Source organism: Neodiprion fabricii, chromosome 7 (genome assembly GCF_021155785.1).
Source record: "Neodiprion fabricii isolate iyNeoFabr1 chromosome 7, iyNeoFabr1.1, whole genome shotgun sequence".
Classification (NCBI taxonomy): domain Eukaryota; kingdom Metazoa; phylum Arthropoda; class Insecta; order Hymenoptera; family Diprionidae; genus Neodiprion; species Neodiprion fabricii.
This window is the reverse complement of record NC_060245.1, coordinates 986,758-2,130,793: the sequence shown is the minus strand read 5'-3', so window position 1 is coordinate 2,130,793 and position 1,144,036 is coordinate 986,758. Positions and strand designations below refer to the sequence as shown.

The following is a 1,144,036-nucleotide window of genomic DNA, read 5'->3' as shown; positions in this document are numbered from 1 at the left end:
TTCAATTCGATTTTGTATTTTCAAAACTCCCAGAATCCCACCGCTGACATATGTGTAATATGATTCCGGTTAGATCAATGAATCTTAGTGTTAGGAAAATGGAGCCAACGTTCTTTGTCTGAATTTTCAAAACTGTCCTCGAGTCAATTTCGACCAATTGCGGATGACCAAAAATTCGTATGCTTAATCTTCTTCTGTAATAATAATGGAGTTCATTTATCGCTGAAATTCGAAGGTGTGAGAAAGAAAAAAAAAACAAGCGACAAGAAATCGATAAAAGAAAGAGGGTGGCGTAATTTGAACGCATCTAAAGTCACGGTGCACTTTGACGATGCTGTTCAACGATTGCGAAAAAAGACGTATCAATCCAGAGTTCGAGTTTGAAAAAACACAAAGTGCGCTAATTTGTTGCTATCTCGAGCGAAACGAACTGGTCATTTCCATGGAAGTGAAAACAGCAATTTATCATCATATATATTAAACTAGCATAATTTCCCGGGATTCCGTTCGCCGCGTTGCGTTGGGACAAAGTTCGATATGCGGAAAATCGTTGAACTGCCATTTGAGTCTTCGGGCACAGAAACAACACCGACCGCATAAGAAGGAGGAAAATCGAGATACAGAGGAAGCCCGGGAGGCGAAGTAAAGTATGAAAGCAGAGCTAGCCGGCTAGGCGGGTGCATCTGCAGGGGTTAGTTTTGAGGAAAGGTATGAAAGGGGGATGCGGGGCTGTTATGAAAATTGCGCGTTGCCATTATAATTGTAAAGCCAGCTTTCCTCGCTCGGTGCAGCTTCTCCGGGGGTGGTCGACGGCTGAGAGGGTTGTTACCAGGGGTGGTTCGCGAACGTATCCCGGTCTCGGCGGCGCTGAAGAGGGAGAGGTGGTGAGGTGAGGTGAGGAGAGGAGAGTAGAGTAGCGGAGAGGAGAGGAGAGGCCAGGGGGAGGAGGGCGGTCATTTATTTCTCCGCGCGGCATAATTTATCGCGAGGATTTTCGCGAGAGCACGCAGAGCAGCCGGCGTAAACGGCGAGCGGTGAGAGGAGAGAGGAGAGAGGAGAAAAGCGGAGGGAACGAGGGCCGCGGTTCGTCCGCCAACCTTTGCGCACGCACGCTACCAACCCCGCGCCACCCCCGCCGCCCCCTCCCCGCCTCCCTGGGAATAGGGAATAGCCGCGCTGCGAGATCGAGCGAAAGCTAAAGGGATGAAAATGGGAGTAAGGATAAAGGAACTTGCATGCCAGACCTCCGCACCCGCGGAAATATCACTCTCCTGCGTTGAATTTAAGCGCGGGAAAGAGAGAGAGAGAGAAAAAAAAACACGCATACCTCAGTTAAACAACCAGTCGCAAATTTATTATCGTTCTATGAATTTTAGTGTTGTTCGACATGATTACGTTATTTCTTTTGCAATTTTTAATACGATTTCATTGGGTGTGGATCAAAATTCTTTAAGATGCGGAGCTTGTATAATGTCGTGATATCGGATCGAAGGTTGGCAGGTTTTAACGGCGCGAAAATTCGGGAGCTATGCACTCTGAAAAAAAAATTAAGGGTGGAACTTACCCCACAAGGTTGAAGAGTAAATGTTTTTCGTACATTTTTTGAAGAGGGAGGAACTGAATGGATATTTTCGAAAATCGAAAGATGTTTTATTTGTAGTTTTAACGACATCTGATCATTTTTTCAAGTCATTTACACCATAATTGATCAAGTTACTAACTAAATTACACATTGGGTCTTATTCGCGTTGGTAATTTTGATCTGTAATCAACGAAACTAGAATTTTTCCATTCTTCAGATTATTTCTAAGAATATATTGAAGCTGAAGTTTTTTTCATTCCCTGAATGAATTTTGCTGCTTAGCGAAACTTCAAATGTATTAATGATCTTTCGCATCTGTTTTCAGACCACATGTGACTGCATAGGAATCTCGGACACAACGACTAAGGGATAGTTCAATTCACTCCTTTGGCGAACCTCGATATCTACAACAGCTTGCAGCAGTGCTGAAGCAGCAGGAATGGACAATATGGTGACCTCATTGTAAAACGTGTTGAATTAAGTGTATGTGTTATAGGAATTTTAGGTGATATCTGAGAATACGGATATGCATTTAGAGGTGAAATAACGATACTGACTTAGTTTTTCGAAGTGTTTTAAGCAGAGTAACAACAGTTTTCTATGGTAATTTAGAGTAGCTGCCCGACGACTAACACAATATTGTTTTACATTTTTGATACGTTAGTATGGAAAAAGTCTGAGTACTCTGTATAACAAAAAATTAATGCATTATTGCACGTGTACAAAATGATTGTAAATTATAAAATTAAATAAAGGCGTGTATTGTGTGTATGATTCATGATATTTGAAGAGATCTTATATTTTTTACCTAATGGGACCTGATCCATTGCTATCCTTGAATTTACTATTTTCAAAATAGGTAACCATTCGGAACGGCGACTGGCACTTTCAGGGATCATCAGCTAAGAATTTGCGCAAGACTTTCAGTATTCGGCACTATTTCAGTATTCTTTCAAAATATGATGCGTGTAGATGAAATCATGCCGGACTGTTAGATGGAGGTTTATTATCGTGTACAAGGAGCTCTTCCAAAAACAGGGACACGTTGATTGATTAATTGACTGCATGTGATGTCGACGCTGTATGACTGAAGCCATGCCTGCTTGCTTAAGAGGGCATGTGATCGCTAATTTTCCCGCCACTTCGTATAAGAACTAAGCAAATCGGAGAAATTTCAGCGAAAATGACTCCTGGTAACAGGAGCACAGGAGAACCGAGGAGCTCTTCCAAAAACAGGGACACATTGATTGATTGGTTGACTGCATGTGATGTCGACGCTGCATGACTAAAGGCATGCCTGCTTGCTTAAAGGCTGACGCCGACTAGACCGCGGCGGACGGCGGCCGGCCGCGGTCCGCCGCGGTGCAGTGGGTGTCAGCCTTAACTTTTGAAATGTCCTACCATTTCCGAACACCTCCAACCATCCTATTTACCTATATTACTAGATTAGCTATTATATGAAAAGAGAAGAATTATTCACTTCGAAATGGGATTCTATTCGACGCGCGCTCGATGTATTCCATAACATTAGTATTCATAATTATTTCAACAACTTTTCATTTGCTCTCTCGATCTTGAATTTTCGTAGGCATATAACCAAAACGCTGTTCTAGCTAGTCGAGAGTGAAGTATCTATGTTGGGTAGAGAAGCAAAATTGTTTTTCGAAAAGTATTCGGATGGAAAAAAATTCAGAGTAACTGTAATACATCACGGATGCGCTAATTTTGAACGAGATGAAATGGATGCTTCGTATATGAGATGGTATTTAACGCTGCGTAGTGATTTAAAGACCTAAAAAGGTGATAGGAAGAGAAAGAACGAAGCTTCTTAACACTTCGAGTGTATTTTACCACACATTTGAAAGATACCAGCAAAATTTTTCATCATCCAACTGTCGCAGAACGGCAGCGATATCGGCTGACCCGTTAAGTAAAGGATATATCTTCAGTCAACGGCTGACCATCGAAGGGCCTGGCCGCTTGAGTCTGGAATCGGCAGGACAGATAAGGTGTGTATTTCTTGTATGAAATGTGAACACTAGAATCATTATACATCATATCATATCATCATACATCATACATCATACATCGTACATCATACATCATACATCATCATACCTAGTATTACAGTTCGAAACCAAAGTTTGAATTTTCGGATGTTCGGAAAGTGACGTCACCAATCTAAAATCGGCTAGCCGAGTTCCTCAGTCTGGTAACAACCGCGCAGTAGAGCGGACGGTTGAGAGTCGCGCTCCGCAAACTGCGAGTACCGGGTTCTCAACGTCCCGGATCCCGCGCTTCGGGTCCGCTACGTATTTCGAGTACCGGGTTCTCAACCTCCCGGATCCCGCGCGTCGGGTCCGCTACGCGGTGAAACTCGACTTCCAGGATGAGCGCTCCGTGGTTCCTGGTTCACGTTTACAATAAATTATTTCAATTCCTTTTTCGCGCAAGCTGAAATTCAGTAGCTGTCAGTCCGCTAATAAAATTTCTCGACTTCCAGGATAAGCGCTCCGTGGTTCCTGGTTCACGTTTACAATGAATTATTTCGATTCGTTTTTCGCGCACGCCCAAATTCAGTAGCTGTCGGTGCGCTAATAAAATTTCTCGACTTCCAGGATAAGCGCTCCGTGGTTCCTGGTTCACGTTTACAATAAATTATTTCGATTCGTTTTTCGCGCACGCCCAAATTCAGTAGCTGTCGGTGCGCTATTAAAATTTCTCGACTTCCAGGATAACCGCTCCGTGGTTCCTGGTTCACGTTTACAATAAATTATTTCGATTCGTTTTTCGCGCACGCCCAAATTCAGTAGCTGTCGGTGCGCTAATAAAATTTCTCGACTTCCAGGATAACCGCTCCGTGGTTCCTGGTTCACGTTTACAATAAATTATTTCGATTCGTTTTTCGCGCACGCCCAAATTCAGTAGCTGTCGGTGCGCTATTAAAATTTCTCGACTTCCAGGATAACCGCTCCGTGGTTCCTGGTTCACGTTTACAATAAATTATTTCGATTCGTTTTTCGCGCACGCCCAAATTCAGTAGCTGTCGGTGCGCTAATAAAATTTCTCGACTTCCAGGATAACCGCTCCGTGGTTCCTGGTTCACGTTTACAATAAATTATTTCGATTCGTTTTTCGCGCACGCCCAAATTCAGTAGCTGTCGGTGCGCTAATAAAATTTCTCGACTTCCAGGATAACCGCTCCGTGGTTCCTAGTTCACGTTTACAATAAATTATTTCAATTCGTTTTTCGCGCACGCCCAAATTCAGTAGCTGTCGGTGCGCTAATAAAATTTCTCGACTTCCAGGATAACCGCTCCGTGGTTCCTGGTTCACGTTTACAATAAATTATTTCAATTCCTTTTTCGCGCAAGCTGAAATTCAGTAGCTGTCAGTCCGCTAATAAAATTTCTCGACTTCCAGGATAACCGCTCCGTGGTTCCTGGTTCACGTTTACAATAAATTATTTCAATTCGTTTTTCGCGCAAGCTGAAATTCAGTAGCTGTCAGTCCGCTAATAAAATTTCTCGACTTCCAGGATAAGCGCTCCGTGGTTCCTGGTTCACGTTTACAATAAATTATTTCAATTCGTTTTTCGCGCAACCCCAAATTCGGTAGCTGTCAGTACGCTAATAAAATTTCTGTAACTTTACAATCTTCTCATAATCTTTCTGGTAGATAATATCGATAAAAAAATTACATCAAACCTTACACATTATTTTTGATTTGTTCTCATGCTGAAAATATTTATTAGTATTCGTGGTATAACTCGAGGTGGTTGGCGGTGGTCGGAGGTGGACGAGGAGGAGGACGAGGAGGACGAGGATTTGTGCTGGGTGAGTAAAACACTTTTATAATATTTGATGGCAATTGTAATTATATTTCATCTGAAATATTACAAACTTGTCACGTTTACAATAAATTATTTCAATTCATTTTTCGTGCAAGCACATATTCAGTAGCTATGAATAATCTTATACAATTTATTATATTATTAATTAATTGTTTAATATTCTTATAATATTTGATGGCAATTGCAATTATATTTCATCTGAAATATTACAAACTTGTCACGTTTACAATAAATTATTTCAATTCATTTTTCGTGCAAGCACATATTCAGTAGCTATGAATAATCTTATACAATTTATTATATTATTAATTAATTGTTTAATATTCTTATAATATTTGATGGCAATTGTAATTATATTTCATCTGAAATATTACATACTTGTCACGTTTACAATAAATTATTTCAATTCATTTTTCGTGCAAGCACATATTCAGTAGCTATGAATAATCTTATACAATTTATTATATTATTAATTAATTAATTAATATTCTTATAATATTTGATGGCAATTGTAATTATATTTCATCCGAAATATTACAAACTTGTCACGTTTACAATAAATCATTTCAATTCATTTTTCGTGCAAGCACATGTTCAGTAGCTATGAATAATCTTATACAATTTATTACATTATTAATCAATTTATTAATTACATTATTCCTTACACAATATTTTTGATATGTTCCTATACTAAAAATATTCATTACTATTCCAGGTATTACCCCAGGTGGTCGGAGCCGGACGAGGAGGAGGACCAGGTGGACGAGGAGGAGGACGAGGTCGACGAGGAGCAGGCGGGGTGGGTCGTGGGAGAGGACCTCTCCTCTCCTCAGAGGAGGGGAGGGGGAGGGGCAGGGAAGGGGGAAAGGTGGGCGGGGAGGGGGAAGGGACGGGAGGGAGAGGGGGAGGGGGAGGGGGAGGAGGAGGGGGAGGGGAGGGGGAAGGGGGAGGGGAAGGGGGAGGGGGAGGGGGAGGGGAGGGGGGGAGGGGGAGGGGGAGGGAGAGGGGGGAGGGGGGGAGGGGGAGGGGGGAGGGGGAGGGGGAAGGGGGAGGGGGAGGGGGAGGGGGGAGGGGGAGGGGGAGGGGGAGGGGGGAGGGCAGGGGGAGGGGGAGGGGGAGGGGGGAGGGGGAGGGGGGGGCGGGGGAGGGGGGAGGGGGGAGGGGGCGGGGCGGGGAGCGGGAGGGGTGGGTGGGAGGGTGGGGAGGGAGGACGGGAGGGCGGGCGGGTGTGTAGGGGGGCGGTACTGCTCTATTAACTCTAACTGGCTTGCATTGACATCCGTCCTCCACTCTCTCCCTCCCGCCCCCGCCCACCCCTCCCACCCTCCCCTCCTGCCCTCCCGCCCTCCCGCCCCCCTCCCCCGCCCCCCGCCCCCGCCCCCTCCCCCTCCCCCTTACCCTCCCCCCTCCCCCTCCCCCTCCCCCCCTCCCCCTCCCCTTTCCCCCCTCCCCCTCCCCCTCCCCCTTCCCCCTCCCCCTCCCCCCTCCCCCTCCCCCCTCCCCCTCCTCCCTCCCCCCTCCCCCTCCCCTTCCCCCTCCCCCTCCCCCCTCCCCCTCTCCCTCCCGCTCTCCCTCCCGTCCCTTCCCCCTCCCCGCCCACCTTTCCCCCTTCCCTGCCCCTCCCCCCTCCCCTCCTCTGAGGAGAGGAGAGGTCCTCTCCCACGACCCACCCCGCCTGCTCCTCGTCGACCTCGTCCTCCTCCTCGTCCACCTGGTCCTCCTCCTCGTCCGGCTCCGACCACCTGGGGTAATACCTGGAATAGTAATGAATATTTTTAGTATAGGAACATATCAAAAATATTGTGTGAGGATTAATGTAATTAATAAATTGATTAATAATGTAATAAATTGTATAAGATTATTCATAGCTACTGAACATGTGCTTGCACGAAAAATGAATTTATTGAAAAAATGATTTATTGTAAACGTGACAAGTTTGTAATATTTCGGATGAAATATAATTACAATTGCCATCAAATATTATAAGAATATTAATTAATTAATTAATAATATAATAAATTGTATAAGATTATTCATAGCTACTGAATATGTGCTTGCACGAAAAATGAATTGAAATAATTTATTGTAAACGTGACAAGTTTGTAATATTTCAGATGAAATATAATTACAATTGCCATCAAATATTATAAGAATATTGATTAATTAATTAATAATATAATAAATTGTAAAAGATTATTCATAGCTACTGAATATGTGCTTGCACGAAAAATGAATTTAAATAATTTATTGTAAACGTGACAAGTATGTAATATTTCAGATGAAATATAATTACAATTGCCATCAAATATTATAAAAGTGTTTTACTCACCCAGCACAAATCCTCGTCCTCCTCGTCCTCCTCCTCGTCCACCTCCGACCACCGCCAACCACCTCGAGTTATACCACGAATACTAATAAATATTTTCAGCATGAGAACAAATCAAAAATAATGTGTAAGGTTTGATGTAATTTTTTTATCGATATTATCTACCAGAAAGATTATGAGAAGATTGTAAAGTTACAGAAATTTTATTAGCGTACTGACAGCTACCGAATTTGGGGTTGCGCGAAAAACGAATTGAAATAATTTATTGTAAACGTGAACCAGGAACCACGGAGCGGTTATCCTGGAAGTCGAGAAATTTTATTAGCGCACCGACAGCTACTGAATTTGGGCGTGCGCGAAAAACGAATCGAAATAATTCATTGTAAACGTGAACCAGGAACCACGGAGCGCTTATCCTGGAAGTCGAGAAATTTTATTAGCGGACTGACAGCTACTGAATTTCAGCTTGCGCGAAAAACGAATTGAAATAATTTATTGTAAACGTGAACCAGGAACCACGGAGCGGTTATCCTGGAAGTCGAGAAATTTTATTAGCGGACTGACAGCTACTGAATTTCAGCTTGCGCGAAAAAGGAATTGAAATAATTTATTGTAAACGTGAACCAGGAACCACGGAGCGCTTATCCTGGAAGTCGAGAAATTTTATTAGCGCACCGACAGCTACTGAATTTGGGCGTGCGCGAAAAACGAATCGAAATAATTCATTGTAAACGTGAACCAGGAACCACGGAGCGCTTATCCTGGAAGTCGAGAAATTTTATTAGCGGACTGACAGCTACTGAATTTCAGCTTGCGCGAAAAACGAATTGAAATAATTTATTGTAAACGTGAACCAGGAACCACGGAGCGGTTATCCTGGAAGTCGAGAAATTTTATTAGCGCACCGACAGCTACTGAATTTGGGCGTGCGCGAAAAACGAATTGAAATAATTTATTGTAAACGTGAACCAGGAACCACGGAGCGGTTATCCTGGAAGTCGAGAAATTTTATTAGCGCACCGACAGCTACTGAATTTGGGCGTGCGCGAAAAACGAATCGAAATAATTCATTGTAAACGTGAACCAGGAACCACGGAGCGCTTATCCTGGAAGTCGAGAAATTTTATTAGCGGACTGACAGCTACTGAATTTCAGCTTGCGCGAAAAAGGAATTGAAATAATTTATTGTAAACGTGAACCAGGAACCACGGAGCGGTTATCCTGGAAGTCGAGAAATTTTATTAGCGGACTGACAGCTACTGAATTTCAGCTTGCGCGAAAAAGGAATTGAAATAATTTATTGTAAACGTGAACCAGGAACCACGGAGCGGTTATCCTGGAAGTCGAGAAATTTTATTAGCGCACCGACAGCTACTGAATTTGGGCGTGCGCGAAAAACGAATCGAAATAATTCATTGTAAACGTGAACCAGGAACCACGGAGCGCTTATCCTGGAAGTCGAGAAATTTTATTAGCGGACTGACAGCTACTGAATTTCAGCTTGCGCGAAAAACGAATTGAAATAATTTATTGTAAACGTGAACCAGGAACCACGGAGCGGTTATCCTGGAAGTCGAGAAATTTTATTAGCGCACCGACAGCTACTGAATTTGGGCGTGCGCGAAAAACGAATTGAAATAATTTATTGTAAACGTGAACCAGGAACCACGGAGCGGTTATCCTGGAAGTCGAGAAATTTTATTAGCGCACCGACAGCTACTGAATTTGGGCGTGCGCGAAAAACGAATTGAAATAATTTATTGTAAACGTGAACCAGGAACCACGGAGCGGTTATCCTGGAAGTCGAGAAATTTTATTAGCGGACTGACAGCTACTGAATTTCAGCTTGCGCGAAAAAGGAATTGAAATAATTTATTGTAAACGTGAACCAGGAACCACGGAGCGGTTATCCTGGAAGTCGAGAAATTTTATTAGCGGACTGACAGCTACTGAATTTCAGCTTGCGCGAAAAAGGAATTGAAATAATTTATTGTAAACGTGAACCAGGAACCACGGAGCGGTTATCCTGGAAGTCGAGAAATTTTATTAGCGCACCGACAGCTACTGAATTTGGGCGTGCGCGAAAAACGAATCGAAATAATTTATTGTAAACGTGAACCAGGAACCACGGAGCGGTTATCCTGGAAGTCGAGAAATTTTATTAGCGCACCGACAGCTACTGAATTTGGGCGTGCGCGAAAAACGAATTGAAATAATTTATTGTAAACGTGAACCAGGAACCACGGAGCGGTTATCCTGGAAGTCGAGAAATTTTATTAGCGCACCGACAGCTACTGAATTTGGGCGTGCGCGAAAAACGAATTGAAATAATTTATTGTAAACGCGAACCAGGAACCACGGAGCGGTTATCCTGGAAGTCGAGAAATTTTATTAGCGCACCGACAGCTACTGAATTTGGGCGTGCGCGAAAAACGAATCGAAATAATTCATTGTAAACGTGAACCAGGAACCACGGAGCGGTTATCCTGGAAGTCGAGAAATTTTATTAGCGGACTGACAGCTACTGAATTTCAGCTTGCGCGAAAAAGGAATTGAAATAATTTATTGTAAACGTGAACCAGGAACCACGGAGCGGTTATCCTGGAAGTCGAGAAATTTTATTAGCGCACCGACAGCTACTGAATTTGGGCGTGCGCGAAAAACGAATCGAAATAATTTATTGTAAACGTGAACCAGGAACCACGGAGCGCTTATCCTGGAAGTCGAGAAATTTTATTAGCGCACCGACAGCTACTGAATTTGGGCGTGCGCGAAAAACGAATCGAAATAATTTATTGTAAACGTGAACCAGGAACCACGGAGCGCTTATCCTGGAAGTCGAGAAATTTTATTAGCGGACTGACAGCTACTGAATTTCAGCTTGCGCGAAAAAGGAATTGAAATAATTTATTGTAAACGTGAACCAGGAACCACGGAGCGCTCATCCTGGAAGTCGAGTTTCACCGCGTAGCGGACCCGACGCGCGGGATCCGGGAGGTTGAGAACCCGGTACTCGAAATACGTAGCGGACCCGAAGCGCGGGATCCGGGACGTTGAGAACCCGGTACTCGCAGTTTGCGGAGCGCGACTCTCAACCGTCCGCTCTACTGCGCGGTTGTTACCAGACTGAGGAAATCGGCTAGCCGATTTTAGATTGGTGACGTCACTTTCCGAACATCCGAAAATTCAAACTTTGGTTTCGAACTGTAATACTAGGTATGATGATGTATGATGTATGATGTACGATGTATGATGTATGATGTATGATGATATGATATGATGTATAATGATTCTAGTGTTCACATTTCATACAAGAAATACACACCTTATCTGTCCTGCCGATTCCAGACTCAAGCGGCCAGGCCCTTCGATGGTCAGCCGTTGACTGAAGATATATCCTTTACTTAACGGGTCAGCCGATATCGCTGCCGTTCTGCGACAGTTGGATGATGAAAAATTTTGCTGGTATCTTTCAAATGTGTGGTAAAATACACTCGAAGTGTTAAGAAGCTTCGTTCTTTCTCTTCCTATCACCTTTTTAGGTCTTTAAATCACTACGCAGCGTTAAATACCATCTCATATACGAAGCATCCATTTCATCTCGTTCAAAATTAGCGCATCCGTGATGTATTACAGTTACTCTGAATTTTTTTCCATCCGAATACTTTTCGAAAAACAATTTTGCTTCTCTACCCAACATAGATACTTCACTCTCGACTAGCTAGAACAGCGTTTTGGTTATATGCCTACGAAAATTCAAGATCGAGAGAGCAAATGAAAAGTTGTTGAAATAATTATGAATACTAATGTTACGGAATACATCGAGCGCGCGTCGAATAGAATCCCATTTCGAAGTGAATAATTCTTCTCTTTTCATATAATAGCTAATCTAGTAATATAGGTAAATAGGATGGATCCGAATAGGATCCGAGTATCAGGAGCGCAGAAAAACTAAGGAGCTCTCCTTAACACAGGGACACATTGATTGACTGCATGTGATGTCGACGCTGCATGACTAAAGGCATGCCTGCTTGCTTAAGAGGGCATGTGATAGCAAATTTTCCCGCCATTTTATCTTGGACTAAGGCAAAACGGAGAAATTTCAGCGAAAACGACTCCTGGTATCAGGAGCACAGGAGAACCGAAGAGCTCTTCCAAAAACAGGGACACATCGATTGATTGATTGACTGCATGTGATATGGACACTGTATGACTAAAGGCATGCATGCTCCGAGTATAAGGAGCGCAGAAAAACTGAGGAGCTCTCCTAAACACAGGGACACATTGATTGACTGCATGTGATGTCGACGCTGTATGACCAAAGGCATGCCTGCTTGCTTAAGAGGGCATGTGATCCTGAAATTTTCCCGCCATTTTATCTTAGACCTAAGCGAAACGGAGAAATTCCAGCGAAAATGACTTCTGGTATCAGGAGCACAGGAGAACCGAGGAGCTCTTCCAAAAACTGGGACTGATTGATTGACTTATTGCGTCGTTGATGCTGTGTGTCCATATGCATGCCCGCTTTGCCTGAAAGATCGTCCGAGTACTTGCATCAATCTTTTTCCGTTTAAATACAATGCAAGCCTCTGAAATTAGTTTCAGCCTCAAGTGGCAAACTATGTTTTTGATTAGGAAAAAATCCATGAAAAATTCTTGATTGCCGCACTGTGACGTTAATTACTGATTTTCTCGCACATAATCACTTCATGCAGTGCACCCTACGCATTGCTTGACCAACCGAAAATAACTTTTTTTTTAAATTTCAAACCGGAAATGCATCAGTATGGTTTGGAGATTATATGGTCGCATGAAGTTAGTATTAAAAATCTCAGCCTATGCATCGAGTATCTGTTGTCACGTGCACTGCCCATGCCTGACTTCATGCTATTCTAAAAAAATAATTGCAACTCAACGTTAACTTGAAGTTTTGAATTCTATTCCCACGTTAAGAAACCACAGGAAAGTCAACTACTCATATTTTTTATTTCTTCCACTCTTGTTCATGAAATATTGCCATTATAATGTACTGATATATAATCAATAAACATCTCCTTCCTGTGTGACAATCTAATTCAGTCCTATTGTGTCAGTTATTCCGTTGCATGTGTTGTGATATAAATATCACTACGAAAATGTCGTGCTTCTTTGGAACAAGTTCTCCTTCAATTGGTGGACATTGACTGTTGAATCGTCAGGTGAATTCTGCTGTCCCGTTTGTTCTGCAAAATCACGTTGATACGGCGTTGGAATGAGTTTATTCTAGGATTTTTTAAAGCCCACAAAAATTTAGAGAAAAAAATTCGAAGGCATCAGTCGCTTCTGTAAGTTAATTGTAGGAGCTTTCTATTACTAATGGGAATCATAGGATATCAAAGAAACAACATTGAATAAACGTATAAAATAAGTTGTGTCATAAGATTCTTGATTAACACAAATAACATCAAAGAGAAATAGTAAAAGTAAAATTCATGAGAGGAATGCCTGGACATCGTATACGTTAAAGAACTTACAGTAATCGTGTTTCACCTTTATCCTGTAACCTTACTTGCTAAATCGTGGAAGCCAAAAACTTCCCTCAAACTTCATACATCATTAAAAATATTACAATGATAATACGTAAAATTTTATCCATTAAATATCACTCCTCTCTACCCAAGTTCCACTTATTTTCTACGTTTAACACATCAAGTTCATACGTAAATTAAATAGCTGAGGCCATGACTCAAGAGACGTTTAAATAAAAATATAAAATAAGTTGTAGGTACAAAATTCTTTAGTTACACAAATAAGATCAAGGAGAAATACTGAAACTAAAATTCATGAGAGGAATGTCTAAACGTTGTATACGTTAAAGAACCTATTGTAATTGTTTTGCGCCTTTATTCTGTAACCTTACTGGCTAAGTCGTGGAAGCAAAAATCTTCCCTCAAACTTCATACTTCACTAAAACTGTTACAATGATAATACGTAAAATTTTATCCATTAAATATCACATGTCTCTAGGCAAGTTTAATTTATTTTCAACTTTTGACACATCAAGTTCATACGTAAATTAAATAGCTGAGGTCATTGCTTGAGAGACCTTCTCACACTGTAAAACGTATCATCAAATTTCTCACTTTATCACACTATCCATCCCGAAAGAGGTCCATTCTAGCTGCAGACAGTTTGACGAGCTCCGTGGCGTGAGGTGGACGACGACGAGGACGAGAATGGTTGCGGCACCGTGGGAATTTGGAGAGAAATGCAAGCCGTTGCATTAGAGGGCCTCCAGGCTAGACTGCGGCGACGGAAGGTGAATCTGTAGGTGGTCGGTAGCCATGCTTGAATTACACATCACTGAATCGGCCTGTAAGAATGATCGATTCTTGTTATTCAACATTTTAGTTTCAATAGCGCACTCCGATAAAACAAAGTAGAATAAGAAAGATACGATAAAATGCATGTTTGTTTCAGGTTACTAGCAATTATGCATTGCGAAAACTTTTCCCAATTTATAATTAAAAATTCAATGAAAATATAAACAGTGTTTCAAATACATCTCGATAAAATTGTTTTCGAAGATGTACAAACAAAAATACTTGAAATCCCTGTAGAAATTGCTTAACGGAATAAAAGTACTCGTCGTTGAAATTATTCAAAGTAACCTATCCTCGGATAAAATATTCGCAAAACCTTAACACGCTGTTGTGGATCCGTTCAACGGTTTCTGAACAGTTTTGCAGAACTTGCTGAAACGATTTTACCTTAAACGAGAAATATACGAAAGAAAATCATCGAATTGTAGCCATCAATAGTTACTGTATTCTATCGGATAATGAAATTCTATCACGATTGTCAAAATATATTTGAATGCGATATTCTTCGATAATTTTTGAGAGGATGCAGAGAAAAAATGTAAAAAACATTGAAATATGAATTATCTCCACGATGTTAGAAAATGAGAAAGGCAATTTCAAGCCAGATATATTTTAAATATAGATTGATCTCTAAAATCAGATTTCTGAAATGTTGTTAGATAATCTTGGACAATTAAATTTCCGAAGGGTGTACTAGAGCGTAAAAAGCATAGAAACGTAAAAATGAAAAATGCTGAAAGTATAAAATCTTCGGAATTCAATACAAGAATGCAGACAACCGAAGCATAAAATAACAGTGAATAACATAAAAATAAATATATGGCAAATAGAAAATATACGGAATAGTCATTTTTATCTTCAAATGTATACGATTTTCGGCTTAACGTAATCGTACGGATCATATACGTATATACGCATCTTTGATTTTAATTCATCCACCGTAAAGTATCAATTCCAAATTTCTATGCCGCGCAGTCTGTACGTACAGCAAAAATATGTAAAGAGAAGAACTGTAGGATATTTATTGAAAAATGATTGAAAGAAAAAAAATAAAAAAAAAAAACAACAACAAGAAAATCTTGGGGCTTATAAAGGAGATACGAAGATATTACAGTCCGGAGAGGATAGGCGAGAGAGGAGAGGAGAAGAAGGCAGATTATAGGAGCGTCGCCGCGCCTGCACGCACTCCGTGGAATTGATCCGGCGCGGTTTGGCCGGGTCGCCATGAACCCAACCCTCCGCACCCTCCGACCACCCCCCCCCCCCCCCCCCCCCCGGGTAAAAGTTGCGTGAGTGTGAGTTGGCGGGGCAGGCACGAAGCAGCAGCGGAGGGTGGTTTTTGCGAGGGGTGCAAAGGTGTATGCGGGCCGACCTCAGAGGGGAAAAACAGCGCCGGGGGTGCGACGGCGGCTAGGCGGGAGCAAAAAGTAGAAACCGCGCTCCGATTGGCGGGGCGAACTCGAGGGGGTCGGTGGGGGTGGGGGTGGAAGGGTGGAAAAGGGGTGAAACGTAGCGCGGTTTAATGACGCCGGTGTCATGCGAAACGCAGCCCTTATATTCTGTCCCGAAAGCACACCCCCACCCTTGCAGGCTGCTCGGACGGATGCCCGAAAAATTTCCTCTCTTCTACAGAGCTGGCTAGCCGCCTTTGCAGGAGCTGCTGAGGGCCGATTGCGCGGCACCCTGGACCACCACCACCACCGCCGCCACCACCCTCCGAATGTCCTCCGAATTTACTCATTTGTATGTGCGAGTGAACGAGTGAGTTAGGATATGTGCTCGGGGCGAAGCCCGCCTGTGCCTGTAACGGCGAGACGGGGTGAAAAATAGGAGGCCTGATGTGCGTGTGGGTACTTCAACCCTAAACCTGATTAACGTATACCCTCTCCCAGAGGCTCGGTGAGAAGAAGAGAATGAGAAAAATCCGAATTTAGGGATGGGGAAGAGAGCGAGAGAGAAAGAAAAAATAGAAACCGATCACTGGACGCCGAATTTCGCCTCGCCTTTCACCCTTCAAGATTATCTCCTCTGGATTTGAGAAATTCATTCAATTCACACGTACTCTAAGAAATATTATATTCTACACTGATCTCTCTACAGGTACTACTAATTAGAAGCAAACGAGATCGACACTGGCGCTTCAATAGCCTAAGGGGAACTAATTAGCACGTAAGCGTTCCTACAGAAACTTTTTTTTTTAAGAAAATAGAAATAACACATTTTTTAGTCCATTGATTCGAGTAAGTATATAGTGAAAAAGAGCAAAACATCGTACGATTTTGTTCACGAGGCGCATTAATTCAAACTTTTCCACACCGTGTACCATGTGACTAAGTCTGTTTCTGATAGACTATCACCCACATGATCCGTTAGTTTAACTTCGGGTATTGCAGCGCTAATGCCTGTTTTAGAGGATTCTAATCGGAACAATCTGTCGTGTGATGGAAGCATAGGAGTCACCCATCCAGTTACTACAGAGATCGATGACAATGTGTAACAAGGAGGCAAACCCGATCTTTTTAGACCGAGCATATGCAATACGATTCGTAAGTGAACCGAAGACAAATATTGTTGCCAAATAAGTTGCCTCCTTGTTGCACATGATTCTTTGTATAAAAATAATGTGTTACGCGTGAGAATATCAGATTTTTTGGTTCTCGCGTTACGTAAAACATAAGCCTATAACTCTTGAACCACCTATAAACGCCATTCTTCGAGATTACGAAACAATCATTCGTCATTTCGAAGAAAGCTTTACAAGGTTTCATTAGCTTATTTCACACAGCGGTGACAAATAATTATTAATACAATACAGGTACCAATTTTATGAAATAAGTTTACAAGATCAGCAAAAGCCTGATAAAGATTCGAAGCAATTATTTACTGCGTTGCAAAACTAATCAGACAATTTTCGCGTCAAATGGAACTAACATAAATTAATATCCCTGGAATCTAAAAATTAGGATAAATGAGTTTCATTGTCTCAGTGAACGTAGGATGTCAAATTTTTATCGTAACTACAAAATCCCTGCGCGTTTTTTCGAAAATTTGAAAACTTGTCGAGTTCACGCTAAACCCTAGACACCAAACAAAAAAATAAAAATTCGATTATTCTAATACACAGAAATAAAGCCCAGAATTTTCATACACTGTATGATTCTCACGAGGTTTAGACAAGCTGATTGGGTGGTAATAGGAGCTTTTATAACCATAATAAGGCGTTACGCAACCCTGGAGATCGCGGACATATAATTGCGTCTGTGCGAGGCATGGATGAGCGGTGGTTGACTGCTAATTGAACTCGTTTGTTCGATTGCTTGCGCTGCTGCTGCCTACGCATCTCTGCAAACCAACGAACACACATCCACAAATGCACAAAAGCTCGAATGAAATCTTCGCCTGCACCTTTCGTTTCTCCGCTTTATTTACCGTAAATTTCGAGGGGTGGGTGGAGGCTGATGGTGAATAGATAAAAGAGTGAGAGAGAGAGAGAGAAGAGAAAGGAAATAGACGACATAGAAAGAGGAATGAAATCCCCTGCACGTATAGCTGCGGAATTAGCAAAAGCTTTCGGCTTGCGTTTCAAACGCCCTGTGAACTTGGCTCTGCGACTTGTTTCGAATTGAATTTTGATTAATCATTACCGTTTTTTTTTTTTTTTTAAATAGTTACTCGATACTGTACGATAGAAAAAAATCTGTAGTCATTTATACAGAGCCATAAATAAAAAAAAAAAGATGCTTTGAATAGAAAAAAAACTCGCGAAATATTTTCCTGGTTAATTTTACAGGATAAAAAATACAGACAAATTTCAACTCCTATTCGGTATTACAATTGTTTGTTCTTATTCTCATATATATATATGTATAGAGTAACATTGCAGATATAAATTTGACAAGATCAGGAATCATTTTAGATAACGAATTTGAAATGTTTGATGCAAACTTCATATAAATAAATATCAACGAGCATACTTTGACGCATAATATCATTGAACTTTTTCTTGTTCTGGAATATTAAAACCTGCGCATCAAAAATCAACGCTGTTGTGTAGTAGCTATACTAAAACCGCGAGTACGCCGGTATAATAAGACAAAAATGTACAAAGACATAAAAACGACAAGACATTGCAAAAAGAATGAACATTGGTACGGGAAAAACTGCGTTTTCAGGTACGCGATAATCGTAAAATGGCAAAAAGGATGGCAGCCCGGTTTTCCCTCGGTCCCATAGACAGCGACCTGCGTCGGTCCCGACGATAATTAATCAAGCTAAGAAAGCCGGTTTTGGACGGCGGGGGAAATGGTGGTTTGGGGATTCGAAAAAAGCAGCAAAACACAAAAAGAGTAAAAAGGGTGAAAAGAAAAAGAGAACTTTCGGTCGAGGGGTGTCGGCTCGTTGATTTGTTTTGGTAGTTGAGGCCACAGGATCCGCGGAATCGTCGAGATGTGGGGGGGAGGGGGAGGTCGGCAAGGGGTGGTTTTTCGAAGGACGGAATATCCGTGACTAAAGAGAGGAACGAGAATCGGGCGGAGAAATCGCGATTAGGGATCCGAGCGCACGGGAAAAGGGGAAGAAAGGGGGGGTTGAATTTGGCGGGAAAAACGAAACCAAATACCGCGACGGGGATATAAGGGGCGAAAGGAGAGAACGGGGCGAGGTGGCAATACATCACACGGCTCAGGGTGAGTGAAGAAAAAACGAACGAAAAAATAAAAAAAAACAAGTTAAAAATAAAACAAAAATAAAGAGAAACTTGACAAAAAAAAAAAAGCAGAAGGAGAGGAAGAATCGGCGAGTGGTGGGGAGGGAGAAACGTAGGTGGGGGGAAGGAGTCAAAACGTGCAAAAAAGAACGCCGTTACAGGGGAAAAACTGTGGTGGAGGGGATGGGGAGTTTTTTTTTTTTTTTTGTTCTTTCCACCCCCACTATTACAACAGATATTTCCCGCACGCGGAAAGTTCTCCTTCTTTCTTTCTTTCTGATATAATATACGTACGTTTTCCTTTTATTTCTCTACAGTTCGTTCGGTGCGTTGTTTCTTTTTTTTTTTTTTTGTTTGTTTGTTTGTTTTTCAATTTTTATTTCTTTTTATTCTTGTCCCTCGTTATTTGTTTTTTTTTTTGCCGACTTTTTTTTTCTTACCATTCGACGTCGATTTTTGTTTCGGAGGGTGATTTGGGCTTTTCTTTCCTTTTGTCGGAGCTGTTCGACGGTCAAGGGAAGGAAATTAGAGGGCGGCATCCCCTCCCCAACCCTCCAGCCCCGTAGACCTAGCATTAAACCGACGCGCAACGCACGCGGCGCATTTCGCGCAGGCATATCTTATAAATACATGCGACGTATACATGATACAGATATCTGCATGTGTGTGTGTGTGTGTGTGTGTATCTGCATGTAGGCATAGCATGCGTACATTCTGCACGGTATATAAACGCGTAGAGCGGAAAGAGAGGACGAAGAGGATGATAATTTAAAAACGCCGCTTGCGGGGAAAATAAACATTAGGCAATACTATATATGTACGCGTGTACAGATATGTATTTGAAATGTGGATATACATGAACAATAAATATGTGTGTCGGTATGAATGTATTTGCACACACGTTGGAATGTGAGGAGAATGACGATCGCGAAACACTATCCAGTATGTAGATATACTTTGTAAATATACATGTATATATAAGTAAAATATATATAAAAGTCGTGTAAGGTAAACGAGCGAAGCGCAGAAAGAGGAAAACGGCGCGATCATTTTTCATGCACAGTGGGATGCATCAGGGGTTAAAAATTCGCGAGGTAACGTTTAAAGCTTGTATTACGTAAAGGCGGATGACCGCGAGATGAAAAGAAAGAGCAGAGAGGGTTGAAGAAAATTCTTTGAAAGATAATATGTGTATCAATGTATACATGCCTACGTAATCAGGAGTTACAGTATAGTTCCTATACGATCTTGTTATTTTTGATTTAATGATTCTGGTTCGTCGCTTCTTTTTTTTTTTTTTGTTTCATCGCATAACAGAACGTAGACGCCACATTCGATCTATTCGATTACGGATGTATGCCGTGTGAATTATTCATCCCCCCCTTATCACAAGATTCATCATGCGTATATCATGATATTGTTACACGGTAAAGTCGTGTGAAATTAAATGAACGATTTACAAACGGTGAACGAAAACAAGCATCGTGAAAATTTGAAACTTATGCACGTTCGTGTGAAATACGTTTTGAATAAGAATATAAAATATTGAATCTAAATTGTAGAAGGGTTTGTTACCTTGAGTTCTTATTGTTGTTGGTTTTACATATACCTATACAATTTCTTGTTCTCATTTCCTTTTGTCGATCAGTTCACGATGGTGAAATAAGTTCTAGTAATTCGAACAGCTTGATCATATTTTATCGCCGTCTTTGTTACCCCCGCAAATTTTTACTCGGTTCAGTTTTAGTATCATATTAATACTAATTCTAATTGTTGCAGTTTATTCCTGATCTCAAAATTCTTTCCCCTCTTTCATCGAAACAAGAGAGAGAAAGAAAAAAAAAAGAACAACCTCCGTCAAATATCACCGTATCTACTATTTTCCAAGAATAAAACGAAAGAACAACTAAAAATAATATTCCCCAATCCTACATGGAGTAAAATGAGTAAAAACTTTCATCCCTGCCTTCAGTCAACTTCCTCGGTTATCCACCTTTTACGAACAGAACTAACGTCTTGTACTCCCATAAAATTTTCACCCCCGTCATAAGAATACGTATACACACATGGGTGTAAAATAATTCTTGGAATAGACTTGTACGCGACACGCGACACCCTATTTGTCTACATATTTAAGACTATCTCTAATTTATTTATCATATATTATTTTTTCAAACGTCTACCTTAGCACACCCGTACACTGCGAAATAGAGAAATCGTGCACACACGTATAACATGTGTGCGTGCGATTTATATTCGAAAAATTCGGGAGTCGAGGCGCCCGCGCAGGCAGGGTGGCATAAACGCCGGTTGCCGGATAGAAAATACGGGAGGGTTGGTTGTTTCGTCGAGGGCGGGGCGGGGAAGTTTTAACCCCTCTCGAGCCGAACGAACGAACGAACGAACGGAAGCAGGGGTGGTTGGGGGGATAAAGAGAGCGAGGGGGTTGGGAAAGGATTCGAGGTGCTCGAGGCGGCGGTAGGGGAGGTTTTCAGGGGTCGCGGTGGATGGCGGCCATTTTGACGAACGTGAAAAACATACGTATATGTATGCAGCCGTACCCCGTCGACCCGTCGAGATCCTCTCTACTGTAGGTAGGTCGGTAGGTAGCTAGGTTGCTCCCGATGAGATGTTGCTCCCTGTGTTGTTTCTGCCACGAGCGCAGACTCGCGGCGTCGAACGATTCCGTTATTACATCCGCGCAGAATATGCTAGGCGAGAAATCATTTTTTCTCACCTTTAACGCGCGCAATTCGATATTTTCAACATATTCCTATGATACGGAAATTTTTATCACCCCCACTAAAGCATGTATTAAGTAAAATTAAAATTAATGTACAGGAAAGTAAGATTTTTAAGGATTGTTTTAAGATTCTCAGTAAGTACTGTGTTTCAGACGGGATTAAATAATCGTAGAATATTCACGATTCGAATTAAGAATCTGAAAAAATTCAGGAGTAATTTTTCTCAGACGGGAGAGTTGTATATATATGCGTGTGAAAAAAAAGAAATTGTAAAGAGAATCAAAAATATTGAGGGAAAATCACTGGTTCATTTCACCATGGAATACCCCATATATTTTTATAGATACTTTTTTATTGGTAAATTTAACACTGATCAAATTTTACTCCCCAAGAATTACTATCAAACTAACAACAAGATGTACGTTCAATTTAACACCAAACGGAGAATTTTCTATCACTGTAAAGTTAATACGGTCTTGAACTAGACAGCGATACAAAAATTGTAGTATTCTTGTTTCCAAGTTTGAATACACCTCCGAGCGACCGAATTCTTTTTATTAAATTCAACACCGATCAACTCTCATCGCAACGCGTTTCAACTCAGTCAAGACTAAATTCAAAATAGAGATAAAATAATCACTGAGTGATTTAATCAGCATCGAAGAGAAACTGTACCTAAGTTGTCTTTTAATTTTTATTTTTTTTATCTTTTTTGTTGTTTTTTTTTTTCTTTTCTTATCATCATCGTTTTGATAATTATCCTTTATTTTTTTGCTCCCGATTTTTCCTTTCCCCCCTCCCTTTGTCCTTCTTCTAATTAATTTCGGCGCCCAGCTAAAACCGACCAACGGAGTTTTTGATCCACGCCCACGTCCAGCACAGGAACCGGCAAACCGTGTCACCCTTTGTTTTTCGTCCCGGCAGCGGTAGTGAGTAGGAAGGAATCGCCTATGCGTAACGGCGACCCTCTTTCAGGAAAAAAAAACGACCACGATTAGGACAAACTCGAGGGATCCATAATTATTCCTTCCTTTTAATTTTTCTCGAAAAAGTCTCATCGCTCTTCCCTTTTTCACTTATTCTATTTTCCCTGGTTTCTCTATTGCTAAATAGTGTTTCATTCAAGCGATCGTAAACTGTTCCGAAGGATAGCGCTAAAAGAAATGGTCGAAAAAAAAAATTGTACACGCGATTTATTTCAAATAAATAAATTAAAAAAAAAAAAAAATAAGTGGACATTCCGGTGAATTCATTAGCAAATCAAGAAACAATATGATGAATTTCTTTTCATTTCCATATTGATTTGATGAAAAAATAACATTCGACATCATCGTCATTTTTCCCAAATCTGATAAAGCATTTTTTCTCGATTCAACGACTTTGCTTCGTTATCGTTATTGTTATTAATGACACAAGCCTCGACCCGATTAGTATTCTTACCTCGTTACCGTCTCGTCAAACGCCTCTAGACGCGCCAATCCGTCAACGTCACTCTGTGCAGATAAAACGAACCCCGTAGTGAGGTTTTTGCGACGAGGCGGCAAGAGAGAGATTCGCGAAATTCGAATTTTACATTTCGCCATTGGATGCGTACGCTTCATTTTCTTACATTCATTTTTCTCCGCGATAATCCTAATCTATATTTTCATTAATACGTGTGTATTAAATCGTCGAAAAAAAAAAATACATTTGAAAACAATTTTTACATCGTCATCAATTATTATTGCTGCATAATTGCAGAGCAGAATAAAGTGGACGTTGTTTCTAATGTAACCGGCAATGCAGAGGATATAATAAATTCCTACTCTCGCACTTTCCATAATGTTTATTTATAAATTATTATAAATTAACTTTTGTTTTTTCTAATTTTCTCCTCCTACGAACTCATGAATTCATTCCTCGAATAATTATAACTACAATATCGCATTATTATAATTTTCTCGTTTCTCTTCTCTCCTTTCTTCGTTTTCCGCTTCGAAAACGAGTCATGAATTCTTAATTCTGCACTAAAACGCACGCACGTGTCATCCACGCAATGTTCGATTTGTTATAAAAATGTCTGGTCGTTATTCGATGTGTCAATAAATTAACGACATGCTGCGAAATGTAGAAAAATAATTAGTGATAATTCAAAGAGCAGCGACACAAAACGCAGAAAAAGAAATGAGACTAGAATCGTCAACTGGTTCTTAGTTTAAGAATAACCAAATATTTTTCATCAATGGGATAAATTTTCATTCCGTCACGTGTGACTTCTTTTTTTTTTTTTTTTTTAAATTGGATTCAACAATCGTTGACAAAAATTTAATAGAATAAAAACGAGGAAGATAAAGAAAAAAGGGCACTTCCTTGATCATCTGAATACGATCCACACAAGTTGAAATCATATTCTTTTTTTTTTTAAAAAAAAAACTCGACATAATTCCAGTCCAGTTTTTAGACAAAGTTCATCGAAAACGCTTCCTCGCCGACAAAATGCTTACCTACCTATAAGTAAAAAATGGAGATTCCGCGAAGGGTTTTCGGAGAGCTCGGGTCGACATGTAGGCGAAAATTGTACGTACATGCATATATTTATTTAAATGCACATACTCGCGGGGTGTGCCTACACGTAAATACGCTGGGTATAGAGGAGCGAAGGCGACGTAGAAACGCGGAGTAGGTGAGTAGTGGGCTCTGATGGGCGGACGGTTGCTGCGGGCCGGGATATTTGCAAGCCAAATTTTAATACCAGAATTAATTTCAACCGGGTCTACACGTGTACGTATACATGAATCGCTCTCCTATACCCACGAGGACTATGGGATGTGAGCCCTGAGCCTCACCACCGTACCAGGGTGAGGAATCCGCCTTGGTGTAACGAACGACGACCTTCTCTCTTATATATACGTACCGTGTATAGCGCATGAATTTTTTTAAACAACGTAAGAATAATACACAACGCGTAATGCGAAACCTTGACACGATTGAACATTAATTTTTCTTTAAGATACTCATCGCCTATTTATTATTCATCTTACAGATATTCGAAGAAGAAGCACAGAAATAAAAAAAACATGGTGTAACAATTTGCGTCGAAATTGTAGAAATAAAACGTTTGAATCGTTCTGGAAAAATAGAAAGAACCGGAATCACACTCCCGTTTCACACCAAGGAATGTTGGGAATTTTTTTTAAAACACAATGATATTTTCGCGATTGCTTAAGTAACGAATAAAAAATAAAATTGAACAAAAATTCATTATTTTTACAATATTTTTGTGGTTTTTGGAGGAAGATCGATCATATGAAAAAGATGTAGAAAAATCGAAGTTAGTCAGAGTTACGGGCTCGGTGATTTGGCATAGAATATCCCATACGCATCGATGCTTTTCCTGAAACCCTGAGCAATTTTTGATCCTATGGTCACCGATATTTCTTTATTTTTTTTTATCGCAAAATTCATACTCGTTTTCCATGCGTAAAATAATTTTTTGTTTTGCCATTATTAAACTCGCCTGTTTGTACAAGAAACTGTCGTGATTTGTTAAGAATGTCATTTTTTAAGACGGTTTTAAATACGATGTCCTTTTTCTTTCGTTTTCAAGTTTGCATACAATAACCAAAAATTATCCATTCTTCTGATTATTATTGACAGTAATTTCTTGCTTTTCATAAGTTCAAAGTCCGATACAATCTAACTCGAAACAAGCTTTTAATTTTACAATATATTCCGTGAAAATTGAGTGAGAAAAAAAAAAAAAAAACAAACTGGAATCCGCTTCACTGATTGAGAAACTTATTTTTCACCTTTTCCGAGATGAAAATTCATCTTTGAAACGTGCAAATTCATTTTCCTCAATAAAGTAAAAACACAAAGTTTTAACCTCCGAATTTTTTTAATGTTATACGGTTTTTGGATTCGTATCTAAAAAAAAAAGAGAGATTAAGAATATCCGAATACTCGTTATTTCGAAAAAATTTAACTATATCCAGGAGTGATAAGAAAAAAATCCACAATCTTACAGCGACATTGGCGAAACCCGTAACTGTGTGAGAAAAAAGAAATCCGAAAACGGAATTGCGTGATCGAAATGTTATGGGTTTCCCCGTATTTACAACGGAACTTCCTATCACGACGACGGCGCTGCGTAAAGTATTATAAAAATGTGAGCTAATTTATCGGTTTTTTGTTTGTGTCCAGTGTGCGCATACATCGTGGCGTTAATTTACGCTCAAACTTTGCTCACATGCACAAAGTAGGTAGTTTAGCTTTTATATTGTAAATTATAGTTGCAAAACATCGCGAGCGTGCGAAAACACGGGCTTGTCTCTCTGTCTCTCTCTCTCTCTCTGTCTCTCTTCTCTTTGCCATCTCGCCACCGTTTCCTGAAATTTTCGATACAAATGGGCAAAGTAAACTTTACCATTAATGCAAGGACTGCGTCGCCCTAGACTGCGACAAACTTTACGTCCCCGCACCTGCGGTCGCTGTTTTTGCACAAGTCTGCGGCAACGATTATTCTTCGTCTCATTTCGTAAAAAAAGAAAGCCAAGAAAATAAAAGAAAAAATTAAATAAGCAAAGTGAAAGAGTAGCAATATCGTTTTTGTTTTCAAAACAAATTACCCCATAACCACAAATTTTTCACTTTGGATTCTTGTACAATGAAAAGAAGAATTGTGAACATTACTTTTACACATTTTTTTTTCTTTGCATCCTTTTTTTCTATCCAGCTTAAAAAACAAAACGATTTAATCTCTGGGGAGACTTTCGGATCAGTTGCAGAGTTTCGATAATGTACCTGAACTGCATCAGGTATGGATACACCCTATACACACTGTATAGAATGACAGAATTTCATCGATCGGTATCAAATTTACGCCACAGTGGTGTTTCAATATCGCACCGCGTTCGGTGTGTCTCGAGTGTGAAACGCGTGCCGGATACCCGAGCATACGAAATTCGACACGAAGTTTCCGGTGCAGGAAAAAACAAATTGAAAATAAAAATTAGAAGTGAAAAATAGAGAGGCTAGAAAAATGTTCTTCTCAAAAATCGAACGTCTACTATTTTATAAGTAAGAGGGAATCGGAAGTATGAGCCAGTCAGAAAAAGGAAAAGAAATAGCTTCTATCGATTTTTTATACAAGAAAAAAATAAAAAAACAAGCAATCAGCTGTTTGCGATTTTTATTTTCACAGTCAACTAAACAGTGTCCGGAGTTTAATCAGACGTATCGTCGAGACTATTCTTAACCTATTTCAGCTGGTGAGAATAATTGAATTTCCTCTACCCTCAGACACACACAAGGAATAGAATTTCGCTAATCACAGATCCGCCAGGGTGTGTGAGAGTAAGTAAATAAATAAATAAACACCAAATAGGAGTGTATTTATATCCTCAGGAGACTAGAGGAGCTTGCAACGAAATATCAGCAATCCATGTGTGTTATTCCGCGGTGCATCAACACCCAGGATACATGATGAATAATCCACGTATAGAATTATAACGGTACATACATTTTAATCGGTCAGAAGAAAGTTTGGTCTCTCGAGAAATTCGGAATACGTATATATACCGCATTCGCTTCGATTCCCTAACGCCAACTCTCGCAATTATAAACTTGATCGACTCTCTTTTTCTTTAATTTTTTTACTCCCCAGATTTCGGGTAATTCGATACTTTCAGGATGTCAGTCAATCACCGATCCTCGTAACTTTAGCCAATTGTTATTTGCACAAATCGGTTCCAGACGCTCAATAATCCTTACATCGATTATCAGTGATTGGATTAGCGATCGACTAAAAGTGCTGAGAAAGTTACTCGACTGATAGTGAAAACCTGAACTCTAATAACTTCTATTGATAATCGAGCGTGAAATGGCACGTTTTTAGTAAAAATATCCTACTTTTGAGATTTTTAATTTTTTTGTTTTTTAGGTTAACATTGCGATTCGTCGATGAAAAGTAATGCGAAAGGTGGTAGCCGGTACTCACCGCGGCATGTTGTGTGTGCGGTGAGATGGAGGCGCCATTTTGCGCCCTTCATCGATCCTGCGCCCACGCAGCGTCGACTTTTCCCGCCATTTTTCCATTCGCGCCATGACGCGTCGGGGCTTTCTTCCAGGTCCGCGCTTCTTCTTCTTCTTATTCTACTTCTTCTTTATCTCGTTCTCTCGCCGAAGGTGAATGAAGGTAGAAAACCGCGTCACACCGACGGAGCTTCTCTCCGCAAACTGAGCTCCTCGTCATCCTGAGCCAGATCCTGATCCTGCAGACTCTGTTCACTCGTGCCTCGCTTAACCCGTTTCATCGCATTTGCATAGAGCTAGCTAGCTGTGCAACGGCACCGTGCAACAATCGTTTGCACGATGATTCTTTGTTATGCCCCCAGCAGAGATCCAGCTCTACCCCCTCCAATCAGGCCCCGCTTTTGTCCCCGAAGGTACAGGCCCAATCCTGAACGCATCGCGTGCAACGCTTACGCAGGATTTTCTCCTTCCTGGAAGATAAATTCAAGACTACGATTATTTCAAAATATATTTTGGGAAAAAAGCATATCGTCAAAGCCAATTTTCTTTGACTCACTTTCTTTCATGTCCAATTACGCTCAGGTTATACAGGCGATCGGAAGAGATAGTCTGCGGGACAGATTTAATTCCGTTGAGAATCCTACAATCGAGTCACTGGCACTGAGTTCATTTTTTACACCAACTGTGTGATAACATCGTCCAAAAATGATTTCCAGGAATTTTCGGCGCCCCCTCAAGTCGGAACTTTATCTGAAGAAGGAACATCGAGACACCAGGTCAGAATCGAATAGGTAGGTTCTGAAACAAGAAAAGATGGATCTCGTGTAAAGGATTAGTTTTTTCATGTTCGAAATAATGACAGAGAAAAGCGACAACATTCGTCTTTAAATTGTAAGAGCGAGCAACCGAAGTTAACCGACGAAGAGCCCAAACCATCATTGTTATTTCTGTCTTCTCACAATGACGAAGACCGCCTAAACCCGAATAATAGCTACACGTCTACATTAGCAGCAAGGGCATCTGGTGTTCACGTTACATCTTATCTGCAGACCGTAACAACACTTTCCACTTTTATTCCTCACCGTCTTTGAGACTTGGATGACCCCTCGCCGTGAGAAATACAAGTCGATTGCATAAAGCTGAGGCTGACAAGTGGTTGCGAGCCATTCTTCGACGTTTGCGTGATTAAAAATAAACGAGAGAAGGTATAAGAGATAAAAAAAAAATTGACAATCATTCTTGCAATGCGTTTTGTCCCCTTGTACACGGGCTCCGGGACTTCTTAGTACCATGGGAATTTCCGTCTAATGAATAAAGCTACTCGGTATCTGTTATAGGAACACTTCGCAAATCGGTGACGTCGACATCGCCGAGGTGGAAGGAGAGACCCCCAGCAAAGAAACCGGTCCTGCAGACTCTGCAGAATTTTTAGGGGGTAGCTCGACCCCTGCACGCTTTGGCGCCGGGTGGGGGAAGAGCTCGATTTAGGGGTCAGGGGGGCGGGGTCAGCAGGTTGCCTTCGAGCCACTGGAGCAGGGTCCCAGGGTCGAGACCCCGGGTCGAGATACCTTTGACCTCGCACAGGTACAGGTTACGACATTTGACAAGAGGTGCTGCTCATCCTCGAGGAATATACCGTTCCTACTCACGGCCGGATTTCCACCCTTCGATTCCTTTCCCCCCTAACCGATATTCGTCCATTTCGTTTCTCGCGCACTTTTCGCAGGTTACAAGAAATCCAAACATCAAGCTCGTCGAAATTCACATCAGGATAACATAATTTATACGAACTTGACAAGAATTGGTGCAACAATTTTTAAGTAAAACCTATATAAATTCTCATTGAATTAAATAAATTTTGACTTTTCACCAGAATTGTGGAATTTTGCTACCAATTTCACATAATTTAATTTCGATTTTACGATCTTGAAATGTTTTTTTTTTTTCTTCTCAATAACTTTCAGATAATTTAAGTCAAGTTTCTACATTTTCTGAAACACTAATGAATTACAGAAAAATTTTATACTGGGTCAAAGATTTCGTATGGTTTCGAAGATTGGCGACGATTTAAAATCCTTCCAAACATGTCCAACAGTTTCATTGGATTATTCTTAACAATTGTCTTTGCCGATTGTAAATCACTTTCTGAGATATCAAAACAAAAAAAAAAAAAAAAATTAATCATGTTGCACAGAAATCAAAAGGCTTTTTTAATGGAATTTGAAGGATGTTTAACAACTGATACGAATAGATGATATCAAATTGTAAGAAATTTGTCAAAAGATTCCGCATAATGAGAAAATGTTTCGCTTGTGGATCTCGGTAAGAATCTGTAATCTTTAAACGATTTTAAGCGCCTCCAAAAATTTTGATCAGACTTTGCACGCCTGGAGAACCTATAAAATACACTAAAATTTCTATAAGATTATTCAGAGTCGACACTCTCGCTGGATACCTATTATATTCCCGTCGATTAAACAAAAAGTAAAAATTCCAACAACTTTCAATAAAAGAACTACCTATAAAACTGCACTTACACAACCGTGCCTGAATTGACAATGCAGTCAGACACCTTACGTAACCGTTGTTAAACTCCATTTAAGCGAAAAATAGTGGTTGCCCAACAACATGTGGGAATAGAAATTGTGACCAATTGAACAGCAGCGTGGATTTGAACGAGAGAGAGAGTTGAGGGAAAAAGGTGAAATAAAAAAATAATAAAAAATAAAAAATGAGTTAACGTGTCAAACAAAAAGAAGATATTACACATTTATTGGTCGTGTGTCGTGATTGATACACGTGGCGGACAGATCCTCCCGTAGGTATGGGAGGAAATAAAACGGTAGGTGTGAAAGCGGGTTAATAGACAACCGGCGGTGTGTGAAAAAAGTAGAAAAAAACGATGGGGGGGGGAGGGAAGGGGGGGTGGGAGGAAAAAAAAGAAACAAAAAGAGAAAAAAAATAACACAGAGTTCCGTGGGATTGGTGAAAACGGAAAAAATTCCGATATCAGAGGTCGCGACAGAGGACCGCGAACCGCGTGGGCTGCATCAACGGCATCCGCAAACGCACACCAATTCAAGTTTGACAGTGAAACCGAAAGTAGATGATATCAACGGCCCGGTTCGAACAGACAATAACCAATCATGTACAATTAACCTGTGACACGGTGACACCTAAACACCCGCCGCTTTTACCTCCGGCTGTAGCATACATATGTATATTATGTATATATGCTGTTTATACACACATGCTCTCACCTACATAGCGGTTATGTCCCCATTATGTGGCCGTATCGACACGTGTAACCCTGCAGTGCACCGGCGTTCAACGTTCAACGCTTCGCAGTTCGCCACCCGCTCATCGGGCAGAATGCACGTCCACGCGTGCCGATGCCATGACCATGTATATGGAGACACATATCCTACGCCGCATTTGAATTCTGACACACAGATGCGTCCAAATTGCTTAATAGGCCTATCGCCCGATTGACTCCCGCCATGCGACACTCCGCAGCTCTAAACACCCGAGTCCAAATCGCCCGCGATAAAGTTGAACGGTTCGCTTTCTGGTGCAGAGGAAAATCAAACCTTTTAATAGAGGTCGATAAACGAGAGTGAACTGTTGCTCAGTCCCGCCAGTAGGAAGGACTCGCCTTTTCAGAGTCCAAAGTGGACCTTGATTCCGGTTACAAATCTGTTTTCGAAGGATGATCTAGTCTTTTGCTTCTTTGGAAGGAATGATTTGTGTGTCCGAAAAGCAATCTCCTCGTTCGTTGATCCAATTTCACTCTGTCGTTATCAAAAATTGTTACCTACAAGTCGAAAGAGAAGAAGAATAAGTCTACGCTGGATTTGGCTGCGTGTTTTCAAAGTAATTCTATATCATCGGGAGTGGAAGGTACATGAACCCCAGTTACCGAGGTACTTAAATCTAGACTTCGAACAAAGGTATACCGCCAAAGTTGTTCCAAAGTAACATTCTCAAAACCAACATATAGGCCTATTTGAAAACGATCATCTTCTTTTCTTCCATTCGAGAAGTAAAAATTTTCGAGGAATTCTCTTTGGAAACTGTTTTCACGATGATGATCGTTCGAGGAGCTGAACAATTCCCGATACTCATGTGGCCACTTATAAAAATTCTAAGAAGAAATGTTTCTTGACCTGGATAACGATGAATTAAGGGAAGTCTTGGAAATGAATGCCGGTGAGAGGAAAACTTAGTTGCTAACGTTTCGATCCTAGTATGCCCAGGTTTAGAAAAATTTAAATTCCAATCATTCAATCAGCAATTTCACAGCATAATTAACCCCACCATACCAAGTTTCATGATCACGGTGGTGTGAAACACGAATGAAGAAGAAACTGTCCATACAGTACCACGTACAAGTGACTACCAAGGGAGTCCTTTCAAGTAAGACATAGCAGAAGAATGAACCACAGAGCATCGGGTTTCCAGTGATAATTGTTTGGCGATATGAAAGCGAGAGAGAGAGAGAGAGAATTGCGGGTCCAATAATCGATGATAATGCAATGTATGCGGGTGCACTGGGAGCGCATTGCACCATGCGGAGCGGGATCGGCAGCCGAGTGTTGAGGCCGGAACGTTTGACCTTGACACTGACACCAATTAGCGTACATTGACCCCAAATCCATTCTCGAATGGCATGCACGCCACCTGTCTGCACTGCTCTATATATGTACCTGACTATTCCGCCTAACTACCGCAGGATACACATATCCTATACATCCCCATGCCGTACTGCTGTAACGGTCGCATACTATGCGAACTGAACCGAATCCCGGTGACGATCAGCTGTCGCTCCCAATGGCCTACCGGCTGCATACAACCATCGACGTTTATGGTCCGTCAAAGCATCGTTATAGCTAGTACGAAAGTCCTTCAGGCCCGATTGTGCACTAGGATCTCTGGTCTGCAGGATACCCTGACCACCGCTGAATTAAGACCGAGGAATCCATAGTCCTTGTCTGGACTTTTTTACATTGAACAACGTATTCCAAGTTGCTTTTAGTTCCGGCCATGAAGAATGACCGTAAGAAGATTTATCCTCCACATCCAGGGTTGAGTTCTTCTTCCCTTTCGACTTGGAAATAAGAATTTTTCAGGATAAAAGTATGAGATTGACGTCTCAGTTACTGCTGACCCAAATATCATGAAGTCGAAGAGAGTTTGAAACCAAGGTTTAACGTAATCACTGCACATTTGAAGGCTAGATCCCGGTACCCGGAGATCGCACAAGTGTTTCCAACGTCAAGTGATTACATCGTGGAACACAAGAAATAACTGTGTTTGGAGTCTGGAGTAAAGAGAAAATCGTGCAAATTTCACGGTTGGATTGAAAGCGTTGGATTATTCTTCTCTTTCGAGTTGAAGTGGATTATTTTCGTGTCTGATGAGAGTTTTTAAAGCCCGCGGGATCGAGAGGTAACGAGTGGAGTTTCAGACAGATTCCATTCGATTTGACGTGAGATTGTGAAGACTCTTGAAGGCTAATAAGTTCCTTGCTTGATGCAGACCGGGAGCAAATCGAGGACCTCTGTACGCCTTGCCCGCCGGTTAATAAAACTGAATTCCCATTCAGCCGAGGACACCTGATCCACATCATTCCCTCCGCGAAGCTGAGGACCTTGGTGTATAAAGAATTTTTAAATTACCATGTACACGGGCGTAAATGGAGCCTGAGAGCCAGAGATGAATTTTTACCAACTTTGAAATTAGGAATTTCGATTTTTCCTCTTTTTCAATCCCCCGTCCTACCCGTTCTCCGAATTAAAAACCTCCGTCTCTCTTTCTACGATTGTGCGCGCATGCGTTTTATTTAAAAAAAAACATCCCGTAGTTAATGATAACGAAAAGACAGTTTCGATCGGGTCGAAACCGGGATGAAATTCGTCAGGAAATACATTTCATGATCATAAATAGAATTCGTTTCATAAATTTACTTCGAAATCGAAAGCTACCATGGTTATACTTATATTCGACCTCAAGATTGGTTATAAATATCTAAAAGACATCTAGAAACGAAGCGTGAGTCAGTGTTCCAAGTCGTACCATCAATTTTTTCATTTATTTTTCTCACAATGATGTCATGATAAACTAAACGCTGCACATAAATTAGGTCTAAATCTCAACAAAAAGAGTTCCAAACTCTTGAATTCCAAAGGGTCATTCGTTAGTCGATAAATATCGATACATGGCCCCAATACTGGAATCATTCGATTTTTTGTACGACCAACATCCGCGTCAGTCATTGTACTTCATGTGCCATTTGTAATTAACGTCCTTATGAAGTTAGAATCAATCAGAATGTAACTGTTTGGCTAAACGATTAATGTCACGCTTCACCATTCGGAGTGTCTTACAATTAGCTTGTCGGATTCCAATTATCGCCTCGTCCAGACAAGCTGTCTCGATTTAAAAATGATGACCTCCACGACGTCGAAGATGGGAGAAAAATCCGAGAACCAAATCACACACAGAGTGGTTTGAATATAAGCGACGAAGAACCGAGAGGTAGAGGGCTAACCGGCGACGCACCTGGAAGCGGGAAGCGAGCGACGGTCGGTGTGCAGCTCAGTTGGGTTCCCATCGGTGGTATCGGTGTCAATCCAATCAATGGTTTATTAACCGACGTGTGAACGAGGGGCAGAGGAGTGAACGGTAGGAGAGAGACAATGGATAGAGAGAGAGAGAGAGAGAGAGAGAGAGGCGCCGGCTCCTCTGGCGTCGGCGTGTCGTTTGTTTAGAGAGAGAGAGAGGGGCGGGTGGTCAACACGTGGACAACTCACTGCCATGTGTTTGTGTCGTTGCAAAAACTCGCCGACTCAGCTGAGTGCATTCTGCCGGTGATCGTGAGCTGCAGCATAGAAGGGCTGAAAAAGTGACGGGGAGAGTTCAGGGTGAACGGGTGGCATTGTTCCTCCTCGACCACCTGAGGGCGATATCGGTTATTGGAAATCTCTATTTTTCTGGGCCACAGTTCGGTTCAGTCCACTCTCTGTTCTCGCCTCTCTATCTTTCCTTCCGGTGATCCCAGCCCCCCATTTGGAACACTTTTTGCTCACGATACCCTCGCCTTCTCAACTACGACATGGACCACCACCTGCCATCATCACCGTTCGAACGCATCTTCTTCTCGGCACGGTAAAGTCGGGACTGTGCCAGGGGTTAACCACCTTCGAAGTCCGGTGTTGACTGTGCCGATGCAGCTTTGGAAATCATGTGAATAGTCGACGAACATGGAATAAACCACGGAACTACTCCGTCAGTGTTCTTGAACCCATTGTACTGATTCAAAATTGTAAGGTGTTGAAACTTTGGCGTTAATAGTATGGTTTCTTTGCCGTGGATTCGACGTCTTTGAAAGTAAGGTGAAAGACTCGATTATGAGACATTGTCCCATTTTATGAGACGGTGTGAGAAAAAATCAAATTAAAAATAATTTAGAAGCCTCTTCATCCTTTCAAGTGAATAAATTATACAAGGTGAACTATTATTTTATACAATCATGTGAAATTTGGTCTGATATGTTGTAAAAAAAAATATGGCTCAAGTATTTCTCTCCTCAAACATATTCGACAGTATACTTAATCAGCGTGAACATGATAAGTACTCTCGGTAATCACACTGGATATTATGCAATCCTTTCCAATCAGGTTGAACTTGCGCAAGCCTTAAAAGTTCTGGTTTTCTTGTCTGTTCACTACTACACGCTCGTGTACAGGTCGCAAAAACCATCTCGAGTAGTAAAAAGGACAACATGACCAATGGTTCACTTTGATAGGTGAAATAAGATACGCGGGCTTCGTTAGAGTGGTGATTATATCAAGAAAGACACCAAATTTCCTTGCAACGGCAACCACAAAAAAAAAAAAAAAATACTTTCAAGCTTTCTGAAAACGAAATCATGGAAGTATCATTTTTTAATGTAGCAAGTCGGTTTTCGTGAGGTTATTAGGGCTGGAAATCTGGTTTGATTTCAAAATTTTATATTCCGTTTAGAACTATCGAAATTGAATGATGAAAACTTGCATTAGTAGCCTGTGACGCGAAAAAATCAAAAAAACATCTAGATTCAATAAATGGAAAAGGAAACCAGATACAGTAAACACAAACAGAATAAAAATTCTCTCAATTCCACACTAAAATTGGATAATTATCGAACAGCTTCTCATCTCGTGTCAAAATGTAGAATATAATTTTTCTACCATCTCGATTTTGTACTTTCTACATCATCACCGAGTAATTATTCCAGTTATAAAAATCACTGCTAAAATTTCGGAATCAACATCTTTTTCTCCTTTTTCTTCCTCTCTAATATTTCTTTAGTAATTTCAATTTTTCCTTCCCAAAATTAATTGTAAGAAATCGAGGCTTTTCTTATCCATCGCATTTGATTTCGATTTAAATTAACTCTTATTCGACGTCAAAGAATTTTTCTTCTTCTTCTCATACACGCCCAGCGATATCGCTTGACAAACTTGTTTCGCTTCGTGTCCTGACGTTCCCATTGGTCAAGCTGGCTTCTGCATACACAGTGGTGTGATCTTAGGTCCCACGATGCTCGACCTACCTGCCGTCTCGATGGGCCCCATGGGGCCAGTCAGTGACGTGACCTGAGCCCTCCTCGTCGTCATCACGTCGAGTCGAACCGGAGACTAGACCGTGATGAAATTAACCGAAGTACGGACAAATTGACGCGAAAAAATTTTCGTAAACGGTATTTAAAAAACAAACAACAACAAGAAAAAAATCGAGTGAATAATATTATATATATACGAGTATATATATAAAAAAAAAAAAAAACAGAAATTCAATTATCCGTTGATAATTCTATCCAACGTTGGAGAAGAATTTTTGAACTTTCGTTTTTAATTATTTGCGTATTTGCGTATTTGGATTGCTTTTTATTTCTCAATTTTAATTCTAATGATCGTCTCTGACACTACGGTTGTTATTTCTCTCGAAGGAATGAATGCGTGCGATTCTCGTCCAATATCAGACTCATTGAAATAGATCGTATTGAAATTGCATTAATAAACGTTAGACAATAATAAGCGTCTCTTTATCATAAGAATGAGAATAAGAGGAAGAACGTGCGTTGAAATAATGTACAATTTTCCCTGTAACTTGGACTCGGTTTGTGAAAAGAAGTGGTTACAACGGCCTCATGACGATCGGAATTAGTGTAGAATTTATAGCAACAACGATATTGAAATTAATTCATCAATTGTATTTCGATATAATTGGGCTTCGACGATGTTAATGTAATAATAGCGTCATGCCGCATATTGTTGTCTATTCAAGGCGTATATTTATACCAAGAGAAAATATCGGTCTTGGTCTCGGTGTCGACGAATAAAGAAGCGAAGGGATAAATGCGTCGTTTCAATTATCAAATCACAAGTATTGATTACACGAAAGTCAAAAACAAGGCTATAAGGGAAACGGATGAAAAAAATGTTCAGGAATCAAGTCTCTAAAAATATTCGAAGAGCAGAAGAGAGAAAAAGAAAAAATATCCTTCCAAGCAATTGAATAGAATACTATTCGTGCAATTTTTTTGTGTTTTTCTCAATCGTCAAACGAAAAAGTCAAAATATATACAAATTAAGCGAAAATGTATCTTCAAAAAAACGTGATTTCTAAATGGCGAAGGATAATTAATTTTTTTGTTTCTACGATGGTTGGTTACCTGATTGGACAAATGCTTCCGCCGAAAAAACTAAAAACTATCGTTCAAGCTGTTGAAAACATAATATTTTCTGAAATTCTACTCGTAATGTTACAGTCATTTATTAAACTTCTAATGTGGAAATTGACATCGAGATGAAGACAAAAATAAATCGTCGATACACGAGAATTTTTCACCTTTCAATTTTCCAGTTTCGTTACGATTATTGCGATATTATTTTGAGCCAGTCTTTTTGGATTTTTGTGTCCACTCGCGAAGCGCCAATTCGATAAAACACCGAATAAAAAAAATGTTGATCAAAATCGGTTCTCCTCGTCGTCGATCATTGCGAAAATGAAGCAAACTAGGATTTTCTACCAAAATAATGTTTCTTTATCTTTTTCGCATATTTCGCCGCACTTTATTTTCAAAAGCAAACATTTTTTCCCTGCGACGGGAACGCCGGCCGTCGGCGGCACCGAGACGCGCGAATATAGCGAACTTCAAGTGAAAAAAACTTCGTTTTTTAAGGCTGCCAGTTAAAGAAATTTTCAATTATTAGCAACCTTTTTTCATGGACCAATCGTAGAACCGATGATACCAACAAAATTCACCACAAATCCTCTCGATTATTGCGAATTATCATCAGGCGCGAAAAATTCCTTGAGACGCGTTCTTTTCCGTACGGAGAGTTCAATTTTCTACTTGTTCGATTTTTTCCTTAAAATATACTGTTCTGATGATTTTTTTTTAGTAACTCGAACATTGTTTTTTACAATATCGACAAATTCGATGTCATATTTGTTCAGAGTTACTTCTTTTCTTTCCACCGAAAATCAAGAATTAAAAAACAAAGCTATTCTGAGCCACGATTTCTGAAAATGAATCCTTTTGTTTTTTAATATTGACGATTCTAAGCCTGCGAGGAACTTTTTGAAACGTTGCTGTTTATAATATATAACATGAAAAGAAGAAACTCGCATCCAGAGAAAAGTTTTCGCTCATGTATGTCCTTTCGTAATGCGTTTAATTGCGATTTTTTCTATTTTCTGCCACTTTGGGTCGGTTTCGCTAATGGATGTAGAAATATGGTCAAGAATATAATTATACAAAGTTAAGAAAAATATCATTTATTCAATTTTGTGGCTAGTTTTTTCCTCGCTTCCTCACCGCGCTCTGTGTAATCATTGAACGACCAGGGTTTCTAATTTCAGAGAGTTTCTTTCCTCGTGGAAATAAAAATTTTTATATCGCGTCACGCGATGTGAAGTATAGTTGAGATGTGTGTGTTTAAAGAATGAAAAAAAATAAAAATAAAAATAATGAAAAGTAAAAGAAAGAGACGAAAAGAAAATAATCACAAGCTGAAGAAATTACGGAGGAATTACAGAAATGAGAAATTTCACAGGTCGAAAATATTGCAGGTGGAAAAAAATGAAGCTGAAATCATACGGAAATTGGCAAATTTAGAAAAACTACAAAAATACGGAACAAATGTTGTAATTAGATCTTTTTTTTTTCTGCAACCGTCGGTACAAAAATTGACAAAAAACCACTCTATACTCCCGTAAAAAATTTCAAACACGACAAATTTGTTTGAAATAGATTGAAAAGTAAAAGTGTCTGCAAATTCTGGTGTAAAAATCGTACAGTTTTACCCGAAATGTCGATTTTTCTCTGGTTCGCAGCTTTCTTCGTTAGCCGCGAATGCAAAAACTAAAGAGTAAAGAACAAAAAAGGCCATAAATACATAAAATTTTGCAATACTAATCAGCACCAGGTCCTGAGAACTTCATTTTTCAATCTAACGTGCATTGAACTAAAGAGTAATAAATATCTATTCGTCGCCTTTATTTTTTCTTTCGTCATTACCTTCGTTCCTATACGCATTGTTTCTTATTCATATTGTTTTTCTTTTTTTGTTTTCTTCTGTCAGTCAATGTGACCTCTCTGCACAAAATTCTCGTTACGGCGGAGAATATTTTTAATAATAATTTAATAAATCAAAAAATAAAAATCTTCTCCAACGCCGACGGCGAGCTTCTGTCGTGCAGAAATTATCCGCCGGCTCCCGGCGTCGTTCACGATCATTGCAGAGCGTCAGACGAACGCGAATTCGACTTCCCGGTATTAAAAATCAAAAATATACACACCTGAAGAAAAAAGGTGAACGCAAATATAAATACATATACAACGCAGACACGTGTTTTCATATAATTGAATGATTTATTACACCTCTCAATGTACAACGCGTTGATATATATATTTTGATTAAATACTCAAATCGTTTTTCAATTATCAGAAGTGCCTATTATAATCAACAAAAAAAAAAATAAATAAAATAAAAAAAACACCGATGCTAAGTGTCATCGCTTGTTAAAATTCTTTTTATCGTCGTTTTCTTTTTCTGTTTGTCAAAGAATAACAGAAGCGTTAGAAAAAGAACTAGTTCGGATAAAGTACTTTACTTCCTCTGCAGACTTTTTCGTCTTCTTCTTTGTTTGTTTCTTTTTTAATGAATTCATTTGAAAAATTCAAATATCGACAACATTTTTCTCAATTAAAGACAAAAAAAAAAATTGCCAAAGAATATTATACTCACGCGACTGAGGAATTTTTCCCGTCGCGCTAACTTTTGTCACCAAGACGTAAGAATAGATTCGTATTATTCCTTTTCATGTATAACAATTCAAACATTGATAAGAAATAATAATTATCTAGTAATGAATTGAATTTCTTGTTGGGAGAAGAAAGTGTAAGAAAAATAACACAACGAGCTATAAAATCGAACAGTTTTTGTAGTCAATTGAGAATAACATAGTAACGATGATAAAACAATTGCATCGTTGTTGAGTTTTGAAACTGATTTTTCAATCATAAAATAAAGAAAAGTCACGCGTATCGCGAATACAAAATGAACTGAATCTACGTACGTGAATGTGCGAAATTTTATAAGAAAAAAATGGGTAGAATAAAATAATTGTAACACATACCAGCCGATAAACAAAATAAGATTGTTGAGGATTAATATTTGCAGCCGCAGTTCGTCTTTTGTAAATAATTTTACACCGGTTCCTCTGTTCTTTTTCGTAATACGACAAACGAAATAAATTAAACAACCTGCCCAATTCACCGAGTATAAATTATTTAGCAAAAAATGTTTGTTTAACAGTACCGTCGTACCGTCGATATGGTTTCCTTTTATAACATTTCTCTTTATACGGTTTTTTATTTCCTCCGATCCTCTCTTTTATTCCTCGTGTATATCGCGTTTATCAAATCCGTCGGTGCATTTGACGAACTGCGGCTGCAAATTCGCCGATTTTTATACTCTCTACCTCGTTTATTTTTCATTATTTTTTGCCCGCTTTCTTCTTCGCAAAATTTATTTACTTTGCACCATTGTTAAATTCCTCTGCCTTTTTATACGTGAAAGTTACATGTGAAGTTGGTACGTGAAGAGATATTGAGGGGCAAATAATGAAAATGAAAAAAAAAAAAAAAAACAAACTGATCTAAACAAATGTATTATAAATAAGAAGTACCTTACAGTTTCTGTCATCGTAAATCGGTGAATAAAACCGAAATTGTATAGTATAGAAATTCCTGTGTTATATGTCGTCGGTATTTTATTGAAGCTAGATATACGGTTAATATGTAATCAGGTAATGCGTTTCTTTTTTTTTTCGAACCGGAAACAACAATTTTTTCACACCTTATTTATGCCTCAAAATTACACAGCGTTGCGGGCGTTCTGCGCATTTTTTATTACTTTATTTAACAACCGAATGTTCAAAAGCGTGCGATTATGATCGAATACATATATCGAGAGAAGAAAGCGAGGTGTGAGATTTTTGTAGATCAAAAAAAAAAAAAAGTAAGGGTTGGGGTAAAGGAATTTTTTCTCGAAGAGAGAAACGTGAAAAACAAAACCAAATACAACGGATTTTAAAATTAACGGAAAAATAATATCTCACAATCTGTGGGAAAAAAAATACGGCTGCAGAATTTTTCGCAACAATCGTCGATCCAAATCTCGAAACGAACGCATTATTATTTTCTTTTTTTTTTTTTTGCACGAAACCTGAGCAATTTTACACATTTTTGGTTTCACTCTGAGATTGTGTTTCGACGAATTTGGGCAGCTTTCAAATTTCGGACATTGCGTGCTTCCTCATCCGCCGTCGCAAGCTGCACGAGAAAGAAGAAAAAATTCACACACGTGCCATTTGCGGTGATAATTTTAAACGTGGAAATTTGCACTCGGTATTATTGATCATTTTCGTTTGATTAAATCAATGTTGACTTTGCGGGAAATTTTTTCAACATATCCAATAGCCAGAAAAATCGGTTTCAATTTTCCGCGTGTATTATTAATTGGAAAAGAACAAAACTTGTTCATTGAATAGCAAGAAAGAAAAAAGGAATGTATATATGTTCTATTTTTTGAAATTTGCTATGGAGGCTCGATTTAAAAGTCCAGTAATGTAATAAAAACCTGGCTGTATTAGTTTCAAATTGTAAAAATCGGAAAAGCTGCAATTAATCTTGAAATAATCATTGCCGGGGTTAATACTAAATATATACTTCGGTTTAATAATTATCAAAGAGGAGTGATAAAAATAGACAGGAAAAGGAAGGAAAAATGTGGATCAAATATCAAAAGCTTTTGAAATCAGCCCCGGCAACAAAATTACTGTCATAATCAGGTAGACGTCAATTAATAAATTACGCCTCGATAAATCAACGCAATTATCAACATTTTCTGCGTATGAGACTAAATCGGATATGAATTCCCTGTTTTTTATTCCCCCTCCAATTTCATCGTTAATTTCATTGTCACACTTTTTCTGTATTCGATATTTCTTTTCCTCTGCATTATTTTCTACGATAATCGTTGATCAATTACTAATTTTTCTTCTTCTTCTTTTACTTGCCAAAATCAACATTACCCTTACATTATTCGATCAAAATTCTTTCACCGATCCGTATTAGATGGATGAAAAAATTATAACGGTAACTAAAATCGCTGATTTTATACTAAGAATTAAAATTACTGGGAAAAAAATTATTTCACGATATGAAAGTATAAGAACTACGTCTTTCGTTATTTCTTTGACTTCCGGTAACTTTTAAATAATTTCGAATCGAAATTAGTTCCTAAATTTCGAACCTCGGAAATTCACAGAATCAAAAGAAAAAAAAATTATTTTTCATTTGCTAACAAGTGTATGAAATTACGTTCGATGAGCCAAAAATAAGTTAAAATATGAAAGGAAAAATTACGCCTTTCGTAATTTCTTTGACTTCTGGTAACTTTTGTACAGATTTCGTTGCACAAGTGCAACAATTAATTCATCGAATCGAAATGAGCTCCTAAATTTTGAACCTCGCAGAAATTCTGGAGGGAAAAATATTTTAAAAAAAAGTATAAAAAATTGCAACATGCACAAAGCGACCAAGCTCGGCGATATAATATCTCATTGTTACCGGTCAGCGTTATGCCCTGACAATATTTCAAAAATATGGCTCCACCCGCTGATCAGACAATGGCGCAGTCGTCTTTCGGCTCCGCCAAATGTGCGTGCAAAATTTCGCCTCTGTTTAAGGATACAACACAACGCGTATCGTCGTTCGCACACACAGAGTACATATCTCAATGAGAATGAGTATTTTGACACAGAAATTTTCACGAAACAAAGGTTCAAACGGTGCAGCTGAAGTTAATCGTCCTGAATTTGATCAAACAACATCCTCTGAATGCTTGAAAAAATTTCAAATTCACTAACTTCAACCGATACGAAGCTCAAATGTATGTTGTTCGTTGTTATTTCACGGTTTCTTTTGCGCCAAAATCCTCAATTCCGTGCTATTTCGACAAATTGCACAAACTTGCTTTTACTCACATAATGGGAGAAGGATCCTCAACGGCAACAATGATTTTGCAAATGAAGCCAAAAGTTTTATCATTTTTTCCCGTTTCTTCGTTAACCGATCGTAAGCAGTTGAAATAATTGAAACAAAAAATAATTGGTATTCAATAATTAGTGGATAATTCATTTGAGAACTAATCCAGAATATTTTTTTTTCGTTAAAATTATAGGAATTTTTTAAGAAATTGGGAACATTTCGTACAAGTTTGTTACAAAATTGTAAATATTCATAATTTCTGATGAAGATTTGTAGATTTTCGTGAGAGAACTTGTATCTTTTCAGTGAAAAAAAAATATATATATATATATACATATAAAAGAAGATACAATTTCGAACGAAAAATTACCAATTCTTTATGAAGAACTATGCATATTTGAAATTTTGCGTACGAAATGTTCCAGTTGCTGCGAAAAATTCGTAGTCGTAGAAATTTTCACCAAGGAAAACAATGTGATCGCTGTAGTAAAAAGCATCTGCATAAAGATTGTGCATGAACGAAAAAAAATTTGTTTCTTGGAAAATCGAGGCTAGGGATTCGAAATTTGAAAATTGACAAAATATTCAACACTCACGGAGAGAAGAAAAGAACAGATATTACCAAAAACTGGAGGAAAAAAGGGACACGTCAAGTTTTTTTTTAGTAAAATTAACTTGATTAAGATGCTGAATTTACTCTAGAAACAGTGAAATCAAAACCACACTGTGTAAAAATGATTACAAGTTCACTAAACATTTACTGTCAGTGTACAAAAATCAGGTTGAAAATTTACGAATTCGGTACACCGACGTAAGTTACAATCTACTTGTCCTATATTTGCAATGAAAATTTTTGGAATTACTAAAATTTACAAGAAAAAAGACCCAAAAATTAATTCGAATTTACTAACTTGTGTAGTAAATGTATTGTATCAATAACATTAAATGTTCGCTGTTTCGTGTACGAATAAAATTTCCAATACAGTGTACAAGAGATTCCGTGCAATAATTTTTATACCAAAGAATATATTTGAGGAGAAAAAAAAAATAAGTAAATAAATAAATAAAACCACGACACCGATTTGGGTAAAATCTATTATTTTTTTCTCTCTCTCTTCTCGCTCGGAGTCTTCGGCTTGACGGTTTTGCCGCTGCATCAGGAAAGTACAAAATGATTTAGCATTTGGCAACGGTCGTCGAAAATTCTCGCAAAGCGATTCGGTAAACAAAAGGAATATTTGCGTATTCACAAAGCTGTTCATGCCGCTGCCCGTGTGCGGAGTTTGAGGCTGATGCTCTGATGCCTGCATCCAGCCGGCACCTTCGAGCTCCGCCTAGCTCGTTCGGATCCTGAATCCCGATCGGGATTACCGCGGAACCAGGGAGGCCAAAAACGCACCTGCAATACCGCCGCAATCTCCCTTTTCCCAAACAGAGAACCCCCTAAACTCCTCGCAAGGATTACGACGCACCGCGCATTGTTTTTATAAAATATCGTTACGCTTTATTTATTTTTTTCAATTTTATAACATTCCTCGTTCGCGTCTTCGTTGTATTCCGCACGGGGTTTTTTCATTCGAATTCACTTTGAGCCAAACCGCACGTAAGATAAACAATAATAACAATCGTGTGTACCGTGTTGTATTCGTTATGTAATTAGACCGGTCAGAATGAATTTTCCGTCTCGTTTCTGGATGTAAAATTTTCTGTTCATTCGCGTAACTACTCAAAAAAAATATATATAAAAATAGTTTTAGAACGATATTTCGGATTAAAAAAATAATAACCATTGTTGCAGACATTTATTGTAGATAACAATTAAACAAACTTCACTTTCCCATTTACATCAATTTTATTCAATAATTTAAATGCGAAACTGAGATTTGTTTAATTGTTATTTACAATAAATGTCTGAGAAAATGGGTAATTTTTTTTTTTAAATCCTAGATATCGTTCTAATTTCTACGGCAGCAAACTTCGTCTGAGAAAACTATTTTTCATTTTATTTTTTACGTAGAAAAAATCAAAATTTCACATCTAAAACCCTGATTCAAAATTCGCGTTGACCGGTATTTTTTTTAAACATAAAAAAAGACAAAAGCAAACTTGATGAGTAACGCATGAAGATTTTTTTCTGACAAAAATTTTAGTTATTTAAGTATAAACTCAAAAAAAAGAAATATATTTTTTTTCTTAACCTGTGTTATCTACGTACATATAAAGTTAAATACGTTATAGCTGGTTCATTATTCATTTCTTCATTTTTTTAAATTCATCCCTTTACTTTGTGTACGTGCAACTTTTCCCTATTGGATGTGTCTTTTTATTTGATTTATTTTTTATTTTTTTGACAAGAATTTTCGTATGGTAGGAAAATAAACAACATCCATGTTCCATCCGCAGAACTGGAGAAAATTCTGTGCCGATTTTTCTCGTCCGTTTGTGAGATTATGAAGAAAAGACAAAGTGAAAAGTGGGAAAAGAGCTTTCCAAAAATTGTGAAACTGTGTACAGTGCCGTGAATATTATATAATCTTAAAAAAATAACAAAAAATCGTGAAAATCGTTGCGCGATTCGCGAAAAATAAAAAAAATCTGAACGAAAAATAATTCTACATTCTAAGTAATAATTTATCGTTGAATTTTCGAGACGTCGAACTATAATAAACATTTTAAACACAGCATTGGGTAATCGTTTCATTCATCGAGGCCAATATCTTCGCCGTATTTCGCTAGGTAATTGCCAATTTTGTTCGCGAGTACAGAGACGCAGATTGAAATGAGAAATAATGAAAGTTAAACAAACAAAATACAGATTGTTCAAAATTACACGCTCAACGAAAACACAAAGAAAGAACTTGAGTTTCTCTTGTGGTGAAATTTTTCGTACGAAGATCGCAAGGTTGTATAACTATTTTAATTTGATCTCGACGATATTTCAGATTGACTTCGAAAAAAAATAGAAATATCATCCCCGATGAAACGGCGTGAAAAAAAATTTCGAATTAAACATTCCCTTCGTAGAAATACGTATGAAAATTATTTTTATCAACTTGAATTTGAAACAATTTTTTCAAACAAGTCTTCAGAAACTTCGTCAAGCAAAAATTCATGAACCTATGTTGTGTTTAAATTAACAGCTAAAACACTTCGTGTAACCTAAATAACACATATAAATAAAAAATATAAATGTTACAATATTAATATTCATTAGAATGTATTGCAATATAGAAGAAAATAGAAGAGTTAAAAATTTTCTTTAAAATCTGTAAACTCGCGTCGATATTTTATATTGAAAAATACAAAACACGTCGATGTGTGAGAACCTCAAAGATTTATTTTTACCTTTCAATTATTTTATCGAAATAGATTGATGAATTATTTCTCCCGCTTTTTAAACTCCGTCTCCCGTCAATTTTATCGCAATTTAATCACTCTTGAGTTTCGCAGCTCCTTTCTTTGAAACTAAGAGAAAAAAAGCGTGACACAGATCATTTGCACGGTTTTTTCCTAATCATTTGCGTTGAGCTAGAAGAACGAGGAGCACAAATTCGGACGGTGATGCTAGAGGCGCGGGTACACAAATTGTTATTTTTTCAATCCACCCTCATGCGGCAACAGAAGAGTAAAAAAAAAAAAAAATATACGGAGAAAGAAGAGAAAAATACGAAAAGAAGGGAACCCAAAAAAAAAAAAAAAAAAAAACCTCTTTCACCCCGTTACGCGCAAATATTTCTTCAACGCGCGTGCAAAGAGCGATTCAACCCCGAAAAAAGGAACCCTTCGTTCGTCGTTCGTTGTTCTTCGATTGTTTGTACAGCATTTTTAATTTCCCGAAGACAAAAACGACGAGGAAAAGGAAATCAGAGATTGTATAGAGAGAGAGGAAAAAATTAGAAAAACTCTAACGGAGAGGCAACAAAATTTGCTCGCATAAATGCTGAAACTAGTATTAAAAGAAAAAAAAAAAGAAACATTACCGAAATTGTCTAGGAGACAAAACTAACTCAAGAGATGACAAAACAGGTTGTTTCAAATTTTTTTTCACCAAATTTCAAGGCAATTTCTACGGAGTTATAAATATATTCGCAAATCAGTGCTAATATTATGAAAAACCGCTCGTTAAACATCAAAGAACATTGGTCCCCGTGTCTTCGTCGATGTTTAATAAAAATTCAAACATTTCCGAAGCGGTATCGACGATCCCGAATCAAATACAACCGAGTTTTTCGCCTCTTCGTCAACGGCCTCGTTCCGACGGCCGACGAGCGTTGAACTCCCGACGTTACACGCGAGACTCGGCGTCGAATTGCGAACGAGAAAAGCTCAAAGAAATCAGTAAAAAATTGTCAGAAATTTTTTTCCCATCTTATAAAAATCAAACTGATTGAATCATTCTGTAATTTTAATTGCTTCAATTTCGTTTCCTTATTATTTTTTCACCCCGATTTTACACGTCGACTCGAAGCGACGGGGCGAAGCTCGGCGTTCGAAAATTATTTCACGGTTAAAAAAGCCAAATTTTCCTTCATTTATCGATTATAATTCTGGTCCAAATTCATCGCTTCACATTCATGAATATTTCTCGCAATGCACTTTATTTTAATTCACAAAATTTTCACCACGAAATTAATTTCGAGATGTAAATAAAACCGTTCGTATAATTCGGTTCAGTTTCGACGCGATGAGTGTGTAGTTTTTTTTTTTTTTTTTTTTTTTCATCTGCACTTATTCAAACATCTTGTTCTCTAATAAAATAACAAAAATACGCTCAATTTTTATCGATCAAACGTGCAAGCGGTATTTCAACGGTGGAATAAGAATCGTGGAAAAAAAGAGGAAAATGTAAAAAACTAGAACGAGAGTGAATGAAAATAAATAAAAAAAAAAAAAAAAATTAAAAACAAGAGGGAATCCATACGTAAACATACGCGAAATAGAAAATAAAAATATCCGTACACCCACAAACAGGATTCGAATTTATTGTTCAACCCGTATTCTGTTAGGTGTAGTTGTTGCGTTCCGTTAGCCCAACCTTATACATACATACATATATATATATATATATATAAATATATGCGTGTGTGTATTACACACGTATGTATTCGATATGAAGACACACGGATTTATCGAATTTTTCGGATATTGATATTTCCATCAGTGCATCCTTCCCTCTCACGTTCGTTCTCCGCGTTCTGTTTATCCATTTTTTCCACTCGATTTTGCAAACGAAGCGAGGTATTAAATGCAGATAGTTGTACGAATACAATAAAGTGTATTTAGTTTTCCAGTAGTTTCTGACAATCGTCGATTAAACATTGCGGTAAAAAGGGACGAAAATTTTTTGAGTACCTATCGTCATTGAAAAAATAAAAGAAAAAAAATGAATCTCTTAACAAAGAAGACAAAAATTTTCCTCTTTGAAAAATTCCCTACTTCCGTGTCCGAATCGATGAAAATATCTTCTTACGCGTGGAGTGCGTTAAAAAAAAAAAAAAAAAAAAAAAACCAAAAACCCGTCTCGTCTGTTAATAAAAATTGAACAACTTTTCGGTCAATAATTTATACGAAAAAATTGAAAAGAGGATACTTCGCAGCATCATCGGCATATAGACACGAAAAGTACGCGAAACCCTCTTTCGGAGAACACACGCACAAAATGGCGTCGGGGAAACGCCCTCGCGGAAAAATTAGGCCTCCTTCCATTACGCGGTGCCTTCCACCATCCGCCATCCACCATCCATCCACCTTCAAAACCTTCCGCATAAACCTACCGTTACCCATAATGCCAACCTCTACGTTGTGGAAAATTTACATGAAAAGAGGAACTTTTTATGCTAAAAAGTTTACAACATTTCATTTTACAATCCTCCACTTGTGTGTGTGTGCTTTAAACACACGTGTGTATATAATGTATATATATATATTCAAATATATATATATATATGTGTGTGTGTGTGTGTGTATGCGCATACACTACACGCAAGGTTCGCCACGTTCCGTTGGTTGCTACGCCATCGGCACTATGCTTAAACCCCCTGCAGCTCGCGTGTCTCCCCATGATGTATAAGTTGGGTATTTTATGTTTGTTTTTGTATTTTCGGATTGTTTGTTTCACCGAATTTTTAAAATTTTTTTTTTTTTCTCTTGTTTTACCAATTATATTTCCATTTTTCATTCCCTTCTTCTTAAATTGAATCTCCGTAAATTAAATATATTTATATTATACGTGATACAGAGACAAACTAACACGCGTACAGACATAAGCTGGTGCGTTTGGTGTTGATTTTTATTATTTTTAATACGTTTCGGGCTTCTTTTCACTTCCAATTAATCAGCACAGAAATAATCATCACACGGTGCAAGTCGGAATTTTTAACAGTGATGGTGTCGGCACTCTGATTCATTACGTAAGTCCTGCTTTTATTATGTTTTTTTTTTTTTTTTTTTTGTGGAATTTCATATCGCCGTTCACGATATTAATTGAAGAAAAGGGAAGAACAAGAGAGCGATTTAAATCATAATTGTAATAATGAAAAGAAGAAAGTACGAAGCACGTGCAAGAATAATTTTATAGAAACTGTGTACACTGTAAAAGAGAATGAGAAAAAAAAAACAACGAAAAACGCATCCCGAGTGCAAAAAATTGGTACTTGGATATTCGTTGACTTGTTTTTCTGTGACACCACATAATTGAATATTTTGAATCGGAAAAGACATTTTGTCAGCTGTAATATTACGAAGAGGAAAAAATCATTCAATTTCTAATGAATTTTTCTTTACTCGAAAAGACGAAGGAAATCGTTCGCACAATTTATAAATGCTGGGTCGCATTATTGGGTATGGCAAATATTTTTCCCCCATCGTATAACAGCCAACGAAAATCGTTAAATTTTATTTTTCGTTCGCAGAGAAAAAAATGAGGAAAGGCTAGAAGAGAAGAAGAAGACAGTGAAAAAATGGACGGAGTAGCCTGTGGATGTCGCGAATTTACCAAAGAATGAAACGAAAATGTTACGAATTTAAAACAAAAAGGCTGTGAGTACAATTTTTTTCGAAAAACCAAATTCCATTTTTAGAAAGTATGTGCCTGTGCCAAGGCCAATGATTCGAGAGAAGTAATTTGTATTAGTTTGTTTAAAAAATGGCATTAACAGCATTTTTTAATTTCCCTCATCAAATTTTCAAAGAACGAAGAGGAAAAAATTGTAAATTGCAAATAAGCTGAAACTCTCGTCACCGGTTGGAAAATCGGTCGATCCAATTTCTCCCTCGTTCGCGAATAAGAAGGAAGAACGTGAAAATGAATAAAAAGAAACGCAACGCTGCGATTTCGATATTCGAGCCGTATGGGTAATAATTGGTTGTTGACCTTCAATGCAGCCGGAGCAGTAGCATTGACCGTAAAAGCCTTGCACCCGGGTGTAGGTATGGTAGCAGGGCAACGAAATCGATTGGAATTTCGTCAACGTCCTGAAATCGATGGCCGCGGATGTGAACGCGTCTGTCTGTATGCTCGGACATACATACCCGGGATTTTATCACTGTATACATACATGTCTGTTATACCTACCCTCGAACCGAATTCGCTGTTCTCTGAAAATCTGTGTCATATGTTGCAGGTGTAAATTAAACACCGATGTACCGAAAGATCGTAAAAACCGAAATAACATTTCGTCAATATTTTATAATTTTAAGTCATTTGAAGTATTTGGTAGAAAGAATAAAAATCAAGCAGATTGAACAGTTTTTTACGTTAAGCTTGATGTCTTGTTTAAACGAAAATCGAAATGTGCAATTGTGCTGTTTGACTAATTCAAGTGTGAAAAAATCGATCTACTTCATCAGCTTTCATTTTTATTTCGATCATTGGAATCTTTCACAAGACAAAATTTCTTGAAATCGCAACGTCGAATAGAAAATAACGATGAGAAATTTTGCCTCGTTAGAAAAAATGCTTACAGATCTTTACTTTGTTATCTTCAATTTGAATAAAAAATAATCCGCAGCTTTAGCATCGTCGATGAAGTGACAGAACAGAAATTGCAAGCTCAAAGATTGTGCGAAAAAAAAGAAGAAAGAAATCTAATTCAAGAGGTGGCAATAATTTGACAAATTACGAGTGAAAAAATGTCCGAGGACGAGAAAATCAAAGGTATAAAAATATAAATCCAAACCGAATTTCCCAGCTCCAAGAATGTCTTATTCGATTTGAAAATAAAAAAATCCATAGCCTAATTTTAGCACCATCGATAAAATCAAAAGACAGAAATAAGAAGCTAAAGATTTCTGCAAAAAAGAGAAGAAAAAGTACCCACTTCAAAAGCTGGATATAATTTGGCAAACTGTGAGTGAAAAAATGTCGGAGAGCGAGAAAATGAAAGGTACAAAAGTCTGAATCCAAACCGAATTTCCGATCTCTGGACATGTCTAATTGCCTAAAATTGTCCAAAATTTTCGAGTATGCAATAATAACCTTTTTTGTAATGTTTTACATTTGTTTTTATCTAGATTTGGATAGTTATTGGAGCCAGTGGGAGGTGATATATAATCTTCGCCCTCGTAAATATCCGGTTTTATAGGCATCTACCTATCTGCAACCCCCAGCGGCGGCGGCGGCGGCTGCCTCCTCCTTCAAACCTGGGGGCGGAAGGAGAGGGGCTCGAACATTATGGCAAGCAGTTCGTTCTTGGCAAGGAGCCGCTGTTCCTGACAGGACATTCATATCCTCGAACAGCCGACCGGTCGCCTGGAACCGTCGGTTGCGTCGTGACCTCTCAACCCCGCAAAAAAAAAAAGAAACGAAGAAACAAAAAAATCTCCTCATCCCTTCGCGGCTGCCGCAAAGCGAATGAGATCCTGGAAAAAAATGTAAGTTCTTGATTGGTTTATTATTGCAGCGGATGCGGACAATCCTCATCCTCTACCGCTCTTGTGTTTTCCCTCTTGCTGCAGGCGGGCGGTTGAAATGCGGAAAGGTAAAGGAAAATGGAGAGAACGCGATTCAGGAGTCGCGGGAATTCTCAAAGTGCAGGCAAAACGATGAACTCGACTTTCTCACAATTTAAAAATTACAGCTTGAAAGTGGTCTTCTTATTTACCGGATATAAAAGTCGTATTATTACGCAAAATTGTAAAAATCTACGAGCTTGAATATTCGGAGAATCAACCCTTAATTACACAGGAATTCTGTGAAATTTTTTTAATGAATGAAAAAAAAAACACGCCTTTCGTTTTCGAAATGATCAAAAAAGATGCAATCAAAAATTCCTTACCTAAAATATTTAGATCATTTTAATATGCATTTCCTGGAAAAATTTTCGTCAATCTTCGACGATGACATTTTACCCAAGTGAAAAGAAACGAGTAATATTCGAAAAATAAAAATTGAGTTCGTCGATTAAATATCAGAAGTAACGTAATGAGCAAAACAGCTAAAAAGAGAAATTCTGTACTAAATCGCAAAGTAGAAAAAAATTTGAAATACAACCTATTTTTAAAAGAAGTTTACCAAATTTTTCTATTAATCGGAGAAAATTTGTGGCAAAAGAAAAATTATTTCAATATTTCTCGCATACTGACTAAATTCAGATAAATCCGAATATTTCGGGGCATCTAAAAAGCTAGAAGCTCCGTCATTAGCCAGACGGAGATTCGTAGATGTTGGGGTAAATCATGAAGAATGTGAGAATAACTCTCGATTTAGGAGGAGGAGGAGAGAACCAGCCAAGATAAATCATCCGGATATCCATTACTCGATATAGAATTTCTGGCATTATAATAATATCTGGGGTACGTATATATAATATATACCCCATGCCTATGTGCATATATGATACGGGGGAGGGTGGAATTACGTAGCGAACGTAGGTAGAGGGAAGGTGGGAAGGTAATATATCCCTGTAAGATCTCGGGGTGGGAGGAGGACATTAAGGATAACAAATGAGGCTCGAGGTCCTCCCGCAGGACTCTTCCGACTCAGGACCCGGGAATGAAAATAAGTGTTTTTTCGCGACTACTATAACTCCCAGCCTGAGCAAGCCAACCCCTGTAGAATTCTCTTTTACAGCTACGTTCTGCCTCCGTAATTCGTACGGGGTGTTCCATTTCGGACGAGCGAGTCGGTTACTTCGAAAATTGACGATAGGGGTACATCGGCAAACGATTTCATTCTCGAGTACGTAGAAATCTTGTAGATTTTGAAGTAGGAGAAAGTTGAACCGATCGGAAACGGTTTTGCGAAAATAAAAAAAAAAAAAAATTAAAAAAAAAATTATGGAACATTTTATACATTGTCAATTTTTCGATTACTTAACATCGTAACACGTGGGAGGAATAAAATTTAATTCAGATTTTCCTTACATATTCTAGAAACGCGGGGACGTTGAAAATGGTGATCAAAAGTGAACAGCTTTCGTAAGAAAATGGGATATTCGTATTCCTGGGAAAAAAACGAGGAAATTTTTTGCTTACGAAAATTTCTTTGGAATAATAGTTTTCGAGTATGTGTCCCGGATTCACCAATCGTCTCGCAGCTCGCCGGACAGAAACCGCCTTTTTTAGTCACGTGACGGGCTACCGATTGGCGGTAAACTTCAAATCCCCGTATCTCGATAACCATGAATACCTATTTCGAGGACCGTGCGAATTGGTCTCAAAATTTGGTGAAAACTCAATTGGTTTTCTGTTTTTTTACACCCGCTCGTCGAGAAAACTACGCTGTGTGAGTATATTTTAATTATTTTTCTGAACTTTGCTGTATCGTAACTTGAATTTTTGAAATTCTACATTTCGGAACTTTGAGCCGTCGGTTGTCCGACCATTCGAAACTTTGTCGTTTCTCCAAAGTTTGATTTCTTCACTTCAACTTCCGTCACCGAATAATTCGGAATTAGGCGCTTCGGAACTTTTCAAATTCGGACGTTAAACCCAACCCCAAAAAATATATAAGTGGAACGAAAATGAGAGCTCTTCGTTTCTGAAAAGTAAAACTATTCTCTCTCTTGATTCTCCGTCAGGCCGCAATGCGGGAATGGACGATACCTACGCGGTTCCGAGTAATTTCTAATTCTTGAGGGTATAAATTTTTTCCCCACCGTTGGAATATAGTTTTTGTTGGTTGGTCACGTACCGCCTGGATAAATGAGCTCGCACTATCTCTCGGTTCGTGTTTAAGGGATGTTTTTGCTCACCGGAAGCCGCGATCGGCATACAAAGTGTTCCTCCTCGAACGGACTTTGGATGCATGCAGAAAATGCCCATGCGTGTGTACGTTTGGTTTACTGGACACCTATTAGCTGGGTATTGATCGTGATTCGCAGAGAACTACCTGCGTGCATCGTGTCAAAAGGATCACGCGCGTATGTATTAATTGGACAAATATATTAATACACATTATGTAAACGGATGATTACATGCCGTCTGCTGCACCACCGGACGCCCACCGTCACAGTCGCGTAATTCGAGTCTTCGTTAGCAACAGGGATAATTTGTGACGTCAGTTAATGGTGAACGAAAGACAAGGATTTCACTTGAAGGCGATCAAATACAATCCAGAACTTTGGTTTGGGTGTAAAAATTTTGTTGAAATTTTCCTACAAATACGAATTGTTGTCAACTTTTCTGAGTGTTTGTGAAATGAATCAAAAAATAAATATCAAGATTGTCCGTGTAATAAGATATTTCACGAATACGAAATAGACTAGAAAAAAAATGAGCCGTTTTCAAATCCTTCTGCAATTTTGAAATTTCATCCTTTTTTGTTTCTAGCATCAATTTTTCAGCAAGCAATTTCACCTGTATCTAATCATTCCATAAATGGAATCAAATTTCGGATATTTAAGATTTCAGTCAATAAATAAATTTCTTTTTCTCTAATTCCTCCCCCAATTTCTTGGGTATTTCATTTCTACCTATCCTTTCTCTTTATTCGTTCAGCGAGCTTTCCAGCGGCCGATATCAGTTTCTGCATCGTCGGAGTGAAAATTGGAAGGAAGAAAAAGGCTAAAACAGATGTTTAGATACGTACATCATCCTACCGCCCAGGGGCACGTATCGCGACGTATTATTTACGTAATCTATGGAGCATCGAGGCCTGAGTGCTGAGAAGTATCAAATTCGCTTATAATTACACGTCTGTCTTGCGCTGTGTGTATAGATATGATATAAATTGAGGTTGAGGTATAAAATTACGGTTATTCGAAAACGAGGGAAGAAGTGGGGCGGGGGTTTGTTAGAAAAAACACTCCCTTACAGGCATTAATACGTACGACACAAAAAACCCCCTTAATCCCTCTCTAACACCAATGTGCCGGTGAAGAATATTTCGAAGATTCTTTTACTCTGTTTTCAATTTCAACGCCCGGTGTTCGAGTCGAAAACAGTTGATGTAAAATTTTCGAAAACTCTCGATGTTTTGTACAATGGATGAAAAAAGAAGTAGATTACAGAAAGTCTAGGGTTTTGAAACTCGTCCGTGGCTATAGAATAAAAATTTTTACACTACGTGTGAAAAGAGGGTTAATGGCAAAATAAAAAAAGAAAAGAGAAATGAAAGGAAATACCTGATATTCTGATTGAGGATGAATTGATCCAAAATATGAAAGATCTTTGGCGGTCTTATTTGTTATTTTCGACAATACCAATGCCTGTGATTTGTTTTATTTTTGAATTAAAACTTTTCAACCCCCATCGATGAAAACTACCGTAGCAAAAAACAAAGAAGCGCAAATAAACGGTTCAGTCAATACTTCGGGTCATCATCTAGGACTATTCCTACACAGCGGAATACAACCAGTGAACCGTGCGGTTGGAATACCTGCGGTGAATTCCGGGGGTGTGAATGGGTTGGTTTTCGAGATAGACGCGTATGCACACAGACCGGGTATTCGTGTACACACATCGCTCATCAATCAACGTCTTCTTTTGGCCGTAGGTATACGGGAGCCGGGTAAAATCGGAGGGTAGGCATTCGGGCGTTTCTGCACAGCACCGCGGCCGTTTTAAAAAGTTCGCCAAAATGGCGCCGCCACCGAGAATTACACCCCTTGCCCTTCCACCCGGTGGAAACGTGTGGCGGGCGCCTCTGCGCCAACGATACGAATTAACGCTTACACATCCGCATGGATATGTGTATTATATTTAAGTTGTAGGTATGTACCATCGTCTACGTGCAGATCCTACGTGCACGTACCTACACGTAGATACGGTGACACGTTTTTGTATCAGCGCAGCAGACGCGCGCACAACAACCGACTTATTACCCTCACTCGGCCAAATTGTTTCGACAATTTTTTCTCGACCTTGTGTTCTTGCCAATTTTTTGTTTTCAATTTCACTGCAGGTTTTCGCCCGTTTCTTATATATACGTATGTATTTAAATAGAGTTGTTTCATCTTTGGCCATCCAGAAGAAAAGAAAAATCACCATCACGTGCTGCGTTAACGAGTATCTGGGCAATTTCTTTTTTTTTTTTTTTCCCTACGATCATTTTTCAACGCTTCATTTGCGAGAAACGCTGCAGCTGTTGCTGCTCCTGCTGCACGCTTCGCCGTAAAGATCGTTTACATGCATATACGTACGGTAACAGTTTTTTTTTTTTTTTTTTTTCCAATTCGGAAGGGTGGTTCAAGCAAAAAAACGACGAAGCAAAGCAAAATAATAAAAAAAAAAGGAAAAGCGTAGTGAAAGGAAAAGCAGGAAACGAAAAAAATTAGAATTCTTACTTCAGAAAAAAGAAATCCTGATAAGCTTGATTATGTAGCATTGTTATATTTACGATATAATTACAAATAATTGCTCAACGATTTAAAATTAAATAATCAAACAAATATGAATTATTTTCTGTATGAAAATACCAGTAGAAACAGATCAAAAAGAATGAGAAATATGAAAAGCAAAAGCATAATTTAAATACATGCGAAGTATGAAACTTATCACCACCTTTCTCACGGGTTACCCTGCATTTCGTCTTATGGTGTTTTTAGATATTTATATCAAAAGTTTTTCTTGACGTTTTTAAGTTGAAAGTGCAAGAAAAAAAAAAAAAGAACAGAACCAAACTTTACCTCATCAGAAGAAAATTGCAAGGAGCTTAGAAAGAGTAGTAAAAAGACTTAATGAAACAAAGAGAAGAAAATAAAAAATAGTACCTACATCAGAGAGAACGGTAAGAAAGAATTAAGAAATTAGGGAAAAAAGCTGCGCAGCCCGCGGCGTTGTTCCGGCAACATAATTTTCAAATCGGTCAAATCCGCAGGGTGCAGTTTCGCGGTTGCGTATAACTCCGTGGACATACATCCTATGCACACATAATACATACCTACGCGCGCATGTTATAGGCGGTAATCTAGCGCGAGAAAGATAGAGATAGAGATAGAGAGAGATAAAAAGAGAAAGGTAGAGACGAAAGATAGCGGGATGAAGTTCCCGGCTCAGTTGAACAGAGGGCGGCAGCATCGGCTGGTAAAAAGAAAAAGGACGAATCTAACAGAGCGAAGAAAAAAAAAATACTCAAAACCAAAAACACCCTCTCCACGTTCAAGCCGAGGGAAGAAGGGAGGAAGAGGGGTGGTTTTGTATGAAAAAAAAAAAAAAATATGGCAACTTCCCGGCAGCAACGGGTGCGCAGGGTGGATGATGGCGTCGGACGTTGAACGAGAAGAGAGGAGGAAAAGTGCGCGGGAGAAGCGGTGGGAAACGGCGGGAAACGGCGGAACGGCGGACTGGGAACGTTCTTCCAGCAACCAGCCGCTGGCCCGTCTCTCCGTATCTCGGGTCGCGAGCTGCGCGCGTGTGTATGCAACACGTCACGCAGAGTGCCGGCGGGGCGTCGCGTCGAGCGTGTTGCCATGCTCCAAGGGGCCGAAGCAGCGGGTGAAAAGCGTCCCGCACGAGACTCGGAGCGCTGCTCGTGCTGCGGGAAGGCCTTCCAGTGGTCGTCCGGGGGAAACCGGGGCGGAGTTTTGCGCCGGAGTTTTCAACGAATAAGACTACGCCGCGGATGGCAAAACACCCCGTGACCGAGGGGCTTCGCCACGCCTACACTTCATCCCTCGTGCATATGTACGCCGATCTATACGTGTCTGGGTCTCGCGAATGCGCCCGTGTCGATCCACCGGGGTGCATTCTATACAGTTTTAACCCACCAGAACCCCCTCCATCGAAGCAACGAAATTTTCCCTCTTCCTCTCGTAATCAATGAGAGACCCGACGTCGCTGCCTGCCTGCCTGCCGCCCCGCAAACCCCCGAATACCCCTAAACGATTCACGAAAAACACGTCCGCGGACCTCTAACCCCGACTCTCGGCTAACGCCCGCCTCGTGCAGCTTCTCGCCCTTCGAGTATTTTTCTCCCCGTTTCTTCCCTCGTGTATCGGGACCTGCTTCGTCTACGCTTTGCCTACTAATTAAGAACATCTTATCGAACGAGCCATGCGATTTTATCGAATTCAAGAATTATAACCGATGATTAATCGTCCAGGCTGATGTATATACATGTTTTTGCTTTAATCTTAATGCGTCATTCGTCAGAATAATTATTCCTAGACATGTGTCGTTTTCATACGTCGTAAGAATTTTATCATGAATTCAAAGCCGGAATTTTCAATTTTGCTGAATAAAATTCACGTTTTGCGACAACGTCATTATCGTTATGCTAATGGAGAGACAATTTTCACTTAGAACTAGGCATTGAACAAGATTTTTTCTCAAATTCAGAGTTTTATTACCGTGATTTTCTTTTTACCATCAACTGTTTCTTTTCGTTCTATTTTACTTCACGATAGAAATTTTGAATGTTGAAATCTTGATCCCAGCTATTTGTGAGTCTTGGCCGGATTCGTTGCGATAATCGGCGTGTCGCAGTTCTACAACCGTGCAAATTAAATGCAACATAGATACCACCTTACACGTTCTAGAATTTCGCGTGTACACACATATATGTATATAATATATACTTGTAAACCTGTGTATTACATACCTAGATACATACACGCACGAGGTTTTAACCTGCACGCACCGTTTCGTTTTAAGGGACGCGATTATCCACGTACGGGAGTTTATGACGCGTGCATATAACACGCGCCACGGGGAAAATGGCTGAAAACTCGGTTCGACGGTAGCAACGCAGGAAGAAAAAAAAAAGAAGAAAAAACCGTACATGCAGAAAACCAAAAGTGGAAACAAGGCGATACTAGGCACACCAAAGTCTTCCTCACTCTCACCTTTTTTCTCAACGCCGCGTTTCTTACAACCACTATACAATTATATTAGGGTCTGCCGAGAGATTGAAAAAAATTTTTTTTTTCGAAATGCGTATCAAAATTTCGGTGGAGCATTTCAAATAGAATATTTCAAGCCAAATATGAGTTCTGAATATTGATATTAAGAGTTGCTTATTTTATTTATTTCATTGTCCATTTAAATAAGACGTGAGACAAAATCGGAAAGTTTAAGAAAAAAATTTTCTCCGTAAACGGCTTGACTTGTAAACTATCCGAATACAGATTCTTATAGAAAATTTCACGCTCTACAAAAAAATACTGAGATAAAATTTTCTTAACTGATTAAAAGGTATTCGCCTGTGACTCAATATTAATATGCGAATATCTCGTAATCGGTTGGAGTTAGGAAAATTTTATCACAGTACTTTTCTACAGAGCGTCAAATTTCTTATAAGAATCTCTAGTCAGATAGTTTATAAATCAATCCGTTGATGAGAAAAAAAATTTCAAAATTTTCCAATTTTTGTATGTGTTACTTGAATGGATAATGAAAAAAATAAAATAGGCACCTCTAAATACCAATATCGAGAGCTACTTGACAGAGATATTCTACCGAAATTTTGATGCACGTTTGAAAAAGCACAAGTTTTTTATTCTATTCTGGCACACCCTAATGTATATATTATTCTACGGTATATTATTCTTCTACTAAAAAAAAAAAATTAATAAACAATCAAAAACATCTTACATTATGTGTAAACACGAGCCTGTCGGATTAATTTTAAGGAACATAATTTTACCAGAACGTGTAACGTTGAATGTTTCGTGGGGGAAAAAAAAATGAATTGGAAAACAGATAAGAAACAAAAAAAAATTGTTTATACATAAATAGGTTCTATGTGAGTTCGTGAGCAATTTTGGTGTCTCTGTGTGTGCAGAAAAGAGAGAGAGAGAGATGGAGAAAGGGCGGAGGTGGGTTCACCTGCGGGTAATAAGTGCGCGATAAAACGAAAGTCCCATTTCCCGTTGCCAATGCGCTTCCTTCCTCATTTCAATAGCTCTTTTATTTCTTGGGATATCCCCCAGCGTATTTTCGCATATACGTATACGTATGTGAAAATGTATAAGTAATGGGTATAGCGTCTCTCTTCGCGCGCCAACGCGCACATGATATATGTATAGGTATACACTGTATGGGAGCACATACCTGCACCCATATATTACCACCGTACAACACCGATCTGCCGGCAGTGTGCCTATAAAGAGAGAGGGAGAGAGAGAGAGAGAGAGTGAGAGAGATAAATTCAGATTCCCGATAGAATTGGTCGACGGAATACATATCGGCCCGCGGCTCACGGCGCCAATTGACGCGTAAAGCTTTATATAAAAAGCCCCTATCTCTTTTATTCTATCTTTTTTTTCTCATTCTCTCCCTCTCTCTCTCTCTCTCTCGATCAGATATCGTGAACGATTTTAAACAACGATCCAGACGAAAAATGAAACGAAGCTGTATTATGTACAAATAAAGAGAGGGATTAAATTGTTGTATACATATTTTTGTAATTTTTTTCACACCTATGCGTATACAATTATATGTGTAAATATAATCTAAAAACTTGATCGATCAATCGTCCACAGAATTATATTCGATTCCTTAAATTCAAATTATTGACTATTTCAATGTTTTTTGGTTTTACTTTTTGTTTATTAGATTATTTTTTTTTTTTTTCGCAGAAATTTCCTCCCGAATTCGAGAAAGCAAGAAAACAATGATGGAACAGCGATTGATAAAACGTTGTAAGAAATATCTTAGCTCGGAAGTATGAACGGTTCTTCTTTTCACTTTCACCCTTTTCATGTCAACGGAAATAAAATTGAGATTCGAAGTGCGAAGAAAAGAGAATGAATGAGAAAGAGAAAATCATATACATATATATAGAAATATTGGTGATAATAATAGCAGCATCAGTAATTTAAGACACTTGCGATTGAATACGATAAAAAACAAGGATAATCGGGTTAAAAAAAATAAAAAAACAGCAGTTATTTTAAACTCTGCGTAACTACCAAGCGGTTATCTTCGCATTCCGTTTTGATGATTTATACAGACAAAAACCTTCTACAGTACCGACAAATTCCCTCGTTTCCCTTCTCAGCATCCGCTGCACGCTATCCTTAGCCTTGGGGTGAAGGTACAGCTACCAATTTTACCGACCACCTTACGGGAAACGACACGAGTATCATCCACCGTTCGCAAGGGTTGAACAAAAAGCCACCAAGGGTCGCTGGAGTCGGTAGATATAAAAATACGGTAGGTAAATTGTGAAAGTAAAAATTGTTCCCAATATTTAATCAAACGATTTGTTTGTATTTGAAATAAAAAATAAACATCATTCATTTATATGCATTTTGCCCCAAAATTTCTCTCGCGGTTGCTCTCTCGATTGCAAAAAAAAAGTAAAAACATCAGGGAGTAAATAATAATTGTTATTCTATCAAATAAAAACGTGCAGTCTCCGCACACGTAACATATTGGTGTGTGAAATTTTGTATTTCATCCCCTCTCCAACGCTTCCTTGTCACCTGAACTAAATTGTTTTCCCACGTCAAGTTTTTTATATCATACAGTTACGGTATGCCGCCTAGATGAATACAATAATTAATATACAGGTGTGTGAATATGTTTAATTTTTATTTCCACTCTTTTTATTTCTCCCATTCTTCGAAACATTCAAAATCGTATTCCAAATTTTTAATTTTTTCAATCGGCATCCAACATCCGCACGATTATATCTTATACGGTAGTATGAGAAGAAAAGCAACAATATGTGAAACTTATGAAAAAAAAAAAAAAAAAAATAAATGAAATGAGTAGAAATGAAAGAAACAACGTCAAATGATCGTAGGAAGAAAAAACATTAATATATGTGTGTGTACATAAGTATATATATATATATATATATATATACTTTAGCGCATTATAATTATAAAGAGGGTCGAATATATAACAGGGTGCGAATAAATAAAAGTAAACTCGCGAAGGGTGACGATAAAATGAGAGGAAAAAAAGAAAAAAAAAAGAAAAAATTCAAATAAAATAAATCGCGAAAGAAAATCAGGAACATAATTAAACGGTTATTAAAAAGCGACTGTCGGGTCGGACAGGCGGGGGAATCGAGGGTGATTCTCCCCTTCTCCATACATCCGTATATACACCCATCCACGTCCGTATACACACGTTCGTATACATATAATACCATATCGGTTCATTGACGAGCCGCGACGAGGAGAGAAAGGTATGAAAATAAAGCGAACGGAAAAAAAAAACAAACAAATACAAAAAGGCGAGAATAAAAAGAAGAAAACTACGTAACGGGGGAAAAAAAAAAAAAACACCCACACACCGCACAGCGAGGGAGGAAAACCGGGAGTGAGAAGTTATTCGATGTGAGAAAGAAGGAAACAAAAAAAATCGGTGTCACCCTCTTCTTTTTCCTAGTAGCCCCTCTCTTTCCCTATCGTTTCTCCGTCTTTATTCAATGTTGTCGTTGGTTTTTTAAAATTTTCTTTTTTTTTTCCGCAAACTTTTTTTTTTCCCTCCCTCCCTCTCTCTCGCTATCTTTCTCTCTCTCTCTCTGTCTCTCTCCTTTCAACGCCGCGACTCGCGCCTCGCGAAAAAAGAAGCAAGAAGGAGCGGCAAAGTATCCGTGTCTGTGCGCGGGTTGCATGCATGCATATGCATACGTGCAGGGGGATTCTGAAACAAACGAATTCTCGATCACCGTTGTATATAGAGACGAGCCGCGGTGCCGATTGTTGCCAATCATACGTTTGCGGACAAGGGGCGTAGGTGGACGGGCGGCGGTTCGACGCAGCATACACCAACACGAATTCAATATATCCTCACACCCATGCACCGATACCCCGCTGCTGCATCCGAGCGGCTAGCTCGTCCTCAACGAGATATTCAGTGTTGCGTTTTTACTCGCGACGGTAGGTAGGCGACCCGGCCGCCTCTCTGTCACTCAAAATCGACCTTAGAAACCGGGTTGCGAGTATCAAAGGGTCGTAATGATACGCGGAAGAATCAGACGCCTTTCGAATCTCCGCGATTCCAAATTCCGCGTTCCTCTCACCGAGCGATGACCTCGTCATTGTAACATATCTGTATATGTATATACCATGTATAAGTACATACGATGTATATACAAGTAAAATTCAACGCTCTCTCTAAATCCGTCATTTTATAATCCATAATATGATGAATTCTCCGTGTGTAATACTTCGTCATATACGCAATGCAGGCAGGTTCCGCAACCGGTAGCGGCGGAGGCGGCGGTGGCGGAGGAGGTAGAGGAGGCAGAGCCCGGCCGCGTTCAATGATTGATGACAAAGTGCAGCGAGAGGGTTTTCGGCGGGTTGGAGGCAAGGGGGGGAGGGAAACTACGGAACCGTCGTGTCTGTCGTTCTGTGAGTGTACTCGTATTGTACGTGCAAGTGAGGCACACGCGCGCGCGTCACGACGACGACGACGACGACGACGACAACGATGATGATGATGATGATGACGATGATGATGATTTCAAAAACAACGAGCCAGTCTGCTGCAGTCGACGCCGCGTACGAGGATGAGGAGGCGAGTACCCGAGTGCACAGCCAATGCGGATAAAGAGAGCAGGATGGAAAGAGGGATGGAGAAAGGGAAAAAGAGAGATGATGATGACGAGGGAGAGGGAGAAGGAGAGGGCGAAACGATGATGAAATTAGAGGAGAGAGAGAGAGAGGAGAGAGGAGGAAGAGGCGGGGACAGGTGAATTTGCTTTTTATTCTTTACGGGGATCATTGGGGGATGGTGAATAATTAATAGGTAGCGAAGGTGGGAAATTTGTCTCTGATACACAGCTGTGTAATGCGTGTACTTAGGTATGGATTTACGATCATCGATCATTGCGAATCGCAAATTTTCTACTTCGATTCTCGATTCGTGTTGCACAAGAACTTAAAAGTCAATTGTACGCGCGACGAGTTGAAAATTAACGCGATGAAAAGAAGTAACCATTAAATATAATATGACAATCATTGGATAGTTGGGAATATTTGAAATAAAAATTGTTATAATCACGGTTATTATAAAATATGCAGGAAACTATGAGAAAAAAATGTGTAAGCGCGAACGAAAAAGAAAAACGAAAATTGAGATGAACGTGAAATAATAATATGATACGATATGTAAATAGGACGAAGAATGAGTAATTAATATTTAATCGAGAAATGAATATAAACGCTCGGTAACACCTACTGCTTAAAATTACTATAAGGCATATTTACGATAGACTTGACTTAACTGACGGCCGTATTAATTGCGTGTCCCTTGATTTTAATTATATTCCTGTCCACCGCGTTATGGGGGAGTAGAATTATGCGCGCACATATGTATTCGTGTGTATGAGCGTGTGTCGCGTTCGTGTGCGAAGAGAGCGAAGAAGCTTATATAATTTGAGGGCGTGAAAATTCCGTCTCGATTCTCGCTTATATGTAATATTTAATCCAAAGCAAATCCTAGTAATTACATAAGAAAAAAAAAAAAAATGCCTCGCATGTGATACAATTGAAATTGATAGAAGAAACGAGAAGATGACGTGATTATTTCAAGTCACAGTATCGATATAGGATTTCTAGAAACTATAAACGAACGCTTGCTCTCAGGCAACCTAGTTTTTGCCTCTTTTCAATATCTGGAAAAAGGGTTGCCTGTGCGCAAGGTGAATATTTCAGTTGACCCTGAAACAGAGGTACGCTAATTTTTTTTAACTAGGTACCTAACAATACACGGGGAGGGAGGGGGGGGCAAACGTTCGCGATCGATCACGATTATCATAGTTATAAGTGGGGAAGTTTTTTTTTTCTAATGAGGAAAACGTCGGTACCATTTAAATATCATGTAAAATTCCAAAAGTATGTCAAAATTTGTCCCAAAGCCCGGCTTAATTCCTAGCGATCTCTGTTTCGACGAATGATTTGAAATCCCCGCGCGGTACAAACGTACCCCAATCTATCCATTCTAAGTGTTAAAAATCGAATAATTATTTTTTCGTACAAGTGGCTGTTAATTTCTTCATCAAATTCTCCCTCTCCCGTGAATAAAAAACAAAAAATCGCGAATGTATATAAAGTAAAACCAACTATTTGAAAAAACTGAAAACAGCCAGAGTGGTGGTAAGCGTTCAAAACAAAAACAAAAAGAAAAAATACATACTCAGACTTTTCGGCAGCGCGGGAAAGTCGAGCTTCGTATCAGGATCTTCGGGGGATGATCGTGGAGGCGATCTGGGATAGCGGGGGCGGTGGTGGTGGTGGTCGCTCACCTAGCTATACAACGCCGTCGGTATAATAGTGTTGCGTGTAGTGCGCTAGGGTGGCAAAGGTGGGTAGAGGTAGGTAGGTAGGTATAAACCGAGAGAGGCTAGGCGCGCAAGCGCTTTTGACAAAAATCAATAAAGAGAAAAGCTTAGCTAATGCCGCTGGGCTGCACGGCACGCCGTCGAAGAGAGGCGTACGTTTTGCCGGTTGCCGGAGGGGTTTGGGGTGGAAGGAAGGGGTGCTCGACGGGGGTGGAGGGGCAAACTCCGCCTTCGACTCTCTCACCTACTAGCGCCCGACTACCTACCGTAGCGCTCGCCGGCGTAGTCGAAGCGCGGACTTACACCCCCGCAAATTCAACCCCCACCACCCCCGAAGTAACGCGTGTGCGTCCGTGTGTGTACTCCCGTAATTCGCAACCCTCAACCTACCCCGCATCCGCCCCTCGATCGCGATAGATGCTCACCCATAACCTCGCCGACCCGTGCCGCTAGTGTACTAGAAGATTATCTAGATGATTTTCAGGGACTAGCCTACATTGCCGTTGCAGGGTGACTCTTCGCGATTCGAAAATACGTCGCTCCCTAAATATAATAGAGGACTTGTATTTGGGCAAAGTATTATCTACGATAATTTTCACGATTATGGCTATTCGAATGATTATATTTTATTATCACGTTTTTACCAGCTCAATTTCTTCTCTGTTTTTTTTTGTTTTTTCGGTGGAAATTTTGCGATCGATTTTTTAAACAAATTTCCGGATCAGCTAGAGACTCGAAGCTTTAAACATCCCTCGAAACTGCATCACGACAATGAAATATTGTTTGTTTTGTTTTTTCGGTACACATTTTTCGACATTATTATTTCATATAATTTCTCCTTACTGCTAATTATGGTTAATGGTGATATTCAACTTACGAATTTCGAGAAATGAAGACGAAGAAAAACAAAGTATTCCGCTTTTCGTAGCAAAGTAGACGTCGAGACCAGAAGAATTTTGTCGTTTTTTCTTGCAATTTTTGTAGTTGTTCCACCATGTCATCGATCTGTGAAAAAAAAAAAAAAATGTCGTCCAGATTTCGTAATCATATTTCAATTAGATTTTATAAAGTTCCAACAAGAGTAAAGTTCATGACAAGGATGCTAAAAATTCCAGTGTTTGTTTTACGTTTTTTTATTTTTTCATCGGGTTTCAAAGGTAAAACGAAATTCGAGACGACTTCTAGGTTGGTTTACATAACCTCATCATATCTCTCTAATCTCCTTACGGTCGTAATTACAGTACAAAAAAAAATATTTATATATTATATTTTCGAATTCTGACACAGGTTTTTCATTTCTAAAAAAAAAAAAAAAAAATCCCATGCATTAGATAATTACGGAGCCGCTGCAGTTGCGATTAAACCGATAACACGGTATATCAGATAACCCAAACGGGATGGGGGGTTAGTAAAAACAAAAGAAGAATCGAAAAAAAATTTCCCCAAAGGGGAAAAGAAAAAAAGAAGCAATAGAACAAAAAAATTATTAACGCGTCCTTTCACAGAGGAATTTGGCACGCAGCCTCCCGGGACGTGAAGAATGAAAGTATAATAAACCAGCAGGCAAGGGTTGTTGAATCGCGTGCTCGGGGGTGTGGAGGGACAGAGTCAGGGCCAGGGCCAGGGCCATGGACACCGGCGCACCGAACACGTGGTGGAGGGAATCCCCGAACGAAAACAATCAATTTTTCTATAACTGGGACAGCAGACCCCCGCCTCACGGGAAGTGGTGAGGTTTTCATCCCCCGCATACGTTTCAACCGCGCGAAGCGTCGGAGCACCTGAATTTTCTCAAACTGCAGAAATTCCGAACGTCCAACTTATCGTGGGTACCTATAAAGGTGTACGGAGTGAATGAGGTACGAGGACGTTTCGTTTCGGCTGCATAAATTGCAACAATGCGGTACGACGACGCTTAACGTCGTCGTCGTCGTCGTCGTCGTCGTCGTCGGTGGTGGTGGTTAATTCGAGCGTAATATCCGCGAGGGTGGAAATGCAGGCGTTTCGCGATTCGATTGTGGGACGTGTTCCGGTGGCTTCGGCCGAGGGTAGTATTTAGGTTTTAGCACGGACGTCTAACTCCTCCGGAATCCGGTTCCGCATCCAGTCACCGTTCGTCCACAGGTTCAAACTGCAGACATTAACGCTCAGCGTAATTCTAACTCGTTTATCCCACCTCTCACTCCCCCGATTGCCGGTTTGCTGCTGCGTTCACACAGCTGTCCAGGAGTACAAATTTTAACGCTTCTATGCCGCTACCGGCCGCTGCGGTTTATCTCGCGGCTTTCCGTACCTACGGTATAACCCTACCGACGCAGTTGTGCAGACGTCCCGACGCTTTCTCTCAAGTACCGAAAACACAAAACAACAGCCCCGACGCCAGGTTGAATGGGGTGGAAATTTTCACGGATATGGTCTACTTTTTTTCGCCGACCAGGACATAATGACATTTAAGGTTTTTTCAGAAAGAAAATAAGGATTTTTCGACTATCCACAACTGTATTATATAAATTTTAAATGTCATTTGCCAAATGTTCAGAGCATAGCAAGCAGCTTGACGTTACACGTCTTGATCTTTCGAAATTCAGATCACCTTACGCGCAACAAATGTAACAATGTGTTCCGTAGGTAGGTAGAATGAAAAAACATCATTATAATTTCTTTAAATCGATCCATCTACACAAGAAAATCAAGATTGAAAAAAAAATTTTTTAATTAGCATCCGAGGTACTAATTAACCTAAAAATTTTTGTCATTTTCAATATCATTGGTAAAATATCATGACAATTTCATGACTTTTTTAGGGTCGCATTGAATTTCACGACATTTAGAAATGTTCAGTTTTTTTTCAGATCGTTAGGCACCCTGACCAAACTCGATCCTATAAACGTTTACCTGAAAGCCCGCGTGATTGCGGCTTCGTTAACGTCAATTTTTCGAACGCAAGATCAATCGTTTTTCATGTTGTTGGCAGAATCGTGGGGTTGGTTTAATCGAGTTACGAATAAAACTGATTCCGTATCGATAGTCCACAAATCGAGACGATCGTACTAGGAATAGATGATTGTATTCCACTGATTTTCGACCGTACACTCCCAGCATCATTGCTCGTGTGTAATATTGCAATTGAATCTGGTGCAACTTTGTTTCAAGTTTCATGCAATTGAAAGATGGAAAACGAAAGTATGACTCAATTAGTTATATGGTGGTCTCTTTGAACGATCGCGACAAAATTGATGTTGAGGATGGGATAGTCGAGTATATAAATCAACTGCAGCATGTATAGACGCATGGTGTCCGGTGAAAAATCCGTAACAAATTCAAGGACATTTCCAGTTTATTCAAGGACATTGAAAATAAAATATTTCCAGGACGCAAGAAAAATTCAAGGATAGTTTCAAGGGCCATTGGACACCATGATAGAAGAAGAAAAAGAAGAAGAAGAAGTAAAACGGAGGTTAAAGCGTGCGTAACAAGAGAATCCGCTGGTGTGATAAAAATAATTCAAAAGGTTAAATTCGGAGGCGTTATTAATCGGTGGAGACACTTAACCGAAATAAACAGAACCGCTGCTGCACCTCATAGAAAGAGTAAAACGTGAGTGAGGATATGAAGTGGCGGTGGTGAGGGGGGGGGGATGGAGTAGGGGGCGGGAAGCGGTGTTGCATCAGAAGTAGCGTCACCGCTGTTAAAGTTTCCGAGTGAGTGAGATTCAGGGTATGTAAAATCAGTTCCAAAAGTTATAAAACCACCCCATTCAAAGGAGTCGCATGCCGTTTTTTATCCTCGAATCGTCTCAACCGATGCGTCTGGTTCCCGGTTACAGCCACGGACGGCGGATGAGTTTTACGAAATTTTGCAAGGACTGTACGAGCGTTCCCCACCCCTGGCTGACCACCCCCACGTGTAACCATGACGACGATGGCTGAATTCGCTCTCCCACTCTGGTAACTCTAAAAACGCGTGTGTAGTTGGCGGTGGTCTCTCCTGCTCGGTTCTGCCGTTGGATCACGTCCGCCTGGAGAGAGAAAGAGAGATAGAGAGAGAGAGAGAGAGGCGAGGAGAGGAGAGAGGAGAGGAGAGGAGAGGAGAGAAGAGGAGTTGTTGGTGGTGCGATGGCTGATGGAGGAGGACGGGTTTGCAGGGGGTTGCGGGTGCCGACCGGCATTTCGGTTGCGGAGGGTTTCCAGCCTCGGTCTCGAATAAGGGAAGTCAGGATAGCATAGAAACCAGAATAGGACAGAAGGGGCGGCCGGTTCCTAATTGCGTCGGGTCCTGCAGGGTAGGTCGGACGTGTACCGTAGGGGTGAAACGGTGCCTCCGGAATTGATGCTTGAATTTTGAACCCACCCCACCCCGCCCACGCTGAAGGGGTAACAGCTATTCGTTCTCATCTAGGTTCGAAAAATTCTATTGCGGTTCAGGCGGGAAATCGGACGGTGAGCTTGAATTTTTCGGATTCTCCACCGAATCTCATCCCCCCGCCGCCCCTCGAAGTTGAGACTCAAAATTTCCACCAAGTCTCGTCACTTTGATCCCTCGTTCGACTATCCCAATTGTTTTATTTTCTATCTATTCGTATCGTTACAACATAGGCTGTACCTATCTATGCTAGATTTTTTTGAGGATAGAAAACCGAAGCGACGTTAATTCCCATTGATACGATTAATTAGAGGTTGCATATTTTATCGCGTTTAGGGGTGTGCAAGATTCGGAGAAAAAACTCCGGGTCTAATGAACGAAAAAAATAAGTAAAACACTGCGTTTATTTTTTCCCGCAACTTTATTTGTTCTTTCTTTTTATTTTACGTCCTTTAACTTTCGACTTTTTTTAAAAATCTTTCTTTTTTTTTTTCTTTCTTCTCTTTTCTTTTCTTCTATACACACGCGCGATGCAGTCGCGCAACAGGTTGACCCCGTGACGTAAAGATTCGTTTAAAAACGTTCAATTCCGTTTTCGCGCGGACGATCGCGCGCCATATTCACGTACATGTACGTGCACATAATGGTACCGGTACAAATTCAACGTGACAGGGGTTAGGGAGTTGAAGTATATGCGTGTGTGTGTGTGAGCGCGAATCGAGGATCGTGGACATAAATCTTGATTCGTTTCATCGTTTTCAGGAAAACGAATGGGAGGAAAATAAAAATGATAAATTTAATGTATAACCTGTTGCTCGGACGATCGTGGCAAAAATTTATAATAAGATACCAATAAAAATGTAAAATTGACTGTGTTTTTTTGTACTTTCATTTTTTTATACTACTTTCACAGAAATTCGTTGTAAGCTATAATATTGATTGTACAATTTTTTTATTTTTTTTTTTTTGTGTTTGGTGTCCGTACGAAAGGAAGAAAAAAAAACGGAGAGATAAACGTCGAGAAAAAAATGCAATTTTTCGAGTTTTAATTTAGATTTTTTTTTTTTTGTCTGTTGCTTTTTTCAATTTTCTTCATCTTTTTTCAGGATTAAAAGCCGATTCTTGGGCCCCGCCCTGCAGCGGTCTAGTAAGTCGAACGGCGGGGAGAGGAAGCGAGAATCACCCGGTGAACATCACCGTCACCGCAACCCCTTCTCTTCTCCTCTTCGAGGTCGTTCGAGGTGGGAATATATAAACGACGAAGAGAAAGGATGGCTGCTGGTTGCTGCTGCTGGTATACGTAACGTAACCACCCTGAAGCCCGATCAATGAAGACGCTGCGCGCGCATACCCGATTTTTTGAACGCAAACCCGCCAACGACAACTCGAGCCTTGTCCCAAGTGGTCCCGGTCACCACCCGACTAACCTAACCTAACGTAACTTAACCCAACCTAATCTGAATCTAAACTCGAGAGTTGTTTCGAATTGTGGAAACAATCCGCGAAATCAGTTTGTCGGCATTACCGCAACAAAGTTGTGACAAAAGTAAAAAAAATTGGTCCGAATGACAGTCGCTTGATTTAAAAATTTCTTTATTGTCGATTCGTTGGATGATCGGTTTTCTTATATTTCTCCTTAATTCATTCTGCTCGTTAATTTGTAACGAAATGTTTTCCATGCATTAATAACAATTGTTCATACGATTTAATAAAGGAATAATTTTACTGGAACAATACCGTACACGATCTTTGTTATTTTATTTGTTCACACATGCCGCCCCTTCTTTGTAGCCTCTTTTAATGAATTTTTTCAAAAACAAGACAACTGTAGACTCGAATTCTCTTTGACGGGATGAAAAGACTGCTCGCTCCGTTGATAACTAATTTCGCAGTGGAGTCTGCAGCGTTCTTGCATTACTGACGAAGAGCCGAGGATCCATAGAGTTTCAACCACCCTTAGATAGATGGCGCCAACCGATATTTCGACGGGGTTTCTGCGCACAACGCGGATGATTGACCTTTGGCTAATTGGTCGTAATGGGCGTTTGAATTAAACATGTGTGCAAAATTTTTCAGCGATTCAATTCAACATGACGAACCGACGGCATACCAGCAGATTATGTACGCCAATCACCATTTCATACTTGTCTTGATATGTCACGTTTTAGAAAGATTTGAGAGGTTCTAACTGAATCTCAACGTGATGTGAAGTAGCTGCTAATAAATTTACACTTGTCGAGCTTTAAATCGAAATATGAGGGGGAAAATAATTTGAATTTCCAAATCAAATGCTCCAGTTTTATCAAACGGATAATAAATGTTGATGAACATTAATAAGTTTAATTTTATCTCGCATTTAAGTCGAGAATTCTTAAATTCCGGTAAAAAAAAAAAAAAGTGGCGAGAAATCAGAAGCCTTACAACTAAACCAGCGATTAATTAATACCGCACAAATCGGATCACGTATAATTTGTAATTAAACAATTCCCGGTGCAGTGAATTAGATACAAGTGCAACTTCCTTTGATAGAAGCGAGCGAAAAGAAGCAAAGAGAAATGAAACGGAGAGGGCTGAATGAAAAAAAAAAGGTGGAAATCTGGGCGAAGCGTTGGCGGTAATTAACGGGTGAGCATTAAATAAAACGGGTGAAATTCAGCCGAATTAAAGAAGGTGGTCCCGGAACACGGCGGGGAAGCGAGTAACGCGATTAAACGTTGCTAACAAGCTCGCGTCAGTTATTGGCACTTGTCGGTAACAAATTCCATTATCTCCAGGGCGGCTTGCACCCTCCTCCTTCTCCTGCACGGCGTGAAACAAAGCGAGCGCCCCAATTGCTCCCTAGAATTGCGATAGAATTGCAACTCGATTTCTCCACCCACCTCGGTCCGGTTCGGTTCGGCTCCTGATGCGGAATCTCACATATTACTTCCTCCCCCATCCCCCCGATTTCCGCACGCAACGCTCTCAATTAAACCACCCCTACGCCTCAATCCGCGCGCGTTTCAATGCCGGGTAAAGTGAGGGTACGAAAAACTGCGAGATCTTTGCGAGCGAAAGAATTGGAAGTCCATGATGGCTTTCCGCAGAAATGGTCTCAACTGTCACAAGTCATAGCAATTACCATCTAGCACAATGTTGGTTTTTAGTTGACTTGATATCCAATGGAACAAAGTTACAACGGGTTGTATAGTCAAATTACCTGATACTTGGTATTTCAGAGAACATATTTAACGTCAAGTATACTGCATGTCGACGTCAAATCCAGTTTTTTGACCATCTATAGCTATTCAAAAATAGCCAACCTTTCGTCTATTTTTTTCCAACAATTTTTTCAATTTGTCAAAACATCGAATTTTAGTAGACGAATGGTAGTCATCCTCTGCACAAGTGTGCTACCTGGAATTTTCGAATAAACGATAATACGAATCGTCCGAGAAAACTGTGCAAGTCAAGCTGGATATAAAATCTGTACAGCAAGTGGAGGATCCTCAGCGCTTGGTGTTATGACGTAACCCGTATAGGGGTGGCAAATTAACTCTGAGCGTTACAGATGTTGAGGTTCTTGGCACGGGAACCCAACACCTTGTTAGCCTGACAAATATCCGCCATATCTCTTTCGGCCCGAGAGAAGTCGGGTTTGCGGCGAGCAATGGAGCCCCCTTAGCTCTCGGGATCTCCTAGATGCCTGCAGCAATAACGCGGACCCAAGTCTCGATATGTCGGTTTCCGTCTGAGATCCTTTCCCAACAATTTCCAAATTTTTCGTACCCCGTTTGCCGTTCGTGGCGTGACATAACCTAGAAAAGAGGAGGTGAGAGAGGTAGAGAGCGAAAGGAGGGGGGAGGAGATAACTCGGGAAACCCGGCTGCTTGATTGATCAAGATAGAATTGAGTTGCGGTCCGCGGGTTCGGTTTAGGAGGACCCCACCCTTAATACCCTTTCCGCTTCTCTACCACCCCCCCGAATCCTCTCTCACTACTCCGCCCGGCTATCGCTCCGCGGCTTGGGCCCTCCGCCGATTATTATGGATATTATTTCGGAGAGGCAGACGCCATTTTCCGGGTAAACCGCACCGTCATTCCGCTACGTTACGCCAACGCGATCCCGACTCATGTGTACAGGAACGTTAAGATACCTATTCGGCCCTCTTCCACATCTCGATATCTCCTACAAACAACCCACCTTCCAAAATCCACCGGAAGACTTCAGATGGTTCTTGAACTTTAACATCAGGTGATTTTCCAGAATTTTTATGGTTCATTCGCACGACATTTTGTGAGATGTTCGCAATGTTGAAGGCTTGGAAAGATACCACTTCATTTCGAAAAGATGTCAGTAATCCTAGCGATCTAAAAAAAACTTCAAACGACTCTGACATGTTGTCTGTAAATGCATCAAGTTCAGGATTTTTTCAGTTCTTTGGGATGATGTGAAGCGACATTATGACGCGAAATAGGGGCGTGTATAAAGTGTGGGAACTAAGACAGAGGTGAGTTGGTTTGAGATATCGGTTCTCCGGTAGCCAAGCAGACCAGGAGGGTTAGTTCTATCAGGTTTGTGTTTAGTGTCAAAGTGGAGAGCGTTATTGGTAACCAGCGAACTTTACGAGAAGCATGCACGAAGAGGAGGAGGAGGAGGAGATAGAGGTGGAGGAGAAGGAGGAGGAGGAGGGGCGGCAACACCAGCGGCGGCATTCTATCTTCTTGCTAATCTAACTGAAATAGGGTCGAGTTATACTAGGCGATGGCGATGGCGTCGCCGCGTAAGGTTGGGTATGGGGCAGACAATATTATGGACTTATCAAGCCATCCTAATGGTCTCATCAGGATGCAAGCCAGCAGATCTCATCATCCGCAGCGACGTCGTCGTGTCGATGAAACCCATTTGTCGCTGTAGACCCACAGACTTTTCTCCGAACCCCCGTTCTATCCTCCAAGTTCCTCGCTCGATCTTTTTCCAATCATCACGCGTCGCTACACCTTCTTCGATAAAGATAATGACAGCATTCTTTGGTACCGTACCAACTGCCCAACGAACAAAAACTATCATCTCTGCGTATCACGAAGCGCACATGATCTGGATGGTTTCTGTGTAGATATGACAACGCGTCGAAACTAGACAAACTTCTGAATCGGACTGGAAGTCTCACTGGTGAAAACAAAGTAGAATGAGCTTTGGGGTATTTCGATGCTTGTTGACGCAACCAACTTGCGTGCTTGATTTTAAGAAATTTCGTGTTGGAGAGGGTGATTCGAACCTAACCTGACCCTGGCTATACCTATTAGGTTGGTGTGCATCAGGTACGGGTGTTTACGACGAGACCCGGCGAATTGCATAGTTTTGAGGTATAGCTGGAGGATGGGTATTTCCTCTCACCTACGTGTACACCTACACACTGTAGTTATTTAGTATACGGTTTAGAATTTCCATAGATAACGCAGAATTATGATAGCCACACTCGCCGCGCGACCGCAACAGACAATACTAGATCTTTCCTCCAGCCATGCACGAACGTTCGGTATTATATCTCATCAATGACGATTTCTAGTCATTAGAGATAGTTGATAGATAATCCGGTTATGTCGTAAATGGATTTTGGTTCATGCCCTGCATCTTCACGATGTCTTACGGCATACGTTGGAATAACTGAACATGATATGCTCGGTACACTGTCTGTAACTTTATTTGACTACTGTCCAAGATGGTGTTCCATCATTGCACGGTCTCTCTTTTTCCATCAGAAAATGGAACCACAGATAATGACGAGACACGATTTCCCTAACTTTCTTTGACTACTGTCCAAGATGGTGTTCCATCAATGCTCGGCTTCTCTTTTTCCGGTCTCCGGTGACATTTCCCTTGAGTCGAAAATGGGTAGCGGAAACGACGGACAAGACTTAACCGTTGGCAGTGGGGGCGGTCGTCTATGTTAGGTTTAAGCAACTCCGCGTGGAAGTTGGAAGGGGGGGCGTTCTGACCCGGGGGTTTCGGGGTTGGGCGGCACACGCCAACTATTATAAACTGTGGCGCCTCAGCATCCTGGAGCAAGGTCCAGCTCCAGGTCCCGCTTCCCCCCCTCGCCAGCTCTGGGCCATCCACCACCAAATGACCCAGGGGCCTGGCGCCACAGCCTGAACTAACCCCGGCGCACACCCTCCGGGGCAAGAGTTGAACCGAACCTCTTCTCTCTACCCTCTAATCAATCAAAACCCCAGAGGCGTCCGAGCCGGGCAGCAACTAGCTTCGTCGGTCGCTCGGCACCTACCTTCACCAACTTGCCCGTCTACCGACGCTTTTTCTTCGAATGGAATTTCTAACGTTGCCAGGCAACCGTGCAGCTTCATTTTCTAATCCGGCACCTCTTGATTAATCCATTCGAAAAAGTATTCCACGACAAACATGAGCTGAGAATAGGGTACAGCATTTTTTCATATTTTCATCAAAGAACTCATTGATTTACACTGTTCGTTCTAATTCAGATGAAAGCTGAAAGTTGACTTGATATACTTGAGCTATTACAATAAAAGACATATTTCTTTTTTCTTATCTTTAATCAAGGTGGTAAAATTTGATCATCTTTCATGATGAATTTATTGCCCTACTTTCAGTTTTGTTGCACCACCCATTTTAAACAGAAAATGTGTAATTGTGCTGACTCAACACTGATAACTTGACACAAACACATGAAAAAAAAATGTACTATGTCAATAAAGTCACAGCAAGAATTTTAACTGTCAAATGAAAAATTTTCACTGCAGCAGCAAAGAGCTTACATAGAATAGTCAAGTGGTATTTGAATGTAGCAAGCCCGTTAGTTGAACTTGTCAAGTTTTTTCTCGAATCGGCAAAATATTAATTCTTTCAAAAATGAGTGGCACAATGAAATGAAAACCAGGACAGGAAATCAGTAACAAAGCAGTAATAAATTTTGCTTCCCTGATTAAACGTATACAGACCAAATTTGGGTTATTGTGCTAGCTCACCAAAGGTATCGAGTCAGCACAATCGCGATATACCAAAAAAAAAAAAATCAACATCTGCAGCAAGAAAATTTTACTATAAAATTACTATATTTGTTTTTATGACTTTGCTCATTTGGTTGTGTCAGCTTAATAGACGTGAAGAAGACAGACGAAAGGGGCAGAGCAGGAGCGTTAAATGAGTCGAACATGAACGCGGGTATATTCGCATAAACATAGGTTGGTAGTGTTTAATGAACCGGTTACACCGAGTAGGTACACCATTTGCTGAACACTCGAATAACTTCACGATTCGCAATATGCGTACGCATATACAATACATGTACATACATGTTACATACGCATGGCACATACGCATATATGTACATAAACAGTCTTGATTTTCAAGTAGGAGGTATAATATATGCTTCGAAGTTAGCGAAAGAGAGACACGGTAGAGTTACAAATTTTCCCGCCGAATAAAGTTTTCAACCCCTGCGCATACACGAGGGTAGGAAACCTCTCTCTCTCTCTCCTCCCTCTCTCGCATTCTCCCTTTCCCTCGCTCCCCAAAAAACTCAAGAAAAGGGTACATTTCACGGCTCAATGGTTCAGCGAAATTCTGTCAAACCGAAAATTCTCAATCCCTTCCTGCACGTAACCAACGAATTCCTTTGAACATTTTGATTTAACAGAGGCAAAAAAAAATTCATCTTCGAAACTTTCTTTCCAATACCTAACGTACAAAGCAGCTCTTCTTTTTCTTTTGTTTTTCTATCCTCATCCTCATAAATGTCAAGATGTTTGAATATTCTACATTACTTTTCCGACCAACTTTCATTAATCGATCGTAAAATAGTTTTTGGAAGAGAAAATTTCAAATGATTCGCAGAGAAAGTAAACAGCTTAGAATTAAAGATGCAAAAAAACAATATCTGCGAAAATATGAAACACCTGGTATCAAGGTTTCTCTCCGTCTCTTAGATTGCTCGGTGAAAGCTGATTATACCCACGTAGTCTAGAGCAAGGGAAATGTCGAGCGGCAGCTTATACCTACAACGACGTAGATTGTGTATTAGAGAGGCTGCGGAAATAGCGTAATTATTAGGAAATGACAGGCGTTCCCTCGCGGTGTTTCCATGGGATATATTCGAGCGAAAGAGACGGAATATCTTCTCATCTGACCAAGAATCCTCTGGCATTAATTGACCCATGATTAGGAGACGATTAGCCATTGGTTGTTATAAATTCGAAACAAAGTGACGGATTTTAACAAGGGATGAATCATCCCCCCTACCAAGAAAAAAAGCTCCACTTTCTTCGTTCTCAAATTTTTTGTTCACCCCCAGGTGTTTAAAAATTACCAAAACGGTTATTCGGAGTGTAAATTCGACGCTGATCAACTTCTGGAAAACAAATTAAACCAAATAAGCGATAGAGAGAGAGAGAGATGGAAATGCGTGTGTACCAAGTGGTGTAATTACTTAGCCAGTTCAAAGACAAGCAAGGACTTCACTTCCATCGAGTATATATGTACCTACGTCTGTTCAGACGTAACGCAGCAAACGTTTATGGGAACTACCATAGACATGATCACTGAACGTCATACATGACCAGGTATCATGTACATAGTTCGATGTATGCAATCGCTCGCTCCGCACTCGCTCACTTCCGGTATAGCAAGTCGGCAAATAGCCGATCTCCGACGTAATTTATTATACACGTATGTGATTATTATAAATTACACGTTATTACGCGTTACGAGGACTTTGTAGAAACTAGAACGCAAAAAATAAAAAATAAAAACGAGTCAAGCACGAGAACAAACCGAACGATGAGCAAAAGAAATTTTTATCAACAATCTATCTTTAATTTACGCTGGGACGCCAGCTTTATATTTATTAAAATAATTTTTTTTTGGTAACTTTTGGTAACAACTGCCGAGTTTTTTCGTTCCACACGGTCCCTGAAATATTTTCAAACCTCTAATAAAGAAAACATCTAATTTATTTATTTATTGCAAAAATATCACGTGTAAACAAAGTGTAGAAATTCGTTCTTTTCTAATGAAGAAAAAAACATTACTATCATTTATACACAAACTTAATACACGTGAAAAAAATTTTCGTTCCTGTCATTTTTATTTTTCCCGCCATATTCGATCCGGTATTTTGAACTTTCGAATTTCGAGTTCAGATTCGTAATCAGCGAACTAAAAAGTAAAAAAAAAAAAAAAAAATGTATGCATGATAGGCTTAAAAGAATTGATTCAAACTGTCAAAGAATTAAATGAAACACTCGAATTTTTCGCGTCTTTGATCAACGAAGAGGGCGAACTTCGAAAAATCGTTCGACGACTCGTCAATGAGTTATATAATCTAAGTATTCGAATCCGCAATTACATTTGGAAGGAATACGTGTTTGGCTAGGAGGTGTCGTTGGTGTCGGTGGCAGACGTTGAGAGGGTTGTCCGTCTGGCCACTAATTCACCCCTTTTCTATCTTTCACTTTATCTCTGTCCCTCTCTCTCTTACACTCGGTGTTTCACCGATCGTCCATTTTTCGCTCTGTTTAACCGAAGCCGTAAGTTGAAACTGTTTTATTCATCTTCTTAACGTTTCGTCGCGATTCTTCGTCCCAAACGGCATACAAGACTGTTATAAATTTTGAAAATCTACCGACGCGAAATTGTCTATTTTAGGCGTACCTACAGCCTCGTTCTGCCCATTTCTGTGCTGCAGCTATTTAAATATTTAACCACCGGCTGGCAAATTGCACCTCATCTCATGTAAAGTCACACAAATATAGAAACACACACACCGGGGTAGTACAGGTATACAATCCACACAAAACCCGCGTCGTTCTCTTAAATTGTTTATCACACGTTGAAGGACGACGTTGCCGCTCTGCTCCTTTCCCAGATTCACTCCCACACGTATATATCCCTGCGTACATGGTGTACAATTTTCGAACGGAAGATCAAAACGATCAGACGAATTGGAAAACAAAAATTAAAAAATTAAAAATCTATTCTTTTAACTCTTACTTTGAACGCGATGAAAAAAATTGTGTTGAATTTTTTTGTTTTCGTAAACATCAGTCGAATGATTATACAACCGATGAATGAAATTTTTTTCTTTTTCTGACAAATTCGACATCCCATGCTGTTGCATACAAAGCACACACGTTACGTTGGTACTACGTGATAACAGACTATTCGCCGTGTCTGTAGACTGCATTTAAGCACACTTGATGAAGCGTTCCGTTCGTTCGTTAGTTGGTTCGTAAGTGTATGCAATTTTGAGTGGATTACCACTGTAATATTCATTTAATTTCACTCCGTTTCGTTAACCTCGGCCAAGCCAGAAAGTTTGCCGTGAAAAGGAAATGGTTGAAAATAAACCAAGGTTACTGTCCCGCCAAGAGAATCGAGAAAACGATTTTCCCACGTGTGTATAAGAGGAAAGTAAAGTAATATAACGGATTTAAAAAATTCGCAAGCAATCAAAAGTATCACATTAAAACCACTCTTTTATAAAATTGAAGGAATATGAATTTCAACTGATACTTAGGGTAAGAGAGGTTTGCAAAAAGACGACGAGAAGCATTTATTACATTTTCTATAAATTTTTATAAAAAAAATGCCTTCTTCATAGTTCTATGCAATTTTTTTTTTATGTATGTTATATTATACACGTTATTCCCAGACTCGATCTAGTTTTCGTAGAAATCTTGTATGCATCTCGATTATTCTCATCAGGAATCGGGACAAGCTGAACTAATTTTCTATACCTACTTCTACCATGGAATTCTAGCAGGCCTTTTCGCGCCTGCACATGCATACTTATATGCTGTGTAGATAATGCAGAAATCGTCAGATATATAACTCTCTGTTCTCATGAATTTTGAAGTGACGAAAGGTAATTAACAATTCGGAATATCAGAGTAAAAAAGAAAACAAAGATCAAATTCGTCGTATTTACACAGCCGTTAGAAATGTTTCAATTATTTTTACACAAAAGAAATCTGTTATTTTATCCCGAGTATCAGCATTTCGATTTTAGAAATAAAGTTTGTATTCGATAAGAACTACCGAAACAATTGCCTGGTGAAAAATAACAGTGTGGCAAAACAATATGGCGTCGTAAGAGTCGGTCAGCTGACAGTTTAGGATCATAAATAATAGAAATATCAGAGTACCAAAATCTCCGTGCAAGCTGTTGGAGTTCTTTTTCATAAGGATAAATCGATTCAGGGTAAAAAATGCGAAAAACAATGTGTTTTAAAACGAAATACGGTACGATTGAAGCGTTGAATTTCTACCACCAGATGTCGCGGTCTTCGATACCGCTGGAATAGCCTCCGGATAGAGAAACGAAAAAAATTTCATACGTTGAATGATAAGATACCAAGTTAGAAACTAAGTTTCGTCGATGTGCGTCAACGATGACGCGGGTTGGGATTTTGCATGTCCTCGAAGCGGGCGGACGCCTCACTATCGCCAACGCCCTCGGCAACGGGTTCAACGGGTCCACCGCTGCTGCACGTATATGTACATTTCTAATCAAGCGATATTGTAACTGCGGTCTAACATCCAAACACCACCGACGTACCGGACGGACCCGGGACTCGACCGATGGTACCGCCTAGTCTTCGGGTGGAGCAAAGCGAGAGAGGTAGGGAGGGAGAGAGAGAGAGAAAATTAGGAGACGGGAGTTGCGGGTGCAGTAAAATCCTGCGATTCTCGCTAAATTACATTAGAATGGTGTATAGGTCGTACAGAAATTGTGTGCGTTTCAACTTTTGTGTTCATAAAGAGTGGTCCGGATGCAGATGCAAGTGTTCCACCTGCAAGCTTCGATCTTCTTAAGTAATGTTCTTTTTTCTTTTTTTTTTTGAGTTTGTTTCAGAAAAGTGGCCAGTGAATAATAGACTCTTGGGGATTCGTTGATTTTATTATAAGATAGTCGAGCATTAATCTGCACCAATTTTCATTAAAAGTTTGAGATAGAAAAAAGTATTCAAATTATAAACTGCTGTTTGTATTTCAAATTCTTTTAAGACAGAGACGAATTTTTATTTATAATCGTCCGATCTCACTTTGCGGTGTGTCTCGATTATTTTTTTCGGAAGACAGATATTCGGACAATGAGTCTTTTTTTATTTACTAACGTCTGACAATTTCTTTAAATAAATAACCGAATACATACATCGCCGCGAGAATAATCTTCATGTTATAACGGTATACGTTTAAACGGTAAAAAACGAGAACCAAAGTGCATGAATAAAAAAAAAAATAATGTAAAGATCCACGGGGGAATATCATCCCGCGGGATGAGGGAACGAGTAACGTACGCTACCCTGCACCTGTGTAATAATATAGAGTAACGTTATACGTTATACATATAGATAAGATACGAACCCGGGGGGTTAAAAGCTGTAAGGAGAGTCCACGCCGCGTAATATAAGGGTGGCGGAAATAAGGCGTTGGCAGCCATGTTTGCGAAAGGGTTACTCGAGGAAGGGTCGGTGGGATGGGGAGGGGGCGGGGGGGGGGGGGGGGTGAAGAGAAGGGAATAAGGGAAGAAGAGGGGTTCGCCTCTGAGGGTGACGGAGGCTGCCAGAAGGGATCCTCCGGCCACCCATACACAACCCTCTATGTATGGTATATGTATACATATAATAGCTACGCCTGCATAGCTGGATGTGACTTGAAGACGTCGATACTCTCTCTCGACTCGAGCTTGCGACGCCGACGCCGACGCCCTCCGTCTTCCCAGGTTCGGTGGATCTCCTTGGGAAACGTCGGATTTTATTCATCCACGTTTCATATTCCGGGATACTTTTGAGCCGTCGTTTTGAGGGATATTTTAATTTCATCACTTTCCGTTCGTACATTTTCAGGGAAAAAAGAAGTTGTTGTCAGACTGACAAAGTGAAAGGTTGACTTTTTGCTAGATCTCGATGTTTCGAGGTCTGGATAATCACCTCCGACTATTTTCCGATGGATGTTTGTACGTGTGTGATGAATTTTTTTAATCAAAGATATTTCGAAAACGAGTTAATCTTGACTGACTTGTGTCACAGCTATATATTCGTTGTAGAAAATTGAATTTTTTAATTACAGCAGATATTTTTGTAATTCCTGACCGAATTATTAATTTATGTTAATAAATGAAAGTCTGGAAATGGATATTTTCCCTGATAGTGAAATTCAATTTTTTATCGGATGTTTCTTTCTTTTTTTTTATACGTCGTTAGAGTTACTCATCAAGCTCGAAAAATAAAAAAACAAGTACATTGAGAGTTCTGAAAAGTTGATTCGCGAAGCAGAAAATTATGAATTTTATTTTCAAAAGAGTTGAATTTTAAAGCAATACTATTCAGATGTTTTGAACAATTTTCCACGAACTTTCCGATCCTCAATAAATATTGCCGACTCGCGGGAAAAAAATCACGTTGCGCCGATTCACAAATAGCGTAGATTTTTCAAAATGTCCCAAAATCTCATCTTAGATTAAATTTAAAAAATTGCTTGAAATATTACAGAAAAGCTATAATTCGCTAAACAAAAAAAAAAAAAAAAGAAGAAGTAGTATTAAAAACATCTGACCACTAAATCGTCAATTTTTGAATCTTCAACAATTAAATCTCAATAAGCAATTGTATTAAAAATAAAAAAACAAATAATAAAAAAATCCAATTTTCTCAGTATGTAATCCGAATTTCGTATCAATGATCCTTCTACCAGCGCATCCCTTCGTCGCGTCGTCTTGTTCAGAAATCATCTAGCGAATAAAGGATGAATAAGGTCAAAGGTCGCGGGATACGAAGCTGCTGAAACAGGTCGGTCCAGGAGAAACGTGATTTCGTGAGGCGGAGGGGCGACGACGATCCCCCGATTTCGGGAGTCCGAAGACGAGACGAGGGCTTGAGAAGAACGAGAAAATAGCCGCGAGACGCGGATCGTAAAACCTGTCGGACTGGACCAGCAGGACGCTGCGAAAAGGATTCCCACGGTTAGAGTCGTGCGACTCGCTTCTCCCTTTCTCTCCTTCTTTTCGTCTCGGAACTTTCGAGCTGTGTTGGTTTAACTGACCAGTGGTCATCTCCGGTGGCGTCTTGCAGGGCATATTTATTGTTATCATTTTTTCTTTTTTCTCTCTTCTTACGAAGCAAGAGACGATCGGGAGAAGCAAGTTTACGTTTATTTTACATACTCGCAGCCCCTCGCGACAGGTTTTTTTTTTTTTTCTCTTCTTTGACAACGACGATTTTGAAAAAGGGAAAGTTAGTTTCTCGTCAGTCGGAAGGATGCTGCGATACCTGCATCATCGAGTCTCAAAAACCGCGCGCGTGTTTATACGTAATGTAGGATAATTAATTAACGAGTTAGAAATAAAGTCGAACAGCTCGTTGTGAAATTTTTATAAAGCAAAAGAAGAGAAAGAAGAAAATCAGAATGAAAATCTGTAAGTGGAAAATTTAAAGTTTCGAATTATCAAGTGAATTTTATTCTTGTTTTAAACAAACTCAAAACTATATACCGCTTTTCATCAGATTCTTGTAAAAAATACCTGTGACGCGAAACCGACGATTTTAGGATAATTTTTATCGGCGATCGAAAATCTGTTCAAAATCTTTCATATTTTACCAAAGAGTCGAATTTAATATTTTCAACGAATATTTCTAACAAGCAGAACAAATTTTTGATAAATCTCCAAAATCATGACATATGATTGCAAATAATTAAAAAGAAAAGAACCCAGCGTCCGTTTTTTTCCGTCGGTTATTCCTTATTTACAAAAAAAGAAAATCAATCCAATGAAAATAAAACAAAACACTAAATGACAATGAATAAAAGTAAATTGATGCATAAAACTTGACAAAATTATATCCAGTGGCATTTTATTATAATAATATATACATATATGTATACGCTCGACATTATGTCGAAGCGGCAATGTTGTGTAAATTGGTCAGCCTCATCTCGTCAGCAGGAACGCGATTTTCCGTAAGGGTTGACCGCACGTTGTTATACAAGCAAGTTTTTTTTCGCCTACACGGACACAAACACCGGCATAGGCACGGAGAGAAGCAGTGTTTTAACCCGGCGTGGGGAAATCGTTTGAGAAATGACCGTGAAAATTCAACCCTCAGCGCGCAACACCGAAGGGCCGAACGTACATAAGCTCTACATATTATCATATACGTGCGAAATTGTACTCTTCATCATCTCGACGATTCTCCCACCGTCCTCCGGGATTATGTCGATTAGTTAATTAATTTACATTATGTTCAATATTCGTTATCGCGGATTGTCAGATTTTGCATATTCGACGAGACGAAACTTAATCGCAGGATAAGAAAATAAATATAAAAAAAAAAAGGATGAGGGGAAAATTTGTTCTCGTACATTAACTGACAATTTTTTTTTTTTGTCCTGATGTTTCTCTTCGTTCTTGAAATATACGTTACTTGAAATACAAGTAAAACAAGAGAAAAAAAAAAGAATTTATGCAATTAGCGTACGTGAGAAAAAAAATTCTCATCACGAATTTCAATCGATTGAAGAATAAAAACTTTCAACGCGATTCATATTTCCCCTAAACAAGTCCGTGGTTGCAAATTTTATGAATTATCCATAACTAGTTCGAAAAATTCTTTCATTGCGTAATTACATAATTCAATTTTAGATGATAATTTAAACTTCGAGTTTCTAAGAAGTGAAAAAGAACACGGAATTTCTGTGCATTAATCCCTTAACGAAAATTTATATCTTCTACTATTCTTATTTCTCGATATTCTCTGCGTTAAAAAAAAAAAGTGATTATTTTATCTTCCTCATCTTTGATCATAGCAAATTTTTTTACCAAAACGAATTATTTTTTTTTTTTCTTCTTTTTCTTGTGCTTCGACTATTCTCAATAGTATCTAAATTTCATCTTTCCTCTCCGCTAATACCCTTCGGTTTCTCGTAACATTTTGTAACGACATTCGCGATCTATACGATGAAATCAAACTAATTCATGCGTTCTACCCGATTTCGAGGAACGCGGGGTGGTGATTCAGCGTAAATAATACCTAACTGGCTGAGGTATCGAATTGGTGAGGTCGAGGAGCGGCCGGCATCGACTAGCCGACGATATTCGCAAAAGCACACCGATAAACACAAATGCATATTACGCGATAGAAACTTCTGCAGAAATACGCGTTTCGAATGGAGGCGAAGCCGAAGCCTCGAGAGCCGGTTCGCGAAGGAGAGGAAGGCGAAGGGTGAAAAGGGTGGAATATTACCTAGCAGGGTGAAGCGTGGCGAGGGAACGGAAGGGAGGGAAAGGGAGGCTGGAGGGGTTGGGTCGGGTTTCGCACAGGAAAGGGGCTCTAAGCCTTCCCCTCCTTAGTTGAGAACTAAGATGGCAGCCGCAACCCTATCCTGTTCGCCTCCAGGGGTGTTCTATGCATACATATACTCACGGATCCCCCCCTTACACCCAGCATCCCTGTATCGCTCCAATAACGATTCTACGGGGCGAGGCGTTTCTCAAGTGTGAATGATTAAAACAAATATACCAACAGCGCGTTGTAAGGTGAAAACAAACTTTCACCCTACGATAGATAACTCCAAGCGTTCTTTAAGGGGATGAATACGTCGGTGAAACTCTGGAGTTTAAGAATAGTGAAAAAAAGTTATCCATTTTCGATTGTTTTCTCCCGATCACGCGTCGTTTCGACATAATCGTGACGATTGAGAAAGTATTTTGCGAATAATTGGACAGAGGATGAATTTGAAGATTAAGAGAAGTAAGGAAACAGGCTCCATCTTTGAATCTCCAATTATTAAAGACCTTTTAACACCAGAGAGTTGTATACTTTTTATCTTCGCAACGAACCGCGACGAGCTGGGTTCAAAATTATGTGCGATGATAAACCTGACGCGATTACGTCACTGATAACTTTATCTAAACAGAAATTTTCGCCAGTCGTCGGCGTCATGTCTATTGCACTCGATTTTTCATTAAATTGATTAATTTTTCCCGATTAATCGAGTATAATCGGTTATATTTTCAAACTCGACTAATCCGATCGGCTCGATTATTTTCCCTCGCAATCGGTTTTTGTTTTTTTTACTAGTTAGGCAAAACAAAACGTTGATTGATTACATCAATCTTCCAAATTTCACCGTACAGTGAAAAAACCAAGTTACTTCAATTTTTTGAAGTAAAGCAAACTCGTTGTTTACATTCGTAATGAGAAAGAAGTCGTCGATACTTTGACCTATTACAATCCATTAACAATTTTAGAATTTCCATAAATTTTCACCCGTATTTACACATAAGCTCGAGTATTTATTTTTCATTGAATCGAAAATCGTCAAAAATCTTTCAAGTAAATTCCAAATTTCCCTGAGCTTCTAACAGATTTTAGATTTGCAAGAATTATCAATATTCAGATAGTAACGTACGTTTTGCGTTAATTAATTTCTAATTCTTCGACTATTCGATGAACTCGAAAATTTTTCAAGCCCTCAACGAATCCGATTACTATCATTGTTTGAAAAATATTGCGTAATTCTGTGTCCGTTGAATGAGAGAAAAATAAAAAAAAGTAAAAATAAACTTGAAAAAATGTACCGTGAATTTTCTCTGCAGAGTAACTTGAGAATTGCCTCAGCCCGTATTACGTAGATTCAACGCCTATCCCACGTGTATGTGTACATGGTTAAATGTACATAGAGACATTGTGTATAGGTATGCATACATATGTACATACATGCGGTGCAAGTAAATCGTATCTACGGTAAAGTCTATCCGGCGATGTGTGTGAGTAGCAGATATAATCCGTGAAGGCGACGTGTGTTGGGCGAGTGGCGCGGTGCTGGGTAATTTTCTCAATTTCGAGAGAGAGTCTCCCGCGGGTTCGGTCGTTAAGGGCTCCAAGAGAGATTCCAGGGGTTGACGGGGGTCTAGGAGGAGAGGGTGGCGGTCGTCGTGGTCGTTGGTGTAAGGGTTGCGCTCGGACCGTAAGATAGTTTGATAGGCTTGGTTACCAGGAGACCTTTAAAGCCTTGGCGAAACCTTCCTGCACGTAATTTCCCCCAAGGCAGGATACCCGGGAGAGGGAATACCCTGAGTCGCGGGAGAAGGGGATGGAAATCGTCGGTGTTGAAAGGAAGGAAGCGAAAAAGCTCGCGAAGAAACTAGACGACGAGAGTGGAAATCGGCGGACGACGCGTCAGGTTCACTTCTTGGAAGTCGATGTCAGAACAAGAACTAGAGTAACCCCTTAAAGCTCCGAGCTTGGACTCGTTTTTTTAACGCAGTTGAAGTCGGACAACGATTAAAACATTTCTTGAAAACGAAAATCAGAGTGTAAAGAACGACGGGGAGAATTTCTTGGCTCTCCGAGCTTCGAGCTTCTCCATTTCTTTGTTCCAGCTTAATTAAAGTCAGACAAAGATAAAAGATTTCTTGGAAACGAAAGTTAAAGTACTAAGAATAATCTCAGGAATTGATTTCAAGCTCCAAGATTCAAGTTTTTTCCTGTCTTTCATCTGGCACAATCGAAGTCAGACAATGAGCCAACATTTATTGAAAACCGAAATCAGGGCATAAAGAATAATGGAAAGAATTCCTTAAGGCCCCGCGCTTTGGACTTCTTCTTTCCTTTCTTCTGGCACAATTCAAGTCATTCGATTTTCGACGTTCTTGGAGGAGGAGGATTTCGGGACTGTGAGGAAAAGGACGGGGATACGAAACGCCGTTCGTGCGATCATCTGATACGTCGGAGTTCTAGAGGATATGGAGGTAGAGTGGAAGTAGTGGCGATGGTGGTGGTGGATGTCGGTGCTTTAGCCCGAAGCTGTTAACCGCGATGGGGTCTTATCGGTGAAACAGTTCTCTCGTGCCAACACTTATATATATATATATATATCAGCACACCCACATCCGCGAACACGTGTACGTGCGTGTACGTATCGATGCCCGGGAAACGCGAGTCTCCCACCCAGCATGGTTCCTTCCCTCCTTCCTTATCTTCTTCTTTTCATCTCCCTAGCAACACGGCGCAAGCATCTCACTATTGGCCGACGAAGCTGTCGAGCTTCTTCAGCATTAAATTTAAACCTTGCTTACTTGTGTATACGCAAGATTAGTCATTCGCACTGACATTGAAAGTGTTTCATAAGATTAGCTCACGAACGTTGAATAAAATCTCATTAAAGTTCCCAAGCAGTGATTCGCAAATATCTGTCAAATTTCTTTGACCAGCTCCGAGAAAAGATTTAGGAAAGAAAGAATCTTAAAATCGATTCAACGTAATGTCTAAAATATAGGTCTTTCTAACGCGTCTCGAATTTCCTTACCTCATTCGACGTTATCATTATTTACTATCGTAAATCTGAAAGCTCTGTAAAAATGTCCAAGCATTGCTAAACGTGAATTTGGACGATGACCGCAGAATTTTCTTCGACATCCACCCGACCTTGGGGCCCCAAGAAAAAAAATCTCGAAACCAGTCATAATCGGTTACAAACGTTAAAACCATGGAGACTTATACACAAGGAGACCAAGCTCGAGTGAGCGAATCGACAAAACTTCTTACAATAATTGTACATATTATTATTTTTTTTCGTTTTTGTACGACCAGTGTCGATAGTCTTCCCTTAGCAAGTAAGTGTCGTAGAAAGTCTTCAATTCAAATTACCGCCTCATACTCCCAACCACTTTCTTCGGTCCGTACGAAACGCTAGTGTAATTTTATTTCAGGCAGATAATTTGTTTGCAGTGTGAGTTTACGGTCTCCTCGCGTAGTCTGAATGGTTGAAACCATACGCCCGCGAGTCATAGCTGATTCTCTATTAGCATAGCTGAGAAATACGTGAGAAATCTCCAAGCCCAGATCTGCAGAAGGACCAGAGATCCCTCGGCCCGGGTGAAGGCGAAACGCGGAGGGTTGGGTAAGGGTGGGTGGTTAGATAGCTAGGTAGGAAAGCCGGGTGCTCGAGGCATCGAGGCTCGAAGCAAGAACAACCCCTTAGTCGTGGATCAATAGAAGAAGGGGCCGCTCGCGTTCCTGGCGTCGGGGTGGAGCGCAGGGATCGGAGGGTCGGCGGTGAAGGGCGGGGGGTTAAGAGGCATTCAAGGGGAGGAAAAATCTTACCGTGCATCTGGAGGCGAGGAGAGGGCAGGTAACCTTAGATCCTAGGCGTGGCCTGCCGCAAAGCTTCGACGCCGCAAGCACGGAGCAGTCTGGCCACCCTGGAAAGAGGGCTGAGGACCTTGGAGAACGGCCGTGTGAAATCCAGGCAAGAAGGACCGAACCTCGCTCTCTCCATCTTTCTTTCGCTCAGCCTCACACGTCAGTTTTAAGGCGCTCAGCAGTCTGGAATGAACGGGATAAGCTACTGATAATTCCTCTGTTAAATTTGTTGGAATTCTCGATGTCGAAGATCGTAAATGAATTCAAGTCAATCTTTTGACGTTTCTTTTTTCAAAACTAGGACTTGATGAAATATCTGTATAAGATAATATTGAATATGTCATAGGATCTGAAAAAATCCGATAACACGTTAAAAAAATTTGATACTATTTTAACATCAATTTTGTTGTACAATCTCATAGACTTTACACAAATATCTTGAGATTATAATTAAAAATTACGCAAGATCTTGTCGAATTTCGTGAGCTTTTGTCCACTCGTCTTAAAAAATTTCCAAGTCCTAGCTAGATTTCATTATTATTCCTAACATCTGAATCAATTTTCGACTAATATTAAACATTAAAAAGAAAAAATTGCGTGAGATGATGTACAATTTTTCGATCCTTGAATGAGATTTTGTTAAATCTAATAAAAACTGTCATAAGCAAAAAGTTTATCGGTCAATTTGAAGAAGAAAACAAATAACCGTCTCGAAATTCTTTCGACTGATAACGATTGCGAGTATAAGTCATTAAAAAAGGAGAAAAAAGAAAAGAAAAGAGTCAAATACAAAGAAAATTCTACAATGGGCGAGTTGCGGTAATTTTAAAAATGACTGTGAATAGTTAATTTTGGAATAGACTGTAGCTAGACGATAGGCGAGTAATTCACACGCGGTTACATAAACCTAGTAAATATACAATGTCGGCTTGGCAATGTCTATGCGAAGGTTAGGACGACGCAACGTGTGTTCATACATTTGAGTTACATATTACGCGTATCACATACGTATACGTGTACATAACGCGGAGACGACAACATCATCGGATACAACTCTGACGGGAAATACGAGCATAACTCAGCAGGCCGGCCCAAGCCAAGTTCAGGTTACCCGGCCTGCCCGAACGAGCGAAATCCTGGAGCAGCACATGAGCTAAAATCTCTCTCTCGCCTATCTTGTTCTACTGACTGATGACGTCATTTCCTACCTTCTCCCATTGTACACGTCTCTAAATGTGCTTCCTGATTCCTGCGTCCCAGAACCCGTTGCCAAATTCAAAAACCCAAGACTCGACCCTGCGGCCTCAAATCCGTTTCCAACCCACGAATGTGGAGACGACAATAAAAGTAAAGAATCGGCGTGGAAAAAAAAACAGAATTAGAAAAAAGGGAGGGATTTTTAAATTAAAAAACGGTTATTCGACGTGCTTATTTCTCTTTTCTTATTTTCGGTCATGATCTCGCGAACATATCAGATCCGTTCGCATTTCTTAAAAGAAAGATTTCGACGAAATCGATTCATCATACCTCCTCTGAATTTCCATTCGAGTTTAAGATCGTCGTGAAAAATCATCGATCCTGCGAACATGGGCCATGAAAATAAATATCTACTCTCGTTTAAAAAATAGCAGTAGCACTTGGAGTACTAAAAACACGAAAACTCCTAGGATTCTCAATGAATGATTATAAAATTTTGACCACGAATCAGTGCCATCGGACTGTAGATTATTGAATTTAAAAAGAATTCTTTTACCCACAGGTTTGAAAATGAGAGAAAAATTCAGAAGCGAGGTGGAGGGTTTACAGGTTATAAAAAATTGAAACATTTAAAGAAAGTGAATAAATCAACGTATACCAGTGAAAAATACTTCAAGTTGTTTGAAATTCGAACAAACAAAAAAGGTCAAACAACTATTCGCAAATACGCCGATTAACTTATAGCCGGGTAATTAACGATACGTGAACAACCCACGTGCGCGAATATAGGTATAAATACAGCTAGTTCTATACACCCTGCTGCCGGCGCGTTCGAGTAGAGTCTGCGGTGTGCCGCAAAAAGCCTTGCACCCTTATACAATTCCCTCACCTTACCCCCGGCTCCCTTAAATTTACCGTAAATTTCGTTTCTATCCTACCGAAAGCGGCAGCGCTATCCTAGCCATGCAGGGTTTTCGGGTCTCTGTACGGCAAGAAATAGGCAGGCTTGTTTTGCCTTGGGCATGGGCATTACAACCAAACCGAACGAACAACGAACGCCGAGCGTGGCGAGGTCTTGCGAAAATTTCCACCACTCGGCGCGCTAAAGCGCGAGGCGAGAGCAGAAAACGATCAATTATACTATTTCACTGATTAAATCAGCGGGTCACAAACGGCGACAAATCCACAAGCCAAGCGACATGTTCAAATAACGGACGGATTAGCTTTGGAAATTTCTTGCAGTTGACTACGATACGTTTTTACCTTCGATTGGTTTCTTCCTCGCATCTGTTTCCATTTTCTTATTATTACCTTTCATTTTCCCTAAACGAACTTCTGAAATGACAGAAAATACAATGCAAGGATCGAACTGGATTTGAGGTAAATATCGACGAAACAAATTTTTAAAAAATTTACTTCGTCATCGACAAGACGAAAACTGATGCACGGGTATTTTTTAGTAGACTTTACTTCCCCGGAAAAATAATAATAAGGACGGATGTTTCTCGTCCAACGTAAAGTCCCACGAAACCAGTTGATTCTCATCCTTGAAACTCACGCCTGGACCAAACGATACGAGACGAGAAACCTCGGAGATTAAACGAGTAATCACGCGCTCCGATATCTTGAAAAACTGGTTTAGCGGTCGTAGCGCAGAGGTTTTGAGAAAACGCTGAGGGATGAAAGCTGCTCAGGATGCAGGGTTAAAAGTCGTGAGAGTCGGGAAGCGGGAAGCCTGCTCCTGACTCCAGAAACTGGTCCAGACGCTGCATTCAGCCTTGAACAAACCCTTAGAATACTCGAGAGAGAAAAAGAAAAGGAAAAACTCGTCGTTATACAAGGATGGTAATGCGAGAAACGAAATTCATCCCGACTCGTACGTTTTGAAATTTTCCTCGGTACTAAACGAATCTTTTATAATATTATCATTTTCAATAGTTTTAAGAGATAATTGAATTTTTTTGACACGTTTCTGTTCTCCAATTTAATGACTTAATGGAAAAAAAAATCTCTGTTAGAGAACGAATACAAAATTTCTTCTCAACGTATTCCGTTTTTATTTTCTTCCTCTCTATTGAAGTTATTTACGCCTACGTGAATTTGAATTTACCATACGGCAACTGCAATTGTTTAACTGCGAGTGTTAAAAAAAATAGAAATAAGAAAATCTTAACCTTAATTCCATAAACATTCATGTTATTTGTGAGATCAAATTGACTTTCCGTTGAAATAAATATTCAATCGTGCATATTGATGAAAAATTCATTGGTTCAAATTATGAATGCAGGGTATAGATAATAGAATAAATTTCCCCCAGTCTGCCGATGAAGAAGGTCAAATTTATTTTTCAACCGATAGAATCGCGTGGAAAAATTCTTTAACCATCCAAAAAGTGAGGATAAAAATTCTTTACAAGATAATAAATTTTACTTTCAAAAATCAGGTTAAAAAAAAATTTCTTTTGTTTATCAAATCAAATTGTAAAAAGTGACATCGAATTCGTTGAAAACAAAAAAAAAAAGAAACAAAAAAATTAAACAGAAGAAAAAAAAGAATATTGACGCGATTTCCGACGGGATTATACTTTCGGCAATGTTAACCCGGTAAAAAACGACGCAGACTAGCTGAGAGCCCGCATGTAATATGTATGCATGTATAAATAATCCAGAAATGCGGACAGTAACAGGGTGGAAAATCCACACTTCGTTGTACGAGAGATAGAGAGATGGAGGAAGGGAGGAAGAGAATTTTAGCACCGCGATTCAATTTAGTCTGACAATTCTCTTTCTCACTCTATCCAGCCCTCCGGTAGAGGGAAACTCGGCACATAGACGTCTTTCGGCATTCGGAGTTTTAACCAGCGTAATTCCCCACCAGATATGTTCTGCATGTGTGCGACGAGAAGCGTCGACAGGAGGTGCCAACTGCCCCTGCATTATGCACCTACAGTCTCGCCGCCACCTTTTTTTCACCCCCGCCCCGCGATTCATAACGATTTCCAAACTATACATGTATAATTCCGGTATCCGTGTATGTTACCGACAGATTAACAATACCGAAATTCGCGTGGTTCTCTTTCTCGCGTCAATAAAGAGGGCGAGCCGCGGTTTGGTGGCGAGATTTTTCCTTTCACATTTTCACCATTTCAAATCTTTTCATCCGAATTCGGTTGCATCAGAACGGAATTTCGGATCTTGATGTTTTAGCAAAATATTCAGCATATATTCGTGTTTTAAACTACGGTACATTCTTCTAATAAGAGAGAAAGATTTTTCAGATAAATCTGACCAGCTTTTAGATTGTGACACGTTACTGTTCTGAATACCATATTTCAATGTAAAAATCTTACCATTTACTGATTAATCGCTGTCATAATTAATATCATAATTTCATTACTTGCGTGCCTTGAAAAATAATGAAGTGAAAAAAAAAAACGGTTCACTGAGATTTTCGAGTCTGCCATACCCTTAAAAGGGTAAATGTGAAAAACTAGAATTGTTCATTGATAGAAGAACCAGAATATCGAATTTTCATAGACGCAAAAATCTTATTCAGAAAATTTAATTTATAGAAAGGTCAAAACATAGAACGGCAAAATCGAAAATCTGTATACTATTCAATATTATCGAGAGGAATTCCAACGATTCTACACCTCGGCTTTCCATGTTCTCACCTTTTATTGTTACTTCTTCATACTTCTACTTTGAAACATTTTTAAATTCTATAAACTAAGTTTCAACTTCTTTAAAAATTTGACATTTTGAGCCTTCAATTTTTTTGATCTTTCTATATTTCAACCTCCCCTTAGAGTCGATTAAATACTAAGAAGTCATTTCTGTCCATCCAAGGTTTTTCGATCCTCAAGTAATAGAAATCCTTCAAATCGAGCATATAAGAATCATCCCAAAGTCAACAAGAATGAAACAAAAAGTGGTATAAAAAAAAAAAACCCCAAGCAATCGAAATCCGTCGGCAAACCCTAGCGTAATGATTTATCAGTTCGAATTCCGACTACAGAGTTAGTTGGTATTGAACGTCGGGGGAAACGGGGTACACGCAAAACACGAATTGGAACACGTTTGTAACAATGGAAAATGGCACCATAGAGTAGAAGAGAATCGGTTATATACATCTATATCGGATGGCGGCGTTGGCGGCAGAACCGGGCAACATATACATATATCAAACGCGCGGGTTCTTACTTAATCTCGAAAACAATAGGCTAACCAAATGGCGGGGCGCGATTCAGTGCGGGGTGGTGGTCGGGGGTGGTTGGAGAACGGCAAGGGTTGGAAATGGTGGCGTAAATACCCTTGCCCGTCTCAGCGCAGACCAGGCGGTAGAGGTAGGCACCTAGTCCCTGGGTCTGTACGAGGCGGAGGTTCGCAGCTATGGAGCAGCAACGGCTAGAACTCGGAGAGAAACCCCTTTGGAAATTCTGGGGTGGCTGGGAGGGAGTCGGAGGGCGGTCACTTGGCGATTAAGAACACGTACCGCCGCCCAAACCCCGCCGCCTTCCTTCTGCGCCCCCTTTTTGCACCCCCCGCCAGTCACGGTTTTCCAACCCTCCTCGGACCCCGTTGCCCCCCTGTCTGGACTGGGATCAATATGACTTAACTTCGCCCCTTACACCCCTACCAGCCCCTTACACACTCCCGCCTTTCCCTTATCAACGCCCAAATGTTCTTACGTTCGGTACCGCCGAGCCCTATAAGGGGTGAGACTTGTCTCAACCCGACCTCGGATCTTTCTGCTCGCGGGTGTTTATCGTCGGTTATTTTAACACTTTCAGTCACAAAAGCCGCTGTAGTGACAACCTTTGTTTTTTTCTTCTTTTTTTTTTTAATATATTTGGTGAGAAATCTTCAATTTTTTTTACGTTTTCAGGTAATCCACCGCTGCCACCGTTTTTTCCTGTTCCGAGATTCTCAGCCCATTTTTTTTTTTTTTTTAAGCTTTCTTAACTCGACAGAGTGTCGAGCTTGTCAACGTATTTTTTTTTTTTTCTCCAACTCGTTCAGCGATCCCTTTACCAACGGACTAAATATTTCTTTCTATCCTCTCTTGGCGGTCAAAAATCTTAAGAAACAAAACGTCAAGTTGACGGAATTTTTCAGGGATTACCAAGATGAAAAAAGATGCGACTGTTTTTATCATCATCTTTTTTCCCTCCCATCAAAGCAAGTGGTGAAATATTGCAATCGCGTTACACGCAGAGGTTGACCGAGAAACATGACCAATATGCCGTAAAATTGGTCATTGATCGAGTAAATACAACTTGAGAGACACTCGGTACGTTCCGGGCAGTTCACGGTACCCCGAGTAAAGGGGGATGGTAGAGAGTATCGTAGGTGTGTAAGCCTTCTTACGATCAATAGAGGTTAGTCTCGCCCAGTTCTAGGGGTGATGGTTATAGCCTAGGCTCCTAGGCAGCAGAAGCAGAAGCAGAAGCAGCAGCAGAAGCATCAGAAGCTGTAGTCCTGCGTATAAGTTGCCTTGGCAAGCAATCCCTAGGGCATGCACTACACACGGCTGACACACACGTGCACGAAATAATCTCGTTTCGTATCGAGGGCCGGAGCATCAGAGAACCCGAGATAAAGTCCTTCTTCTTAAAACCAAAGCGGCAGGCTCTCCCCCCTCGTGGAGTCTGAGCATCAACGGTAGTCGCGAAAGCGTCAGAACGAGGAACCGAGTGGAACGAAATTTTCTACCCCCACTAAACGGAGAGGGGATGCATTTCACTTCTCAACCCCATTTTATACCTAAGCCATTTTACTCGCTACCTCACATCACCTCGTCACACGTCACTTGCTTTCTCCGTCTTCGTATTCAACTATCTCTATATTTATCTCGAGCTTTCGCCGTGGATGGAAATCTGAATCCTACTTTCACCACGCTAAGAAACGCGGTTTGAATTATACGTAATCATGTCCATTTTCACGGTACTCTTGACTTTCTAGTTCTATAGCTTCATCTGACTCGTGTTCCAAATCATGATTCAGTATCTCAAAACCAGAAAACATAAACCTCTCACGATCATTGTGAGAAATTATTCTGAATAAGTGACCATCTCAAATTCCAACCATTCCTCCATTTGAAATACTTTGCCATAGATTTGTCGGAGGGTACGTTTTCGACCATCAAGCCAAAGCGGACAACAACATCGCGGAACTGCTGCAGCAGGACGGCATGCAGTAGCTGTAGAGCGAACCCCGGCAAAAGCGATTAATTACTTTGAGCAATTTGCTCGGCGGGAACTCTACCGCTGTTCCTCCTCGTAGACCGAGACTATTCTCATTTCTCCGTCCAGCATCAGGCCGGTCATCCACTCTCTCCATTCGTCGAGTCGCCGCCACACGCACGCATCACATCAGGTTCCTCTGCCGGGGCGGTAGTTCATCTCGTGGTATACAACTGGGCATCAAGCCCAAGGTCTGAGGCAGGGTGGCGGGTTTTCCACCTTATACAGCTAAAAGGAAAGGTAGCTGGGTGACTACTTCCTCCGGAATCGCACTACCCACCCACACACTCGCGGTACATATTCGAGGCTCATTTGTCCTGCCACTTGTCGTACCAAGCTCATAATATTTTCCTTGAAAAGATTCTCTCGAAGCTTTTTATTCCTCTACTCCTGGTTAAGCGAGTCTTTAGAGTTCTTGGTTCAATCGTTGTTGCAGTTTTTCCGACTCAGTTTCATTCCTGATCTACAATATGGCAATCGCTTTTGGAACACTACATCAACGAAATCCTTTATTTTGTTATTCATTTCCACTCGTATTTCTCGTCAAGATCGCGTGAATTCCTGATTCCGAAAAAAACATCGCTAAAAAGAGAATCTCTTTTCTTTGATTCGTCATTTAAATTGAGACTCTCGGAATTTTCGACTTCGTTGACAAGACTCAGTCAACCAGTTGATGACTGAGTTTCAAGTCAGACATAAGTTGAGCCTCCCTAACGTACCTACATACGCACATATGTATCACACGCGTGCGTGTAGATAGGTGTAGATATATTAAAGTAATGAGATTAATTAATAGAACAGACCCCAGAGTTAATTTAGAGGCGTGTGTCCGGTCGACCGCAGAGCAGAAACTACTCACCCTGCAGTGGGTAGGTATAAGGTAGGTGGCTGGTAGGTTTATACGATGTATGGGAGTCTCTCTGTCGTTTCGTAGGTTAAACCTACAACGTAGGCAGATACATACATGCAAATGGGAAAGCTGGTAGGCAGAGCTGCCCAACAGGGTGTATATAGTTGGACAGAAATAGCCTTGAATCAAAAAGTAATCGTCTCGTCGTTATCTTCATCATGTTCATTATTACCGTGATCAGTAACCAATTGAGTCTGAATACGTTTTCGATCCTCGAAATTATCGTGAAATTGAGTAGGTACCGGAGAACAGGAAAATTAAGTCCTCCCGTCAAAATAACTCCGGGTCTACTTATATTCTTCGAAATTCGAGGTACCACCAACTCCTTCTCTGCTAATATAAATGTCTTACTTCCCCTACTTCAGGAGCCGGTTCTGGGTCGATGGCAGCCATCTTGTCACCCCTGCGCACCCCTGACTCAGTCTCTCTTACTCAATCTCTCTCTCTCTCTCTCTTTCTCCCTTTGTCCATCTATCTATCCCTGCCTGGACCACGGAGTAGCAGCAGCAGCAGGAACGTTAGACCACCACCCCTTGACTCGTCTTACCCTTCCTTCGAAATCTACCTCCAACCCCTTCGCGGCAACCACACTTATCCCCACCAGAAACGGCTCTGTCTCTGTATGGCTCCACAAACCGCGTGTTCAGAATGAAATGGAGGGGAGATGAAATCCTCGGAAGGCAACAAAGCGTGGGAATAAGATACATTTTCATATATCCACACGAGTCTTCTTCGATATTCTCAATTCTTTTACACCAGGATCTCCGTAGAATCAAATATTGAAATAGAAAATTTGATTTTCCGAAATCGAAATCAAACTAAGTCTGCTTTCTAAATATCACGTATGTATTTATACGAAGAAGGAAACGGTCAACGAAATTACTCGTATCAAATCACGAGGAACTGTCACCTATCCATCATGATTGTAGAAAATACAATCACTTTTGTCAGTTTTCATGGAAAAGGAAAAGATCAGTGTTATAAAAAAACAAAAATTAAAAAATGTGTGGGATAAAATGATCGTTTTGAGAAAGGAGAAATTAGGGTATACAGCGAACGAGAAACGATTGAAAGGAAACCAACGGCGTTTCACGGGTAGCCGTGATTATCCATATAATCCCGGTGCCGTAACTCGTGCGTGTCCATAAACCCGTAGAACTGCCAGATAGAATACGATACATAATAATAAGTAGTACAGTAAAATAGAGGAAAAATTAAATCGTAATAATTTGCGTAGCGAAAAAAAAAATTCCGATCCCACTTAACTGACATTAGGAATGATTGTAAGCAAATGGACAAGGTGACTCGGATTTAAGGTATCGAAAATAATACTCATTACTGTAATTCACGTATGCTATTGCCTGATCATCTGTCACTAAAAAAACCAATCACCGCGCTGAAAGCCAAGCCGTTGATAACAGAGCGAAGAGAGAAAACAGGAAGAGGAAGATTATGACGCATCATCGTCATCGTGACGGAGGGTGCGCATGAAGAGCAGGTTGTGTTAGTGTCGTAAGGATGCAAAGTGCCTCAGTAGCAGCCGACGAACGCAGATGAAGTAGAAGTAGCATAAGCAAAGGTGGTCAAGGGGGGCGATCAATACCGAACAACTCCTCCTTGGGCGTTATGCGAACGCGTACAAACACATTCTCAAGGTATCCTCTCCGAGTGTTGGAGTGTGTGGGTGTTACGACGAGGTTGGTAGAAACTTGGAGCAGAAGTCCTGGAGATGGACGTCGTACATCTGACCGCTTCACTGAATTCACCTACTGCGCGACGGGATCATCATCTGAACATGGAACCCTCGTTACATACCGCCTGGACCGGAACAGACTCACTTGACTGGATTGGACTCGATCGACTGAACCGAACCCGACCAGTGATGAACTCTCGTCATTAAAACGACCGTCTTTCATGTGAGGAAACTCGAAGTAACAACTTCCCAGCCTGACAATGGTAATGATCAAGTTTTTTTCTGGGTCCAAACTGGCCAATGGATCGTCAGAGGTCACGAGATCATTTCTATTTCCGTGAGAACTAACGAGACGTTTGAGTATTATGATTACCAGTGATTTCCAACTGATGACCCCTTGAGTAAAAATATGCAACTTCGACTTTTATTGGTCTTCCAATTAAGGACGAAGAGTGAATACAGCCGCGAAATAGGATCGAAAAAGGATCGCCGAATGAGGATGTAATTGTGGTTTGTTTTCATCGAGTCCTGAAGGTAGGCGTTCACGTTTATTAGAGACAAAACGACGACGGACGAAAGGAATTCACTCTCTGGTGTTCGTTCTCTTACTCTCTCAGGCTCGTTGGCGGTGTGCATGATGATAAAAAGAGGTGCAAAAGCGAGAGGAATAGAGAGTGAGGAAGGGCTCATTCATGAACGTGTTTTATTGTTCCAGAGACAACGGCGCACGGACGGATGGGCCAACAGCGTAGGAGAGAACGAGAGGAGGACTAACTCGCCCCGGATAAAGGGAGAGGAGGAAACTGAAGAGCGGAGAAATAACCCTGGAATAATAAACCTCCAGGAAGAGAGGACACAGAGAGAGAGAGAGAGAGAGAGAGAGAGAGAGGAGAGGAGAGGAACCGGAAGACATAAAATCCATGGTAGAGTGAACAACACTTTAAACCTTTTCTCCAAACACTAGGTACAAACCCTGCCACACGCCCATCCTGTTCTGTCCTATCCTGCCGCCCATCTTCTCAATTGATTCTCCTAGCCAACCATGACAAATAGGAAAATTTGTGAAGAGTTAATAATTTTTCAAATTCACCATTCGGTTGAAGCCCTCTAGGGATGAACTGTGATTTGATTTTTTTTTTAATTTCCAAATGATATATGACGGTTTTAAATCAACAAGTTCGTGAGAATGTTAATAAAACCATCATAAGTTTACCAAGAATAATTAAATTTTTTTTCTTCTCATCAATCGTTCACACTATCATGATATCTATTTTACAGATCCAAACATCTGCAGGAAAACTGAACGACTGCTCTCTGAGGTCAAAAATTATTCATCTGAGCGTGAAGATTCGTCGTAAAATTTCTCAATTACCAAATTGGTCTACAATTTTCGCAAGTCCGAGAACTGGCGAGAAATGTTTTTTTTTTTTCCAAAATTTTTTAGTACCGTCAAAGCAAAGATCTGGATTACAAAAATTATCACCAACCAAAAGTATTGAAGATATGGCCGTAAGACACAAAAAAATCAACTATTCCAAGAAGGATATTTTCATACATAGGTGCGAGTCGCGTATGACCGTTAAACATCACGTATCTGTAATAAACGGCGTTTTACATTCGAGGGATGATTTTTCCCTAATTTACGCCCCCTTTGAGCTGCAACCCCCTAAATCCCATTGGTTAGTAGGGCAGGGTTTCCTCATGTAAGAAGAAGGCGCCACGCCCCAACAGGATGTCGTTTAGTTTGGACACCACCTACGGGGTTCGGTCCCTTATCCCCCCCCCATCCTAAAACTATTCCTTCCCCCTTCCACCCCTATTTCCCATTTCCCCTCCCGGTGTTTCTCGACCTTCCACTGTCAGCTTGGACCCTTAATCAGGGGTGACCATTATTCCCGTTCCAGAGTTTCCTTCACTGTACTTGGATATTAGTTTTACAACTTTCCAGATACACGCGCGTGCTGGTCGTTCATCACCTATAGCTTGTATGCCAAAGCGGAATTATACAAATAATGTGGTCTGATATCCTCGGCTTGAATAACGTACGTATATATAAATTTTTAGATTGATACATCGATGAAATATTTTCGATTAAAAATTAGCATAAAAATCCATTCTAAATCCTGAAAATCATGTTCTAAATTCCATCTTTTTAATGATAAGAGAGTTTGAGTTGTAAAATCAATTTTTTCCCGTATAATTTATTCAGAATTACTTGAATCTACCCCGATTCCTGTTCTTGACATTGTTAATGAACGAGCATGGAGAATGTTTATTGGAAATCGATCCTTACTCGATAATGTTCGGTTGAGTAAAAAATTCATTCTCTTCAAACTGCCTGAAATTCTTGAATCCAATATATTCAATCTCATTTTGTGTATGAGTTCATCGATCAACGATTTAAAGAACCACATCAAAGAAAAATAAACTGTATATACATTTCGGACAGAAAAGCAAAAATGCCTTATTGATTTCTCCAAATTTGTGAACACAGAATTATTTAAGGCTTCCTGAATCCTTGGCTGGTATTATTTATATATTCAAAAACAGCAAGAACAGTACTGTAACCAACGTAAACAAAAAAAACACCAAACGCTTACAAAAAAAGGAATAGAATGAATGTAAGGAAGAGAAAAAAAGCAGAAATTTAATTTACCTAATATGTAATGGTCGTTGATAAAATGATGAACAGCTTTGTGAATAAACTGTAACTGACTAAATATGCAAACGAGAAAAGCGACAATGTAGGAAGAACATAAGAACTGTATGAGATGTATTACCAGTGTAATAACAAAATAACCAATTTTGCACTTAATCGATTATCTTTCCTCACAATCTGTGTTTGTTTTTTATTCTCACGAACGATGCAATAAAATATCAATTTACACCAACGATTTGATATAATAAGTGAAAGGTGAATGAATATTTTCGCTTGAAATTGAAAAACATTTTGAATGAAAGTATAAATTATCAAAAAAAAAAAAAAACTTTACCACTCTTAAGACTACGTACCGAAATTTACGAAAATTTGTTTTCAAATGCACAGTTTCAAAAAAATACGAAATAATCGATTAATCGATTATTTTTATCACAGTGGGCATCGCTAAATTGTATTGGACGGGATGTGAAACTCGGTTAATTGGTGTGCACGCTTGTGCATAACAAACAATTAAAATTGTATATATATAAAACACGTGGACACATAAAGCTTCGAAGCGTTAATTAAACGGCAATCAACATATATCGTATCACTTTTCCCGTCTCCACGTACCGGATTTGAGATCCTCTCGGCTTATGCTTCATATACATACGCATATGTGTAAACACATACACACATACATGTGTATATATATATATATATATGTATACGGTTATATGCCAGCGTGTGTATATAGACACGTAAATATAAATAGCACGCTGTTTTTAACCCCTTAAGAGTATAAACGCGGACGGGTTCGCGGGGTGTGAGAGAGAGAGAGAGAGAGAGAGACAGAGAGAGAGAGTACGTGTAGGTGAAAGTCGGGGAAAGTCGGAAAAGCTCCTGTAAAAGTCGAGGTAGATTTCGGCGAGGCAATTTTCGCGGTAACATAGGACATAACTTTTACCCCGTTTGTCGCATTCAAACGTGCGCGGGGTTTTTCACACCGCTGGAGATACTTGCTTTTCTCACTTTCTCTCTCTCTCGTTTCCCTCCTTCTCAACGGAGAGAAGGAGAAAAATAGAGAGAGAAAGAGAGAGAGAAGGTGAGACCCTCGCGAATGGCCGGACTAATTATTTAATTATTTATTTAACGCGTGTTTAAGTTTATTTCGCACGTACGTATAGAGAGAAAAAGAGAGAGCGAGAGAGAGAAAGAGAGAGACGGGGAGAGAAAGGACGGGATTATCCCACCAACTTTACCGCACACCGCGGAGCAAGTTTTATTTTTTTATTACTTCCCTATTAGCGCCAACGCGCTCTCATTTTGTACATTATATATACCTATTTCTATTTATACATATATATGCATGGATGTATATTAGGGTGGTTCATTTTTTTACTTGTTTTCTTTTCAAGCTGCCACTCAAAAAATTTGTGAGAAAAGTTGAAAAAAGAAAAAAAATTGTCGTGAAACCTGGAGGAGGTAGGTAAATATTGAAAGGTCGCCACCGATCATTGCAACATTTTTTATTTATTTTTACTAATTTTTTGAGTAGCATATAACAATAACAATTATTCTTTGATTAATTTCATTCCTACACCCGTAATCTTAGTTTTATCAACTTTCATTTCGTTAAAACGCATTTTCTAATCCATGCTTACCGAATCTGCTTTAACTCTTTTCAATTCGTTGCAATTAATCTGTCAATGGAATTTTTAAATACTAACTAAAAATGAATAGACAAAATGATAAGAATAAATACCAGGCAAAACAATTATCAAATCGCAGTGACGATTATAATAAACTAAATTAAAGTATTTTAATCAATGAATTGATCGGTTTATCTCATCAAACTTAAAAATTTTACCATATAATCTACAAATTGTTACTGCTGTCATTGGTTTACCGAAAATTTAATCGTCACGACAAAAGTCACGATTAATAAAACGATACCGGATAAAATTTTATCTTTTCCAAAACTATCAAAGACTGTCTTATCTGAATAAAAACATGTCAAAAATTTCCCGAATGTTGCACAGTAAAAAAATTGAAAATAAATTTTTATACTCCAAGAATTCTGAAATTACAACACTTGCATAATTATTTTATATAATTTTCATCAAAGTCGTTTCCCTGACTTTTCAAAATTCCAAATTTTCAAATATACAAACTCATGTGAATTGAATATATAAAAATACAAAAATTGAACGATGCGTAAACAAAAATATGCATATGTTACGAAGGAATTTTCTGGGAATCATGCCTTACTCGAGACGCCAAAAAAGTGTCGAGAAATCGAGAAATCGCTTCTTGATTGTACGCAACTGTAGATACTGTGTATAACTTTGATTTAAAGATTGTTTTTACGAAGATACTTCAGGTACCTACTAATTGTTTAATTGAAAGACAGTGTGATTAATATATTTAATTACCTCGGGAAGGAAGTAAGTAATATTCAAAGAACCTACGTTTTCATAAAAAATAAAAACAAATTAAAAGTTTTACAGAAAGATAATCAAAGTTTAATTTAGCTAGTATTTGTTTTAGAAAAATGTGTAAGTAACAAGTATTTTAATCCAAACAAGACTGAATAAATAATATATCCTGATGATTATTAATAAGCGTTAATTTATTTCGCATTTAATTAACAAATTAATAATTTTTTTCTTCAATGTTTTAAAAATCTCGAAAATTCTTCTCCTTCTTCAAAAAAAAAATAAGTCGATAAATCAAAAACCCTAATGTAGATTAAGAATAAAAACCAGTAATAATTTCTCATATATTTGTCCAGTTTCCTCTCTAATCCCGCATCACTTTTCAAAATCAGTTTTTAATTCAATTCAGTATATCGTTGTCAGACGCTCTACGACTCAGCGCATTGCTGCAGCTGGACCAAAAAGCATTCCAGAATGGAACGCAGCGTCCGTATAATAAACATCTGCCAGACCGGTTGGTCATCTCGCCGCGTTACTGGATTTATGCATATGTATAACACCGCACGGTCATGCAGCGAGAAAGAGAGAGAGAGAGAGAGAGAGGGGCGGGGGGGGGGGGGGGGGGGAGAAGGGGAGGCATGACTGACCAGTGTCCACTCCGCGTTACTTTTTTCCTCCTTTCTCACCCCTGTGTTCGATCGTTTATTGTGCGGTGGCCTGGTCCAGGTTCTCAGGATGCTGTACGAAGGTAACAAACAACCGGACACTGGTCAGTCACCCCCTTGACCCCAGAAATACTGGTTTCCGGTTATCCTCATCCCCGTCCGGTTACTTGCGGAGACGCGGGTCCCCAGTCTAGATGAAAACACCGTCGGTCGCGGATTGTGGTTGAAAAAATTTATTGCTTGAAAAGAACCGCGCGTGAGGATGTAAAGTCTCGAAGAAAATAAGGCTCGACTTTGCATCGAGTTGGAATTCGGGGTGAGTCACCCTAGAAGTATGAAATTTTACAAATACTTAAAGATCTGCGTAATTTGGTTGTAATATGACGAAAAATCCGTGTATATGAATCAAATTTTTGGGGGTAAGAACGAAGGGAGATTAAAAATTAGAAAAACAACCCCTAAAGGTTCAAAGACCCAGATTTGCGACAGGGACGCCACTGCAGTGTTAAATTGGTGAAAACTGTGAAGCGTTTGATAAAAAAGAGAGAAAAAAAAACTGAAAATAAAATAAACGACGGTTAAAAATATAAGGATCGCTGTTTTGTCGGCCGGGGGTGTAAAATTTCCTACGACAGAATTTTGCTCAGCGACCGGCGGTCAAGCTGGCTTGGTTAGGGGAAATTTTACTGACCACTGCATGCTGGGCATAGTTGGAGGAAAATTGCGTAGGTGGCTCCAGTGAGGCTGACTCTTGGGAAGATCAATAACTAAGGGTGGCTGTTTTCACTGGGGGTGTTACTTGGGGCGGGGGTGTCGGATTTGAATTGAGGAAAATGGTGCCACGCGCCATCTTTCGATATATGAAAGACGATATCTTATAAGACTTAGAGGGAGGCAGAGAGAGTGAAAAACAAGCTTGTTCAATTAATTGTTACACGTTTGATTGACATTTTTGTCATATATACGTATAAAAGGGGTGAATGAAGTGAATTATAATCGATTGGAAAACGAAACGGAGAGAAAATTTTATGTGCGTAACAAAAAGTGCGCCAAAGTCTGAGCTGCTTCAAAAAACTTCGAAAAAGAGATTTCACTTGGAACTTGAGAAAAACCTCGTGAAATTTTATCGGGTTTCAAAAAATATTCGATCGTGTCAATTCGTCAAATTGGAATAATTTTAAAAGAAAAAAAATTCAAGCTTGGGGGAGGGGGAGGGACTCCGGTGAAATTTGAATAATATCAAGCTTTTCGTTTACGAAATTACTAATATAAAGAAATGCTCAAAAATTTCTGTCTAAAAAATTTAGATCATGGTAATATGTGTCTTGCAAAATGAGAGTAGACAAAAAAAGGTGTTCTCTTAACATATCATGGATCTGATAAAGTGTTCGTATTAGAATTTTACATCATTTCATCTGATTACAAATTACGTTAGTCTCGAGATTTTGGACGGTAAAAATTCTTAACATTTCAGACATATTTACAAGTCTTTATAAAATGAGTATCCGTTTTCCTGCCCGTCATATTCACACTCTGATTTACTGAATTCAATAAGTCGTAATTTAGTTAGCAACAAGATTGATGTTATAAATAATCAGATCGCTAATTCTCTTACACTAATATTATTCATATGCTACGAAGATATAATTGCACGGTTTTGGGTTTATTTTAAAAAGAACACAAATATTCGACGTTGTTCAATCCAATAGCAAGTATCCTAATGAGGTTGAAGTTAGTAACGTTAGCGTAACGAAATATTTAGGAAGAAAAAACAAATCACTATTTTACACTTTTGTAATCACTTTAAAGTGGCTAAATTTTGAAAATGTGAATTAGTTTCTATTTATCAAAATAATTTACTGCATTTACTCGTTCAAAGTCATTCTAAAATTGTATAATAATGATGTTTTCCCAATCGTTTCGTTACATTGATTAACGTTACTAACTTCAGCCTCTCGGATCTTACCGAACGTGACCAATTCAAACAGAGAGAAAAACATTGGTTTCACTTTCTAAATTTTCTTGGTATGAAAACTGCGGAGCTCGGCACCACGAACATTTACTCTTTGAAAGTGAATCTCTCCACTCTATTTGAATGAATTCTCACTCCAAGACATTACCAGAGCATCAAACTGAATTTTATAATAAAAAAAAAAGTGAAAAATTTCAAGCGTCAAATGAAACAAATTACGAGTATAACCGATGGGTCCCTAAAAGCAGCAACAGTGATTAAGAGGTCGTCGATTTACTCGAGGGTACGATCACTCCTCCCGGTATCACGAGCATCTTCCACCTCCACCTTGGCCCCGATACCCTCTCATAATCGGTAACTAAGCACCGTTGTGTTTTCATAGGAGGGATACTTTGCACAGGATAAGGGCAAACCGTGTATCCTTATCCCGTTACTCTCGGGCCTTGAGACTCCGGGTCCTATCCTATATATCCAGTCGACGTCTGGGTCCGAAGACTTCGAACTTCCAGAGCCAGGAAGCCGGTAGTTTTGGCTATGGAAGCAAGCCAACACTTACCTATGGCCGTCGGATTGAGCCAAGCGTTAGTTACCCGGTAGGCAAAGTATGAAACTAGCATCCCTCTCCCTCTCTCTCCCTCTCTCTCGCTCCCCGCTGCGAGAGTCCTGGGTAATCACCGAACTTCGACTCTCCCTCGGGGAACCTTCGATATAACTTTACTCCTGCATCGCTCCGGCTGTAGGAGAAGCCGGCTCGACCCTCTCTCCGACAGTCTACAAACTCCGGGTCTCAAGTCTCTACCTCTCTCCTTCTCTTTCTCTCTCTCTATTTCTCTCTCTCTATATATCTCTATCTCTCTCTAGTTTCTCGTGCCCGAACGTCGTCAGCAGGGATCAGACATGGGGACTTGAAAAATACGCTTTTTACGGACCTGGTTAATCGTTTCGCTAGTTAACAATCCCGTTCGCACAACCAGCGACTCTGGGACTCTTCATCCGACTAGATACGAATATCTATTCATATGTAATTAAACTTTATTGCAGACTTACTTTGTCTGACTTCTTCAAGTTTCAATGGTACGGAATTTCACGAGGGTCTTGTTAAGGATGTACTTGCGATATATTCTCAACAAGAAGTGAATCTCGTCGACAATATTGAATAATTTATAATATGGTGAGAATTGGAATAAAATCAACCACAGTAAAGACGATAAGCAAATTAATTAATAATTGGTTAATTTGTTTCCAATTTTCATCTTATCGTAAAGTATTCACTGCAAGTTGAAAATGTATCGCAAGTACATCCTTAAAAGACTTTCCATGGAATCGTAAACTGATTCAAAAGATTAAACAACTGGTTTTGGAACTTGATCAAACCAAATTTCACTGTCTTCTCGCAATTTGAAAATTGAAATCCGTAACGTTGGACTGCCGATACGTTGAATAATAATTAGCAGAATAAATTTGAAAGAGTTACGTTCATAAAATACGATTAGAATAAATGCTTTCCTTTATCGTACGATTTAGGGAGCGCATTTGGAAGCATTCCAAGAGATTCAAGTGAGGAACGTTAACGTCACGAGAAATCAGAGAGAAATTCATTACATTTGTATAAATTTCAGACAAAATTCTAACGGTGCGAAGCAAAGATTTTTCCTCAACCGTGCATCCGTTACATTAACGTTACTAACTTCGATCACATAAATTTCCAAAGTTGCAGAATAGCGATGTTTCGGAAAATTTCATTAGCTCATAGACGCAAAAATCAGGAACTTGAACCTCATCAATTATTGGCCTAATCAAGCCAATTTCAACTGCAACTTGCACAAAAATTTGAAGAAATCTCAAAGGTGTGTAAGTAAGAAAACATCGGGATGGGAAACCTGAGCTTTCCTCCATTCTCGTTCGAAGAACGTCGAAGACGAGGTTACGGAGCGGAACGAGGGTTGATAGAGGGTCAGAGGAACGTTAACGCACCACGAAACCGTTTACCCCCATAACAATGCCGGCTTATTATAGAACGACAAAAGCTGAGAGAGGGATCTCTGGAAATCTCTCATCTCGCGATGATTAAGGGTCGAAGATGAAAACGAGGAGACGGTAGGATCGAGGAAACTGGCCTCCTCCTCCTCCTCCAACTCCAACTCCAACAACCACGGGGAAACAATTCTACTATGCAGTACCATTGCACAAGCTACGCGGCTCGATCCTTCAGCCAGGCAAAGATTCGTTCGGACTCGGGAAACGTCAAGTTCGGCTCGTCGCTGCTGCTAATTCGGCTAAACGTAGACGGAGAAGAGCTTGCGGACCCTTAAGCTCGCTAATGAATTCCTTCACCAACAGCTGTCGCCTTAAGATGGACCACGTCAGCCAAGTTTCACGCAACACCGGACCAGCCTCGATCCGTCCATTCTGGCAGCGTTGCAAACGTTAAAGAAATTTCTTTGGATCTTTTGATTGAAGTCTTGAAGTCAAAACTTGGTTGCATTGCGTGTTTTACTAGCGTATTAGATTTTTCAGACTTTGGTAACGTCGCGTTACGTTATTCTAGAGTCCAAGGTCCGCAATTATTATCGGATTTGCTTCTACTGGCAAAACAAATTTCAACGAAATTTCAACTTCACTTCGTTGCGAATTTAATTGACACCTCCATCGGAATACGTGTAAAATGAGCGAAGACATATTTTCTTATATCCCATAAATCTATTGAATAGCCAAATCTTATCGAAGAGTGAACGTTAATTCTGATATGGTTACAACTCCCTTAAGAGAGTCGTAAGAATTGTCGCCGTGTTATCTAAATAAGAAATACAAAAAATTGTTTTGCCTGCATTTAAAGAAACATTCGTCTGATATGTTGTCAAAGCTGCATTCTGAATCTACTTACCGAGAACTGCTGCACCTCATCCTTCCAACTTCTGCATGTAGAGCGGCGAACAGCGTCCGTCGATTGGTCAAGCTTTCGGTCCATGGAATAATTGCGTGGGCACATAACGGGCAAAGTAGGTGGAAGTACTGAGAATGACAGCTCGTTGCGTAAGGACTGAGACTAATCGGATTTCATCCAGAACCTTGGTAGCCGATGTGGATCGTTCGCGTCATCTGTGGGTAGTCGTGAAAGAGAGGAGTTGTCATTGGAATGGATTGTCAGCGAAGGATGCGAATAAGGCTGAGGACATTTACGTGGAAGGCCAACGTCCCGCAAAACGTATACATGTGTATATTAATTAAGTTCGTAGTCGATATGTTATCTAAGAAAATTCATAACCACTCAGCGATAAACAAGTGGTATCAATTTGCTCGGAGGATTCGATCGGTGTCCGAGGCTCGCAAGATTCTCGGAATGTTTTCTCGACCCACGCTACTTTCCAAACGTCGGAGTTAGTAATAATTTGAAGAGTTTGATAAAACCGGTTGACACGAATTTTTAGTCTGGGTTCTAGAGAACGTTTTCCTTTTTCTTCTCAATACAGGCACCCGTATTAGCTATCATCCAAAAACTTCAAGACTTACTTATCAACGTAACAAGGATAAAAACAAACTTTATAAGTAATAAATAAATGTTTTTGTTACTATTCCATGTATAGAATCAAAATTTGTCTATCTCAATAGAACCTCAAAATAAAAAATAATTTTTTCGGTTGACCTGTTTCATAGATTCTTTAAACCCCGACTGTTCCAAATACGAGTGTTCAATGAGGTTGACGACTTGAAAGAAGCAACGGGTCCTTAACTTTACGTTACGAGATGAGTATTCATGAAATTGATTGTCATCGTGATATCACGCAATTTGAAAAGAGAAAATAATCCACCTACTAGTCGTATTACAAACAAGAGAGAGAATTTTACTCGTCAATCGAGAGAAATTCTTCGTCAGGAGCAATGGGCATAACTCGATATCCAGAGGTCCTTTAAGATGGTAGGTAGGCACTTTGTGGCGGTTTGGTGGGATAGCGTCCACGTCGTCGTCGTCGTCGTCGTTTCTAAGGGAAGGATCGTAAGTGGAACGGGGATTGGAGAGAGAGTTGAAACAGGGGTGACGAGGCGGAGAAGGGGTGAGGGGGGTGAAGGGGTGAAGGGGTTGGAGAAAATCAGGGGAGGAAACGGGGCTACGAAATTCCCCTCAGGTTATGCCGATGCTATCTAAGACGCAGCCACCCGATCTCCACCCCCAAACCCGCCCTCTTCGCCAGCTCCTTCCAGAAACCAACCATTGTTCTCTCCGAGGGATAATTCAAATTCTGTGCACAACGGTCACGGTGATTCTATACTCCTGGTCATTGCCAATGGCATTTCACTCCGTGTATACGTAGACGCCTGTACCCTCTCGGTTCAATTCTTGTTTCCACTATTCTACAGACAACGGATTGATAATGTCGAGAAGGATAGGGGGGGGATCACTTTTTCACATTTCATCAACTTTGGTGGTATGAGAAGAGGATTGGTTTCCCTCGAAGATGACTTTTTCTACCATCATCGAATCTCTACGTTTTCGAACCTCGTTGGAACACGATAAAACAAATTTTTTGGAAAAAACTCCGTTTGTCGGCCTGTCTGACAAACTTTCGCGATGATCTCGGAAACGGATCTATGAAGAAAATTTCAAACTTACAGGATTTTACAGTCAAACGACAGGCATGAAAAATTGCCATGAATCGGTTAATTTGAAATTCGATTCTTTGTTCTAGCTTTTCTATATTTCGAGACCTTTCCATTTTGACTTTGCTGCACATCAATTTTCTACATTTTTAACATTGTATAAAATGGAATTTCACATTTATGAGACTTCGATATTGCGATCCTTAAATTTTTTTAATCTTTGTTGTACATATTTACCACCATTCGTATATTCGTATATTGTTACACTCGGAAAAAATTAATTTTGTTATTCTGATTACGTTTAATATTACCCGAATCACAATTGATCGAATCATCTCGTTGAAATATTATTAGAGACATTTACGAAAGCTACGATCTTCCGCATCTCTGATCTATCAAGTGGTCAAAACTCTTGACTCGATTGACTCGTCATTGGATGATTGAATACATTTCATTGGTCAACAAAAGGCAAGGAAAATAGTCGTCAATTATCTTCGAAATCGTTATTATTATTGTTATTATTAGGGTATTCCGCATTCTGTATTATACGGAGTAAATTGAAGAAGAAATTGAGAGACTGATTCTGGTGAAACGATGCCTGGTGAAGAGGATCCTAATGAAAATTAATACCATTGAAATATGTGACGTACTATTATATATATACACGTATGTATCGATGTCGTCTTTCATACGGTTATAATATTTTTCCAAAGAAAAATGTTAGACAATTCTATTTGAGGTTCAAGCGCCTTACGTTAATTAAACTCTGCATTTTTTGGAGTATGAAAAAAATAATCGTTGCTACTCAATTTGATTTAAACTCAGCCCCTTAAAAAAGTTTTCCGTAAGTTTTTTGGACACAAAAACTCGCCGACTTCTTCAGTTATTCCAGCGTGAAAATATGATTTTTTCGCGTTACCCTTTCAATAAATATGACGCTCGCCAATTGCAATTTTTTTTTTTTTTTTTTACACCTTACCTTTAATATTACCTAGTAAATATCCTACTGTCTGACTAAAAATTTATAAACAACATCCTGTGATTTTTCGTAAGAAAAACACAAACGAAACGAGATTTCGTATAAAGTAATATACATGAAACGGTGCTAGGAAAAAAAAAAAAATAACCGTGCAATATTATTTTTTCCTCATAATCGGCGAGTACTTGGTACAATAATGACGAGCTTATTTTTTCAACAGATTCAAAATTCCCCGGGTTTTCTCGGTTTTCTCTGTGCCTACGAACCTAGTGACATATATATATATCGTCAAATTTCTAGACGCCGCAGAGCCTTTGAATGATGCGTTTATAAAGGGGGCCGAGAGAGAAATAGAGAGAGAGAGAGAGAGAGAGAGAAAATGAGACGAGAAAGGGCTCAGGGACCCTTCGGAATTGCATTTGGACGGCCATATTTTTTGGGGAAATCGGTCGGGGTGGGAAGTGGGGGGGGGGAAGAGGAGGCCGATAATTTTCCTTTCATCATTGGCGGGTCGGAAACGGGAAGTCGGGATGCTGCGGGTCGAGGACGCGTCTTAGTCTGGAGCGTTTTCGCCACTCCGTCGTCCAATCAGCCCCCGGCGTCCGCGTCTTACCCTCCCTCCCCCGCTCCACGAAGTCATCTTTCTTTCGCCTCTCTCAATTCCCTCAGAAACTAGTTCCAAGGGTCTGGCTTTCTGCCTGCCCTGACGTTCCTTCGGCAGGCCGCCCTCTTCAGTCTCCGACCAATTAAACAACCCCCGGAGGCTTCTTCAACTTCGTTATCTGTCATTTCGCGATAATTGGATTCTCGAGTTTTCGTAAAAAAAAAAAAACCGTCAACGATTTTTATCATTCGAATGATTATTAAAACTTGAGTGTGTCTTTTGTTTTGCAACTAAATCGATTTTTACCGGTTTTTTTTTTTCTATGATAGGGTTTGTCGATCACGTTATTCATTTTACAATTAATCCGGTCATTGATTGATTCGTCATGGTTTCGAGTAAAGGTTTATACCGAAACGAATTTACAATATTATGGTCAACCCGAGAAATAGAAATAGATATACAATTAATTAATTGCGAGGAAATTTGTTGTTTTTTTACTTCAATGTTTGAAAATAATAATATTCATATGAATCAATGAATAATTTCTACAGCAAAATAAATTTGACGAATAATTCCAAGATACAAATTATCACCATTCACTGTATGATTAGAATAATATTACAATTATGTGAAAAATTTCAATTGATTGACTATATAATCACAGAGCTCTGATTTCCGTCACTGCGGAAAAAATAGTTCAAATCAGTGTCAGGAAGAATAGAAGAAGAAAAAAAAAGAAATGTTGAATCTTTCAAAAATCGACTAGCAGACAAACTGATCAGAGTTTCAATAGTATAATATACGTATAATATTAAGATATTGAGATTGTATGTCGGTTATTGGCCAGCCAGTGTGTTAAACAAGCTTTGCGCTTCGCCGGAACGTTGATGGAAATTAATAAGCGTCCGGTTCCGCCCCCGTATCTAAACGATATCTGTCTGGCAGGTGAAGTAATCGAGATTTCGGGACGAATAAGACGAAGACGGTGCTAACGGATGATTGAAAGGGCCACTGAAGGGATATGAAATTAATATCTGGACCCTTATATCAATTATCTCTCAAAATACGTGAAATTCCAGTCCACAGTATTCGGTAATTTTTTCATTCCGATAGCATACCTTTGTACTTACTCGTGAGAAAGAAAAAAAATTAGAGAAATTCGTGATGGAGCGTTTCAAGTCGGTTGCAAATGGTGAAAAAAAAAAATTCCTCAAGTTTTTCAAATATTTATTTCATTACCCTAATTTCCCTGTTTAAGCAGGAACGTGTAATATTTCTTGATCGTAGAATGTAACGAAGCGAGAAAGAAAAAACCTCACGAAAGGTTTCAAAAGAAGATAAATAGCACTGAATAACTTTGTAATGAAATTCAGTACAAAATACAGTGAATGGGCATATTTTTGAGTAGTTTAAAACTTCCCGCTTAAACAGGGAGACTAGGGGAATGAAATAAGAATTTGAGAAAATTAGGATTTTCTTTTTTTTCACCATTTGGGACCGATTTTACAGGGACCGTGATAAATTTTTGTTTTTCTTTTCACCCCATGCAAGAACCACCCTAATATATATATATCTGTGATATCTGCGGGGTTATAAAGGCCAGTCGAAGGCACAGCAGGCATCTCTCTCAATCCCAATAGACCCGTCCCAAGCCTCTCGTGACATAAGTAAAGGCATTCGAAGCATCTTCAGGTTCCCCTCGAAAACCCGAGAATCTATATTCCCTCCGTGCACGCCACCCGTTCGTATTATTATAGGGCTAAATGCGTAGGGGTATGAGTATTACACAACAATGATGAACTTCGAAATTTGAACGCTGAGAAAATCGGCGATATATATAATTACGTCATATATACATTAAATTAAGAAAAAAAAAATTGACTTTAGTATTGAAATAAAAAAAACATATATTTTTGTTGTTGTTAGAAAAAAATGGCAATTGGTGACGTGTAGAATTAGTTGTATCCGATTGACGATTGAATCTGTACACATACGTACATAATTTATAATAAAAGAAAATATATTATATATTGAATGTTTTCGACGAATTGTTTGTAGATTCATCGTCAATCATGATGCTTCGATTACACAATTATTTTGATATTACAGTCGTTCGAAATCATGTATACAGTAGATGAAAGTAAATCATTGAAAAAAAAAAAAAGCACAGAGTATTAAGAGATTTTCAAATCTGGTAATTAGGTGATTTTCAATCGGGTTTCAGATCGCTTTCCGCTAGAAACAAAGTTCGACTGACTTCTTCTCGATTTTTCTAATTTTGTTACACCCGCTCGTCGATCAAACCATACCGTACGAGTATATTTTAATTTTCAGAATTTTTTTCCATCGTAACTCAACATTTTCGTAACTTGAATTTTCGAAATCTATAATTTCGGAACGTTGACCCGTCGGTTTTCCGACCATTCGAAACATTGTCGTTTTCCCAAAGTTTGATTCCTTAACTTCAACTTCGACTAATTAAGCGCTCTCGGAACTTTTCAAATTCGGAACTTGAACCTCGTTCCCCACGATCGTCCCGTTGCATAGCTATTTCCCAAGGAATAGCCGATCATTGCCGGAGTTCTACTCTACTCTAACATCCGCCTCCAGAGATAGAGCTAGCGAAGCTTAACTATATCCCAACACGAAGTTGAAATCGTTACGATTATACACACAAACGTGCGGAAATTCGCGCGCAAATACCAGTATAGTTTTCACACACACACACACACACACACACGCATAGAGACAGAGATATTTCGCGACGAAGTAACAAACTTGGTACAGTTTATATACATAGTTTATATACCTATACATAGTTATTGTGTATGTGTATAATATACATGTATGGAGAATTTCTCTCTACATCCTTAAGCCGAAAGCCCGACGAGGATTGCGACCGTGAGTTTCATAGAATTAACGATTGTCATCCCCTGGCTCCTTGACTACCCTTCCAAGCAACGTCTAATCAAGTTTTCGAAAGCATCTTAAGCCTCACCTTGACTACAAATAATCAATATCTCTATGAAAAAGAAGAAATCCACCGTGAAATTTGATCGGAGACAGTACAATGAATTTTTCAAATCTCGAGAAAATCAATTCAACTGTTTTCACGGATGACAAATTTTTGTAAAATTGAATAACAAAATATTTTTATCACGCTTGTGGCGAGAAAAAGAAAAAAACAAACAAACAGAAAAGAAAAACAATTTTTATAGAGTTTGACCAACTTTTTCGGGGATCCTTGAAAAAGTTTTCAAGATACCAAAGGCTCGTTGATACAGAAAAATTTCACTCATTCGGCTGCAACGATCGAAAACCTTTCATTTTGTTGTACCGAGAATTTGAACTGAGAAAAATGTCTTGAGAGATAACGGCATAGTAAAAAAAAAAAAAAAAATAAGAGCAAAACGGATCGCTTGACGCAAGCATGATATTCAAGAAATTTCAAGACAACAATTTAACAATTTCTTTTGTTTGGGCCTAAAAATAATTTTTGAAACTTGGCAGAGTTGTTGCCTATAATGATAGGAACAAACCTTGAAAACATCAAAATTTGATCATTTTAGCTTAATAAACTCCCCCAAAAAAAAGACCCCCAAATAAGTACCGCCCTAATATACAGGATATATATACACAAACTGTATCTGGAAAATTGGCAATCATATCCAGCAAATAACCGAATTAATTAATTGAATGGAAGCTTATTAAACGGTATAATTATACCTATCGTATAATTGTCATGCCTGTTTAAGATTTGAATGAGGAGGATTACATACGTAAGGTATCAGAATGAGAATTATGCACGAGATAATTATAGAAGGAAGCCGAAGCCTGAGGATGGGTAGGTATAATATTGATTCGAGGTAAGATTGGTGGGTAGATTGAGAAAGCGGTGGGGAAATGGAGGGTGGTCAAGAGGGCGGGGTGGGAGGGAGGGGAAAACGTCGGCAAGACTTGCGAATCGAGATTGAGTTGCTGCTGAGAGGACTAATGAAAGTGGAAGCTGATATATAGACGAGGAGCCTCCCTCCCTCCCTCCCTCCTCTTCTCGCCCCCTCCTCACCCTTCGCGTTTCACCCACACATTTACACACACGCACACACGCACACACACACATATATATAATATAATATAATTAAATGTGCAGGTTACTGATTGTACCTGAAACTACAACGTAATCAACCCCCTTTGGGGGCTCGGACAGAGAGAAAGAGAAAAAGAGACGCGTTGAGACTTTCCGCCATTTTCTTTTTTTTTTCTTGTCATTCAAATAATTGAAAAAGCACTGAACCGATCAAAACGAAAATCTAATCAGTTCCAAGTTTGGAAAAGCTGCGCGGATCGAGAGCAAAATAATTGGAATCGAAAACCTCGATCTCGAGATATCGTCGGATGGAAAAAAAATTGATCAATCTGAAAACGAGCGTGGACGATTCTCTAAACTTCAAAACGTCAAGCGATCTAGAAAAAAACTCAACATTTCACTTCCGGCGCGTTTACAATAGCTTCCTTTTTTTCTCCCTGAAAACATATAGAAGCGGCAAGTTAAAAATCGTGATCAGTTCGTCAGTTGTCAACGATCTAAAAAAAAACCCGTTCAACCGATTTCAATCGTTCTTTCACGATTTCTCCCAGACGAACATAGACTGTATGTTTCAAGAAAAGCTCATTATTACCATAAAATTAAATATCTGCGATCAAAATTTTCCCAATCAATCTATATTATCATCATTACGCACGGATCTCAGGGTAATACCGACAAGACTTTATAATTAAAGTCTCCATGTGCGGCAAAGGGAGGTTCGGCTTCTACCCTTAACCAAGAAACGGGCAGGAGAAGCAGCGGGAGATTTCAAGAGCTGGGGGTGTGGGGGGTGAAGAGGGGGTGGACGGAGGGGGAGCAACGCGAAGCGTACACGCAGCATCCCCTGATGCGCGCTGCGAGACTACAGGGGGTTGCTTTTCGGAGAGTCCTACCGCGGTATGTATGTATGCATGCACATATACGTGCGAATACGTGAATAGTATGTACATATATATTTATATACATATATATAAGCGATGCGTAAGGCACTGGGAGGAACTTAACCGTGCGATTGGGGCAGGGGTGGAAAGCGAAGTTGAAGGTGGAGGCAATGCGACGAGCGATGGGGTTCAATGGGGTTGGTGTACGCGCGTAAACTTGCCCCCATGAGACGCAGACGTTTTGTGCACATGTATTGAGTGTGTGTGTGGATATATATACCTACACACACGCAAGGCAGACGCGTCTCTCCTTCGTCCTTCGAACTTAGGATTAGTCAAGAGACGTGATTACCTATGTCGCTGTTATGCGTAAATTTCAAAGGGGTGTATGTCCCGTTTGCGATTCTCAAGACGAAATTTTAACGACACGTCATGATTTATTTTTTTTTCTTCTTCTTCGTAGTCTTATTTTTTCTTGATTCGTCGCTTTTTTCCTCGTTTGATTTTCTTCGTTACAACGTGTTCCCGAGTATGTAGGATGTACGTGAAAATTAACATTTTTAATAATCAATATTTTAATTAAAGAAGTAGGATGATAAATTATGACAACTTCAATGAAACGAGATCTGAAAAGAATCACCAACAAGAAGTAAACAAGGAAATTGAATTTTAGTTTGAAAATATTTTAACCACCTCTCTCCAGTAAACTTTTTTATTTTTGTCTTCATCTCTTTGTACCATTTATTCAATTCCTTCTCTCTTGACGCATTTCTCTGTCCTTAATCGTGAAAATCAATTGTACGCACGTTTGATCACGATAGTCAAAGTTGTGAGCTAATTATACATATATAACAGCAGCGGAAAACATGTAAGCTGATCTGATTCTGATGTTTGCGATACGAAAGGATCTTTGGTTAATCTTACAGTAATCTTCAATGATTGCTCGGTTCTAGATTTAACTAAATGGGCGAGCAACCGCATCGTAATTGTATTTAAGGGATCGGGTTATGTACATTTATGTACGTGTATCTGTCGTACAAATCGTCTAGGTATATACTGCAGGTATTTCACGTTAGATGTACGTATATATATATATATATATATATATAAATTTTCGAAACTATTCAAAAGATACGATATTTAAAAATATTCAATCCCTTACCAAATTTCCAGTCTATGGTAGTTCAAAAATTTATAAAGCTTGGCAAATGTTTTTTTTTTTTATTTTCACATTCCTTTCATTCAAACATAATTGTAATATTATTTTGTCTGAGATTTTTGTAAAATCGAACGATACAGAAAATATAGGAACTTTGTTTTCTCAGGCGAAATCGCGGTGTAAATTGGTAAAAAAAAAAAAAACGAAAAAAATTGTTTACGTTAATCGATTAATGCCAAAGAGTAAAAGAAAAGAAATATTCTTGCGGTTGATCACTCAGATTCAAAATTCAAGTTAAATACCTGAAATACCATCGATTTTAAGTACATGTGTAATATAATTTGTAACGTGGGATCAAAGAGGTTGAACAGTTTTTGCGATACACGCGAAGGATTCGAGGGGCAAGCGACAAACTTGGACTGGAGTAAATTAGGCGAATAGCAATCGGATTGTATAAGCTGCAGGGCTGCAAGAAGAAGAAGGGCGAAGACGAGGCACTACGGTTTATACTATACATAGGATATTCCATGCCAAATCGACCCTCGACCTCTTGGATTTGGTTGACGATTTTTTATACCGTTCTTCCACCTCTAAAAAGTAGTCTGAATTTTTTTCTCAAAATTTTATTCAGTAAATTTGATTTACTTACGATTTTAGAAAACCGACATGTCTTTGGACGTATGTAATTTAAAAAAAAAACTTCAGAATACTAGTTGGTGTATAAAAATGTACAGGCAGCAATGCAACAAAAGACTGAGTATATTGCTTTCAATTGTTGTCATTTTGTTTTTTCTCAAAAAAGATTAGAAACGAATGCCCGAGATTAAAAATTTTCATGTGACGTCAAAAGAACAAGTTGGTTTCTAAAAATTATAAGTAAAAGAAATATATGCTTGAAAAAATCTTTAAAACAATCCGAGCACCGTTCAGAGTTGGAACAACAACATGAGAAATTGCGAATCATATCCACGATGTCGAGGATCGGTGCCTGTAGATTTGGCGTGGAATGCCCCGTACACATTACACCGCATAGCTCCGCAGGACGTACACCTCAACGATGGAGAGCTGAAACTGTTTTTGTCGAGTTTACCTCGTCGAAGTTTCGCAGGCCGAGTTTGCAGTGTAGGCTAGGTGTATTATGGGTATACACCCCTGTATACAATGTATGTATAATGTGTGTCTGGCACGAAGCTATATGGTGGTGGTCAACTTAGTTCCATAGAGGTATGGAAGGTAAGCGAATCAACGTGATTGAAAAGCAATGGCTGGCCAAACGGAGGGAAATACAAAGACAGATTGAGAGAGAGAGAGAGAGAGAGAGAGAGATGAGAGAATCCGGATTTTGGATAAATTTAAAAAACTTCTAACGTAGATATCGCGTTAATGCAAAATTTTATTAACCCTTTTCAAAAATTTCTTGCATATACTTGTGAAAATGAAGTGACAATTTACTTTTTGTTTTCTTCAAATCTCTGCAGACTACTGTAATAAAATTGTAAATGTAACGGATTTTTTTTTCTTTCTTTCTTTTGTGTAAGATCGAATTAGAAATTCAGCGAAATTAAAATGCAAAATATGATTCGATGTGCCGATTAATAGACGCAATTTTAGCAATTGCATCCAAACACTTCTCGATACAATGATACATGATAATATATACGTACGAGTTCGACAAAACCAATCGCAACAAACAGATTATATGTACAAAATTGTTTATCGGTAGGAATATTTATCACACTGTTATTCCAGTTTGTGAATAATTTGCTGTTTGTATGCACAAGAAAATTATTTTCAACTCGTACGACGTCACGCGTAAATAATAGTAAACAAAAACAAATCAATTGGCAAATTGGCTGAATTGTGTCGATCAAGTGTCGATTACATATTACATGTATACGTATAAGACACGTGTACGTGTACATTATTACGTTCCATCGCTGTATGTGGGTATGAATATCATTGCAATAATCTTTATGTGTTAAACAATATTGCGGTATTGAAAATTCAAAAAAGTTTTCAAAATTTTGCTCTCGGCCAAAGCGTCCGAACAAACATTTATTTCGCCGTCATAATTCCAGATTACACGTGAGAAGTCTACGATATAAATTAGAAAAATAAATAAATAAATAAATATCATCGAGAAACGATCTATTCGCGTTTAATTTCCATGTTTCTTTACAACCAAAGCTCTGTAAGAGGTTTGTAAGATCTCTCGTTTCTTAGCCTTGATCTCTCCGTAAGAGGTGAGCAAGATAACTATCGTCTTGTGGTAGACGGTAATTGCACAATGTTTGGCATAAATGAAATCAAACATGTATAATAATAATAACAAAGACTAGCAAATAATGGGAGAAAAAAAAAGACGACGACAAGCAAATCTGGTATTGAAAAAATTACGAGAAATGCTGATACACGTATAAAATAATCATACATTATGTGATACGCGAATAAAGCCAAGCTGCTATTGCTTACTATCGTTTTGTGCAATTGAATAAATCGCCTCTGTTTTTCAGCATTTTAAATCAAACGAACAGCTGGGGGTAAAAACAGGGAATCGCATCTCAATTATCAGCTCGTTGGTTCATTCATATTGTACAACTCATTCGACACCGAATTGCACGTTGTTATACTCAACCGAATGGGAAGGTTACTACAAATATCGAAACGATTACTGTCATTCAAGTAAGCTCTCCACTTTGTCTCTTCTAAGTTTTCCATGCATAAAAATCGTATACTTTTTCTGCACGGTTTATCCTTTATTCAACCTTATTTTTCTTTTTTTTTTTTCTTAACAAATCGGTTCGATCGGAGAAGAAAATTTTTTACTCAGCACCGTTAACTTTATTTTCGACGTTATTTCTTTTCGGAATTACTATTCATAAGTTTCTTTCTTCAGGTTTTAGTTGAACGTACGAAAAATAACGTCGAGAAAATTTTTTAGAGAAATCGGTAGAACGTCAAAAAAAAAGAAAAAAAAATCATTGCCCGAATTTATTTTCTATTGTACGATAACCGGGGTGAAAATAATAAGAATAATAATTAAAAATAAAAAGAACTTGTATCAAGATTATTTGTAGTGAAAAATACTGTATCAAAATTTTAACGAATAAATTGTAGCAATGACCGGATAAATTTGATAGATGAAATAAATTAAATATAAGTAAATAAATCAACGAATTATGAACGATTGTCGAAAATTTTATTGTCAGTGATTTAAATATTCCCGCCGCTTCATCATCGTGCCACTTGTGCATATGAAGTATAGGTATATTATACGTATATTACAATAAATGAAGCAATCAAATCTCCTCTCGACTAATTTCGTTTGCGCCTAAGGATTAGCCACCGCCAATGCACAAGCCCATATAGTGTATAACAGTAATCACGCGTGTAAAATAAGCGCATGTGTGAGAACAATGTGTGTGTGATAAAGAGATTACAACGCGGAGGAGGGAGTGTGTAAGAGAGAGAGAGAGAGAGAGAGAGAGAGAATGAGAAGGAGAGGGACAAGGATAGGTGGAGGCCTGTTGGTTTGAAAAACAGGTCTTCTCAACTTACAACCTCGAGCCGAGTAGTCGAGTTTATCTTGTGCTGCTCGCAAGAGTTCAGTAAGCATTTGAAGGGAGCAAAGAAAATTGTTACTTGGGAATAAAATAGAGAAAAAGATCGACTGTCGAACGGTGGATTTCGGATAGATTGTCGGAAATTTTTGTTCAGAAAAAGGAGAAGAAAAGAAAGAAAGAAAAGGTCATCAAGAAGAAAACAATAAAACCGGTAAACATGTAACGATTACATAAATTTTAAATTGATCTCCTAATTAGTTGTAGTAGCAAACACAGTTGGTGTACTTCGTATCGTTCAATTATATTGTTTGCAAAAGTTCTTCAAGACTGGTAATTGAACAATTAAGTTGATACTTGAAAAGCAGGTTGCTGTAAAATTTGTTTGTTATCGTTGCAGAATTCTAAATCGAATGAAAATGGACCTGCCCGAAACACGTGGCGTCGTCCTTTCCGGCACGGAATTGGCAAAGTGAGTATTATAAAATTTAAAAACGAGAAACGATTCAAAATCATAAGAATTTAAAAGCCAATCGCGATAACGGGATGACGACATCGAATCTAGGGAATCGTTACTAGAATTGACAATTTTAGCGGAAATGAACAATAAGAAGGGGGATAAATATTTTTTAGGTTATGTAAGTAACGCGGGAGTTTACACGCAAACAAATCCGAATCGCTGTCTGTAAATAACCGCCATTAACGTGTTATTATTATTATTACCAGAATTCAAAATATCGAATGAAATTAATCCCCCCTCCTATCCTAAAATAATTTAACGAAACGTTCTAAAACAACGATTATTTCAAATCAAAACTATGTTCAACTGTTTCTGTTCTTTTTTTTTTTTGCGCAATTACAGAGAAATCCGCAACGCCTTAACCGAAGATGTAAAAGCCATGCGATCCAAGCTACCGAAATTCGCACCTGGTTTATCAATCGTCCAAGTTGGCGGGAGGGAAGATTCGAACGTTTACATACGTATGAAAATAAAAGCAGCGAGTGAAATCGGGATCCATGCGAATCACGTTAAATTACCGAACACAACTACCGAAACGGAATTAATCAATCACGTAAACAAACTTAACGACGATCCAAATGTTCATGGGATAATTGTTCAAATGCCCCTCGATTCCGTCAACAAAATCGACTCTCATGTAATCACCGACACCGTTTCACCCGCGAAAGACGTCGACGGGTGAGTAAATTGTTATTATTATTTATTATTATTTATTATCGTTGTTGTTACTCACTTTTACGTATTCTTAACACACGTCATTTCTATGCTAAGATAATTAAAAAACGGAAAGAAAAAAATCCCCAAATTCGCAAAATAAATTCAGTCAAAATATTTTTTTTCTTCGATTTATCGTATTTTATATTCAAATCTTAATATTTGAGCACCGTGTAGATTGGCGGTAATCTAATCAAATCACACATTGCCCTTTAACACTTATCTGATAATTCCAATGTATGTTATACGTATGTATTGTCGACGGACGTTTATACGCATGTAAATAATTTATGCACGTCAATGACCGTTGCGTAATTAGCATTATAAAACTTCGAAAACGAGATATAAGTTCACGTATATATCGTATATCGTATATATATCGTGTATATATATATATATATATATATATATATATATATATATATATATATATGTAAGGTATGAATACAACGATGTTAATAATGTGAGATTTTCATTTCGAAATCTTAATCACCCGATACGATTGCATTACATTATATAGCAGATAACGTAATAACATAAATCATCAATCGATGTGGGATAATATATTTTTGCAAATAAGAAATATGAAGATGCAAGAAAAAAAATTCTTTAAATTAGGAGAAAAAAAATTCGTATGTAAACTTTAACGCACGAACAACAGAAAGGAACGTAATAATAAACAAGAGCAATGACAACTTTTGAATTTTCAATTATAAAATTCAATAAATTTTCGATATTGACCAGTTTAATTGATAGTTTGAATTACCACATGATAGCTACGGAATACAAATTTGAAAAAAAAACGTCGACCAGAGAATCAGAATATTCTACTCTAAGAAACAGAAACAAGAATTCTAATTTTGTTAATATAAATTTGAAAATTTCAAGTTTCGAAACAAATGTAATAAAGATTTTATGACGTGCACGTAACAGCGTTATTACAACAACTAATATTTCTGTAATTGTGATTACAGATTGAACACAATAAATGAGGGTCGCGTGGCGATCGGAGATATGAGTGGATTTTTACCCTGCACTCCGAACGGTTGCATCGAGCTAATCAAAAAGTGAGTTTAGACGCTAAATATTAATTTGATCACCCGAGCAGTGAAAGTTTCCCTGAAACTAGATCAAGAACTCGACTAAAATTGGATTTATAAATCAAAAGTATTTCGCACACGGTATTCCAGAAAAAAGAAACTTCCAACAATTGATCGTAGCTAGATAAAAATTTTCTAAATCGTACAACGATAATTCCTTACAGGAGCGGAGTTCCAATATCGGGAGCAACGGCAGTGGTTTTAGGGCGAAGCAAAATAGTTGGAACGCCGGTAGCAGAGCTACTGAAATGGCAGAATGCGACGGTGACGGTTTGCCACTCGAGGACCAAGGATCTACCCAAAGTTGTGAGTAAAAGTTTTGCCAAAAACTACGGATCGCAAACAATCGCAGAGATGTAAGAGAATCGATTGATCCTAATACGAGTTTCCCAGACTTTGCTGATTTTGTGCTAAAAAATGTTTCAGGTTTCTCAGGCAGACATTCTTGTCGTTGGCATAGGTCAGCCAGAAATGGTCAAAGGGTCGTGGATAAAACCTGGCGCAGTTGTTATCGACTGCGGCATAAACAGTATACCAGGTAATTGGTAGTAGAAAATCAAGAGGTATTTTGTTTCGAACAATGAATTTCAAAAAATGCAAGATTAACGTCAACCCTCCAAGTATCAACATTTCGACATTGAATTCCATTGAAATTTCAGACTCCACGAAGAAGAGCGGTCAACGACTGGTAGGAGACGTCGCGTACGAAGAGGCGTCCAAAGTGGCGTCGTACATAACACCAGTGCCAGGCGGAGTGGGTCCCATGACAGTTGCGATGCTGATGAAAAACACGGTGATATCGGCGCTTCGATCCGCAGAGAAACTGCTCAGTTCAGCGTGGAGCTTCAAGGCGCTACCGTTGAAGAGAGTCGAGCCGATACCTAACGATATAACGATATCGAGGAGCCAAGAGCCGAAGAACATTGGAGTATTGGCGGAGGAGATTGGTCTTAGTCCGAGCGAGTACAGCCTCTACGGCAACAAGAAGGCAAAGATAAGCCTGCGAGTTCTCGACCGCCTGAAGAGCCAGAAGAACGGAAAGTACGTAGTGGTCGCTGGCATAACTCCGACTCCGCTGGGCGAAGGCAAGAGCACGACGACTCTCGGCCTCGTCCAGGCTCTCTCGGCACACAAGGGAAAAAACTCGTTCGCTACGCTTCGTCAGCCAAGCCAGGGTCCGACGTTCGGAGTGAAAGGAGGAGCGGCGGGCGGGGGATACTCGCAGGTGATACCGATGGAGGAATTCAACCTCCACTTAACCGGTGACATCCACGCGGTCGGTGCTGCGAACAATCTTTTGGCGGCGCAGATAGACGCCAGATATTTCCACGAGAGTACGCAATCGGATAAAGCCCTTTTCGACAGGCTTGTACCGACCGTTAAGGGAGAGAGAAAGTTCTCAAAGATTCAACTGCGCAGGCTCGAGAAAATTGGGATCAAGAAGACAGATCCTAACTCGCTGACTGAGGAGGAACAAAGGCGATTCGCAAGGCTGGATATCGATCCTGAAAATATCACTTGGACCAGAGGTGAGAACGAAGTACCGATTAATTTTACCGTAAGAAGCTGAAGTCGGTTTCGATAGCGAGAAGCGATCGATTTAACATGTTGCTTTTTTCCTGGTCTGATCAGTCGTCGATCTGAACGATCGATTCCTCCGTAAGATAACGATAGGTCAAAGTCCCACCGAGAAGGGAAAGAGCAGAGAGACGTCCTTCTGCATATCGGTTGGCTCGGAGATAATGGCTATTCTAGCGCTCTCGACCAGTGTCGAGGACATGAAGAATCGTCTGGCAAACATCGTGGTCGGTTTCAGCAAGAGCGGAGAGCCTCTCACCGCCGACGACTTTGTAAGAATTTTTTGTGGCTTTAAAACGGGTCCTTTAACTCTTCTCCAAACATTTCATCTCTCTCTAATCCATGACAGGGAGCCACTGGTGCAATGGCCGTCCTGCTGAAGGATGCCATCGAGCCAACGTTGATGCAGTCGATAGAAGGAACACCAGTGCTGGTGCACGCTGGACCGTTTGCAAACATAGCGCACGGCTGTTCGTCGATAATAGCAGATGCAATTGGACTGAAGCTTGTCGGCTCCGATGGATTTGTGGTGACGGAAGCTGGCTTCGGCTCGGACATTGGGATGGAGAAATTCTTCGACATAAAGTGCCGCACCTCGGGACACGTCCCTAACGCTGTTGTACTGGTCACGACTGTCAGGGCTCTGAAAATGCACGGAGGAGGTCCTGCGGTCACTCCAGGAGCGCCGCTCAAGCCGCAATACGTTACGGAGAATATCGATCTGATCAAGAAGGGCTTGCCTAATCTCATAAAGCACATCAGCAATGGAACAAAGTTTGGAATTCCTGTTGTAGTAGCGATCAACAGTCACGCGTAAGTTCTACTGGAGGAGAAATTCGTTAGCGCAATGATGTGAGAAGTGATTTTCTCTCAGCGAAACATAATTGCTTTTACTTTTTACCTCAGGACCGACACAGAATCTGAATTGAATTTGATCAAGGAAGCCGCTTTGATTGCCGGAGCTTTTGATGCAGTGATTTGCACTCACTGGGCAAAAGGAGGAGAAGGCGCTCTAGAATTGGCCGACGCGGTCATTGCTGCCACTAAAAAACCGACTCGTGACTTCAAGCTACTGTACAATCTCAACACTGGAATCGAAGAGAAGATAAATATCATTGCGAAAGAAATGTATGGCGCTGGACAAGTCGTTCTAGTTGATAAGGTAACTTTGTATTTACAGCTTCATTTTTGCACTACACGTCAAGAATAAAAAATTAATAATTGCACTTCAACCACTAAAAAAATTACCGTCGTGTTTCAGGTGAAGCAGAAAATTGAAGAGTACACCAAACTTGGCTATGACAAGCTACCGTTGTGCATGGCTAAAACATCGAACTCTCTTACCGGCGACGCTGCAATAAAGGGAGCTCCGACTGGATTCACCTTGGAGATAACAGATATATTCGTATCGGTTGGTGCAGGATTTGTTGTCCCTATGGTGGGCGAGGTGAGTTGTCGGTGGTTCAAATTATATTTGAAGAAATTTAATCATTCAGATTTTCATTGAATTTGTTATCCACTATTTATCCAGATCATGAGGATGCCCGGTTTACCGACTAGACCCAGTATCTATGACATGGATTGGAACGGGGAAACGGACGAGATAGAAGGGTTGTTTTAATCGCGAACCGATACTCAAACACAGCGTGATATGTTAAGCCATTCCTTGTTTTTCTTCTATACACATTCACGTGGTTGAACACTTGAATGGAATTTAGCATGCATATTCAACATATGTAATATATCGCAGAGAGGATACATCATTCGATTTTTGCATACTTATTGTCTCACGCTCATTATTTTTCTAAAGATATACAATATCTACTTGTTGTTTATATTAATCTAAACGCACGTTAAGTGCTCATTTGTTGATGTTTATTAAATACTTTTCTCATTATACTTCTTGTTCATTTCAATAAACCCTCGAAAAAAGTGTTACTAACGAGATGACTATATTTTCTCGTAATATCGATGGAAAAAATCTGAAGAAAACCGGAGCAGAAAAAATACGGGACGGACGGCAAAAAGTAAAGTGAGAAAATTTGAGTTGAGTGTGTTTTTTATTTACAATGAAACGTTTACAATACAGCTATTATCGCGACGGCGATACTTTACTTCATACAAATTGCGGCTCTGAACTTGGCGGATCTAGAACGAGGATTGGATTCGACCTCGTCGATGGTCGGAGTGATGACATGCTTATGGAGCATTTCCCAAGGGCTTTGCATCAGGGATTCAACCTCGTATTTTTCGTGACACATGCCGTAACTGACGTACTTAAGCGGCAGGGTATTGGCCACGTCACCAGAAATATTACCAGAAATATGTCTCTTTACGATTGTATCTTCGAGGGAGTGAAAAGCAATGGTAAGAAGCCTACCTCCAGGTTTGAGATACCTTTCGGCAACGAACATTCCGTAATTGATTTCATTCAATTCGTTATTAACAAATATCCTGAAAGCCTGGAAGGTCTTAGTCGCGTTGCTGGTGTACCTGCCCAGCATGTCTTGTCTCGGTACACTGCCAAGTGCCGAATCGACAAGCTGAGCAAGTTCGCGTGTAGTTTCAAGCTTCTTGAAAGAATACCGAACTTCAATTATAGCCCTGGCTATTTTCTTTGCCTGCTTTTCCTCCCCGTAAACTTTTATTATCCTAGCTAAATCCTCTTCGTCCGCTCTGGCGAGAACGTCAGCCACTGTTGGTTGTTCCGGACACCTGAAACCGTCCATTCTCATGTCCAGCGGCCCATCCTTGGACACTGAAAACCCTCTGTTGGCAACGTCGAACTGCATCGACGAACAGCCAAAGTCGAACAAAATACCGTCAATAGTTCCCTGCCTGACTTTAAGCTCTCTGAAGAGGTTGGGTAGTTCGGAAAACCTGCCTAGTAGAGGAATAACTCTGCCTGGATACTTAGCCGCCAATTCGTGGGCCAATTCATGAGCCGCCGGGTCACGATCTAGTGCGAATACCTTTGAGTCTGGGACAGAGTCTAAAATCCTTGTCGCGTGACCGCCGGCACCGAACGTCATGTCAACAAAAGTCTGTTTCGGTTTTGGTTCAATGTATTTCAAAACAGTGTCAGCCATGACCGGGACGTGAAGCGCGCTCGCATTTTCTGTCTGCATCACGGCGTGGAGCCGGCGACAAGGCGCGACATGTTTAAGGGCTAAATGACTATTTGTTAAACTAAGATTAACTAGATTTACATTTAAATTAAGGCAACTAATCGTCCGTAGAGACATGCTTTTTTCTTCGGAACAACCTTGCCGTTCTAGACAGAAGACCCCTTTCCTCTTCCTGCCAAAACTCAAGAAACTCCGGCGACAGTACCGAGTTGCACTGTTCCTGGGTTAAGCCACTCGCTGTACTGTTGAATGAGCGCTTGTACAATTTTCCGTAACGATTGCTAGCAATCCTTTCCAGACTATTATAGTAAGAATCGCAGCGCTTCTCGTCCACGTTGTTCAAATCGCCTTTGGAAAATGCCAGCTTCACCTGATCCCTGATGTGCTGGCCCAAATCCCTGTTGTGGTAAAATTAGTCGATAAGCATCATTTGTTCAATCTGCATCGCCATCTCTAGGGTTTCGGTTTCACACCTTGTTCACACAAATTTACAAATATCATCCTCGATCTTCTTGTTCTTTGAAATTAACTTGCCACAACTTGGAGAAAAATACATCGAGGAACGGAATCTGAACGATTGTCAATTTTGAATCTCCCACCTTTTGGGAAAATAAACTAAGCAACTAGAGACTTACAAACCAGAAGGTTGACGACATTGATTAGACTATACCTTTAAGGTTAAGAAATTCCGTTGAGAAGGCGAGAAGCAACAGCTACGTAACGTCGGTAGAACTAAACCATATTTAAAGGACAAAGAAAAAAATTCTACTAGTCATAAAAAAACATTTGGATAACACTCACTTGCCTACTTTCGATTTATCCAAAGGCCAGGATTGGAGCAGCGTGAGATACTTCTTGTAAAAACCGGCCATGATCAGTGTTGACAAATATGATGAAATCCAAAAAAAAAAAAAGAATGTTACTAATAACGAAACGTAACGAAACGAGCTAGTCACGGGACTCTGTGAGAAAGCAAAGGTTTGTTCAAGGGACGCGCCATCTAGCGGAGAAAAGTATAAGCAGGTGGTCAAAAATCGAAGCGAAGCGAGGCTCTAGGTGATGAAAAAAAAGGCCAAGGCTTACGGAATTCCCTCTTCTCTCTCCCTTCCTCTTTAGCAGCTGAGCGAGCAGAGCATCTGGCTCGCCCACATCCCAATCCCCGTAACCGACGAGGACGACAACGACGACAGGAAGAATAGTGGAGAGTGACGAGGAGAGAGTAAAGGCGGCAAGGTTTAGGCACGGAGAAACAGCTCGGCGAATATCGTCCCGATAAATAAAGTACAGGGGGATATTTAAGGATGGCCGGGGCGATGCTGTCCAATTATTCCCGGTGCGTGCCTCGCGCTCTGTTTCGCATCGTATCTTCGCCCACGACGAACGCCAGGGTAAGTAGGACGTGAGGAAATCAGCTAGATTTAACGACTCGACCGGAGAATCACATTCCATTCGAACGTAACACCCAACAGCCTCTAAAGCCTATCCCGTGAAAATTCAAAACCTCGCGAATTTTGAACGTAACGTTTTGGCATCTGCCTTCAATTCTCGTCCTCGTCATCGTCCTCCTCTAGTTTTCCCTTCGATCCTCCCTCCCCACCCCCCCGCGAATTACCAGGTCTATGTGGTATTCGTGCCGTATTCGTACCACCTTCGACTACTAATAGGCATTCACACACGTCTTGCGTCTTGCCAACTTGCAGGTGATACCACATTTCCAACCCCCCCCCTCCCTCCACTCCTCCTTGACTGCCCCTCAACATTACATAATGACTGAACAGAATGAAGCCCCATTTTTTTTATATTCAAATTTTGCCAAAACTGTTGGACGATTTCAGTTCACGCGGTAATTCCTTGTTGTGTTTTTATCATACGTTATGACTTACGTTCGGTTGTGAAAATGTATGGAAAAAGAAAAACAGCACAGGATGATAACACTCGTATCAATTGTTGGACTTGCCAAACAGATGATAATGACGTATTTAAATATTGTGCAACTCCAACTTATCAACTAATTTTGTTTGGATTTTTTTTTTTTTTTTATAGGCGGCAAGATCGCTTCATCAACGACGCGGCAAAGGTAAGAATCATAAAGAGTATTTACGACGATGGAGATTATTCAATTTGAACTCTTAATGAAATGTCAATATAGTTTTTAATGTACGTATTTTTTCATTTAATTCCAATGTTTCCTGTCAATCGTTTCAGGTCGAGTGCTAGCCGCAATCTCTGGAGAGCAGCAGTTTCCCGAAGGAACAAAGGCGGCAGTGTGAGTTTTTAATTATTAGTACAAATTAATATCGTTTTACAGTTTTTGTGAAACTAGGAAGAGACGAAATGAGTGGAAAATGCAGGACTCGTATTATCGTAACTTTCATAATCGCTTCACAAAACTAAAAGTAACAAAACTATTTATTCCCCAATCGTTGACATGACGATAGAGTTGAATAAAGATTTCATTATCATTTCAGATGTACGAAAAATAACTTCAATCAGCATTGGAAAACGCACGTCAGGCATATCAGGTCTACATCGTCGTTGTGTAAGAAGTTATTTACTTGTTTATTTTATTTATTTGGCCAACGGAAGATCCCTTTGAACAAGATAGCTTAGTACTAGGAGCAGGGAAGTTAGCAGAGAATCTAAAGGAAAACTGCACAAAAGATGGAATATTACCAGCGTGTTAACACTGTGACAATCGAAAAAAAATATCAAACAATTATCAATATCTCATAAATGGTTGAAACAGAATTCAAACTCTATTCTCACTCATCTAAACCGAAGGATATTAGACCGACAAGTAGCCTTGATAGTATAAATAGCGACAGAGAGAAAGTCAACCTGTGGGTCGATAAGAATAAAAAAAAACAATCTTTGTACTGTAATTCGCTTGATTATTATTGTTACTATAGTTATCATTGTTATTATTTTTGTGCCTTGGGTCAAGTTCCTAATCTATCATATCAAGACTGAAGAAACGACATAAAACTCTTGAATATTTGCTAGTCTACATCCTCGTGTGGTAAAAATGAAATAAAACTCACATTATTTTCGTGGTGGTTGTTTGTAATGGGTCATTTGTGAAAAAAAAAATCAAAAAATCAAATATTTCAGGGGAGCTGAAAGATGTGACCGTACCTCCATTCGCTGAGAGTGTAAGCGAAGGTGACGTCAGATGGGATAAGAAAGCTGGGGATCAAGTGAAGGAGGATGACGTACTTTGCGAAATTGAGACTGACAAGGTAATTGCAGTAGTTTGTTTAATTCGGCACAGTCAACTTGTCCTTGTGTGATTTTTAATCATCGTAAGTAATTAAAAAAATTTCAGACTTCCGTCCCAGTCCCTACGCCCGTTTCTGGCGTCATTAAGGAGATATTTGCCAAGGATGGAGACACCGTTAAGGCTGGTCAAAAATTGTGTTCAATCGACGTTGGAGCTAGCGGTGGAGCCGCGCCTGCTGCTGCGAAAGCGGACGCACCAAAACCAACCCCTCCCCCTCCTCCTCCTCCAAGCCCTGCAGCAGCTGCACCCAAACCCGCAGCTCCAACACCCCAACCAACTCAGGTAACTCCCCCACCTCCTCCTCCTAAACCTACAACTCCACCCGCCTCGCGACCTCCTACACCTCAGGCACCGACAGCATCGATGCCTGTTGCTGCGATAAAACACGCCCAGGTAAGAATACCTCAACAACAACGAAAAACTTGCAAGAGAAAAAGTTTTGGAAAATAATGTGAAAAGTACGAGTTTGCAATGAAGTTAAATTTTTTCTTCAGTCCCTAGAGGGAGCGAGAGTTCAGCTACCACCCGAGGACTACAGTCGTGAAATTATCGGCACAAGAACGGAACAACGAGTGAAGATGAACAGGATGCGGCTGCGCATAGCAGAGAGGCTAAAAGATGCCCAAAACACGAACGCGATGCTAACAACGTTCAATGAAATCGACATGAGGTTTGATCAGACATACTATTCCATAATAATCGCACATTTTCGAAAATATTTGTAAATAATTAACTATGTTAGTATATGTATAACAAATTTCCATCCGCCCTTTCAGCCAGATAATGGAATTCCGCAAGGCGAACCAAGAAATGTTCATGAAGAAGTATGGACTCAAGTTGGGATTCATGAGCGCATTCATAGCGGCAAGTTCATACGCTTTGAAAGACCAGCCGGTTGTTAACGCGGTGATAGATGGCAACGAGATCGTCTACAGGGATTTCGTCGACATCAGCGTTGCCGTTGCAACACCTAAGGGTCTGGTTGTTCCTGTACTCCGCAGCGTTGAGAACAAGAACTTTGCGGAGATAGAAATAGCACTCGCCGCTCTCGGAGACAAGGCCAAGAAGGGTAAAATATCCGTCGAAGACATGGACGGCGGCACATTTACTATAAGCAATGGCGGTGTCTTCGGTTCTCTTATGGGAACGCCGATAATAAATCCACCGCAGAGCGCGATTCTCGGTATGCATGGCGTTTTCGACAGACCGATAGCAGTGAAAGGACAGGTAAGCAAGAAATGGGAATACTTGAAACTGTGTACTCGATGCCCGTTGACTTCTACTTGATATGATTCGTTTGTTTTTTCTTTTTCCATATTCAGGTCGTTATTCGACCAATGATGTACATCGCACTGACGTACGATCATCGACTGATCGACGGACGTGAAGCGGTAATGTTCTTGCGCAAAATAAAGAACGCAGTAGAAGATCCTCGAGTAATATTAGCAGGTTTGTAATTTCTGGGGTTGTAAACAAAGAAAGAAAAGATGGGAAATTCTTCATCCCGAAACGAAATGAACGATAAACAAAAACAAGGAGTAAGAAAGAAAGTGACAAAGAATGAAAACAGTAAAAAGAAGAATTTGTTGATCTTTTTTAACGTGCCTCTCACCCCGTCTCTCATACATAAAATACGTGCACACATGATACGTGAATATTTTGTATATAATACCGTGTATTATATATGTATGCACATATTCGTTTTCTTCTCAATCAAACAACAAATATCGCAATACCATAATTTCATACATACACCACATGGAAGTGAGAATCGCCACCGTCGGGCCAACTGCCTAAGTGATAGTCGAGTAAAGTAATATGTATTCTGAATCGCTTTCAGCCGAGAGATAAAAAACTCTAGCTTTATATATAACGTATACGTACGTTGTTATTGTTATTGATATTATTAACGTAGGTTCTAATTGAAAGAAAAAAAAAATGAAGAAGAGAATAGTTAAAAAAGCAAAATCCAAGATACCTGATAGCAAAAAAATACTGAAAAAGTAACCAAAAATTCGTTTCTGACTTCAAACGATCCTGGTTCTCTCGAACAAATTTGATCAATTCTTTTTCACTATTTCCATATGACATCGAACGAACAGAACGAATTATAAAATGCAATAATCTAATTTTGAAAACGATGTCGTTGCCAATTGCTGTTTTTTTTTTTTTTTTTCCTTTTTTTACTTAACTTTTAACGCTTATCACAAGCTGTTGTATATAATGTAACAAAAGAGAAAAATATGTGTTATTTAAATCGAAAAAATACTCTGTGATTGTAACTTGTGCGCAAGAATGAAAACAAACTAAGGGTAATGAGAGTAATAATCTGAGAACAAGCCAAGGTGGCGGTGGTGGTGCAATGGGCGTTTATCATCTCGTGAATAAATAAATAAATAAATAAATAAACGAATGTGAAATTTGTGTTAATTTGGCTGGAGCCACAGATGTGAACACCGTCGTTTTTATCATAGAAAGAAGAAAAACAAAAAATTGTATTCTTAACCAAGTATTGGTCAAAGTTAATTTTGTCAGCGAAGTTACGAGTATTCATAGTTGAAGTAATCGATTTCAAAAATCACATCAGTGATGACGATTGTAGTTCTCATTTTATTTATTGCATATAAATAATAATAATAATAATAACTACACGCATAAGTATAGAAGATATACCTGGTAAACAGTAAATCCGAAAGGAAAATGAAAACGATAAAACAAAAAATATGTCATCAATGAAAATATTTAAACGATAATTTGAAACGTATACGGATGATACGTTCGGGATCATAGACATAAATTCTGTTCGCAAATTTAATATATTCGTCTCTGATATCAGAGTTGTGTACCCTTGAAAAGTGAAATCAATAATAAATACACAAACTGATCTACATCAAGTGCCTGTTTCCTTTTTTTCGTATAACGTTTTTCCGTTTCATTTATCTATTTTCCGAAAAATAGTAATCGGAAATATTAATACGTGATTGCAGTACTGCAAAATGTGGTGGAGAACTATCGGAAACAAAATACAAAGTGACCGATATCACGAAAAGCCAGCAGAAAAAAAAAACGAACCGACATTCCTCGACAATAATCAAGGATTAACAATTGAGTAGGTCGTAAGATTATTCTTCAATCGGACGATAAGTGAACGACGTAATAATAAATCTTTGTCACGCGGTATCTTTTTTACTCGCGGTATATATCTTATTAACACATTTCATATTTGTCGTACTTACTATGTTGCTGCTGAGATGCAATGATGCTGGTTCTTCCACTGTTGCTAGGCAGGAAATGCACAAATTTGCTCCGTTGTTGCTAGGCGATTTTCACTCGCTGCAAACTTCACAACTTTTCACCACTGCAACAGTTTATATTTTGAAAATCTCACCCACATTACACAACTACAAACGACAACCTGTGGCTTCGGCGTCTCGAACACAACTGCTCGTCGCGTCGCGTGGATCACGAGACGTTTCGCAAATCAGGTAGAAGTTTGTAGCGTTACTGTAACGATGTATTGTCGAGAAAAACCTCGCTATTTTGCTAGCTTAGAGTTACCTGAAATTCAGTAAAACGTAAGTACTCACATTTTGTAAATTCAACTCCTTCAGTCGTTTTCCGAAGCTGCAGAATAACAAGTTTTGTTTCAACGTTTCTTCTACGTTAACGTGACTAAGTTCAGCCTCATTCTCGTACCGTTTAAACACCGGAACGCCTTCAGTTTGTTCTGTGTCGTAAGCAACGACAGAATAATAGAAAATAATGATCAATCGTGTCGATCCGCTTCATAAATACAGATGTTTTAATCCACTGCGTAATATTTCTTCTCCATTACGACAACAGATTTGCTATCCGAGTGAACTTGTCAACACTCGTCGTGTGTTCCGGAACGTTCTGTCACCGCTGTGAATATATCTGCAAGGTAAATAACGCTCGTGAAAAAAAAAGAACATCAATGTGAGGAAGAAACGTTTTCCAAACAATAATTGATCGAACGAAAAGTGTTTTATCGCCGGTAAAAACGCCTCTAATAATGATTTTTCCCTGTGTTCTGACTCCGTGCGGTGTAGAGTTGATCGGACGAAATAAGCCGGCTGCATTAAATATGCGTAAACATTAATATCTCACAAATTGAGAGAAAAATCAATAAACACAGACGAGTCTGAATTCGAATGCGTTATCACGTGATACATTTCGAAAGGACGAAGCTTCAAAGAGAAAAAAAGCTGTCTCTAAAAATCATCATCATCCGTACTCTACGCATCATCGGTGATTCAAATCGTAAACAGATCACACGGCTGGCATCAAGCGTGGAATCGACGATTCGTTAGTTCTTCAGAGCGGTTGGAGTACGCCAAGGTAAATATTCACGACTGACGATGTCCTAATTAATCGAATTTATTGTTGCATCGCTGTGCATTCCGATCGCATCGAATCGAATCCCTTATTACTCCTCCTACTCCACATGTGACGAATATTTTACTCTCGTTGTCGTGATGTAACCAATTCCCTATTTCCCCCTCTTACTCGAGCCACAGCTGCTCAAAGCGCTGTTTGGTCTGGATCAGAGTATCAGACCCTTACAACTAACCGAGCGGTGTGAATATCTTTGATTAAATCAGCGAAAGCCGTGGACGTGTTTATCAAAAATGGCTCGAGTTCTGGTCGGCGTTAAGCGAGTGATCGATTACGCGGTCAAGGTAAGTGGAAATAACTCTCCTCAGCCACTAATTAACTGCCTGTAAATACCTGGCAAAACTGCAACACGTAGTTGTCAAATGAATAATGTACCTTAATTCCACATTACTATGGGATCAAAGTCCATCTGGCTAATCGAACTCTGCCTTGTATTTGCAATACTTATCGCAGATGTTTGCTTTTTTTTTCTAATTTATTGAACTGTAAAACCAATCGACCAGCGCTTCGTCCCTTGTATGATTTAACTCGCAACCTTCGGACTGATCCCCGCAGATTCGCGTGAAGCCGGACAAATCTGGCGTCGTAACCGATGGCGTCAAGCACGCGATGAACCCCTTCGATGAGATTGCGATAGAGGAGGCTGTGAGAATGAAAGAGAAGAAGCTTGCCTCGGAGATCATAGCGGTTTCCTGTGGCCCTCCACAAGCTCAAGAAACTATAAGAACCGCCTTGGCGATGGGTGCAGATCGGGGAATACACGTTGAGGTCGCTGGTGCGGAGTACGATACCCTGCAGCCCATTCACGTCTCTAAAATACTTGCCAAACTCGCTCAGGACGAGAAGGCAGACATCGTGATCGTGGGCAAGCAGGCTATCGACGACGACGCCAATCAGACTGCTCAGATGACTGCAGCCGTTCTCGACTGGCCAGCAGGAACATTTTGCAGCAAAGTATTTGCCAGTTTTACCCTGTTAATTTGTTCCATACACCGCCAGGCAATTATTCTCAAAGTCGCAAGATGTTATGTAACCGGTGAATTGCACAACGCAGACAGAGAAGATAACGTTTTACTTGTGTCGTAAATCATTTTCAATCCTTTTGTCAGATTGAATTTTCTTCTTTTCTTAGGTTGAACACGGATCTGGCGAGTTAACGATAACACGCGAAGTAGACGGTGGTCTGGAGGTGATCAAAGTCAAAACACCAGCGGTTTTGAGCGCTGATTTGCGTCTCAACGAGCCGCGTTATGCTACTTTACCAAATATAATGAAGGCAAAGAAGAAACCGATAAAGAAAGTCAGCCCCAAGGATCTTGGCGTTGACACCGCGCCAAGAATTGATATTATTTCTGTCGAAGATCCACCTGTTAGACAGGCAGGATCGATTCTACCTGACGTAGACGCTTTGGTCGCCAAGCTGAAGGAGGGTGGACACATTTAACCCAATTTTGGCATAAAGAAAATGGACAAAGAAAAATATGAAACAGCTAGAGATTGTTGTTTACAAGAATTATATAAAATACAAACTGCCAGTTCTTAGTGAAAAAAATCGCAACTACCGAATAGAGGAGTTTCTACGTTTTTTTATGAAGGATAATATTTTTACTTCAAAGAGGGGAATTAACATGAAACTAAAATAAAAATAAAAAAATAAAAAATATTTCAATATTACTAATTGTACAGACTGAAGATTAATAAATTTATACAATGTTGAATCGTTGGTTAATATCGGTGTGTTGGAAGTTAGACATGTGGGTTTCCCCCGACGTCTTGATTTTCATGTTTGTTTTTTTTGCATGTTTGTATATTTTAGATAAAATATTTTCATACAGAAATTATAATGTACTATGTATCATTCTCTTTGGTCAACTTAGCAGTAAATATATAGAATTGAATTATCACACCTAGTACATTAAAATTTAGTAATTATTATGGGGTGTCTAAGGTAAGGTAAAAGTTAGTAGTCCCTAATCTTACGATCAAAAGACGCATAGATTCTGATTCGAAATTGTTTTTTATCTCCATCATGATTGATGGTGAAACCTTTTCATGGATAATTCATTAAGTTTGACAACAACGGTAAACTGTTGTCAACAAACGAGAAATGAATTTCAGATGTCGCGTATGAATTGATTTAAGACACTGAGAAATTCAGGAATGTCACGAATATTAAAATTTAGATCGCTTACACCAGATTCATAATAACTTTCAATAACAACCAACAACAATTAACCCAGTAAATATAAGCCCGCAATACCCGTAATAACAACAAATATGTATACATACATTTACACTTATATAATAGTAAAATTCACGAAGAAACATATCTCCGACTGTAGCTAGTACAGTAACGATTAATAAATACATAAGTTCTAAATAACTAATACTTTTTTCAATAAGATTTAACGAGTTGTTCAAGAAAACTATTCAGGAATTGGAAGGGAAGGAGGGACGAAAATACAATTTCACAATACAAGTAATCGTAGTTCTAATGCAAACTGCAACGGTGTATAATTTCTTGCAAGTAACGATCAGATCTAACCGATTCATCGTATCGTAGCAGTCTTTGCGATATTCTCTAGTATTAGATCAATACGTGAGGAGTGTGAACATTATCAAGTTAAAAAGGTTTTCCTTCATCCGTCGCGAAAAGGAATAATAAATAATTCATATTTACGTTAATATTTTCCAGTCGAATCTACTATTGCTGGTGTGCGTTAGCGGAGGGAACGGAGGTGGATGCAATTGCCATCCGTCCGGCCCTTGTTGAGCTGTTAGACAGGCGAGATAAGGAACACGTTGAACGAGTCTGGTCACTTCAGCGGCAGGCGGTACTCTACCGCCGGTGAGCTGCCTGGTGCAAGCGGCAAGAGAAGCGGCGTGAGCAACGATCAGGACATTGCCCTTGGTTTGTTCAATTATTTTTTCAATCAGTTTAAAGCTCCTCTCGTAATACTGTGCTGCGTTTTCGCGCTGCGGAAGACTCTCCGTCTTCACAACGGCCTCGTAATTTACATCTATGTCAAAACCTGCCTTAATGAGCGCCTCGGGCGTCATCCAGACCGGCAGACCGTTTGGGTACCAAGCTAGCCACTCTATCAGACCCGGCTCGACTTTAATTCGCACGTCCGAACCATGCCCTTGAAGAATCTGCGACAGCGTTTGAACGCAGCGCAGCGAGGGCGAGGCGAAAGCAACGTCGATCGTCACGTTCGACGATCTCATCGCCTGCCCTACCAAATTCGCCTGAATTTCCCCCAGCGTCGTGAGCGGACAGTCGTTGTGAAACTCCTGAATATTTCGCGCTGGTATGTCCTTCGGCATGTTCAAATCACGTCGAACGTAACAACCGTCCGCCTCGAAGCAGTACGGTATCCACGCTCCGAACGTAAAATCTACGCGCTCGCCGTGGCGGCAGATGAATATCTGTCTCGACGTCATTTGCGGCGCCTCGGAAGCTGCCATCTGAAATTATAATTCCCAAAATTATTGCCTATAGAAGATTCGTAAAAGACGTATATAAATGAAATCGGTAAAATCTGTTCGACTCACCGGCTCGTGATCGGTCGGTACTCCGTCAGGCATGTCCAACGATTCATTAGACGATAATACCGGCGGTTTTCTCGTCCTGGGTATTTCTTCCTCTATACTTTCAACCCTGTTCTCAATTATCTGAACCGTCGAGTGAAGCGTCCACGCGTCAGATTCGGCGGTGCGTTTGGTGTGATTAAGAGGCAGGTAACCGGTGATACCTGTGAGCCACGAAGTTCCCTCGACCCATCCGTCAATAGATTCGCTGCAGGCTCTCTCCGAGAGGTATATATAGTCTCCAGGCCTGAGCTCGAGCTCGTCATGTTCTCTAGGTACGTGAGCATGGGTGACTTTGTGAACATGAGCGTCGCCCACCCGCGAATCCCTCGAATAGAGCCTCAATTCCCAATTCGCCTGGGTCGCAGAGCCCAGCCGTTCTGCCATATTTCTCAGCGGCTGAAAAAGGCTCTCGGAAAATTGGTAGGCTAGTGTTATATGTAGGGACTTTTTCGGTGGTTCGGCGGATATCGAGAGGCTCGATAATTTGTTTACAAACTTGACTGCGATTGTTTTCAACCAGCTAGCGTACTCCTCCTCTATAAAGAGACCCATGAAATTAGGAGATATGTAAGTTTCTAGACCAATTTGGTCTGGACTGTCCTTCAGGCTAACTACGTCCTCCAAAAGTCTTGCAAGCTTCCCCGCCGCCTCGTCTGGCGCCTGGAATTTGAAATTCCGATTAGTGAGGTATGTTGATAGCCTGAAATTCGTGATAAAATACTCTTGACGATGAGCGTAAGTATTATTTAAAGATACAGATTGGGAAGTGAAATGAATTCGAATGGATGCTGGGAAGATGAATATGAGAGGAGATGCAAAGTATGCAAAAGTGAGACAGAGACTTTGAAGCGTGCGCTTTTGGCATGTCGAACAAGAATAGATGGCATGAATATGAAAAATCTACCGGATGAGGATAAGAGCAGAGCGATATGGATGAAACAAATGACCAAGCAAAGGAAAACATTAGATCAGGAAATGGGAGGATGAGAAAGAGATCCAGTGGTGAAAAGAGAGATGAGATTAGTGATGTGAAGCAGACTGTGATTAGACTGAAAGTGGATGTAGAAAGATGAGAGTCGGTATGTTTGTTACAAATGGTAAAAATGGTGATTTGTTTGTGTTTGGATAATCGAATGGCTTTAAATGATTATTAAATGGAAAGCACAAATATATATGTCAGGAGAGAGTGAAAAGAGATTGTAAAGATGAAAACTTGGAGTACAATAAAATTGACAATATGAAAACAGCTCGGGGCAAGATTCTTGGCCATTGAATACCTTAGAAACAAAGTGTACTTAAACCTCGGTGAAATATCGTACTTTGAAAAATGAGACAAGAGTGATGTGCGGCATGCAATTGTGGGCCCCATTCCATCCGAGCTCTCTGCTCTCCGTCCAGAAGGTGAGAAGCTTTTCGGCAAGTGGTCCAGTGGGACAGGCATACAATACATACTCCCTGGGTTCATCGCGGTCTAGCGTTGGATCGCGGACGTGAGCGAGAAGCCAGTCGGAGGCAAGTTGCAGGCCCCGATATCCGGTCGCAGCTAGTGCCTTCTCTCTGAAAAATGATTACGGCATGAAAATAAGGATGAGGAAGGATGTGAATAATTGTATCAAAGTATCAGAGTCGAACATGTTAAGTGCGAAGTAAAAATCTTAGGGTGAAAAGGAGGCGAAAACCAGGAAGATAAAAACCACGTGGGTAAATTCGGGATGCAAAACGGCGGGTTTTCAAGGTCGAAATTTGACAGCTGTTTGTTTACGACTCGGGATCGAGACGCGTCGGGATCTCGACGTCGGGTTGAAACTCGAAGCGAGAATTTATCTCGGGGTTTCATACTCACGCTCTGTGCCTCGGAAAACCGAGCTGCAGTAAAATCTCGAGCGGCGTCAAGTCCTCCTTTGATATTTTCGTCGGCGTTGGATTTTTACGCGGCGGCAGTGTCGCCATGATGATCCAGGATCTAAAACCGCGTTCGACTCGACGACTCGCTCCAAGATTATTCAATCAACGGCGCCGTTGTCACGTAACACCCGTAATTCCCTCATTCTTATCGCCTCTATTTACATTTCGCATTTTTGCATCCTCCTTGCCTGTAGTCTTTTATAGACTACGGCGTACGAGTTTGTACGACGATCGCGCACATCGTCAGAGATGAGATCAGTGCCCGGCTGAGTAACACCCTCTCAAGCTTTTGGAAGTAAGTTTCGACGCGACTAGACTGTAAATGCATGGCGATGACGGTGATCAATGATCTATATTTACTCTACTTACCGACAGTAGATAACACCAATGATGCACGATACGAAGATCGTGCGCACGTTATAGCCATCATTAACGGAATGCATTCTAAAAGAGGTTTTTCTTATGGAACAATAATACGAAAAAATGCATTCCTCGCGACGAAGATAACGAATTTCTGGATATTTTTATTTGGCATTGCATGAAGTAAATATTCTCGATCAGTGAAAATTGATTGCGTCATAATCTCTAATAACATTGTTTTTATTTTGTTTCTACCAGACAGTTTCACTTCGCTACGGCATGGATATTCTGCATTACCAATTGCGAGTCCGTAAGTCATGAGGGTCATGACCCAGTAACGTCTGGAATCAGTTCTCAAAACTCTACTTGACGTCAGAGGGGTCTTCGATTCAAAAAAGCCCCGCGAGGAAGCGCGACGGTCTTGTCTTCCGACAAAGTGACAAGTTCAGTTCGTACGTGAGTGTCAATATGGCGGGTGTACTTTTTGAGGATATATTCAACGTGAAGGACATCGATCCAGAGGGCAAGAAGTTCGACAGAGGTGAGTTTTTACGTTAAACAAATCGTCGTTCAAGTTCTGCACCCATTTTTTTCCGTACAAATCGCTCCCGTTGCTACGATAATCTCCATTGAAACGGACGCAGGGTTACCGGCTCTGCACACATGGCTGACAGAACGGCTCTGCAAGCCGGAAACGCATCTGCTGCATCGTTCTGAAACTCTGCACAGCTCGATGACGCAAATTCGACAAAATATTACTGTTTACGAATCTCTTTTATCAATCTCTTTTATCAATCTCGAATGACATCCCGAGCACCGTCCTCGAAACTGTCAGTTCCGATTCGGTGTTCCGGTTGCGGCACAGCGCAAATGAATCAGTCGATCTCGAAACGGTGGCAGCGGGAAATACGAACATGTGGTTTTCACGCAGCGGCTACGCCCGCGAAAATCGATGATTCGTTCGTGTCCGGAATCCGGATTTTCTATTGGCTTTTTTTTTCATCGTTTTGAATTATAAAAATCCATGAGACGTTGGTTAGGCAATGAATTGATAAATCATTGCATCGTCGTTATCGCTTAGCGAACATTTTTCTGCGTACATATTAGGCTGATCCTTGTTCAGGGTGTTCACCAATTTATCCCCCCCCCTTCCAATCAACGTCAAACAATTCAAAAACGATTGTCTAATTTTTTTCAGATTTTTACCTCAGCTCTAAGATAGTCCGCATTGTGATCCAAGTTTCTTATAAAAATAACATCGGAAAAACTGTATTTATTAGTATATATTTTATTGCAAAAGCAATAATGTTGTAAAGAAAATCTGTAAATGTAAGGTCTTAGTGGATAGTAGTGATACTATCTGGAAAAAAAATTTACATCATCGTACCATGAAATCTAGACGAATTGCACGCTCTCGAAATCTGACTTTATTTTTTATTTAGAGGAAGTGCAATTCGTCTAGATTCCCTTGTACGATGATGTTAATTTTTTATCCAGATAGTATCACTAATGCCCACTAAAACCTTACAGTTACAGATCATTTTTTTAACATTATTACTTTTACAATAAAATACATACTGAGAAATCAAGTTTCTCGCACATTACTTTCATAAGAATTTTTAGAGTTGACGTAAAAATGTGAAAAAATGAGGTAATTATTTTTGAATTATTTGAAGTTGATTTGGGAGTTGGAGCGGCAAAAGTTCAACACACTAAATAAGGACCACCTTGGTGGACATGTATTTGTTTTTTGTTTTTGTTTATATCAAGAAAACGTGTAATCCAAATACAACCATTTAGCATGAAGTTCCGATGTTCATGACTAACCGAAAAGTGAATGTCTGTCTCTCGCTAAGATTTTGAATGTCGATAAAGATGTATCGAAAAAATTGTTGATATACATACGTCTTTGAAATCACGATCGTACGATATGATAATAAAAAACAGAATGAATAAATAAATAAAAATGAAAAACTGATGGCGTTAATTTTTCTTAAAATGGAATGGTACGAGGATAAATGAAAATATCAGCTGAGGATTGTAACAACAGCATAAATTTATCCTGAAAAAACGGCTTAGCGTGAATTCTGCAGTGTAAATAGACGTATAAGTGTACGTAAAATACACCTACATAGTATAGGTATAACGGCTAGAAAGAGGGATGAGGATACGGGGATCTAGGGGAAAAAATGACGAGAAAAGAAAAAGGTTGGGGTGGGAGAGGAAGGAGGACGACGGAACAACGGTGAAGGTTATCCGGCACGTATATCCACGGCGCAACGCTGCATTTGCCTCCTCATACCGGGTGAGGATGAAAATGCAGACTCAAAGATTAACGTTAATAGAAAAAAAATTAAATAAAAAAAAAACTCGATGCTCGAATAATCCTAACTGAAGAGGAAATTTCGGAATTTTTTTTAGCGGAAAAATCGATCCAACTACGATCCTCGATTTCAATTTTATACCGTCGCGATTGCGAGATAATTATACTAAAAATAATCGAACACGACTCGATTCATTCGGTAAAAATTAATCGGTTAATCGATTATTTCGTGTTTTTATTTTTTGGAAACTGTGCTTGTGAAACCAAAATTTTCTTAAATTGTTTTTAACAATCTACAGTTTCATTAAAAAAATTCTTCAATATCAGTTGAAAGTATTCATTTATCAACATATTTCGTCATTCGTGGGGAGTAGAAAACCAAAAACCGATTTTGAAGAAAAATAATCGAAAGTCGATTATGGAAATTTCCAAATTACTTACACGGGGCTATCCAAAAATCCCATCGAACTTTGGAACGTTATTAACTCTGCGCAAAATTACGTTACGCAGAGTTACGTTTTGAACGAAAATTGTGCGGCAAAATTTAACGATTCAAAAATCGACGCAAACCTTAGTTTTATAAAAAAAAAAACTCCGATACCCCAAAGTTTTTTCAATCATTATTCATTTTACTCGCACGCTGACTTTAAAATAATACGTTAACGTCGGCTCTGGGGTCAACCGGACCCCGCTAAGTCCGAGCAAATCCACGTCGCGGAGTACAGGCGTTACACACGTACACTAACCTGGAACAATGGATGTACGTATAACAATACCAAGAATGAGAAAAGAGCGCACGCCTCTCTGTACAACTACGCGCATACGTGCCTATGTACGTACATACATACCTACATAGGTAAAAGACGTCTCGGGAAATGGGTGAGGGGTGGTGGAGGTGGTGGTGGTGGTGGTGGTGGTGGGGGTGTAGAGATTACCCCTCGACGCTGCGACCAGCCGGTCGATGCAGCAGCAGCATCAACAGCATCATCATCATCAGCAGCAGCAGCAGACGCAGTCGCAGCATCGGCTGCGACTGCGTCACGGTCAAGGTCAGGGCTCCGCCTCAAGGTCGCGGGAGATGTCATCTCTGGGGGGCGTCCGCCGGGGCAGCTCGACGCTGAGCGCCGGGATGCCGCTGCATGCGCCGCGAGCTTTCCGCGAGGAGCTTGCAACCCTGGATGTAAAGTCGCGGAAATTTCGCTGCTACGCGATCGGGATGATAACCATGGAAATGTGTGGGATACTCTTTCGCAAGGGTGTGTTTTTGACGATATTCTTTAATTCGCGTGCGATTTTGTCAAATATATCACGAGTAACGAAAAAATATGCCGCTCACCACCCTCGAGTACGTTATAAAATTATCTCGGTGATTTTAGAAAACTGTACGTGTTTAATTTTCAATCGTCGACGTACGTGTACAAACTGAGAACAGATATTGTAGGGTACAATTTGTCAATTGGAAAATTATTCACGTATCGGAAATACAACCGAGATTTGACAATTTTTAGTCAAAAATAAACAGGCACTGACTTCTCAGTGAAAATTTTAGATTTTTATTGTTGTATAAGATCTGCAACCCTTGATTTTTACATTTACCTGAATTTTCACATTTATTTCGCTTGCTTTTGAATAAAGAATTTAAGATGGTGAATAAAAATTCGTTGGAAAACGCTATGCGATGTAAAAACAATCGCCATGTATAAATAATTCTTGAATAATATGTATGAAAGAGAGAAAAATTATAATTGCAATGTTGAAATATTGTTGTATTCTTGTCGTTAAACATCGGATTTCTTCGATAGGACGGTTTTCAATACAATTATTCGTTTCTTAATATTTCTTTTAATCGCATTGATTTTATGAAACTGAAGTTAGTTAACGTTACAAACGTAGCGTAGCGAAACAGCCGAGAGGAAATAATTACTATTTTATAATTTTGTTAATGACTTTGAATTTGCCAGGTTATCAAAATAATATCAATTTGTTTTGTCTTATTACTGATATTCCTGAAATTTCAAAAATACGATTTTACCGAAACCCCAATCATTACAATAACGTTGCTAACTTCAGTCTCGATTAATTTTTGGCTGGCGAAAAAAAAGCTCGCAGTCGCGTCGTTTAAAGTCGTTCTGAAAAACTTCGGACAATTTTACCTGATATTAATGAATTACTTTCGCTCTCTTTTTTTTTTTTTATACTCTTAATAGATTTATGAAAAAGGGAAACGGGGAAAATGAGGGCTGGCGAGGGTAGAAATAAAAAACGCAGAAAATTGAAATCCGAACTTCAAAAGAGCTCGTTGACTCTGTAATCAGTATCTTATCCTTCGTTTTCTACGAGGTTCTCTCACAGGATTTATATAAATTTATCAAATTTTCCGTATTCGTTAATCACGATAATGATGTTTTCTCTAAAGAGAGAAAAAAAATGCAAGAATAATAATTCTTATTCGAAATTGCGTTGAAGTGGTAAAATAAATTTATGTTAGTTGAGTCTCTTTCTCTCTCTCTCTATTTATCGGTATCTCTGCGATGTGACTCATTTTATCTAGAATCTTATTCAGAATACTGTATTCCCCACAATACCACTACACCATTCTGTATTCATCGAATCGTAGTAAATATCGTTGAATGTTCAATTGTTCACGATTTCGCTCAACGAATAATGTAGTAGCACTGACCAGACTATTTCGAATTAAAAAAAAATAAAGGAAAAAAGAATATTTCTTTTCTAAAAATATCAATTTCAGTAAATGTGTAAAGAATAGCTTTACTCAAAAAAATAAATAAATAAATAAATAAATAAGTAAAAATAAGCCATCGTTAAGCAACATCGAACAAACGTACTTACTGTGTTTTTTAAAATTATTTTTACTCCTTTAAAGTGATTCGAAATCAATAATCTATTCGTCGATAAGCTCTTGGAAATAATTTTTTCTATTCGTATTTCTATTTATTCGTAATCAGGTACATTTACGATATAGCAGTTGTTACGTATCGTTGATACAAGATACTAAAATACACACATGCTAAGAAATTACAATGTACATTCAGTACACCTCGCTGTAGTAGGATAAGATAAACTGTGCGAGAAATTGATTCAAGGAAAGAAAGTGAAAATGCTATATAAAAAGAGAAACGAGCAAAAAAGAAAATAAAAAAATTACAATGTACAAAATGAAAAATCAGAATTTTTTTTTTTATTCAAAAGTTTGTTTATTTTCAATCTCTATTGGTAAATGATTGAAATTTTCTTTACGCATATTTTGTGTCTCAAATTTATTATTTTTTTTTATCTTTTGGTTGTAAAATCGCATTGTTATACATAGTTTTTCGAATATATTCTAAAAATACGCAAATATCGGATGATTGGTTCGTGTATATATATATATATATATATATATATAAATGAAACGAACGAATATGGTATCGATTTTGAACCAACAAAACCAACGAACCAACCTCCTCATTATAATCTCGTCCGCGTATCTAGCTTGCTTCCACATAGCGGATATTTAAAAGGATACCGGAGAACAAGGTTGGCCACCAAACGAAATCGCACACATTTACACGTGCGAATGCAGACGTAGGCTCGTAGTCAGGTACGCTGGTCGATAGTGAGGGACTCACATCGGACTTTACCGCATAGCCTGCCGTATGGTCTGCGTGTGTTTACGCGACTTTACACGCGGATTTCTTGCTGGTAGATAAAAGCCTTGAGACGGCGTAGCGAGATATTCGCATTACGACGCAGCGTGTACGTATATGCAAGAAATTATACACACGCATTTGCGTTGCGTTCACATTTGTAACATATCGCGGTGTGCACGTATACCTCTGCCTAACTATGGGGCATTCCGCGTCAGATCGAACCGACGAAAAGTCAGACACTCTCGGAATTAGTTGAGGAAAAATAATTGTGAAAAGTTTTCTTTACTTGTCGAGAAAAATTGTGGAATGATTTTCTACTTGGATTCTTATCCGACGCGACGTTTAGAGGTTAGCATTCGAATGTCCGAAATTCAATTTTTAGGTATAACTCGAAAACTATAGATAGTGTTAAAAAAACAAAAAAAAGAAACAAAGCTGCTTGCAAAATAAATTGTAATTTTTAGTAACACTCGACGCCAAAATATGCAAAAGTTTATCGAGGCCGTTGAAATTTCTTGAAAGCTGCAAAAAAAAAAAATATAATTTTTCTCAGAATTTTCAAAAACGGTTCAAGTTTTTTTTTTTTTTTTTTATCGATAAAAATTTCAGACCACATTTCTCTCTTGGTGTTGAAAAAAACTTGTGTAAATTTCATCATGAGACGGGATTCGATTTCGAAGCTATGCATTTTTTTTTTTTCTCGGAACATTTTCACAAAGTTTAAACTAATTGTGAGAGGGTTGGATCGATCTGACGTGGAATGCACCCTATACATATAGCATAATGCAGATGCGGGGTTCACAATATCGTCTATCTGCATGTCTCTATCCTTTTCTGTCTCTCTCGCTAGTCGATGAAATGTCACGTCGATTTCAAGCTTGAATTGCCGTTACAATTGTGATTCGTCGAGAATAAGGAAAAGAACAGAAGGAAAGAAGAAGAAAAACAAAAGAAACAATAATTTTCTTGATGTCGATGAGGAATGTTTAGGAAATATCGTTACTTTGCAAACATTCTTATCTTCAAATTTACGTGTATAAAATTTATCAAACATTAACAAACAAATCATACGATCGAGTCTTTTGTAAAGAAAAAAAACTTCTCGAAAGTCATTCTAAAATCGTAGAATAATTAGAATTTTTTTTTTCCGCCCATGTTTCCTTACTTTTAACGTCACTGACTATTCAGCCTCTTAAAATTTTCTCACTCGTACTGTTCAAAGTTGAAAGGTAAAATTCGAGTCGCTTGACAGATTATCGAAATTCGTCTTAACGATAAGACAAGAAAAAAAAAAGATATCGTTTCAATCCTAAGCTCGATTACCGCAAATAATTTCCTGCACTGTTTTACATTATTTGTCGCGTGATAGTTTTTACCAAGCGTGAACATCGGTGGTTTTAAAGATCGTTTTTAAAGAAAGTTAACGGCATTGTTGTAAGCTCGGAATCGTAATACGCGTTATTACATAGAGTCAGTCCGGTGTCTTCCAAAGTTAAAGTGTATAATATCATACGTACGTTAGAGACAACCAGCGGCCAGGAGTATGGAGTACGGAGAGCGAGATAAAGAGAGAGGAAAATGAAAAAAAATAAATAAAAAAAAAAGTGAGAGAGAGATAGTGAGAAGGGGGGGATGAAGGGGAGGGGGAAATATATCGAGAGTGAGTCGCGGCCTCCGCCTCGGTAGTCGTCGTCGATTCGCGTAAAACTCTTTCTGCATGTGTGACCACCTCTCTAGTTTCGCGTTGGTTTCGGCCCGGTTACAACGTGTGTATGTTAAACCCTCTGTTAGCAAAGCGACTAGATCTACGAAACTTTTACCGCACGTCTCGCGTATTGTAATATTTTTCAACAAAGACAAAAACGAAAAATAAAAATCAAATAGTAACGGTAGTTGACGAGATGAAACAATGATAAAGTTGGGAAAAAAAAAAAAAAAAAAGAAAAACAACAACAACGAACAATATTCTGCGACTACGAGCGCGAGAATGACGGACGTCGGAAAGATAGAAAGAGAGAGGGACACCCCTTTCGAGGGCTCGATTCTCTCTCTCTCTCTCTCGCTCTCTTTTACTCTCTCTTTCGCATACCTCGAGTGCGATTCACTCTTTAATCCGATGCATAACAAATTTTCTTCGTCTCCTCCATTTTTTTTTTTTTCTTTTTTTTTTTCCCCTTCAATTTTAAACAAGTGTCCGTGTCTGGTTCTCTGCGGTTTATTTAATTATCATTGTTATTTTTATCTGTGATGTTTAAATGAATTAATTTTGAACGACACGTATGTAGTTACGAATATTTTACGTTCGTACGAGATTTCTCGTTAGTTTCGTTCTTGTAATCCTCTCCTTCCGACGTGTATTCTCACGATACTTGAATACATACGTATGTGTGCGTGTGTTTATTTAAAAAAAAAAAAAAAATGATTTCATCGCAAGTAGGCAACCCAATTTCAAGTTCCAATTTTCTGGCCACCAAATTTCTGACGACGCGAGCGCGGATGAAACGATAATCGCCTCGGTGTACGAAAATTTAGAACCAGTTTTTTGTTTTTTTTTTCCCATTATTTTATTTGCAACACAACGACGTCTCCTGGTCCACCACGTGTGCAAACTAGTCGTCCAACTATCGTAGGCACCTTGCGGTGTGCGGCATAGGTAGATAAATAGATAAACAGCAACTATCCGGCAACCTGCATACATAGTTTTAACTTTAGCGTGGAGCGCTCGGTGTTGCTAGGCGCCCGTCGTCGTTCCGCGAGTTTCCACTGTCAGTGCCAAGGCAACAAGGCGACGAAGACTTCTACTCGGCCGATTTGATACTTGAGGCAAGGCTTATACTCGGAGCCAGATGTGCCTTTCGATTATATGTGTATATTGTTGCGTAATGCCCGAATTATTTTTTCTTTTTAATTGTTGTTGTTCTTTTTTTTTTTTCTTCCCCTCTTTTGGTTCGGAATAATTTGAAAGACCAATTCGAGACGTCTTTGTGACGAATTGACTAACGACAAGTGGTGTTCTGCGGTAACGCGTTTTATCCTTGGGAACAAAGTTGCGATAGATGCATTACAAACCGTTTTTTTTTTAAATTGGTTTTCAAGACGTCTTCTATACGTCTTAGTGACGAATTGACAACGAGGAATTACGTAGTAACGTTTTATCTTTAGCAACAAAGTTTCGTTGGATGCGTTGTATACGACTTTTTTTAAAAATCTTTTTCAGACGCCTTCCAGACGTCTTTTCACCGTAAATTCCACAATATTGCATTCCGAAGATGTTCTCTGAAACCGATTTTCCAAAATCTGCGGGCAGTTTTGCAACAAAAAATTGTTAAATATAATCCGTATTGCAAAAAGACGTGTTTGAAACAAATAAAAAAAAAAGAAATCCTAAATACGACTTGCACCCATCCGATTGTCAATAATCTGGGTAATTCTGGTGAAATTTCAAACACGTCCGAAAAAATTCGCCTCTCTCACGTTTCTGACGGTGATAAATTTAGCATTTCCGCAAAGGTTCGATCTTTCTTTACATCTTATTTTTTTATTTTTTTTTTTTTCGTCATTTTCTTTCCTGTACACGTGCCTTGTCAAATTAACAACGGTATGAAATTCGAACTTTCAAGGACCGAAAAGTGTCGCACATAAATTGTCAAACTTTTATTAGGGTGTATTTTTTTTTACTTCCTCTAACGTGCGTGAATTACCTACACATATTATACATATATTTATGGAGGATATGGTTAAAAAATTTGATCAATCAATTTATGACTATTTATTTTCTGTCCTATTTAATTATTGTACGTACAACGTACATACGTACTTATATCACATATTTACATGTATAAATACCGCACGCTGTCCATGTATATATATATATATATATATATATATATATATATATATATATCGAAACAATCGCGACGTTGTGTTTTTAATATCCATATTTTCTTGGTCAACTATACAATATATTATACAAACACTTAAAATCCACACTAAGTTTACACGGAGCAGTTAGTTTATAATATAATGTTCGGTGGTGATCTTTCGTCTCCCTCTCTCTCTCTCTCTCTTTCTCTCTGCACCTCTTCTTTTAGCTCTACGTCGTTATATACACGTGGGCACGAACACGGCACACGCGTTTCGGTAGAATATTAAAAAAAAAAGGAAGAAAGAAAGAAAGAAAAACGCACACGGATAAACCGCTTCGTCGTCGTCGTCGTCGTCGTCGTTAAAATGTCGCTAAAAAAGAGGGACGAAGATCGCGAGAAACGGTGACTCGATGGTAGGAGGAAGACGAGGCGGAGGAGGAGGAGGGGGAGGAGTAGGAGGTTTTGGTGACGGTTTTAATGGCGGCGGGGGCAGTGGGGGGGGTGGGGGAGGGAGGAACGGCGAATCGCGATTCGCGGTTCGTAAATTGCGGATCGACCCTGCGGCGTTCCTGGTACACAGGCGTGTGCATGCGCTAGTGTGTATATATACCCAGAGAGAGGGAGTGAGAGAGGGAGAGAGGGAGAGGGAGAGGGAGAGGGAGATTCGTCGATGACGCGTTCTGTGACGAAAACCCGTCGGTGGAGCGAAAATGGTCGGCGGTGTGGGGAGGCGAGAGGGTTTTTTTCTAAACTGCGCAATATCTTACCACCGTCGTTTATTACATGTATATAATATACATACACGAGTTACGCGTTGCCGTTTTGTGGCATAACCGAACCTCGCCTCGCCTCCCACTATAAACACCCACACACACACACACACACGCATAAATATATGTATGTATGTACCTGACAGTATTATCTCTCGCGAACCGCATCGTGCACCAACACTTTACCGTTTTGATCATCGACTATGACGATCACGTTGATGATCAAGATCGTGGTGGTGGTAGGGCGATGAATCGCAACACCGGTGGGGAAGACCCGTTCCCATAGTTCGTAAAAGACTGCGAAGAGAATAGAGTGAGAGAAAGAAAGAGAGAAGATTGTCCAGAGGTACCGACGACGACGGCAGGCATCATCGTGAAACACACCTACTCGGACTGTGAATTATGCGGGAAATCGATATGCTGCAACTTTGTTGATTGTACTTGATTTTTTTTTTTTTTTTATTCGCGGATCGTACTTACGTTGTGACGTTTTATCGACGACGAAAGTCTTTGCCAAACCGGATTTTTTTTTTTTTTATTTATCATCTTTCTTGCTTGTGCGCGAGTTTGCGTAGTTTATTGTTGTACGATTATATTGTGTCATACCTACAGCAGGTATATGTATTTGTTGTATAACGTTAACGTGAGTTTTGAAAAAATACGCAAGGCTATACTTTGTGCGATCGTGTGAATTACGTCGATGACGGTGTTATCCTTGTTGTTGGAAGACTTTTTGACATCCGAAGACGTCTCGAGGATGATACCCGATAAGCCGAGGTATGTTTGACCGACTATTTTTAAAAATTTTTTTTTTCATTTTCTTTTCAATATGCGGAGGAAGGCAAATTTGACTGGATCATTTTTAAGCCAAGATACAGTTGTGCAAAGAAAAAGAAAACTTACGATTTTTAGAGCTTAATTTTTCTTAAATCAAAAATTACGTTCCTGAAATACGATGTTTGAATCGGGTCACGTCTGAGAATAATTTTTTTTTAACTTGACGTTAAACAAATTTTAAACATCTCGAATGTGGGTGTATACGTACCGCAGATTGACGATAAGTTTAATCTGGAAGTAGAGAATAACAGGGCAAGACGACGAAAAGAAGGAAATAACGAACAAATCGAATTCAATTGAAAATGAATCTCGCTTGATCTTACTTAATCTACTCTAGCAATCGGTGTCGAATATACAAAATACGGGGTGGAAAATCTGGAAAACCTCGAAATGTATGGGCCAATTTAACAGGGACCATGGAAAGGGTGAAATTGTCAGGGGATTTTCAATTTGGTGAATGGAAAAAACTGTAAACATCAGTTTTGATATCATGGGAATTAGAAATGATTTTTTGAGGTAACAAGTTTACTTTTTTTTCGTCGATAAAACAAATTGGCTTGAACTGACTTTTTTCTTCAATCCAAATTGAATTCGAACCGAATATAGAGTTAATAATCTGAACGATTTAGGTATTAGTAACTTATTAGAACTGGGAAAACGTCTGGGAAAAAAAAACCGGGTCTTGGATCTTGGGAAACTTGGAAATGTCGCGGACATTTATTTGCCAAAAATCTGTGGTCACCCCGAATTACATATCGCTCACAAATACGGACAAACACTTACGATCAAGTTCATAATAACATGCGGATGAAAAGTTGAATATTAATATATCTTTACGATCCATGTATTTCGATTTTCTTGCGAGCGAGAAAAAGATTTGGGAATACTTGATACTTCGTTTCGTCGATACTTCTTCGGCTTGTTATTCAAACCGTATTATATAAACACAACCTGGTAATATGTGCGCGTAGGATAACCTGACATACCTAACATAATACACCTAAAACCTACGAATTAAACACGTCTCGCGATTAAGATCATAAGTAACATGTCGGATTGAATTACACACCGACGCGGACGTCATCATAATCATCGCCGTGATCGTCAATGCGGCGTCTCTCTTCTGAAATCCGACCCAGCGATTTAACTTCTTTCTTTTTCCAAGCATTCTTTCTTTCTAAATAATACATGATCGCAAAATTTCCCGTTTTTTGACATGTTACGCCGGTTCATCCACACAAATAAAACACAGATTCCTGACGTTTTCTTCGATTCATCGATTATTAATCGTTTCCATTTTCCTTCCACGCAATAGGTTTTCGAATGAATTAGAAAATAATTTTTCATACAACTCGTATCGAGGTTTCATTGAAATATTATAACATGCAACGCGCGTCGCTACGACGATTTTGTGTTGTTGTTGACGTCGCGTATCTTCTCACGAGACATGGGATAATGTAATAAGATAAGATTACGTCTCGTACAGATATATTTACATGTATATTGTTGATATTACGATGACACATTTCACGATATAAAATTATACGTGCAAATTATGTAATATTGTACGCATATTTTTGGGTCTTATGAAAATTGTTTTAAAAATTAGGGTGATAATAGTATTACGTCCAATATTCGAAACAGTTGCTTTTTTTTTATCTTCACTAAGTGAACTTGTGATTTCTCGCAGCTTTGAATTCTTTCATTACAGACTAAAACTTATACACAGCTACGCGTCAAGCGCATGCGTATATCAGCGCGATGGAACCGGATATTATATTATTACACGTTATCCAACATCCAGCAGAAGTGGTAATCCCCCCTAATGAAATTTTCTAGATTATATACACAGAGCGGCATACATAGAAATTAGAGCCAGAGATTAAGGCTTAGATTTAAAATTAGAATTTATAGGATTCATGAAATCGGATGTATTTTTTTTTATTTCTTTCTTTTTTTTTTTATTCGTGTTGTCGAATTTAAAACGCGATTAAAATCCCGTGATCCTCTTAAATCCTTATTTATAGACGGAGGAAGAGAAATACCGGCTCGTTGTTTCCAAGACGTCGTTGCATCATGGAAATTATCAATGTTAACAAAATTCGGGAATTTGTTAATATCTAGGTTGGGTTAGGTCGGGCTTGGACGCCTACCACGTCTCTCAGCTAGGGGCTGGACACATATATACTCCATATATAGAGGCACCATGTACCTTATACCTACCTACTTCTCTGTATATTGGAAACTACGCAGAGCTGGATTCGCACGAGTGACGTGGACTACGATTGCGACTGCGTATTGTACATGTAACGTATCTCGTACTGCATCAGCGTTGTTGCCAGTTGCCTGACGGAAACTGCGTCCCTGAAAACCAACCCCTTATTTACACGCCGGCGTGAAACTAATGCCAAGACGCGACCTTGGAATGAGATCCGTTCATGCCGCGAAGAAACTGCACCCCGAGTTGATTGTAAAATTCAACAATTATTTGGCAAAACAGATTCTGCATATCATATATTGTAAATATAGAAGAGGCGAAGATTATTATCTCCACGAATGTTGGAAAACAACAAATTTCTCACATTCGTCATATTATGGAGCAATTTTCCATCACCGATTGCCGATGTTTTCGAACTAACCGAGTTTTGTTATTGAAATTGAAGGAGGAGAAAAGACACGAACGAAACTGTATAAATCATGATGTCACAGCAACGACACTCTGTTTTTCTGGCATACGTTGTATCATCGAGCTTTTCACACTTTCAGCTTTATCTGAATTTTTGCTCGGGTGTGAAAAATTAAACGTTTAACATTACGGCACAAATCGCAGCGCCACTTGGCGAATCTGACAGAATTTCCCATACGATAGGAAAAGTGCTTTCTCAAACTTCCTTTATTACCATTTCAAGTGATTTTGAACATTTTCAAATTCGTCGTAATATTCTGACAGTGTAGGTACCAGCGAGTTCCAAAGATTTTAGGTTAGACGTGACGTAACGCAGTGTAATTGCGATTGCTGAAAATGTGGGGTACGGTAGAAAATCCGTAACAAACTCAAGGACATTAAAAATGGAATATTTTCAAGTCAGGTAGCCTTTTTGAGGGTAAGGAAAATTCAAGGACATTTCCCGGACCACCGGACACCGTGGAAATTATCGCCAAGAAAGCGTCACCATATGTTTACCTCAATCCTTCCTCATCCAGTACTTGTTCGAACCTTCCATTCGACCAAAGAATAAGAGAGAAAGAGAGAGAGAGAGAGAGAAATGGTCGTGGACGAGACGTAGTCGCGACGTGAAGTTCGAGACGGAAGGATAACACGGAATAATGCAGCACGCGTATAACCCAGTCTGGGGTGGTTGGCGTGAAGGAAGGGTGGCGTAGCTGCTGCACAGGCGGCAGCGCCGGACGGCGCCAACTCTTCTTTTGAAGGTCAAGGTTCCCGCCCCTCGTTTCGCGCACGTCCCGGGGGCGGCGGAGCTTCGCCGTGTCAGTGTCACGAGCGCACACAAACCCCCCCAAGACCATCCGTACACGCCTCGCCGAGGGGCTGTCGGGCTGAGAGTGGCCTCGAGGGGCGGAGGCGGGGGCGGAGGCGGAGGACCAGCTCGGTGCCCATAGTATTTATAGAGCCGGGCGACGATGCGGTCGATAGCGGCGGCGGCGGCCGCTGCGCAGTTCGGAAGACTTGCCGCTCCACCACCACCATCGTCATAGACTGCATCGTCGACACCAAGGTGGTGGTGGGCTTCTGCGCCTGCGTTTTCGCGTATGCACGGTAAGCCGGTCCCCAGAACATCCCGTTCCTGGATGGATCCCGGGGCAAACCCGTGTCGTCAAATCTGCGATGGAACCCCAAAGACCAGAGAATCATCGTAGCAAATTTAACCTTTACCATGTCTCACGTGGATGTGATCTTTGGTACTCGCGTGATAATTTCTCGTTATGTCAACATTTTGGATACAAGAAGGCGCGCGGTTTTTGTACCAAATGAACTATCAAGTTATCTAACTATTGGATCTTCGACTAGACGCCTCAAAGAACATCCATAATTTTTTTCAGAATTTTTGAACTACTTGGAATAGCCCAAGTAAGAGTAAGATGCCAAAGACCCAATGTCACAGGCAACGTGTACTGAACACCATATGACGGGGTAAAGGATGATGTTTCTATTTCACATTACCTGGTGCCGGATGTAGCAGTGCTCGCAGGACAACTTGGTGGTGGTTTTGTTTCTGCAGAGGTGGTTGCAGGACCCGATGCGGTCAGAATATTCATACACGAGAGTAGTGAGTCGGTATACATCGCGTCCGGTGGTCCTGGAAACGTCCTTGAATTTGACTTGTCCTTGAAAAGTACTTGAAACTGCCCTTGAATTTTTCTCGTGTCCTGGAAACGTTCTATTTTTAATGCCCTTGAAAAACCTGAAAATTTTCTTGAATTTGACTTCTCGATCAAAAGTCCTTGAAACTGTCCTTGAGTTTTTCATGTCTCCCGGAATTATTCTATTTTTAATGTCCTTCGATAAGCCGAAAATGTCCTGGAAATATCGTCGGACTTGTTACGGATTTTTTCACTGAACATCATGGACTTATAACGTACGAGAATGACGACAGGGATTTCGGACGAGGAAAATGATCGGTGACCTTGAATAATCCTAGCATCGATTTTACCTGCAGGTTAATTGTCAAATATGGGTAAAGACTGAAAATGGATGAAGATTTCAAAGCGATGCTTTATGAATGTCGAGGTTTTTTCATTAGCGCCCAAGACGTTTACGTTTGTCGATTATCGTAGAGTAAACATACCGCTTTTACAATAATAACACGCGATGGTGCAGCGTGTATTTACAACTTCGCGGAATGATTAATGCTTTATATTGTTCACTAAATAAGAATAAAATTTATGAGTTTTGACTCGAGTTGATCGGCTGGTGTAAATCAACTTCACGTCAATCGAGATTAAGACGTTCGAAAAAGGATCGTACCACATGTTCGCGACGGTCGTAACTTGGTTGTATTATTGTCGATGCATCATGAATATATTCCTTAGCGATTTGTGGTCAGCGAAATCAACAACGCGACTTAACCGCTTATATTGTACATACACGCGTTATACATGTCGGTATGAAAAGGCAACCGCGTGCACGAACGATTCTGTGAAATGTTTCAAGGCGTTTACCCACACGAAGAAGAGAGATGAAGTATTTTTATGTAAAAATATATACATATATATATGTATAATATATATATATTATATATATCGCGAAGCTTAGAATATTGCGTGCATAGCCGCTTGTAGGATATACCCAAGCTCATGTGTATAAATGAATAAACGTGTCCGATGCAGCGGTGATTCACGTCGCGGAAAACGAAGTAAAAATATCATCCTTACGAAAACATCCAGCAACGAGAATTTTCGCATATATGTATAAGAAACGAATAACAAAACTCTACCCCGTACGCTGCCAGATGTGAAATGTAAGAAATGCAATCCATTACTCTGCGTAACTTCTCGCCCAGGCGTAACTTCTCCTCCGAATTGAAGATGATAGTATACTGATATGCTGCAAATGATGGGATAACGATTTTTCGGAATCATTGAACGTACCTTCCAGGAGATTCCGATGCACCGCAAAACGATGCTGATGAAAAAAGGGGGATGTAGGGGGTGTACGGGGTGTACGTCACTTACATTATACTCCTCTCCCACCCCCCCTTTCGGCGGTCGATTCCTCCTCATCTCTCCTCCACCTCCCTCGCTGCACACCGCGGGTCAGGTGGAAACGGGGTGCGAGGGCACAGGGGTTGACGATGGGGGAGGTGGCGTGGCGCAGGAAAGCAGGGCTCGTCAGGGACAGGGATGAACCCTGCGAACAGTTTCGAAACAGTCTCTCATCGGAGTGGTAGTGCGACGTTCGGAGAGGAGGAGAGTTGGTTATGTCAGTCATGTTACGTTATGTTATGTTACGTACGACGGTAACCGTGCAGGCCGCTAGGTACATACGCTGTGTACATATGTACTAGACTGTAAATAAGGGATGCAACTTGACGCGATTCAGACTGATCTTCTTCCTCGCTAGCGGCTCTCTGGGGCACAAACTTCGATACGGGGTAGGGTTTCCAATTTTTCAGGGACAGGCAGGGAGGCAGGGATATAGATTATAGATGGATGGGGAGAAGATATTCTCTCTCTGTATCACTTCATGCATATCGTTCCAATACATCCTACCAAAATCGAAACGAAACGAAAGACAGAGAAATTACGATGAACATATCAAACCAATGTCACACCGTACGCGTTTCATGTCGAACTCTGGAGCCTTTCTTTTCTTCTTTTGGTTTGTTAGTTACGGTACTTGTTCAACAATATCATGCCAACGAAATGTTTCGAGTCTCGTTGATCTCTACACTCGCGCAGCTTGGCTGGATAGTGAATTTTTTCAGCTAGAAGATGGACCCGAGGATCGATTACGCGCGACTTTTATACCTCGGACTAATTTTTCAGTGCGGACTGCGCCGGTTCTGACCTCGATAATTGACGAAGAATGATTTTTACTTGACGTACGAACGTGACTGTAACGAAATTAAATTGCACCCTCGGGTACTCATGGCATGCGATTTTTGATTATCGCAACTACTCGCTTGTATCGATCTGTCATTTCTGTCCCTGTTGTGTCGCGGTACCAGCTGGCGCAGCTTGATCCCGGATCCGATCCGATACGACATCTGTATCTAGGTGCCCAACTACCTGGATGTCGCAATCGATCGAAACGTTCTTTCTTCTCTGTTCGATTATGCACGTTTCTTTTTTTCTTTGATTCTTTGTTGGATTTGGCTGCCTCGAATTCTTTCGTTTGAATTTGTAAAGTTAGGTTAGGTTAGTTTTGTACACTCGTTTCACAGGCCTCATGACAGCTGTAATCCTCCTCCTTGACTTTAGTGTTTCCAGACCATCATCTGTCCATATCACGATAACAAGGATAAAAATGCGAAGAAAATAATGAAGATCGATTTCAATTCCAACACTTCATTTTTTTCGGGAACAATCTTGTGAACATGAATCGAAGAGTTCGTTCATTCGTCGATTTATTTTTCTGATATTTTGACTTCGTCTGAAAAAAAAAAATCAACGGACCAGTCTGCCCGTTTCTTACCGTTAATTCGGTTTATAATTACGAGATCCGCATTCGGTTTTCAACATCTTTCAACCCGCTTCCAGAGTATTTTCTATCTCGCGGTACGGTTCATTCTTCCTTCCAACGTTTTTCGCCGCTATTGCGTCTTGCCCGGTAGCTGGTGGAAGAGATCGATGAGAGGTGAAAAGAAATGAAGAAAAACGTTGCAGAAGGTTGCCAGTCGGGGGTGAGGAAACGCCGAGGGATGTTTAATTTTTCTCTCGTAACACTATCCCTACTTTTTATCCCTTCCGTTTCCCTATCCAGGATTCTCTCTCTTCTTCTTTATCCTGACGAGACGGCGGCGCTCATAGTTTCAAGTTGGGGTATCACAACCCCGTTTGTTGTCTTCTGGGGTTGGTGGTGGGGGTCGAACCGTTGCGTCACAGCTGTCAAGGGCAGCGCCACCTACAGTACACACCTACACCAAGGTTCTTCATCTTCTTTCATCTTCTTCGTCGTTTTCCAAGCAGTAGAAGATCAATTACGGCACAAGTCGAGTCGGTTTTTCTCGCCCTTCGTTGTTCCGCACTTTTCGGTTCGCGCATCGAGTTATCGACGAGACGGAGATAAGGGATCTAGAAAATTCCACCCTGTTGTAATACCCTTCGATTTACGCTCGCTGTGTAACCTGTTTCATTTCACTACTCGAATTCTCATATCATACAACTATGTCTTTCTCGTTTCAGTTACCAGGCTGCATTGCGAATCCGAGTCCTTCAAGATGGACCTTATACTGGACATCAACAGTTGGCTGTATCCGATGGAATTGGGTGAGTAGGATCTGTGAATGTTGCCGAATGTGCGCTGCGTGTAGTTCGCCTGTAGCATAATTCAATTTTCATTCAATCGAATCCAATAAAGAACCGCTTCTTCTTGATCTCATATAACGACGCTGATATTACGCAACGCGTACTGTAATCCTGTGCAGCCTCGACTCATCAACCCTCTTTTTTCTTCCTCATTCTCTTCTGCTTTTTGTTTTATTGCAAAATACAAACCCAATGTACAATAGAAATTTTCTCATCTGTCGGACGTTAAAGGGTATCATTTCTTCGTCTGCAGTTCAACTTTATCATCATCATCATCGTTCCGACAAAAGGGGTGAAATTGCGTTCCAGCTTAATAAATCGTTTCACTGTTATTTTCTCATTATTTCGTTTTACCGTCGATATTTTTTATCTCACCACCTTCAACAATTGCGCACTTGCATAGATAGGTACAGAGAAATGCCTGTTCAAGTGGTATACATGTAGGTAGAGAGAGAAAGAACTGTCCGCACCAACGAGACTGAAGTTAGTAACGTTGACTTCACGAAACCGTCAATGAAAAAAAAAAAAATCCCTACCCTCTAATTTCTGAATGACGTTCAAGAAGTTGACTTCTCGAAATATACGAGTATGTTTGTTTTTTGTTTTTTCCCCCCTCATCACGGTTTAATAAATTTCGAACAATCCTAAAATTGCGAAGCGTTGATTTTCCCCGAACATGAATCGTTCGCCTTAACGTTACCAACGTCATCCTCGTTCACACCGACAATTTTGCAAAAATCTTACAGCAATCAATGATCTCGGGGAATTCCGATTCCAATTTTAATTGTCAGGCAACCAATTACACCCTCCCTTCGTCATCGTCGTCATCTTCATCTTCATCTTCATCGTCGTATTGACCGTACCCACGTACGTACGTACACAAGTATCACCGATCGTGAGATACCTGAGGCAGCCAGTGTAAACTACAGTGGTGGTGGTGGTGGTGGTACATCAGTAGTAGCAGCCATGGTGGGCTAGGCCGTCCGACGATGGTGAAGCCGAGCGAGGCAGGCTTGGCCGGCAGGCCTGCGTGCTGTATTGACGTGCGGGCTGCGAGGCTTGCGCGGCATGACGCAATCCCTCCTCTCCCACCCCCCCAAGCCTCTCCTCCCGCCCCGATTCTTCCTCTTCCTCCCCCTCCCTTCCTCCCTCCCTCCCTCTCCGTCCCTCCCCGACTTTCCCGCACTCCCAACCCCCTCTCTCTCTCTGTCTCTCGTTCTCCCCGCCACGCGCCGCCGCCACCCCCGAGAACCGTCGACTGCGTCGCCCCGCCGCTTCCTCGTCGCCCCCCATCAAGTTCAATGCCAAGGTCATACCGCCGCGCTCAGAACGACGTCGAGTGCTGGCTCGGACGCCATCGGCGCAGCTTCGCTCCTCGCTGCTGCTGCTGTTGCTGCTGCTGCTGCTGCTGCTGATACTCATCGTCGCTGCTTGGTTTTTCTACCCCACCCTTGCGCTGCTGTTGCCGCTTTTGCCTGCTCTTGCTGTTGTTACCGGTGACGATTGTGTGCTTCGAATTTTCGCGTCCCTTGGGTTCACGTATTTGTGCTCATATACTGCGATTCTGCTGTTCTGCTTCTGCTGCTGCTGCTGCTGCTGCTGCTGGTGGTGGTGGTGCACCTGAAAAACCACCTGCCCGACGAAAATACACCGTTGCAACGTACTCTTTCTCTTTCTATATATTTATATATGTATATTGTATGCCTATTTCTATTTTATGAAATTTATAATCGTTTTTGTTAAGCCTCTTTGACTAATTATCATTCTATGTTTATTTCTTTATTTTTGTCTTATCTTGATATTATATCTATGTGTGCAGGCAGCGTCGAATGTAATTCTTTCAATTTATCGTATTCTAAAGCACTCGTCTTTGATGTTTGTATCGACGTCTGGTCGGACGATGATTGGGTATCATTGGAAATTGATTTATTGATTTATTGAAAATCGAGGCTTGCGAGGTTTGTGGTTGAAAATTGGGAATTTAGGGTTAAAAATGATTATTGATTTTAGAAAGTTGAGATCAAAATTTCATGTCGACTGTTCTCGAAATTGAAAATTAGAGGTTTATAGTTCATGGTTAATAATTAAAAGTTGAAAACTGAGAAGATTGAACATTTTTTTTTTTTTGAATCAAGATCACATACTGTAACTTTGTAAAATTTCGTATTTCAAGTTGCAGGATTTGCATTTAAAAATTTTATACACGTGATAAAAATTCGATTGAAAATTGAATCATGTTCCGCGTGTATGTGTGAAATTTGTACGTAATATATGATTTATTCGTGTTTATTTTTCATTCTCATTTGTCGATTACAACGAATTACGTGCTTGTTCTCATAATATTCGTTTGTTTCGTCATAATCACGAACGTGTCTCAGTCATTATTATTATTATTGTTGTTGTTGCTGTTGTTATTGTGATTATTAATGCCCGTCATTTTCGCGCGCAACAAAATCGCTTACACACGATATACGTTTACATTATATACAATGTTGCGCAGCTGATCGTTCGAATGTAACTTTGCTTACCGTGCATGGATATTGAATAATCTTTATACTCGTACACAAATCTCTTCCCGTTTTATCGAACATACGCGAAACGCGAACCACACCTACGTCTGCACTCCCGGTGAAATGAGAGAATCGAGAAAAGAAACAATACGGAAAGAAAATGCAGGAAACGAAAGAAAAATAATAACGATTGTGATAAAACTGCGGTGTACCGGTTCTCATCAATTTTTATTGTTTGTATTTATTTTTTTCAATTTTCTTTTACGCCGTTTTCCGTTTTCTTCTGTTTTAGATTTCACTCGATCCTTGTACTTTCTTTGTAATTGTAAATTCCGCTGAAATTGCGTGAAAAGCAAATGGAAGAAAAAAGAAAAAGAAAGAGATTAGTTAATCACATGCAATCCGTAATGTGGAAAGAAAAATTTCCAATGATCCTCTGTACATATTAGATATATGTATACATTATACGACACGTTTATCAATCATCAACAAATTTTCAAACGCGTCCATCACCTTCTCTAAATTGTTTTTCTACATTTTTCTGATCCTGTTTTACTTTCTTTTTTTTACAATCATTTTGCTTGCACAAAATTTAACAAAAAAAAAAAAAGTAATAATTTTTGTCGCGTTTTAGAGTTTCGTGAAACACGACGTACGTTTCCTCTTTTTTTTTTCTTTTTTTCTTCCTACCTTTCTATTCCCTCGATTTTTTTCGTCACTTTGATGCGGACAAATTTAAGCCTCTCGTTTTTGGTTCTGTCTTTATATCGTTCCACTTCGTATGTCAACTTCAGGTGCGAAGTTTCGTCTGGTGCTCGCGACTACCTTGAGGGAAGACGGTTATCCGGACGGTGGCGAATGGAACGCGATCGAACAGGAAGGCGGCTCGAGGGCTGACAGTTTCGAATACGTTATGTCGGGTAAAGTTTATCGCATCGAGGGAGACGAGGCAAGCAACGAACCCAGCAGCAGACTGTAAGTAACACGTATTAACTTTTGTATTATATTTTCAAAATTTTCCTTACTTTTCTTCGTTTTTATACTTTAGACATTTATCTCTTCGTACACGGTGTAAAAATGTGAATCTGAAATTTATGGACATATTGTTTAATTATGTTGGTATACGTGCACGTACGTTGAAAATCTGAGAAACCCATACTCGGAATTAACTCAACGAAATCTGAAATATGAACGAAAATATTATGATGATGAAGAAATTAGAGAGGTGAAAAAAAAAGCATTCAATAGGAAAAAGAAACTACTAAACGGATAGTTGTGAAAACAATTCCCGTGAATTTATTTATATATCGGATAGAAGTTAAGGAATATCTTCCCCTCGGAAGAAGAAGTAAGAAAAAAAGAAAAAGAACGTAAACAAAATTTGTTATATAATGTAAGAAAAATTCGTTTCAAGTATTCTGGGTAGTCCGGTTTTAAAATTGATAAATGAATACACGGATAAGCAAATGACTCATTCAAATCCATTTTATACGATTTTTAATACCCTGCTTTCTATAACTTCAAACTTGTAGTTAAATAAAAATATTGTAGTTGTCATCCCGAATTTTCATTTTTCTTTTTTATTCATTACATAAACTAGTCTTGAACCGGAAACGGCGTATTGAGAAACAGAAAAAAACGAAAAAAAGCATACTGCGAAATTCTTTCGCGAAATTAACAATGCAAAAAAATTGTGTAATTAATATATATGTACAGAGTTTGGTATAATGCAATATATATGCATGCAAGTTGTCGTATATTGTGAGATAAAATTGATAAAAAACAAACCAGTCTGATAAGAGTCGAAGAAGATAAGAATTACGTTGGTATAACATAATATATGATAAAATATACGTATATATATATATACCGCAGCAGAATTTTTTCCGTCCCACGCACTGTTTCAACGAACACGACATGCGAAATTTTGCACCTTTGTCGTTACGAGTCCCCACCAATGATGAATAATGAAATTCTAATTAAAAAAATTAAGTAAGAAATGAAATTAAAAAAAAGGCATAAAAAGATGCGTATAGATTGTACGATTTTTTTAAAACGAGTCTTGATAAACATTGACCCTATTTTTGTATTCAACGCGACAAGAAACAAATATATATGTATATATATATATTTACATTTTATTATTATTATTTAATTTTTTGCGAAAGAGAAACAAAAAAAAATTAATGAAATTAATAAAATAACACAATACCCAAGCGGCTGCAGTTGCAGATCTCTGCATATTTAATCTCGCTGCATGCACTCGCCATATGGCGCTGCATCACCAGCAGCATTGCAGCAGTGCAGCAGCAACGACGCAGTAAATACGACATCGCTTACGTGTCGCGCACACACTTGAATTGTGTATTATTGAAATGCGGTCGCTGTTTCTGTTGGTCATTTTTAATCAATCAACGAACTTTTCTACCTGTTAAAATTATTTTCAATGTTTCGCCGAACGTCGATGCTGGTGAAAATTTATAGATAAAACAAACACGAATTTAATCGTCGTTTTTCAAAAACAAAAAAAAAAAAGAAAAAAAACCAGAGGATTAAAATCGAATTGTTATACGACAATTGACTACAAAAGAGGAAAGTAAAGAAATGTGATAAAACAGTGGAAAAAAGAAAGAAAGATAACGATTGTAAGAAAATTTTAAATCTCTTTTCTTTTTTCTTTTTCTTTTTCATTTCCTTTTTTTTTGCTGACAACAATTCTTTGAGCCATTTTTTTTCGTCCGTTTATCAGTACTCCGTTTAACGTCCATCTCGATTTCATTTCTGGATGCACACGATAGATAATACGTATGTGAATTGCGCAAAACTTTGGATGATGGTTGGTTTGCATAAACGTAACGAGATGGCGACACGCGTATTTATTTAATTGAAAATACCGCTTTTCGTGATAATTGTTATTCCACGGTTTATTGATATTTTTATTGAATTTGTGAAACGCGTTTAAAACACGATATACAAATTGTGTAAAAATCAATGTGGTGAAAAAATGCAATTACAATCGCACTGAAAAAGAGCTTTCTCCTAGCGTCAGTGTCAACGTGTGAAAAACAAGAAAAAAATAATAATAATAAAAGTGAACAAGACGTTGTCAAATCAACGAAGAGTTTGCGAAAGAAATAAAATAATCAAACAGGTGACGAAGAATTTTTGAGTGATTACAAAGTTTTTTTTTTTTTTTTTTTTACTCGATTGTGCCTTTATGCGAATTTGTAGTGCAGAGAATTAATGAAAAATTAGTAAAATGAAATGTAACCGGGAAAATATCGAGAGTGAAAAAAAATTAAATTGGGGTGATTTGAAACAGAAGGAGAATGCGGAAAAGAATAATGAGTTAAAATTTTTGAAGGAAAAAATAAATAAATAAAACAAAAATGACAAAAATTTATCATTCACCCTTTTGGAGAACAGGGAGCCACTCTGGGTTCACTTGTGAATTTGGATGGCGAGTGAACACAGCTGGTGGTATCTCAGTTTTCTAAGGGGGATTACCGACAATGTTACGTCACGAATACAGTGTTTATAACATATTAACGTGGTTAGTCTACAAGAAAGAAAGAAGAAGGAAAAGAATGAGAAGACTATAAATGAAAAATTCGCTTCAGTGATTTAAACGTTTTCTGTAAACTATGAAATATTTTAACAATTAAAAACGAAAAAGAAAAAAAACAAAGTAACCAACAAGAATTTTACATCGAAATGAAAATAAATCGAACGATGAAGGATTTAAAGGGAAGAAAAAGTACGGTTAATATTTACGGAAACGATTTTTGTTCCGACTTTTATTTACCATGGAGAAATGCGCTTTAGTTACTGATTGTTATAAAATTCTTCACCTTGTCGTCGAGAGTGTACCGATAACCGAAAAAAAAACAATTACGTCATTCGTCGTTCGCGAGTTGACAAAAAAAAAAAAAGAATTGCCGTCTTTTAAATTTTGCAAATGTACTGTTGAATAACCGAACACGTCGGAAATATGATCGAAAAATATAAAGAATAATTAATCCGTTGTACGTGTATATTTATCCCTCTGATTATTAAAGTAAAAAAATAAAGTATAATCGTTTCCCCAGAGGAAGTAGAAAAAAAATGACATCGTTTCGCATGATTTTCAACAGTAAATACGAAAAAAAAAAAAAACAATAATAATAATAATAACATGAACACTTTTAGCCCGATCGTTTTCGATCCGTTGAAAAGAAAATGAAAAATGGAAATTTTCTATTCCGCAGTATGTTTTTTTTTTTTTTTTTTTTCTTTTTACCTATACACGTTGACATTCGAGTAATTTGAATGAAAATTTGAGCATTCCCAAATCCGGGCATCCCCATGTTTCCTTCCCTCGTATACGAATGTGTGTGTCTGTAAAATGTTAATATACATACATAGATATTATACATACATATACATATATATATATATATATATATATATGTATATATCTGTATGTGTCAGAGAAATTGACACATGTTTCACCGGACACTGTCGTCGTCAGTGCCCGCTGTAGGAACAGATACGTACTATATAAGCGAAAAACACGCGCGTGTGAGGTGTAAAATGAATTATTGATCGCAGGCAGAGGGCTGAAGCTTCACCCCCCCCCCCTCCCTCCCCCGTTTTCCACCCCTCAGTGAAGTCTCGCGCATGCGCAAACGACGGCTCCGCTTGACTTACCTTTGCTCAAAACACACGCACACGCCGCTTTGAGCCAGCGTTTATACATCCCCTGCTGCATAGCGTCGAATCGTTGACGTTATTGCATACATATGTGTGTGTATATATATCTATATATGTATATATATATGTGTACATGTAAAAAAAAAAAAAAAAAACTGACTCGACGCATAGAAACGGGAATTTTTTATATTGTCGCTACGCGGCTCGAGCGACGTACGGGATTGGATTTTACTTGTCGTTAGTTAGCCAACCAACCGGCAGAGCGCGGAGCGTTTCCCACTGTTACCGCCTGCCCTCGTCAACAGTGGCGCCACTCGTCATCGACCAATTCCGAATCTCCCTAACGGCGACCTTAAACCCTTAACCTTTACCTCGCTACGCGTGCCGCCCCCGCCCGCCTTCCTCCACCGAACCCCCTCTGCACTTTGCGAAGCTATCTTGTACGTATATGACGTACCTGTGTGTGCCGAGTTGCAGGGAATAAGGCGCATTTGACGATGATGATGACGATGATGATGATGATGATTGAAGGAGTGTAAGAATCGAATAGAGGATCGAGGATTTGAATAAACGCGGAAATGCATTGTCACACAGAGAAAGGGAAAATGCATTGGATTTAAATCCCACGAGTAAAAGTTATTGTTACCCTTTTCTCGTTTTTTTTTTTTTTTTTTTTTTTCTTTTTCTTTTTCGGAAAATGACAACTTGATCAAGAATAAATGTTGAAAATGCAAACTCTACTATTATAGAGGAATGTATTTTTTTCGATGAATACACTTACAAATGCGGTTTTTTTTTTTTTAATTGAAAAAAGTGTCATTTGGTTTTGACAGTATATAATAGTGGTATAAAAATTGAAGTATCGGTGGTGGGATCAAGAGAATATCTTATATCGTTTGAAATCAGGTTTATTTAACTTCGCTATATTTGATTCTCCATGTTTTGTAAAGTAAATTCTTCCAACATTATATGTAATAATAAATTGCAAAGGTGGGAGTAACAAGAAATTTCAAAGCCATCATCAGCCCTAAGAGTAACAGCTTCGTAGGGTATAAAGTATGCGATATATTGTAATGAGAAAAGTGCTGGCTGCTCAGAATAGTAGCAGCAGCAGCTGTCAAAATCAGCTGATAGCATACAGCCTCTCTTTCTCTCACTCTCTCTCTCACACACACACATTTTCTCTCATTCTCTTCTTCTGTCTCTCCTCGATGGCGTTTTCTCTGTCTCTCTCAGCTGATTCTAGTTGCCGGGCGAACCGCGCCGAGCCTCCGCCTCCTTCTCCTCCTTCTCCTTCTCCTTCTTCACCTTCTCCACCTCCGCCTCGGTCGATCAGCTGTTCCATCTTTCTTTCTCTCCCCTCCCCAGCATCCCTCCCCCCCGCCCCCGAATCTCTTCGCAATCTCCATCCCCTCGTCAGTTTTCCCCGCCTTTTCATCCTCACCAGTGTACGCTTGTTTTTCGTTATTCGTCGTGGTTGAAAATGAAAATTAGTTTCCTTTTTTTTTTTTTTTTTCTCATTTTATTCAAGTTACAAATAATTTTTCCTCCAAACGGAATCTCTCCGTTTCAGCGTTATCTTATTATACGGACTGAACTTTTGTCCGTGCGATTGCACATCCGTTACTGCAATTGCAGCAGTGCAGCACAGCGGCGTTAAGATTGTATAAATATTGCGCAACGAGAGCAAATGCTATAATGGTTGCAAAACGAATTTTTGGCAAGAAGGAAACGAGGGACTAGAACAGTTAGCACACTCTAGCACGGCTATTGCGACCTAGAATAAAATACCGTAGCAGCTGGTAGCGTGCGAATAAAAGAGAAAGAGAGAGTGAGAGAAGGAGAGAGACGAACGGCATTCCTGCACGGTGCACAATAATATCAGCGCAAAGTGTTTCGATTGTCTTTATAAAGTTTTTTTATTTCTTTTTTTCAAATTTTTTTTTTAAATTCATTCCCTCAATGGTTATCATCGTTATTGTTGCTACTTTTATTATTATCATTATCATTATTATTATTATTATTATTATTGTTGTTGTTGTTGTTGTTCACTTTTCATCGCCGTTTTAACGTATTTTTATGCATACAAAATCGATGACAAATATGAAAAAGAAAAATTAATTTATCATCATAGCGATTAATGAACGATGATAATCGAAATGAATAATCGATCGAGTACGTTGGAAAAATAAAATATCGGTTCGTATATTTTATATCAATGTTTACAGATCGGATGAGGGAAATGAATGAAAAAAAAAAAAAAAAAAATGGAATTACAAATTCGGAGAAAATGTAGGAAAATTATTTGAGGGATGTGTAGAGGTGGGAAAATTTGGCAAACGGCGATGATGACGCTGCGTGTCTGCGATCATCGTGTCAGGCAGTAGGTCGCCTGCGACTCTCCGATCGTACGCGGGGTGTTGTTAAATTTAGACACAGGGCAACGGAATAAATGAGAACGGAAAGGAACGGACTAGGCGAGCTAAGAAGCTGTGAGCCGAACAGCTGAGATAGTATGAGCCAAGAATATTAGAGAGGAGGGTTTTTTTTTTTATCTAGCATGTCATTATTATTATTATTATTATTTGTAATCTGGAGTTGTCGCGAAAATTTTGCATTTTGACAATTTTATTTTATAACGTTAACGGGCGAGCCAAAAAAAAAAAAAGCAACCGAGAAAGTACAAACCTGAGAATACGTGCCAAGAAAAAGAAAAGAATTTATCCTTTTTCTCGTATACTCGCTGAAAAATCTTGTACGAAATTTAATTTTTCGTACTTGCCCGTATGTTATTTTCCTATTTTCGGAATTATTATTATAATCTTTTTAATCGTTTCGACGAAAATTACAATTGATGAGAAATTGATAGATACAATGGAAACAAAAAAAATTAAAATCGCATATTCACAACTTTTCCTCCAACAACTATACGTCGAAATTTAAGGTTCCCTTTTTGATTTGAAAAATAAACAAATAAATAGAAAGTAATGAATAAGAACGATTCGTTCATCAGGGGTCGGAAAATTCGCTCTTTAGGTTTGATTTTCAAATTATCCTTTCGCAATGTTCCAATATCAAAAAGATTCTACGTAATTTTGCCTCCTGTACAACTTGCAGCTAGACTTATACACGACACAATTAGCTTGTACATAAACACGTACACGTATTTAAGAATTGCATTGCAGGCATGTATACGTAGGTATTGTATATATGTGTATGTGTACATGTATTTATGTATATATGTGTATAATACGCGTACACGATGTGTACATGATTTAAAACCGGCCTGACAAGTGGGAGCCAAAGCTTTTCCCAGGGTTGACCCAGTTTCGTAGCTTCACCCTCTCCTCTCCTCTCCTCTCCTTAGCGACCGGTCGACCCGCACATCATCCTTGCTGCACCTGCCCTGGCAGACAGACCTAGCCCTATAACCTAATCCTAACCCTAACCTAGTCACGCTCCCTTCCTCCCGCCCGCCCTTCCCCCCCATTCACCCTCCTTCTCCCCCCCACCCATCCTTCCTACTTATATCCGCGCCGGGCGCAATTCCTCCCGGAGGGAAAGGTCAGGGAGTCAGGGAAACCTGCAGCCCGTCGACTGCCTGGTCATATGCCTAAACCTGAAATTGGGTCGATCCATACTCTCTCCCCCAACTCCCCCTCCTCCTCCTCCTCCTCCTCCTCCTCCTCCTCATCCTCATCCCTCCCCCAATCCCATCCCTCTTCCCTTTGCAATACTCCTACATGTTGCTGCTGCTGCCTGGTTGCCTGGCTACTGGATACAGGAATACAGGAGGCTGCGTATGAAACCTGCGCTCTCGGGCATTGCATTTCGCAATTTTATTGCATCTGTTGTTATTTCGTACGGATTTTTCAGCTGTAAATCAAATTCAAACGTTTGCGTTAATTTGTGGATACGTAGAAAAGAATAAAATAAAAATTGAACACAGTCCTTGTGAACGTGCCTTTTTTCTTCGTCGACTGTGATTTTTTTTTTTTTTCTTTCTTTCCAACCATAGTTTTTGTTTTTCTGGTTTATCGAAGCAAAAAAATCATGCGTACGAGATCGTTTTATCGAAATCAAGATTTCCCGACAACTTTGGAGTTTTTTTTTTTTTTTTATTTATAACCGCAATCGATTCTTACCAGCGAATACGTTATATTGGGCGAAAAAGAAGAAAGGAAAAGAGAACATATATGTATGAAACACTCGAGGTCGGTAGGATAATTTTTATCGGTACATAATCGCGAAGCAAAAAAAAATAAAACCCCGTCATTGGTACAATTGTAAAATATATTACCGAACGCGAGGATAACTTACGATTATTCGATTCCGTCGTGATGAAAATTTTGTCAGAAAACGTTTGTCGAGTTAGAAAATTGTCCAAGTTGTTTTCGTATGTATCACGGTTTAAACCCACCAAGCAAACTAATAAGTGGAACTGCTAGTGAGGGAAACATTCCAATTCCACATATAATACGGACAGTATAATGTTCGATCAGCGATTTTTCATTCGTTGGATAATCAAATTATGTAAAGTTTCCATGACGTGTTTAAATATATATATATATATATACATATAATATACATATAATTGGATTATTCCAACGAATCAAAAATCGCTAATCGAACATTTTATTTTATTCGTCACATGTGAAACTAGAATTTTTCCTTTACTTGCAGTATATACATATACATATATGTATATACATATACATGTATGCATGCATGCACGTAACCTGGGTTTCCTGCCTCACACCCTGATTTCCGGGTGACGCGCGGCGACGTTTGACGTCATCATCAACCCTTCTCCTCCCACATCACTACCCCCTCAACCAATAATACCCCATCCCTTTCCCCCCCCCCTCTCTCTCTTTCTCTCACTCTCTCTCTATCTCTCCTCCTCCTCCTCCTCCTCGTTCGTTGTCGGGGGTTGCAACAGCTTCGATGGCGGGGCTGAAACAGGGCAAGTGACGCAGGAGATCCTGCACGGAGACACAGTCTCTCCAACGACGAGGCTGGACGAGGTGGCAGGATTTTCATTCCTTTCGTCCTTACACTCGATCCTTGATCGACGTTTTTAAAATACAAACGCGACGTGTGTGCGTGCTGAGATTTTTCATCGAACTTGAAAAGAACCTGAGATAGAAAATAATAATGATAATAATAACAATAATAATAGTAACGAACGAATGAACGAATGACGATGATTAATTTACCAAAAATTACCGCACAACAATATTACACTTGATGATTGCTAAATTTATCAATTTAATATTTGTATATCAAATGACCAGGGAATTTTTTATATGCGCGGCCAAATTTTTATTCAACGGTGTTGTTAACAGAGATAAATTCAAATACATACGAAATAATAATAATAATAATAATAATAATAATAATAATAATAATAATAATAATAATAATCGAAACAACAATATGGGGAATCTCATTCGCGAACCAAATGTTATTTTCAGCCTGACCAAGAGACATTTTTTTTTTTTTTTTACTTCACTCTTATAAATTAATAACAATTTAAGTTACTATGGTCCACCAAATTTTAAATTTATCAGGTTATTAGTGTAAAAATGAAGACAGTTTTTATTTAATTTTTTTGCTAATAACTTGATAAATATTAAATGTATTTAGTGTAATTTAGTGTAGTTTGCTAAGACTTTAATTTAATAAGTCTAATTTTTATCACGTTATTAGCAAAAAAAAAACAAAAACCGTCCTCATTTTTTCGCTAATAATGTGAGATGCATCAGATTTACGAAAATTTTACAAGAGATATATTTTTTGTGTAATCTGTAGTTTTCGAGTAATTGATAGTTTTGTTAACAAAAAATTTCAAACGCATACACTTTCTCATCTAAAAATTCGACTGCTTTCCGGGGTGTGTTAGAATTATCGGACAAATATGTTGATACTTTTTTGGGGACGAGCGTGAAAAAATTTCAACGTGACCAAAACAAGAACCACACCGATATATGTATGTACAAGTTTTTCAATCAAATTTTCGTTACAAACCTTACGAGGACGTTTGGTTTTGTCATCTTTTTCTGTCTTTTCATCCAAACGTGATCAGTTTTAAATTGAAAAATGAAAAACACAATAAAATTTCGACGAAAAACTAAGGAAATTGATAAAAAAATAATAAAGTTCGCCAAGGGTTCAAGGTTTAAAAAACGTCGAACGGAAACAGTAAGCTACCGCCTTACGTACAATTCGCCGCCAAAGCCGAAATTGCAAATTACAAATTGCGTGTTTATGCAATACGTTGCTGCTGCTGCTGCTGCTGCTGCGTTATCGTGCGATGCGTAATATGTAGGCAGGTATAATACGAAGGTCAGTGCAGTTGCTGGCTGGCTCGTTTGCAGCTTGGCTGGCTGCTGCGCTGCTGCTGCTGCTGCTGCTGCTGCAGTTTCTTGACAAGTTTGCAGTAGCGTTACATTTATACGTAACTATACATGCTATTCATAGCATAGCCTATACATCAATAGATATATGTATATACAGATATGCAGAGACACGTATCGATTTAAATACGTCATTGCTGCGTGGACAAATATCCGAGTGAGTAATAATCCCCCACTGTTTTTCTTACACGCTTAGTGCATGTTGCGTGTTAATAATGATAATAATTATTCTATCACACGGTTTTCCGTACGTCATTTATTTAGATCCGCATTTCTCGTTCACGATACATGTAAGGGTATGCATATGCGTATATTTGTCTCATTCGTGTGTAATTTTTACGTAATCGTAATTTTGATAATAACAACATTGATAAGATGAGTGAAAATAAGAAGCATGGAAATATTTTTATTTATAAAAGAAAAAATAATGTTTAAAATCGATGCGCAAAAGAAATGACGAAGAAATATTTTACCCATAATACCGCTTCTGTTTGGATTTTATCGGGATTATTTTTCAGTGCAACAAAGTTGGGAAAAGATGGGGATCTCTTGTTGATTACAAATTGCGCGTTTCACTCGTTTCGATATACGCACGGTATATATATATTTTTTTTGTTTTTTTTTTCTTGCGCCAGTTATGAAAGTACCGTTTTTTCTAATTACTTCGATAACGAGACGTGTGTATCTCGTATATAGAAGCATATTGCCAGCAATTTGTATGTATTGCACACTTCGAGACGCGATTGGAGTAACGAGTAGGTAGATAATATCTTGCTCGTATCTCGATTAGACGAAAATTACTCGGCATCAACCGTGAAATGTATCTACATTTGTGAGAGATTTCAAATCCAAATAGAAAATAGTATGGGCCTTTTTTTTTTTTTTTTTTTAAATATTCTGCGCATCAGGATTCTTCTGTTTGTAATTTATATCGAGTAGAGACTTTGAAGTGAAAGTCTAAATAAATACCCCAGAAATTGAAATAGAATGAATTTCCAAACTTGAAAAATCCTGAACTTGTTTCGAAAAGTTTACGCGATCTTAAACCATCGCCGGATGCTGACGATGATCGATAAATTAAAAGAGTTTGACAAAGAACTTTTTGTTCTGCATCGATTAGAAAACACGGAATGTATTTTCAATAAAAGTCAGCTGTAATTCACTCTGGTTACCCAGAAATATACGAATTCAATCGGTTTGATAAACTCGGTAAGGAAATTCCAATACAAATTCATGGAGGTATATAACGTTGATCAGAGGAGCGGTATTAAAAGATTCACAAATCACATCGTAGAATCGAGAGGTGGAGTTGTAAAGGAGGAAAAATACGCACCCATCCATGCACGGTGTATAGTAACAGGTAAAAAAACAACCTTGCCTATAACGCGCTTCGAGCCGAGATCGTAGAAGGTGCGGTTGTATGGGTGCGTGTACGGTAATGTCACAGGTTACGTAACCGGCGGAGAGGCGGGCAGAGAGGAGAACAGGCAACCCGCGTTGAAACGGCCTTTGACAGTGGCGGCCATGATGCCGTTCCTCGGAGCAACGTTGTCTCTTGGCGACTGGTCGGCTCTGCTGCCGCCCTCTGCTACAATTCCACTTTTACTTTTACCACTTCTTTGTCATTGTTGTTATTATTATTACTTTTAGGCAGTGTATGCTCGGTATTAAACACAGGTATGCGCAGTCTCGATGGCAAGTGTCCAACGTCGCGCACTTTACTTGTCCCGAGTGAATTTTTTTCAAACCATTTACATCGATAAACTTGAAATATTTTACGTAGTAAGTTTCAGGGTGTCGAGTCGTGTGAAATTTTCATGAGATCGATGAGACTCTGTACTCATGGTCCGAACATTAGGGTTGTGTACTTTGACCCTTCGCTTGAACGCTTATAATTGAAGAGAAAATCAGTGATTACCTCGGTCCGAGTGATGAAAATCCTAATTTTCTTCAAGAGTGTATCTTTAACTTGTAACGTCAAATGAACGTCAGGATTATGTAATAAGAGAATGAATGGAAATTGACGAGGATTTACAATCGGTGTGCTGCTAGGAATTGAATGTCACGGTATTGAACGCAACAGCGTTCGAGTTGGAGCCAGTCTGGTGCACGTTAATTGCCAGATGTGTAGTCAAGTGTGTACTCTTTGAAAACTTTGACTGGGTGTTTAACAGAGATCGGTAAAGAGTGAGGATACACTCTGTCAATTAACATCGAACGGTGTGTCGAATGCAAGCCTGAGAAGTATGGATGAACGTAATTAAAGTGCGTTGGATTAAAACGGATAACGTTTTATCGTCATAACAGTGTATACGCTACGAGCAAAACATTTGCAGGAGAAACACGACGACGATGGTGGTAAGAAATGGAACTAAGAGGTGGCAAAGGTGGTGGAAACGATGGTGGTAAAAATGCGCGGTGTAGTCGCAGGTACTACTGCTATAAATCTAAGGTATCCAGACATCGGCAGGCAGGCCGTGAATCTGTCTTATGTACACCAAATCCATGTTGAAGTGGTACGGTAGGAGGAGTTGGTCGACGAAGTAGGAGAGGAGAAGGGCTAACGATGAGGAGAGAAGCACTGTACACAATTGGCACACACTCGCGTGTAACGTTCTAACGCGAAAACACACCATCCATCCTATCTGCCTACTGTACTACAAATGCTCGATGATGTCGCAGCCGGTTCACCTCGGTAGTAAGTTCGGGTTACCGCGATTCTCTGCTGTGTTCAGGTGTTGTTCAAGACACGCTTCGGCTCGGTGTTCCCTTGCTCGTCACGCCAGACCGCAATCGGCGCCTCTTTATCGCTCGGCTCGTTGTTTGCGGTGTCCCCAGTGCCTCAATGTCCATTCAATTACTCACTGCTCCCAACCATAACCTGACCTAACCCGGAAGACCTCGTTCCTTGGTCCGGTCGTCTTCGCGTCCTCGAAGAAACCTTCAAGTGTTCGTTCGTCTTTCCCTTCCGTATGAACTCGGGGCTTCGTCCGAACCCTGATGACCATTCGACATCCTTCCACTATGACGTCTGGTGACTGTCCCAGTTATGGTACATCAAACGAAGCAATTTGGCAAACACCAGCGATCGTGTCGCGGTGTTTTTCTTCCATGTGTGCAGTCTTTGTGTCTCTGTCTGGAGTCCGATGTTAAGAACTACCCGTAACACTGTGAGTATTGCAACACAGGATTCTTCAGTCCATTATGGAATTCAGGAACATAGGGATAGTGGTAGTTAGAACGTAGCATCAAAGTCAAATCCTGTTCTGCCTAAACTCTTCGTTTACTTCTTTCGTCGATCTCTTTTCTTCGTTAGTTGTATACTATAGGAGCACGTTTCTGTTTTCTCTCATTACGATCTCCTTCTCTCTCTCTCTCTCTCTCTCTCTCTCTCTCTATTTCCGTGTTTTTTTATCTCGTTCTCTTTCCCGTACCTACGTAGAAATCTCTCTTTCCCGCTTCGACAACAATTCAGTGTCCTTGAACGTGTCCGCGGCCACAATCGCGATAGCGGGACCATTTCATAAAACTTGCCGCTTCACGTACGTTTGTTCCGTCGTGTGCGATGGTACGTACTCGATTGTGTTACGAGCCTACACTCACCTGCACGGTTATCCGTGTATGTAGGTATCACACGCGGAAGTGATGATCGTGAAACACGCCGCGTTACGTGTTTGTACGATACGGTAGGCATGTAGGTAGATAAGTAGGGGTGTCGAGGTGTGCGTTCGATACCACACGTATGTACCATACATAACTACCTATCGTAGAGTTCCGCTTCTTCGATGACGAAACCATAGTCCAGTGAATAGACACAAATGAAGGCAATAACAGAGTTGGGTGTATTTTTAAATGGGGAAACATAGACTGTATTGAATTGAATTTTCTAAGTGATTAAATCGGGAAGGATGGGATACTTTCAGTTCTAACTTCGGACTAGCTATGAAGTTCAAGTTGAATTCCACAAGCTCGCTTCGGATCTGTATATGCATTGGGAGTTGTAGCTAGAAGAGAAAATCAAATCAGAAGTAACAGGCAAATACAAAGCTGACGCTTTTTACCGTCCAATCGTCCGTCTTTCGGGTGTCGAATGGACTGTTACGGACTGTTTCAGCCACTTCTTCAGCATCGATACGATTCCTGAATAAAAACTGTTGTTTATCAATTTTGTAAACCCAAAAATACAACAGATGTTCCCATCGTTATACAATCTCTCCCACAATACATCTTCACGAGTGTTATATTCCTCTTAAATTCGATCAGCGATGCTGTATGGTCGAAAAAACCACGGGCTCAAAGACAATCGATTATACAATACCCGCGTTACCGTTGGCAAACAAGGTTTGAAACGCGCACAAACACGCACGGGTTGGAATTGGTCATGCCCACGTAGCACACATGCGGACTCCATTACATGGCATTCGAGTCAGGCGGTAGGTAGGTAGGTAGGTAGGTAGGTAGGTGCGACCTTTGACCGGCATAGAACACGGTATAGTTTCAAGTTTATTTTCGTTCTAGCGCATCACGCGTTAGCCTGCGGTGGACGTTGCCTAGCCTAGGCTGATTGTCAGTCCATCCAGCTAACCCACTCGCTCTAGGACAGACCAAGCTCCGTGCCTCTTATTCTTGGTCTCATTATTCCTCCGCGTTGCGTTCGGTTGCGTTGCTTTGCCGTTGCCGTTGCCGTTGCGTTGCGTTGCGTTACGTTACGTTGACTCGCGTCGCTTGATGCAGCAGCTCGAGAAGGTGAACCCAGCGAATAAGAGACCGTCCTGGCTGCCAGCTCGTTCCCTGGCTGGCTGGCCAGCTGGCTTGCTTTGCTGCCTCCTACTCTCGGACAGCCAGTTGTGATCAGTTGGTCAGTCGGTACGTACCGTACCGTACCGTATCGTATCGTATCGTATCGTATCGTATCGTGTAGTATCGCGTAGTATAGTATCGTGCAATCGTCACGTTCACCATTGTCACTCGACTTGGTACACCACGGTACATCAGTGCTCCCTCACTCACACGGAGAGTCACCGTTCAGTCAATCGGTCGAGTCGAGTATTCGGCACCTCAGATTATCCTCGACTCGTGCATATTCCTTATTAGATATTTTCCTCTCGCTTATTCGGTATCGCTTCGTACTTCTTTCGTTCCGTTGTAAAGAGGAGAACCTTTTTGAATCGTCGAAAAGAGAAGGGACGAAATTTGTGATGATAGAGATTGACAGAGGTGGATGATTGGAGTTAAAACAGTCGCTGAACAGACGAAACTACGGAAAGAGAAAAAACATCGTTTCTGGCCTTTTTTCGTAGTCTTGGAAAGTTTTGCAACCGTGACGCACGGATTGATTATGATAACTTGACGGATTGACTGATTGGTTGATTCTTATTTTCTTTTTCCTCTCCTTCTTCTTTTCTGTTTAATTTTAATAATTTTACGGCTTAACGTTAACTCGGACGTCGCCGGTGTACCGTCGTGTGTCTGTCTTCGTCTTTTTTTTTTCTTATTTCTTCGTCAACGCGCGTTTTGTCAGTGTATTTAGGCATTTGGATAATCGCGTATTAAACGCAACGAACAATGGAAAGAAAAAAATACAGCTAGAGATTATATACGGCTGTATCTTATCTACGGTATTTTATCATATACATTTCCTCGATTCGCGGGTCCGAAAAAAAACTCTCGTTCTGTACGTAATCGAGGTTATGTTGGAGTCTGAAATCATGAAATCCCTCGTCGAATATCGCGGATAAATCGTTGAATCAGGTTCGAAAAATTACCTTTAGATTTTTTTTCAGTTGAAAATTTTCAAAATTCGTTACACGAACCTTATCCAGGGAAAAGTGTGATAAATTTGTTCAATATTTGGTGTTTAAATTCTCTCAATGCTTACCACATTTTTACTCAATAACAGATTATCCATAATTCGAGAATGATGTAGGCTCTAAAACTCACCATATGAAAATTCTGTTTCTCTTCTGATTTTCTGATATCTATTTTTCATTTGGTGTTTCTTTTTTTTGTTTTTCTCGCTTTTTGGAAAAGTACTCACCTTGAAAAAAAATGTGAGACAGAGAGAGAGACGTTACATCAATTATCGTCAAAGTGCGCGTCGCGGTATTCATCGCGAACCTCGGTGCGGTTGTTGTTAATTGTTGATAATTTTTAACAATGCACAATTGTGCTCGTTGATTGCACATGAGTAGCAAACGTCATTTTCAAACTGTTACGTTATCACGAGTTACTGCTACGATACGGAGTCGAAGGCTTTCGAACGAACATGAGAAAATGATGTAAGGTTTCTTTCGACCGAGAGAAAGAAAAATAAAAGAAGGAATAAGCCAACGGTTTTTCATAGACAAAATTCAACACGAATCGTTATAAAGATTCGTTCGTTTAGCTACGAAAATGGGACGAGAGGAAAAAAAAGGGATAACGAGAAAAAGAGCGATCTTTTATGTGCGGTGGTAATTTTTTTGAGTCATTTTGCGTCTTCATATTATCTGCAAATACCGCGGTTTATCCTTCCGTGTACAATATGTTTTGTTTTTTTGTTTTCTCCCTCTCAATCTTCCCCCCCCCCCCCCTTCAAATTAGCTTTTCCTCACGCTTCACAAACCGTCGTTAATTTTCGTCGTCGTGTTGCGATGGTTTTGAAAAAGGCGAAACGTTTCGGCGCCGACTTTTATACATATAGATGTTGCACACGCCTACATGCAAAGCCACATATATTTAAAGCGCGGAAAAATACCGCGGGAAAAAACAAAGAAAAACGCCAGAGAAGAAGACGGACAAAGTAGAAAAAAAATTGAAAAAAAGAACGTCTGTCCTTTTAGTTTTTTTCTCTATGTTTCATTTTCCTGTTATACAACAGACACGTTATATATTCGACGTCACGTGTTTTTTTTCCCTCTTTATTTTCTTCTACCACGAAGTCGAACATTCGATGCAATTTTTATCCCTATTCGTAATTATACTTCTACTTTTTCTTTTTTTTTTGTTTGTCGTGGATTTTTTCTCTTTCGTCGCAGTCGTTTAGAGATTGTTTTACCGAAATAACACAAAAATAAAAAATCAAACAATCGCGTACATTATTTGAGAAAGAATTGTGCAAGAAAGAAGTAAAATCATTCCAATTATAATTGTCGTCGTAACAGTAATTGAAACTAATTAAACTACACGCGGGGTGTATAACACATTGGAAACAAACAACATTCGCGTGTTAAAAATGAGACAGTATTTCCTCTCTCTCCCTCTCTCTCTCTCTCTCTCCTTCCTTTTCTGCTTCGTTTCTTCTACTTCTCATAGAGTCAGTCTACCTAGCGATACTATTATTGGCATTGCCTCGCACAGTCTCATCGCATAACACTGTGCCGCTTGTGTTGCTGATGCTGATGCAGGTACTTATGCGTGGGTTCTATCACGAATAAGCAAACGTACAAAATTTACTTCGGCAAGTCTTGTTCTAGAGCCGCCTCGCTACCGCCTTTAACTAGCTTCGTTCGCTTGGCAATTACCGCGAAATAATCGCGAGTGCAAACATCGAGCGTGAGCATAAAATCAGTGCATCGTTAGCGTTATTATTATTATTATTATTATTAGTACACTCTCTCTACGATGCATTTTTTTTCTCTCATTCTCTCCTTTCTCTTTTCCTCTTTTCTTATTGATTCGTTGTCTTTCGAAAGAAGCAAAAAAAAATCAAAATTGAATCGACGAGATTGGTGTGAAGTTTTATTGAAAAACTAAAAATAATTTAACACAAAAATGAGTACAATGTTGTTCGAAAATTGTGTGCAGAATTGTGAATTTACGGTTGTGTAATAGGTAAAGAATCACAATGAGTACCGCTTGATTGAACGAAATAATCTTCAGTGTAAATTGAGGGAAAAATTTGTTGGAAAAGCAAACTTTAAGGTTTCAAAAAACGAAAGTAAAAGAAAGACGGAATTGATTCTGTACCTTTTGTATATTCATTTTTGAAAATTATTATTCACGCGTGAATGGAAAAACGGCTGAACAACATTTGTGATTTACAATTTTTACACTTCATTGAATTATGTAAAACTTGCACGCGGTTACGAAAAATATGTCAGAAACTCGTTAGGGAAAAAAAACGTACTAAAATTAAACAGAACCGATCTCGTCGAAAAAAAAATACACGAAGTAAATGCCAGCAATTATAAATTGTGAGAATAGGCAAGACGAGAGAAAAGATTGATGAAAAGGGGTGATAAAAATTTCTACTTTCATCCAAAGAGCGGAAAGGAAATAATTAAGTATCGCACGCTTTGAGGTTTGGCAAATTCTCAGAGGTATAAAGTACACGTATATAACTGACGAATGAATATAAATTATATTTTTAATGTAATATGGCGGTCGGGGCTCGTGCCAGATGCGCGTTTACACGGGCCCTGATTACTGTAAATGCACTATCTGGTACGACACCTCGCCTGTCGCCACCACCGCAACCACCACCACCACCACCACCACCAGTTCTACCGCCATCGACGTCGCGAAATCCGTGATTGCTCATTTTTTTTTCTCTTCCAAAAACTATGCGTACGTAATATATTTATGCAGAGATCAAGGATGAAATTGCGTTGAATGAATACGTGCGGTTCAAGGAATGAATCGGTGTCTTCGAATTTGGTATGGATGTATGGGTAATGGATGTTATTTATGAAATTATTTACTTATTTGTTTGTTGTGGTGAAAAGATGAGGACGTGATTGAAACTCGGATTTAATAGCAAGTTGTACGCATTTTTTTTTATACGTAAATACATGTATGTGACATGTATACTCGTAAAAGTGGCGAAAGTAATAATAGTAGTAATAACAATGATGAAACAAGATTAGAAATTATTATGATCGTTATTTTTAATAGGATTGACAAAAAATTACTATCCAATTCTACAGAGACGCATATTATCGTTTTTGATACACATTTTTCGAGTTTGAAAAAATCTTTCAGCTGTTGAGAGAGCGTCGGGCGTTTTTAAAGGTGTTTATCTATTCAATTATTTATTTCCCTCTTATCGTCATCATCGTCATCGTCATCGGCATCTTCATGGTCATCGTCGTCGTCGTCGGGGTCTTTCCATACCTTAGATTCTGACCGCATCTCCGACGGAAAAAAAACAAAAAATAATTAAAGTTGTAATATATAAACGATTACAAAATTCAACGAATAAGAAAAAAAAAAAAAAAAATTGAGAACCAACACGCATTACATCCTGTAATAAACTTATCATGTAAATATATTTCATTTTCAGTTTTTCGTAATAAAAATTTATACATACTTATACAATTGTACAATATACTGGTGAACTATACCACGTTTGTTTGATTTAGTTGTCACGGAATAATGACAAAGATCTTAAAAATTCCCGATGAATTCTATAAGAGAGAAAAATCGAAAAAAAATATATATAAGAAACGAATAAATAATTACACGCTATAGCAATTGTAATTATGTTTTTTTTTTTTTTTTTTTTTTTAACGTTGAAAATTTGACCCCCCCCCCCCCCCCCCCCAGCTAGATTTCAATTTCACGAAAATTGAACACGTGAAAATTAGTTGGGTTTTTGTTGTGAGTAAAAAAAAAAAAATCACTCATCACCTGCAGTAGCAGCAGCAGCAGCAGCAGCAGCAGCAATGTCAGAAACAGCATTAGGTATAAATAAAATAAGCCTCGTGTTCACGCATATTACGCAATACCACGCGTTTTCTATGCATACATATTATACCTGAACCACACCGTTCTCATGTCCATATCTGTAACGTATGAATAATAGATTGTACGTGTGAAAATAATGATAATGATAATAATTTTAATATTATTAATAATTATAATAATAATGATTATTGTGGTGATAATAATAAAACATGATATATTATGCTGATGATTTAATGTTGCAACGCATGCGGTTGTTTCTACAGATCTATACGATTACGCGCGCACATGCATAAGACAGTTCAAATAGTATCTGCATTAAATCGTCGTCAGATTAGCGCGCGCAATTTCTGCTGCAGTTGCGGGCAACACCTTACCCTCCCTCTTTTCTCTCCTCTCCTTATTGCCCCCCTTTTCGTTCCATCTGCAGACGGTGCAGAATATTTTGCGACCGCAAATTCATGCTGCTGCAGCAGTTCGCGTTCGATCCTGATTTCATAGACGTCGTTTCCAGTCTACTTTATCGAGAAAACTGTATTAAGGTTATTTATTTTATTTTGTTTTTTTTTTTACGGAAATTATCGCTGCTCCGTGTTATGCGGACTGTGCGTTTTATCGTCAAGGATGTGGATCGCATTCCTTCGCGAGGAATTCCGCGGTTTATCTAAAGCGGTTCTATTTCCGGAATATCAACGTTGCATTCCTTCATCTTTCATCGTCGTCACCGACATCGACATCGTCATCGGCGTCATTTTTCATCCTGCGGATTTGCCATGCTTGCTTCGGTACAGTATGGAAGATGTAAACACAGTTTTAAAGACAAAGGCTTGAAAAACTAAAGACCGAAACTTCCGTATTGGTTAAAAGAAAATTTAATTTCAGATAAAACAAAATCTACTTGTGGAGTGCAAAACCTTGACTCGAAACTCTAAACCCTAAAATTAATGGTTTATTTCTTCGCCTATATCCGACACGTCATTTATTTAAAAAATTTCTTTCTTCGATACTGAATTTTTTTATTTTTTTCATTCAATCTTTTTTCCGTGACCGGCTTTGTGTAGCCGGAAACGAGCCAAGTGCAAAGATACCAAACAAATCGTTATTCGGATGCCTTGATACGGAGATATTGGAGTTTAAAGCTTAGCTTTCATTTAGCTTCTCCGTCACTGGTGAACGGTGCGTTGTGCACTGCGCAGCACCGTTGAAGCACAGATGCTGCGCGCGACTCGATCGATCGATCGATCGATAATGCAAATTGCCACTTCCTAGTCGAATTGTATTATGCAGAAACCATATCTTGTGGCGTGTCGTTGGATTCGTCGTCGCGTCTTCTACAATGTCCGCGTATTTGCGGGCTGATAAAAATCTATTCCGATTTATAACTATAAGAAAACAAGTATGACGATAGAAACCAAGTAAAGCATCGATGGAAATAAAAATAATGTCGGGTTAAATGTAAATTGAACGTTACGAAGCCGCGAAGTAGGAATTATCGAAGAGTCGGAAACGAAAGGGAAAAAAAATCCTTCAAAGGAAATAACACAATCGATTCAACGATCTGTATTTACAACTGTCTGATTCATTACGGTATAGGCACGTCAGTAATTTCAAATCAAAAATCGCGGGCTCGCGACGACGAGCGTTTGTGCGCGCCTGGTAAATGATATTTCGTAATTTATTTTTAATTATAGCAATTGCTGCGACGCGATGCGGGAAATGCGACGGACTAATTACCAATCCAATGAATCATCGAGGTAAATAACAGCGACGATTCGTCACGTGTGTGATCAGAATTAGTCTCGTTCGTTATATTCGATAATACACAAGCACGCGTTACGATTCAACGTGTTTCGTACCCGCCTACCAAACGACAGATAATGCGGTGATTAGAGTTTACGTAACATAATACAAAGCTGTGCGTAACAGAATCCGAGGGGATCTGATGAATTTCATTTAACATTCATATTTATTTTCATCATTTTATTCGTCTTTAAACGCAGCCTGCTGCAACCGGTACTTTTCTACCATCTCACTATTGAGTGATCAACCGAATGAAATAATTTTCTAATTAGCATAAATTTGATAATACGACGTAAAGATCTCCGTTTAAACTGTCCCTCGTAAAGATTTATAAATACGCGTATGAGGTTACGAAAATAAGTAATTATGAATCAACGCATAACTGAATAAATAAATTTATGAACACCTAGACACTGTGCTAAGCGGTGTTACATGTTTTAGTTACGATCTCGTCGAGAATCCACGAACAGCGACCGGCGCCTTGGCAGTGTGGTTAGCTGGTTGTGTGATCTATTTTATAAACACGACCGCTATCGGCACTGCAGCTGTGACGGTCGCATTACTGCAGATGTATTGTAATGTATTATTCCAATTTACGTCATATTTCGAAATGCAACTGATGCAGCAGCACCAGCAGCAGATGCAGAAACAGATAATCAACCGTCTCGAGAAAAAAATCTGATCAATGATCCAACAGTGTCTATAAAAAAAAATGTTTAAACATTTGCACGCAATCGTTGCAAATTCCTTATATATATATATATAAAATCTTCTCAGGGCTGCGGTGGTGCAGTTAAATTATAAATAAACATTAAAACTCGTTAGCTTAAGCTCTAAACTATATTTATGAACTAATTTAACGTAATTTCTTTTTGTATTTTTTACAGATCGGCGTACGTTTCCTTCGGTGGATTGCTGATGCGTCTTCAGGGTGATGCGAATAATTTGCACGGTTTCGAGATCGATCAGCACATGTACCTGTTGATGAAGAAGCTCGCCTTTTAGAGAGAGAGATTCGCGTGTGGAGAAAAAAGTGGAAACAGCACGTTACAGGCGAAGGAGAGGAAAGATCGGAAGAATCGTCGTTCGCAATCTGCCATTTTTCTTTCTATCATCGTGAACGTAAAAGAAAGTAGGCTGCACATTTTTCATACGTTGAAAGACAAAAAGGGTCGCATGAATAAAAAATAAAAAAAATTAAAAATTAAAGGAATTTGAAGGTGAAGATAATTATTATCTTCAAAACTGCGAAGCAGTGACAACAATAAATGCGGCTAAGAAACTTTTTTCGCTTTGCGAGAGTACAAATTCGGGAAAAATTATTTATTTGAAAAATATCAAGGTGCGTAATATTGGATATCGCGTTGATTGCACGCGTGAAACTCCGTTGGATCAATGCTATGCAAATCGCGCGTCTAACGCGTTAATTACTTATTTACCAACTCATTAACTGTACATGTTTACAAAATTGTTCTTTAACGTCACAGCAGCAATTTACAAGTAATTTTATGATCATTATCATTATTGCTGTTGCTTTTAGTGTTATGGAATGATTTTCAATCTTTTAACATTCATTTTTTTCCCCCTTATATTTTCTCATACGTTTCATTCCATTATTCTATCTCTCTCGAAAGAAAGAAATTATAATTTTCCTTTCATACTTTATTAATCTCCCTTGTTTTTCTGTTGAAAACAAAAAAAAAAAAACAGAAAGTTCAGAGTAAAGACTGCGTATACCTATAACGTTGCATTTGCATTATACGTCTACTTGCTGATACAGAGATGACGTTTTTTATACTATAACAAAATCAAAGAAATGCACAAAGCAAATCAGTAATCACGACTGCGATTTGTGTATCGTCAATTCAAGGCGTATAGGATATTACAATATCCATAATATGGATATACCTGTGTACAAATATATGTATGAATATTTTTTATCGCTGGGTTTCATTCTCCTGATCTGTGTATAACACGTATTGTATTGTGTACCTAGTCGTATATTTGTCACATGTTCAGGAAATCCTTAAGGATGTACTGGCTATAACATTCTCAACCCAAAGTGAGTCTCGTAGAAAATGTTAAATACTTTATGATAGGATAAAAATCGGAAAAAAATCAATCACTAGTAATGCCTAAAAGTCGTCAATAAATTGTTTAAATAAAACATCGTTTAACAAATTCGATCGAGACTCACGTTTGGTTGAGAATTTATAGCCAGTACATCCTTAATCTTACGTATTCGTACAGTAATCGAAGGATCAACGAAGAAACTACATATCGCAAAAACAAAATTTCACCTGTGCGTAAATAATTTTGTATATTGCCAGCGCATATGCAGTGAATATTAATTCATACGTACACAAATTGGAAGAAGATTTTGTATTCATCTACGGGGAAAGAAGAAGGAAGAAGGAAAGGTAAAGAGAAGAACATGAATAGAAATGGAAGAAAATTTGTTTCCAGGTAGAAATTCATACTTTATTCGACACCATTTCACCTGTTTCTCTATTTCTTCCTTCCCATGTATCCTTCCTCTGATCACTTGGGTGCTCACCAAATTGATGCAGCAGCAGTACGCGGATAGAAGCGGAAGAAGAACAAGAAGAAGAAGAAGGAGAAGAAGAAGAAGAAGAAGAAGGAGAAAGGAGCCAGAAACATACATATACTTACGCGACTGCGGAAACTAAAATAGCGCGAGGTAAACTCGGCAGAAAGTTATACAGGTAGAGGTAGGTGTGTCATACATGTATGTATATGCATAACATATTCGTATTTTCGTACCCTTAAACTATACTTACATCGTATACTTATCTCTGAGGAGAAGATGCAACCAACCACTTCAGTCAGGGTTCTGCATGAATTTAACACACGCAGGTATATATGCATAGGCTCCGTGTGAATTATAATATACAGCAAAGAGTATAGGTATAATCATATACCGGAATTCTAATTCTAATTCCGTTTCGAGGACACCCGAAGTATTACAGAGAAGGCGAAGAAGATGCTGAGAATTAAACGAACCGTTTCGATGGCTTTACCGTTACAAAAATAAATAAATATGCAACTGTGTGGAAAATCGATCAAAAAAAGATGTTAGGCATTTTTTGACGATAACTTGAACCTTTTTGAATATGTTTAATTTTTTTGTTTCCCTTTGCAAGATATTACAGGGATCTAAGGCTTGAACGGAAATACGTATCGTATATAGCTACCTACCTATGCAAACGAGTCCACGGTTGGTTGGGTCGATCGTTGTTACCGCGTTGCATTTAAACCCGAGTAAGTCACGTAACAACGCGCGGTGTATAAATAATATTCTCATCATGTATAATGTAGATATAGAGACGTATGTATGTACTTACATACATGCATTTACCAGCGTAACACTGCACCGCGTTAATTATATCATTCACGGTTATATCGTACTGGCACTTTGATGTATGTATTTGCCTTTACACCCACCTACCGATGCGCACGGGGCGTGCTTCGTGGGATTCTGTATTCAAGAGTGTGAGATTACGTACAATGGCTAACAACAAGTATCTGTACGAATTGAAAACAATTTACGTTCTTACAAAAGTGGTGCGTGTATGGAAGTTCTTGTGCTCAATTTATTCTTGCACACACCAATTCCTGATATATATAGCGTTGTTATAATTAATCTCATATGTCATGGTTCGTGATGATGATGTGCATTGAAAATGATATGATAAATACTCTTCGCCTTGTGCACTGTCCTGTTTTTTTTCAACATTATGGAATAGAAACTGTGTGTTTGTGTATCTGATCAGGAATTTCAGATATTTTTATTTTTGAAGAGGTTATTTCAAGCGGAGAAAACTAATGTAGAACAGCATAGATTCAAAATCGCAGAACGGATAGGAAATTAGGGATTGAAGAATTGACTACATTTTGATTCTTTTACAATGATGAGTTTATTTCAATAATGAAAATCGAAATTCACAACCTCTTGGTATAGGTATATTCGAATTTAAACTTTGGATTACCACTACATGATGTAATCACTGCTGGTTGCAGGATTCTGGAGCGTAATTGGATTTTAGGATACCTGTTACCAGAATCATTCTCAAGCTTTACATACAGTTGTAGGAACGCCGGGAATTTTGTTTCACGCAGATCGCAAACTCAATACAGATCTAATTCGAGATCCAAATTAGTTGGTTCATCGCTTACTGAAATCAGATTTGGATTTTGGATGTAAAAGGGAGGATTGCCGCTAGCAGATTACGGTATGATCCGGATCATCCTTCAATGCATCAACTCCGCAACTGGACATCAGAAGGAGTAAAAATCAGCTGAAAGATGGTGAGATGGTATTTATTGCCCTAAAATAAGTCTTGGAACTTAATAATCGTCATTTGAGACGTCTTTCGGATAAAATATTGCACGAGTCGTTTATCTGTCTTTTTCCCTCGGACAAATTTTGACTTTATAGTGTAACGTGGGCAAGGTTTCAACGTGATTAATAGTCCATTTCACTCCGATAATTGGCCGCAGCAAAGCTGGCTGCACCCTGCGTGGGTTAAACGGGTGGGTACACGGAGCATGGATAACTCATGTAATTAAAGTCGCGGAATCCGTGACCTTGAATAGAGCCAGCCGGAGCCACTCAGCTAGCTATTTAAATGAAATCATCGGGTACCGCGAGCGTACGGATTCCGCCTCTTCCCCCCCTTTGGTGAAAGTAATTTCTAAATTGAAAATATGAATAGTTTCTCACAAAAACTTGTAGATTTTCATTCTCTGCAAGCCAATGCAATTCAAATAAATAGGAAACGTTCGAATTTCCATAAAATTATATGTGGTTGTAGAAATTATCGCCAGGTCCCTTGGTAGGAATCGAGTGTGGCCGGCGCTGGTGAACGCCGTAAATGCTGTAATATCTACGATCGCATATCCGTAATCCCGTGTTTCACGCACACGCCTTGTGCCCGCTTCAACACAACGGTAAAATACCCTCGATTTCACGCTGCCCGTGTGCGGTGCGCGAGCAAAGAGCAAAGCTAGGCGAGCGATCGAGATGCTACGGGACTCGGATGCCATCACACGACGCGGTGGCAGCGGAACCAAAATGGCCGTTGCGTAACGACGCCGAATGGCCGCCCGACTCCGGTAGCGGCGTTAATAAGCGGTTGCTTACAAATAGACTGCCCCAATAACATATTATTCCCCTTATCTCGGCGCAACCCCTTCCTCTCCTGCTTCTTCGTCTCCTCCTCCTCGAAACTCTGTACTCTGTTCTTCTCTCCTTCACCTAGACTCGTTACATACGTGGTTTCGTAGTCGGTCATGTCCCCCACCTCGTTCTTTCTTCATCTCACTCCCGCTTCGTGCCCAGTTCTGTCTCTGGTTTCTAATGTTGTTGCATAATTGCGCAGGCTTTGAAAATCGATAGAACAGCGCAGAAACTCCCGCAGCTTATTCCTGTACCCATCTACCTACCTACCTAGCTCGTCTATAGACAATTTCACTATATCTGTACTCTCGTAACTCACTCTCTGTATCCCTGTTACCGGTAATTCGCTACGCGTTATGGAATCAAATAATGCCCGAACATTTTGATGGTAAATTATTTACATCGAAATTATAAAAATCGATAAAAAAAAAAACCACGTCATCGTGTTCAATTATACGATAAGAATAATTGACACCTCTTTTTCTTTTCTTCTCCCATCTCGTTGAATTGTATCTACAAAACAAAAATACTACAACTCGCTTTGTGATCGATGGAAGTCTTAGAGTCTTTTATTTTATTTTTCCACGTATATTACCGAAGCTCTTCTATTCAGCGATATTCGGTACATATATATAGCGAAGAAATGAAACTATTTACAATGTACTGTGCTGAGAGCTCTCAAATACGTTATTGGGTTCGATAATTATTTTCTCCTTCTAGATTCAATCGCAGAACTGAGTCTCAAAGTTCTTGCATCCAACTTGATACAATTTTACGTCTTCCATATTATTCTCGTGAACGGTTTTCTACCCACCATTAGATGATACTGTGAATAATCCTGCATATACCGTGGAATGTACGAAAAGCCGGCAAAGAGTAACGAGCCGGACAGATTTGAAAAAAACCTTGCAGAAAATGATACTTTTCTCTTTTTTCAGTACGTGTTCAGTTTCGTGGTGATTATGATACGAAGGCATTGATCAAACGCAGTGCAGACGGCAAGTCCTTGCTTGTCTGGACTCCAATCCAACGAACTGACTGGTTGAGAAGAGAGCGTGCTGTTCTGGAGCAGAGATACTGAACCGACTACTCCCTGCTCTATGCCATCGGCGTCTGCTGTCACTCGCTTTTCAGGATATTGGCTGTGACACACAAGAACAGAAGTTTTACATTGTGAGTATAACATTCGATTAAAAATTTGTTAGGAAATTATGAACTTGAGTGAATGAAATTTATTTACTATTTCCAAAGGCATAGCGATCCTCCACCTCCCGACGTCATGAATATCTCTCGGTTCTGGGGCAGATGACGTACCAGCCATATAGTTGATTTATGCGCCTGAAATCAAGTCGGATTATGGCTTGTTGCAATGCTCTATAAAAGGGTAATAATTACTTTCTGGTTATTTTGACAAAATTACAAGCAAAACAACTGAACTACAAATTACTTTTTCTGAAAGATAAGAGAATCCTTTTTTGGGATGTTGAGTTTTCAGGTCAAACAGGTAGAACTTGGATTCAAGAGTGGTGGCGACCAGTTTGTTCATCGCGATATCTTTTCTGTCAAACTCCAATCCACAAACTCCGTTCTTCAAGTTGCTCTCCCATCTGAGAGCCATCGCCTTTAGGTCAAACATCTTAACGTCGCCATTGTCATAGCCAGCCGCGACGACCCTTTCTTCAGAGTTGTACGAGTTGCCGAAAGTGACAACCCAGCAGTCCCTACGGTCTTCGCCCTCATTTGGTTCCATTACTGCAACTGGCCGCCCCTTTTGCCGTGGATCCCAGACTTTGACGCTGCCATCTCTGGAGCCGGTGACGATTTCAGGAGCCCCGCAACCTATCGTCTGCCCGCCGATGCCGTCAATGGAGTTTATGATCTCCTTGTGAGCATTTGCCGAGTAAATAGGAATCGCAGGATCCTCCAGGTTGTAGATATTCAGTTTACCCTGAAAACGATCAATTGTTAATCGACAGCGAGTAAAGAGCTGGTAACAGCGACTCAGATTCTTACCTTAAAGTCTCCGGCGGCCAAGTATCTCTCTCTCAAACTTGACGCTCCGAAGGTGCCGCACTTCATCGGATTAGAGCGCTCGATCTCTTTGATCAGCTTAAGCTCCCCGCTGGATATTTCGTATATTTGAAAAACGCCAGATCCTCGCGGCCTCGAACCCATTACGACGAACTTTGCGCTGCTTGGTATCCACTTAGCGTCGAACAAAGAATAGTTGACTGACTTTTCGATGTGACATATTATCTGCGGCTTGGATAGTTTATCCATTTTTAAATCATTCGATACGGACTTGGTTGCACTTCCAGCCGCGAAATTCTACCAGCCGACATCGACACGAGGAGACAGCCTTTTAAATGACTGTGAACACGCGATAAACAAATATCAACGCCTCCTATTAGCTGTATGCCTTATTTATCGCTTCTGCGATTTTCATCAAGTGGTAAGCACATCGCAGTAATCTACCGATGGTCAAAGTCACATTTCTGTTGTACAATAATGTTCATTAAAGCTTTGGGCTTCTGGCTAACTTATTTGGGATTCGAAATATAAATCCGAGTTCTTTTCTATATGAATTATGTGACAATGACTCCCAATCTCTCTGGTACCCAGCACTGTCAGTCATTGTCATATAATACTTATAGAAACAAACTCGCATTTTGTTTCGGACCGAAAACAAGTTAGCCGGATTTCCAAAGCATTAATAAACATTACTGTACTATCGGAATGCCAAGTCCTAATAGACCATTTCGGAGATGAGCGTATTCGCATGCATAATACTTCTATGCTCCCAGGTTAGGAAAATTTGCGCAGCGATACGCGTCTTTATATTTTTCAATCAACGGCGTAGTGGAGAAGCACCGGATGTGACTAGTAGCCAATCAGAGCGTAAGGATAAGAAGAATAAAGAGTTTGAATCAGGAAAGTTTGAATACTTACAACGGTCGTTTCGCGTCGCCGATAATCACTTGTTTCTCTTATTGTTGATACAATGCGCGTTGATTTTTCGGCACATTTTTTATCGCTCAAATAGCAGTGTGATTGGTGTTTTTTACGATTGAATAATTAGCCTCGTGCACTTGCATGGTTAGCTTGTCCTTCTCAAGTCATGATGTAGAGGAGGTAAAAACAGAGACATCGATAGAGTGAGAGCGTGATATTGAGTGAGGTTATGTTCGTTATTCCAGAGACCTCGAGGTACGTAAATATATTTGGCGGGAAAAGAGAGAGCAGTCGGTCAGAGTTCAGACAACAAGATGGTGTTGAAGGATGCTTTGAAGGAGCATTTCGCTGTCTTCGGAGTCGTCGTTAACGACGAGGCGACTCTCAATAAATGTGAGTATCGAAATCTCAGCATTCGCGTTCGTCATTCGCATGTAGAAGTTGAAATCCTGTAGGAGGAATTTCGATATCTGTCGAAACGCGTCTCGCTAATTTTGGGGGTTGGAAAAGAAACCGCACCGTTTTAGTAGACTGTTTTCTTTGGCCCTTCTACCGAAATCCAAAAAATTGATTTGAGAAAACTGATCACATGCACGATTACCTACATTTTGATAGCTAACAGTCTATTTTCTAATACATGGTTGATCCTCCGCAGGTCTCGATCTCTGCGATTTGTACAATTTAAACGAAGAAGCGCTGGTGGAAACATGGATGGCATTCAGCGTGTCACAGTGCCGAGGCGACAACCCAACTGTGGAGTATTTACTGCGGATGGAAAGAAACGAGTTGAAGAAAGACACGGGCTCCGCTGGTAATTCAAAGGCTGATGCCAAACTGTCGAAACTCGCCGTGTATAACTCTCACTCAATGAAACAGTACAAGTATCCTTTGCAAACAAATTGAGTTGAAATTCTTGCACGTAAACCTTGGAAACTCAACTCGCCAATCTGCCAGACCTGGTACAAATACTTTTCAAAATAACAAGCAGATTCCTTAACTTGGTCCCAGTGATGACGAAGATATTCTGGAGCTGTACGGTGCGAAAACCCCAACGACGCCAAGAGTGAGTAAAAACAACACATTTTCCCATAATAGTTGTAAGACATGAATTTTTCCATTGTTTTTATTGTGTTTTTATAAAAACGTGCATTGTATCTTTTATTGCAACAGTTTCCCAGAATTATTTATCTCGCTATTGCAGCTTTTACGGGCCGATAAATTATTACTTAATTCTATTCAAGAAATCCCAAACAGCGGAGAATAGTCAAAAATTCTTTTCACCGCAGGTGGAAGATAATAATGTCAGGATATATTCTTAGAGTAGCGGAGCTAAAGGGGCACAGGGAAGGGGGGGGGAGATATTTCCACAACCCATCATTATAAAGGCATTATCGAAAGTATGCGCCATCGTGTGATTCATTCCTGTATCTCCCCCTCATTGCAGGCTCTATCCTTTCCTCCATGTATTATGCCACGCAGGTATCATTTAGAGATCAAGATACTTGTTTTCGATCCTCAGTCGAGCAGGCAGATCACATACACGTTCTGTACGCTACGAGTTTTGCTTTCTTGGCTGTTACTTTTTTCGTTTGTTTGCCGCGCAGGTTTTCAGCTCGCTGCTGATAGTTGCCTCAACTTTTTTAATCTTTTCATTTCTTGTTCATAATCTCTTCATTGGTTGGTTCCCAGGCAAAGAAGATCGATTTACATGCGTATGTGCGTGTCTCTACGTGTGTTGGAAATTGTGGTTTACTTTTTTCCCCCATGATAATGGAAAGGAATCATCGTTTCGTACGGTTTTATTTTTTTTTTTCCATTCCACTTTTTCCCTCCGGCGAATTTTGGAAATATTTCGAATCTCCCAAGGTTCCTATCCGGCTTTGTGTCTGTCTCTTTTTCTCTCTTTCATTCCCCACTTTTCTCTCGTCTCTTTTCTACCTCTCCCCTTGTTCCGTGAAACCGCCTCTCCTCCCGATCCTGACGGCTAGCCGACCGATGCAGCCGGTGGTGGTAGAAGAGCAGGAACCGAGCAGAGCGTTAGGCAGTTTGATGAAAGCGCCGTTGCCAAGCTTACGTCAGGCGAACGCGCGCCGCTTCGTAATTTGACGAAAATTTCGAGCTGCAATATAATTTCATGAATACATGTGTTATCATCAGCAAAGATTTTCGCGCGTTGCAAATTATCGTAAAAAGACATTTCAACCTTGTCGTTTGTTCGTTCCGTCCGCGTTCATTGAAATTCCATGATCAAATTCACGCGGCGCGATGTGTTCAACTATTTTTGTAAAATATAAATCCGCAATTTCACCGTAATCATAATAATAATAATAATAATAATAATAATAGTAGTAGTAGTATTAGTAATAATAATATTATTATTATGTGAGTCGTCAACGAGTCGGAGAATCAAGAGAATCTAAAACTGCAACGTTCGTTCAAACTTGCTTCGAAAACAACAAAGAACTTGTTCGAACAAGATCGTGGTGTAAAAAGACAGGAGTAGTAAAAAAAATTTTTTAAAACAAGATCAATTTACCTGGCAGCGAGAGGAAATTCCTCACTCGGGTATAATACATGCCTTGCCGCGGAAACGCTGGAGGTAACGGAATATCGAGCCGCCTGTTTGTCGGCCGCTCGGAGTACGCATCGTGAATTCTCGAATCAAAGTCCGGTTCGTTCCAACGGCTTTTCGGATTCGATTTTTTTCAAACCCGTCAGACAGAGAACGACACGTATATATATGAATCTCCAAGGAAATGCGGATTGGCATGTGTTCGTCTCTCGCTAAAACGCGCCGCGCTTCCGATCGGCGAAAAATGATTGTACATTATTAAAAGCACGCGATACGATTTACATCGTACCTGGTTTTCGCATTATTCTGGACCTGCGTAATTTCATACAACATTGTTTATCCAAACTCGCGATCTCTTTGTTTGTCTTTTTTGCCATGGGGAAATGAACCTACTCCAACCTTGATTTTGACGTCAATTTTTTTGATTCTGTAGTTGGAATATATTGTCGGATAATTTTTGGAAAGTTTGATTATCAATTCAGCCGATTTTTCTATTAGATGAACTTTACTCAATTCGTTGATTATGCAAATTGAAACAGACGATACCACGTTAATTCGGCGAGCTGTTGATTCCGCTCCTTTAGTATTCTACATTACGGCAGTCACAAGTGTTGTAATATCGTAAACGACAGCCGAAAGGTCCGAGTACCGTGGAAGAAAATTTCTTGAAATTTTCAGTACCGTCCAGTTTATAGGGTAATTCGCCGAGCTTTTATACTACAAAATCGGGGTCCGGGCTCTGGGACCTAACATTACGTCCCTGGGAAGCGTACGGTGCTGTGCACGGTCAGCGACGTTTGAAAGATCGTGTGTTGGCAACACTGTCGCGCGTTCTTTGTGCCGGGACCGAGTTTCTGTAACCAGAGTCAGTGTGTGTCGGTGTCGGTGTTGGTTTCGAGAAGAGAGCAGCATCGAGTCAAGTTTATGGCCGTCGGCCGGCGCGTACGCGTCTCGTTCTCTTCCCGCGTCTCTCGGACGAATTCGTGGTCCTTCCTCAGACCCTAATCTCGACTTCTTGCTTTAAAAAACTTGAACTTGTAATAACTCGACATTCTAATGTTTCAAGATCATCTATACAACTTGTAGTCACAGGTTAAAGTTTCGTTGAACATTGAACAATATTGAATACCAAGTCGTTGTGCGTGTTTGTGTGCTTGATATTTGGAGTTCAGTAGAATCGATTCGAAAATCACTCTATCACTTCCTGTTATGAAACGTTAAATGAGCCTAATCACGAATTTTATACTAAAAAAATTAAGGAAAAGAAACTCCGACTACATAGTGTAACATAGATGGTCTTCTGAATTCAAGTTTTTAGACTTTAGTAGTAGAGTTGAGATTTTGGTGTAGGAAAATAACGACTGTGAATTCGGTCGAGGATGAGGGCTACTGTCGTTTTTATATCACCGCACGAAACGCGACACCTCGAAAAAGAGGAGAGAGAAGAGAAGTCAAGTGGACAGTTCACGTTCACGTTCACGTTCTTCACGTGTCGCGTTGTCGTATCGCGTTCCCCGCGACGCATCGGGTTGTAATAACTCGGGAGAGTTGAAGACGAAGAGGAAGAAAAACGAACAATAAAACAAGAATAAGAAGACGAAAAATCGATCGTGGATTCGTGTGTACGTGTCCTGTGTGGAGTGGAGAGTCTCGACGCCTAGTTCAGCAATTCGTCGTCGTCTTCTGACTCCTTGCGAAATTCTTCGGTTATAAAAAATCGATCTTGAAGCAAAAAAATCGAGTAGTATATAAAAAAGATCCCAAATCTCGTTGATTGGTAAAAATGGATTGTCTTGCACCGCGCATTCGGGTCTTCCACATTTCCCGAAGTATCGAAAGATCGTCAAGTACGACGAAAATATGAGAGCGAGAGAAAGCGGTAGTCTCGACAATGTTTTTCCGATTTTCCGACGGATCGATCGCGGCGCAAACCTGCCGACCGGGAAGAGTATAGTAGAGAGGAGAGAAAAGGCCCCGTTCGGCGAGGTTTCACCTCCGACAGGTGGTTTTTTGTCGTAATCGAAATCGTCGGTTGGGCCCCTCGACGAGCCCGTTTCGTTACGTATCGTTACGTTTCGGGCCTGTTATTTCCCGCCACAAAAATCCTGCGGCCAGGTAGATTGCCGCCATTATCCCTCCCCTCCTCTACACTTTGACCGGCGGACTGCAGAGTTAGTTCGTGTCTTCCGTCCTGTCCCTGACAAAGGCGGGTGGGGATCGGCATCCATCCCCACCGCCCGCGTCTCCTCTTCCTCTTCCTTCGCCGCTCGGACCCGTCCACCAGATTTCTTCTTCCAAAGGAATAATTTCAGTTTTCAAGGACGTATCCGCCATAATCGCTGGTAGGCATAACGCTTCTCAATCGTCGTCGTAAAGCGTCCTCTCTCTGTATAGTATAATGTTTCCGAACGGTTCTTCGTGTCGTTCGATCAGTAAGTGAATCGTGTTTCGCGTCCTCTCATCGATCGTTCTTTCGTTCGTTTATTATTCATCCGTTTGAACACCCTTTCAGCGGATTTCGAACGTTCCAACCGCCTCTCCAACCCCTGATCGTAACGACTTTCATCCGACGCCGACTTCACGAACTTCCCGTTCAACCCCTTCTCATGTCCTTGTTCTTATCATATTTTTCTCTCAACGACTTTTCCACTTTTCTCGTATTTTGTTTCCTTTCGCGATCTTCCGTCTTCCACATTCGGCGCAACAACCTGTTGAGTCCCAACGCGCGTGCATCCATCCCTTCTCTCCAAGTCACCCCAACCGCCACACTAGTTTCCTTATTTCCCAATGAAACGTGTTTACTCGGTGATCCAATGAAAAACGTGTAAAAATCGGAGACTGATTCGCTGTATCCGTTTCTCCTCGTTGAGTCTATCGATGATACTCATAAGTTGCACCAAAGATCGATATAAAAAAATAATTCCTCTCCGCACAACTCCTTATTCTACTCATGAAACGTCCTCGTTCAAATTGCGATTTTCAAAAATGTACTTTCTCCATCTTTTCCTTCGGCTTGTTTCCGGAGATTTTAACACGTCTTTCTTTGTCGATGTTTACCGATATTCTACAACACGATCGCTTCGATTCGATCGCACGAAAATCGAGGCTCGCGAAAGAAATCTTATTCCGCAAATTTCGTCATCGGTTATATATAACTATACAGATATGCATTCGAATTCCGGGCTGTTGTTGCAGTAGCTCTGCAGTGCAGCCATTACTCGGGCATCTATTGTTCCTTTTTTCCCTGCGCCACAAAATCTCCTAGACAAAAGGCCCAACGGCTAAGGCCCAACCGTTCGTGCGTACCTGCATCGCGTAGGTATTTCATTCTTTGCGTGTGTCGTGTGTGCTTGTGCAGCATACACCCATATTTCTCGGAATTGAACACTAAGAGAAAGAATAAGGATAAGAAAAAGCTGAGAACCGTTAATCTGTTCCCCCTCTCTTTCTTCTCTTTCTCTAGGCACCTTCTCGCGGATACAGAATGAAAGATGATAAATGATAAACGGTGAATAGAAAATATTCAACGAGAAATCATCACGCGCTACGTGATCCGCGTATTAAACAATCTATCACGCTTTTCTTCTTTTTTCAATTCCTCGACCTGCTCAAGTTGTTTCAGCAGTGCTGTTACGGTCACTCAGCCAGACAGTATTTCTCGATGATTAATCGATAATGGATGGAATGTCCCAACCATTGAGGCGAAATAGTTTTTGTTCTTTTCTTTTTTTTTCTCATCAATTCCATCGTCACTTCTTCTTACTGTTTCCATTTATTGTCAGGTCGAAGTTTTGTGTATTTCAATTTTTCCAAATAATCCCCGCACTGATCGATTGCTTGATTTTGTCGATATTTTTTTTATAAAAATCAATCCAATCACCGATGCCTCGTAATAGTCGATGTCTTTCCTTGTTTCAATTTGGGGTGGCAACCCCCGAAGTATAATTATTCGTTGTTAGTTTCGTTGAAGCACGCGGTCGCCTCGTGGTGGAGTTCATTAATTAAGCACAATTGACCGAAACTCCCTGCGTCAACGTTTGTAACGATCTTAAAGATGTATCGGTCGTGTATAGTCTGAACAAAAATTTTCTACACAATTCAATCGAAATATCTATGTTGATTGAATTTTGAAAGCAACGTTAAATTACTATACGTATACTCGTACAAATTTTTTCCATCACGTTTGCTAAAAAAAAATAAATTATGTAGGTACGGATCGTTTTAATCATGCTAATTAATTCTTCACAAATCGCTTAAAGCGATGACGATTTTATTTCTTGGCTACCAAGTTAACAACAAATAATTTGCTCAAAGAATGTGTTGCAATCAAATTTGCGATAATTATCTGAAGTCACGAAATAACTGAACTTTCTTCATTTGAATTCACAGTTTTGTAACTTGATGATTTATCGAGGCGAGATTCATCCGATATCAAAATTCAACTAACGAATCAACCTTCATTTCAATATTTTGTTATTATTCAAAGTGATCTTTTTTTTTTTTTATTTTTTATTTTAATAATTTTTCACCGGACCGTACGCCGTATACATCCTTAATCTTGGAAGCGAATGGCGAAAGACGCTTCGTTGCTGCTTCCCTCGTCGATTCTTGCGTGACTTTCCCGGTAAAATAAAGTAAATAAGAAAAAGAAAAAATTTAAAAAAAAATGAAGTAAAATGAAATAACAAATGATACATATACTGCGTATATGCTGTTGGTGCATCATCGCTTTCGTAACTGAGGGAGAATCAGACGAATCAAACGGAATTAAATCTGCTTGTTGGTAGACGATACGTGTTTATGTGTTCATTGTAGGAGGCTCGTATTTAATCATATTGAATAAAATCAATATAGGCTCGTCTGATATCCACAAATCCGAGATCAAAGGGGGGGGATCAAGAATACAAAATACAAAACGACTTGATCTAATCTTGCATATGTGTATTGTATAATACATGTTTATTCACATTTCTGCTAAAAAAAGAGGAACAGATGAAATTAAAGGTGGGAGAAATATACGCACTACGTACTAGAAGCATGTGCAAAAAATTTGTAAATCGATGTAATTCACAAACTTTATCCCCTTCGCCCCATTCCAAATTTACCGTGAAACTGTGTTCAACAATCTTATTAGTATAATCTTGATAATCGTACAGTTTTTTTAATACCGAATAACTTGTCTCGGCAACTTTTTTTCGTGACTGGGGCGTGATTAGAGTTTAAAAAAAAAATACGTATCGTTGATCATAATCGGACTAAAATGTTTTTAAATTTGTATTTTGTTTCTCTTTATACGTTTATTCTTTAAGCCGTTAAGTCGACTTTTATTAGGTCCTTATTCTTTAGCAATTTGTAAACGCAAATGCGGCGACGAATCTGCAATTTTAAACATCGTCGGTGTGTATAATTACGATACGTGGAATAAATAAATGAATAAATGCGTACGTTGATTTGGGGAACCGACTCGTTTCCGTGGGTCCGAAAGAGAAGTGCGCAAGTTTTACGTTCTACGTTTACCATAAATCCCGGCTTCGATTACATCGCGAATTCTTTGCGTGTCGTACGATATGGTTCGTGTGTATGACTGGCCAAAGTAGTAAAAGTTCAACGGCATTTCCCACGGTCTCATCGTGGTGTGTGAGATTCATCGGTTGCCTCTGGCTCCACCGACCAACTGGCTGCCAGGCAGGCAACTGCCTGCAGTAATATTATAAAACCCAGAGAGCGAGAGAAAGAGAGAAAAAGAAAAGGGGCGACGGGGGCTGCCAGTCGAGCACTGGTGGATGGATGGATGGATGGATGCCTTGCTTTGCTTGCCTGGCTGCTCGCTATTGCTTCGGTTTTGCTTTTGCTGCTTCTCGTCCTCGTCTTTGCCGCTGCAACGAGACGCTTGCGCAGGGTTAAATAGAGATTGTGATACAGGGAGTGGGAGGGTCAGGAAATTCCCAGTATGTAATCGAAAACTGACTGGGTTTTAGTCGAATTTAAAATATCGCACTTTTCTTTTCAATCTCGGATTTCACGAGCATCCAGAAACGTATCGTGTAACATTGTTTGCTTAAAAATCTATCAGGAAATATATAATTTGAAAAATCTATGAAGAGAAACAATTCAGGAATCGTTATTTTTCTCCTCCTTTCTTTAGTAGAAATTTCTTTTATCAAAAGAGAGACCGTTTCGCAACCGTTTGTCTTTTCAAAATGCTGAAGGGATCATAGATGTCTGTTTTTAATACTTGGCGATCCTGGTCTTGATCTGAGGATAGTTTTAGGATCTTCTGAGAGCCACGTGTTCCTTTTTCCGTATATATTCTATATTATCTCTCATTCATTTTTCTTCTCGTGCTCCAATTTCATCTCATTCCACAACTTTACATCCCTCCACAGTATATCTGTATTTGTCTTTCTCTCGCTGGTAAAGAACGAGCAATGAAATGGTTGAAATTGATTGAAACAATGCGTAATAAAAGGAGTGTATATATGTATATACATATATTAAATGGTGACGGGTTAAAAGCTGTTAACCTCCTCTAGACGACGTCGGCTCTGCTGACGCTACTCTAACTCCTAATGTCGATGCTGATGACACTCCCTGTTTCCCGCACTCGTTCCACACTCCCAATAAACAATACTGATGGTACGCCGATGTAGAGATTTATATTTATATTCCCACTTCGTTGAACTACGTGAGTTAGGTCTTTTGTAATAGTTGATCTACCGTAATGGAGATATCGAAAGAAATTCTCATTGTACTGAGTGAGTGACGGTCTAGTGCACATTTTTTCCAAGCTGTGACTAGATCCACACTCATTAAGCACGATCGGGAGACGCAACGGATGAGGGTGATATGTCGGTGAAGGTTTATCAACTACGAATGCAATGTTCTTTTTTTGTTTTTTTTTCAAAATATTGAGAATAGCACGAGAGGCATTTCCATAGACGAGTATGAATTTAGTACACGTTGTTGTTAATATTCGTGACTAGATACACACTCGTCTACGGCGGCCTCTTCGATGTGGGCATTACACGCTCGCCCATACCGCGGTTGACTAAGAATATACGTATAGACGATGAAAAGGAAAGGATAGAGTAGAGCAAAAGAAAAGAAAATCGGTAATATAAAATTCTATCTTCTTCTTTCAATAATTTTTCCCTCAAAAACAGGTAAAACGATTGCGCAGCCCCGAGGGGGAGCAGGGTAACTCCGAGGTCAAGGTCCGGGCGGTGGACAGTCCGTTTACGCCGTCGAGTTTCTCCCCAAAAGTGTAAGGGATAAGAATACTACATTTATATGGATGATCTTGCTAGTCGAGATAGGTTTTCACAAATAATTATTTTCCGAACAATATGTGGTGCAGAACGACGCCAAGCAGACATGCCTCGACACCATCAGCCAATCGAGGGAAGATATTGTTGAAATTTGGCTCGGATCCTGAGAGCTGGAAGACCGACGAGAACAGCAGACGCAAAGTAAAGGTGAAGAGGAGCGAGGACCAGCCACACGTGCCTTCGAAAGCCTTGTACATGTACGAAAAGCTCCTCAGTAAAGCTGAGGCTTTGGACATTGTCGGCGAGGAACTCGGATCCGCGATGTGCAAGACCGTCAACAACATTGATAAAGTTGAAATCGAACCGGTTGGCGTTTACTCGAGGAGTCAGTATCAGATACAGAGCTACGGTAGAATTTGCTGCGACTCCGAGGGGAAGTTGAACACCGCTTCGATCATGCTTGAGGGAACCAAGCACCTGTCTTCCGGGGTCAGGGTCAAATTGGATCTTGGAAAGCTGGATCAGTACTCCGTATTTCCGGGGCAAATCGTTTCTGTAAAGGGTGTGAATCCAACTGGACATACACTCGTTGTAAAGAACTTATTTTTCGAATCGCCTGCGCCACCTTCAGCGTCCCCAAAACTGGCTGGCAGTGATCTTCGGATAGTCGTTGCCGCAGGCCCGTTCACTCAGTCGGATAATCTCGCCTATGAACCTCTCCTAGAACTGATTGATTATGTCAGTGAAAATCAACCCCATGTTCTCATACTAGTCGGACCCTTCATCGAGTTCAGTCACACGGAGATACAAAAATGCGAGATGGCGCTAACTTTCGATGACTTTTTCGAACAGTGCGTTGGAAATATCATGCGCAAACTGAAAGAGTAAGGCATTCTTTTAATCGGAGATTGAGGTTTTAAATTTCAGTCTATTCGCCGGTGTTGTTTGGATGAAAACCTGGAATTGGTCACTCAGTCTTCTCGGACTTTATTCGAACGATATTATTGGAGAATTTCATTATTTTGCAGCACGTGTACTCAGGTGATCTTGGTGTCGTCTAACCGCGATGTTCACCACGAGCCGATCTTCCCTACACCGGAATTCAGGCTCAAGCATACATATCCGAATCTGCATTTGATGCCAGACCCTTGCATGATCGATATTGAGGGTGTAATAATCGGAAGCACTTCGGTCGACTCTCTGATGCATTTGGGACGCGAGGAAATAAGCTTGTAAGTATTTCTGGAAGTGATGCGAAACCTCTTGCATTCACAATTAGCCTGCATACTTTTCTCTGTTCGAATTAGCAACTCCACGAGGTTCGACAGACTGACGCGTCTGGCGACTCATCTTCTGGCCCAGAAGTGCTTTTATCCGTTGGTGCCGCCTTCCGAAGAGGTCAACGTTGACACGGACCTGTGGGAGAAATACGCGTTCATGCATCAACAGCCCCACATTTTGATTCTACCGTCCAGCTTGCGATACTTTTGCAACAAAATATACGACTGCGTCGCCATGAACCCCGAAAGATTGGTCAAAGGCTCTTTTGCAAGGCTTAGGGTGACCGTCCCTCCGAAAGATACCGACTCCTGGAAACCCAGTGAAAACGTGGCTGTACATATCCTCAAAATTTAAGATAGTAGCGTTAGTACGTACTTGTTTATTTCTTATTTTTATTACTATTATTAAACAGCGTCTACTTCCAGCGTTCCTTAATCGCTCGTTATGGGATCGTCATTGAATGAGCGTTCCGTTTCCTAACCGTAGCTACAGTGTAGCCTCTCCATCCTAACGCTGATAAATATCGATAACCTTTTTTTAGTTTTTCGAAAAATCGTACGTGTGTGATGATAAACCGTGGTAATTGGTACGATGCGTTCGACACTTGCGAAATTTTTTTAAACCGTGATTCGGTTACTTGATATTGCTTTCTTTGAACTTGAAGTGAGTGAAAGTTCTCCACTAAACTTCCGCTCACGGTTACCCGAAAAGAAAAAAGAAAGATCATCCGGACATACTTGGTTATATGTTTATTCATTTGATTTTTTATTTTTTCTTTATCATAAGATTTTGGTCCAATGGAATCGTAGTCGTTTAATACGATTAAACATTTTTAATTTTTTTTTTTTTTTTTATTAATGTATTTTCAAGCTTAGCATCATCTCGCATCAGCGTGAAGTGAGTGTGAGAATTGAAGATCTCGAGAAATCTACGAGATCACGTGACATATATGCCAACATGGCGACAGTTTTTTTTTCGTTCTTCACGTCGCAGCATCGAGTTTCCTCACACTGTTATTTCGCCCGGAAAAATTGTGGATACCCGATAGTAATAAATTAACCGGCGATCTTACAACTGAAAACGAATTTTTATCGGTCGACCATCCCGTCAAGGGTTGCGGCAGGGGGGAAATTCGTAGGCTATCCACTAGAAAAGCGACGTTAACGCAGTCGCGATGACGAAACAAGCGTAGAGAAAAAAGAAACTAGGTAACAAACGACGAAGAGAAACTCGTTTGAGATTATCGCCAAAGTTTGATAAAAACTTGAGCGCGCTAACCTTGTTGAAACAAATCATAGTAATAATGCCACAATGTTGAGTCGGTGTTATATTCTGTTTCCAGGTTTGATACTCCACCGATGCTCCATACTTTTGTCGGCCATATTTGAAACCAGGTGAAAGTGTGGTGGCTGCACTACAATCGAGTACCACGTCGAATACACGGGATGAGAGAGAGAGAGCGCGGTGGTTGCTTTTGCGTCCTTGAAAAAGTTTACGTACGTGCGTGTCCGGGGTTACGTCGAGTGTTAAATTCCTGTCGAGATATGTGCCGTCAGAGTTGAAACCCCATTGTTTATTAATATATTGTTTATTTTCTTTTTTGTTATTGCTTCGCAAGCTTTCGCGCCTCCGTAATCCGCTGAACAGTCAGACAAACACGTTATACAAACAGTGTTCCTAAAGTTTGTCTGTCCGTCGTGCGGTGTGAGCGGCCTGAACTTCTACCATTAAGTTCTTTGAGGTTTCCCAATTCCGCCGTCAGATGCCGACACGAGTGGCTAGCGAACGAACGCCATTTTCCACTGGTTCCAGAAGCTCTCACGTAGACCGTGGAACAAACTCTCCGTCCAGCTGCATGAGAGTTTCTCGCATCTCCGCTAGTCTGTGAATGCGTCGCGGTAGCTTTTCGGAGAGGAAAAGCGGATCCGCGTCTTTGTTTTCCCCGATATTCCGCGAGAGGGGTTTTCTAGCGCGTCGTGCTGCCACCTCGACTCAAGTCCGTGTCACATCACAGATCGCGTGTTCCGTCCTTACTCCACGAGACGCCAACGCCAGTTCGGCATATTAATAAACAAACGCGAAAACGTCCCATCCTCGTCATCCTCGACGTTGTCAACGCTCCACGGCCTCCGGACAGATATCAACGATACCTCAACCGCCGAATAGGAGGACTGCACACATGACGAGGTAAGCCACTCCAATGTGTTATGCAGTTTTCATGATGCACCTTGTCCGTGGCCTCGGTAAGCTCATCGCTAGTCAAAGGTGAAGGTGGGGGGTAATTTGGGGCGGGGGGGGGGGGGGGCGATGATGAAACACTAGCATTGTGAACACAACCGAACGAGTTTGCCAATATATATGATGTGTAATGTTCATATGTGGCGTTTTGCTCGTCCACCATCTTTGTTGAAAAACAAAACAAGAGTGAGATAGAAGAAGATAAAAAAAAAGCCGTCACCATTCACGTGTCGAGCATGTCGGTAACCACGGTTTTCATTGAGTTGTTTTCAACGATGAGAATGTCTGAGGCTTGTACCTGGATTGATTTTCGTACAACTCAAACGAGCCTAACCTACCCTGAATCTACGTATTATATGTAACCTAATCTAACATAAGCCGGGCCTGTACCTTAAGCTTAAAAAAAGGCTAGATCTAAGATAATCCTAACCTGACGTAAGCTTCGACTCTTATGCATCGTGAGTCTCGCTTATCGATCGCTAGCACGTGGTGGCACGACGAGAACGACGTCAGGATATTACTGAAGGCGACGACGACGACGACGTAGGAACAACGTCGAGATATTTTTCCTGACCTTGATTTCTTTCATGTACCTTCTTATCTTAGTTTTCTTAATTTGTTAATCACTTTTTTTGTGACATCTTTTGTTTCATCCTTATCCTCCTGAAAATCCTTAATATCAATCGAAACGAAACATAAGTGAAAGAAAGAAGGAAATGAGGAATACAATATGGAAACTGTAGTCGATTACGAGTAAGTATGTTATGTAGCAAAATCATTACAATATGTGATATAATTAAACTGTTCGGTAATATATAATGCAATTACACAATCTTGTCCGAGAAATTGTTAAAGAGAAAAACACGCGCCAACACTTTTGGGGTATGTTATCGAAACGAGGGATAAAAAGAGGAACAAAAATAATATGTCCTGGATCTTGCCTGAAAAAAAAATAACGCTGAAAGAGAAAGAGAGACCCTCGATACGTGAGAACCGATTATTATGAAAGCTTTTTAAAAATATCTCTCCTCAGTTCGTAAACTTGAAGATGAAAAAGAAAATCAAAAACATCGAGGTTACATTACGTATTCGGATCCGGTTTTAACATCGTTCATACATATATACGTACCAACGTGAGTTTTTGTTTTTCCTGTGATATTTATTATAAACTACGTAACATTCGAATTGACAACGCGTATTATCATACATCGTTATCATTATTGTTATCACATTACATATAAAACAATTGGAAAGTGTAATATAGTAAATTTTATTACTATTATTCTATGATCATACTCGAAAAATTTGTGTCAAATACAAATAGGAAGTAGGGAAATATTTAGAGGCCGCTACCAATTATTGTAATATTTTCTTATCTATTTTTATGTGTACACCTTACGGACTTATATATATAATATGTTATTTTATTTTTTCGTATCGCGGTCCAATTAATCATTGTTCATAAAAATCAGTACCGAAAACGAAACAGGGACATTAAGGTGATGCGATACTCCTATTTCGATAGCAAAAACTGTTATCCAAATTTCTCCGAGACGATTGATCCTTCGGTTAAAAGACGAGGACAGCCAACTGCGAAATTGTTCGGCGCAGTTTGCTGCTGATTGGTGAATGATTAATTGGACCACGATACAAAATAATAATAATAATAATAATAATAAACCAACATATACATAAGTCCGTAAGGTGTATACATAAAAATAAGTAAAAAATATTACAATAATTGGTAGCGACCTCTAAATATTTTCCTACCTCCGGCAGGTTTTTCGCAAATTTTTTGATCCGCGCCTTAAAAAAGGGAGTTAAAAAATGAACAACCACAATGTATATACACATGCATCGCGGTGGTGGGAGATCGCAGCCGTCGTTTTTTTCGTCCGCGGCGTAGGTCGGGTTTTAAAACCCACGTTAATGGCCGAGCGCGTATTCCGCGCGTTTCTCTGTTTGCTCGATAATCTATCGTACACACGTACGATCATGTACGAATGTAGATACACGCCCATGTATATCTATACAATCTAGCACACTGCAAATCTACGCCTGTCGCTAACAGGGTACTGCCGAAATTTGTTAAGACGGGTCAGGTAGGCAACTCTGGCGCCGGTATCGCAGACAGACACGTCGCGCCATCCACTCTCCAACTCCTCCGATCTCGTACGTCGTCCATTTTTGACTTCTTCTTCTTTTTTATTTCTCCATCTTTTTCGCAAAATAAGGGAATCAATTTTCATTTACAATATTTCTTCCTTGAAAATATTCCCCGTCAATCTTGTCTTTCTCTATTTTTCTCTCTCAATAATCGTGTAAGTTTAAAAACAAAATAATATCCCCCGCATTCGCACTGTGTCTAATTAAAGAAAGAACATACGTGTATGTTTGATACGCATGTGTGTGTATTCTTTTTCTCCGTCATCCGTTGGGAGAGAGAATTCAACGCAGCCGTACGTCGACTTTCTAAAAATTATCTCCCCCGCCCCTCCGTAAACGGACGTTTTATACCACCGCGCTATCTATTAGACCGTGTGCAACTGCGAACACACGGTATGTGTATTATATGTACAGATATATATATATACACATCAAGTATACTTACGTATGTATGTTATGTATGTATGTATAGATGCGGTTGGTTACGTGATCGGAATACAATATTCGGACAAGAAAGAACCAAAGATGAGAGAAAATAAACTTTGGTCTTTTTGGTAGTTTTTCAGTTGCACTTTGCATTTTTTTTTTTTTTTTTTTCATGGGGATTTCTTTGTTGTATTTTGTTTTCGCGACTTCCTTCTATAATATACATTTGCAGTCTGGTGTTTAGAGCAAAAAATAATACACATATATATATACTCGAGTATATACGAAAGCTCGAACCGTGCAGTGATATAATGTTTGAAATTTATTTCTTAATAATATTTCAAGTTGCTCGGCTTACATATAGATGCGTGGATATTATTAACTTTGAATGAATATATAATAACGGTATAAATAATGATGGTGTATAATTTTAATAACTGGGCGGCGACGTCCTCGCCAATAAGAAATATATTACGTGTAATAATGTAAGTATAACGATGAAAACGAAACGGAATAATGAAATTAACAGACGGGTGGGGAAGGGAGAGATAAGAATTTACCTTGATAACATTTTATCGCCACCGTGCGTCGCTCGCCGTTCAACAGATTGCGAATAACTGACCTATTACACTGCCTGTGGATGTGTTTCTTTTTTCTCTATCTACCTTACTCTCTTACTCTCTTACTCTCTTTCCCCCCCCCTCTCTCTCTCTCTCATATTACTGTTATCACCGGCGTTATTATTGTTCTTAATATTATCGCACACGTTTATCATCGTTGCCATTTTGACGTTGCGATGCGCTGATCACGCGCCGGCTGAATTTTTTTTCCAATGCCCGTTCGTCGTTGCTCGTTTTTTTTTTTTTTTTTTTTTTTTTTTTTTTCTACACACGTATAACCAAATCTACGGTTATAATTTTCGGTGTAAAACTTATGGTATGTATAAAGGTAAACGTTTCGCCAATCTAGTCCGTATACGTATAACGTAACGTTTCGCGTTTTTTGCATAGACAAAATCGAATGGAAGATATACAGTACCGGTTTAAATTCTATTTCTGCGCGTTTGGTTACGTTTGCTAAAATTATACATGCCGAAGTACGCGGATCACGCGGATGGAAAGAAAAAGAGGTTAGCAGAAAAAAAAAAAAAAAAGAAAGAAAGAGAGAGAATGTGTGTGTCAGAGAATGAGAAGAAAAATAATACACACGTACACGTCGAAACGCACGTAAGAGTTTTATAAGCATTTGTTATCTGTACACATATTATGAGTATGTAATAATTTGTGGGGAGACGCGATCGTAACTTTCGACGATCGTGTGACGATTTTTTTTTTTTTTTACCGACTTTCAAGCGTAAATTTCGTTTAATTCGATTAAGAAAAATTTGAATTATCTTTGCTTATTCCTCTCTCGCTCGTTCTTTTTTCTCCACTATTCTGTCCGAGTTTTTTTCCTTATGCAACGTATTTTTACGCATTACCTACCGATTCTATCGATACTCATTCTACCGTATACTATATATATTACGTCTGCAGTGGGCAAAAGAAAATAACTAGAGAAAATATCATCACTGGAATGCGTTTAAAATTTCAATGTTGTCACTCACCGTTTATGCACAGATTATACATATATGTGTAAAATTTACACTACGATATTACACGTGACGCATACATGCAGCGATCTAAAAATTCTGCGTGTGTATTTATAGACTGTAGATAAGCGTTCTAGTCTCTTCATCTCTTCTGTTTGCATGCAAATTTATATTTCGCGAATACGCCTATGTATACATGCAAGATGTAAATACATCTGTATTAGCGAGGTCAGTAATTCAAACATAGATACATGCGTATAACAATATGTGTGGGGCCAAGTTTTTAGTTTCTTTGTGTCGGAATTGAAGTATTTTATTTTATTTTTTTTTTCTTTTTAGTTCTATTCTTTCCTATTTCCCCGATCTAAATAGATCACGTGATCGTGGAAATAATGTGATTCTGCAATCTATTTGGATCCAGGCATGTGATGAAATAAAAAAAAAACAACCAAAAACAATCCCAACGTGGAAAGATTAAAAACTTGCGAAAAAAAAATATGGCATGCTTAAAAATCATAAGATCGGTGCGAAGTTGTTAAATTTTTATAAAAATGACGTTTTCGAAATTGGTTTGACGATTTCGTTTTTTCAAATCTCATCTCGCTGGTGGATAAAAAAATTGAGATTAAAAAAAGGTAACACCGAAGTTTTGAAAAGACTGTGAGAAAAATTTTGAGACGTCTGTCAGGCTGGAAGCAAAAAGGAATGCGAAAAATTAGTAACGCGGGTATAAATATTTGTCCCTGTTCGTATTTCATTCCATATTCTCGCACCAAACTTCGCTTTGTTCGACGATTTTCTGCACGCCGTGCTGCATATGTTACTTGTACTCTTATATATATATATTTGCATTTCGTTCGCGATGTTACGACGCGTTACGCGTGTTGTTACCTCGTAGCCGCGGCTTTGTACTCGACGATCCTCTATCGTATCCTATGCATACAGTGCACGAATCTATACACACGATATGTAAACTGCGTGTTTCGAAACGAAGAAAAAGTAAGAAACGTATATTTTTCCTATCCGGTGAAATTTTTCTTCTCATTTTATTGTTTGAAAAAAAAAAAAAAAAAAAATTTCCACCTTGCCGCTCGTTCATAGCTCATATTTTCTCTCCCTTTGTTTTCTCCTTTTTCCATCACTCCGTCTCCTTTTGCCGCGAGCTAGTATCTGTATAGACACACGCGTATGTAAGTACATGGTACGTCGATACGTGTATTTATATATACGATATTGTGCGCGGGTGTGTTTGTACGTAAGTAACCCAATTTGTTCTAATTTCGTGCAATTGGGAGAAAAAATTCGCAATTCAAACACGATCGCGTCATCGCTGCAATCCAAGCGACGAGGAGGTTGGGAAAATGATGAAAATAATTCAAAAAACTTTCCGTCGATGAATAAAAAAAAAATAAAAAAAATAAAAGAAAAAAAAAACAAGAACGGTAACGAAAAAAATAATATAACATTGAATAAATATTGTAACAATGATGATACACGAATAATCGAATAATAATGACATACAAATTTGATGATGTAATTTCTTTCGTCGTCGTCGTCGATCCGATGTACTTACACCTGTTTTTGTACCTTTCTTCTTTTTTTTTTTTTTTTTTCTTTTTTTATATTCAATTCTTCACCTTGTCCATATTGTTACCCGGTTTAGTTTATCTGCTTCTTTGTCATTACCTCATCGCGGGTTGCACTCATCGGCAAGGGGAAAAAACATGACGAATCAATGAAATGCAAAGAAAAAAAAAAAAAAAAAATCATTCAGTAACGTACGTCGGCTCAACGTTGATAAATTCATTTTCACTCTCACTCACGGTTGTACAGTTTCGGTCATTTTATTTTTTTTTCTTTATTTTCATTCATTCTCCCTCATCGAATCAACGAATTTCGATCGCGCGAACAGATGATCGTAAAAAATACATTCCATAGACAAGGAAGTGATAAAATAATTTCCGCGTCTCGATTAACATACAGTTACATATTTATAGTTCTCGCGAGTATAAAATTTTTTACCCACTCCCCTATCATTATATATATATATATATATATTTTCTCTTCTCAACAATAAGTTCCGAAATGTTTTTTTTTTCTCTTTTCTCTTTCCTTCATATTTTTTCATTTGCTAAACGAAACGCAATAATTCTTCTGTACGCGATCGTAATATCGTAGATATTTTGCTGGGATCGTTTTTAAAACTCTGCGTGTATATATATATATATATACATATATATATAAATATATTATATGTATGTACATACGTATTATAAACACCCGAATCCTCGTTTTACATACACACCTGTAATTCACCGATTGTGCGATATCTACCGCACGTATATATATATGCATATGTGTGTGTGAGTGTGTATATGTATATATATAGATATATATATATATATATGTACACATCGTCGCGGCAGCAGCAGCATGCGAAAGTGAGAGCGTGATATCGACCAGGCTGTTATACAGTCTGCCTACCTCAACTCTCGCTGGTGTGGTGCCGGATGGAACGTCCAGATACATTGGCGTAGAACCTTGCCAAATATCATATCAGCAGTCTTGAGAATGACCAAGAATGATCGATTATTTTTTTTCCTATTCATCGAGTATATACGATCGATTATTTTTCAAACTCTATTAATCGACAGACACTCGATTATTCTTACTCACAATCGGTTTTTGGTCTTCTACTCACATGAACTCTAAGCAATTCAATATCAATTTATTTGATTAAACTATCAGTTATTATCATTGTCGTACTTGCTGAGATACCTATTTGATATAATAAGTGAAAGATAGACGAATACTTCTACATGAAATTTCAAAGTGTTTTCAATGGAAGTATGAATTGTCAAAAAATAATTCCGCTATTGAGACTAGGACCTGAAATTTAGATTAGATTTAGATAGATTTTTCCTTTTTTACCTTCCATTTTCGGTTCCTCGTCATCTTCTTCTTCTCCTTCTTTCACGTGTGTAACATTCGTTGCGAAAAAAAACGAAATAACGACTCGGTTCGGTTCTATACTTGCAGAGAACCTTTAATAATCATAGATCTTTACTTTTCAATTGAAAGAAAAAAAAAAATTATTGCAAGAATTGCAACTCAAATCTTTTTTCTACGGTTACGCGAAACTTTACAGTTTTAGCGAAACATTCGTTAAATGAAGTACAAAGACTTTTGAAATTAGGAAATTGTAACGTTTGAAGATGAAGTTACATTCCCCCCCCCCCCCCCCCTTTCATTTGTTTCAATTCTCATTGAGGCGAAATACGCGCGAACTAGTCGGGCAATTTTTATAATCGAATATTATTGGCAATCCTGTCCTCAGTAATAATATCAAAATTACGCCTATGGGCGTCTGTTGTTTTCGGCGGACGACGACGGCGACGTCGACGACGACGGGGACGAGGACGACGACTACGTCGACGTGGAGGGCCGTGGCTGCGCGCTGCAAAAACGGCGCAGCAGTCAAGTTCAAGGCCATAGTCGGTGCTGCCGCCCCCGTCTCTCGCCTTTTCCCTCGTCTCCCCCGATTTTCTCCCTCTTTCTCGGCCACTCTCTCCTCCTGCAGTATTATAAATATTCCCGATGCTGCTGCTGCTGCTGCTGCTGCTGCTGCATCATCGTCATGAGTTTTGGCGAATGGAAAGAGCCGCATGTGGCGAAGACCGAGCCAACCCTGCATTCGTGTGAAACCGCGTTTTATCTGTGCAGGTTGACGAGGAAGAGAAAGAAATAAAGAAGCTGGATAAAAACGTGGAGATGAAAAAAAAAAAAAGAAAAAAAAACCGCCGTTTCGAATCTTCGTGCTTTTTTATCACGCCAATTGTCGTACAGCATGTGTCATTGGAGAAAGCGAAAACATCTTTCTACGAAAATAGTCATTTTATTCTAATGCTGTTTCTATGATGATTTGTTTTCTGTTTTCCCGAAGTCCTAGAATCTGACGATGAATTTTACTTGTAATTTATACACACGAATTCCGCGCGAATCATTTTTGATTATGCTGAAGAAAATTTCAGTAAATTTCTCAACTCTGAAACAGTATCATGATTGATTTTTTACACTTTAAAATCAACTATTTATGAACATTGAGAGTGATTTTGAAAGGAATGTTTTTTTAAATCTTTAAAAAATTCTCAGACACTGTATCTTCTATGCTAAACATTTCCAAGACCAGGCTTATTATGGGCCGATTTTATTTCTTACTTTTTTTCAGCATTTTAAATATTTTTGGTCTACTAAAAAATTGTTCAAACAGTCTGACAATTCCCCTAAAAAATGTTCAAAAATTCCGCCTTTCGCTTAGAACGTTTCTAAACCAGTTTCAATACAAAGTCGATGAAAAAAATCGTTCCCTGATGGAACCGGTCTTGAAATGAATTGCTTAGAAAATACAATTTTTAAGAATTTTTTTGAGAATTGTAGCACAGATTTTCTTCAAAATTACTTTAAATATTTATAAGTAACTGAGCGGTTGAATAAAAAAACTGAAAAAAAATCCAGCGTACCGTTACAGAGTTGAAACAATCGCTGAAAAAATTTGCAACAAAATCAGAAGAGTTGAGGGTCAAACGTTGGTCGGGTTCTCATGGAATTTCCCATATACGTGTGCAATTTTCTTTACGATCGGAGGATTTGACGTAGGAAAAAAATTAACATGCATCATGATTGGTTCAAATACGAACCTTAAGCGATTAAAAACTGTATAAGCCTGCCTAATTACATATAATACAAGTATATTGATTGCACGCCGGAGGAAGTAAAGAAAATTTTTACGTCTTCGTGCGAACGAAATTTCAGTTGTTAAAAGTAATTGCGCAGTTGCGAAAATTACTCTTATAATCGTTGCAGAGAATACGTAATATACCTGCAACAAATCTTTTTATTTCCCATCTCTCTGTAGAGATTTTTATTTATTTTATTTTTTTTTTTTTATTATCTTTTCCCTCGTGCACGCAGACACAATTTTTCCCAATTTTTGCCAAAATTCAAATTACACAGGTGTAACGTTGCGTACCACTCGCACTCAAATTATCCGTGAAACCCAATTAGCGGGGAAACCTGCAATTCGCTGGAAATAAAAAGTAGAATGATAGAAGGCAAAAAAAAAGAAAGATAAATAAATAAATAAAAAATACACCAAAAAACGAAATCTAAAAACGATTGTAATATTTTCAAAACACCGTTATTATATTTATATTATTCATACTTGTTACAATTTGTCGTATACGATGTACGTTTTACTTTGTACGGGCGCGCGAGCTCCGAAATTTCCCGTCTGCAAAGTACGTGTATGGAAACGTGAGCTGCGGCTGTGTCTGTGAGTGCCAAAAACCCCGGGACGGAGAGACGACCGCGACGCCGGCCCATCTCGCACGTCGCGTTCGTCCGTGACCCGTAAACTCCCCCCTCACCCCCTCAACCACCTCTCCGCACCCTCGATTTTTCGCACATTGGCGGGGGGTGAGGTTCGTGTCCCAACTGTAAAATATTAGCAACACAACGATCATCGACTGTGCTTGGTGGAGTAGGAAAAAATAAAAAAATAAAATTTACCCACGGTGTAGAAAATCGTTCGGTATGTTATTTTTTATGTACACATTGTAGTGTAACAAATGAAATAATAACGAATAATCGGAAGGTGGGAAATAAATTTGTTGCTTGCACAATTTTATTTTATTTTTTTCTTCTCGTAACTAAAGTATCAGCCTCGAGTTAAATTCGACTCTTCTATTACTGGTTTTTTTTCGTTATATTATAATATATACGAGAATGATTGAGAATGGACGAATTTTCTCGAGAGATGTTTTGAGAAATTACAAGGTGCGATGGTGAAAAATCAAAAAAAAAAAATAAATTTTTTAACGATACTCGGGTGCATTTTTTTTTTTATTTCTAACGCGAGAGAGATTGTAAGATAAGGCCATTGTCGAAGGGTTTCGTTGTTGCCTCTGTTGGTAATTGCAAACCATAACATGGTCGATTAGTTCGTTCGCGTTTCGTGTGCAGTCTGTATTTATATTATATTATACCATGTACACAGCTCTCTAACAGGCGTCTATATGCGGGTGTATTTGCTTTTCAAATCGTTGGCGTAAGCCGTTGTTTAACGGATACACATCATTTATTAGATTATACTTGCACGTAGAGATACATTTATTACACACGTAGGTGCATTAATCATCGTAGTGTGTATATGTAAATACTTTGTTAGATTTAAACGGATAAACGAAAACTTAATTAAGGGTCATTCGTTTATTGATTACTCCCCTCTCTCAGTTTCTCTATTTTTCATTCTACGCTACTCTCTGGGCTAGAGAATTTCTTGCATACCAATATTATACAGCACAGACGCAGCAGGTCTTGGAGAATTATAATATTTGCGTGTATCGAGCCCGCTTGAAATAGTTTTGCGACAATCGCATCGTAGAAATTTTAAAATTCTAAAAATAAAAACATTCATTAAAAATATGATGTTAGTCAAGTTGACAAAATTCTCTTGTTGTTTTCATCTTCCTGCACAGACCTAAAAATAGAGAGAAAAAGAAAAATAGATACATACGTATGTGCGGTTAGATGAATGTATATTGTTATTATTACGTGTGTGTCCGTGACAATTCGCGTACGTAATAATTGGAGTTTACCGAATCCGAGCTGATCGTCGGAGAGCGTAATTTCATTTTGTCGCATATTTCTACTGGGTAGGCGACGTTGAAACGCATTATCCTAGGTGCTGTTGTCTACCAAAGTACAGATTCGTCGTATCTGTATATTGTTATTATCGCGAAAAACTTATCTCCGATTAAATTTTGCTCCACTTATAAAACATGCATGCAATATTATCGTGTAAGGAGTGCGGCAGAACCGCTTTTGCAGATGTACCGAGCCGATATTTTATTCCTTCAGTTTCTATCGGCTTTTAAAATTTCGTAGGTAAACTAAAGACCGAGAATGAAAAGAGATCGGAAATCTATGTAACTACTAAAACGAAACGTGGGAACGAATGAAAAGAAACCGTGGCTTTCAAGATTCCGATACGGTCAGGGTTCGATTTGGCGGGGAATCTCCTGTCGATTATATCGGTCCGTTTGAAAGACGGCGACGATAAAAACTCAGGCTGGTAACAGAACTGGGAAATCAGGGAATTCTTGGAAGCTTGGGGAAATCTCAGGGAAATTCGTGAAATCCTCATCGAAATTAGGAAAATATTGTAAAGATATTTCTGCTTTGTTTGCGAATATTTTTTCCCTGTTTAGTAATAATAACAAACGAAAAATTGAATAATTTTTCAATTTCTACTTCGATGTAACAGCTGCTTAATTTAATTATACTAATATCTGCTAATTATCTTAAACACTAATTACGCGAGGCATGACAGTAGGAATAATTAATGTTAAAAAAAGTGGGGGTGATTTTGTGAAAACAGATTCTAAAGGTGTAGTTCCCAAAAGGTCCATACCTCCGATCAACTTCAAATTTCGTATACCCGTGGATTTTGACTAGCTGATCATCGCGAATATGATAGTGAAAATACCCGCAAATTTGATTGTCAAGGTCAAAACTGACAAGAATCAGTTTTTCTATTTTCTTTCGACGAGCGTCGATCTTGGAGAAAAATGTTTTCCACAAAATTCGTAGTCTATATTAAGGCTGATCGCTTATATAGTCATATGATTTTTTTTTTCGAGAAAATTTTGCCAACAACTTGACAATTTTTGCGAGTTTTGTACACACTCCGATTTCCGTCGCGGCCCTGATTAAATCGAGACGGATACACAACACACACACGACGACGAGGATGACGACGAGGATGATTAGGAGCCGCTGCGAAGGCCGGGAATTGGGGGAAAAGGAAGGAGCGAGAGGCGCGAGAGGCGCGGCGGCGTTGGCGGCAGGCGGCGTCTCCAATTGGAGAGGGAACGGCCGGCCGGCCGAAGCTCCAGTAGTAAAGTCTAGTCGAGATCGGGCGCGCGGCGCAACGCACGCAACGTAACGCAACGCGACGAAACGGAACGGAACGAAACACGCAGCGAAACGCAGCGAGACGCAGCGAAACGGGCGTCACACAGAGACGCCGAATTCTCGGGCGGCGCGCCGGCGACGTTCAGTTTTTCAGTAGATACGGTACCGTCGAGTTCAGACTCGCCGCGCGAGGCCGAATCTTCGCCCGTCTGCCGTTTTCACTGCCCCCTTTCAACTTCGCAGTACCTGCACTCCCTCGCCTTTGAGAAACCTTTCCGTTTTTCCCTCTGCGATCTCCTTCCTTTCCTCCCTCTCTCCCTCCCTCCCACCCTCACTCCTCTTTCTCACTTTTTCCGACCGTCATGCGCGCTTCTAAAAAATTGTTAATACCAATCACCGAGCGCAACGGCGACTATAACAATAATACAGGGTGTGCCAAATCGGTCAGTGTTTCTTCGTTGCTGTTTTTGTTTTTGTTGATCTCGGCCGCGTTGCCGGTTTCAAACGGTGCTGAGACACCGATCGGTTGACAGTCGAGGGGTCGAGTTTAAGCAATTAATAATACCGTAGACGTAGATAGATAATTTACACAACAGAACAAATACAATAATAATAAAAACAAATTAGCTAAACTGCTTATTCTCGTGGTGCGAACGAGAGACGATAAAGCGAACCAAGGAAAGTGAACGAGTTTCTATGGACGAAATAAACAAGTGTTGAGTTCTTACTTTTTCTCAAGTTTCTTCGTTTTTTTTTTTTTTTTTCGTCTTTCTCCTTTCGGAGCAACAACTTATATCGACAGTTTCTGTTTTGATTCGGGTGTTGACTCTGCTGGCGGATCGCTACACCGGTCTTCTGATCTTCGACTACGGATTTACCTGAAATACGTGTTTTAATGTACCCCGGAGTCACCTGCGACACCACCATGGATGCGTGGATGTACGATGTGGTATGTCACGAAACTGTCTCTAACTAAGCGTATATTTATTTTTCATATTTATTCTCATTTTTTCCGTTTGTTTATTTATTTAATTTTTTTTTTCTCCGTTTTGTTCCGGACTATTTTTCTTGTCGCCCCCCCCCCCCCCCCCCCCCCCATCCACCTTGATTGATCGAAAATTTCACTTCGTAATCAAATTATCCAAGTTACGCGTACATTTTCCTCTTCTTCGACTTCTTGTTTTTCCTCTTCGACTGTACTGCTTGTCGTCTCTATAAATTTTTATTCAGATGACGAGTGTACAGCGGGGAAAAACGAGGTAAAAAAAAAATAAATTATCATTTCGAATTTTTTATGATGCACTGCACGATATCGCGCTAAATTAAACGGTTTGGCGTCGCACGCCGACTGGCGATCATGCTAGAATAAGAAGAGGAAGGCCGGAGTGGCGAAAAACGAAACAGATTATTAAAAAAAAAAATTGTTAACTCGAGTCGCTACATCTTATACCCGTACAAACATACGCGCACAAACGCATACACGACTAGTATAATACATCTCTTTGTTTACATTTAAGTTTCTTTCGGAATATATTAACGCGCGGATGTAGGCATGTATGGATGTACGTATGTGAACATATATATATATATATATATATATAAACACATATGGATCTACGTATTTATGTATAGCATTTCGGTATTCCGAATTTCACGAACAAGAATAACAATAAGACACTATAAAATGCGAATAATATGTAATTATGCAGTCGCAAGTTGTACACTCATCCGTCTGTTTATACATACATCTATATGTACAGGGTTCGTACGCACAGGGAAAACCTGGAAAACTCGGGGAGTTTCTTACAGCAGGGAAAATTCAGGAAAAAGTCAGGGAATTTCTAAAATAAGACTGGAATTTTAAGTTTCTTGAAGAAATAAACTCGTTCTTATGCGTACGTTACTTGATATGAAACCTCCTTCCGTTTTTTTCTTACTGAAAATCGCTGGCTGTTGTTTGTAAATTAGTAGTCGGACAGTAAATTAATTACTAGGTAATATTGAAGGTATTAGTATCAATATGCAAAAAAATTGTCATTAATCAGCGGCATATTTCTTGGAAGGTTACTGAAAAAAATTCTATTTTAAGGCTGGAACACCTGGAATAGTCAGGGAATTTCGGATTCCAAAAAGCGTGCATACGGTATTAAAGTACGGCGTGAGTTGTTACGACACGTTTTTAATGTTTTTTTTTTTTTCAAATTTTTTTATCACTGCCGGCAGGCGTAACGTTTTTACATCTTTTTTTTTCTCTCTCTCTCTTCTTTTTCGGTATTCATTTCTTTCCTCCTCTCCATCCCTCATCTCATTATCGGAATTGTTTCTCCGTTTCATTTTTACCGTTCGATTATCGTCAATCGAACTTCTCGCCTCGTCTATGCCTTCTTATTTATTTATTTATTTATTTTTTTCCATCTTCTTTCCGTTCCGTTTGTGTTTTCTCTTAACCATTTTCTAAAACCCTACGGACCTTACAATTTCAATTCAATTCGTCAATTCCGCCGCGCGTATCTTTTCTTTCTCTTGCTTCGTTTGTTTATTTATTTTTATCTTTTCCTCCTCAATCGTCGCTTCTTTTACTTCCTTCGCGGCGCTCTCTTTTCGTATCGTTTAGTTTGGCTTCTCTCGTCGTTCTTTTTCTCTTTTTTTTTTTTTTTTTCCCCGCACAACGTGCTCCGCAAAGCATACAAGGCAGGCGAGAATGGCGACAACGATGATGATCACGGATCGTTTCGATATACCATTTGCAGCGGCGGCTCGGTTACGTCAGGCTTAATTATTTCATTAACATTGACACTGCAACATCGCGGTGATGGTAACAGTGTGAATACAGTGCTGCCGGTGGGTAGATTTACATACAACATTCAGATACCGTGTTATGCAGTTTGTTATACCATCATCGATAAATCTAGACTCAACCGAATTTTGCCACATGGTTATTATCATCGCCGTTGTTGTATATCAACATTTTTCATAAACTGTAATAATGCAAAATAGGGTCACGCAGAGCTTCTCGTGTTTTTGTCAATTTGCACGATACTTTTCATTTCCGACTACTTAATTCTTTTTTCACTTAATTTTTCACACGCGCGATTTATGTTTTATTCTTGCCCGGCTACCCACACCGAAAAAAAAAAAAATACTTGTGTTTAATTTCATTTAATCTAATCTAATCTAGTCCAATGCAACAGCTGTATTATTTGTAATGCCATGGATACGTTATAATATATTATACGTGCATAGAACGTTCTTTTACCTCGGTTACCTTTTTCATGGATGAAAAATTCAAGGCGAAGTAATCTATGTATAATAATATTTTCTCTTCTATTATTTTACCTCTTTTTCTATCTGCCCACGTTACTTTATACCTGTATCTACAATTTTCTTTTCTACGTTGTTCTATCACGAAAATTTCTACAACCCCTGATAATTTTCTCTCACAAATCATCCAATTTTCTATTGTTCGAAATTTTATTTTCATCTCCGTCGTCCTCAAACACACACACGCTCATTTTGTTACAAAGGTTTAATAATAATCTTTCTCATTTTACACGCTTCTACGTAATAATACGTACACAAATACAGGCATGTATTACAGTATATAACCGATGTGCTGTATGTGTGTATATATTTTTTGCATTTTCGACCTGTTATTTTTTTTTTTTTTTTTTTTTTTTATACCTCATTTTTTTGTACGCGCGTATTCATATACAGATAAATTGTTAGGTGCATATATATATGTGTATATGTATATATGTATATGCGTACATATATACATGGGTGTGGTATAAATACCTGTGCCAGCTGTGTACAGAGAATGAGAAAACTTGCTGGAAGACAGATATTATAATGTGTATATATATATATATATATATATATATACATATGTACATACACACACACATATGTAATTTGTACGTTTAGGTACGGAGGTGAAAAAAAAAAAAAAAATAGTGGGTTATAAAATTTTTGCCCACCACAAATTGCCTTACACAACGAAATCCCCGTCGTTATACGTATAATAGCCGTGCAACAATATTATACATGTTGCGTATAGGTGTGTGTATAAAATATTTATATACCTGAGTTAGATACCCGAGCTATTATATGTTCGCCAATTATTTATTGTGTATCGCGTATCGCGTGAGAATATGTAGGTATAATGCAATTACTTGTACAGGGATGTGGGCGTAATGTGAGCATGGGAGGTGGCGCATATGTATGTATGTGTGATTCATGTGCAGTGCTAAAAGTGACAAGGAAGGAAAGGGCGAAAGAGAGAGAAATAGGGGGGGAGAGAAAGTGATAAGGTGACGAGGAAACTACTACCGTGTGCCTTTCAACGTTGTTTTGTTGCGATCTAACCCTGAACTTACATTCTCATGTCCTTGTACGTTACGTTGCGTTGCGTTGCGTTGCATTGCGTTAAGAGAACAGCTGAAACACGAGGTGATTTATGTATGACGATTAAGCCAAGTCATTTCTCGTTAATATGCGCATGCGCATACGTGTGCATATTATTTATATATGGGCTATTCCACCAAACCCTGTACGCAAATCGGACCTCCGTTTTTGATGATTTTTTTTTTTTTTTATTATTTAGGTGTCGACAAAGAGATTTCTCGAGTATGAAAGAGCTCTGGGTTTTCCTAATTATTGAATTTTGCTTGGAAATTATTCAATCTAATTAAACGGTTCAAACGATGCCTTGAAAAAAAAAAAAAAACAAAAACACGGAAATTTTCTGAATTTTTCTTGAACGATGAGCATTTTTTTTCTCATTAGTCATTTTCAGCAAGAAATTCAGAAAATAAAACTTGAAATGTCAATTCCACCATGTTTCCTATCGTTTTTTGAAAACATTTTTGAACCCTCTAACTATATTTGAAAATTTCGACGAAAAATCTGATAATTAGGAAAACCCGTGTGAAATGAAGTCAGAGATTATTCGTACTCGAGAAATCTTTTTATCGACACCAAAATAACGTGAAGAAACGGTGAGAGTCAGACGCTGGTCGGGTTCGCATGCAATTCGCCATATAATATCGTGCGAAAATTGATCGATGGGGATCGATCAAGGAAATTAGATTAAGAAAATGATTTAAACTGCGACGCGAATTCGACGTTCTTATCGTTAATCCCATAAGACTTTAATTATATTCTAGGTTCAGAATATCGATTTTCAGTCTTTTATATGCCTGTATCAATTATACACTGCAGGAATTTCCTCAGCGCAATCAAAGTGGTGGTCGTGTCTGTAGTACTGGTATATATCCAAAAAAAAAAAAATCCGAACAAAAATTGATAAATGTCCTATATATGATAATGATTATTATCGTGTTAGTCGGGAGGGTGACAAAGAAGGGAGCTTTTGAGCTTGCGCGGTTTCGATTTATTTTTTTCTCTTGTCTCCCTTTCTCTCTTTCTCTTCTTCCTCTTTTTATCGTTTTCCACGAAACTATTCGCAGTGATGTCGGTGTAAGAAAAAGAAAGGAAAAGAACCGAACAGAACAGTACAGAATAACCGTCAATAGGGAAAAAAACCATCAATAGGGAAGAAGTGAGGGAAAAAAAAAAAAAAAAACCAAAGAAGAAGGAAAAACTTTGAAAGGAAAGTAATAAATAGCGTCAACGATACAATGATCATACACTCGCGGTAAACGTCGAACGCTGGGAATGAAGCGAAGTTGAGACGCGGCTTCAGGGCGCAGGTTCCAGTCGCGAAAAATAAATGCGGCAAAAAATATGGTGCAAAAAGATTCTGCGTCACCGTTCTAGACGTGAGAGGAAGGACGATGTACCGTAGAGAGCGAAACTGAAAGAAAGAGTGAAAGTGAGAACGAGAGTGAGAGGAAGAGTGCGAGTGGAGTGGAGTAGAGTGGACTGGCTCTCTCATTGTGTATCTACGAGTAGATAGGTATACGATGCACGGTGCGTTCCGTGCAATATCACGAGGTTGAAGTTTGTAGGGTTATAGGGTAACGATGTATATTTTTTGGAGGGGAATGATCGTAAAAGTTTTGCAAAATTTGACGATTTTCCGGAACTTCGGTGAACTGGGTTAAAGCAAAAGACGTTTACATTTTACGATCTCTCGACTACTACCGTGATCAGAGTAATTTTAAATTGACAAACAAATGTAAGTGATATTTCGTCGTGTTAACAAACGTTGCTGTATATAAACTTCAACCTCATCCAAAATTTAACAAAGCATACAACTTGAGAGTTGCAATTGTTTTGGAGATCATTTCTTGCATTTCTATAAATATGTATGTGTTTTCAAAAAAACTGGTCGACTCGGGAAATGTTATGCGATATTTTTTTCCTTCTTGATCATCGATGCAGAAGAGGGAGTGTATTGTCAGAAACGAACGGTTACTTTCCCATATTGTTTAGTCTCTGAAATTAGAATGACTATGCAATTGTACACAATATCGGATTTTCAGAAACATGGAAATTTAATTTGCCAACTTTTAGAACATACCAGAAAATTTTTGTGAAGAATAGTCAAAGTATGGAAAGTTACGAGTAAGAATTTAAAATTAGATGAAACACAAAATCATCGGAATAACAATTGTACATAATACAAGTATAGAAATTCTCTTTTCCTTCTATATTTTGGCTTCCTATTATTCTTTTCAACTTCTCGTGTTCGCGTATCCTGTAATACCGTTAATCAAACTACCGCGTCATAAAGAATTTCATATTTTCCTATTCTTTCAATTTCTATTGTTACGATTCCGATTTCTGTCCCTCGTCAAACGCCCGCATCGTCAATATCACCCATATGTTTTGCCAATGAATGTTTCTTCTTGAGTAACGTGATCAGGAAAAGGGAAGAATTTTGAAAAAAAAAATGAAAAGAAAAAATAAGATATATATCGCACGAAATGGAAGAAGCAAATTGAAAGCGACACCGCATCGGCGGTGGGTTCGATTTCCGCGGAATCTCTCACAGTTGCGATTCTGCGTGGCCCCGAGGCGACAGCAGCGCGCGACGCACGCCGTCGGGACGCTATGGAACACTCGAGCAAAATGGTTGGACGAGGTGTGGTGGGGGGTGGAGGGTGCGGCGGCCGTGGCGTCGAGAGGTGGCAAGTTTAAGGCCACGAGACGTCGGTGACGTCACACACCTCAACCCGGGCCGACGATCCTGACCTTGTACAATGTGTAACCAAATTCTCTCTCCTCTCCTCTCCCTTCTCCACCCCACCCATTTTTTTCGCGCGAATAATAATCACACGTTGATGCATATTCGCAGGGTCGCAGACATTTTTCGGTTGGCCGTGAGAGCGGTTATTTTTGTCCGAAATTTATCCAGTAGTTTCATTGCCATTATTCGTGTTTGTTATTAACCGTCGATATTATCGACCTCGACGTTATCGGCGTTACCGTTACTCTTCTTATTATTCATGTTATCGTTAATTTAGCTGTTATCATTTCTAAGATTATTTCTATTATCATTATTATACCTGCCGTCTCGAGGACGGGGGAAAATCCCCGCCCTTATTCGAAAAATAAATTGGGAAGAAAAATATGTATCGCCGAAATAGTATGAGCCACATCTTGTGCAGCGATTGTTATACATTATTATTATTATTATTATTATTATTATTATTATTATTATTATTATACCTACGGTATGCGCACGTGACGCATGTAGCTAAAAATTTTTCTGCGCGTACCTCGTTTTTCTATATCTGTTTCTTTTCATTTTTCTCTGTTGATATTTCTCTCTCGGTACTTTGCTAGTTTGCATTTATCCTAGTATTTATTTTTAATTTTAAACTCGTCTCTGCAATGTTTAAGCCTCGGTATGTATTTATACACACATCGTTACATACCTATATTACATACAGTCAAGTTTAAGTTTGGTTAGGCTAGGCTAGTGTCTGGCCATTCTTGTTTCCTTTTCATCTTTCGCTCTCTTTATCATTTTTTTCTTTTTTTTTTTCACTCCTCTCAAGGTTCATCGATTCGTTCCTTCTCTCCGTACCTAGAACCGGGAGAAACTGCTTTTTTCTCTTATTTTTTTTTCACCCGAGTTCTCTTACCTCCTCATTATAATTCTATTCTCATTTCGTTTTCATTAATCAAAATCAACGGAACGGAGCGAAGTAATATAATAATATAAATGGTATGAAATAAATGAAAACGAAAATTGGTGGCACAGCATATGGGGTTTATACCCAAAAATCCTGCACAGACTCTTACTGTATGTCTTATTTTCTTTTCCATTTTTTTTTTCCCCCAGTCTTACTTTTTTCTACGCGTGTATTAAACATTATTCTTGATTTTTGACAAGGTTAAACTTTGTCGCGTCTTCATTCAGCGAATAATTATAAATTTACTTACTGGAAACAAATTCAGCAACTGCAATGAAACGTATAGAAAGGTTCTTGGGAATTTTTTTTCCTTCCTCTTTTTCTTTTTTTTTTTTTTTATGTTTTCTGCACCCAAGCCTAACAGACCTCGGGAAATATTTTTGATATCGTTATAGTAATTATTTCGTAAAGCTGCGTATCAGCTGTTCACATATACCGATGATCTACGTCCTGCATCTCTTCACTTCTCGAAGCTATTGTTTGCAAGAAGAGAGAGAGAGAGAGAAAGAGAAAAATGATAATAAATAAATAAATAAATAAATAAATAAAAAACGTTGTTTTTCCGTTTTCATGGTCATTGTTTGCACGAACGTTGTGTTCCTTTGCTCTGCTCGTGTTTGTTTTTTGTTGTTTTTTTCTTTCTTTCTTTCTTTTCCTCCCCACCTTCATTTATTTTTTGATTTTTTTTTCTCCTCTCCTCTTTACACCCGTTTGTTTTCCTCTCCGGTGTATAATCTCTTTTCCTTTCGCGGTTTCTTCATCGCGCTTAATGGCGAAGCTTTGGTTCTCCTCTCGCCTTGGGTCTCGGTCTCGGTCTCGTCACTTCTCGTCTCCTGACCTAGGATACGCGCGAATGTCGCGTTACGCGGGGCTTGCCAGAGCGAGATTGCACACTTTGCACTCACTTTGTACCATGTCGTGCGATTTTTGGCCGAGGTTAGGCTCGTAGATTTTTCGGCCCGCAGGTATGTATACACTACACACCTACAGCGCTTTACGCGCATGCGTCCGCGCGATCCGCGCTGCGATAATACCGACTGAGCGCGTATGCGTGCATCCACGAAACTTCCTTCAATTGTACGTACATAAATCAGGAACATGAGCCTTGGTGTACAAACGGCGATATGCGCGAAAAATAAAATGAGAGGTGACGCGCGGTGATTTTTTTTTACCAATTTTTTTTTTTCGCGTCTACTTTTTTTTGCGCATCTCTCTCTTTCTCTCTCTTGTTATCGGTATTTTTGGCGGCGGCTTAGCCTTGAGATTCGTCCAAAACGCGACTACGTAGACACCGTGTTACGTATACCGTGGATTAGAGAGAGAAAAAATGTAAAGAGAAAGAGAGAAGGAGAGAAGAGCAGCACATCTGTCGCAACAGTAAATCGCTTGTTGTAACACCAGAGACGGATACATTTTTTTTTTTTTGTACTGTAGGTACGCAATACGTGTACGATATAAATTTTTCAACTTTTTTTTTTCTCAAACTTATATTTTAGATTACGATGCTACGAATTTTTTCCGTACACACGGAGTAAGAGTAAAGAGAAAAAAAGTAACAACAACAGGAAAGAACGGAACGGAGTTTTTAATTTATTTCGCAAGATTTGGTTGCGTAAAGTTTTTTTCCCGACGCGCCTCATCGTACGTCATTGTATATGAAAATGGGAGAAAATTCTATCCATCGCATTATTTGGTATAAATTGTCAATTTGAAGACAAGGAGATTGTCGCGTCGCCGCCTGCGTCATCCGGCGGTAGATGATAGACACATGAAATTCTAATATCCACGACGTTGTCGTCACTAGATCGTTGAATTCCCATTGAAATTCCGAATAAAAGATAACAAAATCTTTATACCGAAACTAGCGCCGCCTGGCGGAATTCTCGAGGCTTGACCCTGACCTGACATAACCTCACCGAATGTTGCATAAAGCGCATCCTTGAGATTGAAGTAATTAATTTATCGATTGATTTTCCTCTCGAATAATAGATGACGTTTTAACGAAACGTTGCAGTTGCAGAGGAAAGAAATTGCTTGTAACGAAGCAAGGAACTGAGTTGTAAGAAACTGAGGAAGGCCGTATACATTTGCGTATTTAATTACACTCGCATTGATACATCAATTAATTACACGTGTGTTATTATTTATTCGGCATATATATATACGATGGCATCGATCTATACATATTTATATACGTATATTATATACGCATGCAAAAACAAACATGCATGTACAAATCGTTTGGTGTAAAGTTCTAACTGTTCATAACTGTGATAACTTATCCGTAATGGAGCGCGAGAATTTCACATTTATATTTATAACTATGGGTAGCTGTGTAATTACGTACGTACACGTATACACGGGATGTTTTATAACGTGAAAAGATCTGCACTACGACGAAAACACTAAACAATATTGTAATAAAATCAGCGTAGTTGAATGAATTTAAAAAACAAAAATAATTTTTTTAACTCGTCTTACTCCTCGCCCTGATCATCCATTCATCCTTTTTTCAAATTTCTTTCTTTCACTCTCTTTCGTTCTACTATCCGTTTTCTCTTTTCTTTTCATAACGTTGTCGAGAAAACATTACGAAAAGAATAACGCGGCAAACCTTACTTCCCAAAATTCTTTTTAATACCGAATTTTTCATTTTCACTTTTCGACATGGCGATGGGACAAAAACGTTCTTTTTTTTTCACGTCTTGTTTTCAATTTGTTGCACGTACAACACACGTCAAGTTTACCGTACGCGTATCAACAATAAGAGAAAATAAAAAATAACTCCGCGAACTTCGATATTGCGAGTAAGTATCGCGTGAAATTTGCAAGCTCTGGAAAAAACAACGATGGAACGAAACCAAATAAAAATCCAAAAAAAAAAAAAAAAAAATACTAACCCGCTGAACGGGTAACGGGGCGGGGGGAGGAGGGGGGAGGGGCGAGAGGAAAACAAACATGAGGAGATTAGCTCTCTAATTGCGATACGGTGCGTCTGGGTTGGTGTGCAACGTACGATCGTAATACTTTACGACGAAAATTCGCGAGTAATGGCCGCTAGGCGCTATCTCTAAACAGTCCTCCTCCCCCCCCCCCCCCCCCCCCCCCCCCCTCGCCGCTCACCCCCCCGCAACCCTGACTCTCCGCACCTCGCGATTTGTATCAGATCCCGGCGGCGGCGGCGGTGGCGAACGCGGAGGCGGAGGTGGATGTGGAGGTTGAGGTGGAGGTGGAGGGGGAGGCGGAGGTGGGAGTTGACGGTGGCGGGACGCCACGACCTACCACAACGCTCAACGACACTTCAAGGCCAGCCGCGTTGCGAGAGGGAAACCCGACGGCTGGCTCTCGTTATCTCGGTCTCTCCTCTCTTTCCTCTCCTCTCCTCTCCTCTCCTCTCTTCTCCTCTCCTCTCCTCTCCTAGCCTCTCGTCGTGTTCTCATCGTGGTTTGCCGAAAAATATTGGCGAAATAATAAATACGCTCGCAGTACACCGTCGTCGTAGTTATAGGACTAATTTTTTATTTTAATTTTTTTTTTTCACCCCCTCCTCCCTTCCCTTTTCGTTTTGCACTTTTTTTTTATTTAACGCGAGTCCAGAGACCGTACGTCGTTTATAAATGTAAGGGGGAAGGGATAAGGAGAGGGGAAGATAAAAAAAAAAAAAAAAAGAAGGAAAAAAGTAAAAAGAAACACAACGCCCACATCGGTATTTGTTACCACGAATTCGAGTAATTGCGGCAGCGGGTTCAAAAATAAAAGTTACGAGAGTTACCCTAGTTTTTATATCTATTTCTGGCTTATTTTTAGTCGCTTGATAGCTATGATTTCACTGAAATGAAATCTAGGAACATATTGCAAAAAAAAAAAAAATCGCAATAATACAATACAGAAACACATGACGCATTTTTTAATTTGCGTGAAAGTTGTACGGATTTTATGGTCGAAAAGTGAATAACGTGATGAAAATATTTTAACGATAAAGATGAAACAATATAAGGTCGAGATGCGGCGGTTCATTTAATTGCATTAGCTAATTAACTCGAAGCGGTTAATCGTTGTGAACCCAGTAATAAAGAGAGAATCTTGAATCGGCCATTTTCTCTGTTCCTCTCCGCACTCGTAACTACCATAATTTTATAAGTCATTCTTCTCCGCGGCGTTCGATAGTTGAAGTTGGGCGTTGGAAGTTTTGGCGAAGAGGATAAGGAGAGGAGAGAAGAGGAATCTGTTATTGCCTGACGAATGAGCAAAGAAACGGAGATCGAGGGAGGGAAAGGGAAAAAGAAACGCTGTGATCCGACAGCTCTCGGCGTTACATCCTGTGTTATATTATTCCGCCAGCAGCGACGTATAATCTGTAAAAATACGTGCGGCATTCCTTGCCAAAACCACCAACTTCGTATTACATTCGCGTTACAACGTATATTGGTATTTTAATTGTGTATATATAAGTCATAAATTGCAATCGCGATGTATTCGTCGTTACGCCGTTGTTGTATTTTCTTGTTATTACAATTGGGAGGAAGGAGAAGGAATTTATGTTTCGCAACGAATGTAATTCTTAATACACCAGTTGTAGATACGTGTGTTAACCTCGGTGTGAATCGATCCGCGAGTCAAAATGCGAAACTCGAAACGAAAGGTATGAAAACGAAAAAAAAAAAAACAACATATAAACAAATACATGAATAAACAAAAAATGGACAAACCACCTACGTAAAAGACAAAATGTAAATTGAGCCTGTTTTGCGAGATAAGAAGTATCGAAATTGAAGCGAAAACGTTCAACGGACAAAATCAATGTTCAACGTTCATCTTGTCAGATTTTCGTCTGTTATTCTTTTCAGCTTTTTTTGTCTTGATCGGTTTTACGATGAACAAAAATGTGCAAATAATTGTCGAATACTCGGAGGATGAAAATGTGCGAACAAAAACACAAAAAAAAAAAAAGAAGAAGAAAAACCGATACAAAATCGGAATATTATTCGTTTATGTAAAAATTCTTCAGGTTTCTGTGCTTTTCGATGGTCACGTGCAGCTCACAGGTACTTACAAGAATATCTGGATTCAACGCACAGAGCGCAGATTTTTTTTTTTTTTTTTTTCTTTCTATTCGCACGTCTAGTAGACGCAGATACAATTAAAGGGGTAGAATCGTAGAGAAGACGCATTAATTCGTAGAAGGCAGAAGCGGATGACGAGAGAGGCGTGTGTGTAACGCAACGCAACGCGACAGAGGAGGAGGTAGGTTCGTAATCGATTCCCCGGGCCTCGGAGTTTTGCGAGGAGGTAGGGCTGGTCAGGGTCGACGGGCAGACCAACCGCCGAAAATATATTAGTTTATTTCTTCTATTTAGGTGCGCTGCGACGCGACGTAACGCAACGCGCAGGACGGAACATTATCCGAAGCGCTGCGCTCTAATCTGATCGGCCGATTCTTTAGCAGCCGCGATTTTATTCGCATCGGTTCTAGGAAAGAATTCGTATTTCTTTTTATTCGCACTCGTTTTACGATTCATTCATTCGTTCATTCATTTATTGGCTCATTTTACTGTTTATTTATTTTATTTTATTTTTTCCAACATTCAAATTTTCGTTTTCTTTTCTCAATTAGTCGTCGTTATTTCCTTCTTTCTCTTTCATTTCTTTCTGCTCTGGTTCCACAATTTTTTTCTTTTTTCTTTTATACACACACGTCGTACAGCGCAAGATTTGTCGATATTGTTGGGAACGTAGCGTCGCTTTTGGAAGGGGATGTACGTACATAGATGAAAAGAGAAGAGAATGGTACCGGGAGAAAAATTAATGACAAATTTTTATAATTATTGAACCAAGATTTTTCGATAATTTTTCTTCGCATGGAATTTATAATACACTTGAAACTTCGGCAAATGATTGTCATTATTTGCTATATATACACACATATATATATACATATCGCGTACTATTATCGCGCCTGGCAACAGATAAAAATATTAAATGAGACGGTTTGCGGACGGATTTTTTTACACGCATATCCATACATACGCAGGTAATAAAAGTGTATTTTCACGTAAATGCGTGTACGTGAAACGTGAAGAACGTATGACAATATAAATTATTGTAGGTATGATACGACGATGTTACAGATAATGCAGCGATAATAATAACAACAACAACGCCGATATAATCGCGTTATGTACTCGTATGTAACGATATTTTCGGTTTATTACCGACACGATCATGCGTTACATGTATCGGATTGGGTAAGGTCAGCTCAAGTTAGGTTTGAGACAAGATTTTATTTCGCACGTTATTTTCCCACCAAGCGGCAATGTTACGTACGTATGTATTATACATTGTATAGATAACGTCTCCGCAGCGTATCTCACGTTGCGAATCATTATTTTATCGCGCTTGGTTCTGACCGAGGATTTTGCGAGTGGAAGAAAAAGAGCAAACGAATAAGAGAGAAAAAATAAAATAACACAAACAATATCGCGTAATTCCCTTCATCAATTTTTATTTTAACAACCCTCTTGTATATGTTGTATGCTTTATGCAGTTTGTTTTTGCTTCAAAATACACATTCTTCGGATTAAAATCTTGGGATTTATTCAAATTCGATGAATTCGATCGAATCACAGCGCATTTGCGGTTCAATGTTTTTTATACTACGTATACAAGCAGCTGTTTGAATTTAATTTTAATTTATCGAATTGAGTTAGTTTTTCGTTTCTTCCCCTCCTCCCCCCAATCAGTCGAATCGAACGTTTTTAATCGTTCGATTATGAAATCGAATGATAATTTTTGGAGAAAGAATACCCAGCAAGATATCAGAGAATAAGTGGGAAAAAAAAAGAAATTGCCAATTATTTAAACAGCCACTCACAGCAGTTGTTTTCACATTATTAAAGTTTGTTGAAAATTATATCTTCAGTCGACGAATCAAATTACAAATTCACTGATAGAAAAAGACAAAGTTTGTTCAAGATTCGAGTATTTGAATTTGTCTGGAATCGAGTTAAAACGAGACCCCTTCTTAAAATGTACATTATTTATTTATCCGTTCTCGTTTATTTCTGTACTCCTCTTGTTCGTTTTAGATTCTTAGTCCAGTATGTATACATGTGTATATATATATATATATATATATATTCCGAAATTCTTTCGCTTCGCTTTCTCGCCGCGTGTGTCGCCAAAAAGTATAATATAAACTGTATACGTAGATAAAAGAAAGATAGGAAAAGCGAATTCTAAACCTTGTCAATACACTGCAAGAGTGCAGAAGGGCGAAAAATATGAGAAATTAAAGTGAGAGAAAAAAGAAACGCATTACATAAAATGAATAATCGAAAAATATAAGATTCCAATCTCGAGGTTTGAAAATTTATAACATAACACGTGATGACATATATTATGTATTATACCTGTATAATAATGTACGTTATACAAGATGTGTGCTTTTTATTTATCGGAATAAATTTTCACACGTCGCTTCGCGCATCTCGTCGTTTTTCATTTTTTCGCTCACAATAAAAAAGAAAAGAAAAACACACACACGCCGTGTTTGTTCTTTTCGTCTTAACAATTAATTTAGAAGTTGATTTTAGAAGCACCTAGAACTAGACTATTCTCATCTATACTTGTCTATCTATCTATCTATCCATATATCTACTTAACTAACTAATTGTCTGTTAATTCGTCATGCTTATCTCCGATATCTATGCATAATTAACGATTGATCGGACCGTAATATCAACATCCAGTTTGTCAGGAATGTATTAATACACGAGATGTTACAACGTTCGTGTATTTGCACACATGTACGGATATATACCTACATTCTGTGTGAATTGATGCGGTAGCAACAAGCCGAGCCGAGTCCGGACATCCATTCTCCTCATGCTGGGGGGCAACCTTGGGCCACCTTAAATAACTCCGAATATCCCGCAGTTTTCGTTCCGCCATTCCTTCGTTACGCCAAGTATCTTTCTTTACGCGAAAGGTGAGGAAGAAAAAAAAAAGGAAAAAAAAAACAAAAAACAAAGAGAAGTAAATTAAATTAGATGCAAACGAACCGATCGTCGATGTAAAGGAAAAAACAAAAAAAAAAAACCATTAAAACCTTTCTTGACGATTGTAATAAAATCAATGGTGCCGAATTATACTTAAATTGATACTTTTTAATAAATTTAATATCGATTCAAAAATCTAGCACGAAGATTTGCACAGAAAAAGAATGTAATTTCAGAATACATTTTTCTGTTTTTTTTTTTTTTTTATTTCTTTGTCTCGCGTTAATTTGAAATTATTTTGTTGTATAACATTCATTTGTTCTTCGAGTAGAATACAAAGTTTAGATTGTCACGTCTCTTACGGATTTGTATGCTTGTATTACGTACGGTAACTACGCGGGGTAATTCGATACGTATTTTGTATTTATCCAGATCGCGATACTTGATATATCGGTGTCGTGTAGAATTTCACGCAAAAAAAATGCATTTTTTGTTTTTTCTTTTTCAAATGAACTTTATTTTCACATTCTAATCATAGGCGATTCGTTGACGTGTAATTCATTCGAGAACAAGATCGACTTTGATTTCACTGAATTATACGAATAATGTGCTTTCGGCGTTTACAGAAGAATAAAGGAAAAAAGAGTAGAAGAAAAAAAAAAAATACATGTACTTCAGGATAATCAGATTTCTGTCAAGTTTTCTATACTTGCTTAAAAAATGTTTTTACTCAAGTTTCCACTTTATTTGATGTACGATATTCGAAAAAAAAAACGAGCAGTTATAGTTTTTTTCGAGCATGCTCAAAAACAATTTTCGAAAAAAAAAAAAAAAAATGTGCAGTACAGGTGTTGGAAAATCTGTAACAGATCTAAACAGTCGAAAAGTGAAAGTGAAAGAAGCGTTGGCATTTTGTTTTGTTTTGTTCGATTGAATAAAAAATTCACGGTGGGCGAAAAAACTGTTTCATCCGCGTTTCGGAGACGAAATAGAGCCGCATGCGGAAAAAAAAACGCGTGGCGAAGGATCAGATCGAAGAAGAAGAAGAAGGTCAGGGTTCGAGAGGCTGGCCCGAGTCGAGCCGCGGAACGACCCGTATTTATTTTCGTGAAAGTTTTTCGGCACCGCGAAGCGTCGCCGTTGGCCTTCGGCCGTTTGCGTCCCCTCTCGTTCCGTTCCGCCCCCGGATGGCGGATCACGGATCACGGATGGCGGATGTTCGCCGGCCGCGACAACGACGGCGACGTGAAAAGTCAAGTTCAAGGCCGTCCGATTCAACGCCGGGCTTTTCCACTCGTTTATCCCCCCTCCGCGCGCCCTTCGTTCCCTTACTTCCCTCCCTCTGCACTCCTCCCCTATCTTCGTCGCCCTACTTCGTTTTCGTCGCGACGCGTCGCTGACGCATAGTTGAGATCCACGTATGACGTCTACATATGCGTACGTACCGTGTGTCTGGTTAACCTCTCGAGAGTTGGCGAAACTTCGAAAATTTTCGCGATTTTTTTTTCCTTTTTTCCTCCTCGATCGTTGTGTATTACAAGTTTCATGTACGTTTGTAAGACGCGGATTTTTTTTTTCGTTTTCTTTTAAGACTGATTTTTCGACGAGGCGTAAAAATTTAGGGAGGGCACGGAACGGAGTTTTAAAAAACGCGGAGTATTGAATTTTTTGTAAGATGCTAAAATTTAGACTTTACATTTTAAGATTTTTGAAAAGATAAATTATCGCGATTTGAAAATTCGGTATTGTTTGGAACCTCGTATTTTCCTCGTCCTACGTTTTCACCCTCACTCTCATTTTCACTTGTCTCTTTTTAATATCTTTCTAATACCGTTATCATTTGAGAGAAAGAGAGATTGTGTAATGTCTTTCCGTTCGATATATTGTCGTTAAAAATAATTTTGGGAAATAAGTATTTTCGACAATTGACATACTCGAGTATGTATCTATTTATAATGTATTATACCAGACTCGTTTACTGACAGCAACCACGCAAGGTACGATTAGATTGTTTTAGGTATTCATCTCGACCGTGAACTCTCGATGATAAATTCCCGATTTTCGGAGCTTTGTTGAAAGCAATATTGTGATTCAGTTATTCTTGCCGTCTTTTTATACGACATGAAACAGCTCCTGGTAACTATCCAGTCCTGGAACTGATATCGCAGCCGAAATAAAATTCCAAGCGTGCACTCAGCGGCGGCCATTTTTGCTGCACTTACAAGCTTCCATTTTAACGGCGACTTACACCACGCGCAATTGTTAAAAAATCATAGTTTAGGATTAGTGAAATTAGAGTGAGAATAACTGACGGAGGGTTTTAATTAACAGATCAAAAAGTAATATAACGAAGAAAAACTTTACTTCGTTTGAGTAAAAATTAATTAAAGGACAAAAAAATCTCAAAACTTGACTGTTCAACTTCAACCTTTTTTCTGCTCACTCTACGCATGGTTACAATATATATTTAAACCGAAACACGTGTGTTCGTTGCACTTGGTGCATACATACACGCAACTTCTGCTTTCGGCAACGGGGAAAGGTATTTCGTAGAATTCGAAGTCTAAAATTGTTTGAACAAAAAGGATGAAACGTGTACGGTTCAGCAAAGAAAAGTTCGACGTTGTATGCGTATATATATATATAAGAGCGAAAGACGGCGCCTTTGCCGTTTCCTAAAAATACATTATGTATGTGCCTACAAGCATCTTCTCACTTCGAGAGAAAAATTCTGCGATTCTCTGCAGCCGCGCGCGAATCGCGAATGCAATTGTTTCTCGTTCCTTGAGATTTTCAGTTGCTATCGTTATCCGTACAAAACGTACAGTCTGCTTGTATTTGCAAATAAAGAAATTTTTTAAAATAAGGTCAGATTTGTGTAAAAAAAAAAAAATGACTTATCGAAACTTGTCGTTTCTATTTGAAGAATTATTTTCGATACACTGAACGGTTGGTTTAATTTTCGAGTTCTTGTGATGCTTTTTTCGATCTTACGTACTAAAGCTCGTGCGATTTTGTTTCAGGTTTCTATGATGTCGGGTGGCGACGGTGGCACTGCAGGAATAGTCGGTAATAACAGGACGACGACGATACCCAGTATAAAACAGGAGGTTGAAAATCCTACAACGCCGTCGCAGAATTACCACCAAGTTTGTTCGCCCACCACGACCCTCCACCACCAAGATGTGGGTATATCAATTTACGTCGCCTATTTTTTTTCATCGCGAATTGTTCGATATTTTCAACGAGACTCACTTTTGGTTGGGACTATCCACCCAATAATACCTCAATTTTGGTCAATCGATATTAGATACATGCAACAAAAATGAATGAATTTTTTTTTCTCGAAAAGGTGGTATGCGGTCAGGTGGACATTCCTGATTACGGGGGTGGAGGAGGAAGTCCCGGAAGTCCTGAAAGGCATCACTGTTCGTCGACAACGCAACCAATGGGAATGGCAGAGGTAAAATTATGGGTCAAAAAATCGAACCAAACAGTAGAGAAATTTTGTTTGGCAATTTTAGATCTAGTTTTATTGAAATGTTTAATTTTTTTTTTTTTTTTTTTTCTTATCTCATCAGGGCGGTATCAAAGAGGAAGACATGCTGCCTAGGAGATTGTGTCTGGTTTGCGGAGACGTCGCCAGCGGTTTTCACTACGGCGTCGCATCCTGCGAGGCTTGCAAAGCGTTCTTTAAACGAACGATACAAGGTAGGCTACAAGGTACCACTGAAATCCCTGCAACCGAATTCTTAGTTCATTTAAACCTTTAATAGCCGAGCCATTGAAAAAATCACTGTTCACTCACCGCTTCAAATTTTTTCTAAGAAAAATTACACGTTTTCAAAAATCGAGTTTTTCAATTTTCGTACCCGAATAAAGAGTTTTTCTTGAATGAAATTATTCAAAACTTTCTTTAGAGTGCGATACTGTTTGTTAAATTATTTCAGAACTTTTAGAGATGGAAATTGAAGAAGATATTTTAAATAAATAACTTCTTCGTTCATGTAGACGATGTGCTACAATGGCAACTAAAGGGTTAACAACAGTTCCAATTTCAAATCTTACAAGTTCTTCTTCGTACAATCTTGTCAAATTTTTATACTCTTTTCTCTATCTTTTAGGCAATATCGAGTACACTTGTCCGGCGAACGGCGAATGCGAGATAAACAAGAGAAGACGAAAAGCCTGCCAGGCTTGCAGGTTTCAAAAATGTCTGAGGCAAGGAATGCTCAAGGAAGGTGTCAGGCTCGACCGAGTTCGGGGTGGTCGGCAAAAGTACCGGAGATCCACCGAGCCTTACGCCATGATGGCGAGCATCAAACTCGAAGGTGATTTTTAAAACTGATCAATTTTCTTCATTTTTTTCAACAACTCTGCAGAGATTCCGAAGCCTCGAGAAAAGAAGACACGTTTTCCCTCCTCATCCTGTAGTTGGTTTATTTTTTTTTTCACGTGGCATATTGAACTCGATTTGTCTGTTTTTTATTCCTCTCTTTACAAAGATACAACAATAATATCCGATAATTTTTATCATTAAATGTATTCATCGCAACGATTGTCAAAATATTTCAAGCTAACGTTGGACCGACGACGGTTGCGTCCGGCGAAACGAGTGAGTAATATTCGACCTATATCTTTATATCGAGAATATAAAAAAAAAAATGTAAGAAGTAATAGCGCAGAAAAGAAAGGAAGAAACGGTAGAAAAACGGCTTGAGCGAAGAATGTAAAATATGTAAAGAAACCGAAATCCTGGTGAGGTTTTTGCCGGTTTTGCAAAAACCAAATTTCCTCCACTCTTGTTGCAGATAACAAAATGGTCGAGGCTCTGATATCCTGCGAACCGGACATGCTTCAGGCATCAAGTCCTTCGCTTACTTTGGACACGGATCAGCGAGTGCTCGGACAACTTTCCGATCTTTACGACAGAGAGTTAGTCGGTATTATAGGTGAGAAAAAATGTAGTGAAACAAAGCTGAATGAATAAAATAGCGGCAACGACTTGACACGTGATTCGACGTATTTGTTCCTCTTCAGGATGGGCCAAGCAGATACCCGGCTTTAGCGGGCTGGCTTTGAACGATCAAATGCGTCTGCTTCAGAGTACTTGGGCAGAAATTCTCACCTTCAGTTTGGCATGGAGAAGCGTACCGAACAGTGGCAAGCTTAGATTTGCCCAGGATTTTACCCTAGATGAAAAAATTGCCCGGGAATGTCACTGCGTCGAACTTTACTCACATGTGAGTAGAACAAGTTAGAAATCGATTTTTCATACGCTGCTTAAAAAAAAAGTTTTTTTTTTTTTTTTTACACCTCAGTGTAACGTCTCACAATTTTATCACACCTTTGGAATAAAGCGCCAAACGAAACAACGCTTCTCTCGAAAAATTTCAATTCAATCCTGACAAGACCAGAAAAAAAACGCAAATAAAATTATCAACGTCTAATTTGTTTCTCATCCCTTTCAAAACTATCGCAGTGTATACAGATAGTGGAACGACTACAGCGACTGAGCTTGTCGAGGGAAGAATTTTACGTACTAAAAGCACTGGTGCTTGTGAACAGCGACGCAAGATTGGACGAGCCTCAGTCTTTGGTTCGTTTTCGAGATGTGATACTGAATTCCCTTTCCGACTGCGTTGCGGCAGTTCGACCAGGTCAGGGTATACGATCAACGCAAAGTATGTTCCTAGTCCTGCCGAGTCTCAGGCAAGCCGACGGTATTGTTAGAAAATTTTGGACCAGTGTTTATAGGACTGGCAAAGTACCGATGAACAAATTGTTCGTCGAAATGTTGGAGGCTGCTTGTTATCGATGAAAGAGAGGAGACGAAGGAAGGAAAATTGTTTGTTTCTTATTTTTTCCAATCGTTATTTTTTTATTTTTTTTTTTCTCGCAACGACATTTCTCTCCACTTTTTGTCCACACTACACAAATACCTGTTGTTATCATTACTATTATTAATATTACTATTACTATTATTACCATTACTACTAATATATTGTTTTATGTACATTATTGTTATTATCGTAAGGATTAGCTACTTTGTAATTTCACATCACAATCGGCTTCGGCTCCCTATTATTTATTTATTTGTTACATCGTTACCCTTTGAATTCAAAGTATTTAGATTTTACTTTCGCAATTCGTTGTCTTCACACACACACACACACACACACACACACACACACACACACACACACACACACACACACACACACACACACACACACACACACACACACACACACACACACACACACACACACACACACGCTCGCGCGCGCAAACTCTTTCTCTCTCTTTTTCTCATTATTTCTATCTCTGTATATTAATACTTCTCTATGATTACCGTAGTAAGAAGCTTTTGAGAAGAGAAACATGGAGAGAGAGTGAGAGTAAGAAGTATAAAAAAGGTAACAAAAAATTGAAACTGTCATTTTTCGTTCAACTTTTATTATTCGTTTATTTTTTTTTTTTTTTTCTCGATAAAAGAAACGTTGCGTTTTCTTAATTACGTAATGAATTATTCTTTTATATCCCAGTGCTATTTGCAAAGTAAATATAGTCTTACCTCAAAGAATGATATAAGAGAACCAAAAACGTGAAAAAATATTTAATAAAAACACATTAAAGAAAAAAAAAAAAGAAAGTAATCCGGTGTTAACGTAGCGAAAGAAAGCGATAAATGTAATAAACTAAAGAAACCATGTACAGAGTTATCTAGTGTATTGGAGTTTAAAGAAACTTTGACGAAAATTGGGACTCTGAGGAGTGCATAAAATCGTCAAACTGTGAGTATAGGTAATTTTTGAACGATTAAAAAGTGAAAAAGAGAGAGGAGACAAGGATTAAAAAAATTAAAAAATTAAAAATATCTCGAATTTGCTGTGTGATAATTTCTGTTTTCTGAAAATGGACATACGTAGAGGGATGTACGTAATATTATAGGAGGATAGATGGACGAAGAAGCAAAAGCAAAATTCAGCTGTCTTAATGAATTCGCGAAAATAAGAACGTTGCTGGTGCTGTTTTTCTTTTCATCAAAATGATGAAATGAAAATGTGAGATCAAGTGAATAATGATTGAATTGAAAATTAAAGACGAATGAACGACAAGAAAAAAAAAAAACAGTGATAATAATCAGACGATACGAAACTCCCGGATAGGAGTTATTTTATGATAGAAATTAGGTGTAACAAGTAAACCAACAACAACGTCAACAATAATAACAGTACCAATAATAATAATAATGATAATAATAATGATGATAAGAACGCGTTGTACAGAAAAGAAAGAAACAAACGAATTGTATTTTTCTTATTTGCTATGTTATAAAATTTCGTTATCGTTGAATAATTAAAGAAATCGAGTCATCAAAGATTTCAGAATGGCTGTGGATGATGATGATGATGATGAGGAGGACTAGGAATATAGAGAAATGGAAATTTCCATACATAATAACATAGATACAGCAATATAGTTCCGTATAAATAAATAGAATTAATTTCATGTGGCAAAGCTAGGTTCGTGTTTTTTTTGGTTTTTTTTTTCCAATTCAAGACGTACGACGTGCGTAGTAACAATTTTAATTTACCTATTAATAACAAGTGAATAAATAATCGAATGAAAATAATTGGCTACTAATTCACGTGGAGTAAGAATACTAATAATGACGACTATATGAATTTTGTATAATGATTATTGTTATTGTCGTTGTCGTTGTTGTTGTTGTTGTTGTTGTTATTATTATTATTATTATTATATTTTGTATGATAACTTAGCTGTCAAAGATCGAATTCTAATTCACGTTCAGATTGCATCTTCTTCGTATTTACATGGATAACGAAAAGAGATGAAAAAAAAAAAAAAAAAATACCAGTGATAATACGCATATATAGCGTGTAGCCATAGTGTGAATATTTATTTCTCATGTAAGACATGGAAGATACGATTTAAATTTTAACAAATTGAAAAGAGAAATTACCAAAATTTAATGTATGCAAGAAGGCGAGCAGAAAAAAAAGTAAACGACACAATAACTTGAAATCAAGTCATCTCGTTTGCATATAACTCGTCTGTGCGTGTATGGATGTATATATATATATATATACACACACACACACACACTGTAATTATACATTTACATTGTAAAGAGAAAATGGTAGTAGCCGTAAAATGCGCAGGGAATATATTCAGGGATCTTTATTATTGTTATTGTTATTATTATTACTATATAATTAACAATATTATTAATTATATTGAATTACCCGATAGTCGTTATTACCGTTGCTCGAAGAATGGTAGTTTTGTTTTAGTTTTTTGTTTATCAAAAAAAAAAAAAAATTGTCCCGCGCTGCCAACGAAACAGCAGCATGATAATTTTTAAAATACGTAACAGAATACTTGTACGATATTAAGTATGTGGCGTGAGAAAAAAAAAAAAAGAAAGGAGATCGAAGAAATATGAGAAACGTGAAAAGTTGGTTTCATTATTTTTTTTATTTTTTTTTTTTTTTTGAAAGCGAATGATCGATTTATTCGTACCGATCAAAGTTAGAATGGCTGTTATATTTTACATGCATCGGAAAGTGATATTCCGGTGACGAAGACGAGGAGGTTTTAATTTTTAATCGCGTAAACGAAGAAAGAGGAAATCAAACAACGAACGATCAAAAACAGATTTTCTTTAATTCAATTATCAAATTTCGTTTTTTTTTTTTTTTTTTTTTTTTAATCACAATTTTTCCGTCTCTTTCGTTTTTTGTCCTTTATTATTGTAAAAACGCGAGTTCTTCTCGACTAGAGGTTGTATCTTTAACATAGGTAGCAAATTATAATTTTTTTTCCGTTTGTCTTTCCGTTCCTATTCTGTTGTCTAATTATTTTTTTTTGTTTCTTCCTCCAACCGACGACGACTCGCTACTCTTTTAAAAAAGAAGTTTTTTCCCCCCCAATCTTTCTCGAATATTGCCCGCATACGCGCGCGTGTGTGCGTGCGTGTGTGTGCGTGTACATGAAATATGCGGCAGTGCTTAGCGCGTACCGTATAATATATATGCATAAAAATTAAATACGGTGTAATAAAATTAATATGACGAAAATGAGAAAAACGAAAAATATTCGCAGAGAAAGAAAAAAAATGCTAAGACAAAGAAAAGTAACTTGGCTGTTGAATACCACGGTGAACGCGACAAAAAAGGAAGCAGAAAAGCGAGAAAGATAGAAAAGAAAGAGAAACAGTCGAGTGATTAATTAGTTTTCAAATTATCGGTTTCTTTTCTCTTCGTTATATTCACGTTTTAATGGTTTGTTCAAGTTTTTGGTACCTTCTGTTGTTCTTTCAAAAGTACTTTCAAATTCTTCAATATTCCATCGTTCGTTTCCAACGTGTGCGCATCGTCCCGATGATAATTGTGATAATAATACTAATACTGATAATAATAATAATAATAGTAATAGTAATCGTAGTAGTATATGGGAAATTCTCGGTTTTATTTTTAATTTTTTTTTTTTTCCCAGAGACGTAGAGAACGAATCGCGAACGAATTTCTGACGGTTTTCCTTTGCGGGAAGAACAGAAAACTCAAATTTACGCGCGTGTTTTTTATTTTTTTATTATTGTTATTTTTTTTTTTTTTTTGTTTTTATCTTTCCTACACATTTTTTAGTTACAAAAATTTATACTCGCACAAAAGCGTATAATTTAACACTCCGTTCGCCGTGGTCGTAGAATTTATCGTAGACTCAGGGTTTCAACAAACAAACAAACAAACAAACGAATGAATAAAATAGGTATAAAAGTATATATATATATACTTATATATATATATATCAAAGGAAAGAATATAATTATTCAAAAATTAAATGAATTTTTTTTTTTTTTAGTCCTCTAGTTGTAACGATGTTTATATGAAAATCTTATGTACATTGTATATACACGTATTGTACCCTATACCTATAAAAATATGTATGCGTACAAGAGAAGAAAAAAAAACGATGCGTATGCAATAGATATGATATATAAATAAATGAATAAATAAATACATATACACAATACATACATAGGTGTGTATAAAATATACATTGTATACATGTGTATAGTTATAATAAATGATGAAAATTAATTAATTAGGCACACGTTGCGCGATGTATTTTTGTTTGATATTGTACATACGTATACAGTGTAGAATTAAATATGTAATATAAAAATGTAAGTATACCTTTTACAGTATAATGTATGTATAGGTATTTATATACGTATGTATAACGTAATATTAGATTAGGTGCGTGTAAAATCTTTTTTTCTGGCATATTTTCTTCTATGTACTCTGTGTGAAAAAATTTATCGACAAACTTGAATAAGAAGTAAAAATAATATTCTCGAAGGTGAATAATCGTACAAAATGCAGAGAAAAAGATATACATAAAATCGCACGGTATTCCGTATGATATATCCTTATATGTATAATAGCAAGAGATTATTTTTTTAATGTATGCATGCGTGTACAATTTTGCTTCGCGATGCAAATTTCTATCACTCGACTCTGCTGCAGGTGGTATTATATTGTTCAGAAGCTTTACGCGCGTTCATCTCTTTGTATAGCCGGCTTCTCCCTGCAGAAGTAGAATTTTAAACAAGTTTCATAATTTTTCAACGACTCTGAGCTCGCACAGAGCAGAGACACAACGCGTTGAAATTTCTTGTTGTTTGTTTTGTCGGATACTTAAAATTTTTAACTCAATAGCCGAATAATCTACACCGGTGAAAAATATTATATTTATTTTAATTTTTTTTTTTTTTTTTTTGAGTAAAGAATTGTGTTCCTTCGAAAGTATAGACGCTGCTTGTTATACGATATCCTTAAATTTGGAACAAAGGTTTTTTAGCGTGTGTGCGATAACTGATTAACATAAGAATAATTATCTTTGGAATATCCGCAGACTAATATTATATCAGTTTATTTTTATTTTTAACGAATACATCGTTCGATATGCCGTGGTGGGAAATTTTTATCCGACAATTTGCTTTATTGCAAAGTTTAATTACCGTAACAATATTTTTCGGGTCAATGAATATTGAGGCTGCTCCCATAGCAGACCTTAACTCTGTGAATTTAACCAGTAAGTCAATTGCAAAACAAGCTTATTTTGTGCCAAACACTTTTTTTTAATACCTCAATTCTCCTTTTCTTTTTTTCTTTTTTTGCTAAATTCGTACATATTTTAGCATTATTCTACCTTTGAGTATTTTCCAGGTTTGCAGAAGTACTATTTTTTTTTTCTTTTTGTCTTTCAATTATTTCATTCTACGTTATTCAAAATTTGCTTAACCGATTATCGCATACCTGCTCATAATTTATACCAGTTAACAAAGTTGGCTGCGAGGTGTATCAAATTTCGCTCGTAATCGTTTCAGCAGAGTTTAATATCACGGGAGAGTGTCTACCGCTGGGTGAAATAGCGAAATTCGAGAAATACCCTACGGAAAAAAATAATGATCCGCAATCGGGTACCGGATTTCCGGTTATAAACGCCGCGGCTTTGACCAGCGACGATTTCGCGAGGGTGGAATATAACAATTCGGAATTATCGCCATTTGGCGACGATCAGGCAGACTGGATGAGACTGAAAATTCTTCACGATCTCCTTCAGCGCCCTCAAGACGATTTTTTGAAATCCAACTTTCAAACGGTTTACAAGTTCTTGGTCACCGCTTACAAACGTCTGCGAAGTGGTAATAAAATTATGGAAAACAGTCACGTGAGTTTATCCCTAACGAATTTTACATTTAAGATTAAAAATTTAAACACATTCGTAGTCCATTGTTTGATTTTTCGCGGACCTAGGTTAAAAGAGAAAAGAAAAAAAAACGGAAGAAAAAATAAATAAACTATCGCGGAGGGTTTGGGATTTCGATAAATTCCGAAAGCGAAGAGGTGGCAAAGGAGGGAGAGAGAGAGAATCGAAAATGGGACAGGGGGAGGAAATATCTTGAGATAATAAGATATGGACAAGGTGCCGGTGATCGGCAACGCCCTGCGCGAAAAACAAAGACGGTGGCGAAGAATGCGAAAGAGGCGAGGATTTTGTAGGCGGACGCGGTAAATCCCGTTTCTTGTTACGATAACTGCCGCGCTTTTTTTCCTTCTTCCGTCTCTTTTATTCTTCTATTTCCCGCCTCTGCCTCGATCTCTTTATTATTTACCGTTTCTCGCGGCTATTTGGAGTTTATGTATCCGTTTATAGCCGTAGGTGTGCGGGGATCGGGTGTGATAGTACGGAAATAAATATGTGTAGGTGTGCGGGAAAGAGAGGTAAAATGTAGAAGTAAAACATGCTGAAAGTAAATTTTATACCAGGATCTGAAGCGCGGAGAGACGCCATCTTGTGGCAGATAATGTACCGCGCAAACTGAGCCGCATTTAATTATAAAACTTGTTTTTTAGCCCGTATTTCACTCTCTATCCGTTCGATGTAATAAAATTGAAGCCTGTGTGCTTGCGCGAAGTTTTTCATTGCTCCGTGTTCGCGCAATTCACACGATAAGATCAGCTGATTGCCAATCGCGGCGCCATATTGCCATGCCTCGCGTATTTCGGATTCTAGTAGTGGAAAAATCAAACTCAAATAAACAGATTTTACTTTTCATTACCGAACATTGTGTTGAAAATCAGTGTGTAAAATTTTTTTTTGCCCAATTTTAACACAGGTTTTTTCTGCCGCAGATGGAAGATCGAAGTGGCGGAGAAAATTCAAGTCTCGAGGACAGGGTGGAAAAAGATGGAGATAAGAGGGTCTTTCACACCTCGTCAACCTCCTCGACGTCTGACGGACTCCCTCACCGGCTTTATCGCTCCACTCTCATACACAGCGAGATAAACGACGACGACGACGAAGAAAACGACTACGCAGAATCGCTTGACGATCTTTTGGAAACGACCGGCGTTGCGGCCTCGAAACTTGACGTAGGAAAAACGAATTTGTATCTCAAGCCGAAGACGACCGCGACAAGTACCGAATCAATGCGGATAATAACCGTCGTCGAACATCCAACGGAAGAAACGAACACTGTGTCAAAAACTCTTTTGGATTCGGGGGAAGATGACTCGAAATCAGAGATTGATCGAAAATATACCGAATCTAATTCCGTCACCGCTGAAATAAAGCGGGTTTTTGGTGCCACTGGTGACTTCCGATCGATATTGACCACCGGGGAGGAAGGAAACGATCAACAACTTTTTAACACGACATTGAAAAATTTGGATACTCTTTTTGAAGGTTCGTTATGTAGTTGACGATGGTAATAATTGTCACTTTTTAATACAGTTTTACAAAGTTTCATCTATCTTTTTTTTTGCCACCAGGATCCACTCGGACGAATATTACCGCGCAGAATAATTTCGTGACGGAAATAACTACGGCTGAGAATAATAACAGAGAAATTGGAAGTACAGCTATGAGTAACATTGAAAGCGGAGTTTACGGTACGATGAATAATATCGGAGTTGGAATTACTACTCGGATTAATTCTCAATCCGAAACCACGTGGAAGAGTATCTTTGAAGCAGGAATTACAATCGAGAATGATACTGAAACGAAATTTCATGCAGCGAAGAATAATTCTGGGTTTGAAAATAGGACTCGGATTAATTCCGAGTTTGAAAACGCAACGAAGAAAATTTCCGAGCCTGAAAACACTACTGAGATTGATAACGAATCGAGTATTTATGGGACGATGAGTAGCTCGGAACCTGGAATTAGGGCTGAGAATAATTCCGGAATCGGGATTAAAATCAATTACAATAATACCGAAACGGAAATTGTGACTACAGGAAATAATTTTTCAACGATAATCACAACTGAAAAAAGTAACATTCAAACACCGATAGCTGCGAAGAATAATTCCGATGCAAAATTTACCATCAATAATGAAAGCGATGTAAATGTTGAAACAAAAATTACAACTTTAAGAAACGATATTGAAACAGAGAATTCAACCACAGAGAATAATGTTGAAATTGGAATCACGGTTGAAAATGAATCTGGAATTAAAACTAGCTTTGCAAAGAATGATTTCGAAACGGAAAAAATCTCGCATTCGTCACAATTTCCCGGCACGTCGATCGAGTTTTCAACGGTATCACAATTCTCGGAGAAAATCAACGGCAATCCAGACGGTTATCGAATGATCTCTGACAGGTTTCACGAATCGTTGGAATCGACGACCGTTTCGAGTCGCCACGTCGCAGGAATCCGCGATATTCCTTACAGCGCCACGAGTGAGGAAAATGACCCGGATATTCCGTCGGTCACGAAACCGGAAGACGGTGACAAAATCGCAGGAAATTCCGGCGACGAAGAGGCCGAACCTTCAATTCACTCCCAAACTACGACGACGACGACGACGATTTTTCATCCCTCTTCGACTGATCGTGGAATTCCGGTAAGTCCCTCATGGAATAAGTGAATAGAAATTCGTTGAATTTGAGTTGGGAAATAACGATGGATTTAAATTTGACCTGTAAAAATGATGGTTAATTTTTTATTCTCTTCTCGACAAGGTTCGGGATGCGAAGAAGGTGCAGGTGATACTGAAAATCGGCGACATCGAGTTATCGCCCTACAACGGCATGACCAGATCTACCGAAGTGGGCCTGGTGAAAATACCGGGTTCAAAAAATGGTCGCAAAGAATTTTCGGGACCAACGAATTACGTTTCGAGAATTTACAACGTAAACGACAACGAGGCGGCGATCGAAGAGGAGGGCGAAAACGAAGACTCGGTCAATCCGAAATCGTCTTACAACGACCCGTACAGTTACGCAAAAAATTTCGACAGCGATCATCCCCATCGTCATCTTCCTCGGTATCACCGTTTCGACGAATCGTTGGATTCAGGCGAGTCGAAGGCGTCTTGGGAAAATTATCGCTCGAAGAATTTTCCCCATCCGCAAGTTCGAGTTCCGGTAAAAAGAGGCGGCCACAATACCAATATCGAAAAATTGTACAGGTGGTTCTACAGGACCGGTCAGGAAGCCGAAAATCCGGATCTTTCAAGGTAACAATTTTTTGTGTATAATATTTATGGAACTGCCATTCTACGTCAAATTCATTCACGCTCTTGTCTATATTTTTCAAAACTAGACGGGGTTTGCTGGTCAGGTACATAGCGAAACCGGAAATCAGGTGCAAGGAATTGGTGAGTTTATTCGTTTATTCGTATCGAGTGTCGTAAATTAAACAGCGATATTCCGGCTTAAAATTAATTTAATTCACGATCATTTGAGTCGCCTGTAATTTCGTCGCCTAAACAATTGTGCGATTGAAAATTTGCATACATCCTCGGTATCGAGATATCGATTTCCCTAACATAGAATTAAACGGGACGTTCTGTGCAAAATTAACTGATAGGCGTAAAAGTTTTTGTGAACAATCTCCAAAAATTCTGTATCGATAAAAGCGATCTCGTGCCATAACGGAAAATCGTTGACGAAGAGTTCATTTTGGCAAAGATCTCGCAACATGTGTTTTTTTTGTTTTACACTGCTTTAAAGTTATTCAAATTTTTCGGAAAGAAATCAATTTATCTTCCGCAAAAATGGATTGTTGTTTTTTCATTGCAGTTTCCTTTGAAATGGATAAATTTATATTCTTAAAATAACGAGATAAAAATAAGTCGCGCGAGTTTTGAGGCTTTTGTTGCTTCGTGCAGGCTTGAGAAAATCTTTCAAACTGTGTTCAGATTCGATTTGGTCGAGTTGGCGTGGAATGCCCCATATATTCGTACATACACATGCAAGTAATTTAATCAATTCCCACGCAGATGGGTAAACCGATTCGATCCTCCTCGATCCTTCGATATCCATCTCGAATGTAATATTAATTTCAATCTCCATAAATGTATAAGTAATAAATTCGGCTCTGGCTCTTCGCTTCTCCCTCCTGTTTGTCATCGGCCTTCTGTTACCGCGGACCAAAATGTAATCGTATTTTTAAACTTTTAATTCTCTCCACCAATATATATTAAATTACATGCATTCGAATTACAAATCACTCTCGATCCATTATATTTCATCTCTCGGATTCATATCTAGTGAGCGATGTTTGTGACAAATCTCCATTTTTTTTTTTACATTCTCACGTTTGATCACGAAACCGTAAAGATTCGTTGATGTCGGAATAAGTGATTTTCGCTCAGAACCAATACTTTTCACCAAGTTATCATACACTTGCTTCGAAACACGGATTTTCCAGATCTATTTGTTTCTAACTGTAACTTTGAAAAACTCTTTCGAATTCCGAGCAAAGTGTAACGACTGAGGTCTCTCAAATTCGCAGAGTTGAAAATTAATCCCGGCTAATTCTTACCGTTACTTTCGTTCCATTCGTCTTTGACGGTGCAGCCGGCGTAGAAAGCAGAAATTTCGGATGCATTCTGAAGCCCTTTTCTTTGTCCTTTACATCAAGAGCTGGGAGGGGAAAACTGAGGGAATGGATGAAAGAAAAGGGGGAAAGGAAAAAGGGTAAAGAGAGTCGAGTGTTTTAACTCATTGTCAGAAGCTGGGGGGGGGGGGGGGGGATCTCGTTCTCTTACTCGAATTAATTGCAACTTCTTTCCCGCCAATTACATTCGCGATCCCGTTTTTTTCTTTTCACCCTTCCGCACCTCTTGCGCCGTTGTAAACGCCGTCAAAAATGCCTCAATGCCCGGTCTTACCGAGGTAATAAGTGACACTCATTACGCGAAGAGATTATCCGACTTGGCTATTTTTTTTTTTTGCTCGTGCTTACATTTTTTCTCACTTTATTCCCTTGTTTTATCCTCCCTCGTTCGAACTGCTCAACGATTTGTTTTGCAATTTTTTTTTGCATTTTTGAAACGAATATATACAAAGCCTTCGTGAAAATATCTTTCATTCGAACTCGTCGTAAGAAATATTGATCGGCATCTTGTTGAAACCGATAAGTGAATCAACGTCTTTAATTCAATTTTTTCTTCACTTTCTTCAAAGGAAATTCGATATTTCTCGCATTTCTGATTTTCGCACGGCTGAAAGAAGAATTTGTAATTCACTTTGTACGCGCGAAATATATCATAAATCTAAAATCGAAATACACATGACAAACCTTTGGCGAATGAAAATTTTTCTTTCAATGCATTTTACATTATATCCGAAACCTTAACCACGGTATGAAGTTTCAGGAACCGCGTCAGCATCCCCCGTGTATTATTATCCTGGCTGCATAGATTTTTATTTTACTTCGAGTACTACTACTATTATTATTATCATTATTATTTATTTTTATTTTTTAATACCGCGTATACGCGCGGAATGAAAGGGAGGGAGGCCGCGACCAAACCGTACATTTATGCATATGTTACGCACAGGTAGGGAATTATTTATCACCTCACACTTAATACTAGCCTCGCGGTCGTACCGAACGTGAGGTGAATTTATTTTCTTTCTTTCATGTTTTATTACGCCATTTTTACATAACTTTAGCGTTGCCATACCTTATTTATTTACTTTTTTTTTTTTTTTGAAACTGTCGTTATCTCAACGTCCCGATGTTTTTCATATTCTTTGTTTTCCAAGTGTTATGTAACGCATTCATTTCCATCCCCCGTTTTCACTCATCTATTTTTACAACACCCTGTGACTACTGCAAAGAAGTTTTGTCAAGACTTCAGCGTATTTTTACTTTAGTTTTTTGGTTCTCTTATTACTATGACAATTGTTACATCGTTCACGATTTTTCAGGCTAAAGTCCGAGGGGATCGATGAACGACTTTGAACTTCCGCATCGAAGAACATCCGTGGCAAGAAGAAGGGATAATAAAAGGAATAGGAAGGGACAATAGGACGAGGGATGAAAAAAGTACCCTGATTTTCGTCTCTTTGCGCGTGTGCGTGTGTGTGTGTGTGTGTGTGTTTTTTTTCCCACCGCGGTGCGGCATTATCATATTTAGTGGGATATATTTTGACAGAATGGGGAGAACGGTGATGATAATGATGATGATGATGATGATGATGATGATGATGATGATGATGATGATGATGATGATGATGATGATGATGATGATGATGATGACAATATTGAGGAATGAGAATATGCAAAGATGATTATGTACGTACCTCAGCCTCCTTGACGACCCGGGATACTTATAATCCATTTATTCTACGATAAGACAGAGAAGCCCTTTCCGGCTTCAATGCTTCCTGCCTCTCCCTTCATCCCCTTCGTCCCCTTCATCGACGTCTCTGTCATCGCGCCTTACATCCTCCTCATTGATTTTATTCAACGCGCGGTTCCCCGACTAACGAGGATCCATATTTTTACCCCCCCCGCGAAGTTGCCAGATGTTTTATCCGCGCAAAATCTTATAACATTATATAATACGCTTCTTTCTACTTTTTCCACTTATCCATTTGTAATGGATGTTTTTCATGCAAGGACCAATTTTTTATGTCGAGGGTAAAGAAAAAATCTCCTTTCTTCACTTTTTATTATTCCCAAAGCTTCTGTTTTGTATCGTATGAGATTATTATTGCCCCATCATCGCTGCAACCGCATAATCAAAAGCTGGGTATACAAGCGAGAATGTCTCGTGGGTGTAAAAACGTTGAAACCCTTTTTTGCGGTATGTATAATTTCCTTTTGTTTCGCCTTACAAAACTGGGATTTTATCACCCCCCCCCCCCCCCCCCTGCCGTTCTTCTGTTTTTCCTTTCCCCCATCCCCTCGGTTATAAATTATCCTGGCTCTTCTCGTTATTTCGTTTTATTCTTCCTTTCAGGGAAACATTCGCAAACACACGTATTACAACGTGCATATATTTACACAGCCAACGTATAAGGTGTTTATCTATGTGTAACGAATAATTCACAGTGTAACCGATCTTTCTTTTCTTTCTTTTTTTTTCCCCCTTTATTCTACAATATACCGAGAGACTTTTTATGGTCATTAATATATGGGAAATTTTATCACCGCGGCAAGGCGAACACACCGCGGAGAAAAGCCAACCCTCCGGACAATCTTAAACGTCTACGGAATACGCGAATTCACCCCGCGGGCTTTCCAATATAAGGCTCCGATCCCCGTAAACTATTATCATGTAGCTATAGAACTATGCGGGTGGCATAACTGTACGACTATATTCGATATCGATTCACCTTCTACTTCTTCTCTCCTTCTCCTTCTTCATATCCCATCCTCATCGACGGTTTATACCCTAGGTATCTCTATCTTATACTCACTCACTTGCTTGCTTACTTATCTCAGACTTGGAAAGCGTTATCAACCTTCTCGCGATTTATTAACCATTTTTACTGGGTTTTATTATTATTACTGTAATTATTATTATTATTCTTTTTTACGCTCTTATATCACGTCCTATCGCGGTAAAGAAATGTAGAAAATGTAGGGTTTTCAAAGGGGTTAAATAATTGCTAATTCCACCATTTTTTTTTTTTTTGTTTTTTTATTAATTTCAAATGAAAAAATTCCAAATTGTTCTTGAAACTATAAACAATAAAGCCGTCAAACTCAAATAGCTTCGAGCGTTTTAGTTTTCTTTAAAAAAAAAAAAAAAACACCTAAAGATAGGTATGATTTTAGACCGTCCAATCTGTACACCACCCCCTTTAAGGAGAAAAAAAAATAAAAATAATAATAATTTGCAGATCGTAGATTCGCGAATATCAGGAATGAAAAATGAGAAGATTGGCGGGGTATGAAATACCCTGTTGAAAATATTTACGGCGACGGGATAAAAGATACAGCGATTCGGAAAGTTGGAAATTAAGGGATGTTAAACTTTCGTAACTCACCTCGGTCCCGTTTCGAATGAAATTCATGTACCCCTATCACCCAATAATTTATAACCGTTAGGTATACAAAGAGGTATAACAAACGAAGGAAAATAATACCGTGGGTAAAATGCGAGGACACGAGTTCGCGATGGGGAAAAAGAGGGGGGGGCGAGGAAAAAAAAAAAAAACACAGATAGGGGGGAAAAATGAGATTGGAAATACCGGGAGTTGAAGAAAGAGTGTTTACCCTATTTTTATTCCCGCCTCGTTATCGCTATTAATTATCATTCCCGTCATATCGTAATTTATATAAAAATAAAAACTTCCGATCGACGATTTGATCTCAACGCCTTCGTGGAGCATGTCGAGGATCAGGAACACGACCTGCACCATCTTAATCACCGATTGATCACCGGCCGGTGCTGGATTCGCGGGTGAAATCGAGCGCGAACTTAATCGGATAGTCGATTCATCAGTCGGCCAGGGGTGTCAATGCACTCCGTTCGGGGATGAAGCGACCGGGGTTACAGGTGTAAAGCGTAAAGCGTGCGGCTGCTGCCCGAAACCCTGATCGAAATTCCCGCCCTGCCCGGCGACGCGAATTGATACCCTGCAACACGGGGTTATCGACACCCCATCCCCTAGTTTCGCGGATGCTGACGCCGAGGTTTTCGCCCGTCGAGGCGAGGCTCTCTTTTTCTTTTTCTCGCTTTCATCAGCAGAGCCCGGAAAATCGACTTGTACGTGTGTTGATTTTGCCGGATGTTCGGTATATCGGCTGATTGTTAGATCCTAAGGTGGTATTTTTACGGGGAACGCGGGGAAACTCAACAACCATTGAATAGTCCACTCCTAAGAATGAACGAAAGTAACCGATTATTTTTGAAATTTGATTAATCGACGGACTTGATTATTCTTACTCACAATCGGTTTTTGCCTGTATTTGCAATTTTTAAGAAAACGCTGAGATGCACTGTACGGAAAACTCGTTGATTTGTTAAAAATTTGCTAGAATTTTATTCACCCTGCTAGTTCGCAAAATTTCCAAGATCCGTATTCATATTCGTAAAATTATAAAATGCGAATTTGCAAATTCTTAGGCACGACGTTGCGGGTTCGTGCTTGTAAAAACAGCTCATTCCCCGGGTTTTTTTTTATTGATAAGACTTGAAATACATTGACGTCGAAGCCGAACAGGCGAGGGGGAAAGTTCGCCGAGAATTTCCGACTTATGGGTACTCCTGGGTTTACTTGGTACGAATTTCGAAACAGCTCCATGGGGCAAAGTGAAAATAAGAATATCGCCCGTCGAAACGGTTTCTTAAAGGCCGAATTTCCGGACGTATAAGTATAAGCGTATACGGCCATTTTCCCCCCTTAAACCCTCATACCTGCCCCTTATAAACATCTCTACATTATACTCGATTCGCGGTTAGCGTATATTGGGGTATATAACAGCGCCTATAACGCGCCCACATCCCTTTCTCCCTATTATTTTTATTATGTTATAACTCGGGTGGTTTCCTTTGCAACAACTGGTTGTAAAAACAACAGGAAAAAGGATAATATTTATACCATCGTCACTTTCGTCATCAGCAGCTTTCATTGGATAAATTCTTGCTGGGTATCATTCTTTTCGAAGTTCGAGGGCTGCCTCATGGCCAATCTAACGCCGCTTGTTACTACTTTCTTTCTTTTTTTTTTTCATCACGTTGCGATTATCCGATTTTTCCTTTTCTCCCTCCTTGCGTGTCTTGCAAAAATATACGCACGATGTACACACGCGTGTTATACATGCATGCGAAGAAGCGGAGAATCGGGGCGAGGCTTCGGCCATAACTCAGTGTTATCGGCGAGTTCACGGCCCAACGCATTTCGCCATCCCTTCCCTAGCGACTCCTGAACCCCCAATTCGCGAAAGCCTGGCCGTGTGTACACGTATGTACAAGGCACATGCACGTACGTACATATGTACACACACACACACACACACACACACATACGGTATATGCATCGGTAACTCGCGAGCTTTGCACACACGCGTCAATTCCCCGAATTCTCGTTTCAAGGTTGCGGGGGCTGTTAAAGGGGTTACATGGGTTTCGAAGGTTGCAAAAAAGCAAATTTTCACAAATTTTTATTCAAGTATGATACAAGAATTACTTGATTCAAACTTGAGGCGTATGAAAGAACAATATTTGAACGATGTTTCGTAAAACGATCGTCAGAAAAATTTTGGTTTCAGCAGACCAAGTATTTTTCTACCTTGCTAACTTTATCTGACGTCAACGAAACCAAATATTTTCTTTTTTGGTAGGGGACCGAATAACGCGAATAATCGCCGTTTGACCACTCTGAAAGTAGCCAGTTAACCCAGCTCCCTTATCATGAGGGGTCCTCTTTCCATACGTCACGATTTCATCCCCTAGCCATCGGTGTAAAGGCAGGTGAGTTTTGTACATAAGCAACTTGACAAATGTCTTTAACTCGTATCACGTATAGATGATTTGAATTTCTCTGCCTTACGCCCCTATTTTTCAATACAAACAATTATGCACTAGGCGCTCTGTATGAATTATTTTAATGTAGTTTGATTTGTTTTTTTTTTTTTTTTTGCATCAAACAACGTTTTTGAATTTTTCCGCAGCAATCATGAAATCCATTATTAAGAAAAAAAAAAACCAATTCTTATTTCTACTTCACGTGTACCCTAGAGCGGGTATAATAATAATAATAATAATAATAAAATGACGGGAATAAATCCTCTCCCCTGGCAAGATCCATTCGCTTCCTTAATTCCCTTACACAGGTTTTTTCCTTTTCGTTTTCCTTTCCCCAATTTTCTTCACCCTCTTCAGCGCTCCGGGGTAAGATCAGGTCTGTAGATTGGAAATCATAGCGAATAAACGGTCATTCTTACAGCTCTTTATAGCAACTCACAATTTCACCTCGAAAGCCTCATACGTATATATATATATACGGCCTTTGCAATGGACCTGATTATCATCGTTTTCACTATTACTACAACTTTTATCACGATTTTTATTTTCATATATTACGATCCGTGAAATTGCTTCACCCCGAAATCTTAAGGGTCGCGGTAAACTTTGAGGGATGGAGGTTTTTCTTTCTTACATTTTTTCTTCTTCTTCTTATCGACAATTACAACACTTTTACCCAGGAATATTGACGATTTACGAAATAGGAGTCGTTAAAAAAAAACAAGTCATTCACATAGTCTATACCGATCAGCATTGTGTTAATAACAGAAATTATTTTCATCCCACGATTGTTGGATAATTATTTGAGAAAAATTGGAAATTTTATCTACAACTAAAGCTGTACTTAAAGGCGTTTCCGCGCCTTATTTATACACAAAGCACAGTGTCGACCGAAATGTTTGTTCAACTAAAGCTGCCGTATGTAACGGTGGGTTGTAAAACGCACGTTGCATATGCGACACGTAGGTATTGGTGGTGAAATACGGGGTTGTTAGGTGTCGGCTGTACGGACCGGCGCTTCGCTCCCTTTGATCATCGGTTAAACGCGTCCCTCTTTCCTCCGCTTCCGCGTCGTTGCTTCGGAAAACGCGTGCAGGCCGTGTGTCTGTGTTATACGTGATGCATGCATTATGCAGATCGTGTATTTACGTGTATAATGGACGCAGACCGCGGATATCGCTGCATCTTTCTCCATATTTTACAACTAAACTTATTATTCTCACCTTACAGTTCTTTGCTCACGGTGGATTACGAATATTCTAAATCGCGGAAAAGCCGCTTTCTCGCATCTCCTTGTTTCCTTCGTCGGGATATGAATGCGAATCGAATTCGAAAAATAGCAGAAATTTCTATGATTGGGATGGGCGTGAAAGAGTATAGAAAAATCAACGGAATCGATGCCTCCCGGTAATTTAAAATTTCATATGTAGAAGTTAAAAATGTTGATGATCGAAGTATGGAGAAGTAAAAGATTGAAAAGGCATTATAGAATCGTATACAGATTCTCGATTTTGCTTCGCTTTTCTCTATTTCGACTTACTACGTTTTCAATTTTGCGTTATTGAATTATCCACATTTTTTAATTCTATACGAATGAAATTTTCACGTTTATGAAAATTTGTTATTCTTGTCCTTGTGCGAATCAGTAATTCTAGTTTTTTACCCCCTACCCGATAATTGAAGTCGTTGATAATCGCACGCCTTAGTTCTTAATAAAATTCCAAAATCAGTCTTCGACTCAATTCTAATTCGCACAAATTTGCAAAATTACAGTATTCGTTCGGCGCTACTTCCGCTAATGAACTGTTCTACCCTCTTCATTTAAATTCTCAACTCTCCCTACATCCAGTTCCAATTGATATTAACGACGTAATTGCCATTAATCAATCGTCAAATCCGCTTCCCTCTCTCTCTCTCTCTCTCTCTCTCTCTCTCTCTCTCTCTCTCTCTCTCTCTCTCGGGTCCTTTAATTCCGCGAAGCGGTCGCTTCTGCTTCCGGCAATGGAACGTCCGCAAAACGGATGCCTCGAGGATTTCCTAAGGAAACTGGTTTGCGGAAAGCGAGTCGAATCGAGGCTCTTGGACGACGTTTCAGGTTGCAGAAGATGAGGGGGAGGAGGAGGAGGAGGGGGCGGTGGACCACCTCAATTGAAGTTCAGAACCGAGTGGTTGCACTCTCTTCAATCTCCCTGAGTACATGTGCCTTAAATACAATAACAAATCAGATAATTGAATTTTCTGCTAAACGTTTACCCGCCTGTCAAACCATGCGTATAACAATATTAATATTATCAATTCCCACAATTTGTGCGTAAATTCGCGAGATCGATAAAAAATGAATTCGCAAGTAAAATTTTCACCAGCGACAGAAGAAAAATAATTGCCACTTGGCTTAATTTTCTTGATAAACAAAAATTCGATTAGAAATCTGAAAATTGTATCGGTGTTGTATCCTTTATTACGGGTTGGGTAAAATATGCTTCAGTATTTTTAATCTATATATAAATATATATATATAGATAAACGACAAGCGGTAAATCGTACGAATTATTTTCTCTCTCGCTTTTACTCCCCCTTTTCTGAATTTCTCTTTATTTAACCTGCACCCGCAGAGAGCCCTCCAATTTATTGCCTGTAGATATGTATAATACTGCAGGCTCGAATTGGGGAATCGTATTTTATATAGATATAATATCGAACGCCATCGATAACAAAATTATGAATCGCATAACCGTTTCGATAATAATGATAATGATAATGTCAATGGCAATAACGATGATAACGATCACAATAATAATATCCAATAATTCGAGCCCGTGTCACCTGTTCATGAAGTCTAATAAAATATCTTTGCATAAAATGATATACAAACATACCTGACTATATATCATGCGATAATAATTTGTCGTTAGAATTAATACGTATAGTACCTACATTGCCAGGAAAAGAGAGAGAAAAAGCGAAAATTCTACGAGTCGTTGCAAATTTTCAGTAAACGTTCAACACCCGCTTTTACTCATTTAATCGTTAATTCTTACGTATGAAATGGAAATTCACTCGATTCGTTGAGTTTTGTAAGCAATGTCAGAAATTTCGTCTCATCTTTGAGCGTAGTTTTAACTATTCCACAACTTTTTTGTATATTTTAATTTTGTTCTTCTCTTCAAATTGCAAATGTGCTTGGAATTTTGCAAATATCAGAGAATAGAAAGGTCGCAGTTTATCATCAACGAAAATAATGTAAAACGATACATTATAAAATCAAAAATTTACGAAACGGTGAACTTGTCAAAAGTCCAAAACCCGACAACCATTTTTGTGCTTCGCTTAACCCTGTACTTTTTTTTACAAATTTGGCGAAGAATATTGTGGATTGGTGAAGAATACGTTGATAAATTGAACGAAAATTTCTAACATTCACAATTATTTCCCAAATGATATACGCCCAGCTCCCCCCCCCCCCCCCCCCCCCCTTTCCGTCAAACTTCATCCCCCCTTATTTTTATTCTCCAAAGGGTTGAAAAAGATCGAATATAATTCGGGCGTTATTAATACTACCTGCACGATATGATATACGTATGTAATTTTCAATTATCACGACGTACACTTTCGCCTAATTTATCATTACACTATTGTACGTACTATACGTACAACCAACGAACGTTTTTGGCCGCGGTTCGCGAAAAGGGGCAAACGGCTCTCGGTCTGCGCCAGAGAATTACACACAAATGTGTGTGTATATCGGGAGAGACACGTGTGTATACATGTACATACATCACACCGTCCTGCATAGCCAGAGACAATAGGGTCTAGGTATAGGGAGGACAAAAGCGTGATATACGGCGACCCCGGAGCACCGGTATTAAAATCATATTTTTAAACCCCGTCGCACGCCTCCCGGATTTCGCACCGAATCCACCCTCCACCCCCGCCGCTCCCGACTCGCGAAATTCCCGTGCTAACGTCCCGTGACGATATCAGTCCGCACGCGAATCCCTCTTTCCAACATTTGTATTTTCATCCCCACCCGCCCATATTCCTCGGTTAATCTTCTATTTTTGATTTTTATTTATTCCCTATTTTACTTTCTCCATACGCAATATTTCGCATCGCAGCGAACACGAATTCCGAAAAGATAAACAAAGTGAGTTTATCTTCGCATCTTCGTTAATACTGTACTACATCGTTGTAATTATTTTTGGTATGTTTTTTTTTTTCCATTTTTTACCGTCCGCGAATTTTATACGCACGAAAAAATGTCGTTCATTCGATAAGATAAAAACTTCATATTTATTTTTTCGGATTTGTGTTAGTAAGTAAAGCCGGATCATTATTGCTGTTGTTGTGTCACGTTCACAACTTATACTTCATAATTGGGTTAAAACTGGCTTATTAATGAAGCTAATTTACTTTTTAAATCAACGTCCGACTTAATCGTATATGCGCGGAGCGTATTAATCTGCAGAGAGAAAGGCGGAAGCTCGTAAGCTCGAAAACTGTCACCTTTATTTATACTATACATTACAGGTGAATGTTTCATACACTGTAGGTAAATGTATATTACCGTGCACTCATTTATATTCGTTTATCACAACAGCTTACAGGAAAGTAACAGTTATAACAATAATGTGAACATGAATAATAATAACAATAATAGGAATAATAAAAATAATTATAACAGCCACGTTTAGAGGTAGAGTGAAACGAATTAACAGCGTTAATGAGTAACGTGTTGTAATCAGCGAAAACAACCCCCGCCTTCCCAACGGCTTATATAACTTTAATAAAAAATTAAGGAGGCAAATGCACTCGGTCATCTTAACGATAAATCATTGCAAATTGGCCGAGCAAAAATGTTCGAGCACCTGGAAACGTTTGAAACACCCGGGAACTGTCCTTCTTTCCTTCCTTCCTGGCTTTAGGGGAAGTAATAGAAATAAGGGGCGGCTTATTACGGCTGGTTGGAAGTTGAGGTTTCTAATCGGCCGACGAGGGGCGAGAGGGTGCTTCTCCCGGGTTGAGACGAAGGTACTTGGGTACTCTCGGTGAGAACCGAGGGACCGAGGGGGTGCAATTTCTCAGTAGTCAACCACAGACGCGGACTTGGACCCCAACTTAGATTACCAGTAGTGGTGAACCAGGCTGGTTGCTAGGCCGGTACGTTTGTTCCTCGGTATGTGGGTACGAAATTTCGTCGTCTAATCCTGATTTACGAGTCAACGACAAATCATATCGCTCCCCAAACCCCGAGTACCGTACTTGCGCATACGTGTAAGCTATTAGTCCAGTCAAAATAGGCATGAATTGAAAATATTCGGGATGTGGCTGAATTTTTGGGTGTAGGGATTTTCGACACTTAGGAACTTGCACCTCGAGTAATTTTTTACCCTAATTTGAGGGTTTTCGCGTTTTTCTCAAAAACTGCTATCGATAGATGAAAAATGACTTGACCATTGTGTAGATCGGAAAATTCACAAAATTTCAATATTATTTCCAATGCATTTCGTTACTCCGTTTCCTGTCGCGGGCACAATAAGTTGCAATACAGGCATGAAACAAAGAGATAAATCTTTGTTTTAGACGTATTAAACGCACGTGTTTCCGGAAATGAGAAAAATTGTTTGGCTGCCCATACGTACTACTAATTTTGTTGGACATGTGTCTGCGTAGAATGGAGAGGACATTGTAACGTTGGATTTTGCGTCTATTCCATTCTATTCCATCTCATTCCAAACCAAACTCAGGAACGAAGCAGCGAACCGACCAACCTGGAGGAAAAGGGTTTGGATGTTAGCCAGAAGTCGAACTATTCTGAAACGGACCGGAAATACAGACGAGCAAAGGTGGGGACGAGGACTGGTTTCGGGGGTTGAAAAAGAGACGAGCTACCCACCCGAAATATTTCTCTGCAGAGTGCAGTTTTCCGATTTTACTGCTGGCTCCGCGAATCAGGCGAAACCGATGAAGCGAAAGTTTATTCGAACAAACAAGACGTAAGTAGGAGTTGAATTTATTTGATATTATAAAATATTTACTCGCTGTATTAATGAAATTCTTTATCGTGTCTATCGAATTCTTCATAATAATCATCTTATATTCTTCTCGTTATATTACAGGGATCGTTGGACTTTGCTTCAAGTATTTGCTGCGACGTCTCGGCATCGCTTTTCGCTAAGTCCGGCGAGGAACGGATCAGAGAAGAGCAGAGCTGCAATAGAAAATATTTCCTCCTCTCTGCCTCGATTCCTTACTTAAATTCTACTCCCGTTTTCTTGATTACGAATTGATTATTCTCAGACGTTCCGTAATAACGCGACTGTTTACGACGCTGCCGAGATTTGATGCAATGATTTCATATATTAAATGTATGTGGTGCGTATGTAATGTATATGCGAATGTTGTCTGTTTACATGTATCATGTAAAAGGTATAAAAGGTGAGTTGTTCTTCATTCTCTTATTTTGTTGAAAGCCAAGAATCATTTGGAATTGGCAATTTTTCCATCGAGTTGAGGGTTTCAGCGATTCGATCACTTCGAAATTTATCACTCCTGATTAATTTTTGTTATTAGAATTACGAATGAAACATGGAAATGCGTCTGTGATAGCAAGTGATTAGACCTTGTATAGTGCTTACAATGAACATTTTTTACACTGGTGTCATGATCGTTTCGATAAATAAATAATTGAGACTACAAACCTAAGATACTGAATTAAGCTTGTCTTTATACATACAAGTACATTTGTATAATATAATATATAATATAATAATAATAAGATGATTATTTTTTTGGATTGATTGAGTATTACCGTTGTATATAAGAGTATGATTGTAAAATGAAATAATTTATCACTCCTGATTTACTGTTGTCATTAGCATTACGAATGAAATAGTGAAATGCGTCTGTGATAGCAAGTGATTAGACCTTGTATAGTGCTTACAATGAACATTTTTTACACTTGTGTCATGATCGTTCCGATAAATAAATAATTAAGACTACAAACCTAAGATACTAAATTAAGCTTGTCTTTATACATACAAGTACATTTGTATAATAAGATGATGATTATTTTGGATTTATTGAGTATTACCGTTGTATATAAGAGTATGATTGTAGAATGAAATAATTTATCACTCCTGATTTATTGTTGCAATCGTATTATGAAATAAATGTTGTCTCAAATAAATTGTAAATGACTGTCTTTTGCTGTTTTCCTGACACTTTGTCTGTTTTCGGTCAACCTCCTCCGCTCAGATGTTCTCCTGATACTAGGAGTAATTTTTCGCTGCAACCTCTCCGCTTTGCTTAGCCAAGTGGGAACGCCTAATTATAGGCAACCAAACTTACATGTACGCCACACGGCTATCAGGCGTAAGGCGTGCCTTCGATAGAGCTCCTCGGCTCAGATGTTCTCCTGATACCAGGAGTAATTTTTCGCTGCAATTTCTCCGAGTTGCTGAGCTAAGTGGTAGCGCCTAATCATAGGCAACCACGCTTATACTTATGCGACACGGGCTTTCAGGAATAAGGCGTGCCTTTGATCAAGCTCCTCGGCTCAGATGTTCTCCTGATACCAGGAGTAATTTTTCGCTGCAATTTCTCCGAGTTGCTTAGCTAAGTAGTAGCGCCTAATCATAGGCAACCACGCTTATACTTATGCGACACGGGCTTTCAGGAATAAGGCGTGCCTTTGATAGAGCTCCTCGGCTCAGATGTTCTCCTGATACCAGGAGTAATTTTTCGCTGCGATTTCTCCGAGTTGCTTTTTCCAAGTGATAGCGCCTAATTATAGGCAACCAAACTTACATATGAGCCACACGGCTATCAGGCGTAAGGCGTGCCTTTGATAGAGCTCCTCGGTTCTCCTGTGCTCCTGATACCAGGAGTCCTTTCCGCTAAAATTCCTCGACTTTGCTTAGTTCTAATAAGAAGTGGCGGGAAAATTTGAGATCTCGTGCCCTCTCAAGCAAGCAGGCATGCCTTCAGTCACACAGCGTCGATATCACATGCAGTCAATCAATGTGTCCCTGTGTTTAGGAGAGCTCCTTAGTTTTTCTGCGCTCCTGATACTCGGATCCTATTCGGATCCATCCTATTTACCTATATTACTAGATTAGCTATTATATGAAAAGAGAAGAATTATTCACTTCGAAATGGGATTCTATTCGACGCGTGCTCGATGTATTCCATAACATTAGTATTCATAATTATTTCAACAACTTTTCATTTGCTCTCTCGATCTTAAATTTTCGTAGGCATATAACCAAAACGCTGTTCTAGCTAGTCGAGAGTGAAGTATCTACGTTGGGTAGAGAAGCAAAATTGTTTTTCGAAAAGTATTCGGATGGAAAAAAATTCAGAGTAACTGTAATACATCACGGATGCGCTAATTTTGAACGAGATGAAATGGATGCTTCGTATATGAGATGGTATTTAACGCTGCGTAGTGATTTAAAGACCTAAAAAGGTGATAGGAAGAGAAAGAACGAAGCTTCTTAACACTTCGAGTGTATTTTAACACACATTTGAAAGATACCAGCAAAATTTTTCATCATCCAACTGTCGCAGAACGGCAGCGTTATCGGCTGACACGTTAGGTGAAGGATATATCTTCAGTCAACGGCTGACCATCGAAGGGCCTGGCCGCTTGAGTCTGGAATCGGCAGGACAGATAAAGTGTGTACTTCTTGTATGAAATGTGAACACTAGAATCATTATACATCATATCATATCATCATACATCATACATCGTACATCATACATCGTACATCACACATCATACATCATCATACCTAGTATTACAGTTCGAAACCAAAGTTTGAATTTTCGGATGTTCGGAAAGTGACGTCACCAATCTAAAATCGGCTAGCCGAGTTCCTCAGTCTGGTAACAACCGCGCAGTAGAGCGGACGGTTGAGAGTCGCGCTCCGCAAACTTCGAGTACCGGGTTCTCAACGTCCCGGATCCCGCGCTTCGGGTCCGCTACGCGGTGAAACTCGACTTCCAGGATAAGCGCTCCGTGGTTCCTGGTTCACGTTTACAATAAATTATTTCAATTCGTTTTTCACGCAAGCTGAAATTCAGTAGCTGTCAGTCCGCTAATAAAATTTCTCGACTTCCACGATAAGCGCTCCGTGGTTCCCGGTTCACGTTTACAATAAATTATTTCAATTCGTTTTTCGCGCAAGCTGAAATTCAGTAGCTGTCGGTGCGCTAATAAAATTTCTCGACTTCCAGGATAACCGCTCCGTGGTTCCTGGTTCACGTTTACAATAAATTATTTCAATTCGATTTTCGCGCAACCCCAAATTCGGTAGCTGTCAGTCCGCTAATAAAATTTCTCGACTTCCACGATAAGCGCTCCGTGGTTCCCGGTTCACGTTTACAATAAATTATTTCAATTCGTTTTTCGCGCAAGCTGAAATTCAGTAGCTGTCGGTGCGCTAATAAAATTTCTCGACTTCCAGGATAACCGCTCCGTGGTTCCTGGTTCACGTTTACAATAAATTATTTCAATTCGATTTTCGCGCAACCCCAAATTCGGTAGCTGTCAGTCCGCTAATAAAATTTCTCGACTTCCACGATAAGCGCTCCGTGGTTTCCGGTTCACGTTTACAATAAATTATTTCAATTCGTTTTTCGCGCAAGCTGAAATTCAGTAGCTGTCGGTGCGCTAATAAAATTTCTCGACTTCCAGGATAACCGCTCCGTGGTTCCTGGTTCACGTTTACAATAAATTATTTCAATTCGATTTTCGCGCAACCCCAAATTCGGTAGCTGTCAGTCCGCTAATAAAATTTCTCGACTTCCACGATAAGCGCTCCGTGGTTTCCGGTTCACGTTTACAATAAATTATTTCAATTCGTTTTTCGCGCAAGCTGAAATTCAGTAGCTGTCGGTGCGCTAATAAAATTTCTCGACTTCCAGGATAACCGCTCCGTGGTTCCTGGTTCACGTTTACAATAAATTATTTCAATTCGATTTTCGCGCAACCCCAAATTCGGTAGCTGTCAGTCCGCTAATAAAATTTCTCGACTTCCACGATAAGCGCTCCGTGGTTCCCGGTTCACGTTTACAATAAATTATTTCAATTCGTTTTTCGCGCAAGCTGAAATTCAGTAGCTGTCGGTGCGCTAATAAAATTTCTCGACTTCCAGGATAACCGCTCCGTGGTTCCTGGTTCACGTTTACAATAAATTATTTCAATTCGATTTTCGCGCAACCCCAAATTCGGTAGCTGTCAGTCCGCTAATAAAATTTCTCGACTTCCACGATAAGCGCTCCGTGGTTTCCGGTTCACGTTTACAATAAATTATTTCAATTCGTTTTTCGCGCAAGCTGAAATTCAGTAGCTGTCGGTGCGCTAATAAAATTTCTCGACTTCCAGGATAACCGCTCCGTGGTTCCTGGTTCACGTTTACAATAAATTATTTCAATTCGATTTTCGCGCAACCCCAAATTCGGTAGCTGTCAGTCCGCTAATAAAATTTCTCGACTTCCACGATAAGCGCTCCGTGGTTCCCGGTTCACGTTTACAATAAATTATTTCAATTCGTTTTTCGCGCAAGCTGAAATTCAGTAGCTGTCGGTGCGCTAATAAAATTTCTCGACTTCCAGGATAAGCGCTCCGTGGTTCCTGGTTCACGTTTACAATAAATTATTTCAATTCGATTTTCGCGCAACCCCAAATTCGGTAGCTGTCAGTCCGCTAATAAAATTTCTCGACTTCCACGATAAGCGCTCCGTGGTTTCCGGTTCACGTTTACAATAAATTATTTCAATTCGTTTTTCGCGCAAGCTGAAATTCAGTAGCTGTCGGTGCGCTAATAAAATTTCTCGACTTCCAGGATAACCGCTCCGTGGTTCCTGGTTCACGTTTACAATAAATTATTTCAATTCGATTTTCGCGCAACCCCAAATTCGGTAGCTGTCAGTCCGCTAATAAAATTTCTCGACTTCCACGATAAGCGCTCCGTGGTTTCCGGTTCACGTTTACAATAAATTATTTCAATTCGTTTTTCGCGCAAGCTGAAATTCAGTAGCTGTCGGTGCGCTAATAAAATTTCTCGACTTCCAGGATAACCGCTCCGTGGTTCCTGGTTCACGTTTACAATAAATTATTTCAATTCGATTTTCGCGCAACCCCAAATTCGGTAGCTGTCAGTCCGCTAATAAAATTTCTCGACTTCCACGATAAGCGCTCCGTGGTTCCCGGTTCACGTTTACAATAAATTATTTCAATTCGTTTTTCGCGCAAGCTGAAATTCAGTAGCTGTCGGTGCGCTAATAAAATTTCTCGACTTCCAGGATAACCGCTCCGTGGTTCCTGGTTCACGTTTACAATAAATTATTTCAATTCGATTTTCGCGCAACCCCAAATTCGGTAGCTGTCAGTCCGCTAATAAAATTTCTCGACTTCCACGATAAGCGCTCCGTGGTTTCCGGTTCACGTTTACAATAAATTATTTCAATTCGTTTTTCGCGCAAGCTGAAATTCAGTAGCTGTCGGTGCGCTAATAAAATTTCTCGACTTCCAGGATAACCGCTCCGTGGTTCCTGGTTCACGTTTACAATAAATTATTTCAATTCGATTTTCGCGCAACCCCAAATTCGGTAGCTGTCAGTCCGCTAATAAAATTTCTCGACTTCCACGATAAGCGCTCCGTGGTTCCCGGTTCACGTTTACAATAAATTATTTCAATTCGTTTTTCGCGCAAGCTGAAATTCAGTAGCTGTCGGTGCGCTAATAAAATTTCTCGACTTCCAGGATAAGCGCTCCGTGGTTCCTGGTTCACGTTTACAATAAATTATTTCAATTCGATTTTCGCGCAACCCCAAATTCGGTAGCTGTCAGTCCGCTAATAAAATTTCTCGACTTCCACGATAAGCGCTCCGTGGTTTCCGGTTCACGTTTACAATAAATTATTTCAATTCGTTTTTCGCGCAAGCTGAAATTCAGTAGCTGTCGGTGCGCTAATAAAATTTCTCGACTTCCAGGATAACCGCTCCGTGGTTCCTGGTTCACGTTTACAATAAATTATTTCAATTCGTTTTTCGCGCAAGCTGAAATTCGGTAGCTGTCAGTCCGCTAATAAAATTTCTCGACTTCCACGATAAGCGCTCCGTGGTTCCTGGTTCACGTTTACAATAAATTATTTCAATTCGTTTTTCGCGCAAGCTGAAATTCGGTAGCTGTCAGTCCGCTAATAAAATTTCTATAACTTTACAATCTTCTCATAATCTTTCTGGTAGATAATATCGATAAAAAAATTATATCAAACCTTACACATTATTTTTGATTTGTTCTCATGCTGAAAATATTTATTAGTATTCGAGGTATAACTCGCGGTGGTTGGCGGTGGTCGGAGTTGGACGAGGAGGAGGACGAGGAGGACGAGGATTTGTGCTGGGTGAGTAAAACACTTTTATAATATTTGATGGCAATTGTAATTATATTTCATCTGAAATATTACAAACTTGTCACGTTTACAATAAATTATTTCAATTCATTTTTCGTCCAAGCACATATTCAGTAGCTATGACTAGTCTTATACAATTTATTATATTATTAATTAATTAATTAATATTCTTATAATATTTGATGGCAATTGTAATTATATTTCATCTGAAATATTACAAACTTGTCACGTTTACAATAAATTATTTCAATTCATTTTTCGTCCAAGCACATATTCAGTAGCTATGAATAGTCTTATGCAATTTATTATATTATTAATTAATTAATTAATATTCTTATAATATTTGATGGCAATTGTAATTATATTTCATCTGAAATATTACAAACTTGTCACGTTTACAATAAATTATTTCAATTCATTTTTCGTGCAAGCACATATTCAGTAGCTATGAATAATCTTATACAATTTATTACATTATTAATTAATTTATTAATTACATTAATCCTTACACAATATTTTTGATATGTTCCTATACTAAAAATATTTATTACTATTCCAGGTATTACCTCAGGTGGTCGGAGCCGGACCAGGAGGAGGACCAGGTGGACGAGGAGGAGGACGAGGTGGACGAGGAGCAGGCGGGGTGGGTCGTGGGAGAGGACCTCTCCTCTCCTCAGAGGAGGGGAGAGGGAGGGGCAGGGAAGAGGGAAGGGAAGGGAAGGGAAGGGATGGGGGAGAGGTGGGCGGGGAGGGGGACGGGAAGGGAAGGGTCGCGAAGGGAAGGGACGGGAAGGGAAGGGGAGGGGGAGGGGGAGAAGAGGGCGGGAGGGAGGGTGGGAGGGTGGGAGGGTGGGAGGGTGGGAGGGGCGGGAAGGGAGGGCGGGAGGGCGGGAGGGCGGGAGGGCGGGAGGGCGGGAGGGCGGGAGGGCGGGAGGGTGGGCGGGAGCAGTACCCGTAGAGTACGGGCTTGCATCGACATCCGTCCTCCACTCTCCCTCCCGCCCACCCTCCCGCCCGCCCTCCCGCCCTCCCGCCCCTCCCGCCCTCCCCTCCCCTCCCCGCCCTCCCGCCTCCCTCCCGCCCTCCCACCCTCCACCCTCCCACCCTCCCCCTCCCTCCCGCCCTCTCTCCCCCTCCCCCTCCCCTTCCCTTCCCGTCCCTTCCTCGCGACCCTCCCTTCCGTCCCCCTCCCCGCCCACCTCTCCCCCATCCCTTCCCTTCCCTTCCCTTCCCTCCCTTCCCTGCCCCCTCCCCTCTCCCCTCCTCTGAGGAGAGGAGAGGTCCTCTCCCACGACCCACCCCGCCTGCTCCTCGTCCACCTCGTCCTCCTCCTGGTCCACCTGGTCCTCCTCCTCGTTCAGCTCTGACCACCTGGGGTAATACCTGGAATAGTAATGAATATTTTTAGTATAGGAACATATCAAAAATATTGTGTAAGGATTAATGTAATTAATAAATTAATTAATAATGTAATAAATTGTATAAGATTATTCATAGCTACTGAATATGTGCTTGCACGAAAAATGAATTGAAATAATTTATTGTAAACTTGACAAGTTTGTAATATTTCAGATGAAATATAATTACAATTGCCATCAAATATTATAAGAATATTAATTAATCAATTAATAATATAATAAATTGTATAAGATTATTCATAGCTACTGAATATGTGCTTGCACGAAAAATGAATTGAAATAATTTATTGTAAACGTGACAAGTTTGTAATATTTCAGATGAAATATAATTACAAATACCATCAAATATTATAAAAGTGTTTTACTCACCCAGCACAAATCCTCGTCCTCCTCGTCCTCCTTCTCGTCCACCTCCGACCACCGCCAACCACCTCGGGTTATACCTCGAATACTAATAAAGATTTTCAGCATGAGAACAAATCAAAAATAATGTGCAAGGTTTGATATAATTTTTTTATCGATATTATCTACCAGAAAGATTATGAGAAGATTGTAAAGTTATAGAAATTTTATTAGCGCACCGACAGCTACTGAATTTCAGCTTGCGCGAAAAACGAATTGAAATAATTTATTGTAAACGTGAACCAGGAACCACGGAGCGCTTATCGTGGAAGTCGAGAAATTTTATTAGCGGACTGACAGCTACCGAATTTGGGGTTGCGCGAAAATCGAATTGAAATAATTTATTGTAAACGTGAACCAGGAACCACGGAGCGCTTATCGTGGAAGTCGAGAAATTTTATTAGCGCACCGACAGCTACTGAATTTGGGCGTGCGCGAAAAACGAATCGAAATAATTTATTGTAAACGTGAACCAGGAACCACGGAGCGGTTATCCTGGAAGTCGAGAAATTTTATTAGCGGACTGACAGCTACCGAATTTGGGGTTGCGCGAAAATCGAATTGAAATAATTTATTGTAAACGTGAACCAGGAACCACGGAGCGCTTATCGTGGAAGTCGAGAAATTTTATTAGCGCACCGACAGCTACTGAATTTGGGCGTGCGCGAAAAACGAATCGAAATAATTTATTGTAAACGTGAACCAGGAACCACGGAGCGGTTATCCTGGAAGTCGAGAAATTTTATTAGCGGACTGACAGCTACCGAATTTGGGGTTGCGCGAAAATCGAATTGAAATAATTTATTGTAAACGTGAACCAGGAACCACGGAGCGCTTATCGTGGAAGTCGAGAAATTTTATTAGCGCACCGACAGCTACTGAATTTGGGCGTGCGCGAAAAACGAATCGAAATAATTTATTGTGAACGTGAACCAGGAACCACGGAGCGGTTATCCTGGAAGTCGAGAAATTTTATTAGCGGACTGACAGCTACCGAATTTGGGGTTGCGCGAAAATCGAATTGAAATAATTTATTGTAAACGTGAACCAGGAACCACGGAGCGCTTATCGTGGAAGTCGAGAAATTTTATTAGCGCACCGACAGCTACTGAATTTGGGCGTGCGCGAAAAACGAATCGAAATAATTTATTGTAAACGTGAACCAGGAACCACGGAGCGGTTATCCTGGAAGTCGAGAAATTTTATTAGCGGACTGACAGCTACCGAATTTGGGGTTGCGCGAAAATCGAATTGAAATAATTTATTGTAAACGTGAACCAGGAACCACGGAGCGGTTACCCTGGAAGTCGAGAAATTTTATTAGCGCACCGACAGCTACTGAATTTCAGCTTGCGCGAAAAACGAATTGAAATAATTTATTGTAAACGTGAACCGGGAACCACGGAGCGCTTATCGTGGAAGTCGAGAAATTTTATTAGCGGACTGACAGCTACCGAATTTGGGGTTGCGCGAAAATCGAATTGAAATAATTTATTGTAAACGTGAACCAGGAACCACGGAGCGGTTATCCTGGAAGTCGAGAAATTTTATTAGCGCACCGACAGCTACTGAATTTCAGCTTGCGCGAAAAACGAATTGAAATAATTTATTGTAAACGTGAACCGGGAACCACGGAGCGCTTATCGTGGAAGTCGAGAAATTTTATTAGCGGACTGACAGCTACCGAATTTGGGGTTGCGCGAAAAACGAATTGAAATAATTTATTGTAAACGTGAACCAGGAACCACGGAGCGCTTATCCTGGAAGTCGAGTTTCACCGCGTAGCGGACCCGAAGCGCGGGATCCGGGACGTTGAGAACCCGGTACTCGAAGTTTGCGGAGCGCGACTCTCAACCGTCCGCTCTACTGCGCGGTTGTTACCAGACTGAGGAACTCGGCTAGCCGATTTTAGATTGGTGACGTCACTTTCCGAACATCCGAAAATTCAAACTTTGGTTTCGAACTGTAATACTAGGTATGATGATGTATGATGTGTGATGTATGATGTATGATGTACGATGTATGATGTATGATGTATGATGATATGATATGATGTATAATGATTCTAGTGTTCACATTTCATACAAGAAGTACACACCTTATCTGTCCTGCCGATTCCAGACTCAAGCGGCCAGGCCCTTCGATGGTCAGCCGTTGACTGAAGATATATCCTTTACTTAACGGGTCAGCCGATAACGCTGCCGTTCTGCGACAGTTGGATGATGAAAAATTTTGCTGGTATCTTTCAAATGTGTGTTAAAATACACTCGAAGTGTTAAGAAGCTTCGTTCTTTCTTAAAAAAAAAAAAAAGTATTCGGGCTGGGAATGGTTAATTATTTTGGTTCAGCGTCCGCTAATTGAATCCAAAATTTATCAAATCCGCAGATACTTTTATTATATTGAAACAAAAAAATCCCAATTCTAGCATTCCTGGAAAGATTTGTGCGAGCGGGGACAAGGATGCGATTGGCAACCGCTTGCTCGAGCGACCGAGTATATCTATATATGCACGATTGTGGGCCACCTTCGGTGCATGGTCGCCTAGGTGTCAGGTCGACGCTCCAACCTAGCTGGTATCACGAAAAGCCGAGCGTTGGAGATCTCCCTACTCATCTCTGCTAAAACATCCAAGCTTCCTGCGTTGTCTAGACAACAGAGTCAGATACCTTCGCTTTTGACGTGCAAAGTAACCGCACGATCATCAATTCGCGCAGATCGTTTCGCACCGGTCAGTAATGCGTCACCTGCCCACTTACAATTAGAAACTCGCTATAAATTTCAACGAAGAAAATTCTCAAGTATAAAACGATGAAAAAAGGATCGCAATGCATCGCTCGAACGATCAATCTCTCAAATACGAAGAACTCCGCTCCGCCACGCCAGGTCCAGAAGCTTGTCAACGCGGACGTGAGGACTCCATGTCCGGACTCTAGATCATCGTACAGAAGTTCACGGCCAGTCCCAGTCCGCGTCTGCATGCGTCGCGACGTCGAGAGGACGCTTCCACCTAAGGTGATTCGCAATTCCCCCTCACGTACCATCCGAGTCCCAAAATGACCCGTTCGAGCCAAGGGGATGATATAGTCCCGCGCATATTCACAGCTGTGCGAATGTTCCCAAAAACCACCGCCTGAAACGCTGGTGACGAAAATACGATGGTTGGCTAACGGTCTTCTGAAATCCGTCATTGCCGCAGGCCTTGTCTACTGGACAACAGCCGAAGGCGTCTGGGGCGACTCTGAGGAAACTGAAAATCTTTATGGCCGAATCGTCAAGTCAGTGTCCCCTGTTCTTCAGAACGTTGTCGATGTCAAGGATGTGAGTATTCGCATGTCAAGTGTCACTCCGAATTTTGGAGTAATTAAAGATTAAAAAAAAAATCGTTTCGAGTCAGTCATCAATTACTCAAGAAGATATCCTCCAGGATAAAACGAGAAGATGGTTTCAGAGTGTTACAAAATTCAGAGACAATAGACGAGAAAATAAATGTTGGAAACAGGTCGATAGCTGTCGATGAAATTGTACTAGTTTCGTCACCCTAGTCAAAGTATTAGGCTATATCTAGAATAAGGTTTACAGAAACTAGTGGGAAATGCATTCGAACGATGGTTTATTCAGTGTTCTCAAACATGATGATTTACAGTTTTATCAAAATCAATGCGTACAGTATGTTTAGTAGAGTGGTTCATTATTTAATTTTTTTCTTAAGGTACGGCCTGAAAAATTTGTGACAAATACTGATGCAAAAAATTTATATATATATATAAATTTTTTGCATTAGTATTTGTATTATTATATATAAATTATATATATAAATCTGTAAAGTGTGCACATAGAAATAAATAAGAAATATTGCAATAATTGGTACACTACACTTGATACAGACGAAGGTTCCACACCTGGAAAACGTGAGGCACAAACTATTGGACGGTTACAACAGAGCTGTACTGAGTATAGTGGGACTGACGATCGGCGTTCCGACGAAGCTGGAGGAAAAGATATCCGAGCTATTTTTCCCCTGCGAGGAAGTCAGCAGCGGCGATAAAGGAGCTGGGAACAAAAATTTTAACAAGTTAAATACGTAGATGAAGAGCTTATCAAAAGCTACGGAATTCCATCTGGGATTATAGCGTGTAATCGTAAGAGTGTGTTGACGTATGTATGTATATAATATATACACTTGTTTGCGTAGAATAAATTTTGTAAATCGGTTATGACGTCACTCGACCGTCTCACCCTTTCCCCGGATGCTAAAAGCTGCTTTCCCACTCGCCGCAATCCGATTCATTAGCTACTATTAAACGTGAAACGGATGCAAGCAGCCGGCGCGACTCTCTAGGGGGTTTCAATGCAATTAAAAAGTAATCAGCACCACCGTAAGTGCAGGAATACAATCGAAACAATAAATTCCGAAATGTATAACTCGAGTATAATTGTCCATTAACGGGTAACGGCGGAAATGGTGGAGGGCTCGCACAAGAGTGGTGAACGCAAAATTGACGTAGTATCGGAAAATTTATTTACACTTCATTTTGCGCGTGCGTGTGTTTTCCATAAATTTATTTCAGTATCGCAAGAACCTGTCAATGATCAATCAATTACACCCCTGAATTTACGTTCTTGTCCCAATAATAACAACGACATCTTAAAAGTATTTTTGCATCTGTACAACGAACATTGATTTAGCCTCGCGGACGAAGACCGAGAGGCTTAAACGCTACAGTTGTAATTTTCACTCTGCGAACTAAGCGCAATTAAAAGCAATTTTGGTTTTCAACATCAGACCCTGAATCAGGAACTTACGTGGAGGGCGGTGTGCACGAGGTTCCAGATCATGCAGTGTCTCCGGATTAGGCATTCTGTAAGCGTTTCATTCATTTTTTGCCCCCTGAGGTGGAGGAGTGAAGAAGAAAGGAGACAGGTCGGAGTTCGCGTCCTCCAGGGAGAACTGAGAGCCTGCATCTTAAGTAATCTTCACGATACCCGCGTCTCCTTTCACGTCTGACCAGAAACGCAACTCTTTCCGTGACTGTTCTCGAAAAAAATTTTATGTCGATTTCAGGTCATTTAACCCATTCAGTCACGCAATTCAGCATTTTTTCTTTTTTCTTTGGCACGGAGGTGCAATTATGCGTTTCCTATGTATATTTCGACGCCGAATGCGAATCTGATGTTAGAAATTTAATAAAATTAACAACAACACCTAAAATAGGATGAAAACGCGGTGAACTATCAACATTGTTTTGGACGGTCTTCTTGAATGAAATATAAATAATATAAAAAAGGAAATGAGAATAGGGTACCATTAATTGGTTTCTTGTGACCGAAGGGGTTAACGATTTCATCTGACTTATCAAGTGGCTTAAATTTATTATAAGTGGTGTCTTCACCGAATGAAACCGATTTTATAACAACTCGAGTCGCTCTAAATGTAACTTCCTTTCCGATTTCATTCGATTTCGAATCGCCGTCTCAGATTCTCATGCCGAAGTATCAATCGGATTGTTTTTTTTTTTTCTGATCACTTCTCCTCTTATTCTTTTTTTTCTTCTTCTTCTCATTATTCTTCGTCGTCCCCTGTCTTCCCGAGTGACTCGGGTACCCGCCCCGGTGAACTTCGAAAGTAACACAACTTCAGAATGCTTAATTAACTCGGGGGATTTGGTCGATGGGTGTTGGTAGGTAGGCTGCTGCGGCTGCTGTTGAAGGGGAAGATCGAAGTTCGTCCTTTCGAAACTTTTCGCCCCTCTTTCACCCTTATATGTTTATTTCTCTTTCTTTCCCGCGTCGCAGTAACTCGCGCGTACCGATTTCACCGGTAAAAGTATACCGAGTGTGCAACCAATTGTAAAGTGAATTTTCCACCATTTGAATACTTAGACTCGGTCGTAAAATGTCTTGGTAAGTATACATGGGTAGGATATGTATAGCCTTGGATATGTATGTACATGCATATGCATATTAGAAGATTACGCGAATTGAAATCGAATTAGACGAAAAATGAAGAGAATAAGATGAAGGAAAATTGGTGAAAATTTATGGAACTTCTCTGTGCTCTTCTCCTTTTTAGCAATTTAAGAATGTGTAGAGGAACGAAAGAAAATATAAACATGTCGGTGTATTGATATCGATTATCGTCGAATATTCTTACCTTTGTAATATTCTTCTTCTCCAGTTTCTCCTACTGTAGTCGCGCATCATAAGAAACTCTATAAATAATATTTAGAAGGAACGAAAACATGTTTATTTCTCATTTGATTCTTGTCTTTTTTCCCCTTCTTCTTTGTTTTCTGCAAATAATTAATTCACATATTTTCTTCGTCTTGTTTTTTCAAGTATTTCGACAGTTAGAACGGTTTTATTTTGGGAAATCCACGAGCTAAATGTTTCTTGTTTCGTAATTTTTACAGCATACCGATATCACGTACATAATTTATGTTATATGTATTTGTATCATACTTAGGTATATTTATATTATTTACACATTTAATAATATAGGATGATGTATTATTGTTATTATTATTCGTTCATTGCTTAATGATATGGAGATTATTATAATGATAACAATAATAATCGCATTAACATTACGGATTGACGGAATTCTTCTATTTTACAATGCGAGATCTCCTTATTTAATTACATACACAATTATCGTGCTTGATTCCTGACATTGACATGAATTTATTATTTTTACGTTATTAGTATTATTCTTACTACTATTATTATTATTATTATTAATATTATTATTATTGTTTTTGTTATATGTAGGCATAATAAAGTATGACAGCGATGCCGATATGCTCGTGAAGTATTTACAATGTCATAAGAATTGGAAAAAAATGGAAGGTTTTTTATAATTGGTTTTTTTTTTTTTTCTAGTCTCACATTTTTTGTCCTCAGGAGCCTAAAGTTGTTATCTTTTGCAAATAAAATACATTTGCATGCGTATGTATACATGTATAACGTGTATATTGTATAATTATTATGTATATATTTATAATAATAATAATGATATGGACGTTGTCGTTCGTTTTCATTCGATAAAGACTAATTTGTTTAATTCTCTTTTTCTCTCAATCTGCACTTCTCACTGTTACTAATATAACAAATAAATAAATAACATTAATAACTGAATAAACTGTAAGCAAGTGAAACAGTTTGTTCAAAGCTGTGATGTATATATTTTTTCGCCTTTATCTTCTTTCGTACGAAATAATAATTGCTAATTTTAGCAAAAAAAAAAAAAAAATAGATAGGTATAATTCAAACTGCGCAGATAACTCGTTGATAAATTTTTAAAATCGATAATACGGCGATGTATAATTAATAACGATAGCGATAATCGTAATAACCATAATAATGATAGTGTCACCTACCACTAAAGATTTATAACAATTATATACAGTGATACAATATCAGCTAACAAACAGCAATACTTTTTTTCAATTTTTTTTCTTCTTATTCTAGTATTTGTTTTTTCTTCTGGTTACATCAGCATTCTCTCGCACATTTTATTTCATTCAATTCCATTCCAACCTTCTCTTACAATTTTCATTATTTCAATTTAATTTTTATCTAAATTACACGGAAATTTTTATGTTTTTGTAGTTTGTGCTTTTGCCATCTTGTTCTATTTACCGTTTTTTTTTTGTTTTTATTCTTCTTCGCGTACAATCAAACAAACACACACGCTCACGCACACAAATAGTTCCGCACGCACAGACTCATCGTAGGAATTCATTGATTTAATTATTTGTTTATACTTCACGTTCGAAGTTATATTTTAATTTGTCTTGCCGTCTTTTTTTCCGTTGTATTGTTATCGATTTAAGTTTATTTATTGTACAATTGAAAAGTTATTTGTTTATTTTTTTTTCTTTTTTTTATTGACTAATAATCGTCGCTTACTTTTTTGCGTTATCCGTTCCGACATCTTCGTCACGTCGCGGAAAATTTTTATTCTTATTATCGTTTCGTTTCGAGAAGTGAGTTTAAAAAAAAATATATATATAATTCAGTCAAGGAAATTCATTGTAAATGATTAATATATACATAATGAGAAGGGAAAACGAAAATACCGAAAATCTAATAAAAAGGTGACACGGATGATTGGGAAATTTTCGTAACACGGAGTTTCGAAACTTGGCTAGTACCATAGGAAAAGAAAACTAGGTAGGAAAAATTGTATCGAAAGAAGGAGAAGTATAAAAACTTTGAAAAAACTTATTTATCTCTTCGCTATATAATTATTACTCACCGAAAGCACGTAAATTAATCTCATATCTTCGGTTCGTTCGTCACAGTTATCATAAATTTAACTACATTATTACTCGCTTATACATCGAATAACGAATTGTTCCGAGTCGCCTAGACGCAGCTCTCCGGTAGCCTGTTGGCCATTAAACGCCTCTTGATCGCCTCGCCGTCGAGGCATTCGCCGGCTACGATGACGCCCTGAGCACCGCAGACGACGACACCCGGCATGCAGGGTATGGTGCTCCTCGACGGTAGCCTCAGCTCCGTAGGACGGCCGGCGAACTTTTGGCAGAGTTCGTCTATGCTGGGCGTAGGTCCCGGGGTGACCCATTGACCCGGTGGATAGCCGCCGATCTGACACTGATAGCTGGGCGGACTGACCTCGACCAGGTTGCCACCGCCTTCTGACGGCAGAGGTTTGCACTTAACGGTCGCGACGAAGAAGGTGACGGAGTAACGCGAGGAGGAGGAGGATGAGGGAGGACGAGGGAGAAAAATTGCAGGCGTGCCAGGAGGTAGGAAGATTGCACGCCGGATGAGGGTGAACGCGATGAAAGAAGGAGGGGACACGATGAGGATCAGAGGACGGAGATAAGGATTATGAAGATTACACTTAGGGGGGAATATGGTGTGGTTGAATATAAGGTACCGCTCGTGAACCTTGATTTACGGTTTGGCTTACCCGGTAAACGGTGGCTTTTTAACCATCTTCATCGTTATCCTGACACTTTTGGCGGCTTATCTTGACCTCGAATCAAGGTCCCTGACTACCTTTGACCGCCTGCTTTTATTTAAAAGGGTGTACGGAAGATGGGGAAGAGATGAGATCGGGACGAGGATGAAAGTATTCACTAATTGTCAAGGTGATGTTTGACGCGAAGGGAGAAGAAACGAAGAAAGATAACGGTGAGGATCGCGTTGGGATGGAAAAGAAACTGTAAAAAATAAAGTTGACTTCCGATTCCAAGGTGAAGAGAAAGGAGACCGAGTTGAGATTCGATACAAGAACGACGAAGATGACGAATGAGGAATGAGGAATGAGGAAAGATGTGTACCCAAGACGATGAATACGAAGACAACGAAGACAACGAAGAATATAATGTAAGGAGAATGGAAACAACTCACCAAATTTATTTGGAATAACATCAGGGTCGGTCTCGATGGTCGTTTGAATGTTTTGCAGAGGGTACTGCTGGGAGTTTGGAACGTCGTTTATTTCCGTTGTTTTCTCGTGATTCCGGGTCTTCGAGACCCGCTCTCGACGCGCTCTTATCATCACGACTAAGACGACTGATCCCAGAGTAACCGCCGCTCCCACTGCCACTCCTATCAACGGTGACATCGCCATACCGGAATGCTGACCTGCGAACGGAAGATAGAAGAATATCGAGTGAATCGATTGGCCGACGAATGAACGAAGGAGCGAAGCGATCGGTGAATTAGGGAGCAAACTGTTCGGTTGGAAGTTTTTACTGTCGAGAAATATGGTTTCGGGGTTCTTCTTCTTTCTCCTCAAGTTTGGATCCAAATTCGAAATGGACGTATTAATTGGAATTAAAATTTGGATATGAATCGCTGTATAAATTTAATCTTCAATCTTAGTATACGTGGCAAAATTATTCGAACGAAAACTGGACTTTCCAAGGTACATTATGTAATTTTAGGAAGAAGAGACGTTTATAGAGAAATAAGTTGAAAGAAGAGGATTAGAGATGTTGCGCTGTCGATGCTTTTTCCAGTTGGATGATTAACGAAACTATTTCTTGCCTCGACGTCGTCTCTCTCTCTCTCTTTACGTTCTACCATTGTGCTGCACCTCACCCAGAATGTGAGGGTGGGTGTGCACAACGTTGAGCAATCCACTTAAGGTTTTCGTACAGGAAACCGCAGCCGGAAAGTATGTTTGTTCAGGTTGGTAGCTACGGCTTAAATAACAAGTCTACCGTAAATCAGAAGAAACAACGGATAAGAAATATAAGAGATGATGAGAAATTCGAATGAAAATGTTTCTCGCTTCTCTTTTCCTCAAAAAATCACGTGTTCCGTAAAAATCAACGATCTTATTCTTTTATGGTATTTAATTAATTTTCTGTATGATGATTTGACAATATTTTGCGAAATGAAAAAGAAAACAATGAACAGGACAGGTTGACGAATGATTTCTATTTTTATTTAATTAACAAAAAAAAAAAAAAACCCAAAAATAAAAATCACTTCACAGGGTGCAGCAGATTTTCTTTTTTTTTTTAAGGTAGTACCTATTTCGTATTTCGTAATCATAAATTACTTAATCAGGGAGAGAAAAAAAAGAGGCTGACAACTAATCTTCGAACTTCGTTCCTCGTCGCAAAATCCTGCAAACGTTTATTTTGTACTTTTTTTTTCTTCCCTTTTTTCTTCCCCCTCTCTCTTTCCCCCGCATGTCATCCGGTACCCCGATAATATAAAGAGGTCTTATCTTTATAATACAACGACGGGTGCTGCAAGGATCGTCTAATAAAACGGTTCCTCCTTTCGGCGACGACGAGTATTACACTAACCATGAAATTGGATACCCTGTTTCTTCTCCTTATCCTTCTATTTTCTCCTCTTCTTCAGTTCCGCCAGTTTTACACGTGAGGAAGAGAAGAAAAGCCTCGGTTAAATTACTGCACACACGCATTTGGTATACAACCATAACATACAATCCTTGTTTATTTATTTTTACATTGCAAAGTTTCTTTTCACGAATGAATAATTTTTTTTTTTTTTTTCACAGGTTCTTCATGGTGATTTTCAATTTCATTATTCGCGTTTTGACGTTATTGTTGTTCGTTACTCTGGAGTAATAAATAAACGAAGAAATTGATTTGGGTTTACAAAGAGTGGGAGAATTGAATTTGGCGTTCGAACGGGATCGAGTATCATCCGTACGAACAAATACGTAGGAATAAACCGAGTCTGAAAGTCGAGGGTTGAAGACCGTGATTTACATTCACGGTACGCGCCGCCCTCTCTCTTTCTCTCATTCTCTCTCGGAGTTATTCCGGGCGTATAATTGCGCTCCCAAGATAAATATCTTTCGTTAATTCAGTCTGAACGGTGAACTACTTTGCTTAAAATACCCTTTTTTAACGTCTCTATATCTGCAAGATGATAATTCTCCCGTTTCTCGCCTTATCTCTTCGTGTAGCGCCTCGGGAGCGGGAAGTTATGAAGAGTACACGGTATAACTTCCCGTTTCATTTCCACGTTCCTTTTTGCTGTTCCCCAAAAATGGCGTGTGGCACTTTTATAAAACGCGAACTTGAGGGAAATCGAAATTTCATTTTCCAAGAAAAAAAAAAAACAAACAAACAAACAAACAACCACGTAAGAGTAAACCGGTTAAAAAAGATGACAAATTAAGAAACTGGAATAACGAAACACCCCCAAGCAACCGGAAGCTCTTTCAAATGATTCTTGAATATCTGAAATTCATAATTCTGTGAAATGGAAATGACGAATAGATTGTGGTTAACGACTTTAGTTAATTACGGTAACAAACGTTGTACGCATACGTATATAACACATGAATATGCACGAGGTGATATCCGGTTTGGGAAGAGCGCCGCTGTCCCGCTCACTCGAGTATACGACGTCTCTGCGTCTCTGTCGTTCACGTCTGTAATAGCCGTGGGATGCGGAGTAACAAGCGCTTATCAGAGGATTGCCCAATTGTCTCGCCTTGAAATTGTCCGACTGGTATTATTTACTCGCGTATACACGTATAATATGCATGCAATGGGAATTCCATGCGAACCCAACGAACGTCTGATCCTCGCCATATTTCATTTTCCTCGTCAAATTTTTCTGCAATTATCCCAACTCTGATACTGTACTCTGTATTTTTTCCAATTTTTTATTCAACTGGTCAAAAAAGAACAACTTCTTTTCTCTGCGCTTCGATTTTTGACTTGGAACGTTTCTAGAGCGGTTTCATCGTCAAGTTCATAAAAAAAAAAAACCTTCAGTAACCTTCAGACCCTTAAAACGATGGGTTGGTTTTCCACCGTTTTTAGTTTCAATTTTTGTTCTTCCTATAATACTAAATTTTGTGTTTAACCATTTCGTTCGTCGATTTGGATATGTTCTATGCAGGGATAAATAAATGTGTACCTACCCCTGGAATTGATCGATGGGTAAAACGAGGGAAATGAGAAAGGGAGATTAAAAGCCGTTATCTCGTTTCCTTCATTGCGTCGTTTATAAAACGAAAACCCCGGCAGCCCTGCGCCTTCCCTTAATTCGAGTTTCCCCGTGTACGTGTAAGGGATGGGGTTGAAAATGTTACAGGTATAGAGAAGGTACCTGTATAACCTTGTAGATCCTAACCTAACCTCGTCTTAAGCCTGAAATTATTCAACCCCTGCCGCCCAAAACTCGAACCGCCTCCAGGGTTTCGCCTTCGTTACGAATTCGTGTAACTCTAGCAATATGGATTATAATTTTGCGGGTTGTCTGCATGGCTGATTACGTTAGACGTGCGAAATATCACAGGGGATGATGATGGGGTAAATTATTTTGCGAAAACCGAGCGTTTCGAATTTTTATGAATCCGTAATACCGAAGTTCGTCTCAACAAGTTTATATTCCTTGCGAACGGAAAAAAGCGTCTCACTTTGATTAGAGTGAATGAACGGATTCTAAGGTGAAAAAAAAAAAAATAATACGATAGAAAGAAAGATATTCTTCACGTTGCAGGGAAGTAAAAAAGGGATCTAAATAAAAAAAAAAAAAAAATGCCTCTTGTGAAAAGATGATATGCGAAAAGGACTTTGGAGGAAAGTGGAAAAGGAAACCGAGGAAAATTACCCCGGTGAAAAAATAATACGCGAAAAAATTGTGGCTAATCTGTGGGTGGCTGGTTGAAATAAAATTACATCCGCATACGATATATATTGTACATATGTGCGAAATAATATATCACGCGATGTAGATGCAAGCATAAAAAATACATACATGTATAAACCGTACGCGAAGCATAATATATTCGAGCTTTTCAAGGGCTTCGAAATTTTTGTGCAAATTACCTTTTCAAAGGTGTTTTTCAGGGGTTTCTCTAACATTGTTTCAACGTTGTACGAATATGTTATTTGCAGAGGATCAAAGAGAAAATTTTCGTTCACCTTGCGCTGAAATTTATACAGTACTGCGGTTTGTTATATCGAAGGAAAACGACGAAAAGGAAGTGATAAATATAGAGGGTGAAAAAAAATAGGGTGTGGAGTAAAATTTTGCTTATTGAAAATTTAAAGTAAAATATTCCACCATAAATAATATCTTTGCCATCGGCTCGATATATTTTACTAAAATATACAATATCCAAAAGAATCGCAGCGATATGAAAAAATGAAGATCAAAAATGTCATTTTTACGACAGGGCGGAGTCAAAAGTTACGGCGGGTAATACGACGAGAGGTAGATAAAGTGCAGTTACAGCTGCATTATGAGTGGGCAGAGGAGGATGAAGAGAGTTGGGAAAATCGTGGCAAGTATTTTTATCCGAAGAGAAAACCCTGCAGCAGAGTCACTCGGAAATTTTATTATCACGGTTGACGCGTGATTCTCTTCGCCTAGGGGATGAAGGGGGATAAAATAGGAAGAGAGCAGCGATCGTAAAGGTTAGAAACCCGATTTATTGGCGGCGTCGTAATTTTTTGTCACTTTACCAATCGAGGAGGGGAGAACCTGGCGGATCTAACGCGGAATGATAGCCAACATCGATCAACGACAACCTCACTCAGCCTCTCTCGAATCACGAGTGTATTACACGGACGTGTATAAGCCCACGTCTTTCCTGTCTGTTTACTCGTGTCCGCTGCCTTTTTCTGTGCATTGATATTCGATTGCTTGTACAGGAGGAAAGGCAAGCTACGCAACCCTCTGCGTATACATTCCTGCTACGAGAATTCACAAAAGAGAGAAGACCTTGTGACAATTTCAATTTTTTGGTATTTTAATTCGATTGGCTGATTTATTTGTTTTTCAATTCTTATTATGTTATTTTTTTTTTTTTTAATTCTTATTATTATATTTTATTACGGTGTGATTTTGTTTCGTTTTCTTATTTAGCGCTTTAAACGTTTTGAGCAAAAATATTGTTCGACGAACTGTTTGAAAAATCGATGCCGTTCGTTAAATAAGCTTCGATCTTCGCAGATCGCGAATTCTTTGTTCTAAGGGTGAAAAAAAGATAAAGGAGAAGAAAAAACGCTGTTCTTTATTTTTTCAGTCCTTCTATTTTATCTCACTCCAATCTATTCTTCCTTTTTTTACACACGCTGTCTTGGCGAAAATTCCAATTCACGGTCAAATTGCAGGGGGACTTTTAGATTTTGCAATTATACACCGTTTTCACCGTTTTCTGGAAACGAGAGAGATATTCGCGTAAAGAGAGAAAGAGAGGAAGAGAGAGAGAGAGAGCCGCACGCGCTAATTAAAAGTTTTCCCCGCGTTGGTGAAGTTGTTTTGTTGAATTAAGACCCGACTGTTCTGACTTACATATATATATATATACCTCACAGTTTATGAAGCAGCTGGAAAACGGAGGCAAGGAACAAAGTATGAGGTTTCAGAGCAAAGTCGAAACCGGGCGAGTCACACAAGTTCAAAGAAAAATGAGAGGAAGAAAAGTATGAGAAAAAATATCGGGCGTTTCTTTTCTGGACAGTAAAACCAGACGTGCGCTTTTCTTTTTTTTGTCATCATACAATATGTATCGTTAGAGTTGTTTCTTGTTCTTCTTGTTCTTCGGCATCCCTTTTCATTCATTTTTATTTTTTGTTTTTTGTTCTTTACCTCAAGTTTGTTTTTACTTGTACCACAAAGTCTCGCGAACGAGAATAAAGAGACAAAAATCTTCTCCACCCCCCCACCCTCCGCAAGAGGTGCGCGATGGACATATAAATTATTGATACATTTTTATTCGGTGTAAAATACTGTATTACGGGCGGCAGCTAGGTATACATACACGTTATGTAAATCGTTCAGGTATACCGTAAAGGTTATGATAATGTTTCTACAACAAATATACATAAATATATTGTATACATTTATAGCGAGAGAATAATTGAATAATATGAATAAGTAAAAAGAAGTCTCGAGTTTTCGTGGAATCCCGAGTCCGGTATTCAAGTAAACTGAATAGTAGTATTAAGAAAAAGAGGAAAGAAGATGTAAATAAAAAAAGCAAACAACTATGAATATGAAAAAATATGAATAACAATAACGAGAAGAAATGACAAAGTGAAACGAAAGAAAACAAATAAAAAGGGCTAGCCTTTGACCAAGATTCGTTGTCTAACGGTAGTATTGTCAAAAAGTAATTTTCATTATTTGCCAATCTCACAAGTGACGCCAACAAACGCTCCTCTTACTCCCTTCCTTCCTCGTTTATCTCATTTTTCATTTTTGTTCTAATATTTTTTGAAAATTACTGACCGAATGAAAATTGAGGTTCTCCCCCCTTTTTTTACCCTTGAGACTGTTAGACTAATCTATAAGGTTGCGCACCTTATTTCAGGAGTGAATTCGCTAACCTCGCGTGTACTATTGCCGGGGATTATTATTATCGTTTATCAACTGTCCGCCCGCCAGACTTACAATGCCGAAAGAAAAAGAAAAATAACGAAATAAAATAAACATGAGAAACCAACGCTAATAAAAAAATTTAAAAAAAAGAAAAAGAAAACGAAAAGCACATGCAAAAAAATCCGCGTTTCTGGGTCAAACGCGATAATTTTCACGAAGGTTGCACGAAGGAGTTGAAGAGAAGAGAGAGAGGAGAAAAAAAAACAGTTATCCAACAACAAAACAGTAGACTGATAAATAAATCTTCGGATCGACATTCAGACGTAAAATCGACGATAATTTCGATTCGAAAAAATCGCAGGCGTAGACGGAATTAAAGATAAAATTTTGTGGACATCTTGAGCATATGTTACAGTGACTACGTGTGATACACATGTTATGAAATGATGTAAAAAAAAAAAAAAAACCAACCAAGAACCTGGATTACGAAGATGTCGAAAAACTCACCGGTTCGTTTCTCAGCGTCCCTGAAGGTGACTTCGCTGAGTACGACGGCGGTGCTTCGCCCCTTGGCGTTGACGGCGTAAACGGCAACGTGAACACCGGCATCGACGGTCGCCTCGATGCCAGCTAGGGAAAAAACCGGCTCGTCGAGATTCGAAACGTTGTAAAGCGGTTGGGTGCTCGATAAGAAATCAACGTCGCCGTGGAAAACCTCGAGGACGAAACGCTGTGGCAAACCGCCGTCGTATCCTGGCACACAACGCACCTCAACGCTCGTGTAGGTCTGATTTGCCAACGAGCAGTTTCTCACGGGGGAAGGTTTTCCTAAAACAGGTCACGAGAAGCGGAATTATTCCCGTGTTTCAATTTATTCATTTTCTTTTCTTTTCTTTTTTTTTATTTTTTTTTTTTTGTTCCCAACAGAGGAAACGAGATTCAAGACGACGACTCGTGAGAACAAGAAGAGAGAACGTCAGGTGAACAACTTGCGGGAAGAGAAAGTATCGAATTTATAAAACAGAGTGATGTGAAAGCTGATAAAAATAAACAAAGCTGTTGAAAAATACTTTGTACGCGATAGGTGTTTTTTTTTTTTCTCCCGTACCAAAGATTTCGACTGAAAAATGTTATAACAAAGGAGAAGAGAAGAGAGAAAAATCGAAGACGGAAGGTGAGGGAATAACATCGGCGTCGAAAATTCAAGATTCAACAAATGGAAGTTGAATAAAGACTAAGGGTAGAAATAATGTTGAAACTCTACGAGGTCAAAGTTAGCAAAGTTACAGTAACGATGCATGCTTAGGAAAAATCGCGCTTGCACTTTGCGCATTAAGGGTTGTCTGAAATCTGACAAACATACGTACGACAAAGAAAGAAAAAAAAAAAAAAAAAATCAAATTTGACTCCTCGACGGTCGGTCAGAAATTGCCCAACACCGATTTATTCCTTTACCTCCGACGTTTCGTTACCTCGTCAAATATGACAACTCACCTGCGGCAACCAGTTGGAAGAGGCACGGTTTTGTCTGCGAACCGACCGCGTTGTCCGCCCAACAGCTCAGAGTTCCGTAATCGCGTTCGCTGCTCAGGGTGTACCTGAGGGTGCTGCTGACTCCGTTGTTCGATACCCGATGGGTGCTGGAAACGACTTCTAGAGTCTCCCCGCTGTTGTTGAACTTCCACCGGAAGCTGTGGGCGGGCGGATGTGCTTCGACCCGACACACGACGTCCAACGACTCGCCCTTCGAAGCCCCGACAACGATCACCCTTTCGTCCTTGCAGACGGGGGTAACTGCCGAGTTGAATTTGTGCAATTTTAGGTGTTGCGAAAAAAAAAAAAGAAAAGGAAATTCGTTGGGAGTAAATTTTTAACAATGATAATCTGAAAATTTATCCAAGATCGCGAAGGGAAATTCTCTAATCTTGATTGGTCGGGTAGATCTGAGTCAAGAGCGCGTGATAAAAATTTGTTAGATTAATGTAATAAAAAAAAAAAAAAAATTCGCCAACCGACGATAAAACTTGTGCAATGTAATGTCTCGTGATATTGGATGATTTTCCGAGCACGTGTTTTCGCTTTATTACCGACAAATTTTACGACTCGCTGGCCGGGCCAAAAGTTTTCTAGCCGCGATAGCGAATTCTCCAAAAGAGTCACGGTAGCCGTTTTATCTCGAATTTTCTGCCTGCGTTTTTTTTTTTTTTTTTTTTTTCTCTTCCTTGCGTTTCATTTCCCTCGAGCCGGAAGAAATTCCTTGTGACAATCCGAAATTCGAGTGATAAAAGTAAGGAGGGAAAAGGCGAATAAAATTTTTTAAAAAAGGTCCTTTCCAAAATCACGTCAAATACGTATAAACAATCGAGCAGTTGGTTAAAAAATCTGAAAAACTTCGGGGTACCGTTTCGGAATTGCGACAATTTTAAAAAACATTTTGAGAATAATCAAAAATCGTGAGGGTCGGACGTTGGTTGGGTTCGCATGGAATTTCCAATAAAACACTGACGAGAAAAAAAAAAAAAAAGAATGGAAAGAGTAAAAAGCTCCACTTACATTTCACTCTGAAGGGTAGCGGCTCGCTTCTTGTTTCGCCTAGATCGTTGCTCGCTGCGCAAATGTAAAGACCGGCGCTGCCCCTTGTCACAGTTTGAAGAGCCAGACTCTGGTTCGATATTATCGTTTTTGCCGACGAATTGTGGACCAGCAGCTCGTTCTGAGTTACAAAAAAAAAAAAGAAAAAAAAAAAGAGCAACCAGAAATAGAGTAAATTCAAGGATTAGAAGAAAATAAAATTATACACAGGATTGTTTGGATCGATAAATATTTTTTTTCTCCGTGCAATAAATTTCCGCCCCGATTTCGACAACCCTTTTTTTCGGTAGCGTGGCTTAAGGATTATTGTTCTTTGGCAGGGTATTAAATTATTTTTTTCAATTTCTAGACACTTTTTATCAATCTCAAGTAACTCTGCGGTTTGTCTCTTTTTTTAATTTAAATATTACATACATATATATATGCACGATGTTAAGTAAACATCGGAATTGAAAAAAATACAGTGTAAATTGGATCAGCTGTATGTACAACGTGTCAAAATTCTCTCTCCATCAACGTCAACGTCAATTTCAACGTCATAGTCACCGAACAGCGAAAAAAAGATAAAAGAGTGTGTTAAAAAAAACAGAATAAAAAAAAAAAAACTACAAAACTCGAGCAATTTCTGTCACGTTATGAAACGCGATGATCGAAGCGATGCTTGCAGATCGTGTTTCAGATCAAAAGAACTCTACGCAGAGAAGGTAAAAAAAAACAACAACGAATAAATAGAAAAAGAGCTAGACAGACAGCGGATGTGAGATAGATGGAATAAAAAAAAAAAAAAAAAGAAAAAGAAATGATGAAACCGCAATTGGAAATCACGATAGCTATGCATTTCATTTTTTCTTCCACGCTAGTTGGTGGATCAGTTTTCTGCGGGAATAATTTTCACGCGTTTGCGGAAGCAAGGAAATAGAAAAAAGAGAAAAGAAAGAAACAGAAGTCAGACGATCGCAAAAATTAGATTTCCTTACTTTTAACCTGTTTATTTTGCATCCCCGTAAATCTTGGGTACGCGTTATATATCAACAGCGATGATCAGAATTGCGCTCAACCCGCGTGAATTTTTTTTCAGGTAATTCAATTCGATCTGATTTTCTTGTATTTTCTTCTTTGTTTATTTTATTTTATTTTTTTTTTTCTTCTATTTTTCTTTTATTCGAGTTTTTCCTCCGTAAGGACGACGACGACGATCTCGACGGCAGTTTCATCGTCTGCAGGTTTCATTTCCCATAACCATTCGAAGAGGGGGCGAAGACAATTCTAAATCGATTTAAAACGAGGCCATTTGAATCTCGAGGAGAGACGAGTTGCGGGAATACATCCTCCCTTTCTTCTTCTTCTTCTTCTTCTTCTTCTCATTCCTATTCTTTTATGTATCTCACAAAAACCCCGCGACGCTATAAGTGATAGCAATTATTCACCGGTTCCCCGCGTCGGGAGGAATTTATTAAATGGATTTTATAATCTGATATCTTGCATTTATTTACGCGAGGGTATTTTCACCCCTGCCCCTTATTATGTTCCCCACAACTTGACACAATTTTTTCACCCCATAATTCAACCGTAAAATACGCTCATCGATTTGCAGAATTATATTCGAAAATACACAAAAAAAAAGTATCACAACTTGTTGTTTTTCATTTTTTTACATTTGTTATCATTGATACGAAATTTTCAAACTTGGAAGAATAAACTTGTGGTTTTTTTCTTCTTCTTCTTTTGATCGCGTTTCACGAGATTGAAAAATACTCACTATTCAAGACTGAAATAATAATAACAACGCAATCAGCTACTAAAATTTCCCATTGGCGTTCATACTGATGCAATTATTTGTTACTTTATCATACTAGAAACGTCACTGATGCCGATCGCGGTTTCACGGCACGCTTCTCCGCTAATCAGATTTTGGGGGTATTTGGCTTAAATAAGGGTTAACTAGTCCCCCACCCCTACCTCACTTTCCAACCAGGTTGGATACCCTTCCAATTCCGTCGAAAACTTTAACTTGATTTGAATCAGCTGCTGCTGCTGCTGGAGTCCCTTAACTTCATTTAGTCGAGAAAATATGAAACATACACACATATGGATGTACGTATGTATGTATTCACGTGTATGAGAACACTTTAGACGAATTTGTCGAAACTATTCTTTTTTGTATTATTGCTACGCTAATTGTGAGTATTTAAATTTATAAAAATCCAGGGATATTTATTAGGATCGACAAACGGAAATATTGAAATAAGTGATGAAAGAAAAAAATCCATTTCAACCATCGTAAAGTGAAATAAATTGGCGTACATATTAATTAGATTTTCAACAATTTTCATGCTATTTGAAACGAAAATAAAAAGCAAGAAAGAAGGACGACCGATGTTCTTTTTATAAATTTGTTTTTCCTCCACCGCAAACGTTACACCCGATTTCTTCCCCCCAGTTTGAATGAAAATAATCGGGCATCTTTTTCCAACCTTCGCACGGCGTATTTTCGCCTATGACTAATTCCACGTATAAGCGGGTGCCGAGTGCGTTATGTACGTCCGGGGTTTTGCGCGACTGGGAATCCCGTTCCCTCGGGAATTCCGGTTGGGGTTTAACCGGGATAAACCCGAGGCTTAACCTATGCCGCGCAGGGAGGACGACCTCCGATTCGGCTCATCTAGGCCTCCCTTTGCCTCCCTTTGCCTCCCCTTCGCTCTTCTCTCGCGTTGAAACGCGCCTTATATACACCGGGATTACAGTCTAGTTTAATTGAGTTGGCTCGTTAATTGCTGGAAATACTGTCCCCGACGATCCGGGCTGGAACCCGAAACTGAGACCTCGTGATTTTCATTTTCTTTTCATTTTATTTTTGTCCTTCGGGATAGGAATAAATTCTTACAAGGATACGGAATTTTTTGAGCCAATGCGAAATTCCGTTTTACGGAATCGGCCGAGTGAAAAATCCGATACTGATCAGACTCGGCAGGCAAATGAAAAAGTTTTGAAAGAAAAATTTAGAAGAAGCAAAATTTCTGAAAAACAACAAATCTATACGACCGATCGACTATTTCTTCGATAATTTTCAACATCGCGCGTTTGTCCAAAAGTTTTATCTCCGTGTAAATACGTTTTACGTATGTATACACAGGATATATACGTCAAGTAGGTACGTGTACGTCTTTTTCCGTAGGTGAAAACTTTCACCTCGTTCAATTTGCTCCTCCACCTGAGCCACGCAACTTTAGCTACTGTACCAAACGTATACACCTGCGCATGTATATTATCCTGCACACACATATATATATATATCTATGCATGTGTGTACGGAAACACACGTACACGCAAAACAATTCTTTCGTAACAGAGTTGCAGCATCGATAATTGATTCGGCAATTCGATCGAGCAATAATAAATACAAATTTCTTCTCTTTGATTCTCGTAACATAGATTTTTCGCATTCTTGATCGTATTTTTCCCTATTAATTAATCGTATACCTGATGAAACGCGAAAAGATGAGAAAGATGGGAGAGAAAAGAAAAATTTTAAGAGCAGTAAAAAGATAATATTACGTATACGTACAAATGTTATACAGGGTGTCCCATTTCAAAAAATATCCTCAAATATTTCGATAACCGAGCATTAAAAGTATACGAAGGACATTTCAACGAGAGATAAGAAAAATGCAATAAAAAATCGGAGGTTCCTTTTGAATGAAAAAAGTTGGGCCTCGCGTCCTTTTTCATATACTACGACAACTTTTGTTGAAAAGAATTTTCAATTCAATGCTCAGATTTCGATATACCAGAGGATATTTTTTACTTTCAATGGGACACCCTGTACAATTATACACATTCGTCCAGCTGTTTGTATAATTGTAAGTGACGTTAGTTCTGTGACACGCGGCGTATTTGAGGGTGCGGTTAACTCCTAATTAAGCCTGCCAAAGCTAACACGTCGCGTACGTGCGTCGTGTCTTTGTAAAACCGCGATACATTATACATAAAATACAACTAGCGCGTAATCAAGAAATTCAATCTTTACCTGAGAAAAATTCAACGTTATCGTAAAACAATTAACGTTGCAATTTTGTACGAATCACGAATCAAATAAAATAATAATAATAAAAAAATTTAAAAAAAAGATCGAACGAAGATACACAACGAGAGATATATTTTTTTCGGTGAAATGAAGTCTGATTATATTTTTAAGCCGCAAGTTTCACCAGCGCCAATCTCTTTACCCAGCATCTGCCGATCCTTATTCTTTTTCTTTTTCTTTATACATTTTTTCTTTCTTTCCCGACGCTTTCACCGCTGCTGCTTCTTATAAAACTTCTTCCAACGCGTTCGATCATACATACGTACATGTATATTCTCTGTTTTGTACCCTCGTTTCAGATGATAATAAACTTCTTCTTCGACATATGTGGCAAGAATATAATATTATGTGAAATAAAGTATGACAACAAAGCAGAGAACGGTGAAAACATGTCGACTGATTCGAAGTCTATTTATCATTAATAACGAATTAAATGAGATTCTTGGTTCTCGCGAAAAACTCGGTAAAATCATTACCTCGGGTTGTAATTTTCTTGCTTAATTTACAGCCAAATAGTAATTTCAAGCCGATATATAGACAAATGCTGTGTAAATAATTTTACAACGTATTGCACGCGGTGCGCGTGTGTGTATGTTATATGTGTATGTATGTATTGTTGACTCACGTTGTGATACCAGGTTAGCTTCCTCCACGGCGGATTCGCCTTGACGTGACACTCGAAATAGACGTCAACCCCTTCCTTGATGTCCTCAGGGCTCAAAGTTAATCCCAACCTCAGCGAAACGATTGGCGGATCTGTAAAACAAGACCCTTCAATTAACAACATTTGGTTGGGGTTGCGTTAGTGATTAGAATTAGAAAGTCGAGGATTTTTCATTATCTTTAATTCTGATTCCACGACCGCAAGTGGAATGAGCAAAAAAACACTAAACCAATCACGATTTTCTTCACGATTATTCCATTTTGCATTTTATTATCGAATTATTTTCAGGGCAATGTACCAATTAAAGACAAAACGGCGATAAAGAAAGGAAACGAGAGAGAGAGAGAGAGAGAGAGAGAGAAAGAGAAGGAAATGGAATCATATAAAAACGCCGGAGTGCAGCTGCGTCGGAATAGAAATTAGGCAGCGACGTAGAAATTAAATCACAGTGTGAGAATAAGAGTAACGTAAAATAAAAGTAGAAGAGTAAAAAGAGGAGAAAGAAGGAGGGTGGTTGTTTTTCTAAGTGAAGAAAAAGATGGAAACTTAAAAATTACAAAGAAAAAGAAAGTGGCGAAATTAAGACGAGAGAAAAATTTTTGCAGCAGCAGCAGCAGCAGCAATTTTAACGAAACGCATCTGCAGAACTCGAGTTTATAAAATACGTATCTCTGTGTAAACAAGGTTTGCGAATGAATACAAAATTCTTAATTTTTCCGTTTCAGATACCTCGTTGAACCTGAAGGTGAAAACGTCGTTTATTCCGTTTTTCGCCGAGTTATTTTTATTCCATTTCTCCCTGTCTCTCTATCTTTGGCTTCTCGTACAAATATATATTGTTGTTTATACTTGAGTAGGCACAAGATAACTCTTCTATAAGATGAAGGAAATATTGGTAAACGAGTATATTTTAACTCACCGATATAAACTCGGATAGGAATGAAACGAATCGAAAGAAATTGAGGAAATAAACGCACAGAAAGTCTCGATATGAAAATATGCTTCGAGTGAAAAATCGAAATTAAGTACACGAGAACATAGTTAAGCCAAAATCTACCGCAAAACGAAGAATATTAATTCGTTTCCTCAACCATCCAAATTTGAAAATGAAACTGAAAGTTACATAAAAAAATTTCGTAAAAAATTCGAATCCCAGTTAGATTTTAGAAATGTATCACATATTATTTTATCCAATTGTTTTCATTTTCCACGTTTCCTTTTCGATATTTTGAAAACGGCAGAGCCTCTATTAAGCGGTTTTTCATCGTCGGAGGCGGTAGAGAAATAAAGGAAGGAAGGAAGGAAGGAGGGAGGGAGGGAGGGGAGAAGGTAAGGCGAGGTCGGGGACGAGGGCGTCGGTGTCGAGTTTCAAAGGGGTTGTAATTTGAAGGATCTCAGGGCGATGGTCAAGGTAATTGAATACGTGCCGTGACGTCATCTCGGTTTACTCGGGGGACTTTTACCGCCCCTGTTACTTGTTACCGTCTTTGTGGGTGTGTAGAGCCGTTACGCGCGGACATGCGAGAGGAGAGAGAAGCCCGGAATGAGAGAAGAAAGCTCGGCTCACCGAACCCTAATTTGTTCAGCTTCCATACTTCCATTTGTAAAGCGAGAGAGAGAGAGAGAGAGAGAGAGAATAGAAGGCTGGAGGCTGCAGGAGAGCCTCAATTTCTTATTTTTATTTTATCCGTGTATTTCATCCCCGAGCTACCCACTCTTGAGAATAAAAAAAATATATACGCTTTTCACGTATTTCCGCATCGTCGAAGAAAATGATTTTCCGAGTAGCCAAAGAAAGAGAAATAGAGAGAGAGAGAGAGAGAGAGAGAGAGAAAACAAACACAGACGTTACCGAAAAACAAAGATAATGATTATATTATAACCATTATTCAGTCAGAATTTCAAAGTATAACTTTGAACCGGATTGAGAAACTAATTTTCAAGCTTATTATCATTACGAATTTTAAGCTGAACTGCAGTTTTGCGATTGAAAATTTCTAGAATTTTTTTCCGTACTGCAATTGATATGCCGTAATCTAGAAAATTTCTGGTAATGCTTGATGGTGAATTTTTCAACGATGCGATATCCAGAAAACAAGTTCAAGCTTTTCGTTCGATTTTATAAGCTTTGGATTCTTAAACTTTTTATCCAACAAAATAGAATAAAAGACATGTCTGAGAAAGTGAGGTTCTCGTTTTCGATGTTTTTACATTTCGAATATCCTTCTTCGGTTCGCTGTTTTTGTCCTATTTTATATACGTTTAACTTCGCCGGCGTTGAAAAAAAAAATTCAGAGTGATCAAACTGTTCGTTTTTTATTCAATCATTAATTCATTCTCTTTTTTTTCTGCCGAATCGCAACTCGAAATACAAGCTTGTAACTTTGGCGAATATTGTGCTAAGGCTGTAAAAAATGTATATATATATATATATATATGAGGAATCGTTATACGAATGGGAAAAGTTTACGATGCAAAAGAGTGAGTGTCAGAGCCAGGCAGCGTGTATCGAGGGGTGTAATTTTGTGATAAATTTCAACGGGCAATAAAACTTGTACGATATGTATCGGATATCGGTTCAAGTCCTGTAGAATGATGTTTGCACTGTGCAATAATATGTAGCGAGGATATCGTATTTGCGACAAAAGTATCAAAGAGACAATCTCCTTCTCTTTCTCTCATTCTCATTCCCATACGCGCGCATATGTATGAAACGACCAAAGAAGAAAATGGAAGAAAATGACAATGCGAAAAGTAGGAGAATAGGTAAAGAAGGAAAAAAAATGAAAAAAAAAGAATAGAGTAAAACCCCGCGCGGTGCAATAAATGAAATAAAAAGGATCAATATCCTCGTAAAACGTATAAGGATAATAAAACCGAGTGGCAAGAAATGCGGGGGAAAATATGGAGGGAATGAAAGAATAGAAAATATCTGTCGATGCAAAAAAACTTCCACATCTCTCTGTCTGTAATCAGTCCTTTTGTTTTCATTAAACTATGTTTTCAACCATTTTAGAGGTACGTTGCAGGTATAAAAAATAGGAAAAACGCGAATTTAGGAACGAATGAAACACGGCGTAAAAAATATAGTCGATATATATATATATAATGATATTATCGGACTTACATTCGACGTTTATAACCCAGGAAGTTTCCAAGTGTAGACCGGTCACGTTTCGATTCTCGGCCCTGCAAGTGATAGTTTTTCCATTGTCCTCGACCCTCGGCTGGAAGCTGAGCAAACTGACGGTTCGATTCTCTCGAGTTTCTTCCTCCCAGGGTTTCCTCTGCAACGGTGAAACAAGAATAGAAGAACTTTTATTTCGGTGTTCGGTAATAAAATTTTTAAAGAATTTGTACGATGATTCGGAAGCAACGAATTTTTTTTTCGTTTTTTCCATCGCTTGTACTTATAGAAATTGACGTATTACAATCATTTAACAGCGATTGATTACACACGCCTCTGATTAAATGGTGATATTAAAGTCTCCAAGCTGTTGTTTCAAATTCAGAGAAACCGGAACGTCAAGAGGAAAGAAGATCGGAGGGAAAGAGGAAAAGGACGAAGTTCTCGTAAACTTTCAAAGATTTTCCATCTAAATAGAACAATGGAACATAGTAAATAGAACAAAATTGGCAACGGTGATAAACTTGGCCGTTTACAGTGTACGATGTTTGAAAAAATGATTTTTAATTACACGGATCTCTGGATTCTTGCAACATATGCGCACTGTGCTTTAATGGGATCTCGTATATACGTGTATATACGTACACAATGCGTGTTCGCGTATGCAATAGGTACGTAGGTACACATGGTGTTGGTAGGGGGTGAAGTACAACCTGATTCCTGGTTATCGATAATGCTACGCGTCCCCAGGGAATTTCTCCCCTTAACTATCTCCATTCAAGTCCTGAACTACAGAGCGTTGCCTACATACCGTTCCCATCCGCTCGTCGCGTTCTATTTGCAGCTATACTGCCCACACAGAGCTCCACGTCGTGTAACCAAAAGCGAAAGCTTTCACTCGACGATTGGTTTTACAGTGAAATGTGAGAATTTAATACGAGTGTTTAATTTGTTCATTTATTTCTTTACTTTGTTTTCCGAAATATGTTTTTCCTCGTTAGGCCAAATTCAAAGCCTGCAATGGAGTTTTTACGAAATGCGTTAATTTTATCTGGACATAATACGCTGGCAATGATCAAGCGAGTGTAACAAACATCGTTAATACGCGACGGAGGGGGAATAACGAGGATTAATTTGGCGATTAAATCAAGTGGGTATTCAATCTTCTCCTACCTTGTCGCCCATCAGGAGCTTCTGTCCCTCGTACCAAGTAATGATAGCCGGAGGCCTGGAGCCGGTTGTCTCGCATGCGACCTTGTACAGCTTGCCAGCCCTGAGAGCCTCGCCAATTCCGTTGTTAATAGTCGTCGTTGTTGATCCCGGTTTTTTTATCTTCACCGTTAACGGTTTCACTGGGAAACAGATGGGGAAAGGAAAGATTAGGATAATTGAAAGAAACAAAGTAAAAAAAAAAAGCACAGCAACAAACGAATCGGCCAACATTTAAAAAATTTTTGTCATTTTCTTTGTTCCTATTTATCTTCATTTTGACAACGACAATAACGTTAATAAAAATCGTCAAGAAAATGGTGCAAAATTTGAGGAGAAAAGAGAGAACGAAAAAATTGCCCGCTGGGAAGAGGATGGAACCAAAGGGGCAACTGAAAAAAAATTAAGTGAGAAAAAATCTATTCCACTCACGATTCATTTCGAGGATCAGCGAAGCTGTTTTAGGCTCGACGAGTTTTGTGTTCAGTGCCTGGCAGGTGAATCTCGTGCCGAGATCGGAACGGCTTATCGATGACAACGTCAACCTGTAAGCGGAGAGAAAAACATGTAGAGAATCGGAAATTAGAAGAGGATAAATTGAACTGATTGGTCACAAATGGCAAGACGGAAACAACAAATCAGAAATTAAAATATTGATGGAAATTCGATGTGCCGAATTTTTGAATAAAATTTGAAAATAACAAAATGAACGTATAAAATTTTTTTTCACCTGTTCTCGATTACGTCACCCGCTCGAATTTCCGATTCCTGATCCCTTACGATTCCGTTTATCAGCCATCTGACAAGCGGCGGTGGTTTACCTGGAATCAGAAACGATTCATCATATTTAAAGAATGTTGGTAGACGTTTTCCGCCTTCTATTCATCTTTGAAAGAATTATTTTTTTCCCTTTTAATGGGATGACTCGGATGTATATAGACGTGGAAAATGCGTATACTGTTTCCCCTTTTCTTGGCTCGATCCTTTACCACCCGCAGCTTTCCTAATTGCGTAATTAAACACGATGAAATTATCGCGAAATTAGGGCCACGGATAGTGGGATGCAATCTACCCCTCCTTGGTCTTCTTCGAGGAAAAGAGAAAGGCTTTAATAACCCGAACGGAGCAGTAAAGATTTAATGGATGAAAAATGAGATAGCAGGCTGGCCCCTTTTCTTCGTACCTAGCTGTCCAATAAATGGGAGGATGAGGAGGTTAAAGAAGAACGCCGGTCTCTGAAAACGCTTGAATATAAGGGTACGCAGGAATGGGTATCAAGGGATATTAAATGAGAGATGAGCAAGACGTGAAGAGAACAAGTTTCAAATTAGTGGATGGTACGAGCTTCCAGACATTTTACCCAAAGTGGAATCGTCAACCCCTCAATACTTGACCCTCCACGCTCTCCGGGACTTGAACTGACTATCCATTTTGAATTTCCGAAGTTTGGCACCAACGCCGAAAACGGGAAACCCAAAAATACCTCAGAATTTATTTTCAGACGAATCCGGTTACATTTCACCCGGACACGCGAAGTGCAGTGTCTTTGAAAACCTGACGCACTTCCAAAGAAGAATGAAAGGAGAGGTACGAGAAGCGCTTCCCTATCTTCGAATCTCCACCGACTCGCGACAAGCCTCAGCTGTTTGGTTGGCTAAACATTCGTTTTTCGGGGGGATGATATCTGTGTATCTAACCATCTGTCTCTCCTTCTATACAGATAAACGTGAGCGGTTCGGGTGACCGTAATCCCTGAGGATATCGGCGGACGGATATCTGTGGATTAAAATCCCCGAGATGGTTGGGCAGGTTGAATCGCGAGGCTGGAGCGCCGCGGCGCCGGGGGGTAGTTAAAGTCAACGCTAGAGGCAAGCCGAAGCCAGACCCCGTCGCTAAGCACTAACGCAAACGACCGTTCGAGCTTACGAATTAAGCAGGCTTCGCCTCCCTCCTCTTCTTCGTCTTCCTCTTGGTCCGTCCTCTCATGCTCGAGAGCTTTAACGACTGGTTAATAACGGCCATCGTCCTCCGCCTGACGCCTTAATTTCTTCTTCTTTCTGTCCTTCTTCCGCGATTTATGTGAAAAAAATTTTCTCCACCAGACCTTCAATTTCTCTGAAAATTTTAATACCCTTCCGAGCAAGAGTGAAATTCGCAACTCGCCGCTGTCGCCGATTCGTTCGATTCGGCTGTCCCCGAAGAGCTGGAAAAAATTCACCGGGCTTCCGGCTCTTCGTTTTCTTTTTCAGTCCCATCGAGTTTGCCTTCGAGGTGGCGGAGAAGCTTTGGTTCGAGATATCGCGTGACCGTCAGCCGCAAAGGCAACAACCGCTTTGGGAATTGAAGTGGGACAGTTAGCGGCGGCTCGCTGGCTGGTGTAGCTTCGGTGGTCCGCTTATGCAATGCTTAGTGAGCGAACGGGGGATGGAGAATGGAAGAGAAGCGGCAAGTAGGGGAGGAATCGCCGCCCTCTGAGATTTCGTCAATTTAAATTCCGATCCCGAATGTCTCGAGGCTTTCGTTTCCAACCTTTCGACGAGCTGTCTTCTCGCTTCTCAACTTTCGGACCCTCTCGCTCGCTCTCTTGAAAAGAAGTTGGAAACTCGTAATCAACGACGGTACGAGACGACGAGATTAATATTTATCAAAGCGGATAAACTCGTTCTAACGATCTTGACGGAAAAACGAATCTTCCTCCACGGCGCACGTTCACGTGTATTTTTTTTTTTTTTTTTCTACTTAGCTCCTTGCCACAGATACGAGAAAATACTCTCGCGACATTAAATTTTCTCTAACTCCTTTTTTTACGACTAGGAAAACTCTTGTCAAAGATCGATGTTCATCTAATACCCAGTGACATCACCGGTTTCTCGATCGGGCTACCGTCGTGAATTGGTGATATCGAAGTTAGGGGTCAGGAATGGGCTGAGGTGAATGGAAGAATCGCAAAGTGGTAAGGGATAGAAATTTATGTCGAACGAGATAGGTGGAGACAAGGCCGATCGGCGGTTTGAGCAAGACCTTCGAAGACCTTCGGAGACCTTTGGAGAAGCTGGGTGAACGGTCCGGATATATTCCGTGAGGTGAATTGAAAGGCGAACAACTGACGGAGCGGCGGGTGTGCGAGGGAAGAGGTAAAAAGCCCGATATTTAACTTCTGAGAAATGAAGAACGGTATCGTCGACGCCAGAAAGATGAAGAAGCTCGACCATGGTTAAAAGATGAACGTGAAAATGGTTTTGCGACGAGAAGGAAAATGGTTGAAGAAACATAGAAAAACGGTTGTGAGGTGAAAAGGGGATCGAGTACCTATGGAACCTTGATTTCTAAACAGAGTACAGGAATTTATACCCAGCTGGTGAAGTAAGTGCATGGCAGTGCCGATACCGAATGGAAAGAGAAGAAATGGTGGAGAGAGCGGGAGAGGAAGAGAGAGAGAGAGAGAGTAACTTTACTCCACCAGAATTGCCTAAGCGAACGTAAAACTTTTCACTTAGCTTTGAACGGTAAAACAAAAAGAAAACTAGAGGAAAGAGGCAACGGATCGACAGAAAAAAAAGCGCAGAGTAAGCTTTTTCCCTGGTCTAATAACCAGTGACATTATCCGTTCGATCGTCTGAGTAAACTTCATTATAGCCTCTGGTGTTCTCCGCTTGTCCAACTCTATGGCCATTGTATTGTACCGTTGAGCCTATGTTTAGGTTTTGTTTATAAGGTAGTTCGGCTGAAGTTCGCACAGCTAAAGCACCGAGTGTATAAACCGTCTTGGTAAAGCACTTCTCGCATGAGCAGAAGGTGGGTATTCACGTCGATATTTGCTTGCTTATATTTGACTTATGCAGTGTGGTGCACCGAGCTAAAGGTATATTTACACAGTGGATTTACCAGGCGTAGAGTTTCCCGAGCTTTTTATTCTCCTGTGTCTCATTTTATTTGACGATTGGTTACGGCAAGAGGTAGAGAGAAAGAGAAAGAGAGTGAAAGAGTGAACGATCTTCCACTCTGTGTCGTTTACCGAAAATTAAAAATTTTCTTTAAACCGATTGTCTTACAGCTTTCGGGAGTTTTTTCCGTAAAATTGAACATAAATGAGGAAAGGAAGGAAGGAAGGAAGGAAGGTCGTCGTGTGGCTGTTACCGGGTAAGAAACGATTGTGGTTGAAGGGTGACCTCAAGTTCTGTTGTTTCTGACTTGAAATTAGACCGAGTTAATTGAGACGCTCCAACCCAATTCATGACGCAAATACATGATGCTGTTCATTTCCAAGAGTTTCACGCTTATCGGAACATTGCGTTAATCAAATTAAGTACCCACTACACTGCACAAGCACACAGAGATAAACCGGACCGCTCAATAACAAAGGGGTCGTTTCGTTATGATCAAGGTTGATTTCCGTCTGTTACACACTTCGGCATGACGGGCGTAACGATAACGAAGCTTGTCGATCGTGTTTATGATATTCCTTTGTCTCTTCTTTCTGTGCGCTGCATCCTCTTCTTCCGCTTCTTTATATTGTGTTTAATTGGCGATGCTGAGAAACGTTGGTGTGCAAGTGTTGCAAAAGGTGCTTTTGACACATAGTCGTTATGTCGAAAGCTTCTGTTCCATTAATTGGAGATATTGATCAAAGGATTTCCCGTTCTCACTCTCGCTCTTACTATCTCTCTCTCAATCTCCTTCTAGTATATTCAAACCTCAAACCTCCTATAGCTACGACCAACATCATCAACTGCCGAACTCTCTGTATAATGCGAACACGTTTGACAGAAACTATGACGATGGGATTCGAAGGAAGCCAGGAAGGAAGTTGAGACACATTTCGCTACATCTTTGTTGGTCTCTCGGCAGTTTCGCTTACTCGAAAATCTAACTGGTACGTACATCAAAAGTCGTATTTAAAAGTTCCTCGCTCTTCAGCTCTCTCTAGCTTAAGACTCCAACAGTGATACTCAGAGATCAATGTGCATACCTCGTACTCCTCACAATCTTACACCCAGCAAGATTGAATCTGCAGTTTGCGAGAAGTTAGCGAGTATTCTAATTTCGTAGTACAATGCACATCCTGATTCAATTACTGCAAACTCGTACGAAATTGTAATTATAACCACCCGCAATTGTTTGACGCGTGTTTGAAGCTTCGCCAGTCCTCCCATCGTCATTCGAAACGAATAAATTCCGCTCGTCAAATAGCGATACGAATTTTCACTTCGTTTTCACCGAAGCTCAACATTTCCCCGTTAAAGTGCCACTGGGTTTGCATGGTCAAGTAGAGAGCTCAACGCGGACGTTAATGAATGGTTCGTCCTTGTTACCGAAAGCCTTTTCTTTCAGATGTCACTTTCATTTCCGTGTTTAAAGGTGGCCGGCGTATATCCGGTTAAAGAGACGAAGGTGTGAAATGTTTCGGTAAGAGAAAAGTGGGCAGATGAGGTGGAGTGTTTGGGTGCTGCGCCCACAGGGCTAAATGGACTTGTCATGTTACAATAACGACCCCGCATGGCACGAAAGGAGGAAAAGCCTCAACGGACACCCACGGAGCGAACCTGTGTACACAAAGAATGTGTCACCGATACAGAATTTTCATTCCCCCCGTCGTCACGCACAACTACTTGAACCCAGTGCACGATACAAAAGAACAATGCGAAGAACATAGTGTAAGAAACACTGATTAACTTGTCACGAATCATTGTGCACACAAATTGAGGTGAAGTATTTCCGGTCATTTCTTTTGACCAGTGATTGGGAAATATAATTAGTTTATTCACTTCACAAAGTAAACGTCGAGGAATACCCTGGTGACAAACTAAAATCGTCTTCGACTAAGTACGTAAAGAGGTGGCAACGTGGAAATCGGAGAGTGCGTCGCCTTACGTTAAGGGCATGATGATAACTTACCGCCAATCACCCGACAGTTGAGCAGCAATTCGTCACCCTCTTGGTAGGGGCCAACGCTGTCGTTCAAGACACGACCCCATCTGTCCAAAATGGCCGGTAGCTCGGGGGGCACTGAAACACAGATTGCCAGAGAAAGTGGTTAGAGTCAAAAGGATTCGCGCTTGTCTGCATCTTCGCGGCGTCTTTCTTAAAGGGCTGCAGTATCTAAGAGGAAGGGGGGGATGGTGAACAGAGGTGACGTGACGAGGACAAGAAATACTGAAGCATTGTCCTCTCGGTGGAGAGCCGTTCGTTTCGGGCACCGAGTCTTTGTCCCCGTCTTCCTGGTGTTCACTGCTGTTCAACGTTTCCCGTATCCTGTATATATGTATTTATGTATACATATATATATACATATATATATATATATAGAGTATGTATGGTATGGATGTATATATAATATTGCATGTGGGCGTGCAGCTTGTACCGCCTGTTGTCCTGTAAATGGGGTGACGGGGGTCAAGAATACCCAAGAACAAAGCTGGGGTCAGAGTTGAACTCTGCGAATAATGGTCGAGGCGCTTATCCTCCTCCTTTCACTCCCATCTTTCCTTTTCTCGATTACCGTGCTGAATTCAGTCCATCCTCACCCCTTTTTTCGCCCCTTAATTTTTTCCAAATTCAACAAATTTTGTATACTTTTTGACATTAGAATCCAATATATATTAGTTTAGGGTAAATATCGACGAGTAAAATACCTATGAGGTTGACATTTTTCTTCGACTCCTGTTGATAAATATTGAATACGTTTTGATGATTTGTCAAAATTAAATGGCAGAAATTAAAGAAGATAAACGTAAAGTCTTGCAAAATTGGAGGTCATTACGGTGACTCGATGAAATGGAATGGAAGTGGGGATTCTATGTGAGTATTGGTTATCGGGTGGTAGAAATGGTTGACTTTGGTAGGTACACAGTTTCGTGTATTATGTACCATGTATGTAGATACATATGTATATTGGACTTGGGGGTGAAATACTGGGTGGCAAGGGCGGTTTCGGGGATTGGAGCCTGCAGTACAGCGTGGCAATTACCCTGCGGTAATCAATGGGCCCTGGTACAAGACCGCGCGTCGATTATTTCCGGGTATACATATGTGTATAGACCTATACAGGCCTATGTCTGAAGTAGGCCAATAGTACACAGCTGTGCAATTGGCTGTGGCGTATACACACCATGATACATAGGATGAGCCGCATTTTAAGTGGTTGTAACTAGTCGGGATTTTTCGAAAATCCATTTTTTTTCCTCCATTTTCGTAATCTAAAAATATTCTAGTATGTAAAAGGTATGTGTAAAAAGAAATGTCTCTTCGTGAAAAATACTTGACAAATCGCTTTTTTCGGCCTCCTGACTAAGTGTAACCCATTGATCGAGTTAATTTCAAACATCGATCATCAAACCTGCAACCCCTCCTCATTTCCATTTTTCGATACCAACAAGCGAAAAGGAAGAACCAGAGAATAACGAAGGAACAACGAGTCAATCTTCGAAAATGGAATGGAATACATGATACCAATGCACACACCAGCGGCTCACGCCATTCGGGGAAACTACCCTCAACCCTTTCGCTCCGCTAGCCTTGCGCTGGTCCGTCACCGAAACGAGTCGATATTCCTCACCCCTCTGTGGAAGCTGAAAAAGAGGGTAGAAGCTTTCTGTACGAAACTAAATTGGACTCACGCGAATGTGACGGCGGAGAAAGAAGAAGGCGGGAGGAATTGGGGGCGAAGCTCTGCCTCGCAACCGCCGATAAGCTGACCTGATTTCGATCAGGATCTGCGGGGCTAACGACGAAAATGGTTGTGATTGCTGAGAATCTCTTTGCTCTCGTAAGACGATTACGACGACAGACGGAAGAAATTACGCAATGTCGAAAATGCCGATGCGAAAGAAGAAGAGCTGCTGCCGCTGACGGCGGAAGCCTCATCGATCTGCTCACGTTCAATCTCACAGTCGTTGAAACATTGGTAGTTCATGACATTTTTACACTTAAGGTCAGACAATTCCGACTTACAGATTCACGATTTTTTTACACCGCTTTCTTCTTTTCTTTTTTTTTTCTTACGATGTGCATACTTGAGTTTTTTTTTATCGCATAAAAATCTCTGAAACCCAACATAATCCGAGAAAATAATACACGTCCCACTCTGTTCCCTTTGATTAACATTTTTCTCACCAAGCCGTAGAGCTCGAGGTGATTAATATTTGTTCGCAAAACTTTGGCGTATTAAAATAACGTATTTACGTTCTGCGTTTTTAATTTTCTCGTTATCGCTTGGTAATAAAAAGAAGAAGAACAACAACAGTAACAAAAATCCGGGCGTTCGTAAATCGTTAAAATCTGGGGGCGGGGGCGAGAAGTTGAATTATACGATCAAACGAAGCGAAACAGCGACACAAAATGAGGTTCGTAAACGGCCCAGGAAGACCGTTAAAACGTGCAGGACTAACCCTGTTGAGTTGGAATACTTTATGTATTTTCTAACCGAAGACCTAGGCTCACGTTTCGAGTTTTACTCTTGAGATAAAAACTCGTGAACGAAGAGAGCGGGAGAGAGAAAAGGAAGACACTTGGTCAATGCGTTTGTGACTTTGCCAGCAAGATATTTTCACCCTAATATAATAGAATATTCCAACATCTTCTCAACTATTCTCATTTTCGCAAGATTCTATCGAAACGAAGTTTCTTTTTCTCGTTCTTAATCAATCCTCATCTGACGTACAGTATGTGTAAGTATAATCTGTAATTCACGTGTGTGCATACCTATTATACTCATTGTCCCAGACGAGGGTTGAGCATGCATATTACATTTCCGTATGTATTACTTGGAGTGAAAAGACAGAAACGGGAGAGTAAAGACGATAAAACTTTACCGCCAAGCTGTTCAAGTAATCCACGTATATTCGTGTGTCTGTTTTTGTGTACCTGCATACGTGAGTCCGAATACGATACGAGGTTGGGGCGGGTTCTCCTTAGTCTGCGAGTCAAAGAAGAACGTTTTAATTATAAGCACGAGCTGAGAGAATTGCATCAGCAGAAGCAGCCGAGGCAGAGATGGAGGTGGAGGTGGATTTAGAGGTACCGGCACCACCAGCAGCACTGCACGTCTGAAACTGCGAACATTCGCACAAAAGGAAAGCTCGAGTCTCGACTTCTCCAGTAATATACACCCATGTACTCCTGCACACGTCTAGCAGGGTCCATGTGCACATTATGTCTAGTATGATAATATTTCAACACAGCGTTATTTTCTCTTCGCGTCAAGAGATACCGCCTCGTCATTCCAGCTTCGACGTCTTTCGCGATTTTTTCGTTCGATTTCCAACAGTGTTCCAGTGTAACGGTAAGACTCACTCTGTTCCGGGAATAAGGAATTATTTGACATGCAGATATCACGAGTAACCATTTAACTACAAAGATGAGCGACACCGTTAAAAAGTATGTCCGTCAAGTTGTGCCGAGAAACGAGTGCTCTGTTCACGTGTAGTGAGGTAAAACTGAGGAATTTTAAACGGAGAGCGACTTTCCGGACTGTCGAGTTCACAGTTGTTTCAGTTTCATTAAGAACCGGAACATTCTCTCCATCCTGCTGGCCTCCGTTCGCGAGTTTCACCAAGTTCCAAGTCTTACCCACACACGAATCGTCATCAGCAGTGAGGGTTAGTGGACCATAGTACCAGACGGTGATGCCTGCGCAAGGAGTGAAAGAGGGTGGCTTCGGTCTCAATAAAGTGATTTTAAGTGAACCGTTGTGCAGCCAGGGCCAGAGGCGTCGACGTTACGGGCCAACTTCACTTACCCCCGTTGAGATACGGGTGAAAATATTAAAATCTGCCCCGGGAATTGGGGGCTGAGCTGAGCCGGGTTCAGCAGGGTTGGTTTTAGCACGTTGGAGAAGCAGAGTGAAGTCGAGTTGGCTCGGCTAAACCTGGGTAGAGTAGTCGAGTGAAATGCGAGGTTGGGTCAGGTTAGACGAGCCGCCCTGCCTCCCTCCGCCCTCTTCCATCACACCGCTTCCTCTATTTTTACCATAGAGAACGGCGGAGGAGTTCCTCTTCGGAGGGAAGTAGAAAACGGTAGCAATGTATAATACATATGAAGGATAAAAGCGGCTGCAAGAAGGAAGCCTTACATCGGAAGTATTAGAAAAATTGGAAATGTATTGGCTGAGAGAAGGGAACACGAGGCATGGTGAGAAGGTTTATCCTCTGGGGTCTGCGGATGGGGTTAGGTTCCGTTGGAAATTAGCTGAGTGGATTTCTGCATCGAGGAGATAAAGTTATCTCCAGGATCACTCGTCGATGATTGTGTGAGATGAAAAAACGTGAAGAAGACAAGTCGGAAAGGAGAAACCCGGTGTTTTGATTTTGAGACAGAGAATCGGCGATTACTGGTTGAAAACGATATACAGAGTACGCAAAGTGAGTTTGCCAATATACGGGAAATCAAGGGGACCACTGAGTGGTGATAATGGAATAAGGAACCCCTTTTTGACGGCCTCTTTCTACTTCTTTGACGATTCAGTGTAAACAAGACAAGGATCGAATTCTCTGGGGGGGAAAAAGAGTTTGGAGAATTGAATCAGGGGGATTTTTAAATCTATTCGGGGTTAAAGTGCTCTTGGAATTCGGTGAAATCACCCGAGCAAGAAATCGAGCAAAGCGAGAGAACGAATCGAGCCAATGACTGCGAACCCGGATGAGAACTTTTGGGTCTGAACTCGAGAGCCTACCGCTATATTGTCCGCCTAGGAATGATCTCTCGATCCAAGTTGAAATTGCAAACCGTTCGCCGGTTTCGAATTAACTCGTAACTCCGACGAGTACCAGGGTGACTTTCTCGTCTGTCCTCTTAGCCGCGAATTAATCCCCTCGCACCCTGAGCCAAGAAAGAGGATTCCACCGGCCGGAAATTAGGGCATCGCACTGTCACGAGTCCTCTCGATGTTTCCTGAACCACGATCCACGTGATTGGGAAAAAAACTAACACCGTCTATAGCTACTGTTCGGAAAACTTTTCCTCCCATTGAGGGTGATGAGATTTTGGGGTCCAAGTCATAGGCTGACTAAAACTCGATAGACGGTAAGAAAGAAGAGGCCGGAAAAGAAAGAATCTGCGGCTTTTCGCTTCGCTGCAGGAGTTCCAAAGTAGAGGGGGGAAAAAAAAGTGACGAGAAGTCCGCGGGTTTGGATTGGCTAGCAAACCATGGGGGTTGGGGGTGGAGGACGTGGTCATGGTCTTCTGTCTCTGGCTGGAAAGGGGCAGCAGCTCGTCAGACACGAGGGTTCAAGCGACTGTGAACCCGATATGTTATGTCCCTCGGTCAGACCAGGGGCGAGATGGATAAGGGAGAAATGTGGAGGGGGTCGAGAGGGGTGGCTTAGCGTTGCGGTAATAGTTAAGCCACGCGAAAGAATCCCGGTCTAGAAACTGAGGGGGTGAACGGTGGGTGTATATAAAGGAAAAGTTCGAAGAGAGTGTGTAGTTGTGAAAAAAAGAAAAAAAAAAAAAAAAATGCCGGAGCGGATCCAGAGGTATGGGAAAAAAGAGAGCGACGTATAGAGAATCGTATGAATTTATTGCCCCACATAAATTCGACGCTTTTCCCGTGGCCGAAAACCCTTTCACCGGATCCGCTATATGCTGCTGTACTACGACTGTTCGGAGTTCGACCCTTGGCCCTCCGGCCCACCCTTCTCGACGACGATCTGAACGTCAGAATTTCCCGCTAGGTTATACGTTTGTTCCATTCAAGAGGGAGACACTTGATCCTCTATATTGCCGCTGGTTCGGATCGACGTGGACCAACGATTTTCAACTGGCACGGAAACACGGATGTTGAATTACCGCCTCTTTTCGACTCGTTTAGGAGAACTCCGACCTCTTTTTTACCTTGTTTCGTTAGAACTCCCCCTTTTCCGTTCACCTCGTCTTCTCAAACTCTTTTTTATATCTGCTCATGTTTCTAAAATCTTCTTTTCGCGATTTTTTTTTTCTTTACTCATCGAAAGTTGTTCGCGATACAGAAGATAAACGAATAATGTAATATGTGTTTTTTATTAGGGCAATAATTTGATGATTTGTTATAATTGAATGGTTTCTGTTGCTTTGTATAATATATTTTTCGTTCGAGGTTTATCCCACGATCCAGACTGCAGCGTCATACTCATTAGTCACGAGTTTTCAAGTTCCTCTTTACAGATATAAGAACGAGAAGTTTTGCCGAAGAAAATAAGACACAGGGGTGAAAAGAGTAGGAAGAGGTGTATAAAACTACAAAAATTTCACATTCACTTTAAATTAATAGCAGTAACAAACTTGTCCTCCCCATCCCCGATTTCCCGATCCTTTTATTCTTCTTGAAGCAGGAGCAAGAGCAACAGCAAAAAGCAAATGAATGAAGGGAAGGAGAATTTTTATTAATTTCTTGAAAACTCCTAAACTCCGGCAGCTGTTATAATAACGAATTTAACGAAAAGCTGCTGCTGCTGCTGCTGCTACTGCCGTTGGCTGCTTCTTCTCGGTGAAAAGTTTCATAAGTCTCGGTACGTTTTTGTACCCTCTTTTTTTCCTATCTTCTAAAGGCTCGTTAGAAAAAAATAAATAAAAAAATTGTTACAGTAAAACTAGGTACGCGGGTGTTAATACGATAAAGATTTTTGTTTTAGGAATTGAAAATTTCATTTACTCGATAGTTTTATAATTAAATCGCAGTCTGAGAAGGCTTCATTTGAAGTTTCATATGAAAGAACACTTTTTACTTTCCAATTCAAAGTATGGAAAACACTGGTTTCTTTAATTCTTTGTCTATACTGCGTAACGGCTATCGCGTGTAAACCGAACAGTGAATGTGAAGAACAGAAAAAAAGAAGAAAAAAAAAATACCGAATGAGAGAAACAAGGAAAAAGTGGTAACGATAAACGGAGAAAGACGATAAGACGTATAACACGCAGAGACGAATGAAGCGACGTGACAAAGTGCAGAAAAGAAAAGGAAATGATCAGCCAGAAGGTAAAGGGGTGAAGGGTTTAGGGCTGAGGGTTGAAACGAGGGGTGGAAGGAAATGAGTTGGGTCTACACAGTGCAGGAGCAGCAGCATCAGTAAGACGACCAGGAGCAGCATCCTGGATGTAATCTAGAAGGTTCTGGGACCCGATCTCTCGTCTGATGAAAACACCGCCTGGTCTGAAGGTGACGGAAGGGAAAAAGAGAAAGAGAGATCGGGGCGAGAGGCGGAGAGAGAGGGATGAGACCGCTTACCGGTTGAAAACCGAAAGAATAATTAGAATTGATCTAGATTTGATTGAGGTATCATTGGACGGATATTCACAACCAGAAGTGAGTCTCGGTGAGAATATTGAACGATCCGCTCGCTCCGTCGAGAATCAGTGTTTGTTCGGGATATACGTCGAATAATACCTTAAGCATAGCGATTCACTCACCGATAACTGTCAGGTTGTACCGGAAGCTCCTCGTCTGCGCCTTGCGGAAGTCGACTCTGCATCTGTACGATGCTGCGTCGTGTCGTTTTATCTGGTCGATAACAAGCACGGCCGGCTGTTGGACGGCGGTTCTGAAATACGCCCGACTACCGAACAACTCGGACTTGTGCTCCGCGTGTTCCAACGATCTGCCCCTAACGTCGAATCTGTAACACAATGAAAGAAAAGAAAAAGATGAGGGTAATTTCAGAAGAGGAATTAAAAATCCAACCACCGTACAGTTGTTAAACGATAAAAAAAAAAAAAAAAAAAAACAATTCGAACCAAATCCGATGTCGGATCAAATTTATGAAAAGGATGATCTGACGGGGTTTGGTTATACAGAGTGGGGCGAGGAAGGGGTGGGATTGTTGATTGGAGTAGTCGTCGGATGAATGATCAGCCTTGAAAGGTAGAAGACCGAGAGAGAAAGCGAGAGAAGGAAAAAGGGAATGAGCGAGGAACCCGGGGAAAACTGAGGGATGGAAAAAAGGCGTTTCAGCTCGCCGACGCGAGAAAACTAGAGATTGATGAGTCGGTGGTAGTTTGGCGTGACGTGAGGCCGTCCGCTGGTCGCATCGCGATGTTGAAGAAAACGAAAAAGTAAAGGAAAACAAAAACGACCGAGTGAAAGAAGGAAGGAAGATAAAAAGAGAAAAAAAAGGAGACGAGAGTAATTGTTAACCAAGTTAAAATATACGTCGCCTACAACGCGGAGCGAGATTTTCAACAATTTGTCAGGTTATCGTGTTGGAATTTTTTTGAAATTATTCTGGTGTTTTTTTTTTTCACTTCTATGGGGGTTTCAAAAAATTCTGTGGGGATTTTATTATGGTTTTTTGTTTCGTGTTTTTTTGTAATTCTTACGGGTTTTCAAGAAACATGACGAGGAGAATGGAATTGGAATTTGTTTTTAGTTTACATTCTCTGAGGCGAATCGAGGTTACGGATATAACGACACATGCCGTACTATGCATATATGAAAGGGGAGCTGATGTAGGTAATACGAAACCGATGCATGTTTTATGAAACTGTTTCGCATCCCTGCCGGGATACCGTTCTGTTCGGTAATGGGTACACCCACTACATAGTATAACCGTATAATACAGGATATCGGTGAAAAAAATTCTCTCTCTCTCTCTCTCTCTCGTCCTTTTTCCCTCCATGGCGGTGTCGATGGAGATCGTAAAAAATGATACATACAGATAGACGGGACTCGAGAGACACCGTGCGTAGGCAAACCAACCCCCGAAAAAAAACATTTTCGCTCTCCATCCCTTGCGAAGTGACTGATAAATACCCGTGTATACATACCGATATAAATGAGTAAATATTGACGGAGGGTGAACGGTGTTCCCGTATGTTTTGAACAAACATTGAGAAATTAATATTTCGGAAGTTTCAATCAAAACGAAATTATTTCAAAAGAAACAAATTACGTGAGAAAAGTTTTCGCACCGCGTTTATGCGGGATATTATAATTTCGAAAGTTCGTTGTTGTTGAGGTGCTTGAATTACAGGTTCGAACAATTTTTTTAACGCTATTGGCTATACATTCTCAACAAATCGTTTTTACTGTGGTTGATTTTTTTTTTTCGATTTTCACCTTATCACAAGGTACTCGATATCGTCGACGAGACTGACTTTCGATTCGAGATTTTAAAGCCGGTACATCCTCAATACCAACTTCTCATTACCGAGGCGATTGATCGTCCGAATATTTTATCCTGTACTTTTTGTCATAGAATTTCGAGCTCATCTATGTCAAAGCTGCCTCCGCCTCTCCTATCAGGGACTGATATAAGGCCCGCTCTCCGCTGTCCGACCGTGTCTAACGGTTGTTTGAGCTTTCCGAGGCGACGGACTGCACGCCGTATATGTAGCCATGTGGAAACTGCAACGTATGGGGCCGAGTCAGGGGCGGCTTAGGCGGCGTAGGCTACGAGAGGGTGAGCTTAAACCGGTAACGAAATTCGGGTCGGACTCGGCGGTGACCCGAGGGAACCGGGGATTCCCGAAAACGGTCAAAATACCGAGACTCCGGGTCCTGGACACCCGGCTGGACGCGATAACGCTCCATTTACGGGGTAAATATGGGGAAATCCATGCGAACCCGACCAACGTCCGACCCTAATCGTTTCTGATTTTCTTTAAAAAAAAACATTCCGCAATTGTCCCGACTGTGAAACAGCGCCCTGAATTTTTTCACATTTTTCATTCGACTACTCAATTATCTGTAAATATTTAAAGTGAATTTGAGAAGGACCTTTTTTTAACATTTTCAGAAACTGTATTTTCTATTCAAACATTTCAAAACCGGGCCCGTGACGGGCCCATTTTGTATCCATTTTTTTTTTTTTTCAGCACCCTCAATATTTAGAAACAATTAACCCGTTGGATAAAAAAGGTACTATGTCAGCATTTATCAGCGAAACGATCGGCGATATCGTTGGGAATATTTTTCTTCTACCTGTATTAAAATCGGGGAACGCATTATGCCACGTGAAGAACAAATAGTAACAAAAAAAAAAAAAAATAAGTTACGAGAGTGTGCGAGATGGAAATTAGAGAGAGGGATTCGGGAAACCCGGAATTGTGTTCGAGATCAATTTAGACGCTCAATCTTGAAAGGAGCTCTTCCCTCTACAATCGGAAGAGCTTCTGCTGTTCAAAACTATTTCCAACTGACTTAATCGCGGGGATATACGTACATATCGGAGATTCCACATGAACCGAACATAACCGAAGTTTAACCATTATTCAGTTATGAACTTCGGCGAAGCTTGGAAATTCGGAGCGTTTCCCAGAGTGGAAAGCAATTCTTTATTCGTCTAGTTTTTCGATCAATTCGTTGAATCGATTTCCGAGAAATTTAAGCTCCAACATAAACTAACCTGATATAAGAAATTGAATTTTGAAACGAGAAAGAGATAGAGAGAGAGAGAGAGAGATAGAGAGAGAGAGAGAGAGAGGGAAAGAGCAACGTTCCCCGAAGCTGAGAACGGGATGGGGCGAAGAAAAATTCGCGTATCGAAGATCTGCGACGGTCAGGGTTGAACTTAATATATGCAAGCTTATACGTGTAATTATAGAGTTCTATGCTCGTAACACGAAGTCGCGGCGGGTGCGTGTTAAAAAAAATTTGTAAACCAGTTTGGAATATCGTGTTGTTTGGCAGTAGCCGCTTAAGGGTAATAAATTATATCACACGGGGCGACTCCCACCCCTTAAATTCACCAACCCTGCAAAGCCAAGGTCCGAGGTTTTATTACGGAGGGAATATTGAATTTCTTTATCGATAGTATTATGGTAAATTATAGTCGGTCATGTAAGTGGGTAAGAAGAAGGAAAGAGAGAGAGGATGAAGGTAAACTGGGAACGAGCATTAGGCCGTCATAAAATACCCGAGCGTTTTCAAAGGGAGTGTAAATTACCGTTAATACCGGTGCTCGAGGGTCGGGATTTCACGTATTCAATACATGTGTGTGTATTATATATTTATACAAATATAGATTCGACGTGAATATAAAAAATATTTTCTCGTGGATTTGCGTAACATCAAAAAAATAAATAAAATATAATAATTAAAAGGAACTAACGAATAGAATCAAGATTAAATTTTTAGCGAACGATGATGGTAATGGATCATTGTATTTTTCTCTCTTTTTTATTTCCTCAAGTCGGTTGATCGAAATCAATTTATATTAAAATAAAAATTCGAATCACACGAAGAAATCATACTTACATCGAGCCTATTACCGTCACGATCACTGTTATAGGTTATTTACGAGACACTTTTTGGTAACGAAGAACAACGATTAGGAACCGGAAAATGAAAAAAAAATAAATAAAAAAATGGAAAAACAACAACAAAAGAGGAGGAAAAAATTTAAGCAGTATACGCACACTCGCGGTTAAAACTCATGCATTATACAGTACAAAGCGTATAAACGTGGAATACGGTAGCTGAAAAATAAACTCGTTTAATTAAGATTTGTGGTAACGAATTGGCTTAGGAAGGTCATGCATATTTAAATTTTTCCCGAGCTACGGGAGAGAGAGAGAGAGAGAGAGAGAGAAATATCGCGAACAAGAGCGGAATAAAGAGAAAGAGACAAAGGGAAGTCTCCGCTTTCCAGGATCCACCCTCACCACCCTTTCGCAACTACGAAACGATGACGATTTTTAAATTGCAAAGTTTATATTCATAGAATAAGGTTTACATAGAAACAAATAATTATTATTATTTTCAACTATCCGCGGACAAATTTAACCTCAGTACGGACCTCTGACATTATTTTCCCCTCCCTTCCTTTCCCTGTAACGTGGGTATTGTTGCCGGTACAGGAACGCAAAGTGAAGTCATGCGCATTGAGCGCATCGTCGCTCGTATCTCATATATTTCGTGTGTAGGTATTACGTACTACGTTAGCGAGGGTTTGGACGCGGATGAGGCAGAATTTCGAAACGCATTAACTGATTGGGATTGATTGACGCCCCGTCAGATTACCGACTCACCGCCAAACCTATTATCTACCAATCCAACTCCGCGTGGACGATATTCAAATTTTGTTTGCTCCCCTTCCCTTCCCCCCCCCCCCCCCCCCCCCCCCCCTCAAGCCGCGGTCCCGATGCCGTTACTGCAACGTCGTGATTCGAATATCATTAGCATCACCGACTACGACGACGACGAATTGGATACACCCGTTACACGCGTTCGTATCTACGTGAATACGTTTGTGTGCGTGTTGCAAATATTACTCCCGAAGCTAATCAACCGTTCCCTGAAATGTCAGGGATTGTTAATGTTGTTACGGGATCATTATCGTCGTATCTGCAAAACCAGCGCTGCCCGCCGTCCGGAATAGCGACGGGTTGTTATTCATTCGTACGTACGGAAATATCTTCTGTTTCGAGTGACGGGAATGTTTTCAACAAAAAAAAAAAAAAAAAAATAACAACAATACCCCATGGAATTCCCATATGAATATTCTTGAAACCCCATAAAACTTCAAAAAAAAAAACCCCATGGAATTCCCATAGAAATATTTTGTCAAACCCCATAAGAATTCAAAAACTCGACGGAAGCTTTGTAACAAATATTTGTGAAAATTTTGAGGATCCGGGGGAAAGTTTGTCAAAAAACCCCATGGAAAATTATGACGATTGAATATCGAATGAGACTTGGGAACCGAAAGCAAGCTGGATGAACTTACGGCTGAGATATAGGCGAAGGTTTAAAGGTGCGCTGCACGCGAGCGCATGAGAAGACGACGTAGGGGGAATCAGAAACCCGGAGGTGTAATAGAGGCGGATACCTGGAGGCAGGCAGGTTCACCTTCTCGCCTCATGCCGACCGGTGACTTCTAATAACGTCGCGTGGCAGGCTAAATCCTACACATCACCGTAAAATACGGTATAACACCGCTGGTAATAATTTCATACATTTTCGCCTTTGACTCCGACGCTATCTTTTGCCGTATTTTTCTCCACCCGCGTTCCTTTCCCGAACATTACAGGTCTAGGATGGAGAAAAGTTCCACCTCCGTGATCGTTCTTTTCCTTATTTTTTTTTTCTTTTTCTCATGTCCTTTCTCAGCTACGCCATAAAAATATGCCGTATAAATAATTAAGGATTTCAACGGCGAGTCCCTGCCGCCACCGGTGAAGAGAGATAAAAACGAATCATGGGGCGAGGGGGGGGGGGGGGGGGGGGGGGGTGACTTTATTATACGGTGTACACGTAGAAGCTTCGTACGTGTTCGATCGTGCCCCGAAAACCGATCGCATTCGAATTTACTCCGTCGCTTTACTTCACCTTCCTTTCTTCGCGATTTCTCAGCCGTATCGACTCTTTTCCACCTACTTTTCTCCCTCTCTCTTTTTCTCACTCTTTCGCCCCTTTCCTCCCGGAACGGCGGTCTCAGGCTTTATCAAAGATGGTGACAATTTATATATATTTTTTTCTTCTATTCCAACCGGATTATCGAGGGAGAAGTTAACTGGGTAGGAAGTTACGCAGATTTTACCTTTCACTCTGGAGAAACGCACTGCGGTGAAAGCTCAACCGTACATGGTATCTTTTTTCAGGATAACCTTGTTTACGCAATTTTTACATTCCTACATGAAATAGAAAATAATCTCTTTATCGACGTCGACGTTGTCGTTGTTTTTCCGGTCTGAATTTTTAGGGAGGTGGGGATGAAGGCAGGGGGGGGGGGGGGGGGATGAAAATCCCAAGAGACTCCTCTGTCACCGCGCTCGAAGAAACGCGAAGAAGTAAAAGAAGAATAACAAGACATAGACAAAGGCGGTAAGAGCACGGCCTCTCGTGTCCGAGGAGTTTGGGTGGATAAAGGCGATCGGATCCCCTGAGGTTTCGATACTCTCGGCTTGTTGGGACAGTGGCGAAACAAAACACACGGAAAATAGAATTGATTCCCACACGGGCTCGAGGGTCGTTGAAGGGGTTTAACGGACGACGACGAGAGAGGACGGTATGAGAAGAGGGACAACGCGGCGGAAGAAGAAGGAAAGGTGATGCCGAGAAGCTGGCCGAGGGAGCCGGGGTGAAAAAGAAAAGGAAAAAAAACTAGGGGGGGGGGGGGTGAGAGAGAAGCAAGAAAAAGGAAAAAAGAAAAAAAAAGAGGGAGTCAGGCATCACGATTCGTCTGACGTCGCATACGGCAAAGATGGTCCCGCACAATCAGGAACTCATGCCGTTTCCCAATGTATCTGGCACTGTATTTCTCCTTCGCTTGAATCTGTAAAGCTTTCGGGAGAACGGCTTTGACTTTTGATTAAAAGCTGTCGGGCTTGACAGATTTTTCGTCGATCTTGAATGACAAGCTTTTCGAATGCTTAGTGGGTATGTTAGTAGGGTGGTCCTTTTATAGGGTAGAAAATAAAAATCACGACGGATAGTGTCAAATCGGTTCCATATATGGGGAGAAGAAAAATTCCTTAGTTTTTTTCAGATTATTATTTCATTCTCCTAGTCTCCCTGTTTAAGCGACAAGTTTTAAACTATTTGAACACATACATGTTCATTCGATATATTTTGTACTGAATTTTATCGCGAGGTCATTCGTGGGCAAAAAAAAATCTATAACTTGGAATATTTTCACCCCATACGAGGACCACCCTAGTAGGTACGGACAGTTCCCGAAGCGTGAATCTCGTCAAAGATCACCTTCGCGATTGAATCGAAGGTGAGTATTAATTCGCAGGATCCAAAATTTCATCGATTTTTTATTCGCTCTTCAACACTCAGGAACTAGGATCATTTGAAAATCGGCCCAAAATATTCCAACGACTGATATAAAAAGATTCACCAATTAACACTAGCCTGTAAAATCCATAGCCACAGTAAATCATAGCCATAGTAAAGCCTCTTTGTGTCGCCAAAAAGCCTTGGTCCTTGTGCTATTTACCACACGATGAAAAGCCTCTTTCTTTGCCCCTGGTCTCGACTATTCACCCCTTCCGTCCTTTGTTCTATTTTCAAGTTCTCCCTTTGACTCGTGCCGAATGTTCTTTCATCACCTCGAGCACGTGCTTCGTTCAAACATTGATCGTCACAATTTGGAGGCAGAAATTGCGTGGGTCAATCAGCCATTCGTAAATTGAATAAAACTGCATTGAGTGGTCAATGAATTATCGATAACTTCTATAGCTTCTGCCTTTTCTCTTCTCCTTCGATAATATTATTCGCAAGAAAATCGATCATCGCTAACGAGACACCTGTCGACGGGGTAAGTTTTGACATGTGTCGTTTTCGCCGCGTCGAGGGTATAAAAAATTCTCCGAATAACGATAGTTCGACGTATACTTCGCCTTGGGTAATTATCCGGAGGAATAATCGTTAACTGCCAGATGAGACGTCGGACGTCAAACAACGGCTATGACCTAATGCGAAAACCCTGTTGCGTGTCAGGTATCCTCCATTATCTCCGTTCGTCTCGTTTCGTTTCCCACTTATCGTCCTTCGTCCCTCACCTCCCAATTCCCGCTTCCGTCCTTTTGTCAATTCTCGATTAATAAAGATCCCCGGACGTCATCGGATTTAATAAAAACGTCTGCACGAAGTGCAAGGAAAACTGGAAACTAGAAGTGGAAGAGAGTAAACGATCGTCTCGCGAAACGAAGCAAGCTTAAACTCGTCCGGAAATTATTATTCATATACATATGTCGTCAAACGTACTCGAGTCCCGAGTTGCGAGTCATCTGTTACTTTTACTTATTACCGTGATACACAGTCGTATTAAAGTTTCATTCTCTCGATCCCAGTTGAAAACTTCTCCCCGGTATTTCATTTCCCTGAAACCGGTTCGCGCGAAAAAGTGAAAATGTTTATTTCGGAGATCGTGAAAACGGCGCGAAAGCGAGAGGCCTCGGTTAACCGCCGGAGGCTTCGGGATCGTTGGGTCCTGAAATTCATCTCATCTGTATGCCGGACCAGGATGCAAGGATGCAGGGGGAGCTTTAAGCGACGCGTGTGCCTAATTGCGCCCGCTTTGCTTTCCGATCTCTTTCCCTCCGCTGCACAAGCGGCGGACATTAAACACGCTTTATACGCTAGTTTTAATTGAAATCCCCCCCGCAGTGCGCTCCATTTCGTCGGCGTAATGCACATAATTTAAAAACGACAATTTTGAAAAATATTATTTCACAAAACTCTACATCTCGTTTTCCTATTTTTTTTTTTTTTTTTTTTTTTACGCGCGTATCACTGGCTTATCCTTGTCGTAAAATCGTGAAAATAAAATTGTTTCAGTACAGTTGGATTCGCCGGTTCAAACTTTCAGCTTTTTTATCGTTTTACGAAACGGTAGAGCTTCGGAAAAAACTGGCGACGATAAAAGGTATACAAAAATTCGCAGGGTTGGTTATAAAAGCAAGATCGAAAACAGGCGGAACATCGTCGGCGGAAAATTAACGAGCGATCAAATTCTTCTCCGATTTGTGCAAAAACAAAAACCGTAAGTGTATACAATTGTACGTGTATATTACAAATTCCATGCGTAAAAATAGAAACGTTTAAACACGCAAGGGAGTTGTTTTCATTTTCTTCTCCATTTTTGAGAAATAAATAGCCGCCTCCTGCTTTTCTCCCCACCCGCTCGCTCATCACTCGACTTCCTCTCGTCCCGACCTCTGACCGATTAAAAGTAAATAAAATCGTTCGAAATCGTTGAAATGAATAAACACCGAACAGCAACGACTGAAAAGAAAGGAGAGATTTGTAGCTTGCGCGTTTGCGTAGAAGAGAGGGATAGAGAGAGAGAGAGAGAGGGGAAGGGAGAGAGACGGAGAGAGGGAGAGGTGCACCCCGGCAGAACTCGCTTCCGCGAACACTAATCACTTCGCGCGCCAATTTAGCCGTTAAATTGGTCAGCGAGTGTGAGAGTAGCTCGTCGAGTTGCTGTGCAAGCACGCCGCCGTGCCGCTGTCGAATTGCTTTCCGTCCGGAAAATAGAAATAAAAATAAAGCCAGCGTAAAAGTAAAATGAGCAAAACGAAGCGGATACAAAAAACGAAGAGAAAAAAAGAAAAAAAGAAAAAAAAACGAACCAACGAACGAAAAAGCGTCTCTTTCCTTCTCCCGCACTCCGTTATATCTCTATTCGTACGCACGTACAAAATTCACAGGGTGTCCGATTTCAAAAGAATATCCGTTTCGCAAACGTGGACAAATGATTTGATAAAATTGATCAGAGAAATTTGTCAAGCAATGGAAAATAAACGAAGAGTAATCGACGAGAGATAAAGATAAAAATGTTTGATCACGCATGTAAACGCAAGTTGGAGCAAACAAAAAAAAGAAAGATTCACAGTGATTCTCGTGAAAAAATAATAGGTTTAGATATGTACGCGATATCGCAAAAGTACGCGTGACATCCTTATTTTATTTTATTTACTTTTTTTTTTATCAAAGAATTTTATGCTAGAAATCTTAACTTGACCAAGTTCTTTCAGTTGAATATTAATTTTTTTTTTTTTCACCTTTAAATTTAGTTCCTTTTTCTTCAACCGGATGACGACTGGATATTTTTTTTTTCCACTGATTTTCCGATGACATTGGTTTATCACCCTAGCAAAAAAAAAAAACCTGACGAAATAAATCACAAAGACAAATGAAACATCGAACAACAACCGATATACCAAATCATAAAATACAGCAAAACAAAATCAAGCGAATAAAAAAAACACTCTGGGGATCAAAAATATTTGTCAAAATGGGAAAAAAAATAAACGGTATTGGCGAACAGAAGTACAAAAAATACGAAATCAATCGAGCGCAAAAACAGAGAGAGCGAGAGAGAGAGAGAGAGAGAGGGGGGGGGGTGAATCATTTATCAACCGTGGGGTTCGAGGGTGAAAAGAGATTGATATCGTTGACTGCAGGGGAATGAAATACCGAGAGACAGGGCTAATTTCATTACGAGAACAGTCATGGAGAATGCACATATACGTACGTATAAAACGACCGTATTCGATCAGATCCGATGAAATTTGCCTGAACACAGATACGGGTACGAGGTTAATTACATAGTTCGACTGAAATTACGTGGGCATAACTGTTTATCTATAGTATATCGGGTATGCCAAGTACCCGTTGCATTTTAAACGGAAATTTCGAAATGCAAACATCAATGATCCGGAATCATATGGAATTAAAATTTTCGGAATTTTCCCAGCTATCTATCTAAATTTCTAAATTGCCGTAATAATTCTCCGAGAAATTTCATTTGTAAATTTCACGTGTGCTGAAAAAACGTCAAAAAAAAAAACAATCCCGAACGAGAGAATTTTTCGGGGCACGCGAACGCAGCTGGCGTGAATTCTAGTTGGCCGGAATATCCGACCTGGATTATGTACCTCGGGATAGAATAAGGATGAGGATAAGGAAAAGGCTCGGAATGATAAGGATAAGGATAAGGAGAAGGAGAAGGAAAAGAAGGAGGTAGAAGCGGGTTCGGGTAATAGACGAACGTCTCGAGAAAATTGTATGAATATCGGGGTTTAGAATCTGCAGCACAGGTTTATCGAACTGCAGCCAGGGTCAAAATAGCAGGGCATCGAAACGCGATGCATTCCATGCTATTCGATATATTTACCAATTTCTTGCATCGTTTCTCCGGGTGAGTTTGACGCAAGCTTGACTTAATTTTTTTTTGCACATTTTTATCTCAAACGTGAAGGGAATACAAACGTGCAGTGCGAACTTAACGATTTTCAACGTCGATGATAAAATAGAATTACGGCTATAATTGAAACGGAGTATCGCGTCGAAGTACCAGGCAAGATTGAAGAAGAAAAGAAAGGGAGTGAGAAAGTGATGGAGAAAGTGGTAAAAGCGACAGAATTCTAGTCAATGTTTCACAAGGCGTATGCATTATATATTTCCGTTCTGAATTATTTCACGAATCGCTGGCCAGGTACCAAGAGAATGAAAATAGTAAGAAGAAGAAAGTGCGGAACAAGAAGAACCGTTATAATGACTTTAACGGTGATTAAAAGAGTCGGAAAAGTGTGTGAAATATTGATTATACGATCACGAAGTGTAACATATTAAATACGATGTATTGTACATATCGGTAGGGTTTTATATCGAATGTTTAAAGCTCGTATGGTGAAAAGAAGAATAAGAGAAAAAAAAAAAAAAGATATAGAAAAAAGTATTACAGGGTAAAGAAGTAGAGAATAAACAAAATACTGAAAACGAACGACGTTGAAGAGTGAAAAAGTTTTTCCATACCGTGTTACGTTGAAGAAAATACGCTATTCACAGGCCCCTTTCCACGTGATATACGATAATTAATTAATGCATTCGTTAATGAATTGCTCGAGTTTCTAAGAGAGACTTGATAAAATTTATCCGTATTTTATGTTTAGCATAAATTATAAATTACGGAAAATTATGTCGTGTATTATGCGGAGGGAGAGAGCTCGGCTATCAAGCTGTTCCGTTATTACCGTAATAGACGAGAGAGGAAAAATGAAAATGAACCGTATCTTCGGTTTCTTTTCCTTTTTCTTTTTTTCCTTCCCGCTGAAAAGTTAGTCCAGTGTATTAAAAAAAAAAAAAAAAAAACGGACCTACGGTTTTATTCTCGTCTATTTCTATCACCGAATTTCATCGTCTCGTTTACCAAATTCGAAAATTCTTCTCGCAAATCGTTTCTCCCGTAGATGTCGAAGAATGGTTTGAGGATCGATCGTGGAGTTGGAAAATAAGGGAAAACCGGGGGAACGAAAGAGAAACGGAGATAATTGGTTTTTCGGTAATCCATTCACACGATCGAATCCCTCGGAGAGTGGCGTGTCGAGCGGTCGAAAAGGGGTTACGGAACATTAAACAACCCCTAGTCGAAATCGCTAACCGAGCGAACAGCCGCGATCGTTAAAAACAACCAAGATCCATAAATACACGGACAATTACTCCAAAGCCCTCCGGATCGATGCGTTTTCTCGTTTCTTTGTACGGGTGAATAAAAACAGAAATTAAATACGAGTAAAAAACAAAAACCGCGAAAAACGAACCGACCGTCACGATGTATTACGTTGTAAAATAATCCCGAAATACTTCGTAGATTAGGGGTAAGTTGATTATAGGAATTTCAGACGACGATATTATCCCCAAAGGTTTTCAAATTTTCCCTTAATTAACATGATTGAAAAGTTTTTACCCAACCCGTTTCCATTCTCTAACGGTGTTCGGAATTACCCGCGCAATCCGCAAACATTCTTTACCTCGTTAGTCGATCCCTGTCTAAAAGACGGGTGTAATTCCTCCCTTTACCCAGATCCCCTGGCAAATTAATTTGATTAGAATTATATTCTAATTTATGCAGGATACAAAACCCGTTCGAATCAAACATATATCCGTAGGTACGCTTGTACGTGAAAAAAAAGAAAAGAAAGAAAAAAAAAAAAAAACCAGAGTCATTTTTTTTTTTTTAATCTTACAAATTAAACCGAACCACATTTATTCAATAACAGGCGACAGAAGAAGAATTGCTAGAAATCAGCGAAATAGTGTTGTAATAACTGCGGTTGAAAGAAAATTGCAGTAAATTTGAAAGACGATGATCGAGGGATGATTTGACTTTCTCTGACGATGAATTTTGAAATTTACAACTTTTTGCCAGAAGATAAATTTCCACGGATAATTTCAGACTCTGCGGCAGATTTTTTCCTCAACACAAAGGTTACGGAATACTTTCCTGTGTAAAAATTGTACCGGCGTTTCTCGAAAAGCCACATTTCCCGCCCCCTTTCTCTCTTTCTCTCTCTCTCTCGTTTTTCCTCCTCGCGTTCCGTTTTAATTGCCAGTCGTTAAGGGCTCGCCGCTACCCTCCAAAGCTCCGCCAGAGTTTCGCGTTCGGTTTGCGGGGGCGGGAAAGATGCAGGGGCGGAAAACGGGCGTCGCAAGAGTCATTCCGACCCTGCAGGTAGGCACTTAAATCCCCGTCGCGAAGCCCTCGGACAATCAAGTCTACCTAATACCGTGTGCGACGGACCCTTAAGTCATGCGCTTATGCCTTATTTTCTCCTTAACGTTAAGAGAAATTTAAAGTCCTTGAACAGTACAATTTATTGTTTTCACCAATCATAGAAGGAATTCCGTGCAAATCCCACCATTTTTTAGTTTTTTTATTTTGTCAGATTATTTGTTCAACTTTCGTAACGATAAATTCAAATTTTACAAAATGTCCAACCTCCTGACGCGGACTAGAATTTTTACCCTCTTTTTCGTATAACATTAATTGTCGAGTCACCGGGAAGGAAAAGAAACGTTTTTTCGGGGGATATTTCAACGCCCGTTCCGAGCCTTGCGACATTCAACCTGCAAGGGTTTAGGGTACGAGCTCTAGGTGATTTTTCGTGAAGTTGAACAGCGTCACCTTCAGCCTGAGCGTCGGCAAGATGGTGAATAATTTGTAGCACAGGCATTCAATAAATGAAAAATTATACGAGGGGGGTAAGGATAAGTGTAAAAGAAAGAATGACGAACGTATTGAGAAGCGGAATAAGTAAGATAGGTAAAAGTTGCACTGTCAGTTTCACGTTGCTTTACAGGCTCTAAATAAAGCGATAAATTTAACAAGAATGGGGTGCGTGTCGAGTGAAATAACACCCCCTAACCCCTCACTTCTCAACCCTCAACACCAAGCAGCCTCCGACTATCCGTCCGTCAGAGAATTTTGATTTACGATTTTTTATCTCCCCGTTTCATCTCCTTCCTTATTTCTATACTCATACACCGCAGGACATTTCCCTTTTGTCCCTTTAACCATATTTCTCAAAGTATTCCAGATGTCTTTCAAGAATATTAAAATAAGATGTGGAAACGAGAAGAAACGTTCAATGTATGAAAAGAAAATCGAACCGAGTTGCGATTGTGATTTTATTCTTTTTGTCGACAAAAAATCTTCTAAATAAAACATCGGCTGTGAAGTGAGAATTTTTTTTTTTTACAATTGAATCGGTCAATATCGACAAAAACGTAAAAATGGAAAAAGAATAACTCTCACTAAATTCGAAAATTGATCATGAAGCCGGACTAAGAACGTCTGCTAAGTTCTGGGTGGAAGACCGGACTACTGAAATCTGGGGCAGTAATGAACTATTAAAGCCAACCAGAATCCCGAGGGATCAATCGTCTTCCTTATTTCAAAGGGAAAGCCGCCGCTGCGTTGAAGTCGGTCGAGAACGGAATTAAGTGATGGCAGCGGTGGGATGAAACTACTCGCAGCCAGTTCCCGTTCTCTCCCTCTCTCTCTCTCTCTCCTCTCTATCTATCCCTCTCTATCACCTCGAAATGCCTGCTAACATAATTGGATTTGAATTTCCGTTATACATACGGTAACCCCTCGTTTTACATTCCGACTTCGGTCGTACTCGCTCCGTTCAATGGAAACCGAAAGCTTGTATCAAGAAATATTTTGGGCAGTAGACCGCCAAACTCTTTTCAATAGTTTTCCGAATGGTGCGCGAGATTGAAAAAAATAATAATTTGAAAAGTCAAACTCCAAAAAAAAAAAAAATATTAAAGTAATCCAAAAGACCGTAAACCTCGAAGACGAACGGAAAGACGATTGATATTTATCTAAAAGTGGAACGTCGAAACGTTTGTGAAAATTATGAATAAGTGGATAGAATTCGAAATAAAAAAACTAGACTACCTGTGAGTAATTTGTCTGGTGATTGATGGGAAACCGATTCGGTTACTAAAAAGAATTCTATAAAAATCACACGAATAAAAAAGCAAATACGGATAAATTTTTTTTCTTCCACTTTTGCTATTTGAAACCCGTTTCCACAATGTCCTTTTTTTATTTCCTTCTCACGAATCTTAAGACCGGACATTAAGGGTGAGACATTGCGTCTAATGACTAGAATAATAGTTGAAATCGTACCGCATCGTTTCTGCAAAAGCGGCTGGTAAGTTTCAGCCGAACGGGCTTATTACGTAAAGACTTGGATATTTAGTAGGTCGTTGCCATTTGGGGGCGAGAAGAAGGGGGTAAACGGTTCTCTGCACCTTTGGAATTTAGTAGGTCGACCCTACCCAAGGAAGGAGAGAGTGAGAGGGAGAGAATTCAGCTTCCGGAAGCTAAGTTATGCCAGCGTTAAGTCTGCAGTTTCTGACGTGTGAACTAATTAAACGGCAGTTTGACGTATAAGCAGGTCTCCGTGTATTCAGATTATACATACCAAGGTATACATATGTATATATATATACATACGTATAACGGATAGTCGTCGTGGAGTAAAATCCAAGAACCGATTTTCTCGTACAGGGATTGAGGAACGATCAGTGAAAAAATATTCATTCCAAGATCACTTTATTTTAATAAGGAATTACTTTTGGGACGACTTTGAGATGTTTTGGGAATGTTTTTCTCGTAATCTTAGGATAATTATACGAAACAGATAGCGGCGATCGATTTGTCAGAAAAATCTTACCCCTATTTCCTGTGTCTTGAGAAAGTCGTAAAAAAACGAAAATCAAAATCGTACGCTAAAGTTTACAAAAAATCGAATTGGTTATTGGAAATTTAACGTCTGTGGAAAACAATCTGAATTCATTATTCGCATTGTTTATTACAATCGCGAATCTGTTGTAATTCGATTTTAATTGTTTTCTAGCGATTGTGAATTAGACATTGAGTAATTTTGAATTTGGGAAAGGTGGTTTCCGGAATTTCCCGGCTAGGAAGAACCTCCGGAGAAGCAAATTGCGGGGTTGCTGGTCTAGATAATTGTTCTGATATTCGCGTGTTGAGATTATTAATTGAATTCGTTAGCGTTATCACGCTATCGCGATCTAATGACGGTGCCTTCGCATTATATATACACAATTCTATTTCACGCCGAAATCAATACACGCGTATAAACGTATGCGAGACACGCGTTTTGTATATAACGTATATTATACACAAGACAATGATATTCGGTAATAGAATCGTCGAAAGAGAGACGAGAGTACAAAGAAAGTTGATTTTTTGATGTTTGGCTCGGAATAAGAATGATTAAAATGAAAAGAAACAAAAAAAAATTCTTTCGGGTGTTGATAATTGTTTATAATTGATTCTTATTATAATAATTAATATAGCAGCCTTAAAAACCATTATTTTTACGACTAAAAAATATCAGAGCGAAGTTCAATACTACCCCAGTATGTATATAAATTTTTATATTAACAAAATTGAAACGTCTCTTCGCTAAAATTTCTTGAATAATCGCGTTTTTTCGGCGTCCTGACTTGGTAGAACCCCTTAAAAAATGAACGAATTATTAATGGGAACGTGGGAGACTTGGGACAGTTTTTCAATAAAAATTTCCATGACTTTCTATTCTACCAATTTACGTCAGCCGACGACGATATCCCGAAGGTCTGTCGGGTCTGTCTGGAGGGATCTGGACCAGGGGATGAGAAAATTTCCTACCCTATGTCGTAACTGCTCTTGGGAGATGTTTCTCTCCATTGCGAAGGTCGGCCGAGGCTTCGAATTATTTAACTAGTGACAAAGTTTCCAGCTAGTTGATGTACAGCCTCGAAACCCCGACTACCCTTTTTGCGAAGAAAAAACACCGTCGTCTTCGTCCTCGGGGGAGCCGACTTTTTATAAATTCACTTCTTTTCCTACCTTCGGAGCGAAATTTTACCCGCGATTTCAAATCACGAAGGTTTCGACAAGCTTTCCAAGGTTTTCACGACGGTAATCGGGTCCTAACGATCGTTCGTAATCAGGGCTAAATGAATCGTGAAATTTCTTGAAATGACGAAGCTCTGAATTTTGTGCTTTTTCAGAAAACTTGGACACGTAATTATTTTTCCAACTTGTCGTGATATGTATTGAGACAATTTTTTTCACACTACTCGAATACTTTTAATCCGATGTGTATGATTAAAGTCACGGGGAAAAAAATAAATCAACAAAAAGTATTGGGAGAAACTGGAAAGGATTTAAGATCTTTATCGTTTGGAGACAAATTGTTGCAGAGTTGGAAAAATCGTCGAGATGTGAATAAGTTTGCAAGTAATTTGCGTTGTTGAATGCACACCTTTGGATGAAACTATAAGACCGGTTATTCCTCTCTGCTAATTTCCTGTCAGCATGGAAGACGAGGAAGTCGACAAGCACAAAATCACAAAGCACAAGGAATTAATACAAAAGAACCTCGCGGCGAGCATCAAAGAACCTTGAACCAGATGAACTGAAAACATTGAGCTTAATTTTCTTTTTTATAATAACAAAAAAAAAAAAAAAAAAACGTCCGGCAGGAATATACAAAAGTAAAGGTCGGAGCACGTTTCGACTTAAAAAGGGTTTTAAGTTGTATCGGTGCGAAAAAACAACGGTCGAGTCTTGATCTCGTGATTTGAAAAGTAAACAAAATTAATTAGAACGGCCTCGCAGCGATGATGGGAAAAAAATCTACCTTGAGAATATTTTCAACTGACGAAAATAACGCACAAGGTTTAAAGAGATGCCTCCGTCATTTCTGAGTTCGGAGATGAATGAATAAATGAATAAATAAGATACAGCGAAAATTGTGAATAAGGTTGGAATTGCAGAAGCTTATCAAAGGAAATCGAGCTTCCCCCGTTTCGCGTCTGCAGCGACGGAATTTTTCTTCTTTCCACTTTCTCGGAGTTTCAATTCAATTTTCTATCACACATCTCGCATTCTCTCCTCACTTATTTAATTTTTGTTTCTTCCTTTAATTCCATTTTTCTTTCCTTTTTTCCCCCTTCTTCTCAACTTTATTTCGATTGTTTTTTATTTTTTCTTGCACGTCCCACGATCCACGCGAAGATTTTAAATCGTGTCAAGATACCAAGGAAGCAATTTAATCCTAATTTCATATTGTCCGCCCACTTGGCTGTTATTACACGTACCTACGTGTAACATGCATTTCTAACTGTGCCTGTATGCGTGTATGTGTGTGTGTGTGTGCACCACGCTCATGTAGAATATAAAGGGCGAGTTTTATGAATCTCTGCAGATCCGAGCTACGATCCTGAACGACGAGTGAGGATGAAGAAGAGGAAGCGAAAGAGGAAGAGGAAGAGGAGGAAGAGAAGGAGAAGGAGGAGTGAGCAAGCATCACTCGGGAAAGCTGGGTATAAGGTAAAGCGTGTATAAACAAGATAGGAGGAACCGGTGGATGAGGGGCGGGGGGGGGGGGGGGGGGGAGGAAGAGGAGAAGGATGAGGAGTTGCTCCTGCTGCAGCAAAGCCGAGGAAGCCGAAGGAAGGTATAAGGAAAGCTCGATCGTGCCTCGACTACAGAGACTGCATCAGCATCGGCATCAGCGGCAGCATCCGGCGACGGGCGTGACGTACGTGATGGAAACAAAAAGAGAGAGAGAGAGGGAGAGGAAGAGAGAGAGAGAGAGAGAGAGAGAGAGAGAGGAGAAAATGAAGAAGGTACGTGAAAAAATAAAGAAAAACCGATAACAGAGCCTAGAAAAACTCGAGAAGTCTGAAAAAAAAATATGATCGAAACACGTCGCTTGAACAGTTGACCATGCAGAGGGGTTTTTGTTTGATCAAGTTTTGTCGCGTGTCGCGAGGCGACGGCGGGGGAGATAAATGAATAATACTTTATTAGGTGAGATGGCAGAAGTCGCGTGTGCGAGTGAAAGAGAGACGGAAGAATCATGATAGAAATGCGTGTCAAGCTGAGTCAAACGATGTGACAAAGAGGCGGAGATATCCCTTGTGACAAATAAATGTCAGGCTCAGTTTCGCGTATTTGGTTACAAGGGTGCAGCGTATACATATATACATATATCTATACGTGTACGTACTTTAGGCGGGTGCACGAATATATGTGTGTGTATCGCTACAGATAATATAGATCGCCCAGTCATGCAAAATATCAAACGATAAATCACGGATTTTCATTGATATTAAATAAATTCAGCTCGCACGTTGTACGTATCGCAGACAGAAAAAATCCACTTTTGCAATTCGAGTCACTCTTTTCCCACCTCATTTTACACCTACGTTTGAATTCCTAAATATTGTGAACTGTTGAGCTGCGCGAAACATTTAATAATAAAAAAAGGAAAAAAATGCATTGTTTTAAAACTGAAATTTTAAGAGGATTTGTAGGTACCGTCGTAATTTTCTCCGAGGAATTGGCTTACTTTTATATTTTTTAACGGTTAGCCGGCGTCGAGACGAATTCAACGATACGTAACAACAATACTTAGAATCCAGTAATCGGTGAGATATTTGAAGAAGAAAAAAAACCACAATTTTCGAAAACTGTAATTAACCTGCCGTACGCGTATTTTTCAAATTGCACCGGTTGTCGGAATGTCGCATTTTGCAAGAAGAGGCGAGAGTGTGATCACGGTGTTAAACAAATACCCAACAAACGGACATATACGCGTTGTTGATAACCCGATAGCGCGACGAAGAGCCGCGTGATCACAGTTGAATAATTCAAACTGCCGTTACAAAACTTTTTCAAACCGTACAGCGTATACCGAGCCGAACGTAGAACGCGTTGTCTACACCGAGAACGTGAAATTTCCGTTTAACTCGAGATGCGCAAGCTTGTCTCGGGAGTAAACCAGGCTATTCCGCAAGGAAATGCGATATGCAGCTGCAGCCAGGCGATATCGTACATACGTGAGAATAATATGAATAAAATCACAATACGCAAGAATATACACGTATGAATTCAAAACGAAATAACAAGCTTCAAAACGAAGATTCAAGAACCCAATTTCCTCGACATCCCGCATTCGGACTCGTGGCAAAAAATCGAGGCGATTTTGTTCCAGCGAAATTTTCCTACCTCAAGCCGTTCTCGAACGGCAACGATTTCAATCGCTTTTTACACAAATCACGACGCGCCATCATCGGCGGCGTCCGGAAGCTCGACGACCGTTACGTCTGGACGCGCGTCTATTGGTCGAGCCTTCGAAACGCTGTAGTTTGAAAAGGGTTCGACGTATGGAAGTTCGCTCGACGCGATTTGCTCCCAATTTCAATTTTCCCATAGAAACTTGCTTCACAAAGGGTTGAACGATATTTTGATTGTGATTCGGACGGCTTATACTTCGCGGTGGAGTCGACATCGACTGAGAGGAGGAGCAGCCGGAACACACAGGGCGTGAAACCAGACCGTTAATTCGCTGTGCAATCAAAGTTTTGCTTACCTAATCTCGGAACCAGTCCGCGAACACAAGAGGACCGTGCGGCTTCGCAGGGCACAAGCCGGACTTTCTAAGTACATACACACACATACACACACACACACACATATAGGTGTATGCGGAACGAGGTTGTCCGTCGGCTGTAGTTTGCCTCTTGGATTATAGAAACGGGCTCCTTAAATGTCGACCATCCGTCTGTGTGTTTGCTTCCCGCGTTTTACGCGGCTCGACAAATCCCGGCACCGATATTCACGGTTGGAAACTCAAACTGCTGGACCCAAAAACTTGGCCGATAAAAAATCAGAATCCAAATCGATCGTCTTCAATATCACCCGGAATCGGTTGCCTAATCAATTGAATCTCAGAGCGTATACAAGGTGTGTTTTCAAATTCGTTTATACCGAGGTCAATTCGGAAATAAAAAATAGCGAAAATCTTAAACGACTTTCAGAGCGAAGCTCGAATCTTAAGCTGTATTTTCAGCTTTGTTTAAATATCTTACCGCAATTCGTTTTCGAGTTATCCGGCCTGTGATACAAACAAAATAAATTGTTTATTTTGAAGGAGGGCGAAAATGCTTTTCGTGTATTTACAGCCATTTTTTCAACACCATGTAACCCGAAAATATTATTGATAAATATCCGTTTTCTTAAATCTATATAAAAAATTCAATACAATTTTTTCGCTTTCCTATTTTTCCGTCCATTCTCTATCCCCCTTCTACGAGTTTAATTCGTAATGATAATTATAACAGGTGTCAATTATAATCTCCGTTACTTTATTTCTATTTAGAAATAAATTACCAGAGGCAAAAGCTCGACGTTGATTAGCTCACGCAATCGATCGAAGCGTTAATCATTTCGTTCTGTATACATTATGTAACAGATCCATTTTTTCGATCCTCTATTTTCAAGCTATTCACATTCATTCTATACCATACAATACGTATATGGCATTCATACACAAATATTCCTTCTTTAAACGAGGACGTCGCGACGTTTTCAACCTCGTTCTTTTTTTTCTTGCGACGAGTGTCGAGCGAGTATCATAATATACGTTCGTTTCATTTATCGAGACATCCCGTTCTTCTTCTCACCATGTATTATATATACAATAAATGTATCCCGCATGCCGAGGAAAACGAGGAAAACATCCAGAGACGAAGAAGGGAAAAGAAAAGTAGGGGAGAAAAAGGGGTTGGTTCCGAAGATTCAAGCGCCGTTTAGTTCTGGCTTAATGAAGCTTAACCCGAGCTTAATCCGAGATTAAGTCCGACCGCCGTCTGCTGCAGCACCCCACCAGCTTTCCTCGTGTACAACGTATACATGGTCTTTTATATATGTACATATTATGTACAGCCCAGCGCCATTTAGGCAATTTTTCAAATCCCAGGACCGCGACGCCGCGGGGTAATTACAGTCAAACTCCGACGAGCCATGAAAACCAAAGAATCCTCCCTCAGTTCAGTTTCATCCCCACGTTTTCCGCCCTCAAATCGCCAGAACAATCCGAAAGCTTAATTTTTTCCAACGATTTAATACCATTGACCATTTCTGTCTTTGCTCGTGGTTCCTTCTTTTTTTTTTTTTTTTTCCTCTCTTTTCATCATCCCCTAGTTTTTACGTCCCGCTAAATTTCCCGCTGCACCTGCATTCTTCGCAAAACCTCATTCGCACCTCGGAGTGCAGAAAACGATCGTAAAACACGGCAGTCGATCTCTTTCAGAGGGAGATTCTCTATTTTCATCCACGTATATCTATCCTAGGTTCTTTCGATGCTCGCGAAAAGGAGGGGGACGAAGAAGAAGAAGAACGGCCTGGTTGCTGTCCCTTTTTCCGATTTCCCTTTCACACACCCTCGCACACAAACGTAAGTCTCATTGAAAAAGTTTTCTCAATTTCGCCGCCATTTCACATGGTAAATATGCTGTATATACATACATATATATAGCTATATATATATATATGTTTACAGCTGTGTTTACTTACATACACATAGAAAATTTTCGGATGATCCCGTTCCTATTAAAAATTCACTGCAAACGACCTCAGAAGAAAGGGAATTTCAAACACTCTGCCCTGTAATTCAATGATCGAGAGTTAAACCCGCGGGAAGTTATAGTCAAAGACATCCTGTGGTGTATTTATGATTTCAGAAATTGGTTTGATGTTGGGCCGCGCTCACTTTTCGGTGGAATAAGACCCGGTTTTCGGATGGCAATTAATTACATTCTCTCTCTATCTCGGGGTAATTAAAACCGAGTAAACTCAAATATTGACGCCGCTTGAGCGAGACGAAATCGTTTCTAATCCACTTTCTCTTGGATCGAGAAACCGCTGCTATTTAATATCGGTTGGATAAAAATTTCGTGAAATTTGATGAGCGAGTAGCTTTTTCATTTCAATAATCACCTCGATCCTGTTCGAAAAAATTGAGTAAAAAAGAGTGACATTGCGGTAACTTCCTTGACTGAAAGGGTAAAAGTTATCGACTGCACTTGTTACATTCCATCTACGTTTTCACATGTAAATACGTCACCTTTCGTGATATCTTTTAGTTTTTGCATATTCTATTCTTCCAAAAAAAAAAAAAAAATAAATAAAGAAATAAACAAATCGTCATACCGTGGCAATTTCGATTTCAACAGGTATCAAAGGAACGAAAAATTAGAGAAGTGAGAAAGATTGAAAATGAAAGAGAAAAAACGTTATAAGTAAAGAAAGGAAAGAGAGATGGAGAAAAAAAAATGAAATTTACCCAAGACGCTGCCAATATATTTAAGCAATAAATAACTAGGGAACAAAGTGGCGTGCGGGTTTCCATCTAGTGAAGGTAATATGGACTCGGTAGTTGGCGCGGGTTGTATTGTTGCCCGAATGAGGCATGGTGTTCCCCATCCTGTGCGTTTCTCTATACATACATATATATACAATATCCCAAGTTCCGGTAAATATACAGGAAATTTTTTATCAGAACCGCGTATTTCTTGTTCCGCTATCTCCTTTTTCTCCCTCCAAAATTGAAACACAATCTCGTATTTATAACGAATACGAGTAAATAGAATATTTTCGAACGGTATTCGACGCACGGGGAAGATTTAAAAGTGGTTGAAAAAAATAATTCGTCGGTAAATAATACACATCGTGCCAAGTGAAATAAACGAGGAATCGTTTGAATTGTGAAAGAGAAAAGAGGGTTGAAGAAAATACCGATTGAATTATTACGAATGTTTTCATTCATATTTTCGCATTCAATTTTCGTCTCGAGGAAATTGAAACGAAAATATTGCAAAGGAGAATTCGCTTCTTTTTTCACTCGAATATTATTCCAAGCAGATATTAAACATTGTCCGCGGTTTACTTTTTATCTCGTAAGGGGAAATTTCACACCATGGAACATGGTCGCGGTGCGATTATTGTCGTTTTTCTTATTTCCCATCGATAATCCGTGTGCTTGTGTAATAAAACGGATGAGCGTACATATCCGTGCAAATACGGGGAATTGGATGGACGGTGTTAATACAATATCCGTTCGCTTTCGCATCCGAGCCCCATCGATGTGCGATTTCAATTATTTACACCGATATCGGTTATCAATTACCTTCAAATCCCCACACGCACTACTTTCCGTGCGTTTGTAGAGAGTTTCAAGAGGCATCCTGCAATATCTGCGCTCTCCGACTCTCCGATTAACGTCCCTGAAATTCGATCAATTCAACGTTTGATGAAAAATTTTATTAAAAATTTACATCAACGAAAAAGTGCCGTTGAAATTCGATAGGTGGCTACTCGGTTTTTTTTTCTTTTTTTTTTTCAAACAAAATCAGAAGAAATAAAACAAAATTTATGAAACGTACCGAAGGCGAAGAAAAAAAAAATAAAAGTAACAACGTCCATTCCACCCCCTCCATAATTCATCCAGTAACGGGTTAAGAGGGAGATACGGCAGAGTTGAAACATTCGAAAGCACGTGAATCCAACTTCAGCCTGTGTTGTAGAACAACAGTCCCTGCGCAATGGCGCGTCCACCCGTAAAGTACGATATTATATATTTCAGTGGAATTGGTCCGGATATAATCCGGCATCCGGCTCCCCGCCAGCGGAGCACTTGCATTGCATTTACAACCCCCGATTCTTTTCCCTCTTCCCGTTTCTCTTTTTTTCTCTATTTTTCGAAAATAAAAAACACAGACACACACCCGCACACACACAGGCTATGTAGTTAAATTTGAAAAAATAATAATAAATTCAACGGCTTGCCTTACGAATAATTAATCATTGCGTGGTAAAAGCACCGAGTAGACCTGTTTTTCATTTTTATTTTTATTTTTTATCGCACTGTACGCGCTCTCACGGACAATACAGAAATTTGTCTTAAAATAATTCAATTCCATTTTATTACATCTAATTTTGTTAAACTCTGCACCGGGAAGTGTTTTTATTTTTATTTTTCTATTTCTCACTTACTCTTCCCACGCTGTTTCTCTCCTACGTCCCTGTCGCTGGACCGAACATTAAACACGTTACGCGTTTGAAGGTGTACCTAAAACGCAGCGACACCAGCAAGTAGTACGAGTTCGAAATGGGTCAGCCGTAAGTAGTGAAATCGCGATCAGCCCGACAAGCTACGCTATCGGCGGCTCTGTTTCACTGGCTCGCTGCCGACGACGACGGGAGATTTATAATACGAGAAAAAAAAAATACAAACTGGTAGGATAAAAAATTAAAGAATAAAAACAATTGGAAAAAAATTAAAATTTATTGGTAGATTCGAAGCAACAAAAATTGAAAAATTTTAGCGGTTTCGAGTGAACGCGTATTTCCGAGTGAAAATAATATATTTTAAACACCGTGCAGAAATTGAAGTAAAAAAAAAAAATGATTGCACATGTCAACGAGAGTAAAAGACATTTTTATTTTTTTTTAGTTTACATTTAAATAAATAAATTTTGACTCCATACATCGAATAATGAACAAATTATTGCTCATAAAGTTTGCTTTCGTCTTTTTCACTCGATATGTAGAATCAAAATTTATTCATCTAATTATAAACTCGAGAAGAAAAAAAACAAAAGAAAAAAAAAACTTTCCGTTGACCTGTGATTAATTATTATTCTTAGAATAAAACTGATTTAAATGCGAATCCGAAGTTTGTTCAGCTGTTATTTGCAATAAATATTTTTGAAAATAGGTAATTTTTACTCAAAATCTAAAATATCGTTCTGGTTTGTAAAAAAAAAAAAATAAAGAAAAATTTATCCAATAAAACTGTTTTTTTCTTCTACCAGCGTCGCGCGGAAGAAATAAAAATTTGACGTCTATATTACAGACTCAAAATTCTTCTTCTTCTTTACGAGGATTTTTCACGTTACAGAAACAGAGAATGAATATCGAAGCCCGGAGGTGTCCGCGGTTATTTCTTCCTCGTCTCCGACTCTCCGCGAACTTCGGACTCGCAAAGAGTTGAACCGACCTCCGTAGGTCCTCGCAGGGTTCGCGGAGGTTCATTAGGCTCATTGAGAGTCGAGGAGGAGGCGGCTTACCAGTCGTAGGATTTAACCCTAGCCGGCTCTCACGCTCCTTGTTATAGAAGCGAGGAATTCGGAGGGCGGTTGTCTTCGCTTCGACCCCTCACCCGGAGGGCTTTATTATTTATCCACGCTATTCCAGAGACGCCCGTACATGTTTATTCGTTATTCTGATGCATATATGGGACATTCCGTGACATCTCTATCAAGATTCAACGTCGATGTCACGGATTGGCTTTATCATTTTTTTTCTCAACGAAAGTACGTGACGAAAAACGCAAACGCAATTTTTTCAGCATTTCCGATCCAGCTTTATCTGAATGACGAACTAAGGAAACTCAAATAACACCGAAAATTAACCTCAATCTAAAAAAGTAATAGAAAAAAAATTTCTGAAAGACAAATACGTGATGCGAAGGAAAGAAAAAAATGTATAATTCTGAATTTCTTTTTATTATACAATTCAATCGCACAGGCGAATAATCGATGATCGAAAAACTGCTATATACCGATAAAATGAAAAATCGTCGGTCATAAAGAGCAAACGGAATTCGAATATGTGTGTTACGGAGACGAGGAAGAGACTTTGCACTTTTCTCGCTTGAAACTCGACATTATTTTAGCACCGATGTGCACGTGGGAAAACTGGCGAAATTTATGTCCCAACTTTCACACTGCCGTCTCTCCTTCAGACCAAATATGAAAATCCGGGGATATTATATGGCGTACCGTAAGTCAGCTGGAGCGAAGCTTATCCAAACCTTCTCCCGCGGAGTCAGGCTTGAGGTAAACTTCTCTTCTTCTTTTTCTTCTTCTTCTTCTTCTTCTTCTTCTTCTTCTACTTCTTCTTCTTCCTTCACATTTTCTGATTTATTCTCTCCCGTCGTTAATATACTCGGGAGCATCTTCATATGAGTCAGATAAGATGAAGAAGAAGAGGAAGAGGAAGAAGAAGAAGAAGAAGAAGAAGATGAAGAAGAAGTGGCAGCTGGTCGAACATTTTCCGACTGTTTCGACTCTTCTACGATATTTGAATCTTACATACTTGATCATAAAAACAACTTTTTCTAGTCCGCTATTTTTTATATTATTCAACATTTTTTCTGCAATTGTCCCAAGTCTGAAACGGTATCCTAAATTTATTCAGATTTTCTTATTCAACTGACTAATTGTTTATAAATATTCACAGTGATTTTGTAAAGGATCTTTTCTAAAATTCAAAAAAGTTGTATTTCTCACTCGGAACATTTCTAGACCGGTTCAATTATCAAGTTGTTGATCATATTTGAATGTGCCAAAAAAAAAAAAAAAAAACCAACAAAAATCGCTCCATGCTGGAACCGGTCTAGAAATGTTCCGAGTAGAAAAAAAAATACAAGTTGTGAGAATTTATCGGGAATTTTTTTAGACAAAATTAGAAATCGTGAGGGTCAGACGTTGGTCGAGTTATCATGGAATTCCGGAAGTTTACATTTTATACATTGACATTTGATATACGTTTCAGAATATCAAAATTTACACGATGTATATGTAATTGCGGCAAGTCATTAAAACACAGAGTAAACATTTTTTCGGATCATTAACAAAATTCGATAATTCAGTTCCAGTCCTGCCCGGAGAGTTCGGTTGACGGAATGGCCGACAATTTCCTGGATTAGAATTCCTCGGTGATTGACTAAATTACTGACTGATTACTCGCGGCCAGAATGGAGATCAATGGCCGGCAGGAAGAGAAAATTGAAGGCAGGCTGCTTTTATATACATAGCTGGCGGGATCTTGGAGGGGGTGATTTTCCAATTAGCAAAGTGAAGCGGCGACGTTGCCGCCAGGGTGAAACTTTAACGTGTATCCGTACACACAACGTGTGTATACGTGTATCGTGATGTATACCTTTAACGCTCGCCGTTTTCTATGCCAGGTACGCGTCATTGTCAGGATAGAAGAAGGGCTGCGGGAAGCAGAGGATAAGGGAAGTCTTGAAAGGGGTTATTTTAATTAATCACGTTTACCTGCCGAGTCGATATTTGCACGGTTACGAGTTACGACTTTTGCATATATCTAGTTTACACCGTTTTTGCCGGGACGACATCAGTTTCAAACTTTTAATCATCTACGATTTATACGTATACGGAACATTCGATACTTTTTTTTATTTTATTTTTGTACGGTCTTGAAAACGAAATTTGAACTCTAAACCGATAACAGGGGGAAAAGAGTAACCTAAACTGTATTGAAAAAAATTATCGAACAGATGTACAAACAAACCTCTGGCTGATACTCCGAAGAGAAATTAATTTTCGACAAAAAGTGTTCAATTGAAAGAAGTAAGGATTGATGAAATTCTTAAAAGAAAGAAGTGAAACGGGATAGTCAAAATAGCGAAGAAAAGGACAAATGAGAATGGAAAAAATTGTAGAAAAAAAATTATAAAATAATGAACGACAATCGTAATTCCCGGTCAGTTAATTTGCCTGGAGGCGTCAGTGTGTACAGGACGAAACAGGACGAGCAAGGATCGACTAATTATGCAGCACGTCTAATTAATTAACCAGCTCTGTAGAATTCTATTAATTAGCAATTACCATAATTCGCTTTTATCCACGACGGTTGTGTAAGGGGGGACGAAAAAGGACGAAACAGGACGATGGGACGCGGCTCTGCCAAGGACAGCCGTAATTTATTATTATATAATTGAATACATCTGCATGTAGGTATGATTTATGAATAAACGTGCAATGCAAATGGAAGTGAAAATCGAATCTGACGTCTGTTTTTTTTTTTGTTCATCGCAAAGAATTCTAAAAACAAGTCTACGAATTTTGTGGGTCGCGGTTACGGTTCCGAATTTAAAAAGTTCCGAAAAATCCTGATTCCAAGTTATTTGGTGGCGAAAATTGAAGCCAAGAAATTCAAACTTTTACGAAACGACAAAGTTTCGAATGGTCGGAAAGCTCACGGTTCAAAATTCCGAAATGCAGTATTACGAAAATTCAAGGTACGATGGAGAAAAATTCCGAAAAAGAAAACAAAAACTGAAAATCTTCCATCATTCGAAATTTCGATGTTTCGATACAGTTTGATTTCTTTACTTCAAGTCTCGCCACAAAAACATACGCAATTCGCAATTCGAAATTCGAAATTTCAATCCTGTCCCAATTTCGTGACGTTGATTTTTCAGTAACGAATAAATTTTTCTTTCATACGATTCTTTTTATTACATAGACTCCCATCTACTTATTTGCTTTGTATGGAAGTTTAGAAATTCCTGCTATAAAAATATCGGTATATCACGATTATTTTCACCAATCAATTCGGCCACCTACAATATTCTCCGGCGAAGCTTTGAAAACAATGAGAAAAATGGCAGAGGAAGGGAGGGGAGAATATATACGATCGGTGAGCATCGGCTGCATGTACCGTATAATACATGTGTGAAATATATCGGAACGCCAGTGAGAAATAGCGTGAAATTTCCATTCAATCGAGAGGATCACTCACGCGCCAGGCTCGGCGCTTGAATAATGATTGACGGTACGGGAATCGGGTGCGAGTGCCGGGGTTTCTGGATTGGAAAATGGAAAAATTGCGATGCGAGTGAAAAAGGAACGGGTTAAAAAAAAAAGGTAAAATAAAAGATCCGAGAAACAGGCCACACACAAAGTAGAAAAAAAAAAAAAAAAATCAACAACCAGTCTGCAAAATTGTATGATACGTGCATATACACGTGGTGTAAAGGAGCAAATAATTTTTCCATCTTTTTTTTCTACGAACAACAAATTTCGGCGACTTGCACGGCTTCAAACGAGGGTTTGAAATTTCCAACCCTCAGCGAGCCTCGGCCCCGAGGGTAAGAAGTTACGGAAATTTCATTGCATTGATGCATTGTCGGGGAAACTTGAGATTTGCGTCACTGGCCGGTATACCTACTCCGGGCCTTTATACAATAGGCCGCCACGTTTTCGAGTTACACACGGTAAAGTGAGCACCGAAGGAGCCGAAAGCGCAGACAGCTAGCCAGCAGACCCACGGGCATTAACGTACCCACGTAGGAACGACCTGCACTCCCTTTGATCCTAATTTCGTGAAGCGCGAGAGGGTCAAAGGGGGATTTTCGAAAAGGGAAAATTTCATACCTTGTGGGCGGGTGGACCGAAGTGAATCGCGGTTCAGATTTATTCCCGCCAAATCGTCGTAATTATTCTAAATTTAGTTGATTTTTTCTTTTTTCAATTCCTGTACATCGAACGGATTGTTTTTAAAATTTTTTACCCAATTATTCGGAGTCGACATGAAAATTGTTGAAATTAAAAATTGTTTTTTTTTTTTTTTTCATGCGTCAAAAAATCTGTTCGGATGTACAGGAATTCAAAATAAAACTGAAGAAAATTTGCAATAACTATGACCGTTTGAACACGAGAAGCACTGCGAAGTTGTGCAAAATTTTTTTAAACAAAAAACGGTGTCTTTACCCTTCAAGTCGGGGAACCGGGGTTGATAACACGCGCTTTGCGTTGCGACTCGTTGCCGTCCGCATTCTCGTCGTCGTCATCCTGGGGAAAGCGGGTGCGGTGGAGAATAAAAATAACGATTTTCACTCTGGTGGCGGCCTTCCGCCGACTGACTCGCTGGCTCAGTTCTTCGTCGCGCATAAATGGTCTCTGTGTTCCGGAGGTGGTGAAAAACTAGATCCGTCGAAACGCGAATCTCGTGCTAAATTTCGTATGAGCCGCGGTCGAGTCGAGGCGGAGGGTGATCCTGGAAATCGTTTAAACACCGTAGGAAAAAAAGCTTAAAAGATTTTAGTACTTGCTCGAATTTTGTCTGTCGAAAATTTTTTTGTCAACCGGCAAGAATGGGAGCGTTTTTGAAATCCGTTTCACCAAGCTGGAGAATCGCCTGGGAAATATCGGAGCGAAGTTATCATAAATTCATGCAAGGTATGGTCAAATATTGACTTGAACCCCAAGAATTCGAACCCCGTAAAAAGGACGGGAGTAACACAGATCGATTCTGTGGAAGATAAAAAGGAAAAAAAAAAAAAAAAAAAAAATCACAACGCGTATACGAGGAATTCGTGACCAAAGCATCGGAGAACTTTTTCCAGAGACTCCGCGTCTCCGCATCTCCGCAACGCATTTTGGGGGTTGATTACACCCCGGTTCCTTTCTCTACGGCTTTACTTACTCGAGAGTCGGTCCGAAATAAAGAGAGGCTTGCGCCTCTCTTAAATATTACAATACGGAGGCTGCGGGTGGGTTGAAGTGGAGTGAGAGAGAGAGAGAGAGAGAGAGAGAGCGAGCTTCCGAGTGGGTCAGAGGCACCCGTGGGGCAGAGATTCTCGTCTGAAAGTTTCGGAGAGCAGGAATTGTTGAACGGCGCACAGAGTCAAATAAATAAGGGGTGAAAGCCGGGCGGCCTGAATGCAGGCGAAACGAGGCGAGGCGACGCTAAGTAGAAGTTGTAAAAGCAGCAGGGAACGGTGTGTATTGATTTCGGAAAAAATTTCACCAGACTTTGTTAGTACCTCGTGACTTTCGGATCAAGAAAAATCAACGCTTTTCCGATCAGGCCCCGCGACCAGGCCCTGACGGGGAAACCCGACTGGGCCCCAGTCGGGAATCCCCAACAGATCCCGATTACCGATGTTTTTCTTTAAAATCGGGGTATGGGAATAAATTTGAACGACGTGTGAATTTTTCTTTGGAAAAATTTGTTACTCGTATAATCGAAACGAGGTAAGAAATATTACGGAAGAGCTTTTCACGACCGGCACGATTATCCGCCAGGTTTAATTACCAGCGAAAGCCAAAGGAACAAAAGAACGTTCCCACCCTCTTCGCTTCTCCGCTTTTTATCTCTTTACGGTGCTGAGGTTGGCTGGTCCGAATTACAAACGTCCGTAAAACGGTGGTTTTTTTTTTTTTTTTTTCCCCCCCGCCCCCTCATTTCGCCGCTGAGAGCAGTCGGATTATCCCGACGCGACGTGTACGTATCACTATTTGACGTCGTTGGAATTTGCCGGAGGCAAGGCAACGTGCGCCAGATCAAAGGTTCCGGGATGGTGGGTGAATACGCGAAAGCTCAAGCTCGAGCTCAATCTTTGCCACCCATCCGGTAGAATGATTCCAAGAATTCCCTTCGAGACTTGTGTTTTCGATGGAAATGGTCCTGCTTGGCAAAGATGCGAAGAAAATTCGCGACTTAAATACATGCAAGAAGATTCTCATTGCGAGATTGCTTTCGTACCGTTAGTTTTTTTTTTTTTTTTTTTTTAAACTACTCTGAAAATTATGAAAATCACATTTCGCGAGATCTCGAAGTTTATTTCAAACGATTTCGACACGTTTTGATTCCGATTTGTGGGGATGAAATTTTTTTTCCAACCAAAGGAGGTATATTAATTTTCGAACGATGTAATTAAATTAGCTATTCGAATCTGACGCGTATTTCGAGCAATTGCGATAATTCCGTGTAAGATTTCGGTGATTGATTCACTTCGCGAAATCTTCGCGTCGTGAAGTTTTAATTACCCTTTTTTTTTCTCTTCCGTTTCTCCCGCTGCTCATTATTAATCGTCTCCGGACTACAAATAGCGATGATAAACGAGTCGAATCATCAACGCCGCGAAACGAGAACCGCGTTGATATGCTCAATAATTAATTATCACGCATCGAGAATGGCGTAAAGGATACGGAAAAGGTGATTCTGACATGCGATACAACGCGTGTCAGAAGCCTCTCGACGCGTGAATGCGTCCGACGACAAATCGAAGGGAATGAAAACCGATATTCCGAATGCAGACTGCATCGGAGACTTGCATCGATTTTTAAATTCTATCCAACGGATATGCAACAAGATAATAAATAACACTTTTGAGAAGCAAAATCGTGTTCAATACGCAATTGAATCGTCAATTTTTTTTTTTCAACCCTCACACTTTCCTTTCCCGTAATTCTGTCATCGATCACGATTCGCACAGATTCTGGGTTTACAAATTTCCATCATTTCAACGAATATCCCCGAGTGAATTTCCATCAAGATAAATCTACGCCTTGTACGTTTTATAATTTGTATCCTTGTGTATAATCTGACGTTTAAGTAAGGATCCTTCATTTTCTTATCTCTCACGCGTACAACACTCGGGTTAAAAAGCACACGCCTTCGCGTTTCAAGCGCAGCACCGACAAGTGTCTGGTCTAGCTGTATAAATACACCTATCACGCGCACGGTATGTGTATAGGTATATCCTAGGAGGTAGGAGGGTGAAAACCACCTTGCGGTTAGCCGTAATATTAAACAAATTTATCTGCGCGATGTAATCTATTGCCCTCGGCGGTTTTGCATACATATGGTATAATATAATACATATATGTATATAAATATACGTATATACCGTGTGTAATAAACGTATACTCGACGAGGGGAAAAAGCAAGAGAGAGAAAGAAAAATTACGAAAACAACTAAAACGGATTGAAATTTCTCGTCGAAAATTCTAATTAGGGGTGTGAATTTTTTTCTTATTATCATTATTATTTTGTTTTTTTTTTCAATTCTCCTTCAACTTTCCGCAAGTTTTCGAATTCAGTTTTAATCGTGCGTTCGTGAGAACAGAAGAAGAAGAAGAAGAAAAAAAAAAAAGTTACACGCCGACCTATCGGATCGAGAATCGAATCGGGTTTTGCACACGTAACGCCGCACGTAATTCGCGTCGATCCGATATGTGTGGGAGATAAGAATATTACAGGATCGGATTGCCGGAGGTGAAATAAGGGATTAGATTAAAATCATAGCGTGGAATAAGGGCGGGGATCGGTTTTCGAGTCGGATATAAGGTCAGGAATCGCTGCCGGGTCGGGGATTCGATTTGTAAATTTACGGTGCCTGTAGCTTAAAAGCTCGCGAAACTGAAGCTCGCGATCCAGATCCAGATCCCACGGGCTCTCGACTTCTCGAGCCTCTGCAATGTCAGGGAAATTGCATTATTTCCCATCCTGCGCTAAACTCCTCCTCCTCTCCTCTCGCGCCTCGCGTGCTCTGCAGGCGGGACTTTCGATGCCTACAGGGCATTCCCCGCCAATTTCAAGCTCAAGTTTTTCCACCGAGGTTCGAAGGGTTTAGGAAAAAACATTTTTAATACCAACAATTTCAGATTCTTTAATATCGCTGTTTCGAAGTTCCGCGACTTTGCATCACCTGACGATTTTGAAAGTCTGCACTTTTGACATCACGCGATAGTGAAACCTTCGGACCTTCAGATTTCGATATTCTTTGACTCTGTGACTCAGCATTTTTGCGATTTTAAGACTGCGTGATTCAACGGTTTTAAAAGTCTCAAATTTTGATATCTCGCAACACTGAAACTGAGATTTTTGCAATTCTAAGACGTCGCAATAAATATTACATGATTTTGCAGCCCGTTAAGATGTAACACTTTCTTAAATGATTCCCAAAGTTTGACATTCCTCGATCTGATGAATCATAAATTTATACACCATGTTAAAGTTGGCACTTATTTCGCAATTTTAAAATTGGTTTAAATTCGCTAAACTGTAAAAAAAAAAAGACATTCAAATTTAAAAATTTTACTCCCTTCAAAGTCATTGTGAGAATAAGTAAAAAATGCGTTGCTAATTTCAATCCCGTTAAATTTACAACAGCAAAGTGAAAAAAAGATCTCGAGTTCCGATCGCGTTTGTAGCCGGTGAATAATATTGTCACGGAATTCGGCATACGTGAGGCAGAGGTGAAATATCGTAATACAAGGGTTGCGTAGAACGTAAGAACGCCTCCTCGTCCCCCGAAAGCAGGAGAAGAGTTACATTTTGTAGGCTGGCTCGTAAACCGTTTATTACGTTTCCCACTAGCGAGTAGAGAGCGCTAGAAAACGCTTTTCACCGAACGCTCGGCACATAACCTTTTCCACTTCCAGTTCCTCCGTCTCTCCGTCTTTTTTTTTCACCTCCCTTCCGACCTTCGCGACGTTTTTCGCGCCCCACATACCCGTGCGAAAAAATTATACACGAATATGCCCACTTTTGCGAATTCAGCTCGACGCTACGATCCGCAAAAATTTAAACGCAAATGTCGCAACCCTCGAGTGAAATGAAAAATATTAGGAGGATAGGATGGAGGAAAAGAGAAAAAAAAAAAACAAGAAATGGCCGAAGGAGTAAAGAAATTGGTACAGAAAAAATAAACAAATAAAAGAAGGAAAACCTCGCGTAGTTGAGAATATCTTCAACAGGGAATTTTTACATTCCGACAAATTCTTTTTCTTCAACTCTTTGTGCGTCTACTTTCTGCAAATATTTGAAAAGAGTTTGTATCGCGCGAAGAGGAAAATATTACTGGAATGTGAAAAAAAAAAAAAAATTAAATGAAAAACACGAATTTCTTAGAAAAAAAAAACCAGTTCGAATTTGGTGGGGAGGGGCACGTCCTTATTACAATTTGTACCGTGAGATAGATTTTGATTGAAAAATGCAATTTGAAAATGATTAAATTCTCATCACAAATTACACGGTTAAAAAAAAAAATCGATTTGTATTTTATTTTCTGGTGATTATAAAATACAGCGTAATTCGTATTTCCTTATTCCCAATTACGAAATGCAACGTTACTTGAATGTTTTTTAGTACTAATCAAGAAATGTAACGTAATTTCTACATATCCAGGTTTTTTTCTACTTAATTGCAATTAGTAAAAAAAGTAATTCTTGTCATCACGAAATACAATGTAATCACTATTTCATCCGTTCTAATTGCAAAACGAGAATCTAATTTCTATTTTTTTTTTCTCTTCCAACTGTACACGATACCCAAAAATGTGTTTTGTATTTCGAGTATACGAGGCATAAATTCAATTACAAATTACAAAAACAATTTCTATCTTCTCGTCGTCTTAACGTTACACTGCTATAATTCATTATCACTTACGTCCCTTGCTCTGGGACTGTTTTTGAAGGGTGGGTGGTGGTGGATAGTGTGGGGGGGGGGGGGGGGGGGGAAGTCATACAATAAGTAAGACTGTCAGATAATTAGGAGCGAACGTCGAGGCGTCACTCGGTCGGTTGTCGCGTGTCGAGACGTTTTAATTGTAGGGGTAGTCGTCGGTTGGGGGATGATTTTGTGATGGCGTGAGTCGGAGAGGGAGGGAGGGAGGGAGGCACTTGTGCGTTGGCGTGATCATCAATCATCCATAATACGACGTTTTCTAAGCCGGGCGTCGGAAGGAAATCCCCCCCCCCCCCCCCGCCCTGGTCGTCCTGCCCTCGTGAACGCTCCCCGCGCCCTTTTCCCGCAGCCTTGCTTTCTCACCCCCGCAGAGAGGTTATACGTACGTACATACATATATATGCCGGTGACGATAGTAGTCGAAGACCACCGAGAGTCGAGGATTTCCAGATTGCCGGGTCAAAGATTAAGGCCATTTCACCTCCCCCCCTCTCCCTCCGGGGGGAGGGGGTTGTAACGAGGGTGAAGAAGCCGATAGGGGGGAGGGGGGGGGGGGGGAGGAAGGAAGGGAAAAAAGGTGAAATATAATATGAAGAAGTGGAAACGACGCGAGAGAGAAGATCGCTATGGAGTATATATTTCATTCCGCACGGCCCTGTCTTTTTCTACTCAAACGACAATTTTATATCCAATTTTTCTCTCCCAACCCCCCGTTTTTTTTTTTTTTTCATACAACTTTTTTTTCCTCTCGTTTTTCCGTTTCAGTGTCTCCTCTTTTTCCCTTTTCGCGACTCCCTTTTTTTTTCGTCTCTTCTTTCAAGCGAGAGTTCGGAGAATGATACGTCTCGTACAGATTTGTGGTAAAAAAAAAAAAAAAAAAAAACACACACACCAGAAACGTCGAAACGTTTTGTAGTCAGAAAAAAGTACGTTGTCGAATGAAAATTTTTGTAAAATTCCATTTTTATGTTTTATTCTCTCACAGATTTCTCTTCGTATACCTTTAAATTCTATATCCCTCAATTTTTTGAGTTCAAGTTTCATTGACCGCGGTATGAACATCAGAAGAAAAAACAAAATTAAATCGAAAATCTTGGCACCAAAAAAGATGTCAATTTTGTTGAAAGGTTCGAAATAAATCATATTTAAAGAGTAAATTTGATTCAATTACATGAAATTCGGTACAGCTTGGAAACAAAAAAAAAAAAATAAATAAAAATTCAAATATTTGAAAAGAAAATAAACTATACGGAACATAACTTTCAGCACTTTGAGTAGAAGAAGAAAAATGAGGTAAAAATAATTTTTCGCATCTACGAATTCAATCTTTGTGATTTTTTTTCTTTTCCCCGTCACGTTAGCCAATTTCCGTACCGTTGTACCTTATTGCCGCTGTTAATTTTTTTTTTTTCCTTTTTCTTTTTTTCATCGCTCTTCCACCCCAGCTGCACGACGGTTGAAAACGCGGTGGATGAAAACTATAGAAACAAGGGGTACAAGCGTACGGATAGTAAATCCTCGATGGAATAATACACGTAGATCTGCCCGCATCTGTCTTTAGCTGCGTAGATAAAACACATCCAGTCAGCCAGCCAGAGAAAAAAACGTGCAGCCAGAGAAAGGGGGGGAAAAAGAGAGAAAGAGAGAAAGAGTGGGAGGGTGCGAGGCGCGGCAAAGATGGTAGATTGGTTGAGTTATGGTTTGAATTAACCGCAGCTTCATGCCAGAATTTATAGGGGACGTTAAAAATCTAATGTATTACCTATATACCCAGCGGCAACGAACCAACCAACTAAAAGGGGGGGTTTCACGTCGCATTACGATCGAGAAAAATATCGTGGCCGTTGTTCGCTTCCGCGGGCCGAGCGGAGCGCCGTCGAGGCGGGTAAAATCGTTCGAGTGTACAAAATTTGCCGATGTTTAACCCCCGGCCCTCCGCGTTTTCTACGCCTCCCTGAACCACCGCCGTAAATCAAAGCCGTGTCAAACTATGAGGAAAACGCGGTTTTATCTCGCAGAGAATTGAGATAAGATGTACAACAGAGAGAGAGAGAGAGAGGATTGAGAAAAATGATTGTTTCTTTTCGAATTTGTTTTATTTTATTTGGAGGGGGAAGCTTGTGGTTTTTTCTTTTTTTTTTGATTGTTTTTTTAAGACTTGCGAAGAATCGATTCGTTCTCTCCCTTGCAGGACAAAAATGTTATTCGTTATTTTTGAATTTTGCCTTTCTTGGACTTGACGATTTTCAAAAACCGATCACCGTCTATCGTAGTTGTTTCGATTCGGACATTTTTTTTTTTGATTTTATAACCATTTTGCTACAATTTGAAATTGAAATTCCGCGTTTAGTGACGTAAATTTATTACTGCAGAAAATTGTTCGGCGAATAAAACGAGTTTACCAGAATCAGCCCGGGCCAAGAACGAAAAAATAAAAAATAAAAAAACAAACGCAACAAAGTGTTTGGACTTGGAATCGATTGTAGGCGTTTTAAAATTCATCCTCGACGTTTTAACCCATAGATGCGAACCTTGCAGCGGATTGTCCGATTCAGGGGTACTTTTCAACCCTTACAGTAGTTTTTATGACTTTTTCGATCCGACTCGCGGCTCGTCCGTATGGAGAGAGAAGATGATAAAGGAAATACGTGAGAGAATTTCACCGGTAATTCCGCGAGTCTTGGTTCGTCCGTCAGAAGCGGTTTGTATTATTCGAGCGACGCGTTTATGCCCAGCAATTTAGCGCCCCCGAGGCGCGGGGAATTAAGTCCTAACCCCAACCAAACCCCGCGAAACCCTCGCAACCGCGATACAGACATTCGTTCCAACTTTATTACGAACACGCACGTCGATTACGAATGTGTGCGAATATTACAAATTATCACGTTTCCGCGTTATGACGAGTGATATTATCCTCGCCGGTCATTATCGGGCGTTAATATCGCCGCACGCGGCTCTCTAATTATATACATATATGTTAATATGTATACCTCACGTATACGTGCGTAATTCAACCTTCCCCGTTTCGGAGAAATATAATCCAACCCGACGTAACAGCTGATATGCGGAAACGAGGGATCGAAAAATGTGGAATACGAAAAAAAAACAATTCTCCACTTTGTTCCGAAAACTTATACAAACTTTCTTTTTACCGTTCATCGTGTTTTATGATGTGAGAAAGATATTGGTTTCGGTGAGAAACCTTTTTCTCTAATTACCACGAATTTCGAACGCCCGGAATCAGAAGAACAGGTTTTAAAAAAAATTTCGCAATAATATCAGAAACGGCTGAATGAGATAATTCAAAACTTGCAGGGTTTTCCAATCAGATAATTTGAATTTCCGCTTCAATCGGAAATAAATCGATTTTTAATGTTTTACCGACAAACTTGTACTTTTTCTAAACAAACGATTATGGTTATCCCAGTTTATATATTCACTTTTAAAAAGATGTCTAAATTTTTATTTCTCAGAATTTTCTTTAATCTAATTTTTCTTTCAAATCTTTTTCATTCGATCGTCCAATCCTACCAGTTACAGATTTTTTACCCGACCGTCTTCGAGATCATCGCGGAAGTTAGTCGATCGGACCGACGGACTCTTCCCTTTTCACCGGAACGAAAAGCGTCGCGAAAAAACTGTTTTTCCAGTCATCGTTTCATGTTTACTGACAATGAATGCAACAAAACAATATCTTCAATTCTTACGCATAAATATGGTACACGTCTTACGCAAATATCTAAGGTTTCTCCTTCTTTTTTTTCCACATTTTTCTTTTACGGTTTCCTTTTTTACATTTCTTTTCCGTCGTCACGCTCGTTATTTTTTTCCGTTACTTGTGTATAGTCGAAGAATATAAGGAACGTTTTTCCTAAAACGGGCGGCACGGCAACGTCGTGATTTTAATATTCAGGAAACGTTTGTACAGAAACGTCGTCGAGGAAGGATTTCGGGAAGGGGATGCTGCCGGTTATTGGAGAAAATTTACCGACAAACGACATTGTGAATATTTCAAAGGAGGGCATTCGTCGAGTTTCATGAGGTTTCACTGTTTGCTTCGCTCTTCTTTTTTTCTCCTTATTACTCGCCTCTTTATTCTAATCCTTATTTCGTTTTTCCAGAGAGAAAGAGAGAAGTAGAGAGAAATAAACGAGAAGAAAAAACTAAAAGACGCTCATGTTAATCCACATTAATCTATAATATCCGAGCTTATTTTCACCCCATTTGGTAATAATTACCTAACCTTAATCGCGGTATAATTTATTAGTTTACAATCTGCCTCGCAGCCTATTATTATTCCATTAAGTGTATAACTTTGGAAAATATGCGATAAATCTTTCAAATTTCAAATACTTACGAGTGGTCAGGATTTAGAAAAAAATTATACAACTGTAAATCGCATGGCAAAAAATATGAATAAAATAAAAGGCATCAAAAATTGCAACCTTAAAAAGAGGTTCGTCTTATTTGGAATCTGTATCCTGTAATTTTTGTCCGCCATTATCCGCATTTCGTATAATAATCTCTCAATCTTGTTTACAATATATAATTAAAGAGGTCGAGTAATTGATATTTATATTTCATTAAATCGTGGTCGATTGACCTTTTCCTTTGACACAAACATAAAAAATAAAAACGCACGATCTTTGACGCGTTAAACCGACTTAACGTACCTTGGCAACCGCGTAGGTAGGCATATGTATCCCCATATAACGCGGTCATGCCCTGATTTCCACCTGACCGTAAAGGGTTCGTAGTAATATATTCGAAAGGAATTTTCAACCTGATATTCTTGCGACGTGGCGCGGGTTAAAATGTCGACGGAAATGATAACGCGATGATAAAACCAGGAACGGATAAGAATATAATAAAATCAAAGTGACGAAGAAATGGAAAAAACAAAACATCTGCGATAAAATAAAACTAATCGACGGATTGATCTTTTCATAGTTATAATCCGGACTAAGAAATAGGCTAAGAATATATCTACCGATAAATATTACAATAATATATAAAAGTGTAATTCGTTATTCTCTGCAAAGTTTTTTTGCTGGATAGAGAGAAAGAAAGACAGAGAGAAAGAGAGAGAGAGAGAAACTGTGATAATTAGCAATGATTGAAAGGGAGTCCTCCCCTCCTTCCGTTCCGTCGTATAAATTACAAGTTTGAAGCCGCGTTGATATAATATTCCGGGATTGTCCTCGTCGGCAAAGAGTTTCGGGGTTCAATTACGAACGTATGCTTCGAATTGGCTTAAAACTATTTGAGGCGCATACATTTTTCACGATGCTCGTTTAAAAATTCGGATCACATCTGACAAATTTTTAACATTCGAAATGACGAATCTAATGAATCCAATGAAAGCGAATACGATCAATTTTTATATTTTCACTCCGCCATATTGGATTAGCTATTTTGAATTTTGAAATTCTGACTTTGGATTCGTTTTCAGCTACCTAAAAAATTCCCGAGTAACAAGTTTCAAGCGAATCGCTTTTTTATAAGTTACTTTCGTTCTTTCGAGTCGGTAAAAATTTTATTTCGTCCTTTTCTTTTTTTGTTCGTCATTCTCTGTTTTTTCCTCGTGGTATAAAATGTTATTGTATAAAATAAAAGACAGTTTTTTCACTATGACCAAAAAACTTCCAGACTTATTTATCGAACTGTTATTTGTTTGTTTATTTTTTTTTATTCGCGTTACGTGGAAGAAATGAAAATTTCACATACGTTGCAGAAAAATGGCCAAAGTCGAGGAATTTCAATGTTGAAAAACGACAAAGTGACGGATTTGCAGATCGAAATTCATCCGGTGTATATAAAATCCCGTAAAATGGGAGAGTAAATATTTTCAACTCACGTGTATATCGGAACTCCGTCGTCGTTTTTGTACCAAAGCACCATGTGGAGTTTGTCGTGTATCGGCGGTGATATGTCGCATGATAATTCGACGTTCTGACCCTCGACGCTCGTAACGTCGACCAGGGGTGCTGAAATACAGAAAAAAAAGGATGCGTGAGTTTATTGACGTACTTGTAGGTAAGAAACTTATCCTGATTTTGAGAAAAAAAATTAATATTTTACGAAATGTCATGAAACAATCGTCATTCTCATCATCGTCGTCGTCATTATTCTTGCCGTTAAGACGATAGTGTTGAAGTAAATAATAATAAACAAAAAAAAAAAAGAAAAGAATTTGATTCCATCACTTTTTCTACTCTCACAATTCTTTTCGTTTCTCCTTCAATTTTCGATATTTTTTTATTAAAAGTTACATCGTTCTTCTCTCCTTTCAAAGTGTCAAAATGTTTATAAAACAATCGTTATCGTCGAAATTGATCGTCAATTAGGTAAACGAGAAAGTGGAGAAAAATTTTACTCTCCTCGAAATTGATGGTAAAAAATGAGTCGAGAAAGCTTCTCTTTTCGACTCGTTTAATCTACAAGAAAGCAAAAAGCTTCGGACTGTTCGACACGAGACGCGGATGCTCGACAATGAAACCCAAGTTTTTCTCTTTTATTCTCCTCGCCGTTCGTGCCTCATCATTGCGAAGCTTTTTATTTAATTATCTCGATTGTTTTCCGAACTTTTCTCACACTCTCGTGCTTACCCACAATATGGCTAAGGATGGAAGAAACGAAGGAAGAATCGAGAGAATGGAAATTTTTTTGAAACTCACAGGATTTTACAATCGCATCAACGGCATGAAAAATTTCCATTTCCCGTTTAATTTAAGCTTCCGGTTCTAACGGAAATAAATCAATTTTCAATTCTTTATCGACTAGAATATAATTTTTCCTCCTTATCACTTTTACACTTTTTCCAGTTTATATGTTTATTTTAAAAAATATGCGCAAACTGTTTCTTCGGCTGGTTTTTCTTTTAATCAATCACGCCCAAGTTCTGGTTTTTTGAAAATAAGAAAAAAGACCATCACCTAATATTAAATATAAAAACAATTTTTAATTACACTTAATGTATAGTTATTTTACATCGTTAATATCGTCTTTAAAACGCGTGAGGGAAATGAGATTTGTTTTTTTTTTTGTTTTTTCCACTTTTGTTTTTAAACTTGTAGCCGGCCACGCGTGGCAAAAGGGTATAATTGATTTCTAGCGTTGAATGAAGCAGGGTGAAAAATAATATATGCAAAAATATTTAAAAGGATCGTTGAATAACAAATTTCGAATGCCTGCAGTCGGTGAAAATATTCTGCTACCGCTGCTGCTGCTGCTGCTGCTTTTACACGCTTACACGCTTAGGTGGAAAATTATCGAGAATCGTGAATAACTGCAGCTGTAAATATACGCACGCGTATGAAATATTTCGAAAAGGAGAACGGAAGGAGCTGAAAAAATGAATAAATAGAACGAAAAAATCACCGATACGTTTCGAGTAAAATATGCAAAATAAAATAAAAAAAACAAAAAAAAGAAGTGAAAAAAATAAAATATCGACGTATAAATATTACAAACCCGCCACGCTGGCAATGCTCGCGTATAAATATAATAGATAGATGAATCGTATACGTATGATGTTTCATATTTCAAACGTTGAAAGATTGGATGAAAGAATAAAAACGGGTAGGGAAAAAGGGGGAAAAATTCCAAGAAGAGATGAAGAACGAAGAGGAAAAATAAAAATGGAAAAAAAAAAAAAAAAAACCAGGGGGATGAAAAATATTTCCGCAATCGTACGCAGATATATTGCAAGTTACGCGTGTGCAACGATATTCCGAATATATACGATCGTGCGGAGATGAATTTTTAATTCCTTTCTCGAAATTTCTCCACGGCAGAAACGTGAGAGACGATTAATTGTAATAATAATGATGAAGAAAGTGAAAACAAAAAAAAAAGAAAACAAAACCACCCCCTCCGTCCGAAAAAAATTAAACAACGAGAAAGAAGAGAAAAAAGAAAAAAAGAGGGCAGCGAAGCAAAATGTAAAAACAAAAAATAAAAAAAAAACAAAAAAAAAAAAAAACAAAAGGAGAAAAAAAGAACGAAAGTTAAATAAAGAATTCCAAAAGGCCGGGCATTTTAAGCTAATTAAATCCGATTTGTATTCGTCACTCGCACACGTCGTGGCTTTTCTCCTCCTTTCTCACTTTGTCTCTCTCTCTCTCTTTCTCTCTCTTTCTTTTTCCGTGCCGGTAGTCGTTGGATGATAAAATTTAATTATTCAAGTCCAGTAGGTGACAGGTTTCTGCCTGTTTTTTTCTCCGTTCTCTGCCTGTTTGTTCTCCGTTGCCATTTTGTTTATTTGTTGAATTTTTTTGTTTTTTATTTTTTCACTTTAATTCCATTCGGCAAAGGAAGTTTCGCCTCATCGTTATATACGATTCAACTGGTGCGACGATAATGGAAACAAAAAAAAAAATTTCGAGTATTCGGCCGAAGAATTTTTCTTACTTCAAATTTCGCCCGCTCCTTGTTTCATGACACAGATACTTTTGAAATACATAACGCGTACAGAAAGATCGCATACCTACTAGATTAACTCTTTCAGCCACGCAATCACAGTTTTTTTGAGTTTTTTGTTTTTTTTTTCGGCACAGAAGTCGAAATAAAATGCAGGATTTTTCATGCGATAAGAGGAAGGAAAAAAAAAATAAATAAACAAAAACAAGAGACAAAAGGGTGCCACTTTTTTTTTATAGTGGCTTCTGTGGCTGAAAAGGATCAAAAAACGAAAAACTTGCTGCTCGGCAGTGTACAAGGGTGAATATTTTTTTTTTGTTTCTTATTGAAAAATCTTGGACATGAAAAACTTCCCGTACGACGCGCGAAATCCGACCTTCGGAAAAAATGAGAAAGGGTTTGAATTTTTTTGCCAGTGTAGCAGTCACCCTGTCTCTCTCTCTCTCTCTCTCTCTCTCTATGTATATATATATATATATATATATATATATATATACACACATATATAATATAGGTATATAAGCGTTATTCGAAAGGGTCCGGTGTTGGAAAAAAAAAAAAAAAAGTTATGCAATAACTTCGGAGGCCTCGAAATATGAGGAAAATAATGGAGACGTAGGTTGGCGCCCGTGTCGAAGGGGTATATGACGGTTACGTCGAGGGATGGGAGAGGGCTAAAGGACCAAAGGGCTAAAAGGACTCGGGGAAAAATCGGTACGGAAAGGCTGCGCGCAGACCCGATTCGGAAGTCCAATTTCTTCGCAAATTCCGGATAGGCAATTCAAAAGAACGAGCGAGGTTCGATTCGAGGATTTTCCGAAGGCTGTGTGCCTGCATGCGGGGGTGAATCGGGGGCGAGGTGACGGCGATTCTAAATCGCGATCCTATATATGTATGTATATATATGTATATGTATGTATGTATATATATAAGGATCCAACGGACCGTCTAAAGGTACCAAAACCCCTCCTCGCCCCTTCATCCCACCTCCATTTCGCATCGGCTAGCTGCGTCAGGTTTAGATGACGCGAAGAAGTCGGGTTTGATTTGGTTTGGTTTGGTAGAAAGAAGAACTCAAGTAAGAGGATTCGGGGGGACGGTAACGAAATCAGGATATCGAAGTAATACTTTTTTTTGTTTCTTTTTAAACTTTTCATCACTTTTGACGATGTTGGACGAGTAGTGGATTCGATTCGAAATCACGCTTTTTTAAATTCAAAAAATTTTTACGTTTAAAGATTTCGTCGTACTTCAAGCGAATTTGTTCGAATTTGATTGAACGCATGACGCTCGAAGTAAGTTTTCACGATTTGAAGTAGTTACCTAAACATTTACCACGACGTCGAGCGAAGGTTCTAACAAATTGAAAACAAACACGAAGCTTGTGTGGAATGAACGCATTCGTGATTTCGAGCGAAAGTGATAGCCAAGCCCTGGATTTCTAACGAAGAAACGGAGATTGAATGATTCACCGAATAAGCTTGGTGGAAAGTATTTCACCGGACAGTCGAGTTAACGGATCGATTCCGGTAAGGCTGCCCGTATCAAAGCCGGCAATTAATTACCGCGACAATTAATAACGGCTACCCTCGCGGCATGAGTAGTAGTGACGTTATATTAAGCCGGATGAGAATCCATCTTGACCATAACGAGGGTGTGAGCCGTGTAAGTGAACGCCCGGAGTACACCTACATCAACCTGTCCTAAAAGCCAACAGGTGTGTCTAGTCGAGGTTGGTCGAAACGGAAGGACGAGAAGCTAATTAATTGTCAAAAATTAGATATCGTTTGTAAGAATTCCAATTTTTTACCAATCTGGTATCTCAACAAACCTACCCAATGAACTGAAAATATTATGCATGTGTAAGTACAGTGATGCAAACCAGTATTCGCATTTTGTTGAACCAAAAAAAAAAAACAATACACGCATTAGTTTGACGACGAACTTTTGTTATAAAAAGTTTGATATCATTTTACATCTTTTTGTACACGAGTCTTATTTTACCAGATTGAGGTTAGTTACGTTAATTTAACGAAATGTTGAAACTAGAATCATTATTTTCGGAATTGAGAAACGACTTTGACGGAGTTCAATTTCCGATATCTGAATACATTTTCCTTTTTAAAAATTAATTACTCAATTTGAGACGATCCTACAGTAGCGAAATGACGATTTTTCGATCAGTTAATAACGATTAATGATATTTGGAAATACACGTTATAATTATCATTATCATTATTGTTGTTACTGTCGTTATTATTCGTTGAACGATCAATTCCCCTCTCACGATTCTCCAACCTTTTCGTTGCATGTTTTCTTAATTTCACTCCTTTCGGCGAATCGGAGTAAGCCTGTATTCGCAACGCGTCTGCATAAAAATTAGCATACACTCACTATTTATTGCGCAGCCGTGTGGCGGGATATAAATAATATTTAAGCGGCCCTCTTTATCATATAAACGCGGGCGAGCCTAATGGCGCTCATTTGAATCCCTGTTTTTCCCTCCTCGCCGACCTCCTCCACCCCCCCTTATTCCACCCCCGTTCTTAATGGGCTTAGTAAAGTCGAGAAAACATGCCACACACTTCCGACCGTTTACCACCGGCTCCCTAGGGTTGCTCGCTTTTTTTCCCCCAACAATACTCGGAGGTCGAGACGGGGAAAAATGAGCCGGTAAAAACGAAACGGTAAAGTCGTCGCGAAGGAAGGAAGGAAAGGAGGATGAAAAATTCACCAATTACCATCTTTGCTTTGCTTCGCTTCGCTCGAGCAACGCTCGATAATTGTATCAACAAACGTGGATAAATATTTCGTGCTTTACCGATCCTCGATCCGAACCGACGAAGTAGATCGAAGCTGACCTCGGCCGTAAACACGATGCGTATTGCAAAGAGACGAGTAGAAATGACGGGGGAATTGGGACTGATTTATCGATATGCGAGAAGGGTGAAATAATTGACGCAGAATGCGAGCCCCGCCACTTGTTGTTGAAACAACAACGGTCCTCCTAACCGAGTATAAGAGGAGCGAAGCACTCGACTGTCGACCCTAAACAACCAAGTGCCAGAATACCGCTGGCCAAAACTTGAAGAGCCGAGCTAATTCGTTCCATTTGCCAAGCGATGTGCAGTTGCCTCTCGGCTGGTGGAGAAACACCTGATTAAACCGAAACTGTGCATTGACCCTCGGCTAAAAGTCCATTTCGACTCAACGTTAAAACTGCCAGAGTAATCCAAAATATAATAACTATGAAAGGGTTATATACTGGGTCGGGATTTGTCAAAAATCCATTTTTTTTTTTTTTTTTTTTGATTAGCTGCTTCCGGATATCGGTCGTAGCAGTTTTAAATATCATTATTTTGACAGCAAAAAACAATTTTTATATCAACAAATTGAAATGTCTCGTCATTTTCGGCCTCCCGACTAGATTATATAACCCCTAAAAGCATTTCTCAGACTTGTGTGTAATTTTTTTCATCACCGTCGACTGTTGGTTAACGATAACTGTGTAAACTCTGAACTTGACGATGCATTTTCTATTATTCTTCGTCTCCTTTCAGTTTGTCCGATGTCCCCCGACTCCTCATCTGTTTCAATTTATCGCATGCGGTAAAAAGCGCTTAGAGATACAGGGTTGAACTTCCTCCAACCCAGCCGACATGCTCAGCTGGTACATCGTAAAGGATAAAACGTCACGTCGTTTAACTCTGGCCGACTATGCACTTAGGAGATTGCCGTTCAACCCGGTCGCAATTAGAGAACAAAGTATATATACGGCGGGTTTTATACACCTTCAAAAGTGTTCAACTCCGTGATCGGTCATTCGTAGTTTTTACATAACCATTGGCGACCTAGTCTACCCGTTGGTTGTACCCATGGGTGCAAGGAAACAAGATCTGTTGGCCACCAGCATGACGGTATTTATATTTAACTACGATTCTCGTTACCACGTGACCATGATTATATCGTGCTTAAAAATCAATCCATAGTGAACTGAGAAACAGGACACTTGGATGGCATTCCGAGAGATCGAAGCGACTCGCTGCAGCTTCTTGGCTTCCGCACTTCTCTCTCTCCCTCTCTCTCTCTCTAGGGAAAAGCTAATGAAAATGTGAAGTGGCACGGAAGAATATTAGCCGGTCACTGGCTCCAAGATGCTGGTCCGACTCTGTTTCATCCGGTTTAACTCGAACGGACACAACCCAACGACCACTCGCATTTTCTCATCTTCCCAGACTTTCTCATCCGTCATTTCATGCTTTTTGCATCCAGGCTTTGCCGAGTTACAGACTGGCTGCCTCTTCGTTCGGTCAGCAAAAATTTTCATAAAAATCCCTCGAGCCCGGCATCAGCCTGACTGTCTGCGAAAGATATCACCGCCGTAAGGCTAGTTTGAATTTACTGCAAAGTAGACACTGCAACACCGCTGCAACAACGCAACGAGAAAATCGAGCTTGCGGAAACTTTGCGGAAAGTTTTACCAAGGCGTGCGTACCAATCCAGTTCGTGTTAAAACCGGGTTGTTCACCAGCTGTTGTCGCATCGCGTCGAGTAGTTTTTCTCTCGTCTTCCATTCCTGCTCTTTGCTCTTTACTTTTTGCGCCTCCGAGTGTTATCTCGTTTTATTATAATCTTGAGTTTTCTCTCGTACGGCGTAAACTCGATGGTAGGTATCCACCGCAAGGTGGTACCATAAACCAAGGCTTGCGAGATTAATTAAAACATTAAGAGGAAACAATGCAGTTCCCTCGGCTTAGAAACACATCCCAGTAACACAATGCTGTGATCCCACCCTTCGTCTACCGTCTTCAATCGGCTCGTAAAACAAACTTTCGGCAGGCAGACCGTCGTCGCTCCTCGAGTAAGCGATCGCACTTTCCCCGCTTCTCCATTTTCCTCCCCTCCCTTCTCATCCAGCCGCCGCTCAACTTTGGCTCATCAAAAAGTTTTCAACACCGAGGTCGGGTGGGTAGGTGGTGCGTCGGAGTGACTAAATAATTTTCAAAAATCACAACCACCGAGTCACCGCTCGTGTAAGCCTATCTCTCTGTACTTGCGTGTGCGTCGGACACTTATATTCCACATTGCTCCCGGCAAATTTCAGGGAACATAATTAACCCGACTCTCGAGTTCCTCGCGATTTAAGATGGCTCGTTTTATTATTATTTGCGTCCCCCAGGACACTCGCGAAATATTCCAAAGCAAAAGAAAAAAAGAGAAACGTCTCTTTCCGTTTTCTCTTCAACTTAACGAAAGGACCTCTAAAGATCGCGCGATAACTCATCGTGGCAAGGGACGATAAAATCAGGACGAATTTATCGCCGGGTAGTAATAAATTGTGTCAAAAAGAGAGGGGAAAAAAAACAAAGTAAAAAAACAAATTCGTCCCGCGAAATGAATAATCACAGCTTATGCCTTGCGCTTTGACATTGCGACAGCGGTGGGATGCGTGCGTAAGCTTCAACGATTAGCTTCGTTCATCGTCCGGACGAATATCGTTGGGATTGTTTTTTTCACTCGCGTCGTTAGGACGGAGGCGGTATTGTGTTAGTTTAGCCACGACGACGTTGAGCGTCGCGACGGCGAAGCGACGCGGTGAGTTACGGAAAACGGAACCAAGGACGCGGCCACTTCCGTTTGTAATACAACTCCGGCGTACAATGGGTCACAATGGGCAAGGGTGCCTCACGGGAGGCCCAACCTTCCCTTGCACGACCGTTTCTGCGCTCAAACTCGCGTTTCGCGTATACGTTATACAATAAATACCTGCACCCAGTCCATTTTCTCACCCGGAAATTCTCAGGGAAGCAGAAAGCTCAGCGGTAGGTATTGGAATTTAGCTTATATTTATGTGGGAATGAAACTCTTCGCCCGGTGAGTCCTGGGTCCGGATAAGCGAGCAGACCGATTTTACGACCGGGTTTTCACCCTTGCCGATTCGGAAATTCGATATTGCTATTATCAAACCTTTTTGCCTTTTTGCTTATTCTGTCGGGTGAAGAGTTCTCATCTCACCGGGAAATATTTCAAAGTCTATCTTACTTGTCTTAACCCTTTCACTCGCACAAATATACGCTACCTATGTATATTTCGATGCTGAATGCGAATCTGATGTCGAAAATTTAATAAAACTAAAAATAACACCTAAAACGGGGTGAAAACGGGGTGAATTATCAATATTGTTTTAGACAGTCTTCTTTAATGAGAACCACGTGCATGAAAATACGTGTTTTTTTTTTTGCGTACGTTTATTCGTAACAATTATAAAATATTATGGATTCTCTGAAAAACCCTAGTCATTCCAAAGTTTCAGTATTTCTTTTACCTGAAAATGCAAATGAATTCTGGACTTTGCATGGAATATAAAGGAAGCGACAAAAAAAAAGAAAGAGAAGAAAAAGGGTACCACCATGGAGGCTTCTGTAACTGAAAGGTTTAATGTTTTAACTGCGGCGAGACGTATAAAAATTTAACTTTGGATTTGTCCGTTCCTTGTTTTACGGATTTGCAAGTGTCACTCGGTTTTCGAATTTATCGCCTTGAAATTCGAATATAACAACGACGTAATTGCTTGGATTGTATTTGGAATAGGGTTGATAACGGAGATGGCTGATAATTCATCTATATGTACACAAATGTATATATATGGATTAATTACGTGATACAACAAACGGGTAATGAAATTAATTGGTGAGTAAGAAAATAACTTTCCAGCTCCGTGTAAGTGAGCAAAGTTTTAAACAATAATTATCAACTCTCTCTCTCTCTCTCTCTCTCTCTCTCTCTCTTGCTCTCGTCGGGTAACTAATCCAAAGAAACGTGAATTTATATTTCAAACTGGCTTCAGCAGCTCTCCTCTCCTCTCTCTCACTCTCTCTCTCCCTCTCTTTCTCACGTTTTCATTCCTTGGCTGGGCAAATCTTTACTACGAAGGGGATTCGAGAGGGCGGGATGAAGTTGTTTAAATTTTCATAATACAGATTTCACCTAAATTACTCTGCGGGAATTAGTGGGTTGTAGAGAGGGCGGAGGAAAAGCTCTGGTACACGGGCCCTGAACCTCTATATATATATACACTTTCGTAAGATAAGCTTTTAGTATATTTGCTTGCCCTCAGCTGCGTGGCCTCGGCTAAAGAGATAGCAAATATAACAAGACGCGGAGAAACGATGATAACTATAAGAACAACAAAGAGAAAACGAGAAGAGAGCAATGATAATCAAAGCCACACATCGTGTGACGGAAGAAATCGAAATCGGATTGAACTGTGCTGTGAACATTCACGAGTAAGAAAATCATCGTCAATGTCATTTTATCTCAACGCGTGTGAAAAAAAACGAATTTCAAAATATAGAGGCAGACGGAGAAAGTCAAGCTTCGATTATAGGCGGCGCACTGATTAAAAGCCGTGAATGAATAATTTCTCATCCGGTACTGCGGTTAATTCATTTCATTACACCCATAATCCATCGTGCAATTAATACCGACCGAATATCCGCTGAAATCCCGTTTCTATATGATAACAGAACATCGGTTGGATATGTGAAAATTTATATCGGGTATATTTTGGACCTCGAGCAATCAATTCCCGTTCACTCTGATTAAGGATATACTGGCTATAAATTCTCAACCAAAAGCGAGACTCGTCGACGATATTAAATACTTTGCGATTAGAGAAGAATTCCAAAAAAATCAACCGCAATAAAAACGATAAGGAAATCAAACTTGAATAATAATAATTCCCAAAAGTTATCAATAAATTGTTTGAACGAAAATGAAAGTTTAAAAATAGTGAGTAAATTCTTCAAAAATTCATGTGTATTCGTAGAAATCAACGAATTTATTTTCCACGTCAAGAAAAAACATTCCCCAAAAATGTTTCAAACAATATTTTGTTTATTATTTTCTGGTTAATTTTTTCCGATTTGTATCTCATCATAAATTATTCAACATCGTCGACGAGGCTCAATTTTCGCTCGGAATGTGACTGCTCACAGTTCTGACTGTCAGAAGTCATCGAGTTAAAAATAAAAATCTGTGAAAAGACCAAAGTTATTTGTTTTATCCGTTCCATTCAACCAGCTGAAAGAAAATCGGGCGGCAACTTTTAGTGCTTCGAATCGAAACACCTGCTTTAACCGATGTGGAACGTCTAAAATCGGATCCCAAGGAGCGAAGGGAGAAAATTGTAAACTCGCGTGATGAAAACGATAAAGAAACAGCGCTAGACCCGGTTTCCAACTGTTCGGACCCGAACGGGCGAATGACACGCCGTCGATCTCTTCGTGTTTCGTTATGCCAAGTTGAAAACGAGCCGCGCTAATCAAATGATCGATTCGCTGCGCTTATCGCGGCGCCGAGTTGAAAAAAACGACTTTCAGCGTTTCTACTCGGAGTTGGAAAAAGTCCCTGGAATCATTTCCACCGAAATTGCGAGACTGGATTTAGCCGTGGGACCCAATCAAGGGCCTGATCCGTTCGTCGGGTGGATTAGAATCTAATCAAGAAAGCGAGTCGCCGAATCGGTGACGAATCCCAAGTCTCTCTCGCTAAAGGGCGCCCGCCCTTCGTCATTCTCCCATCATCCGACCTGCGTTCACTCGCAAAACTGAATCCAGAAGCCTAGAGGAAGTGTCGACCCTGTCAAACCCTACTCCGCAAACGGGTAAAGAGTAAACGTCCGACTTTGACAAACTCTTACGAGAAACTGGGCAACAAACCCTCGCGAAATCTCGTTGTTCGAGCTCGCAGCCAATCAACAAACTTAACCAATCCCGGCTTCTACGTTACTGAACGATGTCGTAGACTGAGCTGAACAGAAATCGGAATCCTACGACGTACCGAAGACTGATGTTTAGAATTTTTTAAAGATTTTTTCATCCCTGACAAGTGTTCGATACGATTTTTGAACATTTTTTATATCGCTATTTTTATTTCTGGACCGAATTCTGTTGTAGCTTATTAGATTTGGGGGGCCAACTTGGCCTGTGATACCAAAATCAAAGTTTGGAAGTTGAAATTTCAATCTGCGGATCGGATAGAGTGGATAAAAATGTGGAAATTATTGATTCGGATCGTGAAATCTGTCGTGAGAAATTTGGTATTGAGCCGAAATCAGCTTCACGGATGTGTAACTCGAGCGAAAGGCAGAGGGGGGAAAGAGATGGGGAATACTGGAAAAAAAGAGGGAATCTCCTATTAGGGAAGAAGAACGTGCCGGTTAGCCGGGCGCAGCTAAGCGGGTTAGCTGCAAAACCTTTCGAAATCGAGAACCAGCGGCTCCGAACGTTAAGTCTAGAATGATAGCTTCTAATTTCTCCACTTTAGTCGACGCCTCTCCCTTTCCGGGCAAAAAACTTTCTAATACCTTCCGTCGTCGCCCGGTGAAAGCAACTCAACCTTCTCGACCTAAAGCTTTTTGCGTCACAGTTTCGGCGTCCTTGCTCGCTTATCGTATTATACCAAAATGACGGATTTGGGTCTGGCTCTAAACCGCAAGGGTGTTCCATTTTCGACTAATTGAAATTTTACATCTTCGCTCGACGTATTCGTTCGTCTTACTTGCCACGGTATTAAATTCGCGTGTTTTTTTTTTCTTTTCTTGTTCACATCGATTTTCGATTTCACGTCTTGTTTCGGAATGAAAAATGATAAACGGTAAAATAATTGTTCATAAAATCTACCGTGTCCCAATATTTGAAACCCTGTTAATATAATTGAAAAAAAAAGAAGCAGAGACATATAAAAGAAAAATAGATCACGATTGATCTAAATCCGTTTAAAAATAATTTCGGCAACGTGATTGAGAAAATAAAACGACGATAAGGCGAAGGTAGAAAATCAAATTGCTAATATGTATAACAGAGAACATAATCGTGGGGTGGAAGGGCGGTGTGAACAGGTTTTACACAGGGGATGAAAAAGAGGGATGTGAAAAGTTTTTCAATATTTCCTCTCGTAATTTTTCGCTTAAAAAATTTAAAAAAAAATTATTTCATTATCCTTGTGAAATTTACCTCCAAACAAATAACCGTGCGTATATTTTTCTATCTGGCTGTAGGTTTTATTCATTTTTTTTTCCTTAATATTATCTCCATCCTTTACATATGAGACTTTCCACGCCAACTCGGTAAACGGTTGACCGTGACGTTTTTTACTTTCATCAATAATTTTTTAAACGTTAATACGAACCCTGAAAAGCCTCCAAGAATTTAAAAATTTTTTTTCAATCACTCGTCTTTACCCTACGATTTTTTAAACCCAATTTCCAATCATACAAATGGATTTTTATGAAACAAGAAAAAAAACGTTAGGTTTCCGAAATTAAACATTTCACGCAAGATTCGGAGCGGGACCCAATCGTTTTATATTTTTTCAAATCATTTTTCTATTCTTTTGATAGTTTTTTTCTATTTTCATACGTTAATGGAGGAGTTATTGAAAAAATTTGCAAAAAATTCTCGAAACCTTTTCAGGGTTCGTACTCTGACTGAGAAAAAAGTTGTCGGTGAAATGAAAAAAAATGTCACGGTCAAACGCTTACCGAGTTGGCGTGGTAAGCCCCATGTATACATACATATATAATCAACTCTCGGAATATTCCGTTCGGAAACAAACCCGGCAATATGGTAAGAGAAACGGCAGACGTGTAGATACCATAGCAGTAAACTTCGCATCTAAACTTTCGCCGAGAGCTTTCTCTCGCTCTTTTCGCAAGCGTGACTTATCCGAGTGAAAAATTTACTCAAACAACTTTTGCCATGGTTCGCGCTCCATTAAGTGGCTCAACAAGTGCGGCGGCACAAACCCCAAACCCCAAAACCCCAAACCCCTTCTGCAGACACTGATGGTGACAGAAAAGCAACTCGCACCGCACGTTTTCTCGTTCGTCATCGTTTTCCACCCATTTCTTCGTATTCGGATGATCGTGTTTTTTCGTTTTTTTCTTCATTCATCATGTGAATGATTAAAACTGTGTTTGATTCGGAATAATGGATTTGAAAAATTTTTTACCACCAGCTTTGAAGAGAAACAAGCGAGTTTAGTATCGCGGCATTGCCCACAGCAGCAGTACAGGATTGGTCAGTTTTTCAGCCGAATATAGGCTGAGCTTTCAGCTTCGGGCAAGGGCTTTGATCTCTGCAGGGCGAATGTCAAAAGCCAAAATTTCAAAAGATTCCGGGGCAGGTGGACCAGGAGAAAACGGGGGGGGGGGGTTAAACCCTTGGCTTAATAAAAACGCGGATCCCTCTCTTTTCGTCAGAAATATTTCCCTGATAATAATCATATTTATCAAAAATTATGGGAACGAGATTCAATACCGAAAAAATAGAAAACAACAAATTTTTTTGTCCTTCCACTTCCCACGCTTAAGACACTCGGTTGATCCATGAATTTTATTAGGAAATATTGCACTAAGCTGTGGGCTTAATTTAAGATGGGTAAAAAACGGACCTGTTCAGAAGTACGTACCGGGACCAAAAAAAAAAAAAAATCGCAGAGAATTTTCCAAAAAAGAAAAATTAAGGTCAATTTATCCTCTTTGAAACACCGCTTGAGAAATTTGATTATCTTTATTTTTGAGTCAGCTATCTAACTTCAAGCAAGGCAAGAAATTTTGCCTTATGTACCCAAACTATTGGCCGTCGGTGTGTACGCAGACATTTTTCCTTTACATCGGTTTGACAAAACTTTATTTTTTTTCCCCCAGCATGAAACGACGTAGAAAGAGCAGCAGGGAGAAAAATCGGAAAGTGGGACCGGGTTGATTTTATCTCGGGGTAAAAATTCATTCAAGAATTACGGACGACGGGTTTCCGGGATTTCGCATCGGTTCGTTGTGATTTGCGAATTTCAATTCTAACTACGCAGGTCGGGTACACACGAGTCAAGAGTCTCGCCCCTCCCTCCCTCCTCAACCCTCAACCCTCCGCCAATTCATCCCCATCCACGTTTCGCCAGAACTAGACTCTCCATTCACCCTCGGGCAAACATCGAGGTTGAATCCATTCCGAGGGTGATTGCATATCCGGTCGCAGAATGGAGTTTCGTTCCTGAGCTTCTTCGGCATTCAATGAATTGGCCGTACAATTATCAAAATTCGTCACCAAAATTCATTCGACGACGTGATCAGGCGTCCAAAGTTCGATCGTGACCGTATTTTCATTTTACCCTCGTAACGATGAGCCCTCACTCATAATCAATAACTAATACAGTTTCGATGATCCGTTGAAGTTGGCCGATGCCTAATAATTCTTCACCCTGATCCCCGAAAATGTCTGTTCACTAATTGTTTCGAGATATTTCGTATCAGGGTACGATATAAGGGACGACGTTGAAGCAAAAAAATGAAAATAAAAAAATTAAGGTACTTTTATCTAGCCGTGCACCGTAAGCCGTGAAAACCCCGAGGGAAGTGGAGTAAAATAAAAGCGAAAAAGAAAAGTAGAAAAAAGAGAAGAAAGAAAAAAAAAATTAAAACATTTCAGGCGTGTATGCTCCTCGTGGAAACGACGTCACCGTTGATAATGACACTCGGCGAAGCATCCATGAATATTTTCATCCCCTGCACTTGGAATTGAGGCTTGTAGGTGTCGCGGTGCTTGAATTTTAATTGCGACGATTCTCGCCAGTGTCGAGAGTATATTAGGGTAGGTGGGTTTGCCGCCTTTGGAGACGACGTTAAACCGCGGACGTTTTTTTTGTTTTTTTTTTTTATTGGCGTCATATCCTGGCGTTGTCGGAGGAGAGAAGAGGCGATAATGCTCGAGACCACTCAAGCCTGACGACGAAATGATGACCCCCCGATTCTTTCACCTTATTTCAATGCTTCCGGCATCACTGGAAAATTCCGACTCGAGGTTGTTTCCATATTTTATTTAGGTTGTTGGACGAGAATCAACGTGTCGTATCGTGATATTATTATTATGAAAAAGTGTGCAACTCGTGGTAGACAGGATCGTATGGGTTTGTTTATCGTTTTTCGATTCAGCCGAGCAAAATTACCTTCGATATTTATCCAGGTTAAATAAAATTACGACACATAGTTGGCCGTTGTGTTATCTCTCGATTACACGGTGACCATAAGCTCGGCAATTCCGCATGGGTGGAAAATTAGCAGCTGTAAACAAGTTCGTTGTATATTATGTGATTGGTCGCTGACCCAAGCGTGCATAACCACAGCCGTAAGCATGTACAACGTGCCGATAGTTTTCGTAACTCTGTCAATACCGTAGGTAGTCACGAATTGTGGATAATGAATTTTATCCATGTCGAATAGATGGGAATTTCAAGTTCTGCAGACTTGAAGATTGTCGTTTGTATTGCGGAGTTGACGATAATGAGAAGGCCGTTCGAATGCCTCAATTCTGTGTGTAAAAACTACGTCGACGGACAATTTGTCAAGTGTCAACTGTGCCTAAAACGCGTATCGGAAATGCCTGCGGCTTAAGTTAGGAATGGGTATTGGCAAATTCCACTCGACGCGATACGGCGAGAATAAGAAATACGCAGTGGCAACGGTGACATGACTGAACTTCAAATATTTGCATAAACCAGTCCGATCATCAGTCAACCACGACTTATCAATGGCAGCTCACGTTGCTTTGGAATCGAACTTGTTGGTGGACATTTCCTCGTTTCACGTACTTGGAAACACATCAATTAAGGATATACCGGCTATACATTCTCAACCAAAAGAGAGTCTCGTCGACGATATTGAATACTTTGTAAGATACAAGTTTGAAACAAATCAACCGCAGTAAAAAAGTGATAACGAAATTCAATATTCATAATAAAATAACCGAAACAATAAACTGCGTTTCACGTTGTGATTGTAATTATTTTGTTCCGTTGCTTTCAAGTAACAGTTCAATTGGCCAGCAGGATAGTGCATAAGACTACTTGAAATCGCTTCAATTAAACGCGAAGGGATTTCAAGTGAATTGAAAGTTCTTTCGTTATTCAGAGCCGTATGGACTGGTATTAAAAAGTGTTGTCACTGAATACCCAGCGGCGATGCGACTGTGTTATATCTGGAGGTCAAGCTAGAAATAGTTATTTATGCTACATGTGGGATAAGTCGCAAATAATCGGACAGTCGTGTTGTTGCGACATGAGCGTAAGATTTATGAGGCATTCGTACGAAGACGAGTGTGGTCAGGGGACGCCGTCGGCTCGTAGCGATATCTACCACACGCGTCTTCGTACGAATGTCTCATAAACCTTACAGCGAATGTCGTAATCACGACTGTCGTATTTGCTACTTATCCCACACGTACAGCGCTCGAAAAGTCAACTTCCAGAGCAGGTGTTGTAAAAATGATATTTACATTGACATGATAAATGTTATACGAACAGATGCTGAAACGAGAACCTCAAGTCTAAAAAACTCAAGCCATATGAACATGCCAAGCTAGAAAGAACAGCAGATTGGCCATCAACTTTCCAGTTTTTCCCTAAATCAATTCACGAAACTCGCAGTCAAGCGTAGCAGCGTGCGGGGTCTTTTCTGCCCAGTAGACTTAAAATATTCAGGTGCATCACGTATGTGTTGTAACGTGATGTTTTAGAACCGCCCGTCACAAAGGCACAAAACTGGAGGAAACTCCCGGAAAACGCGTCCTTGACGGGATACTCCAAGCGAGCTCGACCCGAAATAGGCAATAACTACCAGTCACCAATTTCTTCTTTGTAAGTTCTGTAATTACGCGCTTCGACTCGAGTAAACAAGATGCCAGGACGACGACTATCCCGACCACGTAGGGACCAACAGCTACCGATGATTACCGTCTTCAGCGACTGAAAGCCCCTACGAGCTGGTGAAATCAAAGAAGAAGTCAGGGGTAGAACATTGCGTGTCATCTAGCGCTAACATTAAAAAATACGTGGCGTACTCGTAACAGATATTCGTCACAAGAGGGATGACCTAATTATGGTGGGGAACAAACGACCAATCGACTGGAAGAAGAGTCACCTGACGACAGCGGCAAGATCGCCGAGCCAAACTGCGAGCTTCGTCTATTCTACGCTCAACCCGCCAAAAGACATCACATTCCCTCCTTACTCTCATTAATCTAAACTTTTCCTTCGGTTAATTTATCTCTTCTTCTTCCTTACCACTATCGTTGTCATCGCTATCGTTTATTCTATCGCTACCGTTCTTCTCCAAAATCCTCTGTCGTTTAGCTTCTTCCATTTCTTTACCGATTACTTTTCTTTTACCTTCTCTTTTCTGTGCTACCAATAGGATTAATTTAAATTAAATTCAGTGTTTGTGAGCCCGAGTCACCGGCTAAGGTAATGCTTTCGCTTTTTTGTTGTATCGTTACAAAGTTACTCATAATTTCAGTTCGCGTCACGGATTTCCGTAATTCGGCAAATCACTGTTCCCTGAGCAGCGATGACATCCGAATACAGCGAGCTGAACACCTGCAATGCGAGTCTCTCAGGGCCATACCTTCAAGACCTTTGCAGTGGCTCGGCGTTCATCCTTTTTATGACCATCCTGGAAACTTACATTCAAGCGAGTGAACTGATTTCCGGAAAATGCGAGCGTATGATACCGGTCGACAATACGGAAACTGTTTACGATTACGTTATCGTCGGAGGTAAGGAACGTTAGAAATTCAAATCTTGTTCAAGAGAACAGGACGAAAATCGATATTGATTTTCAATAGGCGGCGGTGCCGGTGCTGTGGTAGCTGCAAGACTGAGTGAGATTTCCAACTGGACAGTTTTACTCCTTGAAGCCGGTGAAGACGAGTCGGCAGCCATGCAGATCCCAAGTTTCGATGAACCGTTACTAGGTTGGTAAATAAGATGGACACATATTTCCAAACGACACCTTGAACGACGAGCTGTTGTTTTTCACAGGATCAGAGATCGACTGGAACTATTATACGACGAATGAAAGTCACGCCTGCTTGTCAACGAACGGTTCGTGTATTTGGTCCTCGGCGAAGTGTCTCGGGGGAAACACAGCGCACAATGGAATGATATACCTGCGAGGGTACAAGCAGGACTATGACGAATGGGCCTCGATGGGCAACGAAGGGTGGTCATGGGAGGAGGTGATGCCGTTTTTCCTCAAGTCGGAAGACAACGGTGAAATCGAGCGAGTTGGCAGCGAGTATCACTCGACGGGTGGGCCACTATCCGTCGAAAGATTTCCCTATATTCCTTCTTTCTCACAGTCCATAATCGCTGCCGGTATCGAAGCCGGTTACGGTTACAGCGACGACCTGAACGGTGACGTGGTCAAAGGCGTCTCAATAATTCAAGCGACGAACAAACACGGAGTAAGGCGCAGTAGCTCCAGAGCTTTTCTATGGCCAGCGAGAAATCGTTCGAATCTTCACGTGTCCCTGAACTCCCTCGTGACCAAGATCGTAATCGAGGATGGCCAAGCGGTCGGCGTCGAGTATGACAAGGTATTCACCGTCATTTCTACATTTTATCATGAAATCACTCAACGCAAAGCTAGTATGTCGATTAATCCTCCACAGAACGGAACGTCAAATAGCGTGAATGTGTCCAAAGAGGTGATCGTCTGCGCAGGCTCAATAAGGTCACCTCATCTTCTGATGCTCTCCGGGATAGGACCAAAGGCTCATCTGGATTCCTTCGGTATCGAAGTAGTCCACGACCTTCCTGGGGTCGGTGAAAATCTCCACGATCAAGTTTCTCACGCGGTCAACTTCACCATTAATGAGCCCGACATCTTCGACAACGACTGGGTCGCTGCGTCTGAGTACCTCGCCTCCCAGTCGGGGCCACTCTCATCGATCGGATTATCCCAGGTAGTTATGGCACTGCCGAGCAGCTTGACTACCTCAGACTATCCGGACATTCAGCTCTTCTTCGAGGCCTACGTAGCCAGCTGCGCGCCGGGTGAAAAGGGTGCTCTAAAGAGCTCAGGAAAACGCTCAGTGGGCGTTGGGGTTGGGTTCATGCGTCCGAAGAGCAGAGGTGGGTAAACAGTTGTGGATTGAGAGGAAAATACAACGGCTTGTCTTTTAGGAAGAATCAGCCTAGCTTCAAAAGACCCTTTTGTGTATCCTGTGATCTGGTCTAATTACCTTGATGACTCTCGCGACGTAACCGCACTAGTTGAAGCCATTCAATTGACCCTTGCACTGGCCAACACATCTGCCTTAAAAGCCCATAACTTCACCTTGAGTAATCCACCGCTGGAAGCTTGCTCCAACTACACTTTCCGAAGCGACGAATATTGGGCCTGTGCTGTGCAGCAGGACACTTTGCCCGAGTGGCACGACGTCGGCTCTTGCAAAATGGGACCAGCCTCCGATTCCATGGCTGTCGTCGATCACCAACTACGCGTTCACGGTGTAAAAGGACTCAGAGTTGCAGATGCTTCCATAATGCCTAAGGTGGGACTTTATTTTTAGTTCACGTGAGTCGCCAGTTATCGATTCACGAAAAAATATCTTTCACAGGTAACCTCGGCGAATACGGGAGCGCCAACAATAATGATTGCGGAACGAGCCGCCGACTTCATAAAAAATTATTGGGGCCGTTGATGCCTTGATAAGATTCTGTGACATTTTACGTATACTCAATGAGCATTTCAATCGGATATGTCAATATTCACAGTACAATAACCAAATCAATAAACTGCGTTCCACGTTGTCATTGTAATTATTTTGTTCTGCTGCTTCAAGTAAAACTTTAACCGACTAACAGAATAATACGCAAGACTGCTTTGAATCGATTTGATTACACGCGAAGAGATTCCAACCGAATTGAAAGCTTTGTCATTATCCACAGGCGTATTGTCTGATATTGAAAACTGTTGTCATTCAATTGAAAAAATTAATACAGTTAACCCAGATCCATATTTTTATATTTAATACACCGGGAAACCTGCAAAAATGTATTTTAAAAGACAATGTGAATGATTAATGTTGTGTTATGTATGAAATTTCCTCATCGTGTATGAAAAGGCCGAAAAAGTTGAATAAACTTTCATCGAGGAATCATTAAGTACTCATTGTCAGCTGTGACGCGACTGTATTATATCGAGACCTCAAGCCAGACAATGATGTTTTCATTGACGCGGATAAATAAAAATGTCTCACGAACAAATGCCGAAACGAGAACATTGAGTTCAAAAACACAAGCTAAGTTGTAAACATGCGAAGTGAGAAAGAACAGCAAATTTGTATGCGTTTTTTGACAGACTTTCATCCATTCAGCAAAGTTACAACGAATGAAGTCACGCAAAGTAAAAAATAGAGCCACATGCGTGAATTCAATAATTGCAATCAAGATATAATATATATTATTATTATTAACAGCGAGCCGAATCGTGACCTCGTTATCTTTTTCTAACGTTTCGTGTTTTGTAACGAGATAAGAACCGTATAGCTTCAACATTTGTTTGATCCTGAATTTATATTTTTCCGACCCTGAATTCTTTTCTACCTCAGTCCAACAAAGTAATCCAATTCTGTTTTCTGCTACCGTTGATTTGATTCATTGGCCAGTTCATTGGACGTGACAAAATAAAATCTCATATTTATCACCTGCAGTGTGTATCGCTATCGTCTACCAAACTTGAATAAAATTACTATCCTAAGCGAGCTACTGGCATCATGATTGCAATAACGGGCCGTAACTTTATCGCGAGTAGTGAAATTGATGAAACATAGCCGTTGCTCAGTCGCGTGCCGACGTCGCGACGATATCGTATTTTTATTATCGCTTTTGTCAAAATTTAGGCAAAAAGGAAGCATCGACTGATTTTACAAAACCTTTGCAAGTGCAAAATCACGTCAAGGATTAACGATACTGACTCAGGTTGTCAGGTGTAAGAAAGATATCTCATACTCCTCAACGGTACTACAACAATAACTAATTGTCCCTAAACCAAAATGACGCTATCACCGTTTCGTTGCTTCATGTGTTGCATAAATTTTCAATACTAATAAATGATCGATTGAAATTTTTCCTATTATTGTTCATACTGTTTCGAGGATCATCAAACAAGCGATTTTCTTCTGATGATTTCCAACTTCCTAATCATCGATCCAACAAGTAACTCGTAACAAAACAGTATCACAACTGTTTACGGGTTATACGTGCGGACATTGTGAGTTCAAGTGTAACGCTTCGTGTACCGTCAGAAAAATCACGTATCTCTTTAGCCGGTTGGGAACATTTCCTTGAAGACAGCTGCCAATAATACAGCGTACCGCGTTGAAAACATAATTTATTGCTCTTCTACGGACGGGGCAATTCCGACTCGTTTATAGAACGTTGCGTCACGCAAATTGCCCGACTTTCATTGTCGACTTGGAAGCTCGCAAAAGCGACCGAGGTAACCGAGAGAAATTCGAACCGCAACAAGTTCACTTCTTTCATTTGTCGTAGCTTCTGTAATTTGATTATTTGAAAGGTCTGCGAGTTATTTAAGTTCCAGTCCCAAATTGTGCGCCATTTCTATGTTTTGGTATTGCGTATGTCGATACTAATTGAGGATCAATGAAGTGCATCGTACGATAAATAAAGTAGTACAGAAAGATTGTGGAAGTTTTGATTGATTGTAGAGTTCGTATACACGGTAATAAACTTGAATTCGTACTGATGTATTGATTTTTGACATACGTTCAGCAATAATTACAAGACATTACTGAAGTTACGAAATGAACGATTTCGAATCGAAAAATTAAAATCCTTTTCGAAACTGCAAAGAATAATGCCGATCACAGGCCCTGAAAGCCTACTTTTCATGTTTATTCTCGACCAGTTCATACAGGTAGACGAGAAGATATGCGGAAAATGCGAGCAAATAAAGCCAATCGAAGAACCAGATACCGAGCACGACTTCATCGCGATTGGCGGTTGATTTCATTGGTTAGATCATCTGCATAACATGGAGTACTTCTCGGGTTTGTTGAAAATCAAATTGTAATATGTCTCGCTTGGATGACCTTTGTCTGATCTCAAATTCAGCCTCCCACCGTGTTGTTATGTCTCACGATATTGCACATGTCTAAAATAAACCGTTCTCTCTTATGTTTTTCACGAGAGAAATTGAACTAATACAAATTATTACCGTCGTGTTGTGTACGGAATATTATTATTACCTGTGACCCTATGATGATACACAAGCCTGCGTCAATCACTCATTGTCTACGGATCGACAGTGGTGGATGCGTCCGTGTGATATCGAAACCTGTTTTTGAAATTTTATACTTTTTCCATATATGTGAAAAGAAATATTTTGATTACAGATGCCAAAACGTAAACAGTACGCAGATATAACGTCCAAGCTATAATCCGCCGATTCAGAAGAACCAGCAAATTCAAACTCCTTGTCAGTGGTCTCTTCAACACGAAATAGAAAGTAAGGTATCATCATTAAGCAAAGTCTAATTGATTGAATATTGTGACCAGCTCAGAGTGATTGACTGTCCAAACGAAAATTGTTTCAATTACATTGGAATGATGAAATGTGGCTCCGTCCAACCGGGCATGTGTGACACGGTTTTACCGGGACCAAGTATGGAAAGCATGTGCAACGCATCTGCATTCTTTACTTTCATGTCTATCCTCGATACTTGCATTCGTGCCAAAGAGGTGATATCAGGAAGATGCGAGCGGATCAACCCCATTGAACAAACAGATAGCGACTACGACTTCATCGTGATTGGCGGTGAGTAATTACGTTGCAAGCTGTATAAATCTCTTATGATGATACAGTGATTACCCGGTTCCGATATAACTGAAAGTGCAAAGGATCCGACAGTTGAGAATAATCGCATTTTCAACAGGGGGTGCGGGGGGCGCTGTGACGGCTGCGAGACTAAGCGAGGTTCCAGATTGGAAGGTTTTGCTACTTGAAGCTGGAGACGACGAGTCGGGGGCTGGTCAAGTGCCGGCATTCGCTTGGAGTTTAATCGGTGAGCGATTGGAATAATTAAGGAATTATGATGACCAATAAATAATCGTGATAAACTTGTCAAATGTATTTTACACAGGAGCGGAAAACGACTGGAATTTTCAAACGAACGAGAGCAACGCATGTTTGTCTACGAACGGAACCTGCACATGGCACTCGTCTCGAACTCTCGGCGGAAATACGGCGCACAATGACATGGTCTACTTGAGGGGCAATCCAACTGACTACAACAACTGGGCCGCGATGGGCAACGAGGGGTGGTCCTATGAGGACGTGCTGCCGTTTTTTAAAAAGTCCGAAGACAACGGCGAAATTGACAGAGTTGGTCGCAAACATCATGGAACAGGAGGACCGCTCCGTGTTCAAAGATTTCCGTACAACGATTCCTTTTCATTTGCAATACTCGCAGCCGCCGAGGAAGCTGGATTTGGTATAAGCGACGATCTCAACGGCGAGAAGATAACCGGTTTCACGAACATCCAAACCACACAGAAGGACGGTGTAAGACGCAGCAGCGCAAGGTCGTTTCTCTGGCCAGCCAGGAATCGCAAGAATCTTCACATTTCCCTAAACTCTTACGTAACCAGAATTATAATAGAAAATAATTTAGCGGTTGGCGTTGAATATCACAAGGTAATGAATTCTTATCACTTACAGTGTCATTCTCGATATTACTGTCAATAATGAAAGATTCGTTGAGTGTTGGTCAAAGTATTTTACTATATCGGTAAACTGATAAACTTCTCACTTCGAATTCATCGATCGCATTAACAAAAAACACAGGGATCTTTCTCAGAATGGTAAATTCAATACCGTCAGAGCGACCCGCGAGATCGTTCTCTCCGGAGGAATAGTGAAGTCACCCCATCTTCTACTTCTCTCTGGGATAGGACCCAAGGAACACCTGGAATCCATGGGAATCAAAGTAGTCAAGGATTTGCCCGGTGTTGGAAAAAATCTTCACGACCAAGTAGCGTACATTCTAAGCTTCACCATCAACGAATCCGATACCTACGAAAATAACTGGGCTGCCGCGTCTGAATATCTAGCCTCCCAGACCGGCCCCCTGTCCAGTACTGGATTGGCTCAAATCAGTAGTTCGTTACCGACGAGCTTGACGACCCCCGATTATCCGGACACCCAGCTGTCACCTATTGGTTACGAAGCAAATTGTGCTCCAGGCGAACCGGACGCTCTTCGTAGCACAGACAAACGTACTATACGCATGTACGTAGGACACATGCACCCCAAGAGCAGAGGTATAATAGCGAAAATAAGTCAGTGCGGTTCTGACCAACGTGTAATAAGGATTGATTCATAACATCTTATTTCCGCAGGTAGAGTATGCCTCGCCTCAAAAGACCCTTTCGATCAGCCTTTCATCTCGGCCAACTATCTGAGCGAGCCCAGTGATGTTCAAGGTCTGATAGAGGGCATAGAGATGACTTTGGCGCTGACTCGAACTAAGGCTTTGAGAGACCATAACTTTACCTTGTTCGATACGAACATTGAAGCCTGCTCTAATTATACTTTTGCAAGCACCGAATACTGGGCCTGCGCCGTGCGTCAGGATACCATTGTCGAACTGCATCAGGCCGGTTCTTGCAAAATGGGACCAGCTTCCGATTCCTTGGCTGTCGTGGATCCCCGTTTGAGAGTTCACGGAGTGAAGGGACTCCGCGTAGTGGACGCATCGATAATGCCGCAGGTTGGTTTTATTTTCAAAAAGGTACGAATCGCTGGGCATTTAGACGAATCGCGACTTGGACATGAACCTGCCCCAATTATTCTCCGCAGGTAACTTCCGCAAATACTGGATCACCGACCATGATGATCGGAGAACGAGGCGCGGACTTTATCAAGCAATACTGGACAGACGGATCTCTTGACAATGAAAGAAAATAGTTGAATTCAATTCGTACATTTCGCGTTGTTCAATTCTACCACCATAACTACTCTGTGTATTGGACCTCTTGCATTAAATGTTTCATTTATAAACGTTGTATGAATCCAAATAAACAATCATTTTCGAAATTTGCAAGCATATTGGATGCAATTAATGACATTCAACGATTGAGCCGGCCAGCCCAGTCGAACACACTAACGCACACAAACATATTGACTATCATCGCGATGTAATAAATAAATTGAGTTTACAGAGTCGCGTTTGCAGACAACTATGAAAAGTATGAATACCCACCAAATTTACGCATGATTGGAATAATTAGCGGGTGATCGTGGTTATATTTCAATTTGTTGTGAATGGATGAAAAAAATTGTTGCGCACTTAGTCGCAACACGATGTAACGATTCAAGGTAATCGTGACGCGGTCATTAACGTCCAACGAAGGCATTTATTCCCGAAACTTTACCGAAACCTTGAACATATCATCTTTTTCGCGTTAGGCACGTACCCCGTTTGAATCCACGATGAGACTCTTTAGTCCCTTCTTTGTAACATACATGTGTCACACTGTTACGAATGCCAGAACATCAAACAAACATCCTACGTGAAATACAAATTTGGGTCTTTCGACCATGCCACACCCAGTTGTACTTTCAACCTTAACTGTGCTATGGTGCATAGTAGTCTTAGCAGATGATGGTAATCTGATATCTATGAAACTTTTTATAATCCGTCCACACAATCGTTGCACGTATAATGTGAAAATAATTATCGCGTATTTACACTCGACAGGATTTACACGATTATGGATATTTTCGCTTGATAGCATACAATACAGTTCGTTAGCTAATATTTAACGTAATCAAATAAAATTATAATTGTTGGGAAACGGCAGTGATGTTTCCTGTCCTCTGGTATACCGACTCGCAACATCAAACCTGTCACGGAATCAATAAAAATCTTTGTTTATTCAGGTTCAACAATCATTATTAAGCCGACACGGCAAGTGTTATAAACGCCGGAGCAGGTAATCTTATTTCTGAACCTCTAAGGAATACATGAAAAAATCATATTACTCCAATGAATTTAGGATAAAGGAGCGAATAGACGACAATAAAAATTGGGTACCTATGCTACTGCGATTTCATGGTCACAAATGTCATAGAGAAGAATTATTGGGATTCCAACAGAAACTCAATAATTTTTTTCGACTCACATAACCGCTACCGCAAGTTTTATTGCACTTGTTCAAACACACCTTTTCTCATATTGACAATTTGTCTGGATCATTTCAGCTGTGTATGAGGCATTCCGTACCAATTCGATCAACCTCTGACTTTTCCAATATATTTTTCAAGTATTCTTATTTTGTGAAGTCTGTCTAAAAAGGTCGCGACTGTTTTTTTTTTTTTTTAACACATTGAAACAAGCATAAAATCGACAAGCTCGTTATAGTACGTCTAAAAAATAAAGTTGTTGAAAATTTCTTGAATAAAATTGAAAAATTAAATTATCAGCTTGACTCTGAAAATTGGTAAATACTATCATTAAATCTGACACAGAATTTGGGAGACGTTCGTTTTCACAATTTACAAAATGGAATTTACCTAGAAGCTTGGATAAATAATAAAGGTTTGAAAAAGGACGTTTTTTCAGATCAGAGAGCGTTTCAGACTGAGGAAAATGATATAAAAAATATGGACGGCAAGGATCAGACGTTGATAAATTTAACACGGAATCCATCATATTTGTAAGTAAGTTTTATTCATAGACGTAATTATCGCTAAATAATCTAAAACGGTTCAATATCCAAACACATTTTAATGTCAAATATTGAATTACGACTATGCGCATGACTTGTTCTACACGTGTCACCCCGTCACACGTATCACTCCATCGTATAAATAACGAACGCTGAAAGACAGTGGAGATTATTCGAGTTACCGATCCCCGAAGTTTCGGTCCGTGCATTTTCAACTATCGCAAACGTCTTGTAACATAATCACCCTCAGCCCCAATCCAAAATGATTTCTGCCTGCAGTGCCAGCTTTGCGGGGCCAAATGTTTGTAATGTAACAACACTCGCTACCTTTTTGTCCATGCTGAACGTCTCAACGCGAAACTCAGATGTGATTTCCAGCCCAAGTGATCAAATTAGATTAGCCGATTCCACGGACCAGAATTGTGACGTAATAGTGATCGGAGGTGAGTAGTTAAAGGGGTTATACTAGGTCGGGATTTTTCAAAAAGCCTTTTTCTTTCAAATTCCATTATCGCGATGTATGTACACGTTAACAAGTCATATCTTCTATCAAATCTTTCTATCATCACGCTGTGCTGCAGACGTTGATGGAGGTCCTTCAGCCTCGATTGGTCCAGCCCGGATCGAGAAGAAGTCGGAACCAACTCACCCGGATAGCAGAGGTGCGTGGATAATCATCCAGATAGAACGGCCGTTCGGTTCAACCAATTTTCAACGATTATTATTATTCTTTTGTTATTTTCTAGGTAAAATCAGCCTGGCCTTGAGTTACCTCAAGGAATGGTATTCCGTCCTATCGGGAAACAAACTGAGCACGCCGCGAGATGTCGTAAGTCTTAACGACGACTTTAAAATCGTGATGGGTTCCGCCATAGTGCTGAAGATAATCACCATATAGGACAGGTGAGCTGCCTCACGGCGAATAAAGACATCATCGTGTCGGTGTTACCCTTTCTTACAAGGAAGGTATCCCAGGTCGATATCTCCGATGTCATTTTTTTGGTAAATACGTTATAGTGGACTAAAAACTAAGCGACACATATTTTTTTTTATTTGCCATTAAACACTTTAAGGGGGTAGAAGCCACCCTCCCGAGTAAGTCGTGTCAAGAGGGGATTTGGCAGTTTCACCCACAACAACATAATATTTTTTAACCAATCCAATTGGAAATGTATTCTCATAACGAGGACTGTAAAATGTAATTTTTGAAAATCAGAGTTTCGCAAAGTTGGTGGCAAAAAAAGGGGAATTCAACATTTGCGACGAAATGTCCACACCATTTACCATTAAATCTGCGATATTTATTTCATGCGTTACGTTTTTTTTTTTTTTTATTTTATACACCGGCTACTATTCTTCCACCCTTCGAAGCAATTAGACCGATGCATAGCGCCTGTTAAAAATGCTTAGCTAAACGAGACGGATTGTCCTGCCCGAAAAGCGTCCAAAATTGCGTTATCACGGGGCAATGGCTGATTCATGCCGCAGTGTTATAAATATAACATGTAATTTAGTTCGGAATTTTTTTTTTATCTTCATTATTTTATCAGTTCAAAATTTTTAATCATTAATTTATTTCTTCCTCATTTTCCTTCTTTCCCTATTTATACATTTTATACGTATTGCTATTAATTTTACATTTCAACGTTCTATTATTCTTTATCTTTATCCATCGACTCGTCTGTCTATAAATTTGTTCTTTCTTCTCCTACTTACTTAGTTTGCAACGCTAACTTTAATTTTGTGCTTTCTTACTATCTAGCTTATAAGTTATTCATCTTTTACCGTTTCGTCTACGCACTGTTCATATCCCGGTTCGACTGGACTTGTCCTAGGACGAATAAACGCTTCTCTCTCTCACTCACCCCGTCTATCTCGATTCGCAAAGTAATTTTGCCACTGGCGTGGAAGTATCGTTTTTAAATAACGAAAAAAGAAAAGTAAATAATACCCGGAGTGTTCGACACCTGTCGGAAATCAGTTTACACGGTTTCTTCGATCCGACGTGAAACGTCTGGGCGGATTATGAGGGTGAGATGAGCGCGTGGGAAGCAGAGTGGCTAAATTGCGGGCGACTGTATTGGTAGAAAAGTTTCACTTAATCCGTTTCCGCTTCCCAAATCGAAGCAAACGGCACGTACGCGATTCGGTTGCGAAAAGCACGAACGATGAACATAATAATTTTTTTTTTTTTTTTAATTCTCTCACGTTTTTATAAATCATTGATCAATTTCGAAGCGAGTTTCATTTATCGATGTTATACTTATTGATGTTCGAACGAACTTTGATAAGAAAAAAAAAAAACACTCCTCACACTAGACGACCACCTTAATCAACTTGCGTGAACTTTGCACTTTAACATGAAAATTCGTTGTAATTGAGCGATTTTAAGATCAAACTTTGCGACAGTGAACGTTTGTGTTTTCCGAGTCTCGAAACGGTTGTTTGACAATCTCGGTTTGCTGAAGGAGGGGGAGGGGCGAAGAGTGGAGAGAGTGGAGGACATTTGCATATTATACCAACCCACTGACTCGCGGCTTTCGCGTGCCAGATCTCGTTCCCTTATCTATTTACACGTATCTTCAGGGGCATTAATTAAAGGCTCGGTAAAGGTCTTATCCAGAACTCGTCGCTGGTGTCGGTGATGAGGGGGCTGCGAGGCGAGGCCAGGCCACCCTCGAGTCAGTCGGGTTCAACTACAAATGTTTGAACAACACGAACAAGCCATCATCCCCCTCCCCCCTACCCCCCCCTCACTTTATGCCCCGCGGGTGCCGCCGTTGGTCGTGAGCTGGATTTCGATACGCGAGTTCGCGAAGGGGGAGAGAAAAAAAAAAGAAGAGGAGAATTCGAGAAGTTATACGAATTGATGATTTTTCAAAAAACGATTTTTTTTTTTTATTTCATTATCGTCGTGTACATATATTCGATTATATGTATGCACGGAAAATTTCACGCCGATCACGACAGATAATCTCCAAGTTAAGCGCACGTTTACAAAGACACCCAGCTTTTGAAACTTTGAACGCGTTTGTTTCAAAACTGTGTTTTCAAAGTCGGTGAGCATAGATTTCTTCGGAAACGGCTGAACCGATCGGTCTCAAATTTTTACACAAGCTTTGCGAATATATTTTTCGGTCCTTGATCGAAGGTTATTTCTCACCGATAAATATTTTCCATTTTGTAAACAAATTGAGGCGAAAAGTTTTTATGGAAAATTGGTTTTTTTTTTCGAGACGCCGCCGTTTTGTTGAAAATTAATATTTTGCTCATTCGTTCGAACAAAGACCAGATAATACCTTGCATTGTTGGGCAAAAATATGAAAAAAAAGAAGAGGCAGAGTAAAAATATGACAATATTTGAAGTCTAGGTTTTTCATAATATTTTATATAATTGCTATGCAACGTCGCAACAATGTTGTATCAGTTTAATTATAAACTTCCGTTAGTTACGCTTGTAGAATTTCATTCAACGAAATTAGCCTATCGTGATGTATGTGTGAAGTTGTCCGAGGTTACGCGGAACAAGAGAGTTGATAAAAATACACCTCTCCCTTTCTCCCCACGCCGCTTTTTCGAATACGTCGTTTCACCGCGAGTCTGTTATTCAATTTGCAAAATTAAGGTATTTTTGCTCCGTTTATATACATACGTATACCCGTGCACGTACTAATTCAAAGGTACAAAGCATTTCATCCGGGGGGCAAACACAAATTATAAACCCACGTTAATCCAATTATACGCATCAATGTGAGAGTGTATGAGGCATTCTAGGTAGCACAGTTTCATTTTCCCTTTTTGTTCAACGGCGTGGTTTGAATAAAAAAAAAAAAAAACAGTAAAAAAATCATCAATCTGCGAAAAGTTAATTTATCCAATGGGGCAAATATTTCTCATTCGATGTTTATAACACAAGTTTCAATTTCACACTATCCAATATCATTCCATTCAATATCAATTAATTAATGCTAAACTTACCAAGTAATCGTTGCGATCCAAGAGTAAATTCGATGAGCGGACGGTAAATTTTATTTCAACGTGGAAAACTTACGGAGGAAGGAAAATTAATATTTCGGAAATTGACAATTCTTCCGTTACGTGGACAAACCTATGGTTGCCGTTTCAACAAGGCATGGCATAAACCCTGTTATTGAAACAAAAAGGGGGTGAAACATGATTACGGTTTTCGTTCGTGGGTTTTCTTTTTTATTCGTGTTTTTTCGGTTTTTCTTTCATTCCTTTTTCCCTCCCCTATTCCTTGGTTCAACTTTCCGTTTTACACGAACAGTTGTATTGAAAAAAAAAACCCCCCAACGAATTACAACATCGACGGGAGTTCTTTCGGTACAACTAGCAACGATGTAAAAAAAAAAAAAAGAAAAATAAAAGTTAAATAAAAACGAACGATACCCGCCTGTTCAATACCTTTGTTAAAGTCGATTTCTTTTATTCCCTTCCCCTTCATTTTTCCAGATTGTCGGGAAATGGAAAGCTTACCGCAACTCGCGAAACGAGAATGATATGAAATATAGTGGAATATTTCTGTAAAACAGAATACGCTTCTTGTATTTTTCCTGTTACATTTATTCTACATCCCTTTTGTTTTTTTAACCTCGATTGTCTCGCAGAGCTTACTAATGAGAGAAAACTTCTTCAGACGCCTGTTACATTTACTTACAATTATCCGCTTCGTAGATTCACTTGGTGAAGCACCGATAAGAATAATCATAGGAATGACGGTAATAATAATCCACCGACGACGAAACTAACAACAATAATAACGACAGTATAAAAATACCTTCACAATCCTGACGTATCTCTAGTGTCTATCATAATTTGTTTAATTGTATCAATTACTCTTTCACTTTGCAGGCTGTTTATTCTGATTTATATACTCTCACCACGGAGAATCATAGAAGATAAATAAAAATCATTAGTTTCCGACATTCCTCTTTGAAAAGAATTTTGTCAAATATTGACACTGAGAGTATCGACGTTAAAACGATGCAGAAGTATCAAAGTTGATTATTAAAATTCAAAAATCGCACCGCACCATAATTTTCAATTTACATATTTTCCAATTTGCTTTGACAATTATTTTTCTTCAACGATATTTCAAAAACCACGAAACTAAGCACACGAAATGTACAATTTTACAAGTAAATCCTTTTAACCACGCAGTGCTGTTGTTCTAAAATAATACACGTTCGTTAAAATTCGAAGGTAAAATGATTTTATTACAAGCGTATGAAAAGTGAATTCCATAATTATTTCTACTTGGGATAAAATTTCGGTATGATGTTTTTCTTCGTTACACGTTAAATTTTTTTCTCCATAATTTTAAACTTCGTACGTAGCCAACGAATCGCACAATTACCTAACAAAAAGAAAAAGAAAAAAAGAAAAAGGAAAAAAATATATCTCGTAGATAATTCCGAGCCGTTGAAAAGTTGCCTCTGTACGGCTGAGTATGCAAAGTCCCTATCATAACATCAACCCTTGTGCATGTGGACGTGTAGCGGGTCTGCAAAGTGGCGTCATAATTTGCTCTGAGGGAAAGCTGTAGGCGTAGGTGATGCGTGTTAGCTTACCTACGTGACTCTTTCTCACTCCCTCTCTCTCTCTCTCTCTCTCTCTCTCTCTCTCTCTCTCTCTCTCTCTCTCTCTCTCTCTCTCTCTCTCTCTCTCTCTCTCTCTCTCTTTCGCTCTGTACGTGGTTTATTTGCGTATCCTTTCAGAGCGGGAAGCGACGCGACTCCGGTGTATTATGCTTGTTACTTATTAACACGGACCCACCAAACCCCGCCTCGCGGGTCCTCAATCGCTAAACGGCGTAATAAATTTGGAAACTCGTGTAACGCAGCGTCATGCGAGACCCTCAGGGACATTGAACCACGCCCTGCTCTCCACCACGATCGTCGAAACGTCAAAAGTTAGGCGAGGATAATGGCCAAGCTGCGCCTCGTTCGCTCCGGAAGTAAATAACTAGGTTCACAGCTTGTTTCGACTGAGAACCGCTGGCGTGCGCGCGCATCCGAGTCTCAGGAAGCGCGGAGTGGGGAGCGGCAAGATTTTCGGGTTCTACTGTGCCCGAAGCTTCGTTAAGGATTAACCCTTTCATGCATACATTTTTCCTCGCATGCGATTCACTTGTAATTTTGCATTCATGGGGTCGCTGATTACGAATCTGAACTCGAAATTTAAAAATTCCAAATGGCGGATCTAATTCTTTTTTATTTGCATCAAGTTTGTGTAAAAATTGGCATTCGAATTTTCATGGTAGATTGGCAGAAAATGCTTTTTTTCGTGGAAAAGTACGAATTTCAACCACTTGTTTCCCTGTGCTATTTTCACGTTTACGATCGTGAATAAGGATATAACATATTGTAGATGGTTTAACTATTCGATGGCCGTAGTGTCCGTTTTAAGCAAAATCAGATATTCGCAAAGTTAAGTTTAACTTAGTTAGTCTTAAATGAGTTGCGGCAAGTCTTTCTCTCTCTCTCTCTCTCTCTCTCTCCACCTCCTTCGCTCTGCACAGTGTGCACATAGCCACGTGGTTTGCAGTCTACAAAATACATAGACTCAGGTTATATGTAAACATACACATTTCTAAGATAAATGTTACCCGGCTCATACTTCCGCGAAATATAGGTTTGAAAAACTTTGAACAAACAAAAAAAAAAAATTGCAAACGTTAAAGACATAATTAAAGCTTATAGCCCGTCGATGGAAAGACACGAAGGTAACAAAAAGAAACGATAATAATCTTCTACTGTTCCATAAATAATTCCAACATCGTTTTGGAAACTCGTTTCCGAAATTCAGCTGCCAAAGCGTCGTTCGCGTTGAGAAATTTGAAAAGCTTTGAGAAAGTAAAGGGCTGCAGAAATGCGTGAGGGTGGAAAAAAAAAATGACAGAAAAATGAGGCTGGATAACGAGGAGTGCGTTTTCAGGCTGCAAGAAAGAGCGCCGCTTTATTCGTGCATCATTCCTTCCACTTTCCAAGAGTCACTCGTCCTTTTCAGCGTCCGGATTGGCGAAGAAGAATAAAACGGGGATCGGGTTTTCCTCGTTGGGATTTTTGGATGTGGTGAAGATAAAAAAAAAAAAAAAAATTCCAAAAGAAGAAGCGGAAATACCGGGGAAAGGACGGAATTCCCAGTTGGATAATCGCCCCAACATCACCGCAGAGACAAGCTGACCTCTGAACTCTTTCTCCCCTCTTTTCGCTCTCTTCCGCTTTCTACATTGCCCAATGGACGTATTCGTGCTTACACGATACGCAAAATAATTGGGGTCCACCTTCAAAAGCGAGGGACTCGGTGCTCTGGTCACCGAAATTAAAAACTTTGGGAACCTTCTGTGGCGTAAAAAAAAAAAAAACTGTTCAACTTTGTATTCCGCTTGCTTTCCATGAATTTACATTTTTAATCTCAGACTTACTTTCTACTTGGAAAGCGAATAAACGAAATTGATTTATAATTTAACGAACCTCTCTAGTTTCGTACGACGAATTTTGCTCCACCTTTTTTTGGTTTATCAATTTTCTTCGTTGACTACAGCGTGTCTAACAAATGAATAAAGAAACCGTATTCGAAAAACTGAGAAAAGTGAACCGGAGGGTGAATCGATCGTCTCGCTTCGTAGAATTGAATCATTTGTCTCCTTACCCGTAACTTGTCCAATGAACCAGTCGCATTATCCTTCCTCTCTTCGTTGTTGTTCCGAAATAATTTCACACCCACGCCTACCAACAACGAGATTTGGCGACATTTACGTCAACACGGTGAGTGGCGCGTTGATTCGCAAGTGAGCGTTACGTACCCGGTGTGCCGAATATCTGGCGTTTGTTGCGGTCGGAGAGGTTGGAAAGGGTTCCAGAAAATTATCGCAACTCCCGTCTCTCGCAAATCTCTAGTCTTACCCAGGCAGCAGGGAATTCCACCCATGACCCGATCCCGAAATCTTGTATAAAAGCTGGAACCATGTCCAGATCCAAAAACCCGACGATCTCAGTTCGTCAAAATCGATGAAACTTATTAATAACGATAAAAAAATTGGTTCCAATTACGTATAGAAATTCGTAGATAACTTGTGATCGAAGACGATTGATAACGAAGGAATAAATATTTACTTTTTAAATTAAACTTTCATTGTACGTATACCTTGTGTAATTCGTACTCATGAATTTTTATTTTTCCTGACAAATTTTACCCAAGATAAAAAATTTCCCATCACACGGACGATAAGTAGGAAGATTCTCATTTATCCAAAGTGATAAAACACGGCCAGTAATACGCGTTCGACGGAACGAAATAGAAACGAAAACCAAGAAAGAGAAAAACAAACGGAAAGATAACCAGACAGGGAGAAAAAGAATAAGAAATGGAACGAAACAAAACGAGGCATAACGAAACGAGGCAAAGCTTTAACCGCTAGGGGAAAAGAAGCCAGAAATAGGCAGCAACGAGATGAGACGAGGCGAAATGAATCCGAAAATCTCATTTAGGATAAGCCGTAATAAATTCAGGATCGGGATTTTCCGGTGCCCGTTTACCGGTGCGTTACATGTCTTATTATATACATATATACATGTATATATTTACCCACGTTGCACAGAGAGAAAAAAAAAAAAAGGAAAAAGGAAAAGAAAGAAAGCGAGAAAGAGAGTAGAGAATAATTGAACGAGATTCGAAAAAAAAAAAATGTAATCCCCAATTTTACCACGTCAACCGTTTCTTTGATGTTGGCACAAAGTGTGCAGAAAAATTTTTTAAAAAGAAGACAAGAATAAAAACATGGCCGGTTGTTGTCTAATTTCCCTGAAGAGAGAAAGATGCTTGAGTTTATAATATTTACAACTCACGTATAAAGGGGAAAACTTGCGTAGGTGAGGTGAGAATATACTTTCCATAGCTGTTTCAGCATCGAGATGATACGGAGGGGTGAAAACCGCGGACATTAACAAGCCGTAAGAGGAGGGACAAAGGATAAAGGAAGAAGAGAAAAAATATTGAATTGGAGCTTTTTGTCATATACATCTGGAACTGAAACGACGACGCCTTTATACGTGACTGCGATTTGTATGTACAGGGATAACGATATTGCAAGCTCTCCTGCGATGCATCGATTCACTCATTTCCTTTTCACCCTTTTACCCCCCTCCTCGTTAAATTCTTTCCTTATGCACATTGGACGACACATAATATACAACTCGGATAATACCTTTCTCACAGTTTTCCACGTTTCCATTCCGCGCGAATTTACATTCCATGCAAATGCATGACCGTCAAGAATCTACTGGCTGGCTATACATTCTCAACCAAAAGTGAGTCTCGTCGATGATATTGAATAATTTGTGAATCAGATTGAAATCGGAAAATAATCAACAACAATACGGACGATGAGAAAATTAAACTTGAATAACAATAATGCCGAACAGTCATCAATAAATTGCTTAAACGAAACATTATCAGACAAATTTTTAGGGATCACTGTTTTGTCATGTGAAATGGCTTGGTTGATTTTTCTAAATGCACATAAATTGTTAAAGAATTTTCTCGTTGTGTTGAAATTTCCGTTTTCGAAAACTTCTAAAGGCTGTGTTTGCGAAACTATTCGTTCAATGTCCCGGAAACTTCTCAATTGTTTTTACGAAAACCTATAGAAAATTCAAGATTTTTCCTCCATGTTTCAAAATTTTAATTCACGTGCATTCAGAAAAATCAAAGAATTCATTTCACGTGACAAAAATAATATTCCCTAAAAATTTGTTAAACAACGTTTTGTTCAAACAATCTATTGATACCTCATGGTCGTTATTATCATTATTATTATTATTATTCAATTAAAATTTTCTCATCGCCTTTACAGTGTTTAATTTTTCTCTGATTTTTAACTCACAAAGTATTCAATATCGTCGACGCGACTCACTCTTGGTTGAGAATGTACAGCCAGTACATCCTCAAAGTATCTGAGAAATATATTTTCTTAGCGGAAAAATCCCTCTCGTCTTCCTATTATTATTTATTTATTTATTTTCTCTTTCTTCTTCTTCCACCTTGTATTCTCCTCTACATCTTCCAAGTAAATAACAACTAACGCCGAGATGCAGGGGAAAAGAATGGGGAGGCATACTTTCGACAAAAAATGCTCGTTACTGTTTTGAATTTTCCTTCAAATTTAATTTTTTTCATACATTTTTACTGTCGAGTTATCTTTGTAAAGTAAAGAAATTTCTTCTCGCACCGACAAAAATTGCCGAAGAATGATTTCCGAATGACGGAACATTCCGAGGCAGACTTGCGAAAGAAATTATTCCCGACAGCTTTGAGTTTCGAAACGTAATTAATCGGGTGAGTGTAAAGCATTTGAACATTTTGAGATGGAAAAAAAAAATCACTAATATCTCAGCCTGTATTTTGGTATCGAAGATCGAATATAACGATGATAAATAAGGCAAAGATCGCGTGTGAAAAGAAATCGAAGAAAGAAATAAGGAAATGGATGACGGGCCAATTATTAATGATACATCGAATCCTGACTAGCCAGGAATCAATTCTGTACTCGTCGATACATATTTTAAATATGTACTCCAATTTGTAGATATGTTCGATTACGCTGCCTTACGAAAAAGATGAACGTGACATGCTTCTCGTCTTTCGATTAATTATAGAAAGAATTTCATCAATACGATGTTTTAACGCGTGTGGTTATGATAGACACGCGGTTACGCAACGCGAAAGTTCTTTCCGTAATTTCTGTTATCACATATCGACGCATCGGTACCGATATGCGAAAAGCTATCCAATATTTACCGGAATCGGGCATATATATATTTACTTTGTGGGATTGAGAAAGGTTATTTACTAGAAAATTCAAGTAAATTGGAATGGACGCTGCAATCGAAGTTTCACTGCTGTTTGTATAACGAGTATTCAAGTTGTTTTTTTTTTCTACTCTAGGAGGAAAATTTTTCACACCCATCGTTTAATTGTAAAATCCTGTAAGTTTTATATATTTTCATCCAGCCATTTCCGAGGTCATCGCGAGAGTTTTTTCGACCAGACAGACATTTTTCTAAAAACCTATTTTCCGGATTGCAGAATTTCGAAAATGTGACTTTCCATCGAAACCAACACTTTTCTCGTATCACGAAAGCTGATGAAAAGTAAAAAATGAAAATGTTTCAGAACCGTATAGCAAAATCACTACTGCGAATTCCTCAACGTCCCCTTCACCCTTAAACGGAGTCGATCCGTCACTAGTCCAAAGTTAAGCCACGGGGTTAAATCCCTTATTTTGGCCGGCTCGAGGGTGCAGGAAAAAAGATAGGCGCGAAAACTTTTCGCCCCCAAGATGTTTTCTATTTTCAACTCACTCTGTTTCCGTCTGTTTTTACTTTTTATCTCTTCATTCGCAGGTATCGCGTGGACGAGAAAAGAACCTCGAGGTATATTATAAAAACTGCTCCCTCCTCGTTATCCGAGTTAGTAGTTTTCCAGCAAACCGCGAATGCTTTTCTTTCATCTTCTTCGCTCGCCTCGCTTTTTCACCCAAAACTTTCCTAACACTTATTATCTTTTTCAGTTTTTTATTCGTTTACGTTTAAGTTTTTTTTCTTTTTTCTACTTTAATGAGTCTTTACTCTAAAGTTTTATCTGTTTGCGCGTGTGAGGGATTATTTCCAACAATCTTTCACTCTTGTCTCTTTTGTCTTTGTTGTAATACATATATGTATTTTTTTTTTTTTTTTTAATATTATCATTCAGTAACTTTTGACTAAATTTTGACCAAATTTTGAAAAATCGTAGGATCAATAATTCGAAAAATCCAGCCACAAAACAGAGGTCTAGTTTGTCAGGCATTGATATCACGATGTTTTAATCGTGTTGTTTTTTTTTTCGTTTGTTTGAATTCTCAAAGGTCCAATTAGTGGAAAAAGAGCTTGGAGAAATCAATTCTAAGGGAAAAAAAAACTTTTCAAACGCTTCTGGACGTTTATATCCTGAGGATATCAACTTTACAACAGCTGTCCGCTTGAGGCAGGATTTCAGGATAAGAAATGAACTTTTTTAAATCAGTGCTAAGGTAATCGGCATCCTGTAAGGCTCAAAGGTTTTTTTTTTCTCGTTCATCTCGTTCGTCTTTCTCATTGTTTTCGAAAGGTAGTTAGGTTACACTTTCTTGAATGAAAAACGAAAAATAAAAACATGAAAAAGCAATGGAGGAAAAAAAACTTTGTCAGTGCGATCAAAAAAAAGCAAAGAAATAAGCCTATGCGGCGACAAATGTTTTTCGAAAATAGTATAAACGAGATCAATAAAGCCGAATTTCAGCTATAAATAAAAAAAAAAAGGACAAAGTGAGAGGAAGTAAAAGTTGGGAAATCCAAAAAAAAAAAAAAATCCAAATTCGATGGTAATAAAAATAAAACACGCCCACACACCTTATTAATATAATCCAATTTCAGGTAAAATGCATACCAATCGGCGTGCGTTAAACTTCAATTAAAAGTCGCATGTTCGAGGCGCGTTAGTTATTATAGTAGGTCACGATTCTCGGTGTCGGCGGCGATGGCGGTGGTGCTGTTGCTGCTCGCGCGATAATTAAATCAGCCAGCTGGGTTGTTATTATTCCTGCTGGGTTTTATAGGGATGGAGAAGAAGCGGTTAGGGAAAGAAAGGAGCAACTGTAAATTGAGATCCCTTAAACCTTTGAGTCACACGTTATTCTACCGAGTAAATCTTTCTAACAGGATGGTAATCTGTGGTTTCCGGAATCGTTGTTTACGAATCTGAAATCAGATTTCCAAGATTCAACATGGCCGATGAAACAGCTCGTCTTTGTTGTATTTTCATCTTTTTTCGCACTATAATCGAGGTCAAAATTCAATTTCTCGAAACACGTGACTGTTGCTCAATTTCTTTTTCATTTTTGTTTTCCCCTCGCAATGACGATTTTTTTTCCCCTCGCCCAAGTCTCTCCCTATATAATCTAACATAGGTACCTGTATCACCCACGTAACTCTACCTATACGGTGATCATGAGTATTTCGCGTGACTCTCAATATCGAATCGACTAACTTTGCGCACGGTATTATACACGTATATATATATATGCATGTATCCACGGTACGGAAAACTTGTATATATGATAATTTTCAGTATCTATGTACACATATAAGTCATGAAGAAACGACGGAAAGAAGAAGCGATAAAGTTAATGCCGTCGTAACGTTGAAGCTTTAAAATTCCTACCTCCTTCTTTTCTTTTCCTTTCCTTTCACGTATTTTCCTATCACTTCGAACTCTTACTACCACTTTTTCCCAACGATTCGTATTTCTCGTAAGTATAATCGATGAATAGAAAAACCGAAATACTCTCATTCAACAAGAAGAAAAACAACCGCGATAAAAACTCTTTAACAAATATTTTCAATATTCAGCTTCGTCGTCGTTACAACTGTTAACCACGTATTCGTGTTACAGAGAGAAAATTCATTTGCCGGAAAAAAGTATAAAAATAAAACAACGCGATCGAAAGAGAGAGAAAAAAAATAGTATACATCTAATAAAACGAGTTTCTGTCGTTGCAACAGAGATAAAAAAAAAAAAAAAAAAAAACAGAAATGAATAAATTTTCTAAAAAAGGGAAACGCGTAAAAATACTGAAAACAAAAACATATCGAAAAAACAATAAAGAACAAACGACACGTCGAGTTCGTATTTCAACGCCGCGATGCAAAGGCGGATCAGTGGGAATTAAAGGGAGGAAAAGGGATGTAAAAAACGCGCAGGAATTCCAGAGCACGGCATCATCGGTTGGGGGTCGAGAAGCCCACGCGCTATCTTCTCTCTCTCTCTCTCTCTCTCTCTCTGCAGGTTCCCTCAGCAATTTTCATCGTAATAATTTATAACGCCGAGCACCAGGAGCAGCAGCGCAGCTTCAAAGGGAACGAACCCTCAGCTCCGAACCCTCAACCCTGAACCCTGAACCCTCCGCAACCCACGACAGTATTTATATACACAGATGCATACAATTTTCACTCAGCGTCGCAATCCTCGCGTCGGCTGTTCCTTCAACGCGTGCGTGTAAGTAGTGTGTAGCACCTACGCAGGGTTGCAGGATACGAGGGTACTCCTCCAGGGTCTACTTTGCGCGACGTGTTGTTGAATAGGTAGAATCCGGAGACTCGCCGCGAATACTTAATGCCATTTACCGCGATCCGGAAGAATGTGGGAAATGGTACGTTATGCAACTAGTGCGTAAAATTCGATTGAGTCGGTTAAATTTTTCCACCGTGATCCGAATTTGAATGAATCTTACATTTTAATAAGAAATGGATAAAAAAAACACACACGCAAACACTCCCTCGGCAAGCCAAAAAAGTCGGTGGCCAAATTGAAAATCTAAGAAATTATGCAAAAATTTTTGGGCGGTTTACTTGAAAAATTAAATAAACAAATAAATAAATAAAATGGTGCGAAAGCCACGGACCCGCGATTTTCGGGATAAAAATACCTGGTAGCGGAGTAAATATAGAAGCTTTACACGGCGACGATACCGCGAAAAGCACGCGGCGAATCGAGCGGCGGGTGTGAGGGAGGGCGAAGGGCGGAGGGCGGAAGTAGGTTTAACAAGCGATGCTATCTGTGCGAATGAATACCGTTATACCTACACGAGGTATTTCGAGCGACCCCCCCGCCACCCTTGTAGCCAGATCCTATCTGCCCCTCGCCGACCTTTCGAAATCGGCAGAGGGGGGAGAAGGTGGGAAGAGAAAAGTTGGAGGGGGTGGATAAGCAGGATCGAGGAGGCAGAGTGACAGGAATGATTTTTCACGCTGTAGATATACAAGGTACACTTTGCAGGGATGAGAGAAAGAAAAAAAGAAAAAGAAAAATATTAGAAATCTTGCAAAAGCGATGAAAAACGTTTTTGCACAGGTTCTTTTTTTTTATCGATTCACATCACACTTTCGACGATGTGAGATAAGCATTGGTTTCGGTCGAGAATCACTTTTTCGAGTTTCAACGAATCTTTAAATTTTCGAATCACTAGAGTCCGAAAAAATCTAAAACTTGCACAATATTTTACAATCGAACGATGTCGGAAAAACCTACGGACTCTTTCCTTTTCATGACGATGAAAAAACTGTTTTTCCGGGTTGTTTTGTTTTTTTCACACCATAGATTTAATTTTCTTCGTTTCCTTTCTCGATTTCGAAAATTATTTCAACAATTGTAGCGTCCAAATTCCTGCTCAGTTGAGTAATAAGAGCATAATTCTGATTAGTTTGAAAGGATTTCTGAAAAATCGTAACAAGCAAATTGCACCCTTTCGTGTTTTCGAACGAGGCTTCTGAGAATATAATGCGAGCGTATTACGTAGATGTTTCAGTGGGCCTTGGATGGTTGTTTTTTTTTTTTTTTTTCGCAAAAAAATTACCGTGCGTTTTCCAGTTCGAGTAACGTGCAAACAATTTACGCTTTTAGAGGCTCGTATAATTTACAGTTGGAATGTTTTTTCGTCCAATTTTCTTTCGAGCCTTAGGTAATTAGGGCAACAACAAGGTTTACCTTTTTCTACTTTGTTTCTAAATTTTGTTTTTTTTTATTCTCTCGGTTTTCTGCTCCCAATTTAATCTCAAGTTTCCAATGCCTTTACGGTAAATCAAATTATTCAAACGAGTTCCGATACACCAGAAACAACGATGTTACCTGGTAACCCTGTTAATTAATCAACGTCGTGAATAACAAACGAAATCGGTATTCGGACAGTTCAGCGTACCCGTAAATTTTACCTCCATTTTCAAGGTAGAAAAAAGGGTTGAAATTAACCATCCGACAAAAAACCGATTGTTTAGGAATGAAAATGAAACGAAACAACTCTATATTAATTATACTTCTTATAGCCGCAATGATTTCATTTTATCCCTCAAAAATCATGCAAATTTATTCTATTAAGATATAAGAATTACATGAGAACTGCGAACAGGTAACTAACAGTAAGTTTACCCCCTGTATAAGTTTCCATTTCATTTTTTATAGGAGAAAATGTGAAAAAAAAAAAAACAAACAACAATCCGGTGAAAGAGATGAATAAAAAAAATAAATATCTCAACAGCATGGGTAAAAAAAAAAAAAAAGAACGATTTTCAAGCCGCAGACTACATCGTTCCCCCTTGCGAGGAAAACTGCTTCCGCTCTTAATTTCAGACTTAAGGTTAAAGCCTCGACGAGGGGCGTCGAGCTGTTTCTCCCTTATGACGTCACGCGCGACGTAATCCCCGCTAGATGGCGTAGAGAAAATTGTACATGCTCAAAGTTAATTTTTGTTTCACCACCCTAATCCGGTCTAACACTCAAATCAAATCGGAAAAAAGACAAAAACGATCAATGTCAAAATAGGTATTAAAAAAATACCCATTTTTTCCTTCAACGTTGGAAATCAATTTTGTTTTAATCTTTCGTGCATGCAATAAATTTGACTCACCGTTATAAGTTCGCGATGCTTGAGGTACAGAGGTAATCGAATTTCCAACTCACCTGTAACAAAAACAAAAACAGACAATATATTAGTTAAGACGAAAATGAAACAGTTCATTTTTAATTGCCTTTTTTCTTAGACGATTATTTTTTCTTTTCTTTCAAAATTAATTCAATACCTTGTTAAAAGAAAAAAATACGCAATCGGATAAAAATCCAAACAATCAGAAACAAAAAACAAAGAAAATAGAATAGATTTTTACAAGTAAAAACTAAAGACTAGTGAACAGAAAAAAAGTAAACATTGGCATCCGATGGTTTTGTTGTGCTCAAAAATCATATTTTACATCATAGAATCAGTGTGAGTTGATTCAAATTGTTAAAAACGGACGTCTTCGAAATTGTTTCTTGCGATTTTCTTCAACAAGTTTCACCCGTGTGAAAGGAGAATTTGAAAAAATTTTGGATCGCCATTTTGGTTCGATGAAAACGTCGCGTTGAAAAAAGATCAAAATCCAAGGGGATGAAGTAAAAGGGCTGCTGATTTGACGCGGAATGCCTTGTACAGAGGTTGGATATCGATACTTCCACGCACATACGTCTCAAGTGTCTTAGCTTTGTTCGATAAATTGAAGGTAATAACTGTTATCGGAAATGATTGGGAAATGCTTGCGTGTTTGCGTGTGCATCGCGTGTACAATCGACGCGTGTATAGGTAGGTAGGTACGTGGATAATGCATAAAATAGGGGAGGTTATGACTGTCCGGCTGCGTGGATATACCGTCGACCGTTTATATTCATGAACCCAAGTGATTCGGTCGGTAGCTTTACTCTGCCCCGCGAACTTCCCGAAAACCCAACAAACAAAACCCCGTCTAACCCGACGTACGAAACCTGAAACCAACAAATTTCGTACAATCAACGTAAGCTTCAAAGACAGGCACTGAAAAATCGAGTAGAAATATGATCGAGATTGATCTTGATTTTTTCGAAGAAGCGAAAAAACAAAATGACACAAAGGTTCCCGTCCTTTACAAACAAAGGTTCTTCGAAACGGATTATTTCATTGTTATTAACGCAAGTGCAAACGAACTATTGACAAGAACGAGGTTCGTACGATTCATTTATTTATTTTTTTAACACGAGGCCTGGATTTTATGTTTCAAAAATTTACCCTTCCCGTAATTTTTCATCCGCCTTGTTTCTCTTTGATTAATTTTCTCCTATACTCGGCTGATTTACATTATATCGTACCTAGACGTGGAGCACAAACGCGATCCAACCAATCCAAGATGGACAGAGACGGAGATAAAAAGAGAGAGAGAGAGAGAGAGAGAAAGGGAAATGCGCGTTCACGGGCCGTTGATCACACGCAAAACGTAGATTAATATCACCAAAATTTATTGGGTAAATATTTATACAGTGCGACTAATTAATCGTTGTACCTTTTGATGTTTGGAGAGACGCGAGTGTAGAAGAAACGAGGAACACTATTTCCACACATATCTGCATTGAACAAGTTTTCGTGAATCGGAACACGGGCATAGAATTATCGTAATTAAATACCCGACGTGGGAGTGAAAATTGAAAACGCGATATTCAATTTAACGTCTAAAAATTTCCATAAAATCAATTAACAATGATAGATTATACACAAAGTATCATTTCAATCGAATATAATTATTCGATCGGATGGAAAGTGTGAGAAAAGAATAAGAATTATGATTGTTTTAACAAATTGCCAAAGGATGCTAAAATTGTTAACAAAAGTAAAGCGGAATTGGAAAAGATTTTGAAAAAATGACTACTGAAAAGTACTTTGCAGCAATGACGAACTAAGCTTGATTGTAAGTAAACAAAAATTATTTATTTTGTCATATAATATTCGAGTATAAATATTTATTATATAGGTTTTCTTCCTCTCATTTAGACAGCACATATTCCAAGTCCGTGCACACATCGACACAGCGATCAAACTAATAAGTTATTATTTCGTATTATCGTATTAACGTACTTCGCACTTGAGATAACTATATAAATAAATAAATAAATAAATGTCTAAAGTAAATTAAAAAAACGAAAAATAAGAGACAGGCGCTTGCGAGGGATAATAATAAGATAGGATTACAAGGCGATAAAAAAAGAAATATATTTACAGAAAAAGAAATAAAAAAAAAAAAAAAACGCAGGCATCGTACAAAGAACCGAGAAATGAATTTACAAAAATTCCTCACCGTTGCGCGAGAGACTGAAATATGCACGGGGAGTGGAATGGAGGGTCGGCTGGTAAAAATGGTGAGGGTAGAGAGTTAACGCCGGCGCGCGCCTGTTCTGCTAATTGCATGTCGGACCGAGGTGTATCACTACTACTAGCAGTAGTAAAAGTAGTAGAAACAGCCGCCCGTTGGGTAAAACGGGCGAGCTTTTCACGCCTCGAAGAACTTGGGACTTCGGGCTCGGCGATTGAACGAGATATTGAATTTTTCCCATTTTTTTCTCACCCTCTTCTCCGCTTAATATTATTATTTTTCATCCTCGAAGTCAACTTTATTCCGTCACTGTCAAAACACACCTAGCGTAATGTGGCATTGATGACGCAGGTATGCAACGAAATCATTCTTAAACAAAAACGATATTACAGATGTGAAGGTTTTAATGTGCCGAATTTGTATGATCTGCAAAACTACAATTATATACTTGTTGGTAGATTGATTTTCTAAAGTTTCTAATCTTTCAACTTTTCACCTTTACACCTTTTTTTTTATGTAAATATTATTGCTATCATTAGTGTTTCGTTATAATTTGTAATTGTAAAAATACCGTTTTTATAAAAAGTAAAAGAAAAAAGAAAAATATTACGTTGAAATTATACACGGTACATATTTTTCATTACTATATCTCGATTCATGAGCATCAAACACATTATAATTACATGTAATGATAGGAAGGAAAAAAAAACTTGTTTTTTTTCTGTTATTTTGCACACTAGTGCAATTAGGACTGTCGAAATTCGAGTATCCGTCTACATTGTTACGTACATCCGTGATATCGATATCACTTTTCAATCCTCTCACGTTTCGCAGTGGGAAATCGGTAAAATAGAGCCGAGGGTGTTTTTGGATTCGTTACAATTTAAGCTGAGAAATTCGAGCGGTTGTGTAATCTGGTAATCGCGTGGCGTTTTATTACACGAATTCGATACCGTTGGAGAGGTTTATTAATAGTCTGCAGCCCGGTATTACGTGTCAAGAGAATCGGGGATCGGTCGAAATTTGCCTAACAATAAAATGGAAACGGAAAGACGTCGGGAGGGTGAACGCGACCGGTTATTTTCAGCACGCTGAGGGTGTAAAAAATACGGTACGTCAATTTTTCCACAACAATAAAAACCCAAAAGTCAACAAACGGCAACGGGCGTGATCTTACGATTACCAATTTCGTTGATCAATTAAATTTTCGCAACTAAACTCGAGTCTTGACAAAATCACGAAATAAATAAATGATCGTGTAAATGAATCAGGGCCTGATCGGGAGACCCAAAAAAATCCCCAACAACAGATTTTCGACTAGATTTCACTGTATAAAATATTGATCCTAAATTCACTTGGAAAAATATCCTACGAATGCTCTGACACGTTTTAAACCATATACTTTTATACGCGTTCAAAATTTTCGTCGCTTTGATAAAGTGGATAAGATTAGTCAAAAGTAAAGACTACTCCAATCGATTGGATGAAAATAAATTCTCAGACGAAAGGAAAGTACGGAAAATTATTTCGTTCGATCATCGTTCCTATCAAATCCCAGGATCTCTTTTCCCCCGCTATTTATCATCTTCTTTTCTTCGTTAGTCGTATTACGATTGAATATTTAATACGTTTCCTTTTGTTTTATCGACAAGCTGGGAAATGTTACGTATTATAATAATATCGTGTGCTCTCAACTATACGCTCCGTGATGTAGGTATACCCATGTTATATACCCATCTACACACTATGTACACCCACACACGTGTTGTGCTAAGGGTTACGAGATATTCCATTTAAATCCTTCCGGGCGATTATTCCTCTGAAGGGGGATGAAATAAAGTGAGCAGAAAATGTTGAATCATACCCGACATTTACGCAATGATATACACGTATTATTGAGAAGCAAAAATTTTCTCTTCGATGAGGTGTAAATTTTTATTTTTATCTTCATCTCTGTAACGATTTTTATTTTCAAATAATCGTGGATAGTAAAATGTTGGAAGAAAAAAAAAAAAAGAAAAAAAAACACCTCCCAATTCGTGAACTTTTTAATCCTGCAATCATTTTACCGCTGATTCACGTGCGTTTGTCATTGTAAGCACAAACAACGTAATTTGTCTAAATTTTAAAAACTCGTTTTCCGATTAATTACAAAAAGCTGAAAAGAGCAGTGAAAACCATTCGACGTACGGTAATCTGAAAGCCTGCTTTGTAAAATATTTATTCTCGGGGAAAAAACGTGACTTTTATTTACGTACGTTAAGAGCAGTGCGAAAAGAGCGAGTGAAACTCGAGGTCCAGTTTCATCCGGCTTTCTAGAGTATTATACTCGAAGGTATATTTCGAGCCGTCCGAGAATCGGAAAACCCACGCATGTCGATTTTCACCTACAGCTGCCCCTTTTGCCGAAGGGACTGACTGCCTGCCTGGCATCTGGCAGCCCTCGATTCCGACGAGGATAAATTTCCCCGACTCGTTTCTACAGAATTTCACGGCCAATACTCGAGGTTTCGTCAGATTGGAGAATTGGAAGTATTCGCAAGGTAGGCACGAAACTTGTGAAAAAAACCGAAAAAAAAATCACACCGATCCTCGTACAGAATTTTGCAGAAAACAATTCCTGAGTACAAAAACAAGATAATGTCGTGTTGAAATTTATCGCAGAATTTCAGACCGTATAATTATTGTATCGACTAATCAAAAACCTTTTACAAGAAATTAAGTTTTATCGTGCAAAATAAAAATAAGTGATCAAATCGATCGACAATTCTGTTTTTCAAAATAAATATTACATAATTGTATTTAGACGTTTGTTTTTTTTTCCGCGTGTGTAATAGAATTTTATCTTCTGTCCAATTATTTTTATAAAATTAATCGTTTCGCTGCCTCAAGTTTGAAGTATAAATTAAAAGCGTTTTTCTAAAAACTTTCACAACGAGTCAAACAACTCGTTACACAATTTGCATTTTCTTTTCCTCGTCTCTCTTCACCTCCCCCGTTATTAATTCATATGCCGTCTACTCCGAACCCCCCCTCCCTCCCTTCCTCTCTCTCTCTCTTTTCTATCTACGTCACTCCGCATAAGCTTCCACGTTTACCTCTCGGTTTGCTTCCTCTTATTGCACAGCCGTTAACGTTCATTACTACTTTTCAACGTTGACCTTTCCTGCATTTTGTATACACAGCCTCCGCGGCGATTTGAATTGCTAATTTTCCTCCATACACACACAGATACACATATTATACATAAATATACTCATTTATATGCACAACTGCATGCATACACACACACAACGCGGGCAAAAATTCGTTGTACGTTACGTATAAACTAGAAAGAGAGCCAGAGGATGAAAATTGTTCGAATTAAAAAAACATGAAAAAAAAAAAAATTTGACTTCATTATCCCAACTGCATCCTACTTAACATTTTTCTTGTTCTCTTTCTGTATCTTTTTCCTTTTTTTCCACCGAATTCCGTTTCGTTTCACAAATTACTGTTACTTTTTATTCCCCCCCACCCTCGCCGCATTATTATTTTTTTTTTTGCTTCATCTGCCATTTCTAGTTACACCTCGGGCGGAAATATTCTACGTTAATTAGTACACGGTCGAGGTGGTAACCAAAGCTCAAGAAAATTAGAGTAAATATCTTGGCACGCGATTCGAGAAGTTGCAGGCTGTCGCTTCGTGGCTGGAGGGAATTAAGAAAAGGAAGAAAGAGAATGGAGGAGAGAGAGGGGGAGGGGAGGAACAGCCGGAAGGGTAAAATCGGTTGGCTACTTCCTGTGCTGAGCCGGAAGTAGGAGGGAATCCGGCACCAAAATCCCCGGCTTTTAGACGATATAATTCATTTTATGCAACTTTGGCTTTACCTTGTAAAGTGTTTAGAAAATTTTTCGGCTAATATTTCGCGTCGAACGCTGTGACGTTATTCGGTTAAAAATATCATATTCGATTATCGTAGGCTAGCTTTCCAGCTTTTTCTTTCAAAATCACAACAATTATGCGTTCGATTTCAATTTACATAGCTACGAATTCAATTAACTGCGTGTGGATAAAATATATATCGTATTATTATTGTCGTTTATCGATTTATCGAAATTTCTTATTGTCGGTCGCAACGCTGTAACGTAAAATGTATATTATAATTGGTCGGCCTTCTTCTCGGCTATTTTTCATTCCTTTTTTCACCCTCCCTTTGTATCCTTCGTACGCGTTGCGGAGTTTGGGTAAAACTTGTCGGGGGGAAAAAACGGCAGGTGAGAAGAAAAAGTTTGGCCAAAGATCGAAACTTGAAACTGGTTTGAAACTTGTTCTCTTGTAAAAACTGACGTGGCTGTGAAAGCGCCGGAGTGCAAAAATGACGCCACTATCATTGTCTACGAATCGCGAGCCGTCCGTAAAATTTAGCAAAAAGCATCGGTGGGAGAAAGACATGAGAAGAAGGTGAAACGAATCGAAGAAACGGGGAAAGAAGTTGATTCAAAGTACGCTTCGTGGTTAACCGGTGGATAGATAAAAGGCTATTTTTGTTTACTTATTTCTCCTACTCGATCTCGTTCGAATTCTTCCCCCTCTCAAATCGAGTTCGCATCACCCGCGGGATTTTCCGTCTGTAGGTGCAGCGAGACGTCAAAGCGGTTAAAACGTCGTCGACGCGACGCGAGGCTGGCAGGGAGACCGTTAATCTAACCACATCATTAATAACATTCCATTCTAGACCGTTGGCAAGAAGAAACTAGAAGAAAAAGTGGGTGGCAAAAAAAAATTACGAAAGCCCAAGTCTGCAACGGCGAAGAAAGAGACAGAGAATAACGACGAGAAAAAATAATACGGAAACTGGCTAATTGTAAGCGTTGAGGAGAAAAAATTTTAATTTATCGTTTCGTGCCAGATGAACGAATTTTCTAGTACAAAATCTAAAAGCTAAAAAAAAAGAAAAAGAATAAAAAAAAATATAAAAAATACCGTATACAGATTTAGACACAGAATTATTGAATAATTAAATAAATGCAACACTTTATCGACTTCTCCTGACTATTACTGCAATATTAATGCAAAATTATACTGATTATTGCATATTTAATCAGACCCAAGCGTATAATATTATAAATTTGTGTCAAGCCCGGAAATCTGCAGAGTGAAAATATTGTATGAAACCGGTTTCAACATCGATATGCAGAAGCGATAATGAAAAATAGCTATAAATAAAGCGACGGGTGGTGCCACGAATCGTGTTTAATTTATTACGTTTGAATAAATTGTCCGAATAGGTAACAAAAGAGATGTGAAATTTCGTCAAGAGGTAGGATCGTCGTGCGTCTGAACGATTCATTACGGTTCGAATTGTAAATCAGGCTTCCCTCTCTTTCGCTCTTGCCAACATTTATAATTCGCGATTATGCGATCCAACGTGCCTTCTTCTCTCGTTATCAACGCGTTATAACTCTCTCTCTCTTGGAAGTGTAAAGAAATGTAATTGATAGAATTAAAAATGACACAAATAACAAATTTGTTATCCAAGCACAGTGTTGGGTAGATACCAAAAACTTGGTTTGGGAAAACCAAAAACTTGGATACATTTTTTGTCCTTGTAGTTTTTACTTTGACACGCTTGAAGAAAGGCAATTTAAAAAACCGAATGTAAAAAACAATTTTCCTATTTAATATTTTCAATTTCTTACTATCCGCACTTGTGGTTGAAAGAAAAATTGAATTCTGTTTTTCTCGATCGTGTCTCTTTACTTTCGCGTTTTTTTTCTTTCTTCTTCTTCTTCTTCTCTTTTTCTCCTTTTCATTGCTTCATGAGGATTATTCGAAGCATCCCTAGCTCTCCCGGGGTTATTACCTCGGGCATGTTAAGCCAGTTACGATGTCTCCTGGAGTGCGAAGCCCTCGGCTAAGCCTCCATCGCCACGTCCCACCGCGCCCTCCTTAATTCTCAAGGCGAAGAAGAAGAAGAAGAAGAAGAAGAAAAAGAAGACCGCAGTGGAGAAGTAAAAATAAAAATAAAAATAACGGTAACGATAACGACAACGACGCGACTAATGATTACAATATAATTATATAGAGTGATTATCCAATGAGAGAATGGTTCGTCGTCCGCTATTGTTTAATGCGCATGCGCTGCAACATCCGAGAGCATCCGTTTGCCAGGGTAACCAACCATTGTGAACGTAACCTAAAAAAATGTGTCATCTTAATTGACGACGGTTGGCCACCCTGACAAGTGACCGTTCGCAAAACATTCGTTCTTTCTTTTTGCTTTGTCAGTTCAGAAATATGGAAGAAGTAATAGAATATATGCTTTTTTACGGGTAAGAAGGACAGATGAAAAGGGCTGCGATATCCAATATTATCAAAGAGGGTCAATCTACACGAATCGACGTAGATAACGAGAGAGGGAAAAAGAGAGAGAGAGAGAGAGTGCGTCGTGTTCGAGGGGCTATTTTTACCGCAACCCCGAATTCGTTCCACTCGCCATCGCCTTCCCCTTCACCTTCTACTTATCATTTTCCTTGTCCCAAAATATCCGTATCATTTCCTTCGGAACGATTCGCCAAGGGACGAAGAAGCGTAGAGAATAGGAAGCAAGTGGACAAATAAATAAGAAAGTAAAAAGAAAAAAAAGAAGAAAATGGAAGATATATAAGGTGAACTCGGGGGATAGTAGGAATAAAAATAAATATAAAATTCCAAACTCCTCCGCGAAACCTGAATCTGACGGATAAAAACACACGCATTATTTACGTAGGTATGTGTACTATATGTGTGTGTATATATATATACATATATATACCTATAAGCCTGCATATTATATTATATCGCACACAGGGTGACGAAAAAGTGTGAAGACCCGTGAAAACCTCGCGGGGTTCGGTGAAGAAGAAAAATAAATTACCAAGGTTTAATCGTAGATAATTTTTAACAACGGATTCGATCGTGAGCTTTTATTTGACATTTAACCTCGTCTTCGAAAAAAATGGAAACGTGGTCTCTGACATACGTGTTCCGTTTTTGTCAAGTCTGATTTTATTGGGAAATAAAATGCACGGTTAAAGTATGAGATGCATAAAAAAAAATATCAATCAATTTTAATTGTTTTTTTGTCTCTAATTCTTGGTCAGATTTTTATTTGGTCCATTTGATTTTTTAGTTTCGTTACGGACCGTGAAGACGAAGAGCATTCGTTGGAGGGGAGAGGAGGGGTCGTATAACTCTTCACGTCACTTATACGTAAAAAGCTAGCCGATAAACGAAGGACAGAAGCTGGTTGGTTTCTTGCGTCATACTTCAACAGCGTGATTCTACTTCTCGGCTCTATTTCTCCTCTCTTTCCTTTTTTCATTCTTTTACCTCCGCCTCTCACCCTCCGCGGGGTTATTCAAGCATAAGATACATTATTCCACGAGAGCCTGCCTAACACGCTCTCTTATACGAATTCCATTATTTACACGGTTAACAATATCGTATAAATATACACTTCTCCTCTGTATATTTACTTCTCGTGCCGAACCCTGAGTCATTTTTTACGCGGAACCTTTTCCCATCTATTATTCAACGTTTTTGTTATACTTTTATGCCAATTAAAAAACTGATTTTAATTTTTCTACACGACGCAGGAGTTGCCGAATGGCTGATTTTTATTTCATTTTTTTCTTATAATTACACTTCCGGATCATTCCTGTTTTACGGATCAAAAGACAGAAAAAGAAACGAAGGGGGGAAAAGAATAAAGAACGAGAAAAAGCTCGATTTCCGATCGCGAGAATTCGGCTCTCGTCGTCGTCGTTTTCAAGTTTTTGCCTCTAATCGTGATAGATCAGGAGGTCGGTGCCGGCCGATTAACCTGAGCCTTTGTCAAATAGTTTTTTTCCGTTTCTCCGTTTTCTTATTTTCGCATCCGTCTTCACTTTACTTTTCTCTTTCATTTTCACGCTCCTTGTCTTCGGCATTCCACCGCTGCCACCAACGATCTCGCGAGTTCCTCTTCGCGCTAAGTGGAAATAATAACCGAGGGTCTGATGGACGAAAGCTCCTCTCGCCTGGACCGACTATACCTGTAGGTCGAAGGTTACACCCGAACCTTTTTGAATTTTAGGCTCGTTCGAGTCTCAGGTTTCAGGTCAAGCTGCTGGCTTGAGTTTCAGAGCTGAGATGTTCGTCTAGAATTCTTTGTCTGGCTAGATTTTAGGCCAGCTCGTATTTAGCCTTTCACTTTGGTAAAAATTATCCAAGGGTGGTAATCGAAACGCGAAAGGATCAATATTCGGAATATCCGATGTATCGAAATTTCAAACAAGCCAAGATAAAAAAAAACAAACAAAAATTGAATTGTTCGAAATCTTGATTTTTAAAAGTGTCACCGATTAGTAGTCATTCTAATCTCTTTGAAATTTCTATATACAAGCCATTCCAAACATTGATCCTTTCAAGTTCTCACCCCCCCACCCTTTTCGACCTCGCTAATTTCGGTTACAGTTTCGAATTTCAAACTTTCTCGCATTCCGCGGAAAATTGTCGGGAATAAATTGTGCGAATTACAACCACAACAACAACAACAACAACAACAACAACAACAGCAACGCAGTTTCACGAAACTGGGAATCAAAATTCAGGTAGTGTCGGCTTAGAGCGGAAGGATGATTGTACCCCGTGCGGCTTTGCACATCTAAACCTCGTTAAGACGCCACTGCGGTAGTCATTTGATACGGATTAAAGGAAGAGATCGACGTGACGTTGAACCCCGTCTGACGTAGACGTTGTCGGTTTGACATAAATGAGTCACACAATTCCCTATCCCTCCCTATACATCTATATACATATATATATACTCTCTCTCTCCCTCCCCCTGATATCTCCACATCTCCATCATACTTTTCTACATTAATATTCAAACGCATTTACATCCCTTCGTAATTTCGCCGTCTTGCCACGTCGGGTTGTTTCACTTCATACGAAGTCGAGGAGTATAACGTTTCTTGTACTAGATGTGTACCTAACTTTTCCGTCCCCTTATCCTCGTCCGGGGAATAAAATTGAGTAATAACGTCAATTGCGAGACTGACGCGAAGCGAAATAAGAATCTGACAATAAGGGGTAAATGAAATCGAATAGTGAAAATTTCATGTCTATCCGACAAATATTCTCGAATATAACCACACGTTTGAAATGAGGCCTCGGAGCATTTCAAAGTACCGGTGAAACTTTGAATGCATTTTTCTCAAAACTACGTTTTCAAGATTTCTTCGGAAACGGGTCGTTATTTTTACAAGCAAAAAATATCAGAATCAAGTTCAATTTTACCCCAATATGTGTATAAATTTTTATCTCAATAAACTGAAATGTTTTCTCGTGAAAAATCTTTGAAAAATCCCTTTTTTTCGACCTCCTGACTACGCATAACCTCTCAAGGAGTCAGTCGAAGCTTGAAATAGACGTAACCTCGAGTTTTTTAGATTCGCCAGTGACGTTAGTTTGATTATTATTTCGCGGTCCTTGATTTTCGATTCGACTGTCGTTCGTCTATTGTGATGTTCGAATGGTGAAGAAAAAGGACCCACAAAACGATTCGCATTGTCGTCAGATGCAGGGTAGAAATTCAGAAATGGTGGATTGGTGGGCGTGCATTCAAGGGGGAAGATAGAAGATGGGTTAGCCTCTGAGAAATCTCGAGGTTCCAACCCTTGGTTGAGGGGAGAAGATTCGTCGATATCGGAACGTTCGCTTGTTCCCAAAAACAAAAAACAGGGTATCGCGTCTAAGTAACACAAGTAAATTACATCGTTCGCAAAATAAACAGAAAATGTCAACATTACAAATTTCAACACGCGTTATCTTCAACGTTAAAAACTTCAACACGCCGTAATATCGACCCTAGTGTTGAGTCGAAAAAATTACAATTTCTACAGTGTACGATTTAAATTCTATACACAGTTCTGAACAAAATCATTCCAGTACATTTTCATTTAGCACAGAAATAAAGAAGTGGCACGGATTTTACAAAATCGCAATAGTAAATTTGTAGAGTTCATGCCGTTACTTTGCTTCAGCGTCAAATGAAAATTGATTGGAGTGTGTGTGTGCGTTTTTTTTTTATTCAGAATTGCGTATAGAATTGGGGATGTTAAAGTCTTTTTCGCGTTCGAGATAAATTGTGGGACAAATTATGTCGAATGTATGAGTGTTAAATCGACGTGTGTAATTTCTTACGTGTTATATAGACACGTAACCAACAAACAGCAACGAAGAAATCGAGGAAAAGGGAATACCAGAACGGAATAAGGGCGCAAAGCCGATGTCAACTGGAAGTTGCGGGGACCCAAGCCAATCAGGGGTCACGTTGAAATCAATCGTTTAGCGGTCAATCGTGTTTCGGCGGTTGTTGCGGGGCGGAATCCAGCAATCACGGGAAGCCTCTTGCAGTACGTGGGCGGACATCCAGTGTCGATGAAATCGCGCAGCACCGTCAGCAGCGCGGAAGTTAACGGGTAAAGGTAATGGGACGGTGACTGTGGCTTCGCCTACCTACTAGCACCGGATTTATTTCAACAACCATGACACTGCGCACCGCGCACCAAACCCGAGCACTCGCCACTTTCTATACACGTGTATACAATGGTCCTAGTTTGCGCTTCGAAAAGGACCGATATCCGTAGGGTGCGTTCCATGTGAGATACTGGAAATCCTGATCCGGACTCTTCCGAAAGTGATCGCTCAACGTCGAGGACTCTGTTGGGTATGGGTTTTGGTTCAACGTTGATTAAAGTACTTGAAATAGCACCTCAAGATAACGATTAGCACCTAGGGGATAAATTTGTTGGAGAAGAAAGGTTTTCATCGTAAGGTGCAACTTAAGGTCAACGACTCGGCTGATTTCATGATCGAAATTCGATCGGTCGCGAGTTGAATGATCGAACCAAATTCGTTGGATATAAAATTCTCACTTCAGCTAATGACTTGGAAACAGCTCGATCGATTTTGGTAAGAATTTGATCAGTTCTGGATTCGAAAGAACGTTTTCGACTGTGACGAAGATCTTGTAAATCTATCGAATCCTTCTCGAGATGCCATTACCTGAAAATGAGGTTACTAACGACTCTCCGTGTGTCGAAACGTGGATACGAATTGAAAATTTGGTTTCCACGTTCGGGCCGAGTATAAGAACGTTCCAGGTATATAAGATAGAGGTAAGGAGGAGTAATCTCCTAATCTAACCTCTGCCCTCCATAGTTCCAGGTTAGGAGAGCGAGAATCAGAACAGGGTTCAAACAGTTGTGTTTTGCCGTCTTGAGTCGTTTCACGGCGATGAAATTTTACTTGGAACGCCCCATGCGCTTCAGGAAAATACCGCAGCGGTGTTTTCAACCCACCCCCAATTCCCGTCGTTCCCCGATTGAGCTGGAAGCCGGGAGTGGTGGGTGGGTGAAAGCGTCGCATCGTGTCGGCAGCATGCATATTAATAGCTCGCAAGTACCCTCCGTGTCTGACCAGTGTAGTGTACGAGAGCCATCCCCTTCGCCTCCCCTCCTCTACTGCCGCCACGTGCATACACCAGTGTACAAATAGTGGAAGTGTAGACACAGATGCAGCATGCATTGTATTCATGCGTCATGTGTGTGCAGCCGCATATGTATAACCATGGCAAGTCTGTTTGACCACTGAATATTCTGATCCAACCCGATAAATCGTGTGTGCCCCGCACAAACAAGAGGTTTGAGTCCCGTTCGCTGTACCACGGATTTAAACGAGTCCGGGTAACACTCGGGAAAGTAATCGGAAGATCTATAAGAAGCGGTACAAAAAAACCTGTCAAGTTTTGTTGGTCACCGACCTGTGTTATCGAACGTATGCTTCGATCGTAGTAGCGATGATATAAAAGAATGAAATTCATCCAGCCATTATTTGAAACTGCAGGCCACCTAACGAGCTTGTAAAATATTCTCCGCAGTACGGAAACGCTCAACGGTTAGTCTTAGTTATAGAGCAAACTTGACTACGTGATAAGAATGGTGCACGTAGGTCGGTAGGCTGGTTGGCTGGGCGGTTCATCCGATATCAATCACTGTATTTACCGGGGATTATACCTATGCAGTAGTACCAAGGGTACAAGAGAGGCACGAGCTGGAGTCAGTGAACCAGCCACCCGTCGGACGACCGTTGTTTAATTACCGATAAGCCCTGACGAGGTCCTCGTAACAGTAAAATGATTGCGAACAATATCTGATGAGACCCGGACAATCTACTGCTAAATCAGCTGTCGTAAAATGACGATAAAAAGTCAGGGTCAATTGTTAGGGGATGTAAAAAATTTATCGAGAGTAAAATATAGCTACCAATCCCTAGTCACTTTGATCTGAGGTAGGTTGAAGAACCAGTTGGTGGAAGAATCGATTCAACCACCGAGAGTGTTTCAGATCTGTGCGTGGGTGTAAAATTGGTGTTTTTATGGTTCGCGATATCAGCATAAAAGGCACTGGCGTGATTGCGCGGAACGTCAGGAATCCTCATTCCTGGTCTCTCTTTCGCTCGCGGTCTTTTCATTTCGTGCACTAACTACAGACTTTGATCGGAACACTGATAAAGAAAAAGCGCGGTGAACCAACCGGATTTCCGATGATAATCTAACCACCATAAAACCCCGACTGCAGAGATCCTCTAGAATCGTTCTCTCGTCAAACGACACTTTTCATTCAGTGCGATACACTCCCTGTGATAATTCCTCATCGTCGTATCATCTGCAAATGGGATTAGAGAACGAGGATCAGTGATGACAGTAGGTACAGGTAACCGGATAGCGACACAACTCTCTGTTGCGAGGTCAAAGCATGTGCACGTTTGCGGATAAAGTGTCCCGTCGGCGGAGAGCAGTGGTGTAATAACTTATAGATCATAGCAACTGAAACTGGAAGGGAAGGATAACGGTGTGTTCTCTGACTGAGGACAGTGTGACAAGGGAAACGTGACGGTGGTTATAACTTGTACAGCGTGCAGCAGCAGTAGCAGCAGCACCAGCAGCAGCTTCCTCTATCCGCCCCAATTAACTTTTCACCTCTAATTTATGCGAAGCGGTACCAGCAGCCGGTGTCGTCAATTTTCAGACCACAGGATATCCAGCTATCTCGGAAACAAACACAGCACCAATGCTACTCTGAAGATTTATTCTCGTCTCGTTAAGGGATGAAGGTTGCAGCTTGAATGGTCTAAAATAATACCTATTTTTAGGAGTTTTTCTTTTTTTTTCTAACGAAATGAAAGCACTTCGAGCAATTCGACCGTCCAAGCTGTACCAAGCCCCTTACCCCCTTAAGGTACCCCATGTGCCAAGTTACGCGTAACCATGAGAGATTAGGTTGAGGGGGGCGAGCACAATGCGTGGGACAGAGGGTTGTTATGGCCGCCGGCAAGGCGAGCCTGCAGGACAAGAAGAGATACGGTTTACGACTGACCGTGAACGCCTATCGCCCACCGTTTATGCCTCAGCCAGAGGCGAGGCGAGTCGAGGCGGCCTCGGCTGACGTTGGAAAGTAGTAGAGATAAACGTGACTGCCGCCTATACCGCCTAACGCCATTAACGCCGTGAATTTCCCAAAAAAAAAAAGAGAAACGAAAAACGAGGAAGAAGAGATTTTCAAACACCTCCAGCTTCTTTTCCTTCTTCTACCTCTTCTTCTTGGGATACTTCAACCCTCCAGTTGTCACGCTGGATAGAATCTACCGCCGATCATCCTTCGGCCTAAATATCTAACGGAAGAGTCGAAAACGCGAAAAAACCCAGCTTTACGAGTGAAATTGATCAAAGAATCGACACTTTACTTCTCGATTCTTCGCCTCCTTGCAGCAGTTTAGCTTATTCAACCGCCTCGAAGCCGAAAAGTCTAAACAAAAAAATTTCTCTGCCATTTCCAATCCTTAAACGCCAACGAAAACCTCGAATGTAGAGTTTTTAACCGTAACGGATAAGGAACGGTAAAAGCACACGACGTCAACCTTGCTTACTTATCTCTCAATCTCTCCTAACGGTTGTGCGTATTGCACCGATGCCGATCAGTGCAAAAGGTGCGATTCGTCTGGATACGAACGAGTATAATAAAAATAACAAAAAGGAAGTGAAAAACATACCGCGTCGTCAAAAGCCTCTACAGATAAGGGGGTGAGGGGGGTGGCGGGAGTTCCCTCTTTTCGGGACCCCTTGGGGTAAAGTCCCCGGGAAGCATTTCTGAAAGGGGAGAGAGACTTCAATGCCTCGAGTATTCACGTACACAGGTGTAAGGTATACGGTGTACGGTGTACGCGCATTTGTTTATGTCCCTGGCATGTGTGCCGGGGAACAAAAGAGCTTTTTAACGTCGGGGGTTGAACGTTGCCTCCAGAGATAGGGGCAGGTGTAGCCGTATCGCAAAGTCTGTGCAGCACGCAGTTTCGCGATGAGATAGCGCTAGTCAAGGGCCGACTTTTTCACCCCCTCCGCGTTTCTTTTCACTTCTGCACTTCAGCCCTCCCCCTTTCATATCGCGTCCCCATATTCCTTTTCCTCAATCACGACCTTCTCGCAACTAAGCGTAATGATATGATTTTATTTGATCAGAATACTTTATGTAGAAACGCAAATAAGGAATGATGATGATTGAAGTAAAAAAAAAAAGTATGTATTTACATGTTATTCTCGGCCCTAGTGACGACGATCATGATTATGGTGGTTTGAAAACGACGGGGTCAAATGCATGTGGTGCAATTTTGTGCATCGCGTGATTTACGTACTGCATGCTGATGCGGCTATAACCAGACCAGACCAGACCGAACCAAACCAAGCCAAGTTACTACGAAACGGAATGGTTTCTGTAACCACACCAGAGCTGTTTCCTCTATACCTATGCATACACACACACGTATACCTGTATGTGCATACTGCATATAAATAAGCCGCAAGCACATCGAGTAACGGGGAAGTAGAGATGGAGGGAAACAAAACGAAGGTGGTGAAGGAGGAGGAGGAGGAGGAGGAGCAGCAGCAGCAGTAGTAGTACCAGAAAAAGAGGAGTAAACGAATTGAGGTACGTGGCCGAGTTGCCGGGTACCTATCGGGATTACCCTCGTCACGTGACCCGTGTCGTTACCATTAAAATATAATAACGGCTGCGGTGAAATTTTCCCCCGTTACGAGCCGGGTTCATACTAGTTTCGTTATTTTTCCTTTTTTCACGCTTTGCCGTTACTTTCCTTGAATTCCGTATTCAATGTTCGTATCGAATATTCATTCGAATCACGCGTGAAAAAACAAAAATTAATCCGCCTCTGATCAAGATAAAGACAAAAATTTAATAAAATGAAAAGGTAACAGTAAATACTGTACGTTCTTTCCTAATGGATCGTATATTTTTCGATCCTCGTTGGTCAGTTTCACGTCTTACTTGTCACTTTCTTTCTCTCTTTTTCACTTAAGGTAACGATGTACCGGTTATTGATTTTTTTGTCATCAAAAATTATAAATTTACGGCACAAATTATGAATTTCTCAATGACCAAGACTACTTGTTAAAAGGTTATACGCTACAAATTTATTTTTCGTTAGTTTTAAAGCTAAGGATCAAATAGATACAACCAAAAAAATTAAATCATTTGGTCAGGGTTTCAATAACCGGTACGCTTGCCTTAAATAAGAGTAAATCAATAGACAGAAATTGTACTCAGGGACTGGCGAAAGGGGATAAGGTGACCAACCGAGGTGTCCATTAACAGTTCCAAGTCCAGCGGTGAGTTTATCACTCCCTTAAACCCGTTCGGTATTCCAGAGAAACAGATTTTGCGGTTAAAGCGTGTGTGTGTGTTTATAAACACAGGTTAGTCTGCGAACAAGGGTGTATCACGGAGGCCAAGACTCTTAGCGCGATCCCCGCGCTGCTTAAAACACCGCCCCCGCGTGAAAGTGAGAGAGGGAGAGAGGGAGAGTCAGATATACTCAAAACTCGGTTGAAGCCGAGGAAAGAATGGATAAGAGGCGGGGAATAAAGGACGACATGCGCGACGTCTAAGGGTTGAAAGTGGTTTCCTCTCCCACTGCAAAGTCGCGCACGGATTGTAAAAAGTAATTTTCGATCAACGCTGCGTTGTAAAAAATGATCGGAGATGGTAAAAAAAATATGTCTGAAGGAAATTTCATTGTTCTCTCGCACGATGACGATTAAATGATTTAAACTTGGATGTTTTTGATAAAAGGTTGCATTTTCACATCAAAAAAGGAAAAGAGCAAAAAAACAAACGTTATTTTGACTATCTTACTTAGGTCGACCTTTTAAAAATCAAGCATCGATATAATCGAATAATCGAGATGCGCCAATTGATGGCAAAAACGTCACCAACCACTCGAAACTTCGCGACCGGTTATTTAAAAAATAAAACTTTCTAGTTCGCTGTCGTAGATAAAAACTTGATATAAGCTCAAGGTAAAAAAATGTAAGTTAAGCAGTCTGCACGAAATATTCCGTGGCTAAAATAACCGCGTGATAATTCGGCAAATGCGATCAGCTGATAGCCGAGCGCGACGCCATGCTGAATAACGCCCACCGACGGGATGAAAAATTCAAAACTATTAAAGAACGACAAAAAAAAAAAAAAAATATGTATAATTATGCATACATTAGGTAAACAGGAATTGAGAGCGGCTGGTGAAAGTGGCTCGATTCGATACGATGATGCGACTGTATCGTCTGCTTTTGTTGGCCGAGGAAGAACCTCCGAGCGTCAAAGAAAATGATTGATGACCCGACTAACGGCGGCTATATTATTCCTCAACTGTATGCGTAGGTACGCGTATAATGTCACGTGTATACTGTACACACACACATATATATATACAATATATATATATATATATATATATATACTCATAATAAAACCTTTGTGCGCATTGCAAAGGCGCACACATTATTAGTCTAAAAATTACTTTATTTTTATTATTATTGTTATTATAACCAGCTTGTCCGTGTGCAATATATTCCTGTATATGGGGCATTCCACGCCAACTTAGTAAACTGTTGACCGTGACATTTTTTAATTTCAACAAGGTTTTTTTCTACGATGATTTTTAAAAAAAGTTTTCGACTAAAGCGATAGATGGAAAAGAGGGGTAGAGAATTGAATTATTCAATTTGTAAAAAAGTAGAAAAAACAAATAAAGAAACATTGGGGGGGGGGGGGGGGGGGGATTATTTTACAATTTTACCTAATTAATAAAATTGCGAAACAGCGATATCTGCGATACTTTAATTATTCGAATAACGTTACTAGCTTTAGCCGCGTGATAATTTAATTTAACGAATAATCAAGAGAAGTAAAAGAAGATATTCCTCAAGCTTATCCAACGTCTGACTAATTTGAAACGAGATCACGGATAAACGCGAGTCTCTCTCGCATGTTCTGGGAAAATTTGGGACCCCCATAAGATACAGAAGTTGAGTACAGACAGGCCCACGTGACGCTATCTGGTTCGTCCCGAATCTGACTACAGTTACCAGCAGAGCTGAATTATTAGAGACATGTTTCACCCGCCGTGAAAGCTGCGACGTTCAAGCTAAACCGTAAGACGGATAAGAAACAAAGCTGCTCGTTTTTCCCAACTTTACAACTTTGCAGAGAATTTTCCGGTGTGGAATTTGTCGGGAGGGCGTCGAAAGTCGGGTTTCCGTTCTATACAAAAATTTAACCCAGATATTCAAACTCGGATACTCGGGTTCTGTTTTTTTTTTTTTTTTTTTTTTTCAAGTAGTTTTGAATTCAATTCTTTCTACATTCGAGGTATTCGAATTTTGTATCCAGCTCGTAGGATTTTTTTCCTTAACGACGTAATACGGATACTCGAAGCTTTGCATCGTCGTAACAGTTTGGAATAAAAAAAAAAAAAAATTACTTCAATAATATTTCTTCTGCGATAAAAAAAATGACGCAAAAAAAAAAAAACATAACCCGTTGTGAAAGAAATGAATTAAACAGATGCTGGGAGTGAAAGAAGAGGAAACCAGTGAAAGAAGGCTTTCGGAAGTGAGAAAAAAAAAAAAAGAAAAAGAAAAAGACATTCCGCAACAAACTCGGATCGTCAAGATTGCGAATGTATATTTCTTCTATTCAAAGCGCCAGCGTGAACACGGAAGAGGAAAATCTCGCCCCGTTAACGTTGCGTTCGCAGGATGCGATGGACAGCAATTTTTATCGTGGCAGCTGTTTTATTCCTTCCGTGATAAAGGAGAAGAAAAAAAAAAACAAAGCGAGAAGGAAGAATGGGGCAAAGTAGGACGAAGCGTGTACGGAAATTTAAACGCAAAAATTATTTTCCAACAGACACAGAGGCTCGGCGAGTCTTTTTTCATTCGCATTCGGTATTTTTTTATTTCTTTATTCTTCTATCTTGCTTTCAACGGAAGAATTTCGCGAACGGGAGAAGATAAACTAGCCATAAAGTGGAAGGAGCGATCCTACACGGTCGAAAAGTTCGATTATAGGACTCGCGCCGGCGAATTTGGTAGGTACAGGATGTAGGGTGGGAAAGACTTTTGAATTTATCACCGATTGTCATCTCTGTTTTCCGATCCATGAAATCCCTCGCTCGATTGAAGGCTGAACCCGGCGAGAGATAAAGCACGTAAAATGAAAAGAGAGAGGAAGGAGAGAAGATAAAAACCTCATTCGCGGATTCCCAAAAATTTCAACACAGGGTTGTCAGACATTTTTTCGGAAAAAAATTTCATCACATATTCAGATTTCCCAGGACCCAAAACCTGGTTTCCCTCACATTTTCCCAGCTTTAGTAAGTTACTAAAAGCTGAATCGTTCAGCTCGTCAACTCTATATTCGGTTGAAATTTAATTCGAATTGAAGCAAAATATGATGTAAAAAAAAAGTCGGTGTAAGCCAATTTGTTTTCTCGACGAAAAACAAAGTGAACTTGTTACTTCAATCATTCATTTCCAATTCCCATGATAGAAAACCAATATTTTCAGTTTTGTCCATTACCAAATTAAATATTCCCCGACACTTCCAGGTTTGCAAAATTTTCCACTTATTCGATCCGTATCCGGAAAATATTTTACACGTCGTGAGAGAAAATCCGTTGCTAGTGTCCAGCGACGACTGTTTTTTGTATGATTTTATTAAGGTTTTTTTCTTTTCATCGTTTTCATGTTTATGTAACTGTCGATGTTGATGGAAAAGTAATAATTGCAAGCGTGAGGAAAAAGTGAAAAGCACAGCGGAGGATGATCCGGGAGGATATGGAAACAGTCTTGAGGTTCACCCACGTCTCTCGTCCTGATCCTGATCCTGACCCTGATCCGCATGCCCCCATTGCCAGATCCATCTATCCATCCATCCATCCATCCATCCATCCGTTCATCCATCCAGCACAACAGACCGAACTGGAACTCGAAGCGAAAGGCGCGTCAATCAACGGCGGAAACTCTTCATCGTTGGTAGTAAAAACATCCCTCATCCTCCGTCGCGTCGTCATCGTCTTTTTGAGAGACGATGTGTCGGTATGCATGAGAAGTAGCGGCAGAGACGGGGTTCCCGGATTATCGGAAACATAACGAGAGTGGAAGAAAGGAAGAAGGAAAGAAAGAAAGAAAGAAAGAAAGAAAGAAAAAAAATAAATAAAATAAAATAAAACAGAACAGCGTGAATACGGAACAAGGAGGACAGGAGGAGGGACGAAACCGAAGCTCATCTCCTTACGTTACACTTTTCAAAACTCTAACCAAGTCCGTATTCAATATTGCTTTGAGAATCGGGCGCGTATCTTACATGTGCGTATGTAGATAACATTCATATTAATGTATTCGGCAGGTATATAATTCAGACTGCGAAATCTGCGAAATGGATTTTGTCGACGACCCCCACGCGTTTCACGATTTTTTTATCTCGTTTTGTTTAACTCCTTACACTGTTTCTTTATGAAAGACTTTTTCAACCCAAAAATTCATCTGGAAATATATCTAGCACGTGCCTGAAGGAGTAAAAAAAAAGAGTAACTTCAAAAGAATCTGAAAGTCGTAATCAAAGGTTTATCTGTACATGAATAACTTCGAAGAGAGATCAAAATGGGACAAAGGTATGAAATCTGAATCTTTTGAAAAAATTTAAGATTGTGATAAGAGATTGGATTTGAATGCTCTATCGAGTTGCGGAAGAACGAATTGAGCTCGATTTTGAAAAAATTCTCTACAACTCGGATCTTCTCTATTTCTTTTTTTTTCCACTGCTGAAGGTTGAAGCTAAACCGAGAATTAGGATCAGGCTGAAGTTTGTAACGTTCTCGTAATAATGCATCTTTAGAAAAACTCGTTGTTTTGCAATGTTACAGAATCACCTGAAGTTTAGGTAACCGTTAAATTAAATCATGAACAAACTCAGATTTTGCTACCGAAACTTCTTGTCACTTATTCCAAGGGTGAAAAATATAAATTTTTGTTTCAAAGTTTCGATACGTTAACGTTACTAACTTCAGCCTCGTGATTTATGTGGGATAAAACACGGTGAAATAAAAGAGAAGAGCACGAAGATGACGACCTTTATACACGCTCGCAAGATTTGCCGTTTTCATTTGTACCGAGTGAGCCGTTTGGCGAGGGAATTGCGAGGGGCGATGGGGGGAGATTCGTATTCGGATGAGGACAAGGAAGCAATTTTAACGAGCGTTTACTTATCGCTTTACGACCTTTCGTCGACTGCGGGAGAACCGCGAAAGAAACCGGAACGTCTTTCAAACAGAAACGGCGTCCAATATCGGAGTTAAGAATTTCGGCCACGTACATCGCCGGCTGTGATGTCTTCCTCTGCTTGTGGGTAACTTTATTAGCCGTTGTGTGACAGCCGCTGTTCGTACCGCGGGCGGTTTGGTTCCCCTGTTGATATAGGAGAGACCACCCCCAGCTTACTTAGGAAATCGGGGGAAAAAAGAGGAAGAAAAACAGACCGGAAGTTACCGGGGGGAGAGTAAAGAGGCGATGAACGGAGGTAAGAAAAATCGTATAAAGCCCTTAATTGCTTCGGCGATAAGGGTAAGTTAAGCTTCTCTTATCTCAAGTTAGATTCCACCTCTTAATTTCATCCCGTATTTATTACTTATGCCTCGAAATTGGCCGCCTTCTTTTATCGACCAAAAATTAGATTTACCACTTAAATACATCACGTACATCGGCCGCGGAGAGGAACAAGATGAGAAAATATGTCAATTACTTAGAGAAGTTTGAAATTTGTTCCGAAAGACGAAAACAATCGTTCAATTTCATTCTTCAGGAATTTTTCAGGATTAACGATCAGGGCCTGGTGGGGCCTTCCATAAAAGCCCCTGAGACCCAGAAAAGCCTCCTGATTAGGGCCTGATTACTCGAATTCATCGAAACACGACATTTCGAAGCTCGCGAGAATGAGATTTGAAATTCGATACTTGAACCAGAACCGATAAAGCATTATGGGTAAAGTAGCTGAGAAACTCTTCGAGTAAATTTCTCAAAGAAATGGAATATCAAATGAAGTACAAAAGTGTCGGAAGGACCGTTTATCAAGACTGACTGTCAGCTCAACAAGTAGTAGAGAAAATTGTGCAAGAATACCGTGCTTTTCGATTCGGGTTTATTCTCAGCCCAACTCCGGGGTTTGATTGTACAAAGGCTTGTCAAAATTGATGGAACGTGACACCGCATGCGTGCTCATTGTACCACAAATTCTTCCGTTCCTGCTAACGCTGACCATTTTGTACCATTCGCTCGCTAATGTCGATGTTCGAAGGATCAAGTTTGCGCTTTCATCGATGCGCGTTCACGTGGTCAAATCTACATTTGCAATGTGCTACTTTCGACTGGCAAGAATTAGAATTGAAAAGGGTAGATAAATTTCCGTCCACCGAGACGATTTCTTTTCTCATAGAAAGAAGAAAATAAAAATAATAATAATAATAATAATAAATAAAAGTGACACCTTTGTCATGACACTTCCCTACGAAAAATGTCTCTTCTCGGCCATTCACCCTGCAGGCATAAGTCACGAGGGACCCTAATTTTACCCTGACGGTCGTATAACACAAGGGTTACGAAACAGCTAACGCTGCCTAGAGAATAAAAAAAAATAAAAGTTCGCACTATGGAAGGGGAAGTTGGCAGCTACGAATACCCGTCGGTTATACGTGAACTTAAATGGAACGATAAAAAGAGAGAGGAATGGAAATTATCCGAGTGTACCTAGCAGAAAAACCAGAGTGCAGTTATTCACCTTAACAGCCCTAATAAATAAATAAACCGCAAAGTATAAATTAGCTTCATCCCCCCTTGAGAAATACTCTTCGGAACATACGGACAAAGTTCCAAATGAAACAAGCGTATATATGGAATGAAGGTGTTTCCAATCGGGGTGGGTAAATAAGAGGCAACGAATTTCTATCTTCGTCCCAAGTTTTTCTTCCATCTCACCCTCCATCCAATTTTCCGAACAAACTAAAATAGAAAATCTACATATTAATCGGCGGCGTTAATTCCGGGCTGAAACCGAGGCTCGAATTTAGCTCGAGGATGAGAACAACAGATCCTAGATTTGCGATCGGTGTAATAAAACGCGTTGACGGATGAAAGGGAGCGGCAGGTGTCGGCCGCCCCTAAATCCCCAGCTGTACGAGGCGATGAGTAATTACCAAGGCTTACGCTCGACGAATGCCTAGATCCAAAAGCTCCGGGAAAATCTCCGTGATGCACCGGCTTGAGTAGTCCGCAGATTTGCGCGATGCCCGGAAGAAGGTAGAGGCGAATATGACGGAGTGCCGGAAGAAAGAGGAGCTTGGAAAGCTTGGAAGATGAGAGAACAGAGCCGGTTACCGATTAAAATGGAAATACCCGCGTCCCTGTGCCGAGTGAGAAAAGGGGATGATGAGAAGAAGCCGAGGGTGAGGATCGTCGACTCGTATCGGCCCGATATGCCTTTCGCGAAACGTTCGTACATTTTTCACAGCTCGGAAAAAGACCAAGATCATGTGCGTAGGTACCCAAGTTGGTAATAAGTATGCGGGTCTTTCCACCCTCCAACCGCCGTCCCGCTGTGTTGAACCCTTTCAAATATACCCAACCACATGTGGGTACTCCAGACGTCTATGCTTCGTTCCACGATCGTGCAGTTTCCCTTTTATACGGACCGATGTATACGAATTCAAATTCACTACTGCCTCGGAGCACGTAGCTTTCCTATGATTAAAAAAGAACACCGGGGAAGCAGAAGAGAGGGAGATTGGAATGGGGGTGATATTGGGCCGTGGAAGTTGGGAGAATGGAACGTTGGAGGTCAAGTGTGGTGTGAAGAAAAGGATGAAGAAGGGAAGGGGTATTCAAGAACCTGCAAAGGATGAAGATGACGAAGAACGTTAACCATACGGATGAACGGTATTGAAGATGCAATTTTATCGAATGAAGGGAATGACGGTATGGACCAAGATGAAGTATGCGAAGGTGATGGAGTACATTGAGGCGATTGGTATGAAAAGTATGAACGACAAAATTTTGTCGAACGTGGAAAGTGCTGGAGATGAAGAAGAAAAAGACCATCGAGAAAAAATGAAAATTATGAGACTTGGGCCGAAGAAGCTAATGAAGGTATGAAATAGAATGAGGAATACGAAGATGATGAAATACATCCGATGATCATTACACAACTTTATCGAACATGGAAAGTGCCGAAGATGAAGAAGATGCGGACCGTAAAGAAAATGAAAAAGATGAGAGTCAGACTGGAGAAGCTAAGCTAACCGCATTCGTAGAGGAAAACAAAAAGAATGAGTATAGAGCCAAATAGTGGTTCAACAAATTGCTAGTAACTAACAACAGGATTCCCGTATCCTGGACGAATCTATTAATCAACACTCCGAAAGCGTTTCAAAAGCTTTCCAAAAACCGCCCGTCATAAACGAAACTAGATGTACACAGTCGAGTCCAAGAACTTTCCTCTCGAACAACGTGGACACGATGAATTCCCATCCGATAGTTGGGAATTTGCATCGAATTCGCACTGAATAAATATGGCCGATGTGTACATAAACTCCTGTATTGAAACAGATGATGTAGGTGAGCGAAGGGGTTCGGGAGACTGTTTCCAGTAGCCGAGCAGTGATACGTTGCATAATTCACAGGCTTCGCTGCAGGACACGCGCTTCAGCGCGCACCCCTGATACTATAACTGGCATCTGTGTAACTTCCCGTCACCGCCCGTACCTCGTCAAACGTTAACCCTTTCGTGCGTACATTTTTTTCTTACGTGCGATTCGCTTGAAATTTTGCACACATGTGCTTGTGGGGTCGCTGATTACGAAACTGAACTTGAAATCCGGGAATTGAAAATGGCGGATCCAATATGGCGGACGAAAATACGCGGTTTTTAGGGCCACTGATTGGTGGACAACCGAGAACAACGAGAAGAAAAATTTTTCGGTGTGCATTAAGTCTGCGAGAAAATTGGCATTCGAATTTTCACGATGGATCAGCAGAATCCACTAACCTAACCAAACGATCATTTTCTTGATCACCTTAACAAAGAATACATCACATTTGTACATAAAATTTATAAAACTCTGCAAAAATGGATAAGAAAAAATCTACGCGAATGTAAATTTTCTCAATCCGATTTTTTATTTTCATTCCTATTTGTATTAACCTTTTTTTTTTTTCTTTTGTCCTTCTTCGAGCTGATACTTCCAGCGTTACTTTTTCGGCGACAATAGTTGATCACCCTTGTTAATACAGACAAATCGATGACTATTCCCGTTGTTATTATTATTATTACTATCATCATTGTTATTATTATAAAGTATGAAATATGACTGTGAGGTATACCTACACAAGGGCGGACAGGTGTGCATGAGAGATTTATAAAAAATTCATTCCAGGTTCGTACACGGGGTGTAAGTATCAATTCCGGATTCCCAGTGCTGATATTTTATTGATGTTATGGGGGTGAAGGGGGGTGAATGGGGGATCGGGCTTAATGCGGTGCGTTAGAGTGGCTAGAGAAAGGTGCAGGCAGGTTTATGTGACGCACACATATACCGTATATGTATGTATAACGTGTATCTATATAGAGAGAATAGACGTCGAGTCCCTCCTTCACGCTCCTATTTCTTTTTACATATTCTACGTACCTACGTCGATATATATTTTTATTTTTTTTTTTTTTAGAGGACGATTCAAACTCGATTTGAAGTTATTCAGGAACGCGACAAAAGTGTTTTTCTTTTCTTTCGTCGTCGATCAAAAGTCTGGCTTTTCTATCCTTCGATATTTGTTATCTTGTTTGGTTGATCGTTTTTCTTTTTCTTTATTTCTTTATTGCTATTCGTATTGTTTATTTTTTTATTTTTTAAGGCAATAAATAACTGCGATCCGTTTAGTTTTCCCTCGAATTGTTACAGCTCTTGTCAGAAATAGATGAAAATGGTGTTACGTACAAACGAAGTTTGAATTTCGGTAAACGTAGGCTGGCAAGGTAAATACGTGGATAGACTGAACGATAAATCGAAATGTTACGCATATGTATATATATACATAGATGGTTATCCTGCGAGGCGCGCGTTTACTCATCGTGGTCAGCCCTCCTCGAAAAAAGGAAGCTAATTCCGGCCCAACTCTCAATTTACGCTAACGCCGAAATTGATAGTACCCGAAAGAGCGATGATTCATGTTTATACGCACGCGTTTACGCCTATACAGAAAGAGAGAGAGAGCGAGAGAGAAAAGAAGAGGCTTAAACCCCCTAATCGAATAATATATACATCGTAAAATATGCGTGCGTGTAATAAGTCAAGACATGAATTACCTGCAGTGTGTTAATAAATTTCGTAACGATTAACTATCAAGAAGGTTCGACCTTCAGGGTTCGACGGAAGGTTCAGACGTCGATTAAATTCGCATGGAATCCCCCAATTATATCATGCATAAACGCATGTGAAATTATTACGTATCCCGCAGTCGTGCAAACCACACATTCGATTTCATACCGCAGCTACTGCGACAGGGCGAAGTGCATGCGGCGAATAAAGCTCGAAGGTTGGCGAAGGAGGGAGAGGGAGAAAAACTGCAGCAAAGCTTCGACTCGGCTAACTGCTGCGGTTAAAGATACACACGTGCATGGATTTTCCGTTTCGTGCCATTGGAGTAAATGACCGTTATTTGTTCAACCGTTTCTCCCTTCCTTTTTTCATAACCTTCGTGCGCGTTTTTTCTCATTGTCACCCGACCTGGATTGCCGTTACGTACGTATATGCGGAAGGTGATGTCTGGGATTGCTGAACAGATTTTAAAAATTCTTTCACTAATTTAGAGCCAAACTGTCCCTGAGCAACACAGGCTGTAATTTACTTTTATTAAAAAATACGTTGTCAATAATTGTTAATTAATTGGGAAGAATCTGCGTTTTCGAACCTCTGGAATCCGAAAAACAGAATTTTTGAAAAATTTCCGCCTGTCGGTCTATCCAAAAAACTACAGGATTTTACAATCAAATGATGGGCATGAGAAATTTCCTTGTCCCGTTTAATTTGAGCTTCCGATTCTACCGGAAGTAAATCGATCCTCCATGTTTTACCGACAAACGTATAATTTTTCTCTCAAACCTTTTTCATTTGTCTGCCAAATCCTATCAATTTCAGATTTTTTACTCGGCCATTTTTGAGATGATCACGAAAGTACGTCAAACAAACCGACAGACTCTTACTTTTTCACGACGGTAAAAAGTATGGCGACAAAGTTATTTTCCCGGTTTGTTTTTCTTACAGCCGGTAAAAATGAGGGGAAGAAAAGACAGTTTTAACATTCGGAAAACTACAATATGAAGAAAAGTGCAAAGTAATAATGAAATTTGTGTTATTTCAGCGAAGGAAAAGGAGGGAAAAGGCGGACTGGGAAGTTTGCAATTTTTTTTCATTCAATAGGAGGCTAATCGTGGATGGGGAAGAAACCGAAAGGTAAACCTGGCGTTTTCTTAGGGGCTCCTGGGGGGTTGACGCCAACTTTCAGATTCAATTTTGCGACAAAGTAAATAACCGAAAAGTACCCAAAGACGCCCTGTTTCTTCTCCTCTCCTACTTTTACGTACGTGGAGTGCGCGTGTGTGGATATCATTTGCATTTTCCGCAACTGAAATAAAAGCTGCGAATTTTGTATTTAAGAAAAGACTTGATTTCGCAACCGTAGGTATTAAAAACATTAAAAAAAAAAATGAGAGAAAAAAAATAGTGTGTACGAAAACGAAATTCTCGAATGCTTGCTGACAATGCAAACCATATACGTACATATTCCAGAATCGGGGAAATTCAATTTCGCGCGTGTCAATCCTCACAATTGGTCGTCTAGGTGACGAAAATTGTATACTCGAATTGGGTAAAATTTCGGCGACATTTGATCGCGGTAAAAATTTGAAAAGTCGCAAAAGTTTCAGCATGGAGAAAAAATTCGACGATTTCTCGAATTTGATATCAAAAAAATTACTGTATTGAAGTGGTTGAGTGTTGAACATTTGAATTACCGCTTTGACTTGTTATAAATTAAATAACAGGCGGAATAACGATTCTTAAGAAACGTAAATCATTACAATAACGTTAAGTGATAACGGTGATAACTTCGGCCTGGCTCGTAGAAAAATTAGTTGGAGTAAAATCGATGACGAAGACTCGTTACTCAATTTTGAAAAACCAAACAAAAAACGGCAAAAATGTTGAAGCGAGGTTTTATGCGTCATAATCGACCGATATGGCGTTGCGTTTATTAATGAGGGATGCCCTGAATTCAGGGTTGAAAGTTGTCGCGGTTTGAGGTGCGCAAAAGTTTGCCGAGGAAGAAGGGAGGAATAAATTTGATCGAGAAAAACGAGCAAAAGAAATTCGGGGATAAGAATTTTTAATAGCAAAAAACTGAAACGGGGAAATATGACGACGAGAGGGTGAGTTTTGAATTTAAAAATTAATAACGAAAAATGTGTGAATTTGAATTCTGTATGATGTTGGTTGTTATGTCGTAGATTTTTTTCAATGCAAATTTCAACTCGACGAGGATATCCTCACTGCATTTGCTTACATAAACAAAGATATAACTGATTTGTTTCATTTGTAAAAAGTTTATTAGCAGATTTAGTGAAACTAACATTGATAAATCTATGAACATGTATTTTTGTTACACATCTGCAATTATGTCAATATTGATTAATTAACCTTTACTGGGAAATTATTCGTTCTGCACTCAATAAATAAATAAATAAATAAGCTATGATTTATTTGCCTAATTAATATTATTTCGCGTGTACCAACTGGATAAATTCGAGCAATAATATCCATTAATGATTAACGTATGTTAATGTTATTGCTGAGATTATTGTTGATACTGTAATATATTCAATTCGTTGTGTTCGGATAAAATTTCTTTCATCTTCAACGATAATTATGAGGTCAAAGTGAAGGAATCGGAATTCAACTGCTATTCGAATAGAATGAAAAAAGGGTTGAAAAAATGAAGGAGTGAAGAAAGCTCGAACAAGCTCTACTTCAAGAAAGGCAAGAAAGAAGGATTTAAGTGTATCACCGCGGTTGAAACGTAGCAAACATTCGCCGAAAGTATTAATTACGTATCAATAAGCTCACCAAGTTTTTGAGGAGAGCTCCCCGTGACTCGAGCAGCGAATACAACAGCGTCGATGGCCGTTAGTCCAAGGAGCGGTATAATAATCACCCACCACATGATTTTATTTGTAAATTTTCCGAATAAGTATTTTAAAAAACTCAACGAAACACACACGCGCGCACATTCACAAAATACCGCACTCCCGACTACTAATTTCACAACACGAACCTTCAAATTATACACCCCGAAGCGAAAAGTGCTTTCTCTTATCTTCAAAACGTATTATCGTACCTACGATTGAAATTGAATATTCTTTTTCTCTGTTACAAATAATTTCATTTGCTAATCACTAAATTTACAGTTGATTTATTCTTCTCCGCGACAAATTTCTTTCATCGTTTCCTTTACTCGTAGAATATGAATATTTTAATTTTTTTTTTTTTGCATACTTTACCGTTACTCAACTATCTACTGAAATTTCTCTGTACAAAACAACGATTTTCCCACGAAACGAAACGAGTAAAAACATTTTAAACACACCTTGTACGAAGTAACAGAAAATTCGTTTTTATTTGTTAATTTATTTACTTTCCAAGAGTAATTTGCGACATTCACAAAAGCGCACAAATACCAAGAGTGAGAGAGAACACAACCGATAAAACTCGCCCTCTGTTGCACCGATCTTATTTCAACAATCGTCCGGATTTTTCCAAGGGCTAATAAAATTGGCGCGCGCGGGATTTCGCGCCTTCGTTGTTTACCGGCGGGAAAAAGAGGGGCGTTTCAATCGCAGCCCCGCGACTCGATTCCGATCGCGCAGTTATTCGGCCGGCGGCGGACGGCGCACTGAGAGACAGATAAGGCGGCAACGGCGCTTCGCGTCCCGACGCTACGCGGCGCCAAGGGTGCCAACCCCCGAGGGAGGGGGAGAGAGAGAGAGAGAGAGAGAGACAGAGTAGAATTCCGCGGTGAAAATATTCTGCCGGATCGAACTGTGCGTTAGGTTTGTCGTTATTTAGAGTGTTGACGAATTTCTCCGGCCCACCCTCTGAATCAATTTCAAATAATTAAAAAACGATTTTCTCAATTTTTTCGCATTTTCACCTAAGCTCTAGCTAACAAACGTATGGAAAACTATTAAGCGCATTGTACTGAAAAATGTTTCCGAATGAGCATCCCAGTTTTTAGATCCGGGGACTTTGCTGGGCTCCATTGAGGCTCAACTTTTATATTTTTCTTCGTACATTGAATTATCCGGACTTTCGATTATCAGAATGCCTAACGACAACAAATTTGTCCGGTTAATCGAGTTTCCGCTGTATTGATTCGAACCACGTTTTAATAAAAATAAAACATAGTATGAGTGTGTCTTCGTTGAATTGATTAAATTTTTTTCCTTCACACTTTATCGGAGAAAACAGGAGTCATATTCGTATAAAAATAAACAATCCATCCCATTGTTCAATTCAGGTCAGAGAACGTCGAAGTTTGATAACAGAAAGGTGTGTAATTACAGTTGAACAGTTTTCTACACGTTGTATACAAAAGCGAATAATCACCTCTATCAGATTCGTTTCGAAAGGATTTTCGGAATCATTCGAAGCAACGAAATTCGGCATCTCGACTCGAAGTTCAACGAACATCCCGTGCGATTCACTTGCGCAGACTTTACAACGGAGACGAATCTTCCGTCACAACAAAACAAACGCTTCACGCTACGCACGAAGAATAGACAACACATCGCGATGTGTTTCGACCCGTGGTTCGAAGCTTGCGAGTTCAGACGCGACTGAATCTACGTCGTAATATTCAGTGTTTACCTGTCCGGTCGTAAAATCAAATTGAGGATTGCTTCGTTTCGCGTGTGTTTCGAGCATTGAGTGAAGTTCCAGAGTTTGAGGGATGTGAAAAAAATTCCTATATATTATATATTGTAATAAATAAATAAACGAAAGTGTGTACAGGGTGAGGCGTTTGAATCGATAAACTCGAATAACTCGAGAATGAAATATTTTCGAGAAACATGTTTCAAACCAAAGTTTCATCGTCTCCGAATCGGAATCTAATAGCTATAATTTTTTTTTCAAATCAGTGGAAAAGTTCACGACACACGAAGATCAACTTCGCGATTGATGTTTTTTTTTTTAGTAAATTTTAACTGTACATCGAACGATGAAATAATTTTTACCTGATGCAAATTTCACGTGAGAATTTTTCTGCACACCTTATATATATAATATATAATTAATCGACTATAACATTTGTTAGTTTTCAGTTTGCTGGTCGGTGAGTAAACTTGAATAATCAGACACGTGACTCGACAGTTCCGGAGCTTTACGTTGACGGCGCCACTTGTCGATGTTCAAGCATCATCCGTACGAACCTGCCTTACTAGCCAGCGAAAAATTATCGACTTTCGTTTGAAAGCGGGATAAGTTTTTTACTTCGTACCTACACGCAATAAATTATCCGCAAAATTGTCTCAGCTGATTCAGCGAGTAAATTAATTGTTTATAACTATTTTTACCCTTTTTTTCTCACTTTCGCGTTGACTTGTCGTCAAATAGTCATTTTCACATATGTAGGGAAAAAGCAAACAAAAAACTTTACGCTTATCGTAAAAATCGTATAGAATCAAAAATAAATTTGCTGCACTTCGGAAGTAAATTTATGTGCAGCTTTTTGGTGAAAAAATCTTTACAGTTTCCAAGGGGGTGAATTGTCGAACGGTTCATGTGCCGAGAGCTTAAACGCAGAGTTCGATATCAACCTTAAAACGTTGACAACTTTTTATACCGAGGGCAATCGGGTGCACTTGCACCGAAGAGTTCAAAGAGCGTCCAAAAAATTATCCGAGCCGCAAATTTCTTTGCGCTTCTTTAAACTCACGATTTCATACATTTCGATTCATTCCAGATATCGGAGTCCGGAAAATCTAACAATTGGATAATTTTTTGATCAAATTTTTTTTACTAAGCCTGACTAATTTACCGACGTATCTCACTTGGCTTTCGATCTATCTCGATCCAGCGATGGTAAAGCAGATCGTGAAAAAAAAATGATACAAACTTATAGGCGAATGAATTTTTTCAACTAAAATTTCACTAACGTTGCATTCGATCTATAAGTATCCAATTTTATCTACGATCAATCAATTATCGACTGAAATGTTAAGCTGTAATGGGCTTGGGTGAAAATTTTACAAATTTTTATTCCACTTTCCTTACACATCTATAACATTTTATAATTGTATTACACGTAGGTATGTAATAAAAATTACTGATACTTACGTACAGATCTGTGATGGTGAGATTGAAAAAAAAAAAAAAAAAAATAAATAAAGGAAAAGAAAATTCATGATGGAATTTCATGGGATCTTTTTTTCCCCCTCTGTCCCTTGTTTCAAATTTTTTTTACCCATTATCCAATATTAAAATACACAAAAAAAAATGAAAAAATTAACAAAAAAAACGTTGCAAGAATATCATTTCGTATAAATGGAGAAAAAATGTAATGGTAATGTTAAAAACGCCAACAACTGTGTGACAATTATTACCGGTGAATGCAGTGCGGACGATTGCTACATTTGTGAATTTGGCATTACGTTATTTGCGCCGGCACTTCGAAGCATGCGATGGTTTCCTGGCCCTCGGTCAAAGCCCAGTGAACCTTCAGGACGAGCTGTAATGAAACGAAGAAGGTAGAAATTAAATAAAAAATCAGCTCAAGATGTGATAAATTTAACGTTCAAGTTCAAATTGGACTAAAACGTTAAAAAACAAAACCTTGTCGAATAGGCGAGACGCTTGAATATAAAAAAATCCATCAACTCGTTAATCGAGTCTTACGTACATGACGATTATAATTTTTTTTTTTTTTTTTACATCTATTCTAATTACCATGTTTGCATTACATAACAAGATTGAAATATAAAAATTTTGAGATGAAAAATGAAACGACCGCCTCGGAGATAATAAGCAGCGAAAATTTACATAATGGATACACGTGCGCGCGCAGCTGAATTTGCTTTTCACGTATTTTTTAATTAATTCATCTATTCGTTTCTTTCTACTTCGTTACGAGACCGGATTTTTAACCCGGACATAGTTTATCTCTCAAACGTACAAGCCTAAAGCTGAAACGTGATCGTTTGAACCGTGAAACCGACAATTTATTGGTACAAGAAAAAAAAATAAGAAACACGAAATTACGAGCGAACGAAAAAACAAGACGCATTAAAAACTAGGAAAAACAAAAAAAATTATAAAAACGGACGGCATGGTTATGTAAGGACTAAAAACCGGTTTCGTTGTACGCCTCGCTGCACGGTCCATGAACGACTCTGTAACGTAATAAATTGTATTCACATTTGCCTCTGCGTCTGCGTGTATGTGTAATTCCGAAGGTAGTTCGTAATAACGCAAAGAGTGAAAGTCGGTGACGGTGAATTTTGCAGAAGTAAAAAACAATAAAACACGATTGGTTAGCGAATTGGTGAAAAGCAATCGGTAAATAAATTTGGCAAGGTCGCGTGATTTTATTACGCTGTGAACGTTTATATTTTTGAAGAATTGAAATATCATGTCGGTTACAATTTAACGAGAGATTCGCGGCCCAGAAAAAAAAAAAAAATAAATAAATTAACAAACAAAAGAAAAACGAGACAGTGTTTTAGCATTATCACGTCGAAACCGTGGAAAACGAGTAATTTGAAAACCGCGCGTAACGTGCATACTTGGGACTTTTATTTTTTTTTTTTTTCAAATTGTTCATTGCTTCGGAAGATTGTTGAATAATTGCAGTAAAAAGAGAAAAAAAAAGAGAAAAATAAAACAGAACAAACATTGAGGGCAGATTTTTTTTTTCAAGTCACTTGTAATTTTCTAAAGTCTTTTTTCCATATCAATTTCCTCAAATCAGGGAAAAAATTTATCATTTTGTACAAGTAATACGATACCTCGAGTAATTTTTCATCGAGTCTATGAAAATAGATCGTCAAATTTAACGCTTTCGATTTTGCAGTGTACAATCGTTTTTTTTTTTTTTTTCTTTCTACCATTTTCTCAAGATACACCGAATATCAAATAAATTGTCAATTGTATGGAATTGGGGTAACAGCTTGTGACAAATCGATCGCCACTATTTACTGTGTACAATTATTAACAAAAAAAAAAACACGACTCGATTTCCGAAACATTTCAAAATCGTTCGAAAAAAGTGTTTCTTCGCTCGAATAAAAGATACTATCGTTTGGTATTAAACGAGGTAAAGAAAAAAAATCAAATAAAACCAACGAAAAAAAAAAAAAAAACCAATCTCTTCGCATGGGATTCTTAATGATGTATTAATTGCCCACCCGTGGATAAATTTGGAGAACTGGGAAGCTGTTTTTATACACGTATTCCTTGCCCTTGGCCAGCGGACAGCTCGCCTTCGATCCGTCGGTGTTGTAGATCAGATTGCAGGCGTTGGATCCGTCGACGCCGACGAAGGGCAACGGAATTCCAAGGACGTTCGCGTTGACGCTCGTCGTCAAGGAACGGACGTCTCTGTTCGGCACGAAATGCTGCTCGACGTCAATCGTCGTCTTTCGTTTCAGCAAACATGGCGGCTGGACGCACTTCGATATCGAAACTGCCCTGCCACTCTTGTCAAGCTCGCCTGAAAGCAAAAAATCAGGAACACTTTGGTTATTTATTTATTTATTTATTTATTTATTTTCATTTATTGTAAACCAGAGACGGTTGTAAAATGACCGATTGTAAGCCACCAACCTTCCACAGAGGTGATCGTGTCAGACATGTAAAAGATACTAAATTAACCCTTTAACGGCCAAGCTGTTACGTTCGAAATATGAGACTTTTTTTAAAATAGAGTTTTTCAATTTTCATACCCGATTGAAAATTTTTTATTTTTTTTCAAATGAAATTATTCAGTGGAAAACTTTTTGGAACGCGTTGGTTATTTTTCAAATTATTTTGGGATTTTTAAATTGAAATTGAAGATGTTTAAAAAAAAAAAATAACAGCTGTTTTGTCATTGTAGCAAATACGATAAAACGGCAGCCAAAGGGTTGATGAAAAATGTGTAAAATAGTAAAGAAACGATGCACAAAATTACGTAATTATGGGTAAATAAGAATGAAAAGATTTGGAATCGCTAAATAACATTACGCAGTATGACAATTTTAACGATATACTAACAATTTCTGAACACTTGAGAGTTTAAAAACATAGAATTTTCAAATATAATTGATGTCAGTCGGTTGTATTTATAATTGTTCTGGTTTTTAATTCCATATTAGGTACGCCGTGGAAATTGTTTCGACGAAGAAGTGAAAGGACGTGACATCAAACCGCTGACATACGTACAGGTATATTAAATATAGGTCGACCGATTAGTTGAAATGTCACAAAGGGCTACAAGGGAGCTTAATAACAAAAGCATAAGCAATCAGTTGCACGATGAATTTTCTTGTAATTTGTGGAATGCTTAAAAACGATCATATCATCGAACTTTCTCGTTTCTTGGTCATTGAGTATAATGTGTATTATATAATAACTGTGTAAAATATTATACGGACCGGTAGCACAATCGAGAACTTCGGTTGCGGCGACGAAATCGGCGGTGAAACACGCAACGAAAATTAGCACAAATATTTCCCTTGTCATGATGTTAGCGTGAAAGCACAATCGGCAGTTTAAATCGGTATAGTCGCAAGAACGACTTGCTCCACGAATTAAGAGGTGGAAGATGAACGATCGGCTGTTGAAATTCGAGAGAAACCGAACCGATCGCGACTGCGGCTCGAGTCTCTCGGTGTCGACTAACGGCTCTCAGGCTTGACCAAAGACTGACAGGCGACCTGGACAGTCCACGGCTAAATGAAACCCCGTCTAGGTAGGATGAAAAAGTGGTAGTAAACACACACCGATCCGTCACACCGGTAAACGAGACACGATTCTCTTCTTCCGCTTGGTGGGAAATCGGTTCGCTGAGAATTACAGATACGTCGCTAAGTGGAGCGAGGATTACTCGTCGTGTTTACAGCGAAACTATTTTCATCTATCGATTACCGATCGATTCTTCTCGGCTATATAAAAATCGGCTAAGATCGGTCGATTGTTTTCTCTGCTCGTCATCTTCTCTTTATCTTATTCCGTCCTTGTTCTAGACTAGAAGCAATTATTCGGTTATGATGAAAATTTTTCAAGATCGGCGTATCGGCAGCAACAGATCCAGAAAAAAAAGCAAACCGTATCGTTCGAACGCTTGTCTCAGCTTTCGTCTTCCCATCCTATTCGCTTTTCGATCGTAACAACGCAACTATCATGTACATTCGATCATCCATACCGATCAACTTCAATTCGATTCGAGGTCAAGCGACAACTTGAAGGGAATCTCTTCACTCTTCCTTTTCGACAGTCTTCCCCACGTCTTCTTATTTGTCAGAGATCGTTAATCGATGACGCGGCATTCCAGGTGTTTAGCGATACACGCGTTGAAATCGGCGTAATAAAGAACTCAACATCGCACTCGCCACGAAAATACATTACGGCTTGAACTCGTTAAAATATCTTTATAATATTTTTCCTCTCTTTCTTTCTTTTCATTTGCCGTATAATCGTGCGCCGCACACTAATCGGACACTCGAGGAACGAGTAGAGCGGAAAAACCTGAAAATAAAGGAGTGAAAAACCTGCTACCGTAACGTGTTGACCAGTCGGTGAGACCGTGATCTCGAATATCAAGTATACCGAAAGAGGTCACCGTGTGTCTGATAATTCTCCTGCCGATCGTTGTTTTCCGTTCTGGGTACAGAAAATTATTCGATTGCCTGCGCTAAAGAGCAAAGTTCACGTTACTGGACCCTGATACGAATGCTCTTCACGAGTCTTGTGAAACCTTCTTAAATTATTTCTGAAACTCGATCCGGAAATTTCTGGACGATAATTGTTACGTAAATAATCGTTGTAAAGAAAACTTTCAAGGAATCCCAACTTCTTTTGAATAAATTTCACATACCATTTGAGAATCTGACATAAATTTCTGGAAAACAAGAGAAAACACGGTCTTCCGGTGCCGATTTAGCATCTGTACTAAATTTTGTAGCAAACAAAACATTCGCACCGACTTATACAGGAATCATTTTCATCTATCGATTACCGATCGATTGTTCTCGACACGAAAAATCGACAAAGATCGGTCGATTCATTCGCATCATTTCTTCTCTTTCTTTCTCCATTTTTTATACCTGTCGACCAGAAGCAATTATTATGTGGGTAATGAAAAAAAAATTGCCAAGATCAACAGCGACTGAAAGTAAACTACTCACGTGAACCGATTTGTAAAATTCCAATGGGGAAATGACTAACGGTGACGAGGGAGAAAAATGAGAAAGAAGAACAACACGTGTCCTGCAGGTGCTGCAACGAAAACAATTCTCAAAAGCGAAACTTTCCACTGCACCAGCAACAACGGTAGCAGCGATCGGCATGAAAATGCAAAAACTATAAAACCTACTCGCCCATCGTCACGCCGGTCAAACCGTTTAATAATCGTTTACGAGCAGATCGTTTATCCTGTTGTTATTTTATGTCTTTTTTTTTCTCTCTCGTCCATTACGATTTTTATTCTGTAACAACTCTAACAGCGTCTCATATATGAGATACCTTATTTGAATCGTTTATTCAAGATTTACGTCGAAATTTGAAAATTCAAAACAGCGGATCCGATACAACGGACTGAAAATATAAAAATTCATCCTATTCGCTCAAACTAGATCCGCTATTTCAAATTTTGACAATTTCTCAGATCCGACCCCATTTTTCAAACCAGCGACTTCGAGACCCCCTTTGCACCCAAAAGTTTCAAGATATCTGACTGCGAGGAAAACTGTACGCATTAAAAGAATTAATTTCCCCTCTTCGTCTTATTTTTCTTATTCCACCGACCATCGTCACCAGGCATCAGCCGAGTTACGCAAGTCTTCGGCACCGTTTTCGCTGTCCGGTGTTAACTCAGCATTCGTCAAATCCATCCCCTCTCAATCCGAATTGGAGACAATTGTCCTAATGCCACATCTTGTTTCGTACGTAACGTATCGTTAGGCATTCTGGCGAATAAATCCAACGATCGGAATCCGTATATTTCATTTAAACTGCACGCCATAGACTCTGGGAATCGTTTTATTCGTCAGAGCGCTCTGTGCACGAGCATCGACGCGAATTTAATTTGCCGTACTGTGTAATTGCCAAGCGCTTACGTCACGCGTATCATGTACATTGCACATGTGTGTACACCTACGTATTCGCGCATACATTATCGTAGGCGTACGTGCGGTACAAGCCTCTCAGACCTTTGTCAATATCGTTAAAAACCATGCTGACAGTTTTATTCCGAACTCGACCTTGCCGCCAGAATCTGCAGGTGTGTATTACGATATTACTGCAAATAGACTGACTTGCAGATTTGTTCATTATTTTTATTCAACTATACGCATATTGCAAAATGACCGCACGCGGTGCGGAGCAGAAATATTGCAAAGTCGTTTCGGTCAATGATAACGAAAGTACGACGAAAAATAGAAAAAAAATAAAATAAAGAAACGTCAAGGAAGAAAAAACGTGAGCACAAATGTTAAAACTTCACCGGCAAACAAATCAACCTTGACTTTGTTTATTTCTTTCGTTTTTTTACTTTTTCTTTGAACTTTCAACAATTATTCGTCATTTTTAATCGTGATTTTTAAATCGTCGTTGTCCTTTCTTCATCTTAATACTATTAAAAAACAACCGTTACCCGTGTAAATTTTTTAAGCGAACAGACCAGTTAAAAATTCCGTACGATCGGTAATGGAGGAAATTTTTTTTAAATTTTTACCATTTTTCACCGGCACTTTTGACAATCGTTTATTCCCTGCGTCAAATGTCTTGGGTTCTTCGGGTCCGTTTTTCAGCCCATTCGAAATTCCTCGATACCGCGTTGTACGGCGGAAAAAACAAAAGCTGTCACGTCTTCGCGTTACGCTTGTCGGAAGACCGGAAGAGGAACGAATAACGTGTAATATAGCTGAAAGACGAGGACAGCCGGAGGGAACGTGACTTGCGGTGCGTCGTTAGTCGTGATGTGAATTCTAAATAATTTCCCCCTGGAGTTTTTTTCATCTCGCATCACCTTGACTGCTCCGGTGCACCGGGTGTACCTAATAAGCTGCCATCTAAACGTACGACACGTTCGACATGCACACGTGCGTCGGTTAGATGGCTGCGAATGAGCGGCCGCGTATCTCCTCGACCGGAAGTTGTTGCTACTGCCTACGGAAATACGATTTTCATTTCCGTATGATGAATAGATTTTCACGCGATACCTGCTGGTGTTTTGATCCGTTGGACTGAACTGATGTATGTTGGTATATTTCGAATGTATTTTGCCACTTTCGTCGATAAAATATATCGATCCTAAGTCATTAGATCGGTAAGAAATCGATCAAACAATTTAACAATATATATAACGTAAATCTGTGAATCGAAAAACCGGCATCAACGATACTTGTCGTTATAATATCTTTGTCGTGAGTCGGTTGATCGGTAATAAATCGACCGAAAAATTGATCAGTGTAATATAACGTAGATCCGTGAATCAAAAAACCAGGATCGACGATACCTGTCGATAAAATATCTCGATCGTAAGTCATTAGATCGGTAAGAAATCGATCAAAAAATTTAACAGTATATACATGTAACGTAAGTCTGCGAATTAAAAAACGGTCTTATATCCACATCGGCACTTTAATCGATATAATAAATTGTCCACAAGTTTGAATTTCGCGATTCTTCTCCTTTCTTTTCTTTTCTTTTCCACACTTATACCACGCCATTGTGTCTTCTGCAAAAGCAGCATTATCAGTAACTGCACCGCTCCTATTTCATCATTCGTTACTTGGCCAGGCATGAAAAAGAAAAGAAAGAAAACAACGTGACGGTGAAAAAAGATAATAAGCCCTGGGAATCCGACCGGTGTTCAATTTGCTCAAGTTACGTATTTACGTAACACCCGTGACATCGTGGCGATAGCAACTTTTGCATATTACCTTTACATTTATACTAGGTATAATACATACGTACACGCGTATAATATGCGTTTCGCAAAAACTTTCGGCTTCGCGATTTACGAAAAAAGCAAAAGGAGCATGAGGTAAGGAAAACAGCCAATCGCCATCGATAAACGAGTTACGATATTTTTGATAGCAAAAGTATCGCCGGCACAATTCGAGAGACGAAGTGGCAATCAGAGTCGCAGATTGAGTAGCAGACTAGATCGTGTTAGCCGATTAATAAATTCCGATCGTTTCAACGTCTGGCAATGCATCAGCGTGATTTAATTTTTCTATAGCAATAATCACGGCGTCATTTCAACAGATACGTGTATATATATATATTATTATAGAGATATAACATAAGTAGAGGGAAATGCCTATCGCTTCGGAATATGAATGACACTTTTGCCAAATCGATCGATCAATCAGAGACGTCGAAATAATATTATTGTATTTGACGCATGCGTATCGCAATTTTCTAATATCATAATATGATTATACGGGTAAATCTTGTAGTCATTTTATTTCAAAATATCGAAATTTATCACAAAAATTTCGCGAATCTGTGGAAGAAAAGAAAAAAAAAAAAAACTTCAATTATTCTCCGATATTCATCCGCGATATTTATTCAATCGAATTCATCGCAGCGATCGTTAGAATTTTGTTCGATCGAAAATTCTGTGTACGCGGATAAAGAGGAAATGACACATCATCGAGAAATTGAAAGTTAAAAAAAAACAAGAAGAATATAAACGTATATTTAACATTTTTCGTAATCGAAGGTGGGAAGAATTTGAGAAAAAACACAAAAGCGAGATAAACCGACAACCAAAACATGTAATATTATGTAATTCGACGCAGAGTTGAGAGGAAAAAAAAAAAAACTTTACCCCGTGTATAAAGAAATTGCGAATGGCGGGATGAAAAATATATTCAAATCGCTTGTTACGATTTAGGGAAATAAAAGAGCGGAACAAAGGATGCCGGCATTGTTCTGTCAGTGATCGCTGGACGGTCGGGTTGAGAACCGTCGCATCGAAAGACGATATAAGGGTGAAGAAATTTGATAAATCTGGTATTCGATCGGCGGTATTCGATCCGGGTGAAATAATTTATTCGACACACACACACAGACACAAACAAGCAATCGCACATAAATATATTTAGACACAGGCATAGACAGAGTGCAAATTGGTGATACCGGTCAACTTGATTATACGACGAAGTCAATCCCCGTTTATATATTTTCCCGAAATCGATTCAATCATATGTATATATAAATGCGTCCCGATGGCCGAGCTAATTATCAAGTGTATATTTTTCCTTTCGGTTGTCCCATTTTTAACGACAAATGCCATTTCCGTAGCAGCTAGCGTCGTGCCGTTTGAGGATTGTGGTAAGTAAATTGTTAAAGATTAAATTTTATTTCGGATGGGAAACAGTGAATATATCATTATTATTATTACACGGTAAATTAATTAAGATGTGAGTGAATTCGCGAAACATTTACTCTTCGTTCGGTTAACGAACACAACAAGCTTACTGCGCAATTTAATAAATTCAAATTAACCTTTTTTCTTTTTTTTGTGTGTGTATTTTTTCTATAAATTGCAATAGAGTAAAAAATTTACGTTGACTGAAAATGTAAAAGAAAAATCAGAGAAGGAAACGATTCTGGATAATTTCAATCGAAAATAATGCATGAATCAATCCTTCGATACGTTGTTATAATTATATTAACGCATTTGCAAGAATCGTCACGATTTTTCATACCCTCCGTTTTCGTTAACCGTGAAACCCGGCAAAGTAGGATGTAAAAGATTTTTCACAACGATCTGAACAACGGAATCGAATTTTAACGTTCAAATTTTCATTCCCACGGATAATTGCTTCGAAATTTGAAAAATTCTCTTTTACTCTTCCGGTTTCATGTTTATTCCATCCACTCGTTTCGTTTTCGCGAAAACAGACGTTGGTGATAATCAACATTAATTTCCATCACGTTTTCGCTCGCGGCCGAAATTCCGATCAATTATCGCGTACAATTTATACTCAATACACATTGACAAATTATACGTATAATTATTCGCAACGTCGTGAAGGTTGAGAGGCAATCAACCGCTTTTATTCTCTCCGTCAAGTTTCTCACACATTTTATTTATATACACCTACATTGTGGTATATATAATACCTCGTCACGCCGCGTGTCAAAAAATAAAAAGTGACAATTAATGCGATCCGATCGGCTATGTATAATCGATAGGCGATCGCGTTGGATAGAATATAGCGCGGATAGCTTATTGCTCGATGAGGAATTTTCGATGAAATCGCTTACACGCGAAATCACTGTCCGAAACGATAATTGATATATGTCACGTCTCAAGGCGGATTGAAATCGCTACATTATGATTAAAACCGCAATCGCTTGCATCGACAAATTCTTTACACGTACATATTTATATGTAAAAAAGATTAATAACACAATGTATTCACCGCGCGATTGGAAATGCTTAAAAACGTCTGTCGAATTAATTTCGTTCTTCGTTAATAATTTTTTTCGCACGTTTGTTTTTAATCTATCGTTGGAAATCGGTTCGATGATCAAAAGTTTCAGTCGTTTGGAAATGTTTGAAACATTTTTTTACATCGATGACAGATACTGCAATTCCAATCTTTTCGTTAATACTACTTCTCACCTTCTCGCGGTAATTTAAATCAATACCGACTGTTCGATATCCCTGTTCATTTATCGTAGCGTGGAGAGATTAATTAATACGAATTGGATAAACTGAAGGATAGAGGATGAAAGAAAATAAGAAAAGAAAGAGAAAAGAATAAAAAAACATAAAAGAAAACTCCAAGCGAACGCTAAGCCCCGTTATTGCGTCACGATAGTAGTTATCTCGTATAATTATAATAATTGAGACCACGCGTGCCGATATAATCGCTCAAGATAATGCATAGAGAAATACGAGTATATTATCTATGTAGAATATACCGAAGTATCGATAATTAAAATCATTGATTTGCATCGCGATTCGTTAAAATAAGCCTCAATTCCGATCAGAGGACTAGATGAGAAAATATATAACAATGAATAAATACAAGTCAGTAATAACAGTTTCTTTAAATATTTTCGCAAATTTCTCAAACAAGTTGGATTTGAAAATACGTATGTATGGAAAAAAAATAAAATAAATGTTTTTTAATTGAGAAGAGGAAGAAAAAAAGAAAAAAAAAAACGCTACGTAGTTCGAATAATTTTATTGGATAATTCAATCCGATCAACAGGTTCGATTTACTATCTGGAGAGCATCGAGGTGTCGGACTGCTCCAGCTATCCTTGCCGAATCGTAATTGGATCGACGGTCAACGTCACGACCAATTTTTTGGTCCAAGGGACAGGTATTGAACAATCCACCCCTTACTAGGAATCACGAAAAATAATCGATTATTTTTAAAACTCGATTATTTTTAGCTTAGCAGCCGCTTGTACTTATTACTCGAAATTGAAATTGGCGTAAATGTTGTTCACTTTTTGTTTTTTAATTTCCGGATTTTGACAATACGGTTTGTCAATATTCCGCAGCCTTTTTTTTTTCGTTTTATTAAGAAACAATCGCGAGTTAAGTGTTCGTCAAATCACTGTTATTATTAATCTGCGAAAATATCTTCAAAACAATGCCAACGCATAATGATAAGAAATTGTTCCACTGAATTTTTAGATAATAATCTTTCGAATAAAATGAATCATCGTAAAGTGAAACCTAGCGAATCTATGAGTAGGTTTTTAACCGTTTGGAAGTGATTCGAAATTAACAAATCTTCTATTCGTAATTTTTTTTTTTTACGACTATCTCCAGGGTGGCCAAAATTTTTTTGAAAAAAAAAAAAAGAAAAAATTCCATGACATTTCCAGATTATCCAGTACCCAAAAAAAAAAAATTCACTTTCAAGCCAATTTGTTTTCACGACGAAAAAGAATTAAACTTGTTACATGAAAAAATCATTTCTAATTCCCAAGATAAAAAACTAATACTTTCAATCCATTCCACGAGCAAATTAAAAATCCCCCGTTGCCACCCTGGATTATCTCGCGATAAAATCATTCGAAAATGTCAAGCTTCGAAGAAACTCCTCTAACAAGCCAAATTGAATATTGTGGATAATTTTCCCTAAATTGCAGCTTACGATTCTGAGGAACTCGTTCAGAATGTCTATTTCGTGGTAAGTTCGATCCAACTGCAGGCTCAGGTGAGTCCAGACCCTTGCACGGCGGTCCAAGGATCGAACGCTTGTCGGTTGGAAAATGGGAGACGAGTGAAATACCAAGCTGCCGTCAGAGTCGACAACGTGCCGCCGGTGAGCTTGAGCTTTGCCGAATTTCACCGAAGCTTCGACCCTTTCAGTAACGCAGTTCGGTATTTTTTTTTCATTCTTTTGGTTCTTAGCACGGAAGTGCAATTATACGTTCCCTGTGTACATTTCGACGCTGAATGCGAATCCGATGTCAAAAGTTTGAGAAAACTAAAAACCACCCTTAAAATAGGGTTAAAACGGGGTGAGTTATCAACATTGTTTTGGACAGTCTTCTCGAATGAGATCTATGCGAATATTTACTTTGAGACAGTACGATTTTAGGACGAGAACAGATTGGACTCCCAACACTATCTATACGCACCCCTAAGGAGGATGAAAACTACCCCTTTGCATTGAATCTTGTAAATCTAATCGCCGTTCCGAGATTTCTGTTTGACGACCAATAAATTCCAAGCATTTTTAGTATACGTTGATCGTTAAATCTCCCCGCCAACGAAATACATTCACGAAAAATCCTAATCGTTCCAAAGTTTGTGTCTTTCTTTGCCTGAGAGCGCAAAAAATTTCAGGATTTCGCAAGGAACGTTAAAAAGAAAATGTGACTGAAAGGGTTGACCCAGTTGATTTATTTTCTACTATTTTTCCCCCCTTTCATCGGCGTCTTATTTATTTCCTTTTCTTCTTTCCAATTTCATTTCAGTTACGTGGGTCGCTCTGGTGGACGATGACAAATTCGGCCCATGAGCTGCTCGTGTGTTACAAATTGACGGTCATCTTCACGCTCGCTTGATCTCGAGTTTGAATCAAATCAACTTTTCAATTTTTCTGTTCTACTATTTTTGCAATTTTTTAGCTGTTTTCTGTCGCCTTTCCTCGATGCTTTTCTCCCTGTTCATTCCTATTTTCAAAATGTCTGTAAAATTGGTAAATAAACGTGTTCGAAAATGAATTTCACGCTTCGTTTTTTTTTTTCCCTAAAAATTTCATCAAAATTTGGACCTCTTCTAATTTCAACGACGCTTTAATATTTTTCTAATTTTACTAAAATTCTCTCACATGCCGGTGCTTTGCCCTGCTGTTCAAGTATATCGAGAACTGACGATAAATAGAAAGCAACTTTGTGTTACTTACAGCAGCAGGTAAGGCTCGCTGTTTTACCAACATTCGCAGTGAGTCGCCGACAATGCAGATTGTTTAAACAATGATCTTGAGTCGGCATTGCGTAAGTAACCGTCTATAGGCAAGTATTTATCGTCTACTTCCTCCAAAGATGACAAAATTAATATTGTTCAAATTTTCACTACCACTTACCGACTGTTTGTTTAATTAATAATTCAAAACAATGGCAAAGGCAAAATCAAAGGCCTGCATGCGGTAAAATTTCCGACAATTCTAACGAAACGATGCTGATTTTAATCTAGTACGATTAAATTTCGTCACAGAAACGGAAGAGAAAAAGATTTGAAAAAATACTCAGACAACGATCGAAATTTATCTAGCGTTTTTAATATTCTTAAATTTATTTTTTAATTCCTTGGCGCCACCTTTTTCCAACGCTTTGCGTTAAGGTTGAAAAATGATTTCCATTTTCATCAATTATTACAATACGATAGTTTCAACGGATTTTCAAACTGTAAATGCAATTCGTCGAGCAATCATTGTTATCGTCGTCCTATCGGTTTAATTTAACCAAAAAAGATAAGAAATCGAAACAAAAAGAGAAAAAAAAAACAATCGTGGATGTAGAATTTTTACAATCCAAATTGCAGGTGTTCGCTTCTCCTGCGTTTTTGTTTTTTTAAGGTGCAGGTGCAGGCAGATATGCAGATTTGACAAACTCGTCTCTGTATCGCAGTACGTTAATTTCACGTACATAAATTACTCATCGTTTGTCAAACTTAACCGCATGCATCGTGCCGCAGCGTTTATCAGTAACCCAGATAAATAACAGAAATCATACAGATTAAAATCAGCGCAGGTGGGCGAACGCTATCGATCATCAAGATTTTCCGATCAGTTACGGATATCGCGCAAACTCCTCTCCCCCCCTCTCTCTCTATCTTGCTCTCTCTAGAAAGTCTCACTACTTTTCCGTTACTACAAAAATTTGCCATCGTTTTTCACATACCTACCTATAATTTATTCGTCTCTTTATTCATTTTCAGTCTAATCGTTTGTAAGTAAAATAACCATATTTAATAGCAAGAGTTGAAAATGAAGGTGAAATTTGACAAGTTGCGTCTGGGAATTCGGAGCGATATTTTATATAAATATTACTATGATTTTATTGAAAATGCTGGATGTTAAAAATTGGAAAGAATTAAAGAAAAATGGACAAATAATTTCCAGGAATGAAATTCCAACTCCTCGCATTGACTATAAAAATGTCAAATACGTTTTAGCGAGAAAAGAAAATGACAGAAGAAATATAAGATCTATCGATGACTGGAAGATTTTTCCAGTTCAATGTTGGATTTTTCTTGCACAAATCAGAGTGGCCACAAATTTTATGAAAAAAAAAAAAAAAATATTCCACAACTTTTCCAGGCTTTTAAGGATCTAGAACCTAGTTTTCCCTGAGATTTTCCCCAGTTCCAATAAGTTACTAAAACCTTGTTAACTCTATACGCCTATATCTCGCCAATGAAACGATCGGGATGTAGAAAAACGGAAATAGGCAAAATTAAAATCTTCGAAAGATAGAAAGAACCGATGATAAACCATCGAAGATCAACGACACGTCGCGTTTAAAATACTCCAAGCCTGTGTAAGCCTCTGAAGATGATGAAGTGTGAAGATGATCGATAACCGCTCGAGCGATACAATGTGACTGATTTATCGTACGCGAACGATTCGAAGGTGTGTAATAAAAAAAAATGTGCCATTTTTTTTTTTTCTACCATTCCAACTTGCAGGTGTCCAGAAACCTACACCAACGAAAAAACGTCGATTCGTAAACGTTTATTAGAAATACAAACACATCGTACGAGACAGTCCGACATTTCTTATCTTGCCACTCTACTACTCCTCTCTACTCCATCGGTGTTTCCCTTTTTCTATCTCTCTCTCTCTCTCTTACCTTTCTTTCTAATTAATAAATAAATCCATTGAACAGGTGTTCGACGATTAGATATTGCCGGCATACGAGTTGCCCGTCTTTGGTATAAATACCGGGCTACCCGCCTACTCAAATTCACACTGCATCTGTAGCGATCGTCTAACGATTTCGTGAAACAAGACCTGACCATGGCATCGACAACTTTTGGTAATTAGTTTATCACGATTATCGTATAACGTTTAAGGAGAAGGAAAAAATTCGTTCCGGAAAAATAAATTCACGTCAAAGGAAAAATAATTCACGCGAATGAATATTGAAAATTCTTTCGCCGATTCGACAGAATTCAAGTCAACGATCAGTAATCGCAGTTCGCATCGGAACAGAAAGTTGTATTTAAAAGTTGAAAATTTTTACTAACAAATCTCTATTTATTTTACTCTATTACTATTAATTTTTTCGCTAATTCGACAGATTTTTATGTCAACGATCAATAATCATTCGCACGAAAAGTTGGAAATTACTCTAAAATTATTAATCCATTTATTTTTCCGCGTTTTCGATCATTTTTTTTTTCCCCCCCTATCTTCTCTTTCCTTCTCGTTTCGAAAACGGCACGAACCTGATTCCCCTGATTTCGTTATTCTGTTTCCTTCTTTTCCAGCTCTCGTTCTCTTCACCCTCTGCCTTGCCACCGGCATTCAGGGTGACTCAACCCCCTACACATCCTGCTCAACGGTCGCAGACCCGATTGACTTCCGCATGGACGGATGTACCGAAACCCCCTGCGCTCTTTACCGAGGAGAAACAGCATCCGCCGAATGGGACTGGGAAGTCAGTGAGTACAAAAAAACGACAAGCAACGCGATAACGGACGATAAATTAAACCCGTCGCTCTTCCCTTCTTCACTAAACAATTGCATAGATTGCTCGAATAAAATACGAGACAATGAATCGTTTTCGTACATTTTCTTCAACTTTATTTTTTACTTATTCGTCAAACATTCGTCGTATCTTTATATTATCCTTCTCATTACTTCGCACCTTACTTCCTTATCTTGAAATTACATTGTATAAAAATATATATAATACTATATATATTGTGTATAAAAAGTCGCGAAAATCCGTTATTTTTATCACATTTAATTTGATTTCGTTCTCCCACAGCCGCCGACACGACGACCCTTACGCCCCGCGTAAAGGCGATAGTTCTCGGACTGAGCATCAACTACGACATCGGTCAGGAAGACGCCTGCGATACTCTGACTAACGCCGAATGTCCGTTGGACGCCGGAGAAGAGGTCACTTACGGCTTGTCGATGCCGGTCCTGGCGTCCTACCCGAAGCTCAGTTTGACCATCGAATTCGCACTTTTGGACGACAACGGCGACGCCCAGGTCTGCTTCAGGGTACCCGTAAAGGTCCAGGACAGATCGTAGTTACGTAAAAGCCGCGATTGTAATCGATAAATTTAAGAAAGAATATATAAGGTTGTACAAATTTTTGACTCGGATGTCTGGACGTTTCCTTTTAATTCTATTTCTCCCAACGACATTTTCATTCGCACGGAAATATTAAAACAAGGATGAAAAGCTCCCCGAGTGACATCTTTTTCAAGATTTTCATCGCGTTCCTTGACTTTTTGTCAATAAGTATCGTTCGTTTCCGTATACTTGTATCTTTTGAAAATCAAGATACTTTATTTTTTTTTTATACCGAACGAACAATTTGCCGCAAGCATATCAACAACGAGTCTCTAATTAAGTACCCACCGCTAATTAATCCCTGAAACGTTTGTGAGCTGATATAAAAGAGATTCTTTGAAATACCTACGACTCTTTACACAATTAACAAAGAACGCTTCGGAGGATTTCAATACCTCGAAAACTGTCGTGAAGGTTTGAATTAACGCACAAATAGGAATAAGAAAAAAAACATGCGTTTGAGAAAAGACGTAGAGTGTTGCTAATCGACGCGATTCGTGAACTTGGAATGGTTTAGGTCAGATCGAAAAATAGATAATTTTATCACAGCGTCGAGTCAAGACACTGCGATATATTGATAATTCGTTCCGCAGTAGATGGACATGCACGAAGCAAGTCTGTATGACATAACGAGCCACGGTAACGACTGTGCAGACAATTGATCCCACTGGGCCTTGAAAAGTGGCAAAACATACTAAGATATACATGCGAAGACTTCTCAACGTCAGAATAGAATAGCAATATTTTTGGAAAAGAGCGAGAAATTTAATCAGAAAAAAAAAGATGTGAGACAAAATCGACGATTTTCAACAAACTTTTAGGAAAAGTAGGACATTTCATACAAATTTGTGAGTATGAATAGTTTCTCATAAAAACTTGTAGATTTTCACTTTTATGGAGAATTTGTTCAGTTCTAAGACTCAAAATTCCGAAAGGTTCGTATGCCCGAGCAATCGAAACTTGCAGTTGTTGAAAATTTGAAGAAATTTCAATTCTCCGAAGCTGCTGAGGCGAGCTTTAAAATATTTTACTATTAAGCTCGTCGTTTCGACCATTCGCAATTCGAGTCTTGAACATTTTGACCGATGAATTCGACGCAATGATCGATCAACTTTTATATATTATTTAGAATTTTGAATTAACTTTCAAGGCACATCGTGTTCAGAAAAAAATACGTCACAAATTCAAGGATATTTCCAGGACCACTGTAAATCACACCATGAAGGTTCCGCTGTCGCCGTAAGGCGAGGTGAGAAAGACGATAACCAGGCCGAAGCTCGGTAGGCTCGAGTAAATGAATCGGTCAGAGGCATAGGACGGGGTCGTCGGGGCGACGGAAGCCGGTTTATAAAATTAGGCACGTTACACCATCGCCGAGGGAGTTGCAAGGTCATCGCAACGTACTTTAACCCGGTAGTGCTGAGATCGATGGTCTCGCGGGTATAATTCTCGCCTCGTCCTCCCCTTCTTTCGCCCCTTGGTGAAGGCAGTGAACGGGTGGAAGGGGAAATATCGTTGAGTGAATATGATGATATAACAGAGGCAGAAGCGCAAAGTTATTCCGACACATTTCGGAAAGCGAGATAAATATCTTGGGCAAATTGGGCGGAAAATTTGCAGTTATATATATATATATGTATATATATACCTATGTGAAGACAGTCCAGTCGATAGCAAGTAAAAAAGTCCTTCACCCTACAAAAGGTGGTGTGGTAAGGATTTTGATATATATGTTTTTCAGTTCGGGGTCCCGATAAAAAATCCAAGGAGGTACGTCAGGTGCGCCATCTTGGATTAAAGGTACAAAACAAGTAATGGTTTTTTTAAAATAATTGTTCCTACGACAAAAATGTCGAATACAAATTTGAAGAAAACTAAATTCCCTACATTTTTTGCTTCGACACTTTTTTTCTAAGTCTGACGTGTAACGAATTATATTCGTAGGACGGAGAAACGGAAGAAAAGAGAAGGAATAGAGGAAACGTCGGGAAATACGCAGTCAAACCATTTTCGATTAAATAATCCACAGTTTTGCAATTCTTGAATGAATTTGAAGGAGTAGAGTGTGTGGAAAATATATGACCATGTTCTCTTTCGTATTATGGTTCACGATTGTAGGCTTGCGAAGTATCTATTGTTCCTGAAATTGCGTCTTCACAATAAAAATTGTTAACAAATTGTACACGGAGAGAAGAAAACGAGCAAAGAGATTTCACTCGAAACTGCAGGAAAAGGGTTTTTGCTGGAAAAAAGACGATGTCAACTATATTTATTACTACAAATGTAGCAGATTTAACTCTGCACACATTCATGATTTTCACCGATTCCAAAGTAAATTCTACATTTTACAACGTATATTTTACCAAATAAACCTGAAATTTCCCTCTTTTCCTGCAGTTTTGAGTAAAATTTCGTCTTTTATTCTCTCCGTGATTACTTCGTATATCAAAAGAACATGGAGCAAAAAAAGGACATTCCGTGCAAATGAAACCCTCACGATTGATTCTCGTGACAAATAAAAAGTGATTAATTACCCTTTGAAGCGTTACCGAATCGTACTGATTTTCGTAAAAAAAAAAGAAGGGAGGCACCTCGATGCCCAAATAAGGCCCAATACTTTTTGCACCCTGGAAGTATCAATTTTGCACTCGAAGGGCGCGGCCTTCCGCATCGGCCGGATCGTACTACCTGTCCGCGGGGATAATGGCCCTTGGGGCATAGGGCCCATTTGGTCGCAGTGGGAGTAGGAGTAGCAGTAGTATTAAGGAAAACCAGGGCCTCGTCGAGCGGTGGGGACCGCCGATCGATCCGGCGAGGCAAGGTGACGAGGAAGAATAAACGGTAATGTTTACAGCGGTTGGTAGTAGCAGCCGGGCGAGTAGCGAGCGAGTAGCGAGTGAGAGAGTGGAAGAAGGCATCGCAGGTGACGCGGCGTATTGCTCATCGAGCCAAAGCCCGGTCGAAAGCACAGCAAAGCGAAGCGAAGCGTCGCGTAGAGCGGATCGAATTAACGTAGGTAGAAAGAAAAGTGGTCAGGGAGAAGCGGCAGCATAGACTCTGACTTCGGGTCTATGACTTGTCGTTGGGTGTTAGGCGAGGCCGTCATTTCGGCCGGCAGTTGTTGTTGTTCGCGCGAGTGAAATTTGTGATCAGTGAATGAATATTTCGACTCTCCGTGGCCGTTGAAAAGGAAAAGACGCGACTCGATTGTACCGAGGAGCAAAAAGAGTTATTCGCATTTGGCACAATAAGCGTGCCGAGCGCGTGTTGGTTCATCTGAATACCGGACCGACAACACACGCTTCCAACTGTTGACAAGATGGCGTCCAAGGGGCGATTGGCGGTCGAGGAGGTGAGTGACGAAAAAACACAACAGCAACGCAGCGCGAGTTCCGAAATGTTGCGTCGGCAGGTTCAGGGAAATCGGGATGCTCCCCTTTTCAGACCTCGTTGCATGACCCCCGATTAGGCGGAGGACAAGAGTCGTCGTTGACGGCTAGAAAGGGGTCAACAACTTCTTAACCTCGTAGAATCGGGACAGCGTCGGGCCCTTCGGAGGCAACCACGCCCTTGGAACTGCGCGTCAGGGTGGTGGTGCTTTCGCGTTCTTTCGATTAAAAGACCGTGAGCGCAGATTTGAACCCATCTGCTCGACCTGCTCAATTGCTGCATCAAACGAATGACCAATCGATGTTCGATCGGCGAACAGCGGGAATGTTCAGAGGCGCGCCTAACGTCACCGAGAAGCCTAAATAGAATCGACTCGAATCGAACGCTCAACGGTCGCTGACGTACGACGAGCGGGTTTGAATCACCGAGCGGTATGAAGTTGCCAGTTATCGCTGGTGTTTCAGTTAACGGCTCATGATATATGAGAGCTGAGGAGTGTTGAAATTCAATGCACCGAAGCGCACACTTACGCCACTACTGCTACTACCACTACCGTCAGGCCCAATTTCATTGTCAGTGGGTGAAATTCACGCAGCGTGTAACGTGTAACTGTCAATTACGCGCCGTCCAAGTGTGCGTGACGTAGGGTAACGATTGCACCTACACCATTCGACCGATGTTTGCACTTCGTATTTAAGAACGCTGGGTGCAGCGGGGGTTATGGCTGTGATGTAAACGAGTAGCTTGCCATTGTGCCACACGTGTGTGAAAATTCTTTTGTCATAGATCCTATAGCGCTACGATCATCGTGCAGTATAACATGTGAATACGACCCGATGCGTAACAAACGACTTAATAAATCACGAAGCATAAATTATTGGATAAAGTACGTGAAAAATCGTATACCGGTTTTTCTTTGTATAGAAAAAACAAATGGCTGTTTTGCTACCTTGAGGTTACCTGAAATTCAGTAAAACGTTGTACAGCATTAACATAGTCACATTTTGTAAATTCAACTTCTTCGTTTGTTCTCCGAAGCTGTAGAATAGCAAGTTTTGGTACATACAGGCAACGTTTCGTTACGACAACGTTACTGACTTCAGCCTCATGCGAGATTCGCCTCGACCCTGGAGTTTTGATTGTTGAGGACACACGGTTCGATGGATGAATTGATAGAACAAGATACATTGGGGAATTGAGATTGATTGGGTAGAATTTCATTGGGTGAATGCAGCCCCGAGGTGAGAGTAGAAGTTGAAGAAGAAACGAAAATTCAAATGGGAAACTTGTAAAGAAATTAACAAAACATTGTCATTTCGATAAACATAAATGAATTTGTATTATGCTGATCCTGGAATAAGCCAAATTCCACGACATGTGTTTAATTTTAACGAGTATGCAAATTTTATTGGAAGTAATTTATTCTCCTGGCAAAACTTACGTCAATTGGTTTTTTTTTGCTGTGAAAATCGACTAATAACGACTCGATTTGTCGCGGCAAACTGAAGGCAGTAATTTTTGGAGAACCTTATCACTAGAGCCCGGATGAAAATGTACACTTAAAAAATATAGACTTAAAAAACTATGATACCTAGTAAAAAGTGAAAACTATCGTCGAGTAGAACTCGTTTTACTTTGGCATAAATGATACTAATAACAGTTGTTATTTTTTACTCCATAAATTATGTCAAAATAAAGTGTGTTCTACTAAAAAACTTCTTCCAAACACCTTGATGCTTATTCCTGAGAGAACGTTTAAAAAAAAATCTCAACTCCCAGCGAATGAACAAATCCTACTGTTATTCTTAAAAAAAGTTAGACGCGTTATTACACGAGGTTCCCTCGCCCCACGATACGAGCCTGATTCGCGATGGCGGTTCGCGCGTTTTCCGCCAGATGTCGTCGCATGCGAGCCTCGAGCCTTGCCCAACTCCTTCCTCCACGCTCTTCGCTCCTCCCCCACCATTTCTCTCGTTGCTGGCTTTGATCTTCCGGCCGCTTCGACGCCGGTTTCATCGTAGCTCATTAGGAGCCCGCGGTTCGCGTCGGAATCCGTGCCGCGTGGCGAAAACCGTAGAGTGCGTAGCTCTCGTAGATGGGAGAATCAGCGAGGATTACGGTACCCGACGCGGCGTGGCGCTGCGATCGCCAGTTACTCACCTCACCTTCGATGCTAATTTGAACGATACCGTTCGCGCTTATTATCGCTAAATTAGCTATTATGTCGTTATTTTAACGAGTCAATGTGTGTCAGGGGGCCGAGTGGTCGTCGTCTAGCTCTATGCCCAAGCCTGGCTCTGAGCCATCGCCTCCAAATAGTCAAAAGCCGCGTGTCCCTTCGCTTCCGAAGCTCTGAAATCCCTTCCATGCACCCGATATCATCGATCAGTTTCTGGTTTTTAGGCTTCCGTACCTCAAAAAGTATAACGGAACCCTGATAGAATCGCACTTTGTTGTCCGTTCGTCCGTTCGTCGAGACCCTTTTTCTCCGGAACGGGTAGAGGTAGCGAGTTGAAATTGATATCAAATACCAAGGTCTACGATACCTTGAAGGTGGAAAAAATTCAAGCTTCTAAGTAAACGCGATCAAAAGATACGATCGTCTACATCACATATTTTTATACTCGCAAACTTACAAAGCAAAATCTATAGGATATTTCCCGTTGACCTGGAATCGTGAAATTTTGAGATAAGCAAGATCTCACGGCACAAGTAAAGAAAAAAATTCGAAAATAGTTAATTTGTAGTTATATCACAAAAAAAAAAATTATCACAACTTGACCGGTCTCTTTCCCTGAATTTTTGCTGCGTTTTCACAGTTCATTTGAAATTAAAATTCGATGATTACAAAACGTTCCGATCATTACATGCGTATTCTAATTTGCGGTTATTATTCTTCATGCAGGAATTCGCACTTGGGAATTATTTTCTTCGCCCGTTCTCGTCCCCAGAGAATTCTCCAGAACGAATTCTCCGTCTGTATAATTCAAAAGTTCATTTCGTACGGTGGATAAATTCTTCTTCTTATTCTTCTTCTTCCAATCGATGAGAACCGAACGGGCACTGATCAATACCGACTAATAGTACTGGAACCTTGTTCGAAGACGGGGGCGCCCGTGTAACAAACATGTCAAAAATTGATGTATCGGGACAATCTTCCGATTGGGTACACTTTATGTACCCTTATGTATGTACCATGCAGCCAGGGGTCGCGAATGAAAGTGGGTCAAGAATTGGCCATGCTGTTATTCTACCTAGATACTGGGTATGACAATATAGCGATGTTACGAATAATTAAGTAATTGTAATCGATATTGTAAAATTCAAATATACACATTTTTGAATCTGGCGCCATTTCTCTTTGGCTAAAAGTTGACGATTGATTGACCGATGAATGGTAGACTATGCAAGTCGCACGGATATATAAGCGCCCTTTTGCATCTTATTCCGAAAATTGTCGAACTGATCCGAACCCAGGCGATTGTCTGTTTCATTATTTAACGACAAATTGATAACGGAAACAAATTAATTTATAGATTAGAGTGTCATTCCAACGTGAAGATAAACTTTTTGTAATAAAATTGCATCATCAAACTTACGGTTTTTTTTTCATCTTATTTAATATTATTTTCACAATTTTTACCAGCAAAATGAGAATTATTAACGACAGCCACGTTGAAAAAATATTCTTACGATACAAATTTTTTATAATGTATTATGAAATGACAATATTCTAATTCGTATCGTCGTAAATCGTACCTACTCGAGCTTTGTAAAATCGATCCGTAACGCAACGATGAAAATTCTTTACGTATAATCCGTGTTCAAGTATCGCGTTCAGTGTATGGGATACGTAAAAATGATACCGTCATTAATACACCGGAGGTGGACGATGACATAATTCCTCTCGCCGTCTTACTTACACTGTCGGTTTATTAGGCATATAGTGTGACACGTATTATAATATGCAAGGAAGTTCCGCAATTTTGATATTCGTCCAATTTATATGCGATCTTAGCGTGCCGAGAGATGGAGCGGAGAAAAAACCTTCCGCAAGAAACGCGAGGAAAAAATCTTGGCGGTAAACACGACGATGAAACGTTAAAGTATTCCACAAAATTACGAGGTCGAAGTTAATTTATCGAAATCTTGAATGAAAATTACTATTTTTTACACCGTTAGTTGTAAGTTTCTATCGAGATAAGTAAATTTCGATTCTATGCATCGAGTAATAACCAAAAGCTTTATTTGTTACTTATAAAGTTTGCCTTTGTCTTTTTTACGTTGACATATAAGTCGTGAAATTTTTGATTGCTAGCTAATACGGGTGCTTCTATTCAGAAGAAAAAAGAGAACGTTTTCACCAACATGTGATGGACTTTATCGTTATTAACGTTATCAGGGTCAACGTTAACAAATTGACGTCTGTTTCATTGACTTTCATATCCAAGAAAAAAATATTTATTCCTTATCAGGGTCAGTATAATAGCACGATGGAAAATTACGTTTGGGGCTTGATGCGAGAAAGCCCGTACGAAAATAGAAGAATTATCAAAAATATTCATTTTCAAACATTGTACCGTTTATCAATTATTTTACATTTCTAGGCTATTATTGATTACTATTTTCGAACAAAAGTGATTCAAATGCGAAAACGAAGTTTGTTTCTATTCTTATTCGCAAGAAAGTGTTTGAAAAAAACGTGTCACTTTTCTCTTAAAATCCGAAACATCGTTCTTGGTTTGAACGAAAACAAAAAACTATTCTTTAATTTATTATTAACCCAGAACAAATCAAAACTTGACATCCAGAATCCAGACTAAAAATTCGTGTTAACCGGTGATAATTAAACACGTTTATGAATCACGCGCGCAGTTGACGCAGACGAAGAAAAAAGAAGAATGCATGGTATAAATGTCAGCATAATTTGGTAAACTTTTTGCTCTCCCCCGTCGGTCTTTCGTTGACATCCTCACTGTTCGCACAGCATGAACTCTCCTCATCTCCGCGTCTATCTCAAAGCAAATTGTCTTGGCCTTTGCTCGCGTTTATCTAATCGCGGACTTCCGCGCGACCTCGACACGGAGGGGGAGGAGGAGGGGATACGTCGACGCATCTCTGCCTCCGGGGTAGAAGACAAGAGCCCGATCGTTGTCGTCTTCGCGTCCCACACCCACCGCATCCTCGACTCGTCCGTCGTTCGTCACAACTAGTCGCTCTCGCTCGGTTATCAGCAACGAGCAACGAAACCAACTAACGCCGGACTAAACTGACCGAATCCAAGACCCCCGCCGTCTTTCTCTCCATCTTTATCCATCTATCTTTCGATCTGTCTGCAATCTCTTGTATTCCATACCGCTTTACCGCTGCCGCCGCGGTGTGGTTAGAAACGAAGGGGTGAGTTGTTCCGAAAAGGTTGCCAGAGGACAGCCATCTGCACCGAATTTGAAGATTTTTGTTTCCCTCCCAGAGAATGGTTGGAAAATTTGCAACAGATTGTCGGAGGCCGTTTCTTAAGAAGAAAGATTTTATTTTTCTTAACCTCGACCCAGTTTTCGAAAAAAACAAACACAATGGCAATTTAAATTAACCCTGAAATAAAATTGATGCAGATAGCTATCCTCTAACCATCTTTAAAACAACTCAACGCGTTCTTGGACCAATGCGATGTCGATCGGTAATACCACGACGCATCTTTCGAACAGGGATATACACTCGCAATCATTTCGCGTTAGATAATCATTTTTTTGTCCCAACCTGTTTGGTTTTAGTTTTTCTCCCGTTTGTTTGACGTCGAGATTCTTGTCGAAGATAAAGAGACGGCTTGATTGCTTTCCGATATCCGTGACCCAGTGTGATGCACGTGGATTAAGAGATAGAGATAAAAAGAGAGCGAGGGAGAGAGAGAGCGAGAGGAATGAATATATGCGCTCACACATGCGGAGGAGAAGAAGAGCGTCAGTAATGACGTCAGGAGTACCACCGTTTCACTCGAGCATTACGTCGATAGTCGGACCGAGAGTCTGGGTCGAACAGAAGGGCGAACGGGGCGAGAGACGGAGGCGGGGGTTGGGGAGGCTGGGGAGAATAAAATAGAGAAAGAGAGAAAAATTTAAGGAGGGGAAGAAGGATGCAAAAGGAGGGAAGGAGGAGACGCGGTCTTGCCTCTCGAAGGGTTGTTCTCCCTCCCTCCCTTCCTTAAAATATATTTCAACCCCTCTTTGGAGAAAATGACTGGGAAGCACTTGTTGGTTATTAATTTTTTTTTCTCTCTCATCTTCCGCTTCTGCTTATTCTCTCAAAGCATTGTATGAAATACATCGTACCAACTTCACGTTGAACTGCGTGCAATTTTTTGGACGAGTGTGTGTGTATAGGGGAAGATAAAAAATGGGGTAGCAACCTTGCCGATGGATTATAGATAGCATGGATACATAGCGGGATGGATTTCAAAGGAGGAAAAAAAATTGAGGGAGGGTCGCAGCTTTTTACAAGCCACGTTCAAGAGGTCAAACTTCCCTTCTCTCAACGTTTTTCTATACCTGTAATGATAGCACCTCTTTAAAAATGAACCTTTTAACACCGTCAAGGCTACTCTTCGAGCTCGTGGTGAAGATACCGCACATCTGCTTGAACAGACGTATTCAGTCATCGATTACACAAATCTGGCAAAAAAATATTACACTTCAACTACATGGAACGTGTTTGGTGAATATTATGTTTTCGAGTTTGCTGAATCGAGAATACGATACGAGATTTGGAATTAAACGTGATATTCATTCTATATAAAACTCAAAATACGAGTTCAAGAAAAAACCTGAAGTGATGGAATTTTTTTAGTATGTGTACATTTTTCCCGGTTTCAGTGAGTGAAAATCTATAAGAAAAACAATATCAAAAAACAACCTGTGCAGTTTTTTGGCATCAGACCTGTGTTACGTGCCGCATTATTACAACCGTGAGGATAATCACGACGATGACGATGATTGAGAGGTACGAAGCTGCGCGTATCGTGTGTTATTGATTGTACACAATATACCATCTCCTCGTATACTCCGACTGTACAACTCGGTACCCGCATAGATATGGTGAAAACCTCCGCGTACAGGGTTATGAAAGGATAGATTGTGAAGCGGACGAAAGCCTCAACCCTAATAGGTCACCCGGGGTGGATATCACCCCAAACATTTTTCAAACGCACTCCTCCGAGAGTCCCTGAGTCGTGTAAATGGGCCTCTTGGCGCCATACTTCGTGCGAAATGAAGACCTTTTATGTTCGACCCATTTCGCACTATCTTCAACTCTACCGATGTTTTACAATATTCAAACAGTCAATTTTGAATGAGAAAACTGAGCGAGCTTTTTCTGCGATTCTTAAACAACACCTAGACATTTTTTGTAACAAGCAAAATGTCACGTTTGGGGTCAATTTCACCCAGTGTGACAGTTATGCGATTCTACTAAGGTGTGTCTCACTGGGGTTAAGGGATGGTGTCCTAACTAGTCTATTGAAACACCGATCACCCTGATTTATGAACCGAACTCGACGAACATCCCACCGTGAAAACCGTCTCTAATTATTCCGTGCAACGTAGTCCTGACATCCACTGGATAGCATTGTTACCGTTGACTGCAGTAACTGATCGACCGAGACACGACACCATGAAAAGGAACACTAACCAGTCAACTGCCAACACTGCTCTGCCCGGAAAGTACAAAGTCTTCTCAGGGCTTTAATGCAATACTTTGTCGAGAGTCTGTTTACCGGTGCTTTTGTGCCCCTTCGTATACCTCTAAAAGCGCGAGGTATTCTTTGTCCATCAAAGTCAGGTGACAACAATGAGACAACGAAGTTAGTAACCAAGAGGTGTACGATGCATGGAGGAACTCGAGCAGTGGTGTAATCAGAAAATGGTCTAAGGGTGGTCGGAATGTCCAGAAAACACCTTTCGCGCTCGTCTCGCGTTGTCGAATCAAAAACGGCTCGTTTGCTTTAACGGGGGTGGAACGGGGGGTGAAAATCGGAGAAACAAATAAAGAAACCAACCCCAAGAGATTGTTCGAAAATCCTTCAGATGCGGGGCTATGGAGCAGTGATAGGCTCCGGTGTCCCGGCGATGCGGCGGGTGGAGAGGAGGAGGTCTGGCTGCTGACCGAGAAGAGGGGATGAAGCCCCGCAGTGCGGCGCGGTCGATACGCACCCCGTGGATCCCCGCGCCTCTCGACACCCTCGGCGCCTCACTGATCTGCACCTCGAGTCCTGGTACCCCGGTCTGCGGGCATAAACTCGCGGCGAATAATCGGGCGTTGTGTGAAACTTGGATGAATCTGCACGCGCCTCGAGCTGCGTTCGCCAGAATAAGACGCGGCAGTCATTTAAGAGGGGGTGCACAGCTTGGACGGTCTTAAATTCGTACATAATTTTAAGAGTTTCTATCTTTTTTTTTTTTTGGAAGGAAATGAAAACACTCGGAGTAATTTTCATTTTCTTTAAAAAAAAAAAAAAAACTCCTAAAAATAATATGACTGAAACGCCCCCTTAAACCTCTTCGCCGCCAATTCGTAGGACGACCTTCGAGCCTTCTTCCCCCTCTCGTCAGGGAATTCTCTCTTCTAATGCCCCGGCAGATAGTTGTACACTTCGGTTATTGCATCTCGAGGGGACTTGTTAACTTTGAGAGATATGAGTGGGAACAGGGTCCACACCCAGTGTCAAATTGTTCAAGCCATTTCATGGGTCTGGGGATCATTTTGGCGGAGTTTTTCCACCCTTTCAATCATCAATTTGTTGCACAGAAATATGCAATTCACCATTGTCCAAATCCAATTTCAAACAGTTTTTCAATTCCATGTTGTCCTAGGCTGTGGTCTGAACGGAACAAGAATTAAATCCTGTTAAAAGGAGTCGCCGAAGATTCATTTACAGCGTTAACTTATTTTCTTATTTCTCACGCTGTCAACATTTGGCAATGGTTAATTAACCACATTGAGACATATAATTACACATTAATGTAGCATCAGTATTTCCGGTAATTCTCCCCGAATGTAGCATATAAGCACTGTAACCCAACGTAATGGCATCCGCACAGAGAGAAAGATAGAGATAGATAGAGAGAGAGAGAGAGAGATAGAGAGAGGAAGATCGATAAAATGGCAAACGCGCGGTAGAGAACCGTCGAATTTTCCCTCCCTTCAGAGGGTTTGGTGAAAAACAAAAAAAAAACAAGTTACACCCAGGCCGAATTTAGTCCCGGAAAAAATTGGTGCAAAACAGCGTAAACTTGTCGAAAAATTGGAACTCGTAAGCAACGAAAGTTACGAAGTCAACAAGGGAATAAAACTGATATTTTCAAATTCCACCCTTGACTCGGAACTTTTTCCGGCTGCAGGCTGAAACAATCGTTCGAATCCTTTTACGGATTCCTCGTGTTTTGCGGTAATGGAGAGTGATAAAAACAACTCTGCAAGGAGGCGGAGGCGGAAAAAAAAAATTTACCAAATCCCTACCGATCGATTGTTCGTCAATCAGTGACTAGACAAAAAACAAACCGTTCCCTCGAACGGAGCAAACTGCCACCGTGGCACGGAATTGACTCCCAATCAAACGATAAATCGTCATCAATCCCAGTGAAGCAGTGCCGAAGTAGTGCTGAACAAGCGAGATGAAGGGGCGCCGCTTTTATCACCCCCTGCTGCATGGGAGCCATCAATTCAGGTTCTACTTCTGGACGATTATTGTTTTCTCTGCGGGTGCTGGCTGCATCTATTTGTAATTTTTCTACGGGTTAAGAGGAATTCCAGAGGATTTCCCGTACAAAGGATTCCGTGGAATCCTTATGGAAATTGGCTGGGTTCTCAGTATGTTATAGTACATATACTCCCGAAGAAAAGTTCTCATGGAAACAAGTCAGAAAAATCCGTAGTTTCCGAGATCCAGACTTCGGAAGGCGGGCGGATGGATTTTTTGACATCTATGGATTACGCGATTTTTGGGACTTGTGCCGATGAGAACTTTCGATCGGGAGGACATGTGCTGTACCACATACTGAAAATCCATCCAATTCAACCGGGAGCCGATTTCCATCAGCATTTTCCGGGATCCTTTCTCATAGATCATGTATCGATGCTAAGAAATGTCGGAAAGGGTCATTTTCTATCTTATATTCTCAGTATTCGCTATTCCGTTTGTTTCCTCCTGCGACAGGACTTCACCGTTTCGTACCATAGCCAACACCAGTCGCTGATTGTTAAAGTTGTCCATCCTCACTCCAGGAAGTACGCGTTTGAAGATACCAAGCGGTTGGAACCAGATCATTGATCACGCGTGTCAGGAGCTCGTAATTTTTACGTTGCTTATGGATCGAGGGAATACCAAGCAATTTCACCACCGCAGGATTCGATCGTCTGCAAAACGAAAGGCAGAGGCGAAGATCGACCCTCTTATTTTCGTCGGTGTCGTTTACCGCCAGTTTCCACGAGAGAGTGTACCACGTACATACCTGTGCAGAAATCAATAGACCTGACGGTCGACTTTGGCGAAGGATACGCCGGAATTTCGTCCCGGGTTTTGTAAAGTGCCGCGGTGCCTCCATGGAAGTATTATTGAAGGCTCCTCTTCAACGACGTGCCGTACAATCGACGTGTGCAGAAAGGTGACGACGACGCGAATTACGCGTCTACAACGTTGTCTATTCTAATAATAGAAATGCAGAGATACCGACGCGTTCCTTACACAGCGTTGTAACCGTCCCCGTTACCCAACCAAAGATTAAATTCCACTTTGTCTTCGCAACTCTCGAGGCACGAGACGAGGTGCAACTCTGTGTTCAGGTACATTGGTGGTGTACGTTGGTCTGACTTTTGTAGCAGCGCGAGCTTACCAGGCAAAAGCTCGATGTGCAGCCACTACCAAAGCCAGAGAGGTTGGACAATGAGGCTGAGAATTTTCCTCAATAATTTTCCCGAGTTCATCCTTTGTTGGTGAAACTTTTGTCAAATGGCACCTACTTGAACCAAGTGTTGAAAAATTTCACAGTAGGCTTTTTTTTACGCACGGGCAATTATGCGAACGTTTTTGCCAAACCATCAATTTAACAGACGCTGAAATTTTGCGGATAAGTGCAATCGTGACTTGCGTGCAAAACTTTTCGAAATACATGCCGATCCTCCGGTATACCGGTTGTGTAATTTTCCACTGTCGAAACCAGCACTTATCTCGTTCTCCGTGTGCTTCTGCGTATATGTATGATATTTGTACGAACGTTTTATATCTTCTGGTTCGTGCCTCTGACCGCGTGATCCATTCGTGATTTTTATTACGTCTCGTTGTTTGTTGTGTTTCACGTACAACACCTGCTTGCGATAAAGTTGATGCATGTTAATTCCTATCTTTCGCTCTCCGACTGCGAAATATTTTTCGGTATTTTCATTGTTCGATCAATTATTTCTCCCCAAATTCACAACAAAAATGAAGATACAAACGAACAGCTCCAAAATTGTGAAATTGGCCGAAATTGACAGACTCTTTTTATCACTGCGCGTACAAGTTAAGTAACATCCGCAGAATCGGAGATCGCGTTGTTGGTCCAGTCGGTCGGGAATAGACGGTCTCTGCCACGCCGTAGTGGTTAAAAGATTCCGCGTGCAGAGAGCCGTGCCTATTGTTACGTGACTCACTGCTCCAGTCAGTCTCTCTCTCATTCTCTCTCTCTCTCCGTCCTTTTTGCCAACTCAAAGCTTGATACAAGCTCAGAGCAATAGAGCTGCAAGCTGAGCAGCAGCGTCGTCAGCGTAGGTATACAGAGTGACGAAGAGACAGAGATAGAAGGAAGAAGAGAGCCTGCCGGTGCAGGGTAGATTGAACGTAATATGGCTCTTCCTCCGCTCACTGTGTGTGTGTATACATGCGTTATAATATTATATATCGCATACGTATACGGACTTGGTATGGGAACTATTCACGAGTATCATGGTAGTCACGGTCAGTCGCAGCGACACGCGCCCCAGCCGAAATCCGCCTTAGAGTTGGTACCGAGCAGCCGGCAGAAGGTCGGGAGCAGTAAGGGATTTGATTGGAATTAGCCAGGGCTTCCCGTGTTAAGAAGTCCCGATCAGGCCCCGATCGGACTTAAACCGGGTTTCCCCGAAGAATGCGTTTCTTCTGTAAAAGGTTGGAAGCGGTTGGGGATTCGATAGGAATTCCCCTATTAGGGAGTCCCGATCAGGCCCCGATCGGGCTTAAACCGGGTTTCCCCGAAGAATGCGCTATCGCCTGGAAATCATGATCACGATGAAATATAAGCGTTTCTCACCGACCTACAAAGCTGTATTATAACAGCAATCTATTAGTCGACACTTGAGCGAGATTGACATTGAGATCTACGTTATTAAACGAAATCGCGTGCGTGTCGAGCTCACAATTACTGAAATCTGCTACGTCGTACATCGTGTACAATATTTACAGCCATAATTCTTAGTCTCGCGTTCAAAACTTTCAACTTTGATCCCTGGCGATAACGATAAATTGAAGTTCATAAAATTATGTACCACAGCCTTACTTTTGTTCGGCAGAGAAAATTATCGGGATTTATTCTAGCTCCCCGATCAAGGCCCGGCTGGTTTTGCATAAAAATTGAAAATTCGTCAAAAAGATCAAACTCCACCCGGTTCAAATCCTGTAATTCATCCTCATTCCATCAGTTCCCGGATTTAAGAGATCCCCTTCGCTTTCCTACTTCCAGAAATTAAACCACAACTGCAGTTGCGGGGCGTCGTCAGCGGCAAGCTCGAATCCTGTCGAGTATTGGGTGTCGGGTAAAACTCGACGAAGTTACCTGCCGTGGGCACGTTCAGGTTCCTTCCGGTCTGACCATTCATTCGTTCGGTGATCGCGCTCCACCCGCTCATTCATACCGCACAGTGCGTTCATTCGCTGATTAGTCATCGTGGATTTCGCGGAGGTGAGGCTCAGACTAGTGTTCCTTGTCCGGATAGAACCGGAGAATCCGGGCGACTCGCTGTCTGCAATTTCGTCCGATGAACCCGCCTTTCTTGACTATAGGTACCTATCGCCACGATCTCTGTCTGCGTATTCGGACTGCATCTAGGTTTAATAATTGTCCGTTGGACGAGGATAAGCGATGCCTACCAAAGTTTACAAGATCGCTGCATCGATGGACTGTATAAAACCCTTTATGGCACAGTGTCTCGTATATGAGACACCTCATTAGCATCGGTTATTCAAAATTTATATTCAGGAGTTTTCGGCGTTGCTGAAAACGAATTCGACGTCAGGATTTCAAAATTGAAGATGCTGGATCAAATATGGCTGACTAAAAATATAAAAATTGATATTCAAAGGGTCAAGGCCAGTCTTGCCAATGCCGTCCAAAATGATTGAGCAGACGAGAATTCGGCCGATTTGGCAAAATGTTCACGTCATTCGAAGGGTAAAATCGCGTCAGAAGTAGGATACATGAAATTATGTCGCGTCATGTGAAGACTTTTGATATTACTTTTGACTTATTTATTACTAAGGTGTAAATAAGAAACAGCAGCCAGGTGTATTTGTTCAGGGATCGCAGAACAACATTTTTTTTTTTATACCGTCTTACGGACGTCGATGATAATATGTGTACTGTGAGAGATAAGGGGATAAAAAAAAAAAAAAAAAATCGAATTGTACAAATACAATATAACGCCGGGGGGATTTGGTGAGGCGTGAGATAACCAGTTGGATCCAGTATTTCATCATCGTAACGCCGGTTCTCGTATAAGGTATATTATTATACCACTTGACGTATATAGATTTACCTTGTCTCTTTTCGGTCATCCCTCAGCACACAATGGGCACAAAAGCGACTCGGAGATCAGAGATAACGGATACTGTGTTTACATATATACATATATGTATATATATTTATGTGTATATATACGCATAACTGTATAAGAACGACAAAAAACTTGTCGGAAATAAAACTCTATGAGGATTTTAAAAAAGGAATTAATAACAATTTTATAGACAACTTTAAGAGAGCCGTGAAGGAAATATTGGCCCAAGACCAACAGTTGCATAACTCGGGGCTTGGCTTGGCCTGAAAATGCGATGTTGATGCTGTTATAAGGAAGAGGAATAGAAAACAACGAAAAAAAGAAGAACAGGTAGTTGCCAAAAAATATCACGATACGAAAACTGGGATAATTCGGTTTCGCGAAGAGAAACTACAACTAAACGTACGATGATTGAAAAGGAAATTTTCAAACGTATTACACCTATCAACAGAAATTTATTTACTCTGTGTAATGTGAAAACTTTTGAACTATTATGTTAGGCGCAAGATTTAGTATAATAAAATTATCGTTATAATACATTAGATACGAATAGTTTTACTGTAATACGATGTTTTTTAGTTCTTCCAAAAATACAGTTTTCATTATCTAAAATTCACGGTGTTTCGTCGTTCATTGTAACCAACTACCTGGTATCTGTTGTAAGTAACAAAACACCCTGAATCAAAAAAAAAGACAAGTCGAAACGATAAACATTAAATTTTACTGCTAATAGCTGTAACGCAAAAACTAGACATCATCGAGTAAAAATAAATAAAGTTTCATAATGAGGCTGGATAGGTATTTAAAAATTACCGAGCCCCTTCCTTGTTACAAAATTATACGCATCATGGTCGCACGGATTCGGAAAGTTAAAACTATTTATCGATTTCCCAGTAGTGTCGAGTTCCCGTTCTATGGTATACATATACGCACAGTCTGTTATACAGGATCACCTACAGACATATATGTCTGCTCCACCTCTGGGTGTACATAACGTGTACACCGTGTATAGTACAGGCCTATTTACCTTATACCTACTCCCCCGATTCCGCCGTCCTCGGTTTCCGCGGAGTCTAGACTGCGGAGGAACGAAAATATTCAGCATTTCTACGTGAATTTTGAATATTTTCTATCCAGATAACCAATAATTATTCGTGTCTCGTTATATTCTCGAGGAGAAAATTAACAATTTTCCTAGGAATAATAATAACAAGGCACGGTCTATAAACCCGAGTGGCTAAACTCTGCGGCTAGTTTACACGCCTCGATTTAAATTTGCATTAACGTGACGGACACACTCGCCTTTGCGTTTGCGTTTGCGTCGCGTGTTCCTGACTTCGATGGAGTAACGACGACGACGACGACGATGGTTGTGGTCCTTCGCTTCGCACGTCTGCACTCAGCGCGGGATGAATCTTAATCGGGGCATAAGTGACGATGCCTTAGACTCCCTAAAGTGCGAAACATATCCGCGAAAGCTCCCGGAATACCGGGAAACTAAAACTATGGTTCAATCCTCTCAAGTAACAATAACAACAACAACAGCAGCAACAATAATAATAATAATAATAATGATTGTTGTTGTTGTTGTTATTAACCAAAATATACATCAAATTGATGCATTCCTCAGATGTCTATATTTCACACAAAATTTACGATGCATTGCTTAAAAAATATTATATTCGGTGTATTTCTACATATTTACTTTTTTTTTTTTTTCGGTAATTAAATTTCAACACGCTTGATACTTGATATTATTTTTTCAAATTCAAGCGCGAACTTGAATTCTTGATAATCGAAATCTACGGGGAGCGGATTTTTCTTTCGTTTTTTTCTTCTGTTTATTAATTTTCAAAAATTCGAAACGCAATTAGAGTAGGTAGATATAACGTAATATGGATCATACGACACGTCGCGTCGGTTTGTGACTCGTGTCTTAGGAGTTGTCCAGCCTTGGAACGAGGTGTTGAGTTGCAGTTCTCTGATATATTTACTTTATCGTTCAACTATTTTCTGGTTTTTTATTTTTTTCACAACTTCTATCGGGCGTAGTTTCTATCAGAAATCGCGTATACGGCGAAGTCTTCGATTTCCAATGCACGTCAACTAGACTGCGATGCATGTTAGTTAGGTTAAATTTTTCTAACAGTGTAAGTAATAACGTTAAGTACTAACTTCAACATCCTTCTATATATCTCAAATTTTGAACCCTTTAAATTTTGATTTTCAAAATACACCAAAGGCGTGTCAAAGCCCTTCTCTATTCCCGAATATTGCACCGATTTAACAATCTCGAAGGAATTTGTATTGATTCCCGCTGGACGTCGAATTCGATCGCTACGTACAGTACCAGATTTAGTACTTCAAACGAAAAAAAGCTCGTAGTAAGAAAAAAAAAAGTAACCGAGATCTAAAATCCTTGTCACCCCTGGTCAGCGGCCATCTTGTATGGTACCCATCGGTAGGACCCCCGAGACCCGCCGATCAACGTCGGAATAAAAATAATCCGCGTAGAAAAACGTGGTTCGAAAAAAGAAATGAAAAAAAAAGAGACCGCGCGAAAAACCGTAAAAAGAAGAAGAACAGTGCAGCATCCATCTTACAGGAAATACCGGTGCAGGGCAAACCGAGGGTAGACGAACGATAACTTGAACGGGGCGTCGCAAGCTTGCCGGAGAACGTGTGCGAAAAGACGGAAGATAACGAAGAAGAAGAAGAAGAAGAAGAAGATGAAGATGAAGATGAATAAGAAGAAGATGACGATGATGAAAGCGAAGAAGAAGAAGAAGAAGAAGAAGAAAACAAAAAGAAGAAGAGGACGAAGCACAAGCACACGTACACCGTGCCGCGTAGATACGCGCTGTTGAGCTTGCGCGCTTCGTCGGGGTGGGGCGCTCGTATCTAGGGCCTTGGAGGGGGCTGGGGGTTGGGGCGTGGGGCGTGGGGGGCGCCGGGGGGGATAAGCGGCAACCCGCGGTGCACGGTAGCCGGGCGGTTGAGGAAGAGCGGCGGTGATGGCGTTGGGGGGTGGGGAGGAGGCAGCGGAGGCGTCGCGCGGGTCGATGCTGCCGTCGGCGGTGGCGGTGGGGGCGGCGGGGGCGGCGTAAGCTGCTGGCGGAGGAGCGACGGTTAGTCAGTCTTTGGTGCTCCCGAAGCCGCGCTGCACGCTACTCCTACATCGAAACACCGTCGCCGCAGCCATGGGTGATAAGGTATTTGTGCTAAGAGAGAAAGAGGAAGGAGAGCAGCTAAATCACGATCCAGGATCGATATCTCAGGGGATCGTTCTTACCGACGACGGAATTAATTAAACTACAGACTTTTAACGACGCTCTTGACCATTTGCTCGTTGTTGTTGTTATTATTCTTCTAAATTTAATACACGCGCGTTTTCAACTGCAGACGATACTTGTAGAAAATTCGATTTTTTTTCATTGATTTTTTTTTCTAAAGAAGAAAAAGTAATAATAATAATAATACATTAGACGATTTAACGACGATATTTTTTATACGCGCAGCGGTTAGACAGCGGGAACGGAAAATTATCCACGAAGATTCCCCTGCCAATCACATTTTCCTTCGGGAAGTCCCTTTAAATACCATTCCTCAAACACGTTAACGGCTATCCCCTTGTATGTACTCGCGGTTCAGTCGAGAAAACTTGATAAAATAAACTATACGGTGGCAAAATATTATAGACAAAAACGATAATGGTGATGGAATTTGGGAAGAATTTTTTTTTGACGGAGGGGGTGAAGTTTCCGGGCGGACGAGGAGGAAGAAGAAAAGGAGATGGTGAAGGGTGAGGAGGAAGAGGAGGAGGAGGCGAGGCGGTGGCTTTGAGAAAGAGGAACACCAATTTCCTCTTTTCTTTACCTCGCTTCCGTCTCTCCTCTGATCTGATCCTTGATAGCTATTCGTTTCGTTTCGTTTCTTTTTTATATCTGCTTCGTCCTAAAAGAAACAAAAATCCGAGATCCACGCATACACGGAGTGATTATTATTATGTCTATTGTCCACTTGCACAGAAGCTTGAAATCCGAAAGCTTTCCGTAGGCTTATAAATTAATTAGTAGTGCACAAATGGAATAAAAGATTGCCGCAAAGGAGAACAAAAAAAAAAAAGAACTTTGTTTAGAAAAAAAGGGATTCGATGATACAAAGAAAAAAAAAAGATTCAATGAAAATTCACCGCAGGTACGTTGAAAACTTGGAAGAAAAAACGATCGAAACGAAATCGACTACGAGCGAAAATCGAATCAGATTCTTCCTCCAACCTTCCTCACGTAAAACCTAGATAATTAACGCTTTCAGTTACGAAATTCGGTTACCTGTGAATGCAAAGAAAAAAAAATCGGAATTTTGCATGGCATAAAAAAAAGGGTCCCACTGGGGTGACTGCTGTGACTGAAAGGGTTAATCGGTGCGTGTCGGCACCTCCTCTAAATTCAACCGACTAAACGTGACCTTCTCTTCGATCCTATTTCTCCTCTCCTTCTCCTCCTGCTCACCACGCCCCACTATCGCCATCGTTACAAGCACCTAGTCGTACACACACACATGTTTAAGGGTGAGACGCGCAAAATGGGCCGTCTTGCACAGTCAAACGGCTTTCAAAAGAAAAAGAAAAATTTCGATAACGCTTGAAACGTGTTTTTAGGCAACAAAAAACCAGAAAAATGCTTCGTTAAAATTGATTGATCTAACGTTATTCTTCCCTTAAGGGGGCCCATTTTGATACATAGATACAGTGCCTTGAGTGTCCGCCATGAAACGAAACGGAATTAAAATTCAATCCGAATATCGCTGTTTTCGACACCCTTGTTTTATAGTATCCTGTAAATTAGTTCATCGCGTTACTGGTTCGTTATCTCCTCGTTTCTTCATTTCGTCAAAAAAAAAATTCTCCCCTCAGCATCAGTTCCTTCCTTCGTTTACACCTCTGCATGCGCGAGTACCTTCCGAGTTGTTCCCGACGCCACCGCATCCGGAACAGCGGCAGCACCGTCGTCCGCAAACCGAGTTTACACCGGTCGATCAGACTCAACGTCACCTGGCGCCGGAACGGCGGCGACGCACAAAAGATATACTTCAAACCTTGAAAAAGAAAAAATGCTTCCCCGTTTCTGAAACGCTCCCAAAATCCGTAGATAGTCGAGGAAAACAAGCTAAAATTACAACCACGGTGAATATTGGCGATAAAATCGTTTCCACCATCTCGGGTTCAATCTCAAGTTAAATTGTTCCATTTTTGTCGGTTAGTTTACGCGTTTTTTTTTTTGGGATTCTAAATGAATCACATCTTAAATCATTTATAATTAAACTTCGACATTGGAAGAAGAATTCATTTCTTAAACCCTCACCCCGCTTTGCACATAGATATAGATGGCGTTTATTCTTTTCGCTATGTTGCGTCTGCGCGGCTATCTAGATATGTTACATCGCGTGTAACCGGGTGGTTACCAAAGTATGCAATATTATCGGACGTAGATAGGTAAACACATCGTACGAAATAATCATAATGATAATAATAACGATACGCCCAACCCTTGGCAGACATGACAAAAAATTCTATATCTAACGATTTATCAAATTTTTAAAATAAATTTCAGTCATTTTTGGTCCTAAGCAACGAAAAAAAAAAAAAATTGCCCCGATAAATGTACTTTGCCTTTGGCTCTGCCTGTGCGGCCTGTTCAGCATCAGATCGAGAGAGGTTCGCGGATCTATACGGTCGGTTTTAGCCGGATAGTAACTACTTCCGGCGACTGCGCAAACTTGCTTCTCTCCGCATGCATATATGTACGTACGTATATATGCGTACCTACACCTACGTACGTACGTATTATACATACGTAAAACGCGGTTTGCGCCAAGGACGTAGCGTCGATTGAAAAGGTCGATCCTTTTAACGCAAAACCTCGATAGGATGGATTATGTAGACGTAGGCCGTGCCTCGAACACCGTCTCCATTTATAACGACAATCGAAACGTTCCGTGATCAATTTTCGAGAAAATAAGAAATGCGGTAACCCATGTAAAAGTAGAAGTAAAGAAAGTAACGAACGGTTTTCTAAAAACGATCGATTCTGAAGGTAAAAGAAACGGTTGAAAATAACGATCTAGGGTTGAACAATTTTTAAGTCGAATTGCAAAAGAAGACGAATAATAATTGAAAATCGTATTTTTTATTCCCTTTTTATACAATCATAGTATAAAGTTTGATAGAAAATATGAATAGCACGTAGTTCTTTGAATAGAGAAACAGAAAGACTGTTTTTTTTCTTCCTTTTTTCTCACGCCTCGTGTAAATTGACGAATCAGAAACTATATCATGTAGAAAATGGTAAACAATTTGAAGAGTCGGATGCGCGCGCAAAGAGACATAATTATTATCTGAGGCTTTTGCGCTCGAGTCAAGTTTTCGCTTCTTTCCCCTCTTTATTCAGCCCTACGTTCCCGCATTCTTAATTTCTGTTCAGGGGCAATTTCCGTTCGAGAATTCACACATTTCATCTAATTCTTGATCTTCCCCTTGATCACTTTTGCATGGTTCAAAAGTAGCCAATTTTTTTCTCGCCTTGCAAATTTTCGCTTCTTCAATGCGCTTCGAAAAATGACTGTAGAAACTTTGGGAGGCGGCGACGGGGAAGAGGATAGATAGACGAAGAGGAAGTTTCCCCCTCTCTAAATTGGAGAAAGAGACGCAGACCAGATGGCGCCATGGGAGTCGAGTTGCGATAGGTTAGGTTAGGTTAGGTCAGAGGGCGCGCATCGATCGGTGGAAAAGACCTCCTTATAAATTCATGGGACAATTTGATTCTCCCGCCTTTTTCTTTTTTCTGCTACCCCGCATAGCGATGGATTTAGCGCCAGGAATAGAAGCGTAATAATAGAAACATTAGCAGCAAAAATCGAGTCTTTTCTTTTTTGTTGCAACTTTATTTTCAACTCTACTCTTCCTCACTCTCCTTCTCTCCCTCTTTGGAATCACTTTTCTCCTTCTCCGTTACCTCCGTGTCCGGTTTTACCCACAATCCGAATTCGCCAATCATCGTGTGGACCGTATTACAGACTTACAGAGAAGCCGATCAATATGATTTCACTTTACCACCACCACCCCCATACTTCCGCCCCTCAAACCAATCGCGTTGCGATATCTCGAATCGAGGAAATTTTCCCCACCGACTTTTTTTTGTTCGCCACACAACTTTCCCACTCACAATATGCCCAAAACTTTCGTGTAGATTCGAAAGTTTATCCAAATTGTACAATTAATTCTAATCTACACCGTTGGAACGTTCGTTAATTTTCGAAATATATTCCCTGCCTACGGAACGTTCCAATTTCAAACTAACCACGGAGTACAAAAGTCGAAAGAAATGCAATATCCAGGAAAGTTCAGTTCGTCGGAAATTCGTTGCGCGATGGATAACTTGAACCCCATTTAGGTGTGTGTGTGTTACACTTTTATCTTTGTAGTAATTTTCACATTCGATACAACGCGGTAATAGACGATTTATCGCATCGAGTCCTGGCATAGGTACACGAACGGCTCAAATACCACCCTTAAGATACCCCAGCGATTTTCCCATCCTCTTCTTCTCCCCGACTTTTGCAAGGCTTCTGTTGAGCCTCTATTTCTCCTTATATCTCCCTCTCTCCGTCCAAAGTGTACAATCCATGTCTCGTTGATAGTATATCAGTTGTGCATTTGAAATCATCCGAACTAATGACGCATAAAAACATATCTCTTTGTAAATAAAAACTCGTCCAAATCAAATGAGAAAAAAAAGAAAACAAATCTCGTTACATCATCTGGTACCGTAATTATTATTATCTTTAAACTTATTAATACATCAACGAGATTTTACGACACTTGGAACGAACTCGAATGAACAAATATTAGTAAACTTCTAAAATGAAGTCAGTAACGTTACCGTAACGACAAGTGTTTAAGAAAAATCGCTACTTCGCATCCTTAGACATGTCCAAAATTTGATTTACTATTGAAAAGTCAGCTCGTCGAAAGTCATTTTTAAATTGTCCGCTAACGATTATTTTTAACCTCAGGTTTCGTCGCGTTAACGTTACTAAAACTTTAGCCTGCGATCTCGAATTATGTAATGTATAGTACACCCACACCTAGGCTCCGGAAGCGATTAAAACTAGAGGGGCTCCGTAAGCCAGCCGTTCTCTGAGGTTGAAACACGGTCGCCTATCTATTATTCGTCATTCTCTTGGGTTTCGAGGCTTTCGTCAATTTGAAAAAGGGATTCAAACGAACCAAAGAACGATTGGCTCCTTAATTTTTTCTTTTCCTCGTTTTCTTTGTTCGCTTAAGCTATTATTGTTATTATTATTATTATTATTATTACTACACACACGCGCACGCGCGATAGAATATTACGCATTGGGTTATAATTAATAAAATAGTGATAATTACAAAATACGAGCAATGCCCATGCAGGCGTCATTATCGACTCGTATCGTTAACGAACCTCTGCTCTAATTCGACGTAGGCACGCCTTCGCGCGTTTTTATAAACGGTACGTCGATGCAAAAATTATTACCCTAGTTAATTTTTGAAAGAGAAAAACATGAAATCCAAATCGATAACGTCAATTAAAATAAAATATCGTTAATAATAACAACGTAAGGGTTTTTACCAAAGTTTTTATCAAACCTCGCGGTTGTTAATTAACGCAATGCCTTAGGTTAGATTAAGTTAGGCAAGGTTATGTTTCACGCAGAGACAACGACCAGATTTTAGTCGTTGAACTCGTGACAGACCTGAATAACCCTAACTCAACCTGACCCGACAACTTGCGCGATAAATTAATATGCAGAACTTGCTACCCTCGCCTTCCCGCCACCCTTGTACCCAACTTCGCAAACTCTAACCTAACCCTTGCCAACCCTCGATTCTAACCTCTCGTGCAGAGTTCAACATATTACACTCACGTTCCCGATATAACGTTAAGTAGTTACGGTACGTGATAAACGTACGAATAGTAGTAGTAACCATTAGTTTACGGCATCGGTAACAGGCACGAGCTTATCGTCTCTTGGTACTGTAGGTAGGAAAAATAGGAAAAATACGACATGCACGCGTTACGACGACGAAACTACTTTACCTCTAATTATTAGCGCTGTGCGATTATTCGATTGATCGGTTTATCAATTAATCGATTGATCCACGGTCTCGATCATTGATCGGCAACTTCGATCAATTGAAAATACGACTAACCGAAATGATCGATTAATCGACAGATCATTCAGCTCTACTAATTATCGTTCAAGTGTTGATATATTTGTTTTTTTTTTTCTCCCTTGCTTTTTTCTCGAATTTTGCCGCCAGACGTGAAAAGTGAACTACACAATATCCTTAGCGAAGTAACAATATAATTCGAATGTCCGTTTACCCGATATTCGAGCAAATAAATCGAGTCTAGTTTTCGTCTAGGTATCGTCTTGTTCTGTTCAGCGACGCGTAATCCTCGTCGATCGGTAGGGTCGTCGACTCGACGACGCGTTGACATCGTCTATTTTTTTTCCCCCGAACGTCTAAATCCCAGGCAAGGGAAGCCAAGTTGTCGGTTTTTCCTTCCCTATTTTTTTCCCCGCACCCTCTTCTTCGATTTTCCCACCCGCGAAGAGGTTTCCCGTTAAAAAAAGAAAAACGCTTGCAAAATGAACGGTTTTCTCTCGTCACAATTTCGAGAAAGTTTTTCTCCATCGGCTACCTTATTACACGTAAACTCTTGCATGAAACCAAAAGTACGACGCCGATTCAAGCGTTTTCCTCGGTACGTTTTCAACGGTGTATCCATATTCGAAAATCAACCTCTGTTTGGTTTAGATACTCGAATCTATCCGTATTTCGCAGGCATAACATTATACATCTAGGCTGTCCGATCGGGTGTGGGTAAATGGTACAATGCACGACGGTTCATGGCCTGGATTCGTATTGATCTTCCTCGTGGTTTCGTTCGTTCGTTCGTTCGTTCTCCGCGTCTGCGCCTCCCCGTTATATACGTACATACACAACCAGAGAGAGAGAGAGAGAGAGAGAGCCAAAGAGGACTGGCCCATCGACCCGACAACCTATACGTATACCCGCCATCCAACCGCACCCCCGCCAAATTTTTTGCACCCCCAAGACAGGTTATCAAAATTTTGTAACAAGAAAGGTGCTTAGTAATTTTTAAACGCCTATCTAGCCTCATTATAGAACCATGTTTATTTTTATTCGACCAGGTCTAGTTTTTTGCGTTACAGTTACTGACAGCAAAATTTAATGTTTATCGTTTTGACTTACCTTTTTTTTATTCAGGGTGTTTTGTTACTTACAATAAATGCCAAGCTAGTTGGTTACAATAAATGACGAAACACCGTGAATCAACGAAGGTTAGTCAAAACGATAAACATTCAATTTTACTGGTATAGTAGCTGTAACGCAAAATTTAGACATGATCGAATCGAATAAATAAATAAAGTAGATAAGAACTGCATTTTTGTAAAAACCAAAACAACATCGTATTACAATAAAATTAGATAATTAGAAACTCTTTGCTCCCTTTCCCATGACAAAACTTCTAACTCTTCAAACATTTTCCACCGTCGCTCACTTGCTTCTACGATAAATTTTCCTAATTGATATATTTATCGTCTCGTTTATACCTATCGTATTTCCCGAGATCCCGAGTTTTATACAACCTTATTCACCGCACGTAAACTCGGGACGTAACGCACAGCACTATCGGCTAATTAAATACACGGGTATCCAACTTCCGGGGGCGGTTCGCACGGCACGTGGAGGCCTGGGGGTGGTGGGAGGGCGCCTAGTAAATCGGTATAATAGGAACATGCCGGAAGACGTGTAGTGGTAAAAAAAAAAAAAAAAAAATTAAAGAACGATAAATTTGGATCGTCGAAAAGTCCCTTGGATACAAAAAATAAATTTTTCTTCCACTGCATTTTATTTGTTTTCTTTGTTTTCTAAAATCAGTATTCGTCGTGAATCGGATTATTTCGTCAACTCTTTCTTGGGACGGAGGGGAAATTTGTAAATCGTTTGATTCTTGACACCGAGTGATCTTAAAATTAAAATCATCACCAAAATCAACGGCTAACAATACAATAATAACAATAATCCCGTTACTCAGAGTTTCGTTTCAACGAAAACTCTCGCTGTATATATAATATTATATATATTTTATTTGGTTTTTTGTATTTTTGATTTTGTTTTCGTTGTTCTTTTCTAACACCAAGATGACAAATAATCAATCCTTGGTGATTTTTGTTCCGTTTTCTTGGATTTTTAGCTTCGCCTACGGCGTTGCAAGCCGTGTTATTTATATCCAAGCGAACCAACAACAGCCACCGTACTCTGGTTGTAGGTACAACGACACAGGGTGGGCGGGATACCTGAGGGTAGGTTATATCTGCGTACCTGAAACGTGCTGACTGCAGAGCTCGGCTGAACTCGGCCAAAATCAATACTACGACGGTACCCGCTGTTGTCATCCTCTTCCCTCCCCCTCAACCTCCCTCCCTCTCTCTCTCTCTCTCTCTCTCTCTCTGTCTCTACCTTCCGTTTCCACGGAGTTTAAAAATTCAAAGTCAACATTACATCCTACGAATACAATGACGGTTTAATAATAATAATAACATCCACGGGTAAACAAATAAGTTTAGTATTATTCGAGTCGATAAAAAATACTCACATCATATTTTTCCCCCTCTTACGTAACCTTCGATAACTTATTTTTTTATCCTTTTAAACTTATTAAAATTCTAAAAGGTGACTCGCGAGGTTTGAATGTTTTTTTTTTTTTTTTTAAACGGCCTAATGTACAGTATATGATAATTGGCGAACGACGGCAAAAAACCGTACCTTATTTAGAAAATCAAGTACCTGTTTAAATTGGAATGATTCTTTGGAAAGATTTTTTTTTTTATTTCTCAAGTATAATAAAAACGACGATTAACGATGGTTGTTGGTTGAAAAATACGAGGCTGTTGAAATAGATTCAACCACTTTGGAAACACCGTATACTTGAATTACATACGTATTTACATACCTATAGGTATCGCACATGTAATAGACGTATATACGTATGTATAAATGATCTTGCGCAATAACCGCAACGACAGCCTGAACAAATCAAGTGCAATATAACGACGTAACAGCTGCATGAGGTCGTACATAACGTATACCTATAATACATACGTACGTGTATATGTATATATGCATTATACGTAACGTATATTACATACGTACAATAATTAGAAATAGAATGAAAAAAAAACAATGTCAATCAATTAGCCGGTCCGGAATTTTCTCCCTCTGTCACGTTTTTTTTTTTTTTTTTTGTTGCACAAAATTCATACTTCAAATTGTAAAATACTGTGTGGAACAAAACAACGAAGTCGGATGATTGCGAATGATAATAATGATGATAAGCATAAGGAGGGAAAAAGTGAATATCATTCCAATTCCCTGAAGTCTTTGAACTTGATTCGTTCGATTGTCGGCCGTAGGATCAGCAGCGGCGTCGACGAACCGGTGTTAAATTCAATTAATTAATTAAATCCCATGAGATCGTGACTATACAAGAGAAATCCTAAAGTGTGTCGCGCTCGTGGTATTGTTAGGTAGAAGCGCCAGGATACGTTACTTTACTGGTTTTCTATATCATTCGACAACTTGTACGGATATTTTTTGAAACGTGAATTAACTATTTTTTTCCTTCACGTATTTATAGGGGATCAATTCCAATATCTTTTTCTTTGACAATAAGCTCTAAGAAATTTGTTCATCTAATCAATTGCGATGGAACGGTTTAACCCTTTGAAGCGTACATTTTTTCTTTCGGTAAAATTCTTTGAAACTGAATATAGAAACTTCCGAAATTCAAAATGGTGTATATAATACGAGCGATCGTATCGTAAAAAGCAGATCTCTGCAGAACTACTTAAGACTCCGTTCAGCCGTTCAGACAGTCGACGACGAAGTTAATTAGTGACGTTGCCGGCAGGGTTCGTCGGATGGCGAATTACGTCATTCCCTACGTATGGGACGTTCCGCGCCAATTCGACGCTCGCTTAACCCTGACCAACATTTCCGCGAATATGATGCGTGTTTTGCGTTCTCTGTCCAATGTTGTTCAACAACTCGGTATTCGATCGATATTCGATATTCATTCGTGAATCTGTTGGAACGGCAGATTTTGAATCGGTAGCGACCTCTAAATATTTTTTCAGTATTTTGTCATAAAATTGTCGAGCAGCACCTTGAAAGAAAAACAAAACCAACACCAAAGTTGAAAAATAATCCATCCTAATAATGTCGCGTAAACCGAAACTCTAAACCACCGATCCCATTTTTCTCCCACACGCCTCGCACGACAATTATATACCTTATACGTTATTATACTTTATTCGCAGAATGTATACATAGTAGTACTTCTTGTAGTACTATTGTGTCAGCGTTTGTTGCAAGCAGGCAAGCGTGTATACGTATACGTTTTTTAAATTGCAGGAAATCGCCATTCACGAAGAGTTTCATTTTAAATTACACCAAGTTATAATCAACTCTCGTGCTCCGGCCGTTAGCTGCTGCTGCTGCTGCTGCTGCTGTTGCTACGTTTTGTTCTCTTCTCTTCTGTAACGCCGTTGTTAGGTCGTTGTTACAAAAGTTTTCAGCATGACTTGACTAGTTGTATGATCGGCTTGTTCAAGAATTCGCACGGACGAATAACAACGCGGAAAATAGATTAGAGTGTTGCAAAATAAATTATACAAATCTGACTCTTCGTTGCGTCTGTTGAAATGATCCAACAACAAAATTAGCATAATCAAAAAAACCACAAGCAGAGTAATTCAGTGTTCTTTTGTTGCTAATTAGTTTTTTTTTTTTTATTGCGTAGCTGTATATTTTTTTTTTTTTTTGAAAATCAATGCAGCTTTGCCTACCTGATATACTTAAACGGCAATTAAAAAAAAAACATTCATTCACTTTACTTGGTTCTTTTTTTCATTATGTTGAAAGTTAATGAATTCGCAATATTAACGCTTCGACGACGTGTCTTCGAAGGACCCAAAACTCCAAATTTTCATAGACACCCACAATATTATTATCATCATTAACAGTAGTAGTGGTGGTTGGCGGTTTAAGTGGCAACTGTTTCACCGCTAGCTGGCTACATGCCTATATATTACTACCTGACAGATACAAACGACGCTAATTAGTCCGTGCATTCTTTTAATTTTAATAACAAGACCCTCGCGTTACGCAGTCACCAACTCGTACCAGAGCTGACTGCTCTTATTAGGCACGAATTTTCCCACCGATGAGGTTCGTTCATTATTTTTCCACGCGGAGGGCAAGATTCAAACTGGAAATCGCCTCGTCTTCGGCTTCGCTCTGATATATTTTCAAAATACTACCCCCCATTATCGTCATAATTTTTAAAATGAAGCTAAAGCTAGCGGTCAGAGTTAGCATCCAAACGTGTCAAAGTTTTTGGAAATAGAAAAATGCAGTCTAGTTTTATCCCCATAATTTTGTAAAAGTATCGGGGGTTCGATGTGTTTCACGAAATTTTCATTTTCGCACTTCGCTACCTTGTTCGAATGAACGTTAGAACGTTTCGCCGATGATTCTGGCTGCTAGCTTTCAGCCTCGTATTTTCGAAATACTACCCCTCGTCATCGTCAAAATTTTCAAAATACTACCCCTCGTCATCGTCGTCATTATCATCGTTATTATTTTTTTCCTACCATTTATTTTCCAGCATGGCCGTTCAGACTCTTACAGAGTCGCCACTCTGCCAAATGTTCGGGACGACAACAAAACCGCTGACGGAATGTACAAGGTATATTATTTCGTGGCGGAAAAACGAATTCCAGCCGCGATTGGAAATCCGTTTTTATATTATTTTTCCTTTTTTCAACTGTTTTCTCTGTCTTTGGGACTACGGCACAAAAAAATTTCTACAACTTTCTACGCTGCTTGTATACAAAAGTGGCGCCAGCTTTTTCGCCGATACTCGTGGCGTGGCTTGGATTGTCGTGAGAATTTAAATATTTCGCGAGGTTGAATTCGACAACGTCACAGTGTTTGTATCCCAGCAATATCGTCTTCCATCCCGAAAGTGTGGACGTATATTCACAACCAAAAGTGAATCTCGTTGAGAATATTGAACACTTGGCGATGAGATAAAAATCTGAAAAAATCACATCCGAATTGATAGTAAAATTCTTTTTCAATAATAATAAAGTCAAAAAATTTTTAATAAACTGCTTAGACAAAATTGTGTGACAAATTTCTAGTGAATTTTTTTTTTATCTCATATAAAATGAATAAAATGAATTCATTGATTTTTCTGAATACCTATGAAGTTTTTTTATATAATTATATAATATTTTTTTAAATAAATACAAAATTTCACTAGAGATTTGTCATACAAAGTTTTTTTTCAACAATTTATCAACAACTTTTTGGCATTATTATTATTCAAAACGAACCCTCGACTCACTTTGGATTGGGAATACACGTCCTGTAACACATCAAGTCATGCTTTTAAATCAATGCTCGTGAAGACTCAAAAGTGACAATCCTAGTTACGTCTTATCTGAGATGGCGCTCTAACAGCAACTGGTGTATTCTGGGTAATCTGTTCAAATTTTCGCAACATCCTTTCTCTCTATCTTTCTCAATAATCTAACTCTGAGCTTACGGTGATGGTCGACGTCAACTTGTGTGCGAATGGGTTTCTCTAGGATTGATTGGTGTCGCTAGTCACAAGATCTTCGTTCATTTCCTGTGAAATGATCTTCGAATTATGGGTTCACAAATCACACTTTTCACTCTACACGCTCAGCACGCTAAAAACAAATTCCCGATCGCCAACCTCGACTCTCTCAACCTCCACGTCTTTTTACCTGTACCACAAGCCTTCGTAATCCTCTAATAATAACTCGTGATAAATTTTTTGTCAATTTTCTAATGACAAATACCACGGTCACTGCACAGCTACGATAAAATTAACAATTTCTTCCTTTCTTACACCAATTATTCTTTGATTCAATGTAAATAATTGATGGATATCGTTGCCACTCTTTCTTTTTGTCCGAATTTATGTTCTCTATATGGGCACAATTTCTATACTATTCTGTATTTACGTATCTTTTATTTTTTTATTTTTCTTAAATATTGCTGCTTAAATATTCCGCATCATTGTTATTACTAAGATAATTATTATTACCGATACCATTTTGTAAATAAATCTATCACACAGTTTTAATTTGTTTCTTTTTTTTCTTTTTGTCGAATTATTTAAAAAATGAATCTAAAAAATTATTCGAAATAATTCGACTGAAACGAAACGGACGGAACAAATCGGTAATTCAGTCGTGAGAAAATCAGCTGCACTGCTTCGACAAACGTGAAAAATGTTTGACGCGTGAATGACAAAAGGAAAAAACAAGAAAAACGATTCTGCTAACGGTTCGAAATAAACTGATGTCAAGTAATAGACGGAAACGTGTATCACGGTCATACGGACTTATCGTTAACGATCGACACAGACTGACGTAGAATGACGTAAAACGATCTACAAGGTGGGTCGAATGAGCGCAATGATCTAAAAACGAACCTGTGGTTCTTTCTTTTTTTTTTAACAATCAACAGTCGCGGCGGAAGAACCCAAAGCGGAAGGGGGACAATTTGGATGATCTGAAACAAGAGTTGGACATTGATTTTCATAAAATCACACCGGAGGAATTATACCAGAGATTTAGCACGCACCCCGAAAACGTGAGTATACGTCTTGAACGTAGAAAATTCTCTAAAAAATTTCGGCAGGTAAGCTATCGAAAATTAACATTCTAGCGTCGTCTATCAATAATTCCTAACACCGATTAACAATATTACGAAGTAGATAATACGGGGAAAGGTTAAACATGGTTTTTTTTTAATCGCGATCAGGGCCTCAGCCACGCGAAGGCGAAGGAGAACCTGGAAAGAGATGGACCGAACGCATTGACGCCGCCGAAGCAGACGCCGGAATGGGTGAAATTCTGCAAAAACTTGTTCGGCGGTTTTGCGCTGCTTTTGTGGATCGGAGCGTTCCTCTGCTTCATCGCGTACTCGATCCAAGCGTCGACGGTGGAGGACCCGAACGACGACAACCTGTACCTAGGAATAGTCCTTGCGGCGGTGGTTATAGTGACCGGAATATTCTCGTACTACCAGGAGAGCAAGTCGAGCAAGATCATGGAGTCGTTCAAGAACATGGTGCCCCAATTCGCGACCGTCCTCAGAGAGGGTGAGAAGCTGACGCTTCGGGCGGAGGACCTGGTGCTCGGTGACGTGGTCGAAGTGAAGTTCGGAGACCGGATCCCGGCCGACATCCGCATCATAGAATCACGGGGATTCAAGGTCGACAACAGCTCCCTGACGGGTGAGTCCGAGCCCCAATCCCGGTCCCCGGAGTTCACGAATGAGAATCCACTCGAGACGAAGAACCTGGCATTCTTCTCGACGAACGCCGTCGAGGGCACGGCAAAGGGAGTCGTGATCTGTTGCGGGGACCAGACGGTGATGGGACGCATAGCTGGACTCGCGTCCGGACTCGATACCGGAGAAACGCCGATCGCCAAGGAGATCCATCACTTTATTCATCTGATTACCGGAGTGGCCGTGTTCCTGGGGGTTACCTTCTTCGTCATCGCCTTCATCCTCGGCTATCATTGGCTGGACGCCGTCATCTTCCTGATCGGTATCATCGTCGCCAACGTCCCCGAGGGCCTGCTGGCCACGGTTACCGTCTGCCTGACGCTCACGGCGAAACGAATGGCCTCGAAGAACTGCCTGGTAAAGAACCTCGAGGCTGTCGAGACCCTGGGATCGACTTCGACCATCTGCTCGGACAAGACCGGGACCCTGACGCAGAACCGGATGACCGTGGCTCACATGTGGTTCGACAACCAGATCATCGAGGCCGACACGACCGAGGACCAGTCCGGTGTTCAGTACGACAGAACTAGCCCGGGATTCAAGGCGCTCGCCAAGATCGCGGCGCTTTGTAATCGTGCCGAGTTCAAAGGTGGTCAGGACAACTTGTCGATACTGAAGAAGGAGGTGAACGGCGACGCGTCCGAAGCCGCGCTTCTCAAGTGCATGGAACTCGCGCTCGGCGATGTGATGGGCGTCAGGAAGCGCAACAAGAAGGTCTGCGAGATACCGTTCAACTCCACCAACAAGTACCAGGTCTCCATTCACGAGTCCGACGATCCCAACGACCCCCGACATCTCCTTGTGATGAAGGGCGCGCCAGAGAGGATCCTCGACCGATGTAGCACCATATTCATTGGCGGAAAGGAGAAGGTACTGGACGAGGAGATGAAGGAGGCGTTCAACAACGCGTATCTCGAACTCGGTGGACTCGGCGAGCGTGTTCTTGGTTTCTGCGACTTTGTTCTACCCTCTGACAAGTTTCCACTTGGTTACAAATTCAACTGCGATGACCCCAACTTCCCGGTCGAGGGACTCCGCTTTGTGGGACTCATGTCCATGATCGATCCGCCCAGGGCTGCGGTGCCGGACGCTGTTGCCAAGTGCCGGTCAGCCGGTATCAAGGTCATCATGGTCACTGGTGACCATCCTATCACTGCCAAAGCCATTGCCAAATCCGTTGGTATTATTTCTGAAGGTAAGGCGATTTCTCGGCGTAGACACAGAGGTTACGGAAACCGTGTAGTACCGCGGTTCAAAGTCTCTTCGATTAATTTCAAGCCTCGCGAAATCATTCGAAGGCTTCTTCGTTCGCGAGGTACTTTCAAGTTCCGCTTGGTTCTTCGATTTGAAAGAATACCCGATAGTCCTCATTGTTAACGTGGCAATCGTTGCGTCGAAATTCCTCCACACTTTGTGCTGAATTCATGGTTAATCAAATCTCAACCACCACGTCGCAATTTCTTTATATTTAAAATTACTTTAAAATTTTTCTCCTCACCCAACAAACCAGGAAACGAGACGATCGAGGATATCGCGCAGCGTTTGAACATACCGGTAGCCGAAGTTAATCCGCGGGAGGCTAAAGCGGCTGTAATCCACGGTTCGGAACTGAGGGAATTGGACTCCGATCACCTGGACGAAATATTGCGATACCACACAGAAATTGTATTCGCACGTACTTCGCCGCAACAGAAGCTGATCATCGTTGAGGGTTGTCAGCGAATGGGAGCCATTGTGGCCGTCACAGGTGAGAATATCGCTTAAAGCAACACGGTGACTCCGTATTTACAAATAAAACTCCTCCCTCCGCGCACATTTTACCCACCGCCGAGGGGTTAATCACTCGTGAAATCTGATGAAATCTTCTAAAATATTTGTAACCCTGAGGTCAGGTGTACATCAAATCGATGAGATTGATTAACCCCTCGCCCTCCACCAACCGATTGCTACAAAATAGGAGGCTGACAGCCTTCCGAGCCTCGTTATTGGCAAAATTCGCCCAAGTCTATCAGCTGTTCGCCCGGCCAGCCGCCATCTTGCCCCAGTGATGCTGCAACTTGATACACGTAAAGTTTTTCTGGCGCACAGGCGACGGTGTTAACGACTCTCCGGCGCTGAAGAAGGCCGACATCGGAGTCGCGATGGGCATCGCGGGTTCCGACGTATCGAAGCAAGCCGCCGACATGATTCTGCTCGACGACAACTTCGCCTCGATCGTCACGGGGGTCGAGGAGGGTCGGCTGATTTTCGACAATTTGAAAAAATCAATCGCCTACACGCTCACCTCGAACATTCCCGAGATCTCACCCTTCCTCGCCTTCATTCTCTGCGATATTCCGCTGCCCCTTGGAACCGTAACCATCCTCTGCATCGACTTGGGAACCGACATGGTAAGTCAACCATTTTCAAAAACTCTACTATGTCACACACCCCCCCTTTCCAGTTTTTTACACCCAGCAACTCATTTACGCACTAATATTTAACGGAAACCTCGTCGCAATGAAGTCGACAGTGTAAACTCGTTCGTACATGCATGTGTCGATTACGGTCATCCCACCTGATACAACTTTGACGAATTTAAAAAATAAAAATAAAAACTACAAGTATACAAGAAAGAATTTTATAACGATGGTTAAACATTGGTGCTAGCTATTGATAATATAATCAACTTTTAAACAAATACCGTTTTTCAGCAATATGTATATTCTGTGTCCACGTAAATCTTTTATAGGTGCAAAAAAATTCATTCAACAGCATATATTCGGAGACAGGAACAGAGCAGAATTTTTTGTCTTTCAATGTTGGTCTTTCTTGAATCTTGTGATCTTTTTTTCTCCTCTTCTAGTTTGTTTTTTTTTTTTTTTTTCTCTCTCTAGCGTTACTTCTTCCTTATAGATTTTAGCAAACCGAACTTCGGAATGAGCTTACATGTATTGAACGATTGATAGATACCGGCAATCTCATTGGCGTACGAGCATTCGGAGTCTGATATAATGAAGAGGAGGCCCCGAAACCCGTTGTGCGACAATCTCGTTAACGAAAGGTTTTTGAAAAAACAACAAACAAATCAATTCAAAGCCAAAATTACTTGTCTAATTTTTTTTAATCATTTTTTTTTTTTTGTTTTTCTTATCCAATAGTAGAAATTCCGTCGCTTTACCGTTGATGAAATATTTATAATCTTGAAATATAAATATTTTGTGTATGTGTGAGTAGATAAATTATCTAGACGTATAGAACGCTCGGCGAAGCTCCCCAATTACGTATTTTTATACAGCACATGTATATTGTATATATTTAATCAAATTAGCAGTACATACACGTAACGTATATAATTAACCCTTTCGGTTACAGAAGCCACTATAGTGGTACCCTTTTTTCTTTCCTTATTTTTGTCATTTTTTTGTTTCCTTCATATTCCAGGCAAAATCCTGAATTTTTTTACATTATCAGGTAAAAAAAAAATACCTAAACTTTGGAATGATTACGATTATTTGTGAATCCGTAATCGTGTATAATTGTTATAAATGAACATATGCAAAAAGGAAAACGTATTTTCGTGAATGTGATTCGTTAGCGGAGAAATTTGATATTAAACGTAAACTAAAAACGCTTGGAATTCGTTGGTTGACAAACAGAGATGTCAGAATCACCATTTGATTTACAAAATTCAATGCAAATTCATTTCCACCCTCCTTGGGGGTTGTTTTTTGGTTTGTTAAATTTTTGACATCAGATTCGTATTCAACGTATCGCAAAATATAAGGAAACGTACAATTGAACTTCTGTGTCAATACGAAAAAAAAAAAAACGAATCGCGTGACTGAAAGGGTTAATTGCTAAATCTAATTGCCGTAAAAAGTAAAACTACTTTTCAAACGTAAAAACTTTACACCAACTTTGCTCTCTCGTGAATTTAGACGAATGAAAATAAATCATTCACACGATATACACACACGTACACAATTTGCGAAAGTATGATGATATTACAATATAGGTATACATTACATTGGCGAATATAGGAAAACGAGACGCAAAACGAAGAACCTGTATAAATATTTTTCACATCTTAGGTATAACGATCATTTCACGTAATTATTGTTGTGTCAAAAGGAGGTTAAGATAAATACAGGTGCCTGGAACATGGACATCGTGAAGCTACAGCCACGCAACCCGTTCAGCGACAACTTGCTGAAACAACGGTTTAATTTTGGCGAACCGATTTTGTTTTTTATACTTTTTGTTTCAAAATTTTCACCGATCTCAATCACTGGTTATCCTAATTTAGAACTTTCTTTTATTTTATTCTCTTCTTCTTGGAAACAAAAAGCTGCTTTCGGTCCCGACGTAAACTAAATCCCGTAACAACACTCCTGAAAAATTTCCACCATACAGCATTTGGTCAAATTGTTCACGTCTTGCTGTACGATTAATACAATTTTTAACAGGAAACATAACCGAGTTTGCTGCTGTGCCAGTTTGGAGTCCCGTTGACGTTTATCAACAGCACATTTCGCCTTGTTGTTGTTGTTGTTGTTATTATTATTATTATTAATGATACTATTATAATGATTGAATGAATATCCTGAGACCAGTTGTAATAACTAACATCTGTAACGTTCCCCAGCGCCTTTCAAAACCCTAATCACGTCCCATGTATCGACACACCTTTCCCACCCTTTTCCACCACCATAAATAGCAATGCCTTCCCGCCCCATGAGAATCGCATTTATTCATCAAATTGACCAATCTTTTGTCAACCCGAACCCCCCATTTTTTCACACATGTATTACACATATATATAATTTTCGATTTGTTTTTTGTTTTCTTTTTTTGCCTCCTCATCTTTGAATTATTACCGTAATTCAGTTCGTGTTTCGTTTTATTCATTTACTCCGAGATTCGAAGTAGTTACATAATACGTGAATATTTTCAACCCCAGCGCGAGAAAACCGCGCCAAATGATTCATTTATTTCCAATTTTTACACGCGCTGGAAAACTGACAAAAGGCAATCGTCACGAATCTCATGAAGAAACTACAAAAATTTAAAGCAAAATATTAATTTCCCTATTTATTTTACCTCACAATCGTCTCATTCGATCACATAGTTTTTCCGTCTTTTTATTTTTCATACCGCCGCATCGATAACCAAAATACATTCGTACATACTAGGCCGGTCCTTGAAAAAATCATTTTTGAATTTCGACCAGTTCATCCGCCCAAATTAATTTATTAATTTATTGACCGGTAAAAGTAAAAGTACAGGTAGTCATCCATGGGATGAACTACCGCCTATAGAAGTACATAGAAGAATTGGCTTTAAATAATTTCAAAATAATTCCCAATTTTTTTTCAAATTTCATCTCAACTCTAAACCGTAAGAGGATAAATTTCCACATTTTAACCCCTTCAAGGGCAAAATTAAATCCACCGAACAGATTTCGATAAAATTTTCTATACGAGGGTTTCTCTTACGGGCTAGAAATGATCCAAGAATCTTTTAAAAAAATAGGGAATTATTTTTTAATTACTCGGAACCAATTCGGGGGACGAGCTGGTCGAAATTCGAAATGACCGTTTCAAGGACCACTCTAATATTTTACTTATTTATTATCGTTTTCTTTTTCAGATTAACGTTACCGTCGTTATTATTTTTTATCGTTGTTATTATTGTTATTATTATTATTATTGTTGTTGTTAATGGAGAGGTATAAAATTGGTATTTTTTTTTTTTCGTATACACTGATGGCTTATATTATATATTGGTATAATGTGAAATATCAGGTACCTGCAATCTCGCTAGCCTACGAGGAGGCTGAGAGTGATATTATGAAGCGACAACCACGAAACCCGTTCACTGACAAGCTAGTTAACGAAAGGTAACACCCCCATATCATCACCCTACGAACAACTATCGACCGTACCGGTTCAAGGTTTTAAACTCGAATCCTTAAATACGCAGGATTTTTCTTTCATATTTTATTGGAAGGAAATTTTCACGACAAATAACACGAGGAGTCCTTTGACGTTCTCCGTTTCTATGGAAAAGAAATTGTCACAACGTTTGTTACAATATTACATACATATTCGCATTTGTTATTTTTGTATTCTTCCCTTTTTTTTTTTCTTTGTTCTACTTTATATTTCATTAATACCAAAAAGTTGAAACAGTTTTTCCTTCGATTATTCGTTTCTTATTTTTTTTTTATTTTTACATTCGTGATTACAATAACCGGCATTAATAAAACTCATCCGAAAACGTTCCAACTTGTCAATACTTTACCTTTTTCTTAATTCTCTAGATTCTCTTTTTTTCATCTTTCATTACGTTTTTCTTAAAAAAAATTCTTTATACAAATCGATTTGTAATCCAAGAGCAATATAACATAAATTCCAAATCCGAAACGAAAGTGAAATATTTTCCATTTTTATTCGTTTTCTATTCTCATTCGGAAAGATAACAAAGTGACAACTTCTTTTTAAGGGGAAAAAAAAACCTTGACTGTACACGATTTTATATTGATACACTGTGATTCTTATTCTTATTATTATTATTATTATTGTTATTGTTATTATTATTATTATTATTATTATCGCTATCATCATTACGACCACATACACGATATGATATATATTTATAACTCATCACTTTCGCATTTATCTTGGCTTGTGCAAGATTATGAAATTTCTTCTTCTTCTAATCACCGCCTCTTTATCAAATACATTTGACGTATAAAACTGAAGCTATTTTATACTTCCACTACTACTACTACTACTACTACTACTATTACTACTATTTTCTTATACCATTCTTACACATCGTATTATTCCCAATTCGTGCATATTATGCATCTTAATTACGCTTTTGCAATTCTTTCGTTATCAGTTCACTTATCTTAGCCACGAAATTAACAAAATTCACGCACTTGAAACGTATATAATTGAACTCTATACGTAATAGCGAAAGGAGGAGAATTGAAACGAAAAAACAAAAAACAAAAAAGAAACGAAAAACATCGCCTCGTCAATTTTCAAATTTCACGAAATTCATAAACATTTTTGATAAATACGCTTGCCCAGATAATTGACGAAAGGAAAGGGGTTGAAGAATTGACAAAGAAAATTTCAAAACCGATGCTAAATTATTCGCTGTCTCATATTTATTATTACATTGTACTAGTTATGGTTTACCACTCACAAAACGTTATTAATTCTTCTTTTTTTTTCCATCAATTTTTTTTTTTACCTACACATATCTATATATAAAACATATACAAGTATGTGTATGTATATATATACTTTTTCTTACCCTCGCATATCGCAATCTCTCTGTCTCTCTCTCTCGCCCCCCCCCCCCTCTCTCTCTCTCTCTCTCTCTCTCTCTCTCTCTCTCTCTTTCGGAATGATCTCTCTTCCTCCGCTGGCCCATTTTGCAAAATGAAGAAATTCCGATTTCTTTCTTTTTTTTTTTATCGCGTCGTTGCTTCTTTTCCTTGCCCAATTTTCGCAATAAATATAATCTAATAATCAAAGAGAGACGAGCGACTGCGCGAAGCGAGAAAAAAAACACACAGAATATAATATAATAAAAAAACTCAAACCGTCAGGGACGCAGGGATGATTAGGATTAGGATTATGATTATGATTATGATTAGGTACGTTATATTATATCGTCATCATCATCGTCATGGTCATTATCATCATCGTTATTATCGTATTACACCGTTGGGTATAATATAGAGAAAAAAAAGAAATCGTGGAGCAATCAAAATGAATAGACACGAAATAAATACGTGCGATAAAATCGAAAATTTCGTTCGTTTGTCAAGGTAAGATTACTTTGCTATTTTATATTTTTATTTATCAATTACACATACTTTATTAATCCATTTTTCAAATCCTTCACTTTCTTCTTTTTATTCCTGACGTTTATCTCGTATCCTGCATCATACTATTCTATCACCTACGTATATATTAACCATTATGTCATAGCGTTTCTCAAACTTTCTTAAAGTTCCACAAGTATACCTATAATAAGAGTATGACCGAATATATTGATTGATTGATTGAGTGATTATTTACATTATACATATGTATGTATATGTGTGTACGCATAACTCAAGTTTGTCACGCCAATATTTGTTCGTTTCTCATTCTCGCTTCTAATCTCCAACCGAATTTGTTCCGAGCAAAAGAGATTAAAATTTTGGAATTCTGTTGAATTCATTTTTTCACCATCGTATCGGAATTTTACCAAAAGTGAGAATACCTCGTTCATTATTTACAATCTATAATATACATGTGTACATATTATATATAAATATATATATATATATGGGGAATTGCGTGTTAAATCCATCTTTCGCCAATTTTTTTAACCAGATTCGTTTTTCAATCGTCCATTTATTTATTTATTTATTTTATTTTCTCGTCCAACTCCCGACCAGAAGAACAAAAAAAAAAAAACATAACGCACCGATCGTCGGAATTTTCTTTCGACAAGAACGCGCGATTTATTGGAGAGGGAGAAACAAAAAACCAACGTAGCGTCAAATTAAATGCATTAAAGAGACAAAATAGTCTACTCGGGAGAACGGCGTGGAAAAATGGAAGGAAAGAAAGAAAAAAAAAAGAAAAAAAAAAACCACCCCACGGATCACACGAAAAGTCCCCACCCTGTATATTATACCCCTGTGCATATTATACATATCCATGTATACCTGCGCGCGTGCGTGTGTGTGTGTGTGCGTGGGTTCAATACTCGATGTTATGTATTACATACTCATGTGATAGCCGGTATATATAATATTATTATATTGTGTGTCGATGTGCAGTGTTTCACATTACGTACGATTTATGATCGACCAAAAATTTTAGATATCGTTACCTCGTTTCCGATAGATTATCAACACATACCTATCCCTAACACGATTCTTTTCATTTTTTTTTTTTTTTTTTCGTTAGAACTCCCAGTCATTTCTTAGCCACTTTTTCTACAGTTTTTATCATCATTACTATTATCATCATCAGCATCGTTATTATGTATGTATAAAAATCTGTCTCAACTGTCTTCTAATTCTATGGCTCTCCTTTGATCATTTTCCCGTGTCGATTGTCACACGTACCAATTAATTCTCTCGACTGTTGTTCCCTCCTCCTCCTCCTCCTCCTCGACCCCCCCACGCCTCCCTCCGACCCATTTTTAGATCGCAGAAATATTTCAGCTCTATGTCACATTGCGAGAAAAATAGAGATTCGTCCATCTGTTGTTATGAAATTTCAAACCCATCCGTCGTTGTTTCGTCCCCTGCATATATTTCCGTCTCTTTTAATAATAGCTGATATTGTTATTATTGTTATTATTATTATTATCAGTACGGAGACGAAAGCCCAGCTCTTTTATTATTAACCACACCCACCTTATTAATTATACCAATGCCATGTATTTATATCGTTATTTATACTTATATATATGTATATATACATGAAACTTACATCATCAGGGTATAATATGTAGTAAAATTTGACGGATGCGTATTATTATTGTTATTATCATTATTACACCCTTAAAATTGTTGCAACGATACATCTCGCATGAAACTACCACCACCGCTACTACCACGACGACGACAGAGACGAGAAAGACGACGACTAAATGTAGATGAATCGTAAAATTTTTCTAACTATTGGTGTTGGAACAATGGCACAGGTACCGGCGATTTCGCTCGCCTACGAGGCGCCGGAGTCGGACATTATGAAACGGCAGCCGCGCGATCCTTACAGGGACAATCTTGTCAACCGAAGGTGGGTGTTCCCCGTCTGACCGAACCTAGCACCCTGCACCCCACCACCCCCACTGCCACTAGAACGAAACGATCGAAAAAGTACAGAGAAAGAAAGAAAAACAAGTCGGAAAAGCAAAAAAAAAAAAAAACAAAGAGAGAAAATTTCATGTAAAAGGAAAACCGACAGGGAAGGAAAAATTTCACAGGGTGGCCAACCCCCTTCTCTACGTTTGTTTTACCCATGTTTCTTTTTTTTTTTCTATTCTCTTCAATATAATTTCCCTATCAATGTAAAACTTCTTCTCGTTCTTCTTATCGTTATTCTTCTCATTCTCAATTTTTCTCAAACAAAAATGGAAAACAATTAATAGCGAATAATCGGAAAGGGAGAAAAGTATGTAGCGGTATTTCATAATGTAGAAAAAAAAAAGAAAAACTCCCTTCACACGCGCGTGAAATTTCTATCATTTTTTAGTTATTAACGCGAGTGTGTTGAGATATTGTTATTTAAGAAAAAACAAAAAAAAAATTGTATACATACATATATTGCTCGGACAAATTATCAACTTTTAGGAATATTTTTTTTTTTTCACATTCTACACAGATTTACGTACAACGAAGTTTTGTTTTATCAAACGAGACGGAAGGGAGATCGTTTTCAATATTAAAAATTATAGAAAATCGCGCTTGACGCATCAAAGAATTAACGCCTATATGCAGTGGATGAGTTTGCGCTTAAGTACGGACGCGTATTTGTTGTGATATGCAAAATAGGTATAGTTTAGAATTGCATTTCACACCTATAATGTATTGCGTACATACACACGCATATATATATATATATATCTGTGTGTGTGTGCGTGTGTATAATAAGTTTAAAATAATGCATTTTCAACTGCATTGTTAAAGTGACTCACTCGTAGGGAAAAGACAAATCAGTTTACGCTGTTCGATATAAATTTTTTCATATGTGACGTAATAATTTTCAGACGTCACTTTTCTTCTTTATCATCAAGCGTAGGCATACCACCAATGCAATCTTGACGCGTCGTGTTTGAAAAGTTTGAATTCTTATACGTTAGAAAAATTTGCAGTGAAATTTTTTTTTTTTTATGAAAATTCTCTCTCAATTCATCGTAATCTGATTTGTACGATCTTATAGATTTTTTAGTACACACAGATGCCTTATTGTACAAAAAAAAAAAAAAAAAAATATAATAGAATTTCAAATAGACTAGAATAGAATAGAATAGAATAGGTATTTTAGATGCGAGTTTTCGTTGCAGAGACGAAACGGAATGGAAAAAAAACGGCAATCAGTCAGAAATAAGCTTGTCTGATTTATTTTTTTTATTCGTTATTTTGTTATTTCTATCCTTTAATTATCTGAAACTTTTTTTTCTTCTTCCGATTCGAGACCACAATTAAGACGCACTGATAATAATGTTTGGCCACTCTAAAGTAATATAAATAACACGATAATAACACGAATAATAATAATAATAATAATAATCTCTATAATTATTACTACAATTATTATTGTTGTTGTTGTCGTAATTCAAAAGAATATGTAGCGTGTACAGTTGATGTAGGAACACCGATTTTTTTTTACACTGAGTTTATTGATAATTGAGCGGATTCATTTGTCAAATTTTATACACGCTTAACACTAAATATTGGGAATGCCGAATGCCTGATGATCGTCTGTTTCTCTATTTTTCGTTTTATGATTTTTATTTAAAAAAAAAAAACCACAACAGATTTTTCTCTCACGCAATACTTTCGTCTTTCTGCGTCTCAGTTTTTTCCTGTTTGCCTAATCATACTTTTTTGATTTTCTTATTGATGCCTTCCCCATGTTTTTTATCGTGACCGATAGTACTTCGTTTCTTCTTCCATTTAATTTTTATAATGTTTATAATATATATATATATATACACGTTAAAAAAAAAAAAAGTTACAGCTTTAATATATGTAAAGGACGTTGTTATATGTATTGCGTGAAAATCTTTACATATTATAGATTCGGTTGAGTATGCAAATATTTAGCGAATTAGATAATCGTACATGCACATTTTTGTACATAGACTTGACCAGCAACGCCACAATTATTATTACTACACTGTTGGGAAAAAAAAAAATCAACTACAGACAATGTCCCGGCAGGTCAACTTTATATATGCGTTTATTGTTAAATTTCTTTAAGTAAATATGACAGAAATTTTTGTAATTTTAACATTCGAATTGGTCGTATAAACTGTTGAAAAATTGTCAAATCAACTAGAAAATTTTAGTCAACCTGCTGGAACATTTTATTTTAACCATATACGCATCGATCTCGTTAGGCGGTTGACTCTCCGTAACTTCCCGCTCCTCGGGTTCTGACACTCGGCCGACATTCCTGGTTTGATTATAGCGGAAATTTAACGCGAAACAAGTTAACGAGAGTCAGCTGTGCAACAAATTTCAGCATTCGCATAACCGACGTCGATTTTTTTATTTATGTTTTTGTTTTTCGTCCGTGATTTAGTCGTTTTTTTCACAAATTCATCAGACCGTCGCCTATATTCCGTGCACTTGTATAATATCTATTATTCTCGTTATAGTTGGACGTATGTTTTTTCCAATTTTTTTTTTTTTTTTCTTTTTTTTTTACCTTCTCACTATATTAGCGCAGTAACAGTATTATAAATATCCTTCCAAATTCGTATAATTTAAATTGCTACAACGATTTTTCTTCTCCATCCATTTCAGATCTGTTTCACACCCAAAAAACTATTATCTCTTTCTCGCATACATTTATCGCAGCTGTCTTATCTATATCTTCGCTTCTAATCTCTTCTATCTCTCTTATTCCCAATTCACAAATCGCGCAACATCCGTATATACATATAATGAAGAAAATGATAAGAATAATACAATTCCACCCTCGTTTTATGAAAAATTAAACGATATCACTCTTGCATCGGTGCACATTCACGTCATAATATCGCCATTAAAATCATCATCGTCATCGTCATCGTCGTATATTACGAATAGAAATTGATTTCGCAATACGATTTTGTCGAATATCAACGTTCACTGTTTATACAAAAATTATTACAAGCCAAATTGAATCGGCACCAATGAAAAAGCGAAATTTATCTCGTAGGTTAAGAAATAATCCCTTGCGAAATCAATAAAAAAAAAATTAAATATTCTCGCCTCGTACCGCTCAAGACAAAATAACATTACATATACTATATATATATATATATAACATTATTCTATAATTTATTACCTGTTCAACCCTGTGTACGTGTACGTGTGCGAAACTAACGTCTGCTTATTATCTATAATTTGTTTATAAATAAGTAACCGGAGATTATCGTGAAACTGTACAATCCACGGGGATTTCTAGTGAATTAAGTTGGCTGCCGTGCTAGTGTTGAGCCGTAGGCTCATTGCTGCCAACTCAAATCACCGCACAGTTACTTGAAAATCTCCCTATACCGCCAGCCGCAATGCATCGATCAAAATCTCACGGTGCAGTTTAAATTGTTGGAAAAAAAAAAAAAAAAAATTAACAAAAGCGGCAAGACGTCGAAACCGATTTTGAAAGATTTTAATCACAGTGAGATATTGACGTCATGCTTAAGCCTGCATCGTCATCGTCATCGTATGTATACAACATATATGTCTGGCATGCAAGAAAATGACACGAAGAAACAAAAAAAAAAAAAACATTAAGCGTTCGAAAGAACATTGCTCTCACTTGCTCGCTTTCGCTCTCTCTCTCTCTCTCTTTCTCTCTCTCTCTCTCTCTCTCTCGCTCGCTACATTGTCATCGATTAATACCGGTGAGTAATGCATTTTGTCCATAATATATATCTATCGACACATTTATTTATACAAAGCATCACACTAATTATAAAGGCAAGGCTTATGTAATGAATCACACCTTAGCTCGCAGCTGTTTTATCGTATAATGTATTATACATACACACGTATAACACAACGGTAATATACAATTTTCGCAACGGCTTAGTATGTGATCCGTACACCAGAGAACGAAAAAAAAAAAAAAAAAAAAACTGAAAAATTAAACTCGAAGAATGCACGTACCGAGAGATTATCGTCAAACTGCACGATTCCTAGGGAATTTTTGAGAATTTAGTTGGCTGCCCGGACAATTCAATTCCGCCAATTACGCAAGTCACCCGATAATCTCTCGATATTATTTTATACGCGTGTACAAAGACGATTTTGTGGCTGATTGAATTAACGGGATATGAATAAATAATTTTGAAGAAACACAACACACGAAAACGCAACAACAATTTCATAAACACCCAGCGTAGTTTGAAAAATTCCTTTTTTGCAAATTACAATTTTTCAATCGGACTCTTTATCGCTTATGTACTCGTACGGTACGCTATTATACACATAGAATGTAGGCATTCGACGAAATATATAGACAGCGCATTGGTATCGAGGAAGATAATTTTTTTTTAATTTTATTTTTGCTACTTTAGTTTAGTTTTTTTTTCATATTTTTTTTTATCTCACGCTCCAACTATCAGCAATTTAACGACCCCAAAAACAGCCCTTAAATTGTTGTTCTTCTTTACGATGCCCCGCTCAGGCTGATCTCAATGGCTTACGGACAGATCGGTATGATCCAAGCTGCCGCCGGTTTCTTCGTCTACTTCGTAATTATGGCTGAGAACGGTTTCCTACCAACGAAACTGTTCGGTATCAGGAAACAGTGGGACTCTAAGGCTATCAACGATCTCACGGACAGCTACGGCCAAGAATGGGTGAGAAATTTTATCTTTTTATGCCTGGTCGCGTCGCTGCGCCATTTTTATAAAAAATCTAAAAAATTCAGGGAGCTAGATGCTAACGCCAAAGAGTCACGTACCAAATTTCGTCAAAATTCATGATGAAATGTGATAATTATCGATATTTGAAAACTTCAAGTGAGCGGAACAGTGTGACCGGAAGTAACGGAAGGTTAGGTTTCGCAAAGTAAAATCCACGGCGTATTCGACGTGAATATATTCATCTTTTCGCGATACTTGTCCCGATGGATGACCCAAAGCGATATAATTAAAAATCAACGCTAATCAACGTGAGCTGACGAACGAATGATACTTTATTTGCAGACATTCCGAGACCGAAAGACGTTGGAATTCACGTGCCACACGGCGTTCTTCGTATCGATCGTGATTGTGCAGTGGGCCGATCTGATCGTCTGCAAGACACGCAGGAACTCGATAATACATCAGGGCATGAGAAATTGGGCCTTGAATTTCGGCCTGGTATTCGAAACAGCCCTGGCTGCTTTCCTCAGCTACACACCGGGAATGGACAAGGGACTGCGCATGTTCCCGCTCAAGTAATTATTCACACATAAATTTATCCTGATTCTTCGTCGTAAGGATTGTTTGAAAGAAGAAAAAAAAAAGAACAGTATATCGCGTTTTGGGATCCAAAGCTAACGCGTGACTAGAAGCAACATGGCGTCGCTCCGGGCTATCAGCTGATTGTTTTCGGTGATTTATACACGAGTATCAAAGCCCAGAGAATCCCTTGCAAGCTATCCGACTTTCACTATATCGCATTAAGTTGATTCAGAGTACGAAATATACGACAAGGAACTATTTTTAATATTAAATATGACCCAGTTGGATGAAATATAATTGTTTGCCACCAAGTGGCGTTTTTTGAAACTTCGGATTCCTTGTTCGTCAATCGAATATCCGTGGAAAGAAAAAGAAAGAAATCTCAAAATTTCCAATATTTTCATGTCGCATTTTTTGCTTCGGATAGAATCTCGTTTCGTCTTATTCGTTTTCTTAAATTTTTCCTTACGCATCTCTTGAATTACAGATTCGTGTGGTGGTTACCGGCGATACCGTTCATGATTTCGATTTTCGTATACGACGAGGTGAGACGATTCTACCTCCGCCGGAACCCTGGCGGCTGGCTCGAACAAGAAACTTATTACTAAACGATCTATATACATATAAATTATATACATATATATATATATATATATATATATACATATGTATATATACATGTATGTATATATAGTCAACAGTAACAATGCTAATTTCATTACACACGCGTTAGCATTTGCAGAAAAAGAGAAGGAAGATTAATAATGAGAATGAAAAATAAGAATAATAAGGAATAAAGTACACCGCGAAAATTGAAAAAAAAAAAATATATATTTAAGAAAACAATACAAAAAAAAAACCAACAAGAAAAAACAAAAAAAAAAAAAACATCAACAACAATCGCATCAACAACAATCGCATCAATCACACGTTCATATATATAAAAACACAAGGCAGACACTCACTCATACACACACACACACACACACAAACTCGCGCACGCATACATACACGCATACTTAGAAACACACGCGCGCGCATTCACGACACGCATACATATATTAATACACATTTTTACACGGGGCGTGCTTATTACCTCTTATATAATAATATATAATATCTGTTATACATAGTATGCGCATCGGCTGTATTTCAAGTGCTGCGACATGTGGTGAAATACTAACGAAAAAATGGAAAGTGAAAGGAGAAAAGATAGCCAAAAAAAAAAAAAAAAGAAAAGAAAACGAAATTTTAAACAGCGACAGAGAAGTGTTTAAAAATTAATGAAAAAATACAATAAAAGGAAGAAAAAAAAACATGAATGCTTCTGCAATGGACGTTGTTATTGATACCATGTTTGTCATCGTTGTCATCGTTCTCGCATTATTATATTTACACATCAGTCAACTATTGTCCCATTTTACGTATAGCCGGAGAGACAAAGAGAGAGAGAGAGTGAGAGAGAGAGAGAGAGAGAGAGAATGAAAGACAAGAAAGTTCACACATCCTGACGCTATAACAATTTTCATTGTTATTGTTATTCTCGCAAGGTATGAAAATGTTTGATCAATTTCAAATTCGTTTTTTTACCTCCTCTTTTTACGGTCAATCCCGCATAGTTTACATCCTTTACTTTCTCACGTCATTCGTCAAGTTTCATTATTCTTTGTGTGCTTTTTCTATATATATATATATATATATATATATATATATATATTTTTTTTTTCTCTTTTTTTATTCACAGCATACGCGTGTTTTCTTCGTTTTTTTCTTTCTATCTCTTCCACCTGCGAGGGGTAGGAGAAAAAGAGAAGAAGAAAAAAAAACGACCACAAAAATACCATCCAGTATGCTAGATAATTGGCACGCCCTATATATACATTATATAGGCATACGTAGAAATCGAAGCGCGAGTTATTACACGCACACACTCACACATACACAAAGACAAGAACACGCAAACACGCGCGCGTTATTCTTATTATTATGCATATACCATATAAAATATGAAGGTAAAGAAAAGAAAAAAAAAAAGAATAAAAAATTATACATATAAATAATAATTTAATTTACGAGATTATATATTATGTAGGCAATATGCATACGCGCGTATATATATTATATGATAATATATACGTTGTAATATGTGTTATATATATTCCGTGTTACTTGACGAGGGAGGAGAGAAGAAGCAGATGTGAAAAAAAAAGTTAAGAAAAATTCTGGTAATATATATACGAACATATGCGTATAAAACGTGTGCAAAAAATTTCAAGGGAAATAAAACGAGAGTAAAGAGAAAAAAAAAATAAATAAATCTTGAAGGAAAAACAAAAAATAGAAAAAAAAAATAAAAAAACAAGAAAACAAAAAAAAAAAAATCATTAGAAAGAACCACACAACGCGCGTTTGCAGTATTCACTACTATTATGTTATTCGTATATATATATTCATATATATTTATATGATCATAAATATATATACACACATATATATATATATATATATAAATATATATGAATATATATACATGACGAGAAAAATAGTAGATTATTACTACTAACTACTACAAAACGAAATAAAGAGCGAGAGAGAGAGAGAGAGAAAGAGAGAAAGAGAGAGAGAGGGAGAGAGAGAGAGAGAGAGAGAGAGAGAGTGAGAGAGAGAGAGAGAGGAAACGAGAATAGAGAAAAATTAACAATTATTGTAATGATTGAAACGACAAGAAAATAATAATATTAGTAATAATAATAAAAAATAATAATAACAATAGCAGTAGTGGTAACAATAACAATAACAATAATAATAATAATAATAACGATAATAATGGTAATGATAATGAATTAACAATAATAATGAATAATGAATAAGTAGAAGAAAAAGAAGAAACGCGGAAGAGGAATGAATCTGTAAATTAGACTTATATTATGTATATTGTGCAGTATCACGCTAAAATTAATCAAGTTTCGCTAGTTTCCGCATTTTTTCCAATTTAACAAATCGCGACGACGATCGTATATATCATATTATAATTGTGTGAATAATTTTTGCGGCATATACAGTCTGTATGATATTATAATTTTAAGGCGTTCTGTATATACATATACAGATATATATATATACAGGTATATGAATATTCATATATATATTTATATATATATATATGTATATATATATTGAATGAGTATTATACGTATTTACAATTTTTGTATTCGTCCAGCTGCAGCTTTAAAATGAAATCTTGTGGAAATTCTTTACGTTTTTTTATTATTATCGATTTTTTTTTCTTTTTTTTTTCATCGTTTGTCTTCTTGTTCCATTGAATTGTCTTTCGTGTTTTTCTTCTCGTTTTTCGTTGTTGTTTGTTATTAAAATACATTTTTACTGACAAAATCGACGCGTTTTATCATTCCACCGTCATTATACCTATACTATATTATATTTATATTACATATACATATATCAATCTGAAGACAAAAAATAGAATATAAAAAAAAAAAAAAAGAAAACATGATTTTCTCTCTTCGAAAATATATATGTAATATAATATATTCGGTTTAGATAATAAACTGAAAGGAGGGGCAAACAACTTTATGCGTTTACTTTTTTCATATTCTTTGATCTTCTCTCGTTCTAATACGCTCTCAAAAGGTTTACACAATGTTATAAATGCGATTGCCTCGCGTCGTGAATTGCATACAAGGAAACGCCCTGTTGCTGCTCTTCGTCGATAATTATTATTATTATTGTTGTTGTTGTTGTTGTTGTTGTTGTTGTATTAATAACCATTATTATTATTATCATTAACGACGTTATCGCTATTGAGGATAATTAAAATCATCGTAACCGTCGTCGTTGCGGAAACAAAGTTTATCTAACGTTTTCTGTCTCTCTCTCTCTCTCTCTCACTCTCTTTCAATTCGGCTAATTTTTCGTCAACTGCTCGGAAGGTGAAAAAACGCGAAAAATTGACGATGCGAAATGGGAGGAGTATGAAAAATGGGATTAAAAGTCAACGTGCACATATACATATATATATATATATATATACATATACTATAGCTTATAGTTGTAACCGGTTTTAATATTTACCCAAAGTGTTCAAACGTTTTAACATCATTCGTCGCGTCACATTGCGAGTCTGAAAAATCGGAACCGAAGGGAGAACGATATTTTTCTTTTTTTGTTCGCCTTTTTCCGTCTCCTCTCTTCTCTCTCTCTCTCTCTTTATCTATCTATCTCTCTTCTCCTCTCTTTCTCTCTCTTTCTACATCTACCTCTCTATTTCTCGCTCTCTAATTCGCTCTCGCGACGTGAAAGTGAAAAAAAGAAAAAAAAAACAACAACAAAAGTTCGAGTCAACGAAGCGAAATAACGCATTGCGGAGGGACAGAGAAAAGAAAAAAAAAACAAAATAAAATAACCGAAAACGACGAGGAAACAGAATGTGAAGGAAAAAGTGAGGAAGCACGCACGTGCTGTCGTTGATTTAACAGGGCGTTTCCGCAGGACACGCGGTCTTATTGAGTGAATATTATACATACACACACTCGCATCCACTCGACACATTCATTCGTACAGAAAAACACACACATATATATATATACACACACACACACACGGATCTAATATCTATCTATATATCTATCTAATTGCGTAGAAGAGAAGAAGCTCCCGTGCAGCCGCGCGTATGAGGGGAACAGAGAAAAGATGATGGAAAAAAATTAATAATTAGAGATTAACAATAATAATAATAATAATAATAATAATAATAATTCGCTTTGCCGTCGTGCGCCGCGCCTCACACTTTAGGCTAATATACATAATTATTTACGTATCGATATTTAAATTTTATGTAACGATAATATATATAAATATATATATATATATATATATATGATGATAATAACAATAACAATAACAATAATAATAACGATATAAATTATAAGAAGATGAAAATGAAGAATAAGAAGAAGAAGAAGAAGAAGAATAAAAAGAAGAAGTCGAAGGATACTAACGATTGAAAAAAGAAAAGAAAAAACATTATTATTATTATAATAACAATAATGATAAATATGATAATACATATTACCATAAGATATTATTAGATGCAATTATTATTATTATTGTTACTATTATTATTGTTATTATTATTGTTGTTGTTGTTGTTTTTGTCGTTGTTGTTGTTGTTGTTGTTGTTGTTGTTGTTGCTCTATATGTACACACATGTTTTAGTCTAGATCGTGTTGTTGAAGGGGGAAAAAAAATATTAACAGAGGAAAAAAAAAAAAAAACAAACAAACAAACAAACAAAAAACTGCGTATATGTATAAATATATGTGTATATTTGAGAAAAAAAAGAATATATGTATATACATACAGATATATGCATATATATATACGCATATAGAAGGAAGAGGAAAAAAAAAAGAATAGGGGGAAAAAAGAGAGAAGTAAATAAATAAAATAGAAAGTGTCACAAAATTTTGGTCCAAGACCTGCGAAGGCGGAGCGGGGCTGAATTATATAGAGCGGAGAAAATGTGTAATATCGCGTCTATGGCATACAAGTGTGTGTGTATATGTACATGTATATATATAATATATATATATTATACGCGTATTTATTAATTAACCGAGCATAAGCGAAGGGAATAGGATCCAACGCAAAAGGATAACAGTTACCTTTCTTTCACCGCGAAAGAAAGATTTGAAAAATATGCGTTTCTCTTTTATCAAGCGACTTATTTTTTACTCAAAAACACACACGCGCGTTGTGATGATTGTTATGACTATAATCGTTGTTTTGGATTAAAAAGAAAATAAATAAATAAATAAAAAACAAAACGGTTGGAAGAAAGAAAAAAATGATCGTATAAAATTGTACAATGTTATATTAGGTATAACGTGTTTAATTAATATTGCAAGAAAGTTGTGCTCAAATTCCGGGACTTTCTTATTCTCGTTATTATATAATATTGAGAAGGAAAAAATTCTGTCACCACGACGATAAAAATATTAGAACTCCGTTTTCTCTCTTTTTTTTTAAATTCTTTTTCTTCTTCTTCTTCTTCTTCTTATTCTCTTGCATATAAATAATTGTACGTACATCTTTCTCCGCTGATAATGATTATCGACAGAGATTTTTGCAACGCCGCCGCTGTTTTCAATTAACTCTGTGACAATGGATGTATAGTTAAGGTTATTATTTTTACTCCGTTTCTTCTTGTTTTTTTTTTTTTTTTTCTTCCTTCTTTGCATACGCGATAAATTTCTACGAATATCAACGAATCAAACCTCTGTTCCGTGCATACAATGCGAACGATACGTATTTAAAAGTCGCGAAAGAACGTGATTGATTATTTTTATTCGTATATTTGTATAATTATTATGTGTATTATAAAATGTATTTAGACAAGCGATATTACATATTATCCGATATAACGTCGTACCCAGCCTACCGCAATCATTATATGTATACACACGTACATGCGTTTACGTATAATATAATTTTAACGACGAAATATAATCATTGAATGATTAAAGTATGTAATAATTAAAAAGAAGGAAAATAAAAAACGAAACAAGACATGAACAACCGGAGGCAACAAAAAAAAAAAAAAATCAAGAAACGACAACAAGAAAATAAAAAGTAACAAAAACTTTAGTAATGTTTTACTAGCATTGTAAATATTTTAAATAATCGAAAGATTATACGTTTAAATAACAATAATAATAATAATAACGATAATAATAATAATAATTATATCACTCGGACATAGACAGATCGTTTGCGGGACCGGGGATCCGATTGCGAAAGAAAGCGGCAAAAAAAAAAATTCAGCCGAAAGGAACTTGATGGAAAAAAAAAAAAAAATAATTACAGAAGCAAAAAAATATAATGATGCGCAAATTAGCGACAGGGCGTGTGATATATTTTCTTTTTTATATATTTGTTTTTCAGTCAGCGGGTCCCCGGTAAAAAAAAAAAATCGAGAACATTACGAAAAAGGAAAAACAGCAAAAATAATATCGAAGCGACAAAGAATGCTATTTTAGTTTTCATTGTGCATTAACCATTAATTAAAACAACGCGTATGTTATACATATACATATATGTATGTAATAGTATATGGTATACATAAAAAAAAACACACGCGCACACACACAAGCATACACACACCCATTCACAAAAACATCATACACGCAGCTTTTGTCCCTACGATACTAATTATGTATTAAAGAAAACCGCGTCTCTTGTACGTCTGCAATTAGTTGCGTCGACTATAGATAATTTCTTCTTTCGCATGACGGTTGATTGATTAATTGATTGGCTGATTGATTGATTGATTGATTGATTGATTGATTGATTATTACTCATTACCTCTCTACGTTTCATTTTCACACGTATAAAAGTAATCGAAAAATGACAAAAAATAATTAAATAAATAAGTAAACATGATAACGAGATAAGGTAAGAAAAGAGGACGAAGAAGACGAAGACGAGGACACGAAGATTAATGACGGAGGATGATGATGATTATGATTATGAGAAAAAAGAAGAGATATAACGCGATAGAAAGACGAAAGAAAACACATTTAGTAAACAAAATAAGAAGAGGAAGAGAAAATGCAAAATAACCCTTGGAAAAAAAAAAAAAAAACGGAAAAAAAATTATGAAAAACAAAAAGCGAACGACATTGTCCAACCCAAGTGTCATTACTTTTGATGTTAAATAAAAAATACATAATTAATAGACATGTTTTCTATATTATTCGTGCGATACGTTAATTAACACGTAACGCAAAGCGATCGTTACATAAACCCGAACCCAATTTCCCAATTTTCCGAAATAAAATTCACAAGTAAAATAATGTACGTGGAGATTATTTTTTTTATTCAAAAATGTGAACAACAGTGATATATCAATAATAATAATAATAATAACAGTAGTATTAATAATAACCGTATATATTCATCGTTCCGTATCCTGTATAGAGAGTTTCTTTCTGTCTTTGCTGGCGTTCTTTTTGCGCAAACGTTCGATGTGCTTTTTCAATTTTCCAGATTTCTTCAATTCCTCGTATTGACTCACCAATTCGAGCACTCGTTTCTCGGCTGAAAGAATATCGGATCTAAGTTAATCAGGTCACTACAAATATGAATATAAACATGAGCACGAAACGCTCCGTCTACCGTTCTAATAACAGTAAAACGATGTGGGCGATATTAGAAATCGATAGTCTGATTTAAAATTAAGGAAAAGAATCCAATGAGGACATATTAATCAGCTAGAAAACTTGCAAGCGTACATTTCTTTTTGAAAACTGGCTTCTCGCCGCGTTTAAGAGTCTCGATTTTCTCCTGTTTCTCTTCAGCTACTCTGAGCTCCTTCATTTCTCGTCTCTTTTCTTCTCTCTGTCGGTTCTCCAGCCTTTGAATTAGGTATTTTATCTTTTTGATCATCTTGGGATCCTCGGTTTCGTCAAGTTCCTTTTTCAGCGCTTTGATGTCATTCTCCACGATACCGTTGAGAAATTTATACGAATTTTTAAACGCCTTCTCGTTGAACGTTCCGCACAGACTGTCGTACCGTGGGTCTCTGACAATTTTTTTCTTTACGGGTACGATTTCCTTGAACCTCGGCACCTGGAGCTTCGACGTCGTCTCGCGAGGCCTGTTCTTGTTTTCTCTTTTGAAGTCGGTCTTCTTCCTGCGACTCGCTCCGAACATTGCCTCGTTGTAAACCTTCGTGCCAAGCTTTTGCTTCAATTTTTGCAAGTCCTCGAAGCTCATTGTTGATAATTCCTCGCGGATTTTCACCTGATAATGGGAAAATTCAGTTATAATTCGATTGCTAACGTACTTTAAGGCATTAAAGCCTGCTGCGATATACATAATGTCGAATAAAATTCTAAAACAACGATAGAATTTTTACCCGGTCAGCGTCTTCCTCGACGATGACGTTTTCTTCGTTCGATGCCATTTTTCTTATTTCTCCTCGAAAACTTGCTGACAAATTTTTTCAACTCTGTAGAAACACTGGAAATAACTTAAAGTAACCCGACGACTAGGTTATGTAGCATAACCTATTTACTGTTTACTTCACTCTTCAGTTTCTGATCTTTACGGTCTGTTTCATCACAGCGTCATTGGCTAAAAACTGCAGAACCCTTTGCCGTATCGCATCGCGTTTCATTTAGCCAATAAGAAGTCCGTATTTGCGCGTTAAATGATTATGTCGCTGAACGGAAGTGCTGACTTAAGATTTCGCAATATCGTTTCAGAAAAGGGCCTGATTTGAGGCCGAACGGATAAAACTTAAAAACTAGTAGGGACGGCGGGGTTATTTCAAAACTGATATTTTAAGGTGGGAGAAGATCAACTGTTGATAGTTGAGTTAGGATTAAGTGACCCTTAGAAACGTCTATCGATGAATAACACTCAACGAATTTTCAACATACGCACATACAAAAGAATAAAGATTAACAAAATTTGCACCCGGCATTGCAAAATTCTGCAGTGAAATTCCAAGCGGACGCAACTCATAAAACAGTATCCACATAATGGATTATGAACTATTCGAAATGAAACTACGTCACAAAAACAATCAACAAGAGCAACAAAATCATTAAACACTACAGCTAATAAATTTGACTATACCTACTTCGTAATCACAGCGAGTGCCAACTCCATCGCGAAATCCGTAGGCACAGGCTGAAACAGACGAGAAAGTAATGAGCTCAGGACATGACAAACCTCAACATTATATGAGATAGGGAAAAATTGATCAACCGAAACAGACAAAGGTACGACCAGCACGATGACCAAAGTGAAACTTACACTGACGGAAAATATGACGAGCCCAATTTAACATCCGCATCAAAGTTTTCTGTCAGAGATCAGTGACGTCAATATTTTGATGGACCTACTGAGTACCCCGTTACATTTCTCACAATCAGTATACTTGTGAAGAAATTGTTTTGTTGTCCTGAAACATTAAAAATACTAACAGTAAAATAACATATTTTTGTACATTTCGAATATATTTCATGAATACTTACGACAAGATTCTTCACTATCACTCATTACGTAGACTACCCCATGTATGTACGTTAGGGTGGTCTTCGTTTAGAATGTTGACGAATTTATTCCGGATCACCCCACCAAATCAACTATAAATAATTCAAAAACAATTCACAATGTTCTTCAAATTTTTACATCAACTGCAACCCGTGCCTGTAAGAGGAAGGATTTCCCAATTTAAAATACACGTGTTTCGGACACGTTCTTAGTATATATTTTACTGTAAGAGTAATAATGTTCGAAAAACTCCATGAATGTGAGATTCTAGCGAGCATGAGTGTTACTATCTGAGGAAAAATTCACATCATCGTACCAGGTAATATAGACAATTGCATTTCTTATAAATAAAAAAAAAAGTCAAATTTCTAGGATGTGCGATTCGTCGAGATTGGTTGGTATGATGATGTGAATTTTTTCTCAGATAGTAGCACTAATACTCGCTAAATCTTCGCAATTACAGATTGATTCGAACATCGTTACTCTTACAATAAAATATATGCTGTGAATGTATCCGAAACAAGTGTATTTTAAATGGTGATATCCATCCATTTACAGGCACGGGTTAGAATTGATATAAAAATCTGAAAGAATTAGGAAATTGTTTTTGAATTATTTATAGTTGATTTGGAGGGTGGTCTGAAAAAAAATCATCAACACCCTGAGTAAGGATCACCCAAATGTACGTACATACATCCCCCGATTTTTATATCCACACATTGAACGCGGGCTTGCAAATGCCACGTTTTCACTTAAAACCGAAGAGTATCGAGTAAAAAGACCTTACATCACTAGGACTTGTCGCAAAATTCTGCAGAAAGCCAATCCGCATCCGCGTCTTTTCGAATCCGACGCGTCGCGATGCGGATTGTTCTTCCGAGATGCGGGTCAAGTCCGGGAGGGAGGTTGGAGGGCATGCATTACCTATATTGTGTGGCGTGGCGGTCGGCGGTCCTCTTCGACGCGACGTCTTCGAGCTCAGCGTCTCTCCTCATCTAGCGTACCACGAAACGCGATAGATGATCCAGAGACGCGTTTTGCCCATTCAGACGATCACAGATATTAATGGAATAACACATCGTGACTGATAATAGATGAACAATGAAATTTAATGCCGATTGAAAAATGGTTGCAGAGTGACCAAAAAATGGTAAATTGAACCTCATTAAATTTGAAGGCTTACAAATGTTTAAGGGGAGAAATTTGTGTGATCGTTTGACGCTGTGGAATACAAAAGTTAGTAACATCGCGGTACATCGCGACCTTCCTACCCTCGCCTGATTCCCAACCGAACCACCCAACGGAAATGTTTTGAAGAGAGACACTCACACGCACATTCATAAGCCCCGCGACGAATCCCAAAAAAAAAATCCATCTTACCTACCCGGTTACCTATATTCGATCTATACGATTCTCCATTCTCTCCAACACACATCATTCTGTTACTCATTCGCGCCGTGGTCACTGTGACTTACTTTTCGGTTAATTACCTGTAGGGAGAAAAATGTTTCGGTACCATACAGTCACCCAGCTGATATACAACGTTGTTGAAAATAGTGACATTCGTAAAATGATGCAACGTTAGATGCTTATTTCAATAAAATGATTGTCAAAAGTTTGAGAAAATTCGAAAAATATAACTAATTCGAAAAAGAACTTGACTTGACAGATGATATAATAGGGAATCGTTATTTTTTTAACGTATGATGTATTATTCCAACTATGCTGGACAACTAATGGTACATTAACATTTTGTAAAATGGTATATAGAAACATCCTACATGCTCATCAGCATTTATCTAAGCGAGCTAAGTCTGCAGTTGATTGATACTTGCTGGCTGATCAAAAATTCGAAATGATTTAAGATATATTGCATGCAATTTAATTAGGAAAGTACATACTTTACGTTATGCCAAACTTTGAAATTGTATCAATCAAGCAATCGTGTAAATAGAATGAAACCTCAGGTGAATCCACCGCTTAAACGACAGCATTGTTAAAATCAAACGTAAATTATTTCATCTGCAGTACCTAACTAAACATAATTTGATCCCACGAATGCCGAGTAAGCGATGGTTACCTGTCGCGATGCTCATTCCGCTCTCAACAACGTGCAGAAATTGTAAATTTATCTAAGCTATGGTGAAATCAGTTGCAAAAAAGTGATTCAATTTGAAATCAAGCACCGTTGGGATCGCGAATGAGCCTACCCAGTTAAGAAATCGAAGATTTGTGTAACAATTGTTACCGCCACGCCACGTGATGGGGAAATCCCAGGGAAATACACCAATAACCCAAACGCATGCAAACTCACCAACGTTGCCAAGTAATGGAGAAGTCACTTGGATGCCTCTGCTTAATTCTGGAAAAAAACAAAACAATAAACTTGAATTAGTTTAGTACCAACACGAAATATATTGCTGATTTTCAGTTCTTAAATCTACTATTATCATTGTTTATTTCCATGCTTATTCATCGGATGTTACGTAAGGTCACAACGTCATTTTTTCAAAAAACCTCATGCTTCTACGACCCCTACTCCTGATTGGTACATTTGCAGATGCACAAGCCTCCCTTAAATTATCGAACTATTATTGGAATGAGTATTCTTACCTTCTCCAGGTTGCTCCATTGCACACTTTAGTCGAAGTGGTTATCTATCATCTATCCAAGTTGCATTTTGAATCGTCGCACTTTTCACACTGTGATAAAAATATAACAGAACATTACTTCCACCATACACACGGATCAAATTTCATGTCACTGTACAGATTGTCTTAACGAAAAAAAAATTTTCCTACGCAATACTTCAGTGATTCTTGACCTACTGGTAAATTAACTGGAGAATTGAACAACAGAAAGCTTAACAACCAAGCGCAAATATCAAGTGAAAGCATCGAGTAATTTAGCAGAATTCAATTTTCGTCAAAATCAGATGCTACAATCATCGGTGATTAAAAGCGACATGGCAATTCAAAATCATATCGGTTCTCACCTCTTGCTTGCTGCTTCATACATTGAATACAGTGACATATGTTCACGATCGTCCGGATCTTTGTTAAATGCGGTCTGTTCCTGTTATCAGATAAAAAACAATGACATTTTATTGTGACTTTATTTTTAAAATCAATACGTAGAGCATTCAAATATTATTATGGTTTTCGTGTATGATGAGCAACTTTCTTACAATGAAAATAGCATGATAATGCAATAAAAAATGATCTCGAACGTGTACCTTTACGCGATTTATAAATTGTGGCCCGCTCAGCTACTGCATTCTGTTTTCCAGTATCCAAATTCCTTGGATGACTAGACTCAAGTATTCGATAACCGTGATCAATCTTGCTACAGTTAATTTCTGTAATCAGGTAAAAAGGCACAACATTTTGTGAATATATATTTCATTTCCGCAATCCGTATATGAATGTAATATTCGACACATGCATGATCTTAATATGTTAAATTATACCGATTAGTGTGCCATTTTTCTCAAGCTAGACGAAATGATTTTCTTTGAATATTCATTTTTTATCTACTAAAACGAGAGACACGAATAGACAATAAAGATTTTCGACGCAAAGAACAGGGACACGCGTTTGACATTGAAGACTGGCTACCTTGAAGACGCACGTGAGTAAAATTTGACCGCAAATTTGAATGCGTGCAATAAGCAATAAAGAGTGAAAAAGCAGCGGACATTTACTGATGTCACATATTTTTTCTAGTTTATAACCATAAAGCCAAAAAAAAACCTGATTTGCAATTTTTTTCACGTACAGGAAATAGTGTGGCAATCTTCGGTGTAAAATTCTGAACTGAACAACAATACAATCTACAAAATGTATGCCCACAGAAAGTGTATTTTTCGGCAAAACGACATCATTTCTACCGATACAATTGTCAAATTTGATAATTCGTCCGATTATTTCTCCCCATATTGAAGATAATAATTTGAAAATTTCGTTACGACAGTGCTCGTATACCGGGTAGCCTACGGCCTGTCAAGGCGAAAAGTGAGATTCGCTGCTTACAGGGAGGAAAATGTATTTAACATTTCGCAGTGTCAAGCTTAAGGCCGAATTATCGGTATTTCAAAACATTTGAGAGTGAAAGAGACTCTACAACGAAAATATTTCACTGCATTTACGTATAAAATCAGAGGCAAAGAAACCAGCATCTCGACACATCAACAATTTACATGCAGTATTTACCGATCGCTAGATGTTTCGAAAATGTAGCATCGGCCAAATCAGCTCTCAATGTCGACCCCAAGCCATCACTGGCTTCGATCGCGATGATTTTCACCCTCGTAAAGTCGATAGCTTTCAGCCCTGGAGCTCGCTCATATGCCTGTTGAAAATTCGAAACAACAGTTATACCGTGTCGAAGGGTTTGTATTTGCTGTTTCTATCGCATAATTCACACGCAATTCGTACTAGAAACGACGCCACACGCAATCTGTGAAGAACAATGATGAACAGCTTTGTGAAAACACGATTGAATACTTCAGTATGTCGCTGCAGCGATCGTATATCACTTCTAGACCCGAAATAATCACAACAAACCGAAAACGGAACGTTCTAGAATAAATAGCACATGCAACAAATGATTTCTTTACGAATATCCCGAAAATATTTACGAATTTAGTCCCGGTGTAACATCTCCGGTGCACGAAAGGAACGACCAAACTTCGATAGATGGTCATTTGTTTGCCGTTGAAAAAAGAAAAAAAAAGTTGCTGATTTACGAAATTAAAATACAACTCTGAGTGACTTTGAAATGTTTATTTAACGATTCCTTACCAAGTGCAGCCCCACGAATCGAGTTAATTACGAAAAACCATTAAATTCAGCTCAAAATTACACAAATTCGCAGCGCAGGATGCGACGCCAACTCGTTCGAATTTCACGGCGTTCCAGAATACCGTGGAAGCCCTGAAGATAGTAGAAGATACCGCGCAGTAGCGACGCTCGCGGTAGGTTGCCGGAACTAATTACCGATGCAGAAAAAATGACGGCAACGTATCCGCGCTCGTTGTGTACGGGGTATACGATATAAATGGCTTATCGACTAACTCTTACCGTCTAGTCACCTCGAAAATTGATTCCAAACATTTGTTCCATACATATCTCATTATATTTCAAGATTCTACTAAGAGATAACACCCCCTAATATTTTCTATTTGAATTCCCTTAACCAATTGAGCGTTCGATATTTAACTAACAAAAATTATTTTTATACAAACCACGAAAAGACAATTCACACTCTTGGTACGACTGAGGAAAGGTTGGAGATGATTACAAGACAATACACCGAGATAATTATTAATGTTATCAATATTTCTTTCGAAACAATAGTGTATAAAATTGTTTTGTAAGCATTTTATATACTTACTGTTATTTAATGTTATCACTATTCTTATTGGGACTGTGTAGATTCCCGAAATGTTGGGAAAAAAAGTTCGGGTTCGGGACGGGTTAGTGTCGGATCAGGTTTTTTGACGATCAAAACAAAACCAGAAACTCGAATTAATTTAGCGAACGGTACCGACACGAAGTATACTGCTGATTTTCAGTTCTTAAATCTACTATTATCATTGTTTATTTCCATGCTTATTCATCGGATGTTACGTAAAATTACAACGTCATTTTTTAAAAAAATCTCATGCTTCTACGACCCCTACTCCAGATTGGTAGATTTGCAGATGCACAAGCCTCCCTTAAATTATCGAACTATTATTGGAATGAGTATTCTTACCTTTTCCAGGTTGCTCCATTGCATACTTTAGTCGAAGTAGCTATCTATCATCTATCCAAGTTTAATTTCGAATCGTCGCACTTTTCACACTGTGATAAAAATATAACAGAACATTACTTCCACCATACACACGGATCAAATTTCATGTCACTGTACAGATTGTCTTAGCGAAAAAAAAATTTTCCTTCGCAACACTTCAGTGACTCTTGACCTACTGGTATATTAACTGGAGAATTAAATAACAAAAAGCTTAACAACCAAGCGCAAATATCAAGTGAAAGCATCGAGTAATTTAGCAGAATTCAATTTTCGTCAAAATCATATGCTGCAATCATCGGTGATTAAAAGCGACATGGCAATTCAAAATCATATCGGTTCTCACCTCTTGCTTGCTGCTTCATACATTGAATGCAGTGGCATATGTCCACGATCGTCCGGATCTCTGTTAAATGCGGTCTGTTCCTGTTATCAGATAAAAAACAATGACATTTTATTGTGACTTTATTTTTAAAATCAATACGTAGAGCATTCAAATATTATTATGGTTTTCGTGTATGATGAGCAACTTTCTTACAATGAAAATAGCATGATAATGCAATAAAAAATGATCTCGAACGTGTACCTTTACGCGATTTATAAATTGTGGCCCGCTCAGCTACTGCATTCTGTTTTCCAGTATCCAAATTCCTTAGATGACTAGACTCAAATATTCGATAACCGTGATCAATCTTGCTACAGTTTATTTCTGTAATCAGATAAAAAGGCACAACATTTTGTGAATATATATTTCATTTCCGCAATCCGTATATGAATGTAATATTCGACACATGCATGATCTTAATATGTTAAATTATACCGATTAGTGTGCCATTTTTCTTAAGCCGGACGATATGGTTTTCTTTGAATATTCATTTTTTATCTACTAAAACGAGAGACACGAATAGACGATAAAGATTTTCGACGCAAAGAACAGGGACACGCGTTTGACATTGAAGACTGGCTACCTTGAAGACGCACGTGAGTAAAATTTGACCGCAAATTTGAATGCGTGCAATAAGCAATAAAGAGTGAAAAAGCAGCGGACATTTACTGATGTCACATATTTTTTCTAGTTTATAACCATAAAGCCAAAAAAAAACCTGATTTGCAATTTTTTTCACGTACAGGAAATAGTGTGGCAATCTTCGGTGTAAAATTCTGAACTGAACAACAATACAATCTACAAAATGTATGCCCACAGAAAGTGTATTTTTCGGCAAAACGACATCATTTCTACCGATACAATTGTCAAATTTGATAATTCGTCCGATTATTTCTCCCCATATTGAAGATAATAATTTGAAAATTTCGTTACGACAGTGCTCGTATACCGGGTAGCCTACGGCCTGTCAAGGCGAAAAGTGAGATTCGCTGCTTACAGGGAGGAAAATGTATTTAACATTTCGCAGTGTCAAGCTTAAGGCCGAATTATCGGTATTTCAAAACATTTGAGAGTGAAAGAGACTCTACAACGAAAATATTTCACTGCATTTACGTATAAAATCAGAGGCAAAGAAACCAGCATCTCGACACATCAACAATTTACATGCAGTATTTACCGATCGCTAGATGTTTCGAAAATGTAGCATCGGCCAAATCAGCTCTCAATGTCGACCCCAAGCCATCACTGGCTTCGATCGCGATGATTTTCACCCTCGTAAAGTCGATAGCTTTCAGCCCTGGAGCTCGCTCATATGCCTGTTGAAAATTCGAAACAACAGTTATACCGTGTCGAAGGGTTTGTATTTGCTGTTTCTATCGCATAATTCACACGCAATTCGTACTAGAAACGACGCCACACGCAATCTGTGAAGAACAATGATGAACAGCTTTGTGAAAACACGATTGAATACTTCAGTATGTCGCTGCAGCGATCGTATATCACTTCTAGACCCGAAATAATCACAACAAACCGAAAACGGAACGTTCTAGAATAAATAGCACATGCAACAAATGATTTCTTTACGAATATCCCGAAAATATTTACGAATTTAGTCCCGGTGTAACATCTCCGGTGCACGAAAGGAACGACCAAACTTCGATAGATGGTCATTTGTTTGCCGTTGAAAAAAGAAAAAAAAAGTTGCTGATTTACGAAATTAAAATACAACTCTGAGTGACTTTGAAATGTTTATTTAACGATTCCTTACCAAGTGCAGCCCCACGAATCGAGTTAATTACGAAAAACCATTAAATTCAGCTCAAAATTACACAAATTCGCAGCGCAGGATGCGACGCCAACTCGTTCGAATTTCACGGCGTTCCAGAATACCGTGGAAGCCCTGAAGATAGTAGAAGATACCGCGCAGTAGCGACGCTCGCGGTAGGTTGCCGGAACTAATTACCGATGCAGAAAAAATGACGGCAACGTATCCGCGCTCGTTGTGTACGGGGTATACGATATAAATGGCTTATCGACTAACTCTTACCGTCTAGTCACCTCGAAAATTGATTCCAAACATTTGTTCCATACATATCTCATTATATTTCAAGATTCTACTAAGAGATAACACCCCCTAATATTTTCTATTTGAATTCCCTTAACCAATTGAGCGTTCGATATTTAACTAACAAAAATTATTTTTATACAAACCACGAAAAGACAATTCACACTCTTGGTACGACTGAGGAAAGGTTGGAGATGATTACAAGACAATACACCGAGATAATTATTAATGTTATCAATATTTCTTTCGAAACAATAGTGTATAAAATTGTTTTGTAAGCATTTTATATACTTACTGTTATTTAATGTTATCACTATTCTTATTGGGACTGTGTAGATTCCCGAAATGTTGGGAAAAAAAGTTCGGGTTCGGGACGGGTTAGTGTCGGATCAGGTTTTTTGACGATCAAAACAAAACCAGAAACTCGAATTAATTTAGCGAACGGTACCGACACGAAGTATACTGCTGATTTTCAGTTCTTAAATCTACTATTATCATTGTTTATTTCCATGCTTATTCATCGGATGTTACGTAAAATTACAACGTCATTTTTTAAAAAAATCTCATGCTTCTACGACCCCTACTCCAGATTGGTAGATTTGCAGATGCACAAGCCTCCCTTAAATTATCGAACTATTATTGGAATGAGTATTCTTACCTTTTCCAGGTTGCTCCATTGCATACTTTAGTCGAAGTAGCTATCTATCATCTATCCAAGTTTAATTTCGAATCGTCGCACTTTTCACACTGTGATAAAAATATAACAGAACATTACTTCCACCATACACACGGATCAAATTTCATGTCACTGTACAGATTGTCTTAGCGAAAAAAAAATTTTCCTTCGCAACACTTCAGTGACTCTTGACCTACTGGTATATTAACTGGAGAATTAAATAACAAAAAGCTTAACAACCAAGCGCAAATATCAAGTGAAAGCATCGAGTAATTTAGCAGAATTCAATTTTCGTCAAAATCATATGCTGCAATCATCGGTGATTAAAAGCGACATGGCAATTCAAAATCATATCGGTTCTCACCTCTTGCTTGCTGCTTCATACATTGAATGCAGTGGCATATGTCCACGATCGTCCGGATCTCTGTTAAATGCGGTCTGTTCCTGTTATCAGATAAAAAACAATGACATTTTATTGTGACTTTATTTTTAAAATCAATACGTAGAGCATTCAAATATTATTATGGTTTTCGTGTATGATGAGCAACTTTCTTACAATGAAAATAGCATGATAATGCAATAAAAAATGATCTCGAACGTGTACCTTTACGCGATTTATAAATTGTGGCCCGCTCAGCTACTGCATTCTGTTTTCCAGTATCCAAATTCCTTAGATGACTAGACTCAAATATTCGATAACCGTGATCAATCTTGCTACAGTTTATTTCTGTAATCAGATAAAAAGGCACAACATTTTGTGAATATATATTTCATTTCCGCAATCCGTATATGAATGTAATATTCGACACATGCATGATCTTAATATGTTAAATTATACCGATTAGTGTGCCATTTTTCTTAAGCCGGACGATATGGTTTTCTTTGAATATTCATTTTTTATCTACTAAAACGAGAGACACGAATAGACGATAAAGATTTTCGACGCAAAGAACAGGGACACGCGTTTGACATTGAAGACTGGCTACCTTGAAGACGCACGTGAGTAAAATTTGACCGCAAATTTGAATGCGTGCAATAAGCAATAAAGAGTGAAAAAGCAGCGGACATTTACTGATGTCACATATTTTTTCTAGTTTATAACCATAAAGCCAAAAAAAAACCTGATTTGCAATTTTTTTCACGTACAGGAAATAGTGTGGCAATCTTCGGTGTAAAATTCTGAACTGAACAACAATACAATCTACAAAATGTATGCCCACAGAAAGTGTATTTTTCGGCAAAACGACATCATTTCTACCGATACAATTGTCAAATTTGATAATTCGTCCGATTATTTCTCCCCATATTGAAGATAATAATTTGAAAATTTCGTTACGACAGTGCTCGTATACCGGGTAGCCTACGGCCTGTCAAGGCGAAAAGTGAGATTCGCTGCTTACAGGGAGGAAAATGTATTTAACATTTCGCAGTGTCAAGCTTAAGGCCGAATTATCGGTATTTCAAAACATTTGAGAGTGAAAGAGACTCTACAACGAAAATATTTCACTGCATTTACGTATAAAATCAGAGGCAAAGAAACCAGCATCTCGACACATCAACAATTTACATGCAGTATTTACCGATCGCTAGATGTTTCGAAAATGTAGCATCGGCCAAATCAGCTCTCAATGTCGACCCCAAGCCATCACTGGCTTCGATCGCGATGATTTTCACCCTCGTAAAGTCGATAGCTTTCAGCCCTGGAGCTCGCTCATATGCCTGTTGAAAATTCGAAACAACAGTTATACCGTGTCGAAGGGTTTGTATTTGCTGTTTCTATCGCATAATTCACACGCAATTCGTACTAGAAACGACGCCACACGCAATCTGTGAAGAACAATGATGAACAGCTTTGTGAAAACACGATTGAATACTTCAGTATGTCGCTGCAGCGATCGTATATCACTTCTAGACCCGAAATAATCACAACAAACCGAAAACGGAACGTTCTAGAATAAATAGCACATGCAACAAATGATTTCTTTACGAATATCCCGAAAATATTTACGAATTTAGTCCCGGTGTAACATCTCCGGTGCACGAAAGGAACGACCAAACTTCGATAGATGGTCATTTGTTTGCCGTTGAAAAAAGAAAAAAAAAGTTGCTGATTTACGAAATTAAAATACAACTCTGAGTGACTTTGAAATGTTTATTTAACGATTCCTTACCAAGTGCAGCCCCACGAATCGAGTTAATTACGAAAAACCATTAAATTCAGCTCAAAATTACACAAATTCGCAGCGCAGGATGCGACGCCAACTCGTTCGAATTTCACGGCGTTCCAGAATACCGTGGAAGCCCTGAAGATAGTAGAAGATACCGCGCAGTAGCGACGCTCGCGGTAGGTTGCCGGAACTAATTACCGATGCAGAAAAAATGACGGCAACGTATCCGCGCTCGTTGTGTACGGGGTATACGATATAAATGGCTTATCGACTAACTCTTACCGTCTAGTCACCTCGAAAATTGATTCCAAACATTTGTTCCATACATATCTCATTATATTTCAAGATTCTACTAAGAGATAACACCCCCTAATATTTTCTATTTGAATTCCCTTAACCAATTGAGCGTTCGATATTTAACTAACAAAAATTATTTTTATACAAACCACGAAAAGACAATTCACACTCTTGGTACGACTGAGGAAAGGTTGGAGATGATTACAAGACAATACACCGAGATAATTATTAATGTTATCAATATTTCTTTCGAAACAATAGTGTATAAAATTGTTTTGTAAGCATTTTATATACTTACTGTTATTTAATGTTATCACTATTCTTATTGGGACTGTGTAGATTCCCGAAATGTTGGGAAAAAAAGTTCGGGTTCGGGACGGGTTAGTGTCGGATCAGGTTTTTTGACGATCAAAACAAAACCAGAAACTCGAATTAATTTAGCGAACGGTACCGACACGAAGTATACTGCTGATTTTCAGTTCTTAAATCTACTATTATCATTGTTTATTTCCATGCTTATTCATCGGATGTTACGTAAAATTACAACGTCATTTTTTAAAAAAATCTCATGCTTCTACGACCCCTACTCCAGATTGGTAGATTTGCAGATGCACAAGCCTCCCTTAAATTATCGAACTATTATTGGAATGAGTATTCTTACCTTTTCCAGGTTGCTCCATTGCATACTTTAGTCGAAGTAGCTATCTATCATCTATCCAAGTTTAATTTCGAATCGTCGCACTTTTCACACTGTGATAAAAATATAACAGAACATTACTTCCACCATACACACGGATCAAATTTCATGTCACTGTACAGATTGTCTTAGCGAAAAAAAAATTTTCCTTCGCAACACTTCAGTGACTCTTGACCTACTGGTATATTAACTGGAGAATTAAATAACAAAAAGCTTAACAACCAAGCGCAAATATCAAGTGAAAGCATCGAGTAATTTAGCAGAATTCAATTTTCGTCAAAATCATATGCTGCAATCATCGGTGATTAAAAGCGACATGGCAATTCAAAATCATATCGGTTCTCACCTCTTGCTTGCTGCTTCATACATTGAATGCAGTGGCATATGTCCACGATCGTCCGGATCTCTGTTAAATGCGGTCTGTTCCTGTTATCAGATAAAAAACAATGACATTTTATTGTGACTTTATTTTTAAAATCAATACGTAGAGCATTCAAATATTATTATGGTTTTCGTGTATGATGAGCAACTTTCTTACAATGAAAATAGCATGATAATGCAATAAAAAATGATCTCGAACGTGTACCTTTACGCGATTTATAAATTGTGGCCCGCTCAGCTACTGCATTCTGTTTTCCAGTATCCAAATTCCTTAGATGACTAGACTCAAATATTCGATAACCGTGATCAATCTTGCTACAGTTTATTTCTGTAATCAGATAAAAAGGCACAACATTTTGTGAATATATATTTCATTTCCGCAATCCGTATATGAATGTAATATTCGACACATGCATGATCTTAATATGTTAAATTATACCGATTAGTGTGCCATTTTTCTTAAGCCGGACGATATGGTTTTCTTTGAATATTCATTTTTTATCTACTAAAACGAGAGACACGAATAGACGATAAAGATTTTCGACGCAAAGAACAGGGACACGCGTTTGACATTGAAGACTGGCTACCTTGAAGACGCACGTGAGTAAAATTTGACCGCAAATTTGAATGCGTGCAATAAGCAATAAAGAGTGAAAAAGCAGCGGACATTTACTGATGTCACATATTTTTTCTAGTTTATAACCATAAAGCCAAAAAAAAACCTGATTTGCAATTTTTTTCACGTACAGGAAATAGTGTGGCAATCTTCGGTGTAAAATTCTGAACTGAACAACAATACAATCTACAAAATGTATGCCCACAGAAAGTGTATTTTTCGGCAAAACGACATCATTTCTACCGATACAATTGTCAAATTTGATAATTCGTCCGATTATTTCTCCCCATATTGAAGATAATAATTTGAAAATTTCGTTACGACAGTGCTCGTATACCGGGTAGCCTACGGCCTGTCAAGGCGAAAAGTGAGATTCGCTGCTTACAGGGAGGAAAATGTATTTAACATTTCGCAGTGTCAAGCTTAAGGCCGAATTATCGGTATTTCAAAACATTTGAGAGTGAAAGAGACTCTACAACGAAAATATTTCACTGCATTTACGTATAAAATCAGAGGCAAAGAAACCAGCATCTCGACACATCAACAATTTACATGCAGTATTTACCGATCGCTAGATGTTTCGAAAATGTAGCATCGGCCAAATCAGCTCTCAATGTCGACCCCAAGCCATCACTGGCTTCGATCGCGATGATTTTCACCCTCGTAAAGTCGATAGCTTTCAGCCCTGGAGCTCGCTCATATGCCTGTTGAAAATTCGAAACAACAGTTATACCGTGTCGAAGGGTTTGTATTTGCTGTTTCTATCGCATAATTCACACGCAATTCGTACTAGAAACGACGCCACACGCAATCTGTGAAGAACAATGATGAACAGCTTTGTGAAAACACGATTGAATACTTCAGTATGTCGCTGCAGCGATCGTATATCACTTCTAGACCCGAAATAATCACAACAAACCGAAAACGGAACGTTCTAGAATAAATAGCACATGCAACAAATGATTTCTTTACGAATATCCCGAAAATATTTACGAATTTAGTCCCGGTGTAACATCTCCGGTGCACGAAAGGAACGACCAAACTTCGATAGATGGTCATTTGTTTGCCGTTGAAAAAAGAAAAAAAAAGTTGCTGATTTACGAAATTAAAATACAACTCTGAGTGACTTTGAAATGTTTATTTAACGATTCCTTACCAAGTGCAGCCCCACGAATCGAGTTAATTACGAAAAACCATTAAATTCAGCTCAAAATTACACAAATTCGCAGCGCAGGATGCGACGCCAACTCGTTCGAATTTCACGGCGTTCCAGAATACCGTGGAAGCCCTGAAGATAGTAGAAGATACCGCGCAGTAGCGACGCTCGCGGTAGGTTGCCGGAACTAATTACCGATGCAGAAAAAATGACGACAACGTATCCGCGCTCGTTGTGTACGGGGTATACGATATAAATGGCTTATCGACTAGCTCTTACCGTCTAGTCACCTCGAAAATTGATTCCAAACATTTGTTCCATACATATCTCATTATATTTCAAGATTCTACTAAGAGATAACACCCCCTAATATTTTCTATTTGAATTCCCTTAACCAATTGAGCGTTCGATATTTAACTAACAAAAATTATTTTTATACAAACCACGAAAAGACAATTCACACTCTTGGTACGACTGAGGAAAGGTTGGAGATGATTACAAGACAATACACCGAGATAATTATTAATGTTATCAATATTTCTTTTGAAACAATAGTGTATAAAATTGTTTTGTAAGCATTTTATATACTTACTGTTATTTAATGATATCACATATAAAATCATATATAAAATCAGCGGCAAAAAAACCAGCATCTCGACACATCAACAATTCACATGCAATATTTACCGATCGCTAGATGTTTCGAAAATGTAGCATCGGCCAAATCAGCTCTCAATGTCGACCCCAAGCCATCACTGGCTTCGATCGCGATGATTTTCACCCTCGTAAAGTCGATAGCTTTCAGCTCTGGAGCTCGCTCATATGCCTGTTGAAAATTCGAAACAACAGTTATACCGTGTCGAAGGGTTTGTATTTGCTGTTTCTATCGCATAATTCACACGCAATTCGTACTAGAAACGACGCCACACGCAATCTGTGAAGAACAATGATGAACAGCTTTGTGAAAACACGATTGAATACTTCAGTATGTCGCTGCAGCGATCGTATATCACTTCTAGACCCGAAATAATCACAACAAACCGAAAACGGAACGTTCTAGAATAAATAGCACATGCAACAAATGATTTCTTTACGAATATCCCGAAAATATTTACGAATTTAGTCCCGGTGTAACATCTCCGGTGCACGAAAGGAACGACCAAACTTCGATAGATGGTCATTTGTTTGCCGTTGAAAAAAGAAAAAAAAAGTTGCTGATTTACGAAATTAAAATACAACTCTGAGTGACTTTGAAATGTTTATTTAACGATTCCTTACCAAGTGCAGCCCCACGAATCGAGTTAATTACGAAAAACCATTAAATTCAGCTCAAAATTACACAAATTCGCAGCGCAGGATGCGACGCCAACTCGTTCGAATTTCACGGCGTTCCAGAATACCGTGGAAGCCCTGAAGATAGTAGAAGATACCGCGCAGTAGCGACGCTCGCGGTAGGTTGCCGGAACTAATTACCGATGCAGAAAAAATGACGGCAACGTATCCGCGCTCGTTGTGTACGGGGTATACGATATAAATGGCTTATCGACTAGCTCTTACCGTCTAGTCACCTCGAAAATTGATTCCAAACATTTGTTCCATACATATCTCATTATATTTCAAGATTCTACTAAGAGATAACACCCCCTAATATTTTCTATTTGAATTCCCTTAACCAATTTGAGTATTCGATATTTAACTAACAAAAATTATTTTTGTACAAACCACGAACAGACAATTCACTCTTGGTGCGATTGAGGAAAGGTTTTAGAAGATCGTGAGCCGGAACGGATAAAAATACAACGAGATAATTATTAATGTTATCAATATTTCATTTGATACAATATTGTATAAAACTGTTTTGTAAGTATTTTATATACTTACTGTTATTTAATGTTATCACTATTCTTATTGGGGCTGTGCGGATTCCCGAAATGTTGGGAAAAAAAGTTCGGGTTCGGGACGGGTTAGTGTCGGATCAGGTTTTAACCAAATTACCTAATATTTATAAAATTAGACCGATACTAAATACTCATAGTAAATAGTATATCTAAATGGCATCAATATTTTCTGTAAAAAGTATATCATCTTTTATTGGGAGATCCAGGAATACCGAAAACTTCCACAAAACTGATTTCGAGAACCCTGATCTTTTCGAGGATTTCCAGTTTTTCAAGAATCCCAAAAATCTCTGGAACCCAACTTTGAAACTGATAGATTTGTCCCGACCCAACCCGAAGAATTTCAGTACCCGCGCAGCCGTTATTCTTATAATTATTAGACATTAGCGGTACGGGCGTGATTTCTCAATGTCGAAGGTCAATTAATACAGCGTCAATGATGTGATTGACGTTTCAGCGCTTTGGAAAGATGACGATGACGACTGAGGCTTCAATACCGGATACAAATAATTTACGTAGGTTTCTGTTTGCTATTTATATGTAATTGACTGATTTTCAGCGGTGTTTGATGTATCTGTAAGTAAGTAGAACAAAAATAGTGGTAGGAATTCGCCAGTGTTTCTTGCCATATTCTTGTTCCCTTTGTCTTCGCTTCAATTGATGTCAACCGTTCTTGTTTTGTTATTTAGTGCAATACTTTTGTTATGTACATACATTCTTAAATATAAAAAATTTTAGTTCCGGGAAGATCTTCGACGCCAAAAAACCACATCCGTTAAAAAAAAGGTCGAAAAATGTGTATACATCAGTGGTACTTATCGATACTACTGCATCACATGCAACACCCTGAATTGACGCAAATTTTGCAGCCGCGTTCTTTTTCCTATTCCGAAAAGTATTTCTGGTCCTTTGCCCACAGTTCGAGAAGGGTCGTGGTCACCTCGGTAGACGGGAAACGATCAACCCAAGACTCTATCAACCCATCAAACGTCGGCTCGTAGTTTTTCAGCGTAACGCCGCTGAGTGGTTTGCTAGCATCTGGAAAAATTGAAGAATGGGTAATTAGTCATTAAGCTATTATCAATCCGTCGCAAGAATATAAATCTGTGGATGTTCCATAGTTAAACTTCTCAAACCGATACTTACCACTATTCACAAATGTGTTAGACTGAACGAATATTTTCCTCGGCTGTTTATGATCAAGAACAATTTTTCTCCAAAGTGCCCAGGGCTTAAACCCGGATTCAGGGACCTCACTATACTTGTCGTACATGGCTTTAGCTGCTTCAACGTCACCCGTGCTCTTATAGACTTGTAACTTTGTGAGAAATTGTCCGATCGCGGTCTTTCCGACCGTGGCTATCTTGCTTCTGTCCAAAACAATCCTCAGGTTCTTGCCCGGCTCGCTTTCCACAACGTTGATCAATCCCTCTCCCGCTTCTAGGCAAACTCTGAGCAGGACGTAACGCGCCTGCGAATGCGCTTGAAGCCACTTCTTCGTCGACGGCTGATACATCTCGAGTGCCTTCGCACACCCGTTCCACAATAGACTGAGCCAGTTTACATATATTATATCATCCGCATCCTGTCCTTCGTACCCAAATATTTTTATTATGTCCTTCTCCAGGCTGAGATACAAGCCAACAGCTTCGGCCCGGCACTCCTCATAGGTGGAACCCATAGCGCCGAACTTAGAATCGTATGTTTCACCCTCATTGAAATACTTTGTGATCGGCTCCCCATTGAGCGGATTCTTCACACGCTCAATATCGAAGTTGAACTTGTCGGAGGGCAGCTTTCTGAAGAGCTTCCCACTGCCGTGACCAAGAAGCTCGTGGAGTCCGACCTGCACCTCGAAGCTCTGGATCCTGAACTTGTTCAGTAGCACCTGGTCCTCGTCGGACAGAAACGGTATTACGTCCTGCTTCATGTTCGCGGGTATGACGTTTCCCAACGAGACGTTCTTGAACCCCTCCGACTGTCGGATCTCGTCATAGTTGGGTATGTTTATACCGGCGGGAATGCCTGACCCGGCGAAAGTCAAGACGTCCAAACTGGTAAAGTCCGGCCGCAGGAACTCATCCTTCTCAAAGTCCTGGCCCCAGGGTAGCTTTTTCAGTAGTTCCTCCGCCCTGTTGACGAGCGTAGTGAACTTCTGGGACATCTCGCTGTTCACCATCGCTACAAAACCTTCGAACTCACCCCGCTGGCCTGCAGGGTCTCTGTACGTCTCTATGAACCCGATGTACGTCTCTATAGCCGGCCCCTTGTCCTTGATCCAAAATCTTGATCCGTCCTTGTGCTCGTTCAGCGAACCGCTACTGAAGTGACCGATGTACTTGTCCAGCATTTGTTTCTCCGTCTCGTTGGACGCGTACTCCTTCGCTTTTCTCAGGTTATCCACAACAGGGATGAGCAGCTTGCTGTAGTCGCCTCTTGTTACCCTGAACTTGGACTCTTCGAACGTCTCTTCGGGCAGTGTAATCTTTGGATCGTCCTCAGTCATTACAGACGCCAGCCTAATCTCGTACGTTACGGAGCCCTTTTTGCCAGCGTCAGTCGCAGGTTGCACCGTCTTGAAGCACCGCGCGTTGTACGACTCCAATCCCTTGCTCTGCATGAACCTTTAGTTTTAAGTCAACAACTGTATAAGTTCTATTCTTATACAGTACTATATACCCTTAGGCTTTCTCTCTTAATTTGCTTTCCAGCATTGTTACGGAAACACCATTAAAACATCTAGCATCTAACCTGTTCACCAGGTCAGCATCCTCCGTCGTGCAGTTGGCAGAGAAGTAGGTCGTTGTCCCTTTGTCGCCGAGGCCGAGCGACTTGGCCCTGTCGTTGAGCGAGTAGAGCCTCGCTTCTACTTTATCCCAAAGGGACTGCACGTCTTGCGAACTCTGCGAGTAAGCCTTGGAGACCTTGACGATAGCCTCAAACTTTGTCTTCTTCAAGTTTGGCACGATCTTACTATCTCCGAAAGACTTGTAGTTCCCCGCGTTGGATAAAAATCCTGCCGCATAGACTAGGAATGCCTGAAAAGGTGTAGGAGGGACCGATTAAAGTATGGATCGGCTAACAAGGTCGTAGAAATACTTGTAGAAAGTAGATCCTTATTTCCGTTACCGTAAATTCATCTTCGGTCACTCCGGCAGCAAGTGCAGACTTTTTGAGGTCTGCTATCGGCTCGGCGGAAAAGATCGAGTGGAGGAGGGCAAATATTAGGGGCGATTCAACGGAGGTTTGAATCAGAACGATCAGGCCGCCGTTCCAGGCAGCCTGGCTGAGATAGTGAGCGTAGAGTTTCTCTTTGGTGGTCAAAGCGTTGAAGGCAGTTTCACATTCTAAGGCGACGACTGGCTGGTTGTTGGGAAGCGTGAAGTGAGAGTAGTCGTCTGACGTCATTGCGAAAGCACGAGATTGGCTGAAAAGAAGGAAAACGTTGATTCGATAAGAGAGCGAGGAATTCGAGAGTTGGCAAGCTGACGAGAGATCACAAGACGCTGGTGATGTTGAGATTTTAGAATTGTTGAATCCTTCGTGAACCCACCAAAAACAATAACCTCTTTTCACGTTATTCACCCTCCATTTAATGTCTGTTATTGACTCGAATTTGCGTGTAACAAACGACCTCTCCATGTTCATTAAACTTTTCGCGGCGTACGCGCGACTCGTGTTTGTCTTTCTGCTAATGTAGCTATTGTTTACTCTACGCTGCAGCAACATTCGCGACACGCATCGTTTGTACATAATGATGATGATTGAGAAAATATTGTGAACAATTAGACAGAGGAGAATATTGAAAATTAACGGAAGTAAGGAAACAGGCTCCACCTTTAAATCTGGAATTATTCAAGACCGTTTAACACCAAACAGTTGTATACTTTTTATCTTCCCAACGATCGACGATGAGCTGGGATCAAAATTATGCGCGATGATAAAACTGACACGATTGCGTCATTGATAACTTAACCTAACAGCAATTTTCGCCGGCTGCTTGTGTCACGCACGGGTGTCATGTGTACTACACCCATGAGAGGTATACCTATAACAATCACGGATATATATTTCAGTGGTAACAACTCACCAGGATGAAGGACATTAATTAAGGATGGCCAAAAAATTCTCTTTTTTGTATCATAATTTACCAATCGATTTTTTCTAGCATCGATTCCAAGTGTGTAAGAATCGATTTCGATTTTCAAATCTTGAATTAAAAAAAAATTTTAAAGTCTATAATTCCATCGGCTTATTCGTGTATAAATAAATAAATAAAATAGCCTAAGGAGTTCAGATGATTATTTTAAAAAAATGTTCAAGGCTCTGGAATAACGAATGAAAATGATTTATAAAAAAGCAAAGAAAGTTTATTTCGTTATCATTTGCGTTTTCTTTGTTAATTGATAATACACATTTTAAATTACTGCCCATCAAACAATTTTTACACAAGGGGAATTATTCATTTATTTATTTATATAACGTAATTAAATTGCTTAACGATTACTGATAAATTAAACATTACAATCTATGATAGAAATACGTTCTCATATATAAAAATATTAAATCTTTTACCTTAGAGTTATATTATCCTATATAGTATATCGTATCACAAAACTTTGTCAACTCGTTATCAAAATTATTCTTTAGCGTCCCCAATGCCGTCCGAATTTATAGAAAACATAGCTTCGCTCTCGGGAAGACAGGGCGAGTCATATATTTTGCAAACTCTAGTCTCGCCCCTGCCCTTCCTCAAGTACAATCTTGTGGTACTGGCGTGAGCGATGATGTTACCGCCGATGGGCTTCTTCTGATCACCGCCAAACATACTGGCCGCACCGTCGACCTGGGCGACAACCTGGTTCGTTATTACGACTGCTACGCCGTGCTCGTCGGCAATTCTCAGAAGCATCCTTAGAAACCTAGCAAGGTGCATTTGTCTGGCGGACAATTCCCCCCTACCCGAATAGTCCGTTCTATAGAGACCTGTGGCGCTGTCGACAATTAGCAGTGCGTATCGAGACTCTGTCATCATCGCAGAAGCTTGAATGAGCAGCTGTGTCTGGTGGTCGGTATTGAAGGCTCTGGCACAGGCGACATTGTCCAAAACAGACTCGGAGCTGATCTTGTACCGTTCAGCTACTGCGATTATCCTCTCAGGACGAAACGTGCCCTCCGTATCGATGTAAAGGCACTTTCCTTCCCCACCGCCCATGTCTACTGGCAACTGGCAGTTGACCGCAAGCGTATGACATATCTGTGTCTTGCCTGTTCGGAATTCCCCGAATATTTCGGTTATCGAACCCGTCTCAATCCCTCCACCCAGGAGCCTGTCCAGTTCCGCGGATCCTGTCGTTAGATACACAGTGTTCGCCCTGTACTGATGGATCTCGGTTGCAGTCTTAAAGCCCATCACCACCATCTTGTACGCAGCATCCAGTATTTTCTCTACCTTTGCCTCGCTCAGCCCTTTTATCGTGGTGAGCTGCTTCTTTGGCGTGTACGCCACTGACTCGACAGTGTAGTAACCCGCTTCCTGCAGTTTTTTAACATCACCCGCCGTAATGCCATTACCCTGAAAAAAGAAACATGCATTTTACACTTTGATACTTGTTCCGACGAGCGGTGAGAAAACAAGCTAATAGGCGGGAATATTTTATGGTTAGAGTTCACTTAATCCTCGGTTGGGTCGATTTAGGTTAGGTTGGGTAACACACGTCTTCGCATTCATTACTCACTTCTATAGCCTTTATCAGTTTCGCCTGTGGATTAAACTCTTCTAAATCCTCGTCGCCCTGGATAGACGCAGTAGTTGCCGTAGCCGTTACCGACATTGAATTAATTTTTCGCCTGCTGGACGAAGCGAAAAAAGAACTTTCTACGCGATCCTGTCAAATTTCGAGTCGAGTCACAACTTTGTTTCCCGCCGTAATAATATTTACGTAACACGTATACCGACTGAAAATTACCTACGGTCCGATAATGTTGTTGTTCTGTTTCAGTCAACCGACTTGACCGGTAAATCAGACTGCTATGCTCATCGATTAAAAAAACTACAAGAGCCGTGACGTCAGACGTGAAAAAACCACCGCTGCTGCCCCACTCCTCCGCCTTGGTTGAACAGTACCTGCCACTGGTTGGGTGGCCAAACGACGAAGCAGCAGGTCGTTAATTCATTAATACAAGCTCATGTTGTCACATAAGAGTCTGCCGAGCATTAGAGAAGTCAAAGCAGAGCCAAACAGCGCGGAATTAGTACGAGCTAGAAGGTAGCGATACATAGACAGGATGGCAGATCTTGGAAGGAAAAACTCAACGACGACAACAACGGCAGCAGCTACGGCTATAACCACAGTTCTATTCGACTTGGACAACACGTTGATCGAGACTAGAAAGGGGGATAGTTTAGCGTGTAGAAAGGTACGTGCTGAAAAATAAATCAGCCAAGACGTCGGTCACGCGTTCATCTTGCTTTCGTTTATTTTCACCGATTCATTGCTACCTGCAGTGCGTGTGTGCGTGTATGTCGTATATCTCGTCGCCGCAACGAATAAAATGAGAGGGAAACGGGGGAAACGGGCCAGACAAAAATGAAAAGAGAAAAAAAAAATTACGGATCGAAGAAAATAATCCGTACATAGACACCCGTTTGCTTCTCATTCTCTCGCTCGCTTTCAACTAGTTCGCTATTCGCGTTGCGAACGAACGAACGAGGCAGCGAGCGGGGCGAGCTATCTCTGGAAAAATACCGCCAACGTATGTTCCGCACTGTGCGAGCTACTTTCGAAGGGCACGTGACGTCACGGCATCGCGACGCGGATGTGCGCGTTTTATTCGATTCGATTGAAGCACCGAAAATTTTCGATGATCCAATTACGTTGGCAGCAGTGTTCGCTTCTCGTCGCTAAAAAACATTCGCATTAATCTGCGTCAGCTGAAGTTTAGATGCTCGTTATAGCGTAGCAATTTGTAACTCGATTTACAAACACCACTGATTAAACTCTCTACATTTAATTATTTCAATCCATTGCCCAGAATCATAGTGTCAACAGGGTTCGCACGCACAGGGAAAACTCACGAGAATTTGAAAGTAAGACTGAAATTTTGAGTTTGTCGAACAAGTAAACTCGTTCTTATATACAAAGTACTGTCGATCTTAATAAAAAAAATTGCACGTAAAATTTTGTTTCATCGCACCACTTCATACATTCTATGTATATTACTTAATACCAAACATTCTTTCGATTTTTTTCTTACGGAAAATCGCAGGCTGTCGTTTATAAATTGATAGTAAGTTAGTTACTAAGTAATATCGAAGATATTAGTATTAATGTGTAAAAAAATGCGCGGCATATTTCTTTGAAGGTTACTGGATAAATCCTATTTCCAGGCTGAAACGCTTAGAAAAGTCGGGGAATTTTAGATTCGAAAAAGCGTACGAACTCTGCTCAACTTGACCTATGAAAGCTTATTCTACACATTCTAGACACATCCGTCTTATGCATTATCCCGGCAATTACTTGTCAGTTTGATGTGTAACCTTTTAATATTAAACCGATATCCAATACTTCTGATTTAAAAAGATTTATTCGTCATTTAAGAGTTATGCAGGTATTATTTCTGTGAGCTGAATAAAAAAATGCAGACGTTATCATCGTGTGGTCGAATAATGTCAATCTATCGACGAAACTATTTGAACAACGATTACATGTTATAACGTAAATGGCCTTCTAGATTTGAGCTATTTTACTGAGGAACGAACGTTTAATATAGGTATTGAATTCGTGATTTACAAAAATTTAATATCAATAATGGTTATGTATCATTCAATTATTCTCTGTGATTTCGGTATAACAGCTGATGCGGAAAAGTTGGGAAAAGTCAAGTCACTGCTACCAACATAATTATTATTTTATCCCCCCCCCCCCCCTAAATTGACAGCAGACGACGCGACGATGACTTCACGTGTAGAAGGATCAACTCGAGAGTTTAACGCGTGTTGGGAAAGTCTAAAACGGAGGCCCTGAGACAAACAGTAATAATAAAAATAAACGACACCGAATGTGATTTCATCAATGTTACCGTCAAAAGCTCTGCTGCAGACCGCCCGTTTCATTCGGCGCTTAGAGCACGCGGTGCGAATCGTTGAACGATACTCGCGTCTTGGTTAAAAATAACCTCCTGGTAACGTGATACGGAATATCCCGATATAGCCGTTTCTATCCCGTTTATTTATAGCGACTTTCCTCCTCCCGTTTGCTATAACTCGCAGCTTCTCTCGTCTCGAAAAACTCTAGTTGCCTTTCGGGCATTCGATTTGTCCACTGGATCTGAAGCTCGCCGGTTCGTCGCCGTCACCGCTCCAAAATTCAAGGTTATAATCAACGCATCTCCTTGTATTTATATCTACTCTTCTAGGAGTTTAAAAGTGCTGTGCTGAAGACAGTAAAAAGAATTCTGTGAACTCGTCGCGTGTCGTGAAATGTGCATGACGAGGCGCCTCTGTGGTGGTCGTCGATCAGTGACACTCTCAAACTAAGTTTCTTGGCTCTGTTTACGCTCTCTCACCAGCCTCCGTTACATCTGAGACACAGCCCGGAGCGACGAAACCTAGAGACGAGACAGCGATCGCTTTCTCTTTTAATTTTCATCAACCCATGGGCATTGCCCTGTATTACGAGCAGATAACGCTTTGAACAAAACGCTAAGAGGTTTGATCGACAAGATGAGCATACCAGAGAGCGTTAAGAAGTGCGTGGCCATCTTGAAGATGGTTAGCAACGACTCCGAGAAGTTTGCCGCGCTGTTTATGGTGACTAAACTAGTCGACGGAAAGGACTGCACCCCGGCGGCAAAGAAGCTGTTGTTCGAAGCGATCGGGGCTAAGTTTATGCGCAAGCTTTTGTCTAGCGACAATGTTCCCGTCGACTGTCCGCCCCAGGTCTACAAGTCGGTCGCGCTGTCGATTTTGTCTGCTTTCTGCGGGGACGAGGAGCTTGCCTCACACCCTGACATGGTGGGACACGTTCCAGCACTGTTGGAGATCGTCTCCAAAGCTGACGACGACGCTCCCGACGACACGCTGATCATTGTGAGCGAGGCTTACGCCTGCTTACAGAGCATCGCCCAATATCCACCAGGTCAGAAGGCGCTGCTGCAGCAGAAGGCGATACCAAAGATGTGCGAAATCTACGCGGAGAAGAGCTTTCAGACAGACGAAGCGCTGAATATCCTGGTAACCCTGGTCACAACCTTTGGACCCGACGCCTGGGACGCGGTGGACACAAAGCCGTTCCACGCCATAATAAACAAAATCGCTTTGGACTTTGAAACAGACCATACGGAGCGCAAATTCGAGGTCTGTACCATACTCCAGGCGCTGCTTTCGTCATGCAGGCAAAACGCCATCGAGGAGACGTCCAAGGAGGAGTCCTGGCCGGGAAGCATCCACAAGGCACTGAACGACATCCTGGGCTCAAGAATCGGCAAGAATCAAAGGGACCCGGCACTTAAACTCGCAGCTGTAATGCTTGAGCTGCTCGGCGTCGAGTGGGCGCTTTCGGACGAGGAGAAGCCCAAGGTGTTCTTCCTGCTGCTGGTCCAGCTTTCGTCGATCGAGGTCAGAATGCAACTGGAGGGTAAACAGCTCAAGGCTGTTGTCGGCAATGCGGATTTGATAACGGCGTGCTTCACCATACTGGAGATATCGCTCGCCTACATAACCAGCGATCAGCTGGATCTCGAGCAGAAGGAGAAACAGTCCTTGTACACGGCGCTGAAGGGCGCATTTGCGGCAGTAATAGGCCTTCTCACCGCCGTCTCGAAGATGAAAGACTTCACCGGCATAAAGGAGCGCCTCTTCGTCTGCGCCATGGTCCGCGTCCTTGCCGCGTGGTTGGCTCAAGAAACGTCCGCAATGCGACCCCAGGTTTACTCGGTCCTGCCGTACGTCTTGACGGTAGCAAACGACACGTTTTACGCTCATCGAAATCGTAAAATGTCGGAAAAATCGAAGGCGGCGGCTAAGCCTGAGGAAGGAAACTCATCAGGCGAGCCTGTAGTCCACGACCCACTCAGCCAGGTCGATGTGCTGAGGCTTCTGTTGCCGGCGCTTTGCTATCTGGCGGTAGAAGAGGAGGCACGAAAAATTTTACTAAAGCACAAACAGGAGGAAGTGCTTTTCGAGTGTTTGTCTTATCACTGGACCATTGTCTATTACAAAAAGCCGCCTGTTCCCAGATCAGAACGGTTGAAAGCACTGAAAGAACCGGAGAAGGAACTCGCCCCTGCGCTACTCAGCGAAATGAAGGACTCCAGAGCCGCAATGGTCTCCGTCTGCAACGTTCTGATGAACATAACTGTGCTAGAGGCCAAGATGGTGGAGGAATCGCCGACGTTCATATCGCTGCTGAAGTTCATATTCAACAACCTGCCTGAGCTCAAGCAGATCCCTGAGAACCTGGTGCTGCACGGACACCTTGCCATACTCGGACTTCTTCTGCTGAAGCAGCAGGCCAAACGCGTCAAGAAGAACGACTTTTCCATATGTCGTTACATTCAGGCGACCATCAGGTTCCTATGGGACGCCTACACCGTCGACGAGAGCAACGATCCGACCGAATTGGTTGTAGCGATATCGTACAAGGAACATTGGATGGAAATGATGGAGCTATGGTTCCTCGGCATGCAGACAATGGCCGGCGTACTTCAACTCGTTCCTTGGCTGTCGGAATTTGCTATTGAATCTGGCTGGGCTGAGGGAATCATTGAAACTTTGAAAAAAGTCAAGGTCGGAGGCCTGCCGCCCAACGTTAAATCCGCCTACGAAGATCTTCTCTGCCACTTGGTAACTGCCGATGAAAGCGTTGCTGCTGTACTGAAGAAATGCGGCGCCTTGACTGTCTGTAGATCGCATCGCATGATGGAGCTTGGGAAACATCTGTTCGGAGATTAAGATTTGCTTTTCTATTTACCCAAGTCGGCGCCACCAGTATTCAGGCGTATCGCAAAGAGGAAACTTTCATGTATCAAGGGCATTTTCTTTAATTTTTTTTTCACTGTATTTATAGCTTAGATAACGTCGATACTGTCAAACGAAATGTATTGTCTTTCCAAATTTGAATTCAAGCATGTCTCGAAGAAAAGAGTCAAAAATAGCACGCCTTGTAGCCAAAACTGTTAGTCATACCGTTAGTGCCGTCGTGTTCCTAGTCAAGTTTGACTTTCCGTTGCACTTGGCTAAGTCGCGCATGTCAAATGAACTATGCACTATTCTGATGAATATATTTAGTCCCTATTGGGAGTAAAAATAGATCGACGACAACGCCGAGCGCATTTGAGATATCACTTTCGCTAAGGATCTCCTTGGTCGTATGCCCTCGTATTTCCACCGCTTAGATTCCGTGGTATAATTAGATTATTGGATTCATCTTGGCTGGAGGCAACAGCTGCGGATACGACAGTCACATGATTTGTGCTCCCTGTTTTTAGCACAGACTCAAATGTGTGCGTGTGTGTGTGCGTGTGTATTACGCTGTACATCTGTTACTAAGTGATAAAACAAAGAAAGAGTTTTTAAAAAAATGTATACTAGTAATTTCAAAACGGATTTTCGATATCCAATGGTCCTCCCTTATTTTACCCCGTTGACGAAGATTGTTGCAAAAATCTTTCCAATACAAAAATTTCCTATACGCCCTCGTTATTCTTTGCAGCTCTTTTTTCCCTTTTCTTTTCTTCCATCTTTTGTACTTTTTCTCGTAATTTTTCAAATTTTGAATTACGTTTAATTAATATATACCTATGTATACTTAAACTCAATTCTGTATTGATGCTATGTTATACGATAACTTGTCGCGTGTGAGAGACTGATGTGCCGATTTTAACGGCTGTGTTATTTTTATTTTTGTATCTACAAAATTTCAATAAACATACACTATGAATAGTACAAATATGACGTAATTTATTATTACTGGTAATACTCTGTATGTATTAATATTTGTATACTAAAAGTAACACGGTAGTTGATTTAATAACAGTTTTAACACCAACATTTGTAAAACCAAGGATGGAGAGATGTTTTTTTTTTTTTTTTAATTCTCATCTTTTTACACGTACAAATTACACGATATAATTTCAAAAAAAAATTAATCATTTCTTGTTTTTCTTTCGCAATCCCTTTCTCATTTTATGGTAATCGTAATCAATTAGCGTAAGCTTGATGTATCAGTTAACGATAAGGAATGTACAAGTGACTAAGAGTAAGATTCATTTTTATGATTTTTTATTATTACCAAATGTGTGTCAGAAGTGGGAAAATGTATTGCGATCAACGAAGCAGGGAAAAACCCAGAGACGTCCCCCAAGTGGGTGAAGAAAGAGTCGCCCGATAGTCTTCCTAATAATCTTATGACGGGTGTTGTGCTTTCTTTGATTGCAAAGAATCGTTTTCCCATTTTGCAATCAGGTCTGCTAGTGGTGTACTTGTTAAGTCCGTCGTTGGCACAACTGATTTTGTTGTGATTACAGCAGTGATCGTGGGGGCCACTTCGAGTGTCCAATAATCGCCTCAAAGATTTGAATGAATCAATGCATTTTATAGGTAATCATTAATATGATATAGTGTCCTACTGAACAGCCTTTATCCCTGATCACATTCGTCCTTTCTCGCCCTTGCCTTCTTATATTTACGCCGTATACAATAATTTGATCCTTGTCGAAAGTTAAAAACCAGCTTTCAAGCTAATGAATAAGAAAAAATAAAATTAAAAACGATCAAGGCATCTCATCCGATTGCTTATGTTTCTTTTTATTTCATCAGTTGTGAATTCGGCACCCAGTTGCATAAACTTACTATGGAATGATCGTCGATCAGATAAATTTTTTTATAAGTTTTAGCGATAGTAATTTAATAATGATATCGGCATACGGAATAGTTTGATATATATTTTTGCTTGTTTCCAAACTAAGAACGTCAATCATTTTGAGAGAGAACGAATTATTGGATATGGTGCAAAACTCTTGCATACTTGACTATTTCTTTTAAAATTCATCTTTATTGCTAAGTTTTAATATTTACCACCAATCGCAATTAAACATCACGTGTCGAAGTATTCAAGACTTGTAATTCGTGTGTTTGTTTATTTGTTTTTTTTTTTTTCTTTTTTTTGCCATCCAATCGCACTTTAGCTGTCCGAGGAATTGACTCAGGAGTACGGAGTGCCGCAAGAATTGTCAAGCAAAGTAACGACTGGTTACTTGAAGCAGTTTAGAAAATGTCCGGACAATCCAAAGTATAGTTTAGATGCCTGGAGGATATCACTGTGGAGCAAAGCGCTGGGCGAAAGTTACTCGTACCTGAACAAAGCCGTCTATGAAAGATGGCTGGAGCTGAGATACCACTACCTCGCGCTCACCGGCGACACGGTCTCCATGTTGCTTCAGCTCAGGAAGAAATACCTCATCGGTTTAATTACAAACGGACCGTCCAACGCACAGTGGGAAAAAATTCAAAAGCTTTCCTTGAACCAGTACTTCGACCTCATTCTAGTCTCCGGAGATCTTCCATGGGAAAAACCTGACCCGAGGATATTCGAGGAGGCCTGCCAATGCCTGAAAGTTACACCGGCCGAGTGCATCATGGTTGGGGATAAGCTTGAAACCGACATTCAAGGTAATCGAACGATCTGTGCAATTGACGCAATCTCTTCTAGAGACTGACGTGTTTCTCTTTATCAATGTCAAATCGGTGACCCTGATCAGCAATGAACTTGATATTGAAGTTAGTCGATCTTTGAATTATTCCACCGTTGATTAGATTGAGTAATTAATGATAAGATTCTACACGGTCAAAGTTCGATGTGTAACCCTTGACCGATTGAACAGGGGGTATAGAAGCTGGGCTCGGAGGAACGGTGTGGATACCGACGACTGAAAAGCCGAGACTTTGCGCGGGGGATCCAAAGCCGGACGTGACTATAAAACACGCCACCGATATTTACAGTGTCCTGAATCGTGGGCCGGGAGCACCGGAGCTGGAAGATTCGTCGTCGAATGCTTCGGATGGCAGCTGATGGGAGGATGGATCGTTATTCGAGACATGCATGATGCCTCAGTTCTCAGTAGAGATATATTATAAACTTAGAGACTTAATTTAGCTAGTTTCGTATAGAGACGTCTAGCACCTCTTCTTGTCATTTTACGAATTTAACCGTTCGTAAATATTTTTATTAATATTATCATTATTATTCTCACCAGCGGAAACGAAAATTTAGATTAGATAACTTAACGGGTAAAGGGGAAAAAGTAAATGAAAAATCGAACAAATGATGTGTGATGATACTTTGAAGCATCGATATATTATTGTAGGACTTGTTATACTTTTCTGATTTTATTATTAAGTTGTTTTTCTTTCTCTTTTTCGACTAAAGTAGATGATTACTTAAACACATCGTTATAGAATGTACAAAGTATTTTTCGAAGAGTTGTCAAAAATCTGTTTTCAAATCCTTTGAACGCGTACGGAGTGCTCTTCCAAGGCTTCGACTTGCGCAAGTTCGATTCTTAAAGAGACTTTTAGTCAATTCGGATATCGGGATCTTTTTTAACTGAAGCCAGAACCAACGAACAATTTGGTCGACTGCAATACTAGACTGTTATTAGTTATAAATTTCTTATAATATACGTATAACATAGGTACTTGATTCATCATCGGTTAATTCACATATAAGACAAACACTTTGCGGTATGTTTCGTTCAGCGACGTAAGTCTTGAAAATGTCGAAGGTTGCAGATTAGCCATGTCGCACTTCTTTTTTCTCTATTTTCCTCGTCATTTTGTACTTACTATATTTTTATTTACCACTTCCTTGTTACGCTTAATCCACGTCATTTGCTTTCGAGGTAATGATTCGTAAGAGTGGTTGTCTCAGTTTCTTTTCTTATACATAATATACTTAATCATTCACGGTTTTCCCCTCTATTATGACGCGATCATCCAAACCAATTGCAGTGTACGGTAAACGGATAGATATTCGTACTTGAATTACAAAACGTTGTTGAAATATTATTATTCTCATGTTTAATCGGTAATGGTAATTATAGCAAGACGAATGAACCATATCGGCTCATATATTTAATTCCAGAAAAAAAATTTACTTGAAGATATCTCGTAGATAATTTAGATATATATCGAGACGTGTATGTACAAAGGCAGGAGCACGCTTAATACGTGCGCGTCATTTACTATAAAATTGAGAGAAAGTGTAGAGAAAAGGTGAAAAGATCAAAACAAAAAGATGCGAAGAAAGAAAGAGAATATAATATGTATATAGATATTTTCGAAAAAAAAAAATCGTATATATATTTATATTCTATTTTTTTAATGGTTTATCTTAGAATAATACACATACATATATTCACATACAAAACTCGTACGAATCAATGCGTACTCTTAGATTAGTAGTATTTAAAAAAAAAAAAGGTATATACCGTATGTTTCCAAGTATAAAGCGACCACCGATTCTAAGACAGTGTTTCAGGATATTTTTCTTAGTTACCAGCACATAAGACGGGTCTGCGTATAAGACGAGGACGACAAAAAAACATCTGCTTATATTTGGAACGATACGTTATATCACGCACGTGATGTTGTGTACAATATTCTGTATTCGTTTATTCTGTCTGTATAATATTTTTTTCAACTTATCATACGTACTACGTAGTTATATACGTACTTATGCTTAAAACAGATATACCATATACGCATACCGTGTATGGATACAGTTAGATGACAACAGCCGTCGGCTTCATTGTCACCAAAAAGAAAATAAATAATACGATGTGTGTTGATATATATTTTTTCACTATATATATTTTATTGCTGTTGAATATACATTGAAATATGCTAAGCGAGATGGCAGTTGATTAGTGACTCGAGAAAAAAACTTTCTGTCTTTTCGTTAAAGTACTTTTTTGTTTTTACTATTGTTTTTTTTTTTTTTTTAATATAGTTTTCCTTCTGTTTCTCTACATCTCACGCACACGATACAGCGCAGGCACTTTTGGTAATAGGTATTATATTATATTATAACATTGTGAGCCTGCAATGTATACGTACATACGTGAAGCAAAATGTATCATTCGTAAATGAATATTACAATTTCCTCGTAATAAATATCCAATTATCTTGTAAACGTGTAATTTTTACATTCATCTATTTCTCTTATTCATAGATTAGGCTAATTTAGGTCTAGCAATCTATTCTTTTCAGTCCAATAAGTTGATTCCAACGATTATTAATTAACGTACTCTGGAACAAATCTTGCTGCGATATTTCTATCATTGATCTATCGTCAATATAAGATTTACGGTAGGTTGATATTCGCTTAAATTAACGTACTGGAACACTGTATTCTTTTCTAATTCATTCTTCTTGCAGGATTAACGGTTGGCCAGAGCCGAAAGTACTTTTCGCATTCTGATTAGATTGAGATTCTATCTCCTCGGAGAGCTCGATCACTTTTGAGTCGTCAACAAGGTCAGAGTTCACGTCGAGACACCTTTGCTCTGTGTTGTTTGACCCCAATCGACTATCGTCTAGAAACATTTTCTTTGGTAAATATTTGTCCGACTATTATTGTTTCACGATACCCAAAATACTGTTAATCTTTATTCAACTACAAAGTCATCAAAAGCAGAGAAATATTTATTCTAATACAATGCGTCTTAAATGGTTCAAAGATTTTTCGTGATATTATGTACTGTTTGGATATTGAAACAGAATTTAATACCTGTACTTTTCTTTGTTTCAGATTCTGCAATGACCGAGGCAGCATCGGCTTTTTGGTCAACCGCACGATCTGGTTCTATTGCCTCTCCTCCGTCAGTAGCACTGCACAGATCATCAAGCAACCCGTTCTCATATGTATTCAAGTCACGCATTCGAGACGTTTCCGCGTTAGGCACTGTCGACTTTATTGGAGCGCTGAAAAATTTTTGTCAAAATATTCTGACCAACATCTGGATTCATTTATTAATATCCATTGGAATTTCGTACCTTGGCTGCAGTTGGCAAAGCGAACTGTAAGCACTTGGCTGAATATTATTGCGACTGTTCCAATCTCTGTTCTGTTTAATAGGAAATTCATTTTATCACGGCGTGGAATGACACGGTATTCGAAAATACCTCGCTTCATGCATTTATGGAATGAGCTTAATCAAAATTAAATTCATAAAAACTTATACGTTTATTAATTACAATAGGTTTTATAATTGCGCAACCATGATATAACTGTGCTAAGACATGCGGTAGTTGCGTATTGGATTCAGAATATTTGTGCATGAAAGAAACAATACTTGGCTTCACTTTTTTCCATCACAGCGTGCATCGAGTTCCAGGTTGCTCGCATTTACCTGTCCGAAAGTCTGCTCCTTACTCCTATCCTTCAAAGTTTTACAAATTTCCTCTGCCTTGTCGGGTTTCAAATCCATATCTAACAAAGTATTTATCACGTCCTCTTGAGTAACGATAATATCTGCAGATTTATTTTCCACAGATACCAAAGATTCGCACTTCATGCCGGAGACTGGGTCTTGCTTCACCCTCTCTTTGAAATCCTTCAGGGTACCGGAAGTCCTGGGAAGGCTGGTCGCCGAGCAAACCAATCGCCCACAGCTGCTGACTACTACATCGACTTCCTCGTCGTCGTCGGACTCGCAGTTTACGCTCAGAGCCCTTTTCAGACAGTTAATCTCTTGCAACATTTTTTCCTGAATGAAATGACAATACAATAATAATAGTAATAATATTTACTGCCGCATCTTTGGAATTTTATGACTTAGTCATTCGGAATAAGATTTTCGACTTGAATATATATATATATCACGAGAAGCTCTAGGCCTCAGATATATATTTTGATTTGAAATGACTCAATAATATTTTCGCAGGACATCGCCAAGAGAAAAGGCTGCAAGGGAAAAAAGCGACTTTGCTATATACTTTGTTCAACCGCCCCAAGTTCTTCTCGAAATGCCGTGCAAACACCGCCTCGATATCCTTGTCCACGTAGTAGCCCATGTCCATTATCTCCTTGGTCATGTCGTAGACGAAATTGACGTACATCGAGACCTCGCTGCTGCTGGAAAATCCCTCGAAGCTGACGCTCGACGTTGGCCTGGGAACGCAGACCCCGAACTCAGGCGGTTCGGGACAAGATATTTCCGAGAACGATGTCACGCTGATGACGGAAATCAACTCGTCAACTACGTATAACTTCATCATCGTCTAGCTGCGAATTTGAGGTCTCATTGGACGGATATTCCTAATCAAAGCGAGTCACAGGGAAAATATTCAACACTTCGCGATAATCAAAAAAATTGGTAAAAAAAATCAATCTTATAACGAAATTTACAATGATTTTTTTCAGATTTTTATCTCATCGCGAAGTGTTCAACATTCTCACCGAGAGTAACTTTTGATTGGGAATATAAGTCCAATAATACCTTAATCAGCGAGAAGTTACCGTGGCATTGAGATGCGGCAAATTTTCGACTCCTTCACGCTGCCACGGAACGCTGAGCCCGAATTCTCTGTCCGCTTCGGAGACGACGTTAATCGAGCAGCGCAAATCGCGCAAACATCTTCCTCGGAGTGTTTCGGTGAAACTCGACGGTCCTGGAGGCTGGAATCGTCGCTTGCATCGGGCGAAGTTGACCGATCGCTTCTCTCCCTGGAGAAAAATCTGGAAGATAGTCTGTCGTGCCGCCAGCTCATCTTCGCTACCACCTGAAGAGAAGACGATACGATATTTGCCACGAATGCTAGAATTCTAGAAAGGTCGTGGAATCTTTTGGTGAAGGAAAAATCGTGTTTTGGTCAGTTGCAGGTTTGATGTTTAGCGAAATATAAAGATAAACACCACGAAAGACGAAAGAAACTGTATTGCCAGGGTGTCTAGCTGTCAGGGAAATGTCGGGAAATTGGTATCCATTGACACTAGACACCCTGAATTTATATAATAATTCATCCTGGATAATTCCTGATGTCTCATAGATTATTAGTAAGAGAATTTCCAAATTTCAGATCTTCAAACGCACGCACGTTTGGATGATACTTCGTGTCATAGGCGAGCCTGTCGATGACGTTTTGCGAAAGAGACTCCTTCGCCGTCCGGACCTCTCGCCCCCTCGCCGATGTTTTCGTTCGTCTTCCGTTTTTCTTCGAGACCCCATCGACCTTTCCACAGTCCACGACGCTCTTCGCCAGCAGGACTCTGCGAAGGTGATTAGTCATCGCGTTGTACGTCGTTAATTGTACCTCGTGGCGCTGTCCGGACGGGTTGTAAGCTGTGCGAGCAGATAAATTACACAAATTACCCCATCAGAGTTAAATTATAGCTTGTGTAATGAAAGTGCAATCTCATACCTGAGCTTTTCAGCCGATTGTTATAGTTGCAACGGTTACATCTTGTCATTTCTAAAAAAGAAATACGTGTAGAAGTTTCGAAACGAATTCTTATAGATCCTTAGATTCTTTTCGATCCTGTTTTACCGATTTTATACCGATCGACGGTGTTTTTAGCTAATGAATAAGTCACCCTACCTTTCATTAAACTGCGACGCTTACCTCGTTCGATATTATTTACTGCACATCAAAACTGGCGGTGAATCTTTCGGTTAATGTAACACCCATACTTCGGGAGTGAGAATTTTGACATTCGCCGGTGTGAATGTTGCTTCAAATTTTCATTATCGTATCCACTGAATGATGTCGGTCGAATTTGTCAGGTTTCAAGTTGTGATGCACATGCTTATGTGTACAATATTGTCGCCAAGCAACGCGAGTGGACGGCCGCCGATCAATATTCCCTCGAATGACGGGTTTTTTAAACATGATGATCATTGAAGGAACAGGAATGGGCGATGAATGACAATAAAAGCGAGGCAATCATCGTGTAAATTAATAAAGCTAATTTTATTAGAACATCATCATCGAAGTGTTAGTCAAATAAATAAATTACATCAAGTTTATGCTAGATGCCTGATCCATACGTTTTCAAATCGTCGAGCAGGAAGTTGTCACTGGTAATTCCGGTTTCTATACTACACAGTGTTCGAATATGTGTATATTCGTAGTATATTTATAGAAAATTTATGGATATGCTGTATTTCTTCAAGTTCGTTGATCGTATGTGTATACAATAATCCTACTACTGGAATTTTACGTAATAATATTGTCTGATCGATATTTTGTATCAGCAGCGCATCAGAACGGAAAAACCGAAATCTAGTTTTCTCAAATCCAACTGCTCTGCCTACGCACATAACAACGAACAGCAAAGAAATTTAAATTACGTTTAGCGATAATACAGTGCAGTCTAATATTTACACCTTTTCTTATCCACTAACAGAAAAAAAATCTATTTCTAGCCTCACAGAACAGAAATAATTTTCTTCTATTCATTACAATAATGATGAGTTTACGCAATGCGCAATCGTAAAGAGAGAGTATAATCTATAATTATCGATACATGATGATTTGATTTGCGCGAATTTTGGGTGTATAAGTGAATTCTCATCGCTTTTGACAATTATACGATTTTGTCGAGAATTTTACTTCGAATAAATAATCCATAATTGAATTTTTCCAGCTTCTGCGTCAAAGCTCAGAGATGGTCGATGGCTCACGCGGGCGCCGCTGTTTCCGAGAGTTTAAGACCTTCGTGAAGTTGACTCATTGCGGCTTCCTTCTCCTTCTCATCCTTTTCCAATCCGGAAATAACGTAAACCGGCTGATGGTTGTGGGCCAAAAATCGCTGATCCAGAGGCAGCGTCTTTGACGGATCTTTCACGTTCATCTACAACACCATTTAACGAGGCTAATGAAAAAACCGAAGAATGCGAACAGAATTACACTTGACTCACTACAACTTTCCCGGTGAGAGTGAAGTCTGTGACAAACTATAAAAAAGGGCAAATCGTAAAAATTGATAAAATATCGTATTTTTTTTTTTACTTATTACAAACTTATTGCAGACTAGTTAACTTCTTAGCAAAGTTCAGGTCTACGTCCGAAGACTGATCTTTTTATTTTCTGATCGTGAGTTAAATATTATGATCTACGAATAACTACGAATTTTTACAAAATCCAAATTCAAAAACTATGAATTGGCCCAAATTCTATACTTTTGCATCGAAATTTCGGTAAAAATTCGTAAAAATTTTCATAGAAATTCATAGTATTATTTTCATCAGGGGTGCTACTCTCTAACTTCGCGTTCCCGCTTTCGTTATCGGCTCACCTTTCTCCGGTAGATCATCAATAGTATAAGGAGACTGCAGATGACGAAGGCGCTCGCGGCACCGAGAACAACAGTGGCCGTCTGGTAAAAGGGCAAATTCACCTCGGTGACAATTTCCCTCTGCTCTAGGGCGACGATCCTAGCATTAGGAAATTGGGGAACCGCCCTGTGGTGGAACCGCGAGGCCGTCGCATCGACTGTCGAGTTGATCAGGGACAAATTATGCGACCTCGTCAACTCCTCCAGGTGAAACGCTACGTCCACTTTGTTCGGTCCGGTTATCTCGAAACTGAGAGAAGCCGAGCCGTCTTTTATTTCCGCAATGATTTTTTCCCGCAGATTACCGCCCAGTTTTCGCAGCAGAGTCTCCGCCGCCATAATCAATCTCGCCTCGTCCGAGAGCTCAAAGTGACCCGGAAAATGCAGCGTTACCTCCACCGCTTCGACCGGAGTTGGCACTTAAAAGCAAATAAAAGTTACGATGATAAATCGAGGAAATAGGTTTGGTAAAAAATTGATTTTCTTAGTTTTTAGTAAAAGATTGTCCACATTGCCAAGTCCTTTTGATAATTTTATCGCGCAATTAAAAATCTAATTCATACGCTATTACTGTAAATGTGTTTTCAGGAACGGCTTGAGGTACATGACGTCGCGCGTTTTCACAGCGACTACTTGCTAATTAGATTGGCGCACTCGGACGTCGCTTTCTCTACTAGCTATAACACTTACGACAGATCCGCGATCCCTGCGGAAACGGTTCGGATTCGCTGATCTGATTTCCTGCCTCATCTACGCACCAGCAATGCGTACCGGCGCACTGAGTAGGCTCAAATCTGCCGAACTTGTCGCAAATGGCGGTAATGTGCCCAGCCTCCATCATGCGCTGGCACCTGGTCCCTCGGCCGTGCGTTTCCGGTTCCATGAGGGAGTGCTCCATGTACTCCTTGATCAGCGCGTCGATATCCGGTGGTCCACGGCCCCTCCTGGCTTGCCTGAAGTTGCACTTGGGTTCGGCCTCCCTGGTCAGCGAGCCCTTCATCGGTTCACCGTGCCTATCGACGCACCAGCAAACCCCGACATGATCCAGGCATTGAATCGGCTCCCAGGCACCGTTATCCGGGTTGCACCTTGGCAGGAACGTGGGCTGCTTTAGCCGCTGCGCGGACCTGGAATTTCTCTCCCTGATCCTCTCGCATTGCGACAAAACCGGGCAAACCGCATCGCATATCATCTTGCTTGCGAAATCGTTGTGTCCTACAGCGCAGCCCGATCTCTGCCGGCACTCGTTTCGCTCTGGATCAAAGTACCACCGGCCCGCCTCACCGGCCTCTCTGCCTTGACAGGACGTCTCCTGGGGCACCTCGAAACACACGTCGCGGGGCTTGGGACAGCAAACCGCATACTCGTCGAGTGGCGAGAGTTCGCACTTGTGCGACGACGGGCAAGCCGATCCTCGAGGTCCGCAGGTCGCCGGCCCGCCACCGGGAGCCAGAAGCGGGTTGCCGTTCGGGCAGGGATTCTCTTTCCTGGGAAGGCAGACCGGAACCGGCGGGCACGGAGGAGCGCTACAGGCGACCTCGACCATGCGGCAGGCCTCGCCCTCGCCGCGACAGGCGACGTCCTTGCAGGGGTCACGGCACGCGCAGACTGGACACCCAGAGGCCGCGTCCAGGGCCAAACCCTCGGGGCACGAGAGCGTGCAGGTGACTTCCGGACAGTGCAGAGGCTTGTTGCAGCGCGGGACGACTCCCTCCGGTACCCGGGTGCCGGCCGCTTCTCGACCCTCATCGTCAACGCACCAGCAGAGACCTCCGTGGCACTGAACCGGCTCGAAAACTCCGTTAGAGTCGCACCTAGGGATGTAGAGTCGACGTGCCGGTTCGCCAGATTCCCGGGCGGCGTGCTCGGCTAGCGCACGAGCGTGTTGACACGCCGTCGCGACGACGGGAGCGACGCACTGCGTGCCGCAGCCCGTCGAGCAGCATTTCTCGGCGCCCTGGCATTCCTGGTCGTTACCGCACTTGAGCTCGCAGCTAGAGGAACGTGGAACCAGGTACGGACACTGGCCAGCCTTCGCCGTCAGGCAAGCCGGTACCGGTGGGCAGTGCTCTCCTCGGCCGCAGTTCACATCGACCATCACGCATGACTGCTCGTCTCCGCAGGTCACTTCCTTGCACGGTTCGCGGCACTCGCATAGCTCGCAACCTTGCAAATCTACAGAGTACCCGTAGCTGCACTCCAGTGAGCAATTCAAAGCTTGGCAACCGATCAACGACTCCTTCAACGCCTCGCACTCCGATACACCGGTCACTGACTCCCGGAGCGTTGTTCCTCGCTTGTTTACGCATGAACAGGTACCGTTTCTGCATTGTAACGACTTGTAGCTACCGTCCTCCTCGCACTCTGGTGCCGCCAAGGCCAGTGCCATTCCATCCCGCGTTCCCTCCATCCGCTCCGAGAAATCTCTCAGGTATTCGCACACTGGAAAAATAAATTTCATAAAATACCTACACTATTTTTCGTTTTTATCATCTGCATAATCATGCCGCGTTCCATAACTATTTGAATAATACAAAAAAAGGCTAAAAAATGTTCAACAGGTAAAAACTGATGCACGCTTACTTGTCGGCGGTCTCAACCGGGAGTGCGAAACCGGGCAGCAAACTGATTGATCGGCTTCAGGAACACTGGAGCACCTGTGGTTGCTTGGGCACTCCGAATCTGCGGCACAAGTTACTGCGTTTCCTTCGTCGTCGGTTACCGGAGCACCGGTGGTGCAAGGACTGGCGTAAGACTTCTTAGGTTTGCATTCCGGCTTCGTTGGACAGAGGAAATCCGGGCAGCCCGCTTCCCGAACGAGCACACAACTCTGTCCCGAGGGACAAGGGTATCTGCGTGGCAGAAAAGGTTGTGTTTTTACTTCATGGAACCGTTGTAAATGTTTATTAGAAGAGTAAATCAATCGCTATTCTTACCCCTCGCACGCGTTGTCACATTCGCAAGTCGGGCACCCGGTTGGGTCGCTTTTAAAACCATACTGGCAAACCTGGGCGCATTGCTGGGGCGCACACATCGCCGGTAACGATCTGGCCTTCGGCAAAGCTCTGCAATCCACTTTTTCCGCCGGACCCATCGAGCCCGACAGCTTTCGGCCTGCCGGGTCGACGCACCAGCACACCAAACCGTTGCGAGAGCACTGTTTAGATTTGAAATCTCCACCTGGAGCATGAGCAAATGAAAAACTGTGATCAAACTTATGTGTTGTATGCAAAACCAGGGCTGTCTTCTCGCCTCAAGACGTCTGAAAATCAATTTTGCTAACAATAAGGTGTTACGGGACGTGTATTCTCAACCAAAAGTGAGTCTCGGTGAGAATATTGAACACTTCGCGATAAGATAGAAATTTTTAAAAAATCAATCGTAACCAAGTTGATAAGATCACCGAGACTCACTTTTCGTTGGGAATACACGTCCCGTCACACCTTTATAACCATGTGCTCTAGAAATCGGTTAAAGCAACGCACCTTCGTCGCACTGCGGAATGTAGCCGCGTCCTTGGCGCTCTGAAATGCTCAAAAGCTCGGCTAATACTCTATGTTGATTGCAGGCGCTGAGCCCTTGAGGAGCGACGCAATGACCACCGCCGCAGCGTTTGCTATTGCAGCATTTCTGGGGCGTCGGGCACTCCAGATCGTGTTGACAGAAGGCTCCGCAGATGAGGGCTTCCTTGGCAGGACAGAATCCCGGCCGTTTGAGGCTCACGCTGGAGGGACAACAGACTCCGTACTCCTGATTGGGTTCGACGAGGCATCTGTAGAGCGGTGGACAGCTCGGCTTACCCGGCGTATTCCCGCAGAGGAACGGCCGCGGAGAGTCGGTTATCTGCAGCGGCTCACCCGCTGGACAAACTGATGACAGAGATTTCGCTCTGCGGCAACTCGGGATCGGTGGACATGGCGGAGTCGCGCAGGGCGCGTCGACCAACTCGCAGGCCTGGTTTGGACCCGGACAGCTAACTCCACGGCACGGGTCTCTACACTCGCATCTCTGGCAACCCGTCCGTGTGTCAACCTGCGCAAAAACGTTGTCATGAGAGGTGAGAAGTGCCCGATGAAAGCTATAAAAACATGTATCTCAGTCGAAGCGAAGTAACATCCCGAAATACATTCAAATTTGAAATTTCCACCACTAATAAGGACACTTGTCCACGCTTCTTTATTAAGGGGTTATCGATTGAGAAGCGGGTAAATTTTAGGATGGCTGAAAAACGGCTAAACCGATTTACTTCAAATTTGGAGCCAGTATCCTTCAACAGGTTATCCCCTTTGCGATCTATACGTTATACTTTTGAATAACAGAAGTACCAATCAAATTAAATAACTGGCATTTTTGAGTATTTTTCCCCGGTTTCAATGAGTGCAAATCTGTAAGAAATAGTGTAAAAAACCTGTGCAGTTTTTCTTGTTGCAGAACTGTGTTATTACCTCGAATCCAAGCGGGCAGAGCATCCGACAGCTGTGAGCCGGGCATGGTTTTGGACTCCTGCAATTTACCAGCTGCTTGGCGGGAGCTCTGGTGCCGGGAATTTCTCCACCGACATTGTCGACGCACCAGCAGGACTTCCCCGTTCCCTCGCATTGAATTTCTTCAAAGTCCCCGGTCACGTTGTTGCACTTCGGAATGAACTGCGGCGGCGAGCCAGGGCGCAGCGCCCTTGACCTCCTCGTCGCGGCCAGAGCCACCTGCTGGCACCCGGTTAGCTCCGCTGAGACGCATCGTTTCCCGCAGGCCGTATCGCAGCATCTTTCTTCAGAAGCTGCACACTCCGGATCGCTTTTACAGGCTGCAGCTCTCGCCGGGCAAATATTCTGCTCCAATAGCGTCGGACATCGTCCCGTCACGTGGAGCGCTGAGTGCTCTGCGAAAACGGTAAATTGGATCTGTGAGATGATACTGTATAAAATACGCATACCAGGTCTTGTACGTTGAAAATCAGATTCTTATCACACATCAAAGCGTTTGATGTTAAAATAGGTGCATAAAAAGTTGTCGTTTCTTTTGTCACTCAAATCATACGCCGTGCACAATTCGATAGTCGTTCTTTCTGTTTTTTTTTTTAATTTTTACTCTGTAGTAGTAAAATTCCACCAACATTTTTTCGTTCGTTTTCCATACATAGGGAACGATTTGAACGAAAGATAAATCTTGATTATATTTTTTTTGTGGAACGGACAATTGTTATATCTATGTAATACCGGACAATCGACGCGGAAGATAACGGATCCTCAATACGAACCGTTACGTGCTATGAAATTAATTGGACAATAGATCAGGGAGCGGCGATTGTGTTCATTGTTTGGAATTTAAATCGTTGTTTATAATAGAAATACCGAGCCATCGAAGTGAAACAACATGAGTTAATCACCGAAACGATCATTGTCGCTCTTTAGTTATATGGCACGAGGTATTTCCTTATTGTAGCCTCGAATGGTACGTGAACACGAATTGAACCTTCTGGAGTTTAGATTTTTCGAATTCGCTAACACCGCGTAACTTTCGCGTTCACGATATAGTATAGTTTTGCAGACGTGTCAATCATATTCGTGTGTATATGTCACATTTACGTGTATGCAGAGAGAAAGAAAGTCTCCGTTTTCTAATACAGTAATTATTGTTATTCTTGCTCATCGTTACGGTATGATGTTATTGCTCATCGGTTGTTTTTTTTCATTTTTCTTCATTTACTTTTAGGAATTCTTCCGGAAATTCAGATGCGATTGCGGCTTATGCAACGTCGGTTTAGAAATTTCGAACGGCGTGCATAACTATAAGCATGTGTACTATAGCATATCATAACATGTAACGCGATTGTTGCGTCGCGATGAAAATCTTGAATTCGAATCACGGGATATTCGTTATTTCAACATACACTTATATTGAAATGGGATTGAACAATCGTCGATGAATTATTAATTATTTATTGTTACAGGGACGTTGTATAAATATTGATGATTCTTTTGTAATAAGCTGTTGTCGAGAGATATCAAAATTTATTCAATTTATTATACACGCAGTTAATACCATGACTGTATTACAAACTTCCAGACGTATCATGAATGTTTTTTGGATTCTTTGGACGATCGACAAACCTGAAATATTCTACTCACCGGCTGTAACGGAATGCGATGAAAACAAGGCAAAGATCTGGAAGGTTAATATCAACACCCACACAACGGCGCAGGCATTTCCCCCGCTGCAAAAGTCACGGCGCATCCTCAACACATCAAGGGGATTTTTAATACCTCACTATTCTGAAAGAAGAGGAAACACGTTTCATCGTTAGGTAGTTGTAACTTTTTTTTATGTTCTGCTTTCACCTGAGGGGTTGCCTCTAGTTCCAATTTTTAAGTGGCTCAAAACCACCGCCTACATCCGTCAAAGAAGTCTGCACCAGGCATTTTATACAGCGAGCATAAAGAGTCGAGGACATGAATTCGGATCGAGGCTAAGCCTCGACTATAGACCGTTTATATTAATGGAAATCATATTTTGAAAGCTGTTGCATTATTTATGACGCCAATATCGCGTCACGTCAGGATAACGTCATGCCGGACGAAAGAAACCAGGCAAGAATTAGGATCATTGACTATGAAAAACTGCTTTTTTTTTCTCTTTCGACGCCATAGAAATATATTCCTGAAATGCAGGAGGTTTTCACGAAGAGACTGTGCGTAATCATTTTCATCGGATCTACGGATGCGCAGCTGTGGTGGCGGAATCGTTGCCTACACTTGAACACCGGATGTGGGTCAATATTTGTAATTTGTAGTTCCTTCCGGGTCGCCGTCGTGCGAGTCGTCGCGACGTGTCTCTCCGTACCATGCAAGAACTTTCTATTGTCGTACTCGCCATGCAACAACTACAAACTTTATACACGCATTTCTATATGTACATATCTGATGTATCCCACGTCGTATGCACAGGTAATACGTATGGGATGTACGCGTCACCTGGCTGCAATTAGTTACACACGAACTTCCTTCACCGCCTACTGCTGATCGTTGTTCGTACAGTCATTCGACACTTTCTTTTCATTCGCTTCAAAGCGAGGCAAAAATATAAACGTATCTTAATGCGTGTATCGAAATTTGCGGGGGAGAAGAGAATACGACAGTCAAACTCTCCGTAACGTGAATCGCGGCAGATTATTTTCCCTTCGTTTGGTATTATCCGTTCATTCGCGTTGTACATTTCCTCATTGTTTTTTCTTTCAACGCTAAGAAAGAGATTTTCTATGTTACGCACTTTGACGTTTCGAATTACGGACAGCATCGGCGGGGCTTCAGTGTCAACTATGAGAAGAAACACGATCGATCCGTAAATTGATATTCACTGAGGGGTATTATTCATGCTTAATCAAAAGTAGACTCATACGATCATTAATTATTGTCTTACAAGCTTAGTTTAAACGAAATTTCGCACAAACACGCTTTCCATCCATCCACTGCATGTGCAGCGCAAACTTTTTACTCGCATAATAACACGCTTCTTTCACGATGGAATAATTTCTAACTGCGTCGTTTATCGGGTTCATATATACACACATTCTACACGTGCAAGGTATGTAGAAATTTTAGAAATCGTTTCTTAAGGGTCGCGCTCTCTTCTCTCCGTTGCAAACCGGCTCCTTATTTCAAATTTTTCCATTCGTGCAGTGCGCAAACTGTGCAATTTCGGCACATAATTACGCGTGCTTCATTCTACCTTTCTATACTTTTTTTTCTTCGTCTTTCGATTTCAAAAATATGGAAAAACGATGGAAATATACAGCGTGATTTTAAACGGGTCAGTGACGTGAAACGTACTAGATTTAAACTCTGATCGCGGGCATTTAACCGTCGCTCTTATTCTCTTATGTTTGCAAGCATCTCACCGCTACTACGGATACATACAGTTTCATGCAGATAAATCATAGCATTTTGTGGATCATCATCATCACTTCAATAATAACAGTAATAATAATAATAATGAAATTCGATGCAAGAAGTTTATGGCGAAATTGAGGGAATGGTAACGATGAGTATATAATTATTCGCACTTTGCGAGACAACTTGTTTAAATAATGATGATGATGATACGTTGATAGCATATTAGTCGTGAATGTAAATTACTTATATAATAACAAACCCGTTTCTGCACGTTCATGCTGCACACAGCGCAGAAATCGGTGTCAAGAGTTTAAATCTAGACTACAGTTCCGATCTGTTTAACCCGTCGATATTGTTAACTGTTTATAATATCGGGATATGTTTTATTCTCCAAGGTCGCGAATTCAATTATTACTCACCTTAATTTGGATAATCCAAAAAATGCACGTGAACACAAAAGAAACTTGATGAATTATTAACCCCGCAGTAAAGTTATTTTTATTTACTTTTGTCAAGTTCGCGTTTTGTATTATATCGTATATACGAATGATCGTAGCCGACTTGTTTTTCTTAGTTTCTATTATATTACTATGGACATTACTATTTACAGTAAATATTCTTTGATTAGAAATGAAAAAGGGTAAACTTTAGTTTTCTTTCCAAATTTTTGGTTTAATCTCGGTTATTATTCCTTGATTTTTTGATCGATCATGGAAAGCAATGAATATGTATATACATGTATATAATGAGTGAAAAATCGTTCTTTGGTTTTGCACAACGATTTATATCGTCTATAATTATTACTATTATTAATTGATAACGAATGTAATAGGTCCAAGAAAAAAATTGAGAATATAATCAACGTGAAACAAAGAACGCGATCCGATCGATTCGTTTTGAATAGACACAATGTTTATTGTCCAGTGCACAAAGTAAGACTGAAACGTCGAGGTAGAGGCGAATCAGAGGCACCGCAGGAAGGCAGGAGAGACGGCGCGTCCCGTTCAAAAGCCGATGCTAGTTGAGTTGCTTTAAGAGCCAACAGTCCATCCCCACTGCATGCGATACGATGACCCCCTTCTTCCTAACTTTTTTCTTCTCGTTTTCCAGCCTCTCCCTCCTTCTCTCTCACTTTGTCGTCGTGGGGAAAATACGAGAACGGTGAACCGCTGCTCCTGGAGGAATTGGCCCCGTGGATGCGTGAATGACCATCGGGTCCAGGATCTATAGATCTAGTCACCATTCGTCGGAAGTTTCTTCTCCGAAACTCGAGTCTATCGGGGTGAAGGTTACGGCCATGAATCGTCTCGACGATGGAATTAACCTGGATTAGGTAAAAGTTACGATCGTTAAGAGGACTTATCAACCCGTAGGCTCTCCGTAACTTCCTACTTTCGGGGCTCCGGGCCCGTTGTTCGTCTGACAATGAGACTTTTTTTATCACTCTTTCAAGCGAGAAGTTGGCGCACTGAGAAAAGAGTTTAATTATTTACTGGTAACAAACATATTTTCGAATATCATGACCAAATAAATGTTTCGTTAGTATTATCAAATTTTAGTTGAGCCAAATAATGATCGATGGAAATTTGTGAATCACATTTGATAAAAAAGAAAATTCTTTTCTCAATTCCCGTTGAGAAGTCACGGAGGGTTTGCTGCGAGAACGATTAATCAAAACTTTTCAAAGTAACGTTCAGACATTGTACCGGAAGTTTTCTGTGAATATTAACGATCAACGTCTGTCGACAGTCAATCGAAGCTAAATTTCGTATCTTTACGTCATATTCAAAACGCGTTACATCTTTGATTCCATGTCTTCTGACATTAAGCTATGAGGAGTTTCACAGAAAATTTCCTTATGATTTCCAAAATACTCTGGCAATGTTTCCATGTATTATACAATTGTACAAATTTAACATCTGGTACATAATTTTCCTCCTCTTTTAAACAGACTCGGCCAAAAATGATCGACGAGGCAAAACTGATCTAATTTCAAAAATGTCGGATAAATCACTGCTGCAGCAGGCGAGGCGAAGAGAATCCGTTGGCTGCGTTGGACGAAGAACGGGTTCCAGTCTTGGCGGTTGAACCCGCTCTCATGCAGGCGGCGGCATTCCGAAACGCCTGAAGGCGTTTCTTCGTCGAGGCCCAGTGACCGACATTCGGTCGTTCGTGACGCGACGCCTCCTCTCCACCTCTCTTTCTCTCTCTCTCTCTCTCTCTCTCTGAGGCAGGTTCTTCACCTGCATCTCGTCGCCGTCCCACGTCGGAATCATCGTACCTCTTATGATTGTTTTGTTTTTGGGTACTTTTTTTCAACATTTTTCTCCCCCAATTTATATTCTAATTTTAAAATTCCTCGCCCCGAAGAACTTTTTATACATTACATTCCGACCTATCTGTTTTATTCATGTCTCTCTTCGGGAATCAAAGAGAAAGAGAGTAAGTGCGTGTGTGTGTGTGAGAGAGAGAGAGCATCGCTGATAAGAACCTGTATCGAGGGATTTTCAAACGACGGGGAAAAGGAGGGGAGGCTCCAGCCGAACGGTGGGAGCGAGAAGACGCCGTGAAATCCGTGATCGAAGGTCTAGGTCGCGGAGCTTCCTTGTACCGGTGATTTCAACGCGCCTTGACACACTGCACTCGGTTCCGGTACACCTAATTATGAGTCATTTTTCGGCTGTTCACCCACTAAAAATTCCGCTTCTTGTTACGTGCTAATTTCGTCGATATCTCTTTTTCTCTCTCTGCCGTTTTGTGTCGATCTTTTACCAAATTACCAATGATTAATATTGAAATAAATAATCGAAGCTTGAGATAGTATATATGTATCGTGCGTTTGTCCCTAAGTATGTTTCGAATTGTCTGTCTAAACGCATTGCAATGTTCACACACCTTCCTCAATTAGACGTAGAATAGAAAAAGTTTAAAAAGTCCATAAGCAGTGCGAATTTTTTGCACGCTTGCCAGTTTTCTGATACAAAAATCAATCCTTACCTCACGCGTTATCAATAATTGGATCGCACGAATTGGGGTTGATTATAATTTTGTAATTTTTCTTTGTTGGTAAAATTGTGTGAAATATCTATAAGAAAACAGCGGACCTCACGTTGAAAAAAAAAAACCACTAATAATCAGGCAATATCAATATTATTGATGATACACCGTAAATAAGTTCTTCTCAAATCCACCCAATTGTAACAAACGTTTGTTTGCAATTGCGTGACAATCTTTCCGTGCGACGACGCGTATCCCGAATTCCCATGCATGGCTACGGATTCTACCGGATGTAGGTTAGTGTCGAAGCGTCTCTGAGTGCTCTCCGCGAGCGTATATCCGGGGTATTTTATCAATTAATAAATCTAGCTCAACGAAGCCCGATGTATGTATATATATATCGCGGGAAAGGCGGGTAGCGATGATGATGCTCGTGTCTCTGTATGTGTGTATTTATTTACGTATGTATGTATGTGTGTTATTGCACGTACGTACGTATAGCGTTAAATTCGTTACCTGTGAAACCCGGACGTTTGCAAATGCGGTATGTATTATGTAGGTAGGATAACGGTGACCTACCGCCGCAGCTCTTTTCACAAAGTGTATTTTACGCCGCTGCCATTGCGGCCTCCACACTCGCACACATTCGCAGGAAATATATATATCTCGTACTCGAGTTTGCGGATTCGTGCATACATACCCATTTCCTATCTCTGCGCAGTCCGTTTATAGGTAGGCACATACCTCTGCAAACGATTTCACGGAGACGCGTCATGTTGCGGTATTGTTCGAAATTTAAAGGCAACTAGTAGAAATCGAAAAATCTTTTTTGTTACTGTAGACTCTAGCCGTAATAAAAATTCTCATCGATTTTCAGAAAACTTCTGTGATGACTTGTTTAATTGAAGTAGGAAAAATTTGGACCATTCCTATTTTACAATTTCTACATCACATTGAAGTTGGTAACGTTATCGCAACGATTCGTACTGAAGATAAATCGTTATTTCGCGATTTTGGAATCATAGTTCCTTCAAAATTATTGTAAAATTAAGAAAATAGTGATTTTTTTGATAACGTTACTAATTTCAAACTCGTATTTCTATGCACATTCTAGAATCAAACTATAATTACCACTATTCGATATTTTTATAACGCAATTCCAGTTTGCTCATCAGAAAAATATACTTTTCTACTCGAATTAATCAGCCTGAGTGGTGAATATTATTCTCCAATGAATATGTACGTAACTGAATCATTGTTCTTTCACGTTTAGATGCTCGAAGGTACGAGAGCTGGAAAAAAATCGTAGCGGTAGAATGTGGTGAATGTATGGCCAGCACTTTTTTAGAGTTAAATCTACAGCAATTGTGACAAGATTTACAAACCCGATAACAAGAGTTACAAAACCAGCAGTAAGAGTTATAATATACTTAGGCAGATGTAACAGAATCGATGTAGATTCGACTCCAAAAAAATGCTGTCCATACGTTCACCACGGCAGATGTAAAATCTAAATTTAATTTTTATCCGTGCATCTTTTGAAATTTTAGGCACGCATTATGACTGGTACACTGTAGGTACACACACACTTGTGTAGATACTGCGGCGAGGTGGATGGCCTCGGAAACTTGTGTGTGTCAATGTATGTAGAAAGTGTCGCGCGGTATGGAGCTAAAAAAGGAGGATCGAAACCGGCGACGCGGAGGCGTGAGAGGAGTCGTGGAATTTCAAATTTAAAGAGTAAAAAGAAAATTAAGTAAACCGAAACAGCCAACATTCTGATCGATAAATTAAATTGCTTATCCGTAGAGCGTCGCGTCGTTGATTGATTGATGATTACAAGATTTGTAGTAATCTTATGTTAAGTTATACACTTGACAAACTGGAATTATTAACAATAGTATTATACTTTGTTGTATTGATTTTTCTAGAAAATAAGATCATTTCTTAAAAATATCTGTATCGACCTCACTTTTATATAATAATTAAAGATTAGGTATAATAAATCTGTTCCAACATCTCTTGGCGTTCTTATCATTGAAATGAAATTACGTAGCAGTTTCTTTTTTTCAGGCTTCATTTCTCGTAGCATATTATTATACAGGAAATAGTAAACGTCAACTCCGGACTTAGAAGGTTTAATAGAAATTTGGTAGCAGAGAAAGTTTTCTAAAATACTTTTTCTGTTCTCTTCCCCCCCTCCCCCCCGTACGTTTTCTTCCGTCCCGAGAAACTTTTTAGCTTCATTTCTTTATTTTATAATTTCTTTGATAAAATATTTTCCGTATATATTAATCTAACACTTGTTATACATGTAATCGCAAGTGAAATTTTGTCCATGCAAAGAACAAAAAGTTTCGCAAATATAAACAACTAATATTATATGAGCGTTCTATTACTGGGAAAAATTTCAATACAGTCATTTTGCGTATTGTGTAATCGAATCGTTTAAATACAGGTTCAATTATACGTCTGCGTCAGTTGATGAATTCTGCTAAACTGCGGTACGACCCAGGTTTTTCCATTTTGACAATTAGCCACTGATTTCACCATATCCTGGGTGTATCACGCATCATGCATAAGTACCGAGCACGTCGGTTGCCCAATTTTCCTATTTCATTTTTGACAGGCTGCGGTTTGGGCGAGAGTCTGAGGCCGCGTAATTTCCGTTTGTGATTTAAATACCTCTAAGATAGATATTTGAAAGCATATAATAGTATGTATATGTACTATGGAATTAAATTCAATGGACATAAATTCGTTACAAATAGGTTTGACTCCACGCCTTATTTAAATCGAGTATATAATGATTTTTTTCCCTCTCCAACTGTCGGTTCCTTGCGCACGTAGGTGGTGGTAGTTTGAGGAATCGCGGTGAGAGCTTTGCGAACAGGATGACGTACGTACAATCGTCAATCGTGTAGGTGTAATAATATTATATGTATACAATGTATACTGTACTTATTATACGTGTATGCATAAATCCGCAAGTGCCAATTGTTTGCAAGTGAAATCACGCGTTGTTCACGCCGTGTAAACAGAGGTTCGTATTTCTTTTTCACCACTACATTTAGTTAGTGTACCTATGCATGTAAAGAAATAAACCGGTAATCGACCCGTTTAAATTTTTAATAACATATTTTATACAATTTGTTCATTATTTTTGTATAAATAACAGTTATGTAGTTGAAAGTTAAAGCTTGATGATGATGGGAAAACTTTTCCACACCGGTTACTAATTCGTTCTAAGCATTAGCAGTTGTTGAAGAGCGCGAAATGGTTCGCCGGTTTTATATACCGAATAATTACCCCGTGTCGAATTCTTGAAAATAATACGAATTCCCAATTATCGATTAAAAAATCAATAATATTTTTAGGTCATCAGCCAGAAGTCGTTCAACTCCCCGCTATCACGGTTATTACTATATCACGTTGCTGGTTTCAGACGATCTGACTTCGATTTTATGCTACAAGTTGTAAAAGCTGCGAACGTTTTTTAAAACAATTAATACGGCATTTCGTCAGTAGGTATTTTGGAATATGACTGTGTAGAATATGTCTAGAAATTTGTGTTTTTGATTAAGTACAAAGTTTCCTTTCCATTTTTGTTTTTGTTACTTTTTTACCCGAAACGGTTCGTCGATATTCACCGAACTTTCCTTATCCGTATCGAAAATTTGTTTCTCTACGTAAATCACATTGCTTTTAAAGCGTGCATCGGTGTAAATGCGTATAAATTATACATATGAGGTCGATGAAAAGAATACAAGAAATGAAAGATGAATAAAAAGAGATTTTGAAAGAAGTGCAATTCGATACTCTGGTGAACGGTAGAAAAAGTATATTTATGAAAACATCACAGGTTCTATTTTTCTCTTTAACACTATATACATCTATGCCGTAAAGCTATAAATGACGATTGTATCGTAAATTTTTCTTCAAAATCACTTACTCTTCCATAATATATTACAGATGAAAATCAATTTTCGCGGAAGAACAAGAAAAGAAAATATTAAAAAGAAAAAGAAAATTTAGGCAATAGTAAAGTTACTTCACTAGGGACACACACTGCCTACTTTTTTTCTGTAAGTAAACTAAGGATAAAAATAGTTTTCGAAATGTCACGACTAACTGGTAAAAAGCCTTAAAAAATACTCGACGGATAATTTTATCAATTGAAATAAAAACGATAATGAATAGTGAATATTAGCGGAGTGAGTCAGAAACTGTGGGAAAATGGAAACGAAGTTCCACCTCGTGCCACGAACCAGATATTTCCTTAGTTCTTACGAGCTGTGGCGGTATTCGCAGTCCTCATGACGGCTGAAAAACCGTCGATGAATTTTGTCCTAAAAAGAACGTTCGCGTTGTTGAACATGCCGTCCTTCAACGAGACGATTATGAACTGCGATTGAGTGAAATGCCGCTTGAGCATGCTCCCGATATTCTGGGTGTGGGATAAATCTAAAGCAGCGTCGACTTCATCCAGGATATAAAGGGGCGCCGGTTTGAACAGCAGCATGGCCAGGATCAGCGACAAGGCGATCAGCGACCTCTGACCACCCGACAACTCGCTCAGCGACTCCTTCCAGATACCAGAAAAACCGATTTTTACCTCGAGTCCGTCGAGGTAGGTCTTGTTTTCCGGCGGTTCCAGCTTCGCGTCCGCACCTGGCAAAAGGGTGCTGAATATAGAGCCAAAGTCCTTGTTGACCTGCGAGAGAGAACGGAAACAGATGAAAAGAAAGTATTTTCTTGCTTTTTGTTTTACATGTAGATGAGGTGGTATCCTTATTCTCTTCGCACCTGCTTGCAAGCCTTGGCCAATATCTCCTTCTTCTTTTCGTCAAGTTCCCGTATGGCCTCGAGTATTTTTTTCCTGTCGCTCTCCACTATCTGTTTCTTCTTCATCAGTTTGCTGTACTCCTCCTCTTCCCTGCTCAGTAAATCCATTGCTCTGGTGTTTATGTTTCTGCTGAGCTTGTCGTGTTCCTTTTGGAGCTGAGATATCCTGCGACCCATTTCCGTCGGCGAGTCCGCGTTGAAGTCATAGATACCACCTGGAATTTTAATGTATCGAACAAAATCAGGTCGAAGGTATCTCGAGTGAATCGCAAACTGGATACACGCCACTTACCCGCAGTTCCAAAGTAGGCCTTGTCCTTCTCGATCCAATCGTACTTCCTCGACAGCGCCTTTATCTTCGATTCGCTCTCGCCAGCTGTTCCCTGAATCGCGGATATCTCGTGGTTCAATTTTTGTATCTCGAGTTCGAAGTCGATTTTCTGTTTAGCGATTTCCTCTTTCCTGTTCAAAAGCTTTTGGATTTCCTTGTTCTTCTGGTTTATTGCCTCTTTCTGCATCTTAACTTTGGCCTGAAGCGCCTTTACGTTTTCTCGTATTTCGGCAAGACTCTCGTCTCGCGTCACCGACGCTTCCTTCAAATTCGCCAGCTTCTCCTCAGCCGCAACGAGCTGTTCCTTCCCAGTCTGAATCGCTTTCCTCAGCTCAGTTATCTCCAAATTAAGCGTTTCCGATTCCTGCTCACGCTTCTGCCACTGCTCTCTGCTCTTGGTCGACTTCTGCTTCATATCTTTCATCTCCATCTCGACAGCCTTCAATTGCCGCTCTCGGATGTTGACCGCGTCCTTCAACTGCCCCTCGATGTCGTTGGCCCGCTTTGTGCTCTCCGACTCGATACGCTTCGCCGTCTCCAACGTCTGCGTCGCTTCTTCTATCGTCGACTTCAGCACTTCAACCTGTGGCAAGCAAGAAAAAACCCTTCTAGCCTACTATATAGAATACGGATCTACCGCGCCTCGATCAATTGCGTTTAAATACGAACCTCTTCTCGCAGTTTGTGATGCGAAGTTTGCTGGAGCCTCTGACGGACCAATTCGACCTCATGATTCCTGAGATCAAAGCGCTGCTTGAGGACCTGGAATTTCTTCGAGACATCTGCGCTGCTGGTTAACTTTCGGTTAATTTCAGCCAGCGATCTCTCGTCCTCGTTCAGCTGGTTCTGGATAGTTTTGAGCTCGTCAAGCTGGAGCAACAGCGAGCCAGTTTTTGAGCCAGCGCCGCCACTGAGCGTTCCAGCGGGGTCAAAGACGTCGCCTTCGAGAGTGACGCACTTTTTCATAATGCGTTCGTGGAAGGTTACTTTCTGGGCGGTCTCCATGTCCTTGCACACGAATATCTGACCGAATATCCAATTCATGGCTTTAGCGATTTCTGGAGGATAGTCAATCAGTGACAAAGCTGGTTGCACATTTCCCTTACCGCCGACCGCCTCCGCGAGACTCACTATTTTCGGGTCCATTGTACGACCACTTATCTTGTTCAGAGGAATGATGGTCACGCGTTGCTGAAGCTGCCCGCGCTGCAGCAACTTTTTACTCGTCGTCTCTGTGTCGACAACCACATTGAATAACCGGCCACCAGCTGCGGTTTCCAGGGCGGTAGCTGTGGCCGGCTCTTTTACCGTGAACAGTTTGCAGACCAGCCCCTTGACCGAGTTTCGATTGAAATTCGGTTCTGGATCCTGGTATTGGAATCTGAGCTGTGAGTGACGCGCTTCAAAATTATCACTCCGCGAGCGCAGCGAAGCCACGTTCCTACTTATGAGCTTTGCCTCTTCCTGAAGCGCCTCTTTGGAGGCCTCGTTATAGTCAAGCTTGTCGATCTCATTTTGAAGGCTCTTGAGTTCCTTCTCCATTTCCTCGAGATTTTTACTGTCCTGTTTGTATTGGGTCTCTGTGCTACGCATCTCTGCCTGTTTTTTCACCAGCTGCTCCTTACTGTGCTTCAGTGTCATTTGGCACTGCTTAATCTCCGTTTTCGCCTTGGTCGCCTGCTGCTTCGCGTTCATTAACTGTTGCTCCAGTGTCGCGTTTTCTCCATCCTCACTCAGCAGCAGCCCTGAGCTGACTTTCTCATACCGCTCTTGTGCCACTTGATACAGCGCCGAGTCCTCCTCGCACTGCGCCTTCAAACTTCTGAATAGTTCGCTAACTTTTGACAGTTCCTTTTCCTTCGTTGTCAGAGCTGCCTCGTCATCCTTTATGTTCGTCTTCAGCTGTCCAACCAGCTTAATCTCCGCCTCTATACTCTCTTTAGTACTGTTCGCCTCTGCCGTAAGCTTGTGCTCCTGGCTCTCGGTGCGCTTCAGCTCGCTTTCGAGCTCCTCAAGCTTACTGCCCTTGTCCTGAAGTGAAATATCAATGGTAACGGAGACTTGAGATGGAGAATAAAACGATCAAAGCTAGTTTTGTGGCTATGTAAATTACCGCATCCCTAGCCCTGTGGATTTCTTCTACTCGTTGGTCGATATTCACGATTTCCTGCGCCCCGTCATCGATAGCTTTCGTCTTTGCCTGGACAACACTTTGGACCTTGTCCACTTGGGCCGCAGTGTTGGTAATTTTCTCCAAAGTGGAAACGTATTCCCAGGCAATATAAATTCTGTGGCAATGATCCAGCTCCCTCTCGACTCGCTGGAATTCTAGGTACTGAGACTTCTGGTCCTTCAGTTTCCGCAGTCGTGGCTCGAGTACCTCTTTAATGACCTGCAACCAATCGAATGTCGTTACTCATGGATATAACTGACAAATTGAAAGAAAAGCCTAAACTCACGCTTGATATTTCCTTCAACTTGCTGTCCTTTTTCTCGATTGTTTTCAAAGCAATGTTCTTTTTATTCTCGTACAAGCTCGTGCCTGCTGCTTCCTCAATCATTGACAGAATTTCTACAGGCTTCATGTTCAAAACCTTTGTTATTCTTCCTTGCATAATCAAGAAGTGTGGATTGTTGACGTTCAGCTGAACCGAGCAGAACATATCATGGGCTCGCTTGTTTTGCACAGTGGATCCGTTGATCATGTACTTGTTTTTTCCACCAATTTGAACCTGCCGGGTGACCGTAATCTCCTTGTAATCTTCATAGCCCATTGGCGATGAACTACGATCTCGATTGTCGAACGTTATTGTAACGCTGGCTTTGGTCACTCCGGCCTGTCCGGACTTGTAGACCAAATCTTGGAGCGAGTTCGCTCGGATCTGAAATACGAGGAGTTTGAGTTTCGTTTTGAATTAGGAACGCTGTTTGAATCTAGGGACAAAAATGGCCGACGAGTTGGCAGCCTTGTCGGACAATCACAACGTACAACTTTTCAAATCACCGTCGAAAAGAAGAGGGAAATCGGCGAGAGGTTATGTCAAATTTTTCGGCTATTCATCAAAGGGCGGTGATTTAATTACATTACCTGCGAGAGATTCGTGATTCCCAATACGAAACATATCGCATCAAGCACGTTTGATTTCCCGCTCCCGTTGAGGCCGGTGATGGCATTGAATTCCTTATCAAATCCATTTACCTCGACTCTCTTTCCGTACGACTTAAAGCCGTCTATAACCATCGACTTAACGTACATCGTTGCTTTACCGAGTTATCGACAATGCCGGAGACACGCCGTTTCATCGAAATAAAAAACTATTCGATACACCGTATTTGTATACTGCCGTCCATTCAACAGAGTAAACCCAAGGCACGCTCAGGCACGCTACACAGACCCTAGGTACAAGCAAAATTGACAGTGCATACTTTATTATATAATGAAACTTATAAAAATGCATTTCCCTAGCTCTTAGGCACTCAAATATCTATGGATACTCTTTCTCTGCCCGCCAGGTACCGCTGCCGACGACCGGGATCTCTATCCGGCCGCCAGACGACTCTCACTCGTCTACAACCTATGGCCGAATCGGGAGCTTTGAGCAACGACGGCGGGAGGAGTTTCGTCTGCTAATTTCCTAACCTCTCGAACTGTCAGTCTCTGTGGAACGTACTTATGTAGAAAAATCAGAGCAACCAAATTTCTTACGAATTTCTGATATCTTTATTACCTTCTGTTATTCACGTTCGAATTCACTGGAACTACTTCGACGTTTATTCTAGTTCTGAAACGGGTTTGTTTGACAACTGTCAATTTGACGTTTGAAGCATTCTTATACTCATACATCCGATTCTGCCATTGCATGTACTTAACCTTTGATTAAATGCACAGACAATCGGAGATTCGTGAAGCCTGAAAATGACATCTATATTCGATCAGTACGAGCAAGATTCTCAGAGGTCAAAACATCCTGTGGCTCCGTCTATCAGGCCTGATATTGTGAGTGTTATTTCATCCGCTGGGAATAGAACATGTAACAAACTGGACAAATATTTTCAATGGACTCCGACTACGAAGATTGATTTCTATTATTAAAACTCTTTGGCAGAGATGATTACCGATAAATTTACCAAATAGAGAGTTCTTTTTCTTAGAGCACGACTGGATTCATTCACATGAAGCTTCGGGATGATGGTCCCATATTCACCAAACAGAAGGTGAATTTCTTGCCCTCGGACGATATCACGCATCTCGCAGTCAGCAGCAACTTGATTGTCATCGCCATGGCCAACAACGTTCTATTACGCATAGACATGAAGCACCCAGACAAACCTGAGGGTATCTTGACTTGAAAAATTGATATTCAGTTCCAATCTACCGCGAATTTTGATTTAAAACTTAACTTTCGTTTCGATCAGACATCGACATCTCAAAGTACTCGGCGAACATGAAATTGTCCGGTCTTTTTCTGGATCCCCTTGGATATCATCTGCTACTCGCAATGGTTCCTAGCAAAGGGGACACTCCGCCTGCAGAGCTCTTTTATCTGCACAGAAAAACAACAAAACTTAAGCAGGTAAGGCGAGTTCGTACCTACTAGAAACATTTTATTTTATTAAACTTATACAGGCGTAGCCTTCGGTACATTACTTGATGCATTAGTGCGAGAACACGAGCAAATCAATTAACAATTCACAAAATAAAGGAAATCAATGTGCGCATCTAAAATGTCTGACTGGTTATAATCATCTAACAATTTAAGCATATCAATAACATAATGAATTTTACAAATTATAAAATAAGCACTCAGTATTTTATTTATACTTAGAAAATAGTTTTTTGACAATAATATGAACTGAATCAATATTAATATTATTCTTTATACAAAGGAATTGTATAATTAAACTGGCCAAATGCTTACAAAAGTCAGTATGTATCACATTAATCGGGTTATTTCTATTCAATCTCTTGAATACTAAATTAGATAGAATTGATAAGATTAAATTCAATAATATTGCTAGTATTAATTACAAAGTGTTCAGTTATTTTATTACTGCTATTTTCATATCTAACACCAGTCTTTGGTTTGAAGATTTGAAAACTTAAAAACCATCGATTATCGATTTCTTGAGTCAGAATTAAACCTGCGATTCTAACTTTCAGGCTGGAAAATTCAGAGGTCACGAGATCACTGCTGTAGGATGGAATTTCGCCAACACTTCAGAGACCACCTCGGGTCCTATACTGCTCGGAACGTCAAAGGGGCTGATTTTTGAGACTGAAATCGCGCTTGATGGTGACAAGATATTTAACACGAGCCTGGAGCAGTATTGGAGGCAGGTAAGTCGAGGTAAAACCAAGTACGCGCTATTGACGGTATTCGAAAATGAAAGCAGAAGCGATAATCACTGGTATTCGTTTCTAAGCTTCCCAATTATCTGCCTCTCTACGGCAGTAAAGAGGTAGACGGACTCGTGAGTATAAGAAAATAACAAAAATCTAACTCTGTACCATGTTTTTTACAAAGTTATTTCAATCAGTCGTAAGTTTGAAATGGACTGGCAATTCCACTTCTACGTTGCACAGTTCGCCGTTCTTTTATTCAGGTATTCGACATAGGCGAGGAGAGTAAGCCGCCCATCACAGGTCTGGAGTTTCATAGATTGGGAAACAGTGACAGATACGTAGTGGTGGTTACAACTCTGATCAGGATTTACCAGTACATTGGCTCCGTCACTACTTTGGACGAGAAGCCGCTGCTTCAGCAGATTTTCAACAGATATTTAAACGCCAAGGGTAACATTTGCCGCATCATAGTCAATCCGCAGAATAAGACTATAATCTAGCAACATCGAATTCATTTGCATTTATTCCACAGAGAGATTCAATCAGTTGGACAGCACCCTGCCTTATTCAAAAATGCAGTTCTATTACTCGGAACCCAAACAGCTGCCAAAGTCTTTTGGCTGGTTGACTGAAACCGGTATAGTATACGCTCAGATCGATCCCAACGTCGACCCGAAAAACGTGTTGGTGAATAAAAAGGTGATAACGTGTCCGGAAACGAGTCTGATTGGTGGAAACATTTCGCATTCATCGGAAAGGCCGCTATCGTTTGTGCTGACCGAATTTCATACGCTGCTTTTGTACTCGGACCGCGTCAAGGGACTTTGCCTTCTCAACCAAGAGCTGATCTTTGAGGACATCTACAACGATGTATGAGTTTCTTTTCTCCTATCGACGTGCTTCTGCTTAATTGTTGAAACTTTTTTTTATCCCTTTCGCAGGCATTCGGCAAGCTCGTCAACATAACTAAGGATCCCATGACAGGCTCTATATGGGCCTTTAGCGAACGCGCCGTCTTCAAATACAAAGTCACCAAGGAGGACAGGAACGTTTGGCAGGTAACGCGTTTCTCTTTGCCATCAGGACGATTTCTTTGCCCATATTAAATCGCTTCTTGATTTCCACAGATTTACGTTGACAAGGGTGAATTCGATCTGGCCAAGAAATACTGTAAGGATAACCCGGCGCACATCGATCACGTGCTCGTAAAACAGGCGGAAATGTTATTTGGAAACAAGGAGTACGTATATAATTCGAAGCAACTCATCACGCCCTCCATTAAAGATTGCTAATCTGATCTCGATTTCAGATACGATCAGAGCGCGATCATTTACGCCGACACGCACTCGTCGTTCGAGGAGGTGTCATTAAAATTTTTGCAGGAGTGGCAAATTGAGGCATTGAAAACGTTTCTGAAAAAGGCAAGGCTTTTCTAGGATCATTGGACAGCTTGGTGAGAAATTCTGGGCTCATTATCGATTTTTGCAGAAATTAGAGGGACTCAAACCGCAGGATAAAACTCAGGTGACAATGATAGTCATCTGGGTTGTGGAACTATTCATGAACCAAATGGGTGCTCTGAGAGGCGACCACACTTCGCATCTCCATAATCCGCGATATCAAGAACTGCAGAAACAGTTTGATAGCTTTTTGGCAATACCGAAAGTTGAGGTGAGATTATACGAGTGATAATAATTTTCGAGCGATTTTTTGTTATCGTATTCGTTTTCCACAGGAGTGCATCCGAATGCACAAAAGCTCGATATACGACTTGATGGCGAGCCACGGAGACAAGGAGAACTTGATTCGCCTGACGATAATGCACCGCAACTACGAGGAAGTAATACGCCAGCATCTGTACAAAAACAACTATATGGAGGCTCTGAACGTTCTGAAAAGTCAGGGGAACAGAGAATTGTTCTATCAATTCGCAGGCACGCTCTTGCAGGAGCTTCCGAAACCCACTGCACTCGCGCTCATCTCTCAAGGCTCGATGCTCAAGCCGTCCAAGCTTCTGCCTGCTCTGGTCTCCTGCAACAATGACGAGAAACACGTAAGAATAGAAAACCGTAAAGGACTAAGAAAGGGTGCGAAACAACTTAATCGGCACGTTTCAGGCCCAGGAAGTGATTCGCTACCTGGAATTCTGCATCTACAAACAAGGATGCCAGGAGCAGGCGATACACAATTACCTTCTGTCTCTGTACACACGCTACAAGCCAGACGAGGTGCTGCGATACATCAGTTCCCAAGGTGGATATCCGATCCTTTGTCACTGATGATTAGAAATCACTAACCTTATACTTGTTCCATTTTCAAAAAAAAAAAAAAAAAAAAAAAAAAACAAGGTCAAGATATCGGCATGGTTCCGTACGACGTTCATTTTGCACTGCGGCTCTGTCAGGAGGTGAAACTAACCAAGGCCTGTGTCCAGCTATCAGCGCTGCTTGGGCTCTGGACGGCAGCGGTTGACTTGGCGTTGACGATAAGCGTCGATTTGGCCAAGCAGATCGCCTCTATGCCTTCGCAGAACGACGACGAGCTAAGGAAGAAGCTTTGGCTAAAAATAGGTGAGTGCGACTCGGTCGAGAGAGTATAAATCCCACCTTCGAGGTGACGATCGAGTGTTTTTCGCAGCTGAGCATGTGGTGAGAGAGCGGGATGATATCAAACAGGCAATGGAGTTTCTGCAGCAGTGCGATTTGGTCAGAATCGAAGACATTCTTCCGTTTTTCTCGGATTTCGTAACCATCGATCATTTCAAAGACGCCATCTGCAACTCTTTACAGGTAAAAAAAGGAAAAAAAGAAGAAACGCGATGCTTGATCAGAGCAATCAAAGCTAACGGTTCGAGATTAACACGCCTTTAATAATCATAATTAGGAGTATAATCAACACATCCAAGATCTCAAGGAGGAGATGGAAGAGGGGACCAAGGCAGCGGAGCTGATCAGGAAAGATATACAGTCGTTTAGAAACAGGTACATCTATTTTTGTCCCGAAAGCGAAGACAGAGTCTCTTTGCTACCTGAAAAAATCTGGAAGAGCAAGTTGCTGATCCGCTTCTTAAATTTCAGATGCATTTTCATCCCGGCCAAGGACACCTGCAACACTTGCGATGTTCAGCTGCTGCTCAGGTCGTTTTATGTATTTCCCTGTGGCCACAGATTCCACAGCGATTGTCTTGTCGCCGCCCTCATTCCCATGCTCTCCATGGAGCAGAGAACGAAGCTCGCCGATCTCCAGCGTCAGTTAACCACCGTTTCTGGGAAAGCGGAGGACACAAATTCCATCGGCTCAGTTTCCCTGTCCACCAAAGATCAGATCAAAGCTGACATCGACGATCTTATCGCTTCCGAGTGCATCTACTGCGGAGAGCTGATGATCGAGTTAGTGCTGGCTTAATTTGATATCTGAATTTGATATGCCATTCTGGTGCAACGAATTCTTTGAAGAATGTCAGGATAGTCGGAATCTCAGTATTGAGTTGTGCTTTTTTTTACAGATCGATAGACAAGCCGTTCATCGAGGAGGAAGATTACGAGAGAGTGATGAAAGAGTGGGACTGAATGACAATGTGGATAATCAAAGAAGTCGTATTCTTGATTCTCTACAACAACTAGCGGAAATGATTTTTTAAATACTCCGAAGCGAGATTGGAATCGAAATGAAGAGCAGGTCAGTGTATTTGAACAACAAAGCTTCTGATCACTGGCTTGTTATTTGTATAGGATTGTTCACAGCAGCAATAAAGATCCGAGTAGGGACGTAAAGACAAGAGCCTAAAAATGAATTCAAAAACAATATTTTTTTATAAAACATACGACATTTATCACAAATATTAGTTTATCATTTACACATATGCATTTTACGGAAATTTGCCTCAAAAAAAGGTAATACTGTTTTGGCATATGCGGGCGTGGGATTTAACAGAGTGCGGGAATTACTATCGGCCGCAAATTATTACATAATAATAGTATTACACCTATAATCAGTGTCGAGATTCCGAATAATTGACGCGCGCGACGGAATTGGTGGGCGATTCTGAGTAGTACAAAAAGAATAAATAATCTTGCCACTAGAAACTACATTCTGAGTTCTGCTTCAATTTTTTTATCTACTTTGCTAACAGACCGATCGCCGAGCACGTAAAATCTCAGAGGTTTCATTGCCCACTCGGGACCAGCGCTGTCGATACCGATTCTCGGGCACTTTACTATTTCGATGACGCCATCACCTTCGTTTTCTTCGCCATCTTCGATCCACAGCCCTCGCCATTCGCATGCTGAATACTTTGTGTGATCTCTACTGAGCGCGAACGCTATGCAAAATTTTGACGGACCATTGCTGAGCTCGTGAACTTTGAAGTTCTTTGCCAATTTTTTTGCCCTGTCGACGCCTTGCTTCGACTTCGAACCTGGTAGTGGCAAATTTCTAAACTCTGCCATCTGGTCCATTCCCTCGATAGGCGCCAGCGCTCTGATTAGCACGCCGCTTCCGTCACCTGGAAAGAGGATACGGTCAATCGCGTGATCGAGACCAGATACAGGGTGAAATGGATTGCGCTTAAACTCACTACACGCTGATGATCTACTGGAATTTACAAGAACTCTAAAAAGTCGTTATATTCGTTCCTCAGCTTATGATCAGAACCAGTTTTCGCACGCGAAATTTCTGCGGCTAACGCTAGCGTTATTGAATATGTAAAACCGAAGGGGCTTTGCGGCCCCCTCTGACTCCGCAGACTCGATACCGATGCGAGGCGCGGATATGACGGTAAGGGAAGTATCGTTATTCAACTCGTCGTTCTCGACCCACAGGCTCGAACATTTTGTGATGTCTTTTTCATTGAAGGCTTCTTTGTCGATCTCGAGCGCGGTGCAGAGTTTCGCGGGCCCGTTACAGAGCTGGTGCGCCTTCAAAATTCTTAACTTCTGCGTCATCACCTTCTCTTTGGATCCCTTGCTGAGCTGCGTATTGCGCAACAGTTCCATGTAGCTGTGACCAATAATTGGCTCCAGCGCTCTGATGAAAACCGAGGCCCCTGGTGCTGTGGCAGGATGCAGCAACTCACCTTTGGAGGATATGTTGAAGCAGTGATACATGCCGTACGTCAGATAGACGTAAATCGTTCCGGGTGGCATGTACATGGGGACGTTACGGGGGGTGATTTTGTTCCTGTAGGTCTGCGACGCCCGGTCTTCGCCACCAAGGTACGCCTCGGTCTCGACTATTTTGCCCTTCAAAATGGTGCCGTTCTCCAGTCGTCTCACCAGAATCTTCCCTGCGTCGGACAAATAGTTACCCGACAGGGGGGATTAGCATGCTAAATTATTGCCTGGTAACAATTATTGACGTAATTATGTAATACCTAGAAGATTTTTCGCCAGCGTCTCACTTGGGACGTCGAAAAATTCGAAACCAAGTCGGTTGGCGGACAAAAGCTGTTCCTCCGGAGTTGTGGGTGGATCTTGACGCTGCTTCAGTTCACTTTTCATCATTTCCATATCCACGACTGCCCGCAGCGGACGTTTATTAGATTTTAGTTTATCAGGCTCCGTTCCTATAGCGAAATTATGGTAAACATCAAGGAATAATTGACTGATTTTATGTTAACAATTTCTTTTTCCTCACTACCTTTAGGCAGCAGGCTTCCCAAGTTTAACTTCGCCTTTCCCTTTGCTATATCCATCGTAGTGCTCGTCTTAGATGCAGCCTTGGGTACATCAGACTCCAGTGCTATGCCATTTTCTGCTTCAAGCTACAAAACCGTGAAGTCAGAGCCAGATCTGAGGTATTTATGTCATTGTTATTTTCCAACGTAACACTTGAGCGCAAATATTGACTAAAAAAATTTTAATTCGCACATTTTGTGGTCAAAATTTGAATGGCGAAGATACATAAGCAGGTATAGCCTGTCGCAATGCGATTAATACTGTAGAAAATTGAGTAGTTTATGCGGACAGTCACCTGTTTTCTATTTCTCACGAGATTCTGAACTTTGGTGGCGAGTCTAATTTTTTTTGGAGTCATGTCGCTTGTACCAGATGATAATATTGACTGATCTGAATTCGCTGACGAGCAATTGGTATCACCAGAGTCTATAACCGCAGCTTCCTGACTTGAGGATAAACCAGTAGCACACCTCTGAAAGACGAGGCGACATGAATCTGTAATATGGTAGTTTTGAAACGATCAATTTTCAGTTAAAAGAGAAGGAGAGGAACTGATGTTTTTTTATTTTTTTTCTCTGTCTTCGGGTTCGAGCCGTTTTTATTTGATATTATATATTTTTCTTATTATCGTTCATATTATTACTTCTAAGGGTAAAAGTTGGGTAACCAAAAAAAAATTGAAAACTCGCATAAATTTCTATATTGTGTTTATCGCCTAACGTATTCTAACCTCTTTCTTGGTAATACAAAAATTCTCATCCGACAGTTCTCATGCTCTTTATTGTTACAACCCTAACCACGATTCATTGCCTTCTGTTTTCTACTATCAATTTTTCGTCTGTGGTGCGGACGAACGAAAGAATGAATGAAATAGTTGGGGTCTTTACCGCTAGGCGTATTCGCGGAATTTGTACTATTCTACAGGTGCATGGAAACAGGTGCACATGCAAGTGGAGCCGGTGCAGTAGCAAGTGCTGATCCTATTAGCGGAAATTAATTGAATTAGCGCAGGTGCACCAGGGTGCATTGGACCTATTGGTATGCACACTATATGTATGATGGACGCCTGTGCCAGAGGTTTCAGCCTATCGAATATGCTGCCGTGTATGTTGAGTTGCCTTGTACAAGCGCATCAGGCGCATGGCGCGATGCAAGTCTGGTTATAACAGTTTGAAAGATTTGAGCAAAAAAAAATAAAGACATATCAAAACTAACGTAATGAAATACTTCTTGTTACTGAGTAAAGGGATAGTTTATTTCGATTAGGAATATAAAAATTATTAACGATCCTTAGAAAGCAACTTGAATTTTGTAATCTACAGTTTCGTAATATGGGTTCGGAGTTTTAAAACTACTAATACTAATATTTAATGTGATACACTTGACGTAATTTGTGCTACGAAAAATGATCCTACAACTACTGAAATCTTGAGTCTTCAATATTTTGATTAAGTTCGTAGATTTGTGGAGTAAATGCAACTTACCGATAAGTCTCAAACTTCTTGTTCTGACATTTCGCGAATTGATCACAAATTTTTGCAGCAACATGATGATAATTTTTATTTTTTTTTGATCATGCAATGAATTCAACGATATTTGTACGTCTCTTGTGATCACAAACGTCAAAATATGATAATATTAATCTCGAATATAAGCGAGGCGATGACCAAATGTTTCAATTACATATCTATAATATAATTTATGGTTACCAACTTCACATAAGTTAACTCAAATATTGACTAAGGATAAGAAATGGAACAGCACAATTATTATTATTTTATTCCAACGTTCTGTTTTTTTTTATTTTATTGCAAATCGTCGGAAAGACGGCAGCCGAGGTTCGTAAAATAAATTTTGTATTTTATGTCACTGTCCATTTTTATCACATTTTCAAGCTTTTAATTAATTATTACGTTATTTCAAGCTCTGTGTGAATTAATATTAGTCCAATTTTAAAATATGCAGGCATGTATCATTATTATCATTATTTTCGATCAACTATACCACTGAGTTATTATCAGAATACTTCTTACGCATCTCACTTCAAGTCTACAATTCGGTTTCATTTTACCAAAGTTGACACGAATGACATTATAGGGAAGGTTACGTCAAAATCATACGGTCTGCATTATCATGCTCCTGAAACTCGATTAAACTTGACAGGTCGTCGTTGAATTTTTTTTTTTTTTTACCGTGGTGATACAAGAATCAGTGAAAGATAAATCTAGAAGGATACGAGTATTTCAAATTATTTAATGAGAATCGTTTGAATAAAAGTATTCGTCAATTTTTCCTACTGGCATGGCAGCTAAAATGAATACTCCCCGGGCGCAGGAGCATCCGAAAAATCATGTGGAAACCAACCCCAGGTTAAGAAATCCTCTCAATGTCGTCGTGGAGAAAGTTGGTAAAACGCGAGCCAGAGTTCACGGTGATGTGAGGTATTTGAAGAAAATTTTTATGATTGAAAAAACTCGGAACTGAAATGCCATTGTTAATTCTTTTACTCCTTGAGCATTTCATCGGTCATCGTTTTTACTCCAGCGTCGAAAGCCTGAAGGAATTGTTGATGTCATCGTTGTCGCTCTTGCCAAATGAAAAGCAGGCTGATGCCGATGGAGATTTGAAAAATTCGGCGACTGTCGAAGGAGGAAAATTGCGGACTGAGTCCAAAGACGGAAAAGCAGCCCTCCTTGGCAAAGTGAGAAAAACCGAGGGTGATGGAGGTCTCGATTTTTCTTCGAAGCTGGATGCGTATCAACGTTACGGAAGAAAGAACGACGACTCCGACGCTAAGATGAGAAGGAAAATGAAAACAGAATGGAAATCTCGGAGGGGAAAATTCTCCAGAGGAAAATCCAATAAGCATCGAGGACATAACGGGGAAGACGATGATGATGCTGGGGAAGCTGACGGACTCGATGCAGACGAAAAAGGAACTGTCGAAAGCCTTCCGAGCTGCTTGAGCATCTCTGGTGAGAAAATATAGTGTTTGTTTTTAATTATTAAAGGCGTTATTATTGTGTCTCAAGCTAGGCGGGAAAAATTCGGTGAATCTTACAAACTTGAGCGATCATGAATATGAATAGTTCTTCGATTACACCGTTACAGCAACCGGAAGTGAGGAAATACCGCTTTCGCACGACGGTCGTTGGCTGCGTAGACACTTCAAGAAGCCCTTGACACACGCTTTGAGAGATATAGCGAATAAAAAACCAGCCGATCCTGTTGGCTACCTTGCCTTTTGGCTGCGGAAATATCGCAGTAACGAGGAACACTGGCAACGGAAACAGCAGTTTGAAAACGAGCTGCGTCGGTTGAGAATTGAGCCGATGCTTCAGCCCGAGGTCCGACAAACAGATAATATTGAGATGAAAAAATTAGAAAGTCGTTTACCGCATATTTTTGAATTTTTTCTATTCCAATTTCTTGGCATTCTTAGGAACCCATCGAAGACTTAGAGATGGAGTATTCAGTAGGAGAAGAAGGTGGCGGGAATACTGATTGGAATTACCAAAATTATCATCCTACAACTCCAGATCTAGATCCGTAAGAAAAGAACTATTATTTATTTTTATTGCTCAAGCAAGTGGATCAAGGAAGCGAATGATTATTATTTGATTCCATTATAAACTTGATTTAAATAAGAAAATAAATTAGCAAAATCCACCCATGCGAAGACAACTGATGTTGCTTCAACGAGATTCAATGATCTCCGATCAGATGTGAAGCAATGATTTTTTTCGACCAGATCATTAATATTGGGAAAAAAATGTAGATAGCAACTTCGCGGTTATCCTCTTTTCATAAGTAACGAAATCTTGAATAAGTAACGTAATTTTGAATAAAATCAAACGACCATCGTCGTCCGCGATTACAAAATCCTATCGCACGTATGCGTTCTCGGTTGCCAAAATCAGGCGCAGCGCACGCATACACGTAGTTTCGACACGAGATGGCGCCACAAGCGAGTCATCCGTAAATCCGCGAGTCTCGAACCAGCCGCAGACGGAGATTCAACTTGAGCCGGGTTTGCCGGCAGCGATATCAGAGGGTGAGTACAGAAAGCTCCGCTTTCCACCCCACCTGTATTTCTCGCAAAATTTCGTCGACCCTCGTCAGTTTCCGTATGCGAAAAAGTTGGCTCATGCGTGGGAAAGGTGTCAACTGACAGTGTGCCGCGCGCAGTCGCCGAGGTAGGATATTATGAGGCGTTCGCAGCTGTCCGCGTACAAAATCGCACCCCATCGTTCTAGTAATTCCATACGTTCGTGAAATAATTACGAGGTATCGCGAAAGGGGTTCCCGCGTTCAAACCGAGATCGAAACTTGGCATATCGTCGCGCGTGTCGATCAATCCGCGAGTCGCGCGACTGGTCAACAGAGGCCCACCTCGCTCTGCCCCAATTCAACCCCCGACCTCGGGACGCTAGCTGTGCGGAAGGAAAGCAAGGACGGAAAGGGTGAAAACCGCGGCCGAGGCCGAAAACTAGGCCAATCAGAGGCCAAATAATCGCCGCGTGTGCGACTTTCTGGAAGCGACAGCCAGGGAGTCCGAAGTGCAGTGTGACAAGTGACAGGCTGTCGGACAGGTGAAAATTATTGACGCGGGGCTCGCGGCGGCCATGTTCTCGGCCTAGTTTAGGGGCCGGAGGCGAGATGTCGGGCGGGTCGTCGGGCGGTGGAAATCGCGTAGATACGCAACCCTCAGCGGCGGCAGCAACGCGGAGGATGCTTGATCTGGTGCCAGGACGCGAGTCGCGGCTCGAAAAAGGCGCAGCGTGAATCCGTTGGGCTCGTTTCTCTTTTGTTTTCGGGACTGCTGACGTCACTCGACGCACCTGGTCAAGAGAAAAACATCCCCCTACCCCCAATCGGCGCCATCTTGCATCCGCGTGCTCTTCGCGCTTTCGGAACACGAAGAATTCCCAACGCGTCGATTCAGATTTCCGCGTGTCCGCGGCCGATCGCATCGTCTCGTTGCCAACTTCAGACGGCTGATCATCACCTCATCCCCAGCCATCCGTACATCTCGCCAGTATCGCTTCGTCCCACCCTCGCGATTTTCGGAGATATTATCGTGAGTGAAAGGTGTACGTACGTATGTACGTACATACGATCGATAATTGTAATCAAAAATTGCATACTCGTAAGTTTTCACGCGTGGATATGTCGTCGGGACTCCTGTTGATTATCGCCTGCGATGCGAGAAGAATTGATGAGAATAACAGGTAGATAGACATAGAATTGTCGGACAGATGGATAGATCGATTGATTGAACCTGTGCGCGAGTGAAGGTTTGAATAGGTCTGAAATTAACCGAAATTGTTGTCGTTTGTTTGTTGGCAATACAGCGCGGAAACTTGTACGAAATGCCGATTTGAGGATGGAGATTCGATGCCGATGCTCCGCGGCATCATTCTTATTGTAGAATGACGAGGAAGAGGAGGAGGAGACGGATGATGGATGATTAGGTATTTGAGCCGAGGAGACGCGGTGAGTGAGAGAGGTAAAATCGTTTTTCAAAAGCGTAGAAACTCGTATGCGAGTACGAAACGGTCGCACTCTATTGTGCATGGCATGGCAACAAGGTTAGGATCGAAGTTTTTCAATCCGATTGCCACGTTCCCTTTTTAAAATTCTATCCACTTTTGTTTTTTGCTTTTTTTTTCTTGTCTCCTTCTCTGTAAATCACGCGTTTTAGCGCTTCGCATTTTAATGCTCTAAAATTTTATCTCTTTCACTCTCTCACTTGCGCAGTTTCGTTTTTTAACCGTCTGTTCGTTCGAAATAAAACACGATCAAACGAAAATGAAACATCACTTATGAATAAATTTTTCACGTATGAAAAACAAAAAAAAAAAACAACAACAGGAAGGAATTAGGAAGAAGATGAAGAAACTAAGTGTGAAAATGAGAACAGCAAAGACGAAAATATAACATTCTGTAATTTTTTTTTTATAGATATTTGCACAGTCGGTGCGGATCGTTGCGTCGTATTTAAACTGCGATGACAGAGGACTGGAAATTTTTTTAATTTTTTTAACCCGCAAATCTTTCGCGCATTATTATCATCTCGCCGAAGTGGTAAAAACAAATCTGTATCGTTCTAATATATATTATAATCGAATTTGTGGTGCGGCAGAGCGGTTTCTGTGCAGGGTGCAAGTGCAATGAATAATACGAATAATAATAATAACAACAACAATAATAGTAACAACAACAACATTTATACCGAAAGTAATTTTAGACGACGATGATTCTCCTCGTCTATTTTAGTTTCGTGTAGTGCTGGTGGTGTTGGTGGTGGTGGTGGTTGGTGGTGTTGGTGGTGGTGGTGGTCGTGGTGGTGGTGGTGGTGGTGGTGGTGGTAGTGCCACTCTGGATAAGGATAATAAGGATTATATCACACTTCTACCGCTACTTTGATCGCCACTTTCTGCAGGATACAGGCCCCGAGATTATTCGCAACTTTTTCCGCCACGTTTTTCATCCCTGAGAACGTAAGTTTTGTTTTACGCAACATCTGATAATTTTTAGAGTTAATCAGCCTGAAGTTAGCAGCGTTTACAAACAAAAATTACCAACTTGCACCTTTGGGATAATTGAATTTACAAAATCTTAAGTCTTTTAATGCTGTATCAAAGGTTTACTAAATTTCAGGTAAATCTAGAGTTGCTTAATGAAGAGTTTTTTTTTTTTTTAATTCCAATAACGATGATGAAATATCGGGAAAAAAATCATTGGTGCGCAATTTTAGAATGACTTTCAACGAATTAGCTTTGTAAAATATGAGTATAATCTTATTTATCGTGTTTCACCAAAATTTCAGATATTCTTAAAGCCGCGAAGTAACGATTTTCACCTAAACATGCATCGTTACAATAACGTTATTAACTTCATCTTCACGAAAAATCCATCATTACAAATAACATTACAAACTCTGCAGCCTGATTAGAGCTATAGAATATACTAAACTCAAATCGTTTTCTTTTTTCGCTAAATATATACATATGTATGTAAAAAAATTGCGAAAAAAAAAGAAATACGTAATTTACTTGATTTAAATTTTTTATAGAATTTTCTCCCGTTACGAATATTGTATTTTTATTCACGCGAAGGATAAAAATAATATTTTTATACACATATATTTATCGCTTGAAATTATAAGTTAAAACTCCGCTTCGTTATTTGACAAGGGTAAAACAATTTCGACCGATAAAAACTGTTCTACGAGTCGTGAGAACAACACATGTGATAGAATCCGATGAAAAAAAAAAAAATTATCGCGGATGTTAAATTTAGTTATTCATATTTATACTTCAAGTACGAAAAATTTCGAGGCATATACAATATTATACATATATTGTCGCCGTATTTTAAATTACTACCGCAGTTTTTTTTTTTTTTTTCTTCTGCAAATTGCGCGAACAATTTCTTGCCTGTGAATGGAAAATTTGTGGAAAATAATATTCGGGAAGGTTGGAAACGAGATTTCGTACTTGCGGTTTTTTTTTTTCTTCATTACGATTTATCGATTCATTTTTTCTATCTTACGATTAAATTAAATCTCTCTGAAGTCATGATTCTTTCATTTTGTCACCTAATTTCAGAACAAATATTTTCTCATCACGTGCGCGCAAAGAATTATTCGATAATTTATGACAACATATAATAAGTATTATATACATATACGCACTTTACTCCGCGTAATTAAATTAATCAATTATCCACCTCTCGTCTCGTCTTCGTCGTCGCTTCGTCGCCTTGATCTTTTGCTGCACGAAGTGACATAATTTATAAGGCAAACTTGGACCGCCGTTGCACTCAGCAAGCAGGCGGAGAAGAGAGTAGATTAGCTGTGTGTGTGTGTGTGTATATATATATATATATATATATGTACGTATACGTATGTACGTCACGTTAAAATTATTCGCGCACCCTTCCGATAATTTTGCGCAAGATTCTACGCAGCTGCACAAATTTCAACGATGGCAAAGCAAACGAATCCCTGATTGTCATCGCTCGTCCTGTTAATTTTAGCAATTTATACAATCAAACAACAAATTTCTATTCCGTGTGTATTTTGTACACGTACATACCTGTTGGAACGATTCGGAAAAGGGCGTTTCTTTTACAATTAGATTTCGCTCTACTATGAGATTCTTGCACTTTTTCTCACCAAGATATAAGCTCTCGCGAAAGGGCCGCAGGGATGACAAAAAATTTCTAATACCGGCTCGACGACGTTGAAATTTCGGAAAAACAGGCTGTTTTTGGGAATTTGAAAATTGGGTATTATACTTAAATCCTTCGATGGCTGTTTTGTGTGACGGAACAAATGTTTTTTTTTTTTTTAAGTCTGAGATGCGCGGAATTTTTTTTCTTTTTTCAGCCGTAACATAGAGAAATCTGTGCCAAATATCAAACTTGTCTCAAAATTTATTTATTAGTCCGATGTTTATCGCATAATTCTCCAGCTCTTCGATTACAACCTTTTTCATCTCCCGAAGCATTAAAACACGCAGATGCGAGTATAATTATTATAAGTAAGCAACGCGTGAAATTTACCGCGGTTGCACAAAAAATTCTTTGTAGTATAAAAAATGAGAAAATATTTTCACGCGATCGTGCGACGTGGAAAAATGAAAATTCATCTCGCCCAACGTCTGTGTAATAATTGATCGTGTGTATATGTTATAAGGAATCGGAGAAAAGAGAGACGAGGAGAGGAAGCAGAAAGTTTGCTCAGCCGCCGACGACGGTGGTATTGATCCTCCTTGTTTTCGACCCCTCGACCCTCTCGCAACACTCTCTCTCTCTCTCTCTCTCTCTCCCTCCCCCCCTCTCTCGTCATCTCGCTGTTGCTCTTCACGCGTTTTCACCGTCAGCCGGACTCCGTTCTCCCAGTTTTTGCCATTATCTGATTATTACGATAAGATACAGGGAACGTAAGAAAGAATCTCGACGATGCCAACGAATTATCGAAGACAAGGAAGAAATTTAATGTGGAAAATAAAAAATAAAATACAGGTCCGTTATAATATCTCTGTAAATAACAATTCATTCCATCCCCGTTTTTATTTTTTTGTCTGCTCGTGATGGCAATTCTGCAATTAAAGACTCTTTACTTCCGTCATTTTATTTATTGTCGCCGTTTCGCATTCTATCCACAGATCCGAACGGAATTGGAAAAAATTTACACACGGAATGTTTATATTGGAAATTGAAGGGCAATTATGTATTGTATAAAATTTAGGGTGTTCCTTAAAAAGGTCATTTTTGAATTTCTAATGCCTCGACCCCCCAAATCGGCTCTAAATAATTCAAAAACAATTCCCTTATTCATTCAGATTCTTATCTCAACTCTAACACCTACCTGTAAGTGAGTTGAAATTTGATACAGTGGTTTTTCTTGGGTCGTTGATTGCGTACCTGAATTCGAAATCTTGAAATTCAAAACGGCGGATACATTATGGCGAACAAACAACCCCAGAGTTACTTTATATTGCTACGAAAAGGGTTGGATGGAAAAATAAACCCTTTTACAGGCAGATGTTAGAGTTGAGATAAAAATTCCGGCAAAAAATTGGAGAATTAATTTTGAATTATTTGGAGTCGATTTGGGAGAGTGAGAGAGTCGAAATTCAAAAATCACATTTTTAAGAACTCTCCGATGGTATACACGAATAATACGAAAATTAGAATAGGGCGACAATAAAAAAAAAGAAAAACGTAACAACGACGACTTATTCCAGCTTAGTCTCTGAAATTGTTGTTATTGTTGTTATTATTATTGTTGCGTTCCTGCGCGCAGCTTCAACAGGTAAAAACCAGGCAACCCCCATTTCGTCATCGCGTTTCACTCTATCGCGTATTATGTGCAATAAAGTATACGGTCCGCTATGCTGTACGCAGTTCTTATAGGTACATACATACATACATACAACCATGTACGAGTAGGTACATATACCCGAGTCCCGACGACGGAAGTAAGGAAGGAAGGAAGGAAGGAAGGAAGGAAGGGAGGGAGGGTGGAAGGGTTGTATTGCCTAGGGTGTTGTAAATAGGATATAAAGTATTATTTGTTGTCTTGAAGGCGGTGAAGCGGAAGAGAGGAAAATGGCATCGGGGAAAGATAAATAATAAATTAAATTAAATTACGGGGTGTGGTAGAGACGATAATAACGGTATGATATTTTTATAAAGCGGTGATATTCCGTCGTACGTATTACGCGTACGTATACATATACGGGAAATTCCATGCGAAACCGACCAACGTTTGACGTCAAGGAGAGCGTTTCGAAAAAAACAAAGCGAGTAAAATGAAAAAATTAAAAGTTTGACGCATAGCGTGAAAAGCTCGTTCTCGTCCGTCGGTTACCTGCCGGTTTTGAAAAAAATTTTCGCGTAGTTTCCGTCCAACGGTAATAACAAGGATAAACTTTGTTTCGCACTTCTTTATAAATGGGTAAAACGAATTGTTGTATAAAAGTATGACTGGTATTGTTTAATCTTGCATAAAATCATACCCTATTTATGTGTCCATCAGGATTCTCCGCCTGGCATGCGAAGGCCGAAGGTGATAACGGAGGTTGGCTGTCGGGGCGGCGAAAATCTGCCAGCCAACGGAGATTGGCTGGAGAAACGGTGAGCGCCGATCCGGGGCGATAATCACCGCTCCTGCTTCGCCCAGAAAGCGACTCTCCTCGTACACGCCACTGTCGACGAACAGCAGAACAGGTCGGTACCGAGCTTCGTTTTACTTGTTTAAAACGATCGCGTGACGAATTGAAAGGAAGGAAATATCCGAAAAACGGAAACGATTTACATATTTTTCGGAAAATAGATATGCGTAAAGCGGGGAAAAAACCGTGATCGTTTCTTTGATTTATTTCTGGCTGAAACGGAAGTTGGAATTAAACGGGACGTGGCAATTTTTCACGCCCGTCATTTCGTTGTGAAATTCTGTAAGTGCGGAATTTTTTCGTACAGCCGTTTCCGAGATCGTTGTGAGAGTTTTTTTGGACAGAGGAACGGACTGACATTTTACCGAAAGCCTGTTTTTCATATTTTAGAAAACTTGAAGTGATTTACGACCGAAACCAATACTTTTATCGTCAAAGACGATAGTCGGTGAAAAAATGTTTAAAAAGCGTTGAATAATGTTGATGAAGAAAACGTGGCGGCCTCGAATGTCTGCTTTCGACTTTTCCACTTCGCTAAGACTGCCTTACTGAAAACAAACGAAACAGCGATTAGAGGTTTTCTACAACATTGTTCAAACACCTCTCCTACACGTACCCGTTGTTGGAGAATTTTTTCTTCATTGATCGAGATCTAGCTCTTCTTTTTAAATTTTGATGCAAATAATTATTCTCGATCCTACAATCTTTGAAATGTTTTTCGTTACTTTAACGAGTATTTTCACAAAACAAACAACCGCGTGTATAAACAATACGATTTTCTTCTTATAAAATTTCGACAAATTTTCGTCAAAGGAGTCGCTACGATTGAATTAACTCGACTTTGGGTATAACGAAGGTTACGTAGGTATCAGGTGTATATAATATATAAGGGTTAAGGACGAGAGGAAGAGAAAATGAGCTAGAAGGCGAAGAAGGCGAAGAGCGATCGCCGAGAAATTACATTTTAAATGAGCCGCCTAATGAAATCTGCTTTGCGATAATTAGGAACTCGCCGCCGTTGCGGAGCCACGCCGGAAACTTCCGGACGCTTTTCTCCTGCGAATTTTATCCTCAAGGCTTGCGAATCCCCCGCCTTACTAATAACATGTAATTTCTTCGTCGTCGTCTCGCTCTTTTTCGCGTATCAATTAATTCCTCTTTTTCGTCGGCGGGCAGGAAGTGAAACAAATTGAAAACGGGGGTGGGGGGATGAGGAGGAAGAAGAACTGCGGAGGAAAAAGGTTGCGAATCAAAATTAATACACTCGTTTTACACGTTCTTATTCTCGCTGTACGTTGCGTCGAGAGAAAGAAAAATACATAGAAAGAGAGGTCTTATAAAATCGGGGAAGATATACCGTTTCGAATGAAACAACTCGGCGAACTTTCTACATATTTCATGATCGCCTTTTCATCCCGGAATCCACGTGTCGATGGAAAGAAGACGACGACTAGCTACTGCTGCTGTCGATTCTTCTCCCTTACCCGCTCCTTTCATTCTTCGCTTCCATTCGAGTAAACTTGCTCTATTCGCAGTAAAGTTTCGACGATCTGAATATATTGCGGTGTATGTATAAGCGAATAAATTAAAAAAACTGGATCGCGAATTCGTGCAAGGACCGAAGGTGAATAAGTTACAAACGTGTGATATAAGTTTCTGCGCACAGATGCGAGGCTTGACAACTTTTCTAATCTCTCTTGGAGCTGGACAAGAATTATTGCGAATTTTACGGAAGCTTATTATTGCTCGTATTGCCGACAACTTCGTTAAAATTTATCCACAGATAGAAAAATCGCTTTCCCACAACTCGAAAATCTCGATCGAATAAATCAGGAGCATTGAGGGTCCTGTAGAGAAGGCAATGCTTGTTACTATCGCTGAAAGGTTTCACCGAGACGACGAGAGTGAAACCCCACCGTAAAAACCTGCGGCTAATAATCGCCCGGGGTAACGATTAAATGCGTGGAGAATTATCGTTATTTGCCGTACGGATTTGCTCTTCATTCTCCCTTCGCGGTTAGACGCAAGATCCCTTCTTTCGTTCCCTTGCGTCTCACTTCCACAAATTTGAACCTAACCGCGTTGAAAAGTACGGTGTACGTCACCGATGGAAGGATTTGATTCGAAGTAAATTGATTTGATTATATATATAACAACTAAGGTACGATTCGCGATGATGAATCATTTCGTATTCTGTTTTACCGACCGTCCGTCTAACACTAGCGTATAAATCCATCGCTAAAACAGAACTTAATATGCGGTTTCGCGCTGATGTGGTATAAAAAAGGAGCGTTGACGTTGAGAAACGAGATCTGAGAGAGGGTGTAAGGTGTTACAAAGAGACGCGACTCTTCGAGTGGCATGGCGGCCTTCGTCGTCGTCTTCGTCGTCGTTTGCCACGCGATCGAGAAGTACGAGGACGAGAGTTCCCGCAGGTTTATGGCTTCATAAATTTTCGCAAGCCGGTATTCTTTCGGGCTAATAGATTTTTCTCATAGAGAGACAGACAAAAGAGACGAGGGTGTACGTATGTATACGTCGGTGGCATCGAGAGAGGGTCGTGAGAGGGACGGAGAGAAAGAGAAAGAAACTTGACGGAGTTGAGCGATGAAAGGGAGACGACGGAATTCCTCGCGTCTGAGTCGAGGATCGGGCAAGCAGGGAAAGAGGGCGAGAGAGGCCGGAAAATCCAGGAGAAACGAGTCACTTCGATTCGTCGCATTTGTTACACTTCTTAGGTGTACCTACCCTGTACATATATGCCGTTACGCGTAAAGGAAGAAGGAAAACACACCTCCCCTTCTATCCCGAGACCGTTCATCGGTTAGATTTGTGCGTCACCGCGTTCGATTTAATCATTGTCACCATCGTCGTGAACAACCCCAACATCACCCCAACGATTTTTCGTTATCGGTGTGAGAGAAAGAAAATGACGAGAAAAGTTTCTGCCTCCGCTACTGTTGCAGAGGGTAAAGTTGCAACTGGGAAAAAGAGCCGGCTGCGCTTTCACGGAAAATTCAACTCCAATCTCCAATTTAGTAAGTCAACTTTGATGGAATTGATTGAGAGCGGAAAACGTCTCCAGGCGTCTTGGATCTTCGTTTATTGCTCAACCGTCGATGACTCAAGTCGCTGCATTTTGGAAGTGAAAATCTTTACGGACCATTGAACGAATCGACTTCGCGAGTCCGACTTCACGAGGGAAGTTCACCAGTCTGAAGTCGGCAGAGACAAAGTGCAGATCGCGTTGGTTACTTTTTCCGTCGCGGTATTCTCGCGTTTTTTACCCATCAAAAATAAAAAACGTCAAATTATCAGATACATTTTTCTCCTTCTTGGTGTCTTAAAAATTCTTTCGCAGGTGTTGAGGAAGATCCGACGATGAAAGAATTATTTTTTCGCTGCGTGGCTTGAAGTAAAAGACAAGAAAGCATAAGGAAAAAAGAGAGGGGGGAAAAAAAAATCACCAGCTATCAAACGTTGCGTCAAAAATGCCGTGCAAATGCGACCCGGCGAAAAAACGCAGGGGCGAATGCACCTGCAACGAATCTCTGCCACATCCCGGTGGAAGTCCTCAGCGAGCCTTGAACAAGAAGAAATGTCCCAGGTACAATAATATTGACGATTCGACGAAAGTTGAAACGAAGGAAAATTACGAAGCCGGGATTATGCGGGATTTTTTAACGTTTCATCCGTTCGAAGATCGGTAAAGTGGAACGGTGTTTTCTCTATTTTTCGCCATTAATGTTGTACGTATTTTTTTTTTTTCTTACCGCCGTCGTCGAAGGATCGAGACCTGCGGTACCGGACTGCCGGACGATCGGAAATGGCGAAAAAGGCAAGCGCTAGAAATCCGCAAGCTCGTTTACGCGTGTAAAGACGGTGGATAACCTGAGATCGATTTAACAGCTCGACGATCCGCGTCGAGGATTATTACCCGAACCTGGACGCGATATCGAGGAAAAGAAGCGACGGCGAGCCTTCGACTTCCGTTCTGGGCAGCGAGGGTAACAGAAAGCCGTGCGTGTCGTTGGAGAGCGGGAAAAGGGCACCGTGCGCAAAGTTCCTCGGCCCTCGACCTTACCGTCGAACGTGTCAAGCGATGGATCCGGAACCCGTGGAAGAGCCACCGCCGTGCATGTGAGGAGAAAAAAAATGACACAACTTTAAAACACGTTGGAACAGGGTTTGCGGACGCGATCTCTTTCAAACACGATCCCGTGCAGGCGAGAAGAGCCGAGGACTCGTAAGCCGTTGAAGAAGAAGAGACAGTCGGATACGAAGAACGTTTGCCGGCCCGGCAGAGTGGTGAAAACTTCTTGCGGAATGCCCGGCGAGGATGGAACTCTGGCCGGACTTCCGGCCAAGATATTCGCCCTTGAGAAAACGGTGAGAGACGGACGGTTCGGGAATCGTACGCGATCCTCACGATCGTTATCGTACGGATTGTTTGTCGCTAACGAAGCACCGTTCTTTGTCCACTTCAGCTGAGCAAAACGCAGTGGCAAGACGCCGAAGGTTATCACTCAGCATCCGTAACCATGAGTCAGTTATACCGTCCGGCTGACCGTGAGTATAAAATATGTGGCCGTTTTATCCTGTATACTTTGTTAACGAAGCCAGGATCACGTTGTCCGCTAGCGGTGTGCGATTGAGATTGTGAGAAGCTGCGATTGCGATTTAAAAGACGATACGAACGCGATCGTCGATTACGTCCAAGATCCGACGGATACCGCGTCGTCGGGCTCGAGGAATTAAAAAAGAGCGGCAAAAAGAAGGGAGAGGCAATCAGCCGCGCGGCCGATAGTTTCTCTTTTTATTTGCCTGGCGATTTGGAAATTGGTGGAGTCGGATATTGATTTCGAAACTCGTTGATTTTTCGAACGGCCAAAGAGGAGCCCGGTTCGGGATCGGGAACGACGAAGAGCTGCGGCAGCGAAAAACGACGGAATTATCTGCGCGCGAAACTGCGCCAACTTATGGGCGAGTCGAGGCCGATTCCTGAGGGCGCTTTTCCCGAGGGCTGCGAGGCGAAACCCGAACCCGAAGTCGTCGCCGCTGCGCTTCTCATGTCCGAGGGGGAGTCTAACGACCTTGGAAAAACCAGACCCGATAATATTTTCCATCAACTATTCTCGAGCTCCTCTCCCGATCGATCTGTCGGTAGGTATCCCTCCCCCTTTACCGCCCTCCGTCTCTCTCTCTCTTTCTCTCTTCATCTCTCCGCCTCTCTGAAACTGACACTGGGTTATTACGCCTCGCGAAATTGTCATCGGTCACTCACTTTGAAGAGGAGAACTTCTTTGCTGCTGCTGCTTGTGTGGCGAAAGAAGTCGTTTCGTGTTGGGCAGAGCTGCTGTGCTTACCTATTTTTTGCTTTTTTTCTAATTTTGTCACCTCAGCCTCACCGACGGAGGGTAGCTTCTCATCTTTTATCTTTTTTTTATATTTTCTTTATGTCGTTTTATTTTTTATTTTTTTTCATTCACTTTGTCTCCGTTCTTCTCGACCCTGAAACGCCCGAGGGAAGCTGACTTGGTTTGGTCTGGAACGAAAATGTCGATTTTTAAGCTTCTACAGATTCTTGAATTCTTTTGCTCTTGATTTGTTTTCTTTTTTCTTTTGCATTTTCACCCGGATCTTTTAGAATTCATCGAATGCCCCCCCCCCCCCCAAAGCCTTTCAAGATCCCACACGCAATTCTTATCAAGCTTCTGGAATTCTTTTGACGATCCGATGTAACGTGTCTGCGAATCGTTTCTTTGGATTCATAAAACGTACTTGGAGAAGTCTTTTCATCGAATCACCCAAAGTCTCTTTAGAATTTTATTTCTCTGTATTTACTTGAGCGAAGACGAGTTACGGTCGTTCGAATTTTTTTTAATATCTTTGCAATAATCGTATCGTAGAATTTTACACCGTCGCACAAAGCGATCATCGAATCGTCAGAATCACGCGTTTAATCGTAATTTTTATTTTTTTTTGTCAAAATTTCGTCTTACTTTTATCAGGTCGATGTAGTTTCCATTTTTTTTTTTTTTTTTATTTTCGTAAAATTGCAAGCGTCGAAAAAGTTTCTGGCCAATTCTTTTATCAGCTCTAGCGAGCGCGGGACCGGAACCGATGGATGAGATGGTGGTACCGCTGACGGTCGAAGGTCAGAAGCCGGCTTCCCTCGACATGCCGAACCCCGAAAGGATGGTCGAGAAGACGCGAGGAGCGGCGGCGCCGAGTCCAAGCGTCTTCCACGACTCTGACACCTTCGAAGAGTTCTCGGAGCGGCTCCGGGACGACTTTGCCGGACGGAATCCCGCCGTCGCCGACGTTTCCGGTTTCCTCGGGGCCCCGCTCGCTCACAGCAGCCTTCGGGAGATCCAGGACGACGGCATCCTCGAGTACGTGTTCCGGCCCGAACCCCCCGTCTACCGAAACCGCGTCCGTCTCAACGGGTCCGTCAGGCCCGGCTGGTTCCCCGGGTACACCGTCGTCTCGCCCCTAGTTCCGGGCTGCGTCAGGCTGTCCCAGAACCCCGGCGACGCCCTGAGGGACGCCTGGTGCCTCTGCAGGCCGAGACACTTCGACCAACTGTCAAAGTCCCTCGTGAACACCGGGTAGACGGCCAACGTTGGCGTAAAAGACGCGTGTCTTGGAAATAAAAATTCGCCTTCGTTTCTTTCTTTAAATCGCCACTTCGTCGTTTGCCGAAATTTGTCAAATCGCAAGTAAGAAAGTGCTAATCGTGCCAATACTTTGAGAACCCAACTCTTTTTCAAACTACAAGGCAGTGACTTTTTTTCCAATTTATTCATTTATTTATTTATTTTGTTTTTTATTTATGCTCCTCCGCGTCAACGTTACCAACTTATCAATATCGCGAATCGCGCCCCTTGTCCGTATCTCCTGCGACGTCGTTGTGTAATGAAGAAGTTTGCAAGTTCACGGACATTAAATATATTGACCTCCGAAGAATCTCGAAGCTGTTTTATTTCTCGTAGCAAGTTCTTTTTTTTTTTTTTCGATAATTTTCGAGGTGGAAATAACTTACCGAACCGACGCGTCTAGATTAGATTTTTAAATTAGGAACGAATGCTGTCGATTTGCTTTTTTTTTTTTCTCATCTCTTTCGCGCTGTTGAGTTTGTTTGGCGAGTAGCTCTGCCACTGTCTCCTTAGGGAGTTTTTAGCGTTGCCATTGGCAGCAGCTAGTTTTGAAACGCACTCACGGTAGAATGAGAGAAGTGGAAAAAGAGGTCGGAAGAAAAAAGAGTGATAATGGAAAAAGTAGGAATAAGAATAATTATCGAATACACGTCAATTCGGTACTCGTGTGCTTATCGAGATCCCGCCTTGAAAATTACGCGTATTGTGTAAAAATATTATCAACTTTTCGAAAAGAATGTTGAAAAGAAAAAAAAAAAAACGAAGCAAAATAAGAATATAAAACTGTATGGAATTACCCATACAATACAATAACTTCGAAAATGAAAGGTGAAAAAATCTGTAAAAATTTGGGATGCTGTTTTTCGACGAGGACTTTAGGTCGAAAAATTGTTAGAAGGTCTGAAGGGCTGAGGCCGGATACGACGTCTAGAATTGGTAGACTTGCTCTGCTGTGTATATATATATATAATATACATGCAACCCTCCCCGCCTTCCGCTCTAAATTTAGGAAGGCCTGCGAACCCCGTTTCTCGCTAAATGCGAAGCACCGTCGTTCGCTACTCCTGCTTTTTTCCCTTCCTCCTCTGCCTTCTCCCTCCTCCCCGTGTCCTCTTCGTCTTCTTCGTCGTCGTCGTCGTCGTTCGCTTCTTAAGACCGACCCTAAAAGCGGCACCCGCAGGGTGGGTGTATAAAAAATTATATTATGTATTCCGGCTGCACGCGAGAAAGAGAAAGTGAAAGACCGGGATGGAGAGAAGAAAAAGTATGGAGAGGGGGGAATCAAATGGAATAAAAGATTTTCTTTTTTTTTTTTTTTTTGTAAGGTATAGTAAGAAAGTTACGAGTTACAGTGAAAACGAATTTTATACGAAGAAATTTAATGATACGTATGCCTAATAGTAGGTACATCAAGTACAGCCTGCTTCGGCGAAATTTTTAGGCAATTCGAAATTCCCTGCAATCACGTTTGTACAGGGGTGTAAAAATTGTGAGGAAAAATTGACATTCCAACGAGACGTTTCCAAGTTTTTTTGCACGCGTGGAAAATATTTCTTTCCGAGATTCGAACAACATTTCCAATTATTTATATTCATCGGATCAAAGTGTAGGTAGAATTATATTATTATTTTTTGTTCCGCACGTCTTTCACTTCGAATTTTTTTTTTTTTTACGATCTTCTTCCTTAATAATTCTGTGTTTGGCGGATTTGAGTTTTTGTGCTGTATTCGAAGATTTTAGCCTCGGTTTCTCTCCCTGTGCAAAAAGGTGCAGGGGTGAGAGGAGACCGGGTCGAGTTTCACTAATCGAGATACGTGTTCGGCATGAGAATAGAGTGAAGCTCGAAAAATATCGCGTTCTTCGGATCAAGCCAGAAGTGTTTCTTCTCCACTTTGTTTTCACCCTGAACGAATAAGCAGATGGGGAGACCTGCTCTGATATTATTACGGACCGGAATGAAAAAAAATAATGAAAAAAAAGGAAAGACAAGGAGGATGTATTTAATGTTACGAAAAGTAAATAAATAAATAAATGAATGAAAGAATGCCGCACGATAATTGCGGCGTTTTAAAGTTTGTTTTTAATTCAATTGTTATATCTTCTTTCTGTCATTACTTTGCGTCATAAGCAGCTTCTAGAAAGGAGAGAAAAGATTTTTTTAAACATGAGGCTGAAATTGGTAACGTTGATGCAACGATGCAGGTTTAGGAAAAATCGTCACCTTATACACACTAGAATCGCTTCGATTCGTTGAGTATGATATTGGATATACCTTCTTTTCGCAGTAACTTTAAACGCAAGAAATTAGAAGAAGAAGAAAAATAAAAAAACAAGCCGGGGTCTGTTTGAGGAACCCGTCACTCGCGCAGAGGGTGAAGTGTGTCATCAAGTAGTATAAACATGGCGGTCGGATCCGTGAGCGTTGGCAGGGGTTGTTTCGTTCCCTCAGCTTTTATGGGGATGGGTAAAGAAATTGGTACACCAAGCGAGGAATACCGATGTCATCGCTCTCCGAAAATTTCGTCCTCTCTTCTTCGAGCCACCTGTATATAACTCCACTACCAAGCGGCAACGGTAGCAGAATACCATAACAAACTGCAGAGAGATAAGAACGAGATGTCCTACAATCGCGACGACAAGTTTATTGCTTTTTTCATCCCCGGTCGGGACGAAATTTTCCGTTATTCGATCGTCCGATTAGTTTTTTCCATCCGTGACGAATTCGAATCTTGCCTCTTGTATACCTCTAACAACGAATGTTCAACATCCAAGGATAGATCAAACAAATCCGGTCCGATCGACAGGTTGGCGATTTGTATTGCTGGCCGTCGGTAAAACGGAACGATTATAGATCATTCCCGAAATAATAACGCAAAACGAAGTGATAACAAATGTTCAAGACTTGATGATAGATTAAACAAGTCCTACCCATGGAAAGTTTTTTTTCAGAACGCCAGGATCTGCAGCAAGTGAAAAATCCAGACGATTTCACCGAAACCCAATTTCAATAAAATTATTTCGGAGCTCTTTTGCATATTGCCAATATTATTCGTTCTCGTTTCTCGCGTGCAGCGTAATTATTTTACAGATACGTTGCGAAAATTTGTGCACTCCGTTTCTCGTCGCGGAATCGCTCAGCTGGTTCGCGGAGCGCTCGAGTTCCAAGCCGTGATATTGATCGACCAGCCCTCTGTGCGCGGTCACGTCGTCTCCGTTGCTTCGTTCGCCAGCGTTTTGGCCTCTATGCAGAGCACCATCACCAACTCGGCTGCTGTTCGCCACACGGCAACAGCCATGCCCAAAGCCAAAGCTTAGCGCGCCCTCGAGCCGCGTATTTTCATTGACATTCCTCCACAATTTTTAGGGTTCCGTAACTCGGAAGGAAAAAACGGAACCCTTGTGCAAGATCACTTCGTTGTCTGTCTGTCAAGCCCACGTTTCTCAGGAACGCGTAGCGGTATCTAGTTGAAATTAATAATCAAATACCAATTTCTACGGTGCCTTGAGAGTGTAAAAAATTCAAGCTTTCGAGTCAACGCTATGAAAAGATACGACCATTTATGTCACATATTTTTATACTCTCAAACTCAGTCATCAAAACGTACAGGGTAATACCCGTTGACCCAGAATCGTGAAATTTGAAGAGAAGCAAGATATCGCAGCACAAGTGGAGGAAAAAGTCCGAGAATGGTTAATTTGTAGTTACATCGCATGAAAGATAATCAAAAAAACTAACAAGTTTGTCCGGGTTTTTTTTTTTTCATTCGTCCATTTATCCGTAGCCTCTTCTCACTTCTCTGTAATTTTTCTAGCGAATATCCTGTAAGTTATTACTACGTTGTAACGAATTGTTTTATTTCAGTAGCCTTTTATACGTATTTGATTCGACATATTTTTTGATCCGAACACAAGTCTCATAAATTTTTAAAAGACATTTTCCAAAGCGTTTCATGCCTGTTTCACGATTCCCCGATTAACCATTATCAACACGAAGTAGTCTGGTGCAGGTTATATTCATGAGTCACACTTCTGCTCTTTCACATTCCAAACCGACAACCTGATCATCGAACATAAATGCACGCACAGCTTCTGCTGCACCGCGTTTATGATCGTTGAACCGCAATCTTGAATATCTATAACGAACGATCATCATCATCATCATTATCGTCGTCGTCGTCGTCGTGACTGGGTAGAACGTAATTTGCTCATCTGTTGATCATCGGAACGATTAAATCAGTACCACGTAGTTGGGTATAACTGCAAATTGAAATCTGACGCGGATTCGACACGATCAAAGAGTAAATCGTTCTCCAAATTTGCATCATCGTCACCGTCCCGTCGCGTAGTCGACAAGGGATGAATTCCTCTACGGGGGTAGAACTACGTGGTGAACAGCACCACGCCCAGTGTCCAGAGACACAGCTCTTGCGGGAAAACGTGAGGGGGAAACCAGTTGTTTGGATCAACGGAGATGGCGTGACGAGAACCGTTACGAGGCGTAATTCAATGGACGAAAATCCTCCGAATTCTCATCGCGATAACTTTCCTCTGTATAGTATCGCGTATAACAGCGGTGAAACTGGTACACGCACCTTGCCATACTCGACTACAGCGATAATAATGCTTCTTCATCCCGCCGGCTTTGTGAACCCCCGGAAACCGACCCTCTCTTACGCCTCCCGATGCGTGGGTAGTACAAGGTGGTGGAAGGTGGTTCGCCTACCCGGCGAAAGTTATTTCCGGTTCGCGAAATTGGTCAGAATCCTTGCCACCCTAAAAATAGACGACGGTACCTACACGGTACACGTATACGTGTGTCGTACCCACCAAGCGAGGTGTTTGGGTATAAAAGATGTTGCAGGATGCGCTCGGGATTTGAAAAGAAACTAGTAGGGATGAAAAAAGGAAGGCGAAAGAGCGGCGGAAGGTCAGGTAAGGAGGTAATCCACCGACGAGCTCTGCCGGTACCTTCGTCTCTTACTCTTCGACTGCTTATGTCAAGCAGCATGTCGCGATGGACTATAAAATGGTCTTTAACCGCGCTGAAGCGATAAATCTTGGTATACACTACCGCAAAGTTGTGAAACAAGAGTGTCTAATGGAATCATACCAAAGAGCGAGAAACCAATCATCGTGGTTACCCTTCCCATGGCAAAATGTGTGTTTCGTTAACCCGGTGACTGTCTTACGAGAGAAAACCGTCTACCGGGTTGTATAAGGTGTAATACCAACATCGGGGGAAGTGGTGAATTTTCGTGTTTCCAATTTGCGGTGCTCGTACGCGTGCACGGTGCACTACCAGCGATAACAACAAGAGGGAAATTGAGTCTGACGATGAGAATGGAGTGAAGAGAAAGAGAGAGAGAAAAGTGCGGCAGTCTCCGTATCCCGGTAATTCCTACTTCAGGACGTGTGTATGTATCTGTGTGCGTGTGCTGTGGTAACAACGAGTGAAAAAGGATGAAGATACAGGAATCGCACGAAGCACACCTACGTAATATCGCGGAAGTACTTTCAGCCAGCTATCAGAGCCATCGTGTCCTTCTTCCATGCTTCCAACGTTCGTGCAAGCGTGAAGCAGCGTTAGCAGCATCAGCTGCATCAGCAGCATCGGTGCGATTTTCCCCCGTTAAATTAACCCTTTGTTGCAAGTCCGTGGCGAGTATTAATTTATGTGTCGGTGGAAGAGGGAAGCGGGAAGAACGGGCGCGAGGGTTGTTCCCGTTGTTCATGCTCGCACGCATTTCTGCCATGTTCCGTTGCTGGTGCTGCGGGATACCCAGTTACTCATTGTTAGGAGTCGGCGAGTGTTCGCATCCCCGTACCTACCTGCATGGTCCGTGTTTCTCTCCGCAATGGCCACGGCATGACGTGTGTGTGTGTGTGTGTGTGTGTGTAAAACGCTGCAGGGACGTAGAAGCTGGGAACCACCAGTACCATCTCCGCCGTCAAAAGTTGGACACCGCTAATTGCCTGGCTCACTTTGCCCACCGCTGCCGCACATTTCGCGATCTTGTGTAACGCGAACGTGAGGGTGGTCGTGTGTCTGTCCGGTGGTGCAACAATGCCGACTTACCACCCTCTTCTTTCTTCCTTTCTTCATCGGCGCTCTTAATTCTTCTCATACTTTTTCTCGTCGTTCACTGTTTCGACGAAACGATGATGGCGGTATTCCCTACGGAAATAAAACCCGCCAAGAGGTAGGATAGTGGAACGTTAAAGAAAGATTTTTCACACGGATCGAGAACGTCTTTTTTTTCCTGAAAATGCGAGAAGCTCTGTTCGCGGAAGTATTCTTCTTCTACAGAGATGTATTATGACCGAAATATTTTCGAAATCTTTGAGGAAAGATTTGAGGAACAAGAAAAAATATATATATACACATTTGTGTTTACACAGCAAATATTAATTATCTCCGAAATGAGCGGAACAACGAAATTGAGATAAGGGAAAATAAATTGCTAAATATGTTTTTTTCTGATTGTGCTCATTTGGTCGTATTGGATTATTAGACACAAACGGCGGTACTGGTTGTGATTATTATTATCAATAATACTCTTGACGGGAACAACGTTATCGTTACAATTATTATTATTATTATTATTATTATTATCTTCTTTCGCTTTTTTTTCCACACGGAAAATAAACGGAGAGATCGTTCGGAAATTTTTCTCGTGTTTGGCGAGCAGGTAACGTTAGGTGGATGAAGAATATAATTCTTTCTCGTAAATCGAGCAAGCCAAGAGTGGTTTGGGATGTTAAAAATTTGAAATTAGCCACGAGCCAGTGACGTAGACGGAATTTTTTCCTCTTCTCTCTCTCTCTCTCTCTCTCTCTCTCTCTGGGTTATATAAGCCGAATTTCACGACCACTGTATGTGTACCTTAGAGAGATAAAAAGAGAAAGAGAAAGAAAGAGAGAGGCTGGTACGTACCTACTATTAATTCCTTCCCTCTTGACGCTTGCAGCGCAGCGCCAAACCATTTATTATCACTAAATTGGTAATTTTAAATATTGCGCCCTTCGGGGGAATGAGAGAGATTGAAAAAAAAAAAGAGGAAACCCCAACCCGCCAAGGAAAATTTATCACCTACTGCTAGCTGTGTAATGAAACGAGTCTTCGTACCTGATTGTTAACAAATAAACGCGTGAGTGAGTGAAACGAGGTTTTCCTATTTGTTCGATGTTTGATAAGTGGTGAGCGAATTCGCAAGCTTTTCTAAATTATTTATCACATCGGCAACGTGGCGTAATTTTTTTTTTTTTCTTGGTTTCAATTCGCCAAGTCAATTTCGGTATTTTATTCATACAACCACTATTTCGGTTGTCATTAATTTCAATACCATTATGCGGGTTTATGATCCTGTTAATTTTTATTTTCAGTTCAAAGACGATTAACTTTTGAAAATAAAAATTGTAGGTACATATAAGTTTTTACATTTTCTCTCGATTATATGTATGTGAAAATTTATTCCCACCCCCTAATTGTACAGGTTTGATTTATAAAATATCAAATCAATTGACATTTCATCGATAACAAGTTTTCGAAGTCATTTCTCGTTGAACAGTTCGTGAAATTTTAGGGGAAAAAACAAAAAAAAAAAAACGCAACGAAGAATAGATTAAAAAATTTTGTAAAATATTACCTGCAATATTTTAAATCACTTTTGAATGTATAATTAATTTAATATCACACCCGATATTTCTGAGGTAGTTTTGAATTATTTTTTCATCGCAGATACAAATATTTGTACAGAAACTGAACGGAAGAAAGAGAACAAAATAGGTTCGCTCTGCAGTGGCTCGAGAGGTTGATTAATTAGTTTTCCTCGTTACGTGAAACGGTTTGTAAATTAGGGGAGGAAAAGAGAGAGTTATAAGTTATCCATTCGCGTGACCCTCCTTCCGACTCTCGCCGTTTGACTCTCTTCCTGTTCGTAAAATACGTATATAATAAATTTTTGTCCCGCGTATCCATTTGCATTTCAAACATTTGCAATACATATCGTGACGGTGTGATAAAAATTATACAATTACGGTAATCAACGTTACGCAAACATTGAAAAACATAATTCAACAACAATACGTATGCACGAAAATGGGAAAATTGCGCATCCAATCAATGTAAAGTCCACAATGAAACTATTAAGTAATAAAATCGTTAAATTGAAATTGATCCAAGTATTTTAATGAATAATTAAATAAATAAATAAATAAAATAATAAAACTCCTAAAAATAGGTATTATCTTAGACCATCCAAGCTGACGTACAAATTTATTTACAAGCCCTATTTCTACTCAGGTATATGCACCAAAGCTATGACTTGTATATGCGATCGAAGATGGAAGAAGCAGTTTAGTTCCATGGACCACGATTCTAATCCGAACTTATTGATATTGGCTTACGTGCAGCCAGCATATCAATTTGATAGCGAGACCGCCCCGCAAGTGAGAGTCGAGTCTCTCTCTCTCTCTCTCTCTCTCTCTCTCTCTCTTTCCCTGGTCTATCAGTGATCGCAATATCCCGTTTCCAATCCCCTCCGATTCCTTCAAGGATCTGATGACTATACCTGTATAATACAGGCTAGGATAAGTATACGCCCACCCTTCACATCGCGCGAACTTCGTTCTCCGGTTCTTCCAGTCGCGACTCGAATTATCCAACGGCGATATTTTATTTCATACATTTCCCTTTTTTTTCATCTTTCTTTTTTGTTTTAATTAAAAAAGATTTTTTGAATGAAACTTCCATTGAAAAAATGAAGACTAAAGTGTCTTCTTTCTTTGTATACGTATAATATCATTAATATTCTCGTAATTCCCCTTGTTGTTATTAATACTGTTTTTGAAACAAGAGAAATTTCAATTCGAGTCTCAAGTTATCTGAAGTATAATACAGCTACCGTAGGTATGAGATATATTTTATAGCCTGTATAATGTTTCGTGTGAAATTAATGATTTGCCAACTAATAATGCCAAATTTTGCTTTTTAAATTGACTAGGCATAAAACTTGCTCACTTTTCAACGAGAAATAAGAAGCATGCGATTGAAAAAAATTAAAGGTTCGATTTGAGAAACAAAAGTTGCCTATCATTTAGCTCAGCAGAGGCTTCGGACCCAAAAACTTGAACACTCGTCCGATACCGGGTACGACGTAGACACATTCATGCAGTGGCATAGGTTTATCGCAAGAGCTCCGACTGGCTGGCGTGTCTTACGTAACACCCCTAAAACCCACCGGCGCTTCTCCCACGGAGCCCTGGAAAGCCTCGCACCTCGCGGCCTCATCGTGCCCAAGGGACTCCTAAATCTCCTAAGAGTTTATACGAAATGACATTAGAACGAATTGGAGACGATAAAATCGTTGTAGCTGCTCCTGTTGTGCGTCGGATGGAACTTGGATGGTGGAAGGTTCCCGCTACCGGATTAGAAGGAACAATTTTATTTACAACGGGACTGTTGTAGGTTTCGTCTCGCCGTTTTACTCTACATTGTTGTTTTTTTTTCATTCATCTCTTGGCTGACATTTTCTTATTTTATTTTTTTTTTATTTTTTACACGAGAGTTGAAAATATTTGAATACTCAGTTTCTGAATTTTGTTAAGCTTTTTTTAAACTTGAACTTGATATTTTTCAATGAAACGTATAATATTTACAAGGTGCTTAAATCTTGGCAAAAAAATTACACCATTGATATGTAGGCGTGTAAATGATGTTGCAATTATCTGGATTGGGTTGGGAGTAAAATACTTGAATTGATGATTGATAGAAGGAACGGAATATAGAATTTTCATGAGCGTGAAAATCTTATTCGTAGAATTGAGAAATGTGAAAAGTTTAAGTGCAGAAAATTGAAAACATGGAAAGTCGAAATGCGGAAAGACAAAATGTAAAGAGAGGTCAAAACATGGAACAGCAAAATCGATAATCCGACATTTGTATGATAAAATACAAAAATGAAACTAAAAACAAAATACATTTTTCTACCAAAAGTACGTGAAGTAATATAGTGAAATTATTCGTTTCACCGAATTCTCCACCTTGTAAGAGACTTTCCGAATTAGTTGTACCTCCGTAAATAATAATAATAATGAGAAAAAAAATTGCGTAATCTAAAATTTTCCCCAACTCGCGACAACCCCAATTACCGTTATCATTACGTCCCTGCGGTTTGTCAAATAAGTCACGTGCCATCTCTCTTTCTCTCTTTCCGTCCTTCTCTTGTCCCTCTTCCTCTTGTTCTCGGTCTCTACCTCTTGTCCGGGTAGCCCGATGCACACCGCATAGCACCACCGCCGGCCGGAAGTCGCGGGTAGCTTGGATTTCGGTCCAATTCTAGATGTTACTACATCCCGCTATCTTCCTCCCCCTCACCCCCATTTCTACCCCCAGCTGCAACATCTAGAAACTCGGGATAGCTTCCTGGTACTCGGGCACGTCTGATAATTAGCGCTAATTAATTAAGGACGCTCTGTGACCAACTAGCGTTTCCTACCACGATCTTAACCCCCAATTTTCACCCTTGGCCCTCCCTTACTCCCTCCACATCTCCGCCCCTTGAAAACACACGTATAAATCGGTATAACGTAGAGGAATTTTAGGACATAGTCTACCGTCGCAATCACGTGTCTCCTTTGTTACGAGTAAAGGTGTAATAAAATTTTTAAAACAACAAAATGAATAGAAAAAATTTATCTTTCTCCATCAGTTATTAATACATGATGCGACTTTTTTTTAAAACTTAATCATTTAATATTTTGCGCAATTAGCTTGTAACGTATAGGTATATAAAGGGTATCGTATAATAAGTTGTGCGTCTGATATATTTATATATATATTCGTGTGTAGGTGTTCCGGAATCGCGTCTCCTATTAACAAAGTTAACCGTATAACCCGAAGCCCCACATGTGCTGTATAATATTCCTAGTATACGCTTAATCGCGATCTTACAGTCCTGAGGTGTAACGAACTACCTCGTATAACAGCGACGTCGCGGTTCAGTCTCACTTCTCTTTGCCACCCCCGTGAACATATATTTCTCCACGCTAATTCGAGATAGGGGAGAGAAAAAGAGATGCAAGTGCTGGTTTAGAATTCTTCTTGAATGGTTTTTACTGTAGGAGAGAGGAAAAATGGCGAAAAAATAAATCGACGAGCAAATGGCTAAGCGGGATAGAAAAAATGATATTGAAAAAACGAGGAGGGAATTCCGCGTAAGAATAACGCGAAAAAAAAGAAGAGTAGGTTGCAGGATGACGGGGTTGTTGTTTGCTCGAGTGTTTCGTGCTGCAGGGTAATATAGGTATATTACACCTATACATATACGTATACATGATAAAAAGGTTGTCCCTCTTGCCGATAAGGATGAAATACGTCCGCGATATATGTATCTTCACGTATGTATGTACGTGTAGATATGTGGGATATATTGCAGGTAACCTCTCTTGTAACACACACACACACACGCATATATATATATAGACGCGCGGTATCGAACCTCCCTCGACGAGCTCTTCAGCCCCTGCAGCAGCAACAGCAGAAGTCTCGGGAATGCGTGGTGGAATATTACGAGAGAGAGAGAGGAGAGAGACGAGGGCGTGGGGGGAGGGAATTCTCGAAGGGATTCTGAAACAAGCAGGAAAGCTCAGATAGGACCGCGATTAAAATACCAACCGCCAACCGACTAAGGGGATTCCTACGACTCCTCCAATAATAATCTCGTACCATATATTTATTCCTCTGTGTGTATCTGCGCTTCGTCGGTTTAAACGTAAATTCAAGGCAACCCCCGGGCGAGATGAATTACTGTAGCCTGATTTTATCCGGACGAACACACGGGTAAATTCCCACATCTAATTCGGCGCTCGATTTATTCCTCACCTTTTTTAAATCGCCGATTTCGGTGCTCTCTTTACCGCCGTACGACTGCCGGCATCGAGACGAATTCAACGAGCCCTTACTCGCCCAATTCGGGCTATTAGATAGCTAGATAGTACGGTTTGGAGGTGTCATTAGCGCGAGCGAATCGCTCCAGTCGCGCTAGCGGCTTCCTTCAAAGTTGAATATCTCGAGAACTGATGATCCGAAATGAGTGATCGAGGACTCACTGGATTCGCCTCGACGAAGGCGTTCGGGCTGTGCGTGGTTTACGGGAAAACACAAGCGATTTGCTAAATTGTTTTCCCAGGCCGAAGCTCCCGCATCATCTCCTCGTAATCTCCGAACCTGGGAGCCCGGATGGAAGGTGGAATAAGGAGAAGGATCGGAGAATAATAAAGGGGCCGGTGTACTGACGTATTGATGAGAACTGACAGCTGCGTGCTCCGCCGAACAACCTTCCTCGCCCGATGCTTCTCATCCTTCCTCTGTATTTTGCCAACTAGTTTCGCCCACAGCAACCGGGCTTCTCGCCAGGGAGAAACGAGGGCAGCAGCGCGAGCGAGAGGAATTTTGGTACAGGATACCGCATATCCTATATGGTTCTTAAGGTTCGGTTTATTCCTCGCTAATGCCCCCCCCCTCCCATGAGCAGTCGAGAAATTCCGAATAGTTTGCAAGCCGTCCGCGTTCCACGCCACGAACTTATTCGTCTTATCCTTAAAACGCGCTTTGGGTCAAGGCACCAGCGAAGCGACTGTAAAATCGATCCTCTTCTATAAGGCCGCGAACGATTTCTATCCGAGAAGAGAGAAAGACTCAAATAACGAAATTTCCAGTCACTTTCAATGCCCCGGCATGATGTCCAGTGAAAAATCCGTAACATATTCAAGGACATTTCCAAGACATTTTCAAGTCATTCAAGGACATTGAACATGGAACATTTCCATGGCATTAGAAACATTTAAGGATAGTTTTCAGGACTTTTGAAGGACAAGGAAAATTTAAGGACATTTCCAGGACCACTGGGTACTATGCTCAGGAATTGATCATGGCTGTGTATGTATATGAAACTTTTGGCGAAATTCATTGCGTACGGGGATGACGGGTATGGGCATTCACACATGGGTATTGTGTGTTTGGCGGACGGACGGGATATTGGGCTTCTTTGTTTTTCTAGTTCTCTGGTCGAATAGATTATATCCCGTGTCCCCAGGGTGTCGCTTCGCTGCAGTCCGTTCGCCGGATGGCTGCTGGTTACCTACTCCGTCCAGCAGTAAACCACTACATTACACCACTCCGCAGTCGAGGGACCAACGCGCCATTGTTCCTATTCTCTAATCTCTCACATGTTATTATACCGGTGTAGTAGGTGTATGAAACCTAATGCACGAATCTGTGATACCGGGTCTATAACGATGCCTCCGGACGACTATCGTTTTCGATAAAATTTCAAACTCCTGACTCCTTTTTTCTATCAGCGATAATCAGCAGCTTTTGGAACTATTCATAATTCGTTATGTATCTTCTTTATTTTTGAAAAATTTGACAACGTTATTAATTTGGACGATTACATCGTATACATTTGTCTCGTTGTTCATATATAACTGACTCAACTATCCTGTGGTAATAATTGTCCATGTATATTCGATATCAACGTATATTCTCGTACATAACGAATACAAGCAATCCACAAAAGACCGGAAAATGAATACAGAATGTCTCGACGCTTGTTTCAGATGTCCTGACAGCGGGCCCCGGGCCACCAGGATGCCGACGGACGACGACTATGGCCGAAGAGAACGTCTCCTGTTGCACCAGCACACCGCCACCACGCAGTTCGGGCCATGCTCAACGGCATCGTCCCAATCCTCATCATCGTCATCGTCATTATCGCAGTCCCAGCCAGCACAGTCACTGCAGTCCCACCTGCCCCCCCAGCCATCCGCATCATCACTACAGTCTCACCACCAGCAGCAGCAGCAAACGTCACTGCTGCACGCGTCGCACCCCCTGCATCACAATCACGTGCACCACGTGCACCACGGAAATGTGCACCAGCAGCAAAGTAGCGGAGGATCTTCGCCGCACCCGTCGAGCGCCTCGCCGTCTCCCGGGGACCGAGAGCGATACCTCCAGCATCAGGATCGCGTCGGATTTCTCGACGGCGAGCATGCGGGGCCCCGATATTCGGGGGGCGGAGCGGCTCGCGAGCTGCACCGGTACAACCAGCAGCACGAAAAGCCCGATCAGCCTTCGCCCGACGGAAGTTACCTGCAGGACCGGTACCTCGGTCTCCAGGGACTCCAGGGCTACCACCAGTTCGGCCTCGCCCGGGGGGACCGGTTCGCGATCTACGGAGAGCAGCACCACTTCCTGGCCTCGGTGGTCCCCAAGGACGAGGGTCACTACGCGAGTCCCGTCGGCGGTATCGTCGTCGCCGACATTTTCCCTTCGCCGCCGTCGCCGGCGCCGGCAAACGACCGGTTCATACCGCCGCCCCCGCTGTCGCCAACCCCGAGCGAGAGCTTCGCCTGCCCCGCCTCGCAGCCCAAGGACGCAGGCTCTCGGTTCCCCCTATCCGAGCGGCTGCTATCTCCCTCCCCGATCCACCCGGGCCTCAACTCGGACCGTTTCGCCACCCGCCCTCTCGACAAGGCCCAATCCCAGCCCACCGCCTCGCCGAGGCACGACAGGAACTCGGCATACCTCGAACGATACCTGTCGAGCTCACCGAACCCAGAGGGTGCCCTCCAGAGGTACGCGTCGAGCACCGAGAGCCAATCCTCAGCCGCTAGAAGGTATTCGGCATCGTCGTCACCCGCCGCTTGTCCCGCCCATCAGGACCTGCAGCGGTACTCAACCAGCGCCGGCGATCGGCTCGGAGAAATTCTGGCCCAGCGGTACGGCGCGCATCAATCTAGGTTCGAGCACCCTCCTTCGTCGCCCAGTGGCGCTAGGAGCGCCAAGAACCAGCCTGAGAAGTACAAGAGTCCGGCCGCTATGCAGCAGCAGCAGCAGTCCGGCTGGTCCCAGAGTTCAGGCCCCGATCAGCGGACCAGCAGAATCGAGCGATTTCACGGCTCACCCGGCAGGGAGAAGGCCTACTTGTCCCTGCCGAAGCCCAAGGAGCGTTTCCCGTCCACCGGGCGCGTGGTAGCCGCCGGTACCGACCGCGCCTACGCCTCGGCGCACACACCGGTAGAGAGGTACGTGCCACAGCCACCGCCGGAGATCCTTTACCCCGGTTACGTCGATCTCTACGTCACTCCATCGGCCCACACGCCGACGGACCGTTACGTCCCGGCCGCCGATCCCGGGGACCCGTACATGCGGAGGGACCTGGGATTCCATCATCATTATCGGCTACCCCCGCCACCCGGGTATCCCTATCACCATCAGTCCCATTATCGAGGGTTTCGAGGATTCGGTTACACCGCTCCGCCACCGGCTAGTCGCCTCGGTGGAAGTCCGGGATCGTCAAGCTCGACCAGTAGCTCGAACTCCAATCAGCGGGGAGAGTTTTCTACGTCACCTTTACTAAGGCCAAAAACTAGACAGGGGAATAACAATGAGTTCACCGGTGCAGGTCAAGTGATAGGGAGTGGTGGTGGTAGTGCTCCCGGTAGTGGTAATTCCGGGAGGATTAATCAAACCTCACATCAACAGTGCTGCGAACACAGTGTTTCATCGGTCGTGCAACAGGGTGCGGTATCCAGTCAGAGGTCTGCTTGTTGCAACAATTCAAGAAGGTCTTTGAATCAGTGTGTCAATATATCTAGCGAACGAAACTCCGGGGGTAATCAGAACAACAACAACAACAACAACAACACCCAGCATACATCTTGGTGAGTTCATTTTTTTAATTATACTGTAATATACGGCAGCGATAATTTTACTGATCTTCCAGAAGAAATAGATAATTCGGTGTGCGATTGTTTTTAAATGTTTAAAAATACTACACGACGATGCTCGTGGATGACAATGAAATTTTTTGAAATCACATCAAATCTTACCGCAATTGTTGCGAATTCTATGCAAAGTCAGGTGATTTGATAATCACGTGATAGCTGTTGGAAACAGATTTTTGAACCTTACGCTGGATTAATTTTGTCGAATCTGACGACGACTCTGCAGCGTTACTCATTCTCTCTCTCTGTATATCGTGTCAGCTGTCGTGGGACGGTTTGATTTCACCGTTGAATCGGCAGCCAGGCGTGCCGTTTGGATTTTGGTGAGTCGAGTTCTCTGTTCGTTCTTTTCCGATGCTACGGGTAGTCGCTTCTTCTCCCTCACCTAACGGTTCGGCAGCAGCTTGGTTGGTTCTGGCGTCGGAGCAATCAAGTTAATGGAGCATCGAGGGTTGTTTTATTTCCTATCCACTCCTCGCGGTGGTTCGTGGCTCTTAGCTCAGCTCCTCCTCCTCCTCCTTCTCTTGCTTCTTCTTCCACTCCTCCTCCGTCTCATTCTTCTCTTCATTCTCTGCTCTTCCTCGTCCCACAACCCGCCAGTCAGTAAGCACTCGGCTAGAGCTAAAAGTCATTAACGGCCCCTTAAAACTCTCTGTCTCAGCTCTCGGCGAAAGAGAGAAAGAGGAGAGAATTAGACGCTATATAGGTACGTATCTTATACTCTACCACCAGAGCTCCTCACTTCCGACGGATAAAGGAGCCGAAGATATCGATTCACCTCAGACGTCGTTTTAGCAGTTACAGTACCGGCGCACCCGTCCTTCCTTCCTTCCTTCCTTCCTTTCTTTCTTTCTTTCTGTATCACCAGTTGTATAATCTTAGCCATTACAAGTCCACTCGATGTTCTCCTCCTCCTCCTGCTCCTCCACTTCTCAAACTTGGCTGATCAGGTAAACGCAATTATGCCTCATCACTCATTAAACGTACGATCTCGAAATTCTCCTTCCTTTTCATCCCCCTCCCTCACAAGGAAGGTATTTCAGGTGAAAATTTTTTTTAAAGTGACAGTTTCACAGAATCACGACGTGCAGATGGGATTTATCTCTCAAACACGGGGATTTCCTTTTTTTCCATCCCCATTTTCTCGAGCGGAGAAAGAAGGTGGAGACGTAGAACCGGATCGAAGTTAGTAACGTTAATGTGACGGAATATGGAAACTAAAATCACTGTTTTAAAAATTAGAAGTGCTTAAAAGGAGTTTAATTTCCATAATTTGAATACACTTTGCTTTTTAAAAATATATCACTCAAATTGAGACGATCCTATAGTTGCGAAATAGTGATTTTTCCTGAAAATCAATCGTTACATTCCCAACCTTACCAACTTCACTCTCTTGACGAAAAGAAGTAACATCAACCGAAAAAACCTCGTCGGATACTTTGTTAATTACACCAACGAAACGAAGTAACCAGACATTGTCGATCAATCCATCAATTAATTATCGTTCTTCCTACGGTTAAGACGAACCTCCTCCACGAATCATCGCTAATTCCCTAAAAAAAAAAAAATACACCAACGCGAACTTATACAGACCCCCCATTGACCTCGTCACTTTCTCTATCTTTGATCCAGTCTCTTGGGCTTCGGGCTTTTACACGCATGTAAGTGTACGTAATTCCCTTATACACACGATATCAAGTGAAGTAGAATTTTTTTTTTCGATCCCTTCCTTTTCCTGCGTCTTTGATCTTGTTCACCTCCGAGAATTTTCATTCAAGCATATATGTGTATATACATATATATATATATATATATATATATATGTATAGATCATAGATATTGGGAGTTAGAAATACAAGAAAGATTTTTCTCTATGTTACATCTGTATGTACAACCTGTACGATATTCTTGTTCGAAATGTCGTGGTTTTAAAAAATCGAAAATCAAATTTCCTTTCATCGCTTCGACACCATCCACTTTTTATTCATTCAACGACATGGAGAAGAGACGGTTTCAACTCATCTCAAGACAGGTGGTGTAGGTATATCGGAATATCTTCCTCCCTTCCTTCCTTACAGTCTCAGCAAATTTGCCCTCATCCTCCTCGTCGTGACGTCAGGCTTATCGGATGTATCTAGAAAAGTTTTAATTAGTTGGTTATCCTCTTTGACAAAGCGCGACCAGCGTATACCTGTAACGCGGATGAATTGAAAGACTATACTATTATAGACTATACTATGCGCTTGTTTTTTAACATATTGACGGACGAAAGTGAGTCTCGGTGAGAATATTCGACACTTCGTGATGAGATAAGATTCGGAAAAAAAAATCAATCGTAACAATGTTGATAGGATAATTCATTTTCAATAATAATAATAATATGGAACAGAAATTGGGAACAACAGAGGAACCACGTCTTGGTGTTGGGACTGAGAATGAGATGAACAGGCGCCTGATTTCCGGGATGTAATGCTGGTTGCAGGCGGTGAATAAGAAAAGCTTGTAGTATGAATTTACTCTATTACACAGGTTCATCGGATGTAAACAAATTTCGTGACAGCAGTAATTATTTTACAACGATTGGACAAGAAAATTCAAACCAGTTTCAACCAAAATCCGAGCCTCCGCAGAGTTACTTGTTTATTAATTTTTTTTCCCCGCCTTCTTTTTTTTAGTCGTTGTTGTGAATTGTTGATTCGTAAAAAAAATCGTCACGTCGATCACCCGGTACATGTGAAAGTACCGAAAAAATAACCTGTTTATCACGCCCAAATCGAATTTATCCTTCGCCTTGAGCACATGTACATATATTATATAAATATATTTGGCTTACGAGTCAACAGTGGTCGGCAACGGAGAAGAATGACGTCATGATCGTGGGCTGAATAATAAGTGTTAATCTAAGTTTATTGTTCTTCGTCTCTGGAAAAGGCTAAATATTCATACGTACGAATAGTATGTGTCGTAAATATAGTAGTGCGTATATGCGTATTCGTCCGCAACGCGGCTAGACTCGACCCAAATTTTATCTCAAATGAAAAATCTTCATTAACTTGAGTGTCGCTGTAATATATCCGTATTCATATCGCGTATGCCGCATTTACTTTTATTTTTTTTTTTTTTACTATCCACGTACGTCCTCCTACCGTAATGCACAATTTTTGATCATTTCACTTTTTTTTTCATACCCTCTCTTACGCTTGATAATAAAATCTAATCTCAAGGTTTTTAACCCTTTGATTCACGCTGGGACACTTTGCTTGCCAAATTTTTTTTTTTTTTCACAGCAGCTTATCGTTTGGTAAAATACTTTTTTGGTAAGAACCGCCGAGTTCTTTGGTTCCGCATGGTCCCTGAAATATTTCTATGCCTGTAAAATTCGTACGTAGCAACAACCTCTTCGTTCAAGGTGCGAGGACCACGTGGTCGGGTTATTATCAACCTTCAGGCGATCGGTGGAAGGAGGACAACAGTGACTCAGTCGAGTTTGGTTCAGTCGAGGTTCGGCCAGTTTAGTCGCACAGTCGGGGAGAAGAGCCGCAGCAGACGGAATTCACGTGCTCGTTGCTTTTCCACGCATTTCTCAGAGGCATCTGCATCTTTTTTACATCTCTCTCTCTCTCACTTCGTTCAAACCTTCGAGCCCAACGCGCGGCGGTCTCTCGGAGAAAGGATAGGAGAACAGACGATTGCCATCAGCCAGTTAGTTGCCTGCTGTTCCAAAGTTACTCCAAGTTTACAAACGCGAACGGTTATAACGGCGCTTCACCTTTTTACCGCTGTGATTCGTTATTAATACATGTGCATATATATGTATATAAACTAGCGAATTTCTTCACGGAACAACAACAACAGCAACGTGGATGGACATTCGAAATGAGAAGATCGTTTTCAAGTGTCTTGCGGTAGTGTTTAGTGTTCGCGTTTGTCGCCTGAGTCAAGTTTCGTACCCGTTCTCGGCACTTTTCACTGCGCACGTAAATGCGTTCGATGTGAAAGCCGAAGAAAATCCGTTTGCGCCGCGAGCCGACAAGTTTGCGTTACGTTATATTTTTTTTCTCGTGAATATCGCAATCGTGACATCGTCGTTATCTTTCTCTCTATCCGGATAAGCGGGCAGAGGCATTATGTGAGTACATATGATACTTTAGTACCTGCAGTGTTACACACCTATGGCAAACAAACGTTGCAAGTAGCAGGTTAAGGACGTTTCGTTTGGTAAATGTTTACCCATTTTCTCATTTCACATATCTAACAATTGCTTTACAAACTTTGCTTCCCTTTGCACACATTTTCTCACATCATTCCCACGAAACGAACAAATCTCTTTGCGCTTTTACGTACTCGATGCCGGTTATGCTCGGCGATCAATCGATGCAGACGAATTTTCATCGCCTACGTGTAAAAGTATACGTGTATGGTGTACGTATGCATTATATACCGACGTGCGTGATATGTATCAAGATAGTATATACATATATGTACAAGATAGGGCACGTATCACGTCGAATTCTGATTCGACCCAGAGAATTCCGCGGATTGCTGACACACGTGTGTGTGTAAAATGTATCCACATACGTACGAGGCATTCCTTGGCATCTCGATCAAGATTCTACTACGTCGATGTCTCGGATTAGGTTTGTAAGTTTTTTGGATGAAAGTACGTGGCGCGAAACGCGATTGAATTTTTTTGAAATTTTTTAACCCAACGTATCCGAAGTATGATTTAAAAAGTTGAAACGCAAATCTCTCCACTTTCTGAAATCTGGAATAAATTCAGGAAAATCTTGTAAAATGTAAGAAAAATTTTAAACACATGTCAGAAGATGGAGAAAGACAAATAAGATACACAGTTTTGAAAATATTGTTATTATTATTGGATTGCATTTTTTAGATAAGAGCGAATGTAAAATTTCAATGTAATATCTCTCTGAATAGAAATTTTTCAGCCCACGTTATAAATGATCTTTTATGCTCATTCTTGTATCAAAAATGCAATCCAATAACAATAACAATTTGTTTTCTTATCCTTTTTCTTAGTCATCTTTTGAAATCTCCATCGTCAAATAGGTGTCAAAAATTTTGTCACGTTTCATAAGATTTTCATGAATTTTATCAGATTTTACATAGTGCGGGGTTATTCGTTCCACCTTTTAAATCGTACTTCGGATACGCTGGTGCGAAAATTACTGAAAAAAATCACAATTGCGTTTTTCGTCACGTACTTTCGTACGAAAAAAATTCCTCAAGCCAATCTCGATCGAGATGTCATGGAATGCCCCGCATACAGGCATGCATGTCGGTGCGTACACACGTACACGTGAAAAAATGAGCGGCTGGCTGCTTGTTATCATTGTACAAATACACGTTAATATGTGTGTGTGTGTGTGTATACATACCTATAATACGTTCAACGGTGGAGATTAATGCTCAATTTCTATTTAGTATCGACTAGCGATGGCCACTAAGCTAAAAATAATCTATGCATCGATTAAACGAGTCAGAAAAAAATAAATAATCGAACACGACTCGTTTGAATCGGTAAAATATAATCGGCTAATCGATTATATCGTATTGTTTTCCGAAACGATTTTCATTCACCTCAAATTAAAATTTTCCATACGATGGAAATTTTTTTACACCTTGTTTTCCTTGCTCAATGTTCTCTTCCTCTCCGTATCAATATCGCAAAGTTTATTTTGGAGGATATATATATATACATACATACACATATATTTCCGAATCAGGCGAAGAAGGTAAATTTCATTTCTCAATTTCGTTCTTTGTGTACTTCGTTATTATATACATCCGCACGTTCGCGAGTTGTTTGAGTGAAAATCAAATGTTTACCTTACATATACTTTTCAATTTTGTGAAATTTTTATCTTTCATCTTTTTCTTTCTTTGATTAAAACGTGTGCGTATGGAAAAAAAAAAAAACGAATTACACCGGGGGGGGGGGGGGGGGGGGGGGGGTTGAAGTGAAATAAAGCGGAAATTGCGAAGCAAACGGCGTGGAAGTTGTTTCGGTGTGACTTGACTTTCGAAAACGAGATCAAAATCGTTGGCGATATTCGTTTCGTCGGATTTGTTCCGTTGCTTTTTTTATCCACCGTATATAGCCATAATACGCCCGACATTCGTAATACACATTTGTCTGCGCAACGAACGTCGAGACGAAATAAAATCCGACACAATGCTGACAATGTGCAGTTTGCGTCAGTGTCTGAATAATAAAAATAATATAGAACCAGCTCAGGAGTAAAATGGGATATATGGGTGTGTATATATAATATATGATGTACGTGTATAACACATATGTATGTATATATTTATTCTAGAATAGAGCAGAATGAAAATGGAATTGAATTGAATTGAATTGAACTGAATTCAATGGAATGGAATTGAATTAATCCTTCCTTGATTCCAGACAATAGTTATATATATATACTATATACAGTATAACCAGCATATATGTATAATGCATCGTGCATGCATTTGTACGTATAAAAATATCTTGTTTTTAATAACTAATATACTGGATACGTTGCACAATGTCTATCGAGATGGAAATTTTTATTTTTTACTCGTATTGTTTTTTTTTTTTTTCTTTGATTCTTTCATCCTGGTCATCAAATTTCCATCGCAGATCTATGACGTGGCAATCATATATATATATACATATATATATACAAGAGTATTTTTTCATTAATGCAACGAACTCTGAAAGGTTTGATACGTGTACGTGAAGAGAGATAGAGAGAGGAATGGGAATAAAAGAAAACAGAGAGGGAAAGAGGAATTTTCACGATTCTCGTACTGTATAATTCTCTGCCCGTTGCAGGTTAAATCGCTCATGAAATTGCACGTCGCTCGATCGGTATGGTGGGTACTGATGAAAATACCGATAATCGACGTACAACGTATAAATTCGTAATTCGTTCGATATTCGATTCAAAATTTCATCACATGATAGTGGAAGAGAAAGAAAAGCTCGATTGATTTCTGGCTGCCGGGCGAGAGATGAGGAAAGCAAAATATATATTTATTATTACATACATTTGGTGTGTGTACGAAAAAAAAATAAAAATTGCTTATTCTTTTATCTTCTCACCGTAAAAGGAGATTATCCGCCTCGCGTATGAGGGATTATTATTATTATTATTATTATTATTATTATTATTATTATTATTATTATTCTATTTTTGTTTCTAATCATTAATTTCTCATTCAAAGTTTTTGGTGAGGGTTCTTTTATTTTATTTTTTTCTTAATTCCATTCACAACATATACGTTATTATAATTATATTATTATTTTGTATAGTTAGAACGATAACAATGATAATTGAAGAGCAGCAGCAGGCAGGTTCAGAACCTCCCTCCGGACCACCGACAGAGGAGAGCCGGAAATATAATTCGCCAGCTCTTTGTTCGTGACACTTGCAAATTACTCTACTACCCCCCCCCCCCCTCTCCCCCCTCCTTTTCCCCGACGAAATAATATTCCTGTAAATTCCGCGTGTATTTTATTATAAAGCACGGCGTTGTTGAGAAAGAGAGGAGAAAAAATTAACGCAAATGAGTGGGAGAAAAAATTATTTACATGCATATATTACACGGGAATTTTATGTACACACACCTTATTATTATACGCGTGGAAATATTTTTTAAGAATTAATACGTTCTTGCAATGATAACAAGGATTTTGACAGTACAGAAGGATAAAAAGAGAAAAAGCGAAAGAAAAAGAAAAAAAAAACAACAAGTAAAAGTAAACAATAAATAATTAAAAAACTGTAGGTATAATTAAAAAATAATCAAAGTCGTCGGTCAATTATCCATTGAAAATTTAAATTCTCGTATTATTTTGCCATATTCAACTTGTAACTATGTTTATATGTTTTTCTTATTCTTCTTCTTCCTTGAATTTCGCGTGCTTGAAGTTTTCGGATATCGTATGTTCGTTTCGTTCGTTTAATTTTTATTTTTATTTTTTTCTATACTACGTACCTGTATCTTTAGTTAATTAAGAAATATCATCAGGCACAGATTCTGTAGGGAAATTTTCATCCGTTCAAATTTGTACTCTCGGGTTGGGCTTCCCAGATGAAACCCACCCGTAAACTCATCTTATACTCGTAGGTTTTCGGTTATTACCGGTTTTCGCGAATCAGTTTCCGCTCGTTTACTCTCCTCCTCCTCCTCCTCCTCCTCCTTCTCCTCCATTTCCTCCCTTGCTCCTCCAGCTTTTCCTTATCCTCCCCTTTACCAGTTCTCTCGTTAAAATTCAACTACTTATCCTCTCGCGTTTTCCACCCGTTCGCATACGTATTATACACATCACACACCGTATATGTATACACGCACACATATTATTGGTTTATATATATGTCGTATATACATACATGAACGTCTGTATTATATAGATATATATGTACGACTTTCTTTCCGTATTCTTCGTTTTTCTCTTCTTTCTTTTCTGATACGCTTGTTTTCGTGTTTTTCAGCCTTGCTCTCTCTGTCTCTGCTCCCTTTTTTTGTGCTCTGTTTTTGCACTTATATATATTATTATAAAATTAAAAATCAAACTACATATATTTTGTATATACGTATAGGTACATGTATTATACACGGGTACAAAAATACTTTGACCAAGTTATTCGCGTCTCTCCGCATGTATAACGTTTGAAAAATATGGAAATAAAAATCAACCCGTGAAATAAATACAACAACAACAGCAATAGCAATAATAGTAATAATAATAATAATAACAACAAGTAGAAAAAAATAAGAGGGAAGGAAAGAATCGAGTGTAACGTGAAATACCGTGCATGCTTGAGAATCAAGGGAAAAATTGCGTCACAGCAGCGGCGCCTCTTCGGCTATTCGCATGAAACTCGTGAGAGGGTCGCAGAAGAAGAAGAAGAAGAAGAAGAAGGGAAAAATGTGCGGTAGTTATACTGCGGTTGCCAGGAGAATCGGAGTATGAGGGAAAAGTGTACGGGACACATTTATATTATACCCATAGATGTGTGTATACATATATATACATGAATCATACATAGAATATGTATCACACACACACACACACGCGCGCATGCACACAACTAGTACTATTTCTCTTTTATTTCCTTTATTCGGCGGTTCCCGGTGATTTTTTTTCTCTATTTCTTCCTCGTACGCTTCTTGGTGAAAAAGAAAGAGATATCAGGGAGCGGGTAAAAAGATGTCTTCGACCCTCTTCGGATGAAGGGTCAAAGAAGAATGCTTTTGTAATAATTGCAAACTCACGAGGGATCCGCGTCTCGCTTCCACGCGACCCTTGAGCTAACTTAAGGCCATGTAGTGATCCTACTTTTAACCGACCGAGTAGACTCACTATTTTTCTTTCTGTATTAAATAAACGAACGAACGGAAAGGGCTGGAATTTCGAGGGTGCATCGCTGTGAATGTGGATTAAAATGAGACGTCGTGAGAATATTTGCATGAAATATTATTTAGGTCGGTAAACGAGAACTAGGAATTACAATAATTTCATATTTTTCGTATTTATTTTGACGATTTTCGGAATGTGAGTAACTTTCCTGAATTTACGCTTGGAAAAAGCGATCCTCCGTCGAAATTTGAACAATTTTCGTTCGTTTGTTTATTTAATATAAGTAGGGAAAAGGGTGATTTTGCTCGGTCGTTAAAGGTTGGAGTAACAACAGGACGTTAAGATCCAAATTTTCGTCCATCCGTCGGTATTTAATATGTTCTTATAAATCCAGGCTTTGATGTAAAAGCAATAATAATTCAAACCCGGAGGCCATACGGTCGAAAATGTAATTTTCACGTAGTGTTATTAACTCTCTTCACCGCCCCAGCTACGCAATTAACTTTTCGGTTCTTAATTAAGAATCCTCCCAGTCTCGTTTGCTCTTTATGCTATTATTGTGTATAAAATTTAAACAAGTTGCGTTCCTGAAATTATAGTTTTTCGGTGAATGTATTTACTCAGTCCGATGAGTTGACAATCCGTTGGTAGTGTAGAGGTGTAAGCTATTTTTCAACATGGCTTATGGTAATTATGCACAATCGGATCGAAAATGTGTGCTGATTACAAAATCGTTACGAAACTTGCAAAGGTTTAAATAAGTTTTTTCTCTTTATAATAACAATTTTTAAATCCATTCAAACTTGATTTATTACCTTTATTCGATCCTTCAAAAACTTTTTTCTCTCACCTTTCTGCGCTGACCCTACACTCCATTGCATAGAGTATTCACACCAAGGTATAATTCGGCGAATATCTTCGTTACAACCGACAATCGGAATTTAGGTAGTACTGCGATATAATCAAACCCAACCCCAAACACACACACACACACACACACACACACACGTATATACAAATACCGATATCTCAGTCTCTCTCCCTCGTTAATCTTTGGCCAATCTTAATCTCTCGGATTAAATGGGAAACTGGTGAAAGGGATCTGCACCCATGTCTCCTCCTGCATGCATGCGGCACCACCACCACCACCACCACCACCACCGCCTCCGACAACAACAGCAGCCGGCTGATTGTTCGCGGGTGGTAATTATTGTTAATGGTATCGGATTGCCGACCCGTCGCTGCAGCAGCTCTCGCCTGTTCAGTGCGCAAGCCGAACACATCCTCGACTCGGGTGTTACACTACTTCGAGCAACTGGCACTGCACCATATGCTGCTTGGACCATTAGACCACCAGGCAGATGCGTTGTTACCTGGATCGATGATCATTGGCCATCGTTTTTGATTTAACCCATTTTCAAATTGAAGAAGAACAAGGAGAAGAAGGAGGAGGCGAAGGACTCTTTGAAAATGGGTTGAGACGGCTTCGAGGTTCGGTTAATCGAGTGATCAAAAGGTTATCATCGTCATTCGTCTTCAATACGGTAGAGAGAGAGAGAAAGGGAGAGAGAGAGTCGAACACTTTAGGTACCTGCACAAGCTGAGAATAACGTGGAGTGGACTGTAGATGTCTTCCACTTGAGGATAATTAGATAAATATTCGTTCAACGAAGTGAAGAATTCAAATTGCCTACCCATTACTTTTGGAACAATCATAACCGTCCAAAGAACACGAGGTTGGAGTAAGCAACGTTGACGTCGCGAAACATCAGGAAGAAATTCGTTATTATTCACAATTCTCCAGAATTGGACGCCGCTAAAATTATATCACGCTTCACCTCAGTCTCGTCGATGAAAACTAGTTACGACGTATAAACGGTGTAAAGATAACTCGAGAGGTAAGGAAGAACAAGCGGAAATTCAGCTCCTTTTTCACTTCGTCCGTCTCGTCTGGTTCATCCATCCCGTTGTTATAACGTACCCAAGAGGCGTGCCTGGGAAAATCCCTGAGGTATCTTAAGGGCGGGTGAAAGCTGGAACCAGGTCTGAACTTCTTCTTTTGAGGAGACCCTCTGACCTCCTGACTGATTCGCGGACGTACGGTGGCGGCGGATGCAGGGCGAGCTCCTTCCCCGTCCCTTCTTCTTCCTCTATTTTCATCCTCCTCTCCTCTCCTCTCCTCTCCTTCCGAAGGAGATACGTCATCGCCGTCGGTAGACGACGCGACGGGGACCACGCGGTGTTATCGAGCGGGCTGCACCCCGAGTTTGAACAACGAAACGGCACGAGGAACTCCGAAACCTCACGAGCCGAGCAACCGACCCTTGGACTCCTCTCTGGGTCAGGTCACGCTGGGTCAAAACCCCGACTGACTCGTTAATGTCCCTGCTGCCGCTGCTGATGCTGTTGCAGACCGTCAACCCCGGTACGCGATACGATACTGTACTTCCTTCCTCTGTTCCATCCTTGACCATAGATCACAGATCCTAGATCCTCCACCGTCGGCGTTACAATCGATTGGCTGGATTACCGGCGACGAATCGTCGCAACCTCTTGTCTTCTTTGGGTCTTAAACCAACACGTGGAATACCTTGGAACTCGATTGTGATACGCGATGTCTTCTGGGTGAAATGACTTCAAACTTGAACGCACTTACGGACCAGCGTTTAGGGCATCGCTGTTTGAACGATCGATGCATCATGGATATAAGTGAACACGGATAAGACGACGTACCTGCCATGTTGTACAAATGATTTCGATAAAATTATAAAGCAACACGAGCTGAGGTGTCGATTGCAATTTCAGAAAAGGCTTTATAACCAGAACGCAAATCGAAACGTCTAGACTCGGGTGATTTGACAGGATTCTCATGTTTATGGGCTTATCGTGTTCACCGCATAGAGATCGCTGGCGAAAAGAGTAAATGCAGGGTAATTATACACCGGTGAATGACGAACACTTGAGGAAAGCAATCGGTAAACGAACAACCACGTTAACATCGCTATGCGTAGGCGTAATACTTTTTTACGCAGTTTGTTCGATCACTGGTGTGTGGTTAACCCTATTTCGATGAATTATTAAAAATATTTACTCAATAACGCCGACATGGTTATTATAATAACTCAATCCGATAGAAGCGAAAGGAGAAGAGACGAGGTTCGTTCACGCTGCCTATCGGAATTCAGAGCGAATCAACGGACACACTGGGGATTCGGTTACACCGAAGCCTCGAACCGCGACGATCAAAGGGCTAATTAGTACAGTTAGAAATTAGTTAACGCCGAATATTGGCCTCATCCTTGGAAACGGTACGGTCAAGTCCGGCAAGTCTGATCCTCCTCATCTTATGGCGGAGGGAGAAGAGGAGTAGCAAGTATCATCATCGAGGTTCGCTTCACCGGTCGACACGCAAGACCGAGTTTCTCAATTAGGAATTCCCGAAGGTATCTATGTATACGTCCATCCATCCATCGGGTTCGGATTATGTAACCGTAGCTTCGTCGTAATGAAAAAGGGAGAACATATATATATATATATATATAGAGAGAGAGAGAGAAAGAGTGAGAGAGAGAGAGAGAGACGAGGAAAATTGGACAGAATGAAAGATCACGAGAATTCGTTTTCTCTCTCAATATTGACGAATCGAAACAGCCTCCGTGAATTTGAATAACATCGTATAACCTGTCGAACGTATCGAGGATATTATATACACGAACAACATTTTCCCAATTAAGTGTGTATTATACGTATGTATATATATATCGAACCGCGAATTCCTGTTATACCTCTGTATTATATCCCTGGGATTACCAGAGGGTCAAGCAAGCATTCGAAACGCTTCGATCAGCTACTGCGAAGCAGACACATACATAAGCTGAATCGCGATACAGTTGGTGGGGTTTGAGCCTATCATGATCACGATCATCATCATCATCATCATCATCATCAAAGAGAGGAATTATTCAGCGGCACGGAATACATGTTACACGGTCTACGTGTATAGGTGCTTCTACAATCCGTTCTAGGCTGCATACAGATTCCAGGCATCGGGGGCTGCGATCCATGGACCACGCTGCCTGAGGGCGGCAACGCCGATGCATATTTCTGTGTTTGCGTTGCAACTCGCTGGATGCAATGGCGGCTGTTTGGTAGAGCACCGTAATCGTAACAGTAACCGTAACCGCGGCATGTGTTATTATTCCTCGCCATCACCTGCAGCGGTGCACGGACTGACAAAGAATCCTTGTTTTGGGGTTTATTGTAAAACTCTGCGGATGGTCAGTCATACCGGAAATACGTTTTTACTTTCACACCATCGTATTAACCGCGAAAAATCAAGACCGGTTTGCCGAAGCGAAATTTTGCCACGGTTAACCGCCGATTGGCCCGCAACTTCAAAACGTTCCAGATTGAAAACTGTCAGAGTCAAGATTTTAGGGCTGCGTAGCTTGGCGAGATATTAAAAGTTGATTAAAAAAAATATATATATATATATATATATGTATGTATGTTAATACATAAGTAGTAATTTCTGCACCGGTATTTCCGTTCCCCTCACTTGAATATAGATATAATCGTTGTACAATAATTACAAACCGGCAATTACTTGTTATGCGTATAATATAACCGTATTTGGTATGTATGTATAAATGAAATGTACTCGAGCTGCAGCATGGGTACATAACTTATAATTGTTATCCCTTTTTAACGGTCGCCGTATTCCTTGGAATAATTTTTATTGCAGCGTGTTATATACATCACCTAATTACGGGTTATTATTATACGTTTACAAGTACTTGTACAGAAACGCGTGCATGACATCGTGCACACTCCCTCGTTCGCCTTCCCGTTTACAATTAGCATATAATCTCATCAGTCTAATAAAAATCTCTTAATACTGCTTGTAACAGCACTTATTTACTTTTATTTTTTTTTTCTTTCTGCCCTCAATTTTCTCTCGCAGAACACTCGACTGTTTCTCAAGGGAAAACGTGATACAGAAATTTGAAACGTTTCGCAATTTCTTGCCTCCATTTTTTTTTTTTTCATTTTGTAACTTATACTTTTCTGCGTTCCGGACACAAAAGTAAAACATATTGAGAAATAAAAATTCTTAGTACACTTTTGAAACTCCCGGCGGAACTTCCCGTACCGTGTTCGAATTCTCGAAATTCCAAACAGTTTCAGGGTGCAGAACTTCTTCGGGTAGCGTACCGTTCGTATGTCCGTTGGTGTGTGAAACCCGGGTGTAGTTTAGGCAACGGGGCGTTATAGTTTCCGGCTGGCGAAACCAACTAATCGGGTTTAAGTTTAACGCATAAATACGTCAACCGGTCACCACATACCGAAACCCTAACCTCAACCTTCGCACGTACGCAGAACGACACAAGCTTTGACTCATGGACTGCTAAAAACATACGAAATAACAGCCAACGGTCCACCCTCCGCAATATTCCAGAATCAGATCGCGAAACTATAAAATTCGGATCGTTTTGATTTTTGTCTTATCGATCGTCGGTAAAACAGAGCCATAGACTAGGCGATGCGCGTAGACGGGTAAGCTGACTTGGAAATATCACCTTACAGGTTATGCGTACAACTGTAACATGCGGTGTGCGCGTATGTGCGTATTTATGTGTACAGCATAACATTTTAGCCGGAAATTAAACGGCTATATCGCGAAGACATGACGCGGGGCCTCCAATATAACGTACAGACGGTACAGACATACGTAGGTTGTTAGAGATAAATAGGTGGTCGCATATATTCTTACCCGCATGAATCAACATCCACAGCAAGGCGAACGAGGAGGGAGAGGGTAGGAGAGGAGAGAACGTAGGACGCGACTGCTAGAAACTAATCAATACAACTCTAGCTGTTATTATGTCATGTATGGTATACGAATCGGACTACGTACAGCACATTTGTCATGTCGCGAATTCGGGAAAAAGGGCAGCGAGTCGCTTTTTTTTAAAAAAAAATCGCAATATTCGTATGCACGCGAGATTGCGATTGACGCGTCGATATATTGCGATGAAAGAGAAACTTTTCATACGTGACTGTAATAATATAGTAGAGAAAAATTTCGTTCGTCTAGTTTCGTCTGTGGTCGATCACGTCATTAATCGCATTTAGTCGGTGAGGAGAACTAGGAACGTCCATTAACCTCGGTATTGTGTACAGGCATTGGTATTATCTCGGTTCGTCGACCTGAGAATCAGACCCAGTATCATCCCCATCCTGCTTTTCATTTTTTTTGCGTGGAATCTATCCCGACTATTTGCGTAGTACGGAGAGTCTCGAATCGATCAACAATTGTAAGACGGGGATCGATGCGAACCCTGGATTATGTATGTAGGTGCGATTTGTTGAAAGTATTAGTTTTGAGGAAAGAAAATAAAACGACTACATCCGCCATTTAAATTCAAATTTAATCATATAAAAATATATACGTAGAATGAAAAGTATACGAAAATAATAACGACGGTAATGTTGGTGTACATCGTAAACGTATAGGAAATGGAGAATATTGCACGCGGTGAACTGATTGCGAACTAATCAAAACTGCACGGTTCGTCGCATCCATTGACGAAACGAAACGAGACAAGACGAGGTGTAGAGAGCGAAAGAGACGAAGTCGACGAGAGACTGTCTGCGAAAATGGTGCAATCATGAACGTATACGTATATTCCGGGTATTAATTGGTAGGTATTAATTATTGAGAAAACATCACGAGTCCTTCGTTATCCCATTTTGTACCGTATTATAGGTACATACAGCGCAGTGTGTTCGAAGTACGAATACGCGCATGAAAATTTATCCACGTATCGCTTCCGGCCTCGTTATTTCCAGTCTGGCGTGCGTTTGTTGTGTTAATTATGTACTCGTCGATAATGCGAAGGAAAGACAAAAGGAGAAATGAAAAGTAGAGGGAAGAAAAAAAAAATCATCAGGGCTTGGATAATTTTCCAATCCTCATTTATTCGCGAACGTTTGAAAAATTTCACTTCTGCCCGCAATATATTATATTATTAATTTTCCCCCTTTATATTACGTGTGGAAAAATACATGTATATGCATATAGATTTTTACCCTCTCTTATTGTCATCGTATTCCTTCGACATTTTAGCTCTTTGATCTTCCATCTACGACCAAGACTCGATCCGAAAGCTGGGGCTGATTGCGGGCACGAGCTCACAGCTTAACCCGTGACATTACGGCCTGAGAGAGAGTGAGAGAGAAAGAGATAGATAGACAGATAGATGCATAGATATATAGATAGATAGATAGATAGACACAGACGCATTCACATCGTATATATATATATATATATGTATAATATGTCGCGTATCAGATAGTCCTGTATACGTATAGGTGTGTGTACGTAGGCTTGGTAAAGGACAGAAAGAGGGAGGCAAGAAAAAAAAAAAAAAGTGGAGCTAAAGCTGCAAGCTCGTTGCCGAGTCATGAATAGATGAGAACCGACAGATAGGATTCACCTTTCGGCTAACTTCAGCTGACCACCCCATTGCACTGTAACGAGAAAGACAAAACAAAAAAAAAAAAACAAATAAATGAATAAATCCCCCAGCTTGCGATTTCGGACTTTATACTCGTCCTGTGATATGAAAATATACATACAATCTGTAATTAACGTCGAATGAATTTCCGCACCACACGCGTATTGTAATATTACAGGCGTTGTCCGATAAACTCGTCTCTTGCAACAAAAACGAATATATAAAATTTTTTCCCCACAATAATGAAAAACAAATAACAAGACCCCTTTCGATTTTCTTTCCCGCAGGCAACCATCGCCGGGTTCCGGTACTACGAGCACGTCGACGGGATCCTCCTCGGGGGTCCAAGATGGCGGCGGCGGTAGCGGCGGTGGGGGTGGAGGATTGGGAATGGGCCTGGTGATCGGGGGAACGCCGCAGAGCATCAGCATGTACGCTGTGGGGGCGGGGGCGGCGGGGATAAACGGAGGCGGGGGAGACGGACTGCCCCCGAACATACAACAGCAACAACAACAACAGCAGCAGCAGCAGCAGCAGCAGCAACAGCAGCAACAGCAAACCGTCGGGGGCCAGCAACTGCAGCAGCAGAGCAGCGCATCCGGAAACGTTGGCAACCCCTCGAAGATGAGGTCGGAATCCCCGGGTAATCCGGCTTCCTCTTCAACGACCACTTCACCACCCGTGCCTTTGACCGCAAGCCTCGCGAGGAGCGCCTCGGCCCCAACCGGGCCCAGACCCCATCACCTAAACGGACCCACTTTCATCGGCCAATCGAACGACGCCGCTCACAATCAGAGGCTACGGCGCACCCTCAGTCGCACCGAGACCATCAAAAAGTAAGATGAGCAACCGTTCGATGGTTTTCAAACGGGGTCATTGTCACTTTCCAATCCGCGTTATCTGGCGGAGAAACAATCGAACCAATCCAAACAGACCGACAGCTGACCGTTGACCCGTGATGTAAGACAATGAATCTGAGAAGGCTAATTATTTACACTGTAATCTGAAGTTTTTGAAAAATGAAAATTTTTATCACGAAGAAAAAAGATCGAACGTCTCACGCTTGAGAAATATTTCAACCACGATTCAGAATCACGTAGCAAATCTAATCGGTTGAACATTACCGTTCCAAGTACTGTTAAAAAACAACCTATCTCATACTTTACGTATAGTTGCGTATACGTGTATACGTATAATCCGAATGGTTGTGACAGGTGGAAGCATTATATTTCCGAACCGTGTTAATTTAATTACTCTCCGAGGTAAATCCTGAGAGTTAACGATCTCTCGGCGTAACTGAGATCCGTTCGTATACGTGTACAAGTTCTAACCCGGACTTGTACAGGTATGTAGATATTTAGTTATTACCTAACTCGTAACAACGATACACCGTGCGTCTGGTAATGGTGCGGAGAGGATTCCCAATTACGGTGATGCGTGTATGTTTGAAATATTTTTCTGACGATGATTTTATTCCATACCTGATAATATTTTTCGAAAACTTGCAGACCTCGAGAAAGCAAATACGTACAGGATGCAACGGAATTCGTTGCACTTTATTCTACCTGCGAAGTTTAATTTTGCCGCACGAATTGAATCGAGGGACAAAAAAAAAAAAACCGATTGCTTCGATCCCTGTAAAGAAGCACGCAAAATTCCGTTCGAAGGAATGAAAAAATAAAAATAAAATTTGTAAAATCGAACAAGAGTGGAATTTTCGTCAAGTTTTGTTCTCTGTGCTTTATCGACGTCTTCCTCAATTTCAGTTACATAAAACGGGAAACGGCGACGTTTTTTGGCGTCGACGAAGACTCGGAGGCTCAGGAAAAGCAACGATGGCTCGAACGACGTAGACGAATGGCGTCTAGGAAGTACGGGGCCCTTTTGCCGGAACACAGACCTCCGGATCCCGACATAACCCGCGACGTACCCGACTCAACCGAAATACCCGAGGTCAGTCTTTAATCCAGCCCTTATCTCAGCTGCAGGCTTTTAAAAGACGCACAATCGTCGCGTCGCGTCTGAGGTTGCAGGTATAATCGTGTGAAATAAAACGTGCGGTTAATATACCTGACACTGTTTTTTGAACGAAGAAGATTTCTTTTTTTTTTTTTGTCAAACGTAAACAAAGTTGGGAAAATGTTTTACGGTTCTTTCATCATTTATATTGTATCATTCTTATTTCTTCATTTTTCAGGGTGTCACACTCCGCAGATCGTGGCATCAGCCGGTCAGACGAAAAGATTCTGTTGCCAGAATGACGTTATCCGGTCTTTCCTACATGGTTACGGTAAGTTCTTTTTATCACGTTTATACAGATCACACATATGTGTCCCACAGCTATAAACTTTTAACTTTGTTTCATCGGACAAATTTATACTTTCTTCAATTCTCCGCGACTTTAGTACAGGTATAAAATTTTCTTTACCGTGCGCTATGTAAGGAAGTTTGTCATTGGATTTTTCATACTTGATATTGTAACGTGAATAAAACTTGATTTTTAACCAAATTCTTCAAAATCTATATATTATATATTATATATTATGGTTCTTTTACTTTTGAAAAATAGTATTCGTAGAAAAGATAGGTAATATACTTTTACAGAATTCAGTCTCGATTTTGGTAAACTAGGTGAAGATAAAAAGGGAAAAAAGAAAAACTGCTAATGAGGTAATTTTCGGCATTGTTGCGTCTTTTTTTTATATGTATATATACTATTATTGAGAGTCGACCCCCTTTGCGTGGGCTTACTTTAATATATACATCACGTAACGAGTATATTATACGATACATGTATATGTATAACGGGTGGTAATTGTGCGATTATTAATTGAACCATCTCGAGCGGCGGTCGGTTCGCTGGTTGGTTGGTTAGTTGGTTATAAGAGCCTCGCGTTAACCCGAAAGACGAAGAGACTGCAATGCTGAGAGGACAGCTGGGAGGGAGATCGAGAGGGTTCGGAGTGTCTGAGACAGGCAGCAAGGAGGTTAATGTTACACGCTATTATATATCTTGCAGTACAGCCGGTGTATAATCTGATAACAATAATTACACTGAAATCTAATTACCGGAGCAAAAGAGAGAGAGAGAGAGAGAGAGAGAGAGCGGCGCATAATCGTTAGATATTTACATTACAGCCGACCCGCAAGCTCTTATTTTTTTACGTTACTGATGGATAATTACCGTGCGAAAAAGGAACTCGGATGTATAGATAAAAAATATACTGTTAGATGTATACGTATAACTCAAACTTGGATAGACGATGACTCAAGACCTAGTTAGATGTTACAAATGTACGATAATTAAAGATCCGAGGATTATCCGTGCCCAAATTTTTATTTATTTATTTTTTTTTTTCATTCAAGAACCAACCTTCTCTCCCGCAATTCTAAAACCTTATCTACCCCACGTTTCAATACTTTAATGATTTCGTCGTGCGTCGGGATTCGGAATCATCTGTTTTGTTACCTCTAAGCAAACTGGAGAGTCGGAGGATCGAAATTAGAAGCATTGAGCATGACAGGGCAGCGTGTCACGTCAGTTGTAATCCCGGCGTTTTGGTTTTTGTATATACATATATGTGTGTATGCACACGCATATGTACGTATGTATGGAATGTAAAGAAAATACTCCCACGGGAAAAGCCCCGAGGACTGGAAAACTAGAAGACCTGAATTTACAAGCCCCGGCGATCCCGTCACTCTCTTCTCCACTTGCCTTTCCTTCCCTCCGTACTTCTCCTCCCACCATCCATCCATTGTCTCGACAGAATTTTCGGCGTAGCGAACCCCGCCTGGCTAACAGACTATCTCTCCCCTGTTTTGTCGCTCTCTCCCCCTTGCTTCCAGTTTTGAGTTTCCAACCCACCTCCTCCTCCTCCTCCTCCTCCTCCTCCTCCTCCTCCTCCTCCTCCTCCTCCTCCTCCTCCTCCTCCTCCTCCTCCACCTCTTCCTTTTCCCTTGAAACTCCCCAACGCGAACAGGAGACTCAAACAATACCTTCTGTTCTCCACCAAAGTACATATGTACATATTTCTGTGTATAATTTTATATAAAGCCGAAAGTTGCGGGGAGTGACAATGATTTTATTGTTATTGTTATTATTATTATTATTATTGTTGTTGTTGTTTTTATCCTTGTTATTATTATTAATATCTGCATCGTCAGCATCCTTATTATTACTTTTCGTATAATTTTCATTTCATAAATATTGAAATCAAGAGAAACATTCTGTTGAAGTTTACTTTTGCACGAATTGATTGATCAGCTTTCGCTTACATTATCTGACGTATTAATTTTTTTTTTTAAGTTCTCCGCTTTTCCCACTTGTTATATAAGAGAAAAAGATCAACGGTTTTGTCTAATGATCTTAAAAATGCTCGTTCATGGCCGATGGCGCAGAAATCTGTGTTACCGTCATAGAAAGAACAAATCGACGAAAAATATTAAGATTTTCGAACAACAAAGTATATTGTCTTCGACGGATAAGAGATTCGGTTTTTTTTTTTTATTTCTCTTGTATTCTTTCAATTAATTGCGATTTGACGTGCTACAGGATAACGAAATTACAGGGGCGTGTGTAACCGCAGAAAGAAGTAAGAGGAAAGAATGGTGGAAGGTAACCTAATGATGAATAAATAAGAATTAGCAAATCAAGATGTTTTTTTTATAACGCGTTGAGTCCCGTCGCGGAATTAAACGACGAATGAAAAATTGATTATGAAATTTTATCTCCTTCCGCCCGCAGGTGTGTTCATTGTTCAAACCATGGGGTATATATTATTCGTTTGTATTAAACAGACTTGTTGCATAACTTTATGCAATGTGAAAGAAAAATTTCAATTACGAAAAATTAAAGATCAACAATTTTATCAATTAATTTGAGCAGATGGACGCTGCTTGAGTGCGAGTTTGAAAAAAAAAAAAAAAGAAAGAAACGTTAGTACAACGTCAAAAATTAAAAAACACGGCCGAGAATTACAATTATTATTATTATTATTATTAAACCCTTGGCGAACAATTTTGTGAAATTTCCAACAGATTACATACGTGTTTACATATTATTCCTGGGTTTTTCTTTTTTGTTTGTAAATTGGGGGTGAAAGGCTGTCTGATGAATAAAGGTAAAGGGAGAGAAAGGGAGGTTTTGCACGAACGAACGATGCTCTCTCCCGTCCCATTAGCTTTTCAATATGCGAGCGGGGCTGCAGCGATAAACTCTCGCTCTCTCTCTCTCTCTCTCTCTCTCTCTCTATATATATATATATGTGTGTATGTATATACGAATGTTAATTTCGACACGAAATTAAATTCCCTTCGATTTTATACAACCTGCTATTTCATGTAACTCTCCAGCTGTATACAATCTATTATACAATTTTACGCAACGCGACGCGCGACGCCAGTTGCAATTATAATTCTTTTACCTCTGTTTCGGTAGTTGAAAAACGGATAAGAGAATCGAAAACTCATTCGCCAAAAAAAAAAAAAAAAATAAAGTAAGTGGCGAAACTAACCTCGACGTTGCAAATTGAAAAAGAAAAAGACAAGATATTTAAATGTTATACAAAAAAAAAAAAATAATGTTAAATTTAGACACAGAAGTTGACATTCGGTAGGTCACTGTAGCAGACCGGAGTAATTGACGGTGGAAAATCATTCCGGTTGTTCCTGTAATTTCGGATTCTCGATGCAAACCGTATTACACGCGTATATTGCATTATAACTGCTATTCGATAATATGGCTATAGATAGAGCGTATCGTTGCAGTGCTTGCAATTAGTTTCGTGGGTATCGATAAACGATTACAACACTGGCAGTAGTAGCAGCAAGCAGTCTCCCCTGGCTATGGACCAAACCGAAACCTGCAGCAATCGTTATCAATAATATCGTTAAACTATACGCGTACAAACGGCTGCGTCTACATAATGTTCAGACATTTTTCATTCTGTATATAAATATATATATATACACACAACCGTACCGCATCATACACAATGTGGGTAATTATTATTGATTTATGTTTAAACACACTCGTCTATTATCATGTCTATACACTGTAGATATTTGTACCCAATGTATTGCAGTAACGCGCAGTAATTATACACGCAACTGGCGCGTTTAATTAATTATTATTACATTTATACGGTATCGCATTCAAGTGTAAGCGCAGATATACGTTGCGTTTAATTATTCTCTGTTATCGCGTATAATAATTACTCTAACGATAACAAATCTCATTTATTAACCATCATAATCGTCACCGATAATAAGTTGTACAGCAACTATTTTTATTATTGTTGTTTTTGTTTTATTTTATTGCGAAATTATTATTTTACATGTAAAATGTACACCAGGTAATTTCGGTAAGAACAAAATTTTCTCGACGTCTCGATTTTCAACGCCTCGGCAAATTAATTTTCATTCAATTTCCTCATACCGCAGACGATGGCGAGGCATCGACCACGAGAAAGGGACGAGACGCGGCCCGAATCGCGAAGCTTTCCACCGAGCACCGTTCCGACGTCTTCGGTCTCGCCGGAAGTTCCCGCCGCCGACGAAGAGGAGGAAGCCTTTTTCGAGAGGCCACCACCGCCCTCGCCTCAAACGAATCAACAGCACCAAACGGAACCGGCGAACGGAACTCAGAACGACGGTGCTCCCGGCACAATCAGGGAAGACTCGGCATCCGTTTCCGGTGTAACCGATCTCGTCGACGCGCCTTCATCTTCCGTTGATCGCAATCTATCGGAGGAATTAGTTAGGTCGGTATTCCCAGTTGGGGAAAGAAGGAGTAGTATTCATTTCCCGTTGATAAAGGGTTGTTGGAGTTTTTTTTGTTATTAATTTTCAGGCTAGGGGTAAAAGATCACAATTACCGATTGATAGAAGAAACGGAATAGAGAATTTTCATACGTGCGAAAACATTATTTCTAGAATATATAAACGTGGAAAGTTCGAGTACGGAAAATTGAAAATATATCAAGTCGAAATACGGAAAGACAAAATAGTAAGGAAGGTATGAACATGGAACGGCAAAGTCGAGAATCTGTATACGATTACTATATGTATTATCGAGAGACATTTTTTGTCCCCCACCTAATTGTTACCCATCCCCCCTCCCCCACACTCGGAGGCATTCTTTTTCGATTACTGACAAATCTTCGTTTTCTAAAGGTTTACAACTACGAATGGCGAGGGACTTTCGTCGTCGGAAATATTGAGTAGAAGACCCAGGCAGACATCCAGGGACCATTACACTTCCAGGTGAGCTTACTAACTCCAAGAAAACTAGAAGAAATTTAACAATTTATATCTATGCTTGATTTTTACCTGTAATCAATTCAGTTACTGTTTTACTTCTATCCTTTTGTTATTCACATTCTCGAACCGTGTCGCAATTAACACTCGCAGTTTTAATTATATATGTACACACTCACGCTTCGCCTTCGGAATGTCTGATCTATCGATGAATAAGAATCAAACAGGATTGCGCAGAAAAACTTGAAGAGAATTAAATAAATAAATAAAAAATTTGCGGAGTTTATTCAAATCTAGTACCATTATCTGAATGGTATTTTTTTTTTTTTTTTAAGAAGAAGAGTAAGAACGAAACGAAAAAGAATTAACTTATTTATTATCTAAAGACGAAAAACTATTACATGCTTTCCGCACAATCAATTCAATCGATACCTCTTCCAATTCATGGTTTGAAAAGATTTATTTCAAAATCACGCAAGCCGGAGAGAGTCGAGAGTCGACTCGAGTCTCGGAAGACGAGGGAGCAATTCGCTATATTTCGCTACTAAAAGAAAGGGAAATTATTCGGGCGACAATGAAATTTGGTATGAATTAATAAAGGCGGGGTTACAGAACGTCGAGTTGGCGCAGGTCGCGAGAATCGGGCGGCCATGGAGCTTCCGGTCCGTCAGACGTGGCGGTAACTCTTAGAAGGCAGGCGAACAGCGGCACGAGGATAGCGCCGAACGTGATTGACCGGATATTCGACAACAGCAACAGGAGGCAGTACGGAATGGGATTAATCGGGCGATTATACGGGTAAGGAAGTTGAAAGTTAACGAAAGAATGATCGGAAAATGTTTGGATAGATTTTTAGGCGAGGCGAACCCGAAACCGTTTGTAATAAATGATCCCTGTCACACTTATCCGTGCCAATGATGGTGAACACGAATGAAATAACATTCTTTATATGTACTAGAAACGATTTTGTCCAAATTCGAACGACGAAAGCTGATGTGTCAAGAATTTGAGAAAAAAGTTTTCTACGATCGGAACTGTCAAAGTGCCAAAACTATGGTGTATTATTTTTTTATTTTTTTTTTATTTTAATCATATTCCAACGTTCTTAGGCTCGTTTCTCTGTTTGTCTGCTTCTAATTTTCGATTCAGATCACAAGTTTGCCGCAGGGAATGAAGTTTTTAAAAAGCTGATAAACGATTTTCCGCTTTCAGACGTTCGTTCAGAAAAAGCGTCGCCCATAAACCTGACGTGAAAAAACAGCTGGACGACATCGAAGATCACAGGCCCTTCTTCACCTACTGGATAACAACGGTTCAGGTCATGATCCTCGTCATATCTTTGGCCTGCTACGGCTTCGGACCCTTCGGCTTCGAGCTCAATCACAGATCTGGCTTGGTGGGTAAATTGGGCGTGATTTTCGCGATGCCGTAAATTTATTATTCCTCTCCAGAAACGTGACTTTTCATTTGCCGCGCTCGCAGGTACTCGTCACGAGCTTATCCCTCCAACAAGTGGACTATCAGGAGCCTGCCAACTTCTGGATCGGTCCAAGAGCCGCGGACCTTATTCATCTGGGGGCAAAATTCGCCCCTTGCATGCGGAGGGACATAAAAATCCTGAAGGAGATAGACGTGTGGAGAGAAAGGGAACGGGACACGGCCTGCTGCATACGCAACGACGACTCGGGATGCGTTCAGTCGAGCAAACAGGACTGCTCCGTGAGTAATCTGACTTCCTTATCCCCGTTTTTGTCATTCTCGAAATGGTACATTTTTTTTTTTTTAAACTAACGAAACGAGTACTCGTCGGATTTATAATATTCGTTCTGTGTGCTTGCAACCAACTGGTCCGGGGATTGAGATCAACGATGACGGTAACTAAACCAGGCTTATAGACCCTAATCCTCGTCATCTGTATTGGGAACGAAAATATGGCGCTGCGATATCTGGTATCAAAATAAAGCGTCACCACTAAGTGGGTCATATTTAGTTATCCGGGACCTCTTTCGTCGTATTTTTTCTGCCAGATTGACTCCGTGCGACTCAACTAAAGCGCCGCGGCTTGGAATAATTTTGCCGTACATCCGTAATCGCGTAACCGATCTAAAACGATTTTCCAACAGTCCAATTTTCGACGCCATATTGGCAATCAGCCACGCCTCAACGTTCGTTCGCAATAGTCGCATGTCTGAAATCAGTAAATCTGTGGTAAACTTGTCGATTATCCCTCGCTAATGCTTCTCACTCTGTTCAAATTTTCGCACAGAACACCATATCGACGTGGAAGAAATGGGGCCCGGGAGACAGCGGACCCGGCGGACGTATAAGCGGCTCGGTTTGCGGACTCGATCCAAAATTCTGCGACGCTCCAGCAAGCATCGCACCCTACGAATGGCCCGACGACATCACCAAGTGGCCCATATGCCGCAAAACCAATCCATTCAACCAGAGGTTCAGGTGAATTGAATGAAACGTTGGATTACATTTGGGAGAAACGGAACGTCCTCCTCTTTCCGTCCGATCCTTTCTCCTCTACGAACTACACTAATTTTTCTCACAATCAAAATTACAGCAAGGGCGGCAGCAACCAGATGTTTCCGGTGGGTCGTCACATGGACAAGATGGCGGAGCATATGGTTTGCGAAGTGATTGGTCACCCCTGCTGCATAGGAATCCATGGGATGTGTCGAATAACCACAAAGGAGTACTGCGACTTTGTACATGGTTATTTTCACGAGGAGGCGTCCCTGTGTTCCCAAGTCGAGTGTCTCCACGACGTATGTGGCATGATTCCGTTCCTACATCCGGAGTGGCCCGACCAATTCTACCGTCTATTCACCTCGATTTTTCTCCACGCTGGGTGAGCGCTTCTTTTTTCTACACAATTCGGTTATCGCAATAGTCGTCGATCGGGTGACCGAAATAATTACGATGAACGGTTTTAGTTGGTAACCGTCTGTCACGTTGACGAGTGATTTGTCTTTTCACAGGATATTTCACCTCCTCATCACCCTCTGCGTTCAGTACTTCTTCATGAGAGACTTGGAAAAGCTCACGGGATCCTTCCGCATAGCGATTATATACTTCACTGGTGGACTTGCTGGAAATTTGGCTAGCGCTATATTTGTTCCTTACAGAGCTGAGGTAAGAAGCTAAAACGTCCGACTGTTGCTTGGTACGCGCGATATGATCGATGGTTGGGAATGAATGAAATTTTCAAGAAAAGATAGTACTAGAAGCTGAAACTGTAGCTTCGGAATAATCGACGAAATATATTTCGAGAGGATAAAGAAATTTGAAAGTAACAACCAGGTGAAGCATAAAATTATCGGATAAAATCAAAGCACTTTTTTTGCTTAACTCCGATGTTGATTTTACCCTATTTTTCCGCAAACAGCATTTTCATTATTGTAATCATCGATCGGAACATTTGCCACAGGCTCTTTTCAATCTAAATTTCTGTTTGAACAACAAGCAGAGAGTAAAAGGGATACACCGTTATTTGATGGTCAGCGTTCGGCGGTTGAATATTGCGAGAATCGTTCAATAATGCAACAGAAACGCGCGCACTGTCCGATATTAATATCAGTTAGGCTTTAAGTTAGTTGGACTCGAGTTTCAGGGGAAAAACAATATTGAGGAAACGGTGAGTAGAGTCGAAAAGGCGGGATGGTAGTCGGAAAAGTTGGAGAGGCGAGAATATAATCAGAGAAGTTTTAATTGAATACATCTGAGCGAGAGAGGTGGAAGAAGTAGCAGCTATAGCAACAGCACACAAAAGCATTGGACGGCCGATTTAACAGACGGGATTTTATTGTGTGTTCGCAATTTAATCAACACACTTGTGGCTGTTTCCATCTCTCTCTCTCTCTCTCTTACTTTCTCTTTTCAAGAATCAACTGCAGCCCAGGGGGGAAAGCAGAAAATCTCTTCGCTCCTTCCTCCCCTGCTAAAGTTTCTCGAAGACTCTTGAAGCAGCCCTCAACTCGCACACAAAGATACGGACTTTTGCGCAGGGTGCAACGAACGAACTCTATTCGAAATACTCGCGTTCGCATCTCTCGTTCCACTCCATTGTACACACAATATGTCTGGACAGTTTTGCCTGCATTGTTTCCTCCAACTTTCATCTCGGGAAACCAATTTCAATTCTAAGTTTAAATGCTCGATCAGATATATCGTTAATGTTGAATACTCGATGGCGAAATTGCGCGCGATACGAATCCAGATTAAATTTCACAGCCCAGTACCTCGCCAATGGCTTATCGATTGGATTTAGATAAGAGCTATGTTAGAAAATATCTGACAAGGTATTTTTCTCACCTTTCCAACCCGGCGTTGGGTGACGCATTTTTTTTTTATTTTCAATACAGGTACAGATCAAATACGGAGATTCTCAAAGTCGTTTGTCTCTGCGAATTGAGATTTTAAAAAGAGACAGATGTTTTGAAAACTGACAAGTTTATAATTTTCAACCGACGGTAAGCTGATTATTTCTCGTCTCGAAATTTTCGTCAACCTGACGGTTTTTCAAAATAAACAATTAACAACGGTATACTCGAATCATAAGTTCTCTTATTTTCAAATACTCTTTGATCCGTTTCAGCTCGTGAAAATTACTACAAAATAATACGCTTCGATTTCTGGAACTCTCTCAAATCTTAATTCTCAGGCAGACTGCTCGGAGGATGGACCAAGGTCTGATCCTGTACCTCGAAATTTTTGTGTCTCTTCAGGTGGGACCAGCGGGGGCGCATTTCGCCCTCCTCGCGACGCTCGTTGTGGAGGTTTTAAACAGCTGGCCGATGCTGAAACACCCGCGCAGGGCGCTTTCAAAGCTGCTTCTATCGTTGTTCGTGCTGTTGCTGCTCGGGGCGTTGCCCTGGATCGACAACTACGCTCACCTCTTCGGCTTCGTGTTCGGTTTCCTGGCCGCTTACGCTGTGATGCCGTTCATATCCTTCGGGAAGTACGACCGACGGCGTAAGATCCTCTTGATCTGGGTCTGCCTGGTCCTTATAGTAGGGCTATTCGCAATGCTCCTCGCCCTCTTCTACAACGTTCCGGTCTACGAATGCGAGATCTGCAAACTCTTCACCTGCATACCGTTCACCAAGGACTTCTGCGCATCTCAGAATATCAATTTCAAGAGGGAGGAACCCGTATGACACCGGGGGCAGCGGTCAAGAGCCGAGCTGGCAATACCGCTCGGCCTCTGGTCAAAAGCTCAGCATCCGCCGCTGCCGGTCCGTAAATTCGGAATAACACTACCAAGTTTCGATTGGAATTGGGATTTGGATAATTTCTGGTTTCGTCGTATTGGGACTCGCCATTATATCGCTCCGATTTTCATCGATTTCGGTAGAGATTATCGCAGCTAAGGGTAAATACGTTGGAGTCGGTCCCACCTTCTCACATGGTATGTACATGTAAGCTATAGATTAGCTCATTCTTCCTCCCCATTCTCCTCTCCTTCCTCTGCCAAAACATTCCAGCGCGAGAAAAAAAAATGGGAAATTGGAGAAATGATATCCAAGAAATGGAGGAGAAAAAGAAAAAAGAAATACAACCGGACGAAAAGGACGGGAAATATTTTTCCCGAAGAATACCGATCCACTGACAGCACAAAGTAGTATTGTTTAACGATATGTATTTAATCAATAAATATTCCTATAAATACTATTGGGATAGAGGCGTTTTTTCAAAATATCAAACGAAAGAGATATTTTTGTGTGATGATATAAGTGATAATGGTGGTGGTGGTGTGGTGGTCGTAATTATTATACGCGACGTGGGCGTTGTTAATTCTTTTTCTTCAATATATCAATTACTGAATACGCGAAAGACATGAGAAACTTTACAAGCAATTGAATAATACGAAATTGTAAATATAATAATAATTAATAGTACTAACAAAAAGTAATAACGATCATGATAATAATATTAATAACCATACCCATACCTGTAACGACGACGACGACGACGACGATGATTATTCTTATTATTACCTTAAAAGTATCACATGCAAGGAAACGATGGGACATTTTTTTAGAAGAATTACCGATGACGACCATTCGTCGTACAATATGGGAATGCGCGTATGTATGTATGTATATATAAGTATACATATATATATGTATATACCTACGTATACTACACGCGTCGTATGACACATTGAACAACCGGTGAATATATAACATCGTAGTTATTAATAATAATGACTCTAGTACGAAAATTAACTATAATATGATAAGACTTGATAAGGCATTTTGATTAATTATACCTATATGCATGTATTCGTATATTCATATATTTATGTGCGCACACACGTACACATATATGTATGCGTATACGTCAGTGAAAATTAATATGCGATATATACATATAAATATAATGATAATAATGATATTGTGAATGTGTATTTTATTATAAACGCGTAAAATAATTATACTATACGTACGTCTATATGCATAATATTCATATACATATAACATTATATTGTATTAAATATAAGTTATACAATAATAATATATATGATGATATACACATAGAATTACGCACACACACACACACACACACACACACACACACACACACACACACACACACGCACGCACACGCACACGCACGCACGCACGCACACACACACGCACACACACACGCACACACACACGCACGCACACACACAGAAATACAAACACACCCACACAAATATTATACTTATGACATACATGATAACGTTATATAAAATTATAATAATGATAATAACAATGATATTACAACATACGATGATTCTTAGGAAGGAGCATGGTGAAAGTTTTACGTCGGGAAACAAACCATAGGTTACGCGATATATATATGTATATATATATTATGCATAACAGTGACGATGATAGGCTAGGGTGAAAATAATTGCGTCGCATACTCAATAAAACAAAGATTATTAACATCGTATTATTATTGTTGTTATTATTATTATTATTAATATTATTATCCTCATTATTATTATCATTATTATTGTTATTCTTATTATTATTAGTGTTGTTGTTATTATTATTATTATTGTAGTTATTCCTGTTCGTTGGGAGTTAAATAGCTCAAGAATACAAAAGTGCGAACGAAGGGAAAAATTAAATGATCAATGCGTGATAATAATAGTAATAATAACAATGATAGCGATAATGTTCATAATAATGCTAATAATGATAATGACCTTTCATAAGGATTGAAAAAGTGTGATCGGTGATCGCAAGAGGAAAAGAAGATATAGAAGAAAATTCGAGTTCAAAGAAACGTATCACAGAAAGAAAGAAATGAAGAGAGTGGATGAAGATTGACGCGACAAAAAAAAAATAAAAAATGTAGTAGAAGGTGAAGAAGAAGATAATGTGCCACGAAGAAATTTACGATATACAAAAAAAAAGAAGAAAAACATTAATTATACATATACAAGTATACATGAATATATGTGTATATGTATATTAATAATAAACTAGGTATGTGTAATGTATATTATTATACAATCACGCGATTAATGAGAAATGTATTCGAAGCCACCCCCACGTTCAATCGATCGATCTTTTCCCTCGATTTCCACTGTATTCGTACATATAAATATACATATATACGTATATGTATATATACAAAAGAAACAAACAACATTATTATTACTATTAATTAAATTTCTTTTCATATTTTTCTTTTTATTATTTCTGTTTTCTTTTTCCCTGCATAATTATTACGTCAAATCCATTTACTGAGACTAATAATTATCGATGTATTTGAAATAAATAAAATGATGGAAAAATGCAAAAAAAAAAAAAAAAAAAAAAACTAATAAAAACCAATGAAACGAAAAAAAATTGTCGCGTACTTTTACGTGAAGTTTCTTTTCTTTAAATACCCCTCGTCGCTTATCGCTTTGCACATAATTGTTAACAGCAGGATTTTCAATATTTAATTGATTAGTTTAAATTAAATTTTTAGAATGCGATAAAAACGCTAGCCGTCGACAATTTTAAAAATATCGCGAGACTTCGGGTTTAAAGAGGTAAGGAAATCGAAATAAAAAAAAAAAATGGAGTATAAAGTCGTGAGGTACGAGTCACGTGCATGTACTTGTGCGGAAAGATTTTGGGACAGGCTGAAAGATGATCGAATCTACTTGGAAAACAGCCAAATGAAATTCGCTGCCGTTTCACTATTAAAACAAACCATTATAAACATCTTTCTTTTCTTCCAAGGCAATTTGTTCTTGAGAATTCAATTTTCATCGTATAAAAATAATAGATGATAGCAGTAATGATAAATAATAATTATAAACTAACAATAACGATACAGTATATATCTCTATAGTATTAAATAAAATTACGTCGAAGGTAAATTTTTAACAATAAGAGTTTAATCGTAATAGTAATAATGAAAATGGACCAAAGCTGTACCTACACAACGATTGTTGCACATGTCTTTGCAGACGTAGTTACTTTTCTTTGGCTGTTGCATTTTCTTTTCGTTTATTCCCAATTATCTCCGATGTAGAATCAATCGAAAAACACGTGCTGTGTAAAATAGTTTTGATTTCTTGTGTATTGGGAGGAAGAAAAGAGCAGATCGTTTTGTCTCACTTTTTCTTCGTTTTTATATTACATATAAAATATTATAAATATTATTGTAATAGTCACTGTTACACGAATCATGCATATACATACCATCGCCCATTAGTAATAATAATAATATATCAATTTAAATAACAATAAAGAGAATGTATAAAAACAATCCTCACGCGTACAGGCAATTCTTATACATTATACATTGTATAATATTCATTCCGTCGTATGTTGCAATTATTTTATCTTTATTCATTGATAATATCGTTGAAAGAAAAAGAGAAAAACTCGTTTCTTCGTTTCATTGATCATTCGTCGTCATCCATGTTTTGGTTAAAATCATGAATTTCTACTATTAGTTTCCACGTCATTTTTCTCACTTGACAAAAAATTCTCGCGTCTCACATCCGCGTGTAAAATTCATTCGTCAAAGGAAGAGAGATTCGTCGAAAGTGTATAAAGAAAAATCATGAATAAATCATTCTCGGATGTAAATTTTCACCACTCGAATAATTTGTCCAACGATACTAACAATAAGGGGGAGTCGGTAAACTGTCGCAAATTATTATACCGAGCTGCGAAAAAATGTTGCTTGCAAATCGATCCGCATCGTTGTTGTTATAACGGTAATTGTATCCGGTATTATTCGTAATAAACACCGACGACGATCCCCACGGCGTACATTTGGGAACTTTCAAATGTAAAAGACGAGTGATTGTCCCTCTCGATGTCCCACAGCCTCCCATTAGCGACTTGTAAACTTTGTCCGGTCTTTTCTACTATCGTCACCTGCACTATGAACTTGTACCTGAAACGCGACGAGGTAAATAATTTCCCTGCGTGCCACTTTTTTTTAACCCTTTCATGGATAAATATTTCCTTACATGCGATCTACTTGAAATTTTGCATGAAATTTTGTTTTCGCGTTAAGTGAACAAATAAATTTTACCAAAAGCAGTTTAATAAATAAAAAGCTGCAAAAAAAAAAAAGGTCACGAATTAAAAAGTCAACTCCTAGGAGTTAAACTGGCATTTTCTGCACTACGCGCATGCGCTGTAGCGAACAAATCTGACAAATTTCCGATAAAATCGGCTAACGAAGAACCGTCGCAATATCTCGCCTGTCGTAGTCCTTTCGGTATATCCGATTTCTTATCTCGGCCGTCATGTCCTGGCAGAGTTTCATGCAAACCTCGGGGTTGTACTTCATCCCGGTCAGGGTGGTGGTCATAACGTCTTCGAGAACCTTGTCGACTACTTCCTGTTTCCACGGATTGTGGGCATGTAATCGATAGCTGTTCTGGTACCTCGGAATCTGTGTGCCGAAGCAAAAAACGAATTTCAACCGGAACTGCGTCAGGCTCTCTGTATCTTTCCGTTCCGCGATTCGGGAACTTGGATAGCGGGCCGTTGCAAATAGTTGTAAAGGACGAACGGGCCGCTTAACGTTTGAGTAAAAAAAAAAATACCGTCGGAGATTTTTCCGACGGTTTTTCCCCTCTTTATAACTTCTTCGATCGGACCCGTTCGTCCTTAATTGTGCAGCCCAACCGTAAAGTCGCACCTTGAATCCTCCCTTCGCACTTCTGTAAGTTGCACTTGTGACTTGGTGGCCGGGAATCAGAGAAGCGGTACTCATGCCGATTTTCGACTGCTGGGACAAGGCCTTGCTCAGGGGCCTTTGGCCCTTGGACAGAGAGAGACGTGCATTCGACGATTCCCTCATCGTCGAGGCGATTTTCACAGGCGCGGTTTGAGGGTGGGTTGAATTTTGAGGGGCGTAATTTTTTGAGAAGCTCATTTTCACCAGTTTATTTTTAAAACTCGTTTATTCCTTCGCATACATCCGTCTCGGTCCTATAATAACACGTATGACTAATTTACACTCGATTATTGGAGGAGAAAACCTCTCTACCTCTCTCGCTGATACGTCTCTCCGTCATTCATTCAAACGTCAGTCAGTCCTCGTCGTCGTCACGTATGACGCGAATTGCACGCGTCAAAAAGAAACGTGAAAAACAAAGAAGAAGGAGAGACAGCGAAACAGACGTCGGTTATCGATAGAACTCGAAATTCACTCGCAGTATACGCCGAAGACGCAGCAATAGGCAAAAAAGGTTCTCGTCTCGAATGTAAAGCTCGAGTAATTATCCCTCTGCACGTCCCAGAGGAATCTCATCGACGCCTGTATTCCTTGACTGGCCTTTTCGTTGATCGTCACTATAACGACGATTTTGTACCTGAATGGGATATACGTTCTTTTTTACTGTACATAAATATTAAAGGGGTTTCAAAATTTATGGGGCCAAAACCAATAACGTTTCTTGAATGTAAAGAAAAAGAAGAGAGGAAAATAATTATTCGTGCCTCGAACGTTAATCCAACCAACCAACCTGTCGAAGTTTTGTTTCCGAATCCGATCTCGGATGTCGGCGCTAATTTCCGCACACAGTTTCGGGCACTCTTTGGGATCGTATACGATGTCTTCGAGGTTGTTGGTCATGACTTGACTGATGATTTTATCCACAGGGTCAACGTTGAAAGGTTTGTTCGATTCTAGACGGTAGCTATTCTCATATTTTGGCGCCTAGAAAGAAAAAAGAGAAACGAAAACCATGAATTTTACACCCGGCGCAGAGAAAAATAAAAGATTAATCAGAGTACGAGTCAAATTACGCTACGCGTTTTTGCGGGGCGTGAAATTTCAAATAACGGAAAAAAAGATGTCCAATGTAGGAAAATAAAAACTACTGCGAACGAAATTTTTTTACCTGATCATTATCGTCAGCTGAAACTGCGCCCTCGAATTGCGTTGGCATGACTTTGTTGTACAATAAAATTCTATAAAAATCGTACAGGTAAACTAATCTATTGAATATATTCGCGGGGCGAAAATGTTGGAAGTGAGGTATAAACGAACAAAAAAAAAAAATTGATCGTTAAATAGAAAAATCAGTAACCGAATCTGCTGAGATTAAATAATAGGGTAAATAGCAATATTCTAAGACTGCACACCCGTTCTTCGGTATGTATCACTGAAGACTTTATACCAGGTATAAGCTTTGTTCGCATCAAGTCCCTTATTTAACTAGGGATCGATCGATCCCGTACCACCGAGCACCGACAGGCACACATTTTTCACATTTTTATACAGAATAGCTACTTTCGTATCTTTGATTGCACCGCGGTTGCCGTTAATTATTTTTTTTTTTTTGCTCGGTTTTGCGATTACGACTTTAATTTAGTTACCTTGGGTATCGCAGAGCTGTTGATTGCGGCTTGTATGCTACCCTGACGATTTATGGCCGCTGCAGGACGTCCGTCATTTCTCTTCTTTATCTTAAAATTTGAAATAATTTTTAGAAATTAATCAAAGCCGATTATCAATGCAGGTTTTATAGATTGTGAAAAATTTCTGTTCTATCGTTGTAACATCGATGGGCAATTATCGCCACCGTGAATACGAAAAATTCTAGGTACACCGCGATCACGAACGTAATACTAAATATAAGTAAATTTGCATAACTATCATCGCATGCAACGCTCTCTTCCCGAGGGTTGTACACGTACAATCTATCGGCTATGCGTCTATTTATGAATTATGATATCGCTTTAAATAGGTGTAAAATTCACTCAGACGACGGATAATTATGAGGATAAAAACGACGATAAAAATCGCGAGAGCCGACGTCTACAGACGCACTGTGACACGGACCGATGAAGTTGATGAAAGTTTTTTTTTTTTTTTTAAATCCATTTTGGTAATCGCGCGAGTTCATTTACGAAGCTTGCAGAAATCTTTACAAGTTGTTAGAAGCGCAATAATGGAGCGGTTATTATAAACTCGACGTCGTAATTGAAAAAGTTTTCAATTTTTACGATAGTCGGACTAGACTAAGATTAAGACTTACGGATTTTACAAGGGTCATCGCCATCGTTATACACCAGCGGATGCTGCCGAAAGGGTTTCGTTTTCGTTTACTTTCACTATTCTGACGATTAGTTTTTTCAATTTTTCGGGTCGACTTTGCGCCGTCGATTTCGCTCGAGACTGCAGGTAGGTAATAGAACGGCTGGAACAGGTGTGACTAAATATCACGAAATCAGTACGAATATCGACCATTTCTTCGCGCATAGGATGAATCACTCTTCGTGTCTATTTCGCTCTTTCTATTACTCTAGTTCTCCCTCACACTATCGTGTATATCCTTTCGACTCGCGGGAAGTTACGCAAAGCGAGCTGTAATTTGGAGGCAGCCGAAACTATCGTGATCATCGTCCCACATTGGAAACGGCTACAAGACGGAATTAAAAGTATTTGAGTATTCTTATTCGTATGGGAGACTACGGAATATTAATGGTATTGAATTCACAATGAACAACACTGTCCGATTTTAGCTAAAATATACACATTTCAAAGACCGGTATAATGGGATTGATTTAATCACAGTTGAATCGACGTTATTTCACGTGAGAGAGATTGCGCGAACTTATCTAAATTGTTGATATAAATTTCCGGTAAAAGTATAGCTGTCTTTTGTACTCGTGCAATATTCTTAGCGCATGATCCCTTCCAATTGAATGATCGTAGAGCGACGACGAAATTAATTAAGCAATCGATTTAAAATTAATTATAGCATTAATTATTGAGTTGTATTATTCGCATGAATATTGACAAGAATAGACTCGATCGAAAGACGTGTTTATTTCTGAATGCGACGTTCCGACCACTGGTCTGTGTTTTTTCACCCCATAATGCGAAAACCAGTTTCAAATTATTGCTAGTCAAACTCGAGCGCAGAAAGCATAGGACTTTGATCGATTCCAGAATATCCTTTATCGGTTCCCTACTGTTCAAATTATTCTCATCCCGACGATTTTTCGTCCGATTGCAATTATCATCAAGATTTTGTAAGGGAGATATATTTTCAAAGTTACAACGATGACGAAAATATTGACGTTGACAAAATGGGGCGAAAAAGTTCTTCCTCAATCATTAGTCTGCTATCAATTACGTCATTCCACTTATAATATGATACGATCTACCAATAAATAATGTGTGAAAAAACTTATTTTACATGTAATCAGAGATATCGTACTATTTGTAATATTCATTTAACTTATCGCCTATCAATCATTGAATTATCAACTACGGCGACAAGTATTTGCTTTCCAGTTTAAAAGCATTTCCCATCACTTCTGACGCCACTCATGATCACGAAGACATTCCAGAGCTGCAGAGCTGCAAGCGTTTCCTCAAGTTCATTGCATCAAGAGGTCTGGAATAAAAGCATAAGAAAATCGAATTAGATATTGTCTCCAATGGGCGAAAACCAATGTCATTGAAATATCATCAATGAGCGAATGGAAGCGTGATATAGTTACCCAGTTAATCGCCTTGAGAAATGGGAGATCCCCTGTCTCGCTTCGACCCCTTTCCTTTTCCCTTGGACTTGGAATCCCGCTTCCTACTGGAGGATGACGTGGAGGTCGTGGATGCAGAATCCGCGGGACTGGAATGGCTGGAAACCTCGAGATCCCACCTGGCCAAGGCGTCCCTCAAATTCTGGCCATCGCCTTCTTCGTAGGTGTCAACGTCGACGTGAAGATTGTCCTGATTAGAATGTCCATTGTTGGTTGCCTCAAGATTGGCACGCATATCCTTCCGCTGGTCGTCGGTGTGCTGTGGACAGCGCATCGACCTCGTGCATAGTTTCTTAGTGTGTTCGGAAACGACCCCACAGATTTGTGTCAGCAAGGCGCGTTTGTCCTCAACGGACATGTTCTCGTAGTTCGAGGGAGAGTTCTCGTTGCTAGTGTGGTTGTTTTCGCCTCCGGCGGAGCCGGTGTCCCCGTTTCTATGAACGCTCTTGCTCTGCTTGGATTTTTTTAGCCCGTTGCGATCCTTGCGTCTTTTCCGCTTGTCGTTCGTCAGGCTCCAGTCGACGTCGTCGTCGTCGTCGCTTAGGACGCCACTTAGGGTGCTCAGGTCTTTGGAACTGTTCGCGATCCGTCTTGACGCTATCCTTGAACTGTTCCTCCCCATTCCCATGCACTTCTCCAGGTGCGTGGCAAAGCGACAGGCCGCAACACCCCGATCACAGTTGGGGCAGGCGCAGTCCTGCGATTTCTTTATCGCCTGCTGGCCAAAGACGTCGAGACCCGGCAGGTCGACTATGGCGTATGACTCATCGTCGGGAATGCCCTCCTCGACGTCCGAACTGCCTGTCTTCACGGTTCTGTGAACGTCAAAAACGAAGCCCATCATCACCTCGTCCAAAAGATCCTCGTATATCTCTTTAGATGCCGCGTCGACGTTTTCCGGTTTGCTCACGAACTCTAGAAACTTTTTGTTCAATTCGTCGACCCGCTCGTCGATCCCAGACATTCTAATCTTAACCTCTAATTACGAGACGTTCCGAAGTGTTTTGGATATCTGGAGATACGACTTTTACAATTCTTTCCGAAGGATATAAAAATTTCGCAGTATTTATTTAACCTTTGTGGAATATCAGACACTTAATTATACGACGAAACTGAGAATATTTCCTTCGGATCTCTACGTCGATACTCGCCGCTATGGAGAATAGATATAACCTGTAACCACGATCCAAAAACCATAAAACGGAGAGTCCGGTCATCGAACAGTTGGTAAGACAGTTGGTACAAAGCGTGTTGTAGGTGGCGCTGCCTGGTGGTGAAAACCGAAAAGTCCAACCCGAGTGATTTACGACGCGTAGTGGCCGGCAGGAAGAAGGGGAGGAGGGCGAATCCATGAGCCGTGAGCGAATCATCATCAGTTGGCCGTGAGAAACCTACGCGATTAGAGGAAGCCGATGCCGCGTCGGTGGCGGGAAGTCGGTCAGTGACTCGCTCGAACGTCGTCGGTCTGCGGGCGTACGAGTGAAAAAGTGTGAAACACTTAGTGCCAGTGATAGATTGCAGTGTCGACTTCGCGTTGTTACCGGGTTCGAGCCGCAAGCCGCCTCTGCGTCGGTCTTACTTCGTTCTCATGTTCGCGGGTAGTGGCGGCGGCTCGCCCCGCATCATCGGTAATCCCGGGGGGAGTCATCCGCATCCGTAGGTATTGTGTTGTATCTTGGTGGCGGAAAAATGGCGGAAAGAAACAAGGTAACGACCCCGGCCGCCCGCCCCGTCCCCATGAAGCTCTTTGCTACGTGGGAAGTCGATCGCACGCCGCCCAACTGCATACCGAGGTAATTAACCTGCCGCCTTTTCGTCACCCACACGCACACTCTCTCTCTCTCTCGCCCCCCCTTTCTTTCCTTCTTTCCTTGTCTTTCTCTCTACCTATCTATCTACCTCTCTCTCTCCTCTCGCTTGCTCGCCCGTAACAAACTGCGAGTGTATTCAGATCATCCTGCGCAGCTGTATTCAACACGCCCTTTTTCCCCATCTTCTTATCTCCCTTATCATTCTTTCTTGCTCCGCATCAGCGACGACAACGACTACGACGAAGCTGCTGTTTTTCCAAACTGGAATACTTACTTACATTTACGTCGCTCTCCTCGCCAGCTTATAGTTATATTTTGTTTCACCTATACACGTTTTATCTCCGTCGGTTTTCTCGACCGTCTTTTGTCCTCCGACATGCTTGTTTTCTTTTGTTTTGTTCTCTGTCGTATATCACAACCGAAATCGATCGATTTCTTTCTTACTTTTTGCGCTCCGCCGGCTCCGCGGCTTATGCCATGATGCTGCTGCATCGGACAATGTACCGAGAATATATCGAGCTATTGTTTTTTGTCACATTCCGGCGTACTGCGATACAATCGTACCGGTTCTTCTTCTCCCTCTTCCTCTTACTCTACGTCTTCTTCTTCTTCATTTTATTACCTGTGTGAACATAGACGCATGCATGCCTCGTACAGTATCGAAGAAACGAAAGGGATCGGGAAGGGCGAAATTGTTCAAGTCAGAAGCGCCGTTTTGTCTACTACGGTTGGTTTGACGTTTGCGTTGTTTGGCTTTCGTTCAGCGGCGGATGTAAACTGTCAAAAGCTGTCGCGCGCGCAACGTAAGAAACCGACAGCCGAGACGCTTTTCGTATCACGCGTTCTTCTTTCATTTTCCCTACGACTACGATGTGGTACAAAATTCTATGATGCTGAAGTTAGTAACATTAGCGTAACGAAATGTTGGCGAAAAACAGTTACTATTTTGCAATGTTGTAGTGACTTTAAATTGGCTAAATTATGAAAATATGAATTTCTTTAGCGTAACGAAACGTTAAGAGGAAAAAACTCACTATTCTGCAATATTCTAATAACTTTGAAATGACTAAATTACGAAAATATGAATTTCTTTTTCTTTAGTATAATTTACTGCATCTCGGATGTTTCTAAGATTACGAAGTAACGATTATTTCAAAACATAAATCATTACGATAACGTTACTTACTTCAGACTCGTAAAATTCTCGTAAAAATACATGCAACCGTTTCGCGAGAGAAATACCACGTACATACGATACTACATGAATCACGAAATGTCTTTTACTTTAAAATTACAAAGAAATAACAACGGGTTTTCCGAAAGACGAATCACTGCAATAACGTTACTAACTTCAGACTCATTATTTTTGTACGATGAAAAGAAGAAGAAGAAGAGATAAAAGAGCTTTTTCTATTTTTTCAAACGTCCTAATTCAACTGCTGTAGATTAAATCATATTATGACCGAACACTCTGACGATGCGAGGAAATTCTGCGATTAACAACGATTCATCAACATGATAATCTCTTCAAAGTCGAGATCGTAATCTGTCGTAACCATCAGTCATAGTTTGCAAGGCTTTTTTCACCCATCACTTAATTTGCCAATGATTATTCCGACGTCTAATTCTTCTTATCATTACATTTTTATTTTCTTCCAATCTCTATCGATCGTATAAACTAGCGTGCGAGTTGTTAAAAATAAACAAACAAGATAAATATATACAATTTTTACACGTTACTATTTACCATCGACTGGTAGTATATACCATATATGTGATGTATTGTACCTATGTATGTATGTATGTATGTATGTATGTAACGCCTTACACGATGAGACTTTGATCGGATTATTGATTTTGATTTTTTTTTTTTTGTTGCGTGAAACCAACCAATCACCGATCGTGATGATAATTCTTTGTACAAATATTTGTAACGAAACACGCTAATCCAATAGATGTAAGCCGTTTCGACTACGCGTCTTCTTGTAGTATTTCGGTTGGCGTACGTGACGTAAAAAGTAAGCGTTTTGACAAATTCTTAAACTTCGAAACAATCATCGGCTTATTGTTATACACTATACGTATAAAATATAATTTGGGCGCAGGTAAAGCAAGATATGCGTCAATGCAAAAACTTGTTTTGTACCGTAATCTTTTAATTACTTTCTTTCTATCTTTTTTTTCTTTTTATTCATTCTTTACCAATTCTTTATAAGGTTCAAGTTCGTATTTTTCAGTAAAGCGTGATAAAGCGAACTACACAAACTGCATATTTTTCTGCAGACCCAACTCCTTGAAACATTTGTCGAACATTACAATTAGATTTTAATTTATTCTCGCAAAATATATTTCGTTAGGTTAACGTTAGAACATCTACTCTGCAGAGTTAAAAAACATTTTTATATACTTAAGAAAATGACGACGATAAGATAATATATGAATATGAATAAGACTCCTTTTGCGTCATAGTTTTTTTTTTTTTTTATCTTCTTCACGCCTCTCCGAAAAAATAGTACGTCCAGATACGTATTTATAGACACGTGCTGCTAATCGCATTGACTGGTATCATATACATACAACATGTATGCAACGCTATGTGCGTATTTATGTAGAATACTCGGTATATTATCGATTTATGCATAAAAAAGTACGTTACGCGTTGATTATATTTTCTGACAAATGCAGAAAAACGTTATAAAATTATGTAACGTATTACATGTATGTTCGTAATTATAGAAAATATGTGCATGTAAAATACACAAAATAGTCGGTTTACAGTCAGCAGTGCAGACCAATTTGCATTGGCGCTACTGCTGTAATATTACGTATCCATGCGTACAAGTACTACTGTCTTATTATACACTTCTCCCCCATTCAATTTTGCGCCCACGGTGCAGGATATTTGCAATAAAATATAATAATACGGTTGTCGAATCACCGTATATTATACATAGGCATATAACGTATGTAATATAAATGCTTGTTAAAATATAACAACGACGAGGAGGGATATCGAGGGGGAAGGGAAAAAAGAATACCCGTGACGAGTATCTTTTACTTTTTTATTCAATCTATTCGTTTATCATAGATATTTATGGTGGGCAGTATTCAATTTATTGTTGGATAGTATTTAACGCAAAAATTATGAAACAAGAGAAAAATTGATCCAGCCTCACTCTGTGTACTATTATATATACAATATATATATTAACTGTATTCTTCGTAATACGGTATCAGCGACTTTAATTAATAGTAGCAGCAAAAAGAATACAAATAAAATTGAGGAGGACGTTGCGATGAGGAAACAGAAAAACGTGGACTTATACGTATCTATAACTGAGCGAGACTTGGCAATTTTTTCTTTTCTTTTCCTTTCTTGTTTTTATCCTCTCTTCATTATTCTTCCTCTATAATATCAGTCCGGTCACGTTGTCGACGCCTATTCTCATCTATGCGCATGTGTTGTATCCATCCATCCATCCATCCATCCATACACGCCTTGTACCATATTATGTGCATATCCTTGTATACATGCTACCGAAATATGCTAATTTCAAATCATTGAAACAGCTTGGCATACATGTATATGTATATATACATTATGTATAACAGAGAATAGCGGACATATATATATATATATGTATGTATGTACAATAGCGTATTAGGTATAAATCTAATGCGTCGCCGTTTTGCTGCTGACAGCTATCTGAACTTGGCACCCAACTTGCTAAAGTCCCGTGAAGCCCCGTCTATTCTTTTTCATCATATTCTTCTACATTTTTTCTCCATGTCCCGTGAAGACCCATAAAGTCATTCATCTCAAACTCGAGGGAAGGTTTTCTTTTTTTTTTTGACGCTATATCAAACAAAATCGAGTTCACCACAATCAACCGCATTCCGAAATCTTTGAAAATCGTGGAGAAAATTTGAAATCGAAGCAAGTCGGGTGCCAAGTTCACATAACTGCTGCTGAACGCTGCACTGTTGAGATCTGAGAATAAGATCTCTGCACATACTGCGGAAGATATATTTTTTTACTTTGAGATTTTTGTCTTCAAATAAATTATGCATACAAAGAATCAACGACAAATTATATATATAAGCTACATAGGCATGCGATGAAATCAGGTGCGTGAAAAAAATATTTTCGTCATTCTTACGAAACGGTTGGAATATGTATGGTATATATATATACATATTATATGTATTTTTCTTGTGAAATTTTCATTGTGCGAAACGGATGGGTTACCTCATGCGATGACTGTATTATTTCTAAATTATTTTTAAAAATACTTTTTCATTTCGTCAGAAAATGGAATCGTCGTTTCCATATCACGATTTATAATGTTACTCTACATGTAGATGAGTATTTGTATTGTCGATTTAACGGTGATGAAAATTGTTGGTAATTTACAAGGTGGTCAAATATCTGGGAAAACCCAGAAAACTTGAGAATATCAGGGTATTTTTAATTACCTAATGAAAAAAACTAACAATATTATTCTTCTATTATACTTCGTGGGAATGAAAAATTATTTTTTTGAGGTAGCACAAGTTTAATATTCCCTTCGCCCAGAAAACAAAGTTCTTCTTCTTCCTCTTCCTCTTCTTTTTCTTCTTCTTCTTCGTCTTCGTTTTTTTTTTTTACATTGCATTATTCTTCAATTTTAATTTAATTTGAACCCAATATAGGGTCAACAATATACTTAACAATTGAGGTTTTGGTAACTAACTATGTATAGGAAGTGGTAAGACGTCATGTGGGGAAAACTATGATTTAGGTCATGGGAAAATCTGGAGGAACGTAGTTCATGAATTATTTTCCAAACAAAAATAAAAATTTGCGACCACCGCGTCGTTGAAAATTTTGTTCTAATATGTACCAAAATTTATGGCATGATCCTCCTCCAATGTACGTACGTGCATGAATGGATATGTTGTATATATGCGCGCGTGTGTGTGTGTGAGGTATTATACATCACACACACACACACACACACACACGTATCACGTAGCAGATCACAGCAGCCAGCAGGGACGGCCTTGATTTCTGCAAATAGTGTATAAGCTATGTTCATACAATACACACATGCCTGTGGCAAGTTTCCATATACCTACGTATACTTACGATTATGTATTATAATAACGTACATAATCGCCGCCCCTATGTGCAACTAAAATACGCCGTGAGCCTGCTGCCGATGATGCGTGCAGTTTCTAATTAACCTGAAGCTAGAAATAGAAAAGAAGAATGAGAAAGAAGGAAAATACCGACGCGGCGGGAGAGATGGAGGGGAAAGGAAAGAGTGAAAGAGAGATTGATTATTGGGAACTGTGCGGCACAGGAAGGTTTATTATTATTATTGTTGTTGTTGTTGTTGTTGTTGTTATTATTATTGTCGTTATTTCGCTGTCGGCTGCAGTCAGACCGTGTACATTTGTGGGCGTAAGATTTTTATAAGTATATACATACCTATATACCTATACAAAATGTATAGGGTTAGATAGACGAAGATAAAGATGGAATAGAATTATGTTTACAATTTTATATATCCTCCGCATCACGCATACAGGGTTGAATTATTTGAATTTTGGAGGCGCAAGTTGTAACGTAACGTGTATACATGTACACATGACTATGATGTTACGAATACGTCAGAATGATCTCAAGTGACGTTCGTATCATCGATGTGCCGCTGGTTATAGTCACTGTAGGCGTAGTTTTGCTATTTTCATCCAATAGAGTTATAGGTGCATAGGTATAAATACACAGATTGTGTATTTATTCATTGGTAATGCGGAGAGAAAAGACTTCCTGTAATCTGTCTATCCTCTGATTTCTTTTTTTCCTCTCTTTTTCCGCGCGCAAATACCCTTTTTTTATATACCTATACATATAATATACGTAGTGTTTTGAGATAAAGAAGAAGAAATAATAATCGAATCGGCGATTGAAATTATGTGTATAATATATATATATTATATGTATAATATATATATATATATATAAATGAATGAGATTTCTGCAGGAAAAGATTTTTATAAGAGAATAAAAACAAAAGTGTACGACAGTACTAGTAGGCAAAACTTGAGGAAAGAAAAAGATACCATAATTTATCGTTAAGTAAAAAAATCGCTGAAAAAATTGCGAGGAAAAATATTTTGGAAACCAGAGAAAAAATACCGTCTACTATGTGTGAAAACAATTGAACAACGAGAACACAGAGAACGAGAGATGAATAGAAGCAATGAAAGAATGTATGAGATGTGCAACGCTGCATATCTGCGCATTATTCATACACAGGTATGTCCATCCCCCCCTCCATCGCTGTCACTCCTTTATTCGCAAGGAAGACTCGGGATTTGCCCCATTCATGATAAACTCGTCCGATTCTGCGCGACGCCACGGGTTGTTTTGCCGTGGTGATTCATAAGTACAGTTCGTTCTCCTTGGAAGCTGTTGCCTGAATTCAGGCGGAGAGAAGGACCACGACGTCACGTGCGTGGGAATTATTACGTCATAAGAATTTTTTTTTTTTCTATTGCCGAACATGAGACGGTGCAAACCGCCTGCACGCAAGTGTTCTAACTCTTTGATAATATCCAACAAATTGTACGTAAATTATGCGCATAAACCAACCGTACATGACTCGGGGAAGAGGTGAAATGCTTTGTGGGTAAATGTTGTTCAAGGGACTTACTTTGGCTCGACGCTTTCTACGTCCGGTATGCTGCCTGCTTGCCTTCTACACAGTTCCGATATAATATCGATTCAATGTCACCGACCGCCCCACGTTCGCCTATCCATCCATCCATCTATCCTACAGCCCTCCGTACCGCGAACTTGCCCTGTTATTGCGTGTGCTTTACCAATTACCGGGAGGAAAGAAAGATAAATTTGTTTTCTTTTTCTTCCTTTCTTCCTTTTTTTTTTTTTATCGCACAAGGGGGGAAAACGAGATATAAATGTAGCAATGGTGGATTGAAATGGAACGTAGATATTGATCGATTTCGCGTCATTTAATTTTTATTTTATCTTTTTCTAACTCTTTTATTATGTCCTTTTAGTTTTGGAATTGAGGGCGTAGTTCACGCAATGCAACTCCCACAAGCACGAGTGAATTTATCTTGACTAAATTCACAATTTTTACGATGTGATCGGTGGTAAAATTCTACTTTGTATATCCTTGCCATCTTTTTATACGATTAGAAATAGCGTTTCACGATTTACGAAGCCTGGATATAATCATACAGACCGAATAAAATCGCAATCGTATCAAATGCGACCATGTTTATTGCGGAATTCCAATCTGGCCGCCGTTTCACACGCTTGCGAATTTATTTTGACTCTATGATTATTTTCAGGTCTTGTCAGTCATGATACACTATTTCACAGTGAATGATCCAATTCAATTAAAGATTTCAAAGTTAAGAATGAAAAGCGCAAAATTCACTCGTAGATGTACATGTATTGAATACAAAATTGATGCGAATCGATAAGTTATATTATAATATTATTATTTACAAAATAATTACACTTCGCTGGCTCGTTGAAAATTCTCCCCTCATACCATTTAAAAACTTCTCGGTTTTGTTTTTACAGACTTTGTTCATTGACACTGAGCCAGTTGGTTCTTCTGCGACCGTTGGGTGCAGATCTGGCGTCGATTAGTCTAGCCGTTAAAATGCAGAGTTCAAAGAGAACACTCAGATCTAACGAGATAGCCGTACCGGCTACCGGTATGTTGGACACTGAGCTGGAACTTCAGTTCGCCCTACAGTATCCCCATTTCCTCAAAAGGGATGGAAACAAGCTCTTGATACTTTTGCAAAGACGTAAGAGGTACAAGAACAGAACAATGCTTGGGTATAAAACCCTTGCCGAAGGAATCATCAACATGGCACAGGTACGCATGCTATTGCGGTCACATGGCTAAGAATTTTATCAATAGCAAAAAAAAAAAAAATTGTTTCAAAATTCGAAACGACGTTCTCTCCTTACAGGTTCTGCAGAAGCAGATGGACCTCGAGCTAGAGCTCATTTCTGACAAGTCGGAAAAGTATGGCGGTCATTCCGTTGTTCTCGCCAAGGTTAGCGTTGTTGCGCTGAGTTCGCAGCCTGTCGACCACGACAAGAGGCTCTTGAACGATCCTAGCGAAAGACTGGGTACCGAGTTCAGCGATGACGAGGAAGAATTCAGCTCCGAAGGAGAGGCTGAAGGCAGCGACAGCGAACCCACCCTGGAAGTACACAGGAGAAAGAGTAGAGCGAAAATACCCGCCAATGCCAGGGTAAGCGTAGCGTGGTTGAAAGCTGGGAAGAAATCTTGCGCAAGGATGTTGATTCTTATTGATTAGTCGGGTTTTGTGAAAGATCAACAATTGCGGGATTAAACGTTATTTTCCATTGCAACTAATTTCACTTTTAGCAAAGAAACTTGAAGCAGAAATTCATTGCACTACTGAAAAGGTTCAGAGTTTCCGAGGAACTGGAACACGACCAGGAAGAGATCGGGCAAAAACTTTCAGGTAAAATTTGATTCATGGTTTTGACTCGTTTTCTTTTTTTCTTTGAAGGCATTTGTTTTCTGACTCTGTATGTTTGTTCACCTTATCAATATCCATATCTTATCGGTCGTTGAATGTAGTTTCTTACTACAGGTGGCGACATGGAAATCGAGGAGTTGTTTGACGAGCTGGAAGATTTGTCTGACAGCGGACCAGAGCTTGACACAATGTCAGTCAGCAGCACACCAAAGCCATCATTAAGGCCGTTCTTCAGCTCTAGTCGATCTCTTTTGGCGCCGATGCATACAGGTAAGTCGAAGTTGCTTTGCGGGTGATGACGAATTTATTTCAACTACAATTAAGGACGTGGCCTACCGAGCTTGCGCGGGAACTTTGACTTTGGAAGAGTGGGCGGGACTTGATTCTATGCCCCTCGCCTGCTATGGTCCCCCACTCTGCACTCCGTTGGGACCAGGCCGCTTGCACTTGAACGTTCTGAAGTTCTGAGGTGCGAGGAATATAACTGGAAGCTCGTATAAGTTTCGCGTGGTCGATGAATAATAATAAGTTGCAGAAATCATTGAATAATCTTCGAGTTTTCAAGAGATCTATTGCATAACTCGTTGCAGTAAAGTGAAAAATATTACAAGAGAAATTACCCGAAGCAGCAGTTAGCTAATTCATGACTAAATACTAGGGATGGGCGATATCAAACAAACGATCGATTCTCAGAATCACGTCAAAGCACGTCTGGAGTCTACTATACACGGCACATTTTACTCCTTCGCCTTCGAAATGCTTTTAATACAAGTTCGATATCTTCATAAATGACGGAGAAAACTTGCATCGCGTGAACGTCTGCAAGCAGCAGTTCCGCCGGGAGTAGGCAACGTCCTTAATTACTCGATGCCCCCTCCCCCCTGCCTTCTGTTATTAAAAAAATATAGGACATTGAGGCAAGTTGGTATTACAATTATTACTGTTGAATATCATTGGAACAGTCAACAATAGATAATTGATCAATAATCGATTGTTTGATTTATTAATTGACTAATATTATTGGAATTATCATTAATTTTACCCAATGAATAACGTTTATAGTATATCATTATTATTATTATCATCACTGTCATTATTATTATTATTATTATTATTATCATCATCATACATTCGTACAATGTATTTTTAATTGTTCTCGCTCGTAGTGTTCGTAATAATGCTTTTTCCTTTCCGTTTTCGTTACGTTCATTATTATTATTATTAATGTTGTTATTATTATTATTATCAGTATTATCATTAACGAAAGAACGTTTGTCGTCTGTGTGTCAAAACGCTGTGTAGCAAATATTATAATACGTAAAAATATGTATAACGATCCGTATTTTGCGTCAGAAAAGAAAATTCGAAAGAAGCGTGCGTGGTTGGTAATGAATTGATGACGTGGAAAAGAGAGAATGAAATGAGTTAAATTCTCGTAAAAAAACATTCACATCTATTCGTAGATTAGAATAATTTTATTTATCATATCATTTTATTATCAATATAATTATTCAGACTTGAATAAAAGTGTATGAATAAGGACGCTGTTTGTAGAACAATTCGTTGTTATATTTGATACTTTGAGAGAACATTCAACCAACTCTTATTACCCTTGCTTTTGTTCCATTCAAATATGATGATAAGGCTTTCGATTAGGAATTTTAGAGACTGAAGAAAGAGGGCGGTGAAATTTTTTTTTTTTTTTTTATGGAACATAAGTTTTTCTTTTGTTTGTAAGTCAGACGCATATTAATAACTATGTTCAAGTCTGGTGGGTTTTTGGCTTTGCATTGTTGCATGGTACGATTCGGTAGTAGTAACCGGCGAGGAAATCGGTACCAACTCCGCTAACGCCGTAGCTCAACCTCATTCCTGTCTGGCTACCAAAGAGAAGAATCGTATCGGACACACTACCCCAGGTACGTAAGTCGAATAGTAGCTGAAATTCTGTCATAGTATCTCGATTCAAGATACAAAAACAAACAAAAAAAAAAAAAAATGAAAAACGAACCATAGTATTTTACAAGTTTTTTCTACAGAAATTTTTTATCTTCGTCTCGAGTATTGTTGGTGAATTTGTCATACGTCAAATAACGAACATTTTCCTCTCTCAATTTCGAATATAGTCGCTTTCAGTTCTTTTTTCCTCTCGTTCGTTCCGAATCGTAGAGAACTCTCATTGTCTTTTGGTCTTGTATGTTTTATCATGCATATGATATTTTAGTATAGAGACGTGTTTAAAAGTTGATGAATTATATTTGTTATTCAATGCAGTTGAATATGTATACTATATATATATATATATATATTGCAAAATATATATATATATATATATATATATATATATATATATATATATTGCAAAATATATATATATATATATATATATATATATATATATATACACGGTGTGTGCGTGAGTGTGTGTATGTAAAGTGTGCAATACGCCGTGTGTCTTTTCCTGTTTGACTTATTTTTTTATTTTATATTTTTTTCAACAGAATTGATTGAACTAGTTTCGTTCGTTTATTACTTATCGTTATTATTGTTAAACTTTTTATACTGACAGCTGTGAAGCTTCTATCTCTCTACCTACCTGTGTAACGTACGTACATCTATATCTAATAAAAAAAAAAAAAACAAGCTGAATGTTTATTCGTACGTTTCTATTTGAAATTTCTATTGCTTTGTTTTACATCGTCTGTCTGTATAAGTAAATTGTTCGTTTTTTTTTTTTCATTTTTGTTGCCTGATGATACAATTGTACATAATTGTTGCTGCTGCTGTTGCTGTTGTTGTTGTTGTTGTTATTGTTATTAATATTATGATCATTATTGTTACAAACATTCGTGAGTATATTATAGCATACATATTGAGTTGTTTGGGCGATGAAAAGTAATCGTAGTTAAGTTTAATATTGCAATTCAGCACGTCTCTCCTTGGGCATTTTTATAATGCATCCGTTACCTTGCAACCTATAACAACCGTATTGTGTTTGAAAAAATTTTGATTTCGTTGGAGTGACTAATGCTTATTCAAAACGAATGCATCCTTGGCGAAATTAGCATGACTATACGAAATTTGGCAAATACAATGGTTACACAACTATTGATATACGCCCCTGCGGCTATGCTTGGCAATCCTTGACAGTAAGACTAACGCTGATTTGCTTTGATATGCTGATTTAAATGTAGGGACAAAAAAATGGTCGTCGACGCGCCAAAGTTGTTTTTATTTACTTATTATATATGAAAACGTATAGTTTTTTTTATTCCTTTAATCATTTCTCTGTACTTTAGTTCAGTCTTCAAGTACAATTGTCCTATTTTCAATTTTGTCTGCTGCACATTTTATCCGGCGTCTATCCCTTTCTCTGTCTCTCAGCTGTATCTACCAGTCTACTTTTCGTCGATCGCTCGATACGACATTCCGAGCTGTTCTAACCGATGTGTATTCTCTCTTTTGCGAATTATAAAATATAATTATACAAGTATAATTACACGCTGATATTTTCCATTAACATGGAATCTGCCTCCGCTTGCCGTGTTAAAATTTCTAATATTACAGAACGCGGGGTCGACCGACTTAGCGACGACAGTTCGAGGAGGGCAGACAGCGATTCGCATCCGGAAAACTGGACGGATCACGAAGCTAACGATGCGCCACAGGCGGTTGCCGGATCACCGCCAAAATCCAGCTCAGATCATACAAACAAAAACGAAGGCGCTGACAGAAGAAGCAGACTTTTTGCCAGGGATCGGGGAACGCCGGGAAGTAACAAGTCCAAGAAACACAGTCTCAGCGTCGACCTCAAACCAGCCACCGACATGAACAACGCCGAGGTAAGAAATCCAGGGTGACGTCAAACCCTCACCCAAAGTGACGTCACTCACTCCCCCTAACTTTTCAGCCGAGAAAGGCCCTCGTTGAACAATTGGGTCGAGTTCTGCCTGACGACAGTCTTCCAGAGTCCGTGTCGCTCGTTTCTCTGGCCGATCCTGGTGGCGCGGTTCTGGCTGCTCGGCTTCAGGAGCGAAATCAGCGCGTTTTGACCACCGCATCGCCAGCTGACATCAGAGCGACGTTCACCTGCCTCGTTGCTCGCATTCAAAAATTGTAAGTCGTTCTGGAGCGAAGAGGAACAAGCTGGAAGCAAATTTTAATTTAAAAACTGTGTTTCTGCAGCTGCAACAGCTCCGCTAAACCGCCGGCTCCTATTAAGGTGGTTATAGCGGGCGGTGACAGCTTCGTTAACGCTGTGCTTCGCCACTACGTCGATCTCCTCAGCTTCAGGCCACCCGACTGGCAAAATTATCTCAGATTCCTCGTCGTTCCCCTCGGCTCCAACACCCTAGCAAGGTATCTCTGCTCTGTCGATTCAAGGTACTCGATGCTGTTTGGTGAGGAGTGGAGAGAAATCATGGAACGCGAGGGCGGAGGCGCCACCGAAGGCGCTGCAAGGGTCACGGAATATTTGGCCACCTGTGGACCGCTCCTGTCTCTTCCCATTGCCGAGGCGATGGTGACTTACAGGTGGGAATTTATATTTGGTTGGTAAAACGTCAAGTAAACTTGATATTACTAGAATTTTAAGTATCGATGGTCTACGATGGTTAAATCATAAGTTAGGAAACTGAAAACAGCAGTCTAAATCATCTACAACAATCTTATTTGCGCCGATGATGATGGTGGATGCGAATTATATGACCGCACTGGGAATAAATTTGAGCAGTTTGGAACAAATTGCAAAACAAAATTTCAGGCCATATCTCAAGATCTTTACAAAAGTAACCCAAAAACATTAGAATCGGCTGAAAAGCATCAGAGTTTGATTATTTTGAATGTTCTAATTATAAAACCTTATCTCAAATTGTCTCTGTTTGCCTGATATTTCATTCAAACAGTGGAACTCGTCAATATTTTCAAACATTTTCAGACCAGAATGAAAACTCTGAAAACAAATAAATTCTCATTCATCCCTGCTCCGTTTGCAACCTTCGTGAATCTTTTTTTTTTTTTCAAAGCGCCGAATGTATTTTTCACCAGGGAAACCGACGACAGCAGCCAGATATTCATACCGTTTGTGAACGACGTTCGAGTCGGCTGTCCAGACAGTAGTGCGTCGGCTTCCGTCGACCTGGAAGAGGCGATGGCTGTGTCTGGTTCCCCGCCTTCGCTGCCTCCCCCGGGTTTGCCAGTTCCACCTCCCAGCCGACTGACCCCTCCGAGCAGCCCGAACGTTGGCCAGCCGAGAGACGGTTGGGAGCCGGTCGAGCTGCAACTGGATTACTGGGGAAAACAAACCATAGGAGATAAGGGAAAAATCACTCTGAGGCAGGCGTTCAGGGCGCTTCACGTCCAGAGGTTACCTCCGCTTGGTGAAAACCCTGGACATCATATGTCGATGAATTACACGACGAAGGAGAAGAAGCAGAAAAGTTAGTTTTCCTTATTTTCAATTTCACACCAGATTTTGGACGCCTTTCTTTGATCAGGAGTAATTTTTTTGCACGTAATGAAAGCCTTTCCAGGTCTCTGGATACCAAATTTTGGCCATTCAACCAGATTCCAGATTCTGGCCCAAGTTTTTCTAGCTCCTTTGTAAATTGATTTTGGTATTAGGATTTTAGCGATGGAAATGAATGTACATAAAAAATGGTTGGTATGAATGAATATTTATTATCAAAAAATTTTACAATTGGTAGCTTAATAGATGTCATTGTATTTAAGCTCCTATCAACCATCAGCGGATCCATTGAAACCATGAATATTGCATTTTTTTTAAAAAAAATACCATGTTTATGTAGGTTAACAACAATTTTCTTTTGATTGGGATCTGCTCTTCTCATTTGGATGTTAACATACCAGCTTCAGACTTCTTTACAATATTGTCCTAAATCCAAATTTTCCAAATATGTATTTCTTTTAATCGGCGTTAGTTAGAATTATTTCTAACTCATTAGCTAATTGATTAAAGCAGCTAATGGCCATAAATTAAAAACTTTTCCTGTCGAGTATTTAATTTTCGCCGTGAAACCGAGCGTTATCATTTCTGATATTTAATCATTGATTTCATATGACAGTAATGAGACTGGGAAAGAAGAAGGAGAAGGAGAAGGAAAATGAGCCAAAAAGTCAGACTGTCGAAGGTGTGGCGCGACTGATATGCTCGGCAAAAACCCACAACATTCCATTGAAAGGTAAGTTTCGCACATCTGAGATATGCAAAGCCACAGAAATTCTCCCAGTTTTTAACGAAACTGAAACAAATATACGGGACAGCAATTGTTTCCCCTCCTTACATATTTTTCCTTTTCAGTCAGTATAGACGGCACCGAATGGTACGGCGTAAAATTCTTTCAACTGTCGGCGCAGTGGCAGACTCATATCAAGACGTTCCCTGTATCGTTATTGGCCTACAACGTACAGCAACAGTCCCTAAATATCACATAAACCTTGCAATTGACACGAGTAAAGTTCGACTTTGACATGTGCAGCTTACAGTGAATTTGACCCTGATCGGTTAGTAAGTACTGATTTCCTCGTTTCTTTCATTATTGGTATTTAGTCTATACATGCATTACGTTTATTTTCTTCACTTTTACTTTATATCACATATGTTATACATTTTACCGCGTTACGAGGATTACTATCTTATAAACTGAGTAGAAAAACGATTTACTAATCGTATATGTAAGTAGTATCAAACTTTTTATTCCAAATTTATAATTGTTTCGTACTTATGACTGCGATACGCCAAATCATATCCGTCGAGTTGTAAGAAAAATACAACCGCCTCGATTAATATCGAATAATTTAATCACTGTATCACCTTTACAGCCATATAGTTTTCTTCAAAGTGCAATAATTCTAGAAAGATCTGATCTTTCGGCGCAAATCTTTCCGATGAATCAAATTTATCTACGACGTGTTCTGCCCTTTCCATTTAAGAAGAAGAAAAAAGAAAGAAAACAAAATACCTTTTCTTTTTTTTTTTTTCTCATATTTTTTTATCTCGATATCTTTACAGCAGCGGAAAACAAGACTTCCGGCAATATGTTTATCATTGATAGTCGGCAGGAATCGAACAACATATCATTATATTGCTTGACAAATAATCAAGGTTCGTTGACGTTGCGTCGTTTGACATTTGACATAAAATGAAACTATTCTTTTGCCAATAATCATACAACATATTCCTTTTAAAAATATAACAAACACTCGTGTGTGCGTTTAACAGGATTTGAAAATTGTTTTCCTCTCGCTGGAGATAAACACTTAATTATTTTTTTTTTTCGTTTATTCATTTACTTGTCTCCTAATTATGTAAACAAACCCAAATTCAGCACAAGGTCGTTTAACAAGAAATTGCAATTGTTTTTAAATGTTAATTAATTCGCTGAGGGAAATGAAACCGAGTTGTCTGAAGAACTGATCATTCTAATCATACTTCACCAAGCTGTCGTATGTACATATTTTATTTTTTTTTCTTGTCTTTTCTTACTTTATTGACTACTGTTTTCTAGATTTGAGATGCGCGTGCAACGAGACTCAAGCTTTATTCACATACTTTCTCTCTCTTCCATCTTTTCCATTCTCTCGTTTCTTTCCACATTGACGATGAACAAAGGATATTTTTTTAAACGACGCAGAAATTTTCTTTCTTTTTCTTTATTCTACCAATGATTCAATGATTGCATAAAATTATATATATATACTATCTATATGTATATATATATATATTCATATTTTTTATATTCTTGACTCCCTTCTCATGTTATTATTATTGTTGGTTTTAGTGTTGTTATTGTTATCATTATTATTTCCTTTTATTTGTCCAAATTTCTCGACTGTTCGTTAAATGCCAAAGTCCATAGGACAATGACAACAACTTTTCAATGGTTAAAGTTTTTTTTTTTTTTATTCACCTTTCACTCATTAAAAATCAAGGAATACGCGTGGCGTTGTAATTATTTACCAAACGAACAAAACACAAAAAAAAGATAGAATTAGCAAATCGGACAAGTCCTTTCGTCATTCGTTGTGCTGGCGGTAAAATTCCTCGCGGTACTTCTTCGCACATACATTGTATTATTATATATAATTTCATGATCTTTGTATTATTATTCTTATAGAAAAGGGAGAGAAAAATACTCACAGACTTTTTTGTAATCGCATAATTTGGTAATTTTATACCGCGGAGATATGAACAACTGACGAGTATATCGTAATAGGCAAATAATTGTATCATTGAAATTTCTTTTATTCTTTACTGTTTTTTTTTTTTTTTTTTTTCTTCTCCTCTCCTCTTACTTGCACAATATTTCATCACGCTGTCGAGCGAGAGCAACGCACACGCAAACACACATGATATAATTTTAAGAAATAATTCAGTGACGGAAATTTTTGCAGTCATTAATACGTTTTACATGTCTAGAAAAAACTTGATACACGCTGTTGTCGTTATATTATTTTCATCGCCATTGACCCCAAGTTCTAAAGCTGTACGCTTTTTATCGTACATATGTATTGCTAATGCATCTTATTGTCATCGGATATCTACTAGAGACATACATGATATACTATTATAATATCATACTTGGCAATATCCTCCGTTTTTAATTGTAAATTTAATTTTGAAGCAAAAGCCACATTTTTATTAATGCGATAACGAAGAATATTAATAAATCAAGATACGATGAAAATTTTTGAATGGAAATCGTGCATATATGTATATACGGAGTAGTATCTCGTATATCTCGTATATAAAACGTGTATATATAGGTATGTATTTCAGAGATTATAATACACACAATAGACAGTATTTTATGCGATATTATTTACATACATGTGCGATTTTTCGTTTTTCGTTGATGGTTTATTTTCTTATTCTCGCTACAGACGCTCTATTTAGTAAGCATTATTATTGGTATTATTATTACTACTACTATTATTATTATTATTATTATTTAAACGAAAAGTTCCTCACCTTTTTGTTAAGCCTCTTTCTTTTTGCTTCTTTAATTATTAGTCACTGTTTTGTTCCTACTTCGATCGCGTCATTTCCATTTTGTGAGACAATTTTTCTATCATTTCATTCTCCTACTACAAAGTACGCAGCTATAAACAAAATACACGTTAAGGAGAACGTTTATTGTAACAAGTAACTCGTGGCTCGTGTCAGATTATAAATTTATATAATCGTTGAAAATATATCCGAGGAAAATTGCAGAGTTATGAAATAAATATATCAATATTGTACATGTATATACAGAGACATACATATGTATAAGATGAATTATTATGTACTACGCTATGATGAGTCTGCGGGTGGAAAATTGACTGTCCAAGATATCGTTGAATTGAGATTGTCATCTATAACGACTAGATGTGCAAGAGTTAATATAACGAATGAAAACATTCCTGGAACGCGACGAATCTGAATCTTTATCGAAATGCGTAGTGCGATTGAATTTCTCTCTGCGATGTATCCGTGAACGTAATTATTATAAAATTGTCGCACAGTCGAAATGTTCAAAGCTCAGATAACGAGATAGAAACTAGAAAAAAAATATAAGAAGCTAGAGCTAGAGTTAGAAAACGCAAGTAGACGAATGAATAGAAATTAACGCAGATATAACGCAGATGCCAAAAGCTCAATTGTTACAATAATTAAAGGGGAAAAAAAAAAAAAAAAAAACTAATAGAATCGAAAAGAGAAGGAACATAGAACGGATTTAAAATCTGGATCATAAATTGATCCTGTAGAAAAGTTTCAATTTCGATAATATCAGGGCAATATATACATTGTTATACGTGTAAAATTTAAAAGGAAGATTGGAATTATCAGTCGATATTACGATTAAAATATGTCTTTATTCAGCTGCTTAATCGCAAAAAGAAATTGAGACGGTAGAAATAAATTTGACGGTACGTATCGACGCTCTGATTCTCATTTTGTTAAACTTCGGATCAATTCATACGAGACATAACAATACAATGTCGATGTATAAATAAGGGGTAGCGAACAAAATCAACTTTCTTCCAAATCGAGTGACATTTTTTTTTTTCTTTTTTTTGAAATTTACAATATCTTTCGGAGTAATAGAATTATCATTTGATATGTGTGAGTAAAAAAAGTAAACTGGAAAATTTACATGTAACGTAACGAACGATGAAAAGATCGAGAAAGAAGTTGATTCAATTTTCTGCGCCCTGGTTTTCGTAATACGTATATTGTAATTGATAAATATTAAACATACCTATACATGTGATATAGTATTATATTATTACTACTACCACCACTACTATTGAACGTTATATATATATATATTTGGTATAGGATATCACGTATTGTTATACCTATACCACCGAAGTTATTCAATAGAATAGAAATAATTATTGTGCCCCTCGTTACTTATCTCTCAACCGGTTGTTGTTGTTGTTCATTTCTGTAGGGATCAATTTCAAAAATTTTTCATTATCTCCCCTGGCGAACAGAATGATTACGTGTATGATAATGAAATGAAATTAAACTGGTTCAAGTACACAAAGTAATCGTTAACAATAACAACATCAACAACAACAAGATAGCCGTAGAAAGCTATTACAAATATTAGATAACAACTTTTATAATATACACACACACACATATATATATATACAATTTGCGTACGTAAATATTGTTTCGAAATAATGATGATTATGACTATGCTAATAATGATAATATATAATCACAGATGATTCTTAGACTGAAAACAAAATAGCCTGGCGAATTGTTGAAATAATAACAATAACAATAACAATAATAATAATAATATCCATACAAGGATATCAATGATGAATGATATGCACCCTAAACAAATAATTTTCGCATGGGGGCACGCTAATAAAATATAACGTAACTGACATACACAGAATGAAAAAGCTGCAGCTGAAATGAGTAATAATTAGAGCGATAGAAAATTACAATAGTAATAATAGTAATAATAAAAATCCGCTAGTTTATCTAAGAAGCAAATACAAATAATCAATAAGCAACAATAAGTAAAATTTAAGACGAATAATTCAATGGTGAATATAGTGATTATGAAAACATTGATAGTTATTATTAAGAAGTAATAATGTTGTTGATGTTTGTAAGCTTGAAATATAAGTGTAACGCATTTTTCCTTTTCTACAAAAACTTTGTTACGCCCTCAGCTGATAGCGACAGCTTTTTTTTTTTTTTCTCAACACATTCATTAATCTATGATTGAATTCTAAACACCTTGTCCAGCCTGTTGTTTTTATACCTGAATAATAGTACATATTTACGGTTTCAACCGCGTTCGAAAAATTCATAATAACTGAGAAAGAAAAAAACATAGTTTACCAAACGTTGGTCGATTGACGTATAAGTAAATAAATAAACAAACAATATGAAATAAAGTCTCAAATTTCTATGACATAATATTTGCTTTCATTCGTTCGTTTACACATTACTACGAGGTGTATAATATTTAATAGCACAATTATAATCACATACCATAATATCATGTTGTTGTTGTTGTTGTTATTATTATTTAATATTTCTTCTAGCGACACTGTAAAGGCCACGTTTCAGAAGTCGACGTCCTCATCATTGTAAGTGATACGTTCAATATATCTTACGTAGTTTTGAATGTTATTATTATTATTGTTGTTGTTGTTGGTATTGTTTGTTTGTTTATGAAAATGTTTATTTATATGTTGTAAAGAAATATGAAAATCTCTCGTCTCCGTCTAATATGAAGCGTTACGACAAATATCAAGGGAAGACGATTATTAATTATATTCATCGGTACATCCTGCGTACTCTGTAAATTGCTGTCGGGTAACGTTTCTTAACCGTTCTTTTTATATAGTATTTATCTATATATATGTGTGTGTATAGTAGATTACCTTTTTTTTGTTTTTTTTTTTATCATTAATTATTTTCTTACGAGACAATTTCATTGAAATAATTTGTTATTTCATATTAATTTTTTAACATCACATATCGTTGCATACATAATTTACATTTTATAATTATATGTATATACGTATACATATAAATATAAACATTTAATTGAGAATAATTAGATGATATCGAATATATTTTCAACGAAGAGAGAATGATTAAATCCAAATATTTATATATGCATATATTTATATACTATAATATATATACATATTTGATATATATTTGATATATATTTATATGTATACAAATAACAGGGTACATTATTTACCTGATTAAAATATCAATAATTTATCGAAAATTCGCATTTTCTACATTCGTTTTTTATCATTTTGTTTTTTTCATGTCAACTCTTGACTAGAGATTACAGTTATATTGTTCATAATCGGTAATTATGATTATAATTTTTATTTTTATTTTTACTGCCGTTAATGACAATTGATAAATTCCAATTTCGTATGAGAAATGCGCTTCTGCATTCTACTTGAACTTACTCGCGGTTTTATGCGCAGTGCGTTGCATTCGCGATTTTATTTTCATACATCTATATGTTACAGTATATTTTTATGATTAATCGGATGCAATAAAGCACAAATTTATAAATGGTACCAAAAATTTTGTAAGAACGAACAGAAATAACGTAAGAAAAAAGAGAACGTTTTCAAAGTGACATCATATGAACAAAAAACAATTTAACATTTAGACGAATTTACATAATTAACTAGGTATTTGTTCGCTATTCACGATTCTTGCTAAACTAGTGTCCATAATTAACGAGCTTTGTTCTATTTTTAGCCTTAAATGTTCTTTTATCTCTTTGGATGGATGCAAACTTAACCGATGATAAATAACCGAATTTATATCCGATAATTTAAATATTTGTTACATAAATAATATGACAACTGTTATTGGTAATTTTATTATGGTATATATAAAAAGCTGAACCGAAAATTCTCACGATTCAGGTTTTTGATCGTATTATTTTCATAAAATGATGCATAATCATTTTGATAATGTGCCTACCTAATTATAATAATTGTTTTATTTTGTTATTTTCTCAATTCTTCATTACTTTATATGACATTACATATTTGATTTAGACAATTCAGATTCATTTTATATCGCAAGTATATGTCATCGATCGACATGTAGTAGAGAAATTGCTTAATCCAAAGAAAATGTATCGGAAAAAGTGAGAAAATGATTGTTTTGAATCTGAAGATTTCAATTTAGACCACGAAGATCTTAAACAGCTTTTCTTCAACGTTTTTTGTGTTTCTAAATCACTCTTTTCGCGAGTTTGTTCGTAGTTCTGGCTTGAAAGTCCGATTGCCATTTTCATTTCCTTCAACTTACTCGCCATTATCATTGATACTCTTCGACTTACTCTCCTTTGTCTCTGGCTGAAACGATTTTAAAATTGCTGTAAAAATTATATTATTCTTTGGGATTTATATTCAACGCAGATGTATGATTCCCAGCCGTTTATCCTCCACCAAGTTCGTTTAGATGTACGGATGAAGCGCCAGCGCTCTGCCACGCAGACCTCTCTGTCCACCGACTCCGCCTTTGGGCACGACGTAGCCTCCGGCGTGCCTGGCGGCGCCTTCCTCTTCCAAGTTCCCGTTGCTTTCGATCAGATCCCGCAGAGGCCAGCAAGCCAGATGACGAGACTTGCCGTGGCGGGCGAGAACGTGATAGCCTTGCCTGAAACAAGGGACAAGTTACTCCGCGTGACCAGGCGTTGTCTAGCCGTTATCAATGCATCGTCTTCTCTGATTCACCTCGACGAAATAAGGCCCACCAGCAACGCCCAGTGCGCCTTGTGTCCCCTCTTCAAACACGGAGCATGGTTGAAGTCCGAATCGTACGGAATGAGGACCATAGCTCCATGGGCGAGTGCATGCGTCAGCGAATCTGGACAAGTCTGCAAATCTATCAGAATATCAGGCCTATGTTCGGGCAAGTATTCAGCTGCCAGTGTTCCCATATAGTCAACGCTGTAAACTTCTCCGTGCTGTGTAAAACCCCTCACTCTTGCCTCCGCTAGCAGCTGTGTAACCGAGACTGGCTTCGTGTACTCCTGTGACGCCATTGCGAGTGCAACGAGGCCGCATCTGTTTTTAAAAATATAAACAGCATAATTGTTTCAAGAATTCTCGTCTCAATTGTTAAGGAATAGAGCACCATCTCTGGGCTGATTACAAACTGATGGGAAAAACAAAGTGAAGAATTATGGAGTAAATGGTGAACAGAGATTATCAAGTCGATCGGTCACTTACTGAGGTCCGTCCTGTAGGATGGGTTCAACCTGGCAAAAGTACGTGACTTCAGCATCCTTGAGCTCGTTTCTGGATATGAGTTTCTCAATCTCAGCCTCTGCTGAAGTCAGTGTAATCTTGGCCCAAGGTGGAAGAGACTCGGACTGGCGATTGTCGGCGGTATTGTCTCTGGATGGGGTCTCCGGGAGGCTGGGAGGCGGCGCAGGCATGATCGCTGACGACGGTTGCTTTGTTATGTCGCAGTCGATTTCCTCCGTCCTGGAGAATTCGGTCAGGCGTCAATTGCTGTTGATTGACCACAGGCTACTGAAATACAGAAATAAGGGACTTGGAGAGTGATGCGACGGGGGTGAAGTAAAACTTCGCATGACAGCCAATTTCACCTTCGACTGCCGAAGGGAGATGGGATGATCTTTAGTCACGAATTTCTCGCAATATAAACCGACAAGCAGTCGAAGAGGCAAATCGACAACGAGAAACATTGGTGACTCATAATCCAGGTTGTCAAAATAGAACAACAACCTGGGTTAAAACTACTCAAAAACGTGGAATACGTGACACGGAAGAAGCGATCGGTTAATTGAATAAAAGAAAACCACATGCCTGATAAATAATTATAATATTATTATCAGAAAAGCGGTGATAAATAACTATAGCTGGAAATGGGAGAAGTTATTCTGAAAGAGCAAAAATCGCGTGAAAATCCTTTGAAGAAATGTTTATTTTATTGCTTTGTACAGAAGTACTCTATTCCCTGTTTAGAGATTTTTCACCATCTTTGACGTTTGCAAGTCTGGCGGAACACGTAGATGAATTCGTGTGAATGCGTTTTTGCATGTGTGTGTGTGTATGTGTGTGCGTGAGTGTGTATTTGGTGCTGTCATGTCATTCGGGATTATTATATAATTATCGAATGCATGTAGCCCGTCGCGGGTCGCGTGATCTCCCTTCGTTTCGACGAGCCCGGAATTTTTTGTTTTTCTTTTTTTTTGGGTTAGACTTAACTGTGTCCTGACTCTTTGCTTTTCCATGGAAAAATCAGAGCGATCCTGTTCTAGCGAGTGAAACCCAACTGACGCGAGGCCCACGTCCTTCAGCCGCCCAACATCTTCCCTAATCCCTGGCGGAAAAAACAACTCGGTTGGCCAAACTGGTTGAAATACGTTGATTCGTACGGTTGGCACACCTGGAGATATCTGCATGGATATGAACGACTCTGACAAATCTCTGAAACAACGCAGCGAGCGGTAAATCTCACTTGATTATAATATGATATTAGCTTTATTACTAACGTTAAAATTAAATCTGATTTTATGTATCGATTTAAAAATCTCCTAACAGGACATTCTATTCGAACGCGTGAATAACTGACGCCAAAGGGATTCAAACGATTTGCGGACAGTCAACGTGTTGACTGATAATTTTCAAGCGGCCAATAGTGACCAGTTAGAGAATAGCGCTCGAGAGTCGAGGTAAGACTCACTTGATTATAATATAATATTTTCATAAAATTGAGTCTGACGATACGTATCGATTTAAAAATTACGCAGTAGGATATTTTATTCGAACGTGTGAATAACAGACGCCAAAGGTATTTAAACAATTTGCGGGCCAAAACAATTGACTGACAATTTTCAAACGTAGATCAGTGACCAACTTCGGAGTGTCGCGCTCGAAGGTCCAGACAAGCGAAACGTGTGGTGCGTTAATCTTTCGAATGTTCTCCTTATCACTTGACTTCACAAGTGCAGTGAACGTGATTATTGATTGAAAACTAGATATTCGGTGTGTTGAACGTGCCGTGTGCCGTGCGCTTAATATTAACGCTGTTTCAACGGTTATTGAAGTGACTCAATTCTAAGCTCCTTGGTGCGCGTGTAACTTGTTGATACGGCTTGTTTTTCTCACGCGACCGAAACTACGAGTGCTATTTAAAGTTTGATTACACGGTGCCACCCTGTTTCAGCGTAACCAACTACAATTTCCCTGTATAGGTATTATCAAATTATCTTTCATCATTATTAATACTACCAATTAATGTGCAAATGCAGTTGTGATATCGGTATTTGCTCGAAGTGCGATCGCGTGATTAGATGTCATCTTACAGTTACGTCGAAGATCAAGGAAATAATTGTAGATGCAACGGGTATATTTAGTTATTTTCTCATTCATTGCCGTCCTTTATTTCCATACAAAATATATTTCAAATTGGTGTTGTGGAACAAATCACGATCGGCGTGAAGTGAGCGGTTTGTCAGTTTTGAAAATGGCCACCGATTATTCCATTCGTTCGGCTCTCGGTCAATCGTTTTGCAGTTGAATCGGATGGATTTCCAGAGATTTCATTTTACAAGATTTAAGGTTAGTTAGTACAATGATTGTTGTAAGATTTCCCATCTAATATTTTATCGGATGACAATCATCCACGAAGTTGTTCAATTAAACAATTATCTTCAGTCAACGGTAAGAGGTTGACTTGTGAATCCGCCAGTGTGTAGGCAACCCTTTCACGTACGTGAATCAGTTGCCTAAAAATAAGCGGTTCAACATTAGAAAAATTAAAGTTAAACATCGATTGAAATTTTAAAATTAACTTTTAAAGGAAAACGGAAATGGGCAAAGGGATAATAAAGCAGAAAACCTGTGCACAAGTATAGAAATAGTATAAAATTTAATATCAAAAGGCATTGCGTTTACGTAAATGGTACATACATATCTAGATATAATAGGTAAAATAATTTCATGTGCGAGATTTGATATATACGTAATGAGTAAAATTATAATGTGTGCATATGAATTATCATTACATTTTCAAGGTATTTAGAATACTCGCATTTTTACGATTGCATCTGATAATTGCGATATTTTCTATAATTATGAAAATTAAAAATAGTTAATGTATTCTTCTCATACATCGTACTGTAATACTAAATTGCAGGGGCAGTGTTAGTATTAGGTCTTTTTTCTTGAAAAACGTAAAAGAGAAATTGGATCAAATAAATGAAAAAATATTTCCACGTAAAGTGTAGGCGAAGTACTTTAGTATACAAATTACATAAATACACATATGTATATTCTGTTAAAGTAAGGAAATATTGCAAAACTTTCATTTGTGGTTTGAAAAAAAAAGCCTCTTTGTGCTTCGCCAAGCTTCGTAAAGAGCTTGTCATACCTATATTGTTATAAATTTGATTTTATACGATCGTGGCAAGTTTTCCTTTCCTGGATTCCATGCCTTCGATTAGCCCGGTTAAAAGATCCTCCATTTCCGTAGCTGCTCGTTTGAGCTCGCAATTGTCATTGGCGCTGAACGATCCTGCAACACGGGCACGAGACCCTGTCACACACAGAGAAGGGATTGACGTTGTTCAGTAGTCATTGAATAAGGATAAGTAAACAAACAACTCGCAATCATCATACTCTGGAGTTTTCTTACCTTCGAGCAGAGAATCATTGGCGACCATGTTCTGCAGTCTGTCCAATATGTCGTTTAGGTCGCCTTGGATATTCTGCAAACTGCTGTGCTGCGAATGTTTGTCAGGACGCTGGAGAGACGACGGTGTGTTATTCTCTCTTGGCAATCCGATTGGCGAATGTGAAACAGCTGGCGGTGAATCTCCGTGCGAACTGCTCGTCGCCACTGGTTTTACCTGCTTGTCTCCTCCTCGCTCCATCTCGACTGAATTACCCGATCGCAGCCACTGTGAAAATCCACTTCCACTTGGTGCCAGGCCTGTTCCATTCGCTCCCTTCCCACCTGCAGTTTATTTATTTATCTATTTATTTATTTATTTATTTGACGAGACAGGCCCAATATTTAAAACTACTGTATTACACAGTTAAGAAGTTGCACGGGTACGTTATATTTATAACTAGATAAACACTTGAAACGCGCTTTAATCCTGCCCAAAACTGTAACGAAAATGAGACATCATGTAAAAAATTGTTACCGTGAAATTTTAGAACGACTTCCAGAGTTCGACTTTTCAAAATATGAACATATTTTCTTTATCATTGTATTTACTAACTGAATCTCAGAAAATCCTAACGGACCAAGTTGCGATTTTTTCTAAACATGCATCATTAAAGTAACATCACTAACTTCAACCTCGTAGAACAGTTAGTTTCGTTCATTCATCTGTGAATAACAATAAATAACAAATGTTCAAATTGCGAGAAAGACAAAAGTCTTGAACCACAGACGAAGTAATCGAGATTCATGACAAACAAGATGAACTGAACATTTCCTCACCCCCAATCCAGGTGCTCAAATCGACAGGTGTGAATTCCGAGAGATTGCCGCCAAATCCAGAACTCGGATAGTTTGAATCTGTACACGATTGTGTCCCCAGCTTGTCTCTTCTTGAATTCATAGAAGTAACAGGGCTCGAATCGAGGTTTTCCACAGCTAGCGCGTCTCTTCCTTGTCGCGCGAAAGTTGAGTCGCGCTTGAATTTTCTCTCGACTGTTCCTTGCTGAACAATCGGACTGAGTTCAAACTCCAGGGGTAACGGAGTTACTCTCGACGCTATGGGGTGCAGCATGGGAGTGCTTTCCATGTGCGTCATGATACGCGGTTGTACTGGCTGATTGAAGAGATATTTCTAAATTGTGGGAAAAAAAGTGATTGAGCGCATCTTAATTTGATCTCGTCCTAAAACTAATTTCATCGTTGCTAATTTTATCCTTCTGACAAAATAGACATGGAAAAAACACCTTCAGAATCTTGAGACGCTGAAGTTGCGACTCTATCGTTGCTCTGTGGCGCTGAAGTCTCTCAGCTCTGGTTCCGCAAATTTCCAAAAGCTCGGCTTGCAGCTGCCTGTTTTCGTCTTCGAGGTGGCTTATTATGCTCTGCAACTCGCGCTGTGGATTGTTCAGTACTTTCCTCCTGACCGTGCTCCTCAGCGAAACGTTGTCCCCGTCCTTTTCGTCGTTCGTTAAACTGTGGGGGAGAAAATTGTCTTCAATTGATTGAAACTTGTAAAAATCAGATGCACAAACGCTCTTTAAACTCACTGCTGCATCTCGGGCGGTGGCTCATCGGGATCTGCTATTACTGTCCTTGACGGACACAGTCTCAGCTTGTTTCTAATCAGCTCGATTATTAGCTTCGTCACTTCCCTGTTCGACGTCTGAAAACAAGATTTGCGATTGACGCGCGTGTAATTTTTCCGCAAAACACGATGGTTTCTGCAATTCGAAAAATACCTTTACACAGTACTCCCTGACCGGATGTTTCAGCTTGTGTTTGCTCGTTGCTTTTCCGAGTAGAAAACAACCCTGACACTGGTGATAACCGGCGCATCTCAAACACGAGTATCTCGGTCCCTGAATTGGCGTAGTTTTGCAGGACGAACATTTCACATTGTGGATTACTGTGGAAGATGAGATTTTCGGGGATAAGTCTGGTATATCGGGCAAGTAAGCATTCGCTGTTTCGTTGCTTACTGTTTTCCGCTGCCTGCATTCGATTCAGCGTTGTGATCCACATTAGTAACGGCGGCTCCTGCATTAGCCAGGCAGCAAATTCGGCCTCGCTGACTCCGAGACTTCCCTGCGACTGTTGACAGAATACCATAGAGTGGAATTTAGGGAACGGAGAAACGTTGTCAAAACAATTTTGTTTAGTTTAGTAGATTCTATTGTAAATCAGAGTCGCTAACACTATCCATTCTCCACATGTCTTTTTTCTCTTCTCTATTTATTTTGAGCATACTATAGACGATTCATCATCATGGTCGTTGTACCTCGACGAAGCAATTATCAACGCCTAACTGGACCATGTGCGATCCATAGGCGACGCTTTCGCCGAGCATGTCGGTAACTTTGCAGATATTGCTCAGAAGCGAGGACAGGGCAGCTCTTGACAAGCAGGCGTTGTGATCGGCCAGCTGTTGGTAGAGGTAGCCGTATTTGTCCTGAAGTCTGCTGCAGCTTGCCAATGTGAGAGCAACTTTTGCCGAAAATACTGAAACGCTGCCCCCGCGTTTCCTGCGAATGAGAATGACGAAGCATGAAAAAATAAAATGACGATTGGCGGGAGAACATGAAACGTGTATAGTTACATACTTGTCGAATATGTTGAGTATGTAATTTACGCCGAGCTTGGTCGCAAGATCCGTGTTAAAATTCGTGTTCGCCTCCTTCTGGGCTGCAAAATATATATCGGAAAGCACGTCTTCCAGCTCGGTAGGATCTAAGGTGACGGAATTCTCCGTCACGGACAGACGATGGCGCTCAAAAACCCCGGCTATCAATTCTAGACGAACTTGTTGCACTGGAAGAGAATTAGTAGAATGAAACGATATAAGTATCATAAATTTACTCATAATCAACGCGTAACTTATGTCTCAAACAAGGACTCTGAATTGCTATCCTTTGTTTTGAGATCTAGCACAGAATTCAGATAGCCAGAAACTGGTTATCGATATTGTATGGTTTCGTTCGTGGGAGTAAAAAACAAAAACCGATTGTGAGGGAAGAATAATCGAGTTTAAAAAATAATCGATCATAATCTATTGTGAAGAAATAATGGATTTAATGGAAAATTGATTAATTTTTGACAATCTTACTGTTCAGATCTCTGTGGAGGATTCTCATCTTTGCAGCTGTTCTGTAAGACGCGTATCTTATCACATTGCATTCTTCGACCGATCGCATTATCTCTCGCATTCTTGGGTGATCCCATTCCGTCTGCTTGGTCGCGTGGCTGCGTAGCGAAAAAACAAAGAAATATCGATTAATCGTGACGCCAAAATGACTGTCTATGTTTTCCGCTTTGTCTATGTCGAAAAGAAATAAGATCGCAAACTCTATTTTCCTTTGTAGCAAAGCGTAGCTCTGGATATACGTTATTGAAAATTTAATCGAATCCGATAATCGGAGATGATATATAACAGCGATATTAGCACTTACTTGATGTAATAAGGAACACCGCCTTCGGTTTCTGCTTGTTTCCACCCGTTCAGATATTCTGAAAATTAAAAAATTGTCCATGATTATAATATGATTAATAAGGCAGTCGGAAAAGTTTTCATTGGACCGCTCCCCCCGGATCTGTTCCAAATCGATGAAAATTTTTCCGCTCCCCAAACAAGGACCACCCTAATGGTTGTTTAATTAATTATTCTATTTTTTTTTTTTGAATTTCATGCTAACTCAATCGATTCGTGTTTTGTAGCCAGGGTGAAAATAAATACTAGGGACGCTAGGGAATATCGCGTTTGTTAGGTTAGGTTGACATAACCTCTAACAGGCTTTGTAGAAGAGTTATCTATTTCAGTAGATTTCAAAGATAGTTGACTTTTTTCTCTATATTTTGGTAAATTAACAAAGAAGTAAAACGTTTTAATTCACAATTACGGAATATCGGGTACAATAACAAAGTATGAGATAAATAACAACAAAGCGGAGTCACCTTCTGTCATATTGTTAACCGTTCTTGTAGATTTTCCGTTTTCGTGGTAAAATTTTAAATTTCACCGTATAATTTCTACGCATGCGCGTATCTTTCTTCGCGGTTACAGTTGAATGGCGCCAATATTTAAAATCGATACTTGAATCGAGGGATAACGAATAAAAAATATTATTACGTGTTATCCGGGAAAAATGTGAACTGCGATAGACGAATTGTTGAAAAACGATTAAATTAATAACGATCGGATCAATTAAATGGGTAAAACATATAATATGGATAAGAATGAAATATGTATTGTTACAATTTGTTATTATACAAGATCTTACACCTATATGTTATAATTATCATTTCATATGTCAATTAATAGCAATATATTAATCATCATAAAAATGCCATCTCATTATTTATGCATTCCGATGTATACATATAATATACATTATTAATTATTTATTTACATTATTATTGTTTTTCTTCATATTTCAACTATCCATCAGTTAATAGATAAGAAATTTGCTAAATGACCTGCATTTATATCACGTGACGTTTCTAAACGCCGTAATTAAAATGACAGTAATTAAAATTTTAAATATTACAAAACAAAGAAAATAAATATTTATTTTCTTCTTCTAAAATCTAAGAACCTCTGGCTGTCTGAAAAAAACAAAAACAACGACGGTTAAAAGATTTAGCATCGAAAGCTCGTAAGATATAATCGATCATACGTTCAGGAAACTAAATTTCATTTTAGAAAAATCATTACTTTGCGTACTCGTGTAATTTCTCTCTCGAAAATCTATGAAGTCAAAAAAGTATCCAGAATCTTATATCAGGAGTATAAGAAACTGCAGGCGGAACATTACATGGAACAAAAAAAATTTCTATCTAATCCAATTGTAAAGGTACCGTCAAAATTTCAAATCGATCCACGCTCGGTGTTCAAGTAATCTGTCTTCCCGGTTTAAAAAAAAAAAAGTAGATTCGACATAAATGCGTTTCAATTTTTACGAGCACTCGGCGCGCGATCCGAGGATCTCTGGCAAGACCAAGAATTAAACCTTTCGAAAACAAAATTAATTCTTTTCACCACATGTATTAAGTTTGCGAGCGATGTAAGAGTGTGTGTATCGGAGATAAGCGCGCCTCGGTACGAGCGGCAGTAGCTGCCAGGCAGCCGAACCGAGCGCAACGGTCTCCGAGTCGTTTGTTACCTTGTATAATTAACTATTAATTATATTATTCAGTATACATTCATTGAACTTCCTGCTTCGCCTACTACCACCAAGGCGACACAACGAGTAAATTCGAAAAAACGAAACGACAAATAAATACGGCAGCGTAAATAATGCTGATGTCAATAATTAATCCAAGGTAGTTAATTCAAGAACTCACTTTGACTTTTCGTACTTTGTTAGAGCCTTGTTTCCTTCGTGGATAGCGTGAATGGCAAGTTCTCCCGGCAGGATAAACTTGACCGCGGTTTTTATTTCCCGATCCGTGATCGTGGATCGTTTGTTGTAGTGAGCGAGCCGAGACGATTCCTCGGCAAACCGTTCAAACATATCTTTCATAAAGCTGTCCATGATGCTCATTGCTTTAACGCTTATACCGATATACGGGTAATTTATTTTCATTACCCTGTAAATATACCTTGCGTAGCTTTCTGGCTTCCTGCGCTTTTTCTTCTTATTATTCTTATTCTTTTGCTTATCGCTCGTAATATACTCCGCATCATTCCGGGCAGTGATCTTCCTTGATTTTTTGACCTTAGTCTCTGTTACCATTTTCATGAATAAAGATCAACCTTCCTTACTGTAAAATGATTTCATTCATTCAATAAATGAATAAATAAAATAAAAATATGACATTTACTTTAAAATCCAATTCATAATGTAATATTTTTATAATATTATAAACAAATAATGTGTCCGGCGTTTCGTAACCTGGGTGATAATCAAATAATACAGGTTATTATTCGCCACCCTTAGTATAGATTTATTATTTACTGAAACCAGCTACAACTCGAAAATGTCAACAAATTCTGACCGAGGTGTGTCTCGACACCTCTGATGTTTATGTACAGCCGAATTTGGCTGTGCGCAGTTTAATTGCGAAATTGATTTGATTTTAAACCGTAAATTGACTCTACAATTTTTCAGAAACCAAATACGCCTTATCGCGAAATTTGCACACGAATTTCAAGTTCATATGCTCTTTGAGAAGTGAATTAAAAAATTTCTAACCGTTCGTCGGCACACCTTTCGCTTATACTTTATATTCATTCTGAAATTTACTCACAGAATTAAAATCAGCGCTAATTATTGCTCCGTAGCCACGCCAAAAGGCTCGCAATCACGTTTTCTGCAATCTGCTTCCTTACTTCGAGAAAATTCCTGTTTTTTTTAGTTTTTGTATTTATTTTTGAAACAGTAAGAACGCGAATTCCTCTGTTCCACTTCACCGCTGTACACCATCACTGTCAGGACTTGTTTCTATTCCAGGTCTCTAGGACTCGAGTTGAGATGAGCCGAAAGTTCGAAACATAGGGCGCTAATATTCGCGGTATATTGTCCGGATTTTACTTGCGGCTCGCTGATTTTTAAATTTTTAAATTTTAGCGTATCACAAACGGTGATATGTTGAATTCGATGGTCTTTCGTGAGATATAAAAATATAGTATTACTCCCGTCATTTTTTTTCGCCATCTTAATCTTGTGTCGTGAAATTACGGTCACAATTTTTTTCGCTCGCTTTACAGCAAACAATAGGGTGACACCATCTATTTAGATGCAAAAATACGGGTTACTTTCTTTTTTTTTTTTGTAAATTAACGATCAAGAAAAAATATTACCGATCATTTACAAAATTAGACCTACAGATAGAAGTAGCGCATCACTTCTTTTTCAACTCCCGTAATCATAATTCTGGTTTTTTCTTGTTTAGTAGAAAGTAATACACAATACAGAAACATTTACAGTCCATCATGAATATATTGGTTTTATTACAAAAATGTATGCCAAAAAAAAAAAATGATGATTCTTAGATTTCTTATAAACAACAATTATACAAACTGTTCAATAATGTATAACCGTGTTATTTCTAATTTGCAACAGGCAAGTAGGCGAGCTGATCCGGAGCTGAAAACTACTAGAAATCATCGCCAAATAAGCCCAATGAAGTTTTTTCGGTCGAGAAGGAGAGATGATTCTGTTAATTTCTACATCTTGAAAACATCGAGCTGTGTATACTGAAGATCGAACGATCGCCGGTAAGTCTCGCATGCGATCTGTTAAAATCTCGTGACGTCGGTTACTTTGCATGTGATTTCATACGCAAACGGATGGTAAAATTTTTTGTTAAAGTAATTTCATATCACAGCATTGGGAGACTTTTTCACCCTCCAATATTGTGAAACATTGAAACTTACACATTATACGCAACGTAACCGCGTTAGTACGTTGTACGATGAGTAGATCCATCTTCGCTACTTTTTGACCGAAATCGAAACGATTAGTTCGATATTTGGCCGCCAGGGACGATTGACCGTCGGTAAGAAGGATCACCTGCAAACATTCCGGCTCATCGACAGCCGCGCTCTTCTCAATTACTTCGCGCTCCCCATGACGCAACAAACATTCGACAGTCGCGCGTGCCGCTGGTGCTGCCAAAAGCGGTTAGCGGAACCGCGCGGAACTAGTTTTGCAAGCTATAATCGCCACCGCGAGGAACACGCCAGAATGCCGACGAATATTCTCGACTGTTCCCGGCGGCGCAGCTCTTCACCTTGTAATTCAACCCACCGACTCCCTCCTATACTCACCGTTGACGGTGTTCGTTGATTCAGTTTCATTCTAACCGCCCACTCTACCTGCGCTGATAACAACTAGAAACTCGCCGAGTTTCAGCATTGTGTGCCCCGTATACTCTCTTCGCGTCGTGTGTGTTTTCATTATTTCTATATATTTTTTTTTTTCTACTTTCCGCACACGAATTATTCTCCGACGCGTGGTGTTAATTATTCGATGCTGAACGAAATTCTATGCGATTTCCTACTACGATAAATATCGGTCACATCAGCAGCGTGAATGTAGGTATAAATAAAAAATTAGTGAACGTTACAACTGTCGATCAGCGATAATAATCGTTGTTTTTTTCGCAAGTACTCGGTGTTGTGTTCTAACTTCTTTTACTCTTCGGCCTCTCTTCTATATTTTTACGGAGGAGTAAAATAAGAGAGGTGGGAAGGTATTTAAAATAAAAAAAATATATATATATATACACGCGAATTAATAGCGTACCAGGAAATCGGCAAGTATGTCATATTATTTTCGTGATAAACCGATCAGGTTCAGTGACAGACTTAGAGGCAGTGGTGGTAGCAATAACATTAACGCTGCTGCTGCTGCAGCTAACAACGGCGATGATCTGATGGAATCGCTAAAACGACAATTTGAACAGGACAGTAAATCTTTCTTCGAACCGACCACGGCCAGCACCGGCAGCAGTCAGCAACGCGGCTCCAGGGACCGCGAACACCCCTTTGAACGTCATCACACCGGCTTTCCAAGGGTCAGTACAAATTTTCATAATTTATGGTATTTTTTTGAAAGAACTCGCCAGAAGATTCTGCAAATTTTCACAGTTTACGGTCGTTTTTTACGTCCGCAATGTTGTTCCTGTTACGGTCTTGGCGTCAAGCTTTTATATTTCAGGTTTCATCGATCGATGCTCGTTTGTTTTGCATACTTACGATGCACACTTTGTCATCAGGCCTGAAATTAGTAACGTTAGCGTAAGAAACGAAACATTGGGCGAAAAAAAATCACTATTTTGCAATTTTTTAGTGACTTTGAAGGTGGCCAAGTTTTGAAAAAATGAGTTACCGCTCTGCCTAGTTATAATTTACTGCATTTCAGAGATTCGTAAAACTTTTTTAAAGTTTTGCGTACCGCAGGTATTCGTTCGCACGTTGCGTAACGATTTGTTGTGTTTTTCTACGCTGACACGCGCGTCGACTATGATCCTATATGTATATATATATATATATCGCATGCATGCATCATCAATCAGATGGCGGACGATGCGTTCGTGTTGGTTGGAATCGATGAAAAGATTTCGTAAAAAAGAATGTAGGCACATCTTTCTCGAAAAACATGTTCATGCTTCGAGGGTGGGGAAAGGATGTTTTTCTTATTTTTTTTTTTTTTATTTAGATTTTAAGAAACAGTAGAGAATAGCAAGCTGAAAGAAAACTGTCACTTTGTTATAAACACTTGGCGGAGATTGCAATTTGTCCTCTTTCTTTAATTCTCGTATACTCTTTTTATTTCAATCTTTTTGTCGTTTGTATGATGCATGACTTCTGTGCCAAGAGCAGCAGCAGCAGCAGCAGCTGCTGCGCTCGGCTCCGACTCTCTTTTGACGAAGATGATTGTAACTATAAATAAACGGTCCAGCTAGATACGTTTTAGATCGTTGTCGGTATAATATGCTGATGACTATGATCATTACAACGATTAGCTATTAAAAGTTCTAGGTTACGCTCGAGTTGTTCTCGTTTTAACAGAGATTTAGGATTACTCCAGTTTGTTACCCTTCAATGTTCGATTAGGTAGGTTTACATACGCGCAATTATGTGTAGTAGGTACAGTAGCTAATTACCTGCGTCATGTATCGAGCGATGACGTCATGTGGGTAATGAAGTCGGAAGTTGAAAAAATTAACGAGTTCTCTTGTTATTTTATAATAACAAGACATATTTTCCTTTGAAGAATTATTTTTTCATCCGCAGTATCGTGAATTTCAGGGTAAATTAGATCCTTTTGATGTTGCGGGGTAAAAGAAAAGTTGGAATGAAATAACAAAGATAATAATGATAAGAACAAAATCGCAGTGTTAGGTTGTTGGCATTATAATATACAGTATATAAAAGAAACTCGAGCCCATCCCAAATATTCTCTCTCTATTTTTAAAACTGAATTATAAGCTGGATGTGTATATACGTCGGTTTTCTTTTTCGCTTTCCACTTCTTCATCTTCTTCTTCTTCTTCATCTTCTTCATCTCCTTCATATACACTCTCTGACGACGCTTTACCGAGAAATATATTCTTTTCTCTTTTTTACTTCTTCTACAAATACATTCTACTTGCTGGCTCTTTTTAAACAAATTTCCCGCTGTATACCTGTAATCTTTTTATACATCAGTTCTCATTACGAAATACCGTTATTTGTGTATATTATTATTGATGTTATACCTAAAATCATGTATATCCGCAAAAAAATTACATCGATATATTGTTCATTGAATACATATAATCCAAGTATCACGGATGATTCGTTCAAATATCTCTGATAAAAGATAAGGTGTCAGCTTTAATCTTTTCGATTCAAAGAATTAACAGATAGAGACTGAATAGAGGCAAAAAAAAAAAAAAAGACGACAAATCGACAAAAATATATGTCTAGGGGCTATTATACGTTATCATCTTTACTAACATACTACAGATAAACCCCACAGTACGTCTTGTTCACCGAAAAAAATGCTATGCGTATACCCAATGCATTCGATTTCATTCAGACGATGGCGTTAGCGGTAAAAAAAAAAAAAAAGGTAAACAAATCGTAGGAATGCAAGCGAAAATCGAGAGTTCCGAAATGTTGGCTGACCCTGAACCGGTGAAAGTAATCCGTAGGAAAAAATTTCATCCGGATACGTCGAGTCGTTTCCGAAATATCTTGGAAAAATACGTGAAATATGGAGACGCCGCCATATTTGTTGAAAAAATTGGGAAAACTAACCATCGCCTTACAGGCTGCAGCGACGGATTTCGATGTGGGTGGTGGGTGTATTATGTATTATAAATACAAGTGTACACAAAACTTACAACTCGACATTGGGGTGCGGTGGTGGGCGTTTAAGTAGGTCGCGTGCGCTGAATGATGCGCAAACATGTAGAATGTGTCTTTCATACACACATATAGGTATGTACAGGCATAAATGTACGTAGGTAGGTTGGTATATCAGCACTCTTTTCGCGCGCATCGATGAAATACGGAAAAAAAGAAGAGAACGAAAAGACGACTGGAGAATAAATGTCGAGCGTCTGTTCTGTTGACACGGAAACGTGTTTTAGCACATCGAAGGAAGACGACGACGCGACTATGACGACAATAGTGACGATCACGGGTATAAAATACATAACTTGGTATATGCGTGTAAATATATTGTATAGGTGTACGATATAGGTATAGGTTCACACAATAGACGGGCTATTATACGAATTCCGGTCGCGTCGAACAATCATTGCCTGTATATAAACCTACAAGACGTATACCTATCTATGTAGATATGTATCTAACTAACTACACCTATTCCCTAGCTCTTCGGTTTCTGTGCGGAATAATGATCGATTGGAAAATATAATAATAATAATAATGAAAGAAAATCGAAAACCCGTGGATCGGAATTAAAATATTTAACATTATGGATAATTTATATAAAATAATGTATATTAAAAGTGTATACGCGTATTTGGTTCTAATAGTTTTTGCGAATTCACCGTTATATGATCCTGCGCTTTCCATGTGCGTCATCTTCTCCTTCTCTTTCTCCTCCTTTATATTTTATATCAGTGAAAAGAGAACGGTGAAATTAACCTAAATATTTCACTTATACGTGTAACTAAGTGTATACAGTACATATCCGTACACATTCTAACGTATGTTAAATGCGTACGCTTGAGTAAAAAAAAAAAAAAATTTCATTCTAATATGTATACACGACGCGTTGATTAAAGGTACCTATGCATCGTAATACACGTGTGACACCAAACTTTGATTCGTTAATTAGGCAGCAATGGTGATGACGGAAAAATGATTTGAGCAGGTCAAAAATAAAAAAAGAACAATTACATTTATTATATATATATATATATATATATATTTCAAATAATCTGCGATACGATAATATCACAATAATTTTGGCAACTTATTTTTATTGTGCCTTCTCTCTTCTCCCTCCTTATTTTTTATTTTTCCTCTTGTTTCGTAAGATTTTCTTAAAAGAAGAGTTTCAATCTTTTACTTCCGTCAAACGCAGCAGATGTGCAAGAAGCAAAAAAATAGAAGGAGGAAAAGTAACGCAATATCGATGTACGAAACGTATATTACGCGAGGGTCGGGGAAATCCATCGATTTTTATTATTCGTCGTTACGTTGTAACAGCTGCAGAAAGTTCAGCAGTACCTATATAATACACAAGTTACGACTCTCTATGAAATCTTTGATCTAATTTTCACCCCTCTTGCATTCCGCTGACGCTGATGCTGCGTAGTAATATGTGGATCCGTGCATCGAGTCGTATATTATTCGTAAAACAGACTGGAGTTAGTTGAAAATTGGAGGAATTTGTTCAAAAGTCCTGAAACATTGTGTAAAAATAATTGCGAAGAAAGAGAGAGAGAGAGAGAGAGTTTTAGTTCGTTGTCAGCGGTCGGTCTTCGGCATATCTCGCTGCCGTTGCTGCTGCTGCTGCTGCTGCTGCTGCTCGTCTAGAAATAGCTGCCATTGATTCGTCTGGCATTTCTACAGACGAAATTCCTTCACCACTTCGGCCAGAGTCTCGTACTTCCTTTAGCCGATCCTCCTCTCCTCTAGTCTTGTTTTACGATTCCTCTGTCAAATCATCGTCGTCATCACCCGCGGGCAACGCAATAATTCCATCGCATTTCTCTCGCGATATTAAAACCAGAAAACGCGGTTTCTTTACACCTCTGTATAATTTTTTTGTTTTTTTTTTTGTAATACAACGAATTAAAATAATATTCTACAAGAAGTAAAAAAAAAATCAAAGAGACTTGTATTATTCTTTTTTCTCCCAATTGCTCTTCGACTGTTATATTCTTTTTTATAAAATAATATAACAATACGTTATTTTTTGTTTTCGTTCAATTTTCTACATTCTTTCACTTTTCTGAGCACCGTTATCGCGTGTACATGTAACAGAAGATTCTATTTCGTTTTTAGCATTATTTTCTTTTATCTTCGCATTTCGCGTGAAATTATTTCTTTCGCATCCGTGTTAATAAATATCTTCCGTATTCTACTTTGTAATAAATTTAGCTGTAACAAATACGTACCGTACGATGCACGTTATATCCGTTTATATTTGTTTAATTGGCGCGAAAATTTGCGTGGGCGTGCATGATTTCGTATCACGCATGAGATTTGAATTGGATTAATCAGTAGCCAGAATTAACCACGACGAATTCGACGACTATGACGACGATGATTGTGCACTATTTGCAGTGCAGACAACCTTACACGTCAATTCTTGTGTCTCTGTTATTATTTACTGCCACATGATAACATGTACTAACAATAACTCTTCTCACCCGTTTTCAAGTCGTGACGAAAAGATGCATTTTCGATTCCTCAATTTTACAAAATTGTGGAAATATTTCGAAATAAGTGTATGTATAATTTTTCATCGAAATAAATCAAAAATATTCATCGGGCATCGGAGTCTCGGGGAGCGAAAGCCGATGATCCGTTACTTTGACGTGGAATGCCCCATATATACGTATGCATATATATACACGTTGTACGCACACTCGTTGTCTGCAAAGAGAGGTAATTGGTTCCTTTGTCGTCATACTTTACGAGCAAAGATCCCACAAAATCGATCCCAACTTGTATACACTCTCCTTATGTACTAATTTATATCACCTACTTAATCAATACACAGTTTAGGTGTGCACTCGGAGAGGTATACGGGCGTTTACACACACACATGGCTATCTTCCATGGAATCTATCCAACGCAGGTTGTTCATGTATACCTATGCGTATATGCACGTACCTCCATATCTCGGACCCCGATTTGGGTCTACAGCGGAAATGGTTCGGAGAGACAGGTTTTCTAGTCTATTATACAGGGCACTTTGATATCTTCAGGCTTTCCTTTCTTATTTTATTTTCTTTTTTTTTTCTTTTTTTAAACAACGATCCGGAACATCCCGGGCGCGTCTCGATAGAAAATTCTTCCCAACCCCCAAACAAGTTACTGTACGTCATAATATCGCGCGACGATTTGCACCGATTCAAAACTTGTATAAAAATCTTTACGCACGGTGTATGTATGTATGTATGAATGTATACCTATATCTATATCTACATACATGTCAGCCTGTGCATTGAGCTGACTAACTAGCAGCACTTCGAAAAGACTATAAAAGGTGAGCGCCGCATCGGTTCCCCGGTACGTACGTATGTATACGTATGCACACGCCCATACTTACGGAACGAACACGTTTCTCATACGCGCACGTAACAAAGTCGGTCGATTCCGAGGTTGAGTCAGGGAGAGTCGTTTTTTCTCTCCTCGCGTCGTCGCGGCGAGAGGGGCGTTAAACACATACCGATATACATATAATATACAGGTGTACATACGTATGCTCGTAAATACCCATTTTTCCATTTTATTTTTCTTTCTTCTTTGTCAATGTAATTCGTATTGCTATATTTTATCGTTTGTAATTTTTTTTTTTTTTTTTTTAAACATTCTTGCCTATAAATTTATTCGCAGTACTTATCTACCATGTATATATGCAATTAAAATTGCATCGAATTGAATCGACGGAAGAATGGTAGAAAAAAAAATCGAAAAAATCGACAATCGAACGAACACCGACACCTCCGAATAACATTATGCAGCGTGTACGGTACGGTAAAATAAATGCGTACAACCGTAATTGAGAACTCGTTACCTGCGTACAACGTGTGAAATAAAATTTAATTCTCATTATAAATATAACTAAATGTAACACGCGCGTACAAAAATAACACAACGACTCGTCTTTCCGTGCCGGTAACATTATTCTCGATCGATGCGATTCATTCCAGAAATCATTCCTTGTGTTAAACGTGATATTCGTTCGTTTCTTACTTATATTTTATATATTATACACACACGCACGCGTGTGATGTTGTGTATAGATGAATAAAAGTTGAGAAAGATCGCGTTTCTCGAAGGCGGTGGAATGACTTGGCACGTTCCATGGAACAGCCGCGAATAATACAGCGATACGACACACGCAAACACATGACGTGTAAATGTTCCTTACGGCCTCGCATCGAAATTCTCTCCTCTCCTCTCTCCTTCTCTCTCTGTCTCTCTCTCACTCACTCACTCGGTCGCTCTTTTCGCAGAGATCTCGAAGAGTGCAATAATATGCGTGAATATACGCGCGCGTGTTTTCTTATTTTTGATGTATTAACGATGTAATCCGTGTACGTATTATGCCTAGGAATTTACAAGTGTGTAAGGTTTAACTTGTCGGGGCGCACCTGTAATGTATGTGTGTGTATATATATACACGTGCACATATGTTCTTGTTCATAGTCGGAGTATAGATTCCCTCTCTCTCTCCTTCGTCTTTTTCTCTCCTCTCTCACCCGTTCGTTTCAGCGAGATATAACGCGTATATGCCCGACCCTCTAGACTTCAGTAAAGGTTTTAACGCCGAGAGAAGCGGACTAACGCGTAATTTTCCCCGTTTTCTCGTACAGTTTCCTTCGTTGTAATAATTCTTCTTATTCTTTTCTTTTCTTTCACTTGTTTTGTTACTTCATTATTCTTGCAGAATAAATACATATACGTACGTATATTATATTTGTCAAATATATCATGTGTACATCGTTTCTCAATGAATTATATGCATCATACACGCAACGCGCGAATATATAATAGCGAGGTAATAATAATGGTAATAATAATAATAGTTTAACGATAAAATTTGAAAGCAAAATAGAAAAAAAGGGGTTTCGAGGAGAGAGAAAAAAAAAAGAAAATAATCTTCATCCTCCTTCTCCAAAAGATGAACGCTGTGATGGGATATTGTTGTAAGGAACGTTGCAACTAAAAACGCGGCGCAAAGTGATAATAATATATTGTTGTAAAAAATATTTTAAATATAAAATCAAAACATCGTAGAAGATTCTCGTCCTCTTTTCTACGTTTCTCTAAAAAAAAAAACAAACAAACAAATAAATAAATAAATAAATGAACGAATGACGTAAGAAGTTTTTGACGAGAGCAAACGAGGTGATGTTAATTGTTGTTTATTGTCGTTTATTTTTGGCATCGTGAGTACACCATTACGAGATATAGGTAATAATATAGTCGAGTGCCGGTGATTGCGATTGTGATATTGTGGTGGTGATGGTGATGGTGGTGGTGGTGGTGGTGGAAGATACCCAGAGATACGTATTATAATAGCCGACGTGATCGTCGCTGATGCTGGCGACTTGCGGTCGGCAGTTCGGCAGTTCTATCGGTCCACGAAAGTGAGTCAGAACGGAAAATAAATACACCTAGGTTATATGCGTATAACGTGCGTTCTGTATATATACGTACCTCCGTACCTGCTCTCTCGACAATCATACATGTAGTGCGGATCGGCTGTGCTATACTCTAGATACGAGTGCGCGGAAGAAAAGAACTTGCGGAAAATTAAAGGTAATAGATACGATAATAATAATAATAATAACAACAACAATAGCAATAACAACAGTAATATATATAAAAAAAAAAAGAGAGAGAGAGAGAGAGAGAAGAAACGAATCGAGACAATTTAATTAAACCGTTTGTGTTTTCAAATACGTGTAATTTGTGATTGTAATTAACCTGCAATTGATTTGTGGTGTGTCCTGCCGAAGCAGTTGTGTGAAAAACCGCGTATTGAATCGCGTTGCTGTTGAAAAAAGAAAAAAAAAGAAAAAACGACCAACGAGAATAGGAAGCAAAAGAAAATTCGGAAAAAAGAAAGGAATGAAATAAATTTTTAAAAATAAAAAAACAATTCGCCAGTCCGATAATATTTTGGTAAATATAATTTGGTACATAATAATTTGATAGATAGTTTACTTAACACGACACATTGATTGACACGTATTAAATGTGTGGTTTTTTTTTCATCTTCGTCTTCTTAATTTTATATAATACGTAATGTAATAAATAACGTTTGTCGTGATATATTCGATTTTTATAATTATATTTGGTTTTTCTTTACTCTCTCTAAACCGTTTATTGTTGTTTTTCTTTTCTTTTTTTTTCCTCACACTTTTGTTTTTCTAATCCACGCTTTGTACGTGCAATTTTTGTTGTTTCGTTATTTTTTTTTTCCCCTACCTACTCAACCGTTGAACCCTCAGAGAACAATCAATTGAGACCGTCAATTACAATTATTTTGATTCAAAACTTGAATTTGATCGTAAAAACGAAAAACATATTTCTTACTTGGTAGTTTCGGTATAAAATCTCGGCCAATCGACGTATTCTTACTGTTACTACTACTACTGTTATTATTATTATCATTATTATTATTATTATTATTATTACCACTGCCACTTATTTTTACTATATTTCACAAGTAAATAATACCAGCATCGTTGTTTATTTCTATATAACAAAGATCGGAAAGAATAAGAACAAAACGTGTACAAAAAAAAAAACCGTCAAGAAAAACGAAAGAAATAAATAAAAGAAAAGAAAAAAGCGAATCATGGACTCTCCTATCATCTTGGACACTACACCGGAATTTGGACAGTACGTGCAGGATCGTGCATTTCCTGTAAGTTTTCTCGAATTGCATAATAAGATGATAAATATTATACAAACTGAACCCTAAAAAAAGAAAGAAAAAAAAAGGTGAACGAAAGAATTATTTTCCATCATGTCTACATTAGTTTTTAATTTTTTATTTTATATCTTTCAATACCCTTTCATACCTATTCATTTATTATTGTTATTATTATTGTCGTTGTTTTCATCTTCGTCATCATCGTCGTCATCATCACCTCGCCTCGGATGAATTATCATTAATTGTATCTTTCAATTGAATAGAGAAAAAATTAAAAGTTGACAGGGTAAAGTTGTGCAAAAAAAAAAACAAAACGAATCGAAGACGACAAATTGATCGTTGACATCATCGTCGTTGTTATTATTATTCATCTTTGTCGTGGGTTTTTTTTTCAGTTATTTATCATTTACTTGTTTACTTTTCATCGCGACGAGTAAAAAAATAGGAAAGCGAAAATTTGTCAGATTCAAAATTAACACACGTAACACGTGATCCAAGTTAACAAGCGTTTGTATTTTAACTTTTACTCGAACGTTTGCGTTTTTGCGCATTGTGTTATAAATTTGCATGAGATAGTTACGTTGCATATTTAAATTTTTATCTCCTTTCGTCCGACGTATGTTTGTCGGTATATTTTTTTCTCAAAATTATAGTTTGCTTTTACCCCGCTTCTTATTTTTCTACTTTCTTACGCGTACGATATACGTGTACGTATTTTAATTACAAGGCACACAATATACGTGTGTGTGTGTGAAATGTGAAAATGAAATTTATTTTTCCGATCGTTATAACGCCGCTGTTTTCTCACGCGGCTCTACGCAATTCAGGCACAATCCCCATCCATCGTGAGTTAAACGGTGTGTTATTGGTTTGAAATTGTACGAAATTTTTGCACATAACATTTTTAACACGTACGCACACTCGCGTCTGTCTCTTACATATTTTTACTCGTGATCTAACCGATCTCCTCGCCTCCCCACCTTGTTTTCCGTTCTTCTTCTTGCGGTGAGGCGAGAAATCGAACTGCACGTCAAGATCATGTGTGTACGTGTAATACATACGAACGTACGAACGTGCGGAATAAGTATAATTATTCACTAAACACGGACAAGAGAGAAAACCGGTTTTTTAATAACAAATATACACACGATGCGGTGTATTTGCCGTGTTTTTTTTTTCTTTTTCTTCTTTTTCTTTTTTTCTTCCATTCTCATCTCTTTTGCTTCTATTTCTTCAATATCAAAATGTGAAACTCGGATGGTATCTTTTTCTATTCGTCGTTTCGAACAATGTTTTAGACTTGAATTTTGAAAAAAAAAAAGAAAAAAAGAAAAAAAAATTTGTAACACGCGTACTCGAACGCATGCGTATTTACCTGTAAAACTTGATGTGTATAATATATATATATATATATATATATATATGTATAGTGTGCGGTATATTGGCGAACGGAAAGGTTTGGCAACGTTGTGCACAAAAATAGGGTTACTGAATTCAGCGGCGTGGGCGAGAAGTTTAAGTATTGCGTTTGAAATCTCTGCTGATGCTGATCTCTGCTTCTGCGGTCGGAGAATTTCGATACAAAAACGACAACGAATAAAAATTAAAGCAATCCGCACACTTTTTATCCACTTACGACGATATAAAGGGAAAGAGTGGCGGAGGAGGGAAATTTTAAATGCATCAAGAAACGTATGTTTGGGTAAAGAGGGTGAAAAATGGACGGAAAATGAAAACTAAAACGGAAAACGAAAGAAAAAAAAAAAAAAAAACTGTATAAATTACATAGCCACGGACGGTGCGTCATTCGTTTACGAAAGCATATCGTATACACCTTATATGTATTCATGTGTAATATTGAACAGGATATAAGCGAGACGTACAAATGGACAAAAGTAATTTTCACCCCGCTTCGAATCGATTTAATATTTTTTTTTCCTTATTTTCTCTTTTCTTTCTGCATTCAAGTCGTTGTTTTTCTTCTTTTATATAGATAAATATACCTGTATAAATCAATCCGTGTACATTAGAATTAGAAAAAACCAGTTTTTAATTGTTTTTAATCTTGATATATATTGTATATACGCACGATTGCCTTTTCGGATAATATCCTTGTATAATCGATCTGTGCGCAGCGAGCAGCGAGGGAAAAAAGAGAGAGAGGGTGGGGATGAAAAAAAAAACTTGTGTCGAAACGCCACCGTGACCTAATTTTTCCGAAAAAGGATGGGAGGACACTCGCGAATGTTCCATACGTGCGCGCGTGTGTGTGTATATATATACATATGCACGTGTAAATGTATAAATTCATTTCCCTTTAACCCTTTGAGTCACACTTTATTCTTCCGAGTAAATTTTTATAACAAGATAGCATATCGTGGTTTTTAGGGTCGCTTATTACGAATCTGATATCAAATTTTGAATCTCTCGACGTAACAAAAAAAAAAAACAAACGGTTGTTTTACAGTATAAACATACCGACTGTCAGTTTACATTCTCCCTATCTATGCACATTTCATTTCCATTCCGTTTCAACCCGAATGAATGCTTGACAAAGAAATATTCTCTGTATAAGCAAGCGAGTAGGTGCCAAATATAGTTGCACGTCACCGCTAATGCAGTTCTCAGTTCAGCTGCTATAATATTACTGCATGCGCGTGACAAATTTTTTTTTTTTTTTATATCGTGTACAGGTTATACCTATACCATCTGCATCTATATGTACCTGTATTAAATTCAGCAAGGTTGCCAATTTCACGTGCAAGTATCCGAAGTAGTATCAGGGTTGAAGAAAACGAGAACAAACAAAAAAAAAAGAAACACAAAAAACTAGTTCATAAAATATATATATATATATATATTTTTAAAGATTGATGTATTTTCGTTATTATGATTATCATATTTGCGGGGGATGGTAAACTAAGACGACGACGACGTCAGTCCGTGACGTCAGTAGTACCAACGCGCCTCTATAATAAGTTGTGGAGAGAGAATGAGACACGCGCCGCCTACGATTATCGGCATATACGAGAAAAAAATTAGGAGGAGAAGGAAAGATCAACTCCACATATGACGCGAGAAACGATTTTTCCCTTCACCATTTTTGATTTGCTTCGGGATTTTTTTTATACGATTTTTTCGATCTCGCAAAAAGTAGCTGTTTCTGAATTATTTCAAACTTGTTTTTTCCCCACAACCTGTCAATCCGTTCGTGATTATTCAAATCTATCTTAATTAATAAAGATTCTGTGCTTAATTACCTCAATCTTTCGACTTGGTGCACTGAATTTTATGATAATTTTTGCAAACCATGGAGAAATCATGGCTGTAAATGATACGTAATACCTGGCATAATATATTCATTTTAGCAAGAAAGAGTGCAAATAAAATCAACTTATCGATGTACAGACTGAAGTGGATTTCAATCTTCTCACCATAGTTGAAAAACATACAATCCTATCGACCGTACCCTAGTCGTTCAGTTAGAACGTTGAACTGAATATTATGACACAAGTCCCGAGTCGATAATTTTACTCGCTTAATCGTCATTTTTGTTAAAACCGATTTATTGTTATACGCCTATTTTAAGGACACGTGAATCAGTTTGAAACATCGAAAGCCAGCGTGTACGTAAATACATACTGAATAGTAATATTTGAATTGAAAGATGGACGTGTAATTATATATTCCATTCGCGTATGTCTTTAATAATGTACAACTCACGGTGTATACCACCTTCCTATATCCATGTATGCACGTACAGCGTTTTATCAATGAACGAATGAACGAATGAACGAATCAATCAATCAATGGATCGATGGAACCGTGTTTCAACTTTTAATATATTATACATACATTTTCCTCCACTATATAACGCGAACGAACGAACGAACGTCACTCGATTCAATTATCATCTTCTTTACTTCTTCCTCCTTCGTGCAACGAACTTGAGTATAACTCGTTCGATAAAACCAGGAAGTGTATACATATATTCACGTATAGCTGTATGCGTATTATTCTACGCTTGTACAGGTGTGTGTAAAAGCTTCTTTTAAGATTGTCAACGTCAACCGCAATAAGACATATACGTATACAGTGATTACGATGCGATAGCATAGGATAAGGATATGTGCTGCAGGGATGTTGATAGAGGCCCGAATTCATTAACCATATTGAGTTCGATTCGAGGTCGAATATCTTTCGCTTTATAGCTTGACGTCAAGAATTCGACTGGCACAAGTACGTAATATTGTTACGATCAGCTTGCGGGCGGAAATTTTCCGTACAGTGAAAATATGTCGAGTTAGTATGAAGTTAGCGAACGCCTAAATATTACCGTTTTTATTTCATTGTTCGAAAAAATCGTTTACACCTTTGTTTCACCATATTATGTAGATTCCGTAACGTGCAGGCATTCGGGTATCGTCGTGGTTGGTAGTTGGAGAATGTCTGTTCGTAGAGACAGATGTGGAACAAACGATAAACGCGCGCGCCGCGGTCTGTGAAAATGTAAAATGGAAAAAAGAAAAGAAAAGATAATGAAAAAAAGAAGACAAGAAAAAAACGAAAGAAAAACAACAAACGAACCAGAATGAGAATAAGAAAAAGAAACCGATATAATTACACTCGTATTGTTTTTCTTCAATGTGAACGAGTGTCTTTTTTCACGTCTCCGTGTTTTCCTCTCGTCTCATAGAGTATGATAATGTATACCTGGTATAACCGTACGTGCGGTATTAGAGGTCTTGTCGTGTCTGTTATTTCATTCGTTAAAGAGTCCAATATAAAGTGTATAAATTATAGGTATACGTATTAATGCTGTGCGATTAATTAATTAATTGAAAGTTTCGACGACTCGGTTAATCGACGATTTCGATCAATTGTTTTTTCGTTTAATCGTTTATCCGACTAATCGATTGATCGAAGTTGCATTATAATAATTCTGCAGCCCAGTCGTTATATGACTGATCGCAACTAATTTACCATTCCATAATTTTCAAAAACGATTAATCGATACCGTCGAAATATGATCGGGATAATGATCATGATGATGATGATAAAGATTATCGGTTTTTCTTACCGCTAACCACTGCATGCTGTTGTATAGGCAGTGTCAAAATGGCCATTCAGCTGCGATAGTTATGAGAATCAACCTAAAATCTAACACTAATTCTTGAATGATAGAAAAATGAAATTAAAAAAAAAAAAAGAAAACGAAATACCTTGTATCTAACGTAAAACCTTGGATTATATCGTTTCAGGGTTTCCCGTTCGACGACGACGGATTCGACGGTGGCAGCAGACGTGCCGGCGGCAACATCAGATCCCATTTGGACGACCTAGCTGCTCGCCATCCAGAGTTTGCCGATCACCTTCTGGGCCCGCCTTGGGCAGACGTTCCGTTCCCCCTTGGCACCCCGAGGAACAGAAGGCGGGGTTCGGGATTGGGCTCTTCGTCCTCGTACCAGAGTCATCCGGACGAAGACGCGAGGAGTCAGGCGAGCGGAAGCAGCGCCGCAAGCGCGGCGAGCGGAGCAAGCGGCGTCAGTTCTCACGGCGAGGCGGATACTGGAATTTACCAGGAACAGCAACAGCAGGAGGAACGTGAGAGGAACGACAAGCGTAGTAATAAGGGCAACAATCAACACTATCAACCCATTCCTCAGTACGGACTGAGAAACACCGTCGACATTGGACAGCATCGTCACGACATGGAGAACAGCGAGAACGAGAAGACTAACCGAGGTCAACGATCCGCTTCGGCACCGCCGGAGAATCGACAGACTGCACAGAATTTCAATGAGCAGAATCATCAGCAGCAAGCTTCGCAACAACAGAGCGGACAGAATCAGGGATCGAATCCTAATCAACGGTTCGTTTCCAGGGTCGATATTACTCCTCAGCAACAGCAATCCGACGTCGCTAAGCCGCCGATGTCGCCTAAGCTTCAACAGCAGCAGCAACACCAACCTCATAGTCAGTCCAATCATCAGACATCGTCGGGACAGCAGCAGCAAACCCATCAACAGAAGAGCAACGTCAGGCATATTCCGATATTCGTTGAGGGTAGGGACGAGCCGGTGATTCCAAAGAACGTCGTCGACGAGACGTCGTCCGGTCAGTTCGCCGGTCATCAGCAACAGAAACGGCCGCAATCACCGCCGCAGTTTCAGAGACCGTCGCACTTCAATCAACACTTTACAGGCGGTGGCAACAGGCATCATCAGCAATGGCAGCAACCGCAGCAGCAACAGTTTTATCATCAACAACCGGCCGCGACTGCCGCGAGTCAGCACGAGCAGCAGATACCTAAGGCTAATCACTACCAGCAACAACAGCAACAGTATCGTCAACAGCAGGCCGAAAAGCAACGGGCTGCTCAACAGCAACAGCAACAGCAACAGCGGGAAGATGAACCAGCGGCTGAACCGCCGAAGCTGAAACAGATTCAACCCAAGGAGCCGTTGGAGAGGGTCGCCATTGTACAGAATGACGTCGACTTGCTCATGGAGGAGGTTAAGCAGTATCAGGGTGACTCGAGGCAGAGCAAGGAGTACATGTACCTCGATGAAATGTTGACCAGGGAGCTTATCAAACTCGACGACATCGAGACCGAGGGTAAACCCGAGGTCAGGCAGGCAAGGAAAAACGCCATAAAGAGTATACAGGATTGTATCGCGATGCTCGAATCGAAGGTACCGCTTCCTGGCCAGGAAGTTATCAAGAATGCCGATTCGACCACCGCAATCACCGATCAGGGTAAGTCTGCATTACCGATGGAGACTGACGCTGAGACTGTTAAGAGCGATCTTAGCAACAATCCTAACGGTGCCGGGGACGAAAACGCCGCGATACCTTTACCGCCACCAGAAAATTCCGTTCTTCCGCAACAGCCGAAGGATCAAGTTACTCACTCTCAGGGCGTCGACGCGGGTACCGCGGTTAAGGATCAGGATCGGCCGGAGGAACGTCGGAACGTTGACGAAGCGATGAACGAGGATGCGGCCAATGATGATCCCGCTGCTGCCACGGAGGCGTTGATACAGACTGAAAAATCCGGATCCGTTACGGCGATGGAAACTCAACAGGATGGTGGTGCGGATAGTGCAAAGAAAACTGCTGACGAAGCGATGGAGTCGAATCAAGCTGCTAGCGGTGATCCGGGGCAACATCAACACCAGCAGCAACAGATGGACGTCGACGCCGCTGCTGCTCCTGCTATCAAAACTACATCCAAGTCACCCAGGAAGACGAGAAAAGCGAAACAGCCGAAACCCGTTTCCGATGTACCGATTCCTCTACCCCCACCTGAAGTCAGTCATACTTAGAAGGGTGCTGAGCGATGTTGGAAAGACGTGACAACGGGATGAGGACGTGGAACTGATGTACGATGAAATGAGAGTTAAATTTATATTGTTGATTGATTGATTGATTGATTGATGATCCACTGTAATGTGGATATATTGGAAATTTGTGCACAAGTATTTGTATTAATTTGTGTATGTGTAAGGGCGCGTTATTGGGTGCTGATTCTAGTTTGAATTTCGAACGTTACATCCGAACGGGAGATTGAAATTCACGCAAACGCTTTACAGTGAAATAACAACTGCTGCGATTTTTTTAAATCTCTTGTTCTGTGTTTTTTTTTCCCCCGGTCTAGTGCAATTTTTTGAAATGGATGTACTGAAACTTTTTCCCAAATTTCTATGAATATTGGTAATACTATTATCGTTGATGTGGTAAACTTATGCATACACAAATGGATGCATTCACTATTAGGTGTAATACACTATACATACATAACTGTAAGGCGAGTTTGTTCCTTATTCTTATTTATTTAGAAGAAAAAAAAATTTCTGTTTTTGTTGTGTCTTCTTTTTTTTTTGTATAAATAAATAAATCCATGTATGTATGTATAAATATGCATATAGATTTTATTTCACGGTTCAGCGCGTATTTTACGAGTGACGACGATAATTACGATGATTAACGTTATTACGGGCCAATACTGGTAATAATATACATATGCGTGCAACTTATGTATGTGACAAAAACCAACCGACAACCGTCTCAGTAGCTTGATAATAGGATACAATACGGTTACGCAAAGGGTCGTATCTTATGAGTATTAATTTATAAATACAGATATTATATTTTACGAAAGAAAGAAACCAGAGAAAAACGGAAGTATATGTACGATTATTTATAATTTATAATTTATTGTATATCTACCCGGTACCGGTAGGTCTGATATGCCGTTACTGTTCTTACTAATTTTTTTTTTTTTTTGAACGCGCACGCGTGGATTTACAAAAATGCAGCAGGGTACGAGAATGAAATGAAATTTTAAAAAAGCATGATGTATTTTTATTTATGGATAATATTTTTCATGTATACAAACACATGATAAAGATGAAAATTTTACGGAATCATTAACATTTCGTCGGGCAAATAATATTATATACCTATGTATGTAGTATACGTATAAAGAAATATCGAGACACGATACAACAATATATTACATCACTAATATTGTATTGCAATAATTAAAAATGGCTTGCAATATTTGCGAAATATTATAGAATTGAAACGAGCTTTCCTGCCCAATGTTGGTATTAAATATACAAATGTATCGGTGTACATTGATATTTGCATAACGCCTGAATAGTCTAGAACAATAACGATATTAATAATAGTAATTGAATAGAATTTAAAGATATATAACTAATGAAATCAAATCGGCCTTATCATACCTGATATTTTTTCATATCACATAATACTAGCAACTACACGCAATCATACAGAGCATAAATATAATAACGTACATATATAATAACTGTAATTTTATGAATCTATTTTGATGAGAATAATTAATCGTTGTATAAAATATAATAATTTAAGCGATATAAAAATAATGCAGATGTACTATATTGCTATGCGCATTACGTATATTTATAATTGTCGGTATTACTTCATTTCGTCACATTGACGCGAAGCAATAGAAATATACGCGCAGGATATTACGGTGTTGCACAGTGTTTAATTTAATTGAGAAAGAGCAGAACGAGATTTAGTAAGAAAAAAAAAACAACAAAAAAAAATTCCAAACCGAGGAACTCGAAACGTAGTCATTTTTTTGCCAATTGTTATCCTACGTGACGAACGTGTCTTTTTTCAGAGAGATGATTTGATTTTTTATTTTTTTCTTATGTTTTAGGTTTTTTTAAATTCTGTAATTTTTTATTTTTTTTTATAAATGTAATTATTGCAGCAAAGACGATGGTGTATATTACATTGTATATTGTAATACAATGCAACACGTTATGGATATTACCTGCATGTTTCTGCACGCGTTCAAACGTTGACGGAAATTTTTTTTTTGTCGTTTTTTTTGGGTTTTTTTTTTTTTTTTTTTTTATTGACTCTTAATATAGCGTCTTGTATAAATGCCAAATCGAAAGTGTAATTATTTAATCAAATAAATAAAAAGTAAGAACTAATATATTAGTGATAATATATAGATACGTTATTAATTCTGATCCGTTTGAAATATGACATTATGTACTAGAAACAATTCATTTATGAAGAAGTTTATTTTTCTTGCTTTTTTTTTTTTTGTGTGTGCAAAACAAAATTTCATTATCATGATTGGAGAGTAAAAAAAAATGTAATACGGTTAAGAAAAAAGAATAGCAATAATTGAAATCTTTTTGCCCGTGTTAAAGATTTTTCTGTTTTCTTTTTTTTTTTTTTCTCTTAATAGGCTGAACGTTTATTCTACTTGTCTTCTACTTGGCCCGTTACTCGGTATCATAACTTTGCTACGTTTAACTTTAGATATTTTCGCAATAAAATTTGCCAACCTTTCTGCAAAATAGATGTATATGTATCATAATAGAGTAATCATCTTGCGTATACAAATTGTTATGCACGCGTTGGAAGATGAATGAACAAGGAAACTGTGAAACTCTTGCAATTAGAGTATATTTTTTCAACTTACGAAAAAACCAACACAATATGTATAATGTTGGGTAAAATCTGTCGGAAAAATGAGCACGAGCTTCTTTGCACGTACACAACTGGACAACTTTTTTCGTACACGACGAAAGTTTATATTTGTATCGGTCAGCACCGCTCACGCACGAGTCGTATTAATCGATTAAAATAGACCTCTGTGTGAGTATGCTAACAAATGTCGGCTATGCGTGATAACCGTAATGTTACGTAAAGTAAAATAAAATGTACGTTTCAACGCGACGTCAACGTTGAGAAAAAATTATTTACTAATACTGACAAATTTCACCTTATTTTGTTTTGGCAATTTTTATACGTCATAAAATGAATGATTTGGTGCTTAAAGGTCTGACAACTGGATAAGCGAATGAAATTGAAATGAAATCCAGGAACTTGGCAATAAATTCGGATGAATTCAAAATTTAGTTAGCATTCAAAAATAAATAAAAGAAACGTCATCTGAGTATTGCGCAAATTTGAAACGTAATGAGTCACAGCCAGCGACGTGTTACCGTTGTTCTAAGAATGTCCAGCTCGTCGTTTTTTCCAAAAATTCAATCCCAGATACACGACGCCAAGAGAATTTTTATTTTTAGTTGCCTCTAGTCTCTGTACCTCGACCGTATCCCCACCTTGCTCAATAATATAGCTCTATCGTCGCAGATTGTTCGCAAAATGAGAGTGAAACTCGTCTTGGAAGCTCGTTTTTCGCGATTTATTAGCATTGTCACCTCGTTCAAAGATGTCTTGTTTGAATGGACGATCCTTTGCTCACCGCTAAATCTCAAAATTCTATGACTTTGCGCAGCGGTTCAACTCTTCGAGTTTCCACAAACGTTGTATGCGAAAGGACTCAATTGGATACGAAAATCGAACGACTCGTTGGCGTTTTCAACTTCGAAAGGTATCTGAAAAAGAGGAACGAGCGATAAGAAAATGCCTCACTGCTTTTGAGGAACTATTTGCCAAACTCACCTCGATGTACGGATAAAGACACTTTTGCCCCCGTTCGGTATAGTAGGAATAAATATCGAGGTTCAATTTGTAGAAACCGACATCTGCGTTTTCACCGTAGGAGAAATCACTGCATATACCGAACCGATCGGTGTTCCTGTAATCGAATACCCTGGTATAATCATCGCTCAATCCAAAACTCGAAGCTTAAAAATTGTCAACAACTTTTGTGGTCGGTGCTATACGAACTTTTTGTCAATAAAATTCCAGATGCCATTTCCCAGCATGTGTAACGTTACATCAAGCCCCGATGACGGTTGACCTGTACTGGGTTCAAAAACTTGTACGGACAACGTAGGTTTCGAACTATTTTCAGTCTTGATTTTGATTTGTGGTATCGATTGCGCTGTGCTGCTCTCCGTCTGAAATGAAACAAAAAATAATATTGTACTGTCCGAAACGTTAAAAAAAAAAAGAGACTGACATAAGTTTTTTGATTAGACTTGTTTCCATACCGATATATTTTGGTCCGGATCAACTTGTGCGGATATCGTAGGTTCCGAACTATTTTCGGTCTTAATTTTGATTTGCGATATCGATTGCGGCATGCGGCTCTCGATCTGAAATGAAACAAAAACTAATATTGTACTGTCTGAAATGTTGAAAGAAAAAAGCCTTTCATCAATTTTCTATTATACTTGTTTCCGTACCGATATTTTCTTGTCCGTGGTTTTGGAAGCTTCTTGGTTTTTCTGTTGCGGTGGCTCTACGAGATGTTTTTCAGACGTCGGACAGTCGGTGATGTTCGATCCTTTTGATTTCTCATCGTTTTTCGTGCCGCTAGCCTCGTCACGGTGCTCTTTCTCTAAAATTTCCTGTTTCGCTTTTTTGGGATCTCCTTTGCGTTCTTGTTGCGGTTGCTCTGTCAGTTTTTTTTTATACGCCAGATAGTCGGCGATGTCCTGTCTTCTCAATTTCACATAAATATTCGGGCATTTCGCGTCTTCCTGGCACTTCTTTCGTAAAATTTTCGGATCCTCGTTTTTGCGATTTTCCTCGCGTTTCTGTTGCGGTGGATCTACGACTTCTTTTCCGAACGTCGGATGATCGGCGATCTCCCGTCTCTTCAATTTCTCATCATTAATCCGGCGGTTAGCATCGTCCTGGCATTTTTTTTGTAAAATTTTCTGGTTATCGTTGTTGATATTTTCCTCGTGTTTCTGTTGCGGTGGATCTACCAGTTCTTTTGCTAATGTCGAATGATCGACAATCTCCTGTCTTCCTAATCTCTTATAATTAATCGTGTCATTGGCATCGTTTCGGTGCTTATTCTCTAAAATTTTCTCGTTCAAGTTTTTTGGATTTTCCTCGCGTTTCTGTTGCGGCAAATCTACGAGTTCTTTTGCAAACGTCGGATGAACGACGATCTCCTGTCTCCCTGATTTCTCGTAATTAATCGGGTTATCAGCATCGTTACGGTGCTTATTCTCTAAAATTTTCTGGTCATTGCTTTTGGGATTTTGCTCGCGTTTCTGTTGTGTTTGCTCCACAAAGTCTTTTGCAAACTTCATACGATCGACGATCTCCTGTGTCCTAAATTTCTCATAATTAATCCGGCGGTCAACATCGTCCTCGTGCATATTCTCTATAGTTTTCTTATCCCCGTTTTTGGGATTTTCCACGCGTTTCTGTTGCAGTGGATCTACGAGTTTTTCCGCAAACGCCATATGATTGACGATGTCGTATCTCCTTAAATTATCATAATTAATTGGGGGGTAGGCACCGTTCTGCCGCTTTTTCTCTGTAATTTTCTGGTCCACGTTTTTGAAATTTTCCTCACGTTTTTCTTGCGGTCGCTCTAAAACATCTTTTGCAAATGCCATATGATTGACGGTGTCCTGTCTCCTCAATTTCTTATAATTAATCGAATTGTAAGCATCGTTCTGCCGCTTTTTCTCTACTATTTTCTGCTCCGGAATTTTGGGACTATTCTCGCGTTTCTGTTGCGGCAACTCTACGAATTCTTTTGGAAGCATCAGATGAGTTACAATCTCTTGTTTCCTTAATTTCTCATTATTATTCAGGTGGTCAGCATCGTCTTGGTGCTTTTTCAGTAAAATTTTCTGATCCGCGTTTTTGGGATCTTCTTTGCGTTTCTGTTGCGGTAGCTCGACGAGATCTTTTGCAAATGCCAGATGATCGGCGAACTCCTGTTGCTTCATTATCGGATAACGAGACGGGCCGTCAGCATCATCCCGGCGCTTATTTTGTGAAATTTGCCGGTCCGTGCTTTTGGAATCTTCTTTTCGTTTCTGGTGCAGTGGCTCTACAGGATCTTTTACAAATAGCAGATGATCGATGAACTCTTGTCTTCTTACGGCTATATTATGTAAATTTTTCTGATCTGCGTTTTTGAGATCTTCTTTGCGTTTCTGTTGCGGTGGCTCTACGACGACTTTGAGGTCTTTTTCAAACACCGGACTGTCGGCCATCTTCGGTCTTTTCAGTATTTCGTCGTTATCTGTGGAATCCGAGTTATCTAGGCGCCTTCTCTGTAAAAATACAAATACAGGTTTCCAGAAAATATTGTCAAATATCCTCAATCGATTTTCGCTTGTAGTTTGTGGCTTTGTTTGTAAACCTTTTGTTTTTTTGAAACATCCGTAAGCTTTGCTGCATTAGTGGTGTGTAACTTGGAATGAAGATGACGAATCAACTTAGATGGCGATGGAGAAAAGATGTACTCTTGGCACATCTTGCATAATATTTTTGGCTTTCGTCCCGGGACCTCTTCCGCCCAGTCTGCGCCAACAAAATGCAAAATATTATCACAGAGCATTGGAATGGTTGTGCGCTTGGAACAACATCGCAATTTTCTAGACATGTTATTAAATCGTTTGAAATACTCGCACCTTTTGCCCAGTCAATATCAAAATTCACCCTGTGTATCGGCTCGTGGCATGCATACGTCCCATACCTGGCTTTCATCATTAATTTCATCATGGCCTCATAACTGTAAAACGAGGTCAGCGCAGGTGTTCTGTAAACAAAACAAAATATTCTTAATACAGGAAAAATCCGTCTTTTTTTTGCATGCTATTCGTTCATACTTTTTGATATATTTAATTGAGAATAACACCCACCTCTTGTAAGCATCGTCATAAATGGTGCGAAGACTGACCGAAAGTTGAGATTTTGCCCTCATGAGCATTGACTTCTTTGCTATTTCGGCTGCAAAGATCTTGCTCATGATTCTCGAATGCTTGTGTGGCTCAACTTCGTCAGCCGTGCCATTTCTCACTACAACTCTACCTTTACATTGATTGACTTGTCGATTACAGCAAATGAACGATGTTGAATCTCCTTCCCTTGTGTATATGTGACCACCCCAAACGTACCTTGTCGTTTTGGGGTCGTTTCCTTCTATAGTCACCATCGGCTTTAGGAAAAAAGAATTAGGATAGATGAGTCATAATTTGCCATTGATTTGTCGTACGGTTAAAAAGTTAGTAAAGAAATTTCTTTCTATCAACGAATAAATTACTGAATTGGTCATCAATTTTGTACCGGAACTTCAAGCTCGGTTGGAATGTGCAAAGGATCGAGGCATTCGATTTCATTCGACACTTGATCATTCTCATTGTCCATATTATCTGCCGATGTGTCGCAGATGATAATTTCTTCGCAGTAACTGACATCATTTGGCTCATACTCGCCCGTGAACTCTGCTGTCACAACATGACTGCTCTGCAATGGGATTGTGGCAGTAGAAAAAAGTATCGATAAGTAAAGTATAAAAGTTGAACGATATAATAATATTTTTATTATATATAATAATCTTACCTCGGGTAAATTGTCACCGTTTTGGATGACATCGACTTCTTTTTGCAGGTTAAGTAGCGCAGCGTGACTCATTATGCTCATGTCAAGTAATGTGCAGTGTTTTGTTATAATTATTATTATATTTAAAGTATTCTTCTTCCACGCAGGAATGTGCTAGTCTTAAAATTATCATCCAAATAGAATAGCCATAAACTCGTACAAAACATAAACACTGACGTCGTCGATAACCAATTGGTAATTAATGCATACATGCAAGTGCCATTGACGATTGAAGACTGCTAGTTTCATGGACTTTAGGCTGTTTAATAGTTTGACGCAGATGGTTCCGATATTAGCTCACAGTGCTGTCAACGATCTTTTATCTCTTTCGCACTGCCGAGTTCGCTGTGCCTCTGTCCTAGGGAGTTTTTTCCGCTTCCAGCTAATGTCGGAACGCACCCTAAATGGAACTAACGAATCACATGGCTCACGGTATGTATATATATGTATAGAGTAAAAGTGACGGAACTGACAGTACGTGGACCACGTATGGGATTTTGTTGTACTTGTAAGAAAATAGAGGAAATAGATTTACATTCATATTCATTTCCAGTATAAAATTTACCCTTATAAGTACAGTAAATTCCAACAGAGGTAAATCGTAAATGGTGAACTAAAAACTCATGAACCAATTCGTCGAACTCATAAACCAAATTCGTTAGTGCATTTCTGTAATTTTATTCACGAGGCGTATGCATTAAAACTTTCCCACGCTGTACCATGAGATTAAATTTATTTCTAATAGGCTGTCACCCCCACGTGACCCGTCAGTAAAGCTTCAGGTAATGCAGCGCTAGGTCCGTTGTGGGATAACTCACGGAATAAGTGGTAACGCAAAACCGCCATTACCCAGCTGTCCAATTATCTCCATTAGATAGGTTATGTCACATTCTCCACAATCAGCGTCGGAAGTTTAGGAGCAGCTTGGCCAAGTCAGAAACTTTCGGCGTCTACGGAAATGAATTGACCTTCTGATCGGCATCGAAATCCATTTGTGAGGGGAATAAGGACGCAGTAAATTCCTGGTCGACAAACACAGCGATTTCGCGATGGAAGAGGTCGGCGCTTCCGACCCGGTCGTCAAGGAGGTGAGGTTAAGCGCAATTCATGCTTGCCTTTACTTTGAAGATTAATTCAGCAATCATTGGCCTGTTCATTTCACCAATTCTGCGATCACCCAGATTCCTGTATTCCTGTCGAAAACCCTCGCTGAGAAGCTTTTCATCTTCCAATACCCGCTGCGGTCGTCGCGCAGTGGTTTCGACAACCTTAACATCTCCAAGTCCTCCATAAAGCCGGGAAATCAGGAAGTGCGACTCGAGGTTTCCCTCGACACCGACAATGTCAATTACGATCACAGCAAGGGGGAACAGATCGCCCTTAATGTCGACGGAGCTCTGAAACATGACCAGGAAGGCGAACGAGCTTTCGACAGGTACAAGAGATCGGTTCGATCATATTGTTTGTGTGATTACTACGTATAAGCTTTTTCTTCAACTAGACTTGTCGACTGATTTGTTTGGTCAATTTGTATGAAAATAATTTAGGTCAGTTCTTAGCTTAGCCTTATATTGATACTGGTATTTTATTTTCGGTTTTCAGTCACATTATGGACAAGACAGTTCTTCATTCTATGCGTGCCCTTCCCGACTGTTCAAACTACGCCGTCGGGGTATTCCTAGACGGAGAACTACACCTAACGCCACTGAAAGGCGTGGTTCAAATGCGTCCGCAGTTCCATTACCTGGACAAAAGCGACAAGAGAGTAAAGGACGAGGCTAAAGTGGCGGGCGAAGGTAAACTTATGCTTTTTTAGCTAGCTGATGCCACAGAAACTCTGTGCTAATACCGTACTCTTCCTCCTGCAGAGGCTGAAGACGAGGAGGAGAGTGTCAAGCAGGTGAATGTGACGTTTGCCAGACAGGAGCCAGAGTTCTTGAAAAAAATGCGGGAACAGTCGTTTCAACATCACACTAAAAAGAGTTTAGAGGAGCAGTGGGTTCACACAGAATATGTTAAACCCACTACTGGAAAGGCAGAGGTGAGGATCAGGCTGTTGAAATAAATTATTTGTTCTAATTATAGATCATTAAGGTGTTATACGTTATTTTAATTATTTTTTCTTTGCTCAGTTGACCAGGATGGAAATGATTTCTACTTCAAACGAGGACTCTGTCAATACTCTAAATCTAACTAGTGAAAAGTACCTCTCACTTTTGGTTCCACCGCCGAAAGAGGATGAAATCGTGAAGGCTGCAGATCCCAACCCGACCATGTCTCTGAAATATATTCGCACACTGCCGCTTCTCGATCAAATACGAATATTCGTGAAAGATGGTAATTTGACAAGCAAAAATAATTTCTCACAAGTATTTTGGTAATCTTGCGAAATTTTAGTGTATAAATACGCTACTTACTTGTCATCAATATCGTCAACGTGATTTTTTCAATCAATACAGCAAAAGTCATGGCATTCTCCCAGCTGCGAATTCTTCTCTCCAGCGGTCACGATCCTGCCACCGTTTTGAAGTACCTTCAACAAGTAGCAGTGTTGGTTCAAGGAAATTGGATCGTAAACAGTGAGCTGGTTTATCCAAAAGACACAGTTTCCGCGCACAACGGGATCCCCTCCGACTTGATGTGTCGAGCACGGGATTATGTCGTACGTAATCACTAAGAATATGCCAGGTTTTATTGTCTTTCAAATTGATTATCGATTGCTTGTAAGCGAGGATGATATAAAATATTTTTTCCCCAGCTTTTGGCGTTCACCGAATCCCAACATATCGATCGCAAGACCATATCTTCAGTTGTAAAATTGCCGTCCGAAGAGGTGTCTGAAATATTTACAAATCTTGCCCGTCATCAAACAAAAAAAGGATGGTCTCTAATCTTGCCTCGCAATCAAGATTTCTTAGATAGGTAAAATCCGATGATACAACAGATTGATTAGGTGTCATATTAAACGTTTGCGAGATGAGAATAAATCTGTATGGATTTTATCCATGTTTCCAGGCATCCGGAAATTGCTCAGCGGCAGGAAATGTTATGGGAAGCAAAGCGAAAGCACCTAAGAGAGGCAATGGAGCCTCACAATCAGCCACCCCAGCGACAAAGGCGAAAATCAAACAGGGAATCGATCGGCTCTGAAAACGAGGAGAGAAACGTAGGCCGAGGTAGAAAAACCCTGAGAGATTCCTCGGTATCCGATAACGACAGCTCCGCCGAAAATGCCAAGCAGAAAAAAACTAACAGGCCTAGAAAATCGTCCGAGACAACGTGACCTAGGCTGGTACGTGAATAAATTGATAACAGAAAGCGTTTGAGGGGCAAAAAAAAGGACAAGAAGGGGAAGAAGGATTTTGGTCGGCCGGAACTGTGGGTAAACTGAATTGTCAAACTGATTTATTCTCCGTTAAATATTTACATAATTTCTTTATTTCTTTCACTCTCTTTTTCCCTTTCTCGCTCATTTCTCGCAATGACCTCAGGTGTCTTTAAAATTTTACCCATACACACGTTTTAACAACCGATTTATCGTATTTTCAGATGTCAATCGTATCATCGAAGATCATTGTCAGTCGAAGAAAGTGTTGATCTTACTGCCGCCACTGCAACTCCTGTCAGTAATTATTGTACGTAAAACTATTTATTTATAACGGGAGAGTATTCTTTGATATGGTTCGTATCAAGAAGAAACAAAGAGATGAGTTTTCTACACTCTATCATTGTTACTGGTGTTACTGACTCCAATATTGTCATTATTATCGTTATTATCGGGTTAATTTATCATTAAATGCGTCGGTATCAGGATCGACTGTAGCGTAACATGTGCAAGCTGCATAGTTCAATTTCTAAGATTACACGTACACAATTTAATTTTTATAAGACGAATTATTATATTAAATTGGAACGGCTGTGTTTGTATATACATTTTTTTTTTATTCTATCAGAATATAATTTCATATATTAATATCGGTAGATTTTATATTCTAGTCGCAAATTTGCAAGTTCTTCATGTGCAACTTTGACACGTGCCTCGTTTTACGTATTTTCAGACCGTAGCTAAAGTCAAATTTTTAATGGCCTACCAGCGAAGAAGTCAATTGACGATAGAAGCAGAAAAATTTTCAAGTGGGTACGCTTCCAAAATTATAGCTTCAAAATTATTATTCCCTGCTCTTTTCTATCGTACAATAAAACTGATTTCCTTTTTACCATCTCTAAACCTATTGATGATTTCTGGGTTCAATTTTCAGCCAAACTGCGCCCTCAGGCCGAAATACAAAACTCGAAGCACTCACTTTTATCGAACTCTCCGTTTTACTGCACGGCACAATGTTGAAATTTGCCATCAGTTCGAACAAGACTAACTTTGTTTCCATAAGGGCAAATCTGTTCCCGATGCACATGCGGGGTCCAACCCCGAAGGGGATGTAAGTCATGGAATCGACTGAGGACTTATTAGCGTCGTTGAATCTTTCAGGATCGAATTTCTCAGGGTCAGAAAAATATTCCGCATCTCTCTGCAACGCTGAGGTCGGAAACCACAGAGATACTCCAGGTTCGACGACGAATGGATTCAGCCCTGGCAGCGCTGGTGGAAGTTCGAATTTCTCTCTGCAAACTCTGTCGATCAGCGTCGCAGGCGTATGAAGGCGCAGGGTCTCATTGACGACAGCGTCCAGATACCGCATGGCGTGCAGAGCCTCGTAGGTCACGTCGCCGTCGCATTCTTCCACAACCCGATCGACCTCCGCTTGAAGCTTCTCCTGCACGTCCGGATTCACGGTGATCTCGTGGACGGCGAAAGTCATTAGCACGGAAACCGTGTCGAACCCGCCTAAGTAGAATAAGAAGGCGTGAGCCGCCATCTCTTTGACCGTCAATTTGAGACTCTGGTCTTTATTCCTCGCCTGCATCATCAGCTGCAGCATGTCAGGGCGGTAAATTCCTCTTGCGTCCCTTGTCGTGACCGACGTTTTGATTACGTCGTTGTAGAAACCGACTATCTTGTCGTCGAACAGCCTTACTTTGAAGAGTTTTGCTAGGCGTGGAAACATCCGAAGCACGAATAATTTTGTCGACCTTATACCATCAAAGTTTGACGCTTTTCCACCCATTACGTAAAACTCGTTTTCTGGCTCTGCGAGCGAATCCATGCTTATGCCAAACGCTGATGTTAGTATCACATCGTTCGTGTACCTCGCCAGGATGTTCCTCATGTCGAAGACGTTCGAATCGTCACCCCGCGTTTTCAAGTGCCTTACCAAATTTACTGCGCATTCCTTCACCAGTTTGAATATAGTTTTCATTTTACTTGATGTAAAGGAGGGGCTCAACAGCGTCCTCGTATCTTTCCAACGCTCGCCTTGCAGCCCGAAGAGGCTCTCCTTGAAGAACGAATCGGGTACTTCTTGGGCCAACATTTTGTGATCCGGAAAATTCTCAAAGTTCTTTATTGCGATCAACCTGATGAGCTCTGGATCTCTGAGGAGGACGACAGGGCTTGCGAAGTCGAAGAATCCTACGTACTTTGCATCGCGATTGTAATTGTAGGCGTGCAAAATTGTATCCGTGAGACTCTTCCTACCGAAGAAAACTTGTGCCATATTACCCAGCAAAGGTATCGGTGGTAGATACGGGATTCCTCTATTCTTGAAGTAATCCAAACCGCGGAAACCATAGTAGTGGATTATAGTCAGGGCGACTAACGCCAAGGCGACTAAAGTCGTCCAAGCTTCTATCATTTTTCCCGACTTCCTCACAACTCTATGTTATTCTTTGAACGATTGTCAATGGCAAATTGAAAGTTTTCTATTCTATTTCACGCCCAGTCATTCAGAATTCGCAGCTTAACTATCCCTTCTCACAGAGAGTGTTTATGACACGTCTTGCAACACTGACTGAAGAAATCTATTTGAAAATATTCTCGTTTTTTTGATAACCTCAGCGCAGTATCTGCTCCATAGGTCAGAGTGCTGCTCGATCTACTTTCAATATGTCTTTATTATATAATATCGTGTGTTTTCTGTTTGCGAGAATTTGCTGCGAGCGCAGGACTGATAAACTCGAAATAAAATTATGTGCGAAAGGTTTGAACTTGATAACGGTACCGTAGATTTGTTAGATTTTATTTTACTATTTGTATTTCATGGCACTAGTGTATTACAGCTATAATCTCATTCGAATTTCTACTTCGTCATTGTTTATTTACAGTACTGATAATCGTGTTATACAACAGTTATGAAATACTCTGAAAAGCGAATACAAATAAAAAACCTTGCCGATTTTAAACTTGCTAAACTTGTTCTACATCTGTCAAATGACGTCAGTTGTAAAATAATGGAAAAACATATTTGTCGTTGAAAAGTGGACGGATATTGGGACGGAACATTAGTTGGTCACTTACGTACTACAATAACAAGCCTACAAGATCTATTCATGATCAGTTTGTAAAAGCGATAGAAATTTAACCTAATAAATAAAATAAAGTATACTGATGATTAAATAAAAAAATGATCATCCTGAAGCCATCAATGGCTGGACAAAGCTAGCGCCGGCAACCCGAGCCAGAGCAACACTGTAGGCACAACTAGCGACGAAAAGGCGCTGTTTGCATTGCAGAAGTTGGACTCGCAATCGGACAAAGTTTTGGCAAATCTGCTTTTCAAGTCGTCCCAGTCACAGAGGCCGACCTTGCACCCCGTGTAAGGTACCGGCTTTTCTCCCATGTAGAATATCACTTTGTTTGGATCCTCGGGAACATCGCATCTGAAAGAAAAATCATTGCAGAAGCCGAAATGTGACATGACCAGGTCCCAAGTTTCAAATTTCGAACACACGGAATTCATTTCACCTGTAAAATACCGCCTGTATATTCGCAGCGAACGATCCGATCTCCGACGTTCTCCACAGACGTTTACTCATTGACTGATAATTGCTCGCCAGCAGAGGCGTGGAATCCTCTGCGAATCTCATCGCTGCAATAAACAGCTCCAAAGTTCCCAATTCCACCACGCTGAACACCCCTTTGGGTTCGCTCGCGTTGTCGCCGCTCTCTAGTTTCCTGAAAATTTTAACCATGGGTGGAAATAACGACTCTGAAGACCCCGGGAGCAGCTCTCGGAACTCACTTGAATTGCCCGAACATATCCTGCAGCAGCGAACAACCCATGCGGAGATTCACCTTGTTGCCATACCCGTACTTGTAGTACTCGGTCAAGTCGTCCCTATATTCGAGGATCTTGAGCTCCTCCAAACTGAAGACTGCGCACCATGCCGAGATCGCGTCCAGTGTCCAAGCCTTCTCGTAGCGGCACATGTCGTACATCGCATTCAGAGAAGCTACGGTGAGACAATTTTTGCATTGGTAATTCATTCATACTCCTACTTCTCAATGATTTTTGCGATTCTTCTGGTCATTCTTTTGGCTGTCTTTTATAACGGCAATGATAAGCGTTCGATTTATCTTGTTTTCAGGCAAAAACAACACCTTCGGTAATGTTGTTCCGGAAACCAAGCCGACGGCTGACGTTTGTGAGGAGATTCTGGTACTCAGGGCTGGACTTGAATCTGGTCACCTCGATCATGGCTTCGGGGTTGTTGGAAACCTCGTCTCTCCACTCTGGACAAGTCAGGTGAGACTGAAATTCGATGCAATTATCAATCGCAAGCGTACCTCAAATATGCATATTCATTTTTCTCAGGATTAACGTGCACTGGAGACAAACCGCGAACTGAGTATTGTTCATCGGCGCCTCCGTCGGGGGCATTTGCCATTGGTCAAAGAGCCCCGACATAAATGCCTTCAGGCTACTGGACGTCTTTTCTCCAGCCGTTGAACGGAACTGAAACAAAAAAAACCGCGATTATGGATTGAAGGTACGAAGTTATTTCACTTTCATTAAAACTTAAGAATATTCAAGATTTTCTTTTCGAGTCACAGATCAGTGATCAGAGAATAAAAATTCGTCAATAATCGATGGGGTAGGATTTGAATAATAAATTGAATGATATCGTCTTCGAGGATTGAGCAAATGCATTATAAATTTTCGTTTCGTATTCTCATGAAAATTTTTCGGAAATCGATAGCTTCGAAAATTCAATAAATTTTGTAATCCACATCAATCATGCCATTAGCGAAATGATTTCAGAATGTATTTTCGTTAAACCTTAAAAGTTTGTTCTTAATTTTATGTTTAAATAGTAAAAAAAAAACCGCGCGTCTTTCCGCCAAAAACCAGCGCCGTCGAACCGCGGCTAACTTCACGAGCTCACGCAGTACATTGCTTGGCTTCTACAAATAATGTGTTCAAATGTTTTGTCACTCTTGGACTCTTTTTGTTACGATAAAGTGCGTTAAAGTGATGAAATTAACTGTTGCAAGTGAAAAATATCCGTCTGTATTCCCGTGTGAAGCATCCGCGATATTCAAAGGCTCTCCAGGTCACCGAAAATCGCCTGCCAGATAAATTATGGGTAAGATTAATCGGCACATCAATTCTAACCTAACTTCGACTCGTACTATCAACCTCAAATGCAACGACTGCGATTTGAAAACGCGAAAAATTTGCTTTAGGATCTTTAGGCAAATTCTGTTTCTATCTCGGACGCTTAAAATTGTTAAATCGGAATCTGAAAAGTATTCAAATGATTCGGGCAGAATCGTGTCATAAAATTTTCATGAGACGGCAACATCGCAAACCTGTCAAAATTATTCATATTTTAGACGTTTAGCGGTAAAACTTGACACAGTTTGTCAAGTTAGCTAGTTTTCGCAACCGAAATCCATCCAATTAAATGGCCTAAACTCACTCTCACCTTGTAATTTCTCTCGCTGACGTCACTCACAGTTGGTGGAAATAGTTCAGGCAAATGCGTTTTCAGTCTCCTAGCCAACAACACTAAGTCCTCCGTTCCCTGCGGAACAAGATTCTCAGCCTTTTCCATCGTCATTGCCGAGTCTATGCGCCAAATTCTCAGGTTCTCTAAATCAAGATCGCACAAGTGGCCATCTGTCGAATAAAGTGAAGACAGTTACAGACATCGATCAGAATTTCTTTCAGGCCTGATCGTTGTTTGTTCTGTTAATTAATCGTTCAAAAAATTTGCATGTTAACTTACACCCCAAAGTATCGTGATTGTATGTTATTTGATCCCGTAGTTTAGGCAGAGCTTTCAATTTCGATATCGTCTCTGCATCAGGATACAAGGTCCCTGGCCTTGTCAGCATCCATATTTGCAGCGGTTTACAGCCTGCGAATGAATAATAATTTTATCTTTAAATTTCATTCTTTTTTATTCATTTATTTATTCATTTATTTTCAATTCGTATTATCAACCGATTTCGCAAAGAACCGATATTTGATTTTTTTAAAAAATGTACTCTGAATACTAAAGTAACGATCTCGATATACGAATACGAAAACTGAAGAATGAACAGATATTTGATTTTCCGTCAACCAATTAAATACGCCTGAAACCCCCGCAACCGGTTTTACGTCGCGGTTGTACAGGTTGCTTATGGAAAAATTTCCCTCCGGCGATTCCCGGTTTCATTTTACGAAGTTTCGAGATAAAAAAGACAGATTGAAGATGTAAAAACAAATATGCATACAAAGAAACCGTTAATATTGTTATTATTGTTGCACGTAAGTGTACTCAAGAAAAATCGCGAATGTAAGTTTTATCTTATTTTTTTCACGATTCTTTATTGTACTCGAAGTATATGATTCTCGATTGACTTACCCGGTATATTCTGGGCGGGTCTTTTAGCACCGTGAATAAAGGTGTAGGCAGTTTTTGTCCCGAATTTCAAATAGGGCTGATCATTTTCAGCGTAGCAGTAATCCGTACTTCGTGAAATCGCCTGACCGAAGGTCAGAGAAATCAGGATCAGTTCCTTCAATCCAATCAACATTTTTGCCCTCCGTCTGAAAAATTTTAGTATATGAAAAAATGCGATTAAGAAACAAATTTCTTGCAAAACGCACATAAATATAAATGGAAAGTCGTCACGTTTGAAAAATTTTATATTATTTTTACTCACTCCGCGACCCGTTTAACTATAAATTATATACGAATGTTATACAACGACCAACCAACCGACTGACTGACTGACTGACTGTCTGCCTGCTTGCTAGTTTGTTTCATGCGCTTACTTTGCGGCTCTAGCGCAATGGTGATGCGACGGTGTAAAAATCTTACCTACATGTACTCAATTATCGTGTCCTCACCAAGTAGTGTTACAACTAGTATAGTAGCAGTGGGGAGGTAGATAACCATGATGATGATGATGATGGGAGTTATATCACTAAGGAAGTGGTTTTTTTGTTCCATCCCTTTTTTTTCTTTTTTTTCATTTTTTCTTTTTTTTTTGCAATATCTCTCTCTTTTTCTTTGTTTGTTTTTTACCTATCACCATTGTAACTATTAAAGACGCATGTTATTCCATAACACCACGTTGTACATAATATACAGTATAAATAGTCGAAGCAAAGACGAGATGATGATCTCACGCGTCTTCTTAAACCATACGTAATACGCTTATGCCTTTAATTATCATTATTATAGACGGTGTAAATGACTCGCGGTTGAATATTGATGTTGCGAAAACGATCGTTATCATTATCGTTCATATTTGCCATTAATTCTTTTAAATATGTAACGACAAGAGAAAAATAAAATGAAAATCACGAATGCAAAACGTATTTTTCAATATCTATATATCCATACATGTAAATGAAAAACGAAAATTTTTTTGATTCATCATTTAACTCACTCTGTGTTCAGTTACAGTTGATTAGTTGATTAGTTGATTTATTTTTCTATTATCGTTTCCTGTACCCAATGATGCAGACAATGCTTGCGTCTGTTTGAATGCCAATGATCAGCAAGCGACAAACCGCAGTAGGCTAAACTACCGTTAAAGTTTAGAGCTGATTCTTGTTTTTAACGATCCTGCTGCTGCGCTCGGGTCTTGACTCGTGTTTAACGCGCATAATGGACGTATGGATGTGTGCAGCGCACACAACATGGCATAAATGTGTAATAGCGTCGTACGGCTATGTTGCGAAACAACTCATTGGCTCGCTGACTGAAGAGAATCGTGCCGCAGAAACTTTCATTTCACCTGTGTGATATACCGCACACGTGATTCGTTCACTTTTATATCAATACTTGAATAATACGCTACGATTATTCCTTGAATTATTTTTTTTCTTTCTCTTCTTTATTGTATTCTGAAATATTACTTATGATCGTTATTGTAACGACAGTTGAATAGTAAGCTTTAACAATGACGCGAGGTATAAGGAATTGATGTAAAAAAATCATTAATCGTAATTCGTCGTCAAGGTTGAGCTATATTTTATCGACAGAGGATCCATGATCGACATTGTGGGTAATGCAGAGAGAAAGATTTTTTGCATTATCTCGTGACCTTGCTTTGTATTTTTTTTATCCAAATTTACTTACAAAAGTTATAATTTGGAAGATTAATGATAATTTTCTTACGGTGTTATTACTTATTCTTCTTTCGATCTATCAATGATACGTAAAAATTATCCTAGCTGACACGGCATGGTTTTATTTCTTTACCATTATATCAGGCTCGTATTTCTGCACCTATTGCACGAAACTAGAAATTTCTTGGACATTCTTACCATATGCCGTTTTCGGAAAATTATGAGAATCAGTACAGAAGATATAAGCACAAACTTTGCCACTGGTAGCGAATTAACCGGTGATGGTTCGGTCAAAGTTTTGTAACAGAAGTCTACGTTGTCGCACTCCAACAGCTGCTTTCGAAATTTACTCTTCAAGTACTCCCAGTCGCACAAACCGTCCACGCATCCCGGGTAGTCGACGGGCTTTTCAGTCTGGTAGAACTTGACTTTGTTAGGCGATGCCGAGTCGTTGCATCTGGAAAATATACATATAATCGGCGTTGTATGAGAAAGCGGAGAGCATGTGGAATCTTTGAAGCAACTTCGTCGTTTTCCCTTCGAAGCATTCTTGAAGTACGACGAGTCCTGGCAAAAGTGCCGAAACAGGTGATATTCAGGGAGTCTTGACCGTTTCAACTCACTTGTAAAATACGGCCGCGATATTGGCGCCGAACGATCCAATTTCGGTCGTGTTCCAGAGGTATTTTTTCCTAAGCTTGAAATCGCTCGCTAGTAGAGGCGAGGAATCATTGGCGATGCCTAAAGCAGCCATGAACAAATGGTAGCTTCTCGATCTCCCGACGTTGAAAACACCTCTCGGCTCCATCGAGTAGCTATCGTCGTTGCCTTCGATTTTTCTGTGAAATTTTCATCGACAGATTTACCACGACGCTACATTTTGAATTTTTCTACTCTTTTCCAGCCATCGGGCAGAAACTTGGACGTCAAGCGAGACCCACCGGAAACTATCGACCATGTCTCGCAGAGGCGGGCAGCCCAATCGGACGTTGTATTCGTGAGCGTTTCCTCGCTTGTAGTAGTCGACCAAGGTGTCCCTGTATTCGAAGACCCTCATTTCCTCGTCGGTAAAAACGGCGCACCAAGGTGACAACTTGGTGACGTTCAACGCCATGTCGTAACTGCACATGGTCCACATGTGGTAAATAATTCCTGATAATTGAATATTTATATCAAATTGATTATACTTCCAAATTTTCATCAAGTTTTTCAATCGTTCACACTGAATTTCTGTCATTTTCAATTGCTATAACTGCACTCTCCGTATCAGTATGTAACAATTATTTCGCCATTTGTATAAACACAGGGTCACTTACTTTTGTTGATATCGTGAGGAAATCCAAGTCGTGCGCTGACGCTTGATATCATGTTCCGATACTCTGAACCATTCGAAAACTTTGTTATCTCGGTGAGATGTTCCGGGTTGTTTGCCACTTCCGTTTCCCATCTCGGACACTGAGAATAACCCTAAAATTTAGGAAAATTCTCATTTCATAAACTTCAGCCTAGTCAAGGTCAAGTGTACATCTAACTGCGTGTAAGATGCAAAGGACTTTTTCTATGTGTGTTTTGCTTTCCACATCAAAACTGTTGATGGTCAAATTAACGTTCTGAATAACGAGCAAAAATTCTAACTGATTTTCGGTGAAGATAAAAAATTTGCTTTCGGTGAATCTTTACGCATCTTGTGTTTTGAACCACTGTTGATGAAAAAAAAAAAAAAAAAACTTTCTACTAATTCATCAGAGATTCGGAAACTAACCGTCCACAACCTGCTGTTGGCTTCAAGTTGTTCTTCCGGGATATCGTCTCTGCCTAAAAGTCCACCCATAAATGCCTTCAGGCTGGTAATCATTCGTGTTCCACTTGCCCTACGGAACTGAATTGCGAATAAAAATGAAACGAAACGTCGATCACGTATCGATTTTCTTTTCGATTTATGTTACATTTTTTCAAAAAATCGATCCTATAAAATATCTATTTTCCTTCGTTTGTCATTACCTTGTAAATTCTTTCACTAATTTCGGTTACCGAGGGTGGAAATAATGCTGGAAAATTATTACCGATACGTTTGCCAAATTCATTCATGTCCTTGAATCCCTGATCATTGACTAGTTCGGAATTTTCATACGTGATGAACTCGCTGAGTCGCCAACGCTTCAGATTCTCCAGATCCTCCGGGCACAAATGACCGGCTGTATTGAGGGAAAAAAAAACAAAAAAGAAAGAATAACTGCTTCATCTTGGTCAGTTATTATTTTATTTATTTATTTTTTTTTTTTGTATAAAGTTAACCATCAAGTTTTCGTATTCTATCTCTTCGAACTTACATCGTAGTATTTCGTGATTGTAAATTATCTGAGTTTGCAGCATCGAGAGAGATTTCATTTGATTGATTTCCGTCTGAACCGGATATCGCGTTCCGTGCCTGATCATCATCCATATCATTACAGGCTTGCATTCTGTACATAAGTTTACAATAAAATTTTACTTCCAAGTATCGCGTGTCTTGAGGTACGAACGAAATAAACGTTTTCATTTTATATTTTTATCTTATTTTATTTTTTTTATTTTTTCCAATGTTTACACAAATGTCAAAGAAAGCGGTCTGCCAACTGGTTAAGGGTAACGTAAACCAACTTCCGATATCGCAGAAAAATCCAAATGAAATGCCAAAGTACGATAAAATGCCGTTCGTTGAAAATTGTGGAAAATCGTAGTATTTTACCATAGAAAATTACGAATTTCTGTATGTATTCTATAAAAGACAATTAGAATTTTCGACGATGGAAATAAAATCAATATCCAGCGGTCGCTCAATACAGACACACAAAATTATATTAATAATACATAACTATAGTCACCTCATCGACATTTTTTTTTTTTCACATTCGGGCGAAATAATTTCGTTTGAGGAATAATTTTCAGTGGAATTTGATCCATCTTCATCAATTTGGATTATGCAAAAATTCAGTGGTTAAGAGTCGCGAAATGTGCAAAAGTTGAATTATAGATTTATTTTTGTGTCAAATTTCGTTTTTCCAGCGTTCTGAAGAACAATTCTCCAATCAAACTCATTTTGGGAGGTGTTGCTTTTTTTTTTATCTTACTATGAGTCCAAATGTTGCGAACCTACGGTCGCATTAAAACTTCAGTTCGCTTACGCGAAGAATATGAAATATTGACGCAACTTACTTGGTATCGTTTTATATCCTCTTTCACCACCGTGAATAAAGTGGTAGGCAGTTTTTGTGCCCATTTTCACGTACCGATTTTCATTCCGGGCATAACAATGATCAGTTTCCGGGGAGAAATGTTGACTGGTTGATAGAACCGAGGTAATTAAAATCAGCTGTAATACTTTTGCTTGGAACATTTGATTACGGATAGACAATATTGAAAAATTTCCAACACGTAAGCGACAGCTTGAAATAATATCACTATTGCATCCGCGATGAAATATTTTTTGACGATCGATTTACTTTATCACTGTAAGAATTCCTTTTTCAGACGGACTTATTTGGATTGTAATTATATTCAACGCGTATATATGGTTTCAAATGTTTTCTCGTCCATTACGTATTCGAGTAAACTTAATTGATTTTAATCATGGGATTAGAACACATCGATGAACTAAGACGAATTTTGTACTCGGAAGCTGTGACAATGTCACTTGCAACCGATGTGTCAGTGAATTCGAACGTGACTTTTGACCACTTGCGTTAAACGCTTTCTTTCGTGTCAAGAACATACTGAAACTTCACCAGGTTACAACGCAAACAAGTATAAAACATCGCCATCCGCTACTTCGTCCCGTGTAAATAACTACCAAACGTGTGAAAACATTTCACTCAAATGTAAAATTCAGTTCGTCGTTTACGCCTTTCGATCGATCAGGTAAATACGAAAGAATTGGCCTTACAGATCAAATTTTATACATTTAATATCACCGTCGGACGACTTCTGCATCTGTAGTAACAACATGGTGGAATTTTTCTTAGTATCCTTGCCAGACGCGGTGCGTTGAGGAAGACGAGAATCAGGACACAGAATACGAGCACGAACTTTTCCGACGGCGGCAAAGTCTCAATCAGCGGTTCGGCGACAATTGTACCACAAAAGTCGACATCGTCACATCTCGACAGCTGCTTTCGAAATTTACTCTTCAAGTACTCCCAGTCGCACAAACCGTCCGCGCATCCCGGGTAGTCGACGGGCTTTTCAGTCTGGTAGAACTTGACTTTGTTAGGCGATGCCGAGTCGTTGCATCTGGAAAATATACATATAATCGGCGTTGTATGAGAAAGCGGGGAGCATGTGGAATCTTTGAAGCAACATCGTCGTTTTCCCTTCGAAGCATTCTTGAAGTACGACGAGTCCTGGCAAAAGTGCCGAAACAGGTGATATTCAGGGAGTCTTGACCGTTTCAACTTACTTGTAAAATACGGCCGCGATATTGGCGCCGAATGATCCAATTTCGGTCGTGTTCCAGAGGTATTTTTTCCTAAGCTTGAAATCGCTCGCTAGTAGAGGCGAGGAATCATTGGCGATGCCTAAAGCAGCCATGAACAAATGGTAGCTTCTCGATCTCCCGACGTTGAAAACACCTCTCGGCTCCATCGAGTAGCTATCGTCGTTGCCTTCGATTTTTCTGTGAAATTTTCATCGACAGATTTACCACGACGCTACATTTTGAATTTTTCTACTCTTTTCCAGCCATCGGGCAGAAACTTGGACGTCAAGCGAGACTCACCGGAAACTATCGACCATGTCTCGCAGAGGCGGGCAGCCCAATCGGACGTTGTATTCGTGAGCGTTTCCTCGCTTGTAGTAGTCGACCAAGGTGTCCCTGTATTCGAAGACCCTCATTTCCTCGTCGTTAAAAACGGCGCACCAAGGTGACAACTTTGTAACCCTCAACGCCTGGTCGTAACTGCACATTTGCCACATTTGTCGAACCGTATCTGGTAATTACATATTTACTATTTCAAATTTATAGTAATTTTTTTCATTATCCAATATCATGAATTTTCATTCTCGTTGACCTTCATTTCTTCCCCTTGCTGATTGCACGGTTACTAATTTGCCACCTAATCTTATTTTGCGATTCTTTCATGCGCGGACATACCTGCGCTAATATTGCGGTGGAACCCGAGTCGTTTACTAACACTTGTTATCAGATTCTGGTACTCCGGACCATTGACGAAGTTCGTCACTTCTCTGAGATGCACTGGATCGTTTGCCACGTCCGTTTCCCACTTTGGACACCGCGAATATGCCTGAAATTTATCAAAACCCACATTTCGTCAAGTTTTCTTCTGAATTTTCTGACTCAATACGACACCAAGTGGTATTGTTAGCCTAATCCGTTAGATCCGACCAATGAAATCACTTAGCGTCGAGTTGCGTCCAAAAATTGACGTAAAAGAAAAGCGTCCTTTGCGTATCAGGTACAAAGGATTTGCTGCTTGAGTGTTATACTTGTGACGTAAAAACCTCGGTTCTTCGTCAAACCAGATTTTTCGAATAAATACCATAAATACGACCAAACTTTTAATCGAAGTATCAAAAACGAACCACCCACAATGTGCTGTTGGCTGGAAGTTCATCTTTTGGAACATAAACTCCGTTCAAGAGTCCATCTCTAAATGCCGTCAGGCTCGAACTCATTCGTCCTCCTCGCGCCATACGGAACTAAAAATAAAAATAGCAATGTAATAAAATGGTAATCAAGTATCCACATTTTTTTTTTTTCACTTCAGCTTCTTTCTCCTCCGAAGCTACACCGCAAGGTATTTCAATTCCTGCGTTCATTCGTACCTTGTAATTTCTCGCCTTGACCTCAGTCACCGCAGGTGGAAATAATTCCGGAAAATTATTCCTGATACGTTTGCCGAGTAGATTCATGTCTTCGATCCCCTGTCTGTTTAGTTGGTCGGAGTTTTCGTATGTAATAAATTTACTTAGTCGCCAACGCTTCAGATTGACCAGATCCTCAGCGCACAAACGGCCCGCTATAACATTGACTATAAATAGTACATTATGTAACAAGGGAATAATGGCCTCATGTTTCCCGCAAATGCGTTAAGCGGGAATAATATGCCACTTTGGTCCTGCGTTTCAGGTAAAAAAAAAAAAAAATGTCAACATCGTTGAGGTTGAGACGGGAATGAAAAAGTTGATCTCGGATTATTTTCAACATTAATTAATATTCATCGTTCTCGAATCTTTTTTCCGCGAGATAACCGAAAAGTATTATTTCCCCGATATATCTTTCAGAACTTACTTCCTCGTACTTCGTGATTGTAAATAATCTGATTTCGTAATTTCGGAAGTGACCTCATCCCGCGAATTTCTCTTGTTCCCGGATATCTCGTTCCGTGTCTTATCATCATCCATATCTGTATCGGCTTGCAGTCTGTGAATAAGTTTGAACGATATTAATTTCTGGCTTCATGCTATTTCGGGCATCGGATAAGCCACGCGTTTTATCTGTTGAAATTGCTGAAAATACAAACACAAAGATTGACAAACTCTGCTGAAGCAAGGTTGTTCCTACTGTTTGCACAGTTGGCAATGAAGAACTTGTGAAGCAATTCGCCGGCGTGAAATAATTCGAGGCCATGATCAATCGACAGATATGTAGGAACAAACACGATGTTATTCAATAACGTACTACGCGCGTGACACATTTTAGATTCAAGTATCAAAACGTCTTAAAAGTAATTCAATTATTTCATTTTTCTTGAACCGTTAAACATTAGTTCGGGATACAGGATAATGGAGTAACATAAAGTAACGTAACTTACTTGGTATCGTTTCGTATGGTCTTTCACCGCCGTGAATAAAGTGGTAAGCAGTTTTCGTGCCCATTTTCAAGTATGGATTATCATTGTGAGCGTAGCAATACTCAGCTTTCAGAGTTAAAACGTGACTAGCTGATAGCATCGTGGCGATTAGAATAAGAAACGATTTTTTTACTCGTAGCATTTGATCGCGGACAGACTCGAAGTGTGTCAGAAAAGAAAATGCTTAAAAGAATATGAAAAAATTAAAAAATCGTTAAACCGCGCTGAAATATTTGTTACGAAAATTTTTCTCATACTGTGAGAGATCCTTCCGCGCAACCGATCGTTGTCACTATAGACTCTGAAAATTTTGTCTTGAACGGACAGTTTTAAATGCTATCTATTTTCAGTGCGTTTATTTTTCAACTCAAATATTTATTCATGAATTAAATACACCCGAGTTGATTCGATTTAAACTCAAAACCCGGTAATCATATGACACAAGTAGCATATGTGTGCTATTTACAAAGTACCAAACATTTAACTGCCTTATGGAAATGCAATTTGTAATGTCTTTCTGCACGTATTAACAGGTCATACTGGAACTTAACTGGGCTGCTATTGCGTCACTATATCAACTTTTAGTTATTTTTTTGCCTATGAGATCGTTTTTAGTCATATTCTTTTGGATTTTGTCACTTTTACTTTTTTACCCTTAGATTTTAGAAAACATTATCAGAGTTTAGAATTAATCTAATTGAACACTGGAACTGAAGAAACTCCTTTCCGAATTATCGGAACTATCCTTTTCGATTTTTCTGTAAAGTTTCGATGCAGACACGTTTAATAGGTATACAATTATTTCACCCTTAAATAAATTTTTACAGATGTTTGGCGGAAACTTGGAAGAACGACCACTTGGACTTCCACTTTGACTCACTGGAAATTATGGATCATGTCCCGCAGAGGAGAGCTTCCCAAATGAATATTGAATTTGTGACTGTACCCCCGTTTGTACAAGGCAACCAAATACTCCTTTTTTAACCCGCGACATATCCATGTCAACATTATCCTCGAGTCCATGCCGTTCACTTACACTTGGTAACTCTGGACCATGGATGTATTTTAACACTTCTACAAGATGTTCCTGATTGTTATGATTGTTAGCCACGACTCTTCTCTTGGACATCGTTGATACACCTGGAATTACGAAAGTTTCACTGTCATTAACATCAGATATTCAGTTAATTGTTTCTGGTTCTTCTAAGTCCAAGTTTTATGTTCATGAGCCAAACATTTCCGTTGAACCGCAAACACGTTGAAAACTGTTTGGGGTTGAAAAGTATCGTTGTTTTCAGATTTATTAGTGGATCAGCAAACTAATCGCAAACAATGTATCGTTGATTGAAAGTTCTTTTCTGGGTATATCTACTTCGTCCAAGAATCCCGACATCGTCGCCTTTACGCTGGAACTCAATCGGCTGCCGCTCAACGAACGGAACTGAAGTAAGAAACTAACCAATCTTTTTTTTTTCGAACAACTCTACGAAATATTTAAGAATCTCCTTGGCGCTACTTTGTAATTGGCTGGGAATAATTCTGGAAAATTATTTCTCAAATGTTTACCGAGTAGATTTATATCTTCTACTCCCCGTCTGTATCAATACGAAATAAAAATTATTTCATTCTTATCACGACAATGATTCGATTTTCGGTACATAACTTGACAAGTTAAAAAAGTTGAGGCAATCAAAAGAAGAAACGATTCTTTCACGGTGTATATTTTACTGCGAATAGGTTTAAAAAACATGGGCAGACAGTGTAAAGAATATTTTGAACTGTGTAATAAATGTAGAAATATTTGTAAATGAAATTAGTTAGCTATTGTACGGAAATGTTTTCGGCAACTGTTGGAATGCGATACACTGAACAATTACGTTTTTTATGTATAGATAATATACTCTCACACTTGACACTTTTCACATCACCAATCACGTGCAGTCGCTAAAGTGATGTATTCAAAATTCCATAGTCCGAAGACACATTTTCCGATAATACAAGGTCCTCTAGTTTAACTTCTTCGTTAGAATGTGTTATATGTATTAAATTGTCGCATTTACAACTGTGAAATGATTTTCTGCCTTTTTTCACAATAATTCGACAGATCCGTTCCTATTTCTATCCTTATTTCAATTGACTATTTACACTATTCACAATGCTTGAAATCCATAAAAATTGAGTGTACAATTAAAACGTTTCCCCGTGCAATGAAAAATAAAGAAAACATACTACTTAATTGAATGAATTAAGGGTAAATTTTCCGGCGATGTAATAAATTCAATGAATTATTTCAAAGTAGAATTTTTTGTGACGAATGTACAGAAAGTCAAATAAACTCGGCTTTAGCATTGTAACTGATAAGACAGAAAATTATGTTAAATATCAACGTTGATATGGATCACAAAATGTAATAGAAATTGCCTATCTACAGGCTGGTTGATTCTATTGGGTGGATAAAGCAGACGACTCGAAGGTGTTAACAAAAGCATCGAGTTGAATCGCTTCATTCGATATATCGTATGTGCGCAGTTGAGTTGCGATAGATCGAATCAGTCAGACGGAAGCGTTGATATACGTCTTCTGCGGCCACTTTCAGATGCTTCAGTTTGCTTTAGTAAGAGGTTTCCAAGATGGCAAAGAAACGGGAGGCGGATAAAACGCCGCATAACGATGATCCTGGTAAAAACGACGATGAGAATATCAACGGGGATAACGAGCCAAACTTCAGCGATCCCGAGGGATTCGTCGACGATGTAACCGACGAAGGTATTTCTACTCTTACATTTCACATGCGCGTCACTCGTGTCATCCCTATCACCCCTCGGGGCTCGGTCACGGCATGGCATAGGTAGCATGGCGTGGCACGAAAGTTATCACATATGCACACCGTCTCCTAAATCTAACCATCCCGTCTCGGGATCTCGACAATCTTCCGTACAGTCTCAATAGCTTTTTCAATTTTTTCGCCGGTTTTAGCATTTTAACCTCCGAACTTTAGCATGATATTTTTCCTTTATACGTGACACGGTTCAACTCGGTACTTGAGCGTCAATTAACCTTCCCAATTTTGTATTGGCACCCATTCAAGATACCATTTTGCATTCATAACAGTCTCTGAATATTACTCGACACCAATCTCCGATTCGCCTTTTAATTCTAAATCGGGTCTGCTATATTTCTATTAATCTTTTATTCCTTTTCCTAGAACTACTTGGTGAGCTCATCAGGCAGAAACCGTCTGAGACCGATGGGGTTGAAGCTGTCATTGTCGTCGACGGTGTTCCGCAAGTTGGACCCGAGCGTTTAGAAAAACTCCAAATGGTGCTCAACAAGCTGTTTGAAAAGTTTGGAGACATTGTCAACCAGTGGTATCCCAAGAACGAAGATGGCTTGACCAAAGGGTAAAGATCATAAGACCATAAATTTTAATTCAACAATGCTAACCTAGCAGAAAAACAGAAACAACTTGTCACTTGTTTTGTAATTATTAGTACGAAGCTTCAATTTTTCACTACTTTGGTTGTTTTGTTAATTAACACTGGTATCACAGGTACATATTCCTGGAGTACAAAAGTCCGGTGAATGCATTAGCTGCTGTCAAGTCGACAAACAATTACAAGCTCGACAAGATGCACACATTTACGGTGAATTTGTTCACGGATTTCAAAAAGTTTGAGGATACACCGGATGAGTGGGAACCGCCAAAGCCCCAGCCGTATACATCGAGCGGTGACCTTCACTACTATCTCCTTGATCCTGATGCGTACGACCAATTCTGCGTCCTCTCTGGCAATGGAATGGCGGTTTCTGTTCAGATATGGCAAAATTCTGCACCTGAACCGACGCTGCTGGAAGACCGACCGGTAACAGTTTTTCACAGTTTGACTAGATTAATGTGCAAGTCGAAATAAACATGGTGTATTCCCCTTTTCTAAACCTTTTCAGCGATGGACAGATACATACGTCAAGTGGTCTCCATTGGGCACGTACATAGCTACTTTCCACAAGCCAGGAGTCGCGTTGTGGGGTGGTCCGAAGTTCGAGCAGACGGCAAAGTTTGGTCAACGCGGAGTTGAGTGCGTTGACTTTTCACCTTGCGAACGTTATCTTGTCTCATATTCACCCAGGGCTGAGAGCAGCATTGATCAGAAGCGGCTTGTTGTCTGGGATATTCTCTCCGGTCAAGAAAAACGGGATTTTAATCCTGACGGGTCCTCGGTCTGGCCCATTTTCCGCTGGTCACACGACGACAAATATCTCGCTCGCATGGGCGAAGATGTACTCAGCATCTACGAAACTCCTGTAGGTTTTTTTTTCTACTATTTTTTTTTTTTTATCCATTTGCATACCAATGTTAGATTTTTTTCATCAGATGGTCAATTTTGTGTTTCGTGCGGATGTTCAACTATGGTCTATTCGCTTTTAAGCATTTGCATTTATTCGATTTTTTAGTCATTTCGACTACTCGACAAAAAGAGCATCAAGATACCAGGAATCAGAGACTTCAGCTGGTCGCCCACTGATAATGTTCTAGCCTACTGGGTGCCGGAAGATAAAGATGTCCCAGCCAGAGTCACACTTTTGGAAATTCCCAGGTACAGCACAGAGTTCATAGTCAGAATTGAAATGCTGCTTCCATTTGTTGGTTAACAACCAAAGAACTTATGTTTTGTTCCTATACCGATTCGCGGAGTTCATGAGTGTTTCTCTTTTTCCCGTTACAGCCGCAACGAAATTCGTAACAAAAATCTATTCAATGTCGCCGACTGTAAAATTCACTGGCAAAAATGTGGTGACTACCTCTGTGTCAAGGTGGATCGTTTTGCGAAGAGGAAAGAAAAAACTGAACAAAAATACACTGTAAGTATCGCAAGTAGTAAAAGCTCGTTCAACTCCTCCCAGTTGCCTAAATTATAGTATAGCATTGGTATTTAATTTCTCCATTTGATTTATTTTCAGGGAATGTCGTACAACTTTGAGATATTCCACATGCGAGAGAAGCAGATACCGGTTGATAGCGTTGAAATGAAGGAACCGATTCACGCATTCGCCTGGGAACCAGTGGGTAGCAAATTCGCTATCATTCACGGTGAAATACCCAGCGTAAACGTCAGCTTCTACGGAGTACGCCCTGGACTGCATCCTGATCTTCTCAGTAAGCTTTTCAATCCAGTTTCAATATTTCAGAAAAGTAATTATATCCAACTAAATAAGACGAAAAAGTGTGTTGTACATCTCTGAAGATATGTATATCAGTTCATAGAACAAACATGTGTTCTTCAGTCTTGTAATGACTTTTACTGATGTCTTAGAATTAAAAGGCGAAGTATTTAATTTTTTCTAACTCTTCTTTAGAAAAACTCGAGAAGAAGGCGTGCAATCACCTGTTCTGGTCTCCTGCTGGCCAGTTCATTGTACTTGCTGGTCTTACCACCATGGCTGGTGCCTTGGAGTTTATTGATACCAACGATTTTACTATAATGAACACCACTGATCACTACCAGACCTCTGACGTTGAGTGGGATCCTACCGGACGGTATTTAGCTTCGTTTATTCTTTATCATTCTTTTTATTTATTCTCTCGTTATGTATTTAATGCGGGCTTCGTTTTCGTTACGTGTTTATTTAGTAGAATTCTTATTATTATTATTATTCGTATCACTGTTAAATCAAAGATCTTTTACTGATTGTGAAGTTTACTTCAATCTCTTTACTTTGGCAAAATTTAGTTTTAAAGTAAGCTTAGAAATGAAGCATAGAACTAAAAGGACGTGACTAAATGACCCCAATCAAAAATGAAATACGGCTGCTTTTAGATACGTTGTGACTGGAGTGTCGAGCTGGAAGACAAGCGTCGACAACGGATATTGGATTTGGTCGTTCCAAGGTCGTATTTTGAAGAGAGTTAATTTGACTGCGTTCAATCAGCTTCTATGGCGTCCAAGGCCAGCGACGCTTTTGACCGCCAAGCAAATCAAGGAAATTCAAAAAAATCTGAAGAAGTATTCGGCACAATTCGAAAGCAAAGATCGCATGAGACTAACTCGCGCCTCGAAGGTAATATTTTCCTATTCCGATACGGAATATTTGTGATCAAATAGTGACTTTACATTTATTCGTATAGTTCTTTTTTTCTATCGTGACATTTAAAAACTACCCATATCCTTGAAATGATTTCTACCTTTCTTTTTCCAGGAATTGATCGAAAAGCGTTGTACACTGATGAAAGAATTCGAAGAATATCGATCAAAACGTATCGAAGAATGGAACAGCCAAAAGAAGCGTCGCCTTGAACTACGCAACAGTATGTATTACCGTAGTCAAAAGTAAAGACGGAAAATAATTTATATTGATCTGCTAGTATTTTCCTATATTGAATGACGTATTAATTTCGTGTTTTTCGTTCTAGATATCGACACGGATGAGCTGGACTCAGATACGAAGAACGTTGAGGAGGAATCGATCGAGTTTTTCATCAAAGAAGAGACATTCGTCATCGACTAAGAAAGTATCCTAAGAATTGAAATAATTTGGTCTTGCCAGACTTGGAAACCTCTGTGTAAGACCGTTAAATTGTTGGATTTCATGGTGTATTGTACCTACTAACTCTGGAACGGAGGTGAACCACGCTGCAAGTGGCATCATTTCCATTATAAAGCATTAATGATGGTCTTTAACTATTATAGCAATTGCGTAGAATTTGTATTTTATTATTTCTGTATCATCGTGTCATTTTTCCTCGATGATTTTACACCACGTAAAGAACGCGGCAAACGTAGTACAATCAAATTCTATCACATACCTTATAGAATAGTCTGTAATACTTGTAACTGCTACAATGATTGTCACACTGTCCATTTTTTTTAAGTCACAGACTATTTTTATTTATCTAATAATACCCTTTCGGAAAGCCATTTGAAATCGAACATTGTTTTATGAATACTTTTCTATAGAGTATCGTCGAAGACGAAGTAAGGGAATCATCACGACGAGGAATCTGTGACTGCGTCAAAACTGAAACCCCATTCCTTTCCTCACAGCTCACACTTGCGAATCAGCGGAATTGCTTTCGGAAGGTAGGTTTAGTTTCAGCAATGTGTTACCACTTACTGAACTTTAATTCCTTATTTGGACGAAAATTTTTAGTAATTTTAAATCTGGCAATATCAGTATTTTAGGAGCAAAAGCAATTGCGACTAGTTGCTATTTGAGCGGACTAAGAATTTCCACGATAGAAACATAGGTACAAAACTGTGTTATCGTATCTTCTCAGTAGTTGATTCTACGATAGTCTGTATGTCTTGAATAAATTCCTCACATTCCAATTATTCGGAATTAGGTTCTGCTAATTGAATCTAAGAGGAATAAACTTTGACTCTAAAAGTCGCGAAAAACTTAAGACTAAGCCCTTCGTAATTTTTTTCGCCAACACTGGTGGATTTTGAAAAATGCTAAACTTTATTTACCAAGAACCTTTATCATAGTCATTTTGCGAAAAAAAATCGATTGCGAGTGGTCTAAAGGCGCTGCAAGCAACGGGTCTAAAGATGCGGCGACCGAGCTGTTTGATGGAAAGAAGGAAAAAATTTAAATGAAAAATCGTAATACACTAATACCTATATATACGTAAATGAAGTAATAGATAAACGTTATAACCATGCCTTATCTGCACAAAGCCCTACACGACAAATATATTTAATAGTATTTGCATGTTGGATGAATTATAAACCAAACCCTTTGAATGTTTTACTCGTTACTTTCCTACCTTTTCTAGATGCCATTGCTGACTATTGCATAAATATTACACATAAAGTACATGTTTCTTGTCAAAAATGTGAAAACTAAAATCATACATCATCATGTCATATCATATCTTACATCATATACATAGTATTAAAGTTCGAAATCAAATTTCGAATTTTCGGATGTTCAGAAAGTAACGTCACCCAAAATTTTTTCTCGACGAAAATCAGCCAGCCGGATTCCTCAGTCTGGAAACAACCGCGCAGTAGAGCGGACGTATGAGAATCGCGCTCCGCAGATTTCGAGTACCGGGTTCTCTACCGCCTGGATCCTACGCGCCGGATCCGCTTCATATTGCAACTCGAGTTCCAGGACAAGTGCTCCGTAGTTTCCGCGCTCCAGGTCCGCTACCTGGTGAAACTTGACTTCAGGGACAAGCGCTCTGTAATTCTGGCTGTCCAGTTCCTTGACCTGATGACTTTTAACCTTCCGGACTAATTTTCAAGTTTACAAGTTTGATTATTGAAAACGTCATGTTTTGTACAATCGAACCAATATGTATGCTTCTAACATTTTAATCCGAAAAAAAACCGAACGACCAGGATCAACAAATTGCAATAGGTGTGTAGTTGGTATACTATACATAGGAATACATGACACTAACGTCGTTTAATTACAGCTAAAATTGCTGTGTATCGTGTTTCGAATCTGTTAGGACTGATTTTTTTTTATGTGTTCTTATACTGAAAATATTTGTTACTATTATGTAGTATGTAGTATGACCGAGGTGGTTATCGGTGATTGTTGGATATGGTTGGCGGTGGTTGGAGATGGTCGGAGGTGGACGAGGAGGAGAACCAGCAAGACTAGGAGAACAACGTGGACGAGGAGGATGAGGATTCTTGCTCGGTGAGTTTAACATGTTTATAATATTTAATGGCAATTGTAATTATATTGCATTTGAAATTTTTCAAACTTGTCACGTTTACAATAAATTATTTTGATTCATTTTTCGCGCAAGCACAAATTCAGTAGCTACAAATGCGCTGATAAAATTTATTATATTAATAATTAATTATACTTATCCTTATAAGATATTTTTGATGTGTTCTTATACTGAAAACATTTATTACTATTCAAGGAATAACTGAGGTGGTTGGCGGCGGTTGTTGGATGTGGTGGGCGGTGGTTGGAGGTGGTCAGAAGTGGACGAGGAGGAGAACCAGGAAGACGAGGAGAACAACGTAAACGAGGCGAACAACGTAAACGAGGCGGACGAGGATTTTTGCTCGGTGAGTTTAACATTTTCATAAAATTTAATGGCAATTGTGATATATTTCATCTAAAATTTCTTAAACTTGTCATGTTTACAGTGAATTAATTCGATTCATTTTTCGCGCTAGCACAGATTCAGTAGCTATAAATGCGCCGATAAAATTTATTGTATTAATTAATTATACTTATCCTTACACAATATGTTTGATGTGTTCTTATACTGAAAATATTTATTTCTATTCAAGGTATAACCCGAGGTGGTTGGTGGTGGTTGGAGGTGATCGGAGGTGGACAAGGAGGAGGACGAGGAAGACGATGAGTAAAACGTGGACGACGAGGACAAGGATTTGTGTTCGGTGAGTTTAACGTTTTCATAATATTAACCGGAGATTTGAGGGCTCTGGCTTTGGTTTACAGCAGTGGCACGAGGCTCAAACCTCCCGGCAGTCTCAGCCGGCTTTGGACACGCTTCTAGCTAGGACAAGGGCGGCTAAGGCGAAAGAGGCCGGACAGACGGAGCTCGAAGCGCCGTCTGAGAAGCGGAAGTCGAGCTCGAGTGAGGAAGAGGAGCAGGATGATAAACCCACTCTTTTGTTGGTCAATGATGTGACGACGAAGGAACAAAAAGCCGGCTTCGTTCTTAACGTGGATGATAAAAATCAGTGCAGTGACAAAGAAGGTTGTCCTAACGTGTCGCGAATAGACGAAGAGGACAAGCCGGGTGATTCGGTTAAATCAAAGACTGTGGCAACTAATATTACGACCTTATCTTCCACCGCTGTTTGCGGCACGACGACAACAACTACGACAACCACGACAACCGCAAGCAGCTGTTTTAGTCAGATACGTTGTTCGCTGACCAATGTATCGTGGCTTGAAATGCTTGAGAAAACAATCGTTGACCTACAAATGATTGTGCAATTGCAAATTAAGAACAATTAATTAACAGTAATAATTATATTTAAAAAAGACTGGTTTTTGTGCAGATGCTCTTGCCGGCAGTTTGGTTGTTGAAAAAATACGCGTCATGCATTTAATCTGGGGTTTTTATATTTCATCAATTGTTGGTTTTCCACTGTGTATAGAATTCTGCAGATGATTTTTCAAAACAGAAATCATATATTTGTTCTTTTTCTTCTTGGCATAATATCCATTCTGTTCAAATTATTATCAACTTTACTATTATAACAAGCATCGGTTGCTATTATATGGAACGGGAATCTTCGAAAAGCAATAACATACAGAAAGAGTCATAAAGACGAAAATGTGTAAAGTTATGTTCTTACTATATATCTACATATATGCTAATGAATGTATTCATTATTATGAATAATGTATAGTTTGGAGGTACATAAGTTGAGAAAAAGGTCTTGATTTTAAAGTTTATATATTATATATTATGTTATAGCTCAATGGTCCTTAGATCTCTATGTATTATACAATCATAAGAATAATGATGAAAATAAAAAAGGAAAATAATAGCCTTCTAGTGTCTTTGCTTAGTCTAAATGGAAGCGCCTAATTATAAGCAACCAAACTTACATGTACGCGACACGGCCATCAGGCGTAAGGCGTGCCTTCGATCAAGCTCCTCGGCTCAGATGTTCTCCTAATACCAGGAGTAATTTTTCGCTGCAATTTCTCCGAGTTGCTTATTCCAAGTGGTAGCGCCTAATTATAGGCAACCACGTTTACACGTATGCGACACGGGCTTTCAAGCATAAGGCGTGCCTTTGATCAAGCTCCTCGGCTCAGATGTTCTCCTGATACCAGGAGTAATTTTTCGCTGCAATTTCTCCGAGTTGCTTAGCTAAGTGGTAGCGCCTAATCATAGGCAACCACGTTTATACTTATGCGACACGGGCTTTCAGGAATAAGGCGTACCTTTGATCAAGCTCCTCGGCTCAGATGTTCTCCTGATACCAGGAGTAATTTTTCGCTGCAATTTCTCCGAGTTGCTTAGCTAAGTGGTAGCGCCTAATCATAGGCAACCACGTTTATACTTATGCGACACGGGCTTTCAGGAATAAGGCGTAACTTTGATCAAGCTCCTCGGCTGAGATGTTCTCCTAATACCAGGAGTAATTTTTCGCTGCAATTTCTCCGAGTTGCTTAGCTAAGTGGTAGCGCCTAATCAAAGGCAACCACGTTTATACGTATGCGACACTGGCTTTCAGGAATAAGGCGTGTCTTTGATCAAGCTCCTCGGCTGAGATGTTCTCCTAATACCAGGAGTAATTTTTCGCTGCAATTTCTCCGAGTTGCTTAGCTAAGTGGTAGCGCCTAATCATAGGCAACCACGCTTATACGTATGCGACACGGGCTTTCAGGAATAAGGCGTGCCTTTGATCAAGCTCCTCGGCTGAGATGTTCTCCTAATACCAGGAGTAATTTTTCGCTGCAATTTCTCCGAGTTGCTTAGCTAAGTGGTAGCGCCCAATCATAGGCAACCACGCTTATACGTATGCGACACTGGCTTTCAGGAATAAGGCGTGTCTTTGATCTAGCACCTTGGCTCAGATGTTCTGGTGATACCGGAAGTAATTTTTCGTGGTGATTTTTTCGATTTGCATAGTTTTAAGTGGCAGTAGCATGTAAGCAAACGATCACATGCCTTCTCAAGTAAGCAGGCATGCCTTAATTTATACACACAGCGTCGACATCACATGCAGTCAATCAATCAATCAATGTGTCCCTGTTTTTAGAAGAGCTCCTCGGTTCTCCTGTGCTCCTGATACCAGGAGTCATTTTCGCTGAAATTTCTCTGATTCCCTTAGGTCTAACAGAAAATGGCGGGAAAATTAGCGATCACATGCACTCTCAATGAAGCAGGCATGCCCTTAGTCACACAGCGTCCACATCACATGCAGTCAATCAATGTGTCCCTGTGTTTAGAAGAGCTCCTCGGTTTTTCTGCGCTCCTGATACTCGGAGCATGCATGCCTTCAATCATACAGCGTCGACATCACATGCAGTCAATCAATCAATCAATGTGTCCCTGTTTTTAGAAGAGCTCCTCGGTTCTCCTGTGCTCCTGATACCAGGAGTCATTTTCGCTGAAATTTCTCCGATTCTCTTAAGTCTAACAGAAAATGGCGGGAAAATCATCAATAACATGCACTCTCAATCAAGCAGGCATGCCCTTAGTCACACAGCGTCCACATCACATGCAGTCAATCAATCAATCAATGTGTCCCTGTTTTTAGAAGAGCTCCTCGGTTCTCCTGTGCTCCTGATACCAGGAGTCATTTTCGCTGAAATTTCTCCGATTCTCTTAAGTCTAACAGAAAATGGCGGGAAAATCATCAATAACATGCACTCTCAATCAAGCAGGCATGCCCTTAGTCACACAGCGTCCACATCACATGCAGTCAATCAATCAATCAATGTGTCCCTGTTTTTAGAAGAGCTCCTCGGTACTCCTGTGCTCCTGATACCAGGAGTCATTTTCGCTGAAATTTCTCTGATTCCCTTAGGTCTAACAGAAAATGGCGGGAAAATTAGCGATCACATGCACTCTCAATGAAGCAGGCATGCCCTTAGTCACACAGCGTCCACATCACATGCAGTCAATCAATGTGTCCCTGTGTTTAGAAGAGCTCCTCGGTTTTTCTGCGCTCCTGATACTCGGAGCATGCATGCCTTCAATCATACAGCGTCGACATCACATGCAGTCAATCAATCAATCAATGTGTCCCTGTTTTTAGAAGAGCTCCTCGGTTCTCCTGTGCTCCTGATACCAGGAGTCATTTTCGCTGAAATTTCTCCGATTCTCTTAGGTCTAACAGAAAATGGCGGGAAAATCATCAATAACATGCACTCTCAATCAAGCAGGCATGCCCTTAGTCACACAGCGTCCACATCACATGCAGTCAATCAATCAATCAATGTGTCCCTGTTTTTAGAAGAGCTCCTCGGTACTCCTGTGCTCCTGATACCAGGAGTCATTTTCGCTGAAATTTCTCCGATTCTCTTAGGTCTAACAGAAAATGGCGGGAAAATCATCAATAACATGCACTCTCAATCAAGCAGGCATGCCCTTAGTCATACAGCGTCGACATCACATGCAGTCAATCAATCAATTAATCAATGTGTCCTTGTTTTTAGAAGAGCTCTTCGGTTCTCCTGTGCTCCTGATACCAGGAGTAATTTTTGCTGAAATTTCTCCGATTTGCTTAGTTCTAATAGGAAGCGGCGCGAAAATTTGAGATCTCATGCCGTTTCAAGCAAGCATGCATGCCTTCAGTCACACAGCGTCGACATCACATGCAGTCAATCAATCAATTAAGCAATGTGTCCTTGTTTTTAGAAGAGCTCCTCGGTTCTCCTGTGCTCCTGATACCAGGAGTAATTTTTGCTGAAATTTCTCCGATTTGCTTAGTTCTAATAGGAAGCGGCGCGAAAATTTGAGATCTCATGCCCTTTCAAGCAAGCATGCATGCCTTCAGTCACACAGCGTCGACATCACATGCAGTCAATCAATCAATTAAGCAATGTGTCCTTGTTTTTAGAAGAGCTCCTCGGTTCTCCTGTGCTCCTGATACCAGGAGTAATTTTTGCTGAAATTTCTCCGATTTGCTTAGTTCTAATAGGAAGCGGCGCGAAAATTTGAGATCTCATGCCCTTTCAAGCAAGCATGCATGCCTTCCGTCACACAGCGTCGACATTACATGCAGTCAACCAATCAATCAATGTGTCCCTGTTTTTAGAAGAGCTCCTCGGTTCTTCTGTGCTTCTGATACCAGGAGTAATTTTTTGCTGAAATTTCTCCGATTCGCTTAATTCGTAACTAGAAGCTTAATCTTATATGTCAATGTGAAGCATAAATCGTATGGTATAATACTTTTTATTTTATTCACATAATAGGTTAGACAAGAATAAATCAGTATCCTTAAACATTAGGTCATAACCTGCAGTGTTATATAATGCACCTATCTGCAGCCCGTCTTAACTAACATTTATATCAAAATCCACAACTTAATATTTTAATGAAAAAAAAAGACGAGTTAGTTACGATGGTTGCATACATGTCAAATCACAGAATAGTCACTTTCCTACTCGTACAATCGATTTTGTATCAATATTTTACCTAGAGTATACTATTTTCACAGTTCAGTTGGTTATACTTATCAATTGTAGTTGCGTAGTAGATAGTTCAATACACATAAGTTCAATCATATATTTACTGGTAGAATATGAGTTGAATGATTGTGCATGGCATATGTATGTGTACTATGATTTTGAGTAATATAACTATCGTCTATAATATAACCTCGTCTTCCTGGTTCTCCTCGTCCACCTCGGATCACCTCCAACCACCGTCAACCATCTCCGACATACCACCGCTAACCACCTCGGGTTATACCTTGAATAGCAATAAATATTATCAGTAAATGAACACATCAAAAATGTTGTATAAGGATCAGTGTAATAAATTAATGTATTGATAATATAATAAATTTTACTAGCGCACTTATAGCTACTGAATTTGTGCTAGCGCGAAAACTGAATTGAAATAATTTATTGTAAGCATGGCAAGTTTGAAAAATTATAGATGAAATATAATTAGAATCGCCATTAAATATTATAAAAATGTTTCACTCACCGAGTACAAATCCTCGTCCTCCACCATCGACCACCTCCGATCACCTCCAATCACCGCCAACCACATCCAACAACCACCGCTAACCACCTCGGGTTATACCTTGAAGAGTAATAAATATTTTCAGTATAAGAACACATCAAACATATTGTGTAAGGATGAGTATAATTAATTAATTAATTGATTAATAATATAATAAATTTTATCAGCGCATTCATAGCTACTGAATTTGTGCTTGCGCGAAAAATGAATCGAAATAATTTATTGTAAACGTGACAAGTTTGAAAAATTTTAAATACGATATAATTACAATTGCCATTAAATATTATGAAAACGTTAAACTCACCGAACACAAATCCTCGTCCTCCTCGTCCACGTATTACTCCTCGTCTTCCTGGTTCTCCTCCTCGTCCACTTCCGACCACCTCCAACCACCGCCCACCACATCCAACAACCGCCGCCAACCACCACAGTTATACCTTGAATAGTAATAAATGTTTTCAGTATAAGAACACATCAAAAATATCTTATAAGGATAAGTATAATTAATTAATAATATAATAAAGTTTATCAGCGCATTTGTAGCTACTGAATTTGTGCTTGCGCGAAAATGAATAGAAATAATTTATTGTAAATGTGACAAGTTTGAAAAATTTTAAATACGATATAATTACAATTGCCATTAAATATTATGAAAACGTTAAACTCACCGAACACAAATCCTCGTCCTCCTCGTCCACGTATTACTCCTCGACTTCCTCGTCCTCCTCCTCGTCCACCTCCGACCACCTCCAACCACCGCCAACCACCTCGGGTCATACCTTGAATAGTAATAAATGTTTTCAGTATAAGAACACATCAAAAATATTGTGTAAGGATAAGTATAATTAATTAATAATATAATAAATTTTATCAGCGCATTTATAGCTACTGTGTATTTCTGGATAGTTTACTGTCATTCAGCAACAATAATCACTTTTTATTGTTTTAGCGGATATAAAGTAGGCGATGGAGTTCGAGCAGGGCAATTTCTATTTCTCGCGCAAATGTCAAAACGCAATAAGCGTATGACAGTTCGCTGGTGTGTTGCCGCGCCGAGGTCGGTTCTCGTTGCTTAATGTCATGACGGTGATAGTGATGTCGTTTAAAACCAGTAAATTTCAATTTACATGGGATTACCAAATGTCGTTTATAATTGGAAGTCGATAAGAATTCTGTACGTCGCGGTATTGGTAATGAATACAGCCGGGCTGTTGATAGTGGTGATAATGATAGTGTCAGCGGTTCGACTCCGCCTTGGTTTTGGGGAGCATTTGGACCTCATAGAACCAGGCGAGGGCAATGTCTGGCCAGGAATAATCTTACTCACCGGTTTCATCTGCGCACCAATATACGCTATCGGCGTTAGGCTTTGTCTCCATCTACGGTACATCCTCTCAGACACTTTACCCCGACTGAACAACGTCCTCTTCGTCCACTGCCTGCTTTGCCTAGCCTCGACGATACTGATAGCCGGATTAAACGCCGGTGCCGTAGTCCACATGGTCAACTTAAACACGGAGGCGAACAGCGAACACGGGATCATCGAAGCTATGAAACGATATGCCACCGAAATTGTGTCTAAGGTTCGCGTCGACACCGTTCAAATAAACTTCAGGTGCTGCGGCAGCAAGTCATTTAAGGACTGGTTTCTGATACCCTGGACGGAACGCAACCCGGAGACTAACGAAGCGAGAGATTAGTGGGTTTAAATTCATCATCACAGTTTTATCACAAGTCCTTGTCATTGTCATCGCGATTTTCATCTATATCAATTGGTACTGCACTCGTACGTCCATTTTCCGACACTACTACCTTCCGATAGTCACCCTCCTAATTCCCCATCAGCAACGGAAGCCTCCCGTTATCAACCGACGTTCCGTTCTCCTGTTGCGCGACAGATCTGCTGATCCCGTGCATCCACCAGAATATAATGAAACCCAGTGAGGTGTTCCAGTATCGCCCTGAGCACGGACTGACAATATCGACGAGTGGTTGCCACGCCAAGGTGCTGAGTCACGCTCGTTACGTCGGTGGTCTGATCACGCTTGGTCTGGTCTTGATGGCCATTTACCAGGTAAGTGTGTCGGTGATAGGAATTTTCATCCAGAACCGGCCTTGTATTACTACTGACCGAGAAACACGGCCAATCAATCATCTTGCACCCCTTTCCGAAGATGGTGCTGGCGGTTTTGTCCCGACTATTGCAGACCGCGCACAGCAACGCCCTTTACATTGGTCCCAGAAGAAGCCATTACCTCGGCTGGATTCTAGGCAGCATGCCTAGTCCGGAGACTTACGAGCGTCTGGTTCACGGGTCCGCGGATGAAGCCGGATTCCCGATACTCGAAGAGACCGAGAAGAGTCTCTGCGACGAATACGAATCGCCAAAAACACCGGACCTCGTCGTTAGTACGGAAGGCCTGATCGAAGAGGATCAAAAGTCGTCGACGTGTAGCTGCAAGCAACCGGCTATTCCGACCCCGCCTCCGTCCCCCACGATCCGCGTGGTAGGCATCAACTGCGCGATGCAGAAGTCGTTGCCGCAGAAAATCGTTCCCGCAGAGAAGAGACCAAGGCCCGATTTTATTATACCAAAGAAGATGAATAAGAAGAAAAAGAGGAAGAGGCCCGCGAGCTCCTCGAGCGCTATGGGACTGTCGAGGAACACGACCAGCAGCGATTGGAAGTTTAGAAAGATGCGAGGGTCCCCGGAGTGTCGGGTATCAGAATCGGGGTTCGATAGGGAGGATGGAACAACGGACTCCTCATCCTCCTCTTCGGGGCAAAAATCGGCGTCACGGGACTCGATGGAAGAGGAGGACGAGATCCGGCTAAAGAAGTTCTGCCGCGAGCTGTCTACCGAGTACAAAATGAGCCCGTATTCTCAGCAGCGTCGGGACTTCAGCGAGCCGCGGTCCTGCAGGATAACGGACGACGGCAGATCCCTCAGGAGTCGCGTCTGCGCCCGATTCAACCCCTCCGACGCCTACGGCAGATTCAGAGGCACCGTCCAGGACACGATGATGCGAAGGACTGCGCACCACCCTCTGGAAACCCCGCCGCCGATCCCGATTTCCAGCGTGCAACGCCCGCTTCGAACCGCCGGGATTTCCCGACCGACTCCCGGAAGCCGCCCGCCGATACCGACCTACGTCCCGAACCCCAGGCCCCCCATAACCCGGATCTGCCCCCGGATTTCCGGCAGCAATCAGGCCTCACGGAGAAACGTTAATTGTCCCCAGAATCCGCGTTTTCACGAAACCAGATTCAATAGCAGATTTTCGAACCTACAGGGCAACCCGAAACCCCCGAGATTCAACGGATGATGATCGCGCAGGTTTCACCCTTTTTTACTCGGAATTTTCAACCGTGAGATGCGGGAAAATTTTTCCCTTAACGCGCTTCATCCGCAGACTAATATCAACGAATTTATGTCTAGGCAGAATATAATATTTACATACCAATTGCGATACAATCTTAATAATTCTATTTATAATTTACTTTATGTTCATACGTTTTTTTTTGCTTCTTTTAATCTTGCTAAGAATTCAAATATACTATAATATGCATGTATATTGTATGTATGTATATGTGTAATATGGAATTTGTATAAGAGCATTTTTGTAATTCAATGTAATACTATAACAATAATGTAATAATAATAATAATAATAATAATAATAATAATAGTACAACTATAAGCAATTTTTGCTGTCTTGATTAATTTTAGTTTTTACCTATCAACGCTTTCTTCACTATTACTTTGCTATGTACTAGTAAAAAGCGATGCAGTGAAATTTATTCTTATATAATGAAATTCTATGTTTGCAATACTTTCTTCCACTTTGATATATATATATATACATATATATATATATATACATGTATATATATATGTATATATATATATATACATGTATACATGTATATGTGTATAATATTGTAAAAATGAATACGTTCGTTACATAATATATTTATTATTGCTTAGAGGTATTTATTATTGCGATAATTATACATAATATACAGAGAATCTTGTGTATACAGTATACATAATATTATAACGTCAAGCCCCGTGCCACGTTAATTATCATCGTTAATTAATACCTCTCATCATTATTCCTTTTCGTTGCTCATTTTTACAAATTAATAATTATTATATCCAGATTCATCTTTTCTCTTTTCCGTTTATCAACAGCTGTATATGTATATTAAATTTGCAAAGCATTGGGAAACGCAAGTGAATCACGTGGCTCACAGGACTTGCGTGTAAGTTACGGAAGAGGGTGAGAGGCATACATATACGTATATATGAAACGAATTGCGAAGAATTTGCAAATAATGGGAAACCTTGTGTACGGAAAGAAAAAGAACTTTCGACGTAGGGAAGAGGACGAAATTTGTTTGCTTCGAGTTTCCTTCTTTTTCTTTCTCGCTTGATTTATTTGTTTCAATCATTTTTTTCTTTTTTTCGCTTCACCTTGACTCTCTCTAAAATTTATGTTCCTACGCCATGCATACACACACAGACAAATATGTATAGTCGAGAGACGAACGGATAGAGACAAGACGGACAGACAGACAGACAGACAGACACAGAGATAGACGGACACGTATATCGTAATATAGAATATATGCTTAGATAATAATAAGGGTGCATGGAGCAAATAGGGTGTGTATGCGAAAAGGACTATTTTGACACATTATTGAAATTAAATATTATAAATAAATACTAAATACTATATTAATAATAATAACGGTAGTAATATTGCAATTGATATTTGTGTGTGTCGCAGATTGATTATTATCAATAATTATAGGTATAAAGATAAATATAGCATTATAGACTGTTGTAATATTGTTCGTTACAACAGAGATGAGATGAATTATTGAAAAAGAAAAAATAATAGATAATAATAATAATAATAATAATAAACACAACAACAATAATCAAACTAATGAGAAAATAAACAAATAAAAAAATAAAGGTTATATTATGTATTATTTAGGGTATGTACCGTACAGATTTAGCCAAATTTAAATATCATCATTATTGTTTTATGCAAATAGCATGTTATAATACATTATTACCGCCGGTATAATTTGTGCGTGCATTTATCATACACGCCTTTTGAATCGATATAGAACGCGGGACAGAAATATCTACTTTATTTATTTATTTATTTATTCAGCTGTTTTTGTTTATTTGTTCAAATATTATATTCTCGTTTCTTTGTCGTTTCTTTCTTTTCTTTTTTTTTTTTTTCTTGTAATTCCCGCATTATTCCGAGCTACTGATTTTCGCAATTAAGATTACGATTATTATTTTCTTTCTTATGACCGGGTTTACTTCTCTTCATTCGATTTAAGCTTTCATTTATTTATCAATTTGTTTATTGATATTTTTTTTTTTTCGTTTCCCGGGTGAATAATTTTTTTTCAACTATCAACTTGACGTTCTAATACCACCGTTACTGAAAATTCGCGGTCGCGGAACACCGGATATGTGATATATATACGTACATACAATCACAGCTGTTTGCCCATCACCAAAAACCGCCCAAGTTCTCGCGATAATAACAATAACAATAATAATAATAATAATAATAATAATAATAATAGTAACAACAATAATAAGAGTAATAATTTAGCCTCGCTATTCATTATTATGATATTTTATATACCTATATATTAATATGGTAAGTATATTATAATAAAATATTATTAAGTTTCAACAATTTTTAGTTCTTTCTTCTTCTACTGTTCGTCTCTACACTGCATAGCCTCGAACGAAATTTTCTATATCATAATATTAATTCATCGTCTTTTTTTTTAGAATTTCTCTCCTGCACCATCAATTTTTCGAGTTTTTTTTTTTTTTTTTTTTTTTTTTTTTTTAATTTTTGTTTCAATTTGTTTTTATTTTGTTTATTTTTTTTTTTGCTCGTATGATATAATATTCTTATCAATATGGAAAAGTTTTAAAATTTTTTAATTCAAATAGTGCAGTGATAAACTTTGCATTATTATATCTGTTTTAATAATTTAACAAGCAACTACTTGGAAATTGAAATCGCTTATATATAATAATGATAATAATATATATATATATATAACTTGGCCAGCGATTGCGAAAAAATTTTATACACACGAACGCTAGGAGATGCTTCAAATTTTTATATTATATCAATAATAACGTATTATTATTATTATTATTATTATTATTATTATTATTATTATTATTACTATTACACGTAGAATTTAAAGCGGTAAACTTAACTTTATTTATTATAGATATTATATACACATTTTATTTACATTTATTTCCCCCCCCCCCCCCCTCCCCCGTTCATTATTTCAATCCGACGCGTATTTATAATAACAATAATAAAAACAATAACATTTTTTTAACGCAAGTATCAATTCTCACGCGTTTCACTTTTCAAGCTCGACGACTGATTTTTAAGGAGAAGAAAAAAAAAATAATTTTGTTTTTAGAACTTTTGCGACAAACGAGAGAAACAATTTGAAAGGAAATTGTGCGAAATTGAGGAAAAAATAATGACCGTAACACAGAATGTTGTTTTATTTAATTATGTATGTAATTAACGTTTAGCGAAATAAGAACAAAAAATCGAACGTACTTTCGTTGCCTAATTTTTTTGCCTCAACCTGCGTGGTAATTACTGTTGTTTTATTTTATTTTTTTTTTCTACTCACTCGACTCGTCGTCATTATAAATACACAATCGCCGTTGCCTTCGATAGCATCTAATCGTATTCAAACAAGAAGCTAATCAATATAACACGCATATCGATATATGTCTGAATTTTTTAAATTTCTCTCGCACAACTAATCGTCGTCAATCATGTATATATAGGTATATACACATACGTATACATACATATAATTATGTATGCATAAAGTTGAAATTATTCATTTACTTGTCTTCTCTCTATATATATATATATATATATAGTCAAGGTATATTAATAATTTTCTCTAATAATAATTCGATAATGACGCATACAATAATATCATAATAGTATAATAATAATACGGGGTATTAATAACAGAATACATATATCTATTTATATTTCTTTTTTTTCCCCGATCACTCTTCTCCTTATCATTTCTTCGTCGTTTAATGCGATGATAAGATGAGAAAGAAAAAAAAAAAAAATCCAAGAAACGAAAATAATAATAACAACAATAATAATAATATTGCTCCATCCCGCGGTAACAATTCTCAATAGTTATATCTTTGTATGTTAATATTCGTGTAAACAAGCCGTATTCATATAAATAGCCCAGCTGTTTAAGTTTCCCTATATTGGGCTAAAATACTACGGTGTTGTAACGTATTTTTTTTTTTTTTTTTTTTTATACTATGTATATATCACTATATACTACATTATTACGTAATAATAATAACAATGTAGTTATAGGCTAAAAGATTAATTAAATCAATAATTCCATCGTTTCATTCTCGCTGTAACATTTCTTCCTATATTTTTGCCCACCCACGCACAGTATACAATATATTATATATAATGTATAAGTAACAATTTTTTCAAGCAATCGCCGAATACGGGACAAAATGATTTTAGAAAAAAACCGATATGAAATATTTTTGTTAGCAGAATGGAAAATCTAGGTGATACAACAACAATTTTCTCTCTCTCTCTCTCTTTCTCTCTGTTTTTCAATATACATACACATATATGTTTAAAAAAAAAAAATTAATCTTAATTTTTTTCTTCGTTCTCTTCGTTATACATTAAAGTATAGATTTTATTCTTACCCGTATATGATGAAATTATTGCGATCGTTGGTGTCGTATTTTACACATTATCTTTTTTCTTTTTATCTACTTATCTCTCACTCTTTGAATATTCTCTTATCGTATAAAACATCGATTAAGTTAATATACCGCGCTGTACAAATTATACCTATATACATATAGGCTTACGATTAATTCATATTTCGTTAAACTACTTTTGATTTCGTCTGCATCAATTTTATCAAACTTTTATCCCATTTTCATTTCTATATCAATTCTTTATCAAGGATTTATAGTTGTTTTGAAGTTTTTTTTTTTTTTCTTTTTCTTTGTCGCGTTGAGAAAATCTAAGATTACGACGAAGAAGAAGGATAAGAAGGAGAAGAAAAAGAAGAAGAAATTAATGTTCGAAAGGCAAGAGCAAAAACTAGAAAGAGACATTTTATAGAATACGTTGAACGTTTGATTGGTTTCGGCGGTTGCTCGAAATGATGTTACCATTTAAATACACGATACACGCTTTCCGATCTGTTCTTTCGTTAAAATCTCTGTACAATTTCTTATCATTCTCTATAATTCTTTCCAATGCAATTATAATATGTATATTTAACAATTTACAAGTGTCGATTATTATTTTCTTTTCTTTTTACTTTTTTTGTTCGTTTGATTTGTTCTTGGAGTTAATCTTACCGTGATCTCGCACATAGTGTGTGTGTATGTGTGTGTGTATGTGTGTGGCATATAATGGTAATAAATAATTAATAAAATAACGTTGAAAACCCCAAAGAGCTTGTCTCGAGTAAGCCGACCAATTGATTGGGAAGAAAAAATTGACGACAGAAACGATGAAATATTTTCACCTAACGTGTACGTTTTTTTTTTTTTGACTTCTTTTTTGAGATTTACCGATCACCGTCGATTCATTTTCTATTTCGAGAGTTTAAGTAGCAATAACAATGACAATGATAATGAAAATTATTCAGACGTACAATAATATTGATCCAAGTATGTAATGGGTAAATTTATGTGTATATATATATTATATATTTATGTATATTATCCAATCTGTTTGAAATATTAGTGTATCTTTTTCTTTCTCTTGCTCTTTTTGGTACTTTTTCCTTTTTTTTTTTCAATTTTTCTTCTTCAATTTTCGTCTAAGAAAATCCAGTAATAATTATACCTCAACTTGTATGTATAATAACAAGTAATAATCAGAATAATACTAATAATGTTAATTACAATTATAATTAAGTATATACATACATATGTGTATATATATATGTATGTATACCTATAGTAATAATAATAACACTCGTAGCGATTTATTACAAGTGTAACAATTGTGTAACAATTGGTATATATATATGTATATTATAACAGATTCGAAGTTTGAAAGAGAAGCCATTAATATTGCGAGAGAAGAAGACAAAAAAAAAAAAAACAAACAAACAAACAAACAACACACACATACATATATATGTATAATATACGTAATAAGAGCGAGGAATGAATATAATAAAAAGAAAAGAAACTGTAAATAAATGGTTCAAATAAAAATTTTGTCGATAAAAAAAAAATTGAAAAAAATTCAGCAGCATGACAGCGTCAGCAGCAGCAGCAGCAGCAGCAGCAGCAGCAGCGGCAATTGTTGTTGTCATTGTTGTAAATTATTCAACAATTATTCACATCACATGCTGTGTATATATTTTTGTAGCTGGGCGAACTTAACTGTTTCCTTTCTTGATTTTTCTTCCGTTAAAGTATACATAGGTATATATGCGTAGGTATTATGGTTGGTATATAGTATAATAGATATATAGATATATTGCGGCGTGTGTGTGATGTACAAGTATCCCTTTCGAATTTATTTTTAATTTTTTTGTTTTTTTTTCTCTCGTCGTATAACACGCAGGTGAATTTCGACGAGATGTTAAAGAGCTAGAGAAGAGTTTTCTTGTTTGCTGTGAATGAAAAATCTGTATATATTATAAATATACATATTGTATAGTTGAGTCGGAGTTGTGATGTTAATAGTAATTGGAATTATTTCACGGAACAGTTTCTGCAAACAAAAAAAAAAAAAAAATCGTTGAAGAGGTCCTCGAAAATTTGTTTTATTATTATATAAACGGAAATTTTTTTTCTCTGCCTGAGTAAATGATTTCATCTGTGGGATGAAAACGGGGAAAGAAAATGATGATGATGTCATTTTGTTTCTTGTTGTTCTTGTTTTTTTATTTCTACTCAAAGAAAAGATCCGAAGAAAAATATTGAACCGAACGTTTTTTTTTACCATGAAACAAAAATGAGAAACCAATTCTACGAATTTACTCTTATGCATTCAGGGGTAGGTGATATATTGTGTAAATATATTTACATATACAAATATTACGGGAAAATATTACCAATCACGAAATAAATCTTTGCATTTTTTTTTTTTTTTCTTTGTCAACGCGTAAAACGATGATAGTAATAACAACGACTGAAAAATAAATATCGGAGTGACGTGTTCGATGATAAATTTTTCACATATGTATGAATATAAGTGTATAACGAGGGGATATGTTGGTTTTCTTCTCATCGACATTGCGTATGTAACATGTGCATAAACGTAAGTGTATGTATAACATTGTATCGCGTCGGTTTTGCGCACAAGTTGAGCAACAAATTGTACGGTGAACAATGTGTTTCGAATAGTTCGAAGGTTGGTAAAGACAGAATAAAAAAAAAAATAAAGAAATAAAAACTTGTGTTGTATGCTACTGAAATTTTTGAAAAATATTTGAAATTTCCGTGTCACATCGGATGTGCAAATATATGTTTCTAATATGTATCACAATGTAGTACGAGAAAGCGTGAATGTGAATCATTTTCGATCTTTGCCTCAAGTTTGAGGATAAAAGGTGCTGAGAAAAAAAAAAAAAAAAAAAAACAGTAATTGAAAAACGAACGACAGGGACTAAAAAAGCACACAATAACGAAGAAAGAAAAGAAAATACACACTGATCACGACAGACAATAGAATATCATTATTGCTCAATGCGCTTATTATATTATTTATATATATATATATAATACTGTAGTCCATCGATTATACACGTCAATATTCATGCCACATACACATAATATGTATGCTTTTATAAAATTTAAACATGCGCTACATGTTCTATTCGAAAGTTTGAGAGAGAAAAAAAAAAGAAAAAAAAAAAAATTGGGATCACGTTTCGATCAAATTTGAAGTTGAACTAAAATCGTGGTATGCAACAATCATTAATGATGCTACAACATTTACACGAGTAAGAGGGGTGACTAAAAAATTTTTTTCAATCGGTTGAGAAGAATTATAAATTATAACAATTAATAACAATATCGATATCATACAATATTTAATAATTTAAACGTAGATGTATATATATATATATATACGTATATATAAATATATAAATGGAGGACCTCTTTTTGATCGATGATTATAATCCCGTGTTTAGGAAGCGGAAGTGAAGGCGCAGAAGATGAAGGAGGTGAAGATGACGAATAGCGTCAATAATCATCGTCCGTCCGAAATGTATATTTTTTTCTTTTCTTTCGGTTCTTTTTTTTTTTTTTTTTTTGGTTTTTTTCATTACTACGTTTTTGTTTGTTACTCATTTTTTTCTCTTACGACTTGAGCAGCTTGTTCGTACGCTGATTGGCCACAGCGATCCTCGTTTCGTTGGACTCCCCCTATACACCACACACACACGCAATATAAATTTACTTTTTCATTTTTGTTTGGATCATGTTTTGCAATTTTTTTTCCACTTGTCGTAGAATTGGAAGAAAAAAATAATATACACATGTATACGCGTACATAATTTAGAGGATAAAATTGAATAATTTTTAGCAGAAATTTCATTCGCACAAAAAAACCGAAGTCAAATTTCATCGATTCAAATCAAATAAAGCAAAACAAAATTTTCTACGTTGTTCCTTTTTCCATTTTTTGTATTCAACAATCTTCCCGTTTTTGTTTTCGTTCTTTCTTCCTTTATTAATATCATAATTTTCTTTTTGTCTTTTTCTCGCAGTATTAGTCAACACCATTATTTTGGGATGTAAGTTTTTTTTTTCCCCCCCAATAATATTAATTACGATGATAATAATACTAATAACAACAAGAGTAATGATGACGACGACACCGATTAAACAAATAACGACAAAGACAATAATAAAAATAGGTTTAATAATGCCGTCGGTTAGGAACGTCACGAATGTAATAATAATAATAATAAAAATAATAATAATAGTAGTAACAATAATAATAATAATGATAACAGTAAAAATTACTCAATCAAGCTACGCGAGAAAAAAAATCCGATTATAAACGGAGATTGGCAGGTCAAGGAACTTTGAAATTTATGTCGAAATATCGAAGAGACGAGGGGGGGAGCAAAAAATTAAAAACAAACACTATTTTCCAAACTCCCCAAATTCTCCCGACAATCGTTTAAGTACAATAATATTATGTCTATTATAAATAGTAATCTATACTCCGAAATTAATATAATTCCGAAATTACGGGAGGCGAGGAAGGAAAAGTGAAACCGCGAAGCAATCGCGATTAATTGATTATTACGTTATACGGTGGATTAAATAATATTATTAGTTACGAAGCAATAATAATAATAATAATAATAATAATAACTGATAAGGTGTAAGTATGACGGGATATATACATATACATGTGTATCACGTATACATTTCTACATGCAGATGCGTGTCGGCAAGGTGTTGGGATAATATATAAGTATAGTAATAGATATATGTGTAATAATAATGATAATGATAGTAATAATAACAACAAAATATCTGAATTTCGATTTCATTAGAACGTATTCTCGGGGAAACTTATTTAAGTAGCTGATGAGCGCGTTCGTTGGCCACCTGTATCCTCGTCTCGTTCGACTCTCCCTGCGTATTGAAATTCACACAAGAATAAAACCAATGCAACTTTGCGTGATACGAGTGTAGAAAAAGAGAATAAAAGAGACAAAAGAGGAGTGAAGAAAAAAAAAAATTAAAAAAAAAAATGTCAAAATTCATCACGTCTCATTTATTATTCATCAATTAACTTATTTTTATTAGATATTATATGACTTTTCCTCAACCTCGACCGCGAATATTATTACGTGAAAGTCATTCTATCAGAGTCCACGAAATTCCACGATTTATATTTTTCTTCTAATTTTTCCTCGTCGAAAAACAAGAAAAGACAACGATAATTACACCGATGTATTATTTTCGACACGTTTCAAAATGTGCGTGTATGTATAATTTTACTTACCCTATCAGCAGAGTCGTTGTCTGTGTTTTAAAGGATCAATTGATATTACACACGTGAAAAAGAAAAAAAACCGATTGAGATGTACTAGAAAATTGTAATTGTACTTGAAACGGCAACACTGACAGTCAATGACGTTGAACGCCTGTGCACTTCCAGAATTGTGAAAGAAAATAGGGTTATGTTTGGCTTGCGATTAGCTGAGCCATCGGCAAATTTTATTCGGTCAATTACACGAATATGAAACTACAGAATACTCTGTGCGAAAAAATGCGATGAAAAAAATACTTTAAAACTAAATATGGCCGACTCAGAGTGACGCGTTATTTTCCCACCAGATGTCACAGCTATATATTTTCCTTCCCAATTGACGAGAGCGAGGTTACGCTGTGAATCGTATTTCGGCTCGTGCGATATAGAAAAAAAAAAAGAAAAAAAAAAAGTGGAGTCTAACGGCTTTTCACTAATATTATATATACATTGAATAATCACGCGTGCCCATCGACAACGGTAACGATATATATTAATATGTATAACGATGACGCGGTGTGTGAAAAATGAGAAACGTGAATATTTGTTTGAGGTTCTCTTTTTTTCGGTCTTTTCTTTTTTTTTTTTTATTCGTGTTTGTTGTTCTTCTCCGTTTTTCACGGCATCTTTTTTTCCTCACCTTGCGATTGATCCTGTCGATTTGACGATTTTGATTTTCTAGCTCACTGCCCATGTCGATCGCCATGTTGCGCAGATTCCCGATCATCGTGTTCACCTGTCCCATGTTATCCTCCATCTCGTCCTCCCTCGCGTCGTTCGTTATCTTCGCGATGTAGCCACCCTGGGGTCCCAAACCGTTCCGATCGTCCATCACGCGCTGCGGCTGATTATTCACAACCTTGCCGTCGTCGTTTCCCTTCCACGTTCCCTCGTCCTCCTTGAAACTCGCTCCTCTGCAAGGGTGAAAAAAGAGGAGGAGGAGGAGAAGAAGGGCGGGGAAGGGGGGGGGGGGGGGGGGGGGCGAATCATTACTTTCAAATTTCACAATTTTTCTTCCATCTGTGCGGTACTTTTTTTTTTTTTTTTTTACTCCTATTTTACTGATTTCAAAAGACCGGAAAACGGTAAAATTTTGGCAATTCTTTTCTTACGGCTCTTGAAAACTCGAGACGAAACGAGATGTTAGGGAAGAGAAAAAAGATATCATGTACGGCTTACTTGTTACATGGCAGAACGCAGAGACCGCAACATTTTTCCATACCGGTAAGATTCTTCTCAGCTTCCCTCATATCGGCGTTGATCTGATCCATCCCTTCCTCGATTCTGTCGAGTTGCTCTGTTGTCGTTTGTTGTTTGTTTTTTCAATATTTTGTTGTATTTTTTTTTTTCAATTTTTTTTCGTCATCGTTTTCCATTTCGAGGGGAAAAAAAAAAATTTATCTCGTTTAATAAACAAGTTGTATGTATATACAAACACACACGCACACACACACACACACATACATATATATATATATATAACAATTATACATGTATATAATATATATATATATATGTATATACATATACATAAACGATACAGTATGTAGTAATATGCATCATCGTATGTAACGATGTGAGAAAAAAAAAAAAAAAAAAGAAAACAGCAACAACAACGACAAAAAACTATGACAATAATAACAATAACAATCATCACTCATCTATATATTCTCACACACCTTGGAATATAATATAACGACGAACGTATATAAGCCTGTCTAAAAAAAAATTAAAAAAAAAAAAAAAACGCATAAACCGCGACTATGGAATGAATGAATAGGAAAAAAAAACATTAATTGACAGAAAATTGAAATTGAAGAATTGAGAATAAAATTGTCTTAAAAAAAAAAAAAAAAAAACAATTGCTATTCCCGAACAAAATCCGCAATAGTAACAGTTATTATTATTATTATTATTATTATTGTTATCATTATCATCATTACCATTTTTTGCGTATATAATTTGAACAGTTTGATAAACGCGTCAAATTAGTGAAACTTCTCTTTCTGTTATACGAATATTATGTACGGAATTACTGGTAAAGTGAAAGCAAAACAAACGAGAATAAAAAAAAAAAAACGTATAAATGAACTCCAAATGCAAAAACGATGAACGAGAATTTCAGCAACTATGATTTTCACGAAAAATCTACGTTTCATGTCCGTACATAAATATATATACAAAGAATCGTGGTGATGTGTGATGAACGAAAAGTGATGGTTCTTTTTTCAATCGTGAAACGTACAAAAGAAAAGAAAATAATAAATAAACAAGAAAATTTAAACGATATGTAGAAAGAACAAACCGAAGAGAGAAGAAACGTGTTAAAGTTATAGGAGAAAGAAAAAATTTAAATCATAAATATACGTTATGTATTGTACATACGAATATCCATCACACACAGATACAGAGATAGAAATAGAGAGAGTAAGAGTGACTGAGTGAGTGAGTGAGTGAGTGAGTGAGAGAAGGAGAGAGAGAGAGAAAGAGAGAGAGAAAGAGAGAAACAGTTAAATGTCATTAGGGTATAATTAACGAATCGATTGTAGATGGTATTAATATAGCTAGTATTATTAGTTTAATGGTAGTAGTAGTAGTGGCGGTAGTAATAATTTGTTGTAACATTATACTCTGATTTTTCACGATTTCCTTATTTTCAATAATAAATATCATTTTTCTTCATTCTGTTTTTTTTTTTTTCTATGGGATTTCTTCTCGTATACGCGAATATATACCATACACACTGTATATATATATACACATATATGCATACATATACTATAAATATAGTTCTCTAGCTCTTTTCTTTTTTATTTTCTTGTTGAAATACAATTATTGCAGAGATATAGGACACGTGTGCATATATATATATATATGTATAATATACATGGGTTTATAACAAGGGCTAAATGATGATGTATATAAGAGTAATGCGTATATGATCTAAGCATTTGTCATATAATACATATAACATGTGTATATATTATGTATAATATGCGACGTACAATAAGTATGGTTAAGGAGTCGATAAAATTGTTGTTATACCGGCACGGAAAAACCGTAACCAGAAAAGAAGAAAAAAAAAAAATAAATAAATAAAAAAAAGTGGTTGAAAAGAAAAAAAGAACAACAATATTTGTCCACGTACTTGTAATTCCTCCTTGAGTGGAAAATTGATACAAACAAAAAAGCCGATTGAACGGGAAAAAAAAGAAAAAAAAAAAAAACCAAGACTACGATGATTATAATTTTTTCCACGTGTCCGTTTGTTGTGAAAAAGAAAAAGAGGAAAAATAGGAAGTACATAGTTGTGCCTTATATTTTCTCCGACGTTTGTGTGTTCGGCAAAGTTATATTTAAATAATTTTCATCTGTTCTGTTTCTGTTTCTGTTCACCTTCTGTAATTCACCTGAATCTTTCAATCGACGTATAACAAATAAATGTTCACAATAGGCTAATGTTTTATATATACACTACGTGGCTTACCGCCTTGCTCGTCCAGCATTACGAGGGTTTTCATCCCGACCTCGTGGCCCTAAACAGGGTAACCGACCAATCAGAGACGTTATTATATCTGGATATTGTATAAGCGATTTTTTTTTATATCGAGTTATATATATACATATATATATATTTCTCCCTACATTTTACGCTAATATCAAATTGTTTTCATTTACTTTCACTAGGTTGCGCAAAAACTAAGTAAAAATTGAAAAAATTTATAATAATTCTTTTTACTCGACACGCACACTTTCGTATAATATTCGATTATTCCTGAAAACTGGATTCATCGATAAATTATATTTATTTTTTTTTTTCTTCATCTCTCCTTATCGACGATGATCAGATTTTCAAAAAGTTTGAACATTATTTGAATTATATGTTATACACATCGTTTCACCTCCATTATTTTTTTTCTTTTTTGTGGTCGTAAATTCAATTATTTTCCGTTCTTTTCGTTCTTTGCTTGAAAAGTGAAAGAAACGTTCGTTTTTTAAATGTCTACGAATAAGGGAAAAATGATGATTTACGGGGTGGAGGAAAAGGAGAAGGTGGAGTTTTCGAAACTACAGTTATAACCGTACATCGCACGTATTGCCTATAAAATTCGTGTACCTTTTTTTTTCTCCTTCTCATTTTCCTACCACTTGTTCTCTTCACCGATTTATCTTTTCTGCGTCTTTATAATTATCTCTTTCTCGTCCACATCTGCGATGAAACTATATCATCTACGATTTTATAAATACAATACCTTCTAAATCCCTACGTGATTTCTACCTAGTAATGTAAACTACGTTGCTATAGGCTATACTTTTTACTCTCTCGAAAGAAAATGAAACGGGATTCAATGCAGGATAAGTTATTAGATAGATATATAATATAAATCTATATAGGTAGGTATAATTATAATAAATATCTATTATATATCTATTATATATGTGCTGGAAAGAATAAATAAATGAGTGAGTAACCAACGATTAAAAAATATATCCTATCTGCACTTGTGAAACAAAATTGCGCGAATTACTTTATAGTATCGATATTGAATTATTGTGCGAAGAAAGTTCAATGAGGTAAATAATACAATAACGAGGATCACGTGAAACTACTTTCGGTAGTTCGAATACGTGTATATCTATACGTATATATATACATATGCATACATTTTCTATGTATGTATGTATGCATGTATATACAATGTAATATATTAAATTACGTTATGGTATCGTAATGTTAATATACGAAGTGTTAAATAGATAGTTAGATTGTTAGTTAGATATGGTTAGTCAGTTAGTTAGTTAGTTAGTTAGTTAATGATGGAAAAAAATCAATACAAGATTAGATAAAAAGAAAAACTAGGTAAATAAGATGAAAAAATTGAAAAAAAAAAAAAATTTGGGTTACGTTGAGAGTTAAGAGAGACAGAAAGAATGAGAAAGAGAGACAGAGACATAGTGAGACAGAGAAATTGAGAGGCTAAAAAATTAAAACCCCTCAGAGGGCGTCTGAATACAAATATTATAACGATAGTTGTATAAGAAAAATCATCGAAGAGGGTCGTTGTTATGTATGGAAAGAAGGATAAAAAAAAATCGAGATATTGAAGGGAAAACGAGAAGGAAGAAAGAAAAAAAAACAAGGAAACGAAAAAAAAACAAATTGACAGGCTTTCTCCCTGCTGCCGTTACTCAAATTAGTTTGTCAATTCAGCCACATGCACACCAGCACCCGCGTATTATGTTTAATGACAAACACGAGGGTTCAATGTGGATGTAGCTTACCGCCTTGGTGGTCCAACATCATCAGAGTGTTTGCGCCAACATCTTCGCTCTATCGAAGCCACGATCCCCCAAAAAAAAAAAACGAGAAAAAAGTGAAGAAAAAAACAAACCAACAGTAACAACGAATATATGTATATGTATATATATACAAAGAGAGAGAGAGAGAGAGAGAGAGAGAGAGAGATATCTCAAAGTATATATATATGTACATATACATATATACCATGAGTTTCCATACACGCGGAAAAATCTGTGCGCCTGACGCACTGAAAAAGGCAACCGGATTTACAGTCCGCCGTATTCAGGTTGAGCACCGTATCCCAAACACCAATTATCGACCGTGTCTCGCCACAGCCAACGCGATGCGGTGCTTAACCTGAACACGATGGATTGTAAATCCGGTTGCCATTCTCAGTGCGTCAGGCGCACGAACCGTTCCGTGTATACAGAAACTCATGTTACGTACATATACATGTGTATATGCATAAAAATGTATATACACATAATATAGGGCATGTGAGCACACAAGAGGACCACCAAGATTATTAATTATAATTATACTTGTCAATCTTCTCAATCGATTGTGCAATTCATTTTTTCTATAATAACAAATGAATAATTCAACGATTATTATATTGAACGTAAATGATATTTTGAAGAAATGAAATAAAAAAAAAAATTATCAATCTGATATACTAAAGATAAAATAAACAGAAAAATTAAATGAAATACGTCAAAATATAAACTGGATTTTACAATCGATTGAGAAGAAAAAAAAAAAATTACTAACGAATTCACATTCGTCGCTAAATATAATATTGCGAACATTAGAAATAAAAATACTGACAAAATAAATATTCAGTGATAACGTGTAAAATTAAATTAATCGATATACTAAATAATGAAAATAATGATAATTGAATATAATAATTCGTGGGTTATTAATATTAATAATAATAATAATATGATTAATAGGGAAAGATATGGATTTACAAACAGACAAACTACTGCTATTAACGGTACAATTACAGTACGGTACAGTATTACACTAGAGTAATATATATATATAGATAAACGTATACATATACGTGGAGTATCCGATGAAAATTCGAGCTACGTTTCAATCCTGATTCTATCGAATTTTATTTACGAATTTGATGACTCGTTATTTTTTTATTAAATTATTTTCTCAATTCTTTTAAATATGGTCTCGTAAATATTTTCCAACCACTGAAATTTCTTTATTAAAAATTTCTCCGAATCACTGAATTTGGTAATGGGAAACACCAGACAAGATTATTATTCATCGTTATTCGTTGATTAATTAAAATTTTTTCTTGTCTACCAATTGTTATTATCATCTTCTTTTTTTTCTTTTTTTTTTTTTTGTCAAACTACATCATAGGCGTGAGAGTAAAAATACAAGGAAAAGTAAAGTCGAGGATCAACATTTGGAAAAAAAAGGAAAGTAAAAGAAAAAAAAATCAATCAAAATTCGAAATAGTCTGCAGGATTTTAATCAAACGGCATCACCGAATGGACATCGAATATCCCTCACACATATGTATCAATGTGTGCGTGTAATATAATACGAAGACTGGAAGCGACACAGCTAAAAGCTTTGGTGAGGCTACGAAGTATATATATATATAATAATGTATATAATGTAAAGTAGACGATTATTTAAAGGAATAATATTTAGAATATAATATAATATTAATGATCATATGATTTTCAATCACGATCATGACGATATTATATTACATTTTACTTATTTTTTCACTTTGTTTTTTTTTTTCCTTTTTGTCTTAGCTGTTAATCAATATAACAGGACAAATGAAATATACTGTATTATATTTGTGCGAGTATATAGTATTCTGAATATCATAATAGCGTAGTAGTAGTATATCTGAAAGTAGTGGGTATGGGTAGATATATATAGCAATTTTTTCTTTTTTTTTTTAATATTTCTTTTTCTGGGTGTCGGTGATGGGAGTTAATGGAAAAAAAAATCGTATTTTTTGTCGCTTCTTTCTGCCCGTTAATCAGTGATGTGTATAATATATAGATATGCGTGTCGTTTATTTTTTAATTACGTTTTTACCTTGTTTTTGATTTTTTTTTTTTTTTCCTTCAATGTTTATGTATATAATATATATACACACTCAACACTGCAGCCCAGCAAGCGTGTCTACACAGTCTACGACAGTATGTATATATATATTTTGTATTCTCTATATTTCTAGTTTTTTTCTCAAACTTTACGAAGTTTTTCGTTACCTTGAAAACAGAAAAAAAAGGAAAAAAAAAACTCCCCGAGAAAAACCGAAAAGAAACCGCGAATTTTATCGCGGATGAATTATCCATAGATACTCGAGAAAAGAACAGTGCGTGATTATTTCTCAATCAGGAAGTAGAGGAGAAAAATAAATTTAAAAAAAAAATGCATGAACATTTTTTCGTTTCTCTTTGTATGTCCGTCGAAGAATGTGAAAGACAAACTACGAGAAGAATTCACGACGAAGAAAAACTCGTTTGGTCAATTGATTAATTGAACCAAATGAGAAAGGGAAAAACAATAAAAATTCTTGTGTCCAATTTGAAGGATGAGAATGAAAATTGATGAAAAAATTTTACGTATGCGTGTGAAAATATTATACAAGTACGTAATAATAATCGAGTGTGTATATAGGTATTAATAACTAACTGCCATAACCATAAACACACCTTACCAACGAACCAACCAACCAATAAGCCAGCAACAATATTTTATTAAAACGAAAATATTATTTCACTGAAAGAAATAGACGAGAAAAAGAAAACATTGTAGAAACTAAAAAACGTTGATGACACGACTCTACTGATTATTTGTTGTATAAAAATATAGATATACGTTAAAAGCACACGCGATTCGTCTTACCTTATTTTATCCTACCTATAGACTACGACCTAATTTTCAATATAAAAAAATTAAAAAGAAAAAAATGAAGAATAAATTAACAAAAATGTAATAAACAAATAAAAGCGCATTCTCCAAAAATTATACTCAACGCGTTTCTCTCTTATTTTTTTCCTGCTATTTTCCTGCTGCGAGTTGTGCCAACTTTTCTCATTCGAAGTGAGTGCGACAATTATCGGAGAATGCGCTATATATACAATATATATATACATGCACACCGCCGGCACGTGTGTGTAATTTGTATTGGAAAAAAAAAATTGAATGCAATTTTGCCTCCGCAGTTTTTCTTGCATTTTGAAAAATTTGTTTTGAACCTACGCGTTAGTTTCAGTATAATATAGTATCTGTATGGTATATTCTGTATGTATATACACAGTTGTGTTTTTTTTTTTTTTTTTGTGTACATGTATATGTATATATGTACAGAGACATTAAACGAGTGTAATTAATCATTTTTAAACCAAGTCTCGTATTTATAATAAGTTTGTTAATTATTTTTAATTTGTATTTTTTGTTGCTTTCACGATATATTGCTTAGATTATATAGCATTATTAGTTATATCATCGTATTTAATGAAAAGTTGTACGTATACATAAAAATTTAAGGGTTTTGGTGTAGGTCAAGTTGTATATATTTATATATATACATATATATATATATATATATGTGCAGGGGATTGTGTTATTTTTCAAACACAGATATCGAATTTTTTTTTTTTTTTTTTCTCTTGCAATTTTCTCGAGCTATAACAAAAATTTGTTGCAGCGTATATATATATATACTTACATATATATATATATATATATATATATATATATAAAACAATATGAAAGATGAACGAAAAATCGGAAAATAAAAATCTACCGTTTAATAATATAGAACGTAATATGATGTGTTTTCGAAGAATAGAGCGCGAAAGAGAAAAGAGTAAAAAAGATAATCTGATTATAAGATGAAAGTTGATTTGAATGAAGTGAGAGAGAAAAAAAAAGACTCGTTATAACATTACAGGGTAGATACGATAATATTATATGGGCGTATGTAAAAGCGCGTTATTTATCCATGGGGTATATAGGGGTGTACGCTGCAAGTATAAAAGGTGTTATATATATATATATATATGTGTGTGATATTTATATATTGTTGCAGGGAGTGGGAAATGTTGTGATAACACTCAACGTATGTCGTATGTAACAATTATTCCGCATTCCACACATTCGCGACAAAATTTTCAACTTGACAATGACGAAAGAGTCCAAGGAGAAACAAAAAAAAAAAAACTTTTTAGTTTGAAAAAAAAAGGATACTATGAAAATTAACAATAATCAACGTAAAATAGATCAATGAAAAAGCGGCGAAAGCAAAACAAGAAAATAAATTAAACTGGTAACATTTTCAACATATAATGCATGTATATGTATTATATGTATATAGATATATGTATATTGTATGTACACATACACACGCGCACGCATAAAATTCGCACACGCACAGTGAATTCATACATAGAATAAACAATTTTTATAACAAATCCGTTGTTGGAATTTTTCTCACGTTTCAAGAAATATCAAGTGACAATTTTATTCATTACCGATCCTCCATTTTCATCAGTTTGAAAAAAAGAGGAACATGCGACGATTGTTTTTTTCTTTTTTATTCAACGAATTGATTACAAAAATCAAACGCGCACATCGATCGGTGAAATAGCGGTGTTTTATTTTTTTTTTTTTTGTTTTTTTTTTACGACGAATATCATTAATTATACAAGCAGTGGCAAAAAAAAATTAGAAGGCAGGGAAAAAAGAAAGATGGCGAAATAATGAATTGAAGAAAAATAAGAAGTAGAACAGAAAAGAAAATCATTTTTGTTACATTTTTATGAATCACTTTGACGAAAATTTTTAAAAAACTGCGAAGACGGTTAGGTATTAAAAGTGAGCATAAATTGACTGAGAAATGATGACCGAACAAAATGAAAATCAAATTCGATTTCGAATGATGGAAGGTAAAAGGTAAAGTAAAAAAATAACAGAGAAAACAAGAAAAAAAAACCAATTGTTCAATTTGAAAACTAGGTAAAAGAAAAAAAAAGAAAAGAATATTAATCAAGCATGTCCACTTGTCGACATTTGTTTCCCGTCATTTCGTTGGTCAAAAATGATAAACGTCGAATAAAAGTGACAAATACAAGAGGAGGAGAAGAAGAAGAAGAAGAAGAAGAAGAAGGAGAAAGGTGGGGGGAAAAATGAGGGTATAAAAAAGAAAAGCAGAACAAGGACGAGGATGAGGTTTGAAAAGATTGTTTTTGGTGTTATAGCGGTTGACTCACCTCCCTGGTCGTCCAGGGCGACCAGAGTACGGATGCCGGCCTCCTTGCTCTACTCGCGTTAGGATAGAGGCAGCACAAACACACACAACCACCACCATAGTGTTATATAGAGAGAAGAGTATCATTTTTATAGAGTAAGTATATCATCATTCGTTATATAGGTATTATATAGTAGTAGTAGTAGTAGTAGTAGTAGTAGTAGTAGTAGTAGTAGTAGTTTAGGTATATTAGTATATATGCGAAAGAGAGAGAGAGAGAGAGAGAGAGAGAGAGAAACAGAGAGGGGGAGATATATGGTATATATGATATATACGGTATATACCTTGGTTATATATGGGGGTATAATGATGTATCATTCAATTTTATGTATATAACAACTGATATGATGTGATTATTGTTACGAAGTACGTGTGTGATTGTTTGAAATTATTATTGTTATTGTTATTGTTATTGTTATTGTTATTCATGGTAAATTTTCACTCGGTTCTCAGCTGTCCTCGTTTGGCTTGTTTCATGTTTACGCGCGTATACAGAGCGAGTAGCTAACGATCGAATGGTCAAACGCGCGTGCGCCAAAATTCTAGATAAAAAAAAAAAAAACTGTCTTTTCAGGACTACCAACGTTCTTGTGGTCACTTGCATAGCGGCGACGTCTGAGATCTGAACTGGCGACGGTTGGTCAACCTGACGAAACAACTGCTTTTACTCTAGAATTTTAACGCATGCGCGTTGGATCGTTCGACCGTTGGCCATCAACCCTGTATACGGTATAACGTCGCGCAAAATGTTCCCGATTTGAAAAACAAGATTACACAAGAGAATGAAACTGGAAACGGTAATGAAAAATTTTGATAATATATACGGTAACGTTCACTACGCCTTCGTCTCACGGCCAACTTTTTTTGCGATAGAAAACAAAATCCAAGTTCCAAGATTTTTTTTCCTTCTTTCTCGAAAGTACAACAACACCGATCAGTCTGAAAGATAGTCAAAATTAAAATGGATAATTTATCTACGTGACACATCTTGTGAAATACAAGATGTTCAAGACGTACAAAAAAAAAAACAAGAAAAATTGATAAAATTTCGTATCCATTTCAAATGTGTTATTGTATAAATTAATATAGAAGTAATGTGTCACGTACATGAACGATCACTGTATATCCTCATAATAACAACAACAATAACGATAATGATAAAGAGAATGAAAATGTATCCTGTGGACAAAGACGGTAAAAAAAAAAAAAAAAAAAAAAAATCCCACAGAAATCCTATTTCTGTTTTCCTGTTCGTTAATCGATGATACGGGTGGGTATATGATTCGAAACAGTATTATAGTTAAACAGGTATGTTCGATGATATATGTATACCTATATATTATATATATATATAAGAGTGGATATTAAAGTATAGTATATAGTTTATAGTTTATAGTATATAGTAGTATAGTATATAGTATAGTGGTTACACACAAGTATAATATGTGTTCGTATACAGATACGTATGCATTATACATCTATGCTGTGTCTATGTACGATACGTAACTATGCGTGTGTGAAAATATTTTAACCTCGTGTATATAAATTTGAAATTGGATAAAATATAAATTTATACGCACGACGATGTTTGCACACACCTGTACGTATGTATTTCATACACATATTACGTATCGTACGTAAGATTGTATTATATGCATACGATATATAGGTGAGGGTTGGTAGCACGACACAGACAGACACAAACATACGCAAACACATGGCATGACAAACACCGAGAGCCCCATAATATGTCAGCCAGCACAGCAGCGTTAAAAACCCGACGAGAATAATAATTATAATAATAACGATAACGATAACGATAACAATAATATAATAAAAAACAATAATAATAAACAATAACGATGATAATAATAATATTATAATTACGGGCCCCCTTCGTCGACGAGAGCGACGCATTTTTTCTTACACAATAATTAAAGATTAAAGGGTCCCTCAATATTTCGCTTCACATTTTTATATTCATACATTTATCTCGCTGTGTTCGTTTCATTTTGTTTTTTTTTTCTTTCTTCACTTTAGATCGGGTTATTAAAAAAAAAAAATTTCAACGCGTAGCGTCGCGTCGTTTACGAAGAAGGTACCGACGTTGTTAAGTATAATAATAATACATGTACAACGTATCAATTGTGAATATTATTTATAAAATATCGTGTTCTTCGTGTTGTTTATGAAAAATGAAATTATTTACGTACTGTAGGCATGATATGTACGGTATGTAATATTTTATCGAATGATGTTTAAAAATTTGTACCGATTGGTGTATGTTTTTTTTTTGTTTTTTTTTTACTCACGTTCGCTTCTTTTCACAATATCACGGTTGTATATAATAATAATAACTTTCGTATTTATATGTGGTAAATGGTGGAGATTTTTTAAAACTGTTTTTTTTTCGTATTTTTGCTTTCCTTTGAAGAAAAAGAAAATGAAAAAATAAAAAAAACCATTGTGCACAACGCTTCGAATCGTGTCATATCCATTATTGTTATAAATGCATTATGTAATGCATGATGTACATGTATGTGTCTGTATATGTATAACACAAATGACGTCACCCAGTATAATTAATATAATATATATAATTATAACAGCATACAAGTATGATAAATAAATAGATAATATATTACGATATTGTAGATTTCCTTTCCTATTTTCATTTTCGTTCGATTATAACCTTTCTTCAATTTTATTCGTTTCATTATTTAGAAATAACTTTTATCAGTATTTTAATTATGGATTTTGAATTTAAGATGATAGGAGGAAAAAAAAAATAGAAAAGAAAAGAAAAGTTTCACACTCTTTTGATCTTTGATTAATTTATTCACAGTCACCTGCAACGCAACGCGAACGAAATCTATAGAATTATACGTACGAGAGTGGAAACGAAAAAAATTGGTAAACCCCAAAGAGAGAAAAAAAAAAAAAAAAGAAATTAAAACACACAAGACATTTTGTATCATTAATACACGGACACTTAGTAGCAGCACGTTGGTGCAGCGTGTGACACGAGCATGGCGTTGCATGTGATGATAATAATAATGATAATGATAATGACAATTACGATGACCGTTAAATATTTTACAAGAAGAGTGTAACGATACGATTACAGGTATATATATATATATATATATCTTGTAAAATATTTAACGGTCATCGTAATTGTCATATATATATATAGGTATTCATATGTACATGCATATATGTATATGTATATTATATACGCGATTATTTCAATAAAGAAACGACGGCAATTAATGATTTTATCTTTCGGTTCTAACCTTGTACTAGTTTTTTTTTTTTTTTTCATTTAGAAGAAAAAATATGTACACGTATATTGGAAAAGATAACGAATATTTATGCACAAAGACGAAAATTGTAGGAAAATACAGTTTTGACGATTAAAAAAAAAAAGGGGGGGGGGATTGAATTTTCAACGCTTTGCCAACAATCGTTCGTAGCACTGGTGCGTATACGGTAATATTCATATATTCCAAACACCTGTAAACAATATCGATAAATCACATTATAATATACTATACTGTACGTGTATATATATATATGCATATATCTATGTGTCAATATTTTATATATACCTATTATTATATAATGGTTTCAAAGTTGTGCAACAATTGATAATGTTAAAGATAATGAGAAACAGCACTGATTTTCATCTTTATCCATTCCTGTTTTTTTTTTTTAATTGTTTTCTCTTTACCTTGATTATTTTCTTTTCTTTTCTTTTCTTTTCTTTTTTTCTTTTCTTTTATTTTATAATATTAACAGCGACGAAGGGTGTTTCTATCGGGTGTACACATGTGGTATATTGTACTATATGTATAAACGAGAAGGTTCGCGAGGAGAGGGGGGGGGGGGGGGGGAAGAGAGAGAAAGAGAGATAGAGAGAGAGAGAGAGAGAGATGCGACAGTTCAGCCACTAACATCTCAGCAGCATGTCATCACCATCAGCATCAGCATCAGCCCCATAGCATTATTATTGTTTTTTTGTTTATCTCATTACAATTTGCACCACCGTCTGTATATATATATATTTGGGTGTGTGTAAATACGTGCATGCGTGTGTATATATATATATATATATATACATATACATTTTATAAATGAATATGCAATGCGTAAGAAATGTTTATGGGGGAAAAAAAGAAAACAGTCATTGTTATTACATATATACGCATGCGAATGTATAAAATATGTTTATACAAATATATGTATGTATATGTATATGTATATACACACACGTGATACAACGCATGACATTCAAACAGATAGACAGATAGATGGATAGATGGATACATAGATATATAGACAGTTTTGAGATTACGACAGGGGAAAGAGGGGGGAAAGGGGGGAGGGGATTTTCTTTTTTCTTTTTATATTCAAAACTATAATATGATATATATAATAAGTATAATATGTTTAGGTGAATGGTATTATTATACTGGTTTTTTTTTTTTTTCATATGCTGGATTCTTCTTTTACTTTCTTTTTTTTTTTTTTTTTTTTCTCATTTGCGGTTTCATTATATTTCCGAAATTTTAATTCGTCGCGTTGAAGGAAAACCGAATCCTCCGCGGATGGCGAATCGAGTAATGTTTCGTTACATGTTTGACTTCTATCGCGTTTGTGATGCGAAGAAAGAAGAAAATAAATGGATAAAGTCTAAAAAGATGGGTAAGAAAGAGAGAAAAAAAAAAACATCCAAGAACGAGTCGGATAACCATCGAGTGTATAATATCATGCCGTAAAATGTTACCGGATTTTAACAGTTCCACATTTTTTTCTCCGTCACGTACGGGTTTTCGAGATAAAGAATGGAAAAAAAAACGATATTTCGTTTATCTCAAGTTGACTCACGCGATCGATTTTGGAAAAAAAGATAAATTATAAAGTTACAACCGTGCGTCAAGAAATATGATATTGTCATACCTATAGATACATATATCATCGACGTCAAATATGAGAAACAAAAACGAAAGAAATCAAAATTTTAATGTGTTATGCGTGGAAAACAGAAAAAAAGAGTGAAAAAAAAAAAAATAATATTTCCAACGAGGGCGGAAAATGACGAAAAGGGTGACGAAGTGGATTTTTTATATTATATATACATATATAGATATTATTATATAGTTATTGTTCGGAATCCACGTGTAATTATAATATATAAGATAGGTATAATAATAATCATCGCATCCAATCGCGTCTCATCATCTGCATACTTGTATATGCAGTGAAATTCGACAGGGGGGACGCATATAATGCAAAACTGCGCTGTCGTAAATTAGCAGTTCCATGAAAAGGGGTGGAAGAAAAAAATATAAAATAAAAATATATATATATATATATACATTTGGACGAGGATTATTACGTAACGTGTGCCATAAAAATTTACGCAATAGTATTAGCGGTAGTAGTAGTAGTAGTAGTAGTAATAATAATAATAGTGCATCAGCTTTAGTAGTAGAAGTAGTAGAAGTAGTAACGGTAGTTGTTAGTAGTAGCAGCAATAGTAGTTATGGTTTTGTAGAAGAAGAAGTAGACGACAGTGGTATACATACGCACACACACACATATATGTATATACACACACATGTATGCACACACGTGTATCGATAGCAGCAGATATTTATGTGTGTGTGCGTATACGTATACACGCAATATATATGTATAATATATGTATACGAGGAAGAGTGCGCAGGCAGTAGAAGACGACCTAGAAGACTCACGTTCCAAATGACTAATTTATACACAAACATTTAACATAAACACATAATATATAATGTAATATAATATTATTGTTTAATATTATTCAGTGGAAAAATAATTTTTCCATTTATCACGACGCGACACACCGTACATCAATTTCCTACGTATAGTAATGATTTTTCGCACTTTTATTTTCCCACTTTAAATTTTAACCGTTTGAATAATTTTGTTTTATCTTTTTTTTTTCTTTTTCTTTTTTTAAATATATAACTTGTCAACACTCGAGTCATTGTTATCATCGTCAGGCACACCCGTCCCCTGGCAATAACTCTTAATTTTCACGCAATAACAACAAGAATAACAATGATCGTCTGTACGAAAATAATTAAATACATACACATATACGTACACCCATCAAATTTAGAAAAAAAAATTTATTCTTATCGTCATTGTGATTGTTATTATTATCATTTCGCGATTACTGTAATAGTTCGGTTGGTTTCGGTTATTAGAGAATATTTTTTTTTTGTTTTTATCCTTTTCTTTGACAATCTCACCTGTAGTGATGGACGACATTTGAATGAAAATTAATCATCGCAAGGGGACGATGGTAACAAGTTACATATAATTATGTTATAATTCTATGTTATACAGTGCTTGTGTGACATATTGGCTTATATTGCCCGTGAGAAAATTTCAATCGTAGAATAGAATTAGTATTACATGGGATTAGAATTGATTGTAGAATTAGAATAAGACGGAAGAAAGAAAGAATGGAATAAAGAAAGAGACACACTTACCTCTTCGCATAGCGCCAGCATACGTCGCGTACTCTCCAGTGACTGCAAAGAGAAATGAGAAAACAATTTTAATCATGCAACTTTACACGTTACTTTACATTTATGTTTTTTGCATTGTTCTTTTCAGATTTTCTTTCCACATCAGCAATACGTATAAGAAACAATATTAATGATAAAGGTCGATCTGGCATGTGAAGGAATGACCCTCACACGTATACCTGATACAATAACGACTTTTATCGTAATCGCCTGAAACACGCGACGAAAAGAGACGAAAAAACGGAACTTAACTTATCAATTTTTCTATTGTATTACTATACATGAATATTATATATGCAAGGAAAGTAATGATAAAAGGAAAATTACGAGAAAAAAATTTTAACATATACAAATTGAAACTTTGTAGTAAAAATAATGCGAGAAGGAAACGACACGAATGTTATAAATTTTATACGCGTAACAAAAATAGAAAGAAAGAAAAAACTCTTGGAGAGAGATAAATGTTGAATTACTGAATAGGTTCCGCGATCATACGGTGTTGAAAAACATCCAAAGTACGATCCAACCTGAAACTTGGAATGAAAGTGACGAAAAAAAACATCCAGAGATATCGTCGGTTGCGTATAATAAACTCGACCGGATCGTCATCATAGACTGAAACTTGCAGGCTTGCATTAATAATGAAAATACGACAGGTGAGAAGTAGGGATAATACAACGTGTAAAGGGTGGGAACACCTACTCATAATACGCCTGATACGAATAAATATGGCCGACGCGGAGAGAGGATTTAAGGAGAAATTGGAAAACGTGGGCGTGTAGTATGTATATATCCTTCAGGAGTAAAAGGTCGCCGGGAAATGGAGAGGAGAGGAGAGCTTTTTATACCCCCAGGCATCGTGCCCGTTACATTGTACATACATATGTATGTATGTATATTGTATATGTATGAATGTACGAGAGGAGAGCATCGAGGTATCGGGAAAAGGAAAGCCTACTCCTCAACAATGTAAGTAACTTGCAGAAAGTATGAAAATTAATTGACTCGTTTGGCGAGTAGGCTGCGGAATATTTTCCGTCGTTGGAATAATAATAATAATAAATATGGACGGAATTTTTCGGAAAGGTATCGATCTGGGAAAACTGATACCTAACTTTGGGTTAGCTTAAGATTACTCTCGAAGTTCATCGTATCGAAGTTAGTAACGTTATCGTAACGGTTCATGGTGAGGAAAAACAGTTGTCTCGGGATTTTGGAATTGTTTGAAATTCAGTAAACGGGAATAAAATAAAACACACTCATACTTCAGAATCTTTCTTTTTTCAAAATCATTGTAACATTGAGAAAATGGTGAAATTTTTTCGCCAATGTTTCGTTACGATAACGTTACCAAGTTCAATCTCTTCGAAATTCTCGTTTCATAATATACCCTGCACGCGGCTGAAGAAAATGTTGAATAAAGGTGGATTGAAAAGATTAGGAGAGCTGAGACAAGGGAGGGAAGAAAATGGTCCGGGGGAATTGTGGAAGGAGGATACGTGGGATGATAAGAGAAATAAAAAGAAGAGTAGTCGGGAAGCAGTCTCACGTAGGCACTTTAAAACCCGGAGTTTCTCTTCCTTACTCCAGCTTCGGCACAGAGGGACTCGGGGAGGAAAGTGACGGCGACTATAGCGCGCTGACCATAGACAAGAAAGGAAAAAGGATGAAAAATGGAAGGGGATATATGGAATGGGGTTCCCGTGGGCGAGACATTCGCCGGAATATAGAAGCCACATGCACCCGGACAGCCAACCAGCCTACTGCTGGTACGACTGGGCGGAGGCATCTAACATTCATTGGATCGTGAAATGGCGGCTTCACCGTATAAAGAAAGCACGTCGAGCGGAGAGAACGAAGGAAAATTGAATAGAAAAAACTGCGACGCGTAAGACGCCTTTGCATAAAGCAATTCACCCCGAGGTTTCAAATTGCAAGCGCATTGGTTTGTAGTTCTTGGTAGTGGCGAGTGGAAATTTCCCGGTTACTTTTGACGTACCTCTATAGGCTTTACTTGAAGGAGATGAGAAAGACCCCCGCCACGGTCCACCGTCACGACTTTTTCGGTGTTTATTCCCTCCTTCATGATGACGACGGTGTTCTACGGTGTTGTACGAGTATAGATTCGGAATTCAAAAGTACTGGGTAGGTAGAGTTCAAAAGTCGCACGTCACCAACTGACACTGTACTTCGTCATCGTCGTCTTCTTAGTCTGGTGTGGAAGACCATTTGATCCTCATATCGATGAATGACTGTGGTCTTCGAGTCTATTTTCCTCTTCCTGGTTATCTTCGTTATACGTCAGTTCGCTTTTCTCCGCCCACACTATCGATCAACGTATCTCTCATCGACTTGCTCAACAGTCACGATTTCTCCTTCTTCCAACAATGACCGTACAGCGCTGATCCATCGGACCAAAATGACGACGGGCATAATTGCGTTACGTCAGTTGTGTCTGTCGACTGTGTCTTTCGTAGGCGACTCGAGGTATCGGTGTGTCGCGAACTCATCAGGGCTTATCCAGCTGATGGTGCGAATCCGATTGACAAGCCGGCGCGAAGGACTGCATAATTATCAGACCTCCTCCTCCTCCTCCTCCTCGACGCTCAGCCAGCTTCTCACCTAGATTCTTGGATTCATCATCACCGTAATGATCGCGTCACGTGATAATAACTCTGTCGTTGGAGTTGAAAGTGGTCCGCACAGTTGTGGAATATAGAATTCTCGGTATCTCCACTGAGCTTCGGTTCATCGAATGCGAAAATCAATATCAGATATATCGACCATCGCGATTAAACCCACTCCATGACGTCTCTCTCTCTCTTTGCTCCGCACTCTTTAGGACCTTCGGCTTCTCCGTCCAATGTCCACAAAATGAAAACCTTCTAAGAGTGTCTATAAATCGTAATCCTGTAATCCTGTATCCTCTTGCACGAGGATCCCTGAACAACCCACGATCACTTCCGCCGTTCCATCCGTAAACTAAATATCGAACGAATCAACAAGTTTCGAGTTAAAAGTACCGTGTATTCGGTGCAACGTTTCTCTCACTACTGTTCCATACCGTGCCCGTTTGCCTTTTGGCTTCTCCCGGATGGTTACAGCTACAGGTACCTCTACGGAGGAAGGTGACGACTTGATGTCGGGGTAACTATCAATGGATGAATGAAGGTGCCGCGAGTCCGTTCACCGCCTAGTATCCCAGAGACAAGAGTCGAGGATTCGGGCGGCTTCGGTGAGTCTCGGTATAAAAGGCGAAGGAGTGAAGAGTGACGTTGTTTGGCGCGCAACAGCGGGTTGCCCGTGGTAACGAGTCAACCGTGGGGTGGTGGTGGTGATTCTTTCCAGTGTTATTCCGCCATTGCGCATAACAACTGCGTTGTTAATTACTGCGCGCCTTGAATTTCATGACGAGGATAAAATAAACTCGGAAAATAAAAAAGCCTTCTTTTCCAAGCGATCAGCGAAATCCAGCACACGTTGGATCTTCCTCGATTTTATCCGAGTCGTCTGCTTGCAATTGGCAAGAAGAGACGCTATTGAAGCGATGATAATTTACGATCTAGCAAATACGGAACTGGCATCCAAACATCGAGTGGTATAAGAGACACGCCCATGACGCGTGTCTTATACCGAATAGAAAGGAGCCGAGTCGAGGGGATGAAAATTTTCCACAACGACGTCGAGGGAACATTTACGCTTACTGATTCTAGAGTCACGAGTTTTCTAGGATTTCGTTTCCCTGTGCAATAGCTTCTGATTGTGAGTAAAGCTCCACCCGCCGACACGAACGTTTCCTCCAACTTTTACCCTTCTCTTTTTGTTCATGTCCTTCTGGACACGAGAAGCATAACCGAACTCTTAAGCTGGTTCAAGACAAAGTTAGTTCGTAGATTGTCGGAGAGTTTGGAGAAAGCGAAGGTGTCGTCGTGTCGTGGCAACAACTGGAGTAAAACTCGTGGGGAGAAAAAAGTTAATTGGCACGCAACGAACAAGTCGGGTTTGAGGAGAATTGTGCGAACAGTGTGTTCGAGTGGGGGTTACGAAAAGAAGCACACGGTGAAATCGATTCTCGAGTCAAGTGTGTATATTTCGCGAACAGCATAGTGGATGGGTACACACCGCAGGCTATTTCCACCCCATTGAATGACAAGCCTTCCTCCCTGCCTACGTTCGTTCCTTCCCGCACTCCCGTAAATAGAAACCTCCTGACGTAACCTACGGCTTCTCTCTATATCGGTGAAACGCGACGTCACCGATGGTTGACGAACTCCCGCATAACCTTTTGTAGGACAAATCCACGTACACGTGTCAGCCAGCAGAAAATAATGGAGATGGATGCCGAAGAATAAGAACCGGTGAAGAATAGCTGAACAAGAGAGACGAAGAGAGCGAGAGAGAGAGAGAGAGAGAGAGGGAGAGGAGTGCTAAGACGAAATTACTTCCTCGGAAGATTGTAACAAACTTCTACTCTTCGAACAAACTTCAATTGACTATCATCATCTTGGAAACTTTTCACGGTCATTCAATGCTGCTGACAATGCGGGAAGATAAAGAACAAGAAAGTAGGAAGTAGTTAGATTCTATCAGTTTACCTCCACGGTAGAGTATATATTACTGTAGAAGAGTTGGCGTGGTTAAGGAAAACTCTGATAGTCATACTACCAAGGATTGCTAACAATCAGAGGAAACGAGAGAGGCTCGAAAATTTCTTTTCTGCTGAATTGTCAGACTTCCCTTCGGACTAACTATTATTCCTCCACAATTCATACATATTAATGCCGTTCACGGAGGTGGAAAATACTTATTGAGCATTTCTCCGCGCACCTCTGTCTGTTATTATATACGTATAGAAAGAGATATTGGATCGATCGATAGGATGATACTATACAACAGAACATGCAGATGAAGCAGTACAGTATTTTTTCTTTCGAGTTTCCGATTCCGTTAATTACTTTAGAGAGACACCGACGGACAGGCATCGTCAAGACCTCTCTGACCCTTTGACCTTTCACCTGACCCAAAGGGGCCAATAATCCAACTACTCCCCCCCCCCCCAAAAAACAGTGGAAAGGTATGGCAGTCACGTTCTCCCCCCCACGCCCAACCAACCCCCCGAAGCATCCTCAGCTATAATTTAACTCTGAAGGAAAACTAACGAAACGGTACACAATGAACGATACTTCTCTCGTTAAGTCTATGGGGGTTACCGCCACCATTATTCCTTTGTTAGAACCTTGAGGGTTTTCTTTCTACCCCACACTTCCTAATTATCTATTGATTCTTCACACGATAGGTTTTTCCATGGTACCGAGGAAGGTAAAAATTAGCGGAAATCGGACAGTGGAAGTACGGTGTAAAATGTGTGGAATAAACAAAGGGCGTTTCTCTCACGCCAGAGGAATGAGAGAGATAAATTTTCTCACACCCAGCGACCGATCTCTACACCCCGTCGTCAAATGACACGGTAACCCCATGACATTAGCAGACGTCGAGAATACCTACTGGAGTCGTTCGTATATATAACATACGTACCTATAACCTTTTCGAACCCCGCATTCTGGCGCTGAACCAGAGTAGTACATACAACGTACAACGTATATACTATACATGGGCAGACGTAGGTATACATACGTACAAAACTATATCATGTACAAATCGCATGGAGACAGAATTCGGAGCAGCAGAAGCATGAGTATCAGCCCCGAGGGAAAAGAACGGTAAATTGTGTGCCACCAAGTTTTGTATTTCGCTTCACATTGATCTCATGTTTTTGACATATCTTAAAGCGAGAAAATTTTCTTTCGTAACATTGAATCTAAGCTAAGTAGAGGGTAAATAGTAAATACACCTCTCAGTGCGTCTTTCTACAGCTCTTTTATTCAATCAATCGCTTGGACAGATTTTCAAGCACAAGTTTTTAGGTGGAAAATGGTCAAAGAATAGGACGGGTCCGAAATGGATTTTTCTCCCTCCACGTTGTAAAACGAAGGGATAAAGAATAAAAGCCTGAGATCGTCCTGTGTGTATTTCACCTGGGGGTTTCTCAAAATGGTAGTAGGAAGATGGGGCGGAGGGTGAGGCGTGTCTCTGTTATTTGCCCGTGAGGGTCAAAATCGCTCGAATTTAACCTTCCCCCTACCCCTAGAAAGTGTCCCAACCCGTAGTATATATTTGCGTACGGAAAATATCCTTAAGCCTTTCAAGCCCCCTTCAACAACCCTCGACTCTCGGTTTTGTGAAAAAGACCGAAAAAAAAACAGCCACAGACGACCGCAGAGTTCGTTCGTTCGATGTTGTTTTTTTCCGTAGCGATAAAAAAAAAAAAAAATAATAATTATACATCAGAATATGCACGAGGCGAGTAATTCAGAGAGAGAGAGAGAAACCTGAGTGACTCGCGAGTATCAGAAAAACTTATACAACGGTGTAATTACGATCTACATTCAATACACTAAGTTGATACTCGATCCAACGAAACTAGTGAGGCTATCGCTGCAAATAGGATTGAAGGTTAACGGCGGCAAAGCCGAGACGGGAAAAATCTCAAACGGCATCCGTCGAGACGAAAACAGTACCAATTTAAAAAAGTATCGTATAAAAATGCGGAAAATTCTCTCTTTCAAGTCCAACGACGGTTCGAGAGGGTTAGAAAGGCTATTTTATTGACCATTGTTGGGGGTTAGCGTAAAGCATGTGCGAACCGGATCGCGTGCCTTTTCATTACTCGGTTGCCCTGCCTGCACGCGATCCAATCAAACAAACCCATATCGCCACAGCAGGGCGCTTTACCGCCTGCCTACTACCAAGCTCGAGGAATGACCAAGGGAGTCGTTGGACTGGGTAGCTGGCGGCTATCTAGGTTGTCGAATATTCATCAATCATGGCTCGTTGTTGCGTAGGCGCTGGTGCGCAAACAGTATCAGCGTTAACGCGAAGTTGATGAAACGTGCGTTCGTACAATTTTGGAACAGGTGAGACAACACGAACTGAAACCAGTCGTCCCAGAGTGGGCGATAGGAGGTTCTCGAGTACGGAAAGAGAATGAAAGAGAAATGAAGAAAAACAACAGAGGAGGAGAAAAGCAAAGGATAGAAAGGAAAGCCAAAGGATTTGGTCAAGCCGCTTGGAACGTTTGAGTATATGTTATCTCTGTGGTTTCGTAAACTCGTAGGATCACTGGGGTGCGATGTTAAAAGAGGAGACAAGGGACTACTCGTATTATTATTTTATGGACCCTGATCCTCGAGCAATGTATTATACCGTTGAATGTCGTTACGGTTTAATTCGGGTTTCACTCTGGGTCGTTGGTTATATTTCGTTGTTGTTGTTGTTGTTTGTCAATCGAAAGGCGTATGAAGAAAAAGAGAGATAGCAACAACAATAATGGATGAAAGAACCGAGAAGTAGATTTGTGATGGGGTTTCGGTTCTCGCCCGGCGGTCGTTCGTTCTCCAGGTGTGTCTCCGGGGGTTTCGTATGTATTCGATTTCGTATAGATAGGGGAGAACCGAGTTGGAATCAGAAAAAGCAGCTGTCGATGATGGAAGTTTGATTACTCTTCGATATCGGAGTGTGGTAAAAAAAATAAAAATAAAAAACAAAACGGTAACGAGATTCTAAGGTCATCTTTGTCCCCTCGTAAACCCCACAATACCTTCCACGCGATTCTTCGTTTTCCACAACGCTGGGGAAACTCTATCACTGGGAATAACGAAACCAGATGGTTAAAAGCGACGCTTAACGAGGTCAAGTGGAAATTGAAATTTGGTGAAATTATAACGAAAAGCTTGGGGAGCTGGCAATTCTCATCGTCGTAAATCGTTACATTCTTGCAGCTGCCGTTCGAACTTGCGTAAAAGCGGAGAGGTTCTAATTCCTAATTCTTCCTGACCTGACGTACAATTTTAACATACCCCAACGAGTGCGTGTCTCTCGATAATAAATAATTTCCAGAAACACAGAGATGCTGAAAGAAAGAAGAATTACGGTATCCGAGGTATGTTAGCAGCTAGAGCAAAGGAAACCAATGACGCTTAGGCAGGGTTTTGACGCGTGTTAGTTCATGTGTCGGCTGACGTAAGAGGAGAATGGGCATTAAACCTACGTGCGTATGTCGGGTAGGTTTATACAGAGTAAAGGATGGATGATGCAAGAGCGATAGTGGTAGGAGACGGTATCCAAGTAATTGATGCAACCCACGCGGGATCATCTAAATTGAAGGGATGGTCGCTGGTTGCGTCGAGCGGCGCTGACGACGTGACGACGTGACGACGCAAGCGTAAAATACACGCAAAGTCATGTTCGTGTATAATGTGCGTGTACTTTGTATACCGATATTTTCCATGTGAGGGGGGAGAGGCAAGGGGTTCGAGTAGCCGAATGACGACGACGACGACACGAACGATAAAGCAATACACCACAAGGTGCGATAAAGACCCGATAAAGATATCGCGGTGGTCGTTTACACTCGACGGTGGGAACGTATACGGACAGTCGATAACACGGGATCATGATCGTGATAACAACGATGACGGTAATGATGATGGCAATTTAAGCGACACCGGAGACTACTTGAGATCTGGAAACTGCGAATCTACTATGTATAGAATTGTATTGAATAGACGCTCTTGAACTCGCTTCGAGATACTTTTTGGCAACAAAACAGCGAAGACATCGGGAGCCGAATTTAAACAGCGACTTGAATTTGACAAATCGTAAGTTTTCGAGTGGTTTAGGTATAAGGTTCTTTTTTGCACCGAGAGTAGCTGGCAGAGAGAAGATACATCTCGCGGAGGTTCAGCTTTTTTGCGACTTGACGAGTGGTTAACCCGAACGTTTTAAACGACCTAGCTAAACCTTCACTGCTCTCATTTTTACCGAAAATTCACCCTTGACAAACGACAGCCAGCTGTGCTGACTCGGAAACTCTCTCGTTACGTGGAATCCGCCTTTCGAGCTTCTTTGTAATAAATATCACTGCGCATCATTTAAGACACGCGAGCCTTGTTCCGAACCGTGAATCTAACCAAGAAATGAAATAAGAGAGGAGAATATCACGGCGGGTAAATGAGAACAGCTGGGATGTGATCGTCGAGATTGAGGGTGTGCGGGGATTGGAAAATTTAATGAAAGGAAAAAAGGTGGGCTTGATGAATAATAGCGTCAAGTGTCAGAGTGGGTGGGCACTTCCGACTGACACTGTGAAACTCGAGGATTGGAGGAGGATTACAGACTCCGTAAGTACCTCGACTACTCCCTCTTGCCCTCTTCCTCCTCCACCTCCTCCTCCCCCCTCTGCAGCTTAATTCTGCTCTCGTAGCATAACCTTCGTGACGACCTTACTTCACCGCTAGACCTAATGAATGAAACCTCGATGACTGTCAAAAATTGGAATAACCAAGTTTAGGTCCCTAATGGAGGAAGCGAGGCGGAGCCGAGCGAGTGGCGGCTCGTCCAAATATAATGTTCACTCTGTATCCGAAACGAACTCACGACGCTGTTACTTCGTAGGGTTTGAGAGACGCCACGAGTCTGCACGCGAGTTGGCACTTTTTTCTGTCTACGATATTTCAGGTTTTCTCTTCTTCGTTTCAGCCTTTTTATCAACGATGACCGTGCAACGAAAAAAGAGCGGAGTAGAAACGGAAAGAGGGATGGGACAATTACGACTACAATGGGATGTGCTATAAAACGGGGACATATTGAGAGTCGATGTGATGTGATATGAAGGAAAGTACCATTTGTCCATCTCTCTGACACGCCCGTAATGATTTTTCTCTTATTCCGTTTGTCGATGCCAGATAATAGCAACGACGAGAGTGTTAGTAGGGATGCAGTGACGCAGGGTACCTACATTAAATCGTGACCTGAATATTGAAATCCAAGGATGAAATTTCACAAGTCAGACCTCACCTACCTAACCATGGAATCAGCCTCCGCCGCGCTTGTGGAAGAAATATCAAATCATCTTTTTCACTTTACGTATAACGAAATGAATAAATACCTCTGTAAAATTTTTTTTTTTCTTTCATTCCTACAAATAAAACATACACTTTTTTGAGTTTTTATTCGCGTTCTTTGCAACGGTATGGAGTCGAGTGTAACGAAGAGAATCATCGACACGGGTGAAATGAGTTTTCCGTTCAATGCTTTGGCAAAAAATACGAACAGCAATAAAAATATTGCGCTAAATTTTCAGCATTTCTGTACTACATGTCAACGAAACATGTGCATTTCAACTTTTTTTCGTAACAAAATATGAATATCCAGATTAAAATGAATATTTCTCATGGTACCTTGCGTATTTACAAAATATGCTAATGTTAGTCAAGTTGAACTTTTTTTTTTCACTCTCTGCACATTATAAGTGGAATCGACTTTGGAGATCGCACAGAAGTTAGACACGATTGAGAAAAAATGTGAAAATTTTATCGCGTCGCACATTCGAAATCGATGGTTAAATTACAATCAGCTTGTGAAAAAAAAAAAATATTAATAATAATAATAATAACGAATTCAATGCAAAGTTGATAACAACGAGAATTCACTTGCGCCATACCTTCCGTCGATAATACCGTTACACTTACCGACGATGATACCAACTTACCGACGACAGTACCTATTTTTCAAGAAATATTGTCAACAACATTGCAATCTTCTCAAACATTTCAATTATTACCCACAGAGTTTGATCAATTTTCTCGCAGTTTTCCCAGCAATTTTATTCCAACACGCGGAATAAAATTTTCCGACGTTCTTCAAAGTTTGCCAATAATAATCTGACGATTTCATCGAGTAATTTTTGCAACGACTTTTCAATATTCCAAATATCATGTAAAATTTTCCATTCTCGACTCACCTCATCAGTCGTCTGACCCGCCTTCAACTGGAGCTCCTGAAGTTCAGTACGCGGAGGACCGCCACCCTCAGCTCCTGCAGCGGTGGCTGCTGTCGTTGATGCAGGCATCTTCGGTTTTTTTTTTTTTTTTTGATTTCCTCGTTAATCAATTTTTGGGGGGACGTTGATTGCTCCCCAAGTTTTATCCACCTTCCGGTACTCGCAGGATGTGTTTATCCTCTCCTACGCTTCTTCTACTCCGGCGTTTGGATAATCAAACGATCCGCGATTGATATCACAGAATTAACGACCCTCGGTCAAATTGTTCAAGACAATAATACAGCTGCAACAGAGAGAATAAAAAAATCACATGATTTCATGCCTTTTGCGTTACTGTGATATTATTTTAATTACTTTCTTATATGTATATATTTATGTGTATCGGAAATAAAAAATAATTATAACGAGCACTCTGTCCGATAAGCTTTTCCACGCTGTCCAACCACACCGTGAAAATCGGAATAACCGCGGCAAAGAAGAAGTGGGTCAGTCAGTCAGTATGGCGCATGTGTGACGATGTATATATATACGTATAGATTAGTTATACATGTGCAAAGCTGCTGCAGAAGCACGAAACGACATTCACGAGTCCTAATCGATCTATGCGTATTTTTTTTCTAATTTGTTTTTGAGTTTCTAATTTTATCTCTCTTGTACATAGTTCTATTGACTCTGGGTTACAATCCTGAGCAATATTGCGTCACACACACACACACACATATATATATATATATATATATAATACAAAATCACGTACCGCATATACGTGAAAATATACATGTACGTACAAGAGAAGTCGAGAGACAGTTGAGACGAAAAAAAGATAACAACGATATATTATGTACACGCAGAGAGTGTGACTTTGAATAAAATATGCAAAAATGGCTAATTACGCTATACCTGCATTAACAAACACACGAGGTGTAATTCTGGAGGTGGGAAAACAAGAGGGGGGAGAGGGAGAGAGAGAGAGACAGGGAGAGACAGAGGTCGCCAGGGGAGGCGGGTTGCTCTCTCTTCATGCCCCGGGACCGCTAGATCAATACCACAAGAATCGCAGTTTATAGTTACACGTAAACGAAGACATAACACGTAAGAACGACAATGTCTATACACACAGGTATATTTGCAAAATGCAATACACGAAAAATGCTTAAAGGGAATAAATAAATGAGTAATATCACACTCGATGCGTGAATTCTCTATGAAATTGTATTAAAAGAAAATGAAAATAAATAAATGAATAAATCGCAGAAAAAAAAAAATAAAAACGACGAGTAAAACATAACGCGAATTGTAAAGCGGATAATTTGAGATAATAATTTGAAAAAAAAGTTACATCAAAATTACCGTTGATTTGAAATGGTAGAATTTTGCAAAACAATCGTTATTATAAACTGACGTCTTGTGAAAAATGATATCAGAAGTATGAGTTGTTATTATTAATCTCTCTCTCTCTCTCTCTCTCTCTCTCTCTCTCTCTGGTTGTGAATTTCCCTATAATCGAAACATCTAGATCCAGAGCGAAGGTTGCATGCGAATGATGGCACGAAGGGTTTCGAGGTCAAGAGTAGTAACCGAGCCGCGGGGCTTTACCTACATTCAGGGTCGTGATTCCCATGGCGGAGGTGAACGGAGAAGAGAAGAATAAGACGAATGGAGGAATATAATCGGCGGAACAAGGGGAGGAATCGACTGATTTTATTCAAAGGTTCAGTTGCTGTGATCGCGTGGCGAACCGCCGTTGGCCCAGGTCCTCACGATTACACCCAACCCGTGTGCATATATTATAATACCCTCGTAATTACATTACAGTTTAGTTATTTATGTACAGCTACCCCTAAATTATTATGACGGCGAGTCAAGAACTGTAGTGTGCATATAATATGTATGTAGCTGTTCAAAGCGCAGGCAGGCAGCCCGAAGAGGAGGGGGTGGAGGGTCGGAAGGTTGAACGAGATCAAGGGCAAGGGCGAGAAAGGGAGGAAGGGAAGGCGAGATCAAGGCTTTTATATACATGCCTATTTTTCATCGAGACGAATTATTCGAGATTCGATGATAATGTATTGGGTACTACCACAAGTTATTATTGCTTTTCAACGATTTATCAATATTTTATAGGAACTTTTATATACAGGTATTCGTTCAAGTTGATAAAACTCGATAATTGTCATTCAATTTTGTCGCATAGATTTTTAATAGTATTTCAAACGCTTCGGTTATACGTAAAATTGAAAATTAGGAAAAGTCATTATTTTGTTTCACCCTTTTTCAAATGCATACAACTGCGTGAATTTCAATTATTAACCAAGACAATGCGCCTTTGTTTAAAAGTAAGGAATAATCAGACTTATAACTACCACGATCAGCACTGTTAATGAATAATATATTTAATCGTGCGAATCGTTACGTTTGTAGTTTTGATTTGATTGAACATTTTGATCCGTTATTCTCGAATTTGCACTCAAAAGTAGACTGAATTTTGTGATAAAAAAATTGAAATGGACGTATTTTTAACGATAGAAATAACGTTATCAAGTCATACATAAATATTACACAAATACCGTGAATTTTATTTAAACACTCTGCGGTTTTTATCATTAGTGATTGTAGTCGTTTCAAATGAGATAAGTGAGAATATGATTATTCAGAATGGCAAATGTAATGTTCTCATTCTGTACAAGAGGAAAGTAAAAAAAACCAATGTTTCATTCGATGAATGAAATTAAAGAATGATAAACAAGTTTGAAGAATGATTCAAGGATTACGCATTCGCATAACCCGGAACAGAATGCCGGTAGGTAAAGCGTTTTGTACCTATACCCATATATACCGGAGTGTATTATATACACAAACGGTGTATGACAATTCATGCTAATGCGATGATCATTTATATTTATAGTATCCGTGCTTTGACCGAGCAACCACTTTGACCGCGGTATAATATGAATAGAACGGATTGTAAATTAATACTACAGACACGAAATACAAGCGATATCGATCGATCGATCAGTCAATCAATCGCACAATTGGCTACGAATTGAACTCGAGAACTCCTTGCGCAATTACGCGAATACATGCATAATGCATTTACGAACGCTGAATTGTACGTTAATTGGTTAATTACGAGGGATTCTGATTCCGAATTCGGTATATGTATAAATACAAACGCGGTGTGAGTGAATTAAAGGTGATTCGGAACACCGGTAGGAATCTCAAATAAAACCGATAATCTATCCTCGTCTGTACAAAAATGTGCAAACGGAGCCAAGATTTTCAATAATTTTTATAGAAATACATCAGCAAGAATTTCAATGAATAAAAAGAAATCCATAAGTTTCAAATAATTTAACAATTTAATAATGTTCATGCATGAAAAATTAATTTTCCACGTAAGATTACAACAACAATAACGCGGGGAGCAATTTTCGAAATCGTACGAATCACTCTGGTATGAGAGAAAAGGAAGAGAAAAATATCTACGGAAGAAAGTGAAGAAATCGTGTTAAAAACTCATAACTACCAAGTGGAAAGAGGGACGGTTGGTTGTGTTTGGGAGAGGACGTGTAAGAGTTACAGGAGCAGCGCGGGGAAATGAACATAAGAGAAACACTCAGAGTAGCAGGAACGAGAAAAACGACGACGATGCTCAGGAAAGAATGAACCGGGGAAATTGGCTCGAAACTCGTGTTATACACGGAGTTCAAGAGGAATAAGGGTGGTGATTTTATCGTCAAGAGTACTTGTATTAAATCTTGTACAGAGTGCAGGCTCGTTTCGTTACCGTTTCAATTCGGTTTTTCTTTGCATTGGTAGGCGATTTTTCTTCAACTCCCGAAAGAAGATTGGAAAAAAATTCTTACGACGACATTCATCGAACTTCATTTAACACGACACATTTACAGTGTCTGAACATACTATTTCAGAAAACTGAAGTTAGTAACGTTAACGTAACGGAACGTCGTGGAAAAAATCGTTATTGTACAATTGTAGAACGACTTTTAAGGAGTTCACTTTTCAAAATATCAACATGTTTTCTTTTTGTTATTATTTACTAGCCTGAATTTCAGAAAATCCTAAAGGGTCCGAGTAACGATTTTTGCTGAACATGCATCGTTAAAGTAACGTCACTAACTTCAACCTCATAAAATCTTCTGTCCCAGTCTCTATTCAAAGGCGAGAAATACAACCGTCTATAGATCAACTACAAGACGAATGACGTCACGTCATTTACCTCGCATTCTTTTGCGTTTTCAAATTTTTCACAGATACGACAAACGCATGGATATATTATATATACATTATATATATTATATATATTATATATATATATATATATATATAGACACAGGAGATAAAGCGGCCGTCGGCTTTACCGGCCAGCAATAAAACCGCGACGACGAGTTGAGTAGAAAACACGCGTGCAGATGCAGCATGTGAGACGTAAGGCCTGTTATCATTGTGGGGAAAAAGGCGATTCTGCGGGTAGATAAGAAGTGATTCAAGTCAACGGGAACTGTTTGCCTCGCGGCATAAAATCGCCAGACACAAGTTCGTTAGCTGGAAAATCGATAGCGGAGAAGGAATGGGCAAGGCAAGGGAGGGTGGGGGGGGGGGGGGGGTGGAGAGGGGGGTACCACACGGAGACATCCCCGCCCACTCGAACCTCGCACTTCGTAGACAGGATAGATAACATCGCGTGAAAAATTACTTGTCGGTGAGTGTACATTTGCGAAGGAATACTGTCGGGTTTTACTCACCGGAATCGCCGATCGTAAAGTTGACGGTCTCCAGAATGTTGTCGGGGAAGAGATCCTCCTCCTGCGTTGTCAAGGACCAGCCAGCGGCGAGGGGCACTAACTGTTTTATCACCACGAGCCGCACGACTGACAGACGCACACACTGCACTGCACCTGCCGCGAACTACCAAGTCGACACTCTGCGCTGGCTCAGCGGTCTGACAACCGGAAGTCGGTGCGGGTCGATCGATTGTTTCGCGACTCTATCGACAGCTCCGCATCGATATTGGCCGCGGAACTGTGTCGGATTCAAACACGCGAACCGCAGCGGCAACTGACGCCGAATGTTGGAACCGGTGAAACATCTGAACCACGATGTGTTCCAAAATCCGATCGAAGCGTTTGGTGGTTTCCTCTGCAAAAAAAAATTACGTTGGTAGCAGTTGGCCTAGGAGATATGTAGCATTTGTTTCAGGTTGCGTTCCCAAATTAGACGGAGTTCATCTGGACGAACTACAAATTCTCTAGGACTAAAGCAGAGCTATAATAGTCACGAACTCGGCAACGCAAAATAGATAAACGATTGCTGATGGCAGTTTTATTTGTCAGATTTTGAAAATAAAAGAACTAAAAAACTCATCTGATGGGTCAGCATTAAAGAATCGGTCAATCAGTAGCTTTGATGGTTAACCTTTCCTTTCCGAAAGTTGGTAAATAAAAGACACCCATAAATTAAAAAGTTAGTTGCAGCATCTGGCGGTGATTCTGAGAAGCGTCGAAGAGACGGCAAACTCGGTGTAACGCGCAAGGGTTGGTTATGTTATGTTGCGAAAAACACAGGGAGAATCATCGGACTAGCCGAAGACACGAGCTGTGAATAACTTGTGGTAAATAGCAGGATTTTCTTAATCTGGAATCAAGAGACTAACAGAGAATATTATGAAAATAATGGCCCATCACTACGTAGTTACGGCCCAAAAGCCAACTGCGGTAACGGCTTGCGTGACCGGTGAGTATTATAGAACTATGTGTTGGATTTGAGAACAATAAATATACTCGTATCATTTATTCAACGCCGATTTGTCTTGACCCCATTCACTTTCATCGTTCTTCGAACGACTGAGGTAATAAACATGCTGCCCTTCAACACCCAGGTAACTTCACATCTCCGACCGACCTCAACCTCATTCTGGCAAAGAATATGCGGCTCGAGATCCACCTCGTCACCCCCGAGGGTCTGCGACCCCTCAAGGAAGTCGGGATCTACGGAAAAATCGCCGTAATCAAGTTCTTCAGACCGCCGGTGAGGTTATGAACAACGCTGATTACCGCGTTGCCTTAGCACATATAACTCTTCTCTCATACATTTCTCGTTTACTTATTTATTGCATTCCACTATAAAAACATAGTACCGAGTATAGTAGACCCTATCACGGATACCAAAGGCGCGCGTATATTAAAATTGAGCATTGTTTTAACTTCATTCATATCATTTGTTACATTTAATTTTAATGCAGTTGAAATGGCACAATGTTCAGTAATTTGTGTAATTTTAACCGCTTTATGCACTATATTTGATTTTGCCATAATATGATTGATACATGATCCCTCAGAACTGCAACCGGTCTCCTGACTGTATTGATCAGAGGTGAATAGCGTAATTAGAAACAGTTATTTAAATATTTACCAGTGTAATTATTCATTTCTAATATATTTATATTAACATCACCTACAATGTAATGGTCCTCAAGATTCACATTACTATCTAAGAAAGTTTTTAATTCATTTATGAAATTACCTATTGTATAATTGAAACATTTAAATAGTACAGACTGGAGATTTTTATAACAATCTCTTCAAATTTAATCCTTTCACTAATAACTCTGAGTGGAGCGTGCACCATCACCTCGACATTTGTTTAAACTTTATTGTCAACATGAACAATAACACTATCTGCTCTGTTGATGTTGTTACTATTAATACGATAATTGTACCCTTCTATAATACAATGCAATCGATGAAACCACAAATCCAATCAGCTCCGATCTTACCGCTCTCTTTATTCTCTCTCCCGAAAACAACAGCACGAGAAGAAGGACTTGCTATTTCTCCTGACAACTCGATACAACGCCATGATACTCGAATGCATAGGCGAAGGCGAGGACATAGAGATAATAACAAAGGCACATGGGAACGTAGCAGACAGAATTGGGAAGGCTTCAGAAACAGGAATAAAGGCGGTGATAGACCCAAAGGCACGAGTAATAGGACTGAGACTCTATGATGGATTATTCAAGATAATACCTCTGGACAAGGACAACCCAGAGCTTAAGGCATCTTCGATCAGAATGGAGGAACTGCAAGTTCAGGACGTAAATTTTCTGCACGGCTGCTCAAACCCAACGTTGATTCTAATCTATCAGGACATAAATGGGCGGCATGTCAAAACTCACGAGATATCGCTGAGAGACAAAGAGTTCGTAAAAATACCCTGGAAACAGGATAACGTCGAACGAGAAGCTATGATGGTGATTCCGGTCCCATCGCCCATTTGCGGTGCGATCATAATCGGCCAGGAGAGCATCCTCTACCATGACGGGACAACGTATGTTGCGGTAGTTCCGCCGGTAATAAAACAGAGTACAATCACGTGCTACACCAAGGTTGACAACCAGGGGCTTCGGTATCTACTAGGAGACATGGCAGGGCATCTGTTCATGCTGTTCTTAGAGCAAGAGAAAAAGGCTGATGGGACAATGGTTGTCAAGGACTTGAAAGTCGAGGTACTAGGTGAGATTAGCATCCCCGAGTGCATCACTTACCTCGACAATGGTGTCATTTTCATCGGCAGTCGTCTAGGTGACTCGCAGCTCGTCAAGCTGGTCACAAAGGCAGATGAGAACGGCTCCTACTGCGTGCCGATAGAGATATTCACCAACTTAGCGCCAATCGTCGACATGGCTGTCGTAGACCTGGAGCGGCAGGGCCAGGGACAAATGGTCACATGTTCGGGTGCCTTCAAAGAGGGATCTCTGAGGATAATAAGGAACGGAATTGGTATTCAGGAGCACGCTAGCATAGATCTGCCTGGCATAAAGGGCATGTGGGCACTGAAGATGGGGGGGAGCAGTTGCGACAATACCTTGGTGCTTTCATTTGTCGGGCAGACACGGATACTGACACTGAATGACGAGGAGGTGGAAGAGACCGAGATTCCTGGCTTCGTTTCCGACGAACAGACCTTCCACACAGGCAATGTGACGGCCGAGACTTTCATCCAGATAACGCCGACCTCTGCCAGGCTGATTTCCAACACCGCAAATCCCATTGTGTCCGAGTGGAAGCCTGAGAACAACAGGACCATTAGCGTTGTCGCGTGCAATGGTACGCAGGTCCTCTGCGCCACTGGAAATGATTTGTTTTACATGGAAATAGTGTCCTCTCAGATCGTCCCAAAAGGGTCCGTTGCTCTGCAGCACGAGGTTGCCTGTCTGGACATTTCCCCGCTGGACGGAAACTTAGAGGCTAAGATCGTGGCTGTCGGACTGTGGACTGACATATCGGTGAGAATTCTCACCCTGCCGGACCTCGAAGAAATGAACAAAGAGCTCCTAGGTGGGGAAATAATCCCCAGATCGATCCTGATGACCTGCTTCGAGGGAAACACCTATCTGCTATGCGCGCTAGGTGACGGCAGCATGTACTACTTTACGCTTCAAAAACAGAACGGTATTCTGTCCGACAAGAAGAAGGTCACCCTCGGCACACAGCCCACGGTCCTGAGGACATTCAGATCCCTTTCGACGACTAACGTGTTCGCCTGCTCTGACCGTCCCACGGTGATATATTCTTCGAACCACAAGCTAGTCTTCAGCAACGTCAACCTGAAAGAGGTGAACCACATGTGTTCGCTCAACGCCGAGGCTTACCCAGACAGTCTAGCCCTGGCCACGGACAGCACTGTTACAATCGGTACGATAGATGAAATCCAGAAGCTCCACATAAGAACGGTGCCACTCGGCGAGTCACCAAGAAGGATCGCGTATCAGGAGACCTCGCAGACTTTCGGTGTTATCACGATGCGGGTAGACATGCAGGAGAGCAGCGGTGTCAGCATTGTCAGATCGTCCGCATCCACACAGGTTGCGTCAACGTCCAGTAGCAGCCACATAGCGTCGCACAACAAGCCTGGACACACGGCCAGTGACATTGGGCAGGAGATAGAGGTCCATAATCTACTGATAATCGACCAACACACTTTCGAAGTTCTCCATGCTCACACGCTGAGGCCGACCGAGTACGCAATGTCACTGATATCAACGAAGCTCGGTGAGGACCCGACGTCGTACTTCGTCGTTGGTACCGCCTTCATCAATCCAGACGAGTCCGAGCCAAAGACAGGAAGGATACTGTTGTACCACTGGAACGATGGCAAGCTGACGCAGGTCACGGAGAAGGAGATAAAAGGCGCTTGCTACTCACTGGTTGAATTTAACGGCAAGTTGTTGGCCAGCATCAACAGCACCGTAAGATTGTTCGAGTGGACCGCCGAGAAGGAGCTCAGACTGGAGTGCAGCCACTTCAACAACATCATCGCACTCTTCCTCAAGACCAAAGGGGACTTTGTGCTGGTCGGCGATCTAATGCGCTCGCTGACATTGCTTCAGTACAAAACGCTAGAAGGCAGTTTTGAAGAGATAGCTAGAGACTACAGTCCCAACTGGATGACAAGCATCGAGATACTGGACGACGACACTTTCCTAGGAGCTGAGAACTGCTTCAATTTGTTCGTCTGCCAGAAAGACAGGTGGGCGAATCTCAAAGCAAGGGTGTAAAACAGAGGAACGACTCACTAAATTCTTATTTCAATTGAAATTTCAGTGCAGCTACGTCCGAGGAGGAGAGGCAGCAGATGCAGGAAGTCGGACAGTTCCACTTGGGCGATATGGTGAACGTCTTTAGACACGGTTCCCTGGTCATGCAGCACCTGGGAGAATCCAGCACACCGACTCAGGGCTGCGTCCTGTTCGGAACGGTGGGCGGCGCCATCGGTCTCGTTACTCAGATTCCATCAGGTTTCTACGATTTTCTGCACAATTTGGAAGATCGTTTGACGACGGTTATAAAAAGCGTTGGTAAAATAGAGCATAGCTTCTGGAGGAGCTTCAACACAGATTTGAAGATGGAACCCTGCGAGGGCTTTGTCGATGGTGATCTAATCGAAAGCTTCCTCGACCTGAGCCGCGATAAAATGGCCGAAGTTGCCATGGGCCTCCAGGTAAGTTAGGTCCAACCAAAATAAAGGACCATATCTTCACGGGTCGTCAGTCCAATTAAAAATGTAGAACAATTTTACTTCTTTACAGCGATGAAATATTCTTCAAACTTGTCTTCTATTACAGATCGACGACGGCAGCGGAATGAAAAAAGACGCGACGGTGGACGATCTCGTGAAAATCGTAGAAGACCTAACGAGGATACACTAGGCTCCTGGAGACAGGCATGTATTTGATGCGTGAATACCTTGAATTTTCATCCCTGCGCCACGCAAGCGTTGATCGGGTGCGGATAAACGAGCATGTCAGAACTCTGGGTTCTCAGAGTGAACTTGACGCAATTCTCATCGTCGAATCTGGCTGTGACTTGTGAGTCACGGATGCGTCGAGGTGTTGTTTTGGCCATTTCTTTTCCTTTGTTTACCTTTTCCATTCCCATTACACAACATGCACGCATCTTCCTAGCCAGATAGACATGACGCTACGCACTAGTACCCAGAATCAGGAACGCTGAGACACGGATCGGATAACGTAAAAAGATAACAACGATAACAAGAAAAACGAAAATTGATTGTATATTGATGATTGAAAATCGTCTCTCCTCTTCCCTCTTTCTGTACTTATCCCTGCACAACACGTGAATAAACATGTAATTTATTTTTAATCGACGTTTTTTGTTTTTCTATATCTACGTTTACTTGTTTTTTGTGTACTATTTCTTTCCTCTCGTTCCTTGTTCGGTATACTTCTCTCTACATGTTGGCAGCAATCGCAGCCTTGATTGTGTCAGGGTCAAATATCCACTGTCTTAGCTTCTCAATTCCTTCCCCAGTCATCGCGCTTGTCTCAAAGACCGTGATCTCCTGAGTGATTTCTTTCCGTAATCTGGTCAGTTGGAGCATAAGAAGCGCCTCGTTCCTCATTTGCCGATAAGAGAGATCCATTTTAGCAAGAACCAAGGCAATTTTCACATTTTTTAATGACGGCTCGACTAACAGCGAATAGAGCAACACTCCAGCCGCACTAATCTGACAGAGGTTACTTGTGTCGACGACGTAGATAATCTTGCGTACCTTGAATGAAAACCAGTTTCTTTCTGTTACAGATTTGTTGCGACGATTGTTTTTTTTTTTTTCTTTTCCTATCCTGCAGGAGCGTTTAGAAGACTTTATAGAAGACAAAAACGAGAAACAGAATAAAAAGTTAGATAGAGATAATAATTTTGTAAATATACCATTATGATAAATATGACTATTGTGTTAAAAAACAAAAAAAAAAAATAAACAAAGAAAAAATGGCTGCCGAAGTTATGCACAATACATAGAATAAATTAGAGATTATGCGTTACAAACAAAGATTCATGTATCTTTTTTTTTTTCCATTTCATTTATCAACTGTAAAACCTGGGTTCAAAACACTGCCAGCTTCTCACCCTGGTGAAATAGTGTTTCCATATCGGCGCCATGCTTCCGCCAAGTTCTCTGATCACTGCCTCAAAATGACCGTCATCGTTGCGGATTGTAAACATGTTAGTACCGTTGGTTGGTACAGTTTGCGTTGCCTCATCGATGTCCTCTCCTTGCAAGGATTTCATCAGAAGAGTTTTCCCTGACCTCTCAGGACCCAGGCAGAGATACATTGCGCTCAGCGACAAAGGTGAAGTGAGGTGAAGTGCCTATAGCCAATTGTTGGATCATTAAAATGCCTTGCTGTTGCCAGGGCGATGAAGTGCCTTTTCTTTTAATCCAAATTTAACAGATCGGATGGGAATCATGGATTTTCTATTCGGAAACAAAAGTTAGAAAAATAACGATTAAGAATTTTTTGTACTTGTATTTCTTTTTTCCTCCTTAAGATCATACGCATGAGTGTATATAAAGTACGTGCCACAAATTTGTACGCTCAACGAGTTTTAAACAATCAGTTTTTTTTTTCCTTTCCATTACTTGTTTTTCAATTTTATATATTTATTCATTTTTATTTTCTTCACTATCATTATTCATCCGACTATCAACTGTCGTGTTGTTGTTATTATTATTACTATATTTTGTTGCACAATCTTTTACACAAACAACAATTCTGAAGAAGAGGAAGAGGAAACGATATAATATCTATATACATCTGAGAATTACGGTAATGTTACGCTTACAAAAATTCAACCCTTTTGCTTGCACGATGAACGGCGAGAGTTTATGCTTTTTTTGTACTCAATTTTCGTCTATTCTCGAATGAGTCCAGGTTTTTTTTTTTCTTTTTTTGTTTTCTTATCAAAGACATTTGGATTTTTTCATTCTTATCACGTAATTATTCATTAATATACATTATACAATTCTATAAGTACTATTACTAATCTATTACTACTGTACACGGATTGCAGAAAAAAACGATGACCTAGGCGTTTCAAAATTCATCATTTGCACGAAACACGAAATACGTCCGCTGTATTTTCATTTTCTCAATTGTTTTATTTTGTTATTTCACTCATTCTCCTGCAGCCAAAGGGTTGGCTCTGTGAGATTTTTTTTAATTTTTTTAATTTTTCCTCGTTGGAAAAAAAATCCATTAAAACATTCAGTTTTCATTACAATAATTATTATATTAATATAATATTTTTTAGTCGCAACAAATGAACTATCTACGGTATTTAAATGTATAATCTTGATTAAGTATTTTGTAAAGATGACTCGTGGATACCGAGAATGAAAAAAATGTCGTCCAACAACAATAACAACAACAACAACAACGATAATAATAATAATGGTGGTAATAATAATAATAATAATAATAATAATAATATACAATAATCAACATGTAGAAAAAACGACTGCCTGTTCAACTGACCAGGCAAACAAAACATTATTCTTAATGGAATAAGAAAATTATTGGCAACAGATAGGCAGATAAAAATGATTGAAATTGCAACGACTTTCGCGAAAATGATACATTTTCGCATTTTTCATGTGATTCGTTTTTTTTTCTCTCGTACGTTTACGTACCCGTTCCTTCGATCTTGCGATTTTCGTATTATTTCTATAATAATCTAGACTTAATTACAATAGCATTACATACATATATCAACATTTTTAGTTAGCTTAGTAGAGTTAAACTCGTCGACATCCTCGTGAATGTCATCAGTCTAATTGTCACGAGGTGAGTTTGTCGATTTTTGTTTCTCTTAACATACCTAATTTTAATTTTTTTATTTCATATCTCCCGTTTGTCAAAAATTCATAAAGAACGCGGTACCGAGAATCTGGTTGTGTAATACTATAATTATAAATGAAAACGACTCTTTACAAATCATCATTATTATAACATTTTATGATATATGTATTATGTAGATAATGTTATTACTGTTTTAATTCTATGTATAGATATATACAAGTATGTTACACTATCGCCAAATGACTATAACACGGTACATAACATATCCGTAGCTGCATATGTACGTACGCATATACATATTCACGCGTGAAGGGAGTTTGACTTAAATTAGCATTGTACAGTAGACATCGTGTACTTATTACACTCATTATAAATCTGAAATTCACGATTAAATCAACGCGTTTTCAATTACTATAATTTTTCATTATTTTAGACATATAACACAATACGTATATACGTATATTGTATTATACGTAAGTATAGTATTTGCATACGGTTTATCGTGATGTTATACATACTTATGGTCTAGAGTACTCGATTCCTTGGTACTCGTTCCCTGGCGAACGGCAACGCTTGCTGACTCTCCCTAATCATGTCTGTGTATCAAATATTTTTATTTTTTTTTTAATCCTTTATGTTCGTCACGTAGTTAGCAGCGCTTCATTGTCTGACCAATTCATATTTTATTTTACCAACTAGCTTCTCTTTTTAGTTGCATCCATTGACTAGATTCACATACTTAATAGTAAGCTTTACGTTACGTTCTTGTCGCCAGTATTGCTTGCACTTGATCCGGCATTTGCCACATATGCAATCTTCGATCTTTGCTACCCGCTACAATCTGGCACACAAGTGAAAAATGTTAAATCTGAATTGATTCAATCGACTAGTTTTGGACAATTAATAAACAAAACGATTTGAAATGCAATAGCTTTACCTTATTCTTCACGATATCCATACTCAGCAGCATGTTTCCTGGTCCAGGTATGCTGCAGACGAGTCTCCGCTCCTGTAAATAAATGCGTACAATCACTTGATTTGTTTGCAACTTAATATCACAATACCAATCTAGCTATTCCCACCTTAGTGTCGAATACGTAAATATTGCCATCGTAACATCCAGCGAAAAGCAATCGTTTGTACATCCTCATGCACACAATGCCAGGCCCTGCGTTATACAGCTCGACTTGTGATCCGTTCTAAAATTGAATCGATTTAGAAAGTTTACGCGATATTATTGTTACGAGAAATTCTTGGACAAAGAGAAAATAATTGTTTTTCTTTAGGGAACAGCACTACTCACGATGAAGTCAAAAACTGGCAATGCAGTGCTGCTGGTTCCGCAGTAAACCAAATTACTCTCCATCATAAGGCTGTAAACAGTATAACTTCTGTTACCGCTTATCGTTCTAAGGAAGAGACCACTCAGTGCATCTCTTATCGTTATTGGCTGGCTTCTGGATGCCGCAATTAGGACTCGACGCGGACCCTCTGTCGTTGCTTTTAAAGCGAGTACCGCCTCCTCAGAGAACTTTATTTCATCACTTTTAAAAGTATGAGACTGTAATAAGAAACGTTGCGTGTCATCGTCTTACTTTGAACAGGTGATTAGTGCTAGACCAGAATTACTACTGACAATCTGATTCTTCACCTTTATATTGAAGCGAAAGACATAGCCCGACTTGGTGCCAAGGTAAATCACTCCCCACGCCTGATCCATGCACTGGATCGGGCTTCGAACGTCTGCGGCACCTCGAATCTGCACGCTCGTCTATAAATATTTCAACGTACAATCAGTTTATCATCATATGTTTCTAAAGAGTTGTTGTGAATGGAATATATGTGTAGAGAACGTTCAATGACACATACCTTTATGTCAAAACACCGAAGCGACCCGTCCAAGGAACCAGAGAACAGCCAATCCCTCACAATCTCCATGCCACCCACACCCAGAACATACATACACGTCACCGCCGCTCTGTGGCCCTCATAAGTGTTGAGAATCCCATTACAGGTCTGACTATATCGGTATATCACCCCGTCTTCGCTGGCGGCAAGAATCGAATCACCAAACACCTGGAAAGGTCGTGTCATTTTATTTTATTTATGTTTCATTTGCCGAAAATGGCTTTACAGGCAATACGTAATCACAAAAATATTATGTCGCATGATCAGATATGAATTTTAGGCATTCATTGAACAGAATGAAATATATAATATGAATTATATGAAATTTCGATAAGATCTTTATGGAATCGTGTTAGTAAAGTTCTTGTATGAGTACAATAAATCACTATAATCTCTAGCGTTGGTAGTATAAGTAAATCCACAGGCTCGTTCATTTCATAAGAAAAATATCTTATAAACTCACGTTGGACTTATTCTACCTCGTATTCATTTTGTAAAATTAACTTTACATAAACATTATACCTATATTACACATATTTATTACTAATTTTTTAATTAAATTTTAATTCGATCAAAATAACGTGTCATTACGTACCTTGACCTCAAGTATTGGTCCCTTGTGAACGCTGTACTGTATCCTAGGCAGTTCAACCTCTTGGACTTCGTTCTCCGTCCGCTCATTTCCAGTTTCCCTGACTATTTGAATCTCGTCCTGGTTCAGGCCTGTGTCTGGTTTCTCTTTAACAGGTGCAGACGTTTGCTCGATTGTACTGTCAGTCTCTTCAAGACTAGGTTCGTCCCAGTCCGCTCTTAAATCTGCAATGTTGATAACAGACTTGGAACGTGGTCTGAGTTTACTCTGTTGTTCTTGAGTCGATTTTTCAAGAACGACCGAACTTCTTCCAGAAGAATTAAAATATGTGGGGTTGTATCTTCGAGCAACATTGGCGGCTAGTTTCAAAGGTGTTGATGCCGGACGACTTCCACCCTCGGTCATTGTCGATCTTTGAATTTCGATTATCGAAAGCTCTTCGTTGTCGCACTGGGAATGCCGCTCCATCTCGCCAATGTCGATTCCACCATCGATAGGCTGACGATGCCTGGCAAGCGACTTGTCTGGACATTCTGTTGCAGCAGTAGGCTCGGCACTGGAGGTAGGTTGCAGAGAGAATGGGCTGTTTGATTTGGCCGTCCTGACGTCGCACTCCATTGCGCTTTCAATGCAAAAGGGACCGGCGGTATTTAATTTCTGCTGAGGTGTTTGCTCGACGGATCTATCTGATCCAGCATTAGATATTCTGGAGCTTCGACGAGAGCCTGTTTTGAGTAAGCTATTCTTAAGATCGGCGTACTTGTTGCAATCGGTCAGGCACACATAGCAGCTCATCATCTCTAACCTGGAGATAGCGCTCCTTTTTTTAGGAAGAGCGTTACCACCAGGTCCTCGGTCCGTGCTGGCCATCCTTTTCCGCTTTCCCCTGGTGACAGCACTCGAAGAAACTTCGACTTCCTTCTCCACATCGCAGCTTACCGTTTCGAGCATGGAGTCGAGGTTGTCCAAGTCCTTCTCTATTCCTAAATTACGGCATATAGAATTACTACCCAAATCGGGATCGGGCGGCATAATTCTAGATTCATCTTTCACAAAGTCCGGGATATCGACCATCGGGTTCAATGACGCAATTGCAACCCCGCTCTCGTTGCAGGACTGCTCTGATGGTAAAAATTGTGTCACCCCGCCCTTGCTACCCACTGTGTTCCCTCTGCATTGGTTCGTCTCGATCACATCAATTCCACCGCTATTCTTTAGAGAATTCTCTAAGACTCTCGCTGTTGGCGAATTATTATCAGACTGAAGAATTGGTGTTTGCAACTTTCTCGCAATCGCTCCGATCGCTGTTTCAATTTCATTCAGACTCTGAAGCTTTCTTGGTTCTTCCTCACAGTTGTTTTGTACTGAGGTCTCGTCACAACTCGGCCGATCCGCTGCCGATGGATGAACCTCACATTGAATACTCGCATCAGGTAGAACTTGATGAATGACCTTCAGAACATCGACTTTTGTTGCAGTGGTCTTGGGAACTTCAACAACGTTGCATTTACCCGACTGTTGGTATTCATCGATCTTGCCTTCGGCCACTGCGTCTATCGCCTCCTGAAGATGGTCAATAACTGGATTAGATTTAGTGTCTGGCAATTTTGTGCTTGTACTACGAACTATGTTGGAAGAATTTCTGTGCTTCTTCGGGGATATTTTAACGTAGAGTAAATTTAGGGGTATCTCATCCTCGGATGCCGACAAAACGTTGGGGCTGTACTCCCGCGGTTTAGGAGCTCTTTTTAATCGACCCTTTCTACCCTTGGTAAAAATAACTCTTCGACGAACTCTGGTCACAGTTTTTTCCCGTTTCTCAGGCTTTTTGGCCGGCGGCGGTACACTGAAACTCTTTCTGCTCCCCTTGCTTACCATCGCTTCGGAAACCTGACTACTATCCTGTTTTTCTGCAGCACTGTTTAGAGATTCGCAGATAGTTCTGCTCCGCAATTTAGTTTCATGAGTTGCCTCCTGCAGCTGCTCTTTTTTCTTGGACTGATCATCTTTAAGGCCAGCAGCTCTGTCTGCCTTTCGCCTTGATTCCCTGTTGTGCTGAGATCTTCTGCTCCTTTGTCCAGCTGCAGATTGGACTTCTGCCACAGGATTTTTCTCCGTAGTTTTAGTAAACTCTACACTTTTACTCTCACGTTCTTCGGACCGCAAACTCAAGTTCAAGTTTTTTACCTCATTGTGTTTACTGCTATGACTGGAATTGCTCTTCTTGTCGCCTTTTCCCTTCGTGATCGGGCTTTTTGAATCAACCTGCTTGTCAGGCAACTCTTTTCTCACTCGAGACAATTTACACTCATTATCGGCAGTGATACCACTATGCCTAGTCAACCTTTCGCGCTTCTCTTGATTTCGCTTCTTCTTCTTTTTCTTCTTTTTGAACACCGTGATTGTTTCGCTATCGTCGCGACGACTAGTATCATCCTTTGCAGCAGAGCTAACAACACTCTTGGCAGATTGAGCGTGCGGTGACACTGATCTTGTCTTGGAACTTGATTCACACTCTCTGGAGTTTCTGCTGCACTCCCTTTTCTCTGTACAAGCCTCGGACCGTGGTTGCGGAGATTCTGTTCTCGCTTTGGAAGTAGACTCCTGCCTGTCAGGAGTTCGACTGCACTCTTTCCTCCCTGTATGAGTGTCGGATTTTCGATGAGAAGTGCTCGTGTTGTCCAACAGAGGCTCGGCGAATCCTTTTGTGCTAGCTGAACTCTGCTCAACCGGCAGATCGCCACTTTTTAGCATTTCATATAACTTCATTTTTTCTGACATTAATTTATGTACCTCCAAATCGATTTCCACCATTCTTGCCATGACACTTTCTTTCGTTTGTACTTTTTTAACAATGGTTACCAATTCCTCCTCCTTCAGTATATCTCTTATCTTCTTTTCTCCAATAACTGCCAGTTTCTTTTGCTTTTTATGCTTCATTCCGTGCCTGCGTTTAACACCGTGTAAGTGCTTACTGCTGCTGGTGTTTTCACTGGACGAAACGTTCTTGTCCGTTTTGGTAATTTTATCATCACTAACCTCAGGAGTGGCGGAGTCGTTACCTCTAATGCATTCGTCATTCTCTGTGTTCTGAATTATTTTTGAATGCGAATCGCAGTTTAAAACTTCGCCCGCGTGTTTATCCTTCACAAGATCTTCCACAGCCTCATTCGATTCGAAAATTTGCTTTACGGACGGTGTTTGATTGCACTTGTCAGCTGGCTGTTGCGTATCGCAAATTTCACGCGATGAAGTTATTTCTAATTCTATTGATGGACTAAGATCTTTGACAATGGCAGGATGCGAAGATTCCGTCAGGTCCCAGAGGATCGCTTCTAGTTCTTCCTTCTCCTTGAGAGACTTCCTAAAAACCTCTGTATTTTCCTGCGCTTCCACGTGCTCTTTTACTACTTTCCCGGACGCGTCTTCTGAGCAATTTATTTTTCCACCCTGCTTTTGACCTTCTGGTTCAGTTTCGTCAAACTCATTTTCCTCACGGGGAAAGTTATCATCTGACAATATCTCTGACAGTACAATGAATTCGCTATTGTCAAGGTCTATCGAACTGCCAAGTGAAAGAGTGTCACCGGAAGGCGTCCCAGGTCCCTGACAGATTTCACCATTGCCGTGAGCAATTGCTGCATCGGACATATGCTGATTTTCCTCCTCTATAGTCGATCCCAATTCAACACCTTCGTTAATCTTCAACGCGGAATCGCCGAGTTCCCCAGAATCTGGAGAGACAATCACCTCTGTGCAGCTTCCACTCTCTCTGATCATTGACAACATGATTTCATCGATGTCTTTGCACCGCTTGCTCGATATAAAATCTTCCGTTATTTCCAGCACCGATTGAACCAGTTTGCGTTTTCCCAGTAAGCTGCTGTTTATCGAATCCTCCGAGAAACCCTTCAGTGGGCTCTCAGGTGGTTCCGGAGATTTCAAATCCAGTGCACCATACTCTGATAGTTCTGACAGTTCAGCCGCAATTTCCACCATTGAGGAGGTTGCAATTATTGTCTCAGTTTCAGTCTCGTCACTCAATATTTCCAGACGAGAAACTACTTCCTGTATTAGATCATTAACTACCGTTCTCACGTCGCTGTCGCGCGATTCGGTGGGATCAAGCTCGTCGCCATCAAGCTGGTTCGATACCAGCATTATTTTCTCAGCTTCGTGCCTCAGAAGTTCTTCCTGTGTCTCAGGCAAGTCTATCACATTATCTGTTGCGTCTATAACATGTTCTGCTTCATCTGTCACATTCGATTCGGTCGATATTCTCATCTCTCGTTCAACTGCAGCGGTACTTGTTGCCACATTCTGAATCACAGGATCTTCCGTAATGCTCAAATCTTTCTCAATGCTTTCTCGCAGATTCTCGGTCTGTAAATCGTTCTTCGAATCGTCTACACTCCGAGTTTCCACTTCCGTCAGCACTTGTTCTTCACAAACTACAGCCTCATCAGCTTCCGTTTCTATCTGAGGCAATGGGTCGGTGACACTCATCACTGTTTCAATGTTTTCTGGAATCAGTTTTGCACCCCCATCTACTACCACTTTTGGCACTTCCAATATTTCAGCCTCTTCGTGTACAGCAGGTGTTTCAGCCTTCTTTTCCAGATTCTCTGTGGTTTCGATGTGTTTAATATTCTCCTCCTGTTCTTGCTCAGTCACTATTTTATCCAAAATAAAAACTGGACTGTGTCGTTCGTTTTCAGCTCTAGGCTCGATCCTTACGAATTGTTCTTCAGGAATTGGTTCCGCAATCTCAGGTGCTATCACTTGATGCGCCGCTGAGCCTTCGGCCACTTCAGTCACGACAGGTGCTTCGACATTCTCTATGATTTCGAGGTGTTTAATATTCTCCGCTTCATTTTGCTCTGTTGTCATCATGTCCAAAATGAACATTGAGCTATGTTGTTCACTGCTAATTCTAGGCTCGACCCTTTCTAATTGTTTGTCGGGAGTCGGATTTTCCCTTTTGCCTGCTACCACTTCTGGTAGTAGCAATTTTTCACCCGTTTCACTTACGGTAGGTTTTCCAGCATCCTTTGCCAGATTCTTTGTCATTTCAAGGTGTTCAATGTTCTCCTTCTTTTGCTCAGTAGCTATGTTATCCAAAATAATTACTGGGCTAAGTTGTTCGCTACTAGCTCTAGACTCGATTCTTGTTAATTGTTTATCGGAAGACAAACTTCCACTTTCACCTGTTGCCACTTCTGGCACTTGCAATTTTTCACCCGTTTCACTTACAGCAGGTACTTCAGCATGCTTTGCTGGAGCTTCTGCCATTTTAAGGTGTTTAATGTTCTCTTTTTTTTGCTCAGTTGTTATCTTTTCCAAAATAATCACCGGGTTACGTTGTTCGCTACTAGCCCTGGACCGCCTTCTTACCAACCTTTTGCCAACTTGTTTAGTTTCTGAGAGGTCTTTCTGATCCTTGGAGAATTGTACATCACTTTTTTCATTAATCTTTTTGGTGCTGAGTTTATCCAATTCGGCGTTACTTGATTCAATGATAAAATTATTCTTTTGCTGTGCTGATCTCGATGGAAACTTATCCTGCGGTTTGGGAGAGTCACACCTCTTTTCTTGAACCAAGTGATTTCGCAACTTATCTTCGGATTCTTTCATCTTTTTACACCTCTCCTCATTTGACAAAGATGCCTCTCTGTCCCTTGAGTCGTTCTTTGAGTCTTTCCTGTCAATTTCCTTCTCATTCTCATCATTGACTTCTTGTTCTTCCATTGTTTTCTGATTTTTTTTCTGTTCTGTAGCCTCTGCCTTTTTCTTCTGCTTTGTTTTCTCCATTGCCATTTTTTCCGCCCCTAATTTTTCTGCGCAACAAGTCCCTCTCCGTAAAATACGCCGCCGTAACGGACCCTGAGCATGTGCAGCCTGAGACTCCGTCAATTCGGACTTAACGATGTTGGTAGAATTTTTTTCTGTCCCATCATCCTGAGTTTTGATTTTCGGACCTTTCAGACCATCAACCTTCTCGTTGGTTTTCACATCACACACCAGCTCACCGCTTGACTTTGGGCAACTGGGTGAATCATCAGCCGGTGGTGCAGGACATGTTTCAACTTCGTTAGCTTTCTCCTGTTTCTCGGTGTCACCTTGCAACTTTCGAGCTTTGTAGGCCTGTATGTTAATCTTCTTAGCTCCAGATTTTTTCAGCTGATTCACAGTGTGTTTAATGTCTACTAGTCGCACGTTTACCAGAGGAATTTCCGGAAGAGACGGCCAGCTCCCGCTCTCAGTATTTTTCCTCAACTTTTCCAATGTCGATAAAACCTTGGGGGCTTCTTTTCCGTTGTCAGCAACACACACCGGTGCCTTATGTGTAACGTCGACGACTGGCAGTGCCGCTTCTTTAGCAATGCCAACAGATGACGGCAATGCTTCTTTTATAGTGGCAACAGCAGGTACTGGTGTTACTTTCGCAGCGTTAATGGCTGACAGTGGCGCTTTTTTTACAGTATCAACAGCTGATGAACGTGCCAGTTTTACAACGTTGACAGCTGTTGGCGGTGCTTTTTTTACAGTCACAAGAGCAGGTGATGGTGATATTTTCACAGCATTATTGGCTGGCAGCAGTGCTTTTTTTACAGAGTCAATAGCAGGTGCTCGTGTTAGTTTCACAACGTTAACGGCTGGTGTCAGGGCCTTTTTTACAGTGTCGACATCAGGTGATGGCGTTACATTCACATTGGGAACAGAAGGTGGTGGTGCTTTGTTAGCCTTAACTTCACCAGTCGATTTTTGTGTCATTGGACAAGTCACGGATTTCTGACGGCTGGGTGCTTTTTGACTATTTAAACCACTATCCAACCGTTTAGGGATTGCATTCTGATGCTGCACATGTGTTTGTTCCTCAGGAGCGGACCTGCTCAATTTGTTCATAACAGGATGATCTTTTTCAGTACTGTTGAATTTTTTGCTTACCGTTTCTTGCTCTTCAAACTCAGGTTCTTCCTTAATTATCACATCCATAGAGCTCACCTCGACCTTGGGAACGATCAATTCCTCTTCTGTTTGCTCATGCTTTTCAATGTCCCGTTTCTTGTGCTTCCGCTTCTTCTTTTTCCCTTTGCGCTCTTTTTTCCTCTTACTTTTCTCGCGTTTTCTCATCCTCCGCTCCCTCTGTCGTTCCCTATCCTTGTATTTCTCACGTTCTATTTCGGAATTAACTTCGTCCCTAATTGTTTCGTTTAGGCTTCTGTTCTTGGCTCGTTTCTCGCGTTCCTTTATCACACGCAGCAATTTCGACACGTTTGGCGTGCCATGCAACGAGTGTTCGCTGTCGCTTGAATCGCTGCTCCAACCGCTGCTACTATCCTCTGAGTCATTGCTATCTGTCTGCCTGCCTTGAGTGGCGCTTGAGCTGCGAGTACTTGTTTCTCTCACCGGCGTTGGGGGCGACTGATTTCTCGTAGATCTGTTAGACTTCGAACTCAGTGCTCTAGGGCTTCCCGTGCCCCTTGGAGAACTTGTTTTGCTCGAAGATGCAATATCCTTCTCTGCGCATCTTGCCTCCCACTCTTCCTTAGTCAAATTCCTGAACGTGTCAGGGTTCTGTCGTTTTTTTCTGTTCCACCCCTCAGCGCCAGACTCAATGCTTGTCTGAAATGTATCTTGTAATGATACTGGCAAACTGTCGTCCGGTTTTAGAGTAAATATATCGTTGATGAGAACGTGTGGAGGTGATGCTTGCATCGTCCTTAAGTTCCTTGCTCTGAGAAATCCACCTTTGGATGAAAAATCCATGTCAGCTTTATCCAAGCTATTTTCCTCCGTGATGCGATTGGCAGATTTTTGGCCCAGCTTTGCCCTGGCGATTCCTGCGGAGAATATATCGTCTATAGCTGCCATATTTGGTAAACTATCATCGTTGGCCGGATTGCTACCACTGTCGTGAGAGTCGGTAAGCATATGACCAGTGTCAGTAGTAACATGCGTCTCTGGGTTTGAACATAGCTCAGATTTAGTACTAAGGGCGAAAGTATCGTCGGTAGAATAATCCGGCCCTGGATTAACATCGGAGCCAAGAAATTGTTCGAAGCTCGGCGTCTCTGGGTGATTGTCAAGCAAATTATTACCCTCGTTTTCATTTTCTCTGTTTACCTCAGCCGAATCCAAGCCATCTAGCGGGTTGTCGTTTTCCACAGTCAATTCAGCCCCATCGTTCAGATGCGACTCAACGTCCAGTTTCAGCACCTCACTGAGATGCTGAATGAACTTGGCAGGTAAATTCTTCACGTCAACAGTGGCGCTCGGGTCAAGCATTGCGCTCAGTTGGCTCATGAACTCTTCACGTGACATGTCGTACCCCTTGACTGCGTCGTCGGCTGAGGATCTCCTCTCCTGAGACAAGGAGTACTTGCGCTCTTTGACCAGCCGCTTCATCGCGATGTCGAATTTCCTCAGGCCAGAACTGTTCACCATGTTGCATATGTCATTTTTGCTCATCTTCAAAAACTGATTTATCACCTTGTCTTTCCAGTTAGCGTCGACTGTTGAAGCCAGCAGCGAATTCCCTGAAGTCTTTGAGGTTGACGCGCGTATCTTTAGACTGGCCGCATCAACTTGGTCGTTCGCTGTTTCTTTGGGGCTGCTCTGGTGGGCCGACTTCGTAAGAACCAGCTGACTAGGCGAACTGTCTCTGAAACCATCAGCCGAAACCGTGCTCGGCGACGTTGAAGAATTCCTCGAAGAATTCCTCGAAGAACTTTTCCTCTCGCCACGTCTCCCCTCTTCTCTATGTCGTCTTTTATTTTTCTGGTTATCACGCTGTTCCCTATCTTTGACATCTCGTCTGTCGTCTACAGGATTGAGGATGAGTACACACTCTTTTTTGGTGCCCTTTGATTCGTCTCTAACAGCAAGAGGAGAAGTCGAAGATTCAGACAACTTCAATCGACGACTTTGACTAGAACTTGATTGAACAATCGGTTCAACCTGCTGAGTTTTCCACTCTTCGATTTGCGTTATTTTCTTTATTGTCGAATTGACATTGAACGCGACTTTTGGTCTGGGCAGTTCGTTCATGAGCGACTTGTTGTCTAAGACTAAACTCTCATTACCGGCATATTTATTCAATACGATTTCCTGCCTGACTTGTTTGCTGGACGTCTCAATATTCTTTGTCTTCGACTCCTTGCTTTCTTGCTTCTCGCTAGTGACAGGTTCACGCGGAGGAGGCGGTTGCACCTGAGAAATGGTTGGTGGCAGTTCAACCAGCATTGGCCCATCAGATTTTCCACTGTCTTCTTGCGTCTTTTGTGTCTTTTCGCCCTCCTCGTTTCTTTCTTCCTTCTCCTCCGCATCAGTGTTCATATTCATGAACTGTTTAGCAAATTCAAGTGCCTCCTGCATGTCCTCGAGTTCTTCGTTCATGTTGGATGACGGGTTCTGCCTAATCTGCTGATCTTCCGCTGGTTTAAGTAATTTTTCCTCAGTCAGCTGACACGTTTCGCGTTTCTCTTTGGGTGGAGACGGAGGTGGAGGTGGAGGCTGTATATCAAGGGCCTCGATAGCTATCGGCATTGGGTTAATTACGACTCGAGGTTCGTCCGGAGAATTGGAAGCTGAGGTAGAAGGCACGGCAGACACTGGAAACTGCGCAATTATGCCTGGGGCGGTGTTGGTAAGCGGAATGACAGGGTTGAAGCTTCCATTGACGACGGGGATGTAACCTGGACCCTGCGTCATGTGTATATGCGAGATTTGGGTGTAACCGATTTGCGAAAAATCAGAAACCGGCGGCGAAGATACAATGCCTGAACCGAAGGGAGGCTCCTTGTCCTGACCGACGAATCCGGATATCGGGCCTGCGGGGAAAAATCCCAAAGGCGGTTGTTGACTGTTTTGTCCACCAGGAATCATGAACTTCGGCGGCAGCTCGCTCCGGTTGAAAAAGGGGCCGGCATTAAACCCAGGTGGTGGACCGGATGGATCAAAGCCCATTCGGATATCGCGATCCCCAGATCCCATCCTGGGTGCAGGCCTGTTGCTGAATTCCGAGTGCATCATTTGCGGCCTCTGGAATCTCGGCCCCATGCTGAAGTTGGGTTGATCAAACCGTGTCGGCTGAACTGCAGGCCTGAAATTCGACTGTGTCTCGTGCTCAGGACGGAACGGTGGCCGGAAACGAGGCGGGCTCTGAAAACGCTGCAAAGTTGGACGCGATCCTGGATGAAAATCCGAACCAATTTCGGACTGGAGACGCGGCCCTATGTCCAGCTGAAAACCCATCCTAGTGTCTGTTTGCTGCCCGATATTTCTCTCTGATTCAAATCTTCTTCCTCTTCCTCCTTCTCCTCTTTGCTCGTTCTCTATTACTTCGCGCAACTTTTCTCGCACCTTTTTCAGCTGATCCGGTTGCTCCTTGGCGACGGAATGTGGTTCGTGATGAATTTGTGACGCCTTCTGTTGCTGCTCCGAATCTTTTTCATTCTGGAACCGCGTCGTGTCCTCCATCGCTTTCGGCGACGAGGTATCTCGACCCCGACTCTGACTATGATCCAAGTGCGCAAAATCAACCTGTAAGGTCGATTCATTAGTTCACATCCTTTTCCTGAGTATTTATTCACTATTAAAGTAAGCCTATTTAAATCTTCAGTATCAAAGTCCAATACACCACTGTCATCGCATTACATTTACCACCTCACAAAAATTAAAGGTGAGTCGTGAAACATGATATTCAGTATCAAGGTTTCAAACAAAAAAATAAAATGAAAAATTGGTACATTAACCATGGATCACAGCACTAGATTATAACAAGGTTCAGCCCATCATTATTACGTATTAATTTCCAATATTTCCTCAAAATTCCCTCATCTATGCTTGATTCGAAAAATTTCTTGACACCTCAAAGTTTTGCGGAATTCCAGCCTTTATGGCAAATCCCACTTTACCTCACACCCATCTCTTACCTGGTCAAATCCGCAGCCCATCTGCTCATTTTGAATTGTGCTTTCTTTCCGCACATCTGTTGGTCCTTCAGTCCCAATATCCCCGCAATATCGAGCGGTGGATTTGTCATTGACAAAATGCTGCGAACTTGTATTGCTGTCAAAGGGCTCAGGCTCTCTCCCACGGTCACCAATCGTAAGTCCATCTTCCTCCCGGTAAGCTGAGCGTTCCGCGTGCTCATAGGAGTTTATGGAAGAGTCCGGATCTACCCTACCAATATCTTTGAGGTCTTTGACAGTTAGATTAAGCTCTGGAGGTTCGTGCCTGAGCTCCGGTATGCCCTTATTAAGGATAGTGTCATCTTCCTCGTTAGTTTTGGAGAATCCTGCAGACTCAAAATCATCTTCCCAAAAGTTAACCCCAGTGCTACTACTACTGACAGTGAGCGTGGAAAGTTTCTGCTTTAGTTTATCCGCTGTTTCCGCAATCTTCTGCTGTCGTTCTTCCTCTGAACCCAATGGGGGAAAACGCGTCGGCTCCGGTGGTCGTGACCTAATCATTCCCATGCCGCTAAAGCCAGGAGGATGTGGCGGCATCCCCCGCCTCATGCCTCTGTCTCCTAGCATCCGCTGATTGTTGCCCCTACCTCTGTGGCCGGGACCTGGACAAAACTGTGGCTGCCCTCTATAATGGTGAGATTCATAGATGGGAAACTGCGGCCGTTGAGGCGGTGGCATGCCATTCATCTGTCGCCATCGAGGAAGTGAACGATCGTTCCAGTAATTTCTCATAGGACCATGACCGTCTCTCCTTTGCTGGTTGAAGTTTGGCCGCGGATTATGCAGCCCGCCAACGCCGCCAGCCATTCCTCGACGACCGCGCAGTGCCGGTCCCCTTCCTCTAAACCCCCCACCGCTCATTGTGATCGCCGTTCTGCAGCGACTGTCGTGGAATCACATCCTGTGGGATTAATAAATGGTTACGCTACTTGGTTAAAAGTATCAAGGTAGGGAACTATATTAAACCAGAAATGGTACAGGGAATGGAACTAAGATTGGTTAACTAAAAAAACTTTACACTATTGAATTATCGAGGTGTCATAAATAACATTACGAACGAGTAAGAAATAAGCACTGTTCAAATTTATGTTATTAAGGGTAGGGTACACCCATTGATTCTAGTAAGTGATTCAGGTAACTTGTAACATCGAATGCAACGCCGACAAGCGCAGAGATATCAACCTTATATTCATACATTTTTGAATTGTTCAATTTAGAAATAATGAGCATATGGCAAAATCCATACCCTTATTTTTTCAAAATATCATTACAAACTAAAATAAAAGGGCTGAGATTTCCGAAAAGACACTTTGAAAGTTGTAACAACAGAGTTTAATTTAAACTGATATTTTTGAAAAGCAAAGGTATGCATTTAGCGATACCTTCATTATTTCTGAAATTACGAATTTGAAAACATGAAAATATAACGTTAATTTTGCTGTGGTTTTCGGCATTACATTCGGTGTAAAATGTTATTCAAGAAAATAAATCATCAGCCCTGTACGACATTTTCATTGTCTACCTGAATCAACGGGTGTAACCGCCCCTTGTAAAGATTCCACCAGTGCATTGCGATGCTTTTACTTCATTCTCTCCGCCCACTAAAATATGCAGAACTGTCATAGCGAAAACAAATTTTGAAATAACACATAACCTCGCATGTATATCCCAACAGCTTCAGCGTGGGCAAATCAAACAACCAGAAACAATCTAAATACAGAAGAGGAAAAACGAGAGAGAAGATGATAAGAAATGAACGGATGAGAGTAAAGGAAGTGCAAGCATCGATAAAACACGAATGTCAGTTTACGAAAAAAAATGTACATTCTAGACGTTTTTTGAAACGTCGATACCTTTACTAAATGACAGAATAATTTCAATCCTTTTGACTGCCAGCCTCCGTTTCACCACTTATAGGTTAGGGTTAGGTTAGGTTGGGCAAACGTCGTCCGTACGCCCGAAGTGGGCGACGACGAAGGGTCAAGGAAGTCAGGAAAGTCTTGGTTCGTAGTTCGTGGCAGTCGAATTTCTCTTAGCCCTAACCTGATTGCTTAAGCGTAGGCAGCTCTGCAGACGGTCGTCTTCGTCCAGCGTAATCAGGGCCAATGGGGGTGTGTTTCAATAGTGATAAACTCGCTCGTCCGAGGCCCCGTTGTCCTCGAGGCAAGTCAGCGTCGGCCACAGCTGTCGCAGACGGTGAAGCGATTCCCGTCGCGTTATCCCTGGACTTTTCGCTTTATTTACACGCAGGACCGCAGCTGTGTGAGCCTGTGGATTCGTGTCCGGGGTGCACGAGCAGACACCAACCGCGAAATCAACCACGACGACGACAACGACGAGTAGCGATGGGCAGGCGAGGGTGAAAACAACAGTCAATACGAACTGATGATGCGCGGGTTGCTATCAACAGAAAACTGAAAAACCCTGAGCAACGCGAATAAGTCGTTTCCTCAATTGTAATTCAACAATAGATGAGAACTTGGCTGACGATCGGTTTGTTGTCTCGGCGCTTGCAGGCAGCGTCGCCATGTTGCGCTGCTGCCTGATTATGACACAATAATCCCGATTGCAATTTTTTTTTTTATCCGTTATATTTATTGGTACAGTTGGATACGTTTTAGATTTCTTCGTTTCTTTTTCTTCCGGTCAACTGCTCGTTTGTTTGCGCACGTGTATTTCTTGCGAGCTTTTCAGCGTGAGCGAGCTTTCTCGAAACAGTGCGAAGCTGCCCGCCTACGCAAAGTTTCTTCTATAGTTTCCTTCTATTACATCTGACATATACATAATATCTTGATAATTAGTTCTCGGATTCTCCTGCGTACGTTGAATCTGATGAATAAACAATTTGTTTTCTTCAGTTCGGTTGAGTATCTCGATTTTCGTTATTTTTTTACATTCTGACTTCATGATGCCAAAATATTCGCTAGTTACGCCCCCGCTTCTCAGACTATGATAACCTCACGTACAATGACGTCACGTCGCGGATTAGTAACGTCACGACACGTGAATGGCGCGAATTCAAAACTGAAACCTTACTCACAGGCGTTGACTGAACTTAACCGCGCGATACATTGGCTTTTACACAATCTTCAAACCCATATAAATCGGAAAATCTTTACAAAGTACGCTCTGGTACAGTAAATCGAATATGGAATACAACTGAACAACACAAAATGAATAATAACAACGCAGCTTTGAAAAACATTGTCGGATGTCATAAAATTATTTTGTTTTTCTTCAAGTTACAGTATAAGGAATACAAGAGGTAGAGAGAAACTTGTTATATATCAGGTACAACAAGTTGAATAATTATTAACGTAAAAGTAGTAATATTATCACCTGGGCAAGGCACGCACTTGTGATGGGGTTGTAATTATCCATACTCTTCATAATTCATGCATGCACTTGTAATGGGGTTATATTTATCCATACTCTTCATAATTTATCACATTATTTTTCGCGTTCTTTTTGTTATTCCCTTGCTATGGTTCGATTGGTTAAAACATGTCGATGTATATTAACGTAGTATGAGCGATGTTACCTCCAGTGAAATTGCATAAAAAAGTAGAAAAAAATCATTAAAATCGTTATATGTCGATATATAAGCATTAGAATCACGTGAAATATTAATGTATGATTCGGGCCTGCAGACAGGTGATATTCATCTCTGCAAGAAATTAATATATGTATCTCTTATACGTGTAATTCTAAAACATACCTGAATAATTGCATTACTGTGTAAAACTCAGTATGTAAAATTTTTGGATTGAGTTAATCAGCTTATAAAAAATACGCTGATAAAGAAAACTTTAGTAAAATGGTCAACTTCTTCTTTTGTTTTTCCAATATATTCTGACTATTTATCACTCTGCGAGCTGGTTCCAGGCGTTTCCTGCAGTGCTGGTGGTCTATAAGAACATAAACAATGAGATACCTTTTGCGACTTTTGTCATATTCATTATAATTAACAAAACTATATAACTCACCTATGATAAGTTACGTGATCTGGGCGTATTGAATGAGAGTCGGTAAGCTGGTTGAAAATTATAAATTGGCGATCTGGGTGCTTCATGACATGTTCTAATACGATTTTATTTGCGAACTTTCCGATGACACTCTCCTATGAAATGATACAAAAGATAATATTAATTATACACATCATGCGAACATTACCAAGAGCAAAAAAATTACGAACATCAGGTGAACGATATTATTGACTCACCTGAGGAAAGTTGATATTGTCGATAATATAAAACGCGACATCCACGCAGCACTTCCAGAATGCTAAGGTAAATGCCAGAATGTAATACGATAGTAGTTCGCTATCCGGTATGTTAAAACATTTTTCTGCTTCTTTGTTTCCACCAAAAGAATTCATCGGAACTTGAAGCTTTTTTTTTCCCGAGTCGATAATGAGATAATTCTGTGTAAACAAATGAAGAAAAAACGTTGTTTTAATAAGAAAATAGCACGCCGTGTCCATATATGAAATACGTAGATACGGAACGAAAAAAGCGGATACCTTGCATCCTCCGATGTCTACCAAACGTCCAAACTCTTCTTGCATTGTTTTACAAATATCTTCTTCCATGTTGATCGACAGATTCAATGTTAACTGTGGAACAAATTGTAAATACAATATTAATAAGATATCGCAAAAAATTAGCAGTGAGAGAGAGAGAGAGAGAGGGGGGGGGGGGGGGGGAGAGGGAGAGAGAGACGTTTATTTACAATACGTTTATCAACAATAATAACTAAATCCACTCACTTGCATATGGTTTTTTTGGACGGCTTCCATATCATGTATAGATTTTAACGTTTCGTCAAACTCTTTCGATTTCTTCTCTAAATCAGCAGTCATTTGACGTATATACGACGCCTGCTGCTGCTTGGCTGCTGCGATACGCTTCTCTACTTGTTTTATCTCCTGATTGATTTCGACAGTAGATCTAAGTATTCAATAAACGTCAGAACGAATGTAACGATAATTAAAGACATTCACTTCATCTTACAGTACTTTCTCTACGGAAAATTAGCAAAAATAAAAATGAAAGAAATGAAATACTATTTCATTTTTCTACTGCGTTTGCTGAACTGGCTTCAGTTTATTTTTCGAATTTGATTCAACGAGTATCATTTACTAATAAGCAGATTTAATACTCCTACAAAAAATAATTAAATGTCATTGTTTTAAATTAAAGATCCAACAAATCTAATTGCATTCCTATATGCGAAACATGCACATCCCCTAGATACAGATCGCCTCACGTGATTTCTCCATTCAATGGTGAACTGTGCATCGGTGAGCACTAGTTAATTCCAACTTCAAGAATCAATTTTTCGAATGCCATTACAGACTTACCCTGTTGGCCAAGTGATTGGTACGGAGTTATGTTACAAATGCATTTATACGAAGCAATTGAGCTTTCAAAATACTTCTTGATATCAGTTTACAAAAATAATATCATGAAACATTAACTTTTAAGATTGAATGATGGCGAGCTTCATTTACCTTTGCGGATTCATGTCAGGACATAGTGTGGTAGCATCCGAAACTATTGACTCAATGGTGAAATTCTCTTTTTTCATATCTGCTTCCAAATTTTCTACAGTTCTCTGAAATTTTTGCAACTTGTTATCTATGGATATAGAGGCTTTACAAACCTTTACCAGAATCATTTTCTGAGCAGCAATCGATTTCTGAAATACAAATTTTAACAATGGTCAAATTGCTACTTTGTTAAGTCCGAGTATTTGGAAAAATTTATTGACAAGAGTTTATTTTCATGTTTTCTTTAAACGCAAGATTACAATGAAAAATTGTAAAAGTGGCAAATGAAAAAACAGGAAAAATAAACCCTGACGAAATATATTCCCTCAATAACGCAGCATAATAAACGAAACCTCTGCATTTATATGAAAAAAGCATTTACTCTGTATTTACTCCGATTTCCGTTCAGCTTATCATACGACGTATCGAATATTTTAATTTCATCCTCAAAAATGGCCACCTGCAGCTCTTTTTTTGCCTTCTTCAATTTTTTTTTAATGGTTGCATTATTATCAATTTTTTTCGTCAGATCTTGTATCGTGGCATTCTAAGGAAAATTTGTGACTATTATATAACACTGTCGCACAAGCCAGTACAGGTATTGGTAATTTTTCAGATATTTGTCTCGTTTACATGAGTCATGAATATATGAACTCACCAATTCTTCAAAAGTATCCGGCAGTGAAATATTATTGTTAGTGACGTCCATGGAATTAATTATATTTTGTTTTCTCGATTCATAGTTTGCGATTACCTCTTTAATTTGGTCCAAATCCGAATTTTTTGCTTCCAACTTTTTATTAGAGGATTCCTGCTGTGTCTTAAGATCATGATATGTTTCCATCATAGATTGAAGCTCATTTTGCATCTTGCTATATAATAGAAGAACAATGTATAGGTGAATGTATGGCAATTTAGTTAATTCAATTACTAATCACAGGATTACTCACTCCAAAACGATATCTATCAGGTGAATTCTGCTTTGTTCCGTACAGCAGTTAGCCACGAGAGTATTGGAGCTTCCCATCATATCTGTTAAAATATAAGTACATTACATACTGTACACTGACTGTAGAAAATCATACATTACATGATATAATGCATGCACGATATACAAGTGAACGTCTACGTGTGTGCATCCCCACTTCAACTATAGATGTGTGAGTGTAGAATGTGTGAGAAGGAGAGAGAGCTAGCGAGCTGTCTGAGGGATATATTGTTAAACATTACTTTAGATGATGTGAAGTAGAGTGTGTATGTTTGTATGTTTGTATATTTGCTGTTGGTTACGGTGTGTGGGTGTCAACTTATGTTTATGATTTGGATGACCTGAGAAACCGAACGCGTGAATAAAGGATTATTAGAGAGTACAGATAGAACCGTCGAACGAAACGTCTCGCGTACTGTATATTTTGCTTTGATTATTACGAATAAATACATTATTGTTAAGTCTAACAACCGATTGCTTAACTGCTCAAGTGACTGTGACTTTCCCATGTTTCCTTGCAATATCTAATAGATTTTCATATCCATATTCACGTAGAGGTTTAAATAACTGCAAATGAATTAATCACCACCAATCAAGTTGTTGATTAGTTTTGCTTTGATATCTAGGTCAATGAATATTATCTTTTACCCAGTAAGAATAAGTTGAGCAAATAATGTCAGGCATATTTTCGTCCCAAGAAAACTCTTGCAGAAGATTATGTAAGGTCTTTTTATGTTGGGAATTGTTCACATAAAATGCGCGTGATGTATTATGGTCAACATAATCTTCAACAACTGTCGCCCAATTAGGATCCTTTAGATTTACATACAATCCTGCGATAAAATAAAACTTGCAGACATGTTTGGTATGTAAATTAATATAAACGAAGAATAGACCCTATATTTATTGCACAGGTATGAAAAATGTAAACGTTTTCAGACCTTCTAATTTGCATGAAATTGAAGTGATTTAACCAACGGAATTTCAGGGTATTCAAAATTAGTGATTACGATAATAATTACCTGAAGGACCACATGGCTGTCTTTCAGAGCTTCTTTCACACTCTTCTACTGTGTTTAGCAATTCAGACATAGTAGACTCAGAGTTTCTATCTGGATTATCACGCATTTTCTGGAATCGTAGTAGCTTGCTGAATTTCTCATCTGTGCAATATTGCAGAAGAAAAAAATTAAGCGATTCGTATACGATGACTGTAAGATATTACCAAAAATACGATCTTAGACAAGTGACTCACTTACCCATACCCTTAATACTGAGCTCAAAATCAGCCTGCAATTGTTTCAAAGCTCTCTTCAGATCTTCTAGCTCACCACTAAGCTTTACTTTGATTTCCTCTTTCTCCTTTAATTTAGCCTCAATACGCATTAAGCTATTTAAAAGTTAGTCGACTTCATTTTGCTGTTTTCTGTTTTCAATTCGCTTAGAAATGTAAAAGTCACGTACTTATTTACAAAATACTCACTCAAACTTCCTTATTTCTTGTCTGTAAATGTTCATGTGCTTTTTCATCTTAGCTGTTTCCTTTTGCAATTTTTCTTTTTCCGTAATCCTTAAAGCAAGTTTTCTTTTATTGGAGGCAACGCGCCTTCCTAAATCATCTAATGCCCTAATATCTTTTTCAACCTTCTTGTGACGCTTCTGTAGTTTCATTATGTATTCTCTGTAAAGTTTGTTACTCATATCTATTAATCGGATAGGAAAAAATACGTTGGATCATTACTACCGCATCAGAATATAGTGTTTTTGTGCATAATAATAATTCCAAGATTGGAATCAAGTGTGAACACGAAATTATACAGAAATTTTTTTTTCCTGACTTGAAAGTACAATTATCAATTAAAATATTTATCTATGATGTTCGTACTTCTTTTTCCTCATTAATTCTTCCCATTGTTTCCGCTCTGCTTTCAATCCATCCATGACATCCTGAATTTTCTTTAAATCTTTGACCATCGACCATTGCAGTTGTTTTTTTAAATCTACCAAGTTCTCACGATCTACGATAGTTGATTGCTGCATTTCTTTCATCTCCTTGATCTTGGAAATTTCAATGTTCAAGAAATCCAATTGCTGGAAAAATCAAGGAATTAAGTTCATAACTTAAGCGCGGTAGAATTTTCCACTAGCTTGATATAAAGAAAACCCAAGATTGGTTTAATATTGATAATGGGTAATATCACCTTTTTTGTTTTATTCATTTTCAGTCTGTTCATAACGATGAAACTATCGTTGTCAATTGTCCTTAAACCTGAAGCGGTCATAAGATCTTCATAAAATTTTTTTGGATCGATAGTGGATAATTTCATTGACTCAATTTGGCTCATTGTCAGTACTGGGTGATCCCATTCAATATTCCTCATCGATTTAATTTGTTTTCGCAAGTCACTCACACTGATATCGACGGATTCTATGTCGTCTGAAAATTGCAACAATTTTTGCTTTTTACGGTGCTTTTATGAACCCTGTCAGAGTGGCCACAAATCGATCAGCTTATTGACTCTATATTCAATTCAAATTGAAGAAAAATATAATATTCAAAAACGCCCATTTGTTTTCTTAAGGAAAAAAAGCACTCTGACTTCTCAAAAAATCAGTCATAATTCCCATGATAGAAAACTTATATTTTCAGTTTTTTCAATGACCAAATAAAAAATCCCCTGACACGTCTCTAGATTTTCCCGGAGTATCGCTACCCTGCCCATAGAGAATTAAAATTTGAAACAATTTGGTGAGTCGCTTTACTGCCAAATGACTCATAAGGGGATAGGTTTCATCCCTTGGCATTAATACATCAAAAGTTTGACAAGAGATTACCTTTATCACTTAATAGCTTATACGTGCGATGATGCACATTGCCCCATGTCCTGATTGTACACTGGATTATGATATAATCCTCAGACGGATTTGATTTGTCGGACGACTCTTGTTTATTGCATAAAGTGATTCTGATTGTGGCAGGTAATTCCGTATTTTTAATAAAATCTAGATAAAAAAAAATATAAAAATTATTAAAAGCTACGAACACATAGCTTATAAAACAAGTACTTGCTCTTATGAGGTAAATGAAAGTTTGAAAAAAAATAGTGTTATCCATAGACATACCTCTGAGTGTACCGCCTCGACCTACTCTATTTAGTCCACCTCCAAGCCCAAGAGACAGAGCATGAAAAATGGTACTTTTGCCATGAAAATTCTTGGTCATAATGAAATTGACATTGTGGTTGAATTTAAGTTCCCAATTTTCGTAGTTCAGGAAATTATTCATGTACAATCTCATTATTTGCCCCGGATTTGCGACGTCCTATGGACATCAATTTTGCAAATGACTATTGCAGTAATCGGCGCGGCGATAAAACAAAAAACCTATTCATAAATTTCAGCCATAGATGATATTGGAACAAGCATTGTTACAGACAAGTTAAAAAAAACTGGGCGTTGCAGAAGTATTTTCAGATTTAGCCAAAGCCTTTGATACTGTTAATCGTGAAAAATGACAAAAATACTCGAGTGCATTTGACGGAGAAATAAAGAAATGGATTGAATTTTACGAATTTCCTACAGCAGCCCGTGCCATTTCTTTATTTCTGCGTTGAATGAAAATGTGTCTGAATGTTTTTATTCAGAATTCCGTACAGAATCGGACTGTTAAGCGTCTTTCCACGTTTAAGATAGGTTTATTAACTCCAATCCTTGGAGATATACATATACGACAACATCGTAATCGACTGGGACATTATCTTTCAGTGCCGATCTGCATGGCGGCCCAAGCAAGGCCTGTAATTTATTCAGTATTATTAGTAATATACACGTCTGTGTCATATACCTTACTATAAAATTATTATACCTATACTATAAAATAAACTAAGCACGCCGGCTATATCTTTTGTCCCCTGAACGCCTATAGTTATTGGTGCTGTGCCACCTATGGTTGGGGGACCATGCGCTAGAGGGAAAGAGAAAAGGAAGTGAGGGGTAGTTGCAGGTTGCCCCATCCTACATATCCCTATCCCGAGATCGCTAAAAAGAGATAACAGTATCAACTGTTTTTCGTGAACATAAGCAGAGATATTACTCGGCCCATGTGTCGCAGAGATGATTCTTCCGTAAGCCCAGTGTTAAAAATCCGATCTTCAACTATTTTGATTTAGCTTACTTAGTCGTTAACATGGTCTGAAATTTCGCATCAATGAGAATGAGTACTTTATCTATAGTATACTAAAAAATTATTTTTCTCTGTTCACATTCCGTTCGTGTTCCGAGCCACCTTAAATCAGTGGCCAGAGTGCGTATTTTTAGATACGGTACATCTTTGCCAGAATACAGCATTTTATTGAATTATTACGATGTAACGTGGTTTCAGGTGAATAAATAAATAAAAATAAATTGATTTGAACACACGCACTATTCGCTAACGATATATGCATGCCACGCCCAGGATAAACGCCGGCTTTATACGTGTGCGCATCGCGCGCGTCTTTTATTATTATATATTTATTCTCAGTTTATTGCGAACTTATTCGTGCGAAAAAATTGATGATATTTACCTCCTTCGCACAATCATTTTTTGTAAAGTTTGCGTACGCATGCTCTTTTCCGGTAAGGTCGAGTTTTAGTTTCTTCTTATCGGACGGCATTGTGAAACAACTAGTTGCTAACGCGTAAAATTATAACTGCGTAAATGCCTTGCCACCCATCTCAAAACCGCGCACGTACTTCGCGTATTCTTCAATCTTTTATCTCCTCATGCGTCACAGTCGATCCATCCAGGTATACGGCCTTCAAACGACCGGGGATTCCGCGAAATATGTATTTGATAAGATATAGGAACGACAAAACTGACCGCATCGGAAGTAGGTGGCGTTCGTTAATGTTTTTTTATTTATTTAATTTCTTTAAACTCCAACTTCCCTCTAGCTAGGTTCTAGTCCAGGAGAACAAAATAAAGTTCTATTCAGGAATAACGCAGGTTAGCCGATTTTTTTATAGGTTCATCACAGACGGACGAACGTTGAGCAATTTTTTTTTATCAGATACAACGCACCTGGAGATCTGAAAAAATTCACGGTGATGCCTTGGGGTGCTAAGAGATAGCTGATATCCTCCCCCCCCCCCCAATATTAATTACAACAACAATAAACAAAATAACACTTAAACACCGTTATCTCCGGTTCTAATCAAGATATTTATGTTTTTTTTTTTTTTTTTAATTGTAAAATGAAGGGCAAGTACATCCATCATAATATTTACAATAATATGAATATTCTCGGAGATATCTCTATTTGTTTAAAAGCAAAAAATTTCAAGTCGCCCAAAAATTATGATTTTCGAGTATAAAAATTTATTTTTTTTATTTATGGAAAGTACTAGTAACGAACTGACTCCAAGATTTTTCGGCAACCCGTGGGCCAATCAAATAAGAAAGGGCAGACGATGTACGGATTTTGGCTTGTCGCGGATTGTTGCTCAACTATATAACACAGCCAAAAAAGCCTTGCACGATAATTTTGAAGCCACTTCATATTACCTGTACCATGAGTTTCAAAGCCACACGTTGTTTATTCATCGATTTATAACAAGAAATGTAAATTTTTTTTTCCACGGCATTTTGCATTTTGCAACTAAACAAATAGAGGAAATTGATCTCACGATAGCTTGTTTTATCGAGAATGAGACGAACAACTTTTGTTCCAACAGTTTTCGTGTACAACCCACAACAAAGACGTTATTTAACAAAATGTGGGGTCTCAAAAGTTTAAACAATCGTTACGGACAAATCCGGACCTAACTTTTTGGGGGGTAGGTGAAAATATGTTCGTCCGTCTGTGATGAACCTATGAAAAAATCGGCTAACCTAAGTTCTTCCTGAATAGAAGTCAGTCGATTTTATAGCTTATTCGTCTGGGACTAATAGTTGGTTTGGTGATCGAGGTGATCGATTTGAACAGTTGCGTCAGTGGGACGTTTAGTTGCGCGTGACTCTGTTCCGTGGACGGTTGCCGTTCGATTTAAGTTGTTTGGTACTAAATGTGTCTTGACTATTAACGCGTTGGCAAAGTTTAGTTCTAATGAAACATTTAATTTTACGAACGTTGAAAAGGTGGGTGAGAAAACAATTTCAGCTCATCACCGTCCCGTTGTTTTACGTATTTCAATTTAAATTTCGCAATTTCATCTTGACCTTGCCCAACCTAACCCTATAATCCGAAATCAGGAAGTCAAACATCGAGTTGCGATTTTTGAATTTGAAAATTTTTAGCAGCATCATGGAATTGATATTCAAAAGTGGTTTTAAGTGCTGCATTAAATGACGTTACAGATTTTACAATCTCAAAAATACTCGTGGAAATTTGCTACTTAACCCACGGCCTAATGCCTCGAGTACTTGCATTGCCAGGTGTAAAACAGAAATAGCCATGCTTGATGACGAGAAATATGTCGAGGTCGAGGCTACCTCTTGTGAGATGAACAGTCTCACCTGGCTTCATAAGGCTTCTCCAGGATTTCCTACTAATGGTTCGAAGGTAGCAAAGAAATTAAAAAAATAGTACCTTTGCTGTTTGAAGCGATACCAGCAATGTACAGTTTATGCTCGCTACTTGTTCCAGATCACAGTTGTTCACGAACCAAGTGCGTTCTACAACTTGTTACTCGATAAATGCCACACTGCTCAGAAAAGAATCACTCTAGCTTCTCTGTACCTCGGAACTGGAGAGCTTGAATCAAACTTGGTCAGTATTCAACTATCCAAGTAGATGTCAGAAGAACTTCATAACTTCCCATCATTCGTTAGTTAAGCCTGACTGACTATTAGCTAACTCATCGACTTGATTTCGGAATCAGGTCGCGGCCTTAGGGGATAACTTGGAAAGGAGCAATGGTACAGTGAAGATAAATATTCTGCTGGACTACACGAGGGGCTCAAGAGGGAAGCAAAACTCACGAACGATGCTTCAACCTCTGCTGAAAGGTCGGTGGGGTAAATCGTGCAGCGTAGCTCTTTACCACACTCCAAAGCTGCGTGGTATTTTGAAGGCTCTGATACCAGATCGATTTAACGAACTTGTGGGCCTGCAGCATATGAAACTGTACCTGTTTGATGATACTTTGATAATCAGTGGGTGAGTTGAGGGATTCAAGAGGATAAAGGCGATACGATGGTTGAAAATTACCCTAATTGCGTTTGTTTTGATATTTATTTTAGAGCAAACTTGAGTCACGACTATTTCACCAATCGTCAAGACAGATACATTGTTATAGAAGACTGTAAAGAGTTGTGCGATTTTTATTCCAAACTGGTTGAGAGAGTCAGCGAATTCAGTTTCAAACTGGAATCCAACGGCACAACGACGTTCAAATCGGAAGAAAACATACATCCCTACAAAGGGAGACGGAAAAACTTCACCGATGCTGCCGCGAGGAATATAAAATCCCTGTTTCACGAGGAGATGGAAAAAAGATCAGAGATTACGAAACACGGTAAAAGAAAAAGGATATAACCGTGTACTAGAGGATAAAAATATTATTGGAAGTCTACCAGTTCAAAATAATTTCACAGAACCAATTTTTCAAGCACTAATAGATGGAATCTCGGAATATGATACATGGATATTTCCTCTAATCGAAATGGGCCAGTTGAACATCAGGCATGACAGCGAAGTGACATTAAGGCTTCTTCAGACGGCGCAGTCAGGCGCTACGCTTAAACTTGCGACCGGTTACTTTAACCTGATCCCTATGTACAGAAAAGCTTTGCTCAATGATTGCAAAGCAACATGTCACCTACTCACCGCTCACCCAACTGCGAATGGATTTTACGGTAAGCCGATGAGGCATTGAAGTATAAATTGATTGAATTGAACAATTTTTCTACTAAAAATAGTTGCACTTTGTTTATAAATACCTAATCGATACCTTCAAACTTGTGATTTTTAGGTGCTAAAGGAATCGCTGGCGGCATTCCGTTGGCTTACACAAAAATTGAAGAATCGTTTTACAAATCCTGTGTGAGGAGCGGACAGAAAGATAGAGTTACACTTTGGGAATTTGTCCGCTCAGGGTGGACCTATCACGCCAAAGGCCTTTGGTATTCCCTTCCTGGAGAACAAAAGCCCTGTTTGACGCTTATCGGATCACCGAATTTCGGTAAATTCAGCCCAAGTGTTTTTTGATTCTCAAATAACACTGAAAAATTGGTTAGTCAGTTAATTTTTTTTTGTATCAAATTTTAATAGGGTACAGATCGGTTAGGAAAGACTTGGAGACTCAAGTAGCGCTTATCACGCGAAACGAGGACCTACAGACGGCACTAGAAGCGGAACACACGCGTCTATTTTCGCGTGCAAAACCCGTTGACGGTAGAACTTTTAAGGCACGAGATCGAGTTGTTCCAACGTGGGTCGTCGCCATGGTTGTTTTATTCCGCTATTTCTTTTAATTAAGTGTAGTCACGTCTTAAAAAGAGTCTAGTTATTTACACGCGTGCACATACTGTGTATGTGACGTGAGGTAATTGTAACGGCACAATTGACCTCGGTATAAAATTAGGGTGTTGTGCTTACAATGTTATAAATATGCATTGTGAGTTGAACTTGCATATTATTTCGCTGTACTCTGTTAGAAATCATTGAAGTATTGTATTGTTGATAGTTTTAATTTATTTTTCAAAATAATCTAATTTTCCTACTAGCAGTGTGTCAATTTATTACCCCCCCCCCCCCCCCCCCATAATTTTATAGTTACCAGAGTATTTGATTTTCATTTTTTGCATTTTCATTACCTACAGCATGGAAACACGATCGCCCAATCACAGATAATTAAATCAACTAAAAAAGATTTCATATGTAATTTGAAATAAATGAAACAATCAACCAAAGAATGCTGATCAAACTAATCGACACGGTTCAGAAATTTACCATCCTTCTGATTAGCTTCTTAGTCTTGTCGATAGATACTACAAGACTTGTTACATTCTCTGGTATGTATTAAATGTAGTTCTTTATGTAACTCTTAGAATCCCATCATAAATTAATACAATGTATGAACATATTCTTATGACATTGGGTCAACTGTTTATTAAAATGATGTATTAAACCTGCTTACATGGAGAGGTGAGAGAAGATTAGAATCGATGAATCAAACTACATGGATCATTTACAAGAAGCCTCGATACGCGGATACGTATTTCGATCAACTCTTTGGCAAATCAAGCGCTTTTTTCAAGTCACTTTCCTTGATCGGCGATTCGTTTGACATATTTTTAGCAAATTGCAAGGAAGTTACACCTGCACTTGGCTCCCGTTTACTGCCCCAATGTTCGCTCTGTTGCATTCGCCACCATATGTAAAATTCAATAGCCAAAACCGGGCAAGCGATGAGTTCGAACCGATGTGCCCTTAGGAAGTGGCTGAAGTTCGACATGGTTGATTTCAAAGAGGATATCCAGTCAAGCCGGAATGACGTGAAACATAACCTCGGGAGTTGGGTCTTGGCGAAGGTTCTTTCGAATAGCTGACGATGATTTATCGCATCTCGAACAGAATGTGGTGTGTACGATCCGAATTTGGTTACTTCTTTTCAAGTGTCTCGCTTTGCTTTCCAATTGAACTTGCTATTGTTGAATCCGTTGAAACGAAAAATCAAATTCACGCGTTGAAGAAAACTTTACGTAATTCGCAGTTTTTCCCTCTCGCTGATATATCATTGAGCTTTTTTAACACTACCCATGGAAGTAGCACCTAATGCTCTGTACTATGATTGGCTAAGCGTGTTTCCTGAACCAGTCACGGCGCAGAGCAAGACTGGCAGTGCAATTTGTTTCATCCGCCATCTGTCGTCGACGTGACGAACCGTTAAACGTCAGGGACTGGCGCGGCGCCAGTATTTCAAAACTTAGTCAAACGCAAACATCAAACTTTTACGATGGTTAAAAATAGCGCTTAACGGAACGCAGAATCCGCGATAGAACAAGCAGATTGATCAACGTAGTTTGAATGTTATTTAAACAATACTTAGTAACCGGTATAAATCGCAATCGTTGCCTGGTAAATCGCACAGGCAACAAAACGGTGATTAACCGATCCTACTGTCCATCGTCATTTAAATCGGAGCTGAAACGCTTATTGATTTAGGTACAAATTAAATTGCATACCCTCCTATGTTGAACAGGCATACATATAATTTTTTGCACAAGCCCAGCGTGGCTAAAAATAATCGAGTTATGCAACACGTTTTTCAGGAGGAATACTTCCGGACTTGGAATCGGGTTATCCGCTATCCTATCACTGCATTATTCGAAGGGAATACCGGCGGCTGCAACAGCGATGCAAAATATACGGTTGTCATCGAACTTCGAGATTCCGACAGTCGGACTTGGGACATGGCAGGTGATTGTGTTACGTCTTCTCGGTAAATTGTAACACAAAAAATTTTGCGACACGTGGTCTACAAACATTAAAGATCGTCAATTGATCATTTCATAAAATTTGATAACAGTCCCGAAAAATATTTATATTTCAGTCAGGGCCCGAGGAAATTGAAAAGGCCGTCGAAGCCGCGCTGGAAAACGGGTACAGGCATATCGACACGGCTTTCAATTACAATAATGAAGAGGCCATTGGACGAAGCTTGAAAAAATGGTTTGACAAGGGCGGTCAACGTCGCGATCTCTTCATTACGTCAAAAGTGTGAATCTCTTGAGTATCTTATTTCGTTTATTGAATACTCGGATTAATTTTTTTTATGAAGTACAAGATATCATTCAGTATAGAAAAGAAAATACATACGGAGTACGGGACATTCATGGACGTCTGCGGCTACGCCACTACGATATTTCCATAGTTTGAAATTATTTTGTAGCTCCCCCATTACGGAAACAGACCAGGCGACGTTGAGAAGTTCATGAAATTGTCATTGGAAAAGCTACAACTTGATTACTTAGACATGTACTTGATCCACATGCCATTTGCATTTGTTAAGGACCCCAATGGATACGCTCCGACGATTGATCCAGACGGTTTTTACAAGCTGGATCTAAACACGGACCCCGTCTCTGTATGGAAGGTAAGAGAAATGATTGATGTAAGAAAAAATCAAGCCGTGAATTCTCAAAATAATTTTCATCGTTTGCACAGGAAATGGAAAAACAGGTTAAAAATGGTAGAGCAAAATCGATCGGATTGAGCAATTTCAATGATAAACAATTAACGGAAATTTGGGATAATGCTGACATAAAACCAAGTAACTTACAGGTAAAACAGAAATAAAATATATTATAATTTCAAAGAACAAAACCCGTTATAATTTCAATCGCAGATCGAGCTCCACGCCTATCAGCAACAAAAGCGATTGCGCGAGCTGTGCAAAGGGTACAACATCGCGGTGACCGCTTACAGTCCGCTGGCCTCACCCGGAGCGAAAACTCATTTTCAAACAAAGTACAATTACAACGCGGAGAAGTTTCCCGATCTTCTGGGTCATCCGGTCGTTAAAGAAATTGCCGCGGCTCACAGCAAGACGACGGCTCAAGTTTTGCTGCGCCACCTTGTGCAGGCGGGCGTCGTTGTTATACCGAAAAGTGCCAGTCCCCAGCGGATCAAGGAAAACATCGATCTATTCGATTTCGAACTAACACAAACCGAGATGAACTCGCTAGACGTGCTGGATCGCGGTGTGGAAGGGAGAATTTTTCACTTTCTGTTCTTTAAGGGGTGAGTAGAAAAAAGTGAAACTTTTTTCAATTCGAAGATTCTTCTTGATTTCCGTCATCAACTTGTCCCCTTGTTACCTGCTTTTTTCAGGGTCGAAAAACATCCGCATTACCCGTTTAAGGACGAGTTGGACCATTAACAAATAGTTCAGAATCTTGCCGTAATAAAAATGAACTGTAAAATAAAACGAACATTAAAAAAATTTACCACCTGTGTGCATCTCTCTAATGGCGTGTAGTTTAAGAAAGCCTGTAGAGCATTTTTCGCTGCATGCGATGCTGTAGTTCGCCGCGTCTTATCATCGTGTGAATAACTTTGTAGATTGCGCGTTCGGGATATTTTTGTTTGGTGAAATCGGCAACGATATTCTGCTCAGACACTTGAGATCCAATAGCGAAACGCCGTTTCAGTTGTTTCTCAATCTGCGTCAACATCTCGTGCTCCTCGTCCGTTGTAAAGCCTTCCGCTCCTAAACAAGCGCGAATTTAAGTAGAAACATGTTAAATACAATTAAATTTTTTTTGCAACTTACCATCCAAAGATCCGCTCATGGCAGCATCCAGCGTCGACACTTGAAAGAGCCTGAGGGCCTCGTTGACGTGATTTTCGGTGGCAAACGACTGTAGCCTCATTTTAGCAAGTGATTCTGTTATTCTGATGATGGCTTCGAGCTGACGAACGGTTATTGGTATGGACGGTCGCTTTTCGGTGTCTTTTTCGTGCTCCCTAGTACCGCTGCGCATCATAACATAACGATTCTTCAACTTCTCGCCAGCTTCCTTGCTTATTCTTGGGCCGCATTTCCTATGAATCAATTAGTAGTTAAAAAACGATTACGAAAATTTAACTCTGCTCGAAAAAGTATGTGAAGCACTCACGTTCGGCAGTAATGAATGTATTTCTTGATTAGGTTCAATGATAATTCGCCGTCAGCTTGTTGCTCGGTGATCTGACCGGCGTTGGTGTGTATTTTCATCACGTGCTTAGCCAGTGTGATATCCTTGGCCTGATCGTGTTCATCTTTGACAATAAAGATCATGTCGAATCTGGACAATATGGTAGGCATGAAGTCGATGTTCTCCTCGCCCTTGGTGTCATCCCATCTGCCAAATATCGAATTGGCTGCGGCAAGAACCGAGCATCGCGAATTCAGGGTCGTCGTTATCCCAGCTTTCGCTATCGATATTGTTTGCTGTTCCATCGCCTCGTGAATCGCGACTCTGTCATCCTCCTTCATCTTATCGAACTCGTCTATACAGACGACTCCACCATCGGCCAACACCATTGCTCCACCTTCCATGACGAAATTTCTCTAAGGAATATCGATCAACAGCTGTAATTAGGGTACAAAAAAAAAAGGCGGAAGAAAGGGGGGGGGGGACTGTTGAAAGCTATTCACCGTCGATGGATCGCGCGTAACGGACGCGGTGAGACCTGCGGCCGAACTACCCTTTCCTGAAGTGTAAACGGCAACGGGAGCAACGCGTTCAACGAATTTTAGGAGCTGGGATTTGGCCGTTCCAGGATCGCCGAGCATGAGAATGTTGATGTCGCCCCTGCGGCACAAGCCGTCGGGCATTTTCTTTCTCGAGCCGCCGAAGAGCAGACAGCCGATGGCCTTCTTCATGTCCTCAGCGCCGAAAATGCTCGGCGCAATGCTTCTAGATATCCTATCATAGATTTCAGGATCGGCAGCCAGACGGCGAAACACGTCCTCCTCGGCCGCGGTAAACGGCGCTTGCGTACCTGATGAGGTGACGAAAGATATCAGATGATAGCTCAGAATTGAATAAGGCAAAATTAAACGACCGCTCACCACTTCCAGTGTTGTCACCGTCCACGGAAATCCCCACGACTCTGATATACGGCGCTCGAACGCCTACTGCTGCCTTGTTCCTTGTTTCGCGTCGTCCTCCAGTCTTATCGATTTTCTTTATCGAATAAATGCCGAGTATGAGGACTCTGTTTCCTGGCACAACTCTTTCGCACAAATAGCGGTCGCAATAGAGCTGCAAGTGCCTGGGCACTTCACCCTGGGGAATATTGTCCGGTAATTCTTGCAGCTTTAGCACCTGGAAGTCGACGCATCGGCACTTATCTGGTATTATGAAGTACGGATCCAACGGGCACTTTAAGGCTGTTCCTGTCTGCTGACTGGTATGAAATTAAATGATTAGAATTGCTTTTTACTCGAGGTAGGTAGATTATCTTCATCGCGATCAAGGAAATAATACCAACGTGTTGCATTTCCGTGGCATTTGGTAACCCTCAAAGCCTGGTTGAATGGCTATGTCAGGCACGACGTTTCTGCAGGTTCGACATTGTATCGCGATTCTTGTCGCCTTTGCCCTGATTCCTGATGCAGATATTACGATTCCAGGTACTTTAACGAGCTTGGAGACAACATCGTGCTGTAAATAACAGATGTTTGTATTAGTGGCAGAAAAAACACAGCAGCACAATCATCTTTGCTGGAATTCAACGTTGAAATTGAGAAGACCACCGTTTTGCACGAGATTGAAATAAATCTACATGCGCGTACCTTCATCCCCCTGAAAGGAGTAGCGTTTGCATCGGATGAAAGGAGAACCTGAATGTCCTCGACCTTTTCTTCATCCTGAGGTCTAGGTGCGGTGAGTTCGTCAGCAACATCAGTGGCAGCCTCCTCGAAAACTGGTAAATAATCAAGGGGCTGTTTATATATTTTCTCTGCGAGGGATTCATCGAATGCAGCCAAGTCCTCGAGATTCACTTCGACCCAATACCGACCCAAATTATAGTTCCGTTTCAAGGCATCCCTGCAAACGACGTCGAAATTAACTAACGATAACAAAAACTATTGGCAAATCTTCGATCGAGCAAATGTATCATCTTTATTCAAGACTAGCTTTAAAACCCTCGCTCGCTAAAGCTCGCTCGGGGTCGGATACGTCTGAATAGACGTAAGAACCTACGACTGTGCAATGAATTCTATACATCGCAAACCATCTCAGTCGGTATGCCCTTAAATTGAGAAACGAAAATCATTAAAAAAAATTCAACAATGATAAAACTTGGTCAAAATCACCAGGTCAAGGACCCGGACAGCCAGAACTACGGAGTGCTTGTCAACCGAATATCCAAATTTTGATTCCGAATTTTAATTTAATATACTATGTATGATGTATGATGATGTATGATATAATATGATATGATGATATGATATTATAACATGATATGACGTATGATGTATGATTTTAGCTGAGCAAGCTTACCGATATTTGTAGTTAAAATTGCCCTCGTGAAATTGCCGGATAAACTCCTTGAACTTCTGTTTGCACTGTTTTAATTTTAGCTGCTTTCCATCGTCCGGTTCTTCGGTCGAAAAATGTTCCACAAAGAATGTATCTGGCCGATCAAACCCCTCCATCGTTATTATTGCTCGCTAACTACAAGTCTTTTATACAGACGCCTATTTTTATTGTAACACGAAATATGCACAAACAACAGGTCAGGTTAGGTTAACTTTGACGAGCCCCCGTTTTTTCGCGGGAAAACAAAAACCAATCGCGAGTCGTCGTCGCCATGTTGCGGCTTTTATCTAATCTGATTGGCTCCCAACTATTGAAAAGATCTGGAAAAATTATGGAGACAATCAGGCAACACTATCGGCCATGTTGGCTTTTTTTTCGTCATCTGATTGGCTCTATAGTCGCCATTTTTTATTTTATCGGAATCCTGTAAGGAGCGGGAAGAACGACCAGACATTTTTGAATCTTGAACAAAATGCATGTTTCAAATATTCAAAATGAATCAATATGATTAATTAATTATATCATCAAAGAATTTCTTTTACCGGTAACGCTTGAAGCTTGTTTTTAAGCTTCATCTATGAGTTTGCGTACAATTAAATAATTGGAACTGGATGACAAATGTTCTTGCTATAATAATTATTCATGATCATTTCTTTTGACAAAGTGTCGATGTTTTGCATTTACCGAAAAAATTGCATTCTCTAAACTACATATTTTTTTCTTTAATGAATATCCCTCCGGATCAAGAAATTGCAAAATGTTCCGATTTGAACACTGCTACTGTGTCAGCTGCGACGTTTCACTACCAATGTTTAGATGTTGTTGCCATGGCGACAAGCCTGACATTACAGAAGTCTGATGACAAATTTTACGGTAGTGACAGGTTGATAGAGAAGTCTGAATAAAAAAAATAATTATGAGTGAAAAGGATGACAGTTCCTGGGTGTTTGATTCGCTGGTGGGATTTCTGCAGGGTCCGATCTGGTCGGCACCATTGTTAACTTTCATAGAAGAAAAATCGCTGAGTAAGAATTATCGGATTGCCATTACATTGAAAAAATTCAATGCTACTTACGTCTATCGATTAGCCTGACTCATTTTACGCCTCTTGCTCCCCTTTTAGTTTTCGACGGTGAGACGGAGGACAGCGAGGAGTATCGCCACATCTACCAAGAGTATAAAAACCTGGTAGATCTTCTCCTTGGCTGCTACATGGAGGACATGGGCATAACTCCCGAGCAGTTTGAGCATGCCTGTACATTAAACAAGAACACAAAAATGCCGATACAGTTTCAGCAGGTGAACAAACACTCGATGTTCACTTGTATTTTCTCTTCTCTATCAGAGTAAAAATAGTTCTAGATGCAAAACGAGATAGAGAATGTTAAAAATTATAAAACCTTCTAAAACGCAATTGCAGAGTCTCTTCGAGCAGATCTGGGCTGCAAACGAGTACGAGATATTTAAGAGGATGATGATTCAGAAGAACTTGGAACTCCAGTTGCAGGCACTGAGTTTGATTGAACAGAAGTACGGCCTGACTCCAGCGTCGCTAATATGTGACGAAGACGGTCTACGGGACGAACTGGTGATGGAGGAGCTGCTGCAGTGGGTGTAGATTGAAAATTAAGAATGATGGACGTGAGGCTGCAAGGTCACGACGAGTTTGTTTCAATTTCAGGAAACAGTACGAGCTTGAGGATGAAACGGATACGGAGCAGGAATCGGATCAGGCAATGCGTAGGGAACACCAGCGTTTGGCGACACAGTACAAGACGGAGAGACAGCTGCTGGAGCGAGCACTGATGGAAGAACCATTGGCAAAATCGTCGTCGGGTTTTTCGCCAGAGCAGGATAGACGAGAAACGGAAGAAGTAGTCAGCGTTGAACCTCTTCAGCTGACAAACACAGCTTTGAAATCCAAGAAGTTTGGCGTTTTGCAACCGATACCGCAAAAACTGAAAAAACCAGGCGAAGATAAAATAGGAGAAGAAATTGAGTTGGTGACAAAAAACAGTGACAGAAAAGTACGTAAGAAATATACCATGCATTATTGAAATTCAATTCGTTCCTTCTTCGTAGCAGAGTTTGGATCCTGCACTGCTGCCCGCGGCGAGCCGCAGCAAACTGTCCGATGTGAGTGGAGACATCAACTTTCGAAGTGACAATTGAAGCCTCATTCTTTTCTTCTTCTTATATGTTTTCTTCTGTTTCGAGGCTGGTGAGGAGGAGATTAGGAAGCGCCAAATATACCTGAAAACTCAAAGAGACAAGCTGGTCTCAATGAAGAAGGAGGCTCGTAGTCAGCGTCTGAAGACAAACGCGGCTCGTCCCGGATCGGCACGAGTGGTAGCAGAGGCGTCGATGATGGGCATGCAGGACTTGGAGTCGCCGCAACTCTTGATGGAAGATTCGAAAATTCAAGTTCGCAAGGCTCTCGCAGCCCGACTGAAAGCCGAAGTAGTCCGCAAGTGATCAAATGACACGTTACTGGAAATAATATGAACAATTTCTTTTAAAAAGACCATTCGGTGTACACAATTTTCACTCTTTGTCCAAGTTAAAATGTTTTTTTTATCTTCGTTCGAAGACAAAGAAACATTAAAATATGATGATCTAATATTTAGAATAGCATTAATGATATTGATGATAATAATAGACGTTGTTTATCGTAATGTCAACTAAGACGATATTAGTAGCGATATTATGAATCTTACATATAAAATAAATAGGTTTCCAGTTAAGCTGATTTTTTTCAATAATATTGTCAATGGCTTGTGAACAAAGATAGTATCAAATGGATGTTTATACGCACGACGAACACTTACAGATAAATCGCTATTTAGAAAGCTACTAAATGCGATTTTATCAAAATATTATGATAAGCAATTTTTTTAACACATGCATACAGTTTTGTGACCTTTTTGCAGATGTATTCGATTCACAACCGAATTCTGTACTCGTCTCAATTTTAACATACAAAGCTATGGTGGTATATCATTGAAATGTATCGGTGCCAGAATGACGGGTGATTATAGTTAAATAAATGCACCCCGATCGGGTAAGGGAATTAAGCGTGAAAATTAATCCAAGTTTTTTTCTAATTTTAAGATTTATTTAATTAAATATTTTTTTCTTCCTCCTTATTTTATCATTAACCAATATTATTATTAAATTTTTCTTCCTTTTTTTTTCATCACCGCGCTTCTACACATTCATGTTATTTGTATTCATTTACAATCATTCGTTAAACAAAAAGAGAAGAAAAAAAAAAGAGATGTTAAATAAAAATTTTCTCCCCTTCGATAACGCTTTTCGCTGCCCATGTAAGTGTACTATGCCGTGGTTCGGGCTGGATTTGATCGTCTTTTCTTCTTCAATGTTTAAAACGCAGTACTAAAATCACTAGAGAAATTTTTTCTATTCATTGTCTCTGTGGTGTCGATTCAAAAGTCACTTTGTTTTGTACACTGCTGTTAGCGATATTTTCGGCTATATCAATGGCATTGAATTTATTTCCAAATCAAATCAATCACCAGGCGCTTTGTGTATGGAAATATATTATCGATTGAGTGAAATAATTAATTTACAACTTAACAATTTGCTATTTGATATCAAACATTACAATGCATGTAAAGTTCTATTTTGTTCTTTTATTATTTGTATCTTTAAATTTTTGCAAGAAAAATAAAGATTTTTCTCTTATCACGTTTTCTTCGCAATCCGTTTTTCTTCCACAAAATTGATTCTTCGATAAAATTCAACTAACTATATTTATATACATGAACATGCGTAAACGCACGACAAAAATTTCATTGCTATAGTTTAAAAGCGAATTTTGGAGATATTTTAAATCTTTTTCTCAATCCGCATTGTCGTCGCGCAATGATTAAATAAAAAAATTTTCTTCTTGCTTGAGAGTAAAATTATAATTATAATTAAGCAGGCAATTCGTACGTCGTTGCTATTCTCGGTTTGCTTTTTTTTTTACTACGTTTAGGTTGGTGTTAATTTGCCGTTTTTAATTTTGATCAGTGACGTAACGGATATTATAATAATGATAATAATAATAATAGTAGTAGTAGTAGGAGCAGTAATAATAATGTATAATAATTTATTGTTTAGTAGTAATAATGATAATAGTATGTTATCGTTCATCCAGCCCGGGGCATTTAGTCGCCAAAATTATCTTGATTTTGGTAACAACTATACATTAAACATACATAAACACATACGTCGTACGAACGTTTTTCATTGTTCATTCGTCATAACTAATAGGTAGGTGTGATTATTATACTTTTGGAGAATTTCTCTCTCTGTTGTCTCATGTTTTCGTCACTTTTTCTTTCATTCATATTCATTTTCATTTCAATATGATAGTACGTACAATAAACATATCGTACCAAACTATAATATGCTGATCGATTAGAGCTGAAAACGTAATTCGAAAACAATGATTGATTGATTAACATTGTTCCTTTTTTTCGTTTTAGTAGCGAAAAGATCTACTCTCTTCTTTTCACCAATTGCCATTCTTCTTCTTTTCGAACATCATAATTATATTTTATTCCCTCCATGGTCGAATATTATATACGTTTCTTTTGCCCACCTTCGAATTCGTGCAAATTTTTGTCTCAAGGATTTCTGGCACGCTATCCTCTACCTAAATCATTATCAAGATACGTTGTCACAATATTATCCAACTTCACACATGTACGCATAATAATAACAACAACAACGGCGATAACAATAATAATATCATTGTACGTGGTAAAGTTTTCAATTAATGCATTACTACGCATAGGTATACAATACTGGAGAATATGTATAATTAGAGATCAATCGCGTTAGTAATTATATAAAGTATACATATGCGAGTAACTGTTATACAAAGTAGAACGAGCATTACTATTTCTACTATTGTTAGTATTATTATTATCATCATCGTTGCAATCATTGTGATAAATTTGACATTGAAAGGAGATTCTATTTCTCTCCTCTGGGCGTATGGGTACACATGTGTTTTTCTCTTCAATCATTCAATAGAGAAAGAGAAAAGAAGCATTAGAAAAAAAAAAATCCCGTTAATAACGACAAACGGACGGTGCATTGTATGTATAATTCTTTCTCTCTTACTTTCACTTCTTTTTTTTTTTTGTTTGTTTTTCTTTTCACTGTCGTTACGTTTAAAATCACACGATATACACCTACAGATATTTCATTTGTTGTACAGCATACAGAATTTAGAAACGACAATGTCTGATGGAAGGAAAACAAAATACGGATAGTAAAGAAAAAAAAAAGGAAAAAAAAACATTCAAGAAAAATTTTGCCGTAAGATCATTGTTACTTTCGCATGAATCTGTGTCAAATATACATTTAGAAAGAAAAAGTAGCACTCGACCGTACTTTTATTCAGTTATTAATTACTTAATTATTCGTATTTATTAACTAATCGCTTATATTTGTATATACTTAATTTACTTTACTTATTTAGTTATAATAATCAATTAATTAATTACTTAGTCGTTATTTAAATTTACGACAACATCTCTTTTGTTCTTATTGTTGTTTGTTTACTTTAGTCGTTCTTTACTACTTACACTATTCTTCATCGCGTATGTTGGCTTCATTCTTTACGATATCTTTATTTAGTCTCATCTTATTAATTTGTTAAAATCCCCCCCCCCCCCACCCTCTCGTTGCCGATCATAAAATGTTTAAAAATTTCCCTCCCTCTAGTATCGAACGATAAATTGAATCGTGCGTTACGTAATAAAAATCATAGTAAAACACACGGACTGGTACAAACGACGTTAAGCGTCCGTTAAACATAGTTTAATCCACTGTTTAGTTCCGTTTACTCAATTTTCCAATTCCATTTTTCCCCTCCGTTGTTCGTAGTTTTTTTTTCTTACCTTCCTTCTCTCCTTATCTAATTTTATTAATATTATATACTCTGCTACACTCTCGTCTAACGTCAGTCCGGGCGGTATGAATTTATTCATTACTTCCTTTTCGTATGTTGTTTATCAAATTCTATGTACAGATTAGCTCCCTGCGACCTGTTCTTCTCACCTAGTCAATCAATAGTCAATCAATAATAGAAGTAATAGTAGTTGGTGGTAGTTGTGTAGTAGTTTGTAATAGTAGTACTGTAGTGACAATAGCATTAACAGTAGCAGTAAAAGTAATAATAATATTTTTAATGATAATAATAGCAGTAATAATAATAACAATAATAGTAATAATAATAACAATAAATCAGATTACGTATACCACTTTGAAAAAATTATTATACCCTATACACAATTATTATTATTACAGCCTGCGAGTGAAGAATACCAATTATTCAAAGTGATGGAAAATTCGAATGAAAAGATATGAAAATGGCGATTGATCATTTTAAACATCGATAAATTATTCAAAAATAATCTCTCACTATCTCGTCATCTGGATAGGAAATGAAAATGAAATAAGTTTGGAGCATTGCAAATGATGATAGGAGAAACAAAAAAAGACAGATGAAACTTATTTAATTGCTGACAAATGTACAGTATGACGGAGCTGATTTAAATAAGAAAATAATTACGAAAACAGGAAGAGAGAGAAAACCAAAAGAAAATATCAATAAAAAGTATGATTCAAATAGATGCGTCGATTGTTAAATTTTTCCCTTAATCCGCTGATTTTCTCTTTCTTTCTTTCTTTCTCTTCCAGGCGCAGCACGACACCGAGAGGAAAGCACAGTGTTAATTCTTCGTCTTCTGTACGTCATGTACATTAGTTTTTCTTTACTTTGCCTTATCCTTCTTGTTCTTCAACCTCTTTGATTTGCTTCAGTGGACCGGTACCAATCGCGGTACGTCGAATGACAAATAGAACCGTTATAGTCGACAAGCTGCGTTCAGTTTTAATGTTATAGTTACAACACCGAGTTGCCTCGCGCGCTTCCTCTCATCCTGTCAAGTAGTCCGAGGGTGTCTTTTACTAAGATTTGATAAAATTTCAGTGTATTCGACAGCTGAAAAAATCTGGTTCACCCAGAGCCCGTAGAATGAATGAATTTCTCTTTTCCGACTGACTGAAAACTGTATCAAAACAAACTACATTTCTCAACCTCTGAAAATCATTGCCGGCGCAAAGATTCTAGAATGGAAGAGTATTGCTCCCTAGTCACTGTCGCATATATATATAAAAGTTCAAAAATTCCCTTCGCCTTGCTCTTTTCACTCTCTCTTTCGCTCTCACCCTGTCTCTATACTTTTCCATCCTTTTTCCTCTTAACCGCTTGTATTTATGTATGTATATCTTGCATATATACATATAAGTATGTTTGTATATTTATGTATAGTATATCGTATGTATGTATGCGTGTATCTCGTGCTCGGTGTAGTTTCACCACATTGCCCTTTCTTCTCCAGCTCCTCTTCATTCTCCTCTTCGTTGCATACTTTGTTTTGTTTCGCCTTACTTGTTCGCTTGCGGTTGTTTCTTCGCATTTGAAAAACCGATCTTTCACATCAATTTCCGCGCTAGTACAATTTTTATTTATTTTCTTCTTTTGCCTTTTATCGTCGTTTCGTGTATAATTTTGTTTTTTCTTTTAAATTTTCCGTTCCCTTTATAGCCAGTTTCGACGCGCGGATAGATATACTCGAGTTGGTCCTCCCTCCCGCCCTTTCACGGCCCTCGATACAGACACGCACGCACACACGCACAGATATATCCTCTACGAGCTAGGCTCGGGAACATGGATATATGTATATCATATTCGTTCATCACGTCACACGGCGATAACACGACGCCATCCATTTATTCTACAATGGACTATGAGAGCCGCTGCCGCTTCGGCGTCGGACTCAACTCGGAATCCTCCTCCTCCTCGTCCGAATCACCCTCATAGTCGACAAGACCCTGAAATAATACGTTATTTGTTCAATCGTCGATACTGATACTTAGCATATCAACCCTAGATCAATTTACTAGAAATAATTTTTATTTTCATTTCGGATCACAGATGCCAAGGTCCAATTATGAAACTTATCTCAAAGAACATCGAAGCGATTTTTCAAAAAATATTGTGGAAAGAAGAGTCAAGTCTTGTTCATAGATTACGTGATTGTATGTTTCTTGAGATCATTACCTTCCTAAATATAGCAGCTCCAGTCTTTTCTATCACAACGCTTGGACTCGTAGCACTCTCGACGGGTAACGGAGAATCATTGGAAGGTTGGATGCTGTTCAATTGCGGTTGTTGTTGTTGTGGCTGTTGTTGTTGCTGCTGTTGGTGCGTCGTTGCATTATTATTGAGTACAGTTTGTTGCTGTTGCTGTTGCAGCTGTGGAGTCTTCGGATCCACAGGATTAGGATCTGGTGCCGGATTAGGCGTTGGGGGTTGTTTTTTGGCAGCAGCCGGCGGCACAATGTCCGTTGCAGCCGCGGGAACGACCGCTTCTCCCTCATCGAAGTCCTCCTCCTCGTTGAACCACATTTCCTCTTCCTCGTCGAGCTGCCGCTGATCGCGACGGTATCGGCTATTCCTTAATATCGAGGGGACGCTGATGTGCAGACAAAAAAGCGTGAACAAAAATAGTTAGTAAGAAGTAAAGAAAGCTAATTTTGTAAATAAAAAAACAGACTAACCTGTCCAAGGCGCCTCTGTCGCGATCTTTCAGTTTGTCCTGGTGCTGTTCATACCTCAGTTTGAGCGCTTTGAAAGTCTGAACATAATCAATGGCCTCCAATTCCTTGGAAAAGTTCTCGACGACGTGAGAACACAGCGACTTTATATCCTCCTGGAACGCGGTCAACGTTTTCGACGTTTGCACGTATGATTAAAAGTGTACATAATTTGTTTTACTAGTATGTACCGAAAACAATTTAAGAGAAATAAACTCACCAGTTTGATAAATTCGAACATTTCTAGAATCGCTGAATCGAGCAGATTGTACCTGCCATTATTTCTGACAAAAGCGTCAAATACGGGGGCGAACAGGTTTCCCTTGATTATGTACCTGTTGTAAAACTCGTCCTTCAGAGCAATGATTTTTCTCATAAACCTTAAGGCGCAGAGGACAAGGAACGTGTGCGTCGACTTCATGAGAACGAGTATTCTCCTCAGCAAGTCCTTATTGAGAATACAATTTTTAATGTGATAGGTATGATGCTCAACGCAGAACGACAGGAGTTCTAAAATGAGACCGAGCAGCTGGACAGTCCTGTAATCCTCGCGGGCAGGCCTCTCACCAATGGTGTTTGCCAGGAGCGGGGCAATCAAAGTGCAAATGCTGTTCTTGTAAAAGTAATTGAGAAAGTCGGTTTTCTCCGACTTGTTGACAGATGCGAGCATATTTTCAGGATCCAAAAGCAGGCGAAGAACGCCGGCGAGTTGGACGGCTCCGCCAAGTTCTGGATCACTATCCCCAACGAGTTGGGCGACGACGACGTTGATCAGCATCTGCTCCTGCTCTGTGTTGTTGATTTGCTGCAGCGTGTAGTCCCGCACAACGCTAGGTGAGTACTCAACAATGTACGTAAGAATGTCAATGCTGGCCGTTTTGGTCGGTGCGTCGTTTATGCCGAGAGTGATTTCAAGGGCAGGAAAAATGCCAAGGGCAGTGAGGGTCTTGTAGAATACCTCCTTTCCCTGCGGCTGGAGATTCTGGGAGAAGTTGCAGAACTCCTTGAGGAACAGGACAAGGTCTCGCCGCTTAGCATCCGATGTTGACTCGTCCGTAAGCTGGCTGAATAGCTCTGTGAGGAACTTCTCGTCGTCCTGTATTAGCGTGACGATTTCCACCTTGTTGAAAAATATGAAACTGCTCAGTGTGCTGAGCATGTTGTCCTCGAAGACGCTGGGTGTAGGCAGAACCACGTCCTGAATGTACTGGACACGATAGGTTTGGTGTATCTTGGCGAGTAGCTCGGCATTCGTGATTGGGATCGCCTGCTTGAACCGTGCCAGCTGTCTGAGGTACTCTCTGTGACGCTTTGGCTGCGGAAGCGTGGGCTCATACTCAAGGCAGCCAACGACGTCGAATATCGTATCGTCTCCAAACATCACCTCAAAGAGGGCGTTCTTGTTTAGAAGGAATATGTTTTTGAATATGTCATAGAGGTGGTGGAGACCCTCGATGTTCTCGAGGTCCTCACACGTATGGAACAAGTTCAACAGCTTCTTTATATAACTCTCAGACTCCAACGCCATCGCCAGCTTCTCCTTCCTTATCGGCGACGACAAACAGTTACCCACCAGCTCGTTTATGTCCTCCAGCCGACCTAATTCACACGGAGGCAACTCGATCGGCGGTGCCGAGTCCGACATGTCGTCAAACCTCTCATCCTCGGACTCCTCTACTATGTCCTGCGTTATTTCCACAGACGGATCCTTGCCCTGTACCTGACATATCTTTTCCCATATCTCGTCGCACCCTGCCTTCTCCTGAAAGCTCAGCGCCAGATCAAAGTTGTCCCCTTCCGACCATACAATCAGTGTGTCCTGCAGAGTTTGAAAATAAAAACATCAGCTTCTTCCTTAGAAACTCTGAGAAGAATAATTTCAACGCTTTTGCAAGTGGCAACCATAAAACAAGGATATCAAATCGACTATAGACAAATGTGATTGAAACAATAGAAAGTAATTGACCTCTTAACCATACAATCGGATTTACCAACAGAGGTACATCAATATTATATTAATGACACACCTGGAGTGCTAAAATAAATTAAAATTATGCCATCTTGGTAATAATCAACATGATTGACTTTATCAATGTGTCAACAGAGTATACTGTCTGAAATATTTTATGCTTCGGCTTTGTTTTACCTGTTGTTTTTGATACGCGGTATCAGGTTGAATCTTGCTTTCTAGTAAAAGTGATCCATCGCTCTCGGCTCTGACCAAAAGTGAGATTCCCTTCAACCTGTCGACGTACGACGACGAGACATGTCCGGTACCGCGATCATCCCACTGCCGATCGGCGTTCAGAGCGTATAGCTTGACTCTTCTTCGCGTGTCCGTCATTGTGGTATTCTCTTCGATTCAAATATATATTATAACTACCAAAACAGCATCTATAGTGTCTATCTACTCGAATATGTATACTTTCTTACTTCTCTTTTCTTTCTCAAGAAACCCAAATTATTATTACTACCTCTATAACTATATTTATGACGTCACCACAAAAAGATTCGCATCATAGGTTATGATTGGCGTTTGTTTTACTTTCTCTGTTGTCTCTTTTCTGTCTTCACTTTCTTTTTCTCCCCTGATTCGAGGTCTTGAAAGATCCTCCCAGCGCCTGATCAAGTGTCCGTGTAAGTCGAACAACCTTTGACGATCGACCTAGGCAATAAAATCCGCATTATTGTTATTTGGGTTTGGGTATGTATGTCTATTCCTTCAAATCTTCGCGCTCAGTTTTCAGAGTCACCGATAATTCAACGCCCAGATATTTTCAGTAGTATGTAAGTTTGCGCCGCATTTTGCTTTTTTCTTTACTTTTCTCTCTCCCCAGACTGTAACTGTCTACAAACAACGTAGAATATGCGAGTGTGCGTAAGCCGTGTTACATATGCACGTGTATGTGTTTGTGTGTGTGTGTGTGTATATATCGTTAATAGTATTGTTTGTCTACCCCCTTTTTTTTTCAACCTTCCTTGCACCGATTTTCATTATCATTATTATTACTATAACTTTATATTATATCTATTCGATGCCTGCTCCTTTTTCTTTCTCCTCAGAGATTTAGCAATCACGCAGGGTTGCTGCTGCCTGTGTACAATATCGGTAGCGCGGGAATTCGAGGATTGTCGTCGTGTTTCCTGTACGATCTTACACTCACTCATTCACTTATTACTCCACTCGATATTCATAAGCGTTTGCACTTAATACGACTCGGTTGGTTCTCCGCGATCGTCAATCACCACCCGTTTGATTAAGCGTGATAAAATATATAACTTTCTTCTCAGACAGTTCTTCTCTTATATCGTCATCTCTCTTTATTTTTCACCAAAATGATCACCGACTGTGTTTCTTCCCTCGATATCGTCGTTCTCTTCCACAGTTTCTTACTACTATCCCTTTCTCTCCTCCTGCTACTCTCTCAGCGGCACTTTTCGCACGTTCTTTTGTTTTTTCTTTTTTTTATAACATGTCGTACGCATACTACGACACGACACGTCGTACACATGCGTGCGTGCGTTATTGCCTGTCGTCGTCCACAGTTATATGATCATTTGGTCGTCGTACGTCCGTTGCCTGCGGATAACGGAAACTCAACGATAGAGAACGGACGGAAAAAACAATAACAATAAACGATAATTGATTGGCGATAGAAAATTGACGGGTTCTACCAAAAAACTATGCAGGCTTGATACACTACAATCGTCGGCCAAGTTTCCCCCTCAACCCCCTAAGCGTAAAGGCGATCCACCGACAACACTAAGCTGCTGCTGCTGCTGTTGCTGTTGCTACTTTCTTCAACGGTGTTTGTAGCGACGGCAGCGACGAAAACGGCTGCAGCGAAACGAACGGTAGAAAATTTGTGTAGAATCTTAACAGCGGCACGTCTTTAGACGAATCGGAAGATGTGTGAACTTGTGTGCGTGTGTATACACCACACCGAAATAATATGTGTAATTCTTTCGTTGACGGAAAACAACGCGCGGTCGTGTTTAAGCGGTCGGGACAATCCGCGGCTCCTCGACGCTATCCGCGTACCGTTACGAGAGTCAATCCAACGACGCAACGTCCGCACAATACATCATCCCGATCACCCTACCCCGCCGATGATCTCTATTCACGTTCTATAATTCACGTAGACACTCAGCAGCCACAACATTACACTCCGCCATATTAGATCACAACAACGCGCCACGGGGTTCACCGCGCCGATTTCACAGCTCCGCCCCGCGATATTTGAATTTATTCCAATTTCTCCTCGTCGATCCTAATATCTTGATGGGAGGGAGGCTCCTGCTAGAATGTTCTGCTTTGAAACAGCATCGCTGAAACTGAGAAGCCCTTTTACCTTCTTTTGTCAACCAAGATTCAAGAATATTTACAGCGTACAGGCGTCATTGTACATAACTGTATGTAAAAAAACACATTTGAAAATTTATTGTACATACCGCAACAATTTACATTATATATCCAGAAACCGTGTACAGGTTACTTCAGGATTATGAAAACGTTAATTTGGAAAAAAAAAAAAAATTATATACTTTGCATATTTTCTGTTCTCTACCGAAATCTACAAAGGAATTGATTTTCTATCGCGTAGGGGTGTTGAAATTGTTACAAACGAGACATAAAAGCTGCTGTAAATATAAAAAGTGAAGTCTGCGTGGCATTTCGGTATGAATAATACGGTGATCGTAACGCGTATTAAAAAGTCGCTGAAAAGTAAACTGCGATTTTTTTGCTCTCCAAAGCATGGCTTAAATGAATCTGACTATTCGTACCTAGATAGACGACAAAATTTGCAAATGATCGTTGCACGGTGTCGACAAGTGATTTCTTTGCTCCACCAACTGCCGATAATGAAAACGCCGAGATCACCGTCTAAAATGCAAATAAACCAGTGAAAAAACAGAAGTAACAGGAAAACATCACATATGCAACATATATACTTACAAATAGACAAATAATTTTATTATCATTATTGTAAACAAGAGTTGTTATTATAATTTCAATAAACTCTATCATACAAGTTTTTATTTTCTTTTTTACACATCGATACAGTGAATTCTCACTTTGCCACCGCATTGGTGTCACAACCTTGTCCCATAAAAACCCCCACTGTTAACAGTAATTCAATTCCCAACGAATTGTGTCGATTCGGGTACGCTGATGTCTAATGCGAATAATTGAAATACGACTGGTGCCTGAACCTGAAACATTTTATCTGATGAGAAAAAATTGAGAAAACGAAAAGAAAAAACTATTTCTAGCCACCTGTTTTCGAACAAATTATAATAACATAATTACAGATAGTTTTATTAATATTAAAAATATACAAACAATAGTACAGACGTCAGGTGGTACTTTTGTATCTGTAGAATAAGTTGACTAATATTTGGTTTATCAATAATCACGATAATAATTGCAATTATGATGAATATACAAGATAAATGAAGTATCAAATGATTCAGCTGTAAATATGAATTTATACTTTTGCCATCGAAAGAGGGATAGGGATATTGAAGAATTATGCAAGAAGTGTACACCCGTCGATAAAATTCGTTGGTGATCTAGCGATTCGGAAAGCAAAAAACAAAAAAATCAATATGACGAGAGAAAAAACAATCAGCTATTTACACAGGTAATGCTCGAAGGAATTATGGCAACGGTCAACATACAGTAGACCTATTGTAAACGAAATCTTACTATGACAATCGGCCGGGATTCTTGAGCATCGCAAATTTGATAAAATATTTACTAACACCTACTGCGAAGTCCCGAAAAATTTGAACTGATTGTAGCAATTCGAAAAAAAAAAAAAAAAATGTACGGTAGTTGTTTACTCCCGTTTTTATTCTTTTTCAATTTGAAATATAATAAATAGAAATTTGGACAGACTCCCGTGACGGTATATTTTCTTTGTATATTTACTGCAGTGGTAGTGATACCGGTGCCAGATGGTAAAAAAATATAGGGAAGTAAAATGTGAAATAATCGAATCTTTTGTATGTTGACTTATCACCTACAGACACAGTTTTTCTTGTTCATTCCCGAAATAGTTAAGCAGTCCGTTTGATAATTTATCGTTAAAAATGATTACTTGGAATTCTTATATCAACTCGGAGAAACTAGTAAAACTTTTGTACGATATACACATTACTTGTATATTTATATTACACATAGGTATATAACATATTCCAAACTCTCGAGAAATGAAAATAATATTCATCGAAAAAATCTCATTACTATTCTTTTTTCATTTCTTTTATACAGCAATCATTGATTTCGTGATCAGCGTCCTTTTTCAAAACAAATTCTTTGCTTCTTTCGTTTTTTTTTTCCCCAGAATCAGTACACAAGTCCTAGCATTCGTTTGTCCAAACGGCATTATGCCGAGTAATTAATACACCGCGTTTTCGTTTGATCCGGCCATATTAGGTATTTTCGTTTACATACAATAATATTGTATACGACCCGTCTGTTTTACGCTAAAGAGAAACACGCGTTAAATTAATTGTTTTCTTTTTTCAATCCGTCGTCGTCGTTGTTTGTGCTATAAATTTTTGCAACCGCCTTCTCCTCAACATCTCCTTCTCGTCAGTTGGTTCTGTTCTTGTTCTCGACGTGGACGGAGTCGCGTGATTCTCGTTTGACGTTGTTGCGTTCATTGTCTTCGTATCCGTTTGCACAATACTCTCGTTCGACACACCACTGCTACCGGGTAAAGGTTCACCGGCAAATTTGCCCTGCTCGCTCATACTCGGCCCCGCATCCTCGCTGTGATTCGCCTTCTCTTCCTTCTTTTCCTTCTCCGCCGTTTCAGCCGCCGACCCCACGTTCGGCCCTGGAATGCTGGGGATTAAGCAACAGATATAGTTACGCAGTTTACACTTAACGCGCCACGAACTAGAAAAAATTGTAATTCCAAGAGCTGATCCACTCCGCTCAATCTCAAGCTCTATTTTATTCTCTGCAACAAACAGAACAAAAAAATCAAGACAAAACAACTCCTCACTTGGCAGTAGCAGCAGCAGTTTGGTACTGGCTCATCATGGCATTGGCAGCGTCAAGCAAAAGCTGAACTCGCTGAAGTGTTTGAATTCTGGCCTCAACTGCCTGGCGCATATTACCCTCCATTGCCCTGAGCTCTTCGTCGGTGAGTGTGGTCAGATTAGGAGGAGGAGCAGGAACAGGAGGCAGGTGAACCATCGGAGGAAAAGGTGGCACGAAAAGTGGCAAGCTGCCTGGAGGCACAGATTGGAACGGAGGCAAACCGATGTTGGGGGCGTTATTCTGGCCCTGGATCTGCGCGCCAGCTCCTTGCTGTGCTTGAAGACCCATCCAGAAGCCAGCTGGCATTTGAAATGGCTGATCAACTGTCAAGTTGAAATTCAAGAGAATTTAGATGAGTAATTTTTCTGAACAACAAACGATGTACTGTTTCGTTTATACATTTGTAAGCTTAACTACCTTGCTGATTAACGCCTTGTGCCTGGGCTGCTTGCGGGGCTTGTTGACCCGGCGCAGGAGCCTGATTCTGGGCCCTCGGGCCATTATTGGCTGGTGTGGGTCGCAAGATGTTCAATCTGCATGTTGGACAGGTCTGCTGACGTTGAAACCAAGATCGGAGGCAGGCGGTGTGGAATATGTGGTTGCAGGGAAGTTTTTTACTAGCAGTAAACATCTCTTCCCTGGAAAAACAAATGCATCAGTTTTGTCAGAAAGAAACACATTGTCATTGGAGTCGAGTTTACACAACTGTTTTCTCGAATCTGAAATGTATTCCGTGTTTTATCCCTACTTCTCTGAAGTCGAAACACGACATACCTGCAAATAATGCAGACATTGTCCGCGGCTGCTAATTCCTCCGGAGTCGCGTCTGGATACAACGTGTTCATGTTCCTGATTGCTCTTCTCGACATCACCACGTCGTGGAATGCTTTCTTGAAATTGCGCATTGTGTAGTACATCGGGCGGAAGGCAAATAACGGTAGTGTGTATATCCTGACCATTATGGTGACAAACGCAACATACAAGATCACCTGTGATATTGGAAATTAAACTTTACTTGTTTCTTTTCATTTTTGTTACGGTCCTGGATTACATTTCATCAATAAAAAATTTTTTTCTTAAATTGAAACGGTCTTCTCAACCCTTTGCATCTTACCTTCAATAGCCCAATAATCAGTTCCGTGTAGAGCAGAAAAACTGCCTTGTTATCCCAGGGATTTTCACTCTGAAGATCGACCGTGTGGAGCACATACTTGATCGTGATGTTGAGAACGACAGTAAGGAGTATGGCGTATTCAAAGCCAAAGACGAGCTGCACAGATGCGCCTTTGGTGAGGGTCGACATATAGGCATACTCAATCATTGTTCCATTTATCGTGAATAAAAGAGTCAAGAGGCTCAAGACCCTCACATGGAACAACCAGGTTATCACGGGACTTCTTTCCATCTGCAGAATCAAAAAAACAATCAGATGTATACATCCAATAAACCAACTATGAAGCATCAAAGAGACGAAGGGGCTCACAAAATCGACTCGATCCTCGGCGAGCCAGTGAAATGATTTGAGAAACAGCAGCAACGTAAAAAGAGCTATGAACTTGGGGCTGAAGTCGTCCCTGAATACCGTGAAAGCAAGACAGGTCTCCGTCACTGCGTACCAGGCCCGCTCAACCAGATGCTGAAAATGTATAAGACATGATATGAAACAAGATCGATTACTCTGAAAAAGCAGCAAAAGCACAGCTTACCTCAAGTTCAGCGGCTCGGAGATTACCAAAGAATATCTTACGCAGGAACGTATTCATTATAAAAACCAGTATCAACCCCTGGACGTATATTACCTAGAAAAAAAATAACACCTCGAGTAAAATTTATACCAGCTATGCATGGTTCGTATGCACAGCAGCCAGTTCTTATCTGCTGTGACAAGCTAAGATTCTAGAATCTAGTAACAACAACAAAAACAAATATGTGATAACCACACAGTCAGAGATGCTGCAAAGATTCGAGAACACGGTAGAAAATTGAACGACAAGGACTGGCATAAGCCTGATCTTCGTAACCATAAGGAAAGTGAAGATAAGAAATATAATAAGACAACTTACGGCCATACTGGGGTTGGACTTGGTTATGTAGACGACGGACGGGTAGAACTGTTTCTTCTGGTAATAGGCATTGCCGATGACGGCGCAGGTTAGCGCAACGCTTATTAAAGTGATACCGGCTGTCCTCATCGTTTCGACTGACTTGAGCTGCAGGTTACATGGGTGTGTGTCAGGTCGCCTGGCCAGTGGTCCTATTTATTTGTCGTATTTGTTGATGCTAGTTCTGATGCTGCGATCTCGATACCAAGAATTTTGCTTCTATGTGTCGTATTAGGCGAGCTTCATGATATTTGGCACAGTCGTGTCGTGTGTGTGTGCGCTTGTGATTGGATCGAGATGAGGGACGATTTGACAACTTGAGTGGCGCTCGTATCGTGCGGCCAGTCGGCGAACTGTTATTAATAAATAGCAACGCTACCAACCGATAATAAAGATCTCGAAAATTTTTCTTTAGTATCCCTGAATATCGTATTCATTGTGATAATGTATGATAACAATTTTTCATCTTGCGGTTGGCAATCCTGCCTTAATTTCAATCCCGTGGATCACCGCTACGCGCGGGCGATACGGATCATTGCGTAACAGGTTTTCGCAATTTGGATAATCCTGAATAGCCCTCGCGCGTGTCTTTGATTTTTGTTCACCGCGCGTGCGTCACATCGACAGAATATTCGATAGATAAAATAACAAATTTCAATCTGAAAACCGGTGTAGCTGATCATTTATCGTGTCATTCAGCATCGCGTGCGTTTCTTTAATGCAAAGTTAGGCCGATCGACTCGAACTTCGGTCGGCTTGACTCGCGAACTATTTGTACAGGTGGTGTGACGCGATTGGTTGCCGAGTCAACAATAGCCGTCGTAGTTTATCCGCTTTCTTCGAAAAAAAAGAAACGGTTGATCGGTATCACGTGCACGATCGTTTTACTTATCGGTCCTCTGACCGAGCCTTTATCTCCGCGCAATCGATCGGAAGATTTGCGATAAGAAAAATCGTGAAATTTTCTCACACGTGCCGCGGGATTTTTAAACGCGAAATTCATCGACGCTGCGCGCCCTCGCAAGTCTCTTTCTCGAATGTGTGTTTTTAAAATCGTGAAAACTAAACTGCGGTACACGCACAACAATGAGAATAGTACACACAATTTGGTTTACCATTGACTAATATAATTACATGTAAACATATAGATCGTTCTAATTTTTGTTATCGTCTTTTGTTTTTGTACAAATATTCTTCGACTGTTTTCAAACGAGAGAATTCAACAGTTGTTGGTCCCGTTACACGTTTTTTTTTTTTTGTCATCGTTTTTGTTATCACTCAAGAAAATCTATCAACAGTCAGAGACAAAACGAAAGATTCGAAAATAAGAATTTGACAAAATGGAGATTGAAGTGCGTGACGAACAGTTGCAAAGAAACATTATCCTTACGTCAACGACGAGCTGCGCCCCAAGACTAATACGGATAAAATCTTGGAGCGTAATTTCATTCTTTAAATTAATCGGTAAACTGATCCATATTCATCCCGACCTACGATTACACAACATTAAGAAGCAAAGAAACAAACTTTCAAACTTGAATCGGGAAAAACACGAATTTAAGCGTTACGCGTCTTCCCCAGCTCCTCATATTTCCACCATTGTTCATTGACTATGATCATTTCTCTCCTACAGACGATGAACTCGACGACTTCCTGGACGCTGATCAGTGCTGTAGGATGGCTGACAACTATCTGATCGCGATGGTGTTCACCTACTTCCTCAGAGCTGCTCTACGACCGGAGGAGTACACAAAAACGAATTTCTTCGTGGCCCTGTAATAGGAAACCTGTTTTTTAGCGGTTCACTTTCTATTGCATAATCGATTAGATAAAGTTTTCAATAAATAGCAATAAGCTTAATATCTTATGTATAGATCATCTAATCGATAACTGGGGAAATATATTCAATACAGAGTTTTATCGCAAAAGAGCAAGCAGACGATGAGAAAAAAAAGATGAGACATCTGTATCAATGGGAAAATACTGCGTTCATGTACTTAAGTAATTGAGATGAGTAAAAGAAAATGTATTTCATCCATTTACGGTAACTCAGGACTGTTTGTCTATTCAATTCACCCAGATACTTGGCCCACGACATGGAAGAGGATAAGGACGACGCTCGCGTGATGATCCGCGATCACATTGGCCTTGATGAACCTGAGGTCAGTTGTTCGCCATCCCTGTTTTTCACACAAAAGGACAAATTCTGGGAGAGGATGCATCATCGTGGCGCGGTGTCTCGCCTCTGCTGTGACAAGGTGATGCAGATGATAAGACCCTTCCACAAGGTCTGGTCTCGTCGGAGACACGTAAACCACTCAGGAGCCTCCAGGCATTCTAATAGGTGAAGGCAAAATGTTTGATGAAAATTACGTATTCAGTATACAAATTATGGAAAAGTATAATAGTATGATTTTTTACTTCATTGCTAGTCCAATTGAGCTTTCTCATTGTTAGAAGCAACGATGTAAAATGCCTACAACAAAAATGCTTTAATACAACCTTGTTTTTTGTTTTTCTTTCATGCAGAAAAGATGATATTTGCCCAAACTGTCCAAAGACTGTACTTTCACAGTATTCGACTTCGTCGTCAGATTTCAGCCCAGAAGTTGTCTTCAGTTTTCGAAGATCTAGATTGTCCAGTCACCGAGTTTTACACAACCGTTATAATTTCGATTTTGAATAGATTAGTTTTCTAGCAGAGTACAGACTGTGAAATAATTTTTTAATCATTCACACAGCCCTTATTATCTTCCTTCCTAGAAATTGGTGTAAATACTTTGTTATATGTTATTTTAATTTTTCCTCCCGGTATAAGATAATTAATCGTTACCTCGACTCTGCGGGACATAATTTATTGTGTAGATTAAAATAAAAATCGACCACATTTATCGACAATACAATTAATACAGAATCCGTAGATCGCTGGCAGTACGCCGTAATAAAGTACAAAATACATTAGGATTTACGATGTAAAAGCTGAGAATAAAATATATAATATAATGACAGTCATTAATTCGTAACAAGGTGAAAAGTGATAATGAAAAATGAATTGTTCAAGTTGAGCTAATTGCGGTCTAAATTACGCTCCACTCTAGAAGTCCGAGGCGACACCCAGAGTGCACTTAAGTCAAGATCATTAACCAGATCTGTGAGTTAGCCGGTTTGATTCTCTGCTCAAAACTAAGTACAATTTTTTTGTTTCTCACATTTTTAGTACAATGATCCCATTGTTTATTTATTCACGGGCAAATTTTCTGTAATAGAAAATTTACGTAACAAGAATTAAAAGAAAATGAAGAATGTTTTAATTTATTTTTTTCAAATAGCTGTAAAGACAGCACTCATTATTCAAGTTGAGAAGCTCGTTAAAGCTACAGCCTTCATCGGAGTGCGTCGCGAATCATTGCATTGTTTTCGTATCAAATTTTTTGCATCTTTGGGCGTTTTCAACGTTAAAGGCCGTTTGATATGGGGAGTTTTGCACGGCGTCAGTGACTCCACGTTCAATATGTTTCTATTCGTTTCCTTGGGTATGCAGTCAGGGGATTTCTGCTTCTCGCTGGGACTGAACAAGTTCTGATTCTCCTTTTCGCAATGAAAATTATTTGCGCTAGTAAAATACAACGATTTATTAAGATTGCTTCTCTCAGTTTTTACGTCATTTTTCGTGGTATCCAAACGCCGGCTGGCGTCGTACTTCTCACCGCTCAGCCTGGCTCCCCTTTTCTCTGAACCTAGTTGGGGATTCTGATGCGACGGCATTATGGTCAGTTCCATTTTGATCAGTGGCGATGTTCCTGTCGAGTGAAGGAGCTTCAACTTGGCGCCGCTGTTCTTTGGACTTTTACTATTTTTCCTGCGTGGCGTCCCACCAATTTTCCTTAGTCCAGATGGACTGTCGGTGCTGTCCAAGCTCTTCGTTTCCCTGGCTCTCCCCAGTTTTACAGATTGTCTTCTAATCGCTTCAGTTCTAACATCCCTGCTCTTATTCAACCCGCTAGAAGCGTCCTTCTTGGAAGTCTCATCGAACAGCCTCGCCTTGGCCAGAACCATCCCAGCGTTCTGAGTCCTCAGTTTGGCAATTGACGCCCTACCGGTCTGTTGGGTGGGAGTGCGAGACCTGACATCTGAGCCGAAGTAGCAATCCGCATCTCTCCAATTGACATTGTTGTCCCCGTTAACCATTCCCCCTTCTGCCGCCCCTGTGGTTTCCCTTGTACCTAGACGCTCGTTGTTCAACGTGACGTCCTGTTGACTGTTGGACTTCTTCAGTTCCTTCATCTTCTCGTTGAAGTGTCTGGAATTGTCTATAAACTCCGAACCGTGGAAAGAAGACGCGCGCCTTACTGTCGGCCGCAATGCACTGTCTGACGCTTTCAGACTATCGTCGCGATCGCTGAGGAACGTATCATCGTCGCTCAGAGAGCCTTTGGTATGTTCAACGGTGTGAGTTATCAACGCATGGAGTTGCTGCTGCAGAAAATCGAGCCTCGCGTTTGTCTCATCACTGCATATGGAGTCTGAACCCTGGAGCACCTGAGAACGCTGCGACAGCCCGGTGTATACCGTATTGGGTCGGCCTCGCTTCAGACTGGACTTCGGACAAAAGTTATTCCGCTCCTCGACAGGTTCGTCGGTACTCGCTGGCTTGGCAGCGAGCCACGAGATGTGCCGGTTGCTTCGTTTCCTGGGGAAATAAAGAAATTATCGGATTTTAAAGTTGAGAAATTCGAGTTGTGACCCAACGGGGATACAATTGATAATTACCCGACTGGTTTTTCTTGAGAGCGTCTTCGGAGGTTTCCGATCTTTCTGGCACTGGGTGAACGGATTATTTTGTGCTCCGCGGATCTTCGTATCTTCAATTCCCTGCTTAATCTTTTGGCGAGTTGATCAGTAGTCACGGTGCTGCCTATGCTAGCCTCCTCCAAAGTCTTTTCGTACTCACTTTGCACCTTGCTGGCCGAAGTCTGGCTCAAACTTTGGCCAGCACTCGTCGATATGCAACAAAACTCCTGAGAAATTCTGGACTCTATTGCTGAAACTCTGTTTTTTATCTCCTCATACTCGCTCTTTGGTATTGTTACGTACTCCTCGTTCCCTTTGACCATTTGGTCCGCAAAGCTTGAAAACGGCGGGGCCTGGCGGCAGTTACTGTCCATCGGTTCTTCCGATATTCGCTCCTCGGCAGTGTTCTCGTCCGACAAATTCACTTCTGCATCCATGAATATTTCGTCCTGGTCGTACTCCAAGTCGAGACCATCCTCAAGCTTTTTGTTCGCCTTGAGGAGAGACTGAGCCACTGTGAAACCGTCGTACCCTACCCGATTTTTCTTCGACCACGAAGAACTACTCACAGAACTCCAGCGTCTTTCAATCCCTGGCGAATTCGGGGCATTGTGGTTTTCCGAGTCTAAATCAACCAATTTCTGAAAAAAATTTATTCCGTGAAGCCAACTCGTTACTTTTTACACTGGTTGTCCAGTGCTTGAAAAAGCTCCTCTCACCTGTTTGCTCTTTGAAACGAGTCTATCGAGGCTGAGCCGAATCTTTTTAGATTTCTCTAGTTTCTCACTGCCTGTTCTGAAATGAAGAAATTACGAGTTTTCCAATTTGTTACAAATAAATTTATGCCACGAGAAAATTCACTTCAACCTCGCGAAGCACACGATATGAAAATATTGGGCTTACATCTCGATGTGCACTTTCTGCGAAAGGTATTTTCTGACTCGGGACTTTTGAACGGGACTCTTTTCTTTGTACGGGCTGTAATAAAACGGAAGCAGACAATAAGAGTTCAATATCGGGTATTTTGAAACACGAGAAATCTTTGGATGAAATATCAAAACCATACACTCTAACCATTACGTACTTTGGATCATTACATATTATGGATGCAAACATAGTGTTTTCTGGCCGAGGATAACCGCCGTCAGGCAATGTCTGAAGTACTTGACGCCTGCAAGTCAATACAAACGCAATAAATACCCCCAGAACGTTGATAAAGAAAATAATAAAACACGATTGCAAGAAAGGCTATTTAAACTCGATTGCTTACTTTTTCTTTGCACTCAACGGTGCCGCAGACTCAGCCACTTTGCGCTTCTTCCCTGTTTTGATCGAAGGTGTGTCGGTAGCGCTGAACTCACTCGACACAACTCCGCTACTTGCTGCTGCATCTGGTGATCCGCTCTTGCTAACCATTTTCTTCAACCCGTTCAACATTCCTTTGGATTTAAAGAAAAACTATTATGCGCTATTTATCGTCGAATAGATTTGAAACTGAATAATGATCATGATCACACTGGTAGAACAAAAATTGTTAGAAAAAATGAATAGGAAGAGTTAGCCATGATCTCATACAAATACATTATTTATAGACAACCCCATCAAATTTCGACAACAAATAAGGCTGGGATCTTGAACTAGTCATAATCTTAAATAAGTTGATTGCCGCAAACAAGTATAGAGAAAATAAAGTCAGATGGATAGACGTACTCAGGTTGAGATTGGAGGCGCTTAGATGTGGCTTACGTGTAAGACTCCCGCTCCGTCGTTTTTTTTTCTTGTGTTTGGATGGGTTTAGAGAGTCAGAGGTATTTAGTTCAGTTTCAACACTGCCCGGAGTCTCGGAGGCAATGAGATCTGCTACGTGATCAGGAAGGACCCCGATGCGCTCAGCATTTTCGATCAATATCTAAGAAGCCGAGGTAACAGAATAAATATCAACTCTTAGACTGCGCAATTTAGATTCTCACCTTTACTATAACAAGGTGGGTTTCCAGTCTCGACTGTACGGCCGACATGGTAGTTTCCTGAAGCGGCATAATACTGGGCCCCATGACTTTGGCTAGATTATCAATGCCCATTTTGTTCTGCCTCTCAAGCCTGGCGATTCGCTTCAAGAACTCGGCAAGGTAGGCGAGCGTATTGAGGTGGTGTGGAGGAAGGATCAGACACGCTATGAGCAGAGCCTGAACCCTGGAATTTTTTAGAAGCGCACAACGCAGAAAGACATCCTGGTAAATGCGCGGGATCAGGGGGTCAGGGAGGTCCCTGAAGAAGGTTTTTAGCACATTGGCAACATCGACGACCTGGTACTTCTCACTCAGGGTGCTCCCACCGTCGAGACGGGCGATAATCTCCTTTTGTCGGAGGTGGGATCCCGCCTTTCGGAATATTCCCTCCTGGCTGGCGTATTTCTCAATGTAGGAACAGGCTTGGGTGACGAACTGGGGAACGTGGACGATCGCCCCTGAGGATAGCTTCACGACATCGAGTGGCAGGTGGGCCAAACTCGTCTTGAATACCGTCTTCAGCGACTGACCGCCTCCCGAGTCCGGCTTCGCTGAAGAAGACGCCGCCGCCTGTTTCTTGATCCGGCGTTTAACCCCCAAATTCCGAAGATCGTTTGACAGTATCTGGTAAACCTTCTCCTTGTCCAACACGTCGTAAACAAACATATTTACCGTCTGGGCGAGGATCGGATAGCGCCAGATCCTCCAAACGGGTGTTCTTTATTCATAAAACTCAACTTCAATTTGACAATATAAAGTACAACAACTTGTTTGTAACAACGCGATTTGAATTATCGAAGTTTATTGTTGCCGGTTACGTATACGCATGTATATGATGTTTATCATTGTTTTCCAACCGCCTTGCCTCATGGTCGCTATGCAGTTCGTTGCGGAACGCAAAAAACTCGTTGCGTTCTGTAGAGGGGATAAATCTACTGATCTCTGCCGCGGGTGCGTTCCGAAACTGACCCTAGTGCTGTGAACCATCTTTCGGAACGCACCCCAACACGCAGTGGATAATTCCTGCGACCAGATGGCGTGCGGGTAATTTAGCTAGTTTCTGTTCAAATTATAAAGTATGCATATATGCATATACACGTGGGAAATACCACCAACACCACCACACTTAATCGATACATTTTTGACACCTTCGTTAATAACAGAAAAAGACTTGGACTCGCGTAATTTAAGACTGGTTTAGTGTTGGGTTAACACAGAGAGAAAAGCACGAGCCGTGCTCGAATGAAATGTTCGCATGAACGACGAAGCCCTGGTCAATAATTGGGTGCTAGACGATTCAAAGTCTAATAACAGTAAATGGCACCATCTAAGGAAAAATGGGTACGAAGGTTCCTTATCAATGAGACTTCGCGTCACAGGAAAGGATTTACCGTGTACAAAGTTACATCAGTGGTCGGTACATATACTATTATTAATTTTAAGTCTACTCGAACAACAGTCTCTCCTATAGCTGCTCGTCTACTTTCAGATATATCCTAAATCAGCCCCAGAGGCTGTGTCCAGAGTTTCGGTTTGGAAGCGATACAGCGACTTTAGGAAGTTGTACCTGGAGCTGAGCAGCCGTCATGACACTTTGAGGATCAAAGAGGCCTTCCCGCCTTTCCCAAAGCCCAAGTTCTTTGGCCGTTTTGAGGCGGAAGTTATTGAGGAGCGACGACAATGTGCAATCAGACTTCTGGAGTTTGTAGCAAGGCACACTCCACTTTTTACAAGCAATGTAGTTGTCAAGTTCTTCGAGTCTGGACATGCCAGAGACTATCTAACCGACTGCTCGGCATCCATCGGCTCCGATACCTCTGAAGAGGACCCAAACTTGAACTCCGCTCTCAGAGGCACCAGCTATGTTCCAACCACTGTGCAGAATACTCAGTTTCCGACTTTAAACGGCAGAACGATCATACTAGCCAACAATGATATTGAGACGAGTGATAATGGATCCCAGAGCTTATCTGTGAACAATAACTGCATTGACGAAATTGGCGTGGTTAGTGAGAATGGCGTCAACATAAGTGGGACAAAGCCAATTAATAATAAGAATGATGGAGAAAAAATTGAGAGGCAATCACCAACCTGTGACAGGTATGATGCCTCTAAATTCACAGCTTCGCTTCAAGCTTCGAATGGCTTTTCAGTCCATGATGGATCTGACTTACCTGAGGGTGCCGCTGAAGACTTGAGCAGTTATATTCTAGTATCGGCTGCCCACATGAGCGCAGCTTTCAGACACGAGGCTGTGTGTGAATACGAGGAAGCATTCACGCTGTATAAATTGGGCATAGCAAACCTACTCAATGGTGTTCAATCTGACCCTGATTACGGGCGCAGAGCCACGATCAGAGACAAGATATCCAAGTATTTGGAGAAGGCAGAGAGGCTTTACAACAGGCATCTGAACTGCAACGTAGGCATGCTTTCCAAGCCTACTAGCGAATTGGGAAATTATAAAGTATTACGTGTTATAGGCTCGGTCATGCTGGTCAGAGACACTTCGCGTGATTGCAATAGAGTTATAAAGGTAAAGCTCTCTGTGTTATTCGTCATTTTGAAAAATAAATAAGAACTAGCTTTGATCCGGGCAACGATGTTTCAATTAGTAATTCTCTTTCCAGACAGTCCAAAAGCCGGCTGGGTGCCTTGGGAGTCTCCGCGATTACATTCTGCGTGGCAAAATCCCATTCATGGTACGGCTTTACGCATGCATAGAAACGGATTCGACGATATTTCTTGTCCTGCACTATGCGAGGTGAGTTGAAACTGGATATGACTTTGCTGATTTTGATGATGCGACTCAGCTCTTACATTTCAGTGGAGAAAAGCTCTGGGAATATATTAAGTTGTACTACAAGGGCCGCAACACAGTCTCTAATTGGAGAGAGAAAGGGCATACAAGGTCAGTGAGTTGCGACGCTATTATTCAGTCGAGTCTGGGAAAGAAGAAGCTAGAAGTTAAGGAAAGACTGTTGCCGAAAATTGACGGACTTGGTGAGGTCTCGAAAGACAGAGCTTGTGGCAGCAGAGAAAATCTCGATCCGCAAGATGAGGAGACGATCGATCCTGATGAATCGCTCAGAAGATTAGAGGCAAAATTTGGAGCCAATGCTGCGCCTGTTAAAACATTTCAAACCACGGACTTACTCGCTAAAGCCCAAGAACTTCTGCGATTGGTTGACGCCACTCTGAAGAAAAGCAATTCAATAGCCAGCAGATTGAATGAATCTGGCACTTTACTGTACAGTGAAGATAAGCCGGATCATTCTCGAAATTTAGCTCACGGTGAGAAGTTTCAGGCCCTGAATGTAACAGAAATCGATAAACTCAGTCAAGGTAACAGCATAGATGGTGTTCACGGTATTGGATCTGGAAATATAGATCTGAAAGCAAAAAATAAAAGATCAGACGAAGCTTTGGCAAATTCTAAGTCTAATTTTGTTAAGAACTTCAAAGTTGAGGACGAGTTAGTGAAAGAATCGTCAAAACTCAATGGCTCTCATAGAGTGATTGAGGAAACTATGAAATCTGGCCAATTGCAATCGATCGGTAACGAGGACAGCGGTATTGAAATGGATGACGAACTTTGGAAGCTTCCCGAAGGAACCATCCGATATTGGGCAGCTGAAATACTCCTGGCACTGGAATCTCTGCACCAGCAGGGTGTCATAGTCGGAAATTTAAAACCAGATAATATATTATTAGGCAGCGGAGGCCATGTCGCGATGACTTACATTGTCCCAAAACGAAGCTTCGAACTCTTGCAGCTAAAGAAGCCCTACTCAGCCCCTGAACTTTGTATCTTCTCACCAACAATTCCACCCTCCACTGCTGCCGATGTTTGGAGCTACGGAGTCCTGCTCTACGAGCTCTTCACTGGAATTGTATGTCCAATTATCATAGTTTAAATTGATATTCGTTGAGTTTACGTTTTCTGTTTTCAGAAATTCCAAACTAAACATCCCGGACCATATCACTCGCATTCTATTCTCAACATTCCTGAAGAACTATCAGCGAACGTGAAATCATTGATCTCTAATGTGAGTTTGAAGAGTTTAAATACTTAATAAGTTCTCAAAATAAATGAAGCAGTGCATTCAAGTCAATGAGTTCCTTTGTATATGATTGTCTTACTCTCCTTGTTCAGGTATTGCGATACAACCCAGAGGAACGTTTAACTATTCCCGAAATCAAAGAGTCTCCATTCTTCTCTGGTATTGATTGGACCGCCTGGGCTAACTCTAGTTTTACTTAGTCGTAATATACCTATTTTTTTCCTTCTACAGTATGCCATATCATGTATTTGTCAATCTCCAGTCAGTGTATAACTAGTTCAAAAATAACGAACAAAATAATATTTATCACAATCGACATAATTAAAAGTATGTAATATGTATTCTACTTCAAATTTTGAACCATCCCGCCGATAGATAAAATAACATAACAAATGGAAAGGCACGTGGGGCACGTGTTGTCTTTTTACGAAAAATCCCTAGCACTTCGTGGTGACTCTGATGCTTTTCGTTGCCTGATGTTGGTGCCTTTTAGCGCGTGTCCACTTCATCAGATTCCACGTATGTCAGTTGTGTGGTTATTCTTCAATCGCTGCAACGGACAATTTGCGACAACAAAAAATAGTGAAAGAAACAATATAAATAATAACTCGTTACGGGTAAACGAAGAGATAATTGAAAATGGTCTCCGTTCTAAACACGGTGGACACGGGCCACGAGGACATGATACACGATGCCGAAATGGACTATTACGGATTGAGGTTAGCTACCTGCTCAAGTGACAATTCGGTGAAAATATTCGATCTGAAGAACGGCACGCAAACCCTCGCTGCAGATTTGAAAGGCCACGTCGGTCCTGTTTGGCAAGTTGCCTGGGCTCATCCGAAGTTCGGCAATATCTTGGCATCTTGCAGTTACGACAGGTAAATTTGGCGATCTCAATACTTTTGCTCCACGGTTTTCCGACCTTATGCAAAAATAAGCAAAATCTAAACTGTACTTATCTCGCCTTAGGAAAGTCATAATTTGGAAGGAGCTTGGTGAGTGGACCAAGATATATGAACATGCGTCCCACGACTCGTCTGTGAACTCCGTTGCATGGGCGCCGCACGAGTTCGGACTAATATTGGCATGCGGCAGCTCTGACGGCTCGATCTCCATACTTTCTAACAATGGTGACACCTGGGATGCCCAGAAAATTCCAAACGCACACACCATCGGGTGCAATGCGGTCAGTTGGTGCCCAGCCATTGAACCTGGATACGACGCTACCGCGCCTCACCCTCGCAGTGGACCTGTTAAGCGACTTGCGACTGGAGGATGCGATAATTTGGTCAAAATATGGAGGGAGGATAACGAAAGATGGATCGAGGAAAATAAACTCGAGGCTCACAGCGACTGGGTAAGTAATAACTCGCTTCAAGTATCACCAAATTTGGACATCTGGTTTCTTCCCCTTGTCTAGGCCAAGAAAAGAATTTTCATTACTTTTTCTATTCCCAGTGAAGCATTTGTGTCCAGAGGCTAATCACCTATTCGCAATCGTGATCGATTTGAAATCATCTAAGATCAATAGAAAAGAGTTGAATTCATGTCAGAAATTATTCAGCATTAGCAAAACAAAGATGCTGTAGATAAAATTAGTGGATTCACCAGCCATTTTCTTTTCCTTGCAACATTAAATCAGGTCAGAGATGTGGCCTGGGCGCCAGCAGTTGGACCACCGAGAGCGGCACTGGCTTCCTGTTCTCAGGATCGCAGGGTGGTGGTGTGGACGTCGACAGATTGCACAAGTTGGACGTCGACTGTCCTGAACGTGTTCGAGGACGTTATATGGAACGTCAGTTGGTCTCTGACTGGTGGGATTCTGGCAGTGAGCGGAGGTGACAACAAAGTATCTCTGTGGCGTGAAAATTCCGAAGGCCAATGGGCATGCATTTCGGAGCTCAATAAGGGTCAGGGAAATTTGAACAACCCAGAACAACGAGCATTGTGAAATTAGCATAATAGAACTGAAGAGAAAAATCAGATTATCATTATTATTGTGTATAAAACGTATTTTCCTCTTCCTCTCTTTTTCTTTCGCTTTTTGTGCAAAGGGAAAAAAAAAAAAAACGAAACTTGACTTTATAACTAAAAACTGTACTATAGGCGGTGAACTTTTTTAAAAAATTTATTAAATTTTTTTTTCAATCGATTCTTCCAATAACTTAATAAATCCTTGATTTACACTCGTAAAACGCAGATGCAAATCGAACATTAGTTTGCGATTTGTCTGCAATTTTGGCGGACACCCAATATTTAATTTATAACTTGCAGTAAACAGACAATCGATATTTACAAATTTGACAGAAATCGATCGTTTTTCAAAATGTAAAAACAACCACAAATAAAAAAAACATTTGTACACAGGTGCGAGCAGCAAAAGCAATACGAACAAAGACGTGTCGCACATTGGGGGGAAAAAAAGAGAAAGAAACGGGCAATATGTGTCTTCTGCCGATTGGAGATTGTAGAAAATTGTGAAAAAACAGTATAATATTAAATTAAGTAGGACAAAGCCTACCAAGTCACCATTAATCTTGTGTATAAAAGGATTGAGCGAAGACGATGTCTCGTTTAATAGCAGTGGAGGCTTCCTCCATCTTCTCTTTCAGTACTGGGTCGCCAATAATCACAGCCGCGTTCTTCACGTACCTCAGTGTCTCGTTCAGCTGCTGAATGCACCTGACGATTATACCTTCCTGGACATCGGTCAGTTCCATTATTTTTGCAAACGGCTCTGACCTCGCCCATTCATAGACGACCTGCACGAGACCGAAGTTCAGAGGCTCGATCGGATCGACTCCGTGTTCGCGTTCCATAAGGGCTATGCTCTTCTGGACCTCCTTCATCACTTCACACCCCTGTAAAGAATAGAAACCGTTCCAGAGTACAAAGATCTACACTTGAATGAAGCGGATCAGTAATTCAAACCTTCTTCAGAGGCGATATCAACTGTGGCTCCACGTTGGTTTTCTGCTGGAAAACCAGAGCCGAAAGTAGCGCGGCTATTTCAGCTGGTTGCAACGCGGTGAGGGCGTTTTTGAAGATTAGCTCGGTGACTAGCAACTCGTGAGTTCCCATTTCCAAAGCCACCCGACCTTTGAGTGCGACTGAAAGAAGTGAAAATAGAACCAAACCAGTTCAGACTATGTTTAAAATTGTGAGCACAGATTGAAAATTGATTTACCTCTCTCGTCATCGTCGATATAGCGCAGCGACCTAAGAACGTTAACTTTATTTGTATACTCGGGGTAAAGGGAGAGACTTTCGTGACTGAGCTGAAAGGTTAGTCGCTCCCTCCTCGTCTCCAATTCCTTCCGCTTGAATACAGCTTCGAATTGTTCCTCCAAGTTAGCGATGTCTGTGCAAGTTATACTGTCCAGTTTCTTTTTCAATGTAGTCAGGTAGTTCACCCTCGGAGCAAGCGACGACTCGTTTAATTTTAGTTCGACGAACGGCTCGATTATCTCGCGATTCGTTACAGCATCCAGAGATATAGTAAGAAGCTCCTGAACCGCGGCTTGACAAGTTTTTCCAGGTGGGTCGTTCCTACGGAGAACAAAAAGCGTTCAGTACCGAAACTTTCGATTTTCGATCGGTTTTTGACACTCACTTGAACCGAGGAATCTGCCTTTTCTCCCAATCGCTGATGACCAACTGAAAGTCGACCTTGATGCTCCGTTTGGTAATCTCCAAAATATCAGAGGCCGATATCGTCAGTACTTCGTGCCCGGCAACACCTTCGGGAATGAACAATTCCTTTCTAGTGAATCCAATGATCTTGTACCAGTTGTCAGACTTTTCCTCTTTCTTCTCTACCCTTGAGCCTGGCACTTCGATCTTTATATCGTCCTCTGTGTTAGACTGCTGCACGTTAGTCAATGTGAGAACTCTGTAAAGCGTGTCTTGCCTCCGTTGTATCGTCGCGAGAAGAACTGCCAGTTTGTTGTGATGCTCGCGATATGATATTAGCAGAATTCTGCCCTGATTTAGGTGCTTAGCGGCTTTTTTCGTGCCTAACAAAAGAGGCCTGAGCTTTACCCACTCGTCGAGGTACTCGGTGGCGATTGAGTAAAATCCCCCAAGCTGCTTCTGCGACTCCGTCAGCTCCGACGATTCGGCGAGCTGTTTTTCGACCTCCTCCAGCTCGGCCTTGTGCTTCTTCTCGTGGGCTATTAGCGCCACCTCCTTGAACGATCTCCGCATCATCCCCTCGATAGTCACGGACTCTGTCACCCTCCGCAGGTTCAATATCATCGAATAAGTCATTCTAAACTGGGACTCAAGCTTCTGCGGTTTCCCAAGCATCATGTTCTGCAGCACCGGAGCATCTGGCACCTCTGTTTTGCACAAGATTATCACCGTTCCAGTGTCGTCCAGGCCTCGACGCCCCGCCCTTCCCGCCATCTGGATGTATTCGGCGGGATGGAGGGTGCGGGACTCCGTGCCATCGAATTTCCGAACGGAATCAAAGACGACAGTTCGTGCGGGCATGTTTACTCCCATGGCGAAAGTTTCTGTCGCGAACAGTAGCTGGAAAGGGAAGGAAGGAGTGAAATTCATACGTGACTGAACCAGCCTTATCAAATTTACCTTCACCACTCCGCTCTGGAACAGTAGCTCGACTATTTCCTTGAGAAAGGGTAAAATCCCGCTGTGATGCACACCGATTCCCCGCTCCAACAGCTTCTGCATATTAACTATCTGTGGTAGTTCTCTATCCGGTTCTTTCAACCGCATGATACATTGCTGGAAAAACACTCGTATGTGGCTCTTCTCCGATCCTGTCGTAAGGTCGACAGACCTCAGCGCGTCTGCGTTTGTATCGCAACGATTCCGGGAAAGAGTGAAAGCTACGACAGGCAACTTGTTCTGAAATAAACATGATCACCATTGAGTGAGACATTTGAAACGGAAATTATTCAAAATAAATTTAAGAGAAAATTTATGTTCTGTAGATAGCAATGATCGCACTTCTCTTTTCAGGTGATCTATGAACCCGACCCATAGAGTCTTCTCTTGATTCGGATTAAGCTGATACTTTTTTTCCCCGGGATTCTTTGTGCTTGATGCTTTGGCAGCGACTGCTTTGTCCCATCTGTAAACAGGGCGAATGTGCCTCGTTAGCTGCGTGTCAAGCTCTCTGGTGTGGATAAAAGAAATGCTTACCCATCCTTTTTGAACTTTCCGTCAGAATCGACTATCAAAAAACGATCGTTTCTGCTCTTTCCTCCACACCCAGTGTACAGGTAATGTTGCAGCGGCACTGGCCGCTTCAGGGTACTGATCACGTACACTTTCCTCTTTTTTGTCCTTCCAACCCAATCAGCGAACTCCAGAGTATTTGGAACTGTTGCAGAAAGCATGACGATGCTTACATTTGGCGGTAGGAGGATCAAGACTTCTTCCCATACATGACCGCGCTGAAAAAAACAAGAAAAGTTGATTGTGTGAGGGGGTTGGGTGAGCACTCGGCGCGACTTACATCCTCGTTGTTTATGTAATGGACTTCGTCGAATATAACGTATTCCAAGTCCCTGACGACCTCAGAAGCGCAATAGAGCATGGACTGAAGAATCTCGGTTGTCATGATGAGACAAGAAGCCGTCTGATTAATCTGCAGGTCCCCGGTGATCAGCCCCACACTGTCGAACGTCTGTTTGAAGTCACGGTACTTCTGGTTGGACAGTGCCTTGATGGGTGACGTATAGATGGCCCTGAGAAAAAGGGTCGCCGCAGGTAACGCATGCCTAGGGTCATTTCTATGCATAACATTCCACAAACCTCGTCATGTGCTTCTGACTCAGAGCTATTGCGTATTCAGCCACTGTCGTTTTGCCTGCTGAAGTGTGGGCAGCAACGAAAACGTTGCAGTTCTCCTCCAGTTTTATGATTGCCTGTTTCTGAAACGTGTCTAGCTCGTAAGGGTACTTAAACGCCGGGTCTGGAACACGTTTCTCAAAGTCAGCAACAGGCACAGAGACATCGAGCACCTCAGCCCATTCGGTACACGTCTTAGTGAACGTTGTATTCTCAGTTATTTTCAAAACAGGGAGATTACGCTCTGGCTGCAGATTCGTCACTTTGTCCAAATCCATAAGCACGTTCTCGTTCTGAAGTTCCTGCTTCTGATCGGCACTCTCACCCCTGGTTTTAACACCCGGCGACGACCACAGTCCGAGCAGACTTTCCTGCTCATGTACCATCGCCATGAGGTTTATCATTTCTGTGTTTGAATTCTGCTCTGGCTCTGGCTCTGGAGCTGGAGAGGTACGACTTTCCGGAGTATCGCCAGTGTCTTTCGGAGTACAATTGTCCGCAGCAAATTCTATTCCTGATTTGAATCCCTTGGCCAGCGTCCTGAGGTCACTCTCAAAGTTTATTTCGACACTGGAGACATCCTTCGGTAGCTCTGGTATATCAAACCCGCCAGGCCAGAAGGGAAAATTACTCGCGCTGCCTGGAAAGAGGATAAACAAAGTAATCGTCTAGACTCAGGTTGGCTGCAGCTGTACTGCTTGCGCCATTCGTACTTCATGTTTTAGTTTCATAGTTTTATTGGCTGTAGGAAAATTCAGACACTACGGCAAAGCAAAGGAGCATTGAGTATTGTCAAATACAGACCTTTGACACCTTCCGTAGGTGGACCAGGAGCGCGGCTCATGGACATTGAGTTCCTTGGGTTTTCACCCGCACCTTTAACGACAACTTCTTGCAAGTCAGCGATGCGACCTGTTATTGGATCTCTGTCAAACTTCAAGTTAGTTCCAAGAGGTGCGAGATCGTGCCTGAGGAGGGCAAGAACGTCCGGCTCTCGAGGCCAGTAGCATTGGACTTTTTCCACATCGTGGATCGGCAGGCGTTCAGGACACTCGATATATTCCTTAAGGACGCTCTTAATGTCTGAGAGAATTGGCGGAGGACCGAACGGCAGCTGAAAAATAAACTAAACTGTCAAGAATTTGAGGTTAAATTATATTATGTCGATCGTCAATACGTAAATAGCGCTGAGGGGACTTACGTTGACCGTGAAGTCCTTGACTCTTGTGCTCATCTTTCGACAATTGTGACAACTCGGGGGATTTTTTCGTTGACAAATTTTTCAACGGCAAAATCGAACCGGTAAAGGTTAGGCTTTTGACATATCAAGCCTAATATACACTGCGTACACAGCTTGGTACGATATCATAGGCTAACTTCACAACGCAATCGTTGCCCAGAAGGTAATAGCAGTGCCCTACATTTATTGATTTGCACATGTAGCGAATCAGTAATGGTGGAAAATCCCTTTACCGATATTCTCCGTCCGCTGCCTCGCATACGGCCTGTCTAGTATATTATTAATCCGTAGTTAATACTTGATGGTTAGATGTCCGGTCTTATTTTTTGCACTTTTGTTTATTAATTGAGGAAATCCCTTGTAATATGAGTTACTTGGGCTTGATTTCGCCGTTCTGCAGGTATATTTTTTCAGCAAACCGTGAAATTGCTATACTAATATCAGGGTCACAGATATTTTCTAATTCGATTTAATCTAACCTAACCTAACTTAAAAATTATAAGGGCTTGATAACAGAGTTTCAAAAAATTCATTGCAGATTATCGGTAGCCGGTGGAGCCGTGTGCTCAATCAGAACGATAACGACGAATCTAAGTCCTCTGTTTTTTAAAGCGACAAGCGTGCTGCTGTAAGTATCACTTGGGGAAGAATATATAAATCAAGAGTCATACACGAAGATGAAACTCTTAAGATGAAAATATTTCAGAGGCGAACCATTGAAGAAGAAGAAGAAGTTGGATCCGATGATAGTAAGACAGCGCGAAGAGAAGCGTAAAAGAAGGCTTGAGAAGCTGATCAAAAGGATGGAAAAAGGTGCTCTGCAATACAAACCAATTGAGGAATGCGAAGTACCGATGAAGCTCATAGATGAAAAAGAGTAAGATGTGTCTACAGCGCTTATTTGATTTAAAAATCATTTATCCCTTCTTCAATGTCAATTATTGGAAAATTGGTTTCAGTGAACGCATGAGACACTTGCCGCCAATCTCTGACGAAACAACGGATGAAAGAGAGTTGCTAAAAAAAGCCTGGTCCCTGTACAAACTTCGCCAACACTATAGGCTCATGAGGATGGTCGACCGAGTCTTGGGGTCTCACCAAAAAGCTCTTGATGAGCTAAAGATGGAGTCTGAAGAGCTCTACTTGGAAGCGATACAAGTAAACTACTTTTCTTAGTCTGAAAACGGCAAAAACTTGTCTGAAAAACCTATTTTTCCCCCAATCCGTTCAAATACCTAATAAAAATGACGGTAAACCGCATTTTCACACATTCGTTCATTCTGATTTATAGGTGGACCTGAATCTGGTCCCCTATTCATCCAGAGGTCCGGTTTCAACTCCCCCCATAAAGAATTACCCAAGTCCAGACGGCGAGTATCAAGATATTTCAAAAACCTGGGGTTGAGGCGCCTGACGTGTTAGATGCTTAATTTATCGCAAGTATATTCTCTATTGTACTCAGTTAGCGAATGTTGTATCATAATAAACAGTTGGAAGAGTATTCGCCGAATCTTGTTTTCTATTTCAGCTACATACTTTGCTTCATTTCTTTCTCCTGTACGGCATTAAAATTACACGGGAGTGTTAAATTGGCGTAACTTTATTATTCTGGTATAAAACAGTGTTCTAGCTTAAAATTATTTACGTACGATTAGGTGTTTTTTATTTTTAATTTTTTTAAGTAATGATGGTAAAATTTAGCGACAGTCAGCAAAATATAGTCTCGACATATCGTAGAAGAAATTTCAAATAATAAAAAACCATTTGAGGTATGAAGCAACGTTTGAATCACGTTTGGAAAAATATTTATCCCCAATTCTTCAAATCGATTCGGCAATACAGAACTGATTTTAAACATAAAGTTTATGTAGTTGGTATTATTCATACGATATATTAAACGTACTTCCTATTAAGTAATAATAATAAGAATTACGTCACAGTTTATCTTGGAAAGCTTTGCAGCTAAGAAAGAGAGAGAGAGAAAAGTACAGAAAAAGATACAGACATGACTCAGTGCTTATCACAGCGAAATTAATCTAAAGGAATACAAGTATGAGTGCGTGCGTGTGTGCTTGACATTTTACATTAGCTAAAAATTGTATATCTAGACCAATCGACCACTAACATAAATTATTGAATTATTCGCGCGATAATTTCAAGCATACAATCCTCATACTTTCAAACTAGTCTAATTTTATAACTTGAAACAGTGAAAAAACTATGCACTACGAAGTAAACTCTGCTCAGCATTTTTTTTTTTCCGCTCTTACCAATTTCGTTTGCCATTTTGCCTAGGACTAAAATTTGTCCCTTAACGCAGTATTTAACGAATTGCTTTTCTTCATTGTTTTAATCATTTCTCTCGTTCGATAACTGCTATTCAAAAAATGCCATTGCGACTCGTCTTGTTTAATAACTAGACGAGTTCTTGTCGACAAGTAAACAGCGTTGTTCTAGTGTTTCAGTCGAATTTTAATTCCCTCTTGCACATCGGGCATTTATCGCTGCTCTTCAAGCACTGCCTCAAACAATCTGCGTGAAATATATGATGGCAAGGAGTGACGCGAGCCTTGACCATGCTGCAGAGGCAGACGGCGCAAACGTCGTCGAACCTCTCGATCTCTTCGTTCGTGGCCTTTCTATACCGGTTTAAAACCTCTCTCTCATGTCTGAGGACGGCGATGGATTCGCGCAGCAGCTCCTTGGATCTGAGAAAAACGTTGAGGTAAGCAGCGAAGAGGAGAAACTTCCACGAGGCGCTGGGTAGCAGTATGAGAGTAAACAGTGCGGAGACGCCGACGGTGAAGCAACGCAGAATTACCGGAGCGTACAAATTCTCTATATTCTCTAGTACATCGAGCTGCAGGGCGCTCAGGATACCGGGAAACATGTCGACAAAGACCTTCTCCGTCGCCGCGTAATATGCCCATGTTATCACTGTGTACGTTGTGGAGGGTCTGCGAAATGAGAAGAATTAGTCATTATCTAGAGGAACACGTTGCAAATAGCGGAGCAAAAAGAAAATGTCGAAAAAAAATTAACTCACTTGTAGTGCTGCAAACCCTGTTCTAGTCCGAAAACAAGGAGCACAAACGTCAGGGTGACGAGGAAGGTGACAGCCTTGGTCCACTCGAGCACGATCTTTGTCGCTGACATGGCCAGGTGCTTGATTTGTGATCGTTCCGTCAACGTTACGTACGGTGACCAGTCTTCCTTCTCTACGAGCTCCTTTATGTAGCTGACGCAGTAGGCTATCACATTGTAGAACATCAAGGTGTAGAGACAGGTCATCCGCTCTTTGGGTACGAGGATCTTGTCGGCCAGCGTCAGGAAGACTATCTGATTGAGCATTATTGATATGTTCCGCATCTTGGCAAACACATTTTCTACCCTATCGATTGGCGCGTAAATTCGCATCAGCAAGCTGCTCAGCGGTTTCCATGCCTTCTTGACGCCACCTTTGAAAGAGAAAAATGCAATGGTTAGATACGGGGTAAGATCGAATTTGAAACTATATTTACTTTTGCATTCTACTCTCTGAGCAAACCCTTTGGTGTAATTGCGCTTGTTTAATTACGCCAAAGGATATTTATTCCGATAAAGATAATTGACTAGCGAGTCGACAGCCCTGTCAATGCGATTCTTCCACGGCTTTTCTTTGCATATTAATTCACCCTTCTGCCTATTTTTTTCCCTCAACTGCTTATTCTTCGATCAGAGTTTAATGAGGAATATATTAATAATGATTGGCATGGCTGCTGCCCCGACACCGATATTTCTATTTATATCCCCTGCTGGAAATGTTTTTTTAATGAAATTTGTTACGAAAATCTGAAAGAAGTCTATCGGCTGTAATGTTTCAAGGTTGATCAGAAAAAATTTATTGGACAAACCTCAGCAAGCGATTCATGGGACTTTTTTGAAACCAGGTCAGAATAATTCTACAATAAGCATAGAAACTATGTATGCTTCAGAGAAAATAAATCATTTTCTGGAGGTCTTGCGCAAAGTCTGTCAATTCCACATGTTTCAAATATACAAATCAGAAATTTTCAGAGAGATTCCTTTGAAATAATTAATTCCAGAATTTCTTGGGAATATTCTTACTGGTGACTTGCTAGAGCAAAAATCAGTTTTAAAAGATACTTCCACATTTAAACGTTTTATTTAACAAATTTCGAAAAGTTATAAAACATACAAATTATAGCAACAGTAAAATGTCGTTTGGGAGCAAAGATGTAGATGGATTCTTTTTAAAATTTGACTTAGCATTTTTCAGAAATCTAATATGTTAATGAGACAATTATACTCTGTGAAAAAATGTACTCATTTTTATTTGAACAATTTTCAGAGATATATTGCTTGAGGTAAAAATTTGTTACGTGATTAAGAAATAAGAATTTTATTTTAAAAAGTATTTGTTGCTCTGCACAGTATAGACTTTCTTGCCTTATAATTTACAGTCTCTTGTAACTGATCTGAAAAAATGCATTGAATTAATGTCTGAAAAATTTCTCAATTTTTAGAATTTTTATAGTTCGAATGATACTTTCGGAAATTAATTCCATATTTTTTTTAATTTCAGATAAAAATTGACGCCAAAGTAATCGAGCATCTTGTCAGGCGAGCTTTTCGAATTTTCGATCGTCTAACGATGTCGAGTTACAGTAGCCGGTGATCTTGATGCAAATTTGCATATTAATCGGCGTCACTCAGATTATCCTGACAAGGACGTGGGGTATACTTGAAAAACAGGAGATGGAGAAAAAGGAGGAGAAGAAGTAGGCGGACGGGACGGGAGGCATCGCATCGCGTAAGGATTTAACGGCAGCCTGGCAACAACCCGTGCCTTAAAACAAGCTTAGCTATATCTCTTACATCGACGGGTGATATCAGCTACCTATCCACACTCTCTCTATGCATGAATTATAATAATATATATCACAGTGTCTTTCCATCCCCAAGGAGGAGGAGGAGGAGGACCAAGCGGGTATAAAAGATGCGGTGGTCGCTTTCTTTCCTACACAACACGACCAATTCCCGTCATCGTAATACCTCCAGGTACATTTTCTAACATCATTCAACCCTGCATTGACTCATATATTTTAAAGTATCGAAAGCATCATCTTCGAGTAACCAAGGTACGTGTCCGACTAGAGATAAAAAAAAACTTCTTTTTTCGCGTGTCGCACCTTTCGTGGCTTCGACGATCGTCTTTAGGGCCGATACCGGGTACCGGTAATTCGCGCTGAGAACAACCGGAAGCACCAGGGCGGAGTAGAGGGCTGGCGCCGGGGGTGGCAGCAGGGGCAACGGTCCTCGGGGGCAGTAAGGCAGCAGCAAAATAGCACTCAAGAGACAAACGCTCTGGGCCGTTCTCTCTTTGTCGACGGTCAACGAATTCGCTCTTACCCGGCCCCGAACTCTCGTTATCATTCCCATCGCTGCGTTGACTGTCCCGATAGACTTCCTGAAATTAAATACGATTAATTTACACGAAAGACAGTGTCCAGAAAACTTTTTATAGCTTGGAATTATTTCTGTAAACTATCGAGTCGTTCCATCGGCCGTTTATCACTTTTTTTTTTGGAATACAATTTGAAATTACGTTGAAACGAATCGTGCGTTTAGCGTCTGGTATTTTATCCTATTTAATTTATCAAAACAGTTTGGAGGAAGTGCGAAATTATTCCTGTAAACATTTAGTCGATGTCGGCTTGATTGATCGTTTGTTTTTCAATTTAAAGAATACCGCTTGAAACCGTGTCGTCGATCTATCGATAGAATAGTTGCAGCAATAGTATAGTTCTCGAAATTGCAATGTTTATAATATATGAAAACAACCTGGAATAAGCTTTCGCAACATAATAATCATTGTGTCTTTAAACTTTCAAGTTGTTTTCGGTTCGATGGACCGTTTATTTTTAAACTTGAAGAACACAATTCGAGACGGTGTTATCGGTCGATTGAGTGTCTTCTTATAGATTCTAATTCGGTATCCACTTAACATGGCGTATCTAGGAAATATTTGGCGTCGATATTAACAATACATATAAATAAATCAAAAAAACATCGGAAACTACAACAACAAAAACAACAACAACAACAATGGGAAACGGGAAAACAGACGAGTTATAGAATTATTCGGATTCAGACACGCCGCAATGACCGAACGTCATGTTACGTCTCCTTTACATAGAATACATACATATGTACACGTAAACGGGATATTTGCAGATATACGCGGAGCACCGATAAATAAATATATAGTTCCTCACTGGATTATTTTCGGATTCTGGCGTGACTGCCGACTTAGTTACACTTTTGAAACTCGCGGCAGTGTAAACAACCCTACAAGAGCCGCGTCGCGGTATCACAATGCTGATACTTTTGGTAAACTTATGACGTGAAGTTACATGTGAAAAATGCTCGCTGTTTTGCATATTTATTTGATTATATATATACCTCAAATTCGGCTCGATTAAATAAACAAGGATCGAAAAAAATTCTTGTTAGATATTTGGAGAACTAAATTTATACGTTAGAATCAAACGCGGCTTTGTACTCAATTTCGATATACAAACCGTGTGCGAAATGCTGGTATTGCGCTTCACGTACACGTATGTATCTATACTGCATATTTACGCAGTAGGTGAAAAAAATATAAGGCGAAAAAGCGTGTGTCTTGTAAACCGCGCGCGCGTATTTTTAACCCGCTCCGCGGACATCCGCCTATTTCGCGCGTTTAGTGCAATATCGCGAGTATATCTTATGCGCGTATAACCACGTAGCTGTGATATCGCGCAAATGCATATAATTCGGAAGAATTTCATGTGACCCGACGTACAACAAAACCAATGAAACGACAAGCAAAGATAGGACATTAAGATATCTAATATCTTACGTATCAGAGATAGAGAAATCATGCACTCACCTGAATTGTTTGATGTGTTTGTTGGCAGGCTGCGAATATCGTTTCGAAAGAAAAACAATTATCTAGTATATATTACGATTTCTTTTATGTAACCGAACCGAATGACCGCACTGTTTGTGTAATAACGAAAGCTTATCTCCTGCGTGACTTACACTTCAATATACACCGATATCACAGTTTCTGCAGTTTCGAAGCAATCAAAGACAATAGAAGAAAACGTCACTTAGAAAGTTGGTATTCACGTAATTCTCTAATTCTACTATGTTTACTTATATATTAAAACGAAAAAAAATAATTTGATAAGTTTGTTTAATTTCTCATCTTCTATTCGATATTTTAGTGGTTTTGGTTTGTTTGTATCAGTTCTTATATTACTTCCTTCTTCTTGAAAAACTTTTTATCCTAAATGCAAATCAAGGTGCAATTGTAGGTGTGCTTCCGACCAAAATCAGCAGCGGTATTCGACTACGTCCGGTGTATTCGGTGGTTCGATTAATACTGAAGAGAACTGTGTTGTTTGCATGGTAAACCTCTTGCTGCCGAGGACTTGGACGATCATCGTGAATAGGGATAATGGGTCACAGATGGAAATGAAACGCGAGAGAGTGAGGGGGAGGAGGCGAGGGAGGTAGAGGAACGTCCGTGAATCGCGAGGAGGGAATAACATCGGCAATTTGCCAAACATTCTGCGGGGGCATGTGCATATACACATGGCATTTGGGGAGAGAAAGAGAAAAGGAGGGAGAAATGCTGGACCGACGCAAATCCCGATACGAATACGTGTATTTGTTGTACATCGTATTTTTAGAACAATTCTTCGAGAACTGAGATTCGAATTCTGCGCACACTGACACAACTTTAATCCACCCGCCGAACACAACCGGGTTTGGCAGCTATTTTTCGTGCATGTATCTATCGTTCCTTTGCTCGCGCTTTCGGTGGTTAAACTCGTGACACATTGAACGTGTGTATATTTAACGTGACCGAAAATAAATGGAAGACGCGCCTGTATTCGTCATCCGCGGATTTTCATTCATCAAAAATATATATACATACAGGAATTGTGCCTACGCTCATGCGACACGATACTGCACATGCTTCACTCGATTACTTTGATAATCTGTAAGACATAAACCAGTTAATGGTAAATATCTACGTGACGACTTGATTCCCCTTATTTTCTTTTCGACCATTTTTCCTTCCTTGAATTTAAATCCGTGGAATAATCGACGGACGAAGCCGTTATTATACGTAACGTAAACGTATAATTGCGGAGCCGGATATCCACGGTGATCCCGTGAATCTTCTATTTGCGTAAGTTACCGTCAGGATCGACTATATAAAGTCCGATATCTAGGGCAGTGTAAACAATACTGCGAATAATCGTCTGGCCGATATACATACCCCTGAGAGCAGACGCGCGCGCTTTTTCTAATTCTCAACCGAATGATTCACGGGGCGACGTTGAAACCGGCGTCGGGACGGGACGTCATTACCATGTTTTCGCGGGGCCCCCGATTTTCGGGAACACCTTAAACCTCAAAACGAAATAACGAGGTCATTTTTTGCAAATTATCGTGCATTGTTTGTGCGTTAATAGGTGAGAGACTTGATCGGCGAGGGTTCAAAGTTTAACCATGATAACGAATAATCGAGACATGCATGCATGCACCACGCCTTCCTTATAAATTTAGTCTTTATCGCTTTGTAACCGAATTACAGTCGATTATTACTGCAATTTATAAAAGCCGAAGAGTGTTATACTTAGACTTAAAATGAGATATCTTTCTGGATAAGTTAATTATTCTGTCTTAATGTCAGTATTATTAGGACATTTATCCTCCTCTGGCTTATCTGCGACGTGATAACGTGAACATCATAATTAATTTCAGATATATACTACGGCGAATCCAAAGTTCGGCACTTAATAACTCAATTTGTGCCCGGGGGGGGTCATGATTTAAATGAAGCTCTCGAATAATATCTATTATAACTGTACTATACTTATACTCTTATAATATATTTCGGCAAATTCAATCCTAACGCGACCGCGGTAAGTAAGCTGCCCTTGCGTTATTTCGCGAAATACACGTTGGGAAATTACATTGGATGTAAAAAAAACTACATATACATATACACATACACATACAAACCGGTCAATTTATTTATTTATTTATTCATCTCGCAGTTAAAAATATTGTATTTTTATTTACTTCTTTTATTACTAAACTTGCTTTATGTACGAGGTGCACGCAGAAAATATATTTTCTAAATATTGCGAACGGAATACTTATGCGCGTACTGCACTGGTTCAAGGTGTTGCAGCTGCAGCTGCGTGGATTTGAATAATATTTGTACACTGACCCCGCGGCTGCAGGCCAAATATAGGCCTGCGGACCGCCTATAGGTATACACACATTCTCTTTCAATAATAATATGTTGATGGTAGAATATTACAAGGAAAACTCACAAGTCGGCAATTTCACTAGAGGACAAAACAACTTTGTAATATAATTTGCTTTCAGGATTTCGAGACAGACGGACGGACAATCATGCATACTGCGACACAATTCACCTCAGCTTTAATCGTTCTCCTCGCCATGATTTTTATGTAAGTTTACTTAAATTTTAGTTATTTACATCAGAGGTGCATGTAAAAATATTGTCATTTGGTGAAGTTCGTTATTGATTGGTTTCGAATGTCTTAAAAAATTTCATCCCATGGATTATGATATCGGAAACCAGAAGAGATGAAAAGTACAGAGATCTTCTCTGTAATCACTGACAAGGATTTCTTCTTTTTATGTCACCGTTGCTTCAATTTATATTTTAATCCCGTCGTTCTTCATATTTATTTATTTCTTTTCTCAGGCATTCCAATTGCGAAGCTCATCTTCGCAAGTTGCCACTTTGCAGAAATCGTAAAAGCTGCGAGGAAAATTGCGATGATTGTGATTGGGGCAGTAGCTACGCGGTTGAATGCGGCTTCTGGGAGTGCCTGAAGGTGATTAAACGCAAAATTTACAATGTGTGGAGCTCTAAGAAATTATCTTGAACAGTTCGCGCGCGCTCACTGGCTGCGCACAAAACGGCAGATAATAATCGAACGATTCGAATAGAGGCGGGAAAATGAGCGCATATTTGAATCTGACGACGACTTCGCGTTGAGCGTTCAAATCTTCCTAACCCTAATTTTTTACGCTTTTTAGGGCCCGGGAGATCGGTGCGGTGGTCGTAATCACATGTGGGGTAAATGCGGTGACGGTCTAGCTTGCCAGTGTAACAAATGCAACGGGTGCAGCACAACCAAAGTCGACAGAAGTTGTTTCAATAACACGTGCGCACTGGATACGGAATTCCTACCCCCCTTGTTTCATCTAGACCGTCCGCACCGCGCGTACATTTTTGAGGTTTAAAACACCATTATATACTCGATCGAACGCTATACGTCCATAGCCCGATAATATCGTTTAAATATAAGATATCCCCTACACGTCTATTATATTGCCTCGCTATTACGCATCAATGATCTCATTTGACGAATACGTACATATTGTAATATCCTTTGCCTGATGTATTCGCGATTATATTTTTATACCTAGCGTATTTTTTTTCCTTTTAATTTTTTTTTTCTAATTATATATTAATGAATGCAGGCATAGTGAAAGAGAGCTTAGTTTCTACCATGCAGCGGTTGTGATATATACCATAATAATTCCTAATACAAATAGTTATGTCCATTCCATTATATCCATACATTCAGAGAGACGGCATTGATGTAATATATCATAGTATATTTATTATTTATTCATATCTCTAATACTCTTTATATATCCGTCTATCTTTCTATCTATCTATCCATCTTTTTCTCATTGATATTTATGTGCATGAGAAAAAGAGAAATTCTTCAGTATTACTGAGGTAATTTACGTATAATACATTAGTTCATAGCTTTTTTTACTTATTATTTTCAACTTTAACTATTCCTAGTCAGTTATTCGAAAAACATTCCGCACAATCTTGGCACTTACGTACAAATTGTATTGTATCCAAATTTGGGGTGTTTAGGTTATAAAAAATAAATTTACACTTATATTATTCAACATACTATAAAACGACTATGCCAACTTTCTCTAATGTTCCCATAGTTGTTGTTAAGTTGTAATAGTATATTTTATGATCATTAATTATTGTTATTATGATGATTGTTATTATTACTATTATAGTGATTATTCTTGGCCCTTTCTTACGTATTTCAGCTGCCATATGATTATTGTATCCTGAAATCTTCATGTGTGTGTGCTTATTAAAAAATAACAGAATAATATTATGTCTATTCGATACTATGTTTCGATATTATGTGTCGTTGGGCTCAATGCTGCTTCAATTGGTCACTTCTCAATTAAGCTATTTTTTTTTATTTCTTTTTAAATTATTTGAAACCTGTGTTTAAATTTGTCTAATGGCGCAATATCATTTAATGCAAGATGACTGCGACGCGCTAAATGTAACTTACTTATTCGCAGTAAGGTAGCTCTCAACTTTCTACACTGTGCTGGATGGCGAATAACCGCGTTTGCGAAAGTTTGTACATACGTCCGTGGCGTTTGCAGATGAGTAATTAAAACGAGGTGATACTGGGAAACCGAGGAGGAAGCAAGAAAAGAAAGAAAACTGTATACAAAATGCGGAAGATAAAATCCGCACGTAAAGGTTTTCCAGGAGCAAATGAATTTGCAAAATAACCGGACGTGCGTGTTATGCACAATAGAGGTTGTTTCTTTGGCATTAGTCTAGCGTGAATATTCAGTGCTTCGAGGTTTCACGAACACCCCGCGCCAATGAGTGAGACATATGGTGAGTTCCGAAATTAACTCCCAGTACTGTCAACCGTCATTTATCTCTTTTGCGCTGCCAAGTTTGTGAGTAACTCTGCCTCTGTCTTATGGAGTTTTTAGCGCTGCTAGGTAGTTTTGGAACGCACACATGGAATAAGTAAGTTTTCACTACGGCGAGCCAATGGGAGAGCGGAATTTTCGCGCTACCTGTTACGAAATATCGTATATTTATTTATCGGCAGAGGACGAGCCGCAGGGTTGCGGTAGAACAACACGTGCCCCTTCGATATTGGTAACCTTAAGTTTTGCAAGGCGGGTAGATATTATCGCGAGGCAAATAATTGTAATATCATTGCGTGGCGTTTGGAGAAAGTTTCGAAAATTGGAAAGGTGATCGAGACAGACGTCCGAGGTTGTATCGCCGGGGTGAGTGGCGGGGTTCGTTCTTCAACGCGTGTATTAATTGCAAGGATGATTGGGGGGAAAGCGACTCGCGGCAGTGGTTGAAGTCGGGCGGTAGAGCGGCCATTTTATGTTAGTATGACGTAGTCGAGGCTGGGTGTAGCTTAACGTCGAGACTGCCGTCCGTGTTGTCCCTGGTACTGAAACGCGAGGAAGGGAAAGATCCGAGTACTCTGATGCTGGGGTCGAGGTAGATGTCCGCGTCGCGCACTGGAGGTGTGATTTGTAAATATTAACCGCAGGGTGCAGCTAGCGTGGAAGCGAAGCGGGCGAGCAACGGCGAAACGTGCATAAAACTCGGTGATTGTGGAGCGCGAGGAGCGTCATCGCAAGCATGAGCGAGGAAAGCAACCCGCGTACACTGTACGTTGGAAACCTGGACGCCTCGGTGTCCGAGGACCTTTTGTGCGCTCTCTTTTCGCAGATCGGTGCCGTCAAGGGGTGCAAGATAATACGCGAACCCGGCAACGATCCTTACGCCTTCGTCGAGTTCACTAACCACCAGAGTGCCGCCACCGCGCTAGCAGCGATGAACAAGCGGCACTTCCTCGAGAAGGAGATGAAGGTTAACTGGGCCACAAGCCCGGGGAACCAGCCGAAGCTCGACACGAGTAACCACCATCACATATTCGTCGGCGATTTATCGCCGGAGATCGAAACCCAGACGCTGAAGGAGGCCTTCGCGCCCTTCGGCGAGATCAGCAACTGCAGAATCGTCCGGGACCCTCAGACCCTCAAGAGCAAAGGCTACGCATTTGTGTCCTTTGTTAAAAAGTCAGAGGCTGAGGCCGCTATCTCGGCGATGAATGGCCAGTGGCTCGGCTCTCGCAGCATCAGGACAAACTGGTCGACCAGGAAGCCGCCGCCTCCGAGGTCTGAGCGGCCTAGGCACACCAACAACAGCAAACCCAATTACGAGGAGGTCCGTATCCTACCTTTCGCCCCCCCTTGCATCTTTCCTTATTATCATTTTCACCCTCGTCGCAGGTTTACAACCAAAGCAGCCCGACCAACTGCACCGTTTACTGTGGAGGCTTCACGAACGGCATTACAGACGAGCTCATCACGAAGACCTTCTCGCCATTTGGCACTATTCAGGACATCAGAGTCTTCAAGGACAAGGGGTACGCGTTCATCAAGTTTACCACCAAGGAGTCAGCCACGCACGCTATCGAGTCCACTCATAATACAGAGATCAACGGTAGCGTCGTCAAGTGCTTCTGGGGCAAGGAGAACGGCGATCCCAATAGCGTCGGGCCCAATGCCAATCAGCAGCCTCAGCAGGTACCAAACATTCGTCCTTTTTTTTTCTTATTCCAAGAAAGTTGTGTCTTTGTTCCTCATTTTATCAAGCCAAGACTGGAACAAAGAAAGTTTGGTGACCTTCAAAGATTTGCCAGAAATTTTGTGCCGCACGCTTTTTCTACTTACAATTTTAGATCTTCCTTCAAGCGTCAAGGGGAGCCCAAAAACTTTGTAGCAATCTTGATTTCGGGAACAAAGGAAGTTCAAGGCTACTGACTCGCTTTTTTCACCAATCTTATCTCGGGTGTCTGGTGATCCTGAAACCATCCTAAAACTAACTCTATCTCCACAGTAGCGTGAAAGTGTTTGCAATCTCAATTGCGTTCCGTAAATGCCCTAGTTTATTTATTGTTCTTTGTTACTATTATTTTTTTTTTGTCATACCAAGTTCCACATTTCCTCATTCACTGTTCACTTGTAATTATGTGGTCGTATTTTTTCTTATATTGAATTAATCTTGATAGTTGATTTAAAACTATTGCAAGTAGAAACAAATTTCCAAAAAAAAGAAGATACTTTCAGCCTTGAGTAATTCCCAGCCTTTCTAAACTCGATTATTACAATAATAATTTTAGAGTTGTACAGGTTATAATTTCATTATTTTTATACGATAACACAGTCTGTTGCTAAATAATGCTCATGGTAGTGACGATTTTGCACCTGGGAAGATCGAGAAAAAAACCTTACGCTGAAGAATCTTGGGCTTTGATTAATCACATGGGTCACACACTATAATTCATTCAATACGATGAACATGACCCAAGAGTTGAGGAAAGATTTTGAAGTGGCAAACAACTGGCTGTTTGATAATTGCAAACTCGTATTTAGTCCTTTATCTCCAAACATACCTAAAATTCCTTGTTCACCCGAGAGGTTTGAAATTAACATAATCGTTCTGCTCGCAAGGTGACAACTGGTGGAGGTCAATATCCGTACGGATATGGACAGCAAATGGGGTACTGGTATACGCAGGGATACCCGCAGATGCAAGGACAGTTCCTGCAGCCGACTCAGTACTACAGTCAATACTACGGCCAGCAGGCGCAGTACATGAACAGCATGAGGATGCCGGCACCAGCGACCGGAGCGTGGCAACCTGGCCAGGGATCAGCTGCAGCGCCGTCAGCGACCGCACCTCTGCAGCCAGGCCAGCAGCCAGCCATGGTAGCCTACACCATGCCTCAATACCCGACCCAATGAAACAGAGACGACCACCAACCATACCCGATTCAGAACGAAATAGAATTCAAATGCGGGAAACGAGAGTCTTTTTGAGAGTCAGGGGGGAGGCGGAGGGGCCTCTATCTCTTTCAGACACACTCTTGTATTGTGTGTGTAAATGAGACGTTGAGAAGATGAAAAAAAAAGAAAACGTACACTTCTTTTCTTTTTCTTTCTTTCTGTTTTGAAAAATAGAATTTGTAGTTCGTTCTTTGATAAAAAAAAAACCAAAATACAACAACATGATAGAACCGCTTATTTATATTAAAATCAACCTTTCCAATTTTTGTGATTTTTCTTGTTCTTCTGATGCTTCTACTTTTTCTACTTCTCTTCTTCTTCTTCTGCGCAATAATGATAAAGTATATGACACGTAATGTAACAAATAGTACGATGACGAATTGAAACTGTAATTTTCCGGCATTATAGTAGTAGTTGGTAGCGGTAGTAGTAGTCGTATTGGTAGTAGTAGTGATACTTGCAGTAGGAACACAACTTATTCGTTACTTTCTCGTATTTATTTTATTTTTTACTTTATTTTCAAAACAAAAAAGAGGATAATTTTGTATAAACTATTATTTTTATTACTTTATGAAAGCCGGAAGAGAATCACAGATCATTTCATTCTACCACAAAGATCTTGAACAAACTTAAATCTTCTCTATCTCTCTATCTCTCTCTCTCTCTCTCTCTCTCTCTCTCTCTCTCTAATTCGCGTTCGTTCGAAAATATTCTCTTTTTTCTTCATCTTCGACTCAAATTTTAGTTATATAGTACATATATATTATACATGAATGAAAATGAAAACAGTAACAACAACAACAATAACAACAGCAACAAACAAACAAACAAAAACAAAAGAATGAATGACTAAATACATAAAAGAATAAAGGTTGATTTTATAAATCCAAGTAGTGTGTATCGCAGACTCTTATGTATCGAATTTTCGTAAAACAAAAAGAAAAGAAAAAAGAAACGTGCGACTTCGTGTTTTTTGTTTTGTTTCTTTTTCTTCTTCTCACACTCTCTCTTTTTACTTATACATCATTAAGAATACAGGTGTAGTTTTGTTTTCGACAGCAAAAATGACGACGATGACAACAATAATGTGTCTTTCAGAAAATAAACCTACATGGTCTTGAGAACTCTGCACACAGCTGTGCGCAATGCTGCCTAATGTTAAGCGTATGAAAGAAACAGAAACAGATGATAATACTGCATAAACATCTCCATGTTTTTGCAAGTGCCGAAACAATTTTTCGTCATTTCTTCAGTTGCTTCTTTATCTGGCTACTTCTACCGTTGCAGTTTTAAATGTGAAAAACTTGTTCTTTTCTCAACTTCAAAAGCAGGGTTGCATACTTACAAAATGATTATAGAATGTTATATTTTTTATCTCATTAATTCTTCAAAGCAAAAATACCGGACTAAATATCAGGAATACAGAGCGTCCGTAGAGTTCTTATGAGTTTAGATGAAAGTGATAAAGGGAAAAGATTAAAAAAATATTGTTACACAAATATACTGATATGAAATGTGAGGAAAATATCGTCTTTTCACACTGTACTATAATACCCCTGATTATTGGTACTTCTAATGAAATACCTTTTGATTTGTAGTAATAGTTTTTTCTTTGAGAAACACGTACGCGATAGATGTTTCTTTGATTTCGTTGGAATCGTTATTATTATTGTTATTAGTGGTTTAACCATTGTAGCAATCTTCCTCAAGCATCGAAGAATGTTACAATGTCCAGATGCTTGTTATCTATATCAAAAAAGAAACCATAAATAATGATACTAATAGTAACAATGACGACACCGTAACCGGGACAGCAATTGTTCATACGCAAGAGGTGGAAAAGTCGAAATAGATAGAAATAATCCCCCCTCTTCTGAAAAGCTAAAAACGAAAGCAGAACAAAAATATATGATAAATAATTGGATAAACTACACGAAGCAAGAAGAAAACTAATACCAGGTCGACAACAACGCCAGTCGCTGACTTTGTCTGTCACGTTAAGGCAGAATAACTTGAAAAAAAGGGACAAATGACAAGATGATAAACCGAATGCCAGAGATAGAGAGAAAGAAAGAAAGAAAGAAAGAAAGTGAGAGAGAAAGAAGTGAATTTGGAGTGACGACGATATGATAAATGGTAGTATAGGATAATAATGATACGAAATAATGAATTGACAGGCGAAGAGACGAGGACGATGTGGGCGAAAAAAAGCAAATGATGTTATATAAGAGGAAAGATTTGCAAAAAAAAAAAGAGTTAATAAACGAATAAAAACGGAAATAAACAAAGCAAAGAAAAAGTAATTTAGATACGACGAGGCTCCAACATCCTCCACATACAATGCTTAGGATAATGTTATCTTATAATATAAAAAAATACACAAAATAAAAAAAATAACAAATTAAATAAACAACAAATTGTCCTTTGAAAGTGAGAGAAAAAAGGAATAAATATTTAAAATATAAATTTCAACAGCTCCTCTCTTGTCTGTGTCCTTTTCATCATTGATATAGAGTAAAAATAAATGTAAAGCCAGAATTACTCGAAGACTGTTACGAATATTTTATGTCGTTTCGTGTAATACTAGCTTTACTGTAATCTATCTCCAGTCTCCTTATTTTCAAACACATTCCGTTATAATAATATAAATATATTATTACTATTATTATTACTGTCGCATTATTTACACAGTGAAAAATTAATGTAGAATATAGAATTGATACATTTTACTCAAGATTTTGATTTCATCTTCTCGTCAATCTTGGTTTTTCTTTCTTCGTTGTTACACCTTCTTGTTTTTAAATAATTGAGAATGTTCATTAAAAAAAAGTTTTCATACACATCTGAAGGTAATAAAAATTCAAGGAACGTCAATGACTATCGTCGTTACAAAGGTATGCACAGTAAAAGAACAACGCATAGCCGTACGCAGTTTTTAGTTTAAGCGTGTAAACGTGTGTGATTTTTATTTAGCAAATAAACATTTTACAGTATTTATTATTACTCTTATTTTATTTTAAGTTTTCTTTTAATTTTTTTAAACTTATCTTCGTCGGTAGTACGATTATATAAATAATATTTTGTATTTATAAGTATATAATATAATCAGGAGTCTGCTTTAGTAGTATTCCATTACTACTGTGTTGTTCAGGTTATTTCTCTCTGCTTTTGTATTTTCAACCTTCGAAGGGATATATTTTAACATTTTTCTCAAACAAAACATCATCTGTAGAATAACGTTATTTACACTGCTTGATGAGACTAGAATTATTTAGGTATAATCGCGACATTGGATACCATAACGATATTAGGTATATTACATTAAAGTTGCCATCGGAAGCAGCGTTTAATGGAACTTCATACTAAGCCAGTGTGAAGCGGACGCACTGTTCTTGTTTTAGTATCGTGCAATAATTTTACGTCCTTCTCTTGTCCCTCTCTGTCGTCTCTGTTCCACAACAATTGTTATTGATATAATTTCTTACACTTAGATCTCTTGTCTTTTTCCTCAGATTTCACGAAAAAGACAGAGAGAGATAGCGAAAATTTAGGCGATCGGATATACAATTTTACCAATTTTGCCGAGTGGCATGTTGCGTAGTTTGAATACACATCTCAATGTATCGCTAAGATGTGTTGTTACACACGTTAATTAATAATCCAATTAATGATTAATTAAGCAATCGCGAGATTAATATTATTATTATCATTATTATTATTAGTAGTAGTAGTAGTATGTAGCTAAAAATTAGTTATAAAAGTAGCAAAATAATCGGATGATCGTTCGAAGAAGGCTCGGAGCTGTCGATTTTGAAGGAAGGCATGTGGGAAGTCTAGCGGAAGGACAGACTGCGAAGAAGGCAAGACTCTTCTTTTCAACAAATTATATAACAGCTATTATTATCATTCTCGTTATAAAAACTATTACTAAGCAATGTTTTAAACTTTGCATCACAAGTGGGAAGCTTGAGAATTTCTTATATTTTCTTCAGTGTCTGGTTAATGTTTCATTGTGTTTCTATGGTTCACTTGTAATTGCTGTATCTAACCGGATTGAACTCTGTTAATTTTTGATTTTTTTTTTCTCCACTTGAATCAATCGTTATACGCGACACACTTTCACCAGTGTATTAATGCATAATAATTATATTTATACAGATAGATTTATCACTATGAAATTATCCTATATAATATTAATCGTCATGCATAACGTCGCCTTTTCTCAATCAATAACTCAAACAATCAATAATAATAATAATAATAATAATAAATATAATAAATAATATAATATTATGAGTTAAATAGTTAAACTTGAACTTTTAAATAGTTTATAATAATCATAGACAGCGTGGACAAATAGATTTTTTTCCCATCAGTCTCGAATCAAAGATAAGGGTCGTTGTGTGGTAACAAGATTTTTGTTCAAACAATAACTCAACCTGCAGTCGTATGCTGAACGTGGTATTAATGTAACAAAATATTTTTTTTTCAACTCATTAACGTACGAAAGAGGGGAACGCAACGCGAATTATAATAAATTATAATTATTAATAATTAATATATTCTCTCTTAATTCATGGAAGCGACAACCAAAAGATTATTCAAATTGGTTTGTAAATTTTATCACAATATTATTACTAACAACAAGGTTACATGGCGAACTTAGTTCTTTTGTAATTCTTAAACGTAAAGTTATACCATAATTCCAGGTAACTGAAACACTTCTTCATATTCTTCGATTCGACAATAATTCGCAACTAATGTAAGAAACTGTTTTTTCTTTATATTTTTTCATATTTGCGTTCATGCGACTCTACTTTGCAGGTATACTTTAGTTCGTTGTATCAATTTTACAATAGCTAGCGGCAGAGCTATGTGTGAATTCTGTAAGGAATTCGATCACCATTTGAAATTGCGCGCTTCTTGTGTCATGGCAAAGCTTAACTTATTAATGTGATAATTATGTGGACAAGCGATTGTGCCAAATTGTGAAAACTAATTGCATAGCTCAAATGAAAGAGCAAACTGTTCTTTTCTACTTTTGGCAGAGCCAACGTTTCTACCGAAACTTACGCGCATGACTCAATGTTCCTACTATGTCTACACATATCTTGAAACAACTATCGTCTCCGAGAGTCTGAAGTAGAGTATCTTTAAAAGTCATTAGCAGTTTTGAAGACTGCGCAAAATATCTGTTTCATTTTAATTTTAATTTTGTTTTACAGCAGTATTAGATTATGTAGTAAAAATAAATATATGGCATGCGACAGATGACCGAACTTGAACGTTCGTAAACTAGATCCAAGTCTCTATGGCAAAGTGATCCCGTACTTTCTATTTCTATTTACTTCCTTCTAATAGTCTCACCTAAAATTCATGGTACTAATTATCCTAAACAAGTATAGATGATTGAGCAATTCGACGAAACGTGATGACGATGGGAGAAAGAAACGGGTTTGATACTCGGGCACTGTACTTCTTCGTCATTCATCTTCTACGGCTATAGAGAAGGCCCGGATTTTGGGCCGACTTTAAATCAGAGACTAACGTCGCCGTATTCCAAACTCCATTTTTCGTAAGCGGCTAAACTAGTCGGCGATACAGATCTACGAATTCTTTTCAAAGAATCGACGAAATCCTGCATCGTTATGTTACGCACTAAGTTTAAATCTAGTTCTTTCACTTGTTCCGGATTCAGCTCTGTAAAAAATGAATAGGAAAAAAAAAGAACAAGAAGAAAAACGTAGAATGTAATAATGCATAGACAATCTATCAATTCGGCTACTGATTATTGTTCAAAAAAAAATATACAAAACATTAGTGAACTTATTCGCTACATGGAAGTACGATTATTTCTCTAAGATAACGAAAATCAATCATGCGGTAGAATAAATTTAGACTAAAATATACCAAACATCGAGTAGCATCAAAGATAAATGTAACTATTACCTCTTATGGGTCCCAGCGCAGCGTCTTTGGCCAGACCAGTCAGATCGCTACCAGAATATCCCTCCGTGAGTCGCGCAAGGTGCTCAAGTTCTTGCTGAGTGAGGGGGTTACTATGCTTGCTGAGAAGCCTCCTGAGAAGCAGAACCCTCGTCAGTGTATCGGGCAACGTGACGTAGACCCGTTTGGTGAACCGCCTGAGAGCGGCTTCATCCAATTCTTGGGGTCTGTTGGTAGCGGCCATGACAAGGACGCGCTCCTCAGGGGTGCAAGGCAGACCGTCGAATTCGACGAGAAACTCGGTCTTTAACCGTCTGCGAATAATCGAGGGAAAGGGTCAAAGCTGCGTTTCGTTTCGCGATAAAGTATCCTGCTCACCTCGAGGCTTCGTGCTCGTTGTCCCGCCGCTCGCTGAGCAGCGAGTCAACCTCGTCGATGAATATCACGGACGGCTGAAGCTCCCTAGCTATCGTGAAGAGCGCTCTGACCAGCTTCTCACCCTCCCCCACGTACTTGGAAGTCAGACTCGCCGCCGATATCGAGAAGAAGGTCGCGTTGCACTGCGTTGCTACCGCCCTCGCCAACAGCGTCTTCCCATTGCCTGGTGGGCCGAACAGCAGGAGTCCTCTGGACGGCGTGCGGAGACCGGTAAAAAGTTCAGGACGCAATGAGGGCAGGATCACCATTTCCTGCAGCGCTTGCTTGGCGGTCTGAGAAGAGGAAAGAAACCGGAAAACAATGATTTGATTAGAGACTCGCTTTAAAGTTGAGGAATACTTAAAGGACTCGCACCTCTTGACCCGCGATGTCTTCCCACTGAACAGCAGTTCCACCCTCTAGGATTTCGTCCAGGATCACCTGGGCCAATTTCGGGTCGATGCCTTTCGGCATGGATGCCTTTCGCGTTGGCGTTCCTCTGTTGCTTCCTGACCCCCCAGGAGTTCCAGGCCTTCTCACAGGCGACCCGTTACTCGGCACAGAGAATTGTCGTTTCACTGATGGCGGGGTCGAGGATGGCTTTATCGGCATCGTACGATGGCAGGGTAGAGTCGGCGCCGATCTTCCCATGCTACGTGGCAGCGTCTGACTCTTGCTAATCACTGATCCAGCCACCCGCTTTCCAGGCACCGCCAGTTTTCTACCAGACGCTAAAATAGACGTAGAGATGTGAATCAGTGGAACGTGAACTGTCAACACGAATTCAAAGACAGGAACGTAGCACGTTGTACAGAAAATTGACGAGCAATTGCTAAATTTTGAGTTTCGATATGGATACCTGTCGCTTTGAGATTGATTACAGAAATTTTTGAAACATAAAAAAACTTTATGGGAACTTCCAATTTTCTTCACATTCTTCGTATGGCTGAAATAGGCTTAGTATGTATCATATTGTTTCAAAAAGCTCGCCACATTCTGGAAAAACTCCAATGCTTCTAACTGTCCATACTAGTATACAAAGTTGCAAGGATGTCTACGTAAGCTTATCATCAGTTAGAAGCTTTTTGGAGAAATTTATTACTGTAACGCGAAACAATCAATGACTCACGTCTCGGTAGTTACTTACTTATTTGAACTCGGTGCAAAAATTATATGCTTAATAAAAATGATAGTTTCAGGTATTAAATAACTGGATAGCGCTACTAAATACATGCACGATCGTTAAGCGAAGCTCGAAACTTTATGATTAATTTTGTAAGGCTAAAACTAATATTAGAAATCAAAAAAAGGAAGATTAGTGAGAGAATAAGAGTGTTTATGAATAATAACAATACCTTCAGGCAGTCGAGCGGAATGATTTTTTGGAGATCGCGGCCTTTGTATGTATTTGTATGTGTTTTGACCAGGTACATGTAACGTCTGCGAATGTGCCCCGCTACTAGAGAGATAATTATTAGAACTAATTTGTGGATGGTGGCTGTGATTGTTGCTGTTGTGAGGAGTAGTGGTGGTGGGGTTTTTATTTGTTTGCGTCGCTTGGGGCCCGAGGCGTTGTCTTAGCCTTGGATGATTTTCACCACGTTCACTAGCTCGATCTGCGTCTTCGGCGCAGCCTCCTTTGTTCGTTATTCCCAGTCTTTTCAGCTCGCACAAACTGGCTACAAGGAAAATTACAAACAAACATTCTCCGCCATGCCAAGAAACAACTTGTCGTTTCGCATTTTGCATATTTATACCACTACTACTACATTTTAATTAAAGTTACCCTCCTAATTTCTCGGGTTAATACCGGCCACCAAAACTTTACCACGCAATTCGTTGTTCGATTACTTTGCAAAGCTTGCGTATAGGAAATTTCAACCAGAACATAATCAATTTCTTTTAATGCCTGTATTGCTAAGTACTACGACGCAGCGATGCTTATGATAACGATGATGCTCGTTTTAAATTTGGAAAAACAAAAAAATAAATAAATAAATAATCACAGATGAATCACGAATAGGAGAGAGTAAAAAAAAAGTTTGCTAAACATCGACATGCGGTGTAGTACAACAACCAACAAAGAAACGAACAAAGAGAGATAGGTGGAAGATAGGAGATTGACGTATAGATACACACAGATATTGAAATTATACAAATATTTACATACAGTTTGATTGTGCATCCAAGAGCGAATGTCATACTTTGGCAATTACTCTACAAACTTGTCTGCAAGTCTCAGTGTTTTCAAAGCGTGTCCAGTAAAAAATTAACAATGCACCAAGTTTTAATGCTTTTTCAGGAAAGGAGTGGTTTTTGATAATGCTCGGAAAAATTGTAAGCAAGTAAATTTAGAATATGACAATCGTACCAAAAAAAAATAACAACGATTTTCAAGATTTCTTAAACTCAAGGATATTTTTGGGACTTCGGACGCTATGTTTAGTTTCCTTTCAATCTGTCGCTGCTGGCATATGAACAGCCACCGATCATAGTTTCTGCTCTTGGATACAGCAAATAGCAAAAAGAGGAACATGACAAGTGATTTACCTAGGAAATCCAACCGATCCTTAGCCATGGCAAGATTAGCACGCATTTTGTCGTGCAATTTCTGAGCCCTCTCCCAGACTTCACCACGTCCGCCGTTGCATTCGACCGCTATGCCTTTTTCCAGCTCACCGATACCCTTTTTATAGAGCTCGATAGCCATTTCTTTATGACCTGTTTTGTGGTGTGTCAGGTTGTCATTAGGCAGGATAAAACGGATATCTGGCTAATAAAAAGGTGTTTTGACACTGGAACAGAGTCCTCTAAATAACAAAGAGAGTATAGTGGAACCCTGAATTATCCAAACCATGACTTGATTTATCCGAACTGTGGCTTAGAAAATACATTCTGGTGCACGATATGTACATTGTTACTCGCTGCAGTTTTGCGAGCCCTGAACATGTTCGAGTAAGCTCAAGAGAATTTCTCATCTTCTGGCGTCAGTCCAATCGTAACATTGCTTCTACCAATAAAATAAGCGTCCTGTGTTTGAAAGAGGATAAACGTATATTTCGATTTTTAATATAGACTGCTTGTGGATTCAAATTTTTGTTGTACATGTTATCATCCCTTAAGATAAAAATTGCTTTGCGGTTATCCGAACTGGGTTCGGTCCCAATTAGTTTGGATAATCGAGGTTCTACCGGACTCGAAGAGGTAAACAAGGCAGAGATAACGATCAGCGACAGATAAGAAGAAGGATTACCCTCGTTCTCCTCATCGATTTTGAGGGCCTTGCTGATGAACTCGAAGGCCCTCCTGTGGTGGTGTTTCTGTTTAGCGAGGAGAGGGTCACCGGGTCCAGGACCAGCGGTGCGTCTCGGAATCTGGGACATCTGTTCAGCTTCGGGGTCGACGACGCTGAGGAGGTTATCTTTCTCGTTTCCGTCAGCGTTCTGCTGACCGACGACAATCTCGAGGTGACAGTTGGCCTTGAGGCTCTTTTTGCCGTGGGCGATATTGGCGGTGCTACGCCTGAGGAATAGCCGCGAGGTCGACGTGTAGAAGTACTTGAATATCACGAATAGCTGGTAGAGCAAAGTGCGCAGAACGTTGAAGAGGAATATCAGGGGGAACGAGACGACGTACAAATTCCGCTTGTGAATCGAAGGGTGAGGGCCGTGGCCCTCCGAGTGGTGATGGTGGTGGTGGTGGTAGCTTATCGTCGTCGTTGTCACCTTGTCGCTGTCGCCGTTCTTTATCACTCGCAATTTTTTCGGCGACTTCGTACTCGACTTGCGGATCGAACGCCCGCCATCGCTGTACGACATTTCCTGTTCAAATCAAAGGTTCAAATAGCCACCGACCAAACCCCACCACCGCTCTCGCTGTTCGCGAAACGGATTACGCAATAACGCCGCTTTTCTATTCACCTGACAATTCGCAACACCACCAAAACCCCCCATCCCCCTCCCCCCCCGACCGACAAGTAGATTTTCAACCACTGTATTTCGCCGTTCGATTTACGGTGATTAGACTTAAACGGCCACTCGTGGCTTTGCCTTATAGACTTTATTATATGTGCGTATATACATTTATTACACGCGACGCGCGCCGCCCCGTCTCAACACGCATGATTCTTCGAAATTCACCCAAATATGGGGCGGGGTTGAAATGCCGGATTACTAAAAGTTCCGAAAGTAAAGAAATCAAACTCTGACGAAACATCAAATGGTTTCGAATGGTCCGAAGCCCGACGCTCAAAGATCCGGTTCCATTATTCGCTGCTCTAGGATAAACGAACGAATTAAAAGAGAATTAACTCCGTGATCTTAACGACAATAAGCAACGTGTATTTATTAACTTTGTCTGATAAAAATATACCTATGTATCATGGATATAATAAGCTTGCTGTTATTCACATTTTGTTACTAGTACGTCAAATATAACATTTACAACGAATATATAACCCACTCTCTGATTCATTTATATTATTTACAAAAATATCACACGCTTTCCACATTGGGAAAATTAAACGATATACATCCCTAAATTTCTCTTACTACTCAAATACCCTCACTTGGGAATAGACGAGTGCTTGGTTTTTCAAGCATTTTAAGGATAAAGATTAACATTTTCGTAAGTTGAATCTAACTGAAAAGGCTATTAATATTGTTTTGAGACCTTTGTTAGATATAACGTAGTGGAATAATAATGTTGTTCCGTGTCGATCTTTGTCGGAAACTTGCTGCGAAAAGAAAAGCAGAAATTCATTACACAAAAATAGAACGATTATACACAAGATGTCTGTAACTCTTTACAGTACTAGGAGAGATTGAATAAATTATCTTAAATAATACAAAGACATAAGATGTCTAAGAAACGAGCAAATTCGTCACCTTGAATACGACTTTACAAGTGTAAAGACGTAAAGTTTAGGGACACTTGATGACCCTTGGCTTCGGAGTATTCTTGAAAATTTTGTAAAAGCATATTGTTGGGTGAATATTTTTAAATCAGACCTCGAAAGTATGGAAGTTACTCTTGGTTGAAACTTCATCCCTGAAACGTTGAATTTCACATCACATTTCTCGCTTAACACCCGTGCTCTGAGTGGCAGGGGAATTTTTTTTCCTAGATGATGATTCCCTGCGAGTACTGGACTCTGTATCTCTACTCCTCTTCTTCCTGGTGCTTCCACTGCTGCTACTACTACTGCCGCCCAGGGATGACTTCCTACCATTTTTCTTAAGCTCCATTATTTTTGCAGAGCTCGACGGAACGTAGCTGTTGTCAAACTTCATTGTCTTGCTGGTGAAGTCCGGCTGATACTCCTCCATCTTCTTTTTCAATCCTTTCGAATTAGGAACGTATTCACCAGGTATTTTGCTGGTCGTAATAGCCGAGCTGAACGGCTCATAGGTTTCGTTGAAATTCAATATTTTTGGTACTGAATTCGGGACGTACAGATCGTCCAGGGCACTGGTACCCACGCCCTCTTCATTCAGGATGGCCGGAATGTACTCGTCTGAGTCGACGGACCTGTTGAGATTTTCTAGGGCGCTTTTCCTGCTCGGAATATATTTTATGTCCGCTCCGTTCTCTGCTCCCTTTGTCTTAGGCACATTAGGAATATACTCCTCTACTTTGAAGCCTGTCCCGTAGAAGGTTTCCCCAGAACTCTCGAGTTTAGGCGAACTACGGCTTTCATTTTTATGCTTGGCTTTCAAGGTCGAAGACACCCGGATCTTCTCTTTCTGATTAACTTCAGCGGTAGTTGCGTCCCGTTTGGATCTTGACTTTTTTTTTACCGGTGATACACTGACTCTTATAGTTGGCAGGGTGGTTCTATCAGTAGGATTTTCTGACTCCTCGAATGTGTATCTGTGAAAAAATGTGGTATTTGTTTAGAAGCATTGGCAGCAAACTTTGCTATCAGAGGATGAATTTTCTTACACGATTTCAAGGTGCCTTGTGATTTTTTTTTTTTCCTTCGACTCAGACGCTCGCGTCTTATTCTCGCTGTTCTGTATCACACCTTTTTCTAGGACTTGATAGAGCGATGCCCAGTCCTCGAGGGTGAGCCACTTGTTGGTCGTTATCTTTTTATTCCTTATCTCGACTGTTTTTTCCTTCACAGTAATGACAGCGGTCGCAGCTGAGGTTTTAGCCTGACAGATAAAAAAAATATATTATTTACTATTGATATCAGTATCGTTGCTCAATTGTTCTCTATAATGGCGATGACGAACAATCAATCATCATACGTTAATCAATCACCGAAAGGTCATTGTGATGTATGTGTAATAAGTTGACAGCTGTTTCTAAATCGACATCGAGTGATTAATGATTGATATATGTATGTACCTTAATTATTTCCAGATAGTAACCCTCCCGAAACATATTTCACTCTTATTCGCGCATCAATGCAATTGTTTTGTCATTATTAATAACAGTTAACGTCAGAGGTTTTTGTCTACTCGTTAAATTTAATACTCCTCGCAATTATATTTTTATTTTCCTGATTTTCCTTTTATTGCGTGCAACTGCTCGCCGTTGACACATGTTACATACCAGAACTTGATATGACACGAGCCGAGGCCGAACAGGTATCAGCAGCCACTTTCCCTGCATTTAAACCTTTTGCAGCTGTTCCTGCCATCTGTGCTCAAAACACAAAAGTAAATTGAATTCTTTGTAAAGTTCATTACGCCTTGTCTTAGACTACTCGTCGTCGATTGATGTATTGTCGGTTGCATAGCTTGCGTAAGTAAGGTGTAAAACTCGGCGGTGTTCAGAGCGGATTTGTACCCCGAATTACCTATAATTAGGGAACCCTTGTTGCACATCTACGAAAACGCATGTTATGCTGCGGACAGATGATTAGTTGAAAAAAATTCTGAATATATAATCAGTGCGTCGAATTATTTACGAAGTCTTGACTTGGTGAAATTATTTAATGATACATTTTATTAGGTATGCAGAAGTAAATGAATAGGATTAGTGTGTTTCACGTAACGCACATAGTAATATTCGTATGCGTAGGGGGGAAGGCGGGCAAAATGACCGACCCCCGCCCCCGAAAATTATTCAACTTTTTTTGAAATCAACAAATATTACAAATTTATTTATTTACTTGCATCATTCGGTTAAAATATTTCAGTTAAAATAAAAATGATAACCATTAACCTCGAACAAAATGATGACTATTTATTACGACGTCGATGCGCGAGTGTACTGAAGAGGCGTTTGGAAATATATTTGATCAATTTATTAAATATGCAGAGTTATAATTTTATATTGCATTATGCATACGTGCGTGGCAGAGTACAACGCTTCAGAGTTATTTACATTTTACTATCAAATATAGAAATAGTAAAGCAGATGTATAGTATGGTGTCATTATTCACCTGAGTCTGCAAATATCTACGTAAAATACACGTAAATTATTATTTTTGTCAAGTTCTAGTCTACTCTACGATATATTTATCAATTTATTTCTTTATATATTCGCTGTTATTAACAAATGTGATTAGTCGTTCTTTATCTTAGCTGCTATAATATTCAAATTGATTATACACCGCTGTTCGATAATTAGCACCGGGACCAACATTTCATCATCTCTTTTGAATTGCACGTATTTAATTATAAAAATATCTCTCTAGAGTGTATCGTAATTATCGTCTTTTCTTCGAATTAACCCTTTTCGGAACAGGTCTGCGGAATGATATAATAATTATAATTATATATTCGAACATCTACCATACGTGTTATCATGATCATATAATATATTTATATATACTTTATATCCTGAGCATTAAATTAAATCTTTATTATGTACATTATATACTATATGTATTATAATCTAGCACCTTCAACGTGATTATATATATATATGTGTATATATTTATATAGGTGTATTATAAATATGTTTAAATAATTATTACGTGTTAACGCGTAAAAGTTAATAATAATCGATGTATAAAATATTTATAAAAGAATATCTATCTTCTTGATAGATATTATACGTACTCATTTATAAATGTAATTTGTGTAAAAAATATAAATATTATTAGAATTTTATATATAAAAAAGCTACTCTTATATTGCGTGTATTGCGTGTGCTCTAATTATTTGTGTATATATTAAATATTTTTGTCTTCGCGGCATCTACGTGATAATAGTAGACATGTGCAATAAGTAAATCTGATAGCGTATACGTGTCAAAAATGAATGAGAAAGAAAATGAAGAATGAAAAATGATAATCATAAGTCTTATTTCAATCTTCAGAGAAATCGGATTCTTCCTGTAAGTCGTGATGTTTTTCGTCTAATTGTTTTTTTATTTTCACTCTAGCAGCGCGTTCAGTTTCTCTTGCTCGAATTGATAAGGTATTTACAGCAGTGAGTGAGAAGGTGTTTTTCTCCACCGAGTTCGTGATATGGAGAGGAGGCGAGTTCCCTCGTGTAAATATCGAGACCATACTGTCCCTCCTCGGGGAAATTGATGACGAATGTTACAACGTCGTTGTCAGCGACCGAGTGCGATACGTATTTAGAAAGTCGTTTTTCCTCGATACCGTTTTTATGCAGAGTGGCCATAAAGTCGGTGAGCGCCCTCGACATCCGGAATTGTATTTCGAGTTCTCGGCCCGCGAATACGAGCGCTTCCTGATTGAGGAAAAAATAAATGGAAGGAAAACGTCGAGAGTCAGAACCTTGCTTATCTTCGACAGATCGAGTGCAAATCGAACAAGTGTTTATTCTCACCTGATGCGTGATTGGCACAAGGCCGAAGAGCCTCGTCGCTTTTGTCGGACCCCATTCGCCGCTCGCACAATCAGGCAGAGGCACCATGACGGTTTGGAGCTCCTCGCAGGCGATTTTGAACTTGCAAACGCTTTTGAATTTCATCGGCTCTCCGGTTAAGTACTCCTTGGGCGTAACTGCGTTCGCGAATATGTCCAATAAAAAGGCACCGGAACACGGTGCGTGGACCCGGAATGCCACCACGTTACCAACCACGGACTTGAATCAGATATATACGGAATTTTTCAAATTGGTCAAAGACTGGTAATCGTTGGCTCTAATTAAATCATTGAAACTATTTTTTTGTTGAATATTTAAGTCAACGGTCACAAGTCTGACAGTTTAAATGAGATTTTAAGCACTTTTCAAGGCTAAGTCTTGTGCACAATGCATCGATTACCTGCATCACGAATCGCTTCAACGATATGCCGTCGTATCCGTCGCCGTCACTGTCGTAGAATTTCAAATTGTAGTGAAATATCAGGGAGGACTGCATGTGCGCGGGCATCGCTATTCTCACTGTTGCGGCTCCCGTCGAATCTGTGTACATCACCGCCTTCGTATCCGCGTCAGGAAAGTATAGTCCGTACCTAGGATAGGATGGGTGTAAAAATGATTATAAAAATTTTTTACATGACGCGAATATGTTTTACGCGTATTTTCATACGCGTGTTTTCCGTACACAAAGTATGTACCCGTTTCTATGACTAGGTTGCCATCGGAGGGTTAGAGTCGGGTTGGGTTCAAAGTGGAGCGAATGAGAAGTGAGATTTGAAAAGAAATTACGGTCGTCTTCCTCAATCTCAATTCTCAATGGCTCGAATTACATAGTCTATAACGGTAGAGTGAGTTTGCGAATGCACATGCGTGGAGTATAGAAAACTGTCCTGCGCGAATGTGCTGTCTAGCTCTTTCTAGATCTTTTTGCAGTAGTAATGATAGTTTGTTTCACCTGAAGAACAACGATCTGACGAACGGCAGCTCCTCGAAATCTTTCAGTGAAATTGGCTGCTTCAAAAGCTGCCAATCCTCTTGCAATGGGAAAAATTCATAAATGAATTCCCGCGGGTCAGTGAGGAAGTAGTGATCGTCGTACTCGTACCTAAAAATTATCGAATGTTAATTTCAAACCAGTCAATGAAGGTACCGCTCTCTATTTTGAATTCCTTCTATTCCCGCTTGACGCGAAGGGAACAGAGCATTCTAAAAGCGAAATGAATACCTGAGACTGTCGCTCTTAGCTTTGGTCTGTCCAGGGCGAGGAACTTCCTTAGCATTGACAAGGTGTCGGGCCCCCCAGTTGCACTGCACGAATCTCCAGGCTCCCGCAACGTAAACGGCGTTCCAACTGTTTCTGAATCGGTTATCCTCAAATCGAACGCCCGGTTGATAACCGGCAGATTTGCTGTATCCCTTTATCACGACGCAGTGAAGTCCGGCGTAACTGACATTAAGGGAGTAGAATTAAACGTCGACGATTTTTTGAATCGAGTTGATTCTTCTCTCTGTTCAGGAAATTGCTTCTAAGAAACTAGCAAGCGAGCTTTTCATTTTCAATGAATCAACAATTCGAAAATCAAAAACTTGATATCCGCTCCTAATTATTACCTGCACAATCGTTTGAACAAGACGTGATAGCTTTCAGTTCCATGTTTGATGCCCCTCAGTAAACCCATCGGCGTGTCACCCCTCAGGTTTTCGTCGAACTGCATCGTGTTCAAATTTTTCACCGTTATCCACCTGAATATTGTCCGCGCTTTTTCAATGTCCGAACCGCATCGGCTCACCAGCTGTCTGACAAGGTCTGTAAAAGTTTTCTGATCCTCCTGGGCGACCTGCGGAACAACGATTAATCGTAGGAAATTTTCAATTATAAATTCATTCTTAACTAGATAAAAATTTTCTTTTCATTTCCCGGTTTGTTATCTGAATTTCGACCAATTGTCCCATGGGATTAGTCGCATCAGCCGATAATTAGAGGCTATTGGTTACCCGGTACTACTTTCGTCTAGTTCCTGATGTGGCACGATTATTTTTTTTTTTTGACCGCTGGAAGCGGGGTCTTTCAGGACACAGTGCCTTTCTATCAATCTAAAGAACGACTATTTCATTACTATATTTTTAAAATTAAGGTTGTTGATTCTGGTTTTTCAAAAAACAATCACGTTGAAAAAATATTATAGACCCGCCTTGCCAGCGGAAGGTTAATTAGAATAATTTCGATGGGTGTAATCTTACCGATATCGCGATTTGGTCCATGTCCGCAAATTCGAGGGGATCATTGTATATGTGATACTTGGCCAAGGTCGGGGGTTGCGGGGGCGGTGCACGTGACGGATAAGGGGGCGGCGGTGCCTCCTGGGCATAACCGTCGCCCTCGTCCAGGTAGAGGCTCTCTTGGAGCATGTATTCGCTCCGTGCTTCGTTTATCAGCTCGAGCATCTCGGAGCTTTGTTTTTCAACCAGAGCCGCCGTTGCTGCCCTGAAACGGGAAATACTTTTGGTTAAAGGAGACACGAGAAACGATATGAAATGGGAAATTGCAGATCCTGTCAATTTTTCTCAATTTTTTCCCTCGATTGAATCCCCCGGTGGATTCGTTAATTCAAAAAACGCACCTTTCGTGCTCCAACATTTTGCGCGTGAGGCTCTCCTTCTTCTTGTCCCTCCTAAGGGTCATATTCTTTTCAAGATCTTCTTTTTCCTGCTGAAAAAGGTGGTTCCGACCCCTACCTCCACCTCCGCCGCCTCCTCCGCCTCCGCCGATGCCACCGCCGCCGCCTCCGCCTCCACTTCTGTCGCGTTCCCATCTTGCGGAAAGTCTTTCCAACTCCTTTTCCCACTCATCCTAAGGCGATGCAGAAAAATACAATTTTGATAAATACTTAACTGTCGTTTCTTCAATTTCTTCTTTTAAAAAGTAGAATATATCTTACTCGAAATTCTTCCCGGATGCGCCGATCCTCTTCTTCCCGATGGTGGGCGAATTTACGGTAAAGATCATCCTCCTCCTTGCGATGCTTCATCTCAAGACGAGTCTGCTCATCTCGGTCCTGTGAATAATGAAAGAAATTGTAAGAACATGCCGATCATGCCTATAAGATCTCTGTTTTTGGTTTGTGTTTAAATCTTTCGAACTTGGGTTGTTCGATTGATTTGTCTCATTACTTCTTCACGAATTTGTTCCTTGTTCAATACCATTTACTTCCAAAACGGACCACAAATGTGCAATATACATCAATACGCGTTATTTTGAAGAAAATAATGACGCCTAGGATTAGGCAATTTCATTTTTTTTTTTTTGTGTGTAAGTAGTATTGCGGGGTTCGAAGGGGTGTGATTTGGGTTGCCTGTCAGCAGGCGATTACTAATTTTTCAGAAAATTTCTCCGTGTCATACATAAATAATCGGATAAATAGGAAATCTTAACATTAGCAACAGCCGTGATGGAAGCAACGATAAATATCGTCGCATATGTCGTAGATGTGCATTGATTGCGTGATATTAATTAAAAGACATCCAAAAACGGGCATGACGAGACGACATTGCCTGTTCCGATCCCCACCGAGTTCAGGTCCGTGACGTTACACGAACATCCGTCTATCTATGTATATACGTACACGTATGAACATCCCAGCGAGTGATGACGTTGTAAAAGCAAAAGCCTGGCGAACCATATAAAGGCGAACTTGTGCTCGCGAGTCGAGATATCTCGACGTGGGAAGCTGCCGGTCGTTATACCTACACGCCTCGCTTATCTGCCTACGCAGACGTGTAAGTGTATCAGAATCGCGAAGGACGATATGCGCCGAGATTTTTATTCGCCAAATTTCGCTTGATAAATAGTGATTTTTTTTTATCCCTTTCTGGAAAATATTTGTTCACCGTTGGTCCACAGTTTTTCGCCATTTCCTTGAATAAAGTTTGCAAATCATGCTGTCGAGATGTTAATTAATCTGCAACGAGCTTCAAGGGGAGAGCACGAAATTCGAAACTTTGTTGTCTCCATTCAAATCTTCTCCATGCATGCAATTCTCCTCAATGATTTCTTTCACGTGGGTGCAATATTATGCAAAGGCGCAATGCGTCTACCTACACCCTACACGCACACTGTCGCATTCCACTTGTTAACATGATACGTTATACACAGGCGCACAACCTGCATAAGACGATGTGAATTATTGCAATATATGCTGCAAGGACGCTCGTAAATTACGTTCTCCATAATCTGGCACGCTGCTATTGCTGATTCTTGTCCCGATTCCAAATGCTGCTGCTGCTGCTGCTATTGCGGCTTCTCTAAGCCTGACTCGTTTATGTACGTTGCATATACACGTATAATTATACTCGGATTTTATTATCGTTGATTTTAAGAGTAAAGCGAGAAACGTGCAATGAATTTTTTAACAAGCCTGAAAAAAAAAGTTCTGGAGGATGGAGTTGTAATTGTTAAAATGCGGAAGACCAGAATTCGGAAGCGTGTCGTGTTTGCGTGTCTACATTTCTCATATCTTCGACAAGATCGACTGCATACTTTCGCGGTAAAATTGTTGCAATTTTGCAATACTCATTATTATTATTTCTCCAATTTTTACTTTCAGTTAACATGAAAAAAGACTACCGTAGAATCAAAATTTCATCACCACTAATATCGAAAGTTGCAAAAATAATTTTCCAGTTAAACGAAGAGCCGATTCCATCCTTTTATTTTCCTCAATCCTAATTTTTGACTTTAGTTCGCGATGCGAACGGACAAGCCAAATCCAAAGACCCGGGGTCTGCATCAACGGCTGCAGGCATGGCCGTACAACGTGTATTACGTGGTACTTCGAGATTCCGCAGGTATCTCGGAATGTCCCCGATATCGAAGACACCGCGAAGGCTGTGGCCGACGTGCTTCGAGCCCTTGCATAATACCGGCGTAAAAGTCCCGTTTGAGGTGGGGATGTTGCCAGCCTTATACACATTAAGATGCCGAGACTGCAACAGATGCCCAGGATATTCTGTCCCAGCTGCAGTATTGCGTATTTTCCTCTTTCTTTTTATTTTTTTCTTCCTGCACGTGTGTGATAGCCTACTTTTTATGACAACTATTTTCGCTTACTTCGACGATTCTCGATGGAAAATCGTCTTCTGTATCATCGTGTAAGACACTGTCTTACGAAAACTCGGCGCTGCCGCCACGCGGCGCTTTTTTCTCACAGACCAAAGCCGAGAGCGAATAGCGGAATTTAGCCAGCGAGGAAACTCGGTAGCAAATTTCGGCCCCGAGCGGGAGTTTTGAATATTGACCGAAAGTCACATCCAGGGTCGTGACGACGATTTCATTGATGTTTAAGGCTGATTTATCAGGTACAGTATGGATATGTTATAACGGGTAGTAAGAGAGGAGAAGGAGAAGAAGAAGGAGGAACGAAGAGGCTGGGCTCAGGTTGACGTGAGTTAGTGAGTAGAAAGTGTGCTGGAATGCAGGTTGTCGATGAGTGGCCATTTACACAAGTATAACGCACACGTGCCTGCGGTGTATTTATGTATTCATATACCTGTGTGTATAATTTGTACACGCACGTAGCGCGGACAGGTTGGTACAACTCGGCGCCTTTACCTCCTCAACACGTCTGTTCGCGGCTCTATAGCCTCTCCTTATCTCCGGCTCACAGTTCAACAATCGCAATTACAATTACGATTATACAATTGACCGGCGTGAGCTGGCGCGTGGTAACAAAAATGCGTGCAGAGAATTTGGGAAAGCGCGTCAAAGTAAAAAAGTGTCACTCTAAAGGATGAAAACATTTTTTCACGATGAATATATTCCTCGTTATCGCGCGTACCTAATAAAATAATGATTAAGTTTAGTTAATGAATGGAAGGTATTAATGTACAGGTATTTACATATTGCACGCATGACGTAGACGTGTTTGCCGAGTATGTACGTACATGCCTATAACTATGTGTTCAAAAGCCAATTTACACTCTTGCAAGAAACTAACTGTAATCCGAAAAATATACGGGATCGACTCCCGCACATATATGTATCAGAGATATGTATATATATATATATATATATTATATATATGTGATGCCGATAATTGTACCCGTACTCAGAGGCAGGTGTACCGTAGAGTGCGTGTAAAGCTGGATCCGTGATGCGTCATTATTATATTGTTGTTATATCGTCGTAATTTGAGGTGAAGAATTCCTTTTATTCAATAATTGTATTGAAATTTGGCCCGATTTTTACCCGAAACGAGCTGTGTGTAACGTACGTAAATACATTCGTGTGTACAACGACGAATTTTTGCGCGCCCTGCAGGTTCTTTTCATCGTCCGCTTGACCGCGTGCAACGAAAGTTGACCCAGTTACGTGTAAATATACGTATCACATGGACGTGTAAGCGATACGCATACCTGTACACCCGAGCGTTTGACGTATGGGAAAATGTCTGTGCAAAGCACGAGACGCGAGGTAGTTAAATCCGGAAGATTCGAAAATACCGCGCGCGCGCGCGTTTCTAAGACCGTTGGAACAAATTTGAATGTACCATTTTTATTTCAATATTCCAATTCGCGCTACGTCGAAAAATAATACAAAATAGAGTGAAGAAAAAATAAAAAATTACTAGTTTACAGATCGAGGCGTGGAAGAAAGAGAAATAGAAATAGAAATGGAAAAAGAGAAGGAAAAGGCTCGTCGAGATGACGAAGGTGAACCGGTTGAACGAACCGCGTTGCGGGGCGTGCCGTATGAAGTGTATGTAAGATGTATACGTACACATGTATGTACAAGCGAGAACACGAGCTGAGCAAACTTGTATATGTGCAAAATAAAAAAAAAAAAAAAAAAAACAAACGAAAGAAAAGGAAAATGATCAAGAAAAAAGCAATTGCTATGTGGACTTATATGTGTGTAACACAACTGCACAGGTTGTAAGATCACACAAGGATTTCTATAAAACTTTCAGACTTTCTTTCATCATCCTCGTTTCAACTGGCTTCGACTGCAATATTCCACCTCACCCTTAATTCCTCATTCCGCATTGAGGGCAAGACACGAGTACTTGCGTGCCAAATTTTCAGCAATTTGCATTTTTTTTTTTTGTGTCTATGTTTGAAATTCTTACTTAAATTATCGACATCGTTGTAAAAAATTTACTAAAACGAACCTACGAAAATGCAGGCAATGAATTGAAGATGCAACAGTCGCGATTACTAAGCCAGTAGTAAATCAATAGAATACCCATACATGTCTTGTAATGAGAGTGCCGAATTCCGCATGGAAAAATGAAGGTGATCTCGTGTCTCGGTTCTCGTTTTTTCCAATAATGAAAAATGAAAAGGAACAAGGGTATCAGTTTTTTTTTCTTCTTTCACCTCTGTATACTTATTACGTTCGACGGTTTATGACTTTTATCGCGTGCTATGTATAAATCAGAAATCATATCGGGCCTGAACGCGGAAACAACCACCTCGGCGCCTGCGGATAGGCAACCGGGCGTAACGTCTTCGTTCCAGAAATGGCAAATTGTAACTCTGCTTGCCTATCCGTAGGCGCCGAGGTGGTTTGTTTCCACGTTTAGGCCCGGTAAGTTGCAACTAGATAAAATGATGGCAAATTTCGAGTAAATTCGAGAATCACACACGTACGATCGCGTCGTCGTATTAAATTATTTGATGTTATAACGTATAATACGGATTTCAAAAATTCGTATCACATTTGAATTTTTCTATCCCGATAAATGCGTAATTAGCGAAGAAGACGAAGAATAAAATTATACGGGTATAGAGATGAAAAATAAAGAATGGAAGAAACGAAAGAGAGATATAACCGTAAAAATAATGGATTATTAGATCGTGGCGGTGTTTCGCCGCGTTACGGTCTGCCGGAGTGGAACACTCGCGTGCATTCTCTGCAGCTATAAGTACACCTCTTCTAAACTCTATCGCTATGCGACAGTCCGTAATAATATATATTTACCAAGATATCGTGTCGTAATTTTCTCATTTATTTTACTTCCCTATATCTTCCCCATTTCTCTGATTTTCTTATCCAATTCAATTCTAAAATCAAAGTGAAAATAATTTATCACATCGTCGATTATTATACCGTTATGAATATACTTGTATGCTGCATACCCTGAATCCATATTGATATGCTACGGTGTACCATATACTGTGTAATGTGAAATTGGCGTATAGACTGCGTACAGAAACGTATGTTTTAACGAGCGATTCGTGGAGATAATTAATTTAATAGCTTTTATACAATCAAGCAAATACACCAACGACGTGTGTAACATGCACATTATATATATATATATATATATATATATATCTTCTGTGAATTTGCCGTAAATCTGCAGGACGTGGGAGTTTCGGTCCGTCATAGAATCGTGTGTTTGTATAAAAGAACGGGGCAAAAGTACCGCTGCCGACGCAGGCTTAACATAATAACAATAATACTCATATCAACGACAATATTGTCAAAACAGTTTCGTACGCAGATTGTTACGAAATTTTCCGCGCAGACGTCATAGGTGGTATAATATTCAACGATCAATTTATCGATATGAACGTGCAAATTATTCCCGTTGAACGTATATTTGAAAAAAAAACACCTTAATCAATCGGGATTAAAATACTTTGGAGAGAGAGAAAAAAAGAAACGCAAATTGGAGGAAATAATAAAGGCGAATTGTCACGGCTGTTATCTTATTGTTATTGTTGTTGCTGTTGTTGTTGTTATTATTTTTATTGTAGAAGAGTCGATGCGAACGCGTTGCAATTATACAACGAAAAATAGAACGCAGTGGGTATAGCAGGCGGACGTTCGGATACCTGTCGGTCAAGGTTCCATTTGCTACCTTGAATTTTTCGACCCACTGTAGATATAATACAATTTGCAGACACACAGACGTAACATGTATGTCTCATTCGCACGGTTTACCGAATTATTACGTAACCCGAGTTCCGGATTTGCAACAGGCAGATAGTGGAGTGTATTTGTAGTATAGTGCGGTGGAAAATTTGTGGTTAAAAACGTGTTAAAAAAAGGGGGAAAAAAACGAAGTGGAAGTAGAAAATAATCGAATTATCATTGAAAGGTGAATGAAGTGGGAAAAAATGAATAAATAAATTCAAAAATAATATTAGTCAACATTCGTACGACACGTTTGCGTGTGTACATCGATTAACGATTCGACACGCAGGTCGACGAGTCGATACGCATTCGGCATTTTGTTTGTAAGAGTTGAATTAATGGGTATGCGATATGCATATATAATGCGTGCAGAGGTGGTGATGTGACAACTGTATTAAACGTGTGTATGCACGTATCGCGTAGTTTTTAGTTTACTGGGTTTCTGGATTTAGGACAGAACGTTAACTTTCGTTCGTCCGATTCTAACCGCAGTCGATTAACTTGTAGCCATTATTATATAGTAATTCCTCGATCGCAGACATTGTCGATTTGTTTTTAAATATCTATAAAAAACACTCAACTGCACACCTTTGAACGTTGCATAAAACCGAAGGGAATCTTACATAATCCACCCGTTATATACGCTGTAAATGTGTGTAACATTGTACATGTTACATATGCGGCCGTCTCTTCATTCGCGAATTGTTTCTCCATACACTGTACATTTATCGTATAGGTATACGTGTACGGAGAAGTTGGCGACGAATCGCGGGGAATTGCGCAACGAAAAATTCGTCGTCAATTTGCGGTGAAGGCATATATTTTTTGTTATATCCAAACTCAATCTCCGTACAAGGTTGAAAATAAATTTGCTTAAAACCTGATTTTTTATTTTCATTCTGTTCCCTCACTTCGAATGCAAATTACAATACTTTTTCTGATTTTGATATTTCGATCTTCGTAATCGCCGCACCGGGTGATACAAGCAATTCGTATATCCAACCGATTAAACGATAGCGAAATAATATCCAACGCGTACGGTGTAACGTAGGCAGTTATAATAGTTGCAGCTGTCGGAATTAGTTGCTGGGAAATAAGGATGAGGAAGAAGAAGAAGAGTCGCTCTGCTCTCACGGGCTTTCCGCTTATAAGCGATACACGTACGTACCCCCGTCTGTGCATGTACATAGATTAATATACGTACATCGGCTACATATGTGGATAACCGGAAGTGCAGCGAACCGCGGTACCCTTTTACAGCTATATACACCGTTAATGTGGTCTTTTATTTTAATATGTGTTTTATACCCTGGGTATAGCACACCCGCGTATAATATTACAGGGTCGTACCGTTTGATATTTTACTATCGCGGTGATAGCAACAACAACGATAACAATAACAATAATAATAATAACGGTAATGGCGCGCCGCGTTAAAATCTCCAAACATATAAAACAAATAAAACAACCTCGATGTGAGGAAAAAAATGAAAATGACATAAAAAGAAGAAAAAAAAACAACCTCAGTCATAGTCTTGGAATCCGCTAAGGTGTCGAGAGACTACGTGATTTCCATTTCGTATATGGCGTTAACAAGGCCGCGAGGTATTATAATCATTTAGGTGTCGAAAATGTCAAATTCTCTACTGCGATATAAATAAACCGGCTGGATTAATATTTAGTCCCTCGCGATATATTCTTGGGATACACGAACGTAGAAAAATGCTCAGCGAGACGAGACCAGAATTTTACACGCAGCTATACGAACCGCTGCCGGCTGCGGCCCAATTGATGCCAAAAAAACTTTCACCCGATGGATCGGAGGTATATAATATATAATCTCCTACAGACTCGTCATCGGCGATCGCCTGTGTGATTTAAACCTTTTATAAATCTACGATCTATCGCGCATAGGCTCGAATTTCAATATCGCTGAATTCCGTTCGAAAATAAGACGTCGTTCGTACAGCTTGCGGCGTAATTTTCAATATGCATCATCTATTTACCATCGTTCCTTCGACCGGTTGTTGTCCAACGAAAATATGTATACATCACACCGGATGAGGTTTCGTTGAAACGAAACGCCTAACCGCTCGTGAGCAGGCAACCCGAACGACAACCCCTCGGAAATTGCGTTACTTGGGTTACCTGCTCGCTGGCGGGTAAGCGTTAATAAATAAGTAGAATAAAAAAACACCGATTTGTTCTTAGGCTCAAGGGAATCTGTAAACATTGAAAAACTCACCAGATAGTAGTCGATCGGTTTCTCCCTCGCCTTGCTGTACCCCTTTTGAAGTTCGGTCTGTTTGAGGGCGTGGGCGATGTGTAACGCGCTCGCGTCAAACCTTCCATACTGATAGCCGTCACCGCCGTAATTGTTATTGTGATTATAGGGCGAGTGATTGCCACCAGTCCCAGCACCGCTGATTCCAGAATTATTGTGGTAATGCGAGTCTACCGCGGATCTGTGCGAGCTGGAATTTATCGGCGTCGGTGAACCGTGACCGTTCAAATGTCTACCCTGGTTATAATGATGGTTGTGCAAATGATGATTCGACGGCGAATCTACCACGTGGTCGTACCTGTGACAAAGAGGCACAAAAAAAAAAAAAAGAAAAAAAAACCCCCCCCAGAGAGAATCAATATTAGTCGCGGTTTTCCAATTCCGATTGTATTTTTTTTTTAATGTCTTTGGATAAAAATATCGTCGCGCAAGGCCCAAAAGGTACGAGGCCCAAAACATATGGGGCCCCGGACGTATAAGGCCCAAAAAAAAAAAAAAAATTGGGCACAATTCTCACGCGGAAAGGGAAAATCAACGTTTGAGATGAAAAACAGGAGGGTTAGTTCGAAACTGGTTTGGCACCTTACCCGGGGGGATAAACGCCTCGAGGAGAAGGCCCGCCGGCGCGTATTTGTTCATTGACGTATCCGCTGCGTGGTACGTTAAGGGCGCTCCTTATGCCGACGCTGGATCCGTCGAGGGTGCCTGGCCCAGGTTTCGGGACGTGACTGCTGCAGTAAACTTCCTTGTCGTTTATGGTGTGCTGGTTGTTGTAGTACGTTTTTAACGTCAATTTTGTACCGCATACCGCGCACTTGAAACAACCGGCGTGAAAAAATGTGAAATCCTTCAACGGACCGACTCTGTCCACCTGGTAAACCGTCTGAGCGCATCGCAGACACGTGCTTTCGTAAAAATTTGGACGGTACATGACGCAGGCGTTTGTTACGTTTTATCACTTCACCCTGAAGTAGTTTATGTTTTCCTTTGATTTTTCAATATTTATTCCGTTTCTCTTCAACACCCGATCAGTTTCGGATTATTGGGTTATACGTGTACCTAACTGTAATTAATCAGTCTGTGTGAAAGAAAGCACAAGAAATTATTACCAAAAAGAAAAAAAACACGTCCTCGCACACCGCACTATTATACGTATATGTGTGGAAAAAAAAAAATGTTACAAATGTAGATTTATTTTTCGACAACTGTATCATTATAACGTTTACATTGTTAATTATAACCTTAATTTAGTTCCGATATTTATTTTGCAATTTCTTTTCTCGTCTCTTTTGCATCGTCGATTTTCTAATACTTTCCTTTAATCCAATTTTCTATTCATCATTATTACCATACGTACTTTGCGTGCCTATAAATTGCTTTCCGAAGTAACAAGCCACGCGAATAATGAAAAATAATTCACGCGTACGTCGAAAATATGTATAATATAATCTCTCCGCGAGCCGAGTCCGCGGTGTCGTCGTCGGATTTACACGCGTTGAAATCACCATCTCGCAAGTGCTATTTAAGATAAAGCGTGTCATCCCGCATGCACGCGAATTCTCGAATCCTCTAGAGGTAGGCACATACCTACATCACGCACATGCGCGGAATACAATCGCGTGAATCGTATCCTCGACACTTCCTTCTGCAATTACATATTAATATACACGTATATGCGTGCGAGCGTGTGTCGTACATAACCGAGGATTGGAGTCAGTAGATCGCGAGAAGCGTCGCGGCGTTCGTCGCTTTCAAGGCGGTGTGCCTGTAACTTTGTACGTACTTCTATTTAAGGGTGTGTGTGTGTGGGTGTGTGTTTGTGCACGTATGCACGTATTCACCCACCTACATGTGTGATACGGGAATAAACGCGGTTCACCTTGAGATAACTCACAAGCAGAGGCTATGGATCCATGGGTTACCTGTACGTGCACGTTTGATGCCGTGACTGTATGGATGTAACAACGACGGATATGGAGCTGAATGGACGCAGACCGAGATTAATTTATGACGAGAAAAAAATCGTCTAATTATAATGTAAGAAAAGCTACGGATACTTGCTGTATAAATTATCGTCAAGTTCATGATTCAGAGACGGTGAGACGGAAAGATTGTGAAAATAGATTAAGATGCAAAGACCATCGACGAGACTGAACCCCAAAATGTTTTTCAACTTAATTTTGTCATTTACAGCACTGAGTCTCATAGGAAATACATCTGCAATACTTTCATAAATAAACCACGCGAGCAACGAATATTTATTGTAGGTATATATATTCTCTCAGATAGAGAAATCAGTCCGTTCGGTTTTCACTTATTTTTATTACCGTAGAGCAAGATCTGCTTCACAGACGTGAGCGGCGGATCGAGAGTTGTATACAAGAATTAGGTATAACGTTATACAAATATATATATATACACATACATATATATAACATTGCGAACGGTACTTAACAACTGTTCAAACCGTTGTTATGCAGTGTTAATTGATCATCATTACACCTAATACACACCGTGCGCAGCATAATAATAAGATATAATTTTGTAAGATTCTAGATTTGCAATTATTGTAAAAAATTGTGCAGGGGCACTTTATATGTACTTTAAATTGCCAAATTTTCTTGCTAATCTGATAACAAATTAAATAAATAAAAAATTTTCTCTTACCGCACGTGTAGGTAGAATTTTGTTTCAATCATAAAGTAAATTTACCCTGCATGTCTAATATGTTCACGAGTAAATTCTTGCGAATTTTCCATCGATATTATAGATTGCATTGTGCGTGCAACAAGGCGTTGAAATCTCAAGCGCTGCGGTAATACGATGCAAAAGGTTCGTAGCAGCTGTTAATAATAGTTACATTTACGTGTCGTTACGTCAAAAAATAACATTTCTATTCACCATTGAACATCGCGTAGTTGAGAACACTGCTGAACAATCTCGATCCCGATCCAGAATCAATCTATCGACGCATAGATCATTCCTAATTTTATTTCAATATTTCTTAAGAATCAACTTCTTGTTTGTATGCAAATCGAAATTATACTTCCTGATTACATACAAAATTGACGATTATACACGCATACATATTCTTCAGATATCACACGTGAGTATAACGTGTATATTGATATTGAGATATACCTGCAGCACCTGGGTAAACTAGCGTTGGTTCAAACAACGTTAAAAAGAAGAAAGAAGACGAAGAATAAACAAAAAATTAACAACAATAAGATGAAACACGACGGCGCCGCACTACTGTTATTACTTTTAAGATGTTTTTTCTGCTTGTTTTTATTTCTTAGTTTTTTTCCTTCACGCAACAAACATTATACGTCAACACGCTCCACCGATATTATACATTGATATTACAAAACAAGTGTACGATTTACCTCGATAATTAATGCATTATTGCACGCACTTCGCTGCAGGCAAAACACACAAGTTAAAATAATAAACGCACCAGCTTTCGCGAAGCGTGTCAACGCGATGGGAACCGGATTGGTACTAACACCTGCTGTTTCCTCCTCGTTCGACGCTGCCGATCGGAAACACTCTGGGAGCAGCTCGGTCGGCCATTTTGGTCGCGGTGCGCATGCGCGATTCTCGTTTGTTCCGCGCTGCCCGCGGGCGGAATCGTTCGTCACCGTATAGTATACCCTGAGGCCCATGAGGCCCATGAGTATCCCGCACACCTGCGGCGTGCGCGTTCGCCTTCCAACATGCACACACACCTCGAACGCTCGCGTCGCATCTACCTGCCTTGTTGTCGGTATCGTACCTCCTCTACCTACAGGTAGAACCCCGGATGATCCTCGTTGCTGCACTCGGCTTTTAATGGCCGTCCGACGAGAGACCGCGCGGCTACCGCGTTATACAGAATTGTATATAATCCACTTTTCGCGCCATTCACTTGTCGGTTTGAAAATAAAAATAAAGAGCAATTTCTATTCCCGAACCTGACAATCGCGGATAAATTCTTAGCTTGTTAATGATATATGCTGGTTCTCTTTGGAAACGAGGGATAACTTTTTTTTGTTTGTTTCAATCGAGAAAGAGAAAGATGGAGAGAAAAAAAAAAAAATTAAAAGTCGGAGACAGAAAGGTCGAGGGAAAAAGTGGCCCAATTGACAAAGAAAGCCCGATATATACACATACTGTACACACCTGTACGTGAGAACCAGTATTTCCTTATTAACAATCAGACACGTTCGTACCAGCTGTGTACAGAGGTATGTCTGTGTATTCTGTATACATACACCGGTATCTCCGTTCATCGGAAACTCCTAAATTCCCAGCACGCGTGGGTGTTCTACTTTTTCTTCTCTCGCTCATTTTTTCTTTTCTCATTCCAATTCTGATGCAGCTTTATCCATTTCTCTTCCCTTTTCTTCTTCTTCTTCTTCTTCTTCTTCTTCTTCTTCTTCTCCTTCTTCTTCTTCTTCTTCTGCTGCTGCTGCTGCGGCTGTCCAGATTATTTACGGTCAGCTGCGGATATCCTGTTAAGACCGAATCCTTATAGTTACGTTCTCCTCTGCAAAGTGTGTTACGCGGGAAAAATGAATTCATTTTTTTCTCTTCTGACACTTTTCGGTAATAATTTTTCGTCTTTATTCAACGCCTCCAGAGCAGGTGGGTGTGACAGAGTCGTTTACCTGCAGTTACGTCGGCAACCTCCTGACCTTACTTACACCGATGTCGAATGATATTCACCGCTGACAGCACCCACACGCGATCCGTATGCACAGACGGAAGGCCTGGTCGTTTTAAGCGATAGCTGATCCGGCTCCGCTCCGCATTGTTTCTGATGTCTGAAGGAACTTAACGTCTCGTCGCATGTTCACTTTCAGTCGGACTGATTTACATTTTCAGGAAGTTATCACTGTAAGACAATACTTATCAGAAACAGCGTGTTACACAAATGCGAACAATCGTTAAAGATTTGCGAAATTCATATGCAGATGAATCGCTTTCGCAATCTAGCATTCAACGTCTCGTTTCCTTCTCTCTCGCAACACGTGGTGTTTCCTTCCTTTTTTTTTTTATTTCAATCATTCCAGAGAGACAATTGTCCTGCCGCAAGAAGGTATTCGGGTTCCTTCCTGCGGCGCATAAAGCCGCAGGCCGTATCACCGGGTCAATCAAGTGAGCGTACGTGCGTAAACACGTGTAACATGCGTGTACTGTGTTGTACGGGTATGCGCGTGTATACGAGATACGAGATTCCCCTGCAGGAGTATGATATGCCTGATGAATACGAAGAACGGGAGTCGGCGTGTCGTGTACCTTACTCGAGTGTCGTGGCATAGTTTTACGCTGCAAGCCGCCTCGCAGACGATTCCGATACCCCGGATTTCCAATTAGCATACTCCTTTGAATTCGTCGGGCGAAACGATCGCCTACCGCCTATAGACTGCCCGTAATAAATGCCCCGATTCGCTGCCATTATATGCGACGACGATTGCGTTCCTTCTAGAACTAGGCTCGTCCTTTACCTGTACTTATTTATTAAGCCAAATTATGTAAATGACGAGCAATGTATGCAACGCTGAGGAATCAGATGTAACATACATTGCATCCTACTAAGAAACCTAGCAATGTAATTACTGAACTCCTGTCTGTAGGTTTGGTCGATATGATATTTAGATTGAAAAGAATAATAACTTAATAAGTAAATGAAAATAATAACAGTAGGTACATAAACTTCAGAGTACAGTTTGTCGGTGCATTCGCAATTAAGTGCGTAGTCATATACCTATGTTTAAAAAGAATCGACCACATATCCTTGTTTGATGGAATAATTATACAACACTTTTTACCAATTTTTTTTTCATTATCATATGACAGATTTTTTAAATCCACTGATTAATTATTGAATTCTGGTAAGGCTACAACGTAGACACTTTTTTTTCATCAGAATTTTAGATATCTTGGGTACTCAATTGACTTGTTCCTTGTAATAACATTATAAGTATACGTAGTTTTTTTTTTTTTTGTTAGCAGTGAATTAGCGAACAAATTAACAAACGTTTGATGAAAACTTTGCGGATGATTCGTTATATCCCGTTTACCGGTCGCAAATATATACTTGCCACCTATCCATGTGCGTGGCATCTCTGGTATAAAGGCCCACACGAATCTACGTATTTGGTTTCTAATGAATTCGCGGGAAGAGATAGTAGGCGAGTGAAAATCGGAAGGACTTAAGAACGGTCGTAAATTTACATGACTCCCCGTCTTGTAAGCATGACTGTATTGAATGTATTCTATTTTTACGGTTAAATGTGAACTGCCGCACAGCCCACATACCTAAGCGACATTGCATGTTTCGCGTGTAGGAGGAGACGAGAGGCTTCGTGCCATATAAGTCAATCCACGTTCTAAGAGTTTGAATTTTTTGCGTCTAAGTACATGCGTGCAATTAGTATATTACGCTTTAAGAATACACTTAGAGAAGAGCCACGTTGACTTGTGCCTCATTTTTCAAACTACGCCTGCTATTTGAATCCAAATGGAGCCTTGATTTTACCGCACGAGCGTTTTGACGTAATGTTGGGGTTGCCAAATCGGCTGATTATCGTAAGGCAGGTTTAACTGGGATTTGTGGATGATTATTATTTCCACTTATAGGCAAACAAGAATCGTTATCAGCCGGTACATTATATTATCAAATTCTAGGCGTTGAGTCGGAATTCTGAGGCAAGATGTAGGTAAACAAAATTCTCAACAAATTTTTGAAAATCAAATAGCGCTTTACCGAAACTATATAAGATTCAGAGTCATAACTCTGGTTGCATATAACCAGGGGCACAAAGTCTAGTCCAACGTCTTGATTAAATTGCATGAATTGCGTCAACGCAACCTTGGTTGCCTAACGTTAGGCACCTTCAGTGTAAACAACGCTGAACGAAAATTTAAGCCGCCTCAATGTTTGATTGATCGTCATTCTTCGGCGTGGTTTCGGTGATTTTAAAGCAAGCGTATCCGTAGAAACTCGATAAATAAAAAGCAGTAATTGAGATCGAACGATGAATCCGACGGAGCCAACGAGCAACGAAACTCTGAGGTGAGATTAAAATGCGCGTAAGAGTGAAATTATTGATGCTCCGAAAACGACGCCTAACCTCAATGCTAAAGACTCTCAGTTACCGAAAATCGAAACCCAGTCCCGCCCCTTGTTTGCTTAGTGATTTCTCCCAGGCAACCCAATAATTGTTGTTCCTTATATTTTTTGCTCTGTCTCGTTACGCAGCTCAAAAATGAAAGATGTTATAGACGTACTTGCCATGCAGCGAGAGAAAAGGAATTCTCTACAGAAAAGTATCGTCGTTGACTATACAAAGGCCAACGACAGCTTCACCGCTTCCAGGTTCATCTTCGAATGTGGTTAGTCATCCTCCCTCAATGATTTTGCTCAATTTTTCTTTAAACTATTCTCATTCGGACCTGAGAATTTGCGTGAATTGACGCTGCGTAGTTTCATCTTCGATTATGTTTTCTGATGTTTTACCAAGTTCTATATCTATGGCAGAAAATTGTATTAGTCTTCGTGTTCTCTACGTGTCTCTTGAGCGCAGCGTTATAAACCAGCCAAACTAACTGACGTCTGCTATTCTAATCATTCTAGGATTCAAATTGGATGCCCACCCGCTGACGATAGCAACCGCGGCTACGCTGTATCACAGATTCTTCAAAGAGGGTGATCAGGAAGGTTATGATTGCTACGTAAGTGCTGTCATTTCTTTTTCTCTCAAAATCGAACAAACAAGAACACTCGTCTGGCAACGAGTTGTAATAAATTGAAGAAACCATTTCTGCACAGCTGATAGCGGCGACCTGTCTTTACCTGGCTGGCAAAGTCAAAGACAACCCACTAAAGATCCGTGACGTTATGAACGTTGCCCACAATACCTTGCATCGAGGTTCTCAACCACTTGAATTAGGGGACCAGTATTGGAGTATGCGAGATGCAATTGTACAGGCTGAGCTACTGATCATGAGGATGCTCAAGTTCCAAGTTACGCCTGAACATCCACACAGGGTAGATATCTGAATGTAATCAGGGATGAGTTGTAGCTTTGTTTCGGCATTTAAGCTGAGACATTGGTCGTTTCTTTTTCAGTACATGTTGCATTACCTGAGGTCTCTCCAGGCGTGGTTCGGCGAAGAGGAATGGTCAAAGTATCCTGTCGCAAGAACAAGCATGGCGCTATTACAAGACTTTCACCACTCCACTGCCATACTCGATTATCCCCCAAACTTGATCGCCATTGCCTGTATTAACTTGACTCTCCAGATATACGGGGTCGTCGTGCCATTGATGGATGAGTGCGATCAACAGCCCTGGTTTAATGTGAGTAATATCAAAACTAAATGAATTTGGGTCTGTGGTTTTTTGAGATTTTATGATACTCAGTTGTCAAGTTTGGATTAAAAAATTCGTCGAGATATTCGTTAGGTTTGAAAACTCGTCGCTAAGTAGGGAAGCAAAATGAACAGCTTCGGTTCAGAGATTTTGATTATACCGAGTTTTACTCAAATTGATCTCCTCGGCATTGTTACATTGATTTCTTGAATTGCAATTAAGTCACTCGATAGCTTAATTTTTCCGATTCAGAGTTATCAGAGTCCCTGAAGAATGCAATCTCGTATTTGTCTCTTTCTTTTCTTTCATTACCTAACCTGATATAACCTACAAATTTGACATGTCCAGGTAAAAGAGTCTTGTAATATCGTGTTTTGACAGGTATTCTGCAAGGAGCTCACCAGGGAAAAGTTGTGGGAAATAATGGAAAAGATCATGGCTGCGTATGACGAAGAACCGGAGACTCGAGATAATTGACAATTAATGCTCACCGAGAAAGGTAACGAAGTCGTCGAATGATGACAATGATAATGACATCAACAAATTTCTTGAGTTGTTAAGCAATTGAGAAAACACAACATAAATAATGATTTGCTAACAGTGTCACACACCAGCGAGACAATTTTTACCTGACAATGCGTTATATCGACAATTTCAAGTGCGATTCTTGCTAATAAGTGTGAATAAACAACACTTGATAATACGTAAAGTGCATTCTGTGTCAGTATTCTGTCCAACAACAACTGTTCAACTATCTGAATTCCTATCCTAGTCCTTTGATAGCAAACGCTATGTAAGTTTAAAACGCCTGAACCAAATTAAAATTGATATTAACACTTTCTGTTTTTTTTTGTTCTAATTTTTTTCCTTCTTTCAATTTATAAATAAGGATGTTGCGCTTCTGTAATTCCCTAATACCCGAGTATGTATTTTCAGTCACAAAAGTGTTTTTCTTCATATTAATTATCATGTCAGTGATATCATACCTTAAAAATACATCTCACTGCATCGAATCAAAAACATCAATAACTCGCAGGCAGGAAGTCAACACCGCTTCGAATTCAAATGTTTAATTCCGTTTGTAGATATTCTGAAGAGTGGTTCCGAAATTTGTCGGGTTTGTGTTGAAGAGATTTGTAATACTCGTAAAAACATAAATTACATAAGCTGTAATTTCGTTCATTCGCTAAAACGCATTTAAGTTCGTTTAAATATAGAGTGCGGGCTAGCCTATAATATACGTGATGAAAACAAAGTTTCCTCGAATATCGCTTTCGACATTATTGTTTCAATAATGCGCTGCATTTCGGCAGGCTCTGTGACGTCACGATTAAACAATCGCGAATCGGTCTAACCGCCATTTGTAAACAACGACGTTCGCGGACGCTCTTCGGATCGCCGTTTGCCGTGAGTCTGATATTCTTGTAATATTCTTGCATTAGAATTGTTTTAGAAGTATACATTATATCCGAGTGTACGCTAGCCTGTAATGTACGTGATAAAAAGAAGGTTTCCTCTCATATCGATATCGATATTACAGTTTCAATAATGCGCTGCATTTTGGCAGGCTCTGTGACGTCACGATTAAACAATCGCGAACCGATCCAGCCGCCATTTGTAAATAACGACGTTCGCGAACGTTCTTCGGATCGGCCGTTTGTCGTGCGAGTAATATTCTTTAATTAGAATCATGTTCGAACGTTAAACAATCGTACTAACGCGTGATCAATCAATATATTCGTTCGTAAAGCTTCGTGCCACAATAGCAGCGAACATAAGTATCGCCGGTCGGCCGGTTATCCGTGATGTCGCGTCTCTTCTTGCCGCGACAAGTTTAGACTCGCCGTCGGTGCTTCGCGATCGTTTTCCCGGTGTTCCAAAGTCAATTTTTTGTTCTGTGAAATCGTGCACGATGAAAAATCTGAAATTCCTCGGTTCTATGAAAATTCATTTGTACGGTAGAATCGTTAATCGTCAATCCGATAATTTATAATTTATTTATGATGATTTCTGATGATGTATCCGACGCGAGTGAATTAGTGAGTGCGGATTGATTGTGATAGTTTATATTTAATCGTAGTGAGGTTCGGTGGCCACGTGTTATCGGAGTGATTTTATGCATCAATCAGGGCATCTGCAGTCACGCACATTCAATACCGTTCAAATTATCGTCGGCGGAAGAAATAGTCAGTCAGCAAACCAAGAATTTTGTAAAGCTCATATCCACGATGCTTCGAGTCAGGACAACGCGGTTCACGCTGCTGCACGATATCAGACATCGACCTCGTCTTCGAATTTGGATTTCACATGCGTCACAATCGTACCCTGAAAAAAGTGAGTATTATGTATAAAAAATATTCCCACTCGTCCTGCCTACTCAATTTATAACGTTTCTAACAGCACAAAAACTCGCTAGATCGTATATTCGCTGCGTATAAAATTACACATTGTACAAGATTTCAGGCATTTTTTCTAACATTTTCTTAATTTTCGTGAATAAACTGCAGGTTTGTCAGCATCGAAGGTAAGTTAGTGGCTTTTCATTTTGATGATACAATGTAGCTCTTAATGATAGTTTTGTTGATTTTCTCGTTAAACTTGCAGTTTGGTAAAAAATGAAAAATTAGTTGTCTAAAAATTCTTGGCAAAGTCGAATAAAATTTGATCACGTGGGCTTACGTGGTTCGGCAACTCGTTGCACACGCGTATATTGCGCGGTTGCCTGTCAGGACTTACGGCAGGCGTCCCAATTACGTTACCGAATGAAGCTATGTCGCGAGTTTGTAGGAAATACGATTTGATAAAAAAAAAGAGGTGGCGCATGCGCGCCGGAAGTCACAGTTGGCAGACGACGTTCGCCTGACCGAATCACTCCTGCCTCGTTCGCTTGACACGCGACCAGCAGGTGAACCGATCAGGTCAGCTGTCAAAAGAGCTGCAGCGTTGACTTGTACCATTTTCATTGTTTTATTCGCAATGTGTGCGGTGGTGTGATGAGTGAAACATCGTCGTTGACGCAGCAAAACAACCGCGAAAGTAGAAAATAAAACTGACAGCATGTGTCAGTCAGCATACGTGGTATAGATGAGGTGCGATATTGATAACCTAAATACAAACCCAAACTCAAACCCGGTCCCAAATCCCTCGACATCAATCTTCTAGCGAATTTTGTATCGCACAGAAAAAAGTGACGACATGACCGACGATGTTGCATGATGTGCGCGTCGGTGGAGGTACAAATGCAATCAACCATCGATCCACCTCAACTTTTTCAAACGAAGACGCTGCTGTCGGCGAGACAACTTTCAAGAAGAAGAAGAAGAAGAAGAAGAATCGAAGAGAGAAAATGAAGTCTATACGGGATTGGCGCCAGGCTCTACGCACTCCCCACGTTTACAGAGTTGGAAACAGCACCTTTCGGGTGCAGAGCCAATTCCTGCTAGTCGTCGCCGCTGTACTGACGGTCCTGGTGATATTCTATACCTTTCCAAATCTTACCAGTACTCTCAAGTACAGTTTTGCGCACTCTCGTGCCCCTGCTTCCGCCTGCCACTACTACAAGTACAACAATACCTACCCGCTCACCAAGTCGGTCAGAACAAAGGTTGGCTTCTCATTCAGGATAGCCATAATTAGCGATCTTGATCAGGAATCAAGGAACCTCGAGAGCAAGGATTCTTGGTACAGTATCATGAAACGCGGCAGTTTGCTTTGGGTTCCGGAGAGAAATTTTATCTCGGTTACGTGGGACGATAAAGACATCATCCTCCAGTCTTCCTTAGCCATGAAAGGTAGAGGCATGGAACTCTCTGAGCTCGTCACCTTCGACGGAAGACTTCTTACCATGGACGACAGAACGGGCATGATATATTCCATTGAGGGAGACCAGGTGTATCCGTGGGTTATTTTGATGGATGGAAATGGAAAGAATCCCAAGGGTGAGACTTTAAAACTGATCGTTACGTTCCCAACAGCGAGCAAGCTGTAGGGCGATAAGAGGAGCTAGAGATACAAGATTGTCGTCTGATGATAACGCTACTCTGCTTATCATTTTTAGGGTTCAAGTCTGAGTGGGCGACCGTCAAGGACGAACAGCTTTACGTTGGCAGTATGGGCAAAGAGTGGACGACAAGCGCAGGCGAATTTGTTAACAACAATCCTCAGTGGGTGAAAACCATCTCTGTACTCGGAGAAACACATTCGCTGAATTGGGTTTCAAATTACAAACGAATGAGGCAGTCACTCAACATAGAATTTCCCGGTAATATGGAAAAATATGAGGATGTATATTTCCATGCAAGTTTCATTCTGAATCCACTCTGTTGATTGCAAAGTAGTCCACGAAACAGTTGTGCAAACAGATGTACACGTGTTTGCTGCGCAAACAAATTAGCCAAGAATACTTACTTGGTCTAGGCTTAATCAAACAGAAAAATTGGAACGATACCTACGACTGTTATTTAATTTCTGAAATGTACATTTGTTATTCACCTATGTCTTCACAGGTTACATGATACACGAGTCAGGCGTGTGGAGCGACGTTCATAAAAGTTGGTTTTTCCTACCCAGAAGATGTTCGGAGGAACAGTACAACGAAACCAAAGACGAAAGCATGGGGTGTAACGTGCTGCTGACGGCGGATGAAAACTTTTTAAACATCAAGGTAGAGCGGCTGCGAGTGTTTTGCCGGCAGAAATTCTTTCTATTGACATTAACAAATATTCTTTAAACAGGAAGATATATAATCGTAAAGAAGAAGAGAAGAGAAGAGAAAATTTGAGTTCTATGTAATCGTTCGATCTTCGTTTCGCAGGTAACCAGAGTTGGAACTCTGATACCGATACGAGGATTCGCTAGTTTTAAATTCTTGCCCGGTTCCAAGGACGAGATAATCGTCGCCCTGAAAACCGAAGAGAATCAGGGCCGCATGGCTACTTATATTACTGCTTTTACAATCGACGGATTATCGATACTGTCCGAAACCAAGGTTTCTGATAAAAAGTTCGAGGGTATCGAATTTGTATGATATATCAACGACAACGGGCGTGACGGTTATATAAAAAATCTCCACGAGGTACTAATAATGTAATCTCGCGGCTACAGACTTGAAATGAATAATTCGATCACAGTTCCTGCAGCTCGTTTAAAATTGTGTATTATATTTTTATTTATATATGCGTGTACATATTATCGAGAGAAGAGGCATAAGGAAAGGGTGAAACAAAAAAAGAAAAAAATTATATGTGTTAATAGAAAATTTGTTATAATCACATGTTTATTTCTATGTATAGTAATAATTATAATAAGTATTATTATTATTATTATTATCATTATTATTATTACAATCACTTATTAATTCTGCTTATATTGAGAAAAAAATCGATCCACACAACCGATCGCTTTTTCCTTTTTCATCCATCATTCCGTTTGATTCATTTTGTTGTATTTATTTTTCTCTTATCCTCGATGACGAATGAAAGAAAGAGTTTGAAATGAAAAAGGAAACGAGAAGAGGGAGGGGGGGAAAATTTATGTTGCGTCGGCGAACTTTCTCCGATAAATGAGTAGATCAAATAAAAGAAGATATTATTTTTCCCTGATACTTGGATGTCTGCGTATATTTGAAACCAAAAACAAATTATTTTTTTCCGATCTTTGAAGAATCTTTGAAAGATTCTTGCATTAGAATTGTTTTAGGAAGTATAGATTATACTCGAGTGTACGCTAGGCTGTAATATACGCGATGAAAACAAAGTTTCCTCGAATATCGATATCGACATTATTGTTTCAATAATGCGCTGCATTTCGGCAGGCTCTGTGACGTCACGATTAAACAATCGCGAATCGGTCTAACCGCCATTTGTAAACAACGACGTTCGCGGACGCTCGTCGGATCGCCGTTTGCCGTGAGTCTAATATTCTTGTAATATTCTTGCATTAGAATTGTTTTAGAAGTATACATTATATCCGAGTGTACGCTAGCCTGTAATGTACGTGATAAAAAGAAGGTTTCCTCTCATATCGATATCGATATTACAGTTTCAATAATGCGCTGCATTTTGGCAGGCTCTGTGACGTCACGATTAAACAATCGCGAACCGATCCAGCCGCCATTTGTAAATAACGACGTTCGCGAACGTTCTTCGGATCGGCCGTTTGTCGTGCGAGTAATATTCTTTAATTAGAATCATGTTCGAACGTTAAACAATCGTACTAACGCGTGATCAATCAATATATTCGTTCGTAAAGCTTCGTGCCACAATAGCAGCGAACATAAGTATCGCCGGTCGGCCGGTTATCCGTGATGTCGCGTCTCTTCTTGCCGCGACAAGTTTAGACTCGCCGTCGGTGCTTCGCGATCGTTTTCCCGGTGTTCCAAAGTCAATTTTTCGCTCTGTGATATCGTGCTCGATGAAAAATCTGAAATTCCTCGGTTCTATGAAAATTCATTTGTACGGTAGAATCGTTAATCGTCAATCCGATAATTTATAATTTATTTATGATGATTTCTGATGATGTATCCGACGCGAGTGAATCAGTGAGTGCGGATTGATTGTGATAGTTTATATTTAATCGTAGTGCGGTTCAGTGGCCACGTGTTATCGGAGTGATTTTGTGCATCAATCAGGGCATCTGCAGTCACGTACATTCAATACCGTTAAATTCTCGTCGGCGGAATAAATAGTGAGTCAGCAAACAAGAATTTTATAAAGCTCATATTCACGATGCTTCGAGTCAAGACAACGCGGTTCACGCTGCTGCACGATATCAGACATCGACCTCGTCTTCGAATTTGAAGAATCGATCGTAGAAAAGCTGGGCACAAAAAAGAAAATCAAGGAGCAAAACGAGCGTCAATGAACAGAGGGTATTGAAAAAACTTGCCTTCCTGTTGTTTTATCTTGAAATTAAGCTACACGCGTAATTATTTCACATTTTCTCAGTTTCATGCTTCCGTGGAACAATAATAACACGTAGGTTCCTATAATGTAATAACACATTTTGAGACTTTTTCAAATTATTATACCTCGCGCGTTTGTTGCTTAACGTACGTGTACGAAAAAGTGTCGTACGAAAAAGTGTACACGTGTGTCGTACATCGCTGTATATATATATATGTATAGTATGTGTAGAAATGTATTATATTTATGTATACTTTACACCATACAACGCACGAGATGCAGCGCTCAGCTCTTCAACGCTGTTGAATTGCAGCAGCGCGTTTCAGTCCGAGACTCGTATTGATTTTAACCCTCGAAACGACGAGCCAGCGGCGTATATGTATGTTTAACCTACGTTCAGTCGGTAGTAAAAGGATTCAGGGATGTAGGAAATCAGGAGGATGCACGATTTCGTACGTGATTGTGTTACAGCGTGTATGATACGTACACGTGAACGCATAATGTGGGCGAAATTCTCCAAGAAACTATCGAAAAATGTAGAGATGGTGAATTATAAATATAGGAACTAGTCAGATTTTTACATCATCCACGACAAGATCGTTTGCGTACTAGTTTTTTCGCTCTTTATTTATTTTTTTTTTTATTCACTTTTAAACGATCGATAAAATTTTTTGCTACTTTAAGTTGACGTTAGGTTAGTCGATTTAGGTTATCTTGAGGGAAATATTTAAGGGTTGCGGAAAGGATATAAAGAAAAATTCTATATGTATATCCAATACGACAATCGAAGCGATGAGAAGCAACGACAACGAAGATATAGAAAATAACGAATACACATAATACAGAACGGGAACGGAAATTACAAGATGACCGCGGTAGCGAAGAAGAGTTACCAAGGGCGACGCGATGAGACGCGGCGAGAAGGGTCGTCGAGCTCGTCAGACGAGGGGGATGATCGCGGCAGGGTGCAATAACGTCGCCTGTTCGCCGGCCACGAGGGGTTGCCTCGCACCAACACCGAGGCGGCGTCACGCACGTCGACCACCACCACCATCGACACTCTTCTTCTTCCACTTTGCGGGGGGGGAGAGGAATCGGTGCAGGTTGTCGGGGGTGTACGAGGCGGTATCAGGCCGCCCCTACGGGCCGACGGATAGTAGTGTAGTCAACGCGTCACGCTACCCCTGCAGCTACTCGCCGTTGATTCTCCTGTTGTTACTACATACTGCAGTGTGTCGTCGCGACGCCCGTACGCCGGTCCGTCGCGCGCCAATATTATAGGTACGAACATACCTTACATTCTCGTGCCGCGGTCTACGCGGTGAAAAATAGTTGATATACCAACAGCGGAACAAATTGACTACGCGACGAAGCGACGAATCCGTCGGATATATGGATTTGTCTTTGTTTATACATTTTTATTACAGTTTACAAAAACGCGTTTCTATACATCTCGTTTCGTGTGGGCTTTTTTAAGTTACTTCGTTCTCGTAATACAGTTATCATCGTTGTTATTGTTATTATTGTTATCAACGTCGCCACGTGTTCAATGTCAGTTCGTTTCACGAACTTTGCGTTGCGCGCGTTTCGCGAATTTGTAAGGTACATATGTATAGGTATACTTGAATCACCGCGTGTGTGTTTTTAGTAAGTAGTTTTTACACAGGGTAGATCCGCCTGCGTTTATGCAATTTAGGGCGCGCTTTATGTACCGATCGACATTTGCTTAGCGTGAGAACTTTCGGTTAATGGTGAAAAAAGTGGACAAATGACGATCGGTAAAATTTACTCTGAATTGCACGAATGCAGGCGGATTCACCCTGCGTCAAATACACGCGTAAGACGCATACATCTCTTCGAGACGACCCGATATTTGAATACATATATAAAATGAAGCAAAGATACGAGCGTTATCACGGATCGTGAGATTTTTCGGTTTATTATAATTTATAAGGTATAGAACCGCGTGTTACGTAGTAAGACGTATTTGTCGACTGTTTGTGTTCCGGTGATATTGTGGGTGTATATAATTAAGTTCAGTTGTGTGTACAACTTTCATCCCACCTCCGCATGTTCTTCAAACATGCCGACGATGTAGCCGCTCCACCACGCAGCGTTCCGCTACGACTCACACGTACCTGTATTACCGATATTCACACGTTACATTTTATACCTGTAGTGAACGATTTTTATCGTTATTTACGAGTGCCTTCTATTATACGCATACACTGTATATATAGTAAGTGTCGCAGTCGTGCAGTGCAGTATCCGTGTATTTATTTTCGTGGATTATTGTGTGCAGATCATTATCACGACATGAGGGATATCGAGTTTCTGCAGAACTCGCTCATCTTCGCTCGAATCCCGATGCTGCAGAAATCGATAACAAAACCGCGTAGGTGCAGATCGTATTATTGTATGTAAAGTGTGTATTTTTGATAATTTTCTAGATTTATCTCGGCTTAATTTACATTTCTTTTTCTTTTCTTCATACTTTCCGTCCAGGTTTTTTCTGCCGAATTATTACTTCTCCTGTGTTTTTCATTTCTTTAAATATTTTTTTCCCCAAGGATAATGTATATTCGCAAATAAAAAAATACGCTATACACATACCTATAACGAGTGTAATTTTTAATTAGCCTGATTTTATTTTTCTTCTCTTTTTCACGACGAATCGATCGATGTACACAATAATCCTATGATCTATGTGAATAATTATCGTGTGCGTATCTGATTATGCAATAGCGGGTGTATTACGACGGCGTGCGGTAAGAAAGCGTTTTGAACCCGGAACGCTTTTAGGGGTTGCACGTCTTTTAACGCGATGGCGTCCTACGAGCCAAACCGTTGTCATGGCGACACGTGGGTGCCGGCATTGACAGGCTGCAAGGGATGCTGTGTGTGATGCAAGCTAATCCCATGTGCAGGGAATAAGCGTATTTCTAACAACTCGTCGTAAATCGTGCTATACAGTTCTTCAAATTCAATTCCGATGAGATGAGAGAAGGATTTTTCAATTTTTTAAAAAGTTCTCCACCCTTGTAATATCACTCGCGGAGAAATTTCCTTTTTTTGGTCTTACCCTTATTCATGTCTTGTGCGACTAACACGGGGATTTCTATGGTTGTGATGTATTGCACATATAAAATTCGCACACATCGGAAAAATACCGTATATGGGGCATTCGATACCACTTTGACCTGGGTCTGATCATTGTCCTCTCGGATTGGTTCCGCGATTTTTTATACGATTGTTCTCACGTTGAAAGGCTATTGGTTTTGCTTTTTTAGATTCCTTCTATTCGATTTAACTTTTCCATAATTTATTAAAACGATTTTATCTATCGACGCAATATCAAAATCTGACATTTTTTTGGAAAAATACTGTGTTCAACATAATTACAGGAATCGTCGTGGTAAATTTATTCTCTTCTTTTTTCGTTATTCTCTAATTATTCGATCCTCACATTTCACGTCTATATTTTGCTTCTCATGTTTTCACTAACGTTAAATCAAGCAGAGAATCGATCAGCGCGTTGTAGAAAAAAGTAGAAAATAATAGTGTAATAAATAGTTTGCAAAACCTGTGCATGCATGCGGGAATGAAAATTATACACGGATAAAGTGTATGAAATTATATCCGGTATATATCCGGTATATATCCGGTTGCTTTTGTCACGCGAGAAGAGTCGTCTTAGTTCTCCGCTCCTCTCGTTACTTTGGCTATAGATTTGAATTAGGTGCGGGTGAGGCTTCCCCTTGCATTTTTAAGGGTTCCTTCTAGCCCGCGTTTCAATCAGCAATTCGACGCTGTTTCTCTTCCTACCCCAAAGTCCGTATCGAATTCGATTCCGCCCCCCCCCTGCCGCCCTTCTTCTTTTCACTGTACACTCTTTACTGAATTATTTTTTCATTCAAACGATTTGTTGAGTGCATAGGTATATACATAGGTATCTGACATATTATAACAATTATCTGATATTGTAATCGACGATATTTTATGGTGAACGTATTATTGTTTCAGATGCAGTAGGATGCAGGGTGATGAGATAATACCGGTTGAAATATATAACACAAGAAGAAAACGAAGAAGAAGACGAAGGAGATCCGCGCGGTTATATTTACGAATAAATAAACCGCGAGGATAGAATTGAAGCGCAAGGGCGTATAATCGAGGAGAGAAAGACTGGCAAAATTATAAGACAATGCTGATGGCCGGCGGGGGCGGCAGTGCGGGTTCGATTATACCGACGATAGCAGCGGCGGTTGAATTGCAGGAAGAGGAATATGCCTGCAATAGTGAGACTCACAGCGGTGCCGGACTGCAATGCGATGGGGCCGACGGTTACGTCACCGATCACACGGATCTTGGATCGGAAATCGATATCGACGAGTCCGAATTCCGACGGGAGTTCCTCAAGGATGTAAGTATAAAAAACAGAATATATTGCTTTTTTTTCTAGACAGAACAACCGGCGAACGCAGTTGAATGTATACTTTTGGAAATGAAAATGAAAAATAATCTATTCTGAATTAAAGTATATTATTATGTGACAAGGGAATAAACTCGAATGGTCTCATATTTCCCGTAGACGAGGGAAAAAAAAGTTACAAAGAAATAGTATGCCATTTTTTTCCGTGGTTTTTAGTAAAAAAAGTTAACATTATGGTTCAGTCGGGATTAAAAATACATTTTTCATTCTTTTCACGTCAATAATCTTGAACTAAATTTCCCTTGTTTTTTGTTTGTCTGTTTCAGAGATGGAGAATGCTTTTCGACAAGGTGAGACAAAAGTTTTTTAAACAGAGGGCGGGGGAGCTTTTCGTTTCATTTTTGTATACCTACTTGATTACAAGGCTTATTTATTTATTTATTTGCAAAATGGGCAATTACTTAATACAAGTATATAAATCACTTTGGCATAATTATGTGTGTAACAAAAAATACAAATTCATGGATTTTTTAGTTTTAGTTTTTCTAAATTTATTAACAATTATTTTCACAACAAGTTTTCTATAAGTTTCTCTTTCGCTTTCATGGTTAATTTCGACGAAATTGATCGTCTGCTGTTCCGCAGGAAAATTATTTTCGGGTCGAAGAGAAAAAAGAGATCGACGATAGTTTTTTATCCGTTTGTGCTACAGTATGATCCGGAAGGCTTCGGCGAGATTCCTCTCGACGATTTCCTTGTCGCCCTCGACAGTCAGGAATGGAGGGAGGAAGTCCCCGCGAATAAGCGCGACATTCTCAGGGCTCGAGTCAAGGAATCGACGGTCGACGCGATCACCTTTCAGGACTTCGTCAACGTGGTGAGTACTTTTCAAATCCTTAATTTCCATGCTTCGAATAGTACGTAACGAATTTCAAGATCTTATCCCCCCTCTCCCCGCCCCCGAAAAAGTACGTTTACAAACCTAGATCCCCCCATTTTGCCCAAAAAGCTCAATTAGTCTAGCCCCTTCTTTTGCTAAACGAATAGACCATAAAAAAAATTAGCTTATCTAAAACACGTTACGTACGTACATCCCCCCCCCCCCCCCCCCTCTCGATATTGGTAATGCAACAATTTACGATGTTACGTATGATTTGAATGAACACTTCGTTGTTTGAATATTTGAATTGACCACTGTGTAACGCTTATCGGAATTTGTCAAGTAAGTAAGAACGAAGTTATCATTTTTCTTTTCCTCTTTCGTATTTGGATATAATGTATTTGGAGGAATTGTTTTGCCGTTTATTTATTGTGGAAAAAATTTTTGAAAATCGTATTTTTCTCGCAACGTAAAATTACGGAGCGCCTTGTAGTCGTCGTATTATCGATGGTTGGTTAAACGTCGAGGTTCACATTCTTCGCGTACCTTGTGACGCACGCCGTTAACTCCACCCCGGTATACCTATCCTCTCACTTCGGTTCGTTGGTGAGTTTAGAGATGGCGCAACGTGGCCTTGGAAACTGGTATATTAGGATATAAGCATAAAGAAGGCGCGATAGAAAGATTACATTAGGTATCCTATCCATCTATTGAATGATTCGCAAGTTTAGAAAAAAAAATTCTCATTCTCAAATTCTTAATTATTCTCAAAATTATATATCCAACAATTTGCTGTTGTAGTTTCAATTATGATTGCGGGAAAAAAAAATTACGATCTTTTACGTCGGATTAAAAATAAAATCTTAGCTCGCATTTTTTTTCTTAGTAACAAAAATAAACCTGAACGATTTTTTGATAAAAAAAAAAATAATTCGGTAGTAAATTTATAACAATTTGCGGGGCAAAGGAGGTGAAAAAAGAGAAAAAAAAGATCGAAAAGAAACCTCGAATCGATGGGATCAAATCGTTGATGATCAGAGGGATGGACCTCTTTGGGATAGACATCGAATGCCTCGTGTACATATATAACAATTTGGACAGGCGCGGTCACCTCCCATTAACCTAGGTCTCAAGACGTTACCACTATACGTCCGAGTTTCGAAAAACATCGTCCCGTCCCGCCTTCCTCTCGGTCTTCTTCTTCGCCATACCTCACTCAAATCCTACTCGAAGAAAAAAAAAAAAGAAAGAAACACAACAAAATACCCCGCTAAAAGCATTCTTGAATACACCGCATTTTATCTGCGTTTGATCGATCCTTGGTAAACTCTAAACTTATATATTATACATATAGGTATATGATCCACGCTACGCGTCCTTTACATACCCCGCGTGTCGTCTATATCGTAGGTACGTATGTATATAGATACTACACTAAGGTATATTTCAGGGATGAACGTCGTAAAGACACGTCCATAAAATCCCTTGGATGCCTAACTTATACATAGGTTATATATCTTATATGTTTATATATCAAGTGATAAAAAGGGTTCGTTGGATTGGCAAAATACAGCAGGTTGTAATTGTAGGTTATGTGTGTCAGGGACAATTCTTGCATTAGTGTCCGACCGAAACGCGGTTTTCAGCCGAAACCGAAACCGTGACCGAAACTTATATAGTTGGGTGAAAATTTAGTTCAACTTTCATTATACCCTGAAATCTAGTGATTTTCTTAGGTTTTGCAACATATTATTCGATCAGATTAAATAAAAGACTTCGATTCGTTAGGAAATCACTTTATTTTTCAAATCCAATTCCGTTCTTTACCGTTCTTCGAATTGGGACAATTCGTCCGTGATTTATAAAGCCGTTATCCTCCGCCGTTCGCTTCCCAAAGAAAAAAAAAAAAACTGATAGTAACGCGGTGCCCCACTAGGTGGCGACTCTGTTGCCGGTGTCTCTCGCGAGATAATTGACTCGCCTAATCTTCGCTTCCCAGTTGTCTAAAACAGAACGTCCGAGTTCATACGAACAAAGAAAAAAAATAAACAAAGATTTTACATCTTAGAGTCGGGTGAGATTTTTCGCACGTTGCACAAAGTACACGCATATTAGTACATGTATAAGTACACACATACATTATATATAAACGGTATCGTATTTCGGTATATAATCCTTTTTCTTTCCGAAAGACTATTGTACCTATTGACGTATTGAGAAAAAATATTTGACTATACACACGATGCAGAAGAAGAGATGTATCCGTTATGATAATAATAATAATAACAACAACAATAATAATAACAATAATGGAAAGCACGGTTTACGGAATACCCATTGCTTTGTTCGCTATTCTTTTTTTCCACTTTCGAACCTCCGAATAAGTATTCGTATCTTTGCACAGGGGGAATAAAGAGCGACGGGGTTGAAAAATAAGAAATTTAAAATATCCTGAAACGATTTTCCCGTTTTTCTTCCCTCGCTTCTTTAGATTCTTCGAGGCGATTTGAAGGGATATTCGCGTTTAGGGTTACGGGGGTAACGGCAGCTATTCGTCGCTTCGCCTTACCCATTCCCATAGCTTATGCACGCGCGTGTATTCGTGCCTCTTTGTGTGTCTGCGCGTCCGCATGGCGCGGGTTATATACCCTCAATTCATTAACCGCCTGTCCAAACGGCATCTAATTAGGGTAGGAGACAATAGATACGCAAAACATGCCCGATCTCCAAACACTTAAGATAAGAAGGCAACCGAACCGAAACGAGCCGTCAGGGGGGTTAACCGCGTCCTTTTTTCCTCTCATTCCTTTTCTCTTTCTCGAACCGAGGAGAAGCGGAAAGATCGGTTTCGAATTATATTTGTAGCTGTAACTCGTCGTCGCTGCTCGCGACGATCCTTCTCTACTTCTTGATTTGTGCTGTGCTCGAGGCTTATTGTTACATTTCTGTATAATGGTCACATGTTTGATGTATCACATGAAAAAAAAGTATGAAACATCGGAGTGTATAGGAATTAACGCTTGAATTTGTCGAATTTTTGAAACCTTGGAAGTTTAATTTATGCATAAAATTATCATTCTGTCCATTATATAGCTACGAAATTAACAATCGCGTTCTAAAATATATTGCACATTTTTCGTAGGTTAGAAAATTTAAGATAGATTCATGTAGTTACGTTATTCTAAAAGTTCATTACACGTTAAACGAAAATCAGTTATCATTTCCAACCAGTATTGATCCATGTAACTCTATAAGAAAAAAAAATCAAGAAATCTTAGTCTCCGTGGATATTGTGACTTGCACACAATTCTCTAAAAAAATATATATGTTTTTTTCATTAGTTTCGGTATATTCGTCAACGACTTGTGAAATTGCAAAGAACACAAACAGTTTTTCCTAAAAATACTTCGAACACACAACAGCTGACTATCTTAGAGTTGATACGAAGAGCTCAAATTTTTAGGGGAATTTTTTTTTCAACTTGAAAGCGTTCAAGCTCCTGAGAACATAAAAATTCGAAAAAAAACCTATTAAGGACCACCCTTAATGTTGTACACACAATCTCTCTCTATCTTCTCTTCGCAATTTCGTGCGCGTTCGTACAATAAGAAAGAAGCAACTGTGAAATATTTCTGGTCAATATATCTGCGGAATTTCGGGACACCACCCAGGTGTAGGGTCTTACCTGTTAGAGAGAGAGAGAGAGAGAGAAGAAGAAGAAGAAGACGAGAGAGCCAGAAGGAAGAACGAGAAAAAAAAACATCTTCTTTCTCGTACCCCATTTAAGTAACTAAGTATGTAAGTAGGGGGCGGCTGCACGGAGAAGGAGAAAATAATTTTCTCGGACTTTTGCCCATAGCTATTATATTATACCTTAGCGTTTTCGTCGGGCGGCGGTCATTCGGCCAGGTCCGCGCGGTTATTGTCGGTTTTTCGAAAATTATAAAGAGCCGCACAATGTGTCCCTGCATCCAATTCGCTGCTGCTGCTGCTCCAGAAGTTCTTCGGATTTTTGCCGAAGCAGCATCACCACCACCATGAAAAGTCTGAGGCGGTCTGTTTGACGCGGACATCTACAGCGCGGGGGGGGATTTTTCGCTAACTGGACCGACGGGTTCATCCCCCTAACTCTCGCCCTTTATTAGGTATACGCGCACACATCCATCCGCCCTTTGTCGGTGTAATTACACACCCGCTCTCTCAACAAACTCTGCATCCCTTACGCGCTGTGCTTGCTGCGAGGGAAAAAAAACACTTTATAAAGGTTCTTATTCTGTTGCTGCGCTATGTGTATAATGCTGCTGGACATCGTCTGCAAGGACACACAATTGCCTTGTGGATATAATGGGGGTGATTCTTCGTTTTTTTTTTCTTGCTTTCTTCTCTTTTGCTTTTTCTTTTCTCTGTGCGCCCGCTGTTAGATCGAAATCCGGAATTATGTTATTACCTTTGAGAGGGGATCGCGGAATTTTGTCTCCTTTTTTTCGTATATAGTCAACCTCGGCCCACCTTCGGGGCAAACGTAAAAATACCCCAGGCGGAGAGAAAGAGAGGAATGAAACATGTTGAACGTCGTTTTTGAGCCCCCTTTTGCGGTCCTCTATGCAGTACCTTCTTATACGGCTTCTCTTCTTGTCGATTAAACGATTATCGACAGGTACAAGACGATTCAGTCGATATTCTCTATCCACCGTAAATGAAACTGCGACTCGAAAACAAATTTTCTGGTTTCGATTTCGATTAAAGATCGAGTCTCGCGAAATTTTCCACCACATTCTTATCGTTCAAGAAGGTGTATTTTATACAGATAAATATTTTTATGCGAGATTAGATGATTTTATATGTGGGGCATTCCACGCACAAATTAGCAGTATATGTACGTCATCCCCTTTGATTTTAATTATTTTTTGGTATGATGTTCATACCGACTCGAAAGACTCTCCGGAATTTTCAGGGTGAGGTATATGGGCCGCCAATTTGACGTGGAATGTCCCACATACGTAGTAAAAGATATTTGGACACTGTGATTAAATTCCAAAAATTTTCAACCTCGTTTCTTCAACGATATTCTCGATCATGACATTTGGTTTTTCAAATCTCTATAAGAGAAAACTATTCCCGCATTCGTTTTCAAGATTATATTTCTCTTCCTTTTTTTTTTCTCCACGCGTCCTTTCGTATAACTTTGTTCCCTTTTTTCTTTACACGCATCGGCAAGTTACTGGTATAAGTATTATAGGACGTGACGGAAAATAAGGAGTAAAGGATAATCTGTCGTCGTGACAGACCTTTGCAGCTGACCTGAACTCCCTGAAGTTGAAGGAAAAAAAAAAACAAAAAAAAAAAATCCCTTCATCCCTTATCCTCTTTAGCGTATTATGTCGTATTGTATACGAATAATAATATCCGTGGAACTTGTTATTACTTTTTGTTGTCATTGTCATTATCTTTGTATATTCATCATGCAAAGTAGCTTATAGTATGAAAAATACTTGTTTACCTACCCGACTGTTCGTGCGCTATGAGAAAATTTTCGACGAAGAAAGATGAAAATATTCAGCCTATACATTGGGAAAAATGTTTTCTTCGGACAGGAAAAACATCCAGTTATAATTTGTGAATTTTCTGGGTTACAAAATCTTGAGCATATAAAAGAACGATATTTGGACAATATTTTATGAAATATTTATCCAAAAATTTTGAAAACTCAAGCATTGAGAAGTGGTTTTTTGGATAATTAATGATAGCTTTGTCTGAAATCCAAAAAACAAATATTTTCCGTTAGTAGGCGAGTACATCTCGTGATTGAACGAAGGGGTTTTTTTTTCACCGATTACAACTTATTATACAGGGCAACACATGGTGTAGATTTTACCGAAAATTGTACTTTTTTTTCATACTACTCTGACAAGATTCAAATTTCCATTTTTTTATGTTTATTTGTAAATTTCGTACAAAGCTGTGATGAGTTATCCTGAAAATCAGTTCTCGACGGCTTGATTTTCACAATTTTTCTATGAATATTTCATATAAAAATATCGTTTAACCCGAGTCGAATTTTGAAATTCTGTGTGATATTCTGTCAACGAATAAAGGGAAACGGCGAAGGTTTGAACTTCACACCTTTCAGTTGTATATACAGAAAACGTAGGGATACAGTGGCTTTGTAAATCTCGGAAAAATAGCCTAACTGCCGAGGCAAGAGGGTAAAGGAGGCACGACGACCTCCTAAGTTAGTTTAAAATCAGTTTAACTTATTCCAAATCACGATTTTCACCATTATATTGCGCAGGAGTCCGAGTTTCGGGGCGTCCAGCCTGCGGCCGGCTATACACAGGCTAATTCCCTTCTACCTCCGTGCAGCCTTCTTACTCACGGACAATAACTCCCCCGTTATTGTGTAAATTATTTACCTTGCACCGCTCGGTTTCCCTCTCATCTCATGCCGATGCACAAATCTCCCAGCTTCTGCTTGTCGCATCGCAGGTATAATACACGTTCACGGACGGGCAAAGTCGGCACCCGTGAAAATTTTTCACGATTTTTCTTCAACTTTGAAAAAACGTTCGATATTTCATTATTTGCTTGCCCTGGGAAGCTTCAAACACGAAATCGGATATATATTTTGAAAACTTAGAGAGAGACAGGCAATATGGACACCCTCTAAAAATTTGCAAGATTCTCCTTCTCAAGTCATTATTTCTATTTATGTGTTTTTTTTTCCTCAATTAAATTGTCGTTTTTTTCAACTCGTTCTTCTTACGCACTGCTTTAAAATCGAACCCGTATTGGGATGAAAATTGAGCGAAACACGAATCGAGTTGGGGTGGAAGGATTCTGGGATAGGAAGAAAGGTTGCATTTTCGCACTTTGGTTATTTCCGATTTCCCGCTTACTACCTACGCACGCACGTAGTGTATAACTATACCTATGCAAATACCTACAGTACGTACCGAGTACCTGCAGCACGCACCTGACTTACGTACCCGAAGAGCGTGCTCCGGCGCCTACGACCCGGATTAGCGCTACCGTTGAATCTTACCCGTAGGGGCTGAGCTACCGATGCATTTTATTATTCCGTTTCGGGGCTAAGGAGGTGTGGGAAAACGTTATCCTTACATTACTGTTCTTATTATTGTTATTTATTGCGGAGGGTTGGAAACGGTGAAAAGTTAGAAAGTAAGGAGAGTGAGAGAGCGAGAGAGAGAGAGAGATCTTGGAGGTGTTGTTATTATATAAGAATTGAAATTTTTATATATTGTAACGAAAGGAAATGTAAAAGTTGACAAATAAACAGGAAAGCAATTATTTGAAAATAACGAAAATTTCAAGAAGCGAGGATGACGGAAGTTCAGAAGCGAATCCATACATGCCGAAACTTTTATGTCCCTCTCTCTCTAAATTACCAGTTTTTCATATCCTGTTCAATGCGTTATTATATTTACTTTGTTATTTGGTTCATTTCTTACTTTATTGTTATCCAAATACTGGTCTACTTTGCTATATTCACTTTTATCTTCTTGATTTCTTAATCTGGGTTATACTTGCTACGTATCTATTTTGCCCCAAAGTATTCGAGGGCATAAAATATACGATTTATCTATCTATCTCTCTTTCTCTCTTGCTCCATCTGTGCTTATTCGTGACATTAGAAGAGAAAATACCGAATACAGCACCAAGAAAAAAAATTGAGCACCATGAAAGGAAATGAACCCCCTGCAGCCGTACCACCCTTATGTGCAGTATATATACATACATACCTTATTCTTTTTAGAAATTCTCATTTTATTTCCTTTCGTACATAATTGAAGGACGTAATACATATCTACGTGTATATTGTATATACGAATAATCGATTTAGACCCTCCTTTCGCAGATTATTGTTCGATTTCTTTTCTCCTCTTCTTTTTACGGAAAATATTGGTTCACTTCCGCCCATATGTGCGTTACGTACGTGATGAAATTTCTTAATGTGAAAAGAAATTCGAAAGAAGATAAAAAAAAAAATCGGAACAAGCCCAAAAAGTAAATTTGCAATTAGTTTTTTCTTGTTTCTAATCTTATTCTTCCAAATTAAAACTTTGTATTGAATTAAAACTATTTTATGAGATCGAGCTCTTCTCGAAACATCAACTGTAGACTTGATATTACAAGTTTGGGTCTTGTTTGTGACGTAAATTGATATTACGGTGATTGATATAAGGAATAAATAAAACAATTTTATTCATGATACTTCATAAATTTAAAAAAATTAATAGAAGTAAAAAATCAACTTAGCGCGATGTTCCACACAACGTAGAACGCTCATCTTTTCACCGGAAATTTTCTGTTAACCTGAAAAAACTTTCAGGGGGCGCGTGGCAGAAAATCGCAAATTATTTTTTTCTAAAACACCCTAATCTATATGTATATATACAGCCATGGGGAATGTGCGATTTACACGTATATCGTACGTCGACGTGTCTGACATCTGGGGGGCGCGAGATAGGCGGTGAGGGCGGCGTTATAACCTAATACGAGTATCACTGTATAATATAACGCGTCTTTATGCATGTGCGGTGTGTGCGTGTGTGTGTGTGTGAGAGAGAGAGAGAGAGAGAGCCATTGAAAACGCGGTTCTTCTCTCTTCTCCTTGCTGCGGTAGCGGCAACTTCCGGGCACGTGCTCGGCACGTCCTATACGTGTATACATGTATCTACATACGCAAGTATATACTTATATGTATATACGCAGAGAGGAACGCGGTGTATAAGCGGCATCTGCCTCCCCAGCTTCGCCGCCACCCCCGCCGCTATCGTGTTACCAAAACTCGAAAAGCCCAAACACCACTTCACGTGTCTCGTTGACAAGCCCATAAGCGTTCCTTGTATATCCGCATCCATTGCATACTTATGGAGCTTGTGGATTTATAAGCACTGTAAGAAGAAATGACGACGGAAGTCGGAAACGGGGAGATAGAATATCTGACAAATAATCAGCCCCGTTTGAAATTTAGAAATATGCAATACAGGGAAGAACAAGCGGCTTTATAGGCTGAACGTCAACCAGTTTTCGAACTTTACGTTTTCACACCGCAGGTTCCAAGTTCATAGAACAAAAAAATATTCATGTCCAATTCGAAACTCGAACTACAAATTCTTGATACCGGTACTTGAATACCACATTACATGAAAATATTACGATTTTTTAAAAATATTTTGTACAATTATAATGTATCCATTGTAGTACAATGGATAAATTTTAGAATTCTAACTTTGGATTCGTGATCGGAGACTTTCAAAACCCCTGGGGTACTAATTTTCATTCGAATCCGTTCATCCGTTCTCAAGATATCATTAGATACGTTACGGGATGAAATGAAAATTTCTTTTTTTCCATATCCTTTCACCCAGTTCTCAAATATCACGAATCTTTTATATTTTTTTATTATACAACCATGTATTAAGGGGCGAACAAATGAACCGTGTAACGCATATTATATCATCGATTTAGCAAACAGTTTTATAAAGGTCGGTCTACATGTAACTACCTATGGTAGGCATATGGGCATAAACTTCGAATTGTGATACGCGGTTATATTACATGTTATTGTCCACATCTTGGACGTGCGCGTGTGTGTGTGCGTTACGGGCAGAGCAGCCCTGGATTTCGGATACACCCCCAGTCACTGCCGCCTGTATAATGGAATACATATAATAACCTCCTGCAGAGGTTTTGGCCCGCGAGTAGCAGAGGCGATATTGAGGTGGCAGAACGAAACTGCTGCAGGAGCAGCAGCAGCTGCTTGTCTTTCATCCTATATGCCTGTTTGTGCATGCAGCATACGGATACAGTTATACTTCGCTTTCGAAAGCTCCAATCCTCAGATAATTTTCGTATTGTACTCGAGTATATGTCATCGTTATTACCATCGCGATTGGTTTCATTCACGTTCGCACACCAGCTTGTAAAAATTAAAGATTCCTCTTGTCATTCGTATTTACAACGATTTTGAATATAAGACAGAGAAAACTTTGAGAATTAAATGAGAAAACTAAAAATAAAAACGAAGCACATAAGTAAACAAACAAACCAATAAATAAGTAAATAAATAAAAACAGATGAATAAGTCAGTAAATTATTAAGTAGGTCAACACATAAGTATAAGAGAGAGAGAGAGATTCAAGTCCGAGGACGGGTAAGAAATGCAAAGCGGTTGCTGCATCTCGATAGTCAGATTCAGGCTCTCTGATCCCCATTGTCCGATGCTTGAAGATCGATGTATTTTTGTTGTTTCTTTTTTTAGTTTACCCTTCGTTCTTCTCTCCCTTTTCTATTCCGAATCCACGCTATTGGCATGTTATTGGCATGTCTCTGAGAGCCAAGCATGTTCCGATCTTACCTCAACCGCCTCGATCCTTATAGGTATAAAAGTACCTATCGTAATCCCGTCGGAGAAAGGAACGAGGATTCTTTTGTATGTAGATATATTCCTTCGTGCATTTTATAGATAAATGCGATTCTACCTCGTAGTTCCTCTCCCTCTTTCATTCCGTCGCGTCCTTTTCTGAAATACGTTTTTTGGTCATATTTCTTCTTCCACAGTCGGGAAATGATCATGATTGGTATCGTGTATAACATACCAGTAAATTGTGCGAGAGATTCCCTACTGCAGTTTGTATATTGCACAATGACGAATGATCCAAAACCGATAAAAAGTAAGTAAATTCCATCTGACGCGAGAACAGATTATGGGGGTATAATAATTGCATCTACATACACCTGTTACACAATCTTTGAATTAGCTGACAGAGACCGTAAGGTTAACTCGCGAAGTCCGTTGTAAGTTTGTCGCTGCGGAAGTAGGTCGATGAATGCAGTTGCTTATATACGAAGTTTGGATGTCGGTGTTACAGTGCTGGTTGTGTAACGGACCGGTGGAGAAAATGACGTGGAGGAGGAAGGAACCGGAGAAGTGGATCGTTCTCGCAGTCAGTTCTTCTTTGAAGTAATCGTAGATTGAGTTTTAGGTTGAGTAGTGTTGCGCAGACAGTTTGTACTTACAGAGATGTAGCGTAGCCGGGAAACACACCAACCACCCGAGTAAGTCCGTCCGCCACGTGATGTGCCCCAGGTGGTGTTAACTGCCATTAGGAATTAGCGCAGGTATTGGTTGGTCGGTTTCCACTCGCGAATACACTGTATTATACATGTAACGCAGACGACGGTAACTGTAGCCGTCCGGAATCGAAGCAGGATACCCATTCCGTCGCCTAAACCCCCAGAAGACCGTATTACCATCGCTACGGTATTCCGTGTCGAAGACACCCGGTTATACCTACCTCTGTCCCTTTACCAAATTATTATACCAGAAAGCCTTAATGTCCCGTATAAATTCATATGAATTAAGGGAACTCGCTGTCGGTTAATTAAGACCACGTCGTTGCGTGAAGTTTGTTACTGTCCTCGATTATTACCCCGGTCCTTTGGAATATCGATGACGATTCTGTACTATAAATTGCTATTAATTATACGCACCAATTTCGTCGTCGTGCAACATTAATTCATTCGGATAGCGTGGAAAAAATAAAAGCTCGAGACGAAAGAGATAGTTGAATAAAAACTGATATCATGAAGATCTGAGTATTTCTATTGTAGAGAGTTTAGAGGGAGTTTGAGAGCTGAGGGCACGCGTTCCGAGTTTATATACAGTGTATATATATATATATATATATGTATATGCATGTTTCTGTGTGCACAGATTGATCTATTCGGCGGATATACTAGCACACAAATACACACAACTCTTATAAGTACCACCAGGTGGGTTTTGGTCATATTGGTAACTAGATCCGAACCTGCCCACAAACCCCCTGCGCGCCCTCAACCAGATGTTCCCTTACCTTTACCCTGGTTTCTGTCGCTGATGCAGGAAAGCTTCTCGGCATTAGAAATTTTCAATATTTCTCATTTTCTATCTCGTACACTTTTTGCCCGCTTATTTCTTGCCTTACTTTTGTATTCGAGAACTTGTCAAGGCAGAAGAGTCTCGGTGATGCGTTGGTCGCTTAGGCGTATCGACAGATATCGCAGGCATCATGCGATGCGGGCACTACTGTATTTTAGATCGAACCAAAAAACGACAAATCATCACTTTACCCACGATTTTGGTTGGGTGGGTGGAGATTTGACAAACCGAGATAAAAGAGACGAAATAGCCGAATTGAAAAGGATAAACACCAGCGAACGAGGAGAGGCACGTCGGAGCTTGCAGAGATCAGCCAGATGGCAGATGCCGGGATAGAGAGGAGAAAGGCACACGTGCGTGTGCGCGTCCAGACTCGAAATTCGGAATTCCGTTGTCGAGTTCGGTAAACAGAAAGTGACAGTCGGCTGCAGGTTGTTTGCCGCTATCCTCTTTCACCCCCGCCTTTCACTTATACGCCAACTCCTGGCCCACCAACCCTTCCTTCCGTAGGTATACCTACTCTGATGTTCGTACACCTGGTTCGTGCATGTGCATACCTACACTACAGAAAGCTAGTTTTTCCCTTACCGTTCCGTGTTTCGTAGTTATCAGGGTATTATTTTTCACTTTTATCGATTCAAACGCGAGAGTATATCGAAGGAAGGAAAGAATCTCGCGAGGAGGAAGTGGAAGGAAGTGGGAGTAGGTAGGTAGGTACCTGATAAAAAAGAACAAAACGAAAAAATAAAAGACCACACCGAACAAACAATGCGCGCGGCTTCCCAGATGCATCCGGTCTCTTATTTCATCAACCGCCGATCCCTTCATAATATTCCATCCATATGTGTATAATACGTTATATACTTATGGGTGTGTACGCTGCTCGTTCCCGCCTGCCGTTAGGTAGGTACTGCAGCCAGCCCATCAGGCACGTGCCCGGATCTCTGATTACCGATCAAGCCTGAAGTGTACACCCTATACACGCATGCACTCGAGTAGTTGGTATCCATCGCCGTGAGCTACATGAAGAATAGCTTTGGAGTAATAAGAATAGGGCTATAGTTGAAGGTAGGTACCATAACTCAGCGATTCGGGGTTTTGATATGAGCCGCGGTACGACATCCTCTGTTTTTGTCAAATCATTAAGCTTCTGAGAAATCGTCGAATTCAATACTGTATCTCAAAGAATTTTTATACAGTTGTTGGAAAATTCAGCAGAAGTGGCAACGCGACCATGGAAACTCCACAAGGAGACCGAATTCCATGTACACAAATAACTGTCTGAAATAAGATGGCACTGGTGTTTCGTATGCATCGAAGACAGTGGAGGGAGTATAAGGTGGTAGTGAAAATTTTCCACGAATCACATCGCAAGATCATTGATTAGCCGAGTGGTACTAAAAATAAATCTAATGCGTACGATTACTGTGACAAGTTTCGTCAATTCACCCATTTGAGTTCAGTCTCCTTATAGTATTTCCCACGCACGCGCCTTTCACTTTTATAGTATAATGTAATATAATAGACCCAGCGAAGTCTCGATGTGGTGGTGGTAAGAAAAAAACTTGAAGAAAAAGGACTAAATTACGATTGAGGTAGATTAGAATAGTGGTTATGAGACACAGAGAAAGGCAGACAAAGTACACACGTCCTAGTCGTGATTGTGACGAAGCAGGAAACAGCTGGGGGGCCGTGAAAGCAGCAGCCGCGAGCAAGCGGTCGCGGTCGCGTGGCACTGCAGCGGTTTCGTATGTACATTATACCTTGTGTAGGTATTCCTCCCCCTATTTTCAAGCTGCACTATGCGCTCCTTGTGACTGCATGTCAGCACAAACCCCGTGTGTGTAGGTAACTATTCCTTTCCCTTGTTCTCTGCATCCGCATCCTCATCCTCCTCTTCTTTTTCCTACACATGCACATACGCATATACATGTAGGTACTTCGTCGACCTCGAATATGACTCTTGAGGAAACAACACCAATGGTGCAGTCTCCTGACACGCGCCATGTGTGACCTTAGAGTGCGTTAGTTGTTAGTACATAGAAGCGGATGAATTTGGCGACTGCGTCTCACTCTCGTCATCTCCATCAGCCGCAATCGTGTAAACGTTTGAACTACCGCACCCTGCAGTCCATATACGTTCGTCGTCGTGGTGTCGGTCTGTTCCTGCTGCAGTCTTGTTAGGTTAGGATCGCTTGACGCCGTTTACTCGGGGTACGCTGGCGGTTAACGCGACCCTCATCGTCATCCTCATCCTCATCCTCATCATCGTCCTCATGCTCTTTCAGCCAGGCGCCCGGCACGCGGCCTCTTCTCTCGCCTCCCCGCTTCCTCTCCACACTTTACAACCTAGGTACACACTTCTTGCATCAGCTGCCTTTCTGCCCCCATGCCTATGAGAGGGCTATTTCAGAACGTTGAGTTCAGGACAACAGATTCGAGCCAAGGTCAAGGTCGGGAACTGTTTTGAGGTCGACTAAGTTTGGTTAATGTTCACCCTTCTCTTACTCATTCCCTGATTTGTTTGCTCATGTTCATATATACACTGGTTAATTCGACGGTCGAGTGATTGCCTTCTAGATTAGTTATGATTAATCCATTCATTGGTTTACCCGTCATATTCGTTGCATTGTAATTTTGACTAATCAGCTGGTGATCCACTGTGTTATTCGTTCATTTATCATCCTTTACCCTGAGTAGTGCCTGTGGAATATTTCGTTCTTTATTCTTCGACATTCCTCACTTGCTTATCGATTCGATCGTGAAAAATATATATTTTATCGCAATTACCCGAAGAAGAGTTACAACCGGCTTAAAGAATAGCAGTATGGGTATGCTTGTAGTATATTTTTAAAGACGTACGACGTGGCTGGAAGAAGGGGGTTGGTTTCAGGGATTAAGCCATTATACACCTACCTACCTATATACCTACCTTATACCTTTCCACCTACCCACTCAGCCATATATACTCACCCAAAACGATATATTTTCGCTCCCCGATCTGATTTGTCAGCACTATGTATACACGCACATCACTATTCCGTGCAGACCGAGAGAAAAAGAGGCTGGCTAGGCTGGGCTGGGCTATAAGTACGCCCTGGGCCCAAAAAGACAAATGGGTCGGACCAGGGCGGAATATCTTGTGCCAATTACCCTGACAACGGGGGGCCTCAAGGGACCCCAACAATTCCCCGTTGATCCTGGCAGGAAAAAGTTGCGTTTTTCTCCCTCCTTTTGTCTTCGTATACCTTTAATTATTTGCAGAGTTTTTACGCGCAAACATGTCACCTGTAATTTAAATTTTTTGGAGAATATTTTTCACGCTATTGCCAAATCACAGTATTATCAAAGGTTCTTTTGAAATGTTTGTCGCGAAAAATCAGGAACAGGGAAAACAAAAAAAACGTGATCGAGGTGTGCGTGGCAGCAATGGAATTCGCCTTCGTATATCTTGCACAACTTGGGTTTCTTACTACCTCTTTCCTTATCTATATTTCTTATATAAAACATATAGCAGTGTATAGGAAATAGAGAAATGTATGGAAATTTATGCAAAACGTGGTAGTTTGGCGGGCAGGGAGGGGGGGGGGGGGGAACGTACCTGATGGTTTTCGCAGGGCGCCAAGAGAGCTAAGAAACAAATTTCCGTTTGATATGGGGAACAAGATTGCGCCCGTAGGTATTATTATTATTGTTATTATCGTACGGTGCCGTGTGCACAACGTTGTGCCATATATGTATATATTCATGAAAGAGAGAAAGAGGAAAGCTACAAAAACGTGAACCGATTTTCGAGAGACGAATCTGTCGTACCCCATACCATTATACTAAACCAAACCTTATACCTATTACTAGGGTGTCATCGTTTTCGTAAAACCAACTTAAATGAACGTCGAGGAGGCTTTTGCGCGAGTTAAACGCTTTCATTTCTTTTACACCCCTCTATCCGTCTCTCTATTTTTTCCCCTCCATCTCTCTCTCTATCTCTCACTCCCTCTCACTGCAGCCGATTATTTATATCCGTATACGAAAAAAGGAAGGACGATACGCCGCGATAGGTATACCTTTTATACCCTACACGACGAAATTTCACACCGTTGAATCTCTGCCCGCAAATTGAGATCCTTATCTGACAAGACAGGTGCTCCTGGCGCTTTTCGAAAATGAAATAGAAAGAGAACGAAATGGAGAAAAAAGAAATCCCGACTAGGCTAGAGGATTGCAAGTGCAGAGGCGTCGATGGGTAGGTTTCTATTCAAGGACGATTTTCACAAACTATGCATACATGTACGTAAGAGCAAAAAAATGGAGAGAGAAAAAGAAACGAGAGTACTGTGAATAATGCCAAAATGAGAAAGAATAATCTAGAAAGTGGTGGGGGTGGTCGACGAAGGGATAAAGGCGAAAGGAGGAACGTTCGATCGGATACCTGCAGCACGGGCATTCCGGTTAATCTCTGTTAAACGTAGGCACTACCTTAGGTAATTAAAAATTGATTTACATTGTGAACTGTTCTCCTCTCGATGGCCGCTCTCGAGTCACGTTAGGCAGGCATGGTATGCTATAGTCGGCAATGATCCACACGCCGCACCTGTGCCTGCTGCTGGGTTCTCGTCTCTCTCTCTCTCTTTCTCTCTTCCTCTTCCTCTTCCTCTCGTTTGTTGTCTGGGGTCCAAAGATAAGCCTCGGTCGCCGTTGGCGCGTCGGCGTTGAGCGTCGAGAGAAGAGAAGGTAACCAACCTCGGTACTCTTTGGGGGTAATTAATGAAACCTGAGGCTGTCGCTGCTGTGTGAGACCAGCTGACACGCTTGACGCCCATAACTCGTCAACCGCGAAGCTTGGAAGGTAGGTTGTAGCGGTCGTCGGACAGACAGACCCCCAACGATCTCAACGCCAAAAGCTAATACATTCATCCATATATCCCATGTACTCTGCTCTCGACAACAAGCCAACCGCCCCTTGTCCACCACCTTCTATGCCGGGACTAATCCTGGTGTGAATTTACTCGCTCGGACTTGAGCGTTTGCAAATTTACCTTATACATATACCCACCCTGAGTTAACCATCCTCAATACCTATGACACTACTGGGTGACCTGATTCTACACTGTAAAGTCCAACTGATGTTCGGGATCGATATATTGAGAAACTCCGGCTCTTCGAGAATCGCTCCAATGTTGGATGGAATATTTTATTCCACAAAGTGACTTTTTCCTTCCTCGATGCCATATGGAGACAGCGATCAGAATTTTCTGTCCTTATTCTTGTAACTTTTATATTCATTCTTTATTGCGTCCTTTTCGGTTTACCTTCTGAAGAGGATTAAGGTATTACGAGGTATGTTGTGATGCAGATGCCGGTCTTGATCACTACAAGATCGAGTCAAAGAGCATTTTCCTTTTTTAATTACAAAGCGCTAAATTCTTACACGCAGTGAATGCATGTGTCTGCCTTGAAACCTTATTTAGGGAGTCTCTATTTGTTTCCAGAGAATATTGTCTGTCACCCTGTGTGTACAACGTACACCCTGCATACATGTATGATCTAGACTGCGGTCTGCAGGGATCACCGGTTAGTCACGGTCTTCCTCTGCATTGCGTATGTATGTACATACATACATTATACATACCTGCATATCTTTACCTTCGGTGTATATCTAGTACCTACATGGTTAGGGAAGTGCAGGGTGGGTTTGTCGCTAAAGGATATTGCAACATCTCTCTCGTCGATGTGAGCTCGGCGCTCAATCGTTAGAGACCATGTAAAGTAGTCGAGTTGAACACATATAGTTATATGTGTCGATAAATTAGATTTCTTTACTGACGGTTATATTCGGCGTTGCTGGATTAGGATAGGAAAGAGAAGAGTTGTCACGGTCAAGCCGACATTTGTTCTTTGCATGTTTGTTACCCCCAGCTTTGATCGTTTCGTTAATTTTTCTTTTTCGTCATCAATTTAGTCTCCCTGCAGCAAATAAATTGGTGCTAGTTGGAGCTAGTAGTACCTTGCACAAACCTTGCATGCGGATCATCTTCTATAACTTGGCGTGTACCTGAAAACCGTACCTCGTGTACGAATTGGAGAGAGAGAGAGAGAGAGAGGAGGATGAGGAGGAGGAGGAGGAGTAAGGAGAGCGCGTGCTAAATTGATATGCAAATATGCGATGGCGTCGGTAGCTCAGGACGTGCTTCAACTCCCAGACGTCAGCTGGTCCCTTTTCGAGTCTGGTAGGTAGGTAGGAAGGTAGGAATACTTCAGGCCACTCGATTCTGCAGTGATCAACTCGCGTTGCAGCTCGCATGCATGCACACGATCTCATAATTCCGTAATTACCATCGTGCATGGTGCCTGCCTGCACCGTATTTAACCTCGAAAAAGCGCATATGTATTTATACGTTCAACTTACTTCTTCCTTTCTCGTTTCACTCGTTTCAATTTCCACTGCTTTTGCGGTTATGTTTGTTAATTACTATTCTTTAGGAGTATACCTACGACATATACAATGCACACACCTACAACGCTCCGTCGACAATGAGCCGCGAAATCATACGGCGACACCTCGCACCCGTTTTATATCCTGAGGGGTTACTATGCCTCTCCTCTACTCCGACAATGCGGGAACTCTTTTCCGCCCTTGAGTTTGGGCGATTCTTACCACCTCATCACCGTCCTTATATAGCTACGACATCGGGAGAACCACCTGTTTTTGTTATTATACCTACCCCTTCGCGTTAGGAGCGTGCCAGCAACACCAGCACCGTTGGATATTTCGGGTGTTTTACGAGGCTATACGCTGTATGGTTCGGCCAGCTCTTGGATCCTCCGACCTAGTCGATGAACCATCTATATCCGTCCGTAATCTTCAGGTACCTTTTACCCCTCTCTCTTGGGTCCTGCACGTGTGCCATATATACACACCGGGTACATGAGAATCCAATCTTTATCGGCTTACTTCTGATATCCTTCGCGATGATGCTACTCCTGCCACTGGTGCTGCCGCTGCTGGTGGTGGTCCAATTTTCGTTAGGATAGCGCTGTCGTACACCGGCGATGATTCGACGGGTCGTAAATCCACGATGGTAGGATCAATTTTGTCCGGTCAAATACCGTTCGCCAGTACCTATACACGTCAACTCAGGGGTGGATCCATCCCTCATGGTTTTCTACAGACCGCGCCACGGCCTGGTCAACGAGTTGAGAGAACATTCCATACTTATCGCCTGACACTCGTCGTTTCGGATAATACTTCGGTTAATTATCTGAAACAATAATCATCACCGTGGTTTCTTACACTGGTTTCTTATACAGATCGTTAATGTGGGCATTTAGTTCCCTGAAACCTTATAACCCAACCCTCAAGTGCTCGAAATCATCAGTGATTTTAATTTATCGAGGAAACGGAGGGTGTAAGAAAGCTTTTCAATTTTTGACTACAGTGGAAAACGGAAAACAGTCCAAGTATTTACGAGGTCGTATACCATTGAAAGTCTCTGCGGACACGGGCGGGTGCTGCATGGTCGCGTGGCATCTGGTGCCTCTTCTCATCGACGACGACGTCGTCGTTGCGTCGCCGTCGTCACGGTGTGTGCAACAGGGTGTCTCTCGTAACGGGATACCGTGCGGGCCGTTTAGAACAAAATTTTTCAAAACCACTTTCTATCTCTCACTCACACCAATTCTTCACCGCTCGTTGATCGCTCCCCAACACCCTCGATTGGCCCGCTTGGATACCGATACGTTGCCCACGCGCACCTTGACCCAACGTATATGGTTGTTTCTGACCCCCCGACCTCTCGCCCCCGCACACGCAGGGTACCGTAGCACCAGACCGTTCGCAACATGTCGCTGATCATTCCGCAGGCTCTTTTTTGTAGCACGTGGCATCGATCGAACGAAAGACAGATGCTTGCTTTTTCGTTTCAAGTATATAATGCTTGTATTTTTTTACAATTTTCATTTTGGAAAGGCAGTTTGATAAACTTGAGGATCAGAATGAAATGTGTGGATTTTTTTTGTTTCTATTGCGACGAAGTTTTGGAATGTGAGATTTGACTCTGGGTATAATACTTACTGACGTTGCGGCGCGGATAGGACACGACACGATCTGGAGATATCGATCTTGTTACCGTGGCGCTAATGTATTGTTTACGGGGTAGAATTTTCTTCTCTTTATTCTTTTACTTCTCTCTTCGTTTTTGTCTTTTCTTTTTTTTTTTTTACCGAGAATTACGAGCTACACGTGTATAGCAACGGTGTCACGTTCTGGCCTTACGGGACAGTAGAGGCGTGCACAAGGGAATCCAAATGAGCGTGTTTTGCATTTCTACAACTTGTAATATTCATAAATGACCGTGGTGACTTCTGGGAAGATCGAGCCTATCCGTTCGTTCGTCGCGAGATGAACCGTTATATCGGTTAGGGGTGGTAGAAAGTTTAAAAAATATTGTCTCTTAGGGTATAAGGTAGTAGTAGACACGGGATAGAGATGTCATTTTTTTTCCCTACTATCATCGACCGTCATCTAAACTACTTGAAATGAAACTCACGATTCGCCGTATTCACAAATCAGAAACGGAAAGGAAAACGCGGAATAAAAAGGAAAAAAACAGACAAAAAAAAAACATAAAAAAAAAACAGAAACCACAATCTTATACAGAAACCTCGCCATATACCCGAAACGATGATGCTGGCTTTTCTTTCGGCGTTACGGCCTTACCTAATCTAACCTAACCTAATCTCATCTACCCATTGTAGAGCTTAACCGCGCTCAACTATCCGGATTTTGATCGCTCGGTATGAGGTACCTTATTTCCTGCGTATACCGCCTAGCTACTGCACTGGTCCCAACTTAGCAGCATAATTATTACATATTGAACGCAACAACATAAGCCAGGTTGCATATTTGCGATCGCGTGAGTAAGTGACCGGCCATCGATCTCATCTCATCTCCTCTCCTCTCAGTTTCGGTTCTTTATTCGTGAAGGCCGGCCGACTGGCTGGCTCGTGATTGGAAAGGAGGGAGGGATGATGATGATCAGCGGCAGAAGTAGAAGCAAAGAAGAATCTGGTCGTTCAATACCGCCGCGCAGTTAGTCCAAGAGAGTCGAGTAGGGAGTGAATATAAGAGCTGAAGAGGCGTGCGGTTAATCGGCAACGTGTCCAACTATCTGGGTCTGCAGTCGGCGGTGGCGGTCGTCGGTATACCTACACTGCACCGCGCGTACACATGCCGATGAACCCGGCAACCTATAATTTGCACGTCTGCACAGGTGTCTATTTCCAGGGGTGAATTATTATTCGGGGAAAGCAGCACCAGCAGCAACAGCAGCCAAAGCAGCAGCAGCAGCAGCCGTGTGTAGTAAGCCTATCTATTTCACGGTGTATCGTACGCGGCACACCATGTGCTCTACCAAACTCTGCACGCGAGGAGGATGAACGCTTCGCTTGCGTCGCGGTTCCATTATGAACGCGCGTTATACGTGCAGGTATCGGTTGCTGCTACTGTATCTGTTATACACCCTCTGAAATATAAATTGCACCACAGTTATTGCTTTCTTTTTCTTCGTTCCGATCATCGTCTTCGTTATTATAATACAACGAACTTGACCATGTGGGCCATGAATGCTGCCGACGTGCATGGATCGATCGCCTCGTGCGTTCGAGAAACCTCGGCCAGTCAATCGTCCTCCATGCTATACCTGAGAAAATCGGTTTTCCTCTTTGGTTTCTGAGCTCTGCACTCACTGAAAATGGCTGATCCTGGCAAGCAGGAGCCAACAGACTCCAGAAAGCGCTTCCGCCAACAAAGGCGGTCAATCTAGTGGTCTAGGGTCGTGCCATTGAATCGAGTGTGTCTGATTACTACTCCCTGGGGTCCTCGAGCCACTCGCCGCGGGGTGCTAGGCTGCTGCTGCTGATGCACAGCGTCGTTGGTGCCCACCCCCGTGCACAGATACCCGATGCATCCACAACCCTCCGCCATGCAAGCAATCCGAGTTATTATATAGTCCCACACTCTCAGAGATCGTAAAGGCAAAGTTTTATCTCCTTTCCAGAGCGTACAAAGGATTGATACGTCTATCACTTAATTATCATCTATTCCATTTAGCTAGAGTTTCGGAAGAAACGAACTACTTCGGTGCAGGAGTCAAGGTGAAGATTTAGATTGGGAATGGCTCGCTGAAGATAGCGGGTGGTGGGTGCGGAAGCTCCTCCAGGAGACGATGCATATGAGGGGAGAACGCTGTGAGGGGGTGAGATCACATCTGGACTTACAGGGTCGAATGTTCCTCAGGGTATCCTGCATGCTGTACGTGCGGCTTAATCGGTGAGTCGGTCTATGGGGTCTCAGTTGGTCTCGCGAGCGTGTGTGGTCAGGTCTGCCCGCCGTAACTATATTTGGTTTTTTCTTCGTTCAAACGTGGACTTTGTATTCGAACGAACAGAGATACGAATATTGAATAAGAGGACGATTAGGATGATGGTGGTGACGATGATCCCTTTGTACAACCTTAACTCGTCGACCGTTCTTACATTTCTTATCAGCAGCTTCTCGTCTTTGAACGTAGAGCCTTGTACCGATATTCTCTAATCATTGACATCTGGGATTAGGGTATAGCATGATCGATATATCAGAATGTCTCACTTAAGCTTGAAGAAACTGTGAGACGACCGAAAATGTAATTTAGAATCGACTCTCGGTGCGGACACTTTCTGGCGACCTTGAACACGAGCTCTTCGCAAGGACGCCGAGGCGCTTCTGCGTGCTTCGTACGAGAAAGACAGGGCGGAGATGTAATCGCGGATCCAGAGTCGAGGGGAGAGTGGGAACGGCGGATTCCATCAGCACCAAGCGACCCGGTCGATCCTCGAATGCGAGATTCTGACGCGAATATAATGAGCCTTAGCCTTCTTTGGTGCAATTTCGGCGGCAGCCGCCGCGAGAAGGCCTCTCGCGAGATCGGGAGAAGAAGAAGAAGAAGAGGAGGATAACAGAAGCTGTGCGGTGCAGCGCGGCGGACCACCGGGTCGGTGATTATCTTCGTAGGAACCGGCTGACTCCGAGAAGAAGATGAGGTGAAATGAGCAGAGCGGAGAGGAGAGGGGAGAAGGGGGGAGAAGATGACCTGGTCTATGTGGTAGCCGCGTACCCTGGGGAGGCGGCTGCTGGAGGCGCGCGCGTGTTGAAAAGAAAGAGAAAGAGAACGAGAACGAGATTGGGAGAGGGGGACGAAAAATGAAGAGAAAAGAAATAAGGAGATGTTTTCGGGAGAGGAAGATTTTGACTTCGCGGTGGTCGGGACTCCGTCGTTCTCCTCCTCCTCCTCCTCCTCGATCCTCAATCCTCATATACGCCGCGTCGTCTCGCTGCATGCGTGCGCCCCCAATCCTCTGTTTGAACATCATATATATATGGCCCCCTCTAGGTGTGGCCGAGTTCCCTTTTCTCTTATTTTCTCTCCGTCGTACTTCTCCCGCAACGCCCAAATCCAGACGCTCGTTTATAATATTCACCTGAGAAACACAAAGGGGTATAACCCTTTGTACTCAACTCCAACCCTACCCTTTATACCTGTATACATATATAACATTTCCATGCCGTAACGATATGATATTTCGAACCGCGCCCAACGACTCGGAAATGGAATTGCCTCAGTGCCTTGTAGCAAACAAAAACACGATACAACATACGTTATACGGGAACAAGGGATCATGTCACATTTACTTGATTCAACCGCATCTGAACCTTCGCCCAGTTCGATCACCGTACGAGATCATCGTTCTGATATAGTTAATCGGTTCGAGATAAATTCATCCCGAGGGCGTAGAGCTGGAAACACTGGACACTGCGGTTTGGTATGGGATTTTTGTTTATTTATTGAACGAAAGCTAGAACCCTCTGCAGCGATTGGTGAGAGGGGCTGAGTCATCTCTCGAGTATCGAGATCAGTCCCCGGCTCCAGACGGCGGTGCTTCTTACTTTTATCTTAGGTATGGTTATAGGCATACTGCTGCATTGTCTGCGTTGTATACGAGCTGCTCTCTCTCTCTCTCTCTTTCTCTCTCTCTCTCTCTTTGCGGTCGTAAAAATGCGCCCACGCCACCCCCGATGTTGCCCTTTAACCATGAATAACTTTTGTACCTACGTACGACGCGTCCTTCCGTCGCTGCTGCACCTCGTCGTGAATTATTATACGTTACTTTTGGGAAAAATTAGTGGTTTTAATTTTTATCGATGGTGCGACGAACCGAACGTAGGATTAGAAATTGATACCGTGACCTCGCCGCGTCTAACGCCAAAGTAAAATGCAGATCACGAAGAAAGAGGTGGGAAGGTGGGTAGGTACCAACCTATACCAACTCACCTACCGACCTTCGCATGAACCGGGAACGATGCCGCGATGGGGAGAACCGCATGTGGGCAATTCATTTATTATGGTGATTACGAAAAAGTGGCTTCTGGCTCGTCCAGGTGAGGGGCGCGTGCTCTGGACAGGTGGCGAGCGGTCAACCCCTCCGACCTCTCGGCCCCCGGCGGCTGCCCAAACCCGTCTATCCCATCGACTGGGATGGGATATCGGTGCCTACCGGCTCCCTAATTTATCTTTTCGTAGGTAACCATGTGCGGCTTATAAGGCACAGGTTGCACCCGCCCTACGCGTGTAATACATTTTTCTTTCGACGTCGGTGTTGTTCACTTTATGCCTCGAACGAGGAAGCAGAAACGAAGTGGATGAAAACCGGGAATGTATCTAATCATGGGAATTTTAGACTGTAACCAAAGCGGCAATGTACGATGTTAACCGGCGGAAATGATAAAACACAATGGCCGTCTCTGTATAATCGGTCTAATACAGTGGCGTGGATTGAGTTAGGTTGGTATTTTACCGACCAGCCGTATCGCCGCGCGAAAAATTCTGCGGGTTAAGGAAAAAGCGAGATTATAGGTATTTAACGGAAACGCAAAAAACTAATACGGGCGACTCCAGATAAGCGGAGACACTCATACGGGCCTGCCCCGCTGATAGAAGTCGAAGTCTTATCGCCCTCGCGGTATTTAATGACATGCGACGCGATATTCGGCTGCATTCTTTTCTACTTCTTCATACGAATTTGTCATGTACCTACGCTTTGCGTGTGGACATAATGCGCATACTTTCGGTGGGGTATTTGGTTTTACTACAATACAGGATGTGAGTCAACCACGGAGTTTAGGTGACGTGTGTGTACCGTGGTCGTTTCGTGGCTGGTACTATGTAAGAGATGATACCGCGACGAGACGCGAGGCGCCGTAACGTATTATCTAATTGAAGGGGGACAGGGATGACGACGACGACGACGACGACGACGACGACGATCATCGTTTCATAAGGTAATTGCTGCGATTTACCCGCCTTATTCTACCTCCCTAGCGCCTCGTTCGCTCTCTGAATCGGTTCAAGGTTTCTCGATTAAATAAATTGTTCGGCGAGACCGTAAACACATGGGGCGCTGGTTGAACTGGAAGATTCATGCGTGCAATAACGGGAAGGGAATATATACATATTATATAGACTTGGGAATACGACACGGGTAAATTTGTAAGCAGGAAATTTTTTCTTTATTTCAATGTTCCACACCGAAGGTATATTAAAGTCTTGATAAGAATTGAGTTTAGGTTCTGAAAATAAGAGGCATAAAAACTGATTTCGAGGCGCAATGTTGACGGCGGAATGTCACTGTCCTCCAAGGCTCATAATCGGAAATGTCAATTACCGAATACTCTGATCTCATCTTGTGCCCAATGGACGGTTTAATCGATTATTGGGAGATGTGATTGGTTGACCAGATTATAGGACGATTCGTTGCGGTAACAACTGTGAAGTTAGTTGATGGTGAAACAGGCGAGGTAGGGAACGAAAAATCGATTTCTTCGATTCCGAGAGATTCTGTGAGATTCACCTGTTGTCATCATCTTCTCCACTGTCCCACCGAATACCGCGACGATGCCGAGTTTACGGAGGTTAATTACCTCTCTATACGCGTAACGGTGTAGGCTGCCCCCCTGCGGTGATATTCAATTGTTGTGCGAACGTTCACCACCACAATCCGAGGAGAGCAGCCGAGCTACTTACTCGACGAACTTCAAACTTACTCACGACATCAACTGGTGACCCTTAATACCTGTCTGGCACACCTGTCCTCCAATATCGTCATGGAGCGACAAACAATTTTTTGAATCTATGCCACTTGATGACTTCTCTCAAATTAACATGCTTAGAAGAGACACTTCAGAGAGTACCAGACTCTGATGGTTCTGTAAGCCGGACTTGATTCAAATCCGTAGGCATTATAGCCACCTAATACCTTGACTACGCTGCGGAGCTCGAATTCGAAAACAAACCGACCGACAGATGGCTTTTAACGAGACCACCTCCGTTTACCCACACCACACCCTCCTCTCCGCAACTCTCCGGGCCTTAATAGCTCCGTCTAACCACCGAACGAACACCGGTCTCTCCTCTTTATACCACCTGCCGAGACGTTCCGACTCTTGGATTTAGCCAGTTCAATCGTACCTACCTACCTACCTTGTTCTTTCCACCACGCGCCACGGATCGGTACCTTGTGTACCTTGCATACTTGAAAGCAACGTTTTCGTGCACAGAAATTCCTGGTGCTGTGATTGACGAACTGTATTCGTGGTTTCCTCTTTCCATCTTCTTCTCTGTCTATCGCGCTCGAAGCTATTTTCGTCTTGAGTATCAGGGTAGGGTGGGTTATACCCGACTACCCAGGTAATCTTTGGCCAAGAATCAGCACTGCCTAGATTGGATACGGCGTCGGAGGTGTGTAGAAATCCAGTTCACGTAGTAACCATTTAACGCGAGCAACGTGCAGTGAAATCGTCTATCTGTACCCGCTTATCTCTGTCCCTCTCTTTCGCTGTCTCCGCATGTTCGAGCGCGCGTCCCACTTGCAGGTATGCGCGGCGGACGCTGCTCTTCGCTTTATATCTACCTACCTATTTTCCGTATAAGGTGAGAAATTGAACGGTTTTTTGTCAAGAATTACGTCAGACGGGACACACGTTCAGGGGCGAGAGGGCTCGAGGAAGGAGAATCGAAGCGGGAAATGTCCACCTGCTGTGCCACCGTCGCGTCGCGGAGGAACAACGACGAATAAGGTGGCTCTGAAGATAAGGACAAGGATAAGAGGGAACGATGAGGAGGAAGGAAAACGCCGGCGTGGGTGGCGTTCGAGTCCTGTCTGCCTCCACTCTCACTTCGCCTTCTTCTTCTTCTTCTACTTATTCTTCTTCAGCCAGCTAACCCCCTCGAATTCCGATGAAGCGCTCATGCGCGAGGCGCGAGATGTGTAACGAGAGTTCCCAAACTCGACGGTTCCTAACCTGTATTCATCTCCGATTCGTTCGGCACTCTTCATCATCCTCCGACAGTCTGTGATCGTTGTCCTACCCGCTCTCGCTACTTGTCTGCTCGCCTTCTCGACTTCGCTATCAAATTACTCTCCTCTCATTTTCTTGGGCTTAGTCGTTAGATTTCGTTTTGATACTCACGTTTACCTCTTTTCATTGCGCTTCTCCTGACTGTATTTTCCAGTACTGTTTAGGGTTTGAAACTCACGATGATAGAGTCCGTGCTGTATTCAACATTCGCCAGTAGTTGATAATATTATCATCATCAATGTCAAAGTTTCAGGAATTTTTGGAAAAGAAAAGGTGAAAATGACTTCCGCCAATATCGTGCATCCGCACTTTTCTCACTCTTTATCTTTTTTCACCTTCTTCTTTCTCTCCTCAGCGCTTTATCTGTGTCTGTCCATCTATTTCGCTAATTACCAAAAATAATGTGCAGCATATATATTCCAAAAATCTGCACCGGCCGTATATAAGCTGGCTTTGTATAGGTATAGCTATAAGAGCGTTGCGGAACATCGGGCATGCACTCTCTCTCTCTCTCTCTCTGACTCCCTCTCTTTCTCTCTCTCTCTCTCTTATTCTCATAACGTGTTCCGTTCGCGTCTGAGTCTCGCTGCTTTTGGGGAACGACAAATTTGCTGCATCACGGTCCCATGGCGATCCTCTCTCTTCACAGTTTCGGGGGGCCGTTGAGTTGCTGCTGTGCACTCCCATATCTCTCTTTCTACCTTTCCCTCTTTTTCTCTCTTACTACGAAAACTCACGACGTTGCAGCAAGAGAGGAGAGAAGGACTGCAGTTATAGAAGAAGAACTATGGTTACAGTAGTCGGCGGGAATACATCTACGTAACGTATACGTCCATGTTCTTGTGTGTGTGCGTTGCCGTGTGGGAGGAGGACGAGAACGAGATGGAGGAGGAGTGGGAGGGAGAGGAGGAGGGTGGGAACCTGCCGGAGTAATGTACCTGCAACAAAGGCGTTCATCTCTTGTTTGTGTTTGGCTAACATTAATTGGCAATTTGAGGGCGCGTCCGCAACACCTTCGCCGACACCGTTGCCTGCCTGCCTGCCTGCCATGGTCTGACCCCTACCCCCCCCCCCCCCCCCCCCCTCCCCCCTCCCTCCTCTTCTTCAGACCGTGAGGAATTAGCTGATGTATCAAGGCCCGGGTCGCAGCCCAGACTCCCGAACCTCTGGAGTCCGGAATCTAGAGTGGCGTAGGGTATCGATAACCGTTGTCATCAACATCCTGGTCTTCGCCGTCATCACCACACTCCGTATTTTCAAATCCTAGGACCGTGATGACGCGTGGTCAATGGTCCTCTCTGCCCTCCTTCACATGATTTTTACCTGTTCCGTTCCTCTCTCTTATTTACGATTATCTTGAAGATCGTATCAGGGACAGACTATAGGATGCGTGAAGATGAGTTGGGTTAGGTTATACTGGATAAAACGAGGTGGGATTAATCGAACGTAACCTAACCGTAGGTGGGAGAGGTTGGTTATAACCTAGGATAGGTAAGCTTCCAGTTTGATTGACCTAGCCTCATCTAGGCTACTGACCGGAAGCGGTGAGCTTAGGCTAGGCTAACCCCGTTTCCCGTAAGGTTAGGTAAGGTTACGTTAACCTGTACGGCGGGGACAGGCACCGTCGTAACGCCACGAGTGCGAAGACCATTAACACCGGTGTCTGATGGGTCTAACGCGTTTCCGCAGGGGTTTGTACGTGGGATGGAGTCGCGAGATGCAGGGTTGGTCTGCATGTACATGATATTGGAAAGGGTTGGTCGGGCAGCTTCCTAGTGGAATAATGTCATATAGGATTTAATGACTAGCTGGTTGTAGTCCTCTCGCTTACTCTCTACACAAACTAACCAACCGACACGGACGTGAAGCTGGTGCCTTTCTCTTGCGCGCCCCAGCCAGCTTCCTCGCTGTTCCCATCGTCCCTTAGCCATGAGGCGCAAAGCTAATTAACAAGAACCCTTTATTCATTAACCGCCTGCCCTCGCCTCCTCCTCCTCCTCCTCCTCGATGGCTGCCTCTTGACGCCCCGGGTATAAAGCCCGTATAAATATAACCTCCAGCCTACCACGCAACCCAAAACTCACCTCGTCCGACTCCCGTGACGGTAACCCTGCAAGGCTCTACGAATCCGTATTCTATGGCGGGGAGTTTGCCGTTCGTTGGTATCTTCACATCCGTATTAGTCCGCAGGTACATCTACGTGACGTGGTGGTCCCGGTATCACCCAACCACCTTCCTCGTTCATAGGGTATGTTGTGATAATGGGTCCTGCCTCGCGGGGCTTGATGATAAAAGGGGAGAAAAGGGCGAAAAAAACAACACGTATGTATGCAAATTTCAACGGTTTGTTTTTTTCATTTTTAATTATTATGCCCAAGTTTAACGTTGGTATACAGTAATATTTGTTTTTTAGGGTCCCGTACCTGAAAAGGAAAAAACGGAACCCTCAAAGGATCACTTCGTTGTCAGTCTGTATGTCTCTGTCCGTCTGTCAATACTCTTTTTTTCTACATTTTTTCGAGTCTCGCGAAATGTTAGTCTAGATTCGAAAGACAGAAGTCATGCTATTATCTACCAGCCGAGGAGTTAACATTTTTTTACGAAGAGTTGTATAGGTATATTGAGTACGCCTGTGTTCTAATAAGCTTTGCTCCAATTCCGATTGGCCTGCTGTTAGTTAGTTGGTATTTTTCTTGCTTTCTTTTTCACCTCATTGTTAACCAGGTATTATTGAGCGGTGATTGAGGAGAGGAAAATTAGCATGCCGTCGGTACGTCCAATCCAGCACATTATCGGGGGGATGGCGCGTTATACATGGGGTACTGTTATATGTGTCCGGAGTGCCACATCAATAGGGACAATAGGATTCTGGAACAATGTCACCACCTGAGCGAATCGACTCGGGTGGAATTTCCCTGTTACGCAGCGGTAGTTCTGCCTTTCACGTTTTTCTCACTCTCTCATCCTTTACCCCACCCCCATACCTATGGTATTGTATGTCTATTGCTAATTCTGAATTGCCATTTACATTGTCCCACCGGGATCAGGTGGCTAATTGGAGTGCAATTTTCCGACGCTGTATACCAATAATAATGATACATCATATTGAATGGGAAATGGTTCTTACTGTTGTTCAAATAGTGATCGTTGTTTAGCGGATACAATTTTTTGACATTTTTTATTTTTTTAGTCTGCATACCTACACACACACACACACACACACACACACCTGTTATGCATTCGTTGTTTCGATGACGACCGTGATCCCATCGCTCGCTCGGCTCCTGCGACCATTCACTGAATTTCTATTCGAACGGCGCACCGGACATCCGGCAGATCCGTCCTGGCTGACCCCCCCGGACTCTCCTGCAACGTCGTAACACTTGTGCGTACGTCCGTTTCATTACGTGTGATCCACCGCACCGCACTGACCGTGGCCCGTGCCATGCTGTGGCAACTGATCCGAACCACCGGAACGGGACTAAAGCATTTTTTTTTTTTTTCCGAACAAACGAGTGAATAATTCGTAAATGAATTCGTTGGATGGCTTGAATTCCCTTGCGTTGCGTTGCGTAATGATTTATAAAATGCGTTTAAAAATTGTTCAATCAGTTTTTATATTTCTTCTAGACTTATACATATAGGGAAAAGGAGGGCAAAATGGGCCACCTGTACACTAAAATGGGATTTTCAAGAATGTCGATAATTATTAAAATCTATTTTTAGGCCAAAGACAAAAAATCGCGTTGTCAAAATTAATCTAACGCCTCTCTACAACAACTTCTTGTACTATTTGTGGTTAATGTAAGTACACTATGATGAAAACACTCTTCACTTGTGTAATAGAAAAGTTTATAGTTCCGACCTATAGACTTATAGTAGGTGCTTGGTATACGCAGATTTTGTGTTTGTAAATACGCTGTACATGTGTCAAAGTTTTTCCTGAAAGCTTTTCATCTCACTTTTCCATTCTTGTTATTCTGATGGTTTTCCTTCTTATTATTCTTTTTTTTCCTTCTTCCCGGATAGAAATATACCAAATTCACGGTGCGGCTACGCCACGATATCACGGATTAATGTCTCTTCTTCCGACTATGGTTAGCAGGAGAAATAAAAAAACAAAGTTTTGAAAGTTACGACCACGCGTGCCCGTCGTACGGATCGTTGGGATCTTCGGTGTGTGGGTGAAAGAACAACGGAAATGGTCGAGGGTCTTTCGATTTCCGACGTTTCATTTCCTGATTAAATCATCTGTAGTACAGTGGCACGTTGCCACTGACCATTACTTACAGTATTCGTCTCTGTCGTCACCCACGTATCCCATCAACGTGGCGTGCCTCTCTATCCATCCCCCCCCCCCTCTCCTCTCTACCTGCCATCCCGCACTCTCTATCCCCCGACGGAGACCATCTTTTGCCGCGACGCGACATCGGCTCTCTGTTTCCTTCCTTCCGGATTCGCATATATTATACACACATACATACATACATACCTCCATTCAGGCTTACAAGAACAATGCGGAGAACTATAGTCAAGAGGGTTTCTTCTGGTCCCCCGTGTATTCTTATAACCATACGAAGAAGCTCGCAACGTGTCTCCTCGGTATCCACCAGGTGTGGGAACACAACCTCCACGCGTTTGACGCATGGGGCTGCTGACATCCATGCAGTGTTGATGGCGTTGGGACGCCCCCGTCGACGCTGACGTTGTATTATTCTTTCGCGATGTGCGACCATCCCCGTCTCTGTCTGACTCTGCGAAGCTAAGAAGATCCTAGAAAGTCATTCTAGTCACGCGGACCCCCAGGGACGCCCGAACCCCCGCTCCTACTGCTCCTGGTGGACGCTACGCGACCCGCCGCTCCACGACGACGACGACGACGAAGACCATACCACTCTTTCTTGGAACCTACGTCGTGCCTCAGTTTTATCACCAAAATGTCACACCGTACTCTTAAAGCCCGGATATTGTAAAGCTTGAGCTAAATCGCATTTTTATTCTTGGTGTGCAGTATTATAAAAGTATGTATATAACGGATAAATAATCACACTTGCACAAATATTTTTGCTGAGATTAATTTTCTTTTTTTTTCTATAAAGTTTCTGTAAATTTTACAACTAGTCACACCACCCAACGTGACATGTTTAACCTTGGGAATTAAACATGCATTATGCGATGGAGGTTAGGTACTTTTTAGTCGCGCCTGTACCGTGGCGTCGTTACGTGCCATGTGCAGAGTGGCAGTAGATAGTGGGTAGATCGTTGTGCTTTTATACCTTATACCTGCGAACCCCCGCGTACCAGAGATCAATATATTGTCAACTTTTCCCGTGTAAGTATATCCGAACCTTTCAGTTGTGCTCGTACGAGTTTTGGTGTTTCTGGACGGAGTGCAGCACTTCTGCCTGTTTCCTTATTCTTATACTTGTACAAAACCTATAAACTCATCCTCGACTTCATCACTTTAGATACGACACACGACATCACAACGAAGTGAAAAGTTTAGGGAAAACTGTATTAAGTGAGATTGAAAAGTCTGCGGGGGATTAAGACAGAGTCTAACCTTTATACGTTTTCTTGTTTGATGCTGAGTTATTCAAGGTTTGAATTCGGATTCAGTCATTGAATGAACAGTTTTCGGAAATACATAATTTCGTCAAAGTTAGGTGTGCGTCTGACGTTAAGCCGGGTTTAAAGTGTCTCGTAGTATGATATGAAACTCGAGGGCAACACCACATTTTGAAGTATACATATATTCGCGTTCATGAAATCGTGAGGAGACGACCTGCAGGGTACCTATAGGTCAAGCGGCTTGAACGCGTGTGAAGTTGTCTCGAAGTAATTTTGAATTATCGATATTCTCCTCCGTGAGTCTGCACAGTGAGAAAATCCAGGCTTTCCCGAGTGGATCGGGAAGTGACTGTGAAGAAGAAGACAACCGGGCTGAAGTGTCCAGACTGTGAGGAGGGTCCTCGATGAGGCAGGCAGCCGGGGGTTGTACGGGAGGAAGGACGTAAGGAAGGAAAGGTGAAAGGCAGCTAGAGAGGCTAGCGAGCGAAGTGAGGAAGTAGTAGAACTTTTGGAAGAAGAGGATCTCTGCCGCATCGCGTCGTGTCAGCGTTAATTAATGAGGAGGCATTATGTCAGTAATTAGAATTCAGATTCTAGACGCGTTCAATGGGTTTGCGGACGTGAATGCAGCCGGGGCGGATCGCGGACAGAGACTCGGTTCTCCGCGTCCTCCTCCTGGCTCTCTTACTACCTACATACTCCGTTGTTTCGAACGGGGGTTGCAGGCGACGCCGTTGGCTGCTCTGGAATTAGCATCAGCATCACCGCTGCCGTGATGCACGGCACTGCACATACGCCAAAGCAACGCTACCTACCCTTACCAAGCATCGATTCCGTCGTGCACTCGAGGTGCATGCGGATCGCATTGTCTTTGCTCGACTCCCGTTCCATCCACCCTCTCCGCGTTATTGTCTTATCCAGGTGTGATAGGTAGGCTCCGACATCCCGGCAGTCGGATATACCCACCTACCATACTCTGTACACCGGGTTTACTGTGTACTACGTTAAGGTGATCCTTAAAAAAGTTATTTTTGAATTTCGAACGGCTCGCCCCCCCAATCGGCTACAGGTATTTAAAAAATAATTGCAAAATTTTTTCAGATTTTTATCTCAACTCTAATCCGTGCCCCGAAGAGGGTGGATTCTATTCAACCCTTCCAGGGGGGTATCAAATCTACCGAACCGATGTTTACGAAATTTGATGTAGGAGGGTTTCTTGGATCGCTGATTATGAATCTAAACTCGAAATAACAAAATTAAAAATGGTGGATCCAATGTGGGTTTATCAATTGACTTTTGAGGTTTTGGTCCACCATATTGGATCCGCCACTTTGTATTTTCAAAGTTTGAGATCAGATGTGCAATCAGTGACCCAAAAAACATCCACATACCAAATTTCATCCAAATCCGTTACGTTGATTTGATGTGCCCCTGAAAGGGTTGAATGCGGAAATCCACTCTCTTGGGGTCACGGATTGAAGTTAAGATGAAAATCTGAAAAAATGATGGAATTATTTTTTAATTATTTGGAGTCGATTTGGGGGGTTGGCGGGTTGAAATTCAAAAACGAACAGCGCGCCTCAACGTCACGCATCGCTTGGGACAAGTGCGTATAACGGCACGATAATTGCCTTGTTTTGGTATTCGACCCTCCTCTCTTCCTTCCTCACCCCCCAACCCTCGATAGCCGGCTCGCTCTTCATCCCTCGGGAAATATCCACCTAAAAGCTCCCACGCTATGTTGGTATGGGTCTATATGTAAGGTCCTGCACCCATCTCGCCTCGTAATTCAGGACGAGGGTTGGCATCCACTTCCCATCCCACCCTCCACACATCGCATGCCCGACTAATTCCTTCTGCAACTATACACATGTACGTACCTACAACGTATGCCGGCAAGAGGACAGGTTGTTTGTTACGTTGTTGTACCTACTTGCGTCTGGAGAATACACCGTTCTTCGTGATTTGCGAAACAGGCACGTTGATGTCGTAATCGAATAATTTCACTTCGTTCGTCATCACAGTTATTTCTTCGTCACTTTCAAATTTCGATAATCAAACGTCGTCGACTTATTGCTGAGGTTCCTAGGTCAACTGAGAATCAATCAAGAACGTAGTCAGTTGAGGCATTATATCTAGTCGGGATTCTTTAAAAAGCGATTTTTTTTTTATCAAAGACCAGATGATACTTTATGTTGACTAAATCTTTTTTGTTTAAAAATCATTATTTTTACAAATAAAAGATATTAAAGTCTAGTTCAATGTTACCCCGACATGTATATAAATTTTTATATTAATAAATTTAAATGTCTCTTTATGAAAAATCCTTGAAACATTGCTTTTTCCGACCGTCTGACTAGGTATGTAACCCCTTAAAAGAAAAAGCGTGGCTTTTGTTTCGTACAAACATGTATAACTTAGTTAACCATAGAGTACGCAGCCATAGCTGAGCGACTTCATATTCCTGGCCTTTTATGGGCAATAGTGAGTGGCGTCATGGCTAACTATTTTAACACTTCTGTTGTTTATAACTTTTCGTGTTAAGATGAAAATGAAAACTGAAGCTATCAATATTTTCAGAGTTTTGTTATAACCCTGTACAACAAACAAATAAACGATGAAAATTTTTTCCCATCAAGCCGTTTTTGTCACGTAGTGTACCTGCGTCTACATTATAGGTATGTATACATACCTATGTGCACAATATGGGGGTTCGTGAGAATGTAATTATATCGACTGAGCGAGTGGTGTTGATCGTCGTGTGAGCCGTGGTCATTCGGTGTCGCTTCTTTTTTTTTCCTCCCCCCCTTACAGTTTTCCTTCCTTTATTTCCTGTTCTTCGTTTTTCTTTATTTTCTTTCACTTTCGCGCCCATATTATCCTCCTGACATAACCCTTCGCAACGTAACACAACGTAATCTTGATGCATTCAGTTATACAGATTACGTGCCGCGGTATTTTTTCGCGCATCGCGACGCCGCCTCTTCTTCGCAGTTTCGAAAATGCCGGTCTATTCTCTTTCGGTGTATCGCCACTTTTTCGTTTTAGTGCCGGTATCATCGTCGTCTGGATCGCGTGAAAATATAAACGAGGATGAATCGACGGAGGTGTAAAAATTTCGTTTACACCTTGCGTGAGACGACGGTGCGAAAACAAGCAACTTCAGGTAAATTCTAAAGTACATACACTTCACTTCAAACCCTTCAATTTTGATTCCACTATGTTTCAAACTCCACGGCTTGAATATATTCTCTAGTTCTGTTTGTTTCTGGATTTGCTACGGCTGATTTTTCCTTCACCTCGCGTTGCTCTGCTGCGCTTCTACAGACTTTGGACAGGGAATTGCGGGGCTGAAGACAAAGACAAAGACAAAGACTAAGATAAAGGCAAAGACGGAGTTTGGATTGTTTATACGATGGTCGATGACCGCAGGATTTGAGTATTCGTGGTCGTCCTTCTGCCGCCGAACCCTCGACGACTAGACAGGAGTCCGAGAAACCCGATTGTCGGTGTAAATGTGTAACCTCCTCGGCTCTGAGCATCTTACGTGATCGCGCAAACATTTGTCGAACGGCTAGACGTCGCGTTGATCTTCTTACCCTATGTTACACACCTAAAGCCGGTCCCAGAAACATAGCGAGTATCCGCGAGTGCGATTATTCACGCGTATAGCCGATGTCAAGTCTAACTTCCCACACCACTCGTTCATTCTTGTAGATAGTTGGGCTTGGGTTGCCTCGTAATTGTTCGCCGGGAGTTCATCCACGAGTAAGACGACGAGTGAAATGTTTCATTGATTCGAGATAATTTACCGACAGCGATCGGAAAAAGACCGAGTACGAGCACCGATACGAACGAGTGTCGAAACTCTCCGAGTACTCGCTCTCACACTAGTCGCCAATACTCGGTGCGTGGTTTAAAGTAACATACTTGCAGTTCAGCCAAGTGCATATACATTAGGGTGGATCTTATTTAGGGTGTTGAAATCAACTTCAAATAATTAAAAAACAACTTCGATCACAAAGCGGACTATCTTGGAATAGAGTTAAAGGTCTGAGAAACTTAGGCAATTGTTTTTCAAATATATGAGGTCGATTTAGAGGGTGAAATGGCAGAAATTCGTCAACAACATATACGTGTATATTTAACGAACGTATTACATGTATAGGCGAGTACATCGTCGCACAGTTTAAATCGCAGCACCTTGCGCACTCGCCCTAGGACCAAGTTAACCTATCCATTCCTCCTGTGCGCTTGTGTGAATGTATGCGTAAGTTTGCTCGTACCTGAACTGAACTGAACTGAACTGAACTGAACTGAACTAAACTGGGATGATAGTAAGCTCAAGACATTAGCAAACAAATTGATTGTAAACAACCAATCGAGCTAGCAACCTTCTCCCTGATGTATAGGTACACTTCTAACATGTGTCCACATTATTAGTGCAGTAAAGAAGAATTTCGCTATAGTTTTCAGACGGTTGATTTGATTTTCTATTCAGGAATGATAATTGTCTGGTCATTGGATTGGATTAACGATATATAATCAAATGAGCCAAGTTTTATTACACGCTGTGTACGTTACAAAATTTATGATTCTCAGAATAATCGGCGTGAGCTTCGGCGCCGACTGTTTTATGTATGCCAATCCTGAAACATGGACTGCATCGCAAGGTCTATAAACGAAAGGTCGTTTTATCAGGGGAGGACTACGGGGTTAAGATGGTGCAGGGTTAGGGTCATAGTGGATGGGCGAAAACACTAATTTCATCAGACTCCCCGCTCACGTCGGAGTCTCTAATTGGTCCGGGGCGGGGTGGCGGGAGAGGGAGAGAGAGAGAGGGAAGAGAGGCGAGGAGCGAACCATAACGTAATCTACTTTTTTCTAATATCGCCAACAAAGTCTGCCCGCCGCGTTCCCGTTCACGAAAGCGAACTGCGAACATACCTGCAGCGAGATAATAGAATTTTCCCTTTTGTTCTTTGCGTTGAAGTGAAAAGAAGAGAGAGGGAGGGGAGGGGGCCGCGGAAAGAAAGAAAGCGAAGAGGGGGAAAGAGAGGGAGAGAGAGAGAGAGGGGAAGAAAAAAACCCGGACTGATATAATTCTTCCACTTATTATCACCCTGTCAAAAACGTGCGAATAATATTTGCACACATCGACCATTCGCGCCGGCTGGTCGTTCGAGGAAAATAAAAACTGTTATTACGTTATGAAAAACAATCGTGCAGAATGCGAAAAAGAAAAAGGCAAAGGGGAGTATTATGATTCTGAAAATATTTAAATAATATATAATCGTAAAACGTATTAAAAAATAAATTCTTTCCCTAATTCCTTCTTTCTTTTTGTTTTTTTCGTAATAATCTAGTTATAATTATCGAGTCATGTTTTCGTTATATGCAATGAAACGGTTCACGAAAGAGAAACGGAAAAGCGGTACGATAACAACAAATGAATGAAAGGAAAAGAGAACAAGAAGAAAAATTTCAGCTAGCAGATTTCCGTACTTAATAATAATAACAATAATTTCTTCATACACCCTGGAGGGATGTATAAATATATTATATAGTATACGGTATATACCTAGTACTATTCGTATATACATGTATATATATATATATATATATATATATATATATATATATATATATATATATATATATATATATATATATATATATATATGTATAAATGTAATAAAATGACCCCACTCTCACGGGCCCGCGAGTTGTTTCTTGAAGCTTTAAAGTTTATCGCTAAGACGAGACTTGAATCAAGAATAATAAGAATAAGAAGAGCGAGAAGTAGAAATTCATGGCTTCGGGTATAGAATAACTCTCTCTCTCTCTCTCTCTCTCTTATCAAATTCCCAGTTGTGATATAATAATTGTTCTCAACGGTATATAGAGGCTTGCAACGCCTCTCCGCGTATAATTCATGTAATATATATGCATGTAGGCGTATAAAGTGTGCCGTGAAATGTGCAAATTTATCAGCTCGTATAGTATATGCTCGTATCCTGAGTAACACGAAAAAAGGCGAAAAAAAAAAACAAGCAAGTTCTACTTTTCACTCACGCTCGTCGGGTGTGCGATTTTTTTTTTCTGTTTCGTTACAGCACGGTTGGTACGTACCTATGGATTAAAATTGACGAGGAAAAGTCTATAATTCATGCATCAGAAACGAGATATACCCGCTGCGTGATAAAGATACGTATCCCTCTCATTCTACTCCTCTTCGTAGATAAAGAAAGATGGAAAAAAGAAAGAGAGGGATGGTCGAAAATCCCTCTCAGCCAGAAAAGCGCAGTGAAAAGCATGATCGTATAAAATATCGATAAATTTGCATTTCAAGATAAATTCGGATTTGTCTACCACCACTCATGCTTCTTTCTCTCTCTCCCTCTCTCTCTCTCTCTCTCTCTGTCCTTCTCTCTCTCTATCTCCATCATTCTTCACACGCTCGTACCATAATATTCACTGACCGACTTTACACTCCGCCATTTGAGAATTCATGCGATTACAAGTCGTCTGCATTTGAATAAAAGCTGCACAATCGCATTTTCTCTTCATATATCTTCTCTCCTATCTAATCGTTTGATTTCTATTTTCATCTATATATATATATATGTATTTATACGTATATATATATATATATATATATATATATATATATATATATATATATATATATATACATATATATTATTATTATTATTATATAGATATTCATATATATATATATATATATTAGGGGTATGTAAAATTTCTCGACGTTTCTTTTTACAATTTTTTTTAGAGAAAATCTTTATTGGTTTGAAGAAATTGTATAGTCTTTTTTTCTTCCGCAGCTGTTTTAACCGAGATTATATTTAAACAACATACAATGACGAATGTGTACCTTATCGATTTCCGTTCTTTTTTTTTTTTGTACAAACTTTCACAATAAAAACAACCTACCCGAAATTTAGAATACTTGCGAAAATTCGAAAAAAAATATTCTCGACTTTGGTAATAATTAATGTAATTCAAATTCACTATCCATACTCCGACAATTATCGATTATGTTGTTTAATTTTTTAAGTGAGTAAAAACCTTAGGTTTGAGGCATTATTTGTTATTCTGGTAACAGATAACGCATTTTAATATTTGAAGTATTACACTTTTGCATCCCTAGTTCCTTATCGCATCTAATTATTCCGAGTAAGTAGAATAATATGATCACCAATCCAGACACTACTGCAGTACTCTCTGAGGATCTCAAGACATTGAACAGGCTCTCATATCAGAGGAGTATCACGTAAACTACCAGAATAGGTTATAACAGGACGTTAAGGTTCCGTATAGGGCGTGAGGATCAAAAAGTACTAAATAAGCTTCTGCTTCGTATTTGCGAGCTTGTAGTAGGGTCTAAATTTCCACTCGGGTATTTTCTATATAGGTTATGATGAGAAAAGCAAAATCTTGAACGGTAGAAACAACGCGCAACCCCGAGAACTTTTGCACACCCCTGATACATCCTAGAATATTAGTTAAGGTAAAGCAATTAGAGCAAACGCTTTACGGGGCAAGTATGTGAAACGCGACGTTGCGCGTGTAATTTATGCTTTTTATAATTGTCTACCTTCGTACCAGATTATATATTATATGTTCTGCGCGGAAGCCTTAATTGCCCGTATCTGAGTGGATACACATATATGTATGTATTATATACATACCTCGAAGGTGATACGCTGCCTGATTACCGCGACTTTAGGCAGAGAGCGGCAAGGGACGGGATTCATTAGCGATCGTATTGTACAGACATAGGAGTTCATTTAGCGTCTGTTTACATAGGTTTATACACTTGCATACTACGTACGTGAAGATGAACATGAAAATGTAGGTACGCATAATGATGCGGTCGGTATAAGAAGCGTGCGTTGATATTGGCGAACCGTGAACGAGAAAAGTTTTCTTCAACCTGCCGCTTTTTGTTTATTCCACCCTCCCTTGCTCCCTTCTTTTTTTCCGTCTATACAATTTTACCTTTTACTTTTTATCCTACGCCCCAGCCCCCACCCCTCAACGCCTCTGCATCTCCTTCTCGTCGTGCGTATATATTACGATATACATAGTATACGCACGTGGTATGAAATATTTGCAGATTCCCAGCTGCTCTTTCTCGATCCTTTTCCTCTATTTTCCGTCGATTCTCTGCCTGCCCGGAATGGCTAAGACGTGCGGCCCTCCATCCCTACCTCTTCGAGAGCACTGACATTTTTTACACATGGTATAATGATTTGGCACAGATTTGAATCAGTGACAATTTTAATGACAATTATTTGCATCGTTTATAACGACAGGACTCGTGTTGTTGGAACGAACGATGGAATTCCTCATCATGGTTTCGTGTAATATATATTGTATATGTGTAAGAACGCGACGAGTTGCCGTGCAGATTCCAAATTTGGTATTAACATACCGCGTAACTATGTACGTGATTTTTATGCTTTAATAACACGCTTTCGTTTCGACAAATTTTTACTCTCGAGTTGTAGTAGCACCGATTTGCAAATATCATACTCGTAGTTTTGTGACCTGCAGATGTATACGGGGCGGGGTTGAAGCTCCGAATTCCAAAATTTTCGGGAGCGCCTAATTCCGAATTACTTGGTGGCGAAATCCTGAATTAAATCAAGCTTTGACGAAAGAACAAAGTTTCGAATAGTTGGAAAGCCGACGGCTCAAAGTTCCAAAATTCAAGTTACGATAGGGCAAAGTTCCGAAAAAGTTAAGTTCGGATAGAGCAAAATCCCGAAAGATAAAGTCTCGATAGAGTAGAATTCCGAGAATTAAAATATACTCACACAGCGTAGTTTACTCAACGTATTTTCGGAACTTTGACCGTCGAGTTTCGGACCACATATTCGAAACTTTGATGTTTCGCAAAAATTCGACTTCCTCACTTCAAGTTCCGCCACAAAAAAGTTGAGAATCCGGCACTTTCGGGGTTTTTCAAATTCGGAACCTCCAACTAGCTGCCAGCTGTTCCGCATGGTATCAGCCGTAGGACGATCGTCATGACGTCATGAGTAGTTTGCGAAAAAGGAAAAAGGATTCCAAGCCCGCTGCCACGCTCTGCTCGGAATTTAATAAAGAATCCGTTTGCAGCGGGGGCGAGAGAGCGGCGCTTACAGGGCTCGGCTTTTTAACCGATGATGGAACAAAACGAACCTCCGCACGGCGCAGAGGTTGCGGTTCGAGGTTCGGGCTCAGCTTGGCTCGGCTGGACTGGTTAAACCGTGTAAACGAGGAACGTGTGTGCACTGCGCGAGGGAAACTATCTGGCTAAATCGCCCCCAGAAGCTACCCTTCCATGCGCACGTGTGTAAGTGTGTACACACATAATTGCAAACATAAATAGGCTAACGAGTTTGCGGAACGACGGGTCTCCGGTGCCGCCGAGAGGCCGCAGCCACCGGATCGTCGTTTTATAAGAGATAATAAGACCGGGGTAATTCAGGATCGTCCGACGACTAACTCCGACTCCAATCTCTAGTCGCCTTTTCTACCAACCGCGGTACCTAAGCCGGAAAACGGAGACGGAGACGAAGGGAGGGAGGATGGGATGCCGGGGAAATGTACGAGATTGGAAATCGCGATCACCGAGGTATGCTGCCGGAATGCCGCGCGTGGCTTGGTCTCAGTTTCTGGCCCCCGTAGGTACCGCCAGTATTTGTAATAACGATTCAACTCCATGGATGCACATCTCTCTTTCCCCATTCTCTGCCGATTCTACGTTTTACTATTGATCCCCGATCTTGAAACGATGTTCTCGTGCTCGCCGTATGACGATTACATAGGTCTGAAAAAATATATTTTACTTCGGCTGCATGGGATGGTTTTTGGTCAATGATATTTTTTCGAGCGTGCTGAATGAAAATATGACTTCCATTTTCCTCCATCGGGTCATACGGTATTCTTGAAAAACACAAGGTGTTTGCGTAAAAAAAAGTATGACAATATTGAAAAAACACCGTTTCATTACAATGAGCTGAACAATATTTCTTATAAAATTAAACAAACAATATCTTCGTGAAATATATTTAACATTCCGTGTTCATTCTTTCCGCCGATCAAACGCTTTCCATTTTCTCTTTCTCTGTTTGTATTTATTATTCGAGTCTCACTCTAACACGTATTTAATGAAAGTAAGAAATGACTTTTGCGTTGGATTTTTAGAATTCAGAATATCATACCAGATTTCGAATTAAACGGGAGTTTCACTCTTAATGAAACTACAAACCCGACGTGATGGAACTTTTTGAGAATTTTTCCTAGTTTCAGTGAGTAAAAATCTATAAGAAGCAGCATAAAAAAACCTTTACAGTTTTTTGCTTGCAGACCTATGTTTACAGTTATGACTTAAAATGTAGATTAGATTCATACTGTGATTTCGAATTTACGTTAGGTTTTTGCTACGACTTGCGATCCAGGTTCGATTTCTATTAAAACTTCGAATTTAGATTGACTTCAAGTTACGACTTGGAATTTAAGTTCAGTTTCCTTCAAAGTAGGCTTATACGAACCTTGGTATGGTCAAATGTAGGCGCCAAATTTCTACTCGGGAGCTCTCTCTTCCGTCATCTCCGTGGTTTACTGAGCAGCTTTGGCATGCGGCTGGCTGGCTGGCTGGCTGCTGGTTACACCGCATGTGCACGGCACACGGGGCTCGAGATTAATGGCTATCTCTACGGATCGGGCACATTATGCTAGTCCAGGTATGCCGATGCGGCGCACGCCACCGATGGGTGCATACCTACACGTGTTCTTACCGTTCTCCTGTATTATAGGTATGCGCCAACCTGAAACATGCCCAGTTGTAAAGTGCGTCAAAGGCGTCCAGTAAGTTGTTGTATGCTTGCGGATCCTCGTTAACCTCAATAACGCAGGTCTGCAATCAACAAATTACAAAAGTTTTTTTTTAACGCTGTTTCTTATAGATCTTCACTCATTGAAACCGGTAAAAATACTCAAAATGTTACGTCACGTCGGGTTTTTTCTTCAACTCGTGTTTGCAGTTTCATTCGGCGTGAAACTTAATTCGAAATCTGGTAGCATATTCTGAATTCTAAAAGTCCAATGCAGAATTGATCTCTTACTTCAATTTAATATGTATTAAAGTGAGACTTGAGAGTAAATTTAAACTGGGAAAGAGACAACGGGCGAGAAGAAGAAAAGGTTTCAGAGTCGAAGAGAATGGAACGCGTAATGTTGAGTATATTTCACTAATTTCACTAAAGACAAATAGTTGGTTTCGTAGTAGATTTCGTTGTAGATTTTCATGAAAATTTGTTTCTGTTTTAGTAAAAATTCTACAAGCCACTACAATTTTTAACGAAAATTAACAATCCCTCATGAAAAACTATGCATGTTTACTGTTTTTTACGAAGTAGTACGAAATGGTCAAAGTTCTGTAAAAATTCGTAGCAGTAGAAATTTTCACCAGGGTCCTCCTCACCTTTTCCGCGACGACCTTTATCATCAATTTGCTTCAACTCCGTTCTCAACACGAGGGAGGCGCGAAACGACGACATCGACGATTACGATGACTAATTTTTCTTGACTGCAGGTTTGCAGGGCAAAAGCGATATGCGATAGCAACTGTGTCTCGAACATGTCGGTGGTTAGGTATACACTTTTCTCTTTCTCTCTACGAGATTTTCCCGAATAACGAGGAAAAACGAACCTCTGCCGTCGCAAGGATGACGAAGACGGAGTACCGAACCTCCTCGGTGCTGCGGCGGTGGCGCAATAGACCGTGAAGAGGACGATAAGGACGACGTGGTCTCTTTCTGTGTGTTCATTTTCTGTGCGTGTGCGAGCGTGTGTGTCCTTCTCTCTGTCTGTCTGTCTGTCCAGGGACGAGTGTGTCACGGTCCTGCGGACGGGTTCGCGTAAATTCATTCTCTCTGTGCAGGATAGGTACAGTTATCCACTTTTGAATACCCACCCACAGCTATGAACCTCGGGTTAAATCCAAGCGTAGAACCGCGGCACCTTTTCGCGTTACGGAGAAACGGGCAGAACGGCCGATTATCAATACACCGGGATCTACGTCCCGGGATAACCGGACTTGATAACACACAATGCTACACGCTGTCGTGCGGTAATGAGTGATGTCCACTCACCCGTCCAGCAGACCACGGTTGGTCCTCCTAAAACTGGCTAAAATCTCTTCTTCGGCTCTTTTGCGCAACTCAATTTTATACGTTGGGAAATTGGTCTGTCGAATAATGCATTATATTAACTAATGCTTTTTTGTTTTTTCATTTCGAATAATCCAGTCAAGAGATATTTTGCTCACCGCAAGAAGCCGTTTTTTAGAGATGCTTCCGGAGATCGATTACAGCAGCTTTAGAAATCATTACTTTTATAAATAAAAGATATCAGATTGAAGTTCAATGTTAGTTCAGTATGCACGTAAATTTTTATATCGATAAATTGAAATGTCTGTTCGTGAAAAATTCTCGACACATCGCTTTTTTCGGGTTCTTGACTGCGTACAGTCCCTAATTTTCACATCCCTCGATATTTTCAAGCATGCATAACGAACCGCAACTGTGAGGATTTATCTCGTCATTTAAAACAATGAGAACACTCTGCCTAGTTAGGTATTTATAATACTATATAGTATTTGCAATACCTAACTCACGCTGTCGCTCGAGGAGTGATTTATTGCCGCTGTCGGTATGTACCTACCGGCTCTATACGTTTATTCAATACACAGAATGGACAATAACGTGATCCACGTTATACACTTGCTTGTAGGTACCTGCCCTTGTTTATAGCTTCATTGCTTATTACCAAGCTGATTTGCCGCCGCGTTGGTTATCTAATGAAATTCGCGTTCCTCACCTGCAAATTGCAAATTAATAGATATTGTATTTGGGCTTTACTTTAAGCTCGCGCCCAAATCAATCATACAATTAACCTGTGGGTAAAACGTCATTATATTATTAACGTCACTGTAATCGTAAGAGAAAATAAGAGTAATTTTACCTACAGACCGCGTAATTAGTCATCCGACAAACAGATTTTATTTTCCGTATATATTTCTGGAGCAGATTGAATTTCATGAAAAGAAAAAGGAGAGCGAAGAGCGGGAGGGGGAAAAAATCGTCGGCTAAACGAGCAGCCACCACCTCCCAACGAGTGTACTCGAGCCTCTATAAGAGACTTGAGAGCGAGAAGTTTAAAGGGATTCACCTTTTTTTTCGGAGGAGAGTTTTTTTCCATACCCCGAGGGGGTTGGTTCGGATAATGTAAGCGGCTCTTTCACCCACACTCGGACGATAATTGACCTCGAAAGTTTTATTGTTTGTTTGTTGTTACGATATTGCTTTTCGCTAGTCCATGACGGTGATAATTACATACGGCAATATGACGGCAATCTCAGCTTGCTCCTGTTGCAACAGATGATTATAGCAAAGATGATGACGATGATCCAAGTAGTAGTAATAAATTTATTTTATGAGCAAGTGTCTGGTTAATGGTTAATGTATTTTATTCCACATTATTCGTCGAGCCCATCAAATTTACAGTGTGTATTACAGACGTAGATGAATCAAAAGGTTAGAAAATTATTTGGCGTTCTTAAGTCTTCCGAGGAGCGAGAATTATGTTAGCTGACAACAATAGAGTGAAGCAGTCGCCTGGGTTTAGGCGTCCTTAAAATATAGGGAGTGCGTGTGTCTGACGAAATGAACTTTCGCGATACAACGTACTTAGTCACCGTAGCGTACAAGAATCAAGGTATACCTCGATTCCGTTTCGCCTTCGGATGTCGTTTTATGCCGCTGGCCTGGTCAGTTGCACGGTTGATAGATATATACGTACTGGGATCAGGTATACCTGCACCTACATCTATACCTGTACCTGTTCTCAAGGCGTGTGCGTGTTCCGGGCTGAATATTTGAGGCTGCAGGAGGGTCAGATTTTGGGGCCCTGTTTAAAATAACACCTTCCCTTACAAGGGGTGGAGCGCCACCCATAAATTCGAAGGCGGACCGAGGCGACGGCGACGGCGACGGCGACGGTCGTCCGGCCACCCGGGCGCGAGGAGGAGGTGCGCCTGCCCGATACCTACTCCGAGGGCTTTCGCCCTGGGAACGATGACGGCGACACGCGCGAGAGAGAATTTTCTCTCTGTATCTCTCTCTCTCTCTCTCTCTCGCTCGCTCGTCTGGCTCCAACACCCACGCGACTGCATACCGCGACCGGACAATGGACCGCTAAACACATAACACCTTCATCGCTGGACGAAAACACCGAAACCGGGTGCCACCCAAGATTCTAATCAACTCGATAAAAGCACCAGCGGGCCTGGGAACCTCACCCACGCCCTAAAACTCCTCTCCTCGTCCGTCCGCTTTATATATCGTTGCTTGTTTTTTCTCCCGATTTCGTCTTCTTCTTCTTCTTCTTCTTCTTCTTCGTCTCCTTTTCTCGTCGTGCTTTTTTACACTCTCGTCTCGAGCTTGCTTGCCCCCCATCCCTCCCCCAATCTCCTGCGACGCTCATCCTCGTGCTCTTCTTACGCTCAAAACTTTAGCGTTGGGTTGAACCAAAAGACGTGCAGGTTCATTAGATACCCTCATACAAACTCTCACGGTGTTTAGTGGTCCCGGAGATGTCCTTGAATTTTGCTTGTCCTTCAAAAGTCCCGAAAACTATCCTTGAATTTTTCTTGTATCCTGGAAATGTCCTTGAATCTGTTACGGATATTTTACTCTACACAATGACTCTTCTCCTATCCGTAAACCGTACGGAATATCCTTTCGGTAGCTAGCTCAGTCTGTCGCTCGACTCCTGCTCGCGGCCTCATCATCTCGCCTGATTTGGGCAGGACTCTGAAAGGCCTCGAGGCCGTCTCATATACACATCGCGATAATCCAAGGATAGACAAAAGGCGAGCGTCAGACGCCGGGGAATGATGGATACAGGATCATCCGTGTGAAAATTTGATCCATCTCCATCATTCAAACCTTACCGAGCGACGACGTGTTTCGGTTTGGTAGGTAGGCGTAACGCTACGTCGAAGGAGGATATCTCTGGAGCTTAGTTGTATTTCAAACCGCGTCTCGCGACAATCGGGGTGTAGGTAATTTCGCGACGAGTTTAGGGGTGGTAAAATGTTACTCCAGAGCTGCTGCGGCGACGTTATTGAGAAATGCGTTCGCCTGCCCGCCATCTTATTTCGCGACAATCTATCACTCGGCAATGACGACACATTTCCATCAGCCTGATATTACTCTGCACTCTGAAATCCGTATATCTGCTTGATACTTGATAACTCCGATGATGAATTCACGCCTTCGGCAAGTTCGGGCTGTGATCCCCCTTCTTCCCGATTATAGGTCACCGAATACATCATAAAGTGTGAATGTAACCAGTCACCCGGACTCATCGATGATTGAATAACAAACTCTCGAGTATAATCTTCTAATTCTCTTCGGGTACGGTGGTTCTCAATTAAGTCTTATACCTACTCATGACAAAAACCACTGTCGTGGAAAATTGAGCGAATGATGGCTGCCAGACGATTTCACAGCTCAGGCTAGGTAAGACGTGAATGACCATACCTACTTACTCCATCGCCATGATCAGTGTCTATAACCGTTGCACCAGCTTTATCTCGCCGCGCTTGAAGTGAGAAAATAAGCCGGGGTGGTGGGTTAAAGCAAGGATAAAGAGCTCGCTTCGCTGCTCTCTCAACAAAGTATTGACGGGTTCGGATCGATAAGGGGTCAGGTGGACCCCCCGCGGACGTCTATCCTGAAATTAAAACTCCCACGGGGGACGACAAAACCTTGTCAGCTCACGCAGCTACTCTCTTTGAAAAAGTTTCGAGTGTCGTTCGCTCGCTTGCCTCTCGCCCTCGTTCCTTCCTTCGTTGTATTGTGTCGACGGCATCTAAACAGGGCCGTCAACTGGTTCTTTTTTTCTTTTTTCTTTCTCTCTCTCTCTCTCTCTCCTTTTGCAGCTAAATTTAATTTAAGAATTCATTTACATAGACTTCGGATTACGTGCCGAGAAAATTACACCGGCTCCCCAGTCCCGAGACTTTGTAACACTGTCTTTGTTCCGATATTCACCGAATTCACGGCACTCGGCATATCCTGTCCCTGATTATGGAAGGATGTCCGCGTGTCCGTGATTCTATCTTGATTTTTTTTTTTTTGTTACTTTTTTCGTATTTTCTAATATAACTAAACTTGTCAGGAATTTTGTGTTTGGTCCACCGATCTCTGTAATAACTAGATGGCTGACTGACGTCCTAGGCCTGATTCGATTAGAAGCAGACGAAATCGACACCAGCGCTCCAATAGCCTCAATAGAACTAACGAATCACGTGGTTCACTGTGTATGTCATGGCGTTACAGTTACAGAACCATGTGACTAAATATGTTTCTGATACGCTATTCACCTACGTGACCCGTTAGTTTAACCTAGGGTGTTGAAGCGCTAGTGTCGGTTTTTGAGGCTTTTAATCGGATCAACGATTCTAGTCAGCCATCCAGTTAGTGGAGAGATCAGCGAACTGGTCGCTTCGAAGCCCACCGCCAACCGATCCAACGAGGAAGAGGCAAATCGATCAGGATGAAGCAAAAACAAATTCAGAGCATCATTATTGTAGATCGGCTTGAGCGTGGCGAGAATGATGGGACAGGAAATTGGTATGAATCTGGGTCTGTGGCCGCGGTTTACAATGTAAGCATTATCGCAGGCTTCTCTCGGCGGAGGAAGTTGTTGTCTTGTTACGTACACCGGAAGAAGAATGATTAATTCGTATCCCGCCGCCTGCAAAGATCATAGTACGGTAAAAAAAATCGGCGGGATTCATTTTACGGATCATCGGATACTGCAGTCCAGACCGAGTCGAGAGACCAGAGCCCCAGCAGAGCCTGGAAACAATAAGTATTATACACTCCGGTCCAGTGGACCGCCGATGGGTCACCTGCGCGCGCGAAACTGGTTGGTTGGTTAACGGCGATTCTTCTTCTGCTTCTTCTTCTTCCAGGCTTTGTCTTTTTCAAGATCGAAAAGCAAAGGATGCGAGACACCACCACCGTCTGCAGAAGAGACGAGTCTATTTTCCCCTTGGACGATCGCCTCCTCGCTAGCAGCTCTTCAAGCCTGACTAACTGTAAAGTGAAAAAGTTTTGCCCCCCCCCCCCCTTTCCCCGCCGTTCTCCTCCGCTCATCCTCATCCTCAACGATGCAGCCTGCAGCACTAACGCTCCACTCGACTTCGTTGCAAAAGTATTACGCCATTATGTATATACCTACAGACAGTACGCCGAGATCGGGTTCCAGGCGTAAAAAGCATCGAGTAACGACCTTTGACCCTCGTCGAATGACCAGATTAGGTACCCGCGACTCCGTCTAGCCAATCCGGTCCATATACCTGGACCTCGTGGGCTGCACCCGTAAGATCGATCCGAGTTTTGGGCCCGGTCCCGGGGCCTCATGCGGGGTCCAGGTTGAGGGGCCAGCTGGAGTGGGGAGACGGCACACGGCAGACGCGTGGCTCCCACGGGTCCGCCGGCTTGAATCCGCTCCAGCAGCAGCACCTCGGTGGGTGAGGAGCGCCGGCGGTTCTCCTCCATCGTTGGATGACCGCACGCCGATGAGGAGGCACGCGCATTCCTGATCGCCCACGACACGCCGGTACCACGAGTTACGTAAAGCTCCGTGACGATCGCCCGGGGGTAACGGTCGGCCTTGACCTCCGACCCGCGTCTTCCGAAGACGGGACTCTGGTCCCAGGGGTCTTCGCTTTGACACACGAGACAAATCGGGCTCCACGGCGAGAGACGTGTATACCTGTAAAAGAGGAAGAAAGTCATATTCTCGATCCGCGGATCGAGGGGGAGAATTCATCGACCCGATCGAGGAGCACCTTTTATAGGAGCCAGACAAGCTGGTGGGCATCTTACGGTCGAGGTGGTGCCCGTCGTGTGGGCGACGAGTCCGACCGACCGACGGGGCGGACGTGGGTGCGGACGCTATTCCTCTTTCATTCTTCTTATTCTTCGACGACGACGACGATGGGCGTAAGTTTCGAGCTGATTCCTATAATACCGGGGGACTCGACTGCAATAGATTCACGATTCACGATGCGGGGAAGGATAGAGAGGAGGATGGATTAATCGACTTTGTGGACAACGCGTTGGGCGCCGGGGTGTCGGGCATCCGAGGAGGACCGATACCTTATATACGTGAACTCGACGCATACACACCTACGTACAACATACCTATCTACTCGTAATTATACACCTCGGAATCCTCCACGCCTATGACGATAACTCGTTGTTATATTCTTCGCCGTGTGTTTCTCGTGGCTTACCTGCAAAAGCACATGGGAATTGCGGATGAGAATTGATCATGAAACGGAGGTTAGGTTAGGTTAGGTTAGGCTAGGACAGTTATCATCGTTCTTTTTTACTTGTTCTAACGTAGTTGCTCAATTTTTTGAGGGATCAATAACGCCTTGGGCTCGATATTTCTATACTGCAGGCAGACTTTTTCCTCCTAAACGTGCCAACGTTTCGTTTGAACTGAGGGTGCGGAGGCTGCTGGAGATGTTAAAAGTACATCGTGACGGTGGAAGTCGTCGGTTCGCGATCGAATATCAGGAGAGAGAGAGATGGGGAGAGAGGGAGATGGAGCGAGCTACCGAGTAAGCGAGTAGGTATCTGGCGCAGTTAATTACCTGTCAATCATTATCATCGATTGGAACTCTGCGCGACGCGGGTGTTTACTCTATAGTGTCGAGGGGAGGATAAAAATAAAAAGAAGAAGAGGAAGAGGAAGAGGAAGATGAAGAAATCGAAGATGAGTAGGAGGAGGAGGAGGAGGAGGAGGAGGAGGAGGAGGAGGAGGAGGAGGGAGAGGGAGAGGGAGGTTCGAGTGAGGCTGATCATTTCCGCGTTCGGTATAAATGTAGGTGAATCGCGTCAATGAGATATAATGAAACTGAGAACTAACTGGAATCGCATGACGAAAAAGACGGCGATGATAATTTTCACCGAAGACTTCTGCTGCTTGAAATTTAATACCCGCTAATCATCATGCGGTGAACTCGACGTGTGTGCCCAGCGTTGCGTAATCTTAACTCCCGCTGATGCACGGTTCGATGAATTCTCTCTGCACTGGCCGTTCGCGGTAACCTGGAAATTCCACCGGTGCCACGGATGGTACTCGCGATTTCTTATCATCGTACTATTACAGAGCCGAAGAGAGAGAGAGAGAGAGAGAGACGGAGTAGCCGCATAGCTGAGCTGTGTTTTGTGCCGTTGTTGGATTATAGGTAGAGCAGAAATGCAACCGAGGCGATGAAACCCAGCAGGATGATGCCGGTTCCGTTCTTACAATTATTCTATTCGGATGAAAGCCATTAGAGCCAACGACCTCCTCGCTACGCTTCGTACCTACCTACTTCACCTCTAGTCTTAATGCAATCGTCGTTTAATTGCTGCACGTTAAGCCTCGCGTTGTTCCTACTTATTTCGCCGTCCTCCCCCTTCACTCCCTTCACTCCCTTTACCACCTTCACTCCTTCACTCGCACAGAGGTACAGAAATATCGAGTCAAGTCCGGAATCAGTGCTGCCGGGATGCTCACAGATTCTTTGCGAAATTATTATACGTACAGACCCTGCAGCCGATCAAGGTGTCGTGTGTGTGTGTTCGCCGGGCGAGCCTTAGGGCAAACCGCAAAGTGTGGGGCGGTATTGACAGACGATTCGGACACCGTGTAAGAACAACACCGATTAAGACTGGCAGGCAGGGACCTGATCGTCGCTAAATCATTTTACGAGCCGACAAATCAGCCGACGATTTCAGGCTAATTCCATTCAGGCCCACCCAGGCTGTAATTTTGTCTAAACAGCACGTTGCTTGCTAGCGCAGGTATAACAAACACATAAACAGTGGCAAATCGTGAAACAATTGTGAGAAACCGGAGAGCCGGAATTGTAATGCAAACATCAAAGGCGGCAAGGACAGCTGTTAATCCTGACGACATAATTGAAAGGTTCGGTTTTCCGCGTCATCGGACTGTGAGAAGAAGATTAAAAAAAAAAAAACTTCTCTCTTCGCTAAGCACCGTTATAATATTATCTCCTGAGGAAAATTCGAGAGTAATAAGGAAACGCTGTATATCAAACTAGGTGTAAAGTCTTGCTTCAACTCACGCGTTAAACAGTTCCAACAGCTGAACGGGTCTTAGTTGGCGTCACGTACTATAATCGGCCTGCAGTGGTGAGAACCGCAATATTCTCCTCGGCCAGGCCTTTGATCGGCGTAAATGAGCCGATACTTTACCCATGGCAGATCGACGAGGGTTGGTAAGGTAAATGTTCCAGTTATTGACCCTGTCACAACGATTATCCTTCTTTGGCTGTATTTGTTTGATCCTTAGTTCTAAGAGTAGAAAAATATGAATTTGAAGTGTATACTCAGTCAGGAGAGTGGGAAAAGCTATCTTTCAAGGATTTTTCACGAAGAGAAATTTCAATTTATTAATATAAAAATTTATATACATATTGGGAAAGAATTGAATTTTATGCTGATATTTTGCCATAAATTAACAATTTTGTAAAATAAAAGGGTGAATGATAATTGAATCTGAGCGTGCCAATAACCGGTTCACTTGCCTCAGCTGCCGATCGAGTGTCGCTACGCAAGCGAGTTGACGCTTCGAGGGAATCTCGACGGAGTCCAGGGGTCATCTTCACTCGTGTTACCCTTATCTTATCCCGATAGGCTTCGGGCGCCTACCTGCCTTCCTACCTACTACTTTCACTCGAAAACCCGATTCCCACCTCCTCTTTTCCCTGGGTCGTTAAACCACACTGCACACGCGCTATTTTCCTCCGCTGCGTTGGCGTTGTCGTTGCCACAGCAGAGGTCGGCCTTCCGAAAAATCGTAGGTGGTGTAGGCGCCGACAGTCGCGGACGCCCGCGATGGTAGCGCTCGAGGAATTTTTTACCTCGGAAAGAAACATGAAAAAGAAGGAAAGAGAGAGAGAGAGAGAAATATATTACACCAGACCCGAGGGAGTAAAAGGTTGTGTATTCCGATAACCGCGGGAACGAAACACGAGAGGTAGAAGAGAAGCGACTACCGTTTATTACACCACTCGCAGCTTTCTCGTTCGACAAACTATAGTTGTCCCATTTTTTTTTTGTGTTATACTTATACTTTTTCAAAAGATCTGCATTCTTATTCCCTTCTTTTTCTTCTCTTTTCTCTTCTTCTTCTACTATCTTGTAAAGATATCCTCGTAATCTTAAGTGCCCTTACTTCTCATTTTGGCCTCATCTTATAGGTATGTTAAGTATGGTGAACCTTGGAGTGTAAGAGTAATTAGTCGTGATGGATACATCGCTACGGGTCCTTGTTATTCTCACGGTAAAAAAGGAACAGAATCTTTAGGTATAGCCTTCTCATTCAGAGCGCAGACGGTTCCGTGTCGTCCTCCCTATCGCTCTCGGGAATCAAAACTCCCCGAGACATTGAATTGTTATACTCGTATACTTTCGCGCAAGCACACATACAGCTATAAAACGCTGCTGATCTATGCTCGCTCATTTCTGTCTTGTACATACGTTACAGTCAGAGATTTTGCTCAAACAATGCATATTGTGACAATTTTCTGCTCTTCGCGTTTTTGCGTTTTTTCTTTTTAATATATATATATAATATTTTTTTTCTTTACGCGTCTTGATCTCGCAGTTTATCCTTGATATTTTAATTCCCTTATGTACACACAAGATACGACACGACACGACGTTGTTATTTCCTAGAAAATTTTTTAAAACAAAATCTCTTTTTTTATTTTTTATATACGCTTGATACACGTATACGCCAAACCAAGTGCTTGATGATATACGTATGATAAATCGGGTCGACATCCCGGTGGAACGTCTCTCTCTCTCTTTTCATTCCACCCTTTTTGCTTCTCAGTATTTAATTTAAAAATCTCGCGAACTGGATAATTTTTTTTTATTCTTTGCTCCTTTTATGTGTACGTTTTTGTTTTTTATCCTCAAACGTTTTCGCGCAACGCGTTTGACGGAGAGCCAAAGCTGAAAAGTAAAAGCGATGGAAAGAGGGGGAGATAGATAGAGAACAGGGCGAAATATGATAGCCACTCGTGCATGGTAGGACGGAAAAACAGGACGGAATTTTAGGCTCGCTTAAAAGCGATACTCGACGCTGTGCAAGAGGGTCGATTCAAAGAGATGCCTTTGCGCTATGATGAAACAGCGGACGGAGGGGGGCGAAGAAGAAGAAGAGATAAGTAAGGCCGAGGCAAAGATCCGAGGATCGCCAGCCGACGGCACGCGCCCACTCCCGCATGCCCTTCTTCTTCCTTCCTTCCTACCGTTGGCCGATATATCCCCTCAAGGAATCTTCCGATAACCTCGAAATCGACACATGATTCCTCCTACCTCACCGATAAACGCGACCATAATCAGAATAGTACGACAAGTGCCAGTTACACGCGACCTGCAAAAAAATATTTTTTTTCAACTACACGGGATGCTTCCGGTAAACATCGTGATTTCAAGTGTGCCGAACCTAAAAATGATATCCGTTTCCCCCCATCACGTTATACAGTATTCTTGCAAAATACAAAGTGTTTCCATAAAAAAGCATAACGATTATGGAAAAATCACCATTTCATTACAATGAACTAAACAATGTTTCTCATAAAATTAAACAGACAATTTCTTTATGAAATGTATTGGTCTTGATGAAAAAAACCAATTTTTATGTCAACGTTTTGACCCGCGGTATGGGTCATCCTCAGGACATTGTTTGTTATATCATTTTGTAAAAATTTCAACTACGCCCAGTGAAGATCCCATTTTTTATCGCTTCACGCTACGGCAGTAACAGTTATATTTACTTAAAATTTAGTTATACCGAACGACGATGGACTTATGCCCATCATTTCATACGTAAAACTTATTTACAAAAGGTCGAAGCTTAGAATTACCAGCGAGTTTTATTTAATTAGCGAAGAAACCATTTTCGAGACACCGTTTCGGTCCTCTGTTCGGAAAAGCCGAGAACCTTGGCTTCCGAGTGTCTTTCTCGATCCACGTGAAACCGCTTGCTTCCAAGATCATCCACTCCAAAGTCATCAGGCTCTCTTGTTTCCAGTCGGGCAAGATGAAGGTGTTACTTCGACTCGGGTTCGGGCCTTCGAAAAGGTCCTCAGACCGGCTCCCTGGAGGAGGAACGCCGATTACCGACTCTAGGGCAGTGCCTGTGGCGCATGTGTGCCAAGGATGAGCAGCGACGCCAACGGCAGGTATAAGGTGATTAATCGGTCACGCCGCTACGCCGGCGAGAGGGCCTTGCAGGACTCGGGGTGATTATTTCGCACGGACCGCTCCGTCATCGCCCTCGGCACACCGGCCACCCTGCTGCCCGCTCCCGGCGGTGTCTCTGAAGTCCCCGGTAATCACCCTCGGTCCCAAATCATCGCCAACGACCTCGTCTACGCCACGGCAAGGTCGCGGTCGACGAGCGAGCGAGAACACCATACCACACCACACCGGGCTATGTTGTGTGTGCCTAACTAAACTCGGTGCGTTTCACCTTCGCCGGAAATTCCTGCGGTTTTCGGCTTGCGGCCACCTTCTTCGGATTGACTTACGAGCCACGAGGTTTCAGTTTGCGACGTTAATGTGCGACCGAATATGCCTCGCGAAATATACGGAACGTTTCGTCGATGCTGTCCATTAAGGTTAAACTCAATTTCAAACAATCCCACGGAAAGTTGGGAAGTAGCTCAAGGATTCCTTGAACGCATCCTTACAGTAACCTCGCCAAATTCATCGCATCGTTGCGGCGAGTCCGCATGGTGCGCGGGGTGAATTCGTCAGCTCAGAGCAGCAACATCCCATCTCAGAACTTGGAAGATGCCGAAGTTAGTTACGTTAACGTATCGAAACGTTGAAATCAGAATTCTTACTTTGAACCTTTGGAATAACCGAAGAAGTTGAATTTACAAAATCTTATAGTTTATTGATCCTTTATTAACGGTTTACTAAATTCCAGATAATACTAAAGTTGAAAAATAACGAGTTTTGCTAAAGATGCATTATTACAATAACGTTCAGCCTGATGAACTTGGTTAGGTCAGGTTAGGTCAGAAACGTCGAATGTCTTCAAAGAACACTTTGGATATGCGCTGTTGTTCAACGAAATTCCTACGAGGAGTTTCGTTGAAGCAAAATCTGAGTTGAGGCTTCGTTGATTCGAATTCTGAGATTGGATGTTGTTGCTCTCGGCCGACAAATTGTCTGGTTCTTTGGGAACTCTTTCCTTCGTCTCTTTTCGTTAATTACCCGTCGGAGGTGATCATCGTCGTAGAATGACGAGAGGTTAACGAGTAGGAATTCGGTTCGTTCGGTCTCTGCATGGTCTGTCTATCTCATTCGCGATGTGCCCTGCCAGTCCGAATCTCGAGTGAGTCGAATATCGACTATATATCTATGAAGAGAGAGAGAGAGAGAGAGAAAGTTCCCATCGCATCGCATTCCGGTCAGATATCCGTTGCTGCTCGTTGATATCCCGAGGACCTAATGCCGAGTTTGATTGCCAATCATTCCGCGGATGGTCGAGAGGTTTATTACCGTCTATCCTGCCGGTGCTGCTGCCGTTGCGTTAGTTAGTTCGCTCGCTCAGGATCGGATCGAGGTTGAGGATCGTCGATCTGCGGTATTGAACACAATTTTCCATCTCTCCGCACGGTGCAATTCAGAAAAACAGTTTTTAACGTCGCAGGTAGGTATGTACATACATACGTGTTGCCGTTCTCGATTCGTCGATGAATTTCTGCCGATAATTTTCCCCGGCATGCTTTCACATTGCGACCCAGCAGGCAACATCAAGGTCCGTAGATATAGACTAACGGACAAGGGAAGAAAGGTCTTTGCATGCTCGACATTTTTGTTTCATTTCGTGTACATTGTGTGGGTCTTATACTACAATCCGACAATGCAATCGCCATTTTTAATCCTATGGGAAATTCCTCATTCATCCGCCGACCGTGGGCAACAGCACCGTGCGTTTCATTTATCATTCCCTCTATTTTCATGTGTTAACCTAACCTCAACGGGGGTCCAATATACCCTTCCGGGCTTTCAAATCAAATTTCACTTCTCCGTTCCAGCTCCTCTCAAGTTCATATGTCATTGATATTCCAGGCATTGTCCTGCGCGTCCAGGACCGGACGTGCAAGCTTTCGAACTAACCTCGATATGCGCTGAATCCTTGAACATCTCTATCCGCTGCTTCACACATCGCATAATATCCTCCGGTCTTCTTGTCCCGCGTTCACCCCCCTTCTTTTGGGATCAATAAATTACCCGCGTATATAGGTATTAGCATCACCACCATCATCATCCTCATCATCATCATTATAATCGTTGTCATAGTCATCGTTGTCGTTGTCGTTCACCGTGATTATCACCACTAGTGCAGAAACGTCCGTTGTTGAACGAGCGATGTTGATTACTTCTTTTCTTTCCATTTCAGTGAAGAGAGGGGAATATATTTCCTAATTCCTGGATATACAGAGAATAATGCCTTATACCGCGGCTGGTGAGCGAGCGCTCCTCTGAAGGAGGAAGCTGCTTCTCCTTCTCCTTCTGCTTCTGCTTCTGGCACTAACACCGCCCAAGGCGTAATACCATACATACACAAGTATATAAACTAATCGCCGTGGCCCCGGGAGCACTTGGGCGTTCTCAGGCGAACCATTAAACCATGTCGTCCTGGAAAAGGAATCACGTGGGGCATCACCGCGTTCCCCTCAATTTTCTCCTCCCACCTCCTTCTCCTACCGCCGCCACGCCGTGTCTTTTTCCTCCTTAAGCAAACCTCCGAGTCTTCTTCTTCTTCTTCTTCTTCTTCTTCTTCGTCGTCTTCTTCCTCCTCTTCTTCGACTCGGTCACTATTCCTTTTAACTCACTCCTCGCCACCGTCTTAGGTACTCCTTCTCTCTCACACTCCGTGTGATTTTTCATCACTCTCTTTCTCTTTCTTATACGTCGCTTCTCTTTCCCAGCCTCGGTGTTTTCCCACAACATTTAAGGAGAGAGAAAGAGAGAGAGAGAGGTTAAACCACCCGCGCAGTGATTGGGCAAAAAATGCAAACTATTAAGCTAGAGGATGGCTGTAGCCGAACCCTGGAGCAAGAAGGAGGCTTAAATCTGACGTATTCCTCTCTCTCTCTCTCTTCTCTGTCTCTTTGATTTAAGCGACTCCCGCACCGCAAGAGGAGGTCCGATTTTCTTGGATCAGTGCTCTGCTGCTGCTGCTTCTGATGCTGACTCCTCAGACCTTGTGGGCCTGGAGGTATGCCCTCCGGTAATCAGGGCCTCTCTCACCCTCGTCATCCCCTCTCCTTCTCCCGCTCCTTCTCCTTCTCTTCTATTTCATCTCCTGTGTCTACTGCTTCTTATACTCACCGATTCAACCCCAAAGGTCTTCACGCCTATAATGCACCTGTAAATCCCAGTTCTCAAATACTTTTTTGCTTATTTTATAATTCCAACCTGCATTCATGAAAAAAGTTGTTTTCCTCCTTTTTGCCTTTGATCGCACAAATTCCGTCCAACGTTTGACTCGGTCTTGCGATCGATCGATCTTTCGTTCACCGTCCTTTTTCAATTCTTTCATTCTATCTGTGCGTGAATAGTTATATAAAAATTATATCGCATGTGGAAGAAAAAGTATACAGTGGAACCGAATCAATTCAATGTTTTACATTCGTCGAAAGTAGCTGAAGTAATTAGAGTAGTTGCCGCTCATCATCATCATCATCATCATCATTATCATTATCAACCGTTCTATACGCGGTAAGTGTTCCGTGCTATTCTAACCTGACTTGACCTTTGCAGACACAGAGTTTAAGCGATGAATTTTTTTTCCTCTCTTCTACATCTTCCCTTCTTTTTCCTTTTTTTCCCCTTTTTTTTGTCGTAATCCTGTTTGAATTTTTCATACATTTTCCTCTTCTTCGTCTTCTTCGTTTTTTTCGCCTTACTTCGCTTTGCTTTGCTTTGCTTTCCTTTCTTTCCGCGGCACGCTCACCTCGCTCCGCCGGCCGTTATGCTCTGGTGTACATACGTTTTACATGCATGTATAACGTGTATATATTTACATATATATGTAACACGTACGTACGTGTGTATGCGCGAAGGCATAATCGCGGGCCGACTATTGCCCCTTTCTTTCTTTCTTTCTTTCTTTCTCTCGTGCATTCCCTTCACCCCCTGGGCGCAATCCTCCTGCCCGCCTGCCTGCCTGGCTACCTACACCAACCATTGTTTTCGAGAGGCGAATATTAACGCTGCGTGTGCCTGGCGAAAGAGTTTAAATGAATATGCAAGAGATTCTAGCTCTCCTCTGTATAAGGTAACAGAGGTATGATATTTACGAGCCGGCACAACGCTGTAGCGCCAAGTTATAAGCTGCAGGCGTGCAGCTCTACGAGTATATGTATATACGTATATATACGTGTATATACACACGCATATGGATGTTTCACATTATACATACCACGTGTGTAATTTAGTTAACCAGAGTCATCCACAAGTCGAGAAAAATTTCTTCGCTATAGGAGAGGTGGGAACTGAAACTGAAAAAATTCTTTCCATTCATTGCACTGTGAAATAAATTTACAAACCGCGTATCTACACTGAAATTTTTGCATTAATTTGAACCGTAGGAGGTTGAAACGGAACTTTTATTTATCTGTAGACGAAAAATAAGAAGCAAAAAAATAAATTATACGTTTGCAATGATTTTCAATTTGTAAGAATCGTTTCTCTTTTTTTTCTCCTTTTGGATAATATCTGTAGAATCGTGCACCGAATTTTACCAACCACGCGAGTCTGATATTTTGTTCGTTTTGATTTCAACTTTTGTCAAGAGTTTAATTCAATTTTTGTGTCGGCGCTTGTTTCTTATTTTTCCTTTTCCTTTATTCGCCCCTATTTCATCCTCCTCCTCCGTCTCCCTTCTGATTTTATTTTACTTTTTTTTCTTATTTTGTTTTTTTAACCCCTTTTTACCCCGTGGGCGACAAAAAAATCCGTGGACTCTGGCAAGACAAGAAGAACAAAGCACTTGCGGTGAAAAAGGTGAAAACTCTGCAGAATATGGGAAGCGAATGCAAAGGGGCAGTCTCGCTAATTAAATTAACTCTTACGCGGCTACCGAGTGGCGATGGAAAAGTAGATTGGCCGATCGATAGAAGATACAAAAATATCGAATTTTGAAAGAGGCGAAAATGTAATTTGTAAAATTATCAAAATGTGTAGAGATAGTGCAAGTATAGAAAATTGGAAATTATGTACGGAAGGTCGAATTATAGTAAGGTCAACACATAGAACACGGCAAAATTCAATATCTGCGTACGATTCTATAGTACATTTTGTCAACCTATATTCTAACCTTTCTATCTTTTTTTTTTTAGATTTCTTTATACATCGACTTTCTCCATTTTGTAATACAATAAATCAAATTTTTCGTTCTTTAAAGATATTCCGAAATCTTGGGAAAAAAAGAACACATCGTCAAAATCGGCGAAGACGGAGGGATTTTTTTTCAACCCGGAGGATTAATTAAAAAAAAGTATGAAAGAAGGAGAGAAAGATCAAAGCTTTCGAGGAGACTAGACGTGATTTTTCATTCGGTCACTAGATTCTCATCCAGCTCGTGTGTTTCACGTGAAACGAACGAGTGGCTGCTTCTGTGAGGAGCGGGGAAAACGGGGGAAAAAGGGCGCTTTGAAAAGCGACTACGTTATTTTTGTTACCGGAAGCCCTTAGCTCTTCTCTGCGACCGACTCGACTCGATTCGGGGACTCTAGCTGGCTTGATGCGTACGTATGTATAGAAGACTGCATCTTTGAAATGTAGTTCTATACTTGCTGCAACATCGACGAAAAATATATCGCTCGGTGTTTGTGCGGCGCGATTCGACGGATATTAGAGGTTGTAGGCTGATTGCGAGAGAAGAGAGAAAACGACGCGCGTGGCGTCGAGGGATTTCATACGCGTGATAATTTCCTTATGTATATATATATAAGAAAAGAAAGGATCAATTTTAAAGTAGAAAAGAAAAAACACCGAATTAAGTACATGTGTAACATAGGTGTGAACATCTAAAACGATTTTATTTGTGCGACATTTTTACGGCTGATAAAATTACGAGAATTATTTATAGATCGATGCAAAATTTGTGACATATTTTTTCGAGTTTTTTTTGAGTTGTCAATGTTGTTGTTTTAAGAGGGATTATGATGATTCCGTGAATACAGTGAATGCTATAAATAAACATAATGTTGAAAATGCCTGTTTTTGCAGAATAAATGTAATGGTTATGGGGAGGTTACGGGGAGTAGAAAAGTGAGACTCGATAATATTTGTTCTTTGGGGTTGGCAAAAATGAATCCGACTTCGAAATTCCTAAATTCAAGATGGCGAACGCAGTATGGCGGACTGAAAATCTAAAAATTGATCCAATTCCCTTGAAATTTGTTACTCGGGGGTTTTCGGGGTCGTATTTGGTGACCGGGAAATCCCTGAGTTTGAATTTTCGATCCATTCCGGTCACTTTCACATTTTCGGTCCGCCATGTTAGATCCGCCAATTTGAATATTGAAATTGAATTTAACTTGAGGGAAAAATTTATGCTGCAAGAGTTAATAATTGCTTGTGGTTTTTCTCAAAGCTCGTTCGTCAAAATTTTCCATTTCAATATTCCGATTATGAGAAGTAGAGAAAAAAGATACTCGTCTCAAATCCTAGGAACGATCACGCAGTCCAATTGGAGAATATGTAGGTATACCAGCCATGCGTAGGCGTAACCTACATATGTATAACCGGAGCCGGAAACACTCTCGCTTATTTCGGTGGTTCTTTCCTAACTTTCGTTCGTCTTGTATTATAGTCTCGACGTCTCCTCCGCAGTTTCCTCCCATCCCAACCATGCCAGAGCAGCCTCTTCTTCATGGTTGGAAAAGCAACGCGTACATGTTCGGTGTCGTTCAATTTTTCTCTTTTTCGGTTAGTTCTTTCTCGTTTTTTTCCCTCTACCTCTACTCCTTCCTCTTTTTTATTATTATTCCCGATACATTGTACTTATGTCGAACCACTTCCGATGCCAAAACTGTACTCGCGATCGATGCATCTTCTTGCTTCGTTTTTCATTTCATCTCCCTAGGTACACATGTATAGGCATGTCTCTTCGAACTAAACACAGTTAGTGGAACTACCGGGCAGTGATGTAACGAATGTAAAATTTTTAGTATTCGCGAATTGCGAATATACACATTTTTAAATCTGACACTACTACCTACTTATCTCTCCATCGATTTATTTCTCTATCTTCTTTCTAGATTTATCTTTGTCCTCATTTTGTACGGCCATCATCTGGTTTTTCAATATGAATAGGTGTGCGACACGAACACTTGTGCTATAACAAAACTCATTACTCCACGTTCACCGTGCTACTGTTGACCATTCAACGATCGTTGTTCGCAGTTTTCTCTCTCTCTCTCTCCCCCCCTTTCCCTACCCAACTGTCTATATTTTTTTTTCACTACCGATCAAATTACACACCATATGCCTGATATAGAGGCGCTATCGCTTCTCGAATCCAATACTTTTTTTTTCTCATTTCCACGGCAAATGAAATTCGTTGTACGATATAGGTGTAATATTATATATTAATACCGATATCGCTACAGCGCAAAATTTCCAAACCCTTATAGCGTAGAATGTTTTAATGAATTATCGCACTTAACGGTTGTATCCGATTATATAACGTATTAGATTGGCTGGTGTTTTGGTTCTGGTAATGGTTTGGTTTGGTTTAGTTTTTAATGGTTCAAGTGCCTCTCGTCGGGTGATGTTTTATACATATGCATGTATATATATGTATATATGTATATATATATATATCTACGTATGCATGCACACATATTTATATACCCATTCTATTAACGTCTCCCCCAGCTCTTACTGCACGGATATCAACGCTTCTCGGCTTTTCTATGTACGAAGATCGTCTTGCACGCGTTCCTCTTCTAGACGGAAGTCATCGCCTCTTCTTTATTTTTTCTTCCACCTTTTTCTTTCATCGTAGGACTCTTCCAGACGCGATTTTCAATTTTAACTCTGTAAAAGTGGTGGAGGATTTTTTATTTTCTTTGCTCTTTTATTTCGAAAACTTTCCTCTTCGAGTTAATTGTTACACATATACTTACAAGTACTTTATGTAACAATACCGCGAACAGGCTTGAAATGCTTCTTCGAATGATAAAATTTCACATTATGGAAATTGAACATGGGGATGAGACACCTGTAAATATTAATATTAAGAGCTCAAACTTGGACAGCATCTTTTCTTCGTAATTTGAAATAATATTTTCAATTTTAATTTTGAATGAAAAAGTAGTTGATTTCTTTCATAAAGTCTATGTACACTTTTGCCATAAAATGCACAGATTCTGTTTCACGCAGTTGTTGGCAAAACATGTTCCACCTATTATCGCAAAATTGGTAGGTTGCATTTGAATTTTCTTGCCCCCTGCATACGCGCTACGTTTATCTTTGTTACTTCCACTGCACCACGCGGTCAATCAGTCGTTAATTCGTTATTGTTGTCGTTGTTGTTACCGTTGCATATGTATTTATAAACCCAACGTTCCATGCACACACGATTGCCACGGATAATAATGCGAGCCGGACAGCCTCGGTTTGATGAAATTAAAAGAAAGAGAGGGGGGGCAAAAAAAAAAAACAAAGAAAGAAAGATAAAATAGAAAAAGAAGAATGGAAAAAGCGAGAGACAGAGGTGGGGAAAACATTTTACCGTGGGAACGAACGCGCCCCGGGGGTGTCGGCGTTGCGTTGGCTAAGGACGCAACTTGCTGATGAAGGGGAAAGCGAGAGGGATAGAGGAGGGGGGAGGAAGGAATTAATTGGCGAAACCTGCACAACGGCAGCAGCCTAGCAGCAACACCACCAGCAGTTCACCGGTAATTGGAAATGTAACAATTACCCGGACATCAACGAATATATACTCGATATATGTATACCAACCTTGTGTACCATGTAGGTATACCTATAGACTATACACGCTGCGTTTTTCCCATCGTTTCATGTGATGACTACGTTACGAGGTTGTATATACATGTATGTATATAAAGAAGAAAAATAATAAAACAACGAGGAAGAACCGTCGAATGTGTATTCGAGGTGAAATTTTTTTTTTACCACAATTAGGTAGTAGGATATAAAGAATCTTCGCATACTTCTTGACATTCGCATTCGCATCCGCATTCGCAAAAATCGTGTGAATATTTTGCTAATGTGATTGTCGCAAGCACTTCATATTTTGCTTATAAAAATTGTGGAAATAATATTAAATAAGACAAAAGGCATCAGCTTGACAATGAACTTTTATTACAAATGTTCGTAAGCACGTTTGAATCAGATTTAAAAATGCGTATATTCGCATTCGCGAACGCTAAAAAATTTACATTCGTTACATTACAATTAGGTACACATTCTACGTATCCTTACGGTTTCGTCAAAGTTGGAGATAAAAAAAAGAAAAGGAAGAAAAATAACAGATAACCTGTTACTTCGAAGAAGGGGGCGGAGGGGGGAGGACGTTTCGGGATCAGTCGTGCAGGTTTTGGGGTTCGACTGTGTGTGAAACTGTGTCAGACTGCGTTACTCGGTCTCCGTATCTTCGTCGCTTAACGTTCCTCCACTGCATGCAGAGATAGAGGCGGGGACGGGGGGGTTAGATAAGGTGAGCCGGCGCGTGTCACCACGCTGTGCTCGTTTAATATACCGAAAGTTGTGTATGCCTGTGTATGTATATCCTGTATATTCGTGTAGGTACACATTGCGTACGAATAGGTATTATACCTACCTACCTACCTTCCACACAGAGTGCGTCTCGACTTTTTGTTGCCTCAACGCGGTTGATCTCGAGCCCTCGTCGCGCGCGTTACGCGCGAGTCGTGACAATGTTAAATATCGTACACCGCCAAGAGGCGTTTGTAAGGAAAAATAGCTGAGCGATTGTAGTAACGACGCGATTAATGAATGAATGAATGAATGCAGCGCAACATTCACGCCGTTTGACCGTACAATTACGAGTAAGGAAAGTATGGTGGGTAGAGACGTAAGGAGAAGTATCTCGTATGGGTTTGAAACTGAAAAAGGGTACGCCAAAAAGCAGGAAATAGTGGTTCAACGAGTCACTAGAAATAAAGTCCTGTTTTCGACATTTTCAACACTTTCTTTTACGATGCTGATTTCTTACAATATTTAAACAATCTGTTTTGATTAGGCAAACTGAGAGAGAGCTTTCTCTGCGATCCTTAAACAATATCTAGATATTTATTTTTTTTTTTAGATTTTTAAAACTGGTTTTCTTATGCAAAATATCAGGTTTGCGGGGTGAGGTGTGACCGACTAGGATTGGCAGTCAGGGTTTAATCGGATTCAATCGGATTCAATCTGATTGGCGCTTTGTGGAGAACTTTTACTGCAGCAACGCCATCGTAATTTTCCTCTACTTTTTGGTGACACTTTCCGTGCATGTATATAGTCTGCCTTATTACCTCTACCCATCATAAAGGAAACGAACAAAAGAAAAATGCCATTTTACAAAAATCTTCAAGTCTGTTTTGCTCGTCCTATTAGGTACTGTAATGAGGTAGGTAGGTAGGTAGGCACTCGCTCTCCTCCTTTTCGTTGACAAGACGTAGGTACTTACGTATAACCTGAGTGCAAAGTATACACCAACGTCACGTATACCTACGGGGCATTCCACGTCAAATTTACATCCCATGTACCTCATCCCCTTCGATTTTGATCATTTTTTAGTACGATGTTCTTACCAACCCAAATGGGTCTCGGGAATTTTATCAGATTTTTAAAAATGGCGTTTTTGTATTTTTTTTCTTTCAAGCTTCAGCGGTGACTTAAAAAATCTGGAATAAAATTCCGAGACCCCTTATTGCGTCGGTATATCGAACGTCGTATTAAAAAGTGATTAAAATCGAAGAGGATGAGGTACACGGCCTGCCAATTTTACACGGAATGCCTCCTGTACGAGTAAGACGTGACGCGGTGTTTAGGTGTTCATTTCCCTCGCGCTTATATGCACGTCTAGCGTAAAATATATAAGCAAAACTTGTATACGTGCGAAGTGTGTATAAAGCTCGAGTATAGCGAGCCTCGAAAAGGTGAAATATTTCAGGGTTATGTATCACGCTAATCTTGGCTCCCAAAGCCCAGGCGCATGATGCGGGGACGGTAGGTGTGTATCAGAACGTAAGAAAATAAAGGCGGTGTGCTCGCGGTGGCATTTTTGCGTCATACCCACGCGTACACTATACACCGTGGAGCGTGGATATGCCCTCAAAAGCCCACCTTCCTCAACGGTGCAGGTGAAATAATTCACGGCGTTTGTCATTCGCAGACTGGCTCCACTGCCGGGTGTTCACAGTACTTTAATGTATTCGCATGGTATAACTTTTCAAACAGCCCCACTGTGTATTTCCCTTGAGATTTTACTTTACGGAGACTGTGGAGGGTGGGTGGAGAGATGTACCTACCGTATACCTATACGTATGCACGTATCTACGTACCCGTATCTACTAAGGGATGCGCCTACACATCCATGCCACTCCGTCGTAGACAGGGGTGGTACACATTTGCGTATTAAAAATTCATGCGCCATGTAAATACGCAATATGTGCCAAGGGAGGAAGAGGGAAGGGGGGGGGGGCGAGAGAGTCAATTGCCTGGAATGTACATCCAAGTTTTTGCCTCACTCTGCGCCGCCGGTGATCGTAACAAATTCTGTAGTCGTTGACAGGCTAGACGGTCGAAAGGTAGAGAGAAAGCGAGAAGAGAGGGGGGGGGGGGCTGGGAGAAAAAGAATGCGCGAATTTTGTGAAAACATCTGGGGCTGGCTCCGGTGGGATTACAAAATGCGGTATCGTTGAGGAAAAATTTTTCATAAGACACGGTGAAGGATTGTATATACATATAACGTTTCTTTGCTGCACGGGCGACGATTCACCTGTTGAATCGAGCTCTGACGGTATAATACGGGTGGTATGAGATTAAAGCAAAAGGCAATAAGAAGGACAGCAAGAATAAATAACCTGAACGAAAGAAAGGAGGCGACAAGGGCGGAATGAAGAAAGTGAAAAAAGACTGGGAGGAAGAGGAGCTAATCTACCCGAGGCGCGCGACGGAATTCCCTTAAACGCTTATAGCGTTTATTTAACTTGAATCTTTTTTTATCTCCTTCGGTTCTTAACGCACCCTTCTGTTTCTTCGTTCATCTGTCGGTAGTTGCCTACTACCGTGTTTCGGATTCCTGAAAGAAATACTTGCCGTCAGAGTCTCGATGAAGGGCGGAGCAGCGTTGCGAGGTTGCATCGTTGGCTCGATCTCGTCTCTCTCTCTCTTTCTAACTGACTGACGTCGTGTCGTTGCAACGCCTGCGCCAAGTGGTTATATTCTCGCGATGATACGACGTGAGACGAGGCGAGGGTTACGAGCTAAGAGAGCAGCAACGAATCGGCTCTGGAGCACGTCTTGTTCACACTTTACCCCTTAAGGTAACGACCCAGAGGAAGGAGGCAATCCTATTCTACACTCCAAACTCTCTCGCTCTCCCTTTCCCCGGAGTTCTGGCTCTATTTGTATGTAGCGAGACTCGGTGGGATTTATATGGTGCTGCAAGGTGGCGGTGGTTGATGACGGCGTGGTTATGTGGAATCCCACGTCTTCCTTCTCATCCTTGCCGGGAGAAACGTTACCTTACGTCTTGTAACTACACACCAAAATACAACCGAGGACCCCTCGTTCCTCCGGAGTGTTTATCATACCGCACACGCCGCATTACTCTGCGTCCATCTCTCTCTTCCTCTCTCTCTCTCTCCCTCTCCCTCTCTCACTTCCTCGTCCCAGCACCATCCTCACAATATTACGTAGGTACGAAGTTTGAAGAGCGGCAGACGCGAGGTACTCCGAGTGTCCTCGAAAGATGACTATCTACTCCTTGTTCATCACCTCGACTTACTCTAGGCGTTCCTTTTCTTCCACTGCAGTACGTGGTTATGGACCATCCAAGTTCGCCTTAACGTCATTCACTCGTTCGTCCCGCTACGGTTCAATATCAAAGTGCTTTTCACTCACGCTCCCTGACTTTGTGACCCAACTCTTAAGCCTTCGAGAACACACTCTTTCTTTTTTCTTCATTATAGAGAACACTCCAGGTCAAAATCACCCTGTCTAATTTTTTATGTATTTCAACCATTTCAAATGTACGAGTCTCATGTAACTGAAAAAATCCAGTGGTACCCTTTTACTGTCTTAGAATGTGACAGAGTGGTTTAGTAGTAGAAATATAGGTCATAAATATGAAGAAAAAATAAAATAAAATGTAGAAAAAGAAAAAATTTTGAACCAACAACGTATGGGTCAGAATTACCCAGTGTGTTATCGAACGGTTAAACGGCTTTCGGGCATTCTGGTATTCTGGCAGTGATCGGCATGATCGGAGACGTTCTTTGAAGCACGCAACGTTGGAGGCAGGAGAGCTGTACTGTACGCTTGTATAATAACTTGAGCGTATGTTAAACCCTTCTCAACGATTACACCTATAATACCTTTACATTGCGGTGCAAACACTCCTACTACATACATATCGTACAGGGTATGGGTAGGAAGTACCGCAAGATTGCGAGCAATTTCCCCCCATGCCAGGTACACGTATGTATGTGTATAACCGACCACCTCCGTGGATATACGAATGGTAGAATTTAGAGCGGTTTGACTACCCTGGATTAATTTCCTCCCACTTCACCTGAAGCGTTCTAATACCTGTATGTATCTGGAAATGGGCGTTAACTCGACATTCATCTGACGTAGGTCACGCTACCTGGTTTATGTCTGAGTTACGAATTTTCGGCTTTTTCAGGGGTATAATGTAATTACAGGAGGATTGAAATCAAAGCGTGCAACAACGATTCTCTGTATCCAGCGGGTACATAAAGAGCGACCCAAAGCTGCTTCGTAATCGTGAGCTTTGGCGGCATTGGCGATGTCATTCCGGAAGCTTCCCCCAGCCCCTCTCTCTCTCTCTCTCTCTCTCTCGGCCACGCGGTCTACCAAATGGCGCCACCAGAGCACGTTTTCCAATTTATGCTATAGCTCGTAAATCAGCGGGTTCATCGGTTCGTTCCTGTACCAGCAGATCCCTTACGTTCATCCCGCGGCCCGGTAGAACACCATCAACTGGTACAAAGCTTGAAAAACCACGACAATACCCTACTCAAACGATGTCCTGTGGTCCTCGAAATGTCCCTAAGGTCCCTGATACGTATACGCGAACTTTGAACTACGCTCCAGAAGTAAAGCCTTGAGCGGTTTTCAGTCTTCGAAAGGGGCTTTTCATTAACTGAATGCAAAATTAAATCAGACTTCTCGTACACCATTCTCATGCTTATGAAAAAACGAATAAAACCGTGTACGCGAAAGTCTGTTTATCGGCATAGGACCGGCTATATGTTCGAGAAAAGCGCGGGATGCGTTCGGACCTCATTCATGGGTTCGAAGGTAAAAATATGAAGTCACGAGTTTTCAGGGTTAAGTTTTGATTGTACTTCAAAAGTCCTGGAAATTATCCTTGAATTTTTCTTGCGTCATAGAAATATTCTGTTTTTAATGTCCTTGAATATTCCTGAAAATGTCCTGAAAACGTCGTTGAATTTGTTAAGGATTTTTCACCTAACAAGCACCGCGACGATCGACGATCCGAAATCCTCGCTCAGCTTTACCTGTTGTTTTACAATTTGATAAAAAGCTACACCGGGGACAATGAGGAAAGATTTTTGAAATAGGGTCTACAATTTTGAGGCATTAATGCGGTATATGTATCCTCTCCGCACAGGCGTGGATCGCTACGCGTTTCCTTCCTCCGTACTTACTCACTTATATATATATAACGTGCTTGGCAAGCTGTCATCATCCTTCTACGTCAGACAGTTTGTATACATCTATACACACGCGAGGGGAAACGCGCTCGCGTCATGTGTACCTTCACTGATTGCTGTTTGATCTCCCGGCCTTCCAGATTCCACAACCCCGTGTAACTGAACAGGAGGGCAGAGAGGGGGTGCCTCAGTCTATCCCTCCCCACCATCACCGTAATCCGTATTTTCCATACTCACCCTGCTTATCAATTTATTATTTAAACAACATTGGTACACATATAAATTTTCTACACACACACACTCCGCACGTGCCGCTGCTGCTGCTGTACGCTACGTACGGGCTTAAACATACACATCCTTCATCTTGTCATACCCCCGTCTTATCTCAAGCGATTCGTTTTCCTTTTTCTCTCTCGCTCTCTCTCTCTCTCTCTCTGCTTTTCGCCAAAGAGAAGAAATCCTGTGTTTCAGGACAAACTGCCATACCTACCACCTATACTCTTCCTTCTCTTCCTATATACCTACCTTCCATCCGTTTACAGTTAATTAAATCTCACCCTGTTTACATTACGTATGTATACACGCACAGTGTGCATACATATGCGCATTCAAACCGAGAATTTTCCACCCTATAAAACAGATGCGTTGGTGAAAATTTCCCCGAGTGCTACCGCGATGAATCGGATACCTTATACAACCTTTTTTACAAATTGCACGTTCGCCTATTCGCTTCACCCCTAAACGCAGCGCGATCGGTGGCAAAAAATCGCGAAATTCGGACCGACTGACTGACAGGTAGAGGATGGAAAAAACAAAATAACAACAAAAAAAAAGAGAATAAAATGGAAAACAAGAGCTAGGGATGAATTTTGCACGTACCGCGTCCTCCCCCTGTTCGATCGCCTCCGGCTTTCGGCTCCTGTTCCTGCCGTTTTGAATAATATCATATCGGGATATCTGTCTACAGCGACCGTCACTGTTCGGCCTCGGGACACCGGTGTTGCGTTCTCAGGGGACCTGCTTTCGACGGACGGACAGCCGGCCTCCTTTTGCTGCCAATTTTTTATTTATTCACTTAGATGTATAAATAGACATGGTCGTGTACATGCATACACCTACGTACACTACTCGAGAATCCTTTAGCCCTACGCGTGGCGATCCTCGGGACAGGATGACAGCGACGACGGTCGATACACGGGGTGGGGAAAAGTATGGAAACTCTTAGAAATCTCGCGGGATTCGGGGAGAAGAAAAAATTACCAAGGTTATATCTTAGGTCATTTTTAACAAGGGATTCAATGGTGACCTTTGCTTTTACCTTGGTCCCAATCTTCCTCGTTATCTATCGGTGGCTCTTTGAACGTGAGCGTATCGAAGAATATCTGCGATAGGTTTGCGTCTGAATCGTGTCTAACCATACCCTTTTGATTTTCTGTTTCAGGTGAGTGCAGTACCGGTCGTATTATTATATATACCTTCGAGATAAGAATATGCCGGCGGGTGGTGAGTAACCTATAATTACTTACCTTATACCCAATGCGAGGCTGAAATTAGCAGCCAGGATTATCGGTGAAACGTTCCAATGTTCATTCGAACAAGGCAATGAAGTTCGAAAGTGGAAATATTTTCAAATACCTCGAACTCCCGACACTTACAATTACGAGGATAAAACTGAACTGCGTTTTTCTATTTTCAAAAAGTTCAACAAGCTTCAGCTTGGTGTAATCAATTCCGAATATGAAAGGGTAGATCGAATATTTGCTCGTGTGTTTGGGACTCGGATCGGTGATTTTTCACGGAGTAGGTACGAATAGTACAGTTATTGTTATACCCGTTTCCGTTCGCGTTTCGGGGAAACCGTGTAACGGCTCCCCTGCAGGCTGTATTGCGAATGGTCGTATATATGCGGCGATTAAAATAGCCCCGAGTTCCGCTTGTTGTCAGGCCAAGGGATGGCGTGTTCCAGACGTACGGGGGGATTAAACCCGATCTTCGGTGGGTGTAGGATTGGACGGAGGTAACAGCCACGCGCACACTGCTGCAGAGGAGTAGAAAACGGATGGGGGTCAAAACTCGAAAGGGTCGATATTTCGTAAATAAAAGTGGATCGTTGATTGGTAGTCATTCTATCAATCGGTAAGAATTTTGAAAATAGACATTTCGAACAGTTCATCTTTCGTTATTTTATTCCAACATTCGAAATATTGACTCTACCAAGATTTGACCCCCACCCTAAAAAAGGAAGTCTAGAATAAGAGGAAGAAGAAGGAAACGAGGACGGAGGGGGGATACTGTCTGGGATCCCGCGGGATTCGGGGTTATTAATAAGTACAGGTCCGTAGTGAATTAGCCAACCTCGTTTGCTTTCAGTCGGTATAAACAGCCGCGTCTCTCTCTCCCTCTCTCTCTCTCTCTCTCTCTCCAACGAACAAGTGTCGTCCGGGCTCACCACGACTTATCAATGAACGCTCAATGAACTTTGGACAATATTTGAACCGCCGGTTGGTGCTGCTGCTGCTGCTGCTGCTGCACATACGCCTACCTCACCGACGACGACGTCCGTGTCGTGTGGCGTGCATTGCCTCTCGGTGACTCACTGGACGAGACTCTCGCTAGTCACGTACCGGAGCTCGTGATGCTGCCGCTCCAAGTGGGTGTGTAAACGCCTCGCGGCTCAGACGACTGACCATTTCCGGAGAAGTCCTTAAATAGGAAGTCGTCTTCGTATTCGTGATACACGCGCGTGGCTCGAAATTAAACGAGACGACGACGGCACGGCTCTCGCACGCTGTGGTATTTACTCGTTCGTTGTCTTACGGTACACCTATTCGCTCGTTCTCACATTGTACGCTCGGTCGACAGCGTTTGAAATCGGAAGTAGGCAGGAAATTTTTACGGAAATTGGTGTATGCTTTTCTTCTCTGAAGAACTCACGTTCCTTGAATATGTGTACCTACACCGTGTTACGAACACTCTTTCTTCTTTCCGGTTATAGGCTTGCGCCGTGGTATTATCCGCGTCGTTGGTCGACGCTTTGTATAATTCATTTACCAAAAAATGCCACGGAACTTCAGGGAAATTGATCAATTTCTCGCAAGTCGTAGTGGTCCCAGAAGAATGCTCGGAGTTGTATATCCGGTATGATATCATCACCGTCGTCATCGCGATGCCTCATTCTCGTTTGCCGGAAAATCCTTTCTACGTACCGCAAAAGTTGGTCAACGTACATCCTCGATCGTTACTTTCCGATTAGTCGGGAAGCGGTAAATTGATGATCGAGTTTTCCAACTTCCTTTTAACTATTTACTCCAGAGAAGACTTTCGATTGTTCGACGTATCTCTTATTACGATGCCAGGCGCTTGCATAAGTGTTCATCGACAATTAGGTCCTGGATTTTTTTGCCTCTAGGTCATATAACTTATGTAGAATCAAGACGCGATTTGTCGATTTCTCGTCTCGAGTAAAGCCACAGATTTCCCGAGAATTCTCGCTTCGCGAAGTCTCGACCAGAAACCCCATTCCTAGGATCTGCATAGACGACCCGCATCCCTAAATTGTGACAAACGATTGCTTCGTGCTAATTTTGGACCCGTGGCGCTTACCAATCGCAATATTTCAATCGGCTACATCTGCGGGGCATCGGGGCAAAAAGGGGGTGAAGGGGGGGGGGGGAGGTGTACCGCAATGACCACGGTTAATTTCCACCCGCCAATAAATAGTGATTAGTTAAGAGAGAGCGAGTGAGACAGTTGAACAGCAGTAAAATTGCGCGCCCCTTCATGACGGTCCGCAGAGGCCAGCCAAGAAGGGGCAAGAGGCAAGAGGCGGGAAGGGAACGACGGTAAATCTTCATTTAGAAGATTGGAACAAAGGAGGTCGAAACCTACGTGCAGTTTCTACTACTACGGTAGTACTACCTACCTACCTATAAACTGTGTATGGAACTACCTATGTATGTAACTGCCTGCAGGACGAACGACGCAGAAACGGAATCGAACCCATTACGAAAACGATCGTTCACTTCTTTTCTCTCTTTCTCTCTCTCTCTCTCTCTTTCTCGCCTTTTCTCCGCTGGTATAATCTCCCCATCCCGGGGTTGGCGCAGATTCCGTCCGAGAGTGTAATAATTGTTGTATAATGACAATATAATATTATCAACAACAAGGTAACACACTTTGCATACAAGCCGTACGAATACTGTAACGCGACGCCGGTACGCGAGAGTAAAGTACAAGTAAAGCAGGTACAACAACACGAAGCGAGCGAGCAAGCAAGCAAGTCGCAATCATCGTCACGTTCCGAAACACACAGCCAACTTTTATAATGATGACGAACGCACGGCGATAATTATTTATTCCTACCATGCCCCGCTAACTTTGTTAATTACGTCCTACACCGTCCGGTCATTTGCCTCTCTCTCTCTCTCTCTCTCTATCTATCTCTCTATCTCGTTTTCTATACATCTCTCTATGCCGCAGCTATCCTACATACCTATACCTGTACCTCAATACAGCGACAGGGAAGCTCGTAATTCAATTTCAGGTGAAATTGTTATCCCTACCTTTGTATTATCCAGTTTATAATGGAAAAGTTAAACTGTTTTAACATTCGTAACTTATAGCAACAGAAATATGTATTGATGATTTTGAAATTTACACGAGACTTCGCTAGGCTGACTATCGGGACTTTTACCAACAAATTTTAACGAAAGACAATTGTCACGTCGCGTCGTGCTCCGTAGACTGTATGACATGAGAGATAACAGCGGAGAGAGATTCACTGTCCGAGAAGACAGGTGTAATTAGTTTGGAGAACACCACGTGACTGACACTGCGGGTCAAATTCTATTCTGTCATTATTCGGACTATCCGCGGGAATCCTCACCTCGCAATCCAAGATCACGTGCCTTTTTGGTGACTCTCTATTTCTAAGCGACCGAACGCAGTGGCTAAACTTTTCCAGACCTCTATAGCGATTAGAAAGATCGCTTTTTCGTAAATATTGCATTCCGTAGGTGGTCTTCTTCTCTACGAACCTCCTTGTTACACCATCTCCTCCGCAGTATTAATTGGGCTCTCATTGTCAGTCTACACGTTGTAGGTACCGTACAGTGTCTCCTCTTGAATCGTCGAGAGCGAAGAGAAGGGAGATGGAAAAACAGTTTTGGGGTTCTTAATTAAACAGGATGTGTTACACCGAGCTTATCCTCCGTCGTGTAGCTAAGCCCTGGGCCGTCGCGGTGCTTTACTCGAGGTTTAACCATGCCGCGGCTCTGGTATATATCCTCAGATAATACTAAACCAGCAATTGTTTCCGACGGTCAGGGTGACCACACCGCCGGCGCTCTTTCCATCACATTTCCTCTCCACTATCGTTAATTAATTTGCCAGCTCCTTCGTCCTGCGTTGCGTTGCTTCGGATCCTCGATATCGGTCGTGGGTGTTTTTGTATTTTTTTGCCTTCTTTTTTCTCTTTCTTTTTCGCTCGGCTACTCACGGGCTTCTCGGCCAGCTAAGGAATCCGAACATGTTTTCACCGAGGCGAAGTACAAGTTTGGATTAGCGATTATTAGGTGCTTCCGAGGAGGCGAGAGCAAGTCCTTCGCTTACTTCGATCCCGATCGAAAGTCCAGCTCCGTCGCAATAACCGCACATACCGGAGAGGCCGTACTTCCACGAATTATCATCTACCATACAAGTATCGCAGGCACTGCATTGTACATACATACGAGACGCGAATTGACAATGTCGCGTGATCGGTGTGTTCTACTGGTGCGCCTCCTCGTGCAGGATGTCGATTATAAATTTCTATAGAAAGTCGGAGCGCGTACGCGGTACTGTTTCGTTCGGTCATTCGTCCATTCTCTCGTTCCATTCTTCACTTCGTTCATTCATCCATTCACTCATTCATTCGCTGAACCGTTTCTCGTTTGAATGCGGTAGGTGAGTAGGCACCAACAGCAACAACTCCAGCAGCTGGAATTATATGCGCGTGCCGGACGACGAGACTTAACCCAGCAGCTAGATGACGCACCTACGCACTTCCGGTTATCACTTGCGCCACTCCTCGAGCCTGTCTGTCTGTCTGTCTGTCTGTCTGTCAGTCTGTCTGTCTGTATCTAAGTGGCGCGTTTCCACCGAATTAACTTACGCGGGAGACATTTGAATGGTTTTTTGATATTTTACACCGGTCAACACGAATTCTGAGTCTCGATTTTACATGTCAAATTTAGATTTCTTTTACGTAACTAATGGATGGAAAAAATAATTTTATCAGACAAAGTTTGTTTTTGTAGAAATCAGAGCGATATTTCCGATTTTAAGCGAAGTTATGTATTTGCTCAAACGTTTATACTTTATAAGTAATAAACAACGCTTTTGTTTATAATTCCATGTGTAGAATCGAAATTTATTTATCTCTATAGAAGCTCGAAGGAAAAAATTATTTTTTCTCGTCAACCTGTGGTATTTGACTTCCGTTCCGCAATTCTGAATTCGTTGGTCTTATCCATTAACTGGCAACACTAACTAGAAAACATATTCTCGTTTTCTAACTCCAGCAGCAAGATAATTACATAACTTTTTAGAAAGTTTAAGTATATGATAATACCTTAATATACGGCTTAATTCTGGTGCAGGTCTAATTCGTCATGCATCGTAAGCATGTATGCATGCATGCGTTTGCGGAGTTTGTAATTTCATCTTTATATGAAGAAATTTGGTTGTTTTTTTTTTGCTTTTTTTTGCTTTTTTTTTCTCAAATTGTCCACTCTCGTTGCGGCACATGATGTGGAAAAAAGAACGCTGCTGCCGCTGCTGCTGCAGTAGTTCCTGCTACGGAAAAATTTACATAAGACCGTCGCTGCTCTGTTGCAGATATGTATATATGTAGACATAAATTCGAATTGTACGTATGAATATTTTATGAGTTTCCGGGGAAGAGGTACTCTTCCTTCGTCTTCTTCTTCTTCCTCTTCTTCTTTCTTTTTCTTCGTTCTTTTACTGATCAGGCGTATGCAAACTACACATGCATTAGACGGAATCGGTTAAATTCGAAAACCATGCGATGATCGAAGCACTCCTTGACAAGTCCATTCATTCCCTACCCCCTTCGCTTCTCTCTATCTCGCTCTCTCTTTTTCTATCCGTCTCTCTTTCCCTGATCTGAAATTGGACAAAGCCGCAGCATCAGCGGGAGATTCGTCTGCACCTATATCCGGTTTTGTGGCGGCGGTTACCGAATGCTCAGGTTGTACGTTTCGGCAGTACAACTGTTCGAAGTTCAGGAAGGAAAGCGAACGTAGTTAGACACTGTGAGACAGGCGCAGCGAGCATCCAGACTGTTATATAAAGCATCGGTAGGCGGGTAGGCGGATAGGCGAATGGGTATAGGTATCCCGTAATGCAGCAGTCGTCATCCTTATACTTCTGAAACGCCGCGGTTACGACGCCGTGAAATTACCACCGAGCACTTCTCCTATCCTTCGCAATCTTCGTTCTCCTTCCTTTCTTCCTTCCTTCCTTCCTTCCCTCTTACGTTATATCCGATACCGACACAAGATTAGCTAGCTAGGTACAATACGGAACTCGAATCGCTGTACGGAAAACCCTGAGTTGGGATTCTCAGGACTTTCATTCGGATTACATACAGCAGAGAATCTGGATTTTTTCTAACAGCGATGCTGCAGACGGTACCTATATTTTCCTTCCTGAGATCGCACAGGTCTACAACCCAAGAAAATGTACAGGTCTTTTTGAAACTAGGAAAAATACTCGAAAAGATCCCAGGTTTTTCCGTTACATTTCACGTACTCGCAAGTACATTCGGGTGATTTGACACAATGTCAAAGTGACTTTTATACTCACTCACATGGATGTCAGGTGTAAGTTGCACGGTGCGAAGGAGGTCAACTCATCTCGATTCCGCCGACAGATACGAAGAAGATTAGAGTCTATGTACACTGGAATTATTAAACGTGTCTACAATATACTCGCGAAGAGAATAGAATGGCTGGAGGGCCGTGGGAGTATGTGGCACCGTATGGTCATGGGAGTTGGTAGGTATAGGTATAGAGGTATAGGTGGGTAACGGAACCGCGCGATGCTCGCGGCTAGTCAAAACTCAATTCGAAACTCGGAGCTTGTGGAGGATATAAGGTACGTGTGTATTATAATACGCGTGCGCTAATGGTGCCTCACCTATCGTGAATACGTGATCCGCGTTGAAGCACTTGACGTTGGATGTGTTGGCGCTCGTTCTCCATGGAAGCGGATATAGGACGACATCGGGATCGTGCCTGGGTATGGGTCTAATAACGATCCCTAGTCTCGTGCATGGGCTGCATTATCCACCTACACCGCCATTCCTGCGGCCGTCCAAGGCGACTCACTTTCTCTCCGCTGCGGATACATTTTCTGTATTCTCACTTCCTTCCTCTCTTCTATATTTCTGTGTTTTCGTTCGCCTTCGTCTTCTCCTGCACTACGCCCCTTTTTCTTCTCTCTGTACAGTTCGGAATATCCGCGCGAAATGGGATCAGAATTAAACCCATCATTCGCGTTTGTTTTGTTTATTTTTTTATCATTCCATTACCATTCGCTACAATACAAAGGTTTTTTACATTCCGGAGACAATAATTATTTTAATTTAATTCACAACCTGTGCATTATATACGTCGAGTATCTAATCATTATCATAATTGTAATCTACAGAGGAATTCGAAGCTTGCAATATATTAATCACAGAAACGAGGGAAGAATCGACTAACGCGACTATTTCGGCGGTAGTTTAATAATAATAATAAGGTTCCATACCTGCGGCGACTGAAATATCGTGTACATTATTATTCTCCGTCTGCAACGCGACGATAAGAATCAATTTTCTCATTCACCGAAGAAGAGACGAGGCGGCGAGGTGACGGGGAAAGTGAAAACGACGACAAGACAAGCCTATCCTGCTGTAATATAAGTGAGGTGAGAATATAAGGGCGCGGACGGGGCGAGGAGGGCGAACTGTCGCTCGAGTCACTCGACTTTGGCAGAAAGTTTTCAACACGATTTATCACCGCGGGGTATATAAAGTTACCCTCTTGTACGGGGTGATACATAAACACAGTATACATTCATAAAGGTCCTTCTCTATTCATTTATGTTTATCTTTGTATTTCACCCACGCACAAATAAATATACGTATACACGTTTCAATTTATCCGTTTCTCTTGTATTTGTCAAATCTTTTTTTTACTTCTTCTACTGCCTACGGACCAGCATAATTTATCCAACTTTCTCGTTTTTCTTCCCTGCACACAGTTTTGTTTGTTTTCAAACTTTCAAACGCTACAACAATATGTTCCTGCTTCCGCAGATTTTTCTTTTTTTTTTCGTTATTTTTTTTTTATCTTCTTCGTCGGTGAGTTTTGATTTTTTATTTTTCTGAAGCTTGTGTATGAAGAATACAGATGGGTTGAAAAATTCTTCCAATTCGCTTTCCCTTTCTCTCTCTCTCTCTCTCTCTCTCTCTCTCTTTCCAATCTGTGCAATTCTCCGCCATTACCGTTTCCCTTTTACCCTTGCTTTCCTATATAAGCTCTTTGTATTGATCGTTATAAATAGTGTACATATCTCAGGTTGTACTTGTGTATACGAGTTGTATATACATGGGTATGCATATTAGAGAGGTAGATGGAAGTGGTAAAAATCCTCAAGGATTATCCCCTTTTTTTACGACGCTATTAATATTACTTTCGGTGAATCTTTTTCATCTGCGGTTTATTTTTTTTGGAGGGGGGGGGGGCTTATTTTTTATACATTATTTTTTCTTTTTAGCTTGTTTGTCTCAAATTTACGTACGGTTACTTTTTTTTTCTTTACTTGATGAGAAAAATGTAGGTTACGCGGTCTACGCGATTAAAATGAATGATACGAAAAGAAACAGAATAAAAGATCAGAATATTGAAACTACAAAAATCATCAATGTACCGTCACGTCGTGTCGCACAATAAAAACGTTCGATAATCATACACGTGTATAGAGAAATTGTCGAAAACGCGCTATATAGGCGTGCAGGTATACATTTATATATCAGCTATACGTATAAGTATGTATGTGTACGATATTAATATAAAGTAATATACAAGAAGTACAACAGAAGGACGGAATCGAAACTTTGCCAATATCAGTTTTCCAATCAATTTCTCTCCGCCTTTTCAACTCCCCATTCCTTGTACCAATTACAGGTACTTGTACATTAGACGTAGGTACTAACCTGCCATGCGGTCGCTGAAATATCGAAATATGGTGTAATATACATATATATGTAAGTTTCTGCAGGGGTTCTCACGGAGCAAGTGTTGTTGAATATTCGTTGCGAATCGGAACGGCGGATATTTCGTACACTGTTAAAAATTATTGTATTTGTGCTACACGCTTACCGTAAAAAGTTGTCAATTTACAAAATCAGGTTGCAAGTTTACAAATTCGGTGTAGCGACGTAAATTACTATGTCTTTTCATTTTTTTTTTATTTACAATAGAAATTTTTGATTTTACTAAAATTTATGAGAATACCTGGGACAAAAAAGTAATTTCAATTTACTAAATTGTGTAGTAAATTTTTTGTATTTGTAAATCGAATAAACAGCTAATGTATGGCGAATTCACTGTTCCGTACACGATTAATACTTCCAATACCGTGTAGAAAATTTTAACAGTGTATTTTACACTCGTGCACCATCCACCAACCACGAATGCAGCGAGCAAGTAGTCAGGGTCCAGCGTTGGTCAGACGCAAGGCATCAGCCCTCGTTATAACCGTCAAATATTTCCCCGACTTGCGAACCCTCGGAATACGTTCACCTTCCATTCGTTGGATTTGAGAATATAATCGGTGGTAATCGCACGAGGCGAACAAAGATCAGTGTTACGTGCAGTATCGGAAGAGGGTTTATAGGACTGCAGGTATGCGAAGGGCGCCAAGTAACGAATGTCATGTCAGGTCGGACGGGTCGTGAGGTATTCGGGAAGTACTTCTCGTTGACGGGGGGAGGGGGAGGGAGGCACAATTACGTTAACGTTGATGACCCAGCCATCGCCTTGGCGCCAGTGGCGGAGGGCCTTCTATTCCCGGGGGTGAAGAACATTTCCTCCTCATCCCGGACGAAATTCCTGCGGAATGTAGGTATGTGGGGAGAATTGAATTGAACAAAGCCGCGAACCTCGCCGCGAGTCCTTGAATCTAATCCTCCGTCTCAGTGCTCCGGTGGTTCGCCGCACCGGCGGGAGGATACTGATGAAGATCAATTTGCGCAGAACGGCGTCATCGCAAGATGTAACCCTAATTACGGGAATGGGTCTACGTGATGTGTGCGTAGGCACAGAGTGGTCCTTCAAAAGTTCATTTTTTAATTTCTACCCGCTCGCCCCGCCAAATCGACTCCAAATAATTCAAAAATAATTTCATCATTTTTCTCAGATTTCTATCTCAACTCTAGCCTGTGAACCGTAGAGGATGGATTCCATTAAACCCTTTCAGGGGAACATCGGATCTATCGAACGGATTTACATGCAATTTGGTATAGGCGGGTTTCTTGGGTCGCTGACTACGAATTTGAACTCTGAAAATTCAAAGTCGAGGATCCAATATGGTGAACCAAAACTCCAAAAATCACTTGATATTGCCGCATTGGATCCACCATTTTGAATTTTGTAATTTCGAGTTCAGACGCGTAGTCAGCGATCCAAGAAACCCACTTCTATCAAATTTAATTTAAATCTGTTCGGTAGATTTGACGACCCCCTGAAAGGGTTCGATGGGATTCACCCTCGTACAGGGTTATGGTTTGGTGTTGGGATAAAAAACTGAAAAAATAGGGAATTATTTTTGAATTATTTATAGGGGAAGCTAGTTTAAATTCATAAATCACTTTTTTAAGGACCACCCCAATCATTGTGGGCAAGTAACGTATGTGAGTGGAAAACGTTAATGTTATACTGACAAACGAATCCACGCAATCGCTCGAAATTTCTGATCTGCGTTCAGGTGGCTGCTGCTAGTGCTGCTGCTGCGGGGCAGGAGATAAGGACTATTAATTAGCCACGAGATTAAATCCCGCCAGCCTCCCTCCGTGCCTTCCCCGGATAATTAACGAGGACAAGGAAACGATCGGTGCCGAGGTTTTGCCACCCTCGACGTGCTGCAGTCGATCCCTACAGTGGCTGCCTGCCTGCCTGGCTGGCTCGCTGGCTGGCTTTTGCTGCAGCTCGAATATGGATAGTAGAAATCGCGATTAACGAGCCCATTCCTTCTGTTTTTCGTTTACATTTTACGTTCCCCGTTTCTATAAATTCTCAGCTAACTCTCCGCTTTTCGGTGCACGTTTTTCCTTTTTTTTTTTCATTCAACTTCTTTTTATCGTAACGCAATTCGAGTCGTAAACTTTTGACCAAAGTATACCGAAAAAGGTACAAGAGAAATACATGTAACAAGGATCGAGGAGAAAGAAAAACAAAATTTCTGAATCCGCGTTGCTCGAACTCTTCGTTGTTGGTCTTCTTCTTCCTCTTGTTTCATCTTTCTTTAAAATTATTTTAATTAGCGAGATGCTTTTTGTTTCAATTCCTTCCCCAACCCCCAACCCTTCTTTCTGTTTCACCGTTCTTCTTCTTCTTCTTTTTCTTCTCTTGCGGAGGAGCGAGTTTTCCGCCTTCTTGTACCTACGTCTTAATGGGAGACCTTGGTCAACTTTAACGAGGTAAGGGATGGCCGGTTGCAGGGTGGAAGGGGTAAAGTGGGACGGTGGCTGAGTATATAATGCCATCTGTGCGCTCCTGCCGCGAACATATATAAGCGGTGATTAATTTTCATCTCTCCACTCTCTCTCTCTGTCTCTCTTTCTCTTTCTCGTTCGTTCCTTCCTTCTCGGTGCCATGGTTGGGCATAATTTTAATTATCCGCGACTACCGTTGTTTCGAAAATATTTTTAAAAACACCCTCTCCTCCGAACACCCGCGGAATCAGGCTCGTGATTAATTACAATCCTTCACGAGGATGAAGTTAGTAACGTTACTATAACGACGAATGTTTAAGAAAAATCTCTTGCCTGCTTCGCATCTTTAAACCATTATAAACAAGATATACTTTAATTTTGAAACGCCAACTCCTTGAAAGTCATTTTTAAATTGCCCAATAACGATGATTTTTTAGCCTGAGCTTTCGTTACTTCAACGTTACTAACTTTAGCCTGATTTTGCTTTTTGAAAACCTTTGCCGATGCGGGCTTTCGTTTTTCATTATCCTTTCATTATATTTTAGTCTGTCTTATTGAATCGAGCATCGAGTCGTTCTCTTTGATCGAAGTAAAAGATAAAAAAAAAAAAAAAAAGAAAACGAAGAGGAAAAAAAGAAACACATTAGTAAGTGCTTGCAGGGAAGATTGTGTAACGAGCCTGGTGAAATTGCGATCCCGAGTCAGCTGAAGCGGCTGCAATAAACGAAGAAATAAAAAGGCAAGGCAAAACAAACGTACCCACCATAACCCTCAGCCATCACCAATACCAACATCGACATTGACTGTGTTTCTCTTCGGGACGGAGTGCAGATGTAGGTACACAGTACACATTTTTCAGCTGTTCGGAAGATGCACTATTGATCCCTCTTTCTTTTATTTTTGTCTTTTACTTTTACCTTTTACCTTATCTCTAAGGTAGTTCGACTTTATGATGCACGTATACCATCCCGAAACCCTTATACGCAACGGGTACCTTCATAGGCACTCGTTTCATTGTACGAAGTGACCCCACGCCGCGCTTTTGGAAGAAAGTGAAAGAGAGAGAGAGAGAGGTTTCATTTCCGTTTGGCATCTTTGCTCTTCCGGCAATTGGATCGAACGTAGGTAGGCAGTAGGTAGGTATAGGTACCCGCACCATGCGGCTATCTCGTTCAATAGGTTCAACCTCTGCTATTCTCTCGATGGCATTTTGCCCTTCCTCTCTCTCTCTCTCTCTCTCTCGCTTTCTGCCCGACATCTTCGGCTCCTTCGGAGCTCCTCTGGGAGCGTTTTAACGAAAAAGGAACCCCTGCCTACCACTCGGTATCGCTGGAATTAATCTACAGGCGACCCGTGCTCGACCGAGGGTGCAACTCTCGGGCATCGCGATCTTCCTCGCCGTGCCTCTGAAGTTCCGAGTTCCTAATGGCTTCGAAAAATTTCACCATTTTCTCATTTTCCTACGTATACCTAATACAAGGATTCGCGCGGAAACCGCGCTGTGTGTGTGTTTTTTTTCCGTTTTCTTCTTTCTCTTCTCTGGACACCAATGAAGAAAATCTCCTTCTTTCGGATCCGCTGGGATTTTAGATCGTAACCGACATGCCGCGAATCCGACGAGCTTTTACTCGCCAAATTCCGACCAATCGATCCCGAGATATCGCCGGTTTGAGTTCAGCCTATCGCCTGAAGTCACGCGAGCAAAGCTACCCGGCACTTGCGAATCGCACGCTGCTCTTTTGTCGCAACCTCCAATCCTCGATATCTCAGGAACGGTTAGTCGGAAATTAGTCCGCGAGGGTTCGCTGGATTCGTCAAGATGGTGGCTACAATCTAGCGATACACAAGAACCGGAAATGATATACTCGATTCGTTCGTCTGCGATATTCCTGCGGTATGGCTCTCACGAATACCATCCTGACACCTTGTGGAATGGATCGGCAAGAAGGCGTTTCTTTATTCCTTCGTAGATGCCGGAAAATACGAGGGGCGCAAACATCCCCCGAGCTTCCGGCGCGACGGGTCTTGGCTTCCACGTGACCGAGCGTTCACGGTTATCGGCTGTCGTCGGAAAGAGAGCGCTTCAGCGATCGCGCATCTTTCGTATACCTACCCCGTTATATTCTCGTTTATATATCCCGTATTCCGGACTCCTCTGAAGCCCCTTGTGTCTCTTGTCCGATCCTTGCCTATACGCCGTTCCTCCCTCTGCGCCGCCTTTAACAGACGAACGAACATCGCTCCTCTTCTTTCGTAGCTAGCTCTCCTGTTTCTATCGGTTTCCCTTCGCTGGTTAGACGAGGCGAGGCGAGTCTCTATACTTTGCAGAGCAATGAAACGGGATACGTTTTTCACAACTCGTATGAAAGTTTCACGCGCATCTTGGGAAATACGAGATATATCGTATAACCAGCGAGAGAAGAGGAGAGAGAGAGAGAGAGAGAGAGCAAGTCCAAATATTGAGAACGAACGCAACGGTCATTGGAGAAAGAACCCGGTTCCGTTTTCCACCGCTTCGTCTTCTTCCTATCATTTTGCAATTTGTTCAAAAAATTTTGGCATCCAATTTGGCAACCAAATTCAGTTTTAAAAAAATTCCTCTAAAACGTCCAGGCGAAGGTGGAGATCCAGCTTCTGGCATCGGGAAAGCAGCAGCAGCTACTAATTTCCTCCACCTTCTCGGGCAGCCCTCGGTATTAAAAAAGGCACCCCTTCGCAGCTCGATAGCCACTGGCGGGTGTTGGGTTTTAGGTCTTCTGCAGCGGGCTGCGACGCGAGCGAGCGGGCGAGCGGCAACCCCTCTTTCGGCATAAGTCAGCAAAACGTTTACGGCAATTCGTTCTGGCCGATGTAATTTATACTCTTTCATATTCAACGTTCCTCCCTTACGCCTCTTTCTCTTTCTCTTCTCGTTTCTTCCCTTTTACGCGGATATTCTCCTCCTATCGCTTTTGCCGAGGGTGCCCGCACCGCTACAAAATCCTGGTGAAAAGCACCCCCGGCTAGAGGAGCTTCGAGAAAACCGATCACCGCGCCTCTCTGGAACACCCGCAACCCCCGCTCCAGAGAGCCACGCTGCAACGCAAAATTGCTATCGAATTTATATTCGCTTCGTTTTTATTTAACCTCCGCAACCATTGCTGTTAAATTTCAACGAACGAGAGAGTAGCTGCTTTTATTCTTGACCCTTCTTCGACACACTTACTTCTGGCCACGATTTTGACCTATCATCCACCTGTCATCCACCTATGCCTACGAAGGTTTAGCAAAAATGGCGTCGTTTGGTCCGACAATGTCGCATATTTCTGTAATTTTCATTTTTCACTTCCATCATACCTACGTCTGATGATTTTGTTGGAGGGTAAAAGTTTGAGATCACGCTGATCACTAATTCGGAAAATCGTTGAGCACACACAGTGAAAGTGTCGGTGGAGTTCGAAGTGGAGAGATAAGATAAAGCAGAGGAGCCATGCATAATGTAACGAGGCGGCAGCTATAAGATCCAAGGTCGTAAAGATCGGTCGAAACGTTACAACCCCCCGAATCGACAGGCAGTCGCATGCCCAATTTTCTAAAGTGGCTGCACTTTCACGACTATACGTAGGTACACGGTACATACGAACTCAGCACGTCACAGTGTAAAAATATTATAGGTATGTACACGTTTACGTACTGATATAAAGATAACACAGGCAGGGTCGTATATCATGTAAATAAAAAAAAAAAAGGAAAGGAAAATGGAAGCCCGGTTTTCAGGAATAAGCTGAAAACGGGGATCATGAACCTGGCTCCGAGATAATGAAAGAGAAACTTTATTTTCGATTACAGACGTTTGGTAATTGGAACAAGATTGAAGATCAGTTCTTGGCTTGGATTATTTTTCTTACGTATCCTACAACCTTTGGCGTTGTTAGAACGAACGTCTGCAATAACCGTGACGGTTTACAACCGTTGCGTCGCTGCGACGTATCGTCCCTCTTCGCGGGTCTAGCCGTATTCGTAGTGCCACGGTATGTATATAGGTACGTGTACATAAGTTGGACCTGACGAAACAGACGAATGTGGCGATCATAGCTGGCTCTGACTCACTACTCGCGATTATCTCTCTCTCTCTCTCTCTCTCTCTCTCTCTCTCTCTCTGTCTTGCGGGAACTCTTTTCGTCGTCGTCTTCGTTGTGTGCAGCCTACTCCTCCCTCCGGGGCTCATGCCATGCCGGCCTTCTATTCCTGGACCGTCACCGTCACCGTCACGCTAAAATATCCGCGATACTCGCGGACCCCCACGAATATCCCGACGAGTCGTTGTTCCTCAGCGCGAGAATGGGAAAATCTTTTCTATTACATCGCGGTTAACCCTGGCAACACGCCCATGGGTCGCTCGTGTCTCCCCGAAATTAAGCATTATCATATGCGATCATTTCATTATTTTAATGATCCACGATAAAGAACAAAGATTCCATCAAAAATATCGCTCGTTAAATAAAATAGAATGGTTGTACAGTTGTTTAGAATTTATACAGATTTTTCGGAACACTTTAACCCAATGAAACACATTGCGAGCGCGTTAACCATGTGCGCAATTTACGTATCCGAAACAATAGTACGGGGGACCGGGGTTAATGGGTCCCCATGTTCAGGGGACGCGGAAAGAACTCGGAAAGCGTCCCCCTTCTGCAGCATGCCCTTCAATTCGAACCGCAGGAAACCCAGTGAACTTATCACTCTGCGCCATTCCAAATACTGCCGAATACTCTTGTGTGTGTGTGTGTGTGTGTGTATGTGTGTGTAACTTGCACCATGCGGCATGGGCCAGAAATCGATGTTTGACTAACCCACTTCTGAATCAGAAATAGCACCGGACTATACAACTAACGCAGCAACGGCACCACTTGAGAAAAGACCGTATATACTTTTTAGAGTCGAGTTGGAGAGTTGAGACGCCTGCAGTTTGCAGACTCGGTTATAAGCACCCTCGTCTCCGATCAGACTCTCCGTTCGTCGCCCCATCCTGGACATATAACATGTCAGCTGATATGAGAATAAAGGTATGAAAACCCGTTGAAATGTCGCGGGATTTGGTGAAAAAAACAATCACCAAGGTTGAATCTTGGGTAATTTTCAACGTGGGATTCAACGGCGACCTTTGATTAAACCTTGAACCTCATATTCGAGGTCCCTTTGAGATCAGCTTTGATTTTTCAAATGGGAACATCCATTTTTGGTTTTTCAGAATGGAAATGAGCGGGAAATTTCAAGGTTAAATATCTACGTGTCAAGGTCTAGGGTCAACGTGACCTCTATGGGTCAAATAAAGTTGAAAAGTACGCTTGGTAACAATAACGCGGCAAGACGTTTCGTACAAAAGATGTCAGGTTTCGTCAGGGCGATCTTTGTTACATGCGATAGGAGTTCATTCCGAGCCGGAACGGGACGGTCTACTTCTCTCGAACTTCGTTGATTCTGCTCTTCAGCTCGTTGCAGGTTCGATCCTCTGTGAGAATCTGCACTCGTGCAAGTTTAATCGGCCCTCCGTGGAACCGAGACGTGTCCTTGCCCGATGTCTACCCCTCTAAACTTCCCAGCTGTCCCTTGTCCTCTCTTCTCGACGGTTTCCAGGGTATGGGAACGGATCCACCGACGACGCGGATCCCTGCACCGTAAAGGGAAAAGTTGTTTATTATTTATGCGAGCACTTAGAGAGACGCGGTAGTGCCTCGTAGGTTTCTTCCTTCCTTCCTTCCCACTCTACCACGCATCGACTCGGCCCGCCCGAACTCCCGGAGATAGAACCGAATACCTACCCGGGGACGCCGCTTATCTTTTTGTCAACGTCACGACGAGCTAAGGGGCATTCCCCGAAAACATCTTGACCAGTGTGGAAGCTGGGCGACGACGTCCGCTCGGAACGGAGACGCGCGGTAGCAAAGTCACGTGACAGCATGAAATAAGCTTCGGTGGACGTAAGAATTGACGGCTGTTTCGTAGCTCTTGAAAATAGTGTTCAATTCTGATTGGCCGAAGCGAACACACCTTATTTCCTTACACCATGATCTTGACCATCCCGCTGGTTCCGTTTCATCATCCATATTCAATGTTCGTTCGTATTTTCCGACTATTTATTTTCCGTAGATAATCGATATTCTTTTCGAAATTTTTATCGATTATCAACGATTCGTTCATTCCTTCTCTTATCTGTGATAAAATGACGGGGAAACTATTTAAAAAATCGTTTCATCGATCAGAGGAATGGTTCAACATTCCACTCTTTCGCATTGATGTAAACTACAAGGTCACTTTTGGGTCAGGGTTATAGACGTTATTTAGAGTTGGCAGGGAATGCCCTATAACGTACGTACAGGCGTTTTTATCGGCGAGCTAAAAATCCCCGCATACACGCATACCCTGGTGTACCTTAACGCGTGGGTGGGTATCTACCCTTTCACTCGATGACCTTCATCCCTTCGAACTTCGAACGTCGTCCGTTGTTCCGGAGGTTTTTTTTTCATATATTTGGATGAATAATTGGATACACACCGCAAGAGATGTTTATTCATATACCCATACATTACATATAAATTGGGCTTTCGACGATAATCTGTACATGCGCTTGTATTTCACACTTGTATTCACAAGTTCCGAACGAAAGCAGCTGCAAACAGAAAGACAGAGAAGGAAAAAAAAATTGAGCAGAGAACAACGCAATACGTGTACCCATAGAGGGCAGAAAAACAATCCGAGCGTAGAAATATTTTCTATGTAATATATAAATTCATTCTTCTGTATAACAATTTGATTAAAAAAAAAAAAAAGAAAAAGAAAAACGAATCGAAGCTACATTTTTGAAACTCATATTTTTCGCAGAGAAGAGTGCGAAAACGTTACAGATAGATCAACACCGCGGGTATTTCTAAACGAGAACTTGCAGTAACGGAAAGCTAAACTGACCAAACGTGAAACGCTAACTTGGGTGGATGAAACGCGAGCCTAACAGTCGGTATAGCGAGGTGGGGTTGGAGAGGGTAAAAGCAGCGAGCCAATGACCATACATCTGACGGTTTATCTAGCGAAAATGCTGCGTCGACGCGACTCGCCGATACCGATTACATATTTCATCCCCTTGTCGAGTTACCGTGCGCGAGGTTTCCGGGGTTTGCAGGGGATCCCCGGCGAGGTGTCGGTGGTGGGAGAATCGGGGCTGCATTGTTGCGGTTCGCGTAGGTGTATCCCTTGTCACACGCGCGTATCGTACGTATGAACGATCTCTTCGCTTTGAAACAATGTCAAATTTTTTTTTTTTTTTTTTAAAGTTCTAACTTCTTCTCAACGAACCATTTATTTACAACGTAAAACGATCTTTGTTAATTCGTGTAACCCAAAAAACCTCGAGTGACAAGTTTCAGCCAAAATCAGGGAATTTTTATGGTTTTTTTCGATTTCACAGCCGTCATCTTGGATTTATAAATTATCAAATTTCGACTTCGGACGCTTGCCAAAAATCCCAGAGTAAAAAAATTTAGATGAAAATATTTTTTAAACAAATAATCGAGCATATCGAGTAACCGAAGGTGCCGATTAATCTTTTATCGAAAAAATGATGAATCGATCAATCGCACAACACTAACCGTATTAATAGACGGAGCGAAGCGTGAATTAGAGAGGAGTACACATAACGCATACGTACGTACGCGTACAGATGCGATGATCTTGAGGTGGAAATGGAGAATTAGAAGTGGCGGCGGCGTCGGAAGGTCGTCGACGCGTATTTGCCAAGGCGGCCGGCCGCGATCCTCCTCCGGAATATTTTCGCCGTTTGTATGAGGCATGTCGAGGAATACACGTACGCGTGTACGCACCCATGCACGCACAGACCAAGCAACGACGACGAGGGTATCCTGCTTGGCTACGTGCGGTACTTGCTTACTTTCGGCAAGCACTCGGCGATCAGCTGCGGTGCATTTCGCGACATAGCAGACACATAGTCAGACGACGCAGATCCTCGCAACCCCCGAATTACCCGGACTATTAATAGAACTCCTTATACACGATCTACGTGGCGACGTCCGCCGACGACGGTTAGGCGACAGTTTAGCGCGATCGCGCCGGGAAGAAGGAAAGAAAGCTGAAGAATTGGAAAGTGCAACGAAATCGAAGAAGAGCGAAAACGATAGAGAAGAAACAAAAAACACGGGAAGACGCATGGTTTCTTTTTCGTTTTTTATTTTCTTTACTTGCCATCTCGTTGAACAAGGAAAAGCGTTGTATGGAAAATACACCGCGTTAATGCATACGTACAACACATACAACTGACTTTTAACTTTTAATAGTATTGAAAATCGACGTTTACGTATATAATTATTAAGAACGTTTGAAAGTTGCGTTGAAGGAAAAATGAAAAGAATTCTGAATCATTAACACCGACACCGTAATAAACATGTTTTCTACCTATATCGTATGCACCGTCACGTTTAAACGGGAATATTCTCAGAGGCGCCAAGGAAACGTCGACCGCGGCTGGCCCGAACCCAAAGCGTCGCGACGCGACGCCTCGATGTTCCTTCGCCTTTGCCTTTGCCTTTGCCTTTGCCTTTGCCACCTTGAAAATCTCACACACTCGCTCACACGGAGCCGCGTATAATAATATTGGTGCAAGTGCAACTCGAATTCTCTGCCTCAATGAAGTTGCTGTACGTCTGATTATATCCGATTCCACGATTAGTTATCGTCAATTTTAAACCAGACAAATGAAAACTTCATGTTCTCCAATTACTTGGGTATCTTTTTATACAAGTGTTATTATAGAGCTCTGTGTATGAATAATTTGCCTTTCAAACAAACCTTGAAATAGATTGTATATTTTCCGTCAGACCTTTTATGTACGTATGCATACATGTATTATAAACTGTATCGCAGGTCAGTGACGTTGCAACTTTGCAGCTTATTATACATGAATATGAAGCGTTCCACGCCAACTCGGTATACGGTTGATCCGTGATATTTTTTTATTTCACCAAGGATTTTCCCTACATCGGTACGTCACCTGGAAAGCTTACAAAAAATATTCTACATTTTTCTAATCATTCGTCTTTACCCTATGATTTTTTAAAACCATTTTAAAAACAGCCACATTCATGTTTATGAAACAAGAAAAAAAAACATTTGGTTGCCGAAATAAAACATTTGGTGAATTTAAAAAATGTCATCCGTTTACTGAGTTGGCGTGGAATACCCCATATCTAACTTGGGTATATATGCTGCAAGGTATACGCATACATACGGCACGCCGTTCTTCGGATAGGGATGTTAAAACGCATCGTGGAAGCTGTGCGGCAAGTGGGGATAAAGAGGAAGACGGAAAATGCGGAAGAGATAGAAGGGGGGAGTAATTAATTGCCACCTTGCACCGTAGTTCAAGGTCAATTAGAACGCGAGATATTCTATGTACATATTCTATACCTCAATGTTCCAACATACATACGAACATTATATTATATACATATGTTCTTTAATATTAGGAATTTTTTATACCAAAAACGAAGAATGAGAGAGATGGTGTCCGAAAGACGCGGTTTTCTTCCGTCTGTTTCACCTTTTTTAGTCTAAGAAAAATATCGAAATTTCTTTATTTCTTTATTGCAAAAATAACAAATGTAAACAAATGGTCCGAACTCTTACTTTTCCAGGCAAAAAAGGATTTTCTGCTACCATGTTAATCCGAATGCCAATTTTTACAAAAACTTAATACACGCACCAAAAACTTTTCCAGAATTTTTCAAGGTTTTTGTTCTTGTTGTTTTTGTTTGTCCGCCATATTGGATCCGGCATTTTGAACCTACGAACTTCGAGTTTAGATTTTTAATGAAAATTTCAAGCGAAACGCGTGTGAGGAAAAGTGTGCGAACGAACCAAAGGGTTGGCACGTAACGGCATACGCGGTAACGAACCAATAGAGCAAGAAAAAACAAAAAGGGTACGTAGTGGAAATCACACCGACCGCGATGAATTCTGTTATATATAATAAGGTAGGAGTTGGAAACTCATGAAACTCGCATGCATGCCACGGGTCATTAATACCGCCGGATTACATATTTCGGGATCGGGATCGCGCCCCTCGAAAACCCCGAGTTTTCAACTTTTGAGTTATGTCGGTAGGGTCCACGCCGAGCCAACCCTTCCCTTTCTCATAATACATTTCCAACTATGGTGCAGATTTTTCGACCATTCAGGTCTTTCCAGGTGGTTCCGGAATCCGGAATATCCGAGGGCCGCCGTCTGGTCGAAGAATATTGTGCCTTACTCCTTGTAGTTATATATAATATAATATAATATAATATAATATAATACCCGTATATGCATGAGAAATCTCGCGCGTACACTCGCTGTGCGTACAACACTTGAGATTACACAAATCTCTGGATGATAGGTCATTTTTCTTAAAATCCGAAATATCGTTTCGGTTTCTACAAAACCGAACTTTGTCCGACGAAAATATTTTTTCATTTAATATTAGTTGCGTGAAAGAAATCAAAATTTGCGTTGACCAGTGTAACATAATATCTGACCGTGTTCCCGCAAGAGAGTAAAACAAGTAGCAGCCACGTCGTATCTAATAATAAAATTCTTTCTTCGTATCATTTTTCGTCACGAATTAAAATTCCGACAGCTTTATGTATTAAGTACATACCTAAGCTCGATATTTTCTCCCTTGATATTCGTTTAATTTGCACCTCGCTCCGCCTCCCGCACAGATACGATCAGCTGTTCGATCTCGTCGTCGCAATCTGTTTTTTTTTCTTTTTTACTTTTTTTTTTTTTTTTCATCCTCTTCTCGGCCAATATTTCGCGCCGAGGCGGAATTATCGTCGAGTTTGGTAGTTCCGATTATGTAAACCCTTCTTTTCAACCCCTTATTGCACGAAGAATTTTACAACCCTATATACATACATCTGTCTGTATTATATACCCCTTACATCCTTACCGCTAACGGCTAATAGTCTTTATAATTTATGCTGGCAATTAAGCAGAAGAGTAAAGTTTTGAAATTAATCGACGGAGGGGATCGCGGGTGGAAATTTTATGCACGTACATACGTACATCTATCTATACGTATCGCAGGCGTTTAATACCTACATAGACATGGATCTATAGGGTAAAAGTTAATTTTGTTGCTGGTGAGTCGTTTGGCTCAGGTGGCGGCGTGTGCCTCTCGTTACAACTACAACTGACTTTCAAGCTGCCGCCGCTGCTGGCTATGCGCGATTATCCTGATCATCAAAACTCGCTCTCTGCGAGACGTACAATTCTGCGATACAATTTCCTATTTTTCATCCAATAGTTTTCACTTCCTTTTCGTACGTTGTACACGTAAAACCGAGCCTCCTCTGCTTCCTTCCTTTTTGCGCGATTCATTTGCCCGAGAGTGCAAAAAAATTCAGGATTTTGCATCCTAAGGTATAAGAATAACAAAGAAGAAAAATGACAAAAAAAAGGGTGTCACTGGAGAGGCATCCGTGAGTGAAAGGGCTAACGTGCACGCAATGCACGAATTATACACCTCGTACGTTACGTCGTCAATTCATCACCGTGTATCAATGTATTTTCAAACTTGAGACGAATTTTACTCAACGTTACACCGTTCCCGGGATAAACGTATGCCTACCTATCATACTCACGTATATGTGTGTATATATTTATATGACGTGCAAAAATAGCCCGCAAGAGCTTTCAGTCATCGTCCGAGCGGCTAGCCAGCGAGCAATTAATACACCGACCGAACCGAACCGACTCGAACCTCTTATTCAGGCACGCGCCAAACAGGTCGCGTGACTAATATCGCGCCGAGGAGAGTGCAAGGTGCGAGCAAGCGTAAGGCGAGAGGCACTGAGGTGATACCCGCGCAATCACAGTCTTCTCGCTCTTTCAAATTTAGCGACTCGTCGTGCGATACGTATGATATATGATATGATACGTGTCCGCAGATTTTCACGTATACGTAAGAATTGTATTTATTATTTTTCTTTTTTTTTTTTTTTTTTTATCATTGTTGGTACAGGAGTGGAGAATATCCGCAGATCGCGTGTGTCACAATAATAATCTTGCTTGTGACTCACAAAAAGTGATCTCAACTCCCGCCTACGTATCGGATTTCTTCTTCTTCTTTACTATTTCTTTTTTTTTTTTTTTTTTTTCTTTTTACCTTTGCTGTCTTTTGCAATACGATGTTCACGATGTTGAGCAGTATTTTGGGTATTTATTTATTTATAAAGATCAGCCGGCGTAAATGTCCTCTTAAAAAAGTATTATATAAAAAATGTGTAAAAGACATTATGACGAGTGACTCACCGTTAGAAATGAAAAACTGAGACTAATGATAAATAGTTGTAGTCGATAAGTTTCAACAGACGTTTAGACGTCGTGTAAGATGTGAACAGTTTTCTAGATTGTACGGAGCGTTGTAATATACTGAAGAATTATACATATAATAGTAAATGAACGACTAAATGTACAGCTATTAATATAAAAAGAAATATACATCAGTTTATTGAGAAATTAAAAATCGGAACGATGACGACGCAACGTATTTGACGACAATGATCGAAACAACAATATCAATATCCAGTCACGAGATATAAATCCCGAAATATGTTTTTCGGGACAGGTTGGGGGAGGAGGAGGAGGAGGAGGAGGAGGAGGAGGGGGGGGAAGGGGAAACGCGCGAGAGTGTTTCGAGGTGATAAAAGAGACGGCGACGATGACAACGGGAGAAAACGAGGGTGAAGTAGGGCGAAGAAGAAGTCAAAGATTTACGGGTCGCGCGAGTCTGTCTCTTCTTCGTCTTTCGCTATCTCTCTCTCTCTCTCTCTCTCTCTCTCTCTTTGTCGTCGACGTCGTCGTTCTGCCGGCGTCGCGACGTCTCTTCTCACCGCGCTGAAACTTCGCGAAAGTCTTCGTATCCTACCCTGAAGCTGCGATGAAAAATTACCGGATAATATACGGTATATACTATGTATACATATACATGTATATATATTATATATATACATATAATATATATCAGCCGCTGAGCTGAGGAAATTGCTGCGGTGAGATTATCCGTTTGAAATTTCTTGTCTCGTCGTATATTTATATATTTCTATTCACCGAATGATTTTTAATTTATTATCCACGTCATCAGAATTTATCGCTGTTTAAAGATTTTTATTAACATACTTGGCGCTGTTTTACTTTCTTCCTGCTTTTTTCCTCTGTAACCGGAAAATAAAAAATTCAAGATTTTCAATATAGATTATTACGTAGAAGTTTATCTCAACGGTTTGAAAACTTTCCACCAGAGTGTATAATATTACTGTTTAATCGTATGCAGTACGCGGGCAGTTTGATTCGCAACGAATTCACATCCTGCTACGAATTTTTTTATTATAAATAACACCTTGTATATGTTATGGAGGTGGATGTGATGTGGTAAAAAAAGGTCACTGACGCCACGGCAAAGTATTGAAAAAAAAGTTGAATTTAATCTCTCCTGTAGAGCGGTATAAGAGAGAAAGAGAAGAGAGAGACTGGGAGTGAGAGAAGGGGGGCGGGGGAAACGGAAATCAAAAAATTGATTCGAAATTAGGAGAGAAGCAAGGTGAAGTGGGAAATTTTAACACCATGCGACGACAACGAGGCGATCATGTCACGAGGGAAGAGAGAGGAGAGGAGAGGAGAGGAGAGAACAGAGTTCAGACTCCCTGGTAAAACTTAATTAATAACAGCGATTATTTCTCACAATTTCAGAGACGCGTACGTATATATATATATATACATATATATATATACATATATATGTGTATGTATGTATGTATGTATGTACGTATACATGGTATATTATACGTATAGTCTCTGCAGCGGCAGGATTGAAATTAATTTCCAAGGATCCTCCCCCCCCCTTCCCTTTCCTACGCGCGTAATCTCGAAATTCAATTAAATTGCTGTAATATAAGGGTAGGGGAATGGGCATAAACCTAGGTGTGCCCTCCTCTCCCTCCCTCTCTCTCTCCCTTTCTCTCTTTCTCTCCGTCCTCGAACGAACGTGTAACCCTCTCTTTATTTCTATTCCTAACTCAGCTTTGTTGAAATATTATTGCATCCATGTATTAAACTCTCCGATTGTCTTGTTAGTCGTACACTTTATAAACATGTATTATACTATATACGTATATGCATATACACATACATACACGCAGTCGGGATTCGTAAGCACATTAGGGAAAACCGGGGAATATTCGGGGAATTTCTTACAACGGGAAAGAGTCAGGGAGAATCGGAAATAAGACTGGAATTTTGAGTCTTTCGAAGAAACAAACTCGTTCTTCAATATGAAGTACTCACTTTTGAGTGCAGAGGAACGAAATACGTTCTCGATATTGTATAATAAATTATCCAAGAATAATTATTGATCCGGCTATCATTATTCTTCGTCTTCTTCTTTTAGTTTGTTCTACTTAGCCGCAACTTTTTTCTGTTATACATATATGTATAGCCTACGGTACAATACACGCCTCTTCTTATCTTCTTTTCTACTTCTTTTTTAACTTTTCGCAGAACCTGCAAGAGACGCGATATGTCCGCAGGACTTTACGGTTTACGTATTAATGTAGGTACGTAGGATCCGTCTCTCGTCTATATCTGCTTTTCTGAATAGCCAAACGTAGCAGTTCGAAACCCGCATTAGTTATTTTAATCCAGATTTATTTTATTTTTTTCTCGTAATTCACCACTGAAAACTCTCGCCGACTGGCTTACGACAAAAATTCAATTTCGGAGGGTTTCATTCATTTCATTCATTTGCACTCTCGTGCTTTGCTTACACGTTCGTTCACTCCTTCGTTCGTAACTGTAATAAAGTTTACTTGAATCAACTTTCTTTTTTATTATTCTCCTCATTCTTTCTTTGATCGGTATATAAAAACGTCGAAGTAAATTTACACAAAATTGGATATTCGAACGAGTGTAGCTGTTACATTATACAACAACGATACAATATGAAATGCGGAGAAAAGCTCGCTTATATATACGTCAAATCCTTTTCGCGGGTTAAAACAATTAGCTCTTCAAGTCTCTCGAACTTCGCCTCTTCGATCCTCCTCCCCTCTTTTATCTCATCTCTTCTTATCCAACTCTTGTCGGATCGAATAATCACATTAACGGACAAGTTTTCGCAGAGAATAGCGGAAGGGAAAACGAGAGATAGAAAGTGGAGATATTCCCGAAGCGTTCGATTGTCCCGTACAACAAACGATAAAAATAATAACAATAACTATGACGATGAAATAAAAAATGCACGGCTAAGGGAACGAAACAACGTGTTTCACAATCGAGGAACACGATAAAGATCGGAAAGAGAATCTCGAGCAAAGGTAAATATGCGAGGGAAAGGAGAAACGGTCGAGGGTCAGAGTTTTTGCGATTGTTAAACCCATGCCAATTTTACGTGTCATTGATTTTTCATGTATAATCTTTTCTTCGTTGTATATATGCATAATCACCAGAACCTCAGCATCACGTACCTATAACTATAAGCATAAGGTGATTATTATACGTACGCAGTCGATATTGAAGAAGAAGCGAATTAACTCGGGGTTCTCTTCCTCGCTGTTCGTAACGCGTCTACTGCTCGTTTCTTTTTTTTTTTTTTTTTTTCTTTCTTTCTCCTTTATGCTCCTTATTCTCTGTTCTAATTTTAAGCGCTTGGCTAGGCAGGTATAGCTATAGATTTCAGGTGTAAGTGGATATCCTGAATCTGGGAAAACACGATGCGCACATCCTACGTAGGCAGGTATTATGTATACTTGGTGAAATTGACCGAGCTCACGCCGTGTTTTTTTTTTTATTTTGATTTTGTTTTTTTATCAATGTATTTTATATGCATAAAATATTCCTTTATACTGGCGCTTTTGCGGGTAATTCAAGTTTCTTTCTGGCCCAAGATTACGAACTAAAATACCGGGGTGGGCGTGAAAAGATAGAGACGTCAAAAAATAGCGCAGCCATAATATCGAATTTTTTAACTCTTTAACGGCCAAGCCTCTTCCCCGTTGAAAGAAATCATTTTTCACAGTTATTTTCCGTACTTGGACGCTCTACATTTTTTCTAATTTTCTATATTTTAAATGTTGTTAGATATTTCGGCCCTGCTATAAATCGACCATTCTTATTTTTTACCCCCGCCGAAATCCTGCGGTCGATGCAATATAAGAGGTGTAGGTAATATTATTAATACGACGAATAATTTTTTCATCCGTATTAATTTGTTGCTTCACCTTATAACCGCGTAATTCGTCTAACTTTTATTGTTCTTTCATCGTTGTATATATTTTATTTTGTACGTATCCTTTTTTTTGTCATTCTTTATTACTCCTATAACATATTAATAAGCAACCTAACGTGCAGACCGAAGGTTAAACGGTGAGAGTGCGACGCTCTCCTCTTCTTGTCCGATTTACGCCGATTTACGTTAGGGCTCCGTAGTGGTTGGTCCACGCATCCGCAGCGGAGCGGAGCAATCATTACCTATTAACTGGATCATCCTCCGGCAGCAGCGGACCGAGACAAAGAGCAGGCCGCGAATAAAAGGCTTCGCTGACGCAGGAGGAGACGGCGGTGCCGGTGGTGGAGGGCAGGATAATTGCGCTCCTCGCCGCGGGAAACGCGACTTCCAACCTGCACCGCCCAACCTCGCCTGCACGATCGAAAATACACCTATACTCCAAGAGATAAGGGGGGGGCATGGCAGGTGCTCCGCTCCGTATCGGTGATGAAACCACCGAGCAACTCCCGCTTACTCCCAATTATGATATATACATAATCGCCGCCAGGTATCCTGGCCTTCCCGTCATATTGCGGTATGCGGGATTACGTATACCTATACGCCAAAGGATTTCGCCACGTATTTATCCCCGCCGCTTACTGTGTACGAAAGCTGACAACGAGAGATAAACTATAAACCTAAGCTCCTTTTTGTTCATTCTTAGGGTTCCGTACCTTAAATCACTTCGTCGTCCGTCTGTCAAGACCCTTCTTCTCAGGAACGGGTAGAGGTATTCAGCTGAAATTAATGTCAAATACATGCCAAGGTCTTTAAGTCGACGAAATCCAAAGATACGGCCATTTGTCTCGCATATTTTACCGTTGTTATCGTTATTGTTACTGTCAGTTCCACGTATATCGCGTCGAGTCATGATTTCCGGATTCCGATAACGAGCGGAGAGTGAGAAATGACGCCCGGCCGGAGCAGCTGCTGCTGCGCCTCGCGATTGACGTCTACGGTCGACGATCAGAGGCGGGCGCGAAAACTCCCGTTTTTTCCAATCAATGCTTTTACATTGACGCCGATTTCGAGGCTTGATCAAATGTCTCAGCCATCCGCGAGGAGACACTCGATGAGGAAATTCGCACGTTCTAGGAGTTTTCTTATATACCTGCCTTATACTTACCTGTTCTCCGAGCACGTCTTCATCCGGCAAGTATCGACTATTGGACTTCTGTCGACATTTTTCTTACCCATACACCTTGTCCTGTAGTTGCAGACGATTTTTTCAGACTAAATTTGGACCGGGATGAAACGTGTGAGAATCGTATTCTCATCGGCCAGATAGTAGCCGGCTTCGAGACAAATCCAACCACTTCTCGATCGTTGAAATCGGTCGAACCGTTACTGAGATACTGGCGATTGAATTCCGGCGATTAGCAGAAATCGCGCGAGCGCCGAGAGACTCGGACTCTCGACTCGCGCGAGTGGCAAACTTCGCACTTACGATATCTCGGGAACGGTTTATCCGATCTCGACGATCAAGGACTCGTTCGACTCGTCTAGACTTCGGCCTTAATACGATACGCTATAAAGAGCCGTCGAGCTCAATACCGAGCTAGAAAAACGCGGATTTTCTCTGCCGCGCGATGTAAATTCTTCGCCCTGCTTCTTACCGGCGTAGAAAATAAAAGAACAACCTCATCCCCGTATCGGGATTGCCATCGGCACTCCGCATAGGCGAAAGCCGTTCGTGGTTTTCCTCCCCTGCAAGTACATATTACGAACGAGTCGAGCCGCCCGCGGGATAATCCCCGATGCCGTGCTTTTGCTGCATGCAGGTATATATAGCGGGGATTCTCTCCCCCATTAGGCGGTCTGGCATTTTGACCACCACGGGAGCGGGCCGGTCGGCCGTTACGTACGTATACCTACAGCTACACCCCGGCTAACATTGGGTTTTTGCCAAAGTCAAAGGAATATGTAACGCATTAGTGTCGAGCCCGGCACCGCCGGCCTCGGAATCGCTTCGCTAATCACCCGGACCCTCGACTCCCCCCCCTTCCGCCCTTGGGATCCTATCAGTAAATATTATCCTCGCTCAGGCCAAGTCCGTCTCGCTGTCCTCGCGCCGCGGTTGCTGCTCATTTTCCACGCACGGGTCATTCGTACGATCGTTCGAAATTAACCTTCGGAGAACACGCCTCATTTTTCGATTTCACCGAGTGTAGAATCCGGGTCTGTGAAACCCTGTGCTTTTTTCACGGTCCACCGTAACGGAACTACTCGTCCTATCGACTTGAAACAACTCTTTGGATATTCGTCAAATATTGTAGAATCAAACCCCGTGGTTCAAATGCCTCTCGAGATATATTAAATCACAGAAACAAGTTGACACGTTTTGTTTCATTTTCTTCTTCTTTTATGAAAATTTAAAAATATTTTGGTAAAATGGTGGTAAAATCGAAACTTCCGCGTTCTCCGAGGATTAACCAACGTCGCGTGTCCGACCCGAACGACGATGACGAGACACCTCCCGCGAAGCTTTTACTCTAAAAGTCTCTATTCTATAAATATACTACTCTATGGTTGTTGTATTATAGGCATACGCCAAGGATTTAACTTCTCCTTGCCCCATGCGGTCGCTGCACGAGAATAGTATGTACACGTATACATTTACGGGCTAAAGTTATACCTTATATCACCTTTACATCTCCGCTTCACCCCGTCCTCCGCAAGTTTGCACGCAAACTTTCAATTAGCCAGTCTATACGGCGACTTCACCATACGGAGGTATATGGTGGTGGTGGTGGTGGTGGTGGTGGTGGTGCTGCTGCAGAGCGCACCTGCGGCACGGCTGTTGAAAGATTTTTCAATTTTTATTCTTACGGTATCTTCGGTTTGCTATTTCTTTTCTCTTTTTTTTTTGCAATTGCAATTTTATATTCATCGAGCATTAATTTTTTCGCGTCAAGTATATAATTCATTCACCGATAAAAGAAGAGGGTGTACACGTGATATAATTTTACCGAGGTGTATAACGTCTTTAAATAAAATTCACATGCATGAAATAGATTACCGTACGCACAGGAATACGTCAGCCGAGTTGTAGCTGCTATACGCGGACGAATTAGAAAATAGATATTAAGGACGAGACTGAAGCGTGAAGGAGAAAAGTAACGAGTATATACAGTACACCGCACGTATCTGATTATTGTGAGATAAAAAGCGAAGTGCAGAGGTACGGTGGAAAAAATTACCCTGATGCAATTCACATTCCCTGAATACTGCGTATACGGTACATATCTACACGTTCGATTTTTATCACTTTCTTTACACCGAAACACTTGCAGAACGCGGTATAATTTTGTATACTTACATAATAATATTATACACTCGTACAAAATCAGATATAATTTTCGTAATAGAGGTTTATTTTTTTCTTTATCTCGTAATAGTTTATCTTCTTCCTTAGTTCCTTTAACCCTCCCCGAGACACCGGACAGCCAAAGCTAGCGAGTATATACGTATTCGTGAATGCGTATCATATGTATAATAAATAACACGCGGTTAATAAAGTCTCGCGTTGTGAGTAAGTAGACAGGTAGACGACGGGCAGGATACGGCGTACGTACCAATATTTATACGTATAGGTCAACATACACTCGCACACGCGTTGTGGCTCATAATACCGGGGGTTCCTCTTTGGTCAGGTTTACAAGCGGAAGTCAATTACATAAATTAATTAATGACTCCGCGTGCGTTCGTGTGCAAGCTTTACGCCGGTATATAACATGTGTGTATAAACTCGTTCGCTCTGCACGTTCGCTTTAATAGTAGGACGATGCAAGCGTACTTGTAAGATACATGGTATGTACAGTCAGAGCAAAGTATCAGCAGCACCGAGGCAGCGATATAGCGCATTGCGTGTCTTTCACGTAATCCGAGTTTCGAGGTTTCGTAGTTTTTCCACCCGCGGCACCGCCGCAGTTCGGTAATAAATTTTCGCCGTAGAGTGTTGCCGGCATGGGGGGTTTTCTCCCAAATTTGGGGGGGAAAAAATTCCAATAGGGGATTTTGTGGGGGGCGGGGGGTTTAAGGTTGTTTTTAGGGAGAAAATTAAAACCGTTCGCAGAGTTAGGAATTGACGTACTTTAAATATAAACACTTACACTTTTGATCAAAAAGTAATACTCGGTCAATTAGCTTCCCAATATTAATTTTATCCATGTAATACACTTGTTTGTATATTTACATATATACATAAATATATATATGTATATATTTGTTTTTTTTCAGTCACTTTTTTTCCTGAGCGCGATTTTCCAATTTCCATTTTCCATTTAATTAACATGCGAAAACGATTTCGATTGTTTGTGAATCTTGTAGTTCGGTAAGGAGGCGATGTATAACATAAATGTCGGATGCATCAATGTTCTGCAAAAAAGGTTTGTTATACTTTTTTGATAACGAAACTCAATTAACTTTTATCTCATGCAAATTTATTTTTGTTATTATTGCAAGGAATAATATGTAATATACGTAATTTTACTTTGAACGCAATTTTTTTTTTTTTTGGCAACAAACAAATTTCCTGTATAATGTATGCGTATATTACGGGTATTGGTAAAACTCAAAGCTCTCTCTACGTTATAGTTTTCATTCTCTGTCGCAGAGACAGATACGGACCGACTCACACCGCGCGACTATTTCACAACCGATTCGCGTGCCTTGCGTCAATTCTCGTTATGCGCGGCGTCTTGTTAGGCTCATCGTGTAACTCGTAATCTAAAGTCCGAGTGTACGTACAGGAAGAATGAATATAGAATATAATAGAATTGTCGTCGCTATTGTTTTACGTATTACGATGATTCGCAACTTGTTTTATGTATGCATATAAATAAAGAATTGCATGGGGTGAGAAATTTTATTTGAAATATATTTTTCGCTGATGAAGTAAATAAATTTGAGAAATATATTACGCGGTATATAATAGCTATGTTACATGTTAACAATCACAGTACCAACTCACGTGAAAATTAGCATATATCAACGGAAGTTGAAACGAACGTAGAAAGAAAAAGCTTGTGAACAGTAACAGATCAATTTAAGAGAGACAAAAAAAGAAAACATTTCCTTACTTATTTATCAGCTATTCTACGAACACACCAGTGATGTGGAAACTTTATATCTATATATACCTACACGACGCTCTAGCTATACATATAATGTATAAGTATAACGTCTATCGAACGCCGTTTCAAAGAGCTGGGTGAAACAGCAATTTTATTTCACATATAGATACGTGTATGTACATATACGCATATGTATGCATAAAGTACGTACGCGTAAAAAGGAATGTGGCGTAGCAGAGGTATTCTTCTAAAGCCGTATCTACCCTCGATCGGTTCTTAAGGTATAGGTATAATGCACAAAACCCTAATCTGACCTAAAACTTTATACTAACTCCTAAACGCTGCGTGAGAGAGATAATAAAACAATTGTAGAGAAAACGGGGCTCGAGAAAGACTGAGAATTGTTCAAATGAATGTAAGAGAATTCTCTTCGCCCGCTTCTATAACTGTATATCGTACAAGGCATAACGTATATGGGTATAATATGTCTATATATATATTGTAAGTAGCAGTGAAACGTTCGTTTCTTATTCGAACGATCACCGATCGGAATCGCGTTTTCGCCCTTATCCTCTTCTCCTCCACCGTTCAATTTCGAATTGACACGTCTAGACCGCGGTGAAACGTTCGATACGTCTATCGGGTACTTTCAGTCTCAAAGTCGCGAATAAGTGAATACTTAGGCCTATACTGGCACGCACATATGTAACACAGGTGTGAAAAAAATATTTTATTTCAGCTGCACGGGATGTTTGTGGTAGATATTATGTTTTCGATGGTATCTTTTCCGGTTTCGGTGAGTGAAAATGTATAAGATACGGTATTAAAAAAAAAAAAAAAAAAAAAAAAAAAGAGAAACAGTGCGACGTATAAGATTACAGGTATTTATTTTTCCTTAGAATGAAAGTAAATATAAATATAAATACATTGAATCGTCTGTAATATACCTGTAAAACAATCAAAGCTCGAACAATTGGCTGAGTTAACTCGCATTTTGAACTCCTTTGGTTATTATACATATACATACACATCTGCATACGTTCTGCATTATACATATACGCGGAGGATAGGAACGAGGAGAAGGGGCTGCAGCAGCTTCTAAATTGCACGTTAAAAGCGGCTTATAATTAATTAATACCGCGGTATTAATTACAAAGCTTTGTCGGCGCGGCTTGCCTCCTTAAACTCGTCGAGCTCTCTCGCTCTTCGCGTCACGTGGGTATACCTCTGATATACATACCCTTGGCCTCGTGTTCGCATACCTATATTCACGTATGCATTTACGTTACACCTACGCTAGATTAATAGCTCAGGTCACGCCGTGTACCTTGTGCCTATCGTACGCCTATGCGTATGTTTATAAGAACCACCGCCGTGAAGCCGTGCATGGGGTTCATTTTAATTTCACGATTAATTCTGCATTGATTATACAATGTCAAAAGTTTACAGATTATAATGCGATATTGATACCAAAATCGATGCTGTCTGTAACACTTACAGGCAAAGGAAAAATTCGCGTGTAAAAGTTTGACTTTATAATTATTTATTTTACACTACAATATTGTGAATAATAAACGTTAATTTTTATCGTTTGATTTTTTCTATTGTTGCAGATGAGTGGAAAGCGTAGCCGTAGTTTCAAATGCGCCGTTCATCATCGCGACAGAGAAGTCTGCTCCGAAAACGATTTTCATCTGCTCGTTGACGAACCGCCTCTGTTCCAAAGGTTGGTATTATCGTCTAAATCGTTTTTGTCGTTAAAATGATAGTAATAATAATTTTATTATTATTATTACTATTATTGCACCACCCCGATGCATGCATTATTTATAAACCTACATATAATATAAGTATGTAAAAGTTCGGTCAGAGTAAAGGTGATTTATAGCCATTGAAATTAATGCAGGAATTGAAACTTTGACGCAGGAATTTGAAAATGAAACAAAAATGCAGGAAAACTGAATTCCGTCGTCTGATTTACAGACATCTAAATCACACATTTTACAATTATTTCGATTGCGAGATGTACGTGTGCGATAGAACGAAAATAGTCACACACGGGAGAAATTTCAAGAATGAAAACAAAGTGCCTACAAAAAAAACTACATTAAATTGTAAATCACTTCATTGACATCGCATCAACCGCGGCCAGAGACACAAATAAATGTATACACATAGATAATTATTGTTCAACATATAATATAACAATTATACGTATTTGAATGAGAAAAACACCGCCAAAGGAACAAGATGATTCGCGATTGGATTTCCACCAATGTAGGTAGGTGGGTAGGTACGAGCAAGGGTAACGAAATTATCGTTTTGTTGTAGAATTTTGCGACTTTGAGTAGGAGAGAAAGAAAAGAAAGAATGAAATTGAAACGTAAGATCTGGAGAAATAAAAAAAAAAACAAAAAAACACCGAAAACGCCAAAACTGCAGGTATAATACGATATTGACGATAGAATATAAAAAACGAATGTAAATACATCCATGTGTGTGTGTATATATATGTGTATATATGTATACACACAGGAAACGCGAGCGATTGACGGTGAAGAAAACAACTAATAAGATAATAAATTAAAACTGTACAGAATTATATTACGAAGAAACCGCCGACGGTCGTTCGCAACGGAACCTTCGCGGCTGACGGCTCGCGGCTGAGTGAGTGTCCTGTGTTATTGGAGTAGCGAAGGACGAGAGAGAGAGAAGCGGCGGCAACTCGGTCGTCGGAAGGCTCGGCGAATCTCTTTGAAGTGCGCGTTCGAGGCATCGGCGGCGTTGACCGAGTAACGAGCGTGATTGGCCTGGTGTTCCCCCCTCCCCTCGGCAGGCGCCAGACTCGCGGCCAATAACCGGCTGCCTCTGGCCTCCCTCGACCCCTCGTCGCCGCGTGCACACCCACGCAGCCCGTCGGGAGGCTCTCGGAAGGATGTCGGGAGCCGTCGGCCCCGTGGCTCGTGGCACTCGGCGCGACGCGAGCGAGCGAGCGAGCCGCGCGAAACTGGAACCGTACACCCTGTACCCCATACCCTTGTACCCCGCTCTACCACTCCGCTCGCTACCTCGCTCAGTCAGTCACTCAGTCAGTCAGTCAGACAGTCTGACCGCGGCAGCCGTCCTGCGAGAACGGGGCATGCATCGAACCGCGGCCTTGACGCGAATGCAGCCTCGTGTAGAGGCGGGATCGATCCTCGAGATCCGATCGCCTTCCGAACGATAATCGTATTAATAATAATAGTAATAAAAACAACAACAACAATAATAATAATAATAACAATAACACAAACAAACACAGTTTTTGCGCTATCGTCGTATATATATATATACACATATATATATATTATAAAATAAAACATCTATCGGCTGCGGTGCGACGATTGTAGCTTTTGTTTTTGTTGTTCTTGTTGTTGACGTCATCATATCGTTTCCTATAGTTTTCGCTGAGGGGGAGATCGGACGATTTACAAATATAAGCGTTGTTTTGGTCTTGTTATTTATTCTTCGGTGCGAAGTTGGAGTTGGGTTTTTTTTTTCCTCGCGCTTTATTCTTCTTGATCCGGAAGTTGTGTACGGAAACTTCAATTTCGTTCAGAGGACTGAGACGAGTAAGGAGAAGAGGAAGGAGAGGTGAAGGGAGGAAGAAAACAAACGTGAACACACGCTACCGTTGCTGCATTGACAGCCAACAAGTGATACCCGCTCTAGGCAGCAGCGTGCGCACGTGTCTTTGTATATATGACAGTATAATAACTTGGTACAGTGCATGTATACGTCGCATATAAGACCCTCCTAAATTCGACAATCCGAAGGGAAGAAAACAGAGGAAAGAAAAAACACATCCACGAATCTGTGTTAATTTGAATAAAATTTTGTAAGCTGAAACAAGAAAAGAAAAAAGAAAAGGAACACATCTGATCGGTGCACCTTTGATGATCGTTATTTATCATTATCGTCGTTAATCAGTTGGCGAAAAACAATCGTTGTATCACCATATCGCGTTGTTCTTGTGATCTTGTGCTGCTGCTGTTGTGTTGTTGCTGTTGCTGTTGGTGTCGGTGTCTATGTGTGTGTTTGTCGCGTCGTTCGATACGACGGGATTTTTGTTTTTATAATGTGTGTCACGACGCCGTTGAGTGCCACGAAAATACTCAAGGATGTCCAATCCCAGCCGAGGACTATCGCAACGACCACAACCACGACCGTCACGACGGTTGCCGGCAACCGACGACAGGTCGTGCAGGGGTTCGTTAATCCTGCAGCCAGCATTTATCCGGGGGGGGATCCCAACAGGCCCCAGCACACCTCGATCATGTATGTTGTGATCTTGTTCCTTTTTTTTTTGTTTTTTCATCCAAGTTTTTCACTGCCCAGGTATCATATACATCACACTCGACGTCAGGTTCGCGAAGTAACGAGACACGTGTCTCTCAAAAGTTGATAAGCTTTGTTGCTTCGCGCAAACGCACACACACAGACACTTGCTTACAAGCTTCTCTGTTTGCCTAGGTTTCAAGATGATTTACGCATATCGTTGTGTTGTGTTTTGAATTTAATTTCAGAACGGCGCGTGCCGTCGGCGTCCTCGATCAGCTTGTGTGCCTAGTGTGTCTTTCAGGATGGCCAGAGGTTAGGGAATTCTGGAAAACCTGGAAATTTCATGGAATTCGGAAATTCTAGAATAGTCGGGGAAACGTCAGGGGTTTTTGCAGGAAGCCAGAGAATCGTTTGCCATGTTGTCTCTTCATACGTGGCACAATTTTTTTAAGCTTTAGATAAATTAATAAAAAGTTCTCGTGAAACTTTGAATATTCCGAAATATTACCTTACAAACGATCGTTCGCATCGGCTGGATGGGACAGTCCGACCCGAGCGACTGTTCGTACTTTCACACGGAAAATAATAATAATCATTCTGTGGAAAATATGCAATTTTTATTCAATTTGCTTGAAACAATTTATACGAATCGGTCAGGGAAATTTTTATGACTTTTCTCTGGAAAACCAAGAATAGTCTGGGAATTTCGTGATGGAGATTCAGTGGCCACCCTCTCTTTCTTCATCTCGCTTCGCTTTTTTCGACGATCCGCGTTTCTTATCACGAAGTTCGTAACGTTATCGTAACGTGAAATTGGAGGAAAACATGACTATTTTCTAATTTCACAATGATTTTTAAAATTTTAGAACTAAGGTTCCAAAATATGATTGCGTTTTGTTTTATTAACCGTTTACCGAATTTCAGACAGTTCCAAAATCGCGAAATGACGGTTTTACTCATCGGCATGAATCGTTACGATAACGTGACTAACTTCAATACGATCGTTTCTCTTCTTCCCTCCTCCAAGTATCTCAGTTCTTGTAATTCCATTCTTACATTGTTCTCGCATGTACATAATGGACAAAGTGTATCAGGGTGAAGTTTGTAACGTTATTGTAATAATGCATTTTTAGAAAAACTCGTTATTTTGCAATTTTAGCATTCCCTGAAGCTTGATGTTTATAAAGCACGAAGAAAAAAAAAGAGAGTTTGTAAATTCTACTACATTTCCAGTCATTCTAACGGTGCAAAATAGTAATTTTTCGTTCAACGTTTGTTACGGTAACTTTACTGCTAACATCAGCCTCGTAAAAGTGTAAAAGTATCGTTTGTTCTCTCACGGAGTATAATGAATGCCAAGTCGACGGCTTTTCGCTAATTCGCTCACAGATTTTACGGTAAAATCTCGATAACTTCACAGAATCGGTGTTTTTTTCGGGTAGCGAAGAAATGATTCTCGATTTTTTTTTCTTTCTTGTTCCGACATAGAAAACTAGATGGACAAACTACCTTGTGAAATAAAGTTCGAAAACAAACAAAAAAAAAAACTTGAAATACTATACGTCGTGCAATGTTGAATATGGGTTTTATTGACATAGATTATACATTCGTGTCTGCAGGGTTAAATTGAATTCGTCTTATTTTTCTTCCGCGTCTTTTTTCATCTTCTTTTGCTTCATCCGACGCCAACAATTTCCATATCAAAGTCGCGTCTTCGCGTCATTCTCGGGTCATACTTTCGTACCCACCTACATACATACATATGTAATATCATTAGCTCCCATTATACACCCGACGCTCGTTTTCCTAATTTTACATAATATACGTATCGTTTCTCTTGAATTTTTCACTCGCTTATTCACCATCGCGGTGTCGTAATTCGTTCAATTTATCCTCTTCCCTGCGTTCTTATATTCGTTATTACACAATAATGTTTGATTTTCTTTGAACGATACGATATTACCTTGTACGTAACGATTATGTCTAACCCGTAAAATTTATTTTTTTTTCATTTTTTCATCTATTTCCTGCATAAAAAATTCTTGCGCGTATAATATGTATACATTTTCCAAGACTGCGGGTCTGTAAAAAGAATTCATAAAACATGTGTCATTAAAATACTTATACCCGGAATTCTTATTGCATGTAGAAGAAAAAGAAGTACATATTTCATAATTTTTTGCTGTTCTAGAGTTTCTCACTTGAAAGAAACCGGACAAAAGTCAACGAAAACAATTAGAAAAAAAAAACAAGCCCCGATTCAAAAATTAAAGAAAAGAAAATCATGAGACTTATACAGCTGGTATAAAAGCGGTTCATATATAATAATTATACATATATGTGCGTGATTCTTTTGTCTACAATTTAACGCACTGTGAGAATGCGGAGTAAAACACACTTTAGGTATTATTCCTTGTACATAAACTTGTACGCGCAATTCAGAATGATTCGGGTATTGTTGTTTTTTTGTTTTCGTTTTTCTCCCTTTTCTTCTCTCGCCAAGGGGGAGGGGAAGCATTATCGTTCATTAAGGGCTGAACCCCTATACCACCCTTTATTACGCTACTTAAACGTAAGACGACGTATTGTGCAAAGTCCTCCGTCGGGGGGGCCGGAATCTTGGTGGTATTTATTCGTTCGTCGTTTCTTTATTCGAGTGTCCATTTTTTTTTTTTTTGTATTTTTTCCTTCTCTTCGTTTATACGCTCGTCAAAAATTCTCTTACGCATAAGCATACGTATTATGTGTGGCAGTGTGCTCAGTCATCTCGCTGCAGGGGTTCGTCGTTGGCCAACGGCCACATGTCCTATACGTGTGTGAAAAGAAATGAACAATATTAAGTCGAGTATATAAGCTGCATAATACGTGTACGGCAGAGAATTTATATTTCTTTCTTTATTTGCTCCGAAATTTTATAAACACGAATATTATATGCATCAGGGTCGAACCCCTCGACTAGTCGAGACGATGCGTTTACGCGCTTGTGTGTGTATAATTTAATATTACTGAGAAGTGTGGATTTAGACTCGTTGGGAAAAAAAGAGTGAGGAGGGGAAGAAAAACGTGAAAAACATAAAAACAAACTGTACACAACTACTACGGTTTTCTTTTCTTTTTTTTTTTCCCCCTCCCCAAAGAGAGATGAAAAGTGTGAAAACATAAAAAAAAAAATGAAATGTAATGATAAAGAAAGTAAAAGATAATGCGTGCGCGTGCGTGTCTGTATACACACACGTAGAAACGACGTCGGCGGCCCTGGAGGAGGATGTTGCGACGGTGAGAAAGAAAAATGAGAGAAAATAGAGACCTACTTCTCTGTCTGCCTTTTACCCGCGATGTTATTTCCGTTGCAAGTCTCAACGACGACGTCTCGTCGTCGACGAAGCGCCAGGTTCTAGTCTATGCAGCCTCTGCGTCAGGTCTCACTTCGCGACGTGAGAGACGCGACATCGCAGGAAGCAGAGCGATGCATAGAATTTGTTCTCTTCTCCGCTATTCCACTTTGTTATCATTGCAAACGTAGTCGTACGTAGGTACAAACAAATGGAGTCGAGTGACGACGACGGCGACGACGACGATGACGATGACGACGATGATGATGAACTGGCGCTGTTCTCTCAAAATAATCTCAGTACCACGCTACCCGAAATTCTGCTTATGCAGTATCTGTCCAATATCTCTGATGGACATCGTCGTCTTCGTCGTTCACGGATAACACCGGTCACCAAGAATTTCCAGTCTGGATGTCAAATGATGTCGAATTTTGATTTCATCCACATAACTAGTGAATGAAAAAATAGTTTTATTAGATTAAAGTATGTTTTTTTTTCTAGAAACCACCATTTTCACAAACATTTATTCTAAGTTAACGGTTAAACCAACTTCAGTTTTCCATTTCAATCACCATTATGTAAAAATAATAATTAGCAATAAGCTGCAAATGTTTTTTGTACTTCTTCTATTGACCCAAAAAACGTAATCTCTCATCATGCTCTCGTTATGTCGCCCCTGATAACATTAATAACAATAAAGTCCATCGCATTTTGATGAAAACGTTTTCCCTTTTCTTCCGAATAGTCACCCACATTACCTAGCTATCAATCAAAAAACTTGAGAGACGAGCATCAAAAAAATTGGTTTTAGTTATTACTCGATGCATAGAATCAAAATTTATCATTTTCATCTCAATAGAAACACGAAAGAAATGAAGAAAAAAATTGTTTCTGCTGACCTCGTACAGTCATTTCAATCGAGATACAGGTTCAAAGTCCAAGTCAAAGGGCTCGTCGAACTATTCAGACATTTGGATTTCCTCGTCCTCGGATACCGATCCGAGTGTTCTTGCACAACGCGTGGATCAGTGCGAAGTAAAGATTAGCTTGAGATATCCGGGTGGATGTTGACGTGCAGGATCGGGACGATCAGTCAACCCGAAGCCAGGACGGACCTCGTCTCGTCTCGTCTCGAAAGCTCTCTTGCTTGCTGGTGCCGTATAGAACATAGAGACCTGCGGAGGCCGGATCGAACCCGGCCGCAAAAATCCATCTTATGTCCCCTCACTTCCTTCACTCTATTATTTTCTCTCCGCAGTTATTCGGTCCGGCTTCTATAACCGCAGCACGATTGTTTTATCGACCCCCCAGTTCTAGACGTACATACATATATGGATGGTTGCCCGTCTATCTATACCCCCCACACACACACATGCACACACGCATGCACGTATACGTACACGTACATTCTCGATCCGACTTCTTTTCCTTCTTCTTCTTCTTCTTGTTCTATCCTCTGATCGCATCATTCGAAAACGGGGCATCGTGCCAAGGAAGAATAATACCGTTTGCGCTGCTGCAGGACTAAAAACTCTCACATATATGTGGGTGTGAAAGCGCGAGTGTAAGGATGTACGCTTAGGTTAGGTTGGACATCACGTGACTTGTATCGAGTACCTACGTACCTTAACGCAAGGACGGAGAGTAAATTTATACACGATTCCTTTAATCAAATTTTAATTCACTCTTCTTATTTCTTCCTTATTAATGTATTTCAGGATGGTACGCATGATCGGCGACGAATTTCTCACCGAGGAAAGGGATCGGAAATACTACGCTGACCATTACACGTGCTGTCCGCCGCCCCTTTTCATCATCCTCATCACCCTAGTCGAGGTGAGTTTATCCTTCATTCGTATGTACGTCTTATAAAAGTTTTGGATCTTACGGAAATTAAATATGGGTCCGTTGAGCGATAAAGAAGTTACCAAGGCAGGAAAAAATTGAAAGATGGGGAAAAATGCGTAGATGTTCGTGAAAATTTTTATTTGACATCCCTCGTAATTCATGCAATAAGGTGTTAACAGTCCGATCGTTATAATCCGCAGACATTAATGTAGAGACACGTAATGTAAGCTTGTGGTAATTAATCGAGCGTTGAAATTTTGACGTTTCGTCTCGTCTTGTTTTTTTTTTTTTCTCTTTCTGCCTCATCAAGCCTCCGAGTCAAAAATCGACAGTATCATATGCTCGGCGTACCTACCTATCGTTATAAACACTCCTACCACGGTGTTTGCTTGCTTGCCTGACGCTCTCCTCCCTGGCCTTTTAGCTTTTCACCGTGTAAAATATCGTTCATCCCTCTCACCCCCTCCTCTCTCTCCCTTCCTCTCGCTCTCGTTATTATAACTCCGGGGCGAATGGTAATATTATTATACGCCCTCTCTCTCTGTATACATATATATATATATATATATATATATATATATACATGTATATGTTCTCCTCCACCAACTCGGAATGTTTTCCTCCCCTCCACCCCGTGATTTAGGTTACCGCGGCTTTTAACTATATCTAGCTAGGTAAAGCGTTTATTTAGTTATACGTTATTATCGTTATACCTACCTACGTGTGCCCTGCCACAGTTGGAAAACTTTGTTAAAATTAATGCGTGTTACCTACACGTATACGTTATACGTACCCGTGTTGGACGTAATGTGTAACATCTTGTATATCTGTACATCGAACGATAATATCGTCTGTATGCTGATGCAGACGGTGGAGGATGCTGGAAGAGTTGCAACTGCATGCGGTTGAAACTTGCTGCGCTGCGCTCTGCTTCTCACTGCTGCCACGCAATGCATGCATACCTGTATTATCGCGGAAAGAAACACACGCGTGTGTGCATCGGCACAGAGAGCGTTGCTTTCCCTGTTTCGGTCTTTCGGTCTTTCAGTTGTACCTACGTGTACGGTATTAACGCCGCACGGAGAATCTCAGGGTGTGCTGCTATTATAACTGGATGGTATACCTCGGAAGAACTTGGCTTGTATTTTCTCTCGACATTTTCGCAGTATCTCCTCTATGCGCCTGTATATGTATACAGAACCGTGAGGGTATCTTCATTCCTCGCACTCTCTGCACGGAATGTTCGTTGCGCCGTAGCGAGCTTTAACGTCGTTTAAATTTTAACAAATTCAGAAGCGTTTACCGCCAGGTGTTCACCGGCACCTCGCCTACCCTTGTACGTGTATACCTATGTACCCTGTACCTTTATGCCGTCTATACTATGCCGTCAACACCTACGGTTGTTTGTATTGCGGTGGCTTTGATTCAGAGACCCTCGACTGTGGTGGTGCATGGAATACTCGCTTTTTACTTTTTACGGGGGAAAGATTAGTCGATGGAATATGTAACGTTATTTCTCCAGGGTTAGGCCGAAACGTTAAACCCATAGAAGAGCTGGGTAGAGTCACCCTGCCGATGTGTAACGAATATTCGCATTCGCGAAAATCGTGCGAAAATAATACGAAATACGACCAAAAACGTTAGTTTGACGATGAACTTTTATTGAAAAAAAACGTCCTTCCTCGCGTTTGAATCACACTCTAACCTCAAAATTAATCTTTTTCCGTTATCAATTTGTCGTTAAATAATCAAACAAACGATCGGCTTGGTTCGGATCAGCTCGCCAATTTCCGCAACGTGTCCGTGCGACTCGCACGGTGTACCCGTCGGACAATCGATTGTCAACTTTTAGCCACAGATAAATGGTGCCAGATTTAAAAACGTACATTCGCGTTCGCGGACACTTAACGAGGAGTACACCCTGTTCCTTACGTACCACGCGTCGTCGTACTCGCGAATTTGTGCATTTAGAAATCCCGAAGCGCTAGCGAACGCTCTCCGAATACCCGTGGCATACGAGATACCCTTCCTGCCGCATCGCTCGATCCTATCGTCGGAACATGTCGGGCGCCAGAGTGAGACGTCGAAGGAAACGTGCCCACGGTTACGACAATTTCGGTTATAAGGTTATACCGCACGTATGCGGCGTCGATTTATCTATACTGCACGTACACGTATACGTAGATCGAAGACGACGGAGACGACGACGATGGCTTCTCGAATCGTCCTCGTCGTCTGCGTAATACGGTATTCGAGGCACGATAGGAAAAATTTTCCTCGTCCGCTCTCGATCCATAAACGAGCATGCACTCGTTTCCGGACTCCGGACAGTCGGTCGGTCTCTTCTATTTTTGTTTCTTCTGCCAACTTAATTCGAACGTCGTACCTCATGCGCGCTACCTGCATCCCTTCGTCTGATTCGTTCTCCATTCGAAATCCCCGGATAATGTGCGGTCGTTGTCCGTCGCTATCAACGGCGATTTCTCACCTATACTCGTTACCCACTCTGCTAATTTTAATTAAAAAACGCATTGCTCTTCAATTCTTAACAGGATAATGAAATATGAATAGTTTCAGATTCCAGTGAAATTTTACTCTCACTGTCAGTCATGGAGTTTCGTGTACAGAGCAAAATGGGTCGCTTTGCAGCTGTTTGTAACTGTATATCATCACATTATTAACGCCTTTTATTTATTCGTTGAATTATATAAATCGTCGCGACGTGACACATACGGAGAGTAGGAGTCAACGAGCGACACGATACGGCTATAAAAACGCGCAACGTGTCCGTCACTCCGTGTGCGGAGGTACAACAACAACACCGGCTCTGTGGTATACTCTACGGACACCGGTCGACACCTTCGTGGATATGCACGCTGCAGAGCCGACAACCACCCTTCGAAAGTGCAAACGTAAACGGGAAACCGAGTAGCGATCGACGATGTATTCGTGCGTCGGTGTTGTTTGCCATTCTCGATTCAAAATGCTTCCGAATGTATTCACGCGGGATTTGCTCAACCCTCGACAATTATTGCTGATCAATTATTGATCAATTAGCGTACCTTTAAGACCAATCAGTTGCTCGACGACACTTTTATCGCGAAGAGATCGTCAACTGTACGTGAATATAAATCGATCGAATGATGCGGAATGGATTGCTAAGTACGCGTAAGTCGTGGTTGGAGTTTAGAACGCGACGATATTGATCTGCGGTATTATTTTACGTGACAATCGTCGAATTTTGCTTTTCCTTAAAAAGTTCCGAAAATATTCTATTTTTAAGACGTACCGCGAACGATATATTTATTTGTCCTCGCCGAGTAACTGTTTGTAGAAAAAGTGGATTCCCACCTCGGAGCTGGTTTTTCCTTTTTACCCACTAACAGGTTGTAGTAGAAATAACGTGAATCTCACGCGTCGCGATTACGTACAATGCCCTCTGCCATTAACGTATTGTATATTTCCCGAATGTCCTTGAATAACCTGGAAATGTCGTTGAATTTGTTACGGACTTTTTACCGGACACCACGTTTAATGTAGAAGGGAAAAGAGTTTGTTCTCGTCTTTCTCCTCGGTCGTAGTATAACGGTCAAGAAACCCTCCTGTCTTCCTTCGGGCTTTCTCACAATCAGGATATCTCGAGACACGAGAGACCACGAGACATCACGTTGGACTGTTTATAGTGATCGGGTTTTATGCGCACCGCGAGGTAGAGGGAGGGGGTGACGGCGTTTCGCCGATAACTTGCGGTTGGTGGAGGAGAGGAGAGGAGAGAGATAAGACTGGTCATTAGGACCGGAACCGGGGTAGTAGGTGGCTGCTTGGTCGGCGGCGACCGCAATTTCGTTTGGTGGAAAATGACTCCCAGCTGCTGTTGGTGGTGCCGCAATCGAGAGGGATGGTCGCGGAGAAGGAGGCGAAGGGAGAAGGACATCCTCCGCCTTCGTCTTCGCCTTTCCTCACCCTCGTGACCTGCAACCCCGTGACAGTTTTATTAGCATCCGAACCAGACGCTGATTCCGCAAGGCAAATTTCGCCGACCCATCTCGAAACGGGGAAAAATGTCCCTTCGATCAGAGAATTATACAAGTCATTCTTTATCTCCTTCGGTCCGAGCTCGCCTTACTTTCTTTCTTACTTACTTACTTACTTACTTATTTACTGCTGACAGCTGTCACCCGTCACTTAGTCAAATTATCTACTTTATATACCGCCGAGCTGGTGTTTGTTGCTGCTGCTGCTGCTTCTTCTTCTTCTTCTTCTTCTTCTTCTTCTTCTTCTTCTTGGTCGTCCGCAATTTGGAGGAATGATCCTACTACAGGATTCCAGCCTCCCTGACTGCGCGTATTTTTCCTCACACAGAGAAGCGATGAAAATGGAGAAAAACGAGAATGAGGCGGAGGCCCTGGACGAGTGGTGAAAAAAAATCGTCGAACCTCCTCGGCTATTCAATTTCTACCCAACTCGCCTCACTTCGCCTATCTATAAACAGTATAATACCGCGGGATGTTGGCTACGATGAAGAAAATGAACAAGAAGATAAAGAAGAAGCGCCTTCTGTTCACGCCACAAGTGCGGTTGCACGTGATGCGATATCGAGTAAAACGCGTGCGTATATACCTGCATGTTTACCAGTTTCCCAGGCGCCAGGCTTTTCAGGGTTCACCTACCTGCATGACCGCTCACTACGCGCGGTAGGCGCAAGAAGGTGCTCGATATGACGAACCGATATCTAGTCTACGCGAGGAGGAGCAGGCCGGTGACTTCCTCCGATCCAGTGCCGTGCAATGGCTTACGTACGTGTATATATATGTGTGTGCGTGCGCGCGCGCATACATACACACCACGCTGCAGTTGAACAAACATTCGATGCAGTGTAATCATTGTATTTACACGAGCGAGTCTCCATTCTGCACTCGGGTTGTGCACTCGTCGTCGCAGGTTGACTCGAGCACTGCACGTACGCGATGGTTCCGAAAGCTAATAACGGTTAAAAATTCTTGCCGAGTTGGGGATCATCGCCGGAAACGACGACGGTGAACCGTGCGCACGCTCTGGGTTCTGTAATACCTACACCACCGAGCGTCGTGAAAAATAAATAAGTAAAACAAGAGGGAAGGAGAGGAAGAAAAAGCTGAGGAAACTTGGGAAGTGCCGAAATTAACTCGGTTCTACCGCGTATAATTGAGAGGAGTCGGAGACCAGACCAGAACAGAAGAGAATTACTACGTGCGTGCGAGAGAAAGAGAGGGGGTGAGAGAGAGAGAGAGGGAGAGCCGACGCACGTGCCCCGTGCTCGTCTATCCGTAGGAGGAGTAGGAGGAGGAGGAGGAGGAGGAGGAGGCGTCAAGTCCGAGTGGCAACAAAGCAAAGTGGTCCCTCCTTGAGGGTCCTCGTTCCATTTTCTTCTTCCGCCTTCCGTCCGTGGCGACAAGAAGGCGATACCGGATACCGGAAAACGAGCTTCTTTTATTTCACATCCCGCACCGCGAAGCCGCACCAATTATTATTGTACCGTTCACTTTCGATTCCCTCGATCCATCCATCGGTCGTCGACTCGGTTCGAGGTTACGCGGTGTCCGGTGATCCTTGAAATGTTCTCGAATTTTGCTCGTGTCCTGGAAATGTTCCATTTTCAATGTCCTTGAATAACTTGAAAATGTGATTGAATTTTTTTACGGATCCTTTACCGGACACCGTGGATTACAAGATTGCGAGACCCGTGGATCTTTACAAACCTGTACCCCATATGTCCCATATGCTTGGGAGTCGGCCGGCTGCCGGCCAAAGATCGGCGTACGCAACCTGGTTGGTCGGTCACCCAATCGACCCAGCGTCAAAACTCATCTGACTGGAAATGCTACTGCTGCAACAGCACCGGCAGCGTTTCAGCACGAACGAATGAACGAAACTGCAGCCGGCCACTGCAATTTACAACCGACCGCTTCACGCTGACCACGCGCAAAGTTTGTCACTCCGTTTCCACGAGTTGAGCTTCATTTGGGTACATAGAGGAAGTTTCGAGCATTGCCTGTAAGGCAGGACGACGATTCACGGGGCTGATAAAACCCACCCCCGATCGCTGCGGTGGTTCGAATCGTTTCGTGATTTTTCTTTACCGATCGGAGATAGATGCCTAGATAAATATCGCTGGTACCTACCGGAGGATATCGTACGTACGATACGGTGGACGTCGGAGGGTGTGCGCTTGGGTTGCGAAAGATACTTCTCGCTCTAGTTAACCTCGCGTTCTTCTACGTGTGAATAAACACGGATAGAAAGAGAGAAACAGGGGAGGTGGAGGAGGAGGATCTGGATCAGGATCAGGATCAGGATGAGGAAGCTGAAGTGGAAAGCAAAAAAAGAAAATAAAAGAAAAGAAAGAACTACGCGCGCACGTGTAGTAGCTATCCACCCACCGTGACCTATGAGAGATACCGAAAGTTGTATCCTCCCCTTCTCTCTTTCCCCCTTCATCTCGTGGTCTAGAGAGCAGTTTGCTTCGCGGCATCGCGGCGCCCTTCGACGAGGGGACGAGGAGGCGGAGGTGGGAAGAAACCCGAAAGTCTTAGAACCCTAGTTCGCCTAGTCTCCTCGGCTTAGCGGAACTGGTTCCTGGCATGCCGCTGACGCTACACCTCCGGAATACCCGTGTGCGCGGTATTTCCTGGTTTTGGGGGAAACGCGCGCACACACTCACGTAAAAGCTCAGGGGATGAAGAGGGTGAGACGTACACGCGCTAGAACTACGGGGTCAGGGGAGTCGACCAGACTACCAGACTACCAGACAGACAGACAGACTGAGGGAGAAAATAATCCACGTTTCTGGACTTGTGCAGTGGCACTAGCCAGAAGGAAGGAGCTTCCTGTCTCCTCTATCCTCCCGCTGCTGCTGCTGCTGCGCTGCAGGATACCGTTTACCGTGTACCAACACCGCATATCCAGACTCTATACGCGCGACAAACGACGCTCTTGCTATTCCATGAATTCTCGTTAACTCTCTGCTACATGCTTCAGGCATCCGTCCATGTATGCACGCCGCTCCATCTCTCTTCCATCCCCTCCCTCCACCTCCCACGTGCAGTCCACTCGAATAATGCAGACAACCCTCCCATATCCTTGTCATAACGACCCGTCGTCTCCGACGTGTCGCGGTGAATGTGCCGGACACTCCCTGCTTCGCTGTACACCTACCGCAACGTATCGCACATTTTGTTTTTTATTTTTTTATTTTTTTTTTCAAGGATATCGAAGTCTTCTTGACCTCGCTGATACAGCGGAGCAACGGATGTTGAAACTGTAGGTCAATCGAGTACGTCACCCATCATTTTTTCGTCAAATTTCAGACTCCTCTCGTTCTTCTTTTCTTTTGTTCTCCGTAGTGTAGATAAATTTGTATATCCTTCCGATGATGACCAAACGTTGACGAAAAAATGATGCGTGACGTGTTTCATTTTTGCTCGCGCATTGTCAATTCTGCCGGGGGTGAAATTCTGCGTGTCTAACTTGCAGGCAACGGTTGCGTTTATGTTCGTTAAAAAAAAAAAAGTGTATCGGTTCGATTTCAATGAATGATCGGTGAACGTTATTTAATTTTTTTATACATACGATTAGATAAGACGAATCCTTCATCGTGACCATTACAGTCAAATCCTGAATTAAAAAAGATAACGACTGCCATGTGAACGTTATTGGTTTAACCCACCCTCGCTCTCTCCCTCTCTTTTTTCGGGTAAGCCCTTTGTCTCAGATATACCACGACACAAGGTGGTAAAGTGAGAAGGGAGAAGGACGAAGAGCGAGCACGCACGCGATATAAAAAGAGAGGATACGCGATACGGAAGAACAAACCCTAATTTCCCGTTCAGCGAAACGTGTAAATTTGCAAATTTATCGCTAAAACCTTTTTCGTGTGTTTCTGTTGCCTGTTTTTCTTTTTGTCCTTCGTTTTTTTTTTCGCCTTTCCTTCCGAGAGATTAGGCCGCGAGAGAAGCAACGGCACAGCCCGCGTGGAGGGGTTGAATCGTGTAAAGTAAAGGGTAGGTAGGTATATCAGAGGGCGGGTGCGTAAAGGTCGTTTTCGCTTCACACGGAAAACGTGCTATACTTTTTCTTCTTCTTCTTCTTCTTCTTCTTATTTTTCTCGTGGTACCTTATATGCACATATATATTTATACGCACACACACACACACACACACACACACACACACACACACACACACACACACGTGTATCTAGACTGAGAATCAAATTTACATTTGTTTCGTTATTTTCCTCTTTTTCCACGCCGATCCGGAATCCTACACCCCTTATAAACAACCCTTATAAGCGACAAATGGCCGCGTCCTCATATTTCAGGCTAATCTCGAGGAACGAAACAGTATTCCAAAAAAAAAAAAAAGAACTAGCACCCCTGCACAGACCGTTTTTTTTTTTGTTACACTTTGGCGTACCTAAGCCTCGTGCAAAGGCGTTCGGTTCTCGTTTTCCGTATGTCTCTGCCCACCCTCCTCATTTCTCACCCCCTCCGGCTCGTGCCCTGGCCTCTGCATCTTGGGGTGGATATGGAAGGAAAGAAAAAGAAAAAAAAATTGAAGGGGGGAAGAAAAAATATGAGGAAAAACGAAAATACTAGTTTGCCGCTGCACGCACGCTGCATGCATTCGGAATGGGAACAAGGAAAAGAAGATGGAAAAGCGTCGCTGCGGCAACACCAGCATCGGATGTATATATGTATATATATATATATATATGTATGTATGTATGTATGTATGTATGTATGTATAACCTTCCCTACCCACCCACCTATACCAGCGTCGCTACTTTTAAGACTAATTTGAGCGGAACGCAGGCGCGTGCCGTTTTTTCTCCCTCGCTCGGTCCCGCGGCTGTCCGGCAACTCTACCCACCCGTCTGCCTTACGGTCTCTCGGGAGGATCTGATGGGGGGGAGAAGACGATTTATGCCCTCCTCACACGTGCCTTTCCGTGTCCGTTTCCTTAATTTAGGATTTCGGAAAGAGGGATAGATACACGTCCGCTAGCTCTCGCTCTCGTATCTCTCTTTGTCCGTACCTTTCACTCTCTCGTTCTTTTTGCGGTTAGCTTCTCACGACGCGACCGCCGCTAAAAGACACGGGGAAGCATCCACGAAGCATCGTCGGTGCAATCCGATCGAACCTTGACGGGGTACCGCAGTCGATTTCGACGTACTTTTTACTTGGGAGATACCTCAATCTTTGCGAAGAATCAAAAATTGAAGAGTTCCACGACGAACGGTATTGCAAAAAACATTGATAAATGTTTAGGAGCTTTTTTTCATCGTTTTTTAAGCATCGGATAACGCTAATGACGTCGGTTCTTAAACGCTTAGCAATGCTTAAAATAAACAACGCAGAGAATCGTCTAAACACTTTTCTTTCCTCTCAGATGCGTCGTCTGTTTGTTTTTTTGTTTTTTGTTTGTTTGTTTGTTTGTCGATGATCTACCACGTTGCCTTTCGTTACAAACTATCGGTCGACGCAGGAGCCGCATTATCTTATCCTCAGCTCCGTAATTCACCGTAGCTATTGTAATCCCGAGTCCTGCGATGTAAGTCAGCGAAGAGCGGACGAGGATGGTGAATATTTCACCCTAACCCTTATATTATTATTCCTCGATCCCCTCGCGCCACCGTCACACATAAATTATCGATTCCTCATCGTCGAGTGAAATTTGTTTGCCCTACACCAGGGCACATGCGTATAATACAATAACATTAGCTCGCGCTATATGGCTGAGTCGAGAAATATCCCATTTAACAAGAGTAATGATTATAATTTTCTAAACCCTGTATACGCACACTATGGGGGTATTAGTACGATGACGAGGCGAAGGAATTAAGGAAGTAAGGAAGTAAGGAAGGAGGGAAGGTGGACGCGGAGAGTAAAGGTACCTGCCTAGTCGACATCGCGTGCCATCCGAAAGATAACAGAAATACGGCGAGTTTCAGGGGGTTGAAACAACGGCGAGGGAGCGCAGAACCAGCAGCCTAACCGGAGCCACCTTAGCTTTACTGCTCGGGCAATAAATATGCCCTCGGATAACCATCTTCTTCTTCTTCTTCTTCTTCTTCTACTTCTTCTACTTCTTCTTCTACTTCTTCCTATTTACATTACGCTCATATTACTCGACTAACGTCTAGGCATATACTTGCGTATTTGACGACTCGGGGTGTTCTTCCTACACCGAGACACGCGAATCCCGTGGTCTTTGCGAGGCAATTAGGTAGTCGAGGGGAGGGGAAGTCGGTATTTTACTCTGCAACAGCATTGGAAGAAACTGGCGAAAGCGACGAGGATCAACGAAGCTGAGGCTTAAGCTTTTGGAAATAGGGAAATGCAGTTTAATTTCATCCTCGTAGAATTCTAGTAAAGTATCGGGGGTTCAAGGTGTTTCACGAAATGTGGATTTTCCGACCACGCTGCATTACTCGAACGAACGTTAGAACGTTTCGCTGCTAATTCTGACTGTTAGCTTCAGCCGACGATACGTCCGAAGCAAAAAAAAAAAATCATTATCGAGCTGTTTTAGGATTACGTTCAAGGAGTCAGAAAAGGTGCGAATTTACCATTTTTCTTAAACTCGAATCGTTTACAAAATGCATTTCTTCATTTTCCCAAGAGAGAGAGGGAGGGAAACAGCAAATGTGTGTACGACAGGATAACGTGTACAACCAATGCGGATATCTCGGGTTCAGGTTAGGAAGAAAAGACGAGAGAAGAAAACAAACTTGTCGACAATTTTTCCATTCTTCGATTTCTATCAGCAATATTGGCCCTTGTTTTTCCTTCGCTTTTTCAGGCTCGTTCGTTATACTTTGTAATATTTTTCCAGCCATTCTTACACGCGTACGCATCGCATACCTGTCTACATTTCTCTCGAGGATCCTGCCTCGTTTTTACAATATGCCCACTTTTCTCTTTCCGCTATAGGCGTATCGCTCTCTGCAGTCTAGTTTCGTTACACATACGGTTACTTTCGCGGTTGAATACGGTGGTACCCACCCGTATATCGTACACAGATATACCCACCTTTATAGTGCACCCACTCTGCCGGATCATGTAAAAAGAATCGCGGTTGCTGCTGCGTGCATAGGCGGAGGTTCGACCCTCGGGAATTCTTCATTTAGGTGAGTGCTTCCTCGCGCTCTCGTGCCGCTGCGAATATTGATATAATACAATAATGATCGTGCGCTGCGCGGGCAAAAATGAGGAGGTGGGGAAAAAAAAAAAACCGCATAACAAGGTCTTTATCCATTCACTTGTCGTCTTTTATTTTCTTTTAATTTTTCGACCCAACAACAGATTCTCAATTCCATCTATCGTAGTGTTTTATCGAAATAATTATATTAATATTAAAAGTGTCATTGGCGTAAATTGTACGTATATATACGCACACGTTGGCTGAACCTAACGTGAAATTCACCTTCCGATTAGGCTAGCGGCGTGTAACGTGGGATTAATCGATGTAGATAACGTACGGCGTACGTCAGTTTATAATAATATCATTGTTCGGATCGATGCGAAAGTGCACCAATTGCAGCAAATAGCATTAGGTGAGCAAGCACGCGGCGGAAGGTCCAAGCGATCGATTTTCATTCCCCGCCATTTCTGAGAGTTATTGTATCATCGTGTCTCTATGCGCAAGTTCAGTTGTATTCTGTCATACGTGCTACGATATACGTATGAGTACAGTAAGCGATATTGCAGGTTTCGCAATGACGTCAAGTTTTGCGGATCTTGCTGGAAAAGAGAAGCAAAAAAAAAACAATTTTGTGAACAAACGCTCACGCATATCAATTATGTTACAAGATGAGTGTTGCCAGTCGTTGTTAATTGCATCTGAAAAAAAAAAACAAGCACAAACTTTTATTCCGCAATACTGTGAAAATACATATTTTTTTACTTACTTTTACAAAGAATTTATGCGAAAATCACAAGTCTAATTTACTGCAAAGATTGTGCATGAAATTTTCGCCCGCGCGTACTTCGGCTGCATTATACATAAGAATGAGTCTCCGTCACCTTTGCGTATACATGTATACGTAATATAAACCCCCGTTCGACCCTTTTAAATTCTTCTTCTTGTTTTTTTTTCTTTTTTTTTTTTGCTCTCTTTCTTTCATTTTTCAGTTTTTGTTTTTTATGAAGAGATAGAGAGTGAGAAGAAGGGTGGGAGAAGAGTGGGTTAGGTAATCTTCGTCTTCTTCTTATTCTTATTCTTCTTCGTCTTCTTGTTCCTCGGAGCACCGAGATGCGAAGCTGCGGGGTTGTAAAACCGCCTTTCATCCCTCCCCGTAATAAGGTTTCCTATCCCGTCCTACAATTTTTTTTTTTCTCTTTTACCTCTCCTCCCCTCCTCGCCTCTCCTCACCTTAGTTCGCACCGCTTCTTTCGCCGCGACTATATCAGTCCGCTGACGCGATATGTTCCTCGTTATTTCCTTCTTTTTTTCATTTCATATTGTTTCTCTTTCTCTTATTTTTTACGGATCTTGGATTTTTTTTTTTTTCTCCAACCCTTCTGTTCTTCATCCCCTCATCACCGGACGTCCGTTCCCCCTTTCGTCGTTACTGTCTTGCGATTGTCGTTTAAAGGTATAAGTTTCGCAAGACGAGGAAGGGAAAACAGAGGAATATATTTTCTTCATTTTTGCATATTTCTTTATCTATTCAGTCTCCGTTCTTTCTTTCTTTCTCGGACGAGGCGGCGCGAAAATATAGCTCTATATATTACGCGTACTCTCTTCTTTGTATACGTGGAGGGGGAGGAGGAGGAGAATGAGGAGAAGGTAGAAAGCCGTCGCGTACCCAACGAACCGACCAACCCCCCGGCACCATCGTAGGTATTCATAAATTCGGATTAAACTCTGCACGGCACGCGTAAAAGCGAATCGCGTTCTGAATTGAATAAGCGAGCCTCAGACCCGACCACCGATGCGGTGCGGTGCCACCCTTTCCCCCATTCTTATGCGGGGTGTAAAATCCCCAGGGGATGATGTGGCTGTTTGACCACTTCCGTTTTTTTCATTTCTCGGTAACACTCTGCGCGGCATCCACGTCCTTAGCTGCGCAGGCGTACGTAAGTAGAATTTCCGACTCTTCCCGGACTGACTTCCGGGAGGAAATTAATGGATACACTTTAACCCGGAGCCTAATTATTACGAACGTTTTATTTCATTTATTTTTTTGTTATTTTCCTTTGTTTTTCGTGAATATTTGACGGAATTCCGTCCGTATAAACACGTCGTTGTATGTGATAATGATGGTAATAATAATATTGTGACAAGTATCCGATATCGAGGATTATGACGGGTTAAGTTTGGAAGGCGTAAGCGAGTGGCATGCAGAGGAGGAAATTAGACGAAGCAGAGTCGCGATAGGATAGGGAGGGAAGATGAGAGGAATTTGTTAATTAAATTACGGAATGACAAACATAAAGTGGTGAAACAAGGCAAAGGAAAAGGGACGGTGGGTGATGGCCCAGGGAAAGACGACGGCGATGGAAAGGTTCTTCCCTCCCTTTCCTCTCCTCTCCTTTTCTTCCTCGCTTGATATTGTTTTCGCTGATTTATATTATATATACCCGCACCTTTAGCCGCGCGAGGGTTTCTAGAATACCCAAGTCGCGGAGCTGAAAGAGAAAGAAAATCTTAATATTCACTCGTTATCTCGACCTGCAGCAGCAGCCAACTCTTCTTTACGAGGAAAGAAATGAAGCGCGGTGGGGTGGAAAAATAAAAGAAAAACTAAAAACAAATGAAAAAAATAAATGCAAGCGGAAGAGGATGAAGAAGAGAAGTATAACGAGAATATACCTTGGTGTATTTTTCAGCTCGGGTTTTTCACCTACTACACCGTCGCCATGGGCGAGGTCAACCCCTCGGGTCCCGTTCCGATCGACAGTGTCTTCATATACCGACCGGACAAACGTCTCGAGCTCTGGAGGTTCGCATTCTACATGTTCCTTCACGCTGGGTAAGCATGTGCAAAATCGACTGCCTTGTTGTTATAATACCTTAATGTAAATTATTATTACTTTTATTGCCGGAAGCAAATTGATTGGAAAACAATCGTGAAAATTGAAGGAACAATTCGTTTACGAGAAAGTTACCACTCTACGCGTGTACATTTACTTGCCTTAAAACTAATTTTGACGTGTCCGTTTATTTACTTACTTACGATATTCGAGACGGTTGATTCCGCTTAATTTCCCCGATACCGGTGCCGATGATCGATCGATCGATCGATCGACGGCGTATATGCAACGAGGAAATTAAACTGCAACAGCCTGGCGGAATCAAATCATTCGATCCATCTTGAGCTTAGCTTAGGTCTAATTTGTTAATATCCGGCGGGTGATACGCTTCGGAGGTTTAAGGTCCTGGGAATCCTGTACCGCTCCTACTCGAGAGCGGGGATCCGAAATTTATAACTCCGCGTCCTTCCTTCCTTCCTTCCTTCCTTCCTTTCTTTCTTTCTTCGTTCGTTCGTTCTGCACGGTGGTCCAAATAGTTTGCCATCTCCGAGAAGCCTGTTCTGCAATGATATATGTAGGCGAGGGGTTCGTTTCTTCCTTCCTTCCTTCCTTCACATCCTACAACCAAACCCACGCAGCAGTCTACAGATGCTGTTACACGGATTCAATTGTAAATCCTCGAGAGAAAGAGAGAGAGAGAGAGATAAAAGAAAAGGAAGATGCTGAATGTTTCTAAACTAATTCCAAATCGTCACTCCTGACGAGGCTGCTTGTCACTGCCGTGATGCTGTTGGTATCGCAAGCAAGGAAAGGAAAGGCAAGGAAAAAAAGAATCCAGAAGAGAAATTAAACAGCTGATAAATCGTAACAGTCGACTTTATTTTTTTTTTTTTTTTATCTTTATTGAGAATTTTCATCACCGTCTACCCTTTTTTTCTGCTGCTCGTATAACCGAATCGTACTCTGCATTCGGTGGATTGAACGAAACGTGCGGTTTTATGGGTCAGTTTCATGGACGCAGGGGCGGGAGGAGAGAAAATTTTATCAGCCGTCATGGCATTTCCATCTCGTACCCAATCTCGTCCCCCTTTTCATTTGCTTTGCCTTGCCTTTCGACTCGAGTCGGTTCTCTTCTTCTTATACGTACTACGATGTAAAAGTGAGTATATTGGAGGAGAGAGAGAGAGAAATTTCACGATTTACTTTGATGCAGGAGTCGAAAGAATAAACGTTTTTACAGATAATTTATACGGGTTTGAGGTGTAACGCAAAGACGGTGAAAGAGAGAAGACAGGTTGAAATGTTGTTTCGAGGCGAAAGACGATTTCTGAAAACTTGACATGATCATCTGCTTCTAATTCATCTCGTCTTCTCTTTTCTGCGCGCTGCTACAACCTCGATGAGAGAGGGAGAAAAGAAATAAGAAGATGCGAGAAGAGATATCAGGATGACTTTTTCACCGCCGTTGAGAGAAAAGGTGATCCTGAGTTAAGTTTAACGCACTTTTCCGCGCTCCACTTCCTCCCCGCACTTCGCCTCGCCTCATCCTCATCTTTGCCATGGGAATAAGGGAAGATCGAGGAGCTGGTAAAACGAGAGAGAGGCAGAGGGGGAGAGAGAGAGGGAGAGTCTCGTCTTCTTACTGAGAACTTGGCGAACTGGTTCGCCGGAGTTGATACTCGACTTGCGAAGAAGAAGTAATTATTATTTGAGTTGGATCGGTCACGAAGTGAAGGACATTTAAGATGCCCTCAAGTGGCTCGTGAAGGAAAAGAGGAGGAAGAAGAAGAAGAAGAAGTGATCATTCCATTATTAAAAAAAAAAAACAATGCCGGAATCACGTGAGCAATCGCTCGAAAGAAGGAGAAGAAGAGGAGATGAAAGAACCTCGAAGAGCTTTTGGTATCATGAGATTTCGTTGAGTGTATGGGTTGCCCCACGGTCACGTAAACTCGAAATTCACTTACCGAAATGGTTGCACAGCCAGGGCAGTCGGTTGCTTCGCGAGTGTCAGTCACTCCCTTTCCATTTTCCCCCGTAGCTCCACCTTCACCCTTTCAGGTCATTTGAGAAAATTGTGTTACGCGGTTTATGGCATCAATATGTATATGAAAATGGTGCGCCGCTCGATGAGTCGTTTAAGGGTGGCTGAGCAACGTTGTATCGCGGCTAGAGGGATGAAATTGCGGGAAAGAAGAAGAAGAAGAGGAGGAGAGGAGGAGGAGGATGACGACGACGACGAGCACTGTGGTTACTGTATTACACATCACTTCGCGTTACGTGTATATCCCGCATGATATTACGTTATATCTTGTAAACACCTGAGAGATGCTTCGGTGAAACGGTCATGATCCACTCCGCAACGCCTCGCTACGACGAGACACTCGATCGTCTTTTATCGCCTTCTCGAATGCAGAAATTGCTGTAAAGTTGGGGTATACAAATGACGATGGACGAAGAAGCCAGTGTGGAAATTGAAAGATTTATCGCATCGTGTCACGACAGCGAAGCTGAAGGCGACGGTGATGAGTCTGACCAGAATAATGGAGACCGATGTTGAAGAAGAAGACGATACCGACCGACAACTCTTCGAAATCGCGTCGTCAAGTTCGTCGATTCACACGGTGATTACCGGCGACAAGAAATTATCGATAAGAAATTACGCTGCATGGTATCTTTGCGGGGTTGCCAAAGGTCGGGGAAATCTGGAAAACTTGGAAATTTTACGGAATCCGGGAATCCTGGAACAGTCGGGGAATCGTTTGCCAAATTGGTTATTCTACTCTCTACTTTTACACGGATAAAAATTATAATTATCGTATGGAAAACGTGCAATTTTTTTATTTCATTCAATTTGCCACAAACAATTTATACGAATTGGCGAGGGAAAGTTATAAGATTTTTCTCTGGACAACCTGGAGAAGTTGGGGAATATCGCGATCGAGATTCAGTGGCCACCCTGCCGTTTAACGGTATAATTATAGTTGCGTGAAAATAGAAGATACCCCGCGAAGAGAAGAAAAATCAAGCGGAATCAACGAATTAAGGTTCGAAGTAATGAAAAGGAAGCTGGGAAAATCGGAAATAAACAATTAATGCCTGTCCTGCAAAGCGGGCGTAATAAAACGGGCGCTTTCTCGGTTCGTTGCCGAAGTCGAGAGTTCCCGAGGGTTCGAGAGGTGGTAGGTGGAGGAGGTCGCGGGTGTTCCCTGGGAAACACGGGCGCCCTTGTAACCCGGCATTATTCGCCGATAGGTTACGGCTATGGTGGTGGTGGTGGTGGTGGTAGATGTTACCTTATAGTCCTGCAGGGTTTCGGGTTCGGCGCCCCGTTGACGAGGGTCGTGGTTACGGTGGCGTCGGGCTAACGTTTCGGTACCGCTCTGCCACTTCACTTTCCATGCATAAGCTTAATTGGATTATCCTGATAATTATTAATCAACTGTGGACCTTAGGTTACGCGCCCTTCTCTCTCGCGGGATTATTCCACCACCTCCCTCCCTCCCTCCCCCTTCTCTCTCTCCCTCTCGGATCCAAGCTTTTCTCGTCGTCTTCCGCTCGATTCTCGCCCTGCAAAACTCTTTCGTAAATGTAACAAAGTATAAATAATAAAACCTCATCGAATCAAAATAAAAATATGATTCTGTAACAAGGATACAAAGTATTTCAAAATCAGTAATCACCTTACTTGTTAAAAAATTTTGTTGACCAGTGAGTACCGCAACACTGTATACATGTAAAAGCTGATTTTTCTTGATAAAAAGTGTATTTTTTGAAAAAATAAACAAAATTACATAGCGATAAAAGTGTTGGTACATAAAATAGTCTTATATCAATTCTATCATACCAAACCTCGTTCCCGACATAATAATCGGTTAGAAGTTTTCACTTTACACAGAAAAAGTGAACGATCCTTGACCGATACGTGTCATCGTTAATCATCGCTTGGCTGTAATGTTTGAGGAAAGGATTTAATTTACTGCCAAGCTCTTCTCTCCCCTCACCCTCCACGCTTTGATACAACCTTTTATCATTTATCCTCCAACTATCTCGTAATATAGCTGACAGTTATACCCCTTAACGCTGCCACTGCGCCGCTGCTGTTGCTGTTTCACGCACCAATTCCTCATAGGTATGGTACCTCTGCACCATTTCAAGGTATATTATACGTTGTGTAACATACCTCGCTCGCTTCTTCCCTCTTCTTGCAGCTCCGGTCTCCTCTTATCTTTCTTCGACCTGCCCGAGCACAAAAGTCAAAGGGTGAAACTTTAATGAGATGTTTCTAATTAAAGAGAAGACTTCCTACTGATCTTCATCCTTCTCCTCCGCTTCCTTAGTCTTTGCGCTTTTCTCCCTTACGGCGCTGCTCTTTCTCTCCCTCTCTCTCTCTCTCTCTTTCTCTCTCGTTCTCTCTCTACTCTCGGAGTTGTCGTTACCTTCATTATTATTATTGTTATTTTTATTGTTGTCATTGTTATTGTTATCACTTACATTTTATACTTATTATATATTCTTTCGCTCTTACAATTTTCTTCGAAATACTTTTTTTTCAATCACTTTACTGTTCTATTCGCTAATTAATTATCCTCTTCTTCCTCTTCCGATCCTTGACAATTGTTGCTGTTATTATTATTATATAGACAGTTGTTGGAATTTTTTACCCTTCACGTACGAGAATTCAATTTCTCTATAATCGTGACAGAGATGTTGAATTAGAGTTGTAAAAAAAAAAAGTAGAGGTGAACAAAAGAACGAATATCACGTTTGAACGCGAAAGATGCTAAATTCTAAATCCACTTTCCAGCCTACCGACCTATTCGACGTAAGGCGCGAGTAGGTGTAACGTCGAAGACTAAGACTTGGCTTCGTTTTCTTTCAGCTGGCTTCACCTGCTCTTCAACCTCGGGGTACAGGTGGTCGTCGGTCTTCCTCTGGAGATGGTTCACGGCAGTTTCAGGATAGCCGCCGTCTACATGGCGGGCGTACTCGCCGGTGAGCATATCTATTTGTTCATTTATTTTAAACTATTTTTGTCACGTTTCGTTCGTCACATTAGAAATATGCAAGGGTGATTAATTTTCAACACAAGGGGAAAAAGAAAAAAGCAAACAAGGCGAAAGGAAACGTCAAGCTTGACGGAAGAGATTTTAATCGGGCGGCGTGACTTGTATGCAGTTTCCACGGTCGGATTAAATTGCTTGTATTAGCTAAACGATGGGTAAAACAAGCGAGATTAACTTGTTAATTTATAACAGGTAGGTAGTAACAACCGCACTTCAATCCCTGGCGAACGGTTTTCTGCATTCTTTTCTTATTTTAATTGAATTCTTTTCTTTTTACATTCGTCTCAATTACTCGCAATGCCCGTGTATCTCTCTTACTTTTTCTCTCTCTTCCCAACGCCACGATGAATATTTACCGTTCCTTCGTAAATTAACCATACCAAAAGTGTAACAAATCGTCGTCGTAACGCTCTTTACCTTACTCCTGGTTTTTTCTTTTTCTTTATCAATTGATGTTTGTGCGTTTTTTTTTTCTTTCATTTTTTTGGTATAGTTATTTATTATTATTATTATTGTTGTTGTTGTTGTTGCTATTTTGTTGAAGGTACTCCGTACACATCTTGACAATCTATACATGTGATACGATTTATTTTACACTTTTAATGCATTCTCGCGTTTCTAATTTCTCATCAATCTTCGATTCGCGTCTGTAATTTTTCACCGTAGATTATACAACTGATTAAAATATCTGTTTTTCTTTTTTTTTTTTTTGGTTTCTCTTCACTTCATCCCTCGTACAGGTTTTCAATTCCTTTTCAAGTACAATTTTATACCCGTATAACCGTTCACGTCACTGAAAGCTGAGAGGGATGAAAAAAAAAATATCACTTAGGAAAAAGAAAAAAAAGTGGGCAAGGGTGCCACAATAATTCCACACGATCGGATATATCTTGTGAATTTTTTATTTTTTTTTTTTATTTCTCCTTTTTTTCTTTATTTCGCTCTTTTTTCGTTCCGAGGCTTCACAGAGAGAGAAAGTGAGAGGTAGAAAGAAAGAAAGAAAGAAAGAAAGAAAGTGAGAAGTGATTTTCACGATACTCAGCTCTCTATCGAAAGAATAAAACGAACAAAGAAAGTGCGGCGAGAAGAAGGGGGGAAAAAACCCTTTTTGGCGACTACGCAACCTGCAGCGGCAAGCGAAGGAAGCAATTCGTTCGTGCTCGCAAAGCTGAGGAATTTCTTTATTTTTCCCATTCTTTCGTTTCTTTTTTTCCTCTTTTCTCTATCACTCGTTCTTTTATCGCGCCTCTTTAATTCTGCTCAACTTCTTTTCTCCTCTCTCTCTCTCTTCGCATTTCGGCTGCGACGCAATATTCTTTCGGTTGTAAATTATGTTGTTATTATCATTATTACTATGCAATATCCAATTAACGAGCGAATTATCGCAATTCGGTTCTGTGAGAAAAAGTTGCAAAAATAGGGAAGAGTTTTGGTCGTTTCCTTTGGCACAACCTGTATTCCGAGAACCCGAATATTGTACGAGGCGTTACCGGCATCGTGGATCCCGAAATTTGAAAATAACAAATATTCAAGTTTTGACGTTTTATAGAGGAAAAGGGAGGGTTGGAGGGCAGAGTGAACAATGGATATCCGGGTATAAATTGCACGCAAGTTATTATAAAGGTCCGGGCTGCTCTCCGTGCTTCTGTTGCCGTTGCCGTTGCTGCGTTATGGCGCATGCATGCCTCCTATACGGAAATATATCCTACCGTATTAGGTATACATATACCTGTAATTTGCATTTACATAATACGTATATTTATCAGATTACTTGTCCTGCTGCTGCTGCCGCTGTTGCGTTGCCGTTGGTGTAAAAAGTCGGAGGGGGAGAAAGAAAAAGAGAGAGAGAGAGAGAGAGGAAAAAAATTGATTAAATTTGCGTCGATCGGTGGTCCGTAAAAAATTGCAAGTATATGGAAAAAAAAAAAACAAAAAAAAATGAAACACACACTCGACAGACGTTACACAATTTACTCGTTAACGCATATGAGCATTACAATAATGTACGCACTGCTGCTCATATTCACACATACCGTGAAAATCGAACGCGGTATAAACCATCCACCGTGCCGATGTTTTTTTTTTTTTTTTCTTCGTTCATTTTCCTTCTTTTTATAAAAACGTTAAAATTTCGGTCACCGTCAGCGTCGGGCTGGGCAATGTTATTACATATTATTCACTTTGTGCTTTGGAAACGTATTCGGGATGTTATTCGGGAAGAAAGACGACAGTTTCTCTCTTTTCTATCCGGTTTCGACGTTCCCCAATCCAGATACCCTGCATATAAACGTGATGCATAATTTTCAATCCCCTTCATTCGTTCTACGTAGCTCTTCGTAATTCAACGTATATCGTACCTTGTATTATACCCGTTTCGAATAAATTGTAAAAGCAAATTGAATACGAAACGCACGATTAAGAGGAATTGGACGATTTTCTTGCTTTTCCTTTACAACACTTTTTTTGTATTTTTATTTTTACTTTATCCGTTCCAATAATACCGTTTGTGGGAATTCTCGACGATATTAATGGGTCCGTATCGATTTAACGGGTTTCGGAGTGTAATTTCCCACACCGTAGAATTGCTATGATCCGCCTCCTCCTCCCCCCCCCCTTTTTTCCGTGTTTTTCTCATTTTGATCGTTTAAATTCTGTGACCAAGTGAAACGGCAGCATCATCATCGCGAGTCACCAGGGGATTAAATCGCGATTCGAGAGGCAATTTTAACGTCACCGAATCGAATACCGCCGAGCCGTACGCGGTATACTCTTTTCCTCTCCCTCTATTTCCGCAGGCTTTGTGCTTCTTTAAAATTATTTCATTATCCGAACGAGAATCGGAGATTTTTATTAAATTCCACTTGTCGCCGAGGCGACGAATCGTTTCTACGTGAAAAATGATGAATTTATATTTTCAGGTTCTCTCGGCACGTCTGTATTCGACACGGACGTTTATCTCGTCGGGGCTAGTGGCGGTGTCTACGCTCTTCTTGCCGCTCATCTTGCAAACGTTTTGCTCAACTACAATAATATGGAGTTTGGAATCGTCAGGCTGATCGGGATTTTCATTATCGGTAAGTTTGTTGCAGGCCGAGACAACCTTGATCGTATCAATTCGCACCCAACGTCTTACCAAGATGAAATCTTCTCGCGACACTTGGCATATTTTCGGGATCGCTCAGTCTGCACGGATAATCGTAAGCATTAATCGGATCGGCGTTAACCCCTCCGCAGTTGTCCGCTTGGTAATATTAATAACGCACGGGATTCCAGACTTCCAATAGTTCCTGGCCTCCTTTCTCCCCATTGTCCCCATCCTCTTCCGTGTCATTGTGGACCCAATAACACCGTTTTCTCACAAGTTATTATACTCGCGAAGCTAGTCAAGCCCGTTACTCGATATCGGCACGGTAGGTACACCGTATATATATGTATACCCAATGCCGGTAGATGATAGAATAATGAGATGAAAGTCCATGGACAGAGTAGGTACAGTCTTCCCGGAGACGATTAACCTTTTTCTCGCGATGTTGCAGATTGGTACAAAGTCCTTTTAATTCGCGTAACTAGCAGACTTGACAATCGTAGCGTTTGCTGAATCGATTAAGCCTTACAGGGGAGGTGTACCTTAGTCGTGCTGTTACTCGAATTCGGTTGAATGTCGCGAAATTGCTTCGATTTATGTAGTTGAAGTCGTTCAGTCCTAGTTGCCCGAAACCGTTTGAACTCGTGATCACGCTGTCATTCGCGTGAAGTCATTTCGCTGTTTGAAATCAGTCGACTTAAGACCCGGTTGAATTTATTCTCTGAGTCAGTATTGTTCCGTGTCTTTTGAAGCGTTTTCAATCGAAGAAAGTCACCTGAAACCAGTTGCAGGCTGTAAACTGCCAAGTTTTTGACCAAAACTTGAAGGTTTGAAGAGAATAGAGGAATAATTAAAAATCGTCCTTTAGATTTTGAGAAAGCGACAGAACCAACGAGGAGAACACCCGCATTCGTTCGTTCATTCGTTCATTCACCGTATATGAACTCGACTCTTTCGTCAACGGATAATATCTCAGGTTCGCATCTGGTTCGTCGTTGATGGTAGGTACGGAAGGTGATGCAGCCTTACCACGAAGCGGTATAAATCGCAAAATGTGTCACCACGCTGCGATGATGTCCGGCTTTTAATGGAAAAAGATACGATCTCTGCAGGGGCGGAACGTTCAGCTAGCTGGGTGTAAATTATTATACACGTGGTTACATACGCGTTGGCTTGCATGGGCCATGATAACGATGACGATGACGATGACGATGATGATGATGCGATATTTTTGTGTATCCTGAGGAGGATGGAGAACGAAGGCAACGAAGACGCACAGACCTCCCTATTCAGGCTTCCGCGGGTCTAAAATGAGTCTCTTTTTCCTCCACATGGAGAAGGAGGTCGGTCGACCCCTGCACCGCGCTAGTGCTACACTGCACTTCCAAGGTTTCCACGTTTACACCCCGACTAGCCACTGTATCGCGAATATCCGGCTTACCTGCAACCACGGTGTAAGGAAGAAGATAAGGCAAAACAACGCGCGTACGCGTTAGTCGAAGAAATCGGAAAACGTATATCCAAGGTGACGTCGCCGCGTCGTATAGGCGCCAAATTCCATCTAAATAACGTAAATAAAAAAAAACGTAATATCCTCTTGATATATTTTTCCTTTAACGTTTGTAACTGTCATTTTCAGTGAACAAAATATACGGAAATAAATAAGTGACCTCGGGTTGAGTCAGTTGTCAGATGCACGGGCACCATGTTACATTTCTGTGAGGTCATCTTGGATATCCGCAGACTGAGCGGATCGGGGAAACCGTGAAACGATTTGATCGGCAACCAATTCGGCCATCCGGACAGACGTCCGTTCGTCGGGCTGTTCAGCCGAACTAATAGCCGACCGTCGGCCGATACTATAATCGAGCTGGATGATCGATTTCAGGAGTTTAGGATTATAATACGCGGTATATAACGGATTATAAAGACTCGCCTCCCTCATTTGGTAACCCTCTTCGTTTTACTCCTTGGCCTCCACTCGCCGCATCCTCGACGCCGGGCAGCTTATACCGGCCAATAAAATCCCCCTCGCTTACTCGGTCGGTCGATCCTCCATCGGACGGACCCGAAAGCGATTAGAGACGCGTTATACGATCCATCGTACAAGCCCGAGGGCTTTGTATACGGCTGGCTACGTTGCGTTAGGTTAGGTTAGGGTGAAAAGCAATATGACTGTATACATATTTATTGGCGAATTTCATCGTCATATAAGGAATCAGTTTCCCTTCACCATTTTCACTTTACTACGTAGATATACAGGTACCTATCCGTGATGCGCTCCGTATCCTGAACATCCTTCCCTAGAACTCTTTGAATAGGTATCTCTCTCTCTCTCTCTCTCTCTCTCTCTCACTCTCTCTCTCTCGATAGACGATGAGAATCCAATTACGGTAGTGGTTCCTAGCCGCAAAACCGGGGCCAGAACTGCAGCCTCGTCCTCCGGGTATGCTCTTCCTCCCCCTCTTCTCATCTCTGCAAGGCTCTTCAACCGCACGGCGCACATCGTATGTATATTGCAGTGATGCTACACAACGAATTCCCTGCAGTCCAGAAGGAGTAGCAATAATAGTAATAGTGGCGGTGACGGTGGCGGTGGTGGTGGTGGTAAGAGGAAGTTGCAATAAGGTTTTGAGGTACTTGAGAATATTGGTACACTCGGCTTAACAACGCGACACGAGGATGTTTACCTTCGGGTTGAGGAAAAAGGTCGAGGAGGAGAAGGAAGAGTCAAGCGGTGAGGTAGCCACTGCACCAGCTGCACTGGTTCATTGATTGGGTTCTTCTCCTTTTTCGTCGACGACCAATTTTCTACGTCTGTTTGTTGCACAAAGTTCGATCAGGCGATGACGAGAATCGATGATTGCTCTTCTTTCATATACAGAATCCTTTATACTCTCGTTTAATTTTCCAGCGTACCTTTGACCCTCATTTTTATCCAACTCATTTGACTTGTCGATAACGAAGGAGAATTGTATAATTATAATACCCGTTAGCCAAGGCTGTTTCCTCTCAGATTCGCAGCAGTAAGATGTATGTGATTCGTTCACTCCTCGACGATGACGAAAATGAACGTAGGTATCGATCCGAGGAAGGCGGCTACAGACTTGGTCAGACGAGCTAGCTGACGGAACAGGGTTTCGAAACTAGTATAACGAAATCGAGTCACGGCCAATTCGAATTGTCGACTTAGCTCCTTGGGGGTTCTGCCCTTCCTTTCTTACTTCCTTCATTCTCGCGAGGTTGGGTTTGTCGCCGGCTCTTCGATAATACTGCTGCAACAGCAGCAGCGGCATCAACGTGTACCAGCTTCCTTCTCCAGGGTGTAGTAGAACCGAGAAAACGTGGCAGCGAAGTAGCCTTCGCGGAAAATGAGATGAGAGTGACAGAGCCGGAGAGTGAGAGTGACGGGGTAACGCGATGCGGGGGATGGGAAAAGAGGGAAAAGGGTAAGAGGGAGTGGAAAATATACGGGAATGGAATGAAGAATCGTGGTAAGAAATAAAGAAAGAAAGAAAGTAAGAAAGGATGAAAGACTTTTTCGCAGCTCACGAATTGTAGCACCGGTAGCGGCAGCGCAACTGCGAAAGTATCCAATTACGGAAAAAGCACCACCACCACTACCACCATCACCAACTACCATCAACTTTGAACAACTCGCGTACGCTACAATAAACGCTTACGAATACGGACTTGAAAAAACACATACCTGTAACGTATATAATATATACTATGTATGCAATTTGCATTTCTAACGAAATTATTTCTTTCGCTTGTAGGCTTATTGAGTATTTTGTAAACTGTATGTTTATTTTCAAAAGACGATTAGCTTTTAATCGGCGCTAATCGACACTTTCGTAATATAATACAGCGAAACATTTAGGAATCCGATTATATGTGTAGCCGAGGAAGTCTTTTTGACTCGTATTTTACGAAGATTTACCAGATTATTTTCGAGGGTCTTACTGCAGCGTTTTTATCAGAGAGTAAGGTATGATTATTGATTTTTAAAATTTGTCTGGAGAGTTAATTTCTTTGGATCGGTTTGGTTCCGGCCTGATCACTACGACAATATATACTCGTTACCCGTTACCTCGATCCTTTGATAAATAAAACTGTTCAAAGTAAAGATTTTCATTCAATTCCAACTTTTTATTTTCAATTTCGTTTCTTTCCTCGTCCCCGACAAGAACAGTCTTTGCTCGTAATTTGGTCGACAATCGAAATACTCTACAGCAACGAGGACAGTGCAACTGAAAGAGAAAGAGTGAGTGAGTGAGTGAGTTCAGACTACAGCCCGTTGACTTTGTATTGATTTAACCGTATATACAGCTATACCTAGTAGGTATACGTGTACACCTTACTGTACGCAGGCCGGACTTATCCCCTGTGGAAAGCCGTACAAGTATACATTATATTATACGATAGCACCCTTATGTACACTAGGTGGTGGTGGTGGTGGTGGTACCTACAGTGTAAGTAAACCATGTAAAGTGAGTGGACGATGTATAATGTATACGCGAGTTGAGCTGCCACGCGACGTTATAAACCCGCGCCCCTTGCTCACCTCTGGCTCACCTGCACTCTTCGCCCCTTGGAATTCCATCGAATTTCACAATATTTCTTGGTGGAAAGAAAGAAGGAAATAATGAAACGACAACTAACAAAGTCTTGCAGAGTGCGTATCGAGTTGTAGTGATTCTCAATGTTATACTGATAGATTTTTACTCGTTTAAACCGGGAAGAATAAACACCGATGTATATATATATATAAAAAAAATATATATATATATATTTTTTTTATTTTTTTTGCCGACCTGTGCGATTGATCTTCATTATTGCTTACGTCATTCCCATCAAATTAGTAATTTGTCTTGTTTCTTTCATCATTACAGCGAGCGCCGACGTCGGCTTTGCGATATACGACAGGTACGCCGCCGAGCAAATGGGTCCGCCTGTGTCGTACGTTGCTCACCTTACGGGGGCGTTGGCGGGGCTGACGATCGGCCTGTTGGTGTTGAAGAATTTCGAGCAACGACTTCACGAGCAGTTGCTGTGGTGGGTCGCCCTCGGTGTTTACGCCGCCTGCACGATATTCGCGGTCATGTACAACTTGATGCACCCCGACTACCCCTGACGCGAGGTTAGCTTCGCTTACGGGCCACGTTTGCACCATCATCATCATCATCACCATGGTGCCGCTGCTGCCGCTGCTGTGACGAACACGTAACGCGAAGCTGTCCATTACTGTTGTTTATACTATTGGACAATATTCATCACGTAATAATCGGTCTTGTTATACCTGTAATTGCACAAGAACGCAAATTTTCTCTCTCTCTCTCTCCCTCTCTCTCTCTCTCTCTCTCTCTCTCTATCTCTCTCTATGCCTATATATCTATCTATCTCTCTGTTTCTCCGCCCTGGTTCGCATCTTTGTGCAACGGAGATACGCCAAAAACGAACGAAAATATTACGCCAAACGAGCGAGAAGAAGAATATTATGATATATACATATTAATTATGTCAGGAAAGAATAAAAGCAAAATATAGAAGATACTGCGTAAAATGAACTGTGTAAGGAGGAAAAATTAGAAACAATATTTGAAAACAAAAAAAATCAACAAAATGAACCAACGATCGAGAGACTACTTTATACGTATGTACGTGTATAATGTGTATATTGATAATACATCTCGGAACAAGAAAATCAAACCAAAGAAAAAGAGTGTGTAAAATGCGTGAGTTGTTTAAAATAACCATCAATACACATGTGTATATATATATATATATATATATATATATATATATATATATATATATATATATATATATATACGTATATATACATATATTTATCGAAGAATTCTTATCTGTATAAATATATATAAATCTTCGATAAATTAATTAAGTCAACTTCTCTCTCTGTTCACGGTTGTGAGGAAAAAGCTTTCACGTTCGCTAAGGTATTTGTGTGACCGTTCAAAATTTCTTGAGTAATTTTTTCCAAGTCCTTTTTTCTACTATTTGCCGTAAAAAAAAGTTGTAGTATCAATGATAAGAATAATAATAATACCATTAACGATGATACTAATACTAATAATAATAATAGTAATAATAATAATAATAATACTCCAACGACCGTTTTAGCAATTATCGTTGGTATTAGTTGACTATTATTATCATTATTATTACAAATTCAGGGAGAAACAGAGATATTTGTATTTATGTACGATGCGTACGAGTATATATGTATGTATAATACTAAAAGACTGAATTCTATGGCTAGTATATTGCGAGAACAAAATAACAAAATTGTGTACACGTACAATATATCGTATAAATACCTCTTTCGTTCGAAATATGATAGCGGTAAATCAGTTTTCAATATCTTTATTATATACTTATTATCATTACTATTATTATCATTATATGATTATTATCGTTCATATTAATTTATTGTCAATTCTATAAAGTGAACTGTCATTTATTTATTTCATCATCTATTTAATCGTCTATGTAATATATGTTTATGGCTATACTGTATACATAACGAACGCTTAATGATACCATGATGATAATAATAATGATAACAACGACACGCGTTGCTGTCGTGTAATTAATAGCTACAGTATCGAAAGCTACACGTATATACAGGCGACACGTATTAACAATAAATGTACACATTTGATACCGATGTATGTATGAATACGTATGTATAGATAGGTTAATAGACCGACAGATATGTACGTATAATCAAGTGTAAATATCATGTATTATAGCCTAGCAGTATAAGGAACTAAATAGAAAGAATGTAAGAAAGAAGGTGGACGAAATTTATATAAGTAGTTTAGTTTGTAAATTGCGATTACCAAATTGCCGCCTAACCCCCTAACAAGTCGAGCATATAGGTAACGCTAATTAACTATTTATGAATATAAAATATGTATCACTATAGTCTATATTATCGCGTGATGGTAAGTAAAAGCAACGCAATTGTTTGTTAAATCAACGACAACAATAACAACAATAATAATAATAGTAGCAATAGTAACCGTCACTCAGTCTCTGATTAACAAACTTCTCAGGATGTCGATTCACTATAATATTATTGTCGTTACCATTATTAATGATATTATCATTTTTATTGCTACTATTCCTATTATCATTCTACACCTTACGGTAATCATACTGATTCGCGGTTAGACAAATTTTTCCTCTTCCAGACTGATCGTATGCGTAAACATTACCCCCAGTGATATTTTATTTTTATTTTATTTCGGTTTCACTTCGCTATTAGTCTTATGTTTCCTGTCCGTTTTGTTCTTTCGTCTCGCTTGAAAATTATCATTATAATTGTTATTATTACAATCGATCAAATAATTTATGTACATAAAAAAATAAGCCGCGGTCAGAGTATACTTATAATTTCCTGTAATATTTTACTTTGTTATCAGGATTTGTTCGTCATGTAGAATTGAGATGCAGTTGCAGGTGATAATTTAAAGTGACAAATATGATAACCGATAATGTCAGAGAGAGTGAGAGATAGAAAAAACATGAAAGGAAACGAAAATGGAAAATTGAAACTCAACGAATCTAGAGATTGGCGTGTGATGAACGAACGATACTAGTCAGTTAAATACCTGTTCTATACGAATGTATTATAATATAATGGAAAAAGTGCGCAGCGTTTACACAATTGTCAAAACACTATATGCATATCTATGTATATAAATATATACCCATCGATGATGCACGCATACTATTATAATAATTGAATACGTAACACTAGCGTTTATTGATCATTCTTACATTACCACTGTTGCTACTGATAGTAATTTACGCGTCTCTGTGTATATTCATATACATAATATAGTATAGTTGTATTAAAAACAAAAGTAAACAACTGCAGTCGAAATATGGGGCTATAACAAGGCCCGTTATGTTGATTTTTTTATTTTTTATTATATTGTATAGGAAAAAGAGATAAGTCTTGTATTATAATAAATAATAATCGTACGTCACCGGTTGTCGTTATAGTTGTTGTTGTTGTTATTATTATTATTATTATTATTATTATTATTATTATTATTATTATTATATATTATTTATTTATTCAATCGAGATACAACGATTATCTCATTTTTCTTTCTTATCCTCTCTCTCTCTCTCTCTCTCTCTCTCTCTCTCTCTCTCTCTCTCTCTCCATCTCCCTCTCCCTCACAGATTGAACGCCAAGTCTCTATAAATATATACCTATGTACATACGTTGCTGGACGTGTGTGTACATGTATGCACATTGTATGGCTATAGTTGAGATCTCGTATTATGTCATAAAATGTATTTTATTTTCGTATGATACTTACATTACTTTTGTACAGGCCTCACGTTACTAATAATTTTAACACTACCTTAATACTATTATTATTATTATTAATTATAATATTATCATTATGCCCTACAATAATATTACGTCGGATATTTTAATTTCTTGATTATAATTTATCAAGATTGTGGTCACACAAGAAGAGTAAATGAAAGGAAAATATTTTACTCCGTGCATTTTTCTATTTTTCATATCTTCTTGTAATAAACGTTCATTCTAACTTATCGAATGATGGAGGTAATACATGAAACGTACATACATACGTGCGCAGATTTGAAAGTAAATCTGGAGGTATGATATCTCTCTGTCAGTCCACAAGCCAAAGAAGTGGAGCTAGTAAAACAAATTATTAACTACATTTACGTATAAGTATTGTAATTGTGACTATTATCATTACCATTATTATTAATTATTGATTAAATCAATTTCGGACAACTATAGGTTGTGGGCGGGATTATGTGTCAGTCAGCAATCAGAGAGGTTCCAGTACCTATATTACTATACAATTACATTGTACCGTACATCAGTTGCGTTTATTTGATTGCAAATGCAGCGTCATTATTATTATTATTATTATTATTATTATTATTATTACGGATATCAATGTTATTCTGATTGTTGTTGTCCTGATATCGGTCTCGATACCTGTTTATTCATTCAACATTTATAAATAGCATTCCACTGCCAGTTATTAGTATGCTATACCGTACACATTTGATATCCGTGGACCTAAAAATTGTAAAATACAATAATAATAATTATAAAAATGACATATGCATGTGTAACTGTATAATGTATAAAGAAATACGTATTATAGTTGAATATAGTATAGGATATAATATATATATTATATATAAACCACAGACATTATGACCTGGAGTTTGTGAAATGAGCTTTGGAGTATCAATAAAAATACTTGAATTGAATATGTCGAATTAATCGCAGAAATGCATTGAAATCTGTTTTACACCTTCGTGCTTAACGAGGTGTATACTCGATCTGTAATGGAATCCCTATACTTCCAATCAGAATTAAGCGAATCGGAGGAATTTCAGCGTGGAACTGCTCCCGATATCCAGAGGACACGTAAGCTGAGGAGGTCACTTGATGACTTTCACTTGTAATTGGTTCGTTCGGAGAATTTTCAGCGTAAAATTGCTCCTGGTATCAGGAGCACAGGAGAACCGAGGAGCTCTTCTAAAAATACGGACACATTGATTGACTGCATGTGATGTCGACGCTCTGTGACTAAAGGCATGCATGCTTGCCTGAGAGGGCATGAGATCTCAAATTTTCGCGCCACTTCCTCTTAGAACTAAGCAAATCGGAGAAATTTCAGCGAAAATTACTCCTGGTATCAGGAGCGCAGAAAAACTGAGGAGCTCTTCTAAAAATACGGACACATTGATTGACTGCATGTGATGTCGACGCTCTGTGACTGAAGGCATGCATGCTTGCCTGAGAGGGCATGAGATCTCAAATTTTCGCGCCACTTCCTCTTAGAACTAAGCAAATCGGAGAAATTTCAGCGAAAATTACTCCTGGTATCAGGAGCGCAGAAAAACTGAGGAGCTCTTCTAAAAATACGGACACATTGATTGACTGCATGTGATGTCGACGCTCTGTGACTGAAGGCATGCATGCTTGCCTGAGAGGGCATGAGATCTCTAATTTTCGCGCCACTTCCTCTTAGAACTAAGCAAATCGGAGAAATTTCAGCGAAAATTACTCCTGGTATCAGGAGCGCAGAAAAACTGAGGAGCTCTTCTAAAAACAGGGACACATTGATTGACTGCATGTGATGTCGACGCTGTGTGACTGAAGGCATGCCTGCTTGATTGAGAGGGCATGTGATCTCTAATTTTCCCGCCATTTTCTCTTAGAACTAAGCAAATCGGAGAAATTTCAGCGAAAATGACTCCTGGTATCAGGAGCACAGGAGAACCGAGGAGCTCTTCTAAAAACAAGGACACATTGATTGATTGATTGATTGATTGCATGTGATGTCGACGCTGTGTGACTGAAGGCATGCCTGCTTGATTGAGAGGGCATGTGATCTCTAATTTTCCCGCCATTTTCTCTTAGAACTAAGCAAATCGGAGAAATTTCAGCGAAAATGACTCCTGGTATCAGGAGCACAGGAGAACCGAGGAGCTCTTCTAAAAACAAGGACACATTGATTGATTGATTGATTGATTGCATGTGATGTCGACGCTGTGTGACTGAAGGCATGCCTGCTTGATTGAGAGGGCATGTGATCTCTAATTTTCCCGCCATTTTCTCTTAGAACTTAGCAAATCGGAGAAATTTCAGCGAAAATGACTCCTGGTATCAGGAGCACAGGAGAACCGAGGAGCTCTTCTAAAAACAAGGACACATTGATTGATTGATTGATTGATTGCATGTGATGTCGACGCTGTGTGACTGAAGGCATGCCTGCTTGATTGAGAGGGCATGTGATCTCTAATTTTCCCGCCATTTTCTCTTAGAACTTAGCAAATCGGAGAAATTTCAGCGAAAATGACTCCTGGTATCAGGAGCACAGGAGAACCGAGGAGCTCTTCTAAAAACAGGGACACATTGATTGATTGATTGACTGCATGTGATGTCGACGCTGTATGATTGAAGGCATGCATGCTCCGAGTATCAGGAGCGCAGAAAAACCGAGGAGCTCTTCTGAACACAGGGACACATTGATTGACTGCATGTGATGTGGACGCTGTGTGACTAAGGGCATGCCTGCTTGATTGAGAGTGCATGTTATCGCTAATTTTCCCGCCATTTTCTGTTAGACCTAAGAGAATCGGAGAAATTTCAGCGAAAATGACTCCTGGTATCAGGAGCACAGGAGAACCGAGGAGCTCTTCTAAAAACAAGGACACATTGATTGATTGATTGATTGATTGCATGTGATGTCGACACTGTGTGACTGAAGGCATGCCTGCTTCATTGAGAGGGCATGTGATCTCTAATTTTCCCGCCATTTTCTCTTAGAACTAGGCAAATTGGAGGAATTTCAGGGAAAATTACTCCTGGTATCAGGAGCACAGGAGAACCGAGGAGCTCTTCTAAAAACAGGGACACATTGATTGATTGATTGACTGCATGTGATGTCGACGCTGTGTGTATGAATTAAGGCATGCCTGCCTACTTGAGAGGACATCTGTTCGTTTGCTTACATGCTACTTCCACTTAAATCTAAGCAAATCGCAGAAATTGCAACGAAAAATTACTCCTGGTATCAGGAGAACATCTGAGCCGAGGAGCTTGATCGAAGGCGCGCCTTATGCCTGAAAGCCCGTATCACATACGTACAAGTTTGGTTGCCTATGATTAGGCACTCCGACTTGGTTCAATTATGTCGGAGAAATAGCAGCGAAAAATTACTCCTGGTATCAGGAGAACATCTGAGCCGAGGAGCTTGATCGAAGGTGCGCCTTATGCCTGAAAGCCCGTGTCACATACGTACAAGTTTGATTGCCTATGATTAGGCGCCCTCACTTGGTTCAATTAGATCGGAGAAATAGCAGCGAAAATTTACTCCTGGTATCAGGAGAACATCTGAGCCGAGGAGCTTGATCGAAGGCGCGCCTTATGCTTGAAAGCCCGTGTCACATACGTACCGTTCTGGTTGCCTATGATTAGGCGCTCCCACTTGGTTCAATTAGATCGGAGAAATAGCAGCGAAAAATTACTCCTGGTATCAGGAGAACATCTGAGCCGAGGAGCTTGATCGAAGGCACGCCTTACGCCTGATGGCCGTGTCGCGCACATGTAAGTTTGGTTGCCACTAATTAGGCGAATTTAAATTCACCAGCAACGGCCCTTGCAACACGTTATCAGCACTCTATTACTTTTTTACCATAGAGCGGAAATGTCTAATGACATGAAAAGGGGACAGGTGAGTTATAAGTCATAAATTCCATGTTCAAATTTTTATTAATAGTACAAACATTAGACCAACGAGTCGTAATTTCTATGGACGTAGTATTCTTATTTTCTGTCTAAATCAATAAAAAATTTAATAAACGAGAAATTCGATTAGAAATAAAAAACAAAAATCAAAATATCCACGCTAAATATAGAATTTAAATTGATAAGCCGAATGAAATTGTTAATACTAGGTCTAAACGGTTCAACATTATAGGTGATGAATAAAATGAGAAAATAGTTCACCCACAAACATTATAATTAAAATTCTACTATGCAACAGCCAAACAATGTACTTATATCCAAAATAGTAATGCTAACCCCTTTGGATTTTCCATGAAAAATCGATGATGTTGAAAAATACTGGAATCAATTTGATGATGCACTATACCATCATAATCATGCGAAAGGAATTAATCAGGCGTAGTTCTAACATGTTGCGAGTAACGAATGAAAAGTAACAGCAGAAAAACCATTTGATACACTTGAAATAAAGAAAAAATTAAAAAATAAAATATTAAAACAGCGTGTTATTGAAAAAATTCATGCTAATGTAATCAAAAACCTTTCTTCCTGTATCGCTGAACTGCTAAAGCATTCAATTAATTGATTGACATTGATCCACAACAGAATTACAACCTTTCCAAGTAAATCTCAAATTTTGTCAAATAAGCAATTTGGCTGTGCGTTAAAAAATTGTGGAACAATAAAAGCACTTGAGAAGATCACCAACTTGATTCTCTAAACAATACATAATAATTTTCCGATAGCTATAACTTTTGTTGTCCTTGCAAATGCACTCGACACAGTAGAGCACGAAATTCTTATGGATAAGATATACAACTACGGATTCAGAGGTTTGCTCACAAGCTTTTAACCAACTATCTTAGGCTTCAATGACTTAAAAATAATGATATCGTAAAGAGAATTTATGACTATAAATACCGGAGGGCCTCAAGGGACAATACTTGGACCTTTGCTGTTTATATTATATATTGGCGATCATCCTAATGCTATGCCCAATGATACTGTTTTTTCTTATGCTGATGATACAGTCCTAATATCGTATGATATAACTTGGACAGATATGGAATCAACAATGAATAGCTACCTTAATCAAGTATCAGTATGATTAGCCCCAAGTAAATCATCACTCAACATAAATAAAACAGTTTACACGAATTTTGGCAATCGCTATGACAGCATTCCAGTCTCTATCGACATTCATAAAAACGGGATAAACATTCGAAAAGTGAGTGAATGTAAATATCTAGGTCGCTTTTTTGATCTTAATCTAAGATGGAATGAACATATTGAACATGTTAATAATAAAACCAAATACTTGGTACTTATTTTTTATAAATTATCTAGATGTATGCAGACAGAGATATTACGAATGCTATATTACGTTTTCTTCCATGTTATAATCAACTATAAGATTATAGCATGAGAGGGTGCATATGATAATCTTATTCTGCTGCAACGGTAGCAAAATCCAATTTTTTAAATTATAAACAAGAAATCAAATTATCAGCATCAAAAATCCACAAAGTTTAAATCATTTCATCTCGCTGCAATCTCTACTATATCACGTTACTGAATTGAATAATAAATACATTACATCTAACTCTTGAACCAGGTCTACAATTCTACAAACATCAAAAATCAGGAAAAGAACCGGCGAGAAGAGAAGTCTGATCACAGCAATTAGATTATTTAATGAACTTCCAAAAGAGTTTAAAACATTAGGAGAAAAATTTAGAAAATATAAATTAAAACAATGGATTTTGACTAATCTATAATATTAATCCGTGTTTTTGCTTGATATTTACGTAGTATTTAAAAAAATTACAAATAAAAATACATTCAATTAATAAGAAATGGAGTTTTACAGAGAATGCTGCAAATTTTTATTCTTATTCTATTTTTGTTTTCTTTATCTGATGATTTTATATTTTATATTCCTATTTATAAATACATACCAAGTGGTAAAACTAATTAATAAAACTTGACAGTATTTTAAGAATTTCTTAACTGTAAACGTATGTATACTAACGAACCCTGCACACACGTAATAATTTTACTTCTCTAGGTTATGCACTGTATTCAAGTACATTTAAGTACATTGTAATTGCAATTTCTGCTAAATTCAACGAATAAATAAACCCATAAATTTTTCCTATTACAGTTCGATTCAATTTCGTTAGTACTAGGACGATTTTGGAATCAAAATCAGTGCGTGTCAAAATTGATTCACAGGACATTTTCTGATTTTGAAAAAGACACCTAGAACATGGTCGGATCAAAAGCTTGGAAGTTGCGAAGAAAATATGAAGAAACGCTTCGTTTCTCGGTCGCAACTTTTGTTCCGTGTTTTGCAGCGACTCCCGGTTATGAGCAATTCTCTTTTCTCGCAAAATTACGTCGATAAACGACCCCACAAATATCACACATGTTATGCACGGAAACAACTTCACGACCACAATGTTATATTTTGAATATCATCAGTACAATGAATATTTTCTACTCACAGAATTCTCCACGCACTCATACAATTGTACTGACCTGATCCCAGCTTCGATTTCGACACTACTCTGCGTGCTACGAATGTCGGTACGAGCTAGTTACGAAGAGCCGACAGTGTAGTTCCCTTACCACCTTCTTATTTGAGAACTTACGACTTATTCTATCAACACAGCAACGAAAACGGTTATTGAAAATGAAATTGACTATTAAGAGTGATAGCATTGATTATAATAATACCAAGCAATGGAAATTTGTTTACTTTTACGGCTTTGCGATATCTCGAGCGTGCGGCTCGAAACATTGTGTTACCAACAAATGTGGGGAAAAACTAAAAAGTTCTACTGGTCTTTCGTTACTTCGTCATCCAGCTGAATCAGCTGTTAATGTTTTGCACCAATGAGTCGATTGTAAGACATGGCTGCTTTCGGTCGTTTAGCCGTAAATATTGGGAGAACAATAATCTCCCAAGAATCAAGAAGATGCTTAAATCTTTCCTCAGCGTTGAGAATTAAAGAAAGTTAGTACTTCATTTTTATTGCTCTTTACCCGCTTTTTCTTATTCTCTAAATCTGGAAACTGAAATCAGGATTCATCTGTTTACCTAACCTGTATAACTTCCAAACACGTTAATATTATTTAACAGCTGATTTTCTATTTATGTATTAATTTAGTTTTTGCTTTATACAGTAAGGGAGACGAGAGACGGGAAAAATCTGATAGTTGAAGGTGTAACCATTCCTTCACCGAGAGTACCTTTGCTTGTCAAAAACACAGCACGCACCGGAGCTTGTCCTGTTTGTGCTGCCGGTCTAGATGTGAAGCATACGGTGATAAGATTTGTTGCACAATTTTTCTCAACATAAAATCCGCTAAAAAAAAAGCATTTACCACTATATCTTTATCTCATTTCAGGATGTTCTAATTCTTAGTCAATTTCTACGGTCAGACGGGTGCATGCTACCTCGCAGAGTAACTGGCCTTTGTAAAACTCAGCAGAAAAGAATAGGAACGATGGTAGCAATGGCCCAAAAAGCAGGTGAGCTATTATTAGGTCTTTAAAGCTTAATTACTGACAGAGTTTTACAAATTGTAAGATCATTTTTTATCTGTCGCATTATTGCTTCTATCTTTTGCAGGACTCATGCCAAACATTGCCCCGGCTAATAGCAGGCGAGATCCAAAGCGAAGAAAAGATTGGAAGAAATTCAACACTTATTTCGACGAAAAAACGATCAAGGCGAAGTTTGTATAATTCATAAAACCCTTTAGTTATGTTTATGTATTTTGTGTGCAAAATAAATAAATAACCACGTTATAAATGACTGATTTTAAGACCAATTATAAGACCGAATTATGAGCTGAGCTATCAATGCGAAATTTACTAATAATATTGATTTACCCGAAACAGCTGACAATAAGTTTCTCTTTCTATAACAATGAGGGAATATACAACCATCCAATCACCTGTCAATTTCAATGAACAATGTTAACCTAAAAACTTAATGTCTAAACATAACCTATTCCAAACCGAGCACGATCGAAACATCGCGGAGTAATTCAGGACTCGCGTCATCGCATAAATGATTATTCGAGAAAGATGCTAAGGCGTAAGTTGCTGAAACAATTCACATGGTGCAAGTTTCGTCGACGGTCGCTAAGTACCGAGAATCACGTAAAACATTCAGAGAAAAATGAGGTCGACCTTTCAAGGGTGCGAAACATCGGGATCCTGGCGCACATCGATGCCGGTAAGTCTACATTAATTGTAAAAACCGCCAACCCCCAATAGATAAGGTGGCAAGGCGATGAAATTGACCCAGTGTAAAAAAAAAGTTGCTGGTGAAGATTTTATTGTTTTGAACGTTATTTTTATTTGGCTATCATTGACAAGATTTCAGGTTTTTCCCCCTATTCCGACATGAACTCTGAATACAAAATTGAAGGTGACAAAATTCCCTACAAAGAACATCGTATAAGTAATCTCTGTCGGATCTTTACTTTCGTAGCAATAGTCATAAGCACAGCAAACATCCATTGCACTTATCAAATTCCACGCTTTACTTACCTTAGAAAGTGTAGATCAATATTCCTGTGGAAACACAATATGATCAAAGTATTTTATTATTTATTATCATTGTTTAAAATTGATCTCATTTCATTGTTGATAGCACTCGTGTCCCGCAAATTTTCATATTCATTTGGCTAAATTTCAAAAATTCATTCAGTGCTACAAGTCTCAGAAATCAGACGCTAATGAAATAAGTACTGTTGCCACCAGAAAAGCGAATACATGTGTGAGATCAATTACTTTTGTATATTAGAATGAACTTACTGTTTTTCTTACAAAGATATCAACACTTGAAGAAATGACAAAATATTTTGATGTTATTATTAAAGGTAATGTTAGATGTTAATTTGCGGTACAGATGAATCAAGTGGAATAGTAAGAAATGTACCAACATTGAAATGGAAAACTGAGTGCCTATTTTGTGCGCAAGAAGGTTCTGAACAATTTTTAGCAAGAGAAAAGAAAAAGCACTAAGGAAAACGTTATTCCATTGGGCTTATTTGAAGTCTTATTAACAATGACAAAATTGTGAAAATTGCAAGGAAAAGGCAGGACTCATTCCGTGAGAAGATCGTTTCAGGCATCAAAGACACTGATCTGGTTGCACCTGAGGGTAAAGCGTATAAATACTCGTTATCCTGATAGTATATGCCAACATATTTCTTCTAATGTATTAATTTTTCATATCTGCCTTGAATAGACCTATTGCATCATCTATAATTATCGCACACTGCTGATTAATTGCACACATTCCATAAATGACTACATTGTGTATCGAGACATTTTTCGCCCATCTTCCTTCCAGAGTGTAAGCAGGGCCAACCCGAAGATGAGAACATTACTGCTGTAATAAAGCACCTTGCATTATACATAGAAGAAAGTCGACAGGAATGCCAGTTTTCATTGACAGAAATGTATTAGCAGGCTTTGGAGGTAATATTCCGAGGCAAGCAACGATGTTGACACCATTCATTCTATGTAAAGTCGTATGTTTTTAATAAAAACAACAATGAACCAAACTCTTCCGATTGTTAATAAAACTTTTATGAATTTTTATAGAAATGTATAGAGAATATGTTGATTTACATTTTAGTAAGTGCAATCGATATTTCCTGCGCTTGTCGAATATTTGTCAACTTTGCGCGGCTATTACTGCGAAAGTAAAGATCTACAGAGATTATATATAGGATCTTATTTGTAGAGAATTTTGTCACCTTCCATTTTTTACTGAACTATTTTCCTCTATAGCGTTAAGGAGAGCGTAACGAGATATTGTTGTAATACTTTTGTACCTCATCGCCATCGCAGAGTTCAGAGCAGATGTTAGGGGAGGGAGAAAACGTAGTTTTGTTAATAATGTCCAAATGAAGCATTCGAACTAATAAAATCTTTACGAACAGTTTTTTATGGTCAAAACTCCGTAGTAAAAATTCCGTTAGATTCAGATAGAAGTGTACCGAAAATGTGCCAAAAGCTGTAAAAAAACAGAAAGAAAACTGATTCTGTGTCTCTCTCTCTACGACTTTGGCACAGTGTCTGTATGTATCTATCTGCGTCTAACGGTAGTTTTTCACGGGATATTTTTATTGCCTAGCCTACGAGAAAAAATTGTAAGTAAATTTACTCACCTGACCGTAATATAAATCAGGAAAAACAACGACGACCGAGCGGATGCTCTTCTACTCTGGAACGATCGGGAACATGGGTGAGGTTCACCACGGTAACACGGTGACTGATTACATGGACCAGGAGCGTCAGCGAGGCATCACAATAACGTCTGCGGCGGTGACATTCGGTTGGAAGAATCATAGATTCAACCTCATCGACACCCCGGGTCACATTGACTTCACGATGGAGGTGGAGCAGACTCTCAATGTCATGGACGGTGCAGTCGTGGTGCTGGATGGGTCGGCGGGGGTCGAGGCGCAGACTCTGACCGTCTGGAGGCAGGCGGACCGCTATGCGTTGCCGAGAATAATCTACGTCAACAAGATGGATCGTTTAGACGCAAACTTCGACTATTGCATCAGTTCCGTTGAGTCCAAGCTGGAGACGACGGCTCTCCCTGCTCAAATTCCTATCCAGGACAGCTCCGGTCTGACGGGCATAATCGACGTGTTGACGATGCAGTTGCTGACCTTCGAGAAGAAGAACGAAGGTAAGAAGTATCAGAGGGTGGAATTGACGGAGGAGAAAGATGGTAGTATCTGGGAACGTGCCATGGAGGCAAGGTCCAAACTTACCGATAAATTGTCGGGTGTGGACGACAGACTGGCCGAATTGGTGATCGAGCAGGAATCTCTGGACAAAATACCGGCTCAGATATTGGTCGAATCTATGAGGCGGTGCACGATAGCTGGCAAAGGAGTTCCTCTGCTGCTCGGAAGCTCCTACAAGAACGCTGGGGTTCAGCCGCTGATGGACGGAGTGATACTGTATCTCCCATCGCCTGAGTCAAATTCCTCAGCCAAACAGTTTCACTGTTTTGGCGATAACCTGGCCGCCAGGGCATTTAAGGTGGTCCACGACAAACACAAAGGGGCGCTTACTTTCCTCAGGATTTACTCGGGCACCTTTAAGCAAGGTCAAAGGGTATTCAATGTTCAGAAGGAGAATACAGAGCAGTGTGGTAAGTTGTTCGAGGCCTACGCTGACGAGTACAGCGAAGTCACGGCGATAGAGCGTGGAAACATCGCTGCTGTTTCTGGTCTGAAGCTTACCATGTCCGGAGACTTGCTCACGACCAGCGCGACAGCAGCTACTCAGGCCAAACGAGCGATGCAAAAGCAGAACAACACGACCAACGAGGAGGTCGAGAGTCTCTTTGGAACCGGTGCCAGGGTACCAAACCCTGTGTTCTTCTGCTCGATCGAACCCCCTTCGATCTCTTATCAAGTTCCCCTTGACACCGCTTTGGAGCAGCTTCAGAGGGAGGATCCAAGCTTGAGAGTAACCCAAGATGCCGAGACAGGGCAGACGGTGCTGTCAGGGATGGGGGAATTACATCTGGAGATTATCGCTGAAAGGATAAGGTCAGAGTTTAAGATAGACGTTGACCTGGGACCCTTGCAAATAGCCTACAAGGAGACCCTGCAGACCGCGGTGAAGGACACTCACGTGACAAGCCACAGGATCGGCTCGACCACTCACAGCGTACAGACGACGATGAGCATCGAGCCAAACTACAAGGGCGAAGATGTACTGAGGCTGGACAGAACTCCTGACTCTGTTGCACACACTAACGCAATAAGTCCCAGGATATTGCAGCTCGTTAAGAAGGGGGTAAACGCGGCTCTGAACAACGGACCAAAGCTTGGCTGTCCTGTCATTAACGTCGGAGTAACTCTTCATTGGCTTGAGATTGGGAAAGGAACATCGACTACCATGATTTCTGCAACGATCACGCAGTGCCTACATAAGGTAATCACTTCGCGAGTATGACGAAAGTATTTTATTGCATCTTTGCCGGCATCTTTATGCGTTCACTGCCGTTTGACACCTTCGACAGCGACTGCGGTTTTCTGGACCCTTTTTTTGTCGTCTCCGTCTCACAGCAAGATTTTTCCTTGTTTTTCTTCAGCACCGATTTCTTTCGCAACCCATTTTTTGTCTCGGATTTTTGTACCTCGGGCATCATTCGAATCTCGTTCAACGTCCCCTCCAGACTTATCACTGCGTTGTAAATCCTTTCATCTTCTTTTCGATTTGCGCAATTAATTATACTTTTGACAACGGACTTGACTGGCGTTACTTTGCCGGATGTTATCGGGGCTTTATCATCGCCTGGTGACTCTTGGAAATTTTTTGTAACTACTTCTTTACGCCGTCTGCGGGACTTCTTGAGGCTTCCCGACGCCCGCTGACTCCATTTAGGAGTCACTACCGGCTGCACGACCTCTTTCTCTTGCGTTGTTGTGTTCACTGGCGTTTCATACCGGGATTTCCAAACATCCAACCCAAATATTGCCTCATTGTCGGTTTCTCTGCGCGTGAGCTGTTTTTGCGTGTCGTTGATATCGTCCAGCCTGTGGTCATCGTTTCTAATTGTTGACAAATAGTAGCCGCAACCGTGGGCATGACGCCTGTGCAATTTTCGCCTCTCTTCACCCTGTGCAGTCACAGAAGGCATTTGAGACCCTCCGCGTCTAGGAATAGCGAAAAGCATGAGCCTCATCTTGTTCTTAAAATCTAGAATTTTTGATAGGCTGGTGTTCGTCTTGCCGAAAAAGTCGTTTATCAATTTCCCAGACTTAATCTGTATGTCTCTCAAAAAGTGGGAACGAATCTGATTCACGGGCTCGTGTGGATCGTTCCTCTTCGTTATCCCTTCCTTCAGATGTATTCCCCACTTTAGCATGTAGTGATGAAAAAACGCCTGGCAAAGCTCGGAAGATATTTCCATGTCTGCGTAGTGTTTGTCGATGAAGTAAATCCTACGCAGTCTACAATTGGCGAATATCGCCAATCTCTGGGTCGCCTTGTACCGCGAGTTGAAGGCCCTCCTTGTCAGGTCTTCCAGGTCGATTTCGAGGCGGTTCCATCCAGGCTGGAGCTTTACGTCGACTCGACTGATCACAGGTACTCTTACGCTCCCGTTGTTTTCGAAACCCTCATTGGAGAAGTGGAAATGATGTCTGATTTCGTTTGTGTCAATAATCTGAGCAGGTAGAACGGTCTCTATAATATAGATCCTCCAATATCAAGATTTAAACGCTTGTCAGCGAAATTACCTGAACTTGAAAACGGCACTCCACATTCATATTCTTCATGACAATCACGAGAAACGGAAGACGGATGTCAAGCAATTGCTGTGGAGAGGCTGGACATCCGATAAACGTGTTTCCATTGCTCGATTTCTCCAAATCCTGCAGTTCTACGATCTGTGTAATGTATTTTTTTCAATTTTTTTTTTTTCTCTCAAACAAGTCGTACTCATTACTTGTTAGAAGAACCGTCCAAGCGAGGCTGACTTACATTTTCCAAAAGATCTGAATCCAATGTTTTGCAAACTCTTCCTGTCTGTGAGTGTTGCTTGCACCAATATTCCAGTGGCTTGTCGCTGATACTGTAGAGTAGGGAAAGGTAGCCGGACGATACCATTCAGACAGCCTGTCATATCTCTTGCACCGTATTTCTAGATTTAGATGGATAAAGTAGTAGTAGTGACAGGGAATTTTCTATCGAAAACAAATCTTCAAAAGATGACGATTGATGGTGATAGTGAAACAAAAATTTTACTGTTCTTGAACCGCGCCATTTACTCACATATCTATCTTTGACATCTTTAGCTTGACCTTCTCTTTTTTATGAGTTGGTCTACCTCCCAGCAATCAATGGAACAACTAGCTTGTCTCAAAAATGTATCGAGTCGATCCATTTCTTTAATATGTAATTTAATTGCCAATTTAACAGCTCCTGCGAACGGGAGGAACAATGCTTCTGGAGCCAATAATGCAGCTCGAAGTGGTGACGTCTGAAGAGACGGTGTCCCTAGTCATATCAGATCTGTCTAGACGCAGAGCACAAATACAACAGATCGGATCTCGTGGTCAAAGCAAGGTGATGTTGACCTGTTGAAAAATAAATACTAATTTCACCATGAGAGAATGATAATTTTTTTTATGCTAAAACAAATTATAAATTACATGTGGCAAACAAACCTTCTAATTTTACAGATAGTCTACGCCCTGACACCGTTATCAGAATTGCTTGGATACTCGAAAAGCCTGAGAACATTAACGTCAGGCGCAGGATCATTTTCCATAGAATTCAGTCATTACCAAGAGATGGGAGCGCTGGAAGAACGCCAGGCAATAGAACGTGTCACAGGATTTGCACACTAATAATGAATAGTTCAAATAAATCAATTCTATGTAAATAGTAACTTATGCAACATACATAAATAAATAAATATAAAGAAAGCTTATGACAATATCGTTAATTGTATACACCCTTTAGATTTAAAGAAAATTTAACAAGGATGAGGTGGAAAAGTACGACAAAGAAAATAATACATTGCAAACGCGCTGAGCTAAACAAAAAATATATTGCATCGTCAATGGTGTGTACAATTTTCTTTCTTTTCTTTTCTTCTTTCAAAAGACACAGGTGATTCGGGGGATACAAGAAAATTCGTGAAGCATGCGCTCACATTGTGATCGTGTGAAATTGTGGAACGTTGAGGAGACAAATTACAATTACAACTACATTTTATACCAGATATAAAATATACAATCTGAAAATACTGTGCACAATAAAGAATATCGCAAAGGGGAAAAAAAAGGAAAACGGGACTACTAGTTCCCAAACTTCCGACCACAATTCGCACACGACCTGTCAATCAGGACATAAATATATTAATACCACAATATTGCTAAAAGTGATCAGCATACTATTACTGAATAAAAAACAAAAAATCCAAAGAAAGTTTCATTCGTTCCTTCTTCCTCTTTTCTTTTTTTAAACGTTTTCTCTTCCTTCTCTACACAAAATATCTCTATACAAATCGTAAACGGTATCGTGTGTACACAAGTATATTAATATATGGAGGGATTACTTTTAAACGTTACTATTATTAATATGTAATCATCATTTCTAATAATAATAATTATTATTACTATTATTATTATTATCATACAAATATTTATTGAGGCATGTTCGGGTTGCTGGTAGCGTTTTTTCTTCCCTCTTAAAATATTCTGCACATTTTGGCAGACACTGTGAGAAACTTTAGAACAGAACGGTGAATGATCGAAGAAAAATTATCAATAAAAAAAAAAAAAGAACCGCTTTAGAGATCTAGATTTATATTGCATGTCAAAATAAATTTGCAATTTACATATTATGTATAGTATAGATCAAAGCATGGCAGTCTTATCATATTGCAGTTATTTTACAGCACCTGTAGAGCTTGAAAAAGTTCACGACCCTCCTCTTTGCCCCAATCAGCTAGTTTCTTCTTCGATTTCACACACGTCATGTGTTTCTCTTTTCACTTCTTTCGTTCTGTTGAGTTCTATTCTGAATATATAAGTATAAGATTAACGTATATTTAATTATATATTACGCAAAATTATTGGCATTCTCTCTATACATATAACATATGTATACAAATTGGAATAATTTTGAGGGATGAGCGTGAGCATATCTCATATTATAATTCAACTTAATGCAATGATGTTTATACACAATTCGCATGATCGACAAAGAGGAAAGAACGATATTACATCACACTTGTTTTTGTTTTTCACAAAAATTTTCGTACTTTCGTTCATTCCCTTTTTAACCTAGATTCAAGGGTGATGGCCAATGCTTGAGCTTAAAGGCGTTTATATTATTTATATAATACATAATACTAATACATTATTGAAAACTTTCGTCGCGCCTGCCTGCTCATATACATAAACATATACACATATTAGTATATTACAATGTGGACATGTACATTACATATTTCATAAAATATAAAAATTCAGCATTCTTCCTCACTTACACCTTAGATACATATTATAATGTTCATTATTGTTATCATTAACAATAATATTACTATTAACCTCTAGTTTGTTTTAAATCTTTCAATAATTACAATTATCATTATATTATATTATATTATCGTATTATCACTCGCTTATAAACACGTGTTTCCCTTAGATTTTTTTCCTACGAAAAATACCGTCACACGGCGGATATCTACTTTTAAAAAAAATATATTTTATTTGGATTCAAACATGGTGTTTTCAAGTACCATGTTACAATTTCAACAAAAAATGAAACAAAACGATAAGCTACTGGATACGCGGCGATAATAAAACTGTATCTACTGTCATTTGGCTCAATAAAAAAAAATAAAAAAAAATAAAAATTAGAATAAGCGCAACAAATACGAAATTCGGACAGAAATTGGGTTTGAGCGCAATTTTCTTTTTCTCCGTTTATTTATCTACTCATCTATTCGTCTAGACATTTATTTATCTATCAATCTATCTTTGTCGGAGAAAATAATACATGCGATCGTATGTATATTAAACAAAAATCGAATGGGGGGGGGGTAACAATTTAAGCCAAGATTTTTGAGCGGCTTCTTAATATCTTCAGTCCTCTCTCTCATCCCTAAGACACGTTATGAAAAATCGAAATCAGAGATAAAAAGTAAGCCTCGTTCTCCTCGACTTTTCCCTAATCCTTCTTCTTCTTCTTCATTAATCTTTCATTGTCCGAATTATATTTCAGACCAACACTTGCAACGCGATTTAAAATCCGATTCTACTCTCAGAAAAGATAGAAAAGGGAAAAAAAAAAGAAACACACACGATAAAATAAAATTAAATCACGGGAAGAGTAAATCTTCGTTATTATAAAATGATCAACCCTCTCGTGACTCGGTGTCGTTATCGTAATCTGACGTGTAATCCTCGTCGTCAATCTGATCGTCATTTTGGTTGTTATCGTCGTCGTCCTGGCGTCACAAGCTGACCAACTTTGGTGGATTGGCGTCAGGCGAACTGAGATCGACGGCGGAAAGGTTGCTCCTCTGTTGGGAAGAACATGACGGAATGAGGGGAGTAGAAACAGGCGTAAGTCCGGTTCCTCCCTCCATCAATGACTCAAAATTGAATGGTATGCCACTGGAAGGTGTCGTTATCGGCACGCCGGCAACTTCGGGCACGGTTTTCATAAAGGCCGGTGTTTCTACAGTCTTGAATTGCAAGGTGTCGGGTCTCTCCTTTGGCTCGTTGAATATCGGTAGGGAATTCGGTCTGTTCGGCTTCCCGGTCGCTATGGCCGCCCTGGAAATAGGCTCCGCAAAATCATTGTTGCTCTGTTGTTGTTGATGTTGATGTTGCTGTTGCTGTTGATGTTGCTGTTGCTGCGAAGGTTGCAGTTCGATCGGCTTTATATCCGGCTTTACATCTGGTGGCGAAGTCGCTCTCAGACGACAAACAGCCCTGTGCGCTTCCAATATGAACTCCAGTTCATCCTTGGCTTGTCTGAGCTGCGTTATCTCGTCCTGTAGGTTCTGCTTTTTTTGCTCCAAGCCCTCGGTTTCCTAAAATAGAAGCAAAAAGATAAACGACTGTGAGATTGTGTGTTTTCATTATATTCTTTTGTTCTTTCTCCATGCTTTGATAGATATACACGTACTTGTCATCGATGCCTCTATGCAGTCTGTATAACTGTAATATATTCGCATTCCAAAGTAGGAAACTGACTCATTTCACCACACGGTCTTATCAGACATACGCAAAACCACTGAATCGTTTCTCTAGTTGTCTGTGCAGAGTGAGAAGAGTCCAAGTGTGGATCTTTTTTTCAGGATTTGCTCGAATTGGGTTAAACTCTCGTGTGTAAAAAAAAAAACAGATGTACATTCACAGTGGTCTTCGAATCAGGAAAAACAAACAGAAAGAAAGTTGAGCAAACTTTAAAAGTTGAGTCACCATCAAGGAGTAAATTTATACCATTGAAACCAAAATCTGCTTGGGATATTCAGAAGCGTGGATACACAAAAGTAACTTAAAAAACGCATCGTCAACCGCAATAGAAATTTTTTTGAAAACAGTCAGCGTCGCTCTTACCTCAAGAAGGGCATTGGTGTGATCCATCCTCCGCTTACGGCACCTGGCTGCTGCCATTTTGTTCCTCTCACGTCTAACCTGTCTGCGTTCCTCCTCTTCAGGACTCATACCGACAGTCCTAGTAGGTCGCCTTCCGCCCATGTTGCGCCTGGTCTGCTGCGGCTGATTCGGCGACTGGTTGTTACTCGTCCGAGTCGGAGACTGTTGTTGATTATCAACAACAGGAACAAGCAGCCCGTTGGGGTTTACTTGTTGATGATTAAGGTTGTTGTTGTTGTTGTTATTATGATTGTGATGATGACCCGGGTTTTGAGTTTGCGCCGGGGTTGGCTGCGAAGGTTCTACCAAAGGCGGTACAAATCCAGCCTCTCGGCTGTGAGATGCAGACTCGCTTGGGAGTTCGAAAAACTGCTCTATACTGCGCAGCGTTGTAGGTGTCAGCGTTGGTGTTGTTCTTGTCGGTACTCCGCTGTGAAGACCGTCGTGCGATACGAGCTGCAATCAAAAAAGGAAAAAATTAATTTTATTTTCTATAAAGTATTTCATCTATTCTCACTTTCCTCATTTTTTTTTGTTCTTTCTTAAAATCAATTATGATTTCAACAATGCATTCATAGGTATATATATATAAATATATCAGTGATGCACGCATCACTTGATTCTTATTGTCATTATTATTATTTATTACATATATGTATATAGTATGTAGATATAAAATTTATATGTGCATTACGTATAAAGATAAGTTATCAATCGACCAAAAGCATACACATACATACATACATACATACATGCACATACGTACATACATACATATGAAGACTAAATATATATACATATATATATACGATACGTATAATCGCATACGGATGTTAAATTTATCATTGACGTTATTTCAATTGAACGTCTCCTGGAAACAAGCAGCGGTATTATATACGACGAATTGTTGCTTCACCAATGCATAATATCATGTTTCGAAAATTACCCATAGTTCGCTCACAAGTCAAGTATATTCGGATGATTCTTTGAAAGGATTTAAATTCTATGTATCGATTAGTATTGCGTTGTAAAAATTGTAGATTCGGAAAATATTTAGAACGTTTTCGACACGCATAATAATACCAAGAAGAATCGCTTAATTAGCGTTTATTTTTTTTATACTCTATTCCTTTTGAGAGAGGAAAAAAGAAAACAAAAAAAGTGTAACCCAAATGCCGATTCAAAATCTTCTTCAAACATTGCAGAGATGGAAACGATGTCGAAGAAGCAAAGCCACGCAGAAGTCTCGCAAATGCGTTTATATACCTCTAACTGTTTCTCTCCTCTCGCTCTCTCTATAAATAAACACACACACACACACTGGCGCATACGTGGTAAATATATTATGTACATCCATCCTTCGATACACTAGTAATTTTCTGCCTCGGAAACGAAGGAGAAACTAAGACCTCTACTCTTCTGTTCTCTCCACTCCTCACCTCTCCTCTTTCAATCTCGTTCGTTTTGCACCATAGTATCTTTGTTTTTGCAATTCACCGATCATGCAAAAGTTTCCTGCTCCCTCTCTTTCTCTATCTGCCTGCCTTCATAGCATTTAGTCGAGCATTTAGTTAACGTATGTACGCATGTTGTTTGTGCCGAGTTTACGCGTTTATTTTTAGTATCACTTTGTTATTTCGTTTCAAATTCTAGTCATCATCATCATCATCATAATCATTATCGTCATCGTAATCTTTATCATCGTCCTTATTTTATGATTGTTGTTATACCTGGTGATAGAAGAGTTCCTGAGCAAGAATATTTGCGATGTCAACCGGATCCATGGCGGCCATTTTGTTCGATTTTTTTATTTTCTTTGTTCAGGTTAAATTCGATTAAATAAATATATATATATATATATATGTATATATATATATACGATTCGTTTTTAATTTCTTTTTGTTTCTTTCAACTGTTATAATACTATAACATTATCTTCGTCGTTCTACAATATATGTACGTATATTATAGAAGTTTGTTGAGAAAAAATAAAAAAGAAAACTGTTCGTTAATAAATAACTGACAATAAATGCCAATGAGAAAACACAATGATAGAATTGATAAAAATTGAAGAGAATGAGGGGAAAAAAAAATAAGAAACGGTAAAGATAATACTATTTCCGACTAAAGATTGCTTAATACTTTCGTAACTGTACGAGGAAGTTTCGAATTGATACAAGAATGAAAAACAAAAATTCAAATCAAAGAAATTACAGATCGTTCGTTCGTTGTTTTATTTTTGTTTTTATCGTCGTGCGAATTATTCCGCGAGGCGTAACGACGGAACCGTGAGTTACATTATATTAGCGGAGACGGTTTTCCTCCTCTTCCTCTTCCTCCTCTTCTTCTTCTTTTTCTTTTTTCTCTTATATATCCTCGAGATGTGACGTGTTTGTATACGATATATTATTAAAAGCAAACTACTACCGTCTTCCGTCGTCGCCTGCCTCTATAAAACTGAAACCCCCGACACCGTGGCTAGGTAGCCAAAAATCGCCGTCGACGTCGACGACGTCGCAGCAGCAAAATCGGCGGCAACGACGTCGACGACGAGGATCTCGCAACGCTTTTACCTACCACCACCACCACCACCGACTACCAAATTTGTTTTACATCATACACATAGGTGCGTGTATATATAAAGACGCTCTCTTCTTCTCGCCATTCGCGCGCTGTTCGCGCTAGCCAAGCATTTCGTGGTGGACGAAAATAACTTTTCGAATTTTCCACACACACACACACACACACACGCACACGCACGCACGCACGCACGCACGCACGGAACGTACCTGCTCCTCCCCCTCCTTTCCCCCACCGTTGCCACCTTCCGCAATCTGCATCAACTCGTCTTTTTCTCACCTCTCTCGTTACGGATATATACATATAATACAACGATTTGAATAAACTCAAATATTGGGGTTATTGAAGCCAGTGTAACGTTATTACAACGATGCACATGTGTAGAAAAAATCTTTACTTCGCGGCATTGAAAATTGTTTGAAATTTAAATAAATCATACGAAACCGAACGTACTCGTATTTTTCAAAAGTCAACTCGTGCTTGAAGGTAATTCTAAAATTGCAAAATAATTCTTTCGTGAAATTGGCGTAAGTTATAATATAATGGCAAAACATGTTTTCATATTTTTAATAAAAATTTACCCATTTCAAAGTCACTATAAAACAGCAAAATAGTTACTTCCCCCCAAATGTTTAGTTACTTACTAACTTCAGCAGCCTAATTATATCAAGCTTACTCCGTTTCATTTATTTCCTCCCAATCATCGTTCTCCCAAATTCTCGCTATAATTTTATCTCTTTAGAATAAATAACCCTGAGAATAGGTTACATATTTCTTTTTACGTATCATCTGTGTCTACTCATCAGATTTCAAAAAAAGGGGGGACCAATTACGAAAAAACAAAAAAATCCACAAAGCGGCAGCGTGAAGCAAAATAAAAAAAATAAAATAAAAGTAACTCATTGTCAGTGATTTGGCTAACTTTGATGGACCAGTATATAAACTTCTCGCTCGAATGCATTTCGAACTCATAAAACATCAACAAATGGTGATTAAGATTTTTTTTAAATTGTGTTATTCACAAATAACTTGTAAACTGTTGGACAAATGAAATTCAAAATTTATAGTCAGTATTAAAACTAAGAAAAGTCACTTCCATTGAGACTAAATATCATCAAAACCCGTTGATTCGTAGAACTGTTGTTTCTTTCCCGGATATTTTTATTGACATAACTTGAAAACTACGTGACGAGTGACATCAAAAATTTAGTCAATTCCGGACTAAGAAGAACCACGACGATCGAGACCAAAGTCACAAAAATCCTTCGATCCATCTCGAATATATGATCGTTTATTTTTATTCTTTAATACATTCATTCTAATAACTTGAGAAACTACCGAACCAATCAGACCAAAAATCTAATCAGTTCTGAGTGAAACAAAGACCGGTCGATCGAAGTCAAGATAATTCAACACACACACCCAAAGAAGCGTCTATCCGAAAATGGTCGGAAGTGATTATGTAGGCCTTAAGAAAACAAAAAAAACTTTAATATCTCTGATAAAAACTTGACTTTAAAATTAATTCTCAGAATGATTAATATAACCTACTCCTTCTCTCTCTTTTTGCAGTTCAACAAAAAGAAAGACGGCAAAAAGATTATATATATGAGAGAGAGAGAGAGAGAAAAAAAAACAAGTATAGAAAGTACGGCAACGACGGAAGCTGATAAAGGAAGTTGTGTGTATATGCGGCGCAAAATGATAAAATGCGCAAGTATTAATGCTGTGTATATATGTAGGTGTAGGTACGTATCTATATGTATAATACATCCGATTCGTTATTCCGTACAGGAAAAACGACATCGCGAGAGAAAAAGAGAGAGAGAGAGCGAGCTTGCGATAGTCTCATTGCAGTCGTCTCTGCCACCAAGCGACGGGGTTTTTCCTCACACGCATCTACATACGTAAATGTTGATGATGATGCATGCATGCGTGCAGGCACACGTGCACGCATTTTAAACCGCGTATGTTTCACCAGACGATATATTATATGTAGTAGTTTGTGCCTGTCGGTGCCTGCCGTATAATCGCACACCACCCGTGTCTATAATATAGGTATATATACATAGGTATCCACTATTTTCTTATTTTAACAATGATTTTTAAGGAACTAAAATTGCTAATTATCAGTATGTCTCGTTTTATTACAGTTCAATTACTGAATTTCAAACACTTAAAAAACATCGTGAAATAACGCTCATTCCTCAACATGAATCGTTACGATAACGTTACTAACTTCGAAATGATCGATTTTCACAAAAGCGCAAATCTGACACCATCGTCTAAATTTGTCTCATTGATAAAAATAATTGTAATTATATTGTTTCATTTTATTTCTTCTCTTTTTGTCCGCGTTCCAGCGCATAGGTGAGAAATATATTATCTATTATCTATCTGTGCCAGGTATGTTGCATACATATATATATACACACACACACATACACACACACACACCACATACGTACATCTGCGCAGTCCAGATTAGGTTAGGTTTATAGGTTAGGTTAGAAATAAATGCGCGGCTGACAATAAGTAGCAATCAATCAATCCGATCCAACACTTTTTACGCTCACTACATAAATACGTCACGCGGCTTATGCATGCAGATGCGTAGACGGTATAGGAATACGAGTGTACACATCTCTCAAGTTTACCTGTATCAATTCATCGTTTGCACGTAACGCAACGCAACGCAACACCTACCCAATAACATTATATACGTATACCTGGAGATAAGAAAGACTTTTCTTTTATACGTGTGCGTGTACAACTGCAGCAGATATATGCATGTGTGTATGTGTGTATATATATACATATATACGTATGTACATATTGCATCTCTTTGTTTTACGACTATTGTTATTATTGGTGTGTACTGCGTACCTACATACCATACGCATGTATATAATAATGATGTAGGTATGTATGTATATAAATAATCGCGTTCGTTGTCCTCATATACATTGTTATTGTATATAAACATAGCGAGCAAGTGGCAACGACTAAAGAAAGATGGAAGATTCGGTGCATCGGAAAAACAAAAAAAAAAAAAAGAAACCCAACTGCAAAAAGTCACAATCAATGTAAACGGTACAAACTGCTGTTCGGTTTATTCCAGAACACGAAAGCGAAACGTGAGTTGATTTAGTCCTTTATATATAAATAAAAAGAACTTCTTGTTCCGGCACGCGTGGATGAAAAAAGTTGATTTGAGTGCTGAAATAAATACCTGTGAAAGAAGATCCCTGTGGTTCAATTTTAAAAGGCTTTTGTATTCCGTATCTGATATACAGGGCTCTGCTTTGACGATAATTTTTCAACTTTTCCGATTCGCGCAAAGCAAAGAAAAAATAAATGAAAATCTCTTCCGAGCCATCCTGTAACGTGTAATTTGGCCAAAATAAAAATCCTTCACCGATTGCCCAATAATCAACATTCGAGCATCGGCGCAACGAGTAAAGAGGTGAGGATTAATTTTGTCAGTTAATGAGTTCCGGCGACCAAATGGTGAATGATGTACCTACAAGGATACTAGTACACGGAGAGCGTTGAATCGCGAGACGGGAAATGACCGAAAATGTCATACCAAGATCATCGGTACAATCAACCCGTATTGTATTGTACAGGCAAACATCACGGCACGCCGTGTGTAGGTGTATCAACACATGCATGACACATATGCGTGCAATGCGAGAGCGTGTCTGTAATATATCCATCTCTCTCGCTATCTCACCATCACTCTCTCCTTCGCACACACTTTTTTTTTCCTCTCGTTCGTTGAACAGAGGCGTTTGCACGAGCATACATACATGCATAAAAATTCAAGGTCGATTTTGCAGTAAACAAAATTCTGTTAGGTATAATATAATATGACCCGGCTGTATTCCATCTTCGGCCATACCACTCGCACCTAATAGACTTCGGCGACGTTCGTTGCGTGGTGTGGGCATAAAAAAATATCGAAATCATGGACCGTACGACAATATTATCCGGAGTATTGCATGCAACAATATACTTGAATAACAATAACGTATAAAGAATTATTCAATTTGCAATGACAACGTATCGCAAAAGAAATTAAGGGCAAAAAAAAAAAAATTAGAAGAAAAGAGAATATCGTAATTTTAAATGCGCAACGAATTTTTTCATCGATTTAGACCATGATAAATGTTATTTTAATAAATACAATGATTCGGAATTTCTTTTTCTTTTCCCCTTTGGTCACCGTGAATCCAAAGCAAACGAAAAGCTACGGGAACTACTTGACATTATATACAAGTACGCGATATTATAAAGTTTATCCGACAGCAGCACCTCCAACGCAAAACAACCGGCTTCTCTTATCGGTTTATCTAAACGCCCAACAGTGGCGACGGCGACCAAAGTTTTTCCTTCTGCATACATGTACAAAAAATATGTTCACATCTATTCAAACGCGTGTGCGATATGACGTTTATATTTCAAACAGAACAACGGTCGGAGTTTCGGTTGCACTCGTCACTTTCGTACTCCTCTCGCAAAATAAAGAAAGAAAAAAGAAATCAAAGAAAACCGAAATAAAAGATTTTCCAAGAAAAAGTCAAAATTCGATGAGAAAAAAAATTTAGAATCCCGAAGAATAAGGAGAGAGAAACAGGAGAAAGGAAGAAAGAAAGACGGTAGAACAACCAATCTTTGTTACACGATGCGAAATGAAAATAATGATTATTATAGTAACCACAATACCACGAGGCTGATCCAAAGATAATTTTCTTTGTGTGCTCTCGTATGTGTGTGTACGTGTGTGAAATAAATCGTCGTGTGGTTGTCGTCAGCTGCCTGTTCGTTATAAATCGGAACAAAAGATATCGTTTCATGCGATATGTAACTAAGCAAATCGACAACAAGACTGATAAATCATTAACATAATAAGAAAACAAAAAGGAGGAGAAAAACAACAGGATTTAAAGGAAATACGTAACACCTCTGATTCAATCCCCGATCGCAAAGTGTGAGAAAAAAAAAATTGCGATGAAAGAAAAAAAAATAGACGGACGATATGGTGGAAAAATCTAGAAAATGTAACGATTCAACCACTTCGTTGCCGCATTTTACGCGATATTAAAAAGATATAATAGGTAAACAACAACAACACATGCCAAAAAACGGCATGTACGCGAATGAATTATAATACACATGCGCGTACAAGTGATATGCATAGTAATATAGATGTACATATATTTCAAATAAAAATGCAACGCATTGCATTATTGTTGTTGCATCTCTTTGTCTCTCGGCAGTTTTTTTTTTCCTCCTCTTACTTGTCTTTCTTTTTCTCTTTTTTTTTTCTTCTTTCCCCCTAATACCCGTACAACAATGACGCAGTATTAACTCTACAAACAATACATACATCATCAAAGTACAAAGAGTAGACGTACACTATGTCAACGTGTGTCAATCCAATTGGTAATAATATAATCCGTAACTCGAATGCAGGCAAGTGTTAATTGTCTGTGCTTATTTCCTTCTTTCCTTCCACTTCTTATTTCTTCTTCGCAGTACTGATTATTACGATTATTAATATTATGCTTATTATTATCATACGCGTGAAGTGATGTTATAAAAAATAGATTTTGTCAAATTGCAAAGACAAATTCACTCACTAACCGAGCGGTCACACGACACCACCACCGATTAATTGTAAAAAGTTGAGGAATAAGAAAAACGGTACGATGGGTTAAAAATAAAAAAACAAAAATGCCACAAATTTTGTTTTCCTCCTAATCGTACGTGATTGAACCGAAATAAAAAAACAAAAATTCCATCTTTTTTTTTTCACACATTAAAATCAGGTCCAATTTTTTTTTCTTTTATTGTCCCCCGTTTTTTTGTTATTGCTGACAAAACTGCAACGTGTATCATCCGACGACGCCTGTATGTACCTGCGCAACGATATGCCGAAGGTAGTATAAAAGAGAAAATCGAGAGGAGAACCTCGCGCCGTCGTGACTCTAGTGACACTGACAGTAAGTCACAAGACTCACGGAGTTTCACGGTATCTCTCTCTCTCTCTCTCTCTCTCTCTCTCTCTCTCTATTCCTCTCGCTCTCACAGATTTCTCAGTCGGTGGGTTGCCTGCTCGAGGTTTCTGTCATCGCGCTATCATCCCATGGTATAGTATAGGCATTAATGTGACTACAGCGCTGCTTATCTATCCGTATACATACATATACTATGCCCATAAACTACGCGTTCGATAGAACACGAATTTCAGGGGAAGCCCGCTTTTTCCTTTACTCATACCCCCCCCCCCCCCCCCCTTCCCGCCCACCCGAAGCTCAGGTCGCCAGAAAAGAACAAATGCAAACGATTCGCCGCTTCGTCGTGACTCAGGCGTGTCGTCGTGTCGTTATTGGTCGATAGGTGCCGCACACAGAGAAACGCGCACGCGCCTTTTAACGGTAATCCTGGAACACCGAGTTACCGGGAAATTCAAACTTCGAACGTCGCCCGGGCGACGGTGAAACCACCGTCATCATCGTAAAGGAATTCTAGATCGTTCTGCCAACGCTTTGTCCCGATTCATTCGTAAATTATTGTGCTAAATTTTAAATAATTAGTTTTTAAATATTATACAGATAACGAAAGAAGAAGAAAAAGTTTTCCACGTTCGGGCAAAAAGTTGTGAAAGAAAATAAACCGATGACTTTGGACAAAGAAAGTGAAGTCCAAAGAAAAATACACGTGCAAAGGCCATCGCATAAGACTGTTACATTTGTTAGGCACCTTGCAGTTTTCGCGATAGGAGAAAGAGAGACTTGAAGTGAAGTATTCAAACTTCGAAAGAGAAAGGCGAAGAAAAAAATTAATAAAAGAAATTGCATTCCCGAGGTGATGTACGTGCTTCTAAGTAGACTGTTTCCATCAATTCCCTCAAATTTAAATTGCGCATGATTTCACAATCGAGTTCGCGTATTGCGTCACACACATAAGTCTGATGTTAGCAACGTTGACGTAACGACGCAACATCAAGGTGGTAAAAACCGTTATTGCACAATGTTAGAATGACTTCAAAGAAGTTGGCTTTTCAAAATAAGGGTATATTTTCTTTATCACGGTTTACTAAATTTCACATACTCCTGAAGGTGTGAAGTAACGATTGTTCCCAACACGCATAGTTACAGTAACGTTGCTAACTTCATCCTCGTCAACACAAATTAAGTCGCTACTTATGAATCATAAATTCGTGAAACCGTATACGATGAATATAGATATCGATACTGCAAGCATAAATGAATGGAAAATTCGTGGAGAAAATCGTGTATATCAGTAATACTTGTATAAAAAAAAAATTATTTGATTCAATTAAATGTGCTACTCTCTCCATTGTTCAACAACAACGTGTAGGTATATTTCAGCGTCCCTCGTACCTAACTCGGTTCGACTAGGGACTGGATCAACGTCGTCACGACGATCGTATTTGGTACGATCTACAATGCCAAGACACCCGATATACCTACGCATTATAATATCAAAGCGTATAATATACGCTGGAGCAAAATAAAAGAAAAAGAAACACCGAGAGTACCGGATAAGGTAAAGTGGTGGTCCTCGTTCCGAAAAAAGGGTGTTTCAAGACGTCTGCAACCCCTCAAACAAAGAACAAAGACTTCCTTCAAGTATATAAGACGAACAAACAAGATCCTCTTACTCTCTTCTCCAGCGATAATTTCTCTTTCCAGCATATTACAGGGTGGCCAAAAATTTTTGGACAACCGAAAAATTCCACGACAACATTTCCAGGTTTTCCCTGACATTTTACCAGTTCTGGTAAGTTGATACAAACTTAAATCGTTTGGCTCATTAACTCTTTATATTCGATTCAAATACCAATTCGAATTGAAGAAAAATATAATGCACATCAAAAGTCGGTTTAAGCCAATTCGTTTCCTCTACGAGCAAAAAGTAAACTTTTCCTGCGTCAAAAAATCATTTCTAATTACCACGACAGACAACTAATACTGTCAATTTTTTTCATAACCGAATTAAAAATCTCCGCACAATTCCAGATTATCCACGACCCCATGCAAATTCCTGAACATTTCCATGTTTTCCATATTTTCCAGACGTGTGACTACCCTGTATTAAAAACACGATTGTAACAACGCTGTGCAGGCGCGACCGTTTCATGATATAGCTCAAGTTCCAAATAGATGTGGTAGAAGTAAAAAAAAAATAATTAAATAAAACAAGATGACGACGACGACGACGGTGAGGATGACGAGGACCGATACAGAAGTGGTTGACTACAAAGAAGTACGGAAAAGCGACTTGTACACCACACGGAGTGTCTCTCATACCTTCGTCGTCGTCGTTACAATCCTATCGTAACGACAAAGGAAGGTGAACGGACGCGGACCGTATGTGACACGATTATTATACCGTGCAGCATAGCCGTAACCAAGGATTCTAACTCAACCTAGATATATAAATAAATTAATCAATGAACGAGGCTTAAATATACCCGCCAAAAAAAAATTTTTAAATTTGTTCCATCCAACTTTAGTGGAATTATTTTTTGGAACTCGGTATGTACAACTTTTACCACACTGATGCATATATGCATGTGCCACTGTTATTCTATGAATATTTAATTAGGAAGTACGTGTCGGTGGCGTTGCTTGCAGGTTCGAACACGCACCGCGCAACAGTATAATAACGAGGTTGTGCTAGGAATGGTTGGGTTCATGCGTGTATGCGTGCATGTACGAAAGTGGCGACAAGGACGTTACCAAGCCTCGCCCGAGCTACGATCGCCAAAAACTCTCCATCGCTCATCGGCTCGTTCTTCGAAAAGATTTACCGTTCGGTGAAATCGGCAGCACGATATCTGCATCATCGCGCGATGGTGGTGGTGGTGGTGGTGGATCAGTTTCAAGGCCGTTTTGCATACAATGTATAATAAACTGACGTGACTTTAAGCCAAACGGATTAAACATTCCAAAGTTTTTCTTTTCCTTCTTTCATCATTTCCGTTGTAGAAATTTACATCAAATAAAAAAACGAAATAAATATGTATACATAATATAGTATGATGTAAGACACATGCAAGATTGAACAAGAATTGAGAGCGATGTAAAAAGAGAAAGAACAAATTGAATGTTCAATATGAACAATACAAATCAGAATCAAGTTTGTAACGTTATTGTAATGACGCGTCGTCGGAAACACTCGGTTATTTTTCAACTTTAGTGGATTACCTGAAATTCAGGAATCCGTTGATAAAGCACGAAGAAACTCAGTTGTTGTCAATTCGACTTATTCAGATCCAAAGTAGGAATTTTTTTCTCAACGTGCCGATACGGTAACGTTACTATCTTAAGTCACGTAACAATTAGAGCAACATATAAGAATACGATGTAGTAGTAATAAAAAAGAAAAAAAATGAAAATCAGCCGACAAAGTGTTGATAAATACTAGGATACGTCATCCATGTCACGTGCAATATCGATAATATGAGTCGGCTCTTTTATCACGCTTGTTTGCCCGTTTTACCGTATAGACACGTCTATTGTATCCGAACGATTAACAGACATTGCATATATACACATATATCCACACTCCAATGTCCATGTCCATATGCACGTAGCGTACGATTCAGAGAAATGCACACCTGACACCTGCACAGGCTTTTCATATTCCGATTTGGTATACCTGTCACAGAATGCGCGGTGTTTGTTCCGTTCTACAACGAGCATAAGACACAATAAATGTTTGTACACAGTTGTGAAATTTATCCATCGATATTAATTGTATACTAAAGCACGATAATCTTGTACAATTCGTTGCGATTAATGTGAGAAAGTGAGGAAACAATCACACCAACAATAATAAAAAAAAAAACCAATAAAAAGTTGGAAAAATGAAAGGCGGAACGGCAAAGAACAAGGAAAAATCCGGAAATTCCGCTCACCTACATTCAAGGCTGTAGTATCGAAGGCGATACCGAAACTGGAATAACCCTGAGATTGAATCGCGTTTCTTACACCTCGTTATAAGTTTATAACCTGTACGTATTCGACTCTCTACCTGTTGCAACATCCCGTGCAATAATAAAACGTGTATTAAAGTTTAAAAAAAAATGAATAAATAACGAATAACGTCACCAATGTTTTTGGTTTGAGCTATCGGGAATCGACAATTACCCACAATACCGCGTACCTAACTAACCTAACCTTACGTTAACGGTTACCTCGAGCCTAAATCTATACACCACACTACATTATGCGGCATGTTTCGGGACGACGCGCCGTCGCGGCGACGTCGATGACTGATACCGGTCCCTTTTTCAAGTTCTCAACCTTCCAAGTAGGTGCATACATACACCTTCCACGTGTATCCATGTACATAGACCCCGAGTTATGCACGCTACAATGTATGTATGTATACCAGATCGGAAATGCTTCAACGATGACGTCACGGAGCAGGAATCTGTGGGTGGCGTCGTTTTAACCACCGCCGCCGCTCTTCTTCGCTCCGAGCGATTTCGCAATTATGTATATATACATATTGTAATATACGTAGAAGAAAGTAAAGAAACGGAAAGAAAAGAAAAGAAGGTAAACTGCACTAACGATTGAAACAATTATCTGGATATTGGGAAAATGTCCTCATGACGTCAGAGAGCCTGGTCGGTATTGGCGCCATTTTATCACCACATAACCCAAGTACTTAATTTTAACGGAGGGTAAATCGTAATTTTCGGAATTTTCAATCATTCGTGTCACGCATAAATTGATTGAACATAATCGATAATGTACCTTTTCTACTATCTACAGGCGAAAAAACACGGTCAAGAGCATTAGTTTGATTGTTTTCCACCAGATGATGCGAATTACAAAGTGCCGATAACGGTAATTTGAAAATTATTAAAAACAGTAATTAACGATGACTACATACAAACGTCGAAACGATGCAATTCAAAGACAAATACAGTGCATGTGCGCATAGCCCGATTATTATTAAACACCAAAATGACGAATAATAATACGTGCATATATACATATTATACGGATAGATTAAAAATGTTGTTCGATATTAATATTAGCTCATTTCGTGTGGAGAGTAAGAAAACAAAAAGCAACAGAAGCTGCCAGGAATGTTGTATTTAAAAAGGAGAATAGTAAACCGGTGCTGTAGTATAATAAATGAGGGGGGAGACGAGAAGCAGAAGAGAGAGCAAGAGAGGGAGAGAGCGAGACAGAGAAATATCAGAGACGAAGAATTACTATGACGCGCTCTTACGACGCGATGACGTCACATTCGTCTTCGTTTTCCGAAGGTCGCTGCTTCGACAATGAGATAGTCGGTATAAAATAATAACCAAGGATGGTCGTGATTTTATCTTCCAAGTTATTGGTCAAAGTATGTACAGTGTACACAAGTACCATGAAATATGTGTACATGAATATAACATAAAATATTGCAACCCACATTCGCGTTCAGTTTTTAACTTTCAAACTGACCTAACTAGCTAAACATTTTTGCTGGAATTCTTATCGATTCTACAACTGATAAATAAGGATTTCGATTTTCTTTTTTTTTTCTTCTACTTTTTGTTTTCCGCAAGTAAATACGATAATCTGACAATGGCAAAGAGAAATAAGATTAAAAAAAAAAAAAAAGAAAGTAGGCATGTACACGGATTTCATTACGGTCACGCAATTATTATACCTATGTATACAGATAATAATACGAAAATATAAAATATATCATGTAACCTGCATTGGTGTCGTATTTATGCGGTATATAGTAGAGTATAGTTCCGGTTGTAACAGATTTTTTTTGGATATACATAGGTATATATACGTAAACGTGTGCTGCTCGAATGACGTAAATAATTAGGAAATTCACTTTCACCGATTCAATTCGAGATCCTGGTTTGTGTGTTTATTTTCTGCACAATTCTCTGCGTGGCAATGATAATACGCTACTTATGCAACCTGATATCTCGACTAAACGACACGACTGCATTGACAACAATTAATGTGTATTACGTATTTTCATATGTGATCGTGAAATTTTCTATCTCAAGCAGCCTGCAGGATAAACAGCAGAAAAAATAATTAAATAAATCTGTGATTGTAAATACTTTTTACCCAAACATTTTCAATTTTTCATGATGAAATATTCAACATTGCATACACAAAAAAAAATATATATATATATATATACACATACCCCACAAATTGGTGTATACAATTTTTTTTTTTTTAATTATCGGCAACCCTTAATAGTGCGATAAAGCATTGAAATTTAGAGGATCGTCTTTTTTAACGGTTAAATTAAGATTTTTCAGCTTGGGAGTATGAGCAATTTCGTTTTTTTTTTTTTTTTTTTTTTTTTTTTTGCACGGTCAATCCAATTTGTATGTGTATATGTACATATATATCTGTTTTCTCTCAGCATTCTCTGTTCAGGGGGCAAATCCGAGAATCTTTATTTTAAATAACCGCAACTAACCGGCGACCCGTTGTCGCGAACGTTTCCAGGTATACATGAGTGAAAAATGAGATAAATAATGGCGCCAATACGCATACATAGACACACAAGTATAAAGTGGTTGGTTAACGTTTCTCGGTATTCCGTCTCTCTCTCTCTCTCTCTCTCTTCGTCTCATATACAACATAAGTGATACATTTGCATACTTTAACTAGAATTCATTCGTATTATATATACAGTATCACACGACGACCTACGGTTGCCGGATATAATTTTTTCGTTTCTCTGAAAAACCTTTTTCTCTTTTAATGCATATTCCATTGGTTCTTCTTATTATTACATACGTACAACATAAAACGCTTCGCGCTCAAGTGCAGAGACTGTTTCAAGAGTGTGTATACGGTATAATGTCTGTAATACAGCGAAATCCGCCAAGGTATGTTTACCTATATAATAATTTAACGGCTGGTTGCTTATTATCTCCTCGACAGCACGATTTGTTAAAAGAGTACCGGGAATTGACGTAAGTGTACATTTTCATTCATAAATCGATCGATGAGTCATATTTATAATACCTATATATACATATCGCTGATATTTATATTCACGAATCGAGATGATAAAAATAATATTTTATCACATGTATATACATTGCATTGAAAAATAGAAAAGTAAATATTAGAAATAGAAATAGGAGTGACTTTTTTTCGTTGGCATTAGAATATTTTTCGCGCCTCGAGTTGAAACATGTATTTTTATATATTTGTACAACTGAATCTCGTGAATTTCTTTTTCTCGTTATTGTTGCGATTACGTACATCTGAGTAAATTGTGTCACGAAGAGGCTTTTTTTAAAAAAATATCTCTCAGCGTTTCAAATACCGTTAATTATTATACACACAAGATAATATGATACACGTGAAAAAAAAAGAAGAATCTAATCGAAAGACAGTTTTTAATCCTTCGTCGTCGATACGTCTGAATATTACGCGTAAATTTCTGTTCGTCAAAATTTCACCAGCAATTTCTCGAATTCAAATTATAAACGTCACCATGTATTATTATTTATTATTATTACAAATTGTTTATCAAAACGATAGCAATTTTTAACGATATATTAATTTATTTCACGCCATGTTAAACAGCTACTGTTATTATTCCTCGTCGTCGGCGAGTCATTCCGTACACATACTTATATACAGTAATAATAAATATATTTCAACCTAACTCACACACACAGAGGCACGTAGATATTACGTACGTACTTGTATAATTGGCGGAGGTTAACAAGAGCCAACTCCTAACTTCCGGTCAGATTTCTCAACATTTTTCTTATTTATTTTTCTTTTATTACATCATCAACGTTGCAACTAATTTATACCCATCAAAAAATAATATTCAAACACGATCTCCGTCGTGGTAATGAAGAAGAAACCGATTTCTGCATGTGTGTACGGAAAAAAAATAAATAAATAAAAAACAAATTGAAAAACCAAAATTGAGATGAAATTTAAGCCTCGCGAGATTGTGAAAATTGTAATAAACGGGAAACACGAATCGTATCGTACTTGTAATATGTATAATGTTTTATATTTTAGTCACGCGGTTTTCGCGATACGATATGCATAAGTGTAATTTATATAAATTTGTACATCATACCTGAACCGCACACTCGTCAGTTTGTAGGTAAGTATGTAATAACGAAATGCGTCGAGTCATTATTATCAGAGTCGATGATAACGACACGTCTCGAGGTGATTACGTACGAGTGTAATAATAATAATTATTGCGCGAGTTGATCATCCAATCGCAATATTACACACTCTCATGTGACTGTGTACAAGAGAATCGACTTTGAAAACATTCGCTGTTCAGTTTCTTCAATAAAAATAAGATAATAAGAATAGTGAAAAATTGGATGTGTAATAAAAAAAAAAATCGAAGCCTACACGTAAAGGTACTATACTCCGAACATAACGGATATACCTAGACTTGTGTCATTGTCAAGGTGACGACGCATGTATAACGATTTCTAAAACTCGACACCGTAAGTAGGTTTAACGTATAGTTTCGCGATACGTATGTAAGCCACCTCTGAATGATCGAAACTTTCAAAATTTTCGCGAAAACTTTGAAGAGGAAAAAAAGTGGGAGACGCGATAGCTGCGATGTTAAACAAAGGGCAATAATAACAATATGTAAAAGTACGTACGGAGTAAAAACACAAGTTAGCGTGGACGTACGATAATATGCGAGAAATTGATACTGTATTAGCTCACCATGGCTTTCTCTTCTTTGGTCAATTGCCAGTGATCAAATGTGCTGCTGTTTAAATACGTCTTCGACATAATCGCCCCGTTTGAATTCAAAGGCGGAGAAGGTGGCGGCGGATACATCGAAAACATCGTGTAGTTGTGATCCTCGATGGCTGTGTCAACGTCGTAAAAACCGGCACTCGGGACACGTTGCGTCATTTGTAACAACGGTTACTTACACGTAATTGCACGTATATTATAATAATGACAATAACAGTGAAAACGGGTCCAATTTGGAAATTTTATTGTCCAAACGTAAACGTGTCAAATGCAGATGATAACATTCGCCACTGTAATATGATCGTTTCGTTTTCTCAACCACTATCCACCGATCGATTGCGATAAAGAAATATCACGTGACTTCTTCCTTCCTTCTTCTCCTTTTCCTCAATTTAAAACTTTCTTGTCATAAATGCTGCTTGTTCCTCGATGTTGAATATAAACTCTTGCTCGATCGGATAATGTACGTATGTGTAACAATCAACTATTTTTCCATGAAATAAGCACAATGATTTCCAAGCACCGATATTACAGGCAGTCGTTAATGATTCACCAACGTGTTTGAAGATTCGAACGACCGACGTACGAGTTTAATATCTAGCAACGTCAGAGGAGTCAACACTTCTCGACACACACTCGGCTCTAATTCTCTCGAGCTTCCTATCAACAACAACGATAGGCTCTGGTTAAACGAATGAGCCGTTCAACGTTACGGTAACAACTCTATATACCAGAAGAAGTAGGAACACGACCAAGGAACGAGCGAGCGTCGAATACGTAGTAGAGGAGGGGGGAGGTGAACACGTCATCCCCCCCCCCTTTGGCGATTGTCAAACCTCGGTGTGCATGCGCGTGTCTAGAATTTGCTCAAGCCGAGCACCGTCGCTCTCCGCGGTTGGCTCTCTGCGCGTATCTGCGTGCTTCTGTGCGTGAGTTAAACGCGTGCCGTCGGATTGGCGGGAGATGACGTCATCCGCCATCTTGATAGCGTTTCGACTCGTCCGACCGGTAAACGGTTTTTTACGAAATTGTCCCGGTTGTGAACGGAAAATGAAGATAGACGGTGGGTAAAAAAAAGCAAAAGAAGAAAAAAATTAATTTTCGACGCACGCGCTGTTAATGCTCTGCGAAAACCGATTCTCGATTCTACGTATATCAGTTATTACACATACTTTTTACTCTTATAGATAATTACAGCAGGCATTATATGACTCGTTGTCCAGTAAGCGTATAATATCGGTTCGATCGTATATCGCAACCACCTGTTGACAATTCTACGCAAATGAAATTTACCGTGGAATAACCAAAATCGTCAATGTTTCGACACAATTTCCCGGTACCTGTTGGAACTTTCGAACATTGATCGTTTCTCGGGTTCTCCGTTTATAACCTATAATATATATATACATCGACTTTATTTTTCACAACTTAATTGCTTCGTCACTTATGGGGGTGCCCTAGTCAATTTCGACGTTCCTACGTATACATACACATATGTATGTATATCCCCAAATATCAAAGTCCACGTATCTCTAAGGCGAAAAATGGCTTGACAGCCATTCATTCATATCAAATGAAAATCTGTCGGAGTATTTTTCTTTAGAATTGTGTATTGAGTGGGGTTGTAAGCTCATTTTTACAAAACACACACACACACACACACAAACATACACAGAGAATGTAATTTGCCATTAACGAAATATCAGATAAAAAATCAATATTCCACTTCCCGTAATGTTTGTAATGTAGGACGCAAGTATGTACTTTAATTTTCCCCGAATAACAAATGAAACATTGTTTTATTATTTAAAATTTCATACACGACTATCCTCTCTATCTTTTCCTGTAAAATATTACACATTACGTAAGTACCTACTTACCAACGTTATGCATTATCATGCTAACCGATCTTTGAACCGTTGCGGTTTGCTTCGCGTCATAGCTGATACAGTAGTTCGGAAACTCTTCCCCGGTATTTACTTCCGGTTCTGTTTGCGGTACGAATCCGAGCTAATGACAAACAGAGACAGCTGCCGAGTGCGTAACCAATTGCGTTTCACAAGCCTATAATAACACCATGTACTACATAAAGCTTCGAAAACAAGCCTTTGTGCAGTGTTCAATCCTTGTATGTACGTATGGTACCTACGCATACCTATATATTAGGGCGGTTCATTTTTTGACAAACTTTTTTTAACGTGCCACTCGAATAATTTGTAACAGATACTGACAATGAGACGAAAAAAAAAAAAAAAAACTGTAATTCCTGGAGTTGGAAAAATATTTAGAGGTCGCTACCAATTATTGTAATATTTTTTATTTATGTTCATGTCTACACCTTACGGACTTATTATTAGTTCGTTTTCTTCGTATCGTGCTCGAATTAATCGTTGTTCGCAAAAATGAATACTGAAAACTAAACAGGGACATTAGGGTGATGCTGTACTCTTTATTTCGGTGACAAAAATTGCTATCCAAATTTCTCCGAGACGATTAATCCTTCGGATAAAAGACGAGAACAGCCACTTGCGGAATTGGACCACGATACAAAAAAAATTAAACCAATATATAAATATACAAGTCCGTAAAGTGTATAAATAAAGGTAAATAAATAATAATACAATAATGGTAGCGACCTCTAAATATTTTCCTACTACGATGGTTCAATAAAAAAACAAACTTCGCACACCCTGCAGTAAGCTTATAATAAACAAAGTGATCTACGTTATATCCTGCTGACGGTGATTGTTGTCATACACCGTATAAAATCGGCGTGAAATTGTCGTGGCCGCGTTGTAAAATCAAGTCACCCTTACGGCTAGTCTCACTCTACTCGTCGTTGTTCTCTATCGTGGCAGTATAAGATCGAACAAAGAGCTTTTAAAGCTACATATAATGTACGAAGAGAACACGTGCAGCGTGTACAAGAGTCAGTCTCGACGACTGACATGATTCACTACGCACTTTCTTGATCACACGTATTCTTGGGTACGAACATACATACCCATATGTATGATTTTATTCCCGCGCATGAAAAGCGCAGCTCACTTAAAATGTTCGCGAATTAATTTATTTGTTTATTCGCCGGCTGAGATTATCGTCGTCGATGTCGATTGGTCAATCATTCTTTCTTCTACTCTCGTAATTAAATCTACCAACCTATACACTGTACCCGACAATAAATAATAGAAAGGACAATCAATTGGTGCAATAAAATAATATCTAGGACTGCCCGCTTAACGGGAATGAATATTAAAACCTTCGGAGAATAATAAAACGATAATTATTTTTACCCCGGGTGTTGAAATTAGTATTAATTTATTTGTCACAACAACAGAGAGATTATTATCGCAGGATGAACAAAGGCCGAAGAGGTGGAATACGTAGTTATAAACCGAGGTTAAAAGCGTACAGTTCTTTGCCTCGTTTACTACATAGGTATAATCCATGTACGCACCGTGAATAACGTTCTATTTCGAATCCCGCGAGGGTAGTAAAAGAACGAAACGGAACGGGGAAACCCCTTCGTCAATCTTACTCGCGAAATAAATAGAAAAAGATGTGCAATATAATATTACACACGCATATAACGGAGTAGTAGCGGCGTCATTATGGCTACACTTTAAGTTACGTGTTTTTTTTTCTTGCGTACGGTGTTGTACGCTACCGAAAGTGCGTGCCGAATGATTCATACGCTATGTATCTGTAATATATGTATAATAAATATACATTATGAGCGGTGTTAGGGAAACGTAGTTGTTTAATAGAAGCGGTATAAGTGGTAACAGTACTTCCAGACGAATAAATAAATAAATACGTAAATACACAGACGTCATGCCTGCATTATATATACATCTCCGATGACGGACGAATTATATATATGTATATATATCGCTTGTTTATTTTATATATCCGTATTCCCGGTGCACGGTGTACGCCGAAAAAGTAATGCTTGTAATACATACGTGTATCTATACCTATACCCACGTTGCAATGATGAGTAAATAAATTTCCTGTCCGCCTGCTGTTAAGCGAAAATAAACGGACTTCCCCTGAGTCAGGTTTGATATACATATACATACATGACGGCGCGTGTTGCATAGTATATCAATAGTAAAATTTTCTTTACACATAACGGCAGCGAACAAAATTAATGAGAGGAGAATTATAGTCAGGAGAATAATGATTTAGTGAATTAATAAAATCACCGGTATCGACGTTAATAACGTTACTGTAATAATGCATGTTTAGGAAAAATCTTCAATTCACACCTTTTTCAGGATTGTGTAATAATCGGTAAATCTTAATGAAAAAAAAAAACATCCTGAAATTTTGAAAAGCCGACCTCTTGAAAGTCATTCGTAAATTGTCTAATAATGGTTTTTTCCTGATATTTCGTTACGTTAACGTTGGCTAACTTCAGCCTGCAGCTAATTTTGCAGTGTCGAAAATTAAAAAAACCTGACGAAAATGGAGTAAAATATTACTTTGTACTACGTATATTGTAATTCTATCGATCCAGCAATTGCCTGCTGTCTGCTGCTGTTCTGTGTGGTATAGCAGCTGCTGTTGTTGTTGTTGTTTCAAGTACCAACTAACTAGCTACACCGTTCTGAACGCATGTACCTACACCTACAACACGAGGTAGGCGATTATACACACCTCATTAAACAAAGGTACTTAAGCGTGTAAAATGTGTGTATGTACAAAAATCTATTTCTGTACGAAAGAAAAACAATAAAACGACGATACGACAAGAGTATAGGCACATATTATAACGAAACGAATTACGAGAGGTGTTCTTCTTTGAAACGGCAAGGAAACCTAAAAGTATGAAGAGAAACGCATTGAAGTTTATGTTATACATACACGCGTATCTCGTGGTGTTTTTAACCGTTCTAGTTACATGTTTTTCGTTTCCTTCCTCCAAAAGCACCTCTACCTACGCGTTACGAGAAACTACGACGTTGATTCAACGGTGCTAATTTTCGGTATTTAACCACCGAATAAAATTATTATTCGGGTTAGTTAATATGGTCGATGACAGCGTTCAACGCGTACGTCTATATTTATAAGTTCTTCTCGGCGACCAGCGACGGACGAACGAACAGCGACGATGTGGGTTTCCATCAGGGTTGAGATTCTGTAATTTCACTTTTCACATTTCCCACCGTCCTCAAGCATTCTGATTAGTTTGCAAAGTTTAGTCAACCAACAATGAGAATTCTCGGATGGCTGGGAACTGTGAAAAGTGAATTTACAAAATCTCAACCTTGATCTATGAGAGGTTCGTAACTCTTTCAGTCGCAGAAGCCACTATAGCGACACCCTTTTTTTATTTGTCACATTTATTTTTATATTCCGTGCAAAATGCTGAATTTTTATGCATTTTCATGACTGAATTGCGCGACTGAAATGATTAACGTGGAACAAGTTGGAGTCGTTAAAATTTTTATTTATAAACCACGTTAACAGGTCCACGCACGCGTGACTATTTCGGGAAATAATTAACACCAGGTGAAGCGATTAGATACACGCATCGACGTGTTCCTTCGATAGTACGGACGCGGATAAGTAAGCATAAAGTGATCGTTCCGTCGGTCCTCGATTACGCAAGAATACGAAACTGCGATTACATTCCATTCCATTCCATTCTACGGTAAGTACAACAACGGGATATATACATATATGCAATTTGAAAGACAACCGCTGGTGAGGAAAATGTTGCAAGTCACTCTCGCTATCTCACTATCTCCCTCCGACAATCTCGATAAAGAAACGACATAGAGCCGCGACCAATAAACGGCGACGGAACGCTGCAGGGAAAACGGACGAGGAGGAGGAGGAGGAGGACGACGAAAGGAAATGAAGCTGAAGTTGGTAACGTTATTGTAATGATTAACTTTCCGGATAGAATCGTAACTTTAGCAGTTTCAGGAATGTCAGAGATGCAGTAAATCAAAATAGGGAAATATATATACACATGTCGGCAAAACTTGGTTACTTCAGTCGCTACAAAAAATGAAAAATAGCGATTTTTCCCCTCTATGTGTTCGTTACTGACTTCAGTCGCTTGAAAGAAAGGGGAGCCGTCGCTCGACGATTGCGTCAATCCGAAGTATGCTGCAATAACGCGGCTTAGGATTAACGGTTAGGAGAAAAAATGCGAAGGCTGCGGGTGTTTAGAGTTAAGATCAGGACAGGTTAGGATTCCCTGTGTGAACATCGAAGACGATGAGGACGACTTTACGCCGGTGAAAGCGAGGAGCATGAGCGACTTGCGCGAACGACGATCGTAGTTTTTTAATTTAATTTCTTTACTTTTTTTTTTGTACTCACGTTGTTCGACGGCAATGTCGCCGAGGAGTTGTTGGCGATACTCGATAGAAAATCATGGCTGCTGACACGAGAACTCTGCGAAGCACCGCTGTCCGTAGAAACGCTCGACGAGCTGTCGTAAAGCGCGTCACTGACGTCCAGCTTCATGGTGTTGAAGGGTTTTTATATCCGAAGTTGATATAATCCAGTGGATAAACGAAAGATGCAGATGCGATTCTGAAACGGAGATAAGTCGTCGTCTTTTTCGAATTTTCGAAACAAATGAATGTTCGGCGGTGAAAACCCAGCACAATAAATCAGGACGTTCCGAAACTAACTTCAGTTTGATAATTTCCCTCTATTTTTCACGATGTGTATTACATTGAACGGTTAAGAAATCACAAAAGAGAAAAACAAGTTGGGCGTCTCACCGCTGCTTCACGCCAGTAAAGTTCTCCGTATTTACAATTATCGTAGTGAAAACTGCCAGTCCTCTATTTAGTTCACGTATAATATTAACTCACGAAATAAGAAACAACGACGTAACGGTTATCTATTCGTCGATCGCCTCGTGGTTGTTTCTCTTAATGCGCGAGCGCGAGGCCTTAACTCTGAGTAATTCGAGTTCTCGACGTTCTCGTATTCTTCTTCGACGAGTTGTTCGTGTTAACGCGAGCGAGCGAGGAGGATGACTCACCCCGCGGGGGAATACCTTGGCCCGAAGCAGTGGAAGACGAAGGGGGCAGGAGGGGAAAGGCGTGAGCCGAATGATGTCATTCGTTATTCCCGTCCGGATACAACCCGTGTCCGCCAATCAGGGGCCACCGTTATCGAGTGACGTCATCGCCGCCGTGGAACCAGCCGAGGCAGTAGCGTAACGCGACAACCAGGGCCCCCCACCCCCTCCCGCCCTGTTGCTACGACGATTATTTTATTACGCTTTTTTCGTTTTTCGTCAATATTTAATTCGCTCCGCCTACCCACATATAATTCGTTGAACTATTAGGGCTGCCGAGAAATGAGAGAAAGCAGATAAACATGCATTCTACGAACCAAGGAGTACGTTTCTTATTTATGCACTTCTGTTCTTGAAATGCGTGTATAGAGGCCGATCGGAAGGGGGGAGGCAGAGTAGGAAGATCAGTGTTTCGTTTTCAAGTTTTTATCATATTTTAACCATGCGACGTGCGTACCTATTGCGTAAGTTATTAAACATTGAAAGCTGTGACTACGGCTGTGAAAATTAAAAAAAAAAAAAAGTATATTACAAGCATTATGACTTTTCTCTCGTCGAAATTAGAATTCCGCGTAATCTCTGTCGTTGGAACTTAGACTTAGAGATTATTCCGTAACCCAAAGTCCTCACTAGACGGCGGATAAAGATTATACCTAGACAATACGAACGTTCGTACGCGATATTCATGTAACTGGAGAGAGGTGAGGTGGCGGATCAGGAGAAGAAGGGAGCTTTGGGATAGCCGCGGAGACTCCCGTGACGTCACGATGAAATGAAACTTTAAACGAGATCGAGAACGAACGAGGTGGAAGTGGAGAAATAAGAAGAGGAAGACTAGAGCGCTTCCGAGTATTTCCGGTGACTCATGCACATGGCTAAGTATACGTAGCCTGGCGGGATCGCGTGGGTGAAGTTTGGTCGGCGGGGGGGGGGAGTCGATTGTCGGTCGGTATCAAACGAGAACCTGCCATGACTCACCGTTAAACTCCGTGTGCCCACTAACTTGCACATGCGTGCGAAAATTCGGGGTAATCAATGCTCTATTATCGAGGAAATTCCGAGAATTTTACACTATGATTACACCCTGACGACGGCGTTCACATATGTAGCTAGGTACGATAATTGTTGGACGCGTATTTAATTCCTTACGCTTGTTATTATGGCGTGGGTAGGTATAATATACGCTGAATTGATAACTCTGTCACGAAAAAGCGGAGTATAATGACATGTAACCATTAACGAGAGGATCGAAAATTTCGAACGGGTTGTAGAATTATTCAATTAAGGAAAAATCATTTTGTTAATAGGAGGGAAAGATGAATAAAGTAAAAATATGTACGGTGTAAGCCTTCTTTTTTCGATTACGCAATCTGTGTACACAGGCGGTTTATCTGCCTATATCTGATTACTATACACATGCATGAGATATGCGTTATAATTAAATATCAATCGGGATTCACCGCGTCATGCATGCAGGTAAACACGGCGCGTTTTTGTATATTCAGTACATCATGCATAAAATTAAAAATAATATCCTATTATCATAAGAACAATGGTAGCTTGTGAACTGTAATCCGGTCATGAGATTGTTTTTCGTGTTTTTCTTCCTCCGATCATTACCGCTAGTACAAAGGATTGACACACATCGGTTACTATTTTACATTTCACTATTTTTCGTTTTCCATTGATTAATTGGCGTCCACGTGTACAGGCAGGTATAAGGCATAATTGTACGTATGTTAATACATAAGAGACAACGATTGCGGCTGTGACATTCACCTAGATTGCTTTCGGAATATAATTACACGTGGTGCGTTCAAGAGGTAAAAAAAAATATATAAATAATACGCTTAGTATACGTGATGTACACAGGTACATGGAAACTTGACTTGATCGCGCAGCAGCAGCATTGGCATCAACTATGGGTATCGAAATTGGCAGTTGTTAACCCTGAGCTAGCTCACAGTAATACACATTTATCAACTCCGCATCCTTCTAACCAAGGACGGTACAATAGCACCATATCTGGGTATCGGACCGGCATGGCAGGTTGAAACAACGTAGGTATAGACCATGCGTTTGTGGCGCGTATTTGCACCTCGGCTACGACGCGATGCATGGAATGTGGCATTGATGCCTACGTAAATACTCTACACGTGCACGTGCTTGTTTTTCTTCAATCTCGATCAATTCGCAGCAGCATTTCTTTAATAATTACATTTCCGCAGATTTATTTCACAATCATGTCTACGTATATACGTTGTACGTACGCGTTTCACGTAGAATTGCGTTGTACCACGTGCAATATGCGAACCTACCAGCCTGTAATGATTTAGAGTATGATGTTCATCACACGACTTCCCAGTGGCAGACTATTTTTTTGGCATGATCAAAACTGAAGCAAGCATTTTTTTATGTAGAAATTTCACATGTCTATGATCAACATATCGCGTACTTAGCCTTTGTCCATGCGTACTTGCGTCTCTAGTCATTGGCACATAAGATTTGCTTGGAAAGAAAACTCGTTCCAATTTTGATTCCAAACAAAAAAAAAAAAGTTTTTTATTACTGTACAAACATAATTTTGTCCATTTCGAATGCTGGCAAGCTGCAGAAATTGCACATTTTTTCCGGCAAGCGTCCAACTATCATACTTACGCAGACTCAAAGCATGTAGATATATGTTTTTCCTCATTCAACACAGTAGTCATCATCGATTTAATCGTTCGAACTATGCTGTTTTTATTGATTCATAAGGACTGTATAACCATATTTTCACCCCCATACTATTAGGGGTGAAGGTAGCGCGGCATCGCCGCTGTCGCGCCCTCTGACGTTATTTTTAAATCTAGTTATTGATGACGAAAGCATGTCGGCAATGTGTCCGCTTTTCGCATCAGCGGTGTAATCTGCTGTCGGTAAGAAGTATAAACATAGATCGTTTATCGACATGAATTTATTGTCCGAACACCTCAATGATTAGTCCCAAAAATCTGCTCCTCGTAAATGGGGTCAGGCTTCGCTCTGCTATACATGAAATTTAAAAAAAATGTCACTTCACTGAATTTCGGCGATGATTCGATTACAATAATTAATAAAAATAACACATCAATCTTACTCTCCTGTTTTCTCCAACGCGTATACTTGAGCGAGCAATAAATCAAGTGGCAAGGTATACAATATTGCGAGTGTTTTTTTTTTTTGTTTTTTCCTAGGGGCGTAGCGAGAAGTAAAAGAGAAATGTGAGGAAGCGTCGGACTCGCCTCTCCGAACCACTCGTTTCGGGAGCAGCCTAGAGCTGAAAGTCCGTAAGCATCGTCAGCCCGCAGAGCAGTCGACGTAGTCCGTGTCAGTCGGTGTCAGTTCGCCGCTGCCAGCCAGGCGTAGGGGGCACGAGCAATGGCGCGTGTTGCGTGTGACTCTCGTCGATCCGAAGGCACGAATTACGACGATTGTTATTCGAGAACGTAACCAGTACAGCGGTACGCGTAAACGACGACGTCGCGAGACCGAATTGCACTGGCATACGTTCGCATACGTTAGCCGACAAGCTGCCGCGCAACTCGTTCTAATTCCTCTTCAAATGGGGGTTTCGAATTCATTCCAAGTTACGCTTTACTACGAACGTCGAGTCGAGTGCGACCCAGAGACGATCATCTCCGATCATCGACGTCATTGTTTACCATTGAGACATTGAGGGAAAGATAGAGAGAGAGAGAGAGCGAGAGGGGGAAGATTGCGTCTCTACGCACGCAAATTTCTCACACACTCACACCAAGATCCCGGATGATCTAGAAGTTATCCAAAATGGCTTCCACCGATCTATCGTTCGGTAAAACATAACAAAATGCAAACACGGAGAATCAATCGTTAATTTGAAGAACGAAACAACGATCGAATAACATATAACTTTATCGTATGAAAATTGAATAAGCGCATATCGATTGCGAGGAAATTTTCGTAAACAAAAATTATGTATATATAATTAACAATGAGCGTCGATCTGTTTGTTTCTATGTGAGATAAACAAGTTGAAAAAATTCACAACTATCTTACTTTTTCTCGTCGAATCATCGGTCTTTCTAGATTAATTTATTCTGCAGATGCCGTTTTCTTCATTCACCGTAATTTGTAGGTTCGATACCGGCGTTCTATAGGGAAGTTTACGAAAAGTGTTCACCGTCCGGAGGAAACGTCGAGAGGGAAGTGTTCAAGTCGCTACTCGTTAAATCTCAACTCAGCAGCTCTATACTCAGCCAGGTTCGTTGACAAGTTTCGTCCGTACACGTCCTCGTTAAAAGCCTACTTCTGTTCGTACACGCATCTACGAGCTAAATATTTTCAAAAGTACCGTTCGTCGTTCGTTCGTCATCGTCACGAGCCAAGTCCGTCATAGCTGTAATCCCTCCACCTCCCCCCTTTTCCACGCATGCAGCGCGCGCTGTCACCGATCAATTTCACGTGGCTTGCGTATGGACTGATGACATTTTAATTACCTTTCGTTTCTTATCACATCAGTTTTATAATTATTTTTTTTATTTACTGAAGGAACAACACAAGATATAGTATATTGTGTAATGAGGAGGCAAACTCGGTCTTTTCGGGCTGAAGACGAATATTGCAAATACGCGAGGCTTTTCGCTTTCGAGAGATTCTTTACATGACATGAGCATGTTATGCGTTTTTTCACGAAGCACGAAATTGAGGTTAGGGTAGCGTGATGTCAGGTCTTTTCGTGAGTACGCATGCGCGGAGTACAGAAAATACTACTTTTAACTTCTAGACTTACTCGACCGTCATAAAAACGGGTACTTTGATATATAGATAACGATGCAGACTGCATGTATGATTTTTAAGGAAACTACGAATGACCGAAAGAAAAATCGAGTGGACCATTACAGAAATAGATGATAATAAAAGGTGGGACGTCGATGATGACGGATAATTGATTGAAAATGAGAATAGTGTAACAGAAAATTATTGAATAATGCTCTTCGTCTACTTCTTATTTAGCATTATTCCTAGCTATCTAAGCTTATCATGGTACTAAAGAGAGCATCACTGGTAGTATTATCACATGGCGGAGTGGCGTTATCACTGTGTAACATTCCAGTTGTTGATAATGGTCGTTTGACGCCCCTTGTTACACATTGCTCTCTTTCTCGCTTTAATACCATCGCAAGTAATTTTTCTTGTTATTTTTGTTAATATATGTATTATCGTTGTTCAACAATCCGTATTATCGTAATTAGATAACATTTTTCTCGTTCCTGCAAACAGAGCCGTTTTGTTATTAATCTGAATATTAATCAGCCACGAACGATTTTAATGCTGCTGTATAGTATATGTGGATAAATGTTTGAACAGAACAATATTATTGCCGTTGAAGAAAGCCACAAAGCCAACCCAAAAGCATACCCTTTACATCCCTAATCACATTTTCTTGTTCTACATTAATTAGATGAAAGATGTAGACTGTAGAAGGAGAAAAAAATATATATTCTGAAAATTAATTTTTCACCACTCCTTTTCGCAAGCTCAGAATCTGGTCCAACGTATTATAATTAATTATAAAGACTATTGACATGTGTAAAACATATTTTTATCTCATAAGAAAAATATTTTGCGTATAATTATTTGTTGTATTACAATGATGTTAAAGGAAAAATGATCTGAAACTCGTGAATTCCTTGAACACACATACTCGTGTGAATGTATTTCAAAACCAGTTATTCCACAAATAAACCAACGAGGAAAGTGTTTGGCCGTCGTACTAAAATAATCATCCTTGGTAAACACAAGAGTCCGTTAAGTATCTTCATTCTTTAATCATATATATAGTCTCGCGATCACTAAAACTGATTGTGTAATTAGATATAATGATTTGATAAATTCGTTTTTTTCTAAAAAAATATTTGAAGATCATGCTTAACATGGCTTGAGAATGAGCAACAAGACAGGATAACAGAGCTCCTTGTTTTACTGCTGATACCTAACAACGTTGCGAGCAGTAGAAAATAGTAAATTGCTTCTTCTTTTCCCTTCCTTCTCTATCTATCCATCCATCAATCATTCCTGTTCTTAGCTTGGTCTAGTCGTTTTCCTCTGCCTCTCTTCCCAATGCCAATGATAAGAAGAGATCCCCTCAAAAGAAAAATTTGTCGATGCCCCGAGTAACTGGTACTTGGTGTCAGTAACAATAAGGTCAACGTATCTGTCATGCCCCTCATAAATTATTATTACATGTAATGTATGTTGACACCAATAGTCAACAGCAGTACATCACCTGTTGCTTCAGGCTCGGGCTTGTTCTATCCGGTAAATCCAGTTTAATAAACTTAAAATCGATTCAAAAGTTTATCACTCTCGGTTTTCCCTTTATTTTTCTTGCTTCTGTTATATTAGTCTAGTTATCATTACTGTTTTCATTCAGCGCAAAATATATCATACGGTAATTTTCTAACATTTTTGTTCTGTCTATCTGCTCTACTTCTAATTTGGTAATTTGGTGTTAATGAGTTTAAGTACCTCGTTTACCGCTCATCGTAACATCTTTGAAACGGGGATAGAATTCAAGTTTATTGGAATAGATTGCCTTGATCCACAAATTTGCAAATTAGCTCAAACTTTATTACAGTGCGATTTTGTTTCATCACGTCACAATTACTCCTGAAATTACACACTTTGATATATTTTTGACATCATCAATGTATCGATGGGCATGCAGACAAAAAAATATGAAGATAAAAATTTTAAACATATATCCCCCTTAATGTGTCGTTAATTTGGTATTTTTCACAGATTTGGGAGCTCGTGGATAGCAAAACTGGGTATTTAACAAGAAGTGGCCTCTACAAAGGTTTGGCATTGGTAGCTTTTGCTCAACAGGGTAAACAGCCGAGTGATAAGCTCTTGGAAATATCTGAATCTCAAGGTCTGGTTGAAATTTTGTTTGCCTTTCCCGTTTCCTCGTGATAAATTTTCTCTTATCTGTATGAACTTGAGACAACGGAAATGTTCTCGAAGTCCTTCCCTTCAGTGGTCAGCAATGATTATTTAACAAAAACTCATATGAAGCAATTTAGGAGACACAGAGAGCCTCCTCGAGTTTGTAAAAGAAGAAAACATTGACACATCTGTTTCAATTTTAAAATAGAATTGCCGGTACCTGTTCTCGGAGATCTGACCGAAGTTGTTCTCTTGGCTCAAAGGATGCACAAGGGATCAAACCCATCTAAACTGAATCTCACCTACACCGACATATGCAATCTAGATACCATTGAAGTGAATTTGGTACCCGAGAAGAAGGGGATATTCCTTAAGCACGTCGAATATCAAGTGACAAGTAAGGTACGATACTAAATAAAATTAGCTGGCGCGATGTTTTCATTCTAAAGTTGTAATGTGTACACTTCTCAGTGGCTTTATTATGTTTTCTTGCTCTACCATTTACAGAGGTTCAATTCTGTCGTCTACAGACGTTACAACGACTTTGTTTCCCTGCATGAACTTCTGCTAGCACGGTTTCCTTACAGGCTGATACCCAAGCTTCCACCAAAGAAAATAGTCGGAGGTGAGAGACAAAGAGAGAGCTAATACAATCATGGAGGCACTCTCCTTGAGATGTAATGTTAGTCTAAGTCCATTTGTATTTCAGCCGATTCTCAATTCCTTGAAGAACGGAGACGTTCGTTACTGAGATTCTTGACATTAATAGCGCGCCACCCATCGGTGAGCAAGGACCCGATAGTCCAATTTTTCTTCACATTTACCGGGGAAGAGACTCAGCATAAGATTCGTGAGGTGTTTAGGCGGGTTCCGGATGAGTTTGCGACCTCGGAATTGTCCAGTCAAGCCAAAGAACTCGTACCCCCTGAGACGCTTACAGAATTTGCAAATAGCAGAGATCAGATACGCGTCATATTGTCGGGGATATCGAGACTAAAGAACATTGCCGACTGTTTGGCGATCAGGTCTCACGGATATGCCGTGGATATGGCCGAGCTTGGAACACAACTCAACAACTTGGCCAACGAACCTCACGGCACAAGTGCCTGGGCGACGGGTGGATCGACGATTTGGAACGATATGAAGAAGGGATTCCACGTCATTTCAAAGTGAGAGAGTCAAAAGCATTGGCAAAAATAATTATCCACCATTTTAACTTCGAGAAAAACGGTTCAACGATGGCCCATTATTTTCAGAGAGTTCAGTCTACTTTCTACCAGAGCGTTACAGCAGGCTGTGATTGAGGAAAGCATGGTCTGCGAGAGGCTCAATTTGCTCCTTGATATTTTGATTGCGCATAGAGTTTTGTGCGAGCGACACGAGCGAGGAGTCAGTGCGGATCACCAGAGAGCCCTGTCGACTATGCTGTCTCTGAAGAAGCGACAAATGCAAGGCGTTATTCGTGGAACAGATGTAAGAAGTTTGAGTTTTCTGTTTCGACTGCTGAAGACACTGCCGTTCCAACTACTACAACAATTTACGTACGATTCTGAATAATTTCAGGCTGACACGGTTGAACATCTAGAAAATAAAATGGTGGCTCAAGAAACTGTGATTGCAAATGTCGAGTTGAGAAACGCCTTCTCACTTCACTGTTTACACATGGAAACGCAGCTGGTTCACGCCCACTTGGAAATTCTTGCCACAGTTCTACAGAGTCTCGTAAGCGTGCAGATACGCGGACATTCCGAAGTAAGTTGATCTGACTTTTTGTGAATGCTAATCCCTGGATGACCGTGTTTGGTAACTGAATAAGATTGCAATAAGCCACAAATGTAACACTGATAATTTTCTTGTGCGTTCACTCAGAGGATAATTTACTATGGAAATAGGTAAGATGTTACTAATTACGCATTTCAAACGCGTCGCGAGTTATTTGCTTAATTATATTGATGGCTGAAACAAACTATGGACAGTTTTAATTATGGTGAAAATATTTCCTTACAGCTTACGGAAGTCTGGAAATTGATTGAGCCAACGATAACAAAATGTTTACCAGAAAAATCAGCTGGCAGTTCAAACGGAGTGTCATAGCATCAATATTATTTCAGCATCGTTGGGGGGGGGGGGGTAAGATAATTTAAATATAGATATTACTGACTTGAGATACTCCATTATTATTATTTTTTTTGTTATTTAATTCAAATCTCATATTCTTTACCATATCTAATTAATTCTTTCAACTATTATTTGTTCATCGCAGGACAGAAGTGTAAAGTAATATTTTAAGTCACGCGTTACGTTATTTTATAGCAGTTCGTGTTCAAAGAAACTCGTGGCAGTTATACATATTTTTTGGTATATGTATATATACTTAGCAAAGTCTTTAACTGTCCAATTCGAATCGCAAGTGACAATCCTGATATTATTAACGTTTTGTGCAATAACTACAATATACTGTACATGCAATGTACCTGGTCGAAAATTCAATGCATAATTAGAGTAGTAGTTCTAGGTGTATGCAAAAGTTTTTAAAGGTATACATAATTAATTTCTCATCTTTTGCTAAATCTTGCAAAATCAAGATGATTTGGAAAAGAACGGTAAATAGCTCGAATTTATGTAAATTCAATCATTGTCTGAATACAGAAGATTAGAAACTTAGATGCAAGTCATTCAAGGTATAATGTATGTAATAGTGATTCGATTATGCAACATGCAAAAAATACAAATAGAATGAGACAAAAGTGGTTGAATGCATGTTTTAAATTCGAAGCCTAGAATACTCTGGGGGGATATGGAAGCTAGTAATTATTATTACAGAGATTGTTGAAAAAAAAGGTTGAATTGCCCTGCCTTTAGACATACACATCATATACTCATCGATAACTGAATTATTGTCGGATATTTTATTCTAATGTAATTTTCTCATAGCTCAAACTGAAAAAAAAAACATTCCTTGTTGTGTACTTAAATATATTTTATAATCGTTGATTCAGAGGGTTATTTTTATAGGTGTCAAGTTATTATTACTATCATTACTATACGTAAAGTTAAAATCGTGTCAGCTATTTGAATTCATGGCATAAGATTATTATTCATGATATAATTTATAATTTGTAATTTATATAAAGATGATCAATATAATTGCACATGTGCAAGCAATAATATGTATATACGTTAAATATTGATAATATTCTGATTTATTTTTACGCGTGTCGTGATAATAATTTTGTGCTCAGGTTTATTATTTCTCGTATATTTTTTAACATTCCGTACAACCCTTATCAAAAAAAAAAGTCACTCCGGATGACTTTTTTGGACCAAGTTATACATTTAAACGATCTCTGACTAAAACTTGAACCCCTTCAAACCTCAATGCTGGTACGAAAGTGATGCAAAAGCTCATGTATTCGAATGTTTGTTTTTTTTCTCGGCGCAAAATTTTTGCAAGTTTAGCCATAAGGCATGCAAACGTAATTCAAGATAACGTTTCGAGAAACAGGAGGGGTAAGAAGTTAAAAAAAAAAAAACAGTGACTCAACGCCTTGGATAAATATTGCAAAACATTTGTGAATATCTGCTAAATATTGTTAAATTAGAAGAATACTGTGACTACCTTATGTTGTATGTTTGTTCATCCACGCATCGTTGAGTCCAGCGGTATAGAGATTGGCCGTGTTTCGGGAGCTTTTCATGTTCAAAATTCGCAGTAACCTGACGATAAATAATTTTTAGTTATTATTTAGATTGTACTAAGTAGCAGAAATATAATAAATCAGAATTCAAATTACCACCGAAAATTATTTTACCGAATCGAGACACGAAAAAATAGGCCCGCAGTTTCATAGATCAGATGATTTACGTTTTCCTAATTGAAATGATATGCGTGAATACTTACCAAATATGTGTGTACGATACTTTCTGTCGCGACGCTCAGCTTCTCGCACATGAACTTGGACGCGAAAGATAATTCTTTCCACCGATGGATGGGTGTTTACAAGCTTTAAAAATCAAAAGAATTCAATCGTCAAACTGTAACGCGTCGAATAAGGGAAGATGTAACGGTTTTTTGGAAACAATTGAAAATCGGCGGTGAAGAGCGAGCGTCTCGCTGCGCCTCTTGCGGCCGTAAATTGTACGGTTGGCAGGCCTGTCGGTACGCCCGTGATCTCAGATGTTCGTATGCTCGAAGCCCGTGATACCCGCTACCCATAATTCAGTTCGGTCGACGTCACGAGTAGAGCAGGCGAAGGAGGAACGGAGGTTGAGGTTGAGGCTAGCTCACTCGCTCCTGCAAGTATCGCAATTGGCAATTGTCTTTTCTATGGATCGGAGACAGCACGACCTATCCCCCTCGCCGTCGTCGATCCGTAATACCAGTATACCATATCATCATCATCAAGCTCGGATCGTAGCAATGGCCGCGTACTAAATGAGCGAGCGATCAGCAAAGCCTGGGTATTATCGCCTGAGAACATAAAGAAAAGTAGAAAAATACACGTCGTCGTCGTCGTCGTCGTCGTCGACGTCGTCGTCTTGGTTCTCGCCCCGGCGTAGATTCGCTACCAGTTGCGACACGGGGTCGGTTCTCTGCTTGTCCTCGGATCAGCCAGCTAGCGATAAACATTGCGACGTTATACGCGATAACTCTCCACTCGATAAGGGGGAATAATACACAATCAGCGAGCCATGAGCGAGGACAGGAGCGATGAGGATCCCATAATGGATCTGTGGTACACGAATTGGGAACAACAATGCGTCGAGGCTATCGAGGCAGAGCCAGACTACGAGGGGCAGCTCCACACATCTAAGGAATTGTACTCGCACCAGATATGGACGGGGTTTCAGACGACAGCCTCAGCCATAGCCCAGCTGTACAAAGGTCGATATCCGCCTCACGGAACAAAATAAGATCCAAAAAAAAGAACAAACACCATTTTTACACTATGTCCCATTGCACCTGAGAATAGCTTCGCCTTCTCCATCCCATCACACCCATCCGTTTGTCAATGCGCTAACAAAATCAAACGTCATTCGCTCTGCTCATCGCCTTGCTTCAACCTTTCAAATTGCATTGCAGATCGGACACAGGGTGCATCTTTGTGGATTCCCTTTCAAACCGCAGCTGGAACTGTCACATCGCTTTATAAAGGTTCGTCACCACGATTCTTAGAATTAACAACGACACTTGTGTATTATGGCCAGATGATGAAACTTGTGTCACATTGTGTCTGTCCTTTGTTCATTGTATGCATTCTCGTATCGATGTGTTTTTTCTTTTCCATCAATTTTATAACCCTACGTTCTTACACTTCCTTTTTTTCACCGCTCGTGCGGTTCAACAGACTCTGTTGAGGGAATGCGAAGATGCAGCGACATCGGCGCTGAAATGGGCAGGCAGAAACGTAGCAAAGAAATAATGAACTGGGCACGAAAAAAGCGACGTACCATCAGGAGGGAGGACCTTCTTGCTTATCTCGCGGGCAAACCTCCGCCGCCACGGCCTCATTCTCACAGGTAAGACATCGGATAAAAATTTTAGGTGAGAAAAGAAATACCATAAGATCGATCTATGGCAGTCCTCAATTTCCTGCTCAGTTTCATCTTGTGATACATAAGCGCTCATGAGACAAGCGTCGATTGCCTTTGCCAAGTTATTTCTTGGCGCTTCAGCCATTTTTTATTGTCTCGTTACTATTTTTGGGCAAATAATCAAGAGCTGATTGTTCATGTGACGACACAGTCTTTGTCTTCCGTGTTACTCTTTTTTACTTTTGTTGAAATCACTTTTTTTACACCATCTCATGCTTATTTATCGATCAGTGTTAACAATACGTGAGATCTGTCTTTTTTTGGGCTACTTTTCTGACGTCCTTGGTTTTTTTTTTTCCTCAAAACTACGGAGCAATGCATAATCAGCCCGACACGTGAGATATTTAATTCTAAAATAATTATTCTTCCCCTCTTTAGAAGTTCACCAAAGCCCCGCATGATGGTTTGCGGTTCTCCTCCATCGCAGAGTCCTACGCCTAGTATGGTAGTATCGCCAGCGCCAACATCTGGAAACGACGGAGACCCAGAACTTCACACGTTTAGAGAAGCTATCGCTTTATCTGGTAAGAAACATTGTTATTAATTCCTGGCAATGCTTTTGGCGGTTCCTTCCCCTTCCGACCTCTTTTTGCCGTTCAATATTTTGGCGACGAGACCTTCTGTCATACTCGAAAAATTGGTCATTCCAGGTTCTCCTATATCGCGCCGTGCCGGTAGACAAGCGGAATTGTCAGCGTTCATAAGCAGCGAATTTGCCCGGCATCATAAACGGCCGGCTTCGCATGATGTGGATATGGGATCGCCAACGCACAAACGTCCACGTTTTATGTAACGGCGTCGTGCAAAGTAGAATCGCTCCTTCCTACCCTGCCGTTCCCTCCGTTCCCTACAATCCCCTGTTAATTAACAATAAGTCATTTATTGATTGATTAATTGTTCAGCCCTCCGAAAACACACACGACTCACGCACACTCACACTCACGCGTACACACATACGGCTCCCGACTAGGTGTAATTATTTCATAATCAAATTTACAAAGATTTTATACAAGAAAATTAGGACAAACTACTAATAAGTTACCGCTACGCGATCCGGCGTGACAACATCTATAGCGATCGTTTAGAAAACTGATATATATCGTCGTTTATTCTCCGTCAGCATATTTCTTGAAAACTGAGAAGTAAAACTATTTTTTAATTTTCGTTTTTATTTTATTTAGTCAATGCATTGCATTATAATCACCTCTCAGATCGCGGACAATGAGGAAATGATCAACAACCAAAAACGAATCTCTTATCTTTTCTTTTTTTTCTTTTTAGACCCAGCGTCCACACCATTCATTTCGAACAGTTTGCTGTAATATTGTCAACTGAATAGTCATTTGAGAACACATATACATATATATAATATACACAGTTTTTTCTCTTCTCAATTTTGTTACTCACAGATACGTGCCTACGCGGAGAATTCTGACTCGTGTAAGTTTGGTAAACAATTAATTGATAATAGTAATATTATAATATCTATACGCATTTCTAATCTTGTATGCAAAAATATACCTCTACGCATGTGTATAAAATCTTTGAATCTTTACGCTTTAAAGCGCGCGCAAATACTAATATTTTATATACGCGTTTGACGAACCTAAAGTGCGTTGTTGCATTCGCGTAAATGAAATAGTGTTGTTGTTTTGATTTATATAGTATATACGTATATGTGTATATACACACGCAGACCATAAGTAAGGTTTTTTTTTTTTTTTTGTTTTTGTTTCTCATAGCCAACCTACAATTGATTTGCCATTTTCAATGTATTATGGCTTAACGTGATATATCATCACTAATATTATTCGTTGAAGACAAAGAAATTTCTCTTTACGACATGTTAATTTATCACGTGATCAGAAAATTTGAGGTCTCACCATCATGCTGCACGCATTGTCAATTTTTTTTTTTTGCAAGACATTGCATCGTTTTGTAACAGTTCATATCTGTTGACGGCTGTTTTTTTTTTTCGTTCTACCCCCCCTTTGTTAGGATTACAGGTAGAAACTCGCTTACCCGATATATATTTTCTTTTTATCATTATCTGACACATCCATCTCATCCGGGCACTTTGTCTCAACCGAGGTGTATTTTCGGATAAAACCGAATAAATTGTTATACCTATATATGAAGTAGTCTTGTATGGCTACTTTGTTTGGAAACTATTAAGTATTCATCAAGCTTTCACGTTTCTGTTTTATGAAATTTTATGATTACTTTATCAAGTTATACAAAAATACTAGAAATTGTTTGGTTGTATATGTTCTTCGTGCGATCCGAGATTTCACTTATACGCGTTGAGTTCTCCCCACATTATCTCGAATAAACGAGATTCTACTGTATATTTATATATATATTGAAACGAAACCTAAAATGTTTTTGTTTATTTTTGTTGTTTATTTTTTTTTTTCATATATATAAATTTAATAATAATTATTATTACTGTTAGTGTTGTTGTTGTTGTTGTTGTTATTGTTGTTATTGTTGTTATTGCTTTGATTTTTTTTTTTTTTCGGTATATAAAGAAAAAACGAGGTACCTAAATCGAACTGAAATCTTACTAACAAATAACGTCAACGATAATATGTTACATCACGATTAATTTCTTGCGATAATAATATTTGTAAAAGAACAAAAAGAAATTTGTGTGAATTTCAATACAAATCACTCACAATTATACACGGGAAGTTTAATTTTACAATTCTTAATTACTTCGAAAATTTGTCGATTGTAAAAATTTTACTTATCGTGCAGAACAACCGCAGAAATCAATGACGGATCTTGAGACGTAGTATCCATCGACATTCTGTCTCTGTTACAATCTCTCTCTCACTCTCCGTGTATGTATACATTGTATATGTAGTTTTAATTTTTGTAACACTAGATTACCTTAAGTGACTTAAAAGAAAAAACAGTCCAAGTTGGATAAAATACGAACAAGAGGAAGAGAAAATATTGAAACAAAGTAAAAGAAAAAAGAAAGAAAAAATGAAAAAGCCGTATAATATTTATTGTAAAGTCTTTGTAAAATTGATTGGTAACGCGACATTCGAACACTAGCAAAACGAGTCTGCTGGGGCACAGCGGTAATTTGATGACATTATTATTGTTACTATTCTTCTTATTCGTACTACGTACTAACTTATTTACTTACTTAGCTTAATTCTTTCTTCTTCTCTCTTTGTTTATGGACCTCAGGTCGAATGCAATAGTTTTATATATTGTACAAATACCAATCCGAACGTATAATTCAAGTTTTCTGATATTCGGAACTGACGTTACCTAAATCAACGTCCGAATCTTATTTCGCAGTATTTTCAATGCACCATTATCGTGCTTCTCTCTGTGATTTCTTGTTTTAATACCATTAAAACAAATCTGTGATCCAGCTTCAAAATGATTTCAAATAATACAAAGTGTCATTATAGAAACATGATGAAAATTTTCTTGTATCTATTATCGTGGTTTCAGAATTGAATATCGATTACCTGAATTATTCGTTGATATGTTTTATTTTTATTTTTTAATTGGCAATAGAACCAAATTATTGATATACATAAAATTTCAATCAAGCGGTTCGCGGATATCTATTCTCAAACTTATATCCAACAAACAGGTACAATTTTCCGTTTCCTCCAATAAAAATTGGAAGAAAGAGGAAACAAAACAAAATAAAAAAATAAAAAAGAAGTTCAGTTGTCTGTCGAGTTAAATTATGGCGACAGATTTTTTTCTGTCCAAGTGTGCACGTGCATATACACACACACACACACACACACACGCGCGCGCGCGCGCGCACACACGCACACAAACAAAAAAAAACCTTGCAAAGGGAGAAGCAAGTCGTTGTTATTTGGTTGTAAATATAGCGTATATTATTATTATTATTATTATTATTACTACTACTACTACTACTACTACTACTACTACTACTACTATTAACTTTTTTCACAGTTATTAATTATCAAATAATTATTACAACTATGATTATAATGATTAATATTGAATATTATTCAATAGCTTTAGACGTTTAATATTTATCGATATAATATTAATAATAATAATAATTAACAAATCGTACATTACATTTAGAGATTCATATTTGTATATACATAATATGTATATATTATTATATATTATATATACTTTTTTTTTGCCACTACTTTGGATTTTATAAAAATCCGAAGGTTGTTTTCGTTTGTTTTTTTTTTTTTTTTATTTTGTATGGCCTGACTTTTATGCGTTTTATTTTTATGTTTATTAAATTATTACTGAATTTATTGTACATTGAATGGGCCGTGATCATTTAACATTGTAAAACCCGGTGATCAGAATTGAAATTTTTTTTTTTTCTCTTGTACCATTGGAGAAGTTACAAAAAAATTACTTTCTGAAAATAGTCAACACGTACTTTATTTTTGTTTCCGTTTCATTTAGCATCGATAGATGCTCATTGAGTTTTCTTTTGAACTCTGCTCGTTGTTGATTGTAAGAAATTTTGCAAAAATGTGGCTTCCTGTTGATTCGTAACGAGGCAATTTAGTAAGCGTTCAATAAGGTAACAGCTAGGTATTTGTATACGTACATACATACTATCTAAAAAAAAAAATAATAAATACTTGTGTAATTTGTAGAATAAAAATGAATAGAAGAATATATTGATGAGATAAAAAACGAGGACGAATTCTTGCATAATAACGCAGATATTTTTCGTATTGAGATGTACCAAGGTAAAAAAAGAAAATGAATAAAAAGTAAAGAGGTGAAAGAAAATCAAAAGGACTGGCAAATGTTGCGGGGAATGAATTTTTAATACTTAAAGCTTTAGATGCGAGCAAATAATTAATTATTACATACCTACCCTTTACGTATAAAGAAATTTGAAAGTGAATGACGAGAAAAAAGAAAAAGCAAATTGAATAAGAAAAAAAAACATTCAAATAAAAGTTCATAGGTGTATAATATGACAACAATGAATTGTTATTGTAAAACTCTAGTTAGTGACCTTAAAATTGGGTGAAGAAAAGAAAGAAAAAATAAAGCAGACAATGAAAAGTAATTTGTCCATCGGGCAATTCATGCTGGAGGAATAATTTTATTATTCTGTACCATATCGTGTATAAATATAAACATACTAATTGTAATTATAAGTATGTCTCACTATTATATACACGCTAATTAAAAATAATCTAAATACTTTCACGAACGTATACATATATAGGTATAAAGTATTTTTATTCGCAGTAAAAATGCGGTTTACGATGTAGAGGCAAGTGATGAAAAACAAATGGAAAACAATATATAGAGAGAAAATATACATGCATGTTCTCAACTTTGTCAGTTTTTACTTTTCAATACTGAAAAAGGAATGAAAAAATCAAATCCCAGCCGCGCGGAACTAAAACTGTGTAACTTAGGCGAGAGACACGGAGAGAATATTATGACGAATAAGTATCATCTAATCAACACTTCTGTTGAAATAATTTCTTACGAATATAAACTTTTACCACCCACATACGTATATTATAAATGTTGCCTCTAGTTTGTGGATTTTCTATATATTTTTCTCCATTTTGTCTTTGGTTTTACGTGTATCCTTCATCTCTTACCCAATCTAAAGAAGCTTGTATATTTTTGCGTCTCTTGTTTTTACATAATGTGCACATATAATACCTATAATAATTATTTATAAATAAAAGAAATTACGAAACGTTCGGGTATAGTACTTCTGAAAAAGAATTTTTCAGTGCCTCGGCCAGCCTATTAATTTAATAATATACATTTTAGTTGATAGAAATTGACTCTGCTATGTAAATTGTAGCATTATTTTTTTCCTTTTATCTACTACTGAAATTCGGCAACAATATTGTCCTGAAATATATTTACTTTCCACTTTTTACGTCATCAATGACCAAATTAATTTACATTTACAATTTAGAGGTAAGAGTAGTACTAAGAAAATAATCTATATACATTTAATATTGCATGTCTGGTCTCTATCGCCTAAAACATCTCAACTTCTCTGACGACATACAAGTAGATACGTGCGCAAAGAATACGATAATCATACATCAAAGTCGGTGAGCATCGTATGACGTGTCAAAAAAAATTGTGGGATTATTTGACTCGTATTCATATAATGTACTATTTCAGTCAATTATCAGTACGTTTTACGAATCCTCAAAAATTTTCGTAAAAATTTGTGTCATACTACGGACCATTTATCTTCTCTCAACTTCTAAAATACTTTTAAATACCAGAATTCGAACTAAGAATTTTTACTCAATTCATTGGTATTCATAACTCGATGATTTTTTTTTTGGTTCTATCGATTAATTCTCAAATATAGAATAACGTACGTATCAATATAAAAAATATTTTCACCTGGGCATGATGATCGGTCTTGGCCTTCTTATCGCTAGTCATTTTATTCTTAACGTATAACAAAATTAGATTTACAGTACATAGAAAAATAATTCCGTTTTATGCAATATTCATTTCTTAAGCTTCATCAATTTTTGTAACTACAATGATAAAAATCTCGTATATACATATATGTATATATAATATGAATATCTTTACACAATTTGATTCAATATTTAAGTGTAAAATGCAAGTTCGGTACAGATCAGTGGATAAAATTTTTTCCTAAGATCAAAAATATTACGAAAAAAAATCTTCATCCGACTCGTCAGATGTGAAAGTTAACCTGCTAGAATTGACCGATTTTTTTGTGCTCGTTCCACTGTCATCCGGTAAATCTAATGCAAAACTATCGCTATCTCTTTTACGACTAGTTGACGGTCTGCTGTTTGTGGCAGAATTGCTGTATCCCGAAGTGCTGACGTTATTAGACTTCTTCTGCTCATGCTTAGCTGTCTCCTTCTCAGATGCATCGCTGTCGTCAGTCTGTGCCTGGAAGACTTCCTCGTCTTTGGGCTCGGCCTTATCGCGCGTCTTTCTCTGCAGCTCCCTGATCTCTGCCTTCTTTAAATTCAAAACAATTATGAATTTGGAATACAAGTCTTTTTCCATTTCATTCTTCAGCGTGACCGTTTCCTCTAGTTTCTCTTCCAACCGTTGTCGCGATGTCTTCACCTCCCTGACTTCTGTCTCCAGACGCTCGACCGAGCTTTCCAGCTGCCTGTTGTGCAGCACAAACTTCTTCAGTATATCTGGAAAGACTTGAGCCAAGGGCGTAGATTTGACGCCGATCAGTCCCTGGTTCCAAGTACCTCGCTTCCATCTCAGCTTTGAATCTTTGAAAAAGAATTGGACATTCTCGTCGCGACCCGACAAGGCCTCACGTGTTCCACTCAAATATTCTATTCGCGTCTTTGACAATTCTTTGGCAAAGTTATCGATTTCCTCGAGTCCCATCTGGAAAATTTTACATTTGCAATTACTTGGCTGAAAGAAACTGCTCTGCTTGTGGAGCGCGTTATCACCTCGCCGATCAACGGATTCGAATCCGAGTCCGGAAATATCGTGATTTTCAATCCTGTATCCAGCCATTCTATGAAAAGCGTCATTAACTGATTTTCATATTTATTTATCACACAACACGTGCTGATATCCGATTCCCCCATTTCGTCCAGCGGTTGACGTTACTGTACGATGTATGGTAAAAGAGGAATTCTATTTCAAAGGAAACCGATTCGTAGTTCTCTGTAAGTAAGACAATGAATTGTATTGAATTGAATTTATTAACCAAAATATACATCAAATTGAGGCATCACACAGAGATGCATATAATATCTGTGTTGGGTGGCAATACGGGAAGATAGTTCAGAAAAATAAGTACAAAAGCTATGAAAATAGTTCATGCAAAAAAATTCATAATAGGAGGATTGGTTGCAAATATTATTGTTGTTAGTTGTTGCTATTATTATTTATCCAGGTATTTACATTTGATTGTACGAAATTTTAGACCATTTACGAAACGCACCGTTTCATTATGTCAGACGCACCTATTTTAGGTTACGCTACGTTAGTTACGTTGTGTCATAGAGTGACATGTGACCCTAATAATATAATCTGATTCAACTCTGTGCTTATCAATTATGTTTTTATTGTAAAATGCTTGCATGCAAATAATCTATCCGCATTCGAAATCATTCGGTATTCAACTTTCGAGCAGTGTTGCGATTTCACGTGTATCCATTTGTCCGGTGTAATCTAAGTACATAAATTATTATATAAAAGTCCATAAACGCGACAAGGAGAAAAATAATTCTTAAGACGAGTTTCAAATTTTCTTTGACCCTTTAAAAATTTCATAACGGTACTTTTATTTTTCTTACTTGTTACAATTAGCGACGAATCGAATTTCTTTAACATTGGCAACGCTGCTTTCAAGTGACGTACACGGATGTGCAGCCGCGCATGTTGATGTGTTCAAACTCCGAAACACGGATCAAAGCGTAGATATTTTCATCGTGCGGTGTATGGAATGAATTTGAGTAAATGCTGAGATACATCAGTGTGTAATTGTAAACCGAGATTCGTCGACTATGATACCACACCGCGGAAAGCCAAGACCGACCAAGTCTGCTCCGAAACACCCTAAAGTCTGGGTGTACGTACATTTTAAAAATAGTCTCGGGCCTTGCGCGGCGACAGATCGTGTATGATGCCAACTTCAGTTCTGGGGAAGTACCGACCGACATAGACTGCCGAATTTTTCTATTCCTCGCCTTCCTTTTCCTAGCTGCGTCCCTGGACGGTAAGTGCACCAATTCGTTTCATAGTCGATTTTGAGAATGGTCAAAATCTCACTAGAGCCTCTCGATTTGATTTGTGTATGTTTTACCATTGCCTCAGTACTATTTCACATTTTTCAAATTCCAATCTAAAACTGCTATTTACTTATGATTAAGATGAAAAAAAAAAAAGAAAAACAACCGATACCGCAAAATTTTTCACTCACTCATTTTTAATTCCGTGGAGTGGTTAAATGGATCAACATCATTTTAAACATACAAAAATTTTTAATTTCCTGAAAACTCTCATTGTGCGATATCATGAAGAATTTGAGTAAATATAACTCGAGACTCCTTGACTCTGATATTACACTATAGGAAGGCCAAGGTCGATCAAGTCAGCTCCGAAGTACCGGAACGTGTGAGTGTACAGCATGAAACGCGTTCCCCCGAGTGCGATATTGCAATAATTGTTGGGTCTTGCATAGTGGCAGATAGTGTATAGGGCCAGCTCCAATTCCGGGGAAGTTCCGACAAACAGGGAAGTCCCATTTTTTTTAATTCCACTGATTTCATAGTTGATTTTGAGAATCGACGCTGTTTGAGGAGCCTGAAACAAAACACCAGTCGTCGATATGTCGCATAGGGATGTATAAATGTACATACAGTTTGAATATTTGATTTAGTCGCGCCTTACGTCACAGAAAGTGACATCGTATCTAAAAACATTGGACAACGCCTTGGATTTGCTTATAACTATTAGAGTCTATCTAGAGTCGAACCCAAAATTTTTAGCATGATATTGAGAATTTCACATTATCTAATAACCTAATAGACGAATTATATACATACGTTAATATTCGGATCACTTACCTTTCCTAGTTCTAATTTTTCGGTGTAACTCAGGTAATTGGCACGGCCGGATTTTTCTGCAAAGTCAAACGCTATCCAGTCTTGTATGCCGTACAAAATCTTACCACCGATGATTTCCCCTTGAAATACTCGTTTGAATCCTGACGAGGATCCATCGTAGGGGGTGAACCATATGTGCTTCAGAGATTCTTTTTGTTCGTAATAATCTCTTCCTATCAGATTCTTCTTCTCCAAAAATCCCATTGTCGCAGACATAACGTTTGTGTTCAGTAACAAATCAATTAAGAGCGCCTCTTCTTTTCTACTGTTTTCACGCGTCTTGTTCTCTACTTGAGATGCTGCTTGATACAAAGAGCGAATCGCTCGAACAGTCTGAATCTGGTACGCCTCGTGCTGAATGTTGAACAAGCTGAAAGAACCGGTAATGATAGGCTTAGCGTACGCAAGTATAGAGTAGATTCAGAAAACGACGATGAAAAAACTGTTCAACTCACGGCTGGGGAGAAGCGTCTGTGATGTTGGTGCTGTTAGCAGTTGTCTTGTTCTGCAAATTCAGGGTGATATACTTTTGGGCATTATTTTCATCCATGCTGAATAGTTTCTCAGTAATATTCCACAACTCTTCATCAGAAACTGCCATAGGCCAGTTGTAGGTGGGATTTGATTGTCCCTGTCCATTATTTTGGGACGGAGATGAAATACCATTTGACGGCAGCCCGGAGTTTGGATTTCCAGGTGAAACAAACGTACCCTGAGATCCGGAATTGCCGTTACTTCCAGTATTTCCAGTTGGGTATCCAACGCTAGGTGGAGGCGCAGGTTGCGAACTACCCGAAGAGAAGCTGGGGTAATTCTGCGCAGGGTAATTTGGTGGGAAACTGGAACCACCGCCTCCATTATTCATCGGGGCACCCCCAGATCCCTGGTCATAGTAATTGTTGACTATGTGCGTGGATGTCACATAGCTGCCTTGAGAAGAAGGAGGAACACCGTAGCTGCTCCAGGAATTCTGATGGTAGTGATCGTAGTAGCTGGGAGCTGTTAGTCTGTGAACGGCAGCATTGACGCCGGCATGTATCAGTGCCTCTTTGAAAATGTCTCCCGTCTGTCTGCCCGAACTATAAGACTGTTGTCCCGGTAATATCACATAGGTTGGCGCAGGGTTTGGAGGCAGAACGGATCCCTGCTGAGGATATATGTGATTGTGGATCGGTTGTATGTTACCATGCGGATACACTGTCTGCGGCTGCAAGTATGTTTGGGTTGGATCATAGTACGCTGGCTGCCTGGGATAGCTGCTTCCTCCGAAAGAAGTTACGTTTCTTCTGAAACCAGGTGCCGGAGCACCGTAGTTTGGTGTTGAATTGCGATGGTTTTGAATAGGTTGACGGACAACTGAAATTCCCAGATGTTAGTGCAAGGCGTAAACTCGAGACACTTTCGTTTTTATCGCTTTGTAGAAAAAATTGAGTTTTACCTGGGCGAGATGTGGGTCTCGTGATTATTGGGGTTTTCTGTGTCACCGATGTGTGCTTAGGAGGTATAACAAATCCAGGGGGTGGAGGTGTCAGAGGTCTATTGTCTGAAATAAATGTACTCATTGTACAGTTGAAGACAACTAGAGCGACAATTCGTCACATATTTTTAACTAACTAAAATCATTACGGTGGATTGGTGGAGGTGGGACAGTGCCAAATGGTCTCAACGGTGAGTTGTTGGTGCTGCTGCCTGCAATAAATATGCATTCCTAAATATTTTATGGGCTCGGAATCGTTTTTTTGCTAGTTCTTTTGTTTAGCATCATTATTTGCACAGTTTCGTGGAATTATTACCAGATATTACATCTAATTGCATCAACAACGGTAAAATACGATTAAAAAAAAATAATACCAGTATGTCTCGGAGGTGGGACAGTGCCAAATGGCCTCAACGGTGAGTTGTTGGTGCTGCTGCCTGCAATAAATATGCATTCCTAAATATTTTATGGGCTCGGAATCGTTTTTTTGCTAGTTCTTTTGTTTAGCATCATTATTTGCACAGTTTCGTGGAATTATTACCAGATATTACATCTAATTGCTTCAACAACGGTAAAATACGATTAAAAAAAAATAATACCAGTATGTCTCGGAGGTGGGACAGTGCCAAATGGCCTCAACGGTGAGTTGTTGGTGTTGCTGCCTGCAACAGGTACGCATTTTTCAATATTTTATAGGTTCGGAATTGTTTTTTTTTTGCTAGTTGTATTTTTATATCGTGATTTGCTCAGTTTAATGGAATAATAGGAAGATCTGCGATTATATCAATATGGAAGATATGATAAGAAACATAGACATATTAACTGTTAAATGTCTCAAAGATCTGACAGGGATGTGGAGTCTCTGGTGAAAGTGCCGACTCCGAGCAACGCGCACAAGTTTTCGTTCGCAGCATTTATCCGCTACGCTCGGGTCATATAGAAGTTGCGCGTGTTTTGATGTTGGCGGTGTACTCGTAGCTCGGTCACCGTACTTTCATCAAAGACTCCCGATAGATTCATTAGTGAAATGTCGATATTGAACCCTGAAATAATTTTCGCTAATGGTCATTTAAACTTAGCTAACGTTTATTTAGAATATGGTGCGTTTAAGATGAAACGATGATAAAGATCAAGTTGAAGGTAAATTCACAATGAAATCTCACCGTGACTTAATGACGGAGCACTGGCACCTCGAAATGGATCCGATCCCGAGCTTGATGGGCGGTGAACTAACAGAATATTTAATCATATTTTGTCTGTTGTTACAACTCAAGTCTGTGGTGAAACTTTTCATTGAATAGTCAACACGGAGAAGTCCATGACAATTTGACTTAAGTGTTCCTTCCCACATTCCTTCGATTTCATTAATTTTTTTCAATAATTTTTTCACATAGATTTACAGAGTTGTCGGAAATAAAGTTGACGTGAATCTGCTACAGAGCGACCTCGTAAATAGATGTTATTGCATTCGCTTTGGTGAATCCGGACTGCCACGGACCGTTTATTCTCTGAATGATTTACAACCTTTGAATATTAACCATATAAAGGATTTGGGTATAATCTTAGCTTCAAGAAAGTGTCATTTAATAATCATATTGATTACATCGAAATGGTCTTACTGACGAAAGTCAACTTTTTAAAGAGATACGCGAAAAAATTCAGAAATAAGGATTCTTATGTATATCGAATATTTTACATCAAACGCTTCACGAGATATAAATCTGAAAGAAATATCCAGTATCTTTTTTGCTCTAAGAAATGTAATAAAAAATCAGTAAAAGAAATCGCAAGGATTTAGGGTCGAACGTGCATCAAGTTGGTATAGAAATTCTCGTATATTTTACGTGTGCCTGGACATTACCTGACGATGAACCAACTCCACGTTCTGAGGTCAGGAACGTGTGTGATGATCCTGAAAAGTAGGAACAACATTTGGTCAAGAATAATGAAACGTATATAATTTCACTTAGAATGCTGGTGATTCATTTTAAATAGTTCATAGAATTTAGTTATCCGTTATCCTGCTCTTTTGTAAAAATCAATTTATTTCCAATTTTCAACACGAATATAAGCAAGGTATAACTGCGCATTAATAGTCGTTGCATCATCATCATATCTCTGTTTTCGATTTCGTACAAGTTGTTTGCGTATGATGGTTTTGTTACGTCTGCGAGGTTACACGAAGCCATATCTTGACTGAGAAAAATTCAGAGGTCAGAGATTACGATACGCTTATGCGTCCCTCAAGTTCAATCGTCCGTTTTAAGAGACAAAAATTCTGTATCAGTCAACAAGCTTCAAGGAAAGAATGGATTAGCCATTCTTACGTTTAGCATCGATTCTTCTACATTATATTACCACAATATTACCTGTGTTGTGGTTTGTCGATGGCTTCGAACTAGACCACCAGTTTGTTTTAGAGCTTGAAATTGGGTGAGACGTTTCCTTCCTACGAGACGAACTTCCACCAAACCACGAAGATCCACGGGATGAACTTCCACGAGACGAACTTCCGCGAGACGAACTTCCGCGAGACGAACTTCCACGAGATCCACCCCATTTTGCGTCAATGCCTGCTCAGAGGATATTTTTTTTGTATTATAATTAAATCATTGCACACCGTAGAAGGTGATTCGTAACTATAATCCCTCTTGCAACAATTGTTTGTAAAATCGAGTATACTTACCGAAAGCTACAACGAGCACGACAAAAATTATTATGTGGAATTTCAGTTCCATTTTGTATATAGAGAGCCACTGCTTCTGCTCTGTATTGAATTACCAATTGAACTGAGCTCTAAAGTGCTTACAAGCGGTAGGAGACTCGCCGTTTTCCGCCTACTGATTTAGTTGCCGCTTATCTGTGTATACAGACCACTTCTTCCCAGAAATTCCAAGAACACTGGTTCAAAGGTGACACTCGAAACTGTGAATGAGATGATTCCTTGTCTTTATGACATCACCGTTTGCGCGTGTATGCGTGTTTCTACAGTATTTCTTTGAAGTGCAATAATCACGTTAAGTGGGGAAATAAACTAACTTACAATTTGTTGGAAATATCTTACTATCTATTCATTCAAATTCATCGAATTCCTCAACAAATTTTCTTCGGTATAAATGTATGCGCAAACTTGCTTAATTGCATGCGTAATATGGCTTTGAGGAAATAATCTTGAGCTTTTCTTATATGTTATACCGTTGTTTTCCAACTTGCTCCATCAGAACTGTGAACAATACACGTCTTTGCATGAGAATTTATCCCCCCCGAAATCTCTTGTCCCTCTATTATGGACCAGATGTTCTGCTATAGACACATAATATACATATCAGAACAGTAACTTATCTGTATGGGGTCCGTAAAAAGGTTCAGTATACATATAGGG

The 1,144,036-nt window shown here is 40.0% G+C and overlaps 82 protein-coding genes and 15 long non-coding RNA genes across 209 annotated transcripts; 46 read left to right on the top strand and 51 right to left on the bottom strand.

Moving 5' to 3' along the window:
* Window positions 1-13,171: 13,171 nt before the first annotated feature.
* LOC124186014 lies at window positions 13,172-138,191 on the bottom strand. Its single transcript, XR_006871530.1, has 8 exons — window positions 137,868-138,191; window positions 137,517-137,638; window positions 110,979-111,193; window positions 90,299-90,520; window positions 66,693-66,820; window positions 28,141-28,382; window positions 27,550-28,073; window positions 13,172-14,113 (listed from the first exon to the last, which is right to left on the bottom strand). It is a non-coding gene; the product is annotated as an uncharacterized LOC124186014 (long non-coding RNA).
* Window positions 52,000-54,514, top strand: LOC124186020. The gene is made up of 3 exons (XR_006871536.1): window positions 52,000-52,062; window positions 53,563-53,914; window positions 54,368-54,514. It is a non-coding gene; the product is annotated as an uncharacterized LOC124186020 (long non-coding RNA).
* On the top strand, window positions 84,463-103,161 carry LOC124186017. The gene is made up of 3 exons (XR_006871533.1): window positions 84,463-84,609; window positions 101,097-101,304; window positions 101,660-103,161. It is a non-coding gene; the product is annotated as an uncharacterized LOC124186017 (long non-coding RNA).
* LOC124186002 (C-1-tetrahydrofolate synthase, cytoplasmic) lies at window positions 122,932-129,771 on the top strand. 3 transcript variants are annotated; one of them, XM_046577303.1, is made up of 12 exons: window positions 122,932-123,082; window positions 124,361-124,432; window positions 124,823-125,158; window positions 126,169-126,261; window positions 126,459-126,600; window positions 126,721-126,832; window positions 126,954-127,345; window positions 127,986-128,144; window positions 128,222-128,685; window positions 128,779-129,034; window positions 129,134-129,319; window positions 129,404-129,771. In XM_046577303.1, the coding sequence occupies exons 1-12, from the start codon at window positions 123,039-123,041 to the stop codon at window positions 129,491-129,493; spliced, it is 2,346 nt and encodes a 781-aa protein (XP_046433259.1). In that variant the 5' UTR covers window positions 122,932-123,038; the 3' UTR covers window positions 129,494-129,771. The 3 variants fall into 3 exon arrangements, with proteins under 3 accessions (XP_046433259.1, XP_046433256.1, XP_046433258.1); XM_046577300.1 differs by having other exon boundaries at window positions 126,954-127,823; window positions 127,927-128,144; XM_046577302.1 differs by lacking the exon at window positions 122,932-123,082 and adding an exon at window positions 123,948-124,174 and having other exon boundaries at window positions 126,954-127,823; window positions 127,927-128,144.
* LOC124186009 (probable methyltransferase-like protein 15 homolog) lies at window positions 129,914-131,000 on the bottom strand. The gene has a single exon (XM_046577324.1). The coding sequence runs from the start codon at window positions 130,998-131,000 to the stop codon at window positions 129,984-129,986; it is 1,017 nt and encodes a 338-aa protein (XP_046433280.1). The 3' UTR covers window positions 129,914-129,983.
* On the bottom strand, window positions 131,098-131,950 carry LOC124186012 (ubiquinol-cytochrome-c reductase complex assembly factor 2). The gene is made up of 2 exons (XM_046577330.1): window positions 131,802-131,950; window positions 131,098-131,398 (listed from the first exon to the last, which is right to left on the bottom strand). Exons 1-2 carry the CDS (start codon window positions 131,870-131,872, stop codon window positions 131,098-131,100), a joined length of 372 nt encoding a protein of 123 aa, XP_046433286.1. The 5' UTR covers window positions 131,873-131,950.
* LOC124186007 (dihydrolipoyllysine-residue succinyltransferase component of 2-oxoglutarate dehydrogenase complex, mitochondrial) lies at window positions 132,251-137,174 on the top strand. Its single transcript, XM_046577319.1, has 9 exons — window positions 132,251-132,388; window positions 133,044-133,077; window positions 133,206-133,266; window positions 133,469-133,539; window positions 134,112-134,239; window positions 134,326-134,673; window positions 134,775-134,950; window positions 135,057-135,507; window positions 135,603-137,174. Exons 1-9 carry the CDS (start codon window positions 132,302-132,304, stop codon window positions 135,735-135,737), a joined length of 1,491 nt encoding a protein of 496 aa, XP_046433275.1. The 5' UTR covers window positions 132,251-132,301; the 3' UTR covers window positions 135,738-137,174.
* Window positions 138,192-138,810: 619 nt separating the features above from the next.
* On the top strand, window positions 138,811-140,600 carry LOC124186010 (electron transfer flavoprotein subunit beta). The gene is made up of 3 exons (XM_046577325.1): window positions 138,811-138,980; window positions 139,252-139,650; window positions 139,829-140,600. The coding sequence occupies exons 1-3, from the start codon at window positions 138,930-138,932 to the stop codon at window positions 140,138-140,140; spliced, it is 762 nt and encodes a 253-aa protein (XP_046433281.1). The 5' UTR covers window positions 138,811-138,929; the 3' UTR covers window positions 140,141-140,600.
* Window positions 140,315-165,133, bottom strand: LOC124186004 (protein UBASH3A homolog). 3 transcript variants are annotated; one of them, XM_046577305.1, is made up of 6 exons: window positions 164,735-165,133; window positions 161,612-161,870; window positions 160,185-160,390; window positions 143,610-143,847; window positions 142,252-142,950; window positions 140,315-142,164 (listed from the first exon to the last, which is right to left on the bottom strand). In XM_046577305.1, exons 2-6 carry the CDS (start codon window positions 161,741-161,743, stop codon window positions 141,373-141,375), a joined length of 2,067 nt encoding a protein of 688 aa, XP_046433261.1. In that variant the 5' UTR covers window positions 161,744-161,870; window positions 164,735-165,133; the 3' UTR covers window positions 140,315-141,372. The 3 variants fall into 3 exon arrangements, with proteins under 3 accessions (XP_046433261.1, XP_046433263.1, XP_046433262.1); XM_046577307.1 differs by lacking the exons at window positions 160,185-160,390; window positions 161,612-161,870; window positions 164,735-165,133 and adding an exon at window positions 144,565-144,823; XM_046577306.1 differs by lacking the exons at window positions 160,185-160,390; window positions 161,612-161,870; window positions 164,735-165,133 and adding an exon at window positions 144,134-144,521.
* Window positions 144,875-191,014, top strand: LOC124186011 (DNA-directed RNA polymerases I, II, and III subunit RPABC3). Of its 3 annotated transcripts, none has more exons than XM_046577327.1 (4): window positions 144,875-145,096; window positions 163,868-163,951; window positions 167,295-167,475; window positions 189,962-191,014. In XM_046577327.1, exons 1-4 carry the CDS (start codon window positions 145,024-145,026, stop codon window positions 190,077-190,079), a joined length of 456 nt encoding a protein of 151 aa, XP_046433283.1. In that variant the 5' UTR covers window positions 144,875-145,023; the 3' UTR covers window positions 190,080-191,014. The 3 variants fall into 3 exon arrangements, with proteins under 3 accessions (XP_046433283.1, XP_046433284.1, XP_046433282.1); XM_046577328.1 differs by lacking the exon at window positions 144,875-145,096 and adding an exon at window positions 159,758-159,779; XM_046577326.1 differs by lacking the exon at window positions 144,875-145,096 and adding an exon at window positions 161,849-161,942.
* Window positions 174,904-180,956, bottom strand: LOC124186016. Its single transcript, XR_006871532.1, has 3 exons — window positions 177,223-180,956; window positions 176,077-176,331; window positions 174,904-175,068 (listed from the first exon to the last, which is right to left on the bottom strand). It is a non-coding gene; the product is annotated as an uncharacterized LOC124186016 (long non-coding RNA).
* On the bottom strand, window positions 186,563-187,013 carry LOC124186019. Its single transcript, XR_006871535.1, has 2 exons — window positions 186,901-187,013; window positions 186,563-186,722 (listed from the first exon to the last, which is right to left on the bottom strand). It is a non-coding gene; the product is annotated as an uncharacterized LOC124186019 (long non-coding RNA).
* On the bottom strand, window positions 190,736-191,450 carry LOC124186013. The gene is made up of 2 exons (XR_006871529.1): window positions 191,272-191,450; window positions 190,736-191,066 (listed from the first exon to the last, which is right to left on the bottom strand). It is a non-coding gene; the product is annotated as an uncharacterized LOC124186013 (long non-coding RNA).
* Window positions 191,451-192,154: 704 nt separating this feature from the next.
* Window positions 192,155-195,964, top strand: LOC124186015. Its single transcript, XR_006871531.1, has 4 exons — window positions 192,155-193,403; window positions 195,213-195,447; window positions 195,526-195,658; window positions 195,770-195,964. It is a non-coding gene; the product is annotated as an uncharacterized LOC124186015 (long non-coding RNA).
* LOC124186008 (dynein axonemal assembly factor 10) lies at window positions 194,821-196,734 on the bottom strand. 3 transcript variants are annotated; one of them, XM_046577321.1, is made up of 4 exons: window positions 196,288-196,718; window positions 195,722-196,222; window positions 195,515-195,612; window positions 194,821-195,416 (listed from the first exon to the last, which is right to left on the bottom strand). In XM_046577321.1, the coding sequence occupies exons 1-4, from the start codon at window positions 196,552-196,554 to the stop codon at window positions 195,209-195,211; spliced, it is 1,074 nt and encodes a 357-aa protein (XP_046433277.1). In that variant the 5' UTR covers window positions 196,555-196,718; the 3' UTR covers window positions 194,821-195,208. The 3 variants fall into 3 exon arrangements, with proteins under 3 accessions (XP_046433277.1, XP_046433278.1, XP_046433279.1); XM_046577322.1 differs by having other exon boundaries at window positions 195,302-195,432; window positions 196,288-196,734; XM_046577323.1 differs by having other exon boundaries at window positions 195,313-195,426; window positions 196,288-196,734.
* A 180-nt stretch (window positions 196,735-196,914) lies between these two features.
* On the top strand, window positions 196,915-209,814 carry LOC124186005 (DNA polymerase alpha subunit B). 2 transcript variants are annotated; one of them, XM_046577309.1, is made up of 9 exons: window positions 196,915-197,619; window positions 197,882-198,107; window positions 198,235-198,289; window positions 206,962-207,062; window positions 207,156-207,950; window positions 208,095-208,298; window positions 208,374-208,714; window positions 209,667-209,671; window positions 209,804-209,814. In XM_046577309.1, exons 1-7 carry the CDS (start codon window positions 197,541-197,543, stop codon window positions 208,699-208,701), a joined length of 1,788 nt encoding a protein of 595 aa, XP_046433265.1. In that variant the 5' UTR covers window positions 196,915-197,540; the 3' UTR covers window positions 208,702-208,714; window positions 209,667-209,671; window positions 209,804-209,814. The 2 variants fall into 2 exon arrangements, with proteins under 2 accessions (XP_046433265.1, XP_046433264.1); XM_046577308.1 differs by lacking the exons at window positions 209,667-209,671; window positions 209,804-209,814 and having other exon boundaries at window positions 208,374-208,782.
* On the bottom strand, window positions 198,886-199,953 carry LOC124186018. Its single transcript, XR_006871534.1, has 2 exons — window positions 199,763-199,953; window positions 198,886-199,345 (listed from the first exon to the last, which is right to left on the bottom strand). It is a non-coding gene; the product is annotated as an uncharacterized LOC124186018 (long non-coding RNA).
* LOC124186006 (steroid hormone receptor ERR1) lies at window positions 209,260-245,024 on the top strand. 8 transcript variants are annotated; one of them, XM_046577318.1, is made up of 10 exons: window positions 209,260-209,555; window positions 209,690-210,534; window positions 241,868-242,029; window positions 242,197-242,307; window positions 242,426-242,567; window positions 242,969-243,175; window positions 243,421-243,459; window positions 243,656-243,796; window positions 243,885-244,087; window positions 244,327-245,024. In XM_046577318.1, the coding sequence occupies exons 3-10, from the start codon at window positions 241,874-241,876 to the stop codon at window positions 244,663-244,665; spliced, it is 1,338 nt and encodes a 445-aa protein (XP_046433274.1). In that variant the 5' UTR covers window positions 209,260-209,555; window positions 209,690-210,534; window positions 241,868-241,873; the 3' UTR covers window positions 244,666-245,024. The 8 variants fall into 8 exon arrangements, with proteins under 8 accessions (XP_046433274.1, XP_046433271.1, XP_046433273.1 ...); XM_046577315.1 differs by lacking the exons at window positions 209,260-209,555; window positions 209,690-210,534 and adding an exon at window positions 222,731-223,691; XM_046577312.1 differs by lacking the exons at window positions 209,260-209,555; window positions 209,690-210,534 and adding an exon at window positions 235,075-235,275 and having other exon boundaries at window positions 242,426-242,555.
* On the bottom strand, window positions 222,911-245,268 carry LOC124186021. The gene is made up of 3 exons (XR_006871537.1): window positions 245,139-245,268; window positions 227,072-227,078; window positions 222,911-222,921 (listed from the first exon to the last, which is right to left on the bottom strand). It is a non-coding gene; the product is annotated as an uncharacterized LOC124186021 (long non-coding RNA).
* A 4,447-nt stretch (window positions 245,269-249,715) lies between these two features.
* LOC124186003 lies at window positions 249,716-268,310 on the top strand. 2 transcript variants are annotated; one of them, XR_006871528.1, is made up of 9 exons: window positions 249,716-249,971; window positions 250,267-250,610; window positions 251,576-252,128; window positions 252,215-253,293; window positions 253,412-253,908; window positions 253,995-254,049; window positions 256,613-256,730; window positions 266,836-267,158; window positions 267,282-268,310. XR_006871528.1 is itself a non-coding variant. In XM_046577304.1 (7 exons), exons 1-7 carry the CDS (start codon window positions 249,842-249,844, stop codon window positions 256,634-256,636), a joined length of 2,682 nt encoding a protein of 893 aa, XP_046433260.1. In that variant the 5' UTR covers window positions 249,716-249,841; the 3' UTR covers window positions 256,637-257,702. The 2 variants fall into 2 exon arrangements, 1 of the variants encoding a protein (XP_046433260.1); XM_046577304.1 differs by lacking the exons at window positions 266,836-267,158; window positions 267,282-268,310 and having other exon boundaries at window positions 256,613-257,702.
* A 9,903-nt stretch (window positions 268,311-278,213) lies between these two features.
* LOC124186579 lies at window positions 278,214-279,412 on the top strand (the record flags this gene model as incomplete). Its single annotated transcript, XM_046578410.1, has 3 exons — window positions 278,214-278,417; window positions 278,508-278,723; window positions 279,290-279,412. Coding segments are annotated over exons 1-3 (543 nt in total), but the record flags the coding sequence as incomplete, so codon positions are not given.
* On the bottom strand, window positions 279,202-433,735 carry LOC124186107 (nephrin). Of its 7 annotated transcripts, XR_006871560.1 has the most exons (16): window positions 432,881-433,734; window positions 358,338-358,467; window positions 316,269-316,474; window positions 308,784-308,894; window positions 303,619-303,709; window positions 303,321-303,433; window positions 302,853-303,031; window positions 301,680-301,839; window positions 298,514-298,644; window positions 293,766-293,925; window positions 292,707-293,006; window positions 291,720-292,040; window positions 284,787-285,023; window positions 281,557-281,614; window positions 280,209-280,406; window positions 279,202-279,455 (listed from the first exon to the last, which is right to left on the bottom strand). XR_006871560.1 is itself a non-coding variant. In XM_046577506.1 (14 exons), the coding sequence occupies exons 1-14, from the start codon at window positions 432,975-432,977 to the stop codon at window positions 280,369-280,371; spliced, it is 2,274 nt and encodes a 757-aa protein (XP_046433462.1). In that variant the 5' UTR covers window positions 432,978-433,733; the 3' UTR covers window positions 280,235-280,368. The 7 variants fall into 7 exon arrangements, 6 of the variants coding, with proteins under 6 accessions (XP_046433462.1, XP_046433463.1, XP_046433460.1 ...); XM_046577506.1 differs by lacking the exons at window positions 279,202-279,455; window positions 281,557-281,614 and having other exon boundaries at window positions 280,235-280,406; window positions 432,881-433,733; XM_046577507.1 differs by lacking the exons at window positions 279,202-279,455; window positions 281,557-281,614 and having other exon boundaries at window positions 280,271-280,411; window positions 432,881-433,733.
* Window positions 375,923-378,549, top strand: LOC124186110 (glucose dehydrogenase [FAD, quinone]-like). 2 transcript variants are annotated; one of them, XM_046577513.1, is made up of 7 exons: window positions 375,923-376,198; window positions 376,300-376,509; window positions 376,579-376,707; window positions 376,775-377,331; window positions 377,407-377,869; window positions 377,921-378,291; window positions 378,358-378,549. In XM_046577513.1, exons 2-7 carry the CDS (start codon window positions 376,302-376,304, stop codon window positions 378,439-378,441), a joined length of 1,812 nt encoding a protein of 603 aa, XP_046433469.1. In that variant the 5' UTR covers window positions 375,923-376,198; window positions 376,300-376,301; the 3' UTR covers window positions 378,442-378,549. The 2 variants fall into 2 exon arrangements, with proteins under 2 accessions (XP_046433469.1, XP_046433468.1); XM_046577512.1 differs by having other exon boundaries at window positions 376,251-376,509.
* Window positions 380,702-385,077, top strand: LOC124186109 (glucose dehydrogenase [FAD, quinone]-like). Its single transcript, XM_046577510.1, has 7 exons — window positions 380,702-380,811; window positions 381,157-381,578; window positions 381,697-381,825; window positions 381,904-382,457; window positions 382,621-383,083; window positions 383,162-383,532; window positions 383,622-385,077. Exons 2-7 carry the CDS (start codon window positions 381,368-381,370, stop codon window positions 383,727-383,729), a joined length of 1,836 nt encoding a protein of 611 aa, XP_046433466.1. The 5' UTR covers window positions 380,702-380,811; window positions 381,157-381,367; the 3' UTR covers window positions 383,730-385,077.
* LOC124186114 lies at window positions 385,564-435,875 on the top strand. 5 transcript variants are annotated; one of them, XM_046577522.1, is made up of 4 exons: window positions 385,564-385,935; window positions 386,074-386,154; window positions 386,239-386,395; window positions 435,129-435,875. In XM_046577522.1, exons 1-3 carry the CDS (start codon window positions 385,755-385,757, stop codon window positions 386,388-386,390), a joined length of 414 nt encoding a protein of 137 aa, XP_046433478.1. In that variant the 5' UTR covers window positions 385,564-385,754; the 3' UTR covers window positions 386,391-386,395; window positions 435,129-435,875. The 5 variants fall into 5 exon arrangements, with proteins under 5 accessions (XP_046433478.1, XP_046433477.1, XP_046433479.1 ...); XM_046577521.1 differs by lacking the exon at window positions 435,129-435,875 and adding an exon at window positions 392,522-392,907; XM_046577523.1 differs by lacking the exon at window positions 435,129-435,875 and adding an exon at window positions 389,966-389,987.
* A 479-nt stretch (window positions 435,876-436,354) lies between these two features.
* On the bottom strand, window positions 436,355-439,734 carry LOC124186112 (ecdysteroid-regulated 16 kDa protein-like). The gene is made up of 3 exons (XM_046577517.1): window positions 439,444-439,734; window positions 438,217-438,521; window positions 436,355-436,541 (listed from the first exon to the last, which is right to left on the bottom strand). Exons 1-3 carry the CDS (start codon window positions 439,529-439,531, stop codon window positions 436,461-436,463), a joined length of 474 nt encoding a protein of 157 aa, XP_046433473.1. The 5' UTR covers window positions 439,532-439,734; the 3' UTR covers window positions 436,355-436,460.
* A 2,359-nt stretch (window positions 439,735-442,093) lies between these two features.
* LOC124186111 lies at window positions 442,094-449,227 on the top strand. Of its 3 annotated transcripts, none has more exons than XM_046577514.1 (4): window positions 442,094-442,289; window positions 447,250-447,363; window positions 448,145-448,320; window positions 448,979-449,227. In XM_046577514.1, the coding sequence occupies exons 1-4, from the start codon at window positions 442,151-442,153 to the stop codon at window positions 449,066-449,068; spliced, it is 519 nt and encodes a 172-aa protein (XP_046433470.1). In that variant the 5' UTR covers window positions 442,094-442,150; the 3' UTR covers window positions 449,069-449,227. The 3 variants fall into 3 exon arrangements, with proteins under 3 accessions (XP_046433470.1, XP_046433471.1, XP_046433472.1); XM_046577515.1 differs by lacking the exon at window positions 442,094-442,289 and adding an exon at window positions 445,031-445,354; XM_046577516.1 differs by lacking the exon at window positions 442,094-442,289 and adding an exon at window positions 447,037-447,130.
* Window positions 449,228-451,488: 2,261 nt separating this feature from the next.
* On the top strand, window positions 451,489-452,846 carry LOC124186113 (NPC intracellular cholesterol transporter 2 homolog a-like). Its single transcript, XM_046577518.1, has 3 exons — window positions 451,489-451,543; window positions 451,998-452,171; window positions 452,501-452,846. The coding sequence occupies exons 1-3, from the start codon at window positions 451,525-451,527 to the stop codon at window positions 452,770-452,772; spliced, it is 465 nt and encodes a 154-aa protein (XP_046433474.1). The 5' UTR covers window positions 451,489-451,524; the 3' UTR covers window positions 452,773-452,846.
* A 2,869-nt stretch (window positions 452,847-455,715) lies between these two features.
* Window positions 455,716-505,433, top strand: LOC124186959 (sodium/potassium-transporting ATPase subunit alpha). 6 transcript variants are annotated; one of them, XM_046579135.1, is made up of 10 exons: window positions 455,716-456,169; window positions 484,839-484,919; window positions 486,737-486,862; window positions 487,034-488,759; window positions 489,075-489,311; window positions 489,653-489,954; window positions 490,513-490,607; window positions 501,976-502,150; window positions 502,499-502,731; window positions 503,226-505,433. In XM_046579135.1, exons 1-10 carry the CDS (start codon window positions 456,137-456,139, stop codon window positions 503,344-503,346), a joined length of 3,129 nt encoding a protein of 1,042 aa, XP_046435091.1. In that variant the 5' UTR covers window positions 455,716-456,136; the 3' UTR covers window positions 503,347-505,433. The 6 variants fall into 6 exon arrangements, with proteins under 6 accessions (XP_046435091.1, XP_046435090.1, XP_046435089.1 ...); XM_046579134.1 differs by lacking the exon at window positions 490,513-490,607 and adding an exon at window positions 497,276-497,370 and having other exon boundaries at window positions 455,717-456,169; XM_046579133.1 differs by lacking the exon at window positions 490,513-490,607 and adding an exon at window positions 493,351-493,445 and having other exon boundaries at window positions 455,718-456,169.
* Window positions 505,434-510,614: 5,181 nt separating this feature from the next.
* On the bottom strand, window positions 510,615-511,994 carry LOC124186958 (ribosomal RNA processing protein 36 homolog). Its single transcript, XM_046579132.1, has 3 exons — window positions 511,677-511,994; window positions 511,051-511,561; window positions 510,615-510,856 (listed from the first exon to the last, which is right to left on the bottom strand). The coding sequence occupies exons 1-3, from the start codon at window positions 511,722-511,724 to the stop codon at window positions 510,714-510,716; spliced, it is 702 nt and encodes a 233-aa protein (XP_046435088.1). The 5' UTR covers window positions 511,725-511,994; the 3' UTR covers window positions 510,615-510,713.
* A 6,966-nt stretch (window positions 511,995-518,960) lies between these two features.
* Window positions 518,961-521,788, bottom strand: LOC124186436. The gene is made up of 4 exons (XM_046578170.1): window positions 521,723-521,788; window positions 520,177-520,315; window positions 519,201-519,323; window positions 518,961-519,040 (listed from the first exon to the last, which is right to left on the bottom strand). The coding sequence occupies exons 1-4, from the start codon at window positions 521,744-521,746 to the stop codon at window positions 519,024-519,026; spliced, it is 303 nt and encodes a 100-aa protein (XP_046434126.1). The 5' UTR covers window positions 521,747-521,788; the 3' UTR covers window positions 518,961-519,023.
* A 316-nt stretch (window positions 521,789-522,104) lies between these two features.
* On the bottom strand, window positions 522,105-524,932 carry LOC124186519. The gene is made up of 4 exons (XM_046578296.1): window positions 524,867-524,932; window positions 523,321-523,459; window positions 522,345-522,467; window positions 522,105-522,184 (listed from the first exon to the last, which is right to left on the bottom strand). Exons 1-4 carry the CDS (start codon window positions 524,888-524,890, stop codon window positions 522,168-522,170), a joined length of 303 nt encoding a protein of 100 aa, XP_046434252.1. The 5' UTR covers window positions 524,891-524,932; the 3' UTR covers window positions 522,105-522,167.
* Window positions 524,933-525,248: 316 nt separating this feature from the next.
* Window positions 525,249-526,552, bottom strand: LOC124186296. Its single transcript, XR_006871619.1, has 3 exons — window positions 526,465-526,552; window positions 525,489-525,611; window positions 525,249-525,328 (listed from the first exon to the last, which is right to left on the bottom strand). It is a non-coding gene; the product is annotated as an uncharacterized LOC124186296 (long non-coding RNA).
* Window positions 526,553-528,844: 2,292 nt separating this feature from the next.
* Window positions 528,845-533,079, bottom strand: LOC124186602 (dipeptidyl peptidase 3). 3 transcript variants are annotated; one of them, XM_046578440.1, is made up of 5 exons: window positions 533,044-533,079; window positions 532,083-532,380; window positions 531,705-531,991; window positions 530,100-531,577; window positions 528,845-529,991 (listed from the first exon to the last, which is right to left on the bottom strand). In XM_046578440.1, exons 2-5 carry the CDS (start codon window positions 532,359-532,361, stop codon window positions 529,837-529,839), a joined length of 2,199 nt encoding a protein of 732 aa, XP_046434396.1. In that variant the 5' UTR covers window positions 532,362-532,380; window positions 533,044-533,079; the 3' UTR covers window positions 528,845-529,836. The 3 variants fall into 3 exon arrangements, with proteins under 3 accessions (XP_046434396.1, XP_046434395.1, XP_046434394.1); XM_046578439.1 differs by lacking the exon at window positions 533,044-533,079 and adding an exon at window positions 532,791-532,987; XM_046578438.1 differs by lacking the exon at window positions 533,044-533,079 and adding an exon at window positions 532,507-532,777.
* A 265-nt stretch (window positions 533,080-533,344) lies between these two features.
* On the bottom strand, window positions 533,345-534,911 carry LOC124186605 (DNA repair protein RAD51 homolog A). The gene is made up of 2 exons (XM_046578446.1): window positions 534,692-534,911; window positions 533,345-534,528 (listed from the first exon to the last, which is right to left on the bottom strand). The coding sequence occupies exons 1-2, from the start codon at window positions 534,785-534,787 to the stop codon at window positions 533,593-533,595; spliced, it is 1,032 nt and encodes a 343-aa protein (XP_046434402.1). The 5' UTR covers window positions 534,788-534,911; the 3' UTR covers window positions 533,345-533,592.
* Window positions 534,912-535,077: 166 nt separating this feature from the next.
* LOC124186607 (N-acylneuraminate-9-phosphatase) lies at window positions 535,078-545,146 on the top strand. Its single transcript, XM_046578449.1, has 3 exons — window positions 535,078-535,373; window positions 542,142-542,625; window positions 542,838-545,146. The coding sequence occupies exons 1-3, from the start codon at window positions 535,242-535,244 to the stop codon at window positions 543,023-543,025; spliced, it is 804 nt and encodes a 267-aa protein (XP_046434405.1). The 5' UTR covers window positions 535,078-535,241; the 3' UTR covers window positions 543,026-545,146.
* Window positions 535,387-540,900, top strand: LOC124186603 (neurochondrin homolog). Its single transcript, XM_046578441.1, has one exon. The coding sequence runs from the start codon at window positions 537,679-537,681 to the stop codon at window positions 539,905-539,907; it is 2,229 nt and encodes a 742-aa protein (XP_046434397.1). The 5' UTR covers window positions 535,387-537,678; the 3' UTR covers window positions 539,908-540,900.
* On the bottom strand, window positions 544,661-548,753 carry LOC124186604. 3 transcript variants are annotated; one of them, XM_046578443.1, is made up of 9 exons: window positions 548,578-548,753; window positions 548,377-548,427; window positions 548,053-548,297; window positions 547,475-547,737; window positions 546,952-547,189; window positions 546,366-546,722; window positions 546,010-546,080; window positions 545,744-545,937; window positions 544,661-545,549 (listed from the first exon to the last, which is right to left on the bottom strand). In XM_046578443.1, the coding sequence occupies exons 2-9, from the start codon at window positions 548,423-548,425 to the stop codon at window positions 545,377-545,379; spliced, it is 1,590 nt and encodes a 529-aa protein (XP_046434399.1). In that variant the 5' UTR covers window positions 548,426-548,427; window positions 548,578-548,753; the 3' UTR covers window positions 544,661-545,376. The 3 variants fall into 3 exon arrangements, with proteins under 3 accessions (XP_046434399.1, XP_046434400.1, XP_046434401.1); XM_046578444.1 differs by having other exon boundaries at window positions 545,750-545,937; XM_046578445.1 differs by lacking the exons at window positions 548,377-548,427; window positions 548,578-548,753 and having other exon boundaries at window positions 547,475-547,798; window positions 548,053-548,183.
* Window positions 548,159-549,350, top strand: LOC124186611. The gene is made up of 2 exons (XR_006871702.1): window positions 548,159-548,232; window positions 548,739-549,350. It is a non-coding gene; the product is annotated as an uncharacterized LOC124186611 (long non-coding RNA).
* Window positions 548,907-556,546, bottom strand: LOC124186599 (cysteine-rich motor neuron 1 protein-like). Its single transcript, XM_046578432.1, has 8 exons — window positions 556,420-556,546; window positions 554,737-555,170; window positions 553,777-554,323; window positions 553,228-553,471; window positions 552,875-553,143; window positions 550,982-552,733; window positions 550,253-550,710; window positions 548,907-549,808 (listed from the first exon to the last, which is right to left on the bottom strand). The coding sequence occupies exons 1-8, from the start codon at window positions 556,523-556,525 to the stop codon at window positions 549,635-549,637; spliced, it is 3,984 nt and encodes a 1,327-aa protein (XP_046434388.1). The 5' UTR covers window positions 556,526-556,546; the 3' UTR covers window positions 548,907-549,634.
* LOC124186610 lies at window positions 555,060-561,345 on the top strand. Its single transcript, XR_006871701.1, has 4 exons — window positions 555,060-555,181; window positions 556,358-556,595; window positions 559,291-559,513; window positions 560,132-561,345. It is a non-coding gene; the product is annotated as an uncharacterized LOC124186610 (long non-coding RNA).
* A 2,364-nt stretch (window positions 561,346-563,709) lies between these two features.
* LOC124186600 (structural maintenance of chromosomes protein 2) lies at window positions 563,710-569,773 on the bottom strand. The gene is made up of 7 exons (XM_046578434.1): window positions 569,442-569,773; window positions 568,813-569,235; window positions 568,467-568,745; window positions 567,023-568,384; window positions 566,315-566,936; window positions 565,984-566,237; window positions 563,710-565,891 (listed from the first exon to the last, which is right to left on the bottom strand). The coding sequence occupies exons 1-7, from the start codon at window positions 569,607-569,609 to the stop codon at window positions 565,457-565,459; spliced, it is 3,543 nt and encodes a 1,180-aa protein (XP_046434390.1). The 5' UTR covers window positions 569,610-569,773; the 3' UTR covers window positions 563,710-565,456.
* A 134-nt stretch (window positions 569,774-569,907) lies between these two features.
* On the top strand, window positions 569,908-590,623 carry LOC124186601 (vacuolar protein sorting-associated protein 18 homolog). 4 transcript variants are annotated; one of them, XR_006871700.1, is made up of 20 exons: window positions 569,922-570,144; window positions 570,243-570,350; window positions 570,506-570,689; window positions 570,770-570,927; window positions 571,515-571,691; window positions 571,778-571,825; window positions 571,958-572,147; window positions 572,230-572,567; window positions 572,639-572,755; window positions 572,825-572,937; window positions 573,007-573,118; window positions 573,186-573,368; window positions 573,433-573,750; window positions 573,815-573,950; window positions 574,046-574,267; window positions 574,335-574,486; window positions 574,581-574,678; window positions 574,775-575,086; window positions 575,203-575,457; window positions 590,613-590,623. XR_006871700.1 is itself a non-coding variant. In XM_046578436.1 (19 exons), exons 2-19 carry the CDS (start codon window positions 570,270-570,272, stop codon window positions 575,264-575,266), a joined length of 3,003 nt encoding a protein of 1,000 aa, XP_046434392.1. In that variant the 5' UTR covers window positions 569,908-570,003; window positions 570,243-570,269; the 3' UTR covers window positions 575,267-575,475. The 4 variants fall into 4 exon arrangements, 3 of the variants coding, with proteins under 3 accessions (XP_046434392.1, XP_046434391.1, XP_046434393.1); XM_046578436.1 differs by lacking the exon at window positions 590,613-590,623 and having other exon boundaries at window positions 569,908-570,003; window positions 575,203-575,475; XM_046578435.1 differs by lacking the exon at window positions 590,613-590,623 and having other exon boundaries at window positions 575,203-575,475.
* On the bottom strand, window positions 575,337-578,340 carry LOC124186606 (DNA-3-methyladenine glycosylase-like). Of its 2 annotated transcripts, none has more exons than XM_046578447.1 (6): window positions 578,103-578,340; window positions 577,668-577,867; window positions 577,335-577,458; window positions 577,069-577,260; window positions 576,772-576,981; window positions 575,337-576,201 (listed from the first exon to the last, which is right to left on the bottom strand). In XM_046578447.1, the coding sequence occupies exons 2-6, from the start codon at window positions 577,728-577,730 to the stop codon at window positions 575,783-575,785; spliced, it is 1,008 nt and encodes a 335-aa protein (XP_046434403.1). In that variant the 5' UTR covers window positions 577,731-577,867; window positions 578,103-578,340; the 3' UTR covers window positions 575,337-575,782. The 2 variants fall into 2 exon arrangements, with proteins under 2 accessions (XP_046434403.1, XP_046434404.1); XM_046578448.1 differs by having other exon boundaries at window positions 577,668-577,844.
* On the top strand, window positions 577,385-583,680 carry LOC124186608. Its single transcript, XM_046578450.1, has 7 exons — window positions 577,385-577,491; window positions 579,707-579,813; window positions 579,917-580,347; window positions 580,484-580,719; window positions 580,815-580,921; window positions 582,727-582,881; window positions 583,247-583,680. The coding sequence occupies exons 3-6, from the start codon at window positions 579,942-579,944 to the stop codon at window positions 582,806-582,808; spliced, it is 831 nt and encodes a 276-aa protein (XP_046434406.1). The 5' UTR covers window positions 577,385-577,491; window positions 579,707-579,813; window positions 579,917-579,941; the 3' UTR covers window positions 582,809-582,881; window positions 583,247-583,680.
* On the top strand, window positions 583,751-640,346 carry LOC124186597. Of its 5 annotated transcripts, none has more exons than XM_046578431.1 (16): window positions 583,751-583,875; window positions 587,925-588,115; window positions 608,337-610,445; window positions 627,692-628,240; window positions 629,171-629,357; window positions 629,602-629,694; window positions 633,849-634,168; window positions 634,581-634,670; window positions 635,295-635,462; window positions 635,877-636,060; window positions 636,147-636,383; window positions 636,512-636,538; window positions 636,931-637,121; window positions 637,237-637,524; window positions 637,655-637,808; window positions 639,401-640,346. In XM_046578431.1, the coding sequence occupies exons 3-16, from the start codon at window positions 608,368-608,370 to the stop codon at window positions 639,830-639,832; spliced, it is 4,998 nt and encodes a 1,665-aa protein (XP_046434387.1). In that variant the 5' UTR covers window positions 583,751-583,875; window positions 587,925-588,115; window positions 608,337-608,367; the 3' UTR covers window positions 639,833-640,346. The 5 variants fall into 5 exon arrangements, with proteins under 5 accessions (XP_046434387.1, XP_046434385.1, XP_046434383.1 ...); XM_046578429.1 differs by having other exon boundaries at window positions 635,277-635,462; XM_046578427.1 differs by having other exon boundaries at window positions 635,265-635,462.
* Window positions 640,347-643,160: 2,814 nt separating this feature from the next.
* LOC124186577 (dynein light chain Tctex-type protein 2-like) lies at window positions 643,161-645,071 on the bottom strand. Its single transcript, XM_046578409.1, has 3 exons — window positions 644,835-645,071; window positions 644,376-644,585; window positions 643,161-644,161 (listed from the first exon to the last, which is right to left on the bottom strand). Exons 1-3 carry the CDS (start codon window positions 645,069-645,071, stop codon window positions 643,913-643,915), a joined length of 696 nt encoding a protein of 231 aa, XP_046434365.1. The 3' UTR covers window positions 643,161-643,912.
* A 14-nt stretch (window positions 645,072-645,085) lies between these two features.
* LOC124186381 (dynein light chain Tctex-type 5-like) lies at window positions 645,086-647,818 on the bottom strand. 2 transcript variants are annotated; one of them, XM_046578028.1, is made up of 4 exons: window positions 647,182-647,818; window positions 646,520-646,609; window positions 645,664-645,857; window positions 645,088-645,510 (listed from the first exon to the last, which is right to left on the bottom strand). In XM_046578028.1, the coding sequence occupies exons 1-4, from the start codon at window positions 647,203-647,205 to the stop codon at window positions 645,345-645,347; spliced, it is 474 nt and encodes a 157-aa protein (XP_046433984.1). In that variant the 5' UTR covers window positions 647,206-647,818; the 3' UTR covers window positions 645,088-645,344. The 2 variants fall into 2 exon arrangements, with proteins under 2 accessions (XP_046433985.1, XP_046433984.1); XM_046578029.1 differs by lacking the exons at window positions 646,520-646,609; window positions 647,182-647,818 and adding an exon at window positions 646,042-646,195 and having other exon boundaries at window positions 645,086-645,510.
* Window positions 647,819-647,955: 137 nt separating this feature from the next.
* LOC124186380 (ataxin-7-like protein 3) lies at window positions 647,956-649,905 on the bottom strand. Its single transcript, XM_046578027.1, has 2 exons — window positions 648,656-649,905; window positions 647,956-648,549 (listed from the first exon to the last, which is right to left on the bottom strand). The coding sequence occupies exon 1, from the start codon at window positions 649,656-649,658 to the stop codon at window positions 648,660-648,662; it is 999 nt and encodes a 332-aa protein (XP_046433983.1). The 5' UTR covers window positions 649,659-649,905; the 3' UTR covers window positions 647,956-648,549; window positions 648,656-648,659.
* A 152-nt stretch (window positions 649,906-650,057) lies between these two features.
* On the top strand, window positions 650,058-668,781 carry LOC124186544 (phosphofurin acidic cluster sorting protein 2). Of its 2 annotated transcripts, XM_046578342.1 has the most exons (12): window positions 650,058-650,487; window positions 658,109-658,412; window positions 658,510-658,797; window positions 658,935-659,034; window positions 659,167-659,322; window positions 660,867-660,971; window positions 662,620-662,894; window positions 662,963-663,168; window positions 663,238-663,585; window positions 664,099-664,490; window positions 665,136-665,252; window positions 665,372-668,781. In XM_046578342.1, the coding sequence occupies exons 1-12, from the start codon at window positions 650,384-650,386 to the stop codon at window positions 665,503-665,505; spliced, it is 2,529 nt and encodes an 842-aa protein (XP_046434298.1). In that variant the 5' UTR covers window positions 650,058-650,383; the 3' UTR covers window positions 665,506-668,781. The 2 variants fall into 2 exon arrangements, with proteins under 2 accessions (XP_046434298.1, XP_046434299.1); XM_046578343.1 differs by lacking the exon at window positions 660,867-660,971 and having other exon boundaries at window positions 650,059-650,487.
* Window positions 668,782-671,408: 2,627 nt separating this feature from the next.
* On the bottom strand, window positions 671,409-674,433 carry LOC124186548 (UPF0692 protein CG33108). Of its 2 annotated transcripts, none has more exons than XM_046578348.1 (4): window positions 674,320-674,433; window positions 673,315-673,620; window positions 672,817-673,149; window positions 671,409-672,739 (listed from the first exon to the last, which is right to left on the bottom strand). In XM_046578348.1, exons 2-4 carry the CDS (start codon window positions 673,521-673,523, stop codon window positions 672,538-672,540), a joined length of 744 nt encoding a protein of 247 aa, XP_046434304.1. In that variant the 5' UTR covers window positions 673,524-673,620; window positions 674,320-674,433; the 3' UTR covers window positions 671,409-672,537. The 2 variants fall into 2 exon arrangements, with proteins under 2 accessions (XP_046434304.1, XP_046434305.1); XM_046578349.1 differs by having other exon boundaries at window positions 673,315-673,617.
* A 2,075-nt stretch (window positions 674,434-676,508) lies between these two features.
* Window positions 676,509-680,775, bottom strand: LOC124186576 (dystrophin-like). Its single transcript, XM_046578408.1, has 12 exons — window positions 680,735-680,775; window positions 680,233-680,290; window positions 679,890-680,026; window positions 679,387-679,594; window positions 679,065-679,308; window positions 678,766-678,877; window positions 678,526-678,692; window positions 678,334-678,449; window positions 678,031-678,259; window positions 677,567-677,918; window positions 676,751-677,071; window positions 676,509-676,651 (listed from the first exon to the last, which is right to left on the bottom strand). Exons 1-12 carry the CDS (start codon window positions 680,742-680,744, stop codon window positions 676,509-676,511), a joined length of 2,097 nt encoding a protein of 698 aa, XP_046434364.1. The 5' UTR covers window positions 680,745-680,775.
* Window positions 680,776-681,167: 392 nt separating this feature from the next.
* On the bottom strand, window positions 681,168-684,530 carry LOC124186549 (histone H2B-like). Of its 2 annotated transcripts, none has more exons than XM_046578352.1 (3): window positions 684,159-684,530; window positions 682,124-682,543; window positions 681,168-681,385 (listed from the first exon to the last, which is right to left on the bottom strand). In XM_046578352.1, the coding sequence occupies exons 2-3, from the start codon at window positions 682,519-682,521 to the stop codon at window positions 681,361-681,363; spliced, it is 423 nt and encodes a 140-aa protein (XP_046434308.1). In that variant the 5' UTR covers window positions 682,522-682,543; window positions 684,159-684,530; the 3' UTR covers window positions 681,168-681,360. The 2 variants fall into 2 exon arrangements, with proteins under 2 accessions (XP_046434308.1, XP_046434306.1); XM_046578350.1 differs by lacking the exon at window positions 684,159-684,530 and adding an exon at window positions 683,030-683,253.
* Window positions 683,812-704,628, top strand: LOC124186575 (BAG domain-containing protein Samui-like). Its single transcript, XM_046578407.1, has 4 exons — window positions 683,812-683,844; window positions 683,970-683,999; window positions 685,190-685,300; window positions 699,633-704,628. The coding sequence occupies exons 1-4, from the start codon at window positions 683,812-683,814 to the stop codon at window positions 701,697-701,699; spliced, it is 2,241 nt and encodes a 746-aa protein (XP_046434363.1). The 3' UTR covers window positions 701,700-704,628.
* Window positions 702,662-709,531, bottom strand: LOC124186542. 4 transcript variants are annotated; one of them, XM_046578341.1, is made up of 10 exons: window positions 709,183-709,531; window positions 708,884-709,086; window positions 708,483-708,778; window positions 708,252-708,400; window positions 707,981-708,141; window positions 706,050-707,891; window positions 705,855-705,959; window positions 705,589-705,761; window positions 705,361-705,496; window positions 702,662-705,293 (listed from the first exon to the last, which is right to left on the bottom strand). In XM_046578341.1, exons 2-10 carry the CDS (start codon window positions 708,893-708,895, stop codon window positions 705,198-705,200), a joined length of 2,970 nt encoding a protein of 989 aa, XP_046434297.1. In that variant the 5' UTR covers window positions 708,896-709,086; window positions 709,183-709,531; the 3' UTR covers window positions 702,662-705,197. The 4 variants fall into 4 exon arrangements, with proteins under 4 accessions (XP_046434297.1, XP_046434294.1, XP_046434296.1 ...); XM_046578338.1 differs by having other exon boundaries at window positions 708,907-709,086; XM_046578340.1 differs by having other exon boundaries at window positions 708,907-709,081.
* A 137-nt stretch (window positions 709,532-709,668) lies between these two features.
* LOC124186547 (DNA-directed RNA polymerase III subunit RPC5) lies at window positions 709,669-715,489 on the top strand. 10 transcript variants are annotated; one of them, XR_006871695.1, is made up of 10 exons: window positions 709,669-710,309; window positions 710,403-710,656; window positions 710,824-711,017; window positions 711,090-711,262; window positions 711,354-711,558; window positions 711,681-711,883; window positions 711,980-712,143; window positions 712,237-712,513; window positions 712,771-712,856; window positions 713,708-715,489. XR_006871695.1 is itself a non-coding variant. In XM_046578347.1 (9 exons), exons 1-8 carry the CDS (start codon window positions 710,271-710,273, stop codon window positions 712,502-712,504), a joined length of 1,500 nt encoding a protein of 499 aa, XP_046434303.1. In that variant the 5' UTR covers window positions 709,670-710,270; the 3' UTR covers window positions 712,505-712,513; window positions 712,771-713,148. The 10 variants fall into 10 exon arrangements, 1 of the variants encoding a protein (XP_046434303.1); XR_006871694.1 differs by having other exon boundaries at window positions 712,237-712,599; XR_006871692.1 differs by having other exon boundaries at window positions 712,237-712,603.
* Window positions 712,637-714,971, bottom strand: LOC124186546 (cytochrome P450 9e2-like). The gene has a single exon (XM_046578345.1). It carries the CDS (start codon window positions 714,969-714,971, stop codon window positions 713,451-713,453), a length of 1,521 nt encoding a protein of 506 aa, XP_046434301.1. The 3' UTR covers window positions 712,637-713,450.
* On the bottom strand, window positions 715,407-727,652 carry LOC124186574. The gene is made up of 24 exons (XM_046578406.1): window positions 727,499-727,652; window positions 726,976-727,107; window positions 726,510-726,715; window positions 726,267-726,383; window positions 725,818-725,968; window positions 725,443-725,653; window positions 725,125-725,340; window positions 724,640-724,958; window positions 723,885-724,041; window positions 722,691-722,884; window positions 722,452-722,568; window positions 722,006-722,156; window positions 721,631-721,841; window positions 721,313-721,528; window positions 720,888-721,146; window positions 719,435-719,577; window positions 718,972-719,156; window positions 718,348-718,479; window positions 718,045-718,238; window positions 716,955-717,071; window positions 716,717-716,867; window positions 716,358-716,568; window positions 716,081-716,290; window positions 715,407-715,995 (listed from the first exon to the last, which is right to left on the bottom strand). The coding sequence occupies exons 1-24, from the start codon at window positions 727,635-727,637 to the stop codon at window positions 715,758-715,760; spliced, it is 4,377 nt and encodes a 1,458-aa protein (XP_046434362.1). The 5' UTR covers window positions 727,638-727,652; the 3' UTR covers window positions 715,407-715,757.
* LOC124186545 (multiple inositol polyphosphate phosphatase 1-like) lies at window positions 720,777-724,619 on the bottom strand. Its single transcript, XM_046578344.1, has 8 exons — window positions 723,885-724,619; window positions 723,020-723,151; window positions 722,691-722,884; window positions 722,452-722,568; window positions 722,006-722,156; window positions 721,631-721,841; window positions 721,313-721,528; window positions 720,777-721,146 (listed from the first exon to the last, which is right to left on the bottom strand). Exons 1-8 carry the CDS (start codon window positions 724,063-724,065, stop codon window positions 720,825-720,827), a joined length of 1,524 nt encoding a protein of 507 aa, XP_046434300.1. The 5' UTR covers window positions 724,066-724,619; the 3' UTR covers window positions 720,777-720,824.
* A 2,458-nt stretch (window positions 727,653-730,110) lies between the features above and the next one.
* On the top strand, window positions 730,111-738,036 carry LOC124186251 (eukaryotic translation initiation factor 3 subunit B). 4 transcript variants are annotated; one of them, XR_006871608.1, is made up of 13 exons: window positions 730,111-730,303; window positions 730,743-730,938; window positions 731,088-731,400; window positions 731,483-731,839; window positions 731,990-732,132; window positions 732,262-732,397; window positions 732,497-732,692; window positions 732,893-733,073; window positions 733,354-733,594; window positions 733,733-733,841; window positions 733,947-734,041; window positions 734,491-734,613; window positions 737,542-738,036. XR_006871608.1 is itself a non-coding variant. In XM_046577801.1 (12 exons), the coding sequence occupies exons 1-11, from the start codon at window positions 730,168-730,170 to the stop codon at window positions 734,039-734,041; spliced, it is 2,103 nt and encodes a 700-aa protein (XP_046433757.1). In that variant the 5' UTR covers window positions 730,111-730,167; the 3' UTR covers window positions 734,491-734,621. The 4 variants fall into 4 exon arrangements, 2 of the variants coding, with proteins under 2 accessions (XP_046433757.1, XP_046433756.1); XR_006871607.1 differs by having other exon boundaries at window positions 737,526-738,036; XM_046577801.1 differs by lacking the exon at window positions 737,542-738,036 and having other exon boundaries at window positions 734,491-734,621.
* Window positions 738,037-741,826: 3,790 nt separating this feature from the next.
* LOC124186250 lies at window positions 741,827-742,896 on the bottom strand. Its single transcript, XR_006871606.1, has 3 exons — window positions 742,868-742,896; window positions 742,195-742,259; window positions 741,827-741,854 (listed from the first exon to the last, which is right to left on the bottom strand). It is a non-coding gene; the product is annotated as an uncharacterized LOC124186250 (long non-coding RNA).
* An 11,127-nt stretch (window positions 742,897-754,023) lies between these two features.
* LOC124186293 (synaptosomal-associated protein 25) lies at window positions 754,024-791,115 on the bottom strand. 5 transcript variants are annotated; one of them, XM_046577854.1, is made up of 8 exons: window positions 790,981-791,115; window positions 788,180-788,573; window positions 783,381-783,702; window positions 772,481-772,522; window positions 765,904-765,952; window positions 756,511-756,628; window positions 755,972-756,245; window positions 754,024-754,931 (listed from the first exon to the last, which is right to left on the bottom strand). In XM_046577854.1, exons 3-8 carry the CDS (start codon window positions 783,486-783,488, stop codon window positions 754,869-754,871), a joined length of 654 nt encoding a protein of 217 aa, XP_046433810.1. In that variant the 5' UTR covers window positions 783,489-783,702; window positions 788,180-788,573; window positions 790,981-791,115; the 3' UTR covers window positions 754,024-754,868. The 5 variants fall into 5 exon arrangements, with proteins under 5 accessions (XP_046433810.1, XP_046433811.1, XP_046433812.1 ...); XM_046577855.1 differs by lacking the exon at window positions 765,904-765,952 and adding an exon at window positions 760,615-760,663; XM_046577856.1 differs by lacking the exon at window positions 765,904-765,952 and adding an exon at window positions 758,819-758,867.
* LOC124186281 (DNA damage-binding protein 1) lies at window positions 788,665-794,744 on the top strand. Its single transcript, XM_046577832.1, has 6 exons — window positions 788,665-789,167; window positions 789,313-789,461; window positions 790,243-792,965; window positions 793,040-793,436; window positions 793,561-793,658; window positions 794,540-794,744. The coding sequence occupies exons 1-5, from the start codon at window positions 789,098-789,100 to the stop codon at window positions 793,642-793,644; spliced, it is 3,423 nt and encodes a 1,140-aa protein (XP_046433788.1). The 5' UTR covers window positions 788,665-789,097; the 3' UTR covers window positions 793,645-793,658; window positions 794,540-794,744.
* Window positions 794,073-797,232, bottom strand: LOC124186294 (ADP-ribosylation factor-like protein 16). Its single transcript, XM_046577859.1, has 3 exons — window positions 797,118-797,232; window positions 794,867-795,215; window positions 794,073-794,507 (listed from the first exon to the last, which is right to left on the bottom strand). Exons 2-3 carry the CDS (start codon window positions 795,071-795,073, stop codon window positions 794,187-794,189), a joined length of 528 nt encoding a protein of 175 aa, XP_046433815.1. The 5' UTR covers window positions 795,074-795,215; window positions 797,118-797,232; the 3' UTR covers window positions 794,073-794,186.
* LOC124186280 lies at window positions 795,661-812,401 on the bottom strand. Its single transcript, XM_046577831.1, has 9 exons — window positions 812,119-812,401; window positions 810,037-810,976; window positions 799,103-809,644; window positions 798,469-798,675; window positions 798,251-798,370; window positions 797,903-798,160; window positions 797,682-797,798; window positions 797,537-797,608; window positions 795,661-797,440 (listed from the first exon to the last, which is right to left on the bottom strand). The coding sequence occupies exons 2-9, from the start codon at window positions 810,934-810,936 to the stop codon at window positions 797,357-797,359; spliced, it is 12,300 nt and encodes a 4,099-aa protein (XP_046433787.1). The 5' UTR covers window positions 810,937-810,976; window positions 812,119-812,401; the 3' UTR covers window positions 795,661-797,356.
* A 1,077-nt stretch (window positions 812,402-813,478) lies between these two features.
* LOC124186284 (structural maintenance of chromosomes protein 6-like) lies at window positions 813,479-821,459 on the bottom strand. 5 transcript variants are annotated; one of them, XM_046577835.1, is made up of 17 exons: window positions 821,180-821,456; window positions 819,738-819,936; window positions 819,450-819,617; window positions 818,816-819,051; window positions 818,500-818,705; window positions 818,098-818,295; window positions 817,874-818,004; window positions 817,637-817,777; window positions 816,577-816,658; window positions 816,285-816,498; window positions 816,009-816,173; window positions 815,588-815,775; window positions 814,844-815,024; window positions 814,598-814,690; window positions 814,298-814,498; window positions 814,062-814,195; window positions 813,479-813,983 (listed from the first exon to the last, which is right to left on the bottom strand). In XM_046577835.1, exons 1-17 carry the CDS (start codon window positions 821,267-821,269, stop codon window positions 813,932-813,934), a joined length of 2,679 nt encoding a protein of 892 aa, XP_046433791.1. In that variant the 5' UTR covers window positions 821,270-821,456; the 3' UTR covers window positions 813,479-813,931. The 5 variants fall into 5 exon arrangements, with proteins under 5 accessions (XP_046433791.1, XP_046433792.1, XP_046433794.1 ...); XM_046577836.1 differs by having other exon boundaries at window positions 813,494-813,983; window positions 819,738-819,961; window positions 821,180-821,226; XM_046577838.1 differs by lacking the exon at window positions 817,637-817,777 and having other exon boundaries at window positions 813,494-813,983; window positions 821,180-821,459.
* A 1,031-nt stretch (window positions 821,460-822,490) lies between these two features.
* On the top strand, window positions 822,491-825,320 carry LOC124186289 (CDP-diacylglycerol--glycerol-3-phosphate 3-phosphatidyltransferase, mitochondrial). Its single transcript, XM_046577847.1, has 8 exons — window positions 822,491-822,732; window positions 822,952-823,156; window positions 823,241-823,363; window positions 823,476-823,753; window positions 823,837-824,111; window positions 824,215-824,451; window positions 824,568-824,777; window positions 824,867-825,320. Exons 1-8 carry the CDS (start codon window positions 822,701-822,703, stop codon window positions 825,067-825,069), a joined length of 1,563 nt encoding a protein of 520 aa, XP_046433803.1. The 5' UTR covers window positions 822,491-822,700; the 3' UTR covers window positions 825,070-825,320.
* Window positions 825,321-825,680: 360 nt separating this feature from the next.
* LOC124186286 (DNA replication licensing factor Mcm5) lies at window positions 825,681-831,869 on the bottom strand. Of its 2 annotated transcripts, none has more exons than XM_046577844.1 (9): window positions 831,595-831,869; window positions 830,883-831,138; window positions 830,579-830,751; window positions 830,157-830,494; window positions 829,740-830,086; window positions 829,219-829,652; window positions 828,873-829,144; window positions 828,548-828,809; window positions 825,681-827,682 (listed from the first exon to the last, which is right to left on the bottom strand). In XM_046577844.1, exons 1-8 carry the CDS (start codon window positions 831,747-831,749, stop codon window positions 828,580-828,582), a joined length of 2,205 nt encoding a protein of 734 aa, XP_046433800.1. In that variant the 5' UTR covers window positions 831,750-831,869; the 3' UTR covers window positions 825,681-827,682; window positions 828,548-828,579. The 2 variants fall into 2 exon arrangements, with proteins under 2 accessions (XP_046433800.1, XP_046433799.1); XM_046577843.1 differs by having other exon boundaries at window positions 828,551-828,809.
* On the top strand, window positions 826,042-828,546 carry LOC124186291 (1,5-anhydro-D-fructose reductase-like). The gene is made up of 7 exons (XM_046577851.1): window positions 826,042-826,177; window positions 826,870-827,017; window positions 827,151-827,315; window positions 827,490-827,693; window positions 827,765-827,881; window positions 827,946-828,340; window positions 828,431-828,546. The coding sequence occupies exons 1-7, from the start codon at window positions 826,149-826,151 to the stop codon at window positions 828,477-828,479; spliced, it is 1,107 nt and encodes a 368-aa protein (XP_046433807.1). The 5' UTR covers window positions 826,042-826,148; the 3' UTR covers window positions 828,480-828,546.
* A 582-nt stretch (window positions 831,870-832,451) lies between the features above and the next one.
* Window positions 832,452-835,047, top strand: LOC124186290 (cilia- and flagella-associated protein 36). 2 transcript variants are annotated; one of them, XM_046577849.1, is made up of 6 exons: window positions 832,452-832,658; window positions 832,757-832,932; window positions 833,054-833,241; window positions 833,315-833,660; window positions 833,719-833,769; window positions 833,851-835,047. In XM_046577849.1, exons 1-6 carry the CDS (start codon window positions 832,550-832,552, stop codon window positions 834,106-834,108), a joined length of 1,128 nt encoding a protein of 375 aa, XP_046433805.1. In that variant the 5' UTR covers window positions 832,452-832,549; the 3' UTR covers window positions 834,109-835,047. The 2 variants fall into 2 exon arrangements, with proteins under 2 accessions (XP_046433805.1, XP_046433804.1); XM_046577848.1 differs by having other exon boundaries at window positions 833,716-833,769.
* On the bottom strand, window positions 834,211-844,627 carry LOC124186285 (serine/threonine-protein phosphatase 4 regulatory subunit 3). 2 transcript variants are annotated; one of them, XM_046577841.1, is made up of 6 exons: window positions 843,991-844,627; window positions 842,462-843,895; window positions 840,536-842,134; window positions 840,280-840,443; window positions 839,780-840,194; window positions 834,211-839,550 (listed from the first exon to the last, which is right to left on the bottom strand). In XM_046577841.1, the coding sequence occupies exons 2-6, from the start codon at window positions 842,657-842,659 to the stop codon at window positions 839,464-839,466; spliced, it is 2,463 nt and encodes an 820-aa protein (XP_046433797.1). In that variant the 5' UTR covers window positions 842,660-843,895; window positions 843,991-844,627; the 3' UTR covers window positions 834,211-839,463. The 2 variants fall into 2 exon arrangements, with proteins under 2 accessions (XP_046433797.1, XP_046433798.1); XM_046577842.1 differs by having other exon boundaries at window positions 840,280-840,431; window positions 842,462-844,623.
* A 709-nt stretch (window positions 844,628-845,336) lies between these two features.
* On the bottom strand, window positions 845,337-849,798 carry LOC124186287 (E3 ubiquitin-protein ligase synoviolin A). Of its 2 annotated transcripts, none has more exons than XM_046577845.1 (8): window positions 849,436-849,790; window positions 849,079-849,171; window positions 848,856-849,008; window positions 848,487-848,777; window positions 848,147-848,361; window positions 847,790-848,010; window positions 847,335-847,695; window positions 845,337-847,171 (listed from the first exon to the last, which is right to left on the bottom strand). In XM_046577845.1, exons 1-8 carry the CDS (start codon window positions 849,562-849,564, stop codon window positions 846,847-846,849), a joined length of 1,788 nt encoding a protein of 595 aa, XP_046433801.1. In that variant the 5' UTR covers window positions 849,565-849,790; the 3' UTR covers window positions 845,337-846,846. The 2 variants fall into 2 exon arrangements, with proteins under 2 accessions (XP_046433801.1, XP_046433802.1); XM_046577846.1 differs by having other exon boundaries at window positions 846,891-847,163; window positions 849,436-849,798.
* Window positions 849,799-850,417: 619 nt separating this feature from the next.
* Window positions 850,418-852,477, top strand: LOC124186292 (speedy protein 1-A-like). 2 transcript variants are annotated; one of them, XM_046577853.1, is made up of 4 exons: window positions 850,418-850,569; window positions 851,108-851,249; window positions 851,555-851,818; window positions 852,004-852,477. In XM_046577853.1, the coding sequence occupies exons 1-4, from the start codon at window positions 850,512-850,514 to the stop codon at window positions 852,158-852,160; spliced, it is 621 nt and encodes a 206-aa protein (XP_046433809.1). In that variant the 5' UTR covers window positions 850,418-850,511; the 3' UTR covers window positions 852,161-852,477. The 2 variants fall into 2 exon arrangements, with proteins under 2 accessions (XP_046433809.1, XP_046433808.1); XM_046577852.1 differs by lacking the exon at window positions 850,418-850,569 and adding an exon at window positions 850,616-850,938.
* LOC124186283 lies at window positions 852,314-857,199 on the bottom strand. 2 transcript variants are annotated; one of them, XM_046577833.1, is made up of 8 exons: window positions 856,236-857,199; window positions 855,976-856,174; window positions 855,536-855,704; window positions 855,350-855,436; window positions 855,169-855,243; window positions 854,985-855,060; window positions 854,245-854,906; window positions 852,314-854,164 (listed from the first exon to the last, which is right to left on the bottom strand). In XM_046577833.1, exons 1-8 carry the CDS (start codon window positions 856,938-856,940, stop codon window positions 852,826-852,828), a joined length of 3,312 nt encoding a protein of 1,103 aa, XP_046433789.1. In that variant the 5' UTR covers window positions 856,941-857,199; the 3' UTR covers window positions 852,314-852,825. The 2 variants fall into 2 exon arrangements, with proteins under 2 accessions (XP_046433789.1, XP_046433790.1); XM_046577834.1 differs by having other exon boundaries at window positions 856,012-856,174.
* Window positions 857,200-857,289: 90 nt separating this feature from the next.
* Window positions 857,290-860,679, top strand: LOC124186689 (ribosomal protein S6 kinase delta-1). 2 transcript variants are annotated; one of them, XM_046578578.1, is made up of 6 exons: window positions 857,290-857,691; window positions 857,764-858,810; window positions 858,905-859,038; window positions 859,102-860,167; window positions 860,228-860,323; window positions 860,431-860,679. In XM_046578578.1, the coding sequence occupies exons 1-6, from the start codon at window positions 857,530-857,532 to the stop codon at window positions 860,536-860,538; spliced, it is 2,613 nt and encodes an 870-aa protein (XP_046434534.1). In that variant the 5' UTR covers window positions 857,290-857,529; the 3' UTR covers window positions 860,539-860,679. The 2 variants fall into 2 exon arrangements, with proteins under 2 accessions (XP_046434534.1, XP_046434535.1); XM_046578579.1 differs by having other exon boundaries at window positions 857,291-857,687.
* A 150-nt stretch (window positions 860,680-860,829) lies between these two features.
* LOC124186695 (protein SEC13 homolog) lies at window positions 860,830-862,335 on the top strand. Its single transcript, XM_046578586.1, has 3 exons — window positions 860,830-861,219; window positions 861,311-861,698; window positions 861,984-862,335. The coding sequence occupies exons 1-3, from the start codon at window positions 860,978-860,980 to the stop codon at window positions 862,290-862,292; spliced, it is 939 nt and encodes a 312-aa protein (XP_046434542.1). The 5' UTR covers window positions 860,830-860,977; the 3' UTR covers window positions 862,293-862,335.
* A 158-nt stretch (window positions 862,336-862,493) lies between these two features.
* LOC124186686 (helicase SKI2W) lies at window positions 862,494-867,514 on the bottom strand. The gene is made up of 11 exons (XM_046578568.1): window positions 867,363-867,514; window positions 866,966-867,275; window positions 866,126-866,801; window positions 865,827-866,058; window positions 865,511-865,764; window positions 865,316-865,439; window positions 864,935-865,213; window positions 863,955-864,874; window positions 863,529-863,890; window positions 863,273-863,451; window positions 862,494-863,202 (listed from the first exon to the last, which is right to left on the bottom strand). Exons 1-11 carry the CDS (start codon window positions 867,393-867,395, stop codon window positions 862,873-862,875), a joined length of 3,699 nt encoding a protein of 1,232 aa, XP_046434524.1. The 5' UTR covers window positions 867,396-867,514; the 3' UTR covers window positions 862,494-862,872.
* Window positions 867,515-867,625: 111 nt separating this feature from the next.
* LOC124186696 (39S ribosomal protein L40, mitochondrial) lies at window positions 867,626-868,902 on the top strand. Its single transcript, XM_046578587.1, has 5 exons — window positions 867,626-867,801; window positions 867,940-868,029; window positions 868,108-868,278; window positions 868,361-868,559; window positions 868,693-868,902. Exons 1-5 carry the CDS (start codon window positions 867,767-867,769, stop codon window positions 868,804-868,806), a joined length of 609 nt encoding a protein of 202 aa, XP_046434543.1. The 5' UTR covers window positions 867,626-867,766; the 3' UTR covers window positions 868,807-868,902.
* Window positions 868,903-868,983: 81 nt separating this feature from the next.
* LOC124186692 (ERAD-associated E3 ubiquitin-protein ligase HRD1B-like) lies at window positions 868,984-875,497 on the bottom strand. Its single transcript, XM_046578584.1, has 4 exons — window positions 874,336-875,497; window positions 872,594-872,871; window positions 870,448-870,859; window positions 868,984-870,358 (listed from the first exon to the last, which is right to left on the bottom strand). Exons 2-4 carry the CDS (start codon window positions 872,841-872,843, stop codon window positions 869,863-869,865), a joined length of 1,158 nt encoding a protein of 385 aa, XP_046434540.1. The 5' UTR covers window positions 872,844-872,871; window positions 874,336-875,497; the 3' UTR covers window positions 868,984-869,862.
* LOC124186697 (neuroparsin-A-like) lies at window positions 872,469-878,664 on the top strand. Its single transcript, XM_046578588.1, has 4 exons — window positions 872,469-872,542; window positions 876,861-876,946; window positions 877,207-877,339; window positions 877,545-878,664. The coding sequence occupies exons 2-4, from the start codon at window positions 876,888-876,890 to the stop codon at window positions 877,749-877,751; spliced, it is 399 nt and encodes a 132-aa protein (XP_046434544.1). The 5' UTR covers window positions 872,469-872,542; window positions 876,861-876,887; the 3' UTR covers window positions 877,752-878,664.
* A 765-nt stretch (window positions 878,665-879,429) lies between these two features.
* On the top strand, window positions 879,430-884,786 carry LOC124186691 (nucleolysin TIAR). Its single transcript, XM_046578583.1, has 3 exons — window positions 879,430-880,557; window positions 880,623-880,919; window positions 881,847-884,786. Exons 1-3 carry the CDS (start codon window positions 879,970-879,972, stop codon window positions 882,138-882,140), a joined length of 1,179 nt encoding a protein of 392 aa, XP_046434539.1. The 5' UTR covers window positions 879,430-879,969; the 3' UTR covers window positions 882,141-884,786.
* A 328-nt stretch (window positions 884,787-885,114) lies between these two features.
* On the bottom strand, window positions 885,115-892,727 carry LOC124186690 (spastin). 3 transcript variants are annotated; one of them, XM_046578582.1, is made up of 8 exons: window positions 892,182-892,306; window positions 891,799-892,102; window positions 891,096-891,266; window positions 889,901-890,224; window positions 888,921-889,276; window positions 888,507-888,838; window positions 888,132-888,442; window positions 885,115-887,882 (listed from the first exon to the last, which is right to left on the bottom strand). In XM_046578582.1, the coding sequence occupies exons 2-8, from the start codon at window positions 891,926-891,928 to the stop codon at window positions 887,719-887,721; spliced, it is 1,788 nt and encodes a 595-aa protein (XP_046434538.1). In that variant the 5' UTR covers window positions 891,929-892,102; window positions 892,182-892,306; the 3' UTR covers window positions 885,115-887,718. The 3 variants fall into 3 exon arrangements, with proteins under 3 accessions (XP_046434538.1, XP_046434536.1, XP_046434537.1); XM_046578580.1 differs by having other exon boundaries at window positions 891,799-892,727; XM_046578581.1 differs by lacking the exon at window positions 889,901-890,224 and having other exon boundaries at window positions 891,799-892,727.
* A 137-nt stretch (window positions 892,728-892,864) lies between these two features.
* On the bottom strand, window positions 892,865-895,147 carry LOC124186693. 2 transcript variants are annotated; one of them, XR_006871710.1, is made up of 4 exons: window positions 894,900-895,147; window positions 894,489-894,703; window positions 893,432-894,416; window positions 892,865-893,280 (listed from the first exon to the last, which is right to left on the bottom strand). XR_006871710.1 is itself a non-coding variant. In XM_046578585.1 (3 exons), exons 1-3 carry the CDS (start codon window positions 894,933-894,935, stop codon window positions 893,615-893,617), a joined length of 1,053 nt encoding a protein of 350 aa, XP_046434541.1. In that variant the 5' UTR covers window positions 894,936-895,147; the 3' UTR covers window positions 892,865-893,614. The 2 variants fall into 2 exon arrangements, 1 of the variants encoding a protein (XP_046434541.1); XM_046578585.1 differs by having other exon boundaries at window positions 892,865-894,416.
* A 641-nt stretch (window positions 895,148-895,788) lies between these two features.
* Window positions 895,789-912,053, bottom strand: LOC124186687 (hillarin). 8 transcript variants are annotated; one of them, XM_046578569.1, is made up of 12 exons: window positions 911,684-912,053; window positions 909,130-909,620; window positions 908,504-908,840; window positions 900,278-900,394; window positions 899,960-900,189; window positions 899,580-899,823; window positions 898,950-899,176; window positions 898,564-898,785; window positions 898,294-898,443; window positions 897,742-897,931; window positions 897,303-897,560; window positions 895,789-897,203 (listed from the first exon to the last, which is right to left on the bottom strand). In XM_046578569.1, exons 2-12 carry the CDS (start codon window positions 909,471-909,473, stop codon window positions 896,898-896,900), a joined length of 2,625 nt encoding a protein of 874 aa, XP_046434525.1. In that variant the 5' UTR covers window positions 909,474-909,620; window positions 911,684-912,053; the 3' UTR covers window positions 895,789-896,897. The 8 variants fall into 8 exon arrangements, with proteins under 8 accessions (XP_046434525.1, XP_046434532.1, XP_046434526.1 ...); XM_046578576.1 differs by having other exon boundaries at window positions 908,504-908,732; XM_046578570.1 differs by having other exon boundaries at window positions 909,130-909,605.
* Window positions 912,054-915,426: 3,373 nt separating this feature from the next.
* On the top strand, window positions 915,427-917,725 carry LOC124186496 (cyclin-Q). The gene is made up of 6 exons (XM_046578255.1): window positions 915,427-915,605; window positions 915,792-915,925; window positions 916,167-916,264; window positions 916,362-916,580; window positions 916,662-916,892; window positions 917,286-917,725. Exons 1-6 carry the CDS (start codon window positions 915,568-915,570, stop codon window positions 917,379-917,381), a joined length of 816 nt encoding a protein of 271 aa, XP_046434211.1. The 5' UTR covers window positions 915,427-915,567; the 3' UTR covers window positions 917,382-917,725.
* Window positions 917,726-919,756: 2,031 nt separating this feature from the next.
* On the top strand, window positions 919,757-922,506 carry LOC124186248 (soluble calcium-activated nucleotidase 1). The gene is made up of 4 exons (XM_046577798.1): window positions 919,757-920,842; window positions 920,962-921,165; window positions 921,410-921,567; window positions 921,718-922,506. The coding sequence occupies exons 1-4, from the start codon at window positions 920,110-920,112 to the stop codon at window positions 921,928-921,930; spliced, it is 1,308 nt and encodes a 435-aa protein (XP_046433754.1). The 5' UTR covers window positions 919,757-920,109; the 3' UTR covers window positions 921,931-922,506.
* A 2,410-nt stretch (window positions 922,507-924,916) lies between these two features.
* Window positions 924,917-1,071,868, top strand: LOC124186249 (protein rhomboid). Its single transcript, XM_046577799.1, has 10 exons — window positions 924,917-926,201; window positions 927,830-928,229; window positions 928,565-928,588; window positions 928,951-929,115; window positions 1,036,003-1,036,115; window positions 1,043,760-1,043,877; window positions 1,057,764-1,057,906; window positions 1,062,790-1,062,902; window positions 1,065,892-1,066,047; window positions 1,070,954-1,071,868. The coding sequence occupies exons 2-10, from the start codon at window positions 928,011-928,013 to the stop codon at window positions 1,071,193-1,071,195; spliced, it is 1,293 nt and encodes a 430-aa protein (XP_046433755.1). The 5' UTR covers window positions 924,917-926,201; window positions 927,830-928,010; the 3' UTR covers window positions 1,071,196-1,071,868.
* A 9,303-nt stretch (window positions 1,071,869-1,081,171) lies between these two features.
* Window positions 1,081,172-1,082,219, top strand: LOC124186039 (28S ribosomal protein S18a, mitochondrial). The gene is made up of 4 exons (XM_046577379.1): window positions 1,081,172-1,081,417; window positions 1,081,588-1,081,727; window positions 1,081,813-1,081,936; window positions 1,082,037-1,082,219. The coding sequence occupies exons 1-4, from the start codon at window positions 1,081,315-1,081,317 to the stop codon at window positions 1,082,150-1,082,152; spliced, it is 483 nt and encodes a 160-aa protein (XP_046433335.1). The 5' UTR covers window positions 1,081,172-1,081,314; the 3' UTR covers window positions 1,082,153-1,082,219.
* Window positions 1,082,220-1,082,354: 135 nt separating this feature from the next.
* LOC124186024 (ribosome-releasing factor 2, mitochondrial) lies at window positions 1,082,355-1,088,876 on the top strand. Its single transcript, XM_046577333.1, has 4 exons — window positions 1,082,355-1,082,648; window positions 1,084,617-1,086,388; window positions 1,088,381-1,088,527; window positions 1,088,644-1,088,876. The coding sequence occupies exons 1-4, from the start codon at window positions 1,082,498-1,082,500 to the stop codon at window positions 1,088,809-1,088,811; spliced, it is 2,238 nt and encodes a 745-aa protein (XP_046433289.1). The 5' UTR covers window positions 1,082,355-1,082,497; the 3' UTR covers window positions 1,088,812-1,088,876.
* Window positions 1,083,628-1,086,222, bottom strand: LOC124186040. Its single transcript, XR_006871539.1, has 4 exons — window positions 1,086,086-1,086,222; window positions 1,085,689-1,085,987; window positions 1,085,212-1,085,541; window positions 1,083,628-1,085,106 (listed from the first exon to the last, which is right to left on the bottom strand). It is a non-coding gene; the product is annotated as an uncharacterized LOC124186040 (long non-coding RNA).
* Window positions 1,086,382-1,088,391, bottom strand: LOC124186028. The gene is made up of 4 exons (XM_046577363.1): window positions 1,088,234-1,088,391; window positions 1,087,943-1,088,102; window positions 1,087,699-1,087,848; window positions 1,086,382-1,087,625 (listed from the first exon to the last, which is right to left on the bottom strand). Exons 2-4 carry the CDS (start codon window positions 1,088,066-1,088,068, stop codon window positions 1,086,420-1,086,422), a joined length of 1,482 nt encoding a protein of 493 aa, XP_046433319.1. The 5' UTR covers window positions 1,088,069-1,088,102; window positions 1,088,234-1,088,391; the 3' UTR covers window positions 1,086,382-1,086,419.
* Window positions 1,088,877-1,088,994: 118 nt separating the features above from the next.
* LOC124186030 (transcription factor kayak) lies at window positions 1,088,995-1,116,958 on the bottom strand. 5 transcript variants are annotated; one of them, XM_046577366.1, is made up of 4 exons: window positions 1,116,710-1,116,958; window positions 1,116,300-1,116,515; window positions 1,092,544-1,093,038; window positions 1,088,995-1,092,014 (listed from the first exon to the last, which is right to left on the bottom strand). In XM_046577366.1, the coding sequence occupies exons 2-4, from the start codon at window positions 1,116,444-1,116,446 to the stop codon at window positions 1,091,430-1,091,432; spliced, it is 1,227 nt and encodes a 408-aa protein (XP_046433322.1). In that variant the 5' UTR covers window positions 1,116,447-1,116,515; window positions 1,116,710-1,116,958; the 3' UTR covers window positions 1,088,995-1,091,429. The 5 variants fall into 5 exon arrangements, with proteins under 5 accessions (XP_046433322.1, XP_046433324.1, XP_046433323.1 ...); XM_046577368.1 differs by lacking the exons at window positions 1,116,300-1,116,515; window positions 1,116,710-1,116,958 and adding exons at window positions 1,094,313-1,094,396; window positions 1,094,797-1,095,034; XM_046577367.1 differs by lacking the exons at window positions 1,116,300-1,116,515; window positions 1,116,710-1,116,958 and adding exons at window positions 1,094,313-1,094,527; window positions 1,094,797-1,095,033.
* On the top strand, window positions 1,102,359-1,104,819 carry LOC124186042. Its single transcript, XR_006871540.1, has 4 exons — window positions 1,102,359-1,102,740; window positions 1,102,887-1,102,974; window positions 1,103,271-1,103,732; window positions 1,103,832-1,104,819. It is a non-coding gene; the product is annotated as an uncharacterized LOC124186042 (long non-coding RNA).
* Window positions 1,116,959-1,120,348: 3,390 nt separating the features above from the next.
* LOC124186027 (sorting nexin-8-like) lies at window positions 1,120,349-1,127,755 on the top strand. 5 transcript variants are annotated; one of them, XM_046577358.1, is made up of 10 exons: window positions 1,120,349-1,120,846; window positions 1,121,150-1,121,274; window positions 1,123,816-1,123,948; window positions 1,124,171-1,124,364; window positions 1,124,470-1,124,587; window positions 1,124,672-1,125,131; window positions 1,125,219-1,125,435; window positions 1,125,526-1,125,714; window positions 1,125,832-1,125,854; window positions 1,125,970-1,127,755. In XM_046577358.1, the coding sequence occupies exons 1-10, from the start codon at window positions 1,120,822-1,120,824 to the stop codon at window positions 1,125,989-1,125,991; spliced, it is 1,506 nt and encodes a 501-aa protein (XP_046433314.1). In that variant the 5' UTR covers window positions 1,120,349-1,120,821; the 3' UTR covers window positions 1,125,992-1,127,755. The 5 variants fall into 5 exon arrangements, with proteins under 5 accessions (XP_046433314.1, XP_046433313.1, XP_046433318.1 ...); XM_046577362.1 differs by lacking the exon at window positions 1,125,832-1,125,854 and adding an exon at window positions 1,122,677-1,122,817 and having other exon boundaries at window positions 1,120,354-1,120,846; window positions 1,121,118-1,121,274; window positions 1,123,816-1,124,055; XM_046577361.1 differs by lacking the exon at window positions 1,125,832-1,125,854 and adding an exon at window positions 1,122,677-1,122,805 and having other exon boundaries at window positions 1,120,355-1,120,846; window positions 1,121,118-1,121,274.
* A 418-nt stretch (window positions 1,127,756-1,128,173) lies between these two features.
* On the top strand, window positions 1,128,174-1,131,957 carry LOC124186037 (UPF0472 protein C16orf72 homolog). Its single transcript, XM_046577376.1, has 5 exons — window positions 1,128,174-1,128,847; window positions 1,129,046-1,129,117; window positions 1,129,311-1,129,482; window positions 1,129,936-1,130,081; window positions 1,130,208-1,131,957. The coding sequence occupies exons 1-5, from the start codon at window positions 1,128,655-1,128,657 to the stop codon at window positions 1,130,348-1,130,350; spliced, it is 726 nt and encodes a 241-aa protein (XP_046433332.1). The 5' UTR covers window positions 1,128,174-1,128,654; the 3' UTR covers window positions 1,130,351-1,131,957.
* A 2,681-nt stretch (window positions 1,131,958-1,134,638) lies between these two features.
* On the bottom strand, window positions 1,134,639-1,137,648 carry LOC124186035 (DNA repair protein XRCC4-like). Its single transcript, XM_046577374.1, has 2 exons — window positions 1,137,012-1,137,648; window positions 1,134,639-1,136,943 (listed from the first exon to the last, which is right to left on the bottom strand). Exons 1-2 carry the CDS (start codon window positions 1,137,150-1,137,152, stop codon window positions 1,136,227-1,136,229), a joined length of 858 nt encoding a protein of 285 aa, XP_046433330.1. The 5' UTR covers window positions 1,137,153-1,137,648; the 3' UTR covers window positions 1,134,639-1,136,226.
* A 350-nt stretch (window positions 1,137,649-1,137,998) lies between these two features.
* LOC124186025 (endoribonuclease CG2145-like) lies at window positions 1,137,999-1,143,522 on the bottom strand. 14 transcript variants are annotated; one of them, XM_046577334.1, is made up of 11 exons: window positions 1,143,341-1,143,522; window positions 1,143,024-1,143,227; window positions 1,142,516-1,142,566; window positions 1,141,818-1,141,883; window positions 1,141,254-1,141,316; window positions 1,141,029-1,141,091; window positions 1,140,792-1,140,866; window positions 1,140,616-1,140,720; window positions 1,139,633-1,140,533; window positions 1,139,139-1,139,547; window positions 1,137,999-1,138,875 (listed from the first exon to the last, which is right to left on the bottom strand). In XM_046577334.1, exons 1-11 carry the CDS (start codon window positions 1,143,390-1,143,392, stop codon window positions 1,138,633-1,138,635), a joined length of 2,232 nt encoding a protein of 743 aa, XP_046433290.1. In that variant the 5' UTR covers window positions 1,143,393-1,143,522; the 3' UTR covers window positions 1,137,999-1,138,632. The 14 variants fall into 14 exon arrangements, with proteins under 14 accessions (XP_046433290.1, XP_046433291.1, XP_046433293.1 ...); XM_046577335.1 differs by having other exon boundaries at window positions 1,140,804-1,140,866; window positions 1,143,341-1,143,521; XM_046577337.1 differs by lacking the exon at window positions 1,141,818-1,141,883.
* Window positions 1,143,523-1,144,036: the final 514 nt, after the last annotated feature.

Coding starts and splice junctions, on each gene's coding strand:
- LOC124186002 (XM_046577300.1), top strand. CDS start 123,039: ATGGGAAGGTTACTACAAATATCGAAACGATTACTGTCATTCAA. Junction 128,145..128,221: donor CTCTCACCGCCGACGACTTT/GTAAGAATTTTT, acceptor AATCCATGACAG/GGAGCCACTGGTGCAATGGC. Junction 129,320..129,403: donor TTGTCCCTATGGTGGGCGAG/GTGAGTTGTCGG, acceptor CTATTTATCCAG/ATCATGAGGATGCCCGGTTT.
- LOC124186009 (XM_046577324.1), bottom strand. CDS start 131,000: ATGCAGACAGAAAATGCGAGCGCGCTTCACGTCCCGGTCATGGCTGAC.
- LOC124186012 (XM_046577330.1), bottom strand. CDS start 131,872: ATGGCCGGTTTTTACAAGAAGTATCTCACGCTGCTCCAATCCTGGCCT. Junction 131,399..131,801: donor GATAAATCGAAAGTAGGCAA/GTGAGTGTTATC, acceptor TTACCACAACAG/GGATTTGGGCCAGCACATCA.
- LOC124186007 (XM_046577319.1), top strand. CDS start 132,302: ATGGCCGGGGCGATGCTGTCCAATTATTCCCGGTGCGTGCCTCGCGCT. Junction 134,674..134,774: donor CTGCGATAAAACACGCCCAG/GTAAGAATACCT, acceptor TTTTTTCTTCAG/TCCCTAGAGGGAGCGAGAGT. Junction 134,951..135,056: donor TTCAATGAAATCGACATGAG/GTTTGATCAGAC, acceptor CCGCCCTTTCAG/CCAGATAATGGAATTCCGCA.
- LOC124186010 (XM_046577325.1), top strand. CDS start 138,930: ATGGCTCGAGTTCTGGTCGGCGTTAAGCGAGTGATCGATTACGCGGTC. Junction 138,981..139,251: donor TGATCGATTACGCGGTCAAG/GTAAGTGGAAAT, acceptor TGATCCCCGCAG/ATTCGCGTGAAGCCGGACAA. Junction 139,651..139,828: donor CAGGAACATTTTGCAGCAAA/GTATTTGCCAGT, acceptor TTCTTTTCTTAG/GTTGAACACGGATCTGGCGA.
- LOC124186004 (XM_046577305.1), bottom strand. CDS start 161,743: ATGAGGAGGAATCGACCGCCGAAAGGGGGGGTGGGAGAGGAGTATAAT. Junction 160,391..161,611: donor GCATCGGAATCTCCTGGAAG/GTACGTTCAATG, acceptor GAACGTTTCCAG/GACACGAGAAAAATTCAAGG. Junction 142,951..143,609: donor CTCTTGTCTCATTTTTCAAA/GTACGATATTTC, acceptor TTCAAATTCCAG/GCGCCAGACGAGGCGGCGGG.
- LOC124186011 (XM_046577326.1), top strand. CDS start 161,864: ATGAACCCTGCGAACAGTTTCGAAACAGTCTCTCATCGGAGTGGTAGT. Junction 163,952..167,294: donor GCTGTATCCGATGGAATTGG/GTGAGTAGGATC, acceptor TGTCAACTTCAG/GTGCGAAGTTTCGTCTGGTG. Junction 167,476..189,961: donor AACGAACCCAGCAGCAGACT/GTAAGTAACACG, acceptor TATTTTTTACAG/ATCGGCGTACGTTTCCTTCG.
- LOC124186008 (XM_046577321.1), bottom strand. CDS start 196,554: ATGGATAAACTATCCAAGCCGCAGATAATATGTCACATCGAAAAGTCA. Junction 196,223..196,287: donor TGGCCGCCGGAGACTTTAAG/GTAAGAATCTGA, acceptor GATCGTTTTCAG/GGTAAACTGAATATCTACAA. Junction 195,417..195,514: donor TCGCTATGCCTTTGGAAATA/GTAAATAAATTT, acceptor TGTGTGTCACAG/CCAATATCCTGAAAAGCGAG.
- LOC124186005 (XM_046577309.1), top strand. CDS start 197,541: ATGGTGTTGAAGGATGCTTTGAAGGAGCATTTCGCTGTCTTCGGAGTC. Junction 197,620..197,881: donor CGAGGCGACTCTCAATAAAT/GTGAGTATCGAA, acceptor GATCCTCCGCAG/GTCTCGATCTCTGCGATTTG. Junction 198,108..198,234: donor CACTCAATGAAACAGTACAA/GTATCCTTTGCA, acceptor ACTTGGTCCCAG/TGATGACGAAGATATTCTGG.
- LOC124186006 (XM_046577311.1), top strand. CDS start 235,090: ATGAGCAAAGAAACGGAGATCGAGGGAGGGAAAGGGAAAAAGAAACGC. Junction 242,030..242,196: donor CGACCCTCCACCACCAAGAT/GTGGGTATATCA, acceptor TTTCTCGAAAAG/GTGGTATGCGGTCAGGTGGA. Junction 243,460..243,655: donor GGTTGCGTCCGGCGAAACGA/GTGAGTAATATT, acceptor CTCTTGTTGCAG/ATAACAAAATGGTCGAGGCT.
- LOC124186003 (XM_046577304.1), top strand. CDS start 249,842: ATGCCGTGGTGGGAAATTTTTATCCGACAATTTGCTTTATTGCAAAGT. Junction 249,972..250,266: donor TAACTCTGTGAATTTAACCA/GTAAGTCAATTG, acceptor TAATCGTTTCAG/CAGAGTTTAATATCACGGGA. Junction 253,294..253,411: donor CGACTGATCGTGGAATTCCG/GTAAGTCCCTCA, acceptor CTTCTCGACAAG/GTTCGGGATGCGAAGAAGGT.
- LOC124186110 (XM_046577513.1), top strand. CDS start 376,302: ATGACATCCGAATACAGCGAGCTGAACACCTGCAATGCGAGTCTCTCA. Junction 376,510..376,578: donor CGATTACGTTATCGTCGGAG/GTAAGGAACGTT, acceptor GATTTTCAATAG/GCGGCGGTGCCGGTGCTGTG. Junction 376,708..376,774: donor TTTCGATGAACCGTTACTAG/GTTGGTAAATAA, acceptor TGTTTTTCACAG/GATCAGAGATCGACTGGAAC.
- LOC124186109 (XM_046577510.1), top strand. CDS start 381,368: ATGATGAAATGTGGCTCCGTCCAACCGGGCATGTGTGACACGGTTTTA. Junction 381,826..381,903: donor ATTCGCTTGGAGTTTAATCG/GTGAGCGATTGG, acceptor TATTTTACACAG/GAGCGGAAAACGACTGGAAT. Junction 383,533..383,621: donor ACGCATCGATAATGCCGCAG/GTTGGTTTTATT, acceptor TATTCTCCGCAG/GTAACTTCCGCAAATACTGG.
- LOC124186114 (XM_046577522.1), top strand. CDS start 385,755: ATGATTTCTGCCTGCAGTGCCAGCTTTGCGGGGCCAAATGTTTGTAAT. Junction 385,936..386,073: donor TGACGTAATAGTGATCGGAG/GTGAGTAGTTAA, acceptor GCTGTGCTGCAG/ACGTTGATGGAGGTCCTTCA. Junction 386,155..386,238: donor AACTCACCCGGATAGCAGAG/GTGCGTGGATAA, acceptor GTTATTTTCTAG/GTAAAATCAGCCTGGCCTTG.
- LOC124186107 (XM_046577504.1), bottom strand. CDS start 432,977: ATGTGGTGGGTGATTATTATACCGCTCCTTGGACTAACGGCCATCGAC. Junction 293,926..298,513: donor AGCTAACCTGGTATCACAAC/GTGAGTCAACAA, acceptor TTTGTAACTCAG/AACGAGCTGCTGGTCCACAA. Junction 285,024..291,719: donor GGACGCTGAGAAACGAACCG/GTGAGTTTTTCG, acceptor TTCCGTTCGCAG/GTCAGCATTCCGGTATGGCG.
- LOC124186112 (XM_046577517.1), bottom strand. CDS start 439,531: ATGACAAGGGAAATATTTGTGCTAATTTTCGTTGCGTGTTTCACCGCC. Junction 438,522..439,443: donor AGTTCTCGATTGTGCTACCG/GTCCGTATAATA, acceptor TTTTGCTTTCAG/GCGAGCTTGACAAGAGTGGC. Junction 436,542..438,216: donor TTCTCCAAATTTATCCACGG/GTGGGCAATTAA, acceptor GTTTCATTACAG/CTCGTCCTGAAGGTTCACTG.
- LOC124186111 (XM_046577514.1), top strand. CDS start 442,151: ATGTGTGTACACCTACGTATTCGCGCATACATTATCGTAGGCGTACGT. Junction 442,290..447,249: donor CTTGCCGCCAGAATCTGCAG/GTGTGTATTACG, acceptor TCCGATCAACAG/GTTCGATTTACTATCTGGAG. Junction 448,321..448,978: donor GAGTCGACAACGTGCCGCCG/GTGAGCTTGAGC, acceptor ATTTCATTTCAG/TTACGTGGGTCGCTCTGGTG.
- LOC124186113 (XM_046577518.1), top strand. Junction 452,172..452,500: donor CGAATGGGACTGGGAAGTCA/GTGAGTACAAAA, acceptor GTTCTCCCACAG/CCGCCGACACGACGACCCTT.
- LOC124186959 (XM_046579135.1), top strand. CDS start 456,137: ATGGCGTCCAAGGGGCGATTGGCGGTCGAGGAG. Junction 488,760..489,074: donor CGTTGGTATTATTTCTGAAG/GTAAGGCGATTT, acceptor CCAACAAACCAG/GAAACGAGACGATCGAGGAT. Junction 502,151..502,498: donor ACAGCTACGGCCAAGAATGG/GTGAGAAATTTT, acceptor CTTTATTTGCAG/ACATTCCGAGACCGAAAGAC.
- LOC124186958 (XM_046579132.1), bottom strand. CDS start 511,724: ATGGCATCGAACGAAGAAAACGTCATCGTCGAGGAAGACGCTGACCGG. Junction 511,562..511,676: donor TCGAGGAAGACGCTGACCGG/GTAAAAATTCTA, acceptor TCCCATTATCAG/GTGAAAATCCGCGAGGAATT. Junction 510,857..511,050: donor GCCAGTTTTCAAAAAGAAAT/GTACGCTTGCAA, acceptor ATATTCTTTCAG/CCGAGAAACGAGTGCTCGAA.
- LOC124186436 (XM_046578170.1), bottom strand. CDS start 521,746: ATGCAATGGAGCAACCTGGAAAAG. Junction 520,316..521,722: donor AATGGAGCAACCTGGAAAAG/GTAAGAATACTC, acceptor AATTTTCAACAG/GCATATGAGCGAGCTCCAGG. Junction 519,324..520,176: donor TTCGAAACATCTAGCGATCG/GTAAATACTGCA, acceptor ATCTGATTACAG/AAATAAACTGTAGCAAGATT.
- LOC124186519 (XM_046578296.1), bottom strand. CDS start 524,890: ATGCAATGGAGCAACCTGGAAAAG. Junction 523,460..524,866: donor AATGGAGCAACCTGGAAAAG/GTAAGAATACTC, acceptor AATTTTCAACAG/GCATATGAGCGAGCTCCAGG. Junction 522,468..523,320: donor TTCGAAACATCTAGCGATCG/GTAAATACTGCA, acceptor ATCTGATTACAG/AAATAAACTGTAGCAAGATT.
- LOC124186602 (XM_046578438.1), bottom strand. CDS start 532,706: ATGTACAAACGATGCGTGTCGCGAATGTTGCTGCAGCGTAGAGTAAAC. Junction 531,992..532,082: donor TGACCGAAGATGAATTTACG/GTAACGGAAATA, acceptor ACACCTTTTCAG/GCATTCCTAGTCTATGCGGC. Junction 531,578..531,704: donor GATGCTGACCTGGTGAACAG/GTTAGATGCTAG, acceptor TTAAAACTAAAG/GTTCATGCAGAGCAAGGGAT.
- LOC124186605 (XM_046578446.1), bottom strand. CDS start 534,787: ATGTCGGTAACGGCTACGGCAACTACTGCGTCTATCCAGGGCGACGAG. Junction 534,529..534,691: donor AACTGATAAAGGCTATAGAA/GTGAGTAATGAA, acceptor TTCTTTTTTCAG/GGTAATGGCATTACGGCGGG.
- LOC124186607 (XM_046578449.1), top strand. CDS start 535,242: ATGGCAGATCTTGGAAGGAAAAACTCAACGACGACAACAACGGCAGCA. Junction 535,374..542,141: donor ATAGTTTAGCGTGTAGAAAG/GTACGTGCTGAA, acceptor ATCGCACTTTAG/CTGTCCGAGGAATTGACTCA. Junction 542,626..542,837: donor GCTTGAAACCGACATTCAAG/GTAATCGAACGA, acceptor CCGATTGAACAG/GGGGTATAGAAGCTGGGCTC.
- LOC124186603 (XM_046578441.1), top strand. CDS start 537,679: ATGAGCATACCAGAGAGCGTTAAGAAGTGCGTGGCCATCTTGAAGATG.
- LOC124186604 (XM_046578443.1), bottom strand. CDS start 548,425: ATGACAAGATGTAACCGTTGCAACTATAACAATCGGCTGAAAAGCTCA. Junction 547,738..548,052: donor ACACGAAGTATCATCCAAAC/GTGCGTGCGTTT, acceptor TCTTCTCTTCAG/GTGGTAGCGAAGATGAGCTG. Junction 545,550..545,743: donor TGAAACAAAGAAAAGTACAG/GTATTAAATTCT, acceptor AAATGTTTCTAG/ACGATAGTCGATTGGGGTCA.
- LOC124186599 (XM_046578432.1), bottom strand. CDS start 556,525: ATGCGCCGTGACTTTTGCAGCGGGGGAAATGCCTGCGCCGTTGTGTGG. Junction 555,171..556,419: donor ATCGCATTCCGTTACAGCCG/GTGAGTAGAATA, acceptor CCGTTTTCGCAG/AGCACTCAGCGCTCCACGTG. Junction 553,144..553,227: donor TGTGACAACGCGTGCGAGGG/GTAAGAATAGCG, acceptor TCTGCCACGCAG/ATACCCTTGTCCCTCGGGAC.
- LOC124186600 (XM_046578434.1), bottom strand. CDS start 569,609: ATGTACGTTAAGTCGATGGTTATAGACGGCTTTAAGTCGTACGGAAAG. Junction 566,937..567,022: donor ATCACAAACTGCGAGAAGAG/GTTCGTATTTAA, acceptor TGCTTGCCACAG/GTTGAAGTGCTGAAGTCGAC. Junction 565,892..565,983: donor TGGCCAAGGCTTGCAAGCAG/GTGCGAAGAGAA, acceptor TCTCTCTCGCAG/GTCAACAAGGACTTTGGCTC.
- LOC124186601 (XM_046578436.1), top strand. CDS start 570,270: ATGACATCTATATTCGATCAGTACGAGCAAGATTCTCAGAGGTCAAAA. Junction 574,268..574,334: donor GAAGCTTTGGCTAAAAATAG/GTGAGTGCGACT, acceptor TGTTTTTCGCAG/CTGAGCATGTGGTGAGAGAG. Junction 574,487..574,580: donor CCATCTGCAACTCTTTACAG/GTAAAAAAAGGA, acceptor AATCATAATTAG/GAGTATAATCAACACATCCA.
- LOC124186606 (XM_046578447.1), bottom strand. CDS start 577,730: ATGACTCCAAAAAAAATTAGACTCGCCACCAAAGTTCAGAATCTCGTG. Junction 577,459..577,667: donor TCGTGAGAAATAGAAAACAG/GTGACTGTCCGC, acceptor ACGGTTTTGTAG/CTTGAAGCAGAAAATGGCAT. Junction 577,261..577,334: donor GGGAAGCCTGCTGCCTAAAG/GTAGTGAGGAAA, acceptor ATTTCGCTATAG/GAACGGAGCCTGATAAACTA.
- LOC124186608 (XM_046578450.1), top strand. CDS start 579,942: ATGTCATCGTTGTCGCTCTTGCCAAATGAAAAGCAGGCTGATGCCGAT. Junction 580,348..580,483: donor GAGCTGCTTGAGCATCTCTG/GTGAGAAAATAT, acceptor ACACCGTTACAG/CAACCGGAAGTGAGGAAATA. Junction 580,922..582,726: donor ACAACTCCAGATCTAGATCC/GTAAGAAAAGAA, acceptor TTGGCAATACAG/CGCGGAAACTTGTACGAAAT.
- LOC124186597 (XM_046578427.1), top strand. CDS start 608,368: ATGCCGACGGACGACGACTATGGCCGAAGAGAACGTCTCCTGTTGCAC. Junction 634,169..634,580: donor CTATCGGAGGAATTAGTTAG/GTCGGTATTCCC, acceptor CGTTTTCTAAAG/GTTTACAACTACGAATGGCG. Junction 637,809..639,400: donor TTGTTCCTTACAGAGCTGAG/GTAAGAAGCTAA, acceptor GTGTCTCTTCAG/GTGGGACCAGCGGGGGCGCA.
- LOC124186577 (XM_046578409.1), bottom strand. CDS start 645,071: ATGAGCTTCTCAAAAAATTACGCCCCTCAAAATTCAACCCACCCTCAA. Junction 644,586..644,834: donor GTGCGAAGGGAGGATTCAAG/GTGCGACTTTAC, acceptor TTCGGCACACAG/ATTCCGAGGTACCAGAACAG. Junction 644,162..644,375: donor ACAGGCGAGATATTGCGACG/GTTCTTCGTTAG, acceptor AATTTCAAGTAG/ATCGCATGTAAGGAAATATT.
- LOC124186381 (XM_046578028.1), bottom strand. CDS start 647,205: ATGGCGATGACCCTTGTAAAATCC. Junction 645,858..646,519: donor ACAGCTCTGCGATACCCAAG/GTAACTAAATTA, acceptor TTTTCTTTCTAG/GCGCCAAAATATGAGAATAG. Junction 645,511..645,663: donor CGGAAACAAAACTTCGACAG/GTTGGTTGGTTG, acceptor TATCCCATTCAG/GTACAAAATCGTCGTTATAG.
- LOC124186380 (XM_046578027.1), bottom strand. CDS start 649,658: ATGTCTGGGATCGACGAGCGGGTCGACGAATTGAACAAAAAGTTTCTA.
- LOC124186544 (XM_046578342.1), top strand. CDS start 650,384: ATGGCGGAAAGAAACAAGGTAACGACCCCGGCCGCCCGCCCCGTCCCC. Junction 658,413..658,509: donor GAATCATCAACATGGCACAG/GTACGCATGCTA, acceptor CTCTCCTTACAG/GTTCTGCAGAAGCAGATGGA. Junction 663,586..664,098: donor GAGGCGATGGTGACTTACAG/GTGGGAATTTAT, acceptor ATTTTTCACCAG/GGAAACCGACGACAGCAGCC.
- LOC124186548 (XM_046578348.1), bottom strand. CDS start 673,523: ATGCCTGCGCCGCCTCCCAGCCTCCCGGAGACCCCATCCAGAGACAAT. Junction 673,150..673,314: donor ATCCTACAGGACGGACCTCA/GTAAGTGACCGA, acceptor TTTTAAAAACAG/ATGCGGCCTCGTTGCACTCG. Junction 672,740..672,816: donor GTGGGCCTTATTTCGTCGAG/GTGAATCAGAGA, acceptor CCCTTGTTTCAG/GCAAGGCTATCACGTTCTCG.
- LOC124186576 (XM_046578408.1), bottom strand. Junction 679,595..679,889: donor CCTCCACAGAGATCTGAACA/GTAAGATTGTCA, acceptor ATTCTCTTCCAG/TGCAACAAGTTCGTCTAGAA. Junction 677,072..677,566: donor TTTGAGCACCTGGATTGGGG/GTGAGGAAATGT, acceptor AATAAACTGCAG/GTGGGAAGGGAGCGAATGGA.
- LOC124186549 (XM_046578352.1), bottom strand. CDS start 682,521: ATGAAAATGGTAACAGAGACTAAGGTCAAAAAATCAAGGAAGATCACT. Junction 681,386..682,123: donor ACAAAGTACGAAAAGTCAAA/GTGAGTTCTTGA, acceptor TGTTTTTTTCAG/ACAGCCAGAGGTTCTTAGAT.
- LOC124186575 (XM_046578407.1), top strand. CDS start 683,812: ATGTATAACCGTGTTATTTCTAATTTGCAACAG. Junction 683,845..683,969: donor TTATTTCTAATTTGCAACAG/GCAAGTAGGCGA, acceptor GAAAACATCGAG/CTGTGTATACTGAAGATCGA. Junction 685,301..699,632: donor ATCACACCGGCTTTCCAAGG/GTCAGTACAAAT, acceptor ATATCGTTTCAG/GGTTTCCCGTTCGACGACGA.
- LOC124186542 (XM_046578338.1), bottom strand. CDS start 709,263: ATGAGCATAATGAGTCACGCTGCGCTACTTAACCTGCAAAAAGAAGTC. Junction 709,087..709,182: donor ACGGTGACAATTTACCCGAG/GTAAGATTATTA, acceptor ATCCCATTGCAG/AGCAGTCATGTTGTGACAGC. Junction 705,497..705,588: donor TGGAATTTTATTGACAAAAA/GTTCGTATAGCA, acceptor ATTCGATTACAG/GAACACCGATCGGTTCGGTA.
- LOC124186547 (XM_046578347.1), top strand. CDS start 710,271: ATGGAAGAGGTCGGCGCTTCCGACCCGGTCGTCAAGGAG. Junction 710,657..710,823: donor GGCGAACGAGCTTTCGACAG/GTACAAGAGATC, acceptor TTCGGTTTTCAG/TCACATTATGGACAAGACAG. Junction 711,263..711,353: donor CCACTACTGGAAAGGCAGAG/GTGAGGATCAGG, acceptor TTCTTTGCTCAG/TTGACCAGGATGGAAATGAT.
- LOC124186546 (XM_046578345.1), bottom strand. CDS start 714,971: ATGATAGAAGCTTGGACGACTTTAGTCGCCTTGGCGTTAGTCGCCCTG.
- LOC124186545 (XM_046578344.1), bottom strand. CDS start 724,065: ATGTTCCAAGCAAAAGTATTACAGCTGATTTTAATTACCTCGGTTCTA. Junction 723,152..723,884: donor AGGATATAAAACGATACCAA/GTAAGTTGCGTC, acceptor ACTTATGTACAG/AATGCAAGCCTGTAATGATA. Junction 722,885..723,019: donor CAATCACGAAATACTACGAT/GTAAGTTCGAAG, acceptor CCCTCAATACAG/CCGGTCATTTGTGCCCGGAG.
- LOC124186574 (XM_046578406.1), bottom strand. CDS start 727,637: ATGCTATCAGCTAGTCACGTTTTAACTCTGAAAGCTGAGTATTGCTAC. Junction 727,108..727,498: donor ACCATACGAAACGATACCAA/GTAAGTTACGTT, acceptor ACTTATTCACAG/ACTGCAAGCCGATACAGATA. Junction 721,529..721,630: donor GACATGGTCGATAGTTTCCG/GTGGGTCTCGCT, acceptor AAAATTTCACAG/AAAAATCGAAGGCAACGACG.
- LOC124186251 (XM_046577801.1), top strand. CDS start 730,168: ATGGCAAAGAAACGGGAGGCGGATAAAACGCCGCATAACGATGATCCT. Junction 730,939..731,087: donor GAAGATGGCTTGACCAAAGG/GTAAAGATCATA, acceptor CTGGTATCACAG/GTACATATTCCTGGAGTACA. Junction 731,840..731,989: donor TCAGCATCTACGAAACTCCT/GTAGGTTTTTTT, acceptor TCGATTTTTTAG/TCATTTCGACTACTCGACAA.
- LOC124186293 (XM_046577854.1), bottom strand. CDS start 783,488: ATGCCTGCATCAACGACAGCAGCCACCGCTGCAGGAGCTGAGGGTGGC. Junction 772,523..783,380: donor CGGGTCAGACGACTGATGAG/GTGAGTCGAGAA, acceptor TTCTCTTTGCAG/TCACTGGAGAGTACGCGACG. Junction 765,953..772,480: donor TGCTGGCGCTATGCGAAGAG/GTAAGTGTGTCT, acceptor TAACGCGAGTAG/AGCAAGGAGGCCGGCATCCG.
- LOC124186281 (XM_046577832.1), top strand. CDS start 789,098: ATGAAAATAATGGCCCATCACTACGTAGTTACGGCCCAAAAGCCAACT. Junction 789,462..790,242: donor TCAAGTTCTTCAGACCGCCG/GTGAGGTTATGA, acceptor CGAAAACAACAG/CACGAGAAGAAGGACTTGCT. Junction 793,437..793,560: donor AAGTTGCCATGGGCCTCCAG/GTAAGTTAGGTC, acceptor CTTCTATTACAG/ATCGACGACGGCAGCGGAAT.
- LOC124186294 (XM_046577859.1), bottom strand. CDS start 795,073: ATGTATCTCTGCCTGGGTCCTGAGAGGTCAGGGAAAACTCTTCTGATG. Junction 794,508..794,866: donor GGAAACACTATTTCACCAGG/GTGAGAAGCTGG, acceptor TTTTCATTCAAG/GTACGCAAGATTATCTACGT.
- LOC124186280 (XM_046577831.1), bottom strand. CDS start 810,936: ATGAGCGGTGGGGGGTTTAGAGGAAGGGGACCGGCACTGCGCGGTCGT. Junction 798,676..799,102: donor GACCAATACTTGAGGTCAAG/GTACGTAATGAC, acceptor CGACCTTTCCAG/GTGTTTGGTGATTCGATTCT. Junction 797,441..797,536: donor TGGATATCGTGAAGAATAAG/GTAAAGCTATTG, acceptor CTTGTGTGCCAG/ATTGTAGCGGGTAGCAAAGA.
- LOC124186284 (XM_046577835.1), bottom strand. CDS start 821,269: ATGCCGTCCGATAAGAAGAAACTAAAACTCGACCTTACCGGAAAAGAG. Junction 817,778..817,873: donor GCTCAGTATTAAGGGTATGG/GTAAGTGAGTCA, acceptor AATATTGCACAG/ATGAGAAATTCAGCAAGCTA. Junction 814,691..814,843: donor TCCAAAAAAACCATATGCAA/GTGAGTGGATTT, acceptor TTTGTTCCACAG/TTAACATTGAATCTGTCGAT.
- LOC124186289 (XM_046577847.1), top strand. CDS start 822,701: ATGAAACATTTAATTTTACGAACGTTGAAAAG. Junction 823,364..823,475: donor GAGAGCTTGAATCAAACTTG/GTCAGTATTCAA, acceptor TTTCGGAATCAG/GTCGCGGCCTTAGGGGATAA. Junction 823,754..823,836: donor GATACTTTGATAATCAGTGG/GTGAGTTGAGGG, acceptor TATTTATTTTAG/AGCAAACTTGAGTCACGACT.
- LOC124186291 (XM_046577851.1), top strand. CDS start 826,149: ATGATTTATCGCATCTCGAACAGAATGTG. Junction 826,178..826,869: donor CGCATCTCGAACAGAATGTG/GTGTGTACGATC, acceptor CACGTTTTTCAG/GAGGAATACTTCCGGACTTG. Junction 828,341..828,430: donor CACTTTCTGTTCTTTAAGGG/GTGAGTAGAAAA, acceptor TGCTTTTTTCAG/GGTCGAAAAACATCCGCATT.
- LOC124186286 (XM_046577844.1), bottom strand. CDS start 831,749: ATGGAGGGGTTTGATCGGCCAGATACATTCTTTGTGGAACATTTTTCG. Junction 830,752..830,882: donor CTCCTTTCAGGGGGATGAAG/GTACGCGCATGT, acceptor TGTTATTTACAG/CACGATGTTGTCTCCAAGCT. Junction 830,495..830,578: donor ATGCCACGGAAATGCAACAC/GTTGGTATTATT, acceptor ATTTCATACCAG/TCAGCAGACAGGAACAGCCT.
- LOC124186290 (XM_046577848.1), top strand. CDS start 832,550: ATGAGTGAAAAGGATGACAGTTCCTGGGTGTTTGATTCGCTGGTGGGA. Junction 832,659..832,756: donor CATAGAAGAAAAATCGCTGA/GTAAGAATTATC, acceptor CTCCCCTTTTAG/TTTTCGACGGTGAGACGGAG. Junction 833,661..833,715: donor CAAAAAACAGTGACAGAAAA/GTACGTAAGAAA, acceptor CCTTCTTCGTAG/CAGAGTTTGGATCCTGCACT.
- LOC124186285 (XM_046577841.1), bottom strand. CDS start 842,659: ATGACGGACACGCGAAGAAGAGTCAAGCTATACGCTCTGAACGCCGAT. Junction 842,135..842,461: donor CCGCGTATCAAAAACAACAG/GTAAAACAAAGC, acceptor CAAACTCTGCAG/GACACACTGATTGTATGGTC. Junction 840,444..840,535: donor TGTTCGAATTTATCAAACTG/GTGAGTTTATTT, acceptor TCGAAAACGTTG/ACCGCGTTCCAGGAGGATAT.
- LOC124186287 (XM_046577845.1), bottom strand. CDS start 849,564: ATGAGGACAGCCGGTATCACTTTAATAAGCGTTGCGCTAACCTGCGCC. Junction 848,362..848,486: donor TGATTATTGGGCTATTGAAG/GTAAGATGCAAA, acceptor CCAATATCACAG/GTGATCTTGTATGTTGCGTT. Junction 847,696..847,789: donor ACAAGGCGTTAATCAGCAAG/GTAGTTAAGCTT, acceptor TCAACTTGACAG/TTGATCAGCCATTTCAAATG.
- LOC124186292 (XM_046577852.1), top strand. CDS start 850,815: ATGGAGATTGAAGTGCGTGACGAACAGTTGCAAAGAAACATTATCCTT. Junction 850,939..851,107: donor TTCATTCTTTAAATTAATCG/GTAAACTGATCC, acceptor TCTCTCCTACAG/ACGATGAACTCGACGACTTC. Junction 851,819..852,003: donor GCCTCCAGGCATTCTAATAG/GTGAAGGCAAAA, acceptor TCTTTCATGCAG/AAAAGATGATATTTGCCCAA.
- LOC124186283 (XM_046577833.1), bottom strand. CDS start 856,940: ATGTTTGTTTACGACGTGTTGGACAAGGAGAAGGTTTACCAGATACTG. Junction 856,175..856,235: donor CCCACCTTGTTATAGTAAAG/GTGAGAATCTAA, acceptor TCGGCTTCTTAG/ATATTGATCGAAAATGCTGA. Junction 854,165..854,244: donor TCTCAAGAAAAACCAGTCGG/GTAATTATCAAT, acceptor TTATTTCCCCAG/GAAACGAAGCAACCGGCACA.
- LOC124186689 (XM_046578578.1), top strand. CDS start 857,530: ATGAACGACGAAGCCCTGGTCAATAATTGGGTGCTAGACGATTCAAAG. Junction 857,692..857,763: donor CAAAGTTACATCAGTGGTCG/GTACATATACTA, acceptor GTCTACTTTCAG/ATATATCCTAAATCAGCCCC. Junction 858,811..858,904: donor ATTGCAATAGAGTTATAAAG/GTAAAGCTCTCT, acceptor TTCTCTTTCCAG/ACAGTCCAAAAGCCGGCTGG.
- LOC124186695 (XM_046578586.1), top strand. CDS start 860,978: ATGGTCTCCGTTCTAAACACGGTGGACACGGGCCACGAGGACATGATA. Junction 861,220..861,310: donor GCATCTTGCAGTTACGACAG/GTAAATTTGGCG, acceptor ATCTCGCCTTAG/GAAAGTCATAATTTGGAAGG. Junction 861,699..861,983: donor TCGAGGCTCACAGCGACTGG/GTAAGTAATAAC, acceptor ACATTAAATCAG/GTCAGAGATGTGGCCTGGGC.
- LOC124186686 (XM_046578568.1), bottom strand. CDS start 867,395: ATGAGCACAAGAGTCAAGGACTTCACGGTCAAC. Junction 867,276..867,362: donor TCAAGGACTTCACGGTCAAC/GTAAGTCCCCTC, acceptor TTTATTTTTCAG/CTGCCGTTCGGTCCTCCGCC. Junction 866,059..866,125: donor AGTCAGAAGCACATGACGAG/GTTTGTGGAATG, acceptor CCTTTTTCTCAG/GGCCATCTATACGTCACCCA.
- LOC124186696 (XM_046578587.1), top strand. CDS start 867,767: ATGAGTTACTTGGGCTTGATTTCGCCGTTCTGCAG. Junction 867,802..867,939: donor TTGATTTCGCCGTTCTGCAG/GTATATTTTTTC, acceptor AATTCATTGCAG/ATTATCGGTAGCCGGTGGAG. Junction 868,030..868,107: donor AAAGCGACAAGCGTGCTGCT/GTAAGTATCACT, acceptor AAAATATTTCAG/AGGCGAACCATTGAAGAAGA.
- LOC124186692 (XM_046578584.1), bottom strand. CDS start 872,843: ATGGGAATGATAACGAGAGTTCGGGGCCGGGTAAGAGCGAATTCGTTG. Junction 870,860..872,593: donor GATCGTCGAAGCCACGAAAG/GTGCGACACGCG, acceptor TCTCTTTCAAAG/GTGGCGTCAAGAAGGCATGG. Junction 870,359..870,447: donor CAGGGTTTGCAGCACTACAA/GTGAGTTAATTT, acceptor CTCATTTCGCAG/ACCCTCCACAACGTACACAG.
- LOC124186697 (XM_046578588.1), top strand. CDS start 876,888: ATGCATACTGCGACACAATTCACCTCAGCTTTAATCGTTCTCCTCGCC. Junction 876,947..877,206: donor CTCCTCGCCATGATTTTTAT/GTAAGTTTACTT, acceptor TTCTTTTCTCAG/GCATTCCAATTGCGAAGCTC. Junction 877,340..877,544: donor GCTTCTGGGAGTGCCTGAAG/GTGATTAAACGC, acceptor TACGCTTTTTAG/GGCCCGGGAGATCGGTGCGG.
- LOC124186691 (XM_046578583.1), top strand. CDS start 879,970: ATGAGCGAGGAAAGCAACCCGCGTACACTGTACGTTGGAAACCTGGAC. Junction 880,558..880,622: donor GCAAACCCAATTACGAGGAG/GTCCGTATCCTA, acceptor CCCTCGTCGCAG/GTTTACAACCAAAGCAGCCC. Junction 880,920..881,846: donor CCAATCAGCAGCCTCAGCAG/GTACCAAACATT, acceptor TCTGCTCGCAAG/GTGACAACTGGTGGAGGTCA.
- LOC124186690 (XM_046578580.1), bottom strand. CDS start 892,363: ATGTCGTACAGCGATGGCGGGCGTTCGATCCGCAAGTCGAGTACGAAG. Junction 888,839..888,920: donor AAGACATCGCGGGTCAAGAG/GTGCGAGTCCTT, acceptor TCCTCTTCTCAG/ACCGCCAAGCAAGCGCTGCA. Junction 888,443..888,506: donor AACGAGCACGAAGCCTCGAG/GTGAGCAGGATA, acceptor GATTATTCGCAG/ACGGTTAAAGACCGAGTTTC.
- LOC124186693 (XM_046578585.1), bottom strand. CDS start 894,935: ATGTTTCGGGAGGGTTACTATCTGGAAATAATTAAG. Junction 894,704..894,899: donor ACTATCTGGAAATAATTAAG/GTACATACATAT, acceptor TTTATCTGTCAG/GCTAAAACCTCAGCTGCGAC. Junction 894,417..894,488: donor ACAAGGCACCTTGAAATCGT/GTAAGAAAATTC, acceptor ATTTTTTCACAG/ATACACATTCGAGGAGTCAG.
- LOC124186687 (XM_046578569.1), bottom strand. CDS start 909,473: ATGTACCGTCCAAATTTTTACGAAAGCACGTGTCTGCGATGCGCTCAG. Junction 900,395..908,503: donor AACCGATCGACTACTATCTG/GTGAGTTTTTCA, acceptor CATTATTCACAG/GACCGAGATGAGCAGACTCG. Junction 900,190..900,277: donor GCATCCGGGAAGAATTTCGA/GTAAGATATATT, acceptor GCATCGCCTTAG/GATGAGTGGGAAAAGGAGTT.
- LOC124186496 (XM_046578255.1), top strand. CDS start 915,568: ATGAATCCGACGGAGCCAACGAGCAACGAAACTCTGAG. Junction 916,265..916,361: donor AGGAAGGTTATGATTGCTAC/GTAAGTGCTGTC, acceptor ATTTCTGCACAG/CTGATAGCGGCGACCTGTCT. Junction 916,581..916,661: donor CGCCTGAACATCCACACAGG/GTAGATATCTGA, acceptor TTTCTTTTTCAG/TACATGTTGCATTACCTGAG.
- LOC124186248 (XM_046577798.1), top strand. CDS start 920,110: ATGTTGCATGATGTGCGCGTCGGTGGAGGTACAAATGCAATCAACCAT. Junction 920,843..920,961: donor AAATGGAAAGAATCCCAAGG/GTGAGACTTTAA, acceptor TATCATTTTTAG/GGTTCAAGTCTGAGTGGGCG. Junction 921,568..921,717: donor AAAACTTTTTAAACATCAAG/GTAGAGCGGCTG, acceptor TTCGTTTCGCAG/GTAACCAGAGTTGGAACTCT.
- LOC124186249 (XM_046577799.1), top strand. CDS start 928,011: ATGCTGATGGCCGGCGGGGGCGGCAGTGCGGGTTCGATTATACCGACG. Junction 929,116..1,036,002: donor TTCAGGACTTCGTCAACGTG/GTGAGTACTTTT, acceptor CTATTGTTGCAG/ATGAGTGGAAAGCGTAGCCG. Junction 1,066,048..1,070,953: donor GATCGGGATTTTCATTATCG/GTAAGTTTGTTG, acceptor TCATCATTACAG/CGAGCGCCGACGTCGGCTTT.
- LOC124186039 (XM_046577379.1), top strand. CDS start 1,081,315: ATGGCTGCTTTCGGTCGTTTAGCCGTAAATATTGGGAGAACAATAATC. Junction 1,081,728..1,081,812: donor GTCTAGATGTGAAGCATACG/GTGATAAGATTT, acceptor ATCTCATTTCAG/GATGTTCTAATTCTTAGTCA. Junction 1,081,937..1,082,036: donor AGCAATGGCCCAAAAAGCAG/GTGAGCTATTAT, acceptor TATCTTTTGCAG/GACTCATGCCAAACATTGCC.
- LOC124186024 (XM_046577333.1), top strand. CDS start 1,082,498: ATGCTAAGGCGTAAGTTGCTGAAACAATTCACATGGTGCAAGTTTCGT. Junction 1,082,649..1,084,616: donor CCTGGCGCACATCGATGCCG/GTAAGTCTACAT, acceptor AATATAAATCAG/GAAAAACAACGACGACCGAG. Junction 1,086,389..1,088,380: donor TCACGCAGTGCCTACATAAG/GTAATCACTTCG, acceptor CCAATTTAACAG/CTCCTGCGAACGGGAGGAAC.
- LOC124186028 (XM_046577363.1), bottom strand. CDS start 1,088,068: ATGGTATCGTCCGGCTACCTTTCCCTACTCTACAGTATCAGCGACAAG. Junction 1,087,849..1,087,942: donor ATTCAGATCTTTTGGAAAAT/GTAAGTCAGCCT, acceptor TACATTACACAG/ATCGTAGAACTGCAGGATTT. Junction 1,087,626..1,087,698: donor AGTGCCGTTTTCAAGTTCAG/GTAATTTCGCTG, acceptor CTACCTGCTCAG/ATTATTGACACAAACGAAAT.
- LOC124186030 (XM_046577365.1), bottom strand. CDS start 1,110,119: ATGACGCAACGTGTCCCGAGTGCCGGTTTTTACGACGTTGACACAGCC. Junction 1,093,039..1,109,924: donor CCAAAGAAGAGAAAGCCATG/GTGAGCTAATAC, acceptor TTTTGATTGCAG/CTCGTATCGCACGACGGTCT. Junction 1,092,015..1,092,543: donor ACACCAATGCCCTTCTTGAG/GTAAGAGCGACG, acceptor CTTCTATTTTAG/GAAACCGAGGGCTTGGAGCA.
- LOC124186027 (XM_046577357.1), top strand. CDS start 1,120,822: ATGGCTTCCACCGATCTATCGTTCG. Junction 1,121,275..1,123,815: donor GCAGCTCTATACTCAGCCAG/GTTCGTTGACAA, acceptor TATTTTTCACAG/ATTTGGGAGCTCGTGGATAG. Junction 1,125,715..1,125,969: donor AGATACGCGGACATTCCGAA/GTAAGTTGATCT, acceptor ATTTCCTTACAG/CTTACGGAAGTCTGGAAATT.
- LOC124186037 (XM_046577376.1), top strand. CDS start 1,128,655: ATGAGCGAGGACAGGAGCGATGAGGATCCCATAATGGATCTGTGGTAC. Junction 1,128,848..1,129,045: donor CATAGCCCAGCTGTACAAAG/GTCGATATCCGC, acceptor ATTGCATTGCAG/ATCGGACACAGGGTGCATCT. Junction 1,130,082..1,130,207: donor AGAAGCTATCGCTTTATCTG/GTAAGAAACATT, acceptor TGGTCATTCCAG/GTTCTCCTATATCGCGCCGT.
- LOC124186035 (XM_046577374.1), bottom strand. CDS start 1,137,152: ATGGGGGAATCGGATATCAGCACGTGTTGTGTGATAAATAAATATGAA. Junction 1,136,944..1,137,011: donor CGAATCCGTTGATCGGCGAG/GTGATAACGCGC, acceptor AAAATTTTCCAG/ATGGGACTCGAGGAAATCGA.
- LOC124186025 (XM_046577334.1), bottom strand. CDS start 1,143,392: ATGGAACTGAAATTCCACATAATAATTTTTGTCGTGCTCGTTGTAGCT. Junction 1,141,884..1,142,515: donor TGGAGTTGGTTCATCGTCAG/GTAATGTCCAGG, acceptor ATATTCTGTTAG/TTCACCGCCCATCAAGCTCG. Junction 1,138,876..1,139,138: donor AAAAATTAGAACTAGGAAAG/GTAAGTGATCCG, acceptor GTTTTGTTTCAG/GCTCCTCAAACAGCGTCGAT.